This window comes from Suillus fuscotomentosus (assembly GCF_016647785.1).
Source record: "Suillus fuscotomentosus strain FC203 chromosome Unknown F5891scaffold_11, whole genome shotgun sequence".
In the NCBI taxonomy this organism is placed as follows: domain Eukaryota; kingdom Fungi; phylum Basidiomycota; class Agaricomycetes; order Boletales; family Suillaceae; genus Suillus; species Suillus fuscotomentosus.
Genome location: NW_024539523.1, coordinates 2,740 through 1,019,885, shown reverse-complemented (window position 1 = coordinate 1,019,885; position 1,017,146 = coordinate 2,740). Strand labels below are relative to the sequence as shown.

General features: G+C 47.0%; 340 protein-coding genes and 2 non-coding genes across 342 annotated transcripts in view; 171 read left to right on the top strand and 171 right to left on the bottom strand.

Annotated features, from left to right (window-relative positions):
* Position 1: 1 nt before the first annotated feature.
* On the top strand, positions 2–1,092 carry F5891DRAFT_946365 (uncharacterized protein; the record flags this gene model as incomplete). The annotated part of the gene is made up of 2 exons (XM_041374671.1): positions 2–779; positions 818–1,092. Coding segments are annotated over 2 exons (1,053 nt in total), but the record flags the coding sequence as incomplete, so codon positions are not given.
* Positions 1,093–3,116: 2,024 nt separating this feature from the next.
* F5891DRAFT_1185037 (uncharacterized protein) lies at positions 3,117–3,751 on the top strand (the record flags this gene model as incomplete). Its single annotated transcript, XM_041366513.1, has 3 exons — positions 3,117–3,152; positions 3,207–3,503; positions 3,551–3,751. The coding sequence occupies 3 exons, from the start codon at positions 3,117–3,119 to the stop codon at positions 3,749–3,751; spliced, it is 534 nt and encodes a 177-aa protein (XP_041229653.1).
* A 6,123-nt stretch (positions 3,752–9,874) lies between these two features.
* On the bottom strand, positions 9,875–10,087 carry F5891DRAFT_946423 (uncharacterized protein; the record flags this gene model as incomplete). Its single annotated transcript, XM_041374674.1, has 1 exon — positions 9,875–10,087. A coding segment is annotated over one exon (213 nt), but the record flags the coding sequence as incomplete, so codon positions are not given.
* Positions 10,088–10,440: 353 nt separating this feature from the next.
* On the bottom strand, positions 10,441–11,625 carry F5891DRAFT_1185034 (uncharacterized protein; the record flags this gene model as incomplete). Its single annotated transcript, XM_041366512.1, has 5 exons — positions 10,441–10,458; positions 10,509–10,723; positions 10,833–10,938; positions 10,993–11,238; positions 11,287–11,625. 5 exons carry the CDS (start codon positions 11,623–11,625, stop codon positions 10,441–10,443), a joined length of 924 nt encoding a protein of 307 aa, XP_041229651.1.
* Positions 11,626–20,329: 8,704 nt separating this feature from the next.
* Positions 20,330–20,770, top strand: F5891DRAFT_1185033 (uncharacterized protein; the record flags this gene model as incomplete). Its single annotated transcript, XM_041366511.1, has 1 exon — positions 20,330–20,770. One exon carries the CDS (start codon positions 20,330–20,332, stop codon positions 20,768–20,770), a length of 441 nt encoding a protein of 146 aa, XP_041229650.1.
* Positions 20,771–33,392: 12,622 nt separating this feature from the next.
* On the bottom strand, positions 33,393–33,902 carry F5891DRAFT_1185031 (uncharacterized protein; the record flags this gene model as incomplete). Its single annotated transcript, XM_041366510.1, has 1 exon — positions 33,393–33,902. One exon carries the CDS (start codon positions 33,900–33,902, stop codon positions 33,393–33,395), a length of 510 nt encoding a protein of 169 aa, XP_041229649.1.
* Positions 33,903–42,490: 8,588 nt separating this feature from the next.
* On the bottom strand, positions 42,491–43,805 carry F5891DRAFT_1185025 (uncharacterized protein; the record flags this gene model as incomplete). Its single annotated transcript, XM_041366509.1, has 5 exons — positions 42,491–42,571; positions 42,803–42,952; positions 43,004–43,126; positions 43,176–43,595; positions 43,644–43,805. 5 exons carry the CDS (start codon positions 43,803–43,805, stop codon positions 42,491–42,493), a joined length of 936 nt encoding a protein of 311 aa, XP_041229648.1.
* A 3,856-nt stretch (positions 43,806–47,661) lies between these two features.
* F5891DRAFT_946562 (uncharacterized protein) lies at positions 47,662–48,045 on the top strand (the record flags this gene model as incomplete). Its single annotated transcript, XM_041374684.1, has 1 exon — positions 47,662–48,045. A coding segment is annotated over one exon (384 nt), but the record flags the coding sequence as incomplete, so codon positions are not given.
* An 11,091-nt stretch (positions 48,046–59,136) lies between these two features.
* F5891DRAFT_1185022 (uncharacterized protein) lies at positions 59,137–59,851 on the bottom strand (the record flags this gene model as incomplete). The annotated part of the gene is made up of 2 exons (XM_041366508.1): positions 59,137–59,727; positions 59,777–59,851. The coding sequence occupies 2 exons, from the start codon at positions 59,849–59,851 to the stop codon at positions 59,137–59,139; spliced, it is 666 nt and encodes a 221-aa protein (XP_041229646.1).
* Positions 59,852–64,001: 4,150 nt separating this feature from the next.
* Positions 64,002–65,823, bottom strand: F5891DRAFT_946657 (ATPase V1 complex subunit H; the record flags this gene model as incomplete). Its single annotated transcript, XM_041374689.1, has 11 exons — positions 64,002–64,128; positions 64,182–64,280; positions 64,331–64,456; positions 64,506–64,669; positions 64,722–64,809; positions 64,858–64,965; positions 65,017–65,193; positions 65,246–65,311; positions 65,366–65,441; positions 65,496–65,697; positions 65,746–65,823. 11 exons carry the CDS (start codon positions 65,821–65,823, stop codon positions 64,002–64,004), a joined length of 1,311 nt encoding a protein of 436 aa, XP_041229645.1.
* A 150-nt stretch (positions 65,824–65,973) lies between these two features.
* F5891DRAFT_1126958 (39S mitochondrial ribosomal protein L46-domain-containing protein) lies at positions 65,974–66,990 on the top strand (the record flags this gene model as incomplete). Its single annotated transcript, XM_041364138.1, has 5 exons — positions 65,974–66,019; positions 66,111–66,363; positions 66,404–66,611; positions 66,664–66,783; positions 66,832–66,990. 5 exons carry the CDS (start codon positions 65,974–65,976, stop codon positions 66,988–66,990), a joined length of 786 nt encoding a protein of 261 aa, XP_041229644.1.
* A 28-nt stretch (positions 66,991–67,018) lies between these two features.
* On the bottom strand, positions 67,019–68,534 carry F5891DRAFT_65971 (uncharacterized protein). Its single transcript, XM_041372674.1, has 7 exons — positions 68,176–68,534; positions 68,041–68,114; positions 67,816–67,988; positions 67,666–67,766; positions 67,502–67,617; positions 67,264–67,447; positions 67,019–67,210 (listed from the first exon to the last, which is right to left on the bottom strand). Exons 1-7 carry the CDS (start codon positions 68,405–68,407, stop codon positions 67,047–67,049), a joined length of 1,044 nt encoding a protein of 347 aa, XP_041229643.1. The 5' UTR covers positions 68,408–68,534; the 3' UTR covers positions 67,019–67,046.
* Positions 68,535–68,913: 379 nt separating this feature from the next.
* On the bottom strand, positions 68,914–70,835 carry F5891DRAFT_65989 (uncharacterized protein). The gene is made up of 4 exons (XM_041372675.1): positions 70,461–70,835; positions 70,184–70,411; positions 69,439–70,131; positions 68,914–69,381 (listed from the first exon to the last, which is right to left on the bottom strand). The coding sequence occupies exons 1-4, from the start codon at positions 70,650–70,652 to the stop codon at positions 68,920–68,922; spliced, it is 1,575 nt and encodes a 524-aa protein (XP_041229642.1). The 5' UTR covers positions 70,653–70,835; the 3' UTR covers positions 68,914–68,919.
* Positions 70,836–71,190: 355 nt separating this feature from the next.
* Positions 71,191–71,769, bottom strand: F5891DRAFT_65906 (uncharacterized protein). Its single transcript, XM_041372673.1, has 4 exons — positions 71,743–71,769; positions 71,601–71,657; positions 71,439–71,539; positions 71,191–71,392 (listed from the first exon to the last, which is right to left on the bottom strand). Exons 2-4 carry the CDS (start codon positions 71,601–71,603, stop codon positions 71,278–71,280), a joined length of 219 nt encoding a protein of 72 aa, XP_041229641.1. The 5' UTR covers positions 71,604–71,657; positions 71,743–71,769; the 3' UTR covers positions 71,191–71,277.
* F5891DRAFT_65888 (uncharacterized protein) lies at positions 71,656–72,493 on the bottom strand. The gene is made up of 2 exons (XM_041372672.1): positions 72,317–72,493; positions 71,656–72,251 (listed from the first exon to the last, which is right to left on the bottom strand). The coding sequence occupies exon 2, from the start codon at positions 72,217–72,219 to the stop codon at positions 71,851–71,853; it is 369 nt and encodes a 122-aa protein (XP_041229640.1). The 5' UTR covers positions 72,220–72,251; positions 72,317–72,493; the 3' UTR covers positions 71,656–71,850.
* Positions 72,494–72,557: 64 nt separating this feature from the next.
* Positions 72,558–73,726, bottom strand: F5891DRAFT_1016512 (ubiquitin-conjugating enzyme/RWD-like protein). Its single transcript, XM_041360941.1, has 8 exons — positions 73,502–73,726; positions 73,420–73,447; positions 73,347–73,367; positions 73,228–73,296; positions 73,031–73,174; positions 72,917–72,980; positions 72,808–72,867; positions 72,558–72,755 (listed from the first exon to the last, which is right to left on the bottom strand). The coding sequence occupies exons 1-8, from the start codon at positions 73,597–73,599 to the stop codon at positions 72,703–72,705; spliced, it is 537 nt and encodes a 178-aa protein (XP_041229639.1). The 5' UTR covers positions 73,600–73,726; the 3' UTR covers positions 72,558–72,702.
* Positions 73,727–73,823: 97 nt separating this feature from the next.
* On the top strand, positions 73,824–75,704 carry F5891DRAFT_65773 (uncharacterized protein). Its single transcript, XM_041372671.1, has 4 exons — positions 73,824–74,181; positions 74,246–74,404; positions 74,458–75,043; positions 75,103–75,704. Exons 1-4 carry the CDS (start codon positions 73,905–73,907, stop codon positions 75,485–75,487), a joined length of 1,407 nt encoding a protein of 468 aa, XP_041229638.1. The 5' UTR covers positions 73,824–73,904; the 3' UTR covers positions 75,488–75,704.
* Positions 75,705–78,579: 2,875 nt separating this feature from the next.
* Positions 78,580–80,081, top strand: F5891DRAFT_1185014 (cyclic-AMP phosphodiesterase; the record flags this gene model as incomplete). The annotated part of the gene is made up of 6 exons (XM_041366507.1): positions 78,580–78,644; positions 78,697–78,755; positions 78,808–78,925; positions 78,985–79,185; positions 79,249–79,998; positions 80,042–80,081. 6 exons carry the CDS (start codon positions 78,580–78,582, stop codon positions 80,079–80,081), a joined length of 1,233 nt encoding a protein of 410 aa, XP_041229637.1.
* A 155-nt stretch (positions 80,082–80,236) lies between these two features.
* F5891DRAFT_1016506 (WD40-repeat-containing domain protein) lies at positions 80,237–83,786 on the bottom strand. The gene is made up of 9 exons (XM_041360940.1): positions 83,136–83,786; positions 82,873–82,976; positions 82,642–82,772; positions 82,390–82,570; positions 81,609–82,334; positions 81,434–81,553; positions 80,853–81,382; positions 80,686–80,793; positions 80,237–80,631 (listed from the first exon to the last, which is right to left on the bottom strand). Exons 1-9 carry the CDS (start codon positions 83,571–83,573, stop codon positions 80,366–80,368), a joined length of 2,604 nt encoding a protein of 867 aa, XP_041229636.1. The 5' UTR covers positions 83,574–83,786; the 3' UTR covers positions 80,237–80,365.
* Positions 83,787–83,851: 65 nt separating this feature from the next.
* On the bottom strand, positions 83,852–84,925 carry F5891DRAFT_1016503 (translation machinery associated TMA7). Its single transcript, XM_041360939.1, has 5 exons — positions 84,695–84,925; positions 84,541–84,640; positions 84,474–84,482; positions 84,397–84,424; positions 83,852–84,340 (listed from the first exon to the last, which is right to left on the bottom strand). Exons 1-5 carry the CDS (start codon positions 84,728–84,730, stop codon positions 84,325–84,327), a joined length of 189 nt encoding a protein of 62 aa, XP_041229635.1. The 5' UTR covers positions 84,731–84,925; the 3' UTR covers positions 83,852–84,324.
* A 64-nt stretch (positions 84,926–84,989) lies between these two features.
* F5891DRAFT_1016501 (uncharacterized protein) lies at positions 84,990–86,695 on the top strand. The gene is made up of 6 exons (XM_041360938.1): positions 84,990–85,008; positions 85,056–85,470; positions 85,524–85,618; positions 85,677–86,088; positions 86,147–86,241; positions 86,295–86,695. The coding sequence occupies exons 2-6, from the start codon at positions 85,323–85,325 to the stop codon at positions 86,508–86,510; spliced, it is 966 nt and encodes a 321-aa protein (XP_041229634.1). The 5' UTR covers positions 84,990–85,008; positions 85,056–85,322; the 3' UTR covers positions 86,511–86,695.
* A 1-nt stretch (position 86,696) lies between these two features.
* Positions 86,697–91,976, top strand: F5891DRAFT_1209103 (uncharacterized protein; the record flags this gene model as incomplete). The annotated part of the gene is made up of 14 exons (XM_041369126.1): positions 86,697–86,822; positions 86,898–86,964; positions 87,031–87,476; positions 87,532–88,180; positions 88,255–88,355; positions 88,405–88,594; positions 88,649–88,706; positions 88,764–88,880; positions 88,932–89,015; positions 89,068–89,271; positions 89,332–89,533; positions 89,588–89,940; positions 91,686–91,853; positions 91,925–91,976. Exons 1-14 carry the CDS (start codon positions 86,760–86,762, stop codon positions 91,974–91,976), a joined length of 2,754 nt encoding a protein of 917 aa, XP_041229633.1. The 5' UTR covers positions 86,697–86,759.
* On the bottom strand, positions 91,903–99,605 carry F5891DRAFT_1162852 (Not1-domain-containing protein). Its single transcript, XM_041365303.1, has 17 exons — positions 99,367–99,605; positions 98,862–99,290; positions 98,708–98,829; positions 98,425–98,650; positions 97,911–98,375; positions 97,340–97,863; positions 95,639–97,283; positions 95,358–95,588; positions 95,154–95,306; positions 94,970–95,099; positions 94,745–94,908; positions 94,397–94,693; positions 94,106–94,347; positions 93,472–94,056; positions 93,308–93,422; positions 92,644–93,256; positions 91,903–92,590 (listed from the first exon to the last, which is right to left on the bottom strand). Exons 1-17 carry the CDS (start codon positions 99,478–99,480, stop codon positions 92,163–92,165), a joined length of 6,483 nt encoding a protein of 2,160 aa, XP_041229632.1. The 5' UTR covers positions 99,481–99,605; the 3' UTR covers positions 91,903–92,162.
* A 2,437-nt stretch (positions 99,606–102,042) lies between these two features.
* F5891DRAFT_1016468 (uncharacterized protein) lies at positions 102,043–104,284 on the top strand. Its single transcript, XM_041360937.1, has 8 exons — positions 102,043–102,074; positions 102,189–102,269; positions 102,323–102,385; positions 102,432–102,509; positions 102,559–102,597; positions 102,662–102,889; positions 102,943–103,847; positions 103,901–104,284. The coding sequence occupies exons 2-7, from the start codon at positions 102,190–102,192 to the stop codon at positions 103,832–103,834; spliced, it is 1,380 nt and encodes a 459-aa protein (XP_041229631.1). The 5' UTR covers positions 102,043–102,074; position 102,189; the 3' UTR covers positions 103,835–103,847; positions 103,901–104,284.
* On the top strand, positions 104,183–105,218 carry F5891DRAFT_977557 (uncharacterized protein; the record flags this gene model as incomplete). The annotated part of the gene is made up of 7 exons (XM_041376717.1): positions 104,183–104,203; positions 104,292–104,330; positions 104,409–104,518; positions 104,552–104,640; positions 104,705–104,932; positions 104,984–105,081; positions 105,132–105,218. The coding sequence occupies 7 exons, from the start codon at positions 104,183–104,185 to the stop codon at positions 105,216–105,218; spliced, it is 672 nt and encodes a 223-aa protein (XP_041229630.1).
* Positions 105,219–108,561: 3,343 nt separating this feature from the next.
* F5891DRAFT_926693 (uncharacterized protein) lies at positions 108,562–108,846 on the top strand (the record flags this gene model as incomplete). The annotated part of the gene is made up of 1 exon (XM_041373886.1): positions 108,562–108,846. A coding segment is annotated over one exon (285 nt), but the record flags the coding sequence as incomplete, so codon positions are not given.
* Positions 108,847–109,131: 285 nt separating this feature from the next.
* F5891DRAFT_65087 (uncharacterized protein) lies at positions 109,132–113,632 on the bottom strand. The gene is made up of 9 exons (XM_041372648.1): positions 113,456–113,632; positions 113,254–113,400; positions 112,219–113,200; positions 112,022–112,171; positions 110,934–111,972; positions 110,391–110,885; positions 110,116–110,330; positions 109,449–110,060; positions 109,132–109,389 (listed from the first exon to the last, which is right to left on the bottom strand). Exons 1-9 carry the CDS (start codon positions 113,506–113,508, stop codon positions 109,336–109,338), a joined length of 3,747 nt encoding a protein of 1,248 aa, XP_041229628.1. The 5' UTR covers positions 113,509–113,632; the 3' UTR covers positions 109,132–109,335.
* A 180-nt stretch (positions 113,633–113,812) lies between these two features.
* On the top strand, positions 113,813–114,958 carry F5891DRAFT_1126947 (pyruvate dehydrogenase X component; the record flags this gene model as incomplete). The annotated part of the gene is made up of 6 exons (XM_041364137.1): positions 113,813–113,873; positions 113,924–114,066; positions 114,118–114,180; positions 114,232–114,642; positions 114,694–114,763; positions 114,816–114,958. The coding sequence occupies 6 exons, from the start codon at positions 113,813–113,815 to the stop codon at positions 114,956–114,958; spliced, it is 891 nt and encodes a 296-aa protein (XP_041229627.1).
* Positions 114,959–115,191: 233 nt separating this feature from the next.
* On the bottom strand, positions 115,192–116,717 carry F5891DRAFT_1126946 (Rad1/Rec1/Rad17; the record flags this gene model as incomplete). The annotated part of the gene is made up of 10 exons (XM_041364136.1): positions 115,192–115,224; positions 115,272–115,442; positions 115,497–115,550; positions 115,597–115,758; positions 115,808–115,829; positions 115,880–115,972; positions 116,021–116,384; positions 116,431–116,500; positions 116,552–116,620; positions 116,670–116,717. The coding sequence occupies 10 exons, from the start codon at positions 116,715–116,717 to the stop codon at positions 115,192–115,194; spliced, it is 1,086 nt and encodes a 361-aa protein (XP_041229626.1).
* Positions 116,718–117,398: 681 nt separating this feature from the next.
* Positions 117,399–118,786, top strand: F5891DRAFT_1185003 (cytochrome P450; the record flags this gene model as incomplete). Its single annotated transcript, XM_041366506.1, has 9 exons — positions 117,399–117,548; positions 117,599–117,719; positions 117,775–117,788; positions 117,844–118,033; positions 118,084–118,198; positions 118,269–118,397; positions 118,449–118,586; positions 118,643–118,722; positions 118,776–118,786. 9 exons carry the CDS (start codon positions 117,399–117,401, stop codon positions 118,784–118,786), a joined length of 948 nt encoding a protein of 315 aa, XP_041229625.1.
* A 394-nt stretch (positions 118,787–119,180) lies between these two features.
* Positions 119,181–120,582, bottom strand: F5891DRAFT_1016398 (ribosomal protein L10e/L16). The gene is made up of 6 exons (XM_041360935.1): positions 120,448–120,582; positions 120,184–120,285; positions 119,900–120,138; positions 119,602–119,847; positions 119,293–119,544; positions 119,181–119,240 (listed from the first exon to the last, which is right to left on the bottom strand). Exons 2-5 carry the CDS (start codon positions 120,271–120,273, stop codon positions 119,469–119,471), a joined length of 651 nt encoding a protein of 216 aa, XP_041229624.1. The 5' UTR covers positions 120,274–120,285; positions 120,448–120,582; the 3' UTR covers positions 119,181–119,240; positions 119,293–119,468.
* Positions 120,583–121,431: 849 nt separating this feature from the next.
* F5891DRAFT_1209036 (major facilitator superfamily domain-containing protein) lies at positions 121,432–123,435 on the top strand (the record flags this gene model as incomplete). The annotated part of the gene is made up of 12 exons (XM_041369125.1): positions 121,432–121,711; positions 121,765–121,791; positions 121,848–121,876; positions 121,929–121,977; positions 122,029–122,106; positions 122,160–122,244; positions 122,290–122,642; positions 122,695–122,791; positions 122,840–123,032; positions 123,092–123,149; positions 123,201–123,217; positions 123,314–123,435. Coding segments are annotated over exons 1-12 (1,275 nt in total), but the record flags the coding sequence as incomplete, so codon positions are not given.
* A 1,890-nt stretch (positions 123,436–125,325) lies between these two features.
* On the bottom strand, positions 125,326–127,599 carry F5891DRAFT_1276182 (uncharacterized protein; the record flags this gene model as incomplete). The annotated part of the gene is made up of 6 exons (XM_041370226.1): positions 125,326–125,448; positions 125,506–126,561; positions 126,613–126,716; positions 126,772–126,900; positions 126,960–127,357; positions 127,414–127,599. 6 exons carry the CDS (start codon positions 127,597–127,599, stop codon positions 125,432–125,434), a joined length of 1,890 nt encoding a protein of 629 aa, XP_041229622.1. The 3' UTR covers positions 125,326–125,431.
* A 1,609-nt stretch (positions 127,600–129,208) lies between these two features.
* Positions 129,209–129,753, top strand: F5891DRAFT_1184999 (uncharacterized protein; the record flags this gene model as incomplete). Its single annotated transcript, XM_041366505.1, has 3 exons — positions 129,209–129,288; positions 129,340–129,498; positions 129,549–129,753. The coding sequence occupies 3 exons, from the start codon at positions 129,209–129,211 to the stop codon at positions 129,751–129,753; spliced, it is 444 nt and encodes a 147-aa protein (XP_041229621.1).
* Positions 129,754–130,050: 297 nt separating this feature from the next.
* F5891DRAFT_977548 (uncharacterized protein) lies at positions 130,051–130,766 on the bottom strand (the record flags this gene model as incomplete). Its single annotated transcript, XM_041376716.1, has 4 exons — positions 130,051–130,177; positions 130,233–130,491; positions 130,543–130,650; positions 130,700–130,766. The coding sequence occupies 4 exons, from the start codon at positions 130,764–130,766 to the stop codon at positions 130,051–130,053; spliced, it is 561 nt and encodes a 186-aa protein (XP_041229620.1).
* A 1,695-nt stretch (positions 130,767–132,461) lies between these two features.
* On the top strand, positions 132,462–135,511 carry F5891DRAFT_1126943 (uncharacterized protein; the record flags this gene model as incomplete). Its single annotated transcript, XM_041364135.1, has 16 exons — positions 132,462–132,527; positions 132,576–132,950; positions 133,001–133,194; positions 133,240–133,405; positions 133,458–133,548; positions 133,584–133,608; positions 133,665–133,946; positions 134,002–134,107; positions 134,157–134,247; positions 134,300–134,438; positions 134,553–134,723; positions 134,746–134,802; positions 134,842–135,116; positions 135,177–135,203; positions 135,231–135,409; positions 135,464–135,511. The coding sequence occupies 16 exons, from the start codon at positions 132,462–132,464 to the stop codon at positions 135,509–135,511; spliced, it is 2,292 nt and encodes a 763-aa protein (XP_041229619.1).
* A 5,515-nt stretch (positions 135,512–141,026) lies between these two features.
* F5891DRAFT_946625 (uncharacterized protein) lies at positions 141,027–144,174 on the bottom strand (the record flags this gene model as incomplete). Its single annotated transcript, XM_041374687.1, has 6 exons — positions 141,027–141,370; positions 141,433–142,310; positions 142,366–143,201; positions 143,254–143,571; positions 143,627–143,705; positions 143,762–144,174. 6 exons carry the CDS (start codon positions 144,172–144,174, stop codon positions 141,027–141,029), a joined length of 2,868 nt encoding a protein of 955 aa, XP_041229618.1.
* A 400-nt stretch (positions 144,175–144,574) lies between these two features.
* Positions 144,575–145,077, bottom strand: F5891DRAFT_1184992 (uncharacterized protein; the record flags this gene model as incomplete). The annotated part of the gene is made up of 3 exons (XM_041366504.1): positions 144,575–144,890; positions 144,938–145,003; positions 145,055–145,077. 3 exons carry the CDS (start codon positions 145,075–145,077, stop codon positions 144,575–144,577), a joined length of 405 nt encoding a protein of 134 aa, XP_041229617.1.
* An 889-nt stretch (positions 145,078–145,966) lies between these two features.
* F5891DRAFT_1016368 (uncharacterized protein) lies at positions 145,967–146,958 on the top strand (the record flags this gene model as incomplete). Its single annotated transcript, XM_041360934.1, has 4 exons — positions 145,967–146,293; positions 146,353–146,514; positions 146,571–146,723; positions 146,776–146,958. Coding segments are annotated over exons 1-4 (744 nt in total), but the record flags the coding sequence as incomplete, so codon positions are not given.
* Positions 146,959–148,504: 1,546 nt separating this feature from the next.
* F5891DRAFT_1016358 (Aldo keto reductase) lies at positions 148,505–150,321 on the top strand. Its single transcript, XM_041360933.1, has 9 exons — positions 148,505–148,666; positions 148,725–148,810; positions 148,868–149,044; positions 149,102–149,126; positions 149,174–149,205; positions 149,261–149,480; positions 149,532–149,581; positions 149,635–149,791; positions 149,841–150,321. The coding sequence occupies exons 1-9, from the start codon at positions 148,550–148,552 to the stop codon at positions 150,003–150,005; spliced, it is 1,029 nt and encodes a 342-aa protein (XP_041229615.1). The 5' UTR covers positions 148,505–148,549; the 3' UTR covers positions 150,006–150,321.
* Positions 150,322–150,648: 327 nt separating this feature from the next.
* F5891DRAFT_1141426 (NUDIX hydrolase domain-like protein) lies at positions 150,649–151,674 on the top strand. The gene is made up of 5 exons (XM_041364910.1): positions 150,649–150,912; positions 150,969–151,009; positions 151,073–151,142; positions 151,197–151,321; positions 151,380–151,674. Exons 1-5 carry the CDS (start codon positions 150,784–150,786, stop codon positions 151,609–151,611), a joined length of 597 nt encoding a protein of 198 aa, XP_041229614.1. The 5' UTR covers positions 150,649–150,783; the 3' UTR covers positions 151,612–151,674.
* Positions 151,675–151,723: 49 nt separating this feature from the next.
* Positions 151,724–156,049, bottom strand: F5891DRAFT_1162844 (uncharacterized protein; the record flags this gene model as incomplete). Its single annotated transcript, XM_041365302.1, has 16 exons — positions 151,724–151,924; positions 151,977–152,020; positions 152,073–152,513; positions 152,569–152,871; positions 152,924–153,353; positions 153,387–153,390; positions 153,904–153,937; positions 154,008–154,111; positions 154,165–154,255; positions 154,306–154,796; positions 154,846–155,014; positions 155,064–155,358; positions 155,406–155,487; positions 155,539–155,576; positions 155,625–155,663; positions 155,686–156,049. 16 exons carry the CDS (start codon positions 156,047–156,049, stop codon positions 151,863–151,865), a joined length of 2,991 nt encoding a protein of 996 aa, XP_041229613.1. The 3' UTR covers positions 151,724–151,862.
* Positions 156,050–156,103: 54 nt separating this feature from the next.
* F5891DRAFT_1209005 (ATP synthase alpha/beta family, nucleotide-binding domain-containing protein) lies at positions 156,104–158,636 on the top strand (the record flags this gene model as incomplete). The annotated part of the gene is made up of 11 exons (XM_041369124.1): positions 156,104–156,146; positions 156,187–156,312; positions 156,365–156,408; positions 156,457–156,558; positions 156,610–156,750; positions 156,806–156,957; positions 157,004–157,136; positions 157,190–157,210; positions 157,258–157,613; positions 157,662–158,181; positions 158,238–158,636. 11 exons carry the CDS (start codon positions 156,104–156,106, stop codon positions 158,325–158,327), a joined length of 1,728 nt encoding a protein of 575 aa, XP_041229612.1. The 3' UTR covers positions 158,328–158,636.
* F5891DRAFT_1208983 (FAS1 domain-containing protein) lies at positions 158,359–160,311 on the top strand (the record flags this gene model as incomplete). Its single annotated transcript, XM_041369123.1, has 8 exons — positions 158,359–158,819; positions 158,869–158,940; positions 158,994–159,178; positions 159,202–159,362; positions 159,407–159,428; positions 159,477–159,565; positions 159,623–159,860; positions 159,914–160,311. The coding sequence occupies exons 1-8, from the start codon at positions 158,650–158,652 to the stop codon at positions 160,309–160,311; spliced, it is 1,335 nt and encodes a 444-aa protein (XP_041229611.1). The 5' UTR covers positions 158,359–158,649.
* A 514-nt stretch (positions 160,312–160,825) lies between these two features.
* F5891DRAFT_1016337 (uncharacterized protein) lies at positions 160,826–167,439 on the bottom strand. The gene is made up of 10 exons (XM_041360932.1): positions 167,054–167,439; positions 166,537–167,004; positions 165,392–166,487; positions 163,906–165,350; positions 162,744–163,845; positions 162,333–162,694; positions 162,052–162,279; positions 161,925–162,003; positions 161,641–161,874; positions 160,826–161,590 (listed from the first exon to the last, which is right to left on the bottom strand). The coding sequence occupies exons 1-10, from the start codon at positions 167,186–167,188 to the stop codon at positions 161,052–161,054; spliced, it is 5,688 nt and encodes a 1,895-aa protein (XP_041229610.1). The 5' UTR covers positions 167,189–167,439; the 3' UTR covers positions 160,826–161,051.
* A 2,563-nt stretch (positions 167,440–170,002) lies between these two features.
* On the top strand, positions 170,003–170,871 carry F5891DRAFT_946672 (uncharacterized protein; the record flags this gene model as incomplete). The annotated part of the gene is made up of 2 exons (XM_041374692.1): positions 170,003–170,276; positions 170,399–170,871. 2 exons carry the CDS (start codon positions 170,003–170,005, stop codon positions 170,869–170,871), a joined length of 747 nt encoding a protein of 248 aa, XP_041229609.1.
* Positions 170,872–174,864: 3,993 nt separating this feature from the next.
* Positions 174,865–176,920, top strand: F5891DRAFT_1162839 (Rft protein-domain-containing protein). Its single transcript, XM_041365301.1, has 5 exons — positions 174,865–175,394; positions 175,442–175,702; positions 175,753–175,928; positions 175,988–176,369; positions 176,420–176,920. Exons 1-5 carry the CDS (start codon positions 174,904–174,906, stop codon positions 176,838–176,840), a joined length of 1,731 nt encoding a protein of 576 aa, XP_041229608.1. The 5' UTR covers positions 174,865–174,903; the 3' UTR covers positions 176,841–176,920.
* A 240-nt stretch (positions 176,921–177,160) lies between these two features.
* Positions 177,161–184,098, top strand: F5891DRAFT_1126933 (armadillo-type protein; the record flags this gene model as incomplete). The annotated part of the gene is made up of 19 exons (XM_041364134.1): positions 177,161–177,193; positions 177,249–177,332; positions 177,383–177,606; positions 177,660–177,708; positions 177,757–177,816; positions 177,869–178,024; positions 178,074–178,778; positions 178,828–179,818; positions 179,995–180,302; positions 180,357–181,631; positions 181,684–181,915; positions 181,965–182,251; positions 182,301–182,714; positions 182,779–182,902; positions 182,955–183,080; positions 183,127–183,289; positions 183,339–183,495; positions 183,554–183,779; positions 183,833–184,098. The coding sequence occupies 19 exons, from the start codon at positions 177,161–177,163 to the stop codon at positions 184,096–184,098; spliced, it is 5,880 nt and encodes a 1,959-aa protein (XP_041229607.1).
* On the bottom strand, positions 183,984–186,834 carry F5891DRAFT_63941 (kinase-like domain-containing protein). Its single transcript, XM_041372611.1, has 14 exons — positions 186,368–186,834; positions 186,196–186,308; positions 186,073–186,137; positions 185,949–186,022; positions 185,715–185,900; positions 185,369–185,656; positions 185,258–185,317; positions 185,114–185,209; positions 185,020–185,054; positions 184,928–184,967; positions 184,812–184,872; positions 184,751–184,758; positions 184,675–184,698; positions 183,984–184,621 (listed from the first exon to the last, which is right to left on the bottom strand). The coding sequence occupies exons 1-14, from the start codon at positions 186,542–186,544 to the stop codon at positions 184,154–184,156; spliced, it is 1,695 nt and encodes a 564-aa protein (XP_041229606.1). The 5' UTR covers positions 186,545–186,834; the 3' UTR covers positions 183,984–184,153.
* A 106-nt stretch (positions 186,835–186,940) lies between these two features.
* On the top strand, positions 186,941–188,407 carry F5891DRAFT_946500 (uncharacterized protein; the record flags this gene model as incomplete). The annotated part of the gene is made up of 6 exons (XM_041374679.1): positions 186,941–187,100; positions 187,155–187,226; positions 187,283–187,677; positions 187,724–188,149; positions 188,208–188,246; positions 188,303–188,407. The coding sequence occupies 6 exons, from the start codon at positions 186,941–186,943 to the stop codon at positions 188,405–188,407; spliced, it is 1,197 nt and encodes a 398-aa protein (XP_041229605.1).
* Positions 188,379–190,256, bottom strand: F5891DRAFT_1016272 (Nuf2 family-domain-containing protein). The gene is made up of 8 exons (XM_041360931.1): positions 189,978–190,256; positions 189,878–189,924; positions 189,595–189,828; positions 189,185–189,545; positions 188,990–189,133; positions 188,744–188,938; positions 188,612–188,690; positions 188,379–188,565 (listed from the first exon to the last, which is right to left on the bottom strand). Exons 1-8 carry the CDS (start codon positions 190,197–190,199, stop codon positions 188,510–188,512), a joined length of 1,338 nt encoding a protein of 445 aa, XP_041229604.1. The 5' UTR covers positions 190,200–190,256; the 3' UTR covers positions 188,379–188,509.
* Positions 190,257–190,332: 76 nt separating this feature from the next.
* F5891DRAFT_63860 (uncharacterized protein) lies at positions 190,333–191,665 on the top strand. Its single transcript, XM_041372606.1, has 4 exons — positions 190,333–190,619; positions 190,681–190,744; positions 190,798–191,446; positions 191,492–191,665. The coding sequence occupies exons 1-3, from the start codon at positions 190,545–190,547 to the stop codon at positions 191,319–191,321; spliced, it is 663 nt and encodes a 220-aa protein (XP_041229603.1). The 5' UTR covers positions 190,333–190,544; the 3' UTR covers positions 191,322–191,446; positions 191,492–191,665.
* Positions 191,666–191,864: 199 nt separating this feature from the next.
* On the top strand, positions 191,865–193,702 carry F5891DRAFT_946450 (P-loop containing nucleoside triphosphate hydrolase protein; the record flags this gene model as incomplete). The annotated part of the gene is made up of 6 exons (XM_041374676.1): positions 191,865–192,338; positions 192,397–192,810; positions 192,858–192,891; positions 192,941–192,983; positions 193,037–193,095; positions 193,152–193,702. Coding segments are annotated over 6 exons (1,575 nt in total), but the record flags the coding sequence as incomplete, so codon positions are not given.
* Positions 193,587–194,549, top strand: F5891DRAFT_63863 (uncharacterized protein). Its single transcript, XM_041372607.1, has 4 exons — positions 193,587–194,044; positions 194,095–194,176; positions 194,224–194,350; positions 194,401–194,549. The coding sequence occupies exons 1-4, from the start codon at positions 193,712–193,714 to the stop codon at positions 194,462–194,464; spliced, it is 606 nt and encodes a 201-aa protein (XP_041229601.1). The 5' UTR covers positions 193,587–193,711; the 3' UTR covers positions 194,465–194,549.
* Positions 194,550–194,634: 85 nt separating this feature from the next.
* Positions 194,635–197,307, top strand: F5891DRAFT_946043 (SDA1-domain-containing protein; the record flags this gene model as incomplete). The annotated part of the gene is made up of 9 exons (XM_041374652.1): positions 194,635–194,826; positions 194,885–195,039; positions 195,087–195,389; positions 195,444–195,576; positions 195,623–195,721; positions 195,781–196,329; positions 196,381–196,473; positions 196,524–196,805; positions 196,858–197,307. 9 exons carry the CDS (start codon positions 194,635–194,637, stop codon positions 197,305–197,307), a joined length of 2,256 nt encoding a protein of 751 aa, XP_041229600.1.
* On the bottom strand, positions 196,978–198,445 carry F5891DRAFT_1208934 (NUDIX hydrolase domain-like protein; the record flags this gene model as incomplete). The annotated part of the gene is made up of 8 exons (XM_041369122.1): positions 196,978–197,523; positions 197,575–197,588; positions 197,639–197,782; positions 197,832–197,966; positions 198,059–198,133; positions 198,191–198,242; positions 198,296–198,344; positions 198,393–198,445. 8 exons carry the CDS (start codon positions 198,443–198,445, stop codon positions 197,440–197,442), a joined length of 606 nt encoding a protein of 201 aa, XP_041229599.1. The 3' UTR covers positions 196,978–197,439.
* A 307-nt stretch (positions 198,446–198,752) lies between these two features.
* On the top strand, positions 198,753–200,074 carry F5891DRAFT_1184975 (DNA repair protein endonuclease SAE2/CtIP C-terminus-domain-containing protein; the record flags this gene model as incomplete). Its single annotated transcript, XM_041366503.1, has 6 exons — positions 198,753–199,089; positions 199,141–199,299; positions 199,355–199,427; positions 199,486–199,624; positions 199,680–199,984; positions 200,038–200,074. 6 exons carry the CDS (start codon positions 198,753–198,755, stop codon positions 200,072–200,074), a joined length of 1,050 nt encoding a protein of 349 aa, XP_041229598.1.
* Positions 200,075–201,364: 1,290 nt separating this feature from the next.
* Positions 201,365–202,719, bottom strand: F5891DRAFT_946605 (galactose-1-phosphate uridylyltransferase; the record flags this gene model as incomplete). The annotated part of the gene is made up of 5 exons (XM_041374686.1): positions 201,365–201,467; positions 201,522–201,795; positions 201,848–202,139; positions 202,188–202,612; positions 202,680–202,719. The coding sequence occupies 5 exons, from the start codon at positions 202,717–202,719 to the stop codon at positions 201,365–201,367; spliced, it is 1,134 nt and encodes a 377-aa protein (XP_041229597.1).
* A 133-nt stretch (positions 202,720–202,852) lies between these two features.
* On the bottom strand, positions 202,853–203,637 carry F5891DRAFT_63649 (uncharacterized protein). The gene is made up of 4 exons (XM_041372593.1): positions 203,330–203,637; positions 203,195–203,278; positions 203,067–203,144; positions 202,853–203,012 (listed from the first exon to the last, which is right to left on the bottom strand). The coding sequence occupies exons 1-4, from the start codon at positions 203,510–203,512 to the stop codon at positions 202,986–202,988; spliced, it is 372 nt and encodes a 123-aa protein (XP_041229596.1). The 5' UTR covers positions 203,513–203,637; the 3' UTR covers positions 202,853–202,985.
* Positions 203,638–203,891: 254 nt separating this feature from the next.
* F5891DRAFT_946693 (ribosomal protein S5 domain 2-type protein) lies at positions 203,892–204,962 on the bottom strand (the record flags this gene model as incomplete). The annotated part of the gene is made up of 5 exons (XM_041374694.1): positions 203,892–204,218; positions 204,270–204,407; positions 204,471–204,573; positions 204,630–204,749; positions 204,802–204,962. The coding sequence occupies 5 exons, from the start codon at positions 204,960–204,962 to the stop codon at positions 203,892–203,894; spliced, it is 849 nt and encodes a 282-aa protein (XP_041229595.1).
* A 464-nt stretch (positions 204,963–205,426) lies between these two features.
* F5891DRAFT_1184972 (polynucleotide kinase 3 phosphatase-domain-containing protein) lies at positions 205,427–207,103 on the top strand (the record flags this gene model as incomplete). Its single annotated transcript, XM_041366502.1, has 9 exons — positions 205,427–205,451; positions 205,501–205,759; positions 205,806–205,893; positions 205,944–206,061; positions 206,120–206,229; positions 206,279–206,348; positions 206,399–206,620; positions 206,674–206,876; positions 206,933–207,103. The coding sequence occupies 9 exons, from the start codon at positions 205,427–205,429 to the stop codon at positions 207,101–207,103; spliced, it is 1,266 nt and encodes a 421-aa protein (XP_041229594.1).
* On the bottom strand, positions 206,797–208,034 carry F5891DRAFT_1016240 (DUF1000-domain-containing protein). The gene is made up of 7 exons (XM_041360930.1): positions 207,942–208,034; positions 207,739–207,888; positions 207,459–207,683; positions 207,341–207,408; positions 207,187–207,283; positions 206,933–207,127; positions 206,797–206,876 (listed from the first exon to the last, which is right to left on the bottom strand). Exons 1-5 carry the CDS (start codon positions 207,969–207,971, stop codon positions 207,241–207,243), a joined length of 516 nt encoding a protein of 171 aa, XP_041229593.1. The 5' UTR covers positions 207,972–208,034; the 3' UTR covers positions 206,797–206,876; positions 206,933–207,127; positions 207,187–207,240.
* Positions 208,035–210,794, bottom strand: F5891DRAFT_1016238 (uncharacterized protein). The gene is made up of 3 exons (XM_041360929.1): positions 210,406–210,794; positions 208,422–210,350; positions 208,035–208,365 (listed from the first exon to the last, which is right to left on the bottom strand). The coding sequence occupies exons 1-3, from the start codon at positions 210,599–210,601 to the stop codon at positions 208,247–208,249; spliced, it is 2,244 nt and encodes a 747-aa protein (XP_041229592.1). The 5' UTR covers positions 210,602–210,794; the 3' UTR covers positions 208,035–208,246.
* A 3-nt stretch (positions 210,795–210,797) lies between these two features.
* F5891DRAFT_1104894 (uncharacterized protein) lies at positions 210,798–213,456 on the bottom strand. Its single transcript, XM_041363641.1, has 8 exons — positions 213,094–213,456; positions 212,675–213,033; positions 212,359–212,627; positions 212,250–212,309; positions 212,024–212,194; positions 211,903–211,966; positions 211,770–211,839; positions 210,798–211,720 (listed from the first exon to the last, which is right to left on the bottom strand). The coding sequence occupies exons 1-8, from the start codon at positions 213,369–213,371 to the stop codon at positions 210,949–210,951; spliced, it is 2,043 nt and encodes a 680-aa protein (XP_041229591.1). The 5' UTR covers positions 213,372–213,456; the 3' UTR covers positions 210,798–210,948.
* Positions 213,457–213,542: 86 nt separating this feature from the next.
* F5891DRAFT_1141374 (phosphoglycerate kinase) lies at positions 213,543–215,342 on the bottom strand. Its single transcript, XM_041364909.1, has 8 exons — positions 215,199–215,342; positions 215,105–215,150; positions 214,519–215,045; positions 214,381–214,446; positions 214,192–214,326; positions 214,022–214,143; positions 213,770–213,974; positions 213,543–213,715 (listed from the first exon to the last, which is right to left on the bottom strand). The coding sequence occupies exons 1-8, from the start codon at positions 215,310–215,312 to the stop codon at positions 213,680–213,682; spliced, it is 1,251 nt and encodes a 416-aa protein (XP_041229590.1). The 5' UTR covers positions 215,313–215,342; the 3' UTR covers positions 213,543–213,679.
* Positions 215,343–215,508: 166 nt separating this feature from the next.
* F5891DRAFT_946416 (uncharacterized protein) lies at positions 215,509–216,318 on the top strand (the record flags this gene model as incomplete). The annotated part of the gene is made up of 3 exons (XM_041374673.1): positions 215,509–215,700; positions 215,749–215,829; positions 215,881–216,318. The coding sequence occupies 3 exons, from the start codon at positions 215,509–215,511 to the stop codon at positions 216,316–216,318; spliced, it is 711 nt and encodes a 236-aa protein (XP_041229589.1).
* A 912-nt stretch (positions 216,319–217,230) lies between these two features.
* On the bottom strand, positions 217,231–219,759 carry F5891DRAFT_1016231 (P-loop containing nucleoside triphosphate hydrolase protein). Its single transcript, XM_041360928.1, has 10 exons — positions 219,338–219,759; positions 219,152–219,287; positions 218,981–219,098; positions 218,839–218,930; positions 218,333–218,789; positions 218,040–218,280; positions 217,930–217,989; positions 217,604–217,877; positions 217,478–217,557; positions 217,231–217,427 (listed from the first exon to the last, which is right to left on the bottom strand). Exons 1-10 carry the CDS (start codon positions 219,636–219,638, stop codon positions 217,330–217,332), a joined length of 1,857 nt encoding a protein of 618 aa, XP_041229588.1. The 5' UTR covers positions 219,639–219,759; the 3' UTR covers positions 217,231–217,329.
* Positions 219,760–219,761: 2 nt separating this feature from the next.
* F5891DRAFT_1016219 (bifunctional 6-phosphofructo-2-kinase fructose-2,6-bisphosphate 2-phosphatase) lies at positions 219,762–222,277 on the bottom strand. The gene is made up of 13 exons (XM_041360927.1): positions 222,073–222,277; positions 221,903–221,994; positions 221,743–221,846; positions 221,678–221,698; positions 221,574–221,626; positions 221,385–221,527; positions 221,312–221,339; positions 220,902–221,253; positions 220,724–220,852; positions 220,546–220,674; positions 220,332–220,484; positions 220,099–220,223; positions 219,762–220,040 (listed from the first exon to the last, which is right to left on the bottom strand). The coding sequence occupies exons 1-13, from the start codon at positions 222,237–222,239 to the stop codon at positions 219,908–219,910; spliced, it is 1,629 nt and encodes a 542-aa protein (XP_041229587.1). The 5' UTR covers positions 222,240–222,277; the 3' UTR covers positions 219,762–219,907.
* Positions 222,278–222,345: 68 nt separating this feature from the next.
* On the top strand, positions 222,346–223,018 carry F5891DRAFT_1184965 (PIG-X; the record flags this gene model as incomplete). Its single annotated transcript, XM_041366501.1, has 2 exons — positions 222,346–222,709; positions 222,762–223,018. 2 exons carry the CDS (start codon positions 222,346–222,348, stop codon positions 223,016–223,018), a joined length of 621 nt encoding a protein of 206 aa, XP_041229586.1.
* A 98-nt stretch (positions 223,019–223,116) lies between these two features.
* On the bottom strand, positions 223,117–223,907 carry F5891DRAFT_945968 (signal transducer; the record flags this gene model as incomplete). Its single annotated transcript, XM_041374648.1, has 4 exons — positions 223,117–223,407; positions 223,459–223,656; positions 223,736–223,791; positions 223,856–223,907. The coding sequence occupies 4 exons, from the start codon at positions 223,905–223,907 to the stop codon at positions 223,117–223,119; spliced, it is 597 nt and encodes a 198-aa protein (XP_041229585.1).
* A 203-nt stretch (positions 223,908–224,110) lies between these two features.
* F5891DRAFT_1276155 (N-acetylglucosaminyl transferase component-domain-containing protein) lies at positions 224,111–226,454 on the top strand (the record flags this gene model as incomplete). Its single annotated transcript, XM_041370225.1, has 12 exons — positions 224,111–224,212; positions 224,265–224,431; positions 224,479–224,671; positions 224,717–225,078; positions 225,132–225,246; positions 225,297–225,426; positions 225,483–225,689; positions 225,741–225,880; positions 225,936–226,050; positions 226,100–226,161; positions 226,212–226,251; positions 226,309–226,454. 12 exons carry the CDS (start codon positions 224,111–224,113, stop codon positions 226,425–226,427), a joined length of 1,752 nt encoding a protein of 583 aa, XP_041229584.1. The 3' UTR covers positions 226,428–226,454.
* Positions 226,455–227,914: 1,460 nt separating this feature from the next.
* Positions 227,915–228,674, top strand: F5891DRAFT_1184962 (uncharacterized protein; the record flags this gene model as incomplete). Its single annotated transcript, XM_041366500.1, has 5 exons — positions 227,915–227,971; positions 228,025–228,054; positions 228,170–228,199; positions 228,259–228,406; positions 228,457–228,674. 5 exons carry the CDS (start codon positions 227,915–227,917, stop codon positions 228,672–228,674), a joined length of 483 nt encoding a protein of 160 aa, XP_041229583.1.
* A 5,358-nt stretch (positions 228,675–234,032) lies between these two features.
* F5891DRAFT_977518 (uncharacterized protein) lies at positions 234,033–235,348 on the top strand (the record flags this gene model as incomplete). The annotated part of the gene is made up of 4 exons (XM_041376715.1): positions 234,033–234,317; positions 234,408–234,414; positions 234,475–234,527; positions 234,584–235,348. 4 exons carry the CDS (start codon positions 234,033–234,035, stop codon positions 235,346–235,348), a joined length of 1,110 nt encoding a protein of 369 aa, XP_041229582.1.
* A 21,749-nt stretch (positions 235,349–257,097) lies between these two features.
* On the bottom strand, positions 257,098–257,391 carry F5891DRAFT_924439 (uncharacterized protein; the record flags this gene model as incomplete). Its single annotated transcript, XM_041373844.1, has 1 exon — positions 257,098–257,391. A coding segment is annotated over one exon (294 nt), but the record flags the coding sequence as incomplete, so codon positions are not given.
* A 6,962-nt stretch (positions 257,392–264,353) lies between these two features.
* Positions 264,354–266,733, top strand: F5891DRAFT_977516 (uncharacterized protein; the record flags this gene model as incomplete). The annotated part of the gene is made up of 10 exons (XM_041376714.1): positions 264,354–264,359; positions 264,631–264,892; positions 265,022–265,073; positions 265,128–265,166; positions 265,188–265,246; positions 265,301–265,444; positions 265,517–265,647; positions 265,699–265,983; positions 266,157–266,562; positions 266,714–266,733. 10 exons carry the CDS (start codon positions 264,354–264,356, stop codon positions 266,731–266,733), a joined length of 1,404 nt encoding a protein of 467 aa, XP_041229580.1.
* Positions 266,734–268,378: 1,645 nt separating this feature from the next.
* Positions 268,379–270,301, bottom strand: F5891DRAFT_977515 (uncharacterized protein; the record flags this gene model as incomplete). The annotated part of the gene is made up of 11 exons (XM_041376713.1): positions 268,379–268,507; positions 268,545–268,673; positions 268,780–268,893; positions 268,994–269,134; positions 269,184–269,216; positions 269,306–269,337; positions 269,420–269,444; positions 269,838–269,920; positions 269,980–270,004; positions 270,189–270,233; positions 270,257–270,301. 11 exons carry the CDS (start codon positions 270,299–270,301, stop codon positions 268,379–268,381), a joined length of 801 nt encoding a protein of 266 aa, XP_041229579.1.
* An 8,839-nt stretch (positions 270,302–279,140) lies between these two features.
* On the top strand, positions 279,141–280,661 carry F5891DRAFT_977514 (uncharacterized protein; the record flags this gene model as incomplete). Its single annotated transcript, XM_041376712.1, has 7 exons — positions 279,141–279,279; positions 279,456–279,518; positions 279,576–279,668; positions 279,738–279,943; positions 280,002–280,220; positions 280,361–280,450; positions 280,506–280,661. The coding sequence occupies 7 exons, from the start codon at positions 279,141–279,143 to the stop codon at positions 280,659–280,661; spliced, it is 966 nt and encodes a 321-aa protein (XP_041229578.1).
* A 1,834-nt stretch (positions 280,662–282,495) lies between these two features.
* On the top strand, positions 282,496–283,350 carry F5891DRAFT_1184947 (uncharacterized protein; the record flags this gene model as incomplete). Its single annotated transcript, XM_041366499.1, has 2 exons — positions 282,496–282,762; positions 282,823–283,350. 2 exons carry the CDS (start codon positions 282,496–282,498, stop codon positions 283,348–283,350), a joined length of 795 nt encoding a protein of 264 aa, XP_041229577.1.
* Positions 283,351–283,854: 504 nt separating this feature from the next.
* On the top strand, positions 283,855–284,130 carry F5891DRAFT_925630 (uncharacterized protein; the record flags this gene model as incomplete). The annotated part of the gene is made up of 1 exon (XM_041373864.1): positions 283,855–284,130. A coding segment is annotated over one exon (276 nt), but the record flags the coding sequence as incomplete, so codon positions are not given.
* A 982-nt stretch (positions 284,131–285,112) lies between these two features.
* Positions 285,113–285,286, top strand: F5891DRAFT_896432 (uncharacterized protein; the record flags this gene model as incomplete). Its single annotated transcript, XM_041373370.1, has 1 exon — positions 285,113–285,286. A coding segment is annotated over one exon (174 nt), but the record flags the coding sequence as incomplete, so codon positions are not given.
* A 4,691-nt stretch (positions 285,287–289,977) lies between these two features.
* Positions 289,978–291,413, bottom strand: F5891DRAFT_946598 (uncharacterized protein; the record flags this gene model as incomplete). The annotated part of the gene is given in 4 exon segments (XM_041374685.1): positions 289,978–290,213; positions 290,266–290,852; positions 290,864–291,214; positions 291,268–291,413. Coding segments are annotated over 4 exon segments (1,320 nt in total), but the record flags the coding sequence as incomplete, so codon positions are not given.
* A 700-nt stretch (positions 291,414–292,113) lies between these two features.
* On the top strand, positions 292,114–293,366 carry F5891DRAFT_977510 (uncharacterized protein; the record flags this gene model as incomplete). Its single annotated transcript, XM_041376711.1, has 4 exons — positions 292,114–292,341; positions 292,407–292,825; positions 292,879–292,982; positions 293,038–293,366. 4 exons carry the CDS (start codon positions 292,114–292,116, stop codon positions 293,364–293,366), a joined length of 1,080 nt encoding a protein of 359 aa, XP_041229573.1.
* Positions 293,367–297,441: 4,075 nt separating this feature from the next.
* On the bottom strand, positions 297,442–297,774 carry F5891DRAFT_946443 (uncharacterized protein; the record flags this gene model as incomplete). Its single annotated transcript, XM_041374675.1, has 1 exon — positions 297,442–297,774. The coding sequence occupies one exon, from the start codon at positions 297,772–297,774 to the stop codon at positions 297,442–297,444; it is 333 nt and encodes a 110-aa protein (XP_041229572.1).
* Positions 297,775–311,846: 14,072 nt separating this feature from the next.
* On the bottom strand, positions 311,847–312,892 carry F5891DRAFT_977508 (uncharacterized protein; the record flags this gene model as incomplete). The annotated part of the gene is made up of 6 exons (XM_041376710.1): positions 311,847–311,899; positions 312,049–312,145; positions 312,506–312,534; positions 312,590–312,635; positions 312,658–312,820; positions 312,873–312,892. 6 exons carry the CDS (start codon positions 312,890–312,892, stop codon positions 311,847–311,849), a joined length of 408 nt encoding a protein of 135 aa, XP_041229571.1.
* Positions 312,893–319,088: 6,196 nt separating this feature from the next.
* On the top strand, positions 319,089–319,796 carry F5891DRAFT_946020 (uncharacterized protein; the record flags this gene model as incomplete). Its single annotated transcript, XM_041374650.1, has 1 exon — positions 319,089–319,796. The coding sequence occupies one exon, from the start codon at positions 319,089–319,091 to the stop codon at positions 319,794–319,796; it is 708 nt and encodes a 235-aa protein (XP_041229570.1).
* Positions 319,797–320,903: 1,107 nt separating this feature from the next.
* On the bottom strand, positions 320,904–325,024 carry F5891DRAFT_1016193 (P-loop containing nucleoside triphosphate hydrolase protein). Its single transcript, XM_041360926.1, has 14 exons — positions 324,720–325,024; positions 324,133–324,667; positions 323,948–324,078; positions 323,824–323,900; positions 323,462–323,776; positions 323,208–323,410; positions 322,960–323,153; positions 322,749–322,905; positions 322,545–322,702; positions 322,313–322,482; positions 322,019–322,260; positions 321,586–321,976; positions 321,313–321,536; positions 320,904–321,262 (listed from the first exon to the last, which is right to left on the bottom strand). Exons 1-14 carry the CDS (start codon positions 324,951–324,953, stop codon positions 321,045–321,047), a joined length of 3,249 nt encoding a protein of 1,082 aa, XP_041229569.1. The 5' UTR covers positions 324,954–325,024; the 3' UTR covers positions 320,904–321,044.
* Positions 325,025–325,091: 67 nt separating this feature from the next.
* On the top strand, positions 325,092–325,780 carry F5891DRAFT_1104873 (Gar1/Naf1 RNA binding region-domain-containing protein; the record flags this gene model as incomplete). Its single annotated transcript, XM_041363640.1, has 2 exons — positions 325,092–325,147; positions 325,196–325,780. A coding segment is annotated over exon 2 (465 nt), but the record flags the coding sequence as incomplete, so codon positions are not given.
* Positions 325,781–325,980: 200 nt separating this feature from the next.
* F5891DRAFT_1184935 (uncharacterized protein) lies at positions 325,981–326,771 on the bottom strand (the record flags this gene model as incomplete). Its single annotated transcript, XM_041366498.1, has 5 exons — positions 325,981–326,055; positions 326,104–326,174; positions 326,221–326,424; positions 326,474–326,558; positions 326,607–326,771. The coding sequence occupies 5 exons, from the start codon at positions 326,769–326,771 to the stop codon at positions 325,981–325,983; spliced, it is 600 nt and encodes a 199-aa protein (XP_041229567.1).
* Positions 326,605–329,597, top strand: F5891DRAFT_1208890 (P-loop containing nucleoside triphosphate hydrolase protein; the record flags this gene model as incomplete). Its single annotated transcript, XM_041369121.1, has 15 exons — positions 326,605–327,080; positions 327,131–327,208; positions 327,265–327,401; positions 327,453–327,581; positions 327,629–327,687; positions 327,745–327,964; positions 328,017–328,102; positions 328,163–328,295; positions 328,343–328,396; positions 328,440–328,829; positions 328,883–328,951; positions 329,006–329,083; positions 329,137–329,158; positions 329,204–329,454; positions 329,499–329,597. Coding segments are annotated over exons 1-15 (1,962 nt in total), but the record flags the coding sequence as incomplete, so codon positions are not given.
* A 421-nt stretch (positions 329,598–330,018) lies between these two features.
* F5891DRAFT_63000 (uncharacterized protein) lies at positions 330,019–330,829 on the top strand. Its single transcript, XM_041372553.1, has 4 exons — positions 330,019–330,117; positions 330,176–330,537; positions 330,596–330,671; positions 330,731–330,829. The coding sequence occupies exons 1-4, from the start codon at positions 330,052–330,054 to the stop codon at positions 330,752–330,754; spliced, it is 528 nt and encodes a 175-aa protein (XP_041229565.1). The 5' UTR covers positions 330,019–330,051; the 3' UTR covers positions 330,755–330,829.
* On the bottom strand, positions 330,751–332,071 carry F5891DRAFT_63020 (uncharacterized protein). Its single transcript, XM_041372554.1, has 2 exons — positions 331,617–332,071; positions 330,751–331,558 (listed from the first exon to the last, which is right to left on the bottom strand). The coding sequence occupies exons 1-2, from the start codon at positions 331,845–331,847 to the stop codon at positions 330,905–330,907; spliced, it is 885 nt and encodes a 294-aa protein (XP_041229564.1). The 5' UTR covers positions 331,848–332,071; the 3' UTR covers positions 330,751–330,904.
* A 1,368-nt stretch (positions 332,072–333,439) lies between these two features.
* F5891DRAFT_946151 (fungal-specific transcription factor domain-containing protein) lies at positions 333,440–335,681 on the top strand (the record flags this gene model as incomplete). The annotated part of the gene is made up of 12 exons (XM_041374659.1): positions 333,440–333,520; positions 333,572–333,636; positions 333,692–333,736; positions 333,787–333,959; positions 334,014–334,552; positions 334,605–334,628; positions 334,680–334,853; positions 334,903–335,007; positions 335,056–335,197; positions 335,252–335,349; positions 335,401–335,505; positions 335,553–335,681. 12 exons carry the CDS (start codon positions 333,440–333,442, stop codon positions 335,679–335,681), a joined length of 1,680 nt encoding a protein of 559 aa, XP_041229563.1.
* A 704-nt stretch (positions 335,682–336,385) lies between these two features.
* Positions 336,386–338,077, bottom strand: F5891DRAFT_62915 (WD40-repeat-containing domain protein). Its single transcript, XM_041372545.1, has 6 exons — positions 337,783–338,077; positions 337,611–337,723; positions 337,378–337,553; positions 336,935–337,319; positions 336,768–336,878; positions 336,386–336,711 (listed from the first exon to the last, which is right to left on the bottom strand). Exons 1-6 carry the CDS (start codon positions 337,906–337,908, stop codon positions 336,480–336,482), a joined length of 1,143 nt encoding a protein of 380 aa, XP_041229562.1. The 5' UTR covers positions 337,909–338,077; the 3' UTR covers positions 336,386–336,479.
* Positions 338,078–338,090: 13 nt separating this feature from the next.
* On the bottom strand, positions 338,091–340,008 carry F5891DRAFT_1016147 (ATP-NAD kinase-like domain-containing protein). The gene is made up of 3 exons (XM_041360925.1): positions 339,898–340,008; positions 338,743–339,828; positions 338,091–338,695 (listed from the first exon to the last, which is right to left on the bottom strand). Exons 2-3 carry the CDS (start codon positions 339,820–339,822, stop codon positions 338,567–338,569), a joined length of 1,209 nt encoding a protein of 402 aa, XP_041229561.1. The 5' UTR covers positions 339,823–339,828; positions 339,898–340,008; the 3' UTR covers positions 338,091–338,566.
* A 56-nt stretch (positions 340,009–340,064) lies between these two features.
* F5891DRAFT_1016128 (carbon-nitrogen hydrolase) lies at positions 340,065–341,791 on the top strand. The gene is made up of 11 exons (XM_041360924.1): positions 340,065–340,299; positions 340,345–340,504; positions 340,563–340,631; positions 340,685–340,755; positions 340,814–340,862; positions 340,915–340,989; positions 341,042–341,120; positions 341,169–341,238; positions 341,294–341,322; positions 341,372–341,427; positions 341,484–341,791. Exons 1-11 carry the CDS (start codon positions 340,135–340,137, stop codon positions 341,567–341,569), a joined length of 909 nt encoding a protein of 302 aa, XP_041229560.1. The 5' UTR covers positions 340,065–340,134; the 3' UTR covers positions 341,570–341,791.
* Positions 341,792–341,823: 32 nt separating this feature from the next.
* On the top strand, positions 341,824–343,512 carry F5891DRAFT_1016126 (uncharacterized protein). The gene is made up of 6 exons (XM_041360923.1): positions 341,824–341,964; positions 342,014–342,085; positions 342,135–342,197; positions 342,245–342,344; positions 342,397–343,057; positions 343,112–343,512. The coding sequence occupies exons 1-6, from the start codon at positions 341,951–341,953 to the stop codon at positions 343,405–343,407; spliced, it is 1,206 nt and encodes a 401-aa protein (XP_041229559.1). The 5' UTR covers positions 341,824–341,950; the 3' UTR covers positions 343,408–343,512.
* F5891DRAFT_1104849 (uncharacterized protein) lies at positions 343,513–344,325 on the bottom strand. Its single transcript, XM_041363639.1, has 6 exons — positions 344,059–344,325; positions 343,961–344,008; positions 343,868–343,905; positions 343,734–343,815; positions 343,619–343,683; positions 343,513–343,562 (listed from the first exon to the last, which is right to left on the bottom strand). The coding sequence occupies exons 1-6, from the start codon at positions 344,231–344,233 to the stop codon at positions 343,539–343,541; spliced, it is 432 nt and encodes a 143-aa protein (XP_041229558.1). The 5' UTR covers positions 344,234–344,325; the 3' UTR covers positions 343,513–343,538.
* Positions 344,310–347,510, top strand: F5891DRAFT_62567 (COG4-domain-containing protein). The gene is made up of 12 exons (XM_041372522.1): positions 344,310–344,732; positions 344,789–344,914; positions 344,964–345,195; positions 345,247–345,452; positions 345,508–345,687; positions 345,734–345,958; positions 346,007–346,285; positions 346,337–346,507; positions 346,560–346,739; positions 346,788–346,889; positions 346,939–347,070; positions 347,123–347,510. The coding sequence occupies exons 1-12, from the start codon at positions 344,367–344,369 to the stop codon at positions 347,213–347,215; spliced, it is 2,292 nt and encodes a 763-aa protein (XP_041229557.1). The 5' UTR covers positions 344,310–344,366; the 3' UTR covers positions 347,216–347,510.
* On the bottom strand, positions 347,314–348,247 carry F5891DRAFT_1184925 (vacuolar sorting protein DID4; the record flags this gene model as incomplete). Its single annotated transcript, XM_041366497.1, has 5 exons — positions 347,314–347,493; positions 347,547–347,762; positions 347,818–347,973; positions 348,021–348,185; positions 348,236–348,247. 5 exons carry the CDS (start codon positions 348,245–348,247, stop codon positions 347,314–347,316), a joined length of 729 nt encoding a protein of 242 aa, XP_041229556.1.
* Positions 348,248–348,365: 118 nt separating this feature from the next.
* F5891DRAFT_1104844 (uncharacterized protein) lies at positions 348,366–349,585 on the top strand. The gene is made up of 4 exons (XM_041363638.1): positions 348,366–348,727; positions 348,773–349,103; positions 349,158–349,226; positions 349,280–349,585. Exons 1-4 carry the CDS (start codon positions 348,417–348,419, stop codon positions 349,409–349,411), a joined length of 843 nt encoding a protein of 280 aa, XP_041229555.1. The 5' UTR covers positions 348,366–348,416; the 3' UTR covers positions 349,412–349,585.
* Positions 349,586–349,588: 3 nt separating this feature from the next.
* Positions 349,589–355,469, bottom strand: F5891DRAFT_1171204 (myosin 5). Its single transcript, XM_041365536.1, has 15 exons — positions 355,236–355,469; positions 355,038–355,167; positions 354,750–354,987; positions 354,669–354,690; positions 354,426–354,620; positions 353,695–354,378; positions 353,594–353,647; positions 352,747–353,540; positions 352,267–352,694; positions 352,127–352,214; positions 350,921–352,076; positions 350,332–350,863; positions 350,157–350,278; positions 350,003–350,104; positions 349,589–349,957 (listed from the first exon to the last, which is right to left on the bottom strand). Exons 1-15 carry the CDS (start codon positions 355,374–355,376, stop codon positions 349,751–349,753), a joined length of 4,893 nt encoding a protein of 1,630 aa, XP_041229554.1. The 5' UTR covers positions 355,377–355,469; the 3' UTR covers positions 349,589–349,750.
* A 2,536-nt stretch (positions 355,470–358,005) lies between these two features.
* On the top strand, positions 358,006–362,108 carry F5891DRAFT_1016103 (uncharacterized protein). Its single transcript, XM_041360922.1, has 17 exons — positions 358,006–358,090; positions 358,147–358,321; positions 358,467–358,692; positions 358,746–358,846; positions 358,895–359,195; positions 359,248–359,663; positions 359,720–360,221; positions 360,276–360,382; positions 360,434–360,469; positions 360,521–360,571; positions 360,627–360,691; positions 360,740–360,807; positions 360,860–360,948; positions 360,997–361,064; positions 361,120–361,258; positions 361,306–361,443; positions 361,494–362,108. The coding sequence occupies exons 2-17, from the start codon at positions 358,148–358,150 to the stop codon at positions 361,860–361,862; spliced, it is 2,850 nt and encodes a 949-aa protein (XP_041229553.1). The 5' UTR covers positions 358,006–358,090; position 358,147; the 3' UTR covers positions 361,863–362,108.
* Positions 362,109–364,292: 2,184 nt separating this feature from the next.
* Positions 364,293–364,881, bottom strand: F5891DRAFT_1171201 (uncharacterized protein; the record flags this gene model as incomplete). Its single annotated transcript, XM_041365535.1, has 2 exons — positions 364,711–364,881; positions 364,293–364,666 (listed from the first exon to the last, which is right to left on the bottom strand). The coding sequence occupies exons 1-2, from the start codon at positions 364,736–364,738 to the stop codon at positions 364,293–364,295; spliced, it is 402 nt and encodes a 133-aa protein (XP_041229552.1). The 5' UTR covers positions 364,739–364,881.
* A 214-nt stretch (positions 364,882–365,095) lies between these two features.
* Positions 365,096–370,639, top strand: F5891DRAFT_946232 (uncharacterized protein; the record flags this gene model as incomplete). The annotated part of the gene is made up of 16 exons (XM_041374662.1): positions 365,096–366,027; positions 366,079–366,162; positions 366,212–366,278; positions 366,342–366,665; positions 366,715–367,683; positions 367,732–367,842; positions 367,894–368,205; positions 368,545–368,836; positions 368,895–368,954; positions 369,012–369,142; positions 369,192–369,359; positions 369,412–369,480; positions 369,530–369,613; positions 369,662–369,788; positions 369,841–370,130; positions 370,181–370,639. 16 exons carry the CDS (start codon positions 365,096–365,098, stop codon positions 370,637–370,639), a joined length of 4,479 nt encoding a protein of 1,492 aa, XP_041229551.1.
* An 82-nt stretch (positions 370,640–370,721) lies between these two features.
* On the top strand, positions 370,722–371,973 carry F5891DRAFT_62236 (phosphatidylethanolamine-binding protein). The gene is made up of 6 exons (XM_041372503.1): positions 370,722–371,068; positions 371,116–371,274; positions 371,332–371,413; positions 371,465–371,573; positions 371,626–371,652; positions 371,704–371,973. The coding sequence occupies exons 1-6, from the start codon at positions 370,837–370,839 to the stop codon at positions 371,911–371,913; spliced, it is 819 nt and encodes a 272-aa protein (XP_041229550.1). The 5' UTR covers positions 370,722–370,836; the 3' UTR covers positions 371,914–371,973.
* Positions 371,974–372,128: 155 nt separating this feature from the next.
* F5891DRAFT_1104834 (uncharacterized protein) lies at positions 372,129–374,924 on the bottom strand (the record flags this gene model as incomplete). The annotated part of the gene is made up of 11 exons (XM_041363637.1): positions 374,719–374,924; positions 374,458–374,667; positions 374,329–374,398; positions 373,811–374,262; positions 373,446–373,755; positions 373,186–373,395; positions 373,081–373,124; positions 372,954–373,025; positions 372,658–372,906; positions 372,289–372,629; positions 372,129–372,237 (listed from the first exon to the last, which is right to left on the bottom strand). Coding segments are annotated over exons 1-11 (2,199 nt in total), but the record flags the coding sequence as incomplete, so codon positions are not given.
* Positions 374,925–374,974: 50 nt separating this feature from the next.
* Positions 374,975–375,690, top strand: F5891DRAFT_62121 (uncharacterized protein). The gene is made up of 5 exons (XM_041372494.1): positions 374,975–375,014; positions 375,076–375,086; positions 375,137–375,169; positions 375,225–375,335; positions 375,389–375,690. Exons 1-5 carry the CDS (start codon positions 375,002–375,004, stop codon positions 375,440–375,442), a joined length of 222 nt encoding a protein of 73 aa, XP_041229548.1. The 5' UTR covers positions 374,975–375,001; the 3' UTR covers positions 375,443–375,690.
* On the bottom strand, positions 375,452–376,440 carry F5891DRAFT_62163 (COQ7-domain-containing protein). The gene is made up of 3 exons (XM_041372497.1): positions 376,056–376,440; positions 375,801–376,000; positions 375,452–375,744 (listed from the first exon to the last, which is right to left on the bottom strand). Exons 1-3 carry the CDS (start codon positions 376,320–376,322, stop codon positions 375,537–375,539), a joined length of 675 nt encoding a protein of 224 aa, XP_041229547.1. The 5' UTR covers positions 376,323–376,440; the 3' UTR covers positions 375,452–375,536.
* On the top strand, positions 376,425–377,705 carry F5891DRAFT_1016068 (uncharacterized protein). Its single transcript, XM_041360921.1, has 10 exons — positions 376,425–376,520; positions 376,573–376,631; positions 376,682–376,745; positions 376,801–376,853; positions 376,906–376,953; positions 377,009–377,115; positions 377,168–377,217; positions 377,267–377,356; positions 377,404–377,443; positions 377,495–377,705. Exons 1-10 carry the CDS (start codon positions 376,510–376,512, stop codon positions 377,501–377,503), a joined length of 531 nt encoding a protein of 176 aa, XP_041229546.1. The 5' UTR covers positions 376,425–376,509; the 3' UTR covers positions 377,504–377,705.
* On the bottom strand, positions 377,671–377,767 carry F5891DRAFT_t49. Its single transcript has one exon. It is a non-coding gene; the product is annotated as a tRNA-Leu (tRNA).
* Positions 377,768–378,084: 317 nt separating this feature from the next.
* F5891DRAFT_1016066 (Extradiol aromatic ring-opening dioxygenase) lies at positions 378,085–379,473 on the top strand. The gene is made up of 5 exons (XM_041360920.1): positions 378,085–378,439; positions 378,494–378,624; positions 378,680–378,903; positions 378,978–379,116; positions 379,174–379,473. The coding sequence occupies exons 1-5, from the start codon at positions 378,169–378,171 to the stop codon at positions 379,348–379,350; spliced, it is 942 nt and encodes a 313-aa protein (XP_041229545.1). The 5' UTR covers positions 378,085–378,168; the 3' UTR covers positions 379,351–379,473.
* A 200-nt stretch (positions 379,474–379,673) lies between these two features.
* F5891DRAFT_61999 (uncharacterized protein) lies at positions 379,674–380,808 on the top strand. Its single transcript, XM_041372489.1, has one exon. It carries the CDS (start codon positions 379,776–379,778, stop codon positions 380,487–380,489), a length of 714 nt encoding a protein of 237 aa, XP_041229544.1. The 5' UTR covers positions 379,674–379,775; the 3' UTR covers positions 380,490–380,808.
* Positions 380,449–382,808, bottom strand: F5891DRAFT_1016057 (WD40 repeat-like protein). The gene is made up of 3 exons (XM_041360919.1): positions 382,442–382,808; positions 380,836–382,386; positions 380,449–380,780 (listed from the first exon to the last, which is right to left on the bottom strand). Exons 1-3 carry the CDS (start codon positions 382,685–382,687, stop codon positions 380,628–380,630), a joined length of 1,950 nt encoding a protein of 649 aa, XP_041229543.1. The 5' UTR covers positions 382,688–382,808; the 3' UTR covers positions 380,449–380,627.
* Positions 382,809–385,016, bottom strand: F5891DRAFT_1016054 (kinase-like domain-containing protein). Its single transcript, XM_041360918.1, has 7 exons — positions 384,720–385,016; positions 384,353–384,552; positions 384,146–384,229; positions 383,743–384,091; positions 383,497–383,690; positions 383,259–383,445; positions 382,809–383,207 (listed from the first exon to the last, which is right to left on the bottom strand). Exons 1-7 carry the CDS (start codon positions 384,757–384,759, stop codon positions 383,074–383,076), a joined length of 1,188 nt encoding a protein of 395 aa, XP_041229542.1. The 5' UTR covers positions 384,760–385,016; the 3' UTR covers positions 382,809–383,073.
* A 2,490-nt stretch (positions 385,017–387,506) lies between these two features.
* Positions 387,507–388,908, top strand: F5891DRAFT_61829 (uncharacterized protein). Its single transcript, XM_041372474.1, has 4 exons — positions 387,507–387,636; positions 387,688–387,779; positions 387,829–388,145; positions 388,201–388,908. The coding sequence occupies exons 1-4, from the start codon at positions 387,625–387,627 to the stop codon at positions 388,686–388,688; spliced, it is 909 nt and encodes a 302-aa protein (XP_041229541.1). The 5' UTR covers positions 387,507–387,624; the 3' UTR covers positions 388,689–388,908.
* Positions 388,909–389,612: 704 nt separating this feature from the next.
* On the bottom strand, positions 389,613–391,285 carry F5891DRAFT_1016040 (beta-lactamase-like protein). The gene is made up of 6 exons (XM_041360917.1): positions 391,161–391,285; positions 391,066–391,098; positions 390,903–391,016; positions 390,754–390,848; positions 390,433–390,706; positions 389,613–390,382 (listed from the first exon to the last, which is right to left on the bottom strand). The coding sequence occupies exons 1-6, from the start codon at positions 391,240–391,242 to the stop codon at positions 390,069–390,071; spliced, it is 912 nt and encodes a 303-aa protein (XP_041229540.1). The 5' UTR covers positions 391,243–391,285; the 3' UTR covers positions 389,613–390,068.
* On the top strand, positions 391,266–393,160 carry F5891DRAFT_1016036 (uncharacterized protein). The gene has a single exon (XM_041360916.1). The coding sequence runs from the start codon at positions 391,438–391,440 to the stop codon at positions 392,848–392,850; it is 1,413 nt and encodes a 470-aa protein (XP_041229539.1). The 5' UTR covers positions 391,266–391,437; the 3' UTR covers positions 392,851–393,160.
* On the top strand, positions 393,148–395,362 carry F5891DRAFT_1016033 (uncharacterized protein). Its single transcript, XM_041360915.1, has 10 exons — positions 393,148–393,243; positions 393,292–393,400; positions 393,454–393,503; positions 393,551–393,686; positions 393,741–394,182; positions 394,233–394,365; positions 394,418–394,616; positions 394,666–394,926; positions 394,986–395,077; positions 395,134–395,362. The coding sequence occupies exons 1-10, from the start codon at positions 393,214–393,216 to the stop codon at positions 395,197–395,199; spliced, it is 1,518 nt and encodes a 505-aa protein (XP_041229538.1). The 5' UTR covers positions 393,148–393,213; the 3' UTR covers positions 395,200–395,362.
* A 1,010-nt stretch (positions 395,363–396,372) lies between these two features.
* Positions 396,373–398,535, top strand: F5891DRAFT_1208817 (cytochrome P450; the record flags this gene model as incomplete). The annotated part of the gene is made up of 13 exons (XM_041369120.1): positions 396,373–396,518; positions 396,579–396,675; positions 396,728–396,861; positions 396,921–397,046; positions 397,100–397,349; positions 397,402–397,527; positions 397,581–397,683; positions 397,740–397,826; positions 397,884–397,918; positions 397,975–398,021; positions 398,071–398,193; positions 398,247–398,276; positions 398,331–398,535. 13 exons carry the CDS (start codon positions 396,373–396,375, stop codon positions 398,524–398,526), a joined length of 1,500 nt encoding a protein of 499 aa, XP_041229537.1. The 3' UTR covers positions 398,527–398,535.
* Positions 398,536–399,063: 528 nt separating this feature from the next.
* Positions 399,064–402,303, bottom strand: F5891DRAFT_1015997 (glycoside hydrolase). The gene is made up of 14 exons (XM_041360914.1): positions 402,091–402,303; positions 401,842–402,039; positions 401,704–401,789; positions 401,579–401,651; positions 401,410–401,526; positions 401,145–401,354; positions 400,769–401,093; positions 400,671–400,721; positions 399,991–400,619; positions 399,881–399,937; positions 399,489–399,826; positions 399,366–399,430; positions 399,274–399,311; positions 399,064–399,212 (listed from the first exon to the last, which is right to left on the bottom strand). Exons 1-14 carry the CDS (start codon positions 402,281–402,283, stop codon positions 399,193–399,195), a joined length of 2,400 nt encoding a protein of 799 aa, XP_041229536.1. The 5' UTR covers positions 402,284–402,303; the 3' UTR covers positions 399,064–399,192.
* Positions 402,304–402,611: 308 nt separating this feature from the next.
* On the top strand, positions 402,612–405,179 carry F5891DRAFT_1104806 (uncharacterized protein). The gene is made up of 13 exons (XM_041363636.1): positions 402,612–402,948; positions 403,004–403,033; positions 403,091–403,244; positions 403,295–403,514; positions 403,569–403,637; positions 403,691–403,846; positions 403,899–403,946; positions 404,001–404,022; positions 404,076–404,157; positions 404,207–404,365; positions 404,419–404,507; positions 404,559–404,642; positions 404,694–405,179. The coding sequence occupies exons 1-13, from the start codon at positions 402,673–402,675 to the stop codon at positions 405,018–405,020; spliced, it is 1,716 nt and encodes a 571-aa protein (XP_041229535.1). The 5' UTR covers positions 402,612–402,672; the 3' UTR covers positions 405,021–405,179.
* A 58-nt stretch (positions 405,180–405,237) lies between these two features.
* Positions 405,238–406,252, top strand: F5891DRAFT_1015991 (autophagy-related protein 8 precursor). The gene is made up of 5 exons (XM_041360913.1): positions 405,238–405,419; positions 405,486–405,541; positions 405,607–405,675; positions 405,747–405,883; positions 405,932–406,252. Exons 1-5 carry the CDS (start codon positions 405,386–405,388, stop codon positions 406,005–406,007), a joined length of 372 nt encoding a protein of 123 aa, XP_041229534.1. The 5' UTR covers positions 405,238–405,385; the 3' UTR covers positions 406,008–406,252.
* A 525-nt stretch (positions 406,253–406,777) lies between these two features.
* F5891DRAFT_1015988 (uncharacterized protein) lies at positions 406,778–408,262 on the top strand. Its single transcript, XM_041360912.1, has 7 exons — positions 406,778–407,072; positions 407,123–407,392; positions 407,452–407,523; positions 407,575–407,632; positions 407,684–407,772; positions 407,827–407,958; positions 408,010–408,262. The coding sequence occupies exons 2-7, from the start codon at positions 407,173–407,175 to the stop codon at positions 408,228–408,230; spliced, it is 792 nt and encodes a 263-aa protein (XP_041229533.1). The 5' UTR covers positions 406,778–407,072; positions 407,123–407,172; the 3' UTR covers positions 408,231–408,262.
* On the bottom strand, positions 408,263–410,001 carry F5891DRAFT_1015985 (P-loop containing nucleoside triphosphate hydrolase protein). Its single transcript, XM_041360911.1, has 3 exons — positions 409,841–410,001; positions 409,531–409,780; positions 408,263–409,480 (listed from the first exon to the last, which is right to left on the bottom strand). Exons 1-3 carry the CDS (start codon positions 409,905–409,907, stop codon positions 408,376–408,378), a joined length of 1,422 nt encoding a protein of 473 aa, XP_041229532.1. The 5' UTR covers positions 409,908–410,001; the 3' UTR covers positions 408,263–408,375.
* An 80-nt stretch (positions 410,002–410,081) lies between these two features.
* On the top strand, positions 410,082–411,300 carry F5891DRAFT_1126882 (WD40-repeat-containing domain protein; the record flags this gene model as incomplete). Its single annotated transcript, XM_041364133.1, has 5 exons — positions 410,082–410,141; positions 410,198–410,319; positions 410,377–410,633; positions 410,686–410,993; positions 411,052–411,300. The coding sequence occupies 5 exons, from the start codon at positions 410,082–410,084 to the stop codon at positions 411,298–411,300; spliced, it is 996 nt and encodes a 331-aa protein (XP_041229531.1).
* Positions 411,301–411,975: 675 nt separating this feature from the next.
* F5891DRAFT_1015980 (regulator of chromosome condensation 1/beta-lactamase-inhibitor protein II) lies at positions 411,976–413,520 on the bottom strand. Its single transcript, XM_041360910.1, has one exon. The coding sequence runs from the start codon at positions 413,340–413,342 to the stop codon at positions 412,089–412,091; it is 1,254 nt and encodes a 417-aa protein (XP_041229530.1). The 5' UTR covers positions 413,343–413,520; the 3' UTR covers positions 411,976–412,088.
* Positions 413,521–414,556: 1,036 nt separating this feature from the next.
* Positions 414,557–418,251, top strand: F5891DRAFT_1015975 (high-temperature-induced dauer-formation protein-domain-containing protein). The gene is made up of 14 exons (XM_041360909.1): positions 414,557–414,760; positions 414,823–414,855; positions 414,909–414,966; positions 415,019–415,556; positions 415,605–416,070; positions 416,119–416,242; positions 416,289–416,323; positions 416,379–416,469; positions 416,524–416,684; positions 416,733–416,935; positions 416,984–417,518; positions 417,576–417,595; positions 417,644–417,818; positions 417,866–418,251. Exons 1-14 carry the CDS (start codon positions 414,647–414,649, stop codon positions 418,085–418,087), a joined length of 2,775 nt encoding a protein of 924 aa, XP_041229529.1. The 5' UTR covers positions 414,557–414,646; the 3' UTR covers positions 418,088–418,251.
* Positions 418,252–419,580: 1,329 nt separating this feature from the next.
* F5891DRAFT_1015969 (DNA polymerase alpha/epsilon subunit B-domain-containing protein) lies at positions 419,581–421,719 on the bottom strand. Its single transcript, XM_041360908.1, has 6 exons — positions 421,631–421,719; positions 421,381–421,574; positions 421,205–421,326; positions 420,895–421,154; positions 420,613–420,838; positions 419,581–420,562 (listed from the first exon to the last, which is right to left on the bottom strand). Exons 1-6 carry the CDS (start codon positions 421,648–421,650, stop codon positions 419,816–419,818), a joined length of 1,569 nt encoding a protein of 522 aa, XP_041229528.1. The 5' UTR covers positions 421,651–421,719; the 3' UTR covers positions 419,581–419,815.
* A 177-nt stretch (positions 421,720–421,896) lies between these two features.
* F5891DRAFT_61332 (uncharacterized protein) lies at positions 421,897–422,567 on the top strand. The gene is made up of 2 exons (XM_041372462.1): positions 421,897–422,023; positions 422,070–422,567. Exon 2 carries the CDS (start codon positions 422,076–422,078, stop codon positions 422,478–422,480), a length of 405 nt encoding a protein of 134 aa, XP_041229527.1. The 5' UTR covers positions 421,897–422,023; positions 422,070–422,075; the 3' UTR covers positions 422,481–422,567.
* A 723-nt stretch (positions 422,568–423,290) lies between these two features.
* F5891DRAFT_1126878 (pyridoxal phosphate-dependent transferase) lies at positions 423,291–425,326 on the top strand (the record flags this gene model as incomplete). Its single annotated transcript, XM_041364132.1, has 8 exons — positions 423,291–423,305; positions 423,358–423,393; positions 423,448–423,635; positions 423,686–423,789; positions 423,840–424,289; positions 424,341–424,798; positions 424,845–425,042; positions 425,183–425,326. 8 exons carry the CDS (start codon positions 423,291–423,293, stop codon positions 425,324–425,326), a joined length of 1,593 nt encoding a protein of 530 aa, XP_041229526.1.
* A 525-nt stretch (positions 425,327–425,851) lies between these two features.
* F5891DRAFT_60983 (OPT oligopeptide transporter protein-domain-containing protein) lies at positions 425,852–429,971 on the top strand. Its single transcript, XM_041372451.1, has 22 exons — positions 425,852–425,961; positions 426,018–426,397; positions 426,459–426,540; positions 426,604–426,698; positions 426,751–426,954; positions 427,007–427,160; positions 427,208–427,230; positions 427,289–427,529; positions 427,583–427,742; positions 427,795–427,944; positions 427,998–428,149; positions 428,202–428,287; positions 428,342–428,444; positions 428,499–428,567; positions 428,619–428,678; positions 428,736–428,848; positions 428,901–428,971; positions 429,022–429,095; positions 429,149–429,235; positions 429,290–429,358; positions 429,410–429,478; positions 429,537–429,971. The coding sequence occupies exons 2-22, from the start codon at positions 426,242–426,244 to the stop codon at positions 429,560–429,562; spliced, it is 2,244 nt and encodes a 747-aa protein (XP_041229525.1). The 5' UTR covers positions 425,852–425,961; positions 426,018–426,241; the 3' UTR covers positions 429,563–429,971.
* On the bottom strand, positions 429,795–430,394 carry F5891DRAFT_61056 (uncharacterized protein). Its single transcript, XM_041372454.1, has 3 exons — positions 430,184–430,394; positions 430,017–430,129; positions 429,795–429,961 (listed from the first exon to the last, which is right to left on the bottom strand). Exons 1-3 carry the CDS (start codon positions 430,212–430,214, stop codon positions 429,869–429,871), a joined length of 237 nt encoding a protein of 78 aa, XP_041229524.1. The 5' UTR covers positions 430,215–430,394; the 3' UTR covers positions 429,795–429,868.
* A 104-nt stretch (positions 430,395–430,498) lies between these two features.
* On the top strand, positions 430,499–433,523 carry F5891DRAFT_1015952 (Transketolase, thiamine diphosphate binding domain-containing protein). Its single transcript, XM_041360907.1, has 16 exons — positions 430,499–430,654; positions 430,715–430,760; positions 430,812–430,877; positions 430,929–430,934; positions 430,985–431,106; positions 431,161–431,289; positions 431,346–431,434; positions 431,488–431,503; positions 431,555–431,657; positions 431,707–431,837; positions 431,894–432,420; positions 432,470–432,539; positions 432,594–433,051; positions 433,106–433,135; positions 433,188–433,263; positions 433,313–433,523. Exons 1-16 carry the CDS (start codon positions 430,558–430,560, stop codon positions 433,396–433,398), a joined length of 2,052 nt encoding a protein of 683 aa, XP_041229523.1. The 5' UTR covers positions 430,499–430,557; the 3' UTR covers positions 433,399–433,523.
* Positions 433,524–434,286, bottom strand: F5891DRAFT_1015949 (cytochrome b-c1 complex subunit 7). The gene is made up of 4 exons (XM_041360906.1): positions 434,123–434,286; positions 434,039–434,067; positions 433,865–433,984; positions 433,524–433,809 (listed from the first exon to the last, which is right to left on the bottom strand). Exons 1-4 carry the CDS (start codon positions 434,256–434,258, stop codon positions 433,717–433,719), a joined length of 378 nt encoding a protein of 125 aa, XP_041229522.1. The 5' UTR covers positions 434,259–434,286; the 3' UTR covers positions 433,524–433,716.
* Positions 434,287–434,403: 117 nt separating this feature from the next.
* Positions 434,404–435,281, top strand: F5891DRAFT_1015945 (nucleoside diphosphate kinase). Its single transcript, XM_041360905.1, has 5 exons — positions 434,404–434,506; positions 434,563–434,677; positions 434,736–434,888; positions 434,941–435,031; positions 435,081–435,281. Exons 1-5 carry the CDS (start codon positions 434,465–434,467, stop codon positions 435,142–435,144), a joined length of 465 nt encoding a protein of 154 aa, XP_041229521.1. The 5' UTR covers positions 434,404–434,464; the 3' UTR covers positions 435,145–435,281.
* On the bottom strand, positions 435,282–439,590 carry F5891DRAFT_1141255 (uncharacterized protein). Its single transcript, XM_041364908.1, has 6 exons — positions 439,355–439,590; positions 438,463–439,287; positions 437,737–438,411; positions 436,394–437,681; positions 435,770–436,343; positions 435,282–435,719 (listed from the first exon to the last, which is right to left on the bottom strand). The coding sequence occupies exons 1-6, from the start codon at positions 439,462–439,464 to the stop codon at positions 435,640–435,642; spliced, it is 3,552 nt and encodes a 1,183-aa protein (XP_041229520.1). The 5' UTR covers positions 439,465–439,590; the 3' UTR covers positions 435,282–435,639.
* Positions 439,591–440,185: 595 nt separating this feature from the next.
* F5891DRAFT_1015935 (uncharacterized protein) lies at positions 440,186–441,546 on the bottom strand. The gene is made up of 6 exons (XM_041360904.1): positions 441,486–441,546; positions 440,952–441,408; positions 440,764–440,889; positions 440,582–440,709; positions 440,379–440,528; positions 440,186–440,324 (listed from the first exon to the last, which is right to left on the bottom strand). Exons 1-6 carry the CDS (start codon positions 441,491–441,493, stop codon positions 440,291–440,293), a joined length of 903 nt encoding a protein of 300 aa, XP_041229519.1. The 5' UTR covers positions 441,494–441,546; the 3' UTR covers positions 440,186–440,290.
* Positions 441,547–442,172: 626 nt separating this feature from the next.
* F5891DRAFT_1015933 (uncharacterized protein) lies at positions 442,173–443,222 on the bottom strand. The gene is made up of 5 exons (XM_041360903.1): positions 442,803–443,222; positions 442,710–442,754; positions 442,645–442,656; positions 442,472–442,594; positions 442,173–442,410 (listed from the first exon to the last, which is right to left on the bottom strand). The coding sequence occupies exons 1-5, from the start codon at positions 443,136–443,138 to the stop codon at positions 442,246–442,248; spliced, it is 681 nt and encodes a 226-aa protein (XP_041229518.1). The 5' UTR covers positions 443,139–443,222; the 3' UTR covers positions 442,173–442,245.
* F5891DRAFT_1015929 (uncharacterized protein) lies at positions 443,223–444,589 on the bottom strand. The gene is made up of 5 exons (XM_041360902.1): positions 443,985–444,589; positions 443,806–443,931; positions 443,624–443,751; positions 443,420–443,569; positions 443,223–443,363 (listed from the first exon to the last, which is right to left on the bottom strand). The coding sequence occupies exons 1-5, from the start codon at positions 444,462–444,464 to the stop codon at positions 443,330–443,332; spliced, it is 918 nt and encodes a 305-aa protein (XP_041229517.1). The 5' UTR covers positions 444,465–444,589; the 3' UTR covers positions 443,223–443,329.
* A 36-nt stretch (positions 444,590–444,625) lies between these two features.
* Positions 444,626–446,502, bottom strand: F5891DRAFT_1141243 (WD40-repeat-containing domain protein). The gene is made up of 5 exons (XM_041364907.1): positions 446,035–446,502; positions 445,706–445,972; positions 445,293–445,651; positions 445,223–445,228; positions 444,626–445,166 (listed from the first exon to the last, which is right to left on the bottom strand). Exons 1-5 carry the CDS (start codon positions 446,286–446,288, stop codon positions 445,093–445,095), a joined length of 960 nt encoding a protein of 319 aa, XP_041229516.1. The 5' UTR covers positions 446,289–446,502; the 3' UTR covers positions 444,626–445,092.
* Positions 446,503–447,245: 743 nt separating this feature from the next.
* On the top strand, positions 447,246–450,557 carry F5891DRAFT_1015915 (sulfate transporter family-domain-containing protein). Its single transcript, XM_041360901.1, has 11 exons — positions 447,246–447,357; positions 447,529–447,722; positions 447,781–447,835; positions 447,898–447,980; positions 448,031–448,093; positions 448,142–448,434; positions 448,487–448,638; positions 448,696–448,950; positions 449,002–449,803; positions 449,859–449,940; positions 449,995–450,557. Exons 2-11 carry the CDS (start codon positions 447,600–447,602, stop codon positions 450,334–450,336), a joined length of 2,250 nt encoding a protein of 749 aa, XP_041229515.1. The 5' UTR covers positions 447,246–447,357; positions 447,529–447,599; the 3' UTR covers positions 450,337–450,557.
* Positions 450,558–458,372: 7,815 nt separating this feature from the next.
* On the bottom strand, positions 458,373–461,578 carry F5891DRAFT_977467 (uncharacterized protein; the record flags this gene model as incomplete). Its single annotated transcript, XM_041376708.1, has 10 exons — positions 458,373–458,705; positions 459,618–459,887; positions 459,942–460,067; positions 460,116–460,376; positions 460,435–460,794; positions 460,851–461,134; positions 461,197–461,247; positions 461,301–461,323; positions 461,456–461,475; positions 461,528–461,578. The coding sequence occupies 10 exons, from the start codon at positions 461,576–461,578 to the stop codon at positions 458,373–458,375; spliced, it is 1,779 nt and encodes a 592-aa protein (XP_041229514.1).
* Positions 461,579–462,252: 674 nt separating this feature from the next.
* On the bottom strand, positions 462,253–462,946 carry F5891DRAFT_977466 (uncharacterized protein; the record flags this gene model as incomplete). Its single annotated transcript, XM_041376707.1, has 4 exons — positions 462,253–462,533; positions 462,747–462,797; positions 462,841–462,864; positions 462,907–462,946. 4 exons carry the CDS (start codon positions 462,944–462,946, stop codon positions 462,253–462,255), a joined length of 396 nt encoding a protein of 131 aa, XP_041229513.1.
* An 894-nt stretch (positions 462,947–463,840) lies between these two features.
* F5891DRAFT_1208780 (uncharacterized protein) lies at positions 463,841–464,185 on the bottom strand (the record flags this gene model as incomplete). The annotated part of the gene is made up of 2 exons (XM_041369119.1): positions 463,841–464,103; positions 464,161–464,185. The coding sequence occupies 2 exons, from the start codon at positions 464,183–464,185 to the stop codon at positions 463,841–463,843; spliced, it is 288 nt and encodes a 95-aa protein (XP_041229512.1).
* Positions 464,186–464,274: 89 nt separating this feature from the next.
* F5891DRAFT_946671 (uncharacterized protein) lies at positions 464,275–464,457 on the bottom strand (the record flags this gene model as incomplete). The annotated part of the gene is made up of 1 exon (XM_041374691.1): positions 464,275–464,457. A coding segment is annotated over one exon (183 nt), but the record flags the coding sequence as incomplete, so codon positions are not given.
* A 7,236-nt stretch (positions 464,458–471,693) lies between these two features.
* On the bottom strand, positions 471,694–472,581 carry F5891DRAFT_946142 (uncharacterized protein; the record flags this gene model as incomplete). The annotated part of the gene is made up of 3 exons (XM_041374656.1): positions 471,694–472,080; positions 472,141–472,353; positions 472,432–472,581. Coding segments are annotated over 3 exons (750 nt in total), but the record flags the coding sequence as incomplete, so codon positions are not given.
* Positions 472,582–479,193: 6,612 nt separating this feature from the next.
* F5891DRAFT_1184876 (uncharacterized protein) lies at positions 479,194–480,855 on the bottom strand (the record flags this gene model as incomplete). The annotated part of the gene is made up of 10 exons (XM_041366496.1): positions 479,194–479,247; positions 479,364–479,460; positions 479,510–479,532; positions 479,584–479,670; positions 479,724–479,925; positions 479,979–480,175; positions 480,239–480,351; positions 480,380–480,416; positions 480,478–480,696; positions 480,760–480,855. The coding sequence occupies 10 exons, from the start codon at positions 480,853–480,855 to the stop codon at positions 479,194–479,196; spliced, it is 1,125 nt and encodes a 374-aa protein (XP_041229509.1).
* Positions 480,856–481,690: 835 nt separating this feature from the next.
* On the bottom strand, positions 481,691–482,237 carry F5891DRAFT_1184875 (uncharacterized protein; the record flags this gene model as incomplete). The annotated part of the gene is made up of 4 exons (XM_041366495.1): positions 481,691–481,824; positions 481,880–481,960; positions 482,021–482,110; positions 482,177–482,237. The coding sequence occupies 4 exons, from the start codon at positions 482,235–482,237 to the stop codon at positions 481,691–481,693; spliced, it is 366 nt and encodes a 121-aa protein (XP_041229508.1).
* A 3,515-nt stretch (positions 482,238–485,752) lies between these two features.
* On the top strand, positions 485,753–488,479 carry F5891DRAFT_1184874 (sulfate transporter family-domain-containing protein; the record flags this gene model as incomplete). The annotated part of the gene is made up of 12 exons (XM_041366494.1): positions 485,753–485,869; positions 485,930–485,984; positions 486,040–486,122; positions 486,173–486,235; positions 486,284–486,576; positions 486,629–486,780; positions 486,839–487,093; positions 487,145–487,776; positions 487,832–487,947; positions 488,003–488,084; positions 488,139–488,245; positions 488,296–488,479. The coding sequence occupies 12 exons, from the start codon at positions 485,753–485,755 to the stop codon at positions 488,477–488,479; spliced, it is 2,139 nt and encodes a 712-aa protein (XP_041229507.1).
* Positions 488,480–488,622: 143 nt separating this feature from the next.
* F5891DRAFT_60573 (YebC-like protein) lies at positions 488,623–490,041 on the top strand. Its single transcript, XM_041372439.1, has 8 exons — positions 488,623–488,878; positions 488,939–489,010; positions 489,069–489,090; positions 489,143–489,249; positions 489,303–489,379; positions 489,441–489,497; positions 489,552–489,717; positions 489,766–490,041. The coding sequence occupies exons 1-8, from the start codon at positions 488,786–488,788 to the stop codon at positions 490,003–490,005; spliced, it is 834 nt and encodes a 277-aa protein (XP_041229506.1). The 5' UTR covers positions 488,623–488,785; the 3' UTR covers positions 490,006–490,041.
* Positions 490,042–491,937: 1,896 nt separating this feature from the next.
* On the bottom strand, positions 491,938–492,512 carry F5891DRAFT_906499 (limkain-b1-type NYN domain-containing protein; the record flags this gene model as incomplete). The annotated part of the gene is made up of 3 exons (XM_041373553.1): positions 491,938–492,125; positions 492,193–492,417; positions 492,473–492,512. Coding segments are annotated over 3 exons (453 nt in total), but the record flags the coding sequence as incomplete, so codon positions are not given.
* A 931-nt stretch (positions 492,513–493,443) lies between these two features.
* Positions 493,444–494,896, bottom strand: F5891DRAFT_60342 (S-adenosyl-L-methionine-dependent methyltransferase). The gene is made up of 6 exons (XM_041372434.1): positions 494,807–494,896; positions 494,528–494,754; positions 494,385–494,468; positions 494,121–494,334; positions 493,967–494,067; positions 493,444–493,916 (listed from the first exon to the last, which is right to left on the bottom strand). Exons 2-6 carry the CDS (start codon positions 494,593–494,595, stop codon positions 493,556–493,558), a joined length of 828 nt encoding a protein of 275 aa, XP_041229504.1. The 5' UTR covers positions 494,596–494,754; positions 494,807–494,896; the 3' UTR covers positions 493,444–493,555.
* A 2,661-nt stretch (positions 494,897–497,557) lies between these two features.
* Positions 497,558–498,318, bottom strand: F5891DRAFT_931743 (NYN domain-containing protein; the record flags this gene model as incomplete). The annotated part of the gene is made up of 3 exons (XM_041373971.1): positions 497,558–497,952; positions 498,004–498,231; positions 498,279–498,318. Coding segments are annotated over 3 exons (663 nt in total), but the record flags the coding sequence as incomplete, so codon positions are not given.
* A 1,384-nt stretch (positions 498,319–499,702) lies between these two features.
* On the top strand, positions 499,703–500,458 carry F5891DRAFT_946358 (uncharacterized protein; the record flags this gene model as incomplete). Its single annotated transcript, XM_041374670.1, has 1 exon — positions 499,703–500,458. A coding segment is annotated over one exon (756 nt), but the record flags the coding sequence as incomplete, so codon positions are not given.
* A 2,147-nt stretch (positions 500,459–502,605) lies between these two features.
* F5891DRAFT_945971 (uncharacterized protein) lies at positions 502,606–503,982 on the top strand (the record flags this gene model as incomplete). The annotated part of the gene is made up of 5 exons (XM_041374649.1): positions 502,606–502,684; positions 502,742–502,883; positions 502,932–503,484; positions 503,534–503,799; positions 503,850–503,982. Coding segments are annotated over 5 exons (1,173 nt in total), but the record flags the coding sequence as incomplete, so codon positions are not given.
* Positions 503,983–504,492: 510 nt separating this feature from the next.
* On the bottom strand, positions 504,493–505,321 carry F5891DRAFT_1104747 (uncharacterized protein). The gene is made up of 3 exons (XM_041363635.1): positions 505,129–505,321; positions 504,936–505,066; positions 504,493–504,880 (listed from the first exon to the last, which is right to left on the bottom strand). The coding sequence occupies exons 1-3, from the start codon at positions 505,169–505,171 to the stop codon at positions 504,809–504,811; spliced, it is 246 nt and encodes an 81-aa protein (XP_041229500.1). The 5' UTR covers positions 505,172–505,321; the 3' UTR covers positions 504,493–504,808.
* Positions 505,322–505,337: 16 nt separating this feature from the next.
* On the top strand, positions 505,338–506,886 carry F5891DRAFT_1015888 (UBC-like protein). The gene is made up of 8 exons (XM_041360900.1): positions 505,338–505,527; positions 505,584–505,660; positions 505,732–505,743; positions 505,795–505,944; positions 505,998–506,019; positions 506,076–506,117; positions 506,170–506,272; positions 506,331–506,886. Exons 1-8 carry the CDS (start codon positions 505,500–505,502, stop codon positions 506,656–506,658), a joined length of 762 nt encoding a protein of 253 aa, XP_041229499.1. The 5' UTR covers positions 505,338–505,499; the 3' UTR covers positions 506,659–506,886.
* A 182-nt stretch (positions 506,887–507,068) lies between these two features.
* Positions 507,069–507,494, top strand: F5891DRAFT_946208 (uncharacterized protein; the record flags this gene model as incomplete). The annotated part of the gene is made up of 1 exon (XM_041374661.1): positions 507,069–507,494. One exon carries the CDS (start codon positions 507,069–507,071, stop codon positions 507,492–507,494), a length of 426 nt encoding a protein of 141 aa, XP_041229498.1.
* Positions 507,495–507,624: 130 nt separating this feature from the next.
* Positions 507,625–510,484, bottom strand: F5891DRAFT_60094 (Pre-mRNA splicing factor PRP21 like protein-domain-containing protein). Its single transcript, XM_041372430.1, has 5 exons — positions 510,162–510,484; positions 509,800–510,106; positions 509,429–509,748; positions 508,954–509,379; positions 507,625–508,899 (listed from the first exon to the last, which is right to left on the bottom strand). The coding sequence occupies exons 1-5, from the start codon at positions 510,295–510,297 to the stop codon at positions 507,755–507,757; spliced, it is 2,334 nt and encodes a 777-aa protein (XP_041229497.1). The 5' UTR covers positions 510,298–510,484; the 3' UTR covers positions 507,625–507,754.
* On the top strand, positions 510,338–510,990 carry F5891DRAFT_1015880 (mitochondrial 54S ribosomal protein YmL31). The gene is made up of 4 exons (XM_041360899.1): positions 510,338–510,484; positions 510,537–510,651; positions 510,709–510,828; positions 510,882–510,990. The coding sequence occupies exons 1-4, from the start codon at positions 510,435–510,437 to the stop codon at positions 510,912–510,914; spliced, it is 318 nt and encodes a 105-aa protein (XP_041229496.1). The 5' UTR covers positions 510,338–510,434; the 3' UTR covers positions 510,915–510,990.
* Positions 510,837–512,173, bottom strand: F5891DRAFT_60050 (U3-containing 90S pre-ribosomal complex subunit-domain containing protein). The gene is made up of 5 exons (XM_041372425.1): positions 511,861–512,173; positions 511,656–511,806; positions 511,526–511,600; positions 511,207–511,476; positions 510,837–511,156 (listed from the first exon to the last, which is right to left on the bottom strand). Exons 1-5 carry the CDS (start codon positions 512,074–512,076, stop codon positions 510,978–510,980), a joined length of 891 nt encoding a protein of 296 aa, XP_041229495.1. The 5' UTR covers positions 512,077–512,173; the 3' UTR covers positions 510,837–510,977.
* Positions 512,174–512,221: 48 nt separating this feature from the next.
* Positions 512,222–514,115, top strand: F5891DRAFT_60186 (ribonuclease H-like domain-containing protein). The gene is made up of 7 exons (XM_041372433.1): positions 512,222–512,542; positions 512,608–512,760; positions 512,828–512,980; positions 513,034–513,210; positions 513,276–513,374; positions 513,431–513,529; positions 513,601–514,115. The coding sequence occupies exons 1-7, from the start codon at positions 512,540–512,542 to the stop codon at positions 513,745–513,747; spliced, it is 831 nt and encodes a 276-aa protein (XP_041229494.1). The 5' UTR covers positions 512,222–512,539; the 3' UTR covers positions 513,748–514,115.
* A 28-nt stretch (positions 514,116–514,143) lies between these two features.
* Positions 514,144–516,134, bottom strand: F5891DRAFT_1171168 (uncharacterized protein; the record flags this gene model as incomplete). The annotated part of the gene is made up of 9 exons (XM_041365534.1): positions 514,144–514,602; positions 514,655–514,763; positions 514,811–514,972; positions 515,025–515,139; positions 515,192–515,244; positions 515,296–515,483; positions 515,538–515,582; positions 515,637–515,823; positions 515,881–516,134. 9 exons carry the CDS (start codon positions 516,132–516,134, stop codon positions 514,144–514,146), a joined length of 1,572 nt encoding a protein of 523 aa, XP_041229493.1.
* A 1,328-nt stretch (positions 516,135–517,462) lies between these two features.
* Positions 517,463–519,988, bottom strand: F5891DRAFT_60080 (HEC/Ndc80p family-domain-containing protein). The gene is made up of 8 exons (XM_041372428.1): positions 519,592–519,988; positions 519,124–519,535; positions 518,884–519,073; positions 518,739–518,833; positions 518,536–518,680; positions 517,930–518,483; positions 517,740–517,870; positions 517,463–517,685 (listed from the first exon to the last, which is right to left on the bottom strand). Exons 1-8 carry the CDS (start codon positions 519,858–519,860, stop codon positions 517,538–517,540), a joined length of 1,944 nt encoding a protein of 647 aa, XP_041229492.1. The 5' UTR covers positions 519,861–519,988; the 3' UTR covers positions 517,463–517,537.
* F5891DRAFT_60092 (uncharacterized protein) lies at positions 519,986–520,878 on the top strand. Its single transcript, XM_041372429.1, has 3 exons — positions 519,986–520,111; positions 520,168–520,284; positions 520,349–520,878. Exons 1-3 carry the CDS (start codon positions 520,029–520,031, stop codon positions 520,689–520,691), a joined length of 543 nt encoding a protein of 180 aa, XP_041229491.1. The 5' UTR covers positions 519,986–520,028; the 3' UTR covers positions 520,692–520,878.
* Positions 520,879–521,201: 323 nt separating this feature from the next.
* On the bottom strand, positions 521,202–523,178 carry F5891DRAFT_1015870 (uncharacterized protein). Its single transcript, XM_041360898.1, has 8 exons — positions 522,984–523,178; positions 522,807–522,932; positions 522,449–522,739; positions 522,169–522,397; positions 522,062–522,112; positions 521,810–522,009; positions 521,534–521,746; positions 521,202–521,482 (listed from the first exon to the last, which is right to left on the bottom strand). Exons 1-8 carry the CDS (start codon positions 522,999–523,001, stop codon positions 521,309–521,311), a joined length of 1,302 nt encoding a protein of 433 aa, XP_041229490.1. The 5' UTR covers positions 523,002–523,178; the 3' UTR covers positions 521,202–521,308.
* Positions 523,179–525,761: 2,583 nt separating this feature from the next.
* On the top strand, positions 525,762–529,098 carry F5891DRAFT_1015854 (uncharacterized protein). The gene is made up of 9 exons (XM_041360897.1): positions 525,762–525,935; positions 525,992–526,014; positions 526,073–526,217; positions 526,278–526,411; positions 526,476–527,787; positions 527,839–528,132; positions 528,182–528,472; positions 528,524–528,838; positions 528,891–529,098. Exons 1-9 carry the CDS (start codon positions 525,913–525,915, stop codon positions 528,916–528,918), a joined length of 2,565 nt encoding a protein of 854 aa, XP_041229489.1. The 5' UTR covers positions 525,762–525,912; the 3' UTR covers positions 528,919–529,098.
* A 120-nt stretch (positions 529,099–529,218) lies between these two features.
* F5891DRAFT_977448 (guanine-N(7)-methyltransferase) lies at positions 529,219–530,619 on the bottom strand (the record flags this gene model as incomplete). The annotated part of the gene is made up of 6 exons (XM_041376706.1): positions 529,219–529,253; positions 529,316–529,479; positions 529,537–529,716; positions 529,780–530,065; positions 530,118–530,345; positions 530,394–530,619. The coding sequence occupies 6 exons, from the start codon at positions 530,617–530,619 to the stop codon at positions 529,219–529,221; spliced, it is 1,119 nt and encodes a 372-aa protein (XP_041229488.1).
* Positions 530,620–531,335: 716 nt separating this feature from the next.
* Positions 531,336–535,314, bottom strand: F5891DRAFT_946134 (peptidase family M1-domain-containing protein; the record flags this gene model as incomplete). Its single annotated transcript, XM_041374655.1, has 24 exons — positions 531,336–531,389; positions 531,442–531,519; positions 531,572–531,631; positions 531,685–531,732; positions 531,789–531,954; positions 532,006–532,097; positions 532,148–532,244; positions 532,294–532,412; positions 532,469–532,566; positions 532,631–532,816; positions 532,866–533,115; positions 533,154–533,335; positions 533,391–533,427; positions 533,486–533,615; positions 533,715–533,740; positions 533,796–533,809; positions 533,858–533,910; positions 533,962–534,071; positions 534,119–534,154; positions 534,209–534,327; positions 534,381–534,483; positions 534,534–534,782; positions 534,833–535,127; positions 535,178–535,314. 24 exons carry the CDS (start codon positions 535,312–535,314, stop codon positions 531,336–531,338), a joined length of 2,739 nt encoding a protein of 912 aa, XP_041229487.1.
* A 495-nt stretch (positions 535,315–535,809) lies between these two features.
* Positions 535,810–536,515, bottom strand: F5891DRAFT_59505 (uncharacterized protein). Its single transcript, XM_041372406.1, has 2 exons — positions 536,465–536,515; positions 535,810–536,414 (listed from the first exon to the last, which is right to left on the bottom strand). Exon 2 carries the CDS (start codon positions 536,100–536,102, stop codon positions 535,953–535,955), a length of 150 nt encoding a protein of 49 aa, XP_041229486.1. The 5' UTR covers positions 536,103–536,414; positions 536,465–536,515; the 3' UTR covers positions 535,810–535,952.
* Positions 535,829–541,367, bottom strand: F5891DRAFT_1015824 (uncharacterized protein). Its single transcript, XM_041360896.1, is given in 19 exon segments — positions 535,829–536,340; positions 536,394–536,414; positions 536,465–536,565; positions 536,620–537,400; positions 537,447–537,803; positions 537,852–538,450; positions 538,498–539,364; positions 539,416–539,440; positions 539,496–539,621; positions 539,673–539,906; positions 539,957–540,074; positions 540,128–540,233; positions 540,253–540,363; positions 540,414–540,448; positions 540,500–540,579; positions 540,664–540,767; positions 540,828–540,852; positions 540,907–541,131; positions 541,180–541,367. 19 exon segments carry the CDS (start codon positions 541,291–541,293, stop codon positions 536,224–536,226), a joined length of 4,146 nt encoding a protein of 1,381 aa, XP_041229485.1. The 5' UTR covers positions 541,294–541,367; the 3' UTR covers positions 535,829–536,223.
* A 149-nt stretch (positions 541,368–541,516) lies between these two features.
* F5891DRAFT_1015816 (uncharacterized protein) lies at positions 541,517–543,350 on the top strand. Its single transcript, XM_041360895.1, has 2 exons — positions 541,517–542,074; positions 542,125–543,350. The coding sequence occupies exons 1-2, from the start codon at positions 541,870–541,872 to the stop codon at positions 543,147–543,149; spliced, it is 1,230 nt and encodes a 409-aa protein (XP_041229484.1). The 5' UTR covers positions 541,517–541,869; the 3' UTR covers positions 543,150–543,350.
* A 186-nt stretch (positions 543,351–543,536) lies between these two features.
* Positions 543,537–545,985, top strand: F5891DRAFT_59363 (Bestrophin, RFP-TM, chloride channel-domain-containing protein). Its single transcript, XM_041372397.1, has 15 exons — positions 543,537–543,732; positions 543,783–543,815; positions 543,862–543,900; positions 543,953–544,078; positions 544,136–544,158; positions 544,208–544,213; positions 544,262–544,319; positions 544,368–544,861; positions 544,912–544,985; positions 545,043–545,064; positions 545,113–545,180; positions 545,231–545,389; positions 545,439–545,465; positions 545,517–545,550; positions 545,600–545,985. Exons 1-15 carry the CDS (start codon positions 543,688–543,690, stop codon positions 545,670–545,672), a joined length of 1,281 nt encoding a protein of 426 aa, XP_041229483.1. The 5' UTR covers positions 543,537–543,687; the 3' UTR covers positions 545,673–545,985.
* F5891DRAFT_59359 (NdufV2, NADH dehydrogenase 24 kd subunit) lies at positions 545,588–546,827 on the bottom strand. The gene is made up of 6 exons (XM_041372395.1): positions 546,663–546,827; positions 546,585–546,614; positions 546,306–546,529; positions 546,035–546,245; positions 545,854–545,985; positions 545,588–545,802 (listed from the first exon to the last, which is right to left on the bottom strand). Exons 1-6 carry the CDS (start codon positions 546,765–546,767, stop codon positions 545,761–545,763), a joined length of 744 nt encoding a protein of 247 aa, XP_041229482.1. The 5' UTR covers positions 546,768–546,827; the 3' UTR covers positions 545,588–545,760.
* A 379-nt stretch (positions 546,828–547,206) lies between these two features.
* On the bottom strand, positions 547,207–548,666 carry F5891DRAFT_1141200 (uncharacterized protein). Its single transcript, XM_041364906.1, has 2 exons — positions 547,720–548,666; positions 547,207–547,666 (listed from the first exon to the last, which is right to left on the bottom strand). The coding sequence occupies exons 1-2, from the start codon at positions 548,533–548,535 to the stop codon at positions 547,493–547,495; spliced, it is 990 nt and encodes a 329-aa protein (XP_041229481.1). The 5' UTR covers positions 548,536–548,666; the 3' UTR covers positions 547,207–547,492.
* Positions 548,667–549,129: 463 nt separating this feature from the next.
* On the top strand, positions 549,130–551,028 carry F5891DRAFT_59273 (Aldo/keto reductase). Its single transcript, XM_041372392.1, has 13 exons — positions 549,130–549,356; positions 549,406–549,510; positions 549,562–549,669; positions 549,720–549,770; positions 549,831–549,877; positions 549,927–550,052; positions 550,108–550,197; positions 550,250–550,317; positions 550,372–550,463; positions 550,520–550,533; positions 550,581–550,755; positions 550,810–550,840; positions 550,896–551,028. Exons 1-13 carry the CDS (start codon positions 549,312–549,314, stop codon positions 550,967–550,969), a joined length of 1,026 nt encoding a protein of 341 aa, XP_041229480.1. The 5' UTR covers positions 549,130–549,311; the 3' UTR covers positions 550,970–551,028.
* Positions 550,896–554,412, bottom strand: F5891DRAFT_59323 (telomere length regulation protein-domain-containing protein). The gene is made up of 6 exons (XM_041372393.1): positions 553,750–554,412; positions 553,244–553,702; positions 553,107–553,190; positions 552,360–553,049; positions 552,182–552,311; positions 550,896–552,126 (listed from the first exon to the last, which is right to left on the bottom strand). The coding sequence occupies exons 1-6, from the start codon at positions 554,393–554,395 to the stop codon at positions 551,088–551,090; spliced, it is 3,048 nt and encodes a 1,015-aa protein (XP_041229479.1). The 5' UTR covers positions 554,396–554,412; the 3' UTR covers positions 550,896–551,087.
* A 1,138-nt stretch (positions 554,413–555,550) lies between these two features.
* F5891DRAFT_1126850 (uncharacterized protein) lies at positions 555,551–556,964 on the bottom strand (the record flags this gene model as incomplete). The annotated part of the gene is made up of 6 exons (XM_041364131.1): positions 555,551–555,837; positions 555,898–555,977; positions 556,034–556,395; positions 556,418–556,490; positions 556,605–556,741; positions 556,794–556,964. 6 exons carry the CDS (start codon positions 556,962–556,964, stop codon positions 555,551–555,553), a joined length of 1,110 nt encoding a protein of 369 aa, XP_041229478.1.
* An 87-nt stretch (positions 556,965–557,051) lies between these two features.
* On the top strand, positions 557,052–558,508 carry F5891DRAFT_1015785 (CTLH/CRA C-terminal to lish motif domain-containing protein). Its single transcript, XM_041360894.1, has 6 exons — positions 557,052–557,335; positions 557,391–557,522; positions 557,570–557,670; positions 557,726–558,164; positions 558,216–558,370; positions 558,424–558,508. The coding sequence occupies exons 1-6, from the start codon at positions 557,075–557,077 to the stop codon at positions 558,488–558,490; spliced, it is 1,155 nt and encodes a 384-aa protein (XP_041229477.1). The 5' UTR covers positions 557,052–557,074; the 3' UTR covers positions 558,491–558,508.
* F5891DRAFT_1015782 (uncharacterized protein) lies at positions 558,509–559,391 on the bottom strand. Its single transcript, XM_041360893.1, has 4 exons — positions 559,219–559,391; positions 559,064–559,158; positions 558,715–558,996; positions 558,509–558,663 (listed from the first exon to the last, which is right to left on the bottom strand). Exons 1-4 carry the CDS (start codon positions 559,358–559,360, stop codon positions 558,631–558,633), a joined length of 552 nt encoding a protein of 183 aa, XP_041229476.1. The 5' UTR covers positions 559,361–559,391; the 3' UTR covers positions 558,509–558,630.
* Positions 559,392–560,149: 758 nt separating this feature from the next.
* Positions 560,150–560,759, bottom strand: F5891DRAFT_1015779 (uncharacterized protein). Its single transcript, XM_041360892.1, has 3 exons — positions 560,693–560,759; positions 560,543–560,635; positions 560,150–560,488 (listed from the first exon to the last, which is right to left on the bottom strand). The coding sequence occupies exons 1-3, from the start codon at positions 560,693–560,695 to the stop codon at positions 560,375–560,377; spliced, it is 210 nt and encodes a 69-aa protein (XP_041229475.1). The 5' UTR covers positions 560,696–560,759; the 3' UTR covers positions 560,150–560,374.
* Positions 560,760–561,362: 603 nt separating this feature from the next.
* F5891DRAFT_946236 (uncharacterized protein) lies at positions 561,363–563,310 on the bottom strand (the record flags this gene model as incomplete). The annotated part of the gene is made up of 7 exons (XM_041374663.1): positions 561,363–561,748; positions 561,798–562,088; positions 562,141–562,404; positions 562,453–562,734; positions 562,793–562,898; positions 562,964–563,053; positions 563,104–563,310. 7 exons carry the CDS (start codon positions 563,308–563,310, stop codon positions 561,363–561,365), a joined length of 1,626 nt encoding a protein of 541 aa, XP_041229474.1.
* A 236-nt stretch (positions 563,311–563,546) lies between these two features.
* On the top strand, positions 563,547–565,440 carry F5891DRAFT_1015752 (uncharacterized protein). The gene is made up of 8 exons (XM_041360891.1): positions 563,547–563,688; positions 563,741–564,124; positions 564,214–564,276; positions 564,333–564,438; positions 564,492–564,553; positions 564,622–564,882; positions 564,946–565,074; positions 565,134–565,440. Exons 2-7 carry the CDS (start codon positions 563,993–563,995, stop codon positions 565,057–565,059), a joined length of 738 nt encoding a protein of 245 aa, XP_041229473.1. The 5' UTR covers positions 563,547–563,688; positions 563,741–563,992; the 3' UTR covers positions 565,060–565,074; positions 565,134–565,440.
* A 515-nt stretch (positions 565,441–565,955) lies between these two features.
* F5891DRAFT_1171155 (uncharacterized protein) lies at positions 565,956–567,409 on the top strand. The gene is made up of 5 exons (XM_041365533.1): positions 565,956–566,211; positions 566,260–566,322; positions 566,377–566,535; positions 566,589–566,912; positions 566,962–567,409. The coding sequence occupies exons 1-5, from the start codon at positions 566,050–566,052 to the stop codon at positions 567,130–567,132; spliced, it is 879 nt and encodes a 292-aa protein (XP_041229472.1). The 5' UTR covers positions 565,956–566,049; the 3' UTR covers positions 567,133–567,409.
* A 1,857-nt stretch (positions 567,410–569,266) lies between these two features.
* Positions 569,267–571,964, top strand: F5891DRAFT_58895 (Sodium/calcium exchanger protein-domain-containing protein). The gene is made up of 17 exons (XM_041372382.1): positions 569,267–569,863; positions 569,919–570,039; positions 570,087–570,112; positions 570,164–570,221; positions 570,268–570,316; positions 570,374–570,383; positions 570,431–570,452; positions 570,499–570,649; positions 570,704–570,814; positions 570,868–570,911; positions 570,967–571,046; positions 571,096–571,185; positions 571,235–571,281; positions 571,334–571,373; positions 571,431–571,477; positions 571,532–571,599; positions 571,647–571,964. The coding sequence occupies exons 1-17, from the start codon at positions 569,600–569,602 to the stop codon at positions 571,658–571,660; spliced, it is 1,242 nt and encodes a 413-aa protein (XP_041229471.1). The 5' UTR covers positions 569,267–569,599; the 3' UTR covers positions 571,661–571,964.
* On the bottom strand, positions 571,750–573,088 carry F5891DRAFT_58976 (Gtr1/RagA G protein conserved region-domain-containing protein). The gene is made up of 4 exons (XM_041372386.1): positions 572,893–573,088; positions 572,415–572,844; positions 571,991–572,360; positions 571,750–571,938 (listed from the first exon to the last, which is right to left on the bottom strand). The coding sequence occupies exons 1-4, from the start codon at positions 572,937–572,939 to the stop codon at positions 571,853–571,855; spliced, it is 933 nt and encodes a 310-aa protein (XP_041229470.1). The 5' UTR covers positions 572,940–573,088; the 3' UTR covers positions 571,750–571,852.
* Positions 573,089–573,659: 571 nt separating this feature from the next.
* Positions 573,660–574,711, top strand: F5891DRAFT_946484 (GTP-binding protein; the record flags this gene model as incomplete). The annotated part of the gene is made up of 6 exons (XM_041374677.1): positions 573,660–573,803; positions 573,861–573,893; positions 573,942–574,114; positions 574,162–574,244; positions 574,306–574,512; positions 574,569–574,711. The coding sequence occupies 6 exons, from the start codon at positions 573,660–573,662 to the stop codon at positions 574,709–574,711; spliced, it is 783 nt and encodes a 260-aa protein (XP_041229469.1).
* Positions 574,712–575,852: 1,141 nt separating this feature from the next.
* Positions 575,853–576,336, top strand: F5891DRAFT_1104693 (uncharacterized protein; the record flags this gene model as incomplete). Its single annotated transcript, XM_041363634.1, has 3 exons — positions 575,853–575,877; positions 575,940–575,987; positions 576,044–576,336. Coding segments are annotated over exons 2-3 (315 nt in total), but the record flags the coding sequence as incomplete, so codon positions are not given.
* An 826-nt stretch (positions 576,337–577,162) lies between these two features.
* On the bottom strand, positions 577,163–577,843 carry F5891DRAFT_977434 (6,7-dimethyl-8-ribityllumazine synthase; the record flags this gene model as incomplete). The annotated part of the gene is made up of 2 exons (XM_041376705.1): positions 577,163–577,589; positions 577,638–577,843. 2 exons carry the CDS (start codon positions 577,841–577,843, stop codon positions 577,163–577,165), a joined length of 633 nt encoding a protein of 210 aa, XP_041229467.1.
* Positions 577,844–577,898: 55 nt separating this feature from the next.
* On the top strand, positions 577,899–578,759 carry F5891DRAFT_58527 (uncharacterized protein). The gene is made up of 6 exons (XM_041372369.1): positions 577,899–578,035; positions 578,089–578,263; positions 578,318–578,331; positions 578,384–578,404; positions 578,457–578,578; positions 578,622–578,759. The coding sequence occupies exons 1-5, from the start codon at positions 578,014–578,016 to the stop codon at positions 578,543–578,545; spliced, it is 321 nt and encodes a 106-aa protein (XP_041229466.1). The 5' UTR covers positions 577,899–578,013; the 3' UTR covers positions 578,546–578,578; positions 578,622–578,759.
* Positions 578,760–579,170: 411 nt separating this feature from the next.
* F5891DRAFT_946144 (SRP40, C-terminal domain-containing protein) lies at positions 579,171–579,739 on the top strand (the record flags this gene model as incomplete). The annotated part of the gene is made up of 2 exons (XM_041374657.1): positions 579,171–579,395; positions 579,449–579,739. 2 exons carry the CDS (start codon positions 579,171–579,173, stop codon positions 579,737–579,739), a joined length of 516 nt encoding a protein of 171 aa, XP_041229465.1.
* Positions 579,740–580,017: 278 nt separating this feature from the next.
* Positions 580,018–582,046, top strand: F5891DRAFT_58459 (PP-loop family-domain-containing protein). Its single transcript, XM_041372368.1, has 5 exons — positions 580,018–580,218; positions 580,273–580,817; positions 580,872–581,003; positions 581,053–581,218; positions 581,274–582,046. Exons 1-5 carry the CDS (start codon positions 580,119–580,121, stop codon positions 582,014–582,016), a joined length of 1,686 nt encoding a protein of 561 aa, XP_041229464.1. The 5' UTR covers positions 580,018–580,118; the 3' UTR covers positions 582,017–582,046.
* A 29-nt stretch (positions 582,047–582,075) lies between these two features.
* On the bottom strand, positions 582,076–583,266 carry F5891DRAFT_1184835 (Alpha/Beta hydrolase protein; the record flags this gene model as incomplete). Its single annotated transcript, XM_041366493.1, has 6 exons — positions 582,076–582,374; positions 582,425–582,441; positions 582,501–582,783; positions 582,839–582,966; positions 583,022–583,040; positions 583,098–583,266. The coding sequence occupies 6 exons, from the start codon at positions 583,264–583,266 to the stop codon at positions 582,076–582,078; spliced, it is 915 nt and encodes a 304-aa protein (XP_041229463.1).
* Positions 583,267–585,831: 2,565 nt separating this feature from the next.
* On the top strand, positions 585,832–588,635 carry F5891DRAFT_946309 (YT521-B-like domain-containing protein; the record flags this gene model as incomplete). The annotated part of the gene is made up of 8 exons (XM_041374667.1): positions 585,832–586,102; positions 586,159–586,298; positions 586,440–587,588; positions 587,639–587,814; positions 587,853–587,889; positions 587,944–588,062; positions 588,112–588,250; positions 588,300–588,635. The coding sequence occupies 8 exons, from the start codon at positions 585,832–585,834 to the stop codon at positions 588,633–588,635; spliced, it is 2,367 nt and encodes a 788-aa protein (XP_041229462.1).
* Positions 588,636–589,033: 398 nt separating this feature from the next.
* F5891DRAFT_1104675 (uncharacterized protein) lies at positions 589,034–590,279 on the bottom strand. Its single transcript, XM_041363633.1, has one exon. It carries the CDS (start codon positions 590,265–590,267, stop codon positions 589,044–589,046), a length of 1,224 nt encoding a protein of 407 aa, XP_041229461.1. The 5' UTR covers positions 590,268–590,279; the 3' UTR covers positions 589,034–589,043.
* F5891DRAFT_58193 (TIM-barrel-protein domain-containing protein) lies at positions 590,146–591,596 on the top strand. Its single transcript, XM_041372359.1, has 3 exons — positions 590,146–590,624; positions 590,672–591,325; positions 591,378–591,596. The coding sequence occupies exons 1-3, from the start codon at positions 590,430–590,432 to the stop codon at positions 591,378–591,380; spliced, it is 852 nt and encodes a 283-aa protein (XP_041229460.1). The 5' UTR covers positions 590,146–590,429; the 3' UTR covers positions 591,381–591,596.
* Positions 591,597–592,609: 1,013 nt separating this feature from the next.
* On the bottom strand, positions 592,610–594,537 carry F5891DRAFT_1126835 (ATP2, beta subunit of the F1 sector of mitochondrial F1F0 ATP synthase; the record flags this gene model as incomplete). Its single annotated transcript, XM_041364130.1, has 6 exons — positions 592,610–592,675; positions 592,727–592,894; positions 592,943–593,276; positions 593,327–593,645; positions 593,707–594,270; positions 594,369–594,537. 6 exons carry the CDS (start codon positions 594,535–594,537, stop codon positions 592,610–592,612), a joined length of 1,620 nt encoding a protein of 539 aa, XP_041229459.1.
* A 7,510-nt stretch (positions 594,538–602,047) lies between these two features.
* On the top strand, positions 602,048–604,036 carry F5891DRAFT_57978 (WD40-repeat-containing domain protein). The gene is made up of 9 exons (XM_041372344.1): positions 602,048–602,196; positions 602,258–602,417; positions 602,474–602,774; positions 602,839–603,016; positions 603,071–603,167; positions 603,220–603,351; positions 603,407–603,508; positions 603,555–603,930; positions 603,988–604,036. The coding sequence occupies exons 1-8, from the start codon at positions 602,162–602,164 to the stop codon at positions 603,840–603,842; spliced, it is 1,293 nt and encodes a 430-aa protein (XP_041229458.1). The 5' UTR covers positions 602,048–602,161; the 3' UTR covers positions 603,843–603,930; positions 603,988–604,036.
* Positions 604,037–605,999: 1,963 nt separating this feature from the next.
* Positions 606,000–612,898, top strand: F5891DRAFT_1015637 (kinesin-domain-containing protein). Its single transcript, XM_041360890.1, has 11 exons — positions 606,000–606,110; positions 606,165–606,801; positions 606,853–607,270; positions 607,328–608,164; positions 608,223–609,049; positions 609,100–609,594; positions 609,650–609,761; positions 609,814–609,895; positions 609,939–610,125; positions 610,158–612,130; positions 612,192–612,898. The coding sequence occupies exons 1-11, from the start codon at positions 606,062–606,064 to the stop codon at positions 612,446–612,448; spliced, it is 5,874 nt and encodes a 1,957-aa protein (XP_041229457.1). The 5' UTR covers positions 606,000–606,061; the 3' UTR covers positions 612,449–612,898.
* Positions 612,899–612,993: 95 nt separating this feature from the next.
* F5891DRAFT_1015628 (uncharacterized protein) lies at positions 612,994–614,799 on the top strand. Its single transcript, XM_041360889.1, has 12 exons — positions 612,994–613,285; positions 613,340–613,404; positions 613,466–613,548; positions 613,595–613,732; positions 613,795–613,822; positions 613,878–614,013; positions 614,075–614,092; positions 614,156–614,186; positions 614,248–614,317; positions 614,369–614,429; positions 614,480–614,512; positions 614,565–614,799. Exons 1-12 carry the CDS (start codon positions 613,130–613,132, stop codon positions 614,673–614,675), a joined length of 930 nt encoding a protein of 309 aa, XP_041229456.1. The 5' UTR covers positions 612,994–613,129; the 3' UTR covers positions 614,676–614,799.
* Positions 614,800–615,119: 320 nt separating this feature from the next.
* Positions 615,120–616,741, top strand: F5891DRAFT_1015617 (white collar 2 type of transcription factor). Its single transcript, XM_041360888.1, has 5 exons — positions 615,120–615,455; positions 615,522–615,741; positions 615,823–616,213; positions 616,262–616,336; positions 616,384–616,741. Exons 1-5 carry the CDS (start codon positions 615,158–615,160, stop codon positions 616,489–616,491), a joined length of 1,092 nt encoding a protein of 363 aa, XP_041229455.1. The 5' UTR covers positions 615,120–615,157; the 3' UTR covers positions 616,492–616,741.
* A 1,547-nt stretch (positions 616,742–618,288) lies between these two features.
* Positions 618,289–619,958, top strand: F5891DRAFT_1015611 (WD40-repeat-containing domain protein). Its single transcript, XM_041360887.1, has 6 exons — positions 618,289–618,478; positions 618,539–618,624; positions 618,687–618,907; positions 618,959–619,141; positions 619,192–619,319; positions 619,371–619,958. Exons 1-6 carry the CDS (start codon positions 618,406–618,408, stop codon positions 619,868–619,870), a joined length of 1,191 nt encoding a protein of 396 aa, XP_041229454.1. The 5' UTR covers positions 618,289–618,405; the 3' UTR covers positions 619,871–619,958.
* On the bottom strand, positions 619,946–620,452 carry F5891DRAFT_1141135 (DASH complex subunit Dad3-domain-containing protein; the record flags this gene model as incomplete). Its single annotated transcript, XM_041364905.1, has 3 exons — positions 620,242–620,452; positions 620,095–620,193; positions 619,946–620,041 (listed from the first exon to the last, which is right to left on the bottom strand). The coding sequence occupies exons 1-3, from the start codon at positions 620,356–620,358 to the stop codon at positions 619,946–619,948; spliced, it is 312 nt and encodes a 103-aa protein (XP_041229453.1). The 5' UTR covers positions 620,359–620,452.
* Positions 620,453–621,255: 803 nt separating this feature from the next.
* On the top strand, positions 621,256–622,532 carry F5891DRAFT_1015608 (uncharacterized protein). The gene is made up of 3 exons (XM_041360886.1): positions 621,256–621,530; positions 621,578–621,723; positions 621,771–622,532. The coding sequence occupies exons 1-3, from the start codon at positions 621,374–621,376 to the stop codon at positions 622,383–622,385; spliced, it is 918 nt and encodes a 305-aa protein (XP_041229452.1). The 5' UTR covers positions 621,256–621,373; the 3' UTR covers positions 622,386–622,532.
* A 2,586-nt stretch (positions 622,533–625,118) lies between these two features.
* On the top strand, positions 625,119–626,333 carry F5891DRAFT_1015604 (CCR4-Not complex component, Not1-domain-containing protein; the record flags this gene model as incomplete). The annotated part of the gene is made up of 3 exons (XM_041360885.1): positions 625,119–625,726; positions 625,776–625,890; positions 625,943–626,333. The coding sequence occupies exons 1-3, from the start codon at positions 625,431–625,433 to the stop codon at positions 626,330–626,332; spliced, it is 801 nt and encodes a 266-aa protein (XP_041229451.1). The 5' UTR covers positions 625,119–625,430.
* A 781-nt stretch (positions 626,334–627,114) lies between these two features.
* Positions 627,115–628,712, bottom strand: F5891DRAFT_57784 (uncharacterized protein). Its single transcript, XM_041372342.1, has 4 exons — positions 628,561–628,712; positions 627,948–628,483; positions 627,594–627,898; positions 627,115–627,533 (listed from the first exon to the last, which is right to left on the bottom strand). The coding sequence occupies exons 2-4, from the start codon at positions 628,457–628,459 to the stop codon at positions 627,178–627,180; spliced, it is 1,173 nt and encodes a 390-aa protein (XP_041229450.1). The 5' UTR covers positions 628,460–628,483; positions 628,561–628,712; the 3' UTR covers positions 627,115–627,177.
* A 41-nt stretch (positions 628,713–628,753) lies between these two features.
* Positions 628,754–629,498, bottom strand: F5891DRAFT_57709 (uncharacterized protein). Its single transcript, XM_041372340.1, has 4 exons — positions 629,490–629,498; positions 629,291–629,435; positions 629,134–629,198; positions 628,754–629,086 (listed from the first exon to the last, which is right to left on the bottom strand). The coding sequence occupies exons 2-4, from the start codon at positions 629,346–629,348 to the stop codon at positions 628,904–628,906; spliced, it is 306 nt and encodes a 101-aa protein (XP_041229449.1). The 5' UTR covers positions 629,349–629,435; positions 629,490–629,498; the 3' UTR covers positions 628,754–628,903.
* An 8-nt stretch (positions 629,499–629,506) lies between these two features.
* On the bottom strand, positions 629,507–629,909 carry F5891DRAFT_1015592 (uncharacterized protein; the record flags this gene model as incomplete). The annotated part of the gene is made up of 3 exons (XM_041360884.1): positions 629,507–629,603; positions 629,658–629,777; positions 629,832–629,909. The coding sequence occupies 3 exons, from the start codon at positions 629,904–629,906 to the stop codon at positions 629,595–629,597; spliced, it is 204 nt and encodes a 67-aa protein (XP_041229448.1). The 3' UTR covers positions 629,507–629,594.
* A 574-nt stretch (positions 629,910–630,483) lies between these two features.
* On the top strand, positions 630,484–631,228 carry F5891DRAFT_1015587 (uncharacterized protein). Its single transcript, XM_041360883.1, has one exon. The coding sequence runs from the start codon at positions 630,718–630,720 to the stop codon at positions 631,042–631,044; it is 327 nt and encodes a 108-aa protein (XP_041229447.1). The 5' UTR covers positions 630,484–630,717; the 3' UTR covers positions 631,045–631,228.
* A 1,472-nt stretch (positions 631,229–632,700) lies between these two features.
* Positions 632,701–633,658, bottom strand: F5891DRAFT_57387 (uncharacterized protein). Its single transcript, XM_041372327.1, has 3 exons — positions 633,238–633,658; positions 632,910–633,181; positions 632,701–632,858 (listed from the first exon to the last, which is right to left on the bottom strand). Exons 1-2 carry the CDS (start codon positions 633,563–633,565, stop codon positions 632,979–632,981), a joined length of 531 nt encoding a protein of 176 aa, XP_041229446.1. The 5' UTR covers positions 633,566–633,658; the 3' UTR covers positions 632,701–632,858; positions 632,910–632,978.
* A 6,627-nt stretch (positions 633,659–640,285) lies between these two features.
* Positions 640,286–641,012, bottom strand: F5891DRAFT_977416 (uncharacterized protein; the record flags this gene model as incomplete). The annotated part of the gene is made up of 3 exons (XM_041376704.1): positions 640,286–640,516; positions 640,578–640,667; positions 640,716–641,012. 3 exons carry the CDS (start codon positions 641,010–641,012, stop codon positions 640,286–640,288), a joined length of 618 nt encoding a protein of 205 aa, XP_041229445.1.
* A 973-nt stretch (positions 641,013–641,985) lies between these two features.
* Positions 641,986–642,975, bottom strand: F5891DRAFT_977415 (uncharacterized protein; the record flags this gene model as incomplete). Its single annotated transcript, XM_041376703.1, has 3 exons — positions 641,986–642,272; positions 642,390–642,453; positions 642,505–642,975. The coding sequence occupies 3 exons, from the start codon at positions 642,973–642,975 to the stop codon at positions 641,986–641,988; spliced, it is 822 nt and encodes a 273-aa protein (XP_041229444.1).
* A 528-nt stretch (positions 642,976–643,503) lies between these two features.
* Positions 643,504–645,312, top strand: F5891DRAFT_1184813 (uncharacterized protein; the record flags this gene model as incomplete). Its single annotated transcript, XM_041366492.1, has 3 exons — positions 643,504–644,204; positions 644,303–644,393; positions 644,704–645,312. The coding sequence occupies 3 exons, from the start codon at positions 643,504–643,506 to the stop codon at positions 645,310–645,312; spliced, it is 1,401 nt and encodes a 466-aa protein (XP_041229443.1).
* A 4,740-nt stretch (positions 645,313–650,052) lies between these two features.
* F5891DRAFT_977413 (uncharacterized protein) lies at positions 650,053–651,486 on the bottom strand (the record flags this gene model as incomplete). The annotated part of the gene is made up of 6 exons (XM_041376702.1): positions 650,053–650,267; positions 650,323–650,418; positions 650,530–650,628; positions 650,676–650,825; positions 650,977–651,072; positions 651,120–651,486. 6 exons carry the CDS (start codon positions 651,484–651,486, stop codon positions 650,053–650,055), a joined length of 1,023 nt encoding a protein of 340 aa, XP_041229442.1.
* A 1,492-nt stretch (positions 651,487–652,978) lies between these two features.
* On the top strand, positions 652,979–653,538 carry F5891DRAFT_1184809 (uncharacterized protein; the record flags this gene model as incomplete). Its single annotated transcript, XM_041366491.1, has 4 exons — positions 652,979–653,179; positions 653,234–653,281; positions 653,332–653,355; positions 653,404–653,538. The coding sequence occupies 4 exons, from the start codon at positions 652,979–652,981 to the stop codon at positions 653,536–653,538; spliced, it is 408 nt and encodes a 135-aa protein (XP_041229441.1).
* Positions 653,539–653,809: 271 nt separating this feature from the next.
* F5891DRAFT_1126823 (uncharacterized protein) lies at positions 653,810–657,264 on the bottom strand (the record flags this gene model as incomplete). Its single annotated transcript, XM_041364129.1, is given in 13 exon segments — positions 653,810–654,010; positions 654,082–654,383; positions 654,471–654,647; positions 654,697–654,986; positions 655,006–655,154; positions 655,212–655,261; positions 655,423–655,531; positions 655,591–655,745; positions 655,798–656,001; positions 656,062–656,263; positions 656,312–656,826; positions 656,886–657,133; positions 657,236–657,264. 13 exon segments carry the CDS (start codon positions 657,262–657,264, stop codon positions 653,810–653,812), a joined length of 2,631 nt encoding a protein of 876 aa, XP_041229440.1.
* A 290-nt stretch (positions 657,265–657,554) lies between these two features.
* On the top strand, positions 657,555–660,749 carry F5891DRAFT_1184807 (uncharacterized protein; the record flags this gene model as incomplete). Its single annotated transcript, XM_041366490.1, has 9 exons — positions 657,555–657,748; positions 657,805–658,005; positions 658,089–658,419; positions 658,471–658,725; positions 658,875–659,129; positions 659,176–659,355; positions 659,406–659,549; positions 659,724–659,860; positions 660,476–660,749. The coding sequence occupies 9 exons, from the start codon at positions 657,555–657,557 to the stop codon at positions 660,747–660,749; spliced, it is 1,971 nt and encodes a 656-aa protein (XP_041229439.1).
* Positions 660,750–661,563: 814 nt separating this feature from the next.
* F5891DRAFT_57260 (heterokaryon incompatibility protein-domain-containing protein) lies at positions 661,564–664,481 on the bottom strand. The gene is made up of 3 exons (XM_041372325.1): positions 664,199–664,481; positions 663,916–664,145; positions 661,564–663,862 (listed from the first exon to the last, which is right to left on the bottom strand). The coding sequence occupies exons 1-3, from the start codon at positions 664,296–664,298 to the stop codon at positions 661,718–661,720; spliced, it is 2,475 nt and encodes an 824-aa protein (XP_041229438.1). The 5' UTR covers positions 664,299–664,481; the 3' UTR covers positions 661,564–661,717.
* Positions 664,482–664,635: 154 nt separating this feature from the next.
* Positions 664,636–665,797, bottom strand: F5891DRAFT_1015576 (uncharacterized protein). Its single transcript, XM_041360882.1, has 5 exons — positions 665,532–665,797; positions 665,390–665,489; positions 665,328–665,364; positions 664,745–665,278; positions 664,636–664,681 (listed from the first exon to the last, which is right to left on the bottom strand). The coding sequence occupies exons 1-4, from the start codon at positions 665,689–665,691 to the stop codon at positions 665,108–665,110; spliced, it is 468 nt and encodes a 155-aa protein (XP_041229437.1). The 5' UTR covers positions 665,692–665,797; the 3' UTR covers positions 664,636–664,681; positions 664,745–665,107.
* On the top strand, positions 665,788–667,902 carry F5891DRAFT_1015570 (acyl-CoA dehydrogenase NM domain-like protein). The gene is made up of 10 exons (XM_041360881.1): positions 665,788–666,086; positions 666,138–666,221; positions 666,274–666,548; positions 666,600–666,674; positions 666,723–666,919; positions 666,975–667,065; positions 667,121–667,212; positions 667,265–667,359; positions 667,413–667,506; positions 667,557–667,902. Exons 1-10 carry the CDS (start codon positions 665,943–665,945, stop codon positions 667,673–667,675), a joined length of 1,266 nt encoding a protein of 421 aa, XP_041229436.1. The 5' UTR covers positions 665,788–665,942; the 3' UTR covers positions 667,676–667,902.
* A 232-nt stretch (positions 667,903–668,134) lies between these two features.
* Positions 668,135–670,165, bottom strand: F5891DRAFT_1015568 (uncharacterized protein). The gene is made up of 4 exons (XM_041360880.1): positions 669,577–670,165; positions 669,357–669,520; positions 668,868–669,297; positions 668,135–668,810 (listed from the first exon to the last, which is right to left on the bottom strand). The coding sequence occupies exons 1-4, from the start codon at positions 669,898–669,900 to the stop codon at positions 668,376–668,378; spliced, it is 1,353 nt and encodes a 450-aa protein (XP_041229435.1). The 5' UTR covers positions 669,901–670,165; the 3' UTR covers positions 668,135–668,375.
* A 554-nt stretch (positions 670,166–670,719) lies between these two features.
* On the bottom strand, positions 670,720–673,194 carry F5891DRAFT_56521 (Ureohydrolase). Its single transcript, XM_041372296.1, has 9 exons — positions 672,925–673,194; positions 672,851–672,870; positions 672,778–672,787; positions 672,385–672,722; positions 672,052–672,333; positions 671,869–671,995; positions 671,437–671,523; positions 671,292–671,373; positions 670,720–671,138 (listed from the first exon to the last, which is right to left on the bottom strand). The coding sequence occupies exons 1-9, from the start codon at positions 672,973–672,975 to the stop codon at positions 671,122–671,124; spliced, it is 1,014 nt and encodes a 337-aa protein (XP_041229434.1). The 5' UTR covers positions 672,976–673,194; the 3' UTR covers positions 670,720–671,121.
* Positions 673,195–673,729: 535 nt separating this feature from the next.
* On the top strand, positions 673,730–676,669 carry F5891DRAFT_1208591 (pyridoxal phosphate-dependent transferase; the record flags this gene model as incomplete). Its single annotated transcript, XM_041369118.1, has 16 exons — positions 673,730–673,801; positions 673,911–673,964; positions 674,018–674,083; positions 674,132–674,255; positions 674,302–674,358; positions 674,414–674,559; positions 674,614–674,694; positions 674,821–674,853; positions 674,907–674,980; positions 675,038–675,101; positions 675,159–675,278; positions 675,342–675,448; positions 675,503–675,557; positions 675,606–675,755; positions 675,863–676,016; positions 676,122–676,669. 16 exons carry the CDS (start codon positions 673,730–673,732, stop codon positions 676,229–676,231), a joined length of 1,467 nt encoding a protein of 488 aa, XP_041229433.1. The 3' UTR covers positions 676,232–676,669.
* An 8-nt stretch (positions 676,670–676,677) lies between these two features.
* On the bottom strand, positions 676,678–679,699 carry F5891DRAFT_1104639 (CwfJ C-terminus 1-domain-containing protein-like protein). Its single transcript, XM_041363632.1, has 12 exons — positions 679,541–679,699; positions 679,294–679,481; positions 679,137–679,244; positions 678,977–679,074; positions 678,501–678,923; positions 678,247–678,436; positions 678,134–678,204; positions 677,826–678,087; positions 677,739–677,778; positions 677,474–677,686; positions 677,100–677,411; positions 676,678–676,917 (listed from the first exon to the last, which is right to left on the bottom strand). The coding sequence occupies exons 1-12, from the start codon at positions 679,588–679,590 to the stop codon at positions 676,785–676,787; spliced, it is 2,088 nt and encodes a 695-aa protein (XP_041229432.1). The 5' UTR covers positions 679,591–679,699; the 3' UTR covers positions 676,678–676,784.
* A 1,089-nt stretch (positions 679,700–680,788) lies between these two features.
* F5891DRAFT_946642 (Carboxylesterase) lies at positions 680,789–682,763 on the top strand (the record flags this gene model as incomplete). Its single annotated transcript, XM_041374688.1, has 6 exons — positions 680,789–681,111; positions 681,173–681,319; positions 681,374–681,488; positions 681,547–681,765; positions 681,818–682,459; positions 682,512–682,763. 6 exons carry the CDS (start codon positions 680,789–680,791, stop codon positions 682,761–682,763), a joined length of 1,698 nt encoding a protein of 565 aa, XP_041229431.1.
* Positions 682,764–683,055: 292 nt separating this feature from the next.
* On the bottom strand, positions 683,056–684,116 carry F5891DRAFT_1184800 (NUDIX domain-containing protein; the record flags this gene model as incomplete). Its single annotated transcript, XM_041366489.1, has 4 exons — positions 683,056–683,136; positions 683,193–683,610; positions 683,663–683,928; positions 683,982–684,116. The coding sequence occupies 4 exons, from the start codon at positions 684,114–684,116 to the stop codon at positions 683,056–683,058; spliced, it is 900 nt and encodes a 299-aa protein (XP_041229430.1).
* A 241-nt stretch (positions 684,117–684,357) lies between these two features.
* F5891DRAFT_1015475 (HAD subfamily IIID h) lies at positions 684,358–686,360 on the top strand. The gene is made up of 11 exons (XM_041360879.1): positions 684,358–684,576; positions 684,635–684,720; positions 684,783–684,890; positions 684,944–685,020; positions 685,072–685,263; positions 685,317–685,431; positions 685,478–685,562; positions 685,668–685,774; positions 685,827–685,860; positions 685,909–686,067; positions 686,128–686,360. Exons 1-11 carry the CDS (start codon positions 684,559–684,561, stop codon positions 686,164–686,166), a joined length of 1,020 nt encoding a protein of 339 aa, XP_041229429.1. The 5' UTR covers positions 684,358–684,558; the 3' UTR covers positions 686,167–686,360.
* An 8-nt stretch (positions 686,361–686,368) lies between these two features.
* Positions 686,369–687,837, top strand: F5891DRAFT_56487 (uncharacterized protein). Its single transcript, XM_041372295.1, has 4 exons — positions 686,369–686,428; positions 686,493–687,101; positions 687,155–687,693; positions 687,745–687,837. The coding sequence occupies exons 2-3, from the start codon at positions 686,514–686,516 to the stop codon at positions 687,626–687,628; spliced, it is 1,062 nt and encodes a 353-aa protein (XP_041229428.1). The 5' UTR covers positions 686,369–686,428; positions 686,493–686,513; the 3' UTR covers positions 687,629–687,693; positions 687,745–687,837.
* A 48-nt stretch (positions 687,838–687,885) lies between these two features.
* F5891DRAFT_1184798 (uncharacterized protein) lies at positions 687,886–688,971 on the bottom strand (the record flags this gene model as incomplete). The annotated part of the gene is made up of 5 exons (XM_041366488.1): positions 687,886–687,953; positions 688,003–688,260; positions 688,309–688,523; positions 688,574–688,650; positions 688,714–688,971. 5 exons carry the CDS (start codon positions 688,969–688,971, stop codon positions 687,886–687,888), a joined length of 876 nt encoding a protein of 291 aa, XP_041229427.1.
* Positions 688,972–689,092: 121 nt separating this feature from the next.
* On the top strand, positions 689,093–690,311 carry F5891DRAFT_1015450 (uncharacterized protein). The gene is made up of 6 exons (XM_041360878.1): positions 689,093–689,212; positions 689,266–689,409; positions 689,464–689,469; positions 689,521–689,670; positions 689,720–689,744; positions 689,799–690,311. The coding sequence occupies exons 1-6, from the start codon at positions 689,155–689,157 to the stop codon at positions 690,043–690,045; spliced, it is 630 nt and encodes a 209-aa protein (XP_041229426.1). The 5' UTR covers positions 689,093–689,154; the 3' UTR covers positions 690,046–690,311.
* A 781-nt stretch (positions 690,312–691,092) lies between these two features.
* Positions 691,093–693,351, top strand: F5891DRAFT_1015447 (pyridoxal phosphate-dependent transferase). The gene is made up of 8 exons (XM_041360877.1): positions 691,093–691,527; positions 691,575–691,706; positions 691,757–691,894; positions 691,943–692,431; positions 692,628–692,789; positions 692,844–692,916; positions 692,965–693,088; positions 693,142–693,351. Exons 1-8 carry the CDS (start codon positions 691,318–691,320, stop codon positions 693,203–693,205), a joined length of 1,392 nt encoding a protein of 463 aa, XP_041229425.1. The 5' UTR covers positions 691,093–691,317; the 3' UTR covers positions 693,206–693,351.
* Positions 693,352–693,433: 82 nt separating this feature from the next.
* Positions 693,434–695,220, top strand: F5891DRAFT_1208533 (uncharacterized protein; the record flags this gene model as incomplete). Its single annotated transcript, XM_041369117.1, has 8 exons — positions 693,434–693,458; positions 693,524–693,693; positions 693,741–693,793; positions 693,853–693,921; positions 693,986–694,058; positions 694,241–694,314; positions 694,363–694,465; positions 694,515–695,220. The coding sequence occupies 8 exons, from the start codon at positions 693,434–693,436 to the stop codon at positions 694,911–694,913; spliced, it is 966 nt and encodes a 321-aa protein (XP_041229424.1). The 3' UTR covers positions 694,914–695,220.
* A 254-nt stretch (positions 695,221–695,474) lies between these two features.
* F5891DRAFT_946512 (uncharacterized protein) lies at positions 695,475–697,499 on the bottom strand (the record flags this gene model as incomplete). Its single annotated transcript, XM_041374681.1, has 9 exons — positions 695,475–695,782; positions 695,834–695,896; positions 695,960–696,080; positions 696,136–696,212; positions 696,266–696,462; positions 696,512–696,793; positions 696,840–696,939; positions 696,989–697,269; positions 697,318–697,499. 9 exons carry the CDS (start codon positions 697,497–697,499, stop codon positions 695,475–695,477), a joined length of 1,611 nt encoding a protein of 536 aa, XP_041229423.1.
* Positions 697,500–697,703: 204 nt separating this feature from the next.
* Positions 697,704–699,527, top strand: F5891DRAFT_946382 (ClpP/crotonase-like domain-containing protein; the record flags this gene model as incomplete). Its single annotated transcript, XM_041374672.1, has 8 exons — positions 697,704–697,820; positions 697,880–697,990; positions 698,047–698,128; positions 698,181–698,244; positions 698,294–698,361; positions 698,408–698,600; positions 698,655–699,063; positions 699,114–699,527. 8 exons carry the CDS (start codon positions 697,704–697,706, stop codon positions 699,525–699,527), a joined length of 1,458 nt encoding a protein of 485 aa, XP_041229422.1.
* Positions 699,528–700,833: 1,306 nt separating this feature from the next.
* Positions 700,834–702,300, top strand: F5891DRAFT_1126808 (Indoleamine 2,3-dioxygenase; the record flags this gene model as incomplete). The annotated part of the gene is made up of 2 exons (XM_041364128.1): positions 700,834–701,145; positions 701,197–702,300. 2 exons carry the CDS (start codon positions 700,834–700,836, stop codon positions 702,298–702,300), a joined length of 1,416 nt encoding a protein of 471 aa, XP_041229421.1.
* Positions 702,301–704,162: 1,862 nt separating this feature from the next.
* Positions 704,163–706,522, top strand: F5891DRAFT_1208515 (uncharacterized protein; the record flags this gene model as incomplete). The annotated part of the gene is made up of 9 exons (XM_041369116.1): positions 704,163–704,455; positions 704,505–705,036; positions 705,085–705,172; positions 705,228–705,295; positions 705,346–705,487; positions 705,534–705,912; positions 705,964–706,078; positions 706,130–706,222; positions 706,270–706,522. 9 exons carry the CDS (start codon positions 704,163–704,165, stop codon positions 706,372–706,374), a joined length of 1,815 nt encoding a protein of 604 aa, XP_041229420.1. The 3' UTR covers positions 706,375–706,522.
* Position 706,523: 1 nt separating this feature from the next.
* F5891DRAFT_55968 (uncharacterized protein) lies at positions 706,524–710,333 on the bottom strand. The gene is made up of 5 exons (XM_041372263.1): positions 710,014–710,333; positions 709,907–709,961; positions 709,390–709,853; positions 707,400–709,332; positions 706,524–707,347 (listed from the first exon to the last, which is right to left on the bottom strand). Exons 1-5 carry the CDS (start codon positions 710,197–710,199, stop codon positions 706,626–706,628), a joined length of 3,360 nt encoding a protein of 1,119 aa, XP_041229419.1. The 5' UTR covers positions 710,200–710,333; the 3' UTR covers positions 706,524–706,625.
* Positions 710,334–711,230: 897 nt separating this feature from the next.
* F5891DRAFT_1015397 (Chloroperoxidase) lies at positions 711,231–712,953 on the bottom strand. Its single transcript, XM_041360876.1, has 6 exons — positions 712,876–712,953; positions 712,593–712,823; positions 712,235–712,532; positions 711,974–712,177; positions 711,710–711,923; positions 711,231–711,658 (listed from the first exon to the last, which is right to left on the bottom strand). The coding sequence occupies exons 3-6, from the start codon at positions 712,455–712,457 to the stop codon at positions 711,430–711,432; spliced, it is 870 nt and encodes a 289-aa protein (XP_041229418.1). The 5' UTR covers positions 712,458–712,532; positions 712,593–712,823; positions 712,876–712,953; the 3' UTR covers positions 711,231–711,429.
* A 5,242-nt stretch (positions 712,954–718,195) lies between these two features.
* On the bottom strand, positions 718,196–720,259 carry F5891DRAFT_1184788 (uncharacterized protein; the record flags this gene model as incomplete). Its single annotated transcript, XM_041366487.1, has 10 exons — positions 718,196–718,285; positions 718,363–718,616; positions 718,668–718,791; positions 718,840–718,948; positions 718,996–719,157; positions 719,210–719,324; positions 719,376–719,428; positions 719,480–719,712; positions 719,770–719,956; positions 720,015–720,259. 10 exons carry the CDS (start codon positions 720,257–720,259, stop codon positions 718,196–718,198), a joined length of 1,572 nt encoding a protein of 523 aa, XP_041229417.1.
* Positions 720,260–723,527: 3,268 nt separating this feature from the next.
* On the top strand, positions 723,528–727,943 carry F5891DRAFT_1015373 (Metalloenzyme, LuxS/M16 peptidase-like protein). The gene is made up of 15 exons (XM_041360875.1): positions 723,528–723,828; positions 723,962–724,009; positions 724,066–724,104; positions 724,157–724,745; positions 724,796–724,911; positions 724,964–725,635; positions 725,691–725,786; positions 725,851–725,960; positions 726,016–726,057; positions 726,109–726,322; positions 726,379–726,499; positions 726,561–726,652; positions 726,703–726,799; positions 726,852–727,307; positions 727,360–727,943. The coding sequence occupies exons 1-15, from the start codon at positions 723,616–723,618 to the stop codon at positions 727,842–727,844; spliced, it is 3,390 nt and encodes a 1,129-aa protein (XP_041229416.1). The 5' UTR covers positions 723,528–723,615; the 3' UTR covers positions 727,845–727,943.
* A 477-nt stretch (positions 727,944–728,420) lies between these two features.
* F5891DRAFT_1141084 (uncharacterized protein) lies at positions 728,421–730,706 on the bottom strand (the record flags this gene model as incomplete). Its single annotated transcript, XM_041364904.1, has 11 exons — positions 728,421–728,722; positions 728,778–729,031; positions 729,083–729,206; positions 729,255–729,363; positions 729,411–729,572; positions 729,625–729,739; positions 729,791–729,843; positions 729,895–730,082; positions 730,134–730,178; positions 730,236–730,422; positions 730,480–730,706. 11 exons carry the CDS (start codon positions 730,704–730,706, stop codon positions 728,720–728,722), a joined length of 1,467 nt encoding a protein of 488 aa, XP_041229415.1. The 3' UTR covers positions 728,421–728,719.
* Positions 730,707–732,708: 2,002 nt separating this feature from the next.
* On the bottom strand, positions 732,709–733,593 carry F5891DRAFT_55660 (cyclin-dependent kinase regulatory subunit). The gene is made up of 3 exons (XM_041372247.1): positions 733,462–733,593; positions 733,210–733,403; positions 732,709–733,152 (listed from the first exon to the last, which is right to left on the bottom strand). The coding sequence occupies exons 1-3, from the start codon at positions 733,506–733,508 to the stop codon at positions 733,046–733,048; spliced, it is 348 nt and encodes a 115-aa protein (XP_041229414.1). The 5' UTR covers positions 733,509–733,593; the 3' UTR covers positions 732,709–733,045.
* A 171-nt stretch (positions 733,594–733,764) lies between these two features.
* On the top strand, positions 733,765–740,287 carry F5891DRAFT_1208495 (uncharacterized protein; the record flags this gene model as incomplete). Its single annotated transcript, XM_041369115.1, has 38 exons — positions 733,765–733,778; positions 733,836–733,885; positions 733,933–734,142; positions 734,201–734,359; positions 734,416–734,483; positions 734,535–734,558; positions 734,604–734,613; positions 734,664–734,776; positions 734,831–734,891; positions 734,940–735,012; positions 735,070–735,162; positions 735,211–735,262; positions 735,315–735,494; positions 735,549–735,720; positions 735,772–735,859; positions 735,907–735,941; positions 735,992–736,104; positions 736,161–736,185; positions 736,236–736,333; positions 736,385–736,400; positions 736,456–736,832; positions 736,884–736,904; positions 736,951–736,998; positions 737,050–737,075; positions 737,126–737,162; positions 737,212–737,301; positions 737,351–737,459; positions 737,511–737,571; positions 737,622–737,699; positions 737,752–737,758; positions 737,813–737,881; positions 737,931–738,196; positions 738,246–738,333; positions 738,386–738,481; positions 738,526–738,797; positions 738,850–738,894; positions 738,947–739,682; positions 739,730–740,287. 38 exons carry the CDS (start codon positions 733,765–733,767, stop codon positions 740,222–740,224), a joined length of 4,575 nt encoding a protein of 1,524 aa, XP_041229413.1. The 3' UTR covers positions 740,225–740,287.
* Positions 740,288–740,350: 63 nt separating this feature from the next.
* F5891DRAFT_946119 (inner membrane protein import complex subunit Tim54-domain-containing protein) lies at positions 740,351–741,832 on the bottom strand (the record flags this gene model as incomplete). The annotated part of the gene is made up of 2 exons (XM_041374654.1): positions 740,351–741,424; positions 741,476–741,832. The coding sequence occupies 2 exons, from the start codon at positions 741,830–741,832 to the stop codon at positions 740,351–740,353; spliced, it is 1,431 nt and encodes a 476-aa protein (XP_041229412.1).
* A 119-nt stretch (positions 741,833–741,951) lies between these two features.
* F5891DRAFT_55422 (SKIP/SNW domain-containing protein) lies at positions 741,952–744,114 on the top strand. The gene is made up of 6 exons (XM_041372235.1): positions 741,952–741,994; positions 742,044–742,195; positions 742,248–742,312; positions 742,364–742,963; positions 743,027–743,877; positions 743,944–744,114. Exons 1-6 carry the CDS (start codon positions 741,978–741,980, stop codon positions 743,990–743,992), a joined length of 1,734 nt encoding a protein of 577 aa, XP_041229411.1. The 5' UTR covers positions 741,952–741,977; the 3' UTR covers positions 743,993–744,114.
* A 1-nt stretch (position 744,115) lies between these two features.
* Positions 744,116–745,771, top strand: F5891DRAFT_55434 (uncharacterized protein). Its single transcript, XM_041372236.1, has one exon. It carries the CDS (start codon positions 744,348–744,350, stop codon positions 745,536–745,538), a length of 1,191 nt encoding a protein of 396 aa, XP_041229410.1. The 5' UTR covers positions 744,116–744,347; the 3' UTR covers positions 745,539–745,771.
* F5891DRAFT_1208489 (uncharacterized protein) lies at positions 745,772–747,876 on the bottom strand (the record flags this gene model as incomplete). The annotated part of the gene is made up of 3 exons (XM_041369114.1): positions 745,772–746,272; positions 746,326–746,601; positions 746,699–747,876. The coding sequence occupies 3 exons, from the start codon at positions 747,874–747,876 to the stop codon at positions 746,083–746,085; spliced, it is 1,644 nt and encodes a 547-aa protein (XP_041229409.1). The 3' UTR covers positions 745,772–746,082.
* Positions 747,877–748,014: 138 nt separating this feature from the next.
* On the top strand, positions 748,015–748,629 carry F5891DRAFT_1184779 (uncharacterized protein; the record flags this gene model as incomplete). Its single annotated transcript, XM_041366486.1, has 6 exons — positions 748,015–748,042; positions 748,094–748,131; positions 748,182–748,241; positions 748,300–748,310; positions 748,346–748,365; positions 748,418–748,629. 6 exons carry the CDS (start codon positions 748,015–748,017, stop codon positions 748,627–748,629), a joined length of 369 nt encoding a protein of 122 aa, XP_041229408.1.
* A 179-nt stretch (positions 748,630–748,808) lies between these two features.
* F5891DRAFT_55343 (putative transmembrane protein) lies at positions 748,809–752,330 on the bottom strand. The gene is made up of 10 exons (XM_041372228.1): positions 751,476–752,330; positions 751,304–751,423; positions 751,110–751,245; positions 750,660–751,054; positions 750,508–750,607; positions 750,282–750,460; positions 749,968–750,232; positions 749,700–749,918; positions 749,569–749,649; positions 748,809–749,511 (listed from the first exon to the last, which is right to left on the bottom strand). Exons 1-10 carry the CDS (start codon positions 752,216–752,218, stop codon positions 748,936–748,938), a joined length of 2,814 nt encoding a protein of 937 aa, XP_041229407.1. The 5' UTR covers positions 752,219–752,330; the 3' UTR covers positions 748,809–748,935.
* Position 752,331: 1 nt separating this feature from the next.
* On the bottom strand, positions 752,332–755,253 carry F5891DRAFT_55342 (2-isopropylmalate synthase). Its single transcript, XM_041372227.1, has 5 exons — positions 755,061–755,253; positions 754,713–755,007; positions 754,272–754,661; positions 754,149–754,221; positions 752,332–754,097 (listed from the first exon to the last, which is right to left on the bottom strand). The coding sequence occupies exons 1-5, from the start codon at positions 755,072–755,074 to the stop codon at positions 752,482–752,484; spliced, it is 2,388 nt and encodes a 795-aa protein (XP_041229406.1). The 5' UTR covers positions 755,075–755,253; the 3' UTR covers positions 752,332–752,481.
* Positions 755,254–755,536: 283 nt separating this feature from the next.
* F5891DRAFT_1015318 (tRNA synthetases class I, catalytic domain-containing protein) lies at positions 755,537–758,568 on the top strand. Its single transcript, XM_041360874.1, has 10 exons — positions 755,537–755,798; positions 755,851–756,013; positions 756,064–756,404; positions 756,459–756,617; positions 756,673–756,881; positions 756,932–757,099; positions 757,150–757,256; positions 757,307–757,472; positions 757,527–757,683; positions 757,740–758,568. Exons 1-10 carry the CDS (start codon positions 755,595–755,597, stop codon positions 758,340–758,342), a joined length of 2,277 nt encoding a protein of 758 aa, XP_041229405.1. The 5' UTR covers positions 755,537–755,594; the 3' UTR covers positions 758,343–758,568.
* Positions 758,569–759,295: 727 nt separating this feature from the next.
* Positions 759,296–760,679, bottom strand: F5891DRAFT_1015313 (uncharacterized protein). Its single transcript, XM_041360873.1, has 4 exons — positions 760,266–760,679; positions 760,142–760,214; positions 759,941–760,094; positions 759,296–759,886 (listed from the first exon to the last, which is right to left on the bottom strand). The coding sequence occupies exons 1-4, from the start codon at positions 760,553–760,555 to the stop codon at positions 759,753–759,755; spliced, it is 651 nt and encodes a 216-aa protein (XP_041229404.1). The 5' UTR covers positions 760,556–760,679; the 3' UTR covers positions 759,296–759,752.
* Positions 760,680–761,014: 335 nt separating this feature from the next.
* F5891DRAFT_55249 (uncharacterized protein) lies at positions 761,015–764,690 on the top strand. Its single transcript, XM_041372221.1, has 9 exons — positions 761,015–761,692; positions 761,748–762,180; positions 762,230–763,128; positions 763,179–763,688; positions 763,742–763,800; positions 763,854–763,973; positions 764,030–764,350; positions 764,398–764,447; positions 764,502–764,690. Exons 1-9 carry the CDS (start codon positions 761,182–761,184, stop codon positions 764,635–764,637), a joined length of 3,039 nt encoding a protein of 1,012 aa, XP_041229403.1. The 5' UTR covers positions 761,015–761,181; the 3' UTR covers positions 764,638–764,690.
* A 1,432-nt stretch (positions 764,691–766,122) lies between these two features.
* Positions 766,123–767,752, bottom strand: F5891DRAFT_1162713 (uncharacterized protein; the record flags this gene model as incomplete). Its single annotated transcript, XM_041365300.1, has 3 exons — positions 766,123–766,485; positions 766,544–767,671; positions 767,731–767,752. The coding sequence occupies 3 exons, from the start codon at positions 767,750–767,752 to the stop codon at positions 766,130–766,132; spliced, it is 1,506 nt and encodes a 501-aa protein (XP_041229402.1). The 3' UTR covers positions 766,123–766,129.
* Positions 767,753–768,730: 978 nt separating this feature from the next.
* F5891DRAFT_1171110 (uncharacterized protein) lies at positions 768,731–770,007 on the bottom strand (the record flags this gene model as incomplete). Its single annotated transcript, XM_041365532.1, has 6 exons — positions 769,995–770,007; positions 769,620–769,935; positions 769,486–769,557; positions 769,210–769,424; positions 768,910–769,158; positions 768,731–768,802 (listed from the first exon to the last, which is right to left on the bottom strand). Exons 2-6 carry the CDS (start codon positions 769,795–769,797, stop codon positions 768,731–768,733), a joined length of 786 nt encoding a protein of 261 aa, XP_041229401.1. The 5' UTR covers positions 769,798–769,935; positions 769,995–770,007.
* Position 770,008: 1 nt separating this feature from the next.
* On the top strand, positions 770,009–773,237 carry F5891DRAFT_55069 (nucleotide-binding domain-containing protein). The gene is made up of 14 exons (XM_041372214.1): positions 770,009–770,588; positions 770,643–770,736; positions 770,792–770,966; positions 771,025–771,146; positions 771,196–771,302; positions 771,365–771,403; positions 771,456–771,524; positions 771,578–771,607; positions 771,664–771,954; positions 772,010–772,106; positions 772,154–772,203; positions 772,259–772,369; positions 772,426–772,724; positions 772,776–773,237. The coding sequence occupies exons 1-14, from the start codon at positions 770,121–770,123 to the stop codon at positions 772,807–772,809; spliced, it is 1,986 nt and encodes a 661-aa protein (XP_041229400.1). The 5' UTR covers positions 770,009–770,120; the 3' UTR covers positions 772,810–773,237.
* A 318-nt stretch (positions 773,238–773,555) lies between these two features.
* On the bottom strand, positions 773,556–775,482 carry F5891DRAFT_946239 (Pre-mRNA cleavage complex II protein Clp1-domain-containing protein; the record flags this gene model as incomplete). The annotated part of the gene is made up of 9 exons (XM_041374664.1): positions 773,556–773,661; positions 773,751–773,952; positions 774,012–774,210; positions 774,263–774,363; positions 774,410–774,520; positions 774,579–774,825; positions 774,877–775,154; positions 775,220–775,369; positions 775,404–775,482. 9 exons carry the CDS (start codon positions 775,480–775,482, stop codon positions 773,556–773,558), a joined length of 1,473 nt encoding a protein of 490 aa, XP_041229399.1.
* A 589-nt stretch (positions 775,483–776,071) lies between these two features.
* F5891DRAFT_1184768 (major facilitator superfamily domain-containing protein) lies at positions 776,072–778,449 on the top strand (the record flags this gene model as incomplete). Its single annotated transcript, XM_041366485.1, has 16 exons — positions 776,072–776,217; positions 776,273–776,310; positions 776,363–776,372; positions 776,423–776,476; positions 776,533–776,658; positions 776,713–776,894; positions 776,941–777,028; positions 777,083–777,133; positions 777,193–777,315; positions 777,369–777,428; positions 777,487–777,502; positions 777,557–777,647; positions 777,702–777,866; positions 777,942–778,010; positions 778,067–778,154; positions 778,221–778,449. The coding sequence occupies 16 exons, from the start codon at positions 776,072–776,074 to the stop codon at positions 778,447–778,449; spliced, it is 1,536 nt and encodes a 511-aa protein (XP_041229398.1).
* Positions 778,450–778,707: 258 nt separating this feature from the next.
* On the bottom strand, positions 778,708–781,890 carry F5891DRAFT_1184767 (P-loop containing nucleoside triphosphate hydrolase protein; the record flags this gene model as incomplete). The annotated part of the gene is made up of 14 exons (XM_041366484.1): positions 778,708–778,869; positions 778,920–779,076; positions 779,126–779,205; positions 779,256–779,346; positions 779,401–779,531; positions 779,584–779,751; positions 779,799–780,022; positions 780,071–780,299; positions 780,350–780,609; positions 780,660–780,717; positions 780,767–780,899; positions 780,947–781,044; positions 781,104–781,356; positions 781,406–781,890. 14 exons carry the CDS (start codon positions 781,888–781,890, stop codon positions 778,708–778,710), a joined length of 2,529 nt encoding a protein of 842 aa, XP_041229397.1.
* A 1,799-nt stretch (positions 781,891–783,689) lies between these two features.
* F5891DRAFT_1015249 (uncharacterized protein) lies at positions 783,690–784,090 on the top strand (the record flags this gene model as incomplete). Its single annotated transcript, XM_041360872.1, has 3 exons — positions 783,690–783,767; positions 783,822–783,940; positions 783,997–784,090. Coding segments are annotated over 3 exons (197 nt in total), but the record flags the coding sequence as incomplete, so codon positions are not given.
* Positions 784,028–784,889, top strand: F5891DRAFT_1015244 (uncharacterized protein). Its single transcript, XM_041360871.1, has 2 exons — positions 784,028–784,107; positions 784,160–784,889. Exons 1-2 carry the CDS (start codon positions 784,090–784,092, stop codon positions 784,388–784,390), a joined length of 249 nt encoding a protein of 82 aa, XP_041229395.1. The 5' UTR covers positions 784,028–784,089; the 3' UTR covers positions 784,391–784,889.
* Positions 784,890–784,949: 60 nt separating this feature from the next.
* On the top strand, positions 784,950–786,500 carry F5891DRAFT_1015239 (uncharacterized protein). The gene is made up of 4 exons (XM_041360870.1): positions 784,950–785,127; positions 785,181–785,611; positions 785,674–785,954; positions 786,014–786,500. The coding sequence occupies exons 1-4, from the start codon at positions 785,050–785,052 to the stop codon at positions 786,217–786,219; spliced, it is 996 nt and encodes a 331-aa protein (XP_041229394.1). The 5' UTR covers positions 784,950–785,049; the 3' UTR covers positions 786,220–786,500.
* A 725-nt stretch (positions 786,501–787,225) lies between these two features.
* F5891DRAFT_893602 (uncharacterized protein) lies at positions 787,226–787,492 on the top strand (the record flags this gene model as incomplete). The annotated part of the gene is made up of 2 exons (XM_041373335.1): positions 787,226–787,280; positions 787,326–787,492. Coding segments are annotated over 2 exons (222 nt in total), but the record flags the coding sequence as incomplete, so codon positions are not given.
* Positions 787,493–787,511: 19 nt separating this feature from the next.
* F5891DRAFT_1171104 (amidase signature domain-containing protein) lies at positions 787,512–788,329 on the top strand (the record flags this gene model as incomplete). Its single annotated transcript, XM_041365531.1, has 5 exons — positions 787,512–787,665; positions 787,713–787,826; positions 787,881–787,991; positions 788,039–788,112; positions 788,162–788,329. Exons 1-5 carry the CDS (start codon positions 787,545–787,547, stop codon positions 788,327–788,329), a joined length of 588 nt encoding a protein of 195 aa, XP_041229392.1. The 5' UTR covers positions 787,512–787,544.
* A 1,831-nt stretch (positions 788,330–790,160) lies between these two features.
* Positions 790,161–790,242, top strand: F5891DRAFT_t51. Its single transcript has one exon. It is a non-coding gene; the product is annotated as a tRNA-Ser (tRNA).
* A 9,324-nt stretch (positions 790,243–799,566) lies between these two features.
* Positions 799,567–800,421, bottom strand: F5891DRAFT_977369 (uncharacterized protein; the record flags this gene model as incomplete). Its single annotated transcript, XM_041376701.1, has 4 exons — positions 799,567–799,635; positions 799,661–799,987; positions 800,051–800,067; positions 800,253–800,421. The coding sequence occupies 4 exons, from the start codon at positions 800,419–800,421 to the stop codon at positions 799,567–799,569; spliced, it is 582 nt and encodes a 193-aa protein (XP_041229391.1).
* Positions 800,422–801,358: 937 nt separating this feature from the next.
* Positions 801,359–801,747, top strand: F5891DRAFT_1015224 (uncharacterized protein; the record flags this gene model as incomplete). The annotated part of the gene is made up of 3 exons (XM_041360869.1): positions 801,359–801,424; positions 801,479–801,631; positions 801,654–801,747. Coding segments are annotated over 2 exons (219 nt in total), but the record flags the coding sequence as incomplete, so codon positions are not given.
* A 2,812-nt stretch (positions 801,748–804,559) lies between these two features.
* On the top strand, positions 804,560–806,042 carry F5891DRAFT_54437 (uncharacterized protein). The gene is made up of 5 exons (XM_041372188.1): positions 804,560–804,966; positions 805,029–805,056; positions 805,122–805,290; positions 805,343–805,735; positions 805,794–806,042. The coding sequence occupies exons 1-5, from the start codon at positions 804,784–804,786 to the stop codon at positions 805,921–805,923; spliced, it is 903 nt and encodes a 300-aa protein (XP_041229389.1). The 5' UTR covers positions 804,560–804,783; the 3' UTR covers positions 805,924–806,042.
* On the top strand, positions 805,951–808,283 carry F5891DRAFT_54575 (uncharacterized protein). The gene is made up of 4 exons (XM_041372192.1): positions 805,951–806,579; positions 806,635–806,795; positions 806,850–807,612; positions 807,674–808,283. Exons 1-4 carry the CDS (start codon positions 806,162–806,164, stop codon positions 808,084–808,086), a joined length of 1,755 nt encoding a protein of 584 aa, XP_041229388.1. The 5' UTR covers positions 805,951–806,161; the 3' UTR covers positions 808,087–808,283.
* A 197-nt stretch (positions 808,284–808,480) lies between these two features.
* F5891DRAFT_946485 (2',3'-cyclic-nucleotide 3'-phosphodiesterase) lies at positions 808,481–809,107 on the top strand (the record flags this gene model as incomplete). The annotated part of the gene is made up of 1 exon (XM_041374678.1): positions 808,481–809,107. A coding segment is annotated over one exon (627 nt), but the record flags the coding sequence as incomplete, so codon positions are not given.
* Positions 809,108–809,456: 349 nt separating this feature from the next.
* F5891DRAFT_946352 (uncharacterized protein) lies at positions 809,457–811,127 on the bottom strand (the record flags this gene model as incomplete). Its single annotated transcript, XM_041374669.1, has 3 exons — positions 809,457–810,180; positions 810,237–811,004; positions 811,060–811,127. The coding sequence occupies 3 exons, from the start codon at positions 811,125–811,127 to the stop codon at positions 809,457–809,459; spliced, it is 1,560 nt and encodes a 519-aa protein (XP_041229386.1).
* A 626-nt stretch (positions 811,128–811,753) lies between these two features.
* F5891DRAFT_1184757 (Brix domain-containing protein) lies at positions 811,754–812,884 on the bottom strand (the record flags this gene model as incomplete). The annotated part of the gene is made up of 6 exons (XM_041366483.1): positions 811,754–811,908; positions 811,963–812,098; positions 812,154–812,255; positions 812,318–812,390; positions 812,444–812,606; positions 812,662–812,884. The coding sequence occupies 6 exons, from the start codon at positions 812,882–812,884 to the stop codon at positions 811,754–811,756; spliced, it is 852 nt and encodes a 283-aa protein (XP_041229385.1).
* A 677-nt stretch (positions 812,885–813,561) lies between these two features.
* F5891DRAFT_1015209 (uncharacterized protein) lies at positions 813,562–815,647 on the bottom strand. The gene is made up of 4 exons (XM_041360868.1): positions 814,822–815,647; positions 814,557–814,766; positions 814,037–814,501; positions 813,562–813,979 (listed from the first exon to the last, which is right to left on the bottom strand). The coding sequence occupies exons 1-4, from the start codon at positions 815,347–815,349 to the stop codon at positions 813,926–813,928; spliced, it is 1,257 nt and encodes a 418-aa protein (XP_041229384.1). The 5' UTR covers positions 815,350–815,647; the 3' UTR covers positions 813,562–813,925.
* Positions 815,648–815,693: 46 nt separating this feature from the next.
* F5891DRAFT_1015207 (50S ribosomal protein L30e-like protein) lies at positions 815,694–816,495 on the top strand. Its single transcript, XM_041360867.1, has 4 exons — positions 815,694–815,840; positions 815,893–815,953; positions 816,009–816,112; positions 816,168–816,495. The coding sequence occupies exons 1-4, from the start codon at positions 815,784–815,786 to the stop codon at positions 816,324–816,326; spliced, it is 381 nt and encodes a 126-aa protein (XP_041229383.1). The 5' UTR covers positions 815,694–815,783; the 3' UTR covers positions 816,327–816,495.
* Positions 816,496–817,203: 708 nt separating this feature from the next.
* On the bottom strand, positions 817,204–817,813 carry F5891DRAFT_1126780 (monothiol glutaredoxin-5; the record flags this gene model as incomplete). The annotated part of the gene is made up of 4 exons (XM_041364127.1): positions 817,204–817,280; positions 817,332–817,402; positions 817,457–817,725; positions 817,787–817,813. 4 exons carry the CDS (start codon positions 817,811–817,813, stop codon positions 817,204–817,206), a joined length of 444 nt encoding a protein of 147 aa, XP_041229382.1.
* Positions 817,814–818,535: 722 nt separating this feature from the next.
* Positions 818,536–820,760, bottom strand: F5891DRAFT_946658 (Metallo-dependent hydrolase; the record flags this gene model as incomplete). The annotated part of the gene is made up of 13 exons (XM_041374690.1): positions 818,536–818,634; positions 818,688–818,753; positions 818,809–818,934; positions 818,987–818,999; positions 819,052–819,129; positions 819,179–819,342; positions 819,426–819,536; positions 819,590–819,722; positions 819,772–819,881; positions 819,937–819,975; positions 820,035–820,391; positions 820,454–820,503; positions 820,553–820,760. 13 exons carry the CDS (start codon positions 820,758–820,760, stop codon positions 818,536–818,538), a joined length of 1,554 nt encoding a protein of 517 aa, XP_041229381.1.
* A 1,186-nt stretch (positions 820,761–821,946) lies between these two features.
* F5891DRAFT_1171096 (uncharacterized protein) lies at positions 821,947–823,361 on the bottom strand. The gene is made up of 3 exons (XM_041365530.1): positions 822,591–823,361; positions 822,371–822,537; positions 821,947–822,318 (listed from the first exon to the last, which is right to left on the bottom strand). The coding sequence occupies exons 1-3, from the start codon at positions 823,298–823,300 to the stop codon at positions 822,257–822,259; spliced, it is 939 nt and encodes a 312-aa protein (XP_041229380.1). The 5' UTR covers positions 823,301–823,361; the 3' UTR covers positions 821,947–822,256.
* Positions 823,362–824,250: 889 nt separating this feature from the next.
* On the top strand, positions 824,251–824,716 carry F5891DRAFT_1171095 (uncharacterized protein; the record flags this gene model as incomplete). The annotated part of the gene is made up of 3 exons (XM_041365529.1): positions 824,251–824,385; positions 824,436–824,548; positions 824,600–824,716. Coding segments are annotated over exons 1-3 (243 nt in total), but the record flags the coding sequence as incomplete, so codon positions are not given.
* A 1,416-nt stretch (positions 824,717–826,132) lies between these two features.
* On the bottom strand, positions 826,133–827,694 carry F5891DRAFT_946316 (uncharacterized protein; the record flags this gene model as incomplete). Its single annotated transcript, XM_041374668.1, has 8 exons — positions 826,133–826,253; positions 826,302–826,456; positions 826,577–826,705; positions 826,751–826,889; positions 826,939–827,129; positions 827,180–827,288; positions 827,339–827,473; positions 827,522–827,694. 8 exons carry the CDS (start codon positions 827,692–827,694, stop codon positions 826,133–826,135), a joined length of 1,152 nt encoding a protein of 383 aa, XP_041229378.1.
* An 867-nt stretch (positions 827,695–828,561) lies between these two features.
* Positions 828,562–829,653, bottom strand: F5891DRAFT_977358 (uncharacterized protein; the record flags this gene model as incomplete). The annotated part of the gene is made up of 4 exons (XM_041376700.1): positions 828,562–829,116; positions 829,167–829,260; positions 829,314–829,409; positions 829,475–829,653. 4 exons carry the CDS (start codon positions 829,651–829,653, stop codon positions 828,562–828,564), a joined length of 924 nt encoding a protein of 307 aa, XP_041229377.1.
* A 6,128-nt stretch (positions 829,654–835,781) lies between these two features.
* Positions 835,782–836,724, top strand: F5891DRAFT_977357 (uncharacterized protein; the record flags this gene model as incomplete). Its single annotated transcript, XM_041376699.1, has 3 exons — positions 835,782–836,156; positions 836,209–836,560; positions 836,597–836,724. 3 exons carry the CDS (start codon positions 835,782–835,784, stop codon positions 836,722–836,724), a joined length of 855 nt encoding a protein of 284 aa, XP_041229376.1.
* Positions 836,725–838,418: 1,694 nt separating this feature from the next.
* Positions 838,419–839,988, top strand: F5891DRAFT_1184747 (uncharacterized protein; the record flags this gene model as incomplete). Its single annotated transcript, XM_041366482.1, has 4 exons — positions 838,419–838,467; positions 838,515–838,679; positions 838,735–839,573; positions 839,638–839,988. 4 exons carry the CDS (start codon positions 838,419–838,421, stop codon positions 839,986–839,988), a joined length of 1,404 nt encoding a protein of 467 aa, XP_041229375.1.
* Positions 839,989–840,875: 887 nt separating this feature from the next.
* On the top strand, positions 840,876–841,396 carry F5891DRAFT_946539 (uncharacterized protein; the record flags this gene model as incomplete). The annotated part of the gene is made up of 3 exons (XM_041374682.1): positions 840,876–840,997; positions 841,103–841,264; positions 841,318–841,396. 3 exons carry the CDS (start codon positions 840,876–840,878, stop codon positions 841,394–841,396), a joined length of 363 nt encoding a protein of 120 aa, XP_041229374.1.
* Positions 841,397–841,738: 342 nt separating this feature from the next.
* F5891DRAFT_54192 (uncharacterized protein) lies at positions 841,739–842,038 on the top strand (the record flags this gene model as incomplete). Its single annotated transcript, XM_041372186.1, has 1 exon — positions 841,739–842,038. A coding segment is annotated over one exon (300 nt), but the record flags the coding sequence as incomplete, so codon positions are not given.
* Positions 842,039–844,668: 2,630 nt separating this feature from the next.
* F5891DRAFT_1015178 (uncharacterized protein) lies at positions 844,669–846,729 on the bottom strand. The gene is made up of 6 exons (XM_041360866.1): positions 846,660–846,729; positions 846,109–846,602; positions 845,937–846,054; positions 845,578–845,859; positions 845,246–845,509; positions 844,669–845,180 (listed from the first exon to the last, which is right to left on the bottom strand). The coding sequence occupies exons 1-6, from the start codon at positions 846,679–846,681 to the stop codon at positions 844,888–844,890; spliced, it is 1,473 nt and encodes a 490-aa protein (XP_041229372.1). The 5' UTR covers positions 846,682–846,729; the 3' UTR covers positions 844,669–844,887.
* A 117-nt stretch (positions 846,730–846,846) lies between these two features.
* On the top strand, positions 846,847–849,248 carry F5891DRAFT_1015174 (uncharacterized protein). The gene is made up of 11 exons (XM_041360865.1): positions 846,847–847,082; positions 847,135–847,181; positions 847,259–847,612; positions 847,668–847,706; positions 847,760–847,869; positions 847,919–848,051; positions 848,098–848,197; positions 848,259–848,566; positions 848,632–848,757; positions 848,814–848,879; positions 848,939–849,248. Exons 1-11 carry the CDS (start codon positions 846,866–846,868, stop codon positions 849,047–849,049), a joined length of 1,611 nt encoding a protein of 536 aa, XP_041229371.1. The 5' UTR covers positions 846,847–846,865; the 3' UTR covers positions 849,050–849,248.
* Positions 849,249–849,527: 279 nt separating this feature from the next.
* On the top strand, positions 849,528–850,739 carry F5891DRAFT_1141024 (uncharacterized protein; the record flags this gene model as incomplete). The annotated part of the gene is made up of 4 exons (XM_041364902.1): positions 849,528–849,802; positions 849,853–850,055; positions 850,110–850,260; positions 850,316–850,739. Exons 1-4 carry the CDS (start codon positions 849,744–849,746, stop codon positions 850,737–850,739), a joined length of 837 nt encoding a protein of 278 aa, XP_041229370.1. The 5' UTR covers positions 849,528–849,743.
* On the bottom strand, positions 850,527–852,265 carry F5891DRAFT_1015170 (PHP domain-like protein). The gene is made up of 5 exons (XM_041360864.1): positions 852,078–852,265; positions 851,858–852,030; positions 851,390–851,805; positions 851,251–851,330; positions 850,527–851,182 (listed from the first exon to the last, which is right to left on the bottom strand). The coding sequence occupies exons 1-5, from the start codon at positions 852,229–852,231 to the stop codon at positions 850,869–850,871; spliced, it is 1,137 nt and encodes a 378-aa protein (XP_041229369.1). The 5' UTR covers positions 852,232–852,265; the 3' UTR covers positions 850,527–850,868.
* A 462-nt stretch (positions 852,266–852,727) lies between these two features.
* On the top strand, positions 852,728–855,651 carry F5891DRAFT_1015166 (tryptophan synthase beta subunit-like PLP-dependent enzyme). Its single transcript, XM_041360863.1, has 10 exons — positions 852,728–852,873; positions 852,923–853,087; positions 853,134–853,227; positions 853,283–853,421; positions 853,473–853,569; positions 853,620–854,191; positions 854,239–854,281; positions 854,329–854,511; positions 854,561–855,214; positions 855,268–855,651. The coding sequence occupies exons 1-10, from the start codon at positions 852,832–852,834 to the stop codon at positions 855,355–855,357; spliced, it is 2,079 nt and encodes a 692-aa protein (XP_041229368.1). The 5' UTR covers positions 852,728–852,831; the 3' UTR covers positions 855,358–855,651.
* F5891DRAFT_53958 (uncharacterized protein) lies at positions 855,269–857,101 on the top strand. The gene is made up of 6 exons (XM_041372176.1): positions 855,269–855,746; positions 855,794–855,939; positions 855,999–856,335; positions 856,387–856,491; positions 856,543–856,938; positions 856,994–857,101. Exons 1-6 carry the CDS (start codon positions 855,676–855,678, stop codon positions 857,064–857,066), a joined length of 1,128 nt encoding a protein of 375 aa, XP_041229367.1. The 5' UTR covers positions 855,269–855,675; the 3' UTR covers positions 857,067–857,101.
* F5891DRAFT_1015156 (P-loop containing nucleoside triphosphate hydrolase protein) lies at positions 856,901–860,152 on the bottom strand. The gene is made up of 20 exons (XM_041360862.1): positions 859,938–860,152; positions 859,849–859,874; positions 859,772–859,799; positions 859,701–859,710; positions 859,563–859,650; positions 859,488–859,506; positions 859,386–859,440; positions 859,171–859,329; positions 858,924–859,123; positions 858,809–858,870; positions 858,614–858,757; positions 858,487–858,563; positions 858,372–858,437; positions 858,153–858,324; positions 857,976–858,101; positions 857,730–857,922; positions 857,643–857,682; positions 857,495–857,594; positions 857,322–857,441; positions 856,901–857,264 (listed from the first exon to the last, which is right to left on the bottom strand). The coding sequence occupies exons 1-20, from the start codon at positions 860,090–860,092 to the stop codon at positions 857,137–857,139; spliced, it is 1,968 nt and encodes a 655-aa protein (XP_041229366.1). The 5' UTR covers positions 860,093–860,152; the 3' UTR covers positions 856,901–857,136.
* Positions 860,153–860,754: 602 nt separating this feature from the next.
* On the top strand, positions 860,755–861,434 carry F5891DRAFT_1184737 (uncharacterized protein; the record flags this gene model as incomplete). Its single annotated transcript, XM_041366481.1, has 2 exons — positions 860,755–861,132; positions 861,177–861,434. 2 exons carry the CDS (start codon positions 860,755–860,757, stop codon positions 861,432–861,434), a joined length of 636 nt encoding a protein of 211 aa, XP_041229365.1.
* Positions 861,435–863,403: 1,969 nt separating this feature from the next.
* F5891DRAFT_977349 (uncharacterized protein) lies at positions 863,404–867,950 on the bottom strand (the record flags this gene model as incomplete). Its single annotated transcript, XM_041376698.1, has 20 exons — positions 863,404–863,441; positions 863,580–863,874; positions 863,963–864,171; positions 864,218–864,377; positions 864,639–865,297; positions 865,371–865,572; positions 865,726–865,734; positions 865,870–865,873; positions 866,106–866,192; positions 866,310–866,405; positions 866,455–866,542; positions 866,591–866,613; positions 866,658–866,717; positions 866,850–866,869; positions 866,935–866,968; positions 867,007–867,089; positions 867,200–867,240; positions 867,323–867,438; positions 867,534–867,682; positions 867,729–867,950. The coding sequence occupies 20 exons, from the start codon at positions 867,948–867,950 to the stop codon at positions 863,404–863,406; spliced, it is 2,595 nt and encodes an 864-aa protein (XP_041229364.1).
* A 2,759-nt stretch (positions 867,951–870,709) lies between these two features.
* Positions 870,710–871,687, top strand: F5891DRAFT_1141011 (mRNA splicing factor). The gene is made up of 4 exons (XM_041364901.1): positions 870,710–870,808; positions 870,857–871,016; positions 871,078–871,189; positions 871,246–871,687. Exons 1-4 carry the CDS (start codon positions 870,720–870,722, stop codon positions 871,353–871,355), a joined length of 471 nt encoding a protein of 156 aa, XP_041229363.1. The 5' UTR covers positions 870,710–870,719; the 3' UTR covers positions 871,356–871,687.
* Positions 871,688–872,141: 454 nt separating this feature from the next.
* Positions 872,142–874,570, bottom strand: F5891DRAFT_1015149 (phosphoribosyltransferase-like protein). Its single transcript, XM_041360861.1, is given in 10 exon segments — positions 872,142–872,736; positions 872,787–872,886; positions 872,943–873,016; positions 873,071–873,195; positions 873,242–873,465; positions 873,520–873,895; positions 873,949–874,034; positions 874,093–874,317; positions 874,375–874,526; positions 874,538–874,570. Coding segments are annotated over 9 exon segments (1,623 nt in total). The 5' UTR covers positions 874,376–874,526; positions 874,538–874,570; the 3' UTR covers positions 872,142–872,324.
* Positions 874,571–875,342: 772 nt separating this feature from the next.
* Positions 875,343–876,824, bottom strand: F5891DRAFT_1184733 (S-adenosylmethionine synthetase; the record flags this gene model as incomplete). Its single annotated transcript, XM_041366480.1, has 8 exons — positions 875,343–875,389; positions 875,440–875,499; positions 875,547–875,723; positions 875,774–875,948; positions 876,001–876,603; positions 876,658–876,689; positions 876,739–876,753; positions 876,812–876,824. The coding sequence occupies 8 exons, from the start codon at positions 876,822–876,824 to the stop codon at positions 875,343–875,345; spliced, it is 1,122 nt and encodes a 373-aa protein (XP_041229361.1).
* A 335-nt stretch (positions 876,825–877,159) lies between these two features.
* On the bottom strand, positions 877,160–880,112 carry F5891DRAFT_1208265 (phosphatases II; the record flags this gene model as incomplete). The annotated part of the gene is made up of 7 exons (XM_041369113.1): positions 877,160–878,673; positions 878,694–879,261; positions 879,315–879,443; positions 879,494–879,654; positions 879,707–879,872; positions 879,927–880,037; positions 880,089–880,112. The coding sequence occupies 7 exons, from the start codon at positions 880,110–880,112 to the stop codon at positions 877,160–877,162; spliced, it is 2,673 nt and encodes an 890-aa protein (XP_041229360.1).
* Positions 880,113–880,181: 69 nt separating this feature from the next.
* On the bottom strand, positions 880,182–882,487 carry F5891DRAFT_1015139 (CBF/Mak21 family-domain-containing protein). The gene is made up of 8 exons (XM_041360860.1): positions 882,104–882,487; positions 881,792–882,054; positions 881,235–881,743; positions 881,121–881,181; positions 880,953–881,063; positions 880,737–880,903; positions 880,501–880,685; positions 880,182–880,446 (listed from the first exon to the last, which is right to left on the bottom strand). Exons 1-8 carry the CDS (start codon positions 882,449–882,451, stop codon positions 880,294–880,296), a joined length of 1,797 nt encoding a protein of 598 aa, XP_041229359.1. The 5' UTR covers positions 882,452–882,487; the 3' UTR covers positions 880,182–880,293.
* Positions 882,488–883,044: 557 nt separating this feature from the next.
* Positions 883,045–883,437, top strand: F5891DRAFT_946091 (thioredoxin-like protein; the record flags this gene model as incomplete). The annotated part of the gene is made up of 3 exons (XM_041374653.1): positions 883,045–883,073; positions 883,133–883,274; positions 883,330–883,437. Coding segments are annotated over 3 exons (279 nt in total), but the record flags the coding sequence as incomplete, so codon positions are not given.
* A 278-nt stretch (positions 883,438–883,715) lies between these two features.
* F5891DRAFT_1126766 (G-protein gamma subunit) lies at positions 883,716–884,074 on the bottom strand (the record flags this gene model as incomplete). Its single annotated transcript, XM_041364126.1, has 3 exons — positions 883,716–883,802; positions 883,862–883,898; positions 883,950–884,074. The coding sequence occupies 3 exons, from the start codon at positions 884,072–884,074 to the stop codon at positions 883,716–883,718; spliced, it is 249 nt and encodes an 82-aa protein (XP_041229357.1).
* Positions 884,075–884,565: 491 nt separating this feature from the next.
* Positions 884,566–885,951, bottom strand: F5891DRAFT_1015126 (uncharacterized protein). Its single transcript, XM_041360859.1, has 5 exons — positions 885,826–885,951; positions 885,495–885,768; positions 885,165–885,438; positions 885,015–885,108; positions 884,566–884,954 (listed from the first exon to the last, which is right to left on the bottom strand). Exons 1-5 carry the CDS (start codon positions 885,908–885,910, stop codon positions 884,806–884,808), a joined length of 876 nt encoding a protein of 291 aa, XP_041229356.1. The 5' UTR covers positions 885,911–885,951; the 3' UTR covers positions 884,566–884,805.
* Positions 885,952–886,193: 242 nt separating this feature from the next.
* Positions 886,194–886,603, top strand: F5891DRAFT_946154 (G-protein gamma-like domain-containing protein; the record flags this gene model as incomplete). Its single annotated transcript, XM_041374660.1, has 3 exons — positions 886,194–886,318; positions 886,387–886,423; positions 886,520–886,603. The coding sequence occupies 3 exons, from the start codon at positions 886,194–886,196 to the stop codon at positions 886,601–886,603; spliced, it is 246 nt and encodes an 81-aa protein (XP_041229355.1).
* A 784-nt stretch (positions 886,604–887,387) lies between these two features.
* Positions 887,388–888,625, top strand: F5891DRAFT_946502 (DUF887-domain-containing protein; the record flags this gene model as incomplete). The annotated part of the gene is made up of 9 exons (XM_041374680.1): positions 887,388–887,596; positions 887,649–887,789; positions 887,840–887,904; positions 887,955–887,989; positions 888,041–888,087; positions 888,140–888,166; positions 888,219–888,324; positions 888,376–888,485; positions 888,541–888,625. The coding sequence occupies 9 exons, from the start codon at positions 887,388–887,390 to the stop codon at positions 888,623–888,625; spliced, it is 825 nt and encodes a 274-aa protein (XP_041229354.1).
* Positions 888,626–888,721: 96 nt separating this feature from the next.
* On the bottom strand, positions 888,722–889,694 carry F5891DRAFT_1126763 (uncharacterized protein; the record flags this gene model as incomplete). Its single annotated transcript, XM_041364125.1, has 3 exons — positions 888,722–888,878; positions 888,934–889,169; positions 889,221–889,694. The coding sequence occupies 3 exons, from the start codon at positions 889,692–889,694 to the stop codon at positions 888,722–888,724; spliced, it is 867 nt and encodes a 288-aa protein (XP_041229353.1).
* Positions 889,695–889,858: 164 nt separating this feature from the next.
* On the top strand, positions 889,859–894,108 carry F5891DRAFT_53629 (Vps54-like protein-domain-containing protein). Its single transcript, XM_041372160.1, has 11 exons — positions 889,859–890,291; positions 890,339–891,555; positions 891,604–891,662; positions 891,720–891,860; positions 891,932–892,175; positions 892,229–892,715; positions 892,771–892,892; positions 892,953–893,039; positions 893,108–893,230; positions 893,294–893,385; positions 893,435–894,108. Exons 1-11 carry the CDS (start codon positions 890,027–890,029, stop codon positions 894,048–894,050), a joined length of 3,453 nt encoding a protein of 1,150 aa, XP_041229352.1. The 5' UTR covers positions 889,859–890,026; the 3' UTR covers positions 894,051–894,108.
* Positions 894,109–895,269: 1,161 nt separating this feature from the next.
* F5891DRAFT_53597 (uncharacterized protein) lies at positions 895,270–896,874 on the top strand. The gene is made up of 2 exons (XM_041372156.1): positions 895,270–895,491; positions 895,546–896,874. Exons 1-2 carry the CDS (start codon positions 895,442–895,444, stop codon positions 896,708–896,710), a joined length of 1,215 nt encoding a protein of 404 aa, XP_041229351.1. The 5' UTR covers positions 895,270–895,441; the 3' UTR covers positions 896,711–896,874.
* Positions 896,875–897,926: 1,052 nt separating this feature from the next.
* F5891DRAFT_53514 (WD40 repeat-like protein) lies at positions 897,927–900,967 on the top strand. The gene is made up of 12 exons (XM_041372150.1): positions 897,927–897,967; positions 898,033–898,471; positions 898,525–898,675; positions 898,730–898,872; positions 898,926–899,023; positions 899,102–899,388; positions 899,440–899,586; positions 899,636–899,752; positions 899,803–900,062; positions 900,116–900,197; positions 900,254–900,383; positions 900,435–900,967. Exons 2-12 carry the CDS (start codon positions 898,155–898,157, stop codon positions 900,710–900,712), a joined length of 2,010 nt encoding a protein of 669 aa, XP_041229350.1. The 5' UTR covers positions 897,927–897,967; positions 898,033–898,154; the 3' UTR covers positions 900,713–900,967.
* A 20-nt stretch (positions 900,968–900,987) lies between these two features.
* Positions 900,988–903,409, top strand: F5891DRAFT_1104499 (putative copper radical oxidase; the record flags this gene model as incomplete). The annotated part of the gene is made up of 3 exons (XM_041363631.1): positions 900,988–903,015; positions 903,070–903,313; positions 903,367–903,409. Coding segments are annotated over exons 1-3 (2,268 nt in total), but the record flags the coding sequence as incomplete, so codon positions are not given.
* Positions 903,410–903,659: 250 nt separating this feature from the next.
* F5891DRAFT_946147 (uncharacterized protein) lies at positions 903,660–904,683 on the bottom strand (the record flags this gene model as incomplete). Its single annotated transcript, XM_041374658.1, has 5 exons — positions 903,660–903,801; positions 903,858–903,936; positions 903,987–904,086; positions 904,139–904,222; positions 904,273–904,683. 5 exons carry the CDS (start codon positions 904,681–904,683, stop codon positions 903,660–903,662), a joined length of 816 nt encoding a protein of 271 aa, XP_041229348.1.
* A 154-nt stretch (positions 904,684–904,837) lies between these two features.
* Positions 904,838–906,537, top strand: F5891DRAFT_1015097 (uncharacterized protein). The gene is made up of 4 exons (XM_041360858.1): positions 904,838–904,927; positions 904,978–905,138; positions 905,196–906,053; positions 906,103–906,537. Exons 1-4 carry the CDS (start codon positions 904,885–904,887, stop codon positions 906,490–906,492), a joined length of 1,452 nt encoding a protein of 483 aa, XP_041229347.1. The 5' UTR covers positions 904,838–904,884; the 3' UTR covers positions 906,493–906,537.
* Positions 906,538–908,026: 1,489 nt separating this feature from the next.
* On the bottom strand, positions 908,027–908,322 carry F5891DRAFT_1015092 (uncharacterized protein; the record flags this gene model as incomplete). Its single annotated transcript, XM_041360857.1, is given in 3 exon segments — positions 908,027–908,209; positions 908,253–908,254; positions 908,268–908,322. Coding segments are annotated over 3 exon segments (184 nt in total), but the record flags the coding sequence as incomplete, so codon positions are not given.
* A 2,258-nt stretch (positions 908,323–910,580) lies between these two features.
* On the bottom strand, positions 910,581–912,756 carry F5891DRAFT_1184719 (uncharacterized protein; the record flags this gene model as incomplete). The annotated part of the gene is made up of 9 exons (XM_041366479.1): positions 910,581–911,071; positions 911,126–911,197; positions 911,249–911,458; positions 911,514–911,523; positions 911,685–911,704; positions 911,759–912,012; positions 912,064–912,123; positions 912,174–912,291; positions 912,342–912,756. 9 exons carry the CDS (start codon positions 912,754–912,756, stop codon positions 910,581–910,583), a joined length of 1,650 nt encoding a protein of 549 aa, XP_041229345.1.
* An 850-nt stretch (positions 912,757–913,606) lies between these two features.
* Positions 913,607–915,457, bottom strand: F5891DRAFT_1184718 (uncharacterized protein; the record flags this gene model as incomplete). Its single annotated transcript, XM_041366478.1, has 9 exons — positions 913,607–914,051; positions 914,101–914,216; positions 914,275–914,368; positions 914,424–914,527; positions 914,573–914,734; positions 914,785–914,949; positions 915,019–915,077; positions 915,127–915,329; positions 915,387–915,457. The coding sequence occupies 9 exons, from the start codon at positions 915,455–915,457 to the stop codon at positions 913,607–913,609; spliced, it is 1,419 nt and encodes a 472-aa protein (XP_041229344.1).
* Positions 915,458–915,919: 462 nt separating this feature from the next.
* F5891DRAFT_900924 (uncharacterized protein) lies at positions 915,920–916,495 on the bottom strand (the record flags this gene model as incomplete). The annotated part of the gene is made up of 2 exons (XM_041373462.1): positions 915,920–916,127; positions 916,170–916,495. Coding segments are annotated over 2 exons (534 nt in total), but the record flags the coding sequence as incomplete, so codon positions are not given.
* Positions 916,496–917,323: 828 nt separating this feature from the next.
* On the bottom strand, positions 917,324–919,302 carry F5891DRAFT_977335 (uncharacterized protein; the record flags this gene model as incomplete). The annotated part of the gene is made up of 11 exons (XM_041376697.1): positions 917,324–917,405; positions 917,453–917,506; positions 917,561–917,629; positions 917,772–917,933; positions 917,982–917,997; positions 918,040–918,331; positions 918,421–918,540; positions 918,592–918,696; positions 918,754–918,923; positions 918,976–919,124; positions 919,160–919,302. The coding sequence occupies 11 exons, from the start codon at positions 919,300–919,302 to the stop codon at positions 917,324–917,326; spliced, it is 1,362 nt and encodes a 453-aa protein (XP_041229342.1).
* A 373-nt stretch (positions 919,303–919,675) lies between these two features.
* F5891DRAFT_1208242 (uncharacterized protein) lies at positions 919,676–920,621 on the top strand (the record flags this gene model as incomplete). Its single annotated transcript, XM_041369112.1, has 4 exons — positions 919,676–919,688; positions 919,837–919,925; positions 919,985–920,309; positions 920,372–920,621. The coding sequence occupies 4 exons, from the start codon at positions 919,676–919,678 to the stop codon at positions 920,614–920,616; spliced, it is 672 nt and encodes a 223-aa protein (XP_041229341.1). The 3' UTR covers positions 920,617–920,621.
* A 2,457-nt stretch (positions 920,622–923,078) lies between these two features.
* F5891DRAFT_977333 (uncharacterized protein) lies at positions 923,079–924,193 on the top strand (the record flags this gene model as incomplete). The annotated part of the gene is made up of 7 exons (XM_041376696.1): positions 923,079–923,187; positions 923,224–923,248; positions 923,310–923,455; positions 923,519–923,550; positions 923,648–923,767; positions 923,820–923,897; positions 923,987–924,193. 7 exons carry the CDS (start codon positions 923,079–923,081, stop codon positions 924,191–924,193), a joined length of 717 nt encoding a protein of 238 aa, XP_041229340.1.
* Positions 924,194–926,702: 2,509 nt separating this feature from the next.
* On the bottom strand, positions 926,703–928,007 carry F5891DRAFT_1184714 (uncharacterized protein; the record flags this gene model as incomplete). The annotated part of the gene is made up of 7 exons (XM_041366477.1): positions 926,703–926,826; positions 926,875–926,982; positions 927,050–927,169; positions 927,219–927,269; positions 927,322–927,396; positions 927,453–927,617; positions 927,673–928,007. The coding sequence occupies 7 exons, from the start codon at positions 928,005–928,007 to the stop codon at positions 926,703–926,705; spliced, it is 978 nt and encodes a 325-aa protein (XP_041229339.1).
* Positions 928,008–928,647: 640 nt separating this feature from the next.
* On the top strand, positions 928,648–930,077 carry F5891DRAFT_1184713 (uncharacterized protein; the record flags this gene model as incomplete). Its single annotated transcript, XM_041366476.1, has 6 exons — positions 928,648–928,758; positions 928,811–928,850; positions 928,899–929,011; positions 929,266–929,655; positions 929,709–929,964; positions 930,034–930,077. 6 exons carry the CDS (start codon positions 928,648–928,650, stop codon positions 930,075–930,077), a joined length of 954 nt encoding a protein of 317 aa, XP_041229338.1.
* A 4,652-nt stretch (positions 930,078–934,729) lies between these two features.
* F5891DRAFT_1015091 (nuclear pore protein 84/107) lies at positions 934,730–937,971 on the bottom strand. Its single transcript, XM_041360856.1, has 12 exons — positions 937,684–937,971; positions 937,532–937,636; positions 937,159–937,483; positions 936,958–937,105; positions 936,796–936,908; positions 936,436–936,746; positions 936,264–936,386; positions 936,101–936,218; positions 935,842–936,051; positions 935,623–935,788; positions 935,178–935,571; positions 934,730–935,126 (listed from the first exon to the last, which is right to left on the bottom strand). The coding sequence occupies exons 1-12, from the start codon at positions 937,812–937,814 to the stop codon at positions 934,943–934,945; spliced, it is 2,328 nt and encodes a 775-aa protein (XP_041229337.1). The 5' UTR covers positions 937,815–937,971; the 3' UTR covers positions 934,730–934,942.
* Positions 937,972–943,865: 5,894 nt separating this feature from the next.
* Positions 943,866–944,435, top strand: F5891DRAFT_977329 (uncharacterized protein; the record flags this gene model as incomplete). The annotated part of the gene is made up of 1 exon (XM_041376695.1): positions 943,866–944,435. The coding sequence occupies one exon, from the start codon at positions 943,866–943,868 to the stop codon at positions 944,433–944,435; it is 570 nt and encodes a 189-aa protein (XP_041229336.1).
* Positions 944,436–949,879: 5,444 nt separating this feature from the next.
* Positions 949,880–950,615, top strand: F5891DRAFT_1015089 (uncharacterized protein). The gene has a single exon (XM_041360855.1). It carries the CDS (start codon positions 950,109–950,111, stop codon positions 950,406–950,408), a length of 300 nt encoding a protein of 99 aa, XP_041229335.1. The 5' UTR covers positions 949,880–950,108; the 3' UTR covers positions 950,409–950,615.
* Positions 950,616–950,637: 22 nt separating this feature from the next.
* Positions 950,638–952,341, top strand: F5891DRAFT_1275988 (alpha beta-hydrolase). The gene is made up of 4 exons (XM_041370224.1): positions 950,638–951,271; positions 951,322–951,621; positions 951,677–952,165; positions 952,223–952,341. Exons 1-4 carry the CDS (start codon positions 950,837–950,839, stop codon positions 952,271–952,273), a joined length of 1,275 nt encoding a protein of 424 aa, XP_041229334.1. The 5' UTR covers positions 950,638–950,836; the 3' UTR covers positions 952,274–952,341.
* Positions 952,342–952,445: 104 nt separating this feature from the next.
* On the bottom strand, positions 952,446–954,299 carry F5891DRAFT_1126755 (uncharacterized protein; the record flags this gene model as incomplete). The annotated part of the gene is made up of 7 exons (XM_041364124.1): positions 952,446–952,991; positions 953,051–953,536; positions 953,594–953,613; positions 953,668–953,743; positions 953,792–953,918; positions 953,971–953,999; positions 954,060–954,299. 7 exons carry the CDS (start codon positions 954,297–954,299, stop codon positions 952,446–952,448), a joined length of 1,524 nt encoding a protein of 507 aa, XP_041229333.1.
* A 937-nt stretch (positions 954,300–955,236) lies between these two features.
* On the top strand, positions 955,237–956,005 carry F5891DRAFT_1184708 (uncharacterized protein; the record flags this gene model as incomplete). The annotated part of the gene is made up of 2 exons (XM_041366475.1): positions 955,237–955,593; positions 955,655–956,005. 2 exons carry the CDS (start codon positions 955,237–955,239, stop codon positions 956,003–956,005), a joined length of 708 nt encoding a protein of 235 aa, XP_041229332.1.
* A 586-nt stretch (positions 956,006–956,591) lies between these two features.
* Positions 956,592–958,598, bottom strand: F5891DRAFT_1208234 (mRNA capping enzyme, catalytic domain-containing protein; the record flags this gene model as incomplete). The annotated part of the gene is made up of 10 exons (XM_041369111.1): positions 956,592–957,058; positions 957,109–957,280; positions 957,331–957,531; positions 957,581–957,721; positions 957,770–957,849; positions 957,903–957,986; positions 958,045–958,176; positions 958,222–958,309; positions 958,374–958,436; positions 958,492–958,598. The coding sequence occupies 10 exons, from the start codon at positions 958,596–958,598 to the stop codon at positions 956,837–956,839; spliced, it is 1,290 nt and encodes a 429-aa protein (XP_041229331.1). The 3' UTR covers positions 956,592–956,836.
* A 57-nt stretch (positions 958,599–958,655) lies between these two features.
* Positions 958,656–959,681, bottom strand: F5891DRAFT_1015079 (Skp1 family, dimerization domain-containing protein). The gene is made up of 6 exons (XM_041360854.1): positions 959,509–959,681; positions 959,394–959,455; positions 959,121–959,308; positions 958,969–959,071; positions 958,895–958,915; positions 958,656–958,845 (listed from the first exon to the last, which is right to left on the bottom strand). Exons 1-6 carry the CDS (start codon positions 959,597–959,599, stop codon positions 958,825–958,827), a joined length of 486 nt encoding a protein of 161 aa, XP_041229330.1. The 5' UTR covers positions 959,600–959,681; the 3' UTR covers positions 958,656–958,824.
* A 35-nt stretch (positions 959,682–959,716) lies between these two features.
* Positions 959,717–964,316, bottom strand: F5891DRAFT_1015078 (phosphoinositide polyphosphatase). Its single transcript, XM_041360853.1, has 20 exons — positions 963,774–964,316; positions 963,669–963,713; positions 962,994–963,620; positions 962,715–962,941; positions 962,431–962,658; positions 962,335–962,383; positions 962,151–962,284; positions 962,007–962,101; positions 961,915–961,956; positions 961,813–961,869; positions 961,662–961,758; positions 961,512–961,614; positions 961,425–961,461; positions 961,347–961,368; positions 961,275–961,288; positions 960,886–961,225; positions 960,814–960,837; positions 960,693–960,768; positions 960,161–960,644; positions 959,717–960,107 (listed from the first exon to the last, which is right to left on the bottom strand). The coding sequence occupies exons 1-20, from the start codon at positions 964,150–964,152 to the stop codon at positions 960,020–960,022; spliced, it is 3,168 nt and encodes a 1,055-aa protein (XP_041229329.1). The 5' UTR covers positions 964,153–964,316; the 3' UTR covers positions 959,717–960,019.
* Positions 964,317–964,474: 158 nt separating this feature from the next.
* Positions 964,475–965,713, bottom strand: F5891DRAFT_946243 (20S proteasome subunit; the record flags this gene model as incomplete). Its single annotated transcript, XM_041374665.1, has 7 exons — positions 964,475–964,611; positions 964,664–964,904; positions 964,956–964,985; positions 965,036–965,178; positions 965,228–965,296; positions 965,345–965,495; positions 965,552–965,713. 7 exons carry the CDS (start codon positions 965,711–965,713, stop codon positions 964,475–964,477), a joined length of 933 nt encoding a protein of 310 aa, XP_041229328.1.
* Positions 965,714–965,932: 219 nt separating this feature from the next.
* Positions 965,933–967,661, bottom strand: F5891DRAFT_1208218 (cystathionine gamma-synthase; the record flags this gene model as incomplete). Its single annotated transcript, XM_041369109.1, has 11 exons — positions 965,933–965,986; positions 966,045–966,155; positions 966,210–966,263; positions 966,312–966,602; positions 966,650–966,726; positions 966,787–966,886; positions 966,943–966,978; positions 967,020–967,208; positions 967,279–967,326; positions 967,384–967,511; positions 967,559–967,661. The coding sequence occupies 11 exons, from the start codon at positions 967,659–967,661 to the stop codon at positions 965,933–965,935; spliced, it is 1,191 nt and encodes a 396-aa protein (XP_041229327.1).
* Positions 967,662–967,776: 115 nt separating this feature from the next.
* F5891DRAFT_1015067 (FAD/NAD(P)-binding domain-containing protein) lies at positions 967,777–969,806 on the bottom strand. The gene is made up of 3 exons (XM_041360852.1): positions 969,506–969,806; positions 969,276–969,450; positions 967,777–969,220 (listed from the first exon to the last, which is right to left on the bottom strand). The coding sequence occupies exons 1-3, from the start codon at positions 969,519–969,521 to the stop codon at positions 967,933–967,935; spliced, it is 1,479 nt and encodes a 492-aa protein (XP_041229326.1). The 5' UTR covers positions 969,522–969,806; the 3' UTR covers positions 967,777–967,932.
* Positions 969,807–971,294: 1,488 nt separating this feature from the next.
* F5891DRAFT_1015046 (ubiquitin-conjugating enzyme/RWD-like protein) lies at positions 971,295–972,630 on the bottom strand. The gene is made up of 9 exons (XM_041360851.1): positions 972,517–972,630; positions 972,309–972,456; positions 972,123–972,206; positions 972,023–972,071; positions 971,943–971,966; positions 971,781–971,890; positions 971,650–971,729; positions 971,572–971,592; positions 971,295–971,523 (listed from the first exon to the last, which is right to left on the bottom strand). Exons 2-9 carry the CDS (start codon positions 972,372–972,374, stop codon positions 971,481–971,483), a joined length of 477 nt encoding a protein of 158 aa, XP_041229325.1. The 5' UTR covers positions 972,375–972,456; positions 972,517–972,630; the 3' UTR covers positions 971,295–971,480.
* Positions 972,631–974,083: 1,453 nt separating this feature from the next.
* On the top strand, positions 974,084–976,743 carry F5891DRAFT_52328 (uncharacterized protein). Its single transcript, XM_041372132.1, has 10 exons — positions 974,084–974,382; positions 974,439–974,633; positions 974,688–974,767; positions 974,818–974,912; positions 974,965–975,089; positions 975,144–975,232; positions 975,283–975,395; positions 975,449–976,164; positions 976,214–976,383; positions 976,440–976,743. The coding sequence occupies exons 1-10, from the start codon at positions 974,242–974,244 to the stop codon at positions 976,576–976,578; spliced, it is 1,863 nt and encodes a 620-aa protein (XP_041229324.1). The 5' UTR covers positions 974,084–974,241; the 3' UTR covers positions 976,579–976,743.
* F5891DRAFT_1126746 (uncharacterized protein) lies at positions 976,641–977,775 on the bottom strand (the record flags this gene model as incomplete). The annotated part of the gene is made up of 4 exons (XM_041364123.1): positions 976,641–977,077; positions 977,133–977,468; positions 977,523–977,654; positions 977,709–977,775. 4 exons carry the CDS (start codon positions 977,773–977,775, stop codon positions 976,641–976,643), a joined length of 972 nt encoding a protein of 323 aa, XP_041229323.1.
* Positions 977,776–978,107: 332 nt separating this feature from the next.
* F5891DRAFT_1015010 (uncharacterized protein) lies at positions 978,108–979,351 on the top strand. Its single transcript, XM_041360850.1, has 3 exons — positions 978,108–978,999; positions 979,059–979,077; positions 979,132–979,351. The coding sequence occupies exons 1-3, from the start codon at positions 978,230–978,232 to the stop codon at positions 979,162–979,164; spliced, it is 822 nt and encodes a 273-aa protein (XP_041229322.1). The 5' UTR covers positions 978,108–978,229; the 3' UTR covers positions 979,165–979,351.
* On the bottom strand, positions 979,344–981,333 carry F5891DRAFT_1104449 (glycosyltransferase family 22 protein; the record flags this gene model as incomplete). Its single annotated transcript, XM_041363630.1, has 6 exons — positions 981,058–981,333; positions 980,903–981,007; positions 980,714–980,850; positions 980,499–980,657; positions 979,762–980,442; positions 979,344–979,707 (listed from the first exon to the last, which is right to left on the bottom strand). Coding segments are annotated over exons 1-6 (1,686 nt in total), but the record flags the coding sequence as incomplete, so codon positions are not given.
* Positions 981,334–983,901: 2,568 nt separating this feature from the next.
* F5891DRAFT_977315 (uncharacterized protein) lies at positions 983,902–986,654 on the bottom strand (the record flags this gene model as incomplete). Its single annotated transcript, XM_041376694.1, has 10 exons — positions 983,902–983,966; positions 984,258–984,579; positions 984,726–984,742; positions 984,779–984,956; positions 985,006–985,077; positions 985,231–985,308; positions 985,357–985,593; positions 985,710–985,817; positions 985,873–986,110; positions 986,281–986,654. The coding sequence occupies 10 exons, from the start codon at positions 986,652–986,654 to the stop codon at positions 983,902–983,904; spliced, it is 1,689 nt and encodes a 562-aa protein (XP_041229320.1).
* Positions 986,655–987,608: 954 nt separating this feature from the next.
* On the top strand, positions 987,609–987,888 carry F5891DRAFT_933429 (uncharacterized protein; the record flags this gene model as incomplete). The annotated part of the gene is made up of 2 exons (XM_041374002.1): positions 987,609–987,699; positions 987,755–987,888. Coding segments are annotated over 2 exons (225 nt in total), but the record flags the coding sequence as incomplete, so codon positions are not given.
* A 45-nt stretch (positions 987,889–987,933) lies between these two features.
* F5891DRAFT_1126743 (uncharacterized protein) lies at positions 987,934–992,313 on the top strand (the record flags this gene model as incomplete). Its single annotated transcript, XM_041364122.1, has 14 exons — positions 987,934–988,088; positions 988,123–988,246; positions 988,323–988,524; positions 988,576–988,804; positions 988,855–988,987; positions 989,037–989,149; positions 989,260–989,285; positions 989,329–989,534; positions 989,643–989,811; positions 990,040–990,121; positions 990,200–990,243; positions 990,277–990,386; positions 990,453–990,567; positions 992,183–992,313. The coding sequence occupies 14 exons, from the start codon at positions 987,934–987,936 to the stop codon at positions 992,311–992,313; spliced, it is 1,839 nt and encodes a 612-aa protein (XP_041229318.1).
* Positions 992,314–996,030: 3,717 nt separating this feature from the next.
* Positions 996,031–998,204, bottom strand: F5891DRAFT_977312 (uncharacterized protein; the record flags this gene model as incomplete). Its single annotated transcript, XM_041376693.1, has 8 exons — positions 996,031–996,195; positions 996,359–996,573; positions 996,807–996,851; positions 997,110–997,142; positions 997,458–997,596; positions 997,755–997,782; positions 997,839–997,890; positions 998,174–998,204. The coding sequence occupies 8 exons, from the start codon at positions 998,202–998,204 to the stop codon at positions 996,031–996,033; spliced, it is 708 nt and encodes a 235-aa protein (XP_041229317.1).
* A 2,030-nt stretch (positions 998,205–1,000,234) lies between these two features.
* F5891DRAFT_977311 (uncharacterized protein) lies at positions 1,000,235–1,002,271 on the bottom strand (the record flags this gene model as incomplete). Its single annotated transcript, XM_041376692.1, has 4 exons — positions 1,000,235–1,000,715; positions 1,000,788–1,000,984; positions 1,001,264–1,001,797; positions 1,002,146–1,002,271. The coding sequence occupies 4 exons, from the start codon at positions 1,002,269–1,002,271 to the stop codon at positions 1,000,235–1,000,237; spliced, it is 1,338 nt and encodes a 445-aa protein (XP_041229316.1).
* A 12,149-nt stretch (positions 1,002,272–1,014,420) lies between these two features.
* F5891DRAFT_1171067 (nuclear pore protein 84/107) overlaps positions 1,014,421–1,017,146 on the top strand; it is a 3,242-nt gene continuing 516 nt past the window's right edge. The window contains exons 1-11 of the mRNA XM_041365528.1: positions 1,014,421–1,014,708; positions 1,014,756–1,014,860; positions 1,014,909–1,015,233; positions 1,015,287–1,015,434; positions 1,015,484–1,015,596; positions 1,015,646–1,015,956; positions 1,016,006–1,016,128; positions 1,016,174–1,016,291; positions 1,016,341–1,016,550; positions 1,016,604–1,016,769; positions 1,016,821–1,017,146. The exon at positions 1,016,821–1,017,146 is cut by the window's right edge and continues 68 nt beyond it. Of these exons, the coding sequence (XP_041229315.1) occupies positions 1,014,578–1,014,708; positions 1,014,756–1,014,860; positions 1,014,909–1,015,233; positions 1,015,287–1,015,434; positions 1,015,484–1,015,596; positions 1,015,646–1,015,956; positions 1,016,006–1,016,128; positions 1,016,174–1,016,291; positions 1,016,341–1,016,550; positions 1,016,604–1,016,769; positions 1,016,821–1,017,146 (2,076 nt within the window). The 5' untranslated portion in view covers positions 1,014,421–1,014,577. The remainder of the gene's footprint in view (positions 1,014,709–1,014,755; positions 1,014,861–1,014,908; positions 1,015,234–1,015,286; positions 1,015,435–1,015,483; positions 1,015,597–1,015,645; positions 1,015,957–1,016,005; positions 1,016,129–1,016,173; positions 1,016,292–1,016,340; positions 1,016,551–1,016,603; positions 1,016,770–1,016,820) is intronic.

Sequence of the window (1,017,146 nt, the reverse complement as noted above, 5' to 3'; positions counted from 1 at the left end):
TGTGGCGACATGGATATCAACAGGGTTAGCAATTGAAGAGGCTCAGATTGCATTGCTCATTGAGGTCCGAAGGATCGGAAGAAGATCCACCGAGACACAGAGATTAGACATCGCCCGTCAAAGAGATCGGCTCCAAGGCCAGATAGATGGATTTGCTCGGTCTGCTCTAACACATCTCGGGGAGGGATTTGATGCAGATGATGAACCTAAAGACTTGGACGTAGACATTCTAGATGATCTCAATGATGACCCGGCGGATTTCACAGAGACATCTCACACATGGACAAACTCTCCCGAGCTAACTGTAATCCCATTGCCATCAAACCTGGGGGTTGATAGATGCAGACGATGCATGGCAGAGGATCTGATTCCCCTGGAGATGTCGCTTTGTGAAGGGCAGGCCAATGATGCCCTTCACAATCTCCGCATTTACCTTTGCAACAAGGCCATCCTGTTCCAAACAACCGTTAGGCAGGCCAATTCCCAGGCCCTGAAAACTCGAGCTTGGTCCCAGGTGACGTTGGTGCAGCAGGCAGTCTCCCTCCATGCCAGCATATATACAAAGACAAGGAAGCAAATGATGAAACTTGAGCTGGGGCAAGACCAGCTTCAGAAATACAAACCCCTGCTTCGCGAGCAACTCAAAATCAGCACTGCAGTGGGCGACCCAAATGCCCGAGGTCAACGAAATGAATCTTTGGCTTGGTTTTGGTCTGTTGAAGTCGACCTCGGGGGTCCTGATCAATCGTGGAATGAAGAATGTGAGTTCCTGCTTGCATGTCATATCCCGCGGTTACCTGACTGGACCCATGCCAAGTTTACCGAGTCCATTGGCTGAGGGCAAAGGCACTACGGGATCGATGGAGGGAAGAAATGCTATTGGTCACATTGGAGATGGATTGGACATGTAAGTTCTTTTTGTGGAAAACAACCATATGGGGCGAGCACATGCAGGAATCATTGGAGAAACGACTTCCGGGTCACGGATGCTACGCCGGAAGGCAATCCCACATGTATTCATTGCTGGCACAGGATGCGCAGGCAGCTTTTCAAGACCTACAAAACATGTTGATAGAGGCTGGAGATGAATGAACATTGTTTTCTCATGAAGTCCCTTTTTCCACATACATAATTGACGCCCAGGAATTGTCCGGGTCAGCCCATGTCGGAGTTTGAATTTTGTATCCATCCATCAGTGATTCTTATCTTCACATCTTGACCATCTTTCACTTGTATTGCCAGCACCATAGTCCTGTATTAGCCATGTCTGCATCTCATGCATCCACTTCTGGCACTCTGAATCCCGGAAGCCATTACCGACCTCTGAAGCTGAGCCTTGCAACTATTTCCTGCACATTGGCAATGGCTGGATCGCGCGTCCGTGCAATCATCTCTCAATATCGGACGGAAGCTGCCAACAATGGTCTATCTGCTGACCGGATCAAGTATTTTAAAGCCGGTGAAGGTACAACAATTCAGATGGTGAGTCTGAACAATGTTGGGTCTTGCAGAACCTAGCTGCTATTCGACCCTAAAGGGTTTCTGGACTAGGCTTAAGGCTCAGAGGAGAGGAAATATCATAGAAACTTGGTCAGCCCTCAGATCCATACTGGTAACTGGTGAAAAGATTCATTGATTATGTAAGCTACAAAAGTGCCAACATAAGGTAAGGTAAAAACAGTCTCTACAAGCCCAGCCAGAAATGAATCCCTACATCTCATGGGAACTTTAAATCATGACTGTCCCCAGTCATCTACCTATGCAAACCAAAGCTAAGCTAAACTTAAGAGAACTAACCTGGGGGTCCTCAAACACCTTTTGTTTCCTTGACGCGTATGCCAGGTAAACTGCGCCAGTGAGTGAGGGTCAGGCAATGCAATAAAACGATAATCCCCAGACTTTGCTTTTAGTACTGGAGGAGCAGCGATGCTAAAATGAAAAATGCGCGATGATGGTTGCATGGATGACAATGGGAAGTAGACGGATAGAAAGAGGCGAACGAGGGCTTCGAAATGAGTATAGGGTTGACTAGGTTTGGTGAAGAACTGAGGGAGATATGAAGGAAATGGTGAAAACGCGCGAAAATAGCGAAAACAGCGAGTAGCGAGGGCGCGGGTGGGCGTATCGGAAATCTGATCGGATGGATGGAAAGCGCGGAAAAATGCGGTCAGAACGCGCCTAAGGCGATGGGCGCGCGCTCACGGGGCGACGAGATATAAAGAAAGCGCAAAAATGGAGCGAAAAAATAGGGGGGAACGCGCAAATGCGAATAGCGAGCGAACGGCTGAGCGCGCGAAGGCGCGGATATGCGCGAATGAAAGCCATGAACGAGGGCTTCAAAACGGATATAGGGTCGATGGGGTTCTGAGGCGAAATGGGCTGGTGAAAGTGCGAAAAGTGCGGAGGTGCAAGAGGGAGGAGGAGGAAGGGGTATGGTGCAGGGCAACAAGGGCTGGTCCTATCAAAAAGCGGATTGGGGCAATGGATAGAGCCACTGAGGGATGGTAAATGGCCAAAAGAGCTAGATGAGACAGGCCTTTGAGCACCCAGAAAACCCTTATCTCCCCTCAACTTCTCAAAAATACCAAAAACTCGATATCTCCACAACTATTGCTCCAATTTCGATGAACCAGGGCTCAAAATGACCGGATGGACGAGGGGAATACGACCCTGAGTTTGCGAGAGATACGCTCGAAAAACGCGTGAGAAAAACGCTTATCAATGCGCTGGGGAGGAGGACAAGATGCTGAAAAGTGGGAATTGTGGGAGAAGCTGGTAATGAATGACTGTGGTGGGATAATAGGCGAATTTGGGGGATGATTGGTGAGCTTAGAGAGCCTAGAAACACAAGAAACCCTCGCGGTGGGCTCCAGTTGAAGGTACAACAATTCAGATGGTGAGTCTGAACAATGTTGGGTCTTGCAGAACCTAGCTGCTATTCGACCCTAAAGGGTTTCTGGACTAGGCTTAAGGCTCAGAGGAGAGGAAATATCATAGAAACTTGGTCAGCCCTCAGACCCATACTGGTAACTGGTGAAAAGATTCATTGATTATGTAAGCTACAAAAGTGCCAACATAAGGTAAGGTAAAAACAGTCTCTACAAGCCCAGCCAGAAATGAATCCCTACACCGGGCTGCAATGGGAGATGAATGTATGTCACCACTGCCCTGATGACTTTGTTGGTCAATGCTAAGAATTTGAGCAGACATTTGTCACACCACTCCTGCAGTACTCCGCTTCACAGAATATCGTGTCGGTTCTTCTGGTCCCTGTCACTTATATCCTTAAGTTGTATCCCATGCTGACCTGGAACACTGTTCCGGACGACATCTTTTCATTCCACCTCCTTTCATTTCATGATGAGCCAATTGCAGGACATCCGTCCCGGATTGTGTTCGCATATACATGTCCATGGTGGATGGGAAACACCACAATCCCTGATCAACCATGGCAGTGGGATGAAATAATGGCTTCCTGCATCTCTCACTACCAGTATTGGGCGGTAAGATGTCAGCTGAATTACCTTGATTGATGACTTATCTGTTTCAGCTTAATGTTGAGGATGATGCTTTGGTACTTCCAGAGAAGTTGAAAAACACTTCGACTCCACCACTCATGGGACTGAGATTCATCAAAGAACGCATGGAAGCATTGCTGGAGGAGCAAGATCAGGGCATCGAAGCTAAGATGGGAGAGGTGAAGATGTACACTGACATGTTAGAGAAATTGAGGAAAGGCAAAGGAGTGTAGTCCCATTCACTCTTCATTGTATACAAGATGTAACATATTCTATGCATTCAAAAATCTCACATTCGAGTCCCGGTGTAGGGATTCATTTCTGGTTGGGCTTGTAGAGACTGTTTTACCTTACCTTATGTTGGCACTTTTGTAGCTTACATAATCAAGCAATCTTTTCACCAGTTACCAGTATGAGTCTGAGTGCTGAGCAAGTTTCTATGATATTTCCTCTCCTCTGAGCCTTAAGCCTAGTCCAGAAACCCTTTAGGGTCGAATAGCAGCTAGGTTCTGCAAGACCCAACATTGTTCAGACTCACCATCTGAATTGTTGTACCTTCAACTGGAGCCCACCGCGAGGGTTTCTTGTGTTTCTAGGCTCTTCCAGCTCTCCAATCATCCCCCAAATTCGCCTATTATCCAACCACAGTCATTCCTTACCAGCTTCTCCCATAATCCCCAGTTTTCAGCATTTTGTTCTCCTCCCCAGCGCACTGATAGGTGTTTTTCCCACGCGTTTTTCAAGCGGATCTCTCGCAAACTTAGAGTCGTATTCCCCACGTCCGTCCGGTCATTTTGAGCCCTGGTTCATCCAATTTGGAGCAGTAGTTGTGGAGATATTGAGTTTTTGGTGTTTTTGAGAAGTTGAGGGGAGATAAGGGTTTTCTGGGTGCTCAAAGGCCTGTCTCATCTAGCTCTTTTGGCCATTTACCATCCCTCAGTGGCTCTGTCCATTGCCCCAATCCGCTTTTTGATAGGACCAGCCCTTGTTGCCCTGCACCATACCCCTTCCTCCTCCTCCCTCTTGCACCTCTGCACTTTTTCGCACTTTCACCAGCCCATTTCGCATCAGAACCCCATCGACCCTATATCCGTTTTGAAGCCCTCGTTCATGGCTTTCATTCGCGCATATCCGCGCCTTCGCGCGCTCAGCCGTTCGCTCGCTATTTGCATTTGCGCGTTCCCCCCTATTTTTCGCCCCATTTTTGCGCCTTCCTTATATCTCGTCGCCCTGTGATCGCGCGCCCATCGCCTTAGGCGCGTTCTGACCGCATTTTTCCGCGCTTTCCATCCGTCCGCTCCGCTTCCCGATACGTCCGCGCATTCCTCCGCAATCCGCATTTCTCCCATTTTCCGCCCTTTTCCACCATTTCCCTCGTTTCTCACTCAGTTCTCCACCAAACCTAGTCAACCCTATACTCATTTCGAAGCCCTCGTTCGCCTCTTTCTATCCGTCTACTCCCCATCGTCATCCATGCAACCATCATCGCGTTTTTTTCACTTTAGCATCGCTGCTCCTCCAGTACTAAAAGCAAAGTCTGGGGATTATCATTTTATTGCATTGCCTGACCCTCACTCACTGGCGCAGTTTACCTGGCATACGCGTCAAGGAGACAAAAGGTGTTTGAGGACCCCCAGGTTAGTTTTCTTAAGTTTAGCTTAGCTTTGGTTTGCATAGGTAGATGACTGGGGACAGTCATGATTCAAAGTTCCCATGAGATGTAGGGATTCATTTCTGGTTGGGCTTGTAGAGACTGTTTTACCTTACCTTATGTTGGCACTTTTGTAGCTTACATAATCAAGCAATCTTTTCACCAGTTACCAGTATGAGTCTGAGTGCTGAGCAAGTTTCTATGATATTTCCTCTCCTCTGAGCCTTAAGCCTAGTCCAGAAACCCTTTAGGGTCGAATAGCAGCTAGGTTCTGCAAGACCCAACATTGTTCAGACTCACCATCTGAATTGTTGTACCTTCACCGGACACCCAGGTCCTGAGTCCCGAATTTCGGAGGTCAGGGCTCGGAGACCCAGAGCTCGGCAACTGTGTTGGGTGTCAGGGTATCCAGACCATTGGAGATAGCATGTGTCAGTATTTTGCGTTTCATGGTTTATGTTGGGTGAATATGGAATTGGGGATCAGGGACTCAGTATTCAGAACAGTGTCAAGTCCCAGGTCACGAGCTCCGAGTGCCGAGTGCCGAACCCCGAGTCCCGAGTCCCGAATTTCGGAGGTCGGGGTTCGGCGACCCGGAGCTCGGCAACTGCTGGGTGTGAGTTTCGGGACTCAGGACTCGGAGCTCATGACCTGGGACTCAACACTGTTCTGAATACCGAGTCCCTGACACCTGATTCCATAATCACGAAACATAAACCATGAAACTTAAAATACTGACAAATGCTATCTCCAATGCTCCGAGTACCCTGACACCCAACACAGTTGCCGAGCTCCGGGTCGCCGAACCCCGACCTCCGAAATTCGGGACTCGGGACTCCGGGTTCGGCACTCGGGACTCGGAGCTCGTGACCTGGGACTTGACACTGTTCTGAATACCGAGGCCCTGATCCCTGATTCCATATTCACCCAACATAAACCATGAAACGCAAAATACTGACACATGCTATCTCCAATGGTCTGGATACCCTGACACCCAACACAGTTGCCGAGCTCCGGGTCTCCGAGCCCCGACCTCCAAAATTTGGGACTCGGGACCTGGGCGTCCGGAACTCGGTATTCAGAACAGTGTCGAGTCCGGAGTCCACAATGTCGGGGTTCAGGGTTTTGTTAAATGTGTATGGCAATAACAAATGTTAATTCGAGCATATTTATACATCTTCCCCCAGTCTCAAATATCACGTGCTGAGGTCCGGGTGTCGGGACTAAGTACCCCGGCACTCAGGACTCCCATATGTCAAGTCCCGAGTTCCAATTATCGAATACTGAGGCTTGCATCCAAATTATTTAGTCCCACATATCACTTGGGAAATGCTCAAAATTGAGTATTGAGGTCCGGATCACAATTGGTACATGGTATTCATTTGTTGGAATGTATATAGGTCACAATGCTTGCTCTTTGTTTGATCTTTCACACGCTGTATGGACCATCCACACTAGCCCATCCACATGATGGAACACCAGCATAAATATGAACAGCATCCCTCATATACCATGCCCAAGCAATCCGATCCCCTTCCACATCATACACTCCATGTCTCACAATCTTTCCAGAAAACGCAATCATACAGCCGGAATTGTACTTGAACTCCAGCTGAAGGTTTGGCATTGTCATCCGAGCATTAGAATAGTCCCCCACGGTGGTGAGAATGTCGAAGCATTCAGCAATGGACATGTGGTCTCGATGATGGGGGGTTTCCCGATTGGAAATGATGGAGAGGGTGTTAAACACGGATGCCCAGTACTGCAGGGCCTCCGGCATCTGTGGCAGATCCTTGCTTACTGCTATATTTCCAAGGTTTGACAAGGTTCTCAACCCTGCCCAGTACTGCTCAGGATGCATGACTCTGAGTGCTGCGGACGCGATGGCTGCTGGCCTTGCAATGGCTTTGAGGATATTCTCGCAGGAAGGTCCCTTCAATGATGCAGATACCTCTGGATCGGACACATTCTTTGGGATTGGTAAGTATGACTGCCGGAATCACCATCTCATCAGATCCTACCTCGTGTCCCTGTTGAAACCATGCCGGAGATAGATTGATGCATCCGGGAGTTGGTCCAACATCTTCCGAGCCCCGGTTGAACAACCTTTGATTAGTTCGCCAATTGCCATCAGCCCTTACACTTTTTTCGAGGCTTGGAGAGAGCAAATAGGTGGCATCCCTGATTTCCTTCTGTAGGTTCCATTAATATTCGATATCCATCGAGTAACAATGTATATTACACACCTGGGTGGTGTCTGTCAGGGCGTCTGGGAGATACCATGCAATGATGGCACCGGATGCATCAAGAATTATTGCAGGTTCATCGACCAACCTTTTGCCTTCATGGCCAGGAGGACACCTCTCAAGCAACCTCGCCTCTTTATGTTCATTATGCCCGGTGTCCTTCGGGGAGATCAATTTGCTATATCTTGCAATATCCATCTGCATCTGAACTGTCATGCAGGAATTTGAATGATAAATAGAATTTTCCGAATCTGCAGGAAGACCCACTGGGATTTTTAGATGCCTTTATGAGTACATCAGCCAAGCGATCGCACGCCATCACCAGATCAGTGTCTAGGTTGGGGGAAGGTATGACTGGGCCTCCTCCAGTCTTCTCTGCCTTGAATTTCTGTTCAGTATATTCCCCTGCTTCATAAGTCACAGTCAGGGCCCAAGTGCGCCAGATGTTTATGCTATCAGGAGGGGAAGGGGAAGAACCGTTCATGCTGGATGTTAATCTTGGGAAATCAGACGCTGAATGCTGGATGTCCGGACTTTGGTGTTATAGGGGGTGGAGATAGAGAGGATCAGATAAGGGAGCCATGGATAATTTTGGCCGCTGTCAAAGATGTATTATTATTATCCATTGCTCAATGAAATACTACCTGATTGGAAGTATGCTGGCCATCAGATATTCATTTGTCGACTCCCGGGTCCCGGTACTCGGAAGTCGGTACGGTTGACCCATATTTGGGTGGTCGGAATTTGGCGTCTCGTAGGGCAACACAAGCTTTGTACTGCCATATCAGGAGATCACCTGCTGCTCCGGGAACTCGGTAACTGTGATTTATTACCTCCTCTGAGTAAGGTTGACTCGCTGGTCATCAGATATTCATTTGTCGACTCCCGGGTCCCAGAACTCGGAGGTCGGTACGGTTGACCCATATTTGGGTGGTCGGAATTTGGAGTCTCGTAGGGCAACACAAGCTTCGCACAGCCATGTCAGGAGATCACCTGCTGCTCCGGGAACTCGGTAACTTTGATTTATTACCTCCTCTGAGTACGGTTGACTCACATTTTGGTGGTCGGAACTTGGCTTCTCGTAGGGCAACACAAGCTTCGCACCCCGGATTCCACATTCTGCAAGACAACCTGTGCACCATCAAAAAGTATTAACCAACTTATGTGGTGAGTTCCGGGTCCCGGAACTCGGAACTCAGTACAGTTGACTCAAATTCTGGTGGCCGGAACTTGGCGTCTCGTTGGGCAACACAAGCTTCGCACTGCCATGTCAGGAGATCACCTGATGCTCCGGGAACTTAGTAACTTTGATTTATTACCTCCTCTGATTTGGTTGATGTACAACTACCTCAGCTCCATCATGTCTACAATTATGATACACATGGGCCCACCCATCTATATTGTATACCACCCTCAGCCCACCTGTCTAATACAACATCCCATACAACACCCTCGGCCCACCCGTATAATACAATATTTTATAATACCCTCGGCCCACCCGTCTAATTTAATATGTGTCTGGGCCCACCCGTGAATGTGATAACAAGTACCTACCCATCTATCTCATACACATCTACCTTAATACACCCATCTGCATAATATCCAGCTACCTCGGCCCACCCGTCTACCTAATATTCATTTACATCGGCCCACTCATCTACTCTATATATTCCCTGCATGGGCCCACCCGCCTCCATCGGGAATAATTTGCCTCCCGGCCCATCCGTCATAGTCGAGAATATTTTTATCATGGGCCCATGGTCCGCTGGCCCGTATCATACGGGATATTATGCATGTCCGTTCTCTCGTATTATACGGAGATAGGTCACTGTAGTATGTGTTTGATCGCCCTCCAATCCTCGGCTGACAACTCATACTGGCGAAGTTCCCGTGTTTTTGCAACAAAGTCGTCAATGACTTTGCAATAATCAAGCACGCGACCTTTTGGGGAGTAAGTTGGAGTATTAATACAAGACTAAAACTGCGCACGGAGCATTTGATGGGTTGAAGACCACCTGGTCTTAACATCGAGAATCAGCATGAGAGCTGTCTGTGGCAATGTGTTGACCTCTCGGAGCCAAGCTTGGTGACGCTGAGGGCTTGAACGAACAGCGCGAACTATCTTCCGCAACTGGAAGATAAGTGTGTTAGTGTGTTGACTCCACTGGCAGTGATAAACTAGAACTTACCTTTTCGACGGCCGAATGAACTGCACGAAGCTCGGACTCCTCTTCATCTTCTGGCTGATCTTCTTGTGCAGCAACATCATTGTCATGCTCTCGACTAAGCAGAGCTGTTACACAGTCCTGGTAAGCATCATGATTGGTGTTTGTCTTGTTGGCCTTGATAGCACCGATGCCTTCCAATAACTTGAGCCGAAAGTGAGATATGCATTCAAAAATCTAAGAACATCATACCGATAAAGCTGCTAGATGTGTTGTGTGAGGCAAGCACCGTAATCATCCCCATCGAGCATTAAATGTGATGCCTTCCCTCGCACACAATGCTTGCAGTGCCTCACACATCGTGTCGTTGTTTGATGCATTGTCAGCCATTATTGCAAGCACCCGACCCTTCAGCCCGAAGAGCTCCAGAGTTTCGAACACTGCTTGTGCCATATTTTCGCCGGAATGCTCACCAATGAGCTCACAAAAGTCAATGAGGAGTTCCTCTGCATGATGGTCAGTGCAACCCTACAATTTCTTTCAAGGCACTCACCGAGCTGCCAATTATTTGTGATGTAGTGCATCACAATAGCCAAAAATCCGTAAAGATTGCTAGACGTCCAACCATCAAGCGACAAGCTAACATTGCAGTTCAATTCCGCAATCATTTTTTTCACGTCTGCAACTGTGTCCTCGCCCATCTTCATTACACGCCACTTCATAGCTTGACGATGAGGGATGTGAAGCGATTGTCATAAGTGAGTATACTTGAGAAGGCGACGAAACTCAAGCCTGTCAACTTCTTCAAACGGCTGGTCACATGCGACCATCCATTCAGCGAGAAGCTGCTCAAACATATTCTAATCCCAGCTGGCTTCCTGAATTGAAAACATGAGACTACGTAGATAAAATGTATAGATAGACCTACAGCGACTCGCTGATTCTGGTGGTTAAAAGCCTCGACAATATTGCTCGAGGCTTTTTCAAGCTGAAGCAGGTATTCAGCTGCCTGGGTGGGGTCAAGAATCTTTTTTCCCAATGCCATCGCAACCTCGTCTTCCGTGGGTGGTTCCACACGATCCTTGAGATATAGATAGAGTCGATACAAGACTGGAAAGTGTGTTTTGATGTGACTGATTAAACCTGCCATTCATCAATCAATCAAGTCAGAAGCCACCACGAAGTTAAATGTGATGCTTACCATTGAGACTACTTCACATAGCCTTTGTAATAGTCAGAATTTTGCACTGACCATGGTAACACTTGTAGTGTTTGTCACCCTTTGTTCCCTCAACGCCCTGAGCATTCTTATCCACCTCTTCATAAAAGAGGTAGATCGGGTTTGTGGGTCCATGCGGCTGGAAATTACAGGCTTAGGATTGTTACAAATGATGATAATATTGAAAGGTTACCTTTGGACGCTTCAGCCGAACATCAACTTGAGGAACTTGACTTGATGATGGCAAGAGAATGTCGCCGTCATCTTTGGCATCCTCGACATGAGCTCGCTTCAATAGTTGAAGTCTGTTGGCAGCTGAAGCATTTGCTGCAGCCTTCCGCTTGGATTTTGCGTTGGCTTTCTTGCGAAGCTGACATGCATTGGGATCAGAGTTGCCACCATGAGGTGGAACAGTCTTCATGGGCAAAACATCTGCAAGCTGCAGAACGTAGTCAGTAACAATACTGAGCAATCAAAAATGACTTACCTCGGCATTCAAGATCTCGGTGGTATCGCTCTCTGACCCTGATGAGGGAGACTGAGAACTGGACTCAGAGCCAGTGAAATCATCATCATCGGCATCCGAGGCCTCCTCAACTGGAAGAGATGAGAAAAAATTGTTGGGGTCGACAGCAGCATTTTGCTTTTTGGGGGCACGATGAGAACGGCGAGGGCGGCAAGTGGGATTGTCAATATCTTCACCTTCGGCCTGGATAAGTGCATTCATCTGCTCGGTATTTTTGGGACGTTTGCCATGACCAAGAACCTCCTGAAAACCTGGGTCGACAGCAGCAGGTTCAGCATTCAGGGTGCTCGAGGAGGCCATCGATCAAAGTTGTATTTTCCAAAGGTTGGAGCAGGCAAGTGCATGTAGGGGAAGGGAGCAGAACCTTGTGCATATTTCGATCAGCATAGTGGTCATTCCCCCCAGATCGGGCACGAGAATCAACAGAGTATTCTGGACATAAAAAACATTAGAACTTGATATATTATAGATCAGTGTGAGAGAAACATACAGGTAGGTTGATAATCTGCATGCTGTCAAAGTCATGGCCACTAGTGAGGAAGCTGGATGTTGGAAGTTCAGGAATAAGCACTGCAAATAGTGTCAGTGTTGCCACTAGTAGTAGGTCGTTGTCGCTGTCAATATCAAAAGAAGGCACGTGGCTGCCACAAGTAACATGACTCAAACACATTGGGCATTACACTATACTAATATTCACAGAACCGTATGTACCGTATGACGGCTATATACGGCCGTACACATACGGTGATATACGGTACTCAAATGACCGTACCCCATAACCGTCAAATGTGACCTGGAACCACCAATGGTACGGGTACGGTAACCGTACTACGGTCCCATATAATCCCATTGTATGGCCTACGGTGACCAGCCCTACTCCATACATCAAATGAAGAAGTGATGAGTGAGAGTTTGGGTTTTGATACAAAGGTTGTATTCACTTGAATAGGTTCTTGCAGGCTCTGTCTAAATTTGTGTCATTTGATAGCAATGCCAATTCTGCCAAATTGATCAGAATTGTGCCATAAAAGTGTTGGACACAGCCATACATGATGAAGGTATGAGCACAACAGGAGAAGCTTAGTAATAGGTAGAAGGATGAGTAATGTAGGGAACAACTAATAACCGGTAATGTCCGAGACGGACAAGATTTGTCATCGACTTGCAGACCATAGACAAGTCCGTGCTTACATATACACGGACCGGGTACTTACATTTAGCATACCTTAGTATATATACTGTAGTATTATTTCGAATAGGAATTCAGTCAATTTAATTATCTCAAAGTCTTCATTCAAATCTACACTAAAGTTTACAAAAAGCTGGCTATTGTCCTATAGTAGTCCCTCATCCTTAGTGATATCAGTCAAGAACCCCCTCAGAAAATTCCACATCACTTTGCACAGAAAATGTGTTTCTCCCTCCTCACTGTTGTTGTCGCTTTGACAGCATCCATGTCTGTCAATGCAGCAACTCCATGTCTGCCTAACAATGATAAACCTGAAGTGACTTGCCAGACAGACAGCAATTGCTGCAAAGGCTATCTTGTTTTTATCATAGCATGAGTATGAGTGGGTCACTGTGCATCCATGGCTCACCTGTGCACCTTAGGGTCCAAGATCTGCAAGGATTCAACCTTGTAGCCCAAGAGAGATGTTGCGACAGTGAGTCATGTTTCTGTTTTCACTTTGGTATTATCAGGGTTGATGGTAAAATATCTAGTTCAAAGCCAATCAGTAAAGTTGCTTGTAGATGGATGTTCATACTGCTTGAGCAATATGAATGTATAAACACAACTTTGATCAGCTTGCAAGCAAACTAGGGTGCAGTGAAAAATTATCCAGCTAGTTATTAACTGGGTTATTAACCCAGGAGATGGCAGTTAATTATTAACTGACATTTTTTAACACATATTGACAGTCGGCACGTGATTTTTTTGTCCAAGCTATAATTAATATTAACTGTCGAAAACAGGTGTTATTCACTATTGGTATCACTGGCACTAAGCCAGACATGTGAGGCAAGCTGCAACAGCTTGGAAACAGGAGCCATGTCACAAAAGCCAAGCACATTGCCTTCCAAGGGGAGCTTTGCCAGTAAAAGGCGAAAATAAGCTGCTGCAGAACTCGGAATAAGGCCATCATGAACTGTTTTGGATGGAACTGAGGTGTTGAGAACTGAACCACTCATAGCTGTCAAATCTGTAAGGAGGTCTGCAATACAAGCAAAAAGTTAGATCAGTAGAATTTTGATTGACATATCTATTATCCCAATCACTCCGTCGTCCAACACTCCGAAAAATGTTCCTGACATATAAGTATGATTCAGGTGCAACCCAATGGCTGGAATGACATATTTGTGTCAGTATGAGATTCTATGAGCCTTTATCCACCCAACACAAGGCAAATCAGGACAAATTTGATATAATGGCATGCCTAGGATGCCATGGTAGGACATGGTACATTATTTACAGTTCTTGACTGGCGTCCCTCCAGTGTTGAATTATTTACAGTTAATAACCCGGTTAATAACTCGGTTAATTAACTGCTGTTAAAAATTATTGAATTTTTCACCGCACCCTAAAGCAAACCGACCATGAGCATATTCCAAGGTGTGTTTTTATAGAAAACAAATGTTGCAACTGGCAGGTTTCAAACCTGCATGATCCAAGAGAAACAGATTTTAACTCTTGTGATTACTTGACAATTTCATCTTTGGTGGGTTTTGAACCCACACAGACAGATTTAGATTCTGTTGTATCAACTGCTTGGCTAAGAACAGTTAGATGCACCTTCAATGGACCCATTCACAAGTGAATCCTCAAGGCATATTCATCTGCATTTTGTCAGTTCTTTCAATAATATGGTCACTGTGATTGATTCTCTTATTCTACTCTTATTACAAAAGACATCAGACTTCTTCTGGGCCTCTACTTCAAGACCTGTTTATCCAGCAATTGCTCAAAAAAAGTGCTGATGGCAGACCACCACAGTGGGCCAATGATGTTTGTGATGCCTTGGGATTAACAACCAGGTCATGAGTAACAACTGACAATGGAAGGATTCCCGCTATGGTAGTAGTGGGTTTTTCTGTGCTATGGCCATGAGGACCTCATTGGCCAAATTTTTGGGTAAAAATGCATTCCTGTTTTAAATGGCATTTTGTTCACATGGTCATGAGAGACTAATGTGTGTTGTGTCTGCATATGTTGATCTTCTTTACTGTTGTAACTGTCAACTACTATGTTTTCTATTTATTACAAAGTCCTTGGATCTTTTGCAGATGTTCCTGCTCTTATTTGTGTCAATGGTGCGAGTTCTGATTCCACCATCTCATCGTCTTTTCTGCACAATTTCAATGTGCCGCGCTCTGTCATCAATCATGATGGAGTTGCTGTGGAGTTGACTTCTGGTCTGGTGCGCATTCCTACTGTCAATGGTTGGTATAATTCTCAACAGACATTTCACCCCATTTATCTGGATGGATATGATATTGAGCTTGGCCGTGATTGGCTTGCATTCATGAATGCGAAGTTTGATGGCTCTTGAAGAATGATTTATCCCATCTTCTCAATGACCTCCATTGACATGTCAAAAGATGATTCAGTGTAGGACTGGAAGTCCTTGTAGCCTCGTAAAGGCTATTTTTGCAGTATCCCTCAGCATTCTATTGCTTTACTATATGAAGTGCAGCTTTCCTGTGAGCCACATGCATTGGCTGCTACTTTCCTGTGATGGCTGCAGTGTTCCCACCTGCCCACACAGCTACACTTAGCCACACTTTCTTGCACTTCATCGGCCAACATTTCGCATCATCTGTCCATGTCCAACCAACCCAATGGTACATTATTCCATGATTATGTTTACATATCAGACCATTTCCACATTGCATCACCTTTATTTCATCATAGACCCTTGTTTACATATAGTCTTACATACCTAACTCAGTAGTGCATTGGCTCAGTGTAGAAACAACAATACAGCAAGGCACGAACGAGGCTCCTGACTGTATCTATAAATGTTGTAAGGTCATGCGTTACCTAGTCTGCTATACTTGAGAAGACAAGTGTGTTCAACCCTAAAGGGGAAGCAAGTGCAGCAAGGATCTAGTGATATGCACTGAAGGTGCTACTGTTCAGCCAATGTGAAGTGTGAGAAAGCACAGGTGCATGCAAGGCACGAAGGTGCGGGAACACGCATGTGTGCTGTGCAAAGTGCAGGAAAGTGCGCACGTGTATGTGGAGATGAGTAAGAGTAAGAGTAAGAGTAAGTTTGCTTAAATGATGATATGATGTAAGACAAGAGAAGAGAGATGCAAAGTGTAGACAAATAGATTTCTACTATGTTCTGCTAGGTAGATAGTGGGTGTAAGTTAAGTAGGAAGTCAAGTTGGGTAAAGTCAGTTGTGTCTCATGGTATGTACTGCTGGCGCTTATATATGGTACCTAAGCGCTGTCATGCGGAGCTGAAGCACTACCGAGTAAGGTATGTAAAGATATATATAAGTAAGGGTCCATGATAAAAATAAGGTGGAACAATATGCAAATAAGGGAAACAGAAATATATGCACTAGAGAGCTTGGTGGACAGTGGATGGATGCATTCTGGATGGCTGGCGCTATAGGGCGCTCAAGCGTGGGAAAGTGCGCGCGCATTTACATCGTGAAGCGTGGGAAGAGTGCGCGCATGGCGCGGGAAAGTTGCGCCTCATATAGAGATAGCTGTGGGTAGCACACAGAGTGATGCTACAAGTTCGTGCTGTATACTCCTTGGTGAAAACTGCCACACCACACCATAAGAGGCATGAGTCTCTACATCGGTTCTGCATGACAGCGCTTAGTGCAATACTTAAACACTAGCAGTACATATCTTTCAGTAGCTTGTTTTCCGGACATTCCAGTAGCAACTCCCATTAGCCTACAGTTGGTAGCTATTGTCAATCAGTATCTGTTTACTGCCCGCACTGTGTCCATTACCAATCTGTTTTGCGTCTATTTCTGTTATCTATCATCACTATCATCATCCAAATCACCTGTGCTGCAGCTGCATTTTCCTGTACCTTCAGCTATCGGCCACTGCTTCGTTCCTGTGTGCACACCTGCCGCTTTTCCCACACTTTGCATCAGCCACTAAACAGCACCATCTGTTCTCATTTCTAGACCTTTGCTGCACTAGCTTCCCCTTTAGGGTCGAACACACTTGTTCTGCAAGTATAGTAGATTAGGTGTTGGACAACCTACAACATAAAGATATCAGTTTGGAGCCTATAGCACCACTCTGAGTTGTAAACCTACATCGGCCATTGCAGGATTCTGTAAGCTCATTGCTTACTACAAACAGCCACATCACATCATTGCTTACCATATATCATATCACATGACTCTTCCCCTTATATTCCGCCACTCTACGTCATGTAGAAGCAGACTTGGTATAGGACTGGAAGTCCTTGTAGCCTTGTAGAGGCTATTTGTGCAGTATCCCTCAGCATCCTATTGCTTTACTATGTGAAGCACAGCTTTCCCGTGACCCACGCGCATTGGCCGCTACTTTCCTGCTGAAGGTACAACAATTCAGATAGTGAGTCTGAACAATGTTGGGTCTTGCAGAACCTAGCTACTATTTGACCCTAAAGGGTTTCTGGACCAGGCTCAAGGCTCAGAGGAGAGGAAATATCATGAAAACTTGCTGAGTACTCTGACTCATACTAGTAACTGGTGACAAGATAACTTGCTTATGTAAGCTACAAAGTGCCAACATAAGGTAAGGTAAAAACAGTCTCTACCAGCCCAGCCAGAAATGAATCCCTACACTGCAATGGCCGCAGTGTTCCCATGCGTGCACACAGCCACAGTTAGCTGTGCTTTATTGGCCGACATTTTGCACCATCTGTCCATGTCCAACCAATCCAATGGTACATTATTCTATGATTATATTTACATATCAGACCATTTCCGCATCACACCACCTTTATTTCATCATAGATCCTTATTTACATATAGCTTTACATACCTTACTTGGTAGTACGTCAGCTTGGCCTCACATGACAGCACTTAGTGCAATACTTAAGTGGTAGCAGTACATATTATTCAGTAGCTTGTTTTCCAGATGTTCCAGTAGCAACTCCCTTTAGCCTACAGTTGGTAGCTATTGGCAATCTGTATCCATTTACCACCCACACCGTGTCCATTACCATTCCGCTTTACATCTATTTCTATTATCTATCATCTCTATCATCACCCAAACCACTTGTGCTGCAGCCACTTCACAGCCGCATTTTCCTGTGCCTTCAGCTATTGGCCGCCACCTCATTCCTGCGCACGCACCCGCCACTTCATTCCCATGCTGTCTTCTTACATAGATGATCTATAGATAAACACCTATAAAACCAAATATCTCCACAGTCAGTGATTCAGACAAATACCAATGACTGATAATGTGGTTGTTTGTGGGTGACTTGTCTTTGCTCCCAAGGTACAGTCAGCAATGTATAGCTCTGCACAAAAGTTAGCAGTCAATCAAGCAGTCAACAGTCAATCCAACAGAATGGCTATGAAACACAATGATAACAGAAACAGAACCCAATTGGTTAGTGGTTGATAACAACAACAACAACACAACAGCAAAATATCAAGAAACACAGTCACTCTAACAAACAACAACACAGTCAGACCTGCTACAACAGAAGTGCAAATACAATCACAATCATGGAGACTGTTAGCAACAATGATCACAACACACAGAGACAGCGATCACAGAGATGGTCAGCACACACAGTCACCAACACACCACACACACACTTTGAGAGACAGAGAGAATGAAACAGCGAAACAGAGATGTTAGTTCCACAGTCACGAATCTCAGACATGTTTCCAGAGAGACAGATAAAAAGAAAAACAATCTCAGAGACAATCTCAGAGAGAGACACAGGCACAGACACAGAGAGAAAAAAAACAGAGAAATAACAGAAAAAAAATCAAAAGAAACGAAAGACAAAAGAAAACTAGTCTTGCTAGTCATCAGACACAGTGAGCTCAAGGTATGTGCTAGATGTTCAACACAGTGAGCTCAAATATGTTGTGCTGGTTGTTGAGCACGGTGAGCTCCAACCTTAAACTACACTTGCTGAATGCTGATTCACACTTCATTCACAATTTTATTCTGAGAGGGTAAAAGTGGCACTTGGGCATGTATTTATTGGGCAAGAAACAGCTCCTTATATAGACAAATTGGTGGCTGTACTATTAGTTTCTCGTACTTAAAGTTGTAACTTGACTGTGATAGTACCAAGTCACACAATATCTTTGAGTCAAAAGGTAAATATTCATAACTCTTGTTGGTATAATGATGAGTCAGCAAGAGCTGTGTATAGCCCATGAGTCAGGTGACCTTTGATGACTCAGCTAGTCAAGAGTGAGCAATGATTACATAGTGTGTGCATATGTTTGTGCAGTCTGTGGCTGATAAATTGATTGGTAGCATAATGACATAAGACACATATTTAAGGATTTGTAAGCTTTCCCACAGGGTAACCTCATGCAAACATATTTTTCATAGTCACCTGATATGTGTGAGAATCTTTCTGAGTCATCCTCATGACTGACTAAGCAAAACTCATTGCAGAATTAAATGTACAAAAATATTCAGTCCACTCATGTACAAACTTGAAAAATGAAGAAAAAGACGAAAAATATTCCCTAGCCTCAGTATGACTTCAGTTCAAAGGGAAAAATGGTTTCATAGTAAATTCTGGGGTACAGGACTCATGGAAGAGTATCAGTCGTCCATGCACTGAACCAGTTTGGTGCAGGTCAGCGCACGCACCCACCACTTTCCTGCGCTTCACATTGGCCACTAAGCGACACCTTCTGCGCTCATTTCTAGACCTTTGCTGCACTAGCTTCCCCTTTAGGGTCGAACGCACCTGTTCTGCAAGTATAGCAGACTAGGTGTTGGATGACCTACAACATAAAGATCTCGGTGTAGAGACTCATGCCTCTCATGGTGTGATATGGCAGTTTTCACCAAGGAGTATATAGCACCAACTTGCAGCACCACTCTGTGTGCAGTCCGCAGCTATCCCTATATGAGGCGCAGCTTTCCTGCGCAATGCGCGCTTCGTGATGTATATGCGCATGCGCTTTCCCACGCTTGAGTGCCCTATAGTGCCAGCCATCCAGATGCATGCATCCACTGTCCTCCAAGTTCTCTAGTGCGTATATTTCTGTTTCTCTCATTGTATATTATTCCACCTTATTTTTATCATGGACCCTTACTTATATATATCTCTACATACCTACTCGGTAGCGCTTCGGCTCCGCATTACAGCGCTTAGGCGCGCTATATAAGCGCCAGCAGTACATACTACTCCAAAAACTTTTTTTACCACTGAACACCACCTCTCACTTTACCTACCACTTACTACCTAGAAAGTCGCAGTAGAAATCTATTCCTCTACACTTCGCATCTCTCTTCATTTATCTTGCATTATATTATCACTTAAGCTTAGTCTCTCTATCATTTCCACACGTGCACACGCGCGTGTTCCCGTGCCTTGCGCGCACCTGCACACTTTCTTGTGCTTCACTTCAGCGTGTACCTCTAGATCTTTGCTGCACTCGCTTCCCCCTTAGGGTCGAACGCACTTGTCTCCTCAAGTAATGCAGACTAGGCAACGCGCCACCTTACAAACATTTATAGATACAGTCAGGAGCTTCATTTGTTCCTCACAGTATTGTTGTTTCTACATCAGTTTGGAGCATACAGCACCACACTGAGTTGTAAACCTACATTGGGTCTCGAACCAACCATTATCTGCTCATCCATGTTATGTTCTACAAATACACCATTTTGTTCTGTTATCATGTTCGATTCATCCTGACTGTTCCCTGCCATTTCCCTGGTGAGGTTCCACTTTTTTTTTAACATCGACAAAACTGGTTGATTGTTTCATCCCTTTCAAAACCGCTGGGCCTCTCACCCGATAACTGACCTGTCAAACTGCCTTCCATGTGGAGGGAACCCACTGTCTCTGAACTGCTGACTATGCGACAGCATGCAAAGAACCAGAAACAACAGACCCCAACACAACAGTATCCTCCAGAACCACCTTCATCTCCTCTTTTGTCCATACCAGACGACACACCCACCACACATACCACACCTACAAACACATATCACAACTCCTCCTCTTCAGATTCTGACACCAATAACACACATATACTCTACTCCCACAATTACAAGATGACCAAATCTGCGAGAGTGGAACAGGCTGCTCCCAGCAAACTGCCAAAACTATTGGTGGGCAAGCTGATGCCTGAGGTAGCTCATGACTGGGACAATGCCTGCACAACATACTTCATGCACAAAACAATTGCAGCTACAGACCAAGTCAAAATGGTAGCATTTGGCATATTGGACGCACACCTACATATCTGGTACCTTGCATAACATGTCGTGTTAGATGCAGGAACATTCGAAGAATATATGACAGCACTCAAAGATACTTGGTTAGAGAGTCACTGGGACACCAAACTACATAGGAAAGTCCTAGGTTTGCAACAAGGCACACACTCGTTCTATGAGTGGGCTTTAGAATTGCAAAACCAGAACACTCTACTATATGGTAATATGGTGCACCTCACCAACACTCAACTATACAACCAACTCGAAGTGAACATGTGTGAAGAGTTAACAATCCTCGTACTCAGAGCTAATCTTGCTGACAACTTAACCCTCAAGACGTGGATCAAAGAGGTCAAGCACCTGGATGACAAACATCTAGAGGACCTCGCGTCACATAAAAGAATCACCGAAGATATATACAAAACTTCCAAATGTAACATGTTCTCAAACAACAAGTCTTCATCATTGAAGACTTATAACCCCTCCTCCTCCTCCACCTCACATTTAGGATCTCTCACAGAAACAGAACACATGCTACTAATGAAGCACAGAGGCTGCTTCAAATATTGCAAGTTTTATGTTTCGCACCAATCAAAAGACTGTACCGATGGCGCACCAGATGCCTCAGCCCACAAGACACTCACTGAATTGGACACTCTCACAGCCAGACCAAAATCAAGGAGTGTAGCCACTGTTGGGCCTGTAGGCGCCATCATGCCATTGACAGTAATTGAAGAGGGATCTGACTCTGAGGATGACATGTATGTCGCCCCATTTAAAACTAGCCACCTTATTTGGCCCTGTCTCTTGACAGGGCCCCTTTGCAATTCTTTCGAGCATGTCGATGCATTGATTGATTACGGGTCGCATCTACTTCTGATTAATGAAGACATTGTTAAACATCTTGGCCTGCATAGGCAAAAGCTTCACATCAATATAGAGGCAAACTCTGCCTTCACCAATACCTCTTCTACTTCTCTTTCACATTGTGATTCTGTTTTTTCTTGCTCTGACTACATTCTATTATCCCCTTCTACCATTAATTGTGAATGGACCTCATGCACCATACATGCTATTATCGCGCCAAAACTTGCTGTTCTGCTCCTCCTTGGAGGACCCTTCTTATCACATAATTGCCTTGTTATAGATCATGAGACTTGAACATGTATCACCAAGAACTTGGAATATGACCTTTTGAATCCACCAACAAGGAATACACATATGAAGGCACCAGCTCCATCACAACAACAAGTGCTTCAACTATGAAAGGACATTATGAAGGAGCTGAAGAGTGTACTGAACGGCCAATACAAGGAACATGAAAAACACACGTTGACCAAAACTAAAAACATCGCTACTGTACTTCATGAACACATCAACACCTTGGCCTTCATCAAGAACAATAAAGAACATCTTGAACAACTAGATAAAGAGATGTGTCACAAATGTGCAGATAGATTCCCTGAAGACATACCACACATCGACAACCTTCCAACCGATATCGTGCATCATATTGCCTTAAAGGACCCAAACAAGGTAATCCAATGCAGAAGGTATAACACGCCAAGGAAATACAGGGAGGCTTGGGATGCCCTACTGAATCAACATATCACATCAGGACATCTATGACCGTCCTCAAGCTCATTTGTATCGCCAGCATTCCTCATACCCAAGAAGGATCCAACTGCTCTACCACGCTGGGTTAACAATTACCAAGCTCTGAATGTGAACACCATACTTGACAATCACCCCCTACCACACATTGATGAAATTCTACGTGACTGTGCAAAGGAAAAAATATTCAGTAAAATTGACATGACAAACTCTTTTTTTCAGACACGTGTACACCCTGATGATATAAAATATACAGCAATCGATATGCCTAGAGGACTACATGAATGGACCATTATGCTGCAAGGTGGTAGGAATGCTCCGGCCATGCACCAGCAGAGAATGTTCATCACCCTTCGAGGACTGATAGGAAAAATTTGTCATGCTTACTTGGACGACATAATCATATGGTTGCAGACTGTAGCGGAGCACATACACAACATCAAGCTTGTTCTAGAGGTGCTATTGAAAGCCAGCTTATTCTGTTCACCAAAGAAGACTGCGCTCTTCTGCAATGAAGTCGACTTCTTGGGACATCACATTTCCGCTTTGGGTATCAAGGCAAAAGTGAAACACATTCTAGACTGGCCCACACTGAAATGCACAAGTGATGTATGCATGTTCCTTGGACTGGTAAGGTACCTAGACCAATTTCTACCGCATCTCGTGGACTTCACTTGACTGTTGACACCACTAACTATGAAAGCATGTGAGCTTAGTTGGCCCGGCTGGTCCAATGAACATCAAGAAGCTTTTGACTCAGTTAAACGCCTTGTGGTCAGATGCGACTGTCTGACCACTATTGATCATGATGATATTGGCGAGAACAAAATATTTGTCACCTGCAATGCCAGCGACTGGTGAACAGGCACAATGTTGAGCTTTGGCACTACACCTGAGACAGCAAGACCCATTGCATTTGACTCAATGCAACTACAGGAAGCTCAACTCAATTACCCTGTTCACAGGAAGGAACTGTGAGCCGTAGTGCACACACTGAAGAAATGGTGTGTGGAACTTCTCGGAACACCTTTTATGGTCTACACTGACCACAGGATGCTAGAGAACTTTATGACTCAGAGAGAGTTGTTGTGACAACAAGCCTGCTGGCAGGAGTTTTTTGGCCAATACGACTTCACCATCCAGTATATCTGAGGAGAGGACAACTCTGTGGCAGACACGCTATCACACCTTCCTCTGGAAGCGGACGACATGCCAACATATGTTTGGAAGACAGCAAATATGCCCACCAAAATTGACAAGAACATCAAGCCCATCGTGCTTGTACTGTCCATGACTCTGGACATATCGCTACTCAACAACATAAAAGCTGGCTACAAGGTAGATCCTTGGTGTATCAAACTGACAAACCTACTGGACTCCCTGCCGTGACTACTATGTTGTGATGGGCTGCTCTACCTCAACAACAGACTGGTAATACCTTGTGTGGTGTACCTTTGCAAAACAATATTTCAATTAGTGCATGACCAACTGGGACATTTCAGATTGGACAAATCCTATGCCTCAATATGTGAATCATACTACTGGCCTAATATGAGGCACAACTTAGAATAATCTTACATACCAGTGTGTTTGGAGTGTGCGCGAAACAAGAGTCGAACAATAAAGCCTGCTGGACCCTTACACCCTCTACCAGTACCAGACAAGAGGGGTGACTCAATCGCAATAGACTTCATAGGTCCCCTGCCAACAGAACAGGGATTTGACAGGATCATGATGATCACAGATCGTCCGTGAGCCGACATATGACTGCTCCCATGTTGTATGAACATGAATGCCAATGAGATCACTAACCTCTTCTTCAACAGCTGGTACTGCAAAAACAGCCTGCCTTTGAGCATCATCTCCGACTGCGACAAGATATTCACAAGCAAATTTTGGAAGGCATTACATCGCCTCATAGGGGTAAAGTTGAAGATGTCAACTGCCTACCATCCGCAGACTGACAGCACAAGTGAACGTACTAACAAGACCATAGACCAGGCTCTACAATATTTCGTGGATCGCTGACAGTCGGGCTGGGTGAATGCACTGCCATATGCCAGATTCAATCTGATGTCGACAATAAATACTTCAATGAACTACACTCCTTTCCACCTGCACCTTGGAAGAAACCCACATTGAGTACCTCCGCTTACAACTGAGGGTGTATGTCAGGTGTGAGAGGACTTCCCTACAGACGTTGCAAATGCTCTGGAAGCAATCATGTCACTAAAGACTGACATTACAGATGCGCACGATGCTCTATTGGCATCAAGGATCAGTCAAGCTAACTCAGCTAATGCACATAGAAACAAAGAACCTCATTTCAAAATCGGGGACATGGTATATCTGTTGACGGCCCACTGAAGACATGAATATCTGAATGGAAGCAACAAGTGAGTGGCTAAGTTTATGGCATGGTTCGATGGTTCCTATACAATAGTATCTGTGAACCCTGAGTCATCTACTTACACTCTTGATTTGCCTGACCATACTAATGTATACCCCACTTTTCATGTTTCAGAACTGAAACAGCATATACCAAACAACATAGAGCTCTACCCTTCAAAAGAATGCCAATCACCTAAGCCTTTCATGACACCAATGGGAAGCGAAGAGTGGGAGATCAAAATCATCCTTGACAAGAGAACACATGGATATGGACACCAGTACCTCGTTTGCTGGTGGGACTATGGTCCTGAAGCTGATGTCTGGGTTCCAGGAAGAGAACTCAAAGATATGCATGTCTTACAAGAGTACCCTTATATTCCACTGCTCTACATCACATAGAAGCAGACTCAGATCTCAAACCAACCATTATCTGCTCATCCATATTATGTTCTACAAATACACCATTTTTTTCTGTTATCTTGTTCGATTCGTCCTGAGTGTTCCCCACCATTTCCCTGGCGAGGTTCCAGATTCTCTACATTCAATATCACAGTCAGCCCCACAAAAAAACCAAGGCCACAAACAGACAGAGACACAAGGGAGGTAAAGGTAAAGAAAAGATGGACTGACCATGTCCTCTGTTTCATGTTCAAAAACTGGCAGAAAAAGAGAAAAAAAAGCACTTCAATTTCACTGTTCACTTGTATTTGTAGCGCTTGCCTCCATCTCATGACTCATCTTAATCTGTTCTCACATCTCTATGTGAATTTATCTGTATGATACTTATGTCTGTAAAACCAATCAAATGTGTCTCAAACACCAATCTATTCATGTGATGACTTTGAGAAGCGACTGTGACCATAGCAGGCTCTGCCACGAGCGGTGTGGTGACAACAGTCCTGCTGAGTGGCAAGGACAAAGTTGGGTTGAGCTAATGCCTAGCTGCTATGTCTAAACAGATGTGTTTGATCCTAAAGGGATTTGCTATTAGAAGGATGATGGATATGTGCGAACCAGAGATTGCGCTAAGCATGGGAAATAGCGGACAAGGTATGCATGAGGTATAGGAGGGTATCCGAGGTTATCTGAGGCATGGGAACACGTGGCCAAAGGTGCAGAAAGTGCAGGAAAGTGCGGACAAGGTATAGGGAGATTAAGGAATGAGGTTTCAAGGGAACAAGGGCAAAGGTATATTGCGAGGTAAGGGATCCTAGGTATAGAGAGGTATAAGGGACCTAATGGGGCTAAAAGTGTGCACTACTAGGGACTACTTCGAAGGTAAACCTATAGGGTGAGGTATACAGTACAAGGGAAGTGTACAGTCCAAGAGAAGTGTAGTAAGGTAGTCCAAAGTATAGGCAACTTATAGTGTCTAAAATTCCACTCGGAGTAGAAAGGGATAGTAAATATAGTAAATATGTAAGGACATGTAATAAGGCTGCAACACATTTTACAAGCCTCGAGGTAAGGAAATTCACATACCAATGGGGTTTGGACGGACTATGGATGGACAAGGAACCTTCCTAATGTGTTTCCGAGGTATCCGAAGCGCAGGAATGCACATTTGATGTGTCTGATGCACAGGAAAGTGCGGATAAGCGGATGCGTAAAGCGCAGGAAAGTGGGTTCAGTTTAGGACAAGGGTTACTTGCAAGACAAAGATGAACAATGATAATGAAACTGATAGTGTCCTATACTCCTTGACACATATATGAAAATACCCTGTTTCCTGCCCAGCGCGGGTCTGAGTGTCACAGCGGTCTTTCGCTTTATTGCATATGGTTGGGCTCAAGGGGGATGTTAGAAAGTAATGTTAGAACTAACAAAATGCCGGATAAGTGTACCTTGAGAATTCACTTCTGAATGGATTTGTTGGGAGTACATCTAACCAATCTTAGCCAAGCCATTAATACAACAGAATCCAAATCTGTCTGTGCAGGTTCAAAACCTGTCAAAGATGAAATTGCAAGTGATCATCAGAGTCAAAATCTGTTTCTCATGGACTGTGCAGGTTTGAGACCTGCCAATGATAACATTTTTATTTTATGAAATCACACCCTGTCCCATACCAAGCACTGCATTTTTGTGCACACCCTACATTACATGTCTATCTTTTGTCCAATCCAATACTGCTGGTATATTTTCATCATTTTATTTTTATGTCATGCTGAAGGATACTCCCAGCTACAGACCACACAATGTATAGATGCAAGAGAAGCATTCTCACCATGTTCTGCTGCAAAACTAGTACAAAGCAGTCACACCTGGGCTACATTGAAAAAGATAAAACAGACATGAATGATATCATTTTGATGAATACTCCAAAATGTCTAGCTGTCCCTATTTGCTTGCACTTGGGTCTCTGAGAATCTCTACACTACAAAAGATTTTGCAAGCAGGTTTTGATCCTGCATGATTTGAAAAAAAAAGATTGTGACTCTGTTGCAACATCTACTTGGCTAAGACCAGTGACATGAAGCTCTCAGGAAAGTACACATGAGTCAATGTCAAGGTGTGTTCTAATAGGAAAAAAAAACATAGATCAATCCCGAGGAGATGTCAAGGTGTGATTTCATAGAATGAAAATATTATCATTGGCAGGGTTTAAACCCACACATTCCAAGAGAAACAGATATTGACTCTGGTAATAACTTGGCAATTTGATCTTTGGTAGGTTTTGAACCCACATCAGGGAAACATAATTCATTACACATGATCACAGAGTGCTATGAAGCGCTCCGTAGCACTCTGTAGCACGATCTCACCTGCTGATGCATGCAGACAGATTTAGATTCTGTTGTATCAACTGCTTGACTAAGACCAGTGAGATGCACTTCTAATGAACTCATTCAGAAATGAATCCTCAAGGCACATTCATCTGCATTTTGTCAGTTCTTTCAATAGCATGGTCGCTGTTGATTCTTTTATCCTTGATGCAAAGTTCAACATATGACCAAAGTCTTGATGCAAACTCAGAATGATAAGCATGAGTAATTTAATTTTCTCCAAAGGTCTTAACTTGGTTGAAGAAGAAGAGCAGATTACACATCAAACTTTCAAGTTTGATCCTAATGACCTGGGGAATGATAAAGAATACACAAATATCAAAGTTGAGATTCAAGGCTAAGATTCAAAAGAGCCATCTGACCACTCTTTGCTCATATACAAGGTTGAGGTTCAATATATTTGAGACCCATTCATCATCATGTTGCTCCCCTCTCACTTTTGAAAGTGCTGTATTGCAGTCTATACTGAATGTTTTCTTTAAAAATGCTTCTAACTGTTCTTAGCCAAGCAGTTAATCCAACAGAATCCAAATCTGTCTGAATGAGTTCAAAATCTGCTAAAGAAGAAATTGTCCAGAATATTTCAATCCTGGAATATCTGGCCCATCTGAACATCTGACCCATGGTTGACTTAGCATCATGTGTAGTTCCCACATACCTGATACGACAGCGACGTGTAAATGATAACCAAAATAGGTAAGCACACTTGCATGCATGCATTTCCAAAACCTTTGTGCTCACTGTTGCACACAGTGAGCTCAATTATTTTACCATTTTCACACATTTTTATATATAATTCTTTTGCAATTCATTAAATATTATATATTTCACATACTCATAATTGAATGAGTACTACAATGGGTCCTGATATTCCAAGATCGAGATGTCCTCTCCACCTCATTCTTTGGGCCTCAACCTATTCTAAAAAGGCTCTTGAGAGTTGGTCATGGTGTCAGCTGTGACACACGTGGTGGCGCATGAGTCACGTGGTATGTTGTGACTGTGATATCTATTATACATGCAAGTGGGTCAGATGGGCCAGATATTCCAGGATCGAGATGTCCTCAAATTGTCAAGTGATCATCAGAGTCAAAATCTGTTTCTCTTGGACTGTGCAGGTTTGAAACCTGTCAATGATAAATTTGATTTTTTTTTATAAAACTACACCTTTACATATGCTCATGGTCAGTTTGCTTATAAGCTTCTCAGAGTTGTGTTCAGCTAAGTGGTTGTCCTAACAGAATCAAGATCTGTTTCTATTGAAGTGAAACAGGTTTGAAACCTGTTGAATGTTGCATTTTTTCCATAAGAACATGTCTTGAATATCTGATAATTTGGTCAACCCTCTTGAGAGACACAAAATCTTTTATAACCAATCTAATAATCCACAACTCCCTGTCTCAATTCAGCTTGCAATTTTCCTCAATGGCATCAGGTACTATAACAATGCTGCAACAATGGAGGACTTGGAAGATTTGGCAGGAGTATCTATTGGAACAGTCCACAATTGCATTAAACAAGTTGTGATCACTATCTTGAAGCATCATCATGACATAATTCACTTTGATCTTACTTGATCAGGAGGATCTTGAGGAATGAAAAAGATCACTCATTGATGGTGTACTTATACTTTTTAAGGTTGTTGTTTTACCTTACAATCTCTATATTGTCGGTTATGTGATTGGTGTACCCAGAAGCCTTCATGATTCAAACATTTTTGGTCATACAATGGTTGCACAGTATCCAGACAAGTGTTTTGGTGCAGGTTAGTGGTTATAGACAGACTCTGCATATGCAGCACAAACATGGTGTGTCCCACCATTTAAACAGCCACCAGGAGGGGAGGAGGTTGACCAGAGACCATATACACTGATAGTGTGATGTAGGAAGCTTATATTTAAAAACATGAACTGCAGGCGCTGTAGAAACAACAAAACAGTGAGGCACGAATGAGGCTCCAGACTGTATCTATAAATGTTGTAAGGTTGCGCATTGCCTAGTCTGCTATACTTGAGATGACAAGTGCATTTGACCCTAAAGGGAAAGCGAGTGCAGCAAGGATCTAGAGGTATGTGCTGAAAGTGCTACTGGTGGGCTAATGTGAAGTGCAAGAAAGCGCAGGTGCGCGCAAGGCGCAGGAACGCACGTGCGTATTGCGCGAAGTGCGGGAAAGTGTGTGCATGTATGCAGAAATGAGAGAGAGTAAGAGTGAGTTTGCTTAAGTGATGATAAGACACAAGGAATGAGAGATATGAGGTGTAAATGAATAGATTACAACTGTGCTCTGCTAGGTAGAAAGTAGGTAGCCAAAAACCAGTTGGAAAGTAAGTATCTAATAGTATGTACTGCTGGTGCTTATATATGACACCTAAGCACTGTCATGTGAAGCCAAAGCGCTACCAGGTAAGGTATGTGAGAAAGTGTGCGCACATATACATTGCGAAGCGTGGGAAGTGTGCATGCATGGCACGCTGTAGGTACAACAATTCAGATGGTGAGTCTGAACAATGTTGGGTCTTGCAGAACCTAGCTGCTATTCGACCCTAAAGGGTTTCTGGACCAGGCTCAAGGCTCAGAGGACAGGAAATATCATGAAAACTTGCTGAGTACTCTGACTCATACTGGTAAATGGTGAAAAGATAACTTTCTTATGTAAGCTACAAAAGTGCCAACATAAGGTAAGGTAAAAACAGTCTCTACAAGCCCAGCCAGAAATGAATCCCTACAGCGCATTGCATGGGAAAGCTGTGCCTCATATAGGAATAACTGTGGATAGCACACAGAGTGATGCTGCAAGTTCATGCAATGAACTCCCTAGTGAAAACTGCGATATCATGCAATGAGAGGCACAAGTCACTAGAGCCAAAGTGCTTGCAAAGAGAGTAGGTAAAATATGTAATAAGGGTTCATGACACACAAATGATCAAATCATTAAAGTCTGAAGCATAATATGGTCTGACATGAAAATAAAGTGACGGAAACATACCAGTGAGGTTGGATTGGACAATGGAATCATATGCGACATAGGGGACTTTGGGAGTAGGAAACTATACAGATGTCCAGTCTAACTTTTCTTCTTGGTTCTTCTGTCAACTTCTTGATTATTTTATTCCAATAGCTACTATCTATGGCTCATAATGACAAACCATATAGTTGTAGTGCACTGTAGAAAAATATGTGACGTTCAACAGGTTTTAAACCTGTTGCACTCCAACAGAAACAGATGTCTATTCTGTCAGGACGACTACATGGCTAAACACAACTCTGATGAGCTTGTAAGCAAACCGATGTAGGACTGGAAGTCCTTACAGCCTCATAGAGAGCCCCTTCAGTGACCTAACCCTGTAAACATGGTCAGCCCACCTTGACATTTCTTCTGAGTGATGTGGGCCAGCCCGCCATGGGCCCACCTTATCATGGTATGTCATTGTGTTCAAGTGGGCCTGTGTGTGCCATGTAACCCATGATTATGAGTAGGCCTACTGCACATATTCATTGAAATGTTGCAGTGGGCCCACATGAGTCTATATGGGCATACATTGCATTAGAGGTGGGCCCATAGTACACTGGAAAGGTATTTCCCCTAGAGTTTCGAGTGGGCCCATATATGTCTACAGGATCACCAGCGCAATATGGGGCGGCGAGCAACACAAGTTGTGCCGGCGAAGACAAATAAGATGTGCAACCGGCAGGATCATGCATGTCATCGCCGGCAGGCGAGAATGACATGTCAAATCTGGCGCAATTATTATCATCGCAACTGGCGATGAATTACACTGGCGCCCAATATTATAAATTCATTCAAAACGGCAGGTGGGAATTACTGCTAAAATTAGATTGAGCACAACCGCCGGCGATTGGGCATTTTGCAACCAGGCGAACAGTGGTGCGAATCACGACTAGATCACAATTAACAATCGGCAAGTTATTAAAAATGTCACCGTGCATCAGTGATGTTGTCTGGCGGGTGCTCCTGATGCGCAGTCCTTTCATATGAGTGGGCCCACATGAATTCTATCGATCGGTTGGGCCCACGATGTGTCGCATCGCAATGGCCGAGCCCGAAGGATGTATGTCCATGTAGTGTGGGCCTGCCATCAGCCGATGAGTGGGTTGGGCCCATTTCTCTTCCAAGCCATGGAAGGGTGGGCCCGTGCCAGTTCCCTGGTTTGTAGGGCTGGCCGAGCCAATTTCAATATGCCCACGGGTGGGCCTGCCTGTGATGTGACAGATGGGCTGAGCTCAACGGCAATCAACTGGACAGGCAAGCGGGCCCGGGAACTGCACAGATGATATGGGTGGGCCTGGCCAATACATCATGTTGCTAAGACATGGGCCTGCTGGTGATCTGATACATGAGCTGGGCCTGATCTCAGTCATGGGAAAGGTGGACGGGCCTGGTGGATCGCTCGGACACTAGTGGTTGGCCTGGCAGATGTGCACTCGCTAGCGAGTGGGCCCACTCCATCCCTTCATATGCATGGGCTCATACAGATGCAACCCTGCATACAGGTGGGCCCCGATGATGTATTCTGGTGTCAGGAGTGGGCTGATGGATGCCAGATCAATAGAGTTGGCCTATGCGAGGTACACAGCAGACGCGGGTGGGCCCATGTTACACCATATCCCGAAATTCAGGACATGCTGCTGTCGGCTAGTCTCGCCGGCAAGACATGTACGGCGACTCACAATGCCGATGAATCATGGCAGCCAAGCATAATGGAACAGGCGAGACATAAACACACTGCTGTCGGCTGGTCTTGCCGGCAGGACATGTATGGCGACTCAAAATGCCAATGAAACACGGCAGCCAAGCATAATGGAACAGGCGAGACATAAACATACTGCTGTCGGCTGATCTCGGCCGGTAGCACATGCACAGCTACTCACAATGCCGATGAAACATGGTGGCCAAGCATAATTGAACAGGCAAGAAATGAACATGCTGCTGTCAGCTAATCTCGCCGGCAGGACATGACCGGCCACTCACAATGCCAGTGAATCAAGCATGGCGATGTGGGCAGATATCCATATTCACAGTCAGATTTACAATTGTTGGGAAACAAAAATGTTATGTACACTAAACTACAGTGGATATATATTGTACATTGCATGACATGGGAAAATTATTTACGCCGGCACAACATGTATTGTGCAATTACATTGCCGGTGTAGATGAAGAATCTTGACTATACGTGAAAACACTTAAAACTAAAGGGTGCTCAACAGCAAGACCGGGATACGAGACAACAACTCGACCCAAAGGACAACCACTGAGAGAAGTTCCTCGAAATAAAAGTGGAGGGAAACTCTATGAGCTAGGCAGGCGCTAACAGGCGCGAGAAGATAACGCGCGCGAAGGCGCGCCTTGAGCGTTAAAGGAAAAGTCCTATTGAGGAGTGAATGCACAGATGGATGATTGACAGGAGGATAAGATCTGATATCAAGTGAGGAGGTGATCTATTCACTTTCCAGTACACAAAGATAAGGGGAAAGTAAGTACCAGAACCAAAGGAAACCCTTCTGTATTTAAGAATGGAGATTGCGCTAAGCGGCGCGCTCCCGAACCGAGTAACCATATCAACTCTAATTATAACTAAGTTTAAATAGACTTTCTATATGTAGCGCGGACGTCGGACCGAAGATTTTATTAGTTCAATGGACAAGATAGGAATAACGCACCAGCGAATCAGTAAGGACATGGGACGAATGGACAGACAATAGCGCGAAGACCTAGGAGAAGGCGCGCCTAAGTGCGCGCGAGTACGGATAAGGCGCGCGCGAGTGCGCGCAAGACTGGTCCTTAGGATTAGAGCTGTAGCATATAGGAATGTATGGGTAAAGGCCGGATATTCGGCATTGAGACGCACGAGTCTCTACACCGGCTCACCAGAAACATTAGAGTCCTCCACCTCAGGAGTCTTTATGGTGACTGGCAAGCAAGCCGAATCCTCCATCTCTTGGGCTGGACCAGCAGCCAAGTCAGGACACTCATCAGCAGCGATATCTGTGGGGGTCACCGAGGAAGGCGGATCGACAAGGCAGTGAATGTCGGTGATCTTGCCGGCGAGCAGATCGGTGCGGTTATCTTGCGCATCCAAGCACATGTATGCAGCTTGTAGCAGCTGGTCGCCTGCCACCACTTGACCCATCAGAGCCTCGACGGTTGCATGAAGCACAGTGACTTCCATCTTCAGCACTTGCAGTTCCTGGTCATGGGCGACACAGGATGGCGCCAAGATGGATGATGGGCCAGCAGCCACGGGATCGTCCAGCGTTTGGGACGACTCAGGATTGGCAACCGCCAGTGTTGCAGGAGGCGCCAGCTCTTCCTCAACTAATGGGCCGGCATCTGGAGCTGGATCTTCTAGACTGGAAGTTAGCATGTCTTCAGCGCTGTAGAAATGATCTCACCTTGAATCGGTGAAGGGCGGTGCTGGGACTGGGAATGTGCTCGGCAGCCAGCTGAGGACTTGCCTTTGGCTGGGGGAGGATTGGAGCCTTTCTGTTACGAACTAGGATAGTTCTAACAACACCAACTCGACAGAGTTTTAAGCTGTTGAGTTTTGTGAAGTCCTTCAGAAAAGAAGGGGTTCTGTAAAGACTTAGTCAAAGGAGTGCTTCGACTAAGAATGCTAGTTCAGACGACTTAAGATTGGAGGTCTTAAGCGAAGGAAGTTCTGGTAAAACCTAGTAAGATTCAAGTGAAGTTCTACAAAGCTAATACACGTGCTTAAATAAGTCAATATATGCGCACAGACCAAGGTAGTTGTGAGATATAAGTACATAGTCCAAGAAAGGTAAGTGATCATAAATGGAAAGCGTACTATTGAACAAAGAGAACAGAGAAGCGAAAGAAAAGCGTGATTGTAACATTACCCCCCTACTAGGCATAAAGTCACTGACTTTAATCATCTAAGTTAGCATAGTAAATGGGGTCATCGGAATAATCCAAGTCGTCAGAACCTCCCTTCAATCGCTCTGTACAATAGAAGGCCTCTTCTTCCTGACACTGCGCAATGTATTGCTCATCTCTGGTGTTCTCCCAGAGGGCTAATGCGGTATAAAATCCTTCGTCCTTCCAAGTTAGAGTGGTAGGCGTGCTGCCCATATATCTAGGACAATAGAACGAAAGATGTCCAGGACTTAACTCTCTGCATACTCTGCAGTAGTAGTCTGGGCAATGTACTTGACGATGCCCGAGAGTTTTGCAGTATCGGCAAACCCTATTTTCATCTGGGTTAGATGAAGTGGAGCGTAGCGGAGAGGGACCAGGTCATGGGCTTAATGCTTCGTCCGCACTAGTAGCCCGCTTCTTTCCTTTTCCTTTGTAGGACTGCCCATGTGTCCTCTTTCGAAGAGTGGTAGATGGTTTTCGTTCGACAGGGTGCCTACAGGCGACATCTTGTCGTTCCGCCTCCGCGATTAGCTCAGCAGGAGTAGAAGGAGTAGTTGCTCCTAGCGTCTTGACAGGGAAAATCCCATCCTTGAACATATGTGTGGATAACGATTTAGGAATGGTCATTGGAGGATGAATATGAAGTGCTTCGAGCGCGGTTGAAAGATCTTTGATTTCGTAGTAGGAGAGATATTGCTCGTTAGGGTTCACTTCTATTTCTTCCTGAGTAGCGGAGAATGCTTTATAAAGATTTTCTGGATGATTTTGTGTTTCGACGGAGGCGTTAGATGGGGGAGTATTTTCAATAGGGGCATCTACAGGTGGCGTGATTTGTCATTCTATGGGAGGGGATTTATTTTTGTTAAGACCATGCACAAAGGGTAGGACTGATTCTGAGGGGCTTGGCTTCAGCTCATGCGCTGCACCCCTTACCCGAGTATGTGCCCTTAATTTCAGATTGGTGTCCGAGGAAAGTCTGAAGACGTCCGAAGACATCCGAAGGCGCGGGAAACTTCGGAAGGACTTTCCGGATGGGTGCAAGTAACTTCCGGACGAGTGCGGGAAAGTTCCGTAAATTACGATGAGGTTTCGTCCTGATACAGATATGTATAATGGCTACTCGGGACTTGTCCTGAGTAGAAGTAAACAGAGGAAAGGCTGCAAGGACAAAGTCCGAAGCAGAATAGGTCCGGAGGACCGCGGGAAAGATCCGGATGAACTTCCGGAAACTACGGAGGATCAGATGAGCGGATGAGTGGAGTATTGGATAAGCAAAGCTCTGGCCTAGGGAGAAACTCCCTAGGCCTGAGATGGATAACAACTAAGTTGGAAGACTAGAACTGATATGAGGACTTAGAGTGAAGACTAGTGCGAGGACTAATATGATATTCAGACTGAGGTACTACAAGACATATACACGAGTTTATATACTAAGAGAAATAACGGAAGGATCAATAAGCAGAGTCTGAGGCTATGTATGAAGCATATGCAAAGGTTAACAAATGCGAGTCGGGAATGAACATAGGTTAATGGATCAGTAAGCATACCGGTAATAGATATAACCGAGGTACCGGGAACAAGGAATACCGGATAGGCTGTGTTAACGTTATATGCACAGGAAATGAATCAAGAAGCTTATCGTATATCAGATAGGAAATGTATCTATACGTCAGATAGGATCAGATCGGACCAGATCGGATGTGGTCCGGATGAGATGCGTGGATATGCAAGATATAATATTAGGGCAATGGGACAAGGGTGAACGATGCAGGCTAGCTGCGAAGGTAAAGGGATCTGGATGTGGATGTGCGGAGGTGCAGGGATCCGGATGGATAGAGGACTGCAGACATGGATAGGATATCCGAAGGTCCGGATGAGGTGTGGGAATATTATCGGATGTAGGTCCGGAATACGGGATATGACAATTTTCTACATTGAGAGCGGCGATCATGGCTTCTGTGGTTTGCGTGAGACTATTGACAGCAGCCAACAGCTCGTTAGGAATATGAGGAGGAGGTACAGGTACTGCATCGTGGTAAGATGGGGGTGGGTTGTCAGTTGTTCTATTGACAGGGGATGGAGAAGGCGGACGAGCAACGCCTGCTGATCGTTCTGCAATGATATGGATGACAGTTCTAATATCATCTTTAACCTCATCAGGAATAAGACGCAGAGTAAAGTTGCGTATACACCTTTGAAGGTGCATAATGCCATGTCGGACTGATTCGTCCTCGATGAGGCGAGTAAGTCTTTCGATAAGGTCTGTGGCTCTGATGATGTTGACGAGGAGATTAATGGAATATGCATTTCTCTCAAAGAGGATTCTGTTGAGTTCGATGGTGTGTTGGGGACAGAGCATAGCTGCCTTGATGAGGGTGAGATCTTCAGCATTGGTGATAAAGGCTTCATATCGGTCTTCATCATTTGCAAACATAGTGATTGAGAAGGTGGATTCGTAGGGGAGTGTGAAAGAGGTTGGGAAAGACATTCTTGCTGGAGGTTTTGGGTTTGGGTAAAGAGTATATCGTCGATGTAGTTTTTGATTTCAAAGCAAGTTTCTGGCTTTATAGGTGTCGAGGGTCTCCGTGGCATTTCCCAGATTCTCTTCAGGAATCCACTCGTTACTGGTGGAAGAATATCCTTTCCAAGATACCAGGTAACGGCGTCTTTTTCCATTTCCTTTATGCACAAGGATGGCTTCGATTTCGTATTCCTCTTCTTCTTCTAGAATATCAGGTGGTGGTTCTAAGAAGTTCGGACCGTGTTCGTTATTTTCACTATAGGACGATAACTGAGAAGTGTGGAACGTGGGGTGGATCTTCCATTGCGGTGGTAATTGGAGTGTGAAAGTGATCGGAGATAGTACTGTGGAGATGACGAATGGTCCGTATCGTTTCGGAGTGAGTTTCCGAGATGGAAGTTTTAACCTAAGGTTGGTAGAAGATAGCCATACCTTATCTCCAACTTTCCATGGTTGATACTTCTGCCCGAAGGATCTTTCTGTCATTCGTTGCATAGCAATGTTATGACAGGCCACTGCTTCTTCCCTTATCTTTTGGAGAAGTCTTACTCGTTCTTCTGCTGCAGGTATCTTTGATTCAGGGAGAATGTGCGGAAGAGCTTTTGGTTCATATCCCATCATGATGAAAAAGGGGGAAGCGTCTTTTGTAGCATGTTTCCGATGATTGTGGATGAATTCAGCGATAGGGAGATGTTCTACCCATTCGGACGGGTTGTTCTGGCAATATATTCGTAGATAGGTTTCCAGTTCCTGATTTAGCTGTTCTGTTTGTCCGTCGGTCTGTGGATGATACGCAGTGGAAGGGGCGATGGTGTAATCAAGGAGTCGTGCCAATTCTAGCAAGAATTTGGAGAGGAATTGGGGTCCTCTGTCTGATATTACTTTGTCATGGAGACCAAAGTGTTTGAAAACGTGTTTTAGGAAAAGTTTCGCTACTCCTTCGGAAGATATGGTTTTGTGACAAGGGGTAATGATAACCCCCTTACTAAGCCCATGGTCTACCACGACCATGATACTGTCAAATCCCGAGGATACAGGGAGGTCAGTGATGAGATCGACAGAGACCTGTGCAAACGGACGGGTGGCAGTGGCTGCGATAGGAGTTAGGGGAGGGGTGGTAGGGTGGGTATCGACCTTCATTTGCTGGCAAGTCGCGCATACATCAACATATTTCCTAATAAATGTTCCCATGCCGGGCCACCATGCCTCTCATTTGACCAATTCTTCCATTTTAAAATGGCCAGGATGCCCCACGGTAGGATGATCATGGTGCTTCTCTAGGATTCGATGCCGATGATCGGGCGCAATATACGCGCGATTTCTGTAGAAAAGGATATCATCAGAAATCGACCAATCCAAGAGAGAGGATTTCATTGGGGGCAAGCAGAGACCATTCAAGGCATCTTGTGCAGTAATAAAAATAGGATCACGAGTTTTTGAAGATAAAGCAGCTCGAAGATCATCATCGATGAGTCGGATAAACATGGAATCCAGTAGTAATACTGCTTCCTGGTTATCAGCAGATCTGTCATCATGGTCCGGTCATCGTGATAATGCGTCTGGAATGACTAACTTTGATCCAGGAACATGATGTAATTCCAGATCGAAAGTAGTCAAGAATAGCTGTCAATGTGCTTGCCTTCTAGAGAGTCGTTCTGATTTTCGGAAATATAAGAGATTCATGTGATCGGTGAATACAAGGATGGGGAATGGATGTCCTTCTAGATAGTGTCTCCAATGAGAAAGGGCTCGTATTATGGCCAGTAATTCCCTGTCATGGATCGGGTAGTTTCATTCAGCTGGTCCAAACGACTGAGAAAGGTAAGCACATGGATGATAGTTACCATTCTCGTCTGTTTGAAGCAGCACTCCTCCAGAGGCAACAAGAGAGGCATCCATTGCAATAGTGAAGTGTCGAGAAGGATCAGGATTACGGAGCACCGGGTGACTGGTGAAGCATGCCTTGAGTTTTTCAAACATCTGTTGACACAACTGGGTCCAGATGAATATAGTGTCCTTCTTGGTCAAATCGATGAGAGGTTGGGCTATATCTGAGTAATGAGAAATGAAGGTTCGATAGAAGTTACAAAATCCTAGAAAGGAGCGGACTTCTTTTACTGATTGAGGAACAGGCCAGTCTTGTATTCTGTTTGTTTTGTCTTTGTCCATTTCTATGTGCCCCGGTTTAATGATCATGCCCAAATATTCCACTTCTTGAGAGTCGAAGGCACATTTCTCTGGTTTCAAGAACAACTGTTCTTGACGGATCTTTCCTAAAATAATACGAGTTCGTGTTTGATGTTCTTCGATCATGGTGGAAAAGATTAGGATATCGTCCATATAGATAACCAGCCATCCTTCGTTAAGTTCCACTCAGAAGGTGCTATCCATATAGGCTTGGAATGTGGCAGGAGAATTGCATAATCCGAAGAACATAACCGTTGGTTCGAACAATCCTTCTTCAATGATAAATGCCGCTTTCCACCTGTCTTCGGCATGGATACAAATATTGTTATATCCAGATCTGATATCCATTTTAGTGAAGAATTTAGCACCATGTAATCGTTCGACCAAAGATGAAGGAAGTGGAAGGGGATACGCGTTCTTTATCGTCTGGTCGTTAAGGAAGCAATAGTCCTGACATGGGTGAAGTTCTCCGCTCTTTTTTCCTATGAAGAAGAATCCGCTTGCCTGCAGGGATTTTGATTTGACGATAAATCCTTTGGCTAGGTTATCAGCGATAAATTTTTTAACCGCGATTCGCTCATTGTGGGAAAGAGGATAAATTTTGGACATTTTTGGAATGAAACTAGGCTTTGTTTCTATCCAATGATCGATACCGGGTCTTTCCGGGGGAAGTTGATTTAGACCGTCTTTTGCAAATATATCTGAGAAGTCGTGGAGGTAGGAAGGGACTAGTTCTTCGAAGGTTTTCTTTTGTTTGATTTTTTCTTTGGATGCAAATTCTTGAGCTTTATTACTGTACTTTGGCATCTTGTTTGGAATTTCTTCTATTCTTTTGAGGTATTCTCCGTTATCTGTAAGAGCTTCGGAGGATACCGGCGAAGTCGTCCATACATCTTCTTTGGTATTGAATTCTTTAAAGAACGTTTTCTTCGGTCTAGAAGTTTCTTTTACGTACTTTTCTACTTCAGTAGATCTTTCCGTTGCAGGGAGGGAAAGAGTTTGACTGGCCCAGTCAATGGATGGGTTCATCGCTCTGAGCCAGGGGATTCCTAAGAGGATTTGATCTTTAGTTCCTAACTTTGTGATGTTGAACTTTCCGATCATCATTCGTTCATCGATTTTGATGATGAGCGTACAGTATCGCTCTACTGGTCCGCTACTAAAGTAGCTTCCATCTGCGGTCCTGATAAAGAACAGTTTTTCTAGTTTCTTGGTTCGGATCTTGTGCTTCTTTACAAAGTCTTTGGAGATATAGGTTCCGGCTGCTCCGGAATCAATTACTGCATTGGTTTCGACATTTTCTGGACGTGTTCGCGAGACAAGGGTGATTGGGACACGAAGTTCTTTTCTTTCACCTATTGCTTGTATTACATGAATTGGTTCTTCTGGAGATACTACCATTGATGTAGACCTCCTCTTCAAAAATCTTTGTTGACTCGTCTTGCTTCTTCCTCCTTTTCTTCCACTTGTCGAATGGGTGGGGAGGGTCTGTTCTTTTTCTGAGGACATTCCCTAGTGCGATGCCCAATTTGATGGCAGTTAAAAAATTTTCCAATTCGCATGTGCTCCTGCTTTTCGGCTTCGGTAAGCCTACCGATTCTGTCAATTACCATAGCGTTGTAGAAGAGGAATGGGAAGTGGGTGAATATAGGTAGTATGAGATAACTCAAGTAGTCCTCGGTGAGCGAGATATACGTCGGCCCAAGGGGATTGCTACTGAGAAGGTTCCTCTAGGTGTATAAAACGGAGGGAAACACTGAACCGGGCGCTTGGTCAAGCCTGGTTAGGCGTGCGACGATGAGCGATAGCGGCCAATGATAGACGCGTGACTTATAACGGAAGCGCGCGCTTTAAGCGGAAGCGGTGCGCGTGCGGGTGGTGGAGCACAGTGACTCTCAATGAGTCAGAATACTAATGGACAGAGTTTCTAGTAGTGTACGGCGGCAGCGCTCATATTGTACTTAGATACTTTTGAGTTTTTTAGAGGTTAACTTAGACTTATAGTCCAACGATGTGTGGGCAGAAAAAGATCCCTATTACACGATTTATATGCGTCTATATATACTAAGTAATGATAAGCGCTGTCAAGTGTTAAAGCGAACTGAGAAGCGAAGCGGATGCGAGATAATATGTAATAAAGGGTCCATAACGGAAAACATATGAAATATGGCCATAAGCGCCGGAGATATGTTAGAATCAATGAAAATAGAATCGGAATACGCACCGACGAACTGAACGGACATGGAATGGATGGACGGAGGACGTGCGACGGAACTGAGGATGCGCGACTAAGGAGCGACCGGAGCGCTGGCGCTTGCGAGCGGCCGACAATGCGCTTGGGCGCGCTGTGTGAGATATGAGTCGTGCTATGTTGGGAAGTGATAGTAACAATGGGATTTTAGATCCCTGCAAGGCCACAGAGATATTAGTCTCTACAGTGTCTCTGTCTCTAGCGGGGACAAATCGCTGATCTCCAAATCTTCTTTTCTTTTGGGGAAAAAGAACTTGCCCTAATAGATTGGAGCCGCATATAGCAGTTATCCATATCTACGACTGCAGTGATATAGTTGTCTAGGTTCTTCGGAACTCCTCCAGCATTGAATATCTTGGTGAGGAGTCCGGTGTTCAGCCCATTCTGGAAATGGAATATTTTCATGTGTTCTTCTTTGATTTTTGCTTGGGCGAGGAGTCTTTGGAAGTCTGTGATGTAGCTTTGCAGTTCTCCGTTGCCTTGTTTGAGGTGAATGATTCTTGCTAAGGCAGTTCCGGAAGGGTCAATAGCTCCAAAAGCTTTGTCGAATACTTCCATAAATTCTTTCATCGTTCCATATCCTTTCTTTTGTCCAGAGGAGTTGACGTGTTGGGCGTCCATCAGGAATTCTTCTTTCCATAGCAGAGCATTTCCTTTATTCATAAACGAGGTGATAAAGATGATGTTTTCTTGTCGGTTTTGTATAATTCCTCGTTAATGTCCATGTATGCATTGCAGGATAGGATAAAAGATTTAGACTTCTCTCGATCTCCATCAAAGATGGGTGGATGATTAATCTTGTATTCGAATAGTTTCGATGAAGACGACATGTTCAGTGATGGTACGGGAGTACTGAGATTAAGGGCTTGGAAGGTAGGAGTGAGTGAAGTCAGTTTGTTGTTTCTTCTTTGCCTGCGCTAGCTATCTTGCTCAGCCAGGGCTTGTCTGTTCTTCTGTTTCTTTTCTTCGGAACACGTGTGGATACAGGTGTCCTTTTGAAAGACTTGAATCTTTTGTTACGAACTAGGGTTGTTCTAACAACACCGACTCAACAGAGTTTCAAGCTGTTGAGTTTTGTGAAGTCCTTCAGAAAAGAAGGGGTTCTGTAAAGACTTAGTCAAAGGAGTGCTTCGACTAAGAATGCTAGTTCAGACAAATTAAGATTGGAGGTCTTAAGTGAACGAAGTTCTGGTAAAACCTAGTAAGATTCAAGTGAAGTTCTACAAAGCTAATACACGTGCTTAAATAAGTCAATATGTGCGCACGGACCAAGGTAGTTGTGAGATATAAGTACATAGTCCAAGAAAGGTAAGTGATCATAAATGGAAAGCGTACTATTGAACAAAGAGAACAGAGAAGCGAAAGATAAGTGTGATTGTAACACTTTCCCACCACAACGAATCTTGAGGCGGCTGCACAGCGCACAAACCTTCAAGGTCCGGCCGTTATTCTTGTTGATGCCCTGATGGCAGATGAGATCGTGGGCCACACATTGGCCACAGCAAGGAGCCCATGTGGGCGCCGAAGTATCGGCGAACTCATCTTCCATCAAGACGGCACCTGAAAAGTTGGTGGTAATCTGTGCCGATGGTGAGTGAGATAAGGCAACAATGAAAAAAATACGACTCACTTTCTTGACAATCACTGTCGGCTTGATCTGGATGGTGGGTTCTTCATTGGCATCCATCTCTTCCTTGCTGGTGACTTCTACATATTGGCCTGATTTTCGGGCCGGTGGGTCTACAACTGTTGGCTAAAGGTACCATCAATTGAGGCTCATGTCAGAAAAGGTAAAAACTTACTTTATTAGGCGGTGGCGCCAACTCATCCTCATCAAGCTCATCATCAATGGTGATGGTGGCCCTGGACTTGCCGTGCTGCTTCTTGGAGATCACCGGGTGGCTTTGGCTATGGGCACTTGAGGCCCGGGGACACTTGCCACGCTGAGTGCCTTGCCCCCATTCTTTGGCAGGCAAGGAAGGAGGTTGTGAAGGGCCGGCTTCGGGAGACGGCGACCAAGATTCTCCTCGGTAATGGATGGTGGCAGGGAAGAGGGGGTGGCCTTGAATGCAGCGATCATCCCCTCGGATCTGCGACCACACAGGTGGGGTGCTGATCCCGGTGTTGTCGCCGTCGAGGTGCTCCTGTAGTTTGGCAGCAGCCGACAAAATCAAAGATGACAATACTGTCACCCAAGAGCCGTGGGTCATAACTACTTCAGTCTAAAGAGCAATCAGACATGCCACAAATCACAAGAGAAACTGACTTACTATGGCCTGCCCCATCGTGGTGGCAAGTGAGAGATGCTTGGCATCAGCCGGCTGCAACTGGCAGGCTTGCCCAAGGATATGTTCGATCTTGTCAGAAAGATCGCGGTGTAGAGACTCATGCCTCTCATGGCATGATATGGCAGTTTCCACCAAAAAGTACATAGCACGAACTTGTAGTGTCACTCTGTGCGCTACCCGCAGCTATCCCTATATGAGGTGCAGCTTTCCCGCGCAATACGCGCCATGTGCGCACACTTCCTGCGCTTCGCGATGTATATGCGTGCGCGCGTTCCCGCACTTGAGCGCCCTATAGCGCTAGCCATCCAGATGCATCCATCCACTGTATCCATCCACTGTCCTCCAAGTTCTCTAGTGCATATATTTCTGTTTCTCTCATTTGTATATTGTTCCACCTTATTTTTATCATGGACCCTTACTTATATATATCTCTACATACCTACTCGGTAGCGCTTTGGCTCCGCATGACAGCGCTTAGGCGCTATATAAGCACCAGCAGTACATACCATTACTCACTTTTCACTTGACTTTGGACTTTCTAGCTTACCTTACTACCCAACTTTGCACCCACTATCAACCTAGTAGAACATAGTAGAAATCTATTTGTCTACACTTCGCATCTCTCTTTCCTTGTCATTACATCATATCATCACTTAAGCAAGCTTATACTTAGTCTTTATTGTTTCTGCATACATGTGTGCGCTTTCCCGCGCTAATATGTGTGCGTGTTCCCGCGCCTTGCGCGCACCTGCGCTTTCTCGCACTTCACTTCAGCACATACCTCTAGATCTTCGCTGTACTCGCTTCCCCTTTAGGGTTGAACACACTTGCTGTCTCAAGTATAGCAGACTAGGCAACGCGCGACCTACAACATTTACAGATACAACCAGGAGCCTTGTTCACACCTCGCAGTATTGTTGTTTCTACAGTGCGCAGGTGCATGTGAGGCATGAAGGCATGGGAAGGCGTGGGAAAGTGTGCATGTTGTAGAGACTCATGCCTCTCATGGTGTGATATGGCACTTTTCACTAGGGAGTACATAGCATGAACTTGCAGCACCACTCTGTGTGCTATCCACAGTTATTCCTATATGAGGCGCAGCTTTCTTGCGCACCATTCCCACGCTTCGCGATGTATACGCGCGCGTGCATTCCCACGCTTGAGCGCCCTATAGCGCCAGCCATCCAGAAGCATCCATCCACTGTCCACCAAGCCCTTCAGTGCATATATTTCTATTTCTCTCATTTGCATATTGTTCCGTCTTTATTTTTATCATGGACTCTCACTCATATATATCTTTACATACCTACTCGGTAGTGCTTCAGCTCCACATGACCGCGCTTAGGCGTGCTATATAAGCGCCAGCAGTACATACTATTACTTACTTACTTTTCCTACCTTTCACTTACCTTTTCACCCAACTTTACTTACATACTTAATACCTAGAAAGTCGCAGTAGAAATCTATTCATTAACACATTGCATCTCACATTTCTTATCTTGCTTTATATCATCACTTAAGCTTAGTCTCTCATTTCCACATACACACATGTACTTTGCCACGCTTCGCGCATTCGTGCACCTTGCGCGCACCTGCGCTTTCTCACGCTTCGCTTCAGCGCGTACCTCTAGATCTTCGCTCCACTCGCTTCCCCTTTAGGGTTGAACGCACTTGTCTCCTCAAGTAACGCAGACTGGGCAAGGCGCGACCTTACAACTATTTACAGATACAGTCAGGAGCATCATGTGTTCCTCTCAGTATTGTTGTTTCTACAACGTGTATGTGGAAATGAGAGAGTGTAAGAATAAGTTGCTTAAGTGATGATTAGATACTAGACAAGAGATGAGAGATGCGAGGTGTAAACAAATAGATTTCTACTATGTTCTGGTAGGTAGATAGTGGGTGGAAAGTTAAGTGAAGTAAGGTAAGGTGTCCCATAGTATGTACTGCTGGTGCTTAAGTATGGCGCCTAAGCGCTGTCATGCAGAGCCGAAGTGCTTCCGAGTAAGGTATATAAAGATATCTATAAGTAAGGGTCCATGATAAAAATAAAGGTGGAACAATATGCAAATGAGAGAGATGGAAATATATGCACTAGAGAACTTGGTGGACAGTGGATGGATGTGTTCTGGATGGCTGGTGCTATAGGGTGTTCAAACGCGGGAAAGCGCGTGTGCATATACATCACAAAGTGTGGGAAGTGTGCGCGCATTGCGCGGGAAAGCTGCGCCTCATATAGAGATAGCTGTGGGTAGTACACAGAGTGATGCTACAAGTTCGTGCTGTATATTCCTTGGTGAAAACTGCCATATCACACCATAAGAGGCATGAGTCTCTACAGTACCTCCCCCAAAATTGCCTATTGTCCATCCTCTCGCCATTCCTACTATTCGCCTGACTCTCGCAATTCTGATTCTTCTTCAACTCCTCCAGGCTTATCATCCCCCTGGCCTGATGCCGGACATCCACACTTTTCATGCTCTCCATCACAATCACACCTTGTCAAGGAGGAGGAAGAAGGAGAAAAGGAGGAGGAGAGCTTACCCATAGTGATACACTTTGTGAGTTGCAATCGCTAATGTGTTGCTTTCAAGTTGTCACTCATATCTGCTATCTGCAGGAACGAGACTCAGCTGGATCCTATTACTTGTTTGATCAACCAGAAGAAGAAGATAACTCCCACCTCGCGCTTGAGGCAGCCCAGGCCAAATGTAAAGTTTGTCAAGCTCAAAAACACCTGGCTGACTGCCTTTTGGAACAACATCAAATACTTTTCCATATCTGCCGCCATTGGGCAGAAGCTGCGAACAAGCGTCTATTATTGGCTGACCTTAATGTCGGATGCATGCACTCAGAGCGCCGGAGGAAAAGCGGCATCACAATGTTTACTACCATTCGAGCGTGACACTGAGTACTAGTAAGTGCATTTTGCTCTCATACTAGTGTTATTAATCAATTTATTAGATCTAAATAGTTTGTTCTCTCACTGCGCATATGTATATAAATTTGTTGCTAGTATAGTATACTAGTATTATATTTCACATGTGCTACAGTTTGTGTTTCTTGTACTGTTTGTGCGCTTGTGCGACTTGTTTGCTTTTATTCAAATTTATAGTCATTTGTTTGTGTTGTCTGTGAGACCTGTGACGTCCTGTGGGGAATTGTACAGAGTTGTCACAAGTGTGGGAATTGTCACGAAATCAATAGTTTGCTGATGTATTCTATGTGTACGCACCATATCCATTCCCTTGGTTCCAATCACACTTATTTGAGAGACAGGATGCCCCCTGATCAAGGTCTTGCCAATAAGAAGTCTTCAGGGGTCAAAGGTAGAAAGGTTAGACTGACCTATGTCCTCACATCAAATGCGAATGGATCTGAGAAACTGCCACCCCTTATTATTGGGAAAGCAAAGAAGCCTCGAGCCTTTCGAAACAAAATGGGTGCACAGCTTGGCTTCTATTACCAGAATAACACAAAGGCTTGGATGATGATGGCACTATATCAGGAATGGATTCAGCAATGGGATCATGATTTGGGAGTAAAAAACCACAAGATTCTCCTTCTACAAGACAACTTCTCTGATTATATTATCCCTCATGGTCTTCAGAACATCCAGGTTGAGAATTTTCAACCAAATCTCATAGTGCATGTCCAGCCAATGAATCAGGGTATAATTCGATGCTTCAAGGCTCATTATTGTGCAAGATACATTTGACACACAATTGACATTTATGACGGAGGTGTCACTGCCTCTGAAATCTATGACATCAACCAACTACAAGCTATGTGACTTGCTGACATTGCTTGGCGTGATGTGGACACCACAACTATCAGACACTGCTGGCGTAAAACAGGTATCCTGCCTACTACAAACTCTCTCAGTGTACTAGCTCAGCCCATAATTCCAATCTGATCACTCTGTAACATCGATGTTACTGATCCGAATCAAGATCCTGTTGCAAATACAGAGAATGAAGTCAGAAATGCTCTCAATGATCTGCAGGCAACTGGTGTGCTTCGGCCAAGGAACAGGATGGACATTGAGGCCTTACTCAACCTACCTGAGGAGTTGCAGATAATGGAGGAGCCAAGAGACGAAGAAATTGGTCAGGCTGTGTTAGCAGTGAGAAATACTCAGGAGGAAGGGCCCATCAATGGTGGGGATGATGATGTTGAGGATGATTCACCACTTGAACCCTATCCAACACATCACAAGGTGTTTCAGTCAGCATCCATCATCAACAGGTATATTGAGCATCTTGACAATCTCCTTGCATGCAAGTTTGAAGCAATTTTAGCCTCTTTCAGACATCAAATATATTCAGAGGAATCCAGGTCAATGTCTTCCACTCATCTCACTGATTATTTCACTCATATATGATGAAGGACGAGTACACAGATCTCTTCACACTCATCCACTAGCCAGGCCTCAAAAAGATTCAAGGCTGCCATTCATAGCCACTTTCAGTTCATTTTTCTCACACTCTTCCACCAGCCAGGCCTCGAAACAATTTGAGACTTTGAGGCTGCCAATCATAGCCACTTTCAGTCCTTTTTTTCTCACACTCGTCCACCAGCCAGGCCTCAAAGATTCGAGACTTCAAGGCTGTCAATTGTAGCTACTTTCAGCTGTTCAGTTAATTTTGTTCGCTCTTGGACTCCACTTGATTAGAATTGGTGTTTTCCTGATGTTCATACTATATCCCAAATGCACAGTACAAATTTTTTCAGACTTTTAATTGCATTTTTCAATCTATTTTTAATGACATTCTCAAAACCCATACTCTCTCATAACCCATAGCCTGGAGCCATGACCAAGGAGTATGGAATAAGAGGGCTTCAACTGTATTATTAAATATGAGATCCTATGCATGATTTAGTGGGGACAAGCATGGTTCACGTGTCCAATCATTCATTATGAGGTAGTATACTGTACTTATAATGTAGGCCATTTTACCAATGAGTGAAAAATGATTACTAAAAAAGCCAAAACAAAGTTGGAAAAAGTCAAAGTCAAAAGGAGGCACTTACTTTTTGGATGTATAACTGCCTTGTGGCAAGTTGACAGCAAGTTGCAAAAAGGAGGTTCAAGAAATGTGTGAATTTATTGGTGTTCTTTAGGCAAATTGTGTGGGTAGTTGGGATTTATACTAGGAGACAGCAAGAAGTCAAGTTATTGCCATACTGACAGTAATTTTCACTCTAGACCAAGAAGGGTACAATTGTGAGATGATGTCATTGATTTGCATGAGAAGGCAATTTAACATGATGAAGATCAACATTTGAAATGCTGTCTATGAGCAGATATCAAAGACATGTTCTAATACAAAAAATGTGTCACTTGACAGGTCTCCATTCATAAGTGAATTCTAAAGGCAGTTCTTTCAATAGCATGGAGGATCACATATGATTGGACTCAAGGGGGATGTTAGAAATTAATGTTAGAACTGATAAAATGCAGATAAATGTACATTGAGGATTCACTTATGAATGAATTCATTAGGAGTGCATCTGACTGGTCTTAATCAAGCAGTTGATGTGACAGAATTCAAATCTGTCTGCATGGGTTCAAAACCTGCTAAAGATGAAATTAGGAAGTGATTATCAGAGTCAAAATCTGTTTCTCTTGGACTGTGCAGGTTTGAAACCTGCCAGTGATAGCATTTTTATTTTATGAAATCACACCTTGACATTTCATCATGAATGATACATCTTTTTGTCCATGTTAGAACATACCTTGACATTGACTCATGTGTATTTTCATGTTGTTTATATACTTAGAGGAACCTTCTCAGTAGCAATCCCCTTGGGCCAACATTTGCTCGCACACAGAGGACCATCTGAGTTTATCTCACACCACCTATTTACCTACCCTTTACATTCCTCATCTACAGCATTATAGAGACTCGTGCCTCTCATTGTGTGATATGGCAGTTTTTACTAGGGAGTACATGGCATGAACTTGTAGCATCACTCTGTGTGCTATCTACAGCTATTCCTATATGAGGTGCAGCTTTCCCGCGCACACATTCCCATTGAAGGTACAACAATTCAGATGGTGAGTCTGAATAATGTTGGGTCTTGCAGAACCTAGCTGCTATTCAACCCTAAAGGGTTTCTGGACCAGGCTCAAGGCTCAGAGTAGAGGAAATATCATGAAAACTTGCTGATCTCTCAGACTCATACTGGTAACTGGTGAAAAGATAACTTGATTATGTAAGCTACAAAAGTGCCAACATAAGGTAAGGTAAAAACAGTCTCTACCAGCCCAGCCAGAAATGAATCCCTACACTGTGCTTCACAATGTATATGTCCACGCACTTTCCCACACTTGAGTGTCCTATAGCGCCAGCCATCCAGAAGCATCCATACACTGTCCACCAAGTTCTCTAGTGCGTATATTTCCATTTCTCTTATTTGCATATCATTCCACCTGGATTTTTATCATGGACCCTTACTTACATATATCTTTACATACCTTACTTGGTAGCGCTTTGGCTCCGCATGACAGCACTTAGACATCATATATAGGTGCCAGCAGTACATACTATTACTAACTGACTGAACCCCCAAGTACTCACTACCCAGTTCCCTAGAAAGTCACAGTAGCAATCTATTCTCTGACATCCATCTATCTCACCTCACACTCACATCTCTTGTCTTGCATCATATCATCATTTAAGCAAACTCACTCTTAGTCTCTCTCATTTCCGCATACATACATGCACTTTCCTACACTTCATGCAATATGTGCGAGTGTTCCTGCTATAGGGATTTATTTCTGGCTGGGCTGGTAGAGACTGTTTTTACCTTACCTTATGTTGGCACTTTTGTAGCTTACATAATCAAGTTATCTTTTCACCAGTTACCAGTATGAGTCTGAGAGATCAGCAAGTTTTCATGATATTTCCTCTACTCTGAGCCTTGAGCCTGGTCCAGAAACCCTTTAGGGTTGAATAGCAGCTAGGTTCTGCAAGACCCAACATTATTCAGACTCACCATCTGAATTGTTGTACCTTCACCGCACTTCTCACACTTCACATTGACTAACCAGTAGCACCTTAAGTGCATACTTCTAGATTCTTGCTGCACTTGCTTCCCCTTTAGGGTCGAACGCACTTGTTGTCTCAAGTATAGCAGACTAGGCAATGTGCAACCTTATAACATTTATAGATACAGTCAGGAGCCTTGTTTGTCCCTCGCTGTATTGTTGAACCTTCAGCATGTTGCATCACACTGAACAAAGAGATTGAACCAGTCAAGTTAGCACTTGTCAAGGTAAGTGCAGGCAAGAAAAGAAAACACACCATTGAATTCAACATATTCCCCAGGTGCATAAGCTTACATAAAAAAAAAGATCAATGTCTGAGATACTGTCTGTAAGCAAATATTGAAGCCATGTTCTTATAGAAAAAAGTGAGATGTTCAACAGATTTTGACTCTGTTATGACAGTCACATGACTAAACACAACTTTGATTACCCTGCAAGCAAACCAACCATGAGCAAATTTCAAGGTGTGTTTTTATAGAAAATGAATTTTATCATTGGCAGGTTTCAAACCTGTGCAGTCCAAGAGAAACAGATTTGGACTCTGGCGATCACTTGGCAATTTAATCTTTGGTAGGTTTTGAACCCACAAAGACAGATTTAGATTCTGTTGTATTGACTGCTTGGCCAAGATCAGTTAGATGAACTTCCAATGAACTCATTCAGACGTGAACCCTCAAGGTAGTTCTTTCAATAGTATGGTCACCATGATTGATTCTTTTATTCTACTCTTATTGCAAAAGACATCAGATTTCTTCTGGGACTCTTGACTTCAAGACCTGATTATCTAGCAATTGCTCTGAAAAAGTGCTGATGGGAGACCACCATGATGGGCCCATGATGTTTGTAATGTCTTGGGATTAACAACTGGGTCATGAGTGACAACTGACAATGGAAGGATCATGTATGGTTGGACCCAAGGAGGATGTTGAAAATTAATATTAGAACTGACAAAATGCAGATAAATGTACATTGAGGATTCACTTCTGAATGAGCTTGTTTGGAGTGCATCTAACTGGCCTTAGTCAAGCAGTTGATATGACAGAATCTAAATCTGTTTGTGTGGGTTCAAAACCTACCAAATATTAAATAGCCAAGTGTTTTCCAGAGTCAAAATCTGTTTCTCTTGGACTGTGCAGGTTTGAAACCCACCAATAATAATATTTTTTATTTTATGAAATCATACTACCAGTGAGATGGAGCTCTTAGGAAAGTACACATGAGTCCAAATTGAGGTGTGTTCTAACAGGAAAAAAAACATACATCATTCATGAGGAAATGTCAAGGTGTAATTTCATGCAATAAATGTGATAATTGGCAGGTTTCAAACCCACAAAGTCCAAGAGAAACAGATTTTGACTCTGATAACAACTTGACTAAGAGCAATGAAGATCAGTGTCTGAGATGCTGTCTATGAGCAAATATTCAAGGCATGTTCTAATAGAAAAAATGCAACATTCAACAGCTTTCAAACCTGTTGCATTCCAACGGAAACAGATTTTGATTCTGTTATGACAACTACTTGGCTAAACACAACTCTGTTGAGCTTTTAAGCAAACTGACTATGAGCATATATCAAGATGCCTTTTTATAGAAGATGAAAATTATCCTTGGCTGGTTTTAAACCTGTGTAGTTCAAGAGAAACAGATTTTAACTCTAGTCATCTCTTGACAATTTCATCTTTGGCAGGTTTTGAACCCATGCAGACAGATTTAGATTCTATTGCATTAACTGCTTGGCTAAGAGCAGTTGTATTTAATTCCAATGAACCCATTTAGAAGTAAGTCCTCAAGGCACATTTATCTGCATTTTGTCAGTTCTTTCAATAGCATGGTCACTGTTGATTCTTTTATCCTGCTTTTATTGCAGAAGACATCAGACTTCTTCTGAGACTCTTGACTTCAAGACCTGATTATCTAGCAATTGCTCTGAAAAAGTGCTGATGGAAGATCACTATGGTTAGTGATGTGGATGGCCTGGCCTGAGATTATGAAAAGCCAAAGCTGCCAGCTTAGGCCGTGGCTTATGTCATATACTGACTGTGCCTGCAGCACTCCAAACTACTTACTTGATGACCGTGGACTGTACCTTTAACATATGGCTTCTATCTCACTTTGGCCTTTGAATCACTTTCCTTGTGTATTTCCATGGGCCAATATATTAGTATGTCAATTAATTACAGTAAGTCACACATTCTTTCCAAGCTTGACATAATTCATTTTGGTGTTAGCAACTGCTCCTTTGCAAGTTTCTTGTGATTTACAAGCTCAGTGACCATCAGATTTGTTTTGAGACAAATATATGCCTCCATCATGATGGCACATCTTTTGTATCGACCTTCTACTACTTGCCTCTGATGGCTGGAACTGTCCACACAAATAGCAACGATGAATGTCATGTGTGCCCAGTCCGATGAACTAAGCCCACTGCTATCCTCCTCCAACATTCTGAGAAGGCAGCTTTCCTATGTCTCCTCTCCCTCATTCTCCTCCTCACCTTCTTCCCTCCTCCTGCTCTCATCTATCGTTCATATTCATCTGAGCCATGTCAACAGTTGCTGACATGGACTGGGTGTTTGCACATGGTGTTTGTAGTGTTGGGAATGGTGTGGTGGAGCTTGCCCATGTTGATATCCCACAACCTGACTCCACCATTATCACTCCCACTGACCGCCTTCTTCTCCTTCAGACACAATGCTATGGTTCACACTTTGATTTCTCCGTCCCACCAGTCGTTCATATACATGGACAAAGACTTACCAATCCTCCATTTTCTGCTTTTGATTGAAATATGTTATAGTTGCCTTGCTATATCATGGAAGCATCATGCAGCCACGCTGCATCATTTACATCACTAATCTTTATAACTTGCATGTCAGGCATATCTACATGTTCAACTCACAATCAAAGTCTTGGGTGGCACATGTCACAAAGAAGCCGCCGATATTCCACCACTGCTCTTAACAAATTTCCTACTCAAGTTGTGGCTCAGGCCAAAGCCAGCTGTCATTTGTGGCTTTGGCCTGGCTTGGATTTTTTGTAGGCCAGAGCTGTTTGAAGCCAGGCCAAAGCTATGGCTTTTGGGCCAAGCTGGGCCAGAACATCACTAACTATGGTGGGCCCATAATGTTTGTGATGTCTTGGTATTAATGTCTGAGCCACAAATGACAAATAACAATGGAAGGATCACATATGATTGGGCCCAAGAGGAATATTAGAAATTAACATCTGTATCCAGCATGATGAGGTGAAATATCATGGCTGGGATGAAGGTGATAATGTACGAATGCAAGGGTTGGACCTTCTCAGGCTTAGACATCAAATTCTATCTCATCCAACCAGGCCCAAAGATTTATTTGTGCAAAATATTCATCTTCTTTTATCTCATCTACCACTAATGATCTCAAGCTTGATTGATATTGCTGTTGGTTTCATGCACAGATTAGGAATATTTCTTGCTAAAAAATACCAGAGGCAAATGCAAGTATCCTTGATGCAAACTCAGAATGATAAGTACAAAAACAATTCAATTCTCTTCAAAGGTCTCGACTTGGTTGAAGAACAAGAGCAGATTACACATCAAGTTTGATTCTAATGACCTGAGGAATGAGGAAGAATACACATCTATCAAGGCTGAGATTCAAGGCAAAGATTCAAGCTGTATTTGAGATCTTTCATCATCTTATTGCTCTCCTCTTGCTTTTTGAAAGTGCTGTATTGCATTCTGTATTCAATTCATCTATTTAGCTAAGGGAAAACATTGCGAGTAACAGGGAACGGTAGACTTGCCTTGCAGATTCACTTCTTAATGGTCTCTTTAAAGATGTATCTAACTGGTGTTAGTCAAACAGTTCCTGCAACAGAATTCAAATATGTTTCAAATCTGTGTGTAGGTTCAAAACCTCCTAAAGATGAAATTCCAAGTGATTGTCAGAGTCAAAATCTGTTTCTCTTGGAATGTGTGAGTTTGAAACCTGCCAATGATAAAATTCATTTTTTTATTAAAACCACACCTTAACATATGCTCATGGTCGGTTTGCTTACAAGCTCATCAGAGTTGTGTTTAGCATGTAGTCGTCCTGACAGAATAGACATCTGTTTCTGTTGGAGTGCAACAGGTTTAAAACCTGTTGAACATCACATATTTTTCATAAGAACATGCCTTGAATATCTGCTCATAGACAGTATCTCAGACATTGATCTTTATCAGCCTTAGTCAAGTTGTCACCAGAGTCAAAATCTGTTTCTCTTGGACTTTGCAACTTAAATCTATACAACACAAAGCCTACTACAACTGCACCCACTGTCTCAGCTTTATATATTATTGTCCATTTCTATATCAGACCACATGGCAATACAATCAATACTTTACAACATGTTTGGTTGCATTGTAGAGACTCACATCTCTATATCCTTATAGAGGTCTATTTTCATATTATTCTAAGCACTTCCATAGTGCAGTGTGACTTGTATGTCATTCAGTGCACCTGGTACTTCAATGCACACTTACTAGCACGAGTACTTTTGTTGTGCATCAGTTTGTGCACCTTTAGCTCAATCACTTGTCCTCTTTCTGTCCATTCCATGCATGTTTTGGTTTGTCAGTGCATATTACCATTCCATTCCCATATATTCTGACAACATCTCTGACACTATGCACAAACATATTGTATCTTTATGTCATGGACACTTACTTACATATTTGCTTTGCTTCTGACTTGCTTCCATGCTCTGAGATCACACTTAGAATTACCTACATAGCACCATGTATTATTTACCTCTTAACAAGTTTCCACCATCATCCTGCAGATCGTCCAACTCAAGTCTAAATTCTGCCATGCTATAACCATTTCTCAACAAATTCTAAGTGTGTTCTCAGTGTGCAGAAGCAAGTCGGAAGTGCAGCAAATAGGCAAAAATATGTAGGTCACTTCTGAATACGTTCATTGGAAGCACATTTAACTGGTCTTAGCCAAGCAGTTGATACAACAGAATCTAAATCTGTTTGCATGGGTTCAAAACCTGCTAAAGATAAATTTGTCAAGTGATTACCAGAGTCAAAACCCATTTCTCTTGGACTGTGCAGGTTTGAAACCTGCCAGTGATCAAATTTATTTTCTATGAAAACATACCTTAAAATTTGCTTGTGGTCGGTTTGCTTGCAAGCTGATCATAGTTGTGTTAAGCCAAGTGGCTGTCATAACAGAATCAAAATCTATTTCCGTCAGAGTGCAACAAGTTTGAAACTTGTCAAATGTTGTATTTTTTTCTCCAAGAACATGTCTTGAATATTTGCTCATAGACAGCATCTCAGACATTGATCTTCATTGATCCAATAACAACATTTTTATTCTATGAAATCCAAAATGGTGGAATGTGATGAATCACAAGTTAATGCAAAGACACATCATTATACAGATTACAAACCTGCTAGTTCAAGAGAAATATATTTTGACTCTGGCAATCACTTGAATAAGCACAATAAAGAATCTCAGCCTCAATATATCTGTATTTTTCCTAATTCCTCAGGTTATTAGGATCAAACTTGAAAGTCTCAATGTATAATCTGCTCTTTTTCTTCTCAAGACCTTTAGAAAGAATTATATTGTTATTATACTCATCCTTCCGAGTTTGCATCAGGACTTTGGTCATACATTGAACTCTGTGTCAAAAATACACTGTGCAATCCTTTTATTGTCAGTTTTCACTCATGGACCCACCATGGTGGCCTTCCATCAGCACTTTTTCAGGGAAATTGTTAGATAAACAGGTCTTGAAGTTAAGAGCCCCAGCAAGAGTCTATGTCTTTTGCAAAAAGAGTAGGATAAAAAATCAACAGTGACCATGCTATTGAAAGAGCTGACAAAATGCAGATAAATGTACCTTGAGAACTTGCTTCTGAATGAATTCATTGGAAGTAAATCTAACTGGTCTTAGCCAAGCAATAGATGCAACAGAATCTAAATCTGTCTGTGTAGGTTCAAAACCCACTAAAGATGAAGTTTTCAAGTGATCACCAGAGTCGAAATCTGTTTCTTTTGAACAGCACAGGTTTGAAACCTGCTTATGATAATATTTTTGTTATATGAAATCACACCCTGACATTTCTTCATGAATCATTTTCTCAAAAACAGTTTTAGCAGTGTCATTGCCACAATAGATTCAAAATCTGATTGTCCTAGACTGAGCAGGTTTGAAACCTATATAATTATATCTTTTTTCATTGAAATATACCTTGAACATTTGCTCATGAATGATTGTTACAACAGAATTGAAGTCTGTTTATCTTGAACTGTGCATGCTTGAGATATGCTGAGTGATACATATTTTTGACCTGCTCAGTTTAGGATAATCAGATTTTGACTTTGATGAATCATGAACTAGAAACAAGGAAGATAAAAGTCTGAGAAACCATCCATGAGCAAATATTCAATTAAGCATGTTGCAACATGAAAAAGAAATGTATCATTCAATTGGGCTCAAGGAGGATGTCAGAAATTGATGGTAGAACTGAAAAAATACAGATAAATGTACCTTAAGGATTCACTTCCAAATAGATTCATTGGTAGTGCATCTGACTGGTCTTAGCCAAGCAGTTGATGGAACAGAATCCAAATCAGTCTGTGTGGGTTCAAAACCTGCTAAAGATGAAATTATCAAGTGATTATCAGAGTCAAAATCTGTTTTTCTTGAACTGTGCAGCCTTGAAACCTACAAATGATAACATTTTTATTTTATAAAAATGCACCTTGGCAGTCTGAAACTCATTGAATGCTGCATTTTTTCTAGCTCAATTGAAAATTTGCTCATGGACAGTTTCTCAGACTTTGATCTTTATGGGTCCTATTTCAGTGGTTATCAAAGTCATAATGCCACCAGAAAATTGAGGCCTTCCAATTCATTTTAAGATTCATGTGGAAATGTGAAGGTGTGATTGCATAGAATAACAATAAAAATGTTATCATTGGTAGATTTCAAACCTGCACAGGTCAAGAGAAACAGATTTTGACTCTAGTAACAACTTGACTAAGACCAATGAAGATCAACATTTGGAATGCTGTCTATGAGCAGATATTGAAGATATGTTCTAATACAAAAAATGTGTCACTTGACAGGTTTCCATTCATAAGTGAATTCTAAAGGCAGTTCTTTCAATAGCATGGAGGATCACATATGATTGGACTTAAGGGGGATGTTAGAAATTAATGTTAGAACTGACAAAATGCAGATAAATGTACATTGAGGATTCACCTGTGAATGGATTCATTAGGAGTACATCTGACTGGTCTTAATCAAGCAGTTGATGTGACAGAATTCAAATCTGTCTGCATGGGTTCAAAACCTGCTAAAGATGAAATTAGGAAGTGATCATCAGAGTCAAAATCTGTTTCTCTTGGACTGTGCAGGTTTGAAACCTGCCAGTGATAGCATTTTTATTTTATGAAATCACACCTTGACATTTTGTTATGAATGATATATGTTTTTCCCTGTTAGAACACACCTTGACATTGACTCATGTGTATTTTCATGTTGTAGCTTGCACAGAAGATTCAACAATACAGCGAGGCACAATGAGGCTCCAGACTGTATTTATAAAAGATGTTGTAAGGTCATGTGTTGCCTAGTCTGCAATATTTGAGACGACAAGTGTGTTTGATCCTAAAGGGGATGCAAGTGCAGCAAGGATCTAGAAGTATGCGCTGAAGGTGCTACTGGTCTGCCAATGTGAAGCGCGAGAAAGTGCAGGTGCGTGCAAGGCGCGCAAAGGTGCAGGAACATGCTGTAGGGATTCATTTCTGGCTGGGCTGGTAGAGACTGTTTTTACCTTACCTTATGTTGGCACTTTTGTAGCTTACATAATCAAGTTATCTTTTCACCAGTATCAGTATGAGTCTAAGTGCTCAGCAAGTTTTCATGATATTTCCTCTCCTCTGAGCCTTGAGCCTGGTCCAGAAACCCTTTAGGGTTGAATAGCAGCTAGGTTCTGCAAGACCCAACATTGTTCAGACTCACCATCTGAATTGTTGTACCTTCAATGCGCATGTATGTAGAATCAAGAGAGACTAAGAGTAAGTTTGCTTAAATGATGATATGATGCAAGACAAGAGATGTGAGTGCGAGGTGAGACAAGAGGAGTGCGAAAACGTAACTTGTGATATACACCTGGTAAAACTTGCACGCGAGTACTACTACTGTGACAGCATGACCGTAACGTTAATTAGACCAAATATGGTAGCTGTTTCGATCGCTTCTTGTAGAGTAAAACAGCGAGAATCTATGTGAATACAAAGCAATAGCGGAGGCGATAGCATCGAACACAATGACATGTAATGAAAGCAAGTGTGCATACGGCAAATGGGCGAATCAGAGCAAACATCAACGGATCAAAAAACACTAGTGAATGTGAAGCAAAGGATGGAACAGTCAATTCAACGAAGTGAGAGCAGTTTGAAGGCGGGAAACAGATGTGCGAGCATGTTTGGAAGGTAAAGACCCTGATGATTCAAGTGCGGGCCGTTTAGCGCCCCGAGAACCTGATGCTTGCATGTTCTCCTTGTCGAGCTCAGACGCAGCAGCAAAGGAAGATTGCCAGCGATCCTTCAGAATGCGCACGACACTCTGTTCGAGATCTGTGAGTTTCATCGCCTTCCAAACAGCCGGAGGTAACATGACACCACCCTCCCTTCGTCCAGGCACGATGTACTCCTTGTGCAGATGTACAACATGGTTGGGCATATTGTAGCGCCACACAGCCTCCACAGCAATCGCCTGCGGCTTTTGTGACGTCTTACCAGGTTCGGGAGGGAGAGCTGGATGGCAGAGATCACATTTTACAGGGATGTTTCTACATGGCTGATTCTTTGAACCTGAGTCCGCGAATCCGTACTTGAATTTGTGCTGGAACATGCACTTTGTGTCCCATGTTGGTGTGCCGTTCACTGGAACCTTGATGGTGATGGTGCACTCGGGTATTCCAGATCTGCCGCAGAAGCCACATGGCATCATGTCGCCAACCTTACATATAATATTAATACAACGAACTGTAACGAAAAAAAACACATACCTGCTCCTTTAGAACGACCTCCTCAGGTACATTGCTTGATGCGCAGAGAATATGTTTGCCAATGTGAGAACACATGTTGGTGACTTTGGCCAGACAGAGGGGGCATGTTTCAACTATCTAGATATGTTTTAAAGTAGTATAAACACCCCCCCTTCAGTCTTCAGCAAATGATTTGGTAAAGTTTTGATGCCGCTATCGAGGAACTCAGAACCTATGTTTTGAAAGTTCAGTGGCTGTATATTTAAGGTTTACAAGCTGACTAATATTGAGCCCTATGTTCGGCATTCTCCTTTTACACTCCTCTTGAGGTGAGATAGATGGATCTCAGAGAATAGATTGCTACTGCGACTTTCTAGGGAAGTGGGTAGTGAGTACTTGGGGGTTATCTCTAATATATTTCCTGTTCATGGTATGTACTGCTGGCACTTAAGTATGGTGCCTAAGCACTATCATGCAGAGCCGAAGTGCTACCGAGTGTTACGAATTCAGATAGAGTCTTCCATAACAGCTTCAATAAAGGAGATCAAGAGTACGGTATCGGGTAATGATGACTAGAGGTAGAACTCTAGCGAAATGATCGAGTAAAGGCTAGTCTCTTTGCAAAGAGCTAGATCAGGAGGCACCCTCAGGTCCTAGTCAAGTATCAGGGAGAACTGAGTAGATTCAAGTTAAGGAAATGTACAAGAGGTAGCTAGGGTTTATATACGTAGAGAGAAGTGCACAGACCAGTCTATGAGGCATTGTAGAAGTACAAGAAAAGGAAGTCAGAGATAAGGGAAGTCCTCATGGTCGACATGAGGCGGACTAGAAGTGAAACGGGAATCAAGAAGATGATACATGGATAGTCCTGCAGGTGTGATAGAAGAGAAAATGATGGGGTCACTGTAACACTGAGTAAGGTATGTAAAGATATATGTAAGTAAGGGTCCATGATAAGAATAAAGGTGATACAATATGCAAATAAGGGCAAATGGAAATATATGCACTAGAGAACTTGGTGGACAGTGGATGGATGTGTCTGGATGGCTGGCACTATAGGGCGCTCAAGTGCACGAAGTCATGCGTGCATTGCACAATGCACGGGAAAGCTGTGCCTCATAGGAATAGCTGCAGGTAGCATACAGAGTGATGCTACAAGTTCGTGCTGTGTACTCCTTGGTGAAAACTGCAATATTGCATAATGAGAGGCATGAGTCTCTACAGCGCTCCCAAACATCTACTTTATATGATGTTTGTGAATGCACTTTTCTGTGTCCAAGAACATCTCTGGGCTTCATATGATGTGGCTCCACATCCTGAGCACAAATGTCTCAAATCATGCTTTAGGGTTGTATAGCTTTCATCCTGCTGCCACGCAGTACAAATGTGCTTTCCATCTTTGATTCATAAGGCTTTGTTGATGCACTCTGAGAAAACTTTGTGCTGTCCAAAAGCACTCACTGCTCAAGAGGGTCAGGAAAGTGATGCCAGTGGTGAGATTGTAGTACTGACCAAAACTGAATGTACATCTGAACACAGACAGATTTCTTCAAAGGTCTTGACTTGGTCGAAGAAGAAGAGCAGATTACACATCAAACTTTCAAGTTTGATTCTAATGACCTGGAGAATGAGGAAGAATACACATCTGTAAAGGCTGGGCTTCAAGGCAAAGATTCAAAAGAGCCATGTGACAACTATTCACTTATAGTCTTGTTGGTGGACACTGAGTAATCAACTTCTCAACTTTAACCAACAGCATTGTCATATCCCACCTTGTAAGATACATAAATAACACGAAACAAACTAAAAACCACACTCAGTGAAGTACCTATACCCTCATAAAATTTGTAAACTGATATTCACATAAGTCAAAAATGTAACACTACCACATAGTAGACCAGCACATACAACCTCCCACTCAACTACTCATCATCAAGAATTCTCACCTCAAAGAAAAACACACATGAGAACACAGGACCTCCTGTCAACCAAGTGCCCCACTCATCCTTCTCCACAGAATTCCTGCACCTTCACATTAGTGGTCGAGCTTGTGTTAGCACATACACACACACAAAAAGTTACATACACACATGTACACAAAGTCATCTCATCTTCAAAGAAAGTCACATCTAAAATGGCCAGGGGGAACAGCAGACTGATGTGGGTATACTCCATACCAGGGCATTTGTGACTCCAGAGATGCAACAGGGACACAGGGGGTCCCATTAGACTAGCACATACTGTCCTACATAGAGTTTATCTCTCAATGGACATAAAAAAAACTTCTCAACTTTGTTGCTGGCACCTGCACTGGCAGGATCACTGCAGGTTCAAATGAAGAAGATGAGTGAGAGTTTGGGTTTTCATATAATGGTTGTAATCAATTGAATAAGTTCTTGTAGATTCTGTCTAAATTTGTGTCATCTGACAGGAACAACAATTCTGCCAAAACAATCAGAATCATACCCATGCAATATAAAAGCTGGCCATTGTCCTATAGTAGTCCCCCATCCTTAGTGATATCATTTGAGGACCCCCTCAGAAGATTCCATATCACCTCACACAGAAAATGTGTTTCTCCCTCCTCACTGTTGTCAGCACTTTGACAGCATCCATGTCTGTCAATGCAGCAACTCCATGTGTACCTGGTAATAATCCTGAAGCAACTTGCCATGTAAGTAGCAAACACTGTGATGGCTATAGTTGTGTCTATTGTGACATGAGTATGAGCAGGTTGTTGTGTGACCAGTATTCAACCACATGACTCACCTGTGCACCTTAGGGTTCAGAAACAGTCAAAATCTGCCAATATTAGCCAAATGAGAATTGAGCTGATAGATGGGCATGTTGCGACGGTGAGTTATGTCTCTGCTTTTGCTTTGGTATTATGGTTGATGGTGCAATACCTAGTTTGGAGCCAATCAGTACAGTTCCTCTTGGAGAAATTTTTGTACTGCTCAAGCATTGTGGATGTTTGAATTTATCTGAAAATGATTGACTGTGCCCAGTCTTACTCATAGCCCACTAAGCTCAAGTTTGAGAGGCTGTCGAAACAACCTCTCATTGCTGTTGGTGTTATCATGAAAGCAAAAAAGAGGTGACAAAAATAAAGATAAAGGAGATTAAACATATTACTACCTGTGCGGTACTTGACACCAAAAGGTAGTGTGGGAGCTTGAGAGTAGAATTAGTAGATCTCTTCATCAAGCAATTGTTGGATGGGGTACAAAGGACGGTTGACAGGAAAGAGGGACTTGGAAGAGTGTTTGTTGATAGTCACTGACTTCGTTGACATCTCTGAGGAAGTACAGGGTTGTCAGGATAATATGCCAGGGCCAGGTGAAATTGATGCGATACTGTGGCAAATTCTAGGGTGTTTTCTCAAAACACTCTAAGTCCTCGACATATGAGTGTCTGAATCTGTGTACAGGCCCTAGAGTGCACCACATTTCAAGTGCCTGTCCTCTGTCTCTGTCCTACTGGCGTGCATCTTGCATTCTTCTTGCATGCCTCTAATTCATTGAGTTTTCATCAGACCGTAGTCTCCTTCCACCATCTATTAATACCTCGTACCTTCTATAATACCTCCTGAATACCTTCCATATGTCTCGACCTGCGCCACCCTCCCACACCTCTCCTCATACACATCACCTTCCAGACTTGGCTTAGAAGATTCGCTTCAGGCTGATCCAATCAAGGCAAGGCCCCTGGACGAATTTCCCTTTCTACTTGAATTCATGCTGAAATACTTACTTCAGCCAGTCGGATATCATACCTCAATATTCAATATTGCTTCGGTGATGCAAGCGCTGGATGGCAGCATACCAATTAGATGATCTATGGATTAGTTTGTCCAAATAGTCGACTTGAAAGAAGACTTACCCTTGACTTACCCTGCTTTTCTTGTGTTGCAGTACGTGCATGCGCTATATATGAGGGCTTTGGTCGTCATTCGCGACGGGTTGAGTCGTGCAAGAGCACCAGTGTTTCACAGGATTTACGATAATAAGGCACGGCATGCTGCAACACTACCAATATTGATGTCTTTGTCGAGAACTGCAATGAACGCATCAAATCTTGCTGAACGAACACGCTGACATTGCAGACGAAAAGAGGAATGACGTTATCCGTACGAATGCGAGACGCAGAATGTAGAACGAGATACAACGGTTGTCGCAGCATACATCACGACGGTGGTAGTACGCGTGTTGATAATATCATGATGTAGACAGTATCGATCTCCAAACTACACCGCTGACCAAGGGTGGCTGACGAGCTCCTGCACTGATAACAAGGCGTGATAGCGCACATCTGGGTCTGGATGGGTCATGAGCTCCATTGCGCGGGCTTTGCCTCCCAAATCTGTAATTATTCTGCGGAAACAATTAGACCGATGCAACGTTCAGGGTCGTAAAACCTTGCTTACCTCTTTCCTCGTTCATAATGCTTAACATACTGTCCAAGATCGTGAACTGCAACCGCCAGGACTACGGGGTCGTCGGAGCCTAGTAGTCCGATGAGGGTCCTGGAGTAAGGATTAGTAATCGAGCAATTAATATGTCAGTCTGCCATTACTTCAATTGCTCATAGTCTCTATCGTTCAATCTCGATGCATTTTCCCGCCAGAAAGCATCCGACTCGTGTACTGGTGTCCACGACAGATGGCCAGATGCCAGCTCAGACATATATTCATCATACGTCCTGCATCCCATCAGTCAGTGAGAAGTTGAAGCAGTATCAGCATACTCACGTCAAGCTTTCAAAGTTGCGTTCTAGCTCATCTCTGACGTACTGTACGTCCTCCAAAATGTCCTCGTCAGACCATTTGCGGGTTGAAAGGTTCTTGGAGAATGGAAGAAGCTGCGCGACAAGCATAGCCGGAAGATTGTCGGAAGGCGCCTTCGTAATCAAATTCTTCGAGAACATCAGCATCGACCATGCCCGAAGAGAGAAAACATGCGCTTACACTGAAAGTGGCAATAATAACACGAATGACTTTCTCTTTCACGGCAGCCTGTGCCACTGTGATCAACAGGGGTATGATGTCGTATTTCCTTCAAAACTTTGAGATAGTTCCATGATGACGCAGCTCGAACCCTCACTTGTTAATCTGTTCGGCGACATCTTGCTCGAATGAAAGTAACCAGATGCAGAATATCACTTGGTAGCTCATCTGAGGGCCAGGCTTATGGCGAAGGATTTCGACGAACCTGTTCGATCAGGTAAGGCGTAAACTGATGAGCGATGCTATAAGTGCTCACCCTGCTAATATTCCAGGGATTTCCCATACTGCCCTACGGCATTCTGGACGAGCGAGAAGAGACTCTAAGCACTGAACCGCAACGTCACGTTTGTTTTGTGACTGGCTCTGCACGAGCGATGAAAGGACCTTGAGGAATGGCTGGAGGTGCTGGTGCTGAAGAGGAGTTGATTCCGAGCTGAGCAGACACAGCGTCAATAATGAACTGGAGGAAGGCAGACCACGCGCACCTCAGCAGCACGGTCAGTATTTGGGCAGATTTGAGTTGTACGAAGTCATCTTGAGCTTCCAGGGTCCTTACATAGGGCTGTTGGTTTTACAATCAAGTAAGAGCCACCGAAAACGCGTACCTGAGGAGAGGGGCATAAGGGAGGTCGGGATCAGATTGAGCGGCTCTCGCGAAGAGCGGTATACGCTCGTCATGATCTACAAACATAGGCGTCATGTATTTCTTCACAAAACATTGGTAATGAAACATACCTAGGAGTGCATCAGCAATTAAGACCAGGAGGCATTGCATGGTATCAACCCTTTGCAGCTTCTTGAGAAGCCGAAGGTATAATAGGGCATATGTTTGGCCATCTGACAGATGGATAGACTCAACCTTTGCCCTGGGCTGTCTGTCCACCTTCTTGATGAGAGCCAGCTCCTCTGAGGTCACCAGTTCGGCACGTTGATATCCCTGAGTCCGGGATAAGTGTCATGCGCTGATGAAATCTAGTTGACGGACCTCCCATGGAACAGGCTTTGACTTTATCTTTGCGGAAATATCGTCTAGATGTGCATTCGAAACCAGGGAGAGGGACATTGTTGTCCAACACAAGCTTGTCGAGATTCTAATAGTCCATCTCGTCTGCTTGACCACCTTTAGTCCATTTCACACGCCCACGGAGGGTCACAACCCCCCTTGACTCTCACTTCAATTAAATTCCGGGTCAGTCTCTCTTGTGTCTAGGTGATGTTCTCGAGAACAGTGTTATCGTCGTGCAAACGCGCACCCCAAGGTGCGTGACACCCTTATAATCCTTCTAAGATCTTTTGTAACATTTTTTGCAGCATGTCTCTTTCGCAGACTCGCGACCGAAGCCTCTGCAGCACATGAGGTCGCGCAAGTAGATGCTGCACTGTCAAAGAAGACTGCACGGCCCAAGGTACACACTGGAATTATTCTGAACCGGTCCCCCATAATAACCCGAACACCAACGGCCTTCGAGAAAGCTTACTACGCATACCAAACCCGCATCCACCGCGCGCTGCACAACCCATTTCCTTACGATTTTTATTTTAAACAGGGTTCACCTCTAGAGTCGCGATTCAACATAGAAGAGCGAAGACGCGAGCGCAAGGCGTTTGGTGCACCTTTTGGTAGTGCAGACTGGGGAGACGAGCGAGGCTGAAAAGCTTGCCGAGGCTACTATGCGTGACGAAGAAGAGGCCATGCCGCGTGTCCATGAAGCCGACATTAACTCGGACTTCAAAAACTTGAATAGACGCGGTCAGCGAAACCTATATCTATTGCTACAAAAGCAGGAGAATGGGACGGCCGTTTGGAAGTTCCCTCAGGGCATTGTGGACAGGGGAGAGCTTTTGCACCATGTCAGTAAATTGATCCCTCTCTGGTTTGCTTGTCCTTATATTCTCCAATCAGGCGGCGACCCGTGGACTTGAGGTCGAGTGTGGAAACAACATGGATACTTGGATAGTCAGTCGCAATCCAATAGGCGTCTTCCACCCTCCATCACCAGCCAGTACAGGTGGCGCTGAGGAGGTTTGCCCTACTTCCTACGTTCTGCATCTCGTACTGACAGGTCTGCAGGATGTGGTCTTCTTCTATAAAGCACATATCATGGCTGGTCAAGTCCGCCCAAACCGAACGCATACACAAGACTTCGCTTGGTTAACCAAGGGTGAGATCAAGACCCGGGTGGATGAGGACTACTGGTTAGGCATCAAAGATATATTGTCGGATTTTTAATGTATGGTCTCTATATTGTTCTACTCATCGATATATCATCCGTTGCTCTACTGCACCTACTTAGGGGCAGAGATAGCCCGACGCATATCTGGTCGCTTTTGTGCATCATCGAATCTGCGCACCACCACATCGCACTTTGTACTCTTGCATATGTGCTTGGAGTTTGCCTTTACGTCATCTGAGAATAGATTGAGGCCAGCAGCACGTTCTACAACATCAACTAAGTGCAGCGCATCAGTCATACGCCCAATATTGAAGGGCTTGCGCGCATACCTGGTATAACGAAACTCTCCAGAGGTGCATCGTCAGGAATAATGGCATTCGGGAGCACAAACGCGCCCGTCGAAATCTCTAGCGTGTCCGGTGCTGAAGGTGACAAAGGTCTCGAGGCCAGCACAACTTTGGCAAAATGAGTCGGGACCGCAACGTTTGGCGGAGATCCAATAACTTCATACGTCTGCAAAAACGTGAATCATGACGATAAATAGCGTCCTTGAGAGCCTAGACTGACCACGCGGAATTTACCGTCTGCGTCTTTTCGGGGGAGATACAGCGGGACAGTAAAGACGTAGACATCAGAGAAAGACCCTGTAAGGCGTCTACACCAGTCTTCCAAGTACGCCCAATCTACAAAGCAAAATTCAGCTGGAGACGTCTCCTATATCGCCTACTTACAATGCCGGTTGAAGCCAGCGCCGACCTGAGGCGCGATATTCGACAGTAAGAACGTCTCATTCATAGCCTCCTGAGAGAGCTTGGCGTCTGCAGCAGGAACCCTTCGGACTCGTCAAAATCTGCCTCCTCAAAAAAGCTCGACGTACGCACATATGACCACGATCATACCCGCTTCGAAAGTAATCCTGCAGCTTTGCGCGGAACATCGCTGGGAGAGACTCATCCTCCACGAACGTCGAGTTTGAGCGGTCGGGTGACCCATCCCCTGAGGGACGCTGCTGATTGGATTTGCCAAGAGATGCAAGAGTAAGATGCTCTGCAGTCTATGAACGCAGTGTTAGTCAATAACTGTTGAAGTGTAGAAAAATAACTCACCCATGCAGGATGCCTGAGTCTCCGGTCATACGCAGCAGTGTACGCTTTACGAACCAAGAGGTCCGGTACAGGACCTATTCAAACCCAAGTTCAAGCGAAAGAAACAAAACCATCATTGTACAACACACAAATCACCTGGGTGACCATATTTTAAGACTGGGGATGACAGTGCAGAGACTGTAACAGCATTCGAGAGTTTCGCGCCACCACTCTGGCCCATTTCGATTATTGGAGGAGCGACGGACGTGTTGACTGAGGTGGTTATAGGGATTTGCCTCTTCGTGGAGGCTACCGCGGTGACCACACCCCCTCCTACTATTGCACCGACCGCGAAGCACGCGGCGTGGATGACAGCTGCGCTCGGCATTTTGTGAATGGACCAAAACACTAGTTTTGTAGAAGTTGAAGTGGATGTGGAAAGGTTATGGACGTGTCTCAGTCCTAGGACCTAAGGCCTGACTCAGATCACTGCTGAGTTTGTTGGGCAAAACAAATAACTGACCCAATGAGAACTCAAGACTTATGATGCATCAAGCAGCATATATTTACAAAGTGAATCAGGCCTATGATATGTATAAAATGGTCGCAGCAAGAGAATCCAGAGAGGAAAGCAGAGGTGTAAAGAGAGCGATCCGGACAACGAAAGTACAAGGAAATTACGAGTAGGGAAAGTCGACTTTTGAGAGATGGAGGATAAGAGTGATTGCTTTGATGCTGCGGTATACAAAAAAATCTTCAGAACCAGGAAACCATAACAGCGAAAAGAACCAGCAAGCAATCAAGCTACGCGGAAAAGATAGTCTAACCCGGGTTGTGGGACACTCAAAAGCATTAATGAAGAGAAAAGCCTGCGGGTGTCTGTGGTGACTCTGGTGAGATCTATATCTCCAGCGGCTCGTGAGATCTGGCTTCTAGTCCGTTGCCACGTGCTTGGTCACTGTTCGTTCCGCGACGCAGACCAAATCCACCCACGCCAGGGCCTCGTGGTTGTCTGACAACACTACTACTATCATTAAAGCTACCGCCATTAATATTCATTCCAGCAACGCTAGATGGCAGGCTGGGAACGGGCGGGATGGCAGAACTACCAAAATTGCTGCCAAAGAGCGAACCGAAACCACCAGGAGAGCGACGAGAAGGGGAAGCAATCGTTGCATAACCTTCCCTGATATTACCATTTGACGCACGAGTGGCCAAGCGGGGTGCTTGTGTGTGCAAGGTTTTCATGTCGGGCATCGACTTCTTCATGCGTAAAGAGCTTGCAATCTGCGATTGTGAGGAAGTTGCAGAGAGATATGCAGATGGGGCACGCGACAGGGTCGCAGCCTGAGCCCGTTGAGTCTGATGATTCCATAGTCAGGAACCGACTAAAGCCTTGGCATGTAGGGAAGTACTCACCCTGTTAGGATCGATGCGAGTTACGACGGCGTACCTTTCATCGCCTTCTCCAACCGAATAGTGATACACACCCAACTTCTGGGCAATCAGGTGAACGACCCTTCTCTGCTTGGGTGAAAGCGTCCTCGAAAACGCGAGTTCATCCCTCATTCTGTCGTCCTTGAAAAGTAAGATGCGAGAATAAATTTCCAGAGTAGAAGGATCGTTTAGATCCAGTTCATTAGGGGACGAAGACTTCTCTGATGGATTTGGTGTCGCGGGGGCAATTGGAGGGGATGTGGCGGGGTTAAATGGCTGAGAGATTGGAAGATGAGGCATGGGCGGAGGTGAGTACTGTTGTTGTTGATAGGCACCAGAAGAGAAGGATCGCTGCGGGGTGAAAGCGGGGGCTGTGACGGGACCAAAATCATCGTATGCTTGGTGAACTGCCTGTTGTTGCTCCTTTTCGAGTTGCATGGAACGCATTCGCCTAATAGCCTTTTCTCTTTCAATACGCTCTTTTTCTCCGGCTTGAAGAACTTTCTTATACTCGACACGAAGTTTACGGCCTTGAACATCAAATCCATTCAAAGCAGCCACGACTGCGTCAGCGTCTGCTGCTTGTCGGAAATTAGCAAAAGCGAGACCACGAAAAGAGCCTTGTTGATCCAGGTGGTAGTTGAACGCGTAGGGAGTAGGAATAGACAAAGAAGCCTAAAATAGAGACATTAGTCGGACCTCATGGTGGAAATCATAACGAACTCACAATAATATCTAGGAGAGTCTCGCGCTTGACGTTGAAAGGAATGTTCTTGACGACGATGGCGGTTGGTATAACCTCATCTTCAGCATTTTGGTTAGGTGTCGAAGGAGCAAGAGCAGATGCTTGTAGATGACCTAAAGGGGGAGAACTACCGGAGGAAGAGAAATCCGAGTTGTTGTGAGGGGATAGAGGGCGATTATCAGGAATGACCATTGAGTTATCAAGCCATTGCTAAAGAATGATTTTAATATTAGGATGTTTTGAAAAGAAAATGACTTACGGTGGGAAGACCAGCACGGGTGGGCTTCATCTTCAGAGGAGATGGTGTCATACCGCCTAGAGGATTAAACTGGCCTGAAAGTTGCTGGTTTGCGCTGAACTGATACTGTTGCCTGTTGTCATAATCGTAATTGTCATGGAGGCGAGGATTGAGAGATAAAGAGCCGATGTCAGGCGTTGGAGAGCTTGTCATGATGGTCAAAAGAAAAGAACAAGATTGACCGTAGGTTCTGGGCTAGTCTTCAACTTGATAAACCAGTCGTAACGGCAGTTCGAGAGAGAAAAAAACAAGGCGAACAGACAAAAAGCGTATAAGAAACTCAAGGATGATGAACGCCGAAAATAAGGCTCGTGGCCAAACCAGAACACACCTGTGACACGCCACCCTGATTTCCATGTCACCACACGTTCTTAAGCTCTAGTCTATTCAAAATACTCAAAGCCACACAAGACGGTTAAGGCTATACTATGGACACGAAAATCACGGACTGGCAACGTTACAAGTCAATCCCAACAGCCCATCTGAATCAAACAAGAACCAGAAGCAAAAGAATGACGAACCGGCACGGTCGTAACATGTGCATACTTCTCTCGCTTATTAGTCGTCAACTTTCAACACCAAAAACATCAATGAATTTACATTGAAAGGTCGGAGCCGCACTCAAGGACATCAGATGAAACTGGTTGACTTGGCATATAAAAAGCGCTGTGCGTGACCATGCGCTCTGATCCTTCAGTGACACTGCACCTGATCCGACCGAACCAATCATGATTCAGAAGCCGAAATGATCATCAGCACGAACGCTGTCGGTATCAATCTAGGATATGACATTCGAGGGAATCATAGTCCAGTTGTTCTCAGCAACAGACATAGCCTTGAATGAGCTGCCTGCACTTTCCCAGGACGTCAACGAGTCCGGGAGGATCGTCAGCCTGGGGAATGTCAACAAAGAATCACCCACACATGGGCGAGACATACTTACCATTAATATTACAAGGTAGGACCACTTTAGACGCTTTGGCAACCGCAGTAAAGACAGCTGATGCTACCACATGACACCTCGAGGGCAAGGGCATGCCGGAACACGAATGCAGGCGGACGGTGGGAGAGCCCAGAGATAGTTCTGAGGACGCGAAGTACCATTTTACATAAGGGACTTGCAGATCTCCCACATTCACCCGACCGAATACCATGAAACTATGTAGATCAACTGAGGTTCGAAGGGATCTGCACCAAGATGTACACAAAATATGCATCGAGCATCTTTGCATTACACACATACCTCATATATAAAATACCTTGAGCACCAGTCTCGTAAAAACAAGAAAATGCCACTCAGCCCAGCTGAGAAACCCTAATGATACAACTCTTCCACTTGAACAGCCCCAAGCTATAGACAGAGTGCTGCGGGCTTTGGAAATGCGATCAGACTATCAATGTCCACTTGCACGCTAATGCCGCTTGAATGATTCCAAGCGCCACGAATGCGGTGCTCCGTCGGTGAGGATGATATTGGAGTGGACGAGGAGGATCTGTAGGTATTTGCGATCTCTATATCCAGTGGTGGCAGGTCTGACAGTGTGGGCCGCATTGAATCTGAGCGGTGTATGCGAGATTGGGGAATAGGTCCATGGGGAAGGGGTTGGAAAGCGGGGCAAGGAAGGGAAGGGAGTGTGTGTTTTGGAGCAGCGCGTGGTGGGAGAGGTCCCTGCACGAGACGGAGAGCAGAAGGAGGTGCGCGACGAGGGCCTCGGGGCATGGTTACAAGTGAAATGAACTTTTACAGTCGATCTATAGTCAATTTGGTGATTTCAGTCGTCAAGGATTAAGCAAGAAAAAGAGTAGTAAGCACTAACCAAGTGAACGTCTTTTATATACTGATAACAACGAGACAAACCACAAACACAAGGAGAGGACAAAAGAATGACACGTAATTTCGACAAGACCAGCAAAATCGAAATATCCACAGAAGGAATTGAACTTATGTGGTTCAAATCGGGTTCAGAGGGACAATGGCTGTGTCACACAGCAGAGAGCTGGCATTAATTAAGCTTCACACTGACTACTGAAATGTGAAAGCTTATCCCCATTGGATCATAATAGCAAAGGATGGGATATATTACTATCGACAAGGGCAACACATCACCGTATCTGCAAATGTGCGAGTCCGAAAACACTACGATCGACATATGTAATAACAAAAGAGCCAGCAACCCTGACACACCAAAGCGACACAATAGCGTCATGTACAGGTCTCAATTGGGCGGTAGTGCTTCAGCAGTTGAGCTTTGAAGGCTATAAGAGGAATAATGAGAAAATGTATGCTCGTACATAAAAATTTACTGACCGTCAGGCTGATTCCATAGCCCTGCAGCGTCACCATTAAGCGGAGAAGCATTGTTGGGTTCTGTAAACGGTAAGTGAAAAAAACATACACTGCCAGTCTCACGACTAACCCCCTAGCAATGATTGCAACGATAATAATACAGTTTGCACACTATACACGGCAGACCATTTGTCCTGGAAAGGTTCTAAATACTAAGCATCATTAGCAGGAAAATGTGGCAAACCTGCAAGATATCAAGACAGATCGCGCCTCCTGCAATGTCAACGTTGGGGTGATAACAGGGCGTGTCAAACTTGATCGTAGGTGGTGAGTATGGGTAATTGCTGGGAAATGAGATAGAGATTCGGAACGATAGTCCGGCATAAATCTAGCACGATATTCAGTATTGAATGTTAGTGGTTGCATGAGCACGCCACGTACAGTCCCCGCCGCGCCTTCTATCGTTCCCACCCATTCAAACAGATTTGCATCACTTTTGGGAAAGGCAGACTAAGCGATACATGAGACGGAAGCACGAAGAGCACTCGATGATCACTCACGATACCAGGAGATGATGACATCTAGCAAGTGTTGAGAATTCAATGAAAGGCATAACCAGACCAAATCACTCACCATCAAAGTCATGAGTTCGTTGGTCAACCTGCAGAGTGATAGTGGGTATTGATATTAACCCGACATGTGGCAACATACTCACCGTTTTGTCACACTACCAGGACCATCAGGTGCTGAGCCAGAGACGGCAGTTTTATGAGAGGTTCTGGAGGGAGCGAGTGCAGAAGTAATCTGGTCCATAAGGTCTAAGCTTGCAGATGTAATGGCGGTCAAGAGAGATGTGCTAATGCAAGATAAGAACCACAACTTGCCAGTTCAAGTAGGTTCGAGTACAGTGGACGCGCTCAGTCACGTGCTGTCATTATCGAAATTTACACAGGTCCAACGGAAACAATAACAAACAAATAAAGACCTATTCTGAGTTCAAATTAAAATGGGAAGATCCGTCGGCAAGAACGGCTGTGGCCCAAAAGCGTCTCCTGCTCACCGTAAGCAATTGCGTAGTTCTGTAACTTATACTTCCAACGTCGTCGACTGCCCACACGATGTCGAGCAATTTTGCGCCGACGCCCGCAGAGCTTGCACTCGTGAATCAGATATTTACTCAGGCAGATACCCAGAAAATCGGAATCCTCACTGGTGACGTCGCCGTAAAGGTCTTCCAGGGTGCAAAACTAGCACCGACCGTCTTGGGCGAGATTTGGAGTATTGCTGACGATGATAACAATGGATTTTTGACCAAGAAGGGTGTCTCAATTGCAGTTCGTCTCATGGGTCATGCTCAGAAAGGCCAGAAAATCGATAAGTCTCTCGTGAACAAACGTGAGTTTCACTACTCTTTCACCCTGACACATTACTGATATTGGGCCCTTAGCCGGACCATTAGCCAATATTGAGGGCGTGCAGATGCCTTTGATTCCGCAAGGCACCGGTGCATCAATATCCAAATCACCACCTCCCAGTTTGCCTCCATTGACTCCTCAAGACAGGGCCAAATTTACACGGATATTTCAGGGGTGTGGGCCCGTCAATGGCCTCCTTAATGGTATGTCAGCTCATTTGCACGTAGTAAGGGTTAATTGTCCTCCTCCTTTGAAGGCGACAAAGCACGTGATGTATTCTTCAAATCCAAACTCTCTGTGGATAAACTATCTCAAATATGGTGCGTAAAGTACTTCGGAATTCGGCCAGTCTCATACTGCCACAGGACGTTATGCGACACACAAGACCGAGGCGTACTCGACATAACTGACTTTACCATAGCCATGTACCTAATTCAAGCCTGCATGGCTGGTCAACTCTTGTCTATTCCGAGTTCCATTCCGTCAAGCTTATTCGAGCAGGCTGGGGCGGTTTCTGTTCACGCGACCGGTGGTAGTGCAAATTTCAGCAGCCCAGGTTTTCCACCAGTACCGAGGCATAATGCTGTGCAGCCGCAGCTTACGGGGCAGGCGTCTCCGGCTCCTCCTCTTCCAAACAGACGCCTAGCGTCCAACAGGCTTGCACCAACTATACCCCCCTTCCCTGGTGTTACCCAATGGGATGTTACCGCGGCTGAGAAGGCCAGTGCAGACCGCTTCTTTGATACGTTGGATTCGCAGCACAGAGGATACATTGAAGGTGATGTTGCAGTACCATTCATGCTCCAATCCAAGTTACCGGAAGACGTCTTGGCCCAAGTCTGGTCTGTAATCATCAAATGTCTATCTTCGGGCATTGTTGTTTCTCACTTTGGGTTTGCAGGGATCTTGCGGATATCAACAATGACGGCCGTCTGACTCGTGACGGATTCGCAGTCGCGATGCACCTCATTCAGGGCAGCCTCTCAGGCAAGGATGTCCCTAGTACGTTACCTCCGACCCTTGTACCTCCATCGATGCGAGGAGGACAAGTGCCGTTTGTTTCTGCACCGGCACCTTCCAATCCGGAACCCGTGCGGGATCTCCTTTGGGACGATTCACCTCCGCCGTCGGCGACCACCTCGCATCCTCCGACAAGCATCTTGCAACCTCAAACCACGGGTACCCCGCTCTCTCCGCGGTCTTTTCCTCGTCCCACACCGCTCTCACAGGATCCCTTTGGCTCCTCTCCAGCTACATCTCGTACGTCGCTCAGCGCCATCTTCTGAGAAGATACTGATACTCTGAACAACAGCGTCGAACAAAAATTTCCTTGATGACGACGATACACATACGCCGCCCATTTTGCACGACCAGTCTGTAGAAATTGGGAACGCGCAGAATCAACTCAATTCCACGCAGAGATCTCTGCAGACCGCAAAGGCTGAGCGAGAGGCTCTCGAGAGTACGCTTGCCAATCAGGCTGCGCAGCTTTCAGCTCTTCAGACTCAGCTTGCTGCTGCCAAAGCATCTTACGAAACAGAGACCTCCCTCCTGAATACACTCCGTGATCGCCACGCAGCTCAGAATACTGATATTCAGAGAACTAGGGAAGAACTCATTAGGGATGAGAGCGATCTCAGCGCTGTCCGAGTAGAGAAAGCAGAAATTGAAGGGTCTTTCTTGCGCGACAAGGAGGAGGTTCGAGAATTGAACAGGCGGATGGCAGAGGTTACGGCGCAAATTGCTGTTGTAAAGCAGGACGTCGAGAAGGCGAAGAAGGACGCAAAACATCAGAAGGGTCTTCTTGCTATTGCTAAAAAGCAATTGGTAGCAAAGGAGTCGGAGAAGATCAGGGTGGACAAGGAGTTAGAGGAGGCACAGCAAGATCTCACTGACACTATTACGGAGAGAGAGAAGGCCGAGGCCGAGGCTGAGAAGATTGTGCTTACGCCTTTGCAAGCAGGGTTGGAACGCTCTAAGTCACCGGATTCGGTTGCTTTCGCGGCTGCTCATCCTTTGCCAGTGACCCCTGATATCACGGGCGCCGCTATGAGCCCGATCAGTGTCAAGAGTAATAACCCATTCGAGAGGTTGGCATTGTCCTCAGGAGCATCGACTCCACGATCTCAGTCGCCGTTCCTGTCTTTCCCCAATGCTTCTTATCCTGCTCCCCCTGGCCTGTCATCACCACCCGGTCTCTATTTCCCGGCTACAATCCAATCAGACGTGTTTTCGCAGGCATCCGACACTGAACCTGTGCTACAGACCGATAATGCGCCTGATACAGATAGCTCTGAATTTGTCGTCGTGACCCCTCGCGTGAAGGACGGTCCCTATTTTTCTGATGGTGTCGTATCGTCACCAACGAGCGATGAACACTTCACCACCCCTCCAACCAGTATCACACCAGTCAATCCTAATTCCAGCGCAAACAATTCGTCTCTCGATAGTGCTGCCGCACACTTCCCCGCTATCGATGATTTCAATATACAGCACCCCGCATCGGAGGAGGGGGAGAAGGAAACAGACCTGTCTACGGACCTTCAAGAGTTGGAGGTCAATGACACTGAGAGTGAAAGCGAGGACAGCCACGAGTCGGAAGCTGTCGACCACTTGACAGACTCTGCCAAGGAGGTTTCTCCCTCAGAACCGGTATCCTCACAGGCGCCGACCTCTTTTGATGACATCTTTGGAGTCGACACTGATGTTCCCGAGCGGGTCCCTGCTTCCAGCAGTGAACCTCAGTCAGACACAGCCGCGCCCTCGCAGAATGGCACGTCTTTAGTAGATGCCTTGGGTGCTCCTTTCTCAGAGCTTGAAACCACTCCGTCACAGCTCTTTCAACCATCTGAGACAAGCGGTTTGAATAGTTTTGACGAGGCTCTCGGCAAGATCTCAAATGGCGGTTCCACGCAGCCCACCTCTGCCTTCTCCTTCGACTCCAACTTTGAGGATAACTTTGATTTTGGGACAGCGATGGCATCATCATCTTCTACATTCCCACTACCCCCCTCCGGATCTACCCCTGCAAATGGCATCTCCGCAACGAGCTCGAACGTGGCTACGCATGCGAATGAGGTACCTGATTCGTTCACCCAGCCTGCGAGCAATGGGATATCAGCCACTCCAAACGTGTCTATGACACAGCCGGCAGCCCCGGTCTCATTTGATGAAGTCTTCTCATCGGGTCCCTGGGATGCTTCAAGCACCGCACCTCAGCCTGAGAAGGCAGGATCAAAACAGGCAGACGCGGGAGTCATAAGCTTTCAAGATGCATTTGGAGGTGTTGATTCCTCTCAAGCCCTGGCACTAGATAATTTGTTCCCTTCGAAGACTTCAAAGGCATTCGCATCCTCTGCGTCACCACCTTCGTCCGAGGGTAGCAAGCCTTTCCCGAATATTTCCCCTCCTGTATCACCGCGAGGACCATCTTCTCCCCGCGTTACGTCGATACGGTCTACTTCCCCTCCGCGACGTGCCACATCGCCACCGCCTCGAGCTGTTTCTCCGAAGTTGCAGCGGCCGTCAAGCTCTTCAACCAAGGAACCCGGTCACGATAAGCCTCCGCCACCCCCGCGGCACTCTAAGCTCAGTGTATGTACTATATTTACTTTCCATGGTACATTACTAATACTAATCTCATAGATTCGCCTTCCGTTTGGTAAGAAAAAGAAGCAGGATTCAGTACCACCCATTCCTCCATCGAGTCTGTCACAGAATGTGACTGTTACGCAGGAGGCGAGGGTGACGCCTGGGGTTGAAGACGACGTGGAACCTGTGAAGCAGCTGTCTGCTATGGGGTTCAGTCGAACGCAAGCTGTTGAGGCGCTGGAAGCATACGATTATGACGTACAAAGAGCATTGAATAAACTACTGGGAGCGCAATAGGGACGGAGGGTCGATCTTATTGTTTGATCTTTCGTTTGTAATATTTCACTTGTCCTCTACATGCACATTCCTTACTACTCATTCCATCTCGTCATCCGAATCATAAGGAACAATGACATTCCTTTATACCGCTTTCTTAGGGTTTTACTCTGTTTGACGGGTCAGCCTTGTCATTGGCCTCGAGTGACCCTGTCTTGTATTCCCACTCGGATTCAGTGGATGTGTGCAATTGTTGTTTCATTGGGACAATGCATGATACTGCGGAGAACTGCCACTTGGTCATTAACAGGGGCAGTCCGAGTCTTAAAGTTGACAATGTTGAAACTTGGGTTGATTAGCCGAACCTTGGTGCCTTAAATACACGCACTAGTGCTGCCGTGACCGGGGAAACTGAAGGGAAACTATGCAAGCTTCAAACTTGACTGTCAAAAATTTTAGCGGGCCTATATAATCATCTTCTGCTCTAACCGCTATGCAGAAAGAACTTGCCATGGCCGCATTCGATATGCTTGTGGTGGGCTCCGGTGGCGGTCCCGATGAATCCAACCTATCAGCGTGGGTTCCTTCTTTCCGCTGCTTTCCATCTTCACTCAGATGTATGCTACAGGTATTTGCTCAAACCCCGTCAGGCTGCTTGGAATGATGGTATCATCGCATTAGAGGCGGGTGCGCAATCTCATCATCGTGTCTCGCGACCACAACTGACACTGTCACTCAGGGTCGGGTCTTGGCGCGCTTAGACATATCATGAAACGCGACCCAAACATCTTCGGAGAACATCCAACGGACGCGAATCCAACATCCTTCACTCCTCTCACGGTGTATGCAAATGTCAAGTCAGTAACGTCCTCCCGTACTACTGCCTCACAGCCTGTGACTTAACTTGGTTCTGCAGGTGCTTTCTCCTTACACACGCGCACCTCGACCATATAGGCAGTCTTGTAATGGCCGCGGGCTCACTTGGCGGTGCTAGAAAACGTATATATGGCTCAGCCCAAACTCTCAGCGATCTAGAAACTATCTTCTCCGGAAGAATATGGCCCAAATTAGCCACATATGATGAGAATAACCCGTTATTCCAATTGGTGTATCACGCGTGAGTCTCATCCCACGAGTCAATCTAGTCGTCGGCCTCAAATCTACCATCCCCGCTTGGTAGCCTCCGTGCAGATGACAAATACGAGGTCATCTTCCCAGATATCTCCGTTCGCCTCATGACCGTCAGCCACGGAATGAACGACTCTGGTCAGTATGACGGCGCTTGTTTTTTCATCCGGCATGACCCTACAAACCAAGAGTTCATCTTTTTCGGTGATGTGGAGCCTGATAGCATCTCTGTCGAGCCAAAGAACATCGCCGTCTGGCGTGCAGCAGCACCAAAGATACCGCATGTCATATCCACCATCTTCATCGAGTGCTCATACCAAGCAGGGCGGCCGGACGGGCAACTTTGGGGTCACCTCAGTCCCGTGCATTTGGTACAGGAGCTGGTCACGCTAGCAACAGAGGTTGTCATCGCCCGAAAAGAACGTAGATCTTGCTCAGGATCGAGGCCGCGAAAGAAGCAACGAATGTCACCTGAAGCCCTTCATGGCGCACTTGAAGGTGTCAAAGTTTACATCATGCACTGCAAAGAGCAATTTGCTACAGAACGGCCGATCAACCACGTTATCGGTGACCAATGTCGTGAACTGCTTGCACCCCACCAATTAGGGGTCGAACTGCTCACTGCGGACCAAGGCATGAAGATTGGTGGGTCCAATCGTCCTATCGGCTTTGCGATATACTTAGTACTAACTTACGCCTCTTCAAGTGATCTGAACCTTATCCTCAACGAACTTTTCTTATTCGTTCAATTATTCGTTGAGATATTTATATTTGGAGAAATTCACCGATACCAGTCCTCACCGTGTGTATACTCAACCACTGTAGCCCTAATTTCCTTTTCCCAGTTGTCCTTTTTACCACCAGTCTGTTTTATCACCACTATAACTTACTTCATATTCGTCGACGCATTATGTACGTTTGAGCCTCTTTCTCATATACCACTCTACGTACCGTCTTTAGACGCTCACGTACTTGCACGATCGCACGAATTATACCGACGAAAACACAGAAATCACCTGCAAATAGCAAAGAAGGAATATACAGGAAACAATGTCAAGAACAAAAAGAGCCAATGCGTATTGAACACGAAGACCGTCCGCATACGTATGGAGATATCTATAATGCGTAACATCATAAGGTCAATCATGTTCGGTCATTTCGTGAGCAGGCTATGACGATGCGTAGAGCTTGACAACGCCGTCTGCGCCTGCGCTTGCCATGAAGGGTAACGTGGGGTGGAATTCAACCTCGAGAACACCCTCTTTAGCCTTTTCACGATGTGTCGTGATCTCCTGCGTGCAGGTCCGCGAACCAAGAAGATCCCAGAAGCGGATGGAGCAGTCATGCGAGCCAGACACGAGCGAGAACCCGGCTGCATCGATCGACAACGATGTTACTCCGTCAAGATGAGCAGGCATGGTGTGCGTGCAATGTCCTTCATACGCAGTCAGTGAATGTAAAGGAACCTCGGCTGGTAAACAGAACGTACCTGACAATATGTCGAATATGCGGATGAACTTGTCCTCATGGGCAGTGACGAGGAACGATATCGTAGGATGGGAGACAATACGGTTCACCTGAGTCGCAGGCGTGCCATCTTAATAAAAAACATGATTAGCGATCGTCAATAGAAGCAACGAGAATCGAGATACGCACCATATGTGGCATCAGTCGCTAATCTCGACACCTCTCTTCCAGTCTCGATATCGAACACTTTTACCACCGCGTTCTGGAATGCTACTGCCACCTTTTTCAAGTCAGACTTGATCGCCTCGACCGCAGTTGCTCCTGGCTCTTTTTCCTTTTCTTCCTCCTCGCTTCCTTCGTGGTCCAAGCCGTAGTAACCCCACGACAATTTCAAAGTTACACGACCTTCTGCAGCTCCGCTTACATCCCACACCTTTATGGAGCCCTCAGCACCACAGCTCACCAACGCATTCTCATCCCGTACAAGGGCAAGGTCCCAGACAGCATCAGTGTGCCCTACCAGCTCTCCACGCGCAGAGCTGTCATCGTATGGCGCGTATGTCGTGTGCGACGGTGAGGGCAGCGCCCAGACACGGATGCTTGAGTCGATCGATGCGCTGTAGATAAGGTGCTTGGTAGGAGAATGCACGAGACGTGTTATTGCAGCGGAGTGGCCACGCAGGGTAAGTTGGGGCTCGAAATCAGTTGTGAGGCGAGCACTAGAGGAGAGTTAGTCTCATCATGCCTGCTAGAGAAACGAGAGCACCAACGCAGAAGATGCTAAATTCGCGACATCCATGCGCCAGATTTTTACTGTGCAGTCATCTCCACCGGTTGCAAGACATAGTTCCGTGGGGTGGAATGCGAGTGCACGCACTGCATCTAGATGACTGGGAGCCAGAATCAGCACCAAAAACTTGGACTCCGAGTGGAAAAGGCACTCACTTTCTTAATGTTCGCTTAGCCTTCCATATCTTTGCTCCATCGCCTTCGCCCTCCTCAACCCCAACACCTACGCTCTCTACTTCATCTTCGTCCTCTCCAACTTCTTCACCCTCGCCCTCGCCTTCCTCGTCATCGCGCCACCGCTGCATCTTCATATGCTGTTCGTACGACGACCGCAGCTTCTCTCGCCACTCGCCCTGATCATCAGGACGGAAGATCGCCGTTAAATGGCGCGATGGCTCTGCCTCGGTGGTCGGCGCTCCCTCTTTCTCTGGAAGCGGTTGTGGTGCTGTCTGCGGGGGTGCCTGCTGTGATGGAGGCTGTTGAGGCTGGGGTAGTTGAGGTGGTTGTGACCTTTCTTGGCTCTGCACCTGCTGCTGCTGCTGCTGCTGTTGTTGTTGCTGCTGTTGCTGCTGCTGCTGCTGGAACATGCCTGTACCAACATTATTCAGAGGGCTCCCTCGCTCCAATGATCCTGTCGATGCTGGGCCTGACATCAAATTCACACCACCACTTAACATGGGGAAGTCCTTATTCCCTGGTCCAGTAACCACTGTGACCCCTGGCCCGGATTCTGGCAATGCCTTACGGGGCCGGCCATTGTAGATTGCCTCGAAGGGTTGGCTAGGTGCGGTGGGGTTCACTAATCCTGATGAGATGAGCGGACGGTTCGGGAGTGGATTCATTGCTTGCGGAGAGGTGAGGTATGAGATTTCCTGGAGACATCTAAAAGAGATTATGAGCATGGAAAGTCATCTCAAAAGGCAGTAAGAAAACGTACTGCTTGAGGTAGTCTCTGCTCCGTGCGCGGCTCTTTGGGTCGCGTCCTGGTGGCAGCTTGCCCACGGAACCAACGGATGGCAGGCCTCCGCTCCAGTTCGCGCTTGCACCAGGCCATGAGGGTTGTCGTGCTGGGGGTGCAGAGGTCCCGTTCGGAATGCGTTCGGAGGGCAGAGGGGAATCTGTGGTGGGTGCATCAATGTCAAATACAGTACTAAAATAAAAAGCACCCTAAAGACTGGGCAACACGCACCGTCACTACGTGGCGAGCTGCCACTACTCCCATCCTTGTGGCTCTGAACATCATCTTTTGCGCCTTGCAGCTGGAGCATGGCTGATTTTGATGGTTGAGCGGTACCAGTAGGCGCAGTTAGCTGCTTTGAGCTATATGAAGAACGCATGGCATGAGAACATCCGCGAATTCAACAAAAGAGGGAGGCAGAACGCGTGAGTAGGCTGGTGTGTGCACAAGGAGAACACGAACCGTTCCATACGGAGAGCATACTCTAGCATTTTTATGCGACGCATCAGGTCGAGTTTGACGTTTTCAAACGAGCGTCGCTCGCCCTCGAGGAGAGCTATGCGAGCCTATGGTGAAACATAAATACGCGACGTCCCAAACGCAAGAAATTGAGCAACGAATGCAGATATGCAGACTAAATGCATTTTGATGATGCGAAAAGCCGAAAGTAAAAAAGTGACTCGCGGTGGGACGCATATGCACATAGGAATGAGGAGAACACTCACCCTCATTTCAGCTCTCTCAATCTCCCATTCGTTTCTATCACGCTCGTAACGACGCCATTCTGTCTGCAAAAAGTGCAAGACACTGGAAAGGTTGAAATCTTGACCATTCTGGGGGGGTGGGGGTGGAATACCCTGGGACTGCCCTGGCTGGCCCTGGGGTTGTTGCTGACCAAGTTGACCCTGCTGCTGCTGGCCTCCTTGATTTTGCTGGGGCTGAGACACCTGCAAGGTGCCGAGCATAGGGATTTGGATTGTCTGTGGATGGTGAATGTTGGGCGTTGAAGAGATTGACTGTGTACTCTGGTTGTTTTGATGGTATAATGCAGTTAGAGCGTCGCGCTGCTGTGAGCTATTGCTGCTATTATTTTGCGATAGAAGGCCGTTAGGAGGAGGAGATTTTGAAGTGGCAAGGTTGCTGATCCGTGAGCTTGTGAGCATATCGGCGGTGGGTTCCTACAATTCTGCTTTCCAGTGTTTGCAATCAACAAACAACCGCCTCAGTGTGAAGGCGGAAACGACAAGTTCAACGTCAACGACGACGACCACGACGGTAACAGCAACGGCCACGACAATGGAAGTACGGAGAAAGGCGAGCCCACGAATCTTTTCACTCATTCACAAAGCGCTTTAGCACTATTAATGCCGCTATAGTATATATTCATGCATAAACTTATTCAAACATCCGACCTTCGGGTTCTGGCTAATTCTATCTTTGTGAGCATTTCCAAGGAAATTTGATGGCCTGTGTACGTTGACGCTACTCTTCAACATCGAGCGCTTTACGCAGCCCCGTGTATGGCACATAAAAACTCGAATTTCTGATAGCCCTCCAACAAAACTCGATGACCTACGTCGGAGCGGAAGTCAACGGGATGAGGGAACTGAGCGCTTGGCGCCCGACAATGATACGTCACTTTTACTCATCCGATCTCATGCAGCCCGCAGGGAAGGCCGAGCGATAACATCTGATGCTGAACAGACTTCTGCTTCCCTTCTTGCCTGGTTCTTGTAGCGCGCAAGAACTATGTGTTAAGATACTCAGGGCAGTGTATAGTCGACCTTACAAGTCATGTACTGATTCAGCACTGCACCGCAGGCTACAACTGAATGGAAAGATCGTTGATGACCATGGATGATACAAGAGACGGATTGTAAATGGTCGGTCAGGTGCAGAGTAGATATCATCCTTCTATTTCTTTCCCGATCTAAAGAACAAGATCAATCACTGGATAAACCAAGATGAAGATTGTACTCTACTCACTTCTTGATCCCGCCACCAGGAGGACCACCTGTCAAAATCATGAGTTTATTCTGACTTGAGGTGCTTCGGATACTCACCCTTGATAGCTACACATCAATGGATCGCTTAGATGCATTTCTTGTAGTTTAGCGAGTAAAAACGTACCTTTGTCCCTTGCAGCCTTCACAGCAGCCTCTTCGGCCTTCTTTTTTTCCTTGAAGGCCTTGTCATCTTCATCCTCTTCTTTGGATTCCTTCTTTGGTGCCTAGCGATTTCAAAGGAGGCTTTAGTATGACTTTGAGGCAGTTGAAAAACCAACCTTGAGAGGCTTCAGCTTGCCACCTTGTCTCGACATCGTTGAACCAGACACAGACCGTATGTCAGATACCTATGATAAGGGCGATTGTGAACTCCACCCAAACTTGTCCGTGGCCGGTCTCGGCGGTCCCCCGCCGGTCGCAACTCCAAAGAGTACTAAGCACTTCTGAACTGTTTTGGATGAATGGATGGTTGCATTGTATCACTGATTACCACAAGGAGAACATTCAAATTGAACAAAAAGATATCTATACAATAAGGTCCATCTGGTGAATCGCCAATCCAGCTGGCATCAGGTTCTATGATAGGTCCCAGGTACCGTCCTAGGTCCAGCTCTTACATAAGACTAATCTTAGATGAAGAAACACCTTCCATTTGGGTATACAATGGTTTTGTGGTAGCCAGCAACGTCGAACAATAGCCTGAGGATATGGTATGGTGTGGACCGTGTGGTACAGCGTTTATATGACCTTGCAGCGTCAGCTCCACTTTTGCATCTTCAACTTGAACTCCCTCGACTGCGTCGAGCGACGTTCCAATCATTTCTGTTTTTCGTTAATCGAGCAGGGTACTCGACAGTGTTTAATATCATTCATTCATTTCACACAGCGCTTCGAGTTTATCTAAACATGTTATTTGTTCACGTCCTTACAGCCATAACACTGGCAGGCTCAGTTGCGGCCATCCCTTTACGTATCTTACCGCTTCAAAGTAAGCGGGACGTCAACCCTGCGCTAGTCCCATCCTTCGGTTGGCAATCCGGTGTTAATCCAGATGGTGAGTACAAAATAACAGTACCCTTCGACATCGTGCACTAACACGTTCTAAAGGCACCGGAAACTGTGACGGTGCCGTGGACGGCACTAATGGGAAACCTATCCTAATACCTTGCTCATGCCCGCCAAATTCAACGTTCTTCCTTGCCGTAAGCCTTCCAGTCAAACGTCGTGTTGTCTACTGCTGAACACAGGCTCCTATGGTAGAATCTCAATAAAAACGTGGCGGCGGGCTTTGTGACAACAAATCCCACTGTGAAGGTCTCTTTCCCAACAGATGACAGTACCGCATCTCAGCTTGCTCGTTTAAATGCAGCAGCGGTCACTCTGCAAAACCTTGAAGGTCCCGGTGTTGGTTGCCCGATTTCTTCCACCACTTTTTCTGCACAAGGAAAAGCGATCAGTGCAGGGACATCTACCAACGGAAATTCAAGTGCTGCAATGCCTACGGCTGCGTCAGCAATACCTGCGGGTTTCGGTGTCTCAACGAGCAGTTCTGCCACGAGCGCTGCCGTCCCGACGAGCATCACTTCAAACAACAGTTCTGCTTCACCCACTGATGAGCAGATTGCCACACTGGCACCGCCCCTTGGATGGCAAGCTGGAATCAACCCAGACGGTAAGCAGTAATTCTTGAAAGCCTGCTAATGATAAGAAGCTCACGTAAATATTATCAGGCACTGGTAACTGTGATGGTGCTGTCGATGGTACAAACGGGAAGCCAATACTCATCCCATGCCAATGTCCCCCTGATCAGACGAACTATATCGCGGTAAGCTATTCATTTCATGCTCAATTGCTCTTAGGGAACTAACATTCTTCTAGAACCTGACTGCTAATGTCCGCGCGGGCCATGTTATTCTCAATCCCTCGGTGCAACTCACATTCCCAACCGACAACAGCACAGCCTCGCAAAGCGCGCGTCTGAATGCTGCTGCTGTTACGTTACAGAACTTGAATGGTGCTGGGCAGGGCTGTCCGATCGTGTCGACCACGTTCAGTGCACAACAGAAGGCAATTAATGCCGAAAACACCTCTTGAATGATTATTGTAGAGAGATTAACCTCTTGGGCATCCATAATGTAGCAAGTAGCCAGTTTTCGTTATCGTTGTACAATCATATTGCTTGGGCGTTGGCCAGAAAAAGCAACTGTAGCCTCCGAACTCCGCTCCGAGTCCAATGATCCATCGACTCTCACTCTCCAGGCTGTTATAAAATCCACCCTTCAACGTTCAACAATAGTCGTTTACTTGAGCGGAATTGAGTCAAGTTGAAATTCCTGGACCATCATGGACGTCATGACTTGCACCATCGACACAGAATGGCGTGTCGTAATGTCTCGAGAATGGGATGTGCGTTCTTGCCTCGCCTCCACTCAGTGGGACACAGTACAACGTGCATGTTGTTGACGCGTTGCTGCGATTCAGGTTCTCGGACCTTTCCCCATCCACGCTAGGGAGCAGCACTTCCTTTCTCCTGCGTTTCCCCTTGACTGTGGGCAATTATATTGATTGTATACTATGAGCTTGAGCTAATTACGATCTGCTATGGATTTCGAAGTATCTAAGAATATAGATTTGACCCGTACCTATCCATCTGCTTATGCTGATGGCGGATATGTCTCTTGGTCAAAAGCCAACTCGGATGAACACGGAAATCTCAAAGTATCTCATCCCAATATTCGGTGGGAGCAGCTTCGTGCGACCGAAGGATGGGCAGCACTGCAGCATCACAACGTCCTCCGGACGTATCTCACCGTCTATCCTCCATATTCTAAGCAAGGAATCATCGAGGCCGATCCACGTCTGCGTGTCGAGTGCCTCCAGGGCGCATATTTTTCCATCTTACCAGGTGATGAGACAACTTGGGCAACACATGTCTCAGAATGGCACATGGGGAATGTTTACGCTCTCGAGCGTGCCCCTGTACAGTTCGTCTCGCTCCCAACGTCTCCATGTAGAGATAAAACCACCCGATATCAAGTAGTTCTTGGTGGATCTTACGAGGTGATCTGACTTCTTGAAACCTTGGAATATCATCTGAGTTATCCACTATCAATAGATAAGACTCTTTGGTGACCCTCGGTCATACAACTCAGAACATCCAATTCTAAGCATCAATTTTACTATCTCAATTGATGCCCTTCCATCACTGGAAACATCGCCTTATCTGGTGACACCCGTCTTACATGCACCTGCTCACGATGTCATACCGGACTTCATCTATGGCCGGCCGTTCTCCTCGACGCTAGGAATAGGGCTTCGAAACGTTGACTTTTGCCGCAACACCAAATCAATATCAGGATGGTGGACAGTAGTGTCGGCTGTGATTCCACCTTGCGTAGGGCTGGGGCTTTCATTATGCAATCTTTCAACGACAACACGGCTTGCCCCGACTCAAACACACATACTAACGCTGGAGTTCCAACCCGGTCCGGGAGTAATCCCTATCGATATCACAGAGCTTCCGGTCGACATCACGATCTCTCCCTTCCACGCTGAATCGGCATGCGGTGATGTTGATGAGCAAAGAATTTTCAGAGTCAATGTTCCTATCAGACACATTCCCATGTGGACTTCGGTCAGTTACACTGCCATAAGAGCGACGTACAATTTAGGCTTTAGCAATCCTACTATATTCTTGGTACTTCCCCCTCGATATCCCGATAAAGAAGGTGAAGGAGGGCTGAAAGAGCCAATTCTAGCGCTGCGTATGTTGTAATCTACACCTGATGGCTTTCAGTTTTCCTGGATGTTGACCCCCTTTTCCACTCAATATTTCTAGATGGTGCAGGTGTCGACATCATCAACCAAACATTCTGGGCAGACAGCCTTCCTCGGCAAGACAAGGCATGGGTGATCATTCCGTCTGGCCGAACTTCCTGGGTAATTCGCATTCCAGCGCCTACTTTAGTATTTGATTGACGGATGGCAGGGCCTCGACTGGCATGGTCCTTCTGCTGCTGATGCTTTTGCCGCGGTGACAGCCCTGCACGATATACTATGCATAGGATTCGTGGACTGGATTTATCCTCGAGATACAAAGCTTATTGTCGTGGGTCATTCGAATGGAGGGCAAGGAGCATGGTACATAGCAAGTAGATGGCCGGACAAGGTGAAAGCCGGTATGTTCAACAGACTAAATTTGAGGCTTCAATCAAAGTGACAGCGAAGCACAGTCGTAGCTGCTGCGGGATACATCAAGTCGCAGGCATATGTCCCATGGACGATGTCGAGGTATGATGAAATTTCGTCTCTGTGTCACAGCATCTGGGCTGACCAGCCTTTTGGCAGATTCGCTCACTTCATTGACCCAGCGCTCCGAGCTGTTCTAGAAACATCGCTCCTACCAGACGACAATGACCTATTCCTTTCCAATCTCGCTCACACGCCTGTGCTCGCAATCCATGGGTGCGTCTGGTAATGATTCCTTCACGATAAAACTGCTCAACCACCGACCAGTGGCATGGATGATAATGTCCCGTCGTGGCACACTCGTGAAGCAGTGAGCGTGCTCAGGGAATGGAATCCAGACGCAGACGTCACGTATGTATTTATGCTGGTTTTTGGTCCCCAATGACCTCTCATTGTCTTGAAGGTACCACGAGGAGCCTGGTCAGCCTCACTGGTGGTTCGAGGTGCTTAACAATGCTCGTGTTCAGGCGTTTCTTGATCGCGTTTACTGTTCTTCGTATGATGCACCAAAAACTAAATGTCGTAAGTTCACACTTACTGTTGCTGTCCCCGCGGAGAGCGGGCCGTTGGGAGGTTGGCGGGTGCACGCCCTCGAAGTGCCTGGGAGGTCTGTAAAATTATCCTATCATCCTATACACAAACTTGACGCAAACGACATCTACCTCAGACTCGGTCGTTTGGAAGTATGCGAAGATGATGAAGGAGGAGTGAATGTCAAGGCCTCAAACATCAGTGTTGTTTCCTTCGACCTGAGCAAGGCTTCTGTCCATAAACTTGTGATCAACAGTCAGAATATCCTGCACGCCAGTATGGAAGCTAGAACAATCTGGCTCGAGCAAGACACTAATCGCAACTCAACCGGTTGGAAGGTAATGTCTACTTGCCTTGATGATCCGAACATCCTTCATGATCTATTGGAATAGGTAGTAGATTCCTATGTGGAGAACTTCCAACAACCGTATGGACGTGCTCAGGCTATTCTCAGCGCAGACGGAATCATCGATATCGTGATTCCATCACTACATCACTCCTCCGAGCTGTCTGCAGCCTTGCGGATTACTCACAACCTACGAACTTACCATCTGCTTGATGCGCGAATAGTTTCTGCACATGAAGCAGAAAATGGTCTGGTATGCGGGGGTAATATGGTTGTCATTGGTTGCGCAGACTCTTTGCTTGTTAAAGATCTTCTAAGGCGCAGTCAGAGTGAATGGTCTTATGAAGGAGGAGCTTGGGTTTTGAACAATAAAAAGTTTAACACCCCTACTTCTGGTTGGTCGGCCTGAGTGGCAAGCCTGGGAGACACTGAAAGTTACCTTACAGGTTTACTTTCATCAGGGAAAACCTCCCACGGGAATTTTGAAAATGTGACAACAATTCTCGAGAATTATGGCAAACTTTCATCAAATTTTTGTAAAAGCTTGTAAATAGTTGATAAATAGTCACATCCATAACGCAGTCAGTGAATGCACTGAAAAAGATATCTACAGGGCTCTAGTTGAACCTGCCATGAGATATGTAACTAATTACTAGTATATCAAAAATGTAGAGTTCACGCAATGCAGAACGGGGATATATTTAAACAGGTGGGAGGGAGAATTCGGAGGTGTCTGCTGCTGGCTACATAGAGCTCGCTCGAAGGGCCTTAGCCTCAGCGACAACAAGTAAATTGAGAAATTGAAAATCGAACCACCAACAATTTAATTACTAATCACAGGGCTCCCACGGTTGATTTCAATGAACTCATTCAAATATTCATGTTTCACTCTGCAACTTACACGAGCCGCGGCAACCACTTGCACACCCTGTCACGTCGTTTTCTTTATGTTTTCATTCTCCCTTATGGTTACTGTTGGGGACTCTAGGTGAGAGGCATCACCACCACAGAGCTAAGTCTCGCTCCGAGCGGGCGTCTGAATTCTGTTGTCGCATTCATCTGTGCGTGGTCATTCAAACCAGGTGTCTATGTAGGATTCCTTTTTTTCTCTTCTTTTTGGCGGTCCAACCGGCCTTCCTGATCTCTCCCAGCTACAGGCTCAATTTGGAGCATACACATAGCTCAAAACTGCATTCTGAGGGTGAGTCATGTAGTTGAATCCTGGTTTCACAGCGACCCGCTCATGCTCACTGTCAGAATCGCAAATTCCCTACTCGAGCCGCAGCTCAGGCCAGAGCCGGGCCACTGCATTCTGAGGCGCGCAGGTGAGTCATGTGGTTGATTCCTGGTTCCTCCCTACCCGCCTCCCCGTGGTCCACGGCTCTAGTGTGACGACTGAGCAGGATGAACATCCCATGGTCTTGGGCCTCACTGCTAGCCCTATGTTCGGTGGCAATCCTACTGCAGCCTTCCGGTATGGTGCTCGGATTGGAGACTACGAATATTATTGACATGCTTCCAGGAAGTTGGAAGCCAACCTCGACTGCGTTATTCATAGTCCTCGAGCCAATCGGGATGAGCTCTTGACTCATGTCCACTGTCCGATCTTCCGACACGTGTGCTACGATACACCGCAATACTCTGATCATAACTATACTTCTAAAAATTTATCAGCAGTCGATGCCATTATTGCTACTATGAACATCGGATCCCGAATTCCATGGTCTCAGCTGTGGTTACTGTGGTGCATCTTTTTCTAACTGTTCAAGCACTATCTCACTGTGTTCTACCAGATTTTTTCTTCCCTACTTGATCTGAAGTTGGTTGACTTTGCATCCGCTGAGTTGAAAGCAGCATTTGCGCGAATCGATTTCGATGGGATGAGTAGGGCATTCCTGATAGCACAGGGACTTTGCGTTACACGTTTTGTCTCATTTCCTCATTTTCATATCTTGTGATTTGCGATATTCTAGTATTTAATCACATTATAATCATTTTGTTGTATTCGTGTGGATTTTCATAAATTTTCACCCATCCGTAGAGGGACTTGGAATATTTTAATGTATTTTCAGAAAGTCAGAAAATTTCAGAAAATTTTACAAAATCTTCGCGGGAGGTTTTCCCTGATGTTTCCTTGTCAAGAGGACATCGAGTACTGCAAACACTGTGTTGTTCCTGCAATCATCTGACCCAGGCGGACTCGAGCGTGCGCTACGATTATTTCCCATCCGCACAGGTGTTTTGGTACCTGACTGGTTGGTAATTGATGAGGGAGCAGATAGGATTGGGGCAGGTGGTGTAGAGGGAGCCGGGTATGTTCTGGGTTCATATATAAGATTTTTTGACTAAGACGTGTTTTCAGTGTTTGGGGATCAGCTGGCAGGTCAAATGATGGGAAGTGGGGATTCAACGCTCGCATGTCATGGCTTAATTAGCATAGAATGCCCATAGGTGTACATAGTATTGTAAACGTAAGGGAATTTTAAAGGGCTATATAAACATCAACAAGCCAGAGGTGTGTCGACAAGGTTGTGCAGGAGGTTTGCTATAATCAAAGTTCACGTTACACCTTGTTCAACACTTGAAAACGGTGAAAGGTTGTTACAATACAGTGAGTGCAGTTAGAGAACGAGGAAAAACCCAAAGAAACAGATATGCGCGACAGATAGTAGGAACAAAGGCAAAACGAATCTATGGTTGATAGATGGACCTCGCGACCTGCAATGTCTGTTGAGTAAAGGTTTCGACTGAAGAGTAGGAAGTCTTACGCTCTCAAGCAACATGGTAACTTCGGGTGCGACGCGAATGAACTCCTTGTTCCAGAACTCGTACTTCAAATTGCGGAGCAACTCAATGAAGGTGACCAAAGCACCCCAGGGATGAGGACGATGGACAATGAAGCGCTCCAGAAGGACGCGAGTCATTACTTCACGGAAGCGATCGTCCTTCACTTCCACAAAGAGGTGGAGAAGCAAAGAGCTGAACCAGTGGGTATGGGCGTTGGGATATCGCAGGTGGAGAACCATAGAGCTCAAGAGGTGGTGTTGTCCTAAATAACGCGTCAATCTATGTCATATGAACTAGTGGATTCGTTGGACTCGCCTTCAACATCTAAATTAGCAGCAAGATACTGTAAAGCAACAACGCCAGGGTCGCTCGCGACGAATACAGAAGAGCCACTCCTCGCCTTGGCCTGAGCAACTGACGATACTCCAATGTACATGACAAGGGAGTTTGTCAATGACAGGTTATACGATTCGGTTGAACTCTCTGGCACGCCAGGCAGCCTCAAGCGATCTTTGAGTGTTGTAAGGAATGAAGGGGTTCCACGATTAAGGAGGTACTGATCGAGGTTGTTGCGGAGGTCAGCGCTTTTGAGACCTGAAGCAAAGTCTGATAGAATGGGTGGTATCGGTCCCATTTCGGGAATCGAGTCAAATTTGATGTTGCGTAGATGGGGGTCAGGAAGGATGATAGACATAGGGAACGCGCTGAGGATGATATTGCGAAGCTGGATGCAACGCGGAGGGATGGCATCGCAGAGACTGAAGTAGTATTCGCTAAGGAATTCTGGGAAATCATGAAGAAGGACGAGGAGGAGTCGGAGGGAGCCGCGATACAGATCACGAGATGCGAGTTGGAGATCAGCCTCTTTCAAGAACGGAGCCAAAAACTTGAAGAGGGAAAGAAGAAGCTTGTGGAACGCAGACCAGCCCTAACGGAATCGAGTCAAAAAAGGTCCTCTAATATTGAATCATGATCTCACCTCCCGGTTTTCGGATAGCAGCAGTTTTGGCATGAAGAGTCGATGTGAAACAAGACAGAGCCAAGAGAATGCGAACCCAGGAAAGTAAGTGGGTTGCAGAGAACTGAAAGTGTCACTGCGATACTGTGAGCGATGATAAAAATAACAACTGGAGAATGGTTTACCTGATGGCGATCAGCAGAGAGAAATAAGCTGAGCCTAGATGTTCTGCGATGGAGTGCAGGTCGCTAATGAGACTGGAGAAGAATCTGAAGAACGGCTTCTGTTGAAAGAGAACGCCTTGTTCTTCGTGCATGTTCGCCAGAACAAGAACGAATATCGACAAAATCTTGGTAAGGTAGTGAACCTTCGCCTGGTCGTTGTCTATTCCAGAAGCGTCACCATGATACTTGATGATGTAGACAATCAATCGCGACATCGCGTCAAGAACTTGGAAAGCGTATTCGAACTCTCCGTTTGCCATGCATTTGATGTAGCTGTTCACACTTGCCTCCGCACACACACGGAAGAAGAATGAAGAAATATCTTCGACCTTCAAGATCCCCTGCTTCGTGAGCTGGGAGATGAAGGGGACGAAAGCCTTCTCAGGAGAGTGGGACCTCTGGAAGATGGAAACCCATTGTTGGAACCAGCTAAACAACTTTTCCCTGAGCTGCTCGGTTTCTGGCTTGACCGAAGGCTGGCGGACTACCATGCCCTCCGTCGTGGGTCTGCGAACGACTCGAAGGTCATCCAGAAGACGATTCACCCTAGTAGATTGGTTAATACACGAGCCCAGTAGATTCGGTCACAACGCACTCTTCATTAGCATCGCCAGCTTGTGCCAACTGTCCAAGAACTTCAATAGAGTATGTCAACTGACTCTGAGAAGCAATCGGGGGGTCACTTGATAGACATTCGCGAATGAGACCGGCTGCGAAGTTTTGCAAACTGGGGCGAGGATCAGTAAACAAATTCTTCGCTAGCTGTTGATCCTGAAGTGAAGTGCTGACAAGACCGCTGCGTAGCAGAGTCGCAGTAACAGGGATGTTAAGTTTGCGCTGAAGTGATGTAAGCGTTGCGTATGTAATAGAGAAACCTAGCACTAACCTCATCCTCCGCATAAAGCAGCCACGTTATAGCCTCTTTAGCGACGTCTTCAAACGTGCGGCACAACTGGTCCAACAAGGCAACATAAATCTCTCTGCCAAGCTGAGAGCTCGTCTTGTACAAGAGCTGAACAATCTTCTGAGACATGTGGAGGGGAGTGCGGTTATGATCGATGGAACTTGCAGCGACAAATAGGATCTGCCGAACAAGATGACGAAGATCATGATTAGGAGGAAGGGCGGCCAGTGATTGGATGGGCAACTGGATGATCAGGCCTTCTAGGTCCCTCAAGATCGTCTGCACGCAATGATCAGGTTTCCAACAGTGTAAAATGGAGAGCATGCTTACAGTAAAACGTTCCATTGCTTCCTGGTGGGACATCGTATGGGATGCGATGGCTGGGTCTGGGGCAGGAGAAGCGGCATAGAGGGCTGGATTCAGATGTTCATTGCGAGCATACGACACCGTTGAACTCGGCCTACTCATTGGTGCACCACGCTTCGAGTCCAGGGCTGGATTGAAATGAAACGTCAAGATAATTCACATCAAGATATTGATAATGTGTAAACATACCGAAATCCTCATAGACCGCCGCTTGATGTGGTTGCAGTCCTGTCGGCTTGATACGCAGAGGGTCCGGAAGACTAGCGGAGAAGTTTGAGGGCGGAGCTGCAGGATCCCAAAATGCCTGCCCACTTCGATGCTGTTGGGAAGTAGAAGTCAGCTGCAGTCTAGTAATAAAGGCCAAGTAACATACCTCGCGGTAACGACGACGAGCCTCGTATGAAGGTGCAAAACCATCATCCACATCTGTCACTGCTCGCTCCATGGCAGCCTTTTCAATTGCTGCACAGGCAACGTCTACATTATCTTGTACGAGGATAGTCAGGACTTGCTCGGATATCGTTTGCTGAAACGCTGTAAGTAATCGTCCAATACCTCACACGTGTCAACCACCTACATCATTGAATCCATGATCCACCAGAGAAGAACGCAAGTGACCTCCGAGATTGCTTTTCAAAGGTTCCTTACAGGTGACCAATGCGAGACTCCCGGCAAGCTTCTGCGCCATCAGGTGCCCAGCCTTGCGCAACTTCTCCTCATTAACCTCCGTTGCGAAGTCCTTGGCAACAAGCTCGCGAGTGGAGATGCCAGCGATCGTCACAGATCTCTCAACAACTGGGATAATGATCTGGTGGGCTCCTCAGATCATGAAACAGAAATGAAGATCGAGGCGCTTACCTCCCGGACAGCATGGTCGACAGCAACCTGCACTGCACGCTTGAAGGAGTGGTTACCATTGTAGGGTGCAAGTTGCGTGCTGACCACCACACTCGTGCCCAGGCTCGAGAGAATTGACTCAATATGAGCCCCTACGGCACGTTGAGGCTCAGCTGTAGGTGTAGGCCCAATTGGCATAACCTGCGTTTCACCCTGCATACGAGTAGAATCAAACCCATTCATCGGCATCGAGTCTATATCGGTGACATATTCGGGGATGGCAGGTCCTGTATCGCCAGCAGTGGCCCTGTGGCGGACAACGTTCATAATCTCGATGGTGGCGAGATCGATATCGAGGGCCTTGCACAGCATCTCGATCTCAAACTTCATGTTCAACTTGATTTCACCGTAGTGATAGAATTCGGCTAGTAGAGTTATGACCGCCATCAGCCAAGGGTTGGGTGGTTTGAAGACCTTGGATTTGGAGCAAGGCTCGAGGGTTTTGCAAACGAAGGGAATGGCGACAATCAGGCGTCCATGGTCAAAGCCCTCCAAGAGGAGGTCCTTGAAGGCAAGATTCTTGTGACGAATCGGCTTGTCACGAGCAAGCGTGATGGTCCCAAGCCATGACGCGATGTTCTTCAGGACCAAACGCTCGGAGGTGATCTGCATCGTCTTCTCGCTGTTCAACACCGTTGCTGCTTTAGCAAATGTCTCCTGCAAAATATACTTCGACAAAACCCGTTTGTCAAGCGCATCGAGGAAACGCAGATATAACTGGTGGTTGTTAGGCTCGCTGCTGATACGTTGGTCTACCAGATAATTAGCGAACCACCTCGAAAAGGCATCGTCAAACTGCTCTTTCATCTCCAATAGTTTGGCATCGAAGTTACTGGGCGCGAGATTGTTCACGATAAACAGAATCTTGTCGGAGAGCTCCTCCGGTGGCTCAACGATCTCCATATCAAACTTGTCAGGGCGGATAGAAGTGAATACAGGCGCAGGGTCAGCCGTAAGACCAGCAGAGATACCGCGCATATCAGCATTACTGCGGGATCCGTCGCCGCCAACAGCAATAGCACGGTGAATGACGGCCGTTAGATCGGGGCGAACCTCCATAAGATGGGGGATTCTGAGAAGAGCCTGACACAGAGGCTGCCACTCAGCAAGGCGAGTTTCAAAACGGGAGAGGGCTTGAAGACCAAACTTGAAAAGATTGGTATCGGGAGGACAATTGAGGGCGTCGACAACGTAACGGATGGCAATTCCGAGAGGAACTGAATCTACAAGATCGTGATGAATGATAGAGCCAAATAGATATCCGGTCATGGCAAGCTCGCGAGCGGGGTAGTAGGATTGGAAGAATTTGTATTCATCGAAGAGGAAGTGGAGCATGCAGGAAAAAATATCGTGGTCACGAGTATCGGACGAGACTTTGCTGCGTTGGAGAAGAGAGATGACTTCGTCGATAGAGGTCTGTTCGTCGTACATGTGCTTATAGATAGCGTCGACCTCACTCTCAATCTCCGATGAGTAATTGACGACAGTCAATCCAGGATCGATATCGCTACCGGGGATGAGGCTCATGAGACGAGGGTGAACCTGCAAACAGGAGTTGCGAACTTCAAGACAGTAATCAATGTCGTCCCGGGGCATTTTGGCAGAACTACAAACAAACAAGTAAGAGAAACGAAAAAAGGCAAAAAAGGGATGTATACTCACTTGTTACGAAGAATGCGTAGGAATATGGCGATAGTGTTGGGATTTAGGGACAGCGTACGACTGTCGACGGCGGGGTCCGACATTCTTGCCACCTTCTCGCTCTCCATTTTGACTTCCAAAAATGCAACCATAGCGCGTAGAAACTCTGCTCCATGTTGGTTAACGTTATCGGCCAACCACTTGTCGAGGTTTAAGTACTCTCGGCGCGATGCCAGCGAAGCGACATCCAGGGCAAATGTAAAGGGCCGAACATCGAGCAAGCTCTCCAGAATCTGATCCCATTTATAGTCATCATGAGCGCCTTGAGGCTCACTTTGGCTTACCTTGAGGTCCTGAGCTACGTCCAGGATCCTCGAGATATTGAGAGGATTTTCCTCATAGAAGTCGCGGAATGCATCAGTCAGATAGGTCGGTTCGATCTGCCACAGACGCATGAAGACCAGCTGGTGGTTAGGATGTCCGGCAAGGAACATGGCTAGAAGTTTCCGAGAGTATTCCACGCGGATTTCGTTCCAGTTCGCATCCTTGACGCTATTAAGAGAAAGGATGTGAAGACAGAAGAATAACTTACTGGCACTTGCAATAGACCCATTTGTACCAGTTCGGCGCTTATCTTTAGTGCCTTGTCGAGCATATCCCTAACACACGAGCGAATTTCGGCGCTGTCCGAGTCCGCGAGTCGTACGAGAACCTCGAAGACATCCAACGAATTCCAAGTGTGACTCTGTACATTAGCTGCAAGGGACTTGATTGTGGGGCTCGCAACTGCGACGTCATCCACTGTAACGATCCTCCTGCCTGGCAAAGATACAAAATTGAAAGTATCCGCAGGTAGTGAGAGCAACGCATCAAGAAGTTTTAGTTGATATAATGAGTTGGACCATGTCCCCCAGAAACCAATCACAGCATGAGGATCAGCGTCACGTGGGCAGTTGAGCAGAATGGCGATCAGAAGCTTTAAGGTAGCAGTATCCACCCCATGACGGTCAGGTAGATCAAATGCCTTAATGACATTCGCCCAATTCAAGGTAGTGTGCTAATCACGCACATCAGTAAATGCAAATCTCAATCAAAGTGACCCTTACAAAGCTGCTTAACGCCCTGACCAAAGCTCCGACATCACATAAAGTTGTACCCTCCGCGGCCAATCGAGCCAAATTGGACATAATCTCCACCAATTGAGCGTCTCGAGGAGGATTAGCTTCTGAAATCCCAAATCGTTGAAGCAGAGCGCAGACAGTATCTGGATCGCTGGTAATATCAGGACCCAACTGAATCAGTGTCTGAACCAGGGAAGTCCCAGGAGGCAAGCTGTGCAAAAGGGTTCGGGTTAATAGTTGACGAAAGTGGTAAACACATTGCCCTGACCTTAACGTTGGAAAAATGCGCTGCAGGATAGGAGCAACAATTTCAGGCCCATACTTTGCCTGCGCAGCAGCAATGAGCGCTTGACGCTGCGTGGGATCCAGGATTGGGGTCTCGGAGGCGGACTCAGAAAGTAATTTGACATGAGTTTCGCAACTTGCTGAGGTGAAAGATCGGCGTGGTCGAATGAGGGGTGCTGGCAGAGTGCAAGTACTGCTATTTCAAAGTCGTGTCGTATAAGGGACATTGCTTGGGCGGCAAGTTCCTTCCTCGTGGGCGAAGAGACGATAGCGGAGGTCAGGACAAGTCTCTCCAAAGGACGTAAAGCTACCCGATCAACGAATCGGAGGAGATCAAAGTGCCTGAATGCGTCCCCTTCGCCCTTGTCTATACCCTCACGAAAACGGTCAGCGAGAAAAGGGTCACGAGCGAGTCGTTGAGTTTCTTGAACGAGGAGTCGAAAAGTCAATGCAGTGGAAGTATCAAAAGCCGATGGAGGCGCTGAAGATGCTAGTCTGCCTTGGGAATGAACAATCAAACGACGAATAAAATGGAGGTATGTGTCAAGCCCGTGCTGCTCAGAAAGCTAAAAAGGAGTTTTCATGAAAATAAGAACAATTCAGTGATACAAGAACAGCCAATCTAATGATGATAATCCTCACCGAACGGATTTCAAGCTGATTGCGATCAAAATTGTCTTCTGTAAGGGTTGAAAGAAGGAAGACGATTTGAGCCTTTACAATTGTATGTATATTGGCGTTTGGAGGATTATCCATCGCCGAAGACCTGGCAGCAGTCTCCGGACGTCGCGAGACGATCCCACCAGCGGACGCCGTTTTGGTGAATAGAGGTAAGAAAGTATAGAAAGCGCGTAGGCCGAGTCCAACAGTGAACACACCAGCCCGGTGGCAACTCGTCCTCGCTGCCAACACACAAATCCGGATCCTATTTTAAAGCTCCGATTGAATATACTTGAATTTTACCCGGTGATCCCTCCTGACGATGTGGCTTAAACGTTTAAATGAGCGTTGACAGTACATTAACGTCTTAACTATTGGGCATCGACATCGTTTATCAATCGTTTGTTGCGACAAAGGCCACGTCGTTTCAACGGGTCATGCGATCTTGTGTTACTATTTCGAATAACGCTTTCGTGGGCTGTCGGACATTGGCATGAGCTATTGTGACGGGCCCATTGAAAATGCGCGAGCGCCAGTCGACGCCTTTCACTAGCTTTAATGTCACATACAGCTAACACGCCAGTGAATGACAAACAACAGGACTCGAGTTCATGCTTTACTCAACATTCACGTTTTCAACCTACCCGCTCGCCAGCGTGCACAGGCGGTTCACTTACCTTGAAATATGCTTGCAAAGCATCAAAAACTGTAACTCCAATCTCGCTAGAGCTAAGTCTGCTATCATCGATGTTCAGATGTTAGGCGCGAATAATTTTATGATATAGCACTTCCATGGGAGCACTTGAAGCAAACGTTTGCGACGACTATCCTCCGAGTCGATGTATACAGTTCTTTTCTGGCCAGAGTAGCAGCAACCGCCACTTGAACTTATTCAGCTTTCAGACAACAGGTTTTGACCGTGATAGCCATAAATATCAAGGGATTTTGCCGCGAGCTGTCATGCATGATACGCCACTGCCAGCCAGTTCAGCTCTTCAGGTGAGATGAGGGCGTGGCATGTGAGGGTTCCACAACCATTCAATGCGTATGAACTTCTCCATTAGTTTCTAATTACACTGTCCATCAGTTCATGGACTCACGGAGTCCCTGTGGGTGCCTCGTCCACCGTGATCAGCCTTACATCATGAAATACTGGATACTGATTTATATCGTAGTACTACCAGGTGGGAGGGCGTCCTTGAGAATATTACTCATAGTTGCAGTAAAATGGCCACTGAGGGAACTATTCTGTGAAGAAATGCTGATTTTAACAAGTAGGCTGTACCACAGGCTGTCACGCCATCAGACTTCACAGCAACCCTCTGGCAGACGTTATACAAACCTTGTCTGAGAAGGTTCAACTTGGTTGAATCCGTCGATATTATATAATCCCGGTTTTTATTCTTCTCCCGCAGTCTCCAGTCGGATATGTGTCAAAATACCGTCAACAGCTCCGCGGTCATGTAATGTGTCATTGTCTTTCCTGAATGAATGTATTTAAGTTCGCCCCGACGTTGCGACTTTCTCTAGTCAACTATCATGCTGCCATTTTGCTGTCCTGCTGCTCGTCAATTGCAATTTAGCTCCTACGTCACGGTGGCTCACTGACTGATCTTTTTAGTGAACTTCTCTTTGGTGCGCGGTCTCCAAGATAATGATGATATCGTATAGTTCACAAGTTGGTCAATACCCTTTCACATTGCTCTGACTTCACCTGTTGCCTTTGTTTCAAATCAATGGCAAGTAATACCATAGGATTGGGACGAAATGACCATTGCGTTGTGCTTTCATGCATCTCGCGAATCTTTCATCGCCGGGTGTTGATGCGTGCGTGCTCTCTGTTGAATCCGGTGTTTGATGCTGCGGTTTCTGGATGTAGGGGTGTCGGCGCTGCTTGCGTTATACGAGTTGGTCGATTCGTTTCGTATTGGTTCTGACTCCAGAAATATTACATCACTGGGTCTTGAGGTGTGCGTGCTCTTTTTGAATCGGGTGTTGATGCTGCGGTTCTGGATGTAGGGTTGTCGGCGCTGCTTGCGTTATACGAGTTGGTCGATTCGTTTCGTATTGGTTCTGACTCCAGAAATATTTACATCACTGGGTCTTGAGGGTGTGCGTGCTCTTTTTTGAATCGGGTGTTGATGCTGCGGTTTCTGGATGTAGGGTTGTCGGCGCTGCTTGCGTTATACGAGTTGGTCGATTCGTTTCGTATTGGTTCTGACCTCCAGAAATATTTACATCACTGGGTCTTGAGGTGTGCGTGCTCTTTTTGAATCGGGTGTTGATGCGGCGGTTTCTGGATGCAGGGTTGTCGGTGCTGCTTGCGTTATTGCCTGATGAAGTGCAGCCTGCAAAATTGGCACCAAGTCTTGATCGCCGCTAATGCTCGTGTTCTACACGCTGTCAAATTGGATCCCACAATACATTGCTCGCTTGGAAGTTTTACTAAGCAGAAATTTCATTATCTGTGGGCATTCAAATTGACTGGGTTTTTGACTGCACTTGCTCCATATTTATCGATCGACTTTGTGCTCCCTATGCTCCCAAAGGTGGCCCGTTAGGAGGTTTGGATGGCGTGGGTCGATGGCACGTTTTGTGATCCGATTTCTAATAAGTACCTTCTGAGATCTAAAGTTTGCTGGCCATTGGGATGCACAGGAAGAAGGCCAGCTTAGAAATATTTGGCACTGGTTAGTGGCGGTTTCTCTTTCGAAAAGCCCCCTTTCTCATGGCCTTGACCACATCTGATTTCTTATATAACGCTCATTCGTTCGCACCTTTCCAACAAACTTGGAATTTATCAGTATGGGTCGATCAGACGACAACATTTCCTTTGGAAAGCCACATCCTACAATGCACGTTCCAGCAGCCCAGCTTGGCAGTCTGTGAGTGAGGCATAGTTAGCTGGAGCACTAGCGACTTACGAGTCTCGTCATAGCACACTTCCAGCGGGGTATCCTCAGCATCAGAACATTTCGCCTTTGCTGTCTGACCAGTTGAGGTGAATCTTCACCACTAAATGATCATTCCCTTCTTATTGGTTTTAGAAGGGACACGACATCGCGTTCTCGCGAAAACGTCCCTTCCGGGTTTCCCCTGCATCATTATGCACAGTCACAGCCTAGGTGTGTGGTTCGGTAAATTGCGACCGCTCCATCTGATGGTGATCTTAAGAGATGTTTTTATGCATTCTGGTGCCATCGGTGGTTCAAGGTATTCGAGTCCGTCCACGGCACTTCACGCTGAGCTTATTCTTCCTCCCATCCCATTCATCTAGTGCATACCGCTCTGCAGAAGTCGGTTCAGCTGCTCATGTTCCATATGGTATTTCAAATAGAGATTCTCTTGAAGTATCTATGCATTCACTGCAGGACACATCAACGCAGTCTTCGGCAAGGGTTGTACCATCGCACACAATCAATTTCCCTGCTCAGAGCTACGAAGGCAATGCCATCCATTCCCCTCGGCTACATCACGCAATTCCGTCTTCCGACGTTGACGCAAAGTATTCAAGTTCACACACGGTATCTCACTCAGGCTCATTTTTTCCTTATCTAGCACAAGGAGCTTTGCAAATAACTGCTACATATCGGATGTCGGTCCGCCTGCTCATGTTCCAGGTGGAATTCCGGATAGAAATTATTTGTCTGCAAATCCTGTACCATGGCGGCCGGCCACAGTATTAGGACCGTTCAGCGGCACTGCATCATACGGCAGCAAAGTCATTGCTCCGAGATACGAAGGCGACGTTAGACACGTCTCAGAATTGCATACTGCAGAATCATACAAGTCCACGGCCCCCCATGATCAAGTTTACCGTCGTTCAGACCATTCCCGTTATGGTATAGCACCCTCTCACCCTCCGCCGCAGTCATCATCGTCAATTCCAGCATCCAGGACACAGACACTTCATCCTAGTGCACATCAGCCGACTCCCTTCGTGGAGCACACTGTCCGAGTCGTGCCATTTTGCAGGCATGATACTCAGCGGTCAGCTTCTCCTCAAGTTTACCACATCGATGGCTGCTTTATAGATAAGGATGACGTTCCAGACCAAGGAACGAACAACGACATCATAATCGTCGGCGAATGTCTTCGCAATGACTCACCGTGCGGCCTTTGGGTGAAAGCTGACAAGGGTTCAATCAAGCGCCATGCGCAGAAATGGCACGGGGTTGCTCGTGGGGGTGACACCAACATTGTCTTGTGTACATGGGCCGAGTGCAACACCGAGATGCAGAAGGGTGCTATGCCACGACATACTCTGTGCAAACACTTCCGCGAAACATTTCAGTGCAACGGGTGTTTGAAAAAGTTCACTCGAGACCACTGTTGGAGATCTCATGTTGCGAAGTGTACGTCAAGTGGCACTGGTCATGGATACAGTGTGTCGTATGACCCTAGCATTCGTACCATCGATGTGAAAGGCATGTCTCAGACAGGCCGGTAATGATTCTGAATGGGTGAGCATGATTTCTTCTTGATCTCGCTGATGGCGAGCTAATTCATGCATCAGAAGGGACCGATTGAGCCAAAAGGTCCATTCAAACCAAGTTGTCGTGATTCTCCTTCCACCCGTTCACGCAGTATTGCTCTCAGCGCTCACTGATTCAGATATTCGCACTCTGGGTTTTTCCAGGTACCGCTACTAATAGCTAGCCTACGTGGCCAGTACAAGCTCTTGCAGAGGCAGGCAGGCATCGCTATCGTCACAGAAGACCGATTTTTTAATCCGCACCGCTTTGATATAAGCCCGAGGATGACAGAGGGATAGCACGGACCGCAGGGTGGCCCTGCCATGAGCACCGTTGGAGCAATTGTATGTCTAGGTCTCGTACCGTAGCACATGTGTTACTATGTACGCATTGGCTGATTTTTCCGATTTATGCATGTATACTGGCTCTCAGGATCTTAGATGGCCTCTTAGAGTGCGCACTCTGGGAGTGGTAGGTTCAAACTTAAGAGTCTGCATTGTGAAATGCGGCAGGGTCGGAACCCGATACTTTCTTTAATCAATGCTATAGCTCATCGATATCAAATACGAATACAAATATGAGAATCACCAAGAAATCAATACGACCTTTTCCACTTCTCCAATCACGTTGCTCGCTGATTCCGAGTTGGACAAGAATAGGTACACTAGAGTGTGAAAAATGAAAAATACTAGGACAGCGGCCCAGGAGCCGTTTCGCGGGCTGAGGCCCAATGGGTGGCGACGTGTTTTGACGAATCCCTCTATACATAGCGTTGTCGAGGGTGAGGACACAAAGAGACACATTGCATGGTATCATAGGTACTATTCAATTTTAAATCCACACAGCCTGTGCATGTACATTGCAAGGAGGCACTATCACTACCTCGTCTATCTTGTTGCGCAAAGTACACAGCGTCGGACAAGGTTCAAACGTTCACGTTGCCGACAAGACTCGGAAGTGGGGCTATGTTTCAAAGGGTCACTCCAAATATGATGCTCGATGCTCGACTCTGCAGCTGCAGACTATTGCTATTGATTTTGACTTGCCCACGATCATCAATGACCGTATAATGGGTAGGGTCGCTCGTGTCAGAGCCCGCTATGGTCGCATTATGATGTAAATAGGCTACAAATATTGCAAGTGGATGGTTCGTACAGTGGAATCAATCGACAGCAGGAATGTTGATATCTATATGGGTAGATGGAAAAAATATATGGAAGATGTGAGTATGCTGCATAGCTATGAATTCCGAGTCACACAGCTTGAGTACAGGATGTACCTGTGGGTTACCGAATCCCAGGACAGCGATCATACTTCTGGGTAGTGCCAATATACAGCATCGCGGAGGATATTGTATAAAAGCTCACGATCGATGTGGTACAGCTCAATGATATGGTCAACTTGATGGCTCCCTCACTCGTTCAATGTTTAGCATCACTGCAAAAAAAGGCTTCGGCAATATCACTCATTGCATGTTATTTGGACCTTCTGTTTCCTACTTCACGTCCACGATGTGAGCCTACTATTTCCACTGAGATGGCTCGCTGAAACGAGGCAGGTGCGGAGTGCCGTCATAGTCGTCAGCCGCATTCCACGCGAAAAGAGCAATATAGAACAATGGCTACATCAACCACATACACTTTGATTTCAAACAGAATCCTGCAGACAACATGGGATGCCCGTGAGTCTCGTCATGTAACATGAAAAACGATCTAGCCCATATCAACACTACGTCATGTCGGAGAGATACATTCACCATCAAGAACGGTTGCAAGATACTGTCCGCAGCATGAATACGCTCATGGTCGCGACTTCCCAAATGATGTTGAAGAGTCGACAAGACAGGAACATAACAACGAGGAGTACTCGAAGTTGCCGATAAGGTACCCTCAGCGACTGTCATACTCCGCTTAGAAGTGTACATGAGCCTGCGGGACTTTTGGGACCGGCCATTTCAGAGACATTGATTCAGGATCCAGGAATGGCTTTGATTTGCCGTGAAGGGCACGCTGTTCTTCATTGCATTGCCTCCAGAGTACACAAGAAAAACTTTCGAAGACTTCCTCACCGTCCAAAACATCCAGCTTTAGTTCGTTGGTAATGCCAACCTTATCCAAAGGTTCCTCTGCATAACGCTAAATCTCTCATCGTCTAGAATACGGAACTCATCCGGTCCAGGTACATCGAATCCATCAGCCTGGCGTTTCCGGGCTCATATAGTCTTCAGATCGATGAAGACCTCACAGACGAGATGAACGTCCATGCATGCATTCGTAAAGAATCCTTCAGTCATCTGTGGTCAATAGTGGAAAGATGTTCGCATAGCAGGGTAGTAATAGGAAAACCAGCCCTTGGTCAGGTTGTGCCAGCCAGATGAATCATCGAGGGGCACACTGAGCGCTCACGTCGGTGCAATGTGGATTTGCAGGAGCACAGGATGCTCAAAGCTCTTACGCATCATGATAGCTTCAAGGCTCATTCCTGAATGTGTGGCAGTCTCAGGGCAACGCTGAGGCACGACACCAGCACTCATGTCATTGGTGCAACAGATCTAAACATTACGTTCGAGTGAGTCATTCGTTTGTTCACTCGTCGTTCCATTCAAAGTTGACATAGATACGCACCAGTGAAACCTCCTCGCAGTGCACATTAGCCGACTCCCTTTACTGACTACACTGTCCAAGCCGTGTCATCTCGTGAGCATGATGCTCAGCAGTCAGGCTCCCGTCAGGTTTTCGACGTCGACGGCTGTTTAATCAATGGGGATAATCCAGACGGTCAGGGGAGTGCCAATGACTGCATAATGATCGGCAAACGTCTGTGCACAAACTCACTGTCGGTCTTTGGGTGAAAGCTGACAAAGGTCTAGCCATGGGACCAACCGGAATCACTCCTCTCCACCACTGGATCAGCTTTGATGAGTTCAAGGCAAGATACTATTGGACACGATGCAATAAAACAGTTTGGGGTATAACTTGTCGTTTCAAGCGGGATCCAACGACACTGCAATGGGACCCAATGCCAGTCCAGTTTGGATATCTAGCTTTTCAAATGGCAATCGAAAAGTGTCTACGTATTACGTGGGTGCCACCGGGAAAATACGTCATTCGATTGGCAAGATGTCATATCAAGATTTGACTGCCTGCTTGGGCCACTCCTCCAGACCATCGCGTTCCGAGACTTACGAAACCGCTTTCTGGCTGTTGGCCTTCTGGTAATTATAACGCGGCCCATTTCCCTTTCTATATCATAGAACCGGCCAATGTTGCTGTACTATGGGCCAGCAGCCTTGCTGTGGTATGGAGCGGCCAACATGCTGTACCATGGACTTGCCATACACCGCCTCACTGGCTGCTCGTTTTCTAGAACTACAAGCCTTTCAATACTTAATATAATCGTTAGGACACTATCAAACACCGACTGCTATCTAACACCCCTGGTCACACATCCAATGCCGAACAGAAATGTCATCCCAGGTCCCATTCCGATTGCTCATTCTGCTATGCGGGAGGATCTATCGTCAGAGATCCAGTATGCCAGCATTTCTGATTGGATTCATCAGACCTGACATTTTGCAGAGAACTTTCGACTATCACAAGAGTACATTCCTCTTGATAATTATGAGCTGCTGGCGGCGGCACTTGGCGGACCACTCAATCTAATGCAAGTGTCCTTTGAGTGTCAAGCGAGACTGTGTCCTCACCTCCCAGTTTTTCACAGGAATGCGTTGTTGCCATCATTTGTAGAAGTCTATATTGACAACGGTGCTACGGGTGTGCATTACCGTGGTGGTATAAGGTGTGTGTCCCGACACATGCACGATTAGTCTGTGTGACGACAATGCTAGTGATATACTGCCTATTCAAAATCATTTCCCTGATGCTATCATTAACTCGAGGTAATTGTTTTGCATACTGTTTGCCCTATGGCTCATACTTTCTCTGATTGATTTTGCAGTCCGCGGGGCGCAATAAGAACATCACCATTTCACGAGCATATGTACCCACCTTATCATGGGCCGAGCGGTATGCCCTGGGAGCATACCACCACAATTCTCGGTACAGGCTCTTCTGGCTTCGAGTCGGTGCCCCGTGACCTGAGCAGTCATGCCGCCCTTCGAGTTCATCATCCTTTGTTGCCTCCAGGGCTGCCTTCCACTGTACAACCCGTTTTTTCTTCTTCAGTGTCATCTGGTAGCAATGTTGTTGCCCCTTTGAGACACCAGCCAGACTCATTTGGCGTTGGTGCTACCACACCTGAATTTCACCCCGCAGATCGCCGAATTTCTCATCCTGTGAGATACGTAACTCCATTGGCTCAAGGGCATCAAGTGGAGCATCCAGGTTCGTATGGCTTCGAGTCGGCACTGGATGACGTGAAGGGTCATGGTGTTCTTCAAGTTCATTATCCTTCGTTGTCTCCAGAGCGGCCCTGGAGCATGCAGCCTATTTCTATTCCTTCAGCGTCATCCAGTACTGCTGCCACCCCTCCTTTCAACGCCCAGCCACCTTTCCTCGGTGGCGGCGTGGCCTTACCTCAAATCCCCTCTGCAGATTACCAAGTCTTCGATAATTCGGGGTACGAAATTCAATCGACCCACAGACATCACATCCAGCAGCCTGGTGGCCCTCGGGCTTACATGGTCGATGGTCTTTTGATTGACGAAGAATACCTCATGGATGGAAACGGTGGCTACATAAACGTCCATGCATGCAGTCGTGAAGGGCCTCCCTGTGGTCTCTGGGTTAAAGCGGACAAACGCTCTATCATGCACCATGGACAACGGTGGCACGGGGACGCCCGAGGTGGCGGAGAAAATAAGAAAACCACTTGCCCGTGGTCAGGCTGTGACAGCCAGATGCTAGCGAATGGCATCCCACGGCATATTTTGAGCGCTCACTTTGGTGTAGTGTGGATTTGCACGGGCACAGGATGTTTAAAACCTTTTGGGCGTCACGATAGCTTCAAGGCCCATTCTCGGAAATGTGGTAGTCTTGGAGCAATCGTGCAGTACGACGCCAGCACCCGTGTCATCGATACAACAAATGTTTCGAGACATCACGATTGAGCGAGTTAATATCACTCTTCCCAGCTGTTGATTGAATGTACTTACTACTTTCGCAGAAAAAATGGAGAGAACATGGCGGTAGATCGTCTTCTCTCTCACGCTTTCCATCGTTATTACGTAACATTTCGTCTACCTTGGTTTCTTGCTGCACAAGGCACTGTCCCATGATCAAGAAAGTTGAGGTTTACAAGAAAATTCGATCCGAAAAGCCGAACAAAGAGTACAGGTTGGAGTATTTATTAGTTGTTCGGTTTGAAAAAATGTTGTTTCAACCGCCCAAAACTATTCTTAATCCACAGCCAGCGGTCAAAAGGCGGGGAAATGAATGCAGGTGGCATGCATGGTCCTGTATGTGCTCATGAACTACGGTACAGAGATAGATGGCCAATCCCAGACAGCTGAACGATATCAGGCCTGCGAGGGATATTGGCTATTCTGCTGTGCCTGAGCCATGGTCCTCTGCTGTGAAAAAACGCACCATCATCAAAGGCTCGTCCAATCATTGGACAAAGTTTGCTCACCTGCATTAACCGAACGGCCTGGTCTATTTGATCCTGTGTAAATTGACTATTGGCAAGAGTGGGTACCACTGGGTAATAATGAGCCTGCCGTGAAACGGTGTTTCCGGGCATCTGAGGAGGCTGCATGGGTAGTTGCGGTTGCGCGGAGGGTGGTCGGGGAGAAGCAGCGTTGGATGGCGTGCCTATGTTACGCGGAGGAGTTGCTTGCGGTGCTACGCCAGGCGATGATGTTGCAGCGCGCGACTGATATGGGGGTGACAGATGGGCACCAGTAGGAAGTCCGTTAATGGTAGGAGTAGGGCTAGCTTGTACGGGCGCTTGGGCTTGGGCTTGAGCTTGGGCCTGTGCGGCTGCAGCGATAGCACGAGCTTGAGCTTGGGCGGCTTGAACTTGCAACAAGTGTTGAGGGGACATACGAGCCCCTGCAGCGGCCGCTGATGCCATTGGTGTTGGCATTCTCTGCTGCTGAGAAATATTGACCTGCGCCACGGGTTGATTCCGTATTTGCGGGACAGCTTGTGCGGGCTGGGCTGCTGGTCTCGGTGTCCCATTTGGTTGCTGTTGCTGGGCTGCTGCTGCTACTGCCGATGCTGCCGCCGCCGCCTGGGGTTGCTAGCGACTCGCCGTCAGAATAGTGTTTGTAAATAAGTAAGATGACAACACATACACCAGCTGCGGCTGCGGCGGCTTGCAGCCTTGGGTCGCGTTGCATCATTGCCTGACGAGTAAGTTCCTCGTGGCGACGTCGCGCAAGAAGTAGTTCCTGTTGCTCCCTCGACTCTTTCTCATACTTCATGCGACTAAGTTCAGCTGGTGTCAGTTTAGGCATTTTCTGATACTGCCCATGTGTATCATGAACATTGGATGCCTTTCGCTGATTCACTTATGAATTGATACGAACCAGTAAGCGCTGGAGAACTGCAAGTAACAAATATAGCTCACTGGACGCTTTTTGTGCTGCTTCGCGCTTCTTCGCAGCTTTGCGCATCGTCTCATACATAAATGTATGTCTCCGCCGTTTTTTGGTGTCAGACGTCAAGCCGGCTCCGGGACTTTGGTTCTGTGTAACCGACATACTAGCTAATCGCTTGACACCTCTCGTGGTCATCTGTCCTTGAGCTGAGGATGATGCTGGCGGCGGAGTGCGCTCTGTGTTGACAGGGGAGTTAACGTCAGGATGGACCCTGTGTCCGCTACCGAAGCGACTGCTCCAACGCTCGAAGCATTCCCAAGGAGTTCGTTTATCGGTGGAGATAGTGACGCGCGAGGAGTTGAATGAATCCGCAACTAGCAGCCAGTTATTGGGATATCTCTCCACATGGGTTTTGAGAAGGGAATCTTCATCTGAGCTCCAAAGATGCTCCGAACGCTTCTTGCCGTCTTTCGATGGCAGTCCAAGGGAGCTGACTGCAGATGGTCTACTGCCCTCAAAAAGGTCTACAAATAATATTCAGCACCACTGTCATTTTCTCACGGCGACCTTACCTGAGACAGTATCATCTACTGTCTTCCCAATTGCGCTATCGAAATCCACAGCCACTGCTGCTTCTTCAGCAAACATCCATTCCCCGTTCACCCAATGCCTAGCAGGTTGCAAAGGTCCAAGAAGCGTCGGCTTGGAGTGCATGAAGCGACCCAACGGTGCCATCTTTGTAAACCCAGCATCCTCAACACGCCTATTGTCCTCTCCCGACTTCTTATCCTTCTTCTTGCCCTCGTTCGAGCCAGAGACAACATCTGGCATGCCGAGCGGTTGAAGGTCGGGGAAGATGTCCGACAGATCAGGGATGGGCAGCGATGGCTCAATCCCAGAGTCGTCTGTGGTCAGATCAGAGAGTGCTTTGGCAAGGACAAGGTCGTCCCCATCCAGGAAAAGCTTTCGCTCATCCGAGTATGCGATCTGCTCTCTGAGCGGTGCATACAGACTCGCCTTGGAGGCTTTGGATGATGATTCTGCGGGAGCAGCATCATGCTGCGTATTTTGCTGCGAGGCAAGATTGGGGTCTGTCGAATGCGCCTTGAGACCAGTCTGATCATCGCTTTCGATCTTGGCTTGATTTTCCTGCTGCATGTCCACATTCATCACACTTGAATCCTGCAGAGCTGACGGATCATCAACATCCTCAACTTTGGGCTGAACATGGTCGGGGCCTGGAGTCTGGTGCTGACTACTGTCCGTGGACTCGTTAGATCCCGTTCCATCCAGTGCTTCTTCTAAAGCGTTGCGCGACTCTAGAGCGTCTGCGATATCCCTTTGCTCCGCCTCTCCCTCCTCCTCATCACCATCGGACTCGTCTGCCATAGGGGTATACCCATTGTGCTCCGTAGGCCGTGTGTCCATGTCTACATCTTCCGTAGAGGCATTTTGAGAAGACCTGGGTCGCTTCCATAAAACACATATGCCAAGCCTAACCCTCTCCTCGCGACTCTCCGCATCATGCCACTCCAGTACAGCAGTCGACAGGTTAAACGCGAGAACATATTTCCAGCGTCGCTCCTCCCGAAAATCAACGCGCATCCATTTCTGACCAGAACGTGAGCCAGATGCACCACAAGAATAACAGAGATCATGCCATTTCATCCATAAGATAGTCCCAGTGGGTCTTGGTCACACCTCCGAGATTCTTTTGTCTTTTGGGCTGCCTATAACTCCACTTTGCGACATTTTCGAGGCTTTCGACGCGTTCAAGGGTGCGCGTGAGCCTTACCTCGGCAATGGCAACCTACATACTTATAAGTACTTCATCTGGGACAGATTAATGTCACCTACACCCCAGTCACGCGTGCTCAGGCACTTGGTGGCACGAGAAACCTTCTTCCAGATAGGGTTTGCACGTATGGTTGCACCCCACTTGGTCAGGCCCATGGGTGTCCATTCATCCTTGATTTTGCCGTCTGCTTTGTCGCGTTCCTTGTCTCGCTTTTTCTGTTTGTAAGACTTACCCTTGCGGAGATATTCAGGAGGCAATGATTTGATCGGAGGTAGACTGTAGGCGGGGTTAAAATGGTGATGATGATGTTGTTGATTTTGGAATCGCGGCGCATCTACAGGTGTTGAGATAGCAGAGGGCGTCTCCTCAGGCGGCTCGCTCTCGGCTTCATCAAAGCTGAATGCTGGATCAGTCACTGGTGATGTGGGGGTGGGAATGAGGAGGGAAGGCTGAATAGATGCGACGTCCACAGTAGTATAGACTATAGTGCGAGGAGTCATTTTCGGGACAGGCGAAGACGATGGAAGGACGAGATCAGGCGAGGGTTCTCTAGCTTCCTCCGTGGATACGTCCATTCTTTCCTCCAAGTCGACGAGTACTTCCTGTATTTCACTTACCTCGTCGAGGGCGGCATTTGTAGGTTGAGGGGAATGTGGCGAGAATGTACGAGACTTAGAGCGAGACGTACGGCGGGTCAGGGATTGACTGCGACGACTGACCGATCGCTGAGATGGCGACCGCGAAAAGGCTACGAGATTCAGTTCATCTGGCTCATCGTCTGGTATCGGGCGTTTGCATGACAAAGGAGTGGCGCGGGGAGGTGACCCATCTGGTATCGATGTAGCCAAGGGGTCATCGGATTCTGGAACTTGAAGTAATAGAGATGAATCAGAGCGAGGTGAAGCGGGAGGCTCTGACATGGGGGAATCTACATCGATGACATCTGGCAGGTCTATTGGTTTGAATTCATCGGCAGTTGGAGATGATGAAGCGGCACACAGTTCGCTCGGTAGAATATTTGACACCATGCCCGATTCGGGACTGATGGTGATGAGCACGTTAACGAAGGAAATTGGTGAATAAATGCCACGAACTTTTCGTCGAGATCGTATTTATCTAACCAATCCTGAAGTCCAACTTCGTCCTCATCGTCGAACATGGATATGGAGCCTGCGTTTTTTCGTCTCCTCATCATACGATACATTTCGCGAAGGAGTTCATTTCTGCGTTGAGATATTACTCTACACATATACTAGCGTGAATATCATGTGTTGGTATCGGGTATAGTGCACTCACTCGAGCTGTGCCACACGTTCCTCCACAAGAGCTTCAATTGCCAGCGATGGCATACCACAGAGAGAGGACTGTCTACCACTCTAACTTCCAAACACAGTTACGTAAATTGCGGGCAGAAATCGGTTCAAATATGAAAGTCCTAAGTGATGTCTGCTGGGATAAGTTCAGGATGTGTCTCAGAGTGTGATTTCTTCAGTGAATCCTCTGGCGTCAATATGATGATCTGGGGAAGCGAGAACGAAAGTCAACGAGAGGAGGGTCAAGAACTCCCACGAATTGAATACCGTGTCATCATTTGGGATTAATAAATCGGCTCACAGTTTGCTCACCGTCGTACGTTTGTCGACCATCCTCACGATGCGGCCTGCTCGTCAAGCATTGAGCCTTGCTCGTTCTTTGTCGCGAGCTCAGCGTAGAGGTTTGTCTGTTTCACTTCTGCCGAAACCCATAAGTAACTGTTCTTCTCAGCTCTGCACCAGACGAAGGTCCGGTATGCTATCACCAACCTGGAGATGCCAGCCATGTCACCGACTATGACAGAAGGCGGCATTTCCTCATGGAAGAAGAGGGAAGGCGAGTCTTTCTCCGCGGGAGACGTCCTACTGGAAATTGTATGAACTTCACGTGTTTCCGTTCGCACACGAACCTCATATACTCAACAGGAAACAGACAAGGCAACCATTGATGTTGAGGCACAGGAAGATGGTATCTTGGGTAAAATTATCGTTTGTCTCATCACTCCACAGCAATAACAACAAGTACTAACTGTCATACAGGCCCAAGACGGTAGCAAGAACGTCCAAGTTGGTAAAGTTATTGCACTCCTTGCTGAGGAAGGAGATGATATCTCGAACCTCGAGGCACCCAAGGAGGAGTCCAAGCCAGCACCTTCTCCCCAACCCGAGACTCAGGCAGCTGCACCCCCACCTCCGGCACCGGCACCTCAACCTACGGCTTCCAAAGTGTCGCACCACCCAAAGCACTCGAAGCACTTACTGCCATCAGTGATACGCCTCTTGATTGAGGGCAACGTTGCTGATGCAGAAGCTATCCCGGGCACAGGTGTTCGCGGCATGCTTACGAAGGGCGATGTACTTGCATACCTGGGGAAAGCGTCGAGTCCAACAGGAACATTCAAGGAAGCGAAGAAAGAGGTTTCAGAGCCGAAAAGGGTTGAAGAAGTTAAGGTATGCCGCATTGCGCAAGCTTGATCTCACAATTGTTTATATCTTGCTCAGCCATTGGACGGTGCTGCCATCCGCCAACTTATCGTCTCTGGCCTGGCCGCCAAAATGAAGCTTGCACCTAGTGAGCCATCCTTCTGTAAATCATGTTGTAACGCATTTGACACCCTGGCTAGCACCTACAACACCAGCAACCTTTGATGACATTATCGCCGACTACCTTCCTCCTTCACCCTCTTCACCGAAGGCTGCGCCAATACCCATCTCATCAATGAAGGTACAAGACAGCTCTGCCAAGTACTTCGATGGGTTACTCTAATTGTTATATTGTCGTACTTGTTGCGTAGACGTTACTTAGATTTCTGGGCTATTGATACTTCTTTCGAAACACCAATGAGTACACGCGAAATTTGCCACAGGTAACACGCTGTCTATGTAAGATTCTTGAAGCACTGGTCCAGCCGAGGTACAGATCATAACGCCCTACCTCCTTTTGCGTTGGGAAAATCCGATAGCTCGCTAACCTCGAGGGACACCAGCCGGGCACGCGTTTTACTGAGCGACGTCGTCGTCCAAAGCAAGACACTGGTCTGATCAGCCTCAGCCTTCGGAATAAATGAAAACCATCTCACTCGAAACTCGATGAAAGAATCTGACATCCCACCTCGTGGTCTTGGCACGGGCACTAAGAACTGCAAACTCAACAAACCCTCCTGCTCGAGGCGAAGAGAGGTCTTTGTTGAGTTCTGCAAAGCTCGCAGTGTGCGTGATATATGTGCAAATCGATAGCTAATATCGAGCATCTCAGTGTTTTCTAGGTTCATACAGCACAACGAATAACAGTACCTGAAACTGACACTACGCGAACATTCGAATGTTTCTAGGACCTCTCTGTCGTTTGGATAGTCCATCTGCAGTAGATTGGAACCTGGACCCTGTGCAAAGTTAGAAACTCACCTCGGTGCTGCCGAATGCTCCCGTTCCCTGTATTCGAAAGAGGGGTTTGGCGGGAATGCCTCTGTGCGCGCTCTGTACATATGCTACAGGATTGGCAATCAACGTTATTTTTTCACAAGATGGATCAAGTTCTGAAAGGGCATCGCGGAGCCAGAATGATGACTAGTCACCGTGTGAGCTGCGTCATAAGCTCGATGTCCGTTAAACAGACCTTGAAAATGATCTTGAGGGCACTAAAGAAGGTATAAGGCATAATGAAGGAGTATTCGAGGAAGTACTCAACGTCTGCTCAGCATCAAATGGGAGCTCCAAGTTCGGCTCAGAATCGAAAGTCGATATCTCGCATGTCGTCGTGGGCCCTGATGAGTCTTCCGCACTGCAACATATCTGTACAATCGATCATGACAAGAGGTCTGAAGCTTACAGAACAAGCGTCAAGGGGTGTCCGGGTCCGGCATATGTGAGACGCATGCTTGTCCGCTTCTCGTTACCGCCGAAGTGCTGATCGATACGATTGGCATTAGGACGCCGTGTATCGTCGCCCCTCTCGTCATCTGAGGCATCATCGGCTCGCCGCCACTGCTTGTGCTTCGAGCCTGTACTGCTTGAGGAAGACATGTTCGCGGTTCCAAAAATGTTCAGGCATTCAAGTAAGGTGTTCAAAGGGATTTCAAATGATGTGGCATGTCGATCAAAATCAGGTGCAGACAACTGAGAGGGAGCGGCCTGTAGATTATCGACGTCGAATGCCCACTCGTCAAAATGGTCCGCATAGACGTATGACGTCGCTGTGGACCATTATACAGATGTTTGTGGGACCAAACGAATACGTACCTAGCAGTGTTCGCGCTTCCTCGACAGTGACAGTTATCCCACTGCCGGCTGTAAACCTCATAGATGCTCGCTTGAACTATAGTTTGCCCTAATTAATGACAATTCAAAGCAGTGCGCTCACGTTCGAAAAACCAATTCCGCGTAGAAGGGAGGCGAAGTATCGAACATCGTGTACAGATGCTGTTAAAAGCTGAAGCTCTGCTCAGCTAGGAGCACGCTCCAGGGGATGGATGTCGTACAGGTTTGGCCTTATCTGGTTGACTTGGCTGGGACATCAATTGCGACATTTTTCTGCTCTCCTTTGGTAGGCTAGACAAAGGAACCAGGTGGTCAATCACAAGTCAGGTGATCTAATTGAGTCACGCTGCAGACTCCCGGCCGCTCTCGGCACCTATGCAATAGTTTGATTGACTTCCCGCAGCGTTTAGAGCGTTGTTCTAAATCTCAACTTATATGTTATAGTAGAGTCCTCGTGCCATCATCAAACCTCAGTGTTTTGCAAGTCTGCATGTCAAAAAAAACGAACTTCTAAAGAACTTCGAAGGGGCCCGGGGTAACTATCCCCCTCCTGGATTCCAATGGTGTTCAAATTATGTTCTAAACACCTCTCAGACTTCGTGAGTATATTGTAATCGTCGCTTACATACCTTCTGATACATCAACACTATACATTAGAATCTACAACTAGATATCTACAATTGGTCTGCGGCAGTTTCAAAAGCATTTCTAGATTGCGACGGGTGGACCAAAATCTAGGATTCTAAATGCTACCTCGGGAAGTCACCCATTATCGCATCTCTAGCACTCACACTGATGAACTATTTCAGAATGGCCCGTTCACATGTCAGGTTATCAGCCTCTATTGTGTATGACTATGAAGTGAAAGCCAAGGGACGACACCATTCTGCACGTCAGGCACTACTGTGGCAATTGAGACATTCCCTTTTCGTATGTTCACACATCCAATAATGGCTTGTGGTTACGTCTCAACGATCATTCTAGTTTTGAGGCTACCTAGCTGGTTTCCCGGTGCCACATTCAAGCGAGCGTCAGTGAAATGTCTGAACGCAGCCCATGATGTGAAGGAGTTACCCTTTCAATATGTCAAGGAGAAGATGGTACGTCACCTCATCCATGTTGGTGCGGTGAACTGACGAATGGCATGCAGTCCACTGGCAACATGGCACCATGCTTTGTGACTGAGACCTTGAACAGGGCGAGGCTTTCTGTTGAGGATGACAACGTCATTACAACTGCAGTCAAGGAAGCTGCTTCTATTGCGTTTGCAGGTACCTGGGCTACAGAACTCCCTCTCTTGATACTCATCTTATTTTTTATCTTTAGGGGGGGTTGAAACGGTACGCATTACATTTGTTTGTGCTTGGCGTGGTGATCATTTTGCCATCGGCTCAGACTACCTCCACGTTACTTGTGTTCCTTCTTGCTATGGTGCTCCATCCAGAAGCACAAGCCAAAGCGCACGCGGAAATTGACCGTGTCGTTGGCAAAGATAGACTCCCCAGTTTCGACGATAAGCCTGCGTTGCCTTACGTGGAGGGTATTTTGCGTGAAACACTCAGGTGGCACCCTGTATTTCCGTTGGGTCCGTCCACTATAATGCCAATTTTGTGCTTTTTCTGATGGAGTACCAAGGCGTTCCTAGCGCAACAACGACTAGTGACATCTATAAAGGTTATTTCATCCCCAAAGGTTGGTATCATACTGTTCTAGCGAAGGTCGCTAATGACCCAGATTATCAGGGGTTATTGTGTTTAAAAATACATGGAAAGCTTGCAATATTTTCATACTGAATTCGCTCGAAATGACCAATGGTTTAGGGCGATGACACATAATAAAACGAAGTACCCCAGTCCTGATGAATTCAAGCCCGAACGATTTCTCCATGATGATGGGTCCTTCACCAACGACAGGATGCCTTTAGGCTTTGGCTGGGGTCGCCGGGCGTGGTGAGCATATGTTTAGTGCTTCTTCACTCTCCACTGAAAGCTGCTTGTAAGTGTGGGACGACATGTCGCAGACGCGTCACTCTGGATCGCGACGGCAAGCTTCCTGGCTGCTTTTTCGGCCCACAAGGCTCTTGATGATCATGGCATGGACATCCCAGTCATTCCAAAGTTCACCACTGGGGCCGCTGTGTTTGTAAAATCTCATTTGTCCTTGAGACTAGTTCGCTGATCTTTTGTTGCTTCAGTCATCCCGAGGAATTTCCCTACTGCATTGTCCAGCGATTCCCGTGTACATCTGAGACACTAACGCACTTAACTGGCTTAGGTACGTTTGTCACCATTATCTCGGACTTCTGGCAGACTAACACGTGGTAACAGAGCAATCGTGATCATGGTATGTAGGGTATCTATATTATGTGCAGTAGCCCATGGAGATAGCTTTCTACTTTGAATATGCAACACTCGTCCATTCATTCAAACATATAGTACAATTACGAGGCAGGACTTCTGCATCACCACCCTCGAGTTCTATTGGACATTGATGTGAATTTCTGAAACCAAAACGATATGGCGATCAACAATCAGTGAAGCGTCGCTATCCGCACCATCAAATGTCTTACTCGGACCTGCAAGGCCAGGCACACGCAACACACTGCGTGAAATAGTGTCGTACTTCGGTAGGTCCTCACCTTTTGACGTGTTCTAGGCCTACATGGACTATCCTAACACACAGTTGAGACCCTCGAGGGGATTTCCTCGAGGTGGCTCATGTGTCATGTGCTACCTTTGCAAGCAAATGCGCCGACTCTTGCCACAGAGAACCAATACAAATCTGTATACGTGGTCAGTTACATCGAGTCTGCTAATGTACTACTGACGGGATATCCACACGCAGATCTAGTACCAGTAGCAGGAGCTTTTATTGGAGCCAAATTTGATGACACTGTATAGGTTTGATGATCTCGTCACTCACATAATCGCATAAATTGACGAATTCCTAGCATGCAGGCGCTTGCAGTCCATCTTACACACATTCCACTGAGAGTAATTATATGTATAACGAGTATAGACCTAAGCTTTGAGCTGAGCACGCAAGTTCTGCTCCAAGGGACCTCTAGCACGAATAAACTGTACATAAGCTCCATCCCTGTACAACAAAGTTGTCAATCTAAAAATTCCCCAGACAACCTGGGATAATACGTACTGTACCACTCTCTTCTCGTCCTTGAGCTTCATGTAGTCCTCGCGGGCCACATTCGTGAAGCCCCACTTCTTCGAGACAATGATTTTCTGACGGCCGGGGAACTTGTACCGTGCACGGCGGAGAGCCTCTTGGATGACAGCAGCATTGGATTCTTTGCAACGGATAGAGAGGATGATCTGGCCGATGTTGACACGGGCGACAGTGCCGTAGGGCTTACCCCAAGCACCACGCATACCGGTTTGCAGCCTGCACCAAAAATCTAAGACTCGCACCAAGAATTCAAAACCAAGTCACAAACCGATCAGCACCAGCACAACTCAACATCTTGTTAATACGGATAACGTGGAATGGGTGCACACGGACGCGCATGTGGAACGAATCCTTGCCAGATGTCTTGGTGACATACTTGTTGGCGCAAATACGAGCTGCTTCGAGAGCCTCAGAGCTCAGCTGCTCATACTCATCGGAGACAAGATGACAGCAGAAGGGGAACTCGTCGACGGAGGCACGTTTACGACCAAGGTCAAAAATCCTGATCTATGGAGAGTGAGATTTAGAACGACGGGTCGTGGGTGAACAAACTTTAGGATCAGGGACACCACGGTTGTACCGTGATTTGGGGTAGGGCTTGTTCTTGCAGTAACGGTAGCAGCGGGCGGGACGACGACCCATTGTTGTTGTAATCTGAAGAAGTTGAAATCAGTACCTAGTGCCTGTTATTACAGAATCACATCCAAAGCAATCCGACAGCATCCACCCTGACCACTCGAAGTCCACAGCTCCTTGCGATTCGAATCACATCCAGCCAGCCATGCTCAGACCAAGATGCGGAACAGCAAAACTTACATGCTACACGGGGGTCTTGACGGTGAGTGAGAAGGTGCGGTAGTGCTAGACGAGCTCGTCCGCTAAATCTTAGATAATCAAGCTGACTTTGAACTACCTAACTTAGTTACTAAGAAGATTTATAATATGAGGTTGGTAAACAGGTTTGTCACCCAAAGGCAATGTCTCTAATTTTATAGTGAGCTACACCATCCGTGTTTTACGTCTACATGATGAATGATCATCCTGTCAGTTTCGCAACGTCAGACCTGCGGCGTGCCGTACGGACATAGTTTAATCCAAAAGAAAACTTGGGGAGCCCGAGTCAGTTCGTGATGTAGACTGGCGGGCAAGGTGACATGATTCACATGAAGCCTCCCCTTCACTTGTTAAGCACCCTCCAGTGCAAATTGGCGAATGCTGTGGCAAAGAATGTCCCTACGGCTTGAGCGTGCTGAATCTTCTTGGCGAAACGCAAGGCATATTGGGTGGATACTTGCGATCGGTTGAACAATGTTAACACTCGAGCTTTTCGTCGCTGACATGAAGCCTACATGTACAGGTTGCGTCGGAGAGGCATCGAGTACAAAGTTAGTCGTTGGGACGGCATCTCACGAGTTTTTTTTTTCATCTCTAATATGTCGGAATTGAACTCGGGCCCCGAGACCAGGCCAAGGTGAGCCCTGCAAGCTCAAACCACGCGTGTTGGGGCTGTGAAAAGTGTCAGCGCTGTACGCCACAGCCGCTCCGGGTGTATGCAGAACCGCCATACCCACATCATGTCCTCAGGTAGAATGGTCAGGCCGATGCATTTTCCGTTTCGAGCTTGTCGATATGGATCAAGCCCTGACATGAACGTTTTTGTACAGATTATCTAATTCTTCTGCCGTTGACCAGGTGGATTGAGGAATTCTATAAAATGATTTGGGCCACGATTATAGGCCAGTGTTGGGTACAGTCTGTTTGAGGTGCTTCAAGTTTACCCGTTCTCATCAGTTTGTGCAACCGCTCTCACTCTCTCCCGACAAGCCGAGACTAGGTTTCTCCACTCGTCACTTGACGAACATGGGGTCCACGTATATATATACAACCGTCACTGTCAATTGCCCTAGCTCAGGATGTCGTCTGGATCTGAGCCTCGAATGCCTTATACGGCCCCTCATCAGGACAAGGAGGGCTCACAGACATTGGAAGGATCCCATTCCGCAAAGGACTCTGATCTCTTCTCACACCCGCACGAGTTTCCCGAAGGTGGTCTGGCTGCTTGGATGACAATTTTTGGAGCGTAAGCAGCTCCAATCCGGGTGGTAAAAGCTGGGCCTTACTTGATCTACTTAGATTTCTTGCACAGTTATGCGGGATTGGGTGAGTCTGGTGCCACCTGTGATTGACGAAGAATGGCTCTTGACTGAAGGCTGAAGTTATACCATGTCATTTGGTGTCTACCAAGGTATTTCTGTATATGAAAATGAGAATGGGACATGATACTTATTACTTTCCAGACTTCTATACCCAGCATTACCTCACAAACGAGACATCGTCTGCCATATCGTGAGTTTCCACTTGTGTCTTCATGATGTGTATGTTCAAGGTCCTTTAAAGATGGATCGGGAGCCTGAACACGTTTCTAGTCACTGCTGTGGGCCTTGCATCAGGTCCACTATATGACCGAGGATATTTGTGGGTGTAATTTTGTTGGAAGTTTTCCAGGATACTCAGCAAACTTACCTTAGCTACCACCTCATAATTGCTGGATCGCTTCTGCAAAGTTTCTCTCTCTTCATGTTGTCTTTGTCAAAACCCGATCAGTACTATCAGGTAACATCTCCTAAATTTACGACCTTTTTTTCTGATTAAGTGTAGATATTCCTTACTCAAGGTTTAGGCATGGGTATCGCGTCGGGGCTCGTGTATGTCCCGACCATCACTATTGTTTCGCATTACTTCCAACGGAAACGCACACTGGCTATGACATTCGTCGCTTCGGGCTCATCGCTGGGTGCTGTCATCCATCCGATTATGCTCAATAACCTCCTGAATGGTCGTCTTGGTTTTGGAAATGGCGTCCGCGCAAGCGCAGGGTTTGTCAGCGTGCTCCTTTTGATTGCATGTCTATGCATGCGAACTCGTCTTGATCCGCCGGTAACACCAGCGAACTATATTGTGGCAGCCAAAAAATGCATTGGTGATGCACCATTTATTTGCATGATAGTAGGGTGAGACCTCAACACAACTTCTCTCAAAATCCTTCAAATGACTGTCCTGCAGGGGCTTTTTTTTTCAGACTGGCTTCTACTACCCATTGTTCTTCATTCAACTCGATTCCATCAAACACGGTCTCAGTGTCACCTTCTCGTTTTACTCTGTGGGATCAGCGCTATGCCAGTTATTTGCCTACTGACAACATGACCAGTTAGTGATTTTAAATGTGTCCAATTGCGTGGCACGAGTCACGTCAGGTTTCATCGCGACGTTCACGGGAGTGCCAAACTTGGTCATAGTTGCGACGATTTCGGCCGGTGTGCTCAATTTTGGCATGATTGGATTGAGTAGCCTGGCCAGCGCCGTTGTACTTAGTATGATGTATGGCTATTTTGCAGGGCTATGTAAGTGGTCTTCTTTTCCACTAGGTGAAAATTTATTGATGTATTCATTGATGATGCAGACATTGCAATGATGGCTCCGCTTGTGGCTACTTTAACGCCCGACCTCTCTGAGCTTGGGTGAGTGATAGTCTAAATCCAGATGTAGGAACCATCTAATTCAGATTGTAGCGCGCGGATGGGCATCTGTTTCTTCATTAGCGGCACGTAGTATCAGCCACGCTTCTACATCATTTAAATCTCACATGTAATCACTCTGCAGGATTCGGAGGCTTGATCGGTAGGCGCATTTGTGCCATTTCTTGCCTCTAATTCTAATTCTGATTCTTCAACAGGAACACCCATATCTGGCGCTCTGCTGACATCGAATTATACCTGGTGGATACCCGCTGTGTTCTCCGGGGTGAGTTGACTATGGTTACTATTTTTTCCGGAATTCACGTCAACTCGACAACAGGTCGTTTCAGTGACTGGTGGTATAATGTATACGGTCATGCGGTTTATATTTGTCAGAAGGCAGATAAAAGAAAAGCATAATGCTCAACTCGAGATAATAGATATTGTAAGCTGATTCCTGAAGGAGTTGTGATTTAATTTGTGTACCTATATCTCGCTCGTTGCATTGTTCTTCCCCGAGCTGATCTATGGGTTTTACATGGATGCTGGTGAGCTCTGGTGAGCTCTGACGAATGATGTTTGTACAAGCTCTACGGCCGCATCTCGATCGCTACGTTTGAAGAAAAGCTTGCGCTCTGTGAATGGTGCCATTGGATCGCGTTGACGTGGGGTCACCACTATCGTTTTCTCCAGATACATCTGCGTCTTTCTCTTGTGCGATGCTGCCAATGGCCCGATGCCGTATTAGTGTTAGTAGAGTCGACCATGCTTCATCATCCACTTGTTCGAGGGGCGCAAAAATGTAAGCACTGTTACGGCTTTTACGTGTGATCGCATTGTTGTCAGAGTATGAGACGTGGGTCCCGGTCAAGTGTCTAACATAAAAGGGTTTGCTATTTTACATGCATATGAATTCCTTCTGCTGTACGTTGTAGAATGTAATAATCTAACATATATAAGCACGAATAGCCGCCGGCTCGGTGTCAATTGTGACTGCGCCTTTCTCTTGCCAATTCAATGAGAAAATTTTGGAATCTCTACCTGGTGATTACTGTGAGTAATGAATGATAATGCAAATATTGAATGAGAACTGAAAAATGCCAAGATTGCTATCTAAGTTCAGACATTTCAAAAGAAGCGGACCACCAAACTACTTAGCCACGCTTACTGTACCCGGAATGCCTTCCCATCGACTGAATCACAAAATAAACTGTATATTGTTAGTGCAATGCACGCCGACACGACAAGCGGAGTTCAATGGTTGGAATACGAACCAATACATATATATATTGCATCGTAATATTCTCTCCCCTCAGTCTGTTCCATCACGACTGAGGGTGAGCTCTCTTGTTGGTTCGAGTCCTACCTAGATACTGACAAGCGCTCTCGCTAGACTGACATTGTATCTAGGTATACTATAATCTTAGTCTGTTCCATCACGACTGAGGACTGACGTTGTATCTAGCTTTAATAGGTTATGAGCCCTGCTCGCTCGTAATAAACGAGGAGCGGAACCATCTAGATAACAGCGGGTCGACTACTGTTCTTGAACCATCAAACACGACGCCCGCATCATCAGGCTATACTGTCATAATGATGCAACAAAACAGGCTAACTAGCATATTTTGATGATGCATCAACTATGATAGCGAGCAGTGGTGCATCACAATGCATCAGCCTCCAACCCTATTGGGAATGTGATGCATCACTGATGCATCATCCTCCCGCACCAAATTGGGCTGCACCCAGCATCCGTTCGCTGGCATTATACCCTGGTACCTTGCTTCCCTTGTCTGTACCTTGCTTACCTATGCTGTACCTTGCTTACCTACACTAGATCCAGGCATCCGTCTGGCCATCCGGCTATCTAACTCATTTTTGGGAGGCCTCTTACCTTTCCAGTCTTCACTGAAGCTTGCGCTCAAGTCAAATACGTGCATGACGTCATTTTTCAAAATTTTATCACCAAGTCCAGCTCCATCTCTCCTGACACTTCAGCGCTTCAGCCGTGGCGAGCTGCGATATATTGATGTGTCTGGGCAAAACGGAACTTTCGACATATCTCGCCTTCATACCTGCAGTGGCCGGTTTGAGTCTCGTGGGCTGTAAACGTTTGGAGGGGGTATTGTCATCTTATTGGTCTTGAGGCCGACTTGCAAGTATCTATGGAAGCACGCATAGTGTTTGGATGCAGGAACATTGTACGACAAGAAACATTCAATTAAATCACTAATACTGACATGGATGCTCGCAACAAGATATGTAGATAAGACACTATTTACTGATTATGTATGCCGAGCGCGCCTAGGATGTAATCATATCAGTGCGATGCAACTTGAAGCACATAAAGGACCGACTTACTTCATTGGCCCGCCAATATCGTTGTCACGTTCTCTTGCATTGAAGGGTTTGCGCACTCGGCGATGCCCATCTGGGAGTGGTTGGATTTCATCTGCCGAGGAAGTGGGCACGGTCAGTTGTGAACGTTGTTGTGTGCGCCTTCCATGATGACGCTGAGATCCAGCTTGGACTGATGAAGTTGGTGCCGCGCTGGCACCATCAGATTCATTGGGTGTTACCATATTTTCAACATCGGCACAAGGAGCCGGAGGGATTACGACTTGAGAATATTGGGCAGATGATGCATCATCAGTGGGAGGAGCCGGAGGGATAACGACTTGCGAATATTGGGCAGATGATGCATCATCAGCGGGAGGAGCCGGAGGGATAACGACTTCGGGATATTGAGTAGATGATGTATCATGGGCGTGAGGAGCCGGAGGGATAGAGACTTGGGGATATTGGATGCAAGCCGGAGGGATAAAGACTTGGGGATATTGGATGCATGGTGTATCATCAGCGCGAGGAGCCAGAGGGATAAAGACTTCAGGATATTGTGTAGATGATGCGTCATCAGTGCGAGGAGCTGGAGGGATAAAGACTTCAGGATATGGGTTGGATTGAAGGGGGGGGGCGTCGGGGAGAGCATCCAAGATGCTGATATTGAAATCCGGGTCATTGATGAGAGCAGTAAACACCTCGTGGTCAAACACAGGTAGGTTGGGAGGGTTGTTGAACGAAGCCAAGTGGGAATCACTCGGGAGCTGAGAACCAGATGATGCGTCACCTAAGATTTGCGCACATGGAAGTGATGCATCAGTTGATGCTATGGCGGCGCCAAAATCGTCTTCGATGGATGACTCAGACTGAGGAGTCATCCGGTACATGCCCGCAGTGTTGATTCGATGGGCGCTGTTTGGCAGGAGATCATCCAAGTCCTCTTCTTCCACATCATGACCACCATGCTCACTGCCACTCGTTGTTGCCCACTCCTCGTCTGAACCATCATGCAAGTCTGATGATGAATCTTCTGCCTCCTCAGCGTCTGAGTCTTGAGGCAGTGTCGACTCAAATGCTAGTGAAAAGGTCAGTGTATGCTTTTGAACTGACACTTATATTGACGTACCGAGAGCGTCTTTGACGAAGGCTAGAAACGCAGCCTGCATCACATCAAAATTGGCGTAAGTCTGATCAAACTGTGCCCCACTCTCAAGTTCACCAATGTGATAGCTTCATAATATTAGGTAAGCGCACTTCCTCATCAACTTGATCACGCATCACTCACTTGAACACAGACACCTCTCCAGTGCTAGGATCCTTCCCTCCCATAAGGATCGTGAACTTCCACCCACCCGTGGCGTATGCAAGGTACTTAAGGATCCGATCAAGCATAGGACCAAGCTCACGGATAGCCCTGCAGTTTTTAAATGTGCTTGAGAATACAACCATGTGATCAACGACAGAAGTACGTACTTTATCTTGGTTGCGTCGTTAATTTTTGGCATCTTCCCCGACTTCTGGCGTAGACGTGCTTTCGCATGCTTTGCCTTTGCCTTCTGGTAACGCCTTTCAACCTTATTCTTGACGTCCTCGCATTCTTCAGAGTACAAACGGCGCGTGACCTCACGGCGCTTATTCAGCTTTGGCCCGCGGTCAGTAACATTCTGTACTCTGATTTCGGCGTCTGCAGTGTCCTTGACTTTTTCTCCATAGTATTCGTAGGAGTAAATGTCTATTTTTTGCGGTGCGCGGGTCCCCTTAAGTTCCACACCACCAGCTAACACAGTGTCGAACTTCAAAGCTCCTTTAACACCACTCGTGCGGCCCAGGCGAGCAGGGTTTTTCCGCCAACGGTACCATGTAGTTAGTTGCTAATCAAAATGAGTTGGTACGTGTGTTTCGCATACTCACAGATGGTAGTGCTTACCTGTTCACGACTTTCCACAGCGTCTGCCAGATCCTTCACTTGATCTGGCGTAAGGATGTGGTCAGCAGGCAAGTCACCAAAGAGGGCCCTTCGCTCTGGCCATTTCTCGAAAAACGATTTGTTGACTTTTTTCCAGAACTCCTCGTATTTCTTGTCTGCGGCGTGCATGCGAAATTCTCCCAACATGGAGGTGAGAAATTCCTCTTGCTCGTTGCTTGTCCATTTTTTTTTCCGAGGCATCTATTACTGAGATCAGTAGGAGCAGAGGGACAGCATCCTGGCACATACAGCGGTCAGACCTGAGGGATGGGGTGATAATTTCAGTACGTAGTGAGTTAGGGAGGGATGTTTTTCTTCGTCTTCGTCCTTTGAATATCATAGAGCCCATTTCGATGGACCGAATCGCTGGACCGAATCGCTGGACCGAATCGCTGGACCGAATCGCTGGACCGAATCGCTGGACCGAATCGCTGGACCGAATCGCTAGACCAAATCACCGCCCTCACTACCAGTCACTCTTTTTTGACGTTTTGAATCTAATTTAATTCAGAGAATCCTTGTTTCTCAGATGCGACATCTACATTACCATCTCCGGGAGACTCGCAAAATGATACTATGTATAGTACAATGATATTTTCAACCTTGATATCTACAATCTCTCTGTACATAGTGTTTGTAAAAATAAAGGCATTGATCTGTATCGTCGTGAAATATATAAAACTCGCGACCACCAGTGATCACTGGGTGAAAAAAATGCATGGTCCATACCTTCACATGTAATGTTCTGAAAAAGATCAGCCCGACCCATAGCACGCTGTAGGAAGACAAGGCGGACCTGAGGGACGCTGTAGGAAGCGCCACCGAAGCAGACTCGGAAGCACTTGATCATCGAAGCGGCAGGGCCTGGACCGAAAGGTAACAGTGCTTCAACCTAGTGAGTGTCGGTGCATACCAGTAGTTAGTTTGTATGATACTTACCTGTAAATACTCTGTGAGCGTCAGTGTTTGAACATTTGAACAGCATCATTCACCTACGGATGAGCCGGCTTGTGAGAGCGCTTGCTTATGTGAGAAGTTAGAGTTAGTGATTGGTACATTGAATTGTAGTCAATACGGTCCTACCATGCTACTACTATGCAGTGATATCTCCTCCAGACGTATCATCGCCCAAGGAATCGGTCGAGGTATGATGTATCCTAGTAGCTCAGTCATGTCTGCTGTATGTTCAGCATCAAAATGTGAGCATAGTTCATTCTGAACCGGACAAACGCAACTTCAAACTCATTGCGGTCCTACCATGATTATGATTAGTAGTACTACTTTACAGGTCAAAGCTATTAAGGTCCGACCTACATGTCCAACCTACTCCGGTGATGATTAATGACTACTCGTATCACAATAAGTCACTGAATAACGACTCGGAAGGGTCAGTTCACTCCAAAAACAACTTGAAACTTCAATATTGAATTGCAGATTAAGGTCCAACCAATAACGCTCCACTTGCACTGCAGCGATGCTTTAGCAGGTGCGTGCCCATTGTCTCACAATGAGTAGATGTGCTGATTATCATCCATGTCATGCACCGCACTTACAGTTTGTTTTATCTACAGCATTTGCGGCGGTGTAGTACTCGGCACCATGGGCCATCGACATTTGAATGGAGGCTCGTAATTAATACAGTCTGACGAACCAATGGAGGCTCATAACTAATACAGTCCGACGAATCGAAGCATCCGAAGCTCATCCTCTTTTTTCTCTCTCCACACCAAACGACACCGTTGCTTCACCATACACTATGGCCCCTCCAATCAAATATAAAACCGACGCGGCTAAGCTTCAGGCCGTAAGGGCCAAGCGTTTGCGTTACTATGCTAAGTAAGTATCGTCTATTTCGTTCAGCCTACGATGCCCTGATTACAGATGCAGGTGCCGTGAGGAGATCCTTGCAAAAAGAAGAGAGAAATACCACCTCAACAAAAATCGTCGAAAGGATGACGACGGCAGCGACAACAAGGGCGTGGGTGACAACTTGGATAAGGGCAATGATAGCAGTGACGAGTGTGCGAGCGATGACGATGAATCAATGTACGTGCTGAATATTATTATTGTCGCTGTGCTTTTAATATAAATATCAGAAGGACATTAGCTGATTGTATTGCCGTGGTGAAGTATGCTAAGGACGACTTCATGCAGCACATCAAATCTCCGCAACAATTCACCTTGGGTGTCTTCGCCGAATACGCGAAGTCTATCCCAGATGCTCCCGGAACTCACGGAGATAGAGAGATTCTCAAGCGCGCGATGTCAAGCATCGAGGACTTCCTTGACAGGGCTAGTTGAGGACAAGACGGTATCCTCCAACTTTGCGGTGTTTGTGACGAGTGGCGTGCCGCAGAACAAGTGTGCAGGAGCATGAGGGACACCATTGCTATGGTGGAAGACATCTATTGTCATGCGCTCAGCGATGGAGATGCTCAGTTAGCCATAGTCCATTTACTCAAGGGATTCTTGTACCAGAACTACAACGAATGTTGAATAGGCTCAAGAGGCTTGCACACTAATGTCACTTTGAATTGCATATTTTTCATTGAGATTCATGCGTGTTCACTACTATGTAAAAGCTCAGGTATACATTTGTTACGTCAACACCTCCGTTTCGCCGCGGTCAATGGCCTCTTCCATCAGCTGAATGCCTTCGGCTACTGAGCGGACCTTCGAAAAAGAGGCCCTGCTCACGCCAATGACATGGGACGAGGTCTGCTGCCTGTTGGCGGATCACAAATCAGTTGCCGTTAATCTAAATAATGCGGATCACTTACCAAGTAGAAAATATGCCAATACAGCGGCCACGAGTCACCCAGTAGAAGGGTCCTGTAGCATCAGCCGCTGGCACATTGTAGGTCACAACAGGAGTCAACGCTGGGATGAGTGGAGCTGATGCTGAAGTAGTCTTAACAGCACTGATAGCAGAAACGGCGGCGACCAGCGCATTCTGGACCGCATCATGGATCTTGGACGTCACATCAGACGCCTCCTGCCCAGTGATATTCATTTGGGCCAAGAGCTCAATGAGACTATCTGTTGAACACTAGTAAGAAGCAGAGTGTGCTTAGGAATATCGTTGCTTACCAGTGCCATTACCCCCAGTATCGTCAGCGATGGGGGCCGCAGGGAGGTCATCTATCCTGCTAGTAAGATCGCCAGTACCGTCAGTGATGGGGGCCGCAGGGAGGTCATCTATCCTGCTAGTAAGAACCAGACCGCGCAAAGAAATATTGTTGCTTACCAGTGCCATTACCATCAACAATGAGCGCCACAGGCACGGCATCTGTTATCGTGCTGGGGGAGATCATCATTGGGTGTAGTAAGTGGTAGGAGAATGATGTTGAAAAGTTGGAACTGACCTCGGGCTTTTTGTACTGAAAGCCATCCATATTGGGTGATGCAAAAACCTTCAGGTAGCCTTCGCCGCTGTAGTCGTAGTTCTTGCATCGCACTGGCAGTGAGTTCGATGAGTTCGAGTTCGATGAGTTGCAAGCTTCTGTCATGCTAACATGTCACCTTGTGTCACACCTTCTCATGTGCAAGCCCATTGCCGGAGCCCATTGTCCGAGCGATGTTACCTGCTGGAGATTCTTCAAATGCAGGCCCCACCCGAATTGATGGTGTCACCGAGGGTGTTGCCCCAACCAGTCATCAAACTGTCCAACGTGCCCCTTCACGTTTCACTTTTCGACAAGTCAGCAATCGAAAACGACCCAAGCTCAATCACTATGCACCACCTACCTCACAGTTGCGAGAGACGGTCCATACTGCCTTCAGGTTTTCAGGACGTCGAGATGGGAATATGCAGGTGTCTGCTGCCCATCTGATTTGTCGCCCGTCACCTTCGTCCACACACCAGTCTTCCCAATTTGCAGGCCCTGAGGACGGAAGCACTGAGTTTGATTTTGCAGTGTTTGATGAACCTTCAATGGATGCTGGCGAAGACGGAACAATGACTCAAAGTCAGAAAAGCAAGCGCACAGCTGGTGTGAGTTATCTTTATTTCTGTCGCATTATTCCTTACTCACTGTCTTCGTCAGGACAATCCTCTGCTTGTTTGGAAAAAGGAACGTGATACATATCTCCGGGAGATCATTTGGTTGGATGGACACTGTAGAGAATCATGCCTCTCATGGCGTGATATGGTAGTTTTCACCAAGGAGTATACAGCACGAACTCATAGCATTACTCTGTGCGCTACCCGCAGCTATCTCTATATGAGGCGCAGCTTTCCCACGCAACGCGCGCCATGCGCGCACCATTCCCGCGCTTCACGATGTATACGCGCGCGCGTTCCCGCGCTTGCGCGCCCTATAGCGCCAGCCATCCAGATGCATCCATCCACTGTCCACCAAGCTCCCTAGTATGTATATTTCCATTTCCTTTATTAGCATAGTTCCACCTTTATTTTTATCATAGTTTCTCACTCATATATATTTTTACATACCTACTCGGTAGCGCTTCGGCTCCACATGAGCGCGCTTAGGCGCGCTATATAAGCGCCAGCAGTACATACTACACTGGACCTACTTTTCCTACTTTTCACTTACTAGTTACTACCCACTTACTACTTAGCAGAATATAGTAGAAAGCTATTCCTTTACATTTTGCACTCTTATATCTCTTATCTTGCTTTATATCACTACTTAAGCTTAGTTTCTCATTTCCGCATACGCGCGCGCACTTTCCCGCGCTTCGCGCTAATACGCGCGCGCGTTCCCGCGCCTTTGTACCTTGCGCGCTCCTGCGCTTTCTCGCGCTTCGCTTAAGCGCACACTTCTAGATCCTTGCTGCACTCACTTCCCCTATAGGGTCGAACGCACTTGCTTCTCAAGTAACGCAGACTAGGCAGCGCGCGACCTTACAACTTTTACAGATACAGTCAGGAGCTTCTTTTGTTCCTCATTGTATTGTTGTTTCTACAACGTGGTGAAAATGCAAGGGACTTGTGTGCAGGCTGTTGCGCCAATCCTGCAGAATTCCGATGTCAGGATTGCGACGACATGCAACTGTACTGTGGTACATGCTCACTGGCAAATCATGCCCGGTCTCCCACCCATCGCATACAGGTATGTGATCTCTTACGAGCAAGATGAAATATATTGATTGATTTGCAGCAATGGAATGGTGTATTCTTCGAGAGCTCTTCCTTGAAGATGCTAGGCCTTCGAGTACAACTCGGGCATCCCATCGGTCATCCATGCATCCTCCCGCAGCCGGCATTTAACAACGACTTTGTGCTTATCGACACGAACGGAATACACGAACTAGGACTGGACTTCTGTGGTTGTGAGACATCCGAGACACATGTTAAACAACTCCTTCGTCACGGATGGTTCCCTTCCACGCCAACTAACCCTAGGACAGCGGCAACATTTCGACTTCTGCATTACTACCAAATCTTATCCTTCGAGTCGAAGGCATCAGCCTATGAATTCTACCATTCTCTTGTTCGACTCACGGATAATACAGGGATGATGAAATGCATGCCGGTACGCTTATATCTACCTTTGTTCCTTCAGTCTCTTACTGTCTACCTCAGGATCGCTATGATGGATTCATGCGGATGGTGCGTAAGTGGCGGCATCTCACAATGCTGAAACGTTTTGGACGTGGCCACGATCCCAGTGGCGTAGATGGTACATCGCAGGGCGAATGCGTGGTGCTATGTCCAGCATGTCCGCAGCCAGGGAAGAATTTACCTGAGGGTTGGCAAACTGCTTCGAAAGCAAAACGGTGTGTTGTACCACAGATATTGATCCACTAGGCTGATGTCTTTAGGTGGTTGTATGCAGTATTTCTAGCGATCGACGCGAATTTTCGATTGAAAAGACGGAACGTATCGAGCGATCACGCAGACCCAAGTCTTTCGAGTGGCTGGTCTTACTTTGTCGAGGAGAAAGAGTACAAGGCCTTCCTGGCCGAACATCTCACTGAGGCGCAGGAGGTATGTGACCATTTGGTTTAATCAATTGACGTGTACTCACACTATCTTACAGAAAAGTACATGTTCGAGCCACAGCGCTGTCAACATGGCAGATACAAAGCAGGCGCAAGGGCTTGCTGCTACTGGCGTCGGTACAGTAGACTGTGCCCTGTCATAATTTTAAACTGGCCAAATGGAGTCGGCGATCTGCAAAAGGGCGAGAAGTAAGTCACGGTCTCGTTGCGTTTGTATTTACCATGTCTTATCATGCGCTTGACAGGTACATCAATATGGATTATCTCTTTTTCTTGACTTTGCGTGGTATGCAGCTCGAAATGCTCAACGTGTCCTACGATATTGCGTGCCAATGGCACAAAAACCTCTGGGCCCGCATGAAGTCCTTTCCTCGATCCCATGGCTTGGATTATCTCACCAAGTATATACGCTTCTTCGTGCCAAAGTTCCACCTCCCCACACATGTTGCAAAATGTCAGACCATCTTCTCGTTTAATTTCACGCGTTATGTCGGCCGGACGGATGGTGAAGCCCCAGAGAGGGGCTGGTCGAATATCAACCCTGTAGCATCAAGTACGAAAGCGATGGGTCCTGGTTGTCAGTCGTGACACGCTGGACGACCATTTTGGTGATTGGAATTGGAAAAAGACCGTCGGGTTGGGCGCGTCTCTCCTGTACAAGATGAAGGATGCTCTAGCTGAGAAGGCTGTGCATGCACTCGCATTTGAGGAATTTGACTGCTGTCATCACTCCCGAGCATCGCTCTGCGTGGTTAGAAGAAATGCAAGCTTGGGAAGATAATCCGAACGACACATCGATCTCTAATCCGCTTGAGGCCAAAGCCATGGGTGAGTATTTTCTGCTATTATACAGTTACCTTGGACTAATGATTTTGTCTAGCTATAACGCAAGCAGGAGTAAGGCTAAAGCTCGCGGAGCTGGAGGCCGAGGAGCTTCAGCGAGGTATAGACTCCTCTTTGCACCCACAAATCTCGCCTAGTGTGCTTATTGCTTCAGGCATAGACCTGGAAGAGGAACAGTGAGCATTTGCCCTCTGACGGCCACAAACAAGCTGACATACTTTCGAAGGCATCGTCTAGCCAATATCGCCAGAGTCGATGGGTCAACATGCTACCGACATGCAGAAAGGCAGTCTCACACAGATGCGGAACTCGCTTCGTCGTAGGATCGATATGTGGCGACGTACACAAGTCCTTTACCTCCCGGCCGTTCAAGGCCTTATTGATCAGGCAGCCGCACGTGAAGGCCACGAGAACGCCGAATGTATACACCTCTGGTTACCTTCAGAACTGAAAACCAAGCCGTGCGATCCACGCCTACAAGAGGACGAATGGGAATTGCGCTACTGCACAGGCTCATGATGCACTAGAAGAACTGCGGCAGTGTCTACGCATTCACTGCTCCTTACTGACATTCAAAAGGGAATGGGTGCGTGGTCAAGGTGCAAATACTCGTGCTCAGAATGCCCTTGCCCGCATCCACCGAAGGCGTACGGCCTGCGTGAAGTGTTATCGGTCAGCATGGATGGCGCTCAAGAGCCTAGCTACAATCATGAAGAAGACCGGTTGGCAGGGCAGGTTGCAGGAATTGGCCGACACTCACATTAAGCCCCTCGTGGACCCATATGCTACTGGCGAAGGGAGACATCATGTATCGTGGATCTGGATGATGGATGGTGTTGATCATGGCAATGAAGGTGACGACTGATGGTAAGCACTCGTTGTGGTCTATATTTTGCAAACTAACATACTATAAGGTGTACGAATCGAGTGGTGCAAAACCCGTGCGAGGGCACTGCGGTAGTCGGAAGAGGTCGAATTACTCACGGAAGAGATGCGCAGGGTGCTGGAATTTTTTACCTGGCAGCAAGCACGGTGGGAAGAACAGGGAAAGGCATGCGTTGGGGAGTGTGCCGCTGACATTGAAGGGTTGCGAGCTTATGCTGCCCGACAGGCTAACATCCGTCGCGGGCTTGCAGACCATTTTCGGGTGCTGTGGGCACCCTTTCTTTTGCTGGAAGGTCCCATTGACCTGCCACCTCAGTTGGCCGAACATTCATTACCAGACCTCATGATTCCCGACATTCTCTAACCTACTTCTGTGCTGTACCTGATCGCTGTTCCTAGCTAGTAGTGTACCTGATATTCAATCCATCACCGGCTGTTATTTGACATTCAAAGTGATTTAAGTTGCCGAAGACTCGACTGGAAAATTGACCGAAATACAAATGACCGAGCCGCAAAGTAATTGACCAAGCTATATACTATAGGACTGCTAACTAGCATGTTGTAATGCATCACAAGAAGGCTAAGTAGCATACTTGATGCATCACCTGTGACTTGTAGTTAGCAGACTTGATGCATCATAGCTACAGGGACTGGTGGCGTCATAGTCCTTTCCTCTCTGAGTGTCGACGTCATTCGAACACATAGCTCTTTCCTCTTCAGGCGATAAGCCTCAGAAGCACGTATATATACCTCAAAGGACGCGGATCACCTCTTCTTCCCGTCCGTCATCATCATGCCTTCTGCAGCGCATACGCGCTCTCGGAGCTCTGGCACGAAAGGCACCACACTCAGCCCACCAGCCTCTACTTCCGCTATCCCAGCCTTTACCACCATGTCCTCATTACAGGCCACTGTGACGGCAATCTCTCTTAGCCAAACTGACCTAGACAAAATTGAGGTCCTTGATTGCAGCAAGAACAATTGGAGCCTTTGGTCTGACCGTATGCAGAACTACCTTCTCCTGAAACATGGAGGAGGATATATTCTAGGTCTCGTCACTCAGGCCTGATCCTTCTGTGGACCCTGTGAGTGCTGGTCATTGGGACCTTAATAACCTATGCATCATCGCCGCGCTACGCACATGCTCGACCTCCGAGGAAAATGAATTCCTTCACAACTACACCAATGCATACCTCACGTGGAACGCTCTCAAGTCTCGTCACGAACAGGTCGGGCCCATCGCTCAGATCTTGCTCATCCAACAGGTGCTGTCCATCCGTTATCGACGCTCTGAGCGTCTCTCCACCACGAGCACTCAACTTGGTGAACTCGTTCGGCGCATATATGCTATTGGCATACCTAAGGAAGATGATTTCCTCACTATCATGATGCTTAACGCCATGGCAGAGGATCTCCCCCACGTCCGCAATCACATTGCAGATGCTCTCGCCACCAGTACTTCCACCACCTCTTATGGTCCCTCGAACATTCGCTCACTGCCTCGACGTTGAGCAACAGCTCATCGACACGGAGAAATCCAAGAGTGGTGATGTCGTCATGGCTGCCACCGGCAAGGGGAGCAGCACTCATCACCGTGACCGTGTCTCCTGTAGTACCTGTGGCAACTCGAGCCACCCCTCCAAGGACTGTTTCGCTAAAGGAGGAGCCATGGAAGGAAAACGGGATGAGGTGCTGGCGCGCAAACGTGCCACGCAAGAAGCTAGGGGGTCATCAGCAGGTAATAAGACAGCAAACTGCACCTAAGCCAGCAGTGGCCACCGGGAAACCCGGTGGTCTTCGCTATGACACTAGTGGTCGAGCATACTTGCTCGACAGCGAGTCACACCAGGCTATATATGTGGCGTCTCCCCCAGAACCTGCTGACACTCATACACCTTCGACTGAGTTCGCAGGTCTCGCCAGCGACACTATCACTCCTGCATTTATACGCGAACTGTCTGCCAGTAGATGAAGATGAGTATACTGCACTCATCGCAGCTGTGGATTCTCTTACCACCAGCCTCGACTGGCGCTCATACTCCCTGCGCTGTCGACTTCGCTGGCATCACCTACAAGGCCCCCAACCAGCGTCTGCGCACCATTGTGGACCCATCCATAATTCCTTTCTTCCTTGACAGTGGCGCATCCATTCACATTAGCAACAATGAGGCTGACTTCTTTAGTCTTCGGCCCATTCCCCCCCGTCCTGTCAATGGTGTTGGAGGTTCCTCCATTCAAGCTGTGGGCATCGGCACTCTGCACCTCGTCGTCGCCAGAGGGATCCACATCACCCTCGAAAATGTTCTCTTCATCCCCGCTGCCACCGTCTGCCTCATATCTGTCTCTGCTCTCTGCGCAGCGCATCGGTGTGTCGCGTCTTTCGACACTGCCAACTGTTGGGTACAGTCACATAATGGAACCCGCATGCTCTCAGGCACGTTGACGTCTCGCCGACTCTACGCCCTTTCCGGTGGACAGTTATCAGCTGAGCATGCCTACATGGCGAACATCAAACCCACTCTTCACTCCTGGCATCGCCGCCTTGGACACGCAAACTTTCGCGCTGTCTACGATCTTGCTCGTTCCGGTAACGCTATCGGTATGGATATTGATCTCTCTGCTGTACCTCCCAAATGTGACGATTGCATCCTTGGGAAGCAGACGAGAAACATCGTCCCAAAGGTATGGACAGGGAATAGAGCAGAGAGGAAGTTAGGGATTGTCCATGTCGACCTTATGGAGCACCCTGATACTGCATCTGCCGCTGGTAATAGATACGTCATGGACATAATTGATGACTTTTCATCCTATGCGTGGGCCATCCCACTCGCCGCAAAATCTGATGCTTTCCCTGCCCTACAAGCCTGGGCACTCGCTCGTGAAGTGGAGTCTGGCTTGAAGGTGGGTATATATCGCTCCGACAACGGCGAACTAAAGAGCGATTCCATGCGGGATTGGCTTCTCTCGCGAGGCTCCCAGCAGCAGTTCACTGCACCTTACACTTCAGCACAAAATGGGTGTGTCGAACGCCTGCACCGCACGCTAATGGGTAAAGCTCGTGTGATGCGCTCAAGCTGCGATGTCCCCGTCAACAGATGGGATGAGTTCGTTCTCACTGCTTGCTACTTGTCCAACCGTACTCCTGTGATCTCCCAGCTGAATCACACTCCCTTCGAACACTGGCACGGCCACAAACTGGACCTGGCCCATTTGCGTGAGATTGGCTGCAGAGCCTTTGTGTTGATACAGAATCGACATAATCCTAAGGTATACAGTCGGTCTGTCGAATGTGTACTTATCGGCTACTCTCCAGACTCAAAGGCTTACCGTTGCTACCATCGGGCCTCACACAAAGTATTCGTCTCCTATCATGTCTCCTTTATAGAGTCACATCACCTTGGCACACCATTACCGGCCGTCGCCACAGCTCCACCCGCGCCCTCGCCAACGCCTCATGAGCCTTCTCATGCAGTAACTATCGAGGAAGTCGCAGACATTGACGCACCCATGCTACCCCTTCCTCTGCCACCTTCTTACTCTCCAGAAGCACCTCGGCGCTCTCCCCGTACACCTATCCCTTCCGCCCGTCATTGTGCCATGGAAGGTAAGCCCTATGTATCACCTACTCAACGCACTGTCCTGGAGGCTCTCGCAACGGCAGACCATGCTCAACCTCTCACCACGACATCGCAACTCCCTGAGGACACACTAGCATCGAGTATCTCTGAGGAGGAGCTCCAAACATTGGCAAATGTCTTCACGGCCATGCCTGACAACCTGGAGCATGAGTTTCCGGATGACCCCACTACTTACAGTGAAGCCATGGCTTCAGACCACGCTTCAGACTGGACCGCGGCTCTAACAGAGGAGTTCAACTCTTTACGGGACCTTGGCATATACAAACTAGTCCCACAGTCAGCAGTACCTCCCGGTCGAAAGATTATGAGGGGACGGCCTGTCTTTAAGCTTAAACGTGACCAACACGGTAAGCCTGCGCGTTTCAAGGCACGATATGTGTGTCGTGGGTACTCGGCCGTGTGGGGCCAGGACTACACAAAGACCTCTGCACCTACAGCGCACCTCGAATCCTTCCATGTTCTGACTCATCTCGGTGCTGCATTGGACTGGGAAATCGATCAGATTGACATCAAAACAGTGTTCCTCCATGGACTGCTCGAATCCGACAAAGTGTGCTACATGTACCAGCCTGACGGTTTCATCGAAGCTGGCAAAGAAGACTGGGTCTGGGAGCTCCAAAAGGGGTTGTACGGGATGAAGCAAGGGGGTCTTGTCTGGAATAGGACTATGAACGAGGCAATGATATCCTGGGGCTTCAAGTGCCTCAAATGCGAACATTGCATTTACTTTCGTCATACAGATACTGGTATCCTCCTCAGTCGCCGTTCACGTTGACGATTTTCTCACTGTTGGCAACACCAAGGCCGCTGTCTCACACTTCAAGGACCAGCTGCAGACAAAATGGTCTGTATCTGACCTAGGGGAAGCACGTTTCTGCTTGGGCATTGCATTAGAACGCAATCGCCTGAATCGGACGATAAGTCTCTCACAGACCGCGCTAATCGACCAGTGTCATCAGCCAATTCGGCTTGAAGGACGCATGCCCCATCTCGACGCCAATGGAGACCGGCCTCCATCTATCCCATCGCACCCATTCCCCTTCTACAGACTCCGAATGGGAACTTATGACGAGGACTCCTTACCGTTCGCTTGTCGGCTCTCTAATGTACATCGCTATCGGTACACGCCCAGACATAGCCCATTCTGTCCAGCAATTATGTAGGCACCTTGATTGCTATGGTCCCATTCACTGGGAGGCTGCGAAGCGCATCGTTCGGTATCTGAAAGGTTCTCGTGAACTTAGGCTGATCCTCGGGGGCGATCACCCACGCACAGCTGCTGGGTTTCACTGACAGCGACTATGCCAACTGCCCCGATATGCGGTGTTCAGTGAGTGGCTACTGCTTCACTCTCGGCAGTGGTATCATTACCTGGAGTGCGCGTCAGCAAAAGACAGTGTCTTTGTCGACATGCGAGGCTGAATATGTCGCTGCTTCTGAAGCCTCAAAAGAACTCGTCTGGCTGCGTACACTACTCGACGAACTGGAATTCACGCAGCCTTCAGCCACGCCCCTGCTGTGCGACAACACGGGGGGAATCATACTTTCCGAGGACGCATCCTATCATTCGAAGGTTAAGTATATCGACATCGCCATACACTCACTTCAAGAACGCGTGGCTCATAGCCAGATCAAGCTCAGTTATGTGAAATCACTCAACAACGCTGCGGACATCTTCACAAAAGCCCTGCCAAGGAAGGACTTTGAATGCTTGCGTTTATGCCTGGGCTTACAGTGAGAAATCAAGGAGGAGTATCGCCTGTCGCGTCGAGGAGGAGTGTTAGTGCAATGCACGCCGACACGACAAGCGGAGTTCAATGGTTGGAATACGAACCAATACATATATATATTGCATCGTAATATTCTCTCCCCTCAGTCTGTTCCATCACAACTGAGGGTGAGCTCTCTTGTTGGTTCGAGTCCTACCTAGATACTGACAAGCGCTCTCGCTAGACTGACAGTTGTATCTAGGTATACTATAATCTTAGTCTGTTCCATCACAACTGAGGACTGACGTTGTATCTAGCTTTAATAGGCTCATGCATCAGGAAAAACACCAAATCCTCATAGTCATAGTGGCAGCTATATAGCGCTACATAGGCGGTGTAGTACTATGTAGACATCCAGGCTACTATATAGTACTACATAACTGGTGTAGCCGAAACCAGGACTATGTAGAGCTTCAGGTGACGGTAGTAGCAATCTGTAGTCATTGTAGCACAGTAGCAGCAGTAGTTAGTTCTAGTCACTACGAGTGGAAATACAAAATGTTTCAAGGTCAATAAAAGTATTAAAATAAAAATCATGTGCTGTCTCATAGACGTTTGCGCTCGTCCACCCAGGGTCAACAGATGGTCCCATTTTTGGAATGAGGTGACACGGACAAACCATTTCGTCAAGATGGATCACGGCTGCATTCTGATGCAGCTGACGAGTTGAATGCGACACTTGACGCAGGCCAGAGGAGGGATCTGGCTCCCGAAGCGGCGTGAACCACTCGACGTAAGCTAGTGCTCGGGAGTTCGTTCCAACTAGAAACTGACGAGGGAGGGTAAAGATGATACGAACTTGTGCAACTCGCACACCTAGTACAGTATCCATTTCAGTCAGTGTGACATTGAAGTGTTGAATAGTAACCAATGCTTACCTTCGAGTGTCCGCAAATTCGTCGTCCGAGCACCATCACTTATCAGCGCCATATCGAATCTAGCGGGGGACCAAGGTTTTCGGCTGGCAGGACCAGGCTGCACTTCAGGTGTTGCTCTAATGCGCCACCGCTTTGGTGAGTCACTGGTGCGTGGATCAGGCGGGGTAACTATGATGACTTGTCGATAAATATCAAACCGGTCATGTGGACCGGGGATGATGTTATTATGTGGCATGTGTTCGCGCATGAAAGATTTGAGGGCGGGGAGAAACATGGTGGCGCCATGTGCAGTGATGAGGCGATCAACAGACTGCCGAGGGTGTGGAGGATGCTTGGCGAGAATACAGATCACATCAGTGGGGGATGACGCAGTGGGGGATGACGGAATGGTGTTTGTGGGGGCAGCAAACTCTTCAATCTCGGCGTCCGAGTCTGAATCCAAGTCATTTCTGCGGTTGGGATATGTGTGACTGGACACTGTGGCTGACTGGGATCGTTCCGACAACCAATCAAAGTAAGAACTATGTAGGAATACGGCTTCCTGCCATTGAAGCCATAAGGCCATTTGCTCCTCGTAGTCGCATTTGTTGCTGGCACGATAGGCGTCTTTTGCGAAATCAATGTGTAGTCGTTCTGGAAGCTCAGTGTTGAAACCGTCGGTGGAACCAAATAGAGTGATGGACTTAACAAAGTGTGAGATTTGATGTAATTTAGGAATGTTGAAGTGTTCGCGAACTTCAAGCTCTTGCAGGATGTCTTTGTTGGCGTGAAACACTGCAAGCGCGCTCTCCAGACCATCGAGGGATTCAGCAGTGTGCATTCGAAGCTGTGCGTAATATGAAAAGTCTAGAATGGCTCGTGCAACTACTAAGACTCGACTAGCATTAATTGTGTCAGTACAGCCTTTGTTGAGCACAGCTTACTAATGCTTACCTTGGGACAGCACCAGCGAGCAGACCAACGAAGACACACTGCATTTCTTTATGCTCTGTACCCGTCCACTGTCTCACAGTCGAGATACCCTTCTTGAAGTGCCGAAGTCCAGGGTAATCTGGAATTGCTTTGAAGTGTGAGTCCATTTCATCTTCACTGACAATCTCAAGACACCATTTAACTAAGTGGTCTTTAAAGACACCTTTATGGACCTGGTGGAGGAGGTCAGGCGTGAAGGCAAGAAAGATGTCGGCGTGAGGGAGATTTGCCCAGAATGGGTTGAAGACGGCGCGTAACCCATTGTCGTCGAATTGAATTGGATGCTGACCATTCTTCCGCTTCTCTAATATATCTTTTGTCACCTCAGGGTCCCGCATCTGCGAAGTCAATGGATCCCCTCGTTCATCGGCAGCGACCAAACACTTCGGACACCGATTTTCTTTACAGCACGCAACAAGACATTGTTCTGGGAAATCGGCTACATAAGCAGCAAGGATGGGGAAGACTTGACGGATTAACGAGTCTGCGCAGACCATCTCAACACCATTTTGACCGGCAGCAACGAGGGGTTCGAGGAGCAAGGACATGCAGTGGTGGAAAAGCCTGTAACCAGCAAGGGAGCATGCGTCAGAAGTAAAGCAATCAAGTTTTCCAGCAGGTAAGTATCCTATAAGGACCATTGCTCGCACTGATGTTTGCCGCCTCTTCTCTTTCGCAATGTTGCCAATGGTTAAGTACACGGGCCACGCCGATTTATCGCCTCGAAATTGCGACAGACAAGTTTTGTTGGACGCAAGAATTATGGGTGTGATTGTCGCACCTTTCGGCAACAGTTTCTAGACGCCATAGGTAAGTACTTATCATTTTCGCTTTTCCAGGTGTACTTACTTGCTTGTCGCACCACCAGTCAGCCGTCCACATGTCATCAATTACTCGGTGAAGTCCTGCTGGGTCTCTGTATGCTCGCGCAGGTGTGTACACCATGTGATCACGGAACAATGGATTTCCAATGAGGTCTTTGATGCACTCGACAGGATCTTGCATCCAGACTTTGACTTCTTCATGCAGCGTCTGGCCCTTCTCATCTGTTTTATTTCCCTGGACCTTAACCTTTTTGCAACTCCAGGCTGTCGCGTGTGGAAGCTCGTCGACTTTCTGGAGGAAAGATCTGTTATTGTGAAAAGAAGGTTTCGTTCGGTTTTGTGTCTATCGCCATGGTGAGTACGAAACCTTCAAAATTCAACACTAAACTTGAACTTACTATCGGTAATTTCAGAAACTCGTCTGTTCGAGTCTGGCCAAGGTTTTTAACAAGCCATTCGGCGAGTCCCCATTCCTCCCTTGCGACCTGAAGTTAATTGCCTTGCAGATGTGACAGGCAATGATTGGTACGTACCCACCATCAAAGGGAGCCCATTTGTCCTTGCCCATACACTCCTTATACTCCTGAAACCTCTCAAAGCCGGTTTTGCCTTCACGCAGTGTTTGGCCGGCGCCAACACATTGTTCAAAATATCGCGTGTGGTCCTCGTCTTCAACCTCCTCAATGGTCACCCTCCGATGTTTTGGCGCTGCTGGGTTGTCTGGATGATCGGGATTGGAAGACTCAGAGCGTGAGCGGCGATGGGGGGAATACGAGGAATACGAGTCAGCATGAGCTGAGTCACTGTTGGTGTCGGCTTGGTTTAATGTTCCTAAATGAGCCTGAGGTGCGCCGATGTCTTTTTGAGTTTCAACCAGCAGCTCCCACTGCCTTCTACAGTCAGGTTGATTATTGATATGTCTCCTGACACCTCCCTTTGAGCCCATCTCCTTGGCACAGAAATCGCAGTGAGGCATGGTGAGTGGGGTGCTTGCTAACTTCAAAACATTTTTTGATGTTCTTTTTTAAAGGCAGGCCCTGCCGGCACACTACACTACCCTTGGAGACGACTTTTGTTTGCGCGCTTCAGACCTGTCACGGTGGATCCAACTCGTTTGCACGCTTCAGGCCTGTCACGGGGGATCCAACGGATGACATCGAGGTCGTACGACTCGAGAACAGCGAAGATTGCTCTATGGTGAGTGTTTCCGAGGTTGCTTTCTAACTTCGTAATATTTTTAATGAGTTTTTTTTCAAGGCAGGCCCTGTAACTAACCCTTTCGTGGAGGCACCGATCTGGTGCGCACTTCAGGCCTGTGCAGGCCCTGCCCTGGTTACTGCACCACACTACACTAGTCTCGATATACCATGGGCAGCAAGCACTAATTTGAACAGTTGCGCCCGTTTGGCCTCCTCACAGCGCCTCACTTCTGCCTCCCAGCGCTCTACAATGAGTCTTTGCAAGTTTGCTTGCAGTAAGGTAAGAGCTGGACCCGGCACCATTTCCAAGAGCTGCAACTTTTTTGCATGCTCGCAATTCTTCAATTCCGCCTCCCAACGCTCCGTAATTAGTTTTTGCAAGTAGGACTGACTAACCATGACAGGGCTGGGCGTTTGGCGAAATGGCAGAGGAAGTGGATACATAGGCTCATCGAGCTTTGGCCTGCAAGCCGGTGAGCATTGGGGCTGTGATGAAGACATGCAACTAACCTTTTGACAATAATATTTCCATTTTTACTGGTAGCGGTTTTGTCGCCTATGGCTGGGGACACTGTACTATACAATTTGTCAGAGCATGCCGGTGAGTGTTTGATGCAGACTACATACCGCTTGTAGACTGAGATAACCATGGTAGGGAAATGTTGCACTGCAGTAACGGTACACTTGCTGCTTTTATCATTTTCCGTCTGTTGATCACAGCTTTAGCTCTGAACTTTACACGCCCTGAAATCAACAAAAAAATTCAAGGTTTAGATGTCTTTGTTTATGTCTTTCATAGCGCTATAAAATCAGCTTACCGTGAGCTAATGTTCCCTTGCAGACAACCATGGCTACCAGTCGCAAGGTCGCCTCAAAGCACGCAAAATCGAAGGATGCGCAACCAGCGCAACAAGTACCACCACCTACACGCACCGCAAGTGGTCGACAGCGACGCCCGACTGAAAAAGAAAACTACCGTGGTAAGCCCTGACAATATTGAGCGAGAATGTCTCACTCACTAGCGACTCTACAGTCTCTGAGTCTCAGCACGTCACCTATCGCCAAGAAACCAAGGAAAAGAAGATAGAAAAACAGAAGAAAAAAGCACTGAGGGCTGCTTACGATGCTGATCTCGACGGCTTCGAGGAAGAGCCATCTGAGCTGCGTAGCGACATGGATAGGGCAGAAGAAAATATGGTACGTTCACCCGTTTTCTTTGATGCAACTCAGAATAATCACTGATTAAATTTTTTATTTAGTTCTCAGATTGCGACATGGTGTCCAAGCTGTCCCGGTCCAAATCAAAGGTACTGACATTCAGTGCTGGTAAAATACCCCCAGTGTCGCGCAACGCCAGTGCCATGCGCAAGGCTACTACTACAGGTATGTGTCTAGTCTTTTGATTGTATACTAAGACTAATCCGCCTCTACTACTATCAAGCAGCTCCGACTTTGAGTCCATCTGATGACTCCGAGTCGGATGAGTCAACAGACCATGAGTCTCGCCGACCTGAAGACCACATTGATGACGAGGACAACGACTATGTCGCCGAAGAACTGTCGCCGATAGCTCGAGGGTCCAAGCGTCCACTTGACGACTCGGAGACTTTGGACGATGGCATGGTACTGCCGAAGATCAAGAAAAATTCAGATGGTTCACGCCATCGCATGAAAGTCAGCGACTTCGATGATGTGTCCAAAGAGATTTTGGGGACGGCAGCCTGTATTTTCCGGTGTCTGATAGTCTCCCAGGCGCCATTTCCCGAGAACATTGCTGTCGAGACGCAGTTGGCAAAAGAAGCCTGGCATGAGGCATGTCAAATCAAAGGCATCAATGTCAAATTGACACCTTCAGGTGTCAAAATGGTGAGTCATCTGATCTCCGTGTGTTCTTCAACTGATTTACTATATCATACTTTGCGAAGCTATTGACCCGCACATCACAAGTTCGTGGGGAACTCAAAACAAAAATGTGTTCACTGACAGCATCTTTTTTCAGTTTCCGGTCGAGCAATTCCAACGATGTGATACAACAGAATAGGGATCTAGCAGAGTCTTTGAAAGACGGTTCTGTATTTGCTTTCAAGGTACATATTTTGATGATCTACATGGTATTTCAAGTACTAACTCTTTGGACTAATAGGATTGGAAGTCGAAGAAGGGAATCTACAAGACGGAGTTACTGCAACTGGGCATCAACATCATGTGGTTCGCGAATCGACACGACGAAGGCGTCATCCACCATAAATATTTTAATCCTATGCCCGTCGAAGTTATCGCTCTTGTGCTTACAACTGTGAGTCTCTTATTCTATATTCAATTTGATGGCGCTGATGAATCACTGGTAGATCGAATGTTGTATCGACGAATGGTTACAAGGTCTGAAGGAAGATATCAAATTCACGTCGGCTACTTATGGAACTGTCTACCATGGACATTTCTGCTCCTTGCAGCGCTTCAACGAGCGGACGGCGCCTTACAAACTCCTCGACAAAATTCGTGTCAATCTGCACGACGTGGCTCGGTGCGTTGAACAGTGTTCTTTTTCAAAATGATATTCTTACTTTCGTGCTTTGAAGTGTCCATGCAGGTGTTGACACCCTCACTATCTCGTCGTCTGCATCCCGGATCAGTGACGCGGCATTCGAAGATGCCATCCGAGAGTACCGACTTGAGGAACAGGATGATGCGGAGGCTAGCAAGTCGTAAAATAGCTTGACTGGTTCATTATTAGGCATTCAAATTCAATTGTTTTCACGATTCCGCGTGCTACTACTACTACTACTAATATGTGATATGTGTGACTATATTGCTGCTTGAAGCCGGCAGTAGTAGCGCTACATGAACTATGTAGTGCTATGTAGCTGCCTGTAGTAGAACTTAAGGGAACTATGGTAGTACATAGTAGCGCTACCTGGTTCTACATAGCACTATATAGTACTACGTAGTACTACATAGTTGCCTCACATGCTATATAGAGGGGGGATAGCTATTTGGCTATATGGTCTACCCTGGCTATATAGTACTATATAGTCACCTTGTTTTTTCCTGATGTGACCTATTAAAGCTAGATACAATGTCAGTCTAGCGAGAGTGCTCGTCAGTATCTAGGTAGGACTCGAACCAACAAGAGAGCTCACCCTCAGTCGTGATGGAACCGACTGAGGGTGAGCTCTCTTGTTGGTTCGAGTCCTACCTAGATACTGACGAGCGCTCTCGCTAGACTGACGTTGTATCTAGGTATACTATAATCTTAGTCTGTTCCATCACGACTGAGGACTGACATTGTATCTAGCTTTAATATATATGCACCATACAACACAACCTCTCGGTGGAAAAAAGGATTGGTGAGGATTGCACGTGTATGAATAACTGCCCCACATCGTCAATTCGTTGAAGTCCGACTGTTCCACAACCTCGAGAACCACTGTATCCCACGTATCACATTTTCCTTCTGGCATCCCTATTGCTCAAGCTGGATAGTGAATCGCAAGCAGTTCCCTTCAAGACTGGCTTATGTGACAACTTTCAATGGATGTCAAGGCCTTACGCTCTCTCGCACAATTCGAGATCTCAGAACTGATCCTTTTGCGCGTGGTCAACTATATACCCCACTGTCCCGTGTCAAAAACCGTCAGAATACGTGTGCTTATGTTCAGGAGTGAATGAGGACAGAGACAGATATGGCAAATATAAAATAGAACACAACGACCGAAGGTCATCGCTTGTATTGTATATGTACCAAATATGTACATACAGATCCAGCCTGTTGTTCAGCGCTCAGCAAGAACCTTGGAAATAAACAAGCGGCCTGTCGTCAACATAGTTCCACCGTGGAGCCCATACTGGGTGCCGAATGTCTGAATAATGACGACGCAATTCGGCGCCAATTTATGCGCAGATTTTTTGTTATCGGTTGTGCCGCGTCCCGCTTCAATGCCACGTCACGGCCGCGGCACGAGCATGACATACATATCAATTGCGTCAGCTCTATCCAGCGTGTGTCCGAGTCTCTCTTAGTCACCCGTTGAATAACTAAGCCAAGAGACTGGGGGATATAAAGCCATTTCTTTCTTCTCGTGAGTTCCAGTATCCGCCACCTTAGTAGCTATATCTAACATTATGGCCAAGAATCCCACACGCAAAATTGGCACCGACGATGTCTCTACCATTGGCTTTGGTGCCATGGGCATAGGAGCATTTTACGGTCAGACTGATTCAGATGAGGAGCGCTTCAAGGTGAAGCGCGAGCACCCTGCTGTACGCCACATTAATTCATGACTGCCCCTTTCAACAGGTTCTGGATAAAGCGTATGAGCTCGGCTGCACTTTCTGGGACACTGCCAATATCTATGGAGACAGCGAAGAGCTCATTGGCAAATGGTACGTCGTACTGCACTGTAACAGTATTACATAGCCCCTCACAAACCAGGAGCGTAGGTTTAAGCTGAACCCCGAAAAGCGGAGCAAAATTTTTCTTTCTACAAAATTCGGTATCGTCATCAGTGGATCTGACAGTAGAGGGGTTGACGGATCTCCAAAAAATGTTCACGAGTCATTTGCAAAATCACAAAGGTTGCTTGGTGTTGACAAGGTCGAGCTTTACTACTTGCACAGGTGCGCCCAGCGTGTTAAACAGGTTACTCAACTTACTTTATCATCATCACCATGCAGACCTGATCAACAAACGCCAATCGAAGTACGTCTCAGTTTGTGGGCTGTTTGAAGTTTTCTAAAATCAGCTAGGAAACTGTCGGCGCCATGGCAGAACTTGTTAAGTAAGCGAACGTTCGACAGTTCCTGACACCCTAGCACATGCTCATCGCTGGGAAGACAGGGGAAAGTGAAGTATCTTGGGCTGTCAGAATGCAGTGCGGACACCTTGCGCCGTGCTCAGAAAGTGCACCCTATCTCTGCCGTCCAAGTGGAGTATTCCCCTTTCACCCTCGACATCGAGGACTCAAAGCTCAACATTCTGAACACGGCTCGCGAACTCGGAATCAAAATAATTGCCTACTCGCCTCTTGGGCGTGGTTTGATTACGGGACAGTATGTAAGTATAGCAAGTTAGTTAAACTCATTCGGACACTCACCACATAAAAAGAAATCTCCAGATGACTTCGATTCTGATGATTTCAGGAGGATGGTTCCTAGGTATGTGTCATGTCAGTGCCTAGTGGGGGCTCACTCGAACTGTACTTGGTTAGATACTCGAAGGAGAACTTCCCGAACATATTGAAACTGGCAGATAACCTGAAGAAAGTAGGCGAGCAATATAATGCAACTGCAGGACAAGTCGCGTTGGCATGGCTTCTTGCCCAAGGTGAGGATGTCATCCCCATTCCGGGTACAAAGAAGATCAAGGTCAGTAGCTAATATCACCCTCGGGCATTCATGGTTTTGACTCGCACAGTATCTCGAGGAGAACCTCGGTGCTATCGATGTGTCATTAAGTACTGAATCAGTCCAGGAAGTGCGTATCATTGCGGAGAAGGCTGATTGGGTGGTTGGGGATCGCTATCCTTTAGCGGATATGAAGGTGCTGTATGCAGAGACCCCACTTCCGAAGAGCACCTGAACTGTGTCATGAATTTGAGCCCCATGGATACATTCTCGACGATTGCAACTGTACTTGTACGTACATGCAGCAATGCCAGATGCATGTTTCGGTCGACCGATTATAAACTGCTGAACTTGCGTACACTCGAACGTCCTACTGTGACTTTCCTATCTACGAGGACACCCCTTCGGTTGGCTTTTCGATGACATATTGTGTTTATAGTGGCAAATTATGCATATTGGCATCGTCTCTGTAAATAGACAATGTATCTCCTCGTGTTCTCATTCTTGACAATGCTGTGTATAATTGACCGTGAACGAAGGGGTCAGCCCGGAGGTCGAGTACCAGCGTTAAACCTTGATATCATGTCTTCATTTCACTGTCCACGAAGAACTTTTTGGATAAAATGCGGGGGATGCAGTGGCTTCCGAATGTATTGAGAAGTTGGGGTCGACAATGAGGCGCGCACACGCATTTTTGGCCCATACAATTATGAATTAACATTGCAAGGTGGTCGGGGGTGCGCTATGATGTGTTCCGTCAGCTTCTTTCAGGCTGTCTGAACTAAAATAATATTCGTGCTTGAATGCCGCTGTATGTAGTACAGATCAAAAGCGTTTGTTTGGCAAGAGCCCTGGAAATAAACAACACCTTGATCAGACGTTACTTTAAGTACATCGAGTAGTTCCACCGATACTCGGTGCCGAAGGTCTGACTAATGCGGATTCGACGAACGCGCAGATTTTCTCCAGATATATACAATTTGTGAAATATCACAAGAGAACCATAGGCCAAAATGACATCTGGACTTCCTCCTGGGCTCGAAGGAAACCTCGCAGAATACGTTCAAGGGGGAGTGGCAGACTGGCTGCCATTCGACCACAAGCGGTTCTATACCAACGCGTTCATTATCCAGGGCGATAAGGTGTGTACTAGCATTACACAGTCCAGCCATCCGAGGAGAACGCTTCATATTCCCAGATTCTCCTCGGGTTGAAGAAACGTGGGTTTGGCATCAACAAGTAAGCAAGCTTCCGTATATTCGTCACAATTACGGAGAGTGATTTTGGAACCCACAATAACAGGTACAATGGGTTTGGTGGCAAGGTGGAACCAGGAGAGACGCTCGCTGAAGCTGCGATGCGCGAACTTAAAGTCTCTCAAATCCATTTCTATAACACAAGTGCCAGATATTGACTTGTGATTCAGGAAGAAGCCGGTATTGATGCGCCCCTCGAGCACGCAGGATCACTGTTGTTCGTGACAAACGCCGTTGGGTGGGCTTTCCAGATCGAGATATTTTCCGCCCGTTCATACTCAGGAACACCTACAGAGTAGGTCCTTCTTGGCTGCGCAACGGCAGTATTTGTTGAATTCAAGGACTGGCCCCAGGTCAGACGAAATGCAACCGAAGTGGTTCTCATTTGAGTCACCCGCTACGTCTGATGCAGACGCGATACTGCCACCGATCCCGTATGAAATGATGTGGGATGGTGATGCTCACTGGCTGCCCCTCCTAGTGCAAGGGCGGAAATTTGTTGGCCGAATTGATTCTGTAACACAAGACGATGGTGAATTCGCGATGACGAAGCACTGGTTTAGCACTGTTATTTCAGATGACTGAATGGATTCATATTCATACCACTATCTACAAAGAAATCACAGTCCAGTGACTTACCAATTCAAACTTGGGAGAGGGTGATTGATCGCAGACCTCCTTCTAAACAATCACATTTAAGCCATCATGATGTATTAATTATTGTCAGCAGGATATTGGGCAAACACAAGTAATATAACTGCTCAGATACAGCTGTGAGGGTAACAGCAAAATGTTGAGGGCGTGAAGTACAGCTAAACATTATTAAGTCCATGGATCTATATCTCGGCGTCACCTGCATCATCTAGTAGACATCTAAGTTTGATAAAGACATCACTGCCTGCAAAATCATCAGCAAATCCCAACGATGCAGGATACTTGGTCGAACTCACCCCACCCGTCAAGCGAAAATACATCCAATGAACCACCGAAATATCTAAGAAGTCGATATGAGACTACACACGGATGAAAAGAAAAGGCGAACACACTTTGCATACAACCGACTCAAAGGGAGCCCATACCCTAAACCTGCAATTGTTCCAAGGCCCACCTGGATACCCTTCTCTGTAATCTCGCCAAAAAGGTTCCCGCCTTCCCCTGCACCACCACTCCCGATGGCTGCGCTCCCGCCAATATGCTGTGCGGCGTAGGGCCCACCGTCTCCGTTATGGTCGTCGGCATGCCCTGCGGTAGTGAAAGCATATGAGAATATACGAGCCATGTTGGACGCTGAGACGCCACCACCCTGGTCGCGAATTCGAATTGATAGGAATGGATGGGATGAAGTAGGGGGTGAGATAGTGATTTGGACGGGTGGTAGGGGGTGGGATGAAGCAAGGCCATGAAGCTTGTGGTGGTGCTCTACGGTAGCGCGGAACGCATTCTTGAGCATTTCGGTAAGGATATATTCAAGGTGCACAGGGACATAGCTAGTAAGGAGGAGGATTATATTGATAGGTTCTGCTATAGATATGTTAAACTTACGTGAATGTGGCTTCTGGACACCCGTCAATCGTGATGTTGGGGCTTGCGCCAAGGGTAGCCTCGCATAATTCGCTGACGAATGCGCCACACATGCGGACCATGGCCGCGGGGGAGCACTTTGGATCAATGACACCATTGTGCAAGAGCACTCCAGTCTCTGCGGCCCCTGGATCCGTAGCAAGTGCGTGTGAGAGCGCGATATGTTGTTCAGCAATCAGGCGTACAGAGATGCGGGATCTGATAGCACCATCGAGGAAGTTGGATATTTGAGTCGGGGACATGTACCGCGAGCACTCTTGAAATCTAAGAGTTGTTGAAGTCAGGTTGATCATTCAAAGCACAAGTACCAGCGCACCCCTTGGCCATGGTTGGTATATCGTTTCTATGTCTCTGCACAAGTATATCTAGTTCATCGACAAAATGTTTATTGTCCTCAAGTGTGCGCACTTCAGGATAAGTGGCGAGTAAATTGAAGCTGTCTCTGTGACCGTTGAGAGTTCGTGTAACATATGGATTAGTGCCGACAATGAATGGCAACCCCTCCAGGGCGCGGACGCGCTGGGCCATACGTCTTGGTATCTCCGAGAGTACGTACGTTACTGAGCGCAGCACAGATGCAGGTGTTAAAGGGTTTCCGAAGGACACGAGGGTTGAAAGCGTTAGAGGAAGTGGCGGATGTGCTGCGAACGAGTCGAGAAGTCGAGCAGATTCAGCGGACGGTGGTAACGGTGCACGACGAACATGGTACCGCCGCCGTTGGATGGTGCGCACTGTGAGGGCGCGCACTGGAAGGTTGATCGTCATCATCATGATTGTACGGAACTAGGCCGCTACTAGTTCCGAGTCAAGCTCTCGAGTCTCCCCTGAGTAGTAGCAGTTCCTTGATATACAGTACAATATTCGGTGCAGTTCTAAGCTAACAAGCATGTCGACATCAGTACCTCCGAATTATGGCATCCATATATCATAATAAACCAGCACAAGATGCATGGTAGACGTTATATATGTACCAGACAATTCAAAATAGTGTCCTCCTCGTCATGCAGCATGATACTTGGTCATGAATATTTAATGCACACAAGGAGTTCATAAATCTGCGTAAAAGGGTCAAGGGCATCAAAGAACAGTCGAGCGCAGGCCCACATGAACATTGAGCTGTATGGAACCTCGCGCCCATTCGACACGGAGATCACGGTAAAAGCTTTGTTAGGAAATTGCCATAGTCTGAGTTAATACGAAAGTGGTCGAGACTCGAGTGTGCTCAGTGCTGCAGTCCTTGTCCACAAGATAATGCTCAAGCGGTCCATGAAAATGCGTGATTTGGGAGAATGATACATGCAAGTTTAAAGTCAAATAATCTAGTTGTACACTTGATATAGAGGTCTGCAGTAGCAAAATATGATGAGATTTCTTCAGGCAAAATATGAACAATAGCTTACGTTGACGAGAACTTCGTCCCTTGTCGCACGACCTTCTCTACAGCATCGAGGAAGTCGCGCTCCGTAGCGACCTTCCGCCGGGCACGAATTGCAAACATGCCAGCCTAGATAGGATACAATTATAATGTGTTTAGTGCTGAAGATGGTCAATTCTCACCTCAGTTGCAACTGAGCGAAGTTCAGCACCCGTCGTATTGGGACATAATCGAGCGATCAGGTCGAATCGGATATCGCGTTCGACGCTCATACTGAAGAAATTTATCAGCTAGCTGATAAGTGTGGACCTGTAGTCTCTGACCTTCGAGCATGAATCTTGAGAATATGAGCCCTCCCTTCATTATCAGGCAGTGAAAACTCCACCCGCCGATCAAGTCGACCGGGACGTAATAATGCGGGGTCAAGAGTATCTGGTCGATTTGTGGCCATGAGCACTTTGATATTCCCTCGGGGGTCAAATCCATCCAGCTGGTTAATCAGCTCCAGCATTGTGCGCTGCACCTCATTGTCACCACCAGCGCCATCATCAAATCGCGCCCCACCGATAGCATCGACTTCGTCAAAGAAAATAATACAAGCTTTCTTTGAACGGGCCATCTCAAACAACTCGCGAACCATTCGTGCACCCTCGCCGACATACTTTTGCACAAGTTCTGAGCCAATGACGCGGATGAAGGTGGCATCTGTGCGATTGGCGACTGCGCGTGCACAAAGAGTTTTGCCGGTTCCTGGTGGCCCAAAGAGAAGGACTCCCTTTGGTGGATCGATACCGAGCTTGACGAAGCGCTCGGGCTTGGACAGTGTCAGTGATTCAGCATGACTGAGCGTAAGAACAACTCACTGATAGTAGCGGCGTCTCAACGACTTCACGCAGCTTCTCAATTTGCTCTTTGCATCCACCAACGTCCGAGTACGTTACGTCGGGCTTCTCCTCAACCTGCATCATCGTCACCGAAGCATCAATCTTGGGTGGCAGTGGGATTTGGATTTGGTATTTATTCCGGTCCACACTGTTGAAATGTTAGTGCACCAGCGTTTTGTACAAATAATTCTGCACACCCCACACGCATACCCTCTTCGATATCTGTCGGGGCGACTCGATCCCCGAGACCAACAACAAATTTAGCTATTTGTTTGATGTTAATGACATATTTGTCCTGCTCGTCGGCCCCCTTCTGGCCTTGAGCGGCACCGACAGGGTTGACGGCGCGTGCGGCCTCGGCTTTCTTGGGATCAACAGGAATGATTTTAGTACACCGCGCAACCTGCAATGGATGAGCTCCCATGCGTTGTCGGTCAACTGGAAGATCCCAGAGATTTGGCGGAGCAAGCCCTGTGTCAGACTCCTTCACGCCTGCACTGAAATGAGTTCATGAACGACGCGAGCAGAGTTGTGCGCACCAAGCTTCTCATCTATCCGCTTCTGCACTTCCTTGATGTCGTGTTCTGTCTTCTTCAACTTTGCGGCGTATGCGCCTTGACCCTGCAGAGAATGCGTTGGTAGGTGGACAAAGCATACGGATATTGTACTTACATAGGTTTTGAGGATCTGGATATCGCTAGTTGTAAGAGCTAAGAGGTGTTAGAACAGAACATAAGCAGGGAATACAGTTGACACACCTTGAATCTTCTCCTCCTTGTCATCGGCCTTCTTCTCGTCTGCAGGAAATCAGTGACGCACAATGGACTTGTCGAGCTGTACATACATTTCTCCCAATCACTACATAAATATCGTTAGCATGAAACAGAAAAGGCGTGCTGAATAGGCTTACGCTTTTGGAGGCATCGTGTCGGATGGTGAAAGAAGTGTTCCTGACGGAGAGAACGGCGAGCAAGTACAGACTGCTTATGCTATGGGACGCGTCACTGCACTGGGTAACGCGCCGCGGCAACCACCGAGGATATTCATACCCCGCTTTGGGCATGCTGCCCCGGTAAGCTCGACCCACAGCTTGTAGTTGTGTACGATGGCAGGTGCTCTCCAGAACGCAAAGCGCGACCTCCCAAAAATCCAAGATGAAGACCATGAATCTCGTTTTGGTCATGTGTATGGCGTTTCAGGGCCTGTTGTCATTGCAGAGAACATGATTGGAGCTGCTATGTACGAGCTTGTTCGCGTCGGCCACGACGAGCTTGTCGGAGGTGCGCAGCCTTGGTACTGGAACGAAGCGAGACTCATTAGGCGTAGAGGTCATTCGAATAGAGGCAGATAAAGTAACGATTCAGGTGTACGAGGAGACGTCTGGCGTGACCGTCGGTGACCCTGTCCTAAGGACAGGTAAACCCCTCAGTGTTGAGTTGGGTCCAGGTGCGTTACTCAAATGATGTACCATGCATTGTGCTTTCTCAGCTCTCCACAGGTCTGATGGGTAATATTGTCGATGGTATTCAGAGACCACTCCGAGTAAGCGTTCATTTCAGCCGCGTAGATAACTTATTTAATGGGATACAGTCCATCCAAGAACTGTCCAAATCAATCTACATACCTCGTGGTATCAACACAGAGGCACTGGATCGCTCGATATCCTGGGACTTCACTCCTGCCGCATACAAGGTGACTCGACACTGATCGAACATTAGTAATGTACTGATTGATATGTATAAGGTCGGCGATCACATATCAGGAGGTGACATCTTTGGCGGTGTCTACGAAAACTCGCTCGTCGACAACCATAAGATCATGCTTCCTCCCCGTGCTCTCGGTACCATCACCCGCATCGCAGAAAAGGGCAGCTATACAGTCGATGTGCGTTCGCAGCACAATTACATCCATAATCTCTGTACCTGATTGTCTTCATTAGGACATCGTGTTGGAGACCGAGTTTGAGGGTCGGACAACAAAGCACTCCATGATGCAGCTGTGGCCAGTCCGTGCCCCTCGACCCGTTGCCGAGAAACAAACCGCCGATTTTCCCTTGTTGACTGGTCAGCGCATCCTGGATGCACTTTTTCCGTGTGTGTATTCCACTATCAATGGTTCACCGCTGACAGGTGTATAGATGCGTGCAAGGTGGCACCACTGCCATCCCCGGTGCTTTTGGTTGTGGAAAGACCGTCATCTCGCAAGCGCTCTCCAAGTTCTCGAATAGCGATATCATCATCTATGTCGGATGTGGTGAGCGAGGAAATGAGGTGCGTTATTCAAGATGTTTCAAATTGCTTCATTCCTCGAATACCATTTTTAGATGGCTGAAGTGTTGATGGAGGTAATATCACTGCCTATCCAATATAAGCACACACTGACATCCCTTAGTTCCCTGAGCTTACAATGGAGATTGCCTCTCGCCAAGAACCCATTATGAAGCGTACCACACTCGTTGCTAACACTTCCAATATGCCAGTTGCAGCTCGCGAGGCCTCGATTTATACCGGCATCACACTCTCAGAATACTTCCGGGATCAGGGTTCAAACGTCGCAATGATGGCAGATTCAACATCACGCTGGGCTGAGGCGCTACGTGAAATTTCGGGTCGTCTGGCAGAGATGCCGGCCGATTCAGGATATCCTGCCTATCTGTCGACCAAACTGGCGAGCTTTTATGAGCGTGCCGGGAAAGTGAAGTGTCTGGGTAGCCCAGCGAGGCAAGGAACAGTGTCGATTGTTGGGGCGTAAGTAGGAATTACTTCTGTGTGGACATTATCCTGATTACATTTTAGTGTGTCACCACCGGGTGGTGACTTCTCGGACCCCGTCACATCTTCTACACTTAGTATCGTGCAGGTCTTTTGGGGCCTCGACAAGAAGCTCGCGCAGCGCAAGCATTTCCCGTCTGTTAACTGGAACTTGTCGTACTCCAAGTACACAAAAGTGCTTGAGCCTTACTATGAGTCCAACTCACCAGGCTTCGTATCTTTACGCATGAAAACGAAGGAGATTCTGCAGAAGGAGGAGGATCTCGCTGAGATCGTGCAACTTGTTGGGAAAAGCGCACTAGGAGAATCGGACAAAATTACGCTGGAGGTCGCGCGGATGCTCAAGGATGACTTCCTGCAGCAGAATGGCATGAGCGAGTACGACCGCTACTGTCCATTCTACAAGACTGCGGGAATGTTGAAGAATTTTGTCGCGTTCCACGATTCAGCGCTGAGAGCGGTGGCGCAAGGCGATCTGACGTTCGCGAGAATTAAGGATACTGCGAGTGATCTCATGTTTAAACTCTCACAAATGAAATTTGAGGTACGTATCTGTGATTCTCTTGTGATCATTTTCGCCTGACCGAGTGTGTCTGTCAGTCTCCTTCGCAAGGACAGGAACCCATCATGCAGAAGCTGGACGCGCTGCACACGGAAATCCAGGACAAATTCCGCCAGATGGTAGAGTAGATCGAACATGCTCGCGGTCGGACGTTGTCATAACACTTTGTAGCCCATAACATAATACCAGTTATGATACACTCTGGACTCTGCAGTGCGTACATGCTGACCTCGACGTAGAAACTTCTGCGAGAGCACTGTCCCCCTGTATCAGGTCTGATGCTGTGCAATAACGTTTATTACAAATGACGCCCATGTCGTCACACGCAGTTGATGCCAGGGCCTGTGCTGCGGAGAGCATTAATATTAGGGGTTATATAAGAGCCTTACCCCTCTTATTGCATTTCGCCCTCCACCATTATCGATTCCACCGATACGTACGCGCACTAATATGAGAATTCATAACCTTGTGCCCATATTCTGTGTTGGAGGCGCGTATGCTCTTCCTACGCTTTCCTGGCTTCCGCAATTTCCCGTCGAGGGGCTAGTTCGCTGCTGGGGCATATTTGCTCCCCTTTCGGAGGATAGGACAATTTACCAGGTTTTGAAAGACGACGAAAGGTCACTCGTTCAATGGTATCAGGTCTGACGCATGCTCACAGCGCAGCAGGTACTCGCGTTTAGTCAAAGCCATCAACTTGAGCGACGAGGTCACCGACCTTTTGGACGACCCTGCAGCCAGGTAAGTACCCCTATGCCAGCGCTCCTCGCCTACTCGACGCTATTCCTCTCTAGCATCACTTTTTTTGCGGTTCCAAATACAGGTATTCCACACCGTCAGCCCTCGCACGGGGATGACGACAATCATCAGCTCGATTTCGCATCTCTCGCACCTAAGCGTGGGGATGAGCCTGATATCACCTATGACCTTGGCCACCTCGTCCTTCAGGTTGAAGAACTTGATAACATCCCCGAGTCTCGTGACAAGGACCACCGTAAGGAGGCACTTGCCGCATCATTCGCGCTATCCTCGCGTATCACATCTTGCCTAAGAAGTTGGATTCTACTGCACTCGTTCAAAACTCTACATATGCAACGAATTTGACATTGAATGATGGGAGCATGGACTACCAACCATTGCGCTTGAGTGTTCAGAGCACGATTGTTCCCCTCGACTCAGGATTAATACCGTGGTAGATGTCATAAAGCGTGATACTGAGGCTAGCAATGGTGAGCGATTTGATACTGAATAATGGGCACATGCTTACGATTGATCAGGTGTTATCCACAGTATCAACATCCCACTCTTGCCTCCCCCCTCCTTGTTCAATGAGATGTTTGCTTTTCCCGAAGTCTTCTCATACGTGGTAAGTTTGTAATCTTGTTCCTTTTTATTTGCTTCTCTTATACTTTACATTGTACAGACGTCTGCTATTCAGCACGTGGGCTTAATTGGCGCAGTCGATTATTGGCGGATTCCCGACAAAGATTGTCATATATCATTCGTCGGCGCAGAACTTGCCACTTTCTTTGCCCCCACATCAGGAGCATTCCAGCGTCTTCCAAAAAAATTAAGACTTTTCTTATTTTCGCCCTTTGGCGCTAGAGCGCTCAGGAAACTTCTGGAGTATCATGTTGTGCCTCAACTCGTGCTGCACACAGGCGAGCATTCTTAACAGTTATCTTGTCGTGAATCTAACTTCGTTTGTCCATAGACTACGTGCACAATGCTACATCTTATACTGCCTTGATTGATGACCGGGAAGCTGGCGTCTTCGTAGATTCTCCCGGCAACCCTTTATATGCCTACAATCTCACCCTTCCCACCCTGCTGGAGAACCATTCCTTGAATGTTCAGGTTGCCCGCTACAAAGCCAAGATTCCTCTTCCTGGTCCTGCCCGTTACTTCACCAGGTTTGTGGTCAACGGTCACGATGTTGGACCGTATGACATCCCCGCTCGGAATGGCGCTTTGCATGTCATCACGAACCTGCTCGACCCCCGTGGCCATCATAAAGAAGACCATAAACACCGTGGACATGAACATGAATCGGTGGACGTCGACTGGGAGGATTGGGAGGAGTGGCTGCCGCAATGGGCCATGCAAGATTAAGACCATGGCACATATGAATGATATTTCGCTGATCATTCAAGCCATTGTATAGGTATGACTATGTGAGTTGAACTCGAAGTATATATTTATGTCGTGTTCTACAAAGCTCTGTACGCAGCAACATTGTAAGTACTGGTGTTATCTATCTACAATTAGAAAGCATGTCAGACAACCAGGCTATATCACTGCACGTTTGTTCGCTGTACACATGTATATACCGGTCTCACTGCATCTCTCTTTCACATATGCATGAGCAGTATTGGGCAAGTTGTCATGGTCGAGGTCACGTCCATCCGGTAAACTAGGCCGAGGGGCACGCAGCCCAGAGATCGAGCAAGCAAGCTAGAATGAGGACAAGCTAGTGTCACGACAACATGCTGGAGACCAGTCTACGTGCTGACTATGCAGTAGTAGCTTACACCTGGAATCACTTTTATATGTAAAAGTCTGATCAAGCTAGACTGACCTATTTTCATCACTCCCTGAAGGACACGTCATTGGCGTGTAAACCACAGGACTGGTAGGAGACTATATTGAGTGATGCGAGCATTACGATGATATGCAGAAAACCTATGGGATAACATGCAAATGACAAGTAGGGGTAAAATACAGCAGACCGGGTATGAACAAGGAAGGCCAGCTTGTTGTAGGTAGGACTCTAGCAACTAGCAAAATTCCTCGAGGAGTAAGTACTAGAAAGCACAACGAAAAAAGTGTTTGCGTCAAGTGTGCATCGTCGCTCATTTCAAAGAAGCTGTTGTCTGCAGCCAGCTCATAAGCTCTTGTTCGAACGGCATTTCCGATGAGGATTGACGACTCACTGCGAACCCACTGAGTGTCCGACTGGAATATTGGGAGGAAAGGCCGTGGGACTGGCCGGACCGGTACGTTCGAGATGATGATCCTACAGTAGTCGTGTTTGGAGTAGAGGGTACTCCATTCGTGGTCGTTCGTGAAGTCCTGGCGGTCAACGGAGTGGGAGCACTAATCTGCGACTTTTTGGGTGTCTCAGTGACCTTGGTTCTAGATGAAGAAAGCAGAGTCTTGGCATTGGCTGGCGAAGGGGTAGTGATCTTGCTTCGACGTCCTGCACGGAGGAAGTTATGTTGCAGCGCTGCTTGAGGTTTCATCCTTCGCTCGGGATCCCATACAAGGCACCGCGCAATGAAGTCGACAAAGTCATCGTCTTGACATCGTAGAACTTGAGCAAGTGTTTTTGTGCCTGGTCGTCTACGACGACCTTTAGAGTTCACCACGGGTCGGGGTGCGCCATTGTTGTCTTAGAAAGGGTCAGGAAGGTGATAGAAGGTCGCCAATGTGTCATCTTACCGAAGAAGAGTCGCTTTCGCGAGCTACGATTGATGAAGTCCTTATCTGGGGGCCCCAAGACCTCCATGATACAAGACAATTGCTCCTGCTCGTTTTCGCCAGGGAAGATAGGGAATCCTGTATAGAGCTCGGCGAGGATGCAACCCAAACTCCACATGTCGATAGCCATGTGATAGTTCATGCCCAGGATAACTTCAGGCGACCGATAGAAACGACTCTGAATATAAGTATAGACTACGCGTGGCTCAGTAAAATCTCAGGGACCGTGGTGAAAATGGACTTACTCTTCTCGTGCTCTAAGCAGCTACTGCCGAAGTCTATGACCTTGATAGCGCTCTTCGCAGGGTGTCGCAATAAGACATTCTAAACAGAGTCATAAGACAAAGTGCATGCAATGCGAGAACAACGAACCTCTGGCTTCAGATCGCAATGCACTATGCGATGATGCCGCATCAAGCACAGAGACAATATCATCTGGCTTGTGAAGCGTCGTATCAATGCCGTTGTGAATCCAACAAAACCGTTTGCTTTGATCAGTTCGTACAAATTGATGCTAAGTAGTTCCATGGCAATGCAGAGGTGATTGCGGAAGTAGAAGTGCTCAGTCATCTTGATGACATGGTGCTTCTCTTCGTGATCCTGAAAGACGCGTTAATTCATCTTTCGAGAGTGATGTAAGTATGGATGCATACCCATTTACGAAGATTGTCTAGGATCTTGATCTCCACCAGTGCTTGATGATGGAAGCGCTTTTTATTGCGAATGATCTTAATCGCAACAGATTCGCCTGTCTGGTGATCTCTACAGCTCAGCACTTGACCGAACGAGCCCTTGCCCAAGGTATCCATGATTTCGTAGCGGAAAGCGAGATGATCGCCGTTGACTACCTGGTAATCTCCACGTTCATCATCGTAGCCGAAATTGTTGACAACAATCTCAGGATGAGCCTTCTTCTTCGGGCTTCCAGAACCTATACAGTAAACCTGGGGATAGTTGAGAATCTCTTCTTTCTCGTAATCAGACAGGAACTGAGCCTGAGAAGAATTCAACACCTCTGCGTGCAAAATCAATGATTGAGATTCTCGGAGTAGAGAGCAACTGACCCTGAGGCGTCAATCCAGCGCTTGGTGCTATTGGTTCTGGAAACTTAAGTAGATCGTCCAATTCAGCCTGCGATGCGCCATGTGCCATCTTCTTAGTCTGCTGCCGTCTGATGTATTGCATCATCTCTTCATCGCCAAGGAGTTCCTCTTCATCAACAGTGCTAGGGACTGGAGAAGGAGTCGATAGCGACTGACGACTCGAGGCAGGAGTCCCTGCTTGAGCCCGGTGTACGTTAGCCGTTGAACCATTGTTGTTCGAAGAACGTGTAGACAGAGAAATCTTAGGACTAAGCAGTTTCAAACCTTTTGACGGAGACAAAGCAGAAAATCTATGCGAGTGTGTTGTTTCGCTGGGAGGAGCCATTGAGGTAGTGGAGGCCACAGAGCCCGTGGACGCCTTACGTAGAGTGCTGAAGGAGACCGAATCACGATTGGACTTTCGAGGGATGCCGCCAGCGGATGGAGGCCCAGAGACCTGCCTTGGAACTCGGGAATTGATCGACGGAGAAGCTCGGATAGAGAGCCGCCTTGTCGTTGTCGTTTCGCCCGACGCTTTTGCAACTTGTGCGTCACCGTTCTCCAGAACACCAAACTCATTCATTGTAGGATCGGCAGGCGTGGGTGAAGGGTCCGTCGAAGGCGCAGTGACATTAAGGCTAATGCGACGACTGGCTACAGTTGTACCTCCAAGTCCTGGAGATCCTGCAGCTGAGGTGCGGCTCGAAATGCGAGGAATCTTGGTTGGTGTTTCCTTTGACATACCACCTATCGAGTTCAGTAGCACTGACGGCGGGTAATCCTTCGCCTCCTTTGTCACGCTGTACCCAGTGGTTCCAACTGATGGCGACCCAGCGATTGTAGGTAACGGTTGGTTTCGACTCCGCAGCGAGGCATCTGACTGCTTTTGCATTGAGCTTACAGTCTGCGAGGTCACACGCGATATAGATGGCGTCCGGGTAATGGTAGATGCAGGGGTAGACGTTGAGGAACTATTCTTTAAATTTGCAACACGCTGAGCAGTGGTGGCAGGTAATGCGGACATCTGCATGGGTGGTAAAGCAATAGCAGAAGCACTCTTTTTTGGATCTGTGGACGATAGGGTCTGGTAGGCCCACAGTATTGTCAGATTCATCCCGAATATAAATAGTGGGAAAGCACACACCTTGCCTCTCTTACGTCCCATCAACAAAGATATCCTGCTTTCACTACGATCCTTCTGGTCTTGCTTTGACTTTTCCTTCTCTGAATCCTTAGACCTCGCGCTTTCCTTGAATGTGCCAGTGTCACTCTTGTCCCCATGCAAACTTCTCCGTGAACTAGATTTCAACAATGAAGGCAGGCCAAGACTAAGCACGGATGATTTCTTCTGTGAAGAGGCGGGAGTAGTCGGAACGGTACGACTTGATTCTTTGTTCGGAGAGCGGCTTGCCTTAGCGTGATGGGCTGCAGAGGCACCAGTGCCTGATGATGATAGTGTCGGTGATACTGATGTGATAACTGGGTTTGAAGGGGGCATTTGCATGCTCTGAGAGGATGAGCGACGGAAGAATGGTATGGATGATGGCGTAAGACGTTTGGATTGATGACGCCGCATTGACGAGGGGCTGAGCGGGGCATTATGAGCAGCGGATAAGGCGGACGTCGTGTGATGGCTGGCACTCGAAGCCGTTCCAGCGCGGCTAGGAGCCTTGCCAGATAAGACAGCGGGAGACTTCGGAGTGCGGGTAGATCCAACAGACGACATAGATGCGAGGGATGCAGCAGATGCCATCGCATCTGGGTGACCAGGAGACCAAGAAGTACCAGGAGCGACGGGAGGAGAAAGCGCTTGCTCCCTAGATCCTGACTTCCGCAACTGTTGCCCGAACGTCTGCACCGATCGAGGACTGAGAGGGAAACTCGAAGATTTGGTCGACTCTTTCCCCTTCATCGACGACATTGATGGAGTGAGTTTGATATTGAGTGCATTGGAGAAACTCCATTTCTTCGAGGGCGTCTTGGTGATTGAAGGAGCAGACTCGGGAGCGGAGTGGCTTCCGTAATTCGCAGACGATTGCAAGTATTGGGCGTGCGAATGCGGCAATGGCTTCGAAGAACCAGGGGGAACCTCTAATGACATAGTGCGGTCAATGTCACTCTCATCGGCACCAGAAGGGGGAAATGCAATCCCATGCAAGGATTGAGGAGGGGAACGATAAGTAGATAAGTCCTTGGGTAACGGTGGGACGGGAGGCACCCGATCTTCTTCCAAAGCTTCGCCGCTGGCGGCGAAGGAAGGTTGACGGTCCTTAAACGCTGCCACATCACCACCTGAGTATGCGCTAGAAATATCACTACCCGCGCTGTTCCGCCTTCCCTTCCCTGCACCAGTCGAATGACGACCAGAAGCCGAGGGGCCGGATACTGAAGTCACACTGGTGGCTGTTGACATGGATGCGGAATCACGCGAACTCGTCGGAGTAGTTGTATATGTAGTGGATGACGCAGACCCACGCTTTGGAGTGAAACTCAACCGTGTACTCATAGAACCCGGCTTTTTGGGAGTTTTCTCAACGCCAGATGAGCTATACGCATGTTCGTCGCTGCTGATAATCCCACCACCTCGAACTTCGGAATGCTCCTGCGGAGTATCCCGGAAAGAGAAATACCAAGGCCAATAGGCTGACGTTGAGAAACTTCCTCCTTTCTCTCCCTGTCCTTAGTGCTGCCCCGGCGAGAAATTTTGCCCCCACCGTCGGAGCTGATGCCCTCCCAGTGCACCCCAGATTTGTTAGCAGTGCCGGCAGGTGTTCCAGGGCGACTCATACTCGAAGGCCTGCCAAAACTCCCAACGCTCGCACGTGCGCGTGCGGTCTTCATCGACAGTCCGTCGAGCTTACGCAAAGCATCAGCGTGAGCATCGTCATCTAAACCCGACCACCCTTCCTGTGTCCCACGGAGAAGCGAGTGTGCAACGCTAGGGGAGGGATGAACTAGTGGTTGGCCTTGAGGTTGTGCCATATCCTTATGGGATGATGATGGACGCAGAGGTGGATTGGTAGTACTAGTGGCACTGCCAGCATGCCGGAGAATATGCTGAATAGAGGTTGTCGAAGGAGAGGGGGGAAGGTGGGAAAAATCTGTGGTATGCACACGCCGAGAGTGTGCGTGAAGGGCAGCCTCATGACTCGACGACGAAGATCCACCGGAAAGTTGACGCGTATGTTTCTCCCTTTCCAAACGCACAGGAGTAGCATCCACCGGAGGGGGTATACCAGAAGGTTTGCCTGGCGTACTAACGGCGAGACTTTCCCGACGCCTGGCACGATCGCGAGAGGTACTTCCAGAAACACTGGACCCAATGCTACGATGCTTGCGCGTCGATGCGGACTTCTCATCCTTGTCTCTGGCTGTTGAACTAGTGCGGTCTTTTGGAATACCCGACACTTTAGAGACAAGAGAACCTGTATGGTCCATCTCAAATTCGTCCGACGTGCGCTTCTTAGCCTTACGCTGGGAAGTAAAAGCGCTAGGAGGAGATGCAACCACTGGTCCACCAAGGAAGGGTTGCTCAGTAGGGAGGGGTGGTAAAAGTGGTGAGGGTGGCTCTTCTGGAGATGCAGGGTGGTGTTTAGGTAAATGAGTGGGATATAACAACTCAGAGCCGAAAGGCTTGCGGGGATATAGAATTTCCTCTCCTCCACTTTCATCCGCCATAGATCTACGTGAGCGGAGAGTACGGGTAACAGATTTTACGTCCACTGGCTATAAACCACTTGTGAGTTTATATGATGCTGGTCTGACAAAATCATACCTCATCCTTGCCGTCTGACTCGCCATCGACTGCCTCGATGGTCCATGGACTATCGGGACCGTCCTTCTCGAGTTCGTCAATAACGAGTTCGGTGACATCCTCCTCAAGGACATCATCTCCGTGAATCTGCTCATCGTGGCCATCTGCATCTTCGTCGTGCATATGCCTCTGTATTTTACCCCATCTTGGGGTAGCTAGCTCGCCTACACCTACGAGGCCCATCCTATCGATGTTGGCCGGATCGCGCCCTGGCGTAACTGGTTCATTAGGGCTCCGCGTCTCAGGTGTCATGGGAGGGAATCCTGGTTCGGACAACTGCAGTGCAGGTGAGTCTGCAGGAGTCTGAATGCCAAAATAGTATGGGTCAAGGGAGGACGAGACTGATCCTGAACGCGATGGGATTTCAGCGTCTGTGTCCATCGGTGACAATTCGTCGTCGGGTGGCGCCGCTGAGATATGGAGCCTGGGCTGATTAAACCTTGAGCGTGATTTTGACATGGATTTGAGGTGATATTACCTGTGTATTATGGACTTGATGCATATCTAGGCCATCGTCTTCGTCCGCGATTTTCTTGTCGCCTCCTTGGGTAGTAAATGGAAGGTGAAGTTCGTGCTCACGTTGGCTCTCTAAAAGCGCAGACGTGGCCGACATTCCAGAGGAAGACCAAGAATGAGAAAGAGAAACACGTAAACGACACCGTGGAACTCAAAAAAAAAGCAACACGCAGTGGGTAAAGAAGAAAGAAAAGAAACGTGAACCAGATATTGATACCTATGGGCCGTTGTTGGGTAGTATGAAAGCGATGCTGGTCGCCGTTGTTGACGACGACTAGCAAGAGCGTGAGCAGAGAACTCTCAGAGTCTACTAGCTCTCTAGGTTCTGGTGGCACTGGCCAGCGCCGGCTATTTTGCTTTGTTTGCACTTGCAGTGGCTTTCCACCTCATTGTTCTTGGGGAAAGCTTACATTTGCCGAAAAAATATACTGATTGGCACTATCGATCGATCGTTGCCCACCTTTTAACAAAGATCCGGTAGTAGACAAGTTGAATCCAATATTCTGATGGCGGCTGTAGTCGAACATCAACGTGAGCAAGGTGATTGATGAGAAATAACCATGAGTTTGCGGAGATATGAAGATCCTGGGCCTTAAGACTCATGCCAGTCCTGCCGCATTGTGACTTTTGGCCAGTCATCGATCCCACGATTGGTCCATTCGAGCGCGACTAGAGTTCATATAAGAACATCGAGGTATGTAAACCGCTTAATTCTCGTTCCTGTAGAAGCAGAAGATAGTACTTAATCCTGGCGACATACCGTAAGGATTCCACGCCGCAGGTTGTCGTGAACTTGACTCTATGGCCACCCGTCGCTTCGCAAGATATGATTATCGGATATAAACATGACTCACAAGCCTCGTGCACCATGGTATGAAAACAATTGAATAGGATAGGCGAAAACAATTTCACAATGATCGTAAGCACAAACCTAAAGCTCCTGATTCAAAACCTTAGCCATGTAACCGGATATCATATCGAAAGAACATTTAGAAAATCCCCGCTAATGTATGTTCATAGCAGGAATGTCAGAAAACATCGACAAATGTCCGCAGCGTGCTGTGCAACTGGGCGCTGAGTGCGAATGACTCATCACATAGATTTGCTCCAGTCGAAAGGAAGCTGATCTCTGCGTTACGCAATTCGTACACCCAAGCGGAGGTCATTGAAAATAGCTATCCGTAACTTGGCCGCTGGCGATTAGTAAGGCGTATAATGTTACCGAACGCGGATGGTAAAGTGGAGATCTGAAAAGCGTCATGAATGTCATCTCCGTCGAAAACGGTAGAATCGCGGAACATGATGCCACTGACGTTGACGGTATCTTGGGTAAAGGTTCTGGGCAAAATAAGGATCCGGCCGCCTTATAGCATTTATAGAGCGCAAATGCGGAAGGAGAAACTTGACACCATTGACATACTGAACGGCAGACTGATCATAATTATCAATCTCGGTTCGCTACCTGCACGATGCAGCACAAGAGGGGAAATATCGTGGAACGCAATACGTCCTTATTTGAAGCTGAATTGTAACTCGTGTTTGCTATTTGAAAGGGGGCACTGCGGCTGGGCTAAGCCGACCTTGAGAATTTACACAAGGTCGGGTTATAAACTTGGTACAAGATTCGTGGAGTCCGTAAGATATGACGAGAATAAGTACATTTTACTCACTATTCTGAATCGGGAGGAAGCGGCTACGAGAATAGCACAGCACAAAGTAATTGTGAGCGGCGGAACATTGGAAACACGTATGAAAGGCGGTGAGCAGAGACACATCATGCAAGATAACATACGTAGTTGGCCGAACTAACCTGACGGAGAAGAGGAATCGCGGGCTCGAAAATGGTTTCCAGGTATAAGCGCGGAGCCAGGCTAATTCGGGTCTCCGGCCCAGCGTTGCATCACGCGGACCCACGAGAAACGGCAGATATTTCGCTGCAAGCACTTGGATACTGTGGTTTTCAACCATCGGTTGCGATTGAATTGGAGTGGGTCATACTATTGGTATCACGCGAGAGACTCCACTGTATCCAACTGCCAGTCAGACATACTGTGGTCCAAATTGTAAGGTCCGAATTCAGTGGGTATTTTCGAGAATAGCCGATGGAACGACGTACCGGACGGCATCTATTCGGTTTGAAAAGGGGTACAATCGTAAACTTTCCTGTATAATCAGTGGATTTAGTTTTTTACAGACAAAGCTAATGTGGACTTGGCCATGTCTTGTGTGAAATGAAAACAAATATGACACAGGGTCGTCCTCCGGGTATTTAAGTCTGTGGCTGCTACAGAGGATAAAAAGGGTTTCGTTAGAACTCAGCGCAACATCCGACCCCTCTTACTTTCCAACTCCATCACTGACAGTCCGCCTTAGTCCGCTAGCTCAGCGAAAGTCTCATTGTTCAGGTAGGTTCTCACAATCGAAACTGACATATTGCTGTCAATTGACAATCTGCCATCATGTGCTTATCATCTTCCAGCGTATCTGTGTGCTTGGCCAACAACATTTCATCTTTGAGCTCACAAACCATCTATCCGGTGTCAACTTCTCAACATTCACGAGTTGTGTACAACTTCGGTTCCCACCACGTGAACAAGAACAGGGACCAAGGGCCGGAAGTGCGTCGAACTCGTGTAGCAAAGAGCCCTGAGCTAATCTGGAATCCGAATCGTACTAATTCTTCCGCTCCTCCACCGTCTTTCCTACTTACCTCGTGCCTTTACCCACAGCAATATTCTTCCAATTTCCTATACATCCATAAAAGTCAACAATCTTGAACCATCAGCAGTCAGGGCCGCCACATACAGTCTCTTCTTCTCTCGCCCTCAGCAGCATGTCTTCTGTGGAGCGCAATCAAACGCCAGACGGCGACGACCTCGCTGAGGCGCAGTCTACAGACCTTCAGCCTCAAATGACGGTTCATCCCGTCAATGGTTATTCTAGCATGCCCATGCATATGTATCCTTTCCCACCTGGCCTAGTTGCCACACAACCTCTTCGCTCCAAGCGCAGGCAAGTCAAGAACGCTTGCACAAACTGCCAGAAGGCATGCAAGAAGTGTGACGACGCCCGTCCTTGTCTCCGTTGCGTCAAATATGGCATTGCTGAAGAGTGTGTCGATTCCCAACGCAAAGAGAGGAAAAAAGGCGTGAAAAGGGGACCCTACAAGAAGCGCGATGGCAAAGGTAAGATCATACACCCTCCATTTGTGCAGTACTCTGAGACGCCACTCGTCCATTCGTTCCACCTATGCTCTTATCTGATTGGTTCCTTCCTCTTCGTTCTGACTGTCGTTGAGATCGCGTAGGCACCAATGCCGATATTGGCGATGTGCCCGAGCAACCCAGCATTCCCGTCACGACGGAAGTGCCAACCCAGTCGGCCTCGCCGCCTTTACAGGCAGCGTATATGGCGCCCATTGGGTATTCCATGTTCCCGGGCCAGTTTCCGGGGTCACCGACTCCCAAGCCTGGTGAGGCCTCCCCGGCGTACTATCCCCAGTTCTATGCAATTACGCCGATGCCTCATCCTGGACAAAATGGGCATCCAGGTCAAGACCCAGAACAAGGATATCCGTCCATGGCCCAGTACATTCCGGCCGCATTCCTTCCGTATGCGCCACAGTCGTATGGGTACATGTATCCGCACCGCCCTGACGGTCAGATGCAGATGATGAACCCCCATTACGCTCCGTATCCTCAAATGTACGGCAAGCCGCCTTCGGCTGGAGGGTCAAGCGACTCTGGGCATCTCAATGGGCGGAATCACGGTGACGACTAAATGAGGTGTATAGCATCTCGAAGGATTCCTTTTACCCCTTTAACTTCTTGATTTCGTGCGACATGCCCCTGTGATGTTGTTTTGTACATTAAACGGAGGGCTTATGTTCAACCTACATGCATCCCATTTTGTCTTGTTTGCGTTGTCCTCTGTACCGTTATATAACACTGTCCATACTCGTAGTTCGTTGTGCTTAGGTCTATTTGCTTGATGCATTGTTGCCTTTGCTATCTTTGACTGATCTCCATTTGCTCCAACATGAGTCACTTGACATAGGGTATTCTTTTGAGTTCAATTAAATTCATGCCTTGGTCAAATTCTATGACTTATATTGAAACGTGGATACTAGAACATCCTCCGCACGAAGGCCATGAGGAGAACGAACGTAACAAGTAAATGAAACTGATAACGCGCCCACTCGCCTTGTGCAGCATTCATCTCAAGTCGAGCCTCTGAAGAGACCCCCACAAGTATTCTGCGGTTCGATCCCGTCAATCAATACCCCGCTATTCCCTAAATCATATGCCCTTACAGAATCTCGATCCACAGGCACCCATAACTGGCCCATAACTCGCGGGAATGCAGTGGAGCGTCGCTGTGTTCTGCGCTCCGCGGCGCTGGGTTTCCATGATCTTGCGTCGGAATGTTCTGCTTACGGATATCGATAGTGATGGAATTTATTTGGGTGTGCCAAGATGCTTGAGCCTGGGAGCGAGAAGGGATCTGCGCAGAGAGAATTTGGTATGAAAGTTAGCGCTCAGATGCGCCTGAGGTAATAAGGCCTGACTAGTGACTCACGGTGTGATGAACAGAACTTTCGGCTCCTCTGAGGGCAACTGCCGAGCCCGTTGGTGGGCCATCATTCGAACCAAGAACATGCGCAAGCGGTACCCGTTCATGTGCGACGACCAGTGCCAGCCAAATTGCAAGTTCGCGACTATACGGCCAAATGCAATCTCCCAGCTCCGAGTCGACGGCGCGAATTAACCCTTCTTTATCTCAGCGGCAATCTAACCATGGCGAGGTATTTACGTCGAGGAATGGAAGCAACGGTGGCGAAGAGTGACTCGAAGAATAACTTGAGGAACAATCACTTCATTGTGCACGTTCTACTGCCACGTTGGCACCCCAGAACTCTACTGGTACTCCACCGAAATGGAAGCGAGCGACAAGAGTGGTCGAAAGGGCTTCTCAGTGATGGGCACGGCGAATTCATTGAATATTTCGGCAAAAAATATTCATACTTGCGCAACGTGCATTATCGAGGGGCGGGGCGTCGCAGAGAGTTGATATCCGCAGTAAACGCGCGACAATCGAGCCAGAGCACGCGAGGAGATCGAATTACATTCATCTCCAATTGGGCGTTACGTTGCAGGAATTCCACAGGATTGAGGTACGTGTCATGCACCGTATGTGTTTCGATAGTCACTGAGAGTATTCATTGTGACTATGCTTGGAACATCACCAGAATGCCGGAGATCTGCCAGTTCCAGAACTCGTATGCTTTTGCTGTGATCGCCGTGCAACGTCTCGTTAGTCGTAGGCCCGATAACGTCCTCAGACAGTAACCGATTATTGAGGCCTGGGGGTCTGCCACGCGAAAATAGGGAGATGACGGCAGGCCAGTGGGTTCAAGCGTGGTGACAGCTAGTAAGTAGTGACTGTAAAGCTCAGACTTGCATGGGATAGATTCCTGAGCATATAATTCTGTATCAAAGCCGTCCAGACGCCCACAGACTGAATCCACTTACTGTGATCTTAGAAGCCGACCGGAGCCGTTTCTTGCCTGAAATGAGGGCCGCCAAGATGATAATCCGGGTCGGTATTCGCTTGGGTCTATCCTCTATTGCGGCGGGGGCAAACAGGGGTCGAGAGCTTGCCTTTGTGACGCGACTGTTGCTCTATTGATTCACCATCGTTGATCCATTTCCGCACGTCGCCTTCAAAGATGCAGGGGTGGCCTCATAAAAGCATACCTCGGATACCTCTATATATGGCTTGGAAGGATTCAAATTTTCTGGTCCGACAGGCTTCAGGGGGGAGATCTGAGATGATCGATGTGTTCTGAACTTCTGAAAGACGTGAGTTAAAGAACGCGATCATCAACTAGAACTGATAGTAGGCCCTCACCCGGATTTGAAAGGATCTCGTTTGTTTCAAGGCTATCTATCATTGATCATTCAAGTTTGTCCGTCATCGAAGGGCCTAAACATACTTCTGTCTTCTTGCAGAATTCGTGGGCTTGATGAGGCTTGGTGGCATATCGGTTCATCGATTCTTCATGACAAATTCGGATTCGAGATTCTGTGATTAAAGCGACGTAGGGTAGGGTTGGCAATCACCAGGCATTCCTGCAGCGCGTCCAGTGTTGACAGCGCAACAGCCAGCCATGATGCATGATAATTTGACTGATATGACAGTCACAGCGGGTCTTGTATGACATGCGTGATCCGCCGCTCCCATTGAACAAGTACTAGTTGGAGTCGACACCATGTTAGTGAATGCGTCTTATACTTACTCATTCCTCCTCACCCCTCCTGCAGATTTTTTTCTCGCCGCTTATGACCAAAGTGGAAGAATATTATACTGCGTGAAAAACCAAGAGCTTCGAGTCGCTTCCACGCCCGTCGCCCAGTAAGTACAAACAAGCCTGGCACAATTCATATCAGCTACCACGCCATTTACGCTTGGCGCCGAACCGCAATTTCTTCCTCTTGCTTCCTCACAGCTCCACGCCATGCTAAATATATTTTCTTCGCTGGCCAAGGTCACTCGCCAGTTCTTGATTTGGACGCGACAGCTTCAGCAGAGTGGTGGTTCCGCAAACCCAAGGTGGTCCCGCGGAAATACAAAGTCGTTTCCATAGGATCTGATTCTTTGACAGTGAAATAGCTGCCAATTTCCGGGCATATGATGAACGGAAAAGCTAGAACTTCGAATAGGAAAAAGAATGATCCTTGCCACAAGTGTCATGGGCCTGTCGGACTGAGGTCCACATTCAGACGCCACACCCTGAGCCACAGAAAATTGAATGATTGAATCGGTGTGTTCGGGGTCAGGTCTCGAAGACTATGTGAGGACGTTTATTCAGCCGCCTGAAATTCATCCCCCGTTGTGCCACTACAAGTAATCTCAGGTCACTGTAACATCTGTCTGCCCGACACAAAAGATGGAGTCGGCACCTCCTGCTACAATCGCTCGTACTGCCTCGTATACTAGTCCGTGCTTCCCCCTTGCATAGAAGACGAATTTCCTTTGTACCCAGATGTTTTGATTAAAAGTGGGGGGATGTGAATTGATAACAGACGGATCACGTATCCATCTGTATTTTACAAAGACCAGATTCTAGGGGGAGATGATGGGGGCAAGTCTCAAGATTAGATACCAACATCGCTTGAGCGGGAGACTGGTGACCTCAGAGGGTGGATTGTATATACCACGAACACCACGGGAGAGGGTCGAAGTTCACTGTCTGGGAAAGGGAAGTTTTATTTTATTTTTACTAAGCTAATAGGTCGCAAGTATCTAGCGTCGCAACGTGCTCCCCTTTCTGACTCACACTGAGCCACTGCGCGTGTCAGAGCCGTGGCCAATGCACTTTTCACGTGTCTCCGGGATTATGTCAATTTTCCTATGAGGTTTTCATTAGCTAATCGCAGATTTCCGCTACGGACTTAGCATCCGATTTAGTACATAGATGACTCAGCTGAGCCCCAAATTACATGTAAGAAGGAACGAACGCTATTTTTTTGTGCATGTAATTTATGACTCGTTTGGATTAAGAAGATAACTATACATTCGTTACAAATGGCGCCAGAATCATGCACAGAAGGCCTGACCGATAATCGATTCCAGATTGTAGCCTAAACCATGCTGTTAATGAATAATATGCACTTCAAAGTGCTTACATATTATGTAACAAGGCTGGTTCATAACATGACCAAACACACATCTCGAGTCGGATTTGTGTAAATCCGGCCGCTAGGTTAGCTACGCGTTATACTACTAAAATACCTTATCAAAATCTCACCCATGGACCAACAACCATCCTTAGGACGTTCAAAAGACCAAGATGGCGGGTTGTTGAAACGTTCACTTACTTCTTTATTCTCTCTTATGGGTCTCCAACTTGGCTCTCGTCTATTGACTTTTGTTCTGAATCAAGCACTGTTTCGATTAGCCTCCCCGCAAGCATACGGGACTGCTGCAATTCAATTTGAACTTATCTTAAGCACCATACTGTTTCTCAGCCGGGAAGGTGTCAGGAATGCGTTACTCAGAGCGTGGCCGCGAAATGCCACCGTTCATACTCAAGAGCCAACTTTTAACGACGACGTACCTGCTTCGACAAATCTATCTACATTGCCGATTATTCTAGGACTTCCGGTGTCTCTAGCTACGGCAGCTGCATATGTTACTCTTGCCAGCTCTGATGTTCGTCATCAGCCTCATTTTCACGTGGCGTTATCGACATATGTGTTCGCCGCGCTAAGCGAGCTCTTCAGCGAACCCATGCATAATCGGTATGTAGATAATCTCAGTGACATATATTTTTCTCTCAACTTGCCAGGGCCATGGGTGAAGTTCGCACTGGAGCTAGAGTGAGGGCTGAAGGTCTCGGGATAACGTGCAAGACTCTTGTCACTTATCTTGTCCTCCTTTACGACTCGACTAGACCAGATTCCGGAGAATTCGCGCTCGTTGCTTTTGCTCTGGGCCAACTTGCATACAGCAGTGTGGTGTTTGTCAGTTACGTGTATCAGATGGGGCATCCCACCTTCTGGCCGACTCGTCTTGCTACACGACCGTCATCCGAAGTAGCTGCTTCCAGGTGAGTCCATCCACCTGTTCAATGGTTAACTCTCTGATCACGGCAGTCAGATCAGCATTCTATCGTATTGCCTCACAATACTTTGACGTTAGCAGTCTACATCTGTCTTTGACTATGACTGGGCAATCTATCGTCAAACATATTTTGACAGAAGGAGATAAGATTGTATTATCTTGGTACAGCCCTTTGCAGGACCAAGGAGGGTACGCGGTCGCTGTAAACTATGGTGAGCATCGTTCCAGACTGGGTTGTTTCAGGTATAGTGACGATCCAACCTTTGTACAGGTTCTCTAGTTGCACGAATAGTTTTCCAACCTCTAGAAGAAATATGTAGGGTTTACTTTTCAAGAACCTTGTGCCCACCGGCTGAGGCGAAATCCACGTCGACTGGGGCACAATTTGACAGACGCTCACTAGGTCAAGCCTCAGAGATCTTGCTGTCACTAGTCTCCATTCAACTAGCTTGTTCCGTCCTTGTCATTGTATTTGCCACCATCTATCTTCCGGTCTTTCTACACCTATTGCTCCCATCACAGTACCTAACAACATGCGCTCCAATGGTTCTCGCAGCTTGGATATGGTACATCCCTGCCCTCGCCATCAATGGTGTACTTGAAGCTTTCTTCTCGAGCATCGCAACTTCTCAAGATCTTCGAAGACAAAGCAGGTGTGCACTTCATTCACCATCGTTTACATTGACTCAATTTAAATTATCAGATGGCTCATTGGCTTTTCCGTTCTATTCATTGTTTCTGTGATTGGATTTTACGCCTCGGGCTTTGGTGATGTCTCTCTGGTTTACGCAAACATAATCAACCTGGCAGCCCGGATAATCTACGCCGCACGATACACTTCAGCCTTCTTTGACAGAAATAAAACTGCTCACAGATGGCACACCTTGGTGCCAACATGGCAATTCCTTCTGGCTGCCGTGTTATCTTACCTGGCGATCTCCATGTCCGAAATGCATCATCAGGCTGCCATTCTACTTCAAACGAAAGGCCGCAGAGCAATACTTTCCGTAATCGTTATGTCTCATTTAGCGCAGGGGGCCGGAATGGGATTGTGTTGTGTCGCAATATGGTGGCTAACGTCTGGCAGATACCTGGTGATACGAGCATCCGTGAAAACTGACTGATTTACGTGTATAATCCATCGAATATTTACTGGTGTCCCCCCACTGTCGAAGCGTATGGCATTTTCATCTCGCAAACTGCACGTTGTATGTGAATGATTGAATCGATAACGCTATCCATGTTCTGTGTGCTCGATCAAGCATACATCATGCAGCAACTTGAATGCTTAGATGATTCGTTCTAAATTTGTCACATTGTACTGCCACTGGCATAAGCCGTCATTAGAATTCGCTACGAGCATCACTTACTGGCCGAGTAGTACATCGCCTCAAGCTACAGTGCTGCAGCTAAAAGTTATCGAATTCGATCGTCGTCACGGATTATGGAATCCAAGGGAATCGAAGAATTAGATGAGGTATGTCATACATTAATTCGCAGTAGACGTGAAAGGTTACTTACACAACAGGCAGAATCAATTGACAGCCGACAGTGGCGAGCTTTACTTATTTCAGTGGTTGTCGAATCTGGAAAGAAGTCTCAGACATGCGAGTACCGTATGTGAATTCATAATGACTGTATTTCCCTACGATTTCACATTTTACAGGAAACGCTCAAGGAGACGCAAGCTTCAGTAGAAGCTACGCTACTGAAGGTGCTTATACCTTCGGAGCCATACCCTTCTCCTGGTCGTCCGCTTCGCAGTCTAGCTGCAAGATGCCTTCTAGTCCTGTATCATCGTGGAGAATCCAGGTCATTATTCGACACGCTAAGGGTGTTGCTCAAGCCAGCCTCTGACATCAAAGCCACGGATAAGGATTCGACTCGGATGTCAGCACAAAATCCACGCTTATCAGTACTTTTGAATGACATTCCGCTTACAGCGCCGCATTCTGGACGATTGGAGAGTTGATGGAGGCCTTCGGCTCCCAGGTTCGATATGTCCCTCTTTTTTAATAGTGTTCTGATGGCCTGAGGCAGTTTATGTCCTTTATGGCTGAAACCGCCACCATCGCCATCAAAACATTGAGGTCATCTGCGGTGCGTAGAACATTTACTGGCTGTTCGCTTTTTTCTCTCATTATTGTCAAAGTCGCCGCATGTCCGATATCATGCGCTCACCATGCTCCGGAAAACCCTGGTTTCAGCCAAGAAGGCTTTGAGCGACTCCCTTGCAAAGGACATAATCAAGCAAACGAAGAACGGTTTAACGGATAAAGCTCTCCCCGTCCAGCGAGCTGCTGCTGCTGTGAGATTCTTGCCCGTGAACTGCATTTTGCGCACTGAAACGTGCGCAGGTTTTAATGATCGTCTATACTCCCGAAGACTCCGTCACACTTGCAGATGTGGAGTCAATCATGAACATCTGCGTCAAAAGTCTTGAACACAGTGACCAAGTAACAACGCAATCGCTGGCGCAGCTAGCGGGACATATGCTCGCAGCCACCCAAATGGAACGTGCTGTGGCAGTCACAGAGCAGTCACAAAAAGGCAAGAAGGAACAAGAAGACTCCGATATCTCTACTCCTGCACATATTGCAGCCGAAAACACCAAAATCCTTTTGACGCCAGGAGATATGCTATCACAAATCTCCACCCAGTTTAACAAATCTCACAGCCGCAAAACCCGTGCGGGAATCTTCATGTTTTACGTCACACTACTGGCAAAACTCGGACCAGTATTTGTAGAATCCAATTATTCCCTACTTGTCAGTCACCTCATGACCGAGATCGTCTCCTATCCCAAGAATGGAGCCACGAGATATGACAAACTCTTCATCCGGAAGCTAGTTGGCGCTCTTTTACGGGAGCTAATAGCCCTACGAATGTTGACTGAGCAGGGACAAATAGTTGCAATTCAAGATCTTTCCTCGTCATACTTGAAAAGATGGCCAGCATTAATGCCGGGGCAGGTGGCTCCATCTTCATCCATCCTAACAATAGCACTGGAGGAGGTTGCAGGTCTGTTGCAACAACTAGGCAATGCACCCCCGCCGGTTCAGGTAAGTCCTGTGAAGTTGTAACTTTGGTTCATTCCTAAATTCGGCGTAGGACGCTGTCTCTGTACCATTGATGACGCTGCTTACGCATCCAAGTCACTCGGTTCGTGTCAATGCGAGTTGGACTCTTCGTTGCTTCTGCTATTCTACCCCCCTCCGTCTACCGAAGGCAATGTTGGCGATTGCGGAGTCTTTACAACGCGACATTGAATCCCTTCAATCTCCTGCAGCTCCTTCGGACATTGATCGCCGGACACTTGGTCATTCCTATGGTTTGGCAGCTCTTGTCGCCATTGTGCCCCATCGCCCCCTATACGTGTCTTTTGATGTGTCAGCCAGCGTTCTTGACACCGCTACTCAGCTCCTTAAACGCGCTAGTGATCATGATATTCATATCGCAGCAGTAGAGGTCGAAGTTGCCTGGACGTTGATTGCATCGCTGATGCTGCTTGGACCAAATTTTGTCCGCTCACATCTACCTCAGCTACTGGTACTTTGGCGTAATGCATTACCGAAACCTACTGCGAAAGACAACGTTTCAGGCCGGTCAGCTGCCGAGTGGAAGTTTCTCCTGCATGTCCGTGAAAGTGCACTTGGAGCAATCCTTTGTTTTTTGCTTCACAATAGCCAACTCACCACTCTCGACGTCGCCCGGAGAATCTCATCTCTGCTTGGAAATGCCCTCTCATTTTCAAATGTGTTCTTGTCACAGAGTATTGAAGAAGTTTCTGGACCTTCGGTGATTGAAGATACTGGGCCATCTATTCGGACTCGCGAGGCTTCTCTTCGACGTAGAGCATACCAATGCTTCTCCGCTCTTGGAACTTCCACTTTGACGGATTCTGTTCAATCAAGCTTATTGCAGTCCGTCCTTACTGTTTTCGCGGGCCCCGATATCGATAACATATCTGCAATGCAAGCCTCAATTGCATCTACCTCCGGTAGTTTCACTTCAATCTGGCAGATGACAGATGGTTACGCATATGGACTCACTACACTTGAAATATCTGAAGACGGGGTTGACCAAAGCACAACGTCTGAAAGTCCTCGCCGAGGTCACAGCAACAGTGATATTATCGAACACTCAATAAGTGCCCTGGTAAGACACTTCATGTGTGAATTCTTCCTGCCGATGTTGATCTACGCATCTAGCTACGCAAGCCGATACTAGGAGCTTGCGAGCACGATACACTTTCGCTTTCTATGATAAACCCGTCAGAAGAGGAAAGCCGGTCTTTCAATGCTCCACCACCTGTGTCGTCAGTCTGTGACGCCGCTATCGAACTATTTTCTCAGTTGCTGCCAGCCCAGGACTTAAGTACCACTCTGCGGACAATCAGTCACTTGATAGAGTCCAATCGGTCTCCGAAGCTTGACAAGAACGCTGGGAGGAGGACCGCTGTAATGTTGAATAGCGTCGTGGCCATCGTACGAACATTGCGTGTTGCGATGATCTCGTATCATCGTCAATCTAAGGATACCCTTGGGCATTCTCAAGTCACTTCAGCTCTTGGAGCATTCTTGAAAGTAAGTTTACTCTTAACCTGTGGTTCGGCCATGTGTTCTTAATCTCACTTGCAGGATGCTCTTGTGGATGGTGACCCCGCCCTAAGATCTGCTAGTAGCGAGGCCATTGGGCGCCTTGCCAACATTTCTGGAAGCTCCTTTTTGACGAGTCAAACCAAGGTGTTGGTTGATCACATTGTAAGCAACCGCGATCCCCAAGGTCGAGCTGGTTGTGCGCTTGCGTTTGGGTCTCTATACAGCCATGTCGGTGGACTTGCGGCAGCCCCCATCTTAAAAACAACAGTGAACCTTCTCATGTCATTGAGCAATGATTCTCATCCGCTGGTCCACTTTTGGTCCCTCCGCGCACTGGGACATGTCATTAACGCTGCTAGTTTGGCCTTCGCTCCATTCGTGTCAAGTACCCTGGGAATGCTACTCAAAATATACCTGTCGGACACTCACGAGGCCGAGGGAGGGACACTGAACAACGCCAATATTGGTGGTGACTTGCAAGCTTACCCCCTTGTCTGCTACATCCTGGATGCAATCATCACCATTCTCGGCCCTGATGTTCACGACTCTTTAAGGACGAGAACAATCGTACTTGACCTTGTCCACGAATTTTCGGTGGAAGATGATGAGCCCATCCTAGTAGAAGCTATAAGGTGCATTCAGCATCTCCTCATGTTTGCTCCCGAGCATGTGGACGTCCCCGAGATCGTGAATCGTTTCAGAAGGCACCTTAGTTCACCTAGAAGATGCCTAAAACTCGCAGCAATCGATGCCCTTTATCAATTGGTTCAGAAAGACGCTCTAGCAATGTCCCGATTGGGTGGAGATAGCCTTGTGGAGGATTTGTTTGGAATGCTAGACGGTGACCCATCGATCGATGGAGTCAGAAACGTAATTTCAAGTTGGCTACTTCAGACGGCGATTCACAATCCATCCGCCTGGATTGACCTTTGCCAGAGGATTATGTTGCGCATAAATGCCTCCCAGAAAGTGGTCAATACAGCCAACAGTCTCATGGATGACGAAGGTCAATCGTTGAGTGCATCCATGTCAAATGATGACACGCGGCAAAGCAACATAGCCATGGTTGCTACATCACGCTGGAGGACGCAATTATTTGCACTGCGATGTTTACACGAAATTTGCACTCTAGTTGCACGCTTTGGACGCAGAGAGCACATTGACATACCTTTCGCTCGTAGCCACGGCATTCCAGTGAACGGCCTGCTTGTGTCTCGTGTCCCAGATTTGATCAAAATGGCCTTCACAGCATCTGCAGCATATGTCACAGAGATACGATTAGAGGGATTGGTTGTATTACGCGATGTCATTCAGGTAGTGCACTGTTGTGATTTCTGTCACTTTTCTTTTCATGTATTTTCAACAGGTGTTTTGCCAGGCCCCAGATCCTGACTATCCAGACGCTCTCCTACTTGAGCAACATCAAGCACCTATCACGGCTGCGCTTACTCCCGCCTTCTCTCCAGATTCCACTCCTGAAATTTTGTCTTCTGCCATCGATGCCTGTGCAGTATTTGTTGGCTGTGGCGTTGTCAAAGATGTAAGTCGGATGGGGAGAATTCTCAAACAACTTACAACAGCACTCGGAGAGGTTGACGGTAGGCATATCCAAATATCTCATCAATATAGACATTCATGCTTTTCAAGAATCTGGCAATTTAACTATGGGCAATTTTGTGGACTTGAGCCCAAATGCGTCAGGCATGTTGAGGGTTTCTATCCTCTCGGCGTGGGCTCGTCTAGAAATTGCTAGTTCTGAGCAGACGTACCTTCTGGATGTCATCAAACCATACAGATCGATCTTGGCACCGCAATGGATTGCGAGCCTTCGCGATTATGCTGTCATCCGGGCAGATTCCGAATTCATACACGATGCGTCAGCGGTAGCTTTAGACCCGTCGTATGCAAGCCTCGGTAAAGTAGTCCTACTCCCTGTAAGTTTCAATCTCGATCGATTATTATCAACGGATCTCACTTTTCCAGTACTACACTTCTTCCTGGGCAACGATCCTACAAGCTGTCGCGAACGCCATGAATCGCTCCGATCAATCCATTTCAGCTGCCATCCTTGGGAAGGAGGTGGGATCATCTGTCAATGGTATCGACTCCACGGCAGAAGGGCCAGCGCCCCTTTTCTTCCCCCTCTTCGGCCTTATATATGAAGCACTCGCGACGTCCTCGCCAGACACCAGTTCACGAATTGACACAGTGATTGCCTGCCTGGGGGCACTGAAATGCCTTCTCGAACCTCGCTATTCTGGGAAAGCCCTTTTGGAGCCTACTATCTTTCAAGAATTCATGAGTCTCAGTCACCGAATCGCTATGACAGAATCTGCAGAGGTACTCATTCACCTGATCGTTGTCCTGACCACTTTTGCCAAACACTTCGGCCAATATGTACCTGGAGGCAACCTCAGGCGAGTTTTCCACAAATTGTTCTTCACGAGAAATTCACACGCAGTCCAGCAGCAAGGAGAGTCAAAGCAACACAACCATTCCTCCCGATTCAGTGTCCACTCATTGTCTCAAGATTTTTGCCTACACCATTCGACACTCTCGTCACAATCCAGGAACGTCATCGATAAGTAAGTCTTTTAACCTTTACGCTGCTGCACCACATGATCCATGTTCTTGCAGAAGGCGATCTGTCTGATATTACAAAGATGATTTCTGGCTCCCTGAGTGCCTTCCATCTCATCGCCTCGACGACAGAACTTGTTGTTCGAGAAGATGTACGGGGAATAGGCTGCGTTCTCTATGGCGGTACGAAAATATCATCAGCGATTTCTTTTGCATAATCCGTTTTCAGAACTGCTGAAAGATGAAACATCGGAAGCGGATTTGATAACTCCCACTCTTCCGGCTTTCAAATCCTTGTTGGCCATTCCATGCCATCCTAGTGTCCGCGAACGTTACAGGAAGCTTATCCATGGCTTGTTGTCTTCATGTCTTTTGAACGCGGATGAGATGAGGTTTGCTTTCGAAATACTTGCATGTCTGTGGGAGGCTAAAGCAACACAGGGGACGCGAAGGTTTAATTTCGTCGAGAAAAGTCAAGACTAACCTTCTCGCGGCGGTGCTCATCTTGACCGTCATTCCTCCACAAGTGGCGGTTTCTCGTGATGTGGTGGAGCACTTGTTCTTCCTTATATCACAAAAGCTTGAAGAGGGCGACCAGGTATCCTTTTTCTTCAATACTTCTAATGCGTGTCGCTGAGCGATTTTGCGTTCAGCAGATGGCTATTGTGGCTGTTCACTGCGCCAAAACTCTTGCAATCGCTGCGTCTGGAAGTGAACTTCTTCGAGCCTGCGTTCGGCTGCTTCTTCCCGCACTAATCCAATACGTTGCCAAAATGGTACCTCGAGTGGATGACGGAACAGTGTCAGAACAGCAGGCCATCTCGATAGACGAGGTTTGGAAAACATTTGCGACACTCGTCTCGCTGGCTAAAGAGGAACAACGTCAGTACCAGTACCCACGTATTTGGTTTAAGTAGTGAACTTTAATCGTGCAGGTTCCCGTCTATTGAGTGTACTGCTGCCAACAATCACGTTACTTCTACGCCCATCTCAGATGCCTCCATCAACCATACATTCTAGTGGCATAGCACACTTGCTTTCCCTGGCAGCTAGCTCACCCGTGTCCTTCAAAGAGGCCACTACTCAGCTGGACCCCTCTGTGCGGGAAGTACTTGAGATGTCAATTCGGAAGGCTGTTGAAGGCGCCGCGGGCACAGTGCAGCAGAGTATGAAGCCGCAGATCTCCCTGAGATCATTTTGATAAAGTAGTTAACATATGTACATGCGTGGATCATGATATACGCGAGGACAACATCTCATTGAACAATGTCAACATCGACCTGTTCCGTCTGCCAATTTGGATGATTCCCAAGGTACTTGGTGAGATCCTCAAGACAGATTGTGATTTCTCCAAGATCCATCCGCTCCTGAGGCATAAAACACCAACATCTGTTCAAAACTTCCCATAGTTCACTATGCATCCACCGCGAGACATCTTCCGGCTCGGTCGGACGAAGAGGTAAATGTCTGTCGTTGATGTCCATGATAACAGTGAGATCACGTTTTCTATGCGAATAGGGTGCCTGCTTGGTTACAAGCTCCAGGATAGACATTCCGAACGCGAAGACGTCGCTGGCTTTGGTGGGCTTGACATCATCGCCACCCAGGAGTTCCGGAGCATTCCAACGCACGTTGGAGGACCCAGTATAAGCGGTGAATTCCTCCCTCCCGAGCACTTCATCTAGGACCTGCGTGTGCCCAAAGTCACCAATGCATACTACACCCTGCATCGAAAACTGAGTCAGACCTATTAACTAAAGTGGAGAAGGTCACGCACTTCGGAGGAGACCAGCATATTATTCTGACCCGAAACTGTGAACGAGCATATCTGCTTGTGAATCATAGCGACTTACACATTTCACTACTCGTAAAGTCAGAACAATTTGTCCCCACGAAGTACAGAAACGCACTCACGATTTCCATGAACAATGTTGCATCCATGAAGATACTCGATGCCTCTTGCGGCTTGTGCGAGCTGAGTGTTATCAAGATCAGTTTCGAGGTAATGGTCAAGCTACTAGCATACTTGCCAAAGTAAGGGGGTTGATGTCAGGGTTCTTGATGCGATATCTGAGCGCAATTAAGTAAGAATGGGGATGTGCTGCATTCCAGCATGACATACTCTAGTACATTGCCATTTTCTTGCCACGTCGACACCTGCGTGGAGCGTAGAGTTTTTATCAGGTGATAAACATAATTACAGGGGAAGATCTTACAATGTGAATAGGTCCCAAGTTGGTGATGACACCGTAAATTGTCAGAATGTTGTCGTGTTTAAGCTTTTCCCACACGTTCATTTCGTGCTCATAGCGCTATACGTTAATGATAGTTGAGTCATGTAAACGAAGACTACGACATACCTTGGTCATTCTTCTGGCTTTCGTAGGGTCAGTGATATTGCGCAAGGTTTTGAGTGCGACCTTGGAGGTATCAGTCATCCAGTTACGTAGCATCTTCAAAAACCAGCTTACCTTCTCTCCTAACATTTCTCCTTGCCAGATGTCGCTGTACGTTCCAGAGCATATCGGAATGGATCCGCTGACCTTTTTGACCTGATTGTTCAAGACTTTGAGTGTCGGAGGAATTTTTGTTAGGCGCCGTAAATCTGTCAAAGCACATTGTATCTGAGTTTGCACCGTCATTTCTAGCGAGCAAGAACGTGAGGGTGATGGGGATTCAACCATCGGGTCCCCAAGTAACGTTCGGTCCGGTGACTGGGAGTTCTCACGCGGCAATTGCAAGCATAGTTGTATCAAGCGCTGTAAAGGTGTAATGAGGATCGAAGAAAGAGAAACATCAAGCGCTACCAGAACTTGCCTCCTGACCGGTTCTCATGAGATCAAGGGCATCCCGACCGCCAGCATTGTGCCGTTGGACTGCGTCCAATATCTGTTGTGGGGATATCATCAGCTGTGCCAGCTTTTCCTCGATGCGATCTTGATTCATTTTCATGAGGTCCATAGATTGTTTCTGCATGATCAGGACAGATAGGGGATTTTTGACCTGTCAAAAGCTTCAACATATGAACACAAGTAGCAGGAGTGATCTTACGTGCAGACGCTCCATAGCTGCGTTCACATCGTTCTGGCACCTATCCAGGTCGTTTTCTATCTGAGAGCTCTTGACTAAGGCATTGCGTGAGCACATCGAAGCTCGTGATAGCCGCGACACGTACAGAAACTTTTCACTTTGCTATATCGTGACCACTTTTGTATGCGGTCTCGTACAGCATACAGAACACTGTCTCAATGGTATGAACATTTTTCCAACAGGAAGATTAGGGAGCCAAACGACACACAATTCAGCGTCTTCTAAGGATGATCGCATCTCATCGCTAGCGGGTCCAACTGCATGATCATTGATCAAGTTCAGCAACGAAGTGCATCTGTCAGCAAGTTGGGCAGACTTGCGCTGACAGAGATGATGTTGTGTCTTAAGTCGGAGTAAGTTTTAAAGCGAGAAAAGCGCACCTTGTGGATGGCCACTTGGTTGCAAGCGGTGTTGATGGCTTGGAGTGCCATCCCAGCCCCCTGGGCATACGGAACACCTGATGCAGCACCAGCTATCTCGAGAACTCCCAGTGTTGGGTTCACGATAGTGTTAAATACGCTCATGAGAGAAATTCCTACAAGACACGGGAGTATCATGAGACTGAATACAAAGCCTTTGTTATGGGGGAGTTCTCTGCGTGTTTTCCGGGCAGCCAGTCACATGCTGTGCATGCATGCAGCATGCGCATCTGCAGTTAACCTACTTCCTTGATCCAAACTTGTTCCAGACGCACTGCAGATTATGGCGTCTAGTATAATATGCATTTCGATAACTTCTGTAGCCATAGCTGGAAACCTTAAATTGCGAATGACGATGCCCTGATCCCCCACAGGAAACGGCAGTGGAATCAAGAATTTGTAGTTGAAACTAGCCGCGGTCACTGCTGGTGTTGGCCATGCATTCAACCACGAGGCTCGCCTAACCCTAATTCAGGTCACGTGCTCAGTTGTTGTCAAGGTCCGCAGCGGTCCGCGAATTTGTGAAACACTATTATGTCTCGCAAGCGTCGACGTTCTCAGGCTGTTCCTACTGAGGAGGAGCGCTACGAAGAGCGTGCGTCGGATGCTGATACTGCTGGAGAAGAACATAACTCCGAAGAACGGAGGAAGGAACTCGAGATTTGGGATGCATTCAAGGAGGAACATCATGAAAGTACGCCAATCAAGATTATTCTGATAGAACAATCCACTGAACTGGATGTCGCAGTACTCGAGCAACTTCCGTTGTCTCTTCACCGCCAGTACACACTCATACGTGAACTAGATGACCAAAGTAACAGTACGTGTAACTAAGTTCCCCCTCGTGTATGATCAAGTTGCAGCTGTGCTTTCCAGCCTACCATGCAGACTTATTGGATAATGTGCGAAAATATATTGCGCTGCGTATACAACTTACATCGCGGCGGGGTATGATCTTCGATGCAAAGCAGAGCAAGATGATCATACCAGCTATGTCTGATCCAGAGGCCATGCAGGCGGATTCGCCTCAGGCAGCAGGCTTGCCACCTCGAGACGGACAAGTCAACATTGACTCGCCCGTTGAAGTACTGAATGACACACATAATGCAAGACCTGTTGCTTCTATCGCACCAAGTCTGGAGTCATCTATCGAGCCACTCTCTCCAGGAAAAACAACTCGGATATTGCTGCAACATATCGCGCAGGTATCAGAAGAGGCCCTCCGTGCATCAGAGGAGAAGGTGAATATTGCACAAACTGCTTATGAAACGGTACTCCCGCTTTTCTTCCGATTTCATAATCTAATCTGTCACACAGGTTGACCGACATATCCGCCTTTTGGATCAAGCTATCAAGGAGCAAGAGGCATCCATCTCTCTTGGAATTCGTCCAGGGACGCATCTCGCACCGATACTTCTTCCTGACCTTGTCGTACCGCGCTGGGTACGCCCGACCCGTATGGAACGTAGCCCTACGCCCTCACTATCCCCAGAGCTTTCCACCATCCTTCTTCAAGAATCTACAGAAGAGCTATCTACAGAGTCTGCGAGACCCGGCAGGGGTAGAAAGGCGCGCAAGAAACCGGAGCCAAAATCTGAGACTCCGCCACCACTTCCCGAGGAAGTATTGAAAATACCAGCCACTCGCACGACGAGGAGTGTGAAGCTGAAGATTCCAGCTCAAGCTCAAGCAGATCCGAATGAGCCGAGGTATTGTTATTGTAACCAGGTGTCATACGAGACGGTCCGTAGCGTTGTGTTTGACTTTACTTTGGATGAAGTTCACATGGCTTGTATTATAGATGATTGCTTGTGACAGCGATACTTGCAAGTTGGAATGGGTAAGCGGATTGGTCGATCAGGCGTTCCCCTAACGATTTCTAACACTCATTCTCAGTTCCACTTGCCGTGTACTGGCCTTAGTGCAGTCCCCAGTTCAACAAAGAAATGGTATTGCCAGAATTGCCTACTAAAAATGACACAGAAAGGGAAAAAACGATGATTTCGTCCTGCCCTATTGCCACTGACCATGTAATTGATACAATACCATAAATCCAAGTTGACCTACATATTACGAGGCTTCAAGGCCCGGCAGGTACACTCCTCAATCTGAAGAAACATTCATGTTTAGTTTGTTCGCGAGTGTTTCCATGTATACCTCTGGATACCATTGAGTGATAAATGTAAACACAGTAAAAAAAATTACCTGTCTCGTGGCGGAGCTTCCAATAATCTGTGAGTAGCTCGTTGAGTTCTGCTTCACTCTTCTTCAGATGCTCTGCCATCTGCGAAGGACCATTAGGAAGCAAGGGTGAGAGGGTCAAGACCCAAGACCCACCTTTGTTTCTATGTCGCCCGCTTCCATCCTGAGTTCCTCCACCTGCTTGTCGTTTTCTCGCCGCTCGATGTCCATCTTCTCGTAATCTCGCTGGAGGCGCTCAACTGTCTGTTGACTGGCCTGTCGCTTCTCTTCTGCATGTCTCTGCGCCCTCTCAAGCTTCTCATGCGCGTTTCCAAGTTGCTTATGTACTCGCTGAGGAGCACGCATTAGCAGGTGCAATTGACAGAATATGTCATGACCTACCTCAGTTTTCTTCTGCAGCTCGCCGCGCTCGACTTTCTTATACTCAAGACTGTCTTTGAGTTCTGCGAGTTCCTTTTGTGATCCTTCGAGGAGCTGTACCTCCTTTTCTGTCGTCTGTAGCTGCTCAATACATGATCGGACATCCTGACTGGATAATTAAGACAAAATCACACTGAAAACAGCGAGGAATATGACCTTTTCGATATTCACGAGCGCCGAAATTTTGGCCTGTAGATCTCGTGCCTTTGCTTCGTGCAATGCAACCGTCTTTTTATCTTCGATAGCTGTGGTCCCCATAGTCATGATATTACGCCTAATACGCTCCGGAGACTGCACAATGCGCGATCGGGTACGGGAATTGTTGTCCATTAGGAGAGCAGACTCCGAATTGACAGTTTCGTTTCGAGCTTGGAGATGCGCCCTTTCAATCTTTAGACTCTCAATCTCCTTGGTGAGTCCTGTGTGAACCTCTTTGGCCGCAAGGAGTTGGGTGGTCATGGCTGCATTCTCTTCCTTGAGCTGTTCGCATTTTGGCTCGTCCTTTGCACGTTGTGCTCTGTGAATCGTGAGCTAAGGGGATGTTAGAGAGAAATGAAGAATCTCACTTGAGCACTGCGAGATTGTGCTGAACTTCTGAGAGTTCCTGGATGACTTGTTCGCGCTCTTCTATGACCTGTGCAGACTTTTCTCGGACGTTGCTGATAAATGTGGTGCATTGCTCTGCGAACTTGACAAAGTTGATAAATGCTGAGAGAATGAAGCGTGTACGCTCCGGTTCTGGTGCGGACAGGTCTCGTGAGCTGAAGTCCATAATGCGTGCAGAAGTGGCAAAGCGAGTCCTGCTCGCTTTTGTGTCAGCAAACATAACAAAGAGAGGGCAGATCTTACAGGTGGTAGAGCATGATATTGTGTGAGATAGCGTTGTTGTAGAGATCCTGAGTACGCACAATTAGATATAGATGGCCACGCATATAATCAACGCACGCACGGGGTTGGCATCATCGAGAGAGGCCAGCGCACGTTGGGTTGGTTTGTGAAGCACGTTTGGGGATATGGACGTGACTTGCTCCAAGCAGGCGTTGTACACGCCAGTGACAAAGTCAGAGGAGGGCCTGACGAGTTGCTCGTTGCTGACACTCAATCCCCATTCTGATAGAGCCGTCATAATCTCTGGTATTGGCATATTCGGGAACCAGTATTGCCCTGACATGATCGTTGACGTTGGTGTTGTCGTCGATGATGAACGCGACTCTAATATGCACGTCGCGGTCACGTGTGACTGACGCGCTTCGGGAATCGGGACGAGCCGAACATCAGACTTTACGTTAATGAATGGGACAAGAGCCGTTCTTGGTGCTGCTAGACTATTCGAATTCGTGACCCGCGCGCGTTACAACTTGACCTCGAGGCAATTTTTCGTATCGCTATCGATCATCTGAATCAATCCAGTCTCACTGACTTTTTCAGCCACTCGTCTCACGCCGACAACTTATAGGTCGGCCTGCCATCAAGTACTTCCTCCGGTCATTCTTATCTGCTCATCCCTGTTATCAAGATGGCGGGGACACAGAATAACCTAGACAGCGTTAGGAGGACCGCAAACATGATCTCGAGCAGCATATTGCCAAAGGTATGCCATTGCAAATTCGAGCGGGCCATTGTTTTGCCCATCATTCTGATCCTGTTGTCAGGCTTCATCATCATCAAAGTTCAAGCCAGCCTTGGGCGTTTCCCACTCTTCCTCAAATCCCAATGGTAAGTATATATCTATGACGAAGACTGCAGTTATTTATATAATTAACTCGCAGTTCGCCAAACGTCAGGCTCGAGTTCTCCACTTCCATCATTCGCAACACCAAATTTTGGCAGGAAGATGATGAACCCTCGTACAGCACCACTGTCCGCTCCGCTTCACCGGGATCTAATCGATTTATGTCGTGAACCCACCATCGAGATTATGGAAGGTCCAGTACCCTCCAGAAAGCGTCAGCCCCTTGATGTCCCCGACGGAGCTCAACAATCAGCCTCAAAGCGACTCAAGGAAAGTAATCGCGTCAACAAAGAAAATATCTTCCATACCCTTTCTTTGTCATCAAAGGGAATATCTCGCGCTGTTCCTCGACAACGGACGCCTGAAATCCCAAGCGATGTCGAAGCATCGAACCCAAACCCTGCTTCAAATTTGCCATCTCGCCTTGATCTGTTTGCTGCACTACCAGCCTCTTCAGAAACTGCACAATCTGATGCCGGTACTCACCTCGTCAAGAATATGGACCTAGACTCCGTTTGTTGTCTCTTATTTTACATCCCCGTAACTCTGATATATATTTAACAGCGATCGCGAGGATTTCTGGAACTAATACTTGCTCGAAACCGTCAAGTCCGCGATTATTTACTCGCAGCAATATCAGAACACGGGAACAAGCCGTTAGACATTTTCGAAATTTCGTTTTTATTGTGAGTGTACTGTACTGTGTGAACTTCCCCGCTTACTCTACGTAGGGTTCACATCGAAGGTCGCATCGAAGCTATCCAAGAACGCCTGGCTCGCTTCAACCCTGTCAGCGAGCCGGCTTTAGCTCCATCTACATCTATTCTTGCGCCATCTGCGCCTACTGATTTTGGGAGTGTCCTCGAACCAGAAGATATCGATGTCGACGACCCGCTTGAGCCAGAAGATACTGACGTATCGGCTGAGACCCTAATTGTACCTGACAGTGATGATCTTTGGGAGGGCCTTGACGAGCCCTCAACATTGCAACTGGATACCTTAACCACGACTACTCCGACGCTCGATTGTGCAGATGCACCATGCACTCCCTCAGTGCACACCGGTCGCCTCGATAATACATCAACCCCTTACTATGCCGAGGCAGTTTCGGTCTTGAAGAGCGTATTTGGGCTGACCTCCTTCAGGCAAAACCAACTTGAAGCTATCAACGCCACGCTGGACGGAAAGGATGTCTTCGTCCTAATGCCCACCGGTGGTGGGAAAAGTCTTTGTTATCAACTTCCCGCAGTCTGTAAGACTGGTAGGACCCAGGGAGTAACATTTGTCATATCACCACTCGTTGCACTCATCGCCGATCAAGTGGCATCCTTGCGAGAGAAGCATGTTAATGTTGACTGCATGTCTTCCCTAAGGACCGTAGACGACTCGCGGGATGTCATGCGTCGCCTTCGAAGCCAGCAGAAACCTGACATTTGCTATATCACTCCCGAAAAGCTACGCGAGAGCAATGCCATGCAAGATATTCTGGCCCAACTGTATGAAGACAAGCAAATCGCGCGCTTTGTCATTGATGAGGCACATGTCATTCAGAGCTGGGGGCGGGATTTTCGCGATGCTGTAAGTTTGCACAATTTGGTCCATGAGTGCATTAACAAGTTCTTATTTGTATCTTTAGTATGCAGAGCTCCATATGCTACGTGAGCGGTACCGTGATGTGCCCATCATGGCACTCACCGCAACCGCGAACAAGACCGCGATCCAGGATATTCGTACACGCTTAGGTTTACGTGACCCCTTATGCCTGATGCAGTCTTTCAACCGCCCCAACCTGTACTATGCAGTACAGCCTAAACCGTCCACGAAAAAGAAGGTGGTTCAAGCCATTGCTGGTTTCATCAAGTCACAGCATGCTACCCATACTGGCATTGTGTATGGCTTCTCGAAGTTGGAGTGTGAGGAACTTGCTGAGCAACTGCGAAACGACTATGGCTTATCTGCCAAACATTACCATGCCGGTATGGACTCACAAGAGCGCAGCACCACTCAAGAAGAATGGCAAAGTGGCAGCTGCAAGATAATTGTAGCAACGGTGTGGTACTCGTAGTGTGGCATCATTGAGTTCTGACGTTATCTTAGATCGCGTTTGGGATGGGAATCGACAAACCGGATGGTAAAGTTGTGTTTGTTCACTCCGGCCTTTGTCTGACCGCATCGAATAGTACGCTTCGTAATCCACTCAACGTTACCGAAGTCGATGGATGGGTACGTCACGAGTCTACAAGTACGCTTCATTGAGAAGTTGCTTACCGTCTCAGGTATTACCAGGAAACTGGACGCGCTGGACGCGACGGCGATCCGGCAGACTGCATTCTTTGTAAGCGACTTCGATGGTGATTACACTACGCTGCCTGATGTATTATACTCTTCCAGATTATGCACACAGGGACGCTGTGTCACGACATCAGTTGATCAATAGCGACCGCAACGATAAAGGACCGGCTCGAACTCCGGAGGAGAAAAAGCGACAACTGGAAGATCTCTCAGCGGTGGCTCAGTATTGCCGCAACGAGGCTGACTGTCGACGATCATTGATCCTTGCGCATTTCAACGAGCGTTTCGATTCCCACCTTTGCCCGAAAGGTTGTGACAACTGTTCGAGAGGTGGAACAGTTTTTCGCCAGCTGTACACCCTGGAGGCGCAGCAGGCAATCCGACTATTCGGAGAGATGGCAGCCTCCATGGATAGGATCGCCCTCGGACATTTCAAAGATGTATACGCGGGTCGGAACCGGGCGAAGGTTCGTGAGAGTGGGCATGACCAATTGTCATTGTTTGGGGTGGGCAAGGGAGTGGATGGCGACCGTATAATAAGTGCGATGCTAGGCGCTGATATTTTTGCGATCGCACGAGAGGCTTCGGCGTCTGGCTGGACCAATGATTACTTGAAGGTAATTAAGGCCCAGTCTTCGTTTGCTTGGTGACCTGATGTTATGGTCAAGCTTGGTCCGCAAGCGGATGCGTGCCTCAGCGGCAACCTCCCCGTTGAACTGACATTTAGGGATAATGGCCCCAGCGTTGGACCATCACGTTCAGCTGCGAAGAACGTAGTTTCTTCCAAGGCTCCCGCGAGAGCCAAGGGGAAGATGAAGGCTGGTCCCAGCACATCGGTTTATATGCCGTTGTACAAAGACGACGACGAAGCTGAACCCGTGTCCGACTTCGAACCGATAAAAGACGCTGCAGATACAGGGCCCACAACCACAACTGAGTCGCAGGACCACAATCAGGCGCGTCTCACGTCAATGCTGGCGGTAAGGGAAAAGGTGAGAGTGCTTTTGTCGAAACAAAGTTACTGGCAGATTTACATTCAAAGCTTGCGAAAGAACATGTCCTTCATGAAAATGATGTGCTCGCAACAGAAACAATCCACTTTCTCTCGCTTATAGACATAGAAGGTGAGCATCTGCAATCGAATGGTAGATAATCAGACTTACTCTACTAGATCGTGTGTCATTCGAAGAGCTCATAACAAACTCGGATGAACCAAAATCGCGCGAGAAAGCAGCAATTTTTGGCAAGTCTTTCTGGACCGCTTACATGAATGCTGCTACATCAACCACAGCTTCGAGGTGAGTAACAGTGCAATTTCTGTTGGCATCAAAGTGACGAATCAATACAGCTCCAAAACTCAAGCTCGGATTTCCGATTTGCGTGATGCTTTTAGTTTCAACGGGGCATTGTAGTCTACTCTTCCGCTTGGATTACTTACCACAATTACTACAATGGATTGATTACAAGAATTAGGTTCTCTACTCTACTACAGATGATGTAAGCTGCAAATATTCCTCGAGCTCTCCTTGGAGATTGTCTATTGTCGCTGCTGTTCACTCGCAGCATCTAACTGTCTGTTGTAATGGGTGGTCGTGGCGTCCTTCTCACCTCAAATCTCCCTCAGTTGCAAAACCTCATCAAACGTGACCCAGTGTCGTATAAGGAAGAGTTCCTACAGCAATGGAACCACTACGACAGTATCAGACAGATATTTCAGATAAATCCTGATGAACAGGCTCAGCATTTTCGTGAACTAGTCTCATTCATATCTCAAGTGCGTCTTAAAGATCTTTTACAATTTTCTTACTTCGCTGATGACATTGCAATTTCAGGTCGCACAATGTTATCCCAAGGAAACCAAAGATTTTCCATCTCATTTGTCTACCCTTCTCCTCGAAAACTATGGCACCCTCACGCCCGATACCAGAAAAACCCTCGTTCAAAACCTTGTCATGTTGCGCAACAAAGATGTCATTACATCCATCGAGTAAGTGCCTTGATGGATTATGTCCTCTAAATAAAATTTCGATATAGACTCCTCAAGTCCCTCTTTCCGCTCCTCCCTCGTACAACCTCCTCCACTTTGCGAGCCTTTATCCGCAAAACTATTCTCTCCGATATCCGTACTGCCAACCTCCGAACCAAAAATCACAAACTGAATCGTGCTGTGCAAGCCATGCTTTTCACCATGGTCGAACGGGGAATGGATGCTGAAGTCATTGGGGATAAGGGCAAGCTCAGATCCGCAGGTCCCACGAGTGATAAAACCGCCAATAATGGGGAGGACGCTATGTGGGCAGTGATATTGACAAAAGAGTTGTGGCGAAAGGGAATATGGTACGCCACTTGTCATTGATGCAGCTAGATAGAATTGACTTCCATCCTCAATAGGACTGACGCTAAACCTGTGTCTATCGTTGCGCTTGGATGCTTTCATCCCGTGATGAAGGTACAGAGTGCTTCGATTCATTTCTTTCTAGGAAGTGACGACGAAAAGGAAGACAGTGACGATGAGGATGAGGAGGTAGGTAACGTCTGCCTTGCCAGAATATCACTCACACTTGTTTCAGGGTCCTGATGTCAGAGCTCTTCACCATCGTCGCGAAGTCAACAAAAAGAGACGGGGCGATGATAAAAAGCTTCAGAAACAGCTCAATGCTGCCAAGAAGGTACCCCGTTTATTCAGAAATGCTTTTCTGGCTCCATCTCATTGCTAATCCGTATACAGAAAAAGTATAACAAAAATGCCCCCACGACACCGAATTTTCCGGCGCTCCAACTTCTCAATGACCCACAGACGTTTGCTGAGAAGTTATATGATAACCTAAGTCGCTATGACAAACGTTTCTCACTTGAACATAAAATTCTCATCATGCAGCTCCTCTCGCGGGTGATGGGCGCTCATAAACTTTGCGTCCTAAGCTTCTATACTTACATTGTCAAATACCTTACCTACCACCAACTTCGCGTCCCGTCGATTCTCGTTGCGCTGGCGCAGTCTGTCCACGATCTTACGCCACCAGATGCCTTGACTCCGGTCGTGCAGAAGCTTGCAGCCGAATTTGTGCATCCTGGAGTAGGAAGCGAGGTAATTGCTGCAGGAATCAACTCAATCAGGGAGGTTTGTAGAAGACAACCATGGGCAATGGAGGAGGATCTGTTGGGTGATCTTATAGAGTATAGGAGAAGTCGAGATAAGGCAGTTACAGCTGCTGCAAGAGGATTGTTGCAGTTGTACCGAGAGGTGAACCCTGGTATGCTCAAACGCCGGGAGAGAGTAAGCGGTTCCCTTTCAACTCTCCATTGCCAACGTTGAATATTCTTGTAGGGAAAAGATGCCAGTATAGGTATGAGCAAAGGTGGTCAACCACTGCCGTTTGGACACAGTGCGGATGCTGCAGTCGACATCGAAGGATTAATGGTAATGTGGATGTCTTTTACGACCAAAAATATGTCTGAACCACTCGACAGCTTCTGGAAGATCACCTGCAGAAACTTCGCGAAGAGGAGATGGGCAGTGCCAATAATGACGGGAAGGATGATGAAGCGGCCGCTTGGGAAGGCTGGGATGTCGAAACCGATTCCGATTCTGAATCTGAGTCTGAAGGATGGATAGATGTCGACTCAGAAGGTGATAACGTAGAAGTCAGTGATAGTGAAGACGAGCGGGAGTCAGCTCCTAAGCCGCCTGGGGAGGCTGATGCAGGGATCGATCCAAACCCCAATCGAATCTCAACCTTGGCAACTACTAAAGTGAACTGTTATTCCTTCTACCCCTCGTGCGACACTCTGACATGTATTACAGATCCTTACGCCGGCAGACTTTGCACTACTGAATGACCTGCGTATACAGGCTGCCACAAAAGCCATTGAATCAGGTGGTGGCTCCAAGGCGAAACGGAAGCTGGAAGCCCTTGAAGCTAACAGGAGGGCCATGCAAACTGGGCCATCTGATGGCACGTTCATTTCTGAGAACGATATCCTTGGTCCGCGCAAAAAGGCTAAAGCTGACTATGCGGAACGCATAGCGAGTATTGAAAAGGGTCGGGAAGGGCGAGAAAAGTACGGCTCGCTGAAGGGTAAGAAAAATAAAGAGTCTCCAAGCAGCTCCACAAATCGCGAGAAGGCAAGGAATAAGCCGATTATGATGATATTGAGCAGCGGTGCGGTACGGGGAAAGAAGAAGGCGTCCTTGAGGGAGAAGCAGCAGAAGTTGAGGGCACACATTGAACGCGCAAAAAAATCGTATCACTAGTACATCGTATGATGCTAGCCAGTGTTGTACATGTCGCTAGTCTGAATGCTGGACCAGCGATGATTCACTTTTCTCTATCATTCGGTCCATCATGCGAGACCAAGTACTATTAGGACCACCCGACTTAGCATCTCAGGGGAATGCGCCGATACTGATCCTCTTCGCCATTGCATAACCAGCTGCGAAGTGAGAGAGCCTAGCATCTACTACAAAGCCCTGGGTGTTGAGTGAGTGAAGGTCTGTACTTTTCCTGCTCAATAATGTCACCTTTTTGTCGTATACTTGAGAATTTCAAGGTCAGGAACACGTTCCATCGAAGAGCGAGACTCACCTTTGAGCACGGTATCGAGTTGGTCTAGCTCTACGACGCGAGTGATAATATGTTCCCCATCATCAAGACACGGGGTAGGAGTTTCGAGTTTATCTTCTAGGAGGACACTTACAACCACGAGTTTCATGTTGGAATTAGTCATTCCTACAACTATCTTAAATGTGCACCAATATATCTGACCGAATATACAGACCTGGATCACTGACAACGATCGGTGAGGACTCGGGTTCGGTAGTCATATCAGCCTCGTATCCTGTCTCCTCCTTCAATTCTCGAATGGCTGCTGCCTCTGCTGTTTCCCCTGCATCGACGAGACCAGCAGGGAGTTCTATGATCGAAACAGAACAAAATGAGTAGGGAATAGATTGATAACGGTAGGGAAGTGTAGCATGCCAATAACAATGTTGTCGAGAGGAGGACGGTATTGCTCTATAATGACTGTCGAGAGGGGGAAAGCCTTGGTCTTGGAGCGAAGGACAGCGAGGACAGCGACGCCTGTAAAGGACGAGCGTTTGTGCAGTTGTATAACGAGGAAGAACAGATGTTATTCACCGTCTATTCCAGAATCCTTGCGAGTTGTGCGCTCAGCAGATTCCCAAAGTCTCTTACCGATGAATGAGCGAGATCGTCACGCCCCCGAGAGCATGATAAATATACCTGTTTTCCGTCTTGATCAGTGTAATGAATCTTCTTGAGACGGATCCATCTATGCATGAATGAGATATTAGTTGACCTCCACAGATAACGTTCTCACTTTGCGTCCTTGTTGTCCAAAGGCTCTTCACTGATGACTTTGGCGGCAGGCATAGTAGTAAAAAGCTTCAGATTCCGTCTGATGATCGCAGGCCCGACGATAGATGACGGTGGATGTGACCGTACAAGTCTAACGGAGAACATACGGATATCCCCTTTATAATCATCAACTTTTCAAAATTCAACCGTAATTGAATAGCCCAGTTTGCTGCAGTCTATTTCCTAGCCATTTCTTTGCCCTGGATTGCAACTCAGTACGTCACCATTACATAATATTCTGCATACTTGATTAGACAATGGTCATTTACGATCGTGCTCACTACCGCTCACTGTTCCGTGTTACATGCGTCAATACGTTTAAATGTCTGGTTCGAACACTCATGACACGTCCACATTGTTGTTGAAGATATCATCTCTACAGGCCGAACTTTCACACCTCCAACACCGGTATGATGCTTTACTTGCCGCCAAAGAGCGCGCCGCCGAGAGGTACAAGACCGACTACAAAAAGTGGCGAACTGTCAAACAGTGGCTTTGCGAGAGTTCCGATTGTGGCAAGGAGGTGCATCCGTTACTGAAGGATAGTAACTATGATGTCTATCGGAGAGCCTCTAGCATCGACAAACGACGCAAATTTGAAGAAATAGGTCCGGACTTGAGTGCGTTTGACGAAGAGGAGAAGCAGACGTCCGAGACGCGTACGTACACAGGCTTTCACGCGTCTTTATACTCAACTGATGTTGCATTAGCTTCTGATGCTATGGGCAGGCAGCAGGAGGTACCATCAACTCTCCACGCTTCGCGTAGAGAAACGACTATTTCAACGGAAGTTGGGATGCGGTCTGCCACTCCATTCAAACCCCCGTTCCCGATACATGGACACTCTACTGGCGAAGAACTAGCAACCGGTGCGTGCCTATCAAACTACATACTTTGGCAACTTCATTAATCTTATTAATGCAGGCACGTCTGTCTTACACAGTATCACCTTGCGTCGAGATCCACCCAAGAGACGCGGGAGATATGCCCAGGCCACGTAAGTCCCCACAAGACCATGCTTGCTGCTCCCTGACTCCCTGATTTCAAACCAACAGTGATGCGACCACTATCAATTCACGCTTCACTATAAGTAAAGAACGCAATCACGGCGTGGACTTTCAGTATGATGAAGTGGTCAAGAGCCGCGAGGGGCGAAAACATATGCTTGCTGACGATTGTGAATGTTGTCGTGGTGTGCGTGTCTCATTTTTCGCAAAATCGTTACTCAATCTCTATTCGTCCTAAATAGTACTATGAAGGCGTTGGACCACTGCCCAAGCCCCTTCAGAAACCACTTTGGCGTTCACCCTCTTCAACGCCTACTAAGAAACGCCGGTTATCCTTTGACAGCCTCTCAGACTGTAAGGAAAACCGCGAAGACATCGAACACCACAAGAAAGAGATATCACGACATCGGCACCATTGGTATCGTGCCAAGACACCACCCGGCTACTGGGACATCGGTTTCCCTGACACACAAGAGACAAGCGACATCAACCGACGTGCCGCAGAGATGTATGCACAGAAATTGGTAGAGGTTGAAAACGAAGCACGGTATGCTAACATCCATATTCTCCAGACTTTTCTGAACTGATGGCATCGCGTAGGAGTGGTAAGGGAAGATACGTCGAACGGATAGCATGAGTCTATAATACCCCTGGCAGGGCCATCAGGTGATATCATAGATATTTGTCCTCGGGACGATACGAAGAACTTGACCCGACATCACATATCACGCAAGGCGGAATGGATCACAATGTCTTCTCCATAATTCAACTGCCTTCCATATTAGGATTGAATTCTGTCGACGACATCAGGGAGGCACACCAGCTAAGCATCGCGATCACAAGAAAGTATGACTGACCCCACAACCTCAAACGTCTACGCAACCGCCCTTGGTTCCGCTCATAAAAGGTTACCTAGGTTTTCCCGTCAGTCCGCACACCAACTAGTGTTATCGCATTTCCAGCTGTAGATCCTTGACCCTCGGTATTAATGCAAAGGGCGAAAAATCATTTGTGAATGCAAGCACCGCCTCCAGAATCGCATACACCGATTTTAGTCAAACACAAGTCAGCTACAATTATATACTGACCATGACACACGTTTATCCTGCATTTCTTGGACTTTATCTCCTCCACTGTCAACTCACTGATCTATTGCTGGTACCAGCGTCCATCTTCATCCTCATTCTCATTCAAATTTTGCAGTTACGTATAGTACCGTTCGACCTCGTGTATCATTGCTGAATTTCTTAAACACAATGCGTTTTTATGCATCACATACAGAATTTTTCACAACAATTATTGTAACACGCGTGAAGGGGTCGCGAACAACCTCGCGTTTCTAAATATCTACAGCCTTGAAACTGGAAACTTTGAAAGAAGTACTATTGATACACGATATGATGTTACAATCCTCATACACGACCCCTGTACCAGCCAAACAAAGGGTAATTACAGGAACAGTCCTGTTCATCCTCGCTGACTACAACCAATTGTATCGCTTGTTCGCCTTCTTTTTTGATGGACCTGAGCTTGACACCAACCTTGCCTGTTACATGTCCGGATGTTTTGCAGTTTTCTATCGTGATCGATTGGTTTTGCATGTTGGTGACCGGTGCGATACTGCTGGGCTAAGTACTTGCCAGTCTTGCTGGCCTTGTCGACTGTCTGCTTGACGTGCCGTGTTGCATGGTCATTCTCATCTTCGGTACCGGAATCACTATTCACTAGTGTGTCGAATGGAGTAAGGTCGGCATGTTCCCTTTAACAGCTGAGCCTCATGTACGCCTGCAAAGCTATTTTAGTCATATCTAATTTTTCAAGCATGGCAAAGAACCAGAAATCTGTTGATGACTACAGTAATAGCCAGAGAAGAACTTCTATAACAGAAGTGATGAAAACATTTGTCCAGGCGGGTGTTATCATGTCGCTACTCTGCAGCGAGGAGGTAGTGAACTTCAGAACAATTTCTTAGTGTCTTAGCAGCTTGCTCTGCGGTAAGGTCTCTCTGCGGTTCCGCCATAACTTCAAAACTATCAATCATATCAGCTTATGTCAACGAGCCAATAATTTGTGGTGAAACTCACCCCGCCAAAAATTTGCGCACACTAGCACTCCGTAAGAGTGGAGGCTCGAAGTGCACATGCAGATGTGCAATATCGTCTGCATCTTTCACATACATCCCATCATCATCTCGACGTGGGGGAAGTGGCCGTTGATGAACGCCCATCGCATATGCAAACGAGCAGGAGAATATGTTGTCGTAGCGCTTCGTCACGCGCGACATGATGTCTGCAAATGCGTGCTTCTCATCAACTGTGAAATGTACAAGGGACGAAATGTGCCGTTTGTGAGGGAGCACTGTGATGTCGTGTTCAGAGCTAGCATTTGCTACAAGTGACTTGTAACACACCCATGATTTCGAAGGGCCAATACGCCCACCACGGCACAAGAGCAACGAAATGCTCATTTGTAACGACTATGCGTCCTTCGTCTTCTGGAACAGACAGCTCGTGGTGCACATATTCGCACAATAGGCACGCATGGCCATCAGGCTCAGTTGGAACGCCAGAGTGTACGTGGGCGGTAGAGGCGTAGTTGTGCAGAGAAGCAAGTTCCTTCGCGGGGAGGGTAGGCACAGTGGAAAGCGACCATACTTGGCTGTGGGGATGCGGGTTGGAACACCCCATCATTGCTCCTTTGTTCTGTTATGAAATGAGGACTTGTGCGATGATCTGGTCAAAGTCGAATACTTCAAAGATCTGCACGTATTTAATCCCAAGCTCAGTCCCCCTCCTCATGTAAACACGAGTCCATTCATCCACGATATTCTCCACGTCCGACACAGATAAGGTCGGTAAACTGAGATCGTGCCGGGGATGGAAACATACAACATCGCACCCACCCTGAATTGGCTCGACAGTTAGGAGTGGATGTGCAGCCTGAGGTGTAACAGGTCCAGGGGGTGGAAGAACGGCAGCGTAATCATTCTCAAATACCACGGTGGAAGTGTACATTTCGTTCACCTTACCGCCCGCTCGAGTGTTCCCAGGGCACAAGTAACATGCGGGATCGTACTGGGGGAGGTTTGACGGCTCGGCAGGCTCAGTCTGACCTAGCCAAGGACGTTTGGTGCGATGAGGTGAGACGAGAATGTGTGTGTTAGTCAATGGATTATCTGTGACCGTATCATGGTCAATCATTGTTTCGTCGAGATCATCTTGACGGCGATCAAGAGGACTTACAGCGTCTGTGAGGATGCGTAGTTGGATCAAAGGGCTCCATGCTGATGTTAAGAAGCGTCGAATTTCGAAGACAGACTCAAACGACGAGCCGCGATGACTGGTAGCAAAGCTTGTTTATCCAAGAGACTCCATGATGCGTGTGATCTAAATGCATGTTATGTAACAGGCATTGAATCAACTCAGTTGAAAGTTTATTCACGAAATACTACTATACTTTGCAGACTACTCCATCATTGTGCTGTGATAAATCAATTCGACACGGCAGTGCACTAGCGAACGTTAACTCTCGAAGGGGCAATTCATGATTTAGCCGATTTCATGCTCGGCCAATAACTGCAGAGAATCTCAGTTATGCAATCAAGAGTCTCGAGACAAGCCGTAGCTCACCATGTTTGGGATCCCATTAGATATGGGGTATATGTGGTTACAATTTTGACAGACCATCGCACCATCAGTAACATTGATCTAGGGAAAAGTTAGCACAAACTTGAGGAAGTGATCAAGGTACATAGTACCTCCATTAAAACATGATGAAGCTTCTGAAGTAGCTCGTCGTCCATCATGTCTGGCTGTTCTGGAGGTAGTGATGTGTCTCCGACCTCAATAGACCATGAGCCACTCGCTCGGGCCAGTTATGCAATCGCACGCACCTGCTTCGCAGCATTTATCAAGGCAGTCCATTCCAATCGAGACAGCATATTCCGGATGAAGTCAGGGTTGAATTCTGTTTCTTGTAGTTCAACTTCGACATCTCGAAATATGAGTGGAAAATTATTTGTAGTGCATCCTTTGACATGGCATGCGAGTAAATTGTGGGTGATCAACCGAACCATAGTTGCTGTGAAGAACACACTGCGTGTTGTCCAAAAATTCCGACGGCTTAGAGATGGCTGAGAATCTGGGGGTACCTAAGGTTTCAGCCACGTCGAAGCCATCAGATATCAGCCAACTTCTACGATGTCGGAAATTTGACCCTTTAAATTACCACTGGTGTCAACAGTGGCTCGAACTTAGAGCCACTCTCACCTGCGTACTATCTACGTTTTAGCTACATCTACCTGGACTCAGTTGAACATAGCCTGCAGCTAACGCATATATATATAAGCACGAATAGTCGGCGGCTCGGTGAGTCAAATGCACAAGTCGCCTAGGACAACTTGTTAAGTCCCGTTATGGAAGTTAAACCTGTTTCTACCAAGCAACCTTGATAATCTATCTCACTTCAACTTTCCTACCCTCCCAGTCTTCCAGCAGCCTAGCCTCGACCCGCTTGTCAAGATCTTTGACCAGAATGGAAGTTACGTTAATTAATCGTAGGACTTCCTCTGGTGCCGTCGGAACCCCCCCTGCTTTGTGTAGGACACATATCTCGCGCTGAGCATTCATCGCTATGCTCATCAAACCTGAACTCAGCCTCTGCTCAAGCAAAGATGGGTCCACCACGGGTCGCGTCAATGCATCCGGGAAGAATGCGAACGTCACACAGAAAGGGGTGTGATGTATTGCAAGCGAGATGGGTGCGCGTTCAGATGGCGAGTGCTGTTGGAGAAAAGTCAACAGTATAAGCAGCAAAGTCGTCTCAATACGTACAACGATGACTTCGTCTCCAACGACTTCTACTTCCGGCTTTCTGAAGTGCTTAAAAGCTACGATGCCAGCGAGACATGAACAATCGAGTATGTTACCGGCATCAGCGAGGACATGAACCGTCAATCGCAATTGCCAGACCTGAATTTTTCGTCGTTGACCCATTTAGTGTCATATTACTCACCGGAGAAAGACTTCACCTACTCGTTGACCTGCCAATATGCACAAAGATTCCTTGTCAATAGTGTCACTTCTTCGGAGGACCTTGTCCAACATGCGGGTAAGGGTGACCTCTTCTTCTGAAGGCCTGGTGAAATTTTTGATTATGGCAAAATAAAATACATGTAGATGGCACGCACCTACCGACCAGGTTCATAGTCCGGAGACGCCATAGGAGAGATTTCAGAATGTATTGTAATGATGCCTTCAAAGGGTCGTTCTGGCAGCGGTTTGACCATTTTGGCGTCTAATTGTGCAATTACGCTGGTACCTGTCTTGTATCTGATAACACGCACGAATCCTCATGGATGCTTACCGTGTTTTGCCCATTGCACATTCTACCCAACCCAGTTCAGGGCCAAAAGTGAAGGTCGGCGTTCGAAAATCAAGCATATCACGACCGTCTAGTCGCAGAGACTGCTTCAGAGCATCATAAAGAAACTTTTTCTCTGGAATCGATGGCGAGGGTGGACGCATGGAAGGACGAAGATAATCGATGTGTATATGTACAAGCGATCTGGCTCGTGGCAGGGACTGAGATCAAAACTTTGTAAATAATTTTACATAAGTATATGTTACCTGCTGGTATCGTTTTGGCTGAAAATAGTCTTCTGTAGACAAACCAATAAAAGCAAGAAGTCGGACACCGAAGGCACTGCGTATTCGTGTAACACTGAAACCACAACGCGTCCGCGAGGTCCGCAAGCTTGGGAGCGCCCGTGTAGAATTGCACGACATGCCAACAACTCCCAAGGGTATGTCATATTCGGAGCAAATGCAGCAATCAGGTTCGTGTTAACCCGTTCCACTGTACTTTATTCGAGCCTCGGTCCTCGAAGTGAGAGCACCCTGTACCTTGTTGGCTCAGTCACCTTATCACAGAATCGAGGAAGCGAACTGTTTCAGATCTGGGTGGCGAGTCTGATAACGATGGCTCCACGATGACGTCTCGAAAGGTAGCCAAAGGTGAGCTATAGTCCCTGTGTGTAAAATTACATCTGATGCGCTACTCCAGTACACCCATTCTTCACCAAACCTAGCGCGGACTCTACAGCGTCCTCATTCCAATGGCTGAAACCTGCTCTAGGCCCGAAGCGCACGTGTCTGCACGGAATCAATCTGATACCACAAAGCACACCGAAAGTAGCTGCATTCGACCTCGATGGAACAGTGATCAAGTCAAACCACAAAAATCGAAGCAAAGAAGCCGCATTGCACTGGGAGTGGTGGAGAGCTAGTGTGCCTGTGAAGTTGGAGGAATTACATCAAGAAGGGTATGTCCAAAGTATGCCAAGCCAAGCTACGACTCAATTCTCGCAGATACTCGATCATATTGATATCCAATCAAGCATTAAAGCAACAACATCTGGATGGCTGGAAGAAGAAAATTCCTCTCATCTCTGCCGCTGTAAGCCCTGCTGTCTCCTTCCCTAATCCGTTCCTCATAGACGAGAACAGCTTCCTGGCGTACCTTTTCGAATATTAGCTGCGTCTGCCAAAGATGGCTTCCGTAAACCCATGCCAGGGATGTGGGATGAGCTCGAACGTATTTTCGCAGAAGATGGTGTTCGGATAGGTGAGTGGCATAGGAATAGTGGGATGCATTGCGAGTATCTTATGCGCGTCACTTTCAGATAATAACGCTTCATTCTTTGTTGGAGATGCTGCGGGTCGCACAAATGACTTTGCATCAACTGACAGGAAATGGGCGATTAACATTGATATTTCATTTTATACCCCAGAAGTGAGAATCAATCGCTCGAAAGTATTCATGTCATGTTGAAACTCTTTAGGAATATTTTCTCCAGCTGCCCTCAGCGCCGTATACCCTTCCTGGATTCCATGTTTCTAGTCTCCCGAAATGTTCGCTAGTTTTTTTGATATTTTGAAGATGAAGTTGACTCGTGAAGCAGTACCGTTACTTGACCCTCCTATGGCACAAATCATTCCTGATGCTGCAGGGACAGAGCTAGTCGTATTCTCGGGCTTTCCATGCCTCGGAAAATCGACTTTTTTCCGGAGGCATTTCGCGCCTGCTGGGTACACCCACATCAACCAAGATACATTGGGCAGTCGTTCCAAATGCATGAAAGCAGCTGAAGTGGCACTCAAAGCCGGTACAAGCTGTGTAGTTGGTAAGTACCTGTTGTTCTTGTATGAACTGGCCAAACACATGACGGTCCGGCAGACAATACCAATAGAGACATTTCAACTAGAAAACATTATTTGGATCTCGCGAAGAAACTTCAGATTCCTGTTCGGCGAGTATTTTTGCTTACTTACGTCTACAGGAACGTGACGCTTTGCATCAGATGTATCGAGTTCGTTGGTTCAATGGATCTGGCATGGCACAATAACCTCTACCGTGCATATGTTCATCCTTCAATAGAGGTAAATGTCAGATACATCACGAAGTTTTGCCTCAATCTAATCTCAGTGGTGGTTAGTCGAGACGCGACATAATACCATACGTTGCTTTCATAGGCTTCAAGAACCACTACGAGGAGCCCCAACTGACAGAGGGCTTTTCAGAAATAATAAAGGTTAATTGGGTGTTCGAAGGTTCTGAGGAAGAACGAAAGAGGTGGAGTATGTGGCTTCAGATTGACGGGAAATGAAAGTCCCGCACATTAGTAGTAATACTTGAGCACAAACTCTTGAGATTCATATTCTGGCTGCAGAAGGGTGCAGTGCCACGCACGGACTCCGTATTCAAGCTATTGCCTCAAAGTAACAAGTTGCAAAATGCAAAATGCTAGTCCGCTTGTTGTGCAAGCCCACTAAGATTCTTCGTTGCGCTTCATGGTGGTAACATTATTATACATGAAGTTAACACCTGGATGTAGACAACTTACTGGACAAGCGTACCCAAGATATCGAGTGCATCGATTCTGGTGTTATCGTGGTCAGATTCCACAAGGATCTGTTCGGTATGCCGTAAGGTTGAGGTCCTCGCATGGGGTCAGGACTCACATGAAGCGAGTTCACATGGTTGAACTTGGTGGGATGAAGTGTAATCAACTTTATTGTTCCATCTTTCGAAATTTGATCCGCCTTTAGCTCGATGACCTGGGTATCCTCCGAGTCCTCAAAATTGGTGAAGTCGATAGCGGAGCAGTTGATACGAAGCCTGAGTTTCGCCGGTCCTCGATCCTGCGCCTGAATGACCAATGATCGTACACGAACTGCCTGGTTGAACTGCCACGACCTGCGTCAACGCTGCCTAGAGCAACGTTATGCGAGTAGTACATACCTCGATGTTTAATAGTAACTCTGCATCTGCATCGCTGTCAAGGTATGCAGGTGATGTGTTTCGTGCTTTGGAAGAAAGTATGGACTGCAACGTGTGTTCGTCCTGCTCATTCAAGCATTGCGCTTTGGCAATGTGCTCCAGAAGGGAAACCTATAAATCTAGTGAATCAGTGACGGACTGGGGCACAATTGGTTATTCTCAACATCTTGCATGCCGCCTTTTGAAGATGCCATACCGATAGTGATGAAAATAAGTGACGAGAGCGTCGATAGTGACAGGTACTGTTTCTGAACGTTGGAACACCCGGGTGTGGCACATCATGGATTCCCTCATACTTAGTAACACAGCCGAGCTGCAAAACAACGACAGCAGGTACAAGATCAATATCCAGAATACTAGCGTTCAAGCAATAAGCTGATAAAAGCCGCCGATAATAATTAAGGAAGGGTAGCCATTAGGAAAAAGGAAAAGCTCGACAGCGAAATTGATAGCGATCATTCCAGGGTTACTAGCAAATAACACACTCGTCTTTGGCTTGCTGTCGCGTTGGACGTCCAACGTTGGAGCGTTTATTGCCCATACGCTTCATCTCCGTCAGTCGGTTCATGGCTCGTTTGTTCCCTTGCGCTATACAGAAATTTGAGCTAAAAATAATGTGCAGGTAATAGAACGTTTGTACACACCTGCTGCTCTCATATACCACCTCTTGGCGAACTCGATATCCTGCTTGATTCCGATCCCCACCTCGGCGTAGTAACCCACAGCATACTCTGCTTTGCTCAAGCCCTTGTTGGCAGCTTTACGCGCCCACAGATACGCTTCAGAATCACTCTGCTTTAACACGCCCTCACTTCCGGTCAGATACCATCCACTGAGAGCCAGCTCAGCCTCGGCATCCCCTTTCTCTGCTGCCTTAGTGTACCACGCTATTGATCGCCTAGGATCAACAGGGCATGTCAGCGTGCCGTACTCGAAGCATTGTCCGAGTTTGTACTGGGATTGCGTATAGCCTAGGCGTGCTGCTTGTTCATATAGTGACTTGGCACACGCGGGATCGTGAATAACCAATTGTGAGTTTTGCATTTCGTGAAGCATGGCGAGTTCGTGAAGTGCATGTGGATTTTCCTCGTCAGCCTGCTCTGCAGCCCGTCTCAACCAGTTGATAGCTTCTCTTGGGTTCTTCTGTTCTCCCAAAGACCCAAGTAGAAGAATCATGCCCAACTTGTACATTGCGGCAGTGTCACCCAGTGATGCTGCTTTCCGATAGAACGCAGAAGCCCGCTGCGGATCCCGTCGCGTGCCTGCTCCAATCTCATTACAGACAGCGACGCGGTATGAAGCTGCTGCGTGATTCTGTTTCGCGGCTTGTAGGTACAAGTGGTACGCGCGTTCATGGTCCACTTGGAGACCCAGAGAACCTGTCCCGAAACAGTTGGCTAGGAAGAACTGTGCCTCATCGTAAGCTTCTTTCTGCTCCGCTAATCGACGGATAGTCTTGAGAGATTCTTGGAGGAGCAAGTCACGATACTTCTTCACAGCCCGCTGGTCCTTGGCGTCCGCTCCTATCTTTTTGGCAGCATCTATGAGATATTTTGCATATAAGAAATGAGCTTCAGGGTCTGGATCGGCCTTAATACGGTGTCGGTACTGGTCGATATATTCTTTCGTGAACGGAGGGGCTGTAAGATCAACTGCCTTTGTTTTCTTGGTGCGTGGATCAACTGACGTGGAGACAGAACGTTGTAACGATGAGGGTCGAAGCTCAAACTCGGGATCATCCAGTCCTTGAGGCACTGACGGGTTAGATGGGCCACCGTAGGGCAACATCCCCGCACTACTACCATAGGGTCCCGAACCGAGGGGAGAAAGATAAGGTGTAGATTGGCTTACAGGAAGAGATACTTGGCTTCCGTACGCGGGGCCGGCAGGATAAACCGGCATATGGTGCTGTGGTGGCGGAGGGCCCATACCGAGGACGTCAGATGCAGCAGCATATAGGTAGTCATACTCGTCCTGACGAGAGGGGCTAGGGTGTGTAGGACCTGGGCCAGGAGGGTAGTATGCGGGAGGCAAAGCTGCCGGTGGACCCTGCCGCCCAACTTGAAACTGTCTCGGTGGATAGGGTGGGGGTTGAGAATAGGGTGCGACGGAACTTTCTGAAGAAGGGTATGGACTTTGCCCTTGGTTGTCATAATTACGCATGTCCACGAGATCTGTATCCACGGAGAGGCCACTATGGGGATCATTAGAGTAAAGCGAGGCTTCATCAGCTGTGTGGGAACGTTCGGCTGGATGTCGAAGTCGTAGAGGACGGGTAATATTCACATTAGGTGCTGATGGCAACGTGCTCGCATATCGCGGCGGGTATGGACCACGCTGATCGGGGGAGAGGGATTGCACCGACATGGAAGTTCCTGCATGAGGAACAGGGTCAGAGCTGTATGACATTGCACTTGTCCCCCGGGGTAGGGGGTCGCCTAAGTGCATTGCGTTCATGCTGTCTACGAGAGTTGAATGATTGAAATTGGGCAGTGGTGGCACGTCGTCGTATTCTGATCTTTGACTGTGGGAGGGCAGGGAAGGTACGGAGAGATTAGTATGGCGTGTAAAGGCTTGAGACGACAAAATGATAAGCAGCGATAAGACACAGAGCGGAACATCACTAACCAGGGTTTGGAAGATGGTTGTTTGCACCATGGTAATTAGCAGTAGGGCCTTGTAGTGCATGCTGTTCCAGCGCCCAGTTTTGTTGACCGTTCAGAGGTATTCCATTGTGATCCCAATGTGCACTCTCAACTGGTAGGTGATCTTGCGAGTCGAGTTCGGGCTGGTCATAGGCCAACGATGAATCGGGGTCGGACATGACAGAATAATAAGCCAAAAGACAACAGAAAAAAACCTGTCGAAATAAGTGTCTCAGTAACTAACAAGCACTGAGCTAGGTTGCGAGAAAACCTTGTAGGCTATGAACCACGCCAACCAGGGAAGGCAGGCTAATGTTAGACTTGTGCCAGACAGAGGATTGCCAGCAAGGCTATGAGTTACGGTTACCGAGCTTGTCCGAGACTCCGAGTTGATTTCCCAGGGCAAACATCAAACTAAGTACTTAAGTCTGTTTATCGTCCACACATTCTACTTTACTAAAAGAATGACACTTCTAATAGATCAGATAGAGCAATTGATCATGCAAGAAGGACAACGAGCTTCTACCTAAGCAGCCACCTCCATCGCTTGGGTTGTCTCCAGCGGCGAAATGACATCAACTTCAGTCCCCTGTTCTTCTTCCTTGGTCACTTGGCATCCTAGGGGTGCGTCTTCTATAGGCTTCATCTCGACATCTTGGAAATCCCCTTCTGGCTTCGAAGACTCAGCTTTCCAAACCCACTTTTCCATCACCCGCTCTATTCGCTGCCTCTCCACCCCATTTTCAGTCTTTCTGACTTTGATCATCACATCTCTCGTCTTCTCCACAGTCGCCCGTTCCTCCTGCACCTGATCTTCAGACTCTTTGTTCCACTCCATCCACTCTCGTTCCCATATATCTGATGTCTTTGGACGGTGAATATTCACAACCCGCTCGTCCGATTCCCGGGGAAGTTCATTAACTACATCCCATCCTTTGGGCTGGAAGTTCCTGAACTGTACGCCAACAGCTGCACTAGCGGGCGATCGCTTCCGTTTGTGGCCATTCACCATATTCGTCTGAACCGGGCGCCCGAGGTCTTCATCGTCGCTCGTCGCTCCTGCTGCAAGCCGCACACGCCACCTCAGCTCACGAGCCAACGCTGGTGCGTCCTTCACGCGATCACTTGGGACATTTTCCTTGGCTTCCCGCTTGGCCACCTCTGTCCCGCGTTCCATAGCTTGTGACTCTGACACAAGAAAATGGGCAAGAGCTTCAAGAGAATCCAGAACACGAGGAGGGAACTCTTCTTTCGATTTCAGGTCTCGCAAATATTTGTCACCTACATACCAGCAGAGCCTAATAATTGATACTCAGACAGTTTAACAGAAATGAAGAAAAATCTCACTTGACAAACAACGGAAACCTGAATTTTTTGGGCACATGTGTTGCTTTCTCAATGTCAATCACTTTCAGCTCTGTATCATGATGGCCAACGTCAGTCTATAGCATGAAAAAAGAATAGCAAAAAGCTAACTCACGTGTTGCAATGTTGTAAGAGTGTAGGAAATTCCCGCCGAAGACCAGAGAATCTACTGGAGTGTGCTAAAGGAACAACCGATGTTTCATAATCTGGAAGACAATAGCGGCGGAGGTGCTCACCACAGCGTGTATCCACCCTGTTGGTATTATCATCGTATTGCCTGCGTGAAGAGTGACCTTCACCACCTCGTCCACCATGTCACCTAACCAGACATTACTTTGCATCTCAGTCCCAGACCATCGTTCATACGCCTGTAAGTTGGCTGGTGTGGGTCGTATGAAGTAGAATACCTGGGATAAACGCCCAACCTGTTAGAAGGATGGAGCATATAATTGAGAGACCGACCTTGCACCCACGAAGTATATGATAATACACCGACGAACCAGCAAAATCTACGTGCCAATCCTATGGCCGATTTTTAGAGTACCATCGCTCAAAAATGTTGATCACTCACTGTCCACGCGGAAGCAACACCCATGAGACAATACAGCTGCACTTTGGGGTATGCATGCCCCTTCCCTTTACGTGTACTTGGCCAGAACTTTTCAACCCAGTCCAATTCTCTCACAAGTCTTGGGGGTAACACCTGGTCTGCAAGCTTCGTACCTGAAATCTCCAACGATATCACGTTACGGATCTTATCTCGTTTGGAAGGTTCGGTATTATAGTACTCAGCCCAACGCCCCAACGTCCATCCAGGAGAGTTTGACTGTGAGGCAACGTCTAAGCCACACATCAGCAACACATACACTCCATAACAACACACTCACCAATGACCTCCACAGGTGTTTCGTGGCCGACTTCATCCGCAACATCTTGAACCGAGAATTCGGGTGAAGGCATCTTCATTCTCAGTCCCTCCGGATTCTCCACTACAATTGGTTCACGCATCGCGGTTTCGTCGTTCTCCAACCATTCCAGGCCCACATCTGCGCCCTTCATTCTTCTAAAATTGTCGTCCTTGATTGGCTTGCTTTGGATGACTCGCAACCATCTACTCGGGTCGGATTCGACTCCTGCGTTGAGATTCGCGTAGTCCAATTGTGTACGCTTGCGTGAGGACTTGCGTGCAGGAACCTTGAATGTCATCACACGCGACGGCTTCTCTGTCATGCATGGCCCGCAGAACCTGTTTCGTGACATCCAGTATTAGATAAACCATCACAGTGAATTCACGTCTAGTATGTACCATTTGTTAATCGACTCGAGGTCACTACCGTCCCCTACGCATGCCCAGTGAAACCAAATCTTGCAGGCGTCACAACGTATCCAGCTGCTCTTTTCTCCCTGCACACCTTCTCTGCATGATGGGCACATATCTTCATCTGTCTTGGTTGGTGCGGATTCCGCCTGCGTGGGCTCTGGTTCATCCTCCATCGGTGTCAACGACGAACGTGACGAGCTTGGTGAGCGCTCTGGTGACTTTTGAGTTGCCGAACGTGTAATGCGACGTCGACTCCGAGCCATCTGTTGCTTAGAATGTCAAGAAGTATTTGCCAAAAAAATCTGACCAGATGTCGATCGCGAGCCCCAAACCTGATGCTAGGAGAAGTGATTATGTAATATTTCCTGCTTAGGCTTGCTACCAAAAATATCGTTCACAGCTTAATAATTAGCGTCAGGGTCACTCAGGCAAATGATTGCGTATTCTGCTTTCATATTCGTGCTACGCGTTTACTCGACTGATATAGTACAATTCCATAGTAATTCTATTGACGGGCGGCAGTAAGGTACAAACCACTCTATGAATATGCCATCTTTCTTCCCTTGTGAAGTCACTTCTCGCTAAGCTCAGCCACACCAGGCAGGACCTTAATGTTAATTAGTTAACTTAGTTCAGGGTGACCGGACTTGCTAGTTCTCACCTTGCCCTCCAACAGTTCCAAGCTAGCACCTCCGCCTGTACTGACATGACTTATCTTGTCCTCAGCGTTGTAGAGTGCTGCAACTGTTGCAGTATCACCACCACCGATGATGACGGTCACGCCCCTCTGCGCAGCCTCGACGTTCGCATCGAGAAGAGCTTTCGAGCCCTCTGCAAAAGCAGGGAACTCAAACACACCAGGAGGTCTGTGAACATTGAGATAAAATATTGCTCCGAGAAGTTTTACACGTACCCGTTCCATAAGATGGTCTTGGCCTCGAGTACTGTCTGGCGAAATAGTTCGCGACTCTTCGGGCCGGCATCAAGGCCCATCCACCCACTAGGAATGCCTTCAGCTATACTTGCAGTCCCAGTCTGCGAGAACAGTCAACGCAGACAACAGACATGAGGCGAAATACACACATTTGCATTTTTGTCGAACTTGTCAGCAGTAATGAAGTCGATGGGGAAGACCAGTTTTACATTATTCTTCTTTGCCTTTTCGACAAGGGCTCCAACCTTTTCAGAACCGGCCTGGTCGAAAAGGGAGTTTCCAATCTTGGAAATAGCGTGAGTGATCACGCATTATCAAAAATCACTCGTAGAACTCACAGACACATGGTCCAATGTCTTTGCGAACGTGAACGCCATGCCACCGCAGATAATAAGAGAGTTAACCTATTCAAGGAAGCGCAAAAACCCAAGCGATGAACAGCTGATTTGCGGCCGGGAAAAAATCACACCACCCACCTTATCCAACATATTCTCAATCAGCTGAATCTTGTCCGACACCTTGGCACCTCCAAGGATGGCGAGGAAAGGTCGGTCAGGATTCTCCAGAGCTTTTGCGAAGTACTCAAGCTCCTTCTTGACGAGGAAGCCTGCGGCTCGTTGGGGCAATTTAACGCCGACCATACTCGAGTGAGCACGGTGAGCTGTCCCAAAGGCATCGTTGACGTATAAATCACCGAGTCTTGTAAGGCCCTCCCTGAACTCCGCAACCTTGGCAGGGTCAGCCTTAGTTTTTGTACCATCTTTGTTTTTGACAGAACCCTCCTCCTCAATGTGGAAGCGGAGATTTTCGAGAAGGATGACAGAGCCAGGTTCGGCAGCATTCACAGCCTTCTCAACCTCAGGGCCCACGCAGTCGGGGAGAAAGATAACGGGCTTTCCGAGATGCTTCTCGAGCTCGCCAGCGACTGGTTTTATGGAATACTTCTCAACAATCTTGCCATCTGGACGGCCTAGATGCGACATGAGGACGACGGTCTTCGCGCCTAGATAGATAGAACAAATTTCTTCGTGACAGCACTCCACATGCATACATGACACTGACCGTTGTCGAGAGCATACTTGATGGTGGGCAACGCTGCCACGATACGCTACAGCCCTTTCAGCAAGGATATATGTGTGACAAGGGGAGTGCTCACAGCAGGGTTAGTAATTTTGCCATCCTGCATGGGAACATTGAAGTCAACGCGGATGAGGACACGCTTTCCCTTGAGGTCGAGATCTGTGATAGAGAGCTTGTTCGAGAGAGACATGGTCGTCGTTAACTTTAGGAACAGTGGGACGATGATCGAATAAATGACGGTACCGAACCCGTACCGTTTATCTTATCAGAACAGATAAGGCTCTGATTTCCCACCTCATCGCTGGACTGTCCATGGACTTCTCCAGTAGCTCAAATTCTCTCCGCGGCGGTATGATTTCCTTTGGTCGCGTCTTCTGTCGACCACAATGGCCGAGTCCTCCACGAACTCCCTTGGCCTTGATTTCAACAATCTTTCCATCAAAGAGACAACTGAACCTCCTCAGGCCGATGCAGACGAGTCACAGGTGCTAGAAAATCAGTCAACAGATAGGGACGTTAAGGAGAAGAAGAAGCCTTATGTGAACCTTGAGCGCGTCAAGACGGGCGGAGCGCAGAGGGTATGCAATGTCAGGACAGTATAATATGTCCTGCTAACTGCTTCATAGGAGAAACTTAGTGAAGAAGCGCTCGCTGAACGGATGCAGCGTATTAAGGAGCAGAATGAGAAGATTAAACAACGTAGAATTGTAAGTGACATGCATATCCACAACGTCAATCCACTGATATGGTATGATTAGGACGTACAAGCAGATGAAGACGCGTTCAAGAAGACTCAGGAAGCTGACCGTGTGCGTCAAGCCCATCAGCGCAAAGTGCAGGAGGGCGTTAACCGCACCCGCGAGCAGAACGCTCTGAGAAAGTTGGACAAGATTCAGAATCGTGAATGGGACTCTGGAAAGCCCCCGGGTGATTGGAAACAGGCGAGGAACCCTGCTCCAGCTGATAGATCTGCAGCAGTTCCAAGTTCCTCGCCGTCTGAACATAGGGGAGGGAGAGGTCGAGGAAGTAGCAGAGGAGGACCATCAAGAAGCCGCGGGCGCGGGCGCGGAGGTCCATCTGTAGCTGGATTTTCCAGCCCGTCCAATAGCACTCAAGTTGCCGATACCTCTTCGTCCATCAATGAGGCTACCCCCGTCGCGTCCGAGGAACCTGAGGCAGTTGGAATTGCTTCGTGATGCAGGGCTATCTTCTGGATACCATTTGACTTGGCTTATGTCTCAGATGACGGTGACCTGTACGACTCGTGCCTTTTGAAACCAGGGGCGTTGTTGACTTATTGTAACTCATGACCTATCCTCACCTGTATTTTTCTTAGCTGCTTTGTTAGCATTTACAATACGATGCTGTGTATAACGTTTCCCTGACAATATCTTTGGAGTTGATTTATATCATGTCGTCATGTGAGCGGTCGGTGGTGTAATGGTTATGGCTGAAGTTCCTCCTTCCTCGTCGACTTGGGACAATGATGCTATTGGTAAGCGCTTGCATGTAATACCGCAGGTTGCTCAACATGGCATAGTTTACAGGCCAATCCTTCAACTTGCAAGACATCTACGTCAGCCCCGACTTGGAAAATCATAACTGTTTTTGCGACCACCTCATTTAGCTGTCTTGTTCATTTCAGAAAGATGCTTGTCTCGATTACGCTACGGCCGACCAACTTGAATCCTCGACGAACACTAGAATTCCACAAGACAGCGTGCTCCAGCTTTAGCGTTGTGTGTTCGTGTTCGCATTTCGTGTGCTTGATCCATACATACCTTTCCCCCGTACGCAAAAACATTCAAAGAGCCCTGTTTAAATTCTCAAGTTACATAGTACAGGTCACCGTGGTTAGTTCACACTACACTTGTACAGAGATCTTACACGATCTGTCAAACGCTTGCAAAGACCTGAAAGTTCGACCAAGTCGAACAAGCCAGCGCGAGTGGAAATTATCAGACAACAACATCACAGCTTACAACCGGGCGAAGGAGTTTACCGCAAACATTGTACGGTTTTTCAGTGAGTAAGGTTTTAGACCAAGCTTCGTGGTATGCAGTAAACACGTACTCGAGGGATATCTTAGGTAGCTTGGAGGCAGCAACCGTGGATGCGAGCATGAGACATTTGAGAACGTGGTATGGAAGATACTGCACAACGATAACAGCGAAGTGTGACAATGTGATTCAGAACCCCGTACAGACTCAATAACCCCCTCCATCATCGGCAGCTCTGTGCGATGCCATCTGTCGTCTCTGAGCATCTTCCAACTTCGGGCAATTCGATATCCCGTGTCCAAGACCTGATGCTGAAATCAACAAGCAATTCTGGTTAATTAAATATCACGCGTACCTCCACATACAGGGCAGCCTTTGAGCGAGCCACCCTGTGCTGCTCGAGGATCTTCGATGGTACGCAAGAAGGGTGGAACCCTGTTACATGTCAGCAAGACACATTGGAGCGAGACAGACAACATACTTCTGTCCAGCCTCCATCAACAAATATTTCAAATCTAGAAGTGTCTGCTCTGGTGTCGTCATATTTACAAACGTTGTAGCTATGCCAGTCTTTCCGCTACGTCCTGTACGGCCAATTTGATGTACGTAGTCCTCGATCTCTTTGGGCATGCTGAAGATGATGACGTGTTGAATATCGTTAAAGTCGAGGCCCTTCGAGGCAACGCCCGAAGCCACCATAACATCTTTGGCGCCGGACTTAAACGATTTAATGGCGTATTGTCGCTCCTCCTGGGCTAAAGACAAAAGTAAGGACCTCTGTAATTAGCAATGATGAAGAACGATTACTCTTTGAACCGTGAATTGCCACAGCCTCGACACCTTTCAGCAAGAGGTATTCTTGTATATCTGGTATAAAATGAGGACTTCGACGTTTGAGAGAGAAGAGAATAGCCTACCATCAACTTCATTTTTGTTCTCACTAAAGATAATAACTGGAGGAGCCGTTTTCTGAAGGCACTCCAGCAAGTAAACCATCTTCGCCTCCTGCTTAACATACTCCACCACTTGAAGAACGTCCAAATTTGCAGCGCCAGCACGGCCAACATTCACAAGAACAGGTTTGATTAACGACTGCTGCGCAAAGTCTTGGATCTTTCGGGGCATTGTCGCAGAGAAAAGTAAGGTTTGCCGTTGTCGCTACCAAGTACTATGAATAAATCACAGCCAATTAACAATTATGAAGGCATACCTTGAAAAAGCTCATAATGTTGCGTACGTCATCCTCGAAACCCAAATCAATCATCCGATCAGCCTCATCCATACACAAAAACTTGCTATTGTTAAATGTGAATTTTCGCTTCTCTAGCATGTCAATCAGACGGCCAGGAGTCGCTACCACAATGTGTAGACCCTTGTTGAGCACGTGACTCTGTTCGCCCATTGATATGCCGCCAATACAGAGGAGAGTGTTGAGCTGTGGGTACTTTCCGTCCCTCGCAAGCGCGCCTGTCCAGGCAAGCACATTTTCATATGTCTGTGTGGCCAGCTCGCGTGAGGGACAGAGAACAACACCTACTGGTCCTTCTCCACGAACAAACGGGAGCTTCGTCTCTTCTTCCAGTGCGAGCATGATTAAGGGAAGGCAGAAGGCGAGGGTTTTGCCGGAACCAGTGAAAGCAATGCCAATCATATCTCGGCCAGCAAATCTATGAGATTGGTTAAAGGAAGTTAATGAAAGAGTACGGGAGGTCGTACGCAGTGGGTATCCCTTGTAATTGGATAGGTGTCGGAGTAGTGATTTTCTTGGACTTCAGAAATTGCAGCATCGATTCTGGTATCTTCATGTCCTACGAAACAGTCAATCCAGCGCTGATGGAGTCGTCCATTATATAAGTACCGAAAAATGCTCAATAGGAGGAGGTATGTCTTCTCCATCCACAATAATGTGGTATTTCTCTCGCAGTCGTCGATGTTGCTCATCTGTACGTTCTCGAATATATTTTGGCGGCTGCCACCTGTAGCATAAGTAAGAACACGGTCAACTTCCCATTCGTTGCACGAATCTCACGATGTTTTGAGGGAGTCTGTGTAAGATATGCCTTTCGCAAGCTCTAGATCAGATGCGAGTTTCCTGCGACTTGCTATGGCAGCAAGTATCTCTGCATCTGCCTCTTCTTCTTTTTCTACTTCAGTCTTCTTTGCATCTATGACAATATTAGCATATAAACAGCTCGCAACTCAGTAAGGCACGCACTCTCTGCAGCTTTGCGCTCGTGCACTTCCTGTGCTTCCATGAGCAAAGGCCTCTCCTTCCGTGTCTTCTCGCGCTGGCGTTCCTCTTCCCTCTCTGCATCTTCACGCTCTAATAGTTCCTCTAGTTGCTTCTTTGCCTTTGTCCTGTCAGAAACGGTGCTTAATGAAGAAAGTTTCGCCAGTTTAGCTTCTCGTCGTTGAGCGACAGGAACGTAGGGCACATAATCGTCGTCGTCGTCATCGAATTTGTACGTCGGTGACGGAGAGCGTGTGATGCGACGTCGTTTGGGTGATGATTCCATGTCAGGCGTAATAATCAGTTGTACAAGTTACGGATGACAGTACTTGAAGCTTTGGACGAAAACGTGACTTGCAGGCTTGCAGTGCCAACATTCAGGAGGCAGAAACTTCAAAGTAATCCCACATTTAGTGTGAAAAAAGCCAAGTATCTATTTGTTCTCATATAAAATACATCTTATTTTCAGACTCTTCCATTAATAGCTGTCTCTAGCTTCCCTGTGAACATTCGCGACACGCCGACAGGTGATCAACACCAGAAGTGACTGCCCGACTACTTACCAAACGCTACATTGGTCCCAAAATATTCCCTCTTCGATGTCGATAATGGTACTACGTCGGGTGGCGAAATAGTGGACCCTGGTTTAGGGCGGTGTGTGTCCACTGCACCGATGGGGAGAGTGTACCTATAGTTTGTGAGTTAAGAGAAATTAGAGTGATGGCAAGGTGAAAGGAAAAACTCACCGTTCCTCGTCACAACCATATGCCTTCGGAGTAAGCTTGATGACGGTATGTAACGGTACATTGATGTAAGGCAGATCAGCTTGTGGGAGATCGTGAAAGTACGCGTAGAGGCAACGAATGATTGCCTGCCATGATGGTCAGTATAAATTCTTACTATGAAGTGGACATAACAGAATCAGGGCGTGGATCTGAATAAAAGAAAGATTATTTTGAGCACAGGAATCCACACGTACTTGATGTCCAAAGATCAATATATTTTCCTGCCGCTCAAGTTCCATGATGACAGGCTCGAGGCGCACGACAACATCTCGGTAAGACTCGCCGCCTCGGTAACGATAGTTGAATTTGTCTTCGTCACGGTTGGCGAAATCTTCGGGGTATGCTTGCTGAAGCGCGAGAGAAATTAAGATTCTCAAGTAAGAAGCATTGTCATAAAACAGTAGGCACCTCAATCTCCTCATATGTCATACCGTCGCAGACGCCAGCGTCGAGTTCATCAAGAGATTTCCAAGTAAGTTTGGGGTAGGGAAGTTCCGCAGCGGTTTGGATTGTGCGTTGAAGTGTCGAAGTCCAGACCTGTACGTTTGAGATGAGGTTCTGTACATGGCTAGAAGTAGACAGGTACAATAAGTGGTGCATCCCCAATGTTGTTTCGTACAAGCTCAGGGAGCGCGTGAGCATATGCCAGGCCGCGTTCTGAAAGTAGTGAGTCCCCGCCAATCCGGCCTTCGACGTTATACTGGCTCTCGCCATGCTACAATAAGACTTGAGTCCGAGTTTCGACATTTTCAAAGAAGACGCACTCTGGAAAGAAATATATTGCGTGGCTTCACATGCAAATTCATTAAATAAAAGGCAATGCGGCTTTGCAAGTAACCATTTATTCTGCTGAGCGTGACTTCATTGCCAATATCCGTGATTCGCAGATAACTAAGGTGGGGTTCGGTGATGGTCTCGTAGACGGCCTCATACTCCTTGATGCGGCGAAGGAAGTCACGTTCGGCCACTTCACGGGGAAGGTCCTTATAGTCCGGATCTCCAGAGGAGACCTTAAGGGCAACATTAGCAGCGATGACAGCAGGATCGTTGCATATGGACTCGAGGAATATGACGGACATGCCCTTTTCTTTGGCAACGCGGGCGGAGATTTTGGCACTGAGTGAAGTGGAATTAACTATTACTGCTAAATAATCACATGGAATGGTGGGCGTACCGTCTCATACGGGTACTATTGGTTGCGTCTGGGGGGTATAAATGACATGACTGAGTAGAAAGTGAAAATGTACCGTGTATGGCGACGTTGCCGCCCCTTTTCAGCCATCGAATGAGCATCTCGAGACTGTCTTCTGCGAGTTGCTCGCGAAGCTTAGTGGCTTCTACGTTGTTGTGGCTGAAGTAGTTAGAAGTGTGATCTTCGAGAATTCCACTTCTGCAAGAGGTGCAGTATATATAATGCACGACGAAATACTACGTACTGCTGGGCTTTGTGGTGCGCGCGCGAGCGGCGAAGCTGACCAACATTGAAGACCTAACAACTGACGATGAGTACCAGATTGGCCTGAGGACTACGGCAGCAGACCTGTACGTCGTACTCTAGCCACTGGGGAGGGTAAGTGAAATCCAACAGCAGGGGTAAAGACAAACCTTGAGATAACGCATGAGCTTGTTGCTGAGGTAGGATTTGCCACGGGCGGGCAATCCCACCATCGCAAGGACGATCTTTGCTTCTGAGTAGTCTGGTTTGGCGACTTGCATGGTAGAATGATAAATGAGTGAAAAACGATAGGGATGAGGTGAGACGAACCTTTGTTCCCGATACCAACGACGGAGCGTGGGGGAGTCGGAGCCTGAGAGCCTTTGCGACTGGAGGCGGTGGACTCGTCGAATTGTTTGAGCCTGTGCGCAGTGTGCGGGGTGCCCAATCGTTAATTCATAATTTCAAGGTGACAGACAGACAGTGATCTGAGGACTAACATTGGTCCACCAGCACGGAATATGACAGGCGGACTGCCGCGAACAACACTATCTAGGACAGCATCCGTATCGTCTGCCATGTCTTCGATGGCACCGAGGGCTGCGGTGAGCTCTGAGGAGAGAATAGGAAAATGAACTCTGTTGTGATCTTCGCTTGGACGATTCATGATGCAGATGGGAACTTGAAAGTAAGCTTAAGTGAGACCTTGATTGAGTGATTCGATCTCGAGCACGTGCTCCACGCGTACGTCGAGTCGTCGACCATCTACGACTATGCAAGTAAAAGGTTTCCATTCAACGCTCTCAACTAGTATTCCTCTACATGCGCGACATGAATATGCAGCATGCAACTTATTTGTCCTCCATGAACTTCCAGCCGATATTATCATTGACTCGTTTGAGCTCAATGACCATGGACTCTCCTTCCAGTTTGTGGGGAATACGAATCTGGAGCTACCCATGTCCGGGGTAGCGAATGAATCAGGCTGGCTGTTGGTCGCCGTTAAGCCGGAGGCAGACTTGATCGTGGTGGATGTGCCTCTCCATGTTAGATACGGTGTGCCGCAGGAGGGTCATGACCCTCGTCACATCATCCAGCTACCTCCTCCAACTTGTTTTTGGGCTTGTCCTTCCTCATGTGCGCTTCAAGCTCTCTTTTGTTGCCCGTATCCTAATTATTTCTTTTCAAGACAAATCACTCCACAGTACACTCCCATCACAGTCTCCCACATTTCACTTGCTCAATTCATCTGCTCAGCTCGAAATCTTCCAGCACACAACTTCATCACTTCTCTCATTTGACATTCCTGTTGGTAACATCAATCACATCCTCTATATCGAGTTATGTACCGTGACTGTGACCCTCCTAGCCTTCGTCTACGTTGTCCAGCACTGTTGGACAATTTCCAAAACCCTCTATTACGATGTGCACCTCAAGATGCAATAGCTCCTCTCAGCACAGAGTATAGAGAAAGGCAAGCAAAATATCAGTCCCATACCCATACCATTCAATGAAACGCGTGAACATGACCGGCAACCGCCCCCTTACACAATCACACACCGTCGCTGCTTCACCATCTTCCCCCAGCGCCCCTTCATGCTTTCTCGCAATGCAAGGTTGAACACGTCTTGCACACCGCTTCCCGTCTTTGCTGAGCACTCAACGTACTTGGCACCGATTTCCCGCGCCACCATCCCACCTTGCTCGGGTGTCACTGGCACCTGACCCTGCGCGCCAAGCATCCGTCGTGTTTGTTCGTCCCGCCGCAGGTCAGTCTTGGTTCCAACGAGGATAAGAGGTGTTCCTTCGCAAAAGTGGGCAACTTCAGGGTACCACTGGGATGTTGGTCAACACAACTGCGCTTGACACGCTGCTCAACAACATACCTTATCTTGCACGTTTCCTAGGGAGACGGGAAAATCGATAGAGAATACGATAAGGATGACGTCGGATTCTGGATAGGATAGTGGTCGTAGTCGGTCGTATTCTTCCTGCCCTGCGGTGTCCCAAAGTGCTAACTCTACCAGTTTGCCGTCGAATTGGATTTGCGTGACGTAGTTTTCGAACACAGTGGGTATGTAAGACTGCAGTCATGCGTAAATTTGAGTTTGGAAATGTGAATGAGTACATATGAATGAATGATAAGGCGTAACTCATGCGTACCTCGGGGAATCTATTCTCTGCATATACGATGAGGAGACAAGTCTTCCCGCATCCGCCTTGAGTGTAGTGGATTGAGCGCGGGCACGGACACTGAAGAGACAAGGGCAAGGGTCCGCGCACCATCTCCAACCACTACTAGCTTCTTCTTCATGTCGGGTCTTCTTGAGTCCATTGGCACCAGTTAGGATTATGGTTTGGGTGAGAAATATATGAAGAGACGAGCGACGGGATAGACAGCGAGCTGGAACAGATAGAGTAAGTCTTCAGGAAGTCTGCAACTCGTTACTCGTTCACAGCGGACAATTCCAAACGCGTTGAATGTACTGGTCACGTGGTGATGATGTATATACGGCCAGTTGCATAACAAGGTAGGGCATGTCATCCATTTTCTGGCCATGCGATGTCGCAAAAAGCGGGTTCTGCTATGGGTGGGATCATCCTACATTGTGTGTCGCAGGTGTGCTAGAGGCCGAGGAGGTACGTCAGATGGTCACACAATATTTGCCATTGATTGATGGCCCACGCACAGGACTCACATGCAGAAGCTCTACTCCAGCGTGTCGCTCGTTCCGCAGAAACACAAGCCCTGATTGAAATTTGTGGGGCTCCACGAGTTCTCGGACGTTGTGTACTCAGTCCATTCGCGAGGTCATCATACCCTCAACCGGATGTCGACATGTTCTGCGGTTCCTCACGGTCGGATACTCCTCGCATATCCGATATGCAACTGACTTTGATGTTAGGGCACACTCTACTACATACATATACTACCATCGTCATGATGTACATTCTTTGCGGTTTTATGCCTTGGACTCGGATGGAACACGCCTTTTCGAGCTTCAGGATGAGGTCTTGCGTTGGAGCTTGAAGCACGATTTTTCGCATACCACATCATTGCGAAGCGCGTCGAATACATGGCAGATCCTCGTCAATCAAGTATGTGTTCTAATAATTACCTGTGCTCGAGTTTGACTGCTGCAGTGGAACTCTGCAAAATTTCTCGAGCAGTTCATAGAGCACGAGCAGCGTGGTCAGACTATTGACACCCAAGAGCACAGCGCTCGTTTTAAAGAGACCTCAAATTTTACAGCCAAATTTCATTGTACAATCGACGCAATCGAAAGTTCGACGAATCTTTTCTGGCGTGTCGCATCCTTTGTCTTCGTCTACTCAAGAGAATTTAGCATCGCAGGTATGCATTGTATTATGTACCAGGATCTAATATCCAGCTTGCACCAAGTCCAACAGATTGAATCTAGGGCGAGGAAGTTGCGTCGCTTGCTTCGAGGGGTGCAACCTGTTCCAAACGGGGACATGAGACTGAAGTCCTCTCAGTACATCGAGTCCGGGTCCCTTTTCGTTCCTTTTTGAGTAATATACTCAAAAATTTTCAAAGATTTTATAACACCCTCTGGATCATTTTGAATGATCTTATCATTGGGATTGCGCTTCGTCAATTTTTACGGCAGGACCGTCAGGCTTTCCTGCACCTTTTCAAGCTTGTCTTCGAGGTTTGAATTGTCGAGTATCGCACCACACTCTTTCTGACATAAATACGCAGGACAAGGCCGTGCATGAAATACGACAGATCCTTCTGTGGCTCGACAGTTGGCCTGCAGGCCTTAAGCTGAACACCGAACTCAGCCGATTCTATTCGCACAGCTTTATGGGACTGATTGCACTTTGGAACAGTGCGTACTGACGTCCGGCCTTGCACGATATTCTGTCAACTCTCATTGACACGCAGGAGGTTTCCGAACCGTCATACCACTCATTCCCATATTATTGGGTGCGCTGGAGCTGGGGAGTGCGTTTGGGGTGACGATGGCGCTTGCCATGGTGTGTGATATTATCTGCGTCTTTATGGCACATGTACAACTGTGCTATTTGGTCTCGGTGACTGTGTATGGTCATTTGTTACGCTTGGCGGCATCGCTTTGGAATCTTTTTCGAGGTGTGACCTTCCGCGGTCCTATAATGAGAACTAGTAATAACACGATTCAAGGACGACGACATAACGTGCTAAGGAATCGGACGGATCCTTGGGACTATGATGTCGACCAGCTACTTTTGGGGACTATTCTCTTCACACTGATTGCTTATCTCTTTCCCACCGTTCTGGTGTACTATATTTTGTTCGCTACCGTGAGTCTTAGCATTGGTGTTGGTGGAGTATGTTAGCTGACTTGTGTACAACAAGATGCGCGTGTCGATTATTCTAGTGTATGCGAGTTTGGAGACGGCGCTTGCGTTTATGAATTATTTTCCACTCTTTGCATTAATGCTTAGAGTTAAAGATCCACGGCGATCACCTGGTTAGTAACATGGGACCAGTCGGTGTATTCGCTGAAGAAAAAACATTAGGTGGAATTTATATGAGAGTGGAACTAACTAATGGCGGACATGGCGTAGATGTTTTTGTCGAGGTGGGCCATATTTTTTCGTGATTGCGATGCTTAGTAATTCTTTTTCACAGAGCCACCCATTGCCTTTTGCTGTCACTTTCAGCCAGTATGGTACGTCTCTCCAATATGATTGGTGAAAAGAAAATTGCATTATAACATGGAAGCCAGTTGAACTATGGAAGCGATTGGCAATGCATTATCATCCATTTCGTCTCGTGTGGTATGTTGTGTCAGGTCGAGTTCTCGATACCATCCCAAGAACATATGCCTGTAGCACTACCAGATAATATAAGCCAAATTTTTGAAATATGAAAGTTCTGTTGATCCTGGCATGGTACCAGCCACAAGCTGAGATTGAAATGTCTTTCCTTCTGATCATGGCTAGGAGATTCAAGTCCCAAGATGATCTCCAATGCCAGCATGTTGTACTTGCAGTCACTGCTGTCATCCTCTGCACTCAGTTGCAGGTTGCCAAGATGATAAAAGAAGAATGCTCAGCCAAAGGCCCAGTGGAACCCCAATGAAATTGATGCATTCCTTACATATCTCTTACCAGTCAAATCAGCAATGGCAGGAATGTCCTTCAAGGATGTGACCTTCAATGAAACTGCACAACAGATTGCAAGCAAGTGGGCCCCCAAAGACAGGGCCTCAGTGCAAAAACAAATGGATGTCGGTATTTATCTTACATTGATTGCCACCATCAGTATACTAATATCCATGTAGTTAAAGCTTACATACATATACACTATCTAGGCATATCACAACAAATCAGGTTGTCATTGGGACAATGAGTGTGGGGCCAACATTGATGGCCCTGCTGCTGAAGCTGTCTGGGTGGACCATATTGGCAAGAAGGTGCGTGATAGTATCACTCAATTTTATTGAACACAATCCTTATTATCTATTGACAGTCCAATGGAGTCATGAAACAGTTCAAGACTACTGGTTGGCCCCACCACTCCAAGATGGAACAAATCCTCCCTTCTCTAGTGCTGCTGCTGTTTAGTCCTGAACCTAGGTTTGAACCTGAACTTTTGTGAATAGAACCACTGTTTGGTCAGTGGTTCAACATACAATACAGGACCAAACCCTACCTAAGATAGGCCTCGCTCAAACACCACTAACATCACATGATGTGACAACTGTGTGACCATTGAGTGACCATTGCGCTGGGATAATAATTGTGACACAGCATAAAAGTTAGAATCTAAAGGACTATATCATAAATAAGTAATGCTATGTATATGTTGTGTATATGTGTGTATAATATAGAAGTATGGATGATTAATTGAGCTCATTGAGCTCATCAAAAACTGATAAAGGGAGACTCGGAGTGTGGTGACCACAATATTTCTTCATGGCATTAAATGCTGCTTGTTACTCATCTAAACCCTTGCAGTAGGCATCTATAAATTATAATGAATGTGTAGCAAACCTATGCATGGGAGGCCGAGTCTGCATGACTCCATTTACCCATGTCTGGCAATGTATTGATTCATGATAATGTACTTTGGCTCAGCTTAGTCAGCTAAAGACTCAGTACAACTCATCTTATTTCTCCATATATTGAACAGTAAATCAAATTCTGCTTCCGGGGAATGGTGGGGGAGTTATCTTAGTTGTCACACCCGGAAACTGATTTTTGTCTAAGGTTGTATAGCCTATGAAATTAGCCAATGTAACACTTTTCTCCCTCAAAATGCTTGCAGCATGATGATTTCTATCACGTGATGTTGGTGGTGTCTGAGGTTCTTTGTTCGGCCAGTCTTGAATGGATGTTGGACCTGTTTGGATGAGTCTGAATCAGTCTGAACCCATCATTCACATTGTAAGTTTGCTTCTGTTCTGCGACTCATAATGATCAACTGACATGATCCTCAGGTTCAAAAGATGCTCACTGTCAACACATTAGTAAGTTTGCTGGAGACATTATCACTGGCACAATTGTCACTGGCACAATCATCACCGACACAATCAATCATAATGAATATTCATGTCTTGTTTCTGGTCTTATGCAAAACATCAGCAAGGAATAAAAGGGTGGGGTGCATCCAAGGTTAGTTCATTCATCAAAATATATTGAACTCTGCAGTTAATGCTAATGGTGTTTTGAAGGACACATCTGAAATTCAATGGTATCATGATGCTGATGATGACATGCCCATCTCTCCCCATCCTGAATCCTCTTCTAAAGCTTTGTCCTCCGGCCCCTCTCATCATACCCTGGACTCCTTCATAGGCCAAATGGGCATACCTGCAACATGTGTTGCTGGTTGTCGTTGCTCTGGCTGACCCATCAAGCCTTCTGCAAAGGTGCCATTCCAGCTAAACATTCAGGTACTACCACCATGCCCCCTGCCACCAAGCACCCACTTGTCCCTGCAACCAGCTCTTCTACAATTGGTGACAATGATGGTGATGGCGATGATGACAATGATATACCTACCAACAAGGATGAGTCGGATGATGAAGAAGCCAAGGAAGCTGGGGCAGCTTACCAGCAAATTAAAGCATTTGGAGATGCTGATTGAGATGTAAGTATGTTTTCAAACTTTCTCCTACTATCCTAATATCAAACCTCTAGGTTTGCAAAAGTTTGAAGAAAGATGAGTGGATGGCAGATCTGCAGACAATATTTACTGAGGAAAAGGGTCACAAGAACATACATACTAGTGAAAGTGAAGATGGATAGTGGTGTAACATTTGCAAGTATGTTTTTCTCTTCCCTGTTTCTGAGTATCTTTTTACTAATTTGCCTTCTGTCTCATAGGGACACAAATGTGCCTCTTCAAAATTGTTTCTTCAAAGGTAGCATTTCTACCTGTCATACTCACATTGCTCGGTAAGTTTTTCTCAAGTATGTTTGAGTTATGCTAATCATCCAACCAGCCATCCAAACTGCCACTTTCCAATATACAAGAGTCACTGTGAGGAGAAAGGTATCATCATGCATGCGCTGTGGATGTGATTGGCAATAAAAATTACCAGTTCTCACTATCCTCCACAGTCAATGGTTCAGACAAATACCAATGGTTGATAATGTGGTCGTTCGTGGAAGGAGGTGTAAAAGTTGGGTTTGTCAAAACAAGCAAATTCCTAATGACTTTGAAAGGGGTAAGATTAGGGTAAATCTTAGGAACTGTAATTGTTAACTGGCTTGATGCAGTACTTAGGACACAGATGATAAGGATTGATAGATGATGGTGTAACCGAATTGATAACTGGCTTGATGCAGTGCTACAATGCTACAAGAAGATGGTTGCAAAGATATGCAAGGATAAGATGAGGATAATGGATTGCGATGATATGCAGTGAATCAGAGTATTATCTTGTAAACACTCCCTATTCTCAAAATCAGAGGAGATTAAACTAAGCCTCTAACACAATCGAATCAACTGAAATATGTGGCTTTGAAACTAACTTCTCTGCTGCTCAGGTACTGCACAATGAGTATGACACAGGTCAGAACAGAGTACACCTTCTTGATGTAGTCTTAAAGCAGCCAAGCTCTTAATATTGTTGAGTAAAGTGCTAGTCTTATTTGTCTTCCTTCCTAATTTTTAAGAAATATGTAGATTCTCCCCACAGAAAAGATATCCTGTGTTGTAAAGAGAATGACAAAACTACAACTAGACGACTGATAACCATGTACTAGCTAGTGTAATTTAAGGATTGGCTCAAGGTAGGCCTCAGAAGATCAGTATATTGTGGGAAATGATGATAAATGAATGGAGGGAATAAACTACTATTCACTCAGATATTCACTCAAATATAGGGTGAGAAACTTAGGAAGATACTCAAATCTTCCTTTCTTCTCAAAAGGGAATCTTTCAAGAAGAGGGCATCTATTATTCAGAGGAGAAACAGAATCTCTTATATACTATTCTAAATGTGGCTGTGTAACTATCTAAATAAGGAAATATGACTCAAAATGAGTCATAACAGATATGACTCATAGTGACTCCATTGTCAAGATGTTCCATGATGACTTATTCACTTCTCACATATTCTCATCTATAAACTTTCTCCACTCAAATATCTGACTAATACAGAAAGTTGTGAGAAATGTGTGGTAAAATGTAAGAAATCATGAGAAATGCTGAATAATCTGTTGTGGTATGTTTGTAACCAATCTTTGAACCAGATAAGTATTAATATGAACTATTAAGTTGTAATGTAAGGTCTTCAGGTCTGAAAATTTAATCAAATAAATCTTAAGGTAGTGTAGAAAATTGATGATAAACTCATAGAGCAAAATAAAGAACTTCAAGGATGAAAAGTAGCCATGACCATGTACAAACCAGGTTTGGTGCATGTCAGTGTGTGCTATTCCCATGAACATCAAAGTATCTGATGGAGGACAGTGAACTCTTGATTGTGCCCTTATCCCAAAGCCACCTCAATTTTCAAAGTTAGGCCTTGTTAACCATGTCATAGAGCTCATTGTTGCTGAGGATGAGGTTTGCAACTTTCATTATTTGTTTCATGTATGTGTCCTCACACAATTGCAGGCATTTCAGCTTGTTAACAAAGGACCATTTCAGCCACCTCCTTCAATACCTTTGGCCAAGTCTTTCAGATTAAGATATTCCACACCACACTAAGACATGAGATGAGATTCTTGAGAGAGCAAAACTTGCTGTCGTACAAGTCAAGGACAAACTAGCAGTAAGTATTAATTGTGATGATTGCCTACTTTTCACTTATTATGATTAGTCTTAGCACATTGACAGCAAGATTTCAATGACATTCAACTCATGGATGTCTGAACCAGGTGACCCATTCCTTTCTGTCACGGCACATTATATTGATTCACCTGCTGACAAGCCTCAGAAATGGCAGCTTAAGATGGAGCAACTTGCCTTTAGGCCCATTGAGGGTAACTACAGCAGTGCCAACATTAGTGGCATTTTGATTGAAGTCATTGATAACTATGATATACACAAAAAGGTGAGCATTGATATTGTTGTACTTAATGTTTATCTAATTGTTCAATCATAGGTTGGCTGGTTCACAGCTGACAACACTATAAATAATGATACTGCTATTCAAATTGTTGCAAAGGCTATCAACCCTTCTGGTATCGACTGGGACCCAGTTGAACATCATGTCCATTGTATGGAACATGCACTGCATCTTGCAGCAAAACATTTTGTTGAGAGGGTTGCTCCAATATCGACAAGTGCTTTACTCAAGAAGACAGCAGAAGACGATAATGATGATGACAAGACTGATTTTGACTATTGCTGATACTGTTGGTAAAGCTCTTTACTTGTCACACAAATACAAAAGTCCCTGCAAGCTTGTGTTTTCTTTAAGAAGTGCTGTGCTGAGGTTGACATTCCCACTCTTGAACTCCTCAAATGGATTCGAACATGTTGGGCATCACTCTTTAAAATGCTGGAGTGAGTGATCCACTTATCCAAGGTTTGTTGTATTTTTTGAAATATTCTGTTCTATTTAATTGATTTGAATTAACAGGGAGTAAATAGGTTCATGCAGCTCGCTAATGACAGCAAAGAAGTCCCCAATTTACAAGGGAAAACATATTCGGCATTCAAGCTCACACAACAGGAGTGGCTGAAGTTAGAATTGATTTGAGACATGCTGCAGGTCAGTTCCTTTAACTGTTTTTTTTTACCTTCTCTATTAAATTGCACAACACTGCATAGGAGCCTGCCAATGCTCAACAGACTTTCTCAGCCACTCAGAAGCCTACAGTCTGGCGCACCATTCCTATTCTCGAATACCTTCAAGAGACTTGGAAAAGCATGGCTTGCACATTAAAATTTGACAGTCTTTCAGCATCCATCATATCTGGTCTCGACAATCTTCGTAAGTGGTATTGAAAGACAAACAACACAGATGTCTATTTTATCTGCCTTAGTATATACCCCATTCATAATTCACATGTTCTCATTTTGATGGGACTCTTACTTTCATGTAGCCCTTGACCTCAACTATAAACTTGCCTATGCTAAGGCAAAATGGGCGTCTCAAGACTTTGCTGATGGTGTGAAATAGCTCGAAGATGTGGTAAGTCCATGGGTCTCTTAATAAATTGTCTTTGCACTAACTTAGTATCTAGTTTAATAAGTATTATTATGCCGCTCCTTCATCTACCATGGTGATACATTCTGTTACTATACCATCCCTCTCATACCAAAGTTTGTATGGCCATAGCTGGATGCACAATGTAATCAAAGCTTATGTCTCCTATGACACAGCTTTTCAATGGCCTTATCAGGAACTCGAGGATTATCTAGCTGCACCACTGGAGGATGTCAAAAATGTAGTAGCATGGTGGGGTGTAAGTTCACTTCACTTGTATCCTTGATATTCTGTGCAAGCTGACAATTATTTCTTCAAAACATCACTCTATTCAATATCCTATGATGGCTCACATCACAAAAGACTACCTCACCATTCAGGGGTCTGCAGTTCCATTTGAATGGGCATTTTAAAGTGGTGGCATCACCAGGACCACACATCGTAACTCCTTGCTGCCAAGGACATTCAAGGCACTTTAACTGTTGAAGAGCGCATACTGTCAAGGCCATATCTTAGCAATGGTTTAGGCTGAGCTCGTTGCTCCTAAAAATGTTGTTGAATAGTTGATCATATTAGCCTACAATTGTTTGTAGGTCGTTTGGTAAATTTTGCAAAATATTATATCACATTTGGCAGTTCGAACTGGTCTGAACCTGAACCTGATCATTGTGAACCCATTCAAAGTGGTTCAGCCCAGAGTCCACCCTACCTGTGTGAACTTGACTGAGGTTTGGTTCTCGGTTCTCAGTTATCTTGAAAAAACTAGACAGAATTTGACTTCGGCAGCACTACCCTTCTCACAGCTCTGTGCAAGGCACTGCTACCTATCATCCTGCTCTTTCAGCTCTACCTGAGAATGAACAACTGGTAGCCAGCACAAGTAGTGCACCTTGCGGCACCGATGTGAACATGTCAGATGTCACATGAATACTCCAGATATCCTTTCAGCTGACACTTGCATGGCCCAGCCAGACATTACATGGGGCACTCCTCCTCCAGTTCCTTCAGCAGGCAGTGGTACTGCCATTGTGCCTCCTATGAGCATGCTCCATCCCCCATCTTCAGGCTCTAGTGCTGGCAAGTGCTTGCATTTGGAAATGAATCACAGTACCTCAGCTCCTTCATCCACTATGTGGACTTTGGTCTCACAGACGAAGCCAGAATCAGATAAGAAGCCCAGGCTTGCAACCATCAGTGGCAAGACATGCCAAAGCACAAGCAGGAGCAAGAAGAATACTGAGGATGTTGCCAACACCATTGTATTGATGAACCTTCAGGGCACCATCAACTGCCTATCGGACTCATTAAATACAAACTTGCACACTACTGAGGACACTCATGTGGCTGAGCATAGGTTACACACATCAAAGTAAGTTTAGTCAGCTCCAGAGTTTTCGAAGAATGAGAAAGTGATTTTGACACATGTTCTCATAAAAATCCAGTGGCATGTGATTCAGTTCATGACATTGATGATTGCGACCTGCACATTGCATTTTTACAATCTTTAATTACCTATGCCAGACAAGAGAATTCCACTTTGTAGCTCTCATATCTAACCTTACATTTGTAGTTCTCACTGTTAGAAGTAGCCTTGTGGCACCACATTTTAATTGTAGTACTAGCTACAAAAAACTGAATCTATTCTGCTCTTGTCTCCACAAACTGGCACCTGTCATAAAGATTAATATCTAAAATGTGTGGAATATCTTCTAAGGTCCTATTTGGCCAACAAATATTCAATTGAAATTCACATTCACATTCGATCATGTGACCTTACATTTGAACCTCGGCAGAATCCCAGATTGTGCCACCACTCATCGTTGTTTACTCCCACTATCATGCCACAATCTAACTCATCTAGTATGGGATCAGGGCACTCCCTTCGGTCTAAAGGACCTGTTGAAGCCAGCAACTCTGCCACCACACGTTGCGAACAAGGTGCCAAGTGGACTACAGATGAAGACACAGCTCTGATTGAATACCTTTGCCTCCACATTCCCAGTGATGGGACAAACTTCAAGAAGCAAACTTGGCATGGTACTGCTGCTCATCTCAAGGAGAGGTTTCCTGAGCAACTGGGTGGCGAGAAAACACAATCAAGCTGTCAAACTAGGTGGATAAAAGTGAGTCACTGTGGCATATGCACTGCATGCTATCTGCCTGGCATTCGACACTGTTTCTTTTCTATATTGATCTGACAACAATTACCATAGCTCAAAAGTTCTTATCATGCTGTTGTGGACATCAAGAATGCATCTGGGTTTGCATGAAGTGATATAGATGGTGCAGGAATTACTTTGGAGTATGAATCTACTTGGATAAACTTTCTCAAGGTGTGCAATGGCAGTGGATTGTACTAGTAGTACTCGACTAGTATATTGTTTTAAAGAGTCATAAGAATACAAGCTCATTCAAAAACACAGGATTCCCTCATTTCGATGCCATCCACCAGATATTGCCAAGAAAGAGCAAGGGCACTTGGGTCCACCACAATGACTCTGGCCAGCCTGCTGGCACTGCATCTTCTGCTGTCTCTGCTGTAGCTCTTCCCGAGGCTAGTACTGTGCCACCACCACAACCACTTACCACATTAAACCTCAGCCAGCTGACTGCAGCTACCAATGAAATCATTTCTATTCCATCTCACATCCAGTCTGCTAGTGGCTTGCCACAAGACATTCCACCATCATTATCTGCTGTCCCATCCACATTTCTTGCAGCTCAGACTACTACTACTGGCTTGGGAGCTATGTCCTCAGTGCTCACAAGTGTCAGCCACCAAGATAAGTGCAAAGTTAGTGCGATAGACTCAGAGGCTGCTATGAGTGCATCAAAGTGGTCTCAACCTGTTTCAGCAAGTGTACAGGCCCAGCATGATGGTAGCAAGGCAATGAACAACCTCACAATCACCATGGAGGAGATATGGCAAATATTTGCCAGAACATCTGCAAGAGCTTCCATGGAAGACTTTGGCTGTGCCATCTCCATGGTCTCCCAGTGTGCAACACTATCTAGTGATGAAAGGATTGATGTTATAGACTTCCTTGGACAAGACGACAAGCACGTCGTGAAGTTTCTTAATATGGATGAGAGCCTTTGGTTGATGTGGGTGCAGAGGTGGCTTGCTGATCTTCACGCTGCAACTCAGTCATAAAGTCATAATCATTGTAGCAAGTAGTGATCACATGCATGTAATATCTTTCAATCAATGTTGTATGCCTACAATTTGAGTGCTGGTCTGCATCAATGCTGTGCGCATTCTACTACATAGTCGTCCCACATTGCATGGGCAATTGTGTTGCAACACATATCTGCTCGTCATCATTCTGCGGCATCTGCAGGTTCATCTGCTAACTCACCATATGCTATATCTTCAAGTTCTTCACCTTCTGCATGATCAAGTTCTTCGTCGTATATGCTAGGATCATGTCTGTGAATGAAATTGTGGAGAGTGCATAGTGCTGCTGGGATTCACACCTGAACATCCATACTATATTCAACCGGCTGTTGGAGAATTTGCCACTGGCGCTTAAACACACTGAAAATGTGTTCGATTATGTTGTGGAGACTTGCATGTCGAAGATTAAATAGTTCTTTTGCATTCTGAGGGCTGAGATCATCATCAGGGACTGCTGGAGCTTATGAATATAGTACTCGACATACTGGAGGTTGGCTTGCCGCCACTCTTTAAGATGATACCAGACACCACGGTATGGAACGAGTAGCGCATCAGATGCTCTGAAGCTGGCATCAGCCAAAAAGTATCTTCCAGGCAGAATTGGTAGATTGTGCATGCGTGCATCATTCCAGAGTGCCACATCAGCAACAGAACCATCCCACCCACAGAGTGTATAAATGAATAAAAATTCAAAGTCACACATGAAAAGGCAGTTTTGAGATGTGAACCCCTTGCGGTTCCACATGAACTGTTGATCCTTGATGCTTGTGAATGCCAGGATGTGGGAGCCATTGATGGCACCAAGACATTGGTCAAAATATCGCAAATGGATGTCATTTAATACTGTCGAGGAAGTGGGGGTATTGGCTGTGGGGAACTGAACTTCTGAGGAATAAAATGGTGGGCTAGATAAGACAAACAGAATATGTTTGAAGTATCTACAAGTTCAAGAGTGCAGCAGTCAACATTCTGTGAATGATTGAGATGCCAGCATGACTCACTGCAAAATCATATCAGATGAGCGCTGGAATCTCTCTCCAATGAGGCGAGTCGAGAGCCCAGTTACACAGGTACATATATAGAAATATTGCTAATTGTTCCTCCACCGAAACTCCATTGCGAGATGGTGCAAATCCATTTGCATGGAGAACTTGCAATAAACTGTTGAAGACGTCTAGACTGACACTGAGATTGTGTCAGATGCGATCTGGGTAGCCTGTGATGAGTTCTAACATCTATGCCTCACCCAACAAGGCTGATGTGTGGTAGGGCACACATTCATGAGGAGATAGAAACATTTGTTGATAGTAAATTAGTACCTGTGTGACAGCGAGACATAGTATGAGCATTAAATGTCACATGCGGTCTTCTTGGACATGCACATTGTCAGGCTGGTTTAACATTGCCATGGTGGTCATTGTAAAGTCGTTATTTATCATTGATTATCAGTTAAAGCACATATATATGTTTGTCACATTCAATAGTAGATCAAGCCAGATCCCAAGGTTCAAACATAAGGTCACATGATTGAATGTGAATTTCAATTGAATATTTGTTGGCCAAATAGGACCTAACTCATTGTCGTGTATGAAAGGTAGATAGTTGTCCCACATCTGTGTTGTGATGTGATCATGACATGCATTTGCAGCTTGAGTGTGTGGTCTATGCTCATCTGCTGTAGCATATCCTTGATGGCTCAGGTTGTCATTAATGACACTTGATGGTGGGAGCAGGTCTTCAGATGGATTGTGGATACAGATGAAGTTATGTAGAACACAGAGGGCAGCCGGAATGCAAGCTTGTATATCCATCTTGTACTCTGTAGATATGAGGAGGATTTGAAAGTGTCATTTTAAGACACCAAAGATTTGTTCGATGACATTTTGTGCTGTAGCATGTCAAAGGTTAAAGAGTTCCTCTTTGTTGACTGGTCTGAAAAAACATGTATTAGTTTGATTTGAATAAAAAAAATGAGTGAAAAATACCTGGTGCCAGCACATTCTCATTCAGCCAAGTGATATCGGACACCATGGTAAGGAACAAGAAGTTTATCACAGCAAGGCAACCCTGCATCCACTAATAGATATTTATCAGCAGGTATCTTTAAGCCACCTTTAAGTGCTTGATCCCAGAGCTGCACATCAGTTGCCAATCCTTCCCAGCCAGTCAGTGCATACATGAAAAGTAGGTTGAAGCTGCATGCAAAAAGGCAGTTTTGTGAAAGAAAGCCTTTGCAATTATGATATACATGGCACTTAGCTGTGGGAGGGAATGTATGGATATGGCTGCCGTCAATCACTCCAATAGCACCCTCAAAGTAAGGCCAATGTTTGGGATTATTGTGAATTTCAGCAGGGACAGAGTCATTAGCATTAGGAAAAGATATGTATTTCTGGTAGAATGAGTGTGATGCAGATATATTGAGCATTTTGCAAAAGTACCTACAGGGGTATTAGAACTGATAAGTTTCAATTAAAAATTAAACATACTGAGAAACAATATTATTTAAATGCTGGAAACATTCAATGACTGTCAGATGGTCAGTCCTATCATACAAGAGTAGAGAAAGATAGCAAGTTGTTTTTCAAGTAAGATGTATCACGAGTCTGTGTGACCAATATCCTGAAGCTCATTTATCAAACTCTCAAATACATGTATGTGCACCCCAAGCTCACAGTGGATGTGCTCGGGATGGCCAATGATAAGCTCCAGAACCTATTCATGTCCAGAAAGTGCTGAAGTATGGTATGGCTCAGGGTCTTTGGGAGTTCATGCTGCTGGTAGCACTATCTGTGCAGTTGCAGCGATGAGTATACTGATTAGAAGGACAACATAGCAAAGCATTCACTCATGGATTCTTTGTTGTGCCACATGCTAGGCTAGAATGTGTTTGGAGTGAGAAGGTGTTGTGGGATCAAGCAATTAGTCAACAAGGGACCCAGTATTCACCAATTATGAGGCTGAATATGCACAGACCCATCATCCATGATGAAAGTAGTGACAGGATTGCAGAATACTGTAGAGTATATTAATAAGGGTGATTATGTCGATTTTAGACTCTGCCCATGGCCGAAACTGTGCTGAAATCAACAGAAATTTTGTATTTTGAAATTTTGGCTTACTACATGAGCTCTAAGTCAATTCCTGCTACAGCAATAGTGTGTTTTGTTGTGACATTGCAGTTTATATAGAGTCATATAAAACATTAATGGTCCTTTAGGTAGCTGTTTGCAGTTTTGCCTTGAAATTTGAAAAAATATAGAGTGACCTTTGGCATTGCCAATCAAGTTTAGAATGTGAGGTGTATTATCTAGATTTGGTGATAGAATAGGGCCACTACAATTGCTGTTTTTTGTAAGGTAGACTTTGCACTGTTTCAGCAAATGTCATGTGATAAAGCATAACAAAAGTACTATACCTCTGTGTATAGAGGCAACTGTGGATTGCATGTGACACACTGTTACTGTTACGCACTCAAATAGGTCTGTTATGCGGAGCCCTAAGAGGGGCATCGTCCGCTAACGTTCGTGACATAACCGGAAGGGTCCGGTCTAGCGACTGAGACTGGCGACATCGAGTCGGCAGATATCAGAGACGCGTGTGTCACGTGACTTCTAAGATGGATGTCTTCAAAGTCACTGATGTTCCCAAAGTAAGGACAGTCTTGTCCGAACGATGAGTAGTCGATCGAGGTAGACTTAGGCGCGAAGAGCACCTAAGAAAAGATACTAGAGACTGAAGCTGAGGGGGCTTCAGAGGGAAGTATGTTCGAGGGAAGATTGAGTAGATTCAAGTTAGGGAATCTAGTACAGAGTGACCGACTACTTATACTAAGTGGAAAGGGTTAAGGGCAAGGCTACCATACTGTAGGTAAGGGCAAAGGGGAAATGGAAAGGGTATAGGTACGCTGGTAGCAGAGCCTGATTAGTGATGTGAGGTCGAATGCGGAATGAGACCGAGAAACGTTGGAACGAGACAATGGTAAATGATACAATGCGCAGCACGCATGAGTCAGAGGAAAGGTAAGACAAGATAAGGAAAGCCACATTGGTGGCACGAGTCAGAACGAGTCATAGCCCGAAGGCACGTGCGCACGTTGGTGCGATAGGAGGGGGATGAGGGACAGGAACGGTCCCGAGGATCCGGTCAACGGATAGTTGGTAGAGAAGTACGAGCCGAAGGCATACGAGGGCGAGGACGAAGGGGAAAAATGATAGGGGGGCCATGTAGCCGGTGTTACTTGTAACATTACCCCCGTTTCAAGGTAGAGTTCCACGAACTCTTAATCGTCGTCCAGGGGAACGTAGTCGTCCTGGTTGTTATACCACTCGGGGTCGAAGTCGAGGTCTTCGAGCCAGGAGGCGGCTTCGATTGCGTTCTCTTCACGTTCTTGCTCAAGGCGAGCAGCGTCCTGGTCATACGTGGCTTCAAGCTGGCACATGTCCCTGTAGAACCGGTCAGAAGAGGTTCCACGGCGAAGGATCTTTCTGCCATCGAGTCGAGGGCAGAAGGGAGTGAGATGTTTTGGGGCAAATTGCCCACAAATGCGGCAGAAGTATTGCGCGCAGTGTTTCTGTTTGTGTCCAAAGACACGGCACTGGCGGCAGACAACGTTGCTGCGGTAGACCTGGGTGGTCTCGGTGGCATCACGACGTGCGTCGTTGATGGCGTCTTCCTGGGCTTCCTCACAAGGATAGTGCCTAGTGAAGTTCTGGGTGCGCGGGCGATGTGCATGGGAGAGGGGTAGTCCCAGGGACAGGATGGATTGTGCACGAGCACGGCGATTTCGGCGTTGCGGAGTGGGAAGAGGTTCCGGAGAACTAAGAGAGAGGTGTGGGACCACCTCGGTGGGTACCCAATTGTCGGGGTTGAGAACAGGTGGATCAGGGGGGCACTCATCCAACTCTGGGATGGTGATAGAGATGGTGTCGACATCAAGGATGGGAGAAGGGTTATGTGGAGCATAGAGCTCGCGTTCGTATTCCTCGTAGAGACGGTCGATCTTGGGGTTGGTCAACTGGGTGACATTGGGGATGTGCTCTGGTGATTTGGAGCGGGGTAGTTGGGGAAGGAAGGGGGTCAGAGCTCTGTCATAGACAGCACGCTTGACGACTGCAAGCGGGTCGGGAGGGGGATTAAATGCCCGCTCCTCCTCGACGGCCATGACAGCGGCATGGAAGTTCCTGAGCTCAAACAGATTTAGCAAGGCTCGCTTGATCTTGCCTTGGTTATATCTGGTCGAGACGGTGGATAGGGAAGTTTCCCTAGCCAAGTCAATCCTGGCGATATCGCTGGTGAGGGCATCGGTGGCCCTGAAGGCCTGGACAAGGTTCATGGTAATGTCGTCGTTGGTGCGGTTGAGATAGTTGTCGAGTCGAAGTGCATACTGGGGATCACAGATGACTGCTTCCCAGTAGGCCCGTTGCCTATCTTGGACAACTGAGCGAAGGGATGGTCGTCAGAAGACGGTATATCCCGGGGGGGAGGGCCCATCATGGCCAAGCGTTGGCTGGCTCGTCAGGTCACGGTCGGAGGCAGACGCATGAGAGGTAGCGGATCGGTGCGAGGAAACAGACGATGCTGAAGCCGGCATAACGAAGCGTCTTTCCTTGGGTAGTGGCGTAGGTGGGGTATTGGGTAATGTGTCTCTGTTTGTCGATGGGTTTGGGTTTCGTGGGGCAGTGGCGATTGCGGATTTGTTGGCGATGGAAGGTTTCGGTGTTGGTGTGAATGGGTTCGTCAGTGGGGTCAGCCCTCGTGTAGTGAGGGCGGTAGGTGAAGTTGCAGTGGTGTTTGTTGATCAACATGAGATGGCGATTGAAGCGATCTTGAGTCGCTTCTTATACACCTTCAGGAGCTCCGCTGCGGACTTTAATTCTGTTTCGGGGAGCCACATTCGTTTGGAGGCAGGATAGCCAACCCAAGACATGAGGTACCGGCGACGCGATCCGGTACCCTTGTGTTGGAGGATAGCTTCTACTTTGTAGTGTTCCTCTCCATCGATAAGATCAGGAGGAGGTTCGGTGAAACTCGGTCCATGCACGTCTGTCTCCTGATAGGAGGAAAGTTCCGAGGCATGGAACGTGGGGTGGATACGCCAGCTGGCAGGCAGCTTTAGCTGGAACGTGATGGGGGAGAGGACCTTCTGGATTGGGAAGGGTCCATATCATTTCGGGGCGAGTTTCCTAGAAGGGAATCCGGTGATTAGGTTCGTGGCGGATAGCCATACCTTATCACCAACGTTCCATGGCTTGTAATGCTGGCCATAGGAACGATCAGCCATGCGTTGCTGCGCGAGGCTGTGGCATGCAAGGGCTTCTTCACGGATCTTGGCGAGTGACTTGACTCAGTCTTCGGCGGTGACCTGCACCAAACCGGTTCGGTGCATGGATGACCAATACTCTCTCATGAGTCATATACCCTGAAATACCACTATGAAACCCTTTTCCCTTTTATCTGAAGTTGGACTGAGGCTAAGGGAATATTTTTTGCTTTTCTTTCTATTTTTCAAGTCTATATGCCAGCAGCCTGAATATTTTAGTACATTTAATTCTGCGATGAGTTTTGCTTAGTCAGCCATGGTGATGACTCAGACAAAATCCCACACATGTCAGGTGACTGTGAAAAATATTTCCCACATATGTTGTCCTGGAAAAACATTAGTAAACCCCTAAATACTAGGCTCGCATCATTCTCACCCTTCAAACAAAGCAAAGCAAAGACAGCCACACACAGGATTCATATCATGTGACACTTCTTACTCTCTTTCTGGATTTGTCATCAGGGGTTGGACAGGTCACATGACTTAGCAAAATACCCAATGACTCACTATGACTCCCTCTGAATATATGACTCACTATGACTCACCTTGCACATATGACTCATTATGACTCTTAATGACTCTTGAATACACTAGTAGCACAGCCACATTTATTGTGTATATAATGACCCCAGTTTTTGAAATAATAACAAGCAGATACCAGCAGGTAGTAGGGTGTTTCTCAGCCCAACTAACACTAAGTTGTGAAGTAAGGTGTGATAAGTGTCAGTACCAGTGTCAAGAACTGTTTCAAGACTGAGAGGAACACTCTCAAGAGACAGTAATACTGCAAGCTCATCATACTGAACGACCCGCTGTGAGCTCACTGTGTGCAACAACCAGCAAGCAAGGTACAGCCACACTTTTATTCTGATTTCTATTATTCTTTTTCTTTTCTTTTACTTTCACCAACCTTTGGTGGTCTTTGTCCAGAAATACTGATCCAAAATATTCGTGTTGTCTCTACGTCCACCTAAGACTCAGAAGTAGCATAGTGGGGAGACTTTAGGAATTGATAGTGAAGCTTGACCTCACTCATCTGAGTAGCGATACTGAGCCAAGATATTCTGTGCCTGCTAGGCTTTAGCCGTTGAAGAGGGGACTTGGTAGTAAACCCAAGGACGTCCGTTCCTGAGTCTGTTTGAATACTCAAAGAAGAGTTCCTTGACAGCAGGTTCAATATTGAGCTAAGAGTTCTACAATAAAGCATTTGACTAGTCTTGACCTTTGATTCTACCTGTTTGGTGCTGAGGGGGTTTATCATTGTAATTCTGCACCATTTCTTTTGGAGTATAGTTGGCACGAGGCACTGTTGTTGAAAGGGAACTTGAGGAAGAAACCCGTATATTCTTTTGGTCATCGCCATACTGTCGGGCTGACCATTGTTTGTTTGTTTTCCTGTCAAGTCCAAAGATTGGATTGACCATTGTATTACTGATCTTGCAGAAGTATCCTTAGCTGAACATACCTTGGGTAGTATACAACTAGCCACCCACGAACGACCACGTTATCAGTCATTGGTATTTGTCTGAATCGCTGACCGTGGAGATATTTGTTTGATAGGTGTTTATCTATAGATCATCTATCTAAGAAGACAGCGGTTGGTAGGGTAGAGTCGGGGAAGAGATGGGGGATGCCTCGTGGTTTGTAGCCCATCATGAGGTAGAAGGGAGAGGCATTTCTGACGGAGTGTCGTCGGGAGTTATGAACGAATTCGGCCATAGGCAAGTGCTTTGCCCATTCGGAGGGAGTCGTCCGGCAGTAGATCCGGAGGTAGGTTTCGAGCTCTTGGTTGAGCCGTTCGGTCTGGCCATCTGTCTGAGGGTGGTAGGCAGTGGAAAGTGCGACTTGGTAGTCGAGGAGTCGTCCTAGCTCTTTTGCTAGCTTCGAGGCGAATTGGGGGCCTCGGTCTGAGATGATCTTGTCGTAGAGTCCAAAGCGCATGAACACTTTCTTGAAGAAAAGTTCGGCTACTCCTTCCGCTGTGATGGTTTTTCTGCAAGGGCAGAGAATTACCCCCTTCATAAGCCCATGGTCTACCACGACCATGACAGAGTCGTAGCCGGCACTCTCAGGGAGGTCGGTGATTAAATCAACCGAAACCTGGGCGAAGGGCCGAGGAGGGTATTGGGGTGAGGGGAGGTGTTGTGGGGTGGGTGTTAACCTTCATCTGCTGGCACATGGTGCAGCCATCGACATATTTCCTAATGAAGGAGCCCATTCCGGGCCACCAGTAGGATTTCTTGACGTTCCATTCGGTACCCGAACGCCCGGGGTGCCCGGCGGTTGGGTGATCATGATGCAGAGACAACACGCGATGCCAGAGGTCGGGGGGAACATAGGCACGATCTTTATAGAAGAGAACACCATCGGTGAACCTCCAATCGGAAAGTGCAGACTTCATGGGGGGTGCACACACCCCGGAGAGAGCGTCCAAGGCTGTTTTTACAGTCTGGTCGGAGGGGTCGTCAGAGAGTCGTTGGAACTCGTCTCCGAGTTCAATGTCAATTAGACAGGTGAACAGGGTGTCGGGGAGGAGGATACGATCTTCGTTATCCTGACCAGTTATAGTGTGGTCCGGACGTCGGGATAAGGCATCCGGTGCAGCGAGCTTTGTTCCGGGAACGTGGTGAAGTTCCAGATCAAAGTTGGTGAGCATGAGGTGCCACCGGGCCTGTCGTCGGGTGAGTCGTTGTGCAGAGCGGAAATAGATCAGGTTCTTGTGATCCGTAAAGACAATGACCGGGTGAGGGTTTCCTTCGAGGAAGTGCCTCCAAGCCTGAAGGGCTTGGATGATGGCAAGGAGTTCCCGGTCGTAGATCTCGTAGTTCCGTACGGCCGTGTTAAGGGATTGGGAGAGATAGCCGCAGGGGTGGTAATCCCCATTGCTATCTGTCTGGAGCAAGACTGCTCCTGTCGCAAAGAGTGAAGTGTCAGTTGCAAGTGCAAACTGTCACGAAGAGTCGGGGTTCCGCAGAACCGGTTCGGTGGTGAAAAGCTTCTTCAGATGCTGGAATGAAGCTTCGGTGGAATTGGACCAAGAGAAGGGGATCTCCTTCTTGGTTAGGTCTAGGAGAGGGCGTGCGATGTCAGAATAGTGGGGAATGAAATGACGGTAGAAGTTGCAAAATCCGAGGAAGGACCGCATGTCCTTGACCGAAGAGGGTTGTTGCCATTCGCTGATGCCTTTCAGCTTGGCAGTGTCCATAGCGACCTGTCTGGGTCGAATAATCATACCGAGGTACTCGACTTCTTGAGAGTCGAAGGTACATTTCTCGGGTTTGAGGAAGAGAGACTCTTTGCGGAGTTTCTCCAACACTCGGCGGGTCCTTTGCCGGTGTTCGTCCAGGTTATCTGAAAAGATCAGGATGTCGTCCATATAGACGATTAACCATCCTTCGTTCAGTTCTTCTGAAAATGTCTGGTTCATGTAAGCTTGGAAGGTAGTGGGCGAATTGCACAATCCAAAAAACATTACCTTGGGCTCAAAGAGCCCATATGAGGTGGAGAACGCGGCTTTCCACCTGTTGTCGGGATGAATGAGGATATTGTTGTATCCTGAGCGTACATCGACCTTTGTGAACCATTGTGCCTTGTTGAGTTTTGCAAGCAAGGGTGGTATCAAAGGGAGTGGGTACGCATTCTTGATTGTCCATTCGTTGATGTATCAATAGTCCTGGCAGGGGCGGAGAGATCCGTCCTTCTTGCCAACAAAGAAGAATCCAGCAGCTTGAGGAGACTTCGAGGGTTGGATGAAATCTTTGGCGAGGTGTTCGTCCAGAAATGCTTTGACAGCGTCGGTTTCCTTTGGTGAGAGCGGGTAGGCTCGAGAAGACTTCGGAATGAAGCCTTCCTTCGTTTCGATCTTGTGGTCTACCCCCGGCCGAGAGGGAGGGAGTTTGTTCAGACTGTCCTTTGCGAAGATGTCAGCAAAATCATGAAGATAGGAAGGTACCAGTTCTTCGAATGATTTCTTCTTCTTCTCCTGCGCGTCCTCCATAGCAAATTCTTGAGCTTTATTGGAGGTCTTCATGTAGTCCTGCTGAGAAGCGAGGATCCAGAGGTTCCGGAGAGGTTTTGCTCATCTGTGGAGAGCCTTCCAGATTTCTTTCTTCGAGGTCCCGTCCTTGGTGAGCGGGGTGTCGAAAGAGATGTTCTCGATGATCCGGACAGACATTCCGTCTGAAGCATATTCCACTAGAACTTCATCGTCAGTGAGGGGATAAGTGGAGATCTCCTCAACTTTATCCGCGAGATGGGTCTGTCCGACCCAGACATCGTCCATAGTGTTGAAGTCGGTGTCTTCGAAGGGCACGATGATTGGCGCCGTCTTCTTCTTGTTACGCTTCTTGCGTTTCTGGATTTCTTCGAGGCAATGTTGAGTGCCTTCGGGGAGTCGCTTGAGGGGCAAAAAATCCTCGTCGTCGAGTTCTTCTAGGACAGCCTTTTCTCCACGAAAGAGATATGGCTTAGCCTTGCTTTCTCGCCGGGAGGCGTTGAGTTCCCTCTCCACCTCCTTTGACCTATTGGTTGCAGGCAGGGAGATCGTGTTGGCCTTCCAGTCGATATTGGGCATCATGGCACTAAGCCAAGGTTTTCCAAAAAGTAGATCATCATGCTTGGAAAGTTTCGTTACGTTGAACTTCCCATACATAAGTCTCCAATCGAGACAAATGAATAGCATGCAGTATTGGGTTACCTGTCCTGCTGAGGACGGGCTCCTGTCTACTGTGGTGATCCGGAAGGGTTTCTTGAGTAGGTGGGTCCGGATCCCATTTCGCTTGATGAAGTCATAGCTAATGAAAGTCCCACCTGCCCCTGAGTCGATGATTGCGGTCGACTGAACGGTTTTGGCACTGCAAGAAGAGAAAAGTGTCACCGGGACACGAAACTCGTTGGATTTACCAACAGCTTTAGTATACAATGCGCAGATAGAGGGAATTGACCGTTCGACAAGCCCTCTCTTTAAAAATCCTTTCTTTTGACAAGGTTGACTTCCATGTCTTCCTCGTCAGAAGACTCGTCAAGCTGGCAGACGCCAGACTTGCTTGGCTTCTTGCCTTTGTCTTCTTCGTCGTTCTTGTCTCCTCGGCGCACCTTCGGGTGGAACCGGGAGTCGTTTGCTCGATGGCCCTTCTCCTTGCATTTGAAGCAAAGGCCTTTATCGAAGCACTTCTGTCGTTCCTCAGGCGTGAGGGAACGATCGACGTCCATAGCATCAGGATTGTGTTGGCGGACCTGAGGCTTGGGGACGTGCCGGTGGCCGGAAGGGCATACCGATCTGTTGTTGGACACAACTGCTCTTGATCGCTTGTAGTTGGATTCCAACTGTGTCGCAGCAGTGTACCATTTGTCGATGGTGGTGGGGACGACCTCCTTCCCGTAGATGGCGGTCTGAAGTCCTGGTTTCAACCCTCGTTCGAAGAAGTGGATGAGGGCGACGTCCTGCTTGAGACTAGCAGTAGACGACAGGGTTTTGAACGTCGCAATGTAGGGCATCACGTCGCCGGTTTGACTCAAACCGTGAAGCTTGGTTAGAGCCTCGGTCATCCGATCAACCGGGTGGAAGGATTCGGTGAAGACCTTCTTGAAGACCTTCCAGGAACCGAAGTCGATGGTAGGTTTGGCGAAGGCTTCTCGGTAGAAGGTGTCGGCCCAGACGCGGGCGTCCCCATCATTCATATACTGGAGTGCAACAGCGACCTTGGTTTGGTCGGAGTTATAGATCGTCGGGTTGATGAGGAAGTATGTCTCCACCGAGTACATCCAGCGCTCGGAATCATCGATGCTTCCATCATAGTTCTGTGGTACTCCAGCCTTTAGTTCAGGCCTGGATACGACCACTGTCGGTTGTTGAGTGGGGCCTCCGGACATTCTTGTTCCAGGGTTCAAGTTGAGATTGCCGTACGGTTGTTCGTCAGGAAACTCGTTGGAGGACGTATGGTCTTCTTCCGATTCTTCTTCTTCGGAGTCCGGAGTGTTGGGATCACGTTCCCAAGGGTACTTCGGGATCCAGGTAGTTGTGGTGTCTGTTGGTTAATGGGCCGTGCGGATGGCAGGACGCAAAAAGGTAACTTGAATCTTTTGTTACGCACTCAAATAGGTCTGTTATGCAGAGCCCTAAGAGGGGCATCGTCCGCTAACGTTCGTGACATAACCGGAAGGGTCCGGTCTAGCGACTGAGACTGGCGACATCGAGTCGGCAGATATCAGAGACGCGTGTGTCACGTGACTTCTAAGATGGATGTCTTCAAAGTCACTGATGTTCCCAAAGTAAGGACAGTCTTGTCCGAACGATGAGTAGTCGATCGAGGTAGACTTAGGCGCGAAGAGCACCTAAGAAAAGATACTAGAGACTGAAGCTGAGGGGGCTTCAGAGGGAAGTATGTTCGAGGGAAGATTGAGTAGATTCAAGTTAGGGAATCTAGTACAGAGTGACCGACTACTTATACTAAGTGGAAAGGGTTAAGGGCAAGGCTACCATACTGTAGGTAAGGGCAAAGGGGAAATGGAAAGGGTATAGGTACGCTGGTAGCAGAGCCTGATTAGTGATGTGAGGTCGAATGCGGAATGAGACCGAGAAACGTTGGAACGAGACAACGGTAAATGATACAATGCGCAGCACGCATGAGTCAGAGGAAAGGTAAGACAAGATAAGGAAAGCCACATTGGTGGCACGAGTCAGAACGAGTCATAGCCCGAAGGCACGTGCGTACGTTGGTGCGATAGGAGGGGGATGAGGGACAGGAACGGTCCCAAGGATCCGGTCAACGGATAGTCGGTAGAGAAGTACGAGCCGAAGGCATACGAGGGCGAGGACGAAGGGGAAAAATGATAGGGGGGCCATGTAGCCGATGTTACTTGTAACAGTTACAGTTGCAAAGTTAGCAACCTTGTCTGATTGTCTGTGACATCAGAACAAAATAGCAACTAATGTCTGTCAGAGTGGTATTGAGTTTCAAACTCTGATGGAGAGGAATTTTGACTTAGCATGAGTAGACTATCAATTAACTACAGTGTACATTGTCAATACATACCAAATAATGGTTCAACAGGGCCCATCCTTAGAGCTCATCTCTTACATCCATCATCTTGCTGAGCTATTAAAAAATCTACCTATAGTCCTTCTGCTTGACTCTATGAGTTTGCAATATGGGTTTTGCCTTGACACTGAACTTGTAGAGGAGAAGGGAGTTTGGTTTGCATTCAATAGGAACCTCAAAGTGTGCTTTGAGACTCACAAACTTATGCTGAATGGAACTATTGTTTTCTGCAATAAGGAAAGTGCTCATTCAGATGTTCAAACTTGCTGTCAAACAATTGGAGAAGGTGTTAAGAACATGCTCAAGGGTCAAATCTAAAGGGCTTGACTGCTGTGCCCCTAACTTCCAAAGGCTGTCAGACAATGTCCAAAGGTTGTCAGACAATGTCTGGAGTCCGATGTCCGATGCACAGGAATTCCAGCAGATGTTCAGGAATGAGTGATAAAACTAATCTGGATAATGTCCAAACTAGAAAGAAAACAGCAGAGGACTACCAGAGGTAGAGGCGGAGGTGGGAAGTCTATAGGAGTTGATTCTAAGACTAATGAAGGACAATGAGAGGAGAAACTCAAGTCAGATGGAGGAGAGAATGAGCAGAGTCTAAGATAATATTTGAACTGAAGAACTACATAGAATCTACAGAGTTTATATACTACTGAGGACTTAACAGAGAATCAGTCAGCATAGTGCAAGGCTATGTAAGGCTATGGACAGAGTCTAACACTAGTCTATTGGAAGTCAATTAAATGAAGATGAAAATGAAAGAGAGACAGAAATTAAGTACAGCCAGTTATAGATATAACCAGATGTCCAGAGACAGGGGCTAACTGAGAAGGAAACAGATACAGAAGATAGAAGTTGGCTGGATCCGGAAGTCTGGAAATGATTTGTGTGACAGGTCCAGGTCTGGAACATGGGATATGACAGAAAGACTCTGAATAAGAATTTTTGTGCAAAGTATGGCTTGAGAGACTCATAATGGCTGCAAAACTATAGGGTGCAAAAATTCCTGCGAAGTGAGCCATTTTTTCATCTAGAGTTTTTTCAAAACTTACCTCATTATAAGATGCCAATGAATATTGATACAGATGTTAGTGCTAGTGCTGAAAAACAAGTGAAAACACAATATATGTAGCTTGTACAAAGTGGTTTATTTTTGAGTGTCATGGAGATTAGTAAAGATTCATTAGATTATGGCAAGCAAATAACAACATGCATTGTTCCAATTCAATCTAGTCATAAATTAAGGGTTGAATTATTTGAAAAAATTAAGCCTGCACTCCCTAACTGGAGTACCACTGTGCTAACCCAGCAGCTCACCTTTGATAACTTGAGGTGGAAACCACTTAAAACTGAAAGGGAGAAGAAGTTGGAGTGAGAGACAAGTGGAGCAAAAATGGAGCCAATATGAAGAAACAGCTAAATAGTAACTAGTGTTGTTGGCAATACTGTGCTATTGTGCCACACCAGTTTCACCAACCTGGCAATTGCTAGTGAACTTAGAGGGGCCAGTGGCAAAACTTGGCACAACTACTACTAGTACTGTAGTAAAATTTGACAATCTGACAGGTTTTCTTCATAGATTTTCCATCAATGCACTTATTAGTTTAGTAATAAGTAATATCACCATGTTTTTTTACTATTTGTTAAACTATACTATCCCTGCACTTGGGACTCATCTTAAAATGTCTAACAAAAAGCATCTCAGGCAGCTACCCACCAGCCAAAATCGTCACTGATAACTACACAGAACTCAAATGAATCAATAGCAAGTCCTGCCAAAAGTTTTGAAAGAGTTTGAAATCTTGGTGGGACAGACCCTTCAGTTACTTTCCATGTAGAACCCTGGCTCCAGATGTGCCAAAAGGCTATAGAATCATGGCCAGCCAGTCACTGGCTGGAGTATGTGGAATCAGTATTGACTGGTGTAGATATATACATATTAGAATTACTGTAAACACAATAACTAGCCTTATGCCTACAAAATGTATAATCCAGCTGGCCAGAATATGTAGAATTAGTGTTTAGTGTTAATATATATATAAATCATTACCATCAGTGGTAGTGGCTAGCTTTATGCCTACAAGATATAGAATTCAGCTAGCTAGTTGGCTGGCCTGATTTCACTGCAGGTAGAATCAAGCTTGCCAGTATGCAATTCTGTAACCAATGACTGACCAGCCTTGACTCCACTGTTGTAGAATCAAACTGGCCAGGACAAAATGTTGGAACTGATAACTGGCCAGTCTTGGTTCTACATGTTGTAAAATCAAGTTAGCCAGTCACTTGTTATTAAGTTGCATACTGGCCAGATAGCCTGTACAACATGTATAATCAAGACTAGCTAGTTATCAATTCCAACATTGCATCCTGGCCAGTTTAATTCTACAGTTGTAGAATTAAAGCTGGCCAGTTGAATCCTATAGAAGAATCAAGCCTGGCTAACTATTGGTTTGGGATTTCTATACTAGTATCATTAGTTACAGAATTTCATACTGGCCAGTTATCAGTTTTAATATTACATCCTGGCTAGTTTGATTGTACAATAGTAGAATCAAGGCTGGCCAGTTATCAGTTCCAACATTGTATCCCAGCCGGTTTAATTTTATGCCAGTAGAATTAAGACTGGCCAGTTATCAGTTTTAATATTGCATCCTGGCCAGTTTAATTGTATGATGGTAGCATCAAGACTAGCTAATTATTGGTTTGTAATTTCTATACTAGTCATTAGTTACAGAATTTCATACTGGCCACATAGCTTCTACAGCATGTAGAATCAAGACTGGCCAGTTATCAGTTTTAATATTGCATCCTGGTCAGTTTAATTATACAATAGTAAAATCAAGGCTGGCCAGTCATTGGTGTCAGATTTCTATACTGACCAGCTTGATTCTACTATAGGTACAATTAAGGCTGGCCAGTCATTGCTTACAGAATCAGTTTGATTCTACAACATGTAGAATCAAGACTGGCCAGTTATTGGTTCCACATTGAATCCTGGCAAGTTTGACTCTACCACAATAGAATTAAGGCTGGCCAGTTATTAGGTTCTATATTTCATACTGACCAACTTGATTCTGTCTGTTGTAGAATCAAGGCTAGCCAGTCATTGGTTTGAGACTTCTATATTAGTCATCAGTTACAGAATTTCATACTAGCCAGATAGCTTGTACAACATGTAGAATTAAGACTGGCCAGTTTAATTGTACAATAGTAGAATTAGGGCTGGCCTGTTTTCAATTCCAACATTGCATTCCAGCCAGTTTGATTTTACAACAGTAGAATCAAGACTGGTCAGTTTTCAATTCCAACATTGCATCCCAGCCGGTTTAATTTTACAACATGTAGAATCAAGACTGGCCAGTGTCGGAAATTTCCAAAGGTGCCTTGCAAGGAACCCCTCTTGAGGCTAATTGAGGGGTTGCAAGGTCACCTGAAATTTTTTCAAGTCAATTGGAAGGGACTTGCAATTGCATCGCAAGCGGCTTACAAGGGGCTATAATGTAACTTTTGCAAAAATATGTCCCAATCTGTCCCTAAGAGCCAGTTTGGCAACGAGATGTTGACCGAGGTTTGGCAAATGTCAGGTGAGGCTTCTCGGCTTGAAGCGTCCCAGATGTCGGACTTCTAACCTTACATCTCCTACCTGTACATCTACCATGAATCCCTATCTTATTGATTGTCATCGACGACAAAGGCTTCATACTAGGGTCACACAACAGACTGACAGCTCAAAGGCACATTGGCAAGATGCGGAGGTGGACGTCCTGCTTCACCACCTCATCAGGTGGTGATGGTGGAAATTTCTCAATGCCTACCTATAACAGTGCAGCAGCTGCTATCAATGCCAATAGTGCGATTCAGACAATAGGCCCACCAAAGACAGGCAAGATGGTCAAGACGAAGTGGACCTCGGTATGTTATCTTATATTGATCGACCATGAATTGACAAGATCGGTTTAGCTCAAAAAAACATTCAATCAAATCAAGGTTTATCGCAACGTGTCTGGCTCTCATTGGGACAATGTGCAGGGAGCTGGAATTGAGGGCACTGCTGCTGTGAGCATTTGGAATACATATGTTGCGGCAAAGGTATGTCATTATTAAATATATTGTGCAACATTGACTAACATTGAACTAAGTCATGAATTGCACTGCGCCCCTTGCGCAACAAAGGGTGGCCCCCATATGATGACATGCAGGCCATCCTAGGCGAGAACAGCGGTGCTCGTGGAAGGCACACATTCCACCCCACTACTACAGCCCCCGCCTCCATCAGTATTGATGATGTGCTTGATGACGCTGATGGGGGCCTCAACCTTCTCAACATGGATGTGGACTCCAGTGTGCCAGACATGAGCGCTAACCTGATGATGCCACTCAGCATCAGAGCCTCCACTACTACCAGCTCCCAGTCCAGTAAACACCTGCGCACCAACACTCTACTCGACTCTCTGGAGACATCGTCTCTCCCTTCCAGTGGCGCCCCCATATCTACCCATCCCACTACTCGCCAGTCATCAACTCTCCTGCTTTCAACAACATTGGTGCCCTCCACTCAGGTCTTCAAGAAGGCTCGAGTGTCGGCACATGGCAGCACACATACGGGGGTGAGCAGTGCTGCCAGAGTCGCTGTGAAGATAACTCCAGCAGCTGCCATCATGAACATGCAAGGTAGTATTAATCGCCTCACTGACGCTATCGAAAAGAGCTTGGTCCAGCCAATTGAGGTGGTGCCACCAGTTCCTCCTCCTCCTGCTCCACCCACCATGATCTCCCGTGGTCTTGCAATCATGTGCAGTGCAGATGCAGATCTGGGAGTTGAACAGAGAGCCACCCTCCTGCGGATATTTACCTGTGCAGGAGGGGAGAACAATCTTGCCGCTTATGTTGAGCTGGAGGATGACTTTGAGATGCGCCACGTGTTTATCTCTGGGCTCCTCGTGTCTACATAGAACTACCATACTATTTGTATCACTTCTCATTACATTTTCGTATCAACATGTAGTACTTGTATTGTACATCCTATATGACATCATGATGAGTATGTGGGTGCGATTGAGTGTGAGTATGAGAGTGAGAAGGAACTTGTGGGACCAGGAACAATGTATAGGTGCAATTGAGCGTGAGTATAAGAGTGAGAAGGAACTTGCGGGACCGGGAACGATGATGTATGAGAGTGAGAAGGAACTTGCAGGACCGGGAACAGGTCAGGAGTAGATGGTTGTGGTTGCTGCTACTAATGAGAAGTAAGTATGAGAGTGAGAAGGAACTTGTGGGACCAGGAATGATGTATGAGAGTGAGAAGGAACTTGCAGGACCGGGAACGGATCAGGAGTAGATGGTTGTGGTTGCCACTGCTGATATATAATATTGTAAAGTACAAGTGAATACTAGTACTAGTCCAGTCCATCCTCATCCTCCTCTGCAATACCTTCTGATAGATCGTCGTTATCATCTCCTCTCTCCTGCAAAATGCGCTGATAATCCACCCACATTGCTTCAGCAATGCGATCACGCATCAAATGGACGTCATCGTGTCCAGCCGGATGATTCTCTGCTGGCTCCTGCTCCCAGTTTGGGGTGTGCACATCACCGATGGGGTGGTCCACGTCAGGCAGGTTGCCTTCTGCGGGATCATGTAAGTGGATAAAATTATGGACGCTGCACAATGCAGCTGGAATCTGAGCTTGCATGCCCATAGCATATGGTGGGGACAGCAGGAGGATCCGGAAGTGTCGTTTGAGGATGCCGAATATCTGCTCGATGACGTTTCGAGCGGATGTGTGACATAGATTGAACAGCTCTTGTTTCGTAGTTGGCCTTTCAAAAATTAGCACATAACATGAAGAAAAAGGCTGGTACAACTCACCTTACACTCGCACGACCCCATTCTGCAAGGTGGTAGCGCACATTACAGTAAGGAATGAGTAGTTCAGGCCGCAGAGGGAAACCTGCATCTGCAAGGAAATATTTCCCTACAGGAATGCGAAGGTCATGGCCCTCTGCAGCCTCATAGATACGCGTGTCTGTAGCCGACCCCTCCCAGCCAGTGAGGGCATATATGAAGTTGAGGTCGAAATCACATGCAAACAAGCAGTTTTGCGAAACAAATCCCTTTCGATTACGATAGGGACCTCATTCGAATGCGCGAGGCAATGCATGAATGTGGCTGCCGTCGATGGCGCCAATGGTATCTTTGAAAAATGGCCAGAACTTTGGGTTACGGCGGATTTTGTTGGGAACGGAAGCGTCTGGTAACTGGACATATTTCGTATAGAAGGGGGACGACGAGAAGATGTTGAGCATCTTGCAAAAGTAACTACATAGAACATGAGACAATATAAAAACTGTTAGCACACAGTACTTACCGGGAAATCATATCATTCGAGCGTTGAAATCTTTCACCGACATGTCTGAGGGACAAACCTGTAACAGATGTGTACAGGAAAATTGCAAGCTGCTCTTCTAGCGAGACGAACTTGGAGGCAGTGTGTCCGAAGGCACGAATCTCAGAGATGAGCTCTGCAAAGATGTGTGCATGCACACCAAGTTCGCACCGAATCCGTTCTGGATGACCAGACAACAGCTCCATAACCCAGGCTTCGCCAGAGAGGGCGGATGTGTGATAGGGCTCTAGATCCTTTGCATACACAGACTCTAATATATTGGCTGTAGCGCTGATCAGAATACTAACAAGAAGGATCGAATATTGGACGAGGCGACATCGAGTTTCTGGGCGTTGGGGCACGTAAGGTGGGAGTCGCGATTGAACACTCATTGCTGTAGGACATAGATTAAGGACAATGTGTATAGTGTATTGATAACAGCTGGTGTTAGGGTTGGACGAATACAGCTATAATTTGAGCTCCGACGTCTGGGACGCTTCAAGCCGAGAAGCCTCACCTGACATTTGCCAAACCTCGGTCAACATCTCGTTGCCGAACTGGCTCTAAATGAGGTTGCAATCAGCCTGCAAGTATCAATTGAGCCTCGCTTGCAAGATTTTCAGGTCCGCTTCCAAGCGCTTCAAATGGGCTTGGTCAATTGAGGGCTTGCAATGCCTTATAAGGTATGCCAAGCAAAAATAACTTTTTCCGACAAGTTTGTCATTAGTTACAGAATTTCATACTGGCCACATAGCTTTTACAGCATGTAGAATTAAGACTGGCCAGTTATTAGTTTTAATATTGCATCCTGGTCAGTTTAATTGCACAATAGTAGAATCAAGGCTGATCAGTCATTGGTTTCAGATTTGTATACTGGTCAGATAGTTCCTACAACATGTATGATCAAGACTGGCTGGTTATTGGTTTTAACATTTCATACCGGCCAACTTGATTCTGTCTATTGTAGAATCAAGGCTAACCAGTTATTGGTATCAGAATTACATGGACTGCATAGAGTAGATATAAGCTAGTTATATACTCTTATAAGGGCCAGCCATATACATACATGCTGTAGGAACCATCTGGCCAGTCCACATCTTAAATACAATTATCTTAGCCAGCTGTGGACTACATAGAGTGGAGCTAGTGCTAGCTATGCTACCTTGTCATTCATTAGCAGAGAGAATTATCCTGTCATATTTTTCCTAGCAAAGACAGTATACCAGATCAAAGTATAAATTGACATCTATTAAAATTTTTCTCCGCCTCCTCAACAAATCTTCCCCACATCAAGACCTGCTGATAAGCATAGGCTTGATGACCAGGTCTGGTGGCTTGGCCACCCCTTCTCTCTCATTCATTCTGGTGGTACTTAAACCAGTTTATGGTCCAACCCATTTCATATCTTACTAGTCTTAATTCCTCTTACCATCTATTCCATCTAGCCTTAGTCTTCAACCAATTCACCCTGTAGACTAGATTGGTTGGAGCTTTAGTAACATATCATAGAGATAAAGATTTTTTCTTACATTCATCTATCCAGGCATCATCTTGACCTTGGCTTGCATTATTTCCCCTCCAAAACCAAGCCAGCCAGTCTGACCTTTGTCCAAATCTATTTTCTTCCATCATCTATTTGTCTATACTGAGCTCTATAGGCGATATTGGCTGATAAAAACTCCCCAAGGTGGCTTTGTCCATGCCTAGACCTTCCATTGCTGACCTTGCCCTCTGATAGCTTCTTACACACTTGTCAATTTTGAGCTGACAGCATTGAGCTTCTTGCTTTGACCTAGTCTCAGTCTATGTAGAATTAGCACTTCAAAAATACTGACAATAGATGATGGCCTTATAACCAAGGGCCATTTGAAGCTTTTCGAGGCAGTCATTGGCTTGGCCCTTTTGAAGTTCTAATTCTTCAGCTTGAAAAGGACCCAGTCCAAGAGCCAATGCATCCTGGTAGGGCACTAATGATGGCATCCAGATACCCATCTCTTCAGCCAAGATTTCTTCGTCAATATACTCTGAGATCTCTTCATCTGAGACCTCTCCCCAACCATTTTCATCATGACCTACATAGCAGAATCTAGGATTGTTGGAATGCACTGTTGCAGTTCTAAGATCCATACTAGCAGTCATGGCATTAGCTGTTTCATGAAATTTAGCTATCCTAGCTGTCAATCTCTGTCGCTTCTCTTCTATAGAAGCTTTCTGTCCTGGGGTTGCATCAGTAGGAAGTTGTCGAATATCTGCCCTTAGTCCATTCCTAAAATAGTACTACATCAGACTATTTCTCTATTTGTATTGGTTACATACTATAAATCCTCCAGATTGATGTCAGTAATGAGCTAAGAGACTGTCCCAGGTTTGCTAGTGTCGGTATTCTCAGACTCAGTTAATTTGAGTCTAATCTCTGCCATAGTTGGAGCTAGATACAAATACTGATCAGACGTCTATATAAGAATAGCAGCCTCACAACTAGACATAGTTCACTTACCTTTGTTCATCTGCAACTAATAGACATCAAGATACTTTCCACATTGTTCCATGGCCTTTTTCTCATTGATCTTCCATATCGAAATCTTCTTAGGGTCCAGAGATAGAGTGAGCTCGTCAAAGGGAGACTTTGTGTCATCAACACCTTTGAGAGCCTGTTTGTACTTTTTCAAGAGAGTCTTCACTGGAAGCTCAATCGTCAAGCTTATTCAAATGCAAAATTTGGAGGGCTTACTTATTCCCACTATTTTTTCTAGTTTAAGTCTCGCATATGTTCATCAAGAACTTCTTGATGGTGAGCCTGACTCATTGACTGAGCAGTTGGGGAGATCTTATTGAATGGTGCCCACAGAGTCTCCAAAATCTCACTATCAACATGTCAGCCCCTTGAATAAAGTTGAGGCTGTACCTTGCAAAGCAAGCCAATCACAGACCTTTCACTCTTCTGAAAATCAACTATACTATGAGAAACAAAGCATCCATGTTGAGCACAAGCAGTTGCTCCTACACCTGTAGCTCGAAGATTGTTCCTGCTGATATTGGCTGCATTTACTGTACGATGATTGCTGCAAGAAGACCGCTACAAAGATAGTGAAGCATGAATGAAAAGTGGTTGTCATGAGCCAACTTACCTCTTTACTTTCTACAGCAGATAACAGATGAGTCTAGTATTCTTGATCTTTCACCATATACCCAAGCCCATCTGACAAACTAATGTCCAACTGTGGTTTTCTCATTACCATATGTTGAGCAGTGAAGTTCCCGTCTACCACATATCTTTGTGAAACAAGCCAACTGTACAAACAGGTAAGCATAAGATTAAAAATGTGCAAAAAAGAAAAGTAGAAGTCTCTCTCCGAACCAACTCTCTGGCTGGCATGTCTTTGGGTAACATCTATGCACCTTAGTTTAACCAGCCAGCATGATTATGCATGCTATCTGTGTCAAGCTAGCAAGTCAATTTAATGTGCCAGCCGGCCTGGTTTTACATCTAGTGTATGTCATGCTGGCCAGCTTGATTAGAACATAAGTCAGCCCGGCCGGAGCTCCTGTACACTATACAGTGTAGGGCTAGCCAGTAAGTATGATATTCTCAAGTGTGGTAGAGAAATTGAGTCACCTCTCCTTAGAAGGAGACCATGGATAAATGACTTGCCTTTCATATCTGGCTTGCTAGTCAGAAGGTAGGTTAATCCCAGGCTGTGGACAAGTAGGGCAAAACCAAGCCAGATCACTCTTGTCTGGTTTCTATTCATCATTATGGGCAAAGCCAAATCATTTTCGACTCATCAAGTCTCTCCACAGCTGAGACACTCTCATGAATTCTCAATATCAATTCTAGAAAAACAAATTGTACTGTTAGTTTAACTTTTACCAAGAAGACTTATAAGACTTACAGGAACAGTATCTGGGAAACAATTATTGGTCATTCAATGGATTTTTTCAAAGAAGCTGATGCTGAAGTCTTGCACTCCAGTGCGTCAATTAGAAAATGATTGAGAACATCAAAAGTAAAGGTAGTCTGTGGTCAAGTGGTACTGGCTGGAAATAATTTAGCTTTCAGCAATTGCAAATGCTGCAGACAATTGACCCCAGGACAGCTGCACCAGACAATGTTGTGCAAAAACACTCCAGTGGAATGTACAATGGTCAACTTGGTTGGTATAGTTGGACCATGAACTGTCTCTATTGGTGAAAAATCAGCCTCTGCATCTATCAGAATATTCTCTCATGCATGCACATCATCAGAAAATTAACATGGTTATCCCCCATGGCCCATATACCAGATAAAACTCAATTCTTCAAGTGGTGTGCCATTGAAGCATTTCCCAGTCCACTCTTGAACCTTGTGGAAGGACAAAAACTGGTGAGCATTGACAATGCAAGAATGACAGAATGTCTGATCTTCACTGTAAGTCAAACAGCAGAATTTCCCTTCACCAATCTGACAAGACTGGCACTGGGATACATCAGAGGGTTTCTCCAAGTCAAGGAGAATATCCAAGTACAAGTCTCGGAAAGGCAGATATTCTTGGATAAAATCATTTTGTGTCTGGTTATAATAATCTCTATTTAGTACATCATTAAAAGACACTAAATTACTATGCTTGCCTTGGTTTTTCTTTGTGAGTTCTCTACATAAGAAACAAAGTCACCAAGGGTTTGTTTATCAAAATCTTTATGACTGTTTTGCAATCCTTGAGTGTCTTCTCTAATATGTTTACAAGGGCTGGAGGATGGAGATGGTGTTAGGGCAGTGTCATAAAGGTTATCAGCACATGATTCCACCCAGGTTAGCTTCCTTCTCTTTCCAATGACTTGTTTATAAGATACATAGGCAACATCAAGGTCCTTGCCTTTAGACAAACAACCTCTTCCTTGGAAGGAAAATGTAGCTGCCTTGAGTCAAGTTTTTTTCTTAGGAGACATAGGGTTATGTGTGGGGGGAAAATTTGATATTATCAACATTCAATTTTTGATAGTTAAAACCATTCATAGGAATCACTAGATCACATCAACTGATATAGTAGGTATACTGTCAAACACTTGATTGGTCCCATTCCACCACTCCTCCTCCAAGAACCACTCCTTTCTTATCATCTACTTGTCACAACCAATAACTTTCCTGCTGCTCCATCATCTGCAAAAATAGGCCTATGTTGGAAAGGGGAGTCTGGATACCCCGACTCTAGAGTGGATTTTATCCCTCATAAAATGGGCAATAACGAGCCTTTCTCCCGGACCCCATGGACCAATAGAATGTTGTAAAACCTTCCCAGAAATGAAGACCATTGTCCCAGAGTAATAATCCAGTTCAGCCCCAACATCTGCTAATGTCAACTTAGCCTCATGGTCACTACCTAAACTGATCAGAAGATCAAAAAGAGAAGGTGTGCCACCAGAATCTCTGTGTGATAAAGTTGTACAATTTGCAATTATTTCCAATCCTGAGAAGATTGAGGGCCAATCACAGATGGGTAGTGATGTTCTATCAGAACCTTGAAGTTCCTCAATAATACGAGTGATTACCAAGGTGCCTGCTTTGAATAGATCTGGAGCTGATACAGCGGTAATGGCATTCCAGAAAGATTCAGTAGCTAATAAAACAGCTAGCCACTCTTGGACTTCCATAGACTTATAGGAAGCCGAAGTAACCATTGGGTCTTCCAGTCTTTGCAAATGAAATCAAACAAAGTCAAAAGTAGCTAAACAATCACTAAATTTGGCCTATACCTCGTGTCTTTGCATAAAATATGCTGGTGATACTGTGACTCTGCCTGCTCCAAATTCTCCACCCCCCTTTGGGACAAAAAGCCTTGAGATCGCTAAGACTGTTGGGTGGAGAATATAATTATTTCAAGAAGTAAAGTCTGTAAACTCTTAGTGGCTGAGTTCACATATTCCTAATTTAATTTATCAATTTATGAGGGGAATTCCCAAGGAAAAATAAACATACAACCTGAGAAGAAGACAGAATATTTGGCAAGTAAATTGTTATGATTTTACCTTGCTGGTCCATAATAGTAGCTGGTACTGAAATTTTGCCAATCATAGCTGCAGAAAAGTACTTTGGTAGCTGATCGGTATTAGCGAGGGGACCATCAGATTTAGGTGTAGAGACTTTGGTCATGTCAGCAAATCTGTCAACATCCCAATCCACATAATCTGCAAATGATGGGAATTTAAAACCAGGTGATATCTTGCAGAGTGAAATAACTCACAAGGATTTACCATTGCATGAGCAACTGTCAGTGCAGCTCAATTGATCTCATATTCTGAGATTGACCCAGAAGCATGGAAGTTGATATCACTTGTTGCTAAGAAACTGTCTAGCTCATGTCCAATTCTTAATCTTAAGTGAGACCATTCAATAGAGCGGATCAAATAAGGCCCTAAATATAACCTCACCTTGCTTTGTGTAAACGGTGAGGTTGCAATTTCTCCCCTTTGAAGATCCCTGTTGCTGATGATTTTCTCATAATTTCCTTGATCCTTGTGGTCAGAGCTGCCCTCAGCTTGGTTGATTGACTCATTTGTTGGTCCATGGTGAGCAAGGAAAATTTTCAACCAGCTCATTCGGATCAAGACTCAATTTAACTTAAATGACTATATGAAATGATTCCAAAAAAATTGTCCCGTGATCAAATTTGGATATATAAATGGAATCCACTGATGGAAGATGGATTAAGTGAAGTCTTGCCCAGATTGTGACATGATCCATGTGACATAATTAGTTCTGTAATAACTTGCTCAGATGTGGAAGAGTGAAGACTAATATTGGCAGACTACCACAGAAGAATGAATGATATTCTGAATCTACTTATTAAGAAAGCAATCACAAAAACAGTAGTGTATAATAGTAAATTGGCATGTGGCAGATGTTGGCAGGACACCAGCACAAGTAGCAATGACACCATATGATACAAACTGCCCTGCACCATTCTTCTTTGAAATTGCCTTCTGACTGACAGTCGATGATCAATGTTACAGCACACTAGCATATTTTGGACTGACGGACAACCAATGATACTAATATGCTAGTGTACTACAAGCATATTTTGGACTGACAGTCAATGATCAATGTTACTGTTCTTCAAATCCCCTCCATGGTCAGAAGGGAAAAGTCAGCCTTCTGATCAACCTTCTGATCAGGAAGGAAAGTTTGTATCATATGGCGTCATTGCTACTTGTCCTAGTGTTCTGCCACCATCTGCCTATGGCAATAGTATATTTTGACTGGCAGACAATACTCAATGATAGCATTGTAGAAACAACAATACAGTGAAGTGCAAACAAGGCTCCTGACTGTATCTATAAGTGTTGTAAGGTCGTGTGTTGCCTAGTCTGCTATACTTGAGATGACAAGTGTGTTCAACCCTAAAGAGGAAGCAAGTGCAGCAAGGATCTAGAAGTATGTGCTGAAGCGAAGCGCGAGAAAGTGCAGGTGCACGCAAGGCATGAAGGCGCAGGAATGCGCGAAGCACGGGAAAGTGCGTGCAGGTATGCGGAAATGAGAGAGACTAAGCTTAAGTGATGATATGATGCAGAATAAGAGATGAGAGTGCAAGATGTCAAGGAATAGATTTCTACTGCGACTTTCTAGGTAGCAAGTGGGTAGGTAAGGTTGGGTAAAGTGACAAGTTAGGTGAGTAGGTATGTACTACTGGCGCTTATATACAGCACCTAAGTGCTGTCATGCAGAGCCAAAGCACTACCAAGTAAGGTATGTAAAGATATATATAAGTAAGGGTCCATGATAAAAATAAAGGTGGAATGATATACAAATAAGGGAAATGGAAATACACGCACTAGAGAGCTTGGTGGACAGTAGATGGATGCTTCTGGATGGCTGGTGCTATAGGGCGCTCAAGCGCAGGAAAGCGCACATGCATATACATTGTGAAGCACAGGAAGTGTGTGCCCATGGTGTGTGTTGCACGGGAAAGCTGCACCTCATATAGGAATAGCTGCGGATAGCACACAGAGTGGTGCTACAAGTTCATACCATGTCCCTAGTGAAAGCTGCCATATCACACCATGAGAGGCATAAGTCTCTACAGCGTCCTTCAGCATATCAATGGTAAGCCACATCAAGGCAGAATTGAGATCTACATAACACATTATCTATCTAAGACATGTAGTAGATCATAGTTGCTTTGTTGCTTTGGTCTGTGCAGCATTTGATTATTATTATTATTATTATTATTATACACTACTGTGCTTTTGTGCTTGCTTTCTTAATATGGCTCTTTGCTAATATAACATGGTCACATGACTTTTTCAGCTGGCAGCAAATAAAGTGTGTCCATCAACATACATTTTCAACTACGAAGTATGAGTGACAATAAATTTTACTACAAGTATGCACAAGTAAAGTGAAATACAAAAGGGGAGGCGAGACTTCAATGAGGGGGCCCTCCTCACCAAAGCCTCAACACTCCAGGTGAAAATGTATGTAGTAAAAATATATATAATATAATACAAATTTGTCCTATAGAAATGTTAGACCGAAATTTAAGACAAGATTAACACTTAACTAGAGAGCGCTTGCCACACAAAAGTATCAGCAGGTTTAGCAATCTAGAGAACAAAACAGATCAGTTAAGGTCATCAGGAATTGAGCGCTTACCACAAACAAAAAGTCGGAACAGACAATATAAAAAAGTTGGAGCAGGCTATTAAAAAGTTAGAGCAGGAGCCACTGACAAGTGACATGCACTGTGCTAGTCCCAATAAGCGAAATACTAAATAAAATAGACATTAGCCCACAGATGCGAGAGGAGAAGGACTTACCGTTTGAGTAGAGGTTTAACTGGGCTAGCCCAAGTCAAAAACCATAAGTATAGTACTAAATATAACAAAAATTAGCAACCAGATGCAAGAGAAGGAGGACTTACTATTGAGCAACTAGAGGGCACTCAAAAGGAAGAGTGACTCTCATTGCGCCATCCCTAAGTATCAAAAATCCTATGTATGACAGACATTAGCAAGCGGGTGCGAGAAATTAAGAACTTACCTTGAGAGACCCCAAAAGAAAGAGAGTATATGTAAATGAAAACAGTTAGTAAGTAGGCGCGCCAAAAAAATTAAACTTACTATGTTTGAAGGGTGACTGCAGGGTGGTACCTTTGAATTCCTGCAGCTGCAGTCTGCAAGAACCCAAAGGAGTATACCAGAAGTTGCCCTTGAGTAACAGCACTGACAAAAATAAAGTAAAGGAATGAAGGGGAATGATGAAGGTAAGACGAAAGGAGAGATTGAACTGTGAGAACTGGTTGTTGTTGTTCATATGCACATGTCAGTTTGTTATTATTTGTAGAGTCACATGATGATCAACAATAACAATAAACTGTGCTATAACAATTCAATGTGTTGCATCAAAAAATCCACAAAATCAACATATGCCGGCAGGAACACATTGCCTTGCCTACTTCCTTGAAAAAGGTCACAAAAATTTTACACTGTACATGTATTTAGTTGTCTGATGATATACATAAATGTTACATACAGGCAATAAAAGAATACTATGCCAAAAGTCTCAAAGACAAGGAAGAGGCAGACGAATGTGAGGCAGCGAGTCACCCAAGAGAACTATCTTTCTATAAGAAACCCCTGTCTGAGTGGGATGTGGCACAGAAATTATTTAAGCAGGAGATCGACACATATGACAAGGCCCAACAACAGAGTAAAGGCTTGGAGTATTCAATCAAGCACCTCAAGTCTGCCATGAAGAAATGGAATGAGGAGGGGCACCAGAAGAAACTCAGGCAATGTAAGTTTTACTTCAAATCTATGGTTATTCTAGTCTAACACTTTGGCTTGAGATATCGTAAGAATAACCTCAAGAAAACTCTGGAAGACTTTGCAGAGCAAATTTGGCGCACCATGGGTTGTCACATAGTAATGCTTGTTAGTCATAAGAAAAAAGCTAGTCAGACATTGTCCGTCAGTTTGTAAGTCATCAAATCAACATGATGGAAATATCAAGACTAACTAAACTACTATAGATATGAAACTACGCCTCAGAATGCCAAGAAAATTTTTATGTGAGCTTGAGTGGTATCAAGGAGTGAGTGGGCTGCAAATGGATTTGAATCTTTTGGAGAATGGTCTAAGACTAAATTTTGTATGTGTTTCATTTAATTTTAAATATCATGCTCACTGACTACTAAATTGATAGACCCTTCAGAGGATTCAGACCATGTGGCTTCAGACTCTGAGGATGGACCTGTCTTATCTGAAATCATAGTAGATGATGAGGGGTATGCAAAACTTCCTCTCCATGATGGTATTGGCCTTAAGGGTCAACACAAATTAATTAGAAGTATCTTTCATACTTCATACAATAAGATCTAACATGTTCAATATGATATTTGATTGACTCAATGGTTTGTAGAAGTCTGCACAGGTGGCTCTAGACCTGTACCTTGGGGTGTGATAACTGCCAGCCCATCCAATTATTTGAAATCTGGTTCAGTTCTCACAGGATATGTGGTCAAAGACCCTTCTCATATGAAGACAGAGGAGGTAAATCGTCTATGGATGTATTGGGAATGACGTTCTGCTACAAATCAAAAGGTAGTCATCTTTATCAAGGCCAAGGATGCTGATATTCAGATCACTGGGAAGTCCAAGATGAAGGTAGTGAGCACCCTAGACTTAGATGAAGAAGATCAAGGCTGGCTAGCTCCATTTGCCTCTCATTTCACAGAACGTACAACACAGCTGGCCACCCATGCAACAATACCAGATGATGTTACTATCAATGACCAATACACATTCTTAGAAACCCTTAGCAAAACTGAAAACTATCTGGAGCTTGTGGATGCCACTAGTAACCTGGCAATATTAGCCAGACAGAAGGTTAGTGTCACTTGGTGCTGTTGCAATTTTATGGCTTATATATCCAACAGCCAATTTCTGAGCAACACTAAGATTTGCCTACCTGGGTGGACTGGTCTTGGAGCAAAAATTATCTTCCTAAGGACATTCACACCTTATATGCGACACTGATGGCCAGCTTAAACAAGCTACAGACCTGTCCAATCTCAGGGCCATCATCGGCAATGCCAGTAGTACTAGAAATTGGGCTCCTCTATAGGGAGTCTAAGCGTGTGATAGAGTATGAGGAAGATGAGGCTGATCCCAATACCCCTTTCTACCTACCTCATTCTGCTATTGATCTACAGTTCTTAGTCGCTCTGGATGAGGCTGTCCGGGAAGTCTTGTTCTCAGTTGTTGGTCAGATTGAGAGGCTGAACAAAGAGGGACTCAGTGACGAGGATGAGGAGATGAGGATGGTGGTAGAGAAGGAAAGGCATGAGGTTGGGGAGAAGGATGTTGAGTCAGAGGAGAATGTAGTTGGGGGAGAAGAACAGGAGCAGGAGGTTAAAGAGGTAGTGCAGAAAGGGAGGAAGAGAAAAATCAACCATGCTTCGTCAAGTAAGTCCAAGAAGCCTAGGACCAAGCCTGCGGTTTGTAGATCAGGTAGGGCAAGGCAACCCTCTAAGAGATCCCAGAAGATATAATCTTGTATCCTCCATTATCTTCATTGCTAGTCAATTTTGTACAGTAATTACATATGCTTGTCTAGACTTAGGCAGTGCCTTGTGATAAGTTATGACTTGAGTAAAAACTGGCTTTCCTTGCTCTATGTACATATATATTGGCCAGCCTGACTACTACATAGGTAAATGCAGGACGGCCAGTATGCTAGTTTAATACCTGCAAACTGGCCAGGCTGGCCCCTATGTAAGAAAATTTAGGACAGCCGGTATGCTAGTCTAATACCTGCAAACTGGCCAGACTGGCCCCTATGTAAGAAAATTTAGGACAGCCGGTATGCTAGTCTAATACCTGCAAACTGGCCAGGCTGGCCCCTACATAAGTAAATGCAGGTTGGCTAGTATGTTAGTTTAATATCTGCAAACTGGCCAGTCTGTTAGCATACATTGGTGAATGCAGGATGACCAGTATGCTAGTTTTATACCTACAAACTGGCCAGCTTCATGGCTACCCAAGTATATGTAGAGCAGCTGGTATGCTAGTTCAAGCTTACCTTCATTAGGTGACAAGAGGACGTATATCAAGTTTCTCCAGTAGATGTCTGAAAAACATATAGGGAGGTTCTTGATGTCCACATCAGGATGATTGCAACCTTCAACATTATAGTATGGGGGCTTTGTATATACAGGGTAATAGTGTGAGCACCCAGCTTTATGGTGCCCTCTAACACCATAGTACAACTGACAGCCATTCTTCCCATAGTGGCCGACAAGGCCATTAGGTATGCGAGCCCAGGGCCATCAGCAGTTTCCAGTGCAAGGAAAGAATGGGAAACAAATATGATATTGTGCATTGCATTCCACACAGTGAGACCTTCTTTTGAAGTACTGCAAGGTGGTGGAAACCAGGGAACAGGAAGGCATTGAGGTTTTTGGGTTTGTAAGGTCCAGGCATAATGACACCAGGTAGGACATACATCTTTTTGTATCTTGTCTCTGGGAAACGGTCTGTGCTCCTGGTGTCAGAAGCTTGCTCTGGGTTGGCAGGCTCATCTGGTGAATGATATCTGTGCAGTAGGTCCTGGTACATCTCTGTTGGCCTAGCTGGTTGACGAAATATAGTCTCTGGCATGACTTCAGCCATTTTATTGCGAAATTTGTAGTGGCTTCTGTAGACGCCCCAAGTGACTGCCTTGTGGATTCCTCTGCACTTCCTAGTACAGTTGCAATAGTCAGATTTCAGAGGCATCAATGAATGGGGCCAAAGACTGCAAGATATGGAAAGCACAAACAGCAAAGTTGCTTTGCATGCTTCTCATACTTTACAGCCTAGATACCGCAAATATGGTAAACGACAAGACAAGTAACCGTTGTTGCCAATAATGTTGCCTTTCTGAGTTCGTAGCTAATGTGTTTACATGACATGACCTGGAAAAATGAACCAAAATCTGTCTAAACATGGCTCAGCATGACTTCCCTCTGACTTCCCTCTGTATTCCCATGGCTCGGCATCTATCATACACCCGCATATCCACAAGGTATGTCCACTAAAAAGCTAGTCATACATCCAGCTCAGGCTCCTTTGGGTTGATTGAAGTGCTCTACGAGCTTGTTAAAGTTAGTTTGATGTATAGCATATGAATCTGCTTACCATGGAGTCAATTTGTGCTGCGCGCATGAATTCCCTCATCACTGAAATTTTGACCTGCCCACCTGTCCAGTTGTTTGTTGGAACTTTTCAGTACCTTGTTGAGTCACTCAGACAGAAACACCCAGAAGTTGTAAACAGGCCCATAGTCATTGATTTGCTGCACAAGGTGAACCGACCAGTGAAAGTTGCCAACGGCTTCATTGACTCTTTGCCATACATCTAAGGGTGCATGCTTGGCCATGATTGATATCGAAGAAGAAACAGCTTACCCATTTGAATTCAAGAAGATATTCTTGAAGTAGTGCTTCAGCTTGTGGTAGCAAATCAAGCTGCACAGAGCTTCCACAAAATATCTTCAGTGCAGTTGATAGATGTAGTAGGTTAGCTGGCTCATCATGCTGCATGCAGACATTAGGTTGCTTTGGAGGCTTAGACTCACTCAGCATCTGCTTCAATTACCTCTCTTCCACATGTTTGTGCTAGCCTGTGAAGTTCTTGACGCACCTTCCATGCCATAAAGTCCATGTTGAATTTTTCTTGAGCCTTGAGATAGCGCTTCCTTGCAGACTCAAAGTCTTTATTCGACTTGTCGATGAAGGTTTGCCAAACAATTGGAATCTAATAGAGTGAATTAATGGTACTAGATAATAAGGATAAATAATTAAATATCTTATGATGATGGGCCAAGCAGTATTGGGTCTATGGTTGTTTGTTGCACAAGATCAAAGTACGAGAGGTAAGCAAGTTCAGTCCACCAGGCACCATGTTCTTTGAAGAATGCTGCATGTGCACCATCATCCAACAGTGCGTGATCTTCATAATACCACTGGATGTGCTTCACCATCACAGGCAGGAAACTCTACAAGAAAATTACAAAGGTCATACAATTATACAATTGAAGCACATACCATTATGAAGAGATTCATCAGGAAACATATTATCTTGTGAGACATCACATTTAGAACATGGCACATTTTTGTGACTGATCAGCAAATCCATTAAGTTTGCACATAGCAGGGTGATCACAGACAATGCCAAGGAGAACAACTTGTGCCCTTTGACCTGCAAATTGTGTCAGTGTATGGTATATCCTCAGACCTTATCCTTTTTGTCGCTGACTTGTAGCACAGAACTACAAACTTACCTATGAGTTCAACCAAGACTAGCATCTATTAAGCTGCAGCGACTCAGTGATAACATGTGTGCGGCATTGTTCACGCAATACAACTCAACAAAACCACTCAGTATGCACTATGCTCTTGATCCACATCCATACCCTGAGTCACCGCAGCTACAAGAGTTTGCACTCTTTCACAACTTTGCACTCCTGGATAGACAAAGGATCATGCCACTCTCAAAAGCACTCATGAATCCTCTGGTTCATCAATTGTGAAGGTTTCGATCGGTGAAGACTTTGCATATAGTCCACAGAAGGATGTAATGGCCATGTTGTTTATAGGTTTAAAGAATAGTGGAAGGTGCAAAAGTGCAGAGTTTGGTGCTGGTCCAATGTTTGTGGCTGGAACATTTGAGGCTATATTATTTGATTTGAAAAGACTTACAAACTTGTTGTTAAATGTCAAGTTGAACACTGGAGCTGAAGATGATGTGGACTCAGATGCATTTATCAAAGTTAGCATCAAAACTAATGCATAGATATAACACACAATATTAACCATTGCAGAAGCCTAGCAATCCAATTACTGATGTCCAAGTGGAAAGTGTTTATCTGTTTCAGGAATCAGGTAGCAGTGTATGATGGGCAAGCAGAGTCTGTCTTATTACAGATTCAGTGATCTCATAAGAGTTAGATATTTTTGATTTTTTTCTTATTCCCAGGAAGGATCACAGCTGACTGTTTCTGCTCAGACAACTACAGTGAAAACAAATATCTGAAGCATTCAATTACTTACTTGTTTCTTTAACTTAGACTTCATGAGCTCAGACTCATCCTCATCCTGTTTTCATTTTTATCAACAACCTGTTGGATAAAATTGATGTTGACTGTTGGAGCCTTCACAGTCATTCCATGAACATGTTTTATCATGTCATTATAGTCAGCCTGAGTTAAGAGTAGTGCTGCTTGCCTTAGCCAAAAACCTTGATCTCTCATTCAAAAATAAAACAACATCTATCTCTAGCTTATTTTTTTGGGCACAGATGGCTCAACCAATCCCAGTTGTAACAGGAGGGGATGTAGGTTCCTTGGATTCATCATATTTAGCATCAGTCAGATCTGCACTGGGATCATCAAGAGCTTCAAGAATAGTACTGTGATAGTAAGTATGTTGCAAGTCATCACTATCATTGTCAAAACTGTTTTGTTTATTGAGCATGACAGGTATAATATTGTTAGAGGAGTTTGTGTATTGAGTACAAGTTGAAAACATATAAATCTCAAATTTGTAGTATTACAATCCTAATTTGTATAATTTATAAAAAATGATGCCCTGCCATCATTTATTAAAACAGCTGTAATATATATTAAAAAAGTTCTGTAGGTTATATAGAACTGTGAGCAACTGGATATCTTATGGTCTGAGTATGCTGGGACCTTGGTAGAACTATAGATTCTATCATTGGCTGCACAAAAACACAAATTCTGTGCTTCCTGTAGGAAAAGTTGTAGTATACTGATATACTCTTCCTATATACTATACCTCTGTGTATGGAGACAGATAACTGTAACACATCACTGTTATGCACTGTTATGTAGAATCCTAAGAGGGGCACCATCCACTAATGTTCATAATGTAACCCAAAGAATCTGATGTAGCAAGTAAGACTGGTAATGTTAAGTCAGTAGTGATCATAGGTGTGTGTGTGATGTGACAGACTTCTGAGATAACTGTTTTTAAAGTATGGTCACTAGGCTCGAAGTAAGAACAGTCTTGTCCCAATGATGAGTGTGGATTGAGGTAGACTTATGTAGATGCAAAGAGCATCTAAGAAAGTCATACTAGAGACAAGAGCTGAGAGGCTCTTGAAGGAAGTAGTTTGGAAGGAAGATTGAGTAGATTCAAGTTAGGGAATCTAGTACAGGATGACCAACTACTTATATATGTAAGCTCACTTCTCATTCTTTGTAACAATATCCACCTGCTGCAAACTATGTTCTGCAAAAGTAAGACCACTACTCAGAAGAATATCAACATCAATTGAAATAGCTCTACCACATCTAATACAGTCATAAATGCAGAGTTTCTTGCAAAGCCTTATTAAAGGTCAGTCATTATTTCATGTACATGTTTATTCACTTATCTGATTAATAGATCATTCATTTTGTCTTTTTTCAGCAGTGATAGTAGCTCTTTTGTGCTCATAGTAATGGTGTTTCTGTTAGTGTAGAGGGCAAAACTACTTTGGGCTGAGTTTTGACCAAGTGCCAGCACAACTTAATCTAGCAAACCAGCCACCCTGCATCTACCTATGTATGGGTAAGGCTGGCTAGTTTGTATGTTTTGAACTAGTGTACCAGCAAGTTTGAAGTACTGGGAAAGCTAAGAGATGATTTGGTCAATGGCAGCGAGGGGTTTGGATGTCAAGGTCATGTTGTCCACGAAGACAGGCAGAATGATGTAGTCTTCACCTTAAGAATAGATGTAGATTGCTGCGTCCAAGTACATCTGCCTGAATCCAAGAAACTTAAGCACAGCTCTCATCTTCTTGTTCCAGTGATTGCCCCCTTGCTTAATGCCATAGATGGACTTGTCCAGAAGACACCCAAGTTTACAGAAGGTCATATGAGAGGAGGATATATATCGGCACGGAAGCCACAGTTTCGAATTAAACACAGAACTGAGAGGAGATTGTTACGAAGATTAGATACATGCAAGACTTGAGTAAACTTGACTACTCTAAGACTCTTTACCTTGCTCACAGACATAGGATTAAAGACCACTGACCCTACCCCAGCTGAATAGATGATAGTAGAGTCTGCCAGCCGAATTGGCACACATTTTGGGATATAATTGTGAATATAGTGATGATGTGGGGTCATATGAGAAGTGGCCCAGTTCATTAGCCTTGTCAGAAAATTCAATTCTTGCTTACTTAATACAGCCCCCTCTATCTCCACTTTCTGATATTCAAATTAAATGCTAATACTTAGCATCTATCTACAATATCTGCACTTAATCCCAGAGTGTGAAGTCCACTAGGTGCCCCTGTATCTGGAAGTACCAATGACCACCATCATGCATCCATGGTGTATTAGTATCTTTCCTTACCTCAGTTCTCTTATATCTCGCCATGCAGGCAAATTGAGAGAACCAAGCAGAGCATCATCTAGGTAGATAAATTAGTGTATTACTAATATTTCTATCTAAGTGTATGAGATAGTTGCAATAGATTTTGATAGACTTTTCCATGAAGTCTGCTACCCTACACCCTCAAAGATCAACTCCTTCTTACACCAGACTGAGTCTCTAGGACTCTTATTCAAGTTTGAAATCATGACACACTCCAATGAATTTGCTGGTCCTGTTTTTGATGCTTGGGTTAACCAGCATTTGTAAGACAAGAAATTCACATTTTCCTGTGCTAATTTGCTTAGAAATCACTCAGAAATTTCCTCTCATCAGGCCTTAGTCTTTTCATATATTGCAGTAGAAAAAAATTGAATTGTGACCTTTTGCATCAACATACATCTCAGTGACTCACAAAGATAGCAAAACAGTAGGCAAGCATGAGAAAAAGAACCTACTAGTGTATTAGCTACTGAGATGCAAACATAAATGGGGTGAGTAGGGCAAAAGTTGAAAGCTAAGACTTTTTGTAGTTCAATGTTTAATGTTCAATGTTTGAGTCCAATGCCCAAGTCCAATGTTCAATGCCCAAGTTTAATGTTTGATGACAGATGTGTGTGAGAAATAATAGCTAAATGAGAAGGGGTGAAAGGAGAAGGAAGGGTGGAGTAGATTAAAACTCAAATAAACCTCTGGATATGAGTATAAATCTGGCTCAAGGAGATTATAGAGGTGGCATAATGATAGGCAAGAGAATATTTAGACAATATGTGGAAGTTAAAAATACAAGTGATAGTGCGGCTAGTAAAGATATGTGTATGGAAGTAGGCTAAACATTATTTCAAGTCAAGTCATTAATGTGTGCAAATGGATGATAAATTCCATAAAGGAGATGAATACAGAATATAAAAGAAACAGCTTTAGAAATATGATCAGTCTAGTATGAATCAAGTAAAATATGCACCAATAGACAAGTAGAGGACATGAATAAGATGGGGGAAAGATGTGCAACAGACCCAAAGCAAAACTAATGCATGTGTGCGAGCTGTGACCATTGACTAATAATGAAATGATCATGCATATGTGTTATAAAGGACCTGAGGGACACTGCAAAAATAGCTTCTATAAGGCCACAAGAACTCCAAGCCTTACATTGAATATTTGGCTCAGACATTGACCTAGGATATTGAACTTGGATATTGGACATTAGATTTGAACATCAGACATTGCACTTATACATTGACCTGGGACTTTGAACATTTGATTTGGACATTAGATAATGCACTCAAACATTGACCTGGGACATTGAACATTGAACTTGGTGTTCATATTCAATGTTCAAGTTCAATTTTTGCATTCAATATCTGAGTGCAATATCCAATGTCACATGACTTAGTTATGAGAGTCACCAGCAGACAAAATTCCCAGTGATTTCAATTCAGGCTTTCAAAGTTCTGTTTCACTTTTAAATGTGAGTAATTTATGTTTGGGTGCTAATTCTCACTTTATCAAGACTAATTTTCATGTTAAGTTTCAATTTGTGATGTTAATTTCACTTATTTGATTTCATATTTTGGTTTCAATTTCACTTTTTTTTTCAAAACTCCAATTGATGTTGTCATTCTAGCAAGTTCATTTAGGCTGTTCATTTCTTTTTATTTCTTTCATTTTCTGTCCCTTTGGGCTCTGCTTGGTAGCATGATGACTGTTATAGTAACCCCATCATTTTCCCATCATCACTTGCAGGACTACATATGTATAATATTTCTTGATTCCTGTCTTGCTTCTAGTGTACCTCATATTAACCATAAGGATAACCTTATAGACTGGTCTGTGCACTTCTCTCTACATATATAAACAACCCCAGCTACCTTTTCTTAACGTGAATCTATTCAGTTTATACCTGATACTACCTTGGACCTGAGGGTGCCTACTGATCTAGCTCTTTGTGAAGAGACTAGTTGATATATAATCATGTCACTAGAGTTCTACCTCTAGTCATTGTTACCTGATACTGTACTCTTGATCTCTTTTATTGGAGCTGTTATAGAAGACTCTATCTGAGTTCATAATAATGGCAAGCACTGATGTAGCTGATGAGGCTCCTAGCTATGGCCCTTTTTGGATGGATCTATGTGAGATCTGGGTGCACCTGTGTTTTTACTATGAATCTAAGTCTTTAGCAATTTTGATGATGTTTCCTCTTCTCTGAGCCTTAAGCCTGGTCCAGAAATCCTTTAGGGTCAATTAGTAGCTATGTTTTGTAAGACCTAACACATTGTTCTGAATTATTATTAGAATTGTTATATCCACATGAGACCTATCATGCAATTATCTCCAGATGTCCAAATCTAATCCACTTCTCTTTTCATTCTCCACCTCCACCTCTGGTAGTCTTCTGCTGTTTATTTTTACTTTAAACTTCATTCAGATTAGTTTTACCTCCTGTTTCTGAATGTCCACTGGAATTCCTATGCATCCAGAATCTAAACTTCCAGACTTTGTTCTTTAGCCCTTAGAAGTTAAGGGTACATACTTGGGTAGAGGGCACAGTACACGAACTGAAGCCAAGCCTTTTAAATTCAATCTTTGAGCATATTCTTAATAGTGCCCTGTTGCTACTAGGGGTGAAATTGGTGCAGGTGCATATCATATCATGTCTGCCATGCTAACCAATGTTCAATGCTTTCATTATGAATGCTGATATCATCAGTACCATCTTTCACTCTTTTTGGTCTGTTCTTTACCATGGACTTTCAAAATTTCACCATCTATGGTTCCAAGGCTTGAATCAACAAGTTAATTGAGTCTTGCTTGTACTATCTCCAGCCTAGTATTGCAAAACTTATGATCTATGCAGGTGAGAATTTTTGCAACTCTGTGCTCAAACACTATTTTATACCAGCTTCTCTCTGGTGATGTAGCCTCAACATATTTCTGTATTTTTTGCATAACCATATAGTATGTGCTGAATTTTAACTTTGCATGCACATTCTGAGCAGTGTTTTACTGCTGCAAGCACTTCTCATCCATTTTTCATGAGATAAAAAATACAAACAGTAAGCTATCAATCAATCATCCTCTAGAATTATTATGCAAAGGAAATGAGTAAAATATGAGTGTGCTATGTTACATTGTGATTTGTAACTCTGAGCCATTTTGCAATACTGGGTTAGAGATAGTAGTATTATAGAAGTAAGGGCATCTGAAGGGAGAGTCTACAGCACAATGGAAATAAATAAAATATGTGTGCTGATCTAGCTGTCATTGATAGCAACCTTAATAAGGTCTTAAATTCAGGTGTTGTAGGTGAGGAATATGTAGTAATGGAAAGTAGGTAGTGTGAGATATACAGATAATCTTCTGTATGTAAGCTAATGTTGGCCCAAGGGGATTGTTACTAAGGAGGTTCCTCTATATATATAAATAGAAAAAAAAAACACTAAACTGGGTGCTTAGTCAAGTCTGATAAGGTGTGCAATGATGTATAAAGCACAGAAAAGTGAAAGTGTTATGACATGCTACTATATGATCAGATGTAACAGTGTACATTGAGCGAATATAAAGTGTACATGCAGATAGTTAGTGCACAGCAATTCTACATAAGTTGAAAGATAATAAGAAGAAATCCTGTTAAGAATATAATGATTAGCACTGATGTATGTGCAGGTGCTTAGTGTTAGTTGATAGTTATGATGGAAACTTAGACTTAGAGTCTAATGATAATGTGAGATAATGGTGGTCCCTTCTTAAGAGAGAAAAAAATACATGAAACTATGTAAGTAAAGCTAAGTGTTGTCAAGCACTAAAGCAAACTAGAAATTGAAGTAAATATATGATAATATGTAATATGAGGGTCCATGACATATAGATACAGAATATGTGTGCATAGTGCCAGAGACATTATCAGGATTAACAGGAATAGAATAGGAATATATACTAATAAACCAAATGAACATGGAATGGATGGATAAAGGATGAGCAGGATGTGTGTGAGTGCCCAATGGAGCACTAGGTGCATGGAAATGAGATATGAGTTGCACTGTATTTAGAAAGTGATTAGAGCATCAGAGGATTAAACCTCTATAAAGCTATAGAAATGTAAGTCTCTAAAGTGTTCTACTATATCTTATGTCAGGAGTATCTACAATCAATGAGGATGACATAGAGAACCTGGGACCCTTCAAGTAAGAGGCACATGTTCCTACTGTTAATGGTTGGTATAATTTTCAACAGACCTTTTGCACTATATATCTGGATGGATGTGATATTGAGCTTGGCTGTGATTGGCTTCTGTTTGTGAATGTAAGATTTTAATGAGTCTCAATTTATTTGGCCTTCAGAGATGGATCTTACACAGCTTTCTGCTAGTCATACTTAAAATGTTCAGCCTAGAGGCACATATGTTCTTCCTGTCATATCCCATATTCTGGACCTACGTCCAACAATGTTCCCACACTTCATCCAGACCTCTGGACCCCTGTATCTCTATACATCAGATCTTCATACCTCTGCAGCTAGTCTGTATCATTCGCCCTTTGTCCCATTGCCCTAATATCATATCTCATATATCCACATATCTCGTCTGGACCATATCTAATCTGATGTATAGATCTGTTTCCTATCTGATATATGATAAGCTTCTTAATTCAATTCCTGTTCATATAATGTTAACACAGCCTATTCGGTATTCCTTATTCCTGGTATCTCAGTTATACTTACTACCGGTATGCTTACTGATCCATTAACCTATGCTTCGTACATAGCCTCTGACCTTTGATTATTGATCTTTCCGATAGTCACTTAGTATATAAACTCTTGTATATGTCTTGTAGTCCCTCAGTCTGAATATCATATTAGTCCTCGCACTAGATCTCACACTAAATCCTCATATCAGTTCTAGTCCTCTGACTTAATCAATATCCATCTCGGGCCTAGGGAGAAAATCCCTAGGCTAGAGCTCCGCTCCTCCACTCCTCCACTCCTTGCTCATCCAATCTGATCCTCCAAGTTTCTGGAAGTTCATCCAGATCTTTCCCATGGTCCTCCAGACCTATTCTGCTTCAGACTTTGTCCTTGCAGTCTTTCCTCTATTTGCTTCTACTCAGGACAAGTCCCGAGTAGCCATTATACATATCCATATCAGGATGAAACCTCATTATAATTTCCAGAAGTTCCTCCGGAACTTTCCCGCACTCATCCAGAAGTTACTTGCACCTATCCAAAAAGTCCTTCTGAAGTTTCCTGCATCTTTGGATGTCCTTGGACTTTCTTCGGGCATCAATCTGAAATTAAGGGCACATACTCAGGTAAGGGGCACAGTGCACAAGCTGAAGCCAAGCTCCTCAGAATCAGTCCTACCCTTTGTACACAGTCTTAACACTTCCAAATAATTTTAATACAGTTGAATGATCTTTTACTGGCAATCTACTCAGATAAAATCATGTTTAACTATCCAAGCAGGTTGTTCTATTGTTACCTAAGTGAATTTATCTTCATCAAATCACAATGATCATGTAGATAACTTTCTGATGGCTATGAAATACTATAAAAACTAGCTCTGAGTACATTAGCAACTACTCATGGACTTTCAGTATATGAAAATTTGTCCATTGAAGAACTTCAAGAGATTGTTTCTTATCATGTTAGCACTAGACTGTTCTTCTTCTTTGTCACAAGCATTTAAAGAGTGTGATTTATGGTATCAACAATTAAACACACATTGTGAAGATGAAGAAGAGGTGCTTTCTGACAGAATCACATTTTTGACAGCTGTGTAGACTAATACAAAATAATGTCCTTTGGAATGACTATTGAAAGTTTATAATAACTTTTATGACTTGACAAAGCAACCATAGCAGGCTCTGCTACAAGCAGCCTTTCATGTTATACTGGCATGCTATGACATATTGTGTATTGTCTTGCTGATCACAGCCTTCCAGATCATTCTTTGTCATAACTTGCAGATTTGCTGGCTAAGGACAGATATGGTTACAAATGTGCAAAACTTCCTTTCTACTAATAAGCTACTAATGAATGGTGAGTATTCTGTTTGCTCTCCTTACTGACAAGACATTTACTACACATGTGGAACTAGTCCTTTAGAGATGTTTGTGTCAAGTTTAACTTGAATGCCATCAACTCAAAAGGCAAGTATACCCTCACAACATCTCACTCACCAAAAAACAACTTATTCACTCAGCTCCAATTGACACTTGCTCCCTCAATTGATTGCACATATAGGTTGACTGTCTAAGCAGTGTATGATTATTTAGTTCACTTCAATAGTATATATTGTGCTATTCACCACTCTTTAGATACCCATACCCACATTTTCAACTGATTAGCTTAGGATTAAGAAATGTGATCCACAGGCTTTTCTGAGACCTTTCTTATACTTGTATATATGTCCTAAATATGAAACTGAGATCCATGCATCTCTTGTCGGAAATTTCCTACCGCCATTGCAATGGTGTGACATTGCAATTGCCATTGAGATGTTGTTTCCACAACATCACATGATATTCCAATCTGTTAGAATGTCTATATACCTGTTTATATCACTATCAAATTCTTGTATCTACATATTATTATTACTTTTGGACTGTACACACCTTCATGCCACCTGAATGGACCTCAATTTGCAACACTTGCAGCCAGAAATTCAAGAGCTATGGACTTGTTGCCTACCAGAAGGCCTGCAAGAGGGATGCCTTATGGATGCAGGAAGATCATGAGAGACAGAATGCTCAAGCAGGTGAGTACATTCAACTAGGTCTACTATATGGTCTGTGCATAACTCCTCTTGACAGCTCAAGCTAACCCTGAGCTGCTGAACCTTCAATACTGTCCAGTTTGATTATTACAACAGCCAGGTGCATCCCTAGGTTTGATTTGATTTAATGGATCCGTATTTTATTTAATGATTTCTAGGCTCTAATACAGCTCCTGCTATGCATGAATTTACTTATGACCCGTATGTAAATCCTGATGAAGGTATGTTTATATTTCTATCGTCAATACTAGACCTGGCCATTCATTCATTGCATGTAGGTCTACCATTCACAGTGCCGCAAGAGGCACCAGATGATCATGTCCTGCCACCTGCATTCCAGCAGGATGACATCAGGACAGAGCATCATCCATGTAGCGGCATCCCTATGAAAACTGATCGCTTTGCTGATTTTTGTTGCCATACTGCCACTCACTCACAAGTACCTGAAAATACTATTCCCTGGGAACCGTTTGCCTCACACATTGACTCCAATTTTGCTGAATTGATTCTGAAAGCCAAACTTACGAAACTGCAAATGAATGAGCTTATTGGTCTCATCCGTTGCACTGTACTTGAAAAATTCTCAGTTACTAACTATGACAGCATTTGTAAGATGTGGGATGTAGCATCTCCCTGTCATGCAAATGTAAGTCTGCTAAGTATTGGCTTGCTATACCTTGCTAACGATTAATTTTCAAGTGTAGTTCAAAAAGAAAGTGATTTCGGTCCCACATAGGGACCAGGAGCACAATTTTAATGTTTGGTATAGGCTGCTCTGGGACTGGGCCTGTGACCTGTTGAAAGATCCTTGCCTTGGTCTGCATTTCATGTTTGATGCTCAGTGGTTGTACAAGTACGATGGACAAGACTTTGTGCATTTTTTTGATGAGCCATGGGTGGCCAATGCCTTCTGGGATAGTCAAGTATGTATGTGCTACTAAATTTGAATGATCTAACAATGTAAATGTGTGTTTTGTAGTCATCCTTGCTGAAGGATGAAGGAAAACCCTTCACTTTTATCATATATGCCAACAAGGCATAACTTTCCTTGTTTGGTCATCAGAAAGCATATCCTGTCATTGCAAATTCACCTGTCAGAATATGCAATGGTGAGGGTTTTGGTGGTGGTCGCCTCATAGGCTGGCTTCCAATTGTAATGAATTATTCAATTTGTCATTAGCTTCTATGCTTATAACTGACTCTTGCAGGTTGAAGAAGAGAGACAATATTCTAGAACTCAGTCCTTCGTCAATTTCAAGAATGTCGTCTGGCATGAATCATTTAAGTGCCTTCTCAAATCACTCACACTACTCTCGAAAACTGGTTTTTGCATCAAGTGTTGGGATGGTATCAGTGCAGACTAAACAAAACTGATGCATCATGTTTCTCTTTGCCTGATCCAGCTGGTTCAGGGGGTTACTGATGTTCATGCATTCATGAAGCATGGGTGACCACTGAATGCATTTTCTCAATCAGTGTTTTTTGGATGTTGGGTGGAGGAAAATGTGAAAATGCCTGCAGTGTTGCTCAACAATGTGTGCACATTCCTAGTTCAATAGCATATCTATCACATAGAAGCATGTGTAGATATAAATTCCCTTCAAGTTGTCAACTTAGACATCAATAAGCTCACAAATAAATGAATGTACTACATTTCATCCCCAACTATGGCTCCTTTTGGTCTAGAAATTTAACTGATTCTAACATATTAGTGATTAAGTAGGCAGGAAAGCAGACATTATAAATATGATTTTTTTGATGAGGATAAGCAGGAAGAAAGTTATTGCTGGTGACATACCAGAGAAATAGTCAAGCTCATAATAGTGGATTATCATCTCTATATCCTCCTCAAACAAATTGGACCCATCATTAAGAGTCAGTATTCTACTACCTCAAATGTACTACTCCAGATGAAGTTTAAAATGAGCAATGATGTCATTGCTACTGCTAATTGGGGTGATATATATAGCAAGAAGACATATCACCTTTAGATATGAAAAAATTCTACCATCAAAGATGCCTCTGATAATTAAAGAAAGTATATCTTGAGTACTGATAGGCAATAATATCATCATCACATGGTGGTAGAGATGTCATATCAGGTACCCAGTACCTATCATAGGTACATTACCAATATCCAGAGTCTTTAGTGATGATTCCAGAAGGAACAAAGTACACCATAGTCAACTCCATCACCACTATATAAGAATAAGTCAGTTATATTAATCAAGGACCTACCAGGTTAACCTACATTGAGACATCAAATTACCCTATAATGATACTTGTTGGTGTCAGCCCAATAATTGTGAGACCCATCTACTACATATTAGACCTCAAAGCATCTTTAGGCTAGTAAGACCAGCTCTTAATATTGTTGATGAATGCTTGTGCCGCTAGTGATACAGTATAAGCATTGATAGTAATTATTACCTAGGAGGGATCTCATATGTAGATATCAGGCAACTGCCAGCCTTTCTCTTCAAGCACTTACAATAGCAATGGAAAATAAATGATGTGGCTGCAAATTCATTGAGAAATATAATATGGGAGCAAGTTCTATGTCAATTAAAGTAAAAGTTGGGGTATCAAGTGATATTATCTGGGGTGCATGTAGTGGAGATAAGAAAATACCCTGTTAATAGGAGAGGAGAGAGAGAGAGAGACTGAGATACGCCAGACACTGATGCAATCAAAGGAAACAGAGCAAATAATTCTATGTCAATGTAAATGAAGTCCATCTCAGAATCTGCTGATACTAATAGCTCCTTAAAGATGCAGAAGTAAATGAAGAGTCCAGTGGTAAGAAGAGATATAACACATTTGGTGGGCAATTTTTACACAGTGTACATTCTAATATATATAAGCACGGAACATCTGATCCCGTGGAACCAATTCACGTCTACCCCACGTGCGCGCTCCAGCTGTACCTTTGAATTTCATGTCTGTGCTCGTGCTGAGTTCTTCTTGTTGTGTAAATCGGTCTGGCACCATGTGCGCGCGCCACTTGCCAACACATGCTGAGTATCAACAACCACTTTTGAGCGTGCAATGTCGTTGACACTTTTGCACGCTGCATGCAACAGACTCTGAGGATGAAAAGACTCCACGGGCGCGCTCCAACTCGATCTCTTTTTGAATCTCAGACGGCAGTGATCTCTCTCCTAACTCTCCTCCTAATAGGCCTAATTACTTACCATCATGGCGTCTGTGTGCTCATTTCATGGCATCATTGGCATTCAAAATGCTGTTCCCTACGCATTGGAGGCCAGGAAACACTTTTGGAAAATGGATGGATTTGTGCCTCTCTCTCTTGACATAGAGGATGATCTTGCAGATCTCGCTGTGTCTGTCTTCATCTTCGGTGGAACCACTGCGCCACCTGAAGATGGAATTTACTTCATCAACGCTCGCGTAATTACCAGCACAATAGATGAACATGTCTCTCTCGAGCTTTACTGTGTGGATGTACGTCGTTCTCTATGTTTGTACCTTTCTTTCCTAATACAAATCCTTCCTTACATTCAGGAGATGCAACCAACTGACAGTGGAAGGACTCTTCCTACCATCATTGTCGTCGGCAAGGTTTCAAGAGGCTCTTCTGAACTTGTTGAGAGCAGTAGGAACTGGTGTCTTTGTGAGGCGAGGATGATCCTCAGGATAGAAGCAGCGGATGCGCGCGAGTTGTTGTGGCATGATACCGTACTGCATGATGTCCATGTCGAAAGCACGACTGAGAAACATATCATTGTTCAAGGCTGTATCTCTGAGCTCCTTCACAACCGCTGCGTCGTGCGTGTTCACGATATCACTCTTGGACCTTCCAGTGGTGTCATCGAGAAGCGCAGACACGCAGATGCAGTTCCTCCTGCCAAGTTAAAAAGCTTCAATTGGAGCGGAGGTGGAAAGGGTAAGGGGAAGCGAGCATCTCATACTGATTCAGATGTTGATTTAGATCTATCACCTCGGCACAATGACAAAGCTCACAAGCTTGATGCTTCGGAGGACATAGGCGAGGGACCAAGCAAGAAAAAGTTTTGTCTTCCAAATCAGTGAAAAAGGGGTTGCCGGGTGAAGAGATTGAACCAGCATCATCATCCAAAGTGGCTTAATCTGTTTGTTTGTTCTGTTGTCTGCTTACTCCTAACTGTCCATGTATTTTTGATTACTTCGAATTAACTGCGCCGTGTTTGGTTGATGTTTATTTCCTCCTGATGCCTGTGAATCGTCAGTGTCATCAACAGTTAAAATGTGCTGCCTGCACAGATCCTCAGTATCTTCAGAATGAAAACAAGATTCGTCGCATGCATTATCAACAGCACAGTGCTCTGCGATGTCAGCTAACCGGTGAGATAGTGATTGTTTGCTATTTCACTCATGTATTAATGCAATTTGCAACCAGCCAATCTATCACCTCTATCATCTTTGTCTCCATCCCCTGCATCAGAACAAGGATGTACTCCTGCTCACGTGGCTCCTCAACAGGAGCGTGTGCCGTGGTGGGTTTCGCTTCGACAACACCCTCCACCTCCAATTGATCCGCCAACGTGGAACCGCCGGTGTCCACATTGCCATGTGCTTCTGTTGTCCACTGAATCTGACTCGTTCTGCTATGGAAATGGCGCGCAGGCTCTACCTCCTTTACACCCACTGCCTGTTCACATGCGGATGCTGCTGAATGAGAACATACGCCTGAAACACATCATAGAATTCTGTCATGTAGTGAACAATTTCTTCTCTTTTGCAGGCATCGGCGTAAGCGGCGGTTTCCAGCACTTTAACTCTGGTCCGACTATCGGACCTCCAGCAGTAGCCATCACTGGACGAACTTATCATTTGGTCCGTGATACAGAATATGAAGATCACTCCATTCACTGGTTTCTCTACGACGAACACATGCGACAGCAAAAAGCTCTTGAATTCGGAGTCCATGCTACAGTCATTCAATCTATTACTGATGATCTCAACGACGTGAATCCCTATGTCCATCATCTGCGTCAATTTCGCCCTCGCTCAAGAAAGAAAAGGCAGCTGGAGTTAAAGGACTTCTCATCCAATGGGAAGTTTGCAGCTGTCATGCACGCATCTAATTCGACAGACATCAATCCATGGTCAGTTGTCATTCGTTGGAAGGGTCACAGACAGCCCGAGTTCCTCAACATCTTATCACGGGGATTCCCTCATGCGCACATCATCATCAAGGTATGTTGTAAGCTCGGTTTAAACCAACACTTTCTGACAGCAGACAGGTGCACCCAGAAATTCCTTTTGACCAGCTTGATACCATTGTAGCCTCCTGCTGCACAAACCAGCATCATCCTTTCAAGACCTACAAACTGTGAATGGTCAGGTCTTCAACACTTTCCACGAAGCTGCAAACCACCTAGGTTTATTCAAGAATAACAGAGAAGGCTTGCTCACGCTACAAGAAGCTGTGGACTGTCTACGAACGCCTGCACAACTTTGTTTTCTATTCGCACAAGTCTTACTCGAAGGTTATCCCGCAACGTCATTATGGGAGCAGTTCAAGCACAATCTGTCAATTGATCACATTCTGCATGTCGGAGATGACACAAACAGTTACAGACACACACTGCACCAAATCGAGGACATTCTCGCGCACAGCAGAAGACACCTTCAAGACTTCGGGATGTGCATTCCTGACAAGCGCACGGCTGAATTGATCAGTGAAGATAGATTTCTAGCATCCAACCATGCTGCATTTGAAGCACAACGGGACAACATGTGTGAGATGTTGAACGAGGAACAGCGTTACGTTTTTGATGCTATTTGCAATGGCATACAATCCCGATGACACCGCATGTTCTTTGTGGAGGGTCAACCAGGAAGAGGCAAAATGTACATGGTCAATGCGCTGGCATCGACACTCCGGGCTTCTGGACACATCATTCTGATTGTGGGAAGCAGCGCACTCTGCACAACAGCTTACAAGCGCGGTCGTACTGCTCATTATATGTTCAGAATTCCCGTGACCGACAACAACGTCGACCTTCATTCAACAATACATCCGGCTTGGGAGACTTTCGTCAAGTAGCTCCCGTCGTCAGTGGTGCAGGAGAGTTGGCTTCTCTGGCTGCGTCCGTGAAATCATCTCCTCTATGGAAGTTCATGCACATCTTCACTCTCAACACACCTGTACGTACATTTGGAGACCCACAGTACACCAAATTCGTGGACACGTTAGGAGAGGACTGGTCTGGGCAACGTCAAGGTCTCCATCTCATCAATCAAATCGGGAGCATCACTGATGCTGTAGACTTTCTCTTTCCCCCGCACGTTCTACTGGATCCAATGACGTGCATTCAACGAGCATTCCTTTCTCCTTGCAATATATTGGTAGACAAATTCAATGACATCATGCTTGAAGCGCTGCCTGGAGATTTCGGTGAGCACCTATCATGTCCAACGATGCCAGAGACTGATGAATGAACAATGCAGAATCTTATTTCAGCTCAGACTATCTCAAAGAAGCGGACCAGGTGCCTCCAGATGCACCAGAACAGACACCGGAATACTTAGCAATGTTGACTCACACAAACACGCCTCCGCACTGCCTCGATCTCAAGGTAGATGTGGTGTGCGTGATACAACGAAACATGTCGGTCGAGAATGGATTAGTGCGAAACGCGTGTGTGCACATCACCGCGCTTCATCGCAGATTCGTCGAAGTCGAAGTCCCTCAGACTGGTGAGACGCATTGCTTGCCTCGCATCACATTCTCTTTCAAGCCTCCACGTAGCACCTGGACGGTCAACCGAAAACAATTTCCTCTCAGACCGGCCTACGCGACCACGTTCAACAGATGTCAAGGTCTGACATTGCAGAAAGCAGTACTAGACCTGCGCACGGACTCCTTCGCACACGGACAACTGTACACGGCGTTGTCGAGAGTGAGATGTCGTCAAGACATTCACGCGCTATTTGGAGAGACTGAGGATGAAAAGACGACGGTGAACGTAGTGTATAAGCATCTGTTACTATGATTTAGGTTGAACTACGTCCAAAGGCGATCGGAGCGCTTGTATTATGATAAACTAGTTCTCTGACAACACTGAGTTCTGCCAAGTTCTGTCATCTGCCGGCACAACCAGTTTTGCTCACAATGCTAGATCACTCGGTGTAAGACTTAAAGTCTCTACAGCCTCATAGAGGCCATTTTTGTATCATCTCTTAGGTCTTTGCATAGTGCATGCTATCTCTAGTGTAGCACACAACTATTTTGTCATTGGTCAATGATTGTGACTCTCACATGTACTTTGGCTCATGTCAGCTTTTCTTTAGGTCCATTGTACATCCTCTGTCTGTCCTATCTATGTCCTTTACTGGTTCATTGGTGTATATATTACTTATATCATGCTAGGCTGACAATATCTTTGAAGTTATCTCATTTATGTTGATTGAGTTTGGTGATGCCAGTGTACAATCAAGCTCAGTGGTGCCGGTATAGGCTCGAGTTTGGCGGTATATAATCAAACTCATGGTACCATAGGATGTAACAGGATCAAGTTCAGCCATAGAATCAAGTTTTTGGCCATGGAATCGAAGTTGGTTGCAGGGATCGAATCCAAATATGAGATCAAGTTCAGCCATATCATCAAAGACCAGTCATCCTTAGACAGAAACATAGACCACAACATGACATCAACTGTTGCCACACCATGTAGGTGACAGTGCGACTTTCTGGATGGCATCCTGTCAAGAAACTTGCGTGAAGTAGTGTTAATGGGTGATTGGAGGCAGAGTAGGCTATAAGTGGGGATTGTAAATAAAGTCTGAGTCAGATCCTTACTTATCAATGACCAGAAGATATGCTTGGCCGGTGGTGACTGAGGTCTTGACCCTTCCCAAGGGAGTTGTACCTCATTCGTTCTGAGATCCGGTGGTCAAACTATATCAGAATAGGAAAAGAGAAGGAGCAGGGTCAGAGCAGGGTAAGGCTGTGAGCTTCGGTGTCAGTTGCAGACAGCTAAAACCAACAGAGATCCGACTCAGATATCAGCAGCAGTTTCAAGCATCAGTTGAGGACAAATGCCCCAGCACATGTCAGCAAATGCTGACGTGGCTCGAGCATATGCGAGCCACACCGGAAGGCGCCAGAATGAGAGGAGTGGAAGAGGGCGAGAAAGAGATGAGGGAGATGAGGGAGAGGTAAGTTTTTATATCTTGGGTGTCTATGGAAATGAGGTAGTTAGCAGCATAAAAATGCACAATACATATTACACGCACCTCTGCAGCTTAGAGAAAGGTACCCACAATTCCTCGGCTGCGTTCAACATCATCAACCTCCAGTAAAATGTCACAGCTCATTCCAAGCACCACATCCCTTTGAGCTTTTGACAGACCAGCAGTACCTGTTCGAGAAGTCAGCTTGATGTCGAGTAAGACATGTTAGGACCTCAGAAGGATGGCACTGACCGTGTCTTGAGATGATGCCTGCGATTGTTGAATCAGAAGATATTACAAGCAAATGTAGCAAAGCCATGGAGGACGAGTGCAACTCACAGTGGTGAGTATGAATTTTGTGTGTCTAGAATTTTGAATAGATCCAGCGCGGTAGATGTGGAGTGTGTGCCTACAGCATCGACGTCTTCCTATCATTCTGCATTGCTATATAGTATTGAGCAATTTTTACGCATGAATGCAAAAACTAGACCACCAGCTTAGAATTCAACATACTGTTAGATGAATGTGTCAAACACGACAAACAAGCTCACGGATCAGGAATATGATGCTTGATAAGTAGGCCAATATTCGGCTTGCGATCACATCGACATTTTGAGGCTCCTGGTACAACCATCGAGGACACCAGAGAGATACAAAAGCTTAGAAGCAAAGCTTGGTGTCCTGAGGGACTGCACAAGCCTTGGGCAGCAGCTGGTATTCCCAGTTCTTGTGGAGACAAGTATGTTCACTGAGTCGTTCATGATCATCCTTGCCTGACAATCAGTGATCTTTATCTTGAATGAGGTTGACATCTGAATCGAATCCATTATGTCTCTTGTCAGCTCTGTAGAAGTGCAAGTTACACTGCGAGTGACCCCAGCCTCTAGTCATGCTTATGAATGAGCCAGAAACAAGCCAACTCTGCATCAAACCTACATGCATAAATTTCAAAATAAGCAATAGTTTTAAAAGTGTCAAAAGCACCATGTCTGCTTCACTGCCTCTGCTATATCAGTGTCTTGCAACGACATGTGGCGCAAGAAACACTGTTCCAGCATATATTTGTACAAGTCCAGGTGCAGCAGGGAATTGGCAGTTGTCATAAACTGGAGCACAACAAAACACTTCGCCTATCATACATTCATCTGCAGACTGAGGCTGGTGACTGCGTGATTCAAACATGGGGGATTTAACTGACCAATGAACTTCATCCTCAGGCTGATATATAGCATGTGTTAATTGCATTATTGCAGCAATATATCATTCATGTATCTTTGTATTTTAAACATAAAGAACCTTTGAATACAGCATCCTTAAGGCGACCTTCTGAACCAAGCCAGCGGTGAAGATCGAACTTGTCAGGGGCTTACCTATGGGGAAGCCAGTTCTGTTATGTTAGGGGGTTTGGCACCAGGGACTTCCAAGGGTCTGTCTGAGGTGTCAGGGGTCCTGCCCGAGCCTCGAGGTCCATAGGTACATATAGCTAGAGCATGTCAGTAGTCACCTCTTGCCCATTCCAGTTGTCCTGTTCCTTCTGTCTGGTCTGAGTGCCACCTCTCCACCGTGTAGTTGAGAGAGCAAGCTTGAGTGTTTGAATGTTGGTGCGATCACGAGAAGTCAGTTGAGAAGGGTCATTTAAGCTGACAGGTTATCGCCCCTAGCTATATGAAAATATAAATGAAATACATTTATTAGAAGAGAAAGACCTCACCATTTCGCTTTTGATTTGCCTTGACTGATGAGTCTGTATAGTCCTATCGTGCTACTCAGTAGGTTGTTGTCCATAACCAGACAAGTGACACAAAAAGGCACATGACCGACCTCGAGAAAAGCTCCTCACACCACGAGCTCGATCGCCTGGAGATTCTGTCACTCAAGCAAGCCTAGGTGCCTCTAGTACATCAGTAGATTTACAAGGGAAAAAGCCTCTTCTAGACAAACCTGAAGGTGGAGGATCTGGAAAATGAGGATGCTGCGGAAGATGTGAATGAATGTACAACAGCGCTCACGAAGAAAGGAGAACCAATTCCAAGTTCGAGATTCTTATGAGCACTGTGTAGGCAAAGAGTTGAGGACACCAGGAACTGTTTTATGCTTTGTATATATGCTGGCATGGAGGGAGACTGCCTGCTGCACCGACGTCACCTGGGACCAAGCTTGAGTTTTCAGGGCCTGGGATTTGGCCTGCCTAACGGTTGTTCGGAACAGGATCGCCTTGTTGCAAAGGTAAATGTGGAGATTGTGAAGGGCATCATTGGCCTGCCCTTCACGAAGCGACATCTCCAGGGGAATCAGATCCTCTGCCATGCATCGTCTGCATCTATCAACCCCCAGGTTCGATGGCAATGGTATTACAGTAAGCTCAGGAGAGTTTGTCCATGTATGAGATGTCTCTGTGAAATTCACCGGGTCATCATTGAGATCATCTAGAATGTCTATGTCCAAGTCCTCAGGTTCATCATCTGCATCAAATCCCTCCGCAAGATGTGTTAGAGCAGATCAAGCAAATCCATCTATCTGGCCTTGGAGCCAATCCCGTTGACGGGCGATGTCTAATCTCTGTGTCTCGGTGGATCTTCTTCCGATCCTTTGGACCTCGATGAGCAATGCAATCTGAGCCTCTTCAATTGCTAACCCTGTTGATATCCATGTCGCCACAGATCTGTGAGAGGGTGCTGCATTGCGGGCGTTACCCTCCTCTAACAATCTAAGCTCCATCTCCTTTTTGCTAGGTGCTGAGTGCAATATTAATTCAGACCTTGATGGAGACAATGGAACTCAACGTACCCTTTTTGATATTAATCTCATATTCATCCATGGCTGAAGGATCATTCAATCTGCTTGACTGAGCTATCCTCTCCCTGGCTAACCATTCTGTCTTCAAATGTGAGGGTGCTGCTTCATCGAGTCTGTTGAATGCCTTTCCACTTTCTAAGATACCATTCCTAGCCAGTTTGTATTTCCGGCATAGAGTCCTTTTCATGCGAATCATCTTGCAGAAATTGGAGTCATTCATCTGATAATCAAGGCATTCCTTTTGGTGGGGAGATGACATTCCCCGAGCAGCAGGGGAGATCAGATTGAGCCGTGCCCATAGTGTCTCCGTGATCTCTCCATCAATCCGACCAATGCCTCCAATAACGTTAGAAGCATATCGGACATAGCAGCTGTCCTGATGGCCATGAATGTGCCATAACCCAATTCCGGGAATGATGGTTAGTTGTGGTGCCATTTCTAGAAATCGACTTCGATCCACCCGAACCCAAAAGTGTTTGTTGTATTGACAATTAATATCATAAAAGGTGACAGCCCTGGTGATGCCTTCCATGTTGTGCTGGGAAGCCTCACAAAGGGCGTAGTCCATGTTCATTTGTCTGCAAGTGACCCATGGTTAACTCGTGAATGGGGAATGGTGGATGTGGCTTGCCTTTCGCCTTTCTGAAAATCCACCATGGAGTGAGGGACAAAGCAACCGTGTCTGGCACAGGCAACTCCCCCGATACTGGTGGACTCCAGCTTGTGCCGAGCAGCATTAGCTTGATTGACTGCCCGGTGATTGTTGCAGCTTGATTTTTCCACTGTGTCAGCAGCCTCTGCCAGATGCATTTTATACCTGTCCTTTCCTACCATGAATCCAAGCCCATCGGACAGCCAAACTTCATTGAATGGCTTAATGGGATGCAGATGTTCGGCTTTGAAATTTCCGTCCATCACAAATGACCAGGTGTATTTCCAGCTTGGATCACTAGTATTATTATGGAGGCCACAGCGGTTCAGAATAGGACTCACTCATCAAGAGATTCATCCTCTGACAACAGCACATTAATCCCAGGCTGAGGACATGCCGGGCAAAATAATGCAAGTTCTCCTGTGCTTGGGTTATCAGAACGATGGCCGAAGCCATGCCATTTCATTGTCTTCAACTGCCTCCACTGTCAAGAATCACAGCATCAAACCTCCAGGTGATGAACTCCGGACTTGTCAACAATAACCATGGTGTTTTCCTTCAGCTGGAACTCAGGTCTGGACACAAATAGCAGATATGATTCCTGCCTTGGCAGCCATTGCCTGAGGTAGTCATTTTGACTCTGTATTTTTGAATGCTTAGCGATAGTTTTAATGACACTCCAACATTGTTCATGAACTTGCCATGGTTTTTGGGAGTTGCAAAGGCTCAAATGAGCCTTGGTCCTGCTCGTAAGTATTGTCAGGAAAGTCTTCCCAAGGAGGTGGTGCCTCAACAGGCTGAATTGTTGGTGATTCTGGGGGAGAGTTAGGCATGGACCTGTAGGCATGTCGCCTCGTGCTTGCAAGTGGGACCTTGACCCAAGTCTTCCTACCTTTGCTGCCCCTTGCTTCCACCCTGTGAGATTTTTGCACTGGGGTGCATCTACCTATCTTCATCTTGTTTATTAATGTTGCAAGCAAGGCATCAGCTCAGGTGTAATGAATTGTTATTGCAATATGATGTGGTGCAGTCCTGTTGGCTCATTACAAATTCATTTCCATTAATGGCTCAGGGTCCAATATGGGCCGATTAACCTATCATTAGGCTTTGCTCAAAGTTCAACTTCGCACAATTCATTAATACTTCCACCTTGCAAATCCTTAGCCATTTCTGCATTCTGATTCACTATGGCAAGAACAGGTCATTCCACCAACACGACTTCCGGAAGACACAGGATGCATCAACCACAGTCTCAGAAGCTCATGGACAAGGAGATTTTGGAGTTGAAGAACTACCTTCCTGGGTGGACTGCTGCCAAAAGGAGTGAGAAGCGAGCGTTTTTCACTGCCATAGCAAGGGTGGCCAGGTTGTTTGCTCCTAAGTTGGACCAAAAACAATGGAAAAAGAGGAAGCAGGTGAGGCTTCTTTGTTGTGTTGAAAAACTAAATTTTTAATGTCACATTCTTTCATCAACTCTTAGGTGTACAAGACTTGGTTGTTCAACAACAAGAAAAAGAAGGAAAGGAAGGACATGATCAAGTATGGGAGGAAATGGACTCCCAGGATGGTGGTCTACCAGCAGAAACGCGAAGAGGTGCTGAAGAGGATTGAGGACGAGTCTGGGGTAAAGCCAGGAGATCCTGGTATGTTCAAACATTATCAGGCGGCGGTGAAGAGAGTCATGGCTGAATTGGATGACGACGAGTTGGAGAAGGCTAAAGAAACAGCCGAAGAGTGGTCCAACAACTGTCCACCTCTGGAGATACAAGCACAAGTCGCTCATAAGAAGGGTCCGGCATATATGGAGCACTTTTCGAACGAGATGTGGAGGCAATGTGGGATGAGAGTGTTTGTGATGTCGGCTTGGAAGAATGAAAAGGGTGAGGTGCTGTTCAGGATGTGAGTACATTTATCCATTGATGGAGATTTTTCATCTCAAAATATTCATGCAGGCATGATGATAATGAGGCCTTAGGAGATGGGGGCAGCTTCATGAAGACAAAGGACTGGGAGGACATTGAGCCAGTGTGGCAGGAGTACGCGCAGGAACAGTTCGGTGAGTGTGTGAACCATGTATACCAGATTGAACATGTTGAGCATCACAATGATAGGCGCCGGGGCACGGGATGGAGGACGTCAAGTCAAGGGAGGTCGAAAACGAATTCGAAAACCAGCCTTCGAACTCGAAATGGATGGGGAGGGTATGCCACTCCTTCCAGACATCATCAACACCAAACTTGAGGAGAAGAAGGCCATGGTGAGGGCCTTTCTTACATTGCACTATTGTGAGTTTGTCGTCGCATTACCTGACAAATTGTTCAATGCATGGACAAAGGGATATGCTCCGGGAAGGACAAGGCGGTTGTGCCATGGAGTGCCATTGTACAAAGTCAGGATGACTTCGTGGCCCGGACATATCTTCCGGCGGATGTTGACTTGAAGGAACCTTTGAAGCTGCAAATTTGGGACACCACTACCTTGCTCCAGTTCTGGCTCGCTCGGCAGGAAACAGGCGAAGGGCCCACATTTCTGTTCAAAGCATGGAAGAACAAAGATGGGGACATGGTACCATCTGTCATATCTGGCAACTCGCCCTCTCCTCAGACTTGTATAGTGAGAAGGCAACAGACGGTTACCATCCGAAGGCCTCGGGAGTCATCGACAGAAGCCAAGAGTGATAAGGAGAGTGCCACTCATCATACGGAGCATAATGTGGATGATGACCTGGCTGACGGGAGACCTCCGCTGAAGAAGCCCAGGACGGGAGGTCCTACACCCAGAGGGCTGGCAGTCCCACGTCCAATTCCAAAGCCTCGCCCGGCCAAGCTGGCCACAAAAGGTGCATTACTGACATCACGAATGGGAGACCTCCTTGCTGGGTTAACTGACGACGCGACGGGCAAGGTTAGGGATGATGTTGAAATGGAAGAGAGTATCACGCCGCCAGCACAGAAAAGGAGGCGGGCACTTGAGTCACTGTTGAACCATCCATGAGGACGACCCGGAGTAAGTTGCAAATGCCAGTAGACAGTACACCTAGAGTAACCAGAGCACGGGGACGCACTTAATGTACATATATGTTCCTGCCGTCATGTGTAATGTCATATGTGCTATTATGTATATGTCAAAGTACTAACAACCTAATTGTAAATCCCAAATCCCAAATCTTGAGTACCAAGGCCTGAGTACCAAACCCCGAGTACCAAACCCCGAATGCCGGGCACTGAGTACCGAGTACCAAGGCCTGAGTACCGAGCCCCGAGCACCGAGTACTGAGAACAGAAAGCCGGGCAGCGAGTAATGGGTAGGTAGAGTATACAAGTACCAAGGACTACCTATGTCGGAAAAAGTTATTTTTGCTTGGCATACCTTATAAGGCATTGCAAGCCCTCCATTGATCGAGCCCATTTGAAGCGCTTGGAAGCGGACCCGAAAATCTTGCAAGCGAGGCTCAATTGACACTTGCAGGCTGATTGCAACCTCATTTAGGGACAGATTGGGACATATTTTTGCAAAAGTTACATTTACAGCCCCTTGTAAGCCGCTTGTGACACAATTGCAAGTCCCTTCCAATTGACTTGGAAAAATTTCGGGTGACCTTGCAACCCCTCAATTGGCCTCAAGAGGGGTCCCTTGCAAGGCACCTTTGGAAATTTCCGACATACTGAGAGCTAGTTCGGAAACCCATGTGAAGTCAGGTGGAATCAATTTGCAGTCGGCAAGCATGGTCGGCACGCCACCCCGAACAGCTGACTTTCAACCTTGCTTGCATCTTACTACTACTGTTATCGCATCGATAATCTTAAGGACCTTGACAAGTGTTGTATCTCTACCAGCTCTTGCTGCGCATTACTGTAACTACTGTTCTCACTACAATGACATGTCCAGAGATCCAACAACACCTCCTTCACTATGCTAAAATCCTCATCAGCATCCTGATATGTGCTACAGGATCCCTACTACAATCTACCTACTCCAAAGACCTGGAACCGTACCACACATCCATTCTCTCTGGTGAAGGCTGGCTTATGGAGCTTCTTACTGGACATCCGGAACGCATTTGATGCGAACTGGGTATGCATGCACATGCTTTTGAAGCGCTCATCTCTGAGCTCCGTAACTTCGGTTATGTTGACTCCAAGTTCGTCTCGTTGGAAGAACAAGTCGCTATATTCCTGTATACTAGCATTACGGGTCTGACTACCTGGCATGTTGGAGAGTGGTTTCAGAGATTGAATGATATGATTTCACGGTGAGCGCTATTATTTTTTGATCTATACAATACATTTAATATTTCCTAGTTATTTTAAAAGGATTCTACACATATTCTCGTCCCCCCCGTTCTACACTACCTACGTCCACTTACCAGACGGCACTTCGGTCTCAAAAAAATAAAAAACAACCCCAAATTTTGGCCATTTTTCTGTGATGCTGTTGGCGCACTCGACGGAAGTCATATTCATGCGTCGCCCCCTGCCTTCGAATGCACTGTATACCGTAATCACAAAGGTTTCGTTTCGCAGAACTGTTTATTTGCTTGTGACTTCAACCTCAATTTTGTCTACTCTTTGACCGGGTGGGAGGGTTCAGCTAACGATTCTCGGATTTATGAGGATGTGCATGCGCATAACTTCCACATTCCACGACAGAAGTACTACCTAGCGGATGCAGGATTCCCGCTTTGCCCTGAACTTCTTGTGCCATACCGTGTGTCCGTTACCACCTCGCGGAGTGGGGCCGTGCAAATATCAGGTATGTTTTTCTAACTTCTTCGTTTCTCTAACTTATATTTTGATGGCAGGCCCGTCAATAAAGAGGAGCTCTTCAACCTACGCCACGCGTCTGCACGAAACGTGATAGAGCACATCTTTGGTGTCCTAAAACACCGCTTTCGCATTCTCCTTTTGGCACCAGAGTACCCCCTCGACACTCAAGCACAAATTCCTGCTGCATTGTGCGCAATCCACAACTTCCTACGCCTACATGATCCCAGTGAGGATGAAGAGTCATGCGGCGAATCATATGCGTCTGAGAACCCTGATTTTCAGGGACAAGCTGATGACGACGACGACAATGAAGAAATGAACGACGATAGTGGTCATGTGGTGAGTGGTCGCGCAATGCGTGAATGCATTGCGCAAGCAATGTGGGATCAGTATCAGGATGTCATACATGAGAGGGCTTTGTTGGACTCAGGTTCAGACTCGGAGGTATCAGACGCGTTGGACGAGAGCGAATTGGAAAGCGTAGCATAGAAACACATGTAATTCGGTACGGAAACAACAAGTACTTGGTATGGAAACAGCTAGTGCAGCTAGTGATTGAGTATGAAAAAAACAAATGAGTGCATGCGAGATTGAACAAATGGCAGGTAAACTACATGGCACTGGCGGCACAGTTACAACTGCGGACGGACGTATGGCACTTGTGGTGCTTGAGGGACCTTCTGAAATCGATACTGGATCATGTGCTGGATGAATGCGTACCACATGTCTTTGTCATCATTTTGAAGGTATACGTCGGTGACAGCCGGGTCATCTGCAAACATGTGCATGACAATGACCCTCTCCTGCAACGGATAGTAGTCTGCGTCTTCCCCGTTCAAGATATGTAAGGCAGCGTGTCTCTGCTTCTCCAGCCTTTCCGCATCAGTAATCATACCCTTCTCGATCACATCGGTGAGACAATTGATGGACCCTTGCATGCCCACAACAGCTGCAGCTGGCATGATCTTGGCTGCTCTTGCAGCGCTGGTCATCATTGCAGATTGGCCACTGTCAGCGCGTGACTGGGTTGCACGCGACTTCTGTTTCTTTGACGCTCGAGCCTCAGATTGTTGTGGCAGTTCAGATGTCGATGAAGGTACTGTGGATGTGAATGTGGCCACATCATCATGGAACATGGATGTGGCATCGTGTGAGCGCTTTCCGGTACTGGAGGTTGTAGAGATAGTTGGTCGAGTGGCAGCACTAGACGGGGGAGGAGGAGAAGCGATGGTATTGGTCCCGGACATAATGACGTCACCACTTGTGCCAGCAGCGGCACTTGTGGAGCTAGTAGATCCGCCACTCATGCCAGTGATGGCACTCATGGAGCTAGCAGATCCAGGAGCCTGAGCTCCTGGGGCATCCACCCCAGGCTCATCGTCAATGGAGGGCGCGGGAACATCGGTGGCTCGGAAAGCCGCTGCCCCTCGTGCACCACCCACAGGTAAAATCTCCTGCATCCGCTCAAGATAGACCCATCCGGAGTTTCGGAAAGGGCGCATTGCAGAATTGGACTGAAAGAAATGTAGTATTAGTAAAACAACATGACATGAGAGTATAATGACATACCTTTTGCTGGACATATGCATCAAACACTGCTGCTGCTGGTTCCCCCTGGATGTTTGCACCGTACTCAGGGTGCCACTGATTGATTCCAGACTGCTTGCAATACTTATCGATAGTGTTGTAGATCTGTTTCAACTAAACACATGTTAGCTGAGATCGATAAACTGATAACATAGATTGAAATCAGCAACTCACTGATGTCCACTTTGTCTGGCACATTTTGCCAGTCTTTTGTGGGCCCTGTGTCTTCTTGGGTGCGATATCCCTCGCTGCTCCATTGAATGTTACCATCTTGAAGTTGCCTCCTTTGGCACACTCTGACCGATGTTCATGAAGGTAGTCGACCAGCGCAGTTACTTCTGATTCGGTCCAAAATGCCTTCTCTTTCTCTTGAGCCATGAGAACAGTAGTGTAATGTGCAGCAAGAGCTGTTAGAGATACAACACTTGTCAAGATATGTTTATGACGGGTGAGATGGACACCCTTGAGATTATCGATGCGATAACAAGATTCCATGGTGGTACACTGGTAGTAGTAGGATGCAAGCAAGGTTGAAAGTCAGCCGTTCGGGGTGTGCCGTGCCGACCATGCTTGCCGAATGCAAATTGATTCAACCTGACTTCACATGGGTTTCTGAACTAGCTCTGAGTAGGTACAGTATACAAGTACCAAGTATTAAGTACTTAGCAGGTAAAGTATACTGAAATGTGTCTACTATCAGACATTGATCAATATTTACATGTTACTTGAGTCCTCAAAGGCCTCAATGAGGGTTTCTAATACCTTCAGCATTTCGGAGGTTGACTCCCTTACCCTTTGCATCCTCCAGAGGTCAGCATCTGCTTTCCGCAGCTTGTCACATGTTTCAGCCCATGCCATCCTGAATGGTCTGTCAGCCTCAAGAATTTGTGCTACTGTAGGGGCAGGAAGATCTTCATGACGCTGTTGGTAATCACCCAGGCGATCTACAATTGATTGAACTTGCAGGATATTAGCAGAGATAAATAATCAAATGTTGCATACTTACTTTCAGCTTGATCATAAGATCCGATTGGCATGAACTCCTGAACCATAGCACGCAGTGCTTCATTGTTGAGTTCCAGCTCGGGCGATTGATGTTCGGCAGTTTCTGAAATAGCTTGGGAGATAACATGAGTAAAGAACATAAAATGATATGACTATACCTACAAGGTATGGGTGCCTCTGGTACAACCGAAGTGGCCGGATGAGGCTCCGGAGTTGATTCATTCACTGGGGAAATGCCATGAAAGGTGAACATGAAATAGAAAGAATGACCCCACCAGCCATAGGAAAATTGGGTACAACCAGAGCATCATCAGACGAAATCAAGGTATCCTCCAGACCAAGATACAAGTCCAGGTCATCATAAAGGGCCAGTCCATCTGCCAGAGCCGGAGATGATGGATCTGGAAGTATGTGATGAATTTGCACATGTGGAATATGTACATTTGAATTGGAAAACATACCGGGAATCACATTCAACACATCCAAACCACCGGACGACCCGGAATCAGAGTCTAACTCATCATCTGGCCCAAGGTATATATCATCTAATAGATCTAAACCATGTTAGATCAATTGACTGAAATCAGAAAGAACAAAACATACCAAGGGACATCTGGGACTGGGAGGACTCATCCACATCCATTGAAGTGAATTCAGTGACTGGAGGGTCATGAAATTTGACCCCAGGTTGAGAACTCATGATATCTGATGAGCTGATGAACTGATGAACTGATTGATAACTGATAACGTTGAAGTTCAACAGATGGCCAGCAATTGCCGAAAGTTGAACCATGACCAAACAAACACAAACAATGAATGATTTTCAACATTGTCCTTCAATTGTATTGTTTCTTTGAAACTTCATTCTAGTGATAACAGATTTCACCCTGCTTTTAACATTCTCACATCTGTCAACTCCATCCAAATGTCTACTCAAGTTCAATCTTCCTTGGCCAACCTCAAGGCATCCACTGCTCAACTTGTGGGTATCATTGCTGGCGCCCGGCACGTCCCAGCCAGCTCAGTGGACGTCCACCTTGCTCTGACAAAGCAGGTCACCACTCTTTTGGTATGTTGAACTCATTAAATTAGTGTAACATTAATGTTTCTAATGTCCGGGTAGGCTGACATCATCCAGGCCTATGAGAAAGGGAAATACATCACTGGAATTGTGGTGTCCTGCTCCAAGGAGCTGATGAGGGTGCGTTCCATAACTCCCCGGGCATTACCCAACTGGCACAGCATTGGCCATGATGACCCCTGGGTGGCTATACATGCCTGGCGCAAGCAAGTCCATGCCTGGGAGGCGTTGGGTGACAATTCCTGTGATCTCCCTGTTGTCCCTAACGTTTCCACTGGCCCACTGGCTGTCAACCTTCCATCTCCACCTGTCCCTTCACCTGCACCTGTCCCTTCCCCCACCCCCATCATTCCCTCACCTCCAGTCGTCGCCGGACCTTCTGGCAAGACGACCCCTGAGGTCCGGGACAAAGGAAAAGGTAAGGCCACCTCTGTTGACCTGGAGCTGGAAGTTGGGGGGAGCAACAAAAGGAAGTCTCCGATGATTTCTGGACATTCCTCCCAACCTCCAAAGTCGGTGATGAAGGCACGCAAGCATGTCAAGTCAACTCAACTCCCGAAGTCGAAGCTGTTTGTGGAGTCGGAAGATGATGAAGACCCAATTGTTCAGGTATGTGTTCTGGCGTATTTGGGACATGCTCTCAATTTGTTGCAGCCGATTTCGCATGGAGTGCCGGAGGTCGTCCTTCCCCAGCGCTCCACCATTGTTGTAAGGAAGCCCCAGTCGCCTTGGCCACCCGGTTCCCCCAAGAAGCAATCATTTGGGCCTGCTTCGGTAAGTCTGATTTATCCGTTTGGACCTTAAATATATGCTCATGTGTCCACAGCTGACTGCCGGCAGTCGTCCGGAGGTCACGGTGAGTCATTTGGACTTGTCCGGACCTCCCATGTATAATTGTCACTCATTCCTATTACATTAGAAATCTCCCATCAGTCGTCCGGAGGCTCGCATCAGTCGTCTGGAGGCTCGGGGCAGTCGTCTGGAGGCTCGGGTAAGTCTTAGAAGTTCTCCAGAAACTCATATGTGTATTAACAATCTGTCAGGCAACCTCCGGCAGTTGTCCGGAAGTTGAGGAGCCCTCTGAAGATACTTCCAGTGCTTCGGATGGTGACCCGCCGGCCAATACCACATTTGATATCACCATTCCTGGCCCAGTGAGTACTCCAATTAATTCCCCTTCGTCCATCTACTAATGGATACCACAGAACAACCCCTGCCATTATTGTGTCAAGGAGAATTGGCCCTGTGCGACTCATTTGGACAAGAGAACCAGTCTCCCCTGCTTGTCTTGCATCCGCTGCTCCACCAAGAAGATAAAATGCAACTCTGCATCTCTGGGATCCCCACCCAAACGGATCTGAGGGAAGTCTACCACCAGCCGGACGTGTTCCAAGACACCTGCCCCTGCTCCATCCAATGCTCTGCCTCCCTCCCGGTCAAGGGCCCGAACTCGTAGTCAATCTCGTGGCCCGTCCCGAAAACAATCAACCTCTGGCCATCCCTGCTGCAACTACACCCCAGGTGCAGTCACATGGTCGCAGCAAGACCATCACCATCAAGAAGACACCTGCACCTGCACCTGCACCTGCACCTGCACCTGCGCCAGCTGGTAAGTCACCCAAACCCTTGATGACTGGCTGACCTAATTTTTTACTTAGCAGTCAGGTCTTCCAGCATTGCAGTGCCTCGTGCAGCACTCGATGTTCCCATGCCATATCTCCATTCCATGGCAATCACAATTCGGGATGGTGCAGCTTACATCACGATTCTTGAGGCTCGGGTGCAGGAGCAGGACACTAAGATTGATACCCTGCAATGCCTCCATGAGAGCCTCCGGCGCACAGTGATCGACCAGCACCCTTCATTTTCACTTCCGGACACACCGGCCGATGCATCAATGTTGCTTGATCAAGGAGGTCCCTCCCGTCCATGTCACCCCTCCCCTCTGCACTTTCCAACCTCATTGATTTGGACATTTCAGTGATGGAACCCACACCCTTGATGCCTGAGCATGGATCTGCTATGGTAGGTCCCATGGTTGAGCCCACCCAAGTTCAGCCTGAGGGTCCACAATCCTCCGGTGAAATTGTGCTCCCAGATGAACCAGGCAACCTCTTGCCAGAATCCTCCGGCGATATTGTGGTCCCTAATGAACCAGGTAACCTCCTGCCAGAATATGCTTCTTCTGATGAGGAGATGGATGTTGAGGGAAAGGTTGATCTTCCTGATGAGGAGGTTGAAATGGCTACATAATTGCTCAGTGATAGATGTGCATAAATCTTTTTCAATGCATGTTACCTATGCCACAATTGAATAATTGAATGATCAGTCCCGATATCCAGAACTCGAAACTGTAGATTGAGGTAGATATCACCTGAAACCCGAACACCCGAATGTCAAATTCTCAGTGCCAAACCCCGAGTCCCAGGTGCTGGGTGCCGAGTCCCAAAATTCGGAACTCAGGATTTGACATTTGAGACGAACGACATCTCTCAGACAATGTTTAAATCAACCTACATATATCTGTAAACATTTTACTAACCCCCAATCCCCAAACCGAGATGTATCAACCCCCGAACTCAGAACTCGGGAAATTTGGAGAGATCAATAAAATTTGATTTACAATTGAGTTGATTGACAAACACATTGACTTACCCATGTTTGAAATATATTTTGTTTACACATACTGAGTTCCGAGTTCCGGACCCCGAAACCCGAGACCCGGCAGTCTTGGGTTTCGGGGGTCCGGAACTCGGAACTTGTGGAAATTTGGGGAGATCAATAAAATTTGATTTACAATAGAGTTGATTGACAAACACATTGACTTACCCATGTTTGAAATATATTTTGTTCTACATACCGAGTTCCGAGTTCCGGACCCCCAAACTCCAAGACCCGGCAGTCTTGGAGTTTGGGGGTCCGGAACTCGGAACTCGGTATGTAGAACAAAATATATTTCAAACATGGGTAAGTCAATGTGTTTGTCAATCAACTCTATTGTAAATCAAATTTTATTGATCTCCCCAAATTTCCACAAGTTCCGAGTTCCGGACCCCCGAAACCCAAGACTGCCGGGTCTCGGGTTTCGGGGTCCGGAACTCGGAACTCAGTATGTGTAAACAAAATATATTTCAAACATGGGTAAGTCAATGTGTTTGTCAATCAACTCAATTGTAAATCAAATTTTATTGATCTCCCCAAAGTTCCCCAAGTTCCAAGTTCCGGGACCCCCAAACCCCGAAACCCGAGACCCAGCAGTCTCGGGATTCAGGATTCGGGGGTTGGTACATCTCGGTTTGGGGTTTGGCACTGAAAATTTGACATATATATTTTTGTGAGTGTTGTGCTTCTGGTGTCCATGCTTATAAATAGGATATGTTGCACACCAGGGTTCAGGTGTGGGGTTTTTCCACTTCAGTCCTCAATTATTGGTCAATGCCACACATGGTCGATTCATGTTTTTGTGCTTAGGGGTTTAGATTTGGTGGTTGACGGTAGGTATATGCACTCATAGTATACATGTATCCTACGTGTTTGATTCGCTGGTGGCTACATCAGCTGTATGTCTTGATGGAACATATCTAGGCTCACCCATATATGTACCCATCTATGTACAATTCCCCCACATCAGTCCACCCATCTATGCATTATCCCCCACCTCGGCCCACCCATCTATGTAATACATCCTATGTTGGCCCACCTGTCTATATAATACATCCTACGTTGGCCCACCCATCGATATAATTATACCCCACCTTGGCCCACCTGTCTATGTAATAAATATTTTATCACACCCTCGGCCCACCCATCTATTTGATATCCCTTTCGTCGGCCCACCCGTATATGTAATACTTTTCACGTCAGCCCACTTGTATATGTAATACACCCCACGTCAGCCCACCCGTCTATGTAATATTCCCCTACCTCAGCCCACCCATATATGTAATACACCCCCGTCGGCCCGCCCGTCTATATAACAATATTTGCCTTACATCTCTCTTCAGCCCAGCTGTCTATAATATCCTACTCTACATATTACCCAGATGGGCCCACCCATCTCCATGAATGATCATATTCCCCCAGCCCATCCGTCAACATCAAGGATATATATATATCATTGGCATACATGGGCCCACCCATCTCCATTGGAAATAATATGTGTTCCGGCCCATCCGTCATCATCGAGAATATACACAATATGGGCCCATGATCCGCTGGCCCATCTCATATGGGATATTATGGAGGTCGGGTGGCCCGTATAATACAGAATTTGTCACTGAAGGGGCTCTTCGAGAGCGACATCTCACAGTCATTCAATATGACACCGTTTGAACAGTTCTGGACTACACCCAATCATCAGACGGTCAAAGTGTTTGGGGAGGCATACACGTCCCCTGCACTGATGGAAGCTTACACAGAGGTCAATGCCCTCCCTCGTGACCCTGAAGATCACCTTGAGCGCGTTGTTGCCTCGCTCATGGTGTGGTCAGATGCTACACACCTGGCGAACTTTGGGGATGCCTCCCTCTAGCCGTTTTACGTCTTTTTTGGGAATCAGTCCAAGTATACGCGAGGCAAGCCCATGGCTCGTGCTTCACATCATTTGGCATATATTCCGACAGTACGTACCACTCATTTTCATTAATATCAGTATCTCAGTATCTCCTTCAGCTTCCAAATAATTTACAAGAAATCTACGTGGATATCTTCGGCGAGGCTACAATGAGTGAGGTGCATATGCATCTGAAATGTGAACTGATGCAAGCAATATGGAGGTTGCTTCTAGATGGTAAGTTTATGGAAGCGTATAAACACGGAATAGTGATCCGGTGCTCTGATGGGATCACACGAAGAGTATTTCCACATTTCTTTTCATATTTGGCAGACTATCCTGAGAAGTAAGTACATGTTTCATTTGATGTGTGATTGGACATGAGGCATTATTGTGTTTTTTACTGCGCAGAGTTCTACTCGCTACTATAAAGTTTCTTGGATGGTGTCCCTGTCCATGCTGCCTGGTCAAGAAGGAGAATGTCCACAAGATGGGCATGAAACTCGACATGAAGGGTCGTGTAACTAACAGACGTGTTGATGATTTCTGACGACGGCGCAGTGTTGAAGAAGCCCGTACCTTGATTTTCTGGCTTGGAGTCCCTGTAGGTGGGAGTCGTGTCAAAGCGATACTCGATGAAGCTTCATATGTTCCAATCGTGGTAAGCAGCATTATATACTCTGCATCCTGTTTACTAATATATAGAGTCAGTCTGCATTTTCTGAGAAACTCGCGCAACATACATTCAACATGTTTGATATGTTCCTCGTTGATCTGCTTCACAAGTTCGAGCTTGGCACTTGGAAGGCCAAATTTACCCATTTGATGTGGATACTTCATGCAGCTGGAGGGAATGCGATTCCAGATCTCAACAAATGGTAGTTTTATTTTGCATATCAATTGTCTTACAAGCTCACAGCGTCTTACATTAGATACCGCAAAGTACCAACATTTGGCAGGGGAACTATACGTCGCTTTCACAGCAATGCCTCCGCTATGAAAAAACTTGCAGCTCGTGACTTCGAGGACCTGTTACAGGTCAGTCAATTTTAATGATTGTCTGTTATCTATTTTTAATATTTCCAGTGCGCTATATCTGTCTTCGAGAAGCTATTGCCAGATGATCACAACAGGATTGTGCTCGATCTTCTATTCAATCTCTCCATTTGGCATGCATATGCCAAACTTCGAATGCACATAGAAGACACGCTCGCATTATTTGATACTGCAACCACGGCCATGGGCCAATCTATCTGAAAATTCTTCAAGACTACGTGTAGCTACTACCACACAACAGAACTCCCTCATGAGTATGCTGCACGCGGACATCGAGAGGCTGCATTAGCAGCAAAGCAGCCTTCATCTTCAGGTAAAGGGAAGCAGAAGTCCAGTCCCAAGTTCAAGGGCCTCAATTTGTCAACTTATAAGTTCCATGCTCTCGGACATTATCCTAACACAATTTGATGTTTCAGTACTACAGACAGTTTTTCCACACAGCCGGTAAGTTTATCTCAAATTGAACTGTTGACTATCTGACATCCTATTTTTAGGGAGAACTCAAACACCGGCGAGCCAAGTGCTGGTACCCTAGGACAGCCAAGAATAAGAAGACCATGATCACTACAATGACCCACCTCAAAGCCCATGAACGGGTTATTGCACGGATTGTCCAACAGCATGAGGAATTACTTAAGGCACCCAGTGCACCACGTGAACGTACTTCACCTGCTGTGCACTATCATATATCCAAATATCCTAAAGCATCGTATGATATGACTGGATGGCTTGGCAACCTGGCAGAAGACCCAGCAGTCAAAGTAAGTATTTCATTCATGTATTTTTTGACCTATTCATATGGTGTCATCTTTTCAACACTCAAAACCCGTGACCTAGAAAATCTTGTGACCGTCAGCCGAATAAGGTAATATCAGTTTTCTGGACTTTTGGTGATGTAATGCATAAGGTATGCCACTGTACATATTAATTGAGTACCTGATGGGCCAACAACCTATAACATATTGAGTACTTAGAGAAATGAAGTGAAAATGCACCAGCAAAGTCAAACAGACATAGATAGGACATAGTATGGTGGATTGTAAGTAAGAATAGGCCTTGGAAGGGGATAGATGACCTTCAGATGACTTAAATGAACATGCAGAGCTTTCAGAAGGTAAACGGAGTGTCGAGAAGTACAATATGAGTTATCTGTAAGATTGGCAGGATATGTGCCCAGCACCAACCCAAGTGCTACAATAGTCAATAGATATTCAGTAGAGGAGAGCAAGCTGGATGCAGATAAGGGTGAGAATGAAGGGAAAATGATAGGGGGGCCATGTAACTGATGTTACTTGTAACAAGAGGTGAGAAATATACATGATGCTACATGAGTAATGCTAAGTACTGTCAAGTACTAAAGCAAACTAGGAAGTGAATCAAGTACATGATAATATGTAATATAAGGGTCCATAACATAGACATATGGAATGTGTGTGCATAGCACTGAAGGTATTATCAGAATACACAGAAATGTAATAGAAATATGCACTGATGAACTGAATAGACATGGAATGGATGGATGGAGGATGTACATACCAATGTGCAACCAAAGTCATAGTGCATGTGAGCAGCTGATGAAGTGCTAAGTGCACAGGTATGAGATATGAGTCACACTGTGCATAGGAAGTGATTAAAGCATTGGAAGATTGGGCCTCTATGAGACTATAGAGATGTAAGTCTCTTTACCAGTTCCAGATGTCTTAGTCATCCATGGCTGATTCCTCTCCTTTTTGTCTCTCATTGCCTCCATCTAGCATTCTTGACTTCATGGCATCCAGTTCATTGACATTATCATCTTCATCATGGCTTCCTCTGGCTTCTCTTGTCATTTCAAATCAAGTGGTCCACAACAACAGAATAGCAATATCATGTGGGTCATTTATTGCTCAATCTATGGCAACTTCTCTCTTTTTACTAAAGAGAAATATGCTATGATCATGCAGTTTATGCTTCAGGAAAACCCCAACTTACTTAAGCTTACCTTAAACAGACTTGAGTCATACTTTGTGTTACAAGTAACATCAGTCATATGACCCCCCTATCATTTTCCCTTCATTCTCACCCTCACCTGCTACCAGCTTGCCCTCCTCTACCAACTATCTGTTGACCAGATCCTCAGGACCATTTCCATTCCTTGTTTCTCTCCTCTCACACCAATGTATGCATGTGCCTTCAGACTATGACTCGTCCTTATTCATGCCACTAATATAGCTTTCCTTTTCTATCTCTTTGACTCATGCCTGCTGCGCATTGTATTCTTACCATTGGTTCATTCTAACATTTCTTAGTCTCATTCCACATTTGATCATCCATCACTAATCTAGGCTATGTTGCAAGTGTACCTATACCCCTTCTATTTCCTCTTTACCTTTGCCTATAGTACAGTAACCCAGCCCTTAATTTTTTCCACTTAGTATAAGTAGTCAGTCACCTTATACTAGATTCTCTAACTTGAATCTACTCAATCTTCCCTCAAACATACTTCTCTCTGAAGCCTCTCAAGCTTCAGTCTCTAGTATCTTTTCTTAAGTGCTCTTCGCACTTAAGTCTATACAATCAACACTCATTGTTATTGTTTGGACAAGACTGTCCTTACTTGAGCCTGGTGACTTTGGAGACATATGTCTTAGTAGTCACATGACACGTGCTGTAGAGACTGACATCTCTGTGGCCTTGTAGAGGCTATATATGTGACCATCTCAAAGTACAGTTTCATGCACAACTTGTGCCAATACCTCTCCAATCATTCACTATACAAAGCAAAACTCTCCCACACCAAGCATGTGCTACCTTCCCATGCATCGGCCGCCCCAAGTGCTGCATTCTCATGTGCTTTCCCATGCTCAAAGCACCCTACGTCGCATGTCCATCCATTGTCCAAACTAACCTCACTGGTACATTGTAGAGACTCATGCCTCTCATGGTCTGATATAGCACTTTTCCCTAGGGAGTACATGGCATGAACTTGCAGTGTCACTCTGTGTGCTATCCGCAGCTATCCCTATATGAGGCGCAGCTTTTCCATGCACTCTTCCCACACTTGCGATGTATATGCGCATGCGCTTTCCTGTGCTTGAGCACCCTATAGCACCAGCCATTCAGAAGCATCCATCTACTGTCCACCAAGCTCTCTAGTGCGTGTATTTCCATTTTCCTTATTTGCATATTATTCCACCTTTATTTTTATCATGGACCCTTACTTATATATATCTTTACATACCTTACTTGGTAGCGCTTCGGCTCCGCATGACAGTGCTTAGGCACTGTATATAAGCACCAGCAGTACTCACCTTACCTTTCACCTAACTTCTCACTTTACCCAACTTTACCAACCCACTTACTACCTAGAAAGTTGCAGTAGAAATCTATTCCTTTACATCTTGCACTCTTATCTCTTATCTTACATCATATCATTGCTTAAGCTTAGTCTCTCTCATTTCCGCATACCTGTGCGTTGCGCAGCATGCGCACACATTCCCACGCCTTTGTGCCTTGTGCGCACCTGTACTTTCTTGTGCTTCACTTCAGCGCATACTTCTAGATCCTTGCTGTACTCGCTTCCCCTTTAGGGTCAAACACACTTGTCGCCTCAAGTATAGCAGACTAGGCAATGCACAACCTTACAACATTTATAGATACAGTCTGGAGCCTCGTTCATACTTCACTGTTTTGTTGTTTCTACAACGTGTTCATATCATTTTCTTCATATCAGACTATTATATTTAATGATTGCTCAATTCTCATGTCATGGACCCTTAATTGCATACTTACCTACTCACTTCAGCTCTGCTTCAGGGGCACATTTTTAGACATATATATAGGAACCTGTAGTTTATGTTTTAGATCATCGAATCATATAGAAGCTCCCTGCACATCACTATCAGTGTACAGCTCATCTGTCACATGCCATAGTCAGTAGCTATTGGCACTAAGAATATCCTTAATGTCTATTACGAACCTCCCTTATAAACCTACCTCGTGCTTCTCCCATGCTCATGCCATTCAAGCACTCCATACTCATGCTTGCACCTCACATGCTTCACATCGGCCAATGAACAGCACCCTCTGCACCAATTCCTAGATCCTTATTGCACTTGCTTCCCCTTTAGGGTCGAATGCACTTGTCACTACAAGCATAGCAGCTTAGGCAAGCAGACCCAACACATAGTTCAGTATACACCATCTGAATTTTTTTTTTTTTTGGTAGAATGTGTGGCTCAAGGCCACTGGCTTCTGGCAACTGACAAGGTCAATCCAGGTTGGCCCGTTAGGGTGCCGGGAATTACACCCAGCGATACAGGAATTTCAACCTGTCAGGAGGGAACGCATTTATGCAGACCTAGATTTCTAGGTACTGTGGGACTCGACTGACACGCAATACCCACTAAAACCTCCTGGTGGTTTATTGCAGGATTCAAACCTGCGACCCTCTGAACAAGGCTGGCAATGGTACCACTATGCCATGCAGCCCCTACATCTGAATTGTTGTACCTACAGCGTATCTGTGATTGCTGCCAACTAGATGTTGCCAGTCTCACTCACTGTGCCGGTGTAGAGACTCATGCCTCTCATGGCGTGATATGGCAGTTTCCACCAAGGAGTACATAGCATAAACTTGTAGTGTCACTCCGTGCGCTACCCGCAGCTATCCCTATATGAGGCGCAGCTTTCCCGCGCACCCTTCCCATGCTTCGCAATGTATATGTGTGCGCGCGTTCCCGCGCTTGAGCGCCCTATAGCGCCAGCCATCCAGATGCATCCATCCACTGTCCTCCAAGTTCTCTAGTGCATATATTTCCGTTTCTCTCATTTGTATATTGTTCCACCTTATTTTTATCATGGACCCTTACTTATATATATCTTTACATACCTTACTTGGTAGCGCTTCGGCTCCGCATTACAGTGCTTAGGCGCACTATATAAGCGCCAGCAGTACATACTACTCCGGACTTACCTTTTTACCACTGAACTTCACCTCTCACTTTACCTAGCACTTACTACTTAGTAGAACATAGTAGAAATCTATTCCTCTACACTTCGCATCACTCTTCACTTATCTTGCATTATATTATCACTTAAGCTTAGTCTCTCTATCATTTCTGCACGCGCACGCACGCTTTCCCGCGCTTCGCGCTAATACACGCGTGTTCCCGCGCCTCGCTTCAACGTGTACCTCTAGATCTTTGCTGCACTCGCTTCCCCTTTAGGGTCGAACGCACTTGTCTCCTCAGGTAACGCAGACTAGGCAACACGGGACCTTACAATATTTTTTAGATACAGTCAGGAGCATCATTTGTTCCTCACAGTATTGTTGTTTCTACACCGGATCCTTCCAGTTACATCACAAATGTTAGTGGACAACACCCACCTTAGGGCTCCACATAACAGACCTATTTGAGTGTATAACACTTTGTGACTTAGCCTACTTTGCCAGAATTCAACTTTGACATATTCAAAAAAAGTTGTTCAGTCATATAATAATATTAATATACATGTTTTGTTACAGGCTGCACTAAAAAATACAAGATTTACTAGGTGGGTGATGCATGAGAGAGGAAACAAATGTGGGTAAGTTAATTAAGTAAGATTAAGCAAGTTGGGGTTTTCCTGATGTGGATTCCCTGTGCATTGTCAGGATTATATTTGTGATATGTTACATGTACATGTTTGTGATGCTGGTTGTACAAATCTACTAGTTTTTAAACTTTATACCAGTCGCTTACACTGCAGCAGGAGCAGCCTTTTTGAGCATATGAAAGGCATCAGAAAGGCATGAAAAATGGACAAATTTATAATGCCTTTCAGGACAATGGATGTGAACCTTAATTTTATAAAATTTAAGAGCTATTGCATGGCTGAAAATTTTAACTTCTGTGGTGTTACAAGTCCCTACAAGTGTTTTATATTCCTAGACATTTACTACAACCAGTAAGATATAATCAAGAACCAGCTGAATGATGCATGGATGATGGGCTTTTTTGTGCAGTTGCATTATGGTAGCAGGGTAGGATATGTGAGACTAGTAAGGTTTGATTTCACTCAACATGAAATTTTGACATTCGTAACAATCCTTACAACAAAAAATATGTTTTCAAAGACAAACACTGCTGGAGGTCAGAAGGATTCAAAATCTGCAACATATTCTATCTTTTGAATGGATGGATAATGGTTTCAGATTTACAAGGAATTTATCTTATGCAAGATTGCTTTCCAACTGGCAGTCTAATGGAACACAAAATCCTTGAAACTTTTTATTCATATAGGTTAAAATACACATGCAGAAAAGGACTGGCAGAAGGCTTTGAAATATTTGATACTGACAGGTAACTGAAAGGCTGCCTTTAAATGATGTGAATTAAAAAAAATTCCAACTAGTGTCTCGAATAAACAAGCTCTGTAATAAACCTTAACAATTCACGAGATGACCCAGTAGAAATTATTCAGGGACATAATGACCTACATATGTTGTGAGTGAAGCCTCAGACTTTTTATTAGAAAGATACATTAGAAGTATTAAGATTCAAAATGATATCAATTTGTTGGTCTTTTGTATGCAAGCGGATGATCAATCACCACCTTGCAATATCCAAGAATGTCTGCATTGAGTAAAGGCTAGGCTTATTTGAATTCTTATCAGCAGAGTGAAAGGCTAACATATACACTATGTACAAAGCATGCTATTATCTATCCCTAGGATGAGCAATTAAAGGATACAGTATCTATCATTGCAACCTGCTCAAGAAAACAAGAGCCTTTTATTTGCCCTTGCCATTGTCAAAAACTGTTGCTGGTGAAAGGGTAAGAAAAGGCTGAGGACCCCAGATACTTCCTACCAGAAAAACTAACTCAGATCAATGACACTGACTATGTCCTTCATCGTGACCACATCTTCGCATTTTCTTGCTCACTAGCAATAGGATTTAATACTATTGTTCTGCATAAGTAATGGTATTCAACAGAATAAGGCAGTATCCACCCAATTTTTGTTCACTCTAATGGATTTTCATATCTTTGGTTGTGAACTGTTCGATTTGGCTGTGCATCGCACATTCAAGAAAGAAGTCGCTTTTCACACCTCTGTTTATATTGCAAACAAGTCTCAGGTTGGACACCTTGTTGAATGTGCTTGGCGGCAGTGGCCTAATGGTGTGGATGTCCAATGCTGCAACAAACTTGCAAAATATGTAGCAAATCAGCCATGCAAGGGAAAGGATGTGGCAATTTTCCAGTGCCAGGAAAAGACACATCCAAAGGGTGTGACACATGTTCAGTGTATTGAGCCATTGCTCAATGCTGATGGGGTGAGGAAAATTTATGGGAAATGTGGGGACTTCCAGTACATGTTTGAGTTTGTATGACAAGCTCTGTTAAATGTTTGCTGTATTTCAAAGCACAATATCCTGGAGGTGTAATCCCCGACTCCCACATTAGTGTATTCCTATATATGCTGGTACATTGAGCACTGCATGCGGTTTATGAAACTGTACCCAGAGTTTTAGGAATGATGAAAGCAGAAATAACATATTATTTACCAATAAGATCATCTGAATTCCCAGAGTTCCTGCATAATCATATTAGAGATCATGAATTTATGTCAATCCAGTTTAAAGCCTCACCATTGAGTAAGAAGCTCTGATGAATCCAAGTGTTGCACATCGAAGACTGCATGATAAAGGTAACATACACCTTGTTGTATCAATTGAAGGAGGATTCTTTTTGCATCAAGTATAGGTCCTTGGATGAAATATTGGTGATATAATTCTATAACTTGGCAAACAGCCATGCATCGTTCACAATCAGTGGGGAAAAACCACATGACATAGATGGTGAGAGCAATGGCTAGGGTTCTAAGAATGATGTATAGTAAGAGCAACATAGCAGGACTATGAGATGACTTACCTCCTCCTACTATGGGCCATGGCATTATATAGTTCATTCAATATCAAACTTACATAAGATGTTCAAATGTGAGTTATTGGTTAGAATTGTTGGCTGAGGGTGCAGATACGAATAATGTGTCTTCATTTAGACTCCAGCCTGGTTTTAATGCATGATGGATCAAAATTTCTGAAAGGCGGTCAAGAGCATGAGGAGCGTTGATCCGGACATCAAGCATCTCAGACTCAGGGCAAATGATGGTGTGCACCATGAGACCAATAGCATCCTTGGTCAGCAAACATGCAGAAATAGATTTTGATTCTCAAAATTGAGATATCTACCCCACAGCTCATTTGCCATCATGGAACAACAGAATACCTGATTATGGTGTCACTCGTAGGATTGGGATCATTAATGGAGAGGATGGCGGTGTAGAAACAACAATACTGAGAGGAACAAATGATGCTCCTGACTGTATCTGTAAATAGTTGTAAGGTCACGCGTTGCCTAGTCTGCGTTACTTGAGGAGACAAGTGCGTTCGACCCTAAAGGGGAAGCGAGTGCAGCAAAGATCTAGAGGTACGCGCTCAAGCGAAGTGCAAGAAAGTGCAGGTGTGCGTGAGGCGCGGGAACACGCGCGCATATTGGCGCGAAGCGTGGGAAAGTGCGCTGAAGGTACAACAATTCAGATGGTGAGTCTGAACAATGTTGGGTCTTGCAGAACCTAGCTGCTATTCGACCCTAAAGGGTTTCTGGATCAGGCTCAAGACTCAGAGTAGAGGAAATATCATAAAAACTTGCTGAGCACTCAGACTCATACTGATACTGGTGAAAAGATTGCTTGCTTATGTAAGCTACAAAAGTGCCAACATAAGGTAAGGTAAAAACAGTCTCTACAAGCCCAGCCAGAAATAAATCCCTACAGTGCACATGTATGCAGAAATGATAGAGAGACTAGACTTAAGTGATAATATGATGCAAGAGATGTCAGAGTGCGAGATGTAAAGGAATAGAGTTCTACTATGTTCTGCTAAGTAGTAAGTAAGTAGTAACAGGTAATTGGGAGGTAAAGTAAGTGGTAAAAATGGAAAGTAAGTTTTACTATGTACTGCTGGCGCTTATATAGCGTGCCTAAGTGCTGTAATGCGGAGCCGAAGCGCTACCGAGTAGGTATGTAAAGATATATATGAGTGAGAATCCATGATAAAAATAAAGACGGAACAATATGCAAATGAGAGAAATAGAAATATATGCACTAGGGGGCTTGGTGGACAGTGGATGGGTGCTTCTGGATGGCTGGTGCTATAGGGCGCTCAAGCGCGGGAACGCGCGTGCGCATATACATCATGAAGCACGGGAATGGTGCGCGTTGCATGGGAAAGCTGCGCCTCATAGTGGAATACCTGCGGATAGCACACAGAGTGATGCTGCAAGTTTGTGCTATGTACTCCTAGTGTAAAGCACCATATCACACCATGAGAGGCATGATTCTCTACAGCGGTGAACTCATTGAGGGCAATGGGAACAATGGGAACAATGCCAGGTTTTGCCTAGAGGGTGGTGACAATGAGTTCAATGTCTGAGTCAGTGCATTTTCATTGTCGCTTCAGTGGGGTTTCAGCTCATGAGGGAGGCCATTCTAAGAGCTCTATCAAGATGCTCAAACAACACAAAATTCTCAAAGGCTCAACTCTTTCCAATTGAGTCTGTTGACCCAACACAACCACAATGGAGAGATAAGTTATAAAGTAAGCTTTCCGCCACCTCTCTCTGTGGGATGCCCATGCTACTCAGTACTCTCAAACTTCTTTCCACTACAATGTTGTTGCTAGTCAATGCGCTTGGCCTTGGTTGGTGGATGGTTGGCTGGCAAGCAAGTGGGACTACTGCAGTCCACAGCTGGTCAAGCTCTCCTGAGGGTGTTCTGGCCAGTGAAATTTGGGGTATTGACAAAACAGTAGAGAGCTTGTGCCAATCAGTTCAGTCACTCAAGTTTCAAATCAAACAGCATCAACTTCATTGCAATTCCCTTCTGCTGCTCTTCTCTTTACCACTGGAAATCCTCGAGTACATCTTCTTGCTTGTAGTTCCATTTCCTGGACAACGTGAATTATTATTCATCCTGGGACTTGTTTGCAGCTGGTAGCAGGACATTATATATCGCAGTGGAAGACTATGGAGTAACATGCTAGATGTTAATGATGACCGATTTTGGGTAAAAACAATCTTGGAGCAATCTGCCCAAGTTCCTTTTGGTGTCCATGCCCGAATTATGGCACCCTATGATGAAGATGCCACTCATAATTTCATCATGGTTTTATAGGAGCTGCCACATATTGATACCATCGATATTCGAGCTCATTGCCACTTCATTCAATCTTTGGTCCCACATCTCAATCTGCATTTGCCCATCCTCCACACCTTCTCTCTAAGTGCAGTATGTGGATCTTCAATAAATCATCTCATCCTTCCCTTATCGCTGTTTGCTTCATCTTCTCCCAACATCAGGCATTTTGAAGTTTGAAACTGTGATTTCAATGTTGGGATGCTCAAGGGGTGGCATCTGACGCACCTTGTGATCTATGACTTATTGATCATGGCAAGGCTGCTCTGCAATGAGCTTCTCGACACTCTCGAGTGCCTACCTTTTCTCCAGGAGCTCATACTCTCTGGAGTCATTTCCAGTCATTTGACATTGCTCTTGAGGTATGTGCAGGTTCACTTGGTCCACCTGCAGCACTTGCATTTGCAAGGAGACTTTGCTGCCTGCCTCAACTTCCTACCTTGGGTGGTTTTTCCTGCAACAGCGTCACTCAACCTCTTATGGAGTGCTTCAACCAAAATTGCACTCTCATTGATCAACAGCAGTCTTATGAAACAAGCACTCGAGCACCAGCTAAAGGTGTCTGAGTGCCATGTTCTAGAATTCTCTGCACTTGCACATGAGGTTGAATTTCTTTTTAGCTATGACATGTGCACTCAAGTTTTGCGCTTCAAATATGACATCCCCAACTCCACCACCACTCAAACGATACCAGACATTCATGACATTATTGTTGCCCTGTTCAAATTGCCCTTCCCACTTGACAACATTGCTACATGGTTCATAGACATGTCCTCACTCAGCCCTTTGTCGCAGCCAGCCTGGTTCCACATTATGTCTAAGTTCCAAGTCCTTCAGGTGCTGACATGTTATCTGGTACCTCCAGGATTACTTGGTTGCCTTGCTGATAATGCTGCAAGAGCAGTTATGAGAAATGCACCATTACTTTTGCCTCATCTCACAAAAACCACCTTCCAAGGGTGTCTAGTGAGCACTGTTATCACTGGGCCTTAAAATGTCTGCGCAGGAAGATCAAGTGGAAGAGTCTGTAAGATGATGAGAAAACTTGCAAATTTCCAAAGTTCTTCTAACTTTTCCACTTCCTACTTTGATGCAATCTATCTAATCAATTACCTTACATTGCTTCCTCTTTTCTGGCCTCTGAAGTTTTATCAGTATTCATAGCACTACTGTCTCTTAGCAACTTGAACAATGCAATAGCTGATGTAAACACATCTCACAGACCAGTGACACGTGCAAATGAAGCTTTTGTCATGCCTTCATCATGGTGCTATATGTCTGGACGACCTTGATGCGATATGCCACATCAAGCATGATGCATGATGCATGATTGGCAAGCTGCTTGCATTGGAGATATCATCAGCCTACTTTCAAATTCTCCTGTTTCCCTACTCCCACTATCAACTATGTCGCCACTGACAAACACTGTGCTCATTGGCCAAGGTCGGTGGCCTAGCCAACAATCTAGTGTAATCTTAGTAAACTCAACATTGCTGCTCCTTCACCTAAGGACAATGATGCTGCTGTTCTTGAGTGTGCAAATACTATGGCAGTATTAACAAAAGCCAGCGCATGATTGGATGCAAATCCCAGTCAGTGTTTGCTCTGGTATCTTTGCAATGCCTAACAAATCTATTTGCAGAAAAACGGATGACCTCTCTAAATGTGTTCATGATACAGTGAAGGTTCTCCCTGGTTTGGGGGTCTTTTATGCCTTTCGACTGAACCGAATGATGAGCTACACATGCTGTGTGCAGGGCAAGCTGTAACCTACTAATAGGCAAGCTTCAATTTAACCCATGCATGGAGGAAATTACAGTGGTCGCCCCAGAACCCAGGTAAGGATATCTTGACTGCATCCCTTCATCCTCTGTTTACCCTCACACACATACAACTTAAATCCAGTGATCCCAACACTTGCATGCCCACTCTCAGCCTCCTCAACCTACCATAGTCCTTCTAGACTCCACCCCTCCACCATGTGAACACTATCCCAGCATCCGCACGTACCAAAGCTGCATCTCTAGGGCATACCATGATCTGGCTGGCATGCTTTATCAAAGCTCCAAGTATGGGGTCACAGTGTGTTTTCTGAAGGAAGAATGTCCACTTTGTGCACGTGCACTTCACATATGAGCAGGTGCAATGGAGAATGGGCCAGAAGATTGTGAATAGGAAGAAGGGTGGAGACAACTTGGAATTTTTACTGGACTGCAAGCACTTATGTGAAGAAGTCTTATACCTGTTTGCTGTTGAGGTATTTCTCTATCCCATTTCTGCTTCTTTGTATTATAATTTCTTTATTGCAGGATGTTGTGCACAACTCCGCTTTTGCATCATCCCACTTACAGTACATAGTTCTTCATCTGTGGTTGAACCTCTTTGTGTATCACAGGACAGGGTCACCAATGGCTTCAACCATATCACACCATGTAGAGGAGGCGTGCAATATCCTGGGTGGACTCATTCCTAACCCTCCAAATGAAATGAATCCATGTCTGTGAAGAAGCTGATGAGAACTGTGAGACTACATATGATGAACAAGGCCAGAGTGCAAAATCCCACTACACCACATCTGAGTAAATGTTTTCTTTCCAAAAATTGCGAGCTGTATTGGCTGACAAGGTCCCACAAGTAGCTCTCGAGAATGTGTTGAATGTAATTCAAAACATGCCACCAAAGCAGGTTGGTGCTCTAATCAGTGTTCAGATTGCTCCACCTTGAAACAATCATCAGTCAACTTCGTACACTTTATCAGGATCGTTTTCAGAGCTCTGTTGACTAATCAAGCAGAAATGAACAACTGTCTGCTTGAACTTCTAGGTCTGATATTACTGAAGATCAAGCTTCTGGAGTCTCTGCACATGTCGAAGGCACTCTCCTCTCCTAAGTGCGTGTCACGAACATTGGATGAGAAATCAAAATTTTGGTGCCTGGGAAGATGAGATTATGACCCAGAATTGGTTTGTCATCATATTGGTATCCCGTACTTCAATATTAAGTCTCACTCCACACGTCTGCAACTGCAGCATTGCTAAAACAATGCAGAGGTTAGCATTGCTCCCAAGTCACACAGACAATCGAAGTCTGAAACAAAAGCCTCCGCAACAATCTATTGTTGGCCAACATGTCTGTCCGAAATTCTGCAAGTGCTCCCTGCCTGCCTTGTCAACTCCCCTATATTCATCCTTACACTCTCTATCTGCTTACAGCTACTCCATATATCCCGCTCAACCATGGCCAACAAAGTATGCTCGATCATTTAAGCATTCTCTGTTGAGACTGATCTGGGTGCATCTTCAATAATCTCTTCAATAATCCTTTGTGTTAATGTTGCTATTCAGGAAGGTAATGTAGGCTACTCTAGCCTGATACTGATTGTTTAAATGGAGGTTTTGCCAAGGGTCATTCAATGCCATGATGCACACACTCAACTTCAGTGTTGTAGCATCACAAAATTTGAGAGGAGACCACTTTCCCTTTCTACTATCGATTGGAGTCTATATTTTTTATTTGTTTTTAAATTCTAAAGCTCAAATAAGAGGTAATGATCAACTCATAACTTTTGAGCAGTCAAAATGTGGACGCTCCTGATTGAATGTCTTTGTGAGCTGGTACTATGCACCTCGGCACCAGTTTATCTCATCTACAGCATTTTCAAGCAAATACATTGGTTCTTGGTCCTAATTGCATGCACCTCACTCTTAATCCTTGCTATGCCTTATATTACCACTTCGACTTCAATGAAACTCCTTTGGCAAGAGAATCATGATATCTTACTGGTGGCTTATGGGTCTGCTCGTGATAGGGTGGCATCTATGGATCAAGGCTTCACTGTGAGTGGGTGTGACAGGATACCTCGAACATCTAATTTACTATCTTCACAGATGTTCATGACCTCTAGTCCTCTCGAATTTGAGGGACACTTGAAATTGCTCGAGAATCATATAATAAAGTCGCCCTTTTACGACCTCATCACAATGCCAGACTTTGCCCTTTGGAGTGCTGGCGTGCGCATCATTCCTGTGTTTACATCTCCCACATACCATACCTCACCACCCATATCCTGGCTCCAAGGCTTGTTTACATCATGCACACAACCAGAGTGGCGGTTTCCTGAAGTGGCTATCAGCCCTGGTCTTGATGTTGGTAATTATTGGCCAATGAATGGCTCATCTGGAGCTATTGGCATATCACTGGCAAGAGACATCAGCCCTCAGTCAATCACGGTTGAACATGTCCTAAGACATCTGTCCCTGGACAGCCACAGCACACCAAAGCATTTGGAAGTATGGTCGCCGGTTATGGATAGAATGAGCGATGAAACCAAGGGCATGGCTACTGTTAACTTCCCAGATTTTCTGGCACAGTTAGGACATTCTTCCACCGATGCACAACAATGTTTTGTTTTTTTATCAGAAATGATCTATGATGTGTTATCTGTTGATCACATTCAGAATTTTCAACTACAGCAGAAATTATTGTGCATACCTATTATTATCATCGTAGTGAAGAGTAACTGGGGAAACAAGAACTTTACCTGCTTATACTGCATTCACATCCATGGAATTCTGTATCCCAATGGTGTAGCCTTGACTTAGTGATGTCTCTGTACTTGTCTGTAGTTTCTGTACACCTCCATGTGATAGATGGTGGGCCTAATCCTAATGCTTTTAAAATTCTAGCCACAGTTCTCGTGTCTTGCCTGCTCAGCGATCACCGCATCATTGTCAAATCCATGCTTACACCCCTCTTGCACTCTTACCATCATGACTTCGTTCATCAGCTGCTTGCCTGTTTCTATCATCTTCGACATTGATTCAAGTCGTTCTTTTGTATCTACTTCAATTGCTCATGATCTTGGATTATTCAGCACCTGATTCTCAGTTTTCTGAGATTCTTGCGGCTTCCTATGATGGCCGTGCCCCCATGACCGATGTTGATTTTGAGGTTTTGCTCAGTCTTCAATGTGATGCTTCAATTGGGATGAATTGGATTGCTGCATGGTGCACTGTTGGTTGGGTAGACGAGCATCCCATGCATAATCCTCATTCTTGCCGCCCATCTGGATCTCAAGGTGATAGCACTTCACCGCTCAATCTTCTGGTATCTTTCTGACATTTAGCATTTCTAGCAACTTCATGTATATTTGGTGGCAATGCACGCCATTTGCCAGAATCTGCTGTCAGTGGCCCCGTTGATTTTATCTCAGTCTTCATCCCTCACAGGGGCAGTTTTGTCGTCTCATAGATGTTCAGAGTCCATTGTGCATGATAATTTTTTTGCATCGTGCCATTCAGGGGTCCAATTGGGTCCTTTGTCATCCGAAATTGTGTTGCTCAAGCGGGCAATGGATAGAAAATACAGTATTATCCTTGAAGGAACATGATTAATTTTTGCATCATGTCCTACACACAGAACATCACTGAAACATGAATTACTTTATTTCAATGTTTTGACAGGAAAAATGAGGGGAAAATTCTATCTTCTCAGTCAATGTTTTTTGGATGTTTGGTGGAGGAACATGGGAAAATGCCTGCAGTGAGTGGAACCAAGCCCCACACTGGGGCATTCATGAATCTAGAGGTGTGGGGGCCCAGGGCCCAGGGCACAGGGGCCCCCATGACTAAGTAGTACTGTCTTACATAGAGTTACACTCTCAATGACAAAAATTTGGATTTTTTTGTTTTAAAAAAAAGTAAGATAAGGCTGAATAAGGATTTAGTGAAATTACTGATGCAAAATCTGTCCCCAATCTGTCCCTAAATGAGGTTGCAATCACCATGCAAGTGTCAATTGATAGGTCATCATGCAAGAAGGTATTTATGGCATCCAGACAGCATTATCAGTTACATATCTTCCACTATCTCCTGCATGAATCTCTTCTGAATAGTAGCATAGTGCTGCATCTCTACTGCACTAACACTAGGGGCTAGTTCATTCAGAGCACGGATGAAGTCCACCTGAGTAACCGAAATGTGTAAGTCGCCTGATCCGGCTATTTCAGTGAGATAGTACTGAGGTGTCAGTTGATGCTGCCGAAATTCTGACTGTTTGTTGAGTTGTGCTGTTCAGTGTATCGTTAGAATGTCATACATATCATGGGTCCCGACAGACCTATTTTGCTATCCAGCTCAACAACCTTCCTGTTTAGTGCATTTAACATTGCATCAGAGCATAAAGCATAGAAGTCGGCTCCCGTGTAGTGGAACGGGCACTCTTTGGCAATGTCTGCGAGACTAAGATCACGATCGAGCTTGAATTTTCTTGTGAGCGCACGAAGGATATCAAGTTGAGCTTCGTGCGTCTCGCTAACCCCGAGATATAACATTCGGTCAAACCTAAGGAAAGAACATAAGGCTACTTTCATAAGAAAATGTCACGTCAAACCTTCCAGGGCGTAAAAGAGCTGGGTCTAATAGGTCGGGGCGATTGGTAGCTCCGATGACGAAGACGTCGCCTCCACTTCCAGCAGACATACCATCCAGTTCCGCAAGAAGTTGACTTACAATACGGTCCATAACACCACCCGAGTCCCCTTGATTGCCTCGCTTTGGCGCCACAGAGTCGAGTTCATCGAAGAAAATGACGCATGGTTTTGCATCACGCGCACGTTGAAATATTCGTCGAACATTTGCCTCAGACTCTCCAATATACATGTTCAAAAGTTCGGGTCCTTTCACTGAAAAGAAATTCAACGAGCATGAAGTTGCCACTGCTTTTGCGAGCAGCGTTTTTTCCCGTGCCCGGAGGTCCATACAACAAGATTCCTGTGTGGCGCCTAATTCAGCGGCTGGGTAACTAGACTAGCAAATGAGTGCACCTGAACGCTTCTTTAATCCCTCGATGAACAATTCGGGGTGCTCCAATGGAAGTTGGATAGTGTCCAATATTTCGTTCTTTACTCTCGACAGTCCACCAATGTCCTCCCACATGACGGCAGGGATCTTCGGAGCCCCGATGTTTTGAGAGAAAGTTGTCCTCGCCTTCAAAAGTGACAATTCCACCTGATTTGCTCGAATAGCTATCGTACTTAGGGACCGTGTTCGGCAAGTAATTTTGTCACTGCAAACATCGTGATCAGCCAGATTATTAACTCGAGAAGCTCTGACCGCACAGTGACTCTCTGACAGCAATAACCTCCGCTTGTGTCAAAAAATCGGCTATATCAATGGCAACTAGTGCAGCAGTCTGCGTGGCAAAAGAAGCCACTGAAACATCAGAAGCCAGTTTGACATCAATTATGCGATGATATATTATGCTCAATCGTTCTGCCTCAGTCGGAGCCTGTAAGAGGTGCAACGAAGGTTATACAGAGCATCTGTGTGAGCAATCAATAGCGGTCGCACCTTTAGCACGAATTCGTTTGTAAAGCGCGAGAGGAGGATGGCAGGGGCCTTGGATGTGTCACTCGCTGTTGCGATAACGAAAATCTGGCTGCCCATAGATTGCATATGGGCTTCCACATCCACTAGACAATCGTTCAGCGCATGTGACATTGTTGTACCTATGGTATTGGTTAAGAAGATGATGTCATACTAATATCTGCACACCTTTTCCCGGTTCGGAAGCTGTAGTAGACTGGGACAGCGCGTCTAGGTGCCGAATCACGATCGCGCATGGCGCGCATGAAATTGCCATTTCAATTCGAGCTCTTAAGCTGCCTTCTGTATTGGTCTCGTTTTCCGAAACTATCGCAAAACAGTTGATCTATCGATGTGATGAATGAATCCAGTAAAGTATGAGTTCAGTGATTGACCGTACTTCCACAATATGTATTCCAAGGCGTCGGGCTATGGAAGAGGCCATTGTAAACTTCCCAGATCCTCGAGCTCCTGAAATAAGCAGAAGTGGCCAGACACCAAATTCCGCAGCTCCTTTGAATCGAGGCGCGTCCGACAAACGAATCATTGCATCCATTGTGAAAGGTGATTCCCCTGATCTAGCACTAGCGTTCTCTACTCGCTTGTCAATGACACGTCACTCAACCCTCCAAAAGCTAAAGTCCTCACGAAAGGCATTGCAGTTGTGTATGTCTGGTATACCTTTATGTTGTATTCCGAGTTGCACAATCTGAGTGTGCTGGGATTCGATGAAACAACCGTAGTCGCCTCGAGAAAACTGCGGATGGCTGCAATACTCATCAACAGCACTGGTGGGGTCGTAGTCGACTTTGTCCACGACGAAGGACACCACTGCATTACCGCTCGACAGCCTGTGTCAGAATGAGGTAGGCTTCGGATATTTTGTGTAGACCTTAGCTCACCGATGGATCGGGAGCTTGCTATTGTCAAGCTTGTCAGTAAGTTCTGCGTCGTCGGCATCAATAGACACATTAATGAAATCTCCTGGTTTGACCAAGCGTTTACAGGAACCGAAGTAGGATTGTATTTCTTGAAGAAAAAGAGTCTCGAACTTGCGTCCGGTGGAAAACGGAGATGCGATGCGAGAGAGAGTAAGTGCACGAGCCACTGGTATTGCTGGTTGACGGTTACCAAAAGGGCTCGGACGAATCCATACCAGACTAGAAGAGTCTGCATGGATGTTGGAAATCAGCGACGGCGAGGCCTTCACAACACCACTAGAAATCCCTTCAGATTGGAATAAGATCACATATCAAAAACATACGAAGGGACTGATTTGTAATCATGCGCAAACACCTGCACCAATCTTGCCTGGGATGACTTGAGATCGCTCACGATAGCCTGAGACAGCAAGTTTAGCTTCGCGCAAAATAAGACAAACGATGTACCCAGTCTCCATCGAGGATGCCAACCCGACGAAAATCCGATGTTCGCAGGTACAGAGCGACATCATGGTTAAAGGTATCTCCAGTCGCTCGCGAAATTGGCTGAAGACGGAAATAGGCATTCGTTGTGACGGCTGCAACATTCAGTTACGTTAGCAGGACATTCAAACTGACACACACACACTCGCCCTCATAGGGGCCCTTATGTTGAGCCACGGTTGCTGGAAGTGCAGCAGTGATGAGAAAAGACTCGCTGATCTCCAGTGGCTCCGAAGCTATCTCAACATCAGATGGGTATTCACCAACAGCCGATGTGCATCCAGTTTCTGCTCCTTCGTCGCAACAAGCTACCACAAACTGTGTGACATTGCGCTCCACAATCCCTTGAGAGTATGGATAAGTGACATCAATTTTGTAGCGACACGAGCGGGGCGCTGAGGACAACGCTTCAGAAACGTCGCCATTTGAGAGAAATGACGTTCCGGGAAGGTGTAGTTCTTCACCAGTTCGAATGATCGGCGACGACTGGAAAAGCCATTCCTCGAAGGCAAAACTGTGGGACAATGCAAAACTGTATGCATCGGCAGTTTGGGCTGTCAAAACCACTTCGGAGAGAGCGACATCTTCTGCACGAGACACTCGCAGTTTCCGCCGGCCATTGAATGATCCAAAAATATGAGGATATAGGTCTGGCCAGTGAGGTGGAACTGTGATGCACTCGATCTTGTCACAATGAATAGGTGGAACAAAACATGACCAGGTTTAATGGACGCACATCAGGATCCTCGTTCGCCCAACAAGTCAAGCAGTCCAAGTCTTGAGATATTAATAAGGGTGCGATCGAGTCGCCCGAGGATATTAGGACGAGAATGCGTGAATCCTGCGGTGTAGATAAATATGCCCACAATCGGGAGCTCAGGAGCACAGTATTGCTATCAGCCTTGTTTGGAGGATCCTCGAGAGTGAACTCGCCTTCTACGCTGGGCAAGTGACGAAAGAATAAGCTCATTGAATTCAAAGCTTGTCGAAGGAAGTTGCCTTTGCTGGCCAGTGTTCTACAAGTTGGATGTGACAAACACGATGTGCACATGCCAAGCACATATGATACAATGTGCAGCTGTAACTATCCGCTTACATAATCACATTGTTTTTATTCTTCGCACACCATGAGTCGAGGAGCAAGAGGTTTTAGCAGAGGAGGAGGTACGCGTACAATTCTTATTGAGCGACCAATTCAGCTCATTCTTCTAGGACGCGGTGGGGGACGTGGAGGTTTCCAGCAGCGTGATTTTGGTCCTCCAGCTACAGTCGTCGGTAAGATATTCATTATCTTTGCAATTTCGCGTCACCGTTTTCACGGTTTGCAGAAATGGGGACATTCATGCATGCTGTAGAGGATGAGATGTTCTGCTCCTCTCTCATATCAGACAGGGTTCCCTACTTTAACGCTCCCATTTACCTCCAAAACAAATCTGTGATCGGCAAGGTCGACGAGATCCTTGGCCCTATCAATGAAGTTTATTTCTCAGTCAAAATGGGAGAAGGTATGATTGCAAGTAGCTTCAAGCAAGGAGATAAAGTATATATCGGAGGCGATAAATTGCTACCCATCGAGCGATTCCTCCCAAAACCAAAAGTTGCAGGTATGCTCTATTTTATGGGTCTTTCCACTTCTGCGCCTGAGCCTTATTCTCTAGGTGTAACAAGTACGTTTTCTCCTCTCTTATATATGCTTCCGATTCACTGTAGATCATCTTCAGAACGCGGGCGCGGTACCGCAAGGGGCAGTGGGCCGCGGGGACGGGGTGCCCCTGGGGGACGAGGACGGGGAGGACGAGGGACAAGCAGGGGTGGGGTAAGAGGTGGCTTCGGTGGCGACCGGGGCGGTTTTAGAGGAGGTTTCAGAGGAGGAAGTAGTCGTGGTAGCAGTGGAGGTTTTGCACCTCGAGGCGGAAGAGGCGGATTCAGGGGATCATGATAATAGTGCTTTGTATTGTGTTAGTACCAGTGTGCGTCACGTCGTATGTGTGTAGATATCAAGGTTTCAGTGCCTTGACCTCGGTCGAAACAGCAGAAAATCTGTTTGCTCGTTCATACTGCATGGAAATAGACTACAGAGATCATGAAGTACGTTGAATGATGCATTGGAGAAACCCTACCTGAGAAAGCTGAGCTGACATAGTAATAGCATTCACGAAAGTCTCTTCTATCGCAGGATCAAGTTGGCTGCCTATTGGTCGGTTAGATGTGTTCCCCCATCCAACATCTGCACATACCATCTAGATCTGAGAGATATGATTCCTGATTCGCATCGATACTCATGTCAATGTCACCATGCTGAGTGTAAACCCCCTGAATCGTGGCTTCGACTTCGGTGGGACGCGTCCGACGGCGACCTCCAATTTCCCTATCCCACTTCAGTCGCTGATCGGAAAGCGACCAAATATGTCGATCAAGAGCTTCATCAAAAGGCTCCATCCCTACTGGTCATAAGTAAAATTAATTCCTTGTCGAACATGTAGCCCTCACCTTCGTCGTCATCGTATGGTTCTTCGGTGGTGCGTCCGTTGATACGAAGATTTGGTCTAGTTATCGCAAAAAGTGTGTCAAGGAACTAACAAATTTCAGAATATCGTGTTTGAATGTAATATGCTTTACTCACTTGATTTATGTGAGGCAGAAATGATTCCCTGTCTTGGCTGACACCCTGAGATTCAAGTTCCAAGTCCAATCTATCCAGGAAAGCAGTTGATATATTTCGCTGAAGACGTCGCCAGTCCTGTTCAGTCTCCACTGATATTTTAGGTAGATCTTCTCGGGCATCCATTTGCAAGGGAGGAAAGGTGACGATTAATTGTAATAACAAGAAATGCAACGCGTTATTGGTGGTTGTTTGAACAACTGCGTGCCGCAAAGCCATCGGATTCAAACAACCATCTACTGATCGTTATACTTGGATCACACTTCCCATTTACTGTCATGTCCACTTTAACATTTTGGAAGCCAGGAACTGCTGGACCTGGTAGCACACATGACAGGGAAACAGAGGAGGAAGGAAATGTCGTTCAATCTGCACCTTCGCATGGCTTCCTTTCTATACAAGCGCAGCGTGAACGATTGCCCATTTGGCAACACCGTATGTTCACTGTCGTTGTGTTCTAAGCACTACCCAACTCTATTTTTCAGGACAAAAACTTTTGCATTGCATAGAAAAATATGGCGTCACAATCGTTGTCGGACAAACGGGTTCAGGAAAAACAACTCGTGAGCAATCATCAAATTTCATCGATGATCCCAGTTCCATCTCACTACAGGCTGAGAACTACCACAGTATCTCCTAGAATCTGGATGGGCATCAGAAGGTAATATTATTGCCTGCACCCAACCACGACGCGTCGCAGCAACGTCTGTCGCTATCAGAGTCGCAACAGAAGTTGGTACCCTCCTTGGAGATGAGGTATGCCGCCAAGCTGGTGTGCCTCTGCATCGCTCACGAATATTCTCATAGGTTGGATATACTATTCGCTTCGAAGATGTCAGCGACAAAGAGCGAACCCGGATATGTTACATGACTGACGGCATGCTCTTTCGAGAGACACTGATAGATCCTCTCCTTTCGCGCTACAGCGTCATTATGGTTAGTCCTGCATCACTCTTGTCGGCATATGCTCAGTGGGTTTCCAGATTGACGAGGCGCATGAGCGAAGTCTTTACACAGATCTACTGCTTGGTATCTTGAAGAAGTTGGTCAAACTTGCTTTAATCTTTCCCCTTGACTACTCAGATGGCGCAATTTTCAGAATTAGGCGCAAGCGCCCATCGCTTCGGCTGATAGTGTCATCAGCTACTTTGGATGCTAAAGCATTCTTAGAATACTTCACCTCGGGGACACATCCAGACGACGCCACTATTGTCAGTCTGGAAGGGCGTATGTTTCCTGTTGAAGTTGCTTACCTTCAAGAGTCCGCTCCGGACTATGTGAGGAAAGCAGTGGAAGTTGCATGGACCATTAACCTGCAGGTGCGTCCCCTGTCCATTCTTGCCCTTTACCACAACACCTCATATTACGCAGCACGGCGCTGGTGACATTTTGATATTCCTGACGGGACGCGAAGAAATAGAAAGATGCTTAGAGGAACTTACAGAACTTCTTCCTACGTGCGCGTTCTGTCTCCTTATGTATTTCCCCGTGCTCATGAAAACTTTGATGCTCTCTAGACTTCCGCGAGGAGCTATACAGATAATCCCTCTTGCACTGCACGCTGGCTTAAGCACGGAAGAACAGCTTAGGGTATTCAATGTTGCAGAACGAGGGACGCGAAAGGTTATCGCCGCCACAAACATCGCGGAAGTGAGTCGCGCCATTTTTAGTAACTTGGCGTCTTATGATGCAATCAGGCCAGCGTCACCATCGATGGGGTGAAGTTTGTTGTCGACAGTGGGTTCGTAAAGGTAAGTTTCATTACCGTCTTGATCGCGTTCTCATGGGCCCCAGATACGGACATACAATCCAACTACTTTCCTTGCCTCACTGTCTACAGTTCCTGTTTCCAAAGCATCTGCTATACAGAGGACTGGCCGCGCTGGACGGACATCGCCAGGAATTTGCTATCGATTATATCCTGAATCCGCTTTCGCCTCCCTTCCTACGAGCACGCCGCCTGAGATCACCCGCACTGATATGACCACTCCGATTCTGCAATTGAAGTCTCTAGGTATAGATGACCTTATGAAGTTTGAATGGGTCTCTGCACCTCCAGCAGAGAGTATTCTCCGTGCGCTTGAGGGGCTCTTTGCTGCAGGAATGATTGGCGACAATGGCCTCCTTACTCCGATCGGCGAGCGAGTTGCAGAATGCCCCATCGAAGTCAATATAGCTAGAATGGTGCGCTCTCCTACTAGTATCGACTTTTGTTGCACGGCTTGATGTACAGGCAGCTTTTCACTTCGAAGGACTTTAACTGCGGTGAAGAAATTCTTACAATTGCTTCTATGATCTCAATACAAGTGAGTGCCTCATGGGACTGGCGTAACTATCATATTCACCTGTTTACATCATAGGATGCATTTATCATACCTGATGGTGCTCCCGGAGCAATTGCAGAACTGGAGAGACGAAAATTCACAACCGAGGAAGGGGTATGATCCATCCTGATTCGCCTCAATTCAGCAGACTGACAATCTTGGACCAGGACCATCTGACCCTTTTAAATGGTATTTGCTCGTTACACCCAAAAGTTGATTGCTTATGTTCGGTAGCATACAATGCTTTCACTAAATACGGTCGATCTTCATCGTGGTGTAAAGCTCATGCTCTCAACTTCCGCGCCATGTCCAGAGCGGTATCGATTCGGTCCCAGTTGAAGAAATACATGATTCGCTTCAACTTGCCACTCCAGAGCTGCGAAGGCGATGCTAAGCGACTTCGGCAATGTTTGGTCAGTGGGTATTGGCGCAACGGTGCCCGATGGGTTGCAGATGGAACGTACCGGTCGGTGAAGGGAAACAAAGTAAGCAATGCTAAATGTACGATATTCACCTTTGTTCACTCAAGCAGACTCTATATGTTCACCCAACATCTGTGCTCTTCACTCGGAAGCCGCGGACCGGATGGGTGGTCTTCCACGAAGTGGAAGAAACCAAGAGGACACAGTATGTCTACCTACTTGTATGATGGGCCGTAAACTTCATCTTTTGTTAGGATAAGAATACTTTCAGAAATCGAACCAGACTGGTGAGTCGAGTTTCTTCTCTGTGACTCTGTACTCGCTCAACTGGTGAAGGCTACTCGATTACGGTCATAAATACCAACATAGGCATGCTGCAGGTTAATTTGATGTGGACAGTACTTAGTTGTAGTGGCCAGGTCAATGTTATCGTTCTGCTGTTAACGTTGGCATTCGGCAATTTTCGCCTGGAATACCGTGATGTTGTACCTGTATCGTGAGGTAGCATTGAGGGTGCCAAGAGACCTGGAGCTGTAAATACTTATCGATAGAAATATATACATCCGTAAAGCTTGCCGAGCTTCCCCGAGTTGAAAGTCCGAAACGCCATGTGCATGGAAAGTTAAACGCTAATATTTATTACTGAAATCCTTGTCAATCATGGGCGCTGGCCAGTCCAAAGCGGACACAGAAGAAAAGGTCTTTTACAACGAGACGCCCATACAGGTTTGGTCTTCTTCCTATCCTAAAGGCTAGTCTTCTGAAGTTGTGTGCAAATATCAAGTTCTCGCAGGATGTTGTGAACCACCTTTCAGATCGCTCAATATCACCCGACACCTCGCCAGAACGGCAATCCACACTTGATGCCCACGTACGTGCTCGCATACAGGCGGAGCTGCAGCATCTACGAGCGGAAGAGGAAAGTGTGCAGAGGGAAATTGAACTCGCTCTTGAAAGGGAGAACATTGACCGGGAGAAGTCCTCAGCAGGCGGAGAGGTCGCCGAGGGCGATGTCAAGAATAGTATGACATTGATGGGGGATCTTGAAGAGATTCGTACCAAGGTGGACAGATTCCAGACCAGGAGACAGCTCAGCGATTATCCAGCGGTCAAGGAAAGCGGCGAAGCAGTGGTGTTATGCTATAGGTGAGCCTATGTCACTTGTTTATCCTGTCTGGAGATAACTTATTTGTCGCTCCCATAGACAAAATCCTACCGCGCCATTGGACTGCTGGCGAGAAGTGAGGGAGTTTAACGCTAGTGTAGCTCAAGCAGAATCGGTAGGCAAACTAATTCTGACATTCGGTTCTCAACTCACTGTCCTGTATGCACCTGCCAGCAACATCTCGCTTCTCTTAGATAGGTACCGTCAAGAGCCAAGATTCACCACACTTCTATCATGGTCCATGACGTGTTTGTTTCATAGACTAGTAGTGTGTAAATCCTATTTTATGGCTAGTAGTATTGATTCCATAGTCCAAAGGCTTCCCAGCACCAAGCTTTTCATAGTCTATCACGACTCTTCACCCCCATATGCTACTCCAATTGAATCAGCTGTTTGTATCTCCTGCTGCAGGCACAATGACCCAGCACTGATATTTGAGACTCGATGTAATTGGGCAATGTTTGGATCGACATGCGCAGAAGGCCGCAGGCTCGAGCTAGGAACTACTGGCAACTCTGTCTGCTCTTCACCGATGGTGTAGGGGTCGGAGCTATGACCAAGTCTTGAAAGGTGTCTAGTGCCACCTAAAGCTGCTGTTATGACAGCTGCGGGCACGCGCACTTGTTGCTCCTCGTAAGTCTGGGTAGAATACATTGAAGCAGTGCTGATGCTTGATTTATGAGACAACCTGTTGGAAGCCCAGGCAAATGATGACCTGCTTCCACGCGCGAGGCTCTCTTTGAATTGGGCTGAAGGACGTCTCAGAGCGCGAGCTGGATTCCGTGGGGGTTTTATTGGGGGTAGTGGCAACGGTGCAGCCATGCGCAAGGAATGCTGAATGGGAGTTGGAGGAGGTGATATAGCACCCATTGTGTTTGGTGATGAATCTGCAAGACTCTTCTTCGCGTCTGAGCACCCAGTACTGTCGGAACTGCTCGAGGGGCCACCTGCCTCGTTTGATTTGTTTGGAGTGGTTCGGTCATGTCTCCTGAGAACATTTTGCTATTGAGCACGATGAATGACAAAGATATCATAAAGTCAAGAATTACATAGACCATACCCTTCGCGAGCGGCACTTTTTGTCGGAATGTCTGACGATCAATGACCACCATTTCCATCCAACTACCACTGCCACCGCAAGCGCAATCCCCGCGGCAGTACCGCCGACGATTGCTGGGATGGAGATTCTTGTAGCATTTGAGCTAGGCGTTGCTGTGCTAGAATTCGTTGAACTTGTTACCTCGCCAATAAGGCGAATAGCCACGTTAACATTGCCAGTGAGTGGGGGCATGACGAAGGGAACCGAGGATTGCTATCGACTGAGCATACCGTCCTTGTATACGCCGTAGGCAAGGTACCACAAAGGGCTCATCCACGTAAGGTGACGTTCGCGAAGAATAGATGCAAGAACGTGTTAGGCACGAGGTGTATCCATAAGCAGTCGTAACTCCACATATTCGTGATTGTCATTCGAGATCATCCGCGTCAACTTTGACCTACGCAGTAAGAATGCTGATAACACTCTTTGCGCTGTGCCATGTAATGTAGCGTGATCCTGAGTCGAAGACTCTGGTGAAATGGCAGGGCATGGAAAAACGCTCACGACACTTTCAACCAAACAGTATACCGGAGTCGGCAGCCAGTCTAATCTAGTATTTGCAAGGCCTTTGAAGTCGTGTTTTGCGCGCACATCAAACGCTCAGTACTCACTCAGCTGGAGTAGTTGTACCTGGGGAGATAGCACTTGGGAATGACATACTATATTTTTAGTGCGTGGCCGGAACCCGTCAGAACACATACCCATGCCTGTACGGTTCGGTCGCGGCTGCGCTGAAGGCTCACGAAAAACAAGTTATTTATGTAATCTAGAGTCGAAATCAATCAAGTTATTTCGGAAAAGCGGTGAGACGCAAGCCTCCCCAACCCCGCAATAAGTATCGGACTCAACGGGAAGTATGAAAATAACTTCGCGAGTCGGAGTTTGAATTCAGCCGCTGTACAGTCGTGTTGGAGTTGCGTTGGTCACCTTGCTCGTTTGGTGCTAGTGTCTATTCAATTAAATAGACATGCACGTTGTCTCGGCCTGATATCCCTAAGACCTAAATGTTATTCAAAATCACGACACAGTACTACCGCAAGGTGACTACATGGTGTAACGTTTAATTTCGGTCAACCAAAAATAACCAATAGTCCGGAGGGAGCGTACCTGTACCTAAGCTCGGCAACCTGCGTTCATTGAACTATTTGTTCCCTCCCTTCTCGGATGTTGGGATAAGGCGATACACGAGGATAACGCCTAGATACCCGTGAGTACAGCAGATTCAACCGTCAAATATCACAGTGTAATTCATCTATAAGGACAGCTCATTACATGCTCGAACATAGTAGATCACTCTACTAAACTAATTATCGTAGTCCAAGTCTTCAATTAATTATGAGGTTTGTTCTGTATTTTGTTGTTTGGTATAATAATCGGATATTTTTATGATTGCCGCGTTCGGCAATTCGACTTCTTTCTGCCGCCCGGCTTTATTTGCAACAGATCCCACTGCGACTGTGCCCTTCCCCATCTCTCTCCGCCTCATCGATATCGCAGCGTATTACTACTTCCAATTGTTCATCCTCCTACCTCTATTCGTCGTCCTCCCCTCTATTGTCTGTGGAAGTCTCTCCTCGTCCTCCTTACTATTATTTTAACACCTCTACACTTTAATTTCAGTCTAAATTAACCGGCCTTCCCCGGTCGATAAAGAGACGCCGAGTCACCGTTGACGTTGATAACCGTATCGACTTCAAGTGGGAATGCAAGGCACTTCAGAGTTTGTGGACGAGCAATCAAGGGCAGCGTAAGACATTCTATGACGGCAATCTGGTCAATCAAGAATGTTTACCAAGCCTCACTCCAGCTCAAAAGCGCCTATCGTGCGCAATCCAAGAGCATGCACTGTTTGTCGGGCAGCGAAGGTGAGTGGTCGACAGATCAAGAGAAAGAAATCACATCTGAATCCCTGATAGATGAAATGCGTTGGGGCAGAGGATGGTCTCAAGTCTTGTCAAAGGTGCACAAGAACAGGTGTGGAGTAAGTAGTGAATTGTTGCGATAGCCTGCCAAGACGTTAACCCTTTTTCTATAAGATGTGTCTTTGAGAAGCATCGCAGAGGGCGAAAACCTGGATCAAAGTCAGATCGTTTCTCTTGCTTTGCCTATCGCCTCTCACAATGTCCCCAAGGCTATCCGAAGCGTCTAAAATGCTCCGACGCTTAGAGAAAGGATTGAACACAGCGAAACTCAAGCAAAGCGATTCATCATTGTCGACAGTATTCCCTGCCGACCCTCGTACTCCTCAAGCAGATAATACTCAATTTGGCGGACTCCAGTCCTCTGATGCTTATGGTTCCACTGGTAAATTTATTTCGTGCCAAGAGTACAAACTGTAACTCAAACATATCATTATAGACGGATATGCGGCTTCAAGCGTCAGTTCACGTACTGTTGATCCAGAGGAGGAAGAGGACGGGGAAAGGAGTGATGAGAAATTTCCTGCCAAATTAATCAGAAGGGAAAACTCCTTTTTCAGGACTATCCTCAACCCAGAACACAAGTCGCCAATGCTTCATGTGCCTCGAAATCCTTACCTCCCCCAGTCATTGCGCCCGGCGCCTCTCCCGATCGGCTATAACGATCCAATCTCAGCCGGCTTAATCAACGAAAACAAAGCAAAGATCCTCTTTGATGCAATCTTCCTTCGACTGAATCCATTTATAAATCTTTTCGATCCAGCTCTGCATTCTGTTGCCTATGTGCGGTCTAAATGCCCTTTGTTATTTACTACCTTGATAATGGCTGGCTGCAAATTCTTCGAACCAAGCTTATACAAGGAATGCCTGAGGCTTGCTAACGAACTTGCGGTCCGGGCATTCGCAGAAGGTTGGAAACGAGTAGAAGTGATCCAAGCATTTTCATGTCTCACTTATTGGAGAGAACAAGAGGACAACGTGAGTGTGTTTTGGGCTCGTCTCAACTTACTTAAGCTTAATTTCATCGAAGCGGACATGGATGTATATTGGATATGTGAGTGCTTCAGGGTTCATCAATCTCGAATTATTGTCTGATTTTGTTCAGGCGTGTCGGATGGCTGTGGAACTTGGCCTCAACCGATATCATGCAAAACCTCCTGCTCACGAAACAGAGTTCCAGCTTCGTGAAAGGCGAAACCGAGAGAGGACATACCTCGTCCTCTTTGTACATGACCGGAGTCTTAGCATGCAGACAGGTCGGCATTGGATGCTCCCTGAAGTAAATATTTTCTATTTTCCCAAGATATGACGGTTCACACACACTACAGGATGACTTCATAAGGCACTCTGACACCTGGCATGAGCAGGGTGGGACCCCCATTCGATGCGAAGATGTCATCGTTTCTGCTTTCGCACAACTCCGTCGTATAGCGGTGAGACTTTTCTCTCAACACCTGTGTGACAGAATCCAATGGTATTAGACCGAGGCTACAGACATGTTCCACACCAATCGGAGTCTTTCGGACGGTGGAAACAGTCAAGTCAATATCGATATGGTGCTGAAAAACTGCAACGCGAAGCTTGCACTGTGGACCAGTACCTGGGACCATGAGATGAGAAAAGGTGACGAACACGACATCTCATATTCTGATGCATGACCTCATATCTTGCTGATAGCTAACGGAGAGTCTTTCCACTTTTCCTTTACCAATCTCTTTTGCCTCTATTCGAGCCTTTTCTTGAATAGTTTTGGTGTTCAATCCAGTGTCCCACCTGTAAGTCCGCAATTTTGTTTTGACCCATCGTTCCTATACTGTCTCTCTCAGGCAAACCGCACGAATAGTCATGTTCGCGCCTTATCTGCGTGTTTTGAAAATGCATTAAATGTGCTGGGAATCGCATCTAAAGACTTCAGGGAATTTGGTGTTTTGGTAAGTCTTGCTTTAGTGCAATTCCTACTATTTGACACTTTATCTAGCGCTACGGACAAGAGACAACCTCCGTTATGACTGCATACTCTGCCATATTTCTGCTGAAGGTAATAAATGCCCTGCCTCCAAATCTAAGTAAAGTTGATGTGTTGGCCTTAGCTACTCCGGAGCTCTAATACTCACACAGACCTGCAATCAGAATTGCCGGAGGGTGCAGCTCATCAGATTCATACTGCGATCACGAAAACGGCCGATGCATATCAAGAAGCTTCTCACCTTTCGCCCACCTCAACATCAGCTGCCTACCACGCTCGGTTTCTGTGGAGTCTTGTTCGCAATGATATAGAGCGGGCTCGACAAAACGCTCAAAAAGACATCCCCATTGACCCAAACATCCAAAGTAAATCGTCTTCACGCTATGCAATGTATATGTTGACAGTTCATTATTCATTCGTAGGTCCATATACACCGACTGCTCCATGCCCACCTGAGCAATTTGCATGTCCATCATCCTCTTCTTTACTGTCATATTCTGCGTATCCGACGCAGAATTCTGATATGAATGGCCAAAACGCACCTTGTGGAGGACCGAACTATACTGATGCGTTAAGTCGTGGTTCTGGCTCGTATGGCCCTTCAGGTCAATTCTCAGGTTACAACCTCGGGCATGTCTCAGAAACCGACTTTCATTACTACCGCAGTATGTTAGTCGAGCTTGGTTTTGGAGAGAACGGTAACACCGTACCCGCCAACGACGGTTTCCGCAACATTGCCTACGGAGACACATCTACTTCTTATTCCCACCATCCATACGTACACATAGCACCTATCGGCCCAAATGGTTTTGGAACCAGTTGATAGGAGCGTTGCTTGTCTTGCACTTATCTTCATACACGGAATTTTCTGGCAGCGCCTCAGTACAACAGTAGTATTGGTTTATGAATGACTTCATCATGGTTAGTTCTCTAGACATCTCACTCAACACCAATGGGAAAAACAACGACTTCTACACCGTATGCAACCGCAAGCACTGGATTACCCCTCCTAGCCATAAAATCGAAATCCCGGACGCGATGGGGGCGCGGAGCAATGTTAATAACATGAGGCTGTGCATGAACATAATTCATATCGTGAATATGAATAACCGCTCCTTTGGTTGCGCACTGGGACGCAACAGCGAAATAATCCGGACTCGTCGGGCACCACCTTGTAGGCCAATGTGAGGGTCTCGATAGTTAAAAACAATAGAGCCAAAGGCGTACCGGAATTGGTGACCACCTTCAGGAAAACTTATACCTGTTTGTAAAGGTTTTCCACCATGGGACTTGGACAAGTCCCATATGGAGAAGCGGGAGCCGTAAGTTGCCCCTACGCTAAATGACACGTAAAGTCAGCTGGAAGTCGAACTCAGAATCAATTGTGCACCGACATGTCAATGTTATCTTGACGCCAAGCTGCAAATCCCGTCCACTGTGATGAAATACCCATCAATGACTTGGACAGCCCGTGTGGTTCAACGAGCTCGATAACACTGGAATGCCTCCAGCTCCCCTGCTCACTTTGCTCTGGATCAGACCTCCAGTCCGTCAAGAAGATGGAACCTCGGGAGTCTGATACGAGAAATTCTTTGCTGCTGGATTGGTGGCAATTTACAGTAACAAGGGGGTGGGGAAACGAAATCACATATGAAGTTGGTTGAGGACGGGGATGGGGCGACGGCGACGCGTCGGTACCCAGTGACCTCTCTGGAGAAGGGATTCCAGAAGAAATATCCAGTGCTGGATGTAGATCCCAAACCATCAGCATTTTGTCATCTGGGCGCAAGATTTCAGTGTTAGTATCCTCATTACGCAATTTGAACGAGTGATGCACCTGCCACCGTCGCGACATATCTTGCATTGTCTTGATCACGTCCTCCACAAAAGCACATATCATTGACTTTGCCGTGGTGTCCGCTGAGGCCACCACCAAACGCGAACGTGTTCTCGGAAGATGTTGAAGACTTTGTGAGTAGGTGAAGACTGAAGTCTGAAGCAGCAGCAGTAATTCTGAGACAGCGTCAATTTCATACTTTGCAGACAGTGAGGAGTCTAGGATCGCCTTACTCAATAACCCAGTCATCACTTGAACTAGGTGAAACGGATCGAGGTGACCACGCTAGAGCTGTTATGCGTCTCCCAACATGAAAAGACGCTACCCTTTCACTAATGGGTGGGCTCTTAACGAGAAAAAGATATGATCAACTGCCTAGCTCGTACGGCTTGGGAACACACACACCACACGGAAAACTTCCACTGAATGCTCGCCTGCTATAGCCAACAAGTCCGCCCCATCGTCATTAGAGCATGCGCGAACAACAAAGACGTCTGATCCATGATTGATTCTCACTACTCCGCTATCCATGCTCACTGAATGGATTCAAGAGGATCCGCTTTCTGCCAAAGGTTTACAGTACAGCTGGAAATGAAATGTAGTATGAAACAGAAGTTTTATACTGCCAGACCGTCGTGCACGGTGCTGGTCTTGCCGTAATCACTTGCTTATGGGCCTGCGAAGAGGACCCCGGGTGTCCTTCAAAGTACCGGTTCCCGCTAGCAATTCATTCTCATTCAAAGTTCCGCATCCGAAGGGAAGGGGAAGGGCAAAGGCACGTAGCAAGCTTGTTGACGCATTTGCTGCCTTGAACCGCAAGCTCAAGCGCTTAAGGCTGACGGGAGCAGACCCAGTGTTCTACGCGAAGAGCATGGTCCTGTACTACGTATATCAAGGGCTTCCATCAGACTGGAGTTCAGAACGTTCAAGTCACACGGTGCGCTCCGCCTAGATCTAGTTTAATAGGGTCGAGGGCGATGCACCTGTTGGAGCGCAGTACTAAAACCGGCGGACGTGTAGATGAGAATTCGTACGCAACGATCGTCAACCTCATTTCCGTACAATACAAAACTGAGGCCTGAGGAAGCTTGTCTATCGTGCGAGACGCGCTCCGGTGTGACTCGGACAGTAAGTTGTTCCTTCACTTAATAACCAAATACTCCTGAAATTGTAACAACTTTGCTTCACATTAGACGTATACCGAAAATTCTGCACCATCGGCTGGTACTGCTGCACTGCATGCTGCCTTTCCGCCTTTCACAATTGAGAATATGGCTCCATCTGAGCATACAAGGTGGGCCCTTTCATCGACCTCATCCTACTCACTATCAGATGGCGTATGAAGATCAGGCGGGGAAAACTCACAGGTATCCATTCCCATCCTTTGCACCGGATATATTCTATCACAGTGGGACCTGTCCCTTCGTTGGTGATCTTTCCATCGTCACTGTATCTCAAGTTGATGTGGTTCCCATCTTGGTATGCTGCAGTCAGCACAGCGACTGATTTCTCTGCAAAGGCATTTCGAGCTTCTATGGTATCCATGACAAAGGTGGGATCACGGTGAGGTCGAACCATGACAAGGTCTAGTGAGACCTCAGACGAAACAAAGTCGGACGCAAGAGGGGTGATTCTAAAAGCAGGTTCCAAACGATCGACATTGACAGTAGAAAGAAAGTATGCGAATGGACCATGCACATCCACAATTCCATGAGCATCTGAATCCTTGTGAATTACGAAAGCCTTTTGGTCTGGATCGTATATCTCCACAGCCTGAACAGATGGCGTAGGCAACAGCTTGACATGGCTGCTGTACCATTGTGTAATGTTGTTCCTCGCAGCAACTTTGAATCTTTCAATGCCTGGCAGTTCTTTCCTCAGACTCTCGGAGTCATGGAGGATAGAGGCGTGCAAAGCAGTAGAGGTCACTACCGCTGAAACAGCGACCTTGGAACAACTCTGCTTTGAGCTCGGTGGAGCAGATAGGGTCGTGACAGTCAGTGTGAGGGGAACGACATCCGAACCCATGATGAATGCTTCCAGAGACTTCAGCTTGTATGCCGGGCCCTCATTCGCGGAGATTGGCTTGAACAATGAGCAGTAGAGAGCGTTTGCCGTCCCACATGGGACAAGAACTACACGAACTGAGGATGATACAACATTCTTGCGTACGCCCTTTTGTGCCACGAGTGAGAGGGCGTTGATGATTTCGTGCAATGTTCCATCGCCGGAGCCCAATATGACTGTCACGTTGCCCTCATATCGTTCGAGAAAGTCGAACGCTATGGTACCCGCATGTCCAGCGGCTCCTGTTGCCATCTTTTGGGTAACTTGTATATGCGCTTCCTCGAGACGAGGAAAGACATGCTCATTGAAAAAGGTCTCGGCAGTGCCATCTCCACAGACGGGATTATACATCACTAGCACTGGTGGACAAGTCGCCATGATAGTCTGATAAATATGTAGTCAATAACGAATTCCTTTCAATGCCAGTCACAAGCTGGAATTTAGCTCACAAACCTGAAGATGTTATTGATATTGGAGTAGTCTGGCTTTCAGAATCTAACAGGTTAGTAACGACCTGTGTAGAGTCTGATGAGACCGTCTTACGGTACACCGGGCCGAGGCCCGGTAGTGATTGATATAAGATACTAGGAAGCCAGCGACAGACTTAATTAGCTGTGTATGTTTCCGAACCTGCGTTTATCCGGAGCACTGCTGTTATCCCACAATCTCAAGCATTCTGCCTGCCGCACAATGACTTCAGTCGCTCCTCCTGTCTTCAAGCCATTCACCCTCACGCTTATCCAGCTTGGTTCTATCGGCTCTGACAAGGCAGCCAACCTTCACCATGCTCGCGAGATGATCATGAAGGCAGCAAAGAGCAATTCAGACAAGAGGCCTCAAGTTGTTGTATTGCCGGTATGGAATTAATCTTGTTTCACCCAACTCTAACTCATTTTTCAGGAATGTTTCAACTCGCCGTACGGCTTTGTTCACTTCCCTGCGTATGCCGAGAGCATTAGCTACACTGCTGGCAAGGAGTATGATATTCAAGCGAGTGTAAGCGAAAGTGTCAAGATGCTGTCTTCTGCTGCGAAGGAGGCGGGAATCTGGCTCATCGGAGGTCATACCTCGCTCAAATGTGTGGCAAAGGGATAGAAAGTTTATATTTTGTCTAACAGGTTCGATACCCGAGAGAGATGTGGAGACGAACAACATCTACAACACCTGCACTGTGTATTCTCCGACAGGTGTCAAGTTCCCTGAAACTCTTTCCAATCAACACTGATGTACGTGGATGGAGGTGCACTTGTTGCATCACATCGCAAGGTTCACCTATTTGACATCGATATCCCTGGGAAGATAAAATTCAAGGTATACCCTTTACTAGTTCTCGCTTTAGCGTCTTTTCTGGATCTCATCGTACCTACAGGAGAGCGAAACGTTGACAGGAGGAACAACGGCGAACTATTTCGACACTGGTACGAATCTCATTCAACGTGCTTGCACCACATTCGATGAAACTCTCCTAAGAATTTGCACGTATTGGGCTCGGTTTGTGCTACGACGTCAGGTTCCCGGAACTGGCGATGATTGCGGCACGGCGAGGTTCGTGGTTACCTGATTTATACGAAAAACGAAAAACACACAAACTCTTAAGGTTGTCATGCTATGGTTTATCCTGGGGCATTTAACCTCACCACTGGACCTTTGCATTGGGAACTGCTTCAACGAGCTCGGTAGCGCGTTGTCCAACTGTGCTCAATAGTTCCTGACGTAGCCTTCAGGGCCAATGATAACCAGGTTTTCTTTTCCATGTGCAGTCCAGCACGGGATATGACCGCTGGGTACCATTCAGTAAGTGAACCGCTACAGTAATTGTGCGACCAAGAGATTTGAACTATCATGATAGTGGGGGCACTCGATGGTCGTTGACCCATAGTAAGGCATATCCTTCAACGTACACTGATCGCACTAACACAACTATCAGTGGCCGTGTACTTGCGGAGGCTGATGAGAACGAGACGATTCTGCATGTCGATATCGGTGAATTTGACATCATGCTCGTTATTTACAAGTTGCTGATTTAACACGGGATTTAGATCCTGAACCATTCCACGAGGTAAGAGCTGGAATACCAGTTACAAAACAGCGTCGCTTTGATGTCTATCCCGACGTGAGCGCTTGATAAGGTATGAAGAGCATAGGGCAACAATGCTGGCGACGTAGCTATGTAGTCTTTCAATAATCGACAATATCTTTCAAACAAGGGGGATTGTTGAAACATGACTGGTGATTCTTTAACCTTAGTAGAAGAACTTTAGAGGGTCCAGATGTACTACTCATCGAGCTGTGTTTACGAAGCTGTGTGAGCTGATGATAATCTTGGCAAGGTGGCAGTGAAATATGATCGAAAAAGGACCGCTTCCATTTTGAGAGAGGCCGGCACAGCTAGAGAAAATTCTGGTAGGTTCCACAGGATTCTTGAGCGCGGGTGGAATCCTTAGAAAAGTGAACAGCGTCAACTTCTGTGTCAACCACATCGCTGTCTTATTATCCTTCCTCCGCCATGGTCAAAGAAACGTGCGGCTAGTGATATTCAAACCAATTTGTATGCTAACACTCAGTGCAGGAAGTTTTATGATCTCCTGGAAGTCCCAGTAGATGCTTCAGAGCCTGAATTGAAGAAGGCATACAGGAAAAAGTGAGATAAGAATCGTGGCGAGTCTGAACGTTATTGACTCGTTTCGCAGAGCCTTGAGACTACACCCCGACAAAGGTGGTGACCCAGAACTCTTCAAGGAAGTTACACATGCGTATGTCTTACATTACATGTACAGATTTTTGTTGTCTCATTTTGTAGATACGAGATTCTTTCTGACTCCCAAAAGCGTAGTATATATGATGCTCGAGGTGAAGCTGGTCTTTCCGAGCAGGGCGGAATGGGTGGGATGGATCCCCAGGTAAGGCTTTGCTCGACATCGATGGTGGCATCAGACTGATTTGAATCCCTAGGACCTTTTCAGTCAATTGTTCGGCGGCGGCGGATTCTTTGGTGCTGGCGGCGGCGGCAATCGCCAGCAGGCTGCCCGCAAGACTAAGGACCTCGTCCATCGCGTAAACGTGACGCTCGAGGATCTCTATAAGGGCAAGACAACCAAACTTGCTCTTACTCGCAACGCACTTTGCTCTAAGTGCCACGGTCGCGGTGGGAAAGAGGGCGCTGTGCGACCATGTTCTTCATGCAATGGACGTGGCATCAAGGTCACGTTACGCCAGATGGGCCCCATGATCCAGCAGATACAGTCCGCCTGCGAGGAATGTTCGGGTACGGGAGAGATGATCAATATAAAGGATCGCTGCCAGCAATGCAAAGGCAAGAAAGTCATGCCCGAGAAGAAGATTTTGGAAGTGCATATAGACAAGGGTATGAAGGGCGGCCAGACGATTGTGTTCAGCGGAGAAAGTGATCAGTCGCCAAATGCCGACTCAGGAGATGTCGTTATCGTCATAGAAGAGAAACCGCACGACCGCTTCAAACGCCAAGATACCAATCTCATAACAGAACTGGAGATCGATCTACTGACAGCCCTTGGCGGTGGACGAGTTGGGATTCGTCACCTCGACGATCGTGTCCTCATTGTGAACTTTGTTCCTGGTGAGGTTGTCAAGAATGGTAAGCGTTTATGAAGATCGCGGTGGTAAAACATGACGCTAATACTTGTGGCAGATGCTGTCAAGGTCATACGCGGCCAGGGAATGCCCTCTCAGCGACATCATGAGCCAGGAGATTTGTTTGTGAAGTTCACTGTGAATTTCCCCGAACATATCGATCCAGCCGTCATCTCTTTGCTTGAGAGGGCACTACCACCACGAACAGAGATCGAGAAGTTCCCTAAGAATATTCATCTCGAGGAGGTGGATCTGGATGAGCCTGACGCGCGGTCAAAGGCAAATGCTATGTCAGATGAGTCGATGGACGAGGATCATGAAGGAGAGCCGCGTGTTCAATGTGCAAATCAGTGATTAGCGCATGTCCATTAGCATGATTAGCATGATATCTGTTGCGCTAGAGACTCGCATTTGTTACACTCGTTACATTTAATACGCATTTTCATTTCATTAACACTTCTTCACTTCTTGGTTGGCTCTCCGCATTACGGAGGAATGTCCCATCGAATCTGAGTTTGACGGCAGTGAGAAGGAAGGACTTCATGAAGATGAGAGGAGATTGTACTTCGGGATTTTCCTTGAAGGCATTGTAAGCTACACGATTAAAGAAGCTGATCTCTGTCTCGTTTTCTAGCGCGAGACTGTCAACAGATGACCTGTATCCTTACACAAGGACTCACCAATACCAAGTTCAGCTAGGGTGCGGGCGTCATCATCGAAAATCCAGTCGTCGTGGTCCATATTGATGATCAGATTGGTTGTCTGACAGGGGTTTTAGGCCAATACTCAGAATTGTACGACTCGGGGACCATACCTTAGCACCGTGAGCTTTGGTGTACAACTTGAGTGTATCTGTGCCAGAAAATTTGAACATTCTCTTATGAAGGGCAGAGGCCGTGATGCTAACCTAGATGCACGTTCCGATACGGCTTCCATCCTGAACTAGTCTGAACAGCTGCAGGAAGGGATGGAACAAGTTGGGATATGCTAAACAGAGTGGCATACCTCGCCGAGCCATATCCTTGAGCTCGCCAACTGTTGTGATCTCCAGGTTCAACATGTGTAAGACGAGACTGCGTTCCGTGCGGTATTCGAAGGATTTGATTACTCGAAGAGTTATGGTCGCTTGAGTTTTTGGGAGAGCAACGTTTGTGAGCACATCAGAAATTTCATGAGACATCTTGCGAGTATTGGAGGAAGCAGTTCACGGCGTCAGTCAGTCAGTGAAATATGATGTTATGATACGTAGTGACTGCATCAGGCCCAGTCCAACATAATCCAATTATATTAGATCATAATAGCAGTCACCTCCAATGTCCGAGAGTATCCTCAATACAGCACCAGACGACTTTCAATCCCCAAAAGATCCACGAACTCTTACTTCTCTAAATGAAATACTATCATGCTTGTCGTGGTACCAATCTGCTGAAACGGAACTCTCAAACTCCCTGACACAACTTCTCTCAAATCGTCAATCTATTGACAAGTCACTCCAGCAGTTAGAGGTTCTCGTTCCGCGTCTTGATGACCTTCAGATTGAAGCAGCGAACTTCTCAATCAAGGTCTCAGCTACTGCGCAGACAGCAGAACGCGTGGGTGGACGTGTACGTTCGCTTGATGAGGAAATGAGACGCGTTGGAGAGGCTGCTGAGCGGGTCGGACAAGTCATGGAACTGAAAGTATGTCTTCAAATGTCGTCCGTCCACATTTAGATTCAGCCGATGCTGTCACGCAGTCCTCTCTTGCTCAATTACAATCCTGCATCGAAAACCAAGACTGGGAGTCGGCCGCCAGATGTTGTGCGCGCGCCATGTCCTTGCCCTTTACAATCATTTCAGGACCCTTTGCAGAGTCTGTTGTTGTGAGTAACCATCCGAAACATTCCAGACTCCTCTCACCAACCTGAGTAGCCTACAGCTGAGAGTCATTTGCCTCCAGCACAGACCCTGCAGGCTGCACGAGAACAACTTTTATCCATTTTCAAGAGTCACTTCGAAGAGGCATCTCGTGAGCGAGATGCTGCAGCTACGACTCGTTATTTCAAACTCTTTCCTACAATTGGTTGGGAGGCAGAAGGCCTCGAGGCCTATGGATCGTTCGTGGTCGATCTTGTGCGAGTGAGGGCTCCAACGTCAGCCAAAAGTACGCTATAATCAGGCTCGAACAACTTTCACATTCTTACATCTCACTTAGCCTCCTCACCTTTATACTTTGTGACTGCACTTACAGCGCTACTCGAAAGTGTTGCCATGATAGTTGACCACCACCAACCGGTCGTTGACAAATATTATGGGGCAGGTAAGATGACGACCGTCATCAAACGCTTACTCGATGAATGCGACCGTGTTGTGCGGCTTACATTGGACAGCTGGAGAGAAGATAGGTCAATAAAAAGAAAGGTGAAGTATCTAATTTATGTGATCGGATGATGATTTCGAGACTAGTGCCCAGTAGCTTCTAGATGTGGCCAACTCTTCCTTCTCCATCGCACCTACCCGCAAGCAATCATCCCAGGTTTCATCACAAGATGACGATGAATTAGACCCTCGCGAGATCGACAAACTCTTATCTGAAATTGCAGGTATGAGTGGTCGATGGTTCCTGTTCCGCAAGTTTCTTGTGGAGCAACTGCAGGTGAGTACCCTCATCCATGCAAAACACATGCGCTTACAACGCCAAGGATGAAGATGTCGAGGAAGATGCTCAGAGCGGCCGGGTCACTCCCTCCGATCATGAAGGGTATCAGTCACAGATCGACAATAATCTGAACGCTTGGGGCTCTGGCATTCAACCAGATCTACTACAACTTGTGGAATCTACTCGCTCTCATCAAGAGTTCGACGAACTTCTCGCGACTTATTATGTTCCGATGGAGACATGGTATATGCGTATTATCATCGACAAGGTATTTTTTCTCGCACACATCAGAACCTTGAACTGAACTATTTTGGAGGCTCACCGATTATCGTCTCCTGACTTTTCGCAATCGCCCGTCACTACTACAACGCCAGACGATGTATTCTACATTCTCAAGACAGTCTACTCGCGAGTTCTGTCTGCGGGCTCGCTCAAGCATATTGAGCGAATGACTGATCTCTTGAAGGACTTCATGGATCATGATTATGCTGGCGGCATCAAGCGGAAGCTTGATGATGTTTATCGAACGGCGGCGAACACCGGCGGTGGCGGACGTGGGGAGAAATCTGAGCGAGAGTGTCGTACATCGTTCATCGTAAGTACCTTCCCGTCAACTACGATTTTACGCTGACATATTGTGTACAAGATTCTCCTCAATGACCTTGATCTATCTTCTTCGCACATGGAGCGATTGACGAAGGACCTTCTTGGTCACCAAAATATCACTCAACTTTTTCTGGATGCAGAACAATCACACGTGAAAAGGGTAATTTCCAGTTTAACAGGATCTGTAGCTAAATTCCGTTCGACGCTGAAAGTATGTACTTGCTTATTCTCACTGAGGATCACTTTGCTGAACTAGATTTCAGGCAGGCGTGGAGCAGCTTTTTAACCAGCTAATGAGACCCAAGTTGCGCACATTAATTCCAGACGTGTTTAAAGACGTATCATATGTACTCGACGAAGACTCTTATAACGCTGCAGAACAATATGACGTGGTTCGGAAGCGGTTTGTTAAAACGTGGGAGGGATTGGTCGATGGCTACAAGGTCAGCTTTCCGCCACAACATCTGGTGCATATATTGATATTTGTACAGGATGCCTTCACGGATAATAACTATCGCATGTTGTTTGGGCTTGCACTCGATGTCATCGCCCGACCCTGGGAGAAGTATATCTTAACGCTGCATTTCTCTGAGGTAGGCGTTACACTTCTCCGTGATCATCTTGAAGGTAACGTTAGTACAGCTGGGTGCCGTGCGTTTCGACCGTGACCTTCGATCAATAATGGCATATCTCTCGTCTCAAACGATTTTTGGAGACATCCGGGAAAAGTTTGTGCGCTTGCAGCAGATCAGTTCGTTACTGAACCTGGACAATGTGAGTAAATTTCCGAATCGAATGTCATTTCGGTCATCAACCTGCTCTTTAGGAAGAAGACGTGGATGGGTTCTACAGTGGATCAGGCATATCCTGGTCTTTCAGTTTACAGGATGCAAAAAATGTCGTGGCATTGAAGGTATAAATTCACGCGAGGAAAAACAGATATATATTCCGTGATGAGATAGCTAGGCAGTCGATGAGAATGTGTGAAAGCGAAGGGCGGGATGTATGAGTTGAAATTCACCCTCGTCTTAAAGCGTCTAATCTTGCTTGGAGGCTATCTTCATCTGACGGGCCACCCCCTGCCGTGTCATCGCCTTTGGGAGAGCCACTTCCCCCAATCGATTCCCCCAATGCCACCGGTCTGCGTTCTGTCAGTGGTGATGATATTGAACCGAGACCAGTGGGTGCATCCGTGAGCTGCAAACGAAAGTGGATGAATATATATGAGATAGGGATGGCATCATAGTCACCTGCTGAGAAAGATTGACACCTATTTCGTCAAGAACCTCTCGTAATATCTTATCACCTTCTTCCTCTTCATCTTCAGCATCATCCTCCATAACATCATCCACAGCGTCCGACATCATTTCTTCCTTCATATCCATCATCGAGCTTTCCTTTTCAAACTCATTCATGATCTTCTGGATGGCTGGGAGGTTCAATCCCCTGTTCATAGAAGCCATGGCCTGGAAAAGGCGTCAATGAGGATGCGGGTTGAACAAGTGAAGAATCGCAACGTACCCTCGTGGCTCCGCGCATGGCATCTGCCATTTGTTGATTGCTTCTTAGAGTCTGTATCCTCAGTCCAACAGCTTGTAGTTGTGTCCTCATTTGGTAAAACTTCTGGACATAGCGCCGGGTGCGAACGAGGTCCTTCGCCATCACTTTACACGCATTCTACTGAGAACATTGAAATTGATGCACGACGAGGGAAGGAAAGGTACCATTTGGCCAGCTTTGGCACTTTTCTTGATGTCTGCCACAAGCTTCTTTTCGCTCTGCTCAAGCTTTGACCGTTCGCGGTCAAGCTCTCGTTGTGCTTTGTTCAATGCACGCTGATGCTGTCGCAATCGCTCAGCAGGCGTAACTGTCTTTCCAAACAAAGTCTCCTTTGTGAATATTAGCAAATACTAAGCGACAATTGGGACGGAGACCGCACTATGATGTTCATGACAATTTGCGTCCGGGTGGTGGTGAAGAAGTTACAGGATTGCTGCAGCTGGGCGCTTGCTACTCTTGCCTGACGTTAGATGTATCAATTTAATTACGTAATAGTTTTGTTGAATGACGTTACATACACTGCACAGTGATTCCAAGTCATTCGATATAATTGATATCCTATGGAGCCTGATGCAGTCGGACTGCGTTGCGACCTAACGTCCTGCAATGAGGTCGATTTCCTACCAATCAAATGTCACTGTAACAAGGTGTTTTGTAGGTACCACATCTCCCTTGATAAGCACACTTGCGCGTCACTAGATGCCAGTGGGCCTTCCGAGGAACGCGCTCCCATCATGAAACGCCGGAGATGTGCTCTTGGAGATTGCAAGAAACCGAGCCTTGAAAGTGTTATCAGTCAAGAGGTCAATCTCGAAACGAAACCAACTTCATCTGCGGCGTGCACGAAATGCCTTCTGTCATTTTGTATCGAGTATGTTTTCTGGAATCGTTCATACAAGGAGCTCAAACTGGTTAGTCATCGTCATCCAGATTTGCATTCATGTACAGGTCTGCAGAAGCAGGAGTCCGATGAAAAGGAAGATGCTCAAGATATCCTCGCCCGCCATTTTTCCAACCCACCTTCACATACTCCCCTGGCTGTCCGACGCACAGTCAAGCCTCCCACCGACCCCAAGCAATTAGCTCAGATACAGAAAGTTACACTCATGAAGATGCGTCATAGTGCTTCTGCGGGGGACCCTAGGGATAAATCATCCACCGTACCTGTCAATGAACGCTTGCACATCAAAACTCGATTGGAGGTGACTGGAATGCCCGTGCAAGAACGCGTACTTTGGTTCAGAAAGGTAGCATCTATCTTGTTGACAGGCTATGTGGATTATCTCACTTTTGGCTTGTAGTCTGTGGTCACGGGCAGGGCATTGGACCTGATTTCGGCGAATCTTGGGGTTCCTCCCTCGTATCAAACAGTTAGTGAAATTTGCCTCAGAACCAGATCTCGAAAACCTCATCATCCTATTAGCCACTGTGCCTCATAAAGAAATCAGGCTCAGATCCTTTAAGTTGCTCACCCCTCCAGAATGACCTGTTGTTGTCTGAGCAAGTGGAGGACACATGCACAGTCATGTTGTCGGCTCTTCCTCATAGTGATTGATCAATGTATGTCATAATACTTTCACCCCAATTTGAAGGTCATGCCAGATTTTTTCATGGACTACAAGCCTATTGAATCGTAATGGCGTTGGCGCCCGACTTACTTATTCCTGGCATATTTTGTGTCCATCGATGTAACTTAGTCGAAGACTGTCGTCCGCTTAACTATTATTCCAAAAGGCAGTGATACTGAAAACCCTCCTCCATTATAATGTCAGGAGCCGGGGATGCCATATACATAAACTGACTGAACAGATGTCCTGAAGTAGCTAAAGCACGAAAGTTGGCAGCGTAAGGTATAGTATTATAGGAACATCGGGGGTCAAACGCAGACGAAACATCAAGCTACTAATGCAGCTAATCTGCGTAGATGAGACACATTGAGGTATGCTGGAACGTATGTCTCCAAGCCAGACACCTCGCGAGGCCAGGGAGGCTCAAATGGACCGACTTCTTCCGACTCGGGAGACAATAGTAAATGGTCGTTCCGATCATTTGCCTGAACGCGCGAGGCTACTACACGTAGAATCTCAGGAGAAATAGGGTTCTAGAGAAGTCAGCGAAGAAAATGAATGCAGAATGCGTGTCATACCTCATATTCTGCCACGTAGTAGTTCGTACACATTCGCTGTATTTGCATCGGACTAAGCATCCAGCAGACATCATATATGATCTCTATATCTGCGGGCGTTGCCTATTCCACAGGCGTCAATTAACGGTTGTTCGAATGTAAAAGTAGCACGCACCTTCTTCAGTTGCAGGAGCTTAATGGCCTGCATCAAATGTTCCAACTGGAGCGTCCCCTCGGGCATGTCATGAGACTTGCACCACTCTTCTATGCGTGTGATATTATACTGGATTTGCATGGCTTGGATGTTTTTATGTCAATGAAACGACGCCGTGCAATGGATAGGGACACACCTCGTTTCCAAGAGGAGAAGTTCCTTCTCATTAAAAGGTCATTGAAGCTCGTGACGCCGACCAGCTTGAGAAGTTCAGCCATAACCTGTTGCACCACTGAATCTTCCATGTAATAGCTCTTCAGACTCTTCCAGACCATGTTCAGAAGGTTTAGGATGTCGTCCATGCTGTATGCTGGCTGGCTGTTTGTATTGAGGAGACGATTAAACAACCGACCACCGCCATCGCTCGTCGTGAATCCTGGCAGAGACTGACTCTCTATTAAAGCAGGTACGACCATCTTCGCAAGGCGCTTCTTCGTCTCTAGCATCCACGTGTGGTATATGTTATATTCCAAGCTGCCAAGGTCATGCTTGACGACCGTGACAAGCCGTTCGTAATCATTCCAGTCAAACTCTCGGACAGCATTCTCTTCTCCAGGGCCAATGCCCTGTAGCATATCGCTCTCAGCCACATAGATGAACGACAGCATCTCGTGGACATTCGAAAGCCAGTAAATTCCGGGTATAATGGAATCTTCACCGCTGAACGACTTTAAGGTCCAACATATTAGTGAATGAAATCACCCGATGATAGACAACGATCTTACCATCACATGGGCTTGAATAGACTCCATAATGTTTGCCAAAAAACGCTCGCTCTCCGATATCAACCCATATTTCCACATCTCATTGGTAACAAGGCTGATGAGATTCGCCGGGAAAAGGATCTCCTTCACAGCAGACGGATTAGTGAGACTTGGTGCTGGAATCTTCAGGCCTCTGATGAGACCGACAAGAACATCCTCGTCCAGTCGCTTGGTGTCCTGCATGAGTTTGATCTTCTCCTCAGCAAGATCGTCATACGAGCGAATATCTGCCAGGCCGTTGCTGCGCATGCGAAGGACATTATCTTCGCCATTGTATGCAACAGATACTGCGCGATGGTTGAGAGCTTGATTCTTCTTGACGTCGAGCATGAGTTCATCAACGGATGTGCGGGTCTCGGCTGGGTTGAGTTGAACAACGCCTGCTGAACTGTGCCTTCGTTGGTGACGACTGCTCGAGGGCGGGACAAGAGTTGTGCCGTTGGAGAGACCGCCAGAATCAGGGATACGCAACGCTGGAGTAAAGGTGGGTGATACAGGAGCTTCGGCTCGAGCATTCCTCGTGAGGGAGTTGTAGGCATTGGCCCGGTTTAGTTGCTCCCGCAGGCTACTAACTTCATTCTTGAGAGTCAGTATGACGGACCCATCCTCGACAGAACGTGACGGGGTATGGGCAAAGGCCTTCTCCTGGAATTGCAGCTTCTCTGCCTGTGCAACGAGCTCGTCTGATAGCTTTTGTATCATTGCTTCCTTCTCCGCGGCCTTGGCAACAGCCTCATCCAATCGCTTCTCTACATCAGCCTTTGCTAAAAGAAGCTCATCACGGCGTGATAGTTCGGCCTCGGCTGTTGACAGTGCAGTCTGAAAGGACTTCGCTTTTGTGTCGGCCTCTTCGTATTTCGATGTCCATTGCTGAATCTGTTTCTCCAACTCGCAAAGCTGCGCCTGCAATACCTTCTTCTCCTCCGTGCGTGTCTGAAGCGTTTGAGTGAGCTCTACTACCTTGTTTTCTAACCGATACGATATCTCCTTGAACTTTGAGACTGAACGGGCCTCAGCTCTGAGAGCCTTCAGTTGTTTCCGAGCAAGCCGCCGACGGACACAAGATTGCAAATAAACAACATGCCTGACGTCTGTCTTGTGACTGCGACGATAGAGCCTAGGGGGAAAAATAGGTAAGATATTATCAGTTGACTATTACGGACGTACACTCCACGGAAAAGAGATTGCAAGAGAATAGCGGCATGTGAAGTCTTTCTCTCTCTGTACAGCCGTCGGGCTTGGGCGCCGCGGATACCTGTGGCGAGAGTTTCAATATACCGCTGTACGACGTCATAAAAAAAACCTACGGCTCTGGAATGATACGATAGATCGCCTTGTTTGCAGGAAATTGGACCTCTGAATGAAACGGCGAATACCGGTTTGAAGGCGTCTTGCGGCAAAATCCCTACGAATGTTCTCCACGAGCCTGCGGGCCAATATACCACGCCACCAAGTTTGGATTTTGATTGTAGCTCGGCGCAAGTCCTGGTACTTCTTCACAGCCATGCGCCTGCGCATGTTCTTTTGCACAATCGTGACAAGAGCATTGAGCTTTTCCGAGCGGAGGGACTCCAACGCTGCGAGCATACCAGCCCTGAAAAAAATCTTGGTGAGACCACTCTGATATTTGTCAGGGTCGTTGATAGTTCTCTCAAGAATAAGTGAGCAGAGAGGCCTGAGTTCCATGTGCTGTATCATTGGCTGCCAATCTGCTGAGGGTACTAGCATGTAATACCTGTGTAATGATCAACAATCAATAACGCGGAGAGCTACAGTGGTGGCCGTACCGCTCAGCAAACTCTTCATAAGTCCAACGTGAAGGGTATCCAGCACAAGAGATACGTATGGTTTCGAGAACACCACAAGCACGCAACTGGCCTAAAACTTGAGATGGTGTGAACTCCCAAGGTCTTTTGGCTTCATTGGGTTTGATGCACCGTATATAGTGGACGTTTGTGATGCTGAGGGTATCCATCAAGGTGATCAAGGAGGCTTTGAAGATAGAGCCTTGCGTGGGCTTCCGGATGGCAGCTCCTGGTCTCTTGGGGCCAGCGTTCGCTGCCACCAATGATGAACGACCAGGATCAGGAATGATGGATGAACGACGGGAACCTCCACTACCGGAATCAGACAGAGAGGGTGACCCAGGGTGTGGAGGTTCGGCTGCTTTCACAGATCCAAGGGCAGCGTCGAGAACTTCCTTCAAGAAGGGGTTCTTCGTGGATGCAAGCAAAAGCATATGTTCATCAGGAACTGTATCACGGTTCTTCTCGAGGAATCCTTCAACTTCGTACGTGACATCATGGGCGTAGTGGGCAATGGTGAACGCAGAATTTCCGAACCGAGGTTTCTTGAAGACGTCTTTGTTGGAGGGTTTCAGAAGTTGGCTGCTCAGCTTTTGAAGAAAGGATGCGTCACTGCCTGACGGTAGACGCGACTCTTCATCAAGGAGCGCGAGGACGCCCAGTTTCCCTTCGATCACATCAATGCAAGGTTGATTGTCCGAAAAGTCGATGAAAGTCCAGTTAATCTCCTCCTTAACGTATTCCTCTTGCTCGAGTTTGAAGACGTGAGAATTGAACTACGACAGTGATATCTTAAGCCATAGACACGTTGCAGATACTTTACACTCACCTCTTGCTGTAATTTTTCATTAGCGTAGTTGATGCTAAACTGCTCGAAGGAGTTCTGTAAACAAGTGAGTGTCATGAATTAACTGAAGGACGAGATGTAACCTTCTGAAAGTGTTCAAAGCCGTAAATGTCCAGCACACCGATGAACATCTCAGCTCGCTCGGCGGCATCTCCGTTTTCACCAGCCAAACTTTCATTGACGATGGCTACCAACCACTCAAATAAGCATGCATACACAAACTTTGCCACGCTGTCCCTAACCACTGTCGCCTGTGCAGCGTTGAGTGCAGTGACAATTTTTTCCGAGCGTGTAACGATCTGCTTCTTGACAGTCCACTTCTTGAAATCGGCGAAGTTCACTCCCAAGAAGCGAGTAGCAAGAAGAAGGGCAGGATCTGCATCATCTATGGCCGAATCGTTTCGTGTTTGGGTAACCTTCACGTTGCCCAGATGGAGCAGGGCCGAGAGAAGCCGGAAGACCGCCCACTGTTTCTCTACACTGATTCCAACTGTCGATAATGCTTGCTGCGTCGCCCGGAACTCTTCCGCATCATCAACTCCACTTATCGGTGTCGACGTCGGTCCTCCTTGTTTCAGATAGTGAAATTTAGTCACGTCAGGGTCAAGGCCGAGATCCTTTCGTTCTTTCGATGGTGCGCCAGCACACAGTTGATAAAAGATATGGTAATTTCGTTCGGTCGTTGGTTGAAACACAATGCGTGATCGTTCCAGCAGGTAAGTCCGGATTCGGGCGCCGACGATTTCTTGTTTGCCATCAAAAAGAATCTACAGCGCGTGTTAGATATTCAGCGGCCTGAATCCGAATTACTCGCCTGAATGTATTTACCAAATCGCGAAGAATTGTCGTTACGAGTTGTTTTGGCATTTCCAAACGATTCTAGAATCGGGTTTGTGGCGAGTATCTGGCGCTCAATTTCACTAGATTCGTCGAGAGAAAATTTTGTCTTCGCTTTCGTTTGGGATTCGGGAGGATTTACTGATGCCAGGTATCGCATGATGAATTTAGCCTGAAAACAATTTAGAGTTCCAATAACATGGAGAAGCACTGCACACACTGATTCAGTTTTACCAGCTCCACTGAACGACGACAGGGTTAGATCAGTATTACAATAAAGCTACAGATGCATGGAGATTACCTTTCACCCGACACAATGATAGTCTGGCCCATGCCCTCCTTCGCCATCGCGGTATATGCATCCTCAGCAATAGCAAACAAATGAGGCTCAAGATCTCCTCTTTTCCGTCCACTGTAAGCCTGAATGATCTCGGGGCCATATAGAGTAACTCGTTGAAAAGGATTGACGGCAATAAGCACTATTCCGCTATAGGTGTAGATGCTATGTTGGGCATAGCGATTGCGGATGGTATGCAGGACTTGAATAGCACTTAGCACTGATTCCGACGTTCACCATAGAATAATATACCTGAAGGCTCATTTAGATGCGATAGGGTAGCCAAATCATCTGCTGTTTCTAGTAAAGGAGGATTTCGAAGAGGAGGCAAGCCTTCCTTTCCAGCCTTGATGTCCTTGCCAGTGGTATTAATGACAAATTCCTGTCATTCACATTGCAACTCATGTCGGCGAATTCTGTAGATTGAACAGTGAAAAATATGACGCGTACCTTGCCTCGTTCATCGACAAACGCCAGTTTCATCGAATCGTCAGCGCCTTTGGTAACAGCCGTGACCTCTGCAGAAATCCATGCCTGATCCTTGTCCTCAAACCAGACTCTCGTTCCCTTGCTGTAGATGTTTTCAGCCATTGCCAAGGCGTCGTGGGTAACGATCGTGAGCTACGTTAACCGTGCGCCAGAGCTGGAGTGCAACGCAGTCGAATTGTGGTCACTGAGAGTATTGAGGGACCTTCATTTGAATAATTTGTCCCACGGTCCGTGATGCCATTTCACATCATGCATGAACGAAAGGTCAACTGATAATTTTCGAACTAGTATCGACTGTCATAGGTGTACTAAGAGATAACCGCAGCATCACGTCGATGCATTTTAGTACTCAGAGCTCAAGCATTCACCCCTTTGCAACGAAGGTGCAAATTGACAATGAAATTTCAGTGTGACAAAAATGTTTGACAAATGAAGGAACAACAAGCGAGACACAAGCGCTAGCGTTGAATGGATGGGATCCACGGGGAAAACTCATCTTATAAGAGCTAGTGGTAAGAAAAACAGACCGCCAGGAAACAGATCGTAGTAATGTATATCACCATTTGTATTATCCCCAGATACTACTAGATGTACCTGAGTGTTCGTGCTCACCTAGTGTTCGTGCTTTTGCTCCAGCACATACAAATCATCACAAATCATTTTGGTATATAGAAATGGAATGATCCTGCATTGTCAATGAGTATTTCTATATCTTTAATTTTTCGAATAAATGCGTTGTGCAAGTGTTATGATGCAATATACACCGTTTGGAGACAATTTGGCACACTGATCAGTGTCGGGAAGGCAAACTCACAGCAATCTTAACCTCGGAGGTGCTTAGAACATTGATCCTGACAGATATCTAGCTAAAATGACAACTTCTGAGGTTGATTGGGCAGACTATTGATGTGCAAGTGAAGGATATGTTATCTAGCGTGACAATCTACTACAAGACGTTACATCATTTTGAAATCCCGCCATGCCGCAAAAGCAAAGCATGAACTCGAACTTGCGTGTGTGTAGCGGACTTCTAATCGGCAATGTCGGCAACCTGTGACACAGTGTGACGAATGCACGAACACTAGGTGCGATAGACTAGTGGTGCTCGGTCATGCTGTAGTAACACAACAGATCAACTTTTTTGTATATAAAAATTTGGGCCATGTTATTGAGATGGTATTCTATCTACTAATAACTATCCGATATTTGTTTTGTGTTGTGGATCGAGAGCAATGTGTGAGACCGTCAAAAAGCACGAACACTCGGGTACATCTAGTATCCGTAGTCTATGGATATATACGTATCATAATACCTTCGAGGACAGCTTTATGTAAGTAGCAACATGTAACAGGGAACGTGGGGACACTGCGACACTCATATTTTCTGGTTTGATTACCTATGGGGAACCCGGATAAGACAGTCGCATAGAAGTTCAGGTCATGATATCTTCTCATGGTCAGACAACCATGAATCTACAGCCCAGCCAAAGTCATTTATGACAGAATTAGTTTCCCCTGCTTGAACAACGTAAAATTGTGTTGCCTGGGCACTTAAGGCTGCGAGACGGATCTCCGCGAAGGCCAGGTAGTGGCCGAAGATGTAATATGCACTTTCTGTTGCACCAGTGTTTGGCGTATCGCAAAACCGGCGGTGACTGTGACCGTTATAGCTGTGAAGATAGAGCACACTGACACAGCGGGGAAACTGTCACTTGACCACCTTTTGCCGCCAGTGAAATTACATTCGAAAGGTAATCTAGGGTGCTCCGAGTCTGGAACGCTCTAGCCAGGTCCAGACCTGCTTTTGATTGAAATATTGTAAGAAGTGAAATGTTGAAACCCCCAATGTGTAAGTATCCTTTGCTAGTTGCCTGCAAAGGTTTTACCTCCATATGTAAGTATTAAGCAATTCAGGTCCCATCGCACACGTTACCAGGATAACATGTAACCTATACTTGCATAGTACCTGAACCTTACCTAGCCTGCTGCTTAGCGAACGTTAATTTTCGTAATTACTTGCATAAAAACGTCCACCCACTCAGCTTAATTTGGACGCAACTGGTTGTGTGCCTCTGAATGTTTGCCTTGTGACCTGTTACAATCTATCCTCACGGAACAATTACGAGAGAGGATTATGACTCATCTGGTCTTTTCAGCAACAGTCGCTGAAACAATTCAACTTGTTGGGTGCAGTCGGCGAAGTACCTACAAAATTTTGTAACATCACCGAAATTTCGGACAGACAAGGACTCGTTGCTATAAGCCTCGGCATATTCTCAACCAACAATGCAGACAGCAATACAATAAGATCTGTTCAAGCCTATACTATTGGTAAAATTTGGTAAGATTGGCCTTGTCAACTGGTCGAACATAATCATAATATATTCACCTGAATGCAGCGAAAAATCTGCAGGGAAGGTTCATGCAGTGAAGTCTGTGCAATATTGACCCTACCAATGAGGCCGTGAGCTACTTATACTCCAATTGGGAGCCTTGTGCTCAATATTGGGATGTCACAACACCAAAGAATTAAAACCATCAGCTCAAAGGGGGATATCGACAAGCACTGGAATGCATACGATACTCCGATGTCGACAATGACATGAGGTCGATCCGAAGTTGTGACAGCTGTGGCTGTTAACCTGGTTAGGGTTATGACGTAGATCTGAGTGCGGCGTTCAAACTTCACACCCACCAAATATATACAAACACATTGCATTGAAGGAGTGAACGTTGCACTGACTCAGACAATCCGAGTTCAATTGACTCGAAACCGGGTTTTTTGGCCCAACTTGTAGTCCGTAGGACTATAGTGAGGTGAAGCCCGACGCAATTCAAATTCCGTGGCTCAATTGACGCGGACTCGGATCCAGTATGCAGGTCAAATATATTTATGTAAAAGGTCAGTTCAAGTCTGGACAGCTGGGGGACTCAGGGTACTACTCTTGGCTGACTCCTCCCAGCTTGCGGTTACTCTTCGTTTACGCAAGAAACAAATTTAGCTGTGATTTGAAGGCATGTGGAGCCCTTTATAAGATCTCATTTCAGGTATAGTCTTTTCACTTGTCTTCATACACATTCGACTCGGATGCTGTATAAGTTTGTAAAACAGCGTATCTCCCGTCGTGCATTGGCCCGGGTCGTTTCTACTTTTCTCTGCGTACTTTTCGTGACCATTCATCCATTTTCTCAGTTGGGGGGATCGTCGGCTTTCCTTGTGTTGAGCTTGAAAGAGCTCGTATTCTCTGTCCAAGAGGATCTGGCGCAGCAGCTTGAAATCACTATTATAAACATCACGGGTGCCCTGGCAGGTATTGGCGTATCGACCTTCGCCAAATACCTTGCAACTATTCCGCAGGAGGGATCGGTAACATCCCGTTTCATACCAGCTGTATTCCTTGTGATAATCAGCTTTCTCGGTTTGTCTTCCGCCGCATGCCATATAGACACAACTAACAAGATATCCTGAAAGCTGGTTGGGCGAAAAGCCGTCTTCCTCGTCTTCATTTATCTGCGCGCATTTCGTGTTTTGTGTCCATATGGCTGTTGACTAATAATATTGGAATAACCTCTGTATGTTGCTGTGCCCTTCCCTTTACACATAGATTGACAATCATTCAGGCCGTCCTCTCAGACTCGGGCGGTTTTTTATGGATCACCGTGACAGCCGCATCTGTTTGCTTGTTTTCTAGCATGTTGATTTTACATTGGTCCTCGACTCATCTTATTGAAGAAGTCGCGTCAACATTGAGAATTATCCATCGCTGCTTATCCGTGGGCATGGATAATCCCTTCACTTATCCTTCCTCCCAGAAAATTGCTGAATTGAAGGATTTACACGGAGAGTTGGTCCACCAGTCTGTAATACTGAATGAGATGTACTGTCAAGCAGCTTTTGAACTCCGTGTTGGGCGCGTTAGCGGTGAGCATCCTGTTCACGTGCCCATTTTACACATCTTGACATTCCATACTAGTGAAGTCCCTCAAGCCTCTCCTGGGCATGGTTGAACACTTGCGGCGTGAATTATCCTGGGGAACGGTTTCTCAGCCAGGTCAAAACGACTGGTCCAACGAATCGCACTGTGCTTCATCTTCTTCCTTCGAGGCTTCAGCAATAGAGCTTAGTAAAACCATTATGACCTCAATCAAAGCAGTCGAAGATCTGGTGCTCGGCGTGTATACACATACCTCCCTATGGCACAAGTCATTGCGCACAGAGAGAGATGCAGTTACTGCGGCTGCCATCAATCTCAATTTCGCATGGTACACTGCAAAAAACGAGTTGCGTAACACTAATCAAACATGGAGCGAAGAACCGATTTCCCCATCTGGCTCCATTGTTCCTTCGCATCTCCATCATCAGTGCCTGTTCGTGACGTCATTGTTACAGGCAAGTGATTCAATCTAGGGATTATTATGAGCTAAACACGTCAATAATGGAGCCAGATGGCCTACGACACGAGCCACATACTGCAAGTAGCTCAGAGCATTGCTGCACACCACGAAGTTTCTCGATTTCGCTTCTGGCTCCCGCGATTGACATGGCAGTGGCTTGGTGTTGCGCCCCGAACTTTCATAATGGAGGAATATGGGGCACCTATAACCCATGATACTCTCGAAGCAGAGACAACACTATCAGCTGAGGAAGTCCGTCAAGGCGTTGCTTTTGTCGATCGACAGGATGACACAACGAGTCAAGAGGTTTTCTATTGCCATGCCACCAGAAACATACCTACTGTTCCACAGTTATCGCTAAAATCCCTCCCACGATGCTTGTCGTTGACACTGCAACACCTTTGGAATCATCGCGTCATACTTCAGCTTCGACTAGGAGCATCAAGAGTAATCCGCGACACGCAGCGTTCCAGTCATTTGCAGCATGCGACAAAAAATGCCATTGGGGTGGCCATGTTAAGTTTTCCGGCTTTTCTTCCTTCTCACTCAGCAGGTTTGTCTATTCGCATCCCTAGTCAAGCATGAATTGTCATGGCATCAATGTTAGGTTTTCAGTGGTTCAGGTGGATCCACGGCCAATGGATGATTATCAGCTACGTATGGGTCCTTGAAACCAATACTGGAGCGACCTGGCGCGTTGGTTACTTGCGTCTCGTAAATCCTGTTTGATTAAAAACTGCGACGACATGTTCATGTATTTGATAGTCAGGGACCATTCTAGGAGCTATCTATGCTTATATTGTGCGTCCTGCAATACACTATCATTTTCACACGCTGACCGTATTTGCATAGACATGGGCTATTTGCGGGAGGAATCCCATTGGCATAGTGGCAATGGTTACAGTAAATAGTCCCGATGAATTGACACCACCCTGCATTTACTGACTAATGTCACCAGTTGTTTGATATACCTATTACGTGGTTTGTCACGAAAAGCAGGATTCCGTCCTTGGGTGTTGTCGCGTAATGTTTCCATTTGACTTGCTTTGCATGATGTTGATCGTTATCTAGGTCTGTTACGCTCCCTCCTGTCGTGCTATACCAATACCTAACTCCGGATTCAGGAGTGTCTACACGAGGTATTGATTTTCACTCGTGGGCCTGATATGAATATACCTTACGATTGCGCAGACTTAGCTTGGATGAGGGCCTCAATGATTGCTCTGGGCATCATCGCCGCGTTGGCAATGAACAGTCTTGTTTTTCCTCGATACAGCCGGGTATGGCAATATTGTCTATTATCGACCTCATTTGCTAACATCCAGAAGGTGTTGTTTCTGAATCAGACCAGCACGACACTGAGATTACTCAGCCAGTTATACCTTCTCCTTGTACAGTACGTTATCGATTTATCCTCCATTCATAATGTGTTCCTCCTAAATTAATTCTAGGGGAATGTTCCGGAGTATACACCCATTTACGCTGCACGACAAACAAGAGACGTTAAAGTTAGAACTTCAAATTCGCAATGCGCTTCATCGATCGTCGTCGCTGCTGACTACCATGAATGACGAACTTAGTCTAGTGCCGGTAGGCTTGAATACGCGGTTCAATTTTCATAATTGAGTCGTCCGCAGAAACCAATGCGCCACTACCGCGAAGTTGTCCTCAAAATACAGAAGATTCTTGACTTGATGACCGGTCTTAGAAAGACACGGGAAAATATACCCCGAAAGGAGACTATCGCGTCAGTCATGAAAGAACGGAAGGAATTTGTATGTACCAATGAACTCGGCTGCTGAACTGCATCAGACGCCCTTGTCAGATATCCTGTATCTGCATCTCGCTGTTTGCGTGTCAGCACGTCTTTCAAGCTCGACAACCTTTGCCGCAGTTCCTCCCATCTGCAAGACAAGCACTTGAAACACTCGAATCAAGGATAGAAGCCTCTCTGCGACGGGGTATTGACGCGGATGTATCGGTTAAGGGTATCTCCCTGGCATACTCAGTTGCAGAAGGTGAGGTCATGAAGAATATGGTTGATACTATAGAGGGTTTATTGGAGCTGTGCCGCCAGCTATTCGGTACATCGGCGTGGTTGACCAATACCTGGCCAGAGACAAGTGTTCCTAACGCTGATGAAGGACCTGGAACACCCAGTGAAGGATGGTTTAGTACAGTGGGACGCATGTAGAAAGGATACTATCTCAATTAGAGGCTTGTCATGTAGCATAGATGTGATTTTAAGGGTAGTGGTAGCTAGAGTTATTGCATGTGCGAATCCATGCGTCGCGAATTTATTTATGTAAATGTCACGGTAACGAGGACGGAAGGAGAAGTGGCGTCACCACAGTTTACGCGTTGTTATTCGACCAAACAACACGATGTCAATAAATCCAAGTGACACGTCTCTTTCTCTTCTCTATACCAAACTCTACTATGTCCAGCGTCTGCTGTCCACTTTCCAATCACCCTGGCCACTTCGGGAGACCATTCGCACCATTATGCTATCCAGACCACCATCGAGCTCATCGCTGCTTCCAGCCACAACATCCATCCTGACCGGATGAATAACTAACCCTAATGATTTTCGACTACGGGGAGAATACACTTCTACTTGCATGGACCACAAATAATGCGGCATTGTTCTGGGGTTGGGCCGCGTTACGAGAGTGGTCTTCCATGTACGCTTCAGGCGTTTGCCCGCTTGCTGCTGATTTCTCCTGCGATGAACTCTTTTGAAACCACCTTCATCGCCTCTTCGGAACGCGTTCGTAACCGACCATGGAATCACCTCCACCACGCATACGCACAGACCTACGCATGTGCCGCCTCGGGAACCCTTTGCGGACGTGTCTAGATATTACGCACAGAAAGCAATAACTTTCGTACATCTGACATGGCTGCGGTCAAAGGGAAGGTGGTGCCGGGAATGCTCTGGTTCATGTCGTGGGCAGAGGTTGAACCACGGAACGAGTGCCAGAGAGGTGTCGCGGGATTTTATTTGGTGACCTTCAAGAGAAGGAGCGGATTACGTACTGGTTCGCATTCTGTGGTTAACTGCAGTGGCGTGCATCCTGGGTCACGCACAGATTTCTGTAGAGATCAATTTGCCCAGGGCCGCTTTTGGAAGACCGGTTGTCTTGACTTGCGCCTTTGCCCTCACCCCTCGTGGTTCATATTCTTTAGCAGGTCAACGCACATGATTCCCGTAGCCTGAGTCTTTGACTCTTTCCTCGAGTTGTGTGTGGTCTCACTGGGATTACCCGCTCCTCCTCCTCGGCGTCTTAGAATTTGCTCGCCGTGAGCAATGTTTGTTTTCTCTGTCGTCCTTTGGAACGGGAAAATGTGCATAGCTTCAAAGCGCCGGCGCGCGCAGCAAACATCCTGGCTTCGCGGTGATCTGCGAGGTGGAGCCTGGTCTGGAATGCACTTGGTCGCGAATGTGGTACCAACAGGAAAGGGATACTAAAGACTGTTTCGGCTAGAGCGTTATGGGTACAACTTTGCTGTCGTCCCCGCAGCTTCGGCTCCCCTACCCTACATGTCAGAGGCATGCTACGGAGTTGCCGCGTATGATTGACTTATTCCACATTTTAACACGTTCTGTGACTGTATTTGCGATGCTGCTGACCGTTGTCATTCTGAAGGTTCAGGTTATGTTCAAGGTCATTCGCTCGAAACTGACTTATGTCGGTGGGATCATCGCCAAGACCTGATCTGTCGAATGCGCATCTGCTTTTTCAACCATCCTTCGATTCGCCGGTCTGTCCCTCGTATCCATGTTCAGCCCGCCCTGTGGGTTACTTGGGATCTCTATTCGCAGGTTCAACTAGTTCGATCCTGTCTTCTTTCGTCTTAAACCATGGGTTTGGCTCTCACACCTCAAGTCTACTGTCATTCCGCTGCATCACTCTTCCTTCGGGATCGGTGACAGAGACTTATTCTCAAGTTCAGCGGTGATGGGACGTCTTTTTGGCGTGCATGCTCCTTTCCCAGATGACGAGATTACACACAAGACAGGTAGATCTAGAGGGATCATGTTGATGATGGGTGAAGGGCTCATGAAAGCTGTGGCTGTCTTGGTTTACTGCGACTGGTGTACGGACAAGAAGGTGATTGGGAAGTTGTCAGGAGTGTGTTCCAGACCTCGAGCGATAGCTGAGTGATCAACGACGTATTCTGGACCGGATGCGACTTCCGCGACGCACGTTGTGGAGACCGTGATGGGCGATGTGCGAGTGTGGATGGGCGGTCCGAGTTGTGCAAACGACAAGGATAGTTCGGGAAGTGGCTAAGTGAAAGTACGTGTTGCCACCCTTCTGGCGCGGTGCGCGGCGGTTGGGATTGATCCGAGCGGGGAAAGCTTTTTGCTTCGAAAGTGGATGAATCCGGCTCTTTACGGGCGCTGTGGGTTAGCGGCAGTGATGGCAAGTGGTGAAGGTTGATAACCTTGTGACCCACGGAGTCCAACAATTTTTTGCATATCCCCCCGTCTTTGTGACGGTTTTCTTTTTGAATGTTTTCATTTGCGGTTCACCGCTATTCTGGGTAATCAGATTACACTGCAATGTGTCCATTAATACAGATGTCCACAAATGAGATTGTCTGATAAGTGTGATTATCATATAGCATACCCATACACTACTATGTCATCGCTATGGCTGTTGAAAGGCAACTCGTGCACCTCATCCTTGTTGCAAGAATCAAGCTTGTCTGACCGTGTGAGAACCTGCGCTGGGGTAGGTGGGGTGACGATCATATGTATGATAGGAAAGCCCTTGGTGGAGGTGAGACCAACAATCGTCGGAGAGGAAGGGGAGATAGAAACAGTTGAGTCGTCGTCCGTACTCTCCTTGCTCCGGGGAAATCTCGAGAACGAGTGGCAGGCGTAGCAATCGTTGTGGCGACGGATACGCACGATGACAAGCAAGAGTATGCCGAGGATGGTGATCATGACCATGAGGAAAAAGATGATCATGACAATGGTACCTTGAACTGTATAAACATGCGTTCCATATGTTTGATACGCGGGTGCTTACCGAAGCTGAATGAGACAGACGCAGACATGGATGAACAACAGATCGTTCTCAGCAAGAGTAGAATAATGAGACGGGTGTCAACGATTGTGCGTAAAGAAAAGAATGCAAGACGAGTAACAGATTTTGTAACGCTGCAAAAGTGATTTGTTCATTGTCAGTACTAAAGGCGACTAAATATGTATGAATGCATATAGGGGCTTTGGTCTGATTCAGAATCTCACGTTGTTGACCTTTATTTGGAAGTGGCTGGCAATGTGCTAGTGCTTGTGCATTAGTGACAACAGCACGGACGCGCTCATCTACTTAATTATTTTTTATTTCTGGATACCCTTTCCCTCGTCTCTGCAGAGTCGACGGGCTCAGCCCAGTAGAAACGTCCTTTACAATGGACATAGTATTTGGTAGGAAGAAAGGACGGCCCCGCCAGTCCTCGGTTACAGGTCGTGATCTCTCCGAGCATTCTATTCCCTATGACAAGCTTGCTCCTGCCTCTCTGGTCCCAATGCCTGTCGGAACCGTGTCTCAAGGCTTGCGGGGTACATCTTCAAACCCAGTTATTTCAGCTCCCCTCACAAACCCCACTCTTACTCACAATGGGACCGAGATGAATTACAGTCACTTCACTGCTTACCAGCGCAGCAGACTCGAACGGGATCGAACCAACATCTCTCGTCCGGATTCTAGTGTTAGCGCAGCAGAATCCTTCACTCTTTACAATGATTCCGTGGCTTCGTTCACCACCGGAAAGCGACCCAAGACTCCCACCCATAAACTTCGCAGAAGTGAAGCATCTGGTTCATCAGGCAGACGTAGTCCGAATGGCGCTGATTTTGGCTCAATTCCTCTCCCATCTTCACCGGCCGTATCTCACTCTTCTCTTCGACCTGGCTCCTCTATGCCTTTTTCGTCGGAAGCCGAGCGTGCCTCTCGCTTCTCAAGTTCCGATACTCATTCCAGCCACCTATCGCATTTCTTCCATAAACCTCATTCAAACCAGGAAGAATTTGTCCTGCCCCGGCCAGACAGAGATGAGGACATCGAAGCTCTCTTTGAACACGTATCAGCGACTCGCGACCTCCCTCCGGTGAACAAGCTCACCATTGAACAGAAATGGCAGTTGGTATATGGTGCAGAACAATTACGATGGCAGGAGGAAAAAACTCGAGAGGAGCAGGCTCGGAAGCAGGGTGATTCAAGTGCAGCAGGCTCTCTTGGCGAGGGAACACCAGACTGGTATATTAGGAAGTTCCTCGACAACACCATCACTGCGAAACAGGCCTCCAGTGTTTGGGTATCTTTAAAGAGTCATGAAACGAGGTGGGATGTTAGTCTTTGCAGTGTAATTTCTGATGACCTTGGTCTGTTTAGTTGGCTTGAACGCTTCATTGAGCTGCAGGGCGCATCTGTATTGGCGCAGGCGCTAATGCACATAAGCCGTAAAGGTACCAAGAGGTAGCACCGTTATTTTAAATTCAGGTCCATATACTAAAGCCTCTTATAGGCTCCCATCTGACACCCACCTCGAGGGTGAGATCGCCAAGTGTTTGAAGATTATCTTTAACAGCGCCGTATGTTTCTTTTTCATTTACTCGTCATGGTTCATTGGGCTCAGATCCTCGCGGGTGCTTTAGTCCAGAGTGCGCGACGCTATAAAGTTGAATGGTGTCGTCACTCAAATTGCGTCTTCTCTCAATTCACCTCATCTCCCAAATCGCAAAGTGATCTGCGAAGTCCTCCTCTCTATCATTTACAACGGTACAGACCCTCTTTCATTAGTATTTCCAGCTTTAGAAGCCCTTAGTGGCGCCAATGGCGAGACACACGGATATTATGATTATTGGTTCAGGTCTCTTGAGAGCGCGCTCCTGGGCAGGGGCAAGATGGGGAGTCTGGTCGGAGCTAGCGAAGAAGTTCGCAAAGGCGCTGGACATGACAACTCCCTCGCAGATTATGCGGTAAGTATGTTTTACTTGTGCTCTAGCTAGAATATTAATTTGTTCCTAGTCAACCAACCTTTTCGTGATTGTTCATATTTTAGACGCCATAGAAGACTTGGACGTACGGCTGCACCATCGCTCGTTAATGGACTCTGCTGGTCTTCAGCGTATCATTGCTCTATGTCACGAGATTGGTACTGAGCCCATGGAAGCACAGCTCGCAGAACTGCAGGAAATACTGAAAGAAGATGAGCAAAAATTACGGGAGCGGTACGACCAGCAAATACTTCGCGACCTCAATAGTGCTGAAGACATTTGGAATGCCCTTCGTCACAAAACGGAGAGCACAGGCGCGAAGGAGTACTTCCTCTCTATGATGCGGCATCTACTACTTATCCGGGAGGAAGGTCCTGATATGATGCGCCTCTATCAGTTGTTGGACTCGCTGGTTACGGACGTGGTCATGGATGGGAAACTTGCTTCCGCGGAGAAGAGACTTGGGCACACCGTTCAACGGATTATTGGCCAGCTAAACGATGCTCAGCGATATCAGGATGCCATTCAAGAAGCTGCTGAAGCTCGTTCTCAGGCTCTGGGTCTGAAGCTTGAGAAGGAGGCCCTTGAAGAGGAGATGTCACAAGGTTCAGACGGTCTCGTCGGCCATCTTAAGGCACAGGTCGCTCTCCTCGAACAGAAGCTTGGCTCTCACCGGGAAACTACGAAGCGTCTTCAAGGACAACTTGAGACGCAGAAAGCCGGGTATGAGGAACAAATAGCTCAACTGGAAGCTCAGATCATGGAGCTGTTCAGAATGCTGAGGGAGGTTGGCAAGGGTTACGAGAAAATCCTCGACTCTAGTTCTGGGACCATGGACCGGAAGACCTTAATAGAGACCCTGAACAAGCATCTCGAACGAACCAAAACCATCAGCATCCTCGAGGGACGTGGTAAGAAAATGAAAGATACCAAACAGGAGGACGGTGAAAGTGATGAAAATGACCAATTGGATGATGACGCCACTCCTCGGAAGTCTGATGTCCAACGGGGCGCTAATGGCTCAAGAGGCCGATCGCAATATTCCAAGGCTCCCCGGATATCTGGAGTCCTTAACGGTCACGAGTCGCAATTCATGGATGCTGACGAAGCGGATGAACGGGCACAAATCAACCATCAGCTTGCAGCGAATGCCAAATTTGTATGATCTTTTCATTAACAACGCTTGTAAATGCTCATCGGTGTTGTACAGTTATCGCCTGAAGATGGTATTGTCGCTAGCCCTCGGAGTATTAATCGGTCACCTAGGCGTACAAACCGTCTGATACCAGGCGATGACACACCATCACTACCCTGTTCACATCGCGCTAATAATCTTCTCGCGCCTCGGTACGACAACACACTTGATTACAGTGATAACGAGTCATCACTCCGTGAAGAGCTTGATGCAGAGAGCGAATTTGGTCAATCCACACGCAGCGGATTCACTGCTTTCACCGATGATACCCAACCCACCTCTGTTAACTCGGACGGCTCTTCAGAAGCTTCTCGTGGACCCACTACTGTGTCCTTCACTGAACAGCTTGCTAGAAAACTGCAATCCCGGGGTCGAATACCACCTGTCTCGGAGGGTAGTCCAACGGCATCTCTGCTTGCCTCCCTCGCTGAGGAATCTGACGTCACAGCAGCAGCACCTCCTCCCCCTCCACCCCCTCCCCCTCCACCCCCTCCTCCACCAGTACCACCGAAAGATGATGACGAATTAACCCCGTCATCTGCCGCTCCGCCACCACCTCCACCTCCGCCGCCGCCGCCGCCGCCACCCCCTGGATATCTTCCTCCTCTTCCAACTTTTCCCAGTGCCCCACCCCCGCCGCCACCGCCGCCACCCTCTTTCCTGAAGGGTGCTACTTCTGCCCCAAGTTCTGCATCCAGTTCAGCTCGGGCATCCATGTTCCTCAGTGCAAATCTCAATGTCCTACTTTCTGCTCGCAAAGATATGCCATTTACACCTAGTGCCAAGATGAAGCAGTTACAGTGGGACAAGCTTCCGCAGCAGCAAGTCGGCAAGACCCTTTGGAAAGACGAAGAACCTGAGAAAGAGAAAGAAATGCTCGCCAAATTACAATCTGACGGAGTGTGGATGGAAATGGAGGAGGACTTCAAAGCCAAGCAGTTGATGATCAATCTTATGGGTGTGTTATCTTCATTATTTCGTTATTCTAGTTGACAACTCTCTCCCTCCTGGAAAAGCTCGACAGAGGCAAGCCGAGTTGAAGAGTGTCCTTGACCCACAGACGAAGAAACGAGTTGGTGAGTCCTTGGAGTGCCAGAAAATCCTGGAAATACTACTTAAATATCCCTTTCCAGAGATACTTATACAGCGGGTGAAGAAGATGGAACCTGAGGAAATTGCACGCCGCATACAGCAATTCGATCAGGAGATGTGCTCCGAAAACTTCTTGAGCGAACTCAAAGGCGTCCTTCCCACCCCGGAACAGGTGCGATTCCCATTAAATACTCGGGCTTTGGCGGTTAAGTCATGTTTAGATTGGCAAACTCAATGTATACCGTAACGCTGAGCCTGAGGAACTGGCTGGGTTACACCCTTCCGACCGGCTCATGGTCAAACTCATACAGATTGATCGTCTTGGTCCCCGCATAGAGGGGATGCTTTACAAGTGCAAGTTCGAGGAACAGTGGCTACTCCTGGATGATGTATGTAGTTATTCATTGGGCATTTTAAGTCATATTCACCACCATCACATAGGGCGCAAGGAAGGTGAGCGAAGCAGGAGATGCTTTACTGCATGCCAAGCACTTCAAAGAAGTTCTGAATGTAGGTCCTGAGCGCAAAGTGTTGTTTTTGCCTAACATATATATATTAGCTCATACTCATGATCGGCAATTACATGAATGGCACAGGGATTAAGGGAGGCGCCTTTGGGTTCAGAGTGAGCAGTATTAACAAGGTATATCCCTCTCTTTTGTTCTCTCGACTTGACTTAATCTCACTACAGCTTGTTGACACTAAATCCGTCAACAATACCACACTACTGCACTTCCTCGAGCGGACGATTCACAAGCATTTTCTGAGCATGGAAGAGTTTTTAGACGAGCTCGCCAAACCCGCAGAAGCTTACCGAGGTTTGGACCTGCTGTACAACAAACGTAGATTGACTGACATAACTCACCTCAGTGAATACTCAGGATATCCGAAAGGATCTTGCCGAACTTCGCGATGGTTTGAAACGTATTCGCCAAGAATTGAATGACTATCATACCGACCTAGCACAAAATGATGGGTTCAGCAACCAGATGTGGACCTTTGTCGGAAAGGCAACGTCGAGGCTAGAATATCTCGTCGACGATGTAAATCACGCAGAAACTACTTTCACGGAAGTGGTCAAGTATTATGGCGAGGATGAAAAGAGCATTACATCACCAGAGTTCTTTGCGGTTTTCAAAACCTTTGTCACTTCTTACAAGGTCAGTGACCCAGACACGTTGGTGCAGTGGGATTACCTAACGTTTTACAGAAATGTAAGATGGAGAATCAAACTGCTGCTGAGGAGAAGGCTGCGGTTGAGAAGCGGAAGCAAGCTATGGCAGAGACAAGGCAATTGCGCCAAAATGCCAAGGATGCTAGCATACGAGAGGAAGATGAGTTGGTTCTGGACAATCTACTGGAGAAGCTGCGCAGTGGAGACACAGTTACACGTCGCGCAAGAAGGGCTCGTCTAAAACCGGACGCTAGACCTCTCGCACTTCCACTTGACACTACCGTTGACGTCGCGCGAGATATGCTGGCCGCTCTCAAAGCCGATGGCTTCGGGACAGTGTCACCTACTGTCCCTTCTGTGCCACGACGGCGGACGCGGAGAAGGACTGACCTTGGTGGTGTTGACTCACAATCTGCCCTATCTCCTACAGTAAGCTTACCAGATCTGCCCAGCCCAGACATAACAGTGGACTCGAATTTTTCGGATGTGCCATAATTCCTCCGTCTGCCTTCATTAGATGTTTCTTTATCTGTATCGTATCTCTTTGCTTTAGTCTCGCTCACCACGCAACTCACTGAAGGACTGTTTGTTTGTCAATGTTGGATCCGATCAAGTTCGACTTTCAGAATTCCAAGTTCTGAACCATTCTCTTTATAACTCTACATACTCCATATATAACATACCCTTCGAAAATGATACCTTCCGCTGGACGCATGGTTTTATCTCTGCTGCTTCTCGCTTCGCCCCTCGTGCATGCAGCTCAGTCCGACAACACGACTCTAGGAATCGAAATTATCCGCGCTCATTTTGAAGGGGCTGGTCTGGTGCCATACTTAATGGCGAACTTTACTCCTACTGCGCTTCTGACCGCAACGTACACCGGCGGCGGTATCGTGACCCCAGGTCAACTTCTTCCAAAGTCTCGTAAGTGAATTGTGTTTCGCCGTAGGATTTGTTCATCCCCGTGTCAGGGACGCAAACTGCCCCGAACCTTACTATCACGCCGGTCAATATGACAACCTTGTTGAATGAGAAATACACTCTTGTGATGGTGGATGCCTGGGCTCCAGGACATACTGACCCGCGGGGTCAGATTTGTCACTGGGTTGTCAATGGTGTAACTGTACAAGGTACGGATATGCTTCCAATTGCATCTGGTTTTTGTGGTTTACATATTGTCTGTACAGACTACTCTGTATTAACACATGCAGGCGTGGACGTAGAACAGTACAGGGGTCCAACTCCACCGTCCGGGAGCGGACCACACCGGTTACTACTGTTTTCCTCCTTAAAAGGAAATTAACCCTGATATCCCTGCAGTTATGTTATCTTACTTTACGCTCAGCAGTTTCCAACAGTCTCTCCGCCGCATGGATTCCATATCCTAAACAACCATCCAGGATTTTGCCACCTCGCGGATTATGTTAAGGTGTGGTCGCTTTCCTCATATGTAGATCTATCATTAAAACAACGTTCATAAGGCCTCGAACATCGGACCTCTAATTGCCGTGCGTATTCGGCTAATACATCTTCTGTTACCAACTAATGATTTGATTAAGGGAACCTACTTCACGGTCGAGGAAGGGGTGGCTACTTTCACGCCTTCTCCTACATCTCCTGTTGTGACATCTACTCTGCTGGCTTCAGGGTCTAGTGGTCCGTCCGCGTCAACTACCGGTTCAGTAGCTCAGCACAATGGCGCATGCTCGTCATCAAGCAATTACTTGACTATCCTACTTGCGCCCTTTTTGTGGCTTCTAGCGTTATAGTTACTTTTCACTTTCTCTGTCACTTGGTCATTCGATGGGTACAAATCATATGAATCATAAATTATCATGAGTAGGGACAGGATATCCAAGCTGAGAGGCGTCTTAGAGCAACGCGGCCACTAGCTTCCAAATCTTTCTCTCGCCTGTAGGGTATTCAGATGAGTACCAAGGCACCATGTTGTATATTTATTTTGGCCGAAAATGACTACACTCACCGCATCCTGTGCCATGTGCACATAACCAGCATAACCATCGGTATACTTCCCTAACTCCCTGCCTTTGCTGGCGCCCAAGCCTACTCCTTGTGCATAAATATTTGTTTGACTGGGGTTACACGTTTCAGTAGGGCCTGGCCATGAAATAAGTAATACATACATTGGATCCACCCTGCCTTCGCCATCGGTGCCCAGCCCAGAACCTTCCTTCCAACCCATTATTTTCAGGAGTTTGTTGCCGACATTTGCTTCATCCTGTCCAGGATTGACCACTGGTGGGGGTGAAGGGGGCGGGGGCGGGCCTTCAACTTGTCGTCTCTTCTTACCGATTGTACTGACAATGTTGTCGGGTAAAGGTACGTCAGGCTGGTTATGCATAATACGTCGTTCTGATGCTCGATCACGATATTTGGGTTGCTCGGGAGCCTTGTCAGCAGTCTGACGTGCAGTTACAGCTTTTTCCCGTGCGACGTCTCTCAGATTAGCGTCCTTGAAATTCTTCTATACGACAGAAAAGATGGATTGCAACGAAAGAAATCGTTAGCTCACTCTGACAATATTGCATTAACAAGAGGCGCGCCTTGTGGAGACTGGACTCCTTATTGTGACGCTTCAATTGATCAAGGCTCTTGAACTGCCGGGCGCAAAGTAAGCATGTCATAGCAGTGGTATCAGAGAACTCGAATTCGGTTTCAACAGGTTCCGGAGAAGGTGCTCTGGATGGTGCTGTTGAGACTACAGTCGACGTCACAACAGCCGGGGGATTGGCCTGTGGAACCTAAATGATCAGCTGCTTGTTCTTCCTATCACAGCATATCTGCAAACCGGTGCATGGGCATTCGGGCCATCCTTGAGTTCTTCTTGAACCTGATTCCATTTCTGGATATTGCTGACGGTCTGATACGAAGACCGAAAATCAATTTTCTGGAAAATCATGCGGGAGCGAACGAACCTTCTTGCTTGTGATGAGCGGAGCGACCATCTTCGACGCTGTCACTGCCACAAGACAAATGTCAATTCTCATACTCAGATAATTGCAGACAACATGTGAAAGAACCTTTGTTATCTTCTGTTGAGATTGCCGCTTCGGCGTCATCTTCGTCATCAGCGAAATCATCAGCAGAAAACCCCAGTGACAGCTGTCCCGGAGCCTTTGCAGTCGATACATTGAGCTTATTTCCAAGGGCGCCTCTGTTGAAATTGAGTGTGACAGGTTTATCAGAGATAGGCAATACTGAAGGCGCAGGAGGTTTGTGCAAAGCATCATCTAGTTCCCACTTAATTAGTGAGAGAAAGAGGAGTATTTCGTTGGCGCACCTTTCTTCTTCTTTTCCTTCTTCTCTTTGACAGGTCCAGTTGAGGGTTGGACCTGGGGTTGCGCAGGCTCTTCCACTTTGAATTCTAAGACAGCAACCATGGCAGAGTCATCCCAATACTTTACAAATGCGCCTTCAACTCCACCCAGGTTGATGGACGACGAAATTGCAGTTTCGTCGCGCAGCATATGATCAACTGGTTGAAATGAGTATTGATGAGCAAACGAAGCGGCAACAGGCTTGTCGGAGATTCGAAAGCCCGAAGGATGAATCTGAGGAGACATGCTAGTAGCCAACACTGAAGCTGCGGACTGTAGAAGAAACCAGGATCAGATACTAATGTTGTATCACGCTTCGTCACGTTACCTGATTGTCGACAAACTCAACAAATGCAAATCCGAAGCTGGCCAATGTGACCCTATCTTTGATGAGGATAATGCGTTTCATGCCTTTAGCTCCATTTTTCCCGGGGCCTGCTGAATTCATCATGGCCTGAGCAATCGCTTGCGGTCCCGACAGCGGATCTAGACCACGGAAAAGTAGCACTGGCCCTTGGGTATTGCCAATGTCACGCGTGCCGTCGTTCATGTTCTGGCGACCACGAGCTTTGTCAGGCAAAGCACTTTGCGAGTAGTCGATCTTGACCCGTCGACCATTGTGGGGAATGCCGGTCTCAAGGGCCTTATAGAATGTAGCTGTCGCTGAAGCGCCGTGCGAAGCGGGTGGAGGGACCTGAATAAACGGGAAAATAGGATCCACAAATGCACGGGCATGTTCAACACTCGCGAACTGGGCAAAGCCGAAGCCCTTTGAGATACCTTCAAAAATTCAACGGTCACAAACGTCAATGCACGGTATGAATATGAATACGAATGGGCAAGTGCCTGTTGATCTGTCTCTTATAATGGTGACCGTTTCAATGTTGCACCCATTGTTGGACAGGTATGCCTGCAGCTAAAGTATAGCATAGATTCAGCTCGGTACTCGAAGATATGTAAAGCGCGTCGACAAACATCCGCCTCAGAAAAGTCGGGATCCAGTCCTAGGAAGATGACGTGGGGACTGGGTTCGCTAGGAACTAGACGCTTTTTCCCTTGAAAGCCTTTCTGGTGCTTGTCGTCGTGAGACTGATCATGTGCAAAGTCCTGTGGTCTGCTCTGAGACTGTTGGTTGTAGGAGGCCTCATAGCTGTATTCTTGGTAGGCATTGCTCGTGTCGTATCCCTAATGAGCACAAATGAGAAAAGGCATAAGTTTAACAGAAGGACCACGCACGCCATTGTTGAATTTCCTACGCTTCCCATCCCCATAGTCATCGTCCCTTCCTCTACCTCCTCTGTCAGTAGCCCATGCCCCACTGTCGCCCCAGTTATCCTTTCCTTTATCCCAGTCACGGTTATAAGCCATGGAATAAAAAGAATTGACACAAATTCCCTTGAAAAACGATGAAAGTCAAGAAGCAAAAGATATTCACGAGGAACCACGCAGCACACAGAAACGCTGCCAATAAGCGCGGCCAAACAAGCCACAACAACACCACTCCCTCGATAGTACGACCATGGCAGTACCCAGTGAGCAGTTCATAATTTAACAATGCTTGAAGATATATTGACAACTTCTAAACGAATCAAGGTTTTTTGAAGGTTTGGACGTACTCCTGAACTCAAGACTCATTCTCTAATACGCCCTCTAGGTCGATCCCGCAATTGAAAGATGGAATCGTATGGTCAGTCGGGTTCAACCGCGTGCCTCTGTCTTTCTGAGGTTTCCTCTGTTTTTAGCGTGAAGATGCGTATAAGCATTTCAGATTTACTCCACGGACAACATGGGTCACGATGTGTGGGTTCGTACTCGTGCCTGGAGCGATCTATTACCTGGCAAGCAAAACCCACGTACACTGCTTCCTTTGCATTCATTGCATGATTCACTGATGTCGTTATTATAGTTGGAATGGAATTGGGCAGGCAAGAGAAAAGGGGAGGCATTGGCACAGGCGTGATTTTAACCATATCGTCTGTGTAGCGCATACTATGAGGTAGATATATCATATTTACCGTCAATTATGTCTCTATTTCTATCGAAGCCAGCATGGTTCAGAATCTCTTGCATAATTCTATGGCCACCTTGCAACCACCAGCGATAACTGCGCTAAGTAGTGCATGCGCAGGGGCTCGCTGAGAGTGATGCTCAACAGCAGTGTCTAAGTGCTCTAACTCGTCATCTCTAAATTCTTTGATAACGTCCCTCAGAAGTGGGATGCTTGGGTGGGATGATGGCAACAACTCAAAGTCTTTCAGTTGGCTGAATTTTATGGAGCGTAAGACTTGCGGATATGATAGCTAAAAACAGGGACAAACTCATCGTAGTGTTCTCCTATGACAGTCTCTACTGCCTCTGTGCAAGCCATGGCTGCTTCTTTGCCCATGAGGGCCGTCGCCGCTCCGAGTGCGTAGCCAGCAACTTTGGCGACGTCGGACAACAATGTTGGTCGTACCTCATGTTGTAGCTGTAATTTGTCCATCACTTCCAAATGTAATTTTTCTTGGTCCCACATTTCCTTCCGCCAGAATAAGTTGATTGGGCATGGTTGAATTGCTGTTTGAGATGCTCACTTGAATCAAGGGCCCAACTCGCGGGTCGCGGCCAAGGACAGCGAATTGTCCCCGATAAATCCAATTAGCCGCAATTTCACCAGCCTGATCCACGCGCAGTGCTCTATTCAGAATTTTCCGTTGCTTTGGGGAAATGTCGGGGGATGTAGAAACCCCAGGCTCCTGGTTCTTTGAGGGGTCCGTGTAAAAATCGGATGCTCTGCATGTGATGGTTCTTGTCGAGGGCCGCAGAGCATTCACAGCCAGGAAACGGCACCTCGCCAACATCTGTAGTTTCCACACAGCAGGCCAGCTGGTGACTTTGACGGCAGCACTTAAAGAAGTTGTTACTTTCCACGGTCCATGGATTGGCCAGAAAAGGGAACAACCGTATCACAATCGAACGCGTCTTTCAAGCTGACCATCGTTCACAAACTTATAAAGATTTTGATATTGTTATATCTGCGCGATCGAAATGGCATCGAAGTAAGTGTTTGTGTAACGGCTATATCTCAACATGCTGCATGACTTCATACAGGTTTACCCCTTCGCAAGCTGTTGATATGTCTAAAGAGAAGGACTGGTCGATGAACCTCGGTATTCTTATTCATGGCTCGTCGTGAAACGCGCCCAACTTGTTATCATAGGGATGCTTGATTGGGATAACACGAGCATCGTCTTCACCAAGCGCAGCCTGGTCGAGTTCCTCAAGTAAGTGGCCTGTCAAACATCTTCCTGATACCCGCGAGGCTCAGGATCCATCCAGATACACAGGGACTACTGTTGATACTGGCTTTAGCAATATTCAGAAGCTGCCTCGTGAATAATCGAGATTATCTCCCTTAATGAGAAGTGCTCATTTGATTCACAGGATATGCCAAATTTGGCAAGCTAACGAGCACCGAAGCGGAGTTGCCTGGTGATTTTGGCATTTGTGACCTGGTTTTGGTCTTTGACAGAGTTGGAATAAACAGAGACAGCTACGAGTCCCACAATTTCTTCGTCAGAAATCAACAGACTTCTTGCGGAAGAATTCACAGATGATGCATTGTCCACTGCCCCGCCGCCAGCCGCGACACAGGTGCAGTGATATTCAGATGCTCCCTTTGCCAAATTTAACGTAAAACATTCAGCCTGTTCAAAGTAGTTCTCCGGGCAGCCCGGATGACTTCAAGCCTACGAGGTATCATAGACCCAACAGTCTTGTGGTGCGAACTAATGCAGTCAACTAGACGCGTAAGAACGCAGCCGGGTGGTCATGACTCTATTGGCAATTTGTTCGGAAGCGAGCCACCCCAGGCTCAATTTATTCCCACTCGCAAGTACGTGTCGTTTGCTTCGCTGTCTTCTCCGCTTATCCCAGCTACAGGGTGCGACAGCGTCCAGGAGGAGAAGACAACATCGAAGGGGTGAGCATGCGGCACAATTCGGTTCGACTTGTGTCATTGATTTCCTAGTAGCTTTTCTGAGAGTGATTTTTTTGTGTGATGTCAAAACGAAATCGAGATGTACCAAAGCTGTTTTGTTGTCCAGCAACCTGTAGCCATCGTTATCATAGTGTTGGTTTTTTATCTTTATTGTGAAAGCACGCGCACTATCGCGTTATTCTGGGCAAGGATCAAAAAATATAAAATCATGGTAGCGGCGAGGTTCGAACTCGCGCGGACTTTCGCCCATTGGGATTCAGATCAGTTCTTAAATCCAACGCCTTAGACCAACTCGGCCACGCTACCAATCACCTGATGGCAATGTTTGACATTCTTGATCAGCGTAAGTTTTACCGGTCTGTGGCGGCTGGCCGAACAAGCTGACACTGTCGCAAAGAATACAAACTAGATTATATATGTAATTGTCTCGCTATTGATGCGGCCCAAACTACACCTGCAAATTCAATATGGACTAATCTTCCATATGCTTTCAAATTTCTGAAAAGCCGTTCAAGACGACTCCTCATGTCACACTTTTGCCAACCTGTCACATGCGCTACATAATGCGGCACGTGACATGTCTTTGACTGGCCGGACAGATAAGTATGATAATGGAGGAGCCCAGAAGGATAGCCACATCAAGGTCAATGCTGTTCAAGCTATAACGTTGGAGACGACACTATTACTTCTCTTTAACTAGCATTATAATGTCTTTTCCGAAAACACAAAGCGAATGGCGAACCGCGTTGGATGCACTTCCTTCTACCCCAGAGAAAATCCCAGCTTTCTTCTTTGGGCACGGGTCCCCGATGCTCATTTCCAGGCAGGTCACGAACTCACCCATGACAAGTACCATGGGCCCGGGGGGCGATCTTGCAAATTTTTTGCGTGATCTCGGACCAGCTTTGAGGGCCAAGTACAAACCGAAGGGCATTGTCGTATTCAGCGCTCACTGGGAAACGATAGGGGTACGTCATGGTAAGGATTACAGTGTACCCCCAAGAAACCCTTAGCTGACATTAGGTCTGACAGTGACGGATTACGGAGACAGGAATCCTTTACTCATGGACTACTTCGGGTTTGAGCCTTATTATTACCAACAAACATTCGATTCCAAAGGAAACCGCGCTTTGGCTGAGCGTATCATCCTGTTATATAAAGAGGTCTCTTAACAGAAAGTCATTCACTTTCTTCATACCGATTTTGATATGTCTGTAGGTAGGCAGAGAAGCCAAGCTCTCCGGCATTAACGAGAACCGCGGATGGGATGGCCGGACTTCTCCGCCACGTCAAGGCCCTGGATTCGACCATGGGGTTTTTGTTCCTTTCAAGCTTATGTTTGGGGACAAGGTAGATGACGTGCCTATCGTTCAAGTATCCATCGAAAGGTCCGGTGATCCAGAACAGAACTGGGCGGTCGGAAAGGCCTTATCAAAACTCAGGTTTGTATCTGGGTTTTCTTTATATTCAAATCTTCTAGTAAGAACCGACATTTCTGACGTTCTCTCATTCATAGGGAAGAGGGAATCCTCATCTTGGCAGGTGGTCTGACCGTCCACAATCTTCATGATCGAAAGCAATTTTCAGAGAAGTCAGCGTCACCCGACGTGACGATGTTTGATCAGGCAATAACAGTGGCTGCATCCAAGTCCCAGGTTCAATATACTACATACTCATCTCTTTTCAGAATTGCTCATTTTCATTCTTGACAGCTTGACGAACGGAAGCAGTCGCTGTTCGACCTCGTGAAGCACGATGGTTTCGCGCAGGCGCATCCCTCTGTTGAGCACTTTGTTCCGCTGTACGTTGCGGCAGGCGCAGGTGAGGAGGGGGGCGTTCAGGTCATTAGCGCCATTTACTCTGCTCCGACTATTGCATTCGGCATTTGATCATATGCAGAAGAATGTACTTTGTATAGAAGCTACATTACATCGCGAACAAGATGAGCATTAATATTCCAACTGGCATATGTAATGAAACACGACAATAAGAAATAAAACACAGAAGCCCAGGGAGCAATATGGCGACAAGAAAGGATAAAGTTCAAGTGCATCTTGCAAATCCGAGAGGTATCCTGGTACGTACGGCGAAAACCTTGATTATTTAACATTTCTCGTCAACGAGTCTCCTGCAATATTATTATGACGCACAGGCAACTCTTTGTGCTCCAGCCATTAGACTCTGGGTTGCACATCGTAGGATCGCTCAGGCACGTCATGATATTAATATCGAAGTTATATTTGCTCTTGTAATCGGCTATCAGATTACTCATTGATATCTGTTGTTTCTGGCATCGAGTTCGTGATCTCAAGCAATGGGCAGCACGTTCTGGCTTTCCGCTTTTGACTTCTGTCAACTTCACAAGTGCAAGCTGCCACGATCGAACTCCAACGCTGCTGGGTGGCACCCAAGGTCTATTTGCAAGAAGCCGATGACAGCACCGCAGATCACACGCTCATTCCGCTTGCCCATGGTACAGACGGTGACCTGTGTGCCGTCTGTAGGTCGTGGTTCAGCATCACAATGCATTGATTTATTGAATTGGCTTACTAACGGAACGGACCATCGTTTTTCAAAGATTTTGAATCGATTTCAAACATTAGCCTATTCCGCGGATCCACGATATCTTGCCGCGGAGCCATCAGTCAACAGCAGGGATGCGGAAGGTGGTTTGGTACCGGTCGGTGATTACTATGAAAGGCACTGCAGTGTTTCCACCTTGTCGCCCATTCTCCTTTTGATTCCAGAATGTCATTTCCGAAGATACAGAAATGACGGAGCTGTGTTAGGCTCGCTCGCTCCTGCTCCAGAGCATTCTTCTTTGAGCATGGCTACCCTATGCTCGTGGCTGAATAGGCCAAGAATACAGCTATGGGGTCGGACGGACACCTTGCGAAATTTTTGGACCTGCTCCAAGGTCGAAGTCCAAGCTGAAGGCCATTGTCACATTCAGCGCTTAGTACCCCTTGCGCTACTCGCACTATTGTGTTCGGTATTTGATCCTACATATAAGCTTGTTTTGTATTAGAAGCTAGACTATATTGCGAGATGGACATTCTAGTCCTACATAATGAACTCGGGAATAATGCGTCATACACAAGCAACTCGAAAGCAATGAGATCCAGGAGAATTACGACAACGAAATAGAAGAAAAGCATATATTTTGTCAAAGCCGGTTATCTCCAGCAAAAGACCATATTCTGATGTCTCCGTCATCGCTGCCAGAGATAATCTTGTCCTCACCAAGGCCCAAACATGTTACAGCGCCACGATGACCAACCAATGTAGCTGTACATCGGCCTTCCTCGCGGTTCCACACCTAAAAGCGGATATTTAAGTTTCAAGGCATATGATTATTCAAGAACAGGGCGGACCTTGATAGTACGGTCATGACTGCCGCTGATTAACCGCAGCTTATCGCTCGCTACCGCCCAGACACCTTCAATATGGCCGAATAGAGTCTGGGTGGCTTTCGCCGTATCAATGTCCCAAACCTTGATAGTGTTATCAAGGCTTCCAGAAATGAGCACCGGCCTCTTGGCACGTTTCCGACTGCTACCTGCCAGCACTTCCCTAGTGACACGATCAAGGCTCTGTATGTCCTCCATGCTCTCGCTATTGGCATCGTGTGTAATAACCGTGCAAACTTCGAAGGGGTTCGTTGGGTTTCCAACTTGGGCGATATGGGCCATATTACTGTCTGCAATGCGATGCTCTTGGCGACCGTTGCCTTCATCACAGCGCTCGTCCACTTCCAGTAGTTTCAGGCTTTGCACTTGTCCGACATGTCCCGTGAACTGGCGCACGCATGTCCGCCGTGCAAGGTCCCATAAGCGAATAGTCCCGTCATCTGAGGCTGAAAACAATAGCGTGCCTTGACATATCCTTGGCTCACTACCCGATCCGCAGCCCATCTCAACATCCGCTGGGTCTTCGGACTCCCATAGCCGTACGGAATTGACCCAGTCACGGTGCCCGCGGAGCGTGAACGCTTCGCCCGTGCGGAAGTTCCACACCTTTACAGTGGTATCCACACTCCCGCTAGCAAGCACGTTGGAATCGAAGTTCAGACAAACGACACCCTCTGTATGCCCCTCGAGCGTACGTATGCACTCCCCACTTCGCCAATTCCACACTCGAATGGTGTGGTCCATGCTTCCTGTGATCAATTTCGCTTCATCGAACTGTAAAGCCCGCACAGCACGCGTATGTCCACGGAGGCAGCGTACCTCGAGGCCGGTCTCGATGTTCCACACACGCACAGTACGGTCGTACGAGCCTGTGATGAGGATTGGGAAAGAAGGATGCTGCAAGGTCTCATCGAACTGGAGACACATGATACCATCTGTGTGCCCACGTAGCGTCCGAACGGAACATCGCCCTCGACGCCAATTACGCTCGACTGATAAGCGCTCTGAATATACATCTTTCCAAGGCCGTGTGAATGGTAAGGCGTCAGGTATTTCGGAAACGAACAAGTCAGGGGTATGATAAGGTGGGAATGAAGGGGGAGACGACGATGGAGACGCGGAGTTCGTACGGACAGCACGCTTTCGTTCGAGAATAGGTAGCCCCCATCCACACTTGAGGCATTTTTGCCCAATGTGCTGTTCACATATTCCGCGCCATAGGACGTCGTCATCGGCTAGGCTTTTCCACTGCTTGCTCACCTGAGCAGCGCGACAAAGAGAGGTAGCGTCGAGATACGCAAGGACCCTGAGTGATACCTCTCGGGGAAGGACGGTGAATGGGTCAATGCGGATTAGCTGACCAAGCTGCTCCGTTAGCAAGGAGAGCTGAGAAAAACAGCACATAGTAAGAATGCCCTGGAGAATGAGTTCTCGCCTGGGATGTGATGACGAAGAGAAACCGGACCAGATAGCATTTACAGCTTCTCGCTCTTGTACGGGGAGAGCATCAAGAGCCTGTAGAGCTTAAATCAGCAGCTGAACTAACTCACGATCAGCTAATCAGACACACCTGCTGTAGCTTTAAATTGGTACCCTCGTCTGCCATTCTCTGATGGCGAACACATAGTTTTCTCTGAGCGGTTGGAGTAGTATACATCTCAATGTCTGAGATTGTTGGGAGCGGAGATGAGCCGGAAGAAGAAGGCTCAAAAATTGGGAAAGGTGAGGGAGATCGATTGTGGTCTAGATCAGGAGTTAGGCCCGAAGCGAGACGTGGAGCAGGCAAGGTATCGCATTCAGTTGTTGAGGTCTCCATAGGTGAAAAAATGAAAGACTGAGGGATTAAATAATAATCTCATGCTACTGTTAATCGTGTCGAATGGAGTCAAGACTTGCCCCACTCGCGAACATCTCACGCAACATCACGCAACTCTAGCGTTGTCACACCATAATGGTTCGTGTCACGCAATTTCAGCCAACATAAGCTCGGAGCAGCAACAAAACATCTGCTCAACGACAGGCATAATAGTACTAGACATCATGTGTACAGTGGTACAGTGGTACTGAACAGACCGTGGAAAATCAATTCAACAAAAATATGACGTGAACACGATACAGAATCAATACAACACAGACAGGATACACGCACTCATCGATCAATATTATAGGATACCCACAAATCAGATACTACCCTCCTTCCTCTCAATCAAGCGTGATCTTAAGCTGATCCAGAGGTATTGGTACAAAAGTATCCAAGTCGATCGACCGTGAGCGTAGCTCAGCCTCGCAGTGTGGCGGAACCAGAAGTCGGTTCAAGTCTGGTCGCACCGACAACTCTGTCATCAACTGGTCAGCAGCCGTTGACATTCCAAAACTACTGACAATACCTTCCCGTGTGAAGTCGAATAAACGTGGAAATTCTTTCCCGTTCGGCATCCTTGCCCCCTCCACTCGTAGTTCGTCAAAGAATGAGTGCACCATAGCCTCTACTGCGCTTAGACGTGCCCCTGGCGTATATTCCAGTAGCTTCGCAACCAAATCAATCGCCTCGGGCGCAGTGCGTGGTCGGAATACCTGTCGTACGTAAGTACACGAGGTAACAACGCCACAAAACGGCGGTGATACCTTGGAGAACGGATGGGGCTTGATCTGAGGGAACTTGTGCTCCATGTAATTTGGATTCATCGTCTTAATTTGTTCTCGCGATGGCGTCCCGAGAACCTTGATGATCTCCACCAACTGGTCGATACCACTCTCCCCAGGGAACAGAGGTTGGCCTAGCATTAGCTCTGCCATCACACAACCCGTCGACCATATGTCTAGAACAGCGTTACTCTCCCCCACACAGTACGGAATAATATTGTTACCCACCAATGTTTGTTGTGTAGTTGGTAGCACCGAAAATAAGTTCAGGTGCTCTGTAGTACCTCGAGCAAATGTAACTAACATTTGGCTCTCCAGCGACGAGGATTTTTGCTGAGCCGAAATCGCACAAATTCAGAACGCCCGTGGCAGGGTTCAACAGGAGATTCTGAGGTTTAATATCGCGATGACAGATGCCCACTGAGTGTATGTAGGCAAGTGACCGGAGAAGCTGATACATGTACAGCTTGATTTGAAGCATCGGCATAGGCTGCTTCAACTTTGTGTAATGACGGCTGGCGCGGTAAACAGTGTCTGGAACGTATTCAAGAACAAGATTGAGGTAAACTTCATCCTTCTAAAAGTAAAGCTGAAATCAGCGCCAAGATGAGGAAAGGGAGATCTTTCAAACCTTTTCTCCATTGGAATAGAAAAAAGCTTTGAGGTCGACGACGTTTGGATGTGACACAAGTCTCATGATTTGTAGTTCACGATTCTATTCGCGCGATATCGATGATATCACGCCGACAAAAACCGTTCCATCAGCATCATCTTGGAGAGCAATCCACATCACGACCAGCGCAGAAGCGCAATGTGACAAACAAAAAGAATTACGTACCTTGAATCGCTTGTCCTGAAGGACTTTCTTGATGGCTATATCCTCTCTATCCTTCGACTCTCCTACAAGTTTTGCCTGGTATACAACTCCAAAAGAGCCATTTCCAATGACTTTGCAATTTGTGTAGGCAATCTCCCTCTGTTCTGATGTTTTACCGTCTGTTGCGATGACCTTGACAACCTTATGGGGATCATCGATGGCTATTTGAGTAGAAATGTCGTTAGATGAAGATGACATGGACATGAAGGAGATAGAAGGAGGAAGTGAATGAGACGGGAAATGACGGGGGAGGAATGACAATTACAAAAGAGACATAGCGACCAAATTTGGATGTAGAAAAGTGTGGAGGTTGATTGAGAGCACGTACGAGATATCTTAACACCGTTTATTGGAACGTTGGAAGCCATCTGTGAAAAAGAATTGCTCCTTGCAGGAAATCGCACGTGTTCTTTGAAATCGGAAGGAACAAGTGGCACGACTGGTAGCGAGCGCCTACTTGATGTTGATGATGCGGCAGTACTGAAGCAATTAGAGCAAACTCGCGGCTAAAAAAACAGCAAAAGAGTAAGGGGGCTAGAAGTTAGTGCTGGAGATGTTAACGAAGGCTTGTTGGGAGTTGAAACGATATATCGTTGATGGGAAGAAGAGAAGGTGAACGACCAGGAGAAAGGGTGACTTGAGATCCTGTGACCCCAATCATCCTCAGCGACTGCCAAGCAGACGCAAACATCCACTTAGTCTTCAACGGCAAAATTCCTGGATTCAAGTTGTACAATAATGTCGCTCGACATTGTCAACAAGTCATCAGTATTATATGCAATATCCTCTCTATAACTCAATTACAGCCTCATGTTCGTATTCCAGACTGAGTGGTTACAACGGCTCCCAGGACCCTGCCCGACAGCCCGAATCTCAACCTTAGCCTCATCACAAGGCGCTACTGAGAACTGCATTCACTTCGGAAGCAGTGTTTGATGCCATCAATGTCACCAGCGAATCCATGAATTCCACAGCATGATAACATTCGTGGCACCCTTTTCAGGGTACGTCAACCTGAGATTTTCATGTCAACATCCTCCGTTATGTTTGGACTCATCATCGGACTCGCATTCCGAGGCATACCAATCGGGCAGTTTAGGGGTCACTACATTCGTGCTGTCCATGCGTAATGGGTCTGTGCGTCGACCAATGTTTCAGACCCCGTTATCGCAGCAGTGGCTCCTGACACATGACCGGAGACTGTATGTCACAAGCCCCGCTCACGGGTTCCACTTATTACATAGTCAAATCAAGGGTTTGTTTCCCGATAAGTAAGTTGGTTTGGACTTGTTCTTGATGAACCTGGCCGTACGTAACATCCACACAGCCCGTCTCATTCAAATACCGCGAATTTCCGCAGATATTTGATCATCAACACAAAATGTGAAACACAAAGAAACGCCTAAAGTTCGCGGATCAGTGTTAACTGCCACTATCATTTTCTTGTCCTGTCATTAATCGAGGTATCGTTTTGTTGGTTCAATAATGTTAAGTTCCATGGCTTCGATTTGTCAGGGCTCCGTGTCTCTCGGATGACCCTTGGTTGACCTGCCTCAGGATTATGGTATGTACAAGCCATTTTAGTGGACGCTAAAGTGGCTCATTGCACCTGTCGATCATACAGCGATTCCTTGCAAAGATCGCGTTGCTCAAAGGTAATAAGTCTCAGATTCAGAAAATGAAGTCCTTTATTCAAGGATGGAAGCTCAAAGGCTCCACCTTTGATGCGATTTCAGACACATCAGTTTGCCCATTTTCGTGATGAATATCCTCCTTGAGAAGGGAGATCAGTTGTCCACAAATGGTGTTTGTTTGGTCAATCCCCTGAGCACTGCTTGATAGAAATTTATTCCGATCTGTCACCCAGATAAGTTTTCACTGTTTCGTTGCAGCACGAAGCCCACTCTGAGACTTGCCTCTCACTAGGGCTCCCCCTTAAGTCCTTAAGAGATACAACAGCACCCTGGCAAGCCACTCCACTGACTCATCCACAGACCGGCCATTTCAGATATGTCCTCGATAAAAGATGAGTAGATTCACAAGCTGTGCATTGTGATTAATGGCTGGGAGTGGCAGGGGGTAGATCCCACCCATTCACGTGGACAAGTTGAGGCCTGCTGAACTTTTGAACGACGGAACTTCAAGTCAAGTGTGCCTCCGTGGCAAGGTTGCCCTCCGTTCTACGTTCCATGCATCACCATGATGCAAAGTCAGGGTATGTTTCTCCGTGGCAATTCAACATTCAGATTCATCGAACAACCCTGATACGCAGCCACTACTACAGTTGGCATTCAAAAACGCCTGGTTTTTCTCGGTCACTTCAACCTCCGAGAGGGTCGCGGATCGTTGAAGCACTTATCATAAATAGCCTAATTCCTATCGTTATGGTGGGAAAGCCACATCGCTATGAACCGAGGGGCACTGTTTGCGATCAATTTTCAACATTTGTCCCTGCACAATCAGCTATGATACATCATGTAAGTAAGCATGTTGGAAGATTGTCACAATAAAATAAACTACACACTCCCACTCCCCATACTTACCAACTTTTTATTGGGTTTCAATACAGGTAGGTCCACGATCGAAGTTGTCGGTAAAAGTGAGGACTAGCGGTGGGCTACGTTTGGCGTACTGAAGACGTTCAAACACATCTGTCGAACTCCAGTAAGTGGGAAAGTACGGCCAATCTTTGACTTCATTCGTTTAAGATAAACACAGCAGGGTAACGTCCTTGAACAATTTTCCCCTGTGAATGTACAGCAAGGTGGGTAAATGAATGAAACGCGGCTCAAAGTAGTCAGATAATAGCTGCGGGACCACGAGAGCGATACCTCCTTTTAAACCGATCGTTTTATCAACCCATATCTTGGCCGGTGCAACCAGTGTATGCGTGCATCCCTCGTGCGCGGTGCGGGGAGGTGAATTGTGATCCCACATCCATGTGGGCGTTTATTGACTGCTTTAGGGCAAGACGATCGTTGTGCCGAGATGAGCATTGTCCGCTGCTCCAGTCGCACCGTCTTCCTACCGACCTTTATGAACCTGGGCCGTTAGACACGGGGAGTTTTACCTACGTGAAAAGTCAAGATGTTCCAAATCATGGGTGCTTAATATTCCAGTTGGCAAACACGCCCTCCACCGCGTTTTTAGATTTTAGGAAATTGTAGGCGCCTTTCTGTCTTTAAAAACGCGAGTGATTGGAGACAGCGAAGACTCATATCACCTCTATAGCCATGAAAGTCCCTGTAAGCTCTTTCCGCGAGGTTGCTGCGTCTTAGACTTACTGCCCTCTTCAGAACGTTCACGCGCCTCGTAACGAGGATGATGTTGAATTACAATCCATGGCCCCCGTCGCTCTAGATGACAACAGCCAACTTGCTTTTGAAAGGTTTGTCCCCGAATCGATGGTCATCTCATTCAACTCATACTGTTTCTAGCAGTTTTGACGATTTGTCCTGGCGTTTGCCTGACTATGAACAGAATGACCCCTTGATTAACGGGCCGCAGACATATATGTCGCAGCCTGCATGCGCACTGCCTGGCGAGTACGCTGATGCGGGCTTTCCTATGATCAGCGACTTTTATCAGAACTTCATGCGTGACGGGGAGCATCATAGACCCTCCTCGCTGTTGTCATTCGGTAGCGAATGGTTCCAGCACAAACACTCCATTCCAGAGCTTAATTTTCCCTTCCAAGACGCAGAAGGCAATCAACACGTCCATGGCTCACTTTCGCTGGCGAATCATGGGCAAGGTCAGGTGCTCTAATTCAGAGCAGTGTATTGAATCTAATGATAGCTATGATGCAGATGTCGTGACCATTTTTGAAGATCCTCAAGTCTCGAGTGCAGATGACTCCCACCATTCAGCCATTGTCGGTGGTGATGTGAGCGATAGCGGACCGACGCCACCCACCACATCATCCGGTGACCCGATTATCCTTCGGTGTCAACACCATGTGCAAGGTCAACCTTGTGGAGTGTTCATCAAAGGAGGATTCTCCAGCGTCTTGAAGCACTTCGCCTACATGCACGTTCGCCCTCGCATTTCCGCGAACGCAAGATCTGCCAACCGTCCCGAGGAGTTTTGGATCTGTCGCTGGGGCGGCAAGTGTGACAGCCGCATTCGCAAGGAGGGCTTTAAGAGGCATGTCCTTGGTCACCTCGTCCGGTGGAAATGTTCCGCTTGCTCGTCGACATATTCTCGAGATGATAGCGCCCGAAAACACGCCAAGGATTGTGGAGATGGTAGGATCGTCATGCTGCCGCGGTTGGATGGTCGTCCGCGACGGCTGTAAGAAGGGGGAAGAAAACTGACACACAGCTCCCTTAGTGCACTTATATGAAGGGGAATTCTGGGAATTCCCTCGGTTGAAGGTTCCCATATATTTATAGCTCGAACCCATCAAGTCTTTGTGTATATACGCAGATGGCTTGCAGTACTTACTATACTTACTCGACGAACGCAGTTGTTCGCTTCCTAATTCCTATTTCCATCTGTATCGAGTCCTTTAGAAGCCCACAAATCCTTTCAAAAGCAGCTGGCTACGGTGACATGCGACCTCAAAGTACTTGGCAGCAAAGTGCAGTGATGGACCTACCGCAATTAATTCTAATCGGTTATCGATTTGCATCTATAGACTAGATGCCGCACTAGTGTGTCATACGAGTGCTGCGATTGGAAGGAAGTAATAAGCGCCCTATAGGAATAAGCCTAGCAGGCTATATTACATTCAGGAGTCGAGGGTAAAATTATGTGCATAGAAGGAAATCACCTACGATTACGGCTCAAATCCATGCGCACACCATGATGCTCTATGCACGCCTTGTGACTGTCAGATCTCAGCCTGAGAGCCGAACGCACATGTTATGATGATTGCTTCTGGCAAGATGCCATTAATCCGACTTTCTAATGGCCGGAAGTCATAAATCAGAAGGAGAAGCTGTCAGACGTACCGTAGAAAAATTAGTAACAGTGACACAGGATACTTCCACGTCTGATAATGAAGCCCGTAACACTTCCCCTTGAAAAACGTAACAACCAACTCATAATTAAGATTATGGCTACTTTATGACGTGGCCCTTCAAAATACTAACTCGCGTGTGTAAGGCGTGAAGTGCGAAGCCTATTCCCCAAACCTGCGTTTTTTGCCTCTGCCGAGACCACTATTACTGTCACCTCTTCCGAAGCCACCTCTATCCCCACCACCTCCACCTCTGATCCGTCCCCTCCACTGCGGACCTCTCCATCTTCCACGGCTCATTCCTCTGGGCATCCCTCCTCCTCCTCTTCCTCTTCCTCTCCCACGCCCGCTTCCTCTCGCCATCTCACCCACCTCACCCACTCCTTCTAGTGATACTACCCCATCCTCCAAATCCATTGCTACATCCGAAAATTCTTCCTCATTCAGATCAGCAGCAATAGATACACGCATGAAGTCATATGCGACAACGGCTTCACCACCTCCCCACGCTTCGCTCGCTTGTCGTTCAATTTCGGCGATGACGGCGAAACGGGAGTCGTGAGGATTTTTGAGTTGTTTGGGAGCTGGAAATCTGATATAAGTGAGAAAATGAGCAGCAAGGCAGACAGTGGGCGTGAAGATGACGTTTGAAAAGAATGATGCCACAGTGTAGAAGCAAGTTAAAGGAGATCAATCTCAGAGTATGTAATGTACTCACCGGCTACCAATGTGATTCAGAACGACTTGCTGAGCTCCAATTTTTTTCGCAAATGTGCCCGCCATTACCGGAGTGGAGTGACCCCTTGCCGCAACCTTGCTATCCACTTCGTCTTTGGTTCGTCGTGCTGATGGGTCAATTTGGCGAGAGATGTACGCATCCGTCGCTTCATGAATGAGGAGTGATACGGGCATAGTTGCAGAAGGCTGTATAAGCGGGATAATCGGTGATGCGTCATATGTATCACCCAGAATGACAAGTTTGCGATGCGGAGGATTAGGCTCATGCAAGACATAACCTATGCAAGGGTCTGTGGGAATTCATTCAGCACTAGCGCATAAGAAAAGTTTAAATTCCCACCTCGATGTAATATCGGCCCTGCATCAACTACAACTTCACCGTAATAACCCGTACCACTTGTGACACCTTTCCAGAACCCATTGTCATCACAAAGGAAATTCTGACCAGGGCATTCGCTCGGATGAAGCATGGCAGGATCGCATGAGGTGGGCGTGTCGGATGATGTTAGCAGTTCATGGACTACGTAGCGCTCTCCTGTGTGGGTGAGGGTCATGGTAAAGATTGAGCGAACAAATGTACGGAGGCCGGCAGGACCGTAAAGTTCGATTTGTGGCTTTTAAGGAGTTAGTCATGGATATCATACACAGCTTTATAACACACAGGACCGTCTGAGGGTGGGAGGTCGCCAGAGGAAGCTATCAGTGGCGGGTGGAGGACATGTCTAAGGAAAGTGATTATTCCCATTACATGGTCGGCTAAAAGGGCACCGGAGTAAAGATAAGAATTCCATAAAATCTGGTGGAACAAACCATGCATATGAGTGACAAATAACTTGGCCACTTTGAACGCTTTAAGGACTGGGTCTCCTTGACCGCGATGCTGCATCTGAAATTGTCGTACTGTTCCTTCTGCACAGTCGATCACTTATGACGGCTAGTCAATTTAATCAAGCGCTAAAGAAATAAAGCGCACTCCATAGCGAACCGTCGCCGATGACGTCTGCGACTAAGTATTGGTGGTCTCTGTAATAAGATCGACATGAAGTGGCTCAAAATGAAATGTCATACCAAGACTAGAGCAGTTGCGAGAAATTGAAGGGCCACCACCGCTGGAGGTGCCCAGGAAAGATATATTCATGTTCCGTGCCATGACTAGTATATTCACGTAAAAGGCAAGTGAAGTTGAATGTTGAACAGAGAAAGTTGTTGTGGCTGACTTTGGGCTGACTCTTGTTTGCAATCGAACCGCCAGTGCTATCGCAAAGCTATTGCGCTTATTGCGCTCAAATATTTACTATCGTTTTGCTATAACTCACAACTGTCGTTCATTCAAGCCACTGTCATTATGTTCACGGACCCTTCTGCTCGCGTGCCCCACGTCTTCGTTATACCCCCCGAGGAAGAGCACTCGCAAAATCCTCCTTGGTGCTGTTTTGACGCAGACCTGCCTCCAGAAAATAGCAGATCCGTAGAGTTGTCCTCTGCTAACCAGCCTGACATCTTATCCGATGTACCCTTCTTGCTGCACGAGTCAGAATCTACTTCTTCCTTCCACCACGAGCAGCCTAGTGCAAGCCCAGTGATTGTCACACAGTCCAGGAGCTCTACATCTAGCAGTAGGAGCGAGAAGCATCAGAACCCACAGCATATCGTTATCTCTGCCATGCACAATAATGACCTCATCCGCATCGTCCAGCATGATGTGCGAGAGGATTCGGATGTGATTGAGGTCGTCAAGGTCAAACGTCCAAAGGACAATAAACCCAATCACACGGATCACGTCCCACCGTCCCCGTCTAATCAAGAGCCACAATTAAAGCGCTCAAAGACTTTCCGTGCTCGTGCGTCCCGTGCCTTCCAATCCATGAAGAATGTCTCTCTCCCCCGTGGCAAGCAAAACAACTCCAAACCGCATGTCAAGGACCTTTGGACATCCACTGAGAGCATGCCAGGCATCTTCAGAGGCGTTTTGCATTCCAAAGAAGACGTACCACCAACGGCGAGTCGCAAGCTTTCGAGCTTCTTCCAAAGACAGCCGTTTTCCTCGGAGGGAATCCTCTCGAGCTCGACGACTACGTCATTGCCTTATCTCAAGGGCTCTGACACCACACCTTCCATTGCTGAGATCCGGCCCTCGTATGAGTTCATCGAGCGGCCCCTCACTCCCTGTGCACCTACATACGACCATAGTCTTCGTCGTCCAGTATCTTCAGCAGACTTTCAGCGAGCTCCTTCACCCGAGTCCAAGTTCAGCAAGGATTTGAAGCGACATGTCTCATCACAGGATCTTCAACGTCCAGAGAAAGACTTGCGTCCTATATCTTCGGATGATTTCCAGCACGACGAGCGCCCGACGTCACCCAACCCCCCCTCTACCCAAGCATCGCGCAAACGTTTTTCCGTCAATGAGCTGCACCGCCTTTTCTCCTTCTCTCCAGAACCTCCTTCCTCTTTCATGGTTCCTTCCACATCCACATCCGCGTCAACCTCGAGTACACACTCTTATCCCGATGTCCCATATGCCGCGGTGCATTTTGTTGATGATGATTACGGAAGGGAGATCGAGGGCAAGTATGGTCGCAATCTCGACCTGCTTGATGGTGACGATGACGAATTGCCTTTGCCCTCACGGCCAAGGGATATTAGTTTCGAGTTGCGGCTTGACAGTTTGCACTTTGACTCGCTTTCGTTCAATGCTGAGGACTTTGATGTGAGCATGAACTTGGAAGCCTCAGGGCTAGGTATTTCACGGCGGTGATCTCCGCTTTTCATATGTTATGAATGTGACAATTGCTGCGGTTTTTTGCAGAGCACATACATATGATTATGCTGGGCCTGGCGGGGTTCAAGTCGTTGCTTCATTTCAAGACCTGTACGATACCGATTCATATTTACAACTTAACCAACTTTTTATGCCGACCTCGAACATTCTCGTATATTGCACGCTTCCAAGTTCTTGGACTGGCGACTTCATATCAAAATCACTCATTACTACATAATCAGTCTCTTGCTTATACATAGGATGTGACAGTGATGTGACACCGTGACAATAATACGATTACACGATATTCCGACCGAGAGAATTTGTTTGCAAAGGACTTGTCCGGCTTCCACCACATCAATGCTCCAGCTTCAGAGAGCAACGCAAAAGGTATGAAACTTTGCCTTACAACTCTCTGCACTACTTACTGTCATGTAGAACGTTGCACGGAGGTTGCGTAAGGCAACCGTCCAGCTTGGCGCGTGGAACTCTCACCGGGGGCTTGCTACGCCTTCAGGTCCTTATGACGCCGTCATTATCGGTGGAGGTAAGCTGCAGCAAGTCAGAATCAACTGAAATTGATGAGTACAAAATTTGCAGGTCCTGGTGGATATGTTGCAGCAATTAAGGCTGCTCAGCTCGGGTTGAAGGTATAGTTCGGCTGACGGAACGTGGATAAGCACTGACGATTTCCCAGACAGCATGTATAGAGAAGCGTGGCAGCCTTGGAGGCACTTGTCTCAACGTCGGTTGCATACCTTCAAAAGCCATGTTGAACAACTCTCATATCTATCATCAAACGAAACATGACCTCCAAAAGCGTGGCATTGATGGTGTGCACAGTCTCGCGCGCGCGTTTCTTGACTGATTGCTCACGGTGAAATTAGTTGCTGGCGTTTCCCTCAACTTGCCCCAGATGCTGCAGGCCAAGGAGCAATCCGTCGTTGGCCTCACCAAGGGTATTGAGATGCTCTTTAAGCAGAACAAAGTCGACTACATCAAGGGTAGTGCATCGTTTGTATCTGCAACGCGTATCGCGGTTCAACTCAATGATGGCGGCTCAACCGAGGTCGAGGCGAAGAACGTAATCATTGCTACTGGCTCCGAGGTCGCGCCCTTCCCAGGCGGTGCTATTGAGATTGACGAGAAGCAAATCGTCAGCTCAACTGGTGCCCTTGAATTGCAAAAGGTACCTGAGAAGATGGTCGTCATCGGTGGTGGTATCATTGGCCTCGAAATGGGTAGCGTATGGAGTCGCTTGGGCGCAGAGGTGACCGTCGTCGAGTTCTTGGGCGCAATTGGAGGTGCCGGTATTGATGAGGAGGTTGCGTGAGTTCTCCTGAAATCAGAATGCGATTTTCAAACTGACAATTCCAAAGCAAGCAATTCCAGAAAATTCTCACCAAACAGGGTATCAAGTTCAAACTCAACACTAAGGTCCTTTCTGCAGACAAGCAGGGTGGGAATGTCATCATTCAGACTGAGTCTGCCAAAGGCGACAAGCAGGAGACGGTGGGTGGTGGTTTATGGGCTAGTCTAATTGTTACCAAATGGTTTATTACAGCTCGAAGCAGATGTTGTCCTTGTGGCTGTTGGCCGTCGTCCGTATACTGAGGGCCTTAACATCGAAGCTGTCGGTATCGAGAAAGACAACAAGGGCCGCATTGTCATCGACGACCAGTTCAACACATCAGTGGAGAACATCAAGTGCATTGGTGATGTGACTTTCGGACCTATGCTTGCTCACAAAGCTGAGGAAGAAGGTGAGCCCCATCGGTGCTGTATCATGGCTCAGAACTGATGACAAGGCAGGCATTGCTGCTGTCGAGTACATCAACGCAGGGCACGGTCATGTCAACTACAACGGCATCCCTTCTGTTGTCTACACTCACCCTGAAGTAGCATGGGTAGGAAAGACGGAGCAGGAGCTTAAAGCCGCTGGTGTGAAATACAATATCGGCAAATTCCCCTTTGCTGCAAACTCACGTGCGAAGACCAACCAAGACAGCGAGGGCTTTGTGAAGTTCATTAGCGAGAAGGAGACGGACCGCATTCTAGGTGTCCACATCATCGGTAAGGCTGGTAGATGGAGGCTTTATCGTACTATACTGATCACGATGTTTCTTTTCCAGGTCCTAATGCCGGTGAGATGGTCTCAGAAGCTGTTCTGGCAATGGAATACGGTGCAAGCTCCGAGGATATTGCACGGACAACGCATGCTCACGTACGCACTTTGCCATGTCTTTTAAATAAGTGATACTAATGTACATTCTTCGACAGCCTACCCTGAGCGAAGCATTCAAGGAAGCAGCAATGGCTGCCTACGGGAAAGCGATTCACTTCTAGATTACGATATGTTTACCCTTGTCGTGGTTTGATGATATGTGTTGCACACCACCTACTAGTAATGGCATTAGAACGGATTCCATATTTACATAATACATTCCAGATATGTCAACTAGGTTTTGCAAATTCAACGGCGGCATTGCGGCCCAACCTTTAAGCTTGATTACATAAACTGATTCCGCAATACTTGACTCTACACAAGCTCAGTTCAACAAATTCGTGCACTATCGATGACATAAGCACTCTTCTGTAAGATTGGCGGTCAACTTTAAGTAATTTCAATTTATATGTAAGTGTAGTCTGAGCAGTGCGGCATGCCGCATCACGCTCGCCTCATCTTATCCTTTCCTCCCGCGTTAATTTATCACAAACTAACATTGCGATGGCATGTGCAGATATGAACAGGAAGTGCTTTGAAGCCTGATTGTAAGACGGGGAACCATACTGCAGTGGCGGTCAATATTTGTGTGAGCAACGATTCATTCAACAGGTACCACTACAACTACTAAATGCTCATCACATTGACAGTTGTATGAACGAACAAATTTCGAGGAGGGACTCGGAAGTCTGTATGCGCCTCGCGGATACGGAGTTTACACAGGTGCTGTCAGGAGGAACGACTGTATCCCATCGTCTATAAAGGCCTGCCTAGGGAAGACTACATGATCGGGCGTAATAATGGTGCAAACTGAGGGTTCGTGCAACGACTGCGCACAACTCTCTGGCCCCTGTCAAATAGACCCAACATTTAATCCATTGTGCGGTAAATAATCATACCTGCATCTACTTGCAAGGATACCGCTTTTACCAATCTTTGCTTCGATTATACACCAACTTTGTGGAAGTCCGGAGCTCACACATTTCAATTGCAGTACTCTCGCGTAAAGCCCCAAAAGAGTCAAGGTTCCGTGTCGTTCTATTGCTGGCTGTTACTGCTAAACGAACTTCCAGCCTGTTACCAGTGAACCAATAATCACACGCCAGCACCCACACAACTGCAGCACCTCCTAGCACCGACGCGTCCGACTAAAGGTATAACTTACCTCCGGCATCGTGCGGTAGCCACGATTGGTGAAGGGTATTAAATGCGCTTTCGATAAGGTCTGTCCTATTCATCTTCCACTCTTCTAATCAACCATGCTACTACTGTCTGACCTGCCCATTCCTGACAACATGCAGCTCGTCCTCGGTGTTGCAGCTTGTGTTTTGGGAGTAGCAGTGATTGCTCGGGCTTATCGTCCTAGATCAAAGAGTGGCCTTCCTCTCCCACCTTCTCCTCCCAATTGGAGACTTATGGGACACTTCCTTCCCCCTCGCAAGTAAGGAATCTCATCCATGATTGTTTTTTTGAATTCTAATCATGTTCTATCGGTGGTCAGTTCATTTCTTACTGTAGCGGAATGGATTAATGAGTACGGTCCTGTAATTACCATTCGCGCAGGAACTGAGAAAGTTGTCATTATCGGCCGCCACAAAGTTAGTCCTTTCACACCCAGCTGTCATATCCAGGTTCAAAGTCCTGCTGTAGGCAGCTGTGGAAATTATGGAGAAGCAGGGCAGAGTGCTTGCTGATCGTCCTCCCATGAATGCTGGACAAATGATTACCGGCGGATTGGCCATTGGTTTTACAGGCGTTGGGGACAAGTTCCGTCGGATGCGTAGGTTCGTACTCTGCGTACTGTGACAAAAAAGCCGCTATCTGACATTGCAAGGTGATCCAGAGCGATTCATACGCATCTCCAGCCTAAAGCAGCTGAGGCATATCAGCCTATGCAGATGTCATTTGCGAAGAACACGGTCCTTAATGTTCTTGATGATCCATCCGACTTCCAGAACCACGTGATAAGGTAAGCACTTTCCTAGGTCTAGGATATATTATTGACTTACGAGTATTTTAAAGTTATGCTATGACGACGATTCTGACAGTGGCATATGGGAAGGATACACCTACATCTGCAACTGACCCCGAAGTCAGGGCGATTCGTCAGTACATGTCAGTATTTCGGACAGTCCTAAGCCCTGGCGCTTACTGGGTGGACACGATCCCCTGGCTCAAATACCTTCCTTGGTACGGCAGAAATCTAAAAAGGGAGTTTGAGAGCAGCCGGAAAATCTTTGTTAGTCAGATGAACCGCTTAAAACAACAATCAGTACGCGTCTCTGATCTATCAGTCTTCACATGTTATCTCAGTTGTCTCACAGCAGAGTAATGTGGACGCAGGTCCTTCGTTCGGGAGATATGTGCTAGAAAATGAACGTCTCATTGGCTTGTCCGAGTCGGAGGCGCATTTTCTTCCTGGCACCTTTTTTGCAGCTGGAGGTGATTCGGTGGGGCCTGGTTTATCCGAATCTGACGTTATGTGGCTGATATCGAGTGTCAGTCTACTGCAGCAATATGCACTGTGCTGATGGCAGCTGCATGTTTTCCCGAGGAGCAAGCTAAAGTCCAGGCTGAGCTTGATGAGGTTGTGGGAAGGCACCGAGGTAGGTCCGTAGTATTTTCTTGCAGTCCTGTTGATTCAATGATTTCCCCACAAAAGCACCGACCTTCGCTGATCAACAATCCCTTCCTCTCCTGGATGCCTTCATCTCTGAGGCATTAAGATGGAGAACGCTGAGTCCCAATGGTGAGTATCTTCATTGTCGGTCCCGCAGCTGAAGTTCATACATCATTCACACTGCAGGGTTTCCTCACCGAACAACTCAAGATGTGATTTGGGTAAATACTCTTCGATAATTTGTCGTGGGAAGGATAATCTGATATTCAGTGGGCAGGAAAATTATTGCATTCCCGCCGGAACTACGGTACTCGGTAGCAATTGGTAAATATCGTCCTTCAAATTGCGAAGGTCTTGACAATTACCTTGTCAGGGCTATCTCGCGAGATCCGGAAGTTTACCCTGATCCTGACGTGTTCAAGCCTCAGCGTTGGATGAATGACCAAGGCGGCTTAAGAGACGATCTCACATTTTTTGTTTATGGGTATGGCCGGCGGTAAGTAGTGCCGTCTTTCGGGTTATATTCTCTTTGATTGTCATTCATTCCAGCATATGCCCCGCTTTACACCTTGCAAACAGGTAAATATATTCTTTCATGCACATAATTCTCGCTGCTCATACCGACCGGTGCAGATCAGTGTGGATCAACTCAGCCCTTCTGTTTTGGGCTTTCCAGCTCACTCTAGATCCTACGAAGCCGCTGGATGACGTGGGCTTCATTCATGTGGCGATGCCACATGTCTCTTGCCCTATTGTGTTCACACCAAGGGTTCCAGACGCGGAGCTCAGGCGCATCATGCGTATTTATCCTGAGGTTGACACGGAATGAGACGCATTTGCGCCTGTGTCATCGCCACTGAGGAAATGAAGAAGAATCGGAATGAATCACCAATATCCCCGTCTCGCAGTATGTATGATATTTCAATTTTTCAGTACGGTCCAAAGTTTATGTTGTGTAATGTATGTTGTTAGATATCGTCCATTGTGGAGTTTTTCTTCTTTTCGGAGATCGCGTGCAGGTCTATTACATTCCTACACATGTGTAGAGAAGGAATCATAATTTTTAAAGGCCCAGATTACCTCGAGGTGGACCACTAATGTTTTATTCAGTGAATTTCAAAACATACCCCGACAACTCTGCACCCACCCTGATCAAAATATTTATGATTGTGCTCGGTACCAACAGTTTTGTGTCGGGTTGATTTGAGAGACTCGGGTAGGACTGAGTCCCTGTGCAAAGCTCACGAACTGTTGGATTCATGTGCGTCACTTATCACGCGTCTTACATTTACATTGTCGTGGAAGTCCGGAAATAGTTCATGACTGGACGTAAACTGGACGACTTGTGCCGTCTGGCGAGTGAGTCTAAAGTGAAAAGTTCCCACATGTATTCCACGGTACTGCAAAGTTATTTATCATGCCATATGTTCAGCTGATTCTATCGATGGTATATACCGCTATGTAACGATTTTTCCCCAGCCAATGTCGGGCTAGGTCAGTATATCTCTGCGAGGACTGTTATATAAGAGGTAGACATTAGATGATTTCATGGCCAAGGTAGAGCGAAAATGCTTACTGAGCGTGACGAGCGATGTCCAACCAGTGAAAGGGTGGCTGCAATATGAACGATTAGCACCAGGGGTAAATGATTCCAGATAGAATACGAACCTCCTCTGTCCCTCTCCGGTAAGGGGATCATATTGTTCCCATACATATCCTGTTCTTTGATATTCCTAAGTCAAAATGAGCATTACAGAACAACGCCTGAGACAGTTTTCGAGGGAGACCTACCTTAAACACATTATTCACCAAATTTCTCCTCAGCTCTTCATATATCTCCCTGGCCTTCTCCTGGAACGGTCCCTCCTCACGTGCATACGTGTTATGCAGCGCGCCAAGCACCATATAATTTATCTGTACCCATATTGGACCTTTCCAGTAGTTCTCCCCCTTCCCAAACTCAGGATGACTCTTGCTCAAACTGCGAATACCATACTCTGACCAGAGTTGTTCGAGATCATGCAGCATGTCAAGGATGGGCCCAAGGTGTGAGGAGTCCGGCGGGAGCAGCGAGAGCATGAAGGGAAAGAGTGAAACATAACCCGCATGGCAGATATGGGTCGATTCATCTAGTAGAGAGCATATAGGCATTTAAATGACACACATGAGGGGAAGAGGCTCACCGTCCGAGTCAATCCCAACATCACAGTACATCTCGCTTTCCTCGTCCCAATGCAGATCTGTGTCAGTCAACAACAAATCAGCGCCTCTTGAGAAACTGGAAATCTGTCACCGTCAATATTGTTTATTATAGCTGACTCAATCTCAGCAAAACTTGCAGCATCCTCTTCTTCGTCAATGAACTGTGCGAAGTCCTTCATTGTTCGGGTGAAGAAGCCCATCCAGCTGATTAGATCCAAATGAAGCTCCCCTGCATGTGGCGGACCTCTCGGATAATCGTCCATTCCGCTCGTCAAAACATGTGCTTCAGAGCGTCCTCGCCAACGGTACCCTTCCGTGCGTGACCGCGCCCGACGGCCGTACTGCTTGATCTGTCCACGCTGCGTCCGGCGGAACCACTCATAGTGCCGTTTCAAGGGCTTGTACATGTCGCGCAGAACAGACTGCACAGCGGCACGGTCGAGAACCGCGCTGGACTCCGGCTCGCTGGCAATAGGCATTTGTACATTAATGCCGTAGTCTATCCCAAGATCTGCAGCGGAAGGTCCATCATGTGCAGCATTGAATTTTTTGATGATGGCTGTTACTGCCATCGTTAGAGTTGGAGGGTTTGCGAAAGTAGGCACTTGAGTCTGGAATTGTGCAGGGACTCGGCTGCGCGCTTCCTCGCCAAGGATCTGTTCGCGTGCGACCCAGCCATCGCTATCAATGAGCTTGATCCAGCCCTTGAGAATTTCGAGACTACAAATAGTCAGATATCGAGATATAGGACAAAGGGCTATCGTCGAATACCTAAGTTCTGTGTCCCATGCGCCTATGTGTAGAAGGTGGAAGCCCTCATCCCTGTAAAAGTAAATCAGTGAACTTAACTTGAACGACTATTTGATTACCAGTAAAACCCTCTCGGAAAGAAGCTGCGGCTAGGCGTAGCAGTTAACAGAGCACGGGGTTCAGTCAACCGAGCGCCGTTCTGTCCATCATCCGCGGCATCGATCTCATCATCTTGGTCCCATTCATACGCGAATCCTTTGTCGATGATGGATGTACCGTAGAAGTAGCCGATACCACCGAAGAGGTTGGAGGTGATAGCCTTACTAAAAGACTTCAAAGGTGTAACATCATTAGCTGGGTATGAAGGTGGGATTGGGAATGTCTCCTCAAAGCGACTATTGAAGGACGCTACGACAGCCGCAATGCCTTGATCAATGGTGCTCGCTGTGGTAGGAATTTAGTGTCCATTTGAATAGAAAGTACTTTAGACCAAACCATCAAACGTCTGATTGGCACTGGCACTCTCGAAAAAGACATCAAACTGGAACTCTCCCTCGAAAAACTTTTGAACAGCAAAAAGATTGCTTGCAGTGAGAATATCATCAGGAAGCTGTAGGGTAAATGAAGGATCAGGCGCCTGTTCAGCAGTGCGGTATTTCTCAACAATCGGGCTTGCACGGTTAACGATGCTCTGCATGATGTGATCTGATGTCCTGTGTTGTCACGGAATGATACAATCTCCGAGAGAGAAATGACTCACCTTTCGCGGTCCATAGTTGCCCCGGTGGCAGGCGCAAGCCGGCCAGGTGAGTTTTTCCCAGCCGTTCCTCAAAAGCTTCAGAGTGAGGGCCAGTAGTCACAGCCTCGTTGTCGGGGGCTGCACAGGATGAGGCGACGCTCTATATCAAGTAATAACAAAGTGAACATACCATCGACTATGCGGATAGTAAAATCACCGAGGTCAGGCGTAGTGCCAGAGAACTCTACGGGACCATCGATTCCCTTAGGATTCAATTAACTCGATTGGCCATGGGTGCACTTTGTTAGGACTCACATTCTCGCTCTCATCAGTGACCATATCTACTCCGCCTAGTCCTTCTAGGCCAAGATAAAATATGGTGGAAATTCTGGATGGAAACTCTGTTCGGAAGTATTAGTAGACTGTGCATGGCAGGTCATAATAGAAACACACTAGGGTTGAGAGGTGCTCCTTTGATACGCGCAACCCAACTACCACCATGGGAGCCACCAGGCACCTTCAAAAACTCGGTTGTAATTTCCACATTATTTTGGCTGTCGCGCAGTATTTGTACACCGCCCTGTCGTGGATTGAAGTGCGTCCATGTGTAGCTGTCCAGACCATCGCCCTGGTCACATGCGTGACGAGCCTCTGATGAAGTGTTTAGCTTATTTGCTGTAGTTGTATGCTTGGGTCACATACTGGCTATAGACTGATAGTTCTGAGTGCCGAACCACACCAGACCAGTCATAAGGGATTGGGGTAATCTTGGTCGGAGGCCGAAGTACAAGTTGGGTCTATAGGCCCCCCATAGCAGGTTCTCTGTGTTGTTGACAAAATTCGAGCATACCAATGGCAGTGGGAGCAGCGTCAAGAATAGCCATAGAATCCGCATTGCGGCTAAAACTATGGTCGTTGAATTCAATGTGTTACAAGTCATATTAAATCCGCTACGTGAATGTCACGTGCCAAAAATTACGTGGAGTTTCCGCTACACATACCTGGCCACTGCATCGCTAGTACTACACCGAATGGATATCACTGTCTTGCTGTTTCAAGTTACAGGTCTAGTACGCATTCTGTGTCCATCGGCGGCGCTGACTAGCGACGCATTCTCTTAATTACGCCCCCACAGCCTGCCAGCTGTAAGATCCGTGCTGTGACTACTGCCAGTGTAATGAGTATGAATATAGATTTCACACGTAAATTCCCCTATATTAATAGTCTAAAGGAGACCATACTATCATATCCTAACACACAACCAACCTCAGACCGACCGACCAAATGAGTAGCAGAATTAATGACGAAGAAGATGCCGACACCGTCGTCGGTGGTTCTTCCTACCCTGTGAAACACAAAGGCCTCAAGAAATCCGACCGCATCGACGAAAGCTATGACAGTTATTCCACTGGCACCCATCCCAGAAAACTTGAAAGGGTGTCTTTGCACGACTTCTCCAAAACAGCAGACTATGCATTGGAAGAACGTCCGTTTGTCGTACCCATCGCTAAGGATGGCATCATTGCCGCACTGGAGAGAATTGACAGGCAACTCCGAGACGTGAGTACCCTTATTGCTACATCATTCTGGTATTCACCGCCTTAACCTACAACAGTCCGGGCGAACGGGTCTCTTGTCAAACAAGGTGAACTTGGATTTCTCGCCGTAACATTTGCGGCTTACATCGAAATATCACTACTAGGTCCCTGTCTCGTGGACCGGTAGGGAAGTTTCTCCAGGTTTCCTTGGTTTGATCAATCACGGTGGTCTCCCAAAGATATTGACCAAGCCTGGTCGATACCCTGGATTCCCCCTCCGTAATTGGTGGGCCCGTCAATGGTGCGGTACCAAAGGACGTGCGTGCCCCGATGTTCTACACGATGCCATACTGAAAGGCAGTCATCAGTCTCGGACACCGCGATTCAGTTTCAGGGGTTGACAGTCGTTCAGGTGTCCCAGAACCAAGCGGCAGTCATCTCTGATCCTCAAAATCGCATTTTTGTGGTTAAAAACTCAGGTTTTGTTGCGTACGCAATCGATGGAACATATGACGTTCTGGCTATTGTCGACCAGACCCATTTATCTACTTCGATCAAGGACGCAGTAACAGGCGCTATCCTTGGCTCGTACGTACCTCTGTATCCCATCTTGTTCACGATGCTCAGTTGAATCTCGATCAGGATTGCCGAAATCAAGATGCGGAGTCACATTGCTTCAGGCAAAGAACAGGAATACGTTGTGGCATTATTGTTCATCCGCTCCCTATTCCAATATTCGTGTTCTAATTTTTTATGGTGCACAGCTTGAACATCCCGGCAAATAACTGTGCCATTCTCCAGCGTGGAGACGATCTTGAGTTGCTCCCTGCTGGACAACATTATATAACAAATCCAAACGTCACACTGCGTGGTTTGTTTACGCTCGGCGAGAATCAGCTCGAGATGCCTACAAAGGATATGTAAGTAGTTCGCTCGGTCACTGATACCCTATCTTACGTTGCTGGCTTCCAGTTTCACGAGAGACCAAGTGCCTGTCGGCTTGAGGATCTATTTGAAATGGTGAGCAGTGAGAATCATGCATCTGATGACTTGAGTTATTCATAAAACTGCTAGGCAATTAATGGAACCCCTGAAGGTACGCCTTTCGACAAATTGGTTTTCGTCAGCGATTGCTCACTTCGTCTGCAGCTCACCACACATGGCTACAACACCCCATATGATGCGCTCCGTGACAAAACCCAGTCTATCCTCACACAAATTGTCGCTCATCGTATGTCCATCGATTATTCTTGTGTGATAGTTTGACTCACGCACTATAGTTGACTACAGCACCATGGTGAAGCAGCGCTCTCTTGGACCTGACAACCTCGAAGACGGCACGGACCCTTCATCTGCGTTCCTTGACGCTCTTCGTACCAGGGCCATGGACGAGATGCACGAGGCCGCACTCGAGTATGGAATCATTTTGAAGGATCTTGGTAAGTGTGGGGTGTTTCAATACCAGTAACATTTGGAGCTGACCGTACTCTAGCCGTGATCGACCGCCAATTCAAGGGAGAAATTGCGTCAACCATGGACAAGCTTACAACGAGGGCGTTACAGGCGCAGGTCGAGGCTGCCGTAAGTTTCATCCCCTTTGATATAGTCATTCCTTTCATTTATATGCTGCAGAATGTCGATCGAGAAAACTCGAATAAAGTCAAACAGGAAGAAGGAGCTCTCGCTGTTGCTCGCATTAAGGCTCAAAGCCGTAATGTCGGTATCAATTTATTTTCTAAGCTGTTCATAAGTTAACATTTTTAATAGGCGCAAGCCGATTCCGAGGCATATAGTGTCATTGCCGCTGCCAAAGCCCAAGCTGAGCGTACAAAGATCGAGGCTCTTGCAGAAGCGGAAGCTATTCGTCTTACCGCTGAGGCCGACGCGCAAGCTGTCAGTATCAGGGCGGCGGCTGATGCCAAGGTCACCGACCAATTCGCACGCGGGATGGAGATGCGTAGAGTGGAAGTCACGCGTGTCCAAGCGTTTGGCAACAAGACTGTTTTCGTGCCTACAGACGGGACTGGGGTGCAGATGGGCAACGCAATGGCAGTGGGCATGGCTGCCGGGATGGCCAATGACCATGAGGCTTAATTGTAACGTTACTTCCAGAGCTTCGATTTTTTTTCTCTCACACAGAATATGTCAGCTATTATCTCTCAATACTAAGTATACGTATCGTAGATTCGGCACGTCGGGGGCTTACTGAGGTGTACTGCCGCGTTGTAATTATAATACATTATATTTGTCGAATTTGTCAGCGTGCTGCCTCGTCACCACAGCTGAGTCACGCGGCTGTCACTCGTCACAGCCGCGAGGAGGCTTTGAATATTGCGGCACAGCGAGCTGTCCTCATTTCATCCTGAACGCTGACCACCACCCACGATAAAGTCCTTCTTTCCATTCAGAAGTCAGCTCTTCCCACTTACTGTCCTCGATCATCGCTTGTAACGTTCGTCATGAGGTCTAAATTCAAGGATGAGCACCCGTTTGGTACGTACTATCATTGCCCGGCAGTCGTCATGTGGTCATGAGTTACTAACGTATTCTCCTTCTCAGAGAAGCGCAAGCAGGAGGCTGAACGCATCAGACAGAAGTACCCTGACCGTATTCCTGTTAGCATTTCCTTCTTATACCCTACCACGTTTAGTGTCCCTGACAGGAGTGGCATCGACTCTAGGTAATTTGTGAGAAGGCCGACCGAACAGACATCCCTACCATCGACAAGAAGAAGTATCTTGTACCTTCAGTGCGCATCGTGCTGCTTATCACGAGTGCCGATGGATAGCTGATCATCGATTTTATACATTTGCTCCACAGGATTTAACAGTCGGGCAATTCGTCTACGTCATCCGGAAGCGCATCAAGCTTGCACCAGAGAAGGCAATCTTTATCTTCGTTGACGAGGTTCTCCCACCGACGGCAGCTCTTATGAGCGCTATTTATGAGGAGCACAAGTGAGCGCACCCCAGAATGCTACCAAGTCAGATCTCATTGTTTTCTAGGGATGAGGATAATTTCCTTTATGTCAGTTATTCGGGCGAGAATACGTTTGGGCAGGAGGGGTTGATTGAACTATAAGCACGCATTCGACGGCACATGTTCAGTCGCAGTTGGTGCCCCCGGAGAGCCATAGATCGTCCTGGGCAGGAGGCGTCTGGTCTTGTCTTGAAAGTTTTATCAACGTCTTCATCTCCATACCCTTTTCTTATGCCCGCTTTGCTCGTAGTCTGTACTCTAGTTGTTACTTTTGGCTCGGTTGCCTTTGGTGTCTCAAATTGAATTGATGGCACCTGTATATGGATAATTATATTTCATTCATTCTAGCATCTTCCATAAGCTGTAAGGTGCCCTTCAGGCTGCTGGCCTTGGTGAGGTTATTAAGATTGATGTCGTGAGTAACCTTCGAAGCCGGCGAAGATGACTTGCGCTTTCAGTGCAAGTTCTAGCTATATATATTATTTGTACTCAGATGTTTATAGAACTTGACCTAGATGGTCAACGCTAGCGTTAACTTGACCCATCACTGAAAAACCACAGACAACCAGCAGGTCATATTCACAGAATGCGCACGTAGTTGTGCACTGCTGCCACATGCAAAATGCATTTCGCTCATGGCCCGGAACCCTGCAGAGCCAGAAATTCATAAGTGACCCGTGCTCGGCTGGCATGGGCCCGCGAAAGCCTCCAACTTGTCGCAGACTTGGATTCGGCGTCGACCCTGCCAAATAGTTACCCGTGGTCTAAGTGCTAGTGCCAGTGTGCAGCACGACAAACGTACATTCAGGTATTGAACAGACAGTGTCCTTCCGTTCGGGGAACAGTAAATACTGATGTTATTCGGCGTTTCAAGTTTCATGGTAAGTAGCAATGCCGGAATGATATTATAATCTGGGCAAATGGCAGCACTTGTGCTATTAACTTTACTAGACTCCGACTTCCCTCCTAACTGTGTGCGCGAGGAGTACCGGATTCTGATATGTCGATGTCCGGGTGTATTGGCCTCTTTGTGACGTTTCTGAGTGGTATAGCAAAGCACCCTTGATCATTTTAACACGGGTATGTGTTTCACCGTATGTAATTAAACTCATGTGATCTTCTCCGAGCATTATCAACCGGGCCTGCAAGGTGGTCCATGCACCGCAGGTTGGTCCACAGAAAAGCAACTTTCGTGTCCTATTGACCACACTTCTGAGGACAATGGTGATACTATATCCTTGCATTGGCTTTCGCTTCTTTCCTCCACATGCCGCTTTTATCTTTTGCCACTCGACGAGACCACAGTTCAGTTGTGGCAAGCTGGCCCGATATAAAACCTCAGCACATGGCAAATGCACATCACACAACGTTCCTCCGCAGGCTCGATCTTCTTGTGCATCATCACTTTCATTGCATCGCCCCATCTACATCGGTTGTCTGTGACACCATGCCTTTCCCATTCACTCTTGCCTGTAGACTCTTACTCCGTACGCCATCATGCTCTGTTCTTCTCGTACGATGCATTTACTCATCTGCTTCTTTCAAGTCGTTATTGGTATCTGCAATGTCATATCGATTGTGATTCTAAGTCCGGATATTGTTGCGCACACCGCAGGACGTGAGTGCTTCACACCTAGCTTCAGCCTTCATTCACACCAGTTTGTTTCAGCTTTTGAGGCCGTTGCACTTGCGTCAAACATCGTAGCTCTGTTGGTATTCCTCATTACGTGAGTTCACCATGGCACACTGTAAATGTGAAAAGCTGATGGCTCGAGCAGTTTCTCATTCTTGTGTTGCAGGCGACATGCAGAATCTAGCAACACTAGAAATATTGCTACCTTTGGCACTTTGTGGCTTTCAGATGTCAGTACGTGACATGACTTCGCTGCTCGTACCTGCCATCATTCTGACATGCTACCAGCATCTTGCGTCCTTTTAACAATCCATGCACGTCAGAATCACGCGACCGCCCTTTGTCATGACCTTTCTCAGTCTGGTGACTGCACAATGGCTAATGTTCTCCTGGCTGTTTTCTATATGGCTTCTATCTTCGGTATGTTCAGCGAATCATGTTATTCCAACCCAGTCGCTTACTATTGTTCAGCTTTGGTTGGTCTCGTACTAGCATCCTGGGATAAACACCCCGGTATCACTAAGGTCTCGCCTCGGTATCCGATCACTAAAGCAGCAAGTTCACATTTCACTGCCTTCCAACACCCGCTGGACGTGGAGTTGGAGAATGCGTACCCTCAGTCCTCCAGCAAGAAGGCAGAACACATAAAGGAGGGGCGCACCCACGAAAGGTGGACCGAGATTCCTCTGTAGACAGACATGTTGGTTTTGTACTTGTATTGCCAATGTTGGGAACAGCTTTGTATGAATATGGAATTTTACATATATGTATATATCGCACTGGCTAATAAAAACAGCGTATGCACAAACGGTTGGTTGTTGCAGACAACGTTAGGTATCACGAGGATTCAGTCAAATTCACTGCTTCCTCAAACACACACTCCGGTAACGCATTTCGCTCCCAAAAAGCGTCCCATTCGTCATCCCCTGGCTCGTTGTCTGGTGTGGAATATCTACTGTCAATGACTGTGCTATCCACAATATGGCCGATATCCAACGGCGCTAATTGAGCCTCTTGCATTTGAGTGAAGTCCCCGTGAGGTGACATCGAATCATGGGTGGTCCTTGGAGGTGTAGCTGTGCTTACTGCAGGTCGAGCAGTAAGCAGAACAGTAGAGCCAGGAACAACTGAGATGCCTTGCGCAGTAACTACATAGTCACAAGAGGCAGGGTCGCACACCGAGCTGAACACCACGGTTAGGCGCCTAATAAGCACGGGTTGTTGATCGCCGACTGAAATATTCGACGACGTCGCTGAGGCCGACTTCTGAATTTTCCTTGAGTGCTCGCTCTCTTCAAGGTATCGACGGCGACCTGTTCGCGAGAGAAAGATTCTGACATTCAACTGATTCGACCAGACCAGACCGAGCGTTGCTTCTTTCCTATCCTCCCCTAGGACACTGTCTGCACGACCGAACCACCGGAACTGATCCTTGTAGCCGATCTGCCCACTGTCCAAAGGAGCAGTATCCCTGTGGATAGTATCGCTGACCTCATTCAGGACTAGGACCGCTATTTGATGCTTGCTGGCGAGCGAATGCAGGAGCATCCCTATTTCAGAAAGTCTGCGAGACCGCTCGACTAGGAACTGTGTGGTGGTCCTCTTGGAAGTGTGAAAAAGTTCAGCGATAGCGTCGATGACAATCAGTTTGAGAGGTCTTGATGATGAGTTTTGGTTATTTGCAGATATATATTGCGGCAAAGATTTAGACAGGACAAAAATGAGTTTGTCGATAGTTGGAACGGATGCGTGCTGTATATTTGCGAAAGAACACAGTGAAGGCGACAAGAGTGGATGGGTATTGAGTATTTGTTCCATTCGTGTAGTTTGCAGTTGCGACGCAATCGTCAGATAAAAAGCGGAACCTAGGACGCCTCCTAATCTAGAAGGGAGCTGAACAAACAGTGAGAGTTGAAGGGCTAACTGTGTCTTGCCCGCAGCGCTAAAAAGTATATCAATTTTCTGTGCTGATAAGCAATCCAATGCATTCACCTTTCACCTACAACCTCCCAGAGCATTCCCGTTCTAATTCCACCATCCAACATACTATCTAATTCAGCATCTCCAGTGGTGAACTTCTCTTCGCCTTCCATCGGCAGGTCTTTGATTTTGTTGATGGGCACTGCGTGTTCTCGACATGCAGCCTCGAGAATTCTGGTGACCTCTAATGGAGCAATGCGCGTCGTGCGCGAGATATCACTTGACGTATTGAGTAAGAGGTTTGATAAATTTATGTATCCTCCTATGAGGGTTGCATTCATTTGTATATCCAACGGACATGCAATGATCATTGAAGACGCACCTTTTTCAAGAGAAGACTTTTGGTGTGTGGTGAGACTGGATAACGATGATAATGAGATGGAATCCATCTCTTTATGTTGTCAGTCTGAGAGTGTGCAGGTCATATCATTTGTCGATTGCGTATAAGAGTTGACCTCGAGGTCATAAGTCACATAGTGGTTTGGTTTCAAACTCAGATTAGCTGCTGTCACGACACGTCCCCATTGTCCAGATTCCAAAATCATCTGCAGTATCGAGCAAACATGCCGTCTGCGACCACGACCGAAGCAGTTCCAATTGAAACCGCTCATGAAGACATGATTGTATGCAACAACATCATCATCGCATCCTGAACCTGTACTCAAAAATTCAACCCTAGCATGATGCGCAACTTGACTACTATGGCAAGCGTTTAGCGACGTGTTCTTCAGATAGAACGGTCAAGGTCTTCGACGTTATTGGTGGGGAACCACTGAAATCTAGTGGCCATACTCTAAAGGGGTTCGTGGTTTGATGTACATGTTGAATACACTCATAATTCTGCATCCTTCCTGACAGGCACACGGGTCCAGTGTGGCAGGTTGCCTGGGCACACCCGAAATTTGGACACATACTTGCTTCCTGCTCATACGATGGCAAAGTATTGATATGGGGGGAGCGGTCTCAAGGCACGACCGATGGTGGGTGGACAAGGGTAAAGGAGCACACGTTACACGCCGCTTCAGTGAACTCCGTGTCGTGGGCTCCTCATGAGCTTGGTGCAATGTTGGCTTGCGCGTCGTCAGATGGAAAGCTTTCTGTACTCACCTTCAAAGGTGTGCACTCTTTTATTCACAGCTGACATCTCTGACGAACATTTGGTAACAGATGACGGTCAGTGGGGTGCTGACATCTTCAATGGTCATGCCATCGGCTGCAACTCTGTTTCTTGGGCGCCCGCGACACAGCCCGGATCGCTCATTCACCCACAACAACCTGGCGCACAGCCTTCTGCACCCTTCAAACGTTTTGCTAGCGCTGGTTGTGACAATCTTGTCAAGATCTGGGGCTACCGTGAAGACACACAGTCGTGGGTGGAGGAAGAGACACTTGATGGACACACAGATTGGGTGCGTGATGTTGCATGGGCACCCAATATCGGTCTGCCAAGGAGTTATATTGCAACAGCATCTCAGGTTCGTTACAAAGTACTTTTTTCCTGTATTTTTTGTCTGAAGATATCTTGATTTCAAGGATAAGACAGTGTTGATCTGGACAAAAGACTCATTAACTTCTACATGGGTGAAGACTGCTCTTGATCCTTCGACTGCCTCAGGAGCACCTAGTGCGGCAGCTGCAGGCAAATTCCCTGATGTCGTATGGCGCGTATCATGGAGTCTTGCTGGAAACATTCTTGCTGTTAGTTGTGGCGACGGGAAAGTCACATTGTGGAAGGAGAATCTGCGGGGCATATGGGAGTGTGTTAGTGACATGTCGTCCTAGAGATGTGTGATTGGATCCGATGCTACTTTAGCAATGCACAGGTTGGCTCACTCATCTGAAGATGTATAAAGCGTGCGCTGCGCGTATCCTCACTATTCGTCCAGTTAAACGTTAAACGTGTCGAGTTTCACTCACCGATACGATGTGCCATCGACATCCGTATTGATCATCTCAAGCAGTGAGTAAGTGTCAGCCATTCTCTTTTCTAATGTACCGATTCTGGACGAGACTCTCGGATCATGACTGAAGGCATAAGGCGCAATGACTTCTGCCTCAATAATGCAGATATCAACAGACAACTGCATGACAATTACATTTCAGGCGAATTCCAGGTCTCAAAACGTATATATATTTTGGTTCCAAGCACAGGCTTTCTCCGAGGTCTCCTCCAGATGCGCACTGGGAACAGCATTAGCAGCAGCTCTTGCCTTGTACTTGACACGAATCTGAGTCCCATCTCCTCCTCACTGCCTAAAAGCGCGTGTTAATCCCGTAGGCTGGGCCCCCGGAGAGGATTGATAGTGTTCTGAAAGTTCAGCTTCGCAGTGGAGAACTTGCTTCGTTCAGCATATGTTGCCGCCGCATTGTCTGGAGGACACGGTCGAGATGATATTCGTCTTCAGGATTTTGATGAAAAGTTATTGACGAGTCATCCCAATGGTTATCTTTACGTGAGGATCGGCGATTGGTGGAACTTGACGAGGCAACAGAGAAGTGGTGGGGAATACACTTAGAGTCAGTACTGTAGGAACACACATTCATAAAATCGCACTTCAGAAGCTTCATCGTTATATTTGTAACAATATCCAACTAGTCCCATTTCCAGCCCATACTCGAGCAATTCTTCCCTCCAGCACGTGTCCTCTTGCTGGCCAGATCTTGATGGGCTTCAGCACATCATCCGTATGGTCCAGCCCCAAGTTACCGTGCTCGTTCCACCCCCAACCCCAAACTTCCATGTCTAATGAGTCAGATGGAGAGATCACTGCCATTACATGTTCGCTGCCACAAGCAAGGGATCTCAGTGAAGGCAATTTGCCATCGTGAGATAAGGTAAATTCGACAGGCCCGACGGTAATCCCATTCTCCTCGACTTGCGACTCCCGACCTAGTTGACCATGGGTATTACTTCCCGTTGATATAAGAGTATTTTCATCATCGTCTGTGAGAAGATATGTCCCATTCCACGTGCACCCAACTTGTCGAACACGCCCCCAAGAATCCATCCTATGGAGCTGTCCTTTCTTGTTAGATCCAAAGGCTGTTGTTCGCCCCGATTGGTGGCAGACGATGGTATGTTGGAGACCAAGAGAACATATTTGCACCGGATCTGAAGATACATCAAGGGAAATGATGTGAGGGCGGTCATAGTTTACGATCTTCGTGTCCCCTAGTTGGCCATGTCTGGCCAAACCCCAGCCAATGAGCGAATCTCCATTATTGAGACCGGCTCGTACATGAAGTATGACATGACGAGGTCCTGCAACAATGGACTCGACAACGAGCTCATTGGGATTGATAGAATGTCCCTTGATAGTGAGGTGATCAAACGAAACAACCGCCGGAGTTGCCGTAGCTTGTTTTGTGCCCACACCGAGTGCCCCAAAGTCATTCGAACCCATCGAGATGACTACGTCTGATCGGGAAGGAGATTTCAAAACAAGATATGAAGTCTCCCAAGCGGCAGCGATGAGACAACAGGTATATCCTCGGGAAGCATAAGTTTGGTACAAGGGTATGCTGATCGGCGTGAATTCTGTCAACTGTCCCATGTATTGAGGACCCAGCTGCCCTTTACGTCCATCTCCACACCCCCAAAGCTCCCTTCGGCCGTCACCAAACTCCAACAATGCGAGAGTGTGGTTTGCTCCAGTCGCAAGCTGCAAGATGCCGAGCGTATTGTGAGGAAGCGTATCCTGCGTGCAGTTTATGAAGCAGCACTCTTTGAAAGTATGTGAATCGTAATCAGAACCGTTGGCTAGCTGACCGCGAGCGTTGGAGCCAGCAGCTAGGAGACGTAGATATGAAGTCTGGGTCTCCATGAATGCGCACGATGTAAAACTTGATCGGGATCACTGGAAGAAACTGATCATCTGAATCAATCAATCCAAACCCTGCACGTATATGGATATTTTTTTGGTTAATCAGTCCTGTAAATTAGACGTTGTGGATGTTGGATACAAATGTCATGAAGCAGAATCCAGATGCTCATCCGTGCGTGTGACTCAAGACGGCTACGGCAGTGGTTCCCGGATGTCCGGATCCCGGGTGTTACAAGCTAACACGAAGCTGAAGCTGCATGTTATCAGCAGGTGACTGTAGACTGTCCACCGTCCATTCATGCATGGTAGACGACAATTGCGTCCTTCGTATGTGACGCTGGTGAGTGTGGCGTGTGGCATAGTAAATAATACTCTTTGATCAGGATATAAAACTGTGGAGAATGCATTTTGAACGTCACGCCGACATCAAACTCTTGAACGCGCAGTATGGAGAATGATGTTCGTGTCATTGATCTATTTATTTAAATCTCCATCGTCCTTGTTCTTCGTCAGGTCTTTGAATGACTTTCCAACAATTAAGTCATTCGCATCCAGGGCACTGGGGTTTAAGACCAAAACTTACTGGTACTGCCCACCATAGAATATATATACTCTCGATAGAACAAAATTGTTTAAAAATGTGACACGCAACTGAATAACGAGAACCACGATTAGGAGGGCAAGGCTTCGCCATCGCCAAGATTTTGGTTCCCTGAACACACCTATCAGTGACAAAGCTGCTTGGGTGTTTGGTGTATCTCTTGTATTGTAGTGATTGGGTCCACCTCATGTGCAGTCTAGGAAATCATTTCGTATGGGCATTGGGCGAGGCCTGAGTCGTCTCGATATCTCTGGATGGGAATCGAGTACAAAAAAAAGTGCCACGTTTCCAGACGGCAACAGCGAAGGAATGCCCTTGGAATAGTAAGAACTGCCACTGCAGTCTGCAGTAGCTATCTCTATGTTGTCGTATACAGAGAAAAATTCTGGGTCGCTACAAAGACTGGGCTGCAGGAAGGTCTGTGGTTGCTAGTTGACATGGCAATTTGGAGAAGACCTGCTAGCACATAGCAAAGAAGGACCGAACATCTTCGTTTCAATGTACGGTAGGTGTGACTACGGAGCAGAAACTGCGGAAGCAATGCGGAAGTTCGGAAGCATCCGACATCACTGCGGTGCACAAATATTGTACAAGGCACCGACTTGGAAAGTGACCCTGGCACTGCAGGCACACTCAAGGCTGGTCTACACAGGGCTTTGACATCGCACATCCTGCATATCATTCTGACGATTGCCATACGACAATGTTCGCCAAACTTCCACAGACACTAACGGCACCTTTCGGACTATTGACCGACGAAGCGAAGCTGGCGTTTCGCAGTCGCCCCCAGGGAATATCTAAACTGTATACAACGAGGGTGAGTTTGTGGTACCCGCTTCCATCTCGGCGTTGACTATAATGACAAGTTGTCAACTACAGCACATAGCCGAAACTGACAGCTACTGGGACCAGGTCGGTGATACTTAGTTTGTTGTCCAAATGTTCGATTGAATAGTATATCTCAGTATTTCACCCTCTTTGACACACCGTCTGATGTATTCTCCCTCATATCAACCCATGACAGTATGTCCCAGCATTTGGTTCTTAGTGCGGGCGGCTAATGAGACCTCCCAAGTTCGTAGAGCTCTACTTGACTCACCAGAAAACGTAGCGACTCTCATCAGAGTTGTGACGTCTCGTCTGTTCAATCTTGTGTCTGACCATACCTTCCCATCCATACCACCGACATCTGTAGCGTCGTATGCCACTTCCTTCATGAAGACTTCGAGCACAGAGCGTAACGCAACGAAGGAGGTCCTGAACAGTTTGCGAGTCCTGCAAAGGGTGCTACCTGTTGTGTTTGAGGTTGAGGGAGAGTCCAACTCATTTGAGCTCGAGGTGCTGTGGAAGAAGGTTCAAGTCGACGAAGACGAAATTGTACCCACAGCTCCGGAACAGGCACCACAGTTTGTCATCGAAGATGATGATGATGGGAGTGAGAGTGGTCATGGCTTTAACACGCAATCACAGATCCCTCAACCGAAACGGACGAAAACCTTACCTTCGTTAGGAGAGAAGTTATTCACTTGCGTCAACGATCTCCTGTTTTGTTGCGGTTTTAGTCTCCCAACGAAGATACAAGTGGACCATTACAAGATCAATTATGTTATATGGTATGCATTGTTGGTCCAAAAACAAATGCCTGACTTACAATTCCCTAGGGAGAAGGGTGTAGGCTCGACAACTGACTCTGGACCAAATCATGCATACGACTCCAATAAAACTGAGGTTTTACGGCTCCTCCTTATCCTTCTGTCACGTCAGATATACATTCCGCCTGCCGCTCTCTTCACACATCCGTCATTTTACACTCTGCATGTAGTTCGAAAGACGCCCCGACGTGACGTCTTGACATTACTTTGCTCCTTGCTAAACACCGTGATGAACTCCGCTACAACTAACAATATGACCATCGCCAGTGTAGCCGGCAAGGTCCCTTACAATCATCTAGTCTTCAAAGGCGAAGATTCCAGGACAGCGCTTGTGGGCATGTGCCTACAAGTTTTATGTGTTTTATTGGATTTCCAGAGTGGTCCAGCCAGAGACATCGTTTCAGATTCTGGCGATGCTACCTCATCATCCCCGACTGCACAAACAAATGCTTTTCGCTATTTTTTGGCGAAATTGGTAAATTTGTCTTCCTCGTCTGAGAATACTATTGTTCATGGCGTATAGCATCGCACGCAGGATTTCGCTTTTATCTTGAGTGGCATCATTGCCATTCTAGAGCAGCAGCTAGCTATATCAAACAATCTACTCCCTGGATCCAGGAGGTCGGTTCCTTATGTGCCTGAGACTAGTACGCATGTCTTTTATGTTCACCCCACTCTCCTGATACCGTACAGTTGTTTTGTTCTGGAAGATCATTGAGCTCAACAAGGTAAGTAGGTCGTCTACCCAGTCGTGCCGATCTGACGTCTGACCCTTTCTTTAAGAAATTCCGTGCTTACCTACTGGACTCAGACAAAACAGTTGATGTCCTTGCATATCTTCTATGCTATTCACTCGAGATCAAAGACAAGCCACGTACGTCTTCTGTAGTTATCTATCGAGCGGGTATATATTTTAATGGATTTCTAGAGCAACACGGACTTTGCAGAGCGCTCTCATACATTATTCAGACGCTATCGGCTGAGTCCGCATTCGGCAACAAGCTCTCATCACCAATAAATATTCAGGTACCGACAAAATGGGTATCTCAGGGGGCATCTCATGGGACTGCTGGAGATTTCATGATTACTGTGAGCGAACAAGTGACTTTTACACTTGTGGACATTAACCCTTCGTAGTCAGTTTACTCCATCATTGCAACTACTTCAGGCTCCCTCAATTCCATATATCCGGCACTTATCATCGCGCTCGCGAATGCGGCTCCATATTTTAAAAACCTGTCTGTTGTTGCATCTAATCGTTTGCTTCAGCTCTTCACTTCCTTCTCGAACCCTCTATTCCTCTTATCCGACGAGAGCCACCCAAGACTTCTGTTTCTTATGTGAGTAATTGTCATATGGGAGTAGCATGACGCTTACTTGTTCCCAAGGCTCGAGGTCTTCAACTCAGTAGTATTTCACCACCTTTCAGATAACCCCAATCTTATGTATGCAATCATCACCGCACAAAAAACTTTCGAAGAGCTAGGGACATTCACTCTCACCCGCGGACTTCGAGAGATCCAGCGTGTACAACGGATCAAGGAAGAGCAAGCGAGCCAGGCGGAACGCGACAGAAAGGATGGCCCACAGCAGGAGCGCGTGTCCGTGGAGAGTGCACACCAGGAAAAATCGCGCCTTCTCAAGAATGAAAGCGACCCTGCCTTCACCATAGAGTCTACTTCGTTTTCTGGTGAGGACCTTGAAGCTGGCCTGGGTGGCCATGAGCAAACCGAGACCCGCCCGCTCACGTCTCTACCTTCGGAGAATAGCCCCACAACAAGTACCAGTACTATAACAGCTACGTCAGAAAAGGCAAGAGGCAAGATGAAGGCTCGGCGGTCATTGTCGTCGGACACAATTAATGGAGATCGCATGGCTGCGGCTGGCATTGGTAGGAATGGGTTTTTACCCACCCAAGAATGGGTGAGCCCCATTTCGCACCAACAAAACATTATCTGTCTCTAACTTCCATGAAACTAGGTCACGTCTTGGCAACAAGGGTAAGCACTTGCTCGCTGGTGTTCGAGTGTCTTCTAAATGTTTGACAGGTTACCCTTGGATACTGTGATGCTGGTCATATCGGAGCTCTTGCCAAAGATCCAGAATCTGCAGGCTGGCAGGCAGAAGGCTAACTCAGCTGGCGCTATCACTGATTTCTTGCAAAGTGTGACATTGACTGATGTTCTACCTCCTGCACCGGTGTTATATCCGAGACGATTTATGGTATGTTTTTTCTCATGAATTGCGGAAGATACTCAGCCAGCTACTAGTGGTCGGATGCATCAATTGTCTGGTTGACGTCGCTCATATGGGGAGGGGTTTATGTGCATGGGATGTCACCTCTCGGGATATGGAATTCCACCAACGTGCAACTCTTTTTCGTCAAGCACACGCAACCGCAACAGCGGCAAATCACGGACACGATGTCAAGCGTCGTTGGAGGGTTGTTCTCGCCCACCAGACAAAGACTCGAGCGTTCGTCCAATCAGTGATATTTCATTGTTTCGTGTGTTTCTTGGCGTACTGTACTGTGAATACATGATGATGCTACAGGAGGTTTACCTTAAGGACATGATACCAGACGTGCTTCTCAGTGTAAATACCAAAAACATTCCTTATCATATTTTTAGTTGGCATTTTATGACTTCAAGTCCCTATACCGACTCAACTCGACCTTTAAGCATTGTGACAGATGAATTCAGGATCCTAGACAGTTTTCGTTGCAACGTTGCTTACACTGGCCCAGTACTGAGTACCGAATGCTCAACAACTTGCATGTACTTACATTACATTATAGAGCCAGAGCAGAAAAATCAGCGATGCATTGCTCAGAGCCAATTAGACTTTCACTCGTAGTCATAACAGAAAATGATGGCACAAAGATTTTTTGATTATTTTTTCCCGAGTTGACACAAAGAGTGCATCATCGGAACGGGTGCATTAAAAACCCCAGTGGGGAAAAGCTACCGCCCTCAGCACTCTTGTGTATGAAGATTACATAGCAGAGAATACAGGAAGGAAAGAAAAGACATTAGGGCCGGAGACTATCGTGACAATCGCTGACTGCATGTCACACAGTGTAAGCTCAATCAAGCGGGGTCCAGAGTCTCGTCCAGGGTGTTCGACACGATCCAGAGGGGAGTGGCGCTGTTTACCGGGCTCCTCGAACCTCCACCGTATTGCAGCGATGCACGGCTTCAGCACCCGTGCGTACAGTAGCGCCAAGATTGCTGCTCTTGCAGCGCTACCGGGCTCATGCGCGCTCGACGTTCACGAGGAAAACTCGGTGTCGGCATGCATGAGCGTTACGAGGATGGGCATATCGGCCCAGAGCCTCGACGAGTATCTTGATGGACGTCCGGATTATAACGCGCGTACGCAAGTGAGTAGAAGTAAGTCTAAGACAGGAGAGAAGGTGAGAGTGGAATGAGGTCGATCTGAGTTGGAGCAACGCACCTTATGTATGTGTGATGAAGCCAAAGCACGGTCAAAGTGAGAAGCTGTGGCATGAACGCCACCCTAAAGATTCAAGCGGAAATGCCACACGCCCACAAGGAATGTTTTTCGGAAGGCTGGAGTCACAATCCTGACAATCGGAAATCAAATGATCAATAGGAAGACCGTCCCAGATAAGCATCAGTGGTTTGCTTGATTATGTCGAGCGTGTGGCAATTCACTCCTTGGCAACCTGCGCCCACTACAACAAACAAATGCAGTCCAGCATAATGGCATTTGTCCACAAGCGTCATGAAAGGGAAGTGCCCCATCCGATAAGAATTTTTAAACGTTCCTTCGGGGCCGTTGGATTAATGATTAAAGAATTCTTGAATGCACTTTGAGAAGGGAACGGTAGGCGAGGCTAAGGAGAGCTGAAGTGAGCCCCGGAATTAAAAATAGCCTTTTTGTTTTTTGTTTTGTTCTGTCATACTTGACAACGGCTTCTTCAGCAATAAATGGGGATGAAAAAAAGGACAACCTCTGACAGCCTTTCACAACAACTGATGATGGACTATTATCCACGTGACCCTGAACACTACACCTGCCAAATCAATCTAAATTCCATGAATCGGAAGATGCTGATAGGCTTCAACCAGATGTGGCGCAAAATTAAACCGACAACTGCTCGTGAAGACTTCAGGGAAAAGAGGGGCCCGAGGAATCTGCAGCCTAAATTGCGATTTGATGTTGACCGAAAGAAGAAAAAAATGAATAAAAGATTGTTAGCTTTCTGCCATGGCATCTCCATCATCTCCTGAAGGCCGTTGCTCTCCGCCACCCGCACTCAATCCCTCGACCCCAAAATCCACGCACTGCACTTCCAAAGTCCGCAGATTGACAAGCACTAGAATGCCCGTCTGCGAGAAGCTAGGCACTAGAACAATTCTGCAACATCTCCCTGCCCTGCCCGATCCATCTTCTGAACCTACCAGCCTTGTACCAAATTCGGGCATTCCGCCAACAAGGTATATATCCGGAGTTTGCCGCAAAACAAAAGGGTCTCGGTCTCGATAAGGGTGACACCATAGAGTGTCTGGAGCAGTTGGAGCAACGTGGCGCCATCTTAGGGTTGAAGCAGCAATCGATACGAGGCTCGAGGGCGGGGTTGGAAGATATTTGTACATGTCGAGAACAGGCTGCCCTGATGTCACCAATAGGCTGCGAGTGACAGGCGGATGATTTGATTTAGAAGACGAGGTTCGCCCTTCGTTCGGTATCGATGACTCGGTTTCATCACATCTTACGCGAAGCCAGGCCGGATTTGATTCGCAATAGAATGACTCGAAGGTTGCAGCCTTTCCGAACATCGCACGGGGGAAAGGCTGCTGTGGAAGAATGATTCCAGAAGGATCATCCTCTCCAGGCAATATGTGGACGGGAAGTGCGGAAATTAAATCATGAAGATGAGCGGAAAGAGCAAGATTCGGATGAGGAGAAAAGTTCGCCTGTGTTGATGCGCCGAATTTTCTCTGATATTTACTGAGTCATTTGTCATTACAAAGAAGGGATCCTAGCTTACTGGTCTCTTCTCGTCTTCACCCTCCTCGTTGTATTCCTCAAGTGATAGCGAATTTCCGGCGATGATGAGCCGTGTTATCTGTGATGCCAGTTGTTGGTCCTCGGGACCGCCTGCTTCTCCCGCGAGGTACTCTACAAGCATTTGGATTTGCGCATCCGCAGGCGAGGGTGACCCAATGGATAGTCCCGAAATGACGGCCACATATTCATCTCGTGTGGATGAAAAGCTGGGTCATAAAGCGTCTTGGGCTTCAGTTGTATGTCTGGAAAGCAATAAACTTACTCTACATCCACATCCATGGCGTCTGAGCCGAGAATTTCTTCCTCCGCAAATATTGCAAGTCCCGCAGTGCACATATCTACAACTTCGAAATCTCCTGTGGGCGTTTCCATGCCCAGAGCGGCGACGATGACGCCTGTGACTAAGCGTTCCTCACTGACACGGTTACCGACTAATTTAATACGACCCGACTCATCCTCCAACATGACGCTGTCTTCATCGCAATAGAATTTCTCACGTGGAGGTGGAGCCGGAATGGAATGCTTTTCACACATCAACTGAGAATGGTCGATTTTGTGTGCAAGTTACTCACATCTCGGCCAATGTCTTCCAGAACATTCGGCTTGAGTGGCATATCCATGTAGACTGTACCTATTACCCAGCATAGTTGAGATTTGACAATATCAAGGACACGCGCTACATGGAGCGGTTCACCTAATTGTACCTGCTGTGAGCATTCAAAAAGAATGGAAGGTTCTTGTCACGTACTTTGTAGTCCATCCCACCTAGCTCTTGCCCGCTCCTCCACTGCACTTCTTAGCATTGTCAGACGTGTAAAGTATATGTTTGCATATTGGTGCTTGTAAGACTTGTTCTTTGGGTCTATCAAGAAAGACGGTGTCGTCTCAGTTGGAGGAACAACGGTGCTTGTCGATCGGACAAGTGGACATGATGGAGTTGGTCTGTGCAGATAAATGAGACCTCTGATGGTCCATGTATATGTAAAAATGTAACCCACATTGAATCGAAGGTTGCCATGTTGAATGTTCAAATTCCAGGCGCGGTTAGAGTCCGTCAGACTCGCCGTCCCGGACGTGAGTCGCGACGCGTTTATGGGATTTGGTCGTGTTTGTAAGCAATTAATTCGCATCCCAGCAGCCGACAACGATAGGGCCAGCGACAAATCCAACTCTCAGCGCTCCCCCGTCAGTGCCGCAAGCTCTGCTTATGGCTCCCTACTCACAGGCCATTCTCATACTTTCAGCTCCTGAGAGAATCCCGACGATGAAGAGAAGAGCGAGATCTTGTTTGCTGATGATGGGCGTAAAGATGAGCCAGACTCAAGCGATGATAAAGATGACCATCTCGAGGATAAGCTTATCACTTCTCTCAACAAGTTTGGTGCACAGCAGTGCGTCTCCCTCCGCTTGTTTCAACATTTCTATAGCTAACAAAAGGTACATATGCTACTTTTATCAACTAGTGTAAATGGCAGAAACACCAGGACCAGGTCCAAAATCCCTACAGGTCCATTTGTCATTCTTTTGAAGCCGAATTTTGACTGGCTGGAGGCAACACGGAAATGTCGTGCATGGACCGCACGGTTCATCCCTGACTCTGCAAAAGTGAGCACAGGTGCAGACGGGAGTGTCGGAGGACTTGGAACGCGCGACACCATCAACTCTGACTCCCAGCTGTCAGGTATCCAGTTCGGCAATAAAGAAGTCAAATTCTATGCGAGCACTGTGGCAACGCGACGAAGAGAGAAATATGACGGTAGAAGAGCATGCTCTTGTGAAAGAGACAGAAGACAAATAAGCCCTTCGTGCGCTGCTGGCTGGGGATATGGACTCGGTGCCCCAGATTGATTCCATTCCCGTTCCTCCCAGAGAAATTGACGCCCTCAAGTAAGACGTTGCTAATTTTCTGGATGTTTCTACTATCGATGAGTATGCGCGCATGCCCACACCGCATTGGAGCTGCTATGTTCCGCAGCTGGGTGGACGGCGGGGCTGTTACAAGCTCGGAAAGAGCGAAAATCAATGCGCTGGCTGATGAACTTTCGGAGCCTTACCTACCGAAATCGCGCCCTGCACTCTTGGCAATTGGGGCAAAGGAACAAGATGTGCTATATGACGGTACTAAGAAACAGAAACGGCGAGGGGATGAGAAGCGGTATATCCCGCTTGTGGAACAGGAGAGAAGTAGGGAGGAAAGCAGCAATTGGAACACGACTGTTTCGAGGAGTACTTTACGGTCACCTGAGAGAAGGAGGAGCAGTAGGAGGGATGATGATTGTGGAAGGAGAGGAGACAGAGATGACAGGAGGAGAAGAGACTAGCAGAAAGGACAGGGACAGGGACATGGACCGATATCGCGATGTCGACACACGTGTCAGAATCCAGGACTACGATGATCACGCAGAGATGGGGATAGCAAACGGGGAGGACTGGACTGGCCAGATCAAATATGGTACCGATCTTGCGGCCACTAGGAATAGCAAATCTAGGGAATGTTTAGTGAGTCCGGGCCGCTCCAAAGAACATTCTCTGCACCATGTGGTCGGAATTGGAGTCCATCGCTACAACTTAAATGGGACCGACGTACGTCATATAAGATCGTCGCCATTCATAATACTGACCGCCCGTCTCTAGCTTTCTCCACATCTATCATTTACTATGTCTCTCTCAAAGGTGAGTCTTCATTTTCCATGCTCGTGGAACACTTCGCTTTAGCTTCACATAGCACATCAATCCTAGCAAACTCATCCGCGAGTCTAAGGTTAGGGGTTCGCCACCGAATTCTATCATATTCTGGCTGATAGAATTTTCTCAGGATAAGAACTTCAACCATCATCATCTGATTAGTTCTAGGGAGTCTGATTCTACATCTCACCCATATGGAGCGCGGTACGGAATCACATCTGTCCCCAAGTTTCACATCCCTTCCAAGGGGACCAGCGCGCAGACCGCGTACCAGCTGATCCATGATGAACTGGCCCTTGATGGATCTCCCAGTCTCAAGTCAGTCTCTTGAAATTTGTATTATTTGTCGTCTTCTCACTTTCCCAAAGTCTTGCGTCCTTTGTAAACACCTGGATGCCAGAGCCTGCGGACAAGCTGATGTTGGAAAATATGTCCAAAAACTTGATCGATCAGGATGAGTATCCTATGACGCGTATGTCACAAATAGCCATTCTAGCAATTTCCACTCATGATCACGTGCAGAGGAAATTCATACCCGTTGTGTCTCGATCCTTGCTGATCTTTGGCATGCACCTTCGACGCATCAGGCAATTGGGACCGCTACTACTGGTTCATCGGAAGCTATACAGCTGGGTGGTCTTGCCATGAAGCGGCTCTGGCAAGAGCGTCGCAAGGCTGAGGGCAAGTCTATCCATGAGCCTGGCCCCAACATCGTCATGGGTTCCAATGCCCAGGTCGCTCTTGAAAAGTTTGCACGTTACTTCGAGGTTGAATGCCGCCTCGTACCAGTCAGTGTTGAGAGCAAGTATAGACTCGACCCCCAGAAAGCCATGCAATATGTTGATGAAAATACCATTGGCGTTTATGTCATCCTCGGCAGTACTTACACCGGTCACTACGAACCAGTAAAGGAGATGTCTGACCTTCTCGACGAATACGAGCGGAAGACAGGAATCAGCATCCCCATCCACGGTGAGGCATCTTTGTATTCTGTTCCCCTCATATTCACTGACTCCCGTTTAGTCGACGGAGCTTCGGGTGCCTTCGTCGCGCCCTTTGCGCACCCAAAGCTGCTTTGGGACTTCAAGCTTCCGCGGGTTGTCTCCATCAACACCTCAGGCCACAAGTATGGTCTGGCTTACGTAGGTGTCGGTTGGGTGGTATGGCGCTCCAAGGCATACCTTCCGAAGGACCTCATCTTTGAGTTGCATTACCTTGGTTCAGTCGAGTACTCGTTCTCGCTTAACTTCTCCCGTCCTGCCGCACCCATCATCGCTCAATACTTCAACTTTGTGCACCTTGGGTTTGAGGGATACCGTGCGGTAGCTAAGGATGACCTCAAAAATGCAAGGCTCTTGAGTCGTGCTCTCGAGAAGTCTGGCTGGTACACAGTTCTCAGCGATATACACCGGCCAAAAGCCAAAGATATTCTTCAGGAGAATAACCATGGGACTACCAACTTCGACGAAGAAAACCCGGAGGTTAGCATTCTACCACTGGGTGGCAACGCTTTCTGACGTTCCGCAGAACTATGAAGATGGTCTTCCGGTTGTGACGTTCCGGTTCTCCGACAGCTTCCAAGAGTCGTACCCTGAAATCCAACAGAAATGGATTCAGATTCTTCTGCGAACTAAAGGGTGGATTGTCCCGAACTATGAACTTGCCCCTGACTTGGAAAAAGTTGAAATTCTTCGGGTCGTCATCAGGGAGAACGCGACTGAAGCGGTGAGCATTCTTGTCGTAATTTTCTTGTGGAGCTTTATTCAGGCTATCGTCTAGCTGGTGGAGCGCCTGTTGGGAGATATCGTAAGAAATGTTGAATATTTTGGCTAGTGCAAGAGCTGACATGAATAATGATTGTTCAGATCGAGATTACCGAAGACCTCATTAAACAAGAGTCCCCGACAAATGCCCTCACCTTACTTGGAAAACACAGCCGTGACAATGTTGGTAAGATGGACGAAGGCTCTGGGTCGAAGTACTCTGGTACGTACTCGAAGCAGTGTTAGAGATGGCTGATGTGAGAGAGCGGTAAAAACATGGCGATATCTGTGAAAAGAAGCTTTGGGCCAAAGCTCGGTTTAGATGTACAATTGTAGGAGGAATAAGGACATTTGTCAATTTCAAAAGGCTCTGGTCACTTATGTCCGACGAAAGAGCAATCGCCGCCGTCAACACTCGAACGAGAGATTACGCCAGTTGGTCTACAGCCAATAAACGATAGAAGTACTAGTGACTGTAAGTAACTCAGGCACGTGTACGTTCTACCAAGCTTACATAAACAATCAGACAAACGCCGAATACGCATGAATACCTCGACTTTTCCAGCGATGGTCGGCCAAATTTTCAAAGGCTGTCCGCACCATGTGTAGATACTACATCTAAGATTAAATTGAGATAAGTTGGTATATAATTATACAGCGGCGCAGCCCTGACCATCGCGAACGCATGGAAATCGTGAGACTGCGTGAGAGTAAGATACTAAAGTTGTAGGAGTTACTAACTTAGTACTACGTACGGTACACTCGAGTATCGACCAATTGAAACTTAAACTCAAAGTATTGAAATTCATCAATCATTAGCCAGAACTTGGCCCGAACGTTCACCATGGCACCACTGGTTCAGAGTCACTGCTTGGCAAGCTGTAGGTGTTGTCGGCTGTATCCTTGAAGCTTTGTGACAACCTAACCCTACTGCCAGGTCATACATAGGATCCACGTATTCAATAGTGACACTCTGTTTGGGCTCCCGGGTATTAGTAGAATGCGTCACCTGCCAGCGGCAATCGGTCTGACCCTGCTTATCAACGGGAGTCTGCGTTTCTCAAGCAGAGTTACCCCATCTGAGTATCTTCTTTCGCCCGAAGTGCACGTATTTAAGGGAACATCGGAAGCTTACCTGCCTATACAATCTCTGCGCGAGTCATGCCCCATTCTCATCTTACGGAGCCATCCAAGGTGCTTGAGCATCGAGAGGAAGACTTAAAGGGCTTCAGTGTTTACAGCACAAAGAGTCTAGAAGAGGCACCCTCTCAAGAGTCTGAGCAGGTCGTCCGCGGGGCAGGAGATATCACCAACTTGGTAGGTCTAACAACAGGAGTGTCCGACGACCGGTCGGCTTGATATGTCGAATTTTATCTAGATCATATCAGATGAGGATAATCCTGAGCTCCCCGCACTGACCTTCCGATTTTGGGTCCTTGGTACCGGGCTAGCGACTTTTGGTGAGTTTGGACGAAGCCTGCTACTCTTGATATCGACCTAAATTGATGTTCAATCTGTCTCAGGATCTGTTCTATCTGAGATTTATTTTTGGAAACCCCAGAATGCTACAGTGTCGGCCTTATTTCAACTCATTATATCTTACATTCTGGGTAATGCAGTGAGTTTCTGCAGTTTCCTTCACCATGTTTCAATTTATCGAGAGTATGAAGATGCATTATGCTATGCCTTCGACAGGGATTTGGCGCCATCTCAATCCTGGGCCGTTCAACATCAAGGAGCATACATGCATCACCATTATGGCATCTACTGCGTCAACTACAGCTACTGCTATTGGTATCATAGCAACACTTGATTTGTTTTACGGCGTGACCTTGAATCCTGGAGCAGCAATCTTCCAAACATTCGCATCGCAGGTGCTACCAACCGCTTGCTAAGTCTGATATCGGAATTAACCTCATGATTCAGTCGATTGGATATGGTTTTGCAGGGCTTTTAAGAACCCTCCTCGTATGGCCAACTTACGCACTGTATCCGAACCAACTCCCGTCAATTTCTCTTCTGCAATCCATGCACTTTGGTGGTTTACTCAACAGCAAGAAAATGAAGTACTTCTGGATTGGTAAATCTTTTTCAATCGAACTTCATGAACGCTGAAGAGTTCCTCAGTCTTTTGGGCCATCTTTTGTTGGGTCGGTGAAGCAACATAACACGAACTCACCCTCGCTGATCTCATGTTACCACCCACAGGAAATCATTCCGACTTGGATGTTCCCTCTTCTAACGGCGTTCTCTATTATTTGCCTGGCTGATAATGGTCGCTCGGCTGTTATTCGCAACATCTTTGGTGGGGGAGGGTCCAATGAAGGTTTAGGTCTGCTGTCATTCAGTTTCGACTGGAGCTTGATCACACAAGCGTATCCTTTGTATTGGCCTCTGCAGACTCAAGTCTCTTCCTGGATTGGGCTAGCTTTTGGTTATGCTCTGATGAGTGAGTCGCGTCATATCATTCCCTTGTCACATCATTCATCGATTCGCTATCAGCCGGATGCTATTATACAGACGTGTTCCAGGGGTATTCGAGGGGGTTACCGTTCATGTCAACTGCGCTGTTCACTGGTAATGGCTCATCGTACAACCAATCCGCGATCCTTACCCCCGACAATACACTCGACCCGGCAAAGTATGCTGAAGTTGGACCCCCGTACGTACATAAACAGGCATATTAATCTTTTTGTGATTAAAATACTTTTCAGGTTCATGACAACAACCTACGCAGTTTCTACCCTTATGAGCTATGCTTCCATGGGAGCAGCATTTTCCCACATACTTTTGTGGCACTGGAGAGAGCTATGGGGAGCTTTCAAAGGCTTCAACTTCCTGAAATCAGAGCAGGAATTTGACGAGTGAGCTATACCTTTTTCTTTACTTTCGGACTTTCTTCAACGTTGCATTCCAGTGTTCACTTTCAGCGAATGAAAGTCTATAAAGAGGTTCCACAATGGTGGTACGGTTCTGTTTTCATCCTATCATTAGGCCTAGCGATTGGTATGGCGTACGTTGGCATCAACACCCTTCCATGGTGGTCTCTCATCGTTTTTACCATCCTCTGTGAGTTACCGACTTTAAGGGATTCGATTTCACCTCACGTTCTCTTGCATAGCATTCATTATCGCCGTCATCCTTGGTTTCATATATGCTGTGACAGGATTCCAGATCCCCACCGGAGGTTTTGTACAAGTCATTGCTGTCGGTGGTTTTTCTGCATTAATGGTGGCGGTCAACATTGACAGGTCATGTTAGGCATACGTTCACCCTCAACAACCAGTTCAGAACATGTATGCAAAGTTGTACGGTTACAACACTGCTTATCAGACATTTGCCATGCTCTCCGATTTGAAGCTAGGTGCTATCTTCCACTTTGATGGGTTGGCTCAAGATCTAATGTTTGTCTTCGAAGGACAATATGCAAAGGTACCGCCCAGAGCTACTTTTGTTGCGCAAATCAGCGGCACGATTCTTGGGGCCAGTAAGTAACTGACGTTTTACGAGGCTTATCTCGCTGAATGCTTTGATTGAGTTTTCAATTATGTCCTCTATAAGTCCATCGTAGACGCGCACAGAGCTGTTTTGATAAACCGTACGCTATATCATACATATACAGTCTCTACTCGAACTCAAACAAGATTGATTGCAGCGATTGGAACGCGTATATGGTCAGGGTGGGGGTCACAGGAGATCAACTCAGCAGCAATTACATGGGGCGCTCTGAGTGCAGAGCTATACGGCCCAGGTAAAACCTACTTTCAGGTAAGTTCTTAAGTAGATTGTTGTGAATACAAATTCACAAATCCCTTTCCAGCTTCCTCTCGGACTTCTATACGGGTTCCTCGCTCCCTTCTTGCTCTATGCTATGCACCGCTTATTCCCAAGGTAATTTCCTCTGCAAATTATTTATAGAAATCTGATACTCGGGACGACAGACAACGGATCTGGTCCTACCTTAACATGCCGATTATATTTACGTATCTTGGTTGGCTTCCATACTCAGTTAATGGTACGTTGACGAATCGTACGATGTTCCGTAGCTTGTACTGATGATTAATACAGGGATGTGGTGGCCAGGGTTCATCATCGGGTTGTATACGCAATGGTGGGTCAGGACTAGGAAGCCAAGATGGTACATTAAATACAACTGTGCGTAATCTGGCTGGAGATATCACGATGAACCAACTAGGGATGACTTTGTAGATCTGACCTCCGCCGCTCTGGACGGAGGTACGTCCATCATTTACTTCATCCTTAATTTTGCGGTGTTCGGTGAGTTCTATGTTTGCAAAGTTCGCCTCGATTGTACTTACTCCATTTAAGGGGCAAGCGGAAATGCCATAAGCTTCCCTACGTGGTGGGGAAATCCGGATCCGAGCGTTATTAGTGTCGGTGAGACCATGACTACATCATTCTTTGTCAAGATGATTGACTCATCTGCCAAAATCAGACCATTGTATGGCCACTAGTTCATGACGTGGTCACCTGTGATCGGCTTCCTCTCCCCTGACGAAGTGTATTTGATAGCGGCTTGGTTGAAATGCAAGAGGTTCATGTATTTGAGATCTCTTAACTACTATCCCAATTCAATGCTGGGGAGGAGACATGTCGCACTTATTATGAGGTTGTTATGAGATTTGCAACCATCCGTTTCCCGCTGCAGGTGGGAGATGTTTAAACTAATCCGGCCAAGTTTCTTGTGAGACAATTTTGACGACATCAGAAAATATCATGCGTATGTCGACTACGTGAGAGGTGCGGTTGGGTAGGAACGACTAGAGATTAATCATCCTCGTGAAGTTCCTTCCAAACCTGTTCAGTTTTCAAACGTTGCTCTTTGGCCTGGGTGCGGTTACGAGTCGAGCGCTCGACGCGCTAAGCCAAGGAGATATCAGCGCTAGGAGGGGCGTACTAAAGGCAGGCAACTAACCTCTTTTCGAAGGCACTTATTAAGGCTGTCCTTTTCTTGATTGCAACCACCAGTGAGACGCGCCCAGATACTGACATGACATGCATCCAGTGCCTGGATGAATTCCCTGCAGACTTTGATGGCTAGGTCAGAACAGGAAAGAATATCACAAAGGCCGTGCGCCGCACCTATTCGTTTATCAGACAACTGCGGATGCATCTGAGAAATGCTGCATGAAAAGTGTTACAGGGCTACACGGCACCGACTGACAGTGGGATCCCAGACAGTTGTCGAAAACCAGTGTCGACGAGTTAACGATACACGCACAGACCAAGATGAGAAGAGGGCTCCGGTCAAGTCCCGGTTGTATGTTTTCCGTAGGCAACCGTCCTGTCCGAGAGAGTTAACGCGAGAATCGACGTGTGAAACGGTTCCATGGTCGTAAGCCTTCGTAAGCCGGTCGCTAACTTAAATCGCATCAGTACAGCTTGAAAGAGTTATCTCTGAGGGGTATATATTAACCCGAACAATTCTAACTCCTTCTCCTTCAAATCCATCAATCATGTCTTTCACTCCGGAGTCAACAGACAACACCTCCATTGCCACCATCCGCACTCTTGCTGCCGATGTCGTTGGCAAGGCAAACTCTGGCCATCCAGGTGAGCACGACTAGATCAACTTCATCATGTGCAACGATAACGACGATGACTATCTTTAAGGTGCACCCATGGGGATGGCGCCTGTCTCCCATGTTCTCTTCACAAGGCAAGTCATATCAATGAGTCCACATCGTACGATTATTTAATGATATCGTAGATTCTTCAACGCGAACCCCAAAAACTCCAAGTGGTTTAACCGCGACCGATTCGTTCTATCTAATGGGTGAGTTTGTGTTCAGATTCACATTCGACTGCTCGCTGATGAACACTGCAGACATGCGTATGCACTTGACCCCTGACTGGTGTATCACTAACTGATGGGAAATCTAGTTGCGCACTGCAATACATCTTGTTGCACCTCTTGGGATACAAGCTTTCCATGGATGACCTTAAGGCATTCAGGCAGCTTGATTCGTTGACCCCTGGTCACCCTGAGGCACACCATACTGATGGTAAGTGCTATTTATGATACAGTCCATGTTGACGGACCGCTGACACTACGCCAGGTATCGAGGTCACCACCGGTCCCCTTGGTCAGGGATTCGCTAACGGTGTTGGTCTCGCTATGGCCCAGGCACACTACGGCGCAGTTTACAACCGTCCCGGGTTTGATCTTATCAACAACTACACGTATGGTTAGTACTTTCCCAGTTCCGGAGATTCGGAATATGTCATTCCCCTGTACCTGCAGTTTTCACTGGAGATGGTTGTTTGATGGAGGGTGTTGCAAGCGAAGCCGCTTCCCTCGCTGGTCACTTGCAGTTGGGCAACTTGATCGTCGTACGTACCTTTCACGTGTGACTTTTTCCCCTCGATTAACCGGTCTGTCCCAGATCTATGATGATAACCGTACGTCGGTTCCTTATGTGCGGCTCCGTTCCGTGACTGATCCCCATTAAGACATTTCTATTGACGGTGACACCGCTGTCGCCTTCACTGAGAATGTCGAGCAGCGCTTCTTGTCATACGGCTGGCAAGTTCTCCACGTCAATGACGGTGACCAGTACGAGATGGTTTCTCATTCAGATTTTCAATGTTTGACTTTCGCCCAGCGATCTTGCTGCCATTAACGGTGCCATTGTCGCTGCCCGTGCCGAGAAGACCAAGCCTACCATCGTTTGTCTCAAGACCACGATCGGTTACGGATCAAAGCAACAGGGCACCCACGGTGTTCATGGCGCTCGTGCGTGTGATTTTTTGACATATCGAGTGCCTGTGTGCGAACCATCTTTCCCCCAGCTCTCAAGGCCGATGACATTCAATCCCTGAAGAGCAAATTTGGATTCCCTCCTGACCAAAAGTTCTACGTGCCTAAGGAGACTTATGACACTTACCGAGCAGCTGCCCTTCGTGGCGCCAAGCTCGAGTCCCAGTGGAACAGCCTTCTCGCCGAGTATGCCAAAGCATACCCCAAAGAGCACGCCGAGCTCACTCGCCGGATTTCTGGGAGACTCCCGGAAGGATGGGAGCAAAAACTCCCTGTGTACACCCCTGCCGATCCTGCTCAAGCATCTCGCAAGCTATCTGAGCTTGTGCTTACGGCGATCACTCCCGCACTCCCCGATCTATTGGGTGGCTCTGCCGATCTGACAGGCAGTAACTTGACCAAGGTCAAGGGAACTGTCGACTTCCAACCCCCTAGCACCGGACTCGGAAACTACGCTGGCACGTATGTTCGATATGGTGTTCGTGAGCACGCTATGGGCGCCATTGCCAATGGTCTGCATGCTTATGGTGGTATTGTGCCATTCGTCGCTACTTTCTTGGTGAATAGCGTGCTCCCTTAGCCGATGTTTCTCGCTGACCCCATCTTAGAACTTTGTTTCATATGCGGCTGGTGCCGTCAGGTTGTCCGCGCTCAGCAAGCATCAGGTTATTTGGGTCGGTGAGTAAACAGAATCCTTTAGAAACCAGGAAACGATGTTTATGATTTGTCAAGCCACGCACGATTCCATCGGTCTTGGAGAAGACGGTCCCACTCATCAGCCAATCGAAACTGCCATCCACCTGCGTGCAATCCCTAATCTTGACTTCTGGCGCCCTGCGGATGGTAACGAAACATCCGCAGCCTATTTCGTTGCTCTCAAGAGCACGCAGACACCATCCGTCCTCTCACTTTCCCGGCAGAACCTGCCCAACCTTGAGGGCTCTACCATTGAGCGTGCAGCGCGAGGTGGATACGTGCTCTACGAGGTCGCTAACGAGGACATGACGATTGTCAGCAGCGGCAGCGAGGTTCCGATCGCCCTTGAAGCAGCGAGCTTGCTTAAGAAAGAGGGTGTCAACGTCCGGCTGGTCAGCTTGCCTTGCTGGTCGGTGTTTGACAAGCAGGATGAGCAATACAGGCTCAGTGTCCTCAGGAGCGGTGCTCCTATTCTGTCATTAGAGGCACTCACGGTAAATTTGAATAGCTAAAGAAGTGGCACATTTGGCTGACTCGTCTCGAAATAGACCACTGGTTGGCAAAAATACAGCCACGAGGTAAGCTTTTGTGATCACATCGATTTTGCTAAATAGCTCATATATTTGGCAGCAATATGGTCTACCTGCATGGGGTGCTTCAGGACCGTACCTCAAGGTGTATGAAAAGTTTGGCATCACTGGCCCTAGTAAGTTAGCACATACACAAGACTGTTGATGTTACTAACTGTGATCCAGACATTGCCGCCGTTAGCAAGAAGGTCATCGCGTTCTACAAGCAGAAGGGCGGCCAAGTTGTGTCTCCTCTCGTCAAGGCTTTGTAGGTTTATTGTGTCGAGTAGTACTAAAAAAGTTTGCTGGTCCTGGAATTAGGTTAGATTACTTGTAGAAAGCGATGTAAAGATCCCGTAATCATGATTGATGCAAGTTGTGGTGCTTTGTCCTACATAGTGTCGCTCTGAAAAGGACAGAAATATATATCAAAGTTGTGTGGTACTGCAGAGGGTAATCAAACAAAATTGAAGCACCCTTCTTGCAATTGATTATAGTTCAAGTGAACAGTATAGAACTTCAGGTGAAGTTATCGCCAATATGTGTGGATATGGATAGTCACAACTGTGAGTCTACATGGATGCGAATGTCTATTTGCGTTGGACGGTCATTGTGTCCCAGGTGAATCTCTCCTCCTCTTCCTTAATGACGTTCAGAATATGAGACTGGAGGTATCGCTTGTCCTGAAACAGCGGTCAGCGTCAATCCACTTTTGAGTACTGCGAGACATCAACGTACATCCTCAGGCTTAGACCACTGTTCTTTTGGCAAAGGTTTGTGGTGAAGATCACAGTTGCTTGCAATTTTGAAGCGGTAGGAGCGCTCATAGGTTTCTCGCGGACTTAAACGACCGAGTGCCTGTAATTCCAGTCAACGTTAAATATGTTCACAAAAAGTGGATAGGCGACTCACCCTTTGGACTTGTGGGTTCTCTTCGACCTCTATATGAATCCAATTTAGATACGTTCATCCCCGAACTAAACATATGATACGCACGGAGGTCATCATACTTGAGGCCCATCTTACGGTAGCCCATGAGGTCAGCATACCAGTGAGCGACTGGTGTCACATATTTCTTGAGCGTCCGCGAGGAGCGAATGTAGGGTGCGAGGGAAGGGCCGAGCACGTTCATCGCGTTGGCTACTGAGTATGGTGTCTTCACGAAACTACAATTCAAGAAGCGGAATCACCCGGGGATGTTATTTGGCGTTATTTGCATCCGCTTTATTTAGACTTATTTTTCAAAAAGATAAGATCTGGTAAGATAAAACTCGCAACAAATCTTGACTGCGATCATTTAGAATCACTTCCTCATCTCTCCGCTCAGATACAACAAAAATGGCCCCCAACATCCGTGAACGCACCTACATCATGGTCAAGGTAGCCATCTATCATCTCGAGATCATCAGCCGCTGAACGACCGCACCATCTTCTAGCCCGATGGTGTTGACCGTGGTCTTATTGGCGAGATCACCGCCCGCTTCGAGAAGCGCGGCTTCAAGCTCATCGCCGCCAAGCTCATCTCTCCCTCCAGACAGCATCTCGAGAAGCGTGAGTTTGGGATTCAATCATATTCTCAACGAGATGATTGATCACATTCGGTTTGTAGACTATGAGGACCTCCGCGAGAAGCCCTTCTTCCCTGGTTTGATCACATATATGCTCTCTGGCCCTGTCTTTGCCATGGTCTGGGAGGGCTTGGATGCTGTGAAAACTGGCCGTGTCATGTTGGGCGCTACCAACCCCCTTCAGTCAGGCCCTGGTCAGTCTATCATAAGTCATCAAGTTACATTTAGGTGCTCAATTTATCGTAGGCACCATCCGCGGTGACTATGCCCTTGCCGTTGGCCGTAACATCTGCCATGGCTCTGATTCCGTTGAGAACGCCGAAAAAGAGATCGCTCTGTAAGCTCACAAGAACACCTCGATTTATTCCGTCTGACCATCTTTGCAGCTGGTTCCCTAACGACCTCGTCCAATATTCGCGCTCCCATGAGGCAATGGTCTACGAGATCTAGACGTGGACAAAAGGATCTCAACAATAATTGCCAAATGTTGCAAACTAGATACCACTACGACTGTAATGTGGAAATGGCCGCTGCAGTAACGTCAGAGAATCAGAATTAGTGTTCGCGCGACAACTAAGATGCAGACCATCAAAGGACATTGATCACAGTTAGATTACTAGTAAAACACTAATAAAACAGAGTAGATAATAGATGAAGATAATGAGCAACAAGGTATTGTATGCAATGAGAATGAGGGTATGTATGCAAGAAATGATGATATGAGAGAACAGTTGCCAATGTGTGCGAACACCTACTAAGTACACACTCCTCGGCGTGCCATAGTATGCAGGATCCGGCTACCCTAGGCATTTGATCCGGAACATGCAACCTACTACGTAAGAGGAACTCCGGCCCAACCACCGCTGATAGACATCCTGCAGCGCTTGCAAGGCGCAAAAGGTTAGAAAACCCATGGCATCGATGTCATGAAGCCACAAGCATGCATTACGTTCCAGATGCTAGTATAGCAGCAAGATCTTTCTCGCCAGCTGCTGCAAGTTGGCGTGAACGTGCTTTCAAACGCACTACATGAAAATGAGCCGTTGTGAGCGACATCAAAAATTCAAGGACTCACAGAGACGATCCAGAGAAAGTAGCACCACCTTGACAGCATTAGCATCTCGCACAGGTGAAGTATTCTTCAACAATGCAGAGCGGTCCACCCAATGCTCATCTTGCCAGATCGCAGCTTTTAGAATCAGATCATCCATGCAACGATCCCATGAGTCTTCAATGGTAAGATCAACCTGCTCGGTCCGTACATTGAGTGACGTTAGGTAGTTGCCTTTTGAAGTCTGGACTTTTAGTGAGGTTGAGTGCGAGCGAACGTGTGAGGTGATGTAAGCAACAGCTTCTTGAGCAATTTCGCCAAGCTTAGACGGATTCGAGGAAAGGCCGTCAAGCTCCATGATGACCGGAACTGGCAGGACGACGGTCCATCGGAGACTTTCGATGATGGATGCGATGGCCGATAAGGAAGATAGGATAATGTTGGTATCCAGTACAAGGATAGTATAGCCTGCCACGATGTTGAGAGCCGGCATTGACACGTTTTTCCGGGAACGTGCTGGGCGAGACCGCTGTTTGGGTACATGGGCAGGTGCACGCTGACCTGAAACGTGAAGTGACCGCAAGTACCTCCGGCGTGCCTGTCAACGTCATCAAATACCATCCGAAAATCAAAAACGAGGCAACCGACCTTGAGCTCCTTGACTTCCTCAGAATCATTTTCGTCGTCTTCGCTCTGTTCTGATGATTCATCAGCATCTTCATCCTCAGCATCGACATCCATAGAATCGTCGGTCCAACGGCGACCACTTCGCCTCCGTTCCTCTTCCTCGCGCTCCTGACGATCTTCCTCAAGCCATCGCGTCACTTTCGCTTCCAATACACCCTCAACCCTCCATTCACGTGTGCCCTCCACCCAGGTGAACCCATCAACAACACTTGACAAGGAAACCGCACAGCGGACAAGTCGGCTCCATCTCTTGCTTGTCTCTCCACGCAAACTCTCCCCACGGGAGTGACCATCCTCTTCGTCATCTTCATCTTCGATGATTCCATCGGTGAGCTGACCGCCTTCTTCCACATCTAGAATCTCCACCTCCACCCGCCTCTCCTCTCCGCTCTTCCAGTATCCACGCTCGAAGACTTTTCGACCAATCCACTCCATCCCACGAAGGCACCAGTCCTCAGAGAGAGGCGGGGCACAACCACTTGTCAGCATCGCCCACCGCTCACCGCTAGTAGTTGGGATATCCAATCCTTGTGTGGCGAAGATATCGCGGGGAATTGTGGCAAAAAACTGGGCAAGATCATGCCAAGGTATCGAACGTTCCATCACGGAAAGTGTCTCTGTATGTTTTGTGACGGTAGCCAAGAAGGTGAGCATGACTGAGAGATAAGGATTGAGAGTCGAACGAGCAAAATGTGAGGCCTTCCGCGTCGGATTGCGGAGAACAAATGAGAGCATTGAAAATGCAAGTTCCAACGCTAGTTTGAATGACACCGGCAGCTCCATAGGGATATTTGCATCTGATAGAGCTGGAGATGTTTGTTGAGTGCCTTCGTCATCCACGTCCATCCGTTTCTCTGCACCATCTTCGTCGCGGAATGCGGGCGTAACTTGATACTTCTTGGCAACCTTTACAGCTGGAACACCTGCGCCAGTGTCACGAGCACCTACGCCACCAATCTTACGCAGCACGCCGCTCGGACGACCATATTCAAGCACGGCACCGATGTTCACGACAGCCATCATGATCCACTCGCGTTCCTCGGCTCCTTCGATTTCGATGCGCTCAAGGAAGCGAGCGAGGGTCGGCGAGAAGTCGTCAAGTTGGATGTTAGTGAATAGCATGCCATGTAAAAGAACGAAGAGCTCGGGTGCACGGGCGTCAGGTTGTGATCGCCGCGATTGCGCAGTTGACGACCAGATGGGAAGAATGGACTCTCGAGAGGTTGAGAATGTGTGGAGGGTGGTCATACTATGGAGAACAATTGATCAGCGATGATGCAGAGAGAATTGACGCGAAAACAAACCTCTTGACAAAATGATACACGGCGCGTAGCTCCTCGTTGTCGACCTCACGGCTTAACAAACCGAGATGGTGGTGCAACTTACCTGCACCAGGGGTATCCGCAATGCCTTGAGCATACCACTCCTTTGCGATACTTCGCCAGCGCTCCTTCTCTGGCTCGACATCCATCATCCGCGCGGCGACAACGCCAATGCTCGGGCTCGGTGAATTGTCTACCCGCGCAGCGGGATGATCAGAAGATGATTTGACGCTCATCTGTGATTTGCTCTTGGCTGTCACAGGTTCGCCATCTGCGGATGCCGCGGCCGCTTTAGACACAGCGTCTGTAGTTAGTGCCGAGCCTTTCAATTGGTTATTAGTGACCATTGCAGCCACAGCCATGCGATAGCGCGCAAGATCGCCGAGAGCCTCGAGCCAGCCCGATCGGAACGAACGCAGAGTCGGCTCTTCGAGAAGGCCGGTGTAGAAGGTGTAGGCGTAATATATAAAGTCTTGAAGGTGTTCAAGAGCGAGAGGTGAGGAAAACGAGGCACGCCTCAAGGCCTCCAGGAGTTTGTGGAATGCGTGTGTCCAGAGGCGAATGATGATATTGTACTTGCTTGGGATTACCCGGAGGGACGCCGGAACGCTCGGTGCGAGGGAGATCTCCATCAGATTATGCATCATCTCAGCGAGTCTGTACGCATTCCATCAATGATATCATGATGAAAACCAGAAAACTACTTACCGTTTATGGTCTGAGATCAGCTTCGTCCATTTTTGCTGCTGGAGGTCTTCGTCGCTAACTTCGCGTCCTCGTCCTTGGAGAACGACGCGACTTTCATCTACGAGATCATCGGGGTCCTCGTTTAAGATCCTTGTTTCTAGAGCGGATATGTTGCGGTACAGCTTTTTAAGCTGAACGGCGAACGCATTATTGCCTGCATCCTCACGAGGCTTGCTATCGAATAATGCGGACGATGCAGATGAATTATCCGTCGTGCCAGATGAAAGGGTGAAGCTTGATGTCAAGGAATGAGCATACGAGGAAGTCGAGGACGCGGAGACATAGTCTCCTGATGATTTAGGTGTAGGTGGAGGCCTACCACCATTTGAGGATGGACGGGCCATAACCGATACAGCAAACCTTACAGGATCATCCTTCCTGTGGTCGAATAATTGACGGTTTGCTGGCGGCTCCCTCTGATGGGAAGTGAGGGTGTTGCGCGGCGGGGAAGAACTACTTGTTATATCAGAAATTGATTCGGGTTCAGTTGTCCGTCTCATGGGAATGGGATCTGTGTTAGGATTAAATAATTTGCCCTGTTGGGTCTGTTTTGCATGATGATGGGGGCGAGGGGATGTAGATATCTTGAGGCGCCGTGAGAAGTCATCTGGGTCTGCCTCTGGACGGGACACGATAACATGAGGTGCGAGGTGAGTCTTGCGTGGAGATGTGACTGCGGGAGAGCTGCGGGAAGGAACGGGTGGCGAATTGGGATTTGGAGGTTGCAGACGAGAAGTAGATGGAGATGACGGCGTTCGCTCAGGGCGTTCGCGAGGACGAGTTGCACTAGATGAGTTGAATGAACAATATAAAATTTAGTAGATGAGTTACATAGGAAAGAAATGAAACATACACGGCATTTCTTCTCTGGAAGGCAACCATACGCTCTGCAAAATCGGTTGGCTGAGCGGGATCACGGTCCCTTAGCCTCCTTGAAGGCTTTGGCTCATGGGTTGATTCCATGACCTGTAGCAGCTCGAAAAGCTAGAAGTGCTGCTGCGAGAGGTTGTAAAAGCGAAGATATACTTCTAGTACGACTGCGAGATGAGTGGACGGAATGCAAGAGTAAACGCTGTGGGCATACCGTTCCTTGTCCACTGCGCATTTCGAGAATCCGCAGTCGTTGACTGCGCCGATCAAGATCTATCCAAATTTAGCATTTTGTCAACCACAAAAACATTTTCTTGAATTCAACTTGATAATTGCAAGCACTTTATTGTAGGCTATCACAAAGAAATACTTTGCTGCTAAGTACCAATTCCTTGACACTGACGGGAACCTCTAGGCGAAGTAGCAGCCGTGTAGTGCCGCAGGCTCGCAGCTTGGCAGTCACGGGGTGTCCTTGTATTCTTTTGGCAGGCTCACAGTCGCGGATACACCACTCCAACGTTGCAAATCGCCAATCACGATGATAACAGCAGTCACTGTCCGCAGCCTCGCACACCCGCTGTCAAGGGCCTCCAAAGAGTCCAAACCGATCACAGGCACAGTCAATTGCCTCTATTTACACTTTGTTATGAGTGGTGATTACCAAGTACTATTTTGCGGTTAGCTGCGGAGATAACGTGCTCACTGCCGTATAGAATGGACCCGCGACAACGCCGCTGCTCGGAAAGAGGTTTCCAACCTCACCCTGGAGATTGCCTAGCAATCCCCTTGATTACACGTATAGAAGGGTACTTTACTGCTATATGAAGTTCCTGTGACCGTCTATGCGAGGTTCAAGTCTCATTTCTTTACAGATACAACAAGCCTCCCACAAACAACCCCTTCTTCCTCGAGTGCTCCATTACCAGGAGTGATGGCCACCGCTGACGATAATACTGCGAATAGTTAGCTTCACTGCTAAGCAAAGAAATTCAACAGAGTCAACGCACTCGCTACCCGTACAGAATGTCGATGCATCAGATGCCAGCCACGTCACTACACCGCGCAACTCGTCAGGGCGTCCGAGTCGACCCAGAGGGTTCATACTAGACCACACATCGAAAAGGTGCGGTTGTTTGTCCAGATATGCTGCAGTCATACTATCACAGCCATCATGATTTAGCATTGCAATGCAATTAATCGTGAGACGAACCTGGTGTAGATATGTCCTGGAGACAACGAGTTGACGCGAATCTTCTTTTCGCCAAGCTCGCAAGCCATGCTACGAGCCATCTGCAGGACAGCTGATTTGGAGCTGTTGTATGATACCCAGGCGTGGCCCTACACAGGGTCAGCATGCAAACATGCCCATAGCGATTTTTGGGAGATGCGCACCCTGTTAGTGATACTGCCCGACATTGATGCGATAAGAATGATGCTGCCACCGCGTCCGAAGCGCGACATCTGTCTGCCAGCAGCCTGCGCAGTGAAGAGGACACCACTGGCGTTGACATCCAGGACCTTTACATTGGCGTTGATTTCAAAAACTGCCGGTGGAGAGCAACTTGTCGACAATCACCCACCTCCCTGTACTCCTGCGCCGGGTATTCCAGACAGTCTATGTGCGACTTGAGAATACCAGCCGCAGCGATGCAAAAGTCCATTCTTCCTTCTTTATCACCAATCTCCTCCGTCTTTTTCCAAAGCGCCTGCTGATCAGTGACGTTCGCGCTGAAATACTCCAGCCGCGAGTTATTCCCTAGCTTCGCGACGTAATCTCTGCTTGCGATCCATTCATCTGATGGCTTTTCTGGAAGATCAAAGCAGTATACGACACGTGCACCAGCCTCGCAACATGCAAGAGCCATCTCCAGGCCAAGACCCCTATTTCCGCCGGAGATAAGCCCAACGCGGTCGGTTAGCGCGAACTCGTCGAAGATCTTTGGCTTTGGTGTGATGGATGGGTCTGCAGCGGCCTCGAGGGCAGCCTCGATACCGAGTTTACCGAGAGGAGATGCGGATTGAGCTGGGAATTGGGAACTATAGGAAAATTCAGCTTCCGTTCCATGCAACATACCTGGATAGATAGATCGAAATAAACACTTGGCACATCTTACCTGGACATGATAGATGATTGCGACGGGTTCGTCCCAGTAACGTTAGGGGAAACGATCACGCATGAGGGGTCTTTATACTGCATAGATCTCCATCCCAATAAGGTTCGACCTTCTGTGAGCTCACCTGACCATAATCAAGGCAAGATGCGGCGTATGAATAATGAAATCGGTACTAGATTCCGAATTACTTCGTGACCACATGAGCATGAAGCATCAATTTACGGAACGAAGTGGTCTTCCTACAGCAGATAGTGAAATCTAAGAATTGAGGTATCCGCGTTATCCGTGTTTGATCTGATAGTACAATTCTAGGGGATTATGGGCTTCCATTGATGCATTGCTTCCTGCATCTGATATCATACGATATTGAATCCATAGTGTAGTACTTTACAAGCTAGCGGACGACATGAAAGACAAATCTCTGCGTGTAGTATTGTAAACTAGAAAGAACGGAGCTCGTTACGTGTGTGGAGCTTAGTCTATAAGAATGGTCAGTGCGACTTCTAGATAATGAATGATACGCACCTCAGATATAGTACAGACAATAAAGGGGCTGGGAAAGTATCGACGAATTAACTTGGGCGACGAAGGCAAAAGAGAGAGGCACCTATACAACAACAGTCAACTACAAGGGCTGCAAAAGTAACAATGAATTAACTTGAGAGACGAAGACGAAGTAGGGAGACACCGAGAAACAAGCACTTAGCGAATTACGATATAGCATCAGAGTTGACGTCCGGACGACCTCTGTACCTTAGCATCAAGCTTTGGGGGTACCAACGAACCATGGCGTGACAAGGGCATTTGCGCGTCTGAGGAGATTGACACCAAACCAAGACGACAACGACTCCCCGTTCCACTGGTCTGCCATATGTATTATCTTGTCGTCATCATCCAAATCCACCACGATGATAGACTCAATTCGCTAGAAAGAAGTGAGCGAAGAACATGAGTACTTTTCTCAGAAGTTAGCCGACACTGTATACCTTTTTGAATCCTATGTACCGTAAAGTATATTCTTGCGTTTGCGAGTAGATGAGACGTTTCGGCAAGCGAGTAAATGACATGACTCGACTCGAGATTGTCTCTGACTTTGAAAAAATCTTAGGCTGAAAACCTATGAGGCTTTGACATTTTACTCGAAAGCACGATTACTCGCCATGGCAAACCACTACGTGAACGACTCAGATCTTGGCAAGTATATCATGAGCTGGAGAGTCGTACCTGAGGAGCATATTGCGCATAACCCTCGCATCTGACCAAAGGATCCTACCAGAATGAGAGAATCGTGGAGTTGAAGAATGGCATGAAGCTGACCTCAAAAACTGCATCGGGCCTCCAAGTTCTCTCAAGAATCTCCTTTGACGGCCGACAACAGTAGAGTTCATTCAGGTCAACCATGATGCGATCTCGAATCATGTCGTCCATGGGTGGGCTGGGCTTTCCATTGGCAGGAGACACGATAACTTGATCGTCATCCTCAGACACAGGCGCTCCAGAGTAATGGGCACCCCCAGCAGCGGAGTAGAAGATGTCTGGAATCGGAAGAGGTAGCTGCAATGTCTGACGGTGGTGTATCATTGTGGGTGATGCTGAATCACTGCTTTTGCGTGAAGTAGCGTGTACAGAGGATGTTTCCTGTGAGGTAGTCATTTCCGGAGCTTCAGACGAGTCTGCAACTGCAAGCTCAAGCTGTTGTAGACCGACTCCACACCTACCCCAATTAATGTGGGGTGACCTAGGAGATAAGATAAGATAACAGTGGCAATGCTTTCATAATATAGACGACTCCAAAGTTCTCCCAAGTACATATACATAGAATCAATTCAGAACTCAATTCGGCTCTACCATGCGGTATATCCACCGTCGACAACAATGCTAGGAAATATTCACGTCAATGTTCACATCTCCGAAAACCAAAACATTCTACGCACTTGCTTCCCGTGCAAAAACTCGATGCGTCAGATGCCAGCCACGTTATAATTCCACGTAGTTCGTGAGGCTTTCCAAGTCGATTCATAGCGCTTTGCTCTGACCATATAGCTTGAAATTCCGGTCGCGCAGAAATTATTGCTGTCGTCATGCTGTAAACTTATGCGTCAGAGGGTTTTGGAACACAACTTGAACACAGAACGTACGGTGTCTCAATATAACCTGGTGATAACGAGTTCACCCTGATGTTGTTTGGTGCAAGTTCACATGCCATGACACGAGCCATTTGTATCACTGCAGCCTTGCTAGTATTGTACGGAAGTACTGGCGTGTGCTGCAAGTGTAGCAGTCAAGGGTATGTAAGCGAGAAGAGCTGAGCTATGGTTACCTTCAGAGCAACACTGCCAGCGATGGAGCCCAGGAGAATAATGCTTCCCGGTGTTTGGAACCGATGCATTTGCCTTGCAGCAGCTTGAGCACTAAAGAACACTCCTTTGAGGTTTACAGCATAAACCTCTCACGAAGTTGAGCTATGTTCTTACGATCAAATACAGAACATCGACACACCTCTTCGAGCTCTTCTTCTGTATACTCCAAGCAAGGCCGCGCGGCTCCAGTGACCCCTGCTGATGCGACACAAATATCCATCCTCCCCTCCTTTGTTGCAATTTCTTCTACCGTTTGGAGCAGCTTTTTCTGATCGCGGACATCATTAGTCACATATTCGAGTCTTCCTGCACCCTCAAGTTTTGCCAGGCTCTGGCGAGCGGCGTTCCAATCTTCACCTGGCTTCTCCGGGAGATCCAAACAATATACTACACGCGAACCAGCCGTAGAGAGCGCGAATGCAGCCTCGAGTCCGAGACCACGGTTGCCTCCAGTGACAATCGCAACCCGGTCTGTTAATGAAAAATCTCCCAGGCCCTCTCTTTGGATTGCGGGCGTAGAGTGCAAGGAGGCTAACCTGACTCCACTCTTGTAAATAGATGATACATGTGAGCGCCGCAAGATTGCTAGGCTGGAGTAGCTGGTGATTGACTTCAGCATGTTAGATGTCGCTTTATCGTGGATACAGGATCAGGTGAACCATGCCTCGCGCATATTAGTATAGACGAGCCTCAACAAGCGCCAGTCTATCCCCTACAGGAGTAATTGGCATTCCGAGTCCGAAATAGATTGGCTCCTTATCTTTCTAAGTACCGTCCAACGTAACGGCCGCCGCAATTGTTGTTCAACATATGTACTAGTACATCGTTCTACGACCCCCGTTAAGTATAGTCTCGGACGAGCATGTGACTAATAATAAGACTGCAACACGCAAGGAAGAGATTGTTACCACGTGAAAACGGGTATCATCCTTCCAATCAAGTCACTCCGGCACACAACTTGACAGCAGGCAAGAAGTTAACTGCCCAGCGTCTCTCAACCATGACCCACGAGTACTCTCGGTATGCGCCCCAGTGGAAGTATGATTGAGTAATTCCATGCAAGTCCGCTAGCTGTTGAATAAAGATAGTCATGCAGATCGGAAACAGTATGATATGATTGAATTGTAAGCTTCGTGACATTACATGATGTATCCCCTTGCTCGATCAACGAACATTTCCACAAACTAATCGACAATGTATGACCTAAAGATGTTAGACGGTGTGCGGTGTCTCCTTCCCACTCTCTCCTAACCACCGTTAGTATTACCTTGCCACAAGCCGTATGCCTTCCCGGGTGTTGTTTGCCAGAGTCGAATTGTACCTGTGATATTATACCCATCAATATCGTCCAAACCATTCTGTTCGAACAAGTCTCACCATCCTCTGAAAAGTAACGTAATTGACGCCTAATCAGATAAGAATGTTTACGGTTAGGAGGAAAACATACCGCTGCCGCTTGCATATACTTCGCCGTCAGGGCTAAACTCGACGCAGTGGACAGGTCCGTGATGTCCCTTCAAGATTTCCCGCTCCTCGCCATCCATTCCATGGACTCTGACCCACTCGTCACCGAGATTGCCTGTGACAAAGCGGTCTTGAAGGATAGGATGAACGGATGCGGATGATGGCGAGTACGCTAGGTTGAGACTATGTGTTGGAGTACCACTAGGTAAAGCAGGTATGAATGCAACAGTTTTTCCCGATGTCACAACCAGACGCTTGGTTTGCGGCGATAGTTCCATCGAAGTTATGGGATTAGGGAATGTCATAGTTGTTGTAAGTTTTCGTGTTCGCAGGTCCCACCATCTGTACAACATTATCGTCAGTGGCGTTCTGTCGTGGTTAGTTATTATAACAAACTTGATGATACCATCATCTCCAGCCGATACACCAGTATGTTCTCCAACCCAAACTACGCTCTTCACAGTTCCATCATGGGACGGTAGGCCAACATCGCCAAGGAAGTCTGCCTCCGCGTCTGGCCGTGCAAGGTCAAATATTCTGACCTTCTTTTCTTGACCTCCAGTAAGAAGGTGAGAACACGTCGGAGAGATTGCCACAGTTCGAACGATATGGTTGTGAGGGAATGAGTGTAAGACATCTCCTGAATACGTGTCCCAGATTTTCCTTGGTTTTAATTATAATTAGCAAGGAAGGAAGTAAGGTGGAAATTGGAGCGGCAGACTCACGCAGTAAAGTCAGCGCTTCCTGATGCCGCTCGCGAAGCATCCGGAGAGAGTTTTGTGCACCATACTGCACCCTTATGACCCAGAAATGTGCCTATCCAGTCTCCGGTCCATTCTCTGAGCATCGGATTGCCATCTTTGCAGCTGGACACAAGAAGATAGGTGCCATCGTCTTGGAGTGGTGAAAAAGAGAGGTGAGTTACTGGGCGTGTATGACCAGGTGCCACGAGAGGCACAGGCTTTGGGTGAATAGACATAAATCGATATTGTTACTGATGGGTTCGTGATATCTGTTCGTGATACAGGCGCACTGCGCTCTGGTCTTTACAGCGACGAGAGTATGTACAACATTACACAGCGGACAGTGCAAAACAGTTGCTACACGTGACCCATTTACGGCAGCCTAGGACCTTGTAGTTTTTGAAGCTTTCTAGTTGAACTCATACTCGCTGGGGCCAGGCTTTCGCAAATTACAAAGAATCGATCGTTCAGGTCAGTGTACATATCTCTCGAATTGATCGTTAATGATACAGCCAGGGCGTGGCGTAATACTATCAAATTAGTCTGTATGTCGCCATCGAATGTGCTGATGGTGAAGCCTCTGACAACCTGTCACCCTGAGAGGAACATCGTCCTAGTTGATAGCACAGGATGACATGGCACTCGCATTGTGTCGCGTTCACACAAGAACTTGCTTGCCTGGCAGGTACTTAGTACCTGTAGTACTAGGTCCACTCGGACTAACATTACGATTTACATAACTAATTTCTACTTACTAGGAAAGGCTTTCTCCACGAGTATGCTGTCGCCATGTGTGAGTGACTCTCTACACGAGTCTCACGCTGTTCCGGGAGGCGGGAACGACTCTGACGGAGTTGTACCTTGCAACGTAGTGCAGCCGCTGTTACTGCTGCCTCAGGCCTTGGCAATCGTCGTCGCTGGTGTCAGATTGAAAGATACGCTTTGCGCCGACTCCGTGCTGTGGCTGCGGAGTCAGTGCCTATGTCATGAACATGATCCGCTTCGCGTTTTATTTGCCCCTGGACCATTGTGTTCGATGGCACCATCACATTCATCGCGGTGAACATCGTATCTCAGTAATAAATACTACTCAGAATAGATAATGATCGATGAATTTCAACTCAGCGGATATAAGTCATATGGTAGACAAATGCCTGAGGCCTGAATCCTCTGCAAATCTGCTTGTTGTCGCTAATTCGACCATCAATGGCGTGCTTAGTTGACATCAAGGCGTGGTATGCTTCACAGAAAGAACGTATCTTGACAGATCAATTTGGACTATCGCATCTATAAAATGGACACCCGCCTTCGTTTGGCTGGCCATTCTTCGCGACATCACAGAAAACTGTATAGGCGACCGTCCTACGTTGCGAACCTAGTGATCACTTGTCGTTTGGAGCCAGTCTTGATTGCCTTGAACAACTTGAAAGCCGCCGAATCTGCTGCATTTGTCCACGCTGAGCGCCCATCTACCCATAAATATCTACCCGAGCCTCTCATTCCCGGTGTGCCCATTTGAATCGGAGCCACTGACTCGGAGTTCGACCATGCTTTCGACAGCAAAGCGTGTTGGCAATAGAATTATCGGAAACCCCGAGCAGACTGTAACCACAATCTCCACTGAAACCTATTTGAAGGGCATTCAAGTTGTGAAAGATCCAAGGCATGAGGTACGAAATCCTTACTTTTCTTCACCCTGAATACTCGATTTGGATTGTCTTATTCTAGGCGGTGAAATACTTGACCAGTCTTTTCCCAATCTTTGGATGGATCACCCGATACAGTAAGACACTGCATTTTTCCGTCAACTTGTGACAAGCTCAGGCTAATCATACACGTTTTCAGATTTGGGATGGCTCACTGGCGACCTTATTGCTGGACTTACCGTAGGGATGGTGCTAGTCCCGCAAGGAATGTCATATGCAATAGTAATATTCTGTCTTAAATCTTGTTCTCGTTGATTGACAAGCCTTCGTAGCTTGCCTCACTTCCTGCGCAGTACGGTCTGTATTCATCCTTCGTTGGCGTTCTTATATATTGCGTACGTGCACGCTACTTTGGATAATCGCGGCGCTAAATTTACTCCTAGTTCTTTGCGACTTCGAAAGATGTTTCTATCGGACCAGTGGCAGTTATGTCGCAAACCGTGGCTCAAATCATTATTGCTGTAGATGCAAAGTACCCTCATAAATGGGCTGGCCCACTGATAGCCACCACGTTGGCCTTTGTTTGTGGATTTATCGTACTCGGGATTGGCCTCTTGCGCATCGGCTGGATCGTCGAGTTCATACCCGTGCCAGTAATCAGTGGGTTCATGACTGGATCTGCGATAAATATAGTTGCAGGTCAGGTTCCTGCCCTCATGGGCATTACCGGGTTCAGGTAAGGGCGTCAGTCATTTCGAACGAAACGCAATTTGCGACCTATTTCATAGTACTCGAGCTGCCACGTACGAAGTTATCATCAATACTCTCAAGGGGCTTCCCCGTGCAAAACTAGATGCCGCCTGGGGTCTCACAGGCCTTTTTTCGCTCTACGCAATTCGCATCATTTGTAACCAATTATCCAAACGGTACCCCAGACGAGGTAAGCTGTAATCTGTGTAGTCTTCCTATGACGAAACTCTTATGGTATCTTTTCCAGCCCGACTTTTCTTTTTCATCTCAATTACAAGAAATGCTTTTGTGGTGATAGTGTTGACCTTAGCTTCTTGGCTGTACTGCCGACACCGTAAAACCGCCTCCGGTAATTATCCGATTGCCATCTTGAAAACTGTTCCCTCAGGATTCCAAAACGTGGGTGCGCCTGTCATCGATGGCGAGCTCGTCAAAGCTCTCGGGCCACATATCCCTGTCGCCACCATAATTCTCCTTCTTGAGCACATCGCCATTGCCAGATGTAAGTCACCGATCATCTGACCGTTATGCCCTTTTGACACGCTACTTGCAGCATTTGGACGGGTCAATGGATACAAGATCAATCCCAACCAGGAGCTCATCGCCATAGGCATCACGAACACGCTCGGCACTATATTCCATGCGTATCCCGCTACAGGATCGTTCTCCCGCTCTGCCTTGAAGTCAAGTTCGGGTGTGCGGACTCCTCTGGCTGGTATTTTCACTGCGATAGTTGTCCTTGTTGCCCTCTATGGCCTTACCCCAGCCTTTTACTGGATCCCTAACGCTGGCCTTTCAGCAGTCATCATCCACGCGGTCGCTGATCTTGTCGCGTCACCTTCCCAAGCATTCTCTTACTGGCGCGTTTCCCCCCTCGAGTTTCTTATTTGGTTGGCTGCAGTCCTGGTCACCGTCTTTTCGTCTATTGAGAACGGCATCTACACCTCCATCTCGGCATCGGTTGCCTTACTTCTGGTTCGCATCGCACGCCCTAGAGGATATTTCCTCGGGAAGGTTACACTGACACGTAACTCAACTGAATCACGAGAAGTCTTCGTTCCGTTGCGCAAGGATGACGTAACAAACCAATATGTCAAGGTCGACCCTCCTACTCCGGGTGTGATCGTTTACCGCTTCGAAGAAAGTTACCTATACCCCAACTGCGCCATCATTAATTCCGTCATTGTCGATCATGTGAGGGAGAACATGAGACGTGGGATTGACTTCAGCACGATAAAGATGGCCGATCGTCCCTGGAACGATCCCGGACCAACTCGTGGCAACTCCCTGAGTGCAGAGGCAGCCAACAATGAAAAACCTGCTCTTCATGCGATTGTGCTAGACTTCTCTGGAGTGTAAGACATCTCACCTTGGTCTCCTTCTACCAATCAACTCATTTCTTATTCCCAGATCTCAAATTGACACCACATCTGTCCAAGCTCTCGTAGACACGCGGAACGAAGTCCAGAAATGGGCAGACCGTCCTGTAGAGGTCAGTCGGAGTCATCCCACCACGCTGCCTAGCTAATGTAATGCAATACTACAGTTCCATTTTGCTACTATTTTATCACCCTGGATCCGGCGTGCTCTGGTAGCCGCAGGTTTCGGCATCGGTACCCCAGCAGTCGAGCTCTCTAACGAGATTGCACCTGTTGTATCCCACCGTGGCGGTCGCCGTGATAAATTATTGGATGATGCCTCCAGCGTAGGCGTCGAAGACATCGAGGCCCACAGCGAGTCTCTTCCTCCTACTTCGGGAACAGTGCCCATTGTCCCCGTTGAAACCCCCTTCTTCCATTTCGATCTCATTAGCGCTGTCCGCGCCGCGGAGGCTGGTGTAGAGAAACCTCGCGAGAGAGCTAAAACTCCATCAGCGAAATCTATCTGATTGGTTCAAGTTGAACATCAGGAAACTCCTTCGCTACAAATCTAGGCTAAGTGTATTCTACATCAGGTAACCGACGCGAAAATGATAAACTTATAAAATGCTTTATCATGCTTACCTGAGTTCTCACAATCAGTACATATACCGTCGCTGATGCTGAAAGCTAAGCTTTCAGTATTTCACCTTTTGGTGTAACGGTTATGCACGGGCGGCGGGTTGACCATGTTACATATGTATCATAATTGTACTCCACATTACAAAGCTTTAAATACCCGGACCACATGGGATGGAAACGGTTCAATGTACATTCTTGGTCACCTTGTACCAACAAGGTCACTATCACCCCATAATTGTGGCTGAAGCGTACCCAAACATTGAACCCGTGGGAAACAACCAAACAAATCACAGCCACATTATAGTACTACAGTCGAAGCCTTATCCCATACTTGTCGGTCATGGCTCCAAGCTATGGGTTATGAGAGAGTATGGCCTTCGAGGATGTCATTAAAAATAGCTCAATTATGTAAAATTCTCGCACTGACTGAGGCATTTGGGATACATTGGTTTTTCCTCCTACCAAAGCATTTCCTTTGCTCATTCAAGCATGTTTCATTGAGTCTCGTGTCCATTACACTTTATGCTGTCATGTCCTGTACTTTGTCTCTCTGTTTGCAATAAAATCTCAACAAGTCCCTGGCCCGCCGCCCAGCATGGAGTTGGGGGACTCTGCTTATCTAATCACTGTGAGACTTTAGCATATTATAGATTAGTATTACTCACGATAGGTTTTGAACACTTCAGAAAACTCGCTAAAGCTTGAAAACAAGCACAGCCGCATGCGGCAAATTTGGAAGTCAGGCTCGGCACCATGGCTGAGTTCGAAATATGCCTGCTGTTCGCCAACAACGCCTCCGTCGTTCTGCACGACTTGGAGGCAACCCTCCAGTGTGCTCTAGAGCGATGGATCCTGAGCCGTCAACATCTCAAATACAACCACCTCCCCCCGATCCAAAACCCAAGCTGACGATTCAGTGGCAGAGTGATGACACTCTCACTGACGTCTTGGTCACCTGGCTCACCGAACACCCTCCCGACTGTCGTATCTTATTCTACTCTGATGGCAAGAAACCACCTCCCTCTCTGGATTCAAGTTCTTCTGCTCGTCCCTCGGGAAAGGACAAGTCTCAGATCTACTCTGTTATTGCTCAGGTCATCTTCGAACATCACGCAAAATATGGGCTGGAATATGCAAACAGTCAGAAGAAATTTCGTGACTCTGTCAACAACCGTATCACAAGGTATGTCATGTTTATATTTTTTGTACTATGCGCTGATAAGATCCTTAGTCTCAAAAACAAATATAAGCCCCTTAAGGCTAAATTCAGCGCAACCGGTGCTGGTGTAGTCCCTCTTGATGACGCCTCCGCTAAAAATCTACAAGGTGAGCATTCTTATTTATTTGTTTAGCGGTTTGACCGATTCAAATTTGTAGAAGAAGTCTGTCGCGAATTTCCATGGTACAAGGAACTCGACGCCATCTGGCACTCAAATCCCTCCTTTGCAGCAAAAACTACATTGTCCAAGCCTGGCGTTGACCATGCTGGTGACATGTACGCGCTAGTACGTCCGCGTGGCAGGGCTGGCCCCTCCGCACATACCAGGGGTGCTACCAGGGCTCAGCCCCCCTCTCATGTTCTGCCTCCTCATAGCTGCCCATTTACTGATTCACAAATTGATCCTCGTCTGCTAGCACCTGCTGCTCCCGCTGCTCTCGTTCCTTCGCCTGCTCCCACTGCTCCCATTCCTTCGCCTGCTCCCGCTGCTCCCATTCCTTCACCTGCTCCCTTTCCTTCTGCTCCTCCCACTGCTCCCACTCCTGCTTTTCCTCATTTCCCTGCTCTTCCTATTCCTCCTGCTCCTCCTGCTCCTCCGGCACCTCCAAATGCCGACTTCGATACCACTATGGGCAATGTTCCTGATCTTGACGACGACGACGACTTATATTCCGCTGCTTTCCGTGCCCCTCTGGGCAATGCACTAGACCACTTGGATGACGACGATATGGACACTGATGCCCCGCACCCTACTTATGACCTTAACAGCCCTCCAAAGGTTGCCGGGAAAAAACGACAACTCCCATCATCGCCATCTCCTCCTCCTAACCACCCCATCCCTTTTTCAATCACACAGAAGTCACCCACTCCTTTCTACGACAGCCGTGCAGCATTCGGCGCTCAGGGGCCCTCTGGCTACGACGCACGACACAGACCTTCGTCTATTGCATCGTCGTCGCCAGGGATGACTCGTAGCTCGTCGACACCTTCGTCGACGACTCACAACACTTCATCGTCAGATTTTCCTGCGTCTCCGACCCTCCAGACCTCAATATCAGCGCAACCGAAGACCACAGGGTCGAAGAAGAAGAAAGCAAAGTCCGACATTCAGGAGCAGGTTGAGAGGGTCAATGGTGAGATTGGGAGTATTCAATCGGACGTCACATCACGCCATAACCTCAAGCACGAGCGCTTCCTCGCGAAGCTTGATGTGAAGAAGGACTACCATCACGAGATGAAGAAGTACGAGTATCTTCGCGAGGCGCGCGCACATGAGGCCATGCAAGCTGCCGCCAGCCATCAACGAGAGCAGGAGACCAAGGACGTGGAAATCCGCCTTCGCGAGACAGATGTCCGAGTGCACGAGGCCCAGGCCCTTGCGCTTGACAAGGAGGCAGAGATGTGGCGCCTGAAGATTCAATTTCACCAGATGACGCAGAGCGGTGTAGAAACAACAATACAATGAGGAACAAAAGAAGCTCCTGACTGTATCTGTAAAAGTTGTAAGGTCGCGCGCTGCCTAGTCTGCGTTACTTGAGAAGCAAGTGCGTTCGACCCTATAGGGGAAGTGAGTGCAGCAAGGATCTAGAAGTGTGCGCTTAAGCGAAGCGTGAGAAAGCGCAGGAGCGCGCAAGGTACAAAGGCGCGGGAACGCGCGCGTATTAGCGCGAAGCGTGGGAAAGTGCGCGCGCGTATGCGGAAATGAGAAACTAAGCTTAAGTAGTGATATAAAGCAAGATAAGAGATATAAGAGTGCAAAATGTAAAGGAATAGCTTTCTACTATATTCTGCTAAGTAGTAAGTGGGTAGTAACTAGTAAGTGAAAAGTAGGAAAAGTAGGTCCAGTGTAGTATGTACTGCTGGCGCTTATATAGCGCGCCTAAGCGCGCTCATGCGGAGCCGAAGCGCTACCGAGTAGGTATGTAAAAATATATATGAGTGAGAAACTATGATAAAAATAAAGGTGGAACTATGCTAATAAAGGAAATGGAAATATACGCACTAGGGAGCTTGGTGGACAGTGGATGGATGCATCTGGATGGCTGGCGCTATAGGGCGCGCAAGCGCGGGAACGCGCGCGCGCGTATACATCGTGAAGCGCGGGAAAGCTGCGCGTCATATAGGAATCACTGTGGATGGTACACAGAGTGATGCTGCGAGTTGGTGCTGTATACTCCCTAGTGTAAAGCGCCATATCACACTATGAGATGCACGAGTCTCTACAGCGGTAGTACCGCTTCTGCGTCTGATAGCTGACATGTTTGCTGCTGTTGTTCCCCTTCCTATCATACTGTCCGCTAGCGGCTTATTTTTGTATCATCATTGCTGCTTTCTGCTGTCGCGTTTTTTTGCTGCTGTTGCTATCTGACTTATGAATTTCTTTTGTAGTCTGTTGTTACTTGTTAGATTGATGTTGTACAAGCTGTAATACTAGTAGTACATGTACTATTGGTGAATGTGAACATGGTGCTTTTTTTTTCTGCTGGTACTTGTAAGATTGATGTTACATGTGTTGTACAAGATGTACTACTAGTAGTACATGTATCATTGGTGAATGTGAACATGATGCTTATCCTTCCCTATGCTGTGCTTTTGATCTAGGGCTATCAAAGAGCTGATCCATGAGCCTTGCACGAGTAGCCTGGCCAGGGGTTCCTTCATATGACCTGTCACCCACTGTTTCATTACCCTCTGGATCCTCAATCTCTTGAGGGACAAAAGCTTCACCCTCGGTACGAGCCCACTCCAGAGACTGATCATAGTCTTTATCCTGCTTGCGACAATGAGTTTCAAAGCAGATGATCATGTTGTGCAGGATAAGACAACACTTAATCCAATGCACAGCAACCTGCAAGTCCTTCTCTGTCTGAATATTGATGCGGAGCTCTCTGAGAGACTGGAACCGCCCTTTCAAGACTGCAAATGTATGCTCAACACGCACACGGATCTTTAAATTCATTAATAATAATAAAAAAGCAGAAAATAAAAATACCTTAGAAAGGTGGTAATTAAATGTCCTCTGGTCCTTTGTCAGTCGTCCATTGCAAGGCTTCTTGAAAGGGGGGATACACCATGGCTCCAATGGGTATGCACTGTCTGCCCAAACCCAGTGATCATCTGGGAGAAGATTGGCATGCTCTTCATAGAGGCGAGTGATTCGAAAAGCATATGCATCATGGACACTCCCAGGTTGACCAAGAGAATAATCTACAATCATGAGGTTATGGGGCATGATAACCGCCTAAAATTAAATTAAATTGTTGCCCATGAAAAATAAATAAAAATACATTACTTGACAGCCAAGGGAATACTTAGATTTCCTATCATAAAATGTCTCACCAAAATAAGCAGGTTTGGTGAAAAGATCTATAGTTGAGCCATCAATGGCTAGATAGCCACCCCTCCACTCTGGACAGGTTCGTGTCTCAGCAAAGCGCCGAGCCAGCTCAGTATCCTCAGAGTTATCTTCTGGGAAGAAGATAAACTGATCGTGCTCCTCAAGCAATGCAACCATCACACGATTAGTGCAGTTGACAACCGACCCAACACTCACACCCGCCCATTGTGCGACATCCTCGAGTGAAATGGCATTGCCATAGTGGCCTGCATGATTTAGAAAAATAGCAAGCTGAATGGAGACAGGGAGCTGAGGATTGTTGGACTGGTTACGGAAGATAGGATGACCGGAGATCTGGTCGAGGATATCGTCAAATATTTCTGGATTGACGCGCAGTTTCTGGCGAAACAAATGAGGCCGGTGTTCCTCATGGTGAACCAGCATATGCAGCTGAGGTGCCCGAGGAGGAGGCTCATCAGGCTTGTGGAATACACGTGCCCTCTCTACCTCATCACGAAGAGCAGCAATTGTGTGCTGGAGCCGGTCGTAACGCACAGCAGCGTCATCTGAGTCGTCAGATTGGTCACTGTGGCTGGAAATATCTGAACTGAGGCCCAAAAGGTGGGACATAGGGGACATAGGGGACATGGGGGATATAGGGGATGGGGAGGCAAAAGCCAGATCTTCCTCATCTGAGGTATAAAGCGAGTTTAAGTCCGAGTCGGTATTAGAGTCTGAGTCTGAGTTGGAGCCCTGGTCATCCAGGAGTATATTCAAATACTGTGAGTTGGCTAATGCCAATGAAGCCTGATCAATGGCACGAAGGAGGTCTTCACGTGTAGACTGAGGAGGCATGGTTGTGACTTGGAACGAGGTGTTTTCTTATCAGTACACTTGAGATCCATCATCCAACTGATTAGGCGGTGTTTAAATCGGAGTTTAAATTTTTACCACGATTAGCGCCAGATGTCATCGCTAGCATCTGCATCCTCCGTGCATTCCGTAGCTCGAATCTCACCATCCCCTTGCCCCTTCCAGCATGATCTTACAGGTGGATAATGGGGAGGTATGCAATGGCGCTGGATGGGAGGTTGAGGATGTAAATGTGAGTAATTTTTCTTCATTTGTGCTCCTGCCCTCTGATCTCATGCTACTGCTGTTGTGTCTCCCAGCCCACATGCCTGCACCTGCGCACTCATACGGCTGTTGTTGTATCTCCCGGCCGGGCCAGCCCCACACACCTGTGTCCATGTTCCCGCCCTTCACACTGCTGTTGTGTCCCTCGCTGTCACGCATCCAGCGTTCGAATGCCGGATCAAACAGAATCCCCCAACATGTTCGTTATCTCCTAGCACATGCTCCCGCCCTCTTACACTGCTTGTGTCTCCCTCGCTGTCACACATTCAGCGTTCGAACGCCGGATCAAATGGAATCCCCTAACTCTACCTCCCAGCTCATGCGCCCGCACTCTCACTCTCTCATACTTCCATTCTGAATCTCGTGTTTCCCTCACTATCACACATTTCTTTTTTGTTATATCTCGTTCATTAGATACCTAGCTACATCTATATATTTTTGTGTAGTATACATGCCTTAAAATTTGACTAAGTGTTTCCAAGTCCGCTCTGATGCTGCGTGTGCCGTGTGTCTTGATGGCTTTCTGGCCGAGTTTGTTGAAGACTTTAGCGAGTTTGTTAAAGACTTTAGCGAGTTTGTTAAAGACTTTAGCGAGTTTTTTGAAGCTTTAGCGAGTTTTTTGAAGTGTTCAAAACTTATCGTGAGTAATACTATTGATTCAGTCATCTTAAATACTACTTGATCTCAAAATCACAAAAATTCAGAAAAAAAAACAAGTTATTTTATAAGTGCATTATAACCAAGTAGAGTTTAAGAGCAAACAAAATTAACTAAAAAGTTGCAACCAAACCTCGAATCTTTTTGTCAAAAGCCTGGCTGGTGGACAATAGCAAGAAAAAAGGACCAAAAGTTTGAGAACTTTCAGGGCTTTTTGAGGACTTCAAGTGGCTTTAATGGCATGGTTTGTTTTGACTTGGTGAGCAAGAAAATTTATACAGTGCTTGTGGCGCATTAGCGCTCTAAAAAATTAGGGTTTGGCAACAAATGTACCAAAAATACACTAGTAATTGTATGGGTTTTATGTCACGAAGGGTATGGATTATGGAGTATTAGAGGGTTATGGGTTGAAATCCCCCGCATTCCAACTTGGTAACTTGAAAAACCTATGGAGTATATGTGAGTATGGGTTACCAGGGCTATGGGATAAGAGGGCTTCGACTGTACACCGCGCAGTGAAGAAAAACTTTGTCCCCAACTCCATGAATGTGGAAGACTCTGGGTTCTGTCAGACACAGATAATCAATCCTCTGCAAATGCACCCATGGGAAAAGTTGTGAGCACTAGCCAGTGGCTACCACTGTGGACATTCTTTCGTTCCATTAACCTGTGGTAGTCATTGACTGAGCACGAACAGGCATGTGTAAGTTTATTTCCATCTCGACTCACTGTTTCATATAGCTCATGCATGTTTAGGGTTTTTCTTACAAATCACCCTGCCATTTGACTCGCGTTCTCGATGAAGGACACTGTCCTTCTTTCAATGAGCCCCATGATGTGAAGCACTATCCTCATTATTATATGGATCTGCTGTGGTGGACCGGCTTGGTTAACAAATCCTTTCTCAGCTCAACCAACATGACTTGATGTGATGCGAACATAAAATTGAGTTGGCGATTGAAGCTCAGAACCTTAATGCTATGCGCCGGCGTTTTCGAAAGAGGTTATGTTTTGCTGCTCTATTGAAGGATGACCATGCTCCCCGTTTTGCGCTTGCGAACAACTTGTGGCAAATTTTCGACATATTTCGACGACCTTACTTGGGTTGAAGAGAAAATCTGTGCAATTGTGATATACAGTACCACTGCTCATGTCACGCGCTTATTCCAGTCGTCGGATCCGTTGCAGCCAAAAGTCTTTCACAGTAATATTTGCACTCATGATATGAATGTCGTGTTGACTGTGTCGGAAATTTCTAGGCACCATTTTAGGGCCTTACAATACATTTTAAGGCATAATTTTCACACACCCCCTTTTAAGGCATCGCAATGACAGAGATAATCTTTCAAGGCGTCTTAAAAGGGAACCGTTCCCACATTATGATGCCTTGCAAAGGCGGGGGTCACAGGCCAATCATGTAAGCATTGCAAGGATTTAGAAGGGTCGACATGAGATTGCAAGACAAAAATAGATTTCCAAGGACTCGAGCGTGTTTTCTAATTCTATTCTAATGTCAACTGTGCTATTTATAATATAGCTGTAAGACAACAGAAAATACTGAAAATCTGACCATATCAGCACTTCCCCTTCCCCTTTCTGGCCTTGGTAGGAGCAACTACTCTGGTGCCGCCATGGTGAGTGACATGTGTAGCCTTGTCAGGCTCTGACATGAAAGGTGGCTTGGGAACTGGGAGTTGAGCCTGAAAGGAAGATGCGCTGTGGGTCATTGACACTGATACAGAAGGCTCGGGAACCGGGAGTCGAGATTGAGGAAAAGATGCGCTGTGAGTCACTGGTACGGGGGGCTCAGCAACTGGGAGTAGAAATTGACGAGAAGACGTGCTGTGAGTCCCTGATACAGGCGGCTCATGGTTACCCAGTGACAACCGACTAACACCAAGTTGCAGCTGCGACATTGTGGACACAGATTGTCCTTGGTTGATGGACATGGACGCGTGGTAGCTGGACATGACATTGACTATTGCCGAGCTAGCGGCTGTTACAAGTAACATCGGCTACATGGCCCCCCTATCATTTTTCCCCCTCATCCTCGCCCTTGTATGCCTCCGGCTCGCACTTCTCTACCGACTATCCGTTGACCGGATCCTCGGGACCGTTCCCGTCCCTCATCCCCCTCCTATCGCACCAACGTGCACACGTGCCTTCGGGCTATGACTCGTTCTGACTCGTGCCACCAATGTGGCTTTCCTTATCTTGTCTTATCTTTCCTCTGACTCATGCGTGCTGCGCATTGTATCATTTACCGTTGGCTCGTTCCAACGTTTCTCGGTCTCATTCCGCATTCGACCTCACATCACTAATCAGGCTCTGCTACCAGCATACCTATACCCTTTCCGTTTCCCCTTTGCCCTTACCTACAGTACGGTAACCTTGCCCTTAACCCTTTCCACTTAGTATAAGTAGTCGGTCACTCTGTACTAGATTCCCTAACTTGAATCTACTCAATCTTCCCTCGAACATACTTCCCTCTGAAGCCCCCTCAGCTTCAGTCTCTAGTATCTTTTCTTAGGTGCTCATCGCGCCTAAGTCTACCTCGATCGACTACTCATCGTTCGGACAAGACTGTCCTTACTTTGAGAATGTCAGTGACTTTGAAGACATCCGTCTTAGAAGTCACATGACACGCGCGTCTCTGATATCTGCCGACTAGTCGTCGCCAGTCTCAGTCGCTACACCGGACCCTTCCGGTTACGTCACGAATGTTAGCAGACAACGCCCCTCTTAGGGCTCCGCATAACAGATCTATTTGAGTGCGTAACAGCGGCAGGTGAAGGAGTGCGAGTCGTCGGAGTCGAAACCTGAGTGATTATAGGAGCATCGAGTTCATCGAGAAGGTCGTCCTCCCATGTGCGAGGTTGAGGGATGGTATAAGAGTCATCAGAGGCTGGTGCATGAGACGGGCTGGTGATGTTGAAGACTTCCTTATTGAAGAAGTTCATGACGCTACAGGCCCATGGTGTGCGCTTGAATAAGCGCTCTAGGTAGAAATCATAGTCGGCTTGGTAATTGATCTTGGTCTCGGCACCCGTCGCTGTGAATTCAGGATCGTGCGTCAACAAAAAATGTGCCTGGAATCGTCAATGAACATTTATTAAATGAATAAAAGAGAAAATATTGCTTACCATAACAGTGGCACCTGCAATCAACCCTTCGGTTACACACTGCGCATTGCAACGCTGGCCCCTGGCCTTCTGACCTTTGATCTTCCCAGACAGGACCTTCTTCCCGAATATCTCGACGTGAATGATCTAGTGAGCTGTTAGTATGCTGCGTTATATGAAAGCCGCAGTACTTACTTTGACAAGGACCGGACCCTTGAGGAACTCATCAGCAGACATTACATCAGGTCTCGTGAATAGGACAGGTGCCAGCCGAATGTATTCTCCGTTGCCGTTTTGTTTCAGTAATGCAAGGAGGTCTTCGTTGTCCTGCTTTCTAACATCTGTCTGAGATGCAAAGAGCGATGGATCGAGCTTGAGATCTGAAAAGATAATGCCTGCGCAACTCTTGATAGCATGTACAATGTTTGAACGCTCTGCGCTAACTGCAGCACGAAACTAATAGTAATAATAAGCATATTAATAAACTGTATTGATAAGAGAGGAAAGGATGTACCAAGGAATCAAAGGCCATGTACTTCTCCATGGACTTGTGGAGATCCTGGGGCACACACTGGTACAATTCGGCCATAGAACCATCGAGCTTGGCCTCAGGAGATGCCCAACGCGAAGAACTGCATGGGTCAACATCAGGCTGGGGAGTCGTCGGAAATACTCCAGGGATGACCCAAAAGTGATAGAATAACGCATAGATCTTCCCTTGGGAAGTGATCTTCGTATCGAGTGCAGACGTCTTCTTGAGAGTGCGGTTGCGGCTGTGGGCGGGAACAGTGGCCGAAAGAGTGAAGTAGTCCTTTTTAAGAGCTTGAAACTCTATTCGTAGCGTATTGTAAGCTTGTTGAGCAGTTTCAAGAGCCTGTGTGTGTAGAATTATGTTAGTACAGTAGAGAATATAATAAAACACAGATCTACCTTGCGAACTTTGTGCATTGGTGCATCAGGCTGAGGAACAGTTAGGACTGCCCTCAACGTTCCCAGATCATCATCACTCAAGCCTTCAGAGTCTGAATCTTCAGCATCGCTGACTGCATTGAGCTCAGCTTCGAAGTCTTCGCCGTCAGAGTCTCTGTGAGGCATCATTTTGAAACCATTAGTGACGAGATAGTGAGAATGGGTGACGGGACACAAGCAGCAACAGACCTGAACATGCTGCTTATAATGAGACAGTTCCGTCTCCGCTATCGATGCGGTGCTGTCTAGAGTGATGATAAGTCATTATTAATATGACACGATACTGAAGCGTAGCGAACGAACTCACCTATGCATCGAGGCCTAACTGGATCAGATTTCTCCTTCATTGGTACATAGTCTGTGGTTGTAAGGCAGATTCAGAAGGGTCCAGTTCAAAGGCAGAGCACTAACGAGCATTGTGGAAGATAAAATAGCTGCACAAGTATTAATATTAGTAATGAAATGGTCGGAGTAAGAGGGAGAGAGAGTAATAATGCACGCACCATCCTCATGGCAAGCTAATCATTTGTCAAAATCAATCAGCACGGTGTTCCAATTCCACTTACATCACCATATTATCAGAATCCTGAGAGACAAGTACTTAGCCGAGGAACACGAGAAACATTCTCAGTACTTACCAAGGAGCCGACCAATTTTGTATTCCGTTCATGCCAGGGTGATGACAGCATGAAGAACGTCGAGGAACGGTTGGTTAAGTGCCTCAGACAACATCTTCTACTCAATACATTAGATCATTGGCAGCAGAACCCACTGTAACACTCACGAACACGATGAACCTTGACGTTCTCACAGAAAATATCTGCAACATTGTGTGGACCACACGCGACGATGTCCGGTAGCGCACTGTGTCTCAGGGTGACGATTCAGACTGCAGACACTTGATTTTTGAAGGCAGCTAATGGGTGATATTAGTAAGTATAAATTAATACTTGATGGAGAATTGAGCAAGCAGTACCAGTTATTATCACAAGAAGTCACAAGATGTGAGCGTTTCTTGTGACCTTGGGACTCTTGGGGGGCTCGATAATGAGATGAAAACCGTTGCGATGCTGCTGTCATAATTGTAACGCTATGAACAGTCTTGCAAGAGGTCAGTAGCTGACTAATAAGCCAATGGAGATTGCCGAAGGACTTAGCATAATTCAGAAGATCAATTCACGCCTTATCATAGCCCATTGCTTTACTTGATGCCACAACACTCTTCAATAGAACAATTTTTTAATGCACGACACGACGAAATCTAAGTTGCAGTAGGACTAACATGTTTAGTTCAAGTGCAGCGAGTCCAGTAAGCAGGAACAGCCCTTCTCAGCACTTCATCCATCAACAACCCTGTGCGCTCTTAACTCATGCACAACATGATGTCACTCTCTGCCTTTTCCCATACTGCGACTTCAAACTGTGAGTGCAGGTCTTTTTCTTGGGTTTGGAGATCTTGAAGGGCACAAGTTTGGGAGGAGAAAGTATGGGAATGCTCGACTTTGAGAATGTCAAGTTCTTCGTGGGTGGATAGAGCATCTAAAGAGGCATGGTTAGTGCCAGAGGAACCGTCACCTCTCCTGCATCTGCAGCCCTCTCTGAACTCGGCACTAGGCCTGAGGTCAGGTTTGGTGGGGGTGGAGCCTTCACCAGAGAAGGTGTAAGATCAAGAGGAGGTTGTGGGGAAGGAGCGTGCTGGGCCGGGTGTTTTGGGAGGCCTCCTGGGAACGTTTGTGTTTGACGGCTCATTGACGAATGAGGTCAGTGAAAGCATTTCATTTAAAGTCAGGTGCTTTGATAGACTCGCTAAGTAAAGTAGTCAATGAAGATGCTGTAGAGGAGTGAAAGGAAACATACCAGTGTAGAAACAACAATACAGAGAGGAACAAATGAAGCTCCTAACTGTATCTAAAGAATGTTGTAAGGTCGCGCGTTGCCTAGTCTGCGTTACCTGAGGAGACAAGTGTGTTCAACCCTAAAGGGGAAGCGAGTGCAGCGAAGATCTAGAGGTACGCACTGAAGCAAAGCGCGAGAAAGCGCAGGTGCGCGCAAGGCATGAAGGCGCGGGAACACACGCGCGTATTGCGCGAAGCGCGGGAAAGTGTGTGCGTGTATGCAGAAATAATAGAGAAGTTAGACTCAAGTGTATGTTCTGCTAAGTAAATAGTGGGTGGTAACTAGTAAGTTAAAGGGAAAGTAAGTGAAAAGTAAGTACTGCTGGCGCTTATATAGCACGCCTAAGCGTGGTCATGCGGAGCCGAAGCGCTACCGAGTAGGTATGTAAGGATATATATGGGTGAGAGTCCATGATAAAATAAAGGTGGAACACTATGCTAATAAAGGAAATGGAAATATACGCACTAGGGAGCTTGGTGGACAGTGGATGGATGCATCTGGATGGCTGGCGCTATAGGGCGCGCAAGCGCGGGAACGTGCGCGCGCGTATACATCGCGAAGCGCGGGAATGGTGCGTGCATGGCGCGCGTTGCGCGGGAAAGCTGCACCTCATATAGGAATTGCTGTGGACAGTACACAGAGTGGTGCTGCGAGTTGGTGCTGTATACTCCCTTAGTGGAAACTGCCATATCACACCATGAGAGGCATGAGTCTCTACACTGGCCCTTCTCCTTGTCGAGTTTGTCGCCCATGTTCTTTGAGAGTGCTGAGCACATCGGGTAATGCCCGCCCAATCTTGTATGTCAAGGGCAGCTCCTTCTTCGCGAGCTCCACAATATCAAGGGCATTGCGGATGCCGCGTTCATGTGAGACTTTTGGGAGAACGCGGTTCCGCAGGACAAAGTTCAAAAAGAAGCTGAGGAGGTGTGGTGCGTTAACGAGGTTCCTCTATGGCAAGGGCAGCTCCTTCTTCGTGAGCTCCACAATATCGAGGGCATTGCAGATGCCGTGTTCATGTGAAGCTTTTGGGAGAACGTGGTTCCACAGGACAAAGTTCAAAAGAAGCTGAGGAGGTGTGGTGCGTTAACGAGGTTTCTCCATGGCAAGACTAAGGGCAGCTCCTTCTTTGCGAGCTCCACAATATCGAGGGCATTGCGGATGTCGTGTTCATGTGAGACTTCTGGAAGAATGCTGTTCCGCAGGACAAAGTTCAAAAAGAAGCTGAGGAGGTGTGGTGCGTTAATGAGGTTCCTCTCCGACCTATTACTTGTGGGAGTGTGTAGGTTGGGTAGGGGTAGTAAAACTTTGGCTAGATGGTCTGTGAATGAGAACATTGTCAGAATTTGAGCCAAAACACACAGCGAGCATAACTCACATGAAGGAATCATTGGCATGCCCATGCCTTCATGTGCAGGAACATGTCACTATCAATATGCTCAACAACCAAAAACTCGTCTCGGTGCTCTGGATCACGGGCCAAAACCACTCCTCAGATAAAGGACTTCAAAGGTACGAATATCGAATCTCCTCGAGGAACAGCTTTGACTCGATTGAGCCTTAAATCTTTGTTGATTCTGCGAGCGCCACCGACGGGAATGCCAGCAGTGTATGGTTGAACGAGTGCAAGTTGGAAGGTGCCAGCAACATCTGGAACATTACATTGAAACATTAGTATGATCTTAACAAAGACATTTTTTTCCGCAGTAAGTGTTACAATCACTTTACTCCTTACTCAACGATTCACTATTATGCATCACCTTTTCTTCGCTCTTGAATTCCCCTTTTTGATCTGACTTCCATATTCGATCTGTGTACTATTATCCCACCTTAGCCTTGGTCCGTGCATATATAGTGTCCTATTTAAGCACGTGTACTTTACCTAGAAACGTCACTTCAATCTTACTAGGTTTTATCCAGAACTTCCTTCACTTAAGACCACCAATCTTAAGTCGTCAGAACCGATCTCTTAGTTAAAGCACTCCTTTAACTAAGTCTACGAACCTCTTCTTATTTGAAGGGCTTTACAAATCTCAGCAACACGAACGCTCTGTCGAGCCCTTGCTGTTAGAACTATCCTAGTTCGTAACAAAAGATTGAAGTCCATGAAAGACACCTATACCCATACGTGTCACAGAAACCCGAAAACCAGAACGAAAAGATCCTGACTGAGCAAGATAGCTAGTGCAGGCAAATAAAAGGCGACAATCTGACTTCACTCACCCCTACCTTCCAAGCCTTGAACCTAGGTACCCCTGTACCACCGTTGAACATGTCGGCCTCATCTAAAGCAACAGAATTCAAGATCAACCATCCTCCCACATTCGATGGCGACAGAGACAAATCCAAGTCATTCATGCTCTCATGCAATGCTTATATCGATATCAACTCGGAAATCTACAAAACCGACACTCAGAAAGTGATCTTCATCTCCTCGTTCATGAATGAAGGAAATGCTAGGTCATGGAAAGAGGAATTTCTCGCCGACGCCCAATTCATTGACTCAACTGGGCAGAAGAAGGGCTATGGAACCCTGAAAGAATTTAACGAAAGCTTTGAAAAAGCCTTCGGACCAATTGATCCAGCTGGGACTGCGCTCGCACGACTCCTGGAGCTGAGACAAGGCCCAGAAGGCCTGCAAACATATATTGCAGACTTCCAAAGATTGCTTGCCCAAGCAAAAATCAAAGAAGAGCATATGAAAATCTATCACTTCGAAAACGGTCTCAATGGAGGACTCGTAACCAAGATGTTCAACGCAGGAGGGGTACCCAAGAACCTAGATGACTACATCACTGCGGTAGTCGATCTGGACAACTGCTATGCGAGACTGCAAGCTCGCAGAAACAGATTCTCACCACGACAAATCCAGAAAAAGAACAGTCACGGAGACCAAAGATTCATCCCTACTAGGGACAGGGACGCTATGGTTATTGATCAGCTTACCGATGAAACTAAACAAGAATACATGAGGACAGGAAAGTGCTTTAACTGTCACCAGACCGGACATCGGGCACGGGAATGCCCACAGAAGAAGAAAGCTCCCTACCCAGCAGTGAGGAAGGTAGAGGAAGAAGAAGCTAGAAGGATTGATGAGGATTTTTAAACAGGAGACCTATATCGACAATAGCGCCTCCAGAAGAACCTGTACGCCTAATACGAGCAGTTGGTGAAAAAAAAGAACTTCGTGTCCCCATAACTCTCATATCTCGAACGCGTCAGAAAAACGTCGAAACAACCGCAGTAATTGACTCTGGAGCCTCCGGAACCTATATCTCCGAGGACTTCATAAAGAAGCATAATATCGGAACCAAGAAACTCGAAAACCCCTTTTACATCAAAACAGCCGATGGAAGCTACTTCAGTAGCGGACCGGTAGAACGATATTGCACACTGATTGTCCAAATCGACCAAAGGATGATGATAGGAAAATTCAACATTACCAAATTAAGAAAAAAGGACCAAATCCTTTTAGGGATCCCCTGGCTTCGAGCCATGAACCCCGCCGTAGACTGGACCAAACAAACAATATCCCTCCCTGCAACCGAAAAATCTACCGAGATAGAGAGATACGTCAAGCAAACCTCCAGACCGCAGAAAACTTTCTTCACAAAGAAGTTCGACACAAAAGAAGATGTTTGGAGTATGTCACCATCGTCTTTAACCGAACTTACTGACGGTGGGGAATACCTCCGACAAATCGAGGAGACTTCTAAGTTTAGTAACAAGGCACAGGAGTTCGCCTCAGAAGAAAAGGAAAAGAAGAAGAAAACCTTTGAAGAACTGGTACCGGAATACCTCCACAACTTCTCAGACGTATTTGCAAAAGACGGCTTAAAGGAACTACCCCCCGAAAGACCTGGTATCGACCATCGAATCGAAACTAAAACCGGATTTATCCCCAAGACGTCTAAAATCTATCCCCTATCCTTCAATGAACGACTCACAGTAAAAAGATTTATTGAAGAAAACCTTACCAAAGGGTTCATCACAAAATCTAAATCCCCTCAAGCAAGCGGATTCTTTTTCGTAGGAAAGAAAAGCGGAGAACTCAGACCATGCCAAGACTACCGCTTCCTAAACGACCAGACTGTCAAAAACGCATACCCCCTGCCACTTCCATCATCGTTAGTTGAGCGATTGCACGGTGCAAAAATATTCACCAAAATCAATATCCGATCCGGATATAACAACATTCGGATTCACCCAGATGACAGGTGGAAAGCCGTGTTCATTACGGAAGAAGGACTCTTTGAACCCACAGTCATGTTCTTTGGCTTATGCAATTCTCCCACTACTTTCCAAGCATATATGAACGACACGTTCAGAATGGAACTCAACGAAGGATGGCTTGTCATTTATATGGACGACATGCTCATCTTCTCAGAAACAGTTGCTGAACACCAACGACGAACTCGCATTGTTCTAGACAAGCTCCGGAAAGAAAAGCTATTTGTCAAACCGGAAAAATGCACGTTCGATGCGGATGAAGTGGAATACCTTGGAATGATCATCAAACCAGGAAGTGTGGAGATGGATAAAGGAAAAACGGCTGGCATCAAAGACTGGCCTATCCCTAAAACGGTTAAAGATGTTCGGTCCTTTTTAGGTTTCTGCAACTTCTATCGAACCTTTGTCTCCCATTACTCGGATATAGCTCGACCCCTTATCGACTTGACAAAAAAGGATGTCCTGTTCTCTTGGACGCCCCTGTGTCAGCAAACGTTCGAAAAACTGAAAGAATGTTTCAGTTCGCATCCTGTTCTTCAGAACCCTGACCCCTGCCATCAATTCGCCATAGCTACTGATGCTTCTCTTGTAGCATCAGGAGGGGTACTACTGCAAACGGACACCAACGGCGTTTATCACCCGTGTGCTTACCTGTCGCAATCATTCAGCCCTGCCGAGAGAAACTACCCTATTCATGATCGCGAGCTGCTAGCTATCATCCGCGCCCTCACCCACTGGCGACACTACCTTGAAGGTCATCCACAACCGGTCATTGTATTCACGGACCATATGAACCTCCTCTATTTTACGAAAGCAGAACACCTATCACGGAGGCAGGCCTGATGGCAACTGCTTCTCACTTCCTTCGACTTAAAATTATACCACGTTCCTGGTTCGAAATTAGCGGTCCCGGATGCCCTCTCCCGCCGACCGGATCATGGCGATGGCTCTGAAGATAATACCGATGCCGTCCTCCTCCCTGATTCCATGTTTATCCGCCTAATCGACAATGAATTACATGCAGCTATTGCCTCCACTGCACCTCTTGACGATCCCCTTTTCTCTACCGCTCAAGACGCTCTCAATGGCCTATGCCTACCACCTATGAAATTGTCTCTTAGCGACTGGCATATCACCGATAATGTTCTGTTTTACAAAAACAGAGCTTATATCCCTCCCGCCCAACGGCTGCATTTGCTGAAAAAGCATCACGACCACCCTTCGGCCGGGCACCCCGGGCGTTTCAAAACCGAAGAACTTGTCAAACGGGAAGCTTGGTGGCCAAGCATGGGCACCTATATCCGGAATTACATTGACGGTTGCGCCACTTGCCAGCAGATGAAGGTGGACACCCACCCTGTAACTCCTCCCCTGCACCCTATCAGCACCGCAGCTACTCGCCCCTTTTCGCAGATATCCGTCGATCTCATTACTGATCTCCCTGTTTCCTCCGGCTTCGACAGTATCATGGTCATGGTAGACCATGGGCTTACTAAGGGGGTGATCATTACTCCTTGTCATAAAACAATTACCTCAGAAGGAATAGCGAAACTCTTTCTAAAACACATTTTCAAGAGATTTGGTCTCCATGATAAAGTAATCTCCGATCGCGGACCCCAGTTCTTATCAAAATTCTCAATTGAACTCGCGCGACTCCTCAATTACTCACTAGCCCCCCCTACCGCCTATCATCCACAGACTGACGGACAAACCGAACGACTGAACCAAGAACTTGAAACATACCTTCAGATGTATTGTCAGAACAATCCCTCTGAATGGGTAGAGCATCTCCCCATGGCAGAATTTGTCCATAACCACAGAAGACACTCTGCAAAAAACACGTCTCCCTTCTTCATCATGATGGGATATGAGCCAAAAGCTCTCCCACACTTACTTCCTGAATCAGACGTCCCCGCTGCTGAAGAACGAGTCAGAATTCTTCAAAAAATAAGAGAAGAAGCCACCTCCTGTCATAATATCGCTATGCAACGCATGGCGGAAAGATCCTTTGGACAGAAATATCAACCATGGAAAGTTGGAGATAAGGTATGGCTATCAGCCGCCAATCTCAGACTAAAACTCCCATCCCGAAAACTGGCACCCAAGAGGTACGGCCCGTTTGCTATCAAGGCCGTGTTATCTCCCATCACCTTCACACTCCAACTACCACCGCAATGGAAAATCCACCCCACGTTCCATGCTTCGCAATTATCCTCCTATCGCGAAAATAATGTGCACGGTGTAGGGATTCATTTCTGGTTGGGCTTGTAGAGACTGTTTTTACCTTACCTTATGTTGGCACTTTTGTAGCTTACATAATCAAGCAATCTTTTCACCAGTTACCAGTATGAGTCAGAGTCCTCAGTAGTTTTTATGATATTTCCTCTACTCTGAGCCTTGAGCCTGGTTCAGAAACCCTTTAGGGTCGAATAGCAGCTAGGTTCTGCAAGACCCAACACATTGTTCAGACTCACCATCTGAATTGTTGTACCTTCAACGGCCCGAACTTCCTAGAACCACCACCTGATGTTCTAGAAGAAGAAGAAGAATATGAAATAGAAGCCATTCTTGCGCATAAAGGAGCCTGGAATCGTCGGCGATATCTAGTATCTTGGAAAGGATATTCTTCTGCCAGTAACGAGTGGATTCCCGAAAAGAATCTGGAGAATGCCGAGGAAACGCTCAAATCCTATAAAACCAGAAACGCGCTTTGAGATTACTCAGTACCTCAACGACATCATTCTTACCCAGATACAAAACCTACAAACAGAATGCCCTTCCCCACATCCACCTACACGCTCCCATACCAATCCACCTTCGATGCCACCCCCCTTGATTCCAATGACGAACGATACGAAACCTTCATCACCCAAGCCGAAGACCTCACCCTCATTGAGGCTGCACTCCTCTGCCCCCAGCATGCCATCAAGCTCACCAGAGTTCTCTTTGAAAGAAACGCCCATTCCATCAACCTCCTTATTAACATCATCCGAGCCACTGAGATCATCGAGTGAGTCTGTCGCCTCGTCGAAGACAACACGGTTCGCCACAGTCTCATGCATATGCAGAGGTGCATACGCAACTTTGCTTTGCGCCTTATTCCTGAGGAAGTTAAAGATGATATTAGAACAGTCATCCACATCGTCGCAGAACAAACCGCAGGGGTTGCTCGCCCACCTTCTCCTACGAACCCCACAACCACAGATGGAGTCGCTCCTCCCTCTTATCAAGACGCCGTACCTACTTTGTCCTCTGGTATTCCTAATGAGTTACTGGCTGCGGTCAATAATCTCGCACAGACGACTGAAGCAATAATGACTTCCCTCAGAGAAGAGAACCCCCAACCAATCCCCGTTCCCGCTCCCGCCATAGAAACTATCGAACATCCTCCTCATCTTTACTCAGCGTTTTCCGCCACCCGCGACGAAATTGCTGAAAACCCTAACAACCAGTACCTCTCCCACTATGAAGTACAAGATCTAGCCCATGCACTATCCGCGCTCCATATCCATCCCCCGCTTGTCATTCCTGACTCGTTATCATCGCACACATTCACAGATGGGATTGTACCCATACTAGCGTTAGGACAAACCCAACCTGCCACTCCTGCTGAGCTAATCGCGGAGGCGGAACAACAAGATGTCCCTCGTGGACACCCAATACGCCGAACCACCCCCTCTAGGAGAAGAATACGGAGCCAGCATGCCCGTAACGATAAAGGAAAGAAACGTGCTACTAGTGCTGATGAAGCGCTCAGCCCTAAGCCGGGCCCATCTCCTCTACGGGCAACCACCTCGAACCCAGATGAGAATCGTGTCTGCAGATACTGCAAAACGCTCGGACATAGGCAAGTTCATTGTCCCGAATATTATTGCCGTGTTTGTCGAGAACTATCCCCCGGTCATCTCTCGTTTTATTGCCCACATTACATCGGAGAAGCTCCTACCTCATTAACCTGGAAGGATGAAGGATTCTATCATACCCTCACACTCTGGGAGAACGACAGAGACGAAGCATATGCCACCCAATGCAGGGAGGAAGAAGCGCTCTATCTGGAAGAACGCATGAAAGGCGGGTCGGACGATTTTGAGTATTCTGACGACCCTATCTACTACACTAACCAGGATGATTGAATCTGGTAGCTTCAACCTTAGTAAGGGGGTAATGTTACAATCACTTTACTCCTTACTCAACGATTCACTATTATGCATCACCTTTTCTTCGCTCTTGAATTCCCCTTTTTGATCTGACTTCCATATTCGATCTGTGTACTATTATCCCACCTTAGCCTTGGTCCGTGCGTATATAGTGTCCTATTTAAGCACGTGTACTTTACCTAGAAACGTCACTTCAATCTTACTAGGTTTTATCCAGAACTTCCTTCACTTAAGACCACCAATCTTAAGTCGTCAGAACCGATCTCTTAGTTAAAGCACTCCTTTAACTAAGTCTACGAACCTCTTCTTATTTGAAGGGCTTTACAAATCTCAGCAACACGAACGCTCTGTCGAGCCCTTGCTGTTAGAACTATCCTAGTTCATAACAGTAAGCTTTATGAGTGCACAATCAAAGCGCGGAGACCCATGAAAAGAGGGATTGGACTGGAGGTGGTCTGTTGACTGTTTCCAGTTGACGGTACTCTCATAATTGAGCCTGAGGTAGCGGTATTCATGAATCTAAGTCATATGGCAGTTAGCAGCGTGAAACAATGAAAGATAATCAAAGAGTAGTATACCTGGAAATCAACCGGAATAGTAATCCATCTCGTCAAGTGGAATCCATACGTAGGCAATGATATGTTGACAAAATTAGAAAACTTCCTGCAAAAGCCTTGAAACGCTGTGTCCTGAGCACCGCGCCTGTTCTCGATGTCCTGAATGGTAATGGCACAACTTTGAGGGGAGCCGAGCTTGAAATGTCCATTATGATTGGTGTGATCAACATGGTCCTCATCGCTGAGTGCATCGTCGTCACCGCCTAAGGCTTGCAGGCGGTGCTGTTCGTCGAGGGTATCAACACGTCCTCGCAAAAGCAGGGCTGCACATTTGTGATGATCAACGCGAAGGATCTACAAGTATATACAAGCTGCTGTTAGCAAAAAAATAACATGAAAAATCAATGCACATACCTGCTTAGCAACGTCCTTTCCATTGGATTGATTAAGATAGGCCGCTTTCAGCGGGCCATGGAGCTTCTCATTTGGGCGTGTGCTATAGTTACGTGCCACACCTTTTGATTCAATGTCCCGTTGTGCGTGTTTCCAAAGGTGTGTCTTGGGAAAGTTCCAGTCCGTCTTGATGTCCTCAATGGAGGATTTCATTGTGGCATATTCAACATAGTCCTAGTAGATAGTGTCAGTAGTACCAATGACAATTCAATGAAAAGAAAGACAAAATACCTTGAGTGCAGCATCATAGACGAGGAATTCAGAGTCTATCATTTCAAGTGTCCATTCTGTATGGACATCGAGCCTGATCAAACTATCCAATTGCAGGTAACTGCGAATGACATGAAGAAGGCGGTAGCCTTCTGAACTGACTTGGCACTTTAAAACACTGAGTGCCGCATAAAATGCTTGCTTTGCGATAATCAGCCACGAAATCACCTCTTAGTCCCACACTAAGTGGCACCCCGAATCAGGACCCCGGACACCACACCAGGTCACTGCGCTCAACGGCGCCAACGTCGCCCAACGGCGATACCCAAGTACCCGACTTTAATCAAAAACCAATTAAAAACCTCAAAAAACATAACCTAGATACTAACTTTCACAGATCATGGCGTCAGGAAAGGCGCCTGAAAAGAAGGGTCTAAACGGCCCAGGCCCACCAGCCACTCGTAGTTCCAACACCGCAAAAACCCCCCTACCTCAGGAAGACATTGAAGCTATCACGAGTGCCGTGAAAGATTATGATTCGGCTGAGCAATACCTAGCCAGCGCTTTGCTACGCCAAGCCGACGAACCTCTCACTTTACCACACCTGGTTGGTATCCTCTTCCAAATCACGCAAATGGTCAAGACCACACCACGCCCTGTCATCAACGCTATCCGTGCGGTAGCCTTCATCCTGAAGCAACAGGCGGCCTCTGAACTTGCCAAAACTGTCGCACAACAAATCACAGAATCATTAACCCCCAAAATAGTGAACAGCATCATTGCAGCCATCGCCCCGCAAGTCGCCTCCATCCTCACCACCTCCGAAACCCTACGGGACATGCTAGTCCAATCGACGACACTTCAAAACTCAATTAGCTGGGAAAGAGATGAGCAGGAGGGTGAGCTTAAAGTCGCAGCAGAAAGATTTGAAGAAGCAGTGGATACGCTATATGAATCTATCGAAGATTGCAATAACTCGTACAAACTCCTCATGCCCTCCCTCGAATTCACTCAAGATCGACTTAACACCCTATCGACCCAGCTCTCACAGCAGCCTCAAGTACAGTCAACATTGCCGAACGCGTCTGTCCCATCTCGCCCTACCTACAGCTCAATTGCTGCCTCATCCATCCCCCCAGCAATGGAGAAAGCTGTCGTGAGAGCCTCCATTCGTGCAAAACAAATTCTCCTGGATCCTACACCAGGCAACTCGCTCTTCGCTCCAGATGCTACCAATGCCTCCATCGCCAAGAAAATCTCGGATATCCTTGCCAAGACCGAGACCGAAGATACCCCCCCTGGGGAGGTCAGAGCCATCCAGCGTCTCCACAACGGGGGCTTGATCGTTGAGTTGGACAGCGAGAACCTAGCAAATTGGCTGAGGAGCCCAGTTGGACGACTGGCTTTGGAATCTCACCTTAACTCCACAGCCTACATCCGCGACCGAACCTACGCAATTGTTGCGCAATACCTTCCCATCGCCCTTGACGTCACCCGTGAGGACTTCCCGCGCCTCATCGAAAGGGACAATCACCTTCCTCCCAACTCCATTGCGTCCATCCGTTGGATTAAACCCCCTCAACGTCGTTTGCCAGAACAACGCTTCGTGTTTGCTATAATGCAGGTAAAGGATGCTGCTATGGCTAATGACCTTCTCAAAGAGGGCATCTGCATCAATGCCCACCGGTACATGGTCCACAAGGACAAGAAGGAGCCTCTTCGCTGCGCCAAATGTCAAAAGTTTGGACACATGGCACGTAACTGCTCCGCCCCACATGATGTATGCGGTACCTGTGGTGGCCGACACTGGACCTCTCGATGCAATGCCTTCCGAACTGAATGCTGCGCTAACTGCAGAAGCCAAACCCACTCTAGCTGGAGCCGTAAATGCCCAGAGTTCGTTCGTCGTTGCCAAACCTTGGATGACATGCATCCAGAGAATAAACTACCCTTCTTCCCTACTACATCTACCTGGACTCATGTAACACGCCCCGCCAAACCCAAGACTCCAGCCCCAGCTCCACTCACACCATCCCGCTCACTCCCACCTCCCTCCCTCCTGGCCAACCCAACTACACGCTCGCACATTGTTCCCCCCAAACAGACCACCTTGCACTTTCAACCGATAGCCCAACTTTCTCCTGCCCCGGTGACATCTCCTTCGATGATTGTAACACCACTGACTCCATCGGCACCCAATACACCGGCTGCATCTGCCTCTGCATCTTCTCCCCCTTCTGACTCGACCCCAACCACCCCAATCCTGGCACAGACTCCAAACTCAACCCTCTCAACCCCCACACCTACCTCTCCTGCCTCCATTGCCTCAAACTACTCGACTCCTAGCACGACCCCCCCACTAACCCCCCTTAATGTCTGAACGACCGGAACCTACTAATGTTAGCCTTCAGATCTGGCAACAGAACCTTAACGCCTCGTTAGCTGCCCAAGAATCCATGATGAATAGCCCGGAAATCACCAAGCAAGATGTCCTGGCTATCCAGGAGCCACATATAAATTTCCTTCGTAATACTCGTGCCAGTTGTGACTGGCACGTCATATATCCCACTTATCATTACTCACACCCTCAGAAACGCTCACGCGCCATCACCTTTGTTAATACCTCACTCGACACAAACACCTGGAAGCAAGTTCCCTTCCCCTCCTCCGACGTGGTCATCATTCAAATCTGCAGCAACTTCGGCATCTGCACCATCATCAACATCTACAACGACTGCACTCACCAGGACACTCTAACGGCTTTAGACACCTTCCTCGCTCAGAACATTGTTACGCTCCATCCCACCGCAAATGATCACATGCTCTGGCTAGGGGATTTCAACCGCCATCACCCTATGTGGGAAGAGATACGCAATCGGCATCTTTTCAATTACCCCCTCGTACGTCCACTCATTGACTTGATCGCTGACTATGGTATGTTGCAGCTCCTTCCCGGCAACATCCCCACCTTGCAATCTACAGCCACTGGAAACTGGACCCGCCCTGATAATGTATTCGGTACGGAGGGGCTACTCGACGCCGTTGTATCATGCACCACTGAACCCTATCTACACGGACCGAAAACTGACCACTTACCCATCCTTCTAGCACTCAACTTGGAAGTCCCACGCACGACCAGTACTCCACGCCTGAACTGGCGCGATGTCGATTGGACCAAATTCAACAAAACCCTTAGCACTGCCCTAGATCCCCTCCCTCCACTACCTCTCGCATCCGCTGATGAATTCCAGCAGATGGCCCGACACATTACGCAGGCCATCACATCAACTGCAAAGCTACTCGTACCTCAATCCAAACCATGTCCCCACTCCAAATGATGGTGGACTCGCACATTGACCGACATGCGCAAGCGCGTCAGCCGGCTCAGCCGGCAGTCCCACCACATGCGCGGTCTCCCACTTCACCCCTGTCATGAAGAGTACAAGTCAATTAAGAACCAATATGCCGACGAGATCGCGTCGACAAAAAAGCAGCACTGGCTCGACTGGCTGGAAGATATCGAGGGTAATGATCTCTGGACGGCCAACCATTATATCTCCTCCGACCCTAGCGATGGTGGCAAGGCTCGCATCCCGACCCTGGCACTGAAGAAACCTGACGGCAGCATAATCGAGGCAACCACTAACACCGAGAAGAGCACACTGATAGCTGAAGCCTTTTTTCCCCCCCCTCCCAATATAAACTCAGTTCCCGCTGACCAGATTTATCCAGATCCTATCGCTCCCCATATGCCCATCACCTCGGATCAAATCAAACGCGCCATAACTAAACTTAGCGGATATAAGGCCCCAGGCCCCGACGGTATATGGAATATCGTCTTTAAGGAGTGCGCTGCTGTCCTAACCCCCTACCTGGTATCGCTCTTCAATGCCGTCTTCACGCACCGCACCTACTACGACCCCTGGAAGAAGTTCACCACGGTGGTACTACGGAAGCCCGGCAAGCCTAACTACACTGTCCCGAAGGCCTACCGACCCATCGCCCTCCTCAACACCACCTGCAAATTACTCACAGCCGTTGTCGCGGATCAACTGACCTACTTATTAGAACACCACCAGCTCCTACCTAATACACACTTCGGCGGACGACCAGGCCGCTCCACCACTGACTCGCTACATCTGCTCAAAGATACCATCAAGAATGCGTGGCGATCTCACAAGGTCGCCTCCATTCTCTTCCTGGATATCGAGGGAGCCTTCCCGAACGCAGTCACCAAGCATCTCCTGCACAATATGCGAATGCGACGTCTTCCCCTGGAGCTCATCAAATTCACGGAGCAAGTCCTCACCGGCTGCAAGACGCAGCTGCACTTCGACGGCTTTACGTCGGATTGGATCACCATCGACAATGGTATCGGGCAAGGTGATCCTCTTTCTATGATATTATATATTATTTATAGCGCGGACCTGGTCGACATCGCTAAACCCCGCAGGGGACGTGAGTCTATCGCAGAACTAACCTTAGCCTTCGTGGATGACACAGCCCTTGTGGCCATTGGTAAGGACTTTGTCGATACGCATCGCATCCTCAACGACATGTTGGAACGGCCTGGGGGGGCTTTTCATTGGTCCCGTGACCACAACTCACGTTTCGAAACTAACAAATTTGCTTTAATTGACTTCTCTATGAACAGGAAACGTGCCAGACCAGCTATGAATATACAAGGTGCTATCATTCGCCCGGTGCCAACACATCGCTTCCTCGGAGTCATCCTTGACCAGGAGCTCCGATGGAAGGCACAGGTTGACCATGCTCTCGCAAAAGGCTTGGCCTACGTCCTGCAACTCCGCCGTTTGTCCACCATGTCGAAGGGCATACCCCTCCGCCTGATGAGACAATTATACCAGGCCACAGCGATCCCAAAAATGCTTTATGCGGCGGACTTATGGTTTGCACCGGCCTTTCGTGAAGGCTCGCACACCCTCCAACAAGGGTCTATAGGAGTTGCCCGGAAACTCACATCCATTCAACGTATCGCTGCAATTGCAATGACGGGCGCTATGCGAAGCACGGCCACTGATGTACTAGAAGTCCATGCTAATCTTCTCCCCATGACCCTGCTCCTACAGAATGCTTGCCAGCGTGCAACAATCCGCCTAGCCGCTCATCCAGACACTCACCCGTTATATGTCCCAATCAGACGCGCAGCAAAGCACTTTGTATCATCCCTCCACCGGCTGACCCACTTTCTCCAGATCCAACCTGACGACATCGAAGCGCTTACTCCTGCCAGACGTGCCCCCACCACCAAATGTCCCTACAAGACGCACATCAGAATCAGCCGTGAAGAAGCAGCGCAAGAGCATCACACACTCACAGACAAGATTCAAGTATTCAGCGATGGCTCGGGTCATGACGGCCGGATAGGCGCAGCGGCGGTGCTATTCCGCGCCGGAGCACGCCCAAGGACTCTTCAATACTATCTAGGCACAGATGAGGAGCACACGGTCTACGAGGCCGAGATGGTGGGACTCACATTGGCAGCCAGACTCCTTGCAACGGAAAGAGACCTCATCTTCCCACTCTCCATCTCAGTCGATAACCAAGCAGCGCTTCTATCTGGTGAGAGATTTCACTCAAGTCCAGGATCTTATATTGCATCCAAGTTTCAGCGAATGATGCGGACAATCAAGCACAACAACCCTGACTTTGATGTCACGATACGTTGGGTGCTGGGCCATGAGGGGGTTCACAGCAATGAGGAGGTAGACAAAGCGGCGAAGAAGGCAGCGGAAGGCAGACATTGTAGCAGTCCCAACTTGACTCTCCCACGTTATCTTCGTCACAAGACTCTACCCCTCAGCATCTCCGCGCTCAAACAAGCACATCAGGCACAAACGCACGCAAGATGGTCCAGACTATGGCCCGCATCCCCTAGACATCAGCATCTCCACGGCATTGACCCTCGTATCCTACAGCGTTCATTCCTCAAGCTCACCTCCACCTATTCCAAACGCCTGACGGGGCTTATCCTAGGCCTTCGTATCAATCACATTCCACTCAACAAACACCTGTTTCGTCTTGCCAGGGCAGATTCTTCGCATTGCCCTCACTGTCCAGAGACTGAAGAGTCCGTCCACCACTTCCTGTTCGAATGTCGGCAGTATCAGAGAGAACGCCATACTCTGGCGTGCGCATTAGGTCGTAAAGCCACCTCCCTCCCCTACCTGTTGGCTGATGAGAATGCCATCCCCCATCTCGCCCGTTATGTAAATGCAACCCGCCGTCTGAAACCCACGCTAGGTGAAATCTTGATGCCCAAACCGAATCCAGCCTGATATCCCCCTCGCAGATACAACAAACACAGATGAACACATGCCAGTGAAACCCCAACGCTTGACGCGTTGACACCATCCCCACCTCCTCCTACACCTACGCCGCTACTCTCCCTAATTCAGTATAAATCTACTCCACCCTAATATATGCTACAGCTCCTAGAACCAACTAAAACCCTTCTCGCTCGTCAACACGAGATCAATGGCACAACCCTGAGGCCTCAGTCAATCGGAGAATATGACTTCCCAGATAAACCCACACACATCAACCACCCTGTGGGAGACTCGAGACACGGTCCCTGTCTCACTCGTCCTTCTGGACGCTCACAATTAACCTTCTGCACACCTTACTTGATCACTGTTAGGTCCGCGAAAGCGGCCGAGCATGCGTTATTTTACACCACTGCCAGTACTACCTACATGCCAGCTTACTTACAGTCACCCCTTCTTCGACGAATTGCCCACCTAAAAACGGCCAGCGGGAACGGCGGAGTGATGGGGGCACGCCCTACATCACTGCATCTGGGGATTCGAGATGGGGACGGGACATGGGGTCCCGAGGCTAGATAGTAATGTCCTACATAGAGTCTCACTCTCAATGGACAAAAATTGGAAACCAAAAAAAAAAAAAAAAATCAGCCACGAAAATTCAGCATCCATGAATGTATATGTGCGTACCTTGACCAAGTCCCGCCTCTTGTTGCCATCACTAAAGGTGATATGGATGACGGTAGTGAAATGGGTGAGAGCACACCATCGAGAGAACTCAGAGACCCTGGGAGCAAGGGCTTTAGTGGTGTCAATGACAGTAAAAAATGACTTACTGTGTTTCCAAATCGTCCTGTGCCTGACGTCCAAGATCAGCGAGGATTGTCTTCAACTCTCCAAGTAAATGTACCCCTCCTGTACCACCGTGCAGAGTGTGCAAGTCGTCCAGGCTCAATGCCTCGTGAGGATTGGAATTCTCGACAAGCCACAAAACATTCTGAACAAATGTTAGTTGATAGTAAAATTGAAATGAAAGAAAAGTCCACTTACTGCAACAGGGCGCAATCCCAGCCCTTTCAAAACTTCCTCACCTTGAGTTCGGTTCTGTTTGTAAACGTTGAGTGCAGCCTGCACATCTTTTGCAGACCTAATTGGAAACGTTTTCGACAGGTCGTGAAGCTCGTCAAGAGGGACGAGACAGACTGGACATGGGCATTTGCATTGTAAACCATGTATAAGCGACATCATGCATCTATTTATCATGATTTAGAACAAAAGTGAGACTCTGTAGTATATATAACTTACTGTTCCTCATAATCTCCAGAAAGAATCAGTATGATGGGAAACAACCAGCGTAAGATCTTGTCGTAGCACGAATATGAATACCCAGTCTTCGAGAATTGGTCAAGGTTGATGAGAAGCTTGACAAATGACTCGTGCCATACAACACGCTTCATGGTAATGTATCCGAGTTTCCCTTCTTCAGACGCATCTTCAGGAACCTGTAGTTATAGTAATTATATCAGAAACAATTTCAGAGTATGTACAAAGTGAATGGGACTCACGATTGGTAACCACCCGACCGCCACCAATCCCCTCGCCGTTTCAAATGTGGACAGGTAGATTTGCGCAACGCGCCACAACCGGGTACCCTTTGACAGTGCCATGCGAAGAGAGCCTAGTCTTGTCAGCATACAGTATGAAACAGAAGGGGGCGGCATCAAGGTTTTGTGGGAGGCGAGACTGATAACATAAACATGGTTACTGTACATATACATGAGTAATATCAAACATAGTGACATACTTGGATGTCCCACCACCGGTCACCTGTCCACAGCTCATCAAAGAAGTGTACAAAGTCCGTACCATCATGCTTGTAGACGCGCTGCGCGTCCCAAACAAAATGCGGTGCTAACAGTGGGTTATCCAACAAATCAAGAGCCCAGTCCCATAAGGGACGCGCATGTACCTCGAAGACTCGTTCCTCCTTCTTGTAGGGAACCTTGACTTCGTGTTTTGAAAACTAGTATACAAAAATCTGAATAGTTAGAAATGAATATCTTGAAGAAAAAGGGAAGGTACACACCGGTGTCAGCTCAGCCGCAGCATTGTCCAATGCCTTGTGCAAATCAGACTCGTTTTTCAGCATGATTTTAGCTTGGCCCTGTGATATTTGGGCCATGAGGTTGAGCAGCCGGTCAATTGGTTCTTGTTGAGAGCAGTGTCGAGAGCGATTTCAGAGAACTCGAAATCTGTGCGTGATTGGAATGGACGCTGTAGAGACTCGTGCATCTCATAGTGTGATATGGCGCTTTACACTAGGGAGTATACAGCACCAACTCGCAGCATCACTCTGTGTACCATCCACAGTGATTCCTATATGACGCGCAGCTTTCCCGCGCAACGCGCGCCATGCGCGCACCATTCCCGCGCTTCACGATGTATACGCGCGCGCGCATTCCCGCGCTTGCACGCCCTATAGCGCCAGCCATCCAGATGCATCCATCCACTGTCCACCAAGCTCCCTAGTGCGTATATTTCCATTTCCTTTATTAGCATAGTTCCACCTTTATTTTTATCATAGTTTCTCACTCATATATATTTTTACATACCTACTCGGTAGCGCTTCGGCTCCGCATGAGCGCGCTTAGGCGCGCTATATAAGCGCCAGCAGTACATACTATTATTTACCTTACTTTTCACCCAACTTTACCTAGTACTTACTACTTAGAAAGTCGCAGTAGAAATCTATTCATTAGGACAACACATCTCACATCCTTTATCTTGCTTATATCTTCACATAAGTTTAGTCTCTCTTATTTCCGCTTACACGCGCGCGCTTTCCCGCGCTTCGCGCTAATACGCGCGCGCGTTCCCGCGCCTTCGTACCTTGCGCGCACCTGCGCTTTCTCACGCTTCGCTGAAGCGCGTACCTCTAGATCTCCGCTGCACCTGCTTCCCCTTTAGGGTCGAATGCACTTGCCATCTCAAGTATCGCAGACTAGGCAACGCACGACCTACAACTTTTTAGATACAGTCAGGAGCATTTCTTTGTTCCTCTCAGTATTGTTGTTTCTACAACGCCATGGTTCTTGCTCTGCAGGAAGCGCTTGCATCTCAGGAGTGATGGCCATACTGGCATCGGATAAGACTGTAGCATAAACAATTTTTAATCAATCGATGAACGAGAAGATGTAAGTACATACCTGGGCTGGGAACACCCTCATTTCCAGGATCGAACTCCATAACATTGTGACCATCCGATGAAGGACTACCTATAGGTGCAGCTGAAAGATCATTTTGGAAGTGTCAGAGCAGTGCGATCAAACATGAGCAGATTGACATACCTTGTCCTGAGGCTGGTGGTCCAGGGTCAACCTCGATTGAATGTGATGGGCCCGCAACTGCCATCAAGGCTCGTCGAGCTTGATGGCGAGCTAGTTCCATTATGATCAATGTCAATAATGATTGATATTAATAGAATGAAATTGGAAACGACTCACCTGTTCGTTTGTTTCGATCGTATTCTCGATTAAAGTTCTCTTGATCCTGCGCATCGTGCATCTTGCACTTCGATTCATGCCGCTTGAAGCCCTGGGATTTGAACATTTCACCGCAGTGGGGGCATTTGGACCCACTAGTCAGTGTTTTTTGGGTATAATTGTACTTACTTCTGCTTGAACAGTTTGGTGCCATTGATTTAACAGTATGGTCAATGCAGTTTGTACAGGATGTGCAGAGAAGAGAAGAGAATGGCGCGACCTTGTGGCAACAAAGAGGGATGTTCTGATAAGGTCACATGTTCGATCTTGTAAGGCGGCAGCATTTTAATACATATTAAATACATAACGCGCCTTGCCAGGCACTTCGATTCCTTAAATGGCACTTACAAGGTCCCTTATAATGCACGTGAGCAGCCTTCTAAGCCGGCGGTATTATAAAGCTCGTTTATCTTTTTCTGACATGCTTCTGTGTTGCCTCGGACTTCTGCAGATGTCAATGGATTTTCCAGCATTGTCTTCATTGGTCCTGGTAAATTCAAGCCTGAACAAATGGGACCCATGTTTTGAGTGCAGAAGAATAAAATTTATTCATTTCTTCTGGTTGAAGCATCACAATCGTCTGTATTCTGATATCCTACTTGAACCAAACAATCTAATGCTTTCTCTCAGTGATGATGTGTTGCCTGGATAATCTGATCATGTAGTTGAAAATAACGAGCTTGATGTCTAGAGAGTTTTTGAGGAGGAAACAGCTGGATTTCAGGAGCACCCAGTGGAGCTTCTGTTAGATGTCGAGTCCCAATATTCTGGTGTGACAATGCTTGAGAAAGTGAGTGTCTCCAATCCAGGGTGTGATAACATCAATGGACACACATTCATGGCTGCTGCGCTCAGGAACCTGGTTTCTGCACATTCGACGCTGCCAAATCATATCTTGCCTTGATGTCTTTATGCAGAGTCAGGGTTCTGGCACGACCTAGCGCCGCTATGAGATTTCATTTTGCAAAATGTGTTTGAGCTCTACCCACCTTACTAGTAACTCTCTTTGATGTGCTGGAGGGCGAAAAGTATAATTAGATGGAGCCAGCACTACAGGAGATGCTTTCTCTCAAGGGCCTATTTCTCTATGCCATTACATTCTGTCACTATCGCCAATTGCCCCACTCGTGTTCAGTAAAAGCATTTCTTACAAAATCAGCTTCCTCCTTTGTTCTCACCACCTCTCTGTCACTTCGTCCAGTTCCAATAAACACCTATCTTCAAGCCTGAGGTACTCATTAGGATGAGTGGTGACAAGCTTTTCATTGAAGTCTCAAAGAAGGCAGATGTTTTCTCGTCCATGACCTTGTGACAGTGCAACATACACATTGAATGGTGTAAGTTCTCCACTTGGTGGTTGTGCGATATCAACAATTGTGTTGCTGATTAATTGTTTGACCTTGTGATTGGTAGTCCATAAACGCATATGCTGGTGCTAATGGCAGTTGCATCTGCGTCACAACTTCTTCATGGCGACCAATCATAGTACGAAATGTCCATTGCATGAGGACCAATGGCAGAATACCAGAATCCAGATTCTCCAGGCTTTGGCTTTGGTATGGTTCAACTTGATGAGAACATATGCTGAGGATAGCGCAACTCTACAACAGCATTTTCTCGATGAAAAGTTCGACTTGTGCTCGTCCAACACAATTTCCACTACTTCTCCTCTTGCCCATTTGCAACATCCAGATCAGTTTCGATGTTAAAGGTGACCATCACCTTCATGCCCACTGCCAGCTCAACCATGTTTGGTAGTGATGCACATTCATCCTGTTTTGTTTGTTTCCCTGTCTGCTTCATAGCCACTGCAAATCTTTCAGCCAGTGTAAGTTGCTGTCCTTGCACTGTGTCCATTGCTCAGCATATAATAAGTTGATAGAAACAAGCTCGCACATCTGGTAAGTCCAACTTTCAAATTTGCACGTCTCTCACATCCATCTCAACCTTTACTCAGAAACCATCTAAAGACCACACTTGTTCTATATATTAATATGTTATACTACGATAACACAATTTGCGTCACCTTTTTGAACATCACTCCACTGGCTCATCCCTCTCCAAAGTACTAGTATGGTTTCATGTAGTGTACCACCAATGATGTACAACTAGTATACCACATGTTCAATGAATGTCGATAACTATCATGATAGTACACAACGTTCACATTCAAATTCGAGCCAGTGGGACAAGGTTCCTGCTGGCGAAGCTCGGCCCTTTCTAGTATTGTAAATACCTGGCATAATTTGTAAACTTTCTCATCTGCCAACTGCTGCAAAGTTCAAATCAGTACACTACAATGCCCATGATGTACACCTTACAGAGTGCTACAGTGCCACAGCCTGGTCCCTTCTGTACAGCAAAAACCTTCCAGTGACACCTTAAATAGATCAGAACAAAGTCGCATTTTTGGCATACTAAAATGCTAGACGCAGGAGTTGAACTTGGGACTGCACAAAGAGAATTATGGTGTCAGACCATGCTTTTGGTTTAGCACCACGTGGCACCCCGACTAGGACCCCAAAAAAACTAGTCAAGTTACCGAGCTTTACCGAAAATTCCATTTTTACTCTGAGTCCCACTTATAATAATAATATAGATAGCAGAATTATGCTAGTCCTTGTGATTATGTACTATATATCGTGGTGTGTAGTCTTCTACTTTCCTCACTGGTTCACTGATGTATGTTGGGGTTAGAATCAGTACTTAACGGGGAGGCATGATGCATGATGGACGAGCGTGGGATATTTCCCTTTTCGAGAATTTCGATGCATCATTCCAAGCATCATAGCATCAGTCACAATATTTGCCTATCATATGCGTGGCTCCCCACTGCAGTGTTGACTGCAGCGCTGCAACTGCAGCAAATTATTGCCTCAAAATGACAAGGACGGCTGGACCAGTCCTCTAGTGCAGCAGCTATGTTGTGCACTTACCGCGACCTCAGTCCTCGTCGTTGGTGCCAATTTGAAACCAGTTACCAGACTGAAAGATGGCTTCCGTGGCTGCGCAGTGACCGCAGTCGTCACGAACTTGACCCGCTCCAAGGCACCTGCATTCTATTGACCCCTGGATCATTATATTTGATGGCACCATCTATTGGTACAATCGTGGACCAGAACGTGGAAGCGGAAAAACATTAATACTTCGTGGTCAGTAAATATCCAAAGTCCAACTGCTTGACTGAGAATAGATGATGAATTATAACCCAGCGCATATAACATGTACATGTGGACCGATGTGAACCCCCTGCAAATCAGCTTGAAAGTCATAGCTATCGTCAATTTGACCATCAATGGCGTGCTCAGTCGACATCGGCGTGGTATGATTCACAGAAAGAACGTAACTTGACGGATCAATCTGGAATGCCGCATCTATAAAATGGATACCCGTCATCAAGTCATTCCGGTTTGCTCGCGCGGTGGCCATTCTTCACAACATCTGTTGCATCTGTCCACACAGCGCCCAGCTACCCACAGTAAATATCTACCCGACCCTCTCATTCCCGGGCCCATCTGAGCCACTAGTAGTTCGACCATGCTTTCAACAGCAAAGCGTGTTGTCAATAGAATCATTGGAAATCCCGAACAGACAGTGACTACAATCACCACTGAAACCTATTTGAAGGGAATCGTGAAAGATCCAAGGCATGGGGTACGAAATCCTTATACTTTTCTTCACCCTGAGTGTTTGATTTGGAGAATCTTATTCTAGGCGGTGAAATACTTGATCAGTCTGTTTCCAATCTTTGGATGGATCACCCGATACAGTGAGACAATTCATTCTCCCTTTGACAAGCTCAGGCTAATCGTATACGTTTTCAGATTTGGGATGGCTTACTGGTGACCTTATTGCTGGTCTTACCGTAGGAATGGTGCTAGTCCCACAGGGCATGTCATATGCAATAGTAATATTATGTCTTAAATCTTGTTCTCGTTGATTGACAAGCCTTCGTAGCTTGCCTCGCTTCCTGCGCAGTACGGTCTGTATTCATCCTTCGTTGGCGTCCTTGTATATTGCGTACGTGCACGCTACCTTGGATAATCGCGGCGCTAAATTTACTCCTAGTTCTTTGCGACTTCGAAAGATGTTTCTATCGGACCAGTGGCAGTTATGTCGCAAACCGTGGCTCAAATCATCATTGCTGTAGATGCACAGTACCCTGGTAAATGGGCTGGCCCACTGATAGCCACCACGTTGGCCTTTGTTTGTGGATTTATCGTACTCGGGATTGGCCTCTTGCGCATCGGCTGGATCGTCGAGTTCATACCCGTACCAGCAGTCAGCGGGTATATGACTGGATCTGCGATAAATATAGTTGCAGGTCAGGTTCCTGCCCTCATGGGCATTACCGGGTTCAGGTAAGCGTGTCAGTCATTTCAAACGAAACGCAATTTGTGACATATCTCATAGTACTCGAGCTGCCACGTACGAAGTTATCATCAATACTCTCAAGGGACTTCCCGGTACGAAACTAGATGCCGCCTGGGGTCTCACAGGCCTTTTTTCGCTCTACGCAATTCGCATCATGTGTGATCACTTATCCAAACGGTACCCCAGACGAGGTAAGCTGTGATTTATGTAGTCCTCCCTATGACGAAACTCTTATGGCATCTTTTCCAGCCCGACTTTTCTTTTTCATCTCAGTTGCAAGAAATGCTTTTGTGGTGATAGTGTTGACCTTAGCTTCTTGGCTGTACTGCCGACACCGTAAAACCGCCTCCGGTAAATATCCGATTGCCATCTTGGAAACTGTTCCCGCAGGATTTCAAAACGTGGGAGCCCCTGTCATCGATAGCGAGCTCGTCAAAGCCCTCGGGCCACAGATCCCTGTCGCCACCATAATTCTCCTTCTTGAGCACATCGCCATTGCCAGATGTAAGTCACCGATCATCTGACCGTTATGCCCTTTTGACACGCTACTTGCAGCATTTGGACGGGTCAATGGATACAAGATCAATCCCAACCAGGAGCTCATCGCCATAGGCGTCACGAACACGCTCGGCACTATATTCCATGCGTATCCCGCTACAGGATCGTTCTCCCGCTCTGCCTTGAAGTCGAAGTCGGGTGTGCGGACTCCTCTGGCTGGTATTTTCACTGCGATGGTTGTCATCGTTGCTCTCTATGGCCTTACCCCAGCCTTTTACTGGATCCCTAGCGCTGGTCTTTCGGCCGTTATCATCCACGCGGTCGCTGATCTTGTCGCGTCACCTTCCCAAGCATTCTCTTACTGGCGCGTTTCCCCCCTTGAGTTTCTTATTTGGTTGGCTGCAGTCCTGGTCACCATCTTTTCGTCTATTGAGAACGGCATCTACACCTCCATCTCGGCATCGTTTGCCTTACTTCTGGTTCGCGTCGCACACCCCAGGGGATATTTCCTTGGGAAGGTTACCCTGACACGCAACTCAACTGAATCACGAGAAGTCTTCGTTCCGTTGCGCAAGGATGACGTAACAAACCAATATGTCAAGGTTGACCCTCCTACTCCGGGTGTGATCGTTTACCGCTTCGAAGAAAGTTACCTATACCCCAACTGCGCCATCATTAATTCCGTCATTGTTCGATCATGTGAGGGAGAACATGAGACGTGGGATTGACTTCAGCACGATAAAGATGGCCGATCGTCCCTGGAACGATCCCGGACCAACTCGTGGCAACTCCCTGAGTGCAGAGGCAGCCAACAATGAAAAACCTGCTCTTCATGCGATTGTGCTAGACTTCTCTGGAGTGTAAGACATCTCACCTTGGTCTCCTTCTACCAATCAACTCATTTCTTATTCCCAGATCTCAAATTGACACCACATCTGTCCAAGCTCTCGTAGACACGCGGAACGAAGTCCAGAAATGGGCAGACCGTCCTGTAGAGGTCAGTCGGAGTCATCCCACCACGCTGCCTAGCTAATGTAATGCAATACTACAGTTCCATTTTGCTACTATTTTATCACCCTGGATCCGGCGTGCTCTGGTAGCCGCAGGTTTCGGCATCGGTACCCCAGCAGTCGAGCTTCTAACGAAACTGCATCTATTGTATCCCACCGTGGCGGTCGCCGTGATAAATTATTGGATGATGCCTCCAGCGTAGGCGTCGAAGACATCGAGGCCCACAGCGAGTCTGTCCCTCCTACTTCGGGAACAGTGCCCATTGTCCCCGTTGAAACCCCCTTCTTCCATTTCGATCTCACTAGTGCTGTCCGCGCCGCGGAGGCTGGTGTGGAGAAACTTCACGAGAGAGCTGAAACTCCACCGGCGAAATATATCTGATTGGTTTAAGTTGAACGATTCAAGATTGGACGACTGCACGAAGGGACACTACTTATTTACAATAAGAATATGTACATTCACACGCCGGTATACCTATGTATATTGTAATCTGTATATTTTGTAATGGTTCATGATCTTCATTGCAGAGGAAGGTTGCCATTGCGACCTGCACTCCGACAAGTTGGATTCCAACATCTGAAGTGTTGTTGTACTCAGGGACTGTTAACGTATTAGGCAAGCGAAAACTAGCACAGTAACTAGAACGTTACATAACTGGACTGCCAGTACACTACTTGAGTTTGCTGGATGCTCCGCTTGAGGCTACCGTCTGCCTGGCCCCGCGCATCACATGCACGACCATTTTCCAGGAGCTCAACACCGTACTCAGGTCATAATAAAGTAAGATCTACTTCCAACTCTTGGCCTTCAGAAGCTCATAGCACCTAACGCGCCTACTAGTGGTCCAAAATAAAGCAACGAAAAGGTGCAGAAGACGCCAAGAAATCTATATTGTACGGCAAAGCCGCCAGCGTAAGCCTCCTCCTTTGCATGTCTTCCTAATGGACGCGCCACACGCGTTTGCTAACAGGACATTCTTGCCGCTGCCAGGAGTACGTATGTTTCCACGCGCACCCAGTTCAGTACCTTATGTCCCGCATTTAGATGGCGGGTCGCCGATTATTGAAGAGAATTCTATGTTAGCTACTGCCGTCCGACGCGCAAAAGACGCCGGTGTCCCGAAAGAGAACATTGAGAATGCTTTGCTCAAGGCACGTACTCCACGCACTCACCGTCCGCTGTCGTGGCTCACTGGGTCCTACAGGCTTTCAAAAGGAAGAACAACAATGGTCAAGCTGTCACTTATGAAGCCATGATGCACGGCTCTGTGGGCATCATCATGTAAGTGCCTACCAAAATTCTTCGATGACATTGTACCCAAACCAGCGGGAAGAGAATGTAGGACTGATAACGTCAACCGCACTCTCAGTAATGTGAGGGAAGTGCTCAACCGTCATGGGTCCGTCCAGCCCTTTCTTTTTTTCATCAACATGTTGCTTCAATACCATTACAGTGCTCGACAGGCTCCCGTCAAGTTCATGTTCCGTCAGCGAGGATACCTCAAAATTGCTCTCGACCCAAACGATATAGAAGACTTGTTTAACACAGCAGAGTCGACTCAGTGTGCATTTGATTTCGATGAATGGGAAGATGACTCCAGTGGTAGTCGCGGAATAGAGGTACGCCCTCAAATTTTGTTTTCAAGAATTGAATTCATCGAGTCCTAGCTGGCATGTTCTCCCGACGAGTTGTTCAAGTTAGAAGATGGACTTCGTCAGTACATCCAGCAGAACGACAATGCTGAAATACTCGTCAGGGAGGTTAGATGGGCCCCACTGGAAGAGCAAGGAAGCACCGACGATGAGAAAGACAGTGTCTCAAATCTCGTCGAAGCTTTAGAGGAGGACGAGGATGTCACCTGTGTGTCGACTTCCTTGGAATATAGCTCCCTTCTCGGAAACGCTTGATTTATAATACATACTTATACAACAGATAATGAAGATGAAGCTCCGTAACGCCCGGAGACAGTATAGATCAAACTAGCAAGAGCGCTTGCCACTCAGCACATCAGGATGGAGGCTCACCCACGCATGTCCACTATCTCCTCCGCATTGCACAACACCAGCATCCATTGCTTGACTAAAATATTCTGTCAGACTGGACGCCCCAGCTTTGGAATATATCTCGGGTCCAATCACTAAGCCCACTGTTGAAGGAAAGGGCTTCGCCAACCCATTCTTGTGAATTTTAGATAGGCTGGTGATAAGTGGCTGGAAGCAAGGCGGGATCGGTACAACTGGTGGAGGGCTAGGGTTCAGTGAAGCTGACTTGGTGGTCCCCTGTGATGCAGTGGATGATAGCGGCGTCGGAGCCGTGGATGAAAAAGTATTATTCTGTGGTGTAGGGGGGTTATTACTAGTTGAAGGGGTTGATGACTTTGGTGCATCAAGTTCCCGCCTGAACCTTGGGTGCAACGTTATCCATGAGTTGCTTCGAGTCGTCCCCCCACCAAACTCAATTAAAGAAGCTTCTTTCGCTTGCACAGCATAGTCCGCAAATTTCGTTGCGCCTGCGCGCTTGTATACATCCTTGTCAACCCGAACTAAGTCATTAGCAACGTCGGACCTTGATGGATTCAGGATTCCTTTCGACCTTACCAGCAGAAGCTGGTTGATCAACGGAAGGAATTTTGTGGGTGTAAGGCTTCGAATCTTATCTTCGATGGAATCGCGGTCGATAGGAGGCACTGCACACCCTGAGGATTCGTCTTTATTATCAGTGATAACAGATGTTGCTTGTTGTGATCCAGTCTTAACGTTAGCCATTGTAACGTTGGAATCGGAGGCAATCGAGGACGAAGATGGTGTCAATGAAGATGGTGTCGATGGTGTCGATGGCGACGGTGTCGATGATGACGTCGGGGATATGGGAATTACAGAAGGTTCATGGGTGAGCGGAGAATCATTGACAAGAGCAGAGTTCGCAACCTGTGCGCATGAAGGATCATCGACCTCGGTTGAAAGCGGACTAGTGATCGAGACATTTGCAAGCTCGTCGGTACTGCTGTTGTCTCCGTTTCTGTTATTATATCCAAGCGCATCCTTGATTGCCGCTTTGTCCGACATAACGATGCGATTATCCAACATGGCTGAGGTAGGGTCGATATCTATTGATTGTGACAAGGGCGCCGCAGCATGCACAGAGTCCTGGGGTGTATTGCCGTACGAGACGGGGGTACCTCCTGAGATGATACGAGTTTGAAACGGAGAGCCAAGAGGAGCGCCCTGTGGATTCAAATTATACGGGATGGAAGGGAATGGGGATAGTGGAGCGTTCCTCAAGTTCATGGTAGGGGTTAGGTCAGGCTCTGCAACGTTATGGTTGCGTTCTAATCCCGAGCTTGAGCTGGGGGTTGTGACAAAGGGATCGTAACTCGCATCCTGAATTTCATCAGCTATGCTGACGAAATCGTCTGAGAGACTATTATCTGAAAGTTCTGAAAGTGTATCGTTCGGTTTGAGAGAGTGACCTAAGCCTCGGTCGACGTACGAGACAGTCTGCGTCGACTTTGTGGCGAATCTGGCCCGCGACGCTGCAGATCCGAATCTAGGAAGTACAGGTGTCACGGGGACTGTGCTACCGGCCTTCTTCGGCGTGCACGACGATGCAGGCTGAGCAGCATGACCTGAGTCCGTATTCCTTTCTATCGATGATGGCTGCTGCTGTGTATGGGCAGGCGGTGTGGGGAGGGAAGAGGAAATGAGGGTGATAACAGGATCTTCATTCAAATCTCGTACTTCCCGCGACAACCGCTCGATGATATCCTCATCAAGATTACGATAAGGTTGCCGTACCGGTGATGTGTCGGCTTCTGTATGTTTTCCAAGAATAGCGAAATTCCAATCCACCACAACAGAAGCCTGAGACTCCAGGCTCTGTGGAATATTTGGCGCCGAAGGTACGATGAGAACGACATTATACCGTCGAAGGCGGAGGGTTGATACGGCATAGGCATAATCTCGGTCACCGGCTATCAGGATAATGGTGGCAGGCGGAGGATGGTCGTTGGAAAATGCAAGCATATCCACTATTAACAAACGAAAGTTCATAGTGCATATAGTGCATGGTACAGACGCTAGTCGCAAAACACACACCAAGAATCATCTTGTCCACGACGTCTTTCCTGCCGTTGTGGGGACAGTCGGTCATGGACACCCCAGAGGACTGGAGGTCGGAGCGAAATCCGACAGACTTGGGGGACTGTGAGGATACATCAAGGTATGCTTTGAACGATGTGACGTATCCGAAGACATGAGCAATTCGTCGAATGCCATTTACAATGGCATGTCCTTGCGAATTCAAGGGAGGGCTACAATTTTCTGACGGAAGATATACTCCATGAACTATCAGAGGCGACTGTGCGTAGAAACTCACCATAGTCCCAGAAAATAGCGACCTTACTATAGTTTGACATGAAACTCGCATTGGCGAAGGGGGGTATAAGTCGTGTACTCAGGCTGGCACGGGTACGTAGTAGTCACTCAATTCCAGACTCGAGGAATCCAGGTGCCGTAAGTTTATAAACCGCTTCTATTTCGGAGGCGGTAATTTTGCGCCGCTCCTGGGCAGTGCGGCTCGCTCGAGGCTCGCTTGGCAGCGCTCGCAGATATTCGAAGGAGCAAATGCAAATTGAACATGCTTGAATTGTTGTTCTGCAAACAACGTCTCTACGGAGTATTCGAGTGTATTCTACCACGTCGCTGACTTGAAAGCAAAGTCCGACCAGCGCGGAGGTACCCACTATATAGTCTACAGGCGTCAAGTCAATACTACAGTGATCCACAGGACATAGAACGAAGATGTATACACAGGTGCGGCGTTCGCTGGTGGTGCCAGTGATCTTGCAAAGGAAATGCGGCGTGTGAGCAACCTGGCACAGCTGTGCGTGCAGTTCTCACACGTTGGTGAAAGATTGAATGCATCCAACGTGCTAGTTGGTGGCAGCGTCTGATTCTAGTCTTCAGTGTTCTGGCCGAAATCCTTGTTGTGATGGTGTTCATACGAAAGTTTGAAACGCTGGATGAAGTGTTATATTGCGTGGCCTATAATAGAGGACCAACTTGTGACTTGGTCATTAGTTCTAATGAAAGCCTCAAAGATGGAAGCGCCTGGCAGGAAGAAGGAATTGTCGGTCAGCGATCCAATGGAATTACAATAGAAAATGAGTATACCTTGAAGCTTCCGATAACTTGGCCCGAAACTTGGTTTGCTCCTTGGGGAAAAATGTACTGACATTAGCACAGTGCATATTGCCACAGTAGTCTAATACCTGATTTAAGCTGTACGAAATGTCATCATAAGCAGGCGAAGAGCTTTGACTTCGGGATGCACGCAAACGTAGGTAGTCTTCCCAAAATAATGGTCGTCATAGCAAATTTCGAAATACCTGTAAGTGACATAGTCCCGGCCGGTGATCCTCTAAAGATCCGCAAGCCCATGGACGGCTATTCAACGGTTCTACTTCTTTCTTGATATCATCGTGCGAGCCGTATGTGGGTCCTGATACGTGCCCTGCTCCTTGCTGATCCAGACTTTACCATCTCCTCGCTCAAGAATACCTTTGATGCCCTCCGCTACCTTAGCTTTCTCATCTGGAGGGAGCATCGTAATGTAACTCCAACTGAGGGCGCGATCCGTGACAATTTGGTCGGTGGCAAGACCATGATGAGCCCATTGTGCCTCTTCTTGGGGATGAAATAACGAGGTATACTCAGGGGTAGAGAACGCCTGCCTCAAGACATCGAGGCGAAATCGGGGACTGCCATTCCCACGGGCCTCGACACAGTGCTGAACTTGCGCAACCCAACCTGCAGCCTCCCTGCAACGCTGTTAGAAGATTTGATGCAGGAGAGAATTGCAGTAGAGAACCTATCTGCAAGGTACCATACAAATACAGCCGCCCCGCCCTTGTTCAAGATACGAGCGAACTCAGTGAAAGCTTTCCCATAGTCAAGACACCAATGGAATGCCTATATAACCGAGGGATGAGCGTCTGCATCTAATTGAGTCTAGAACTACTCGCCTGTGCGATTATAATGAGGTCTGCCCACCCATCTTCCACGCCGGTGTCGTCAAATGTCCCATTGACAATAGTACAGCGATTATCTTGGACAGACTTCGTCCAAAAATCACGCATGCCACCGCTTGGTTCGATAGCCCGTAGAGTGCCTATGCTCGACGACCATTCGGAGTGAGCCAACAAGGCACGGGTGAACATGCCCGTCCCTGCCCCAATCCTGAAAGTTAATTGAGGGGAGAAAGTATAGAAGTAATGCATTTAACTCACTCAACAATTTTCAATGGTACGGTGCTCTTGGGTACCTGGCTGCGAACATAAGAAAGGTAATCGGCTGGGTACAAGGGGCGAACCCTGGATGCACCCAAATCAACAGAATTAACGCATGCTGGACCGCGCAAATAGTTACCCACCGATCATATAATTCATTCGTCCCAGTCGCGAAGCCTGCCTGTGCGTTAGGATGCACACTTGTCGTCATGGTGCAGGTGAGTCTTAACCCAGACGTAAAAGACGCAAAAACGAATGACTGGGCTTGACTCGTATACGTCGGATCCTAAAAGATAGTTCCACTAGTACTGGCCTTACGTGCAACCCATTCGTCCGAACAACTCAAAGCTGTTGTAGTAGTCACAGTTATCTACATTTTTACGTAAATATTAGCCAGTCGCATGAATTATGATAATCGGTACCCTGTCAACTCCATCTTGACAATTCGCTTGCGAAGCTTGACGGAGTGTTCGTCGATAGAGAGGGACGAGCTCGAAATCAGCCGATTTCTCAATGGGGTCTTCAAGTTAATGCCCGCAATTTATGAGTGTTTAGCCATTTGCATATATTTTGCTTGAAGGCTTGACCAGGTCCAGATCTAGGAGTCTCTAGCCTGCTCTTCATTGATTTATTTCACTGCCAGTTGCTATGGATTACGATGGCATCAAATAAACAAGGCCAGTGGTAGAATAGAACGAATGATGTCATGAATGTTGACTCGAAGCACACAAAGGAGCTGCTCGGAATTTTAGTCAGGTCGTAATGAAAGTTTTCCCGACGACTTTTCTGGGGATAGTACTCGGATACTGTGACACATGCTGTTTGGTAATCTGCGGTTCTGCACGTCGTGTTATATGGGCATTTTCAATCCATTCCACGACATACCCGCTTCGAAGACAACACGGGCCCTTCCATCCTCTCTCAAAGATCTTGCGTTTGCTGCGCGTCTTGAGCGAATTGCACAACATCTACGGAACTTTACGGTTTCCGCGTAGCATCACTGTGGTTGAACAGTGAACTTGCGTGGACTGGGAATATCATAGATCCCAGTCAAGTTTCGAATCACGTATTGTCAGCGAGGATATCTCACAATCGCTCTCGACATAGATGACCTGTTGCCTGTTCAATACAACGGAGTCGACTCAGTGTTCCTTTTGTTTCGATAAATGGGTCGATGACTAGAATGGCTGTCACAGAACAGAGGTGAGCATTGATTTTCTCTTCCGGATAACTGAGCCCATCAAGCCGTACTAAGTTGACACACTCTCCTGACAGAATCCCAAATGCTGAAATACTGGTCAATATGTGCGCCTGAAAGAGCAAGGAACCACAAGGATGGGTGTCTCAGATCTTGTTGAGGGACGAGGGCGTCACTTATGTGTCGACTTCCTGTCCATGAAATACAGCCCTCTGCTAGGGAACGCTTGATTCCCGATATCCAATATACACTCGTACAACAAGTAACAAACTCGAACCTTAACACACATAAACCACAAACCAAACTAATAAGAACGTTTTCCATTCAACACATCACGGTGAAGCCTCGCCCACGCGGTATCACCATGTCCTCCACATTCCACAACACCGGCGTGCACAGCTTGAGCCAGATATTCTTTCAGGCTGGACGTGCCAGCTTGAGAATATGTCGCGGGTCCAAGCCCTTGACCAACTATTGAACGAACAGGCTTGGGTACCCCATCCGTGTGAAACTTAGCCAGACAGATGATGAGCGGCCGGAAGCAAAGCGGAATCGGCACAATTGCCCTGAAAGGTTCAGCGTTTGGGTTCAGCGGGGGTGGTTTGGTGGGACCTGGCGTCGGTGGTGGCATAGCTGATGGAGATGGAGTCGGACTTGGCGTCTTGGTATGAGGAATGTTGTCCTGTGGCGTAGGAGAGTTGTTGCTGTGGACAGTCGATGGGGTGGATGATGACTGAGGTGTATCCAAGTCGATGTCCTGCCTTAACAAATTCGGATGTAGTGTTATCCATGCGTCGCCCTCCCGCCCACCAAGCTGGATAAGAGAAGCATGTTCTGCTAGTGCAGTGTATTGCGCGAACCTGGTCACTCCAGCGCTCAGGTACACATTCTTGTCATGCTGCACCAATTCACCAGCAATTATGGACCTTGATGGTTTCATTTCCCCTTTTGACCTCGCCAGCAAAAGCCGATTCATCAGGGGGAGGAACTTCAAAGGTGTATTACGTCGAATCTTATCTTCCACGGACTCGATAGGAGGCGTTTGACACGCAGAAGGATTGTCTTCGTTATCACTGATAACAGATGATGCTTGTTGTGAGTCCACGTCAACGTTAGACGTGCTCACATCAGAATCGGAGACAGTCAGAGCCGGCGAAGACGGCGTCGACGAGGACATGGTGATTACAGAATGTGGAGGGGTAAAGGAACTCGGAGGATCAAACAGAGGGTTCGTAACGTCGACCGTAGTCCAAATTGGACTGTCACCCGAGGTATCAAACTCGCTAGTGCTGCTGTCGTCTCCGTCTTCGTCATCAATTCCAAAGGCGTCCTGGAGTGCCGCTTTGTCCGACGCAACGGCATGATTATCCAACATGGCTGAGGTAAGGTCGATGTTCGCTGAACTCGGTGCAGTAATGTCATCACTCCGTCCCCGTGAGGATACTATAGGTGACAAGGGCACTGCAGCAGGTACAGCGTTCTGTGGTTTGCCGTCGTATGAGATGGAGGTGCCCCCTGAGATGGTACGGGTGTGTGATAAAGGGGGGAGGGGAGTGTTCTTCGAATCAACGTTGTACGTGACAGCGGGCGGTGGAGAAAGTGGGAAGTTACTTGAGCCTGTGGCCGGTAGTGGGCCAGACTCTGCGCTGTTCTGATTGCGTTCCAGACCGGTAAAGGTTCTGGAAAAAGGATCTCGAGTCGCATCCTGAATCTCGTTAGCGTAGCTAACGAAACTGTCCGCGAGACTTTCATTTGAAAGTGCTTTGTGCTCTTTGAGAGGGGAGCCCGAGCCTTGTTCGAGGTCTGAGACACTATGTGTCGACTGTGTCGCGGATCTAGTCCGCGACGCCACAGACTCGAATCTAGAACGTACAGGCGTCTCATGGATTTTGCTAGAAACCTTCTTCGGCGTCAACGTCGAGGCAGGTTGAGTAGCATCACCTGGAGCTGTGTCTGAACTCTGTTCAAATACTGACGGCTGTAGCAGCTCTGCTGCACTGACGCGCCGCGTATGGGTCGGTGCTGTGGGGAGATTCGAAGAAAGAAGAGTGACAGCAGGATCTTCGTTTGAATCGCAAATTTCGCGTGATAACCGCTCTACGATATCTTCGTCAAGGTTGCGATAAGGTTGCCGCACCGGTGCTGTATCGGCTTCTGTGCGCTTTCCAAGAATAGCAAAATTCCAATCCACCACGACAGAGGCCTGAGACTCCAAGCTCTGGGGAATATTTGGGGCTGGAGGTACGACGAGAACGACATTATACTGTCGAAGGCGGAGGGTTGATATGGCATAAGCGTAATCTCGGTCACCGGCTATCAGAATGACTGTGGCAGGTGAAGGATTATCGACAGCAAATGTAATCATATCCACTAAAAATGAAGTTCATAGTGCACACTACGGGCGCCTTGCGGAATACACACCAAGAATCATCTTGTCCACGACTTCCTTCTTGCCGTTGTGGGGGCAGTCAATTATGGACACCCCAGAGGACTGAAGGTCAGAGCGAAACCCGACAGACTTCTGGGAGGACTGCGAGGACATGTCAAAGTATGCTTTGAACGATATTACGTATCCAAAGACATGAGCAATTCGTCTAATGCCATTTACAATGGCATGTCCTTGAGAATTCAAGGGAGGACTACAATTTTCTGACAGAGGACATGAGCTATAGTAGGCAGTTGGATAGAAAGCTTACCATAGTCCCAGAAAATAGCGACCTTTCTATTGTTTGACATGAGACTCTCATTTGGGAGGGGGAATAAGTGAGGTGTCTCGTGAACTCAGGAGCCCTTAATTTGTACTGGACCAAGCATGCCGTTAAGTGGACTGCCTTCCATTTTGGGGTTACTTAACGCTACACAGCCTAGTGGGCGTGTTGCACCGCACTGCACAGTCACAAGGATGCTTACCCCGATGCCTACAGATGCGACTTGAAAATCTGTTCTACACCTACCTCGGGCGCACTTGCTGTTGTGCCGCTGGATTAAAGACGGAGAAAAACAAAGTCCGACGAGTGCGCGCTGCTGTGCGTGGTTACGAGAAACTAACCCCCGAATTGTATTATCTGTTAACTTGTCCGGCGTCAAGAATAAAAAATAGAATATGCCCAGTGACCTACAGCCGTGTGAGTGTGGCCTCCACCCAACCTTCTCGGCTCTCGCTATAGCCCCCCTAAATAACGCAGCAAGCGAATGTTATGTAAAAGCGGGGAAAAGGTGTGGAAAACACGTGTGAGTCGTGCTGTAGAAAAGTCGTGCATGGCTGGAATTCGCGTGGTACATGCATGGACTTGTTAGGCACGGGGAACTACAGATAGAAGGAGCATGAGCATTTGGAGTGTCTAGCGAGATGGTAATTTATCGACGATCTAGCTAGTTTACCGTTGCGGACTCAGGCTGGGTTCACATCGAATACGTCCAACGAGCACTTACTGCGGTTTGCATGCAGCTTGTGACACCACACCTATGTAGAAGCTCCACAGCACGCACTGAGAGAAGATATGATATCAGTGACAACAAAAGTTGCTTGTTAGGGAACCCCAACATTCTACAATTCACCCACGTTGGATTCGGAAGGCTGAAGACGTGATTATCCGAGACGTGGGTTGCTCGGTTGTGGAGGGAAAATTTCGATGATTGACAAGACATATATAATATGATATCCCCATGGATTGCTAGGTTGCAACTTCAACTCTATCTTATACCTTCGGGGATTCTTCGATTCTTCGCCTCCATCATCAAGTCCGACTTGAAGGACACCACCGAGCCAATCATCCAATCAAGATATGCCAGGCTAGCCCTGGCTGGTCCATGAGAGGGGCAGGAATCATGCAATGATAAATAATGCGGCCGAGATGTGCGGAATTAAGCCTGCTGCAAGAAGTTCAGAACACTCCAAAGAAGAGGTTTTTACTCCAGTCCAGATCAGTAGAAGTTCTACTTCGCGATCACATGCATCGACGCGTACGCGTAGATTCCCACGGTGTTTGTTGACTATTATCTTTGTTCATTACCACAACCGAGATACACCCGCCAACGACCCTAACGACCAGCTCACTATCGAGCTCAACGTTCACGACAGCGACGACATCGGGCGGTTAACCATATAATAGCGCTCACAATGAGCGCACATATAAATTCCATAGCGTCACCACAATCGCTCCTTTCCAACTCGTCTGATCCTGTTCAATCATCCATACGTCGCAATTCTGCCATGGGCTGGAACAAGTCTTCTTCACCGATTGCTAGCACGGGCACCACACCTCTTCGAATTTCAAAGCGTGATAGCTCTAAACCAGCCTTTCCCCTTGTCGCTCGTCGATCCTCATCCAGTTACAGACATCTCAGAAACAACAATCTTGTTTCCAAATCTCCTTTCAAGTCTTCAATTCCAACGCCATCCAGACCTTCTACTTCTCCAATTAGCAATATCTCTCTCCCTAAACTCCCGCAGCGTAGGGTCAGTGGCGAGAAGCGTCCCCGCCCCGACTCCATGCATGACCAAGCTGAAAACGAGCGTCCATTTGCCCTCAAGCGGGAGCGCCGCCAGTCGAAAGTCTACCAGGGACTCGCGGAGAAGGAGCCTGTCACAAAGAGCCCATTCAAACGTCCTACTGGCGCCCGGGAAGAAACTCCACCCCCAGTACCTTCCAAGTCCATCCCTATCCCACCAATTCCAGAGCCTTCTGATATTAGGAGTGCAAATCCACCAAAGGCAGCTACCCCCACCCGCCCATCGCTCGTTACCAAACGCCTCCATGGTCCTCGAACTGCTGACCAGCCCTCCCTTGAACGTAGGCGCCGGAGACGAAAAACCGTAACATGGGATGAGCGTTGTGATGTCCTTGAGTTTGACCGCGAGGAAGGGGAAAATGATCCTTTTCATTCTGATGAAGATGACTATGGTACTCCTGATCCTGATCACCGCGACCAGGCGGCCGCAATATTTGGCTCCCTTCCTTCTGAGCTCTTAGAGTTAGTAGACCCTCCTCCGAGCCTCCCGTCACATATCAGTCCGCCAACCGTCCGTCCGGATGTTGATGTCCTGGAATTGGACTGTAAGGAAGCCCGGCATGATACCTTCTATTCTGAGGAAGATGACCATCGCAGCCCTGGTCAAAGCGAGCAGCCAGCCACAGTATTCGATCCAATTCCCTCTGCGCTTTTGGAGTTCGTAGGCTCCCCTCAGAACCCCCCTTCACCCATCGTTCCTCCAGCCGTCCGTCGGGATTCACCTGCCCTACGCCAAGGCTCCCCACTCTGCGAGTCCGCGAGCTCGCCTAACCTTTCCATTGATAGCAGCGCAGGACGCTCCCCAAGGACTCGCATCAGCAGAGAGGATATCCAAACACGTCTCATGCGAAAACGCAGCTCGGATAGTCCCATGACGTCGGGCAGTATATCTCAGCAAGACGCAGATGCACAACTCCCAAAACAAACCGAGTCTCATGGCAACGACGTTGCCGATATAGAAGTTGAAGACGAAGAGCAGGAGGAACACGTCCAGTCGGTGTCGGTGATGATGGATATCAGTACCGAGCTCGCAACTGTTCAAGCTGCAGAGCGAGGGTCCCCGAGTCTTAACGCTATGCCGCTGAGGGGCCCAACTCAACTTATTTTTCAACCGCCTACGAACGTTCTTTCATCTCCTGACACGACGTATGACATTTCAAACAGCTTTGATCTTAGTGCAGGTCTTGGTGACTCCATGAGCTCAGTGCAGCTTGGCGAGGTGCGCTCTGCCCTCGACAAGGTCATGCAGATGCGCCCCACGCGCAAGCGCAGTACGGACAGTCCTTTGGTGCTGGATGGTGTGGCTGAGCAAGCTGCTGATGCAAAGCCTCCCCAACAAATTGCATCCTGTGACTTTCTCCAGGAGGACAGCATCATCAGTGATGCGGAGACCGAAGAAGACAAAGAACAGGAGAAACGCGTGGAGTCAATGTCGGTGATGACGGATATTAGCGCCGAGCTTGCAACTATCCAAACTGCGGAGAAATGCACGCTTAACTCTGCGGCTGTTGCACTAAGTCAGCAGGAGTCTCCGAATCCTGCCGTTACAAGGAGCTCCCTCGACCTTCTTGCTCCACCTACGAACATCGGGCTGTCTGTTGATGCGAGTTTTGAGCTTAACAGCAGCCTCGGCCTTAGTCCAGGTCTCGGAGATTCTGTGAACTCCGTCCAGTTCAGCGAGATGCGCTCAGCACTCGACAGACTTATGGATGATGTCAAAGGCACAGCGAGTGGGAGCCAAAGCCCGAGAAGGCCCACGCACATGCGCGTCGAGTCTGTCACTGAGGGCATTAGAGCAGGCCAATTCGACAACAGCTTTGGTACGGGCGATGATTCTATGCGCACGGAGACGGACTTCGATGCGTCGATGTCCATGGACAGCCTTGTGGTACAACCACGGGCGGCACCATTGCAGCGCGCGGCGACAGACTCGATAGTTTACACCGCCCCAGCGTTCAGCAGCCCCGTGGTGGCAGAAGAGCAACCGTTGCAGACGAAGCATGCGATACGTGAGAGAGAGGAGCTTATTCTCGAGAAGCGTCGGGCGGCACGAAGACGAGATGACGATGAATCACTGGGATATTATACCCCGCCCCGTGCAGCGCCCGCTGGCAGACCTTCACGTCGGCGGAGTCAGAGTACTGGTGACGCTGGTGCCCCGGCGAAAAGTGATATGCTTCTTGACCTCGGCATCTCTGACAGTGAAGGCGACCTTCTAGCTGACAGCATCTCGAAAGAGTTGAAGAAACTTGACCCTGAACATAGGAAAGGGGTGAGCTAATTGGTTTTTTGTTGCATGTTAAGGTGCTCACGTTAATCTGTACGCAGAAATATCGTATCCGAGAGCATGAGGCGATTTTTGCGTCCGCCGATACAGAGCAGGTCTCTCATATGTCACTTGCTGGTGACGTGAATGGTGGAAAGGCATGGAAGGCCGTCCGACGACCATCGGATATGGTAATTGATTGTTTGCCTCTTCCGCAATTGATTCCAATATTTTTAATGTTCTAGAATGAATATTCCAAGCAAATCAAGGAATATAGGTCAATGGAAAAGCCTGGGAAGGCGCATGGCAAGGTGTTTGTCAGAGGTCAGTAACATTATATTACCCTTGAAATCTATAGCTCATAAGATCATTGATATGCAGTCGTTGGTGTTCGCGGGTTGCAAGTGCCTATACCCCAGCAAGCCACAGCTCTTACATGTACTTTGAACAACGGAATCCATTTTGTTACTACTCCAGAAACCCGTCTATCCAGAGATTCGCGCATCGATCAAGAGTTTGAGCTGTAAGTTTGTCGCTATCAATTTTGTAGATTGTGCTAATCCCGCAACAGTATCGAGCACAACAAGCTAGAGTTCACTCTAACCCTCAAGGTGCGCCGTGATGCACATATCACCGCCCAATCACAGGCTCTTGTGCCACCGCCTGCGCCACGTGTGCAGCCCCCAGCAGTCGCACCCAAGTCTAGGGGTGGCATGCTTAGCTTCTTCTCGTCAACACCTAAAAAGCAACCTCGTGCGACTCCACCCCCTCCACCTGCCCCTCCTTATAAACTCCCAGATAATCTCGCACGGTATCTCAAACAGGATGGAACCCTCGCACGTGCATTGATTTCATTCAAAGATGTGGCTGCGAGATGCGATACTCGGCTATTCGAGACTAGTTATCCACTAATCGGACAGCGCATCGAAGCTTCAGGGGGTCCAACTACCATGGAGTTGGGAGAGATCGTATTGCAGATGTTTAGACTTCCACCTCTACCTGGCGTTTTGAGCAATCAGCTTCCACAGAGTCTTGAAGACTGTCATCGAGGTTTAAGACACGTCGCCTGGCATAAAGTCACGTACTTCGAGGGTACACTTACGCAGCATGGAGGGGATTGCATGGTACGCGATTTTTACCACCTCGTGGAACGGTCACTTAGTTTCACTGCAGACATGGCGGCGACGTCGTCTTCGGGTTATTGGCGCGAATCTTGTTGCATTTAACGATGTCACCAAGAAGGCAACGGCGACCATCAACCTCAAGAAAGCCATCGCAGTTGAGGACAACCAAGATACGCGTACGGACGCTCTCAGTCCTGCTCGGTCAGTAAATGATTACGACGGGATGATCACAGTCGAGCGTTCCTTCCGTCTCGTATTTCCTGGAAACCAAGAAATATTTTTCTTCGCAGACACGGATGATGAGAAGGCGAAGTGGTATGTCCAACCTCGTTCATACACGCCATCCGGCTTACATATCTTTCCAGGCTTGATGTGTTCCGTGCACTTGTCGGGCACATCCCACCGAATCCATTATGGGCAGAGTTAATATGGCAACGGCAGCAAGACATGGCGAAACAGCCCTCTACACAAACTTCTTCGAAGACAGGTCCCCGATAGTATTTCCCTTTTATTTTGGCATTTTTCGTCTAGCGTAGTTCTCGTTCGTCATCTTGTTCGTCATCTTGTTCGTCATCTCGTTTTTCTTCCTGTTTTTTTTTTTCCTTTTCTTGCGATTTTGTTTTCTGTATTATGCTACATTAACGTCGTAGTTAGTCGCATTTGCATGCATATGCTTTCTATGTAACAGTAACTTATGCACATAAAGTACAGACATTATAGTCTTGCTTCTTGGACTTGACTGGCTTGTGCGCGTGAATGCTTTCATGTTACTAAGTGACATTGGTGCACTGCGGACTAACCCTCAGACGTACACAAAATCCTGGCCGCCGGCTGTCAGGGGATGATCGAAAGTGAACGCAAACGCACACAGTAGCACACAGTTCATGATATTGCGGAATGCTAAATATGTCGTGCATGACGGTTTTCCTGCTGTTGCGTGGGTCGTGTATGGATTTCAGAACGGAACCTGACAGATCTATGCTTTGGCCTTGAACGTTTGAACACTCACGTGAACTCCAAAGGACTGGATTTGAGGGCGAAACACGATAGATGTATGCATTGGACGCTCATACTGTCCAAAGATACGGACAATTTGTCGAGTGCCATTTCAAAACAAGACCCTGCAAACTCAAGAGGCAGCTAGGGTTTTCTAGTTGGAGAAATCCGACACGTTCCTGAAATCAGCACAACGGGAACGCAGAGCGGAAAATGCGTGTCATGATCTGACGTATGACGGCTTCAGAATGACACTGAATGAAAGCCAGGCATTGCTGAAACTCATGAAGCTGTGTGCGATGCAAGGGGAGCTGCATATCATATAAGACTATTTGGAGTTTCTGCCCAGTCTAGCGAGGTGGTAATTTATCGAAGATCTAGGTTGTTTGCCGCGGACAGGCTGCAAGGCGACGCAGTGAACACATTATACACTGAATGCGGCTGTCCAGACTTACTGCTGTGCGCATGCATTGAAACAAAGTCTCGGCTGCCGCTTGACATTGATTGCTGGATAACATGTCGCCTGTTGCTGCCCAGCACCCTAGCATATTTGAGAGCTCCACTGCACAGACATTCGGGGGTAAGTCTACGCGTGGGCCGTGGCATTAGTTAAATGACCTGCGCAGAGAGGATAATTTTGGGACTCACTTTTCCGAGGTCTGACCTTGACCTTGGCAATGTGTACCGTCATTTTTCTGTAGAATATCAACCCAGTACTCAACCCACGCTACGGTAGAACCAAGGTATAAGTTTGCGCGAAAGCAGAATAAGGGCTCGTCGTGACCAGGACTTAAACTTAACACCTGAAAATTCAACCCACGTGACCTCAGTAGTGTGATGCCGTTACGGCGTTAATAGCCCACCCATCTGAATCCCTCCACGTTTACAATCATCTCGAAGGATTTCCACTACTTCTAACTTCAAAGTAGCATCCCGTTTGATCCTCGGTATATAGTCTGTAAACTTCAAGTCTGTACCATATTCTTGCTACAGCTGAAGCCTGAAGCACCGAGGCGCCGATGCCTGCACTCAACAAGAATAATTCCGGTGCGCCAACACTAGTCTGCTTACTCTAGCTGTAGATTGACCTGTCACCCACATAGCTGTGAAGCGGATAATGCAAGAGGCCAGGGAACTCGCCAACGATCCCTGCACCGATTACCATGCAGTTCCTCTCGAGGTGCGTGCTCCTAACACGCACGAGTCTCTTATCACCGCCGACACACGCTTGTTCGGACTCCGCAACCATAGGATGATATCTTTGTATGTAACGTTTACCGATAGTGCGTCGACGTATCGAATGACAGATTATAGGAATGGCATTGTACACTTCGTGGCCCCGCTGGTACAGAATTTGAAGGTGGTCTGTATCATTTCCGGATAGTTCTTCCAGCAGAATACCCCTTCCGACCGCCTTCCCTAATGATGCTTACGCCCAATGGACGGTTCGATCTAAATACCAAGGTACGCCCCTTGCCAATCAGATGCCAGAATTACGTCGAGCTTCTGTGGATCAGATATGCATCAGCTTTACAAACTGTTGGTTACTCCTGCAGTATTGTGGAGTCAATTAACTAATGTCTGTTGTACCTTAGACCATGAAGAGGAATGGCAGCCAGCATGGGGTGTTCGCACAGGTAATTCTCTGCGCTTTCGTTCGGCATTAGTGTGCCTGAACTTTTTCATAAGCCATAATTGGACTCCAAGGATTTTTCCCTCTGAAGGGTCAGGCAGCTACCGGTGTTGGTTCTGTCGAATATCCCCTATCGGAACGCAAGCGTCTGGCACAATTGTAAGCCTCGGCCTAGTTTGTACTAAATAAATCTAACGTAACCCATTAACCCATTAAGGTCACGGGAGTGGGTTTGCCCACAATGTAATCAGTGTAATCTAGAGCATCTCCCTGATCCCAAGGAGGGGCCGTCTAAGAATGCAAACGTACTGTCTCTGCCGTTAAGTCTACCTGCCGACACCGCGGACGTCGAAGTTGTTCAAGACGGCTCGACGGCCACTCCCGTCCGTCAGTCCGATAGGATTGAAGAAGAGCGACAAGTCCACATGCATGGAACTGCGCAACTCGCACATCGTAGTTCACACCGGCCTCCGCTAATTCTTGATACCGCGATTTGTGTACTACTTGTTTTGGTTCTAGCGTTACTCTGTCGTCGAGTTTTGTGATCTGAGGTATGACGCGCTAGTAATATATTTCGTATTCGGAACTTTGTTAGTATAATCCTGTACGTTCTAGATGGATTTCCTGACACAGGTTTCATTTCTAAGTATTTTCCGAGGATTCGATCATTATGTTAACACAGATTTGTCATCGACCCTAGCTGTGCGGGGATTCCCTGGGGAAGTGCTGCGTGCCGGCGACTTGTTGGCAGTTGCGCCCTTGGTGGAACCAACTTAAATTATTTATAATAATCGAATATTAATCCTATATCTGGCTTGTACGTGATGATATTTATGAAGACCAGGCTTAGGCCCCCCTGGCTTTAAAATCAGAGGAGACCAGACGATCCGTCTGCTACTGCGACTTGTTTCTTGACTCGTTCTCATCAAAAATGTCAGGCAGTTCCTCACCAAAAATGCGCAAGGGCAGGTCCGTATCGCTTCATCTCCCAAAGCAGTGCGATCCCACGCCAGTACCCCCATCCCTAACAAACTCACCGCACCTCTCGTCGCCGTACAGCGTATTTCGTCGGCAACCAGCTTTTCTCAAGACCCCCTCCCAGGAGGATGACGAGTGGTTGCGAGACATGGTGCCCATGAACAGCGAGCAAGGCGCATTTGAAGAACACCTTCTGAGCGCATCGCAACCAGTCACGCCAGTCGTAGCAGTCCAGAAGCAATGGGAGACATCACAGGAGGAGTCGTTCCGGGGTCGTGCTACGCTATCTCCGAGACCTAACATGCATCGTTCATGGTCGTCTCCTTCAACATCATCAACATCATCTGTCGTCGCTGTGTTACCCTATGACTTGGACAGGTCGGACCAGCAGCGGGTAGTATAGGTCCAGCGTCATCGTGGGCTTTACGTCATATCATTCATGATGATGTTCTCTTTATCTCCTTGGGTCTTAGGTTACATCGGGTTTCAGGTTTCTTTGGGTCTTGAGTTTCATCGGGTTTATATTATCTTGTTATTGCGCTGTAGTGCCTATTATTATTTCACCCTTGGTTGACTTTTACTTTATTTTATACACTCTTACTATATGTCATGCCTTCATAGAATTACGCACCCTATGTTACAAAAAAATAAATGTACAAGCGATCACTTCTTCTTACCAGCAGTGATGCTAAGTACAACAAGATCATCCTCCTCCAAATTATGACTAGCAATAGTACTGTTGTTCGTCAGCATCTTACCCGCATACGATATTCGAACTTTGGAAAGAGGGAGATTGCTGCCAATGACTTGATTTATCCGATCGCGCAGCGTTGAAACCAGCAAAGTTAGAGGAAGGTCTGTAACAGTGACCGTCTGGCCGTTAAGTTTCCATTCCGGCTTGGACGGATCATTGGGAAGTTGCACGAAGAGTGATATGGTGTAGGGATGCATTGCAACCCAGTCTGCTTCAGGATACAAAGCACCACCAGGCAGTTTCGCAATTTTTTGCCGTTTGATAGCAGGCTGTTCTTCTAGTCCTTCCATCTCGTCTGCGCTGCGCACCATACCCGCGTGTGGCTGTGTTCCCACACCACCGGCCATCATTCCTGCCATACGAGAAGGATGCATCCCAGCGGCAGGAGGCTGGTAACCGAACGGCTGCGCAGAGTCGAGACCTTGATAGTGAAGAGGTGGGAGCATGACAGGCGGTGCTTGAGGTGGATATGCTGACGCCGGCTGCGGGCCAGATGAAATAGTAGCGGAAGAGTAAGAAGCTGACCCGGATGATTGCACAGGAGGGGCAGGTAATGATGCGTGAGGTGGAGGTAGACCCGTCATTGCAGGCGGAGGTGCTGACACAGGGCCGATTCCAGGGCCGATCGCATTGGAATCCTGAGGTCCAAGACCCTTTGCACGATGAATGGCAGCAATTTGCTCGTCGAAGTTGACATTGGTTGAATATTTGTCCATCGTAGAAACTTTTGTTGCAGTGTGACCATCCCACACAACCTTCTCCCTCTCTTTCCGGCGTTCCTTCTCTTCTTCTTCCTCTTTCTTCCGCCTCTCCTCGTCAGCCTCAGCGCCGAAAATGTCCACACGTGTACGGGCCAAGTTTTTGAGTGACGATACTACGTTTGCACCGCGCAGAAGCTCGGACGCCTGAGCTTTACGAGCTTCAATGTTGTCACGGTGAGACTTCCATTTGGGATCCAGCAGCTCAATACGCATGTGCTCATCAAGTTCGTCAACGGGAATCTGCTGTCCACAAATCGTGCACGTCGTGAGGGTAGTTCCCTTCTTAGCACCAACTGCAATATTCAAAGGTAAGTTGAGTATCAGAAAGAACAATGCTGACAACAAACGTTTTGGAATATAGTCTGTCCTAATCTTCATAGGTCCAGAAATGCTGGCACTTGCTTGCATCGCGCGGGCGCGCTCAAGTTCCCTCACTCTCTCCTCATCTTCACTCTTCTTCCTTAGTTGCGCTTCATCGTCCTCATCATCGCTCTGTTCCATTGCAGCGTCCTCGTCTTCAACAGCCCCAATCCCAACACCGCTGACAGCTGCCGCCGCTTCGGCCTCTGCTGCCGCCTGTCTGGCCTTGTGAGCTTCTATCTCATCCGCAGTGTTTTCCATAATCATAGCAGCCATTCTCTTTTGAGCAAGCGTCATACTCTCCACTTCCTGCACACTCATTGGAGGAGGAAGCTCTGAATTTGCATCAGCAACCGTGAAATCGATCGTTTGAACGATTGCATAGTCATGCCAGTCGATCTCAGCAAATGCACCTAAAGCAAACGGTCGTAATTGGTTGTCGAGGAGGGAAAAGTAACGCACGTTTCTCTGCCTCCTGGTCATCTCTTCTCTTCTTATCCTTCTCCCTTTTCAAGCGTTCCCAACGGGCATATTTTTTGGACTGCTCTAACGTTGCCCCCTTTGCGCCTTCCTGCGCTCTGTTGCTCAACTCCGCCAACATCTCCTTACTTGGATACAAAATTTTAAGATACTGTTCCACAAGACGGTTGAAGCAACCGAAGAGAGAATGAGTGGGTCGCAGGAAGTCGAACTGATAGTTCCTTCCCTCATTTTGCGAAAGTGTCGCCAAGAATGTCCGTCCGCGACGGGCGGTGAAAAGTGCAGTCAATTTCATGATATCTCTAGCATAAATCATTAGCCACATTCTTGCGGGACATAACCAGGCGACGCACAAGTCAATAGGGCTGACATTGGGCATGTCCATGGCGAACTGCGGCTGAGGTGGTTCGACGCCGAGATCCTCTAGAATCATTGGCATTTCTTCTACCCCGTCCACCTTTTCCTTTTCTTGTGAAGTGTCATCCAGCTCCTCTCCAGCCTCTATCTTCTCCATGCGATGCCTATAGTAAGCATGATAAGGATCCGCGGGGTTGAGGAACGAAAACTTGGGATCCTGACGCTGGTTCTCGCGAATTTTATCCTCAAACTGAGGCGGGTTCGCAGAGCGAGCGACGAACAATGCTGTTCTGTCAATAACAGCTGCCAAAAAAAACAAATTTCAGAACAACGCACACAACATAATGAAAGACCCTACATTTGATTTCCGGAGGTGGCAGGATGAGTCCACTGGTAAACCTGAGTGAAGAATCCCGAATGCCATTCTCCATTTCGACATCACCATTAAAGGCGTGTCCGTTCATGGCAGGCATGGTTTGTGTTTCTACCGCCATGGTTGTTGTCGACGTTAATGGATCCTTAGCTTGAAGTCGTCCATTCACTAAGTCTGATCGGAGTTCTAAATGATGCTGCTCGGCATCTGTCGGCAAATACCTCTTAAGCTACGGCGACCAACTGACTTGCATACAAAATGTTTGGTGCTTTCCGACCTACGTCGGTAAATCTAGGCGGTCTACTATGGTAAGCCGTGCAGCCCATTCAGCAACATTTTCTCATCATATCTGCTGTTCAGGAAAACGCCATGGAAGTTGTCGATCACGCGAAAAGCCAATGCGCGTGCTCGTCTGAAGAAAGTCGACACAGTCATTGAAACGGTCAGAGCAAGTGGCATACAATGCGGTGCATTGGTGAGCTAGTCGACTTGCTTTTCCTGTGTCTCATATGGTTTAAATTTGTATTTTCAGGAGAAGGCACTACAGCTGCCTAAAGAGCACGAGATGGATCCCAAGGATAAATACACGGTGTTCAGTGCGACTTCACGAGGCTATCGAAAGGGCATTCACAAAGTGCCCAAATGGACTAGAGTGAGCTGGTTATCATTAATTTCGCATGGTATATTGAAATGTTCACTTATTAGCTCACACTAAGAGTCAACCCGAAGGGATTTTAAGTGATGTCTCTTTATATAGAATGCAGTATTATACTTTTACATAACTTAATCCCATGGGATCGACTAGAAAAACACCAGTTGGATTTTCCCCTCTTGAATACCCTTGAGTACATTCGGCGCCCCTAGAACAGTTCGGAATACTTCGTCCCGAGTCTCTGGGATGTCCAACAAACTTCTTTTCTTTGTATCTCGATATGAGATATCCAGGATAATGTGTGTGAGCTGAGACACCAAAAGGGCGTCTGAGAAATATTGAGAGTGTGTTTATGTGCCAGGATAGTATCTAGCTCACCGGTTTCACATAATAGTTTCCCGATTCTTCCAGGAGTTCCAACAGCAGAACCAATTTTTGACCTCTTGAGATAAGAAACGTGCTCTTCGAGTTTAAAGTGTCTCGCAAACAACTTTGCTACATCTGCACCCTTCTCACGGCGCAGCCTCTTATCTTTGAGAACTCTGGTCGCATCAGCAACTCGGAGTGCAGCTCCGGCTATGAACAGCAAGGTGGGAGCTCCAGCCACTTTGGATCTTTGCGACAGACGGGTGTGTAGTGTCGGAAGAACTACCATACATTAATGTACATTTGCAACATGTAAGATGAAAAGACATACCTTCGATAATGAACTCAACCAAATTGTCTAATGTTCTCGATCCCGTCCATATCGCTGTATCCACGATCGATGCTTCTGTCTAGTTGTTAAATTGATATCATTCTTTGAGGACTAGTGTAGTTGAGCTTACCGGGTATCAAGACGTCGCTGAGTTCTATCTCAGACATGGCAGGGAAAGCTTTGACTTGCATAGATGAGACATAGTCTGCGAGTTTGTGAGCAGGTTGCGCTGCCACTGAAAGAGGCTCGGTAACCTCGACTGTTTCTGCTAACTTCCTCTTCTGCGAAAGATAATGATTGAGTGAAAGACCAATGATCTGATAGGTGACACAAACCTTGATCTTGCGCTCCTTCTCCTTCTCCCTCCGTTTGCGTTTCTTTTCTGTCATTGATTTCTCCTTGATATAAACCTCCGCTTCCTCAGCATCTTCATCTGCACTAAGAAGACCACTTATATCATCGCCTGGACCATTATCCTCCTCACCAGAGGTAGCAACGAGTTCGTCTGGCACGAAGTCATCGTCCAAGTCGTCACCTCGTTGACCATTCATGCTGCTGTGAGACAAGATGTAGCGGTGAGAACAATGACGGTAACAAGCTTTAGAAATGGTCCGAGAGCCAAGAAAACTTTTTGCTTCCGCCGCCCGCGATCCGTGATGATTGCCGGATGGTGCCGAAATACTAGTAGGGGCCTTGTCTACATATACTTGTCAGACCATGAAATGTACGTTGAGCTGAACTCAATAATCACTTACAAGTTACCAGCGAGTCGATTGCCCAGGACTCACCGTCAATCTAACATCATGCAGCTTGCAAGCCCTGACCTGGACGGGTTATTTCCCTTTGTGACCTTCTTCCTATCCCTAATTCAACTGCTGGGCTCTAATTGGAAAGCCCTTCTACTCTCTTCGTTTCTTATCTGGTCTGTGACAGTCTTTACACGCCGCGCAAAACAGTCGAAAGATTCTTCTTCGCTGCTGGTCGAGGGTTCTCCCTCTCCTCGAGTGCCCTTAAATGGTTCAGACATCCCTTCAATACATCATCATCCATATTCGCAAATATCTGACAGACCAACTTCAAAGTCATCTTCGCAAACTCAAAAGAAAGATCTGATGGTGAAAGGTGCTCAAAAGCAGGATCATCGTGTGAAGCCACCCTACGATGCCTTCCTTGTTTTGGACGTTGAGGCTACTTGTGAAAAGGGCACCGGCTTTGAGTGGCCTAATGAAATCATAGTTCGTCTTATCTACCATTACATGATTCTTTATACACCCAGTTCCTGACCACGTCTCACTTACATAGGAGTGGCCTGTTTGTCTCATGCGCTGGAAGGATAAATCGGACCAAGGAAGAGCTTGCCAGCTGGAAATTGTTGATGAGTTTAGGAGCTTCGTCAAGCCCACATGGAGACCTCAGCTATCGCAATTTTGCACAGAACTTACAGGAATCACGCAAGTTCGTCTGATGCTTCTACTTCAATGCAATGCAATGCCACGATTGAACATTAGGTCCAAGTCAACACAGCGCCAACCTTCCAGAATGTTCTGAAGATGTTTGCACGTTTTCTGGCCAATCACGGATTAATCGATCCAAAGAGCGGGAGACCTGTACAACGCTTCTGTTGGTGCAGTGACGGACCTTTTGATATAAGGGATTTCGTCGTGAAGCAATGTTTTATATCGAAGGTCAGTTGTCTACGCAGGTTTACGTGAATCGATTAAAAGTTCGATCGATCTCATTGTCTTGTTAGATGCCTATGCCATTGTGGCTCAAAGGGGATATTCTCGACGTCAGGAAAGTTGTCTCGGTTTGGGCAGTTGCGTCTAGCAACCCGGACACCACAATCAAGGTGCTTATTAACTTTCGTCGATGCGGACTCACTCTCACTCACGATTCTTTTATCAGCCTTCCGCACGTTCTCACATTCGATCATTGAACATACCACAGCAGTTGCAAGTCCTCGGGTTGCCAGCGTTTCAAGGCCGTTTGCACAGCGGTATTGACGTCAGTACTCGATTTCACATGTAACTCTGCCTTGCTAATATTCTTTTTCACATTGTCATTTTCTCCCACAGGACACACGGAACATCGCACGTGTGATGACTGAGCTTGCTAGTCGTGGAGTCCGTTTGGAACCCAAGACATCCATCAATCCGAATCGTCGCTGGAATTGGATGGGAAAGTCGGGGGTGGTTCTCGAGCACACTCTAATGTCCCAATGATAAAATGTGATTGCTGCAGGAATGTTTGTCGCCAATTATTGATTTCTAGCACAAGGAGAGTAGTGGTGTAAAGTCTGAAACACATCTATTTCTAAATAAATATTAAAAGCGTTCATTCACCTGCGAGCGAACTAATAGTGCTATTTCTGTTTGACCAAGCCGTCTGCGCCAGTAAGTACCACTCGCGGTCACAGCTAGAAAAAAAAGAACCCTGATACGCTGGCTAACTTGGTTCCCGAAAATACGTGATTGTGAGATTTCCCGGAGGCACAGAATGAGCAGTGTGTTAGATACACAAGGATGAGAAACAGGGTGTGGGTGGTCTGGCGCCCGACACATCCCACGCCCAATGTGAGTTGGAAAATTTACTGACAAAGCGCATTCTCCTCAGCTCCATCAGCGACTAAATTCTGGAGGGTCACTCACAAAGTCCCAAAGAGTTCCGAAGCAAGGAATCCCAGCTTCCTTGCAGCCATGCTGGATTTCAAAGTTACCCACGTAGTTGGAGGTGATGAAGACAACCTCTGCCTGCCAGTATTCGTATACCTCCTTCAAGATCTTCATGGTGGGTGGACGACCACCACGGAGCTTGGAAGTCCCAAAGGAGGAGACGCTCTTGACCAACGTGTCTGTGAATGAGACCACTAATGGTTGGGCCGAAAGTCTTTTCTTGATCAGAGCCTGCAGAAACGTCAGTGATATGCATATGCCAGAGGTCCAAATTGTCGCACCGATCCAAATCAGGTACCAGTAAGGAGACTGAATGCAAGTAGAAAGGGCAGCACCAAGACCAGTACCAGTGCAGATACGGATTCCACGCTTGTAAAGCCTCGATGTGTTAGAGACACCTGCGACCTAGAAAAGAAATTGGCAATCTGATCGGAAAAAACTGCTGAGGTCGGTTTACCTTCAGCTCACGAGTCCAGATCCTTCTCGGCGGGTCGTTGACCAGGCTCTTGGTGAAATCGCCCTGCACACCGCAAATCAGGTAGTGATACTTTGCATGAGTACCCTCGCTGCAAAGAGTTAGGAGTATCGCATAATGACGACACTGAAGACTCACGAGATGATACCGAAAGCGTGATATTCCTTGACAGCTGAGCGACTAATACGAGCAAGCAGACCCTGTTGCATGCCACGCTCGAAGCGGAGAACAGCGACTTTGGGAGAGGGTAGTTCGATGTCGACCTTGGCGTGTCTCGTGCAAATCCAAGGTAGAACAATGCTAAAACCGCTGTGAGCAACGTAATCGAAAATACAGGTAAAGCAGTACTTACAAGGTGGACATTCCAATTGTGTACCAGAAGGCTTGCTGTTGAACGACGTATCTCCCGACGTGGTCGAACTTTCCATCCGCAGTGTCATAAGCATTGGTCACGATAGTGTAAATCCCTTCAAAAAATTAGTACGGTCGTAAGCTTTTCTACGTCAAAGTTGAGCCTACAGGTCATGCACAAGGAAGTCCATCCGAAGAAACGGTGGTTACGCTCGAACACACTAGATGGCGATGTAAAAACGCTGTGATGAATGACCGAAAAGAATACTTACTTATGATGAGTATTCCGGACCCACGGAAGACCAGCACAAATTGTGATGAACAACACAATTGTGGTGATTATACCGAAAGCAAGAATGGAATCGTTGAACAGATACTTCTCTTTGAATTGATGCACGACCATGAGGATTATCCAAGCTACTCCGGAGATTGCACATCCGCTGTGGATTCCACCAAGATGCTGTGGTAACGAAACATCAGCTTCCTGAAATCGTCATTCGAAGTTCAAACTGACCTGTAAAGTTGAGGTACACCCAAGGCGGAAGTATAGAGGAGTCCACTATAATAGAAATCATCAACATCAATTGAAATCTCAAAAATGCATGGTACGAACCTTGGCGAAGAAGGTGTTGACGAACAAATACAAGCATCGCCCAAATATCTCGTTACGCACAAGAACTGAGACGTTCAAATTGCCAACGACCAAAGCACCAGGATATTTTGCTGCGTATGGCCATTTTCCAGCAATGGCAAAACCAAGTCCAATGAAATTGACTGTGAACACCACAGTGAAAAACCGCCTTGATAAATCAGAAGGGTGAGCATTCGACCACATATGGTGTCGGATAATAACATACCTATAACTGTTGTACCAGATTATCCAGAGGACCCACAGGGGTGTTTTATGCTTTGCTGGTTTGACAGGGGCTGGCGGCGGCTTCGCGACGTTTGAGGGAGTGACCGGTGCATCTTTCTTGAGAGACTGTACGGCGAACACCTCGATGTCTGCTGCCTTCTTCTCGTCCTTTGCGAGATTGGCAAGCTGAGGAGAATGGAGATCTAGTGTCCCTTTCTCTGCATCATTATAAGCCAAGGCAGGTATGGTAGACATCGTGTGCTCCGAAGTCGCGAAGAGAAACTACCCGCTGGGTGAAGAAGAAGTAAGAAGCGCGAAGTTTTGGACATTCAATTTGAGTCCTTTTATCCTCTCGAAACTGCGGATTCTTTCCAACAATTTCCAAGAAGGTAACTTGTGAGAAAGACAATCGAACCTGTAGATCTCGGAATTAGTCTGTCACTACATTATTTGAAAAATAGGACCTAACACGACACAGGATGTTCACAGCCAAGACTCCGGCTCCTGAGTCGCTTACCGGCATTCAGGGAGATTCGGGTGAAGGGCGTGAAACACAATCACAGTGTCAAAGCCCGATGAAAACTGGCGATGGCGACCGGTCAACTAAATATCTTCGTCTTCTTAGGAGAGCATTGTTTGCAGTACTGGATGTCAGATGGCGTCGCGCGTCGGGTCATTCATTCAATGACTATGTGCGTGATTCCGACAGCAGTCTGAAGGTTCCTCTAGTGTAAGAGCAGTTCACGGGATAGTAACCAAAATAGTTGTCCCAACCAGCAGAAAATCATTGAGACTTACACATATGTCATTTCTGAAGCGCCGATAGGCCTACATGCAAGATCACGGAACGTGTGTTCATGTAGCAAGGTACTCCTGGGAGTCGAAACGGAAGCTTAATTTAGCAGGAGTCTCGGGGCTGAGAACGCGCTCCTGTCCTGCTTGAGAACCGCCTGTCAGTGGGAGGCACCAGATCTACCAAATAAAACATACACGGGTTTGTGAACTGCGTGGTGATCTAGGGTGATCTTCAATGATCTTGGTACAAGTTTAGCTCTAAGCTGTGCACGTGCGAACACCAGACTCATCAAATTGCGTGACCAAAAAGGAAATCCTGAACAGACTGAACAAAAGTGACAATTGCCCTATCTTGCTAGCCTGTATCACAATGTAAATTAGCAACAAAAAAAGGTTCCATATCATCCTGCGAGTGCATCAACAACAATTACCCGTGGGTGGGTGTTATCAGATAATAAATGGCTCCGATCCAAAGCCGGTACCTTGCATTTGCCAATACAATGATCAGACCCATCATGCATGATGATCAACCACTTCATGTGCGTTCGCAACGTGGCACAATCTGGCTCAATATGAGAATTAAGTCCAAATCTAATCTTCGGAACACTCCTTAATTTTAGGAAGCTTCGAATAGCCGGAAGAACCCAAAGTGATGTGCCTCACCGATGGCTCACCGAACCTCCAAAATTGCCCGGGCAGTCGGACCAGGTCGTACAGTTTAGCGAAGTGCGGATAACATCATTTCTTGCATGCACTTGGACCCGATCCGCATTATTCGCCTGCGGAAAGGTACAGCGCTACTAACATATAATTAGATTATAACAAATACGTCAAATACTGCGACTACCTAACGCGGGTACTGATCAGTTCCCCTCCTCAACAAAATCTCGCAGGCGCCGCAATTGCGCAGAAACTTCTTCTTTAAAGAGACCAATCTCATTGCTGTTCTTGGCAATAGCTCTGATCGTCTCGTCTTTTAATCGTGAGACCTTCGCTATTTGCTCTCGATAGCTGGCAGGCGGTAATGAAAAAATTGATTGGATTGAAATGGGAAAAGGAACTTACTCGAATTGTAATGCCTGAAGTCTTGATTTTACTCCCATTCCACTCGATAAGGCGGCCGTGCGCGCATGGGCAAGTTCTCTCTCTAACCGGGCAGCCTCGGCATTGCTGACCATAGACTCTTGCTGAGCAGCCTATAGCGGCAAGGTGTATAAATGAGAACTATAACACAGGAGTGGGAAGATACACGTACATCCCGAAGGTCATCCGCCTGCTCGTTCAGGCTCATCACCTTCTTCTCAATTTCTCGCACCTCCTCGTCAACATTCTCGCATTCTAAAGTCAGTTGATCAAGCTCGTTATCCACTTTAATGCGCTCGCTTTCAGTATCTGCTCGTTCTGTTCTCTTGATCTCAGCCACACTGTTAAGTGTAGGTTTTATGACCTTGCGAATGTCGGAACCCAACAGTAGCTGCTGAGGATTCGCAGCGGCCGTGTTTAGCTCCAACCTGAGATCGATGTTGTCGAATGGTGGCGGTAGTGGTGGAAATAAGCCCACAGCAGATAGGAGATTGCCATAGAGATCTAGTGCCTCTTCTGCCGCAGCTCCACGGTTGGTTGTTATGACTTCCAGAGACATCACTGTCTTGCGCGCTTCAGAAATCTTGTATTTGAGGTCCTCCAAATTGCGTGCGAGCGTTTCATGGTCAGTATTCATGCGAATGACTTCTTCTGGTGTCAGGTTCTGGACTTTGACCACCTCCGTAAGCTTCTCATGTTCGGCTTTGAGTTGATCAAAGTTCTGAGCTGAAGACAAGAGTTCACGATGATTCACCCGCTATGAATTTGCATGACGCACATCGAGCAGCGAGTTCCGCTTTCTCGCGAACTACAGATTCAGTGAGCTGTCTTTTTCGCGACTCCAAGCGGTGCAAAACGTCGTCGAATTTGGCTCGATCATCCAAGATACAAGCCCGAATTTTCTGGAGTTTTTCTACAGGTGCCTAACGGGTCAATACTTAGCAGACGACATTCGCCGAAAGGATCATACACGCGGCCTACCTTTGATGACCGAAGTTCGTCCAACTCCTTTGTTCCTTGTGCTAGTAGTGCTTTCTTATTCTCTAAGTCGCCGACCACCCTCTCGTTCTTCTTCGCTTCAATTCTATCGTCAAAAAAGCTGCTTTTAAAAATATAGAAGACGTACCGTAACTAGCTTCCAGTTCTTTGTCCTGTTCGTGGAATACGTCTGCGCCATGAAAAAAAGCGACATAGGCTTCTGAAAAGTAATTGAATGCAAGCGCCTGATGATGGATAGGGTCGCTGAACTCTTCGGGAATTCTATCGGCAATTTGTAATGTGGGATCATCCTCACTCTCCAAGTAGTTCAGCCGAGCCTGAAGTAATTTATTAATGCAAGGCTGTTTATGATTCAAGTGTAGATAACCTTTCCCATCTCGACCAGCCAATGCAAAACTGCCAGCAGAGCAGGCCACGAATGCATACTTCCCGGAGCAGCCAGCCATTTGTTGTCGATTTGGGCAGAAAACGGGTATCGCAGGGATTTCAGAGCGGGTTGAAATTCGTCCTCAAAGCGAAGGCGAGAATCAAACGGGTATCCAGGATCCATGATAGTCACAAGATGTTGGAACATGGCTCGGTAATCTTTTCCGGTGATGTTCGATAGCGTTTGAACAGAGATGTCGAATTCCGTCGCTTGCAGCCAAGAGTATATGTCTTGTTTCATTTTCGATTGATATGAGCGCTCGCGAATTGGTCGTGGGTCCTTGAATGTTTGACTGCCGGAAGGAGGGGCGAGAGATGGACCACCTGTCCACACCGAACCCCTCCTAGAAGAGCTGAGAGTAGGATATCATTCGAAAGGAACGTTGGCGAGATCAGAGAAGACACTTACTTGGTTAAAGGGGTACGCCCATAATTTGGTTTACTTGTACTTTGTAGCAGTGGATTCACATTCTGCGACCGATAACCAGAATGTCCTGTATTTGAGCCGGAACCTGCTCCTGGGGGAAAATAGGGTGTGCGGGCTGCTGGGCCAGCGAGCGACATGCGCATAGCGGACGATGATGCTTTCTTTGCTGTTGATGGCATTGGTAGGCCTGACCGAGTGTTGCCATATATATCAGGTGCAGGTTGCATGGTCGAGCGACGGAGTTCCGACATGTCGCCGACGAGCAATTGCAGGAAGTCGATGCGCTAGACGCGTCGTGCGTCGCGGTCAACAAGTGTTTGTCACATGCACGTGACCGTGCCACTAGACCCCTTTTTAAATATTGTTGTTACTTTAGATCTTATCTATATCGATATCTACTACATTCTCGATTCAAGAGCATGTCCAACCGCCATGTTCCAGTGAATCTTTTTGGAGACAATGGGATGAGGGCCGATCTACCTATAAATCTGATCAATGTCGCGTATGGCTCACTCTCACTAAATGCTCTATCCCACTGACTGACCAAATTTATCTCAGAGACACGCAGGAGATCCCAAACTCCCAGGAAATATTCGTGTACCGTGACTCTGGTGCAAGCATTATTATCGACATCCTCCAAAAAGTCGATATCGAAGATCCGGAAGCGGCAGCAAAGTTAGTGTCCTCCTGTTATTGTAATGGCATATGCTTCAAGAAGCTCTGATGCAGGATATCACAGATTCCACCTCGATGCAATAGCAGAGGATAATGATTCGATGGAACATAATTCCATCATCATTCAAAGACCCATCACCAATGAACTTTCTCCAACTTTGCTCGACGGAGGTCAGGTTCTACTGAAGGCTGGGTCAATCCACCACCTTCGCACCCTATTTTCTCTTTTCCGAGTCAAAGGAAAGAACCACGATGTCGTTGTCTCGTTCAACATTCCGATTGAAACGGGACAAGGCCGTGGAAGAAATGGAGCCGTTACGGTGGAACAGGAACAGCTCATCGTATCGGATTTCTTCAAGGCAGTAGATTCTCTGAGAGTTGTCGATTACAACCTTTTCGCAGTCTAGGCTTCCTACATAACGGACTCTACAGTTCAATATGACTTTCTCGGACCCGATTGCTAGATCTCAACATCAAATCATATCTGGGGTTTGATCTTCTGAGTGTTATGAACTTTGTTTTCAGAAACTTGATCTCCATCTCATACCAGGATATATCGGCGGTTTATAATTGCATCCTTTTATCGTCAGCTTATCGCCAACTTATCACATTCCTAATGGAGCACCTCGTGGAAAGATATACACAGTATCAGGTATACTTGTGTCCGCTCCATACCGTGAAATGGGGGCCGCCTTCCACATCATGGGATGTAGCCGGCAAACATCAATCTCACTTTCAAAGTTTCTAGGGAATTAGCCATCTGATGAAAGCTGATGAGAACAGACTTCTTTCCATTTTTGACAACATGACTCCAGTGGGAGCGAAACCATGTGTTTGAGCGTATCATTGAGGATGTATTGTGCTTCCACCACGACAATACGTCATATCATAGGATTCTCGCTTAGTTGCACTATCAGTGAGACTCATGAGACATATCATTACCAATAGGAAACGGAGATTATATGGTATATCAGACCAACGATAGCATTAGCGATCACATACGCGAGACACGTGTGAACGCCAACTACGTCGGCGGGCGTGCTGAAGCCTCATCCAACAGTTGCTCGGCCTCAGGCTCCTCCACGATAGGTTCACCCATACCCGTCTTCGTTGCTTCAGCAGCCTTAGCATCTTTTTTGCGCCTTGACGACTCCTTAAGCTTTTCCCATCGCTCACGAAAACGTGCGATCGTCATTTTCTGCGACGGAAGTCAGTGGCCGACAAAAGGCGTCACATGTTTGCAATGCACCTGTTTCTCATTCTCCATGCGAACAACTCGAACATCTTCTTCCAACTCCCTTATGCGGCTAAGTAGCTGTGCTTCCCGATCACGACCGACATTCAAAGCCGTCACCGGTGCTGGAACAGCTGGCAAATTGATATTCAGAGCACTAAGGTCTACTACCGGTTGTTGCCCGGATTGCCTTGTTATTACCGTCGAGGTACCCATTGCTCGCTGTGCCTGATAGAGAGTATTGGCAATGAGCTAGTCTGATGGAGGATCGGCAAAGGAGTGTAAGATCACCTGGTGTCGTGCCATCACAATGCTTTCGCGTAATTGCTGGTCTTGTTCCTTGCGCAGCTGCATGATCCGTTCAGCAGCCGTCAAACGTTTTGACGTCGCTTCAAGCTCTTGCTTCAGTGATACATTTTCTTTCTTCAGATCCGACCGGGACCGTTCCGAATCCGAGGGAATCATGCAAAAGGATTCTGATAGATCGTTACCTTGGAGGACTTGTTTCGTAAAGTCAAGTCCATTGACAATGTGCCAACATACCTTCGTCTGCAAATACTTCCTCATCCGTCTCCTCGAGCAAGGTGTCCACTTCTGAATGGACAAGTCAAAAAACACTTATTGGTGATGCGGTTTCGGCGATCACTTACTTGACTTAAATTTACCATCTAATCCCAGCCGTGTAAAAAACGTGGAAGTGTGGGGCTGTTCGATATCGGTGTCACTACTTGAGTTTCCGTCCCGCCGTGAGTTCTTCTTTCCCGCCGGGGTTGGTTCGGTACCCAAAGGGGCTGTGGCGAAGGCAACTGGCTGAGACAAATTGTCGAGCATCCCCTCCATGATTCTCCAAAAGTTATTGAAGGCATCACCCGGATCAGACTATGGTGCGAAGTTGTAAAAAGTCATTGGATGGAATAAATATAATCATACCTGTTGCCCAAGCACCATGAATGATTCGTCAACGTTATTATGGGAGTCTAATAATCGACTCGAACTACTAGCACTAGCATGCAGTGGGGCGGAGGATGCAGGAGCGGGAGCGTGAGGAGAAGCACTTGAACCGCCTCCGTTCTTATGTGTATGAACCTGCGTATGCCTCGGCGTGGTCTTCTGCGGCAGGGTGGGGTCCTGGTTCTCTTCACGAAGTTTTGCGATTCTCCTCTGCAGTTCCTTTCCGGCTTTTACGTGTTCGTTGTATAGCATGCGGAGCGTCGTTTTTGTCTGAGACGCATTGCACAATGCAGATAACTAAGGTTACTAGATATGACGCATGAACTCGTATACGCACGTTTGCGTCCTGTGACTTGTCTTCGCAAGCGTGAAACGCTTCTGCAGCTTTCATGTGTTCCTCTGAAGCTGGGATGAGCAGCCCTTGGTTGCGGTAATCCTCTGCATTCGCCGCATGTTGGTGCGCCTGTGCTGGGTATCAGTACCAGAGGGGCATTATATCCTTACAATCATCTACCGTTTGTAATGACTCCATCTTTTTGTTCACTTGTTTACTCGTTGGATTAGGAGAGAAGTGAAGAGGACTGTTAAACTACAAAGACCGCCTCGTAGTATGCAGAATTTTCCGTTTATTGACGCGGAACTAGATTGGCTGAAGTGACCTAATGAAGGGTCTGTTTAGGCGGTGGCCTGGGCACTCATCAGCGCGTGCCACCTTATGCTTGTTTCGTCCAACAAACACTAGTAACTGTAAGTAATATGAAGACAACGTCGTAAACTGATACTTCTTTTTCCGAAGTTCGTGCATGTGCACAACGAAGTATATCACGCGATCTTTTGGAGACGGAGCTTCCACTTCGAATATCATGTTCGATTGCAACTTGAATGGCTGCCACTGCCGTGATGATTGGAGCGGGTCACCACTCTCACAGGCTATCGGGCAATAGCTCATTGCGTGGGATCCGGAACGACCTGGGAGCGGCCAGGGATGAAACTCCTTGTGGTGCTATACCGTAGGCGTCCGTGAACAGCCCACGCTGTAACGGGAGCACACCAAAGCTGGTTCTTCGCATCCACTTCCTCGCTTCGTCAACGTACTTTGGATCACGCACCTTACCTGAACCTGCCAAGGAGTCCCTCTTTTGCTATGAAATGAAGGGACACAACATCACATTGCCTTCAATTGTAAATTCATTCACTCCATGGGCGCCCTATACGTTCACAGGCCGCTTTAATTTTGTGCCGACAGCGTGCTCAGATAGCCCGAACGAATCTAGAATCTACCACCCGAATTTTCTTCACGCGTCCTGGTTGGCATTGCAGAACACTCACGCAGATTGTATCCACAAAGACTGGGACGCATTGTACAATTCTGGCAGTTTGTTCCTTCCGACGGGTTGATCCGAAATCATTTTTCCTCAATTAATCTTAGATTGTGCTTTTATAATCTATGGGGTGAGAGTATGTTGTTCGCTAAGCATATGATGCGTTCGACCGCTGAAGTTTAGAACTAAGAGGCAATGTCCTTGCGATGTGCGTAGTGCCTATTGAATATGATCAACTGAGCAAGCACGATCATCGGTGAGCGAGTTCGAATTGCAATTTGGACTACATGGTCATGTTTGGAATGCGCGACGGCGACCTGCGTATGGTATAGCCATGGGGGCTAGTCTGTGATTCCCCTTATCCATCACCTCTATCATCCACCATGGCTTTACGTAGCTCCCCTTGTCAGAAGAACAGATCAGCGCTCGTTCCTGGGGCTGCGGTGCGCCGTCCTCGATACACCGGCGTCCATGATTCTGACGTGTACCAATTGACTAGTCTCGCTTAAGTGGAGTTACAAAGCAAGACTTAAGCGACCAACCCGTGTACGAATATGATGAACATAAAGTAAGTACTCGACTTGATCATGCCATGGATTTCAGATAACATTTTGACCTGAATAGGCTGAAAGACGCCGAAGCAGTAAGTTGTTCCTATCCACAAGTCAGGAGTTGTCATTCCATTTCACTGCTCAGAGCCAAATACATCTCCGGAGTTGTCTGTTAGTGGTGGGGCACTCTCCAAAACTGTAGGTAACGAAGAGGTATTTCCGGACATACTACGAGTGCGGCCATCTGATACATTTTCATAGGATGAATATTCATCCCTGCCATCACGGAGGGTCAAGGGCTCTTTAGCTGACACATTCATGTGCATGCCCGAGAACCCGTTCGCCGACGCTGCGCCTTCGGGAGACACCCCTAGTTCTGCTACGCGAGAAGATCCGATGCACGATATCACGACATACTCGCATGTTGTCACTGCAGAACATAAGCCCAGAGTCGCCCGCGTGTCGGGTATCAACGGAGCATGGCCAGAAAGAGCTGAGATAGTGAATCCAAGTCGAGGTTTTCCCGGGCCTACCATTCGTCGCGGTACATTTTCACAGGCAAAGGCTTTCTTTCTGAAGTCAAGTGCCAGCGGGGGTTATTTACAGGTAAGCATCTGATGTGGTTCCAGGCTCAGCTGACCTGAAAGTAGGGTGCTATCTCGCAGCGAACGCGAAGCCAAGACAACCCCATCAAAGACAAGGACTCAATAGACTGCCTTAAAGTTGACATACCTCGTGCTCGAAGTCTGAACGGAGGGATTATGTGCGACCCAAACAGTCGGTAACTCTTGTACGTGGTTTGAACTTCAAAGAGTCAGCAGACTACTGTTAATTGAGAATTTCTGCTGGAAGTAGTGAACAGATGCTGACTATTTGCAAAAGATAAGCCATACAGCGTAACCCATGTAATAGAATTTTGCTTGCTCGACTCGATCATCGTACCGAGACCCTGGACGATATAGAAAGATTGGGTGGGCACTGCATAAACTGGTACCCTGGCCAGTAATAGACTGAACGATATGAATCTGGAAATGTTGAAAGAAAATTTTTACCAGGTAGCTCAGAGATTGGGCCGCAGTCGTTCCTGTACAAATTGGAATGAAGAAGGATTCCACGTTCCCCATATGTGGTCTGACTACGGGGAACTATTCCACATACTGGGAGAAGTTGGGGCCACGACAAAGTACCCGGAGTTGTAGATTAGTCAGCGGAGTCTGGGACCCCCCCTTCATGTAGAGGGTCAAGACAACAAAATCCAACAAATGAAGAGCGGCATCGCGGCTTTATTCTTTAACTGACCTTTTTATATCCTATTTTATTGTATTCGAGCCTACGGGATTAATCTCCATGAATATCGATGGCATGGTGACTAGGCTAGCAGCTGTGCAAAGGTCACGTTTACTGCCGAGGGGGCTTGCCGTGTGAGCAGTGCGGTCGGTATCTGAAAATCGTTGTCCTACCCATATCTTTCTGACGTCGTCAACGTCCGACACAGCGAGCTTACCGCAGACCGTAGAAGAATAAAACCGCCTCAGGCTTTGATCCCTTATTGGGCCCGCCATTTAGCCCGATGTCGACGCCTGCGCATGCCCTGTGAGTCAGATATTCGAAACCTCACGATCACTTGTTCATTCTCATTCTCATTGTAGCAAGAAGAAAATAAGGGTTACAGGTATGATTCTAAAGTTATATCATTCTTGAAGGACGCTCATTTTATATATCTTGGGCAGTTGTCGCCGCAGATGGGCTCTCTAAGCGTGATGTATTCCGCCTACCGGACCCCTTTGCAGTCATCACCGTTGATGCAGAGCAGACTCACACGACCAGCGTTATAAAGAAGACACTGAATCCTTACTGGAATGAGAGCTTTGACATGTAAGTTTGGTGTCGGTCGAGCGTAGTTACCAGTGCATGACTGATGTCCCATGTACACAGCACCGTCAAAGACTCATCAGTGGTAGCTGTACAGATATTTGACCAGAGGAAATTCAAGAGGCGTGACCAAGGATTTTTGGGCGTGGTCAACGTGAAAGTTAGCGATGTGCTCGATCTTGAACTAGGTGGTCATGGTAAGCGCCCATCGTCAAATCACCCTTACACGCACTTTGATTCGAATCTTATCCAATTTGATAGAGATGCTGACGTTGGATCTAAAAAAGTCCAATGATAACCTCGTGGTCCATGGCAAGCTCATCATATACCTGTCAACAAATGTAAACCAGCCCATGAGCAACCCTGGACCCTCTCAAGTACAAGGCGTTACCTCTGCATTGGCCGACATGGGAATGAATGAATCAAGTCTCTCTTTATCACCCAACGCCGCCCCAGCAACAGGTAATACTTTGTCTCGCCCACCCAGTTCACACGCCACTGCTACTGAGCCCGCCGCAGCACCGTTGATGCAGATGCCCACGCCCCACATACCACCTTCGGTGACTAGCGCTGAGGCGGAACAGTCGTCTTCACAGTCTCCATCGGGTCGTCCTATCAGCTCAGGTGGTGGGCACGCTGCTCCCCCATCTGTAGCACCTTCCTCGACCACGTCTCCGGGACAAGCGGTTACTAATGCACAGCAGAGGAATTTCAACCCCAATGTTGACCAATATGGACCATTACCTCCCGGATGGGAGCGTCGCATCGATCCACTTGGTCGGACATATTATGTTGATCACAATACCAGGACAACAACTTGGAACCGACCATCATCCAACCAAACTGTGAACCACAATAACCAGGATAGTGAAACAAATGCTGCGAGAGATCAGCACTCCCGCCGCATACTCGCCGACGACATGGTCGATGCTGCCAGCACGGGTGCTGCGGGTGCCAACACGTACCGCAACTCGTCACTGTCAGCACCATCCCCATCGCCCAACGTTCCACCGGCAGTCGTGGGTTCGGGCGGAGGTGCTACCACAGCTGGGACTGGGAGTCTCCCAGCCGGCTGGGAGGAGCGCTACACTCCAGAAGGACGACCCTATTATGTGGATCATAACACGCGTACTACCACCTGGGTCGATCCCCGGCGCCAGACTGTCATCCGTGTCATGGGCCCTAATGGACAGAACACATCTCCACAGTCTCAGACCATATCCCAGCTTGGTCCATTACCCTCTGGTTGGGAGATGCGCCTCACATCTACCGCGCGTGTTTATTTCGTAGATCACAACACGAAGACGACCACGTGGGACGATCCCCGCATGCCATCCACGCTTGATGCCAACGTTCCACAGTACAAGCGTGACTTTAGGAGGAAGCTTATTTACTTCCGAAGCCAACCTGCTATGCGTGCACAGCCGGGTAACTGCCAGATCAAAGTGCGGCGGAACCATATATTCGAGGATAGTTATGCAGAGATCATGAGGCAGACTCCCAATGATTTGAAGAAACGACTCATGATCAAGTTTGATGGAGAGGACGGCCTCGATTACGGTGGTTTATCGCGGTAAGTTGGACTGAGTTATCAGAGTTATACGTTTACTGAGTTCCTTTGCAGAGAGTTCTTCTTCCTTCTGTCGCACGAAATGTTCAACCCATTTTACTGTCTATTCGAATACTCAGCCCACGACAACTATACGCTTCAAATTAATCCCGCTTCAGGCGTCAACCCGGAGCACTTGAACTACTTCAAGTTCATCGGTCGCTGTCTCGGTCTTGGAATATTCCACCGTCGTTTCCTCGATGCATACTTCATTGTCAGCTTCTACAAGATGATTTTGAAGAAGAAGGTGACGTTGGCGGACCTTGAATCTGTCGATGCTGAGTTGCACCGTGGATTGACTTGGATGTTGTAAGTGCTTTGCCACTTTTTGCCATGATTTCTCCCAACCCTTGTTCAGGGAGAATGACATCACGGATGTGATCGATGAGACCTTCACAACGACAGAGGAACGCTTCGGTGAACTGGTCAACATTGAACTTCGTCCAGGGGGGGCAGATGTCAACGTGACTCAGGATAACAAGAAGGAATACGTGGACGCTGTTGTCGAGTATCGGATCTCCAAACGTGTCAAGGAACAATTTGATTCGTTCATGTCGGGCTTCAGCGAGTTGATTCCACAGGACCTCATCACTGTTTTCGACGAACGCGAACTGGAGCTCCTGATCGGTGGTATGTCGGAAATTGACGTGTACGTTTCTTAATTGAAGTCGTGAGGCTGTTTGGCTGAATGACATTGCAGAGATGACTGGACTAAGCACACCGACTACCGCGGGTATGAGATGAATGATGAGGTCATACAGTGGTTCTGGAAGTGCATTCGCAGCTGGCCACCTGAGCGCAAGTCCCGCTTGCTTCAGTTCGCTACGGGGACATCTAGGATTCCCGTCAATGGTTTCAAGGACCTTCAGGGCTCGGATGGACCCCGCCGCTTTACCATAGAAAAGTCTGGTGACCCTTCACAACTACCGAAGAGTCACACCTGCTTCAATCGTATTGATCTTCCACCATACAAAGATTATGCTAGCTTGGAGCAGAAACTCACGCTTGCTGTAGAGTGAGTCCTTTTCCTAACTCGCATGTCAGCTCACGCTAAATTCTTTAACCAGGGAAACTGTTGGATTTGGTCAAGAATAATTTTATGTACGACGACGACTTTCGCTTTTATTCATACAATCGACGTCACGCTATCTTTTTGTAATCTTAGTGGGACACATTATTCCTTGCTGTTCGTTAGTCCGTCTCGACGATGTCTATATGCCGCCTGTACAGAGCACCCATTTTATGTAATGTCTGTACATTGCAATTGGGCGTTGTGTGTGGAAATTATCAATATATCATCAGTGATCGTATTACATAAGCTGTGGGTATGGGCTAGCAGACAGCCAAAGGGATGTATAAAATATCACAAAAGACAAGACATAGATCATGAAACCATCACCTCTTCTCAAAGGCAAATGCGATATAAATGTCTAAAGGATAAAATGTATTCTATTAGCAATGTCACAGATTACACTGAAAAGGCGGAACTTACTGACTGCCTCCCACTCTTCATCCTCCATCGAGCTGGCGCCGGTCGCGTCGCATACATTCATGCGGACCATCAACTGCTTGAAATCCTCATGCTCCCTGTTTTCTTCAAACACTTCATGGAACTCCTTCTTGAATACGGGGTGAAGTCCATACTGCGCGGCCATCCTACACAAACTCATGTCAGTACCACGTGGGGCATGTCAAAATGACACAAAGACCCACTGAACAAAATTGTCCCATTCAACAATGTACTCTGGCACGTTATCAACAGCGTCACGGAGATAGAAGTAGTATCGGTGGCCAAACAGCGGGCGAGAGGTGCGTTCTTCAAACCGGATCTTGTACACCGAATTTCCAAATGAAAGATCTTCAGAGTCAGCTGGTAGTTGGTCCAGTCGCGCGCTATCGACGCGATAAAGTCAGCAACACGGACGTGAGAAGGAATCTGGGTTTAAATGGACATACAGGAGCTGGTCGGCGTTTGGAACCGTCCCGAGAAATATCCCTCCTGGTCTTAACCATTCGCTGACGTTCTGGAGCATGCATCGAGCTTTTTGCGCCGTTTCAAACGCATAATGCATGCAGAACTGCATGGATACAACGTCGAATGGCTGTGCGAGCTGCTCGGGCGTAAAGACCTTTGTAAGTGGTTCTGTATAGCAATCCAACGCAGCGAACGAGGCGTCAAAACGCCGCGGACGCATAGTGGCCCACCGGTGTCGAGCCTGTTCAACAGACACGTGTGCGATGTCTATCGAAGATGGATCAGATCGGGCTGCGCGAACTAAAGCAGAAGATCTCACCAACAGCCAACATCTCTCGAATTCGAGCCTTCCCCCATTTGATGAGGTCACCACCTTTGCCGCAGCCCATATCAAGGACTTTTCCGCGTTTTTTGGATGAATTAGAGGCGAGAGCTGGATGCCCGAATTGCGTAATCAGGACCGATTTCACCCAGTTGTTGAAATTCTTGAGGCCGATGATAGGAGACTCTTTGCGCTGTTTTACGCCTACTTCTGGACGCAAATTGTCTGGGAAGACGGCGTTAATAGTAGGTTAAGCGGCGGGAAGACGCTTACAGTGATCAACGACCATTTCGACGTCGCCAGCGTGTCTCTTGGCTGGACGTTCTTGATAGTCGTCGGGTTCTCTACTTTGGACTCTCTTGCGTTTGTTTATGAGACGTTGGGTACCGATACCGCGGTAATTTTTGTAGAGCTGTATTTCATCCTGTGTCATGGGAGCGAGGACAGAGCCTGCGGGAGTCAAGCGCTGTCGTGGGCTGTAGGGCAGCGTCTGGCGCATCGTTGTTGGTGTCGCCGTCGTGGGGGGCGTTATTTCGAATGGTGTTGGTGCCATTGGGGAGCGAGTCAAGGGGGATGTTGGAAGAGTACGAGAGGACGATGAAGGTACATCAGAAAGAAAGGGGGAAGATGAGTTGAGTGAGAGTGAAGAACGTGAAGGGTGCTGCCGTGAGAACGAGAAATCTTGTTCACGGGGGATGTCGATGGCCGTGGGCAATCTCCGTCCCAATGACGGTGCAGAGTTCAGCTTTTCTGATTCAAAGTCATCAGAAAGTAATAGATGGGAGAGACTTGAAGGTCGTGCAGAGCTTGGAGTTCTTGGTTCGTGCGGTTCAGAGTTTAATAATGAAGCCAGATCTGTTGCCCTACGTGTCAAGGAAGGGCTAGACGTCGCGTGCGATGATGAAGGACGTGAGGATGATGGGGACGGTATTTCGAGTGGACCATAATCACTGTGATTTGGAAGTGATTGTGGCTGAGTGACTGGTGAATTCATGACAGCATCTCGTACTGGATCAAACGCTGGCATGGCTAATTATGACCGGGTAGGCTATAGCAAAAAGCCGTTCGTCAACGTTGATGGTGGCGAGCTCGGCGTCTTTGCAGTACACAACTTTTTACGAACACAAAGTCATGGCATTGAGTTACGTAACTAACTATCCTCCTTGCTCGCTGCAGTCTCACGCATAGGCAGTGAACTTCTCGGCGGTGAACTGTTCAGCGATCCCCTTTCCATTTGCCAAGCCATTCCGCAATATCAGTCGTGGACCGCTATATCACATAGCATCAGTCAGCTTTCTCACATTTCATCAAGTTCTCTCACCTCGATCCACGCCCTTGAGGCACGCAACGACTCTAGAGTCTGCGACAAGGCAAGGTTATACCGGGATATGTCCTTGTCCTAATCACCGCATGCCATTAGCTCGTTCCTTTATGTTTAAATTCACCACTACCTTGAAAAAGTCTACGGTCCTCTGGTAGTCTTCCTCCTTGGTCAAATTCTCAAAAGTTGCCTGATGTACGCTAAGCCCTGCCTGTCACAACAGAACAACAAATCGAAACATACCGAAACAATATACTTGAACGAAAAGTTCCCCTCGAACCGCTTAGCCAACTGTCAAATGGTCATGTTCGGCGTGGGACTCCTCGGCGTCTCAACTGACAGCTCACCTCCACGTAATTGTCTTGGAAGAACTGCGCACAGCTGCGCCTGGTGCGGAAGTTCGTCTGGAAGCCGTTGATGAAATATATAATATCTTGAGTCCGCGCTTTTGACATGATGTACGTGTACGTGTCCTCGATACAAGCCTCGTCTTGGCTGGCGCACATCGCCACTCTGACAGATGTATCAAAAATAGACAAACTTTACAAAGCAGGTTTCACTTACATGGCAGAGATACTTCTCGACGGAGGCGTAGTTGGGTTCTCATACAATGCCTTAGCAAACTCATACTCTTCGCGACCTCCATGTTTCACAGCCTGCAGATAACGCTCAGCATAGGCGCAACGTCGCTCAACGTCTGACGCACAGTGAGAATAGTCGTCCTGAACAAATCGCCAGGTATCGCCGAATCATCCTGCGTTCTCATATATTCCGCAAACCAGGTCTTGAGCTCTTCCACGACACTGCGACTTCGTTAAATTTCACCTAGATCAATATTCAACAGATACGTACGCAGGATCCCCAGCGACAGCCGCCTGTCCGATAGCGCGGGTGCGCAGTTGTGAGATATCCACAGACTCGGAAGGAGAGTATTCATAGCCAAGGCGTTTGACGATGGGCGCAAACAATTCCTATAAGTACAACCTGAGTCAGCACCCAAAACAGATATTTGAAATGATCAACCCACCCGGCGGAAAACATTTAGATCGTTGACGATAACCTCGTGCTCCCACCAAGTTGACACCAAAGTGGTGATATTCCGAGCAATACTGTCCCATACAAGGACTGGAAGATGTTATATCCAATAAGTTCATCAAACTCGTGCCCAATTGAAATGTAGGACACTTACACTCCGTTTCGTCATGTAAAATGTCGACGATGGTCAACGCACTGCTAACTTTACAAAACCCAGCCTTGGACAATGTCATGATATCGTGCACAAGGCCAATGCGATCATTCAGCGAGAACACAGTATCGCCCTTGGCAGCCTCCTTAGCAATCGCTGCGAACCTCTCATCAGAGTACAACACGCGGTCTATAATCATCCATGAATACAAACGCTATCAACCAGAAAACAGACTTACAAACACCATAAGTCCCCGCGTTGAGCTTGAAAGGCTTCGAGGTATCAATGGCGAGTGTTTTCTCCCTAGTGTCAAGAACGACGGACTTATCAATGTTGACTTTATCGTTAGTAGCTGTCAGCAGGGCCAAAGGCACGTTCCATATCGTCTCATTGTCCTTTTCTTCTGCAGGTCCAGACTCCAGGAAACGATCCTGGCGGACATGGATACCATTTTTACCCTCAGTGACAGTGATGACAGGGAAGCCGATCTGAGACAACACGTGTTAGAGTGGAGTGTGGATCAAACTGTCATGCTTGCCTTTGAAATCCAGTTATCCATGATCCTCGGCACATCTACCCCAGTGGACTCTGAGATGCCCTGCCACAGGTCTTTGGTGACAGTGTTTCCATATAGATGCTTCTTGAGGTAGATTGAAACACCCTTCAAGAAGCGCTCCTCGCCAACAAAGTTGGATAGCATGCGCAAAACTTGAAAGTGTCGCTTGTGAGATGGGGTGGTGACAAGACAAATTGAATGCCCTACCAGAGCCTGCTTTGGCATAGGAAAGGGAGTCGAAAATCTGACGGTCACTTGTATGAGATGGCCGCACTCCATGTGGTATGCCAATCTAGTCATACCTGGTTAATCTGATTGGCATCAGGACAATGCACTTCGATCGGATGAGAAGATAATTTGGCATCAAGATCCAGCGCATCATTCAAATGCTCGGATATGAATGAGCTGTCGACCTTCCATTCCGGGTACACACTGGTAAAAGGTGTTATGGTTATATTGAGAATGGAGTGCATCGGCTTACCGATCTAAAGATTGGTGTCAATGAGTTCAGTGAGTGCATGGACATGAGACATACCAACAATGATAACTTCACCCATCTTGGAGCGGGTAATCTCAACAGATGATTTACACGCTTATGTCCGCTAAGCTTACCAGGGTTGCAAAACCTTAAATACATTTCAATACCAATATCAAAATTATGGCAAGAGACTGACCTTCGTTTAAGTACAGATAGTCCCACCATTCCATGGTTGTGATATCACCAAACCTGAGTAGAAGTTTCCGCGACATATCCTTCGAACAATGGAGATGAACTTACCACATGTGGGCGATTTCGTGCGACTGAAAGACGGTGACACGTTTCTTTGCAGCCACGTCTGCGGTCTTAGGGTCAAGCAGGAAGGCGCTAGTACGTCCAGTGATGAGGCCCTTGCTAGAAGTGAGTACTCAAGCACGTAGAAATCGATAGTTCATACCCAGTTCTCCATAGCACCTGCGTCAAAATCATGAGCCTTCAGGCCACCGATCATCAACGGACTGAAGGGGATTCTACACAGGACACTTACCACTAGAGTATCCAGCTTAGGGAGAGGGTATTCGATATCAAAAATCTCCTCATAGATTGGGAGAACTTTTGCTTTGATATCGAGGGCATACTGAGCCTGATGTATCACATCAGGAGTAGCTATCCAAATCACATCAGCCTGCACCCAGAATACTGTGGGGACGGGTCCCTACAGTAGATGCGCAAGGGACGGGTTTTCCCACTAAGAGGACTCTTATAAGAGCTTTCCAGGTGTGCAAAACGTCCATTGGCATATGCAACCAGATAAGTAGACATCTGTAGACTAATTTTTAGTTTAAAAACCCGGTTAGACGACGTCGACATACTGGTGGTGTAGTCTGGAACTTGGAAATCTTCCACTGCGCTTCGGGGCTATCTTGAGTCGTCAACGCCGAAAAGAGCGCCTCTAATGAGGGATCCTCTACTTTGGTCGTTTGGGGTTGGTAAATTTCCTCCGATGTAATAGGCATGTTGCTGAGATTGACCGTGTCAGGATGTGATATCATAGTGACCGCAAAGGTGGCCTTGAGAAGCGGTTCATCCCAACACGGGAAGGCACGTCTCGCGGCGGTGGGCTAGCGACAATCCGTAAGTGCAGGTGCAGTTAGTGAGATCGAATACACACTTCGAACTGGGTCAGTGTATAGTACTTCTTTGTTCCATCTTGCTCGAACGAGCTCTTGTAATACCCCATCATGGCTCCGGTCAGTTCTCCGGAGAAGCCAATGGACAGTGTTGCCTTTGATCCGGCGGGCACAGGGGTCGAAAAGGAAAGTATACAACGTTCCGCCTTGTCATCGAAAGACGGAGAAGGATCGACCTGCTTTATCTTGAGTTGATCGGAATATAATGCCGCATCGTTCAACTTCAGATCGGCTGAGTTGAAGACGATGGTAGATGTTTCGTTCTTGACATCAAGGCTGATGAAATTGGTCAATGATGTTTTGAAGGACAGTGTGCACGGACGTACTCAATCTTTACCACGCCTTCGAATATTGAGTTCTCCAGGTCAGTCTTTATAGTCACATCATAATGCGTTGGCTTGACATCCAGGGGAAGACGGAAGTCAGCCGAGTCGGTTGGTGTGCTCGCGAGGCCAGTGGTCATAGTGATCACGGAAGTTGTTGAACAATATCTTGTTGGTAGAATTTGAGATGATTGTAGAAGCTGATTACGAGCAGTGAATAGGATCCGGGACACATATGGTATGTTGCGGCGAGACTGAATGCGGGGTAAGGCTGCACGCAGGCTTCCAAAAATTGACGCCATAAATCGATTGTCGAATCAGATGACGTGTCAAATGACCTTCATGCGTGACTTTGACTTTCCGTGCCGATTTGTCCGATGAACTTGAATGATTTGTCCAGTGTCTACTCACGAGCTTTATAGAGCACAAATTTCTTACGTTTACGAAATAAACGAAGCAAAATAGCGCCGGTTGCTTCCGATTTATGGATCACGGCACTATTCCATTTACTCGTTTGTGGTGAAGGGAGGTTGTCGTTTCAAATCTCGCCGTTTTGGAGTCTTGGACATACTACATGCAAGTATAGCACCATTCGTTTCAAGCGAGTCGTCCTTCTTGTTCGTATGTAGTCTGCGTCACGCTGTCGCTTGACCCGCACAAGCAAGACAAACACATCATGAACTTCGATTTGCAAACAGTAGTTGAACAACAGAAAATCCTTTGCTGGCAAGGTGCGGGTAGTTACAGTACATGTCGATGACCATCAAGATACACGAAATTAATGCTTCAAGAATCTGGAGTTCGGTGGAAAGAGTGATTTTGGAAACGTCTTGGAAGAAACATTGCGGTCGTGTGTCTCGAGAGCCTTCTTCAAATTATCTTGAAGTTGCTCGCTGGACTTTATCACGCCCTCCCAGTGACGTGTCATAGCCGCGCGGTGCTTAGAATAACTTTCCTCCAGGACTATGAACGAGGTGTATTGTGTTGCACTGGTTGATCATAGCAGAATGAACTCTGGTCAGCAACTTGTGTCTGGAATGAATCACTGACTATGCATCTGCCAACGCGTGTAAGTCTTCAGCTGCGTCACGCAGGAGCTCCTCCCTCCCGGCGCGGACTTCGTTGTTGACGCTTTTGAACTTGTTCGCGATGCCCTTCACTATAACCTAAGCAGAAGTCAGGCGATGAGTATGTCAAGTCACAAGATCAGGAGCTTTACAGTCTGGATGTCACTCAGTACCTGCAAAATAAATAAATGATGTGGCAAAAACTCGAGCAGGTTTTCCTCACATCCACTATGTCCTGGATATCATTATTCTCGTCGGACTTGATGTTACGGCGACTGATCTCCCTTGGCGACTTCTTTGCACGTTGTTCTTGGAAAATTTTAACTAGTAAAAAAAGCGCATCAGACGTTCCAAGATGCCACGCATCCCTGTACTAACCAGGCATTTGTTTGACTGGGTGGGCACTCGTTTTCAGAGCGAGAGGGGACAGCGAATATTGTAACCCATCATTTTCAAATCGTACCCGATTGGAGGACGGCTTCCGCACAGGAGATGACGATTCAAACTCGTCATCAGAAACAAGTGAGACGACACGGTCCAAAATTGGTCCCTTGGGCGGGCGGGTGTTGGTTCCGGAAATACCGTTTCTAAACGCACCATGGTTGTTAGATCGAATACTAGACTTCAAATATGTCATGGTGGGGATCTGGACAGCATCATCGGAATTGGGCCGGGTCACCAGCGGTGACGCAAACGAAACGACCGATTGCCTCCGACGAACCGGAACGGAAGGTGAGGGCCTCATATCACGAGGTTCAGCCGAAGAACTTTCGGCATCGTTTGTTCTGATGGGGGTGGGGGAAATATTCAACGCTGCGAGTTGCTCTCGTCGTTCTTCGTTATGAGAGGGAATAGGCAGGACGGAAGGATCTTGGGATATGACGACATCCATGGCAACATCGGCAGAAGGCTTTGGGACCCCGATAGATGTCCCATGTCCATCTTGACGCCCGGTGACGTGTAAGGCAACTGGAACTGCAATAAAGCTCTCTACGGGATGCGGAACTTTGCTCGGGAGCATTCCGGCATCCTTGGACACGCCACGGTCCTTTGCTGAGTTGTGGCAATCTTTTACTGGAGTTGGGTCCAGTGTGAGGTCGATACAAACAGGTGGTTTACGTGGGGTCAACTGTAACGGAGGGGGATCTGAGGAGGCAGGCTGCGAAACACTCAGCTAACATAATATCACAAAAAGCGTGACATACAAGAATAGGATCCTCGCTCCCTTTCAATGATACTGAATAGTCAATAAAATCGCCGAAGAACGCTTCAGCCATATCTCCCGATGCGACATCCTGGATTGGCTCTAGTGGATCCTCATCTAGGGGGCTGACCCCCAAAGGCTCCACTTCCTCGGCCGGGGCGTGTTGTGCAACGAATATCGGGTCCTCCCAAGGTGCCCTCTTTGGTTTGGGAGTATGAGCACGCTCTGGAGTTGATGGTTTCTTCTCAATTATCTGAAATGATAGTTTTTGGGGCGTTAGTGACACCTTGGTTAGTACCACTGCATTAGTGTCTCCAGTCTTGGTCTTGGTGCTCGCACCCGCCCGGTCCATGTCCATCTTGTATGCAATAAGGGGAGTGGATGATCAAAGGAAGAAGCGACAAACCTTATTGGCTTGCTCTCTTGATGCCGACTCTGGCTTAAGGGACACGGAGGGAGTGTTGGTTGCATCGTTATGAAGGGGTTCCACTTTCATAATTTGATCAACTGGTTCTGGTGCAGCGACTATCCCGGTGTCAGCTTCTGAGGGCTGGAGTTTCGGTTTGATCTCTTTGGGCGACTCGAATTTAGGCTTCTCGTTCCTGCGTCGCATAACGCCCGCGCGGGTTTGTCTGCCAGAAATCGGAGTTGGAACCTTCTTCGGGGCCGGTTTGGAAGCCCTGACTGGCTTAGCTCGCGCGTTCGTCTTCCCTCTCAAAGTTGCTCCAGGAACTTCGTCAGAGTCTACGTTCTCTGGTGGAATAGGTGACAGTGCCTTCCCTTTCTTTCCGTACTTCCTGGGAGCCTTCGCGATAGTTATCGATATCGTTGACGGTTCGAAAGGGTCAGGAAGTATACTTGCTGCACGCTTGATAGTGATATCGCCAGTGTTACGGGCCTTCTTCTTGGGCGGATGATCGTCCTCTGAAACCTTGGGTGCTCTCGTGGGGGAATTTGCATCATCCCGTTTGCGTCGAGTGCCTGCCAGCTTCGCTGGTATATTGGCTAAATTTGCGAGTTTTGAAGGGGGCACATGCCTATAGTTCCTTTACCTGTTGCCAGATTCTTCATAGGTGAAGTGAGTATGATTCCGTGTGCAGTCAGTTCCGCGTCGGGTATAGTCTTGCATGGTGGCACTTGATCATGAACAGAAGCATCCTGCAAGAAGGCATCGTCGTCGAGATGTGTTCTGGCGACATTATTGGTGGATCCTGGGTGACTGGTCTCTTTGTTGGATAGTGTACACGGCCTTTTGACTTCCAGGGGAACGTCTTTTGGATCTGTATCGATAGTGCTAGACGACCGCAGGGTGGAAGAACATTTGCCATCGATGCGGTGTGTCTTGCTAAGTTCTGTTGTTACCGTCTTTACGTTAATGTCTGGCTTAGCTGGTGAAACTGTCGCCCTCTGAGCGGCCTTGGGCGTAGCTCGTATCTCTTCTTCGTCGGATTCCACAATTAACCTTCGCTTGGCGATGCGTTTGGTCGGAGGCGCTGGTTGGAAACTGATGCTTTTTGCGCTAAGACTGGTAGCTGGTTTGGCTTTGATAATTTGTGCTGGATGGACTATGAGGCGAACGTCGGCGACAGGTTTGAGAAGTTCGTCGTCAGATATTTCGGAGAGCTCTTCATCGCTTTCGCCAAACACGGAGACGTGTACTGCACTAATGGGATCGTCTTTTGCAGAACTTTTGCGAGGCGGAGTAACCGGAAGAGGCGCAACTTTTTTCGCGGACTTGAATACAGGCCGAGGTCTGGGGACAGTCTTTTTGGCACGCTCAGCGCTGGCGTTGTTTTTGAACTCCTGAACCGCAGGCTTGTCAGCCGGAATTCGAGGTAGCGCATGCTGCGCCGACATGGATTCTTGCTCAGAGTGGGCAGTGATAGATCGTGCATCATCCGGGAAGTTGGTTTCGTACACTGTCGGCTCTGAAGTCAATATTGATATAGAACTGGACCTAGGGACTTCACCATTTTGAACACGTTTAACTTTATCCTGCAACGTGCAGAATTATTAGTACGAGGATTGAGAATTAGATTAACGTAACAACCTCATACTGTGACCCTTGTGGTGGTGGTGAAGAGTCGCCCGAAAGTCTGATGCTATGTGCAAGACCAACACTTCTCCGTTTTTTAGCTTGTTGTTGGGGATTTTCACCTATGAAACTGAGCTTGACCTATTTGAAGCTGTTAGTGAAATTGTTCATCCATGGCCTCCTTGCACTAACTATACCACGCCTCCGTAAAGCCTCCATGAGCCTGCTTAAATCCTCCCGTCGAATTTCGAATTTCAAGTAAAGCTCCTGACCTGCCGGGATGTCAAACGACGCGTCTCCAATACTTGGTGGAGTTGTTAAATCGACATGAACAATGACTTTGCCATGCGGTGGCGCCTTCGACACGTCGATCGTGACAGAGCGTATATGACCATAGGAGATTTTCAAGCTGTCGCAGACATCATCCTGGCAATAATAGTCAGCGAGGCCCACGACAGCATGATAAATATAATCACCTGCTCAACAACGTTGGCAAGGAAAAATTCTCTATCCAAGTGCAAACGGTCAAATGCAGTCGGTTGAGGATAACATTTGCCGCATACATCGACTTCCTCCAAGGCAAATGATTGAGGGCTGATCCAATGAGCGGATTAGTCTGGTCTGCATTACCGAACCGAAAAACTCACAAGGTGATATCGCTCCTGGCCAAAGTATCCATGATCTTCATTACCGTATCCTCCCAGTGCGAACTGCTAATATATTGGAGGGTGTTGACTAGATTCTGAACTACAGCTGAAGTGCTTGTCGGAACCAAAAAGGTCGTTGATGAACTCTGTCCGCTTCACCATCCCTTTCTCTGTTTGGTTCGTTATTGGGATCAACCATCCCACTATATCCAGAAGGGCTTCGATTACAAGGTAGTCTAAGTCGAGTCAGACAAACCTCCTACAAGAAATCTTCATGCAGACTTACCCTTGGACTGTGAGATGGCGATGCCAATAAGCGACCTAAGAACTAATCTGAGATCATGATCAAATAAAAATTTGGGACAAATTTACCCTCCAAGAACAGCATTATCCCGTAGTCTCCGTTGATTTCCTGGATGTCCGCTAAGCGTTCCATGTAACAGAGAATATGCCTATCAATAGAGTCGTCATAAATCACATGACAAATGAGCGCATATATGCTGCTATCAAACTGCTATCAAGTGGTAAGCACTCACCGTCCTTTGTGTTCGTGGTAAAAGTGTTAAGGAGGAGTCCTGATAGAAGAAGAGCGTGCATATAGTCGGATAAAACGCTAATGCAATAGTTTCCTTGGTCATATCTGCCAAGTTCGGGGCTTAGACAGATACTTAAAAGAAAGAAATTCCGAATCTAATCGTACCATCACCGTGTTTATCAAGAAAATCCTATATTTAATCCCGATAAGTCTGGTCATAATACTGCAAGAAGTGAGATCATACCAGGACACCTGATAAAAGCGCAACTGCAACGTCATTCCACCAGGCGCTTAGTTGAAGATTTCGAGCATTCAGGGCATTTCTCAGTTTTTCATCGACTACTTTGCGAAGTACAGCAGAGGAAAGCTGGAGCGCAGGTCCGGGAACGGCAGCATACAAGGGAACTAGAGGTCGACGAAGGATAGAACAAAGTTTTGATATTGATTGTGAGGAAGGAGACGACGATTTCTGAAATAATTGTAAGCGCTCGTTTTCGATACGAGGTTTATCACTCACCAAGAGAATAAGGTACGAAGTAAACTGGCTGACAACATCGCCGACGCGCTTGTCGATTCCGCTTTGCTTGACGGCAGCTTTGAGCGCCTCTATAGCCTTGTCAAGTTCCGTCATTCACACAAGAGTAGTTTGGAGTAATATGAGAACAGGTGTTATCCTTGGTCTGTCGCCCTTGCGTGGGTTCACAGTGGGAGATGTAGAGCCGCCGCATTAAGCACTTCACGCGTCAAGATATTGATTATCACGTGATAATAATCTTTCCATCATGTGATTGACGCGGAGTTTAAATTTGATTGTCGCGCAGACGTATTTCAAGCCAACTGCCAACGAAATTCCAGGTTGACCCCCTTCTTGTGCGCCTTCTTGTAATACTTATTGTGTACACGCCGCCCTCCTGCGCTACCCAAAACCTGGAATTCAACTGGAGCAATCAATGGAATCTATCAAGGGGGAAGTCGCACCACTGTTACTCCTGCCCGAGTCATGGGAGGTACCTGTTGTCCCCGCCGCTCTCGGTATCAAGACGAAATTGTCGAACGTCAAACTAAAGCAATCTCGGTATGATGATATATGGAGTGAGGACGTGCACGCTGCATTCATGGAAGGTAGGGAGCGCATCCGTCACCGAAATTGACGTTCTTGTACAATCGTAGCTGAGAGTATGTTCAAGCTATTGCCATCTACCCGCCAATGGGTAAGCGGCGACTCAGATACGTACGTATCCTAAAGGAGGATCGAGACGAAACCGCGGAGTCGTCCCACCTCGTCAAGTCGTTCGGTCGGTGTCAACTCATTCAGTCGTACATTCTGGAGAAGACCGGCAAGAACCGTACTCGAAAGCAAGTATCAAGTCATCTTCAACGACTGAAGAAAAAGTACAAGAGCGATCCAATCAGTCTGTTATCTCAGTGTCGGTATGCTTTCCTACTGAATTGCACCTCGCAGAGCGCGTATTGTTCTTGGAGATCTCGCAGCTAACTCAGGAGCATCCTGACCGAGAAGAGCCGGCGCTATCTTCTGCGGGAATCCAAACAGATACTACCCCGCCTCTGTCTTTGTTCTCCGATCAGGCTTCACCTTTCAGTGGTATCGTCCGGGATGGGCTCGAAGAACAAAAGCGAGGTGCCACGTCTGCTAATTCTGCCAACGAATCCTACTTCACATACTATCACGCCGACAACAGACGCCATTTGTTTGGTGAACAAGAGAAGGTATCCAACGCCTCGATGGTTCCTCAGGTCGGACCGACTTTGCCGATGGGGATTCCAACAGAAAATTCAGTCAGCTCTGATTCTGAATTCTCGCTGTCTTTGAGACGACTCGGCAACAAGCTGGCCCCACTCAGCCGGCAATTGGAAGAGCCCACCACCGTCTACTCTTCCGAAGTTCATTGCTCCCCTGCATGTGTTGTCACTCACGATGGTTCCAATCTTACCATGATGGACTTTTCCTGCAACTATCCACTAACTCCAGTAGACCAACTCCTCCACACTCCTTTGCAGCCTCCGCAGATCACGCGTCTCGAAAAACGACGGGTTGTTCCGGAGAACGTCGACGGATGCTGGGGCTGGCCGGTCAATGCCCATACAACTGGCTCACCTCCGGACTCAGATTCGTATACACCCCATGCGCACACTGCAGAACTTTTGCTCTCACTCTCAGATAATAGTAGCGAGCCTTCCTTCAACGTGAACTTTTTGAGCGATTTTCACCCGGAGCGCGAGGACCGGCACCACGCTCGGCGGCTGTCCTACTCTCATGCCTACAATGCTTCCTCGTACGCTCAGGACTTGTTTTCACAAGGATTTCTGCACGTTCTACCGACACACCCTCAATTTCTTCCTGACCTGTGCCCACATGCGGAGGAAACACTTGCGACACCTCTCATCAAGCCTATTCCCCTATATCCCGCTGCATATACGCATTCAGAAGATGACACACCGGATCTGTCACCCGTCCCCGCTTTGTAACGCACCTGCAGTTTTTATTTGTTTTCTTCGCCACTATTTTTACGATCACCCAGACGTGTCATAGCATAACTTGCAAACATCTCATCGACACATTAATACTTGGTAGATTAATATCGCACTCCTGTCCAGTATTGTTTTATCACCCTTCGGACAGCCTGTGGGCAATAGTAAATAGTATAGACATATCAGCCTCAACTGGACGATTTATTGGATTATTATTATCGACGCAGCGTGAAATATTTGACACTTCAACTAAACGTTGTAAGCTGTCGAGGAGAGTTATAACTTTTGATCGTCAATTCAGTGCCCTTAGTGACCATATGCAGACCTTCTGCCTTTATATGTAGACTGAGGGATTTGAGGGGATTTGCTGGCTTGATAATGATGCAACGATGTATTAATACGGTAACTACCCGCGGGCCTTTTTAGTATATGCCATATAACTAGCAAACCCACAACACGTGCACAAGACCGTCGGGCTCCGACACAACTCTTGTGGTGTCTCCCACAGTGTTTGGGCCATCTGCCAGTAGACAGCATGGAGTCCCGCCAGAGTTCGAAGTTCACCTTGGCAGCCTTCAAGGTAAGATTTCAACATGATCATCCGTCTTTGTCCAACCAATTAGATGATAGTCCCCAAGGATCAAAAGGAAGTACCTACGCAAGGTTATTTGAAATTTTACTCTGCTTCTCTTTGGCTGACGCCGTGCAGTACTCGTGGCTTCCCGATGTATTGCGATTAAAAGGCAGCGTACGTGTTGTTGGCATGAGAAAACGCAGTGACTAACATGCCCATGATATAGATCATCGGTCGTATAATTGGTCCAGTTTTGACTGTCACCATATTTGCTGCGTTGGTTGCCTATGCGTGGTCCAAAGGGAAGAGAGTGGTCTTGACAAATTCGGTCGTGCCACTGTTGTCTGTGGTGGTAAGTACTAGCGAATGTTGCTAACCCATGAATATGCTGACATGTCACAATCCCCAGGTTGGTTTGATTCTCGTATTCAGGTGAGTCGTATGCATAGCCAACGACGTTGACCAGCTCAGCTCTCTACAGAAATAGGTGAGTAAAGCATGAAGTTACCGAGGACAGTATTTGATCTCTGCCTAGCACTTCATACGACCGTTTCTGGGAAGGTCGAAAGTGCTTCTCGTCCGTCACGTCTAACGTAGGGTTCAATAATTGCCTGTATTCATCTTCATTGAGTCTTCTCTAGGTCCGCAACTTGTCTCGTATGATATGGATTCATGTCTCGCTACCTCCTGCCGAAGATCACCCCTCTCACGTTCTCGGAAAAACACCGACGTCTGCACTTACCACCGCTCAACTCAAGCGTCAGAAGATAGAAGTCCTGCAATTTTGCGTCGCTTTTGCATTTGCTGTCAAGCACTACCTCCGCAATGAAGATGGGCCTGATTACGATGATTATACTGGCATTCTTTCCGCATCTTTCACGCGAATCCACGACCTTGGTTATACCACAGCTCAAGACAGACCCTCTCCTAAGTCCTATGATGCTACTTCATCAGCTTCGGATAGTGCACACAACAGCCCTGATGCCACTAAGAGAGTTCGTCGGAAGCGCAGCAAGAAAATGCTCGTTGGCCATGCCACCGCGTCAGCTTCAACTACCCCGCTGCTTTCAAATTCTCATCAAACTGTCGAGTTCCACCCCTACGCTGATCGAATGTCTATCCCATTTCCCCTCCTGTTCGTAAGAAAATTTCATACGTCACACTACAACTGACCAATAACAACAGTATCGCTCATGAGCTGTCTAGCGCCATCTTCAGGTTTAAGCGGGAAGGTTTGCTTGAAACTGTTGGTCCGGCAGGTAGGATACCCTGACATAATTCTCAATCTTGACGCTTAATATTGTACTGATACTCAGGCATGAATGCCATGAGTGGGTTGTAAGTCAGATGTGTTTGTCCACTGAAAACTATCTCATCTTTCTCCAGGGTGCAGTCAATGGTTGACCAAATGACTTCGATGGAGAGGGTGGCGAATACCCCTATACCCGCGCCTTGCGAGTTCAATCTTTATTGGCATCCCCAACAATTACTGATAGCGCTCTAGATGGAATCCATTTAAAGCAATGTGTAACTTTATACCTGTTTGCCCTGCCATTCACCCTCGTGAATGACCTCGGCTGGAGCACAATTCCCATCGTTACTGTAGTTGCCTTTACATTAATGGGCATCGAGGGTATCGCAGATGAGATCGAGATGCCTTTTGGTAAGTGTTCTGCACGGACAAACAATTATGTTGCTGAAAACAGCATTAGGATGTGACGCGCATGACTTACCTCTTGGTGCGTCTCGGTGCAATTCAGCGCCTTTTATTATTATTAACTTGCATACAGACACTTACTGTGACGACTTGAGAGAGGAGATTGAGTAAGTTCCATGTCTTGATCTTGTGTTCCGACTACCACTTCTTGGGCAGGTTTATGATTGAAAGGCTTCCGGAGGGTGGACACGGCGCACACGGTTATGACGACGGAGAGGGCGACGACTAAACATCTCGGGTAATTTTGAACAGTGATAGGACTTCACACTTTGTTTCTTTTTTCAAATCATTACCATCAAAGATAGTTCTAGGAATATCTAGCTAAACTCCGGTGTGCAGAACTCTCCTGGTCCATAGGGCTAGTAACAGATATTCAATGACATGATATTGCCTGTATGAAGCGAACTTACTTTCGATGTAAGCGAGGTAAGTCCAGCAGAGTTTTCGCTTGTCTTTCGCCCACTTTGCGGTCCCGGTTTCGGTTTTTGGCCCTTTGCGAAAGCCTCTAGGACTTTCTTTGTGGTTGCCGGTGTCAGATCCTCCTGGACTCAGTTCAGCTCACGTTTTGCGAGCAATGGAAAGGCGACGAACGTAGAAATCATCATTCACGACCATCATAGGTGCATTACTGCAAGCACCTTGGCATTCAACTTCAACAACTGTGAATTTACCATCGGCTGTCGTGGCTCCTGGTGTTATTCCACCCAGTTGACTGCAAACCGTGTTCAAAATCTCCGTGGAACCACTCAGCATGCATGGTGTGGTGGTACAGACTTGCACGAAATTCTCCCCAATTGGTTCACTGCGCCAATACAGTAGTCAGTAGAGCAGACCTCTGACTAGTGCCGCGTGGTTGACGCACCGGTTGAACATGGTATAGAAGGTCGCGACCTCGTACACCCGCATTGGGGGCATCCCGAGCAACTTTGCGACATAGTTCATAACGCTGATGCTCGTCCATCCCTTGTTCTGCCGTTGCCCGAGGTCAAGGAGAGGAATGACTGCAGCCTTCTTATATTGCGGAGGATATCTAGAGATGATCTCTTCGGCCCTCTTCACGTTGTCTGCTGTGAATGCGAAGGGTATCTGCTCAGAGAAATATTGTGAGTAAGTATAAAGGTCGCTAACGTGGAACACATACCTTTGGGTTGTTGTACTCCGTGTCGCGGTGCTGTCCGCATTTAATAACTTTTCAGTTCAAAATAGAAGATTCACCTACCATGAATAATGCATCTGAGCGGCGCGCGCACGAGTTCGAGAAGGCCCTCCCAAAAACTGAAGGAGTTGAAGTTGCTGAACGCCTCAATAAAGTGGTTGCAAGCATTGTCCACCAGCGAGCGGAAGTGTGATGAGGGTTTGTCGGAACAGTAGGATGAGAGTCCTGAAATTCACACGATCTGGACTGGATACGGCATATTGCCTCCTATGTATACTTTAGACCAATCATGATCCTGCGAATACAAGTCACACACGATTTCCCGGAGGTGCAGAATGAGCAGCTGCAGTTCAGTCTCGTCTATCACACATACATTGAGGTCAGACAAACAGTGGTTGGGGCGTATGGCATTCTTTGAGGCGATGCATGAAAGGATCGGCCGCGATGTGTTGAATTGCACTATCCGAGAGATGATGCATCGATGCTCCTGCTCAACGTTCAAGCGTGGTTTTGTTTACTGCTAGGATATTACTGGTGGCGCCGCGGCCAGTACGACCGACGGGCCCTGTACTACAGGCCAATACGATACAAATCATGGCATTGGTTTCCTTCCGAGTCAGATCTGTGAAGTCTAGCCGCGTGCTCCACAATCGGCAGCTCGTTCACGAATGCAACTGCAATGCATCCTTGATGTATCCTTTAACTTGAAAGCGGACGAATCTGCGTTACCGGTAGTAAACACTTTCGTCCAGAGTCAAAGTTACATGCCGATCGAGAGTCTGAGACAGGAAGGTCATATCTAATATGTTCTAATAGTAATGTACATTGCAACTGGATCTATTAGTGAGGAGGATGTCGATGACGAGGAAATGAGAGCAATCGTTACACCAGTATCACACTGCACGGCGCTCGAGCTCGGCCATTCTTGCTCGCATTCGGTTCAGTTCAGCCTCGTACTTCCTCTCCGCTTCCTCCCTTTGCCTCCTCTCTTCGTCTGCTCTCCTCTCCGCTTCGTCAACCTCTAGTTGACGTTGAGCCCGTCCCTCCACCAAACCTTCCATCCTCAACTGTAAAAACAAATAAGTAAACAGCCCAACCAATCCCAAAAAAGAACACTCACCCGGCGCACCTCCTCCTCCTTCGCCCTCCTCCTCTCCTCCGCCGCATTCTCAAAACGCGCCCACTCGGCGCGATACAGCTCACACACCGCCTCAACACTCTCCGCCTTCCTAATCTCCTGTCCGCAAAAGCGAGAGCGCCCCTCGCTCAGCGTTGTCTCCCGGCACCCAGGAAAAAGCCTCTTGAGGGCCTCCCAAACAGTGTAGGCATACCAGTAACACTGGTATTGCCACAGATGATAAGTTGGGGAATGCTTGCGGAGCACGCACAACAGCACGGATACTTGCATCGCCGAAGGACGAGCGGAAGCGGAAAAGTCGAGGTTACCAAGGTGCTTGTGCTCGCCATATCGTTTAGTGAGGTATGATTCGATTGCAGAGCCGTGATTGGGGGTGGTGAAGATGGAATCGTGGGCGGGGGTTGCAGATACCGAGGGGGAGAGTATGGTTGATTGGCCAGTGCCAACCGATCTCGACGAGCCATTGCCGTTATTATTCTCTGTAGAATCCGGACGAAATGTCCTGTCCAACACTAGGATAGCGACAGCGTGGTGTTGCGTCGGATGGCGGAAGTGTAGGAGCAAGAATTCATGTTCGACGCTGGTGGTGCATTTGCAGCAGACCATGCGTTCGAGCTCGCACTGTGAAGAAAGCTCGTTGTTCAAGAGCAGCGTGTGCCAATCTCCTACGTTGTTGTAGCTATCGCCCGAGGTGAACACCCCAGGGGCGTCGGTTGGGGATGTCATGAATGGGTGCAGGATCGCTGCGAGGAAACCGCGAACGCTGAAACGCTTGACGGTTTTGCTTTTGAAGGCCATTTCACTGCCTTGGGTGTCGACAAGGGTTGGGACACGAGGCAGAGAGGGTGAAAGGTGAGTGGCTCATGTGTTTGGGAGAAGCAGAAGCAGCCTGAGCGTGGTCACCCTAGTACTGTTAAGGCAAGTTCTGCGCCACGAGGTTCAGAACACACAGCCCTGCTGCTCCCACTCAAATTCAAAATCCAGATTCATGATCAAATTGGTCAAGATACCGTACGGTACGTAGGTGATAGTAAATGCAAAGAAAACAAGTCCAACAAATAAACAAATGAAAATGCTTAAGAAGCTCATTAACGAGCAAGATGATAGACCCTCATAAGAGGCCGTGAGGATTTCAGTGAACCGAGAACCTAAACTTGAATGGCTGAGCGAGTGGGCAGTTGAAGAACTGCGATGCTATATCAAACGCGACAGAAACAGGAAGACGAACGATGAACGAAATCCGAGTCATAGTAATAGATGAAGACACATGTGCATGAGCGACAACGCTCTGGGGCGGCATAAAGTTCTCCTGAGAGGCCTGCACAGCCACGGTAAGAAGTAGCGCGGGAATAATAATAACACGGTGTTGGTTTGTCAGACGGTCATCAATCTGGCTTGGCACCGGTCAAACAGTCTGACCACCCCATTCAATTCAAGCTATCTTTTGCCGAAGGCTTATGCACGCTATGTATCACCTTTCGGCATGGCACTACTTATAAGTTCAAACTTAACACGCCCACTGAGAACGACAATCCACACATAATACTACTAGTTCAGCTCACATTCTAACAACCATGTCTGCAACTATCAGCCCAAAGAGCGCCTTGAAGATCGTAATGGTCGATATTTAGTCACTCGTTCATGATGACAGTGCTAAGTTATCTTCAGGGTGCTATGACGTTTGGCGTAGAAGGATCTGAAGGCGCTCGAGTTCACGAACTCAAAGACGTGGAAACTATCCTCGACATCTTTCAGAGCCATGGGCACAATGAGGTTGATCTTACGTCAGTCAGCCATGCATTGCAATACACTGATTTTCTTCAGGTCGACACTGCACGCATTTATGCATTCGGCACCAGTGAAGAATATCTCGGAAAAATCAACTGGCAGAACCGGAGTTTGATCATGGACACCAAGCACTATCCACATTCTGTAACGTCCAGCTTTTCTGTTCTTTCAAGTCGGCTCAACAGGTCTCTTAGCGGATGGGCCTCCCTACTGAGGAGGGCCAGCTGTACGATCACTCCCCAGAGGTGAACCCATTCCGCTTCCTGCACTCCGTTGCTACAATTGTTTATGCTTGAACATTCAAGGGTTTGCGCCTGAATCTCATGGCATCCTTGAAGGCCCTGAACACCGAGTAAGTGATCCTCGCTATTGCAAGCCCACGACCTGATAATGTCATTCAGCAAAGTTGACATGTGGTATCTTCACGGTCCTGACCGCACTATACCATACGAGGTCACTCTAAAAGCTGTTAACGAACTATACAAAGAAGGGTATTTTAAAACTTTTGGCATCAGCAATTATATGTCGTCAGTATCTTTCAATGTGATTGCCAATCCTAGGTCCTAATCCCCTCTTGCATAGTTGGGAAGTAGCGCAAATAATGGAAATATGCAGGTCAAATGGGTATATCCAACCTACTGTGTACCAAGGCGCTTACAATGCGATACAAAGGTTTGCTATTGAGTATCTCGCCTTCTATTGTGCTTATACAGCTGGCCCGTAGAACCGTAGAACCGGAACTGTTCAGCTGCTTACGCAAATATGGTATAAGCTTCTACGCCTTCAGTCCTCGTACGCATTTTCCCTGTAGTATTGCTACGCATGAGCCTGAGCCATTTGATTTAGTTGCAGGAGGCTTCTTTACTGGTCGATACATCAGCCAAGACGATCAGGCTGAGGCAGGTAGCCGATTTGATCCTGGCAGAATGCAGGGCGAGGTCTCTTCTACTTCTCTGCGTTATCTTGTCTTCAGAGCTGATTTTGTACTTCGTAGTTCCATCGTAACAGGTAAACTTCATTCGAGGATAGGAAGTTTCGCATTTGACACAGTGCAGGTATTGGAATAACACCTACTTTGCTGCTGTCAAGTTGGTCCGCGAGGTTGCTGAAGCGTACAATTTGACGGTGCCTGAAGTGGCTTTGCGGTGGATCTCTCACCACAGCTGTCTGTCTCGTGAAACTGGCGACGCAGTGATTATCGGAGCATCTAGTGCGAAGCACACGGAGCAGGTATGGTCATGCACATAATTTCTGGCTCAACACATACGAATCGATCATTTTCAGAACCTTTTGGATCTCGAAAAGGGCCCTTTACGTGAGCTCAACACAGCTCTTACTATTTTGTCATACGACTAAACTGCTCTTCACAGCCGATGAGGTTGTGAAAGCCTTGGATGATGCTTGGCTTTCTGTCAAGGCCATCTCTGCCAATTACTGGCATTAGATACAAAGTAACATAAATTAGCAACATTTGTACCCCGCATGTACTATACTTGAGTCAACCCGTAGGCGGTAACGCACTAACAAGAGATTTCTGGAGACAAATGTCTCGCATGCATCGACTATCGGACATCCACCATTGACCTTCGCCATTTTGAGGTCAATTCATCGACCTTCAGCAATACCCCTGCAGCAGCTCTACGCAATCGAACCTCATGCCCTCCCCCGCCACCTTCTACCAGAGTGCCCTTCTCAAGTAGCTCAAAAATCCTCCCAGCCCACTCTCCAGCACCCAACAGTAGTGCAGTGTGCTCAAGCCCGAGCGAGCGTCCCCCATCGAGCTCGAGACAACCATCCAGGACAATCAAAGAAAGTTCAAGAGCAGCCGTGAGGACCGAAGCTTCCTTTCCCCGAGCTTCCCCAGTTAGTCCAGTCGAGTCCGTGTCATCGTTAGCAGCCCTTGAGATCGGTCGAGTCCCCAAGGTGACCGCGAGCTCCAGTGCACCTGGTGCAATAATAGACAACCATTGCGGAGCATTCTGTGCTGCATGTACCAGCAACGCCAGAGAGCTCATGAATTGTGACAGAACAACGGCGTTGAGGACAAGACCTGTGCCAGCACCGTGATACCGATACAGAGCATCACGGTGTGCTGTTCTCTCCTCGCGTGTCTGTTCGTTGCGGAGGAATGCCCAGAAACGGTTGATAAATGGCATGATGAAGTATTCAGCTGCGACGTCTATGAATGCAGTTCGGTGAGGTTGCGAAATGTGGCCTGGCAAAAGAGTTCGACTTCGCCTTTCTGCAGGCGACACTTCAGCAACTTTAGATTTCCTTATGCGCAACTGCCGTTCTCGTACGAACTCTGGCACTTTGTCGGCGGTAGCTTCCTTTCCTCTGTCAATTGCTGCCCGTGTGACACCCTCAAGCAAGCCTTGAACAGTTCCATTGGCTTGACCATCAACAGTGAGATATTTCTGATGAAGGGCAGGAGGCAAAGTTTTGCTAGGAAATGCGGTGCGCTGATTATTAAGAGGCTGCAAGTTTGCAGAATGGACGGGGAGCGACGCCAGTTCTCGTGCTCCAAGCACAAGGCCGTTGAGTATGACAAAGCGTTGCTCAGTAGAATACTGATTACTGAAAAATTCTTCGATGATGCACCTGTGGGGAATTTCATCATACGTGTTTGTCCATCATAGCTTGCAAAGAAACTTACCCAGCAGAGACTCGAGGGCAGCACGCTACCAGAGCATTGATGGCACGCTGACGCTTGTTCTCGAAGCCGACAATTTCGAAGTTGTCGTTCAGCGAAGTGAAACCATAAACCAAATTAGCAGCGTTTTCCTCTGCGTAGCGGTCAGTTCTTGAAGTATGTAATGCCATGCCGAACCCACCAAGTTCACTCCCATAATCTCTCTTTTTCCTGATCAGCTCTTCTGCAACGTTAAGGGCCATTTCAATTTTGTCGGCTTCCTGACTCTCTTCGCCGGGCTTCACTCTAGCGTTCCGCACCATCTCGCCTAGTTGCGCAAGGTACACAGGTCGTAGAATTTTCTTGACTCCAACACGTAAAGTAGGATCTTTCTCCATCTCGTCGAGCTCAGAGGGAGTGGGTGACGCGGACCGGGAGGAGGTTGGCGATGCGTAGCCTGTAAGTGAGTCGTCCGAGTCGTAGCCGGTCGCGACACTAGCCTTTGTGAGTTTCAATGCTGATATTTTTGTATCTTCCAGGACACCAGCAGTAATAATCTCTTCTGTTAGGGCGTTCTCCTCCGTGGCTGCCTCCAATTCATCCACTGCGCAGGGGTCAAAATCAATGTCTCGAGCCGAACAAAGTGCTCTTAGGTCTCTGGCCCAGGGCTTCCCGTCGGCGTCTCCATCCCAGTCTCCGAAATCCAAGTTCTTGCCTGCACGCGTTGCAACCACTTCAGCTGCCAGCATCCCACATCGACGAATGCTCTGATCTAGATGACTGATATATTGACCGACTGCTGTGACGAAGCTAGGCGAAAGCGCAGTTGACACCACATATTCTGATTGATGAGGGAAATACGATACAATGAGAAGTAGCAGTGATGTAACATCTGATCCATGTGAAGTGATCAATTACTGAAATCGACTTTACAACAAGATATACTCACAATGATGCCGCAACAGCAGTGAGTGCTTGATGTGCTCTGGAGTGCACCACATTTCCAAAGTACGTGACAATAAGGCCTGGAGTGCTGGAGCATCACGGTCAACACTGTGTCCACGAGAATCTGATCAAAACACTGACCTTTAGAGTTTATTGGACCTGTTTTTGCACCGGCCGCCCAGCTGACGAAAATCCTGGCATGGCTCTCTTTCCAATCGCGGGATAATACAACACCCAATACCGCATTCCATACATCTGATTCTGGCTGGAGAGTTCCGAACATGGCGCGAAGCAATAAGGATTCTTGCACGACAATGCCTCTGTCTTGCGCAGTAACACTTAAGTTACTAGGTAACTGCGCCAGAGAATAACACAACGAGGCGAATATGGTCTGCTGGGCAACCGTGGATGGGAGATCAATGAGTACATTTGTCCAGAACTTGGAGTAGCTGTGGTCATTATCCAGTTTAAACTTCGTGCGGATTGTGACTAGCGTGGAACGAAAGAAGGATGGTTGGGACAGTGGTAAGAATGATGAAGATGGAAACACGCCGACATTTACGAGTTTTATCAGAAGTTGTGTGACAGACATCGTCCTATCTGAACATACGTCATACGTATATCAGATATAACATGAAAAAACACACCCTGCGATGGGGAACGGGAAAGAGTGGATATTAAACGTTCCGTACCGCTGCTGAAGCCATTGAAGTAGGTCGCGAGCTCAAGTTCTGGGGGCAAATCTCGCGTGCCAACTGCATTGGCAGCTTTTAATGGGACTGCAAAAACGTTTTTGAGACAGTCATCCCATCTGACCGAATTCCTGGCTGATAGATCGTTGCCAGCGAAAGCAGCGGTATGAAGTCTGTCAATAGGATACTGAGTCGACAACTTGGCTAGTAATCTAATAGATTCCTCTGTGATCACTGAAGAGAGCAATGTGGAATAAGCGCAAAGCACCACATCCCCTGCAGCAGATAGTGCAAAAGAAAATGTATCGGGGCAGAAATATTGATCGGCGAGAAGCAGATGACCTTCATTAGCAAGGACTGTCGACCACGTAGGTAAAACTTGCTCAATTAACACTCTTTGAAGCGGAGGAAAGGCTTTTGCGATATCAGGGACTCGCGATCCTTGGAGCGGCTCGAGATTGAACTGGCGGCATTGTGGCGGAAGAAGGCCTATGTAGTCCAAAGGTCGACAAAGTAACGACAAAAGAATTTGGAGGTCAGATATGGGAGACTGCAGGCTATCGACTACAGATTTTATCTGTGCGAGGGTGTCGTCCTCCATATAACATAAAGTCAGTGACTAACAACCACTGACAGCCAGTTTCACAATTAGGTAAATACTTAACATCAAGTCACGTGCAGCCCGACCTCATTGGGACGAGATTCTTGCTATGAGGCGTGTAAGAGGCTGACATTTTTGATGGAACATCATTTTCAGTGCTCTTACCACAGGCCGGCATGACGTTGAATTCCTACTACAGACATACGCTCATTTCGGGCTCAATGCGCGCAAGTATCTCGTGATCCCAGCCATGCCGAGCACTACGCGGACGAGCTACATAGAGGACCCCACCATAGCCTGCCTCCTTTACTGTACGAAATAGAAGCCTAATACAATCACAGCCTATTTGTGGTGATACCCGCGCAGAACTGCTTCCCCATCTGGTATCGCAGGTCACCAGCAATTTCTTTGCAGAAGGGCTCGTCTCCATCGACCCAACCGCTGCCAAAAAGGTCGTCGGCAACCTCCTCCACTCACCCGACACCAAAGCGGAGGGCGAGATCTTCTATCGTCAGGTTGTGGTGGCCTTCATGTCCAGATTGAGAAGGATTTTCAAGCTCGGGTGTCGGGGTACGCAGCGGATTGTCAACCAACCGATGAAGGCCTTTGCTGCGAGCCAAATTTGAGGTGCCACACGAGGTCCAGCAGAGTACTTCACTTCCATGTTCTGGGACACGTGCATGAAGTCATGTTCATGCAGTTGTACGACACGCATGATGACGTGCACTCTTCGAACAGCGCATATAAGTAGTAGTGTTTCACCCTGTGGAAGAACTCATTGATCAACTTCCCATTATGCATTGCCAACTTGGCGCACCCCGCACAAAGACCTTGGCGCGTAATTTGTTCCGACTGTGTGAACTAGGCGACAATGGGGCTGTGGAGTACATGTATACGAACGCCGAGAGCTCGTTTTCTTGGAGATATGGTGAGTTAGCAACCCATTGGACCGAGTGGACCATTTCCTAGGAGTGATAATGCAGGGATGTATTATCAGATTCAATCCTTTGGATCGCCTGATATACAAGGTGTGATGAAAAATGTCGCTTCATCTTTCAAGGGACCTTGCTTATCGACGAAAGTAAAGTATTGATAATGCAAAATTATATGAACTTCCTGAATGAGACGTGGGACTGCGAAAAACGAGCAGACCACTCAAGCCTTTTCATCGCCCTCTTCAGCATTTTTCATACCTTCCCATACATCCTCTCCTCCCTGTTCATCCTCATTTACGGGGGCGATATCTTGTTCTTGGTCCCAAACAACAGCCGTCGGTATTGTTGTCATGAAGACGCGCTCTAAAACCGTGCCCTTCTTGTCAAGGTGCTGCCCAACTTTATCAGGAAGTTGGACAACGCTGTGTATGCGTATATATCGATCTATCGACGCCGAAGCTAAGTAGGTTGGGGATGCAGCCAGTGAGATGGCAGTGCCCGATAGGCCTAGGATATCAAAAAATCAGTCAACGAGAATTAGCAGGAAACGTAATCAGGAGAACAGACCTTTGTACCCATATGAGATACTCCCATTCCGTAAGTCAACCGCATACACATTTGAGCCGTTGTCTGAGATGAAGGCCTCACTGATCATGTAGTGGTCAGTAAAGTCAATCAGAGGGTCGATCAAAGAAACACCGACTGTTCTGAGAATCCCTTCTCTACTGTTTTTACGCCACCAACCTTCCCTACTCCCTTAAACACAGCGACAGGTCGCCGCCCAGCACGAGTGTCGTAACGACGCATATCACCGAGACGTGTGCCTGCAAGAAGATGCTGTTGGCTCGTAGATGTTGATGGCGAGAGGTAAGTTAAACATGTATTGTGAACGGGCTGCCGCAGTCCGAGAAAATCATTTGGGACATTTTTGGCGCGCCAAACTTCCCCAGGAAAAAGTGTATCGCTTTGTTTCCGTTTTTTGCTACCATTAACTGGTGCACCTTTTGCGGAACTTTCAGACGGACGGGAAAATGCACGCTCTGTATCCCAGAGAGATACTTCTACCTCGTCGCCTCCGTATGCAAACAGTCTGTTTGTCATGTGAGAGACGCCAGTCGCATAGTCGAGACGGCAAGGCAGCAAGATTATGGCTAACACCACTATTATCATCCTTCAAAGTCGACATTAGCAGGGCGCCATTGGTAGTACAGGAGAATACAGAGCTTTGCCGCTTCAGAACCATCAAGCAAGTGACTTGAATACAAGAAACTCACCTGCCTGAAGCAGCAAGACCGATGAAAGACTGATCGCTTTTGATTCGAGTTTCCTTCCACTCTTGGAGTAACTCGAGTTGATCATCTTCATTCGAGGAGAAAATTGAAACCGCTCCATTAGCATGAGCAGCTGATAGCTATCCCTCAGCATTAGATGCTTTACTAATGCAAAGAGCTGTCTGGACGCACCAATGTCTTCTCCCCCGCGTTCAGCGCGAGTTTTTGAATGCCTTTAGTTCTGCCAGTGACAGTACCATCATGAAGAATTTTAAAGGTTGTTTTTGATTCCTCTTGCGAAGCTGGGTTGTACCCCACCGATTTTATGTTGCCCAGTTCATCACCGACGAGAAATCGAGGCATCATTGGCGTGACAGAACCAGCGCGTGACGATGTATATGCTGTGACAAATTACCATTTTTGTAAATCAGCATTTCGATGACCTCCTTACGCAGCTTAGCGCCAGCACGTTCATGGACGGACCACTTAAAGAACTGTTCAAGCTCGAAAGGCTCACAGAGAGAGCTAAAGGGAAAACACCATCTATCGAGAACTCTTTGGACTCTCTTCTTCAATCTCTCCGAGAAGTAAAGGATCGCATCAATGCAGGGAGCGTTACAGAGGATACCTATGTCCTTCTAGCACAAACTGTCGAAGCAAAGAAGAAGGAAATAGACGAGAAGCAGAGGGAGATTTACAACGGAATTGCAAGACTTGGGAAGGCCCTGGATAAGGTCTGCATGTTCTGTTAATCCTCCATATCGGCGAACATGAGCTCACACGACACAGAAATTCACTCAACCCCTTCCGACGTATGATCCTCTATTCACATCGAAGGATGCGCAAGCGGCTCTTGAGAGAACTATTGCCCTGCATTTTTTGCGCACCGGGCAGTTTTCAACAGCGGAGACATTCATTCAAGTAAGTAAATGTCGAGGTGTCTGAGATTTAGCTGAAATCGTTCCCAGGAGTGCAAGTTGGTCATCGAACCTGAGCAACGAACCAAGTTTCAGGACTTGCACCGCATAGTATTGGCATTAAAGAGACAGGATATAGGGCCTGCATTAGAGTGCGCCACGTTTCATGGCTCTGACATTACCCTTTCTCATGTGTACTGCTTCTAGGTGGTCGCTGAAGAACCGCGATTTTCTCCGGAAACGATCGTCGCCGCTGGAGTTCTATCTGCACCGTTCTCAATTCATACGTCTCCTCTTGGCAGAACCACTAGATGCTGGCCCTGCCATATCGTACGCAAATGCTACATTGCGCAGCTTCTATCCAGAGCACGCAACAGAGTTTCAGAGACTCATGACTTCCGTTTTGTATCTCCCGAAGGAACGCCTTCAGCGGTCACCGTACGCAGACTTGGCTTCAGACTCGGTGCATACAGACCTCGAGCCACTTTTCGCCAAGGAATACTGCACGAATCTTGGCATGAGTCGACAAGTACCATTGAGAGTCATAGGTGATATTGGTGGTGGAGGCGCCCTGGCCAGAATTGAGAAAGCTCGGACGGTAATGAAAGAGCGCAAGAGTGAATGGAGTCAGAGCGACGAGTTGCCTGTTTGTACTTTTTTCTTTGCTGAGGCCAATTTTGTCTCACTGCATCTCCAGATTGAAATTCAGCTCGCACCAGAGAGCCGCTATCATTCCATTTTTGCTTGCCCAGTATCCAAGGAACAATCTACTGAGCAGAACCCCCCGATGATGATGACATGTGGGCACGTCATAACGAAGGAAAGTTTGCAAAAATTATGCAAGTCCAACGGGTACGTCTTTGTGCCCCTCGGGTGCTGGTTTTCTTGACTCATGATGGTTTCAGACGTGTCAAATGTCCATACTGCCCCACCGAGTCGACGCAGGCGAACGCTCAGCACGTTTTTTTCTAGTATGTAAGACTGTTCACCATTTGTATTGTAATTTTTTCTGTCATTTTAACATCTCTATTTTGTAAGTAAATACTACGGGACTTGTATTATCAGAGAAAGTGTGGCACGACTAAGAATAATCAAAAGATTATCAACCTCCATCACGTTTCAAGTTTTGGGTCGACCCAGCGAGCCTGAATACAATAATTTCATTCGTACTCTTAGTAGGACACTGACGGACTCACCATCATTGTCAGAGTTTCCTCCCCTTCCTGGTTCGTGCTCTTTACTATGGTGCTTTCGTCAATGGAGGGCGTGTTGACAAACTTCGCGAGCTCGTCCAGCTTGGTAACGTCGATATGATACTGCTCTGCTAAGGCCTGAAGTTCTGCTTGAGATTTGACTGTTTTCCGGGACTCCAATAATTCGCTCAACGATGAGGCCAGTAAGCGATTTCGAGTGGAATGTGACGGAGAAGCCTCCATTTCAGACTGAAGGCGAGAACGATGCATTTGCTGAGCATAGTCCTGCCTGTGAGGAAACCAATATAATACCCTAGTAAGCGCGGCACTCGGTACCGGACAGGTCACGCACTGGTCGGACGGACCGCATGTGATGGTCGACGCGCACAGGGCCTAGCTGATTTAGCTTGAACATGAACTGCGGGTCTTTTGCATCGGCCTCGACCGCTAGTACAACGTTTGAACAGGTCATAAGCATAAGTGACAGAACAGCTCCGGCATACGCACCATCAGTCTTATTTTCAAACGCCAGTGGTTTTGGACGTCGTATTTCTTGAGCCCCGTCTGGTTTCAAGGGTGTACGAGAACCTGCCCATGATGGTTTTTCCTTGGGTAGCTTACGGGCCGCTTTAGATGAAGAACTGCCCATGGTAGACCTTAAAGCATGACATGACTGTCTGAATTATAATTGTATGTGATTGACAGTTGTTTACTGCCTCTCTCTCACTCGAACCGGCATGCCAGCCAGGTTCGGAGCCCTGTAAAACACTCCCTGCTACTGTGCCTTACAAGCCCAGAAGCTTTTGCATTCGACCCGGATCATATTGGTCTCGCGGTATGTATCGGCTTTTCTGTGCGCGTCGTACGTCATTTTCGGTTTCAGCCAGCGTTTTGCACAGTGAGGACTGAGCACTCTGAAATATACTGGATTCTCCATTTTGCATCAGTGTGTTACGCCTCAGCGACATACGGTTGAGAGTAGTGAAGCTCGCAGGACGTTCTTGCAACTTGCAAATGCGTTCCAGAACAAATCACAGATCGTTGACTGCAAAGGAAAAGGTTTCTCACAGAGGGTCTCGCACGGCGATCGGGGCCGTGGTCGCGGCCCAGACCGTCCAGCTCGATGAAGAGACTGCCATTGCGTATAGTACAGAATCAGGGGCAAGACGGGCTGCTGATCACCACTGTGACTGAGGAGATCCTAATTCATTTCTCGCAGGCAAAGCCTGTTCGACAAACGTCCTTGCCCAGACTGTATTCATCAACTTACCCATACCTTGATCTTCCTCACACAACCTACCTATACTTGATGCGGACGTGCTCATAATTATCCGCTAAACGTCCTGACGGACGACCAAGCATTTCTCTTGCCATCCTTTTCCAAGCGTGTGCGATGATGGAAAGGATCAGTGACACTTCCGGAATCGCTCTTTGTCCTCATCATTTGAATGTCCACCTGAATACCTCAAATTTCAAAGACAGTGCCAACAGACTGAGTATGTGATATAGTCAACTGCTTGGAAATATAGGCTAACTACAAAACTCGTCAACATAGCATGGGAATTAGGACAGATGGATAGATTAATAACAGGAACACAGTCAAGCGTGTATGCAAGTAGCTTTTGCAGACCCAGGGTAAAATGCAACCACATCTAGCGTTCTCCTAATACACACTGTTGCGCCCGCGTCGACGACCTGTGCGTCTGCCTGCGCGACGTGAGCCGCAGCATCTACAACACAGGATATCGAGGATGACATCAAATATTGTGACAATAACCTGCAGAATGGCGATAATCAGCGACGCTTGTTACCAAGTAAGCGATAGACATACAGTCGTGATAGCCCCAACGATGACCATTAAAACATCTGCAATGGCAAATATGACGGCGCTGATTCCACCGCCAATAGCTGAGATTATTGAGCCCTGCGTAACAAACGATATTAGACCTTGTCTGGACAAAAGCAGTCAGAAATAAAATACCATGATGAATAATTTGAGGTCTAAGTAAGTTGGATTGAAAGATATTGGTTTCTACCTGTCCTTGGCTTCGTGCTTTATATAAACTCTGGCCGAATGACGTATAGAACCATGATCACCACATGACATCACTGCTCCTGCGGACCTTGTCCCGCATAAAGACACCTGATGATCAGGTGTTTCCACACTAGGTTCACGTAGTAAGCGAGGGCTTGTAGCACTTCAACACGTTGGAGCCGGGTATGCATGTGCATCATGACATCAATCGCAATACTGAATTCGATTGCAGCCGCCGTATTGGGGCAGTCGGCTCCAGTCAGTTCATAACTGATATCGATAAAGACGTCAGTGGAGTGTCAAGAGGCTTGAATCATTCCTTGGTGCGCGACTGAGGAGGCAAACGACACTTTGCCAAGTAAAAACTCTTTTCTTAGCAACGGGACTCGGGAGACTTTGGAAGCGCAGACATAATCGTGGTGAAGGCAGTGGTCAAGTTGTCATTATGATGCTGCGCAGCTCGCGCCTGATCACTTTATGTTATGGTCTTGGCGGTGAAGGATCGGAATCAGCACTTTAGTAGGAGAGTATGTAAGTATGGGTACATTGGTGGGATTGCACAACAGCACTGCATAGATATCAAAACGAGCAACAAACTAATTCTACAACAATGATTTCACACAGAGCCAAGGACTTTGAACGCACCATTCGTCATCACGCGTGCTGTCTTTCCCGTATGCACCCAAGCATTTTTCTCGCCAGCCTCTCCATCAGCCGACAGCATGTTACCAACTGACGGTCCTCGAACCAAGATTTCGCCAATGGGGTCCGCACCCTGTTCGACTACGTTGTCTTTGACATTGATCAGTTTTATCTCAACATTGACACTTGGTGCCCCAACATGTGCAGCTTCGGTAGCTGGAGATGAGGAAGGGAGCATCTGCAGATCAAATGCATGCGTAGCGAAGAGAGGACCAGTGGCAGATCCATGCGCATATGTGTTGATCAATGGGATGGAGAGCGCCAAGCGAGCAGGCACCAGCGCGTCAGACGGTAAAAGTCCTATAATTGGATGAATATCTACTGTCGTCGGGAATGGAACAAAACACACCGCCACTGATCACGACCGCCTTCACTGTGTCAGCCATTTTCCCAAGTACATCTTCCCGCGCGCTACCGAAGACAGTACGGTCCCATAGACTGTCCTTGGTAACGAATCCTTCTGTAAGGCTAGCAAATTTGTGCCGCCATGCCAGGGGGAACAAGAAAGACTTCTTCGCACGGTCTATCACCGAAGATGTAAGCGATTGAACATGTTCGGGCTTGAGGAAGAGGACTGTAGGAGAAGGTATCGGAAACTTAGTTGCAGAGAGGATGTCAGCCACATCTAGAGCCGGTGTATCTGTGCATATACCATCAGATTTTGAGATGTATAGACTCCAGTTCAAACGTACCGCCATCATGGAAGATACCTGTCGAAGGTAGAGTCGCAAAACTAGCGCCCTCGAAAAGAGCTGCGTAAGCAATGGCACGTCCGTATGGAGTGCTCAGGGAATGACTAGAGACTATGGTGTCTAGAGTAGAAATATTAATGGCCGAGGGGAAGAGTGCCTTGATCGCGGTCACTCCGGAAGTGAAGTTCTCGTGCGAGAGCTGCACACACTGCACCCCACCTGATGGAGTCTCGAAGAATGAGACAGTATATGCGCTACCGGGCTCTGAACAGTAATCAAGACAATGTGTGCGTAAAAAATGCATAGACATACGAGGAGCATTTTTGGGCGCTTGAGGTACCTTGCCCTGAGATTCAATAGCATCCCAAGAGTGTATCGGGATCTCCGAAGGTTGAGACCAGTCAACCACAATAAGCGTGTGGTTGCGCTCGTGTGCATCACCAGTGGCCGCAAGAACGTGCGGCAGAAAAGTCTTGTCTGTGATGATGGCGTTGGGTGGGTGCATCTCAAGGACTCGAGCGAGTAACTTGGGGGAGCTCAGAGTAATGGAAGCAATAGACTGCTCCGAGAGTGCGAGGTCAGTGATAATGAACTCTAGAATGCACACCGATTTGAATTATTCTCAAAATGCGCCAAACGAGATGAAGCGCACCGATGCAATCATTAAGCAATATCAAGACAATTGAATCCTCTGGGACAAGCTTGGCGATCCCCGAGCCAAAAGCTGAGACTCGCGCTTTCAGCTGGGTATTTGTGATCTGAGTGTGAATACAACGCAATGAGCTGTCCGTTCATTATCTACGAAAAGGTAAGTCGAACGTACTTTCGTAGACCAGAGAGTACGCGGTGCATCAAATTCGGGTTTCACGAAATCAGTCGCAACATTTACGTCTTTGTCAGGTCGGACAGGAAACTGTGACAGGTTCAACGAATGCCTAACGCAAAGTACCCAAGTCTACAAACCCTGCCCATAAGCCCCGTCCCATAGTTGCGGTAAATCGCACTCTCGCCTGGATTCCTCACACGCCCGGCATCACTTTGCCGACCTAGGAGAATTGGATGGACAAGAGGCTGTGGTTTGTAGAGGTTCTGGAGGAGAAATACAGACACCCCGATGAAGCCAAGAAGAACGGTGAGGTCGTCTGTGACCAGGTAGTCTGAAATGGTCATAGTGACCGGAATAACTTGAGATGGAAGAGAGCTGCAAGAGAGGTGTTTGCAAGTTGACGTGTCAGCGACGTACGTAGTATACTACTTACGCTATCCTGCTGTCATCATCAATCACTTGTTCAACTGGTCCTTCCTCCTTACAAATCTCAAATTCTCACGTTTACAAGCTAGCTATAACTTGAACGCATACCGAGTGGATGATCAATCGATCATGTATGCATGACCAGTTAGTTAAGCAGTTGATGCTACGACTAGTAGGGTCCGAGTCATGCACATGCTTGGGCCATTGCTTAGCCGCATTCATGATGAGAATCGCCGCCCAAGCTGCAGATTCAGCGATTCACTGCGTATATCGCCCCAAATGATTCTATTCACCAAGTAAAACTTTCTCCCGACTACGCGTTATCTATCTATCGATCTCTCATTGTAGGTGACCCGGACCGCTTTACCAAGTCCACATTTATTGGGTCTTGTGCAAGAATGTTCTTGCGACAGGACGAATATCATATTGTCGATATTCCGCATGGTCAGTGCACCTCGTCCGTGCACATTGATAATCACGTGGCGTATATCATATCCTTCGGATCTCCCCCTCTTCAACCATCCCTTCCCCCCCATCTGCGTGTCTTTTTTAAGCACTATATTCAGTCACAGTCTAATTTTGTGTTCGCCCCTTGTTGCAATGTGCGCTACTACGAAGAAGTTCTCGACCAAGGCCGCCGAGCCTAGGCCTAGTGCTAAATCTACCCGGGAAGCGACAGTTTCAAAGTCGCGCCATTCTACGACCCATCCCCCTTGGATTGACATGATTACCGTGGGTCACTGTCATTCTAAATACTGCACAAATCTATCTTGGATGATGTGCGCTTATCTGCGTTGTGTGAAAATAACCCCTGTCCACAGGAATGTATCACCACGACACCCGATGGCACCCGCCACGGCGTATCGCGTCCAGCGATTAAGAAAGTAAGCACACGATCACTGTTATAGCCTTCTGCATAGTTACGTCTGATGTTCTGTAGTTCGTCGACTCAAAGTACCATCTCGAAATAAATCCATTAGCGTCCAGCCAGCTTAACCGAGCAATCCATCATGGCGCCGATAAAGGGACCTTTGTCCTGCCAAAAGGTGAGCCTCCCTTTATCACGGAGCCTTTATTATTTTTACGCGATTCCATATAGGTCCTTCCGGGAAAGTTAAACTTGCACCTCCCAGCCGGAGGCACACTGAGGCGGCCAAAGAGGTGTGTTACGCTGGTCTCTTTCTTGCCACCAGTTGCCACTTTACTTCAACTGGCTACTCATTTGGCAGAACGCAAAGCCAGGTTCAAAACGTTCCACCGCTGCCAAAGAAAATCACGTCATCCCAATCAAGGCAGCTACTAAAACCGCGGCGAAGAAGACGTCTCGTGCCGCGAAGCCGGCGGCTACCACCGTACCCGCCACACCGCCAAAGTCAAGAACTGCTGAAAATAAATATCACTCCGCTGCAAAGAAAGCTAGGACGATTGGTTCCTCCACTCGCAGGACGGTCGAAAGAAAGACCGCTACTGCACAAGGGACAGCTAAGAAGGTATACGCACAATTACTAATATCAATACGAGTGTTAATCTTTGACACGTGGTGGGTTGCTCAGACTGCCACAGGAAGGTCAACTCCATCAAAGATCAGGCGGGGAGCAATCTCCGCGAAGAGGACTACGAGGGCCACAGCTTCGAAGCAGAGGGCCCGGAAGACTTCTCGCAAGTGACGCATGTTATTCATGGTAGGGTCGGATTCTATACTTATGTCACTATTGCTCACCTGGTATGGTCATATTGTTAGATTTCAGGCTCTTTCTGGCGAATCATGGCTAACGTCTTGATGTCTCCTCAGAAACACGGTTTTTCTTCGCTGCTTTTTGTCTCATGTTCCAGTTTGTTTTTCGTTCATCTTGCTGTTTTTACCTCTTGGATGTACCTCCGGGACGTGCCACTCGTGCTTGCCTACGAGTTTTACTTCTAACGAAACATTACGTCTATCTCATTCTATGCCCTATCTTATCGTACGCTATCTACTGTCAGTTGCCCTGGTCTGAGTCCAGTTGTACGTATCATCTGAAACAACAAATGTCAGCCTGGTTGCTCAGGAACATGGAGTTGTGTGAAAGTCGGCCTGACGTCAGAACTTTATACTTGGAATGTGGAGAATTTTCCAAAGCCGGCGATAGTGGCAAGTTGGCGTCTGTGTCTGTGACATACTGACAAGCATATCCCGATTTCATGTCAAAATTCATTCATGTGTGTTACTGGGTTCGTTGAGCTACCGGAGATCTCTTGTTTATTCATGCTGACAACCTTCGAAGTCTGCAATGATCATGATATATTTACCTGAAGCTGTCTCGTGATCGAGAGTGTTATATTATGTTGGCTGGATGTTGCAAGGCAACCTCATGTTTTTACTGCATGACGCGATCGGCCTGGGAGGCGAGTACAATGGCTGTTCCTGATTTTGATTCCGCTACTTGTGGCAGCCTGTGGCAGTGCTGAATTTCCCATCTTAATAAGGTTTCGGAACGCGTTTTGTTTATCAACAAACAGGCAGACGCGCCCACACGTGACTGAACGCGTTTTGGGTATAAATGTGGATAACTTGACTTGATTGCCCACTCCATCTTCTGTCCCCTCCACGCCCAAATTCTGCGGATTTTGCATTTCATCGTCACACATCTGTTTTACTTAGATCGCATTCAACAGTAGCAATGTCCTCCAACACTTCAGCTTCTCCACCCCCTATTGAGACTCTTCCTGCCTCTTCTTCCAAAACCAAGAAGACAGCAGCAAAGAAAACTGCATCCAAGAAGGCTCCCACAAAAGCTGCTCCAAAGGTCGCCTCCCACCCTTCTTGGAAAGATATCATCAAGGTTTGTCGATGCAATCGGACCAATACAGTTTTATAACTTTATCATCAGGCGTGCATCACTGCTCACAAGGAGGACGCTCGCAGTGGCGTATCAAGAGCAACTATTAAGAAGGTGCGCATGCATTCTATGTCTGTCTGGTAATAACTAATGTTGCATGACATGCAGTTTGCCGAGGAAACCTACCGCCTCGAGGTATCTGGTACAAATTTGTACCAGCTCAACCGCGCTATCGGATCTGGAGTCACAGCGGGCATCTTTGCCTTACCAAAGGGTCCTTCTGGCAAAGTCAAACTCGCACCTAAAAAGAAGGCATCTGATGATGAGGTATGTGGTAGTAATGACGATCTTGTTTTATAGCGCTCACTTACATGTCTTAGAATTCAAAGCCTGTACCTGTAAAGAAGGCAGTTGTGAAGCCTGCGGCAAAGCCTGCTTCAAAGAAGGCCCCTGTTCCAGTCAAGAAGTCTGATGCTCCAGCCAAGAAGATTGTCACAAAGAAGCCCACCGCCGCATCCAAGGCGAAGAAGCCTGCCTCACAGAAGACTACCCCAGCTGCCACCAAGAAAGCTGCCACCGCAGCAGCACCCAAGAAGGCTGCTCCAAAGAAGGCTACCGCCGGTGCTCCCGCCAAGAAACCCGCCGCGAAATCAGCCGCACCTGCTAAAAAGGCATCCAGCGCGAAGACGTCAGAGAAGAAGAAGGTAGGCTAACGAGTTGAGTTTATGTTTGATCAAGCTCACTCTACCCTAGGTTGCAGCCAAGGCTGCAGCTACCAAGGCCGCCAAGAAGCCTACCTCGAAAGCAAAGGCGACTTCATCACGAACCAGAAAGGTGAGCTCTTGTGCTGGTCTTACTTATCAGAATTCATATCGTCGCTTCCCCAGGTTTCTGCTTAATGATTTCCTGTACCACATTGTCTAGACTCGGTTTCTTTTACATCTGGTGTGACATTAGCGTGCTCCTGTATTTTTGATACCTACTTTATTCGTGTACAACTACTAGTATTGCATATCATTTCATTGAGACTAGCGACAACTCACTTGAGTTACAATTTCCTTGCTGAAGCCAGACCGAAGGGGTAGTGTTCACTAGTGATAGTTAGATAGTAGTCGGGCTCATAGTTGGTATATGCCCTCTAGTCTCCAGATGCGATCTGTGACCTTAGCGTGAAGATCAATCAAAACTGTTCATTCGTCAAGTGTTGAAAGTTGCATTAGTAGTGGGCTACCTAGGTCACGAACAGGTAGCCGTTCTTTCCCCCTTCTAATCTTCTCAGCCTAGGTGAATGTCATGATGATGGTGACTCTCCATCATATGAGCCATCTCAGGTGATACCTCCAGCGTGGCTTTGCATTTCCTTCCCATAAGAACGCTCTATGATAACGAGTTACTTCATTTTGAAATCCTTCGTTCCGCGAGAGCTAAAATCGAATTGTGAGAATCAGAGTATCTGGAAGAAGTGGAAGTGCACTAACAATTACAACTTTGCGCTGAAGATCTCGGCGATATAAACGACCATCTGGACCTGTAAAAACGTATTTCTTGCCAAAGTTTCGAAATTCACAAAGATGGTCCTAAACTCGTGGTAGGTTGCCTTGACGAGCAGCCCCTAGCTGGAATGAAATTCTTTGGAGTCTTTGCTTCAGTTCCACGCAAACGAATTTACGAATACCACGACCCCGTCGTCGCAGTGCAGTCAAATTGTAGATCATTTGTATTTGCTGGTTGGGGGTGATGACGGTCTTGCGAACGTCTTCAGTCGAGAGAGTGAACGTAATCATGGGGGTGTCTGTGGTTCAGCTGACTGCGCACATGCCTTGACCTTTTACAGGATGAGATCTAGCCTCTGTCACCGCCGAGACTGTGGGTATCGCACCGCATCCAGATTGGTCGAGTGGTAGTACTTCGCACGTCTAAGCAGGCGATATCCGTCTTCAGAAAAAACAATATGCGTACATACACACCTTTCTCCAGGAGTCCGAACTTTTAAAGGCGAATGGCTTGTGATGCGTATCTCAAGGCGATGCTAGAAAGAGACTAGCCAAGAAGGTGATGACAATTAGGCAAGGCACGGGTTACCCAAACCTACATCTGGTCGCTGCGGTCATCCATAATTACAAATCATTAGCGCGGCTGCGGTCGGTGGAGTTTGGCTGTGCGACATGAGAGTTAGGACTTACCTTTTCGCGAATGGAACACCGTTGGTAGATACCAGGTCCAAACATGGTCATGTGTCAAATGAGTGAGTAATGGGCTGGCCGGTGCGCACATCGTCGCGCGGAACCGGCCGTTCTGGCATGGAAAGAAGCTGACAAGATTTCTAGAATCTGAAAACGAACTTTCCTTTTTCAAATCTCAGGGGTCAGAAACTAATCTGCTTCTGCATACATATAGCCTAGTGATACTTGGGATCAAAGTTACGGTTCGAGGGAACTGCTCAAACTCATCGTCGTTGTTAAAGAAACGATCGTTCCGGATCAAAACAGACTTGCCGCCCAGGATTTTGTCATCTTCCCGCAGACTGTAAGTATTAGTACTTGTAGGAAAAGCTTCTTACCACGATCATAACACAGCACTGAGCTCCTCGACTCCGTTTCATGGATCATCGGCACCCCCCGAGACCGCGGCTCTTGAAGCACTTCCAGACCTTCTTAACGTAGATGAACGTCATGGTGACGGTATCTGTCATATGAGCCGCTTAAGGTGATACTTTCCAGCATGGCATTACGGTTCCTTCCTATAATTCCGAGAGTCGCTCTATGAAAATAAGGGTGAAATTCGAGTCGTCATGCGAGAAACGGAGCAAGTGGAAGTGTACTCGCAACTAGTACCACTCTGGACTCGAGGTCCCAGCGGCGATAGGGACAGCCGCCATGGATAGGCCTCTCTTCGGAATGAACTCCGAGTCCTTGGTCTGTCACAAAAACGTGCCACTCGATCTCTCCCAAGACATCGAACTGATCATGCATATCATACGTCGTCATTTTCTGAATGGTTGTAGTGCGGATGCCAATTCATAGTCCACTCGATCTGAACGGAGTGAAACATTTGTCTTGTGAACGATTTGCTCGTTGGTGACGTGACGGCATTGTGCGAGCGCGTTCGGTAAAGTGAGCGACATTATCGTGGGTATCTGCAATTGTCGCTGTCGTCCCTGTGCTGCATATACCAGCTGATAACGAGTTAGGCGCTAGGCGCAATGCCAGCGCTCCGCCACTGAGCCAAGTAAAGGCAAAAGGATCGACCGAAGGCTTCGAAAAGAACGATGATGCCAAGTCTGCTTATGGCATGAATAGGTGCAACACAGGCCAGTTGCACACTTATATAAGTAATTTTCTTGCAGAACATTCCAAATTCACAGCGTGAAACACGTTCCACCCAATCATCCATGACCACTTCAGAATCCTCACCGCTACTCGAAAATGGCGGTTCTTCAGGTCATAGAGATCTTTCTTTGACTCGTCGCGTTGTCAATTTCATGAAAGGCGAAGACGAGCCGTCATGGGCAGAATCTTTCAATTTCTTTTTTCTTGGGACGTGGTTCAATGTCCTACTCGTATTCATCCCCTTGAGCTTCATATCTCACAACTTGGACTGGGATGCTGGCCTAATATTCCTGTTCAGCTTTATGGCTATCGTTCCCTTGGCTAAGGTGATAACCCACCCCTAATCATAAATTATCGGAAGGCTGACATTGTCGTTTTTAGTTGCTGGGCGAGGCTACAGACCAACTGTCTATCAAATTAGGAGAAACTATGTCAGGTCTCCTTAATGCATCCTTTGGGAATGCCGTAGAAATTATTGTCGGCGTTGCTGCTTTACTCAATGGTTTGTCCAACATCTCTATAGTTGTTTGTAACTCACGATGATATCAGGCCAACTGCGAATCGTCCAGACGTCTGTGAGTATCTTCATACGGGCTCTGATTGCGATATATTGATGTTTGGCTTAGATGCTTGGATCGATCTTATCAAACATACTACTCGTCCTCGGTTGTTCGTTTCTTGCTGGTAAGGAGCCTCTGTTTTTGAAGGAGAGTGTGCTCACTTGACATAGGTGGATTATATCATGAAGAAGGAATTTTCAATGGTACTGGGGCTCAGGCGTGCGTTCTATGTTTTTCTTCCCCTTAAACCCTTTATTGAATTACAATGATATTTAGATCTGCCTCCGTAAGTTACCTGCCCTATCCATCGCCATGATAACTAACCAAGCCCAGCTTATGACTCTATCGTGCATCAGTACGATATTTTTCTCCAACTTGAAAGTTTTGCTAATATTTCATAGCGCTTGTTATTCCTGCAGCCTATGCAAGTACCACGGAAGCTGGAATGCAGAATTATTGCGATGATGCTTCTGAATGTCCTACTGCGGGTCTACTCTTGATTTCCAGGGGAACTGCCATGTTGCTCCTGGGAGTTTACTGTGCCTACATTTGGTTTCAGGCATGTTCTAATATCTTGCTTTTTCTTCCCCAGTGTACTCATCCGAGCGTTCAGTTAAAAACTCACCCCAAACTCTTCATTGCGCCTACAGATGAATCAAACAATGAGGAACCAGAGGAAACAGTACCTCGTATGGGAACAGCCGCTGCCGGTGTTGCGTAAGTTTGGTTTTATCATTTGCTACATTCAGCACTTATCCTTATTTCTCAAGACTTTTATCGGTAACTGTGGTCATCGCATTTTGTGCTGAGTATCGTAAGTCTACCACTTTGTTCCCTTGGTCTGATGTCCGATTGTTCAATCGTGTTAGTGGTTTCCTCCATTGAAGAAACTGCAGTGCGCTATTCCATCCCGAAGGTTTTCATCGGTGTTGTCTTGTTGCCGATTGTGGTATGTTTCAAGCTGTATCTGGTCAACTGTCTCCCAACATCGTCTGTAGGGCAATGCTGCAGAACACGTCACTTCAGTCTGGATGGCAATGAAGAATAAATACGAGCTCACCATCACCATCTGCATTGGGAGTTCAATTGTAAGTGTAGATTTATAGTAAGCTTGTGATTGTGCTGACTATGGAACAGCAAATTGCCTGTTTCGTAGTGCCACTTCTTGTGATCGTCGGTTGGATGTATGATCATGTATTGCATCTAGGGAGGCTTGCTCACTTTTTTTTTGTTTAGAGTCGGTCAACCTTTGACGTTGCACTTCCACAACTTCGAGGTCTGTTTGTTCAGAACATATTCCGCACGATCATATAAGTATCTGACGAATTTTCAGACGATCGTTCTTTTTGTATCTGTCTTCCTTGTCAACCTATTAATCATGTTGGTTTCCCTCATACACGTCAGTCCCATCGAAAATAAACTCACTTGTTTCAGGGACGGAAGATCGAATTATATGGAAGGTCTCATGCTCCTTACCCTCTATTTGGTCATCGCCATTGCATGTGAGTCGCGCCTCGAACCCTTGAATCGCATTCTGATCGTGTTATAGTTTGGGTAACCTGATATATATCACTTATGATCGTGATTATCGGCGGCTGACGCCTCTCCCTACTGTTCTCTCCCAAGTCCCTTTGACGGCGGGGGGCCAAAGCAGCTACCAACAAACTGATTTCTGTGCCACCTATTTAGGCATCACTTAAACATATGTAGTAAATTATCGAAGGGAAACCAATAATAACTTGCAAATGTGAACGTTCACTTTTCTGAGATAAGGCTGTCTCCCTGGAGCTCTTCGAATTTCTTGCGCGCCATGCAGATGTTCATCTTAATGGCTGCTGTCTCTGTATGTGTGAATGTGAGCTGAAGCTGACCATTTAGTAACAGCCGACTGACCGATAACTGGATCATGGACTACAACCAACACGTAAGTATTTTTGGTCATTTCATCAAGCACAGCAGTGAACTCTGCCAGTTCCATTTCAAGAGAGCGAAATTCCTCCCTGAGCCGTGAGCATGACTGTTTGAAGGCTTTGATGAGTTCTGAAGTCCTTTCATATCGCTTTGGATCCAGTGCGTGAAGGACAACAGGGCCGGAGGGGAAAGCATCGGAGGAGTCCGTTCGCGAAGACGTTGCGATGACGAGGAAGGTGGTGCGTTCAAATAGTATCACCTCAGTCGCACTGCAAGCTTCAGCGAAGATACGGAGGTGTTTCGAGAGGTTACGAGCGTTGGGAATTAACGTGTTCACAATATTTGACCATGCCTTGTGCAAAACTTAGTGGTAAATCGGTCGCAGGAAAAGAGGAGTTCACGATACCTTGTAAAGACTTTCATCATAGATACTCGTCCCAAACACCTTGACTGGTGTCTCGCCGCTGGCTTTCTCAAGTTCTGCCACCTTGCGTTGCACGACGGCATTCCGTTCGGTATCCCTCACCAGGTCTATTTTGTGCACCAAGAGAAACACGTTGGCGTCCTTGCTGAACTGCGACAATCCATCCAGGCAATCTCGATAGTACTCTAGATCCTTCTCCATTTCACGGGACTCGACATCGAAGACATAAATCATGACCCCGACGTGCGAGAAGATGACTGAGCGTTGCGTACTCAAGTATGAATCCATGAATGCATCTTGTCCACCACAGTCCCAAAGATTGAGGATGAGATCGCCCAGGAAGCGGACATGATTCTGCTCGACGTCAATTGTTGCGCCAAGACGGGAGGTGAGGGACGCTGGGTTATTGGAGCTGAGGAGCGTTGAGCTTGTCCAAGTGAGGCTAATGATGGTATCTTACAATATCATGGACCGCATGGAAGTCTTTCCACTGCCAGACGCTCCCATTAATAGCACCTAAAGTTGCACAATGACTATCCTGCGCGGCAGACGTAAGAACTTTGCCCACTTTCTTCTTCATCTCGAAACGATATTGCTTGGCGAGTTGATGGTATGATATCCCTTCCGCTATGATTGGCACCCCACAAAAGTCGGCAGTCACGTCACATAGTTTCGAAATCAGCTCGGCAAGTCAAGCAGGTCCTTGGAGCCAGGAGTCAATGGTCACTTTCACTTCAATTTTGATGGCGACCAGTCATTAACAGTTCTGGAATCTGAATCATATAGTGGTGCGTTTTTGTTGTATTTACTCTTGCGAAAAAATCTCGTCACGAATCTTCTCCGAGTTCTTCTCAAGTATGAAGGTGAGGGTTGTGTGTACGGAGTATTGACGAAGCTGAACACTGTTAGGATTGTATCTCTGTCTGAGGGTTACGATTGATTGGGATTTTTTTTCGCTGTATGTGCGGAGCTTATTGTCTTTGTCTCTGCGGCGACGTGACGTTTTTCTGTCATATGCACTCCGGAACACAGATATTCCGTCACTTCCGAATGATCAAAATTACTTCGATCCTCGTGTATGCCTCATGTGGCATGCAACTGCGTATACCCATTGCCCACTGAATCTAGATCATTTTCAACTCGGGCAGAATCTACCGAGTTCGCACACTGCAATGATTATAAGGCTACTCCAACGTTTCTGAGTTTCTATCATATCTACCTTCCCCCATGGATCCTCTAGAGATAAGAGAGAGAATCGATCGCTTTCGAATCCTCGTGATAGGAAGAGCCAATGCAGGAAAAACTACCATTCTACAGAGAGTTTGTAACACACGGGAGAATCCAGAAATATATAACAGCACCGGGAAAAAGGTAGGCATCGCGATGCTAATAGGAGGATGGTAGGGATGACTGAGTGATGAACTTCAGATCGATGCCACAGTTTTGATGGCTTCCACGGAGGTGTCGTGTACTTTCAGTAAATGTTAATCTGAACTGACGCATTCTCAGCGCGGATTGCACAACATCGAAAACGAAATGGTGTTTAAAAGCAACCCGGGTTTTATCTTTCACGATTCTCGCGGGTTTGAAGCAGGCGGCGAATCTGAATTCAACAAGGTCAAGGTTTTCATCGCAGACCGTTCTAAGGAAATCAAATTAAAAGATCAACTCCACGCTATCTGGTAATTGCAGGTGATCAATCGCGACGCGGCCTCACAGTTTAACATAGGTATTGCATCCCAATGGACGAGGCATGTAGATCGTTCACCTCAGGCGAAGTCAAATTTTTCTCTCAATGCGATACTGGAAGCAGTAAGCTTTTGCATCCGACCATCGTTGACGTCCGACTGAAGCGCAGAATCACAATCCTCAGTTCCAGTGATAGTACTGTTCACAAAATTTGATGCCCTCTACGATGACGCATATGCCCAGCTGAAATCGAAGGGAGCATCGATGAATGATGCTGCCGAACTAGCGCCGAAGCACGCCGAAGAGTCATTTGCGATTGGGTCACAATTGAAGTTTCTATACCACTCCAAGGAGATTCGACACCCTCCAAAATGTCACATATGCCTCCCTAGTAAGCTGTTGATCGTCGACTTATGAGTCTGATGCATTTTGACGCTGATCTATTAGACATGGACAGGGACGACGCAGATTGCGGGCCACTCATCGAACGAACGGCGGGAACTCTGGATAATGAAGTACTTAAGCAAATATTTGTCTCGACTCAGCAGAGCAACTTGGAACTCTGCATAAAATATGCAGTTGAGAAGTAACTACCCATGATCTTATTGCCTGCTTCGGGCGTTAGCGACTGATATTGCCCAGATCACTCATGAAACGTCTGAACTTTGCTGAGGCAACGACATCCGAGGATTGTGAGAAGACGGTAGCGGTATCAGGTGCCTGGTTTCCACATATTTTGGTAAGATTGTCGGAAAGTTCGAAAGTTGCTCTCATTACGTTACGCGTTTACTTACAGACAGTACGTGTGTCGATCCTCGTTCGAGCTCGAGCCATGCTCATCCAAATCGTTGGCCACTGTTCGCAGCGTGTGAGTGTGTCGATCCGAGTTCGAGCTTGAGCCATGCTGATCGAAGTCGTTGCCCACTGTTCGTAGCGTGTGAGTGTGTCGATCCGAGTTCGAGCTCGAGCCATGCTGATCGATGTTGTTGCCCACTGTTCGCAGCATGTGAGTGTGTCGATCCGAGTTCGAGTTCGAGCCATGCTAATCGAAGTCGTTGCCCACTGTTCGCAGCGTGTGAGTGTGTCAATCCTTCTTCGAGCTCGAACCTTCCTGAGTGAAGCCATTGCGCATACATTGATAGCACGTAAGTGCATTGATCCTTTGTCAAATTCAAGCATTCCTGATCAAAGCTATATCAGCAGGAGGTCAGTACATTGACCTTCTACCGACCTTGAGTCACTGACCGAAGAAATCGTCGATCCATTGACAGCTTGTGAGTGTGATCATCATCTACCTACCTCCTATCTTCTTCATTGATGCAATCGGTGAACTGTTGTCAGGGTGTGAGTCTACCGATTCTCCGTCGCCCTCGCGCCATACTGACCAAACACATTGCTGCTCCATTAATAGATTGTGAGTCGGTCTATCCACTGTTGAGCTTGAGCCATACTGACTGAAGACATCGCCTATCCATTTCTAGCATGTAAGCGAATCGACCCGCAGTCGAATTGGAGCATCACTGACCTTCCTCACCGATGACATTGCTCATCTACTGACAGAATGTCAGTGTGCTCATTCTTTGTCGAGCTCGAGCTTTCTTACAACCGGAACCATACATCCTTTAACAGTATGTGAGTGTTTTTATTCGAGCCTTATTCGCGAACAACATCGCTGATTCATCAATAGGAAGTCGGTCTCTTTATTCTTCTTTGACTTTGGGCCATACTGACCGAAGATGTTACGCATTGGCAGGATGTGAGTGTATCGATCCCTAGCAGAGATAGACGATATTCAAATTTCCATCATGATTTAACCAGCTTGATTGGAGTCATCGTGCAGAGATGCGGTCTAGGTTACTCTCTACGGTATGTCCAATTTGTCACAGATTGTACATGCAATTCTGATGTTGCGAACGTGCTAGGCCTCTGACTCATCACCCTTGGAGAACACTGTTCAGCTCGGTTCTGGTAAATTTGGAGGCTGCGTTGCGATGAACCTGCTTATCATTGATCATTTAGCTTATATCATTGTTTTGGAACACTCTTTCTACATTTTCAACAAGCAACGCTATCTTCAGGACCAACGACCTGCTCCCTCTTTTTATGTCGCTCTCGAGCGGTACATGGCATCCCAGCATGCAGCTGTTGTCAGGGAAGGTGTGAGCGCTGCCGTTCAGGCATATGAAGAAGCTGTGGCTACTGCCGCCCACGCATATGAAGAAGCTGCGAAGGATTTTGTCTACACGTATCAAGGAAACTCGCTTGCTTGGATGGCAAAATTACTGTTTGAACGCCTCCAGAGGAAGGCAAGAGCAACTTTTGAATGCTCTCAGCAGAGGAAGAAAGAATCTTTGTGCTCTCAGGCGAAGGCGGAGTTAACCAAGACTATTCTCGAAATCACTTTAAATAATCGCCTGCGTATGTTTCACCGTCATACTGTGGCAACAATCCTGCTGATCTACTCGTCTTCAGCGAGACCTTAATGTTGGGCGATGCAACAGTGTTCCGGTTCGGAGTGGAGCTGAGGTGTCCTGGCAATGAATGTGGATTCTTTCTGGTCTGTTTCAGGACGTGGAAGTGTACGAAATGGTTGCTTGAGCATGCAATATCAGGGCTTTGTATTGTATGGTACATACATTCATATATCGGCATATTCTATTTTATTCTACATATTACAAGGACACGCGCGCGCGCATTTCTGACCAGTCCCTTTTCCACCGAGATGGTTCGTTGAACGACGCAAATGCAATTTGGTTTCAGATCTAGGCAATGAGGAGGTACTCCAGGGTGAGCCAACATCGCGAGATAATCAGGCGTGTTCTCTGGTCCATTCAATGCAGCGTGCTCTGCTTCTTTTAAGCTGTCTGAACTAAAATGAGACTGCGGATTCTTGTCAGTCGTATCATTCGCGCATATGTCTAAGTAGTCTTATATCATCATTTTAATGTTATACATGGCTTGATGACTTTATATTCCAATATAACGAAAACATTTTCTATATATGACAATATCTGCGGCTCACCAGTCCTCTGATGCCCATATCAGAGAAATTTCCCTTCAGCCCATCGTTTACTCTGTGTTCCCATCTCCACTGCTGCAAGTCCCCAATCCTCGCCGTGATTGTGACCCTTCTCTGCCCCTCTGCCGAGACCAGCTCGTTCTAATGCTTGGTCCTCTGTAAGTGCTGTTAGGACGCCGAAAATCACAGGGACACCTGTGTCAATCTGGATTCTCATGAGAGCGTGAGAAACGCTGTCGCAGATATACTCAAAGTGCATCGTAGAGCCCTTTATCAAGACACCGATGGCCACTACTGCATCAAATGGAGCGTTTGGCATGTCGACAAGTGTTGGAGTGGGTGCAGAAGGTTCCTTGTTGGATGGAAGTGATGTCGAAGAACCACCAAAGTTTAACCCAAGCAGATCACGAGAAGATGTGGCCGCCTGAACATATGATCCTGCAATCATTCTATAGAATAGTTGAGCCGCTGTATAAGATGGAAAAGCTGATACGTACTTCGAGCATGCGAAAGGAAGTTCAAAACTACCTGGGACAGACTGGACAATGATGTTGGAGTCCTTAACCCCGCATGCTTTCAGCTTGTTGATTGCGCCCGCCACGAGTGAGTCAATGACAGTCTTGTTCCATCGCGCATGCACGATGGCGATGCGTAAACTAGAGCCATCGAATTGAGCGCTGGATGGACCCTTGATTGAACTCATGGTTGACGACATTATTGTCATGGAAGGGGATACAAATGAGGTAACTTGATATCGTATTTGACATTGTTTATGCACCTCTCTAAATTTTGTATGTAGTACACTTTCGTGACAGCGGGAGTCTCACTCTTGTCTCCTCAACTCATCACAAGTTGCTGGCCGTCCTCGTAGTGATGTCGGACGCGAACCTTGCAGGTAGGCACACTGCCACAATAGTACATACGAGGAACTGAAAAAGTCGCTCGCAGTGACATATTCTCTAATCTATGCGTTTCTGAAACAGCAGTCCCAGACAAAAGCAGCTGATGCTGTAAAGAAAGCTGCAAGGAACATAATTGTCTTAAAGGATGATTTGAAGCTCGAGGGTTCATCCTTGGACGAGATAGTTAAGCAATGGAAGGAGTCGCATGCTAATGACAGTTCGTGAGTATTTACTTTCCTTGTGTGCTATTCTTTTACTCAAGCACAAGAATACAGTTCTGACTCTGACTGTGTGTATTGATGTCGCTAGTCGTACGAGGTCTATTGCTAAGTGTGATATAGCTTCAGATGATTCCTCTGATGGTGCGTTATCCCAATCATGCACAAACGGGCCCCGATATGTAATTCTGGACAGATTCCTCGACAAGTTCCAGCTCTGATTCCAGTTCCAGTTCATCCGATTCAACGTATGTTCCTGAGATGTATAATTTATTTTGCTCATAAGTCAGCCTAAAGTTCAGGGGATGATTCAGGCATGTATGTCTTGTTATTACCATGTATTGCCGCCTCACGACCACAGATTCATCATCAAGTGAAAGCGAGGGCGACAGTAAAAAAGGAACTCAGGCCTGTAAAAAGGTACCTGAAACTCTCTCATGTGGAGATCGTGAAACGAGTGCTACCCTGTCCTCTGGTATGCCCCCATCATCAGCGTCAGCTTTATCAGTACTGACTTGTCAAAGATGCCAAGGTTCCTGAAGTGAAGTCTAAAGTCACCAAACAGAAACCTTCAGTCAAGGGAAGCTCAAGCTCAGGGTCTGATTCTGATTCTGATGACTCCACGACTGATTCTGCGTCCGACAAAAAGCTAGCCCGCAAAGGCACCCAAAAAAAGGATGTTAATTCATCAGATTCCAGCTCCAGTTCCGACTCCAGTTCCTCTAGCTCCGACTCTAGTTCCTCTGACTCCGAGTCTACATCGTCCGACTCCGAGTCCACTACCTCGAGTTCTGAGTCTGAGTCTGAAGCCGAGATCACTCCCATCTCTGGCAAGATTCCTGTCGGACGTGGTGTCGCGTCCTCTAAATCCAGGGCCAATACGGGCGTCACATCAATCCCCAAAGAGGAAATGCAGGTAACAAAAAAGCGAAAGACATCTGAGTCTGGAGCTGCTGTAGTCACTGCTGTGGTGTCAACACATCCTACCGATGATGTGCAAGTTTCAGCGAAGGTCAAAAATATACAGAAAAATGGCAATGGCAAAACCCCACGAAACGCGAATGAGCGATTTTCGAGGATAAAACCCCAAAATATACCTGCGGAACAACTTCTAGACAACGGGTACGAAGCAAAGGTGAGGTGTATCTTTAGTCCACCTGCGAGACCTAACCCTCTTTCTTCGTACAGGGTGGGGTCACTAATGACTACGGCAATCGTGCACACCAGGACTTGATTGTCACGCGGGGTGCAGGATTCAGGAAGGAGAAGAACAAGAAGAAGAGAGGTTCATACCGCGGTGGAGAAATCACTGTGAGCATGTTCTTTCTTCGGTATCGATATGGTCATCGCCTGATTGGTGTGGCAGTTGCAAAGTCACAGTATCAAGTTCACAGATTAGACATATGTATGGTCGGATATACATTGCATAAGCTACATTCGCCACTCCCCCCATTCGCATTCTCCTCACTAATACAATAAGCCAATCACCTCACATTCGTGCATTATAGTAGTAAATCGTACGTAGCAAATTACATTAGGTGGAGTCGATATGGAACACAACTCGGATTTAATCCGATGTCGTTCTATGTACTGGCTTTGATTGTGCACATTTTGCTCAAAAAGCTCGTCGCAACTGTGGTGTAAAATGGCTTGTTGGACTGGCTAAATGATGTATCGAGAATTGATCGAAAATGTTACCGACTTTCAGTAGTTGTTGCACAGCCACAGACCAATTGCATGAATTCCGGCCTCATTGATAGAACAAGGAAGGCAATCATCCCTCCTTATAAAGAGGTATTCCTAGCTCGCAGAAGTTCGCGACTACTCCGCTCAAGGCTACATCTGACCGCTGTCCACCATGGCGGGCATTGGTCCTGCACCAATTCTCTTCAATGAATTTTTCCAGATGTTCATGAGGTGCATGCCTCCGAATGGGTGGCCAGTGAATTCCAAGATCGGTATGTTACTCTTCATTGCATCTCGTGTTTGAAATTTAGCGCATTTTACCTTAGCCGTTGGCAACTCGGGAGGACCAGATTCCACCTGCTTATTGTTCCTCCTCAAAAAGTTGCTGACTGACCTGCGCTCAAAAACCATGGCGAGACAATCGATCCCGACCTCGGTTGTTTCTCTCTCTGTGAACCATAACCTCCAAGAAGCTTCACAGTCAATGGCAGCTCGCTCTGCAGCGAATGCAGCAGCCATGTGGGTTGAACATCTGACGCTTGACATACCTTGGGGAACACCACCGTTTGCTGCAAAACCTGTCGCTGGTCAGTCGATGGAGCAAGTCGCGCGAGAGGCACGGTATCATGTTATATTTGATGGGATGGCACGCACTGGTGCACACTCAGTCGCATTTGGGCATCATGCCGACGACCAAGTAGAGACTTCATTGATGCGTCTTGCAAGGGGAACGACCGAACTCGGCGCAGGAGGCATGCGACGATGCCGTAGATGGGGTATGGGTACTGGTGATGTGGAAGGTGGACTTGGGTGGGTTGGTCACCATGGATTGAACCGTTGGATTATGAGACCTCTTCTTGAGGTCAGGAAGGTCAGAGCTGCTTAACATGGATTTGAGTCTGATTTGTTGATGACTGACTTGTAGGACAGGATCCTTGCAACATGTGAAGAACACCGGCTCGATTACGTGAATGACCCGACAAACTTCCAGCCCGAGATCACTTTAAGAAATGCGATTAGGCAAATGCTGACTCTGCAAGAGGAGGGCAAAGATATGGTGATGTCTTGTTTTTAATCTATGTCCAGCATCACTCATTATCATGCAGTCCGCACTTTCTGGACTACCACCACATATTTCCAGTTCCCTTGAAAAAATAAAGATAGCTGCCGCTGACCTCCAGGAAACCACAATGGACCTCGAAGGTGGATTGCATCAGCTTCATGGTGCAGTGAAGGTTCTTTCGTCGCGACTCGAGGACGTTGATAATGAGGGTGAGTGATCACTGCACCAAATACTCTTCAGACCTGGATTCACTGACTTTGTTAGTCACGTTCCACCTTAAAAACTTGACTCTTCCTTCTCCTCCAAGTACTCTCATACTCTCCTCGCATGCGCTACCTGCTATCGTGGATCCGACTGTCCGTCTTGCTTTGGTCCTTCGGGTCATGCGTTATGTATCGTTCCATCCATGGGGATCTCTGCGTGCGGACGGCAACCGACGCAGAACCAGCATACAGCGCATCATCGATACTTTGTGGCAGTCTGACGGTGCCCCACCATTCACTGCTGGTGGTGGAGTACTTTGGCAGCCTGCGATATTCAACGCTAAGAAACGACTTCGAGTGGGCACCCAGTGTCTTGGTCGCCAATTACAACCAGGCGAGAGATTTGCCTGGATGGCATCTAGACTGCCTGCTGTTCCCTACTACATGTTGGACACTGCAACATTATCTTCAAAATTGGATGTCGATATCACGGAACGCCTCGCAATCGCCATGAGTCGCGGCGACAACTCTTTGGAAGTCCTATTTGACTGCCGTTTCCTTGTGCGTTTTGATCTCTCACAAATTCCAGAAGAACTGGTCGCAGCTCTACGAAAGTACCAGGAGACAGGGGTGAATGTGCGAATCAAGCCTTACACAAAGTATTATTGGCCCAAGGTGGTGTTGCGAAAGCCTTCGTATCCAGACACCACATATGCTACACTGACAGACAACGGACAGATGGACACATTCGGACACGCGCCTTGGGTAAACATGGAATACATAAGGCTACTGGACGCGACCTAGCACATAATTTATACCTTTACAAGTACATTACAGTACACTACAACGGTGCCGAATCGTTATTACAGCACAGCCTTCTCTTTACGTCTAGTCTGCAAAAACGCTTCGAAAACGCCACACCAAACCTGGGGATCGAAATACTCGATCCAATCATGACCGAAACGAAGATTTGGTAGTGAACCTGGTCCATCTCCTACCGGTACCACACGCGCCCATGGAATACGTGTCAAAAAGCCCTGAAGATTGGTGAACGGCGCGACCTGATCAAGTTCACCGTGGATAATCATGAATTGAGTGTCCGGCGACAGGTGAGAATGAAACCCAGTAAAATCATATTGAGAGGCTGCTCGTTTTTGTTGTACTGTGACAGGATAAACGTTACGCTAAGAGGACTCGGAGAAGGACACCTACACAACGTCTTGACTGGTCTGAGTATTGCATCATTTTGGTCAGCACTGACTACCTCAAATGAAAACAAGAGCACGACCTGCCAATGAACGCGCGATCTATGAGCTCTTCAATTCTCTTCTGATTGCCTTCACTAGCAAACCACTCGGGGTCAAGGGCGGGGAGCAAAGAGAGGCGCACAGTCTCCCTGATTATTTCAGGTGTCAAGGGCCCTTTCGGTCTCTTCGGTAACTTGAGTCCGTATGGCTCTGGGTTGGGTCTGAATGATGTACAAACGAGTGCAACGTGTGTCACACGAAAAGGTAAGGGAGTCGGGTTCGTGCGATGAAAGGGTAGGAATAAAAGACTCTGAACAACAGTGCCTTATAATACACGTTAGATGCGAGCTGTGGTGTGAATCGCCTTTCTTGAACCTACCCCCCATCGAATGTCCGCAAAGAGCAACCTCGCTCCACTGGAGATGCTGAATTAGAGAGAGAAGGTCCCTTGCCAGTGTTTCGATAGTGAAAGGGTCATCTTCTCGAGCACGGGAATCCCCCATGCCCCTGCGACCACCTCATGGTTGAACAACAAGTTAATAAAACAATCCTTGGCATTTACCTGTGGTCATAGATCAACACTGTATCGAGTCAATTTATACACATCCCTCGTTCAGTGAGTAGTATTGTCCACGTACCTTGTCGATGTTTAGCTACTAGCGACGATACTTTCTCCGAGTCTCCCCGACAGGTCGTCATCCCACCGACATACACGAGCGGCACTGATGCCCCTTTGTAGTCGGAGCCGAGTACCTCATATGCTAACTTAGTTCCATCTGGAAGTTGCAAAATGGAGTAAGCTCTCATGCTGGCCATGTGACAGACTCGTGACAAGTTGCCTCAAACGAATGCGACAGTGAGACGCAGTGTGACGTTAGTCAAAGTCACAGCCTTCGGAAACAGTAGAGTTGGGAAATGACTGAGGGAACTTACGAGAGGGTTAAATACTCGTAAGTGAAGTGCCCGTGATTATGATAGGATTTGAACGTGATAAAAGAAAATCGTAGTGGCTGCCGTGCCAGTGCCCGACTCCACACGAAGACACTAGTAAGACAAGATATAATCCGCAGTAATTGCAGTACATCCGAGGCAATACAGGAGAAGCAGTCGATACAATTCATATCATGAGCGCAGATATTACTGCGAAAGACTGTGAAGTGGCCGCAACGGCTGGAATAAGGGTGTAACATGAGCAGTGGTACTGTATATCGTTCAGCCCGAGTGAGGTCTCCCAAATATCAGTCGTTCGTAAGTGCAAGACGGGGAACACGATTAATATTCTCCCTCAATAAAACAACCAGCAGACATAGTCAAGTCAGGAGAATCTCCAACAATCCCTGCCCTATCTTGCAAGCATCACGTCATCTAGAAAGCTATTTTTGAAAGTGAAAGCTGCGGAAACGCACTGCACAATACATTTTCGGATGATGAAAGCTCCTGTAATGCGAAGAAAAATTATTGGCGGGCAACGTGCTCAGGCATCGATGAAATCACAACTTCCGTGGACTCACACCACCTTTGAGAACAGACCGCACAGAAGAATGAGTCCACTCCGAGCCTTCAAAAGATGTAAACAGTCCAAGGTAATCTCTTTCGAAGCAGATGCTGGCCATTCATGCCAGCGCATGGTATCAAGATTTTGTGCTTCGATCGCCAGCTCGATTTTTCATTAGCGTCGCATTATTTTGTGTCGGTCGAGTTGAGGACCAAGCCGAGCTCATCCAAGGATGGACATGCGGAGCCGCGAGCTCGAGCCAAAACGGCAGGGCAAGTTTGTAAGGAAAACCCTGAAAACGTATGAGCTCTGCAGGCACGTGCTCTGGCGGCACCTTCATTGAAGTTCAAAGTCCGATTTGTTTACGCCAAATGTTGGTGCCCGACATTACATAAATGATTATCAGTAACCAGCGTGGCATAACATCAATTGCGCACTCCGGTGAATCGTCCCGATACTACTCCCAAAATTCTCAGTGTCACATCAAAGGCCTAGGGTTCAACTCGAGTCGAACTACATGATCATAGCACCAATGACTGGCGCTTCCCAGCTACGCGGATTATCCTTACCACTCGCTCCGGAAGGGTTTCGTTGGTGGGTGGTAAGTTGTGTTATTAACTAGATATCATCATCTAATTTCGTGCCACCACATGGTCACTGCCGGAGCACCAACAACAAACCTTGAGCAGCGGGTACGTTCAGCCGTAGTACGGCCCGCAGTAGCCCGATGATACTGAATCTCGATAATCAATTAGGCACACGCAACGTAGTATTCTGTCGAAGAACACGTGAATTTGCTGTACAGTTCAGCTCCGCAGAGATCAACAGAGCTTTACTCAAGCTGCTAATTCGGTTCAGCGATCACCGTCGGAAAATCTCGAGTAATTATCTCAACGCACAAGAAGTCCTTGAGGTTCGTGCCACCTTCGTGATGATATCGCAGTAGAACTGCAACACAGAGCCAGGTACGCGTCAGGAGCTTTCATACTATTCATTCATTCCCCCACTCAAGAGCGGTGCACCACAAGAAGCACATATGAAATTCATTCGCCTGGAACAACAACTATCACATTCAACTACATACCAACCTTCTTTTTTTGTGAGAGTCATTTGTCTTCTGTAACCGTGAGTATTTGTTTGAGGTATCATAAGTGACTAAAATCATCCTTTTGATAGGATTCGCTCTTCCCGCGTTACTCTCTGGCGACGCGGCAAATGGGAAAAATCGGAATATGTTGACTGCACCCGCAGAGCTGTACAACACGGGCATCTTCAGTCGGCTAACATCTTGGCAGGAAATCGGTGCGGTGTTTTGTTATCGCTGAGATCTGAGTGGCGGCTCTGATGAACTTGGTTAGTGTTTGCGAGACCCTTTCAGAGATCCTATTATTTTCCTGCTGCTTTCGTTATCGTGTTCCTTTTCGACTGATTCTTATTGGAGCCTACCTCCTTCAAGACCTCGACAGAACGAAGGCAGTCGTCCTCTCCTCATAATGGCGGCTGTCAAATTACTGACGCTGCATGGGTACCACATGCAGTGCCGTTAACTCCGTTAGATGCGACAATCCTAAACACTTATTGCCCTACCTTGATAACCCTACGTACCTTATATCACCGTACAGCTGTGTGCTGTACTATGCAATGCAATACAACGAACGATTTTTGCGATGAGTCGAATATATCAGGAACATGATATGTGGACGTGCGGTGTCACAGCTTTCATTGAGCGTATGAGAAGTTCGGACTCTAGTCGGTAACTCACCCACGTTTTCTATTCTTCTTCTTTCTCTTGTGATTCCTGCTCGATCGCTTTGATCAGTACCTACTCTGGTCAGTCTGTCCAGTTAAGACATCAGGAGACGTAAAAATCATCGCCGATGTCATCGCAGGGGACACATCAGATTTCCCCTCCTCTCGTACCAGCCTCTCCTCCTTTAACTGGTGGCGTCCGGCGTCATCACACGATCTCAGCGTCATCTCGTGCAGCGAGGGCTGGTGCCCGTGCTGTCATTTCTGAAGAAACACAGGACCAGCAACTGTGGAATGATGATGAGCCCGTCGACGAGGATTGGGTTGGTGGAGTTGGCGCGGTGGGAGAGAAAACAGTCTCATTGCACCGACAAAGCTCTCTCCCCACCAAGTATAAGGGTATGTGAAAGTTACATTAGATTCCTGCTCACAGCTTACCGTTACATTCCCTCTAGCCTTCCATGGGCAGAAAGGCTCACGACAGGCGGGGAATCTCACTCCAAGGACTATGAATAGTTTGTCCGCTATCGCTGGTCACGAAGGCGACGAAGAAGACTGGGAGAGTGAAATGAGAGGGTTCCAGAATGACGACGAAGTGAGTCACTGCTTGATTTACATCTACATCCTCCACGCCACTGGTGATCATTCAAATTCCACCTCATGGATAGTCCAATATTGGACTTGCTACACGTCTCATCTCCGTTGTCAACTTTTATGCTCACCTGTCTTTTCCCAGCACGATATGTCCAACTCTGAGTCTGCCCAGCATCAACACGTCGTTGACGCCCAATCCCAGCCGTCTACGGGCAATCCATCTCCTCTGTCACCTCAATATTCAACTTCGCACGTCCCTTCCCCACCTCCCGCCGGGTCAGGCGTGCGGCGCCATCAGAGCCTGACTTATGGGGCTCAGAGTGGTGTCAGGCAAATGACCTCTTCGGGGCTCAAGCGTGCTGGGACTGTTCAAGGAAGTGGACGTCATCCCTCAGTCGGACATAGCCCCAGCCCCCCACATGGAGAGGAGGAGTACATCGAGGAACAGGAGCTTGTCAATCCCTACGAAGACGAGTCCTACTTTGGCTCCCGTTCCCCTGTGCCTGGCCAACAGCAGCAGCAATATGCTGTACAAGGACAATATCCAGCAAGCCCTATGGGGCGGTCCTCTCCATGGAACGCACCCAACACTGGGGAGTGGCGGACCCCTGGCGGATCATTTTCCGCAGCAGGAAATCCTGATGACCTCGCGCGTGCTCTGTCCGGCCTCGAAATCAACAGCAATATCTATGTCAGTAATATGGGATATCAAGCAGGACAATCTGCCCATCCTCCTCGGTTCCAACCCACTCATCCACCCCCCGTCCTTTCCCCTGGTATGCGCTCGGGCAACATTCAGGGCGCCGGTAACGGCTCTCGCAAATTGCAGTTGAACACTGATCTTGATGGGCGTAAGACCCCAACTGCGCAGCCCGGACCAGCGCCTGTCAGCGTCCCCGTGTACGCCCAGTCCGTTGGGGCTCAACAACAAATGCATCAATCGCGCGCTGGTCCCATGAACGACGCTGAACGTGCAATGACTGCCACCGGTACTACGTCTTGGGAGCAAAAGGAGAAACTTGGCCAACGCACTTCTAACCCCAACCTGAACTACCGATACAATCAGGGTCAAAAAAACAACATCCCTAATGTACCATCCATTCCTCCGCAGTATCTTAACCAACAAAGCGGTCAAGCTCCGCGAATGGGGAATTCCTTTGGCCAAGGACAGACACAAAGTGAGAATAACGCCCAACCCGTTCCCGGGTTCGTCAACACTCCGGTGGACGTTCCGACCCTGATTGCTGGAAAGGGTTACAATCCGCCCAATTTCGATGTTCGTCCTGGCTTTGTACGTTTTCATTGCTTTCGAAATCACTACCTCAACTAAAGACTGCCTAGGCCCGCTACTTTGTCATTAAGTCATACACGGAAGATGACGTTCACAAATCTTTGAAATACGAGATATGGAGTTCTACTGATCCCGGCAACAAGAGACTTGACAAGGCCTTCAAAGAATGTGGTGGGAGGGGTCCCATCTACCTTTTCTTTAGCGTGAATGCCAGGCAAGTGAGTTGGTGATTCATTGCTAACATATGCTCACTTTCACCCCCAGCGGACATTTTTGCGGAATGGCGGAAATGTTAACTCCAGTGTGTATGCTTTACTCCCGGACTTCCAAAGTTCATATTTCTTCTTCCCTGTAGGTGGACTACACAAGAAGCAGTACGGTATGGGCGTCCGATAAATGGAAAGGTGTGTTCAAAGTGCGATGGATCTTCGTTCGTGATATTCCGAACGCCAATTTGAGGCACATCCGCTTGAAGTGAGCTGCTACACTAACAGCAATGCTTGTATGCTTACCGTTTGGTTAGTAACACTCAAGAACGCAAGCCAGTGACAAACTCCCGAGACACCCAGGAGCTGTTACCTGAAGCTGGTCAAGAAATGCTCCGTATCTTCCACACCCACCCTGCGAGAACTTCTCTGCTGCAGGACTTTGCCTTTTACGAGGTGCGTAATGGAGATTTGGCATTTGGGTTGGTGCTCATATCGCTAGCAGCTTCAAGCGATGCAGAAGATGCAGGTAAATCAGCAGCAACAAGGGGGAACATCCGATGGTCCCACACCACCATCACAATCTCCTCCCCCACAACAGGCTATGTTCTCGATGAACATGGCGAACATGGCGAACACCCCTGCTATGTACGGCGCAATGTCGCCGGCCATGGGTGGTGCTTTGTCTCCGCATTTGCTCTCTATGCAAATGGGGATGGGCATGATGAGCCCACCCTTCGGTATGCAGCAGACTCAGGCCATGCACCAGAGTGTCATGCGTCACCCCAGCCCTGGTCCCCCTGGACAGAACTTCATGGGTATGGGCAGTGTGCCCTACTAAAGCTAGCGTCTTCATGATTTCATGACCTTTCCCTCTCCTTCTGCAGAGGAATGCCAAAAGTTCCTCCATCACTAACATTGGATATAGATTTCTATGTTTTGCACCAAATGTCTTCCTAGTTTGTATATCCGTCAGTATGTTGAGTATCTCCATCCCTCCATCTCTCCATCTTTCTCTTTCTCGTTCAATAATGTAACCATAGCCTCTCTTGCCTCCCTTGTCGCACATTCACCAGGACCGGATATGCTACACTACAGCTGTACAACGGCCATGGACATGGGACTTTGAATGGACGTGGATATCTGCTTGTTCGCTACATTGTAACTGTTTTGCCTGCTATTCCCTATCTATATTACACTGGTATTGCAGAAGTCGAGAATATCATTGCTATTTCCACCACATTACAATCTACTGTCCGTCCGCCTGCAATAGCTCGTGCAATGCTAGGGCAACCCTCAATGCGAAAGAAGGGTTATTTATATCCACATCAAGCTCTTCCACTGGACACGACAAACCACTCTTTAGTGCATCCAGCAGAGCACCATCCGCTTCAGCATCGCGAAATGGACCTTTATCTTTGTCGATACCCGAGAAACCTTGCAAGGGCAGGATAACGCGTGTCTTGTTGGTGGGGGCTCCCTTCAGCTTTTCTGCCATGATCTGACCGAGCTTTGAGCATTCCTCGCGAGAGGTGCGCATCAGAGTGACTGAAGAGTTGTGATGACAGAACAGTCGCCCCTGGAACTGTTTCGGAATGGTGTCCACTGGTCCGAAGTTTACCATATCCAAGGCTCCCACCGACACCACCTGTGGAATACCACACCTTGCTGCTGCCTCAAGGCGGTGAGGACCAGCAGTGAGTACGCCACCCACTAGTTCATCCGCAAGCTCAGTAGTGGTGATGTCAAGGACCCCAACAAAGCGGCCCTCGCGGACGAGTCTCTCCATTGCTAATCCTCCAGCCCCTGTGGCATGGAATGCCACTACAGAGTACCCCAGCTCCTCCAGCTTCTGGGTAGCTACCTGCACACAGGGAGTGGTCAAGCCAAACATGCTGACTGCAATAGTCGGGCGTGATGACTTCAAATCCACACGAATAAGAGAACGTTTCGCCATCCCTGAGATAGCATGTGCTGCATTTCCTAGGATGACTTCTAATATTGGGTTCATGCCGGCGACGTCGACGACAGAATGCATCATTGTGATATCCGTTTCACCCACATAGTGGGCAACGTTCCCCGACGCCATAGTGGATACCATCAGCTTAGGAAAGCCAATGGGTAGGGCATCTCGGAACGCTTTCGTGCAGACGCTCGTATTACCCGAGCCTCCCGCCCCGATGACTCCTGCAATACTCTGAGTTGAGTGTAAACGTGCTAGAAGCTGCGTTAAGGCGATGGTCATGGTCTCCAGGGTTTCTCCGCGGGAAGGTGCATCATGAACAATGGTTGTACGTTCTTTCAATACATCTGAGCGGAGAATGTCGATGTCCCGCAAATCAGACGGATGATATGACCCGATGTCGATCAGGATAGCATCGCAGACGGCAGTTGACTGAATAGTGCGTTTAAGGAAGAGAAGAGCCTCTAACTTGGTGTCGCAGGTACCTATAACTGCGACAGTGGGTAGCATCGTTGACGTAGATCAGGGTCTGGGAGATCTTTGAAAGCTGGCATAACACGCTTTAGTACGAGCCTGGGTGCCGTCCCGGATTATGTCATACATGTGGATGCGAGATGGAGCTCGTTTTACTCGTGGAAAAATGCGGGGCACTATTCTCGTCAGAGGTCCATAATGACGGAGAAAGTGACGTCGAAACGACAGCAGGTGCTAAAGCGGTTGAGGGATAACATCAACCGAGGGGTGGCGATTGTGGGCGGAGGTGCAGGGGTTGGGCTAAGTGCAAAGATACAGGAGGCGGGAGGAATTGACCTCATTATCCTATACAACTCGGGTCGTTATCGGATGGCTGGCAGAGGGTCCTTGGCAGTGCGTAGTCTCTATCTCCGCAGAAAGCCAGCTGATTGATTGTTTAGGGTCTGATGCCTTACGGCGACGCGAATGCCATCATGCTAGAAATGGCCCGTGAGACTCTGACCATCGTGAAAGATACGGCAGTCTTAGCAGGGATATGCGGAACGGACCCATTTCGGGATATGCCACAGCTGCTGAAGGAAGTCAAAGACCTGGGCTTTACCGGAGTCCAGAACTTCCCTACAGTTGGCCTCATTGATGGTGTATTTCGACAGAACCTGGAGGAAACAGGAATGAGTTATGAGAAGGAGGTTGAAATGATCCAAATGGCACACGAACTCGATTTGCTGACGACACCATACGTCTTCAACGTGGACGAGGCCGAACGAATGGCGAGGGCGGGAGCTGATGTCATCGTAGCTCATATGGGCCTCACGACGAGCGGTACCATTGGTGCCAAAACTGCGTTGGCCCTCGATGATTGCGTGGTCCAGATCAAGAGGATTCTGGACGCAGCTGCGAAGATCAAACCAGAAATCATAGTTCTTTGCCACGGCGGTCCCATTGCCACCCCACCAGACGCAAAATATGTCATTGAAAGGGTTCCGGGCATTCATGGCTTCTTTGGTGCTAGTTCGCTCGAGCGGCTGCCAGTCGAGTCCGCCATGAAGGAAGTTGCTCGGGAATTTAAAGCAATCGGTTTACCTTCCCGTCTGGTAAGAATAACGAAATCATATTCGAGTATCAGGACTGACCATGATCCGACAGTAAAACATACGATGACCGTGTTATAGATACGCTAGACCGTTGTCGAACTATCGAGGTGGCTGCTTACAGGGGATGCCTGCAGTAGCACTGGCACTAATAGATATTGAATTTCTTGGAGCAGCTGAGAAATGGTCCAGCACTCATGACTTGTGAAATCAACAAGGTAAAACAAGCCTAAGCCACTGGTGACCGGTGACTTGTCAAGTGTACTACTAGTACTACTAGTGACAAGCATCTGTTGACATGTCACCTTGTATCCCATAGCTTTTAGCTCGGGTGCGTTCAAGTGGCCCACAAATTTTCGAAGTCAGAATGGCACTCCTTTCAGACCGTCAAAAAGAAGAAATGTGCGTGAACCTGGCTCCAGAACATTTGTCTACTACTGATCATAACCGTGTGTTATCGATGTGAACATAAATCTGCTAGTATGCTGTTGAATCTGCACAAATACGTTGTAAGTTGCTCGAGTTTCGTATGATACTAATAGATCTAAGAGACTGTCATCTCAGTAGATCACGCGTCCAAAGGATCTTACTGACCTGTCATAGTTTCTCCTGGTACGCAGCACGTGGCGTTTTCATATCTCCTTGGCAAGGCCTTCTCACCTTTCAGATCGCTGAGCGATCCAGCAACTTTAGTATGGGTGCCCAGCGCTCTCGAATACCGAGCACAACCAGACTCTACTCCTTCGCATCTTCCTATCTAATCATCCACTTGTTTCCTCCGAGTCCGCACTTCTATCCGAGACTCAACAGCCTTGGTCAGGGTATGCTGTAATGTATGCAGTCCATCTCCAAGGTGGTTTGTGGTAGGCTGAGTTGAACATGGAGTGTTATCAGAAGTTGGGTTTGGGCATTGAGGTGTTTAATGTTGATGATAGCGCGTTGGCGACCATTTCGAGCCCGAGTCACGCGTCCACACTACCGTGACGCACCGCAAGCATATGGTTGATGGATCCAATGAAATGCACGAGCCTTCAGGGCAAAAATACCTGGTCCTACATGCTTAGTGTTAATCCACCACCGAGCTGGGCGTACCGTCCTATCCTAGTACACTGACATGCACAAACTCATTACAAACCCTAAAGCCTAAGCTATAGAAACAAAGTAAAGCACTGCACACATCCTGCTGGAAGCGCAATATGGAGATGATATCTTTAATCCATGGACTAGCTCTATTCTACGTGGATAGCAGCAATAGACGAATAAGTAGAGCGAGTACATATGTCTTATCTAGTTACCACTTATCTCCTTGGCGAGCTGCTCAGCCTTGGATTTGACATCCTCGATTGTGCCGGCCTGTTCAACGCGTCAACAAATTCCACGTCAAATGTATGTATGTGTGCGTACCATGTAGAATGCAGACTCAGGCAGGTTATCGTGTGTACCAGCGAGAATCTCCTTGAAAGAGCGGATGGTGTCCTTCAAAGGTACGAGCTTGCCTTCGTAACCCGTAAAGACCTGTGCAACCTGGAAGGGTTGCGACATGAAACGCTGAATCTTACGAGCACGCTCGACCTAGTCTGCATTAGCATTCAGCATTACTTTTGTCTTTGTATCACCGACCGTTAACTTGTCTTCTTCTGACAACTCATCCATACCCAGAATGGCAATAATATCCTGTAGAGACTTGTAGTCCTGAAGAATCTTCTGAACGGCGGTTGCAACCTCGTAATGTTCTTGACCAACAATACGAGGGTCAAGCATACGTGATTTGGAGTCGAGGGGGTCGACAGCGGGATAGATACCAAGCTCGGCAATACCACGCGACAGCACAGTGGTAGCGTCCAAGTGAGCGAAAGTGGTGGCAGGAGCAGGATCAGTCAAATCATCAGCGGGCACGTAGACGGCTTGCACTGAAGTGATTGAACCCTTCTTAGTGGTAGTAATACGCTCTTGCCTACATTGAAGGTCAAATCAATACTACAATGAACACACTAGTGCACATACATGCCACCCATGTCAGTCGAGAGTGTAGGTTGGTAACCGACGGCGGAGGGGATACGACCGAGCAGAGCAGACACTTCGGAACCAGCCTGAGTGAAGCGGAAGATGTTGTCGATGAAGAGTAGCACATCCTGGCCTTCTTCGTCACGGAAGTACTCAGCGATAGTGAGGCCAGTAAGCGCCACACGAGCACGTGCACCAGGGGGCTCGTTCATTTGACCAAAGACGAGAGCCACCTTGGAGTCACCCTCGAGGTTGATAACACCAGTCTCAATCATTTCATGGTACAAATCGTTACCCTCGCGAGTACGTTCGCCAACACCTATTGAATAAAGGAAATAAGGTCCTGATCCGACCGGAAAAAAAAATCAAGTTTAACCAACCGCAGAAAATGGAGAAACCACCATGGGCTTTGGCAACATTGTTGATAAGCTCTTGAATCAACACAGTCTTACCGACACCAGCACCACCGAAAAGACCAATTTTACCACCACGGGCGTAAGGAGCAAGAAGGTCGACGACCTTGATACCAGTCTCCAGAACCTCAGCAGTGGTTGATTGGTCAACAAATGGAGGAGGGTCGGCGTGAATTGGCGAGAGTTTGACACCCTTTATAGGTCCACGCTCATCGATGGGCTCACCGATGACGTTCATGATGCGGCCGAGAGTTGCGGTGCCGACAGGAATTTGAATAGGAGCACCGGTGTCGACTACCCTTTGGCCACGGACGAGACCCTCGGTACCGTCCATAGCGATGGTACGGACGGAGTTCTCGCCGAGATGCGATGCGACCTCGAGGACAAGACGACCACCGTGGAAGTCCTGAACCTCCAGTGCGTTGAGAATAGGTGGAAGAGCATCGGTCTCAAACTGAACGTCGACGACGGCACCAATGACGGTTTTCACAGTCCCAGCAGCTCCCTTCGCTTCCGTTGCATATGTCCGTGCTATAACCCGAGTTCATCCGGTTCAAGTAGAATGACGCGAAAAAAGCGAGAAAAACTCAGTAAGTAGTAGAGATAACAATCCCAGACTTGAAACTGACCATACTGCGCTGATGCACGCGGACGAACAGCTGTGTTTTGTTTTTGGGAGGAAGAAGGAACGGCAACACGCGACAAAGAATAAGCAGCGGTGTTAATGAACCGGCTTGTGTTTTTTGCACTGTTGGCCGCTCTCCGTGAGAGGCGGGTGACGCCGCGGGTGGTAAGCATTCTGGTGAACGACGACGACGACGACGGCGACAGATGTAAGGTTGCGAGAAATACTTACCCGACACACTTATTCCCAAACGTGCGAAATTCAACTTCCGTCCAAAGCTCCGCCCTCGGCACCAGCAAACGTTCCTCATAATGGATGAATCGATGACTTTCTGTAGGATTTAGAAGCGTCTCAACCTTCTTGTGCCGATAAGCCGATGTCATCTTAGGCAATCGAACGATATTTTCACATTCCGCCTGTCAAAGATAGACGGGACGGGCTGGTCCCCAGTCTATGTCAAAGAATACATGTACAGCAACTCGGTGGACTCGTGGTATGCTTCATCCTCCAGAATATCATGCAGTACATCCATATAGTGCTCGTTTCAAATGAGTCACGGGTTTGAAGATAATTTCTCTTCCAAAGTTCAGACAGCCGAAACACCGCCGATAAGTTCAGACAGAAATATAGGACTACAACCAATATATAGCTTCAAGTCGAGTTCTATTTGTCGAACTCACGACCGTACGGCTCTGGGTCGATGGCGTTTACATATTTGCACATATATTGCAAGCTTCAAGTTACGGTCGGGCGTCGTCAGGGGAATCTGGGGGCGGCTGTTGGGAGATCGATGTATGTCTTTTTGACGACCTCCAAATTGCAATGAATCCATCTGGTTTGTGATAGAATAGTCGCCCCTGGAACTGTTTCGCAATGGTGTCCGCCGATCTGAAGGGCTCCCACCGACACCGTCTGTGGAATACCACATCTTGCTGCTGCCTCAAGGCGATGAGGACCAGAAGTGAGTGCGCCGCCCGTTAATTCATCCGCTAGTTCAGTGGTGGTGATGTCAAAGCCCCCAACAAAGTGGCCCTCGCGGACGAGTCTCTCCATTGCTAAACCCCCAGCACCTGTGGCATGGAATGTCACTACAGGGCATCACAGCTCCTCCAGCTAGCTACCTGCACAGAGAGTGGTCAAGCCAAACATGCTGACTGCAATAGTCAGGCGTATCAAGGACTTGAGTTTCACCGAAGTCTAGAACTTCCCTACAGTTGGCCTCATTGACGGTGTATTTCGACAGAACCTGGAGGAAACAGGAATAAGCTATGAGAAGGAGGTTGAAATGATCCGAATGGCACACGAATTCGATCTGCCGACGACTCCATACGTCTTCAACGCGGATGAGGCAGGGCGGAGGCTGATGTTGTCGTAGCTCATATGGGCCTCACGACGAGCGGTACTATTGGTGTCAAAACTGCGTTGGCCCTCGATGATTGCGTGGTATCAAGAGGATTCTGGATGCAGCTGTGAAGATCAAACCAGAACTCATAGTTCTTTGCCACGGCGGTCCCATTGCCACTCCATCAGACGCAAAATATGACCTCGAAAGGGTCCCTGGCATTCATGGCTTCTTTGGTGCTACATAGTTCGCTTGGGCGGCTACCAGTCGAGTCCGCCATGATGGAAGTTGCTCAGGAATTTAAATCAGTCCGTTTAGCTGTCCGCTTGGTAAGAACAACAAAACCATATTCCATATCAGGACTGACCATGACCCGACAGTAGTTAACACACGATGGCTATTGGCCGTATTACAAATGTGCTTGACCGTGTCAAACTATTGAGGTGACTGCTGACTGCAGTGACACTGCATTCATAGATATTGAATTTATTCAGACAGCTGAGAACTGATCCAGCGCTAGCATATATCAGATATACCACAGTCGTAATGCAGGTTGGAGATGTATGATAAACAACCTCAGTACTAGTGGTGAGAGACGCGACTTGAGATCTCCCAGTGAACAGGCCGATACGCATGTAAATAGATGTCTGATCACAAATTGAGGCAGATACAAATCTAAGAAATTCCAGACAGCAAAACCCTAATTTTGTGCAGAACGCAAAGAATCTTTGCAAAGGAAAAAAATGCAAACATTGTCAGACTTTGATCGCGTAGTCTGCAACTGCGCAACGAACTTTCGGTAAGCTTTGCACAAACTTTGCATATGCACACGTACAATGCAGCATGTGTGTATTCAAACATGTATGGTACGAATCGCGTGTAGTGCGTGACACGACATACAAGGGAATCATAATGAAGACAAAGTAGCCTCCTGTTCCCGACACATACGCCAAGACGTGCCATGCGCAAGATGACTCAAATCAAACTGCAAGGCATGATTGGGTATCACCAGCGTGTTTCCTGGGGCATACACCACCGGGTGCAAAATGGGTGAGATCCAGAGAAGAAGGCGTCCGTCAGGACCTACAACCCATCCATCCTCGTTCGCAACAATAGAGATTAGGGTTGAGGGATCCTGGAGAAAGGAGGAAGCGGAATGAAGAGCGTGGGATGGGTCAGGTGAAAAGCATACTGCAGGCGGGTGGGGCTGGTTAAGGAATTCTATATCCCACACACGGATGATCTTGTCTTCTGAACCAGATACAATGCGTTTACCGTCGGGGGAGATTGCGACGGACAGAACGCTTCCGGTGTGCCCTTGGAAAGTGGGATCCACTCCCTGGCCAGTCTTCATATCCCACACCCCGGATCGTCTTGTCATTGGAACCGGACGCAATATGGTGCCCATTTCGTGAAATCGCGACAGCGCGAACATAGTCGGTGTGCCCTCGGAGAGGGGTGCCCAATGTCTTGCCAGTCCCAATATCCCACACACAGATAGTTCTGTCATCTGAACCAGACACAACATATTTTGCATCCGGTGACACTGCGACAGACTGAACCCAGTCAGAATGTCCTTCAAGAGGATCGCCCACTGCCTCACTACTCTCCATATCCCACACCCTCATTGTTTTGTCAGCTGAACCAGATACTACGCGATTTCCATCCGGCGAGATTGCGACGGACTGAACCCAGTTAGTGTGATCTTTGATAGGAGTACCAGATGCATTGCCGGTTGCTACATCCCACACCCGGACTGTATTGTCCCGTGAACCTGAAACGATGTGATGTCCATCCGGTGAGATCGCAGTGGAGTTGACCACGTCAGTATGGCCTTGAAGAGGCACCCCCAAAATCTTGCCAGTCCCAATATCCCACACCCGAATGCTTCTATCAGCTGAACCAGACACAAGGCACTTCCCGTCCGACGAGATTGCAACTGACTGGACAGATTCAGTGTGCCCTTGGAGAGGGGCAACTAATGCCTCGCCAGTCTCTATATCCCACACTCGAACCGTTCTGTCAGCTGAACCGGACACAATGGGATGTCCATCTGGCGAGATTGCAACAGAGTTAATGGAACCAGTGTGGCTTTGAAAGGTAGTGATTGATGCCTTGCCTGTAATAGTGTCGGCATCCCACACCCGAATCGTCTTGTCGTTTGAACCAGAGACTATACGACTTCCATCCGACGAGACTGTGATAGATCGAATCCAGTCGCTGTGGCCTTGAAGAGGGGATCCTAATGCCAAGCCAGTCTTCGCATCCCACACTCGGATCGTCCGGTCGCCTGAACCAGACACAATACAATTTTCATTCGGCAAGAATACAACAGACCGAACAGGGCCTGTGTGCGCTAAGAGGGGGGCACTCAATGCCTCACCAGTCTCCATATCCCACACCCGAATCGTGCCGTCTTGTGAACCAGACGTGATGCATTTCCCATCCGGCGAGATTGCAACAGACCAAACAAGGTCGGTGTGACCTTGGAGAGGGGTACCCACTCCCTGGCCAGTCTTCATATCCCACACCCGGATCGTCTTGTCATCTGAACCGGAGACGATGCGACGCCCATTTGGGGAGACCGCAACAGTGTTAACGCACGAAGTGTGGCCTAGGAGAGGTTTCCCCACTGCCTTGCTAGTCTTCATATCCCACACTCTGATTGTCTTGTCATCTGAGCCCGATACTATGTGATTTCCATCCAGCGAGATTGCGACGGAACGAACCAAGTCAGTGTGCCCTGGAAGGGTACCCAATGGCTTGCTGGTTACTACATCCCACACCCGGACTGTGTTGTCTGCTGAACCTGAAACGATGCGATGTCCATCCGGTGAGAACACGACAGATGCAACATAGCCAGTGTGGCCTTGAAGAGGGCACACAATGCCTCGCCAGTCTCTGCATCCCATACCTGGATCGTTCCATCGTATAAACCACATGCAATACGTTTTCTGTCTGGTGACATTGCAACCGAGTAAACTCCGACATTCGTATGGATTGTCTTTTCCATCGGAGGCCAATTTTCGACATGGCCAGCAACAATGCGAGGGGTGTGAGGAAACTTTGCGGCGAACTTGCGAAATATCCTCGACTGCATTGGAGCGAATGGTAGAGCGGACAGGTATAAATGGGGAGTGCTGCATAAAATGGTGGTCGCAAAAGTGCGGACGAAACGCAGGGTATCCCTGATAGCGTCACTAACATGCGTAAACTCGGCATGACTCTACAACCACCACCCCACTACTCGTAAGAATTTGTTGGGAAAATAATGAGCTACGCACCGAAAACCAATCTGTAATACATGAGAGGGTCACTGCCGAGCCACTCAGGCTTCTCATCAGAGCCAGTGCTTCCAACCACCAAAGAAGGCGCTCTCCATCGAAGAAAGCCTCAACTTCCTTAGCGAGCGGTGATTCAAAGGACGTAGATCCGACATGAGTATGATAGTTCAACCGGAATGGATTCTTTGACTCGTTTCTCCAAATCAGGGACGGAAGAGTTGGGCAAGTACGAATTCTCTAAGGAGCAGATGTTGAAGCGAAGCCCGCGCTCCGAGTCCATGACCCGAAGCGAGGCGAAGGTAAGATCTCTATGCGCCGCTGATACATCAACAAAGAAGTCATGGCTCCGCAATTCATCTGTGAGGAAGTCGTAGAATGATGCGTGAAGGGGACGTATGGGAATATCGGAATCTGAGGTGCCGGAGACAAGCGAGCCAAGGTGCCCCATGAGCAACTTTACGTCGTAGCGGTCATCATCACATGAGAAACACTGCCGCATCGTATTCAACGCATTGATGGGAAGTGATTCCGACGATGCAAGAATTTGACCCATCACGGACCGAAAGATAGGAATCGCCTCCTCATGCATGTGTTTTGGCATGATATCTGCCAGGATGCGTTGGTACATCTCACCCAGAAGATGTACGCCTTTGGCAGATGTTTCAGAAATGTCGTGGAAACGGCGCATCGGGCCTCGGCTCACGATGTTCGTGCTCTTGATATATTCTGATGTGAGACGAGCCCATTCAAACAGGCCATCAGATTTGAGAGCTAGCGCCTTGAAGTGGGCATCGTTGAAAATGCGACGCAGATCTTCTAGCCTGTGGGAGATATAGAGTTCGATGTCGAGTGCTGTGGACACAAACGAGATGTCATCCAGGGAAATATGGCGAACATATGGTGCAGCGTGCAGAGTATTGTGAATGTCTTCGAGGGGACGGGAAGTGACAAGGATGCGGAAGTTGACTGGGAGTTCGGATAGTTGTGAAGTGGAAGTGTTTAGTTTGCCAGCGAGTAAACGAAGAATCTGTTCCCGGGAATTAGCTTCACCACTCTCATCCAATGCCTCGATGACAATTAGGACGGGTGCAGCGATGGCTTTTGAGGCTATGCTCGTGGGACCGATGATTAGTTCCTGCCATTGTTTTGTGATATCTGGAGTGCGCTTGAGTCCGTTGTGATCACGAACTGCCTGTGCCAAGGCTCGCCGCACGATAGGGTTGCAGTCCGCCAAAATCGCTTGCGATGGTCGTGAATATTTTATTCTGAAGGCGATCCGCCTGCCGAGTACGATCGAAGCAGAAGCATGAGCCAAGACCACCGTGTTCGATGTACCAGTTGGTTATTGTATGGGCGACAGCTGATTTACCCTTGCCTGCTGTGCCAGACAACCACAAGATGCGGGGAGCACCCTCCTCGGTGCTGCTGATCCAGATATGAATATCCTTCAGAAGGTCTTGCCGAGTATTTGGCAAACAACATTTAGACGTATTTGATCCTGCTCCCGTTGCGTACTCCATGCCTACGAGGTCCAAACTCTCAGCTATGCCAATGATCGTGGAATGTCAGATGAGGCTCAAAGAAACCTGAAAACTGACTCATACCCATACGGTGGACGATCACAACGGTATCACGAGCCGCCCGGTCTCGGAATTGCTGCATGAGACCGTCGAGGACATTGTTGTAGTTCTGGATCGTGGCGTCCGTTTCATCGAAAACATGCTTGCCAAGTATTATCCCTATCGAACAGGTAACATTGAGTCTGGGGGGACGAAGCAGTGGGATCGACTCACAGGCGCTCTTCGTCTCAGAGTAATGGCTGATGAAATCAGCACATTCCAGCGTCTGCTGTGCTATCTTCCCATATATCGCTAGCATAGACTGAATCTTAGCTAATTCCTCCTCCTCCGTGATAAAAGTATAGACTTCAGATATCTTTGAGAGGAGAAGAGAAACAGCAACGTCACGATCTGCCTGATCGAGAATCATCTGTTACCAAAACTTTGTCAACCTGCAACGGCGATGATTGAGTAAGAGGCCTACCTTGGATGCGGAAGTGAAGATGCTCAGTGCCACCTTCGCGTAGGGATGCACCTGCGCATGAATGTTAGTCACGTACAGAAGAGAGAGAGATAGTTTGTACATCTGCAATCGTGTTGGCGATGGAGTTGAATGCCTTCAACGGTTTGAGCAACACGGAGAACGTATCGATTGTATCAGAAACAGATGGTAGGTTGTTGGTCGCGAAATAAGTATCTTGGAGTATTGCTGCGATGTGGCTGGCGCCTGCGAGACCTTTGTTAGCATTGGCGATTCTTTCGTTCACAAATTTCGGGTCGAGATGTCCGGCCTAAGTATAGACGTCAGCACATTGTCAAAAGAGACGGATGAGGATGTTCCGAACTTCGTTAGTCGAGCTTACTTCTACAATCCCTGAATTGGAAGACCGCTCGCAATCTGGTTCGAGAGTGAGAGGGGTGAGATCCTGCAGAATCAATTAGTACCAATCATAGCATACGGGGCACATTCAGAGTTTAGATTACGCTAACCTTGGTTGACTGAACAGGTTGGGTGTCCTGCAGACTGAAACTTGCAGCCGTGGGTTCAGGGTTTGGGGATTGTCGAGCACTTCGAGCGAAGCGCTTGGTCACCTTGCCAAAGAGCTTGCAAACTGGGCCTGGGCGTCGTACATGAGATCCATTCCTCGAAGGCGAGAGAGAAGACGGCTGTAAAAATTAGAGATGATGTAGTTGCTAAGATGAGAGTTCATACATCGTGACTGGCTGTCCCCCTGCCTCTCTCTACCAAATGAGGGTCTGAATGACTTGACTTCAGCTGCCTCCAGCGGTTCTTGCGAGGAGGATTGTTTTCATCCATCCAGTAAGTGAGAAAGATAGGTGGATGTGCGTGATTTAGTGTAATGTTAGTGAGAGGCGTGGTGGTAGCAAATAGGATCGACTGGCGTCTACATGTCTGCAATGAGGATAATTATTGATGATGAATATCTGAATGTTGGAAGCGCCCGTTATTGAAGCTTGAGAAATCAACAAGTCAAAACAAGACCTGGCCAGTGACTTGTCGAGTTGGACCACAGTACTAGTGACAACATTCGTTGACGCGTTGTATCCCATAGTTTTCAGCCCAAGCGGTTCACAAGTTTTTGAAGTCGGAATGGCGCTCCTTTCAGACCGTCAAAAAGAAGAACTGTGCGTGAACCGGGCTCCAGAATAATTGTCTACTACTGAACATGGCCGTGTATCGATACAGACATAAATCCATGCTGGAGTACCTGCATACGAGCAATTTCACAGCAGCTTACAACGCGCTAAAGGAGGACACTGGGGTGGAGTATACACCAGATCCCAAGGCCAAGTATGCGGGTCTATTGGAGAAGAAATGGACCAGCGTTATACGGCTACAGAAGAAGGTGCGTTCTGAGATATCTATCACCGTGTTGATGATCGAACACATGTTTCATTGCAGATCATGGATCTCGAGACCCGAAATGCATCTCTTCAAGAAGAACTATCCATTGCTCCATCAAAACGTGCTGCAATGCAAGCAGATTGGGTACCTCGCGCCCCCGCAGCACACGTGTTGACCGGCCACAGAGGTCACATCACACGCGTCGCTTTCCATCCACAATACTCGATATTGGCCTCTGCAAGCGAGGATGCAACAGTGAAGATATGGGACTGGGAAACAGGCGAGTTCGAACGGACATTAAAGGGACACCACCGTGCCGTCCATGATGTCGATTTTGATCACAAGGGACACTTGCTCGGTGAGTGACATGCACGTGTGTGCAAGCACCGCTGATGAGTCTATATCGGTGATGATGTTCACAGTGACATGTTCGTCTGACCTATTTATCAAGATATGGGACTCCGAAAATGAGTGGAAGAACACAAAGACACTATCAGGGCACGATCACTCGGTATCTTCAGTCCGATTTATGCCAGGAGATCAATATATCGTCAGTGCAAGTCGAGATAGCACAATTCGCGTTTTCGATGTTGCATCAACGTAGGAGTGCACTCCCGCATTTATTCAAGGGAGCTGATTTCACATATGGTAAAGACATCTAGTACGAACGATCTCCGGTCATTCAGAATGGGTGCGTTGCGCGGTGCCCTCAGATGACGGCCGATTACTTGCAAGCGCGTCAAAAGACAAGGTAAGCCTTCATGTTTCGTTCAACAAACATCCTCTCATATTCGAGATTTCAGACTGCAAAACTATGGGATCCCCTGACGGGAGAATGCAAAGGAGAGCTAAGAGGGCATGATAATGAGCTGGAAACGGTTTGCTTTGCACCCGTGGCTGCATACGCCGCCATTCGTGAGCTTGCGGGCCTGCCAGTAAGACCAGATGATTATCAGCAGTGATCACGTATCCTGAATCATTCCCATTTAGAACGTGGGTTCCAAGGGTCCCGGGGCTTATGTCGCTACTGGATCCCGAGACAAGACCATCAAGCTTTGGGACGTCCAGAGCGGACAGATGATTAAGAACCTTGTAATGTATAATCCCCTTTGCGCAGATACCTACTGATTTCTTTTAGCCCGGACATGACAACTGGGTGCGCGCACTTGTCTTCCACCCCTCCGGCAAGCTTCTTTTGTCGGCAGCGGACGACAAGACAATACGTGTGTGGGAGCTGTCCACAGGGCGATGCATGAAGACTGTGGAGGCACATTCTCACTTTGTAGCAACGCTTGCATGGGGTCGGCAGAGGGTTTCCACTGCCAAATCAAACGGCGCGGATGCAAAGGCTGGCGAAGCAGAAAAGCTTGTGAATGTTGTCGCGTCAGCTGGCGTTGACCAGATAATCAAGATATGGCTTCCATGATACATTCACTCAGAGAGCTTAAGCTATACTTTGAATTTTGGCAGTATATGCGCTTTCGTACTTCGTTCCCATTCTCTGCGAGACCTTGGTGAGTCCTTGTGCCTTCCTCATGGGTCTAGTGTCGGGAGCTGATATGCACTACTAGCTTGACTACTTGGCACGGTGCATCGTACGACTCTCCTTACGACAAATCCATCACGATCATTCATTCACGAACTTTCTTCTTTCGCTCTCAAGATTCGGTTCCTTCAACATACCCATATTACTCCTATATATTCAGGTTGTAACCGCTGTACAAGATAAATTCGGGATCTTCGCAAACGGAACAGAATGACACGGCAATTAAACTATGTGCCATCAAAACCACAATACTCGACATGGTATGACTGTCTTCGGGGCTCGCCAATGAGTTTGAACGTGGATCCGAACATCGTGTCGTTTTGGTTTTGTCAGAGCACACTATCGTCGACGAGTTTGATGCCGCTGGAAGCACTTACCCTGGAAGAGTTCGGTGTCTGCCAAAACTGTCTTCAATGGCTAGGCCAGACATTTGAATGTCTTTCTTACCTCTACCGGCGATACGGCGGCCGTCTGGTCAAATGACATTTCAAATATACGCGCCTTTCTACCTCCAGGAGTTGTTTCTTGCTTTTTGTATCCTGAACGATGGTATACTCTCACAGACACCCTTCCTGCTAACAATTCAGAGCGTATGACACTGAGCACAGTACTTGCTGCGCGCTGGAAGTGGCCAATTGCTCTATTCGTCTTCTTTAGCCACACCTGCACTATTCCGTTCCACGATACACATCGAAATGTCTCACTGTCTATGTGCAAATATAACGATATTCGGCTATCTTGAACAATACTAGAACGCTCTTCTTTATTGTTACCTCACAGGCCGGGATAGTTCCTTCCATTTCCCGCTGGCGATCCTGAGGCCTGATCAACTAAGGTTCCTTCGCACCTTGCTGTGTAATGGTCAAAAGCTATAGCCAAAGGCTTTTGTCCTTAGAGTCCCTGTACTTTTTGCAAACAGCCGTAAGTGACGCTCAATTACCTACTCCTTCTGACCGATTCTGAGGCTGATTCTTTGTTATCGTTATTCGCCTTGTCGTCAGGGATGTGCATAACCAAGGCGCCTGCCCTTTCATTGCCTTTCATACACAAAAGGAATACACAAATGAATTTTAATGCACCTTCAGGGACATAGACGGACAGGAATATCCGTTTTACCAGGTGTCCTATGGGGAAACCGTACATTGCGGCAGGTAGACAGGAACAAGAAACCTGGGCAATTTAAAAAATTTCAACACCTTAACGTCGCCAACCACGTACGCGTATACTTATCTGTATTGCCTGGAACTTATCTTCGTGCGGCTTCCGCTTTCACGCATGTGGGCTGAGTGCGCAGATATAGACCGGATTTGTATCAATGCGCCTTTCCTGTTCACTGATCAGAACGGAGAAATGAAGTTCGATAACTTCCCAGATCGATCACGAATCCTTGCCAAGGGCCTTACATAATCCTATATAAGTCCCTTTTTCTTTTTTTTTTCGTGTTCGTGCTGAAAAAATATACAAGTAATTGCACCATCATTCAAATTGAATCATTGAGTGGGTTCGATTGAAGAGGGGATTTCGTGACGTGTTGGTGCAGTGGCAATCATCTAACATCTATGGTGGGAAAGGTATTATCAAAAAAGCAAGTCTGTAAGGGTTCGAATTCGTTTGATAGTCCAAACGAACTTCAAGCTAACAGACATAGAGTTCTCCTGTAAGTGTCTCGCTTATGGTACGAGAGGTCACCAGTTCAAACGTTGACCGAAGTTCTAGCTCTGTTGCAACGCCACACCAACTTCACCGCTATAGGACTTGACGTAAGTATGGAGAGTCCTGCACAGTGGAACGCACCCTGAGTCCCTGACACGGGTAGACACGTCAACGAGATCAAATGAACCCAAAAGAAATGGTGTGGCACCGGTGTGAACGCGAACTTAGCACAGTTGTTATTGATCTCAGGAGATGTCGCAGATATTGACGACGAAACAGCAAAATATCATTCTTCGGTTGTAGCCCATCACGTAAACGTATTACAACCTTAATCAGCCTGCCCAAAATTAGACTTCGGGTGCAATTCGGCAATGTCCGTTATACCTGGGTGTTGTACATATTGTGAGATTTGTGTAGAGTAACTACTAGTCTCGTCAACAATCGCGATGGCGCCCTTGTCGTCGTCGTCGGGCGCGTCGACGTCTGTGCAAGTCGGTGAGCTTTGTACTAGACTTTTTATTTTACCTGTTGCTAATTTTCTGAATGAAGCTTTGCGCATACGGCCAACGACTACACAGGATACTGTATCCATTCCCGCTCGTTTTCAACGGTCTGTCATTCATGGAACGTCTTCTACTAGCGTGACCGTAGATGCTTCCTCCGCCGCTCCTACTGCATCTGGTTCTGCTACTGCCGTCGCAACTCCATCAACTGCCGCCGGTAAAAAGCAGGTGTTCACCTTCGATCAAGTCCACCCTCCAACCGTTACCCAGCATTCGCTCTTCACAAGCACTGCCCAACCACTCATCTCGCGTTTCATGGAAGGATTTAATTGTACAATTCTTGCCTATGGACAAACGAGCAGCGGAAAGACATTTACCATGACTGGTGTGGACCTTGATGCGGACCCCTCTGATCCTAATAATGGCATGGGCATCATACCGAGAGCCGTCTCTACTATCTTCTCGCAGGCGAGAAAACTTAAAGAACAACGTGGCGGGACCTGGAATTACAGCATAAAAGGGTCATTCATAGAAGTGTATAACGAGGATTTGATTGACTTGCTCAGTTCCGACGAGGCAACTGGGTTGCGGCGCGAGGTACAGATCAGAGAAGGGAAAGACGGGTCTATAATCTGGGGTGGCCTACGTGAAGTGACGGTGCGAAATAGCAATGAAGTCATGCAGTAAGTCTTCTTCCTTAAGCAGTGACTTAGCTGAGAAGATGAATTGTATAGTCTTATCCGCCAGGGAACCGCGATAAGAAGAACGAACGAAACGGATATGAATGCCCAGTCATCTCGTTCGCATGCAATCTTTTCTCTCACACTGACCCAGAAGAAATACACTGGCTCAGGCGTACCACCTCGTTCATCTTCACCATTACCACCTGGCGGCCGTTCCCCATCGCGTCTTGCTCGTCCTGGATCAATATACACAAGTGGTAACTCTCCCAATGCAAGAGTGTCGTCGCCTACTATGGGTAGGCCATCGACTCCAAGTTTCCAAGTAGCCATGGGACGAGGCGGAGGACTACGCCCTGCAAGCTCCCTCGGTCTTCGTCCCCCTGATAGCCGGCAAGATGATGATGAGAGCAGCGAGTGGACCACTATAGTGTCCAAGTTTCACTTTGTCGACCTGGCCGGCTCGGAGCGCGTATGTTATGCGTGCAATTTTAGTCTTGAAATTTTGATAGGCTAACTTTCGTCACAGTTAAAACGTACTGCCGCTGCGGGAGAGCGAATCAGAGAGGGAATCTCCATCAACAGTGGTCTCCTCGCTCTCGGCAACGTCATATCGGCGCTAGGTGACCCCTCACGTGCGAAGTCGCATACTAACTCTCATGTCCCCTATCGCGACTCCAAGCTTACCCGCCTCCTTCAAGACTCGCTTGGGGGCAATGCACACACACTTATGATCGCTTGTGTCAGTCCCACGGAGTGGAACGTCGGTGAAACTGTCAACACTTTAAAGTATGCCAACCGCGCCCGAAATATCAAGAATCGTGCAGTTGTCAACGAAAGGGAAGATGGTTGGGATGATATCGAATGGCTCCAAGGAACGGTCACTCGTCTTCGCAAGGAGGTCAAACAACTCAAAGAAGGTGGCACCATCATTTCTACGAATTCCTCTCCAGCCGTTGGTGAGGTGACGGAGGGAAACTCCAAAAAGATCCTTGCACAGATGACAGACCTTCAAAATAATTATGAGAGTCTACGCGAGAAATACGTGGAGCGGACGGAAGACCTTACTCGCTTACGTCGCGAGATTGGCGAGCGTCACCGCACGTCATCTGGCGGAACTGTTGGCGGTACGGCTAAATACGAAGAGATCGTTGGACCTGTCATCGAGGAATACGAGAAGACCATCAGCGCCATGGAGGCTGAGTTAGGCCTCAATCGCGCTGCGCTCAGGCTTACCAATGACATGATGGAGGAAAAAGAAGAAGAGCTCGCCCAGATCACCGAGAGACATTCTGCAACTGAATTATACGTTGAAGAGCTCCGTACGCGGCTGGCGAAGCTTACAGAACGGGAAGCATCAACTGAGGTTCGCAATGACTTTGTTGAAATTAAAGCACATTTCTAATTGAATTCATTCAACGCAGGCTTACGTCCGTGATTTAGAAGAGAAGATGAAGTCTTTTGACGAAACATCTATGTCATCGAGCGAGTCACTGACTGACCTGAAGCGCGAGGTCTCCCGTTATAAAGAAGCCGAATCGCACTCAGCCTCATACATAGCTGACCTCGAAGCTCGCCTCGCCCGCTCTGACGAATCGGTGCTAACCTTGCAGCAGACGATCGAGCGACTCGAGAATGACTGTGAACGTCGAAGAGAGGAAGTAGATGCTCTGACGACACGCTTGGAGAACCTTAACCGAGACGGTGCTGGTTGGCGGACTGATCTCGAAGAAAGGGAGAGGAAGGTCAAGGAACTGGAGCAGAAGATGGAAGCCTGGGAGCGAAAGAGGAAGGAAGCCAACGAAGACCGCATCCGACTTGGTGACGTGGTTGGTGAGGTTGAGCTGGCAAAACGTAGTCTCGAGTCCTTGAACGGCGGGAGCACCAAAGTCAATTTTCCTACTACTTCCGGTGCCAGCACGCCAGCTTCTGTGGACCTTTCCGTCGAGAATCAATTGGTCGCCCTGCGGCAAACTCACGCTGCAACACTCACAGATCTCTCGTCTGTTTCCAAGAAGTACCAGGATGCACTTCAGGAGATTGCTGATCTTGCTGCTCAAATTCAGGAAGCTAGACTCAGCAATCCGACGATCCCGGAGACTTCGGCCGTTGATAAAGCGGACACCCCGTTATTCCGTCGGCGAATGACATCTTCCAAGAGTCGAGATGGTCTTACTGAGCCTCTATATGATACAGCTGGTCGACGTCTTTTTTTCAGGCAAGCAGCCTCTGTAGATTCTCTTCACGGAAGGTGTGTTTCGAATGACATCTGTCTTTCATCGAGTTTGAATTTTTTTGTAGAGCATTACATCAGTCGTTGCCACAATCACTTTCGCTTTCACAGGAGCTCTCATCAGTCAGGTCTCGAGAGACTTCGATATCGAGTCACGGAAGCAGTGGTTCTGTCTCGTATTCTCCATCACATCGTCCGAACCTCTCCATATCTCTTTCCAGTGTCAGTGGCGCTACCACTCCCGCTGAACAGCGCTCTGCGGTGAGCATGGAGAAGGAGATTATGCGCTTGCAAGAGGTTCTTAAAGAGCGTGAAGCTGAAATTGGCGTTCTTGAGTCTTCGCTGAAGGAAAAGGAACAGACAACGCCAATTCTGGTTGCATCGCAAGCTCTCCAATCCACAGAGGCCGACGATTTGACACACCTTTCCCCCAAGACGATTCAGAAGTTCGATGCCGTCCGAAAGAGTATGAAGCTACATCACGATCTCATCCCTGATGTTGACGTTGATGTACCTGATAACGATGTCGATGAATCGCTTGACAGGTTAAACGAACTGATGTTGTATGTTGATAGCACATGTCTTATTCTGTTTTCTGATTACTCGTCTATTGTCCAGGTCCATGGCACAGAAGGAGTCTCAGCACAAAGAACTCGTTGACTCTCTTCATGGTCAACTTGCTCTGGTGCAACGTGCGCACGATGAATTGACCAATCTTTCTAGGGATCAGGTAGGCAGACAACTCCTGACTACCATGCCTATCAGACACTGATTACATGCAGGCGCTGAACATGTCGACCGAACTTGAAGGTCTCCGTGCCAAACACCACGAGGATCTTTTGGATTTGGAGACAGTCAGGCAGCGTGAGGCGGAGCTTCTCGCATCCATCAAGATAGCTCAGGAGAGTCCACGCCGACGAGCTTGCGGAGCTAAGGTCTCAGCACGAAGACGCTCTTCGTGCGAAGGGAATTGAGATTGAGGAATTAATCTCTCGCCTGAAAAACGAGCATCAGACATCTCTTGGTACCTTACGAGATCAGCTGTCAGAGGCATCTGCAGCTCTGGAGAAGGCCCTCGAGGAGCATGAGAGTGCGTTCGGCAAGCTCCAGGCCGAACACGGACGAGGATCCTCCAGCGACATTCTCAAGAGGCTAAGGAGATTCTCGAACGTACTATCGAGGAGCATCAGAACGCTATGGCCAAATCCAAGACCGACCATGCAGAAGTCTTGAAGTCCAAAGACGAGCAAGTGGCTACCGACCTCCACCGCACCGAAGAGGAGTACTACAATGCGCTCACTAAACTTCGCAAGGACCACGCAGATGCTTTGCAAAGGCAAGCTACTGAAGCTGCTGCGATGCTTGAGCGCTTGCGTGAAGATCACGCTAGCGAGCTTCGCATGTCTGAGAAAGCTCGTGAATGCTCCTTGTCAGAGTCGGAGTCATCTCGTGATTCAGTGCTTCGCGAACTTCAGGATGAGCATGCTGCTGCCATTGCCAGGAAGGAGGCTGCGTATGCGGAGGATGTAGAGAAACTCAAATCGGAGCATGTGCGCCTCCTTTCGAACAAAGAGGAGGACTACAGAGCAAGGCGTGAGCATCTGAAATCTGAGCATGCCACCGCCATGGCTGTCCTCAGGGAGGAGTCGGAAGCCCAAGTGGAGCAGCTCACGAAGGCCCTGGCGCGTCTGGAAGAAGAAACAGCTGCCACAGTTGTGAAGTTGCGCGAGGAGCATGTATCCGCTACTCAGGTTCTGACGGAACAACATACAGCGTCACTGCTACAGATCACTCGTGACCACGAAGAAGAGGCTGCTCGACTCAAGTTGTTGCATGCCTCTGAACTCGACGACGCAATTACAAAGGCTCAGAAAGAACATGCATCCCTCCTCACCTCCCACTCAGCGGCAATCACGAATCTCAAATCTGAACACCAAATGTTACTTGCCGAAGTTCAAGTATCCCTCGTCGCTGCTCAAGAAAGGCATGCTTCCGACCTCCGAGAGTCTGGAACAGCAAGTGAGCATATGCTTGCTGAAGAACGTAAACGCCTTGCTGTTACCGTTGCCGACCTTGAGCAGGAACACTCTGACGAGCGTGATGCTCTCCGCAAGGAACGAGATCTTCTCCGTCAAGAGCTAGAGTCCCATAAAGTCGCGATCCTGGATGTTCAGGAACAAAGTGAACGAGGAGTACTTGCAGAGAGACAGCGTTCACAATCAGCCGTAACTGAGCTCGAGGAGAAGTACTCTGCTGAACGCACCACGATGCGTGAGGACTACAAAGCGCTTGTTCAGGAACTTGAGGCTCACAAAGCTGCCGCAAGCGACTTAGTGGCTGTACGTGCAGAGTACGAATTGGCCGTATCCGAACAGACGACCACCGTGGCATCCTTGGAGAAGAGTTTTGCCGGTGCACAATCGGAGAAAGTAGACCTTCAGGCGCAGGTTACCAAACTGACGGCTGAACTGGAGAAGACATGGTCAGAACGGGCCACGTTTATCCAGGAAGCATCTAAGCGCGAATCATTGGTTGACGAGCTTGATAGACATCGCTCCCTTATCGCTGAGCTACAAGAGAATCTTCAGCGCGCTAAGGACGAGAAAGATAACTTGCAAGTGGAGAGGACTAAGCAGGAGACTGCTATGCGCGATATGCAGATGCAGATTGCACGCACATCGGTTCAAGAGACCTCGACACCACGAGCAACACCTGATCGCAATATCCCTTTTACTCGTCTCAACGGTATGGGCTCCAAGCTTCCTCCCCCCACACCCCCGCCGTCCATGCCACCGCCACCAGCACCGAAAGCTCAGGAATCCCAGTTCAGCTTATCTACTCAATCTTCTACTATGTCTTCGAAAGACTCTACCGACTCTTCTGCTACGTCGGTTGCCTCTGTACTTGCACCAAGCGGCCCTCAAGTAGACTCCAAGGCCATCGCTGCCAAGCTCGAGGATCAAGCGAAGCATATCGATGAACAGGAGGTGATGATCAAGACACTCAACAAACAGCTATCTCACTGTGAGAGTGATTTGGCTACTCACATGGATCTCGTGAGCACACTAGAGACATCATTGAGCGACTCTGAGAAGAATCGTATGTTTCTGTCCATGCTTACCATATTGTTTGAGCTAACCATTTATATTTTGTCTTGCAGTTCGCAAAGCGCGCATGCAAGCAACGGAGCTTGCGAGGGAACGAGACTCGCTCAATTCCCAAATTGAGGGCCTTCGCAACGAGTTACAGGAAGCGCGCCGTGAGGTTGTTACTGTTCGGAAATCGATCGTGGAAGAAAAACAGTCCCTCGAATCGCGTCTTGACGAAGAACGACGTGCGAAGGAACGTGCTCGTGCGCAGCTCGACTCCCGGATGGAGGAGCTACAAAAACGGAAATCGAAGTTTGCCTGTCTATAGCGTGCCTGTCAAGTTTGCATTCACATCTTTTCGGCCTGTGAGTTGTTACGACTCATGTCGGACCTCTATGCCTATTCTTTTTGCACCTTGCTTATTATACCAATTTTCGCGAGCTGCGAGATCGGTTAGCGATTATGTCTCTTGTGTCCTGATACCCCTTGGTTGTGGAGCTAGTTTATCGCGTCTACTATGGGTATCCCTGGTATGTTTGTCCGTACTGGCTACTTCCCTGTTATAATATGATATAGTTCGGATCTTTGCTAACTCGTGTTTCGGCTATGATCCGCTTGAACGGTGTCAACGTCACCGTGGCGATTATGTCGGCCGCTGTTCGCGAGTCATATGCGCAACATCCCTCGGACATTCCAGCATGGGAACCTAGTAGAAAATCCTCCACGCTGTCTAGTATACGATGCCAGCCTTCGAATTCTGAAGTCTGATGAATGTCCGAGAATCAATGTGTTTAAAGTCGATTTGAAGTTATGATCTTTGTTGTGAACGTTGACAATTGTTTGAGAAATAATCTTCCCCGCGGTTGTATTCCCCGCAAATTTGAGGTGGAGAAATGTCGTAAGTGACGTTACTGTCGGACCGGCTTATTATGTAGTAGCATAAGGCTAAGGCGGCGACTTTAAATTCCATTTCACAAACTTTGCCTCCTCCCACCCTCCGTCTCCCACTATGTCCCTCAGCTTTTTTGCTCGTGCTGCCCCCACTGTCCGGCGGTCAACAGTCCTCATCCGCACTGTTCAGTCCTCTGTGAGATTCCAGAGTAGCGCGCCAACAAAACAGAAACATGTTCCCCGTGTTCTTCCTGCGTTCTCTCTTGAGGGAAAGGTGGGCCTTTCAGTTCGTCTTTACGCTTGATTGAGTCGTCTAACTATTTTATAGGTCTGTCTAATCACTGGTGCTGCCAGAGGTCTAGGTAATGAATTCTGTCGTGCATTCATACAATCGTTCGTCTTTTTGGACTTCTTAATTTACCGTGATGAAGGACTAATCTATTTTGGATTGTAGTGGATGCACGGAATTGGCTATTGTTGATCTAAAGGAGAGCGAGGCGCAAGCTGCTGCTGCTGAACTAGTCTCAAATGCATGCCGTTCGTAGTCTGCTGTATTCTGACGACAGTACTGAAGAGCATCAAGTTAACAGCGACATGACCCCGGAAGACTATAACGTGATTGGCGTCGGATGCGACGTGTCATCAGAGTTATCTGTTCAGCGCGCATTTGAGCATGTGATGGACACGTACGGGCGATTGGATTCGGTGGTTGCATCTGCAGGTAAATCCCTCCGTTTGCCGCAGCATTCATCAGAAACGTGAATGATATGATGTGATGCCCAGGAATTGTGGAGAATTACTCTGCATTCGAGTAAGTCGCTCGCCATGTGTTGGAGCGTTCGTTGGAGCTGACGACCGGATCATAGTTACCCATTCGACCGGATAAAGCGCTTGTATGACATCAACGTGCATGGGGCCTTCTTTACTGCGCGAGAAGCCGCTCGGAACATGATTCCTCAGGGAGGAGGCTCCATCGTCCTTGTTGCTAGTATGAGTGCATCGGTATGTTAATCTGTGGAGACGCTCTTCTTTGTGAAATGGCTCTGACGATGTGTCTGTGCAGATCATCAATATTCCGCAGGTGAGTGATTGATTCCGGGATAAACTCATCGAGAGGATCTAACCTTAATCGCTTCGGGGATAGCCGCAAACACCTTACAATGCTTCAAAAGCGGGTGCGTCCGCATTCTACCTGCTGTCAATTGCAAGGTCACTGACACGATATTATTCTGATAGCGGTCCGTCACATGGCGTCGAGTTTGGGAGTGGAGTGGGCGAAGAAGGGTGTGCGAGTTAATACATTGAGGTTCGTGTTACGTTTCGCGTGGCTAAGTGCGGGCTGATATGGGTCATGAAGTCCTGGATACATGTTGACAAAGCTTACGAAAACGATCCTCGCCCATGACCAAGATCTGAAGGTTGGTGCTTGTTGGTAGACTTGTTCGCTTGAAAGCTAATGGTAGTACAGAAAACCTGGGAGAGCCTGACGCCTATGGGCAAGGTGAGGTTAGCCGAGTTGATTTAGACGCCCTACTGACTGGGTGAACGATTAGATGGGTGAACCAGAGGACTTGGCTGGTGCCATTGTTTTCTTGGCAAGTGATGCATCTAAATTCATGACTGGAGCCGAAGTTCGCGTTGATGGGGGCTACTGCGTTATCTAAGCGAGTCGTTCTTATTCTTGGATCGTGTTTTGTTATGCAAAATGTTGGGAGTAGAATCACATAGAGTTTTTTACTAGATTAATTTCAGCTGTTTATAATACATGGTTTTATGGTGTCCCGCTTCCGAACAAAGTATAGTACTAGGTTTCCCATGGTAAGACTTGCCTTGAAGCGAGAAGGGTACGATAAGAACTTTTACATATTGTGGATGTCTCCACTTGGTGGATACCCAATATTCAATTATGTAAATTGTTTTAATGAGGCAAATATTGTTATTGAATTAAACGCAACGCCGGGCCAAAGATAGCAGGAGATTAAAGTATATTATTATGCTTAAGACCAGGATAAATAACCCAAAGAGGGCTAGCCAGTCCGATGCCGCAAACCTGAATGACATCATATATGTAGCTATTATAAATTACACTTCAATTCAAATCGCATATTATTGGGTTTTTCACCTACCTCGAACACGAGTCAAAATCATGTCCCTAAGTTCGCAACATGCGAATCTCACCCATAGGCCTTCCTCCCTGTCCAGATCCCAAGACACCCCACCCTCATCTGCTAACATACCTAGTTCCACTTCCACTATACCATCTACCTTTGAATTCACCAAGCGCAAACGCTGGGCAGATCTTCTGATACACGAATTGTCAGAGGCAATCATCTTTGTGCTCTCCAGCGAGTCAAAGATCTTATTTTGCTCAAGGGCCGTCTCAGAATTACTGGGTTGGCGAGATACAGAGCTTATTGACAAGGATATCCTCGACTTTGTCAACGGTAAGCATGCTTACCGTCTTCCAGTCGTGTTACCCGCGTGTGTTCATTTGTCATTCATTTCTTCAGGCGAAGATAAGCATGCTTTCCGTGTGTCATTTGAACAATCACTACGCTTGCGCATGGAAATGTTATCCTATGTTCGGTTCAAGTGTCAAAGCGAGTATACTTCTCCTGCCAAAGAGGTTCTCTTTGAAGTGAAGGGTTACCCTCACTACATCGATGATGAACAATACCCGCGGTGCTTTTTCGCGGTGGCAAAACCATATCCGAGTCGGAACACAGCAATGTAAGTGCATAAGCATGAATACATAAGTTAATTTTAGCGTAATTTCCTGGCTGTCTGATGGAACTTTCTCGTACTCACTAGGTTAAACACATTCCTCGAGCTCAAGATTGAAAATGAACGGTTACAACAGCGCCTCGCCGATCTCAGAGTTCGGATACCGCCATCTTCTATTGCTCAAACTGGTCAATCGATGGCTTCCATGTATTCTACACCTTCCAGTTCTCGTGGGCCTGTCTCAATGGTGACCCACCGCCCTGTGGGCGATTTACCCACCACGTGTTATGCGACCCATCAGACGAGCACGTCTTATGATGATTTGGTGACACAAACAAATCATCATCAACCACGGGGATTTACTGATTCTCCGAACGTGTACACATACGGTAGCTATACTCATCATGATGATGCCGGTCAACAAGCGCAACAGCCGATAGAAGACAATTATGGCGACGATGCTGCCAGAAGGAAAAGAGTGTGTATCGCCATCGAACGTGAGCATTTATACTTATCGGTGATCCAGATCCGCAAGATGCACGCCGCAGAGCAGTACGTATGCGTTACTTGTGGGCGTACAGATTCCCCAGAATGGCGCAAGGTCTGTCGCCTGCATCTTTCATATTCCATTCGTTGATATCTTCTCAGGGCCCACAAGGGCCAAAAACCCTTTGCAATGCCTGTGGTTTGCGATGGGCAAAACAAGTACGCACCAGACAGGATGAAGAACAGCCTAGCGCTGGACCTAGCACCTGAATTCTATTCGGCACGCCGCACCTGTCAGCGTACCGCCTTTCACGGACATATTTTCCCTTCAGTTGATGTGAAGGGCCAGGCTGTTTTATGGCATGCGGTCATCTTGTGAATGAATGATAATCGCTGAGCTGTTGGACCACTTTATGGTACCAGTTTTCTTGCATAGAACACTTATATACACGATACGTAATATGTATATTAGATGTTGCACTCTTCAACCGACCCTTGGGGATATGGCTGTGTCTGAACCTACTTGTCGCGCCGCGATCCGATAATATTGGAAGTCCGTGACGCGTGAAGTCGTGAACTGGAGCAGGGTCCTACTGACTCCTACAGTCGTTTGCATAATGGTCTAGACAACCAAAGTAATTTCATACCCTGTTTAGCAGGACCGTGGCTGCCGATGTCGGACATTGAATTTAACAGGTGGCGAGCGCTGAGCTGGTGGCGTCTACTGACCCCAAGTATAATCAGGCCGCACTCATGGATGTCACCTCGCAAGAATTCTTTAGCAGCTGCAAGAGTACACAAGGTATGATCATGTATTCTGCAATGCTAATTTCATTGTACAGGTCGCGTAGTACACCGGAGCAAGGTTCTGCATGTGTCTCGCAAGGACTTTGCCAAGTCACTATAGACAAAGCTGCCCAGGAAAAAGCCGACAACGATTATTCTTGCGCATTGACTAAGACATTCAACGGCTCACTAGCATCACACAAGCGCGACGAGCTCGAGACTATGGCCGGCGCTCTTTTGCTGCAGACAATGGTTGAGCAGACTGCGCGAATCAAAGAACACTTTGCAGCAAATTCAGTTAGCCCAAGGTTCACGGGACTTCTTGAGAAGAAACGAACAGAAGACATGTAGGAAATGACCAGTCTGTATGGAGTTTGCGCAGACTTCGCGCCAAAGTATGGGGACATGTCTAGTAGGCATGTCCGTGATCGGAAAGTTCCGGGCGGTCTAAGCTGGCTGCCATCACCGCAACCACCCTGCCCTGCCGTCCAAATCAGCCACCATCACGTATCCCGCTATCTATGTCAAGTGTTATACCAATCAATCTCGACATCCTTGTCCGCTTGCTGTCATGGTTCTAGTCACCTGGAGGGAGGACATGGCAACTGTAGACTGGGAGCTGTGGACAACGACATGGCGTTGGCAGGCGGCTAGGAAACGGGCAAACACAGTAGACGGACAGGCGAGCGTGAGAGACTTGCAGGGATCAGAATAGATGGAGGTGATGATCCTGATGGCAGGCAGGCGGGATGATAGTGACATCGTGCGGTGGCCTTGACGACTCGGGCAATTTCTGAATCTGAGCAACCCACTAACAGGATACAATTCTGCATCCAGTTTGCATAGATCTCACACAGACCGGCTTAATACTGCCTTTTCTGAACGAACCAGTGCTGCCACAGCGTCGATGGCTTCAACTGCCACCAGAACTTCCTGCAACCTCCAGTTCATCCCAGCCTGGTCAAGCGCTACCACCGCATTTCATACATCCGTCATCTCACTGGTTTCAGCATTCCCGCACCACATGCACCATTTATTTTGGCTCAACCCCCACATCTGGTGAGTCATGGGCTTCACAATCCATTTATGTATCAATACCCACTGGTACATCCACAATTCCAGCAATTTTTATACAGCATTAATGATTTGCGATTAGTTCTATATAATAGTATACGCTGTAGCTCACAGATTACTAGTAACATCTCAATCAATCACTGTTGCGGTATACCATTCGTGAATCTACTGCCGAGCAGACTGCTGGTGTGACTGTTCGTGACATAAGTGTAACCCACGAGGTAGCCCATCACCAATAGTGTATAGTATATACGGACTCCAACTCCACCTGCAGAGTAGACTGTTCGTCCTCTGCGCTAAACGGTGATAGATCATTACGACACCATGTCTACGCCAGAAGTATATTCAATCGCCAAAACTCCAGTGACGTGCCACGCATTCAACGCGGACCGCAGCCGTACGTCCTACCTCGATGTATTCTTTGAATACTAAGTAGCAAACGTTTCCTTCGTCACAGAGGTTGCTGTGAGCTTGAATGACAACAACGTCCAGATCTATGCCAAGCAGGGAAAGGAGTGGATTCTATCTGAGACACTCTCCGAGGTGTGTTATGATCGATGCATACTACTGGCCCATCAACATGTACTGACTCGCGAATTTTCCAGCACGATAAACTGATCACGTCGATCGATTGGGCCCCAAACTCCAACCGCATTGTCACCGCCTCACAAGATCGCAATGCATACGTCTGGTCCCTCTCTCCCGATCTGCTTACTGGAAATTTGGTGTGGAAGCCTACTTTGGTGCTTCTTCGTATCAACAGAGCCGCTACCTTTGTCCGTTGGAGCCCCAACGAAGACAAATTTGCAGTTGCAAGTGGTGCAAGGTACGTATCCCCTTCTTTGCGAGACGATGTCATTTCATCAGGTATATACAGGGCGATTGCTATTTGTTCGTTTGATCCTGAGAACAATTGGTGGGTGGCAAGGCAGCTCAAGAAACCAATCAGATCGACCGTCTTGTCTGTCGACTGGCATCCGAACAATGTCTTACTGGCTGCAGGGAGCGCTGATATGAAGGCACGCGTGTTCTCTGCTTACATCAAAGACGTGGACAAGAGGTAACGACAAGCTCTGGATTGCAGTCATATCGTTTACCTTTAATTTGTAGGCCCTCGCCTACCATCTGGGGCGAGAAGCTTCCCTTCAACACTATCTGTGGAGAATACAGTAGCCCCGCAGGCGGATGGGTTCACGCAGTCGGATTTTCTCCTTCTGGAGATGTTTTAGCTTTTGCCAGTGAGTTGCAGCATATTTGCGTTTTCGCAGGAAGACCTACGATTTTCACAGGTCATGATAGCTCTATCAGCATCGTTTACCCTGGCGGTCCCATGGTTTACAATATTCGCATTAGTTCTCTGCCATACGTGACTTTAACTTGGACTTCCGAGGACGCGTTGGTTGCAGCTGGCCACGATTGTCAACCTGTCGTTTTCTCCGGCTCGGAGCAAGGTTGGGGGCTTATTGGCACTTTAGATGATATCACCGCTTCCAGTGCATCGAAGACTCAGGGTGCAAGGACTGGGACTGTCGGGAGGTTGAACAGTGCAGCGTTCAACACGTTCAGGAATGCGGATACGCGTGGACATACTGGAGGAGGAGATACCGCTTCTGACACGGAATTGCTTACTGTGCACCAGAACACGATCACCAGCGTCAGGCCGTACGCGTATGGGGGTGAGGGGATTGTTAGCAGGGTGAGCACTACCGGAGTGGATGGAAAGCTTGTCATTTGGGATGTTAATGCTGTGTCGGCCCTTACTGGAAAGATGGGCGGCTTGAGGGTCTGAAGCTATGATAATTTGTTTGTACAATTAATCGTACATTGAATAATGTATTATGCACGAAACTCTTTTGGATCAGTATCATCTTTGGGTAGTGTCAGCCATCGCGTACGCGTATCCACTCTCGATCTCTTGAACTGGCTGCTCGTTGATGACGCCCCAGACTGATGCTTTGAACTGTACCATCTAGATCAGCCTGAAATTGCAGAAGTGAAGGGGTATCAGAATACCAAGGTCAAGACCAAGCCCATTTTTCTCTCCAACACTCTTAAACGCGCGATTAGATTCTCATCTGGTCCCTCGGATAGTTGTCTCGTGGTGACGGTCAACTGCCACACAGATCAGGATCTCATTAACACTCGAAGATGCGAACCCACATCTTTGACGTGTTGCGATAGTTTAGCGTACTCCCACAAAACATTGGCCTCCAGCGCGGTCAGACTCGGGTGCGATTCGTACGGGTTCGCATCAAACACGTCGGCGGTTCCAGACATGATTGTGAAACCCACAAAAGATTAGTCCGAACTTCGTATTACCAGACGTTGCGAGACCGGCGTACGACCAAATCTCGAAGCTCAAGGTCTTGTCTCAAGTACGTGCGGTGGGGCGGCAAAGTTCCTTTCCGGACTTTTTCTGCCGGCGGAGAGTAAGGACATTGGCACCGAACTGACACCGCGCGATACCATAAACGGTATGTTTTCCAAAGGACTCCTGTTTTTTTTACTTGGTAATACAATTATCCTGACGTATGTTGAGACCACAGGCTGATCTAGACTGACTCATCCTCCGGCGGTGGAATTCATGCCTATTGACACCGAGGAGACGCGACTTGCCGCCCATACCACGCGCTTGGGGCACAAGAGGCAACCCCAGGATGGTACTATCAATGTTAATGTACGATCGACTGCGCGACACGAGACTTGCCAGTTCAACGAGAGGATCGACACGGACGGTACTACTGTTAAAGTACATGTCTGGTGACCCTAGTCCAACAGAGACTAACAGGGAGGAATCGCGTACGGTCATCATAAATCTGGCGCAGTTGGGTGGCTCGCCCTTGTTCGACATAAAAAAAGTAACAAGATCAAGACTCGAGCCTGAGCCTCGAGCTCAGCAGCCGAGTAGGCAGCCGGCTCATTAGATCTTGCGGACCGTACCCTGCTCAGCGCGCGACGGCCGATTTGTTTACCCGCGAAAAGTTGAGTTGAGTGGGTTTGCTAAGAGTAAAACTTTTGCTCTTGTTCAAATCCGGGTGTACGCGATCATGGCATACTAGTACGATCGCGTTTGCTCGCGAAAAACATTTTTATCCGATACTTCCGAATGTTTAAGTGTTTCTCACGATCGAAAACTGGCTCAAAGTTGCCTTATTTGGATATCCCTCCTTGGACGCAACAATATCAGCATGCTCTCCTAGTAAACAATAGTCCTGGGATAGCCCGATCCCTTATAATAAAATAGGGCATCGTATCTTGCAATTCACTCCGTTCTTTTCTAACATCATCACACATGCATTCACCCCCTGTAACTTCATCACGTCTATCTGCACCAAGACCCTTCCCTCCTCCATCTCTCACTGATGTCCCTCATGAATATATCGTCGACCAGCTCAGGACTCTCGCGTCTCACTACTGGGATAGACCGCAGACCGCAGACTGTACAATCAGTAAGTCTTGATGTCTTGATTACGGAACGTTCTAATCTGTTCGGCAGTCGTACCTGTCCCGCATCATCGACCATGTCCAGCATATGATTCCCCGCTCACTTCGTCAAACTCTTCCCCAGAGCCTTTACCGAGGGTTCAGGTAGACACTGGAAGAGAACCTACTATTCACGCCGTGCCTCGAATGAAACTAAGAGTGAGTCGTGCTATTCGTCGAAGACGCATAATCCTCATTGTTTGTAGTTGCATATGGACTACCTCTCTTCGCACTCGACGTTACTACGAGGTCTCTTCAGCGGTGCATCACCCAATGATCTCATTCACGCTGGCACCACGCAACCCCGACATCCTCCGCTGCATGTCCCGGAAAGCCGTCTTCCTTCTCTTCTTCCTTCTCCGCCGTCCCATCCTGTTCTATTTCTTCCCGTTCCTGATCCATCCTCGATACATCTTATCTTTCACTGGATGTACTTTGGGCAGACAGCACTTATGGAAGACTGTCTAAATCGGGGTGTCGTGCACTGGGAGGGGATCGCGCGTAACGTGGAGTACTTGGGGCTTCCCACAGACATCAAAGTGTTCCTGGGGCGGTGGTACAGGAATTGGCTTCTTCCGGCACATAGCCGAGGCGGCTGTCCAACTTATTCGCCCACAGATGATGACGATTCTGACATTGAGCTGGAACTCGATGATGATGATGATGACGACGACGAGGACGAGACAGATGACGAAGACTACTCAATGGTGATGTCATACAGGGAGGATGTAGATGCTATGGCAGAGTTTGAACGAGGGCGGACACGAACGATTCGGCCCTTGACGCGGCTATGCGGGAAGTTACAGATGTGTGGAGTATGACAAGAATATTTACGAATAGTTCATTGTATTTCATAATGGTTTGTCATTCATCATGGGCGATGTTTGTTTGGTCTATCTTTATTCATTCTTGTGATACCCCCATTTTCCGGACTAAGTTCAATTGTGGCGCCCCGCACAACGCGTGTTTAATTACCTGAATATTATGACATATATGATACATAGTACTTTAATTGTACAGAACTGAGTCCCTTCTCGTAATTCACAGCTTCCATACAATTGTCCTCATGACCTACACTCCTGTGTCAGATACAAGACAAAACTTAAGACAGAGCTTCGAGCCTTCTATACAATTGTTCTCAAAACCTTCGTGAGCGTCAATCTCATGCGATAGGATAAACAGAAGCGAATATCCTTCACAAGGATGTCCATGATCTGGCGGCTGAGGATGCCCGTGCATACAAAGACGAGCGACAGTCCCGATAAGAACGTGGCCAACTCCGTATCGGGAAACAGAGAAGAGCGGAACCAAACAAAGGCGAGCCTTTCCAGATGGGTTTCACTGCGGCTACCGAGGTACTACTAGTACTGCGCACTCTCAGATCTGTGTTTTTCACTCGAGCTAGCGGCAATCAGAGAAGCAGGTGAAGCGAATATGTCATGACAAAAGAAATGCACAAGGCATTTGAGACATTCCGATGCTGGCGCTAGTACTATAGACGGTCCGGCTCCCACTCGTAGTCCAATCCTTTCTTCTAAGAACCCCGTCTAACTTAGAGGGGCCGCCGACCAGACAGTCACGGTGCGTTCCGAATTTCCATTATTATATTGTCGAGAAGACATACCAAGTCGAGGTCGGCCTGCGCTTTACCTCAATCGATGTCTTCGAGCTGTGAATGTTCGAGAGCGGAAGTATCAACACCCGGACGGTGCTCGGCTGAAGGCCCCTGTCAAAGAACGGCTGAAAGAAATGTATTCAATTGTAGTGGCTGATCCCTTGGTGATCATCTCACGCGATGCGATGTCTCCCGTTCACCCTGTCGTATAGACAAGACCTCAGGCCTCAGGGTTTATACGAGGCGGGGTTCCAATAATCAGCCATCACTGTCAGCTGGACGTCCAGTCCAAAATTGACAGTTCCCCGTCAAGCTTAATGAGTTTTAGCTAGCCTAAGGTTGGCCTAAGGTTCCTCCAGAAGAACGGAAAGTGTGGTTAGCGGAAATGAAAACGGTTAGTCTTGGCATCCAAGGGCTTGCGCGTTGGATGACGTCCTAGAAACAACATACTGGAAATCACATGTAAACTCGAGCATAAGGCCAAGGGCCAACCAGTCTAGAAGGCACCATCACGGACCATCCATTTTCTCGGCATCGCAGGTCCTTTCTGACTGGAAGACTTATGTTAGACATATGATCAGGCTCAGTGAAATGTACATAACCAATTGATTAGTCTACCGTAGTCAGACCCTAAGAAAGCGTTCAATCGGACGTTGGGAGTAAACGATAACCCTGTGGCGCTCCGAGTCGGAATCAATATGCGAATATATTCAAGACCCTCTAGGGTTAGAGCTGGCCCTGGGCGAGGGTCCAATGTATCAGATGGTAGAACGTCACCAGTCTAGCTATATAGCCTGGTAATGCGTCATTTCGATACACACTATGGATACAACGTCAGTAAATTTATCTGAAACCCTGAAAAGCACGTACTGCCAGTGGTAGACGTGACAACACATGAGTAAATGCTTCGAGGACTTGCTTACGAACATGCATGCCTCTGGGAGTCCCAGCAGGATATTTGGTAGCCCATGAGATTTGTCCGTCGAAGTGCCGTACGCGATAACTTATAAACTTGGATTACACGATTCTGAAGTTTTCTAACCACATGATAGCGGAGGGAGAAGTATTTGGCCGCAAATCCCGAGCCAGCCATAAATACTGAATCGTCAGGCCGATATAAATCCACACATCTCAATTCATGTGACGCGGCTTCACCTGAGCTTCCAGTACTTACACATACATGCCTCTACGTGACATGAGGTGCTTGAACACGTGAACAAGAAGATGAAGCCAAGAAGAATTGAGCGTTCGAGAAGGAGAGAAACGTACACGTTTGCTCTTGGCATGAGGGGTGAAGGACACTCGTGCAGGTTGATATATACACCGCTTGGTCACAGTTTCGAGGCCAGTGGAAAGGATGGGGTCGGGACCACATATCGTGGACATGATTGGGTAGGAGGCCGTGTAGCAGCAGCCTAGAATGCATAAGCTTACATGAGAAGTCGTTTATAAAAGTGTCGCGTACAGCGAATAGTGACATTTAGGGCTGGTCCAAAAGAAGGTCGTCGAGGCAAGTTTGTTTTAACTTCACGATAACATCCAAGATGTATGTCAGTGCATTGTCATTGCAGGCAACGGCTGATGATTTCCTATCTGGTGAAAAGGACACCAGGACACTACGAGTGAGGGGCAGATCAATGGGCTGGTTGTTGTCGAAGTTGCATGATATTCGTGGTATGGTGTCGTAGGATGCGTTTGCGAGGATGTGGCCGTAGATAAATGATACCATGTCCTAATTGAGTGATCGGCTGACCCGGAGAGTTGAGGTTTTATAGTTTCAGCTTTCATTCAACAAGGTCCAAAATCATTACTTACCATGATATATTTCTCAGCAGGCCTTGACGTCTTGACACCAAGACATGATCAGCGTCGTCGAAGGTTAATTCAGCTGCGGGCACTTTTTTTGCATCTGAGGAAATTTATTCCCACAGTCCAGCAACCTCACGATCCTCTTACTTATATTGATATTTATCTTGTCCTCCAGGTAACTGACTGGACGATCATCCTACAGTTCCCTACTACATCCCAACCCTCCTCCCTTGCCACAGGCCGCAACTCAGATGCGTTCAGATGATCGCAGGAATGTGAAGCCTGTACAACAATGAGGTGTACCAGCCGGCATATGGGATGTCTGTGTGAGTCGCTTTGACCAGGATATTTCCTTCTTTTCTTGGAAGGACTTCGATATTTGTTTTTTTTTTGCTAGCTATATTCATGAGCTTTCATCTTCCGATTCTATTCCTAATCCTGCATGGCAAACGGAGAGTTCGAATACGCTTTCCAAGTTCTTGACGCGATGTTGCGATTGATTGTTTATGTCATCAAGTATCATGGTGACGCTTCTGGAATAGACAACGACAAGGCGAAGGTTGAACGTTCATTACCTCACCAAATATTCGTTTTTGTTCTGGCGAACATGTACGAAGAACAAGGCGTTCTCTTTCAACAGAAGCAGTTCTTCAGATTCTTCTCCAGTCTCATTAGCGACCTGCACTCCATCGCAGAACATCTAGGCTCAGCTTATCTCTCTCTGCTGATCGCTATCAGGTAAACCATTCTCCAGTTGTTATTTTTATCATCGCTCACAGCTTCGCAGTGACACTTTCAGTTCTCTGCAGTCCACTTACTTTCCTGGGTTCGCGTTCTCTTGGCTCTGTCTTGTTTTACATCGACTCTTCATGCCAAAACTGCTTTTATCCGAAAACCGGGAGGTGAGATTCAATATTCAATATTAGAGGTCCTGTTTTGACTCGATTCCGTCAGGGCTGGTCTGCGTTCCAAAAGCTCCTTTCCCTTTTCAAGTTTTTGGCTCCGTTCTTGAAAGGAGCTGATCTCCAACTCGCATCTCGTGATTTGTATCGCAGCTCCCTCCGACTCCTCTTTGTCCTTCTTCATGATTTCCCAGAATTCCTGAGCGAATACTACTTCAGTCTCTGCGATGCCATCCCTCCGCATTGCATCCAGCTTCGCAATACCATCCTCAGCGCGTTCCTCATGTCTATCATCCTCCCTCCCCCCCAACTTGTCATTGATAAACACCCTTGTCATGTACATTGGAGTATTGTCAGTTGCTCAGGCCAAGGCGAGGAGTGGCTGTTCTGTATTTGTCACGAGCGACCCTGGCGTCGTTGCTCTACAGTATCTTGCTGCTAATCTAGATGTTGAAGGCGAGTTCAACGAATCCACTAGCTCATATGACATAGATTGATGCGTTATGTAGGGCAACGCCACCTCTTGAGCTCTATGGTCCTTCATCTGTGATATCCCAACGCCCATACCCACTGGTTCAGCTCTTTGCTTCTCCACCTCTTTGTGGAAGTGAAGGACGATCGCTTCCGTGAAGTGATGACTCGCGTCCTTCTGGAGCGCTTCATTGTTCACCTCATCTTTGGGGTGCTTTTGTCACCTTCATTGAGTTGCTCCACGATTTGAAGTATGAGTTCTGGAACAAGGAGTTCATTCGCATCACACCCGAAGTTACCATGTTGCTTGAGAGCGTAAGACGTCCTGCTGTTTAGTTGAAACCTTTCCTCAACAGACATTGCAGGTCGCGAGGTCCATCTATCAACCATAGATTCATTTTGCCTTTGTTCCTACTATCTGTTGCGCATATCTGTTTCTGGTTTTTTTTCCTCGTTTTCTAAATGCACTCGCTGTATTGTAACAACCTTTCACCGTTTTCAAATGTTGAACAAGGTGTAACGTGAACTTTGATGATAGCAAGCCTCCTGCACAACCTTGTCGACACACGAGCTCTGGCTTGTTGATGTTTATACAGCCCTTTAAAATTCCCTTACGTTTACAATCGATTTATAATACTACAAGAGTACCGATTACCTTCGGACGTCGCGTGTCTTTTTACAGTGAATTACAATAACAGATGTTTGTATACCGCGTTCGCCGTAGTCTTTTTCTCAGCTTCTCTAGGAAAATGTCTCGCCGACATCGCACTCTCGATAGCGCAGTGTAAAGCCGACCGTGTGCGAACTTATAGCTTACTAACGCTTTGCTGAGGTGGAACCAGGTGACTGAGAGACCCAGGCAACAAGGTCTCGCCTTCCTGTTGCCCCCCGTGCAGCAACCACCATCCTTGCCATTCTTCTATGGTATTCAGTGTGACCCTCACCAGAAGGTGGAAAGGTATCTGGATCGATGAGCAGCATCCCAGGACGGTTCGCAGGTGTTGTGGCAGGTGTAGAAAGACTTGGAGATGATGGGGTGCGGTTCCTGCGTATCTGACTGCCGCTGATCTTCTGGCGTGAAACTGACATATGATCTGGAATGGATTGCGTGGGCAGTTGCGAGATCAAGTCCCACTGCCCAGAGGCTATGTCGGACAAGGATGGAGAATTTGCTAGTAGAAATGTCAGCTCTTTTAGTGTACTAGTGAATTGCAGTAATACAATCAACATACCTAGTGTCTGAAAGGAAGTAGAACCCACAATACCAACATCCACCGAGTTGGGATCACAGTTAGCCATGTGCTGACCATGTGGCATCAATAAGACCACTTCTCCTCCAGTGATTACCTGCTCCATGCTTGCAACTGACTCTCCACGCTCAACTTGCTGGCCCCTGGCGTTAAGCCCAAGGCCATTGAGTGAGTCCAAAGGCCTACTCCCATAGAACTTTGTAGGTGTGGGTTCAGATGAGAACACGAGCATGACAACATGAGTCAACTCGTGTATGATCACCAGATGAAGAAAAAAGGCTAGAATCCTGAGCATTTAGGTCAGCTAGCTAGTAGTAGTATAATCATGACGCTCACTGTTTAGCCCGAGGAGTACTTGCCTTAGTATACAAGTCATAAACATGGCTGTGAAGGGAAAACTGCAGTCGCCATGTCTGCCTTTCAGCTGAAGAGAGACTCAGGAAAGGACCCTGGTTATATCCAGGGAAGGTTTCAGGCATAGGAGTTTCACCATAAGAGTCTTCTAGTGTCACTACTTGTATAGCGGGGAAGTGTGAGTGAAGGTAACTCTTGATCTCTTCGATGCGTTCATTGATGTCCTCCATGCTTGGATCCATAACCAAGGCATATAAAGTCATCTTGGCCAAATGATTCATTGCTGGGTGGTAGGCTAGGAAGTGTTGGTAGGCGTCTGAGACCAAGACACCAAATGCGCTGGTGTGTGGTAGAATCTCGCCATGCAGGAATAGTGTGTCCGGTTGGGGGTGAGCCATAGGTTGGTGGGGAGCGACAGGTTGGTCAGGAGCGACAGGTTCATCAGGAGCTGCACTGTTCAGCTGACTGGGTGGTCTCCGTAGGGCTCCATTCATCAGAGCTATAAGCCAGAGTGCTAGCTTTGGCAGAAATACAAAAATAGTCAAACACGTCTGTAGTGAGAAATACAGAAGGAATTGAATGACTTGGAGCATACTAGCTTTCCAAAATATCTGGATTGGTGGATGGGGTGTGAGGATTATGGACAGAACGACTCAATAGTGCGCTGTGCGGACCTTTCTGCTGTTAGGGGTAATGAAGGAGGAGAGAGGGGTATCTTCAGGGGTCTGGCCATCTTGACTTTACATAATCTTACATAATCGTGTACTTCAGTCCAGCCAAATTGTATAGCAACAACAATTGAAACAATAGCTATGTGGAAGATTAGTATAGCTATGCCCTAAGATGCTTGAGTGCAACAACGTGTATTTCTCGTCTCCGGTAGAGATCTGCGTGCGAGATCGTGTTTCTAAGGTCGAGCTCCAGCTAATCCCAATCGGTCAGGGTAGTAGTTTATCGGATTGCCACATCCTGGTAGGCAAGTTCTCTAGAGATACATAAACAGCGGAGTTGGATTCACATTCTATCAGCTCCTGTTCGTTACTGCGAAGGATGCCTAAGGCGACGCGGAAGAGAACATCGAGTCCATCAACAAGAAAGACATCCCACACTCTGAAAAGCGTCTATTGAAGAGTCAGATAACATAGCGCAACGCATATATGCTATTTACCTCTATTGGAACGTAATCCGTGAAGAGCGACGAAAACCAAGAGAGGCCCAGTCCCCGAAAGGATCCTGGAATATCATCGTGTTATCATAGTTACTAGTGATAGAGGTGCTACGTCAGACACGCGAGGCATCATGCAACATGATCGAGTCATGCATACCCAATACCCTGTTGCATGGGGCAAGCGACATCCCAATATTGGGGAAGCAGAAGACCATTGTCTGATGTGATATGCGGGAGCAGACGCTCCCGCAGGGCCAGGCGGCCTTGAATCACAATGTGTGATCGCCATAAAGCTCATCATCCTCTTCAACTACAATTCATCAGGATGTTCATCTCGACCGCGTAAAAACACACACCGATGATAGCAGTTTCATTTTGGTACACCGATTCTGGAATTGTGCCAGTGGGTTGCGTGTTGATATTCACAGTTTGAGTGCGCGAGGAGGTTTGGCCGTACTGATCTATGTTTTCTGAATATTCTGTCTCCTCGGTATTGCTCTCGAGAAACAGCAGACTCGGCGTACGACTGTTGGCTGCGAGGTGGCATGGGGCGCATTCAATGACTGAGGGATGAGGGTTTCAAGACGCTGTTGCACTTTTATCATTCCGTTCATAAGCTCTTTGGCCCATTCAGGTGACTCTTGCTGTTGCAGAGTTGATGTCAGATTCAAACGTTACAAACAATTGGAGTAACTTACTGTGTCTGGCTGGAAGTCCGCATCCAGATGGACGCTAGGATCATGATCATGGAATGACTTCCTGTACTGTCGCATGGACTGCGAGGATGTAAGATACATTCAACATGAAGAATAAGCAGTTGAGCGCACATCTTGGTTATATTTCATGCCCAGATTCTTGACGCGCTGCCTCAATGCTTCTCGCAGCGCCTTCTGGATGGTGCCAGTACTTAGCGTATGGTACGAGAACAAGAGTAGAAAGCTGACTAATGTGACAAGCGATGAATAATGTAGGGAACAGCGTTTAGGATTAGTAATATCCGAAACTCGTAACGCCACGTACGAATCTTTGTGTGTCATCAAACCTCATAGATACAAGTTATATTACTAGGGGTTCGCGGTGCGAACTTGTGACCTTGCTCCGTCTTAAATTTTATCAAGCCCATGATATTGATCTTTTTTTTTCCTAAATCACCTTGCTTGCAAGGTCATACGCCTACCCTTTAATTCTGTGAATCGTACACAATCGTAAAAACGGCATTTCCCGCGTACAATTTCCTGTCATCATGCTTACGTTCCATGCCGTCATTTTTCGTCCTGGGGCGAAAAATGCCATTTACCGCATTAATTCTACCTTCTTTTCTAAAACTACTGCCGCGCTGAGCGGATCGAACGGTTGGCAAAAATATATAAGATGTCAGTGTGTTGAGTCCTTTTCTCACTCTGCGATCCCGTCCTAGCTTCTCAGGCTGAAAATGTGCGCTGACCGTGCGCGGTTTGCTTTCTATAGACCTGACCGTGGTCTTGCAAGCCCCGTAGTTGCGATGGAGAGATTCAGTACATTTCTCATTTATGTTTTTTTTAGTGCTATGTTATTCAACGGGTTGTTTGGTCACGCGGCTCATCCATGAGCGCTCTGTTCTTTTGGGACTGGCGCGTTCTCCTCACTGTCCTCCATCCAGCCTTCAGCGCACGCTCTACCAAGCCCGGTTGCGGATATGATTTACTGCCCTCGACGTCAAGTTCCCCATCCAGAAAGACCATCCCAGAATTCTGCTGGGTCTCATCCCGTTGCTTGAGACTCTTCCAGAAAATAGAAAAGACCACGGGTGGTTTTATACACATGCGCTCCTCCCCACCATTAAATCATCACTTATCGTGCACGGACCGTATCTACGTGGGTTTGTCAGACTTCATAACGCGTGGTATGTTTACTACTTATCTGGCTCATTAGACGCTGATACTCATTTCCAGGACAGGTTCTCGTACACTATATGATCTTCCTCTGCCGCGTGGGTTCATGTTTCTGTTCCACCATCGCTCGTAATCGATTTTGGTCGCCAAGCCCAGCCATACGCTGCAACAGCTCTCATATGGTTGAAGGATACGATCTTCTTACTCATAGTCACAGCCTCTAGAATCTTATATCAAACTCCGGTCCCATATCCCGTTGACTTTACCTTAACTTAACGCATGTTCAATTTCCGGTGCAAGTTCATCCTCACTTAGTGTTGTTCATCTCGCTCGCGCTATGGTTTTTCGCGTATGTTTACTAGTCGAGTCGTGTTTTCATTCTGGTGGTTTGGTGTCCTTCTTTCATCGGACTTTGTAGACTCGCTAGCAGCTGCAGTCGATTTTTGCGATGTCTACTAAGACTACGATTTTTTTTACATGGCTGTGGTCATTGAATGGTCGTATTGTATGCACTGACACTGCATCTCCGCTGCGCGCAAAGGCATGTGGAAACACAGTACATCACAAAAAACCACAAAGCATGATATGGCCATATTTACCTTATAAGGTCAAGCAAATATGTTTTGCCAATATATGGCTATGCGGTGGCTTGTGAAACACGTATTAGATGCCTGATCTGTGATCTCTTTTGTCTTTTGCTTGCCCTTTGGTGAACCCCATATAAGCCATTATCAACCCTCTAGCTAGTGTTCGTAATTCTACACTCCACCGTACCAACCACAAGTCATATTACTGATCCATAGTCTCTTCTTTATTTCCGCTTTCTTTCAATATACCAATAGGAACCCATATTGGGTTTCAAGCTAATGTTCTGACGTCTACAGTTTTTCATCAGAATTGCGCGATAAAGTAACATTTTATATAGCAATCCAGCATGACCGTCGTCAGACAGTGACTTTGGGTACACTGAGATCACGCACTATGAATGTTATAGCTTACCTGCCTTTGACTAGATCGATAAAAATCAAACAATAAGCATATCTAAGTACCATAAGCCCATTGGGACTTTCAAGCTTCAAGTCACGCGTGCGATGCCATTCAAGTGCGTCCCGTATGGATCTGCCAGTACAAAAGGAACGATTCATCTAGGAGTCACAATGGAATACAACGTCTACACTAGCTTTAGCGAACTGACAAGGAAAGCGAAGCCCATGTCAAAAACGTCCAGCAGAGCGCCATCGAGTCTGACTACCTCCTTAGCGCCTGCTGCAGGCACCCGTCTCCGAGCCTATGTACCTATTGGGCGTACAGATCCTGTCGTACGACTCCAACCACGAAACGAATTGGCCAACTGCGTTCAGTAACGATGACCCACTGCCGGTAGGGTAGTCAGTAAATTCTGGCGTTACTTGCAACTTATTTACCTTGATTTGTTTGGCGTGTTGTAGTCGAAAAGAAGCGCGCTACGAAAAACCACAGAACCTTGCAATCGAAGTAAGTTCATATTCTCCAAGGAAAAAAAGTATAGTAAGTGCTACAGTTACTCATTGTGTGCATAATTGATTAACAGGACGTCGTTTAAGATCCATGGCCTCGAAAACGGTTTATTGCGGACAAGTGAGGAGGCGCCACTGGACGGATGTAATGATTAGGGCAGATGCAGCGATTCGGGCAGAGCGAGATGCAGAGGCGAATGCGGAAGGGACGGACGCTTCGCTGGGGTTCTGGAAAAGAGTGAAGGGGTAGTTCTGGCCAGGATTGAGACGGAATTAAGGTGAGTAGATGCCTCATACTCGATGAGAACTACCGGCGATCATTTTATAGTGCCGTCTCAGTGATTCTGACCCCCAAATACTAGCCGTCAGCGTTGTAGCAATGTATACTATGAAGAATTGGCGCACTTACGTGCACTGCACGCGGGGCAGGTTGGCCCTGATGACAACAGAATCGACGCCTGTTCGATGTCAGACAGCCCTAAGTACAAATTGGGATGCGATCACATACATCTCTATCGTAGATCGGAGGAAACGCCATCTGTCCTGCGCACCCGCGGCAGCGTACAAGGAATGGGGCCACGTCGCGGAATCGCTCTGCATCAGAGACGAGGGAATCTAATGTTGTGAGCGTTGATCCGGCCGGCGTGCTTCCACTAATACGATAACGCCCCGGGTCCAGTCCTTTTAGAAACGTTGAGTTGAGTTTAGTTTGCAGGCATCGGTGTTTCAACGCTCACCAAGGCACTCAGCAAGCCGTGCCCTATCTGTCCCTTCAATAGGCTCACACAGTCGCTCAATAGGTGGTAGGACCTGGTTAGCAAGGTAGTGCTCGTAATCCACGGTAAGTTCCCCTGCAGCCCTCTTGATTTCGTCTGGATGCTTGGCGCGATCTGCTTGTGCAGTCTTCACGGTCTCTTCACCAGGAGCGACGCAGAACACATAGGGTATAACGTCGCCGTTACGGGCGCTTCCACCCTTTGCTTTTAATCTCAAAGCGACTTGCACATGAGGCTGAAATTTAGCATCGGGGTAGTCTTCTGGGTTTTTGCCTAGGCGCTGAGCCATGCGTGAGATTGACCAACAAACATTGGAAGGATTGCAAAGAACTTGGGAAGGATATGCGACTCGAGTTTGCCAGCCGACCCAACCAATGCATCATTGCTCAAACCCTTCGCACGCTAGAAAACAAAAAAAATCAGCACCATGTCCTCCCCGCTCCACCAAAAGCAAAAACAATGTACCCCTTCACATCCTTCTCATTGGCGATCATTTGTGCTTCTTCATCTGCCTATACAGCTGACTCTGTGCGCACTCATGCCGACTTTCATCACCTTCTCCATCTCATGCAACCGCCGTATGACGAGCAGAGCCTCCTCTTCGTTCAACTCGATCTTGTCCCATGTACCCGAGTTCGCGAATGGCGTGTTGTACGACTCGTCAAATGACTTCATGGAGTTGAATATCTTGGGTAGGACAAAGTCGAGGAGGGCCCAGAGTTCGGCAAGGTTGTTCTGAAGGGAGGTTCAGTGAGGATTAGGTGGTACCAGTAGTAATAGTATTGTGTAAGTATCTGCGCAAGTATCGACTGGGTGTTCTTCATGCGATGTCCTGGAATGCAATGGAGAGTAACAGGGTGCGGTGGTTTCTGCTGCAGCTTCGGCTGCTTCACGGGCCAAAGAATTATCTGCGGCTAGATCCTTTGCTTGTTAGCTGTGCCAATGACAGATACCTTCTTGTGCTGGGGTAGTCAGCTGAGCTCGCAGAGCCCTCGGTTCCTGGGCATGCTTTCTCAGCATTTACAGAAGCACCGTCAGCAGTAATTTCACTCTTGGCCTCCTTGCAGCAGTGGCAGCCTGAAAAACAAGCGATCAGAGAACAGCGCCACACACTCAAATCAAGCGACAAACATTGAGACATGCTAATGTCCCATCTCGAGCTCACAACCCCATCTTGCTCGCATCGAGGCAGGTAGTGAATCTGCACCACATAACATAGGCGAATACCAAAGCAATAGACTGAATGTATGCCAATCGAATGGTAGCAGCACTTGCAAAGCCACGCTCACACATGGTGAGGTCATGAAACTTTGAATATAATCCGATTTTTGTCTCTGCGGGTCCAAAAAGAAGGGTTTTAACCTCTTTTGCGGAGAGCTTGGATACTCATCAGCCAAAATCTACAACATGTTCAACTTCTCACTCAAAGTCGAAGCTCAATCCTGCAGGTGCCACATACAGCGGAATGATTTAAAAATTTTCGACAAGGCGTTTAGAGCAGACCTGTATGACATATCTTTGAAAGCAATTACTAAATTATGTGAGACGCAAACTCACCATAATGAACGGGTCGGGTGATGTTTGAAAAATGAATGGGTGCCTATGGCAGCCTACCTCCTCCACCCAAGTAGCTTGTCAATGTGTGCCTCACAGAGATTATGATGACATAGAGGTGATTGGCCAATTTTGGGTGGCTGACGGTGGTGACCTCATTCATGTTCATCCAAGGGCAGTCTTGCGCTGAGATTCCTCCACTGACACCTTAGGACAGTTTATTGCAACTAACTGAAGTACTCACCAAAACAGACCTGGCCATAATGGCGATCCCTGAGGTTCCTCTGTCAGAATTGGTGATGACTTCTGATGAACGAAAATGGATTTGCGATGCAGCGCACTATGATAACAATCACTTGAAAATTGTTCTGTGGTCATGTCAATGGGTGAGGCAATAAAGTCGAACTACTAGGCTCACCAGTTAGTGGTGGCACCCAACAATACAAGTGAAAATCTTGATATACCAAGCCTGAGATAAGTCGAAGTCGCAGTAATAGACAGAAGTCACAATGTAGTAACGCACGGTCACACGGCGCTGATTTCTCACTGGCAGGACTCGGACTCGGAGGGCCGAGGGATCCCCAGGGCTGCAGTACCGGTTAGTAACAACATTAACCTGATCGAACAAGAGGAGTGATCTCAAAGTTCAAATGTAAGGCTAGGATTAGAGCTGTTTGGCCATGCTCCACCAAGGAACGGATGTCATGGTAATACAATCAACTTAAGTTGCGCCACATACAGACACAGTAGTAAGTCGACCCTAAAATTTAAAGTCTGGTCCCTCATCTTCAGATTCCCCGTAATCCTCTGAGCTACAGCCTTCATCATCCAGAGCATCGGATTCAATATCTTCTTCATCATCAGATTCGACGTCTTCTTCATCATCAGATTCAACGTCCTCTTCATTATCATTATCAGTTTCATCGCCTAGAACTTGATTCAGGCAATTGCCAACATTAGAGTCGAGTATCTGCCCACCAGCATTGCTTGTAGTTGGTTCCAGATCGCCCTCAGCTAGACGTTCATCGTCATCGTCTCCTACGAAATTTTCATCCTCAGTCACATTTGGCAAACTATACTGAATTTGATGACCGACGCCAATGTGTGCAAAGCGTGCAAACATATCCCGATCAGCAAAACTGTTGCGCAATCAATCATCAGGAGTCTTCAACCATATCCACTGACTCACATGTTAACATAGAATGCGGTCCAGTCATCTACTTCTCCAAATGGCCGTGCAACTGTGGGGCCATGCCTCAGGAGATCATCCGTACGACCATTAGCAAAGGCCGGTATAAGATGGCAAGCTCGGAGGACAAGAGAGGGGTCGAGGAAACCAAATGCAGCAGGGGAATCTGGTATAAATCCGACTTTTGGGAGCCGGCCTTCCTTGAAGCCCCAGTGGTAGCGTGGAACTACACCGAGCCACTGGACCCACAAGAATTCCATTGATTGAGGAGAGCGATTACAAGCATCCGCACCAACATGGAGTATCTGAATGATGAAAGCACCCAAAACTTGTGCATACCAAAACGGATGAGCGCCAACGCCTTGTTCCCTTGACAGTGTCATTACGGACTGGCCATGCCCTGGTTTCAGAGTGTCTTGGTCGTGGTGAATGTCGTATGTTGTGTAATTGATTTGCAATCGCTTAGCTTGGCGGACTCGATTAAGGTTGCAAATGAACAGTACGCTGTTGCATTCGGTGTCACTGAAATTTCGCTCATCGCCATCATAGTCCAAGTTGAGTAGTCATGAGAGAAGATGATTTTTCAGTTTTGGAATAAACTTCTTTGGGTATTGTCAGCAATAAAAAACGTCAGTCAGCTGTTCTGCCTTACTTCAATCGCTGGATCGTCCCTGTGTTCACTGAGGTATGAGGCCAAATTCATGACGTTGTGGATATTGTGAGACAAAAAATGATGGGCTTCAGGTGGTAGGTCACTGGTGCATATGTTGTGAGTGAGGATTGTTGACTCGGATGACTGTTGCCGTCGGACGCGAGTGCACCTTCATTCCTGCTTGGCCAGCTGCTTTGAAGCATCTTGTTTGTTTGTAGTTTGATACAGAAATTTGATAAAACGATGGGCCTGTTTGCCCTGCGAAACGCAGAGTGTCAATATGGTCAATATAGCTGAGCATGAAACACGTACAATCTGGTGGTATATGAATCTGTTGTACCAAACAACCTGATTGAAGCAGCATAATCACCAAGCGTGTGCAATTTGTAGGTTAGAAGATTGAAGGCTTTGAAACGAGCGCCAGACCCCCTTGCCTCTTGATTGGTAGACTGACAATTAGCATTCTGCCTCCTCTGACGTGCAGCTACTTCATGCGGAAGTTCCATGGTTTGAAAAGCTGAACATGTGAACTGCTGAAACTTCCGGAGTTGCTTGCCCAAGGCATTCAGCGCTTCGTCGAGTTTGCTTAATGAGTCATCAGTGTGAAGTCGGAGTTTAGCTAGGGCGTGCCATTCTGCGAGTCGAAAAAGAAGGAGCCGAATAACATTGTCATGCTCTCTAGGGAACAACCCTTCAAAGGCAGGGATTGCGCACTGTTTTGAAAGAGGAAGCAGGTCAGTGTTGGAATCGGTGAAGACTGCCCGGCTAACTTGTAAAACGTCTTCAAAGTGCCTTGCAACATTTTGCCGGACTTCAGATATGTTGGTTGGAAAGTGCCGAATAGCGCCCTTGCCAAAGGAAGGGATCAAGCGAAAGCTATGGGATGCAGTATCCACATTAGAAACAGAACCTGCAGCCCTCACGACAGTCAAATGTCTTACCATTCATTCAGGACACCTATCCATTCAGGATTTATAGCATAAAGTAGCCTGATAATATGTTTGAATACAGATTTGAATACACCCAGCTCGAACTCATGTAAAAGGTTGACAACAAGCATTGAAAAGCAGTCAAAGCTCAAAGGGCCCAATTGCTCAGCAAAGGTGTTCTGTAGGTGAGGTGAAACGAAGACCGAGTGAGATAAAGACAAGATATGCTTACAATGGTGGGCACAAGCGACTCTTTTAGAAGACGTTCGACAGCAGCACCCTTGATTGGGGTACCTAAATTGTAGATGGCATTGCGTGCAGCGACAACAGCACCTTTAATAAATCTATGCACTCTTGCAACTCTTCCCAACATATCAGAGCGAAGTCCAATGCGACCAAATAATGATTTTGGAAGCAGACACCAAGGACAGGGACACACCCTTGTCGCGAATTGCTGCGATGAGAACTCTTCAAGGTCTTATTAGCAGAAACAGGGTGAGAAGCACACATTCTACGCACTTTTCAGGGTAATCTGCAGAGTAAGTAAATATCCTAGGAAATACTCGGTGGTATACCCCATCATGACATTTGATTATTATGCCATTTCTGTACGCATCAAGAAAGTCGTCATCTATTAAAATACGCCAGATAGCATGAAACATCTCGCGCTTGCAGTGGGCAAGAATGTTGTGGTAGCTCTTCCTTTTAACTGAGGTAATCTTCGCAATAAATTGTTTGATGGATTCTGGAAGCTGCCAAGGACAAGTTGATGACCATTAGCACAATGATACTAGTATGTATAGGTACACTTACCATGGGAATGAAGGCCACACGGTGGCATGCACCAGAAGTGGGGCAGGAACGGGTGTATTTGGACTGGTTTCCGAAGTATAAGTAAAGTGGCCATGCTGATGCATTCCCAAACTGCGCCAAATGCGTAGAATCTGACCAAAACATGAGTCCAGCAATGACTTTCTCAAGCTTGCAGCCATCGTCTCGTCTTTGCTTCTGCAGGTCGTCGTGAGCCTTAATCCACGCGTCTGATGTATAGAGCTCATCATGAAGACGTTGCTCTTGACCAGTCACGGGAGACTTCCAAAAGCGCTTGAAGGGAGTGAAATGAAACCATTTGGATGTTGCCTCTGAGAAAGCGGCATGAATGACAGCTGTGAGGGGCCGGTACTGGAATCCAGGGATCGTAAAGGGCTGCCCATTTCCATCTGGATTCTTCTCCCGGGTCAGTACTAGAATCTCTGCAGCCATTTCTTTCCACCCATCCCTTCGGTATATATCATTGTCGTCCAGTTGCGCTTCTGAAGAATCCCAACACTTCATTTCAGTATGGGCATTGAAGCCCTTTACGTCCTCAATTCGGAAATCCTCAGCTAATAGGACTTCATTGACCAGCCGCGTGGCTTGAGCATGGGATGTTTGGTTGCTTTCGGTCAACATCCAAGTCATGAGGTGCCAGATACTCATGTTCTTCCAAGGCCAAGAGGGAGGCTTCGAGGAAGATGCCACCTCTGGATTACTAGATAGCTCAGCATTTGGACGTGAGCTGGGATAGAAATTGGAAAGCTGATCCACAGAGACAAATGCATCAGGATCGTGCGTTGGTCGATGACGATACTCTTGTCCAATGCCAAATTGGTTTATGGATGTCCGGAAAGAATCAAATATGTGGAGAATAACTCGGACAAGAGTAGATGGAGCGGGCTGTGGGATTGCAGGTGGCGGCACTGGAGGCTCGTCTCTAAATCGCATAGGTAACCGGTGAGAGCGAGTAGGACGGATATCATGTGAACCAGGAGTAGAAATTGGTATAGATGGTTCAGACTGCTCATGCGAAACGCTAGGCTCCTGAAGCTCTGTTGATGGCTGAAGAACCGGAGCTGTACCAGACGATGGGAGTGCATGATCACAATTGCTACTGGAAGCAGATGTGGCCTTGAAAAAGCCATTAGAACTTGAAGATGCATCTGCTGCGGCCTGAGTTGGAGCGGGCACCACCTGCATGCCTGAGGTTGAGATATCCTAGTCTAATTGAATAAAGAATAGGTAGGGTAAGTAGAAAGACTTACTGTCGCTGTCGTAGTGATACTGAGCTTTACTTTCTTCACCGCAGATCCTTGTATGCCATCTAAGCCACATTTGAAATGTATTGATTGTCGATCTAATTGCTGCTGCCAGTGAGAACAACTTTTGCGGTGGAGGGTCAGACCTCCTGCTGCTGAAAAAGTCCGTCCGCACTTCTCATGGCACTTGAAATGCTCAGCCATCAGAATGATGAGAAATAACAGTATATTGGCCAGTAGTAAATGAATTCTCATGCGTCGTAGTGGTAGAGAAAGCTGGGCGTGATGACTGCCAGCCTGCTAGTGACTATGGATGATCCGGTTGAAGTCGGGTTCGGACCTGACATCATGATAGCTGCCCCAGCTTCACTAAGAAATCTCAGTGCATGAGAAATTGTATAGATATGACATACTAACATCACGGCGACCTCCTCAAAAAGGTAGGTTACGACTATTCATTCTGAACATCAGTAAATGACATGACTCTCAGACTCCGAATTGTTCCAAGTCGGCATGTCCACGTCGACTCGAGTCACACTTCAGACGTTCACGACTTTTCAATTTGAATACAAGAATACAACTGAAGGTATTGTATACATGAATAAGCAAGTTACTTAGCATGGCTCTCCAGAACACCGTCATAAATCTTTGACAGTACCTCCGTCTGCCTATCAATGGCAGCTTCGAGACGTTTCACGACATTCAGGATCAAAGTTTCGTGAGTTGCACTTCTATTTAATTTGAAGACCTTCCCCAGCTTCCTGCGCTTCAGTCCTTCAAGTGCCGGCACTGATTTAGCACGTTGGATATTGGTCAGGTTTCGTCCAAAGTGGTGTGGCATCTGAATTATAGAGCCATTAACTAATGATACATACGGTGATGAAATGACAAGTCTAGCTCACCATAACCAAATCTCCTAGAGAGTCTGACTCGAAGCTTAACTCGGACCTCTTACGCTTTAAAGGCCGGATTTCACCACTACTATCAACCTCCTGGAACATCATAAGAACTGAGTGTAAAGGATAAGGCAGCAATTGTACCTGTTCAGGCCCGAGTTCCTGGAGTTGTTCGGGTGCATCTGTATGTTCAACTTTTGTACTACGTCGGTAGCACCCGCAAGAGTACACAGGGGCAGCTTGACCGTGCGCATTGCCCCTGAGGCATGGGTAATAATCATGGCTATGTTGACTGTCAGGTGTATAGCCTCTGCTTGGATATGCAGATATCACGATGTCGTCTTCACCTGCCTCGACGAGTCCAGCGGCTATGAGGAGAGTTTCTGCCCTATCATCAAGATCATATGGATTTGAGACTGAATCAACACTAGTGGGAGGCATGGTGAAACATAGTTCTCTAGACTCTCTTCTGAAATACTGACTCTTCAATATTCTATGAAAAAAAGTTCTTAAGGTCCGTCCGATCTTTGCTACATGGGGCTGAGCTCCACTGGTGACTTTCCCGATGCACAGGCATCATGGAGGGGATATTCGCTGCAGGGTTTGCGCCATATGAACAAGCTACTAACGATTCTGAGTTGATTAGAATTACGTAGGTTTCTCAGCAACTGGTCTCAATCAATACTAATCATGTATCGGGTAAGGGTTCCATATTGAAAACTCGACGACAGCCAAAAGCAAATGCTTGTGTCTACTAAAAGCTGCATCTGTCTATTTGGTTTTGTTGAAGTTTCGTGCCGTTATATGACATTTTGTTCGGCCTATCGAACGTGCTCCTTGAAGAGCTATTAGGACCATGCTGAAGACAACATTGAATGAGCTAAGGACCAACCTATTCAATTGCTTCAAGAAATTCCTTATCGCAGTGAAAACAGATTTAGAACTGCCATCTGGATGTCCGAAAGCGGTGAGATCCATGCAATGAGACTCAGCTACTGACAAAAGTATGATGGTGAGTATTTGCCGAAAACTGTAGAGCAGATGAGAATAAAGTTAAGATTCTGTCCAAGTGCACAGCTTTGCACATCGACTGACACAGGGAAATTCGGTTGTATTCGACAAAGCCCTCCTCCACTAACGTGGGAGTCGGGGATGATCTACATACTCGGAGCTTATCCAGCGAAGACATGTGCGGAGCTAGCGACAAGTGCTCTATTGTTACAGTGGTAATTCGTACAACGAGGGACAGACTTGGTAGAAGTACAGTACAATTGTACAAAATTAGACAAACACTATGCATTTACACGATCCCGTATCATGTTTTCGGGTAGCCTGCACAAAAAAAACTGATCAATGTATGAATGGTCAATGATCAGAGTGAATACATACTACAATTTAAGGTAAAATGACTCAATTAGTTCCCTTTGTTGTATTGTTCAGTATAGGGCCTGTCATTGAGGTGCCGACATTTGAAGGGGCTGCTTGACATGGGCGCAGGTGGCAATAGGACAATGAGTTCTTGTAGAACAGCGTCAAAGATGTCACACTTTGATTTCTTTGTGTGGCAAAAAGCCATATGGACTTCGACAAGCGCACCCCTGAGCTTCGCTTCATACTGGAGCGGTGGGATGAGAATGTGGTTTTCATCATATGCTGGTAACAGGCGAATATTATGCGAGGATATGATGTCCTGCAGATGGCCTTTACATCAATTAGCAACCGGCCAAGTTGCGATGTCATATTCAGATCCTAGGCCATCGGTGGGGGCTAAAGCAAATACTTAAATCCATTCAAAAATGAAGATCGTTCCGAACTTACTGGCATTTGTTGAGCTGTTACTGCTGTCGTTGCTAGTATTATCATCTTGATCTCTGTCAATAGCCTATTGCATTACAATATTCAGTATCATTAGAGAATGTTACAACTAACTTACTTCAAAGAGACGGTGAGTGAGCTTGATTGATCGGCGGCCAATAGTGTCCCGAATAACACTGAAGGTCTCATGCGATCTTTCCCTTGGAGCCGATTTCTCGAAGGCACTGAGATTGCTAACAACAGCAGAGAAATCATCTGACGAGAATTCAAAGGCCTTGCTACAACCTGCAATGAGCTGACAGCTTAGCTTCAGGTCTGCTAAGCGGCCATGGAAGACATTTGCGGGATTGAAGTTGCCATCCGGTGTGAAACAGAAATCATCACGGCTGATTTGGAATACACCGCGGATGATGAATTCTTCATCATGGTCCAGACCCTTGGTGATGAGGATGTTACCATCCCTTCCACCTGAAAAATATTCAGTGTGATAAGCAAGCCTAGGCGTTGCAGCATAGAACCCTCCAGGAGACATCTTCAGCTTGTTGAGTACAGACGCGGGAGTTTTGCGAGGACTCAAAGTATTCATCATTGCTGTGCGGAGAGGGCTTGAAACTTGGAAATTATATTAGCGTGAAATCGGCAAACACAACATTAATAACAACATGTGCACACCACATAGGACTTGAATCATGTGAAAATTGAGTCGCGGTCCGATTTGGTAAAGAGTGAAGTATATATAAAAGTATTAAAGTGGAGCTTGAATATGAATAGCGAATAGGAAAAAGAGAAAGAGAATCATATGATAGAATGCAATAGAATACTATGGAATGATGAGTAAGCATATGTGAAGAGGTGAAGAGGTGAAAAGAATAGAACTGTAACACACTCGCCAGGTTCCCAAACCTTACTATGAGTTTGACCTGGACCACATGGGTTTGCCGATGTTGCCCAATATTGAGGGTGCCTCACTCAAAACAAAGAAGGGAATAATTTGGTCATTCCTCACAATTCATTACAGTAAGGCTAATGATCAAAGAACCTACACCATAATCTAATTCCTGCCTCCACAGGAATATGCTGCAGAAAACTGAAGGTCCCAGTGCCTTGGAGCGACATAATGAAGGGACAGTCAAGATTCATCTCCAGCTTATACCTGCCAGACGATACAAAGCTCACAGTCCCATCGAAGTTGCAATGGGATGAAGCAAACACCTTGTCAGAATGTTGGTTGACCCGACAGCACACCCAGGTTGGACCCACATTGAAGTTCAAGGCCTGGATTGATGACAAGGGCAAGATGCACCCTCCTGTCGGCGAGGAGTCTCAGGAGTCTGATGGTGATGCTGACAATGAGGGCATGTGGCCCAGGCCAACCAAAACATCATCAGCAACCATGGCACTGCCACCATTTGACATTACCAAACGGCAGCCGAGGTTCATCAAACGAGTTCATGTCAGCTCCGCCAATGAAGCATCTGACAATACTGATGCAGATTTGTCTTGTCCAAATGTCAACGTGCGCGCTCCCGACCATGCAAGGAAAGGGGCAAATGCACAATACAGTGAGCACATGGGACACCAGTCAGATTCAGATGACTGGCCTCCACCTAAAATCTTCAGGAAGAGAGTCAGAATTGAACCTGCCATCGTCGCACCGAACACAGATTCGGCAAATGAAGACCTACTAATGTTGGGTTCGGCCAGACAAGTCGGCCGTGATAAGAAAGCAATTGTCATGGGGAAAGCCCGGATGCCCACAGCACAGGAGACCGAGGGATCAGACGATGCCAGTGTCGGCCACACTGCAGCAAAGGCCAGGTATAAGTCAACTTGCGCTCATGCTGGCCATCAAGCACATGGCTTCGGCCCACATTCAACTCGTCAGGGTCTCGAACATATTCAAACATCCACAGCAGGTTGAGACCAGCCACCAAGCAAGACTGGGGCTACCGAAGATGCTTCACCAGTGGTGGATCACCAGCCACCGAAGAAGACCAAGGCTACAAGGTATGTATCACCGGCGGTGAACAACCGGTCACCGAACAAGACACAGGCTGCCAGATTGGTGGCTTGCTTGCTCTCTGATGCACCGGCAAAGAGCACTATTGATAGTCTATTACATAACAAGGAACGAGCGGAGAACTAGAGTTAGGTCTTTGCGCAAGCGTCGGAAGCAGTACGAACCTTTTGCCTTTGTACTGCGACAACACCTTTTCTCATATTAGTCGTCCTCAATGACATTGTCTTCCCTCCTTCTTTTCCTTTCACATCCCTACCGACAATCAGGTATCATTACTCTTTCTTCTATTGTCTTCAGGAACAAATTCCGAAGAAGAACTGTATATCCGAATTCTTCCGATACATCATGGAACGAATTTCAACTGATCCAGCGTTAGAGGCACAGCCCAACTTCGAATCAGCCGTGTACCGAGGTTGGCTAAATGCCCTCGTCGCACAAGGCATAACCAGAGATGACGCCCTTGCCAATATGGCAGAGGGATGGAGGTTTGAACGCCAAGAGCGAATCGTCCTTTGGCAGGAACAGGCAGAAGAAGACGCTCGCATCCTGCAGGAACGCCTGGAGCGTGAGAACACTGAGAAGGAAGCCGAGCAGCTGGAAGAACAACGCAAAGCGGAGAAGAAGAAGCCCAAAATCAACGACTTCGACGCAGGAGCAATTGTGGCGGACGTGATCATTCCTCGACCATCACAATACGCCATCCAGAAGATAAAAAGCATGGAGTACGTAGAACTTTGGTACTTCAGTCCTGACGGCTGCCGTGAAGCCTCCATCACCTCTAGATCCACCTCAGACTCAGACGACGCTTTCGGCTTCGCAAAAGTCGACGGCATGGTCGCCCTCAAGACACTTGCATCATTCAAAGCTTCCAGCAAGGCCTTGCAGGACCACGATTTATCATGGTGACAGTTCGATTTGGCCAAGACCAGCTTCCTCGTCCACATAGAAAAAAGTGGATGGCCAGAAAAGCATCAACAAGCGCTCGCTCTATTCTTCATGCTCATCACCAACCACGAACATCGCATGCGTCCCCGGGGTGAGAAGACCCTGCTGCGTTACGCAGGAACAGTTCGTCGCGAATGGCACGACCGGCTCGTTCAGAACCAGGGATTCAATATCGGCATATTCAACAATATGCTATACAATTCCCTATCGGACGACATATGGGAGGCAGAGCGTGACGAGAGTCTAAAACTGGTATGCATCATCTCAATCATCAAAACTTATTTGAATATTAACACAATATTCTTTTTCCTTTTCTTTCATCGTTCGCCTCGCCTTATGGCGTGCTTCCCCACTTGCTTCCTTTCGAACTTGCTACCAATGCCAATTACTACCCGGGCTTAATCTCACCCTTGCTTCATTTCAACCCTTTTCTTCGCTATCTCACAATGCTGCTACCCACACCTTGACGCTAACTTGAACACTACGCTTACGTTCACTCGCACATACGCTCACTCATACATGTAAATCTTCGCTTCCCTGACAATGCTATTGTCCATCCAATTGGATTGGCTCCTTCACTCCTAAACATACAGCTACAGAACGCGCTGCCAGCTGCCAACTTCTCATCTCGCCCTAGAGATCGAGAAGTCAGTGTGAACCGGGGGAAGCAATCAGACTCGCTTTCTCCCGCTGACGACAACCGCTACCATCCTTACTGCTCAAGCAACCAAGTCGCCAAGAAACCTCACAAAGGCCAACAGTCGTTTCAAGAGGGCGCAGGCCAATCAGGCTCTTCGGCCTGCGCCCTCTGCCTTGGCCGCTTCCGTCACCCCATTCACAAATGTACCTCCGAATTCCTCTGGGACAAGCGAACCAAAACGCGATGCCGGTGGAACGCAGAGGGCCACTTGGTCAATCCCGAGGGCCTCGAACTCTGCTACGACTGGCAAAGACCAAAAGGGTGTTCCAACACAGCCCGTTCGCACGTCCACAAATGCTCTGGATGCGGAGCGAAAGATCATGGAGCTCAAGGGTGTCCTCAAGGCGAGAGCATGTAGGGCACTCACTCCATATCAACCCGAAGCATGGTTACACCTTCTTCGCTCTTTGCACCTCATCGACAAATATGCACATATTCCCAACGGCCTGCGCATTGGCTTCATGGGAAGCGTCCCCAAAATATCCTGCACATACACACCACCTAATAGTCCTTCGTTATACATACACTTTGACGCTTTCGCTACCATACTGGATCGTGAATATTCTACGGGGCGCTACATTGGCCCCTTATCCAAATCAAACACAGAAAAACTCATCGGTCCTTTCCAGACAGCCCCACTTTCCATGGTCCCTAAACCGGGAAAGCCAGGCAAGTTTCGGCTCATACAAAACCTCTCATTTCCTCTATACTCATCCGATACTATATCCTCTATTAACTCTTCTATTGATTCTGACCTCTACCCTTGCACCTGGGGAACAGCATCAACCATATGCCTTCTCATCTGGTCCCTCCCCCCAGGATCGCAAGCAGCAGTTCGCGATGTGGCGGAAGCTTATCGCACAGTTCCCCTACATCCATCACAATGGCCAGGCCTGGTCGTCAGAACGGGAGAAGACGAGTTCGCTATTGACTCGAGCTTCTGCTTCGGATTCTCTGCTTCCGCAGGGAGTTATGGCGAGATTGCGGACGCAGGTGCCGACATCTTCAGATCACAAGGTATCGGTCCGCTATCCAAATGGGTGGACGACCACTTATTTATTCGCATCCTTCAAGAACATCTTAAAGTTTATAACGACCTTCGTAGAACTCGCTCCGCTATCATCGCGGGAAACAGGGGACTGCTCATTGATGGGGGGCGCAAATGGTACCAAGGCTCAACCATGCCAGACAGCAGAGTCGAGGAGTTCGACGAAGATCTATCATTCCCCATCCTTGATCTATCAACAGCATCCGCTCGTTCACCAGAAGACGCACTCTTCACCTATTGCTTCGACGACATCAACCGCCTATCCAAGATTTTGGGAATTCCTTGGGAGCCAGCGAAGGACATCTTCTTTTCGTCATGCGCCCCCTTCATTGGCTTCCTCTGGGACATTGCGACGTGTTCCGTCTCTATCCCAGAGAAGAAGAAGGAAAAATACCTGGCCGCCATTCGAAATTGGGAAGCTCGTTCCTTGCACACCCTTCAAGAAGTACAAGAACTATATGGAAAACTTTTGCACGCATCCCTGGTTCTACCTGCCGGGCGAGCCTATCTTGTCTCCCTCGAGTCCATGCTATCCGTCTTTCACAACCGTCCGCACATGCCACATTACCCCCCCAAACATACAGGAGAAGACCTCTGCTGGTGGAAAGCCAGTCTTCAGCAGCCCATCGTCACTCGTTCCATTCCAGGGCCCATCGAAGTCATTGACCCCTCGGCTTACTCAGATGCTAGCTCAGGTACTGGCATTGCGATTTGGATCAACAGTCGATGGAGAGCGTGGCGGCTCCTCTCAGGATGGAAAGACGAGAATCGAGACATCGGTTGAGCAGAGGCAGTCAGGATGGAGTTCCTCATTATCGCACTCCTCGGTCAAAGCCCAGAAGGCAGCTGCATCAAAGTTTTCGGCGACAACCGGGGAGTCATCGAGGGCTGGTGGAAAGGCCGGAGTCGAAACAAAGCCACTAACACCATCTTCAAACGTATCCATGAGCTCGCCACATCTTCACAGTGCACTTTCCTCACTCGCTTCGTACCCAGTGCCCACAATCCAGCGGACGGCCCGTCCAGAGGAATATACCCCCCCTCGAGCTTACTGCTTCCCCCAATATGCATTCCCAAAGCTCTCAAACCCTTCATCGCGGACTTTGACGATCCCACAATCCCTCCTGGACGCCATACACCCCGCGAGAGCATCAAAGCGCAGTCATTCAGCAATCTTCACTCCCGCTCCCAAATCTCCCGCTATAATCTCAACGACGAGATGCGCCATCAAGGAGAAAAAATCTTCGAAGCGACGCAGGCTTAGTAAGTTGCGGAGTGTGACCTTACAGCTTTCGCGTCATTGAAATATAATTTAGTAGCAGACTATCCTGACAATCTTACCCTACAAATATCCTCCTTGCGCCCCCACTGTGCTGCCAAAGACAGACTTCGTCTTTGGCTCCCAATAGGAGACAAAACAACAGCAGCCCGTTTGCCTCATGCTGACGCCCAACGCATCCAGGACGTCATGATTCACGCATGGGCTGGTAGCACCAGGGAAGCATACGGTAGTGGCATCCTTGCCTTTCATGTCTATTGCGACTCAAAAGCCATAGAAGATAACCTGCGCGCTCCGGCATCCTCTGAACTTATTTCGGCCTTCATATCAGACTTGGCCGGCGCATATTCCGGAAAAACGATATCAGGTTATGTCCAAGGCATTCGTGCTTGGCACATCTTGCATGGGAAGTCATGGTGCCTAATTGATGAGCAGATAGACGCCATGTTAAAAGCCGCAAAGAACCTCACCCCATCATCGTCGAAACGGAAGAAACGGCCACCGTACACAGTGGCCTTCATCACCAGTATCTTGCAAAAGCTGGACCCCAACATTCCTCTCGACGCTGCAGTAGGAAGTTGCCTTACAACTGCATTCTATTCCATCGCGCGCGCTGGAGAATTCACAGTCCGGAGCCTCACAACATTCGATCCTTCCATCCACATCAAATGTTCCAACATTCATAAGGAAACAGATCGCAGCGGCCTCACCACCACAGTATTTCATCTACCTCGCACCAAAACATCTCAAACCGGGGAAGATGTATTCTGGGCACGACAGGATGGCCCTACCGATCCAGAGGCTGCTTTAGCCAATCATTTCCACGTTAATGATCCCTCACCTGACAGCGCATTATTCTCATACAAATTCAGCGGTACCCACCGACCCTTAACGAAGTCGAAATTCATCGCGCAGCTGGCACTCGCGGCCAAAAGCGCTGGTTTGGACCCCCTGCAGGGTCATGCCATAAGAATCGGCGCTATGTTGGAATACCTACTTCGAAACATGCCTTTCGACGTCGTAAAGACCATGGGACGATGGGCTAGTGATGCCTTTCAATGTTATCTTAGAGAGCACGCTCAAATTCTGGCACTGTACCTGCAAGCAACTCCCGTGATTCAAGACGAGTTTTTGCGCTACACAATGCCCCGCATTCGATAAACAAACATTCCTAGTGAGTACATGTCCTCCTCCTAGTGCTATGGGTGTTCTCGGTTCGCTCGATGCGTCGTAGGACTCCTACAGCTATGGGAATTGCAGCTCACCTTTTTTCCTGCAGGATACGCAGCTCGGGACCGGGAGGCGCTGCACGCCTTCGCCCAAACTGCTCAGTACTATATCTGCCTCAGTCATAAACACAACACTTTCGTAGAACATTAGTGGCGGCAATATCATTTCTTATTTTGGATTTTGGAGTGTCAGACTGCGTCCTAGCGACTCACAAAGAGAAGCAAGGTTGACAATGCCCTTGGCGCCTGCATTCGGCAAAAGCCGAAAAGATATGCAGACTATGTGTAGTTGTCGGCGGTCTCATTAGTTGTATAGCTTGTTCAATTCTACTCGGTCATCGGTGATTTTGCTATATACCTTATATTTGTGCAACATTGTAGGTCTTGGTACTCGGTCTTGAATACATTTGGTATATACATTAACATTCACACTCGGTCATCTGCATCACTGGATTGGGGAATGTCCCTGGCCCATTTTCCTCATTGCTAGTAGCAATATATGTAGTGGATCATCGATCTTGCGGTGCATGTTCATGAGATGCTGAATCTTGGCAACATCCTTGCTGGCTGTGAGAAATTGGTCACATGCATGCTGATAATCTGATATCAACAGCCAGTTGGCATCTGACATATTTACCGAGTTTTGTCCTCGGTCATCTCCTGTCGAGCGGTGTTCACTGTCATGATGCCCATCATAAAATAAAGTTTAACCTACTTATCACAGCGTCAATGCTATCAAGCCTCATAGTAGCTTGGCACAGCAATTCCTTGCCGGTGTCGACAATTTGATTTGGCAAGCCATTGGTTGGTGCTGGCAATGCAACCGGCAAGCAATGATCAAAACACATATCATATGATATCTGTGTGTCATCCGCTGGACCTGATTTTACGGGCCTGTCACCAATACACAATTCTGACAAACCGGATTCAACCAAGTCGATCGGCGGTGCAATAGGAGAAGCACTGTCTAAGTGAATATCTCTGCCTGGCAACACATCTCCCCAGCACATGTCAAAATTGGCTACATACTAGTCGGTAGCAGTCGGTGGTGTTGATGGGGATACTTACCAGCAAATCCAACCACCAATGCACATGGACTGTCAGTCCAACCCATATTATATTGACCGACTGAGAAGGGTATGCTGCCATCCACCATTAAAGTTTCCATAGTCGCCAGTTCGAGATCTGGAGCAAGATGAACCCTTGGAGGAGTTTGTTCTGCATCCCAACAAAGGTTTTATTCACAGGAGGCCAGTGGTGCGGCTGCACACATGGCAACAATCGCTGAATCGGCATTGGTGTCCCAACACATGTCAAATGTAACTAAGTCAGTCAGAAATTAGGAAGGCCATGAAGGGACTAGAGTTACCTAGGCCTGCAACTTGTAGGTCAGCCGATTGTGGTGCAGTCGGTAATTTTACTGTCGGCGCTCCATCACCCTCAGTATTCCAGTACATATCAAATACTGACTGTTGTTAAATCTCAATACAGGTTTATCAAAAGCAAACATACCTGTGTGGCCACCATTGTTCTTGGGATGATGTGTGTTTTGCGTCTTGTCGGATGGCATGGTGGCGACTGTGGATTTCGCAACTTGAACAGGGCCGGATATAGTTGGTAGATTAGGTCCCACGTGAAGCTTGTTGTTGCGCATAGTGATTCGGTCTTTTGGAGAGGATGGAGTTGGACACAAATTCGGTGGCACCCACTGGTCCCAAGTGAGGAAAAAATTTAAGTTGGCTTTGATGTGCTCATCCTGGAGTCTTCGAGCTTTATCAACAGGCTTCTTGTGGGAATACATTGACGAGTGTGGCGGATTTGAACACTGTATTTGAAGAACAATGAAGAAGTCCCACAGCTTCTGCCAAATCTTGGCCATTCCTGGATTTTGGCCATTTCCGGTGGTGTCACAATATGGTGCTGCATCCGCCACTGACCTCTGTCAAGTTCTACTAACATCTACACAAAGTCATCGTCTTCATAACTAGGTGAATACTTGTCTTACCTCTTCCGCTGTTGTTGATTTAACATTCCCCACTGTCACCCTTACAGTTTTTCAATCATCCAGTATTCACCATGCCATCACAACAGGAATCCGATGCGGTTTTGATGCTTGCCAACAAGACTGTGCGCAATTCAGTCAGCCGAATTCAAGATGGAGAAGTAGATGGCCGGGCAGTTCTTGATCAGGTGCATGGTATTGCACGGCAGGTGGTGAATGTTTCATTTACTGTGATTGTTATTTAGTGGCTCACCATCAACACTCTCAAGCCTTGCAACAGCACAGCAGGACTTGCTCGGTCATATCGCTGTTCCTTCTTTCTGTGGCCGCCGAGGTCCGGGCCACCATGAACAAAGGTGTTGCTCCGCAATGGAACCGTGTCCAGGATGATTATCCACGCATGGAATCACATCCCTTCTTCACAAAGACTGTCAGATATCGTGAGTGGGCGCTCATTGGATCCACTGTGGTGGCTTGACACTCTTACAGAACGACTGGCGCCAGAGCCAGCGCAAGCACGCGCAGTCTCCCCAGTCCCACCACAACCTCCCAAACAAATGTCGATTCCACCGATCGATTCACTCCCTCGCGTCAGTCATGTCCACAATCTCGTTGTTCCTGGCACGATGCCTGATAAGGGCAAATGGTGTAGAAACAACAATACAACGAGGAACGAACGATGCTCCTGACTGTATCTGTAAATGTTGTAAGGTTGCACTTTGCCTAGTCTGTGTTACTTGAGAAGACAAGTGTGTTTGACCCTAAAGGGGAAGCGAGTGCAGCAAGGATCTAGAGATATGCGCTGAAAGTGCTACTGGTTGGTCAATACAAAGCACGAGAAAGCGCAGGTGCGTGCAATGCATGGGAACACGCGCGCATATGCGGAAATGATAGAGAGACTAGACTCAAGTGATAATATGATGCAAGAGATGTGAGAGTGCGAGATGTAAAGGAATTTATTTCTACTATGTTCTGCTAAGTAGTAAGTAAGTAGTAACAGGTAATTGGGAGGTAAAGTCAGTAAAGTAATAGTATGTACTGCTGGCGCTTATATAGGCACCTAAGCACTGTCATGCGGAGCCGAAGCGCTACCAAGTAGGTATGTAAAGATATACATGAAGTCCATGATAAAAATAAAGATGGAACAATATGCAAATGAGAGAAATAGAAATATATACACTAGAGAACTTGGTGGACAGTGGATGGATGCATCTGGATGGCTGGCACTATAGGGCGCTTAAGTGCGGGAAAGCGCGCGCGCGTATACATCGCGAAGCGCAGGAAGTCACGTGCGCATGGCGTGGGAAAGCTGCGCCTCATATAGGGATAGCTGTGGATAGCACACAGAGTGGTGCTGCGAGTTCATGCAATGTACTCCCTAGTGAAAACTCCCATATCACACCATGAGAGGCATGATTCTCTACAACGGCCTGACTGTGGCACTCGTCAATCCAGAGAGGACAGCCCAGGTGCTGAATCAGGCAGGAAGAAAAAACTGTTGAAGTGTGTGTCGAAAGCTGTCATCACCGACACCAAGGATGAGGACCGGCAGCTGACAGGGACCATTATAGTTAAGGCAAGATTTCCTCCCATCATTTTCGACCGACTGCTGACATCACCTTAGTGGTCCAAGCTCACCGAATCTTCGGGTGGAGCACCACCGAAGTCAAAGGTAAGCACAGCAGCAAGCTCAATACCGATCTCATTACTGACTTTTTGCAGGGCAATACCAAAAACATGAAGCAGGTGAGATTTACCTCATCCTGTCGGTCCTCATCCCTCAACCATCTTCAGCCGGATACCGACCCAAAGATCGGCCAATCCCAGCTGCAGGGCAAAGGAAAGGAGAAGGCGGTGGAAATCGCTGAGCTCATCAGAGGGCATCAGCTACTGAAGTCCACTGCTGAGGAGGTGCGTTTGCCATGTTGACCTTGTGACCGGGTACTGCATCAGTAAAATATCACGGTTCTTAATTTAACTTAATCAGAACTTGTTCCACTTGGCTTGATGTCCAAGTTTGTCAAGATGTTCAAGATCTCGATTTGACTTAGAGCACAACTTGAATGTCTTACCTTCAAGCCAACAAAGACACTAAGACAACTTGAGCGTTTTAAAGACCTAATGAATTCCAAGGTAAAATTGTATTTCAAGATGCTAGCTCGAAAGAATGGTGATCAATGAACCAATTTATGTAAAATCCTCAGAAAACGTCAAGAGAATGGTGGAATCGAAGGCCCCGTGGAACAAATTGAGTACCAAATATCGGAAGCAAGTGAGCACCGCGAACAATACTGTCAATATGGATTATTGACAAGTTGGGAGAGCTGTCCTCATCAAAAGATGGTGCAACCATGTACATTCCTGTAGCTTCGTCTCGTTCCTCAGTGATCTGATAGAACCACTGAACAAGTGCGCATGAATAGGTGCAACTATTAGTAAAAGTGAAAGAAAAAAGCAAAATATTCAAACAACATCCATGCTTAGTATTTCATCCTGCCTGTCGTCTGTGTTGACAAAGGCACAGTCAAAGCAGCCTGGTCCGTTGCGCCATGAAGGTACAGCACAGAGATGCTCATGGTGCATGCCAGTGATTCCACTTGGATCACTGGGTGCAATGAAAGTCACAGCAGCTGAATTAAAAACCTTGATAGCTCCCATATAGGACGGACAGTCACAAAGCGGAACATCCACAGAAGAATGGTGATCATCTGTGTGTATTTGATCATATAGGAAGAGACGGATGAGGGTCGGTAGTGATGGCACCTTGAGTTCGTCTGCAAGGCCACTGACAGTACACACGCGCGTTTATGTTCTGAATATTGCATTAATGAAAAAACACCACTGAAAGGTTTGATACACACGAAAAGTCCGTGCTGACTGCACATCAGCAATCACATCCACATCATCCACAATACCCTGGTCCTCAACATCATCGAAGTCGTCACTCTCAATGGCGAATGGGTTATTTTCTTCATCCATGTTGTTCTGTTGGACCTCAGAGTCCCCGTTGTCGCTGCCAATAGCAAACCGATTTTCAACTGGAAAATTCAATGAGTGAACCAAATTAAAGTCAAACAGAACACGTACAAAATGAATTGAAGTAACTAAAGGCGCAAGAGCCTTTAAGCATACCACGTGCAGCAAAATCAACTCTTGATGCTGCAATTTTATCCAGGCGCTGATTGGTTAAGAGCATTTGAAGGAGCGCATTGTACCTATTTGAACGCCACCATGGTTCCTTTACTGCTTTGATGTGTTTGGATTCTGTAATTGACGAGCAGAGACCATTTAGAGTGCCGAACATTTGGATGAGGAGCTTGTAGCGGGTGAGAGAGTGTTGGCAAGGGTAGGGAAATGTCAAAGCGGACACCACTAGTCTCAAAAATGGTGCGATACATATGAAAATGCCTAAGAGCATCCCTCAGCTGCGCAAGAGTCTCATCTGTAACCACATTTGCACGTGCGATGTAGCAGAACTCCAACAAGGATCGAAAGGCTCGAACCATATCATCGGGTACATGGCCTTCTATTGCTGGTATGTAAACCTATATAAGTTGTGTGTAAGCATAACAAAATCATTGTATGTAAGTGCGAAAATTTACCTTCATCAATGCCTTGGAGTCATCTCCAGTCCAATGAAAGAATCCACGCCCTTGCGGAAAGCGTCATAGACCAGGGAAGGAAGGAGCAGCAGCAATTCTGATATGTTGTTAATCATTGCAATGGATAACAGAAGATTGAAATTACCTTTGCTCGATGTCATCTAAAATCGCCTTGGCCCCAGTTTCCCATGTTCAAGTTCCAGGTACTGACACACCCATTCAACGAGGTGATCCTTGAATGTTCCTTTGATGAGCTGATGCAGAATATTGGGAGCAAGGAGCTCATGGTTGTCGGCACAAGGAAAGTCGTTTGTAAAGGGCTATGGAGTGCAATAGTCAATGTGATCACAATACATCTGAACAATGTGAGGGGACATACCACTAGCTCACCAATAATACCGTACTCATCCCAAAGGACACCAAAATCAACCAAGTCCACAAGCACATCAGTGTGTTCGCGTGACCGAGAAACACCTCCATCATCAAGAGTTGAGGGAAATGCAAGGCATCTGTGAATGAAAATAGTGTGGAGGACTCTGCATGATAGTGATACTTACTTACCTTCCACATCAATCTTTGACTATACATGCCAGTACCACCTGCTCTTCATAGTCGGCAATGTAGGGACCAAGTCCATATAAAATGCGCCGGTGGTGTCCATCACCACAACATGTGACTTCAGGTGTTGTCATTCCAGGTTTGAGGGTAGCAAAGATCTTTGACAGTGAGGAGTGGAATAATTGCTTCTTGAATTTATGGTATCTTGCATCATCTGCATTCTTTTTTTCAGCTACATACAATGATGACAATGTAAGCTTCAAACTAGACTGGGAGAGAAACAGCAACATACTCTTTGGAATTGCCAAAAACCCGATCAGGGCTAATGCGTTGCGATGAGAACACCAAATGTTGTTGTGGACATTTCCGATTGAGAGATACAGTGGGTAGTAGTCATTTTGACCGGTAGCAACGGAAACAGCTGTCTTGTCACTGCTAACAATGATGGGAACAAAAGCTGCACCATGCGTTTCCAGATCCTGCACAATTTGGTCCTGTAATGATATCAGTACGAGATTGTAATAGCCATAAAAAATATGTACCACTTGCTGCCAGGCCCAGTCTCCTGACATAAAATCCTTATAATGATGTTGCTCGCCCTTCTCCTCAGACTCACGGTACAGCATATAATCAATCGAGTGTTTGAAATCTGGGTTTGCGAGCATGTTCTTGACGACAGTGTGGGGGTCCCGAAACCAGACTTCGTGTGACTGTTCCATCCATAGCGGACACTGTCCAGCTGGTTTATTGCCATTATACTGGAGAGAAAAGCTTTGCCAGGCGACATCACCTAGTGGTGTGGCGTCAATAGTCTTGTACAAGTCCCTGTGGTCGGCAAATGGTGAGTTATTGTTATGAACAGCGAGAGTGACCCCCCACAAGTGGAGGATTTTGTCAATGTCACCAGCAGACATCTGGTTTTTAGTGTACATAAATTCGGCACACTCAAACTCTAGTCGGTTGTGATACGGAGTCCAGTCATTAGAACTTTGTGCTGTGTAGGGTGGTGGAGGAGTGCTGGGATCAAGAAAATTGCCGTTCTCGTCACAAATACGACCTGTTGGTGCAAATTTTCATCAAATACAAGCTGGCATGGCAGCGGAATCATGTACTTACCAGTCAGAAGGTCATGATAATCATGTATGAGCCCAGACTTTGACTCCTGCAGCGCCGCATCAGTGTTCGTACGTCTCGGAGTGTCTCCTTCATCTTGAATTTCTTCAACCGAAGCACGTTGAGTGCATGACAACTGAGCAGAACGAGTAAATGAGTGGCCATGTGCCGAGTTTTGATGAACTTTCAGCCCAGACACAGATTTTAGCCAGTGTTTACAGCCCGGGTAGGGACACTGAATGCGGCGAGCGCTGAATGCTCGTCATTTGAGTTGTGCATGAGGGATTATATCTGGCATGTTGGGACAGCCAGAGTCGGACAAACTGCAAAGTTCAAACCATTAGCAAACACACTAACTCTGAGTAGATGTCATGTAATACATATTAAACAGGGTGTGAAAATTGACTTAGGGTTTCAACATCCATTATGACCGCTCTCCCATTCACGCTAAATTTTCTTGTCTCCAAACCAGACCTTTCGACCGATGGTGCGCCCAAATACTCGCCCTAAGAACGCAACCCAGCATCCTGGTGAGATCCTTCTCCAAAACAAGCAAAAAAGATGCACTGCTCGCGAAGTAAAGGAAGAAAAGGATCGAATGGAGCAGGAACGGCAGGAGAACAAACCGCTGCAAAGTGCAACACTGAGAGAATTGCTTCTATTGAAGATAAGATGGCATTAAAGGAGCTGAAAACACTTATGGACGCACCTAAACCTTGGCCCCGTGCACGTCCTGTACAACAGAAGACCAAACTCACCATCGAGGATGATGGCGAGATTGCAGAAGGCACCATTGAGAGCAAGGACAATGAAATGATGGATGTTGCTACAGATGATAACAATGGCAATGAGGACTTCATTGAGAGGTAAAGGATCTCCAGAAGACTCACCACAGACTTTGGCTGACCATTGTGTTGTCCAGTGATGATGAAAGCATAGAAGTGCGGCCAAGGAAGAAGTGTGTCCAGAAGATGGCTCATCGTAAGGCTATCCAGGATGTGAGAAGCATTAATAATAAAGGTGGTGTTAATCACAACGAGTCATCACAAGATTCTGAACTTCGAATCACATCAGATCGTGATCACACAATTGTGGCACGTGGTGACCCAAAAGGCAAGAAGGTGTAAGTCCTGATCGTTTCCCATCCACTATGTTATTGCTCACCGAAACCACACTTTCTCACCTTGATCTCCTCAATTGTTTCAGTGCAGATATCAGTGCAATCAAGGACGACTTTGCAGGGATGGGAAAAACCAAGGACTGGGCTGAGAAACTTGTGGCAAGCAAGTTGCTCAGGCCTCAAAACCTTCAAGCAGTTTCTCGAGTGTCCTCAGTAACTACCTCGACAGCTGTTTTGGCAATCTCCAAGGTGACCAGTACCAGTGCTCATCCTGGACCTCCCCCTACTCCAACAACTAATGGGCAAGGCAATCTTCAAGAGCCTACCACAGTCTTTTTGGATAGTGATGATTCCCTCGAGCGTGAGGCGGCCTTCACCGCTACCAAAAAACCTGGTGGCAGAAGCACAACTTCTGCAGTATGTATATTATAATTTTCTTACATTCACATTGCACTCACTTCCCTTCAGGATATAACGGAAGTCCGGGATAGTTTGTTATCTCCACCTCCTCCAGTCAGACACCTAGCAACAAAGAAAAGGACAAAGTCCTTGTCTTTGCCACCTCCTTCTACGCAGCCATCAAGAGCTACTGCCAGACTTGACACCACCCTCATTTCCAGTTTGTTGACGGACATCGATTCTGGCGACAGCAGCCCCAGTGAGGACATAATATTGCCTTCTTCCCCTGCGGCAGTTAAAAACAACAAATGTCTGACAACTTCGGTAAGAATCAATGCTTAACACCATTCTGAGCCGGCCGCTTCTTTTGCTATTTAATGTGGTGCTCATCTCTCTGCTTAACATGGACCAATGTTACCATCAGTAATCAAGCCCCCCCTTCAAAACGAGCAAAGACAGACTCTCACTCCAAGGGTGTTTCGTCACACCGCGATGGAAGTGGCACCAATCACTGGTACCAGAATGACGATCTTCCCGATGGATGCCAAGACGGTAATGCCTGGCATCACGTGTTCATACTGAGTGTGGCACACTGGGCCGGTGGAGATGTTGAGCCATGGGGTCCTGACAATAGTGATTTGAGGGAGACTATGCAAGAGATATGGGACCATATATACTGGAGTAGGATTCAGCATGAGATCTCCCGATCCGGCACTGTCATGAAAGTCGTAAGTCTGTTATTTGTGTCGCTTAGAAGTTCGCTAACATTTGTAGGCAAAACAACGCCTCATGGAATGGCGTGGAGGGTTCGGTGTTGCAGCTTGCTCCATCCTCACTGCATTTTTTGCACAGGATGCTGATTTTTTAGATTCTGTCGCTCGCATGGACTTCTCAAAAGCTATGCTCAAACAAAACCGGTTTATTTTCAGGGATAATTCAGGTCTCATTCCCAAGGTAAGTGATATCATTATTGTTATGAGACCATCCTACTCATTTGTTCAGAGAATTGGATGGGTATGTGGAGATCTCCTTTCATACTTCAAACATCCGTGTCGCATCTCAATTTCACCTTTGGCTGTGTTGAAATCCCCACCCTGGACACCAAGAACTCTAGTGCACGGGCTGCCTTTGCCCTCGCTGTCACAGCCGTAAGTCTCGATTTAGATTTCAACTGTATTTTAAAAATATTCTTCATAGGTTTACCGCTGTAGAGACTCGTGCATCTCATAGTGTGATATGGCGCTTTACACTAGGGAGTATACAGCACCAACTCGCAGCATCACTCTGTGTACCATCCACAGTGATTCCTATATGACGCGCAGCTTTCCCGCGCAACGCGCGCCATGCGCGCACCATTCCCGCGCTTCGCAATGTATACGCGCGCGCGCGTTCCCGCGCTTGCGCGCCCTATGGCGCCAGCCATCCAGAAGCATCCATCCACTGTCCACCAAGCTCCCTAGTGCGTATATTTCCATTTCCTTTATTAGCATAGTTCCACCTTTATTTTTATCATGCATTCTCACTCATATATATATTTACATACCTACTCGGTAGCGCTTCGGCTCCGCTTGACCGTGCTTAGGCGCGCTATATAAGCGCCAGCAGTATATACTATTACTTACCTTACTTTTCACCCAACTTTACCTAGTACTTACTACTTAGAAAGTCGCAGTAGAAATCTATTCATTAGCACAACACATCTCACATCCTTTATCTTGCTTATATCTTCACATAAGTTTAGTCTCTCTTATTTCCGCTTACACGCGCGCGCTTTCCCGCGCTTCGCGCTAATACGCGCGCGCGTTCCCGCGCCTTCGTACCTTGCGCGCACCTGCGCTTTCTCGCGCTTCGCTGAAGTGCGTACCTCTAGATCTCCGCTGCACCTGCTTCCCCTTTAGGGTCGAATGCACTTGCCATCTCAAGTATCGCAGACTAGGCAACGCACGACCTACAACTTTTTAGATACAGTCAGGAGCATTTCTTTGTTCCTCTCAGTATTGTTGTTTCTACACCGCACTCTTCAACTAGTCGTCAATGGGAACATGACTTTCGAAATCATTCAAGAATCATGCAGCAAACGCAAAGGTGCGAAGACAGATGACGGTGATGTTTGGATGCCCGTCATTGCAAAGGGCAAGCAGTATTCTTTTAGTAAACCAATCTGGGGGGGCATGACCCTCAAGTTCATGGGTCCCATTTCGGCGCTTTCTGACAATGACTTTGCAAGCATTGTGGAGGAAGCTCAACAGTATGCCAAGAACTCGAAAAATGTTGGGAACTCGAGGACTACTACCAGTGTCACACCTGACAAGGACGACATATTTGCTGACCTTTTTGCTTTCCGCTAAAGGTGAGTGATTTCCGCTGCCACATGTAACTCATTGTTGATATGCACACAGATGATGCTTGGAGGGCAACTGCAACCTCACTCGCCTTCCTCCTATTCAAGGACCCAGGTTAGGTCTCCTGGATTGTTCAATTCCTCAGTGCTACTCGAGCTCATTCAACAGTCGTTTTTTTTCGCCGTTTAGACATACAGTATCTTGATGCCATTGCTTTCGTTCCACGTTCCACTAGCCCTGCTTTCTGTCGCACTTACACCCATGCTCTCTCCATCGTTATTCATGCGCACATTGCTCATCCATATTAACCTTACTTTAATCATCCTTATTTGTACATTGATTGCTTACTGGCTTTACTCTTATTCCATCTTGGCTGTCTTATGAACTTGGTTATCCTTGCTCCACAAAGGTGTCGTTTATAAGACGAGAGACTTGAACCAAGTTGAGCGTCTTTGAAAAGACTAACTTATTTTGTCTTGGTCACCGATTTAAGCTTGTTAAGTTGATTTAAGAACCGTGATATTTTACTGATGTGATATGGTAGTCATGAGACCTATAGACCGATATAATTACGCTTTTGCCAAATATATCTATGTATTCTACAAGAAATTTGTGTTGTTCATAAATGACCATTGATCCGTGCAAAACTAGACTTAGAAGATGCATCAATGACAAGGTTGAAGTATAGCGACATCATAGCAAGTAAAATACAATAGTCCAGCACCCTCACCCTGCAAGTCCATTCTCAGTTTGACTCGTATCTGTATATATTGGAGGCCTCAATAAACCGTAGAACCTGCTTGGAGGTTGCACACGAGCATCCTACATAAGTAAGTAGAAATCGAAATATAAAACAGAACGATGGCATCTGCGGCAGATCAGAGAATGAGGTATATGCGGGGCCGTATACAACCCGAATAATAATGAATTTGGAGATCCTTTCAACAATCGAAATACACTATCACAGCTTGCCATCATCGAAGAAACACTACCTTTTCCTTCGGCTGTGAAGCATTCCAGGAGACTTCATGGATGACGCCCAACCCAACACGTTGCATCAAGCCCTCACTCTGACTGACCGCCATGACATATAACACACATTCATGGTAATACCTGAGACTCTGTTCGTCGTACACGCGGCGCGTACCGGTACGGGAAAGAACGATGAACTCGAGGGACAGAGGAGGCATAGGGTCCAATGGCAAGACCGCAGTGCCAACCCAAATAGGAGGGGGTGTGGTGGAGAGAATATTGAAGAGACCATGGTGGAGAGATGCACCTGAATCATCGTTTTCTTCGCTACCTCGCCATGCAATGCTAAAGTGGCTGGAAGTTGTGCGGAAAATGAGGGTGCCTGGTGCTAGCGGTCGATGGATGTCTAACGTCAGCTCCGTTGAGTCTAAAATCCCTGATGGAGGAGAATATGCCAACTTCTCCTCCTCTTTCATGGGATTCGATACGATCCGGGAAACCCGGCGAACATCAAGCTCCACTGTTTTACCACTATGGTCCACGATATACCAAGAATTAATAAACGTTTCTACCACCGACGGTTCGCCACTACCGTTGACGATACCATAATACCGATGCTCCGACGTGTAGTCAACAGCGCCACACCACGTAGCCCATGTCCAAGAAGGTAAAGGTAAACCAACTCCATCAGGGAGCGAACGACGAGCGCGAGGTGTGTGTGGGTCATGTTGCCAGAGAAGCGCCTGATGCAGATCCGTCAACATCATTCCGCAGTGAAAGACTCTAGCGGGGTCACCGAGGCTAAAGCCTATCGCCAAAGCATTTGTCACTCCAGTGAGAGCATCGATAATGTCTGATTCCACGGTGAGATTGCGTCGTGTACACTCCTTGACGGCCCACATGTAACTCCCAAAGGGGTCCGCCTGTGGGAAGTATTCTCCACGCGATTGCTGAAGAAAGTTATTGGAGAATTCTTGACCTTTGCTTTCGGCGACGATGTCTTCGCAGAAGACATCACGCCGACACTCGAAGTAGACTTGCTGCTGAGTGAAGTATATCCGTCGGCGCGAAAGTGCGCTCTCTTGATAAGTCCAACAACGCGTATTCCATACGGACAGAGCAAGAGCATCCTGAAGTCTTGGAGGTCCCACACAGAGATGAAGTCCTTGAACAACCTCGATATGCTGTTTTGGTGTTCTAGTTCGTGGACGGCACCCTGGGAGAGGGTCTCGAGCCGACGCGCCGCCAGCTGCCATTACCGTGAGGTAAGAAAGGCCGTAAACTAAATCCATAGATTTTATCTGAGCGATTTTGTCCTGCGAACAATCTTGAATGATGCATAGAGCGTCAATCCATAAGTAGCGGAGACCGAGTTGTCGAGTGAATAGAATGGAATCAGTTATGGTCTCTGGAAAGATTGCCGTGTTCAACCCGCCAGGTGCGGAGCGCTCCGCTATATTATTCGTCGTCGTCCGATACTCTGTGCTGACGGTTCCCCACACGTAACTGAGGGCAACATAACAACAGCCAGAAGGTGCGGGAACCAGGGTCATCGAGACCACGTCCACCAATCTCACATGTTTCGGCAAATTCTTATCCTCTTCATCATCCATTCTCCACACATTATGACATTCATCCCCGTGGTTCTCCTGGCACAGCTTGATCCACTTCTTTACCAGGTCGATGTCTACAGTGTCCTTCACCCTGCGACTATGAAGATCGGTTGGTCTTCCGAACTTGGAAGCATCTTCTTGCATGAGGTAGATGCTAAGCGAACGTGCTGTCGCCCTTGAAGTAGGGTATCTCTCCCAAAATTCCCTTAGACCCTCCATACTGACGTGGAGACGGTAGCAACGAAATTTGGGTCGAGGATAAAAGGGCCCCCGGAGACAACCACATGACATCGAGAACAGCCGACATTGAATCCCTGAGAGATCAACATCAGGGATCTGGTCCAACATCCATGTTCGACGGACGTGAAAGGATATGAGGCGGCAGAAGCTGCATTGGTACGACTTTTGTAAGATGGATGAGAGGGAATCGAGTGGGATTTCCTCTGTCTCTGGGATGCCATCAAGGAAGATCTGGTAAAAATTCAAATGTTCACAGACGGAACAGAGTAATGCGTTGCTGCCAAAATGATCTCTCTGTTCAGTCAATCAGCCAAGTTCACTGCGGTGGGGACCCAAATGTTCCTCACCAGAAGTTCAGCTCGTATTTGGTCTGGGTTTAGAAGAGGGGCGGATTCGGAAGTCCCATCCGATGGGACATTTGCTTTCAGTTTGCACCTGCGAACGACCAATAGCCAGATAACCAAAACTCCCAGAGCAATCCCTCCGATAATTTCAACCAGGGCCGAGGCATGTGTGGAGGCCGGGTTAAGAGTGTCAAGAACATCAAAGGGTGGTACTGTAAGCCTTTCATGATTACCTGAGAAGTGCCTGAACGATAAATATGAAAAATCATGAAAGCAGGATACCTACCTGACTGGGTTGCACTATAGAAGGTCATGCGAGTTGCAATGAATTCAGTTTGATTCCTCGGGTTTGCAACAGGGCGAGGAAACGCAGCTATATAGTACATAAGGCTGTAAAAACCATGGACACTGGTACCTGCAAACGTGTGGCAGCCAACGTTGCAACGCCAAGCCCAATTGCAACAGCCTCACTTGCAGTGTTCAAGGACATATTATGTTTTACTTCCTTCACGTGACACGATTAGACATTCTTTTCTCTTTTTACAGCAGTTTGCATAATGGTAGAGGCCGGCGGTATTTCCAAAAAAAATGTGCATTTATTTACAAAAAAGTAGCGCTACAAAGATCGATTTTTATCTCAACAACGAAGCAAGCTATTGACATGGTCCAAGCGACAAAACTGATCAGAAAAATCGAACGCAGACGGCCAGCGAAAAAAACTAAGCGATTCGGTGAAGTTCGTAGTCACCTGCTCTCAGAGCCAGTAGAACTACAAAGATTGATTTTTATTTCAGTAACGAAGCAAGATGATGACAAGCGGTAAGATACAAACTTGATCAGAAAAATGAGGCGCAGAAGACTGTAGAAAGGATGGAATGATTTGGCGAAATGGACACTTGCCTCATGTCCGCTAGCATAAAAACTAAATTCACACACATCTCACTTTTCCCGGTCTGCTACATTGTCTCGCAGGATGGCAAAGGCTTCTACCCGAGTGCGCAAGGTCAAGGAGCCTCGGAAATGCAGTTGTCCTCTGAAAAAGCAATTACAGCCCCCAGTGGTACACAGGCAGAACATCCTCCAAGCCAGGAAGTCGTCTCAAAGACTAAACCACGGCCACAGCCCATTCCACCAAAAAAGTCCAGCACTTTGTCAGCGGCCACAGTGCCAGGTGGATCCAGGTCTGTCCCAGACGTCAGAGCAGCTGTAGCGTCAAGACACTAACTTTCTTCCTTGAATAGCCCGTGCGATGAAGTGTTCGCCAGATTGTGGACAATGACAGGTGTTTCCCGCGAGCCTGGCTAATCTCATCACGGAGTTCGTCTAGATACATATCACAGCTGCGGGACAAATGGCCATGCATGTACTTTTGTTATGTCAGAATTTGTGCAGAAAGAGATTAAATATGGACGCACCTCAATATCTTCCAAGTCCATCATTCGAGTTCTGCCACTATTACCACTCTGGCTTTCTTTACGGCTTCCCAGTGAACTTATAGCATCGCGCAACCCTTTCAATCGTCGATTTTCTTGCACCAGTGTATGCCATGATTTCGGATGTGTCAAGGAGCGGTAGCACTCAGATGATAATTTCGCATAGTTCTTGCGACGATTTGTGACCTTTCATAGTGGGGTAAGGGAGACGTTTGACTGGAGAAAAAAGTATTGTTGTAGACTGTTGGCTCTGAGAGCAGGTGACTACGAACTTCACCAAATCGCTTAGTTTTTTCGCTGGCCGTCTGCGTTCGATTTTTCTGATCAGTTTTGTCGCTTGGACCATGTCAATAGCTTGCTTCGTTGTTGAGATAAAAATCGATCTTTGTAGCGCTACTTTTTTGTAAATAAATGCACATTTTTTTTGGAAATACCGCCGGCCTCTACCATTATGCAAACTGCTGTAAGAATACGCGAAAGTATAATTATGTTCGACCTCACGGCTATGTTCCGCTCCGGACGACCAGCGTTGATATACTCACAAAACCCCTTCGCTTCTACAACTTGTTCGTCTTGGAATCTGAAGCTCTATTTAGTATGTTGGCCTTAAAATCCGGTAGGCTTATTACAGCACGCAACCTACACCGCAACCTCCGACCCATAATCACTACTAGTCAAAGGTCGCGCCAAATCTCAACGTACAACATTGATATAGCAGGGCTCACAGAAGAGCAAGCTGAGGTATGCCAATGAAATCATGGCCTTCAGCTACAGCTCAGCAGTATAACTTAGTTCCGCAATGCAGTAGCCGAGTTTGCCGAACGGGAGCTTGCCCCGCGTGCTGCACAAATCGACAAGAGCAACAACTTCCCTTCAGTGAGTATTAATAAAAGGATGTCGATCTTCTCGTACTCAAGCGCATTGTCAGGACGTTTGGGAGAAACTTGGTGACATGGGTCTACTCGGTATCACCGTTTCGTCAAAGTATGGTGGTTTGGACCTTGGATACTTCCACCACACTTTGGCAATGGAAGAGCTTTCCCGTGCTTCTGGCTCTGTTGCACTGTCGTACGGCGCGCATTCGAACCTATGTGTGAATCAAATCCATCGTCATGGAACAGAAGCTCAAAAGCAGAAATACCTCCCTGACTTGATTGCTGGGAAGAAAGTGGGTAGTTTGGCTATGAGCGAGCCTGGCAGCGGGCAAGTTGATTGACTTATGATGCACGAAGAGGACGACTCACAGTGAACTAGGAGTGATGTAGTCAGCATGAGTTTGAGGGCAGATAAAATAGACGGTGGTTGGAAGCTGAATGGGAACAAGTTCTGGTGATAATTTAACAGTATCGTTCGTGAATTGTTCTAACAGTCCCGCAGGATTACCAATGGACCAACAGCATCAACACTAGTCGTTTACGCCAAGACCGCTCCTGAGAGAGGTTCCAAGGGCATCACCGCGTTCATTATCGAGAATACGTTCGAAGGCTTTTCCACGCATCAGAAGCTCGATAAATTTGGCATGAGAGGCAGTGATACTTGCGAACTTGTCTTCGATAACTGCAAAGTCCCAGAAGGTTTGTTCTCATGTACTCAATGGTGGAAAACTTATCAACTTTTGCTACTCCTAAGAGAACGTCCTTGGCCAGGTTAACAAAGGCGCAGGGGTCTTAATGTCTGGGCTTGACCTTGAACGTCTTGTCCTGAGTGGCGGTCCCTTAGGGTAGGGTTATTTTATCAAACGTTCGAAACTGTTCACTCAATATTACTTCCTGAAGTTTGGCGCAAGCTACATTTGATTATGCAGTAGAATATGTTCACGATCGCAAGCAGTTTGGACAACCTGTGGGAACATTCCAATTAATGCAGGGTATGTTGACCAGGCTCCACGATCGACACAACGACTGATGAAGGTTTTCCAGGCAAGATTGCTGATATGTATACAAGTATTAATGCAAGTCGCGCGTATGTCTATGCTGTTGCAAGAGCCTGTGACCGCGGTCAGATCAGTCGTCGAGTAAGTAAGACCGGGAATCCGAACGCTGGTGGTTCCTTATTTTATACCGCTAGGACTGCGCTGGTGCTATCCTCTACTCTACCGAGAAAGCCATAGAGGTCGCGCTGGAAGGCATGCAATGCCTCGGCGGTAACGGATACATCAATGGTTTGAATTATCTGTGATTTCGTGATGGCTGCTACTCACATTTGAACTAGATTATCCCATGGGTCGCATTTTACGCGATTCTAGGTTGTATGCGGTGGGCGCCGGGACGCAAGAGATAAGGAGGATGCTGATAGGACGGGAGTTCAATGAGCAGTTCAAATCCTCATGATACCTCAGTGGTACTCCAGGCTGCTTTCGGACAGTAGTAGACAGTCGTTCAATCGTCCCTAGTCCGGACAATACCGTGTTTGAGCAATCATGACAGGCGTGCATAAGATTTTTAGATGAGCGATATCTCTCGGAATCTGATAGCATTGTATCACATTGAATTTGTATATATCTTAGTTTGTAATGTGCAAGGCAGGGCCTCACTGAGGCATAACTTACTTGATCAAAGTCGCCGCGGTGGGTTATGTCGAATTCATGTAATTCGAATAAGAAAAAAAATTAGCTTGTGGTAATTGCTTCGGGGATGTCTCCGGCAAACGCATGTATGTTTCGTACAATCAGGTCTAGCATAAACTGGGTTGAACATCCCCTGGCAAAATTCTTTGCGGTCGGGATTGGGTTTCCTTCGAGTCATATGTTCAGACTGTTGCGTGTCATCAAGACTATGATATTGTTACATGGGGTATACTTCCAATTGGTATAGGTACTTGTGTCTATTCCAAAATAAATGAGGAACAAACGATGCACGATGTCATGTGAAGATATGTGAAGTCTACGACAATGAAACCGAACACAAGGCAGTCCAAGAGCGCTGGCTCGACATCGAATAAATAATCAATATTGAGAACAGACCCGTCGAATGGGGTCAAAGAGAGGCGCCATTGCATTTACATTAAGGCACAGGAGCATCCATCGCTTTCTCAGCCAGGAGAGGGAGACGGTGGTGCGGAGAACAGGTACATGGAAGGGTCGAATGCATCGTTTGATGGTGTGGGAGAGGATGGTTCTGAGAATAAACCGGATGAATCATTATCATCGTCATCGTTTACATCCTCAGACGGGGGAAGAGACGAGGGCGGCAAAGGAGGTTGGAGGGGAGCAGCGGTCTGCTTGAAAATTGACAATGAGAAATCACTCGCGACGATTGGTATAGCATGGCCAGATGACGGCTGCGCGGGTTGTGGTTTAGGTGCAGATGGGAGGGGAGTAGAAGAAGTCTGGTTCGGGGTACTCTGGAAGGCCTGCAACGGGGGTGCGACAGCCGGCTGCTGCACAGTTGTCGGTTTGAATGAAGTTTGAGTGTTCTCGGGGAGAGATGGAAATTTCTGCGAGAACGCAGGCCAGGTTGGGACATGCTGGATCATCGACCTTGCGTCAGTTCGTGTAGCCTGCAGACTGAATTGTTGACTCACCGAGCTTGATGCAGGCTCTTGTGCTTTCAAGGTGAATTGCTGATGAGACATGGCGAAGGGGGCTGTAGCGCCAAACGTGCTACTCGCAGCGGCTTGAATAGCATGCGGTGGGGCAACGTGCGAGGGTAGGAATTGTTGATTCGTAGAGCCTGATGCAGGTCCTTGGACTTTGAAGGCGAATTGTTGCTGAGACATCGCGACGGAGGACGCAGCGCCAGATGTGCTATTCCCAGCGACCCGAACAACATGCGGTGGGGTCACAGACGGGGGCAAGGATTGTTGGGTCGCCGAGCTCGATGCAGGGCCTGAGGAAGATGCGAACGTGATGGGACCAAGCGCTTGAGAGTTTGCTTGAGCCAGAGCCTTCTCCCTATTTCTGGTGCACTGTTGAGAGCGTTGGTGCCTTTTCAACGCATCTTGGCGGTTGAAACTATAAGAATCAACAGCTCAGCCCACGGTGACATTTGAAATAAGAGGAGTACTACTCACACGGCACCACACGCTTCGCATACATACTCAGTTAATCCACCATGTGAGACCGTATTCGTTATATGGTTATGAACGCTGGCCGCCAGCATCGGACGACTTTTTTTGCATGCGTCCTTAAGACATCTCCACCTCTCTTTCCCATCTGTACCCGGCGGCACGCGTTCCTGATGAAACAGCCGTCAGTCGGATGGCGAAGACCAAATAAATAAAATAGACTCACAAAATCTGGATCGTCCTGAGGACGATGACGTTGTTCTTTCGTGCCTTCGGTCATGTCATCCGCCTTCCTCTTCAAACTCCCCGTAGAACTTCCCTCCACTGGGCCTACAGATGGTACTTGCGGCATTGGTGCAGCATCCGCCATCACTTGCACCTGCTGGTGAAGCGGGACCTGCGCTGCAGGAGCAGGAGCAGGGGGGGCTTGCATTGGGGCACCAGGATAAGGTGCTGCACCAGGCGCTGCACCATGAGCTTGAGGTCCGGGGTAGCCACCATAATAATTTGGTGCGGGTGCGTGATAGCCGTACCCTGGCCACTGATGCATGGGACCTTGAGGGTTGTAGGGGATGGGAGGCGGAGGAGCATATCCGGCGTTCCACGTTGGGGGCAGACTTGGAAGTCCTCTCCCGGCGAGCCCCGCAGTCTCTTTGGCGATTTCGTTCAGTGCATAAAGAGACGGCCCAGGGACATTCTGGTTTTGCAGGGCAGGCGCATTAGAAGGGTACGTCGGTGGATAGGAGGGCTGGGGCTGGGGCTGGGGCTGAGGTGGATTGAATACGAGTTGAGGCTGCTGCAATGGGAAAGGCGGTTGGCCTCCTTGAGGCTGGACCTGCGGCTCTTGAGTCGACGCGTTGAAAGTGCCATTGTGGCCGGAAGGTGCATGTCCCGTAGAAGATGAAGAGTTGTTCATGTTGACGAAGGGAGAGTGTTTCGGTGGCGGTAGGTCCTAGCGCGTAGTAGCAGAGAAGCAAAGTGGATGAGAGTAAGTATACAAGTTAGATAGTGAAGTGCGGTATGCAGAAGAGAGTAGTGATGAAGAGAGAAGAAACACAAGTACTCGGCTTTTAGACTGTTGAATTTCCGCTTTAAACATTTAAAGCAACTTAGACGTACCTTCCCCTTTCATTTTGTGGATCACAACGTGTCGCCCAAGCAAAGCGACGTATACAAAGGGAGTCCTTACACAGACCGTATATTTTTCCAACGGACAATAGCACAACGCGCAGTGTACCCGGATATTTCGCTGCACGACTTCGGAAAACTTAATTGATTGGATTGTCGTCCTCCGAAGTTCCAAATAGTTTAGGAGATATATGCAGCAACTCATTTTTCTTCTCAAGGTCATTGAACGCGACGCGGTGCACCAGAATTTCAGATTCGATTTCGTCTTTAGCTGCGCCTGTTCATGGAATTTTTTCGTGCACAAGGACTCGTCGTTTTCCTCAGATGCTGCCGACAGCTATTGACATGGGACATTGCATGCTCGATAATTTGATTGAAAAAATCTATCAACACGAACAGATCAGACAGGAGTCGCATGGTTAACGATACGAATAGGAGATGTCACGTCCAACGATGTGGCACGTGAACGAGCACGTGTCTCTGATTGCCAATCCACAAACAGTCTGCGCGGAGATCGAATCATACATCAACACCTTACTTCGGTATTACCGCACTGTGCAAAATGTTTAAGAAGTGGATGTGACTCACTGCCACTAGATCATATCACATCGTCACATCGAAATTAGTTTACGAGTCTTGCAGTTCACAGAAGGGTTTCGCCTGTGTGACGAATAGATAATGAGCGTCATTGATAATCCACATCGTAGGTAGTCCCTGTGGATGCTCGAAAGTGCATGTGCGGTCGTGCATCCCCATTCAAGAATATTGGACAACCGCGCAAACAACAAACGTGGCAACAGATGGACGACTTACCCAAAGCAGAACGGACCAATGAGCACCCCACCGTCACGGTCTGGCGTACACTCTCAGCATCTGCAAGCGTGGGGTTGACCTCCTGCGTGCGATAGATCAGATCAGATCAAGTCAATGGAGCAAAGATGTAGGTCAGGACACGTACCATCAAGTCGAACGCGACGAGCAACCCAGTCTGGTGAATCGCCTCGCAGATGTAGTGTCCTTCACGGAAGGTGAGCCCACCGCGCACCTGCAGGATTTCGGTTAGTTCTGCTCATTAAGACATTTAATTTGACTTGAAATTAATTTGTTTAGGAATACAATATCTACCCGCCGTGGGCTTGGACATTCCTGACACGGATCAAAACACCCGGGGCATGCGCACTACAAAGCGTCTGCACAAGCCAATTTCATAGGTGGCGTATTTTCTAAGCGCCCCTTCAGGGCCAAGATGCAGGGGCCATTTTCGTGCGCATTCTCACATCTTCAATAAGCAAAAGTTGTTCATTTCATTCTCAGCACGCACTAAGTCACCAAAGCGCTCAGAAGGCACGGCTGACTCAAAAAGTACGTGCCAGGATACTAAGATACTCACCGGTGTCCCCGTGCTAGGCGCAACGCTTGGGTCGAGCGCGTCAACGTCAAAGCTCAGGTGAATAGGACGGTCTCTTTGTGGGTTCACATGGTCGAGAGCCATTTCGACCACCTTGCCAATGCCATAGCTAGGTGAAGTACAATCAGCGTAAGCGCCGTACTCTCCACCGGATCCCAAACTTACCGATCAACCTCATGCATGCTAAACGCCTTGATGCTGTGTTTCTTCAAGATCTCTTTTTCGCCCCTGTCCACGTCCCGTAATCCGATGTAGACGAGACGCTCAGCAGGGAGGTGAGAGACCCAGTCGAACTTTGCAAGGACTGAATCTGGAGACGGGGCAGGGGGGTTGAGCTTGAGGAGAAAGGAGAGGGGCATGCCGTGGATGTTTCCGCTGTCGGTAGAATGGATGGTATTGATATCCGCGTGAGCATCTATCCATATGACACAAGCTTGGTCATATGCTCTGTGGGTAGAATGTTACAACAATGGCAGCAACTCATGTAAACGGGCTCACCTTAGGGTTCCGGAGATAGTGCCCATAGCTAGGGAATGGTCTCCGCCGAGGGTGACGGGGAGGTGTCCCATCTCTGCATGAGCCTGCACGGCAGATGCGACACTCTCGCATACCTGTGCAACGAGCAGAGGGCTTCTCAATCTCGCGATGGATGCGTCTAATGCCGTATTAACAGCGGGGTCACTTGTGACATTAACTTGTATGCCATCGGGTGGGGTAGAAATATCCTCAAATTGGTGGTGCCCGTCAAAAACGACGCGCCATCCGAGTTCTTCGACCTCGTTGATGAGCCCTGCCTGGACGAGGTGGATAGGAGCTTTGTCTACGCCAAGTTTCGACTGAGAGAAAAGAAAGTGAGTAGGTGATTCAGAAAAGAGAATTGAGAGAACAGACCTGACCACCGCTATAGCCGGCGGTGCCGTAAGATTACCGACACCCGAGTAGCAGCCGATATTGGAATGCTCACCTAAACGGACATCCTACAATCTGAAAAGATGAGAAGTCAGTATTTCAGGGTATATTGCGATAGAAAAGACGTACGGCAACGGTCTTTGGGCTCGGTAAAAATTTATTAGAAGGCGTTGACGACATACTGAAGGCTAGCGGTGAGTCACTGAGTGGAAAGTCAAAGCGTAGTTAAGGTGGGTGTCTGAGGAGGGAATCTTTTTTTCTAGGCTGATATCTGGGTTCAAGAAGTATATCGATCACAAGGCTAGGCTCGATAGTAAGATCCGACGCTGCATATGCATGGCGGTATTTTCCGGGTCGGCCGGTCAACTGATGGAGCACGGTACTCTATATACACCTCACAAATTAATGCTCTTGTTATATGGTCAACGGTGGGTTCTGGTCTAGAGTCGGAGCTTGAATATATGAACCATTGTTGCGTCAGATTGCCTCGTGAACTTGGGTTATCAGATGGGATACTCCTGCAGCTGGGCCTCGACACGATCGTAGGAGCATGACGCTGCAAAGTCGCGTTGAACATGGAATTCTCATATCCACTGCCACAATCACTTGTCCTGGCCGTCAATCGGCAATGGATGCTAGCCGACAAGGGGACTCTCTGCGACTCTGCAAGCGGTAGATAGGACCACGATGCGCTGGGGCCTCTCTGGCTATGTTTGGATAGGCACGCACCAGTTATTATTGGAGTTGGCACAGGATATCAAATATTTCTTTGATTCCGCTGATATTGGCATGCCAGCAGAGCCCCAAAAGCAGTGAATAATATTATATATATTAAGAATCTGCCAGACGTCTTGAACCATCCATAATTATTCTGCTATTGGTTCCCTTATAAACTTGCCCTCTGCCCATTCTCTGTTTCTATTACGCTAGAAGCATGTCCAAACCCCCAACTAGACCCAACAGTGCCTACCCTTCACGTAGCGGCACTCCATCCTTAAGAGACGTCGTAAGTTCACTTGCTTTCATTCTTCCTTCCCTTATCTCTAACCGTCTCATCCATGCACGTTCACCTCCACCTCCCCCGTCTCCCTTCTTCCAAAACTATCTCTAATCAGGTCCATGGAGTCATGAAAATCTTCCATCATGAGAAAGAATCCGAAGCTCATCAAGTACTTATACCTCCCAAGACCTCATATATCGTTGTCGCCTAATTCTTTCCCAGATATTCCGTCAACAAGTTGGTCATCAGCCCAAACCCGCCCTAGGCCTTCCTCAGACTATCAACCCTGTAGGTTTTTGCCTTCCTTTACATCACGTGACTTGACCCGTCATTTAGGATGAAGAAACCGTTCCTGGTATCGAGCACCCTGGCAGCACCGGTGTTATCTACTGTTCAGATCGCGCTATAGCGAACGGTTTCAACTATGCTAATTCTCACGAATGGGCAAACTTGGGTCAGGGTGCCCCAGAAGTAGGCCCCTATCCCGAATGCTCCCCCCCGCCCAGAGAATATTCCCTTACCTGTGGATTCTTTGGAGTATGCACCCACAACGGGTGTCAAAGGTCAATCTTTCTTGGTCCGTGAACGCGATCAGCGCTAAACCAATCGTACAACCAGAACTTCGTGAAGCAGTAGCTCACCTCTACAACGATACTTACCGTAAGGGCAAAGCAAGTCAGTACACATACGAAAATGTCTGTATCGTGCCCGGTGGACGTGCGGGGCTTTCCCGTGTCGCAGCTGTCATTGGTGACGTTTATTGTGTATGGGTCGCTTCTCTGGCTTCCTTGTCTTTTCACCAAAATTCGCGCATATAGTCATACCAGGTTCCAGATTATACTGCCTACGACCAAGTCCTAAGTGCATTTAAGCGACTCGTACCTGTTCCCACTGCGTGCGTGTTTTCATCCTCCTTGACCTATATTAGACCGACCGAATTCTTGGATTAATTCAGATTGGATCCCAAGGTACCCATACTCCATAAGATGTATACCACAAGTTACTGAATTGATTCCGTTACACAGCATAAATACCGCCTTGATATCGAACAGACCAAGGTTTGTTTCTAACGAAACTCGCATCAACACACCCTGATTAATCGTGCTAACAGAAAGACATCCTTACTCAAGGCCTTGCTGTCGTCATTGCCTCGAACCCAAGGAACCCGACGGGGCAAGTGATTGCGTGCGTGTTTCCCTTATCTTTCTCCACTTTTTCATATCTGATACTTGATGATCAAAGTGGCAAAGACCTCAAAGAGCTCGTTTCGCTCAGCCGGGAGAACACGACGATCATTCTTGATGAGGTATGTCCCTTCCCTTCAGCCACCTCTCGCCCAACGCTGACGGTTAAAATCTCGCAGTTCTACTCCTGGTACATTTACCCCGACAATGAGAAAGATATCGGAAAGAGTATCTCCTCTGCCGAATATGTCGAGGATGTAAATAGTGATTCTGTAGTTATCATAGACGGGTTGACCAAGGTGCGTTTTTGACACACCTTCACTGTGCATTCTCCCTTAAGCTTAATTCATACAATGCGGTAGAACTGGCGTCTACCAGGTTGGCGTGTCTGCTGGGTCATTGGGCCCAAGAACCTCATCACCGCACTTTCACAATCGGGTTCATTCCTTGATGGGGGTGCGAATCATCCGTGAGTGCCATCCCGTTCCCTCATCTCTCTAACATTCACTGAACCCTTGTGCAGCATGCAACTTGCAGCCCTCCCACTCCTTGAGCCGTCACGTGTCAAGATAGAGAAGGTGGGCCGATTATTAGATGTAGCAAAGGAACAAGCTGACATGAAATAGGTTGCCCTTCAAAGACACTTCAAAGCCAAGCGGGACCACGTGCTGAAGCGCTTGCATGCCCTTCATTTGGACGTGGAAGTTCCTCCCCAAGCGACGTTTTACGTCTGGTTGAACTTGGAGAAATTACCTCCTCCGCTTAACAATGGTTTGGTGAGTAATTGTTATGTATGATCCTCGCCTCCCCTGTCTTTGAACCACGGGAGACCAAGCAAGGACGGAAGGGAAAGAACAAACGCTGATTCTTCTCAATGTGTCAGACCTTCTTTGAAGAGCTCCTGAAAGAGCAAACGATCGTTATTCCGGGTATCTTTTTCGATATCAACCCGGCACACCGTAGGAACTTGTTCAACAGCCCGTGTCATCACTACGTGCGGTTGTCGTTTGGGCCGCCTATGAAGGATTTGGACAAGGGTGAGTTTGCTGTCACTTTTAATATCGCACTTGGTTCCTCTGTTCTCCCGTCTGCTTTTATCCTTCTATATTATCCATGGATGCTGACGTCAGCCTGGCACACAGGTCTCGACGCCATCGGTCGGGTGGTTGCTGCTGCAAGACTGGGGGGCACCAAGAAGATGGGACACAGCTATAAGAAGAGCTTGGAGAGCAGTTCTGAAATCAACGTCTAAATCGTGATAGACTTTCCCCCCCTCCCCATGGTGGTCGTACGCTGGCTGGTATTGGAATCGTTATAGATGACTGAGAATAGAAATGGCAAATGGTTTGGACAGTATATTAATTTCGAAAGATACCGGTTTGTTTGTATCATCCCCAGTAGGCTAGCTCTGTATGTAGCGTCGACCAATCATTTACTGTTTAGACTTGTACAGATGTATAGGGAGGCAGGTCAGAAAACGATATGTACTATGGGCTTTATAGAGACGTGGGGGAAGGTGCCATCATGGGCAACACGTAGATCCCTCAGTCATATTTGTGAGAACAAAACTGTCGATCTGCCATAGGCCGTCACTGTTGAGGATAGGATCCGCAACCAACAGACGGCCTTGGAAAGCACTTGTGCAGTGTGCACGCTGAGCAGGTCGTAGCTCAGCCGACTTGCTGGTCAGATCAGGAATCAATAAAACAATATCTTGATGTATGACTTCGATTGATGACCAGGGCAGCATGAAGCACAATATGTCATAACCAGTACCCTACAAGCGTAGTCGCAATGAACGGTGATCACATCGACGGGTCAAAAGACGCGAACGCAGCCTTGAATGCCTTTACATCTGCTTTATCCTCCTCCTCGGGAAGCATACATGCCTTCCAGTCCACCCTATCAGGGATACCTAGTATGTCGGTTAAAACTTGCCTGTAAATGATACCAGAGTTCCATCAGCGATTGCAAAAACAAGAGCATGATCCACGACGACGGAGATAGGCAACAGAAACGGGAACAAGAACAAGTAACGCATGAGTCTAACCCCCTTCCCGCGGCAAAACGATATACCAAAGACAAGAAAGAGGACAAGGAAATCACCACGGCCCGCTCACCTGCCAAACTGCACCCCAAACGGCGCATGATCCTCGATCAGATGGACCAATGACCTCCCATCAGGCAAGTCCACTCTGAAATAGCTCCTACCCCCCCCGCCTGGTAGTCCTGAACTTTGACAATCTTCCAATGTGCCATCGAAATTGATTCCCTGAGACTTGAACGCCTGTTCCACCTTCCCCGCGAGCGAGATAGGCACAGGGACGGCTTGTACATGTGCATGCCCTCCTTTTGTGCTCAGACGTCCGACTTCGAAGAATACGGCACTTGCGTTGTGGGCGGCGTAGAGAGCACGGAGCGAAGACTTGTATCTATGGAGTAGTTGTCAGATGACAGAGTCGGTAGATGAGGAAAGAGGACACTGATCACGTACTTATCAGTCTCCTCTAGAATTGGAGGTGCGATGTCAGCGGGGATGGTGTTATACGTTGGGTGGTGCGCAATAGGTACGATGAGGACGTGACCTCCACCTGGGACAGTACTAATGCTGCTATTATTTCCGTCGGCGTTGGATTGTGTAGGAATAATTTGACCCTTTGGAAGCGTCACATAGCACTCATTTCCGATAGAGACTATGAGATGTTTTCTGTGCGAGCATGGATTAACGTGCAACAGGGAGGTAACGAAAAAGTGCGTACGCGAGGTTGGGATTAGATAGACAGAACCAGCATTCATCGGCTGTAGGCCATAAGCATCACGAATTACATTCAAACGATTATGCTCACGTCCGATCTCCTTGATCTGATCTCTCTTCCCTCTTCGCTCCCCACCACGCTGCCCTGCATTAGCAACCGGGCAGTCTTCAATGTAATGCTCCTCGCTGGCACACGCACGGCACACATACCCCGGGCGTGGTTTTCGCCCACCTGTATCACCCACAGCGTGGCGCGTAGGGCAGTCACGTACGAGATGCCCGGGCGTATTACAGATACGGCACACATATCCTTCGGGAGGTTTCTGGCGTTCGGGGCAAGAGGTGATGAAGTGCTTACAGGAGGTTAGCGCAAATTGTGGTGAGGTAGGAGAGAGGAACCTCAGTAGATTCACACCTCCGACATTTGTACCCTGGTGGCGGCTTGCCTTCCTCACCTTGTGGCGCATCTACTTTGATTAGATGAAGTGTGCTGAATAAAGTTGAGTACTCACTTGTTCGTGGACGCTTGCCGTGCTGGGGGACGTTTCCCCATATGAAATTCTCTGTTGTCTCGAATGTTTCGAGCGTTCGTTTTTGGGGTCTGGGAGCTAATTCAGTAAAGGGGTTTTTGGTGGCGTTTGTGGGGCGGGCTGCAACGAGGTTTGACGGTAAAGGTGGGGTGATTGAAAATGCGTAAAACCACTGTTTGCGAACATGGTTAAATTTATTTCAATGATTTGATATCATGACGGAAGTTCCAACGTACCCTTGGCTTCTTACCGCCCGTAACTTCAGTACCAAATGCACCAAGACTTACGAACCTGGAAACCCTTCCTGCCTCATCATCCCACACGAAAGGTTCCCGCTCCCAAAACTGTGGCGGCCGGCCACCCAAGGCAGCAAAATGATATCTGGGTTTGACCTTCCTAATTACCTCATCCAGTGGTGTGGCGCCCTCAGATGAGAGCTCTGGAGAAGGTAAAGGCGCCGAGGAGTGCTGTGTGATGCATGCAGACCAGTCATTTGTGATGAGGATGTCGACAAGCTGCGAGGAAGAAGAGGCGTTAAGGATGGAGGTAAGGGAGGTATACGTTTGGTTCTTGGATTGGGATTTTGAGGATGATTTGACTAGAGTGTTGGAGAGGAGGCGTTCGACGGTGTGGGTGGAGAAGAAAGGAGATGCGAACCCCTAGAATATGATTATTAGCGCTTACCTTGAGAAAAATTGGAACAAGCACGCACAGGAGGGGCTTCAGCAGTGGTGTAGATGCCTGGGTTGTAGATGCCACCTAGACAAGCTATCCGAAGACCATGAGCGGTCGTCATAACCCCTGATTTATCTGGCAACTCGGTCAAACTCAAACTCATACCACAAAAAAGTGTGATGTAAGACAAAACTCACTCAGTAAAAATACATCCTTGCATAGCTCTCCACTGGTCTTGGCGTATTTTTCTATCACAGAATCAGGTAGGGGGTTCTCTCCTTGCATAATGTAACATTTCAGAGGGACTGAGAGCGGGTTGAGTCAAAGTATAGCACTTATGAAACGTGTACCTGCCTTCAATATCACCATTCAGAAGTTGCTCGGTTTCATCTGTTCCATCCTCCAAAACCCCTGGCTCTTTCAAGGGACCAAAGAAGTCGCCGATGCAGAGCACACAGTCAAATTTACCATGCTTCGCGTCGATGGCTTTAATTTTCAGAAAAAGGTCGCGTATGGACCCTACTGCAGAGCCTACCGTGAGTCTGTAGAAGCGAGTTCTGTTATTGATTTTATAGGTCGTTCATGGTGGCTAAAAGCCTACATTTTCACGGGCAAAGCGCTTGACGCTGTTGGTAGAATGGAGGACGCCATGAAACTCTCCGTAGCACGTGATCGCCCTTGCACTGGAAACAAAAAGGGAATTATACCACGTGGACCAAACTTCCATCAGAGTGCCCTAGTATGTCGTGCCAGTCTTTGACCACGACAGAGCTCTGCCCAGTTTATGCTGAAACAAAAACAGCGGTGCTAATTCCAATTCCAATTCGCCACCTCACTTGCTCATTGAACTGTGTTTGTATTCTAAACATTGCCGCACGCACGCGCTAAACCGGTGCACTCCTTGTATTTTTTCCCTGCCCCTCCTGGGCCCTGGCTCCGAGTCAGTTGAGGCAGCGATGATCCTCCTCCAAAATGAACTACTGTGCCTGTTTCGGAGATTGATGGTTTCTTCTATCATCTACACAGCGCAAACAAAATTTAGGAACAAAGTCGTTGCGGATCACTGCTGATAGGTCCTCTGACGCTCAGTTACCTGGCAGCTGCGCGTGGTTTGGCATAGCGCAAGGTCCGTGATTAACGTTAACTCTTATATTTGCCTCACCGCCGCCCCTCAAAATAGTTCGTTGGATTCTAAGAATATGTCTGATTTTTCTAGGACAACCTTGTACCACAAAGGCCCATCTGTCAAAGGATTCTAGGGCTCGATGAGCTTGCGGTTGCGAGGCACTCTGCGATACAGGTTTTGCCACTTAGGTCCTTCACTACATTCACTTTTACGGACTACTTCGCGAGATGAAAGGGATTAAGTGATGTGGCTTATGTAGATTTGTGCTTCGTGAGTCTCAAGGTTTAAATGCAGGACTTCATACTAGTCACAGAACCGAAGAAGGTCCAAGCAATTCGGTTTACATATACCATTTACGTCTTTGGGAACAAGGACTCCATGGCAAAATAATACCAACGTCGAACGAGCGCTTGCCTGGAGTCATGTTGCCTATTCTGTTCGGGGCATTGTTCCATACGGATGTAAATCTCGTCTTCCGAAGTAACTTACATCATGGATGGGCCGCAGGCGTCTATATATTTTCTTGTCGCCAACCAGTCGTTCCTTACCACCTTGCGTACTTGGGATACTTAGCTTGTCACGGCAAGCTGGATTCTGTATTTAACGCGGTTCGTTGAAGTTGACTTCCCTATCCAGCAACAGTGTCGGGAATCTCTACGTGTGGGTCAATTTCCTCCGTTCTCTGAATCATGAATTCATTCATTTTGTCCCTAGACTAAAAGCATGGTATTGTTTACAATCACCTGCATCCTTTTGTCACCGCTGCTCACGTCACTATCACATGCATCCCCTGTTTCGCGAGAGTTCTCAAGTTGGGGACTACCACTTCCGTCGCTAGACTCCAAAAGTTGGTTTTGCCATCTCGTCCACGCGAGAATGGCTCAAAAACTTTGCCTACGAACCGGGTCAACTGCAACATCCGTCAATACCCCCCTGGGCGCAGCACAGGGTACAGTCGATGTCTCGGGTGTTAACAAGTTTGCTGCGAAGTATGCTTCCGCAGAACGCTGGTCCCCATCCGCTATGGTGACTACATGGGCACTCCCGTACGTTAATTACATCACGTCTCATTTGCTGCTGATCACATGAGATACACTACATCGATAGCAATGGTTCTACGAATGTCTCAGCGCTGCCGCTTACGTGCCCGCAGCCATATGCGAATACCTCCACATTCACCGAGGATTGCATGTCGATGATTCTCTATGTTCCTACTACCTTACACGCAGACAGCTGTGTACCCACTTTGATGTGGTACGTATAACGATCATTTTTTTCGGCGATGGTGACCGTCATATATTCTGGCAGGGTTCATGGAGGTTCTTTTATGGTCGGTTCCGCCACCGATCCCGGTTTAAATGGATCTGCACTGGCACTTGCCACTGACTCGATCGTTGCGGTCATTCAGTACCGCCTGGGAGCTGTAAGTGTTTTCACTGTAGGCAATCCATGTCACTGTCAACTCACACGATTCCTTTAAGCTTGGCTTCGTTGCTCCCAACAATCAGACCAACCTTGGTCTGGGAGATGCTGTAAATGCTCTCAAATTTTTGGCGACTGTGCTTTCTAGCTTCGGCGGCGACCCGAGCAAGATCACTTTAGCCGGTCAAAGCAGTGGTGCAAATTTGATTCGTGCTCTTCTTGCTGTGCCTTCTGCACAGTCACTATTTCAATCTGCGATTTTGCAGTCTGACCCTATGGTAAGTGGTATGCACGTCACTGGTAGGAACGTGAGACTCATTACTGTGTCAGGACTATGGCTTCCTGTCATCATCTGATCAAGTCCAACTTCAGCAGTATTTCGTGTCAAACCTTAATTGTACTGCAACCGACTTAGCATGCCTGAATGCTTTAACCGCGGATGATATCGTCAATGGTGCTGGTCTTTGGCAATACAACAGCTCTGTTTACATCGTCCCAGCCGCAACTCAATCGGAGCCAATGCGTGTTGTGAATGACGGCACCTTTATCACCTCGACCTTGGACTCAACTTCACCATTCCCCCGGGTTTCCAAGCCCATCTTGCTTTCTAATGTTCTTGACGAAGGAGGCTATACAATTTACGGTTCATTTCCTAGCCCCATGCCCGAAGCTGAGTACGTTGCTATTGTCAACGCCTCGTTCGGCGAGACACGCTATGAGGCTCTCATGGGCTCGCAAAGCTATGCCTTTGGGACTACTCAAAACGATGACTACCGTCCTCAGCTCCAAGTGCTCGCCACAGATTCGATCTGGCGATGTGCGACATGGACTTTTGCGCGAAATTGGGTTTCTAATGGTGGCACCGCATATGTGGGGTTGTACTCCGTTGGTGCTAGCTATCCCAGCAACTCCGCTGTCGCTTTCTGCACCGAACCGGGCGTTATTTGTCATCAAGATGATATTGAGATAGTTGTAAGTAAACACTTGCTGTGTTCCATTTTTCATAACTCATATTTTGTACTAGTTTGGCACTGCTCTTAACCCTGACTCGGCCCAGTCAGCGCTGATTGCTGAAATGCAAGCCCGTTATAAGTCATTCTTGTATAGCGGGAACCCAAACCCTGATGATTCATCATATGCCGATTGGCAGGCCGCTGACGCATCTGACGTCAATGCCATTATGCTCGGCAGCACTGGCGATGCGCCTATTGGCGCTTGCACCCCATCTTTTTGGGGTCAAGGTGTCGCATACGATTATCAGATATTCAATATTTAGAATCCCCGTATCAAAGATGATGTCGTCTCCCAGATACTAGATTCGTGTTATTATTTTCATCTCCGCGCTTATAGGTCTCCAGGTGCATAATGAATTTCGGGTTCTGTTGTGTTTATTCTTCTCTTTCATCTAGATTGCTTTACATGTCATACATTGTAGCCTTTACTCTGTTGTTCTCCCCCTGTAGCCCAAATTACTTTCTTTAAATACACCAATCGCGTAGTTCTCGGTATCAGAAAATAATGATTGAACTGACTGATGACAGTCGTGAGGGTATGCCAACATGAAGTCCTTAAAGTTTGGGTATATCAACTTCGACCGGGCATTGAGTGAACAAGTCAAAGTTGCGCTGCAAATTCATCTGAGAGAATGGCTGTATGAGCAATTAGACCAACGCAAGCCCAAAAATACGAGAATGTGATGCCGTACCGTGCCTACCCGTCCCACTACCATGCGGTGTAGCCGACCCTTTGGACCACCTCTCAATTCATCGCCCTCGTAGACGAAAGCTTGATTCACTCCGTTATTGACACGGAGAAACTTTGGGTTGATCACCATCCGTCCGAATGCAGCTCTAGACAACATCTGAACTGTATTTCTCTGGCTCTCGGTATTGGACGATCCAGTAAGGATGAGGCGAAGCGTTTCCAGAATGTAGTACTGGGGTGGGAGAAGGCCGATTTTCCCATTCCTGTACTCCTCTATGGCCGATTCTGGACGTAAAAATCGCGCTTGAATGACTTCTTGTCCACCATCAGGAGTCGGAAGGTGTTCTTGTCTACCTGAATGCAGCCCACCCGATGTAGAATCCTTAAGGAATGCGATAAAGAACTCCGTGCGGAATCGTCTGCTTAGATGTTAGATACACTTGAAGGACAAGGGACAAGGATCCTGTTTACCTGGCTGCTGCCGGTGGTGTCACCCATGTAGTAAACGGCAGCAGAGCGCCTAAGTCGGCTCTTAGGTTGTTGTTTGTAAGAAACGTCGAGAACGTCGTTTGTCCTCCATGGACATCTTTTCTAGCCTGAGTGAAGTCGATGTCGAGTGACGTGCTCGGAGTATCCGACAAAGCCAGCAGTAACCCCGCTTCTTCGAAGGTTTCTCTGATAGCAGTCCATTCTAAGGACGTATCCTGCTTGGCGTCAAAATTTCCGCCAGGAAAAACCTCCAATTCCAGATGCTTTTGAACAGGGACTACAGAAGAGTGATTCTGCTTACGTGTTGGCCAGCGAATGAATTAGCCTGTGGGTTGCGCTGAACAAGAAGTACTTCGTTGTGACTGTTGATCAGAACGAGACTTGCTGAAAGACGGGGCTCTGTAAGCTTTGGAGTTTCACTAGCACTGTTCGTCATCTTAGTTGAGGAGTTAGAGAAGAGACTCGGAGTCGTGACTGAGAAACTCCTCTGCAAAAGCGATATCTTGCTGCCAGTATAATATGTTCTGCTATGTATCCACACGTCGATAATGAATGTGAATCACAAAAGCTGCGGTGATAAACTCACTCTAGTAGTTGATGACTGGGTGGTCTGTGCTTGGACAGAAGTAAAGTGCAAGTCCTGAACATGACGAGTCGTGTACTCATCTGGTCTAATTTGGCTCCGGTACCCGGTGTAGTTGTTCATTAGATCCGGTACCTTGACTGGGGACAAATACTTCCGTACTTTTAGACTTCGCCACAACCTAAGACTTTGTCCTTTGGCTGGCCTACCACCTGAGAGTACGTACGCGCTTCAGCAGGCCACGCGACATTTAACTCAAAATCGCGTCTATATCAACTTAGGCAGTGCAAATAGTATGGCCACCGTGCTAGAGGTACGCTTGGTCTAAGCTAATATGATTGGTGGCACTTACTCGAATGCACAACTTGAAGGATGAACTAATTCCTGAAATGAAGATTCCACTCACCTTCAAATGGTCCGGACGCGAGTACAAGGTAGATCTCCTTGGATCAGATAGGTAAGCTGCGGAACCGAATTGCTGCGAACCATGGATCCTCAGTATTAACTCCGGTTGTCTAGAGTATATGATCTCAAGACTTCGCTGATGAGTTTGACGAAGGTTCCACCAGAGAGGCAGAAAATTTTAGGTTTAGTAAAAGGAAAACTACCCCCAGATCAAGAGAGAATGTTAGTGTTTGCAATTTCTTGCACGGTTTTTTCTCTGAACCACATGATCGTAGCGCAGATCTACGAATTGCAGGAAAATCATTTACACTTATAGGGACCCCTGAAGGTGACGAGATCAAAGACCCTTCAAGTGAGCCCGCGATCTTTCAAATATTTGGTGCCTGTACTAACATACAGTCAGAGTTGGAATTCCTTCCTGACGTTGTCAATGATCTGGATGTAGACTTCACTGACAACCCTGCTGCTGCTGCGACATACAAAAATGACCAGCGAAACATTCGCAAAGTCAAAGAGGCAACCGAGAAACTTCAGATTAATATCATTCATCCTTTGCGAGATGGAAAGCGTTTACTTGTGCTGGACATTGATTACAGTAAGTCAATATTTCTCGAGTGTTTTTACTTCCCGAGAGTAAATCTCATGCAGCTATTTTGGACACCAAACCACTGACGTCTGGCTCATTGCCTCCTGCGGAATGTGCGAGGCCTGGCCTCCATGAATTTCTAGAGGCTATATACCCTTACTACGACATCTGCATCTGGTACGATTCATTCACCTCATGAACGCCACCTCTCACACCCAACTAGGTCTCAAACTAGCTGGATATGGCTTGAGGCGAAGCTCGTGGAACTTGGCATGGTTGGATCTACCAGGAATTATCAGGTTTTATTTGTGCTTTCATAGTGGCAAGTTACGGCTGACATCAACTCCAGATTTCATTTGGTACGACCGTGACTATCCAACTTTAACACCCGCATAGCTGATTGAAGATGCGCAGTCCTCGACAAAACTTGCATGTTTACTGTCTTTACAGAACGAAACGGCCAACCATATGCACACCATGTCAAGGCACTGCAAATTATTTGGAATCACTTTCCCCAATTGTCAGCACATTCTGATTTGGACAATCGAGCATGCTTTGACTTCCCTCTTTAGTTCAGCGAAGAACACTATTCACGTGGATGACCTGGTAAGAGAAAGATGTAGCCCATCTTTATCATCTTTAATGCTGTCGTAGAGTCGGAATTTTGCCTTGAATCCAAACGAAGGGCTAAAAATCCATGCCTTCAAGAATGCTCATTCAGAGCAGGCTCAAGCTGACCGGGAGCTTCATAAATTATCCCGGTACATGGTACATATCGTCGCTATAGAAGATTTCCGGACGTTGCGCCATAAGGCATGTGTCTCGTGTTTGTTGCTCGACTGTAAATTTGCTCACTGCACAGCATTTTCAAAGGCCTGGAAGTATGAGCTGAGGCGACTCACGCAATCGTAATGAAGACGCAGTCCGTCTTACGGTCCTCATTCATACCAAGGTACTTTGATGGGTTAGGCCTACATAGTAGGGACAATTGTTGTGTTAGTGTACATGATCTTTGTAACATAGCTATTTTGTAACAAAACCGTGCTATATATGTACAACTTTTCGTAGTATCATATACACGTTCCGTAATAACAAATTCTTCACCAGCCTGAGGTCTCATTCCAGTGAACTACCCTTCTGCACTGCAGTTCAGGGAATCATTTGCGGTGGCTTGGTACGTTATCCCCGTGCTACGCGCGTCGTGTCATTCACGTGTACGTTCTCTTTCGAATTGCTAGGCTCAGCTTTACTCTCAGTACATGCTTGGAGTTGATCTACGATGGGATCGACTTCGTTGGGCATATGAGTTTGATGTCGCGATGCGAACTAAGAGCGCATCTGACTTGAGCGGCCTCAGCCGAGAGGAAAAGAAGAGGGCCCAGTGCTCCTTTGAACCAGGCGAAATCGCTCACGTCGATGGTGGCGGTGGAATCACGGCTGCCTTCTACGAATTCTTGGACCGTGACAACTTTCCACTGACGCCAATAGAACGGCGATACATGCGCGTTCTTAACGACAGCGCTCCCGATATCAGCAAATATTGCCTTGTCCTCCAACGTCTCAGCGCAGACACATTCATTGTGTGCTACATCGCGTCTTTCGGTAGTGTTGTATACGGCACTGGCCTCTCTCCAGTAACTCGCTTTTTTTCCATGGCTATGGGCGACACACCTCCGTGGCCTCCCAATTCAAGGCCTCTGCACGTTATCCCGAGATGGATTGGATCTGGCTTCATATTTGGTGTTCCCGTGGTCAGGAAAAATCTGTCAAAGACAACTCATTCCCGTGCTTCTCTTGCCCACGGAGAACTGCATAGGGTAAGATCTTTTATTGCAGAAAGGCTCAAGGCATGTCCAGTTACCTATTCAGTTTGACGGTGTGGAATGAAGTATTTTCGCAGCTCTTCCAGCAGGCCCATAAAGAATTGCGTGCAAAAGAGCGCGATTGGCATAAAGTCCGCAAGAAAACTGGTCTCAAAATTGATAGCTATGTGGATCCCGTGATGTTGGACGTGGATCAACCAGGCAGGGTAGGCTCCAGCCCTGCGATACCCAGTGAAGTGCCCGCCCCTAGCGACTTTACGGAATGTTCAAACTTCAAAAACGTGCTTCGGATCAAGCGTGACATCAAAGGCAAGGTGAAAATAACCTTGGTCGGCCTGAAGGATTGTGACACGAGTTTATTTCTAGTGCCTTTTCTCCACAGGCGCCATTTCTTGGAAGTTCCTCCGAGCAATCACTTAGCCTGGTTACTGCGATGGCAACGACAAGATATTACATCTTCACGACTCTACCTCAAGCGCCTCACGCCTCGACACTCATCTTATCCTGTGCTTCGATACCTTCCACTCCCCTTTCGGTATGTGAGACCTTGAGGACTGCATATTACTATGCACTGCAATGAACAGACCCCCCGGGAGAGTTCACTCAGTCCGACTTAGTTAGTCAGGTTCACTTAATGTTAAGACTTTTCCTGATTCTACATACCTAGCCGATATTAGGAATATGGTAGTCCTAGAAGCCTCGTTCAGTCCCGCATTTGACTACACTGGGACGGTATCACTCAGGATGTACGGGAGCATACCACGTCGTATGATTACATTGTGGAGGTTGACAAAAACATATATTGACATCAACGTACTTCTGAGGTTGTAACACTGTTCACAACGAGATCGAACGTCATCACCGAGGACGGTAGTACTAGAGACATCCCTAAGCATGAATCTGTATAAACGGCTTTGTCACATACCAGGCTTCGTAGCAACGAGAGGAGGAAGAGAAGCATTAGAGGGTCGCAATATACCACTGGTGGCGTCGAATTGCCAGTGGTTGTTGTTTGCAACTTCAGAAAAGGACGGCAGTTCAGCAAGAATAGTATGCAGTTGCCCATTGAGCTTACTGGCAAGTACCTCCTTTTGTCCTAGTCCAAGTAATTTCTGAGCTTCCGTAACATGGAGACACGCGAATGCTCGCGAAACAAGCGTGAAGGTGTTCTTGCGGAAGGCATCTAAGGACAAATTCGATACAATGAAACCCTGGTTAAATGTGCACATACCAAGGAAGTCATTAACCAGCAGACCAACAGTTTTTCCCAGCCTTGGATCTGGGAAGTCACTTTGCTGCGACATCTTGAACAGCTCTTGAGCCCGGGCGTAAGTATTTTCATACTTTCGTTCCAAAGCGGATGCTAAGAGTGCTGCGAGTGCATGTGACAGGGGATGCGAGGACACATTTTCAGGTAACCGTGCAAGGGCATGTTGAGCAGGTGTTCTAGAACAAGTGTCACAAAGGAGTACAGTCAGGGGAGGGGTCTTACATACAAGTCATCCAGCACCATATAAGCCAGGACCAAGGGGGCAATCAAAAGCAGTCTGGAGTGACTTTTGTCATTTGAACCCTGATACAGGGCATTATCGAGATGTCGATATTAATAATGAGGGGTATCTCAAGAGGTGCTCACATTCAAGTCATGATGTTCAGCGATATTAGTGATGCCAATGAAGTTCCTTTGCTCGGCCAGATCAGATAACTGGGGAAAAACTTGCTGGTATATATCTTGGACAGCGGAGAGTTGTGGGGAAGGTTCCAGGCTGCCTGAGCTATTAGGTGATGTGGTGGGATCAGAGGATCCCGTCGAGGAAGCAATTATGGAATCTCGAGCTTCGTCACGAAGCTCTGTTGCGCTCATCGGAGGAGGTGTGGGTGGTGCTTGAGCCATATATTGAGAACTTAGCTTTAGCTTCAAGATTGTTGATATTTTAATGCTAATACATATTCCGAACAACTTGGACTTGCTTACTAAGCAATCTGTAGTACTTGGTGGCTGTGAAACGTACATAGTCTCCCGTACCGCCATTAGGCAGACCTAAAAGAAAGCTGTTCCTTCTGTAGTGTTACAAACATGGATGTGCTCGACGAGGAGGTCGAATCGATCTTATATATTGCAAGAGAAGTATCAGGTAGGTCCAAGTTGCGCGAACCTCACAAGCAAGTCTTTCATCAGCACACGTAGTCTACAAGATCCCCCATTTGAAGGTCAACGAGGGACATCGTGCTAACGACTGGGGAGACCTTGCACAACCGCTATGGAAAGGCAGACTGCGCATCGTCGAGAAGTCGAGTGGTGCGGCGCTGATGTTTGAAGATGCTCAGACGGGTAAGCATTGTCAGCTTCTCACCGTGTATAGGTAGATGGTTGACGCAACTACAGGGGAATGTACGTTTCAATATGAATAATCAATACTGTAGCCTCCTGATGCAGAGTTAGTATTTGCCCGCGCACCTTATGATGCTCTTAAACCATGCGTGGAATCTGTCCTTGATTCATCCCGGTATTTTGTAATCAGGGTAGAGGATACTGGCAAGAAGGCTTATATTGGGATGGGATTCGCTGAACGAACAGATAGCTTTGATTTCAGTGAGCGCTCTTTCTGCGGTCTGCTTGCTATCTTAACATATTCCCTTAGACGTTGCATTGCAAGATTACACTAAGTGCGTCTAACAAACGCTGAAATTTCTCCTCACTTACAGCACGCCCATTTCTAGGCGTTTCAAAGTTGCTTTGAATCCTCCTAGCCCCGATGATGAAACTCCTTCTCATGTTCCTGTAGGTCCAAAGAAGGACTACTCCTTGAAGGAAGGCCAAACGTTTTCCATATCTATTCCGGGAAAAGCTAGTAAATTATCAACATCCGGGGCCAGTCTGCTAGGTTCTTCCACCCAAAGTACTGGTAACTCAGGGGGAGGGGTACCGCTATTACCTCCCCCACCTTCGTCGGGAAGGAAGAAATGATCATGTTATTTAAATACCGAAGTATTTTGGCATTTTTTTTGTATCTTCTGTTTTCCATGAAGACAAGATACCAAAATCATACACGCTCAAAATAAGTGTTCAGATCTGCAGATTTGGGGGGATGGCCTTTGAATTTTGTTAGTCTTGTACTCATCTACAACATGCGCGCTTGTCACAACAGCTGTAGTGACACGTGGGACGTGGTTGACCTGTATCCTTTCCTAACCTGCTGCTCACTTTCGGGTCTCGTCGTTAATGGAACCATGCCACGCAATCAAAAGGTTCTGGCTATGAACTCCATTAATACTTGAGTGATTTTTGAATAGTAACACTCGTAGAAGGATATAGACAGAGACAACCATCTTGCAGCTGGGCGACCAATCATGTAGTTTCTTAAGAATAGTCTATCCAAGCTAGTTTTTCTGGAGAAGGTTCTCCCGCATCTCATCCAAGTGAAAGTGTCGCCTCCAGTAGGTTTAATGTCATTCCCATCGGGAGCATCGTGAATGTCACTGGCAGTGCCAGCAGTGGTAGAGAAGATCCATGTTAGCCAGTTGATGGGGAATGCGAACGGTCGCCCGGTGACAGTGTGAAATGGCCATATGCACATTTCAAAGATAAGAATTGAGCCATGGGATGGCAGACGCAGATCGCTTGCAAAGACGTGGGATTGTGGCATGAATCCAACATTGGAACTTGAAAAGATGCTCAGTACGAATTACATAGGCTGCGAGAACTGGTGGCCTAGTGGAGTATGAGCGACGGCCATTATGCGGTCACCGGCCGAGAAGTGCACGTCTAACTGTGTCAAGCCGTGTCACCACGATGTTTGTGTCGTTTAGGGCGCCGGTCAATCCCACTGGTGAACGCATGTCTCGGATATTGTATAGATAGAACATGAGACATAGCCTAATTGTTAGATTGCCTCGTAATAGGCCGAATCTGTAGACAAACGTCGGTCCGTAATGATGGTTCCATTTGATGGCGTCGTCTTGAAAGTTTCGATATAAGCGACTTGATAGCTTGTTGCCAATTGGTCACCGTGTGGTGGTGTTAAAACTTTAAAAACAGTTTATGTAGCTCACAGGCTCCGTATTACGTAAGGAACCCTTGCACGTGACCTCATTAGGCTTGCTGACAATTCGATTCATGTGCTCGCTTGGTCTTCGCCTTTCACAACAGCAAACATTACGACTAGCTTCTTGTTGGCTTCTTGTTCTCCTTCCTATTCAGGTTCTCCTATCTGATTGACGAGAGAAGTTTGCAGTCAGGATGTTGTCCAGAGTCACCCCCAATGTAATAGGAAAAGCTACATTCAGAAACTCCATAGGACGGGCTGCTCTCTGCGCTCGCAGAGGTTTCGTGCAACCCTCTGGTGCAGACCGTGCACGCATCGTCGAAGACATACATTTCAAGCCCGAGGTTCCCAATCGTGATAATAGCGTGACACAAAAGACTCGCCCCATATACCTCGATATGCAGGTATGGCCATGCAATTAGATACTATTCGGTGTATTGACAAAGTCCAGGCCACCACTCCCGTAGACCCGCGTGTCCTCGATGCTATGCTACCGTACCTAACAGACCAGTACGGTAATCCACATAGTCGAACTCATGCATATGGATGGGAAGCAGAGCAGGCCATTGAGGTTGCACGCAAGGTGAGTCTGCTGGTTTACGTGCGTAAAAACGTCCCTGTAACATCTTCCAGCATGTAGCGGACCTTATTGGAGCCGAGGCCAAGGACATCGTCTTCACTTCTGGTGCTACCGAGACCAACAACATGGCCATTAAGGGTGTCGCACGGTTCAATAAAGACAAGAAAAGACACGTTATCACGACACAAACGGTGGGCTGAGCCACTTATTTCTATGATCAACGCTGATCGTCACTGCAGGAGCACAAGTGTGTCCTGGATTCTTGCAGGAAAATCAGCGAAGAAGGCTTCGAAATAACCTATCTTCCTGTCGAATCTAATGGCGTAGTCAACCTCGAGACTCTTGAGGCCGCCATCCGCCCCGACACTTCCCTCGTTTCTATCATGACAGTAAACAACGAGACCGGTGTCATCCAGCCAATGAAGGAAATTGGTGCTATTGTGCGAAAGCATCGTGGCGTACACCTTCACACCGACGCGGCGCAAGCCGTGGGAAAAATACCTATCGATGTTAATGAAGCCAACATTGACCTGATGAGCATCTCAGGGCATAAAATCTATGGTCCAAAGGGAGTAGGAGCTGCTTATGTTCGCCGGCGACCGCGCGTGCGATTGGAACCGATCTTGAGTGGAGGAGGACAAGAGCGTGGGCTGCGTAGCGGTACCCTGCCCACGGCGCTGGCGGTTGGCATGGGCGAAGCAGCACGCATAGCCAAGCTAGAGATGGCAGTGAGTTTCTTGTTCTTCGCATAACTCATGATGAAATCCGCACATGCGTTTGAAATGGCACTTGAATCAAGTGGCGTGATGCTCTAGGCTTACGGCTGTATGAGCCGCTAGCTTGGTGATGATTCCTGTGCAGGGGTACTGATTGATTTCCTGTCTATCATTCCACCTCTCGTTCCGAATCTGATACATATTCCAGAGGGATCACGCACGGATCAAGCAGTTGTCGGATAGGTTAATTCAGGGCATCAATTCCCAAGTTGAGCATGTGGTTCGAAATGGTGATGTCAATGGATACCCGGGATGTGTAAACCTTTCGTTTTCGTATGTTGAAGGCGAAAGTCTTCTCATGGCCTTGAAGGTAAGCGTAATGGCACATATCTGATGAGAGAAATTATCATGGTGTTCGTTGCAGGATATCGCTTTGTCTTCTGGTAGTGCTTGTACATCTGCGTCTCTAGAACCTTCATACGTTCTTCGTGCTCTTGGTATGTTTTTTTTCATGCGTGGACTTGTAGTACCTGACAGTCACCTAGGAGCGGCAGAAGATATGGCACATTCGTCCTTACGCTTTGGCATCGGTCGTTTCACCACGGAAGCGGAAATTGATTTCGTGGTAAATCACATCGTTCGCGTCGTTACCAGACTTCGTGATATGAGGTACGATCTCACCCACATTTCAGTGCTTTTGCTGTACTGACCGCCTCCTTCAGCCCGTTGTGGGAGATGGTGCAGGAGGGCATCGACATCAACTCAATTAACTGGTCTCAACATTAATTTATACTTCTGGATCTGTTGTCACGGCGCAACGTTTTTCTTTACCTGTCGTTGACGTATTTGAGGATTATTTGCCTATAACTTTATGTACAACGATATGAAGAACTTTCTAAGGATATTATTGGCGGTATCCGAGGTCTTGTCAACGGTGCTAATTCTTGGCAAACAACCGAATATAATGGCGAGTTGAATCTCCGCCATAACTGCACTCTTTCACTTTCAACCACCATGGCAAGACGCTTGTACCTTGGCAGTATGAAATTTTCTTCTTGTCAGATCTTGGCATAAACAATTCTGATCATCGTTTGCATCGCACAGGACTTCCCCCTGATGCCCGTTCTGATGACGTGGCTAAGTTTTTCGATGGCTATGGCCGTATCATTGACTGTCGTGTCATGACCGGTTCGTCGGACAAGAGGCGCGCGGCAAATGCGGAACTCACTGGACCTCCATCAGGATTCGGTTTTGTCGAATTTGAAAGCTCAAAGGTGGATTCATTATGTATCACGGTGATCAGTATACCAAACTTTTATAGGATGCGGAGGACGCTGTACATCATTTCAACGGCAAGCCATTCATGGGAGCCAAGTACGTATCTTAATCAACCCCAACATCGCTTGAATCGATCCTTATTTTTCTTGTTTTAGCATTGTCGTCGAATTCGCCAAAGAAAGTCGCCCCCGTCGGGATGTCTATGAGAGCGACCGTGGCTACGGGTATATTTTTTGACTCACCAAGTTAATACTGTGCCTTTTCCTAACAAGTTACATTTTTGTTTAGGGCTGCTCGCTCCCGCAGGCCTCCAGGTATCCGCCTGATCGTTTCCGGTATTTCTCGTGACACAAGCTGGCAGGTATGATGTTCTTTCGGTTCGCAACATTGGCAGTGTTTGCGGAGTATATGGCGCTTCTGTATTCTGGAGATCGATCCGTCTGGTCATTTTGGAACCTGGAAGGACCACCAGTATTTCGTTGATGTTCACTTTCGCCGGCTTTGTCCAAACCCAACGTCGAACCTGACCATACACTCACCCAGGACTTGAAAGATTTCGGACGCGAGGCGGGAAGCGTGTCGTTCGCTGACATTGATCGCGACAACCCTGGCCAGGGGTGGGTGACTCAAATCTAATGTGTTGTCCTGAGCTGACAGTCTCTTAGTATCCTTGAGTATCTATCGCGAGATGACGCAGACCGTGCCGTCAAGGATTTAGACGGTAAAGACCTGCGCGGTAGACCTGTCCGCGTTGCCTACGATGATGCCGTGAGTTTGATGGCTTGATTGTTTTGCGCCGTGTCTTACCTGTTCTCAGCGCGGTGGACCTGATAACTACAGGCGCGAGGATCGTCGTGAGGAACGTCCTCGAGGTGACGACCGATACAAAGAAGAACGTTACTACAGGGATGATCGTGCATCTTATCGCCGCGAGCGATCTCGCTCGCCTCCTCGTCGCAATGATCATGACGATCGTCGCCCCAGGTCTCCACCTCCGCCGCGGAGGGATCTTGATGAGAGAAAACCTGCAGGGTACGATGATTACCGACGGGGAGGTTATGATGATGACCGCAGAGCCCCTGATTATTATTATGACCGCCGCAGGGACGATGACCGGCGACGTGAAGACCGCGGTGGCAGACGCGACGAAAAAGACGATCGGTACGACGACAGGGCGCTGAGGCACGCAAATGGCGATGGTGGATGGGCGCGTTAAAGGATATAGGCAGCCGCTGGATATTTTACACTTGGCCGAGGGGCACCGCATCCGTTATTGGTTTTCCACTCTCTTATGATGGTCATGGTCTCCTCGAGCTTGGCGTTGGCGTATGTTGGGTCGAACCGGAGAACTGTTTTTTTTGTCTTACAGAGGTCATTTCCCTCTTGGTCCGTATGTCGAACGATTAGGTGAAGGCGTCCCGATTTTGGCGTGGAACCTGTACTTTCAAGCATCAGCTGAAGGATTGGCTAAAGGATGTCCAAGGCAGCGCGTGAGAATTTAACGTGGGCGTCATCTTTCGTATTGGTGGCGTTGAACCACGGAAACTTGGAAACTTGGAAACGGTGACGGAATTAAAAAAAGACTCGGTGTGCCTACTACCCTCGGTACCTAGGACCCGTCTATCCTGAATTTGCCCACCAATGTGATTGTGTCCTTCATTTGTGACACTTCAGCGCACGATGATTGACGTTTTGCATATGGCAGACTTTCGTCTTCAGGTGTGTCACTTTACTCACATCTATTCCTAGGGACATCTATGTATAAATATAAGTGTAATCATGATTCGGTTTGCCGCGATATGTGTACAACAATATGTGAATTATTCTCTATTCCCCACCATCCTAATTCTTGATCATCGTTCTGAAGAAGAGCTAGTGTGTCATCGCCCATTCTCAACCATACACAAATATTATAGCGGTTCCTTGGATTTTTCCCTGCTCCCAGAGCTTTCACCAGTCTGAGCCGGAAAAGCCCTAATTTCATCGTGGAAAGCACGCGCAGTGAAGTCGATACAATGAAACCCCCTTGCATTCCCGGGGTGAAGAGGCCTTCAGGAGGCTCAGAGCATTGGTGAACTTTCACCTCTGTGGGTATAGTTCAAAAGGCGGTGACGCGATCATCCAACAAGGGCCTACCGATCAAATACCGACCGAGTCTACCGTCGCGATCAGCTGTTGACTCGGCAGGTCTTCCGTGCTCTGTGGTGCATAGCAAAAGGCTTGATGAATATAATAATGATTCAGCAGAGCCAATACACTGACTCATGCACAGCGTCTTCCATTGAGGGTGTTCCTTCAGTTTGTCTTCATCATGCCCAAGCACGGTCTTCGCAACGAAAGAAAGATAAAACAATTCACTATCTGATCGCTCCTTCGTCGAGATCTTGACGACAGAGGAAATTAAAGTCTAGGCACCGCAGCTTCGGTCTTGTACTCACCGCAGTTGCGTCAAGGACCCGTAAGGACGGGATCTTTGCTATGACTTGCTGCCTGGCAGAACGAGAGACGTCACTAGCTGCAAACTATGAGTATGTGTTTCCTCAAGGAAGACAATAATCTTGCGCTAACCCTCAGACAGTGGATTTTTGGCAAGGCTCAACGTTTCGAGATTGGGACACCACTCATATAATTGGTCAATATCACGCGAATTATGGATTTTGTTACTGGAAAGAGAGAGGACTTTGAGTTCTTGTAAATGTGACGAATAAGATTCCCGAGGAGGAATCCTTTCAATGCCATTGGATGAAAGTATGAGTCGTTGTAATCTGCGGTACCGCATTAGCTTATTGGAAACCCCGCAAACACTAAACATACGAGGTACACGGTTTCATTGCCTCGCTGATATGTTGCCAATCTTCTAACTTGTTACTATCGAAATTGAGGATCTCGATATGGCCAAGCACTGTAGAGATCTTCGCATGTGATAGGGAAGTAAGCCCATTGTATCCAAGTTCCACCATGCGAAGTTGAGGCATGAGTATCGCTATGCTTGTAAATTCTTCCCATGAAATCCAGGTGCCGTTCAGCTGGAGCTCTGAGAGTCGCAGCCAAGCCGATGCAGGCAAGTGAGATGATGGCGGCGTCAGCCGGTTGCGACTATTTGTAGCGTTAGTATATCAAAAGAGGAAAACACAAGGCCTACTTGAGCGCTAGCCGCTCGAGTTGATGCAGTTCGGTGGTTATCATCGCCACAATGTCCCAACTGGACACAAGTGTTGCAGAAAGATCCAGGCCGCGGACGTCTTGATTGTATCAATCGCATGATATTTGGAGAAATACGCACTAGCTTACTGGGGCATGTTGACAGGATTTCCCCTGGATTATTCCCGGTAGAAACCATCTCATTGTCGAGGCTGACTTCGCGCAGTCGCTCCAGATTAGAAAATTTGCCTCGGATCTTGTCCAAGTCTACAGCCTCGACCTCTATAGCACCATTTGACGAGCCCAAAACAATCTTCTCCTGGAACGCAGTGCCATGCACAGCTTCTACATACTTATTTTTCAATGCTTGCAAAAATGGATACCCATAGCAAGCGGAAGAAGGGCGAATGAAGGATCCGCTGTGTGGCACTCTTGTGGTCGCTGAGCGATAAGCATCGTTGCGATTTCCTTGATCTTACCGGCAGTTAAAATATCGTTTCCCATCTTTTATGCCATCATGTTTGCCGCGAGTTGAGTCGTCCCACTCGACACCAAGCCAAAGACCAGCGGTGCCATCGATTGGTCCAAAGTACTTGACAGTGCCGAAATAACCTGATGGGAGGTATATTCTTGACCCTATCGCAGCAAGCACATGATACATCGGTCAACGTGGTCCGAGTGGAAAGTGCTTCCGAGTCACATCATCATACAGCAGCTTGAACGATTGTGTCAATCTCACGTAAGCATCGCCTTGGGTTCAATCTGCCAGTCTTCGGCTACACGGTACTCCGAAAATCCCAGAAAAGTCGTGGGTCGCAGGCTCTCCAAGAGTTTCCTTCAGTTGAACACTTGGTTAGTTCTGAGTATGCTGGCTACTGCTCTCACAAGAATGTCGCGTAACGGTGTATCAGCAGCTCTTGCCAGGACAAGTGCAGTGGTTGCTCACATGTCCACCAGCACTCAGGCAACACCACTAGAGCAGGTAAGTTCTTTGCATATGTTATTCTTACCAATCCCTTGTGAATCGGGCCTCGCATGCAGCCGGTGCTCTTTGAGTCGAATGGAGCGACACGCACTTATGTTTTGAACCGAGCAAGCAAACTGAACGCTCTCAATGGTGACATGCTCAAGTCGATGAGACCTCAATTGGAGGTGAGAATGCCATTACGTGGAAGTGCAGGATCTTACAAACATCATTTGTATTCCAGCAATGGTCAAAATCCGACCTGTGCAAGATTGTCGTTGGGACGGGTATTGGCCGTGCATTTTGTGCGGGCGGTGATATTGCAAGTGTGTTTCAGTGCTCCAATCCATGTGGACACTTGCTGACAACTTCGCACAGCTGTACTACAGCATTCACTGCATGACACTACTCGTTCAAAGGCTATAGAATTCTTCAAAGACGAGTGAGTCATAGAATCATGCTCCGAAGCGCTTGAATAACTTATCCTACAGATTTGAAATGAACTATATCCTGTCTGCGTTACCAAAGCCATACGTAACCATCTTGGACGGTATCACAAGTTGGTGTTTTCTTCTGTACAGCATGCATAGCACTGACATCACCAGTGGGCGGGGGGGTCGGACTTGCCATCAGCGCTCCCTTTCGTGTTGCAACGGAGAAAACAAAATTCGCTATGCCAGAAACCAAGATAGGTTACTGCCCTGATGTTGGAGCAAGCTTCTTCTTGTCCAGGATCGACGGTGAAATTGGCACATATCTCGCCCTTACCTCAGAAACTCTTGTTGGCAGGGAAGTCTTGTGAGTGGTGACATATCTTTTCTCGGTAGGGCCCTGGGCTTACGATTTCGGTAGTGAATTAGGATTTGCTACCCACTTTGTGTCATCAAGGACAGTGCCCAACTTATTGACTCATCTATCTGATTTGGAGGACCCCACTTCCGCTATGATCGATAGGACTATCGAAGGTCATCATACAAAACGGCTTCAAGACGAACCGGTTGGAAGATTGACGGGTCGCACGCGCCAAGCTCTTGATACGGCATTCCGACATGATACAGTTGAGGAGATTATGGAGGATCTCACTAAGTTAGCCTCGACTTCGGATGACTCAGTCGCTAAGTGGGCTTCGGAAACACTGGAGACATTACATACCCGGAGTCCTACTAGTCTCAAAGTGGCACTAGAGGCGGTCCGACGCGGGAAGGAAATGACGCTCCTCCAGGCCCTTCAAATGGAAATGGGTATTGCCACTGCTTACTGTGTAAGTTAATTGGTGATTATGCTGTGATCTGTTTAACTTTGAAAATGCAGAGCGGCGCGAGTCCAGATTTCACTGCGGGAGTGACCGCGGTCCTGGTTGACAAAACGAAAGCTCGCCCTGCTTGGTCTCCTGATAAGCTCCACGACGTCTCGGATGCGATAGTGGAGCGATTTTTTGAGGAAGATTCTGATTATCTCCGCGCCGTGCCTACTTTGACGCCGCCGGACTTTCTTACGAATGACAAGCAAAATCCGATGAAATTCGCTCTGCCAAGTGAAGGTGCCATCTTACAAATCGTGTCGAAAGTCGGAAAAGATCCTATCTCCCTTTCCGACCTACTGGCACATTTTGATAATATTCACTCGGGTAAGCAAGGTGTCGCAGAGAAAGTGGTTGAAGTAGTGAAACGGCGTTGTGATGTCATTGGTAATGAAGGTTCGGAGGTGGTTAATTGGAAAGAGTAATTGTAATGGTTGCGGCACAGTATACCATCCCTCAATATCACAATTTGCTTATCATGCTGTATGTTTTCGCACGCGCGCAGTATCACCACGTCGCGCGCAACCCGGCGGACCGGAATTGCAGCTAAGACTCGAAGGGCGATGATTGTTTGAACCTTGTACTTCATCCCTAAGGAGAAAAGTGTGCGGTCAGCATTGATGTTTGACGTTGCGCGACGCGCAGCTTTTCATTATGCCGCACGGCCACTACACTAACTCGAACTCAAGTTGCCCAAAATTGTGATGAAACGATCCGAGATTGAACATACGTGTTCAATATCGCACGATATGATAGCTGCGAGACTCCACAGGACAGCTAAGTGAAAAAATATCTCAAGATTATTTTCAGGTCCTTCGAAATTTCCTGTGCACTGTTGTGACTCGAAATACGCTTCCGAGGATTGCTTGGGACTGTCCCCCAACGAACAAGTAATAATGCCAGCGTTCACACAGCAAGTTCTCTCTCACTTGAGCTGATTCCGATATGGTCAAGTTCTACCGGTAATTGTTCACACTCTCCACAGCAACAAAGAGTACTCGGACAAAATTATGCGGAGAATACAGGTACTTTGGAAGATAGGACGCGGAGTTCTTACTATACACTCAAATTTGGCGGAACCAATACATTGGTTACTGGATCGTTCATTGCATGACTCGAGTTGCAAAACGAGCATTGCTAGATCTCTCCATCACAGTGCCTTGGAAGTTGGTGGATCGAAGATTCGGGCTGTGAAGATCAGCATTGGAAACAAGACATCTGGTCAGCGCTCGATGCGTGCCAACAGGCAATAGCCTTACGTGTAAGGCATGTGTTCCTCTTTCAGGAGCTATGCACCCAAAGGGGAATGTATAGGATCGTAGCAAGATGGTGACACTCATGGGATCAATGTCAAAGGTTCCTGAGTAAGATCTTACCAATTGGCCAGACTCGACAACGAATTACAAGGAGTTCACAGGACTGAGAGTGGCACCGAGAATGATCGGGGTTTCGTGCCAACACCCCGCAAGTTTCGGTCAACTCCTGCCTCGCATGTAGCTCCGTTAGTTCTCACAGAGGCATACGCGCCCAGTGATGCCGTTTGGGCAATATCGGCGCTGCCGATGCACACACATCAGTGCAAGCACTGTGACTAGGTAACCTTGAATCTCGATGATGTGATCTAATCGAGGACACGCATTGGTAGTTCATGTATAAAAGGTGCCCGGGTCCTCTGCTCAAATCACAATAAATTACAAGCCTGCGAGTCATTCTCTGTCCATTCCACTCGCAATGTATCCAATCGATCTACTATCTCCATCTCATCTCTTCACCAATGTCATATCCGTCCTTAACTCTGTCCAGCTGCTTAGCAGGAAAGAGGCACCAGGTGCACAACCAACTCCTGCAGATTTTGAAGTCAATCTTCAAACGAATACAGGGTTTCTCCCTGAGAAACCCATCCCACGGCTTCCCGAAGCTTACAGCGCATGGGAGGATGCGCTTACACGAGCTCAGGAAGTGCTGATACTCGGGGAAAACATAACAGAGGACAACATCAAGAGCCGAGTTGATGGTGAACTCTGGAGATCGCAAATGCGAGAGGTCAGTAAATCTGTCATGCGAGGGTGGAATAATGACTTACGTGTTACACAGCTCCCCGTGATCAGCACCAATGATCTAAAAACAGACAAGCAATTGTTGCGTCGCGCACATAAAGTGCTCGCCTTTCTTGTACATTTCTATGTTCATTCAATACCGGACCAGACGGCCGGTTCGGTGCTTATCCCCCGATCTCTGGCGACTCCGTTGCTTGAAGTATCAAGCGTATTGCGAATGGCGCCGGTACTTACATTCGCCGACACCGTCCTATGGAACTGGGATCTCGTAAACCCAGAACTTCCTGTCACGATAGAAAACATGCGTTTCGGCGTTGAGCTCTTTTCGGGGACAGAAGACGAGCGGAATTTCTGGTTCGGTAACGCAAAAGTCGAGATGTTGGGTGTGGAGATGCTCCACCTTATCAACGAGTACCACAGTCTTCCCAATGTTTCCGACTTCGCGTCCGTCTGCAAAATCAATCGGCTCCTGACCCGCCTCGTGGCAATTATCAATCGGGTTGAAGAAACCTTGTTATCCATGCGGGATCTTGTAGATCCCTCCATATTCTACTGGCAAGTACGGCCTTGGTTCAATGGAAGTGCTAGCGGGTCATCTAGCCCGACATGGATTTTTGAAGACGGTCCTGACGCTTCCACGCTCGACCTCAGCGGGCCATCAGCTGGCCAAAGTAGCGTCATGCATGCACTTGACATCTTCCTAGATGTCGACTTCAAACTGCAGCAGCGTCGGTATCCAGCCCCCTCAGAATCAAATAAACGGTCTGATCTTGGTTTCATGGAGAGAATGCGCCGGTATATGCCCGGAGCACACCAAGACTATCTTTCCCATCTCGCGAACTCCTCTCGTCCCCTCCGGGAACTCGCAAAAAGTACACCTGCTGTGAAGGAGTCATATAACGCAGCTGTGTCGGCGATCAGAAAGTTCCGGGACTCGCACATACGCATCGCATGCTTATATGTCGTCTCCATGGCACGATCAACGGCGATACCGGTCGGATGTCCCGTATTTGCGATGATGCAGAGGATGGAGCGACAACAGAAGCGAACAGGACACTCGACTGGCACAGGTGGTAACGAGTTGTCGCTGTTGCTGAAGTCCAACCGTGATGCTACCGCACGGGCTGCTCTAAAGATCTGAATGAGGAATGAGCCGACATGACATGGACGGGAAGCACTTACTTTATCATAATAACCCCGCTAAATTCGATGCCTATATTTATTGACCGAGATACGTTATTTTGTGTAGCCCTAGACGCGTTTTGAACATGATACACCCACACTGTAATACTTTACCCAGATTCACATATTTATCATACCGATACAAATAACAGCAAAGCAGTCATTGGCTTGCTGTAGTAGTTTTCTTGACAAAGCAATCTTTTCGACCAAGGAAAAGGGATTAGAAAGCATGGTTAACGTTTCGGCAAGACCATCTGATTTCAAAGTTCATTGGAAAGCCGGAGCATGTGTTCGGAATAGGTCGAATCGCGCCGGCCTAGACCAGGGGAAGTACTGTGTCTGAAGTCATATTATTATCACGAAATAGACGAAGAAATCGTCATAATCTGAGCCTTGAGTTGGCCCTGAGAGCACCGCGACTTTGTTCTAGAAAGAAGCTTGACGTCGAGGACACCGGGACCCGGATGGCAAGAGTGGGGAACCGAACATGTCAGAGTCGCTGAAACGACGGCGATATCGATACGCTGTGCACGGAAGGTACAGATTGATTCTTGATGGTAGATGAAACCCGGAAGGAAGTTTGGGTGACCGGCGGGTATCATGATAGCACTGGGGGAAAAGATATTACACGAAATGAGAATGTCCCGCGAAGCTGAAGTTCAAGTGCTAAGCGCTAAGCGCTCGAGGTTCGCACCGAATGTTTGTGACGGACGTTCTGATCAGAAAATGCAAAGAGACACATGATCACATGTTCTCATGGGCCAACCAACTCTGGAGGGTCTGGACTCTCTACAGTAACCATAGCCAGATTGATAAATCAATACTAGTATGAGCTTTTTACTGGATGAACGCTCCCCGTCCACTTGAAGCTCACCGATATTCCTCCGACTCCCGTATCAATCGTACTCCATATAGGACCTTCGAGACCATCAGAAGGTCAATGCAATCTCAAGGTCGTGGCTACTATCATGCGGCAACTTGAACTACTAGCTGGATACATAATCGACGACGTTGATGTGAAGACACAATGATAACTTTAAAAATTGCGTTCAAGTCGACGTGAGCTCGTACGACGCCAAGCTTTTATCTGATAATCGACGTTCCCATCTAATTTACTAGTCCATGTAGATGGGATGATTTGTGCAAATCCGACTCACCCGTCACAGTGAGTTCTTGCTGGCTGACTGCGGTGGTTTTTGCTCCAATGTAACGAAATCCTTTCCTAGGTATATGACACTATCTCAACTTGAAGATCTCCTTCTCACCGGTTCTCTGCATGGCGCCGTGACAAGCAAGCGACGATTTTTAACTTAGTCTGTGAAATCATCATATTGTCGTCTCGACTCTCGCCTGTGTCCTGAATCCGACCGATATTCGCCTATTCGCAAGCACACTTCTTTTCGACAAGCGAGCGATGGTGCAAACAACTGACGTAGTCTGGCTTTATACAAACGCTTAAAGCGATATCTAAATACCGGTCCGAAGGAAAAATGCAAGCCCATTTCTGCCTAGTACGGGAGCAAGACGCAGTCGGCCTAATTAGCTATGCAATTTTCCCTCGAAGAAAGCTGGGAGCGTGTAGCAGAGTTTTGAAAGAACGCTTAGTTGGAGAGTCTTCGATTCATCATTCAATGATTGCTTGAATGATGGCAAAAACACAGTGCAAGGCCCAATAATGAATGAACTAACATGTCATTGTTTGTTGACTGGCAGTTCCTGATTACGTAATGAACGCGCTAGCAAACTAATGTCAACAAACACTTTGAGGGGCGCGTCTGTCTTTCATTGCGATTGTTTTCACGTTCTTTCTACTCTGTTACAATGTCTCAACTTTCAGCAGGAATCTGTCGCCGTCTCAACGAGGCTCCTCAGGAAGAGATAGACCAGCTTGCTTCTGGGCATACCGTGCAGTTGCTTTCTATCAAGAAAGTCGCCCCGACAACCACCTCGACGACCGCCACCGACAGGTTTCGCATCATCATCTCCGATGGCGTCCATTTTGTCCAGGCGATGTTAGCTACTCAGCTGAATGATCTCGTAGCAAACGGAGACATAAACAAAAATACTGTGGTGATCATCGACAAGCTGGCCTGTAATTTTGTGCAGGACAAAAGGTGAGTAGCTTTTGATATCATTTTTACCCCTTTTTACTATTTCATCTAGATTGATCATTATTCTTGACCTCCACGTTGTATCACGAAATGAAGAGAAAATCGGGACTCCTACTGCCCCTCCTTCCACCCAAGACGCTCCTGCGCCAGCTGTTCTAGAGGCTACATCCTCATCCGTTACTTCACCAGCTACCTCTTCGTCTACTGGTCAGGCGAAGCCGATTCAGCCCCAGCCTCGCACTGGCCCATCCGGCAGAGGGGGCCGCTCAGTGTACCCCATCGAAGGACTTAGCCCTTACCAGAACAATTGGACCATTAAAGCTCGAGTTACCCAAAAGTCTGATATAAGGACCTGGTCGAATCAGCGTGGAGAAGGGAAACTTTTCAACGTCACACTAATGGACGAATCAGGCGAGATCCGAGGCACCGGCTTCAATGCAGTCGTCGACGAACTATACGAGAAGTTCGAGGAAGGCAAAGTATATTACATCTCCAAAGCCCGAGTGAATCTCGCAAAGAAGAAATTCTCGAATCTTCAGAACGATTATGAGCTGAGTCTGGAGAAGAACACCGAAGTTGAAGAGGTATGTATCATCACACTACCCCCGAAATGCTGGACTCATGATTTTCAGTGCCTTGAGACCACCAGTGTGCCTATGATGAAGTATAACTTCGTGGAATTGTCTTCGTTGGAAAAATTAGAAAGGGATAATACTTGTGGTAGGTGCTTTGCAATCTATGTCGGTATTTCTCACATGCAATCCATTGCTACCAGATGTCATTGGGGTCATCAAAGAAGTCGGCCCCCTCGGCGAAATCACATCAAAGGCGACAAACAGGACGGTAAGTCATGATCCACTCGTCAGTTATCTGGGGTTTCAATTCGGTTGAAGATTCCGAAACGCGATTTGACCATTGTCGATATGTCGCAATACTCTGTTCGCTTGACCTTGTGGGGAAAACAAGCAGAACAGTTTGCAGCTGACGACCTTCCTGTCGTTGCGTTTAAAGGCGTTAAAGTCGGTGACTTTGGAGGTATGAACTATTTTTGTTCACCCGAATTGGAACTCACCCCCCGAAGGTCGCACTCTCTCCATGGTTAGCTCAAGTATAATGACGATATCGCCTGATATTGAAGAAGCTCATTTGCTGCGGGGATGGTACGATGGTATCGGAACTGAAAAGAATTTCCAGTCGCACACGAGTGGTTCATCTGGTGCATCTTTTGGTGGTTTCAACCGCAATGAGATGCGGCATCTTAGCGACGTCAAAGAGTCGCAACTTGGCATGTCCGACAAGGCAGAGTTCTTTTCAACTCGTGCCACTATTATGCACATCAAGAGCGAGAACATCTCTTATCCTGCGTGTCCCACTCAAGGTTGCAACAAAAAGGTGGTTGATTTAGGTAGTGGCTGGAAGTGTGAAAAATGTGACAAAACTTTTGAGCGACCGGAATACCGGTATGATCATTTGCTCAGTCCTATAGACCCAAACCTTACTTTGATCATCAGATACATCATGTCAATGGCAGTAGCCGATTGGTCCGGCCAGGCGTGGTTGCAGGGCTTCAATGAGGCTGGTCTGGCCGTCTTCGGGAAAACCGCAGATGAAGTTCATGAAATCAAGGTCAATACAAATCTCCCGGAACTTTTCTTGATGTTTACGACCACATGATAGGAGCGCAACGAAGCAGAGTATAACGCTCTCATGGCCCAGGCCAGTGGCGTCACATTCAACTTTAGTTGCCGTGCAAAGCAGGACACGTACAATGTGAGTGTCTTCTATTTGTTACAGGTTTGAAATAATGAATAGTGTAGGATCAAACGCGTGTCCGTTATGGAATATCGAGAATTACTTCTCTTGATTATCACGAGGAAGCCAAACATTTCGTCAACCTTCTCAAGTCTCCATGGGCTCAGTGATTCTTATGTCTAGTTGGTGTATATTAAGCATTGTCTACTTTTGCAAGCCATTGTGATAAAAAAATACTGTAACATTTGCCCAATAGTTGAAATGAAAATACTCTGTTATCTGTTACAGCGCCCGAATAGTAGCTGAAATGAAAATGTCATTATTATCTTTCATGGGGCCCGAGTAGCCAACTAAAAACGCTTTGTTATCTTTCACGAGACCTGAGTAAATACTTTACATAAATAGTCAACTAATCAAGCTTTCAAGGGGGATCTAGAGGATAATGATATACTCTCCTAAACACATGCCAGATCACACCGAACCCTTCGAGAACGGTGTCTACCGTCTGTTGTGCGATCGGGGGTAAATCCAATTTCAGTGGCCAAGGAAAAGGTAATACGTCGATAAGAGAAAGCGAGTCGTCATCTGGAGATAAACTCGGTGTGGGTGCGGATGTCACTTTTTCCGTAGCTATTCCAGATGAAATATGCGATGGAGGCGGGGAAACCGGGGATTGGAAGGCGGTGTGTGCACTAGAGCTATCCATCACCGACGTTAGCGTCGAGCATGATGGAGATGGCGTTGTCGAGGCTGTATTGTAGCCAACCGAAGGCTTTGCATGCGGAGGCGCATAGATAGTCGTAGTAACGAACACCGTCTCGATCGACGCCTGAGGATGATGATCGCGCCAAACTAGATCGTCATGTGGCGTACGCCGATCGAGGGAGTGCCTCATATGCCTGAATTCGGCTCCGAGGTTAAGTAGCACCATGAGAACAAGAATAGCGGGCGCTGTCCATATCAAGAATTGAAGGAGTTTCCCCAGAAACCGGATGCTGGTGTGAAAACGGTGAACATGCGGCTGGGCCCTCAAGAAAAGTGTGGGGGTGAACATTTCTTCCAATATGTAATGGACCAATCTGCTGCCCTGTTGAGATGTGCGTTGGTAAGCAAGGTTGGAACGCAAAAAATGTGCGTCTAGGCCTGTAATACTAGAGTGAGTCAACATCAAGATAGGCATATTCATCACTATTACCTGTTGAGGCTTCCACGTTAACTTCGAGTTTGCCAATAGGCATTGTAAATGTGGGGAGCAGTATGCCCACGTACCCATCATCCTTGGCTTTGCCTTTTCCTCTGCGAATACCGTCGGTGGGGGTCTTGACCAAATAGTCAATCTGAACGTCCCCAATGAGATCGCCCACGTACACCCTGACCCAGGCAGCCCAATTCTTGCTCCCTAATTTATCCAGAGAGGATGACAAGTCGACAATTGACCCCTCCGCGTGCTTGGTGGCTGAGCTTATTTCAAAACGGACAGGCATGCCATCGATGCTCACGCGCGCGATTTCCACAGAACAGTCAACAGGAGACGCGTCGTCTGCGTGTGCGAGTCCAAATTCCATCCAATCTGTCTCCATTTCATATGGAGCCGGATGAGTTATCCGAACAGCATATACATTGGTATATGTCGCATGATCAAAACGCAAAGGCGTCACAACGACTATGACGGAGGGAATCATGAGGGGACCATCCCTTTTTCTTCTCGAGAAGGTACCAAACATCGGAGGGAGAGACACCCCAGTTGCTACACGGTTCATCCCAGTCGGCGTGCGTGGCCGACTGGGAGAGCGCTTTATATTTTCAAGGGTATCATCTGTTGTGGAATATCTTGTTGGGATAAGCGATCTCGCTATGGAGCGTAGAGCAATACGCCCTCCGTCAGATCCACAACGCGACAATCCTCCACGCTGCAGAACAGTCCTGCGTGTCTGTGCATCACGGACGTCGCCTGATATATTATAAACCTCCACTGTTGCAGCTTCACACTCATTGCGGATGATTGTCGCAATTGTTTCTGCATCTGCAGCGAGCACAGAAAACCGGGGCAGGACTATGGGGATAGGATCTGGTTCTCCGTCTGGCCTTGAATTTGAACCCCCGTTGAAAGCACGCGGACGGGATATGACGAGAATTGTGCCTGTGATATTGAATGTGAATACATTTTTTGATGGGGGGAGTATATCGTTCATGTTAATGTGAATGGTTAATGATGTTGGGGGATGAGGAATGTCCTGTACGTCTGAGTTCGCGCGGCTACGTCCCTCAGACGTCAGAGGCATCGAACTGATAGATGACAGGGTACCTGAGGGTGTCAGAGAAGTGGGGGAACCCTCGAAAGAGTAGTCTGCCACCTGTTCTCCTGGCAGCGGCGCACGCAATAAAGATGAGGTCGAGGAAGTAGAGTCGTGTCGTGTTGCTAGAACAGGTGCTTGAAGCCGAGAATTCGGATACGATTCCAATGGCGGCGACTGATCAAAATCCAGCGAGGCTTGCCTGGAGACCGGCGTCGACGGGGGGTTGACATCGAAGCCTGTATAACCTGCACCTCCTGTGACAGTCCAAGTCGGCTCTTCTGCAGGTGCCCAAATGACGTCGGATCCTCGCGCCTCCAGCCCTACATCCATACCAAGCATTGTTGCCACGCCGGGAAACCAAACACCCTTTGCTGTTCCCTTGTATTCCAATTTCATCAAGATGCCCTCCCTTCCACTCGCGGGATCGCTGTCCTTTCCAAGAACATGACATGTCATTTCACCCTTCACCTCTTTTACTCCTACGCGTCTCCGGCCATCTTTGCAGTCCATGGTCTTCATGGGTGCTGCCCAACGAACACGAAGACGGTCTGCAGACGGGAATGTTCCGAGGATAGCAATACCGCCAGAGCCTCTGTCCGCGTAAGTGGAAGAGTCAGACGACTCATCATCTGCCATGTCTGCGTAGGACCCTGATCGCGAAGGACGAGTCGTGGTTCGTGTGACGTGAGGCTCAGACGTGAGCTCCCATGCGCCGGGATCCTCCTCTGCAGAAGACAGAGAGGCAAATGAGGAGGATGTCGTTGTAGAGCTTGGAGGGAAAATACGAAGCTTGACATTGTTAGACAAACAACGCGGAAGGGGAATGGATATCTGTATTTATAGAGCACTTGTAAGATGAAAATCCACGTCATAGTAAAAACGACGTACGAGGAAAGGAGCTTTCGGGGGACGACAGACATAAGGAACCCAGAGATCTAAGCCAGCCATGAAATGCATGTTATTACGCTCTCCTACAGAGCTTCGTCGCATTTTTGCAGCAGAGAATGCAGAAACCCTGATCGCACTGTCTTCACCAAACCTTGGTGGGAATTCCTTGGGCAGGACGTAAGAAATGTTGTACCCGCTGACGAGGATGTGACCAGTGTACTTGTCGTCCAGAGGCGGGATAGTAGTGTGAGATGTCGATGTAGAAGAGGATGCACGAGAGGCCGGACTCATGCTAGACGTTGGTAGACCAAAAACAGAGAGATAAGATTTTTGAGAACGCGCCGGTAGATTTAGAGCGCGCGCAGTGTTATTCAGTAGTGGAGAGGTTGTGGACGAAAAATTGTAAGGAGCAGAATTACTGTCGGTTGGGTGAACTTCCGAACTCAGCATCTTCAAGTTTCCCTCTTCGATGGTGATAGTGAACAGGAGGAAGGAGAAACTGAGAATGAACGCTTACCGGGAAATAATGGTAATGTAGAACCAGGAGAAACAGCATCCATAGGTATTGAAAGCTATTGATGGTCTTGAGCCCATTCGTTCAATTGCGTGAGGAACAACACATACCTTGAGATACATTTTAATGGCAATGCCATCTTGACCCTGCTTCGCTTTGCCCTCGATAGTAAGACGTGTTACAACGTTTAACTTTGGTTGCTGCTGGGCAGTCGCCGTGAATGTGTAAGACGATGCATTCGCTGAGAGTGGTGGGCTGATTGTGCGCGCATGTCGCGATTGCGCAGGTGCATACATGGAATTCGCGTGTCTATCTGGTCAAATGACGCGCTGTGATGGTTTATTGGCGTGTTTTGATATCACTATCGTAAAGCCTTGGAGGTGGAAAAGTGAACCAAAAAGAGGTTCTGCTACCTTATATAGCGCGCAAAGTGGCCCGAACAGGTCGCCAAGAGGCCAGCAAGCCGTTGTTGCTGCTGTGCAAGAAATGGAGAACAAAAAGCGGGTCGGTCAGCGGGAAAGGCGCGTTTAAGTTTGTTTGCCACAAACGCGTTGCCGGATATACATGAAAAAGGCATCAAACGTCATTTTGATCAGTGACCGTAACCCAACAACCACTTTTTTGGACGGCCACTCAACGGAAGCCCAGGCAAGCTTGGCCTCGGAGGAGACTCAACTCATGATCAAGGTTCCGTCATTCTTATGCCGACGTGATGACCGTTATATAGACTACCCCATCCGTGACTCTCCCCTCTGCAGCTAGCGCTGGCTTGTCACTTCCGCTCGGAACCCGGGCCACTGAAAATCCGACGAACGAGCACATTTTGGCAAGGAACCGGGACCATGTGTCTGCAGACTATGTAGCCACCCACGCATTGATGATATGCACAAGTTGAAACTATCTCACAGTCAGACGCAATAAAATAAATAGGAATATCAATCGATACATCGCAGAGCTCTACAACGACTTACAATCGGTAACCTTAGCCAGTCTATCTTTTGACCCGTGAGATTGCTCAGATGCATGCCCTACTACTATAGCAAGGCTCGTCGTACTACACTCTGGTCAGCACTACTTGGAAATGGTACTTGTTGTTTACGGTGGCTACTGCAAGGTGCCGTCGGCAGCTAGCTTCATAGACAGGCTTCCCTGTCCAAGGCTTTGAGCTAGTGTAAATGCACACAGCTACAAGGCAAGTTGGATTCCTTCTTGAATACTTTTACAATTTGGTTGTATGTAGCCCGGACGTGCACTCGAGTTTTTGTGGTACTCTCGAGAACGTGATGGCATGCAGTAGGGCTGGCCTTTCATCGATGTCATCAGTTTTATTGAAACGCATAATTTGTGTTACAATCAAGAATGAGTGAAACGAGTAAGTATAACAAAATATATTCAATGGACAATAGGTAATGAAAAGTCGTGATCCATCGTCATCAGTAATACGTAGGTTGCATAAGTCATAAAGTGAGAGCACATCGTGACATTCAGGCGAGCATCAGTATCCGAGTAGTCGTTTTGGAGTCAGTTTAGACAGGAACAGTGTCATGGTGTTCTGCGGCCTCCTGTGCCACTTGCGCCCAATCCTTCTCGCGCACACCGAACTCGATCTTCAATGCAAGCTTGTTGAAGTTTACCAGAGTCAGTCCGTGAGATTGGCGAACGCGCGACTCCCAGCCTTCTGGAAGCTGTTCATGAAGAAGAAAGCTGTGCAGGTCCTCTACGCGACCTCCCATGGTTGAAAGTAACAGCGAGGCACTGACGAGACGGTCAGGATTGTGCTTGGAAACGGATGATGAAATTAAATACTTTGCGCAACCAAATAACCTGTGGAAAGTTTTAAGCGTGAATTCTTTGTTCACTGCACGCGACACTGCACGACGTTTGCCGAGCAACTTGGAGAGATCCTTGACTATAACGACATCGTTGCCGTGCTTGTCCTTGCTGGAAGCTGCCGCAAGTAGCTCCTCGATGTAAGGTACGTGCTTTGTCGATTGGTTTGGTTCGAAAGCAGCATCAAGGCCTGAAGACAAATTACTCGACCGAGAAGAACAACGTCATTAAATCACTCACGTAAGAGAGATGCGTCGTGTTCAATACCATTGTGAACGTCGAGTTCTCCTAAATCAAGGGTATCATTTCTGAAGCTTCTCTTAAGCATGCGAGCAGCATAATGTGCGACAAATGAGGACAAGGTAGAACTGATGTTGTAGGTTCCTGCGACATGACGATCAAGGTCGACAAATGATATGCCACGGCCAGTGCGCGAGATGATGCCTACATTTTCATGACGTCATACCAAGACTGATTACCCAGATGAGTAGAATTACTGACCATGGTTGGCTAGCGCATTGAGTCCGGGGCAGGAGCAGCGGGAGTCGGTCTCCTGGGGAGGCCTAAACTCGGGCCAATGCCCTCCATAGCCTGGGTAGCCCTCAGGAGTGACATTGCCGATGCGACGCTTCCTCTCTACGAGGTTGAGGAGCGTGAGGATGACATCCCAAGACACAGTTCCAGCATCGTAGAAAAAGTTGGACAGGTCGGAAAAGAAGCCCATATTTTACGTCCTGAAGGTCAAGCGTGTGTTAAGATGCGGGCGTGGTTGGGAGCAAAGAAGCAAAACGTGCTTGGCCTAGAAATTTTCGATTATAAGAGAACCGAATAGAGAACTCGGCACCAGGGACTCGCTTACGACGACTTCTTTGCGATAGGCGACCCGAAATACACATGGCCAGAAGGCGTAAGGAGTGTGCGCCTGCAAAAGGGATATGTTAATGAACTACTATATCATTGTAAGATCTGTCAAGCTAGCTTTGATGTATTTTATTCGGATGCATAATATGAGACTTACCGGTATACTTGAATTCGAACGTTCCATCGGATCTTGTTTGAACTTTTAGACTGGAGGCTCGTTGACTCCACACTGAACCTTAATTTAATCGTGTCGTCAAAGTCGCAAACGCCTCATAGCTCACATTTTAAGTCCTTGGATATAGGGCCTTCCAACATAAATTCATAGCATCGTAGGATGAGGAACATGTACGGCTTCAAACCTGTCACTCGAAGTTGTTGTTTCTTCATTTGAAGCTTTACACCTATCCGAGCATTTTTCCAGCAAAAATACAACAGATTTGTAGCAGTTATCAACAATATTAATGCAATCGATGATTCAAAAGAGCGTATTTGCAACGCCCAAAATCAAGATGTCCGCCAGTATACGTAAAAGTTTCAGATTCCGACGCAGAACGGAGTATTAATTCTGAGTGCGGCAATGTGCGGTTGTAAAACAACCGGGTATGTACTAGATATTGCCATTGCCGGTCGGCCAGATTTGGTTGGGGTCAGTCCTTCAATTTTGTAATTGGGCTAGAGAACCTTGATTTTTTACTTCTAAGCCGTTAAAGACATAGTATATATGTTAGCTCACCCAACCCTTCCAGCTCCCAAACTTTGTACTGACAAGAACAATGTGCGCGCGTTACCTAACATATCACTTACAGCAGAGGTCAAGACCTCCAGCACCACTCGGTAGGGTACTTTCTGCTTCAGTCTTGCCATTCCGCGTTTACTGCTGCCCACCACATGTAGCCCCCAACTTGAAGTTGCGCCCTCCTGCATCACCAAAATTACCAAATCCAGAGATGGTCATATATTACCATGTCGGAGCCACCATAACTGCCATATGTATCTGGCGCAAGTCTCAATATAAGGCAATGTTAGGAAACTCAATTCCGACATTGCGACTGCCGTATGACTATAGTCTGGCATTAGGCTAGTGTACTGATATATCAAACATTGCTATGTACATAATGCATTTGAATTTCGCTCAGATTCATCAGACATTGCAATTGCGTTCAGATATAACAATGTGATGCATTGAATTAATGGTAATGCAAAGCAGTGAGGTACAACTGAGTGAACAGTTCCGAACAGAACGTGTTCCAACTCTCGAACCATGGTGATTGCAATAAAAATCTTACAGTACAAATAGCTACTAGAACTCTCACGACCATGGGCACCAGCTCGAGGCACCGGTGCTGCTCGTTTTGTTTTGTGTCCAGCGGGTGGAGGAGACGTCGGAGTTTCACTCAAAGGAGAAGGTTTGCGTTGAACAGGCGCTGGGGAGCTGCAAGGAGGTGCCTGCCAGGGGAACTGCGAGGAGGTGCGTGACAAAGAGGAAGATGAAGACAGCGGCAAGGGTGCTGAATTGAAGTCGATCATGATCTCGACTTTGGAGATGAGGTGAAGGTTATTGGTGATGGAGAGGCTAGTAGCGAGGGCGAAAACGATGGTGACGAGGATGGTGTACCACCAACAAGTGGAGGGATGGCACCTTGCAAGATTTTGTGGCTAAGTATGGAACGAATGAGATCAAACGGAAGTGACTCACGAAGATGAATGATAAGACAGTATAAAAGCCATAGCCTGGCAGGGCAGGGAATCACTGCAGCAAACATGGTAGGAATCTTGATGCGAGGGAAGTGGAAAGTGCTGATGATTGATTTGATGCACAGCACCGACAAGCTTTAAGTTTTGTTCAAGAAAGACTCGACGGGCGATCTGCAGGGTTTTCGCATCTAAAAAGATATTAGCCTAAGAATAAAATAGTGGCTCTAACGTACCAGTGACACAAATTCCATCAATATAATCTGGAATGACGCCTTCAGACTCGATGATGCCGTTTCAAAAGGGAATTCGTGATGTCGCTGAGGTCAGGACTGAAATTAGACTCCATCGCGACGATGAAAGCCACGCTGATAGCCGAGAAAAGACCAGACTAATCAAACATCAGTCTTAAAATGCGCCGAAGATAAGAACGCTAAGCTTACGAAGATCAAGACAATGTCCATGTCAGTAGTGTATCGCTCAAGGAACTCGTCGTCATGTTCCGCTGCGACTCGTTTGTACACCCCCCGGATCGTTTGTACACCCCCCGGAAACTAGACTGTTTGTCCTTTCCAATCTTCGACGCAATCGTGGAGTCCTGGAGAATGTCCAATACTTGCTTCATGACATTTGCAGGGCTTCAGGTTTACCTGCCGAAGGGAATGCCTGGCACTGTTTCTGGTGTGTAGTGAGGGAGATCAACTGAGTCTGGAGAATACTTCGGAGTAACCGATGTCAATGGCGCGTTAGAACTTAGGCAGCAGGATTCGGCACCTCAAACTTAGTGGTTCTGGTCGCCTTGGTCTTTGTCGGCGCGTTGATTTTAAAGGTGGAGGCGGTGGTTTCGTGAGAGTGGGACGATGGGCTTGCGGGATCATCAAAGGAGTGTCAAGGTACGCTTCGACAATGTGGCAAGCTCCCGAAAAACTCACCTGTCGGCGTCCGCTGAAAATCTCTCGAGTTCTCTGATCGGACAGAAAAAGCATGCTAGAAGGATATTTCGGATCCATGTGAGTAGACGATGCTGGATCCATCTGATAGATGAAATAAGTACATAATATATGCATATATGCGCATACACTCACCTAAGTCGGCCATCCAGAGTCCAGACAGATCTCCAGCACGACAATATTGTCATGTGCCAACAGCATGCCGTCGGCCAAGTCGAGGCGGTCTTCAGTGTGAGTGATGGTGACCATTGCAGAGACGTGTCAATTGATTGGATTGGAATTACATAATGGTGTTGATATTGGTATAGAATAGGGAGATAAGCAAAAATCAAGTGTAGCGCGTCGATTTGATAGGAATTTGCCGGCGGGCTTTGAATAGTCATGTCACAGAGGCTGACGACGGTGTGCCCACTTTCAGAAAATTCATCGTCCTAATCCAATTTACCAGCATTCGCGCCATCGGCACCAGTTAGGTTTACTCCTTGGCTTTGAGAACAGTTCTACGAAAACGATATCTGTGGCTGCACCATCTTGTGACGGCACCTTTGTTACACCTCCAGAAACACCTCCGATAGCTATCCCAAAGTCCAGCCAATGCCAAGCATCGGCTGGTTCCATCCACTCTACAAAGGCTCTGTACCTTGATTCTTCCCAACCATCCTCGTCTGCTCTCAGTAGTCCGAACATGATGCCCCCGCCTCTACTACCCTCGAGCGTCACATGATCTCTTCAATCGGAAAGTCGCCTATCAGAAGTTTGTAATTCAATTCGAGCCCAGCTTGTTGCATCACTGCATGACACTCCGGCCCTTCACATGCACAAGTTATCCCATGCAGAACTAGAATCCATCGTAACACAAGTCATCAGAGAGGAAGGTTTTGCTCAACTGGTAAGCGTTCTCGGAGTCGTCGAATCAATAAATCATAACCGCAGATGACGCTGCTAATCGGATTCCCGTTTGCTTCCTTGGACACTATGTGGAGAGTGAAGGGTTTTTTTGGTCAATAATACCTGACAGTCTTGAACGCTACCCATTTATTGTTATCCTTTGGAATGTTAGCTTGTATGTGTATAAAGTCTTTTCGATCACGGTCGTTACTATCAAGCACCTATCTCATACCTAGCTTTTATTGATGTACCAAGAACTTGCAATTCATGAACACTTTCCACACCGACACTAGTGCTCTGGCGGCGGGCGCCCTTTAGGTACTTTACTTCAGTTTCACCCATTTTTCGTTGTATTACTCTATATGATACATTGGATGTATCTGGATATGTCTGATATCTGGCTGACAGCTACTCTACTGGATGACTTGTGTCTGACAGATGGTATGTTTGGTATCATTGTATCGCTACAATATTTCAAATGTCGGATATCACAGGTATATACAATTGGCGGCGTCAGAAAATTCAATATATCATGTGATCTCTGGATTCGGTAATTTTGGTGATGTGTGTCACCAGCCAATTGTAACCTCATAAAGCCTAACGCTGCCTCTATACCTTCCACACCTCGAAACCTCACGTTGATTCGCCAGAACGTGACCGGTTGACCACCCAAGGCCTTCCGCCACTTCCTGCTTTCGTCCAGTCATTAGACAGATATCAGAGTGATTCTACTTGATAAACTGTGAGATGGATGATGATTTAAATAATACAAATGAACCTTATCACTCACTCAGGAAGATATCTCAACATATAAGGTAAGGAGACATGAGAAAAAAAAATATCCAGGGGTGACGACGTGTCCGGCGTTGTAGGGACAATGTAGCATGAGGGAAAGAGGGCTTTGGCAGAGAAAGACGACGATGTCATATAAAGGCGTGCATGGCAGTATGACAGATCTAGTACGTGAGCTAACTTAAAGATTCGACCAATCTCATCTGGACATCGATCATCAGGCACCTATGCCATTGCGATTCAATTCCCTCGACGTCAGGAGAGTTGTCTCCGTGTAGGCAGTTGTCAAATCCAGACACCAGAACCAAGGTGCCTATCAATTTTTGTCAATGCTGCGGACTCACTCACGATGCTCTCTTATCAGCCTTTCATATTCGATGATTGAACATACTGTAGCAGTTGCAAGCCCTCGGGTTGCCAGCATTTCACGGTCGTTTGCACAGCAATATTGACTCATTTGCATCAGTACCCGACTGCCTCAGGCAACGTCTACCTTACTGATATTCTTGTTCGTCTTCACACTGCCATTTCTTCCCACAGGCCAGAGGCACATGGAACATCACACACACGATGGCTGAGCTTGCTCCTCATGGAGTTCATTTGGAACCCAAGACATCCACTGGCATCAATCTAAAGTGTCGCTGGAATTGCATGGGAAATCCTGGAGAGGTTCTCGAGCGCACTCTAATGCTCTGATGATGAAATGCGATTGCTGTATGAATGTTTGTAACCACATCCATTTTTAAATAAATATCTGCGCAACACATTCATTCCCCCGCGAGCGGATGGAAATAATGCTGCTTCTGTTTCACCAAGCCATCTGTGCCAACAAGTACCACTTGGGAGTCAGTTGAAAAAAAGGATTGTGATACACGGAGGTGCAGAATGAGCAGTTCAACGTCGTATATCGTACGTGCATTGAGGTCGGACAGATAGTGGTTAGGCTGGGACTAGGGATTGGCTCGGTTCAAACGCTGGCGAGATTCCCGCCGAAGGGGCGGGAGATCTCGACATGCCAGTCGATTGAATGTCTATGAATGTTGAGATACGACGCTACTAGTGGTAGGAGCGGGTATTCGTGTACAAAATACATTAAAGAACGAGATGAATGTTGTGACGAATTATATTAATCCTGAGAATGGAGTGTGGGCGACAATGTATGAGCGAGTGAGTGTGGTGAGAACGAGTGGACCGTATGCTGCAGTGATGAAGGAAACAAAGAGCAAGAACAAAGGCTTGTCGCTCAGCTGGACGTGTGGTGCCGGTTCCTTCCAAGCGTTCAGGAACCGGGACCTTTGGCATTGTGTTGGATACACAAGGATGAGAAACAAGGTGTGGGTGGTCTGGCATCCGACACGGAGTCCCACGCCTAATGCGAGATGGAAATTTACTGAAAAAGCGCATTCTCCTCAGCTCCATCAGCAACAAAAATCTTGGGTCACTCACAAAGTCCCACAGTGTTCCGAATGCAGGAATCCCAGCCTCTTTGCAACCATGTTGGATCTCAAAGTTACCCACGTAGTTGGAAGTGATGAAGACAACCTCCGCCTGCCACTGGTCGTATACCTCCTTCAAGATCTTCATCGTGGGTGGACGACCACCACGAACTTTGGAGTCCCAAAGAAGGAGACGCTCTGGACCTATGTGCCTGTGAATGAGACCACTGATAGTTGGGCCGAATGTCTTCTCTTGATCGGAGCCTAGCAGACGCGTCAATGATATGCATATACCTGAGGTGCAGATTGTCGCACCGATCCAAATTAGATACCAGTAGGGAGATTGAATGCAAGTAGAAAGGGCAGCACCAAGACCAGTTCCAGTGCAGATTCGGATTCCACGCTTGTAAAGGGTCGATGTGTTGGAGACACCAGCGAACTGAAAAAAATTGGCAATCTAATCGGAAAATTACTTTGGTCGGTTTACCTTTAGCTCACGAGTCCAGATTTTTTTAGGCGGGTCGTTGACCAGTCCCTTCGTGAAATCGCCTTGCACACCACAGATAAGGTAGTGATGCTTTGCATGGGTACCCTCGCTGCAAAGAGTTAGTAGTATCGCACGACGATGACACTAAATACTTACGAGATGATACCGAAAGCGTGATATTCCTTGACAGCCGAGCGACTGATGCGAGCAAGCAGACCCTGTTGCATACCACGCTCGAAGCGCAGAACAGCGACTTTCGGAGAGGGAAGTTCGACGTCTACGTCGACGTGTCGCGTACACATCCAAGGCAGAACAATGCTGAAACCGCTGTCACCAACCCAATTGAGAAGTCAGGCAAAGTAGTACTTACAAGATGGACATTCCGACCGTGTACCAGAAAGCTTGCTGTTGGACGACGTATCTTCCGACGTGGTCGAACTTTCCGTCCGCAGTGTCATAGGCATTGGTCACGATAGTGTATACCCCTTCAAAAATTAGTACGGTCGTGAGCTTCTCTACGTTATGGTTGGACGTACAGGTCATGCACAAGGAAGTCCATCCGAAGAAACGGTGATTCAGCTCGAATGCGCTGGGTGCCGACGTCAAAAGGCGGCGATGAACGACCGAAGAGAATGCTCACTTGTGGTGCGTGTTACGGACCCACGGAAGACCAGCACAGAGGGTGACAAACAGCATGACCGAGGTGATCACCCCGAAGGCAAGTATGGAGTCGTTAAACATATACTTCATCTTGAATTGATGCACGACCATGAGGACTATCCAAGCTACGCCGGAGATTGCACATCCGCTGTGGATACCACCAAGATGCTGTAAAGTGGAGGTACACGCAAGGCGGAACCATAGATGAGTCCACTATAATAGAAAACACATCAACGCCGATTGAAAATGTTAAAAATGCATGGCACAGACCTTAGCGAAGAAGGTGTTGACGAACAAATACAAGCAACGGCCGAATATCTCGTTGCGCACAAGAATTGCAACGTTCAAATTACCAAGGACCAGAGCACCAGGATATCTTGCGGCGTATGGCCATTTTCCAGCAATCGCAAAGCCAATTCCAATGAAATTGACTACGAACACGACGGTGAAAAAACGCCTTAATGAATCAGAAGGGTGAGCCATTGGACCACATGTGTTGTCATATAATACCATACCTATACGCATTGTACCAGATGACCCAGAGGACCCACAAGGGCGTACTCTTCTTTGCTGATTTGGCAGGGGCTGGCGGTGGCTTCGCGACGTCTGGGAGAGTAACCGGCACATCTTTCTCAAGAGACTGCACTGCAAATACCTCGATGTCTACTGCCTTCTTCTCGTCCTTGGTGGGATCGGTAAGCTGGGGAGAGTGGACTTCTAGTGTCCCTTTCTCTGCATCATTGTAAGCCAAAGCAGACATCGCGTCACGAAGAGAGACTACCCGCTATGCGTAGAGAGAATAAGCCTGAAGTTTTAGGTATTCGGGTTGAGTCCTTTTATGGTCTCGAGACCGACGCAGGTGTGCTTTCCATAAATTTCCCAAGGTAACTTGTGAAAAAGATAATCGAGCCTGTGGATCTATGCTCTTCCGTTATATAATCGTATCAGGTAATGTAAAACTCCGAACCGAGCATAAATTGGTGTGATTAAATTGATTGCTTTAGATTGTTAGGGCCGCTTGCCTCAGTCAGTTGGTGTTGCTGCCGAGAGTTCACGACACAGTGCCAGTGAGACTGGGAGTCTAGCTAGAGATATTGAACACGTACTGGATGCTAGAGTCATTTGAGGTACAATTATTCTGATCTGGGCCAGTGGCGCATGTCCGTATTACTATCGCTGATAACTGAAGCCTAGTGTTGCCGCGGATGGACCAGGCAAATTAAGGTAAAAGATCGACACAGCCTGAATTCGGCACTAACGAGTTGAAACGAAGTGTACTTACCTCCGAGTCTTCGCCTCACGATATGGATGCGTATCTGAGAGTGATACCGACAGCTCGTCCAGCCAATGAGAAACTAGTAGTTCTGTATGCCGCTGCCGACAAGTGACTAGCAGATATACTAGTAGTTATCAAATCATGAGCACATCCTCACAGCATTCACAATGAACAGATCGCATCCTACTCGGCGATGTGTTGCAATATGAAGCCGAAGCGAACATTTGAGTAGAGTCTGGGATCTTTTCATTGTAAAAGCTGCAACCGGTGGTGTCCGGGCTGTGTTCGTTCAGGGTTTGAAGTCGTCCGCCAAGGAATCGGCCCAAGTAAGGTCTGAATGATAACAGTGCGAGAGCGCAGGCCGTATACATTTTGAGAAAATTGCCGAACGGTTTAACTGTTGTTGGCTTGCGTTATAATAATTTATTGTGCATAGTAGACAACCGACAGGGAAAAGGCTGCATTAGTGATAGTAGCGGGTTGTGCTCAGCGTGAGAGCGGGCGGAAATATGTACGCACAGAAGTCGCCGTGATGTGTAGTGCCAGTGGCGTTCTCGTTTTCAGTCTAGTCTTCGGGTTCTGGGCAATGTGGCATCGTGGTGGCCTCGCCGAACTTTCCCTCTAGTCTTATATCTGGATAGCAGGATAGTGAAAGAGGTGGTGGATGGTGTCGATTAAGATATGCCAATAGGCCCTTCGGCGTTATTAGTGATAGGTCCGCGCGATCGGCGCTAATGGTACTGTGATCCCACGTGACTCTTCATAAGTGACAGACTACTGTACTAAGTACTATCAGGGAAACGTAATTCACTACAGAGTGCTACAGAGCACTCATGTAGCATTCTGTAGCGCAATCTAACCCGCTGATGGCAAGTTCTTCTAGGCTGCAAGCAAGAGCCCATCTGGAGTCTTGTTGAGAGGGCGACGTATTATAGTCCAGAGTCCGTTCTCGGCTGAATAAGAAGGCTGGGTCCGTGGCCTCGCGGGAGTTCCGAGAGTTCGAAACTTCATTCCGTTGGTCACTGAACCATCCATGACAGTGATGATCCTGGGCTTTTTTTCGGACCTCCGCGCCGCTCTAGCATTGAACTTTGGCCACCTTCATTTTGCATGCTAGATTATCCTCGGCCTGACTCTTGTCCTTGATAGCTTACGGCGTAGCAACAAGTTCTCCTTCTGCATAATACGAACCCAGCACTTCTGCGATGTGCATACTAACATAATCCTTTGATTGGTTTTGTCTACGGGGACTTAAAGTCTTAAGACTTCCTGCTTTAGCAAAGGTGAAACGACCAAGCGGTGATGTTTCATGTTCGAGTGTTCCGAGGCACTCCCAGAGAAAGGCTTCGTGGCTTCAAGAACTGAACGACTCCCGTGCTTTTGGTACGACCTCTCCTCTGGCTACAACTTCCTCACAACGATTCCGAATTTCCAAGCGTTGGTCTTCGATTTCGTTTGTAGACACCACCAGACCTTCCCCAGGGTAAGGGATTCCAGCTCCCGTGGCCCACCTGACATACAACACTCATATATTGCGATATTAGAGCACGCAATCCGCCTTCCTTCTCCCGCGGGTCGCGCGAAATTTCGGTACTACAAGCCAGCAGGATTCGTCTCCACATGGCAATTTTGTGTTGGTTTGGAGTTACAGAGAGTGCCGCCGAACTCAGGCTATCGCATATCACTAGGGATATACTTACTTTTCATTTCAGTTGCCTGAGCTCTGGTGCTCGGCAAAATATATTTTGACTTCTGAATACCCCACATGCACGCATGCGGCATTATGATATTATGATGCTATCTATGGCTTCACTTGAAGAAAGATGGTGTCGTTGAACGTTTCTGAAAGAAAGGGTGAGCAAGATCTAGATAAGCCCAAGATAACTGTTTCGAAATTTCCATCAACTTAGATCTATTCAGGTCCTAGACTTGTCCTAGACCTATGATTTCCAAGCTTGTGGGAGTGTCGAACCCGACATGGTTTTATACCCCCCGCAGTGCCACGAAAAAGCTTCGAGATAACTGTTTTTAAGTTTTTAATCGACCTGTTAGATCTGTTCAGTTATTAATCCAGCTTTAGGTGTATCGAATGGCCTACGTGGCTTTGTGCTCCCCATCATTTGAAGCTGGCAAGCGTATATTCAATGACTGTGACGTACTGGCCATGGAAGTCGCACGACATACAATTTCGTGTTTCCCTGCGCCACTGGCAGATGTGGCAGGACTTACTATGACTGGTTACTCATAGTAGATGAGTTTATTTTGCATCCCTCCCAATGGCTTTCACTCTAGAGCAATTAATCGCTAGCCAGTAGTATCATGATAATGATATATACGAATCACTTAATTAGCAGTCAGGGTACGCCGAGTGCCAGTAATCACGTACCACGTGAACTGACCGCTGGCAGCATACATAGGTTTCTTTAATTAGCAGTAGTACCCTCAAGGTTATGAAACCGAGAGGGTATTAGCCAAAAAGACTCACTGCCCCTATCCCTTCTCCTCGGACAATTCCAAGTCGCAGAGTTCTTCTCTTTGTACCTGAGGACCAATTTGAAACTAGAACACATCTTATGTCGGGAGCTGCATACCAGAGGAAACGAGTTATCTGCGACCAAGCGCAAAAAGCTGAAAGCCTGGCTGACGTGGCCGGCAAAGCTTCCGGGACCCGGACTGAGATGGTTCTCTTGTTTTCCGTATTAGTAATGTTTACTGCTACCACGTAATATAGTATGCCATAGATACTCTCGATGGCGCATCTTGGTATTTATTCAGCTCACCTTCGTTCCATATTACAAACAACCCATCGTCTCCGATTCAAAAATCATCGCGCTCTCACTATGGCTGCTCATGATTGGCAGAGAGTTGAGAACCACGCGAACGTCCCTGCTTACACATTTTTCACCAAACCGATAGAGAAGTCCCAACTTGATGAACGGGAGTACAGGTTGATCAAGCTCGACAATGGTCTCTTAGCCTTGTTGATTCAAGATGCAAAAGCCGATATCGCTGCCGCAAGCTTAGATGTGGCAGTTGGTCACCTGTCAGACCCAGTGAGTGCGTTTCTCCGAGGATTGAAGACATCGTATGGTGTATCTACATTGTCACGAAGGGATGCTAGTTCTAGTATCTTTCATTGTTCTGAGTGATGAGGATTGGAACCCTTACTAACGGAAAGCTTCATAGGATGATATCCCTGGCCTTGCCCACTTTTGCGAGCACTTGTTATTCATGGTATGAGTCTTTCTTGTCACAGGTCCTGGCTGATGGCTGAACAACATTTATTATAGGGTACTGAACAATTTCCGAAAGAAAACGAGTACTCCGAGGTGTGTGTCATGGTCCACCCAGCGACATTTAACTGACTTGCTCTGAATTCAGTACCTTTCCAAGAACAACGGCCATTCTAATGCCTATACAGCACCGGCAAACACCAACTACTTTTTCCGTGTCGCTACCTCGGCGCTCCCTGGAGCATTAGCGCGTTTCTCCGCGTTTTTCCACTGCCCTCTCTTTGCGCCCTCATGTACCACGCGGGAAATGAATGCAGTCGACTCGGAGCATTCTAAGAACCATCAGGCAGATCCATGGCGCATTTTCCAGCTGAACAAACATCTTACCAAGGAAGGTCATCCGTGGAGCAAGTTTGGCAGTGGCAATCGCGAGACGTTAAGTGCCGCCGGGAGAACATTCAAGGCGGAAAGTAAGCTAAACGGGAATGGGATAAAGAATGGGACACATACCGCCACGGGTAGCAGTGCGCCAGTATCGCCAGTATCATCTAATGGGAGTTTAGCGTCCTCACCGCTCCCTTCGCGTATTCCATCACCAGCCCCGTCCAATATATCTACGAGCAGCGAGAACGAACCAGACGGCGGTGTCGTCGGGCGTGAGACCCGCAGACGGTTAGTTGAGTGGTGGAATAGAGAATATTGTGCAGGCAGAATGCGACTTTGTATTGTTGGGAAAGGTACGTTGCTGTTTCTGTTACGAGCAAATACTTTGTCACCTCGACTGTAGAGCCGCTCGACACGTTGGCTGACATGGTCTCGACCTTGTTTACACCTATCAAGAACCGAGAGCAGGATCCACTGCCCGTAATTCCCGATCATCCATTTGGCCCGAACGAAATGGGAGTAAGTTCGTGTCTTATTGCTGGTAATATGGTTTATTAATATAGCTTATTAGACCTTAGTTTCCGTCCAGACTGTCAAGGCCTTCCACGCTATTGAGATCTCATTTCCTCTAGTATGGCAGTCCCCGCTTTGGCGGTACAAGCCTGCACATTTTATTTCACACTTTACTGGTCACGAAGGTCCTGGTTCGCTTTTTTCGTACATCAAAAGCAAGGGGTGGGCGACGTCACTCAACTCGGGTCCTCAATCCCTCGCACGAGGCTTCGAAATGTTCAAATTCACCATTCATTTGACCAAGCTTGGTTTCGAGAACTACCAATCGGTGGCCCTTGCGACATACAAATACCTTTCCCTCTTGCGGTCCTCTGCATTCCCGAAGTGGTATCAATCGGAGCTTGTCAAAATTGCGCGCACGAGATTCCAATTTGCCACGAAGGAGAATGCGGAGGGCTATGCAGTTTCGCTTTCCGAGAGATTGGGCAAGCCCGTTCCCCCTGAATTATTACTGCGCGGGGCGGTCATCCCATGTGAATGGAATCCTGAGGACGGAGAGCGAGAAGTTCGTGAAATATTGGAAGAGATGCGTATCACAAAGGGTAGGGCAGTGCTCATGGCGAAGAAAGAGGAACTCGAGCGCATTTCAAAGAATGAACACTGGGAGCACGAGAAATGGTATGGTACGGGGTACAGAGTAGAGCGGTGGGACCCATCATTCGTTGAACAGGCAAGTCAGGTTCCATTGCGGTATTCATCCGACTCGTTGACAAACCGGTAACTAGGCTGAAGGACCCAATGATATCGTGGAGCTGTACCTACCAGGCCCGAACGAATTCATACCCACCAATTTAGAAGTGGAGAAACGTGACGTCCTTGAGGTATGCTATATATAACTAACGCATACCGATGTCTCCAACTCTGACCGTGATTGGTCGCTTACAGCCGGCTAAACGACCTCAACTTATCAAACAGACGCCAATGGGGTCCGTGTGGCACAAGAAAGATGACCAATTCTGGCTTCCAAAGGCGTCGCTCGTACTGGAACTTCGTAGGTATGCACTTTAGATCACCAGAATTCTGGGGGCTGTGGACTAATTATCAATGTAGTCCGGTTGCAGGCTCATCTCCACGCGCCGACACTATGACACGGTGAGCTGCTTTGCAACCCACCTGTTTGATCTGACGATAATTTTAATCCAGGCTTTTTGCTGATCTTGTAAATGATTCGCTACAGGAATTTGCATATGACGCAGAACTTGCCGGACTTGTCTTCCACAGTGGTTCACACCACCTTGGGCTGATGATCACTCTAGATGGTTACAATGAAAAGTTGCCTGTCCTTGCTCGCCGCGTTTTGGAGACTGTAAGAAATCTACAAGTCCGCGAGGACAGATTAGCAGTCACCAAAGAAAAGGTTATTGCTTCGTGTCATGTTTCCCCGATGCAAGTGGGCTTACTATGGTCAACTAGGTTAAGCGCGATTGGGAAAATTTCTTCATGGATCAGGGTTACCGATTATCGGACTATTATACACAATACATGCTCACTCATAACACTTGGACTATTGCAGACAAGCTGCAGGAGATCTCTAGTGAGTAGCTATAGCATCAATATTTTTGAAGTGGACTAATTCAACACCACAACTATGACAGGCGTCACGGAGGACGAGTTGCAGAGACACATCGACGACTTTTTAGCGCGCCTGAGCATTGAGATGTTAGTAACTGGCAATATGCACAAAGACGTACGCATTTTCTCGCTGGCAACCGTGATCGTAATCAAACATGAGTTTAGGAAGCCATTGGTTTATCAGAGATGGCGGAAAACATCCTAAACACTTCCCCAATATCAGTGGACGAGACCGCTCAACGCGCGCTCATCCTGCCAGAAGGCATGTTTAGCTCGTCATGCAGCAAGGGTGCGATTAATCTTTACTTTGACAGGCTCCGATTTTATCTGGAAGTCGCATATACCCAACCCCAACGATCCCAATTCATCTCTGACTTATTATCTTCAACTTGGAAGTTCTACTGATGCCCGCTTGCGTACGACTGCCTTGCTCCTCATACATATGATGTCAGAGCCAGCTTTCGACACTCTCCGAACAAAGGAACAGCTTGGTTATATTGTCTTTTGTTCAGAACTGAAACTGTCTGGAGCATCGCTTCTGGGGCTGCGATTGGTGGTGCAAAGCGAACGAAATCCTGCCTACCTGGAGCAGAGAGTGGAAGCATTCCTGGACACTATGAAGAGTAAGATCGAAGATATGGAACCTGTTGATTTCGAGCAGTTCAAAACTGGCCTACAGCAAAAGTGGACTGAAGTCATCAAGGACTTGAAGAAGGAGCGCGCAATTTTTTGGGAGCACATCGATTCAGGGTATCTGGACTTCCTAAGACGTGTGTTTCATTTATTTTCGTTTCCTATTATTTCCACCTAATAAGGATCTAGGCTACAGTGATTCGGACCTGCTGACAGACATTACCAAGCACGACGTCCTAGAACTGTTTCTCGCTCGCGTTCATCCCTTGGGTGTTAGAAGGTCTAAACTATCCGTCCAATTACAGTCCCAAAAGCCACGGCCACCGCGAATCAGCGCTACAGCCACCAAGGCCTTCGAAGCTTTGGTCAGAGCTGAAACCACACTCGCCGACCCTTCAGGGTGGAAAGAGGAAATGGCTGACGAGAATCCCTTTGCGACGCAGTTTGCAAAATACTGGCAAGACGCACTCAGCGGGTTCGACAATTATCAGGAGTTGATGAAGAAAATCCCCGGGTTGATGATGCAGTACCCAGATGATGATGAAGTACAACACATTCGGACCGAAGGGGTGACTTTCGTTGAAAATGTTAAAGACTTTAAATCAGCCCTTGAAGTTACAGAGCTTCCGGAGCCCTTGGTGGAATGGGGAGACCTGCCCCTCGCCAAGCTTTAGATGTCGTCGATGTTACTCTTTTACTTTGTTGTCATGTACTAATGTGTATTTCCTGCTTCACGGTGCTTCATATGACGATTCTAACATTACGGGAGGTTCCTCAGGTGTGAATGTCGTACTTTGAGGCATTGAAGTATGTTTGGTACGAATTCTACCCATTCTGCAACCTTACCAGGGCGTACAGGCCACTCTGACCGAACTATCTAGATATTCTGAATCAAGGGGAACATCTCCTCGATGACGGTTATGTATAGTTCTGCACGCACACTCGAAGATGAATGCGTTTAGCGAATGTAGAGTCGACGGTGTTGGAATACGCCTTTGCAAATGACCTATTAGAACAAAACAAATTTCACACGCTGCAAACATTGTACATGTAAGATTGGAACGCATGACTCGGTTGAAATGAAATGTTGACAAGAGTATTAGGGACGCTCACGGTTACACCTGGGTGCACCCGCACACCCTTGGCAGCGCTTTCCTCCTTACTTACACTGGCGGAGGATTCTGCATTGAGCTGATGTTACTCCTCTTCAAGTGGGGCCGAATACCGTCGAATCCACTCATCAGCCAATGTCAAATATACGAACATCAACATTAGAATGGCCTATATACATGAACATATGTATCAACAGCGCAAAGATACTGGTGCTTGGATCAGACATGACTATGATATCAATACGACTTGTGAGCTCGATGATAGATTGCAACTCCTTCAGTCCATCAATACTGTGTGAAACAAGAAGGTGCGCAAAAATAGCAAGACAAGATATCCGATTGAGAATAGTGTATCGACTTAGAAAAAAAAGACAGTGTACCTATTTGGACGAAAGATTCGAGTAAGGTCTGGCGTCCGATACATCCAGACGCAAAAATTACTGAAAAAGCACATTCTCCTCAGCTCCATCAGCAAGAAATGTCTGGGTCACTCACAAAGTCCCACAGTGTTCCGAATGCAGGAATCCCAGCCTCTTTGCAACCATGTTGGATCTCAAAGTTACCCACATAGTTGGACGTGATGAAGACAACCTCCGCCTGCCACTGGTCGTATACCTCCTTCAAGATCTTCATCGTGGGTGGACGACCACCACGGACTTTGGAGTCCCAAAGAAGGAGACGCTCTGGACCGATGTACCTGTGAATGAGACCACTAATGGTTGGGCCGAATGTCTTCTCTTGATCGGAGCCTAGCAGACGCGTCAATGATGTGCATATGCCTGAGGTTCAGATTGTCGCACCGATCCAAATGAGGTACCAGTAGGGAGATTGAATGCAAGTAGAAAGGGCAGCACCAAGACCAGTTCCAGTGCAGATACGAATTCCACGCTTGTAAAGGGTCGATGTGTTGGAGACACCAGCGAACTGAAAAAAATTGGCAATCTAATCGGAAAATTACTTTGGTCGGTTTACCTTCAGCTCACGAGTCCAGATTTTTCTCGGCGGGTCGCTGACCAGTCTCTTAGTGAAATCGCCTTGCACACCGCAGATCAGGTAGTGATGCTTTGCATGGGTACCCTCGCTGCAAAGAGTTAGCAGTATCGCACGACGACGGCACTAAAAACTTACGAGATGATACCGAAAGCGTGATATTCCTTGACAGCCGAGCGACTGATGCGAGCAAGCAGACCCTGTTGCATACCACGCTCGAAGCGCAGAACAGCGACTTTCGGAGAGGGAAGTTCGACGTCGACGTCGACGTGTCGCGTGCACATCCAAGGCAGAACAATGCTGAAACCGCTGTCACCAACCCAATGGAGAAGTCAGGCAAAGTAGTACTTACAAGATGGACATTCCGACCGTGTACCAGAAAGCTTGCTGTTGGACGACGTATCTTCCGACGTGGTCGAACTTTCCGTCTGCAGTGTCATAGGCATTGGTCACGATGGTGTATACCCCTTCAAAAATTAGTATGGTCGTGAGCTTCTCTACGTTATGGTTGGACGTACAGGTCATGCACAAGGAAGTCCATCCGAAGAGACGGTGATTCAGCTCGAATACGCTGGGTACCGACGTCAAAAGGCGGCGATGAACGACCGAAGAGAATGCTCACTTGTGGTGCGTGTTACGGACCCACGGAAGACCAGCACAGAGGGTGACAAACAGCATGACCGAGGTGATCACCCCGAAGGCAAGTATGGAGTCGTTAAACATATACTTCATCTTGAATTGATGCACGACCATGAGGACTATCCAAGCTACGCCGGAGATTGCACATCCGCTGTGGATACCACCGAGATGCTGCAAAGAAACGTCAGTTCCCTGAAATCACCACGTGGAGTTCAAAGCGACCTGCAAAGTGGAGGTACACGCAAGGCGGAACCATAGAGGGGTCCACTATAATAGAAAACACATCAACGCCGATTAAAAATGTTAAAAATGCATGGCACAGACCTTAGCGAAGAAGGTGTTGACGAACAAATACAAGCAACGGCCGAATATCTCGTTGCGCACAAGAATTGCAACGTTCAAATTACCAAGGACCAGAGCACCAGGATATCTTGCGGCGTATGGCCATTTTCCAGCAATCGCAAAGCCAATTCCAATGAAATTGACTACGAACACGACGGCGAAAAAGCGCCTGAATGAATCAGAAGGGTGAGCATTGGACCACATGTGTTGTCGTATAATACCATACCTGTAAGTATTGTACCAGATGACCCAGAGGACCCACACGGGCGTACTCTTCTTTGTTGATTTGGCAGGGGCTGGCGACGGCTTGGCGACAACATGGAGAGTAACTGGCACATCTTTCTCAAGAGACTGCACTGCGAATACCTCTCTGTCTGCGGCCTTCTTCTTGTGCTTGACGAGATCGGTGAGCTGAGGAGAATGAATATCTAATGTCCCTTTCGAGGCAGACATCACGTGACCCCAAATCGCCAACGTTGTGCGTGGAAGCCTGAGGCCTAAGGCCTAGACATTAAGTTCCTTTTATCATCTCGAGATTGCGGGTCTGCTTTCCATCACTTTTAAAATGAGGTAACTTGTAAGAAAGACTAACTACTATGCTCTTTCCGTGATAATTCGTCACAGCCCTCCGGGCCATCCAGGACCCGTTATCTATTTTACTATTTCTTCCCCTCCGAGTCTTATCTCTTGTCCACCTGCTTGGTTTCGGCGCTACTATATAATTGTCCCACTCACTAGTACTGCAACTGGCATTTGAGTTAAATATTAATTTGGACTCGGATGGATCAACGTGTACTGCAGTCCAACTTACGAACACAATATTTAATTATTTAATAGGCCTGGTCAAATCTAAATTTCGGCCGTCCTCTCTTACGGCGGTCCAACTTTCCTGGTTTGACCGCTAACGCGTTGGTGTATACACCAATTCCTAGTAGACCTTTCCATGCAGGCTCCCTCATTCCTAAATTTTCCCCTAAATTAAAGTCTTTTGAATATGCCAATATAACATATCTCATTAGTACCAAAAGTCCTGCATGCAAAATCGCTTGAATAAATTACTCAAAGTTTGCCCGAGTAAAACAGGCGCCTGGTGGACTATGAATAAAAGGTTTAGGTAGCTAAACTAGTGTACTAACTATATACAGCGAGGATGAGGATAAAGATACTTGGCAATAAAATTCAGATTGGCGTACTAGAACGTCTCGCGGGTAGTGGCCAAGTCAGGAAAGGTTTAGTGAGACCTCAGGGTCCGCGTAAGTAATTTACGAGTCGAATTGACATTGTCATTTCAGAATGGACCAGGCCTTTTAGGATGGTCTTCCCATTGTGCCACGAATGCCGGTGTCCAAACTGTGTTTACTCAGGGTTGTTCTTCGGAACCGAGCAAGGTTCGAATGATAACAGGGTGCGAGAGTGCAGGCCGTATACATTTTGAGAAAATTGCTGAACGGTTTATAGTTGGCTTGCATTCAAGTTTTATTCTGTATATGAAGTAACTTGATGAAAGCTGGTAGACATCTGACCGGGAAGAGATTGCATTAGTGATAGTACGCCGGGACGGGTTGGGGTATACGAGAGCTCAGCGCTCAGCCTGAAAGCGTGCGGCAATCCATACAGAAGTTTCTATGCACCGCAGTGACACGCTGTGGGATTTTCTCGGTTTCAGTCTAGTTTTCCCGAAATAGATGACCCCAGACTCGTAGTACTCAACATGTTCGCTTCAGCTGTAATGTTACAGCCGCATCGCCGAGTGGTAAACCTCAGCAGTCCTGTTATGTAGAGATGCTAGCAATGTATAATCAATTTTGTACTTCCATTGAGAAACAAAGGGAAATATCTCCTGGGCCACTGTGCCGGGGGGCTATTTGCGGCGGGGTACTATGTCATATATTGCAAATTTACACACCTCTTGACAACATCCATTTTTTTGGTTACGGCTTGCTGTGTATATCTCCAGAGCATTCGAGTCGATGCGTATGCATTGTAATAGACAACTTCATTTAAACTGCGTCGAGAGTCGCATGTTACGGTCACAAAGCGACTTATGAATTTGTACATTCAGAATTCGAGCGCAGTGCGCCTACGCCGTATCTGCGAAAGTGTTTTGTTTCATTGAACATAGGAGCATAAAATTCCCTGACTTATCTACAGACTCGCTATCAACAGCATAAAAAGCAACGCAGCGATAGCTAAACCTCCTACCAAAATCTGCGGATCCGGAAACGAAGCTTCAAGCGAAAGATGCCTGAATATTAATGTTCACTGACTGAACTAGCAGATACTGGAGCGCACCTATCAAGCCGATCATTCAACGAAAAAAAGAGCTCAAAGCTGCACGCACGTCAACCATGAGGTACGATAACGCCAGTCTAGTGACATGGATCAAAAGGTTCTTGAAAATCTTTGTAGTGTTTAAACACGAGGAGGATGTGGAATCCCATCATTAACGAGACTGCCGAGTTCACCGAGTCATCAAAGGGCGTTCAATGTCACTTCGGTTTCCCGCTAGTAAGTTGATCGATGATGAATTGCACAAGGTAATAGAGAGCTCTGAAGTGCCGCATACCACAGTATAAGCACGTTCATAGCCTCACTGATAAACCTGAATATCGTGCTAAGTGAGACTACTTGATGGTTTAAGAGGAAGCACCATAACGGACATAAGCCCGGAAATGCCACCGCAAACAATGGATACAATGTATCGGAAACGCACTGGATAATACTGAAGAAACTGCAAAGAAAGCGATGCAAGACAAGCGAAAGAACGAAATGCCGGAGCCAAGAACAGCATGCTACTTTTTCCTCGCATTGGCTTGTCTCGCAGCTGGAGCAGGTTGCGGCTGCGTGGGGAGTCCATAGTTCTTCGCACGACGGAAAAGGAGGACATGTGGCTCTGGGGCTAATTACTTCTTGTCAGGGAATGGCATCCTTGACTTCATTTGAAATGACTACTTGCCATGTACTTCATAGTGCTCCCAGCCGAGGCTCTGAGTAATGCCGATCCCTCTCCACTCCGCTTCCGATAGTAGACGAAGAGTGCCTACTTTGTCGTCAAAGAACTCTTTCGGAACAAGTTTGAGTAGCGGTTTCGGTAGGATGACGTGACGGTATTCATAAAAGTCATCAGAGTAGCGATCAGAATAGTGGATCCTGTATGTCAAAATTAGCCACATGAGCGTATCGTAACAGAAGAAACATTACGGCTAACTTTTCGATATACTCCTCAATCTTGCTGGCAAGTTGGCGATCAGCCATTGAGAAAAAAGGGTATTGAACAGAGAATGAGTTCTAGAAACACGTCTATGAGATAAGTACAACGTTGATCGAGATTCGAGAAAGAGTGTTGTGTGACAGACGTGACAAGATTTGATTTCTGTCCACACGTGCAGTCGCGTTCGTGACATGTCACGCGTAGCTCTCTTGCATCGTATCCATCAACATTGATATCACTAGTACTATCGGCTTAATGCAACAATCTCGCAGGTGGCCTCTGATACACCAGGCATCGGGGATGCTTCCGCCACAGTACGCCATAAATTCCCTTGTATCGACGATACTTACGCTGACGTCGTACTACACTAGACAACACCAACACTATTACGATGATTTTGCTAGGTCTGGGGACGAATTTGGTGAGTATATGCGCCCAAATATTCTTCGAGGATATTATATTTTTTAGACTCTTCTCCGTCTCCACCGGAACGCATCCACAACCGTGCTCGCGCCTTTGCAAGTCATCCGCCAACCAGCCATGCATATTACTCAGGTGCTGCACAACCTTATTGGGAAGACTATAGAAGCGTTACTCCCGAATACGCACCAAGCCCTGCCAATTATACTGTTGTGCAGACCCAGAATCAGGCCCACCATGATGTTCCACAGAGAATTCGTCAGTCTTTTCATGTGCATCGTCGTCCTTTGTTATAATCAACATGGATCCATCTTAGACCACCCATACCAGTACTCTGGAGAAACTCACTATGGAAACTCGAATAAAATTACAAACAACTTCGAGTCTAGTTACGGCATCTTGTGTAATGATAGGCCTGGTGGTCATACGCAACAGAAACCCCAACCAGCGCGGTTGCGCCCTGTTTCCGAACTTCGTAGGAATATTCACCGTTGCCTACTGCTAGTCTCTAACCTTAACTTGGTGGGACAGCGGATATATTTCGCAGCATCTTCAAGTTTGGTGTTTTCAACGCTATTCAGTCGACCTGCTTTGATGCAGTAAGATTTATGAAGCTTCATTCAAATTTCTTCACACTTGATTTTTTTTAGGTACTTCACTCGAATGAGAATATGGTGCGTTATTCTTATCACTTGAGATGTCTCTAAACAGGCGTGTAGGTTATTAGCGGTAGGTGTGGTCATTCTTCTCGACGTACTTCGGGCTTAGCTAGTGTGTAGCGCCCACTGGAAGTGGCAAGACTGTTATTTTTGAATTGAGCATTATCCGCATGGTCACCGATCCTTCGAGCACAAACGAAGCCACTAAATGCGTCTATGTCGCCCCAACCAAGGTAAAGTTGTGTTACTCTTGCACCCACTTGAAGCCGGTTTACAAGTTGATACAGGCCCTCTGTACGGAAAAATACAAGGAATGGAACGCCAAATTTGGCAGTCTGGGGATACCCAGTATGTAATGTATTGTAGTTCAGATATGACGCTCGTTCTAAGAGTTAGGTTGTGAGCTTACGGGCGACACTGTAGTCTTTGGCAAGGGCGTGTGGGGTGATGCCAAGAACGCTAGAATCATGTAAGTCTAACCATCGTATTGTTTGACGATTCTGATGTGTAACCTCGTCTACAAAAGTGTTACTACAGCAAGTTTCCAGTCTGCTCATGGTTTGAAAACACTGCTTACAATATCTCAGGCCGAGAAGTGGGATAGTCTCACAAGGAATTGGTAAAACATTTTTGTTGTGACAGTAGCATACGCTCATCCTCATTTCAGGGATGACCATAGTCGTATATTATCTCAGATCAAACTTTTTCTTGTGGACGAGGTGAGTCTGTTATCGAGATTGCCCCGCTAGAAAATATTTAAGGGTCGGTCAGGTCCACATCCTCAACGAATCTCGCGGCAGCACCCTAGAAGTCGTTGTCTCTCGCATGAAGGCAAGAGGATCTGATGTTAGATTCCTTCTTGTATCGGCAACAGTCCCGAACATCGAAGATGTTGCAAGCTGGATTGGGAGCAATCATGCGTCTAGTGATCATCCCGGTCAAATATTTCAGGTAATCAAATCAAGGCTCGTTTGGTCTTATAGTTCACGCTAATGAACAATACAGTTTGGTGACGAATATCGGCCCTGTAAACTCACTCGGTTTGTTTATGGCGTGGTCAAGCCGAAAGGTCAGAATGACTTCGCATATGCGCATACTCTTGATACCCGCCTATTCGCCATTTTACAACAACACGCCGTTGACAAACCAATCCTCGTATTCTGTCCGACGAGAAAAGGTACGACATCGCGATTACTAGTCACATCTACTACTATCAGGCATTCTGTAGGGACCATCACAACTGCCAGGCAATTGGCTAAAGAATATGAAGAAACCATGAAGGCGAAACAGCTGCTCCCGTGGAGCATGCCCTTGCAGTGAGCGATAAGACATTAAACAAGACAAGATATTCATGAATGGTTAGGATTGATCAGACTTTTCAGGACAAAGATCTCGCTCGTGAGCACTGCACGGTAGGAAATATTGTTACTGGTACTCATCACTTGTAGCTCTGGCTGCTTTGGGAATCGGCGTGCATCATGCTGGACTCACTATCGACGACAGGAAGACCATCGAAGACCTGTATCTGCGTAAAGTATTACGAGTTCTTCTGGCTACGTCGGTGAATACTAGGATCTGTTCTCTCCTCTATTTGAGTGTTACTAATGTTACGCAAAGACTTTAGCGGTCGGAGTCAACTTGCGTAAGGTATTATCCGTCGGTAGTCTTCGGCCACACTGATCCTATTTTCAGCTGCCCATCTGGTCGTCATAAAGGGCGTTAAACTATATCAGAATGGCGAATCCAAAGAGTACTCGGATCTCGACGTTATGCAGATGATGGGACGAGCGGTGCGCACTCAATCTACGACCTGTTTATCAGTTCTGATGTTGTGATGATAGGGTCGCCCACAATTTGGTACCTATTTTTTCATCCTGCACTTTTTTGTTGACGTTTCTCGTCCTGCACTCAGATACTGAAGGAGTTGCTATCATTTTATGTGAAACTGAACTCGAGAGGAAATATCGCGATCTCGTTCAGGGTACCACACCTCTGGAGAGTAGTCTGCACACAAATTTGACCGAGCACCTAAACTCTGAAATTGGTCTGGGAACTATTTCCGACGTCAAGACAGCACAGGAATGGCTTCTCCGCTCATTCCTCTATCGCCGAATACAAAAGAATCCACAGCACTATAATATCGGAAAAGACGACCGCCAGTCTTGGCAGGACAAGGTGGACAGCATTGTGATGGACAGTATCGAGCAGCTACGGGAAACCGAGTTGGTCACCTATTCACCGCGCAATGGAGAGCTGAGTTCTACTGAATTTGGCGATATTATGAGCAGGGTGAAGTGTTTTCTCTGCTGTGTGTGGCACACAATCTGACAGCCTATGAAGTTCTACATTCGTCGTGGGACGGTGAGATTTTCGCGCCATTTAACAGCACGTTCCTGATCATGAATAGATGAAGGCAATCTTGGACCTCTCTCCAACTGCATCTTTGCGCGATATTGTAAGCTAATGGGCATTCTTCAGCGATGATCTAATGGAATCATGGTGACAGCTTGAGATGATATCCACCTCGGAGGAGTAAGTTTTAACAGCTAGTTTGACCTCACCGCACGAACTGTTTTATAAAGATTATCCGACCTCAAATTACGAAGTGGTGAAAAGCAGGTAAGGAATGTGAAGCATGAATGTTATTGCTGAGGTCCACCATTTTTAGGTATATGAGAAAATCAGGCGCCATAATGATATTCGGTTCGCAGTCAAAAAAATTCAAGGCACGAGTGACAAAGTGTTCTTGCTTATGCAGGTAGCTGTTGTATTCACACCTGCCTGTGCTTCAAATGACGTCCTTGAAGGCGGTTTTAGGCGGTCTACCCTTGAATAGTGCCGAATACAGAAACGGAGAGAGTCAACCATGCCTTGAGGCATTATCGGTTTTTCGTCACGTTAGCCGGATTGCCATAAGTAAAGTTTCCTCTCTAAAGTTGCATTAATTCCTCGACCTGAACATCCCAGCGGTTGCGGAAGTTGCCATCATAAAGAAGAACGGAGCGCAAGTGAAGCACGGACTGGAATTGTACGTTTGCTGTGGCTGGGAGCTTTAGATGGCTGAAAAGAATCGTCTAGAGTGCGTTGTCTCCATGCCAAGGCATGGGAAGATAGACCGATTGTCCTGAAACAATTAGAATATATCGGCGAAAAATCGTCAGTGAATTACTTTGCCTTTCCATGTGCTCTACTCACATCGGTCCTGCAGAATCAAGGTAGAGATCTGAAACAACTCATCTTAATCGGACTACAAGCACCAGCATAAGTAGATATTGGCCGAGAATCACATAACCTCAATTCCCAAGTTACGAAGCACCAGCCCATTGAGACTCGAAGAGGTGAACCCTCGTAACTGGGCGATACTATAACAAGCTAACTTCCAGCTAGCTCCTGAATCGCAGATCCCCCTTTGGTTCTGAAGTTTTGTTGGCTGCTAACGAGCTACCGAGTTACTTCCTCACCTTGACGGAAGTAAAGGTTTCACCTAGCGATGGGAAATGTCCAGTAGATATCGAACTCTCCGTTGAATGTGGCCTCCTCTTGGACAAGAGAGCTTCTAAGGGGTCCAAGAAACACAAGAGGGGTGGATTCGATATGACAACTCTTCTCACCATTACCTCCGACTTCGTTTTCATTGACTTTCGCCGTATCTCGTGAGTTTTATACTATCAATGTGGAGTGTCACTAAAATCAATGCCTCAGGACGAAGGTATTGAGGGAAAGGAAATCCTTCGTAATCAACGCGCAGCTTACCAGACCGAGTCAGACCATCAACGTCTCGATCTCTTCAGTCAGCAGGGAGTACTAATATCGCGAGCATATTGGCTAATTCATACAATTAGGATAAGATCGCTGGGGTTACCGTAACTGAGAGCTTCAAGCCTTCCTTACCCACAAACAGATATCCAACGCTTAATACTCGCCCAATGACTTCTTTGGTAAGCAAAATGCAGATCGCATTACATGGACTCACTTCTCGAAGGAAATGGATTTGGAAGGGCTGGAAGATGTTGCCGACTTTTGGGACATGGGGCCTGATGACGATGACGAATTGAATCTCCCCATTAAAGATCTCACTCGACCCCGTAGCCCGCTGCAAAGCAACACATCAGCACAAAAGAGTATCAACCCTCACAAAGAGAAGACATTGAAATCTGTCTCGCGTCCTACAGTGAAGGGGGATGATCTGAGTACAGCCAATACGCCCGTGCAGGACGGCGCACAGCCTAAAAAACGCTCAGACGGGAAATATGAGTGAGTCGTTTCTATTGTTATCTGGTTGCTTAACGCCGACATAAAATCACAGCTGTAATCACACCTGCAAGGATAAATCTGCTTGCCGTCACTTTTGGTGAGTTTTTTCTTGCCTAGGCAGTTTCCTGCTGACGAGAAGTGCGCGATAGTTGCCGTGACGGGCTCACAGAACCTTCTCGCATCCCAAGAAAGAACACAAAGCCCGGCCATCTGCTGAGTTCAAAGAAAGCTCACAACTCCTCCATCGACCTGTCATCTACTGGGCCCAACAGTCGCGTTACCGCTCCGCTTGGCGACGTCTCAATCCCCAAGCGACAAAAGACAACCAAACGTGATCTAGTTCTTGAGCAACGCAACTCGCTTCATACAGGTGCTGATGTCAATGGAAAGTTGGGGCTCTCTGAAGGTCAACGGCTGAAACAAGATGCCTCAGCACTTTCGTCAAGGAAACGAAAACCAGCCCCAAACTTTGATATCGAGCTCGTCACCTTGAAGTGCTCACAGTCACCGCCCTCCTCTAAGGACATACTTAGTGACTCACAATCAGATGACGACCTCGCGAATATTTATGAGCTTCTGTGCGAAGGAAAGGATGTTCGCTCGAAGGATCACTCGAGCTCAGAGAATGGTGCGCTAGTTCGAGATGACGATTTTAACGACACCGCGATGGATGCTCTCTCCCTGACTCCCCCTCCGACTCGCAAACGGGTATGCGACCCTCTGCCTCCCGATAGCTCACCCCCTCGGAAGCGTCTGAAGAGCAATAACGCGTCATACAGGCCTTACTCCCCGAGACAGGAATCAGCGAACGACGACCGTCATACGAAACGCTTCAAATCTGACCTCAAGCTCTTCGGTTCCCCCTCTGCCCTACTGGCTGCAGAGGTAAAACGTTAAAAATGCTCTTCGTCAACTGACCCCAATTATTCTAGGAGGGCGATATTCCTGTCCAATCCACAATTTCCCATTCGCTCTTTCTTGCAGGATCCTCCAGTGTTGAGGTTGACATCCAATCACTATCCAAGGTCTCCCGGCAACAGCCTTCTGATGACTTCTTCTTTGATGAATCTTACTTTGACATCCTGCCGGAGCCTCAACAAGCAGTGGAACCTTCTCTCCGTGAGGATGAAAAGAAGACTGGGGCGTATATTCGAGCCACAGGAATCGCACGTTCTGGCGCGGAGCTTCAGGCTACATCGCAATGTCTCCAACCTAGCAAACCCCAGCCACAATTTGATATACAAAACAATACGACCAACCAGCCTTACCCTCCTCCAGTCTCCTTCAGGCGAACCTCAAACCCTGTCGACCCTGCCATCGGGAATCAGCGAAGGAACCAAGAGATAAAAACTAAACACGCGGCCGATGTTGATGTCCTTGCTGAATTCGAAAGCTGGTTGGAGAGTGGTGCAGTTGTCATTGTATAATAATGAATTGTTATGTGTGATGGGTAGAACCTTTGTAACGTATGGGTACTTGCTGTAAGATTATTTGTATGGGGTCAATTGAGTGGATGTCAGTCAGCGGCTTGGCGCTAGCTCCTGGGTCACGTATCAACCAACGTCGTCTGCTCGAGGCTCGTCAAAAACCTGCAGGGCGTCGGCAAATCGTTCGTCCCATTGCACAAGCTGACCGGGTTTCACGGTTTCCCAACCAGCCTCGTCGCCACGCCATCTCATCTCCTTCTTCAATCGTTCTGCACGGAGCTCTACTTCCGTTGGCGGGGGATGACTATCCTCCTCCTTCGTAGGGGCTCGAGTGCCTCGTGCTAATGCACGTGCAGTTGCTAGCTTTGCGGGCAGTGCGTCGTAGTAAGTTTTGCGCGCTTTCTCTGTTTCAGACGGTGTATAAGCACCATCATAGTAGGATTCGGCAGGAAGTTCGAAATCAAGGTCTCCTCCTTGACGTCCGTCCAATTGTGACTCCTGAATTTCTGAAGCAGTGTTTGCTGCTGCGAATGGTCGCACGTGACTCATTATCAGAGAGTAAGCTGCTTCAGAACCAGCGCGGACTTTATGCCGCTCATTGAAGAATCCCCATAACATATTAGGAACCTGTCTGAAGCCAATGTAATTTGTGAAGGGGACGAGAAGAAGCGTTGGCAGGGTTGGTATAGTCGATGGTGGCGTGTCTAAATGTGCAGGAATGTTTGAAGTATATTGCGTGGATTTTGTTGGGCTTGAAGAAGGCATCTGCAAAGGGAATAATACCGCGTTCTGCGAAGGTAGAAGGCGCGAACGGGTTGGTAAGGGCTCCCCATCTACTACCTCGGGATCTATAACAGGTTCCTCTGGCTCATCAAATCGGCCATCCGACGCCAGCTCCTGTGCGAGCATGTCTTCCCTGTCAACGCGATCCATGCTCTCCGTCCAACCGCGTTTGAGCCCCGACATGAACTCTTTCAATGTGTGCCGGCCGACGAGGACGATGCCGCCCTCGAGTTCTCGCTTGCGTTTTTGTTCGAGAGTTGGCTGGTTAGGCAAAGGCACTGGACTATGTGATGGAGGTTCGACACCAGCGTCAATGCGTCGACGAGTCTTAATCTCGTCCGCAATGCGGTTGGCGAGGTCACCACTTCGGCGCCCCGAAATCATCTCATAGTCAACGGCAGCTGCTACAAAAATCGGCTACAGATAGACATAGTGAGCGTGTTTCAAATTCAAATACATAGTACGCACCTTGACGTACTTCCTGAAAAATTTCAAGCTCTTATCATGGTCCTCGTCTCCGGGCCATTTCGCGCCGTATACGATGACCTTGCGCGGCAGGTCTGTAGTACCCAATGGTTCTTTGGCAAGATGCTCGACGCGTGAGGAATAATCTGCACGTATACGTCTACACTCTCTGCGGTCATAAACATAGTATGCGACGATAGAGGTGGTCACCGAGAGGAATATGAGCCAGTTCCGAGACGGAAGTTTGGGACGCTTGTCGAACCATGATGGTGGAATTCCAGTGTATTCGAAAGCTGCTCTTACGCCGGACTTTTGCACTTGGCTAGGTTTTGGCGCAGAATCAACATTTTGTGAGCTCATGCCCGTGCTACTGCTATGTAGCTATGTATCGAGCCGTGCTATATCTGTTACAACCAAAAAAATACTGCTACACCTGCCGCCACAAACAAAGATAAACAAAACTCGTAGTGTCCGTAAGCAATTGAATTGAACGATCATCTCTGCTATGGCTGCCCTCGCTGCGTAAGTTACTTCGTGAATAATAATTGATAATGCTGACATTTTAGTGCAGTCTACTTCCACTACCCGCGTATGCCCCAGTTGTTTCAGATGATGAAGAAGAAGTTCCTCAGCCTGCTCCGTCTCAATCTGTGATCACTCGTACACCAATACCGCCATACGGCCAACGAGTGGGATGGAAGCCGCTAAAATCAGAGGACTTCGGTACGTATACATCTTCATCTCATGATTATGAGCTTCCTGAGCTTTTATGCAGGAGATGGTGGTTCATATCCCGAATGTCATGTTGCACAATATCCATTAGACCTCGGGCGGAAGAAGGCGAGTGCTTTTTCATGCTTCTGCACTGGTTTACTAAGTCTACACCTTAAGACGGCCGCAGGCAATACTCTTGCTCTTCAAGTCGATAGCGAAGGCAATGTTCGTTATGACGTTATTGCTCACCAAGGCCAACGTTCTGGCAAATATATTCAGTCCCAATTCAAAGACCTTGTCCCTATCGCTCATCGAAAAGACCTCACGGATGAACAGCGGACGATGGAGCGCCCTTCTGAGGAGGAAGTTCAAGCCACTGCGGATAAAACCCGGGCCGCTCTTGAGCAACTTGTTTCCGGAAAGATCAAGGCTGCACAACCGAAGCATGTCCCGGATGCGCAGGGGAAGACGACATATATACGATACACACCCGGCCAGCAGAACGGGGGTGACAATGGCGCGCTTAAGCAGAGGATTATCAAAATGTCAGAGGTTGTGGAAGATCCGATGGAGCCGCCGAGGTTTAAGCATAAGAAGATCCCCAGGGGACCACCCAGTCCGCCCCCTCCTGTACTGCGGAGTCCACCAAGGAAGGCGACGGCGGCAGAGCAGAAGGAGTGGATGATCCCACCGTGTATATCCAATTGGAAGAACAACAAAGGTTTTACTATCCCACTCGATAAACGGTTGGCTGCAGACGGTCGGGGTCTTCAAGATGTCAGTAGTACTATCTCTCTTGATTTCAGGCTAATATTTTTGATTTTTTGTTTAATTTTACAGGTTCACATCAACGATAATTTTGCCAAGTTCTCAGAAGCATTGTTTGTCGCAGACAGGCATGCTCGTGAAGAAGTTCGGCAACGTGCACTCATGCAGCAAAAGCTTGCACAAAAAGAGAAAGAATCCAAAGAGGAAAACCTCCGCATGCTTGCACAGCGCGCCCGCCAAGAGCGCAGTGGTGTTGCACCTTCCCGACCAACGGCAGAATCTCGGGCTGCAGTCACGTCAACTCTTGCTGGCTATGGCAGCGGCAGTGAATCTTCTGCATCGGACGCTGAACCGGAAGATTCAGAAGAACAGGAAGCTCGCAAACTCCGCGACGAAATGCGTGCCGAGAAACGTCGTGAACGCGAACGCGAAATGCGGATGTCGAACATGGGCGCCGAGCAGCGTGCCAAGATGCTTGCACGGCAACAAAATCGTGATATCTCAGAGAAAATTGCGCTCGGTCTTGCCAAGCCGACCATGTCGAAAGAGAGCATGCTGGATTCAAGGCTGTTCAACCAGGAGTCGCTCAGTGGTTCGTTTGCAGATGAAGACAACTACAACTTGTACGATCGGCCGTTGTTCCACGGCTCGACAGCGGCAGCGGCGATATACAAGGCTAGGGGTAATATTGCAGAAGGCAACGACGACTCATTCGGTGGTGGGACCGAGGAAGGTATCGGTAAGGCTCTCGACAACGATCGATTTGGTCTTGGGAAGGCACGTGTTGGGTTTGAGGGAGCTGAGGATCAAGAAGTCCGTGAAGGACCTGTACAATTTGAGAAGGATACAGGGGACGTCTTCGGTCTGGATAAATTCTTGGATGAGGCAAAGTCTGGGAAAAAACGAGGTCTTGACACCGATGTGTGAGTAGGGCGCTGCACTGCTGTTGATGGTGTACTGACTTGTGTTTATTTTTGGTCTCGCTGCAGTGGTGGGTCGCGGAAACGACAACAACTGGAAAAGGCGTCCGACTTTTAGGCACTTGTATTCTATCGTTGTTATTCTATGTATCCTAGTATTCGCGGTTTGCTTCGCAGTTTGCATGGATCGTGCATTTATATATTCATTTCTCTTCCATTATAACTTAAAATCTATTATCGACACTTATTGATGTCGTTGAAACGTTGACTCTTGACAACGTGTTTTGGCCCGTAGTAAATGGTCCGTCCCGTGATCGTAACGGGTAACCATCTACGTAGCCCCATCCTCTCTCTTTGCCATCTTCATCGTGGCAGGTCTCCCTTGAGGGTTCCACCCACATTCCTTACAAAATTCCAGCTGTAATCGTTCAGCACTCTTACCTTTCGAGTCTACTTAAACCGCTTGTACCAATATGCACTCCGAATTTCGACGCATGCCTGCTGAGCGGGTGCGGCACGCAAAACGGCTAGGTCATGTCCAGCCTGTAAACGACCTATATGCGTCTCCTCTCGTGTTTGCTGAAGATGCTACCACAAACTCTACTACTACCACAAGTCAAAGTACTACCGCCAAAACCACTTCAACGACATCCACCACACCTGTTGCAGTGACCTCGACAGCGAAGACTAGTTCTTCACAGTCGTCTGCATCTCCTTCTACCTCGCAGACGTTGACGTCTTCATCTTCTTCGCAACCCACTCCCACTTCTACTCTCGCTTCACCCTCAACCACCTTGTCCACGAGCAGCCCCGTTGCCACGGGACTGACTATCAGTCCCTCGCATACCACATCTCAGTCTGTGGTTTTCATTACTACCACTCCAAGCGCAACCGCTACAGCTATTAACAATGTCAGTAGCGCATCAAGCCAGACTCTCTCTGGCGGCGCACTTGGTGGTATTATCGCTGCCTCCGTAGTTGTCGCCCTGGCCTTGATCATATTCATCGTTCGGAAAACGTATCTCCGCCGCAGGCAGAACCGTCGCCTCTCTTGGCCCGTTGGCAATATTTTTAACGAGATCAAGCCGCTTCCTGCAGCTCCCAGTGATGATTTCTCTGAGAAGCCTGCTTCGCTGAGGAATTCACCAAAATCACCTTTTGAAGCTCATGGACAGTCGCAATATCCGGGCCCCCTACAACCTCCAATCCAGAGGATGCAGAGTCCATTCACAGGGTATGCAGGCCCAGCCCCGCCTCCCGCTTCGTATAACAATCCGATGCCCATGTATTCCCAACCACCACCACTTCCCTCTCTAAGCCCCGGAGACTCTGCTGTTGCCATGGCACGTGCAGCAGCAGGAGCCAACTTGTACTCCCCACCTGCCCCTACTACAACGCCTATACCCATGTTTCCAACTGCCCCAGAGGCAGTTGTCAACCGCGCGTTTATCCCCACGCTTCCTGACGAGCTCTCAGTCACAGCGGGCGAGCGCATTCGTGTGCTTGCTCAGTATGACGACGCATGGGCGCTCTGCGTGAATGGGCGTGGTGAACAAGGCATGGTTCCCCAGGAATGCCTAGATCGACCTGTCGCATCCAACCAGCCAGACTGGCGGAACGCTGGGCGTACCAGCAGTTTGGTTTCTGATGGCAGACGCTATTGACTTTGATATCGTTCGTGAGCTGGACCGCGGGCTCGGGCCAGTGTATGTCTTTCAACGATCATTGCGATGTCGTCTTTAATGATTTGACGCAGGTATCACTACATGTTTAAGTTTCATTTATTTATTTAGATACCTCGCGACGTTCCAGCGACTACACTTTCCTACCACGTTTTGTTTCTCGTTCTTATGATATGACATATTTGGAATTATTCGGTACGGTGTTGGGGTGGTATGTAGAAACTGTTAAGTTGGGCGAGAGAGATTGCTCGTTGTATGAAATTGAATAAATTGACACCAACTGGTAGCGTTCGTGTTTATTTAATCTTGGAAAAACGAAGGTCGTCGATAAGAGCATTCAAGGCTCCACTGCTTTGGTGCTTGTGGGTATCCACAAACAAGTTAAAAGTTTGCAAAGCGTATGTACGCACCCAAGTCCCGCAAGAGCAATTAGATCGTGAGTATATTGCATGGTCGCGAGAGATGACTTATTACATAGTCCACGGGTATGGAAGAGAGTGCGGGGGTATAAGGGAAGCACGTCCTACTATTGCAATAACAATCTTGGATTGCTCGCATTCTTCGGACGGTGGGGAATGCGTTGCGACGAAGCGGCGCTGAGTGCAGACGTCCGTCTCGTCAGCTGGGCTCTCCGGAGCTCTTCGTCAATTCGCCACATTCCCTTGACGAATGCTTCGCGGTCAAGAAAGCCGGTCGAGGACGGATCACAGTCATTCCTGCAGTGAAGAATGAATGAGTATGGGTGCGTCAAAAAGACTGCAGTGCGCACCATATGTCCCGGAGTTTGCCGCGGTCAAGTTTTGAAGCATTCCAGACGAGCTTCACTATTCGGCCGCCTAGTCTCTCTTCAGGTCCAACTGGGACTAGATGTGTATCGTCATTCTCGCTTTCTGCATCCTTCAAGGGTAGTGAAGGATGATCCTCCGGGTTGGTGATCAGGTCGACTGAAAGCCCTCTCCAGCCAGCAGCTTGTCTGCTCTTCTTTACTGACAATGTAGATGATGGTGGGGACTTCAACTTGGCTTTCTTGGCAGCTTTCCGTCGACTGATCACAGTCGCAACAAATAAGGTTTCATAGCGTAGTCCGTGCGGCAGGCGGGACTGGCGTGGGTCGCAGGAGTAATGAAGCTTTATGTGTCAACTGCCCGCTATTTCGGGTACTTATGCTTGTGGTACTTATGCTTGTGAGAGAGGCGGTGGTTGCGTTGCTTAGGATGGATGAGCGATCGGATGTGGATGCAGAGGTGGATGCAGGTGATGTGCGGGAAGGAAGTTTAGTGCGTGATTGAGGCGGTGGAGGTGGAGGTCGGGGTCGGTGAGTGGTGGGCGTTATAGATGATGATGTTGACACTGATCTCGAAACGGGGGGCGACAAGGGAAGTTTTGTACCTGGTCGCTGAGGTAATTTGGGAGGCTCGGGCCTAGGTATGCCGTTGCCGTTGCTAGCGGCCTTCCCCCAATCAAAAGGGACGTTGGTGGTAGGACTTATCGCGGAAGTCACAGACACATTCTCAAACGAGTCAGCGATGCTCGCGATGTCCCCGTCCACGCTGCCATCGTTATCACCATTTGTCACAAGCGATGACTGTACGGACAGTCTTGAGCTCATGAGTTTCAGGTCGCTTCCATCAGAAAGAGATACGGAATGAAATGATGAAATGGAAGAAGCGGGCGCGTGGCTTGCGCGGGCTGAGCCAAAAGCATGTGGACGGGGAGGGGGGTAAGTGTGCTCTACAGTGAGTGAATCTGAGTGCCCTGGGGGTCGCAGAGTAGCACTGCTGTCAGAGATAGCAGAATTTGAAATTGAAGGTGAAGAGTCTGTCGATGCATATGAAGGTTTACGTGGTGGGAGGGGCGGACGTGACTTGGGAGGGGATTCCAAGTTAATGAGTGGTGCTGAAGACATTGGTGCTAAACGAGCAGCAGCAGGTTTATGGGGAACCTGTGGGGGCGTTCTTCTGATATCTGGAAAGCCTTTCAGATGCCTGCCATTGTAGTGTGAGACGCCGGACGGTGCCCCGTTTGGTCCATCATCTACAATCCAGTCTTTTAAGTCAATTAATGAGGTTCTACGACCTAGATTTGGAGGCGACGGTGACGGTGACCTGCTCAAAGACTTTGACGGCGTAAATGGAGCAATTGGTGGGATTGAGTCTGAGGTAGGTGAGATAGGTGATTCCAGGAGGTTATTAGTATTAGATGAAGGAGGATATTTTGCCTTTAAAACGACAAACGAAGGTTTTGTCGTCGTCTGAGAAGGACGCTGGTCGGCGAGAGCCTCGAAAGCTTTAATCCTTGATTGCAGCGCGGCTGAAGGCATCTTATGGCTCTACTCTGAGCGCTGCGCAACCCATAAACGTTCTTTTAATATTTATTTCTAAATCAAGCCTTCGGCACTCTCCGGAGCTCATGCTTATAAAAAAAAGGGGGTATTTCGACTTTGACAATAACGCCCAACATGCCCAGTGATCTTTATGCCGTAGCAGGTTTGTAGTTTCAGTAATATACATTACCTCATGACCTCACAATTTGTTCAGATTTCTGTCTCATCCCAATGGGAACAGGAGAATCTTCCGTACGTCCACGGGAAATAGGGGATTATCGTCCAAAGTAAATGCGTTTTAGGTTGCAGAATATATCGCAGAGTGTCAGAGAGTCTTGGAAAAATCAGGGCTGACGTTCAAGGTGAGCATGGGCGAGTTGTCATACTCAATTTAACTAATCTTGCTTCAGATGCAGTAAGATTTTTCATTTGTATGTCAAACTTCTGATAACGACACATGTTTCAGCGGGTACGGCACTAATCTTGGTACGTTGTAAGAGGTAACCAACCTTGGCCTTTCACTGAATTTTCTTGTTAGAGGGGCCTTGGAGCGAAGTGTCTCAAGCCATACATGATTGCCATACTGCAGTTCACCGCAAAGGTGCCCCTCGAGTTGCCACAGACATCCGTATTGGTACACGCGTAGATCGAGATACCCCCGTGGGTGATGGCAATGATCACAAGGTGAAACGCGTAGAAGAGATCCTAGCGAGAGAGAGAGCAGCTGCATCTGGAATTTTCGTTGCTTGAATAGTGTATGGTTTTTCAGTGTTTTAACTTGTCGACGACGTACTACGTAATTTCATATTTGACCCCACATCTCACATGACCCACAGGTGTCACAGGAATGTCACGCCCTCTTGTCGTATTCACGGAGAAAGATATCTGCGCAGCTTTCTATGGTAGATCTCTGTTCGAAGGAAGTTTTGCAGTCTACCTGGACTCACGCGACGTCGACATTACAAAAACGCAGGATAGAAATCATATGTGCGAGCATTTACAAATGTGCAAGATATAAGCATTAATGTGGTTTGATAGAAATCATGTACGCAGCCCTCAGATGACAGGGACATGTTTAGGGCCCTTCGCAGCATATATCTGCGCCAGTAGCCCAAGCACCCCACCGTCCTCTAATCCCTCTTCGTCGTTGATACCTTCCTCCTGTGACTCGTACGGCTTCTTGCCCTGAGTGTCCCCATCAACGTATGAATCGCCCAGTCCACTGCCAACACCACCATCTAAATCTCTGTCCTCATCCAGTATCGGCGGCGGCAGAGGCGCAATACTTCCCTGAGAGTCGCCCAGTATCGCGGTCTGTGCCATGCCCATAGCTGAATTCGAGCCAATGGCCGACTGCCATATAGTCGAAGAAGTGGTACCGCCTCCACCTGCGATGATGTTGCCCCCACCTAGCTGGAGTCTTCGCCGGAGGGCTGCATGCTGACTCTGCCGAAGAGCGCGGTCGTATTCGTGAGCACGCTCCGTGGGGTCCTTGTTGCCGTCGTTCAGTAGGATGGTATTGTCTAATGCTGTCTTCGAAGTGGAAAGTCTGCGCCGTGCACTGAGGTCGGCGATGCGGCTGAGATACAAGGAGCCGGAGGGATCAGATGGATTCCAGTCGGGGTTCGCTGCCTGAATGACAGGAACAGTCATCAGAAATACGGACTATTATATATTAAAGTCACAAACCTTGAAGTTCAAAAAACTCTTTTCCATCTTGCCCTCTCGAGACATCATACGCTCATCTTGGTTCTGTGCGGGAGCTCCGAACTACTCAACGGTCAGTAGACGTAGACAAAGACTTGAAACGATTGTCTCACCTTGACATTGCCGTGCCTCTTGAAATCGAACTCGGCAAAGCTGCAAATATACCCTCTCCCAGGTATCCAGACAGTGAAGTCATGGAAAAAGTCCACGATAGCGGGTGCGCATGAGGGTAGTGAAAACCAGAGTATGAATGGTGTCGTCAAGACTGAGACAATCTCTTGTATGAAAATGGGTATCTTCATCGCAAAAAGCTCTCCAAATTCTTGGTGAACCTGTTCCAATGTCAACAAGTTCGACGATGGAAAGCTAGGACCAACCAACCTTCTTGGAATGTAGCTCCCCCTTCCATTCATCTGGCATGTAATGCGTATATTGAATGACCTCTGTCATGAGCAGCTCAGGATCAAACACCCTGTTATCCTCTGGTATCATCCCTCTCGCAACGGCAAGCACGGCCCCAAAGATACCAAGATAGAATAAGACAGTCCTATGTGGCGTAATCTCAAAGTGCAAGACCAAATCGGGATCGATGACAGACGCGAGCACGAGCACCGCTGCAAAGGACCCGGCAATAAAAGCCACGAAACTAAAAAGGTGATCAGTACAATTGATGAGGAGAGAAGTCATGAACGAACCGCATGATGATGGTCATCTTCTCGTTGGGAAATTGGCCGATATACATGCTCGCTAGGGGATGTGACTCATCTAACCGCCGCGTGAAGAGATGGGAGAGTTCGTTGAACTCGCGAAACTTCCACTGAGCGAAGGGTGTGTAGCGCCGGCCACCAATCGATGACGGATTTTTGTGGTATTCCTGTAGGATGTTAGGCAACACCACAAGTTATAGCAGGAGTGACGCACCTCGAAATAGCGGAAGAATGAAAACATGATCATGTAGAGGAAGATAAATGGTGCAAAAATAGCGTTCAAAATACCCATAAAAATGAGGCGTCGACGAAGCCTAAATTACATGAGCATAAAATTTCTCGCGTTTAGCTGAGGAAAAGGCGTACCCTTCAATTAAAACGGCTCTGTTCTTGGTTTTCAAGAATACCTTCCTGACGCGTCCTTGTGGGTCAAACAGATACTCCATCAAACAAAACCGCAAATTCCACTCCAACACCCTTGTTAACGTCCGCCCCTTGCCATCATCACTTTGCCTCAATATTTGTTTAAGCTTGGGAGGAAGTGGCATGCGAAGATCAAGCAAGTCCTTATTAAACAGTGCGATGAGGTAGTTCTCTTGCCGCATGATGCGATTTGCGATATCGTGAGCGTCGAGAGAAGCAGTTGCTGGCGTTGCAGCATTAGTGCCGTGCGCTGAAGATATGGCTGTTATAGGGTTTTCTTCGCGTATTGCGCCTATCCTGCGCACGATTTCGGGCCAGGCGATGGTTGATATGTCGGCCTATACGCGTGGCGTATGAGCATCAGGGCAAGGGTGAAGACTGAACTGTACGTACATCTGGGACACGTAGGAGGTAGGTATAGAATTTATACATGTCTACCAAGCGCCTGACCTCGAAGACAAAAGATATAATTTGCCAGATATAGAACGCAGCAAAAAGCAGAAAGAAAAGTAGCGTAAATCCAGAGAACCTATGTCATGCGCGTCAGTATGTCGTAACTGTTAACTTTCTTGGAACCAATTGCGCACTTTGATACGCAGCGGTCAACTACCACGTCCGACAACCGAGTAGTTTCATCCTCACGAATACGACTGTAGTCGACACACCCAAGTAGGAATGTCGAGAACCCAATTACGAATCCTACTGTGCTACGCATCAGCAGTCAGCAAATTAGTTCTGAATGCACAAAGAATCACTGACAGGAGATTGAGCCCTCTTGCCAACGCTATGGAGTAAATCCCTTTGCCTTCATAGTACAGATACACCTCCTGCAGAAACGCGTCCAGGTTATATACGTTGACCCAGTTCCATAAGGCACGTTCGTAATCATCTAACCCACGCATAGGCTTGGATGATTCTTGTGGCCGCTGATATGGTGGCGTCTGCGGAAATTCGTCGACGTCTAATTCTGACGGTCTAGGGGGTATTGAAAGCATAGGTAGAGTATCTATAGGAGGCGCTGTTGCATGTGGAAGAGATCGTGCAGATGTGGAATAAAGTGGTTGTGAGCGGCCCTTGCCTTTAGAGGGGCGGCTAGACGCCGAAGAGTCCTCTATCATAAAGCGCTGAGGGGCATCATCATCTGATTCCTGTTCGTACGTCTTGTCCTCCTTTCGTATGTTAGGCCGTAGCACGTTTATCTCGGAGCTCTGGCCGTCCCATGATACTCTGTGATTTCCGTGTGACTTGGTGCTCTTCGACAGGATCCCTCTGGTCGCGTGGCCTGCTTCTAGATCTTCCTCGGCACTTTCATTCTCGTTTTCCTCGACAACGAACTGGTTGGCTTGAAAATAGCCTTGGTGTGTACGGCTCATTGGATTTATCATGTTGAGGAAGGGACGTGAACTGGACATCATGAGGCCTCCTGGAGGATATATGGACTGTGAGCCATGCAGATTTGCTCTGGAAGACGTTGAGGGGCGAGTTGAGGGTGGAGACGACATTCGAAGGACCAATCACCTATAAACTACAACTTGAGTTTTTCAGGCTAAGTTCATGGACAGAATATGGCAGGATTGATGTCGTCAGTGTTCGTACTGCCAGATATATAGGACGCGTCCTTTGTCACAGAGACGCTCGGAAACTACTGGCGTCACAGTGTGACTGCGTGACCGTGTCTCCTTCATGAAATTGCATGTCAGATATTATACATCCAGGTAATACATCGTTATTCATATAAAATATCTTCTTCGCGCTCAACACCAGCTTATGCTTTTTTTGCAACTACACTCAACCTGCTCGCCGCTCTCAAAACAGCCCTGATACCAGATGCAGTGATGTCGGTATCGCTGCCCAATCCCCAAGCAGCTTCTTTTTTGACCCTTCCTGGCAGCTCATATACGAGATCCACGAAGGAGACGGCCTTCACTTCTGAACCCTCTCCTACAGAGTGCTCTGAATACTCCCGGCAGACAAGAGTACCCTCAATTTGTGTGTGCAACGCAGCGATGGCTGCGGACAAAGGTCCGTTACCCTCACCAACGACTTTGCACACTACGCCGTCGATCTCCATATCACCCTTGAACTGGGGGCCGCCGCCTTCGACGCGCTCAAAGTGGAAGTCACCCAGAGAAAACCTGCCCTTGTTTTCAACCTCGTAGTCGTATGTCTCCCGGAAGAGGCGGGTGAGGTCTTCATACGAAATTTTGCCATCTGACTCGCGCACGGCGCGCTGCACGACCTCGAAGAAGGAAGTTTGCAATCTGCGAGGGAGTGTCAAACCTAGAGTATTGACGATAGCATCCGAAACATCCGATTGGCCAGAGGTGGTATTGAAACCGACACTGAGCTTCAGCTCAGGCAATACACGGTCACCGATGGCACCATTAACTGCGCTCAATACGGCGTGCAAACTGGAAGCGGAAATGTCAGAGTCGAGTCCAACACCCCACCACGACTCTGATGATTGGCGAGTTTCCTTGACGTCGTCAGTGGTATTGACGAGTTCGATGTATGATGCTGCCTTGGAGTTTTCTCCCTCGCCAACTGCGTGCTCCGTGTACTCGCGGAGGGTCATGTTGATGTCCAAATGAGTGCGCAGAGCGTCAAGAAGAGCAGAGATGGGACCATTGCCATCCCCGCGAATGACACGCAATACGCCATCCACCAACATAGTACCATCGAAGCGACGACGCTCGTCGAAAGGTTCACCGTCGTCAGTAGAATCAGGTGACGGCTCAGTCGTCATACGGAATGACTTGAGCGCTAGTCTACCTTCATACTTCGATCCACCAAAGCGGTAAGTCTGGCGGAACGCTGTCGTGATGTCTTCCACGGTGACTTCGCGCGCCTCGCGGTCGGATATTTGCTGAATGACCTTGTAGAATGCGATCTGCATATTACGAGGAAGGTCGAGTTGCAGGTGTTGCTTGACGAGGTACGCGATGCCTCCCTTTCCGGACTGCGCGTTGACACGAATGACAGCTTCGTAACTGCATCCGAGGTCGGCAGGGTCCAGGGGCATATATGGTATTTGCCACATCTTGAGCTCGCCGTTTTCATCATTCTTTTTGTGACGAATACGCTGTTCTTCGAAACCTTTCTTGATGGCGTCCTGGTGCGAACCAGAGAAGGCCGTAAAGACGAGCTCGCCAGCGTAAGGGTGTCTTGGGTGTACAGGGAGGTCATTGCAGGAGGTCACGACGTCAATGACTTCTTGGATGTTGCTGAAGTCGAGATTGGGAGTGATTCCTTGTGTGTATAAGTTCAATGCTAGAGTCACAATGTCGACATTTCCTGTACGTTCCCCATTACCAAACAAACAGCCCTCCACTCTGTCAGCGCCGCCAAGGACTGCGAGCTCAGCAGCAGCGATAGCAGTGCCTTTATGAAGTATTAGAAATACGTCTGTGATTAAATATGTTCATGACGCACCTCTGTCATTATGTGGGTGCAGACTAATGATAACGTTTTCTCGTTCAGATATATGAGCGGCAAAATATTCGATCTTTGAATATGGTGAACAAACATGATGGAGACTTTCATAAAAGAGCCTACCTGATCAGCATAATGGTTAGGAGGAGCAATTTCAACAGTGGCAGGAAGGTTGAAGATGATGCGGTCAATGCCTGGCCCAGCCTTGCCCCATGCGGTCTTGACAGCCTCACAAACTTGAAGAGAAAACTCCAATTCTGTCTGGGTGAATGTCTCCGGGCTGTATTCATAACGGAATTTCATCCCGTGTGATGCAGAGTATTGATCAGCAAGCTCGCTGACGAGTTTGGAGTGTCTAGTAGCCAGTTCGATTGTTTGTTCCTTCGAGTTACGGAAAACGATGTTTCGGAACATGGGACAAAGCGCGTTATACATGTGCAAGATAACATGCTTTGCACCAGCGACAGCTTCGAATGACTTTCGGATGAGATCCTCACGAGCTGGAGTCAGAACCTAGACCAAACATCAGAAGACGTAACCAAGTAATTTCGCAAGAGTGTTTACCTGGATCCATACGTCATCCGGGATCTCATTGTTTTCGATCAAATATCGAACAAATGAGAAATCGGTGTCGCTAGCAGAAGGGTAGGCGATTTCGATTTCCTTGAATCCGCATTTGACCAGCAAACGGAAGAAGGTGAGCTTTTGATCTGCCGTCATTGGGCATGCCAAGGCCTGGTTTCCGTCACGAAGATCTGTGGAAAGCCATATGGGAGCTTTGGTGAATGTCTTGGTTGGCCATTGACGATTGTCGAGGACCAGTGGTACGTATGGTCTGTACTTTTGAGTTGGATCGATGCTACGGGTCGTAATCAATAAGAAGCGATGAAAATCAAACTAGAAAGGACGGACAGCATGCAAGGCATGATGAGCGGACTTGGTGAAAGAGAAACCAAATATTTGGGGGAAGAAAAACTATTTGAAGCAGGCAGTCGAGTACTTGAGTCACACTGTTGTCTGCAGAAGCCGATGGAGTTTTATTCTTTAAAGCCCCCTTGGCAATTAATAATAATCATGCTCCAGGTACGAATGGAGTCAGATGGAGTCATTGTCAAACCCTGGTACTGTCATACGGCTAATGCGGCCTCTCTTGCCAAACCCAGTTGACAACCTCGTCAGATCTAAAGTTTGAAAAACCCGCTCGGGACGGAGGAAACATTCGAGGGTAGTTTGATCAGACTGCTTAGGGTAGCCCTTCAAAGCTTCAACATTCGATGTTCAACGTTGCAACATCGATTGCGATCAGTGGATCAATTTATTTGTAGAGAAAAGATCCAAGGATAGATTGTGTACATGTAGAATTATACATAGATAAGATTAGGGTTCATCTTGCTGGCAGCGAGTGAGTCATTGCATGATCATCGCTACTCTCTGAACTGAACAATCATGTCTATAACACTTTCAACGAAAACTTCCCCGTTTCCTTACGCTTCGATCGCCATCGCGACCTACACGCAGAAAGTAGACATAAACTACGACGAATCAGTAGATGGTGTCACTCTAGACTTTGAGGGTTCACAGATCTCTGCGAACGATGAGATCGTAGCTGTGTTGGCCAACGCAGGAGGACTCGCTGGAGACAGCGTAAAGGCATTGCGAATCTTTGATACAACTCATACAAGTTTAACCGAATCAATCACAGACTGCCGCGTATTTTGAGCTCGCAAAAACTGTGCCGACATTGACAGCGATCCCAGATATCCTTGCTCTTCTCGATTCTTTAGATAACCATCTCGCATACCGCACCTTCCTCGTCGGCCACGACATCACTGCAGCCGATTTCATCATCTGGGGTTCAATCAAAGGTAGCGCGATCAGCCAAGTCGTTGATATCGTCGTGTCTGACATTCATCAGTTGCACCAAAATTTATTGGGTTTCTCAAAAATGGGCAGCAGCATGTTCATCTTCTTCGGTGGATGTCTCACATCGAGAGTCTCGAGTCCATTCAAGCTGCGCTCGCGAGCCTTACAGCAGCTAAAGCCAATAAAGCCAGATCGAATAAAACAGCCGCAGGATTTGCTCTTGGCCTTCAAAATGCAAAGGAAGGTCAGGTCGTCACGCGTTTCCCGCCTGAACCTTCTGGTTACCTCCACATCGGACATGCAAAGGCTGCGATGCTGAACCAGTATTTCGCAAAAATGTACAATGGGAAGATGATCATTCGTTTTGATGATACCAACCCCACAAAAGAACGGGTAAGGCCCTTGTTTTATTCACAAACACACGGAGTCTTACAGTAAATTGCCTAGGCTGAGTTCGAGGAGACTATCTTGCAGGATTTGGAGCTCCTAAACATCCGCGGGGATAAAATAACCCACACATCAGATTACTTTGACCAGATTTATGAATTGGCCATTCAAATAATCAAGAGTGGTAAAGCTTACGCCGATGATACCGAGCAATTACAGGTGCGGAGCTTTAGTTTAGGAATCATGCATAAATGTCGACAGGGCCAAAAATTAGATGCGCGAGGAACGAGGCAAAGGTGTTGCATCTGCTCATCGGGATGACTCGATCGAGGACAATCTGAGGCACTTTGAGGAGATGAAGACAGGATCTCCAGAAGGTGTCAGATGGTGCATCCGCGCGAAAATCAGCGTGGACAATCAGAACAAAGCTATGCGTGACCCCGTTATTTACCGATGTAACTTAATCCCTCATCACCGAACTGGGTATGGAACCATCCACTTAAATTTTCACCGAATATTGATCCATCTTACAGAGATAAATGGAAAATATACCCCACCTATGACTTTGCGTGCCCAATCGTGGACTCCCTTGAGGGAGTTAGCCATGCCCTCAGAACGAACGAGTACCGCGAGCGAAATGCGCAATATCAGTGGATGATCAAAGCTCTTGGCATGCGCGGTGTTGATATCTGGGACTTCAGGTCAATCTCTCTCTTGGATCTGTATTTAAAAACTACTGACACCTCTGCAGTCGTCTAAGTTTCATCTATACACTTTTGTCCAAGCGAAAGTTGCATTGGTTTGTGGACAACGGAATAGTCGGGGGTTGGGATGACCCACGTTTCCCAACCATTCGGGGTTAGTTCTTCTTGTGGAGCACAAGGCTGTTTCTGATGCGACTGCGGCAGGGATCCGTAGACGCGGGCTGACTGTGGACGCGCTGTCACAGTTCATGTTAGCTCAGGGGCCTTCACAGGCGATTGTATCGCTCGAGTGGGATATGATCTGGGCCATTAATAAGAAAGTAATCGATCCTGTTGCCCCGCGGTTTTGGGCCATTGTGAAGCAGAACAGGTGCCGTCATCAGCAATACCAAACATTTATCTGCAAGCTGACACAGTCGTCCAGTGTCTTTGTAACTATTAACGGTGGCCCCTCTGCACCCGAGGTGAAGACCCTACCACGGCATAAGAAGAATCCAGATGTCGGCGAGAAAAGGACCGTATTTACATCTACCATTCTTGTCGAGCAGGAAGACGCCATTTCCTTCGATGATCAAGAAGAGGTATGTCATGCCAACGATAGCCGAGAGACAGGTCTCATCCGCACTGATCGCGTTAGATAACGTTGATGGACTGGGGAAACGCCATTGTACGGTCTAAGACCATGGGCCCCTCGGGCGATGTCACTTCCCTCACGATGGACCTCCATCTTGAGGGTGATTTCCGCAAGACAAAGAAAAAGATTACTTGGCTTGCCCAACCCTCTAATGATCATCCCTTGGTCGACGTAACGCTCCTTGACTACGACTACCTGATCACGAAGAAGAAGCTTGAGGAGACGGACGACATCAAAGATTTCGTCACGCCCGTGAGCGAGTTCCGGGAGGAGGCGTTCGCAGATGCGAACGTAAGTACGCTCACTAAAGGGGACATTATTCAGTTTGAGAGGAAGGGTTATTTCATCTTTGACGGCACTGCGGAGGATGGGAAGCTCGAGTTCATCCGGATTCCCGATGGGCGTGCAGCCAATCTGGCTAGTAAGGCGGGGAAGCCTGGTGTTGTTACCGTCGAGGCTCCAGTGCCGCCGCCCTCGGGGACTACCGCCGACGCTGGTCCCGTCCCCTCCTCGGCGATGTACAAGGTGGAGAAGATTTACGGCGAGGAACCAGTGAAGCCCGTGTCCACTACAAAGATGTACACGGTTGCGAATGTGTACGAGTGATGGTCAGGATAAGAATTGATAGAAATCGTTATATTCTTAGAGGCGACAACTTACCGTATTATGTTCATCGAGAGCTTTGGCGTTGAGATGAGTAGTGCGCGACACCAATTCCTGACTCCGTAGAGTGGTATGTAGTAAGCTTCATGTACAGGGATCTCAGAAAGTTCCGAACTGCGCCTGGGCCAATGAGTCGAATAAAAACGATGTAATAAGCAGGTTTCAAACATGCGCACACCATCGAAGCGGAACAAATTTCCAATGTGTTACACTGCTCAGTTAGGACCGGACAATATGGTCCTCAGAGAAATTTAAATTATCATAATTACATAAATGCTTCAGGTGCAAAGGATCGGGATGTCCTCGGAACTTGCACCATCCAGGAGGGACATCCAATGTGTCGACCACTCGCCCATAAGTCTTATAGTTGAAATGACGTTCGAAGACCTCCATGAGCTCATACCCAAGGTGCGATGATAGACAAAAACTATTGTCAGCGGGTTTCGAATCTGTTAACCATTTGTCTACTATGAGCCTAGGCCGTGTGAAACTGAACATACCAAGCGGGTAAGATCTGGTCGGTCCGACTGGTTGTGCAGGTAGCTGGGATATGGTCATAAGGTGACGAGCGAGCGAGAACCTGAGGCCAGGCAACAATCTTGAGCCTCACTCAAAAAGTCTCCGAGCCGCTGGGAGTATCCATGACGATCGACGTGTTTGTGTGGAATACTTCAGTACTCTCATGATAAGGGGAACTTTTGATAGATGTAACTGAGAAAAGTACTTCGTGGGAGTCTGGGATTGGTTAACTGTCGAACGTAATCGCGACTTTCTATGGAATATCGCATTTGTTGATTGGGCCTAGCGTCATGACTAGATGCACACGTCAGAATTAGTCTAGACGAGCATCCTCTGTAAGCACATTCGGAACAGAAGCTTACCATTTATATCAGTGTCTTTGTTCCCTCATTGGTGATTACAAAGAATTAACCAAAAGCAGCTATGCATTGCGGGAGATGAATTCGGTTTGACGTCTGGCTTCGGAAGTTGAAATGTTAACACGTAACCTCTATAGCACAGTACATGTACAGACACACGGTTGATACTGTAACAATAATGAGCGACAAGCCTATCAGGTATAAATACAGTACCTAAATCTTATGCTGATGGAATGTATCCTCCTCAGCACCACAGTATGTACCGTATTACATTGAAAGGGCGATTAAACGCCAGAGAAGTAATAATGCACGAGATGGAATGAAACGCGATAGGACTGATAGAGCTACACAGGAATGAGCGACATTAGCGAAAGCATCGACAAACAGAATATGAATATACAGTGGTAGCAAGAGATGCAGGGAAGAAAGCACATAGGAAAAGCGATGAAAAATCTGAATCATCGAGCCGGACCAATCAAATAGATTTCCGTCGTAATCGTCGGCCCCAATTGGCGAGTGGTGTGCTCCGCCAGAGCTTCGAACGATCCGATGAGTCTGTATGGAGATTGAACCGACTTCGGCGGAGTACTTCCATCAGGATGAATGAAACTTCGAAGCGATGTCAGATAATGACGCTAGCTAAAAGGAGTAGGAAAGATGTACCGAGGAGTTCCTCTGTTGATGCGAGGGGATGCGTTTCAAACTCTAGATAGTCATGTCCCAAGCCGGGTATCGGAGCGGCAATGAAGCGTTCGCCCACGTGCATACTATTGCTGTGGAAAGAACCTTTTGTCTGATTTGAATCATAGTCAAGAAGCTGCATGACATTCAGTAGTGATACCAGGCTCAAAGGAAAGCACAAACTGTTAGTGCATCTGGTGCTGCCATCCAAAAGTATTCCGTGTCGAAGCGTGTAGGTATGCCGAGGACATTGTGACTTGGTGGTGTTGAGAACGTGCGGATATGAAGGTGGATAAAAAGAACATACGATAGTATGGCACTCGAGCACCCAAACATCCCTTTCGCGCCGATGATTTTTTCCTTGCCGATGACAATCTCTATTGGCTGCTTGCCCTTCCATCCGATCTCAGCGATGACCTCCCCAAGTTTATTATATATAGTCGTCCTGCGACTCTCATCTTCGCTCTCTGTGTTTAAATCCTTATTGTTGTCACGAATAAAATAGGACCTGGTAAGGATGGTATATCCAAGAGCACCGGTTTCGGGATAAACGAGAGCCGAGTTCAGGATATCCGACTTTGAAAATTTGAGGAGCATCCTGCTGTTGACTTGACAGAGAGAAAAGCGACGAGCAAGGGGAAGTGGAAATCTGTCCTCAAGAACAGCGGGATTTTTTATACGTACATATGTGTGCGGTGGTAAGGAGGGGTCGCTGGCAGTGAAGTACACCAAGCTCGATTCAGCTATCCCTTTGATAGCTGTCAAATAATTGATCTAGAACTTCCATCAAGAACTCCCATCCGCGGAAGCAAGCTTGCTAATCATTTAACCACCTAGGTACTGTCTGCCCGCTATGCCGTCTAATCACATTAATCTCCCGTATTCTGAGCCATCAGAGTGCTAGTAGGACATGCCTATGCGGTGCCCATTGGCACGGATCTGTCCTGAGTCGAATACTGTATTTGGTTGGATAAGCCCACGCCACCAGTTGTTTGGTTTTATTGACGTTGTGGCAGGGGTTGAAACTGTGTCAGAACCAGTGATTTCAACACCGACGACGACGACGACAGCTGAAACGACCCAGAGGCCCTTTGACCGATTCTCATTCGCACTTGCACCTTAATTACTTCAACAAACTGGATATTCGCACTTCTCAACGACCTTGTCTAAAGGGTTGGTGACAATCGATCCAATAAACTGGACCAGTTATTGTTGCCGTGGACATGGTTCAACGCCGTTCACCACATAGAGTCTCGTTTCCTCCGAATAGCAATAATCTGGCGCGTAGACAGTACTCGCTCCGCCATACCTCCGCTGCCAAACGCGCTCTTGCTTTCGTGAATAGATTCCAGCGTTCCTCGGCTAATTCCCACACGGTGGGCGCGTCCCCACCGTCATCTTCAGACACTACTGTTGATTCGCGTCCCATACTGGCTACATTACAGCCCAATTTGCGACGGCTGCCATCCCGTCAGTATCTTTTGATGAAAAATACCATTCGAGATGTGAGTCAAAATCTTGACGTTCCTATTGGTTCAAAAAGGAAACGCGTCGCGTCGGTTAATGAAAACATGTCTGGATGTCGGCCCCCGCGTGGGGCTCCAAAACTGAAGAAGCTCAAAGCTTCATCGATCCGGGACTCATCCAGCGAAGAACCTAGTGACATGGAAATTGATGTTCCTGGTCGCTGGAATGTGTCTGACGCTTCTGAGATTGACTGCGATGAAGAAGCATGTAAGTACTCGTGCATTGTGATCTTTGATGCACTAATCTCTTTATCTACTATCAGCGGATGAGTTTCTGATCAATGAAGCATCCTTGGGCCAGCTCAAACGTCGTCGAAAAGACGAACTTCTTCAGTTGTACACTGCAGCGGGTCTATCAGACGATGCGCACAACCTCACAAAGCTGGAGCTCGCAGAAGCAATTATTGCAGCGCGAGATGATATCGTATCATTACCTCCCTCATCTCCTGGGCGGGATGCGAGCGACTGCTCCTCAGACGAGGGAAACGCAGCAGGCGGCGAGGAAACGGACGCTGGAACCAGATATCGAGTTCCCCCGGGTCTGCGGCGTCGTGCTACAGTTCACTTGGCTACAAATCAGGCGAATTTGCGCTTCTTGAAAACACGTAGCTTATCCGTTGGCCATATCAACGCAAGTCACTCATGTCCTGACGAGCTACCAGTTGCATGTAAGACTAATGGTGCTGTCGCCCTGACGTGAGTTGAATTTTCCGAATTGAATTCGGTGTGCTAATATCTCACTCAGACGACGGACAACTAGGTCTACATCCAGCCGATCTTCGCCTACACCAAGTTCTTCCAATCAACTCCCATCCCCTCCTGCTACGAGGTTGCGTGCTCGTAAAGTATCCGCTGAGGTTGTCGTTCCCCGTGCCTCTACTAGGAGCAAGGGCAAGGGCAAACAAGTCGAATTCAGCGAAGATGTCAAGATCGCTGAATCTGCTGCATTGGGCGAGGAGAGCGAGCTCACCGATCTCACTGAGCTGGATGAGAAGATTGCATCGGGCTCACCCAGTCCTCGTCGGCTGCGAAGTCAGGAGAAACGTGGTGGAATTAGCGATGATCAGGAATCTGATACGCCAAAGCAACGGGGAAGATCTAGACGGCAGACTTCGAGAGGGGAGGAGGTAGAAGATAGTTTAGAGGACGAGGAAGAGGTCGATGAACTTATCTCATCTCCATCTCCTACTCCGCCACCCATGCGATGTCGAGCAACCCCCGCGAAAAGACGTCTTCGCTCACGCAGACTACAAACACATACTCCCCCAAGCGACGGAGGGGAAGGTGATGATGAAGAGGAAGCTGATGAGGAACAAGTCGAAGAGGGCGTGGAGGAGGATGGCTCGAGCATGGATGATGACGAGCAGTCAGAGCAGTCAGAGGATAGTCGAGATGCGGACGGAGATGATGATGTATATGTGGAGGAATGTACGTCACCTCCGCCAACAACTACTCCACGGAAGCTCCGCAACGGGAAGGTGGTTGGGGAGGAATGCCAAGAGGATACGCCTGGTGAAGACGAGGAGCAAGATGGTAACGAGTCAGTTGACCTAGAGGCTGAGGATATTGACATCGACGCTGAGGGGGATGAGGAGGAGACAGAGGAGATCGAGGAGATTGATGAAGCTATAGACGGAGATGACTGTTAGTTTGTTTTTTCTTGCTTTTTCATATTACTCACACAAGTCTTACAGTCGATCTCGCTGTGGCCACCAAGAAGACCCTTCTCCGTATGCGTCGTGATAACCTTGTCCGGATGTGCGAGACTCGGGATCTGGATGTTGCTGGTACGAAGCCTCAACTCGCACGGTCGCTCCTTCAGTGGCGAGATCAACGAACAAGCGAGTTCTCTTCGCCATCCTCCACAGGCACCATTCGTCCACCGTCAACCGCTCACCATCGTGCTAATGGCCGGAGAAAGGCCAAGAGCCGCAGCCAAAGCAATACACCTCCGGTCCTCTTACGCTCCCATCGAATTCATCAAGACGCACCACGCACTCCTTTCTCAGGCGAGAACACGAGTCAGCCAGAGCCAGAGCTAGAATTGGATCTTGAAAGCCTAGGTTTAGAAGATCGAGAAATTCCGCCTGACAAACTCACAAAACTGGAGAAGATTGGAAGTGGGGGCTTCAAGGACGTATTCATCGGCAAGTTCAAGGGTAGACGGGTCGCCATCGCGGAATTTCGAGATCAGCTCAATTCAAGTACGTCGCAACTGTTACCCATGAGGCTTCCACGTTGTGAACATGCGCTGTAGTGGATATCAAAGAACTCAAACTTCTCGGTGGTTTTGATCATCCGAATATAGTCCGCTTCGTAAGCATCCCCGTCGAGACTGTTGAAGTCGCGATTTACACTGTGCTCTACAGCTTGGCGTCAGCATACCGGAGAACACACGCGAGACACCCGTCATGATAGTAAGCGAACTTTGCTCAAATGGCGATCTCTTCGACTACATTCGCAATGTTCCTGCTCCGTCCCTGAAAAAAGTTGTACGTACGCTTGTTATTCCTTTTCTCTTCTTGCCTATGCATCCTCCTCACAGTTGAGCATCATGCTGGATGTTGCGCGTGGCATGGAATACCTTCATATGCGCAAGCCTTCGGTCATCCACAGAGACTGCAAATCGTCCAACATCCTCATTACTTCTCGCGGTACGGCTAAGATTGCAGACTTTGGTCTGGCCAAAGTGAAGCAGTCCACGCGGTCCATGGTTCGCAGTCTAGTCGGCACTGTTAACTGGCAAGCTCCCGAGCTTTGGCATGCACATCCCAAATACAACCACAAAGTCGATGTCTTTTCGTGCGCCATGGTGTACTGGGAAATGTTTCAATGGCATGTACCCAACAAGAAGTTCCCCTGGGAGGTGAATATATTACCACTCTCTTCCTATCTCGTCTAAGTTTTTTTAAGGGAATGAATGAGCATGCCATTTACGATATCGTTGGAACGAAACGGCAGAGGTGAGTTATCTCCTTGTAGTCCAATGATCTCGCACGCTGACGAGAGGCATTTAGACCGTCTATTACAGGCCTGCGGAAACAATGGTGTCCAGAAATTATTGACCTCCTCGAGCGGATGTGGGCTCATGATCCTAATGATCGCCCAACTATGTCTGAAGTCGTCAAAGAGTTGGAACGCATTGCCGTTTGAGATCTCTGGGGCTCTCAAGCGGAGTCAAATCTTTTATTCAATTATTGTCGGTCTCGAAGCCGATGCTGCTAACGAAGATCCCTCGGGTTGCATCAGGGATGATTGTTTATTCTCTGTCATTGGCTCTCCATACACTATCATCTTCGTCATTATCATTTGCCCTCAACTTATATCCCGCATTGTAACCTACCGTAGCAATCCAAATTCGTGCTTGATGTGTAACCGGGAGGCGTTCCGATGCCTTGATATGCAATATGCTTGTCACATGTCAGAATTCAAGACTGTCCAAGATGTAAAACTTTATCTGGGTTTGATACGATTTCAAGTTTGCCACAAAGATATCTATCGAGTAGAATATCTCCTGCCTGATTCCGTGATGCCTGCGGTTGTAAGTTCCAGCAATCTAAACATCATGATCCTGCACTCAGACAAGCGCTTAATACTCAAGGCAGCGAAAGCTTCCCATTCCGCAGATGCTTCAAAAGTATGTTTGTACAGAACTCCTTCAAATCTCTGTAATCTCCGCAGCGCATGTGCACGCCTCTCTCAAGAGTCGGAACAAACAGACTCATTCGTATTCTCCATGCCCTCCTACAAAAGATTTCCAACGCGCCCGCATGGCCCTCCAAGCGCTTCAAACTATCCTTGGCCCAAGCTGCTCTCTGTCTGGCTTGCATGCCCACCGAATAACGCAGATAGTACCCTGCTAACAGCACAAAAGGAGAATTTAGACTTCAATATAGCGGGCGTGCTACACGGTAAAACTGTATGTCGACATCAAGACTGCAGACCATCATCGTCACTGGCAGCCCCTACTTAGAGAGACGATTGGAATTCGACATTCAGCACGGACGAAGTGATCTTGTCAAACGATTGAATTAGACTTCTAAGTACTCCCGAAATCAGCATGGAGCCGTGCTCACGTTTAAAATGCGAAAAATCGCATGTCGGTCCCTATTGATAGGCTCATCAGTTGATGCTACTGGATTGACGGGTAAGGCAGCTTCGAGAATGTTATCAGGTTCCGTCTCGTCCGTGACATCATGATGGCACCAAAAGTCCTCGGTGCCGAGCGCATACGATACTTTCGCGGTTCCACGCGAACTTGAAGTAAGTGTCTGGACCCGTCAACACAGGAATGTGATCTGTCAAAGGAAGGTCCATATTATTACAATAAAAATTAAGGCGAGTTGTAGTGAATGGGCTATGGGCGCAGTGTTCAACGCGGCCACCGTAGCTCGAGTTTGTGATTTGGCTTAAACGCAATACATGCTAGGAAGGTCAATGTAAGTGACGGCGGGACGAAAGTAGTACGAGAGAATACAGACACATGTGACAAGAAAAAATTCTACTATGCGACGACCAACAATGACAACATCAGGGAAAACCTCCTTCACAAAATCAAGGTAATTTCACAAACTCGCATGAAAATACTGAGAATTCGGTAAATTATTTGTATTCAAAGGTATTTCAACAAATTTCATTGTAATGCTCAGACAAGTGTTAAATAAGCATGTCGGTCACTGAAGGGGTTTACAAAGAAGGTGGAACAGCACTCCAGAACAGTGCTACTCGTCCACTCACGAGGTGCCGCTACGCCGAAATTAGGTATAAGATGAATGCTCCTACAGATATCTGATATCTCAATGATGCTTGCCAGACGTTCTCCATGACGAATCAAGCGGGCAACTTTGTACAACCCATGGTGTGATTCCGGTTGCTGGAATGGAGTGAACCATTCCACATAGGCAAGGTGGGTGGGTGGTTGTGCAGGTCCAGCGCGGAATAACACATTCGAAGCTTGATTTGTTAGCGTAAAGACGACACGGACTTGCGCAACACGGTAACCTTCAGTGATCGAGTGAGATTAGTGACTAACATGTTCAATGCACCATACAAAACGCACCATCCACGCCTGTTGTCCCGCCGTCCCCTTCGTTGACCAAAACTGTGTCAAAACGCGCGGGGATCATATGCCCTCGCTTGTCCTCTTGTGATGGTTGACAATGGACAGAATCCACGGTGACACTCGAGTCCTGGATCCCCCGAGCATTGATTGAGTTGAATTTGATCCTGTGGAACGTAGCCACAGTATCAAAGGGAATAATGATGTGAGCGGCCTCGCGTTCGAGTTGTGCTGCAGACAAACCAGGTTGATTTCTCCCGACGACGTAACGAGCCAAAGCTTCAGTGAAAAATGTGGCGCCATACTCCCGCACAATGCGGTCCAACTGGACACGCTTGATGGTCGGGTGTTTAGTCATCTTGATTGCGCGACGATAATCCATGTCTGGAGGTATGATTTCTTGCGGGGCAATATCACCAACGAGACGCCATTGGACAAAGTTGTCGTGCCATAGAATCTTCTCCCGTCTTTCGAGCCAGAGTGTCATTTGAGTGTACTCGTCTTTATGGTTGGTAGCCCTATAGGCATCCTTCGTGAGGTCGATGTGTAAACGTTCTGTGTACTCGGTGTTGTAGTTGTCAGTTGTACCATACGTTTTTATCATATGTACATAGTGACGGAAGCCGTGAAGCTTCGGAAGGTTGAAATTCGAGCGGATTCCAAGATCAAGGAAGATGTCCTTATTGTCGTGAAAGCGTGTTAAGGCATCATCGAGAAGTGCCAGTGTTTCGTCCGTATGACAAGGGTATTGCGCAAGGTACAGGAAATCAAGGATGGCACGAACAGCACGAGTAAGGCGAGCATTGTTGAGATTTCCAGGCAACCGTATGCCAATGACAATGCCGAGCAGGAAGCGACAGATTTGATTGTGCTCCGTTCCACTAACACGCGAGAGATTACTGATACCCTTGAGAAACAATCGGATATTATGGTTTGGGGGAAGTCTACGACAACGAGCATCAATTTCGGCTTCGCTATATGCCTCCTTGATCCACTCGATGAGGTGCTTTACAATACCCTGGTAGAGTTGATGTAACACGTCCGGCGTGATGGATTGGAATATATTAGCATGCGGGAGATCCAGCCAGAATGGTTTGTAGATGGGCTTAATGCCGCGCTCCTGGCATGCTTGTCTCCACAAGTCATAGTCCTCACAAGCCGGAGGGACGGCTTAGTTCCTTCCGTACTAATCTCAAGAAACTCGCGCATCAAATTGTGGTCTCTCGTTTTGGACTCAAGAAAGGCTGCGGTGACGAGGTAGACGACCTCATCAAGGGTCACAAGTATATTTTCCCAACCGACGCCAAGGTCTGTTCATTTTTTCGTTATCTATCTCTTCATTTATCTTATTCTTATCCACCACCCAGGGTAAGGTCCTTGGGGACCAACCGTTTTGTGACGAGTCTATGGTTGACTCCATCCGTTTATCTTTTTTCGATGGTGAGAACTCAATTGGTGTCCAGTCCTGTGACGATTTTGTCTCGGTCTTGGATGGAAACAACGAGCCCGAGCTACCTGTTGCTATGGTGTGTTTGATTGCAACGCTTGTAGGTGCCGCTCTTGATAATGTTTACTCTGTTTGCTCACTACATAATGTTCTCTGCAGATTTACTCGATATTGAAGGATTGGAGCAGCGGGAACCCACCCTCAGGCGCACAAGTCAAATCATTCAATTCCTCCTTCCACATCAGTGTTTACAACGCTCACCAAGCGACTCTCACACGCATCTTTAACGGTAGTCGAAAGAAGTACCATGTACTGATGGCGCGTCTCTACAAGGCAGTCAGGTATGTCTTGCTCACGCGCTATTTGTTATCGTCGTGTACTCTAACTAATTCAACATTAGTGCAGTAGAAAGCTCAGAGCCCGCTGGTTCATTGGACGCCGCTTGTGATTACCTTGATCTTGATGCAATGGGTGAAGATTAATCAACCTTCCGAGTCATTTGTACATACTGGTGCTTTTTCGAGTCTGCTGATCTTTTTGCCGTCTTTCGGTTGTGATATTCTCGTTTAATTCTAATATATTTGATGTTCGTGTGTCTTCACATTGTTTGAATTCAAGATAATTCAAGATAATCAATCAGCAAATTCAAAGGATTTCAAAGGAATTCAAAGGAATTTCGACTGGAGTTGAATAATCTCGTTTACTTTTATTTCAGCGGAATTCAGAGGAATTCTCTGAAATTACCTTGATTTCGTGAAGGAGGTTTTCCCTGATGAACGATAACGATCCAACGCAAGATATGAGGCAGCGAGCTACAATGAAAGTCACATGCAAAATGAAACAGGACCACTTACTAATGGCATCATGTAAGTCGAAGAAAATCACGAGTTGGGCACTGCATGTAAACAACAAGACTTACAGAACACAACCAGTGACGAAATTTATACTTCCTGACCTCCACATTATCTACCGGTTGAATGTCGAAATCATCGTTATAGAAGATGATCAACTGGAAGATGTTTCTCATTGTATACCCATCGATGACAGGATTCCAGAAGGGGGGGCAAGTTCCTACTTCAGCGACCTGGATGGTGGCACTGGGGGGGATCTGGTTAAGATGCTCTTGCCGGGACGCTTGTACTGCAAGATTACGACCATGTCCACTTGTCTGTAACGAAACTTTAAGATCAAGAAAAGAAATTGAAATTGAGTGACTCACGGTTTTCTGAAGTGGAGTGTAGTTATCTCGATCACGAGGTACCACGTGGTTTTGTCTTGCCAGTCGAATATTGGCGATCATGGCCTGGTTCCGCTGCATGATTGCTTGGATCTGTTCCAAGGTTTCAGTGAAATTCCTTTGCATGTCATCCAAGTTTCCTCGAATGTCATTCAAGGTAGCTAGAATGTCGCCCGGCCCAACTGCTCTACTTGCATCTCAGATTGGGATTAATAAACAATGTGTTGCCACTGAAGCAAGGGGAGAGAATCCACTCACGAATTGCACGCAGCACATGTGCGCGGTTTTTTGCACCTTCTATATGAGCATCGGTGAGCTCCGGAACGGTACCTGAATTGACAGAGATGCAAATGTTCATCACATAAGCTTGGACTAAAAAGTGTTGAGCTTACGCCTGAGGGCTTGCAGTACATGCACCGTCTGCTCTGCGCTGTGTGCAGCATCCTCGTCAATGGGATCTCCAGCAGCTTTGCTTTCATCGATTCTACAGTTTGTTACAACGGGGATCTGTGGGAGTTCAGGGAACATGTCTGCCAGAGAGGGAACAGCGATGGGATATGTTGCGGCCATTTCGAATGAACAACTTCAAGTTGCGATTATGTAAATCTAAAGAGCTGGTGTACTGTCGACTGAGTTCAAAACCTGCAGCTCTAACTTGAATGCATCGTTGAGGCTTGAAAATTTGAGGACAATATTGTGTTTTACTCGGTCAGTTGTGCGATAGGAGGCTTGCTATGAATAACTTGGATGACTCAGTATGTCCACAGTGTTGTATGTAATTAAATTACCTCTCATTGTCACCTCAGGTTCGAACCACTGCTTTTTCTCGTGCCCCTGCCTACACAGGCTGAGTCCTGACCTAGTGGGTATTTCGAGAGCGACCCCGCTCTAAAATGTACCAACTCACTCGGGTCTGTAAGCCAAGCAGGGCTAGGCTCGTTCACTTAGGTATTGGAATACGACCACCTCTTCCCAGACCTCTTCCGAGTCGGCTACTTTCAACAAATGCATTGGAACCACCAAAACCTTCAAGTTCAAGGCCACAGATACCAACTGAGCCTCTTCCGAGGTCGCATTTGCTTAGTCGTATTCTACTGGTAGCAAAATATACCGGACTTGCGGCCCTCTCTTCGACATTTGGGATTCTGTTACTAGGCGCAGGGATATTCATTCACGACGCTTTTACTTATACGAACAAGGATGTCCACCGCGTACCGGTCTTGCCTCTCGCACTTCATCCCGAGCAGGGGGGGCCAAAGAACCTCCCAATTGTAAGAGCACTCGTGGATGACGTAGAGGATGATGAAGCAAAGAAACTTTTGGATAAACCGAAGTTGGTGATTGTAGGAGGAGGCTGGGGGGTAATGAGTGAATTTTCATGCACCGGTGCTATCGCTGACATAGACATTCTACAGGCTATTTCAGTTCTGCAAACACTATCTCCTGGTGACTGGCACGTGACCGTCGTGTCGCCAGAAACCTTCACTACATTCACCCCGCTTTTACCTTGTAAGTGTCAAATTGACATTTTACAAGTTTAGCTGAACCTGCTCATGATATATAGCGGCTGCGGTCGGTACAGTTCAAGTTCGTACTTTGGTTGAACCCCTACGCAAGATCGTAGCGCGTCTTCGCGGCCACTTCGTAGACGCCAAGGCTGTTGACCTTGTGATGTCTGAGCGGTTATTGGAACTTGAAACGCTGACCTCGACTGGTAATCCCCAAAATGTTTATCTTCCGTGAGTCGCCACTGTCGAAACCCTCATGTTACTTTACGTCATTAATGGCCATTTATAGCTATGATAAACTAATCATTGCATGCGGGTCAACTTCCAGTACACACGGCATCCAGGGTCTAAAACACTGTTTCCAACTCAAGACCATATCAGATGCGCAAGCCATCCGACGACGAATCCTCGGTAAGACCTTCGCGATTGACGCCTCTATCATTCATTTGTGACTTTTCAGACAATTTCGAAACGGCCAGTCTTCCTATCACAACCCCTGAAGAACGCAAGCGTTTGTTGTCATTCGTTGTTTGCGGAGGTGGCCCCACGGGCGTTGAGACAGCAGCTGTACGTCTATCTCTAACAAAATATGTCCATATATACGATAAAAATGGATTTTATTCATACAGGAAATATATGATTTCTGTCAAGAAGATATCGTAAACTACGTATATTTTTCAGTCATTCTATCTTTATCTGTGCCTGACTCGTGCTGTATAGTACCCCAAGATATGTCGCGAAGAAGTCTCGATTCATGTAATCCAGTCGCGCGAGCATATTCTCAATACGGTGCGTGAAATTGCTCAAGAACAATTAAAGTGTGAACCTCACTTTGAGCGCAGTATTCGGAAGCCATCTCAAAGTATGCCGAGGTAAGGATGACTTATCGAGAGTGCTTCAAGGTACTCTAACCGAGCAACTACATCAGGAAAAGTTCCGTCGTGATAGCGTCGACCTAGTAACTTCTGCTAGGGTCAGTGCCGTCCACCCTGATCACGTCGTGTACACTGTGCGGGCTCCGGATGGGACAATTACCACTCATGAGATCCCGACAAATTTTGTCCTGTGGTCCACTGGCATTGCGATGAATCCCTTTACTCGTCGTGTCTCTGCCTTATTACCCAATCAAGTACACAAGAAAGCGATCGAAGTCGATGCCCATCTTCGTGTAAAAGGTGCACCGTTGGGTGATGTGTACGCAATTGGAGATTGTGCAACTGTGCGTCTATTTTATACTGTTTCCTGGTGCTTGGCGTGGACTTGATTGCATATAGATTGAGACGTCCGTCGTGAGCCACTTGCTGGAGTTGGTTGATGAGGCCGACAAGAACAAAGATGGCAAGATCGACTTTGATGAATTTGATTTTATGGGTATGTCGGCGGGCTTCTTCGGAAAACGTTGTTTTGACGGCTAGTAGTTGCAAGGATCAAACACCGGATTCCGATGGCTGAGTCGCAGTTGCAGAAGGCCAGTTTACGTGCATGTTCTAAGAAGGCCTTATTGAATCCATCCTTTCACTCAGGTCCGAACTTTGTTCGATTTGTATGACTCAGACGCAGACAATAGTCTTTCTTTAAACGAACTGTGTAAACTGTTGGAAGAAATCGGAAATAAGATAACATCGCTTCCTGCCGTAGGTGCTCAGCGTCATATCACGATTGCCCTGACTTTGGTACTGTCTTGATCTAGACTGCTCAAGTGGCTTCTCAGCAAGGAAAATATCTTGGCAAGAAGCTAAACCAGTTAGCGAAGAAACGAGAAGTCCTCGAGGCGAACGACATACATGACCTGGACGAGGCTGTATCCAAGACATTTCGCTATACTCATCTCGGCAGTCTCGCGTATATTGGCAATGCCGCAGTCTTCGATTTGGGCAATCTGTCATTCATGGGTGGCCTCGCTGCCATGTACGCGTGGCGAAGCATTTACTGGAGCGAGCAGGTTTCGGCCAGGACACGATTTCTCTTAATGATGGATTGGATCATTCGGTACGGGCTTTGCATTCTTTTTCATGCCGATGTTGATGGTTGTATTCGCAGTGGCGTATGGGGTCGGGACTTGTCCAGGCTTTGATCACACAGGATACTCTATTGCATTATCATCCTTCATCTCATTCATTCATTCATTCTCATTACTCAATTCTTCTCTCCACAATGTGTACTGTGTACGCGTCATTTCGTTGGACTCTTATGTAAAACGAACCATCAGAGTATGGTAGTCTTGTTCATTTTTGCCAATCACCATGACCTTAGAATGTTTATCTTGCCGACAAGCTATCCTTGGCTAGGTGGTGTCGTCATCTTTCTGTTCAGAGCTCAACATTTGGTAGTAGCGAATAAACACGGGAAGAGTACGGTACAGCGAGGGCAAAATAGAACTGAACCATGCAGCAAAGTTGTTCGGGTCTTCAAATTCAGGCCTCAGGTTCAATTACGTGTTGCTAGTGTCACAATCTGCGAATTTGAAGTGAAGTCACCTTTTGTCATGAGAAAAGCGGGTGAAGCTCAGTTACTACTAGCAAAGCATCTAGTAACTGATGTTTGAATAAGTCGTCAAACCTTGTACTCGCAATCCTCTAGTCTGAAATTAGAACTATAGAGATCGTGAGAAACCATATTCATCGTTCAACTCTTTATCGCGGAAGGAACCATGTCAAGTACAATTGCACTGAAGTGATGGAGTAAAAGCTGTGCCTTGCCAACTCCCTCACAGATCTAGGGCATCTTAGACGTGCCGAAGCCTTGAGTTCAGTCGGTCATTTGTCTGGTCAAAGACTCCAGGTACAAGAATCCTCGAAGAATGATCCCATGAAATTGTCTCTATTCCTGCCAATCAAAGGAGCCCACAAGGGCTGTCTTACCGACAAGTGATCCTTGGTTAGGCGCGAGTATCGTCATTTTCCGGTTGGGAGCATCGATGCTGGTACTAAATGAACAAGGCAAGAGTGAGCGAAGGACGCTATAGCAATTACAAAAGAAAGAAAGAACTACGCAATGAAGTGCAAGAAGACGTACACAACGAGGAAACCAACCACAGTCAGGTCCAAAATTTCTTCGTCATAGCGCTCGGACTCATCCGGGTTGAAGGGTGCAAGCAAGGCGAGGATGGAATTAAGTAGGCCCGAGCTGCTGGATGCAGGATCAACAAGCACGGGCTGCATCTCCGACAACATGCGTGCAGCACCTATAGGCAATGCGGAAGAAGGAGCCATGTTCTCTACGGCGAGCAGTCTCGAAGATCAGCCACGTGTTGATGCGTTCAGAAACTTTGCCTACCAGCACCGATGCGATAGATTGTCAAATCTCCAAACTTGATGACACATGAGGATGGCGAAAGGACGAGGTCTGCCACCGCTTCGCCTCCAACAATTGCGGAGGTTATGCCAGGGGGTGGGTCTATTTTTTGGCCATACATGTAAGTGTGCAACTGATACTTGTGCACGCGTTCCCGATAACCATGGTCCAATTCGACGACCTGGTCGGGTGTTGTGAGGCACAAATCGAATAGGATCGATAAGAGCACATACTCCTCCTGACTTCGGTATCTTGACCACTGTAAACCGATTGCCAAACAGCCGTTGCATTTCAACGGTCAATTTTTCGTGTCCGACCACGAGAATTACATTGACTATCATGGAGTCAGATAAAGAACCAATGCATTCAACAAATCGCACTTCTGAAAGCATCGACACATGCTTTTATGAGCGTATGCCTGTTGTCTGGCGCGCTGCTAGAACTCGATGCAAAAGACGATGGAGTATCGACAATTAAACCCGACACGCGAGCTAAGGATCCACGAATCATTGATTGTCGTGCGCTGAAACAGAAGCTAATTCTCCGCACCCTCCGGGTCATCATCATCCCTTTGTCTGATATTTTCTCCCAGATTTCGGATAAGTCGGTCTAGTAGAACTGGGTTCCGTTTAGTTTCTGAATGCCCATACCAATAGCTTAGCGGTATCAACGCATTCGAAGAGAGGGCAGTAGGAGCTGATGTAGCAGCAGAGCCAAGAGGATTGGCGGGTGATGCTGTAGCTATAGGGCTGCGAATTGGAGCGGCCGAGATTGCTCCAGGAACTGCCCAACCACCCTGACTGGTGATTCAGCACAATAAAGATAGATCCGCCTCTCGCAAGCTCACCTCACTCGGATCGACGTTTACCAACACAGGGGACCAGTTCTGCCCTGCTCGAACAGTATAATTTGTCAGAATTTTGCATACTGTTGTCTTTCCCGAGTTCTCAGGACCGAGAACAAGGACTCTTGGTGGCTCTGCATTAGCATTGGCATCATCATCTGAAGCGGGTGATCCATGCACGACACGGAGTGCTCTGACACGCATCTGCTCGAACGCAATGTGCACATTCGCATATGCCGCCATAGGGGTTTCCTCAGATACATATTCGGTGGAAGGGCGGCCTGTAATGTACTGAATGAAATAGATCAGCAACACAAGTTGTGAGTAACGACAGAAGGTGTAGCACTTATCTCCAAGGTACAACCCTGCCAGGTGAAAACTGCGGCCCTGCATTCGGTCCCGAAAAGATATGTTTTGCCTTCCGCAAGTTCAGCACCGAAGACCTCGGCCTGTCCATGAGCCAGCTGAGGAGTAGGTTCAGAAGGTGTGGAGCTGCCTGGGATGAATTTGCCTCGTGGTTGTGTACCAACGTACCTTGATTGCGAGGGAGGTATTGGGGTCGAGCTCGAACCTATACTCTGTCTCCGGCTCAAGAACCCACTGTTTCATGTCAGGCTGCGTTCCATCAGAATGTGAATCAGACATCATAGACCGCTAAGTGATGTCTCAACACAGAAAGTAATAAATATTCAAGATTCTGACGGAATGAGATCGAATGCGGACTCCTTCGCAGCTTCGTGAGCTCAGATCAATCTGCGTTGTTCTCCAACACACGCGGCGACGACGTATTTGCGGAAGGTTCTGATTGCGACGGGTGGAAGTGAAAGGCAAAGAAGCAAGGCAGCCTGCGGTGAGCTTGCTAATTAATTTCGTTAGTTTTTGAACCAAACTCAAAGTTTCAATGGGATTGTTTGGTCAAGCGAAGCAACTTCCTGTCTTCGAGTTCTTTTCATAATTCTATTCTCAATCCGAGCTTGACTTTGATTCCTGAAACCCGACGCGTCCAAGCCGATGTCAACGGATGATACCCTCCGCCGGCATTCACTAATCAAGTTAGTCACTCTAATCGCCTTACTCCTCAACTGGATCAGCGCCCACGCTTCAATGATCAAAAATGCCGTAAAGGCGCGGCAGAGCCTACAACTTATAAAGTGTAGGCTCACCCCCTTCTTTCGCTGTTCCCAATCAGCCAGTAAGCATGGACTCAGCCAGCGACAATTCCGAGAAAAAGGACGCCCATATACATGCTTCTAGCACCGTACACAGCTACGACGTCGACGTCGGTGCTCAGCTGATTGCTGAGACAGACAGTTCCCTAACTCCACAGGAGGCCTCTCGGCTGAGGTATGTTGTTTTATCGCCAGTATCACGTAGACCTTCCATTCATAGGTTCTCATAGGGCCAAGATTGATTGGCATGTTTTACCATTCATGTGCAGTAAGTCTTTGAGATTCTCGAAGCTGTTCGCTTGACCAAGATGCATTGACAGTCATGTACTTGTGAGCATCCTATCACCAATCGCTATGTTTCTTCTCAACGGTCTCTGTAGAATCACGTTCATGGATAAAACAACTCTGGGAGAGGCAGCGGTGCTGGGCATAATGTGCGTGTTGGCCACATGTTGTCGTGTTTGCATGCACTGACCTCTCGCCATGTCAGGGATGGTGCACATCTAACTGCAAACCAGTACAACTGGCTTGGCACAATATTTTATCTGAGCTACCTCGTTTTTCAATACCCTCAGAACTTGGCGTTGCAGCGCTTCCCTGTTGGAAAATGGATGAGGTGCGCTAAGAGTCATTCGCATCCAACACGTTCTTTACTCTGATGGGCATTCAGCATCAATATATTTTTGTGGGCCGTGGTCCTGCTATGTCATGCTGCTTGCAAATCTTTCGGATCATTGTTTGCGGTGCGCTTCTTGCTGGGGATGTTCGAAGGCGCTGTTACGCCCGGCTTCATGATTGTCACATCCATGTTCTATACTCATGCCGAGCAAACGAGGCGTGTCGGTTATTGGTGTAAGCTCTGATTCATTTCTTCATTCTCTCTCTCATTCTCTCTCAGTTTTGATGAACGGTTTTGCTGTGATTATTTTGGGCTTTATTAGTTTTGGTCTCCTTCACACGCATACAGCCTTCATGCCCTGGCAATGGTGAGTCACACGATCTTACATGATGCGGTGGCATTACCTTACTGATCGCACAAGGCTCATGATTATCACTGGAACCATTACATTGATCACCTCTGTGCTCTTCTGGTGTGTACAAATCATGATGATCATGCAGATTTCTCATTCATCCCTTTCGATTCGATAAGGTTCTTCTTCCCTGATTCGCCCACAACTGCATGGTTCTTAACTCCAGAAGAGAGAGTTGCGGCGATTCGCAGAATTCAAGTGAATCAAAGTGGCGTAGAGAACAAACGTTTCAAGAAAGAACAGTGAGTTTTAATATCCTTGTTCGCGACGCATCACGTCATTCTCTTTTCGGCAGGTTCCTCGAAACTGTGAAGGACCCAAAGACGTGGTTGATGGCATTCTTTGCAGGGTCTGCGTACGTCTTTGAACCATCACATATACACGCGTATCTAAGCATTCACGCGTTTTGTCAGAAACATCGTGAACTCTGTAAGAAGTTGTTCCATAATTCGAGTTCACATACTAAATACGGATGCATATCAGCTCACCAATCAACGTCAATTGATTGTCTCACAATTCGGGTTCAATGGTATCCAGACAACTCTTCTTGGCTGTGTTGATGGTGCGGTCGAAAGTACGTCTCTCCTTGTGTTGTACGATACCTTTTTCACCTCTCCCTATGATGTAGTTCTCGCCATTTGGCTGGGAGTCACGGTTCTTGTTCCACAGCCATCCATCGGCAGGTCATATGCTGGTGTACTAATGTACATTCCTGGGATACTTGGCTCGATACTCGTTAGCACACTTCCGTTCTCTAACAAAATAGGTTTACTATTCTCATACTGGATTTCAAGTACGTTCCATAATTTCATTCGAGAAGCGCCTCGAGGCGTAAAGCACTGACGGACCTTTTCATCTCATTGTCCAGTCTTTGCGATTGCACCATTTCCTATCTTCCTTGGTTGGGTTAGTTCGATAACATCCGGACACACGAAACGTATGGATCATTTATTTTTACCCCGTTTAGTCACAGGCTCAATAATGTCTGCACAGGGATTACCACCAATGGCATCGTCCTGTGCTCGTATGCGGTTGGCAATGCCGTCAGTCAGTTTATGTGGCAGGCACAGTATCAACCCAGGTGCGTAACGAACTCGTTATTATCAGGCACCACCGATCATGACGGGTCACGTTAAATTTGATGTAGGAACCACATTCCATGGGCTGTGATCACATCATGCAATTTTGCTGCCGGTATCGCGTTGGTGGTTCTTCGTTTCATGTTCGCCAGTGAGAACAGGAAACGAGAACGAGAAACCCCCGACAAGCATGATGCCGTGTACATACGAGACGAATCGGGTACGGAGAGGAAGGTCGACAAAGCCTTCCTTGATCTCACGGACAAACAAAATCGCGACTTCCGCTATGTTCTGTAGGTGTTGCCTTGACAGTTATGCTTGATTCTTCGCAGATACTTCTCCTCGGATTTCCGGTCCTTCGTCAGTGTGTTTTGATGCAGTTTATATAATAATTTTCATATTCTCTATAACTTGTCCATCCCTGTATTGTTTGATACTCCAGTGCTTGCTGTAATTTTTGGGTTTTGGGGTATGTTCTGATATATTACTTGTACAAAATAAAGGTCTTCTGTGTGCGATGGATGATCCTATCTGGTATCACAACTGCGGATTTGATCAAAGAAACGATGAAACCTTCGTCGGCCGACGGACAGCCGCCGAGTTTCCTTCCAGATGCTTATATGCAATGCGAAAATCAGGGACTACCTTTTTCGACGTCAGTGACCTCCTTGAATCTTTCTTCATAGCGATCGGCCTTCCGAAGAAGTCCACAGGCGGCTAGTTGACGAATTCAGCAGATGATCTACACAATACAGATCTATCCTAACCTTGTCTGCAATGTCCACTTTCTCGGAAGTGCGTGCTCGTTTGTTTTCAGGGCCTGGCTCAGATGAGGCATCCATGCGGCGCAGTTCATCATTGCCTTCTATGACTTCCATGGGCTCAGGAGCTTCGTTGACATATGCCGTGACATCCTTCCTTGATCTAATGGTCAAGTGAGCGATGCAGACCCCAAATGAACGGATAGACAGACGTTTTGAAAAAGTTGGTTTTTGCTTGTTCCTTTCCTTTCTCCACTGCGTCTGCTTGCTTTGCGACGAGTGCAGCGTCAATCTTGGGTCGAGTTAGAAAGGTAATTTCATGTTCATGCGAAAGTCACAAACCTCAATGGCGACCAACTGTCGTACAGCATACCGAGAGACCGCGATATCTTCGGCGCGCTTGCCGTCGTAGGTAATAAAAACGTCAATTGGACTGCGCGGAACAAATTATATCAGTTGGCAGGGGGATGTATCGTGCAGAACTCACGGGTCAAGCCTATACACATTTTGGCCATCTTCAGCCTTCTCTTGCACAAAGCGAAGTTCAAAAGACACCATAATCTCCACCAAACGCGAGAGCAAAGCTTTTTCCTGTGGCTTTATCACTTGACTGTTGACCTGAGAAATATACATTTTGAGATGACAGGCAAGTGTGGCAAGATCCACTCACCGGTCGCAAAGGAGGGGAGATTATACGATTGATAAATGGTGCAAATTCGAGTTGCAAGACTTGACCTGTGACGAGGTGTCTGTTTGCCCCTGCAGTCCGACCAGTTGAGCGGATACCGTTTGCTAACGATTTATAAATTTCTTCGTTTGCGCGCGTCAGCTGCAAGTTCTGCTAGGAGTAAATATCTTGCAACCACACAAAAAGCAAACGCTTACATCCCAGTCCGAACTATCTCGTTCTACCCGCTTTTCCCCTCGCTCTCGGAATAGCGGATGAAAAGGAACCAGGAAATATGACAGGTATGTATGCAGCGCGAAGTCCCCGTCTGTATACATGACCGATGAAAAGGAGTCGAAGGTCGTCAACCACTCGCCAGCCTTCTCGTAGTGGTTCAAGTTTGCGTCGTATTGACGACAATTGATATAATGCGCAAAACAGCCTACACTCGGGTAAAAAAATGAATGGATGTCGTAGATGTTGCACTGACCATTCGCTATACTTGCAGGATTGTTCAATCCTTCAATTGTATGACTTAGGCGGTTCACATAACGTGCCTCTTCTTCTTCGCCCATGCCAAGCTCCTTGACACGTTTCCGGGATAAGGGCGCAAATATCTCGTTGATTACTGAAGTCGCGGTAGTGTCCCCCTCCTTCATGCCTACTGTAGCACGGCGAATGAGAGGTTCAGTCACCTCATCATTGCGAGACTTGATGAACTATGAAGATTGAGAATGTTATAAGTGTAGTGTGCACACCAAGTACACACCTGCAGAGTATTGAGACAGCCTCTGAGATCGCCTTTGGCTACGCCGACCAAGGTACTCAGAGCCCTGGTATCAGCGCGTAATCCCTCCAACTCGCAAATCTCGCGGAGACGCTTAACAATATGACTATCAGCAAGTCTCGTATACCGAATTTGCTGGGCGTGAGGACGGAGTTTGGAAAGGGCATTCGCATTTTGGTCATTACAGATGCATATTATTGGGCGAAGGAGTGGACGCTTGTCTTTCTGGTCGCTCTTCTTCCCTACCAAGACAAGTTTGAGAGAGTGTCATCATTACCAGTGGAAAAATCACGTTTGTTCTTTGGCTTGTCAAAGGTGAGCGAAACCAGCTTGTTCACAAATCCACTTGCCTAAATTGCATCAGTGACCACGGGCAGGATCATTATTCATAACACATACATTATCCCCACCTCCAGTGGCCCCATCTATCTCATCGATGATGAGCAACACAGGTTTTACACTCCCGACTGCAGACCCTGATTCCAGCGCCGGTCGTATTCGCTCATCGATGACCTGTGCAGAACGCGCATCACTGTGCGGAATGAGCATTGGACCAAAAATTCTGTTGGAGAAGCAGACCTCGCGTTTATCTCCATTACTTCATACCCGGCCTGCTTCGCGACAACATGAGCTAATGTCGTCTTACCAAGCCCAGGGGGACCGGATATTAGCAGTAGCTGTTAGAGGTCATGAATAAACAAATGTGCCCATTCTGTTGCATTATATGAACTATTACCTTTTCTCGTGGACGGTGGTATTCATCGTCAGGGTTATAGTTCTCGTCATCTTCCCGCAGCCTCTTCTTGCTCTTCTTCTTACCGAATACACACCAGTCCCATTGCTTTACCCAAGCCATTGTTTCACGAGCAACACGCTCATTACCTAATAGTTCTGTGAATTTTCGAGGGCGATATCGATCAACCCAGAGTGTATCCTCTGGCACCGGAATCGAGGGCTTGTGTGACTGAGATGCTCTAGTGGTGGTTTTCCTGCCAAACATATGAGGTCATGTTCCGAATGGAATCAAAAGAGACACACGAAAAGGACAACTTCGAAGCGGTAGCAGCCGATAGCTCATCCCTGAGTCTGTGTATAGGGACGTCTAATAGGTTGCTTAATCGAGTTGGAGCAGAAGAAGTCTGAACACGATAAGCATAGAACAGGAAAGGAATGCATCGGTATCTTGCCTTCTGTGTTGTGCCTACGTACGGCTTTCGCCTTATATGTATTGCATTCCCGTCATATGTCGTAGCACGAAGCGGAGCACGTATGTGCGTAGGGATAAATGATCTGGAGAATAAAGACGCGGTGTTGCGGGAACTCTGTGGCTCATCTATGCCTTTAAGCTCCTGCGCTCGTTCTTCTGGCTGTGCATGACTCGGAGTTGGGGCGATACACAATCCGCCCAAAAGGCCATTCGATAAGAAGACGGAGGAGAGCCCATCTGTGGTGGATGAGGAGCCTAGCAGCGAGGCCGATGGCCCGGGCCCAAGTAGTCCAGTAGCTACAAATGTATCTGCCATGACAGTCAGTGATGTGACTTTGAGCCGTACAGTCGCGTCAAAACACGCGTCAGTCACCGTGGGAATAATGGCGCGCGCGACGCGTCTGTGACTCTGTGGCAACATGACAAACCAGCTGGACGGTGAGTTTCTCACAAAAGTCCTGCAAGCGGACCATCCAGGCCTTAGATTTAGTTTAACTGGCAAACCAACTCAGGTTATATGTCGAGGTTCTGTCTAAGTATAGTATGTGAACCGTTTTCACAAAGTACATCAAGTACTGTTATTTGAACATTCACTGACAGCACGGGCCCAGCTCGTACTAGGTACTGCCAGAATGTATTGTCTGTGTCGTTATTTGCAACATACGATACACTGTGTTCTACAGCCTGGGGCTATATGTAACCTGAGGCTATCGAGTGACTCGTGACAGCAGCAAGGCTCGCGAGACGCTCTGAGACTTGCATATCCGGACCCACGACCTTGGTGCGTCACTTTCGCTGTCGATCGAGTCGGATCGACCATGCCCACTTCTGCAGTACAAGCTCTCTGTTCAGCACTAGTTGATCCTTAGCGCTTAATAGTGCAATCATGTTAGCATCTATCGTGTCGACACTTCCGATCACTCATCAAATAAAAAGTACAGGTCCTTGATGGTCAAAAGAACGATCGTCAGTCTTTATTAAAGACTTCATTGGAATATTTGAAAACGATCGGATCTGATGCTTGAACTTCGCTCATAGTCCCCATGTCCTTACCCCCATCTTCTCCTACCACTCGTTCTGTCCGCCACCCAACCCATGCTCCATTAATATTCTTGTTATTCCTTCATCGCACCATCATGGCCAAAGGCCAATCTATCATCTTGAAGGTTGGTCACTCCATATAACCTAGTATCTCGCTCTACCTACACTCCTCTACAGTCATCAACGCCAAGAAATATCGAATTTAGTCCCTTCTGAGCGCATGCCCGCTGTCATTTACATATCCTTTAATGTTGACCCCAGGACGCTTCGAGATTAACCGTCAAAGTCCTATCATCAGACGGATCTGTAGCGTGTGGCGAGACCATGTCCCTGTAAAACCCCACGTAGACTTTCAAACGCAATTTGACGATTCATTCTCTGTTTGTAGAACACTCGATGCATGACATAAATTATCATTGGTCATGTGAGCATCCAAGTTCGAGCCCGGTGGAATGCTAGGCAAATGAGAAGTCATCGGATAACTACTAGTTGGGATGAGCCCTTCCTGTTTGCCATTCATGCACAACTCCATGCCGCTAATCGTGTAGAATAGAGCAAGTACATGCACCCAAAACGATCGATATCTTTTTGGTAACGCGAGTACTACCGCCTGGGAATCATTCTCAATCGATCATTATATGGCGTGCGTGGATTTGTGCATGCCGGTGGTGAGTGATTTCATCCGGCCTGCGTTTACCAGCAATTGAGCTGGAGTATGTGTAACAAGATCATGAATGTTTGCAATGTGCCTGATGCCACGATAGCAAGAGTCAGATATTAAGCACTAAGATTGATTTCAAAATTTGCCAGATGTGCTCAATGATTGGCGCGTACGTGGCGTTACGAGTTTCGGATATTACTAATCCTAAACGCTGTTCCCTACATTATTCATCGCTTGTCACATTAGTCAGCTTTCTACTCTTGTTCTCGTACCATGCGCTAAGTACTGGCACCATCCAGAAGGCGCTGCGAGAAGCATTGAGGCAGCGCGTCAAGAATCTGGGCATGAAATATAACCAAGATGTGCGCTCAACTGCTTATTCTTCATGTTGAATGTATCTTACATCCTCGCAGTCCATGCGACAGTACAGGAAGTCATTCCATGATCATGATCCTAGCGTCCATCTGGATGCGGACTTCCAGCCAGACACAGTAAGTTACTCCAATTGTTTGTAACGTTTGAATCTGAGATCAACTCTGCAACAGCAAGAGCCACCTGAATGGGCCAAAGAGCTTATGAACGGAATGATAAAAGTGCAACAGCGTCTTGAAACCCTCAGCCCTCAGTCATTGAATGCGCCCATGCCACCTCGCAGCCAACAGTCGTACGCCGAGTCTGCTGTTTCTCGAGAGCAATAGCGAGGAGAGACAGAATATTCAGAAAACATGGATCAGTATGGCCAAACCCCGCGCACTCAAACTGTGAATATCAACATGCAGCCCACTGGCACGATTCCAGAATCGGTGTACCAAAATGAAACTGCTATCATCGGTGTGTGTTTTTACGCGGTCGAGATGAACATCCTGATGAATTATAGTTGAAGAGGATGATGAGCTTTATGGCGATCACACATTGTGATTCAAGGCCGCCTGGTCCTGCGGGAGCGTCTGCTCCCGCATATCACATCGGACAATGGTCTTCTGCTTCCCCAATATTGGGATGTCGCTTGCCCCATGCAACAGGGTATTGGGTATGCATGAGTCGATCATGTTGCATGATGCCTCGCGTGTCTGACGTAGCACCTCTATCACTAATAACTATGATAACACGATGATATTCCAGGATCCTTTCGGGGACTGGGCCTCTCTTGGTTTTCGTCGCTCTTCACGGATTACGTTCCAATAGAGGTAAGTAGCATATATGCGTTCGCGCTATGTTATCTGACTCTTCAAGAGACGCTTTTCAGAGTGTGGGATGTCTTTCTTGTTGATGGACTCGCTGTTCTCTTCCGCGTCGCCTTAGGCATCCTTCGCAGTAACGAACAGGAGCTGATAGAATGTGAATCCAACTCCGCTGTTTATGTATCTCTAGAGAACTTGCCTACCAGGATGTGGCAATCCGATAAACTACTACCCTGACCGATTGGGATTAGCTGGAGCTCGACCTTAGAAACACGATCTCGCACGCAGATCTCCACCGGAGACGAGAAATACACGTTGTTGCACTCAAGCATCTTAGGGCATAGCTATACTAATCTTCCACATAGCTATTGTTTCAATTGTTGTTGCTCAGTATATCATGTATCGCTTGAAATACAATTTGGCTGGACTGAAGTACACGATTATGTAAGATTATGTAAAGTCAAGACGGCCAGACCCCTGAAGATACCCCTCTCTCCTCCTTCATTACCCCTAACAGCAGAAAGGTCCGCATAGCGCACTCAGCAAAAGAAGTTTCACAACCTCTACCTGTACTTCAGTTCAACCGATTATCATGTTACAACGTGCAGCGCAGTGGAAGCCCCTCTTGCATCTCATTCAGAAGGGAAAGGGAAGCAGAGACTCAAAGAATGTGAGTAGTTTTTTGTCGAGCTAGCAAGTAATGCTGACTCCAATGAATTCAAGGATAGTCTCGCTAGAGATTTCAGCATGTATCTTGGTCGAAAGGATTACTCTACCATAATTCTGAATGACCAGATGCAACACCTCTTAAGCTCTGCACGGGATGTCCTTCTCAACAGCAAGAATGGCCTGAGACATTTAGCGACAATGACCTTTGGAGAACATAGCCCGGCTGCAGAAGATCTTTTAGATAGGATGAACCAAATCACGACGTATTTGCGATCCTATCCTCCTGACGTCAGGGTACATACCATGGACTCCTATGCAGAAACCCAAGACCCCACCACTATCCCTCGCCACCAGCACCTTTCTAGTATACCTCCTTGGCAAGCATTGTCTGTCGAGACGAGGCGAACCTTACCCCTTGAGTTTTCGTTAAGTATCACCCTCTACGAGCTGTTCCAGAGGTCGTCTACTACCAATAGAAATCAGAGGTAAGTTCATCCTTCTGTAATATATAGCAAAACATCTGATCTAGTACTTGGGTTGTCTGCAGTCTCATTTGCCTGTTCTTGACGATCACTATCATTCATGAGCTTGCTCATATAGTGATGTACACCTTCGCCTCACAGGATACCCCAGTAAAGTTTTATGGGAACGTGCCATTAAAGGCTGATGCTGAGAAAGGGGAGGCAGCAGCCAGTCTAGAGAGGGTGATGTTTGGGGGGGAAGTATTTCTGGCAACCCCATCTAGTTTCACCATCGAGACAGTTGACCCCTCCCATGTTATCATACTTGTGGCAACAGAAAGTAAAGATAATTGGAAAGTTCTCGATAGTGAGATTCAAGTTTCTACCCTCAGTTTAACAGTATTGACCGCTTGAATCAATCTCTAGAAAGTATCGCCAATCTGACAGACATTGTGTCTGGTGACTGGAGTCACATCAGCAATGTACCAACACAGCCTTTTCCATCTGGTTTCTCTCTCGTGAAACCGAAGTCTTCAGATGTAAAATCCTCTTCACCCCCAGCGCCATCATCTTCCTATGGTGATTATGTTGTCTGGGTACCTCCGTCAAATATTCGTGGGGTAAAATATTGATAGGCTCAGGGAAGGGTGATTTCATTATTTGGAAGTCGTCGGGTTTGAGTCCAAGTCGGAGTGTGCTGGGATGGCATGGTGGAGAGCTTCTACATGCATTCTGAAGTGTCCTTGAGATTCTTCTGAGCCTGGAGATCCCATCTTTTTTGGAGGACCTTCGAAATGAGACACAGAATTTCCCCTCATCGTTTTGCACTGCGTTCATAGTCATTCTTCAACCCAATTCATTCATACGAGCCCTGTCAATAATAGTGGAATCAAACTGTTATCTTATACTTTGCATCATCACGATCCGCTTGCGGTATCATATCAAGACGTTCCAAGGACTTTCCCAGGTGTCCCTCTTTTTTCCTTCAGGAAACGTCTACCTTCGCTCCTGCTCCGAGTTCTCCCTCTTAAATACTAAACATATACAAGCGGACCGGTCGCCTTTGGACGTCGCATCTGTTTTACAATCAATTACAATAACAGTTGTCTGTATACTACGTTTGCCGTTGTCTTCTCCTCACCCTCTGAAGGAAATAGCGCGCGAATGTCACGCCAACATCGCACTCTGGATAGCGCAGTGTAAAGCTGTCCGTGCGCGAACGAATCTGTATGGAGGTCCAGTACCGCTTTCTCGAGCGTGAGTTATGATGTGCGAGGAAGATGGGCTAAATTTACATTCAGGCAATCTTTTACGCGGTAAAGCTCTTGGCAACACGGCTCTGTTGAAGGCTTGACTTTGGACAGTATTCAGCAAACCTGGTTACTACTTGATGCTCAAGGAGCTAGTCCTCGATGACGCCCACCTGGAACGCGATTTCGACCTCGTCCACACCCAACAACTTCCTAACCTGGAAAGACTCCATCTCGAGGGGACTGATATCGGAAACGAAACGGTGGCTATCAAATTTTTGGTGTTTTCATGACAACTGACGGTCTCTCAGAGACTCAGAGTATTCTTACTGGTCACCCTGAAAGAGAAGTTGTATTATCTGAACCTTGCACAGCGGTAATCCACGCCGAGGATCGTGTCATTGACATTGAAATTCCATTCGGATGTGAGAAATACATCGATAGTTAAGTGTTTCTTGTTCATTTAGCGTAACTTACCTGATTTTCAGACTTGCACAAGCAATACCTCGTCGATCCTGTGTTGCTTCTCATCACTGATCCCTCTGCATGTCCATTGTTATCAGACGTCGCGCTCATCTGCAACCTTAAAGATCACGCCGACATCAACCCCTCGATTGTACTGACAGGAACGCATTTAGAGATGATCGAGAGATTGAAGAAGCCATTGGAACGAATCTATCACCCCCTGCTCTCAAATCTTTACCACCATGAGAAGCGCTGAACAAAGAAACAGCATCATCACTTCAAAGCGGAATGCAAGAGACAAGGCGCTGGGTTTTGCTAGTCCTTATTTGGTGAACGACCATGACGTCTATACCAAAGCAATGGGTTAGTCTGCGTTCCATTCGGGGACGCATGTGTCGTGACTTCTGTAGCCAGCGAAATTGTGCAAAGGATAGCCAAAGAAGAATGGACCTCTTCTCGAGTCCTTGAGGCATACATTGCACAATCTGCCATGGCCCAGGCCGAGGCGAACTGTCTTACAGAAGGGGAGTAGATTCTCCATTTTTCTTCCGGTATTTCCATTCTGATACCTCTCACAGTCTTATATGAGGACGCCCGAAAACGAGCAAAAGAGCTTGACGCAGAATTTGCGACTACAAAGACATTGCGGGGACCTTTCCATGGTGTTCCATTCAGCGTCAAGGATAATTGTACGTCGCCCCATGTTTGACTGATCCCTTTCTGAACCCTGCTGTAGATCAGATTGAAGGATACAACACGACGACTGGTCTCACCGCGTGGGCCAACAACCCAGGCAAAAAAGACGCTTGCGTATGTCCTTATTGCAACATTCCCACATTCTCTATATCATTATTTGTAGCTCGTTGCTCAACTCAGAGCTGCTGGTGCCATCATCTTCGTGAAGACCAATGTACCGCAGACAATGTTCGCGTTCGAGTGCTCTGTAAAAATGTATTCAATTGTAGTGGCTGATCTCTTGGTGATCATCTCACGCGATGCAATGTCTCCCGTTCACCCTGTCGTATAGACAAGACCTAGGGCCTCAGCGGTTATGTGAGGCGGGGTTCCAATAATCAGCCATCACTGTCAGCTGGACGTCCAGTCCAAAATTGACAGTTCTCCGTCAAGCTAATGAGTTTTAGCTAGCCCAAGGTTGGCCTAAGGTTCCTCCAGAAGAACGGAAATATGGTTAGCGGAAATGAAAACGGTTAGTCTTGGCATCCAAGGGGCTTGCGCGTTTGGATGACGTCTTGGAAACAACATACTGGAAATCACATGTAAACTCGAGCATAAAGCCAAGGGCCAATCAGTCTAGAAGGCACCATCAAGGACCATCCATTTTCTCGGCATCGTAAGGTCCTTTCTGACTGCTTATGTTAGACATGTGATCAGGTTCAGTGAAATGCACACAACCAATTGATTAGTCTACCGTAGTCAGACCCTAAGACGGTGTTCAATCGGTTGAGAAGGACGTTGAGAGTAAACGATGACCCTGTGGCGCTCTGAGTCAGAATCAATGTGTGAATATATTCAAGACCCTCTAGGGTTAGTACTGGCCCTGGGCGAGGGTCCAATGTATCAGATGGTAGAACGTCACCAGTCTAGCTATATAGCCCAGTAATGCGTCATTTCAATACACACTATGGATACAATGTCAGTAAACTTATCTGAAACCCCGAAAAGCACGTACTGCCAGTGGTAGATGTGACAATGCATGAGTAAATGCTTCGAGGACTTGCTTACAAACATGCATGCCTCTGGGAGTCCCAGCAGGATATTTGGTAGCCCATGAGATTTGTCCGTGGAAGTGCCGTACACGATAACTTATAAACTTGGATTATACGACGATTCTAGCCACATGATAGCGGAGGGAGAAGTATCTGGCTGCAAATCCCGAGCCAGCCATAAATACTGAATCGCCAGGCCGATATAAATTGGCACATCTCAATTCATGTGACACGGCTTCACCTGAGCTTCCAGTACTTACACATGCATGCCTCTACGTGACATGAGGTGCTTGAACACGTGAACAAGAAGATGAAGCCAAGAAGAATCGAGCGTCCGAGAAGGAGAGAAACGTACATGTTTGCTCTTGGCATGAGGGGTGAAGGACACTCATGCAGGTTGATATATACACCGCTTGGTCACGGTTTCAAGGCCAGTGGAAAGGGTGGGATCGGGATCACATATCGTGGATATGATCAGGTAGGACACCGTGTATCATCAGCCTAGAATGCATAAGCTTACATGAGAAATCATTTATAAAAAGTGTCGCATACAGCAAATAGTGACATGTCGGGCTGGTCCAAAAGAAGGTCGTCGAGGCAAGCTTATTTTAACTTCGCAATAACATTCAAGGTGTGTGCCAGTGCATTGTCATTGCATGCAACGGCTAATAATTACCTATCTGGTGAAAAGGACACCAGGACACTACGAGTGAGGGGCAGATCAATGGGCTGGTCATTGTCGAAGTTGCATGATATTCGTACTATGTTGTCGTAGGATGTGTTTGCGAGGATGCGGCCATAGATGACGCCAGTGTGTTCTAGCACCAGTACGACCTGCTTCCATGACTTTGTAGTATACCATGTCAGACCATGTCCTAATTGAGTGATCAGCTGACCCGGAGAGTTGAGGTTTTATAGTTTCAGCTTTCATTCAACAAGGTCCAAAATCATTACTTACCACGACATATTTCTCAGCAGGCCTTGACGTCTTGACACCAAGACGTGATCAGCATCATCGAACGTTAATTCAGAGTCGAGTACATTGCCAGGTTGCATTTGCAAGTCACATGATATTATGTACATCCCATTTACGAGTGTGCTCGTGTGTGCAAGCAAACTGATATATGTTAAGGCGCTATGGCCGAGTGGTTATGGCGACAGATTAGAAATCTGTTTCGGTTTCCGAGCGCAGGTTCAAATCCTGCTGGCGTCGTACATTTTTTTCCTCATCCCACGTACCTTGCTTGATCTGAGGAAACATGGGAGAACCATCAGTTGTACGCGAATATTACCTGTGTATAGCAAGAAAGGTTGAAGATGTTAAGTTTTGAATTCATTCCGTGTTTGGGAAGGTCTGGACATCTAATATACAAGCAGTGACCTTCGGTCGTTGCTTTATTACAAAGGCAGACTTTTGTACACTATATTTCCACCAATTTCTCTTCGTTTCCTTTTGAAACTCGACGGCTTTTGACACGGGACACATGGTTGACCAATGAGCAAAAGGATCTGTTCTGAAATCGAGAACTGTGCGAGAGAGCGAAACCTTGGCAGCCCTTGAGAGTAGTCGCAAAGGAATCTGTTTGCGTTTCACTGTCCAACAGGAGTAGTAAGGATGAGAATAAAACGTGATTTGTGGAATACAGTGGTTCTTGAGCAGTTGGACTTCGATGAATCGACGATGTAGAGCTGCTGTTCGTACTCGCAGTAGTTGCCAGCTAGTATTTATAATTTTATCGTTGAATTCGTCGCAAGATAGGTTTTGTGGAGAGAAGACACGTTCAAGGCAAGCGCGAGCCCATTAGCTAGTATGTGTGCCGGGAAAAGAAAAGTGAGAGCTCTGTCAATGTCTCTTTCACAGCCACGATGAGAATAGGCAATGCACGATTGCCGTCACCGAGAGGTTCTATTGGTTCCTGTGAAAATAGCATGGGCAAGGTGAGACAACAGTGGGTAACAGGAGGACAGTGAATATCGTTTGCATATACAGTGGCTCAAAAAAGTGTCCCAATGTTTGTAGCTTTTCATGTAATTGCTATATCATGTGTCAAGACGTGGGAATATGACTAAGCTATAGGGAAATGTCGGAAAGGTCTGCATCTCAGCTTCATTTCGGTTCCCTATGCCGTGGGAAAATAATGACATTATGTGAAGATATGAGTATTTTAATTTGATGACTCATTGGGACACTTTTTTGACTTTAAGTTTTACTAATGTAATCTCTATAATTCTAGTACTGTGTGTGACCTCCTTCTGCTCCAATCACTTCTGCCACTCTTCTAAACATATTCTCTATCAATTTTGGATATTCCTCTTTGGTGATTCCATCATACTCTGCTGTAACACTGTCTCATAGTTGGAATAGCCCCTATAGTGAATCTTGATATGCTACAAGTAATTTCTTGAGTGATTCTCAGGGGTATTCAATAGGGTTGATGTCTTGGGTCTATGCTGAACATGATAGAATAGTAATATTATGGTCTTAAAGTTATTTGGTAGCCAATCTAGAAGGTTGCTCTATAAGACTTAAGATCTCTTAATCACTATATTCTAATTGGAAAGACTGCTGATGCTAATAAAGTGACTAAATTGATTATTTCCATCATTCCTATGACTATCTCTACTCAAATAGTCAGACAGACTCTCAAGACAGCCCATCTTAAAGCTATAATCAAGAAAAACAGATTCCTCTGTCTCCAACCTATAAAAAGAAAAGACAAGATGCTACTTTCAAGTACAAATATTGGACTGCTAATAGCTGAAAGAGGTTTATCTAGTTAGATAAGGTTAAAATCAATAGAATGAGATCATATGGCAAGGAATTTATATTAAAATAGATAGGACAATCATTAAGATAAAGAAAAGTTAAATAAACACCTTAAGTTTCAAGACAAAACTTGATGGTATAGGACTATATGAGATAAAATGGAGTGGGAATCTTCTATGAAGCAAAGGGGAGGATGAATACAGAGTAGTAAATACTCATTTGACAGGAGTGTCTGCTAAGAAGCATGCAGAAGTTATGAGTTAATGAAGAAGATACTGTTTTGTGATAAGACAATGACCCTAAGTATACCTCTAAATCAGCCACCAATAGCTTGCAAATCATGATATTACTATTCTATCATGTTCAACATAGACCCAAGACATCAACCCTATTGAATACCCCTGAGAATCACTCAAGAAATTACTTGTAGCATATCAAGATTCACTATAGGGGCTATTCCAACTATGAGACAGTGTTACAGCAGAGTATGATGGAATCACCAAAGAGGAATATCCAAAATTGATAGAGAATATGTTTAGAAGAGTGGCAGAAGTGATTGGAGCAGAAGGAGGTCACACACAGTACTAGAATTATAGAGATTACATTAGTAAAACTTAAAGTCAAAAAAGTGTCCCAATGAGTCATCAAATTAAAATACTCATATCTTCACATAATGTCATTATTTTCCCACGGCATAGGGAACCGAAATGAAGCTGAGATGCAGACCCTTCCGACATTTCCCTATAGCTTAGTCATATTCCCACGTCTTGACACATGATATAGCAATTACATGAAAAGCTACAAACATTGGGACACTTTTTTGAGCCACTGTAGAGGTGTACCGTGAAGTCACCATCAGGTAGAACGATATAACCATTTTATTTCCAGTAGTTTTTATTGTCGTATTGTCATGATACCTAGATCCATTTTGGATAGGGACCAATTCATGAAAGTACAGGTGGTTGCCATATAATAGCACTGAAACGAAAGAACGAAAAGGAGAGCAATGAGAAGTGGTAACGGGATGTGCATGTGAGCTTACGTCAGTGTTCTGCGGCGTGCTGGAAGGCGTAGATGGTATTCATGTACGGCTGATAATGTCGTGAAACAAAATGGAAGAGCAACTTGGAGGTCAAAAGGATTGCAAACGCACTGTATTCATGCGTTGATCAGTGGGCGCCGATCGAGCTATCACGACACCCCGATGTCCAAACTAGGCTCAGAGAAGAATTGCTTGCCTTTGGCCCTGATCCGACATATGACCAATTAAAAGCCAGCCTCCCGTACCTGGATGCGGTTGTGCACGAAACTCTATGACTTCATCCTTCAGTGGAGGAACCCACTCGTCTTGTGAGTGTGCATGTCTGCATGTGAATAGACACGACAACTTTAAGTTTACAGGCAGCGGCAGATGACGTTATTCCCTTGAGCGAACCTGTGCGCACAGCGTCCGGCAAGAGGAGCATGGATGAATTCATGATTGCTTGTGTAGTGTTGACGTGTGTAGGGGTTCTTGGCAAGTAATGTGCGCCGGGGATGGAGGTGTAGTTCTGGTTTGGTTTTGCAGGCACTGCGGTCGCCTTGAGTCAGGAACCAGCAGCAGGATGCATTCACTCACGGGATCAACCTGAAGAAGGCCCCACGTATTGACCTCCATGCGTAAGATGTCGAGTTCCTCGAGAGAGACGCGCTATTCCCTGCCTGTTATTCTGGTGACTGGTGAAATGCGCTCTACTGACAAAGCATTTGATACGCACTGGTCGCGACACAATTGTCATAGCCTAGAAGCAAATCCCACATTGGGATCGAGGAGTCAGTGTTCTGCCGGTTAGTGACTGCAGTGTTCGTTTAGTGAACCCAAAGGGTGCGAAAGTCGGTGTGGCACGTCCCTCACGTGACCAGTCCGTCAATGAGGTAAACTGTCAATAGATGCCTATCACTCGGAACCTTTGGCCTTTCCATCTCTCGGACTTGCATTCCAACAGGTCTGTCAAGCGCAGCCGCTGGTGAACCACTTGCATGTCAAACAATCATGTGGTGAGCTCATGAAACAACACGTAATATACACTGAGGAGATATGAATACAACAGGACATACAATGAGAGCCTCGAAACGCTGCTCTTTCACTTGCTTGTTTCGCCCTGCAGTGGCATGTGCCATCTACATTATTCTGCCTTTATTTGATTTCCGACTCTATCAGCTTTCGAGGGTTGCATGGGAGAGAGGAGCAACTCACCCCACCTCATCTTGGTGGATGGATATATCACTTTGGACTATAGCCCTAAAACTGTGATACATCATTCAGTCTAATTATCCATGATCCAAATAGATGTATCCCTTGGTGGATCCCAAATGCTAGCATACACAGCCGCATTTTTCGCACTTTTGAAACTCAGCTCCAGGATATATTCCATGTGTGGTAATTCATAAAACATACCCATTTTGGTGGCCTGCAGCCTCCTACATTATTCCCACACTCCGCATTTTTTGTATTTTTAGCTATACTGTGCCTACATCAGTTAAAAATAGATTGCTTCTCATATTAGGGCCTCCCCACATTATCCCCGCACTGCATTTTTAGCCACCTACTGTGGGAATTTCCCCACTACTCCAAAAACATCACTCATTTTGGGAATCTCCACAATATTAATTATTCCCACACCCTCCCCACCTCACTGCAGCTTCACCACCACACCACAATAGGTCCCTGTGCATATATAAGTAGTAGTTTAGTATATATATGTATAATATAATATAATAGACTGCTTTTTTGTTTGTTTATGTGACTGCTCCTCCTCTAGGGGCAATTCAACATAGGGTAGGGTATAGAACACTTTCGCATTTTTGCCCCTTTGGTGGGAAAGTGTTATATGACATTCAGAATATGTTTATGAGCATATATGAGTAGATTCCCATCTTTATTTCACCCCCTGAAGTGTCCTACATCAATAGATATAGCACATATGCAAGAAAACACAGAATATGTTCCCATTCAATTATTTCTAGGTGAACAGACTTGTAAAAATGATTCCCAGCATCTTTTCAACAATAGGAACAATGTATCAGGAGCACAGGACCATAGGACAATATCCTGCTGCATGGTGTAGCCTCCCTCTCCTGGTGGTTTACCCCCTGTGAAAATTTTTCCTGTAGGACCAGACCTCAATTGAGGTAGGGGGTCTATTCCTATGTATATTTGGAGTAGATTTATCATATAGCTGGCCCAGGACACACATAGGATCTTGCTATAGAAACAAAAACATGAAAAATCACACTTTTGACATTTTTGACATTTTTCAGTATCTTACTCTTGCATAGATGATCTAGCCTGTTCATGTATCATTAGAATAGCATATATACTTGCTTTTTATGACAAGGATCAGCCCTACATAGGGCGCAATTTGAGATCTAATGTGAAGAGGGTATTTTTACTGATAAGGAGCCCATATTGTCAAAACATCGAAATTTAATAATCAGATATCTGGAGTAGATTCAGAATACATTCACTATCATATACCTAAATTTACAAAACAATCCAACAATAATGGAGTGTTGAGGAAGTGAAATAGATAAGAAATTGAGTGTGGGAAAGTTCAAAGACCCAAAACATCGAAAATGGTCAGTTGGGCAGTAGGACTTTAATGCTGGGTCAACTCAGATATACACCATATCCCTTCCACCACCCTCCAACCCCAGGGCAGTATGTAGTATAGGTTCCTTTATTAGTCTACCATGTATTCCACATATTTTCAATGAAATATTTGACCTGTATCATATATAAATGGGACTTTGTGTACAAAGATATCAATTGTCACTTTTTACACATATGTCATTTTACTTATCATTCAGTCAGTCCTTCATGGATCTTTCTAAACTTCAGATTCATCATTAGGGACATATATGAGAGGTATTCCAGATATCTGATTACTTATCACAGGCTTGATTGCTATGTAGGTTTCTTATCAGTAGAAATACCCTCTTCACATTAGATCTCAAATTGCGCCCTATGTAGGGCTGATCCTTGTCATAAAAAGCAAGTATATATGCTATTCTAATGATACATGAACAGGCTAGATCATCTATGCAAGAGTAAGATACTGAAAAATGTCAAAAATGTCAAAAGTGTGATTTTTCATGTTTTTGTTTCTATAGCAAGATCCTATGTGTGTCCTGGGCCAGCTATATGATAAATCTACTCCAAATATACATAGGAATAGACCCCCTACCTCAATTGAGGTCTGGTCCTACAGGAAAAATTTTCACAGGGGGTAAACCACCAGGAGAGGGAGGCTACACCATGCAGCAGGATATTGTCCTATGGTCCTGTGCTCCTGATACATTGTTCCTATTGTTGAAAAGATGCTGGGAATCATTTTTACAAGTCTGTTCACCTAGAAATAATTGAATGGGAACATATTCTGTGTTTTCTTGCATATGTGCTATATCTATTGATGTAGGACACTTCAGGGGGTGAAATAAAGATGGGAATCTACTCATATATGCTCATAAACATATTCTGAATGTCATATAACACTTTCCCACCAAAGGGGCAAAAATGCGAAAGTGTTCTATACCCTACCCTATGTTGAATTGCCCCTAGAGGAGGAGCAGTCACATAAACAAACAAAAAAGCAGTCTATTATATTATATTATACATATATATACTAAACTACTACTTATATATGCACAGGGACCTATTGTGGTGTGGTGGTGAAGCTGCAGTGAGGTGGGGAGGGTGTGGGAATAATTAATATTGTGGAGATTCCCAAAATGAGTGATGTTTTTGGAGTAGTGGGGAAATTCCCACAGTAGGTGGCTAAAAATGCAGTGCGGGGATAATGTGGGGAGGCCCTAATATGAGAAGCAATCTATTTTTAACTGATGTAGGCACAGTATAGCTAAAAATACAAAAAATGCGGAGTGTGGGAATAATGTAGGAGGCTGCAGGCCACCAAAATGGGTATGTTTTATGAATTACCACACATGGAATATATCCTGGAGCTGAGTTTCAAAAGTGCGAAAAATGCGGCTGTGTATGCTAGCATTTGGGATCCACCAAGGGATACATCTATTTGGATCATGGATAATTAGACTGAATGATGTATCACAGTTTTAGGGCTATAGTCCAGTTTGGATGTATCATTCTAGCTATATGGCCTTCTCACCCTCAGGCTGTTGTGTCCACCCTGTCATGCTGTGCAGCACTGACGCACACTCTTACTCAGTGTTAATTATGTCAGCTCCAGCAGTGAGCAATAGCGTGTCAAGACGTCAATGGCTCACTCTCACCTGTGTAGCATCGTAAGTACTTCGTAGAGTTGTGGAATGCTTACTGCATCCAGAATCCCTATAGCTACTCATTGAGTGGATCTTAAAATAAATTGCATAGGCTATGCGCTAGTGATGTCTCAGCTCCAAGCTGCATTTTTCAGAAAATGAGCATCACATGCTGAATAAAATTCCTAAATTCATGAAAATATTTATAGACATAGATTGAGCCAAAAGCCGGGAGGCATCTAAGGGGAATTTGTATTATAATGCATCATTGTCTTGCTATGAAGCAGCTCAGCAAATGGCTTGAATTTTGAGTCATTTTCTGAGCTGCTTCATAGCAAGACAATGATGCATTATAGTACAAATTCCCCTTAGATGCCTCCCAGCTTTTGGCTCAATCTATTTCCATGAATATTTTCATGAATTTAGGAATTTTATTCAGCATGTTATGCTCATTTTATGAAAAATGCAGCTTGGAGCTGAGATAGTGCTGCCATGGTCCGGTTCTGCAAAATCGTCGAACCCAGAACCGGACCTTCAAGAACCGTTCTTTGCGGTCCAGTTCGGTTTTTTTCCGGTTTGAACTCGAACCGAACCATAAGTTTTGGGTGCACGAAAAAAAACATTGGTATTACATCTACAAGACATCAACTACCTAGCCTAACTACATAATACTAGCTGCATGCCCCTCTGCCTCAACTGCTGCTGACAAGTGTCCATTATGATAGGCTGCCTTCAACACTTGCAGTGCAGAGAAGGTGGATGACGCGAGTGTATTGCAGCGCAAAGTCAATGTGATCCCCCCGCTGGAGAAAGCGCGTTCAGATGGGACAGCACTGCCTTGAATGGGAAGGTAATCACGCGCAACACGAGCTAAGGTTGGGTATTGCAGTGAGTGTAACTAATCAAAAATGTTAGCCAGGAACCAAAGAAAGTAATGATGGACTTACCCCCCACCACGCTACAATGTTGTCTGTTTCCTCCAATGGTGAAGTGAGGTATGCAGAGAGCTCTTGATGAGGGTTGTATGCGTGATGGTCAGTGGCTTGACGCGCCATGATCACATCACGCATCCAGGACTCACTGTACCGATTCGAAGGTTTTTTTGTTGACATGGCCATTGTGACATGCAGTCCTGGGCTTTGCAATGCTTCATAATACCTGTCAAACTAAGCACCTGTCTTAAGTCAGAGACTAGCAGGATAATTGAGTAGTACTTACCACTGTTTGAAGACGAGCCCTCCCGCTTGCAACCCTCGTCTCACTCCATCGGCTTTTGACATATGCTAATTTGTAGTTGGGGTCAAGAACTATAGCAAAATCAGAAATGAACTCGAGCGAAAAACGTTGATACTCACTGAGACAAATAAAGTAGACATCCGAGTCACCAGCTTTCTGATAGTACTTCTCAACATTTTTGAGGCCCTTCCTAATGGTGTCCGCAATGAGTCCATATTCCGGATTTCCCACCATCGTCTGCCATGTGTTAGTGAGACATTCTAGCATAGGTATAGTCTGCCATGCTGTTGGGCACACGACTGACGAGAAAGACTGTTGCACAGTCGCTGGCTCCTAGAACAATTAGTAAATAAAAAAACAGACATACATACAGATAAATACCTTGAGAACGTCATGCACAAGTCGTATCTTCCTCCAGTCGGCTTGATCAAGCCTGAAGTCACTATATGATTTGTTGCGTAATGTTGGGACTTTGTGACTCTCGTCAGCAAGCAGAGTGAAGCAGTTGACAGCCTGAAAAAAAAAGACATTAGATACTAAATAGGTGATTGTGTGTCACTTACCAGGCGAAGAGACAAAAAGCGCTCAAGGCACTTGAACAAGGATGCCCAGCGCATTCTCACCCAAGTCAAAATCTCACAAATGGCAATACCTTCTTCCTCGCACGATTTTCTGAAGAATGCTTGAGCTTGGGGTGATTTGCGTATCTAATTTGTTGTGTCAGTAAGGACTCAAAGATAAAGAAAAATGAAACTTTACCTGTTCAATGAGAGCCAGTGCTTTTCCAACAGTGTTGCCGACATCAAAACCATCTTCGACAATAGCTTCAGGATCATGTTCCAATGCAGCAAGTTGTTTGGTTAAGTTGTCAACATCAGCGTCCTCACCATGATCAATAGCGTGTCAAATCTTTCTGAGTATTGTTGCCTGAGGGGTGGGTGCAACCGCATCGATGAAGTGTCGTGCCGCAAGGTTCAGAATATGCTCTTGACAGCGGATGCGACGGGGACCCGGAAGCCAGTGGCTACCATCCTCATCTATGGTTCTTGCAACTTCTTTCATTGCAGTATCGTTGTTTGATGCATTGTCAGACATCATCCATCCAACCTATATAAGCAAAGTCAATACACAAAGTAAGACAGATTCTGACTAAATACACACCTTATTTTGAATATTATACTTGTCTATCGTTTCGATGAGTATATGGCCGATGTTTTGGCCACTGTGGTTGCCTAGTGGCATCTTTATTCCCAGATTTTATTTCATCGTCGTGATCCTCGTCGTCCAGTTGAGGGATGAGCTCGTCACAGGATGATTCTTCTGGGGCTGGGTTAGGGGGAGAAGAAGGTACATCTTCATCAGAGTCCAGAGGAGACAGAAACCGCATGACAGCTTTTTTGGGCGCCGGAGGATTGGTTGCACTGGATAATACACGCTTTCTTGACGCAGTGCTTGAAGATGAAGGCTGGGCACATGCATTGTCAGCATCCCGAATGTGAGCAGAGGGCTTTGAGGTGTGGGTGGAATGCCGTGAACCAGCCGTTACTAGCGCTGGTGTGTGTCCAGCCTGGAGCAACACAGAGAAGGCGTCTTTTGCAGTAGGTTGAGTTGAGGATGGAACCTGTGGCAGTGGTACACTATCGTCCGAATCGTTGTAGAATATAATATCGGAGGCATCCTTGAGGGAGCCATCAGTATTGAGAGCACATGAATCCTCAGACATTTCAAGGAGATGACTCACAATTTCGTTGTCAGGACCTCATTTTAAATCTGTGCACGGAGCAAGGAGACAACATGTGCAAATCCCAGAACGAACATATCCGAAAGTGAAAAGCCACTGGAAGATCATAGCTATCTAGGAATATGGATGACATGGTTAAGTATACGTCAGTCATGGTTAAGTATACATCAGTCATGGTGAGAGTCTGAGAGTGGGTACTTACTTTCAACAGGGCTGAAGGTAGCCTGATTAACTAAAAGCGCAAATCCCGAAGACAATAATTTGACGTTGAGACCGACGTTGTCGAAGTCGAAGTCGATAAGGGTTTGGAATGGTTCGGGAAGACCGAACCAAATTGGGATGGTCCGGGAAGACCTAGAACCCAGAACCATTTTCCAGTCCGGTTCAGGCTTCTGTAAGAACCATGGACCGGACCATGGAGAACCGGACCAAAAGTCCGGTTCAAACCATGGTTCTGGACCGGACTGCAGCAGCACTAAGCTGAGACATCACTACTATGCGCCATTCAACATAACCTCTTGGTCAAAAAGGGATTAGCGAGAAATATACAAGTATGAATAACAGGTCTGCACCGTGAATTTATCATAGTGCAACTGCTCAACAACCTCGAGAACTTTTGACGGACCAGTGCAGACAAAACCTTGTTACCTTTTGAAACAAGGCATTGAACTTGTTGACAATGTCCTGTCAATGTTTAGCGTGTCGTAACTGTGAGCTAATGCATATAATTACTCACCAGCACCATCCATGCCATTGTTTGTTTCCCTTCCTCACTTCCCTCTCGAGTGGCCCGGGATCGGATGTCTCAAGCTGCCAGGCGATAGCTCTGGGCTGGTCACCACTCAAGAGTCCCTTGCTTAGGGAACTTTCATTTACACCATGCTAACCTTCAATCCGAACACTGGTGTTATCAGCACCATCTTTCACTCTTTCGGTCCGTTTTTTCCACCTATCTACTTTCATTCAATCTGGTATGTGTCTTTCACTTTGGCCGTCCTTTCGGCTTTGATCATTCTTCAGAGCTTCGCTCCTTTGGTTCTGTCCTAGGGTGGTACTGGTAATCGCACTTCGTATGCCCCTAGTACTCTTGAACCAGAAATTATCGACTCTCACTTCCACGATATGGACCTTTGCATCTTGCTTCATCAAATGGACGATAGCACCACTCATAAAGTGGTGAAGAAGGCGCAGCGAAAAGCATTGAGGCAGCGCATCAAGAAACTGGGCATGAAATATAACCAAGATGTGCGCTCCACTGCTTATTCTTCATGTTGAATGCATCTTACATCCTCGCAGTCCATGTGACAGTACAGGAAGTCATCCCATGATCATGATCCTAGTGTCCATCTGGATGCGGACTTCCAGCCAGACACAGTAAGTTACTCCAATTGTTTGTAATGTTTGAATCTGACATCAACTCTGCAACAGCAAGAGCCACCTGAATGGGCCAAAGAGCTTATGAACGGAATGATAAAAGTGCAACAGCGTCTTGAAACCCTCAGCCCTCAGTCATTGCATGCGCCCATGCCACCTCACAGCCAACAGTCATATGCCGAGTCTGCTGTTTCTCGAGAGCAATAGCAAGGAGAGACAGAATATTCAGAAAACATGGATCAGTACGGCCAAACCCCGCGCACTCAAACTGTGAATATCAACACGCAGCCCACTGGCACGATTCCAGAATCGGTGTACCAAAATGAAACTGCTATCATTGGTGTGTGTTTTTACGCGGACGAGATGAATATCCTGATGAATTGTAGTTGAAGAGGATGATGAACTTTATGGCGATCACACTGAACTTGAGCAATGATTTGTACTTGCGAAACATCGATCAGATGCAGGTCATTGGGTCGTCCACAGGTTGGTTGATTGATTTTACTTTGCGCTATTTAATAATTGTTTCTTAGATTCTCGCTCCCTGATGGCTCACTTATGACATACAACTCGTATCCTGAACGGACGCTTCCCGATGGACGGGTGAGGAACCTGATATTTCATATGCTCAGCAAATACTGAGTTCTCTCACAGCCTCTTGGTTGGAAGCAAGGGTAGCATTCAATGTCACATCCATGTTCATGAACCGAAATTCAGAAACCAACGAATTTCTTTTCTTGATCAAGGTACATTTAATTCATATCCCATGCTATCTGCTTCATTCGATATTCCAGGCCATCACACTCTTCAATGCAGATCAACACGAGGAAGCAATGCTGCTCATCAAAGACCTAGCTGCCGCTTGTCCGAATATTGATCCTCCCGTGTGTTGTGTCATTTTCCAAAGCAAGTACATTCGGATACATCCCAGACACGCTCGAGGTGCTGATGTTTAGTGTACTTACGGTACAGTCCCATGCTTGTGATCACGTCTCGCTGAAACACAGACCAGTCACCTGCAGCAAGCCTTCGCAAGACAGATGTGTTAACTGCTACATAGAGAGCAGAATTAACAAATGAATGACTTAACCAAAACAATGTCCTTACCCGGAACCTCAAGATATCCTCCTTCATCGTTGAGAAACAGAATGGACCTCAGTTTTTGATCCTTCGCACTTTTGAAAATTATGAAAAGGTGACCACACCCTGATATGAAGAAGTCTGTGGGCTGTGTGAATGGTGTACTACATCTTCCATTCCCGTGAATGGAGTCAGATTTCCTGATGCCATATGTCAACCAGGAAGTGATGGTAAACTCGCACAGGAGGATGACTTTCAAGAGAAACATAAGAAGGCTGTAAGGCAGTAGTACCATTTAAGCCAAATGCAAACAGATTCAATAGGCACGTAGACTCACAGCCAGCGACCATCTGGACTCTTTTTGCTTAGCCACTGATTGATCAAATCCTGATCGAGATATATGTGCTCCCTGCCCGCCACCTTCTCAGCAACATTGGGACCATCATGGAGGAGCCCGCCACCAATGGCTGCTGATTTACTGCCAACAATCACTGGACAGTTGTTTCGAAAAAGGTCTCGAATTTCATCCATCCTTGTCAGCTGCGATTCTGGCATAGGATTGTCTGCGAAAGTGGAATTTGCCATGTACTCCAGAATGTCATTGTCATGAAGAAAACCTCGACAAGCTGATAAAATTGATGGTTTGGGAGAAGGCGACCTCCACTATTTTCAAGAAAGATGTAGAGAGATGTGTTGGCACTGTAAGGAGGAGGGTTGCATACAGATGAGTTTGCAGTCATGATGGTCGAATTTTGGTATTCACCTGAGGGGCTACTGGCCTCCAACTTCAACTCACATGTTTAGGGGTCTCGTCACTTGAACATGACCTATCATGACTATCTCATATCTGCTATGTGTCTTCCTCGAGAGTTGCGAAGAAAGACTATCTCCTGATCATTATTTCTATTGTGTCGTCGAGGAGACTATTCCAAATGTCATACATTGCCCGACCGTCTTGCATTATATGGTGAGGAGCACTCTCCAAAATCTCGACGAAGTTGCGGAGAAGCAAAGGGCTCAGGAGATCACCCAATATCTACAAACTACTCGCCCCACAGTTTCTGGCAGTGACTCCCCCGCAATGAATTCAACCTTCGTTGATGTACGTGCATACACAGCCTGTCAAGGTGGCAAAGATCCAAGGAGCAGGAGGCTTGCCCGAAAACACATATATATCCAGAAGTGCTTGGTTGACAACTGGATGAATTTAGCTTCAACCAATGGCACGATGGATTCCTATCTTTTCAGCCAAGAATTCTGGTAAGTAGCTTGACCTTTAGATTTTTGCTTGTTGCTAAATATGCCATCTCTGTAGGCTTTTCACTATCTTCATGAAGCTTTGCTTGATACGTGGGCTCATTGCTGTGGTCAGACTTGCGTTCACTTCACAGGACATTGATGTGAAGTATGGGGCTCATGGTTCTCCATGCTTGCTGACCAATTTCCTCTTACAATGGAATGGTTGGTTGGCTTGAGTTTGACGCCGGTAAATCTGTTCATCGCGCGAAATTGCCATACCGCAAATTGCATTCTATAGTGTTTTCAGGCAATTCTGAATTGTCTCCGAATCGTGGTTACGTGCGGATAAAAGGTATGTATGGAATTTTAACGAAAGGTATTGACACGCATCAGTGACCTTTGGACTATTTCAGGTGATTGGTCCTACCCGAATATTCGATTGATGGCTGGAGATTGGGCAGCCATTCCACCAGTGTGTCCTATGCTCTACAATGAGCTCCAGCCGCACTGTCTACGGATGTGGAATTCTCCACCAGATCCCAACCCTGCAAAAATAGAGACGATGCCATGGACCGGTGATTACAGATCCTAGATGGGCCGAAACAAGTGGAAGAGTATTAGTCAAGTTATTGTGTCCATGGGGGATGATTACGTAGCTGAATCTTATTCAAGTTGACAGCCTGACACCAGAGACATTGCCGGATTCCGTCCTGCCTCAGGTGTGAGTATCTCCAGTGGTCGATGGTACCACATCTTCTCTGAACCAACGTTCGACCGCAACCCGAGCGCTGAATACGCGAAGCCTAAAGGCTAAGATACTTGAGCTTAGCAACAGGTCACATCACGATGCAGTGCCTTGCAATCTTTTGCGGTCATATAGGCCTTGACGTGGCACAGGATCCGTGCCTTGCAGTCTGACTTGTTTTTGTCATTCTAGAAAGTGATGATTGACTCGCATAAAATCAATGTGCGATCCTGCTTGGATGATACTACCACCAAATCACCCTCCTCTCACGACTCCACATTGACATTGCAGCGCAATGATCTACAAACTCTTCTTTGCGACATTGTTGTTTCCACTCAAGGGAGCACTAATAAGATGGCGGGCAAACTTCACTCCCAAAGTTCAACTTGTTCCAGAATTGCCCTTGGTCGACGATTTACAACACGTCTCTCAGCCTCGGTCGTTGGTAGGTGTGTTGCGACGAGTTAACGCAGAAGAAGTATGTGCAAATTTACACGAGGGTGCTTGGACGCTAACTATCCGTGCTTCCTTGTTTCCTAGGGAATTGACGGGTTGTACAAAGGAATTCGTGAGTCCTTCGAGCATTCCGAATCATTCTCTCAAGATTTATAACTATCTTCCTCCGTGACACAGTCCCTACCCTCGGTTTCATGTTATTCTGGGAGCAAATGTCTATCCCGTCCATTGTGGTAATTGGATATCTTCACTTCGGGGTGTACGACCAGAGTATTGTTCTCATAATTGCTATCGCTTCTCTCGTCAAAATCATCGCAACCGTGATCGAGGCTGTCTTTGTCAATCGGTGCGTTCTATTGGGCAATCGTTCATTTCCATGGGCTGAAAAGGCATAAAAGGGCTGTAACAACTCGGGAAGACATCTCTTCATTCTCCTTACGACGAGCGCTTGATGCATTACTCTCTCCGACTGAAAGAAAGCACCCTTATCGCATATTTAGCATCCCGGGCTTGCTTGCGACCTGCACTTTATGGGTTTTGTATATCGTAGGCACAATTGGAGCACGCCACTTTCTATTCGTCAAAAAATTTCCGGAGAACTTTGGGAACTGGGAGGACATGAGGCCCCACATTCCTCTCTTGGTTGGGGCCGTGATTTTTTCGTTCGCGCTTAATGCTCTGGTGCTCACTCCACTGGAAGTTATGATGGTTCGATTGTCTATCCAAGCCAAGGCGGCCCAAGTTGTACTTCTTCTGGATACACCACCGGTTGAAACTAGCGGGCCTGTCAGGTAAACCCTCTCATTCACGTTTTCCGGGGCCATCTTAACATCCGTCATTGCCCCTCAGACTAAGGACTGATAAAGATGGATATACCGGACTTATCAGTTGCGCGAGGCTGATCATTGAGGAGGAAGGTTGGGGTGCGCTTTATCGGGGGTGGTGGTGGACAGCTTTCCGTGGTATACTCTTTATTTGAGTTCTTGCAGAGTATAGAAATATTCCTGCACTTAATAATTTGGCTTGACGTTTGTTGACAATATGATACCCACGGCACACGAAGTCCGGCAGTAGACCCTATACTTAGCCACGAGGCAGAATCCGAGATATCGATACGAATCAGCAACAAGTAGCTCCGCAAGCTCTCAAAGGACTTGCATTTCGTGCGTGGGCTTTGGTTGTGATCTCTACGTTCTTTTCCTACCAAATCTTATGCAATGGTTCCCTCAATTGATGAAGTCGAGGAATACTTTCAGTCTCTCGAACGCTTTCTGACAGATTCTCTGGTGGTCGCCTCGCCTGCTCTTCCAAACATTCGAGAGGCCGTTCACCGTCTTTGGGTTGATATCTCTCGCTTTGGGCCACCTGGTCTTTCTTCATTCCCTGACATCCATGTCCCCGGTCTTGGGGCATTTGAAGTTCCTCCACCCCCGCCTCCGCCTCCACCCCCGAGGACTCTCGTAGAGAAGGCTGGTGATTGGATCATAGAAAATCCATGGAAGAGCTCTAGCATAGCAGTAACAGCTCTTGTTGGAGCCGGCCTACTTGCTGGCTACACTACCTTCCATATGACGCACGCCCATAAGAGAAGAGTTCGGTCTACTACTGTCACTCCCGAGAAACGGCAGGTTGTCGGTAAGCACTTCTACCACTCGCTTGGATTGTCTTTCCATTGCTGATATCTTCCTAGTTGTGTTGGGTGGTGATCACCCACTTGGCCTCCCTCTTATCATTGAACTTGAGCAGAAGGGATACATTGTTATCACTAGCGTCTCCACACCGGAAGCTGTTAGTAGCATTGAAAGCAAAGGACATGGTTATGTCCGAGCTCTTGTCCTTGACCCTAATGAGGTGTGCAACTATTGAACCCTGCTTTCCAAGTTCATATAACCGAAGATCATTTAGCCTGGCACCATCCCAATCTTCCTTCGGTCGCTCGCATCTACTTTATCCAGACGGTTCCCGATTACAGCCGCTGGTGACCCATATGCAACCACCCCTTATCATCCCCTTCTGCATTCCATAATATCTCTACTCACACTGCCGGTTCCATCCATTCATACAGTACCGACCCCCATTGAACAGCTATCTTTACGAAGTACATATCTTCCGCATCTTCTCTCCACGCACTTTGCTCCTCTCCAGGCACTTCAAGCACTCCTACCATTACTCCGCTCGGATGCCCAGCGCGCATACGGACGCAAGTCCATCATTGTGTGTCTCCCTGCTGCTGATGCACGCGTTGGACTTCCTTTCGGTGGAGTCAGTGCCATGAGCGCAGCGGCCACTCTTCGTGCGTTGGACGTGTTACGCCGTGAGGTTGCTGTTGGACAAGGCATGAGCTCCATCCGTATCGTTGCTGTTGATGTAGGTGTCGTTAGCGAAACCCCCGTTTCCAGCCTTGAAAATTCACACGCAATGGACGACTGGACTCCCTCAGAGAAAGCAACATACGGTCAAGCATTCGCTGCGCTCGGAGAAACTAGCATGGGACAGTCTCGCAGACCGGAGGACATATCTGTCCTGGTAAATAACATAGTTGGTGTCGTCAGTGCCGGAACAAAGACCAAGATTGCGAGTAAAACGATCTGCGGTATCCGCGTTGGTTTTGTGTATGAGAAGATCAGAGATTGGATTCGTGGCGACCGATTTGCTGTTGGTGCCGGTGGTTCGTTGTTTTTCCGTCTTTTTTACGCATATATGAGAGCTAACAATTGTTGTCCATACAGCAGGGACATATACCTTTGCGTCATTCCTCCCTGGCATGTTGCTAGATGGATTGCTGAGTCTACCTCACATATTGGTTGGTGTTCGTAATCGGCTCTTGCCTGTGCCTCTTGCACAGCCACGCACAGTCCCAAAGGCGGCTCGTAACATTCCCTCTTCTACCGCGGCTTCTGTAGTTCTTCCATCATCTTCCTTGACAGTGAGCAGAACACACTCTGCTCCACGTCCGTCACCTCCGGAGACAGCTGCAGCTGCGCTCGAGCAGACTGAGCATCTTTCCGAGCCTGAAGATATAAGTGAACTTGGAACAAGCTCGGAGGTTGATTTCGAGAGTAATTCTGGGTATGGCGATGCATCTACAGTGGAAAGTAGCTGGGTGAGCTTGGGATCTCGTGGGCCCACTGATGAGGTTTAGGTCTCGCAAAAGGCTGAGTGCTTTGCGTGTTGCTATTTTATTGATTGACAAGGATTCTGATCACTGATACTTTGCTTGTGCGCTTTGAAATATATATTCTGTGTCGAACAAATATTACTCGTGCTCAGCACGTTGCAATGTGTAACCCATTTTCCTGTGGGCACTCCTTTGCTCTGAAATTTAAGGACGTGATACTGAGCTTGAACATCGTCTACTGGGAGTCTAATCTAAATATGGATAGCAGCTGCTCGGCGGGAAGATGGCACTGATTCAGGAGTTACTTTCTGCTCTTCTACTAGTTCTTCATTGATCTGCCAGGTACACTTTATCGATACCATTTTGGATCCAGATGGGTACGTCAATATCGGTCATTGTTACGGTTTGACAAAACCAAGCTACGTCAGGTCTCTCGCTTTGGCTGGTGCCCAATCCCGCCCAATTGCAACTTATCCAAAAGGTGTTGCCAAAGCAGCCTAAGACACGTCCAGTGTCCGCTGCTTCCTACCCAGATATAACTCCTCATATCACACTGGCAAGCTCGGGAAAGGCAACGCAGGATGCAATCCTACGAGCCATACCATCTACTCTGCATTCAATTCCAGTCGAGTTCCAGAAGCTCGAAGTCGGCTATCATTATTTTAGATCTGTTTTCATATCTGTAAAGAAGACGACTGAACTCGTCGCGCTGCATGAACATATTATGGCTGCGCTCGACAGGGATGGAGCATCGCCTTCAGCCCCAGCATTTCCGCACATGTCCATCAGTTATATTGCAGATGAAGATGGGGCTGCTGAGCGCAAGAAGGCCGTTGATGAGCTGCGGGCTATCGCAGTTGTTGAGTGTTCAGAGACGGACCTAGATGAGGCAGAAACAGTTGTTCTTCGCTGTGGAGACTCCGAGGAAGGACATGTGTGCCTTGCGGGATTTGAAGGCACAGAAATTTGGATCGTCCGATGTGAAGGACCAGTACAACACTGGCAAGTGTTACATAAAATAATAGTGACACCAGACGTTACCTAGGATTGAGGACTAGGTTCATGGTGAGATGAGACTCCATCACTGCAGTCACGGTGTAGGTTTGTTACATGATATACAGAACAAGGAGTTATAGTGATACAATCAAATTTCAAGATTAGTTGCAAGGTGCGAGGAATGATTGGTATGCGGACTAGATCAATGCGAATGAAAGCAAGAGACAAGCAAAGCTGCCAGATCAGCAGAACGAAAGAAGACGAAAGAGCAGGACGATAATGGAACGAAAGGACGGAAAGTGCGGTGGACTGCCGGAACGTCTAAAATATTACATGACGATATTAATGTCTTCGGTTTCGGTGTGCGAATGTCGGTGTATATGCAATTCCGAAAATTATCAGATTGATTTTCGATTGTCGTCACTGTGATCAAGAGTGAACGAAGATGATGACGAAGCTGTTGGTGGAGGTTCGTAAAGTGGGAGAGGAGTTGAGTAATCGATCTTGCGCTCTCCATTCGAGTAGAAGAGCTGAGAGTATGCGGGAAGACTCTGGCTGTATGGAGCGCTTTTATGGAGCTCTATTTCACCCACGATGGTGCGATCGTCAGCGGGTGGAATAATTGATGGGGCAGCCACCCGCACATGCTGCATGGGCAGTGAAAAGTGGAGGCGTTCACTCACAACCTCGCCGTCGGGTTGTTCGTAGACACACCGGAGCGCAATGTGCATCACGTGGGACACACTAAAAAGAGGGCTATTTTCAGATATGCGACGGCCGCGGAGCCCAGCCCAATCCAATTGGTGGGGCTCTGGTGCCAAAGGTACATTTGCCTCGAGCACATACCAGTTCTCTGATGAAGAACGAGTGGTCGCATCGCCTTCTGGAGAGTCATTCATGAAGATGCGACCGTCGCCAGATATAGTGTACTTCCCGGAATTCGAGGGATCAAAGAGGGAAAACGAACGAGTTGAAGTAGATTTGGAGGGATATGGATTCATGAGAAGGCCAATCTCATAGAGTGTATGCACAGAATGTGCGTTCCGAAGGGGGAGAGAAGGAGGTTGTTGTGTCCTAGGCGGGACCATAAATCGAGCTACGCGATCAAGAGAAGTAGTGCTCCTGAATAGACATGTCGTTAGCACCATGAATAGTAGATAGACAATAATGCAACACACCTGTACGTTTCAGTCTGTTCAACGTCAACAGTGAAATCAGTTATTCGAAGGCGCTCTCGCTGAGAGGTGTCCAGTTCGTTGCCTTGTAAGCGCAGGATAAGAGGAACGGATGTCTCATCCAAAGTCACTGCGGTAGGAATGGACGCGACGACCTGAATCTTCTTCAGGACTTCAGGCGGAATAGCCGTTTCTGTGTCATCTTTCCCTAATTGCGCATCGACGATGAACAATGCCATTGGGAAGACAGAGATGGAGGACGAAGAAGAGGGGGCAGAAGGAACCTCGGCAAAACGAACGAGAGTGACTGGACATCTTGGCGCGTTAATTGTGTGAGTGCGACAGCCAAAAGGTGAACAAAAGCTGCTAAATATAGAGGAGCTACCATCCTCAAGATAGATGAAAGTTGCAGTGGCATACAAAGCGTAGCGGGTCCCAGCTTCAACTACACTGCGATCCCCGTACGCAGATGTAGTCGGCAACCAACCAGGAACAGGGATGTCAAAAATGACATTCCAAGAGCAGGGCTTATTGGAATCTTCGTGCCCTTCGTTGGAAAGGTCAACGGGTTCACCATTTACAAGCTCACGAGTGATGGAGCAGAGCCGCAAAGGAGCATACCCAATGTCTGGGGTGATCATTTCGGATTGTCCCTCAAATGTGACGGTGAGCGATTGCATCAAAGCACGGGTTGTGCTCCGCCGGCGCTGGAACATAAACGAAGGTGAACTGAGCGAGATAGACACATGGCCTGCCAGAGAGAAGGCAGATCTAGGAAGGTCTATCAGCACAAGCGAGACGTTTGACTTTAGCAATTCTAGCTCACGAAAAGTCTGGTTCACCATACAATTCCAAAGAACCTGAAAATGGGATGATGTCTATCGACACAGGCATATTGACTGTCTACAAGGCAGTAGGCAAGGGATATCTATAAGAGACTGGAGATATCAGCGACTGAGCCAGGAGAATGACTTTCCTTTGAGCGATGGACATGAGTCGTTATATAGGATAGTTTTCGGTTACACGCACCCACGCATAGCAACCTGCAGGGTCTGAGACAGAACAAAAGGCGCGTGGCCCGCCATCTGGAACGGCTGAACTTCGGCATCAGCTAAAATTTGTCAAGGCACACTGTCCTGGTTAGACGAGAACGTTTGCTCAGCCAAAATTCCTTTTGTTTCATTAATCCGGTTATTGCCTTTGTGAGCGCACAAAAGCAAACATAGGCTTGGTGGCTGTGCACCTCTTGAGATAATTTTATGGAGAAGCGCTACTTCCAGAGCGCTAGAGAGCACAAAGCAAGCCGTATAAAGACAATGCTCCAAAAGCAGCAGGAGCAGAAAGATCTTGATGCGTCTGTCGCATCAATGAGCAGATGGCATACATGCATCGCTAAGGCGATAAAACGTGTGTAACGCTACAAAAGCACGTAGATAATCGCCCACAGATACCATATAAGCACGCCAAGTTGGTGTGCTTACCGCTCGGTACGATTGCGCGTTGATGACACGTGTAGGCATCTACGCAAACACCTTGGATACTGCCAGTGCATCTTCATCCCTCTTACGAAGCACTTTTCTCTTTGATGTCTCCTCCTGGGCTTCTTTCCGTTGACGGTATTTGTCACCCCTGGCATGCCTGACTGCTGAGCGCACGGAAGCAGGTGTAACAAATTCTGTTTGTGAAGTGAGTGCGTGAGTAAGAAACATATTTGCTCAAGTGTACGAACCAGGATTGGAATAAACGGTGGCGCCACCAAATGCTCCTTCAAAAATACGGATGGGCGTCAGCACAAATCGGGGGCCAATCTCCACGAGAGATGTCTGAGGTGGGCCGTTAGGCTGCAACGGATCCTTTTCCATTATCTACGGAGATGAAATGGAGTTAACGCTCGGTAACAAACCGAAGAAGCCAGCATACCTGGAAATTCCGGAACCAGATTTTGTTATCGAGGATAGAAAAGGTTAAAACGTGGTCGATAAACGGTTTGGCTTTCCGAGCCAGTGGGGGAACACCAAAGATCTACGTGGAGGAACGGAACATAATCAGGCGTCAGCGACCTTCCGTATGGCCCATGAACGTACATGCGTGAAAACCTCTTTGGTAAGCTTTCCCCACTCTGTTTCATCAAACGCTTTATCAAAGCTGAGAATTCCTCTGCTTCCTTTTAGACAATTTCCTGTCATCTTCAGCTCATCCATTGTATGCACGTTTTGAACGTGTAATTTATGCTGGGCCCATTTGGTGTTTTCGTAGCCCACATGTATAGGTCTTCATGTCTCCTTGCCTCGAAGTAAAGCGTGTTATTGCAGTTGTTCAGGTCTGCTATCTCAGGCAGGAGATGCAACTGTGACTTGGAATCAAGTTTGGAATCTGAGATAGATCCCATTGAGAACTGATGAATCTGTCAACAAAAGTGTCACTTTACCTTTCTTTACATGAGGTAGCAAAGTCTCAAGATCGTTCATGAGATGTCTCATGCGATGGGTGATACCCCGAGAGGAGAGTAGTAAGACGCGTTGCTTGTTTCTCTTCTGTTTAGGTTGCTGAACATCGTCATCGTCGACATCGATATCGTCCGCTTTTCTTTTGCCTTTGCCTTTGCCCTTGGCATTGATATATGCTTTTTGAGCTGTAAGGAGTGGGGCCATTTAGTTGTCTACAGCTGGTGTAGATTCAAAACAAGACTTTCAATTACATAACGATTAACAATTTTCAATTGGCTGACTACGCTACAGCTGATGTAACTCAAGCACTACATATAGTAAGTACCTCAACTCGGGCGCTCTTCACAGTGGTGCAAGTAGTGAGAACGAGAAAAAAGTCTGCTTGGTCGCAAGCAGATAGATGATTCCTCCCCTTATCAGCTTCTCTGGCGAAAAACTCCACCAGAGTTCACAACGGTGAACTTCCTATACGAGTCAGCTTGAGAGAGCAGTGTCATAGCACCTTCGAGTGCTCTCTACTCATGACCGGCTTCCCTGCCGGACTTGGCTTCATTGCATGCGGATGCACATAAAGATCAGAGCCATCAGAGCTTACCAGAGTTTGTAACAGAAAATAAAATCCGAAAGGCGACAGGCTGCGGACAGGGCGCCAGAGCTCAACCGGAGCTTGCTGGAGTATAGCCTGGGCGCTAGTTGGCGGAGAAGAGAAGCACAGCTGCTGCACGTCACAAGTACCCTATACTAGTACACTCCTACCTCGCTTCGGGGTAGAATTCCAATAAAAGGGATACCAATAATCACGCGCACGACCCTGGATGAAAATGTCACAAATGGGTAGGTAAATCAAGTACACACCGACCAGTACTGGCTTCGCGGTACGCCTGTAAGTCCCCAGACTTGCCCTGCCAGACGAATACTTGCATTTTGCGGAAACGCGCAACAAGTCGTCGCAGGAAGTTTTTGATTCGCACCATAAATACCAGAAAGCGTCGGGACAACAGGGCAAAAAAATTAAATAAATACTCGTTAGGTCATATCAACACCAGCGGGCAAGCAGAAAAAATTGCTTGACCAAAGACCAAAGACAGGAAGGGCGACTAATGTACATATCTGCGTTATGAAGGCATTGACCTTTTCACAGCCACAACATCAAAAAGAAAAAGAAAGCACAGCAACCATGCTTGAAGATTTGTCGACAAATGAAAACAAGTAGCAGTGCATGAGTCCAAGGGCCACAGTGCGCGCTCAAGAAGATGAGGTAGATGTTCGTAGCTGCTTCTGTTTCTCTTGTTCCAACCGCTGAAACAGCTCACGCGTGAGGAAATTCTCGGCGTTATTTAAACAGGAGCAACGTACGTGATACAGCAGTTGTACTGCCATCTGAATGTTTGCAGGCTGTCCAGTTATAACAACCAACCGCTCGTTTTCGTTACCTGGAGGCGCTGGAGCGCCGTTGATCCCGGCACCCGGTTCCATGATTTTGATCTGACTAGCGCTCATATGGCGAATTTCATTGATTTTACTACCCCCCTTCCCAATAATACAGCCCACCAAATCATTGGGGATGTATATTTGCTGTGTTTGCAGTTGCTGTGGTGGGTTAGGGGGTGGTGGGGCACCGTAAGGCTGCGATGCGTTCGCGTACCCTGGCACATATGACGAGCCAGTATACGGAGGTCGTCGAGAGTAGCTGGAAGGGCGGTAACTAGAATGGCTGGAGGACGAAGAAGGCATGCGTTCTTGTGCTTCGATAAGGATATTGCCGATGTAGTAGGTTGCTATATGGATAGCATCCGCAACACCTGCAACGCTTAGAACTCGCTATATTCACGCAAAACAATTAGTTGCTGCCTTGCAATAAATTCTTATACTGTACCTCAGTCGAACCGGGGAGCATGCCCTCGCTTGCATTCAGTCGTGCTCCGCTGGCATCTTGAATTTCCTTGATTTTTGAACCTTGTTTCCCTATCACAGACCCCATGCGCGAGTTTGGAATCATGAACTTGATGGTTACCGCACGACTTCCAGGAACTGAAGGTACATCGAAGGGTTCGTCATTGATCCGTCGTACAATAAGACCAAAAGCCTGTAGGTTTATTGTGATGAAAAAAAGAAATGGTAATAAGGTATCTGGAGCTTACCTTGGATACAGCATCAAGCGGCCCGCTAACATTGAGAATTCTCTCAGGGTTACCAGGAATGCTCTCAGAGACCATAACACGAGCTCCACTCTTGTCTCTGATCTCATTGACATGTGAACCACCCTTTCCAATGATGATTGACGCGTCCTGTGTAACGATCAAGCAACGCATATGAATCATAGCTGAAGGAGGGGCGGGAGCTGAGGACGAGGAAGGTGGAGCAGACATTGAAGTTGATTTTCCGGCCTCTTCAGAGCGAGTGCGGGACTCGTCGTGTCGATTGTCGGATGAAGTTTCCTTAGGAGAAGGAGTAGACGCAGTAGTATCTACTACGGATGCGGGAGTTTCCGTCATGTTCACATCGCGAGTCATAGACGTAGCGGTTGTTGAACCAGAACCCTGGTGTTTGTCAACTCGTGAGTCATCCGCGTGAGCCGTAGCGCCTGTGTTAGCACGCTTATGATGCTTCTTCTCGTCAGAGTCAGAAGGAGAGCGCGACCTCTTGCGATTGTAGTCTGCTTCTGCCATTTTCGAAATTCAGCTCAAAAATCTTTTCTGGTTAGGAGGACGGGATTCTGGAGTGATGGGCTTGATAGTGTGGTATCGTATGGTAGTGTGGTTTGAAATGTCTGATGGGGGACGAGTGGATGTGGTGAGGAAGACGGATTGCGAGTTGGATACGGATTGAATAGTACTGAAATTGACTTACCTCCTTTACAAAATTTATACAACGAAATAACCGTTGTTTAGTTGAAACCAGTAGCCGGGCCTCCTGTAGCGCAAATAGTTTCTACAACACAAGAGACGACAGTCTAGTATACGTTGGCTTGGGTTTCTTCAGAGACAAACACACCAATACATCACAGCCACAACAACACCCAACTTTTCTGCTACTAATGCTGACCATCCTCGACAACTTTTTTTGACCAAGGATCAATCCAACGTGAGGTCACTTATTCATAATGGCTGAAGCACGCGGAAAAGCATGGCCTCTTGCAGATGAGGGTCTAACTAACTCTGTAAGTTTTTTTCGAGAGCTCATCACTAACGACTGACACCATGGTATTGTAGATCTTGGACTTGGTCCAACAAGCTGGTCAGTACAAACAACTAAAAAAAGGTGCCAATGAAGGTGAGCAACGTTCAACCCCTTTTTCGTTCCCTGTATTTGATGTTCATCTCCACAGCAACTAAGACGCTTAACCGTGGTGTGGCAGAGTTCATCGTCCTTACCGCGGATACCGAGCCTCTCGAAATTCTCTTGCACCTTCCCCTTCTTTGCGAGGAAAAGGTACTCACTTTCTCGAGCTATTTACGCCGTTGACCGCTAACTGTTGACTATACAGAATGTTCCATACGTGTTCATTCCTTCCAAGGCAGCCCTTGGACGTGCATGCAATGTGTCCAGGCCTGTCATCGCTGCCAGCGTTACAACTAGCGAAGCTAGGGAGCTGCAAAGTCAGATCCGCAATGTCAAGATTGCGATCGAAAAGTTGATGTTCTGATGTTCTCACTGCGGAGCAAAACAGATAACCGCTGATACTACGGTTGTTATATTATTCTTAGTATATCTCCTGTATGATATGTAGCAACTAGATGTCGAACGGGTATCTTTTAAAGGCCACATTTCCTGATTTTCCAGTAAATGATGCGCGCTTACGCATTACTTCATCTTTTCCAGGAATACCAACATAAGATTCATGAGCCAGATTTGAACGACGGTTCGACGGACACTAGGATCACAGCTTCGTACAATTGCTATAGGTATCGATTCGGTATTTCCCGTACAAAGTCATCGGTTTGCCAAAATCTGTTCTCTCCCTCAATTGTTCAACACGACGAGCATTTAATCCTACATGGACACTGACACCTATACAGGAGGGAGATAAATTCGGCGACTACTCACTCGTTCCATGTCTCGTACCATTAGTAGCGAGCTGGACGAGTTCCTTCGACCACCAATTGTGCATGAAGACTAAAGACCCATTTGCATGCTGGTAAAACAACTGCCGTACTTATCCAACGTTGCATCGAATGGCACTAGGCTATCTCTCTGTCCAAGGTTTGCCAACCTCGAAGCCTCTTCCAATTAATCAGTACTCATTATCTCAACTGCGGTTGAACGTGTCTTCTCGCAGGACCGGCAGTCTCTTCACTTTACTCGCAACTGACTTGCACCATAAACAATTCTCGACCTCAGAGCCTGGGGAAGAAGAGTTCTTCTAGCATCTGCAAGGAATCAAAAGCGAGAGCGAGACGAAGTTAAAGATGAGGAGGGAAGGAAGAGTAGTAATATTTATTTGATTATACGGTGTTGGCGGGTGCAGGTTTGTGCGGGTACGGTGTCAACTTTCCGATCCTGGGTGTTACCCGTGCGGTACACTAAGAGGAAGATTCTGATGCCTTCGGAATAACCCCATGCTGCTCGAGGAGCGTTTCCAGCTCTCCAGATTGAAACACTTTGAATGGTTTGAGTTAGAAATATATTTGGCAATGCGACCCTAACTTACTGCTTAAAGCAATGTCGCTCCCACCTACAAATTCCCCGTTCACATACAGTTGTGGGATGGTTGGCCATTCCCTGCAAGAGAAGTACCTGAGGCTTGGTAATAGTGTCAAATGAAGCATGACTCACGAGAATTCTTTGATTCCGGTCCTGAGCTCTAGATCCTCGAGGACATTATATGTCTTGAACTTTCCAGGTGGAATGTCGAAAGCACTGAGGATCTTCACGACCCCTCGTGAAAAACCGCACATGGGCTGCTCTGGGTTGCCCTTCATAAATAGCACCACAGGGTATTCGGTCACTGCGGCCTGTATTTTCGTGCGAGACTCCTGAGATAGAAATCGACGGAACGTTTGCGACCTTAGACAGCTGGAAACATTGCTCCTGTAGAGTGAAAGCTGACGAAATGGTTAATATACACCAAATATGAGCACGCCTGATGGAAAGACATACAGATACAGATGTCCGAAGTGCGTTTTGGAACATTGCGAGCGATATTACTTTCCTACAAGACTACGCTTGGCTTGACGTGCAAAACAAGTTGGAAGCTCCGCCATGTGTGACTAAGCCCCGAAAATGGTCGTTCATAGAGTAAATCGTGCAAGTCGACATCTCAACATCCTTCCAGAGAAAAATTCGCACCGAGTTACTTCAGGTTACTTCATTATATGCATTGCACTTGCTACTTTCTGCATCTGAAATACAGCGCTCATGCAAAGTACGCCATGAATCATATCAATGAGCAACAGTGCCGTTGTAAATAATACACCCATCATCATCACTCTCAGCTTCGCAACCTCGACCGGGGAAAGTTGTGTCACTCAAAGCATGTGCATGCAGCTCTTGGACCACCGGCGATTTCATGCGACCAAAGAAACGGTAGCGCCGTGAGTAGTCCCCATACAAATCGCTAGGTTGAGGTCGGAAGTGGCTTCCAAGGCGTTATCATTGGACAACAATTGCACAAGTTTGATGATTTCTACAACATCCAGAGCTCTATATCTCGGTATTTCTGTGAGTGAAAGTCAATGGTTCACGGACTCAATGCCGCAACCTCTTCTATGTACTTGTCCCACTATCTTTTCCCTGCATCCATGACTGAGCATCTGCTCTGTTCACCGAGCACGAAAAACTACACAGGTAACATTATACAATGCAAGGGATAAGTACAAGGACATGACTTACAGTGAAATCCGAGAGCCAAAGTTTCATGGACTCATCGCCGCAACCTCGTCTATGAATTTGGTCCACCGTCTTTCCCATGCATCCATGGCCTTGCGCTTGCTCCGTTCATCGAGCATAGAATACTACCCAGGGAACATTACACAATGCAAGAGACAAGGATAAGGATATGACTCACAGTAATGCTGTCACGAGCCATCTGGCCGAGAGTAAGGAGTCCCGTAACTTCACTTGCCACTAGCACCTTGAAGCAAGTGATGAGTCTTGTTCTACTAAGGGACAACCAAGAAAGAGGTCACCTGGAAGAAATCAAAGGACAACCCCATACTATTGAACATTGCAGGATCGTCTGAAGACAGTACCACTGGAATGCCTTGGTTCATAATTATCGGGAGGGGGTGCATAGGCATCGATGAGGTAAGACGCTATCATTTGTTGAGTCAACATAGGTTCGGAGGCAGTATATAAAAATCCTACCAGCACTTCATTTCTATTGGAACATTGAGATAAGCTGGAGGCATCTACTTACACGGCTCACTCACGATATAGGGCAGACTTCAATCGCTATCTTCTTCTCTCGACAAATTTGCATCAATTTGGGATGCTTGGCTAGTGAAAATCTATACAACACGAGTTAGCGAGCGCTTTATGCCATACAATGCACCTAACCCGTGTCCGATACGCTTCGTTCCAAGCAGAATAGCATCATACAGGTTCATATCCGCTGCAGACCCATCGCCCAGAGTTTCACCAGCATGAAAAATGAATGGGATGTCCGGATGCTGCTCCGCGAAACGCAGAAGCGGCTCTGCATAATAAATCAGTGGTTTACACTCCTCCCCATCTTCGTGGCCCACGAGATCAAATCCTGTAAAATAGAACACTCAGATCTGGGTCTGTTGACATCAAACATAACCGCGGACTTGCCAGCAATAAGGTCCGGGAATTCCTGCTTAAATCTGCTGCACCGATCTAGCTCTGCTTCCAGTTCCTCGACAGAGATAATTCTCAGGGTATTATATATAATCTAAGAAAAATATCGGTCTGAGCTCGAGTAGCTTCGATCAAAACTAAACTAACCTTCAACCCGGCGAAATCGTCTTCCCGGCCTTTCGCCTTCATTTCTGCTTTCACTTCGTTTATGACCTCTCGAAATATCAAGAGTAGTTCACGTAGTTCAAGTTTGGTCTTTGCATCCTCTGCAAGTATATATCTGACGAAATGTCAGGCATGTCAGGCATAGCCGCGTCTTTCCGACTCACTTTTTGAAGAAACTAGTCCGTATCTCAATATACGAGATGCCATCATCTATCGACGAGCGAATGCACGTCCGCAAGTATTCCTTTTGAATCGGCACAAATCGGATGATGGGCTAAGGTTCATGAGTACAGGCTCACATCTTGACTTCCAGCACGCTACATGCTTACATCGGTCACGGCAAACGTACTCCCAAACTTCAGCCAGATCTGTGAGTCCATCGAATTAAAGACGTGTTCAGCAGGTCACATGTTGATATGGAACTCACTTTCATCGGCGTATTGTACGTCTTAAACGCATCACTGGGGTTGATCACAAAGGTGCTAAGCACCCACTTATCAAATCCGGCAGGGCCGCCTAGTGCAGGATCGAAGAGCTCTCGCGCCTTGTTGATAGGAACCCAGCCGCCGGTATATAAAAGATCCGTGATACCAATTGCGTCGGCGGCAGGATACTGTTCCACGGGAATCGGCTGGATCTTGGGCAATACAGTTTCGAGAGAAGCCGCGTCTAATGGACCCGGGACACGAATATGTATCGCGGGATGACCTAGTGCCAGATCAAGCACCATTCTGGCCTCCACCGAGGTGTTCTGGTGCAAATGCAACAGCCCACCCTTTGGCATCTACGGGAAAACCGCGGTCGAGATGGTAGGTGACGGGAAGTACAGTGATTTGGTATGCTTACTTTGGAGACTATTTTGCTAAAAAGATCCGTCTTTACAATAATTTCTTTGGCTGTACGCGAATGTGAGAGGAAGTGCTAAGCGCGAGTCAAGCCTCTTACCATTCAGGAATTCCATCCCGGGGTATGGGTGAGGGATGTTCTCGTGATCAACTCCCCAAACAGATACAGCTTCTTTAGCACGGATGGAGCGCACGACTTTGTCTGCCTTGATCTCGGCCGCTGAATAATTGGCACGAACATGGTCTATTCGCAGCGCGCGATCCTCTGCGATAAGTTTCTCACGTCTTTGTAGATAGTCGGCGAGCATCGGCGGGGACACTAGTGAAGAGGGGGAAGATGGTGGATTCCGTGAATTCGATAGTGTTATAAACGATTCCCATTGCGGCTCCAATGGCAAACGTTCGCTTGCACACATTCGCATAGCCCTAGATTGCTGTTTGAACCGTCGTGGAGATGGGCAAGCCTGTTGCAAATAAACGACATTTGATAACAAAAGAATGGGTGCTAACCGATTATCAAGGAGTTTACGCGAAAAACCTGAGCAATCCAGTAGACCGGGACACATGGAAGAACAACAGAAACCAACCAAAATTGTATCCAGTACCGGACTAATTGGTGCTCCGTGCGCTTGAAACCTGTAGTGCCAGAACGAAGCAGACCGTCAGTCCTCCGTTACTGCACATATGCATGAGCGCTTAAGCGATAAGCAGGCAGTGCCGTGTCACTGCCATGCCACGAGTCAGTTAGGTAAGGCCTTGAAGCCCAAATTTCCTCAATAACTTTGCATTCAAATGACTCATGCGGCGACATACAGTGAGAAATTGGGCCAGTGGCGATCAAAGGCTCAGCTCATCTACGCAAGCATCCGATAACAGGCCATTGAGGCCAGTAATGTGATATACCCAAACTTGCAGGCCGCCTCCGGACTCCGAAATAGAAGCCTAGCGACGTCCGGGCTTTCTGTGTGGAAGCTCCCAAGCTCCAGTACTTACATATGACAATGATAGCAATGCGATCGCGTGCAATCCGAATTGCAGTGATGGGATCCAAATAAGAGTGCAATTGTTAAAGCCACTGTACAGCAAACTTGGACTAAGTTGAAGTAGTGGCGGCGGCGACCAGCCAAGTCTCCGACTTTGGCTGTCCGTCTGTTACCATATAAGTACATTCCTCTCGGCTCAAGTCTAGTAGCCAAGCCTCAATGCAGAAGTGTTCGCGTTCTGCCCTACGTTGATGCTGATCTTACGCCGTGTTTTCTTCGTGGAGAAGTACCTGTAATGATCCAGCTGTGCAGTGTGAACCGAGAGCACGCTACTTATAAGTTATCATCGCCCCTCACTTCGAGAACAAACAAGTCAGAAAATCTGTGAGAAATTCAATGCTAGTCGTGGGAGTTGGGGACAATAGAATTCAGCGCTTTCAGTGTGCCGGAATACGCTTAGGCTTAGAGCTAATACATCATCCACGCTATAATTTACATTGAATCATCAGTTGAGGGTGGACGGCCGTCATCAGTTTTCCATTTCCACGAATTTATCGAAACAATTGTAACTTACTAGCTACGCTTCTACTTGGAATCATTGTAAGTCCAAGCCTCCAGTAAGGTCTGCACGAAGAAGCTACTGAGTAAATCTCTCGGATACAACGGTCACTGCGAATGACTAGTCAACGTCTTCCATCTCAGATGAACAGTCGTGAGATATCCCTCTCCATGAGATTCCTGAATGTAACAGGTGCCCTAATCGATCGCCATTCGGAGCTTCGTCTTTGGGTTTAATTGTCGCAACTAGTAGGCGCGTTGCATTATTGCTTATCGCGAACAAAACCAGAAGGTGCTCCAGTCCATTTCATTACACCGACATTCGCTAAATTTTGATTCACATGGGTGAAAGCAATGAATATCAGACCACGACTCACCTGGCCGTCTCTCCCATCCTCGTGCTTTTGCTTTAGCAGACGCCAACCGACCTTTAATAGCAAGACTTTGATCGATAAATTTGCGTATTTTTTGTGATGGGATGGTGTGAGCTGTCGAACGAACTTTGGACCCAAGTGAATCGGGCAGGGTACGGATGGTACGAGTTCTGTAATTATGGACTGGTCAGAAAGCTCGCAGCACAACGTCCAAGATGCGCACCCGACAAGAATGTCTTTGGCACGCGCAAGTGGCCGTCGTTGCCGTTTTCTTGATGGTAGCACTTTTTGTAGTGCCTTGGTTGCAGTAGAATCTGCCATTGCATGCGCACTTTGCGAAGCAAATGCAGACGCGAAAAGTGTATCTTCCAGATATTGTCCTTTGGCCGATGACTTCGTTAACGGAGGCCGATCTTCGTCTTCTGATTCGTCCTCACTGCCACTCGCCATCTCCTCATCCTCATCTGATCCGCTTTCGGCATTGAACTCTGCCATCTCTTCATCTATTCCACTTTCGCTTGATCCTCTGTCCATCAAATTTTCTAGCTCACCGTCGCCATTCCCGTCATCTCCGTCGTCAATTTCAGTAGCAGCGTCCTCCATTGCGCGGCGCATTCGCATTTCCAACCTGTTATCCTTAGGAACATCATCCTCCTGACCGGAGGACCCATCACTTTCGATATTAGATTCCCTTGGAACTTTCCGCTTTCCCTTCTGCATTGTATTATCTGAGAGCTTCCCCAGACGCGTGACAACCGCCCGCTCCTTCAATTTCCGATCTCTTTCCCGGTTTTGTGCCTTCTTCCGCGCGTTTTCTTCTGCCTCAAAGTCACGAAGGGTTTTCTTCTCTCGCTTGGCATTCCGTTTGGAAATAGAGTGAGAAACTGCTTCCGGAGCATCATCGTCGCTTGAAGCGGGATCAAGACGGGCCATATTGCAGCTATGGGGTCAATTTTTCTACTGACAGTGAGACTGGAAATACTTTGGAATGTGCACAAAACTTTTGAAACTCCGCGATATTGTTTGTGTGCACCTAATAATTTACTAAGTTACAGCTGCGCGCAACCTGGGCGAAATTCAGGAAATAATATTGCGTACATCTTCCATCATTATTCCTATCGTTGAAGATCGATGCTGTTGGAAGACAATTATAAAAGAATGAACATCGAAAACTGCGTACCACCTCAACCGCTATCAAATTTATCGATCAGTTTCAAGTTGAAGGAAATCAAACCGGATGATGCCCTTACAAAAGATGTAACGCCCAGTATATAACTGAGGTTACGAGGTTTTTGGCGCTTTGTCGAAGTGCTGTCCACAAGGAAAGCCGTTTGGCTGTTTCTTGCCTTTGAACAAGTTTTGACTGCACAGATAGATACCTCTGTCGAGCCATCCGCCTTTGTCCTCTTACCCGGGGCTCGAAAATGATCTTGGACAGTGGGACCTCGATGAAGGCCCTGCAGTAAACGCGACAGGACATCTAGTGTTCGAAACGGTCAATTCTCTGCTTCGATACTGGCCAAATACACGTCATCGTATTGGTATGTCTGAAAATACTGAATACCATGCAGATGAGTCACGACTCATCATTTACGTCCTGCAGGTCATACAATAGTTCCAAGGACAATTCCCGTGGGCACTCTTCTCTACCATGGAGCCGCCAGTCCCCCATTTACCAACTGCTTTGAATTGGGTGGCTGTAGAGCCAGAACACTCCATACTTTTCTGCCAAGGGTCAATCGAAAAAGGATGCTGGCACCTCACCCTTGCAGTCACTCGACCGATGAAATTTTGACGGAAGCAGCGCTGTGAGACTCCGTGAGGGCACCATGGACACCCAAGATCTCGTGGCATGGACGGAAATGAAACCTGAGCGGGTGAAAAATGAAGAACAGTGCATAAAGGATCTGTGTAAATGGGGTCAGAAATACGGCGTGAATGGTTTTGTGAGGTTCTCTGGATGTTAAGATGCGTCAATGCCGATGCTGATTTGTGGATCATGGGATGCAAATGAATTTGTGCGAACTCATGTAGTTCCTTGGTAATTTTTGGTTAACAACAGTCATAGTGAGAGTATGATCTGCAACTTCGACTCTCACATCGAGGTCGCTTCGTTCTTAAATCTCGAACGCACTCGCCTCAGCGGCGGAAATCCGGAGCTGCCTGAGGACCCTAATACTAGTGAGCGACCATGTCCATGTTTTGACGTAGGTCTGATTTATTCTCGGACAGAAGTGCATCGCGCTGTGGAAATCACGCGTTCTGCTTCATGGCACGATCATTATCCAGGAGAAACCCGAATTATGCTTGACTTTTCTGGGCTCGTCTCTTTCTGCGATACCGCTCTTGTTCCCTCATCACGAGACTGGCAGAAAGATGAGAAGAAGATATATAGTAATATATAGTACATAATCACAAACATCGGCGTAATTCTGCCATCGATCAATACATTGTGATGTTTGACCTTGTAGAGGAAAGAACATTGTCTAAATCTCATACACCGGTGTATAATCGGGAAAACACACACACGTCACTCAAACTCCAACGTGAAGGAAATGTAGAGCAAAAGCTAACAGTCAAGCTAGATGCAACACAATTGGCACGTCAGAAGTAAGTTTCACAATGTTTAAAGTCCCTCGATCCTGGGACAATGTTCTGAGCAAGACTTAAAGCTGATATTCTCCAGAGAACGACAAACCTTTTCTGAGCGCGCAAGAATAAAATTATATCATACTGTGAGTTTTGCTGCCAACCTTTCGTAAGTTGTTGATGTTTGTCCGCTATATATCAGTTGCGAATCTGTGTGAAAAAGCTGTATCATTGTATAGCAGCCGATATATGTTCACCAAGCAAGCAAGCACCCAATTATACCTTGCTTCGACTCTCCGTGCGACCTTCTACGAGTATCCCATACCTCGGCACCTGTATTCACTTGCGAGAAATCCCAAAGAGGTTGTGGCGTCGTTCAAACACTTGTGCCTTTAGGATGTAGTACCTTGGCTTGAGAGTTTATGCTAGTGAGTCGTGCTTCACCTTAGTACCTTACTTACCATTCATCCAGTATCTTACATGTTTCGTCATGCATAGATACCATTGCATTTATAGCACCTCATGCGACGAATTCTGTGTGCGTGCAGTCGCGACCGCGTCGGCTTAGTTCATCCGTGAAAGGACAAAGTTGTTGTTGGGGAATGTTAGGTATTTACCGGCTTCGTTTTGCTATGCTCGAGCAATCGCTGACCTAGTACATAGACTGAATGGATATCCTGACCTGTCCATGTCTTACGAATCGGGTATCACCTTTCAGCTTTCTTGTAATTCTCAACATGTAGATGGACGGAGAGAATTGATTCCGACTTTTCCCTACGTCATGGGGGTGGGCCTGTCATTTCGATAGTTTTTACAATTGTTGTTGCCTCACATTCTCTGTAAAATCATATGTTTTGGCACTTATCACGCTAGATTTTCTCGATGCAGCCTACAGAGCACAAGTAAGGGAATTCACCAGCTGTAGCTCAACCTGTACTCTGTAGATTGTTCACAACATGTGATGCAGAAGACCCAATCTGTTGCCTGGATTCACCAGGCATAGCTTAACCTGTAGCAGCCCCCTTTTGTTGCTTTCTTATGGCACGAGCGCAAATAGTCAGCCTGCTATCACTCCACGTCAAACAATTAAAACTTGGTGCAAATCATGACATTAATTAAAAGGGTAGACAACCAACTATTGTGATGTAATAATAAATGGCTGGAATGATGCGCGAACTACTCAGAATCGAAAAGTGCATCATCCAATCGTGCCCGCTGCATTGCAAGAGCATTTACGGACATGTGAGCCTTGGCCGCATCACTGAGTTCCTCCCGACGACTTGTACCAAAAACTTTCCTAATAAATAGAGGTCAGTTAACAGCTGTTGACTTGTAATCAATTTACCTCGTCCACCACGTCAGAAGTCGGTCAACGTTGCGCTGCGCTGTTCGACCAGGGGGGCGTTCAAAGAAGTCCACGATATTGCACCAGAATTGTATGTAATCAAAGTCGCCGTCTACTGACCGCCATGACGTTACAGAGGAAAGGGGGAATCGCAACTACATGTGTCAGGATTTGTTAGTGCTCGGTAAGGACATGGAAAACTGACCACTTACTTGACACGACACATAAGCGATCGAGCGAGGTGAGACTTTGTGCATTTTAATGATTTGAGCCACGTGTGTTTTGACTTTCTTGCCCAAAACATCCTTCTTCGCGCGTCTGTTGTTTTCGATGATGTTGGCACCATCACCATCACCAGCAACTTCCTTTGCCGAAGAGGGAGATGTAAATATGGCTTTGAATGCCTGCCAAAAATGAGAGCTTTGAGGATCTGTTTTAGTATGACGAACCTGAACTAAAAGCTTGCTTTTGAAGAGACCCTCCTCGAGATTATTCGGATCGGCTGTGTATCCTGCATAAAGAAATGCGGGCCATGACATTTCCGTCACGATATGGCCGTCTATGCAGTCCCTAATTCCTGCTCTGACACTGGCGGAAAATTAGTGTCTAGTAGAGAGATCACAAGTGCAATACTAACACTGGGTTATTCCAGTCTAGCTCTGTTGGACAGAGCAGTCTGCCACAGGCGTCGTTGGTGAATCCACGGCAGTGTTTATCTTCGGGGTCGACTGGGGGATCAGGTTTCCACTCGCGATTGACCCAATCAGGGACAAGAGGCTTGAGCTTCGAAGTGTCATCACCTCGAGCACCGTCCGCACCCTGTCTAAGCTGAAAAACGATTTAATATAAGGTTGATTATTGACACAAGCGAAGAACACCTTTTTTAACATGTGCGTATAATCTTCGTACTCCATGTCGGAAGCCTTTCGGTGAAACCACGGAAGTACATTATTGAGGACTATATATCCGGTTTGCAACCGATTTTGACTGGTATCAACCGGTCAGTAGCGATCAGTAGGTGGAGGTGAAATGCGGACTCGAAAGTTACATCGTCGTCGTCGCCCTCTATGTCACACCGCCTATCGTTTTCATTTATCAAGTCCTCGACGCTATCATATAGTGTAACCATCCGTCTGATGGCCCGTCCTTGTGACATGAAGTAGTTTGTTTCCCTGACAATGATGAGTATACTGAACTACATGTCACGATGGTGTTCATACCTTTGTTTCACCGCATGCCCCGACTCGAGCACTTGCAGCTTCTCCTCCAGATCAGCTATTCTGCGCCTCTGTCGAGCAATATCAGACGTTGGCACCGCTATGGACGATGCAGCAGCAGGCTGCTCGATCTGGGACGATGCTTCAGGCTGTGGGTTATCGTCCACCTGGGACATGAGCGAGGCGAGAGAAAGGAGATTGGGGAGTGGAGAGTGGAGAGTGGAGAGAAGGTAAGAGAGGTAGGAATAGAGTTGAATTTGCGTACCCTCTGCTTTATTTAACGGCCACCCAGTATGCGTCAGCAAAGGCAGCTGCCCTAAATATAATCATACGCCTACAATGGAAAGTGTCAGACAAGGAACGATTAATAACGTTACTTACCTTTTTGAGTGACAATACTTATGCAGGATATCATGTTAGCGTCAACGTAAACTCAGGAAATTGTCACATACCACACCATAGTACATCGGCTCCGAGTCAGGCTAGTACGAAGTGCTGCAGAGCGCTCTGTAGCACTCTGTAGTGAATTACGTTTGCCTGATGCGCCTGATGCTCATTAAAACTCGTCAATCACAAGTAGCAACCTTGACTGGCTGACTTAGTAACTCACTGATTTGAACGGCAGAAAGAAAATCCAGCTTCGTCTGGCTCAGGAAGAGTCGGAGGCACAACCTAAGGTCCGAGCGTTACTACATAAACAGGTGGTGCCACCTACTTACGCCGAATTCGGTCGTGTGCTGACTCTGCAAATCGCTGAGATAAGCTTTATATATTCTACTAATTGTGATAAGACTGGAATACGACGCATTAACAGTTAGAAAAGCTAATTAAGATGGAGTGGCGGGTGTGAGCAAGGAAGGAACAAGAAGGATAATGAGCGAGGGTTTGAAGGATGCCGAGCTCGATGTCAGCGGGTTGGATTGTGCCGCAGAATGCTACAGAGCGCTCTGTAGCACTCTGTGGTGAATTTGTGGGTAGGGCGAGAAACGGAAAGGAAGATTATTCAAGGGTGATGAAAAGTATGTGATGGAGGTAATTCTCCTTCAGATCTCTGGAGTGCCATTTGCACGGTGGTACATAGTGCTGACAGACTCTTCTGAGTCATCAGCGTTGGCACGGGCGTCCTTGACTTTTTGAAAATGACGCAAAGCCCAACGGCGAGATAAAGACATGCGTCGTCTGGCTGCCAATCCGCATGACGACGGCCCACCAACAACCTTTGCAACACGTGAGCCTTCTTCCGTAGACAGTTCATCATACGGTTCGAACTCCTCGTCTGTAAGCCACCTAATCGATTGTCCACCATCTGGGTAATATTCGTGAACCATTGACTTCCTTTTGGGAGGTGAGGAAGGCAGCTTCTTATGGTTTCGACCACTAGATTCCCTCATCTGCAACATCTCGCGCTGTATTTCTGCCAGGTCGCGGGCATGTTCGACTTGAGCGTCATACAACCTGCCTCGCAAATCAAAAAGTTCCGTGTGAAGGGTGTCGATTCGTCTCTGGGAGTCTCGCAATTGGGCTTGCGTCATGAGAGTGTTAGCGATAGTCTGATCGCCATTGACATCTCCTCGAAGATCGTAGACCCTCTGTTTAAGCTGTACAACGATTCAACACAACACTAATTATTGTCACTGACAAAGCTCACCCTTTTTGACATACACAAGTGATTGTCGTGCTCCATACTATCACTATCTGAAGACGTTTTGAGGGCCACATATCCGATTCGCAAACGATCCTGGCTTTAATAACAAATCCATGAGTAGCTCTCATAAGACAGAGATGAAACACTAACCTGAAGACGAGAGTTACATGAACGTCGTCGTCATCCTTATCGCAACCATTCTTGCCTACTAAGTCCTCAATGTTATCGAGTAAGGTAATCATTTGTCTGATGACAGCCCGTCCTTGTGAGATTGTTTTCCACCAGACTAGATGTAAAAGCGAGGCTCATACCTTTTCAATGTATGCCCCGACGTGAGGTTCTCTTCTAAGTCAGCAATTTTCCGTTTCTGACCAGCATTCTCACTGGCAGACGTCGGTGCTACCACTATGGGCGATGCTGCGGGAGGTCGTGGGGTGTTATCCACCTGGGACAATTCTTTGGGATGCTGATCATCCTCCATCTGGGACATGAGCAGAAGGGGGGCGGGGGAAAGGGGGAAGAGTGAGAGAGTAGGAGACTGATGGCTAGCGTTCACTAGCGGCTCTCACTATATTTAGTGTTAATCGTCAAACTTTTAGTATTAGCCAAAAAAAACTTCCCTGAAGACATTGACGTTCAGGTTTTCCATTGTAGGCGTGCGCTGGAAATGGTCTTGTGAATAAACTAGTAATGATGATCATAAGTGCTACCAACGTAATTGAATAAATTTATTGTTACATTGGCAGTTGACACTGAAAATTAGCTGAAAACGTACATGGATAAAAGAGTCAACCATACTCAAACTGGTGTGGGTGCCTACTAGGGTCCAAGGAACGGGCGCATCGCTCGAAGCCTAACTTGCTAGGCTGTAGCATATCGTCATCATAGGAATGTCAGCACTAGTACTACGTAGACACGCAGACCGACACCTGGGCTGAGGCCTTATATCCGGGTCCATCAGCGACAAACCATGATAATGTAGATAGAAATTAAAATAATTGTCCTGACTGAGTCGAGATGCAGATGAGAATGACGAAATCATGATGGATCAGGTCACAGAAGGGACTCAGAACGTCGGCCCTCACGGTACGGGTACGGCCGCATCAGGCAAACGTAATTCACTACAGAGTGCTACAGAGCGCTCTGCAGCACTCCGTAGCACAATCCAACCTGCTGATCGGCGGTGCTAATACAAGGCCGTTGAAGAGGTTGAAAAGGTTTCGAGGGCACATGAAGCATACATGATGGAAAGAAACTCGTTGAACCAAAGAGGGTCACGGTGACCAGCCTAGTAATCATGTTGTAGTAGCTACACACCGTACGTCTGCGGACAAAGACAGCTTGTAAAGCGTGTACATCGTACTGCTTGCCAAACCTAGTAATTGAAGGCTTAACTCGATAGAGGAAAAATTAAAAAGAAAGATGGTCATCGAACAAATCCTCATCTCCATCTCCGTCTCCATCTCCATCATCTCCATCCAGCTCCTCATCGCTAAGCTCATCCTCATCCGAGTCCTCATCCGAGTCCTGTTCATCGTCACGTTCTGCTTCTTCAAGGTCTACATCGTCAACGATATCCATAGCGTCCGAGTCACAGTCAGCTGGGGCCGCTACTAGTGAGCCAAGACAGTCTCTGGTTATCTTGCGCAACACTACTGGGTGTCCAATGCCAAAGTGAGTATAGCGTATAAACATATCTCGATCGACAAAGCTAACCAAAGACTCGAGGGTTAATGTATCATAAAAGGTATTATGCTAGCACACTCACATCCCAACATAATATGATTCCCAATCATCTAGTTCCCCATCAGGACGTCCCAATGATTTCCCAAGGGAAAGGGAGCTTATGCCTCGTCCCGCGGAAAAAGCAGGAATCAGGTGAGCTCCTCGAATCACCTGGTCTGGATCGAGAAACCCGAACGAGTCAGGGTCAGATTCATCAACAAATGCGACTTTCGGAAGACGAGTATGTTTCATGCTGCATTTATGGTTCCGTAATGGTGCTAGCCATCGGACCCAGAGGACTTCAAGACGGTGCTTTACAGGTTGATCTCCATCGTTGAGCCAGGTTTCCATATGGTAGATACCCAGCACGCGAGCGTACCAATATGGGTGGCTGGGTGTCATCTCCCCCGAAAGCACCATGACGTCGGCGTGGGTCCTAGGGTTGATCGTATCATATTCGCGTCTGAGGTCGTATGTAGTGTAATACACCTGCATGGTTTGGACTGAGTAGATAGTGTTATTAGGGATAACTACCGAGTTGTGTTCTTCATCTGTGAAGACGTGGTCGCAATGACTGGTGTCGAGCTTGCGCAGCCTATAAAGGATGTAGTCCTTCAGCCTTGGAATAAAATTCTGACGACTATTGTGAGAAAAGCGTTCCAACCGCAATATCATGCCTACCTTAACTGCTGGGTCGCCATCGTGTTCTCGAAGGAAGGGGAATAGGTTGACTGGATTGCTTTTAGTATTCGCGATGTGGTGATGGTTTCGAGAGAGCACCAAAGGCGTGGCTTCGGTAGGCGATTGGCTATCAGAGGAGAATGACGTGCCTCCAAATTCTGCAACACGTCGAAGTACACGGCGCCTCCGCTCGTGTTTAGCTAACTGCGCTGGAGTATCTAATTTACTGGTTAGCGGGTAAAATGCCTTTAGGGCTCGGTGTGCAAGCTCTCCCTGGCCAAACTGAACATCAGGTGGATAGTGTAAATAAAACAGGCACATACTATTTGAGTGGTGAAAGAATCCGTTGTTCCGAAGAGCTTGATGGTTCTAACATAATCTCCCATTGCATGGAACTTGTAAGTGCCAAGATTGAACTTCTTTACCCTCGATCCATTCACTTCTGGAGAGGTGGTATGGGGTTCTGAGTGCTGAGCGAGTCTTCGTTGGCGAGCCGCTTTTTCTTTCGGTAATTCGATGGTATTGAAGGCAGCACACGTGTCGCGTTGAAACTTCCGCAAGTTCTGACAGAGCTTCTTGAATATCTCGTCAAAAAAAGTAACCGTAGACTCTGTATGAATTCTAAGTTTAGCGAGCGCATGCCACTGTGCGAATCGATACAACAGAGACTGCACGATTGCATCGTGGTCTGGTGGAAACAACCCTTCAAAAACTGGAATAGAACACTTGGGGAACATGTCAGTTAGTCTAAGAAAAAACGAAAGATGAAATAACCTGTAAGATATCTTCAAAGTCACGCGCCGCTAATCGTTTCATCTCAGATGTGTTGTTGGCAAATTTTCGAATCACGCCATGACCAAACGTGGGGACCTGGCGAAATCTACGGTATTATTGAGAGTCGACGATGCATTAGTAAATAGTGACAGCACTCTATGAATTCACGAACCTGCTGTCAAGAGTAGCCACCAGCTGGCTACCCCCAGGAAGAGCATAAAGAAGCCGTACAAGGTGCGTAAACAGCGCCTTCCAAGTACCCAATTCGCACTTGTGCATAAGGTCAACAACGAGCATGCAAAATGGGTCGAGGCCGAGCGGCCCAAGCTTCTTGGCAAATTGATTCTAGGGGAACTGATCTCAGCTAATCACAAGTCGTGAAGAACTGTTTGCGCTTACGATGGTGGGTACCCAGGAACCCTCTCCAAGAGCATTTTCAACCTTTGAACCGAGTACAGTGTTTCCCCACCGGTAGATAAACTCGCGTGCTTTGTCGACTTTCGTTGTAGCATACACTCGAAGTGTAGCTATACGATTTTTCATGTCCTTAAGTAAACCGAGGGAACCAAACAATTTCTTTGGTGTGAGACAGCGAGGACATGCGCATGTGCCCATATCCTTGATGGTTGCGATCAAAACCCTGAAAAGTGACGAATGATCTAACGGTTCAAATTAGGGAAAAGGATGTGTTACAGTCACTACGTGAGCCCCCAGCTACACGACCTGCCCTCTGCCACCCTGCACGGCAACGATACGATACGATACCCGGGCCCCTTGGGCCTCGACGAATAGATGACGAACAGTTGACGAATAGAAGAGAAGTCCGGAAGATGCCGGATTAGGTAAGCGATCTGGATCGCTTACATGATATGACGACATAGGTCTAGAAGACCTATATATGTTATCAAGATAGAAGGCAAGCCTCGTGTTGCCTCGTGTACTGATAGAAGCCTGCCTCATGCATGGTATCTCTGACTCGATAGATAAGCACTTAGAACCCAGCTTCAGGCTGAGCTTAGATACGATAGAGTAGCCTTATATAAGGTCGATGATTAAAGTAGATGTTCCTTACTTTAATCCTACTGGGTTTACCATCGAAACCTTTGTCTTGCTAAAGCTACCTGCTCGACATCAGACCCGCACCTTCAGGAGGACTTGAGACCCCTTCTGCCTGTAACTCGCTATCATCGTTCACCTCCGTGAACGTACGCAACTCCTGCTCTTCTGTAGGAGCCGACCTTGGACTCTCAGCACGAGGTATCACTGTCGTGATCGTCGCTGTTAGATCATCCCAGTCCGCACGCGACACACGTCGTAACAGGATGGCTGTACTTCTCTGGATAATCAGCAGAATAGGTAAATATTCTTGGAAATACTCTCCGCAGGACTCCATCCAGACAAGTCAGAATGATACCGTGGCGGTATGCTCGAAGGAATTCTTCATCAAGTAAGATTTCCCAGCATGCATGAAATAACTCCCTACGGCAGTGTGTATGAAGCGAGGCCATGCCAGTCTTTGATATACCGGACAGGTTGCTTAATACATCTTTAATGCTGTCGGGGAGCTAACAAAAACCGTTCATGTTAATAGTCGAGAATCAAACCAGGAGGACTCACCGAAGGTAAAAATCCTACTAGATGGCACGCTCCCGATTGAGGTAATGATCGTGCGTACTTCGTCAGATTGCCGAAATACAAGTAGAGGGGCCATGCCTTAGCAGTGCCAAAATTTGCTAGGTGAGTGGCATCAGAAAAGAACATAAGACCCGCTATGACGCGTTCTAATGTACAGCCAGGCTCTTTGGGCAGCTTCTGGAGATCGTCCTGAGCTTCTAGCCAGGTATCAGAAGCGTAGAGCTCATCGAATATTCGCTCCTGGTGATCGTCCATTGGATCCTTCCATAGCCGTTTGAAAGGCAGTAGATGGAATGTGCCTGCTTGGATGTCTGCAAATGCCGCGCGGATCACTTCAACAAGAGGGCGATAATGGAATCTGGAAATACTATACGCCTTTGGGCTCTCCTCCCTTGATCTCGTAGGGATGTCGATGGTGACATCGGTCTCGATCCAGTCATCTGGGAAGGTGACTTTCTCCTCGCCCTTATCTTTATCCAATTCTTTCAAGTTCTTCCTAACCGAAAATCCCTCAAGATGCTTCGTGTCAAAATCGTCAGCCTGGAGAACATCACTGACGAGTCACTGGACCTCAGTCTCTGATTTCTGGTGACTGCCCGAGTTCATCCACGTCATGAGGCGATAAATAGTCATATTTGGAAATGGGTAGGGTGGCGGAAAGATCTTTGCTGGGGAGTCAGTTCCTTGGACGATTATCGGACACGAATTGGCAAGTAATGAAGACGGTACGAATCTATCGGGCTCAAATGAAGGACGGCGAGGGTATAGACGACAGATCCCAACCGAGTCAAAGGCGGTCTGAAGAGTATCTCTCAGCATAAGAAGGACACGCCGGATTCTGGACCGGGCTGGGAGTGGTTGAACAGGAACATTATTGCAGTCATTGAGATCCTCAGCTGGATGCTCGATATCATTGAAAGACCTTGGAATACGTCTCCTAGGAAGTACGGGAACTTCTAAAACCCAGTAGAGTGATCAGCAGACATCAAATATTCGGACATAAGATCTCACGATGACATCCATTTCCAAGACTAAGCCCATCGTCCATGTCAAAGTCAACATTTTGTCGCCTTTCCAAGTCGGAGTTATTAAAGGGGTGCTGCAACTCGGCAATTTTGAGACTCGGGCTGGGGACATCGGATGACATACAAGCTGCTGGACTAGACCTAGGCCCGGCCATGGGCTTACAAGGGGCACTGAAAGGCTTCAATGGTAAGATTCTCTATTGACAAGTTTAGTGATTCAACTCTGACTCGTCAGAAACCAATCGACTCACTTGTGAAGCGTTCGTGGACATATTTGCAGCTAAATGTGCTGAAGTCGCATTCCTCGCACGCTCTAGTCTTTTCTGTGTTGCAAGAACACTAGACCTCCTGAAAAAGCTGCAGCTCGCGCGATGTCTGTTAAGTCCTCGATTGTCTGTTGCTCTCTCCCAAGAGCAACCTCGAGCTCCGCAAGACACCATTGAAAAAAACAACAGGATCCAAAGTACTTTTTGTGAAAACCACATGAAGTATTACTGACGCCGGCTATACTGCCTCGTCTGAGCTTCCAAGTTCCGAAGCTTCGACCTTCAACATTCGAACGTTCCACTTCGGTATATACGTACATCCAGTGAGAGTTCGAGTCGGAGTTTCATGCTATCCGTATTTCAAATTGCTTATCTTTTTGCCTTATACGACGTAGGTTCAATATAGGAATTACAGTTATATTAATATTATACGTACACGTACTCATAAGCGACTGTTCAGCCTTTGGAACCTACATACTTGCCTCCCTCTTGATCCCCTGCCCACGCTAAGCATGTCCTTTCACAGTCCTTCTCATTCTTCCAGAGGGTCTAGTCATGAGTGTGAGGGCAGTGATGGGCCTAGTCGTCACATGACTGTGGATACACATGAACCTGCTCCAGTTCTTGATATGACGACTGGTAGAACTTTCAGTCGGCATGTCCCGCGAACCAAACGTGCAAGGTCACCATCATCAGACGAAACCGACAGCGACATAAACGAACCTGTAACTCCTCCTCCCATAATCCACCATCTATCTCGTTTTGTCAAGCATGCAAAATCAAACCCAAAGCCTTATGAGAGGAATGGCTCTACCAGATTGGAGCGCCGCTTTTTTAACAATCAGTTGCGTCACAAAGACTCAATGAGTCAGGAAGATGCTGAAAAGGTATGTTGTGATATATAAATGTAGAACTTGCTTATTGACAAAAAAATACCAGAGCAAAGATGTGCTTGAGCGTTGCCTGGGAAGGTTGTCTCCTGGGGCTGCAGCTCAAGCTGTCGTTACGATGCACGCTGACGTTGAATGGAGGCGTGTGTCTGCTCTGGCAACGGCGTGGGAAATCTATGCTAGTGAGGAGCACTTAAAGTTCCTTCACATGGTTTTGGAGGATGAGGGGGAAAAATACACAAATGCTTCTCAAGAGCCCCTTGGAATATCAGTCCAGGAGCTCGTAAGATCCGATGAGAAGGATATCAAGGAACAGATAGACTGCAGTGTCACAGCATATAGCGACGATATTGCATTGTTCTCTGTTGGAGATACTCAGCTGGATTATCTCGAAAATGCTCGTATGTTTTTTTTATATTGTGTGAGTAATGTTGCAGCTGACGATCAGCTCAAAGTCACAGATGTGACTAGCGACTCTGACGACTCTGGCATTGCGCTTACGAACTCGGAAGAAGACCGATTCCGAACAACCTCCAAGTTGGGAGGTTCTGCCGATGCCAGCTGAAGTAATCAGTATTCCTTTGGAGTCACCTAACTTTGCACTGACCTTGTTGGCGACAGGCCAATCATCGAGCCGTAGCAACAGGAAAGCAGCAGTAGAATCGCACTTTTGTTTTTGTGATGGATCATGCATCAGCGGGTTGGATTGTGCCACGGAATGCTACAGAGCGCTCTGTAACACTCTGTAGTGAATTACGTTTCCCTGATGCTGGGACAAAGTTTCCCCTGTAGTTACATCGATGATGTGGGGCGCCAGGCCCCACTTTTTTATTTGTTCTTCATTCATTCGAGTTGTGTCAGTATTAGTTATCTCTTCCGAGTCACCCAGCCATCCATTTGTTACGATAGCTTACAACATGACATGTACCAATTATTACAGCTGCTGCGGACGACTTGTTGTGAAGCCGAACGAGAACGGCACTTCAGAAGTTCAGTTGGATTATCGGATTATCCGTCGATTTTAATTCCGAAGCGGACTCAGTAAATACAATATTACCGGTCAACTATTGGGGCTCAGGAAATCAAGATCCAGCTTCATCTAGCTCTAGGGTCACTGACACGTTCTAACAGGTTGGGCTGGGCCGAGCGTTAGCTCGGGGTGGTACGCGAGCAGGTGGAGCCGCTGGGAGGGCGGGATACCTGCTCACGAAATTTGAACATGTCAAGGACTGATAAGCATTTATTCAATGAAATATGTAACGAAAGGAACCATTAATGTAATGATAATTCAGTAAAGAAAAACGGAGAACTACGGTGTGTGTGACACTAAAATTATAGATGCTTGAGATAACAAAAAAAAGGGAGTGGCGGGCGGGATTTGAAGACTTTGAAGGAACGAGTGAGGAGGTGTAGAGTACGACGAGCTCGACAGTGAGTACAGAATGAAAATGGATGAAGGGAAGAGTCGGCGCAGCTGCTCAGCTGGACCCGTGGTGCCGGGACATTCCGGCAGGCTGCATGACCCGGCACCAGTATAATGTTGGACATAAATGGAGGCCTCTCTAGACACGTATTTTGCAAATTCCGTGGATATATCGAGTGCCCTTTTCTCACGCCTCGTTTTTTCGTAGCGCTCATTCTCTTCGCGCGATCGGATGTTTTGTTACTTGTCTTCGTATTTTTTGACTGCTGATGAGTCCTCGCTCGCGCTTCAGAGGGTGTGTTTCGGGTGCTCGTGACTTTGGATGGCATTGAGAAGCGTTCTGAGCCCGAGTCAGTTGACAGCAGCCGACGCTGAATTCAAAATTGGCTGACCCGACTAATTTGGAATCAGTGGAAGGTTCCGAATTTCCTAGGCGCGAGGCTCGGAAGCTACTAGCCGTAGGGCTGCGCAATGCAATCGAACTCCATTTGGCGACGACACGAGTTGCACCTTGTTTCACCCCAAACCTTATGATAGCGGGAATTAATGTAGGATGCGTCGACTTGTCAAATCTGTATGCATCCCAAACAGGAAATAAGCACGTCCCTCCAATCGGACGCTGTGTCGAGCTACAGGGGCCTAATTCAACGAGATCGAAATAATAATATTGTAAGTTTTAATAACGTTGTCCAATAGATTCGGTATCGCGTCCGGCATGCCGAGCTTGAACATCTGACTACCGGTGGGGATACGAAGCATCACGGTCAATTTTTCCCCTCTACTTTCACCCACTGCCGCTTACAAGTCGTTATCGATCAGACTCTCGCATAATGGACATGTCAGATTTTGAATGGCAGTCTCATGCCGCCTTTGATCATGGTGATGGTAAGTTTTTCGTGTTGCATCAGCCTTCTGCACTCACAATCTTCAAGTTCACGCAGGACCCAGTGCAGGTCATCACACTTACGACAGCTACCCGAACACCCAAGGCAACATCGACTTTGAGCAGCCAGTCCAGCACTATGATGGGCCCGGTTCCCAATTCTCTGCCGGCGGCCATCTCGAGCTGCCATCACACGATATCAGCCACCTGAACGGTATTTATTTTGTGTATAATTGATTTCTGCCGTTCTAACTTCGACGATCTTTAAGTTCAACACGGTAACTACTTGGTGCCCTCAGGTAGCAGCCAGCAGGGCGTGCAAATGACGCTGCCACATTCTTTCCAAGCGCATGATGGGGGCGGCCATTACTACGGCGGTCACAACTACAACTTCACTCTATCACACGGCACGGACGATCCTCCTCCCCTTCCTGACACCTACCATTCCGTGGTATCCCACAGCTCAAACAACTCTCAGCCCGCCATGTCTAACGATGGCTACTACTTCATGAGATCCGACGACTCAAACGTTCAGGCCCCCCTTGACCCCATACCTGAAGTGACGACTCAAAAGTTGATCCGGGGTAGGCATACCTCCCGCAAAACCAAACGTGCCACCTCTACCCGGACGAAGTTCCTCAATTCCAAATACGTCACCCAGGAATCATCCCTGTCCATGGAACAGGCGTCCTCGTCGTTCGTCTTTTTAACACCGACGTTACTCCAGGATTTCAAAGGGGACGCTCGGACCGACATGTTCAAGAACTTATTCGAAGACAATCTCTTTCCGTCCGCATCTGAACTCTCCACCATTGCCAACAACACGCTAGACGCGACGATTGCTCGCTATACCAGCAATAACGTCAACCACGGGCATGAACTCATCCGTTGGAAATCGGGGCCGGACGCTAAGAACCTTCTCGCGAGGCTCAAAGCAATCCTGAAGGAGATACATGGCGACTTCGAGGAGATCGCCAGTATCTCTTGGATATCAGCTTATGACTTGAGCCTTGATCTATCTCTCTCAAGAGACGAAATGCAAGCAGCACGGGTCGCAAATATTGCAGCCCTGCTATCAGACTTTCTATTTGTGGATAAAATTGTTGAGGTAGGTCCGAGTTTTGTGATCAAACCTTACGTTTTCGGTGTTCACTATACTCTATACATTTTAGGTGACCATGGACGACGGGCAAATCAGGTTGTGTCGAACTCCATGTGGCCACAAGGCCATCTTTGACCTGTTAGAACACATCATATCCTGCAAGCAATACTCTCGTTATATTCCCCTCGATACAGAGTCTTGGCAACCCCTCCTTACCAACGTCATCGCCCTTGCAGTAACCTCGCGTGCTTGGTCGTTGCAAAAAGCCTTAGCGGGTCCTTGGTCTGCAGCTTTGGACTTTCGCGGCGAGGAGAACAAGGTCTACTACACGTTCATGAAGTCTCGTCTACGCATGTTGCCTGAGGATGAACGCTTGAGATTCGAGGCATTGATGATTAGCATGCATCGTGCACTACGGTAACTGGGTGTTTGATAGTGTATCTCCCGCCTTACTAGATATCTACTCTGACTCGAGCTCGCATATGTTTTCATCTCATCGGACTGACAGTCATACTAGTTCCTCGTTGCGCATTGTGATTGTGTTCAAGTTGTTTCGATGTCATACTTACAAATCTGTCTTGCCAATCTGTATAAGTACTTGTCTCCGAGCATTCAAAACATCTCCACTATGATCTTCGCGGCACGAGTTGTTAACGCGCGCAGACACCAAAGCGCTTGAGGTCTTACTAACTCCGATTTTGGTCGTTAAGCTTACGTACGCAAGTAGCGTTTCTGCGCTAATCGGTGTTTTTTCTTCATCAATATACCAACCGCGCCTCAGTCATAGTTTGTCTAGCACATTTCTGGTGACAAAGGATAGCTTGTAAGTACTTGACTGCACACTCCAGGATTAATTGCGTGATCATATCACTTCCAGCCGTCTCTTGCAAGTACTACTCGCTGGAGTGTTCACCTCCGTCTTGTGATACGTATCACAGCTCAGCTTGTTACATTTCGATCTCAATCGTTGGTCCATGGCTGCAAGCACGAGCTTGTCGTCCGCGTTACCAACAAACCAGACCGCCTATTTTGTTTTATTTGAAACAACAGTGTCCCCGGGTTATGTGCTCAAGCATCCTTTCGCACCTTTGTATCATGAAGGAACTACGCAGACTTGAAGTACTAGACCCGCCGCTTATACTGTATTGCACCATAGGTTCGGTGCACCATTTTCCGCGTATACCTCTTTTGGACGACATCCACGATGGGTATTACATTCCAAAAGGTTCTTTGATGCTCCCTAATATATGGTTTGTACCTTCCTCATCGCATATCCACTGTATTAACGCTTTGAATTGTGACAGTTTCATGCTCAATGATCCGCAGACATATAGCAACCCCTCAGAATTCAATCCTGAGCGCTTTTTGGCCAAGGATGGAAAAGAGCCTGAGGCAGATCCTCGCAGGGCATGCTTCGGTTTTGGTAGACGGTAAGGATCAAGTCGCTGTTATATTTCTAAGTGAAATGTTAAGGTTCTGTTCCCCAGGCTCTGCCCAGGTATGCGCAACTGACAGGGTGCTGACTGACAAGACAGTTTTCTGACCTTGGTTGCTTTCGACTGGACAGGTCTGCATCTCGCTGATGCATCCATCTGGATATGCGCCGCGATGTCACTTGTGGTGTTTGACGTTTCCAAGGTTGTCGAAAATGGCGTTGAAATCACCCCTGAAATTGACCCCTCATCCGGGTCGATCAGGTATGTTGTGTATCTTAATATGACCACGGTGCTCTGAACATACATACTCGCAGCCACCCCAAGCCCTTTGAGTGCTTGATCAAGGCTCGCTCTGAAAAAGCCTTGGCGCTCATTCAAGAAGATACTTACTAAGTATTGCTAATCACCGGTCAAACCAAATAGTGAATGTGTAATCTAGTAGTCAAGTAAACCGCTATGTACCACTTTGGCCCCAGCCGAGGTAGTGCGAAAGTTATGTAAAACACAGCAACACAGTGCCGATTGCAGCCTAATACACGAGCAGATTTGCAAAAGAGAGCGGGAGCAATTTTTTCAATACGCGTGACGCGACGCATTTTATCTTTCACTTCTTCCTTCTATTATCAAGTCAAGATTTAACGGTAGCATGGCTCTCATGTATGGGAAGGGAAAGATGCAGAGCATGAACCGAGTGAGTCTTCGATTGCTCGACAACAGAAATTTTAACTCTGACCTTTCGTTGCATTCTTTTCCAAACTCCCAAAGAAATCTCCTGAAACTGGAACGATCCGTCTATTTGATCGCACAGACTACTACTCTGTCCACGGGCAGGATGCTCACTATGTCGCAACACACGTCTTTTGTATCAACTCCGTCCTCGAGTATCTAGGTGCTGGAGGCAAGGCTTGTGGTCTTCCGAGCGTCACGCTCAGCCACACCCTGGCACACTCGTTTTTGCGAGATGCCATCATATCTAAACAGCTGCGCGTAGAAATCTGGCCAATGCCTGGGCAGGGAAGGAAAGCTTCCAAGTAAGTCAACATTTATGCGGTTTCTGAAGTCCATCTAATTCCAAACGTCTGCAGGTTCTGGCATATAAGACGATAAAGTTGCCATTCTGAAGGATTCTTTAGCCGCTATTGGACGACGCATCGAGATTGTTCTTCAGAATAAACAAGCCGCTGGAGAGGACCAAGAACGATGGCGTCGACATCTTTGGGTGTGAGTACTAACACCTAGACTAGTTGTATCGATGTTCATCTTTGACCGCAGTTTCGTAACACTTTTCTGGCCCAAGAAAGTCAAGGCGTCGAAATTGGGGGACATTCATACCAAAATGGTGATGAAGGAAGCTGCACCACAAGCGTCTGCGGAAGCCTCGACGTCTGCTAAGAAGCCTCGGCCCATTACAGGTGGCAAGAGCAATGGCACACCATCTACCACGACGAAGGCCAATGGCAAAGCCCATCGATAGTACTTCATTGATATTTTACTCATACTCACTCTTGTGCTTTGGATCTTACCCCCGTTTTTGCCGCTTTCACGCTCTCTGGCTATCACGATTAACTTTTTCAAGTCAGGTTGCAATATTTCACGATTCCTTTATCCTTTATGATGCATGTATCAAATTATCAATTAGTACATTCTCGACTGCGATGAAATTTTGATTTCTGCAGCTCCCCATTACAGCAAAATGAAGGGCTGCACTTACTGCCAATCAGCGGGTTGGATTGTGCTACGGAGTGCTACAGAGCACTCTGTAGCACTCTGTAGTGAATTACGTTTACCTGATGTGTTACAAAAATACATGTCCAGCACCAAAGGTATTAGAAGGGCTTGAATAGCATTGTAATAGGACAAATAAATAGGGCCAAATGGCAATACACGAAATAGTTAGGATAAGTCTACTACCACCCCTCATCGTCTGAAAAGGAGGAATGTCATAGCTTTGTGGCTAAATCTAATGGCATTCTAGATTAATTGACAAATGCCAGAGGCTCTTTCCTTGAAAAGGCCTTGAATAACATTGTAATTAAAAAACGAGACTAGGTGAGATGTCGAAGCTCAAAATGATTGGCTCGGGTATACTACCACTACTCATTGGCTGCAAAGGCGGAGTGTCCCAGCATTGTCATAAATCATTCATGTTAAGCTGGATTTACGAGCATACATGGGTATATATGTGCAACTCAAATTGCTCGCAGTATAAAAGCTAATATTTGGCGGCAGCAGAATTACATTGTGCTATACTTCCCACGGCTACAATATCGAGGACTCATCAATTCACTGATGCTCCTTGGTGCCGCGCCATGTAGGCTTAGAGCGGTGGGATCATCGAGTAGGAGGAATATCATCGGAGGATATAGAACGCGTCCAAGACAGGCTATCTCAAGCGTTAGCATGACCACCTGTGACAACCCGCGGCATTGACGGGAAAACGGTCTTGCAGGTGGTGGTTGATCGATATGCCAGCCGCCTAGAGTTTATGCACCACCTTTTGAACCTGACATTAAACGATGGGTCAATCTTTAACCACGCACAACAAATTCAGAGACAACTGCGCACTGTGCTTCTGCCCTACACTGTGTTTGCAGCTTTACCTCCCAATAACTCCGTCACTGCCAACGCGACAAATTCGTGGGCTGTGCCAGTTTTTCGGGAATGTTGCTACATCGCACACGCCTTTCATAGTGTCATGGAACGATACTGATGCTCTCCGAACGCTTGCTCCTGCAGGCGGTCCGGGAAACTACGCATGAAATATGCCGCGTCGCCACGAAGATGTGGGCATCTGGAGTGATTCTTAGAGTCGACCCCCTTTAGCCTCCGGAACTACGCCCTGAAACTGATCACATACGCACTCTCGTGGGCAAATGGAAGGAGGATGTGACACAGTTGCTCTCCTGGTTAGATTGGAGCGTGTGGGTGAATTGCCGACCGGCCTGTGGTTTCGAGGTAACAAATTCAAGTTACTTGTTTGCGAAATGACTGACCTTGTCGTGTAGGAGATGTGCTACTTGCCTACTTGGCCCATAGGGTTTTTCCCGACTCTCGGCGCACCACCTCAAGCTCAACGGGACAATGCTTCCTTATGGCCAGACCCAAATAATGGGGAATGGAGGTGACCACAGCCGAAGTGCATCAGACGGCTGGAGCCATATGGTTTTTAGGATACACGACTCACATGCACTATTGCTAACATATAGATGTCCTTGGTACGTAGTCTGACTTGTAAAATTATTGCACTGGTGTTTAAGCGCGCCGCGCGCGTGACGTATGTACTTTGAAGAAGTTTATGGTTTGAAATGTTTTGACGTGTTGGCTCTTAGTAGTCCTGGTCAGCCAAACCTGAAGGACTCGAGATTGATATCCATATACAAGGCCTTGCGCAGTCGAAAGTTTTCATTTACCGTCTGTGAACTAGTCCGGGGAAACAACATAGCTGATCTTTGTGGGCAATCGCGACCTTTATTTGATTAGAGAAACTTGAGGAATGAGCTTTGTGGGCAACCGCGACCTTTATTTGGTTAGAGAAACTTGGGGAATGAGAAGACAAGGTGACTGGGAAGAAGGATTGACTTTCTTGCGTGTTCCCCTCCTCGCATTAGAAATGAGATAGATATCTATTGACTGCATTGAACGATCTTATGGCAACACACGTAAAATGACTTGCGCCCTCAGTACTCAGTGGTCATAGCTAGGAATTTTATGATAGAGAAACCGATATTGTAATGACAGCACAACGCCGGTGTATCATATATGTACTGTATACTGTATACACATGACGGGTATCACCGTGGGGTAATGTGGGGTGTACATAAACCAAACGCCTCGGAAACATTGATGCATCTGTGAACCCAGGCTTGTGGCTCACTCCCCAAATACTAAAGATCGTCCACATCGACGACTTCTTCTCTCCTCTCCTCATGTTCGTCAGCTGCACTTTCCGTCCTCTCACTCGAGTCAAAGGCAGTCTCCATCTGGCGCGTCAAACTCCCCAAAAATAGAGCAGCTTGTTTATGCGGGAACGTGAACCCGCTCGCTAGGAAGCCAAGACGTTCCTTGAAATCATCGCTCAATTTTTCAAGCTCGAGAGGGGTATACTTGACGCGCCGGTCCATTTCCGGGTCTTCAGAATCTGACACCTCGGTGTAGGCACGAAGGGAGAAGGATATTGCTGATTTTCGGGGTTCAATTAAGTAGGCACGCATGGCAGGAGGGGGAAAAGGGGAACAAACTTACACTTCTCCACATTCTCCAATGCGTCGGTCTCATCCTTCACTGTCGCAACATACGTATACACACACGTGTGCACAATGTCGTCTTCCGCGCCCTTGCGCGGCTCCCATTTGACGTTTAAGACCAAGAGGTTTGAAAAATCCTCATAGAATCGGATGGTTGCAGTGTGTTCAGTGGAGGAGGTCTTGGTGTGGGGGTGTGGTTGTCGCGCAAGAAGCTGCTTTGAGCGGGCAATCTCGGCATCAAGTTCGACGCGGATATCTTTCACTGTACATAGGCAAACGATTCAGCATCACTACGGGAAGAATCTACCAGATCCAGCAATAAAGACGTACCACTTTGCTCAAGCTCGGCAATTTGCCGTTCGCGCCCCCCGATAACTGCATCTTTAGCTGCGAGTTCGTCCTGCATGTGTGCGAGCTTATCGTGCAACATGCGCTGTTCAGCATCAGCTGTAGCACGAGTGAGGAAGTGAGGAATGGCTAAAGTGCTCGAATTGAGGGGTGGGTGTGTCGACCTGGACGGAGGGTTGGGCTCAGGTTCAGACTCGGATATCCGGAAGAAGGGCGACTGGGAGGCAAGTTGTGTTTGAAGGGTTGATATGATTGATTGTTGTGCTGAAGAGATAATGATAGTGCAGGGAGAGGTTCAGGACTTAGTTTAGCTAGAATGCCGTCAAGTTGGTGGCGCTCACTTTTTGAACGACTATCATATAGAGCCGTAAGGTCATCAAGAGCCTGTTCAGCATCTGTTTTTCGGACCTGGAAAAGTTCCTCGAGTTGCTGCGAAAGTTTGTCACGCTGATGTTCCAACTAGTGGTATCAATGAGCGTCACTCATCCAAATGATGAAGGGCACGAAATATACATCTTTTGTCTTTGCCTTCCACCTTTCAAGCTCCTTGTGGATACGTGGGCTCAGGGGTATTGTATCAGGCTCATGCTCTGGTTCACTATGATTTGAGAGGTCTTCGGCGATGGGAGCTGGAAAGGGAAGTTTCTTGGCAGCAGGCTTGACGGGTTTTGGTTTGACGTGAGTGTCTTTTGACTTTGCTTGACTCTCTGGTGCTTTGCCCTTTGCCTGACTTTCTTGCTTAGACTTTGAGTGGCTATCTGGGGCCATCCCATTAGGGCGACTTTCGGATGCCTTGCCCAGCCCCTTCTTTCTCTGTGGACGGACCGCATTCGCGAGTGGATTAGGTGGCGGATCGATGAGCTCGATATCGTCTGAAGAGGAAGGGAGGGAGTGGGAAGATTCTGCTATTAGTTGGCGATTACTTGATTGCTTAGACGTTGACGGCTGAGGGGACACGGTGCGCTGCTTCTTACGAGGTTTTGGACGCGTCGTAGTCTTCCATGCATCTGTGTTCACGTGCGCTCATCAGTTGAGTTGAACTGGTATACGAAGGTCAAATATACCCATTTCATCGCCTGAAGACATTATGATGGCGAGCAGATAGAATGTGGTTGAGTGGCTACAGAGTCGTCGAGGATTTGATTGCAGAATGACTTTGTGCAAGTCTCGATTCTTGAGCATTGTCAACTCACGTGATCCATTATCGCTCACATGACTTAAATGCCGCGGCTCCTTTGCAACCACAGTACATGTTGATCGATCGGTTGTGATGACTCTCCTCGACGAGTACTACCACAAACGAACCCAGCTTATTGCAAGTGATCGAGCCCTTCGTATTGATGCGGTCAATGGAGATCGTTTCTCTGAAAAATCGCGACAAGCAGATGTGATCTTACGCCGCATCCGCGAGGAGGAGGCAAAGTCGATTTGGGCAATAGAACACGAGGAGGTCCCTCATCCGTTCCCCGGAATGGAGTTCCTCACGGGTATATTCAAGCCCCCAAAGCATAGAGTGTTAGTTGATATCTTATTGCGTAGGAAAGGATATCATCCTCAAGACCCAGCTCTTCAACATCATCACCAAGGTTTGTCCATCTCTGAGTACTTAGAAGTCTCAGTCACAGCCATTTGCATGATTTTTGTGACGCGTCAAATTATAAAGATGCCAAAGGGCGCACTGTTGCACGTACATCTTGATCTCACCGTCAATGGCAATACCTTGTTGGCGCTCGCCTTACAGCACACCTCAATCCATATCCGCGCATCAGCTCGAGTTACACCTGGCTCCATCAAATCAGTCGAAATTGAATTTCGTCCTCTCCCCCCTAGCTTCGTTCCACAGTGCATCTCGCTGTGTTTGCCCACCTACAGACCAGGACAGTGGGTACCCCTTCGCCGTGCGCGTGAGCAGTTCGATGCTGCCCTGGGTGGCACACAAGGCTTTGACCTCTGGGTCGCACGCTGCCTCACAATCAACCCAAGCGATGCATATGTCACGCATAATAATAACATTAGGGTGTGCCGCTTTGTATCTTACCAGGCAAAAGAATGCATTCATAATCTTCGCAAAGATATGGGACAGATTCCGTGCAGCTGCTATCCTCACAAGTGTGAGTACCCATATTTAGGTGTTGATAGATACCATACTCATCGAGGTGCACAGAACTTGGTGTACTTTGCCCCAATTTGGCGCACATATATCCGGCAGTTCCTCGAAGAAACCATTGCAGATGGTGTATCTTATGTAGAGGCGCGTATCAACTTCAGTCCAAAGTAAGGCTTGCTCTGTTAAGCTTTTCGTTTCTGATTGGCATACTGGTAGGTACATGATTGGTCCTGACGGGGAGGAAAATATCCCACACAAAGAGTGGCTGAGCATGTTCCAGGACGTCTTGGTTGAATTCAATGAGAGCCTACGAGCACAAGGAAGAGATGAGGAATTTATCGGTGCTAAGGTATTTGTTATCCTTCGACTCGAGTCTCAAGCCTATAAAACAATAGATTATATACTCTGTGATCCGGGACTGCGAGCCTGAGGAGTTGGAGTGGTATCTCCACGACTGTATAGAGATGAAAAAGCTTTTCCCTGATATCATCGCCGGTATGTTTTTGATGTTTTTGATTTTCTTTCGCTTCATAACACCAACAATGAACTGCTCCAGGTTTTGACCTTGTTGGGGACGAAAATATTCTACGCCCACTCAAAGACTACCTCCCGCAGCTTCTCTCTTTCAGCACCCTGCAAACCTCTCAAGGACTCCCAGAATACCATCATATCCCGTTCATATTGCATGCGGGTGAAACCACTGGTGACGGGTCCATAGCAGATGACAATCTATACGACGCACTGTTGTTAGGGACGAAGCGGATCGGACACGGGTTCTCGCTTGTGAAACACCCAAAGTTGATGTCGATGTGCAGGGAACGCGGTATAGCATTAGAGATCTGCCCAATTTCAAATGAGATCTTGGTGCGTTAGCCTCCCTCCCTTCCACCTCATCCTATCCGGGCACTGATTACGTGAGGAACGAGTAGAGATTGACGGCATCGATGCCGATGCATCCTCTCCCAATCTTGATCAACCATGGTGTACCAGTGGCACTGAGCTCAGATGACCCATCGCTGTTCCAGAACATGGGTTTGAGCTTTGACTTTTTCCAGGTTTGCTCCATTCTCATGCCCCCCTCTCATCGTTACTCAAACATACGCAACTACAGGTACTTGCAGCAAGCGAAGTTACTGGCCTGCTCACGCTGGGGCACATCGCACGGGACAGCATCCAGGTACACATTTCTCTATCACTGTCCCGCTTCAAGCAAAGACTAAATGTGTTCGGGCGCAGTACTCGATGCTCACTGCCGATGAAAAGGCGCGTGCGACGCTGAAATGGGAGGAACGCTGGGAGCGTTTCGTGGATGAGATCGTCGAATTTGACGGGGTGCGACAGAACTAATTTATAACCACATCTTGGATACCTTACACCTTGGAATGGATGATACTACGCAACTAAGGCTGCAGTTCATGCCTTCACTGATGTTCTGACCATGGAATGCAAGCCCTTCAGCGTCAAAGTGATGTTGTAGCATCAGGTCAAGTTCGGTCAAACATCACTGCTAACCAGGCAGCCACCTTGGAATTATCCTCCACGTCCGTCGACGAGCCTCACATTTATGGGATGTATAACCGCATACGTGGCATTCAAGCCAAAGGGAACATGCTAGCGACGAATTTGCACACCGTGTGGTTGCAGAAGTACTGAATCCAGACCCTCCAAGTTATATATTGCTTGGAGTCAAGTCAGATCTTTTCGAATTCCTCTGCTGGTTCCCTCGTTAGCTTGTCCCCTGGATTTTGGGATCGCGGATGGTGTGGAAGAAGACTGGGCCATCTGTGTAGCCACCGCGTACTATCTTGTTCGCCATGGAAAAGTGACATGATGGGTCAGACCGTGATTATGAGGGCACGTTCTAGTGTAAGATAACACCCGAGAACCATTGACGTGGCGATCATTGGTTGCATCCCCTTTCGACTTGCCCTCGGTATCAGATGTCCGTGTCGGGGTCACGGAGTTCTGATTATTATATATGCAGGTCGGGTGGTGACTGGAGCCCTCAGATACGAAGAATCGACTACCTCGTCTGGGAATCATGTCTGGAAAAGTCATTTTAGTAACCGGCTGTTCAAAAGGCGGTATCGGTTTTTATCTGTATGTCCTTCGTTTCCAAGGAGTTCGGGCACTCCAACTCATAATAACAGATGCGAGCGCTTTTCTGAACAGGGATGCACCGTGTATGCCACATCTCGCACGCTGGAGACGATGGACGGCTTCAAGCATCCGGTGGAAGAACGCGTCATGGATATAACCAGCGATGACGATGTCAAACTCGTCGTACAATCCATTCTGGAAGAGCAGGAGAAGATCGATATCGTCGTGAACAATGCCGGTGCTATTTCAATCGGTCTGTCAAGTTGACTTGAGCCATGAACCGATTGTCATATTCAATTTCTCGCAGGACCGTTGCTTGATGTGTCCTTGGATCAGGCTAGAAAAGCCTTTGAGACCAACACATACTCGGTCTTGCGGGTTGCACAGGCAGTTGCACCTTCTATGGTGGAACGCAGACAAGGACTTATCGTCAACATTGGATCACTTGCGGGAAACATGTGAGCACGGTGCAATGGTGCAATCTTTTAGCTGACCTTGTCTGACTCTGAATAGCGCTACCCCATGGAATGGATTATACTCTGCAGCCAAGGCGGCAGTTCACGCACTCAGTGACGTTTTGGCTATGGAATGCAAACCCTTCGGTGTTAAAGTCATGTTGGTAGCACCAGGTCAAGTCAGGACGAACATCACTGCTAACCAGGCAGCCACCTTGGAATTATTCCCCACATCCATCTACAAACCTTACTTTGATCGGGTGTACGAACGCCTGGATGGTAGTCAAGCCAAGGGGAGCATGGATCCCGATGAATTTGCACGCCGCGTAGTTGCAAAAGTACTGAGTTCCAGCCCTCCAAGTTACATGACACTGGGGGGTAAGTCCCGTCTTTTCGGATTCTTCCAGTGGCTACCTCATTGGCTTGTCCTCCGGATCGTGGGATCGATGATGGTGTGGAGGAAGCCTGAACTATCCACGTGACCGTCTCATTTGCCACGGAAAGAAAGACCTAATGAGTGGTCGCAGACCACTCAGATGTCTATGAAGGGCCAAGGCATGTTCTGTAGGATAATACAAATCATGTGGCAACTACTAGACTGTACCAGCTCTCTATCTATTGCCCCCTTTCTTCTTTTTTCTTCGGGACTGGCCCTCGGCATTAGCAGCTTCTCTGATTTTTTTGTTCACATGTCTGTTTGCCGTAGATTCGAGACTAACTTCGTCACAAGTCCGCTTCTTGCTTCCCGCTGGTTGAGGTAGCGTTAGGGCAGGGTTCGGAGAAGATCGACTCGATTTTTCTGAGATATTTACGTTGTCGCGCTTCTCGCTATCTCCGGTCTGCTGGATGGGAGCCACCACCTGAGTAGTTTCTGGAATCACCAACCTGGGTTCTGATAGGACCGCTCGATAGGTTTTGCGTGCCTCTATCGGGTTTCCACGAGGAAGAGGGGGATCAGACTGCTGAAGAATGGTTTTTAACGGAGTGGCTTACGTGCCCGCAAGATGAGCGATTTTGGCGCAGCAACTGATGCATCGTGAGCCAAATTTTGTGCCAGGTCCAGTAACGTGAGCCTAGAAGGGAGGTGGACCAAAACATGAAAAAGTCTAACAACTGATATCGATAGACTCACAAATTTGCGATATCCTTGGGTCCTCTGTAGTCTGCCTCAGAGGCAACTCCACCACTCACAATAATGCCTTTGCCTTTCGTCACCCGTACGACTTCTCGTGCAGCGGCCCACCAATTCCGTTTGCCACTTGCACCAGTATCACTTACACCAAAAGTTGATAAACTAGCGTCACTTTCACCACCGATGGCTCCTGCGTAATTGATTTCGAACACCGCGCCGTTTTTTATCGCAGTTCTGACCAACGTGTGCTTCAACTGAAAGGGCAGTCGGGGGAGCGTTAAAGGAAGAGCAACAATGTGTGCAGTGAGTGGCGAAGGAAGACTGTGTGTGAGGCAAGCAAGTGAAAATGTCGCGGGGGTCGTTGGCAGCAGAGCAATTACATCGTAGGGCTCAACAAGGGAGGCGTTTGCGTTCGTCTTGCATTCAAAAAGATTACGTTACTCATGACCACAGGAGGTAGGTACTTACCAGACCAAAGCCTTTCTCACTGTCATTATCGAGAACGATTGTAAGTCGCTTCAAGAATACCGTCCCTGGCCTCGCCCTCAGCTGTTGAAGGAGTCCATCCAGAATGTTGACATGAGTTTTCGGGTCAATTTTCTTGTTCACAGATTGATTAAACGCAATCACAGTGTATCCTACTGTGATGCGATGAGTCTTTGGTTTACATATGGTGAAATGAACAGACAATGTTCAAGAAGGTCCAGACGAGCTTCGATTCCCTTTATCTGAGCAGGAGTGAAAGCTGCCTGCGAGGATTGCTGGGGTTGTTTGTTTTTATTCTTCTTTGGTTGAGAAGTGGATCCAGATGCAGTGACCGGGAAATTAAGGTCAAAGTGCATCGTGGTGCGACTGGGAGTTAGTAAGTGTGCGTCTGACGTCAGGAAATAAAGTTCATGTCCTAATTTAGGGTTACATTTTACTTGTAGCGAGGGACACGGGTGAATTCACAGTATATACGCGTACGGTACGGGACACTCAGGTATTTCAAGATTTGTTGGCGTTTCATAAACATCCGAACACCGCAAGTAGGCCGACTCATCAAAGCGGAGATTTTAAAACTGCCCGAGAATAAGGGAGAGCCAGAAGCCTGAAGACCGCGGTCGTTGTACTCCCCGTGACTGGCCTGCCGTTACATACAATACCAAGTCTATAAACCACATTGCCCAGAGATAGTGTTTCCCGGCTGCAATGAGGCTGAGATTTCTACTTGGGGGTAAGGCGGAACGCGTTTGTTTTACGATGTACGCACGGACTTGGGAGAGAGCGGTCGGTGCAACACGACCTCAGGTATGATCGGAAGATACCTCGATGTGGCAAGAAAGACTACAAGTAAATCTGTCCAGTCACGTGATCGGTTACTTTATGAGCTCGATCACGGCGGCATAGATCATGATAAAAAGGGTAGCAGTGACTCGTTTCAGCTTCCTTTACCACAGATCATGGACGCTCTCAAAGCCGTATTCGAAGCTAAAAAAGCAGAGGTGAGCTGACTTTCTCTGAAATTTGTACTTGAATTCAAGATTTGAATAGGGAATTCCAGCATTGGTGACCTTCGTCACTGCCGGATACCCAAGAACACAAGACACTGTACCAATCTTGCTGGCCATGCAAGCTGGAGGTGCAGACATAATCGAACTTGGTGTGCCCTTCTCCGACCCCATCGCAGATGGCCCAGCTATCCAAGAGACCAATACTGTATGTTTGGCTTCGATGTGATTGCTTAAATACCGACGTATGATAGGTTGCGCTTAAAAATGATATCGAATATGTCACTGTACTTGGAATGTTGCGAGAAGCGAGAAGCCAAGGACTGAAGGCGCCGGTCCTTCTTATGGGTATGCTGTGTCAATCTCTGTACATACCTTTTTGACTTACTGTCGTCTCCACCAGGGTATTATAATCCAATGCTTGCGTATGGGGAGGACAAAGCAATCCAAGACGCTCGTGAAGCTGGAGCAAACGGATTTATCATGGTCGATCTTCCACCTGAAGAGGCCATCAACTTCCGTGACAAGTGCGCAAAAGCAGAGTAAGTTAACCGAGATCGCATCAGTTGATACTGACCTGTTTCATTTCTCAGCTTGTCATATGTTCCTCTCATTGCACCATCGACATCTTTGCATCGCATCCAATTTCTCTCGTCCATTGCGGATTCTTTCATCTATGTAGTGTCAAAGGTATACAAACCCGTTTAACGATAACTTGTGTGTATCTGACCATCATGAAGATGGGAACAACTGGCTCTTCTATCCTAGGCAAAATGAATGCCGCTCTTCCGGACATCATTGCCCGCATCCGAGAATATACGGCCGTCCCACTGGCGGTCGGCTTCGGTGTTGCGACGCGCGCTCATTTTGACGTTGTCGCCGATGCTGGGGCGGATGGTGTTGTTGTTGGCAGCCGTCTTGTGACCATCATCAAGGAGGCACCTCTCGACTCGATACCTCAAACCGTTGAAAACTACTGCCTGGAGATTAGCCTGAAGGATAAACCTACTCGCACGCGATCGCTGCCGACTTCAAAAACTTCGACGCCTTCCAATGGTGCTTTGGAGCCACCCTCAGTTGCCCTACTTCCTGCGCGTTTTGGTCAGTTCGGTGGACAGTACGTCCCAGAGGCGCTCTTCGATTGCTTAGTGGAACTCGAGGAAGCTCACAACTCGGCTGTGAATGACCCTAAGTTTTGGGAGGAGTTTCAAAGCTATTATGGATACATGAATCGCCCATCAAAGTTTTACTTTGCAGAAAGCCTGACGAAGCATGCTGGCGGTGCCCAGATTTGGTTGAAGCGCGAGGACCTGTGAGTCACCTGCCGAAAAGTATCTATGATGTACTAACAGACTGTAGGAATCATACGGGTTCGCACAAAATTAACAACGCCATTGGGCAGGTAGGATTGCATATCCGTACCTTACTTGTGTAGTGACATCTTGTCAGATATTACTTGCTCGTCGTATAGGCAAGACGCGCATCATCGCCGAGACCGGTGCAGGTCAACATGGTGTTGCAACTGCTACCGTGTGTGCACGATTCAACATGGAGTGTGTCATCTACATGGGTGCAGAGGATGTTCGTCGCCAAGCCTTGAATGTCTTCCGAATGAACATGCTTGGTGCCAAAGTTTGTTGTTTTGTCCTGCGCTGTCCTGCATATATTGACCTCCATCTAGGTTATACCCGTCGAGTCAGGTTCCCGTACTTTGAAGGATGCTGTCAATGAAGCTATGCGCGACTGGGTGACAAACCTTTCCACAACACACTATCTTGTCGGCTCCTGCATCGGTCCACACCCATTCCCGACGATCGTGCGCGACTTCCAAAAGGTGATTGGGCAAGAGATCAAAGCACAGCTGAAAGAGGCAAAGGGGAAACTCCCAGACGTCATCGTTGCATGCGTCGGTGGTGGGAGCAATGCCATTGGAACGTTTTATGACTTTATTCCCGACAAGAACGTGAGGCTGGTGGGTGTGGAGGCTGGTGGTGAAGGTTTGGATGGCGATCGGCACAGTGCAACCCTGACGAAAGGCAAGCCCGGTGTATTGCATGGTGTGAGAACATACATCCTGCAGTCGAAGGCTGGCCAGATTATCGAGACACACTCAGTCAGCGCGGGTCTTGATTACCCTGGTGTTGGCCCAGAGCATTCCTGGCTCAAAGACTCTGGCAGAGCGGAGTATGCTGTTGCGACAGACGAGCAGGCCCTCAGAGGATTCCGACTTTGCACCCAGTTAGAGGGAATCATTCCCGCTCTTGAGTCATCGCATGCTATTTGGGAAGGTGTCCGCCTTGCCAAAACACTGTCAAAAGATACCGACCTTGTCATTGTACGTATTGGAAATGTTCTCCATTTATCCGGCGCTCACGGAGTATTATACAGTGTCTCTCGGGGAGAGGCGACAAGGATGTAGAACAGATATCGGAATTGCTCCCTGGAAAATGGGCTGAGAAGCTTGACTGGCATATTTGAGAAATCGGGCTTGCTGAGGCTCTCACAAAGGATTAACAATGCGTGTGGTTGATAGCCATATGAATGAAGAACAATGAGGTGGTTATGTGGCTTCTTCCAAGTCGCGGTAGAATTATAGACGATGTACAAACGATGTAGTATTGGTTTACTCCGTGTAAGTAACAGCCTTTACGAATTGCTACTTACGGCAAGTATGACTCGACTCATGTAACTTGAATATCAGTGTGACTGCATTGTGCAAGCTCAAGCCTTTTCTACTAGTGCATCCCAGTCCCAAATACCCGCACCGTTCGACCACAAAGAACGGGACTAGAAACCATGGCTACTGATTCATTGAGCGTCGCAAACCAGCGAGTTGTTGACACTCTTGCAGCTAGATTACGGAGACGGTGAGTTGAAACCCCCGATCATACCCCTACATCATATATCATGACAGGCAAGTTGTAGGTTCCCGCGAAACTGCTCTTGAGACCGTCCTTGTCCTGAGACAGGTCATCTCAAAAGCACGGTTCTCTAATATTGACCAACTAGTTGAAATCATCCGATCCGTTGGACGAAAGCTCGTGGAGGCACAACCTAAAGGTTCCCCTCCACTTATGTTCTACACCGTTTGGTATCTCATCACTCTGAATCGTCGTCAGAACATACGGTCGGGAACACCGTGCGGAAAGTGCTACATCATATCCGGGAGGAATACCACACTGCTTCGAAAGGGACTGCGGTTGTCTCGACATCGAAGGATACCTTGTCGATCGCAAAGTTCGTGTTGCAGGGACAACCTCGGAAACAGAATGTTCCACAAAAGACGACTCTGAACGAGTCGCACGACATGTTGAAGGAGAACGATGCGGATGATCCTGATGCATTTGCTCGAACACTCAAACCCGTTCTTATGGAAGCCATCCAGGACGTCTTGGATGAGCTGGAAACAGTACATGACAATATCTCAAAAAATGCAAAGGATCATATACATTCCGAGTGAGTCTATTGTGTTTCAAGGCCGTTTGATTTGTTCCTGAGTTCAGATAGCGAGATAATCTTGACCATCGGAAAGTCGAGTACTGTTGAAGCATTCCTGAAAGCTGCAGCGCCCTATCGGAAATATACTGTTATCGTCGCGGATACTGCACCATCGTTCGTACCTGGTATTTCTTGCTATGATCTCTGGCCCTCATCGTACAACAGATATGGCGGACATGACATGGCTCAATCTCTGTCATCCGCTGGCATTTCAACAGTTCTTGTTCCCGATTCATCCATCTACGCGCTCATGTCTAGGATCAACAAAGTCATGATTGGCGCCCATGCAATACTAGCCAACGGTGGCATGTTTGCGATAACAGGATCTCTGCTTGTTGCCACGGCAGCTAGAGCGCATAGCACCCCGGTTGTCGTTTGTGCTGGACAATTTAAACTCACCCCGCAATGGAATTTGTATCACGAATATGGCGCGCTCGACTTCGCAGATCCAAGTAGTGTGCTAGGATTTGAAGAAGGCAACCTCGTCGATAAGGTTGACGTGGTCAACCCCTTTTATGACTATGTCCGACCAGAGTTGATTGACGCATTCATTACAAACGAGTGAGTAATTATTATATTCGAGTTTTTTCTCTCCTCAACGCACTACGCACTACAGTGGAGATCACCCTCCATCATCGGTTTATCGCCTTATCAAGGAGGCATATGACGATGAGGATTACGAACTGTAGCAGAGTCATGTAGACCAAACACGCTACAGACAGTGTATTTGCATCACCACTTGAGCATACCACTCGCCGTTCAGTTGCTCTTGGTGCTCAATATGTCGAAAAAAGCGTCTTGGGGGAGGTCAACGGATCCAATGCGCTTCATCTTTCGCTTGCTCTCCTTTTGATTTTCTAGATGTTTCATTTTGCGCTCGTAGTGGCCTATACGAGGAATTTCATGAGCGGAAGGGAATATCGGAAATATGTTTATGCACGTACCTCCATAGAGCCCAGCAGTGACGTCTGCACGCATTGCTGATAAAGTCTCACGAGCGATAATTTTCTTGCCGACCGCAGCCTGTATCGGAACTTCGAATAGCTGACGGGGGATCACTTTATCTGCGATAATTTTCAGCACCAAGCACGCCGCAAGGGAAACCGTCATCACGCACGAAGCTTCTTGACCCACTTTTTGCCAACTTCGTGTTGAGCCGACCGATGAACTATAAGAGCGAGTGCGTCCACTGGTTTCCCATTCAGAAGGAAGACCATCTACTCAATGTTAAGGACATGTATGATACAGATGCTCTCACCACACACCTTCGCGAGGTCGCTAGCTTTATACCCGCCATCTTCATAGCTATAAATGTTTCAGCAGTCGCCCTTGTATATATTACAAGTGCTCACTCAAAACTGGCATAGCCTGAGCTCCGGCTCTTCAGTTGATCAAAGAAATCTGTGACAATTTCACTGAGGGGCAATGTGCACGTCAAGATGGCTCGCGGAGACGCTTCTGAGGTGCTTCCTGAATCCAGGTATCGGTGGTCAAGGTTCTCGGCACGGTGCGCAAAGCAAAGGTTCATCATCTCGCCCATATATTCTGATATTTAAAACATCAGCAAGATCACTTTGTCAACTTTAAGGAGTGCTGACCTTCGGGTACAATGATAGAAGCGTTTACGACAGGTTCTTGCACTTGTTTCACTTTGCAGGATGTATCCGATGTGTCCGGGAACTCCGTAGGATTACTGATCATAACTGTTTTGTCCTTGTATATAACTTTCTGTTCTTCAGCGGTTGCTCGAATACAAAGCTAGCGCTGTCACATACTTTTATATGGGACGGTTGGAGCAGTTATTATTATGTTTGCATCATACTCATCTTCTAGACGCTGTCGGAAAACATCCATATGCAGTGTCCCAAGGAAGCCAAGGCGACACCCTTGCCCCAACGCGGTAGAGGACTCGCGTTGTATAGTCACGCTCCTGTCCGTCAGGGTAAGCTACGAAGGTGTAAGAGTAGGACAGAAAATCGAATATGAAAACGTGCCCTCTTGATGGATTCCTCGAGCTTAATGAAGTCATTGCTATCCACTGGGAACACACCGGCATAGACCTAGGTCAAATGAGGAATTGATCGTGAAGAATCGATATTGGAAACAAACCATAGCCTTAGACGGCTGGAATCCAGGCATAGGATCAACAAGTGCACCGACGCGATGGAGTGTGTCTCCAATATGAGCTAAGGGCAATAATGAGGATGACTAACAGCAAATGATGGGAGTACCCTACCCTCAGAAGACTCTTTCATGTTACACGCTATGTAGCCAACTTGTCCAGGCTGTAGACTCGACGTTGGGACCTCTTCAGGGTGCATCACGCCAACTTCAGTGATCTCATATTTCTTTCGGGTATGACAAGACGCAATCTTGTCCCCTACATGCCACTAAGTGATGAAGGTGACGCGCAAAGAGCGTATAAACCGACCTTTCTGAATGATGCCATCTTGTATGCTGACGAGGGAAATGACACCCCTGTAACGGTCATATCTAAGGCACTACTTGAACCACAGAAGAGGAAGTACAAATAGACATATACGGACAGTGAGTCAAACATAAAGGCCTTGAGAGGGGAGTTTATATTTCCAGAAGGAGGTGGTATGCGGTCCACGATAGCCCTTAGAACTGCTTCTACTCCTTGGCCAGTTTTCGCGGATATATGAAGAATTTCACTCGGGTCAATGCCAAAAGTTGACTGGAGTTGAGCGGCCATTCGTTCCGGCTGTGATGCGGGCAAGTCAATCTGCGAAGTCGGTTAGCATCATATTCAGTAGTCAAGCGAGATCTAACCTTGGTCAAGACTGGGATAATCTTTAGCCCTCGTTCCTTCGCGATGTGAAAGACAGAGATTGACTGCGCCTGAACACCCTGCGAGGCGTCTACCAGTAGTAAAGCGCCTTGACATGCAGCCAAGGATCGTGAAACCTCCCAAGCAAAGTCAACATGGCCCTGTAAAACAAACGGTGCTAAGTTCCCCATCAAGACCAAGTATTAAATGTCATTACAGGGGTGTCGATGAGATTGAGCAAGTGCTGTTTCCCATTAGCCATGTGTATCATACTGAGCTCTGTCAGTAAATTATGTTGAAAACAGATTGTGTCGCGAACCTTGCTGTCTGTGCCTTGACTTCACGAAGTTAATCATCTTCAACTGAAGCAGATCCACAACTATAGATGGCCCACCGGTAATACCCCGCTCGCGTTCCACCTTTAGCTTGTCTAGGACCTGCTGGTTGAGTCCCGTCGACTTCGTTTCAATAGTGCCCGTGAGCTGAGTGATGTTAACCAAGAGAACAGAGGTTTATGCACGAAGCAACAGACCTCTAACAATCTACATGTAAGTGTTATATCTTGTTAGCACAGAAACTTGACTACTTTGCGTAGAAGCCCACCTATCTGCCAGGGTTGATTTACCATGGTCTGTAAGCAAAATTCAGAAGAGGCGTTGCAGACCAAATATTAAAACTACCAATGTGCGCGATAATAGAAAAGTTTCTGGCGCGGTTTAACACGTATAAGCTTTAACTCTGAACGCATACTACCGCATCATCTTCGTACCTAATGACTTCGCAAGGAAACTCTTCCATCCTCAGGGACTTGGGCGTAGCAGCCAGACATACTGCAGTAGAACTCAAGAGCCTTGAAATTGACCAACGGACAGGTTGACGGCGCAGTAACACCTTGAGACATGCATGCCGCCAGCCAGGGAGCATTTCCCGAGTTGCGAGAAGCACGAATTTCGAAAGCGTCAAAACTGCTGTACAATTAATACTACGACATACGAGCATCACACCATGTGACATTTGTGACATTGTATTCTTACCGCTAGCTTCCGGCGGGGTTTTAATTATTATTTGTCATCCCTATATGAAGTTCGTTGATGTCATGTGCTGCACCTTTCCCACTTCCATTAACCACTTCGCCATTAAGGTATTTTTAGTGTTAGATTTTTGTACGATGTAGTAGTTGAATGTAGTAATTGAATTTAAAACATGTCGGGCAATGCACGTCAATAGAGTTTGCGTATGTCCACAACATGCTGCGCGCATTGCATTGCTCATTCTAAAAGTGTGCGCTCTCCACATGTTGCGTCGCCCGCCCATGGTTCCAATTTCCAGATATGGATAGTTCTGTGTCTTGGCCACAATGTTCATCAAGTCCACTACGCCCTTGTCCACGTTATTTGGTAAGCAGCCTAAATCAATGTTCCCTATAAATTGCTGACCTTTGCGATTGCTGGTCTCTTTTCTTCCTCCATCAGCTCACAATCTACAAATGCTAGTATTTCATCATTAAGATTAGACCTTGCGTTTTTCAAGTATGCAGCTCATTCAATTGAAGTTTGAGTAATATTAACTAAAGTATACTAGTAAACATGCCGTCAGTACATCTGATGAAGAATCTTGTGCAAAATGTGCCAGAAGTCAAAGTAAGCACCGTCAAACAATGCATTCGTGTTGTTACTTACGTTGAGGCAGGCGATTCGGAATTGGGCTCACCATTAGCGGATCCCCATGCATGGGATATATTAGAGAGTTTCCTCACCTCCAAAACCGCCAGTTACAGCAAGACTCTCAATGCGATGGACAATTACCTCGGCGGGCGATTTATCACCGCTGAGTGGGCAGAGGTGACCACTGCTTTGTTTTCAGGCGATAACAACAATAGCCTCTCCCTACAAAACTTTAGATCAGTTAGGCAGAAATATGTGCTGAATCCTCCAACCAGGTCAAAAGACCATCCTCTGCATCAGGTAAGCTCTCACATTTATCGTCAACCACGACTCACTTTTTTCAGTATCAGAGCATCTTTCTTGATCTCGAAGCAAGCGATGATGATGATGAGGAGGATGAGGAGGTGTTGGTGTTTGAAGAGGGGGAGGATGCGTATGGCACTATATCTGCACATTTATTATTTGAGCGTTCCACAGCTTGCGCGCTGCACATTTTCGTCAATCCAGAGTGGGCGTGTTTTAATCAAGAGGTTCTGCATTCCTGCACTGCGCATTTTTGCCAATCCAGAGCTGGTGTGTTTGCTTGTTCAAGTCTCTACTAACTGAGTCATTCAAGTTGTGTGGAGCTCTCACACAGTATTATAGTTTTTTTTCTTCAAATACATACTGTTTTGATGGACCCACAAAATGAATGAGACAACACGTCCTTTGTACTTAGTCATCAATAATGTTTGCATTCAAAGAGTGTGAAGTAAATCATGTACGTGATTGTTACAGTTCTATCTTTTCACCTCTTCACATTGTCACATATGCTTACTCATCATTCCATAGTATTCTATCACATTCTATTGTACGATTCTTGTTCTCTTTTTCCTATTCGCTATTCATATTCAAGCTCCGCTTCAATACTCTTATATATACCTTACTCTTTACACTTTGTATCTTTAACTTGACCTACGCAGACCAGGGCCTGCAATCTAGCTTCATCTTCATCAGAACATTGACTTTGACTTTGATCCTTGAAACGTTAAGACGTCTAAACAACGCCGAGCATAACAGTGATTCCTGCAAGACATCATTAGGTGAGGCATCGCAAGGATGCAAGGTATAAGTACGGAATGAGATGAGGATGAGGATGAGATAGTGGTACAGTGTACTACTGCAATGCACGAGAAATGACAAAAACTAGTACCAAATTAGCATGCCTGTCATCAACAAATACTAGACCCGGTCACTTGTCAAACATTGTTTGGGAAATGGTAACCGACCCTCCTCACATGAGCTGGAGGTTAGCAGGCTTCATGGAATAGCAAGAATCCCAGGGATTGATCTGCTCCGGTGCAAAAGGGTCATCAACGTGTGATCGACTGCGCCACAACATCAGTGAACTGATGGAAACCTCAGAAGGACATATACAGTGGCTCAAAAGTGTCCAAATGTTTATAGCTTTTCATGTAATTGCTTTATCATGTGTCAGGACATGGGAATATGACTACTCTATAGGGAGGTGTCTGAAGGGTCGGCATCTCAGCTTTACTTTTGTTCCCTATAGCGTGGAAATATAATGATATTGTGCGAAGATATAACTATTTTAAAATGATGACTCATTCGGACACTTTTTTGACTTTGAGTTTGACTACTACAATCTCTACAATTCTAGTACTATATGTGGCCTCCTCTTGCCCTAATCACTTCTTCCACTCTTCTAGACATATTCTCTATTAATTTTGGTCATTCCTCCTTAGTATTCTTATCACATTCTGCTGTAACACTGTCCTATAGCACAAATAGCCCCTATGGTGGATCTTAATATGCTACAAGCAATTTCTCAGGTGACTCCCAGGGATATTCAATAGGGTTGATGTCTTGTATCTGTTCTGGATATGATAGAATAGTAATATCATGGTCTTTAAGCTATTGGTGATCAATTTAGAGGTATACTCAGGGTCATTATCTTGTAACCAAACAGTATCTTCTTCATTCACCCATGACTTCTGCATACTTCTGAGCAGACACTCTCATGAAATGAAGATTTACTGCTCTGCATTCATCCTCCTCTTAGCTTCATAGAAAATTCCCACTTCACTTCATCCCATACAGCCCCATACCATCTGATTTTCTCCTTAAAACTTAGGTGCTTGACTGACTTCTCTTTATCTTGATGATTTACATTGAGAGTTGGTGCCAGTGAGATGGACATTGTCTCCATCCTTGGATGAGTCAGGGTCAGACTCCGGAGTCAAAGACTTGAAATTAATGAGGCAGAGGATGGATCAGCTTGTGCAGCAGTGTAGGGTAATTAGTTGCAAATCGAACTCCCATTGTAAGCTAATGCATTTGCAGAGAATCAGTTGTCTGGAAAATAAACTGGGATGCAGCGTCGACTGGCCCGGGAATTAATATTATCTGAATGCAATCCAAACACATTTAACAGTTAGTAGACTCAGACTCGCTGGGTGCATATTTTTTCGTAAATACTCTTTGACCAGAATCTGACTGCGAAATCTCTCGTGCATTTGATGTGGACCTAGAAGCACTGTATGATATACATTGTAATGTCGACTATTCTAACTAGAGGATCTCCAACCACCGCGACTGAGACAAACTAACTTAATTCAAATCACAATGCAATCATGATGAAGATCTAAATAGAACTCAGTATCGCAATGACAACGTCTGTTTTGTTAGGAGTGTCAACAGTAAGAGATGAAAGGTGCCTAATAGCCTGCGAAATTCTGTCAGCTCACTTCCGTTCAATGATGCCATCTGAGCCTTCATTCTCGCATAGATACTACATCCCTTGGCATGGAGATCTATGGGTTGGAACCAGCCGATCTTCAAGCATTGCACCATTTCCAATTCACAGATCATTGCGGAAAGGGCCATGGTGTTTTGAAGCCCAAATTCCCAGTCCCCAGTGGCTGTGTCGAGAGGTATATAATGATGATACCCCTGATCAACCAGTATGTGTTCTGTCATAGTGATGATGGTAGAGCTCCCAAATGGGACGCAAAGTGATTGGAGTTGCCCATCATTCATGACCTGTTGAAGTGAAGATTACATATGAGCTGAGGACCATTGAGATACATGCTTACTGAATGATGGCATCAAGATAATCATCATTCGATACCAATGTCAAGGCGTGCACTTTGCGTGATGGTATAACATTGTTTGGGTGCTTGAACAAAATTTGAGCGGATAGGTTATAGGCTCCAATCACCAACCCCCAAGCATAACCCTTGCCCTGGCAGTCCGTATGGATGTGTTTGGCGACCCCTTTAAGCCTTATCAGAGTGTTTTGACCTTCTGGCCGCAACTTCCATTCCCCAAGTTCCCTAGCTGTGTCCTCCATGAGTCATGGAATGAAAGTAAGGAAAATGAATACCATTGTCGTTGTTCATATGAATAGCGATCACATCATTAAGCGCTGCATCGGCCAACTCATCGTTCTTCTCTTTGATCAGAAACAGGGTGTTCCGAAATAGAGACACTCTCATCAGTCTTGAAGCATCCATCTTCAAATGATTGAGTATTAAAGATTCAATCTGCAAAGATGATTGAGAAAGCTCCATTTGTGCCGAGGAAAGGTATGGTTGAGAGTTGACAGAAATTTCCCGTTTTGCGCATTTGAGCTTTCGGCGGACCTGTCTGCTCTCACTTACTCTTGTCATGTAACCTCAAGGTCCGAAGGAAAGGGGTTGCTCTTGGTCTTGTGAGCTGTGATGACTCAAAGCTGACAAGCTTGATTGAGTTTGAGCTGCTTGACTCGTACTTGGATCAAGGGCAGTTGTAGGAAGAGCTGATACCTGGGGGGCGTGTTGGGCTATATTGAAGGAGTCGTCATGAAGAACCTCGCCCACAGATTGCCGAGATGCATTGATGGTGGAAGACGGTAGTTCAGACTGTACTGGATTGTTGTAGTTGCCACCCACAGGACCCTGCAAGTAAGGATGTTGATAGTTACAGTGGGCAGCCGCATGGTGCACTGGCTCGGTATTTGAAGCCTCAGGCTGGTGCTGGCTATCAGCTGCGGGCTGTGAATCATAATGGCCATATGAAGAAGCCGCCTGACTCATGTTTGGGTCAAAAGATGTCAGATAAAGGGAGGTTGAGGGGAAAGCTGGTCCCTGCGGGGCACTCTGGGCTACATTCAAGTTGGAAGAGCCGTCCTGCGGATACTGGCTGCAAGCTTGCTGAAATGTGCTAACTGCAGAAGAGGGTGGCTGCGACAGGGCTAGACTATTGTGACTGCCACCCACAAGATTCTGCGAGTAAGGAGGCAGGTAGTTAGAGTACGCAGATGTGTCATGCGCTAGTCCAATATCAGAACCCTCAGGCTGATGCTGGCCACCAGCTGCAGAAAGTGTATTATGATAGCCGTATGAAGAAGCCGCTTGACTTGTGCTAAGGTCAAAAGAAGCCAGATAAAGAACAGTTGTGCCAGTGGGAGCTGGTCCATGGGACACTATGGACAAAGTTGGAAGAACCGTGATGCTCTGACTGGTTGGTTGCCAGAGGCTGTTGGTTGAACACGCTACCTGTATAGAACTGCAGCTGAGATTGTGGGTTTGCATAGCTGCCTGCGGGACCTTGGAAGTGAGAATTATTGGGCGCTAGGATGCTGGACTGGAGCTGGCCCTCACATGTGGGCTCATGCGAGATAGGATTATGATGATGGTGCGAGTGGGGGGTATAATAGTCATGGGCATTCATGTGGGGCATTTCGGGAGCATCAGAGGCCTGAGACACAAAATTCACATGGCTCTCATTGCCCACGGAGTGACTGAAGCTGCGGCTCATTTGCCAATGAGCCATCTAGTTACAATTTTCGACTGTGTAGTATGATCAGTCCATGATAATCATCATAGCACAACTCAAAGTTGCTGTGCTTACCTTTTTGGACTGAAACAGTGTGGAATAAAAGTCAGAGACAGCGGCGGGTTTGGATGGGAGTCAATTACAGAGTGCCCTCTGATAAACAAAAAGATGAGAACAAGGTTGCTGCAGAAAACTTGCGGGCACTGATATCTGACTCACACCACTAGTGGCCGATATCCATCATGATCTTATCGTGGATAGCTGAGTTACATGATACTTAGTTGTCCAAAGCTGCTTGCACTTGCCTCGAGGCCTCCCCCTGAACAATTTAATTGGTGAAACCGATCCAACACAATGTTTGACAGAGTTGGCATTAATTCCTGCTACTACATAGTGATTAGCAAAGATGGTCAGGGTTTATTGAATTGAGCCATTAGCGAGGCATTAGTACTTACTATTGGTTCAGATCCTGGTTCAGATTGAAATACAAGGCTCGGAGTGATTCACCACTTAACTTGAAGCATATAACATGTTGCTTATGACTTTCAAAAACAATTGCTGTGGTCAGCGATCACAATTTACAAAAGGGGCACTCTTACCAGAACAAACTTTGTGTGACAAGAGGCTCTTTACCTGTGGCTGGTCCGAGATATACGTACCTTACCTCAAGGCTCTGCTTACAGCACCATCGACACCAACAGGACATTTTCAGGATATTTGTGGCAAAGGATGATAGACTGGATGCGCAACGTTGCCTGAGTCATCATTGCCGTTGTCACAATCATCATAGTAGTTTTTTTTTACCTGGGAAGCAAGCTCCTCAGCAAGTCGTCCGAGTTGTTACCATTGGTGAGTGCTAGAAATTGATCCGTATAGGTACTAGCAGTAGTTCCTGTCAACTTTTCGGTCAAAACTCAAGAGATTCAAGTTATTGACAGACCGCTGCTCCTCGGGCTAAGGGTACTGTCAGCGAGCAGAAGTTGTTGGTATTGTGTTATGTGACACACCATTCTGAACACTTGGCAAAATCCGGGGTTTCCCTTATGAAGCTGCCTGCGAGTGACATACTACACAGTATTGTCACGAATAAACTCAAAGTTTGATTTGAACATTGAACATTTGATCAACCAACCGATGCTTGCACAGTGCACAAATACAGCTGTCAAATTTGATGTTCGTAAATAGTAACTTGGACTAACTTTGAACTCAAAAATTCAATCTATTGAACGTAACTTATTATTCAAGAAATCAATAGAAGATCTAACGGTCTTCAAAGCTTCACACCCAGTACTCGATACTGAGATCGCCTTGTTGGGGACTAACATGGCCGAGATCATGTCAATCAGTACGAATTACAATGTAGATTGCAAGCCTAGTAATAAGTCGAGATGGTGCACAATTTGTACTACAAATGAAAGCGCAGTGTCCCGCGCCACGATCTAAATTACATCACTAGTGAATTCATTGGCGAAAAAATATTCCCTAAATCCCTCAGTGCCTGCTACACGAGATTAGTAAAATGGTTGCAATATAGCAGAAAATTAATTACTTCAGTTGTCATTGAAAGTTTCTTCGTCTGAACTGGTGGTGCTACCATCCAAGTCCAGGAGAGTCACTGCTTGCAATGGTCATTTAGCAATGGTGTCATTTTGAGGCAAATGAAAGTGCGCACAAGCAATATTTTCGACATGATCAAACTCTATGTCAGCAGCAGCAAATGAAGTCTCATCAAGGTTGTACACAGCAATACTACAATTTTTGCGATTCTCAAGCTCCTCAGTAGTACAACTAGAGAGAGCCTCAAAGGCAGGTCTCGAATGGTTCCGAAACAGCATCGACATATGTATGTGTCTGCTTCACTCTTAGCAGTTATGTCAAGAAACATGGAATGTTTCTGAACCGCATTGACGTGCAAAGCAGCTGCGATAGCGCGCATGTGCCTCCATTCAATATCGACTTGGATCGGAATCATGGCATGGGCGCGAGCCTCAGGAGTCAGGCTCTTCAATCTAAGTTGCAATTGAGTTCTTTCCTGGAATGATATTAATAAGTAATACAAAATACATAGACTAACATACCCTTTGATCTCTTGACAGATCCTTGGAGCTAGTGCACCCCGAACACTCCTCACCACAGAGGTGTTCTAACACGTTGGGGACAATTCTTTGGTAAGGCTTGGGTCTTTTCTTTGCGCTTTTTGTATACTTAGACAGATGGTGAAGTATCGCAGGAGGTGTAATAGGTCCAATGATATCATCGTCCAATGAATCATAGGGAGTATCAGATGAAGGTGGTGACATTGGGATTTTCACAGATTTAGTCCGTGAGATAGTTGGACGACTCGGTATCCTAGAGAGGCTCAGATTCAGAATCAGGAAACTGTCTGAATCCTGTTTCAGAACATGACTGGTTATACATGGACTATGTCCTTTCCTGCCTTGATAGACAGGACTAGACTCCCTGATAGGACAAGTGATACAGGCCATGCGCGTTCTAGCCATAGTAATGCCTGCAATAATACAGCAGGAGGGAGGTGACTGAGTTTCAAAACAGCTAGAACTTCTTATATTGACATTCTCACCACGTACTCAGTGAATGTTTGAATGTTTGAACATTGACACCAAAAAGGGAGGCCTTTTATGTGGCTATGTCACTATCGAAATTGCTAAGGACTCCAAGTCCGAATGACTTGACCGGTCCATGGCATAATATTGATTCGAGTCAGGAGGCCCACATCCTAGGTTGGAAAGTGAATTATCATAGTATGTTTAATCACTTTTCTGGGAGTTCCGAGTCTGAATAAACTCGGGTCATCATCATGGTTGTTTCAGGCAAGCTTTGGGCAGCACTAACTGACCTATCCAGAGGTAATGCGAGTTGTGGCCGGCCTGCAAGAAAACTCCGAGTCGTCCCACGATTGGTCTCCCCTGGGCCCTGCATATGATATATGATAACCCAATTGGGATGTCAACATGTGGTGACATAACACTTGCACAGTTTGAAAGAAGGTATCGTGACTTGCTCCGATCATCACTGTGACTGCATGCAGCACACACTGTAACTTACCAAGGACATACCCATTCAATATCCAGGACTCATCGACCACAGTTCATGCTTGTACAGGACCTTACTTGTCGATTCGCACTGACCCTTGGCCGTTTGGCTCCTGAGCTGCAGTTTCACAAACCGCGCAGATGATATTGTTATAGCTTCCCCTACTAGTCCACACCAGCGAAATGCCTTGTTATCAATTTGTGATATCCAGACTGTTCCTTGACAGTTTGGTGGAAACAATCACAGACTCAGAGACTGCCCATCTCAATGTGAGGCAAGACAAAATCGAATCCTTCACAAGACTCACAGCTTGAGGGGTTGGTTCCCCACAGCTGGCCTCATCATCACTATCACATTTTCCTTACTTCTATGTATGATTCTCCTGGCTACCACGCTCTAAACCCGAGATGCTAATCCATTCCACTTCAGTTCAGAATGCCTGGTTCATCTTGCCTCAAGGAGCCCCATGCACCGTATCACTCGAAGACGTGCGCGATTGCATCCTGAAAATAAACGGCAGCCTATCAGTACATGAGCTTCACATCTAGCAACTCTCAGAATCCAAGTTCGTCGCATCTGTACATGTCATAGCCTTAAGGAATCATGGTTTCATGCATGTCGCTGCAGACATACACAGGGCTCTGCATCTGAGTAGCATTTATTCCAGAACTATTCAGGCAGAATACCATTGTTGTCCTTGTATAACCAGCGAGGATGCCATGTCTATGCTGTCGATCAGTTAGAGTTGTGAATGGGAGTCCATGTTGAAATTTTGCAGCAGAGTGATGATGTTCAGGCAGACGGTGCTGCCATAGAGTCCTTCAAGTTGTCCTGGTGCCATTCTGGCACAATTGTTTTGCCATATTGAAAGCTACTAGTAAGGTCATGTCAAAACAAGTGCAAATCGGTGTAGAGACTAATATCTCTGTGGGCTTGCAGGGATCTAAAATCCCAATGTCTCTATCACTTCCCAACATAGCACGACTCATATCTCACCCAGTGCACCTCAAGCGCCTCATCGGCCGCTCACAAGCGCCAGCGCTCCAGTCGCTCATCCATTGCGCATCGGCGCGCGCATCCTCAGTTCCATCCATCCATTCCATGTCTGTTCGGTTCATCAGTGTGTATTCCGATTCTATTTTCATTGATTCTGACATATCTCCGGCGCTCATGGCCATATTCCATATGTTTTCCGTTATGGACCCTTTTATTACATATTATCTCACGTCCGCTTCGCTTCTCGGTTCGCTTTAGCACTTGACAGTGCTTAACATTACTTAGTATATATAGACGCGCATAAACTGTATAATGAGTATCTTTCTGCCCGCACATTGTTGGACTCTAAGTCTAAGTTCTCCCTCTAAATCTAAGGATCTAAGTACAATATGAGCACTGCCGCCGTACATTACTAGAAACTCTGCCAATTAGTTTTCTGACTCATTAAGAGTCGCTGCGCTCCACCAACCGCACGCGCACCGCTTTCACTTAGCACGTGCTCCCGCTATAAGTCACGTGCTGATATTTATCGTCAGCTGCTATTGCTCATCAGCGCTTCACGTTGCTTTTGCTCGCTCGCGCTTCACTCATCATCGTGCACCTTACCAGGCTTGACCAAGCGCCCAGTCCAGTGTTTCCCTCCAATTTATACACTTAGAGGAACCTTCTCAGTAGCAATCCCCTTGGGCTGACGTATATCTTGCTCACCAAGGACTACTTGAGTTATCTCATACCACTCATATTCCCCCACTTCCCATTCCTCTTCTACACCAGATACCCATGACATTGCCTAGTTGCAGTGGATACAGCAGTGTTTTGCATGGCCAAATACACATCTTCGTTGAAGCTGATGACAGATTCAGGTTTGCTAAGGGTCGCACTCAAGTCACTCAAGTCGCTTAAGTCGCTGATGTCACTCGTGTTTCGTGCATGGTAGAGAAATAGTATTGGTAGTGAGATGTCGGGGTAGGTGGTTGTGGGTCATGCTGACTAAGCATATATCAGACCTCTTCCCCACTATGTCGCTGCAGGTGGCCTCAGATGCTCGAAAAGCGCGTTTGATCGCCCTAAGAAACCGCAAGGAGGGTATATCAACTGTACCAAATGGGTGCGTGATAATAAAATTCCAATAATGCAAAATATTAACCGACCACAGAGATTCTGTGCTTCTCAGCAGGAATTATGATCCTGAAACAAGGACGTTGAAGAAGCACTCAAAAAACGACGTTCTGACTACAGATACTGTCGAGAAAGATATTGAAGGAGTAGCTGAAAAGATACTTGCTGAAGATGAACGGCAGCGTGCCCAAGAACTTGTATGCCAATTCATATTATAGCGAACTGCTGCGTTTACAGCTGCTCATTCATGTTCTCCAGGACGTATTTAACATCGCCCCGAAACGGCCAAACTGGGATTTGAAGCGCGAAATGGAAAAGAAAGTAGCAAAGCTGGAGCGAAAGACTCAAGAAGCTGTCCATACTCTTATCCGTCAGCTTGATATTTCACCTTGCCTTTATTTTCGATTGCTCACACTGTATCAATAGGGCAGAGACTTGCTTCTCAAAAAGGGCAGTCGGACGACATTCTAGGGGCAATGAATGCACAAGAGAAAGCATTAGACGTCGAAGACCAGCCTTCAGACGAGGATGAATGAACAGGTTCTTTCTCTATCCTGGTAAACATCGTGCTACCTCATGGTCATGGATCTCAGTTCTTCCTCTGTATGCGAGCTGAATATCACCCTAGTACCGCGACCTCCATGCGATCGCAGTTTCGTGCCATAATTGGCACGAACACGTCCAAGCGTGGCTACCATCCTTTCGTTGATCAGGCTCTAATAACCAGGAGTTCCGCCATTTGATTGAAATAACCGAAAATGGCGGGCATGTTTCTTGTATCATATACATTTTTGCAAATCGAAGGGCGGCTATTGAATATCGGTGTCTTCACCAAACACGTGAGGCCGCAGAGCAGTTTGCACTTGGGACATGAAGACAACTGTGAACTTGAAGAAAATCCTCGATCGTCTGTCTGGAAGACTGCTTTTCTCTCTACTTTAACTGTCTCTGAGGTCAATCCAGGTTGAGGGCCAGTTCCGTCGTTCACCCACGTCGGTCACATGTTACCAGCCGGCAATACTACACCATCTCGGTGATGTCGTACCGACAAGATCGTGGTGTTCGGTCCTCTCTACAGATTGTACATCTCAAAGATGTAGAGTTGATCATCATCTGAGACTTGAGTCGTTGCTTCAGCCATAAGCAGTCTGGAGGACAATGCTCACGGTATGATATGATTTATTTGGTGCTGGGCTCTGGGTAGCATTCTGCGTCTGGATCATCGTCTCGCCTCATCTCCTTCCATCATATCTTGATTTCTGATCCGCCGCCTGAACGTTCTGCATCTGTCTAGTTAGAGAGCTTGTAGCGCTCCAATATCGTGTATGTGCAGTGTTTCCATTGCCATATATATTCGATTAGCATGAACTAGATACATATCCCTCTAACACTCTACGTAGTCATACTTTAGCGATACTTAGTGAGTGACTCTTCTCAGTGGCGAAATTATAGGACAGGGGATAATGATAGAGGCTCTACTACACGCGCAAGAAAGCAACTGGATATCAGCTGACATTCCACGTGTTGTGCAATCCAACTGTGTCATCCGCACGGTTGATTGGACCGCTAGACGCCACCATGGTCTCTTGATCGTGGAATCCGTTGACCACACTGCCCTCACCTTTGCCTTCCCATGAGCTTGCGCCCGACTTCTTTTTGACATTGTCTGCACGTAGCAATTCCAGTTGATGCAAATACTCCTCAGTGACACCACCAGTAACATATTCCCCTGTGAATACGGAGCAATCGAAAGTTGGAATGGACGGGTTGAATTGTCGCACAGACGCGACGAGATTAGGAAGAGTCTGGAACACGACAAGGTCTGCACCGATGGCCTCAGCTATCTCCTGAGTGGTGCGCCCGTATGCAACAAGTTCCGTCCTTGAAGGCATATCAATACCATAGACATTAGAGTACCTAGCAAGGATTCGTCAGTAATGTGATGGTGGTTGGTAGAAAGGAACAACCTTATTGGTGGAGCACAGCTCGCGACGATGACCTTTTTTGCGCCAACATCTTTCGCCATCTGAATAATTTCTTTTGAGGTGGTGCCACGAACAATGGAATCTGAAGCCGTGTGTCAAGGCAAGACGACAAGATCATTCAGTCGTTGCAGAACTTACCGTCAACGAGGAGAACATTCTTCCCAGAAAACTCCAAGGCCATGGCGTTCAGTTTCCGCCTAACATTTTTTCGTCTTAGAAAAACGCCATCAATGTTGTGAATTCATGGAAAAAAACATATATCTGACCTCATTTGTTGACCTGGCATAATGAATGTCCTACCAACATAGCGATTCTTGATAAAGCCTTCTCGGTAGGGCAAATTGAGCTTCTGAGCAAGATTCAAAGCTGCAACACGAGATGTGTCAGGAACCTGAAAACGCGTCAGAAAAAAATGTGGAACGAGGGGAACCACTGACGGGAATGACGACATCCACTGTGATGCCGCGTTCCTTCAAAACCTTGTCGACTTCAACCGCAAGCGCGTCGCCCATGGCCATTCGACTGCGATAGACACTGATGCCGTCAAGCACTGAATCGGGACGAGCGAAGTAGACAAATTCGAATATATCGGGTGCAAAGATCGCATGCTCTGCTACACGCTTCCTTGAAACCCCTGACCGAGTGATGATTACTGCTTCGCCTAATCAGAAACTGACGTCAGTGACTGCGGCTAACGGTAGGAATAGACACTGACCAGGCTTCACATCCTCCCATTCGCTAAAGCCCAGAGCATCAGCAACAATGCTCTCGCTTGCAAAAAGGTAGTCTTTCCCAGAGTTGCTCCGTCTGGAAGCCACCCCGAGGGGTCGTATGCCATTCGGATCTCTGAACGCAATGATCCCAAAGCCAGCGAGCATTGCAACACATGCATATGCTCCTGTGCACTGCTTCATAAGGCCTCCAATGGCATTGAAGATGTCGTCTTCGTTTATGCGAAATTTGCCAGTCTGCTGGAGGTTGTTGGCAAAAAGGTTGAGTAGGAGTTCGGAATCGGATGAAGTATTTATATGTCTATGTGCGGTGGCGTCCATATATTGCAGGAGTGAAGGGCCATCTATGAGGTTCCCATTCTAATCACCTTCAGTCTTGACTCTTGAGTGACCAGTCTCGAGAACAAACTTACATGCGCAAATACAATACCATAGGGTGAGTTAACGTAGAACGGTTGAGCTTCAGCGTGGTTCGAGCTTCCAGCAGTTGGATAACGAACTACAATGTGCTAGATCAGATAATCGTTGACAAGACCAGTTTGCTCCCGAGGGCTTACCATGACCAACACCCATCCCTCCGATGAGTTTGGAAATGGCCTTCTCGTCAAAGACATCGCGAACCATACCGTTGGCTTTGCATTGAAAGAATCGGCCTTTTGGACCACAAGTCACGATGCCACACGCATCCTGTCCCCTGTGCTGGAGCAAAGAGAGACCTTCACATATGTCTGGTGCTGCGTCCACCGATGGATCATGAAGCAGCAGACCTAAAATGCCGCACACTAAATTGGAGATCTGTCAGAGGATCTGGCACTTGGACGATCAAGAAGCCAACTCACTCGTGATGCAGGGGTGAAATGAGAGAAGATGTGAAATTAAGCTGGGACGACGCCCGTTCGCGTGATAAACGTGCAGGTCACTACTATCAGTGGTTACAGACCTGAAGAAAAACTGGCATGGTGTTTAAATCACTTTGCCGCAACTTTGCCGCAACTTTGCCGCGTGATAATCTTTTCCTTGATAATTTGACCTCGGTCCGTATATGGACGAACCACGCACGTGGGCTGATGTTGCGGCAGGAGTGACTCCGCCATTTCCAGCCGGTTCTGACCGGTTCTCTCCGGCAGAATTCGATGGCCGGAGTCCGGCAGAAGTGTAATTATGTAACAACCTTATAGTTATAGTAACACTAGTAAAGATTGTAATCATCAGAAAGCCGTAGGACAGCCAAGTCGTCGACGTGGACACACTGATGCTCTTCCTACCACACACCTTGTAGCGCTTTGAGAATTTAACCAAGCGACAGAAGCCAATTGCTCGCAAATAACTCTGAGCGTGGGACTTGAGCTTGAGCTTGAAACAGCTTGTAACTTTATCAACGCTGGAAGCTTACCATTCTTCTGATACCGGCTTTCAAGTTTCCGTATTAGGCTAGTCGCTGTCCTTTGACCCTTATTGTCGTCTTACTTGAGTTAGACGATAGATGTGAAAATACACTGCCAACTTTTAATCACTCCTAAAATCACAGAAAAATACGCGGTTGAACGCGATTGTATTCTTCGGTACTACGAGGTGATATAGTGGATATAGGTAGGGCATCAACAACATGCAACGTCGTTGGGGTCTTCGCAAAGTCGCGGGTAATGGTCGTGATAATAGGCAGCGTATCGGCTGCGGAGTAGAAAGCGATGGTGTGCAATAGTCTACAGAAAGGTGCGTGCGATGATGAATGACAAATTAGGGAAGGATGAACTTCCTATGCTAGATAGAGCAAGATTCCACAGGAACCAGTCAGACAAAAGAGTGATTACAGCTTAAGCTGTTTGGGTTTCTCCCAGGTGTATGCGGGGTTACCTGTACACACATCAAGTTCTGCGCTACACCTGATAACGTCAAAAACATACCGAAGTGGCCGTAAGACGCGGTCCTCAGGTAATGGGGTTTCTGGAGGTCAAGCTCGCGCACTAGAAAGTATCGATAATTTATCCTTCTCCAGATAGAAGAGACTTACCCATGACACCAGGACGGAGATCCCAGTTGTTGCGAATGACGTCAACGAGCTCCTCGTTTGTCCTCTTGCCAGTGCCGTAAGTGTCAACGTAGATAGACAAAGGCTCGGCAACACCGATAGCGTATGAGAGCTGAACAAGGCAGCGGCGAGCAAGGCCAGCAGCAACGAGTGACTTGGCTGTACAACATTTCAAATACCGTGGATTGATCAGAGACAGATGAACATACCGATCCAACGAGCAGTGTATGCCGCAGAGCGATCAACCTTGGAGAAGTCCTTGCCTGAGAAGGCTCCTCCACCGTGTGCACCCCAACCACCGTAGGTATCTACAATAATCTTGCGGCCAGTCAGACCGGCATCACCCTGAGGGCCACCAATAACGAAGCGACCAGACGGTTGAATCTAATCCAACTCGTGAGCTACATGCGTCACTAGAAAGTAGAAATTCACGTACGTGGTAAACGATGCGGTCATCAAGAAGGTTGGCGGGGATGACCTGCGCGACGATCTTGCTTAGAATTTCCTTGCGGAGCTCCTCGGTGGAGATCTCCTCTGCGTGCTGGGTCGAAATAACGACCGTGTCCACACGCAGGGGGATCATCACACCACCATCGTTCTTGTACTCAACAGTGACTTGAGTCTTTGAGTCAGGGCGCAACCAGGGAAGAAGACCTGATCGGCGAGCATCAGCCATGGCACGGTTGAGCTTGTGCGCAAGCATGATGGTCAAAGGCATAAATTCCGGGGTCTCGTCGGTAGCATAACCGAACATGATACCCTGGTCACCAGCACCGTGGTCTTCCAGAGAGCCGTGGTCCAGGCCCTGAGCGATATCGGGAGACTGCTGCTCGATGGCAACCAGAATGTTGCAAGTCTTGTAGTCAAAACCCTTGGAAGAATCATCGTAACCAATTTGTTTGATTGTGTTGCGGATGATTTTTTGGTAGTCGAGCTGAGCTTTGGTGGTGATCTCTCCAAAGACCATGATCATGCCGGTCTTCGAAGCGGTCTCACAAGCGACCTTTGAAAAAGGGTCTTGCTCAAGGCAAGCATCAAGCTGTGAAGTTGATCAGATTTTTTCCGCAATGATGGATATTAAGTGGGTACTCACAATAGCATCCGAAACCTGGTCACAAATCTTATCTGCTATGGATTAGTTTCATTGCAAAGCTTTGACCACGACGAAACTAACCGGGATGACCTTCACCTACAGACTCAGGAGGTGAACAATAAATGCCCAGGTGCAAGAGCAGGACGCGCGTGACCGTTAGCAGCCATAGGTAAGACAAAAGTCGTTGAAAAAAGAACGAGGAAAGGATTGGGAGAAGGAGGGAGAGAAGATGTGAGACCAGTCGTTTGCGCAAAACAATTAAAGGTTCAATATAGCTTATATAAGCAGGGCATCACGCCATCCTTCTGCCACCTTCTGCCATCCCCTTGCCAAAAAATACCAGGTTACGTCCTCAAAAACAGGATAGATAGCAGACTCAGACGTGGCATAACCTAATTCACATGAGTCCTAAATCTGATGGAGGGAAAAAGTTCAATTAAGCCTCACAACATGTATAGCGTGGGTCCTGATAGTAGATGATAGCCAAGCGAATTGATTACTATTACAAAAATCCTACACCAAGAGGATCTGTATTTGTCGAGGAAGGTTGATCTTCCTGTTCTAAAACAAGGCTGTCATCAGACACAACCGTGAGATGTGGTACGCCATCGTGGCTCTGCCCAGATATTCGGAATCCTGACGAGTCTCCGTACTCTAGGCGACGAGGCGGATGTGCGACTGTTGGGTCAAGCGGCAATGATTTCCCATCAAAGAGATCTTGTGACAAGGAAGCCTGTCTAGGTGATCTTGACCTAGTGGTACTCCAGGGATTATCCGAGGGGAGTACATGTATAGTCTTCTGGGGTTTCACATTATCCCAAGGGTTGTGTGATGAGCCGACTGAATGTGATTGGCTGGTTATACGATAAGCAGGGCGTCCTTCATCTCCAAGGCGCTCACGAGGCTGAAATTCGGAGATTTTTCCTTGGGCATTTTCGTTATCTCCTGATGGCTTCGGTAATGTTTTGAAGTCCTTTGCGACTCCGTCATAAGCGTCCTGCATCGCTGAGAATGCTGCGGTAGCATTCGAGGATAATTTTCCCCACACTGATCTTACTCCGGTGTTGTAAAATGTATCCGCGGAATGCGCAGTCCGAGAGCGAGCCGGATGTAAAGGATTGCTCCCTGGAGATGATGGTCGAAGGGGAGGGCTAGAAGGCCGCAGTGATGCGGGAGACGGAGCCGCGATGTTATCTGCAGTCATTCTCTGCGGAACGTCTGGTAACGAAGACCATAGTCCACGAAGGCCCGAAGTCAGCGTTTCAGACGCATTCCCAGGGTTGGATGGCACAATAGAAGGATTCGAAAGGTTTGGCGTTCTGGCAGGTGACGGTGGGAGCGGTATTCCTGCGGGAATACTGATTGAATTAACAGGATCATCCTCCAGGGATTCTATTGGAGATGTAAATTCTGGCCCCTCCTTCGTCTGATAAACGATTATCCTCCCATTCATCTCCTCCTCGGTCCTGCCATAAAGCTCGTGCCAAAAACGAATATCCTTGGCGTTCGGATAAATAACACCCATGTCAGCTGAAGGATCTCTACTGGAGGGATCATCCAAAGAGGGGTCGTATGCGTCATTCTTGTTTTGCTCTAGCTCCGATGTCGAGTTGAAAAAGTCCCAAATGCAAGCTGCCCGCTCTGAGGGAGCAACGCCGTCTTCACCAGCTCGTCGTTCTCGTTCACAATTGTATAAGAAGTTGCCGAATTGGCACGAATAGAGGTGATATAGCAGTTGGCGAAGGAAGCGTTCATTAAACTCAAAGCGAGATGGATACTGCCGCTGCAGCTGACGAACGCATTCCAGGAATTGGTGGAAACATGGGCTCGTCTCTTTCAGGTGACTCTGGGACGTAAATCGATTCTGGACAGAAACCAAGAAGGCCTGCGCCGCATCGGCGCCACTACTCGTCCCCCCAGTGTCCGGTAACGAGGTAAAGAATTTGTCGGAGGAGAGGTGCCCGCAACGGTCAAGAATTTGTGCCCAAAGGACACCCAATCTTTCTCGATGAGTATCTGGAAGCCTCGAATGGTACGGTAGTGGGGATCCAAGCATAGCTGGGCCAAGGCAGATAACTGAGACGTTCGATCCCAGCCATCTGAGCAATGAACGAGAACATGTGACGAATTAATGTGAATGTTTCGGACAATGAGAGCTGCACCCTCCATTATATTCGATATGTGTTTGAGCCATCCAGAACGACGTAGCGCCTGTCGGTCGACTACCACAAGTTGTTGTGCTTCTCCAGGCAGGCTGCCTGTAACACTCGCAGAAACGTTGTCTGCCTCGCGTAATACATCCACCACCTTGGCAAGGGCCTCGCGCATAGTATGTATGTGGTCTATGCCCAAATACACCTTCTTGGCGTCCTTGTAGTTGTCCATGTTTTCTGTGCCTGCACCTTTGGCTGTGTTAGCCACGGCATTGGCAGTGGGCCGTGCATCAACTATCAAATTTGTGCTAGTGGCACCGTAAACCGGTCCAGATGGGCGCGATTCCGAGAAATGATGAGACTGGAACACAGCTTCAACGAGCTTCTCATCTTGAAGTGAGCGGTTCTGCTTGATGCCCACCATCGGCTGGCTTGATCTTGTGATGCTGCCCTGAATGGGATAAATTAAACAGTGTACTATATCTCGGGTGCCCTGATACTAACAAAGTTTGCCCAGTGCAAGTAGGTCAGCGCAGGTACCCGACATTTGCTGCGGTATTTGGAAGCGTATCGCAACGTCGAGTCACTGATGCGAGACGGGACTACCAGCCGTGACGGGTAGGTAGGCGAGAACTTTGAATTGATCTTCAGACATTGGATGATTCGACAAGCCCGATACTCACAACGTAATCCTTGTTAATATCAGTGAAACGCCAAGCTTTTGTACGAGTTCCAACCCCCATACGGCCGAATTCTTCTCTTGGAGAGTAAAGGGACCATCCCCCCGTAGCATCAAAGGGCGGGTTAGGGGCGTAGAAGAAAGCATACAGCTGGTTGACAGAGGCTAATAAATGTCAACAATCGATGCAACTTGAGTCGAGGGATTGGATGCTCACTGCACACGGTTAGCTCTTTGACACTTTCGAATACATCTAGAGCGTCCCGTTCCTTCTCGAAGGACAGCGAAAATGTTTCAAACATACGAGTGTGAAACGTTAACGGGCTCTGTCCATACAGGGTTTGCGGGAGCTTCAATACAAGAGATATCAGCGGGTAAGGTACCTGCAGTGCGAGTTATCAAGTGCAGCACGCCGTAAACCGGGATGTAGAACTCGCCCACATCTCCTCCTTCTCAGAATCCTCATACCGAAAAATAAGGTGATGAGCAGTAAGGTGGAGTGACCCATAATGAGCCCTGCCTGATTTGCCACATAGTACCTTTTCCACCTGCACACGCGCTGTTGAGCATGTCAATCGCAAGTCTCGTGCGCAGCGCACCTTTGAAACTCTGATTGAGTCCATCTATCTGCAGCTGCTGGGAGTGGATGCCGCTCGACCTTAGCCCAGCTCTGAGCTCAACGTCAGACGGAATCAATTGAAGTATGTTTGGTCCTATTTACACATCATCGCCTTGTGATGACTCGATGCCGCTACTCAGTCTCATTTCCAAGCTAGAGTATTGCCTATACCACAGTATATTTATTCATTCAAACACCCACAATTCACTAACCGCATCCCTACCAGCCAAACAGTCGCCCAGGTTCGCTGCATCTGCCATTGGAAATATATCTCTCCTCAGCTCCATAGCTAACGCGGGTTCCCTTTTTACTTTACGTCTAACCTCAGTTTCAATGAGCTGCAATATTGTTACAGTAAGCGTGTGCACAAGAGTTTTGAAGAATTCTTTTACCGTTCCATACGTGTGATCAAGGAAATCCTCCATTGAATAACCAGGCTTTGTAAAAGCCTCTGAAAAAATGCGCACTACGGTTGACACTGCAGGATCATAGTGATGAATATGGGAGTGAAGCTCCCATAACGAAGAATCAAGGGCGTTGGTAGAGTTGGGATTTGGCTCGTCGGCAATGAACGGGTCTGATATCGCGATTAGTTAGATCGTGAACAAGGAGCTGAATGAATGCGTACCGGTGTTGGTGCTAGGATTATTGTGTATCATTACCATCAGGGCCGGATGTTGCTTGAGAATATTGTACGTGAAAGGAACGATCATGATGATAGCCGCTGGAGGAGCATTCAATGAAAGCCTGGATAATCTCTTGACGAACGATGCCAATAAAGTTGCAGGCAAATGGCTGGACTGTCTCAGTAACAACAAGTGGAAATTGTAGAGATGGATCTTACGAGGAACTCAAAAATAGCTCGGTTAAACGGAAAAACCGAGCACGATGCTTCAAGTGTAGAACATCCCGATGGAGGAATGCGTATAATCGGGTGAAAAAAGAAGGGTAATCTCTACAGTATGAACGGTTAGTGAGACGTGAAGCGTGGCATATGAAGATTTGCACTTACAGATTATAGTCTCTCATTAGGGTGAACAAAGCGTTAAGTGCCAGCAATCCAACGGTTTCTCCTATAGTAGAATGGCTTAACAAATTATGGTTAATACCAGGAATGTTCCCTCACCAAGATCCACGCATGCGCTTATCCAATCCATGACAAGCACAGGCCTAGTGAGATGTGGCAGGACACCACGATGCATTATATTCAATGCTCTTGTTGTCAGCGCTCGATTAGAGGATGACGAGATAGATGAGAGATGAGGCAGGAAGTTTAGCCACGTTCGCGTGAATACAGCGCGATGAGCTTGAAGGGAGAAAAGAGACTGGTGGAATGTCAGAGTGTAAGCCCGGCCCTTCACACTGTTTTTTTTCTCATCTTTCGCATTGGAATCCTCATCGAAAAATTTGCGCCAGTCATCCTCGTCGTTTCCATCCACCGACTCTGCGGCGTCATCCTCTTCAGCATCTCCCTTGGCACTTTTGTGTTTTGGGGGTTTTACGCCGAGCTCTTCCACCCACCACGAGTTAAGCTCTGACGAGTCCGTTGGAAATGTCGACAGCTTTTCCATAATAGAAAGCAGATTGTTGAGCAAGTGAGGATTCTCCACAGGTGAATATTTCGAGAGCACGGTTCTGAGGACAGAGTTAAGCACTGCATATAAATTTTGCATTGGGCCTTACGTTGCTTCTCGCAAAAAACACCATCGAATATCATCGTAGACGCTGAACCATGACTCCACGAAGTGCTCTCTCACATCCGGCATCATCTTTAAATTATTTTTATTGCTTCCATTCGACCGAGGGGACGGAGGGCACAGTAGGAGCCCATGTACTATGTGCTTGAAGTGCGCAAAGTGGAATTGCGGCTGTGCAGTCGAGGAAGACTTAGTGAGAGAGGTTGAGAGATGTTTCAAAAGTGAAAAGAGTATCTCCAGCGAGGATTTCTGGCATCGATGTAAGAATACAAAGCACAGCCAACGATATGACACGTACCCTCAGCGCAGGCTCTTCGTCTTGCAGTAAGCCAACGAGGAGTTCGACGTACGAATCCAACTTCTCCCATATCCACTTGCGGACAAGCTTGGCAGTAGCGTCACCTCCGTGTACTAGCATCCCACGAGTTATTATCAAGACAAATACGCGATAAACGCTATAGACAGCTTTGGACATTTCCCTCGCGTCTGATGAGCCATATGCCAGTATGAGCAGGTCCGCCAGTGGGTTAAGAGAGCCATTTTCTGTGACGGCAGATGTTAGCTGAGTCTCCAGAGACTTAACTGAAGTGGATTCAACAGCTGTCTTGCGTCTTTTGGTTGGGGGAGGGAGTGAGCGGACCGGCATGGTAGGGATATGCAAAGTTGAGCAGATCAATACCGATCATTTTTAGATTAATTTTATTTGCTTATTGAATCAATATTTATGTAATTATTATATGTACTCTGATATAAATATCTGTAAATACAATGAGGCTCTTTGTGCCGATCAATTACACTATCATCACGGGCCTGTTGATTCCGTTGTTCGCAGATGCATACTGGGCAATATATGATTGGCGTATCGACAGCGCTGTGGACCTATCGGACCAACACAGCCAGCTAAGAAACAACGACCGTGAGAAATTATGAATATATATCCACTTGATAACGTCCTCACTAACCGTGACGTTCCGTTGCCCCGATGTTATCTGTCACTTTCAAAGCTTCCACACGGTTGCGCTTTGCGTCGACCGCAGGTCACAGTTTGCGGTCTGCAGTGGGCCTGCGTCAATTCCATGGATCCCTGAAGTCCCAAGAGCACTACTTGAATGCTGATGAAAAGGCAAGCACCTTTTCCTGCCCGTAACATAGCACCAGCTTGGTCAAACATAACCACAAGCGCTACATGCATATATTTTCTAGACTTTTGAAAAAGTCGCTTTGAACCCTGCGAATGAAAAGGCCGTCCTGGTCGACTTTTATGCAGAGTGCGTAACTTCGGGTGTAACAGGCGTTTAGACATATGCTGACAAGCCGTATATTATAGTTGGTGCAACCCTTGCAAGATGATTTCGCCCCTACTCGAAAAATTGACTAGTGACGAGACAGTGAAAACTGGTAGCGGCCGTTCGCTTGACTTGGTCACGGTGGACACAGACTCAGAGTTCGACTTGGCAACAAAATACAAGGTGTGCAAACTTCGACTTGACCTAGGGCAGTTCTCATTCCTGCCATTAACATCAGGTGCGGGCGCTGCCCACAGTCATAGCATTCAAGGATGGCCAGAAGGTTGACCAGTTTGTTGGAGCCCTGAATGAAGATGGCATTCGCCAATTCATAGCCAAGTTGTAGGAGACATGTAGCGTCCTTACATGATGAATATGATTGTATATATTCGAAACCCCTCTGGTTCCAAAAAATGTATCAAAACATCGAAAGCGGTGTAGTGTTTGTTACAACGAGTTAATGAAAGGTTCAATATAGGTACACGTAGGAGGTGAAAACGAACTACCGGGGTCAATAAAGCAGTGGGGTCCACATCGTAATGCAGCGGTATAAACGAGAACTGTGTTGGGCGCTAACATATAGACGGGCAAGTGGGCGAACGAACATTCGCAGAACCGTCCAGGCTATTGTATCGAACAACAACCACCTCCAGTCTTTTGTTGGCCGTATACATCGTCTGCCTTAGTGACTGGACCCCACACGGACGGAACCTAGGTAAATGTTATTCGTCATGTTTCGACACAAAACTCGCACAGTGAAGAGAACGTACGAGGTGGTCTTTCGTCGTCTTGCAGTAGCGGATTAAACTATGAACAAGTCAGCCTGGTTTTTAAATAAGACCAACGAATAGAACTCACCTAGCGGCTGCTTCACTGACCCGGATTCTTGGCCTTGCCAAGTCTTCTCGAAGGCGCTGGTTGTGCTCCAGTAGCCGACGATACCGTAGCTCCGACATTGATTGCCTTCCGCCTCGAGAGCTCATGCTTATGGTATTCGTGTGTGGTGAAAGTCCCTGATTAGCAAAAACTGCGAGATATGAGTGTGGTCAATTATTGAGTACGAAAGTACCCACTAGCTTTGTATCAACTGCCGTATGATGTACTTGTCGCGTGTCGTATCACAAAGTCAAGAGAGTAGGATACCACAGAATTAAACGGTAGTACTTTGTGGTGATCGCGGTGGGGAGACAAGTCTGCAACGGTACAATTACCCGGTTTGACTGCTTTGAAATGATAATATCCAAATTTGGACAATTATATTTTGTTCATAAAATTCTTTTCTACGCTTCCCTCCTAACGTGCCTTCAAGCTTCAGTATCTTCAGTGCTAGTCCTCAGGCTTCTGGTAAGGCTGCATGGGGATAACAAAGTTGAAGAGCGAAGTCGGCGACCGGGCAGAATTATGAACAAGCATAGCCCGGGAAAGTACATTCAATTTACTATTAAGCTCCTCGACTGAAAGTTTCAAGTAATGCGCCAGAGCTTCTTAGTGTAATTCAGTCACAATCTGAACCCATGAGTTAATTATGACCAGGAACGGTAGGAGAACAGCCTAAAGGATTGGCATTTAAATAACAACGCAAGTCATACAAACAATACGAGAACTCCGTGATGAATCCCTGGCAAGAACACGCTGTATGAAGGGTAGAATCAGTAAAGTGACATGACGGAAGTCCGGGCAAGGTACATGACGTGCAATAGAAGGCAAATTGTGCTCAGTATCTGTCCAGAATGCCTCGTAGAAGTTTCTCCCTGGCTTTTGCATGATCTCCGGCTGCGACAGACTTAGTTGTCTGGTCAAGTCTACATATGAAATCCTCGACGTCCCCGGGCGCCGATTTCGAGTGACCTTGAAGTCGTTGGACTGAGCGGAATGACCATTCTGTGATCAGGCTCATAATCCAAGAAGTCTGAGATAAAATACCATATTCATTGACGGCCTTTTCATAACTATGGAGGAGCTTGTCACTCTCAGCGCATACATCTTGCAGCTGAAGAGATAAATTTTGAAGCGTGTCCTAGAAAGTCATTGCTGCGTCGAACGAAGAGATGAAGGCAGTTTTCACAAACTAACTTTCACCCTGGTGAACGCCCGAACCACTTGATCGTGTTCATGCCTTGCAGTTGCAGCGTCTTCGAGTCTCGAGCTCTTGTCAAATAGGGCAACTCCACGGAGTAAAGTCGGAATGTTGTCATGCGAAAGGAATTTGTGAGCCTCTCCTACTCGAGTGACCACCGGAACGAGAGTCTCCCTGTACTGTTCTGTTGCTTCTCTGCGACGAGCCAGGAATGCTGGCGAGAGTCGATCGATGATAGCTGCGCCATCAGCAGATTCAGACGCCCCCTCTCTGAGATGATGATGAGCGACGAAGTAATCCCTGAAGGTTGTGAAGGTATTGAATACCCGTCGTCTAAGAGAGCAATCAGAGTCGCATGCTCGTCCCAGTCAGAGTCCGCGGAACCATTTTCGTCTTCATTATCCCGGTGCCCCTGAATGGCGTCCTCCACATCGGTAAATTCGTCTTCTTCGCGATATTCAGTGTAGCCAGGGGGTTCTTCTGATCTAGTAGGAGACTGGTAATAAGGTTCACAGATGCATTTATGCCGATTCTGAGTCCTCCGGGAGGGTGAAACGAGTCTGTTACGGGCCATTACGCGTGATTTGTCTGTCTTAATCACTGCAGTACTGCTGTCAGTAACGTCCCTGAAGGCTGAACGCGTAGATGGCATCTGACATGACTTGAGCGCTTTCGACACTGTGGACCGCGTTCGAGTGTTCGACATCGACTTCCTATCGCTTGGTGATAAAAGGCGCACCATGATGAGTGTTACACTTCGAAACTGTATTAAGAGAGTTTGCAAGACCAATGCAAGGTCTCCTGTGAATTAGAACTCCGACACGGTATGTCCCACTGTTGATCGTTGTTCGTCTCTCTCCCGTACATCTTGGCGCGGTGGGCAGGTCCGTTGTTTTTTTTTCACTTCAAGTCTGCCAATTTCTTTGCTTATAAGCTATCTGTCATCGCAGGCGCATACTAGGTTCCCTTCTCAGATCTCCTGAGCTTCGCCAACCTCTTTGTTCTCGTTTCCGCACTATTTCACCATGAACGCTCGTCCACATAAGCAGTCTATGTCGGAGCTAAAGCTTCGCAGGCTCACAGAACACAACCAACGACTGCGAGAGGATCTCGCGCGACCGCGAATGAGAGTGAGCGAAGCTAGTGCAAGGTACTGTGCTATTTTCTTCCCACCATGGTCAGGCACATAAGATCTTACCCTCTGTCTCCATCTTACAGTTTAATTCGTTACTGCAAGACCACAAAAGACCATTTGGTGCGTTTGTACTACCGGTGCTCTCAGCGCTTTCACTTGCTCCATAATTTCATTTTATGTGCCTATGCACTTTACGCTCATACGTCATATTTTCAGGTACCTTCTGTGTGGGGACCCGTTGGAAGGGGTGAGGACCCGTACGCACCGCCGCAAACAGGCTGCACCTGTATCGTGATGTGATATGTTATTCCTTATACCCCATACCGTGACATACCCCCTTTCAATTTCTGTCTACGGAGAGAACGGAGGAAACTCCAAACACTCTTTCCTGCGCGACACCTCCACGCATCCTACGCACATCAAACCGCCCACGCTCGTTACACGTATCCTACATATCCTCGTCATCGTGACTTTCCAAAACCTGATGGACGATTCATGGCTTGCACATCCTTACACTCCAGTCGTATACATATTGCTTAGAACTGCAAATCCTTTGCCGCTTCGAGTCGTTCCAGGGTCTCTTTTATCCATTTCGAGCATGACATTCTTTACATGGTCCATTCTCTCACTTTTTGCATAGCTCGGTGTTTTATTTGTTTTTATCAGTCTTTGTCTCGGCTGGAGGTGCATCTATGTGATATATATTTGTTGGGAAGAGACCCTTGACAATGAAGCCATTTACTATCATATTATTCTGAGCCAAGATCTAGTCACTAGTGAACAATTTGAAACAGCTTTCGATCAACCTGAGCTCTTTGCGCTTATTTCCTGGAGTCTTGTTCTGTCAAGTTATTGTTCTTGTATTGCGGTCTCTGTGTTTCGTTATAAACAGATGATTATTATCTCTTCATGAACTTTTGCTACGTCTACTTGCGCCAGCACCCATCTCTGAAAACGTGTTCCGTTGTTCCATCATAGTAATTTTGGGAAATATACTGCTAAATCCACGGTCAGCTCACAGGCCACGAGTTCGATCGCCTCTACAGTTGGTTCAAACCTTCAGTTACGTACACTCCTCTGTCCCATGATCCAAGACGTGCGCCTGCAAATTCGCGAGTTTGCTGCGCCAGTTGCGCAAAAACTGGGCATCGGCAAGATATCCGACTTTGCCGACGTTATCTTGCTCTCCTTCGTGTTCTTTACTACTGTGCACAATAGTCTCTCACCCGCCGTAAGCAGTGCGCTTTTTCCTGTTTCATATGGGAAAGCAGGAAAGAGAGCGAGGAACAACTGGTGAGGCTGACTACACTACACTTCTTGGGCGGGTAAGAATTCACAACGACAGGGATATACGTGTAGCATCGCTCGTCCATGCTATCTTAATTGTATTTCTTGCCGGGCGCTGTCTCAATCTTCCGAGCCTTGACCAAAATCGCGCCTTTGGTTGGCATGAAGATGCAGGGTTTCTAATAGCTATTGCAACAGGGTGAGTTGACACTTATCAAACGCCAACACAGTTTTCTGACTTCACTCTAGTTACTTTATATGGGACACATTGGAATCGATCATCCATTTCAGTGACATTGGATTCGTTTTCCATGGTATGTGTCTAATGTGTTTCTTCGCAAATTTGCTCCCAACCCAGCCTCAGGCATTTCGTGCCTTCTGATATACAGCCTTTCATTTGTGAGCGATACGATTATACCAGAGCTTCAAGAATCTAACGTGCCCATTTAGACGCCATTTGTTCCTTACTATGCAGTACGTTTCTTGTTTTGGGAGCTGTAAGTGATATATCATAACAGACGTCCAGTTCTTTGTTCATACTGTTCACAGGAGCACTGTATTCTTGAACATTCATTGGTAGGTCGTGATTATATATGTTCATGATGATGTAAATGAGCTTCGCTGGTAGGTTCTTGGACAAGACAGGAAAAACAGGCAGTGCCCTTCAGCTTGTCAATGGTATTGTCCTCATTACGACCTTCTTTTGTGTACGCTGCATCTGGGGCGCAATGATGGTCGGTGCCTGTCTGAACCTGGCTTCCTTTACACTAATGCTTTGAATGCAGTCGTATGACTTTTTCGTAACTTTGGATAGCGTATACGACCAAATTTTGACACCATACCTCATCATTTATGGAGGCGGTAATGTCTTGCTCCAAGGGCTCAATTGGTTCTGGTGAGACTTGCGCTGTCATTGTCTTGAATGATTGATTTATGTTCATAAACATCAGGTTCACCAAGATGATAGCTGCACTTGTGAAAAGGTTTCAAGGAAAACCCAATGGTCACAAGGTCATCGAAAAAACTAAGACATAACCATCTTTTATAGATCGTGTCGTTCTGCAGGTTGAATGCCAGTAGTACCAGATACTATATGCTTAAATACATGATCATGCACAAGATATCATACCACTAGGCCACGGTGAATGCTGCCTCTACTTGTGTCCGTACTCTCCGCTCCCAGGCAACAAGGTTTACGCGTCGAGTGACCTCAATTCTTGTACTGTCCATGCTATACAGAAGACAGTGTAGGTACGCGAATGCAAGTGCATCCAATGCAGTGGGATGTCTGTGTTGTGTCAGTGAATACATCGGGTGGCTTCGCGAGTACAATAATGACTTACTCTGAGCCAAGGAACCAGTGGTCAGTTCCAAGCCGTTCCGAGAGTGAAGTGATGGCCTCTGCGTACTGTCCTTTGATGGATGAAAGTGTAATATTTGCTCCATACGGTGGCAGTACTGAACTCAAACCAGTCAGAGGGGCAGGTGGTGGGCTGAGAGTGGTTGCCAAGGCCCTTCCTCCAGCGATAGCTGTCAGGAAAAGTTGAGACAATGCGGGTCGTGGAGGTTCTGATAGAGTCTGGCAAGAACAGTCAGGATGTGGTCTGCACACGAGACAGAGGGCACGCACTAAGGCAGCATGTACTACTCCCTCGAGCAAGGAGACCCATGCGTGACTCTCGTCTTTGAGTATTTCATCACTGTAACCATTGAGAGGATCGTTCCCGCCGCCAACTTGTCCATTCACCCAACCAGGGATAGAACGTGGTGCTAACAGCTCACTGCTGACATCCCCAAACACAGGAGTGTGTAGACAGGGCAACCGACCATCGATCCCACCTTCTGGAGAGATGTCCCACCGTACAGTGATGTTAGTGAGCCCACGCAAAGCGATATATGCCTGCCATTTCAGACACTCGACGTCTGTGCTCAGAATATCGGAGTTAAAGGCTTGGTCGACTGCCGTTGTCCGAGGAGGTGCAATCCATAGCGTAGGCTTTTGCGAAGGACATCTTGAGATGACTTGAATCGGTGAGTAAGTGTGTAAGGGGAACTTGCTGAGGAACCTCTGGAGCGGTTCAGGAAGACTGAGAACTGATGCCATGCTAGGAAAACACTAGTGCTACGATTTATTCGTTACAGAGCGTTGAAGCATGTTTGTAATATACCATACCTAATATAGGGACATCTACCACTGAAAAATTCTTTTATGGTATATATATCTCACAAATTTCAAGGCACCGGGCAGGTAAGTTAGTAGCTTATGAGATTTCTTGAACTTGCTTACCGACGTTCGCGTCGACGATATTTGCTGGCAAACAACTGGCAACCTTATTGGACGTAACGAACTGGCTTCACTCTTCTATCTTTTTTTTTGAGCCTCGTCCTCAGTCGGCGCTTCCAAATACCGAACTTGCACACAAGCAAGTGTAGAACATGTCTGATTATGTGTCAAGTCCCTCTAGGCCAGCCACGCCAGTACCCGCTTTACCAGAAATACCAATTGCACGTCCATTCCGCTTAAACTGGGATACGTCTTCTCGTGTTCGAGGTCCAGCGAGCGTTTCAGAGACCACTGAGGGTCGTGGAGGTGACTATTACGCAGCACCTTTCCGCCTTGAATTGCCCAATCTATCAACCGTCAATATTGCCCCTGGTGCTTTACCCCAGGAATGGAGTAGCTCAACACAGGGATTCAACGGTAGGCCACGCTACCGTCGTGTGATGCGTGGTGCTCATTGTTTCCAGCGATTTCAACGGTTCTCAATAACCCTCATAGACACCAAGCACCTCCAAAAGCCCATTCCTCTCTCCCAGCTGTGCCCCCAGCCGACTTACCGCGCGTGAAACGCAAGGATTTCGATCCGTATCTTCGAGCCATTGGGCCCGAATGGGAGAGGTTCGAGCGAAACATGCAGCTTAGTCGGGATGGTCAAGAGAAGCCGGACGCATCATTTAGTCATCGTGGTTCAACAGACACTCCGCCTATGCCATTCACGCCTCGTGCAGGAAAGCTATTAACACCACTTAGCTCCGTCCCTCAGGTGTTCTTCGATGCTCAATTTAACCTTGGTGACCCACATATATTCAATGCCGTCATAGAACACCAGGAAGAAGATAATGATTCCTCCGACCCTTCGTCGCTCTCATATTCGCTCCCTCTTCTTGAGAAGCTCTCTCATCATGCAGATACTATTGAACAGCATCTTGTTCGAGAAATTTCTCTTCGGTCCACATCATTCTTTGCGGCATTAACCAACTTGCAAGACCTGCAGACCGAATCGGAAGAATGCCTTGATCGCATATCGAAGCTCCGCGGACTGCTTAAGGAGGTTGATGAAAAAGGTGCCAAACGAGGACTAGAAATTGTGAGGACAGAATGCAAACTGCTCAATCTCGAATCTATCTGTAGTGGTGTCAAAGAGATCGGGGGCGTGGTGGAGATGACTGGTGTTGCAAAAGGATTAGTTGCAGCAGGACAGTGGGGCGAGGCCTTGACAGTTATTGAAGGCGTAGACGCACTCTGGGATCCAGTAGCTGCTGAAGCACCACCTGCAATTTCTGCGAGGGAAGCTCGCGCAGAACTTGTCCGCGTCCCTACTAACGGACGATTGTCCCCTCTTCCACCTATGCCGGAATCGCCTCCCCCGGAAAATGAGGGGACTAGGAAGACTCCATCAATACCACTGTCCTCCTTAACCGCATTCTCTTCTCTTCCTGCACACGTTCGTGCATTGACGATGGAGATAGCGTCCTCGCTTACCACGGAACTCGTCAGTGTGCTAAAGCTTGACTTATCAGAACGAGTGAATGGAGTACCTGAGCGGAACGGTAACGTGAATCTCTCCTTTAAGGATAGGTTGCGGCCCGTCCTTCAAGGCCTTTTGCGTACCAAAGGAATTCGCGAAGCCACAGTTTCATGGAGAGAAGTTGTGACAAGTGAAATGCAAGGTATCGTGAAGCATGTATGTGCTGGGCACTTCAATGGTGCATGGTCGTTGATGGTTCTCTAGCACCTGCCGTCTTTCAATATGGGTGATGAGGAGTCCAAAGGTCCTAAGGCTGCTTCAAGGTAAGCGGGGCGTTGACTCTCTTGGTACTACTATTAACCATGGTATGCTCATTACAGTGGACTTGCAAATCTTCTTCGCTCCAAAGAGCACGCGGAGTTCCTATTACTTCTCTCACAGCTGTATACGAGTCTTCTGAATGGTATCAAGGGTATTCAGGCCCAAAATGGCATACTAATAGAAGTGTTAGAAAGTTTGCTGTATGACCTTTTGTTTCTCCTTCTCCGTCTTATCGCTCACTGTGCTTCCATACCTTTTGGTTCATATCCAGAGCGCCGAAACCATCAGTAGATATCATCTCACTTCAAGAAGAACTCTTGGATATTCTATCTTCTACTGCGGACCTCTCGAACAAGCTAGCGGCAATAGTTATTGGATATCGTTCCGAACAGCATGCGCAACTTGATCTACCTGGCTTCCTTACCTTTTTCAATGCTTCGTGGGGCTTCGTGGTGCAATGCGAAGTGATATGCCGGCGGATGATCATGGGGCTGAGGGGTGTGGTCCTTGGTCAGGTACGTTCCTTTATCTAAGTCAATCAGAAGCGATCATAATACGCTACTCCTAGGCGAAGCACTTCCTACAAGCGTTCCATCAGGCCCGAATTAGCCAATCTGCGAAACTTGTCGAAGACGAGCTTTGGAATCCGATGTCGGACGTGCCTGCAGCACTGCAGCACATGGCAGATGTCTTGGTAGATTCCGCAGTCCGGGACTCCCCTGAGCTTATCGTAGGAGAGACAGATAGCTCGACTTCGGCCCCAAATCCGTTACCACCCCAATCTGCTTCAAGCAATCCGAATGGATCCGCGCCGTCGTCCAAGTACCTTCGGATCGAAGAACGACCATATTTTTGTGTTTCTGCCACAGGTGCCGTCCTCGGCCTGTTATTCGATTACCTTAAGCTTGTCGTCAATCTACCTATGCTTAACATCGATACGATGGGCCGAGTGATAGAATTTTTGAAGGCATTTAACTCTAGGACCTGTCAAGTTGTTCTTGGCGCTGGAGCCATGCGGTCAGCTGGCCTGAAAAACATCACAGCAAAACATCTTGGTAGGTACTGTTCGTCCCCCTTGACACTTAGGAACCACTGACGTCACCCTTTCAGCGCTGGCGTCACAGTCCTTGTCCATAATGGTCGCACTCATTCCGTACGTACGAGAAACCTTCCGTCGTCACCTGAGTCCAACCCAGGCAGTAATGCTAATCGAATTTGATAAACTCAAGAGGGTGCGTCCGGAACCGCCGGTACCAATTCATCACCGAATCTCACTCGTGTCCTAAATGTAGGACTTCCAAGAGCATCAGAGTGAAATTCATTCCAAATTGATTTCTATTATGGGCGATCGCACTAGTGCACATGTCAAATCTTTACAGGCAAGTTTTACGCCCTCTGCCGTAATATCTCTCGAGTCTGCTTTGAAAGCTAAACCGAGTGCAAATAGAACGTTGATTGGGATCGGCCCAAGCAGGGAGAAAGTGTCAATGATTACATGGAACTTCTCGTCAAGGAAACTGTCACGCTTCACAAAGTGCTCTCGAGGTACCTGACTGCACCAGTGGTGGAGGTTTGTGATACTTATGTCATACGTACCAACCAAAATCGCTTACATTCGTGACTTGCTGCACAGTATGTGATGTCTCAGGTGTTCGCTGCGATTAATCACCGCCTATCCGAAGAATACAGCAAGATAGACTTGCAAAATCAAGAAGCGAAAGACAGGTGACTAGAATAGTTGCTCTATCTTTACGCCCCGTGACGATTTTGACAGGATGCTCGCTGATGCGCACTACCTTCACGAGAAGTTTTCCGTTCTAAAAAGCGTTGGTGCACCTACAAACGTGCTCAAGAATGTGGTCGCCGAAAAACCTTTACCTCGGAAGTCGGCGTTCAGCAATATCCGAGCCACAGCAAGTCCCAACGAGCGTATCAAGGGGCTGCTTTCGCGGAAAAATAGTGTCAAGCCGGACAAACCACTACCCGCAGTTAATTCTTCTCCGACACCTAGCCCGCCGCCACCACCTCCTCAAGAGGCACCCACCCATGCTGCGACCGTGGAAGAAGATAGAAGTGGCAGCTCAACCCCTGATATTGTGGTGCCACCTTCACGGGGCAGTTCTCGCGCCCGCGGGATAATAGACTTTAAACAAATGGAATCTTCTTCCAGAGATGTAGATGCGGCAGAGAAGGATGAACTCCCGCCCATTCCCGATGACGCCAATCACTCACTGCTTTCAGAAGCCGACATCTCTAACGGTGTTGCTTCTGAGATGGAAAACAATTCCGCATCGGCAGCATCCTATAGGAAGGAGGAGCGTGAGATCAGTGATAACCACGACGAAGTTCCACCTGCTGTTCCTATATTACCTTGTAATGGCGATAGTTGATAATTTTGGTTGACGATTGCAATTTGGATAGCAATTATGGATTCTTGCAAGATTCCTATTTGAAAACTCAGAATGCCGGAATATTCTAGTGTTCCTCTTGGTGGCGTATTCACCACAAATATGTATCAGTGACAAGTCCTCCATTCCCCGATCCCATTGTTTTGGTCGGATCAACCAGGATGAACCCCCGGGCTTGTCCAGCTGTTCAGATAGAAAGTATTTCTGTATTTATATATCACAACAAACAAAGGAAACTGTGACCCCCAGGCCCCCCACTGAAACCTTGTTTCTCTTTGTTCCCTTACGTTGACACGGCACCCGTTAAATGCACTTCGGATCTAAATGTGGGGAAACGAAAATCGAGGAAGAGATTTAGAAGAGTATTAGCGAGTATTAATATACGCAGACTGAGTTTGATCACACGATGTGCTGCAAGTCGTTAAACTAACTCTGTTACAGCCTCTGACAGGTATGGTGATGCTGTGGGTGAAGCACATCAAGTATCACGTTCGTGTGAGGTTATGATGCGAGCGTATCCAATATTATATTGACCGGCGGTGACCAAACGGTTCCAGACTGATGTGGAAACGAGGGTGAATCTTCTAGCCTTTCCGGCAGTAAGCGTTGACTGATCTGGTCCTCACCTTAAAGGTCGTGAGTGTGCAACCAGCGGCTAGTGCATCTCATCATGCACGGTGTTACTAAGGATGCACGCTGCAAGAGCTGTGCGATCCTTTTGTTATTATCCTCGGGTGACGAGTGCCGTCCACAAGTTTATTACGTGCGAACGAGGAGTCACCCGTGGTATTGTCACTCACAGACGTTCTGTCTATGTGACAGAACTGAGTGAGATGGATACATCAATGAATCGGACTTCTGAGGGCGCATAAACGGACCTCTTGGCGCCTGTGATATGATGCCAGGCCTACTATCACATCACTTTCACATCATTTCACATCTCAGTTGACAAACATGCTGTCCTCAAATGCCGGTCAATTTTGACTCAAAGCACGAGTGATGGTGTCACCTCAGAGTCGCGCAATCAAACGTGCGACGAGGTGCCAAGGTAAAGAACAATGGGGTAGACAACGTTGCTTACAAATAATGCGAATGTGACGCTATGTGACGTGGTTCCTTGGGTCCCCTGTGAGATCACACGCTTTGACTCAACCCGGTCTTGTCTGAATTGAGTCATCTAATTCATATTTATTATTTCTCAAATATTCTATTCCTCGTACCGCCTCCCCCGTATTTAAGCCCGTGCTGTTCCTTTCCATTTTTCTCATACGTCCCATCATTGCACTCCGACGACGCCTACGACAGCGTGCTCGTCTTCATAAATAAGCTTAGTTCTTTACCGCCTGGTACCCTTTGTCGCTCAACTAAGCCTCATGTTCGAGGAGATATGCCTCGCATGTTCCAAACACCTCCGCGATGATGGGTATGTACTTCCCTACGCCCAGCTACCTACCTCTGACCCCCTTCATCAATATAGTCGTGCTTACTGCAGTGATGAATGCGAAAATTCAGACATGTATAATTCTCCTTCCATTTCTTCTGCCAGCAGTGCCCTTTCGTCTCCATACATCGATTTTACTCCCGGTGGCGAAGTTCCACCGCTCATGCCGTCTGCATTAGGAACCGCGCTTAGCAGTAATTTCCAGAAACGAGGCCGGTATTCTGTGTCGTCTTCATCCACATCTTCGGCTTCCTGGTCCCTCTTCACTGATGCAGAAGAGGAAGGCTATGCTTCTGTTGGCATTGATGACGAAGCCGCATATGAAGGAGATGGCTTAGAATCAGGTGTATCCGGTGACGGCTTCGCACGGTCCGCAGGCTTCTTACATCCGTGCAAGTCCTCAGGACTTAACTACACTCGCCAACCGTCAGCTACCAACAACCGCTCAACCATTCCCCTTCTTCACCGCCGAACGTCTTCTACATCTAGCTCAGGTTTCGGTCAACTGCATTCATCTGCTGAAGATGATGCTGATTCTATGAACGACGTTCCTTTCCACGAGAAACCTTCAGAACGAGAGCGGGAGCATAACAATCTCACTGTTACTTCCAAGTACAAAAAGAGCCGTAATCGTGCGAGCCTCCCTGCATATTTCTCTCTTCTGCAGGTCAGCTCCCCCCAACGCAGCTCGCCGCCACTTTCCACCAGTTCAGGAAACACAACCAATCGTGCTTCTCCTCCTACACCAAAATTAGCTTCATTGCTAGCAATCTCTGGCATTCGGTCTGTCGTAGAAGCGACGCCCCGTGGGCGGCGACGCGAACCTGACATGAATAGTCGCTCCAACTCCCGTTCTCGTGCACGCCAGCAGACTCTGGTTCCTGGACCTCGCGAACGCCAGGACAGCCGTAGCAGTGTCGAGAAAGTTTTCGATTGGACTTGCGCTCCGTTGCATCGAGGTCGTCCAAGTGTACGGCGCAACTCATCACCACTTCCAAAGATGATGTCCTCGATGCAGCGATTCGAGGAAACACCTTTCGTTAATTCCATCGATGAGGCACACGAACGCAGGGGCCGCTTCAAGCGCAACGAGCTTGACGGACCAGGCTCGCGTGATGCGCCGGGTTATGGGAATGGCAGGAGCGGCCTGCGAGAGCGGGTGCGAGAACGCCAGCGCGATGTTGACGCCGGTTTTCTGTAACCGCACCCCCCAGAACTCGTTTCTCGTTATGCATGCCACGCCGATATATTTTTGCATCTCAGGCGTGATAAAACCAATGGCTTCTCAATCGTTTTCTCGTCACATCGCACTCAAAAAAATAACCGCACAGACCTTTCACTCGCCCTTTTATATCGACCATACGTAACATATCTACCTCATCAAAGTATACGGCAGAACTTCTAGTAGTCGCAGAAAATTTACGGAAATCACAGCACGCATTCTTCGTCTTCACATATCACCATTCATTACTTATTCGTGGCCGTCACATTCAAAACTAGCATTCATCGTACCATTTAGCATCGACTTTCACCATTTTGTGGTCGTCACATCGGATCGAGGGGAATCATTATCAAGTACCATACATTGCTTGACATTCAACTGAAATTGTGCTATAACATCATCTGCCCAACTGAGCATGACACAATTATAGGAATCAGGCAGCATGCACCTCGTTGCAAACGTGCAGGCCATTCTCGAGTGACAAGAGGTGGTGACTACGGTAGATGTTCAGTGACTAGTGGCGCCGCAAGGGTCCCGACGTATCGTATTAAAGTATTAGTACCTCCGATCCTTTCCATTTGATACACGGCAAAGTAACGTGTTTCATGGTAATTCGTGAGCTAAAGATAAGCCAAAAAAAAACAACCGGTAACGCATTCCCCAGCAAGCAAACATGATGGCGAGGCTGGACAACCGGCAGGCAATGACCAATAGCAATATCGTAATAACGTAGAGCATGGGGCCTTGTACCCAGGATATTGTTCGCGGCGTGGTGTGAAAGGGTGCGAACCTTCGACACGCGACGGCGGACTTCCATTTCGGGAACTTACTGTACTGACTCCTCCCAATTCCCCTTCAACCCATCAAGCTGAAGCTCTGTCTTCGTTAGGGATTCATCCTTTACCAGCTACTCCCAAATCATCCAGAAATCCTCGTAAATATTATAGTTCCGCGATTGCACTTCTGGTGCTGCATGACATAGCTAGCCACAGAACCATCAACTTGCCATCATTGATTCACTTACTCAGCTGAATACTGCAGAGGACAATTGTCCTACACGCCTAGGGCCATATCCAAGCCTGGAATCTGCAACGGTTGAGAGTAACAGTCGGTCTACTACCACGCAATCAAGGGCAGTCGCTGTACAAGCCCATACAACTACTTCGATACCGGCTACCAGACACCGGTCCCAGCTTGAGGAACCTGTAGGTGACATACAATCTACTGCATCAACAGGTGCGGCTCGTCTGGTTTTCAGAATGTCCAGATCATGTCTACTAACCATTCATTCCTTTATCCAGATACTGAGGTCTCGAGGCCTCGCAAACGACAAAGAATCGATAGCATAAACACTCTGGAATCCGCATCTACCTCCCTGACCGTCAATAACAGTCTTCGCGTCACTAATTCGCCTCTAAACGACATGCGAAATCCTGAACCTGATAGCCATTCCAACTTGTCTTCTTCATATGATTTTGTACCAGAGGCAGGCCCGTCTTGCGTCACCTTGGACAAGGCTGGTCATTCCAATGGAATAAATAAGGAGAATGGGTACTCTACTCCGGCGTCAAATGGCACTATTTCGAACGGATCTTCAACAATGGGAAATGGCCTCGCTAAGCACAGTTCATCCATCACGCGAGTGTCACTGCCAGGCACCACCCTCTACGACGACCCACATCTTGATCGAGAAGAGTTTGTGAGATTAGTTATCCAAAGTCTTAGAGACGTCGGGTATATGTAAGCGATTTTTTTTTGACTCGCATGCTCTTCCCTTATCACATTCCCTTCAGAGAATCTGCTGCCACTCTCGAAGCTGAGTCAGGGTACTCGTTAGAAGCACCGGAAGTGTCGGAATTTCGGCAACATATCCTGCGCGGTGCCTGGGCCGATGCAGAGCCTTTGCTCATTGAACTTGGGGTGACTGATGCTGATGCTCTTCTGGTATGCATATCTTCCTGTATGGCGGACATACCCTTCTGATGGTTCTATTTTTAGGATGCACGCTTTCTCATTGGAAAGCAGAAGTATCTTGAATTACTTGAGGCGCGTAAAACGACCGCTGCGCTGCAGGTACTGCGGAATGATCTGGCTCCGTACAGTACCGCGTTAGAACAGGATGAACTCCACGCATTATCTAGGTGAGCTCTTTGACATATCTTCATATCTTACATTCATGATGACTCTCGTCCAGCTTAATGATGTGTTCAGATCCACAAGATCTGCGTCGACGTGCATCTTGGGATGGAGCGTCGGGAAATTCACGGCGACAACTTCTTGATGATCTACAACGTCAGTATGAGATCCCAATAGAAATATCTCTTTGTGCTCCTACGTGTTTTGTCCAGTCACTGACGTCTTGCCTCACAGATTATATACCTTCTTCGACCATGATTCCCCAGCGCCGATTTTCTACCCTTCTCGCACAATCGCGAGAATATCAACGACAACGTTGCCTCTACCACAACTCCCCCGTGAATCCATCTTCATCCTCACTATTTAGTGACCACACATGTGACAAGGAATCCTTCCCTCGAATAACAACTACCATCCTCGAAGTCCATTCAGACGAGGTGTGGAATGTGGCCTGGAGTCATGATGGTACACATCTGGCAAGCGCAAGTAAAGATAAGACTGCTATTATTTGGCGCATTGGGGTTAGTTGGACTGACTTGCAGCATTTAACATACTAATTTCTGACCCCACAGCTCGAGGCAGAACCATCATCCCGTGATTGTATAGCAGAATTCATCTTGCGCGATCACCCATATCCTCTTGGTTGTTTGGCCTGGTCACTAGACGACTCTATCTTATCTACGTCTGCGGATCACCTCATTTTGCTTTGGAACACAAAGGTTAGCATCAAATTCTCGTGTCTTGACTTGCGATACTCATGAGCCATAGACTGGAGCTCTGATGAAGACACTCGAGAATCATGCTGAGACAGTGTCTGCCTTGGTATGGCTCCCTGACGGCTCAGGGTTCATGTCGGGTAGCCTCGATCGCAAGATCATATTATGGGTACGCTTATCGTAGGTTTATGTTATCGCACCTCACCTTGTGTTTAACAGGACATGGAGGGCGAACCACGGGAATCATGGAATGATATAGCCATACGTGTCACTGATGCTGCAGTGACTCCTGACATGAGACGCCTGGTCGCTGTTGGGATGGGATATAATCCTCCTCCAACATTGGGGACACTGGCTCGTGCTAACGTCCGAGACGCATCTCCACCCATTGTATCCAACGGCAACGGCAATGCAGTGGGGCCGCGTCCGCAAGAGAATCGGATGATCATCTACGATCTCAAGACAGGACAGGTTGAGCTGTATGTCCAAGCATGTTTGTTTCAGCATGTTTGCTCATCGATCTTGCACGCAGATCTGTTCACATGGAGGGTGAACTTACTAGCGTGAAGATTTCCGAGGATTCTCGGTATGCTTTAATCAATCACGCTCCAGATGTGACTACCCCTTTTTTTGTATCAAACCCAACTATCTCACTGACCGTGCATCAAAGGAAATACACCTGTGGGACTTGGAAGAGTTCAGGCTTGCACGCAAGTTCACTGGGCAACGACAGGGTCATCATGTCATTCGCAGTTGCTTTGGTGGCATCGATGGCAACTTCGTCATTAGTGGGAGTGAAGGTATAACGACGTTCATAGCCGTCCTAATTCACACTCACAAAACATTTCCAGATCGCAATGTCTATGTTTGGCATCGCGACACAGGTACGCTTCTAGAGGTACTGGAAGGTCATGGCTTGGGAAGCGTGAATTCCGTAGCCTGGAACCCCCGCAATAAGCGCATGTTTGCATCGTGTTCGGACGATAACACGATACGTGTGTGGGAGGCACCTGTTTACGCGGGTGAACTACTTCGAGGGTTCAGCATCTCTGCGTCCGAGCCAGAGATGATTGGGAAGGGGAAGGGCAAAGTAAAGCAACCTTGGGCCTATAACTATGGAGGGTTATAATGTCTTGGGGACTCAGCGAACATCGATGATCTTTCGCGAATGCTTTGCATCCTCACTGCTTTGGCCATCATTGCACAACATACAGTTATCTGAACGCTGATCAATTATCTTCATCGTGACATATCATGCATAGTATAGACTGTTCAAGTAGCAAGGACGTAGGATAGTGTTCATTGCATAAGTTATTCGGATTATTTTTGGATGTCACGTGAGCGCGTCGCGTCGCGTCGCACTGCACTTGTCTGTCCATCAATTCAATCTCTGACCGGCGACCGCTTCACGTTCTTGACTTTTGCTAAATCACACCCCTTTGTCTTCTTGTATGATTATTCTTGCACTAGTTTTTTTTCCGGTGCTTTTGGCATTTGCCTGGGCCAAGGAGTCCGCATGGAACGGTCAGACTCCTTCAGGGACAGACACACCAGGTCCATTCCGACCCTATTACGTCCCGCCAGGAGCAAAAAGTTATGATTCATCGTCTCCGCTCATTCACTTTACTGGCTCTTGGGTTGACTCATTCAATAACATGTACGTCGCGACGACCCTGCGTTGGACCGACGAGAAAGGAGCTGCTGCCCGGATGACGTTCGTGGGCACTGGTATCGAGTGGTTTGGTGGTCTGGACAGGAGTCATGGAATCGCCGCGGTGTTCATTGACGGGAAAAAAGTGCAGGAGATCGATACCTGGAGCAACGTGTCGCGTAAACAGCAACGGATCTTCTGGACTTTTAATCTGCCGTATGGGAAACACACCATCAAGGTCAGAAACCTTGGGCAGGGACGAGTTGACAGCCCTGTCATCGATATAGATGCCTTTGTTGTCACAGAAGGTCATACAATCCTTCCTCAAACCCTTGACCTGTCAAACGCAGCGCCTCAGCCAGGGGAGTTCCAGTCCTTCACTTCGCAAACTCAATGGACACTGCAACAAAAGGGCGTAACCGGCGTATCTGCCATGCAGCTTACCGTGATCTCCGATACTCACGTTCTTATCATCGATAAAGTTGAACATAATCCCTTGTCAATTGGGGGTCACCCAGCATGGGCTGCCTTGTTCAACCTCCGGACGCATGCCGTTAGGCCCCTCAAGGTTGAATCCAACTCCTTTTGTGCCGGCGGGACTTTTCTGAGCAACGGAACTCTAATAAATGTTGGAGGTAACCCTGTGGTCGGCGGGTACACGTCTGCAGCAGACTTCGGAGACCTCGATGGCTTGCAGGCAGTCCGCATCTTCGAGCCTTGCCCATCTGCCTCCGCCGCTCATTGCAACATCTACGAGAATCACTCTCGTATCCGCATGGCTAGCCCCCGCTGGTATAACACAGTCATCCGAATCTCAGACGGAAGCGCTATGATCGTTGGCGGATCAAAGAAGGGTGGGTGGATGAACAACGAGACAGTGAATAACCCTACTATCGAATACTGGCCCCCAAAGTCCATCCACAACTCGATGGGCTTGCCTATACATCTACCGTTCCTCGTCCGCACCCTCAACGCCAACCTTTTCCCTATCGTATTCACACTTCCGGACGATAGGATCTTCATGGCCGCTAACCAAGACGCTATAATATATGACTGGCGGACGAATCAGGAACGACCCCTTCCGCGAATCCCTAACGAATGCCGAGTTACGTATCCTATGGCAGCCGCTGGCCTCCTCCTTCCTTTATCTCCCGAAGACGGTTACACTGCAGAGATCTTGTTATGCGGAGGTTCCACGATCGACGACAAGAAACCAGGTTACGAGATATCTTCTCAAGATTCAGCATCTTCCCAGTGCTCTCGCCTGGTGCTTACCGACCAAGGAATTGCTGCAGGGTGGGCGGTCGAACAGATGCCCGAGGCGCGTCACATGCCAGATGCAGTCTTGCTCCCAACTGGCGAGGTTTTGATCGTCAATGGCGCGGGAACTGGAATCTCAGGCTACGGCAACGTTATCAATCAGGTTGGGCAGTCGAACGCAGACCATCCGGTCCTTACGCCGGTTTTATATGACCCCACCGCCTCAGCTGGGCAACGCTTTTCCTCAGAGGGAATGAGAAGTAGTGAGATTCCGAGGATGTACCATTCGGTTGCGACACTGACACCAAATGGCGACATCATGGTGGCCGGGAGCAACCCGAACTTGGATCGGAGTGAGGTGAAGTATGGGACGGAGTATAGAGTTGAGTGGGTCGGTCCTCCATACATGAACAAGAACAGACCGCTCGTACACAAGCCCCCTAAGGCTCTCCTGTATGGACAGAACCTCACTCTAAGTGTCAAATTCCCATCTTCCACAGCAAAGGCCCGCAATATTAAAGGTAGGTTTGCCACCACTCAGTTCAGGCCACTCACCTTACAATTATACACCTTAGTTGCACTTATGGATCTTGGCTTTGTAACCCATGCTGTTCACGCAAATAGCCGCCTGGTGTATCTGAGCTCTTCACTCGTCAGTGATGGACATTCACTACAGATTACTGGTCCGCCTCGACCTGCAGTGTATCCACCAGGACCAGGTTGGATATACGTTATCGTGGACAACGTCCCCAGCGTCGGGTTTCAGGTGATGGTAGGGAATGGTGATGGGCCCCCTGTGGACCACACTGCCTGGGATAAGTGCGTCTACTTTTCCCCCTTCTTATCCACATTACTGAAATATCCATTGACAGTTTGCTGAAAATGACCGCGGTGGGCCAGTACGAAGCATCAAAGAGGACGAAGGGAAAGAAAATGGGGAAGTATGTCGACAACATAGAGTGATGATCTATATGCTATCCTAGCTTTCACGGTTGCTGGACCGTTGGCCTCTCATCCTGTTATCTATTTTGCTCACGAACTGACGTCTGAGCTTAGTATGTATTGCCAGCAATAGATTTGTACACAACGTTTTTGTATCGCACTTCCTATGATGATATTGGAGAAATATGGAAAACAAAGATGATAAATTCGTCTAAACACAAAGTTACAGGGCCCGCTGCTTCATACGGCTGCTGACGGTCCTAAGTCCGGCATAAACTTTTCCGGGTGGTGAGCCCAAGATTAAAGAGACAATTGCATCGCGCGCAATTTTGATGTTTTGGAAGGAGCCCATAATGTGAATTTTCCTGTGTTCAAGGCATCAATTACGTTGTCGAGATGAAATAAGAGAACATAGATTTACGTGTCGGCAAGCACGATACGAGTCCGGCTAGTGTTCTCGATCGTGAACTTGGTCTTGCCATCCTGTCCCGCTATCCGTCCTGAAACATTTTTAAGCGAAGAAATATGTGATACGTGCTCGTATACCGACCGATTGCTCTGCTGAGATGATCGCCATGAAGTGTTTTTACGTCTTTAATCTCGAACGAGTCGAGGTAAAGATCGTCCATTCGTAGAAGTGCTATCGCGTCCTGTAAATCAATAACTTAAAGATGCATAAAGATATCAGCAATCAGCACTCACGTTAACGTCAAATCCAAGAGCATATGCCTTCACAAAATCAGCTCCTTTCTGCAGAGCACCGATTTCTGTGGTAGCTTTTGATGTCTACAGCGATGCGATAAGCATATAATCTCCAGGGACAGGCGAACGCGCACTCTAATTTCTAAACACCGCCTCTGAACATTCATTCGCACCTGTAGCCCAAGGATCTCGGTGAGAGGACTGAAAATGTTTATCCAGTCCTTTTTTATAGGCGTCATGCGATGCGGGGGTATTGGAATTCGCCTTGTCTCTGATTTTAGAGTAGATTGTGTCGCAGATGCAGGCAAAGCCGGAAAAGAGGGCGCTGAGCTTGCCTCTAGGGCGGGAGTAGGGTTAATTTCGATCATCAAATCATCATCTTCGGGAGTGTGATTCGACTTCAAAGGGGGAATAACCTCTGAAGACATCTCTTCGTCACCGTCAACTTGTGTGGTATTGGCAGCCGTGCGTGCTTTCTTCTTACGAGTCATGCTTCGGCGGTTTTTGGTGGCAGATGTGTTCTGCTCTACGTGTGCGACTACCATGTCTGCTAATGATGGATGGGGAAATGAAATTAGTCCAGTATGAGGTCTCGAGGATTCAGGCCCAGGAATATTTCGAGGATGTCGGCAAGAAGTGCGAATCACGTGACCTCGATGTCACTGATCAAACACTAGGAAAAAGTTATCTTTGCGTAACGGCGTTGCTAGCCCTTGACCGGACTTCAAAGCTTCACCACTGACCAAATGTCGGGTTACACCAAGGACATGAACGACAGCTATACTGAGGGTAATTACATCTTCAATACCTCTGTTGTGCTCAGAAGGAGAGCTTTTCAGCGCTGCAGGCCCTGTTCAACTCGCTGGCACCCAAAGGACCTGACACGAGCCCCTCTTCAAAGCTAGCACCTTCGCAATTCAAACATCTCGCTGATAAAATAGATGAGATCCTCGATGGCGCAAGTGAGGGTGAAGCCTTGCAACGGAATGAGAAGGGCGAAGTGCGTCTTCGAACCTGTGTCTACTATGTGTATTGAATTCTTGATCTGTATTCAAAGCTTCTCAACGACGAGGGTCTCCCGATCATAGACATCACTGAACCTGCTGCAGATATCAGTGACATTGACTCTCCAGCGGCTTCGTTTCATGAGCCAGATCTCATACCAGAATCATCTCTATCTCCTTCGGAGAGGGAACAGCGCCGTCGCACACGAGATCACATTCTGGCCATGCTTGAAGAAGAGGAACAATCACAGTTGGAAAGAGACGAAGCAGAAGAAAGGGAGAAGCGGATGGAGGATATACGTAAGCGTAAGGAGGCCGCGAAAGCAGAAATGGAGCAGTTAAGGGCAGCCAAAGAAATGCAGAAGAAAATGGGGAAGGCCCTGCTGAAAAACCTTGCAGAAGCCAGGGAAAAGGAGGAGCGGAAGCTAAAAGATCTTATCGAAAAGGAGCCTCCCAAATCGGAATCCTCCAAACCGAAGAAGACTGTTACTTTTGCTAATCCCAGTTCGCCGGATGAATCATCTGCTACAAGGGAGAGTCAAACTACTGGATCATCCATTGATTGGGGACGTCATCCCATGAAGATGCACGTGGTGGAGCGACATCCAGCTTCGTACCAGTCATCGTCAGAACTTCAGCCTGAAGGTGATTCGGATGATGAACCCTTTTCCACGACGTCCTCGACACCTGATGAAGTAGAAAATATGCCATACGAGTCTTACACTTCGGGCAGTGACGACGACGACGACAAATCGGATGAGGGTTTGCTGGAAGAGGAATTTGATTGGGATTCCGCACAGCACCAGCGAGAAGTGGCCCTGGAGTATTATAAGAAGCGTCATGCTATTGGTGCAGAGGCTGCCCGAGCGATGACTTCACACACACACGATGATGAAGAATGGAACCAAGGGGTCAGTATTTCCCTTGTTCAGCCCCGCAATTTAAACAAATCAACTACAGGATATTGCCCCAGATCGGCACTCGAAACCTAGTGTATCGCGCTTCAGGGCTGATCGTATGGCTACGGCATATGACAAATCTACCTCTACTTCGCTTGGTCCATCAGTTATTCCAGCCTCTCGACAAAGATCCTTGCAAGAAGCTATCCGGTTGGGAAAAATTGACAACAACTATCTTGTTGGCGGCGAGGAGGGGGAAAGCGGGAGTGAGGATGAGGCTGTCCGAGAGGTCTTGGAGCTTCTGAGAAATGGCCGCATCCATAATGCTGGTGCTGGCCTCACGAGCTCGACTGTGGCAGAATTAAGCGCAGGTTCTGCGAGGAGCGCGGCAGGCACAGTTGCCAGCGTTCTGGGTGGAAAGATTTCTAGGTTCAAAGCAGAGAGGATGTAGAATGCACCTCAGCGTGCCAGTATGATGGACGATGATCGATGAACAGTTATAATTGGCTTACTACTCTACAGACGTATCGAATGGCGCAATGTGAGGACAAGTGAGGGACGCAAGGACATACAGGACGGGACGACTCCTACCCACGAGACAAGTACTAGTGAGGTATATCATTAAGCCATTCATCCTCTCGAGCGTGTCCGATTTGTTCAGTGTTAACGACGTTGACATCCAGCGAGGCTACATTGGGTAGCTCTTCGAGAAGGGTTTTCACGTGGGAACGCAGGGCGTGATGCTCGAGTAAGCTGACAAATATAACCTGGCTCCGAAGTAGGATGACACCGCAGCGGAAGCAGCCTTTTTGGACACGTGAAAGGCACCAGAAAGGCATGACAAATGGACAAATTTTCGATGCCTTTCAGGACAAAGGATGTGAACCTTAATTTTATAAAATCTGAAAACTATTGCATGGCTGAAAAGTTTAACTTTTGTGGTGTCACAAGCCCCTACAAGTGTTTTATATTCTCGGACATTTACTACGACAAGTAAGATATGGTTAAGAAACAACTGAATGGTGCAATGGACGGTGTTCTTTTGTGTGCAGCTACATTATGGCGGCAGGGTAGGATATGTGAGACTGGTAGAATTTAATCTCACTTGGCGCAAAATGTTGACATTGATAACAATCCTCGCGATGAAAAATCTGTTTTTGAAGACTAATACTGCCAGTGGTCAGAAGCATTTAGTCTTTCATCTTCCAAATGGGTAGGTACTGTCTCAGATATACTCTATGTGAGATCGCCTTCCGACTGGCTAGTCTAATGGAAAATAAAATCAAAAACTTTCATTTGTACGTAGGTTAAAATACACCTGCAGAAATAGGCTGGTAGAAGGCTTCAAAATATTCAATACTGAAAGGTAACTAAAAGGCTACCTTTAAAGAACATGCTAAATTCAACCGATTTGTCTATTACAAGTTGCTGTAATAATCTTAGCAATTCGCGAGACAGTAGAAAAGCCAGGATTCTGCCGATAGAAATTATATGGGGACATAAGGACCTGCAGATATTATGGGTGAAGCCTCGCACTTTTTCTTAGATAGATATGTCGAGTATTAAAATTCAAAATGATATCAACACTTTGCTCTTTTGTATCCAAGCGGATGATCAATCTTCGTGTCGTAATATCCAAGAATGTCTGGGTTGTAGTGCTGCCGAAGTCCGGTTCGGTTCGGTTCTTGGGGCAAATTTTCCGAACGCTGAACCGAACCTATGGTTTGGTTCAGCCATTTGGTCGAACCCTGGACCGAACGTCACCGAACGCGTTCGGGAGGGTCCAGTTCGCGTTCGAACCAGGTTCGACTAAGCTTGGACCATCTGTGGTTGTATAGGCTCGAGACCATGAGTTGTCATGTAATTCGAGTCGGACAGACAACGAAAAGACTCTAATGCAAGGAGAACTTCTTTGTACAAAGATTGAATTCAAGTTTCTAAAATAAACACATTTTATTTGCCCGGTGCACATAGTTCCCTGATCACATTCTCATCGATCCTCTTCTCTAAACATATCTCAAACGCAGCAGCATGTACGGTTGCAGTATTCGAGATTGCAAGCGTGTCAATCTTCGCTGCAGGATTCTCTGAAAGGCGGAAAGCCCAGAGAATAATAGCCGTATTGATGAAGATGGACCGATTCGCGACATGTTGACCAGGACACACTCTAGTATTTTCAAGTAAGGCATGAGAAAAGGTGGAAAGATGAACGATACCACTCACCGGCGGCCAAAACCAAAAGTGAAAAACTTGAGATCAGTGATCACCGCGCACACGACCTGCATCGTCGCGCGATGCGCAAAGCCTGTAGTGAAAGGTGGTCGTCCATTATCGCATCATCACAACTGAAATAAGACGTACCTCCAATAGTGACAGGTCTCCACCTGAGACCCTCGAGGATGAACACGGTAACTTGCGGCATAGCTTGAGCTCGAACGAAGACCGACAGACTCACGAACTGCGAACGGTGGGCAACGACTTGTATCAGCATTTAAAAAAGTGTAAAGCCTACAAAAATTGAGAGGTTCGAACCCGTTCGAACCTATTCACTACCAGCCCGAACCCCGAACCTCTGGAAAGGTTCGGTTCTGAGTCTTGGCCGAACCTTGGACCGGACCATGCGTCCGGTTCGGAAAGGTTCAGGTTTGAACCGAGGTTCGGAACCGGACTGCGGCAGCACTACTGGGTTGAACAAAGGCTAGACTTTTTTGAATCGTTTTCAGCCGAGCGAAAGGCTAACATATACACTACATACAAAGTATATTATTATCTATCCCTGGATGAGCATTTAAAGGATACAGTATCTATCGTCGCAACCTGCTCGAGAGAATGAAAGCCTTTTATTTGCCTTTGCCGATAGGATTCTGTGTAAAACTTGTTGCTGGTGAAAGGATAAGAAAAGGCTGAGGACCCCGGATACTTACCAATGGTTCTGCCCTTTGGACTGAGATTTGAACGACGCTGGCCATGTTCTTCACCGTGATCGCATTTTCTTGCTCATTAGCGATAGGATACATGAGTTTAATATTATCGTCCTGCATAAGTAGTGCTATTCGTCCTGCACAACAGGATAAAACGGTCCCATCTCCCTCTGTGATTGACTCCATCGAAGTGAGCATACTGTAGGGTGACGATTGAGAAGAAGAAAAAAAACAAAAGAAAAAAAAGTTCGCCATCGTCAGAGATACTGAGTAATGGGTCGTGCTCCTCCAAGGCACTATCCCTAATCCACGACATTAGATCGATGAAGGTTAACTTTGGCAACTGGGCCAGTGGTGGATGGTTCTGGGAATACAGACGATTAGGGGTTCTGTCAATCTGTCAATCATAATTCAGTAGGTACCGGGCGGAGCGCAAGGTCCCGTGGGCCGTACGCAAGATGTAGTGGCAATAAATGCAAGAGTTAGAGTGCATTTCGCGAGAGACGGAGTTGTTACCCTGACAGGCAAAGTGAAATTACCATTGAAACGAAGAAACATACGCTGTAACGGGGTCACCGTCTCTGAGTGAAATGGAACAGTATATTCACCAGGTATCGTTGCCTGACAATGACCATGCGGCGATGTACGTGCTCATGGGAGCAACTATCTGCTTCAAGTATGAAATTAGGTGTGGCAGGATCAAGAAAGGGAGTAAAGGAAGAGATGTGCAGCACGTACGTCATACGACTTTCATGGCGGACTCAAATGCTACGCAACATTTAGTTTGATCGAGATGCTGGGTGCCAGTATATATTTACCCGAAGGTGAGCACGCGTATGAGGTCAAAAGCACTGGCATCCAATTATTACTACGGAGTCTGCAGAGGTGCACAGCTAGTTGAAGAGGGTATTAAGAACGAGACAAAACAAACCTTATTGACGTCCTCGAATGGTGGCTTAGACGGACGTCCTAGACCTCCGAACATGATTCCGATTGCGCATGCTGAAAACCTGAGAGACAAGTTATGAGGCGTAGCGCTATGAAGGCGATAAGTTATGTCAAGGCGAAAGGTGAACTCGAAAGTCACGGTATGATCTGAGAGCTGAAAATTTTCTCACACTGATTCAGATTATTGATCATCTGAGTCAGCGATCAGCTTTCATTCAACAATCGTCACTTACTACGATATGTTTTGACGCCAAGATACAATGAGCGTTTAAGTCGAGTCAGAGTCAAGTGCACTGGAAGTCCGAGCTGGTACCATAGTTACATGTGACATTCTCGTGATTACTTCACAGCTTGTATTATGCTGTACAGCTGAAGCGCCCAAGTCTCGTTTATTGTATTCGAGTCAGTCACAATCTTAGTTCCCATTTTTATCCCCCAATCGATGACATCGCACCTCAGAACGCATATCTGTCTCTACTCAGCCAGCTGCTCCTCAAACACACCCGTCGCCTGGTCCATGTCTGTCAAAATTAATTGATCAAGCGGTGAATCATCGACCTGATGTCAGTTTAACCGCCACTGATGCATGGTCTCCATCATCAGACCACCTGAATGCGCCACATTGATTTGACACCGGGATTTTCACCCAAACCAAGTGCTATTACTAAGTCTAGGTAGGATTAAAGTTGTCAGACAAAACACTCGCATAACACTTGTAGTCAGTAGCCCTAAGAACCTCCATGTAATCCTCCGCCGGTGTCGGACACAGGAAAATAGTCAAGGCGCTCAAACATGTGAGATAAGTTAGTACTTTGGCCATCGCCCTGAAAATCATAGGCATGCATCGATGTCTCTTCTCATGGAGGACCATCCAGTACGCAAACCTGCCGGATCCTAGAAACGATTCCCCTGTGTGAATAGCTAGCACTGGCTTGGCACCCAAGATCGATGTGAATTCAGGCGTGGAATCTTCATCGTTTGGGATTATCTTAGTTGTAGGAATAGAGATGTGTTGTGCAGTGACGTGGAGGCTAGACAGTGGAAGCGCTGAATTTGCATCCTTGCTCTGAGAATTCGAATCAAGGTCTTCTATCTTGCATGCATGCAGCGTATGTGTCAGCCCGGGATGATTAGGTATAAGACCATCCTGAATGCATGGATCTGGACAGAAATGAGTTACAGGCGAAAAGAAAATATGAAACGTAACCGACGCACTCATGGGAATGCTACATAAAGGGGACACGCCAGTGTGAGTCAACCAAGGTTCAATAGCATCTGTTTGCACGCCTTGCATCCCACTTCAATTCCAGGGAAGTACGAACAGTGCGTCATGCTTACCTTGATCTTGATAGCTGCTTTTGTTATCGCTTGAACAGCGGGTCTGGTGTGACAAAGTGTCGTAGAGCGATGGCTGCAAGCCCTCTCCATAGTGGTTATCTTGAGATTGCAATCCTGATTCTTCTTGGACAGGTGAGTGGGTTAATTTTCTCCTCGGAGCAGTAATGTTGTTCATGATACGTGAACGCTCGGGTTCTAATAGTCCGGGCTCTGACAAAGATCTGTGAGTCACTACATAAGTTGAAAGCTTAGGTGCATATCTTACGGGTGAGTTGCTAGGCGAATATGATGTGACAACGATCTTCGGTTGTGTTCGTTATAAGTTCTCCAGCAAACGCCAGAGAACAAAACTGAGTTTCTGTGGCCGGCGCCTTACAGGACCGCACAGAGATCATCATTACAAGGTGTACATAATATTATTGAAGTTTTGACTCACCGCCAGCGCCCGTACATTTACTGTGCACGAAACCATCAGCAAATACTAGCGTGCGGGAGAGTTTTAGCACGTACAACATCCCGATTCAGTTGACCACAATAGATTGGCAGAGGCCGATTCCCAAAAGAATATTTTCCCATAGCCATCGTGCGCTACCAGATGTTTACCTCTGTTGATGAACGCTGCTGACAGAGGCCGGCAATCAACAGCATTGACATGGAATCGAAGGGAACAAGAGGTATATGTGGTGACGTCCACCATATGAAATCCGGTTTTGACATTATGCAACAGAAGCCTGTCCCTGGTGGGCGACAGGACGGCAGATGAGCTATCAAAATATCAGCGGCCAAGTTATTTAAAATAGCACTGCGGGACTAACATGGAGTGTGCTACTGATAAGCGTCTCTTTTCACTGCCGTTGAACGCATCAATTTCCAATCTGTTTCAGCTCATAAATCAGGAAACTATATAGTATGACGTACAGCTCACATGATCTTCTCGTGCATATAACAGATGTGTAAGCTTGTTTCGGACAAGGAGAATGAGACATGGCTGATTTGCGCCATTTCTGCTCCAGAAGTCATAGACCATTGTCGTTGAATGAAGCCTTGAAAATATTAGATTCATGCATTCATGACAGAATTACTTTTACGACACCTGATAAACCCACTTTGGAAACGCTGAGAGTCCCATCGGCTGACGTTACAAACAATTGATACATGTTACTGTAGGCAATACACTTGATATTCGCATTGTGACCATGAGGATAAAACGGGGTATCGAAACCAGCGATGGGTTGATATTCTTGAGTTAAAGAGTGCACAACGATAGCCCCATCTTGTAGTACGCACGCAACGCGCATGTCATAGGAACTAGTCGGAGATATCGGTTGCATCCACACAGCCACCTTTGGGGGAGACAGTAATGAGATAGAAGCCATGCGGCGAGAGTTGGAAAGCTCCCAAAAATCAAGGGTATCTTCTTCTATGCACATCCGATGAGGATTGTTCATTGACTGCTTTGAAAGATAACTAATGTAAGCACCCACCACATGAGAGTAGAACCTTGCCATCGTGGCTAAAGAGAAGGAATTTGGCCACTCTAGAACCCTTTGTCAGGATCTCGCGTATGATAGGTGGATTCATTCTTACTAGACTCGAAAACACTTTCAACGGATCCTTATATATATATTTACCCCCTTATGGGAGCCTATGAACACGCCTTGATCAATTCTCGGCGCCGCAAGCCGGACACAAGCCTTGAGCAGAAACGAAACGCTCGTGGCACAATGTGACAATATATGGAGTCTGCGCCTGCGATAGCAACCGATATGCCATCGAAATGTGTAAAGGTCTGAACACCTTCTCAAGACGAATCATATTTGCAAGTGCCGTAAGTTGGGTGCCAGTGAGAACGAGGAATGAGTTCTTCTTTGTGGAGCGGGACGCGGCCAGAGCATCATCAGCATTGGGCAGGCGAGCCGAAAGACAAGAACAGTGCACTTACTACAGGACCTAGTTTCGTCGTTCCGATTAGCCCAAGACCCTGCAATCGAAGGACTCTTCCACCTCTTTGACATCAATCTATCATGATGTTGTGGCCCCCGAAGACTCGTCATCAAGCGTGAAGAACAGCATATGAAGTCCTTTTTTTCTCAAGAGGACGGGCAGCAGAGCAGGAGACAAAGAAGTGGTGCACGGCAAAGAAGGAAAATCTTGAAGAGGCCGAGGCTGTGTCACAACGCTCGTCAAAAGCCAGCATGATTCATCAACATAAGACGAGCGTTACAGGCTTCGGCGGCTATTGAGGAGGCTGTTATGCCCCGCGCATTCATAGTTGGCATGCAGGAAGGAAAACAAAATAGAGTAATATATTACACCCTCAGGATGTCTTGCTTTGAAATATACATTCAACAGAGCTCATCATACAAACTCGAACATATACCGGAAGTCCCCACGTTTCCCATAAATTTTCCTCACCCCGTCAGCATCGAGCAATGGTTCGATGTATTGGACACGTGTCACTCCCTCTGGATGCGTTTTTTCCCGACACCGGAAGATTGCCACATCCTTTCCCTTGTGTGGCCGAGTTGCTACATATTTTGCAGGTGTATTGCAGCATCGGACATCCACACCGTTGGGCCGCCGCCGCCAAGCACATTCAATAAGGCGTCCAACCTGAGACTGGTTTGCAATATAAACAGAGGTGTGAGAAGCAACTTCCTTCTTGTATGCGCGATGCACAGCCAAATCAAACGGTTCACAACCAAAGATATGAAAATCCATTAGAGTGAACAAAAATTGAGTGGACACTAGGAGCGGATCCACACTGTCGGCACCAAATGCAATAGCTGAAGAAAACCACTGGCTATAAAATGCATGAGTGCGAAATCTCCCAGTGGTTGTGTATTCCCTACCAACTAGATTTGAGTTCCTCAAGCGCATACTTGACAAAGCCTCCGCATGTGACCAGAAACAAAAATGATTTTCTGTAATTTTTGATCACGGAAAGATCAAGGATGTGACTAAGGATCTGTGGTGTGGACATCTTAATACTGCAAAAGGGTTATAGTCCCCAATAATTCACCCACTGCATCAAGACTCGCGAATTTGCCTGATCCGTAGAGCAATCTGCCATCCTCAGGATTTGCGTGAGTATTGATAATGATGATCAAACGAGAGGATCTTAGGACCAAGGGCATATCAATGAGGAGTTAGATCAACAAGAAAACCGACTTACTGCTGATGCTCGAGAATTACGCTTCTATTCCAAGCTATTTGCTTTTTGCTTTTTCCATCTGCAAGATCTGTGAATTTCAACTGCAGTGCATCTAAACTCCGTGGCTGTAACGGTATGAGGAAATGATGTCGGGAGAGATCGCAACTCACATTTCCAATGTAGCGTCCGTAGCACATCGATTCTAACAGACGGGCAGAAGCTTCAGCTGGGTTTCCAGAATGGGCATTGTCGAAATATATATTGTAAATAACCAGTGGTTCGGAGGACATTCCGAAGCGGCTGCCACCGACAGAAAGGGTTGGAATTGCGTACTGTATATGTTAAATTAAGTAATGGATGCGCTCATATTAGAATTGCATACTGGGATCGGCTTGCCGGCATCCTGGAGGCACTTTGGACACTTCCATTGGTCCATGAGTTGTCCTGGGATACAACCTTGAAATCCGTTTGCCGTAAAACACGCTGCGAACGATGTACATGAAGAGCATGTTGCTACTTCGCCACCTTGTCGGCAAAAGAAACATTGCTGTTGGAAGATGAAGAAACATATATCAGGTTATAGAAATATATGACCAGACAACTGAATAAGTCCCACCATTCTAGGTAGTTGCCCAGACAAAAGCTTCAACGGAACATTAATGTGGTTACTACCACCTGCTGGATAATTCATTATCAAGATCAACATATCAAGATCGATGCATACCAAATAGCAGTCGCTTGTAGCAGTATGAACCACCCCGGTTGGAGTTTGGCAAGCAGAGGCCGCTTACAGCCTTTCTGGGACTCGCGCGACGAGTGGGAGCACTTGACGTTGTAGAAGGCACAGTCTTCTGTCCTAATGAGGAAATGTTCTTCTGTGCCATTGTGCTTTCGGTGGGTAGCCTATTAGCAAGCTCGATCTCAAGACTAAAATCATACAAATGAGCTTACGGAAATGAACGGGATGTAGAGTCAGTTCCAAACAATCGTGGGACAGATATCAAAGTATCCAACGGCGGAGTGCTAGGCGGTGTGTCAGGCACTGGTGTAGACATGATGAATTCGACGAACCTGACTTGATCATTTTGAATACTTGATCATTTTGAATCATTTAGAAGTTGGGCCGCGGGATTGGTACATTTCAGACCGCGCTACCAGTGATCTCTGACTCCGCTTGCCCTAGCTTTGGGGTCCAGTCAAGTCAAAGCGTGTCAGGAACGGCAAGCCACCTCACCAAACACCATTCCTATAGCGGTACTCTCAACATCAAAGTTCTCTGAGACTTTGGCCTGGGTTGTAGCTTCTTGAGAACACTGTGTCGATCACGCGAGTAAAGATGTCAAGATGTACCGACAGTACTAAACGGGAGCTGCGGTTGCTTCGGGATGAAGGAGGGCGGGCGGCTGTCCAACTTTTATGTACGAGTGCCTTCTCTTTGTCATGCTAGAGCAAGAATTAATCTGTTTCACAGAGCGAGATGAGGGTACAATACTCCACTTGGTGAGGAATACATCTCTCATAGACCTGCGCTGGGCCGCTTGGCATTTGGCATAGCCTCGGATGCCTTCCAATGAAGCATCATCTAGGCCTACCCTTCGTGTGGCCTGCTCGTCCCACCACACAGCATGCCATGCAAGAAAAGCACTGACACGCTGCATCTCTTCAAGCAGGAGTTCCACTTCTTCGACCCACTGGTTGGCACGGGCCCTCGATCTACATGCAAAGCTAACAAAACATTCAGCCAAAGTATTGACACAAGGTGGTCACTCACCTTCTGAGAGAACTGCCTCACCCTCCATCCATGCAGTAGCTACACCTCGTGCTTTCCATATCCACGACAATATGCAGTTCCCGCTCGACTCTCCAAATGCGCTGTCTCCCATCCCTCGGATGTCCCCTTCCTCTAACTTTGGCAGCTCTGTCGTCCATGCGTCCCTGGCTAGGGAAGGTGCAAGAGCACTTAATGTGTTCCAGGCTCTGTGATAGCGCTCAGCAGCCACGGATACGTTGATTTCGACGTTCTTGATGATAATGCCTGCACGTGTATTTGCCCGCTGACCGCGAATTTGAGCATCCTTGAACTTGTATAGATGTGTTCAAAGGCGGAGGTGCCGGCGGAGATCATCAAGGGCATCAAAGGCCTGAGCACGCCGTAAATCCCACTCGTATTTGGAGAAACTGCCATTGCATGGAACTTCTCACGGCCTTGCTAAACTACCCCAGAGCGTTAGACGAAATATATTGATTGCGTGTTGTAGACCTATCAATACTGCAGAATCATATAGGGACCTTGAAAATACCTTCTATTTTTCTGCATAGCTCTTCTCAGGCAAAGGCCGTGTAGGAGTCATCATTTGTCGCGCAGAGTTCAAATTTTGGAACAGCAGGAAGACGAATACAAGCTCGTAAAGTGCATTCATTGCACACCAAAACGCAGTGTGAGGACGAATGAATGGTCCATCTCAAATTGGATCATCGGGAACATGAGGAATGAGACCTATAAAAATGTCGGCGGTCCATCAGTGATTCAGAGAGCGCGACATGGTAGCCGTGGCGACTATAGGATGACATAATTCCATGCACGCCGCTTGTCTTGGCCTTCTTCCAGGACGTCCGACTTAAGTTACTTAACCATTGGTCAAGGCCAGGTACTGATACACGATGACCCGAACTCCGAGTCAGTGGACAAATACTTTGCGAGAGCTCTAGGGTTGATATATGCCAAGGCTTTTAGTGTGACAAATGATTGCTGATCTTCCAGTACACGACGCCATCAGTCTGCTAAAATGGTCGACCTCTGTCTTTTATCTTTGTTAATGATCGGTGCCCGTTCATCGCAAGGTGGTACTATGTTCCTCATGCCACCTGTTTTCGGCTGCCCGACTCCTGACTCATGTTGCGATCTACGTCCAGATTTGAATTTACTCGCCCTGGGAATTTTCGTCTTCAACCTTCATCCTCTTCGGGTCTTGTGGGGGAGGGGGCGCAATAGAGCGTTTGCGCCTGTTTGGATCTGTGAGCAATGAATTATCAAAAAAAAACAGACTTACGATACATCTGGTGTGTAGCCCTGAAGGCTAGGTAGTAATTCCTGGGCGAGTTCGCTGTTGTGATGCGAATAGGTGACTATTTTGATTTGATAATGGTCATCACCGCACCTATTTTCCGTAGTATGGATGGACAAACTAGATCCCGGAAGCTTGGGGTCTTCTTTCGAAATTGCTTGGCTGTCAGGGATAAAATTAACATGGAGGCGATCATTTTTGTTGTCACTGAAAGAAAAAAGGATACCTAGATGTCGAAGACGAAAGCTCGCACCCCACCCTAACAAATTTTCAGAAACGACACAACTAATGAAGAAAAACTTACAAATGATTTGCATCCAACGTCGTTAAGCTGGGGTCCATGTAAATTTGGATGTCACTGGCGGATGGGCGAACGATTTGGGTAGTCACAAGAGGGTTCTTCTGAGCTTCCAACCGACTGTAAAGCCTTGCAATCATACGGCGAAATTTCTCTTTATCCTGAAGTCTACGAGGCGATCAGTATGCACCGAGTGTACATCAAGGGCTGGCCCACATATCAACTATGCAATCTAGGGCGCATGTAACATCTTTCACCCACAACGTCCACTCACTTGCCGTCATGACAATTTCTTCCCGCGTAGCTCTGAAGTGGCAGTGGCGCAATCCAAGAAGAATCTCAAATACAAGAGAGGGACCACCTGCAGCGAATTTGTCCCATTCGCGGTCTTGTGTAGTGGAGAAAAATTCAGGAGGAGGATGAAAATGATTGATTGAGATGCCAGTAACAGCGTCAGTCCGTGGGCGAATTGTAAGCCAAGCGGAGATCCACGTTGTTGCATTTCCAGGAACATTATCGTGATCAACGGCCGAAAAGAAGGGACCGAGAGATGTATCCTGTCTCCTCTACTACTGGTGAGCCAATGCCACTCAAAGCGAATGGTGCTACATACCATGAAGTCGAGTTGTCCTGCAATATATGTGCCAAGACGTACCAATGGCTGCCACAGCGCATCCTGTAAATAGAGTGTTTCGATAGTGCGAGCAAACCCTTCTAACTTCAGGAAAGGGTCGATGTCTGCAGGCATAATTCTTAGGAAGCCATTACCTCCAACCTGTTGCTGAACGTGAGTAAATAACTGATGTGACGTGACAAAACAATTTACATGACTACCCGTGCCGTTAATTGATCTGCCCGAGGTCCGCTGCTCAACAATGTCTTTGTGCTTTCCTTTATAGGTTGGCATTGAACGACAGTGTAAAGCCTGATCCTATACGATGAACTTGAACTCCATTCCGTCTACTATGTGCGAAAAACTGCAACTCACAGAAAAAGGCCCTTCGGGTCCTCCACGTGGCGTCTGCAGGGGACTATCATCTCTGACAACGCCTTTATGTTCTCTATGGGCCAGGGACATCTCTATTGTCGAGTTGACAGGATACAGTTGCGAGGATGCATGCGAGCAATGAGCAGGTACGCTGTGGCTAGGATTCGCACCTAACGATGAATATCAACACGCATATCACGATAATAAAAACGACTGCCTCACAATCAATACAAACCGCCGGTGGCTCAACAGGACCCAACCACTGTTGATGCGCGTGGTTGAAGCCCGAATAAGCTATGAGACCTTTGTTAGAAGTGATAGAAGGAAGCGATGGTGGGTGAACAGATCTCTGAAATAATACAACTAGTGAGCTAGGGGTAGACTTCGAAGCGCTATTATGACATACCTGAGACTGAAGAGACTTCGTATCATTGTGGCCCAAGCCAAACCCTGTGTGCGTCGACCGAATCCGACCACGTTCTCCAGATGGTATGGTGGATAAAGGTATGGAACTGAGGTCGACAGCTGGATGAGCTCTTCGTTGATCATGATCACGTCCGTGTTTCTGTTTCTGTTTCTGTTATCGGCGCATGATACAAAATTAGTGAAGAGTTCGGTATTAAGAAGTCCTGGAACGTCCTTACTGAAGACCGATCCTTGCTGGGTTTCATCATGTTGAAAGCTAAGGTGCCTGAGGTGAAATGTAAATGGTTCTGCCATGGTCGAGGTGATATATATAGTGTAAGCTTGAAGTTTGAGAGTGGCTAGGCCTGTGGGCAATTGTTAGACCTTGAGACCAAAATTGAAGCGCCGCGAACAGCAAAAAAAGGGCAGGAGTCTGAGGTGGATGAGTACAACGAAGGAGCTGTCATAGACTGTTGGGGTAGAGCACGGGTTTGGGTAAACTCATAGTGTATCGACGATGGGTGTGGCGGGTATGTGTGCACTGAGAACGTCCGGGAAATGGACAGTTTGGGGGCAAGTCTGTCACAGACTCCGCCTGTACCAAAGTCTAAACCGCACCCACGTCCTGTGCCGTAAAGTCTCGAATTACGAGTGCAATATATGACAACTTCATCAAAGACGATGAATCTCGTTCCTCCGGCTCACTCATCGGTTCTGCATCTGCAATCCCAGGCAGTACCTTGGCTGCAGATGACATCCACCCTCCGGTCACACCATTTAGTCTCAGAATTCCTCGAGGAGGTCAATCCTGCATATAGCATTGCAGGCGCACAAACTCCTCACAGATGTGCCAACTGCAGGTTTTACTGCTCTCGAAAACGATGCTTTCATTGAGGAAGAGGGACTGAAAGCTACATCGAAGAAGAAGGCACCACCGAAACCCACCCCCGTTGTGAAATTGAAACATGCAAAGGCAAAGCGATTCTCTCACATAGTGAAAATGAGGATGACTCATTCGAGGCCACCTTACCAAAGCAGCCATTTGCCCGAGGACGAAGACTCTCGATGCGACGGTGAATTTGAAATCATTGCAATGCCTGAAATAACCAAGGTGCTTACTCTTACTCGTATTCTACCAGAAGATTCCTATCGTAGTTGGCCCATCCCGTCTCTAGTCACGTGCCTTCACCATCTTAACTCCAATATCACTGAGAGCTCGCGCTCATCCAGCGTGTCAACTCACAACCAAATTCACCATTCTCAAATGGCCCTTCTTATTTGCCATTGGTGGGGTCTTCGCGAACAATGCTTTCGCGGATTGCACCACTCCACCCCAACCGAGGACCTCTCCACTACCATTACCGAGACCTCCCTCCGCTGAAGAAGAGCAAGAAGCAAATAGAGATGGAGGAGCGTATTGAGGAGGAGCTGAGACTTTTGAGGGGCGGTCGTGTATGACTGACGAGGAGGGACTTGTGGAGAGTGCGAATTGATGCTGAGTTGGGTTATGAATGATTTTGAATCGTGTATTCTTAGCACAGATTCTAACTATCGATACCCTGTACATTGATCAGATATTTTACAGGACGCTTTGAGGAATTCTTTTGCGTATTCCGGCGCTGTGGCGCAGTGTGGCGGCGTGGTGTAGGCAGTTTGCATCATATCTTGAATCACGAGTGCGCCCAGACCGGCCGTATCTTGCACATTCACCTTGCAGTTGAATCCGGCCGGATTCATGCGGTTCCACTACGGGCCAGCGAGGTGAAGACACTGCCAATTCTATACGTGTCCCAGGAACACTGCGACTTGTACTATGTTTCGAAGATCAAAAAGTAAGGTTACCTCCTCTGCATCACTTTCAAATAACTCGGATGTCAGTGTGTTTCAACGGAGTCTAAATGCAAAACCGTGTGGGGAGAAAGTGGGGATAAGTTCGGATGATCATTGATCGATATGATCGGCGAGAGAATAGCCTTGGTTAGTTGGCTATTTCTCCCTGTTATCGCCGTTATAAGCGTTGCTACTAGTACGTGCCTATTACTCACGAGAGTCTGTCGTTTAACTAGTCACAATGAATTCCAAATAATAATGTACATTCTAAGCGAGTTGTTGTACCAACAGTGAACGTACAGCTTTACAGTTGAATAGTAATCTGCAATCATACAAATGATGCCAGGCGCTGAACGTCTGCAAGAAGCTGTTTCACCCCAAACGATTTGCCGGCACTAATTAGCTCACGCTCAAGTATTGAGCAATTGGCCAAGTAAACATCGCTGTAACAGTCGCGTGGTAATCCAGGAGGGACCTTACGTTGTTGATGGACTTGAAGAGTGCGAACCCTGGTGCAGATGGGATTGCCATTTGGGTTCCTACTGACAGCATGGACCAAATCGAGATGTCAATAGAGGGTACATAGAGCATCTGACCTCCATGGCTTCTCAAAGATTGCATACTGGCGAGGTTGCCCTGCTGGTGTCATAATTTGCTCATCAGAGCTAATTCCAGCTGTCCCAACAAGTTCTACAAGATGAACAAGACGACGAGCGATATTCGCAGGAAGGGTGGAAGCAGCATCTCGCCGATTTCTAAATGTCTAGAGGCATTTTCACATACATTTCACAGAATTTGCAACGGGAAAACTTATTGTCCCAATTCGACTATTGCGTGAGCTACTTTTTCCCCTCTTTTGTATTTCTCCATCCGAGAGCAGCTTCTGCTGGTCAGTCCAACATTTTTTCAGGTGCAACATGTGTCGACTATACACCACATTGAACTCGTCCATCTTTCGGTATTTCTCTGGAATGAGTTTTGCAGAATAAACGCCGGCCTCCACGTGGGCCCAGAAATACGCGAAAAAATTCTTCCGAACGTGAAGGTTCCAATCAGTCTGTAATGGAGCTCCCCAGTCAAACAAAAAGGGTTGCTTGGATCGACGCCCAGAATTGATCCGCGCTAGATCCTTTGCGATGACGTTGGTAGGTGGCCTATCTGGGAGCTGTGAAGACGACGTGAATTCGAAAACTTTTTTGGCATGACGTCGAAGACATCGCTGAGAAGATCATTAGTCCCCTTATGCCCTACCCGCTAGAATGATGAAAGTATGTACACGAAGGTAATTGGCTGAGGAGTCTTTGCAGCGCTTCACCGTACCTGCTGTTGAGGGTCTACGGTTGGTGGGCGCCTTGTCCCCCAAAATGTAAGATTCTAGTAATTGTTTGATGGTACAAATATCGTGGCTGTATTGTTCTATCTGGGTCTCTAGAGAATCAAGGCGCCGGTTGTCGAGACCAGATTCTGATGGCAACCTGCCGGTGGCAAATGTCCCGTGAACACTTGCAGTCTGCTTTACATATTGATTTTAATTCAGTGATGTGGAAAGCCGTCATGGTCCATAACCCACTTCGAAACACTCGTCATCAACCATCATACCCTTCGAAAGACATCAGTGATTCAGATCCTCTCCCATCAACAACAGACCTACAAGAGAAGAGCAACGGCTGGTCGGCCTACCGTGACTACCGTGATTATGATTATGTCAATCATATGATTGTTCTGAACTAGGGCTACTGCGGTCCTCTCGCGCGCGATCAAATTCGGTTTCTTCATTTGTTTCTCCTGCGTCTTCGCCTTCACTATTGGCACCTTCGTCTGCATCGTATTCACTATCACTACTATGAAAGCCTGTGCGCTGCTGGCTTTTGTGGGCCATCCTGTCGTTATACACTTCGCCTTTCCAAGCATCACGAGACGTCAGCGAGGCCTGGCTCATTCCTGAATCTGACAATCCGCTGACAAAAATATCAGCAATCCGTGAGATGCACGTGAGTATGTGACCAACTCATAACTTTCATCATCCATCTCCATTGTCATGTCGGGAGAATGTTCCCATTCTTGCGGGGAGGTAATATCGTGGGAGTTCCATGTATCCTGGCAGACGTCCTCAGCGCTTTGATATCTACCTAGAAGTAATTAACGTACCACAAGGGATTCGTGCCCGTGAAGCGAAGACTAGTGCAGTCGGTAATTTATGTGAGTTCAGACCTGCATAAGAATGAGCTGAACCAGGCATCAATACCGACATACCTCAGAAGTGAGTGGCTGGAACAACCAACTACTTGAGTTTTCCATGACGAAATCTGATTATTGTTCAGGTTGACGGACCTTATATATATGTACACAAACGCGAGGTTGGCTCCGCGGAAGCAATATTTCTACATGCGCTTTGATGATGATCAAGATAGATCCAAATTTGACCGACTCGGCCCGTCGGACATACCATTCGCTTATTTAAGCATAGGTGGGCATCAGTGATCACCCTTTCGAATACCATAATGTGCCACTCACCTCAGTGCCTCTGCAGGAAACCTGCGCCCTGCAACAACTCTAGTCAGGGTTATTATTTTCCTTTGAGATCTCAACAACAGGCAAGTACTGTCTATTGATGCTGATGAACAGCAACTTGTGACTTGATTCTAATCCTTCATTATAGATTCACGAGCAGCCGGAGCAATCGCATGCGACTGCTTCATCGCTGCGTCTTGACTTCATCAATGCATGTTTAGCATGCCAGACCGCTGCGCTGGAACTTGTGAAGTTTGATGATGCGCAGGTGGGCTTGACCGCGCAGTTGGCAGTAACTCAATTCATGAAGTTTGTCTTAGCACGAGGTGATTGATGGACGATTTGTGAACAATTACCGACAATATCTGCGCTTCACACACCTAGACGCAACGGGTCAGGTACTTACGACAGGCTACACTTTGTGGTCGCTTCTCCCCGTCAGTTGTTGATTCACGCTGATCCCTGGTATCTATCTAATCATCCTTAGGCTACGTCCACTCCTTCCAACCCATTCTACACATCTCCAAATGGTGATCGAGAGACTCAATCAGAAGCTGTCACCCAATTGAAGGCCCTCCGCTTGACCCGTTCCTGGCTAAATGCTCACGTAGACGTTTTCAATTTTATCTTGCAGTCTTTCGACTTGGAGATTGGGCGCCTCAGAAGCATGATTGTGGATGGCCCTACATGTTAATCTTGCTGCCATAATTGCGGTATGCAATTGCAATTTTCTTATATAAAGACGAACGAAATATTTATGTGCTTGATTTACTCTCAAAGGAATACAAAGCAGAACACAGTGGCACGCGCGTAGTGAAAGTCGGAGTCTTAGTTGTCTCGCTGTTTTAATTGAGTTTTAAATGCATCAGATAAATCTCATTGATCATCGAACGTGATCAAAGGTGACTTTCCAAACTCTCAGTTAAACTTCTCCATAGGCCCTTGCCAAGGGAAGTGTACTGATAGAAGATTGCATTTTTTATCTCACATAGGCCCTTGCCAGTGAGTTAAAATGTGCTACGCATGTTCACAGGTGCTGGCGAATTTATTGATATCACGCGTCTCAGAACGCGTCTCAGATCTGGCCATAAATAATTTATCTTTGTTGTTGTGCCATTCATGGCAAAATGATCTTTAAGTGGACCTGTCAACACGCAGTAGAACAGGTCGTGAAAAGAATTCGAACATCAGTATACCTGTACTGTCTATGTAGTCATTCAATGGCACTGTCAGTTGAAGTGAAGGGACATTGACGGTCCAGGGAGTTTACTTATGCTACCAGTGCTACCAGTGTGGTTGGAACAACCCAAAGGGCAGCAGATGTGGCGGCAGGGAGCGTCTGGAAGACGGAAGAAGTAGCGCGAAATCGAGTGGGGATCGTCGTAAATATGCCAGGAGCATCAGAGAACTCACGAGTCTCCCCGGGGTGCTTTACGTTGATTGCGGTGGCTTTCCGACATTATATATTATACATGGCTAGACAGGAGAGTCACGCGAATTGGTTCCGCGGGATCAACCGTTTCGTACATGTACATCAGGGAAAACCTCATTCTCAAGTCGGATCCAATGTGATCCAATTTGCGTCAATCTGCGAGCATTCAACAAATTATTTTAGTCCCTTGAAGATTTTCGCCAATTGGATCTCAATTCGCGACAATGAGAACAGTATTTTCGGGCCGTTGTCCAATTGATCCAATGCCATCAAGTAAATATCATTGAATCTCAAATCTAGAAAATACAAACTAATGACCAGTCCTATTCATCATTCTTAGGATAGGGACATAATACTGAATCCGATGAACTGTGTGGAATGAGAGTGAGATCAGAAAGAAATCAGCGTGTGGCGGGTGACTCGGAAACATGTGGTCTCACCAGTCTCCGCATCCTTGAAATACCTTGGATATTTGATGCCTGTCAAAGACTTTTTGTCATAATCAGCAGGATGTCCGCCTCGTAGGCACCTTTGCACCCCTGACGTTGGTGAATCAGAATTATCATATTAAGACGAAGCAGAAACAGTGGGTATCAATGGCGGTACGATATGTTGCGTAGAAATGGAGGTGAAGGAAGGGAGTGTGACATCCCGCTACTCAGCTTTGGAGCAGGGCAGCCATACCAAGCGTCGTAGGGAGGGGAAGAACTTGGTCTGGGAACAAGCGGACATCAGTAGCGTATACATAGAACAAAATGAATCAAACCATCAGGCTTGAAGCTTGAATGCTCGGAGTCACCTCCGAGAGGCGTGTTGTGCCAAGGATGTAATGGCTCGCCGCACGGACGGACAAGAAAAACATCCAACACTTTTTCCCCTCCTGCCATCCCTCCTTCTCCTTTGGCGTCACATGTTCATCTTTCCATCATGCTGGTACTTCTCCATGTTCAGCGTCATTCAGGTCGGGTTTGGCATTGGGTGAATGCGGGGAACATGGTGGTGTTGTAGTAGTTATGGAGTGTGCCGGCGATGTGGAGGATGGATCTACCGGCACTTGCCGAGGGTCAAGCTCAAAGTCAGGAAAGTTAAGCTCAACATCAAGCCCAGTCAGATCCTACTGCAGGCATATACAGACGCATACAGAGCCTGTATGGGCCTGTATTTTTCAACCAATCTCTGGGTGGACCTATTGCAATGGTTGTAGTGATACAGGGCGATTGGTTACATGGCAAAACATGAGCACGAGGCACCAGCGGGCGAGTGTAAACGGATATGTGCGTGAGGTGTGCATGAGAACAAACAATGCAATGCAGAGACAAGTACGGGTAAACGAGAAACACTAACGAGCATGAGGTGAGCGAGCATAATGGAAGATGTCCGTGAGGCGTGCAAGAGAACGTGAAATGCGATGCGGACGAGTGCAGGTAAACGAGAAATATGCTGCTGACCCTAGATTGTAAGACTGAGATTGATTAATTGTGTCCTTATGGTGATTCTCATTGCTTTCATATTGATACAATGATACTTGACCAACTGTCTCGCGGGAACAAAAAATGGGTAGGTTTAGCCTGAACGAAGGAACCAAGGCAATGGCAGCTTTCAAATCAATGTCACGATCAAGAGGACTCCGTTTCAGAGCGAAGTGCAAATGTGACTATTTCCAATCAAAACACGGTATAGAAAGATGATTGATGAATAACAGACTAAATTAGGAATATGTGTGCAAAAATTTACTTCATCTGACGTCGGTGGGATCGAGTTTTTCTGGGGATCACAGTGGCCTTCCTGACGAGCCCATTGGAAGCGTAAGTTTGAGATCAGCACCAAGAATCTTAGGAATCACTGACGCCTTTCTAGATACATAAATTGCGTCCTTGGCATTTTCCACTCGTTTACTATGACGTCATTTAGTTCAGAACACTTGACAATATTCCCCAGCGTACCTGCGACGCTGTGCGGGACTAATGTTAGCGCTGGAGAAAGTAGGTTGTGTAATTTTGAGGATCGGGGGGTGTAAGTGACCGCTTGATTCAACGATGGAACTACCTTGGCTGATGTAGTGTAATAAAGTAAGCATGTGAGATGAGATGTGAACATTAGACCGTCTTAAAGACTTACGTGTTGGACAACTCGAAGTCTGTAGTTCTATCTTGGGCACTAGGAGCGGATACGGGCCTATCCTGGGCGTGGGGAGCATTCTCGCCTGTGTCGGAGGGTGAGCACATTTGATTGTCAGCTCTGGATGTAGAACATTAGTTCCGCGAAGGATCTGTGACTACATTCCTACCCGTTGTGTAAGCCTGATGATCCAAAGTCGTGGATCAGAAGGTCAGCAGTGCTGTTCGGTCGGTCGATTTTTTTGTGTGAAGGCGGAGCATACAAATACATACAATTTTTGAACTTTACTCGTTAGCTTTCCGAAAGAATCGTCGTGGTGTTTTATGGTTTCCTGAAGTGATTGATGACTAGATATTTCCAGCCAAATAATGCAGTAAGTCGCATCAATAGCGAAAGAACTTACTCAGCTTTCAGTTGGTTGAATTGCGAGAGGAAGTCAGCCATAGTGTTTACCCACGGGAGGGAAGTCCCTGTACTACCAGGGATGTGTCGTGCTGTATTGGGCAAGGGTATGGCATCCTGATGGACGAGTATTTCTGGTGGAACGTTGGCTTCGACATCACGATGACTGAGTAATCATGATGTCCGTCAGTCAAGGTCCGCAGATGTAAGAGAAACATTACCCAGAAAATTGGTCGGTGGCGGGCTTGTTGGTAACCAACATATGATCGTCGGCGCCTGGAATGACGGAGGGAATAGGTTCTAGGCCATTGATTTCCGACGGTGGATAGAGGGGCATAAGCATTGAGTCAGGTTGAGATTTGTCCTCCCCTCCTGAGTCATGATGAGAAAAGGAGTCCAGATCGCCTTCCATGCAAGATGAAGTATCATCCATATCTAGCACCGAGGCTACCAGTAGGACGTCTTCGATGCAATTCCAATGTGGAAGGGACATCGCCGGAGGAGTTGGCGAACGACGAGACCGATAAGTTGGTGCTCTCACTCGAGGAAGCGCCATAGTTGAGAATCTTCAACATGGTGGCCATTTAGACTTGCTATATTCTTCTTATATGAAACCTAAACATAAATCCAAGGAGCTTGAGGGTTTCTAGCGACCGAATTGGACTCCACGAAAGATCTATGGCCAACACGGAACCAGAGGGACTGAGCGATGTTGAAAGACAAATCAGATCACCTAACCATCTATTTTCCAGAAGCACCCAAGGTCATGGTACGCGTTGATGGTCAACTCTACGTGTATCCAACCACGGTGCGAAACAAACAGTGCAGACCTGAGTATTATGTAAACTAAATACACACTAGGCGAGCCGCCCGCCACTTCTAATTAGCTTTGTCAACCTCGAGCGTTAGCATCGCTGTGATCAAATATCCTTTGAAATTTGAATTCGAACGCTCAAAGTATGTGTATTCTCGACTCAATGCAAACTATTGCGTCAATGGAAGTACACGTGGTTAAGACGCAGCCCCAGGTTCCTGGCTACCGAAGGTTCTTTGATGGGATGATTGGATGGGCTGCTGCAAGGCGCGCTTAGTAGTACTAGGCGTCATATCAGGTATTCCATCTCATTGATCACGATAACCCTTTGTTCAATATCAACCTTTAAGTCTTCGTTGAATTTCGACAAAGCCTGTCCGCCATGAATCAGGCTTACTCGTCGGCCCCGTCAGAATGTTATAACATCCCCCTATATCGAGAGAGTACTACTCCCTTGCAGTCCGAGGATAGGGCTATGTTATATGATACTTTGGTATGTTTTCCTGTTTCAGTGTAAAATTTATGGTCAATATAATACATCATAGCTTTTCTTATCAGTTTCGGCCCCTGATATCAACAACCTCTGTCAGTCGCCTCTTCAAGTGTGGGATATTGTTTTGACATATGTTACAGCACTTATATGTCCCTCGTGGCGGAGTCTAACTGCACCAAGGCCCAACCTAACGTCCGACCAACATGATGAAACTTTAGGACCTACCGATCCGTGTGATCTTTCGGTTTTGAATGTGAGTTATATGAGACTGGTGCCTTTCGTACTTCATCCCAGCCTCATCTAGTGCCAGGATCCACACCTATCTCCATATTCAAGTTGGCACTTTCATCAGCACCAGACAATCAGCCTGACGTCACCGCACTTGCATACTCCCTGCCTTCAAGATTCTAGTATAGATTACTCGACTGTTTCAGCATCGCTACCAAATCAGGCAAGTTGGTCACGTAGTTCATTATAGTTTCGGTGCTAATGCTCTTCTCCTGTCAGGATGATACATCCGAGCCACCTGCTATGCTACCCGGATCAATTCCTTCGAATTTAGCTTTTTCGTCTGAGCTCGACTTCGTTCCCACACCTAGGCCGGTCACTCCAGAATTCTTCTCGAGCCTGAGTGAGCTGCCCTCACCATCGCTTCCTCCAGTTCATCCAGAATTTTATTCAAACGAGCTGGCCTCACCATCACCTTCGCCTGTTCCGCAAGTGCCGTCCTTTACTAATATTGAGGCTGAGTATAGTCCGCAACCTGCTTGCATTGACCCCAGCCTGCTGAACATTACACCATCGGTGCCCGCAACAAACATCAACATCACGAGTTCCCCAGATGCTACGAACCTACCAGGTATACAACATCCCGGAGCAACTGACGAGGGATCAAATGTTGGTAATTTGCACGACTTTGTTTAAAAAAAAATCTGACTCTTCTGCGGTAGTCAAGGTCATGCCACGAAGTACCCCAGCCTCAGCCTGAGGGCCTTTTTCTCATGGTTCCTTATTATCCTTATCCTTATCCTTATCCTGGACCAGCGCATACTCCTTTTGCGGGACAAGTTCCCATAACTCTAGCTGGTCCAGGGCCAGCACATGTGGGACTGTCCACAGGATTTGGTCACAGTGTGAACGCATGTGACTGGGGAACTCATGCTCCACTGACTGCGACGAACGGTGTTGAACATCACCACGTTCATGGTAATAAGTCTTTGCCGGAACACCTCACTAGCTAGTATATGCAGCTCATACATTCATTGTCTCGCCAAGGTAGTCTCAAAGTTGTTTATAGCAAAGACCCTCATAATTTTTAATGTGCCTCGAGAAGGCGCGATAGTTTTAGACGCACTGTATAGCATTCTTAGCAATCACACAAGTACGGACTTCACCGTGACTACACATCAATCGGACTCGTCGTTGATTGCACCTACTGATATGCAACACGGGGGTGACTGAAGTGCTGACGGAGGTGGTTGATGTAGATGGCAGGGGTGACTAGTTACTGAACGGGGGTAGCTGATGGGATCAGTGTCACCGTAGATCATGGCGGGGCCCCTTTTAGGGATGTTCTCCCATGGGCCATGGCTGATGAGACAACCCAGAACTTGCCGGAAAAAATACAGACATGTCTGGGCCCCAGATTCTACGTGTTTCCTAGACTTTGGGGCGGAGTCTGCGCAGACTTAACACAGACTAGTCATTTCCTACATGCCCTCAACGAACTTTGAATAAGTAATACCAAGTTTCGTTACGACCGCACGATGCATCGCATTCATCAAACAAGGAAGCGCTCATAGCATGGCAGTGCAAAAGCTATATGTTTGTAGGTAATTCATAACACAACACTGTCTAACAACAACCATTTACTAGTAGCAACAAGATAGCGAGCGGACGAGTTCAGCTAATGATACTAGAAATTGATTCCAGTTGCGAGGGGTTGAGACACCCACATTTGGGTCACAGAGCATACCAGCGGTGGGCAGGTGAGCACTCGTGCAATTGCTCATAGTAAGCACCCCCATTACTTTTCACTACCTCCTGCAGCTCTTTCCCAATGGGTTGTGCACCTGCACTGCCCCAGTCTCCCAGCTGGTTCCCTTTCATGAGTCTCACCTTGGTAGTGCTCCCAGCGGGTGTTACCATCCTTGTGATCACGACCATGACCTCCTGCAGCCTTGTCATTTTTTAGACACGTGTCCTGAGGCTGGTGTGTTTTTTGACCGAGTTTTAGTCCGCGGCTCCTCCATCGGAGTTCAATAATCAAGTGTAGCTTTATATTACTCGCTCGAAACACCTTGGCCACTCACTCACCCATCCTTCCTGACGATGCCATCATCACGGTTATGTGTATTACCAAACCGAAGCTCGGTGTGTAATCTTGACGTGCTTCATTTTACTTGTTATTTAACAGCATAAAGAGATCAACCCGGAGAACTGGGTGCTTGTATGGCTTCGGGCATCCCCTGCCTAGGTCGGTGAATATACAGTGGCTCAAAAAAGTGTCCCAATGTTTGTAGCTTTTCATGTAATTGCTATATCATGTGTCGAGACGTGGGAATATGACTAAGCTATAGGGAGATGTCGGAAAGGTCTGCATCTCAGCTTCATTTCGGTTCCCTATACCGTGGGAAACTAATGACATTATGTGAAGATATGAGTATTTTAATTTGATGACTCATTGGGACACTTTTTTGACTTTGAGTTTTACTAATGTAATCTCTATAATTCTAGTACTGTGTGTGACCTCCTTCTGCTCCAATCACTTCTGCCACTCTTCTAAACATATTCTCTATCAATTTTGGGTATTCCTCTTTGGTGATTCCATCATACTCTGCTGTAACACTGTCTCATAGTTGGAATAGCCCCTACAGTGAATCTTGATATGCTACAAGTAATTTCTTGAGTGATTCTCAGGGGTATTCAATATGGTTGATGTCTTGGGTCTATGTTGAACATGATAGAATAGTAATATTATGGTCTTTAAGTTATTTGGTAGCCAATCTAGAAGGTTGCTCTATAAGACTTAAGATCTCTTAATCACTATATTCTAATTGGAAAGACTGCTGATGCTAATAAAGTGATTAAATTGATTATTTCCATCATTCCTATGACTATCTCTACTCAAATAGTCAGACAGACTCTCAAGACAGCCCATCTTAAAGCTATAATCAAGAAAAACAGATTCCTCTGTCTCCAACCTATAAAAATAAAAGACAAGATGCTACTTTCAAGTACAAATATCGGACTGCTAATAGCTGAAAGAGGTTTATCTAGTTAGATAAGGTTAAAATCAATAGGATGAAATCATATGGCAAGGAATTTATATTAAAATAGATAAGACAATCATTAAGATAAAGAAAAGTTAAATAAACACCTTAAGTTTCAAGACAAAACTTGATGGTATAGGACTATATGAGATAAAATGGAGTGGGAATCTTCTATGAAGCAAAGGGGAGGATGAATACAGAGTAGTAAATACTCATTTGACAGGAGTGTCTGCTAAGAAGCATGCAGAAGTTATGAGTTAATGAAGAAGATACTGTTTTGTGATAAGACAATGACCCTAAGTATACCTCTAAATAAGCCACCAATAGCTTGCAAACCATGATATTACTATTCTATCATGTTCAACATAGACCCAAGACATCAACCATATTGAATACCCCTGAGAATCACTCAAGAAATTACTTGTAGCATATCAAGATTCACTGTAGGGGCTATTCCAACTATGAGACAGTGTTACAGCAGAGTATGATGGAATCACCAAAGAGGAATACCCAAAATTGATAGAGAATATGTTTAGAAGAGTGGCAGAAGTGATTGGAGCAGAAGGAGGTCACACACAGTACTAGAATTATAGAGATTACATTAGTAAAACTCAAAGTCAAAAAAGTGTCCCAATGAGTCATCAAATTAAAATACTCATATCTTCACATAATGTCATTAGTTTCCCACGGTATAGGGAACCGAAATGAAGCTGAGATGCAGACCTTTCCGACATCTCCCTATAGCTTAGTCATATTCCCACGTCTCGACACATGATATAGCAATTACATGAAAAGCTACAAACATTGGGACACTTTTTTGAGCCACTGTATTTGGGAAATCCAACTCTGGTTGTATCTCACAATCACCTCCTATTGGTGCATTGGTAGTAGTTCTGGCAGCTTCACTCATTTTGGGGACATCACACACCTTCGCCAGTCCTGATTCCTGGAGTTTTGACAGCTTCATCACACCAGGTAGTCAAGAATGTCTGGGGACTGGAGACCACATCCTGGTATACCGTCAGATGTTCAACTCCTTTGTGCATCCCCTGCCACTACCAGTTTTCTCTGCAACAGTGGAGAACATAGCAGGCTGGGGGAGTGGCCATGTCGAGTTTAGAATCAAAGACCTGAACTCTGGGAATTACCACCCCAAGACTCTCAGATTGCCCATTGAGATAGTTCGTTTGTCTATGGGGCAGAAGTTACAGAGGCTACTCTATCCTTTCCCTCGGATAACCACTTTCCCCTCCTTGCCTGGAGGTCAGAGGTTGAAACACCACAGATGCAGTGGGATCATAGGAGATCGTGTTCCACGGGATAGTGACGGTCTTCCCATATGGGATTGAGTTCAGCTGGTGAAGTCAACTCCTGTAGATTCAGGAAGTTTCAGCTCTAATTTGCTTGGGTGTATCAGGTGGCCTCCTTCTCCCTCTACACATTTGCACAGAGCTATCAGCGATGGATACTTTAATAGTTGACCTAATTGTTGGACCAGACGCAAGTCATTTGCAACCTTCTTGAGCTGCTTGGCCCGCCCGCCCATCTCAGCTCGCTCTCTCCCATAGCCATCAAGAAGGCTCAAGGCTTGTTTCGGTCGAAAAACCCCTGCGGGTTTTTACCCAATCACTCGTTTAATTTCTCTCATTCAGTTCAAATGTTTCACTCGTTTGTTGATACTTGTCACTCATTAGCCTTATTACAACTTTAATGTTCGCTCGAGGTCAGAGCATAGAGCCTATCTTACATAAAATAATGAATTAGATGCTAAGTGCTGTTAAATTATTTATAAAAAAAATACCTCTAAGAGTTTAGTTTTCAAATTGGGGTATCGGAGACGCAGCTCAGGGGAATGTCGATGACGAGTGAGAAGACGCCTAGTCAGATGCTACAATGTGATTAATATTAATCATGTGATTTTGAGATGAATTACATACGATTAGGTCATAGAGAACAATAATGCCACAATGACAGATAAACAAAAATAGGGCGAATCCTCCAAATCCTATGTAGACGAGGACACTGTCGAACACCAACATATCGATAGCAGAGGCCGAAAGATCCGAGTCGATTGCGTCAGGGGGAGAATAAGAGAGGTACGAGCGCAGCCAAAAGAGGACGAGCGAGCGACGCATGACGTCGGCTCGTACTCGTCCATATTACCAAGTTTATTTTCACAATATCGTGTTTCTATGCTAAACACTATATATCTTCGAGTAGATTAATCCTCGCATCTCAGTTCTTACTAGAAACTGAGATGTAAGCCGTTTATATTCATCGCACACGTTATACAGTACTAACGAGACTTAGATACATTTGTTCTCCTAGGTACTTAAGCTCGTATAACAAGTTCTTACTAGAAACTGAGATATACATTTGTTCTCCTAGTGCACGCGTCTCCTCGCTCGAAATAAGTCTCTATAGACACTGATACCGGCCACTGGGAAAGTCTCTATAACACATAAGATGAAGGATCTGCGAGGTAAGAAGTAGGGCTCTGCCGCCTTGAATGGGGATATCAAGATGACTATGCCTGCTACGACAAGGAATATAGTAAACATCATGACTTCTATGGTCGAACATTGAATATTGAATATTGAATCTCTGTGTGGATGACCCAATCAGCACGTTGGTGACATCATCGCGTCATATGCATGATGTTTGATCCCGCGGAACCAATTGGCGTCCACCTGTCCTGCAGCATGCCATCTGCGATGGTATTCAGTCACGAGAAGACGAGACATTCGGACACTATTTCCTACAGAAGCTAAGGAAAAGACAACGGCGAACGTAATATACAGACACCTGTTATTGTAATTCACTGTAAAATGACACGCGACGTCTGAAGGTGATCGGTACGCTTGTACATAGTAAGTGTAGGCATTTGGATGACTTTGTCCTCCGAGATAGATTCACAAAGTTATAATAATCTTGAAAGGGTCCGATCCGCCCCCTTCCAAGCCAGCTATCGTTGCCCGGCGTACAGCGTCAAGGTATTCCCCAAGCCTTCGGCCATCGAGATGCAAGAAATCATCATACAGCTTGTACCTCGAATCCGCAACAATGTTAGCGAGCTCCAATGCGCGCTTCAGATTTCTGACCATGATGTGTTAGAACTGCAAGCACTGTATACGAAAACATGCTTACTCTGGGACATGCTCTCGAGAGGCGTAGAGCATGACATGCAGCCGCAGTACAAGCTCGGGGACGTATATCTGCCGAACGCGAGTTAGCTCACGGGAACGGCGATCTCCTGTCTCGTCCGGCATCATCCAATCCGAGGTGAGTAGTTTCACGACGGCATCGTAAGCCTGGTCCATAAGTCCCTTGTAGTCGCTTAACCAAGCGGCCCTGGTGTCCCGGTTCATTATCGAAACCTCTAGACTCTGACACTCCACGACACGGTCAAGGCTGTCCCAGATCGTGAAGAACTGCCTGTAGTGAAGGTATTCTGTTGCTCGTTCCTCGGGCTGGTCAATGGAGGCGAGTTCACGCGGAAGCACCTCCATCAGGTTCTTTGCAAGCGAAACTCTCCCTGCCCCTGGGAGACATGAATTAAATCGTGATAGTTAAACATCGACAACAAGCTTACCTAAGAAGTACCGCAAAATGACGGTCGCCTGTTCCAGTGCGGTATCATGCGTTCCATCCTCAAATGTCGTCCACTCTATGGAACGAAGGAGAAGGAGCTCGATATCGGAGGGAGTGGCTTGCAACGTAATAACAGAAGGGAGTGGTCCCTTCATTTGAGGTAGAAGCTGCAAGTAGTGTTCAGTACGCACATGAGCTTTGAAATGCAAGTCCCACCAACCTCGAAAGCTCTATCGATTGTTCGCTCGGCAGTGACGACTGCCACCCTGTGAACATCTAGGCCATGTTCTCGTGCGCGAGTCAATGCTAATCGACGTTCGTTTATGTCCGCGGTCAGCTCGAGCGAAGTCAAGAACATCGCATATCGTTCGACTGCGTTGTCTCCTAGCGCGCCGGCATACATGGCGATCAACTCTCGTTGGCCTGCAGCCTGACAAGGAGATTAGCGCGGAAAGAAACAACTAGGGTCAAATTCTCACTTCCAATACTTGTAGATACGCCTCGAGTATGACTTGGGTCGCGAGCGGCGGAATTGTAATATCAATCATCCGCAAATAAAGGCACAGGTGGGCGAAGAAACGCGTCATCGTAGGGTACCTGATGCTTCGTTAGAGGGTGTCAAATACACGTTGTTCAGCTCACTCTGATGATTCGGGATCAAAGTTTCCATTTTTTAGTCCAGCTGCAAAGGTTTCTAGCAATGAACTTGTCCGATCGAGGATGATGGCCAGTTGAGAAACGTGGAATGCGTGGTCTGCGGTAGGACTACTGACGGTCAGCACATGGAAACTAGACACGTGTATGTGGGCCGTACCCGTCCTCCACATGAACGCTACCTAGGGTTTCCAACGTAGATGTCGCTTCCTTTTCCCACTCTTCTTCCTCAGCCACATCTTCCTCTTGGGACGGAGGCGAGGGCATGTTTTCTAATACTGCCAGTCCTCCATCCCAGAAGCCGCCACCCAGTTTAATCATTTCTGCGGTCTGTTTTTCCTCACATAGGATACTGATCTGCGCCCATAGATTGTCTTCCCATGTTCGACATGCAGACTTGAGGATACTAAATGTTTGCGGGCAGGGCGCGAGAGCTGCGTATAGAATGCGCTCTGGATCGGGGAGGTTGGGCTTGGAGGATACGTTAAAAAGATGGTGCGCAAATGGTTAGATAACACACATTCAGGGCTGCTCTTGCGCATGTTGATTTCCATAATTTTCGACGTGGGTTTCCCTGCCATCCTTCCGCATCATCAGCATCATCGATGCCGTCATCATTCCGTTGCTCATTTGCTGTCAGCAGATCAGATATGCGCGGATGCATACCTAAAGCTTGACTTACCAATAGCTCGCCATTGAAATAATAGCGAACCGCGGATACTGGCAGCCCTCCATGGTTGATGTGCTTTTCTGCATAATTCAACTGCCTCATCCAATCTGCCAGCACGAACAAATGAATAGAGCGCTTGTGCTAGGCTTTTCTCAGATCCCTGCGAATGATTGCATGTTGGTCAGTGCTTCAACAAGTTATTATTTGGCTCACGGCGTCATCAGCTGCCAATGATCGGCCATCACCTCTGTTCATGGCATCAGGATCTAGCTCTTTTACCAGACCCTTTCTTATTCCTGAGCCTGTGCGTAAACCCTGCATGACATTATGTTTCGTAAATTTCCAGTATCCTGTGGTGGCTTCTGGATGTTGCGGTTGTGGGGCAGTTTCATGGAGCCATTCTCGTACTACGACGAGTTCCGTGAGGAGTACTGATGAATCCATGATTGCTTGTGCTAATGTTGACGTGGGTGTGTAGGGATTTGTGGCAAGTAATGTGCGGGGATGGACGCGTGGTTCTGGTTCGGTTTTGCGGGCACTACAGTTGCCTTGAGTTAGGAACCAGTAGCAAGACGCGTTCACTCACGGAATTATAGCCTGAAGAAGGCCCCACGTATTGGCCTCCATGCGTAAGATGTCGAGTTCCTCTTGAGAGACGTCAGAAGACGCGCTATTCTCCGCTTCTGTTATTCTGGTAGCGGGTGAGGTACGTCTATAGACAAGGAATTTGATACGCACCGGTCGCGACACAATTGTCGTAGCCTAGGCGCAAACCCCATGTTGGGATCGAGGATAGCGGCAAGGTCATCTTTTGCAGCCTGGCACACAGAGAGTACATCCGCACAAGACGAGTATAAGGACTCGGACATCTCTCCAGATTTTGGAAATGAAAACGACTTTGAACTGGTCGAATGTTGATAATGACTTTGACTTATCTACTGCAACCAGGCAGCTACGCAGTTCACAGAAAGTCTAGTTAATGGTCAATCTGGGGGCAAATCTGTCAGACTCTGGGGGTATTGTCTGGGGGCGTGTCAGCCGCTCGGCTCAATTCGGTCGGAGTTTTCATTTATAGCTGACACATCGCGCAAGGGCTGAAGGCCACAACCACGTTATGCAGTACGGACACCGGGGGGGCGAGAGGGGTAAGAGGAACACTGAGAAGAAGGTCTGTGCACAACATCAGCCATGGCTGGCGTAATTCCGACAAAGCTGAGCCCCAGACAATACTGCACGGCACTAAACTATTTGTCTCATGGGTAGGAGTCGTCCAGTCTGATAGAAATGCGGATGCTGACAAATAACTAGCCTGTATGTCCTTGCGTCCCTCACTTGTCCTCACATTGCGCCATTCGATACGTCTGTAGAGTAGTAAGCCAATTATAACTGTTCATCGATCATCGTCCATCATACTTGCACGCTGAGGTGCATTCTACATCCTCTCTGCTTTGAACCTAGAAATCTTTCCACCCAGAACGCTGGCAACTGTGCCTGTCGCTCTGGCAGCCACCTTGGAATTATCCTCCACGTCCGTCGACGAGCCTCATTTTTATGGGATGTATAACCGCATATGTGGCATTCAAGTCAAAGGGAACATGCTAGCAACAAATTTGCACACCGTGTGGTTGCAGAAGTACTGAATCCAGACCCTCCAAGTTATATATTGCTTGAAGTCAAGTCAGATCTTTTCGAATTCCTCTGCTGGTTCCCTCGTCAGTTTGTCCCCTGGATTTTGGGATCGCGGATGGTGTGGAAGAAGACTGGGCTATCTGTGTAGCCACTGCGTACTATCTTGTTCGCCATGGAAAAGTGACATGATGGGTCAGACCGTGATTATGAGGGCACATTTTGTAAGATAACACCGAGACTTTGTGCAGCATCCGAGCCTAAGGGGTTCCCTCACACCATGACATTGGCAGTGCAAGCATAGAGATAGTATTGCGTTTTCTACATCTGAGTATCTTTTGTGTCAAGCGCTGGGAGGACGCCCAGCAGACATCGAGTTTCCAGCTGGAGAAGATGGTGAACTAGTATCCAATCCATTTGACCATGGTAAGCCAGGGTCCTTGCCTAACCGAGATTCCTGCTACATTGCGCTGTATAGAACCGCATATTGGACGACTCAGGCATTTGCAAATATGAAATCCTTTTGATGAATACGCCCGAGACCAATTCAACATACTATCTCTGGCAGGATGTGCGCCCCTACTCAAGTGTTTACAATTCAGAAACGCAAGACCCTCCAACGGCAGAGGCCGAATCCCTAGCGTGCAAGAGGCGTTTTTCCAATTTATTGTCCCACCGGAACCCTCAAGATTTTTCGTTGACCAAGATGGCATGTACCCTGCAGGTTGTTGGAGGTAGTGATGATTGAACTTTTCATGAAAAATCAGGTACAACGCCTTTGCACAACAACAGTCAACAATGATTTCCACCGAAGATGTTCACACTTGTATCATGGACTCCAATATGTAATCTGGGACCTATCTCATGATATCATCGCATGCATTTCACTGCGGTCACCTACCTCTCACTCATCGTCATAGTACATTATAACAGTCCTGGTTTGCTGAAGGACAGATACATTCACTCCAGTGGTCAATACCAGCATTGAGCAGGAGGATTGATAACCAATGCAGCAATGAGCGCCTGGCCCAGTGTCAGATAGAGTCTGAGTGAAGGTTGTATTCCATTCTATGGGATCTCATGCACCCATTGCCACTAGCCACAAGGCTGCCGCAACATGCAAGAACATGCTTTTTTCATGTATGTGTGAAAGGTTTGCTTGCAGTAAAAATGTGGGTAGTCGCGCTGAAACTGTCTACTTCCCCATTCATGCCATCCTTCTCCCATCTATGTCCACCACAGCACAAATAACGCACAACACGTCCCCACGATCTCGTCCTGTACCTGCAGATACTGACCTCCTGAACAACAAGTAAGTGGCAAGTTAGACTCAGCTGACCATAGATTTATGGACACACATGAACACAGTGACTGAGGAACCTGCCGTGTCTATCAAGGTAGACCTTAATAAAAATATATAAGTGTTGAATAATTAGCATGGTATACTCGACATCTGACTCTGTTGTCTCAAAGGTCAAGCACCCTGGAGTAGATCAGGGATCAAATAATGCCCAGCGAGGAGCGTGTGGTGTCCAGGAATATGTAGATGTCAACCAACCAGCAAGGCGAACTTGACGTCTAACTATATTGTCTCAAAGGTCAAACACCCCACAGCAGACCCCGGACAATGGGATCAAGTCGGATAATGCGAGGGAAAGTTCCAGCTGATAGTGTCAATATGATATATCATATTACTGTAATTAAAGCAAATCCATGTTATATCCCTGCTGGTAAGTTAAAGTATAGGACAATGATATATCACTTACCATGTGGTGATATTCCAGGACCCTGTTAAGGGTACTGGTTTCGCTAGAGGGACATGAGTACCCCTGATCATACCGGATATTTTATATTATTTGTTGATGTTTGGTTGTGGCCATGTTTTCATTTGGCTGCTCTCATCTTTTCCCTTCTTACGACCGACAGATAAATATCATGGCCTGCACATCCTCATCATCTCATTCTGGTCTAGATCTCCTTGCTCATCCTGTCGCGTTTGTAGTGTCTGATCAAGAACTTCCCAATGATGGACATTCTGTCGTATCGTCGTGCATTTTACGCAAGTATTTTGGGTATCATGGGGTATCTTGAGATTGTCTGTCTGTAGTCTGCCAATCCCAGTGAAAACAAGCAAGATAGAGGTCAATACACATTGAAAAGGGTAGATAGAATTTGACAATTCAATATGAATCAATGTGTATCGCCAAAAATGAGACTTTTATCGATTTTATTGATAGAGATCGAACTAGTAATATTTACAGATTGATACGTGTTCGATCTCGTTCCAGGTAGTTTTTACACTTGCAATCTAGCTACATCGATAGACAATGAAACATATGAATTAGATGATAGGTATCGCTAAACAGGGATATACATCGATGCAGAATAAGACATGATGATGCAGGGCAAAAAATGATGGAAAAAAACAGTGCCCCCACTAGTGCGGTCTGCCCAGTAACCCAGCTACACCCTTGCCTTGCCTTGCCTTGCTGCAGCACTACCCATCTTTGTTGGATCCAGCAAACTCCTGCTCAGCATGACCTGCGGCCCTGGTGAACTGAGAACCATGTGTAGTGGGTCCAGTCCTTGAAGGCTCTTTTGAGGAAGAAGAGGGACATGATGCCGGAGATATAGGTTGGGAAGAGGTAAGCCTGCTTTGATCGGATGATAAGCCCTGATGGAAAACTATTAATACACCTAAATGTTAAAAACGGCTCGCGAGGAGTGGGAAACATGTCTGCCCTGACCTCCAGCTCCTCGTGAGGTTCAGCATGTCCATGTCAATAGATATGGCTTGCAAACACACCTGGATGATTTCAAAAATGGACCAAGTCATTGAGAAGCATGTCTGCCCCGAGGAGTCCAGCTGCTCGCAAGGTTGAGAAAACCATTAATGCACCTGAATGATGTTGAAAAAATGGCTCGCAATACTGACAGAAAAACTACTACCAATGCACCTGAAATGATTTTGAACAAAGGGCTCGCAAGGAGTGTTGTGAATGAGCGAGGGCAGTGCGAACTTCGGCTCTCATACTAGAATGGTGTGGTGGTGGGCGCCGACCGAGAAAGGTAGCACACAATGCAAAAGTGCACGTATGATATCTGTGGCCTGTGAGAAGGTGGTGGATATGACTAGATACACAGCGGGCAACAAGGAGATCAGGAGATGATGTAACATGGCACTGGGCAGGGCCAGCAGGAGCAGACAGACCTTTGATACTAAGATGTACAGCGAAGTCTGCACTGACCCCACCAAAAGACTGACTACATACCAGATTGTCGGCTTGTGGTCTTGTTCAAGTAGACAGTGTTAATCATGGCGAGAAGAAGTGAGATGAGCTGTAGAAACAACAATACTGTGAGGAGCAAATGAGGCTCCAGACTGTATCTATAAATGTTTGTAAGGTCGTGCTTTGCCTAGTCTGTGTTACTTGACAAGACAAGTGCGTTCGACCCTAAAGGGGAAGCGAGTGCAGTGAAGATCTAGAGGTATGCGCTGAAGTGAGGCGCGAGAAAGCGCAGGTGCGCGCAAGGCGTGGGAACATGCGCGCGCGTGCGGAAACAATAGAGAGGTTAGACTTAAGTGATAATATGATGCAAGATAAGAGAAAAGAGATGTGAAGTGTAGACAAAATGGATTTCTACTATGTTCTTCTAGGTAGATAGTGGGTGGAAAGTAAAGTAAGGTAAGGTAAGTGGTAAAAATGGAAAGTTCGTTGACAAGTATGTACTGCTGGCGCTTATATAGTGCGCCTAAGCGCTGTAATGTGGAGCCGAAGCGCTACCGAGTAGGTATGTAGAGATATATATAAGTAAGGGTCCATGATAAAAATAAGGTGGAATAATATACAAATGAGAGAAACAGAAATATACACACTAGAGAACTTGGAGGACAGTGGATGGATGCATCTGGATGGCTGGCGCTACAGGGCGCTCAAGCGCGGGAACACGTGCGCGCGTATACATCGTGAAGCGCGGGAATGGCGCGCGCATGGCGTGCATTGCGCGGGAAAGCTGCGCCTCATATAGGAATAGCTGTGGACAGTACACAGAGTGGTGCTGCAAGTTTGTGCTGTATACTCCCTAGTGGAAACTGCCATATCACGCCATGAGAGGCATGATTCTCTACAGTGCTAGTGTCATCACATGGTACCCGAAGTTTTGAAGTATTTCGAACTCCGAAGTAATCTCGAGGTGCAGCAGACTTTGAGTAGAGTGAGTGTGCAGACAATACAGGAAGGACAGGAAATATGTACAGGGCTGTGAAAAACACTTGACAGCTGCATGCAGGAAATGCAGAAATGGTGATGCATTGCAGCAGTGCACACTGCAGAATGGTAAATTTGATCTTATCTTCAAAATGTAGGATTGTTTGTATTGACATACATCAATGTTCTTCGTTTTATATTTATTGTATCTATCTCATTTGATTTATATCCACCTCTATTTTGCTTGTTTTCACTGGGCGCCAATTTCCGTCTGGTGATTTGCTCCCAGTTACTGCACCGAGTTTGGGCCACATCCTTGAGCATTTTTTTGTTTTCACTCGCAAGCAGTATGCTGAAATTGCTCGTGCACACTCAGTCAGGTTTATCTCAGTTTATCGTAAGGACCATATTCGTGATCTCCTTCGGGTGCATGAATGCACCAGACAATGTGCACTGAATCTCATCGTGTTTTGGCATCTGCGTTCTCCCAGGTGTGATATTTCTCATGTGGTGCTGCCACCTCCTTCTAAATCTGATCACTTGGCACATCGGAATGCAGTTCGCTGTGCTGCATGCTCCCGACATGCGGAGGTTCAACGTGACCATAGCGTTGATGCCATACACTCTGCAGATGAATCGACAGATGAGGACGTTGATGATGATCCTGAGTTTCTGACCATGCGTACATTTCCTGAGAAGGTTGATATCATTAAGGAATGGCAACACGAGATGAGCTACATAATGCAACAGCGTGGCGTATGCGCTGTTTGTGCTCATAATGTTTGCATTAAACAGCTGAAAAGTGTCAGTTCATCTCAAGTTCCCTTACATTTATTGTGCAATGATTGTCTGCCAGTGCACATTTTGCCCCAAACATATGATTTGGAGTTGTATGACAGAGCCATCTTGCATCCAAAAGGCTTGTATGATTGCTGGGCAGTTGGGGCTCTGCAGATGTGTCGTCAGTGTCATGCAGCTTTGATCAATAAACATCCACATCAACCTGTGAACTCTCTCACTAATTTCCAATATTATGGACATGAAAGGTTGCCCCCTTCTGTTGCTGATGTGTTTGCGTGAGCATCTATGTATAATTTAATGTTCGTTTCTCGTGCGCATGCATCACAAATCATACATTTTTATGCTCACAAGCCATCTGGGCATTGGGTGCCTGAGGAAAGCTCTCAGTGGTATAATCAAGGAAATGTTGCTATCAGACCCCAGGACTCTGTTGAGCTGCGGAATATGCTTCCACCTAGTGAGGATGAATTGCACGATGCAACGTGCATGATCTCTGCTGGTCATCAGGAGAAACCTTTGCGCGCAACTGTCAAACAGATGTGTCTGGTTTTAGTGACCAAATCTGTAGTTAAGACACTGATTGAATTTCTAGTTGAATACAATACTTGGTATCAGCAATGTGGTGTTTTGTATAGCCAAGAGAATATGGATGCTCTTTTTGAAGATATTGATGGCAATGTGGACACAGGCATTCCCAAAGCTTTGCAAATATGTCATTTATCAAAAGATGACTCCATTGATCAATTCCTTCCTTTGGAATCACACGATCTGAGTATTTCAGACAGCATAGATCCTGGCAATATTACCATGGAAGCAATAGGTTTTACCAAGGGTGACCATTCAGCAACGAGTTGAGAGAAAATGAAACTTCATGCGTTGGCGCATGTATTAGATCATAACAAGTTCATATTGTCAAAGGCGGGCTCATCCTTTGTCTCTGACAGCGATCCAGGCTTGATGTCTTTTTTATTTCCGCACTTGGATCCTTGGGATATCAGTGGATTTAATCATAGTGGTTGTACAGTGGCTCAAAAAAGTGTCTCGATGTTTGTTGGTTTTCATGTAATTGCTTTCTTATGAGTCAGGGTGTGGGAATCTGACTATGCTATAGGGCCTTTTGTCAGAGATCCCAATTTCATGTTCATCTACTGGAACATAATCCAGAACAAAGAGGTCAGCACAAACACCAATTTTAGAATCAGGGCATCTTTGCAGCACACTCTGGCTGAGGAATTAAGAGATGTGGGACCTTCCCTTATGAGTTTGGCAGAGAAGTGGATGTGTTCTGTCAATGCAAAGCCATCTATGACTCAGGAAAAGAAAGCTGCAAAACTTTTACATCATTTACATGCATCGGCAAGGTCGTTGAAAGGTAGTGCAGGATATAAATTGTGTCATCGCAATGAGATACAGTGGCTCAAAAAAGTGTCCCAATGTTTGTAGCTTTTCATGTAATTGCTATATCATGTGTCAAGACATGGGAATATGACTAAGCTATAGGGAGATATCGGAAAGGTCTGCATCTCAGCTTCATTTCGGTTCCCTATGCCGTGGGAAACTAATGACATTATGTGAAGATATGAGTATTTTAATTTGATGACTCATTGGGACACTTTTTTGACTTTGAGTTTTACTAATGTAATCTCTATAATTCTAGTACTGTGTGTGACCTCCTTCTGCTCCAATCACTTCTGCCACTCTTCTAAACATATTCTCTATCAATTTTGGGTATTCCTCTTTGGTGATTCCATCATACTCTGCTGTAACACTGTCTCATAGTTGGAATAGCCCCTATAGTGAATCTTGATATGCTACAAGTAATTTCTTGAGTGATTCTCAGGGGTATTCAATAGGGTTGATGTCTTGGGTCTATGCTGAACATGATAGAATAGTAATATTATGGTCTTAAAGTTATTTGGTAGCCAATCTAGAAGGTTGCTCTATAAGACTTAAGATCTCTTAATCACTATATTCTAATTGGAAAGACTGCTGATGCTAATAAAATGACTAAATTGATTATTTCCATCATTCCTATGACTATCTCTACTCAAATAGTCAGACAGACTCTCAAGACAGCCCATCTTAAAGCTATAATCAAGAAAAACAGATTCCTCTGTCTCCAACCTATAAAAAGAAAAGACAAGATGCTACTTTCAAGTACAAATATCGGACTGCTAATAGCTGAAAGAGGTTTATCTAGTTAGATAAGGTTAAAATCAATAGGATGAGATCATATGGCAAGGAATTTATATTAAAATAGATAGGACAATCATTAAGATAAAGAAAAGTTAAATAAACACCTTAAGTTTCAAGACAAAACTTGATGGTATAGGACTATATGAGATAAAATGGAGTGGGAATCTTCTATGAAGCAAAGGGGAGGATGAATACAGAGTAGTAAATACTCATTTGACAGGAGTGTCTGCTAAGAAGCATGCAGAAGTTATGAGTTAATGAAGAAGATACTGTTTTGTGATAAGACAATGACCCTAAGTATACCTCTAAATAAGCCACCAATAGCTTGCAAACCATGATATTACTATTCTATCATGTTCAACATAGACCCAAGACATCAACCCTATTGAATACCCCTGAGAATCACTCAAGAAATTACTTGTAGCATATCAAGATTCACTATAGGGGCTATTCCAACTATGAGACAGTGTTACAGCAGAGTATGATGGAATCACCAAAGAGGAATACCCAAAATTGATAGAGAATATGTTTAGAAGAGTGGCAGAAGTGATTGGAGCAGAAGGAGGTCACACACAGTACTAGAATTATAGAGATTACATTAGTAAAACTCAAAGTCAAAAAAGTGTCCCAATGAGTCATCAAATTAAAATACTCATATCTTCACATAATGTCATTAGTTTCCCACGGCATAGGGAACCGAAATGAAGCTGAGATGCAGACCTTTCCGACATCTCCCTATAGCTTAGTCATATTCCCACGTCTTGACACATGATATAGCAATTACATGAAAAGCTACAAACATTGGGACACTTTTTTGAGCCACTGTATGCTCTCTGATGAAAAAATTTAGTACTCCAGCATTGTTTGTCACTGTCAACCCACATGATCTTACAAGCGGCATGATTCCCATCCTTTTGGAAATGGGGCTTGAGGAATGGTATTTGATGACATCAATTGAGAGGGCGAAGATAGTTGCGGGTCGTCCCAATGCTGTGGCAATTGCTTTCGATCTCCAAATTCAAGTGTTTATTGACATCATATTGCAATATAAACATGGCCCAGGCATTTTCAGACATTGCCAAACATATTATGGCATGGTAGAGGCTCAGGGAAGAGACACTCTTCATTTTCTTATTTGGATCAAAGGTAATCCGAGTCCCCAGGCCTTGTGTGATCGTATGGCAGCTGAAGAAGGATTCTCAGTGAAAATGTTTGATTGGTTGGAGAGCATCATAAGTTGTGAGCTACCACGTGACACTGGACCGATACCAGAGGTATCTCCGGACCAGGCTCGCAAGCCTGAATGGGATAATGGAGAGATGGATCCCTGATTAGAAATGCCTCCACAAAGCACATATCTCACGTAATACCGAGAATGATGAAGCAGAGTTCAGCTGGCAGCACCAAAACCATTGTCAAAATGAAGACAGGTAAAAAGTACATTAAGATGCTATGAAGACTTGACCGTGAGATATGACTACGGCATTTCTCGTGCCAGGACGAAAACTGCTGTGATTGATCGTAAACATTATCACCTAAGAGAGCATGTAAGAATCATGCAGAGGATTGATAGGATAGCGGGTTTGGCTATGACTGATTGGTAATCGGAGAAAAGGAAATATAACAGAAAAAGTGCAAAGAAGGGTCCTGGGATGCCCAGCGGGCCGTTGTATATCACTTGTGTACCATTACTACTGCATATTTGGCTGCACTATTTTTAGCCTGTGCCTGGTCACAATCTGATTTGGGCATTGCATTTTCGCATTTTTAGCCACCTACTGTTGGAATTACCCCACAACACCCAAAACATAATTCATTTTGGGAATCTCCACAATTTTAATTATTCCCACACCCTTCCCACCCACATTATTGCAGCTTCACCACCACACCACAATAGCTCCCCCTTTATATATATGTATAATATAAATATAATATAATATAATATAATAGACTGCTTTTTTTGTTTGTTTGTGTGACTCCTCCTCCTCCAGGGGCAATTCAACATAGGGTAGGGTACAAAACACTTTCGCATTTTTGCCCCTTTGGTGGGAAAGTGTTCTATTATATTTAGAACATGTTTATAAGCATATATGAGTAGATTCTCATCTTTATTTGACCCCCTGAAGCGTCCTACATCAATAGATATAGCATATATGCAAGAAAACACAGAATATATTCTCATTTAATTATTTCTAGGTGGACAGACTTGGAAAAATGTATCAGGAGCCCAGGACCATAGGATGATACCCTGTTGCATGATATGCCCCCCCTCTTCTGGTGGTTCACCCCCTGTGAAAATTTTTCCTGTAGGACTGGACCTTAATTGAGGTGAGGGGTCTATTTCTATGTATATTTGGAGTAGATCTATCATATAGCTGGCCCAGGACACACATAGAATCCTGCTGCAAGAACAAAAACATAGAAAATCCCACTTGTGACATTTTTTATGTTTCTCAGTATCTTACTCTTGCATAAATGGCCAGCCCTGCTCATATATAATAGGTAGTACATTCACATATATATTCTGTACCAAGGATCAGCCCTACATAGGGCGCAAATTTGATATCTGATGTATAGGGAGTATTTCTACTGATAAGAAGCCTATATAGTAATCAAGCCTGTGATAAGTGATCAGATACCTGGAATACCTCCCATATATATCCCTGATAATGTATTTGAAGTTTTAGAAAGATCCATGAAAGACTGACTGAATGACAAGTGAAATGACATATGTGTGAGGATTATTTATGCAAGAGTAAGATACTGAGAAACATAAAAAATGTCAAAAGTGGGATTTTCTATGTTTTTGTTCTTGCAGCAGGATTCTATGTGTGTCCTGGGCCAGCTATATGATAGATCTACTCCAAATATACATAGAAATAGACCCCTCACCTCAATTAAGGTCCAGTCCTACAGGAAAAATTTTCACAGGGGGTGAACCACCAGAAGAGGGGGGGCATATCATGCAACAGGGTATCATCCTATGGTCCTGGGCTCCTGATACATTTTTCCAAGTCTGTCCACCTAGAAATAATTAAATGAGAATATATTCTGTGTTTTCTTGCATATATGCTATATCTATTGATGTAGGACGCTTCAGGGGGTCAAATAAAGATGAGAATCTACTCATATATGCTTATAAACATGTTCTAAATATAATAGAACACTTTCCCACCAAAGGGACAAAAATGCGAAAGTGTTTTGTACCCTACCCTATGTTGAATTGCCCCTGGAGGAGGAGGAGTCACACAAACAAACAAAAAAAGCAGTCTATTATATTATATTATATTATATTATATTATACATATATATAAAGGGGGAGCTATTGTGGTGTGGTGGTGAAGCTGCAATAATGTGGGTGGGAAGGGTGTGGGAATAATTAAAATTGTGGAGATTCCCAAAATGAATTATGTTTTGGGTGTTGTGGGGTAATTCCAACAGTAGGTAGCTAAAATGCGAAAATGCGGAGTGTGGGAACAATGTGGGGAGGCCTAATATGAGAAGGTGACAAAAATGGAATATGTTTTTGTGAATTTCCGCATTCGGAAGCCAAAATTGCGGTCATAATATGACAAATAGCTGAGTTTCAAAAGTGCAAAAATTGCGGCAGTGTATAGTGAGGTGTGTGGTGATATAACATTTGTGGTGATATACATAGTTCTGTACCGTCCATGTCTATTTCATCAAAAAACAAGTTTATTTGTGTTTCTATAGTGTTGCAGTGCAGTAGCAATATCACGCTTGATTATAATAGCAATCCCTACCATGTCAAGGACTCCTCAATCTACTGATGATCTTGTCGACCAGCTGCTCTAGAGTAGGTTCATTTGAGCCTTCTATCTCCTCAAACCCCTCGAAGTCAAAGGAATTCTTCAGCTTAAGAAAATAGTTGTAAACAAGTTGCACATCCAACCCGGCAATCTCAGCAGACATGATAACAATGATGGTGGGGATCAAGGTGAGTCTTGACAAGAATGGCTCGCTCAGTCTCCTAGATGCGACACGTCACGTGGCTTGCCGCTAAAATCCAAAAAGGGAAAATGACGTCACTCCTTTTCAAAGCGGTTCCAATACCGCGGCTGCCAATGCCATGCGTTCATCATGATCACCATCGCGCTGCCCGCTATCACGAACGCCATCCCACCTACCTCCCACCCACACCACCTGCTGTTGGAATGCCGAATTTGTTCTCTGCTCAAAATGGACATTATCAATACCCCTTGTATCCAGTATTTTAATGCTGTCCATGTCAAACCCAGCAACCTGAGCAGTACAAATTCAGTCCTTCGCTGATGGACATTGGAACACAGGGGCATAACCGGCGTATCTGTCATGCAGCTTACCATGATCTCCGATACTCTCGCTCTTATCATCCATAAGGTTGAGCGTAATCAGTGTCGATTGGGGCACCCAGCATGGGCTGCCTTGTTCAACCTTCGGATACATGCCGTTAGGCCCCTCAAGGTCGAATACAACTCATCTTGTGCCAGCGGGACTTTTCTGAGCAACAGAACTCTAATAAACATTGGGGGTAACCCTATGGTTGGCAGGTACACGTTCACAGCAGGCTTTGGAGACCTCGATGGCTTGCAAGCAGTTTGCTTCTTCGAGTCTTATCCAACATCATCGTAGTATGAGAATTACCCCCGTATTCGCATGGTTGGCCTCCGCTGGTATAACACAGTTATTCGATCTCGGACGGAAGCGCTATGATCGTGGTCGTGGGCGGATCAAAGAAGGGCGGGTGGATAAATAACCTTACTATCCCAAAAGTATCAACGAAATGTAGTGACATCGTCTTTGACTTGGACTGATTGACTAAACACGATGTTAATACCACTGGCGACGCCCAGCGGCTACTTTGTAGCAAGATGATCAGATAAAGCCATTAGCGATCCACGTGGTTGCTTGAACAGCCTCTGGGCCATTTATGTCGTGTACCTTAAGGTCTGACTACATTGACACAGTACTTCGGCAGAGCAAAGCAAGAGAGTAAGAGTCACTGTCTTAAGTACCCACCGACACCCTCTCGATGATTTATCACAATATTTGGTGGTAACATGTATTCTGATCTGTTGCATATCACAACTCTCCTTCACATCCTTCAAGTTGTTATCGCCTCCGACGCAACTGTCGTCCCAAACCGGATCAACTTCGATCTCCACAATCAATTCGTTCTTCCTGTTGCAGAAGATCAACTCCTTCTCACTGTTGCATATCCTACACCGCTGTCTGAGCCACCCGCAATCTCTCTAAAGACCCGACCAATAACTGTCTACCGCCCGAAATCTCTCGATGCTCACGAGCACGCTCGGTTACGGTCACTTCTTCATGCCGAGACTGAGCCCATCGAATGGGAACAGAAGGTAGTCTCAGGACCAGACATAGAAGACAGGCATACCCTCTCACAATTGGCACGCATGACTGCCAATGCGTATCAACTTCCAGGCCACAAGAACTGGTACGACCTCGATCCATCCTGGGACGTCAATACTGTGAGTGCGTCTCCCCACTACTTATGCTCACTTTTTAACAACCCTTCCAGAGCTTTCCATTCGGGTGGGATAACGATGAAGACGGATTCCGTGGCCATGTTTTCACTTCTAGAGACAGGTCTACAGTCGTACTCTCAATCAAAGGAACCACGCTTCAGGGACCTACATCAAAGAAAGATAAACTCAACGATAATCTACTCTTCTCGTGCTGTTGCGCCCGCGTTGATTTTTCATGGACGTTCTCTACAGTCTGCAACTGCTATTCCTGGTCAGCTTTACATCAACGATGCGACGACACATGTTTGTCCAAAGCTCTCATACAGGACAGCCTCTTTTATTCCACGGGCGTCGTAAGTCGATCACCCGCGTTAACCACCACAAAGATTAACATCCTCGCATCCCCAGAAACTCGTGAAAGATGTGATATTTCTATACCCTTTCGCTGACATATGGCTTGTGGGCCATAGTCTCGGAGGAAGTCTTGCTTCTCTCCTTGGTTCCACTTTTGGATTACCAGCTGTCGCATTCGAGGCTCCTGGTGAAAGGATGGCAGCGAATCGTCTTCACCTCCCACTTCCGCCCCCTATCGGAGGTTCTTCTCGACCTCCGGTGCCTATCACACATGTATACCATAATGCCGATCCGATACCTCAGGGAGCGTGTACTGGTATTGCTTCCCCATGCGCTCAGGGTGGCTATGCTCTTGAAACGAGATGTCATTTGGGAAAGAGTATCGTGTACGATACTGTCCAGAAACTGGGGTGGCATGTTGACTTGCGTAAGCATGTCATTAAGGAAGTCATTCTAGAAGTTTTGGACCTGCAGGACGGTTGGCCGGATGAAGACGGGAATGAATGGGATGTCCCTGTCGCCCGCGAAGAAGAGGATTGTGTGGTTAGTGTTCTGGGAGTACTTTCGTTATGTTTCATTCGACTGACACCTTGTTCATAGGACTGTTTTAAATGGGAATTTGGAGATTACAAGAAGGATAAGGATGGATAATATATATCACCAGCCGCTGTATCTATCATGCTTTGTATTCTTACGTATCAAGGATCATCGATCACCACTGGCGAGAGCACAAGAGAGTCTCCAAGGGACTGTTGTATATTACTGTTATAGCCATGTAGGTATACATCCAAATTATGCATCCGAGCTCGCTTCTAATGAGTATTTACCGTAACGGATGGTAATCCCGTCCACCAATCGTCCTTCCTTGTACGATCACCTTCTTAATGTTCCTGTCATCCCCACAGAACAAGAAGCGTTCTAACCATTCTATCAAGTTGTTGTCCGCGCTCTGTGCGGTGACACCATGGGTCAAGTCGCGGTCAGGATTGTAACCCCATACCGCAGGGTTCCCCGTATCGCCTTCTCGGACGCTCACAAGGAGAGCATCGAACGCCTTTCCCTGCTCAAACGAGCCAATGCGGTCCTGTAGACAACAGACTTCCGCCCCACCGAGAGTAGCGAGGTACAAGAGAGTAGCAATAGATAGGTTTTGATTGGTGAACCGTCCAGGCTGCTTGTGACCATGACGACCGCGCGAATGGCCGTCTTCTTCACCTGATGACGATGACTCCGAGTGGCCTCCGTTGCACTTGCATTTCTTGTTATCGACGGCTTGTATAGCGAGCATCTTGGATGCGATGCTGGCGTGCTGGATCTCAGCGAGTATGGACGGTGAGTAGCCGCCAGCGAGATCTGTGCCCAATCCAACCTGATCGAAGAGAAACGTCAGTTATATGGCAATAAGTTATGGGGAAACGGAAAACCTACCTTCACACCATGATCCAGGAGCATGCCGACTCTAGCCATGCCACTGCTCAAATAGAAGTTGCTTGTCGGGCAATGTGCTACCCCCGAGCCACGTTTAGCGATAAGCACCATTTCATCCTCGGTGAGTTGGACGCCGTGTGCCAAAACGGTGTTATTGCGAAGTAAATGGAACTTGTCATACGTCTCTGCGTAACTGTTAGTCTTGAACAGGCTTTTAACCAGTTCAACCTCGGATTTGTTCTCAGAGATGTGAGTCTGAATGGCAAGCTCTGGGTTGCTCTGCGCGACTTCGCCGAGACGCGTCAAGAGTTCCTCGGTACATGAGATAGCGAAACGCGGGGTAAGGATGGGATGTAGCAATGTCTCGCCGTCAGCAGCTTTTGGTAGCTCTTCGATGTAGTTGATTAAAGCCAAGGTGGTGTCGACAGATTCTTTGACAGACGGTTCGATGTAATTAGATGGACAATTCCGATTCATATTGCATTTCTGATGTGCAAATCAAGCAATTAGAATTCGGTTGTAGCTTTCCAGAAGGATACGTACTCCGACAAACGCTCTTTGACCTGTTCCATCGTCTCAGCTAGTCGTTCGGATGCGACAACTTGGGATAAACTCACCCGCGGTGTGGACGAGACTGGCTAGAACCTTGGTTGCTTCTAGATGCAAACTACCGTAATAACAGCATGTCGTTGTCTAATTCAGCGTCAACAGGATGATTAAGCGTATGAACCGATCGCTTACACCCGAGTTGACTATGCGCCGTACGACATGAGGATAAGTGCGTTTGGCATATTCGACGTCCTTGAACCTAGCTTCCGTCGGAAACGTGTAATTGTCGAGCCATTGCAGGAGTTCTAACTCCCCACCACTGAAAGACGCGCATAAGGAGAGGACGGACATGATAGAATCAGAATGCTTACACGCCAAGGTTAGGGACTTGACAAGCATGCTACAGGTACAAACGAAACAAGGTCAAGATATGAACGCTCTGGTAAGGCGCTGGACGGACTGTATGGGTATCAACCAAGCCAGGCATGAGGAATTCCCCATCATCCAAACGGATGAGAGTGATATCAGAAGGGGCATAATCATGCTGCGAGAGGACATCGTTGAGCTTTGTGCTTTCTACATCCTCAACGAGCCATTCGATGTTACCCTGTGGAGATACGCATATTAAACATTGAGGAAGAGCAAGGTAGTCAGTGAGTGATTGCGGGCTAATGACTGGACCATAGTAGACGGTGCACATCGTTAGCGGTATGGGTGGGTAGACGACTGTGGGGATGTGCAGCATGAGCCGCTAGGGTATAAGTACCGAAGACACGCTTGAGATCCGACTATAATTTTGCGATTACGAATTAGCCGGTTCACTGATACAATGCCTCTTGCCTATGCGATTCCGACGTACGGAAACAGCAAGCATGGCACGGGAATTAAGTGCATGAAGTCGGTCCTGTGACGAATACAAGTGCGAAGATGGGACCGAAAAAGACGTGCACGAGCTCTGCACGAGTCTTCGATTGCCGGGAATGAGTGAGGAACACTGTATCTCTCGGCCGGCTGATCTGACCAAATTTATCATGTACAAGGAGCCGATTACTATAATCAAGCTTGAGGCCGTTTAGCAGGCTAAAGTCCATGAAACAGGCCCGGTACTAGACGAGGTTTGGCAGGTCTCCCGACATCGTTATCAAAGGGTACGTGAGCAGGCTGTGTGGGACTGACAGTTGCGCGCCTAAATGATCCTTGTAGTTCGTATCAACAACATTGGTCGTGAAGATGATCATCTGGCTATGCCCTTCTCGGGCCCGTTCACTAAGTACGTGCGCACTGCGCAGTCCAGGTAGGTAACTATAGTCACTAGCTAGCTCGAGTCAGTATAGTACCGTTAGTAGTATGTAAATAGTTGTCATAAGTGCCTTGATGTGACGGCTGCCAGCGAGCGTCTTCTTGTGAACCACTTCAGACATTCACAAAAGTTCATGACGCTCACTCTTCACATCGTCCCTTGGTCACATTTAAATGATTTATCCGAAATTATAAAACCCTGAATATTTAGTTTCCCACAATCTTTGTCTTCCTCATCCTCGCTATCGTCCAGTGGGCTCTGCGGCAGGCAGCTCCTGGTCCTAAAATCTCTGGTCGGAAGGTCCTTCAACTCGTAGTCATATCACTGCACCCATTCAATGCCTTCCCTTCGTCGTTCTTTTTCATCTCTGTCGGTTCGCTCGAACCCATACCCAACTTCACTATCAAATGGTAGTGTAAATAACGCTCGTACGCGTGTTGCAGGTCATGGTTCTCGTCGTTCCTCTGACTCGGAAGTGACTGAACGCAGGGTCCTCGCGGACATTGAGTGGTGGCGGGTTTCTGATGGACAGCGTGACCTTGATGCGACCCAGGACCAGGTTGAACCAGATCAGGAAGTACAAGACAGCATGTATGTCTCCGCGGGCGGCGCCATTACCCTGTCGGGCTCTTCAAACAGCCCACAGACGCCCCCGCTCATGTTGCACGACCTTCCCCCTATAGACTTCGCCCAGGTAAGACCTTGATACTATTTATCGATAATGATGGTGTCTGACCGTCCATATCACTATCTAGTCTATTCCTATGAGTCAATTTGCTGCACTCTCCATAGCCCCTCACTCTCCTACCGGCAGGAGACACGGCCGTGACTCCTCGGTTTCGTCCCTCGAGTCCACTCCCGAGATCCCCGAAGCTCCTTTGGAGAGCATTCGCTTCACTATGATTGATGCAGACGCTACTTCCCATAATCTTGAACTTCCTTCCGAATTTGCGCTACCTGCTATAGGCGTCATCTCGCGGCCTTCATTCGCGCTCTTCGGACTGCACTCCTACACTTTCGCAGAGTGTCGTGACTTCGGAGATGATGTTCATCACTTTTCCGACGGAGCCTCTTCCTTCTCCCTCGACCAGAACATCTTTCAATGAGTTCTCGTCAATTTCTCGCTCTTAAATCCCATCCGCTCTGGATCTACATCCTCGCCGCCGCCGCCGGCAGACGCCACCCCATAACTCTCCGTTTCAGATTTCATCCATTTCAATCTCATTTTTATCGCATCTTTTGCATACCATCCACAGTTTGTAATTTCACGCGTACATCTCCGAGGCTTTTCAGACTGGGCACATGAGGCTTGTTTTTGCCTCTCCAGTGGAAAACTGTTTTTTGCCTGCTGTTCCAGAGCTTTACGATTTACGCCTAAGCAACGCCTTTTACGCTCCCACATATTCTCCGTTCTCGCGCTCATAATGGCGTCAAACTCAAAAGCGCTACGTACTTGTTGCTTCCCTATCTCCATCACCATCTGTAACGACTAGACATGCATCCGTGCCTGCTTTCCACCGATCTTGTTCCCAAAATGCTTTCCATCCGAATCCATATTGGCTGTGCTTTAACGACCCGTCACGACGTTTCAACTTACGACTTAGTGTACTTGCAGTCACCCCAGACTTTGTACACTTCATGCTTTTGATATCGAAACAAGACCCTGTACGAATGTATCAAGTGAAACATATTGATAGTGCCAAATCGAAAGGCGTTCCATTCTTTGGGTATCAAGCGAGGTCAGTTATTGTGCAGAGCCTCCACATGTCCATATTCGGCGAGATGCATCCCCGGAACAACAACCGAGATGTCACTCAGTTATTTCACGGGCGATCTGATGGAGGGTGCGACAGGCGATAACAACCCGATGAACGTACAAACGGTTTGTAATTCCGGTTGCTTATCATGATAGAGTGCGATCCGATGCGTGAGTTGGATCAACGTTGCATGCCAGCAAATATTGGGGGCCCGGACACCCTGCTCCAACGCGAAGTGGCGAGAGGGCCATATTTTAATGGAACATTTGGTGGTGGGGCATGCCCTAGTGAGGGCCCGTTTGATGGCATTCGTGTGGCATTGTCTGGCCCTCTCTGAGAGGGCTGCTGCGGCCGAGCGCGTGCTTTCCAGGCATGTCTTATTACCGCAGAGCGCTCGAGGAGCTGAATTGAAATTAAGCACATGATTCCCGAGCAGCGTATAAATGGCATACCACATCCTTCTCGACTCCATCAGCAATGCTTTGGATGATACTCTCAACTACCGTCCGATAGTTGCCATTGGGTTTATCGTCCCTGAAGCGCATCTTGCGCCAATGAGAAGTAACAGGATCCCAGTGAACTTCGACAATCCTGTCGTCAATTTGTTCGCCTGATGACTTCATCCTGGCAAATTTATCCGTCAGCTGCAAAAAATATTGGGTGAAAGTCCTTACATCTCCCACTCATCATCGTCAACAAAGAGTTCATCGTAAGGTTCGTATTTCGGTCGTCCTTGTTCATCGCCACAGTACACATGAAGTGCGAAGAATGGTTTCGCGTGATAGTTTGGCTTCGATAGATTACTTTTTAATGCAGGGAACCGTAACACGAGCTTGAAATCAATGGAGTTCTCGGAAGGAGGTTTCCACTTCAGTCTTGGAATTGAAATTAGTATCGTCCCATAGCCATGGCTAATAGACTCACATGTTTGGATCAGTACCTGAGGCGTATGGCGTCTCCACGCAGGTATAAATGAGGCCGTCATTGCCATGGTGTAGTGCTGGAATGACTACCTGGAACACTTCTTCAACGCCATAGGAGAAGCTGATATTCTTGACCTTGATGCTAATAAGCGTGTTAGAGACAAGCGTACTTCCGAGTCAGATCACGCACTCAAAAGCCTGGCTAGCTGCCATGTGAGGGAATTCTTGCATCATCATTGAGAAGGGTTTGAAAAACCATTCTTTGAGACGCTACAAACTCAATTAGCACCTAGATCTATGGGCCGAGGATATGGAGCACATACACCATATCGTTTGTCCAATGTTCGCGACATGACATTCTGCGCATCAACCACAAGGCAGTCAAACGCGAGAAACCGCAATGTTTCCTGAGAAAAATGTGACATTTTAACAGAAGCGTCGAACGGTGTTGCAATTCTTGCTTACTTTTTTGGTGCGAGGGTCTACATCAATGACGAGCTCTCCATCGACAATGGTATCTCTCAAAGGCTCCTTCCGTCGTTCGTGATGAGGAAACCAGAATCCTGGAACTTCGTAATAATCATTATGTCTGTCGATCTAGGTAACGTCAAGGGGTGTATAGAGGCCAAGGAGGACGCGCACAAGATAAACTGCTTGAGTGCCTGATGTAAGGTCTGTTTGGAGGAAGAAAAGGACGCGAACACCATCAGACTTCTCGCACACCCAGTAACTAGCCAAAACGAATGAGAGGTGTCGGCAGACTGATTTCCATACTGACAAAGTCTGCTACTCACTCGCGATGCTCCAGCTGTTGCAAATGCTCCAATGCAAAACTAACTGGTTGACTACCGGGAAATCTGAGGACAAACAAGGTTATGAACTTCTCGACTGCATGTCAGTTAGGCACTGTACCGCTCATGATCCAGCTGGCAAAGTCTCGCTACATGACCCTTCAACCACCGGTCTTGTTCAGAGCGTGGCGAAATGACAGCTCCTGGTATGGTTGGGATCCGTGGCATAAACGGGACAGAAAGGAGGACAAAATTCACTGAAGTACGTTTGACTTGTGAAAGTAGCTGTGACTTTATGTAAGCACATGCCAGCCTTTGTGGCACACTGCGTAAGATTATTGTTCCATAGGAACTTGAAAACTACGAGGACAAATCAAACTGTAATACGATGGAAACTGGTAATGACACGACGATAGAAAGATAGCTAGAACAGTAAACTCTATAAACTGATCCCTCATCGGTCTTCTGCCCATTCCTGAAGAAGACTTGAGATGATTTATAAGAGTTAGATAGTTGGGACTTACGTTCTCCTTTTTGATTTGCGCCTTTGATCAAAATTTAGCTGGTGGTAGTAGTGGGAGAGACAAACAAAACATACCTCCTCCTCCGGAGTGAAGTCATTGACGATGTTAAAGAGACGACGAATTTCGTCAGGGGTCTTTCCCTTGATCATGTTAGCAACCGTTTTGCATCCGACATCGCTTGAAGGTGGTTAGAGCGAGTATTGTAACTATCATCTTTGTGACTCACAGAAGCGACTTGATATCGAGATAATTTGCAGCGAGGATGATCTCGAACAACATCTCTTGGTCAACAGTTATGAACTTCTGATCCCATTCGCTGATATCGGTTGTCCGCTTGCGGGTCTCATCCTGATTCTGGTCGGCGTCTGCGCTAGGCAAGGGTTCACCCCTGTGGTGTTCGCAGTACTCTATGACCTGTGCAATAGTGGAGTGTGAGCACGTGGTTGTCTAGCTATAGAGCAAAGAAAATGTTTGATCAGTAAATATCTTAGATGCTCACCTTCCTCAGTACGGCAGAGGAAACGTTAGCCAAGGGTATAGATTGATCGGTCTCTCCAACATCTGAGAAAGATCAAAATTACTCCTATGGACGGCAAAGATAAAAAGAAGAGTACCTTCAAGCATGTTCTTAATGAGAACACTGCGCTCGACAACCTCCTTGTCGACTACGAACTCCACATTATCGGAAGTGACGAGATGAACCATGTTGATATAGAAGTAGTGAAGTGGTGACTGGGGTAGCAAAGAAGCTTGTAGGACTTGTGACAATATTGGGGGGACTTGCAAGTCCTCCGTAACGCTTATATAAGTTGCCCGTCATTATTTTATGGAGAGAAATTATATAAATTATTAAATAACTACATCTATTATGAGTTTGTCCTGACTGCAGAGTGGATCGGTCTCAGTCAGTTTATTGTCATTGTGTTGCTATTGGATTGAAGGTCTTCTTATTGTAGGTAGTGTCCACCATATGGCTTGGACCCATTGGACAAGAACCAAGCGGTTTGCTGTGTGTTAGTGACGGCAGACCGGTCTCAGGGCTGTTGCCATTGTGTTGCCTCAGGCTATTCTATGTAATAGCGAAGAGCCCACGAAGTAAATCATTACATAGAACTAAACCTCGCCTTACACCAAACCTCCCAACCAAATTAACCGCTTGACGCCATATTCCATTTTAGCATAGATACTGGTCATCTTTTGAGCTTCAGTGAGACTGCTCTCGAAATGAGTATTATGTCATAGAAGCATTCTTGGCGCGTTACCCACCTGACTACATCGCGATCCGTGATAACAGGAGAATTTCCTGCATCCTCACAAGCTCGTTTAATGCTGTCTACCATCATGTCAACGACTTGCTTGCAAGTAGTCGCTCCCGCGAGATCATCCGCAGGCTCAGCATATCCAGTGCTGGATCCACTTCTAACTCGAGCAGGGTCTACTGGGAGGGCTTTGAAAGCTGCAAAACAGACGTCGGTCGCACCAGCCGCGTTCTCCGAAACTTTAGACATGATCCCTGATAGGTTGGCGGTCTTCGTTGGCTCGCGACGTGGTAGCGTCGGCTTGTACTGAGTGGAACTACTGACCGATACCGCTGGCGGTGATCTCGTCAGGGGGTCTTCCGGACAGTTTCTGATTGAATAACTCGTCATGCGCATGCTGATTTTATTGCTGGCATGCCAGTAAATCGAAAAGCCAGCGTTCTGCACTGGATCCCTGCTCGCCTCTTCCAGAGGAGAGATGATATAAGCGCCTATCTGACAATTGAGCTACCTGACCTGTCAACAAAAACCAACGTGACCTTTCTCGAGTCGTGCGATCGCACCCAAAGGGACGCAGATATACATCTTGGTCTTCTCCAGGCTGTAGTCATAGCTCTTTGGGACAGTCAGATATTTCCAACGTGTTATTGGACGACGTACGACAATGTACAGAGCGCGGGCACTCTAGCTCATGGTCAGAATAATGCTGAACAAATCATGGCTGATGCTCACTAAGAGTAACACTTTCTCCTCGAATCGATCGTCGAATTTGACATTCAATTGCTCCGGGCTGAAGATCGTCCATCCAGATATCAAAGTTTCGCCTTCAGATAATACACGAGCGACAGAAGTTGCTATAGCTTCTGCTCTGATCCTTGACAAACGAATGAGTTCTCTAGGATCAGTCGACTGTAACTTGATGAGAAATTCTTCGAAAACAGAGAGAGTCCTGTAGCCAAGCATAAAGTCGATGATAGCTTGACAAAACCAGTCGCTGAAAGTCGCGCTGTACATTCTAGCAAGGGAGTTTACACCATCGTTGAGCATCCCCCCCAAGTCTCGCTTCCCAGTCCTGACTTATCCAGTTAATAGTAAAAAGATACAGGGAAGGATTAGCTGACCTGGTAAAATCACCCTACCGATAGACAGTCAGCTCATTCGAGTTAGGTTTTAGAAGTGAATCAAACACTTACCTTTAAGGCAGATGTACCAGCACTTCAAGAGAGGACTAAGGTAAGAGCAAGCTTTCCGACAAATCGTTTTGAACCTACTATGCGCGACTGATCGCATCACCATTATTGGCCCAGACTATGCAACTCTCTATTATTCCGTTATTAAAAAGAACGACAACCACTAACCATCATTAAAAATAACCTCCATTCCCGACTTTCCGCTTTGGGGAGGACTCAGAAGTCCTACAGCCTCAAGCTGCATGCTCATCACATGCCTTGCAAAGGCAGACTGTGGCTGATGTTAGAAAGGGGAACAGGGCGGGACCTACGGCTCACTTGGACAACGTTAGTGCGGTCTAAACAATCAATACAATTAACCCTGAATACACCCTTCTGTTTTGATAGGAGCATGCTGTTCGAAACCCAGAAGAACCTATTTTATTGAGCTCGTAATGTGGAAGAAAGTCGGATGACAGAATATTCGTACCCTTGGTTTTCAAACACACGTTCGAGTTGATTGATGAGCTTGGAAATGTTTTCGTACCTGCTAATATCAGGAACGCGTTATCCGTAAGTAAATGATACTAACTTCAGTCCCCTCGTTTCGCGGTGGAAATCGAATTCGCAGTATCTGTGACAACATTCGAGTTCTGTTATCAGAATTTGCCATTGTGAGCTTACCGAACATCCTTAGCATCCAATTTAGTTGCATATTCACGATACGCATTTGTAATCATTCCCTCCTTCCCATGTTGTTCTGCAAGATTAACAATAGTCTAAGGAAAGGTGAATGACGTGATATTAGATATCGATTGCGAGCCCTACGTGTGGACCGTACACAGGGACAGCACGACGGAAATGGCGTTTGATGGCGTCCAAATTCTGCGCAGGGTTTCTTTCGGGTGCAAGGACAGGAGGTGGCTTCATACTGTAACCTGACTGCGTCCAAAATAGCGGAACTTGAAACGGGTCATGCAATGCATCGCGTATTCAGCAAACAACTGCTTACTTGAGCCTCGAATTTGCACATGGCTAAAAACGTTGCTTATTCCGTTCCTCTGAGGAGTCTCAAACTCAGCGAAATAGTAGAAACTGAACTGCTCACCTGAACTCTCATGATTACTTCCGTTTCCACAAAATTAGCTACATTAGCCTCGTCGTCCACACCCCTGCGTTGATATCGCAAACCGGCCCTATCCCTGGAGCGTCGCGAGATAACTATGTAATCAACGGGCTCCGCTGAATCATCTTTCATGGCGGAGGTATCTTTGGGTTGATCAAACGAGGAGATCTGAATATATCCCTGCATTATCGGTGTCACATAAGAGTGAAGCTAAGGATTAGATCGATCAGTCAATGCTAAACGAATGTTTAATTCAAGGCATTTACACCAGCGTCCATAAACGGCTTGGATAACCATTCATTCCACCAAAAATGACGGTCGACCCGTCTCCACAATGGTAATATAACAGATGGCTCGAAGAGAGGGTCCACTTTGTCGTCTAGCGGGTTAACATTCGTGTCTTTCGGAAGAGCATCCAGTTCCGAAAGTAGCTTGTTTCGAGTATGCATCTTGGTGAATTGCTCATGTTTGTGTTGCAAAGATCTTGTGATGTCTGAAGAAAACAATGACTTGCATGTCTGGCGGGCGATGATGCGTGCACTCACCGAAATGTAGAGCAAAGTACATGTCGCCTTTCGTGAATTCTCTGAGACATCCACGTAAAATGCGTGCCTCGAGCTCAGAGTTACGCTCCTCTGAGCTATCCGGTGGTGGTGCAGTTGCAGCTATGATGGAACTGATCACCTTGTCAGGTACTCCCGCTGCATCGTGTATTATGGAATCAAACAACTCTCGTTCATCAAGGAGAGACTCCTCTATGTCTGCTCCTTCGGATGTGCTCGATGTGCGCTTCGATAGACGGCCCCAGAACGACATGCGATTTGCAATCGTCGATACAGGAGAATGGGTCATCGACACATCGGAAGCAGGAGTTGAAGCACCGGATGATACAGGTGAGGCAGGTCGACCGGTGTTATTAACGGAGAATTCCACTTGATCGCGTGGAGTCAGGATCTTCACTTCCTCCTCATCTGCAAATTTCACGCGAGGCTCCCCCGAGGTCCCTTCATTAGGGACCTGGAGATCGTCTATATTGCTCACAAGAAGGGAGGGTCTGTTTACAGACGTGTTACGAGATGCCATGCGTGAAAGGATTGATTTGGCACGGTCCTTCACGAGGGGTATGGATACAACACTTTTCACCCCATAAATCAGGTGTGAGGCATCAAACACTGAGTTTTATGTGAGTCTTACTATGTTCGAAGATAGAAGTCGCTCACTTTGCCCGACATCAGATCGAGACGTTATGACCAAGAGGTATGAGGCTAGCCGAAGAGTATTCAGTTCTGATTTAATCGAGTGAACAGATGACGAAGTCTTGTTACCATTGAACAAGGCCATTAAGCCCACAATCCCATAGATGACCACACCCTCTTTCCAATCAACAGAAGGCCTTCCACGATCGCTGGGCAGTTCTGCTATGTGTGTTGTCTTGCCCCATGATACGCGGACATATGACACGGGGTAAGGCAGTCCTGCGCAGTGCGGACGCATGAGCAGACCATCCTCCGATGCGAGCAACGTAATGTGCTCGTGAGGATTTGGGTGTGGAACTGGAGGAACGACATAATTCGGTTGCAGACCAGCAGTGGTAGCCGTGGGGAGTGCTGTCGCCGTACGACCAGCCATTGGCGGCTCAGGAGCGGAATATTTGGCAGAACTAGGAGTTGCATTCTTGGATGACTTGGAGAACAGACGTTTCATGATTGTACAAGTCTTCTGTCGTGCACGCCGTAGTTATACTTAAGGACTCCGTCGGGTCCACCCAACTCCACCGTGGCTACTAGTAACTATATCGACCACCCTTCTAAATTTGAGTCGTGGCCTCGTAAAGGTGAGAGCTGTAGCCTAGCGTTGAGCCAATTTGGAAGTCACAACAAAAAGTTGAACAGGTACAGTATGTAACATATTGTCAGATTTGATTTCAAGCCCCGAGACAAGTAACTCAGAGGTGTGCTATGAAGCTTGGAAGGTGGAAACACTGCGTTCAACTTTTACTACGGATACATATCTATACAGTAAAGTATCACGCCTGTGCTTGTGCTTCGGGAGGATTGGCTGAACTGTGTCCTTCCACACGTAAGTCATAGCCGTACCCATGACCAGGTGAGCCGGCAACATTTCCTGGTCCTTCATAGTGCAGCTTTGTGATATCATAGTTTCCTGAACATGAAAGTAAGTCACAGTGAACATAATAAATGACTTGCTAACGTACCGATGAACTTCCAGCCATCCTCCTTCACATGGTAGAGGTTGCAAGTGTTACCTGAGAACGCATCTCGGTGTCCAGCGGCATAGATACTTCGCCGTCCTAATTCTTGTGCTTCCTCGTCCGTAAGATCCCACCGATACCCCTGATCCAAGACACCATAGGCAAATGTGCTTCCCGATCCTACTGAGAACAGATCGCCTTTCAACCGCGTACCATCAGAGTCAACGTAGAATACTGCTGGACCCTTCAACATGAATCAGTTGTGGGTTATCCATATATTTACACTGGCACTAACGGTCTTGTCCCAGCCACAGATCATCGTACCCTAAAAACTGTTAACGGACTTAGTGGGAAACCTAGCATGTGAAGACTGACCATGCTTAAACCCATTCCCTTATAACTATACACAAGGTTGCTCAAGTACTTGCTAGCAGCTGATACTGATATCCGTTCGCGGTTTCTGAGTTCGTGCAATCGACAATGCATGCCAAGGTATGTTTCCCAGAACTGACAATCAGCTGGAGATGATACGTCAAAGCCAATAAATACAATGGGTCGATTTCATACCAGCACCGCCAGCCATCGTACCCAACAAGTATGGGTTGATCTCAATGACCTTCTTGACTGTTCCAGATGCTAAAGAACGTGTTAGAAAAGCAACAATGCTACCTGATATATACATACCGACGTAGCTTCCAGCGGTAGCACGCGAGTCGACAGCCACAATTACGCCGCCTTGGAATCTAAATGCAAGCGTGGTTGTTCCATGTTGGATCTTGATTCTGCAAGACGGGTCTGCATGATCATCGGTGTGTAGCCTCAAGAATGCGGCAGGCTGCGAGAGTTGCACGTAGTTTTTAATTGCACTGAGGACGATAATAGTAGACCCACGTCTGGAACAGATGGAACAACGAAGCCTGGCACTCCCTTTGCCAGGGTACCGAAGCCAGCCTCAGAACCCCACATTGCATCTGAGAAATCATTGTCCTCATCTATCGTTGATTTAGAAAGTCCTGCATTTGACCCTGAATAACGCTGTAAGATGGAGTTCATGGTAGTCGAATACAAGATGCTAATAACGTAGCTGACGCGGCTTGCGATCACTGTGACGCGTCCATGAATTGTGTACTGCTGTTTGGCAAAGCCTTCTGAAAATAATAAAGCCAAACTCATTTCCGACTCAAAGTTTGTACAGCCAATTTTCAGCTTCCAGACTTGTCACCCGGGATAGCTATGTTTCACAAATTGTATGACATCCATGCACTTTTCGCTCTAAATTCCTTTTGATATCTCCACAAGTGCTCTTCGCAAGTCGTCCTTCAGGTCCTAACATAAATGCGAATGCTCAACGAAAAGAAAACCAGTAAGGCACGCTGAGACTCACTGTCACTTCTTCTACACCAATGCTCAGGCGTATAAGAAGGGGATCTTCCTTCGGATCTGACTGGATGCGCTGCTCTACCAAAGACTCAACACCGCCAAGACTGGTTGCCGACTGAGGTATATCAGTCATCAATGCGCTCGCTGCTTCCTGATGGAAGTGTCTTACCACAAAATACTCCAGTGAGTGAGGCAGTTTCTCCGCGTACTCTTTCTTTGCAAGCTTTTATTCGAATGAGGACAGAATCGTGCATTGTGCACGTTTACGCACCAAGATCGAGAAACAGGCATTGAATCCACCTTCCATCTGTACTGAAGGGTTAAACCCATTGACATCAGTCTCCTGAAGGCTAGAGTGCCAAACTTTGGTGACCACTCCACCAGGAATACCATCGTATTCCTGACCCTCTGGAACAACGGCTCTGCTGAGCCATTGCGCGATTTCTGTGCCACTTGCCGATTGCCTTGGGATGCGCAGATGCATCGTTCGAAGGGATCGTAATAAAAGCCAAGATTCCAGGGACCCCATCATATTTCCCATGTACACACGGTCGTGCCAGAGCTGACAAAAATGGGCTTCAGTTGGTTTGGTAATTTTATAACAAATACCTGTGTGCGTTCAGCCTCAGTCTTGACGATAATAATGCCGCAGAGCAAATCTGAGTGGCCTCCAAAGTACTTGGTTCCTGTGACAGATCAAGATGATATCAATGGTCATGTCGTGCTTGGGATGGAAATTACTATACCGGAGTGAAATACGCAGTCTGCCCCCCATTTGAATGGGTATTGAAGAGGCGGAGGACCAAAGGTCGAATCTATCAATAACTTCCCTCCGACAGCATGGATCTTAGTGACGGAAAATGAGTGCCCCTGCTGATAATCTGTGTTCTTTCGAAATATACCTTGTCCGCATAATATTGAATGTTTCTGACAGGGATCTAGATCATCAATTTTTTTGAAACCAAAACAGCTCGGAGACTTGCCTCGATTCGCCCGTAGGGTTCAAGGGGCTCTCAAGCCAGCAGAGATCTCCCTCTCGGAATTCATCGTCTAGGCCAATAATCGGGGTATCGGTAAACCTTCCTTTGATGTAAGTGGATATGGAGCCGTGACAGCCCATATATCCTCCGGAAATTGCAATGCGTTTGGGTTTAAAGTGGACAAGCGCCTATCAAAACATAGAGTCACTTTGGTCAACTACCTGCATGCTGCATCGACATGATGTTATGGCAACTCACAGAAAATGCAGCAGCTAATCCTGACGCATAGGTGATTGCATGTCCTTGCTAAGGAGATAAGGCATGGATAAGGCATGTTCCAAATTTTCCTGCAATGAGACCTACATTCACTTTACTCAAGATCTGTTCCACTCTCGATGTGACATTTTGCGAATAGCGGGAATAGACATGTCTCTCGGGATCCATCGCTCCAAGCCTCTCAGGGCCTTCATAAGGCACAGCTCTTCGGAACGCTACATAGATGATGAACTGCTGCCCTAGCAAGTAGCGGAGAACTTACTCGTGGTGACAGAGATGGAAGGAGCCACTTCACTTCCTGGTCCATGATCACCATGAACGAGTTGTGTACCGCTGAGTTGGCATGTTAGGTTTTGGGGACTCATGCTAGTTAGTAGTAATGAGATGTCCGTGAGGTACCCAGAAATGACATCTAATTATACTATATGAAAGTGACTCACTCAGAGGTCAAGTGCTATTCCGACGTGCTGCCCGGCGGGCCGGAGGTTGATAGTGATCATGCGATCTCTTATAGAAGTAAGGGATACATTCCTTTACGATAGTAGTAGTATGCTGAGGTATAACAGTTGAGCTAACACTACCCAGTAATAATATTTGTTGGTTTGTACACGAGAGGCGTGTCGCATTGCGCTATAATCACAATTTTCCCAATGAGTTCTTTGGAGTCCTGGCGTAATCAACCACACGATACATCAACTCTACCCAGTCCTGCACCCCATTCTTCCCGACGTCTCTCAACCACTCAATTGAATCTCCCGACTTCTCCAAATCTTCCCATGTAGACCTCATTTCCTGAGTCAGATTGTATAATTCTTTCTCCCACTTTGTGACTTTGATGAGCGGAGTCCCCGACCCCATGCCCTGCGCAAATTGATACATTGCGTCTCGATAATCCCACTGGTCTTGCTTGTTAAATAGAAACCAGGCCTTGGCGACGGCTAGAGGTGTTGAAGCACCAGCGCGTTTAATTTTATCACCGCGAGTGATGATATCGACCGTTTCTGCGATAGGATCTAGAGATGAAGGATCGGAAAATGCTCGCACAATCGCATGCGCTTGAGCCTCCATGAGTGGAAACGGCACGACCCTTATGAGCAGGCCCATGAAGGCGATCGACGAGATAGGATACAGTGATTGAAGCGGAAATAAATGCTTTGCAAGGGGGAACACGTGGTGAGTTGAGTTGAAAAGCTTGCCGGGAAGTAATGGAGGGAAGTCCGGTGGTATATCGTTGATGATCATGGATGCTCCCTCCAAGAAGGGGAAATGCATACGGAATCCGGTTGCCAGAATACAGTAGTCGATATTATCTTCCGTCGTGCCGTCGTCAAAAACTACTTGTCCGTCAGCCTTGAGTTCGATAAGCCGACCTCTCCGGATGAGATTTTCAGGGTCGTTCTTCTCTGTGCCAGGGATCGTGACAGAATGAATAACCACCGAGGAAACTGTGCACATCTCAGCAGCGATGTCGTCACCGCTGGGTCCGCCTCCAACAACAAGTATTTTGTCCCCAAGAAAATCAGGTTTTCTATACCATGCAGAGTGAGAGGCTCTACCACGCTTCATCCAATCTGCCAACCCTGGCAGTTCTGGTATGCGGGGTAAGTGATAGTGTCCATTTGTGACGATCAAGTGGTCATATGCAAAGTGTCCGCCATCCGAAAGGGTTACTATCCACTGAGTTGATTCCCATCGTGCATCTAATACTGCGGTATCGAATTTGATGAGGGGCATAAGATTGGAGTATGCAGCATACGATTCAAGATACGTTCGCACTACATGCGCTGGCGGAAACAAAGGAGTCTCTGGCGGAAAGGAGTAGCTGGTATATGCCATGATAGGATGAGGTATATTCGTGGTTAATGAATCATAAAGAGGCGTCACAGGAGCATTGTAGTCGTCAACAACCGGCGGTGAAGGCAGCCTGAACGGGATAGTGCTCAGCAACTGTTGATGTTTTTGGAGCAGTGTGAACTCACCATATTCCCCCAACCTTTTCCCGGGTCTCGTACGCGATGACCGACCATTTCCCTGACTTGAAGTAAGCGGACTCTGATACGACTTTCAGAGCAGCAAGACCTCCCGCTCCCGCTCCAATGATACATATCCGCTTCTCACACTGCAAATTATATCGCAGCAAGTCTGGAAGAACACCTTAAAGAAAAGCAATTAAACGTCAAACAAATTTGAGAGCGATAGAGCAAAGTACTTGGCAGTATCTCCATTGACAGCGGATATGGCAGTTGTAGATATCAAGACGTCCGGCGATTATAGTGAGCACAACCGAGTATCAAAATGTGGGAGTGAAATATATAAAAAGAATGCGTAAATTTACCGCACGGCGCCTAACGCTGGGTTTGCGGCTTGGTCTAGCTAAGGTGTTGGAGGCCGCGCTGTAGCGCGACATGTAACACTGTAACTGGCATTGTGAAAGCTGCGGGAGCCGTTCGGGTCGCTTGGACACTATGGATTAGTAGATTGACTGTTAGGAAATCCGTGGGAGACTTGGAGGAGGGCGACTATATGGCGGCGCCAGTGCCAGAATTGGTACATTAATATTCACCGCACTTACGCCAAGTTCACTACCAGACTCCAGTACGTAACATATTACCGGGGAGTGGTTATAACAACAGATAACAATCCACCCCGCAGATAATTTTTACAGTGCTAAAAACCACATTGTTTGCCGAATTCACCATTTAGCAAATGGGCACGTTCTGCGGCTACTCCACCGGCAGTTTGTACCGGTTTCTCCATCAGTGGCCGCGTGGATCCCACTTGAAGTTCCGTCAGTTGATCGATATAATTGGACAGATCTAACGTGGTTCGTAAACCTAGCGAAAATGTTACTCACCACCGCCAACATACAGCGTGCGCCGCCACCGTTGCGACTTGTCCGCTTGTCCATAATGCACGCATCCACACAAAACCCACTTAGGCGCCAAACTCTCGTTGTTGTCGTCTGCTATCTCACGCTAACCAAAACCACTTCCTTGAGCTCCCACTTCATCTCCGTCTGAATCTTTCGGGTTATAGATCGACTTCGTTTATTGTTCCAAGCGTCCGCAGTTGCTACGGAAGAACATGTCACTGACACGCACTAATTTAGACAGTTTTGTGAGACTGCTTGTGGTTTGAGCATTGCAACACCTTGAAATTCAGATCAAAACGCGAGCACACCCCGTGAACTTACGGATGTGTCCGTTGGTTTAGCACGGACAGGAAGGCACGCAAGGTATTTGGGTGCTGTGGAGATCGTGGTCAGGACATAGTAATACATGGGGCGTGAGATAAAGGGGTATAGAACATTCAAAAGAGTTATTCGGATCTTGAAAAGTCTTCAAGTGCCGGATCAAAAGGTTTGCGGAGTTGTGAAAGGTGCACGTTACTGTGATGGCTGGCAGAGAAATATCACGACGACTCATGAACCCGGTGACTGCTCAATCCGACGTCCAGTCTGCATTGGGTAGGGATGAATCAGAGCATGCGCTTGGAATTAATCGATCGAGAATCAGAGATCCTGCGGGATGAGAGAAAAATGACCTTGGTTTAGTACCGTCTGACGGTGGAGGCTGGTTGTGGGAATATACATACCTACTAGTAGATCCGGCAGTGGCGTTGACGGTTGACGCTGCACTCGGAGGTTGCTTGGAGGTTAGCGAATTCTCTGAAGGGGTACAACAGTGAGACTCACAGCTGCAAGTTTAAGCGTGAAAGTACACGGTGATAAACCGTGAAAGATTGCCGCATCTGTCGACAGATTTGGCAATTATTTTCGACTGGCGACTCGAATAGAGCTGACAGAAGTGACCGATGAACTACATGTCAATCGGTGAATACAATGTCTTGCGAGTCGTTGAAAATCACCTGCTTCCCACCGGTCACTAAGTGGCTAATTACCGATTCACCAGCTTGCATAGGACATTTGGCGGCCTCGGAGAGGCACGCGATGGCAAGACTCACGAGGAACACCTGCAAGAAATATTATGTAATCAGGGGCACCCTTTTGTGGTTGTACCGTACGGCAAGAATTTTCCAAAGCATTCCTCGGACGCACATGTAAGTCCGCCATCTTTGCACCCATCAAGGTCAGTAAGGCCAGGAGCAGGAGATAATGTAAACATCGCTAGTTGAGATTCTGATGTTCTCATTGCAGAGATAACTACAGACACATAACTATTGCTTTATTTCGGTATATTCTCCCGGGCTTGCTGCCGAATTCTTCGCCTACGGATGACGATCAGCCGGTATTTCAAATGTTTCGCGATAACTTACTCGTAGGCAACCTTGTCGTTTCTTCGGGAGAGATAAACCGTATTCCCATGCAATATAGACCAGTGAAAAAATACGTACTTGAACATGGTGTAGGCGTCGCTTTGCGCCGGATCGTTTACATTCGGATCATCCAAAAGATCTTGAATGCCCAGGAGAATCTAATGACATGAAAATCAGATGGATATCATGGACACTAACACTCCACGAACTTGTTTTATGGTGATTGCTGGTTTCCATGACTTTTCTTCGTCAAGGATGGAAAGACAGACAGTTCCTGACGGGTAGACATTTGGATGAAAGAGAGGGGGCGTGAATTTACCTGTGCGCCATACACTCATATTTAAGCGAATGTCAGGTTTGGTTGTACGTACACTTCGGTGGTTTAGACGGATAATCTACACGATTATGATTAGTCAGTGGCGATAATCCAGAAATACAAAGGGTGAATCACCTTCGGGGAAGGTCATGGTAAGCTTGAAAAGACCACCTTCCCAAGGCGTCTGTTGGCGTAGTAATGAGTAAATGAGGCGCATGTTGTGTTTCAGACTTACACCAGCCTTTCCAGGAATACCCACTTCCCACTCCATGAGGTTCATGGAGCCATCTGCAGTTTTCACCGGCTTCGCATAGAATCCCTAAAATATCGAAGTAAATATTTCAATTGAGCAAGTGGCGCAAGATAACGAGTCGAAATGAAAGGGCTTCATTCAAATGCATAGAAAAAGTGGGGAACTTACGAAGGGATGGTCCTTTCTCCATTGCTTGCGCTCCTCGGCAAGACGTGGTCTACAGATTCCAGACATGGTAGGCGAGAATTAGGGTACGGACAACCGTCAAGGGGACAATAAACAGTTTCCCAGAGGAACGCCATGGAAAGAGCCAAGCCTGAAAGGATCGGGTGCGATCTGCTTAGTCATCTGCACAAAATTGTAATCGTGAACCTACTACTTCGTTTACGAACGGTGTTCAACGTTAACGTTCAATATCACGTTCGGTTGAATCGGTTCCAGGACGAACTCTTCCACGACGTAATGTTAACCCTTGATCTAGACGACCCTACTACGCACGCCGTTATCGCTTCTGATGGTCACCAAACCATCAAAGGTTGATGGCGATTCTACTAAGACACAGATTTTGTGATTCGGATTCATGGTGGATAAGATGCTGAAACTTGAAGTTCAATCGACACGTGGATCAATCAGCGCTGTGTACTGAGCGCGATCCCTCGACACGGCGCAGGCCGCAAAGAGGCATGCGTAAATTTTCAAGGCACGTTGCTGGTGAGTTTTCAATATGCTAACTAGTCTAAGACTTTAAGTTAAACCATCGTAAGTTCGTAACCCTATTGAATGTGGCATGTGACGAGTCAGACCGAAGTACTTCTCAATGATAATTTTCATGTTCCCAAAGTGTACGCCACCAGCTGATGGATATAATGCGCTTCCCGCATGGAAGATGCCACACTAGGCTAGGTGGAAAGTTCCTGAGCGGGCTTGGAGCAAGTCTCTGGAGAAGCGAAGGTGAAACGCCCCCCATGATGACGGTATTTAATCATTTTGCTGTCATCCGAACACTGACAGCATCCACGGGGTACAGCAGTAGAGTTTGACGGCCATTTCCCAAGAGTTCTTACTCCTTTCGAGCTCTTTAGACGATGATCGTGTGATCATTTCCAGGGATCATCCGAGAGATTACACTCGCATCTGACGCGGGGCACACAGCAATCATCGTGTCATAACACAATTACTGTTATGTCTAGTTGCGATGGTACATTGCAGATTGGCAATTACTGGATATTTTCGTCACTCGATTAGTACTTTCAACAGCTGCTCACTGATTGAGCTCCGGGTCTTCGATGCAGCTCGGCAGTTAGCCGTGGACCTCGAGGTTCTGATGTTCTCACACATGTCAAGCTCCTCAAGTTTCAGCACTACAGGTATACTCAGCCGCGAATGGCATTAATAATTGCAATGGAATTGGTACCTTAAACAGTGATGCGGCATAGGGCACAGACTACTTGTCACAGAAATGCCACTTACGCTGTATGAAATGTGGCCATTCCGATAGCACTCGCCATGAAGGAAGACGTTAACTTGCTGTAGAGACTCGAGCTTGCAAATATGTCTCATCCCAAATTAGGAAGGCTAGGTCCGCGGAACAACTGCCCTCCTGGGCTTAGCCACGCACACATGTATGATAATCGTTTCTCATTCGAGCCGAGTCTACATCCTTCTTTGGTAATAATCTCTGCCACTATCACGACGACGATTCAAATAGGTGGCAAGCGGCAGATCAAGTTTGCTTAATAAGCGAGGTGCTGTTCAAGCTAAAGTTAACAAAGGACATGCGTTAATGATAATCAGCACCATATAATCATGCAGCGCGAATTCCATGCTTTCTCTCCAATACTTAAACACTCCCCACCGTGTTCACACTCTACTGAACTCCCTCCTATAGTTTTCTTCAAAAGACCGTCCTTATCCTTGTTCGGTAGTGTATAGCTACCCTGCGGAGTGCCCTGAGTAACTATTCCGAGGACGCCCTGTCCCCCGGCGGTCCACGGCCCTGTGACACCCTTTTCAATGACGTCTCCAAAGCGACTTCACTTGTGTGAGTTGGCGCTGCTGACTACGTTTGTACTTTGCTGATGTTCTTGATGTCGTAGACCTAATGAAGAGACCCAAATATGAAGATGCCCAAGGCTCCGAATCCCTACTAGTAGAAACTCAGGACACTAAACCAAGTAGGTCGAGAGCCAGGAAAGGAGGGCTCTCCCTCTTACCCACCATTAGCTTGGATGTTCTTTTCGAAGTAAGTTTCACTCCCTGCGCATATACATCCAGCTCAGACATTATCTATCGCAACAGATTTTCGGGTTCCTGAAACCGCTTGACCTCCTCAATCTAGCTCGTACCTCTAAAGCTTTTCGGAATTTACTTATGCGAAAATCGAACGCTTTCATTTGGAGAGCCTCGCGGTCACTTATCCCGAACCTCCCCGAATGTCCACCAGATCTGAGTGAGCCACAGTACGCTTGCCTTGCATTTGATCCACACTGTTACGTGGGTCATCTTCCATAATTTTCATAAAGACATCCTTCAACACGAAACGTACAGAATTGTCGTGGAATCGGTTTCAACATCATCTGGCAGTTTCGAGCAAAATATTGCGGGCCGTGTCTGAGAATCCATATAAAGTGCGAAGTTCCCTTGCACGTTCTTACTCTAAATAAACATTATATTTCAGTATGGAGCCAGCATATTCAAAACCCGTCGTCACTCAGCTCTGTCCAAACTTAAATGAGCTTCTCCCAACATATATATTCCGTGACTTGCGCTTACGTATGAGTACCATATGTCATGCACCGGTCCGGTTGATATTGATAACGGATAGGGTTCACGGAGATGATCCAAACATCACAGTACGAGGCTCTCAGCCTTCGGCTCAACGGCTTGGATTGTGCCGAACAAACGCTAGTCATCGAAGAAACAAAGAAGGTCGTGCGTGCTATTCGCGAGGTACGCCACATTTCACTCGCGGGTTTCAAAATCGTAAATGATATGGCCTTGAAGCATGCTGATGCTTGCAAAGCATGGCTCTCTGGAGTCAACAGGGCCCGATCTGATGAGTTACACCAGATACGAGAGGGCCGAAAACGAATGTAAGATCAACCGTAAGCTAATACACATGTTGGCTAACATCCGATTCTAGCATCAAGGAATGGTTAGAAACAGAAGGGTGGAAACCTGAGATCGATTATCATACTTGGTGGAAAATATCCAAACATCGTGCCATCAAAGATTCGCGGCCTCTTACTGTTCGAAGTTGGTGTAATCATTCTTTTTTCAAGTTCTGTGTGAATGATTTGATCTCACAGTTTGGAGCCGCATCCGCCCAATTCTAACGGAATTTATGTCAGAAATGCGGACCATCCGCATGGAAGAAACGCTTTATAATTCTCGTCGGAGGATTCTCCTCCAGGCATGGAACGACTTCTTGGCTGAACCTGCATCATTTCCAAACACTGATGTCGACGTATTACCTCATGTCGCTGACGTTGCGCGGTTCAAACCTTTCGACGACATCATCAAATTACCTGCCCATGTCGTAGTAGAGCGTGATACCTTTTTACCGGCTTTTGTTGCTCTCCCTAACCTAGTGAGGAACTGGCGGAGACAGGTCGATCAACAGCTCGCTGCAATCATCACGAATGGGTATCCAAAGGAATATGGGCCAGTTGGAGACATTCGCCAACTTGCAACCAGTGTTTTTGTCTGCAACGCATGCGAACAGCTCTTCTTCTGGATTGATGCTGTTGCACACAACTGCAGCCTTGATTTTCCAAGGGTCCCAAGCAAAGAAAGGAATGATTCTTTTAAGGAACAAGTGGCTCGCATCGCGTATTATTCGCTCGGTTCTTCTCCATGGTCTCCGAAATTCAGGTCTTCTACAGTACTCGCCATTCACGTCATTCACAGTTGCTGTCAGGATCCTCGGACTGCTACACTTGCACATATGGACAGCACAAGCACCCCGTTTTACTGTTTCGCATGTCATCCTGATGGAAAGACTGTCATGCATTGGAGGAAGGGTGTATGTTCTGTGTTCTTGATTTCACTTTCGGTACCTGAAACCTTTGCAGCTCGAACACAATCACTTACACAACAGTCAAGCTTCCGAAGGTTGCAAGTCGCGACTGCAATCGCAACTCCTATCTGGGAAGCCGCCAAGAACATATCGGTGCCTTCTATGTCGACGAAGTGTAGGTGCTGGTAGGCTTCTGCGAAGCATAGCTTGCCACATTGAGGAACAGTAAGTGACACACATTGTCTCATGATCGGGTTGGTATCAAACTTTCATATCCATAGGCATGGCATAAGCATTTTGAATATTCATGAAGGAATCCATTATGTGAAAGAGATAGATTCTATCCCAGACCCTGTTACACTGTCATGGAACAATGGACCTGTCGTGGCGACCTGGTCAGAGCAAAATTCATACTTGTGATGTATTCTATGCATTATTCTGTGTACAGCAGTTGTTAATATCATGTCCAATTCACCGGAATGTTATGTAACAGTGACAATCTGACCCCTACCATCTTTGAGTATGACCAATTCACACTCGATTTTGTCCCCCGTATCAAGACAAATGACCTCAGTAGGATCTATGGATGAGGTTTTTATTTGGCGTTTCTCAAAGAACGAGCGGCCAAGCACGACGTCAAAGTGTGGCTCCTCGGATAAGAAAACAGGGACAGAAACGGTCTTTGACTTGCTGGGTTGCAGGTTATTCAAACTTTGTGCTGCGTTTGAGACGTCGTTAGTTTGTGTGCCATCAGTGAAATCTGCAGCTGTCTTCAAGGTGATCGGCCATTTGCCAAGGTTGATGAGGCCACTGTAGCCATAGTGCCCTGGTGCTGCGTCTCCTGGAATAAACCCATGCCTCAACGCAAACTTGCGTGAGATGTAGACGTGACGGTAACCGTTCTTTAGGAGCATGCGAACTATAAAGATATTGAATTTCAATGTGCGTGCAAGACCCAACAAGCGCTTTCCTACCGTTGTCGACTGGGCCAATAGTGCCCAAAACAGTACGTACACCGTTTTCGCTATGAAATCTCTCAAAATCTCTTCTGTGCTTCGCAACCCCTGAGATCCCTTCGGCATCTGGTGGTGCCCTAGACTTGTGGGACTTGGCGCTCCGCGCTGACCGAGGACGGGGAGAATTTACACGTGTAGAGCTGAATAAGTAAAATGATGGGTTGCAATACGCAGGTGGCTCTGGGAGTTGGGCTGCGGGATCGTGAACGTGCAGTGTTGGTGTTATGTCGGATGTAGGCTGTTGGGACGTAGAAGGTGCTTTATGCCTCCACACAAAAATGGTGTAGTCACTTTCTGTATAAGGTATTTTAGTAAGGAAGGGGCGGGTGGATGCAGAGGGATTAAAACCATCATCCAAATTCCACATGGTGTCATTCCAATTGTACTTGATCCAACCAGGACCAACGCGATTTCCGTGAAAACCCGTGTTCGACTTCCTTGAAAGCTTATTATACAATTGCTGTATAGTATCATCCTTGACTGATATATAGATATATGATCAGCTTCGTCATGTCATATCGCTGAAATGCTTACGAGAGTGGATGAGCGCGAAAGAAGATGTGGGCGTATGGATATTGAATACAGGGGGAGAGACGGACATATCGAGATTGATGAACACAATTAATAGGACTGGTACTGGTGTATATGGAAGGCGGGCGCCCCGCGCCAAGGATCCAGGTATGCGGTTACTGTGGTGGTGGTGGTGGTGGTGGTGGTACAGCAGTGTACTTCCACATTTTCTCACGACAGTGTACGTCTTCCGATTTCCGACAGTATTCCGCTCAACCAGCTAACTGTCCGCTGATCAGAGATATATATATATAATGGACGAGTCGGAATAATTAAACATCCAGTGTAAATCCAGTGTTCAACGTGTAGAGAGCATGCGAGTGAGAGGCACCCGGAAAGTTGCAAGCCCAAGCTTCGGCCGATTCAGCATTGCCGCGCCATTGACACAACAATCCCGTTTTGGTTGAGCACTTTCTCTTGCACACAACATCAAGCCCTCCCTCTCAAATTACTGGCCAGGCTAGACGCTCGAAGGAAAGACACTTATGTCTTTCCTACCACGTCTTTTCAAACCGCCAGCGGTGAACTGTAGAGCATATTCTTCTTTTTTCTCGTCTAAACCAGGCGGAGGTCGATACTTCAATTCCGCTAAACCTCCCAAGCCTGTCGTTTCTTCTAGCAGAGCGAAGGTTGATAATGGAAACACCAGCGTCGCACCCAGTGATGGAACGACCAGCTCTGGGAATGGGAACGGCAAGATGAAGGTCGGAGGTGCAGATGAAACTCCTTCGATTCCAGCTTCGAACACAGTCGACGCAGCACGAAGTAACCCTTCCCTACCATTCACATCGCAGACTTCGGCATTTTCAAGCCAATTCCACCACCAAGTTCATCCCACAATATCGTCACAGGATTTCAATCTCCACCAATTTTTCTCGTTGCACCGACCGCTTCTGCTCTTATCTCAACCGCCATCTACCATCTTTGAGTCTGCGCCCCAGGACGCACCTCTCTTTCAGTCACTAGAAGAGATTCCAACGACTCAATTGCAGTCAGGGCAATTTCCTACCCTCGACGAGCCGCCAGAATCCTCGTTTGAGACTGATGCTGATGCCGCCAGGCAGCTTGGTCATGCATTGGTCATGAATCGCGTGGGTGGAATAGTATCCTGGCAAAACACCCTGGCAAAACTTGGTTTGGGTGAGGAGACCGCAGAGGGTAGCGCGGTTAACGCGAAAGAGTCTGCACAGGAGTGGGTCACTATCTACGCTGATAGCACAAAGCGTAAGAAGCGAAAGAAGATGAAGAAGCACAAGTATGTTTCATATTCCAATGTGAAGGGATGGTAGACTGACTGATCACTCTCCTATTTAGGTTGAAGAAGCGTCGCAGAGTCAGTCATCTCCCTTCAGATCAACTTCCTTGCTAACATATGTTGTCATCACAGCTCACTCGCATGCAACGCCAGAATGCAAAGTAGATGATCTCCAGCGGACATTTGGCCACCTAGCACACCGTGATGTAGCCGTATTAATTTCTCAGATACATCTTTTACATCCTGAATTGCACTCCTCAATCAATCATTATTGTCATGTTCAATCATATGCGTTAGACGATTTATGATCTTTTTTCTGTGGCTGACTCAGGATGAATTCAACCGATATGTTTCCAAATCCGAACTGCGCCCCTTCTCTGACCCTCTCCTTCCCACTCAAACCCACCCTTCCACACCTCTTCGTAACCCTGATTTTGGAACAGGTCCAACACGCCCGGCTCCCGTAGAAGCGCGCCAAACAGTACTATATATTGTGGCCACTCATGTCGCCAGCCTAAATCCCAAGATCGTGAACTTTGTTCAACAACCTGAAGTGTTTCCACGAATGTGACGTTTGGTACTGATGAAGCGAAGGCTGAAGGAGGGTACGAAGTGTCCACATGCGATGGAAAATGTGTTCGCATATATTCCAAAGGTGCTTCAAAGAAGATATCTGTCTGGTCCTTGTAGTCGCTAGGATGTTGAAGTCTGAGTGCAAACTATCAAGCCCAAGCGAAAATTATGACAAGGATGATCATTTACCCCAGTGGTGGCTCACACCCAAGAGCCCACATTCTCCCGGGTGCTGCGAGGTCGGGCCGGTGAAGGTAGGCCTGCCACGGGGTCGAATGACAAGGTGTCAAGAACCCCACGGACGTCAGGTTCTCGGGAGGCAAGCTCCGCAAATACGACATGACTTTTATTTGTCCTACGCAATGGAAGAACACCACGTATATCGAGGCTGGGACGGCCAATAAAAGAAGGCACAGATCTCGAGTGCGGATTGGGAGCGAGAAGGTTTTGGCTATTGCGTTCTTTCTCTTTTCCCGGGGAGCTTTGACCTCGGTTTTCGCGCTGCGATGATACAGTTCCACTAGGGATCTTGATGCAAAGATGTGTAACATCGGCAGGAGTGGGTGGAGAAAACGCCATTCTTTATGTCCAACAAATGAGAATACCGTCAATGTCCAAAAGATACAACCGAGCATTGTCTTTGGTTTTTTCTCGTCATTCTTCACTGCGAGGAGCATACCATGCAGCACGAACGGCAAGGATGTTGAACAGAGAATCGGAAGTGCCTGAGACAGGTAATAATGCCAAGGGCTGGAGCCGTAGAACAAAGATACAGGCGATGCATTGACTCGCAGAAAATTCAATAAACTCAGCGCAGGTCTGCCATAAAAGGCTGAATCGAGCGCAAAGACTGCCAGGATAGTCCCAGTTCTGTGGAAAATCCTGAGTTGGTAATTGCTTCGCGCAGATGGACGAAGACAGCTAACCCAATGACGCAACAATCGCGAATGAGGCTGGACCCCCGACTCAGGCGGTGCCCGAGACGCAGGAAGAGAAGGCCAAACATGTAGACCCAGATTATAGCATTGGTCGGTCTGATCGCGCACGCCAGCGCAGCAAACACAATGCACATGCGCGTTCTAGTCCTGTTCCTTACGTATGAGATGTTTTGTCATAATAACAGCCAGTTCGAGTGACTGACGACTGCACCTGCATGGACTGCGCATTGTTCCAAGGATAGTAGCTTAGTGCAGCTGTCGTCAATGATGTTTCGAGGGAATTCGACATGGAACGTGAAAGTGACAACGAGTGGAATAGAGATGTCAAGGAGACAAAGTACTGTAGAAGACCACTTCAGTCGTCAATTACGCTCAAATTCGAGGAATCGCACAGCGGTTGGCACAAACGCATCGTTGAGAATTTGTCTTGTAATTTCACAAATCCATATATCTGTGATGGCAGCCAACAAACCATGGACGATGCGTGGGCCTGTTATCTGACCTGTCGAATGAAGATGAAGAATGGCAGAATAAACAAGATGCTCACGAGTAGCTCAGGGTATCTTGCATCAAGTCCCAGCGTCTTGATAATCCAAAAGGGAGGCATATTCAACGCAGGGTAGATGATGCTCCGAAGTGGTACTGGGCTAACCCACTCCCACGTGAGGTGTCCATATCCAAAGACGTAGTGGTGGGCGGGTTCTAACGCCTGGAAGTACTCATCTGGCTGGAAGAATCCTTGAGTGCTAAGAGCGATTGCGACGCGAAGAACCAAGGCCGATGCCATAGGTTTGGGCGTAGGCACGTGGATGATACGAGTTTGGCGTAAACATTGACGTGGGAAACCACCATATAGTTTCCAAACTGGTGACTTCGTTAGGGGTGAGTTGCTCTTCCCCTTCCATGACTATCTCATATCCGTTATGTGTCTTCCTTGAGAGTCGCAATCAAGGGAAATTACCTCCTGGTCACCCCTTCTGTCACATTGTGAGGGAGACTATTCACAGTATCATTATTTACCTTCCTATCTTGCATCACATGGCGAGGAACACACTTGAAATCCCCAACGAAGTTACAGTGAAGCAAAGGGCTCAGGAGATCATCCAATATCTGCAAAACACATGCCCCACATTTTCCAGCAGTGACTCTCCTGTGATGCATTCAACATTTGTTGATGTGCATGCATACTCTGGTTGTCATGGTGGCAAAGGTCCAAAGGACACTCGGAAACACATTTATGTTCAGAAACACTTGGTCGATAATTGGATGAAAGGGTCTGCAGGCACGCGACCATTTTACATCTAAGCACCTTCATCTCTAGCCTAATTGCTATTGTCACCAACCACATCATCAGCCATAGTCTCACCATCTTCATTCGGCTTTGCTTGATACGTGGTCTCATCACTGTGGTCAAACTTGCATTCAATCCAGAGAAGATTAATGTGAAGCCTGAAGCTCATGGTTCTCCATGTTCATTGGAAAATTTCCTCTCGCAATGGAATGGTTGGCTTGTGTTCAACTCACTTGGTACTACTTGGGTTCACCACAAGGCACTGCCATACCACGAATTGTGCAATATAGTATTTTCAGATAGAGTCACCACTTTTTCTCATTCTGGCTTAGGGCACAGTAGGCATCCATATTCATTCAATTTCATTGAAAGCTAATCGTCATATTCTTTCTGGATTTGTCTAGTTCGAAATCTTGAACGATTGGCTGCTGGAGATTGGACAGCATGGAATGAATACCCATATCCTAGTGGCCTCTTTGATGTGTTCCGACTGCATTCCTTATGAATGTGGGATTCCGAAATAGACTCCAAACCTCGGAAGATGATAGAGACGGACATTAGATAAAGGCAGAATGTGGATGGTACATGCTCCTGGCCCTGGGTGAGTTGACAGGGCAAAACAAGCAGACTTGGAGTGGTGTCTCGATGTTCTCATCATATGTTCAATTGTATTCATTTCTCCTCACAGCAGTGTATATTTTGTATAGTTTCATCTATTTTATGTACTCAGTGCCACAGTGTCACTGTCCAAATTGTTCAAGTACATCACCACCATGAAATGCCTAGAATGAGAATCCGGGAAGAAAAGACTGAAAAGGAACTGAGCCCTCTTGTTCCATGCACATACCTAGACTCAATCCCTCCGAGCAAACCTGCAAAGAAGCGTACCTGCCCCTCTCTGGGCTAGTGATGTTCCAGCCCGGCTTTGGCTTGGCCTGAGGGGGCCAGATTTCAAGCCTAGGCCATGAGCCAAAGCTGGCCAAAAGCTGTGGCTCGAGCCAAACAAAGCTGCAGCTCAGGTTTGCTATCAGTGCAACATTATGTATTGCAGAGTATAGGCAAAATTATGGAACAAACAACACGAAGCAGACCTAACCCATCTGAAACATACCCATCCCAAGGTAAGTGACTTGGAGAGCTCCAAACCTTACTCTTCCACTTTTTTTGCCCTGTAAATCCATCCATGATCTGATCTGCGAGTATCTTATTTCCATGGCATTGTCTCTATTGTTGCAGGGTGACCTTCCATTGGCAGGGAATCCCACATGCATAGGCAATGTGGCTGGAACTCGTTGTAGGGTGTAGGGCACACTAGGCGGAATGGTCGTCCAATTTCCAGCAGCCATTAGTTCAATATTGAAAAAATTATCTAGAATAGTCCAAAGGTCACTGATGATGTCAATGCCTTTCATTGAAATTTCCATGCATACCTGTTATCCGGATGTGACCATGATTTGGAGACAATTCAGACATGTCTGAAAATACTATAGAGTGCAATTTGCGGTATGGCAATCTCTCGCGATGAACAGGTTTACCAGCATCAAACTCAAGCCAACCATTCCATTGCAGGAGGAAATTGGCTAGTGAGCATGGGGGACCGTGGGCCTAATACTTCACATCAATGTCCTGTGAAGTGGATGCAAGTTTGACCATAGTGATGAGCCCATGTATCAAGGAAAGCTTCATGAAGACAGTGAGGAGCCTACGGAGATGGCATACTTATTTGGTAACGAGCAACAATATAAAGGTGAAGTTTCCTACCAAAATTCTTGTTTGGAAGGACTGTACTCTATCTTGTTGGTCAAGGCTTTCACCCAGTCGTCGACCAAGCACTTCTGGATGTATATGTGTTTTCAGGCAAGCTTCCTGCTCTTCGGATCTTTGCCACCTTGACACATCAGTAAATTCACGAATTGCTTAATTTCCTTTTAAGTTCTTATTTTTCCCACCCAAGAGTGGACAAGAACCAGAACGCCTCCTTGTCACAAGGAGCAACAAGCTGCCAAGAAGATCCCTTCCTCTTGATTTGAGCATTTTTGCACTTTTTTTTAGAATGAGCTACATTACAATCCCCTTACGTCACACTTATTTTTAGCTTGTTCACACTATATACACTTTTTCACACTTTTTCACACTTGTTACAAGGAAAAAGAATTGCATTTCAACTGGACAAGAGGATTAAGTAGATAAAAGGTTAAACAAGGAGAAAAATAAGGACTAGCAAGTAGATTAATAATGAGCGTGACAAAGCCAATGAAGGCGGCAATGAGACATAATGAGCACAACAAATGGAGGCGGCAATGAGACATAACGAGCGCGACAAAGGAAATGGAGGCAGGCAACAAGACAGCATGTAAAAAAGACGAGGGAACATAGCATGAATAACCTTGAAGGTACTAGTAGTGTCGAAGCTCATAGTCAGTTGCAAAATAAAATACAAGAGTGAGGGACATTACCTCTAGAAAATGAGCGCTCGCTCATCCCCAGATTCTTCGTCCACATCCATCCGCGCGCCGCCACTGCCTCTTCATGGCAAGGCTCTGCGCAAGCTCGGAGTTTCGGATAAGGACCTGAGTCTGACAAGCATGTGATAGACGCCATGTAAGCCCTCGTGTGCGCACCCCAATTGGCTTCTGAAAATGCCAAGGGGACGCTGCTCTGGTTGCCTGTGGACGGATTGACGTCGAGCGGGGTCTTGTTGCCTCGACCATTGCCAGAGGTGTTGATGTCTCCTAGGAGCATGTGTCCATTGATGAAAAGCCTAATGGCGCGTTCCATCTGAAATACAGGGTAAGTTAAGTCAGCTGTATGAGAGGGTAGAAAACACTGTGCTGCTGCTGTGGCAAGACTAAGAGCGCCCCTCGAGTGCCCCAGCACTGTATCAGTTCGTTCCCAGCAGGTTGACAGCGCCGGATGTGGCACACTTGTGCTGCACGAGAACCTGTACAATGAGGTCAGACTGGAATGGGTTAGACACCTCTCCATCCTCTGCAATGTCCCCAAATAAAAAGCTGAACTTTTCGAGTAAGGCCGATGCAAAATCTTTGCAGGTCCTCATCAGTCTTGAGATCATCTTGTGAGGTCATGAAGTTTGCGAGCATGGCGAGAGCCACATTGCTAAAGGTATTGCACCACTCTGACAACCGCTGGAGGGTCTAGAAAAATAAATGACAGATTTAAATCACGTTTGAAAACAAAATGTACAATGGCAAGGACAGGCCCATCAGCTTCAACCATGTGTGGAATCTTGCCTTTGTAGACTGCATTCCAGACTGACTGCAAGATAGGGCAGACAACATCATCTGCAAGGGTCCATACTTCATCTAGATCGCTGATGCAGCGAATGACAGTAGGGATGAACTGTCATGCCCACTTGTTTCCCACCTGACAACCCTTAGGAAGATGCTTCTTCCTGTATGCAGAGCGTACAATTGGCTTGGAGGGAGTGGAGGACTCAGACTTCAGCCGCTTTGCTGGAGGGGCTTTGAGCGTGACAGCAATGTTAGTCTAATATCTTGTAATCAGTAAAATGTAGTATGAGACACCAAAACTTACTGTAGAGGTCACCCGGCGCGTGAACACTGGGTCAACAGGTTCGGTCTTCACATCTTCATTGGCACCCTGCACACTTTCAGCCTCGGATGACAGCTCCATTATGTTGTCATAGTCCAGAGGAGGTGACAGCTTCCACTTCTGACTTGCCAGGGAGTCAAAATCCATTGGGGGGGTGGAGTGGGACCTAGGTTTTTGGGCGAGGGGAGGAGGTTCAAGGTCAGAATCATGGTCCAAGGACTGTAGCTCGTGATTGGCATCATCATCAGGCCTTATACTCCCTTAGGAAATCAGGTTGTGTAGCAGGGCCAGCGCCTGTCAAAATCTATAAAGTGGCTGCAGATGTCTGCGAAGACATCGATGTCGTCTGCATCTTCAATCGGATCAGGCTGTTCGGTTGCACCGCGACAGGTAACATCTGAAGGTACTACACCGTCAAGAGCTTTGGGAACAATCACAATACCCTACAGCTGTGGTTGAAACTACGTAGAATTTAAATATAGATAGAATCAGACTCACTGTGTAAGCCTTGTTGCTTGTAATATGAGAAAGAGGTTTTGCGAGCTCCTCGTCATCCTCGTCCTCATCAGACACATACATATTGAACTCTGTAAAGCCTCCAGCATTTGAGGTACTGATGGGTGTGAGTGGGGGCGGAACATTGCTGCTGATGGTGCTCCCCTTTGTGAGCTTAGAGTAACTGGTCCGTGGTTGAACGGAAGATGTAGAAGGATTCACCCTCAACTGATGCGGCTGGCTTTGAGGCAGTCATGGGAAGATTCAACAGCCACCCTGGGACACATCCAGCAAGTGCAAATTTTTGGGAACTTGTAGCATCAGAATCGTATGTCGTGATATCGAGAAAAAAAAGAGTAGTTTCAGTCAAAAGAAGCATCATCATAGTTACTGATAGATAAACACACTCACACATCAGACGTCTTCTGAACTTCTCCATCACATGCCTTTGTTGAGTCGATAACAATGCCAGCATTTAATACCGCTTGAATTGCTTCTCTCACCGCCAGTTTCTTCTTCTTTTTGGTTTGGACCAGCTCCCCATCCTCATCCTCACTTGCAGGATTTTCGATGCTAGCATCAGCTGCTAACTTTTTAGCTCCACCCATGCGACCCCTGCCTTTGGTGACAAGAGGCTTATCAGCGACAATTTTTGCTCCTGCCTGCCTATCATCCATAGTCGAGTCAGAGGTCTTCAAGTCCTTTGCAGTCTTCCCCACTGGGCGTGCATGGGGATGCTTAGGCTTAGGTGCGTCAACACACATAGCATCTTGGTCAGCCTGCATCTGTGCCTGCAAAGTAGCAATACACTGATAACTTTCTTGTACAGCTTTTTCACTTGCCTCCTTTGCCTCCCTTTCACAGTTGGTTGTCAGCGGCCTTTTCAGCAGTGGTATGCTTCTTTCCACGACTATTGATTAAAATGCGCCTGGGATGCTGAGTTGCATTCTTAGGTCGAGTCCCCATGCGCGTTGTAACTGTGTCAGGTTGAGACATTCTATCGATAGACAGTTTTGTAGGCTGACGAAAATTGAAGGCAGTGGGTTATCGAGTTGAAGGTGAGTTTTATCACTCTAAAATTTGTAGCCAAAGCTGACTCTGAATAATATTTCTTAACATATTGAATTGAGGGTCGATTGCAACATCTGGAGCATCAATATTTGCCAGCGCTTTTCGGCACAATGTGCTCAACAAAATGACATGTCCCAGATTGAAATACCTTAAGTATGGTGAGTATCAATGTTTACCAGAACCTTCAGTGATATAATGACGTCTAATAGCCTAGGGAATGTTCACCAGAACCTTTCCTGTGGTGGGGTGACCATCATCAATGTTCACCAGAACTTTTCCGGTGGTGCGATGACATAACTGTCCATTTTAACAAACCCTTTCTGGGGTAGTGCACATTTTCGTTCCAATGGCACCTTTGAAAGGGTAATTTTTTCTTCAATATTAGCAGCCGGTTTTAAACCTTCACTAGGTCCATACGTTGCATCAACACTACTCATATGATGTGCAGAAACTGGCCTACTCACCGTGCCCTTTAGTTTCCATGCCTATCTCCAGGTTGTATGCGCTGGTTTCGAAACATCCCTGGCCGCACTCAACACATGCACATGTCCCATCCCATTGCACCTGCTCTGGATCTTCCCCAACCACAACAGCTTCCATCTCCACCTCAGTCGCCTCCTCCTGATTTCCTGCCACCCCCTCCTGATTTCTCGCCTCCCTGATCACCACCTGGTCCAATGGCTGACGATGAGGATCCAGACTCAGAATTCACTGATGCGAGCGAGCATTACTATCGTATGTATCACTCGCTCCTCAATGGTAAGTACCTTTCAATCTGCGCTTTTCATATGTTCTGATTCTGACACGCTCTTAGGACAACCATGCACAGCTGACGGCGTGTTTCTGCCCCCTGGCACACCACCAACTCCTGTCCCACCAAAGTCTCCTCACGACTGGAGCCCGTATTGTAACAATATTGAATTTGCAATGGCAGAGTTTGTTTTCAAACAAAGCCATATGTCTAACGAAGCTACAGAATTATTACTCGACTTAATGGCTGTGCAGCTGTTAAAACACAATGACCACCCTCCATTTGCGGATCACAAGGATTTGCACAAGGTCATCGACACCACACAACTTGGCAATGTCACTTGGCAATGTCTCTCGGTTCAATACACAGGGGAACACCCTGAACATGATGCTCCTCCGTGGATGGACAGAGAATACTGAGGTCTGGTACAGAGACCCCCACATGATGGCACATAACATGTTAGCGAACCCTACCTACAAGGGTGAGATTGACTATGCGCCATTTCGGGAGTATGATACATTGGACGATACATGCCAATGGAGAGACTTTATGTCTGTGGACTGGGCATGGCAACAAAGCTGTACATATTTCATGTATTCCTTGTGACTTGGGGTATCCTGACATCCACTAGGACGAGATATCGAAGGATCCAAACACACATGGATCGATGTTCGTTCCGATAATTCTTGGTAGCGACAAGATCAATGTTTCTGTGGGCACAGGTAATAATGAATATTACTCCCTGTATGCCTTGATCGGCAATGTGCACAACAATGTGCAATGCGCTCATCACGATGCTCTCATCATCATCAGTTTCCTGGCTATACCTAAAAGTATGTGTATTAAAATTTAAAATTATATTCTTTATCTGAGCTATGTCGCAGCTGATAGGCAACATGCTCATGATGATTCGTTTCGTGTATTTTGCTGGCAGCTTTTTCACTGTTCACTATCCGCAATTCTATCTACCCTGAAGCCTGTGATGACCGAGTACGAAGTCCTGCATTGTGCAGACGGTCACTTTCAATGTGTTATATTTGGCCTGGGACCCTACATAGCCAACTATGAGGAGCAACTGGTGCTGTCCTGTACCGTTAAAAATTGGTGCCCAAAGTGTGTTTTAAGTCACACTCAGCATCAACATTTACTGACAATGTTTGTAGATACCTTGCAAGTCGGGGAGATCTTGATGGTGGTGGTCTCTTATGCTGCCGAGAGCATACAGATGTCCTCATACATGAAAATATCCACCCAGATACATTGTGGCATGAATATGGTATCATAAGTGTTCTCATTGTGAGTGATCCACCCGCTCTCAAACTATACACTAATCTATTTTGTACAGCCATTCACAAATGACTTCCTCCGAGCTGACATCCATCAATTAATATCATTCGATCTCCTCCACCAGCTAGTCAAAGGCGCCTTCAAGGATCATTTGGTGGATTGGGTAGTAAAGTACCTTAGACTTGAGCATGGGACCAAACGAGGAGACGAGATCATGAGCAACATAGATTGAAGGTATACTACCTCACTTGTTAATCCAGCGTTTTCTAACCTTGAGTCAGAATTGCTGTTGTGGCGCCATTCACTGGTCTACGGCAATTTCCTGATGGCCGCGGCTTTAAACAATGGAGGTAATGATTCCAAAGCCCTTATGAAGGTCTTCATTCTGGCTATCGAAGGCCATGTACCTCAAGACATGGTGTGTGCGTTTCGTGCACTTTTAGAATTTTGTTATATTGCACGACACAACGTAATTACTGAAACCTCTCTGGATCAACTCAAAGATGCACTTGCTCGGTTTCACCACTACCACCAGATCTTCGAAACCACAGGCACAGTCCCTCACTTCTCGTTACCCCGCCAGCACTCAATGACCCACTATGCAGACATGATCTGACTGTTTGGTGTGCCAAATGGATTGTGCTCGTTGATCACGGAATCCAAGCACATTAAGGCTGTGAAACAACCTTGGAGGTTGTCTAGCAAGCATAATGCCATTGGCCAAATGCTTTTGGCTAACCAATGCCTCAACAAACTCGCAGCATCTCGCGTAGACTTCACTGCTTGTGGGATGCTCGTTGGCTCTGTATTATCAAGAGCTGTGGCCGCTCTGCGTAAGTTTTTGTATCTAGTCTTATCATTTTGTGTACTCAACATGCAGCTGTCATCCTTGAAGATAATCCAGATGCCCCTGTTATTGTGCCACAGGCAGAAGATGATGTTGACGACGGTGAAGTTGTTGACAGCCCAACTGTACTGCTCTCGTTTGTAAAGCTTGCAAGGTCTCCTCATAAGTGATGCTCTAATGTGTCGGTTTTAATACTCACCAAGGTTTTTCTTAGACCAAACACGGGCACAGACTGTACCAGAACTAGCAGGTGAGGTCAATGTACCATACCTGCGACGCCTTATCCGTCATTTTCTGTTTTCGCAACTCTTTCGCAATGATCCTCGCAACCCCGAAGATGTCCCTGCTGCTAGCTGCCCTTGATATAATGGTAGACTTCATGTCTTTAATTCTGCTGCTGCAACTTTTTATGCGCCAAGTGATCCCAGCGGCATTGGTGGCATGTGACGAGAACAGATCTGCGCATGTCCATCCTGGCGGAATGTCTATCCCCGTAATGATTGCATGTTCGTCAACACAAATTCAGACCTTGAGGGGATGAAAGGGCTTGAAGTTGCCAGAGTCAGATGTTTTTTTTCCTTTAGATATAATTGGGCCACCACATATCCATGCGCTCTTGTTCATTAGTTCGATAAGGTTGGTGACTCTGCCGACAAGGATACTGGCATGTGGATAGTCCATCCAAGTGTTCATGATGATGGCACCCCAAACCTCGCTGTTATTCATATCGACACCATTTACCGTGCAGCACACTTACAGTGGCTCAAAAAGTGTCTCAATGTTTCAGACTTTTTATGTAATTGCTTTATTATGAGCCAGGGTGTGGGAATATGACTATGCTGTAGGGAAGTGTCATAATGCTATACTTCTCAGCCTCATTTATGCTCCCTGTAGCGTGGGAATCTGATGTCATCATGTGCAGATATGGCTATTTGAATTTGGTGACTCATTGAGACACTTTTTTGACTTTTAGTTTGATCAACACAATCTCTAATTATGATACTTTTTGTGACCTCCTGTTGCTCTAATCACTTCTGCCACTCCTCTAGACATGCTATCTATCAATTTTGAATATTTCTTCTTAGTACTCCTTTCTCACTCTGCTGCAACTCTGTCCTACAGCTGAAATAGCCCCTATGATGAATTTTGATAGGCTGCAAGCAATTTCTTAGATATTTTTCAGTAATATTCAATAGGGCTAATGTATGGGGACTGTGCTAGACATGATAGAACATTGATATTATGGTCTTTGAGCTGCCAGTGACTAACTTGGACATATACTTAGGATCATTATTTTATTGCAACATAGTATCTTCCTCATTAATATATGATTTCTGTATGCTTCTTAGCAGACTCTCATCTAAAATAGAGATGTACCACTCTGTATTAGTTCTTCACTTCACTTCACACAGAGAATATACACTCTATTACATCTCATATAGCTCTATACCTCTATGTTTGTTACTCCACACTTGAGAGTTTATACAATTTCTTTTCTTTTAGTGGTTCACCTGTCATTTTATGGATGTATTCCCAGCCATCTGACTTCATTATATTTATCTTGGTCTTATCTCATAATATAATTCTCTTCCAGTCCTCTTTCAGTCCAGTACTGGTCTTTAAAGCTGAAGTTTACTTCCTATTTCTATAGGCTAGGGATAGGAGAATCCTCTTCTGATTGATTGTAACTTTAATATTTGTTGCCTTGCAAGTATTGTTGATGGTTTGAGTGGAAACAGTGCTGGAGATGATGAATTGATGAATTAGGTGGCCTGAGTAGCATTAGCAGCCTGCCCAGTCAGAATATGGTAAATGTGAGATCTTCATTCATGTGAGGTAAGCTTTCAATTTAGTTACTAGTAGCTCAAAGACCATGATATCAATGTTCTATCATGTCTAGCATAGTCCCTATACATCAGCCCTATTGAATATCTCTAAAAAATATTCAAGAAATTGCTTGCAGCCTATCAAAATTCATCATAGGGGCTATTTCAGCTGTAGGACAGAGTTGCAGCAGAGTGAGAAAGGAGTGCTAAGAAGAAATACTCAAAATTGATAGATAGCATGTCTAGAGGAGTGGCAGAAGTGATTAGAGCAACAGGAGGTCACATAAAGTATCATAATTATAGAGATTGTGTTGATCAAACTGAAAGTCAAAAAAGTGTCTCAATGAGTCATCAAATTAAAATAGCCATATATGCACATGATGACATCAGCTTCCCACGCTACAGGGAGCATAAATGAGGCTGAGAAATATAGCATTATGACACCTCCCTACAGCATAGTCATATTCCCACACCCTGGCTCATAATAAAGCAATTACATGAAAAGTCAGAAACATTGAGACACTTTTTGAGCCACTGCAATCCCTATCTACGGTCCCAATTTCATTCCTAAGGACATTGAGTATTTTCATTCTTATGATGCTTTCCGCTTATTCTATGTCAATAAATACACCGATCACCATGCATTCAAGATAGCATCTTGATCCCCCTTTCTTTGGCAGAACAGTAAGTCTTAATCTCCTCCAAATACCACCAACTCAAAGTCCTGGAGCTAGGATTGACCTCCATGTCCAATTACCACTAACTCAAGCGCACATAATTCTGTGGTCCACCTTCACCTTACAAAGATCACAACTTTGTAAGTCCCTCCTTGGCGGGTCTGCAACAACAGCTTCTGCTGAACAGGACATACTGACCAGTTATTCTCATCAGCAGCAACAACCACAGCCATCTCCCCCTGGTCCGTTCCCAGTCCCAACCAAACTCGAGGGTAAGTCCCTCCTTGGCGGGTCTGCAACAGCAGCTTCTGCTAAACAAGACACACTGACAAGTTATTCTCGTTAGCAGCAACAACCACAATCATCTCCCCCTGGTCTGTTCCCAGTCCCAACCAAACCCGAGGGTAAGTCCCTCCTTGGCGGGTCTGCAACAGCAGCTTCTGTTGAACAAGACATACTGACCAGTTATTCTCGTCAGCAGCAACAACCACAACCATCTCCCCCTGGTCTGTTCCCAGTCCCAACCAAACCCGAGGGTAAGTCCCTCCTTGGCGGGTCTGCAACAGCAGCTTCTGCTGAACAAGACGTACCGATGAGTTATTCTCATTACCAGCAACAACCACAGCCATCTCCCCCTGGTCCATTCCCAGTCCCTCCTTGGCGGTGTAGGGATTCATTTCTGGCTGGGCTTGTAGAGACTGTTTTTACCTTACCTTATGTTGGCACTTTTGTAGCTTACATAATCAAGCAATCTTTTCACCAGTTACCAGTATGGGTCTGAGGGCTGACCAAGTTTCTATGATATTTCCTCTCCTCTGAGCCTTAAGCCTAGTCCAGAAACCCTTTAGGGTCAAATAGCAACTAGGTTCTGCAAGACCCAACACATTGTTCAGACTCACCATCTGAATTGTTGTACCTTCAGCGGGTCTGCAACAGCAACATTAAGAGTTCTGCCTCAGAGGTAAAGTACCTGTGCCCATACTGCTAATGAATAGTGCCACTTACCCTTTTGTGTGATAGCGTGGTGGGAGCTTGCCACTCGCTCCCGGTTGTCCACCTCCACCTTATGAAGATCATGACTTTGTACAACCTCATGCGGTAGGTGACGATCTCACTGTCGAGAACTTTCTCAAGACTGTTAACCTTTTGCTGAACAAGACATATCTCGTCAGCAGCAGCAACCATAGCCATCTCCCCCTGGTCCATTCCCAGTCCCTCCTTGGCGGGTCTGCAACAGCAACCGCAGCCATCTCCTCCTGGTCCATTCACAGTCCCTCCTTGGTGGGTCTGCAACAGCAACTGCAGCCATCTCCTCCTGATCTGTTCCCAGTCCCTCCTTTGCAGGTCTGCAACAGCAACCATAGCCATCTCCTCCTGGTCCATTCCCAGTCTCTCCTTCACGGGCTGCAACAGCCATATCCTCCTGATCTGTTCCCAGTCACATCAATTCTCATTTGTTCTTGTATTCAAGTACATTCTAACACTAATATAGGTGAGTGAGTTGTTTGGCCTTCACAGATGTACTAACTCACCTTTACTCTACCACTCTGCAGGTGCTCAATGTCATGCCAGGTCATGAATGGCCTCGAGCATCTCTTGATCCAGGCAACTGAAGACTGCCTTCACCCCCCTCCAAAAACCAATCTGAGTCCTCCCTTGCCCTTCAATATCCGAGTGTCTCGCTTCGTTACACCTCCCCCGCATGTAATAAAGGTTTGTCGTCACTATTGGCCTCCGATGCTCTTCGAACCGGACTCGATGCTATCAATTGCATCAGTGTTTGCATTGATCCACGTATGAACATACAGTGGCTCAAAAAAGTGTCTCAATGTTTGTAACTTTTCATGTAATTGCTTTATTATGAGCCAGGGTGTGGGAATATGACTAAACTGTAGGGAGGTGTCATAATGCTATACTTCTTAGCCTCATTGGAGTTCCCTATAGCGTGGGAAGCTGATGTCATCATGTGCATATATGGCTATTTTAATTTGATGACTCATTGAGACACTTTTTTGACTTTCAGTTTGATCAACACAATCTCTATAATTATGATACTTCATGTGACCTCCTGTTGCTCTAATCACTTCTGCCACTCTTCTAGACATGCTATCTATCAATTTTGAGTATTTCTTCTTAGCACTTCTTTCTCACTCTGCTGCAACTCTGTCCTACAGCTGAAATAGCCCCTATGATGAATTTTGATAGGCTGCAAGCAATTTCTTGAATATTTTTCAGAGATATTCAATAGGGCTGATGTATAGGGACTATGCTAGACATGATAGAACATTGATATCATGGTCTTTGAGCTGCTAGTGACTAACTTAGACATATACTTAGGATCCTTATTTTATTACAACATAGTATCTTCCCCATTAATCTATGATTTCTGTATGCTTTTTAGCAGACTCTCATCTAAAATAGAGATGTACCCTTTTGTATTAGTCCTTTACTTTACTTCACACAGAGAATATACACTCTATTACATCTCATACAGTCCTATACCTCTATGTTTGTTACTCTACACTTGAGAGTTTATACGATTTTTTGTCTTTTAGTGGTTCACCTGTCTTTTTACAGATGTATTCCCAGCCATCTGATCTCATCATATTTATCTTAGTCTGATCTTATAATATAGTCCTCTTCCAGTCCTCTTTCAGTCCAGTACTGGTGCTTTAAAGCTAAAGTTTACTTCCTCTTTCTATAGGCTAGAGATAGGAGAGTCCTCTTCTTCTTGATTGTAGCTTTAATATTTGTTGCCTTGCAAGTATTATTGATGGTTTGAGTAAAGACAGAGCTGGATATGATGGAATTGATGAATTAGGTGGCCTGAGTAGCATTAGCAGCCTGCCCAGTCACAATATGGTAAATGTGAGATCTTCATTCATGTGAGGTAAGCTTTCAATTTAGTTACTAGTAGCTCAAAGACCATGATATCAATGTTCTATCATGTCTAGCATAGTCCCTATACATCAGCCCTATTGAATATCTCTGAAAAATATTCAAGAAATTGCTTGCAGCCTATCAAAATTCATCATAGGGGCTATTTCAGCTGTAGGACAGAGTTGCAGCAGAGTGAGAAAGGAGTACTAAGAAGAAATATTCAAAATTGATAGATAGCATGTCTAGAGGAGTGGCAGAAGTGATTAGAGCAACAGGAGGTCACATGAAGTATCATAATTATAGAGATTGTGTTGATCAAACTAAAAGTCAAAAAAGTGTCTCAATGAGTCACCAAATTCAAATAGCCATATATGCACATGATGACATCAGCTTCCCACGCTATAGGGAACTCCAATGAGGCTAAGAAGTATAGCATTATGACACCTCCCTACAGTTTAGTCATATTCCCACACCCTGGCTCATAATAAAGCAATTACATGAAAAGTTACAAACATTGAGACACTTTTTGAGCCACTGTAATCTATGACACAATTTCGTCTTCCTTGCTTTCGGCGCTTGTTGCACTTGTGGGCACTTGTGAATCACACATTTACTTGTGAGTGCTTGTGAAAGAAAAATGACAAGTGCATAAGAATAATAAGTGGCAACATGTTGAAGATTTTTGTGACAAGTGGCGAAAAAGGACGTTAAGGAGTTTGTGAATTTACTGATGCAGGCTGAGTATGCACGCATGTCAACAAATATTGAATTCATTGCAGGAGAGTCACTGCTGGAAACCGTGGGGCAGGTAGTTTGTAGATATTAGGTGATCTCCTGAATCCTTTGCTCCTCCACAACTTTGTTGAAATTTTCGAGTGTGCTCCTCACCATATAATGCAAGACGGTCAGGCAATGTATGACATTTTGAATAGTCTCTTCGACGATGCGATAGAAATAATGATCAGGAGATAGTCTTTCTTCACGGCTCTTGAGGAAGACACATAGCAGATATGAGATAGTCATGATACTATGGTCACGTTCAAGTGACAAGACCCCTAAACATGTAATTTGGAGGCCAGCCCCTGAGTGTGAGTACCAAAATTCAACTATCATGACTGCAAACTCAGCTCTATGCAACCCTCCTCCTTACAGTGCCGACACATCTCTCTACGTCTTTCTTGAAAATAGTGGAGGTCGCCTTCTCCCAAACCATCGATTTTATCAGCTTGTCAACGAAACTCATCGAGGTTTTCTTCATGACAATGACATCCTGGAGTACATGGCAAATTCCACTTTCATAGACAATCGTACACCAGAATCGCAGCTGACAAGGATGGACGAAATTCGAGACCTTCTTCGGAACAACTGTCCAGTGATTATCAGCAGTAAATCAGCAGCCATTGGTGGCGGTCTCCTTCATGATGGTCCCAATGTTGCTGAGAAGGTGGCGGGTAGGGAGCACATATATCTTGATCAGGATTTGATCAATCAGTGGCTAAGCAAAAAGAGTCCAGATGGTCGCTGGCTGTGAGTCTACATGCCTATTGAATCTGTTTGCATTTAGCTTAAATGGTATTATTGCCTTATAGCCTTCTTACGTTTCTCTAGAAAGTAATCCTCCTGCGCGAGTTTACCATTGCTTCCTGGTTGACATATGGCATCAGGAAAGCTGACTCCATTCACAGGAATGGGAGATGTAGTACACCATTCACACAGCCCACAGACTTCTTCATATCAGGGTGTGGTCACCTTTTCATAATTTTCAAAAGTGCGAAGGATTGAAAACTGTGGTCCATTCTGTTTCTCAACGATGGAGGATATCTTGAGGTTCCGGGTAAGGACACTGTTTTGGTTAAGTCATTCATTTGTTAATTCTGCTCTCTATGTAGCAGTCAACTCACCTGTCTTGCAAAGGCTTGCTGCAAGTGACTGGTCTGTGTTTCAACGAGATGTGATCACAAGCATGGGACCATACCATAAGTACACTAAACACCAGCACCTTGAGCGTGTCTGGGATGTATCCAAATGTACTTGCTTTGGAAAATGAGTTTTGGATGTAAAAACCAGGATACTCTTGAAGGCATTTTAGGCCTATCTCGATCAAATTCATAAAAAAAGCTTTGTGGCAAATAGTTTGTACAACTGCCAGGCAACTGGTTGTGGACAAGTGTAATCGGGGCACACATGTCACTGGGTAGCGTTCTAAAATACTTTCTACGAGGAAAGAGTGCTGAAATCATGTACAGCACTTGACCCGTTAACAGTGATTGCTATGAGCTGCACCAAGAGGGCACTGGTAGTGTCTGCCAGGTCGGACTGCATTCCGATGACGAAAGTAACGATGACAGTTGAGAGCAGACCAGCCTTATTTTCCCGTGAAATTTGCGTCTATTGATATAGAAATGAATGCACAAAAGTCAGGATCACAAATATATTGCCTTGCACTCGGTTGAGGAAGTCATCATCATATGCATTCGAAATTTTGCCCAGAACTTTGACCTATCATCTTTGCCATGATCTCCTGTGATAGTAGATTTTCGAAGGACTTTGAGAATGTGCCTCAGCATATCTGACCTTTGAGAAAATATAGTCAGACGTCAAGTGCATGGCGCTGATGAGTTGGCACTCACATATTCTTAGCAAGATTTCCTTCCATGTACACCACAGAACTTTCACCATATCCTGTCAGTATGATATATCATTTACTCTCATTAGCACGCAGCCATGTTATATCCCTGGTGTTAACTTACAGTAGCATCACCCAGGTGATATATCACCACACACCTCACTATACACTGCCGCAATTTTTGCACTTTTGAAACTCAGCTATTTGTCATATTACGACCGCAATTTTGGCTTCCGAATGCGGAAATTCACAAAAACATATTCCATTTTTGTCACCTTCTCATATTAGGCCTCCCCACATTGTTCCCACACTCCGCATTTTCGCATTTTAGCTACCTACTGTTGGAATTACCCCACAACACCCAAAACATAATTCATTTTGGGAATCTCCACAATTTTAATTATTCCCACACCCTTCCCACCCACATTATTGCAGCTTCACCACCACACCACAATAGCTCCCCCTTTATATATATGTATAATATAATAGACTGCTTTTTTTGTTTGTTTGTGTGACTCCTCCTCCAGGGGCAATTCAACATAGGGTAGGGTACAAAACACTTTCGCATTTTTGCCCCTTTGGTGGGAAAGTGTTCTATTATATTTAGAACATGTTTATAAGCATATATGAGTAGATTCTCATCTTTATTTGACCCCCTGAAGCGTCCTACATCAATAGATATAGCATATATGCAAGAAAACACAGAATATATTCTCATTTAATTATTTCTAGGTGGACAGACTTGGAAAAATGTATCAGGAGCCCAGGACCATAGGATGATACCCTGTTGCATAATATGCCCCACCTTTTCTGGTGGTTCACCCCCTGTGAAAATTTTTCCTGTAGGACTGGACCTTAATTGAGGTGAGGGGTCTATTTCTATGTATAATTGGAGTAGATCTATCATATAGCTGGCCCAGGACACACATAGAATCCTGCTGCAAGAACAAAAACATAGAAAATCCCACTTTTGACATTTTTTATGTTTCTCAGTATCTTACTCTTGCATAAATAATCCTCACACATATGTCATTTCACTTGTCATTCAGTCAGTCTTTCATGGATCTTTCTAAAACTTCAAATACATTATCAGGGATATATATGGGAGGTATTCCAGGTATCTGATCACTTATCACAGGCTTGATTACTATATAGGCTTCTTATCAGTAGAAATACTCCCTATACATCAGATATCAAATTTGCGCCCTATGTAGGGCTGATCCTTGGTACAGAATATATATGTGAATGTACTACCTATTATATATGAGCAGGGCTGGCCATTTATGCAAGAGTAAGATACTGAGAAACATAAAAAATGTCAAAAGTGGGATTTTCTATGTTTTTGTTCTTGCAGCAGGATTCTATGTGTGTCCTGGGCCAGCTATATGATAGATCTACTCCAATTATACATAGAAATAGACCCCTCACCTCAATTAAGGTCCAGTCCTACAGGAAAAATTTTCACAGGGGGTGAACCACCAGAAAAGGTGGGGCATATTATGCAACAGGGTATCATCCTATGGTCCTGGGCTCCTGATACATTTTTCCAAGTCTGTCCACCTAGAAATAATTAATGAGAATATATTCTGTGTTTTCTTGCATATATGCTATATCTATTGATGTAGGACGCTTCAGGGGGTCAAATAAAGATGAGAATCTACTCATATATGCTTATAAACATGTTCTAAATATAATAGAACACTTTCCCACCAAAGGGGCAAAAATGCGAAAGTGTTTTGTACCCTACCCTATGTTGAATTGCCCCTGGAGGAGGAGTCACACAAACAAACAAAAAAAGCAGTCTATTATATTATACATATATATAAAGGGGGAGCTATTGTGGTGTGGTGGTGAAGCTGCAATAATGTGGGTGGGAAGGGTGTGGGAATAATTAAAATTGTGGAGATTCCCAAAATGAATTATGTTTTGGGTGTTGTGGGGTAATTCCAACAGTAGGTGGCTAAAAATGCGAAAATGCAATGCCCAAATCAGATTGTGACCAGGCACAGGCTAAAAATAGTGCAGCCAAATATGCAGTAGTAATGGTACACAAGTGATATACAACGGCCCGCTGGGCATCCCAGGACCCTTCTTTGCACTTTTTCTGTTATATTTCCTTTTCTCCGATTACCAATCAGTCATAGCCAAACCCGCTATCCTATCAATCCTCTGCATGATTCTTACATGCTCTCTTAGGTGATAATGTTTACGATCAATCACGGCAGTTTTCGTCCTGGCATGAGAAATGCCATAGTCATATCTCACGGTCAAGTCTTCATAGCATCTTAATGTACTTTTTACCTGTCTTCATTTTGACAATGGTTTTGGTGCTGCCAGCTGAACTCTGCTTCATCATTCTCGGTATTACGTGAGATATGTGCTTTGTGGAGGCATTTCTAATCAGGGATCCATCTCTCCATTATCCCATTCAGGCTTGCGAGCCTGGTCCGGAGATACCTCTGGTATCGGTCCAGTGTCATGTGGTAGCTCACAACTTATGATGCTCTCCAACCAATCAAACATTTTCACTGAGAATCCTTCTTCAGCTGCCATACGATCACACAAGGCCTGGGGACTCGGATTACCTTTGATCCAAATAAGAAAATGAAAAGTGTCTCTTCCCTGAGCCTCTACCATGCCATAATATGTTTGGCAATGTCTGAAAATGCCTGGGCCATGTTTATATTGCAATATGATGTCAATAAACACTTGAATTTGGAGATCGAAAGCAATTGCCACAGCATTGGGACGACCTGCAACTATCTTCGCCCTCTCAATTGATGTCATCAAATACCATTCCTCAAGCCCCATTTCCAAAAGGATGGGAATCATGCCGCTTGTAAGATCATGTGGGTTGACAGTGACAAACAATGCCGGAGTACTAAATTTTTTCATCAGAGAGCATATCTCATTGCGATGACACAATTTATATCCTGCACTACCTTTCAACGACCTTGCTGATGCATGTAAACGATGTAAAAGTTTTGCAGCTTTCTTTTCCTGAGTCATAGACGGCTTTGCATTGACAGAACACATCCACTTCTCTGCCAAACTCATAAGGGAAGGTCCCACATCTCTTAATTCCTCAGCCAGAGTGTGCTGCAAAGATGCCCTGATTCTAAAATTGGTGTTTGTGCTGACCTCTTTTTTCTGGATTATGTTCCAGTAGATGAACATGAAATTGGGATCTCTGACAAAAGGCCCTATAGCATAGTCAGATTCCCACACCCTGACTCATAAGAAAGCAATTACATGAAAACCAACAAACATCGAGACACTTTTTTGAGCCACTGTACAACCACTATGATTAAATCCACTGATATCCCAAGGATCCAAGTGCGGAAATAAAAAAGACATCAAGCCTGGATCGCTGTCAGAGACAAAGGATGAGCCCGCCTTTGACAATATGAACTTGTTATGATCTAATACATGCGCCAACGCATGAAGTTTCATTTTCTCTCGACTTGTTGCTGAATGGTCACCCTTGGTAAAACCTATTGCTTCCATGGTAATATTGCCAGGATCTATGCTGTCTGAAATACTCAGATCATGTGATTCCAAAGGAAGGAATTGATCAATGGAGTCATCTTTTGATAAATGACATATTTGCAAAGCTTTGGGAATGCCTGTGTCCACATTGCCATCAATATCTTCAAAAAGAGCATCCATATTCTCTTGGCTATACAAAACACCACATTGCTGATACCAAGGATTGTATTCGACTAGAAATTCAATCAGTGTCTTAACTACAGATTTGGTCACTAAAACCAGACGCATCTGTTTGACAGTTGCGCGCAAAGGTTTCTCCTGATGACCAGCAGAGATCATGCATGTTGCATCGTGCAATTCATCCTCACTAGGTGGAAGCATATTCCGCAGCTCAACAGAGTCCTGGGGTCTGATAGCAACATTTCCTTGATTATACCACTGAGAGCTTTCCTCAGGCACCCAATGCCCAGATGGCTTGTGAGCATAAAAATGTATGATTTGTGATGCATGCACACGAGAAACGAACATTAAATCATACATAGATGCTCACGCAAACACATCAGCAACAGAAGGGGGCAACCTTTCATGTCCATAATATTGGAAATTAGTGAGAGAGTTCACAGGTTGATGTGGATGTTTATTGATCAAAGCTGCATGACACTGATGACACATCTGCAGAGCCCCAACTGCCCAGCAATCATACAAGCCTTTTGGATGCAAGATGGCTCTGTCATACAACTCCAAATCATATGTTTGGGGCAAAATGTGCACTAGCAGACAATCATTGCACAATAAATGTAAGGGAACTTGAGATGAACTGACACTTTTCAGCTGTTTAATGCAAACATTATGAGCACAAACAGCGCATACGCCACGCTGTTGCATCATGTAGCTCATCTCGTGTTGCCATTCCTTAATGATATCAACCTTCTCAGGAAATGTATGCATGGTCAGAAACTCAGGATCATCATCAACGTCCTCATCTGTTGATTCATCTGCAGAGTGTATGGCATCAACACTATGGTCACGTTGAACCTCTGCATGTTGGGAGCATGCAGCACAGCGAACTGCATTCCGATGTGCCAAGTGATCAGATTTAGAAGGAGGTGGCAGCACCACATGAGAAATATCATGCCTGGGAGAACGCAGATGCCAAAACACAATGAGATTCAGTGCACATTGTCTGGTGCATTCATGCACCCGAAGGAGATCACGAATATGGTCCTCACGATAAACTGAGATAAACCTGACTGAGTGTGCACGAGCAATTTCAGCATACTGCTTGCGAGTGAAAACAAAAAAATGCTCAAGGATGTGGCCCAAACTCGGTGCAGTAACTGGGAGCAAATCACCAGACGGAAATTGGCGCCCAGTGAAAACAAGCAAAATAGAGGTGGATATAAATCAAATGAGATAGATACAATAAATATAAAACGAAGAACATTGATGTATGTCGATACAAACAATCCTACATTTTGAAGATAAGATCAAATTTACCATTCTGCAGTGTGCACTGCTGCAATGCATCACCATTTCTGCATTTCCTGCATGCAGCTGTCAAGTGTTTTTCACAGCCCTGTACATATTTCCTGTCCTTCCTGTATTGTCTGCACACTCACTCTACTCAAAGTCTGCTGCACCTCGAGATTACTTTGGAGTTCGAAATACTTCAAAACTTCGGGTACCATGTGATGACACTAGCGCTGTAGAGAATCATGCCTCTCATGGCGTGATATGGCAGTTTCCACTAGGGAGTATACAGCACAAACTTGCAGCACCACTCTGTGTACTGTCCACAGCTATTCCTATATGAGGCGCAGCTTTCCCGCGCAATGCGCGCCATTCCCGCGCTTCACAATGTATACGCGTGCATGTGTTCCCGCGCTTGAGCGCCCTGTAGCGCCAGCCATCCAGATGCATCCATCCACTGTCCTCCAAGTTCTCTAGTGCATATATTTCTGTTTCTCTCATTTGTATATTATTCCACCTTATTTTTATCATGGACCCTTACTTATATATATCTCTACATACCTACTCGGTAGCGCTTCAGCTCCGCATTACAGCACTTAGGCGCACTATATAAGCGCCAGCAGTACATACTTGTCAATGAACTTTCCATTTTTACCACTTACCTTACCTTACTTTACTTTCCACCCACTATCTACCTAGAAGAACATAGTAGAAATCCATTTTGTCTACACTTCACATCTCTTTTCTCTTATCTTGCATCATATTATCACTTAAGTCTAACCTCTCTATTGTTTCCACACGCGCACGCATGTTCCCACGCCTTGCGCGCACCTGCGCTTTCTCGTGCCTCACTTCAGCGCATACCTCTAGATCTTCGCTGCACTCGCTTCCCCTTGAGGGTCGAATGCACTTGTCTTGTCAAGTAACACAGACTAGGCAAAGCGCGACCTTACAAACATTTATAGATACAGTCTGGAGCCTCATTTGCTCCTCACAGTATTGTTGTTTCTACAGCGCATCTCACTTCTTCTCGCCATGATTAACACTGTCTACTTGAACAAGACCATGAGCCGAAAATCTGGTATGTAGTCAGTCTTTTGGTGGGGTCAGTGCAGACTTCGCTGTACATCTTAGTATCAAAGGTCTGTCTGCTCCTGCTGGCCCTGCCCAGTGCCATGTTACATCATCTCCTGATCTCCTTGTTGCCCACTGTGTATCTAGTCATACCCACCACCTTCTCACAGGCCACAGATATCATATGTGCACTTTTGCATTGTGTGCTACCTTTCTTGGTCGGCGCCCACCACCACACCATTCTAGTATGAGAGCCGAAGTTCGCACTGCCCTCACTCATTCACAACACTCCTTGCGAGCCCTTTGTTCAAAATCATTTCAGGTGCATTGGTAGTAGTTTTTCTGTCAGTATTGCGAGCCATTTTTTCAACATCATTCAGGTGCATTAATGGTTTTCTCAACCTCGCGAGCAGCTGGACTCCTCGGGGCAGACATGCTTCTCAATGACTCGGTCCGTTTTTGAAATCATCCAGGTGTGTTTGCAAGCCATATCTATTGACATGGACATGCTGAACCTCACGAGGAGCTGGAGGTCAGGGCAGACATGTTTCCCACTCCTCGCGAGCCATTTTTAACATTTAGGTGTATTAATAGTTTTCTATCAGGGCTTATCATCCAATCAAAGCAGGCTTACCTCTTCCCAACCTATATCTCCGGCATCATGTCCCTCTTCTTCCTCAAAAGAGCCTTCAAGGACTGGACCCACTACACATGGTTCTCGGTTCACCAGGGCCGCAGGTCATGCTGAGCAGGAGTTTGCTGGATCCAACAAAGATGGGTAGTGCTGCAGCAAGGCAAGGCAAGGCAAGGGTGTAGCTGGGTTACTGGGCAGACCGCACTAGTGGGGTGTCACAACCCCTTAAACGAATTAACGCAGGGCAGAGACTAGGACTCAAACAACAAGATAATCACAAAGAGGATAAGGCAGCAGGTACGTCTTGGATTGCTCACTTGGAGATACAAGAGGTTTGAACTAAAGAACTACTGACTACGACGAGCTACCTATATACACATATTGAAACTGAGATCGAAACTGAGTATGAACTAACTAACCAATCAGAATAATTAAAGGTATCGTATGATTCTATATATAACTATGATGTCATAACATGTGCCGCAGCCGCAGTAAGACTCTGGAACATTCCAAGAGTGTCGCGAGGCATGACATCAACATCTTCGGCATTGTCCGATATATCACGTGACTCTGGTAATTCTACAATGGACGCAATAATAGGAACTTCTTCAACAGTAAATACATTCTTAGGAACAGGCGCTGTGACTGGGCGCTTAAAGGACTTAGAATTAAGGAACGAATAATGATTTGTATTTGGAACTCGTGACATTACCCCCTCTCTAGGATGAGCGTCATCGCGAATGAAACTAGGGCGGATAAACTTTTTGCGCCATTCCAAAAACTCTTGGGTTTCGAACACCGATTTGTTAATTTTGCGGGGATTTAATGCCTTCGGATTTTGCCGGTGAAATTCTTGAACTTTCAACCGTGCATTTTCAAGGTTTTCCTCAGGTTCCCATGTCGCTTCTTCTATCGGATATCCTTCCCACTCTACTAGGTATTGGAGTTTTGATCTGTGCAGTCTCGAGTCTAGGACTTTTCGTACTATCCATTCGGAATCGCCTTCTGATAAGATCTCTGGCGGCGGACGATGATGTGGAAGTCTTTGGACTAAGGTCGAGGGGGAATGCGGAGTGAGTAATTCTACGTGGAATACTGGATGAATCTGATATTTTGCTGGAAGGTTCAGGCGGTAATTTACATCACCCGTCTTCTCTAGCACTTCAAACGGACCAAGTCGTCGATCGGAGAGTTTCTTATTTGGTCTTTTCTGACGGATATTTTTGGCATTGAGCCAGACCAGATCTCCTTTCTTGAATTGTGGTGCGTCTTTTACTCCTTTATCGTAGAATCTCTTCATCCGCTCATTCGCCATTCGCAGCATACTTTCTGTGTCTTCCTTCGCCTCTTTCATTACATCCACTCGTTCATCAGCTGCAGGTACTTTAGAATTGGAAATTGGTGAAAAAGTAAACTCTGGATCGTATCCGTAGAGTACTTTGAATGGACTATGACCCGTTACAGTGACAGAGTTATTGTGAGCGAATTCTGCTATCGGAAGCCAGTCTACCCAATCATTTTGGCGGTAAGACGTGAACATTCTCAGATATTGCTCTACTTCTTGGTTTATTCTCTCTGTTTGTCCGTCTGTCTGAGGATGATAAGCCGTTGACATGTTCCATTTTATGCCTAGGTGTTTCGACACTTGTCCCATAAACTTGGAGACGAATTGTGTTCCTCTGTCCGATATCACCTGTTTCGGAGTTCCATGGTGTTTCCATACGTTATCTAAGAAAAGTTTCGCGATTCCTCGAGCGTCAACTTCCTTTTTCGTAGGCATGATGTGCGTTTGTTTCGTGTATCGATCAACGACAACAAAAATAGAATCGAACCCTTCGCTTTTAGGCAAATCTACTATCAAATCACAAGTGATTGATTGCCAAGGTCCCGCTGGTATTTCATTTGGTTTAAGCGGACCATGTGGTTGCGTTGGGTGAATCTTCGTTGCTCTGCATCTATCACAGCCATCTACGTAATCGTGGACATACTTCGTCATTGAAGGCCACCAATAATTTCTGGAAATCAGTTCTAAGGTTTTGGCACGTCCAGGGTGTCCAGCCGGTGGAGAGTCGTGAAACAACTCCAATATCTCTCGGCGGATCTCTTTATCATTTGGAACGTAAACCAGTCCTCGGAACAACACCAATCCATCCTCCACATTCCATTCTTCGACTCCTCTACGCAATTGTACCGGTGCTGCTTTTAGCGTTTGTAGCGCCTTAGCGACTTCGGGCTCTCGTTCTGTGCATTGCCTTATCTTTCTCAGCAATTGTTTTTCTCCTTGCACTAGAACTTGACCTCTTTTAGCAGCTTTCACAGTAAAAAACTCCGGTTTTAACAAAATACGATCAGAATTGTCGTTTTCTACCCCCCCTCTGTGGTCTTCTCTCCGAGAAAGCTTATCGGCCTTATCGTTGACTACACCAGGCTTATGTTGGAGCGTAAATTCATACTCCGCCAGGAACAAACTCCATCTGGCTTGCCTTCTTGTCAACTTTTGGCTCGTCATAAAGTACTCGAGATTTTTATGATCCGTCCAGATCTCCACATGGTGAGGTTTTCCCTGCACATAGTGCCTCCACTCCTCCAACGCTCGAATGATTGCGAGTAACTCTTTGTCATGGATGTCATAATTTCTTTCTGCATCGTTCATTGACTTAGAGTAATACGCCACGGGGTGCCATAGGTCATCTTCCATCAATTGAGATAGAACCGCTCCAGTTGCGTAATCAGAAGCATCGGTTTCTATTTTCATTTTTTTCTCAACATCAGGCATTACTAGGATCGGAGCTGATGTAAACCTTGACTTCAGTTCATCAAAAGCATCTTGCTGTTTCTCCGTCCAGTCCCATTTGACATCCTTCCGTAATAAATCATTCATTGGTCTGGCAATGTCCGAAAACCCAAAGATAAATCTTCTGTAGAAGTTGGCAAAGCCCATAAATGCTTGAATATCTTTAACGCATTTGGGTACAGGCCATTTCATTACTCCTTCTACTTTCACAGGGTCCATTCGAACACCACCCTTCTCCACTATCAACCCGAGGAACTCGACTTCTGTCTGTTCGAAGCTACACTTTTCAGGCTTCAGATACAGATCATTCTCTTTTAGTCGTTTCAGTACCTCTCGTACAACTTTTCGGTGTTGCTCCCTATTGCCATTCGTGAACACGAGGATATCATCGATATAGACAACTACGGTCTTTCCATCAATTAAATCTCTGAATATCTCGTTCATCATGGTTTGAAACGTGGCAGGGGAGTTTGTTAAACCGAAGTACATTACGGTTGGTTCGTGGTGACCAAACGGCGTTTTGAAGGCCGCCTTCCACTCATCTCCTTCTTTCATGCGAATATTATTGTACCCCCATCTTACATCCATCTTGGAGTACATCGTGGCACCGGTTAAAGCATCAATTAAGTCTTGAGATCTCGGTAGCGGGTATGCATTTTTAACCGTTTTCTCATTGAGCTTTCTATAGTCCATTACCGGTCTTAACTTGCCATCTTTCTTGGCCACAAAGAAGAAAGGTGCTGCCACTGGAGATTGTGAATTTCTTATACGTCCCAGTGCAGTTTCGGCTTTTAACCAATCTTTCAAAGTGTCCATCTCCTTGGGTGATAAGGGATAGGGTTTCGCATTCGGCGGAAGATCGCCATCATCTTTAAGATCTATCGCATGATCCCATTTCTTTCTTTCAGGGAAGCGCTTAGATTCTTCTTCTGAGAAAACTCCCAGGTACTCGTGAAGCCAATCGGGAACCATCTCCTCGACCAATTTCTTCACCTTCGTTGCTTCTTCTGCAACCTTCTGCTCCGTGGCAACCGAGGCTTTATACTTGATCCATTCTCCAGGATACTCTTCATCTTCTATTTCCTCAACTGTCGCCCTTTTCATCGCCATGTCTTCTTCGTCATCCTCTTCTGTGGGAATCAGGTCTGGCACTTCTTCTATCTTTTTTTGTTCTTTTCTTTTTTCTTTATTTTTTTGTCTTTGTTCTTTTTTAGTAATACATTTAATCGGGCAACGAGAAAGTGCAAAACGTCCAGCGTTCCAATCTATTTCCGGGTTGTGATATCTTAGCCAATCTATGCCAATGATAACATCATCGCTTCCTAAGTCCGTAACCATGAAGGCTGCTTGATCCTCAACATGGTCACCGATCTTTAGACCTAGATCTGCGTAATGAGTCATCGATCCAGCGGCATTTAACGAGCCATCGATATTTTTAACCGGAATGGGCCTTAATAATTTATGGCACCAGACTTCGTTCTTTTTCACAAACTTCTCGCTAATAAATAATGTTGATGCACCGCAATCTACCAGTGCTTTCACATCTGCTTGTCGGTTCTTTCCCTTCAACGTGATCGGAATGTAAAAATGTTCAGATTTGGATCTAATATATACTTCTGATACATCCGAGAACGTAGATAGGATGGAGAAACGATTGTTCGGGTCTAAGTTCGCAGACTTTGACTTCGACCCTTCTAAAAACCCTTGCCTTCCTTGGAGCTGACCCAAGCTTTGAACCAACTCGGAATAGGATCTTCTTCTTTTGGCACTGTAGTAGCCTTCACCTGCACTTTTGGTGCGACTGCGTCTTTGCAGTTTCTAGCCATATGGCCTTCGCCTCCACAGCGGTAGCATTTGAAGGATCCAGTCCTTCCTTGAGGTTTTGGAGCACCTCGCTGTTTGTTGGCGTCGACGTCCATAGCGTCGCTTTCCCTGCTCGGACCAGGTTTGTATTCAGGGGTCCTGGGGCCTTGTTTAGGGGTCCACCAGGTCGTCTTCTTCTTGTCCGCGTCCAGCTCTTCGAAGTTGCGTCCAATTTGGATCGCATGTTCCACCAGTTTCTTCATGGTGTTTTTGTCCTCGTAACGGACATGAGCGAGCTGTATTTTGACACGGTCTTGAAGTCCCAGCCTGAACTTCTGCCTCTGGTCGTAGTCGGAAAAGGAAGTATGTGCAGCCTTTTGTCTGAAAGCGGCTGCGTACTCTGGAACTGAGGAAGATCCTTGTCTAAGGGATTCCAGTTCTCTGATCGCTTTTCCTTCACGATCTTCTTGCCCCCACATGGCTTCTAAGTCTTCCAGGAATTTCTCCACGGTCAACTTCTCATCTCCGGTCTTTCCAAGTTTGGTGATGTAAGGTTGCGCCCATTTGGCTGCAGTACCTTTCATGAAGGAGAGCATTACTCCTATTCTTTGGCCTTCCTGAATGTTGGGCCATTGCGCCGTGTATAGCGCTACTTGGGATATCCAGACCATGAGTTCTATGGAGTCCTTTTCTCCAGTGAAGTCTTGGGGTTTGGAGTATTTGATGGAGGGGGAAGAGTTCGATGAAAGTAGGCTAGCTCCTGCAGAGCCGAATGATGGTTGTTGAGATTGTATCTTCACAGTCTCGTCTTCTTGCATTTCTAGGCGTACGCCCAGGAGTCTGTTTGCTTCTTCTAGAGCTAAGTTTTTGGCTTCTAGTTCCGCTATTCTGACCCTGAAGCTGTCCGCTTGATTCGCAAGTGACATGTGGATGTAGTCGACAATCTCCTGTGGACTAGATGGTAATATCACCGTCTGTGCAGGTTGCGTGGGAGAGTTTGGTAATTCAGACATAGTGCCAGTTGTGTTCTGGAACCCGATTCACTGATGTCTGTTGAAGAGCTGCTCGTAAGGGCTCTTCCGAAAGGGAATGATGATGAAAAGAAGAAAGTTATGTAATGGAAAACTGAAGCGGTCCCCGATATCTGATCGGATCTACCACGTACTTCAGGATCGAAGGGTTCTTTAATCAACCCAACCGATGCTTCCCTAATACTTAACTAAAAAGAATACGTAACTATACTCGATCGAGTGGGAAAAACTAGGGACAATGCAATCTCCGTTCTGAGGGTACAAGCCTAGGACAAGTTATCACTCTTCCAGCCGAAGCTTACAAGTGCGAGTCTCACTAGGGTATGTCGCTAAATCCTCGTAGGTCGAAAGCACGGTTTGTCGTCTAGACAGTTCCGCTATTGACTCGAAACGAATGCCTACGTGCGTATGAAGAAAAGGATAGGTAAAATGAAACTATAGTAACGTTGAGCAGGCAGGGTTTTGGGCCAGCACTCAAAGTTGCAGTGACACGCCTAATGTCGTGAACACCTCCGTATACTGGCGGCTGCGGTAAGACAGGGCCTGGTATAGGACTACTAACTACGAAAGATGATAGGTATGAAAATGCGCTCAAATGAGCAAAGGGATGAAACAAAGGATCACAGCGGTTAAGCTGGGCAAAAGTATAACGGTTCTGTTTCGGCTAATGGTGTGGTGACTACCAACACGACCAGGCGAAAGAGAAAGAGATGCGAGAGTGTAACGCGAGAGTCGGAGTCTCCTATAGTTCAAACCTAATGTCACAACCCCTTAAACGAATTAACGCAGGGCAGAGACTAGGACTCAAACAACAAGATAATCACAAAGAGGATAAGGCAGCAGGTACGTCTTGGATTGCTCACTTGGAGATACAAGAGGTTTGAACTAAAGAACTACTGACTACGACGAGCTACCTATATACACATATTGAAACTGAGATCGAAACTGAGTATGAACTAACTAACCAATCAGAATAATTAAAGGTATCGTATGATTCTATATATAACTATGATGTCATAACATGTGCCGCAGCCGCAGTAAGACTCTGGAACATTCCAAGAGTGTCGCGAGGCATGACATCAACATCTTCGGCATTGTCCGATATATCACGTGACTCTGGTAATTCTACAATGGACGCAATAATAGGAACTTCTTCAACAGTAAATACATTCTTAGGAACAGGCGCTGTGACTGGGCGCTTAAAGGACTTAGAATTAAGGAACGAATAATGATTTGTATTTGGAACTCGTGACATGGGGGCACTGTTTTTTTCCATCATTTTTTGCCCTGCATCATCATGTCTTATTCTGCATCGATGTATATCCCTGTTTAGTGATACCTATCATCTAATTCATATGTTTCATTGTCTATCGATGTAGCTAGATTGCAAGTGTAAAAACTACCTGGAACGAGATCGAACACGTATCAATCTGTAAATATTACTAGTTCAATCTCTATCAATAAAATTGATAAAAGTCTCATTTTTGGCAATACACATTGATTCATATTGAATTGTCAAATTCTATCTACCCTTTTCAATGTGTATTGACCTCTATCTTGCTTGTTTTCACTGGGATTGGCGGACTACAGACAGACAATCTCAAGATACCCCATGATACCCAAAATACTTGCATAAAACGCACGACGATACGACAGAATGTCCATCATTGGGAAGTTCTTGATCAGACACTACAAACGCGACAGGATGAGCAAGGAGATCTAGACCAGAATGAGATGATGAGGATGTGCAGGCCATGATATTTATCTGTCGGTCATAAGAAGGGAAAAGATGAGAGCAGCCAAATGAAAACATGGCCACAACCAAACATCAACAAATAATATAAAATATCCGGTATGATCAGGGGTACTCATGTCCCTCTAGCGAAACCAGTACCCTTAACAGGGTCCTGGAATATCACCACATGGTAAGTGATATATCATTGTCCTATACTTTAACTTACCAGCAGGGATATAACATGGATTTGCTTTAATTACAGTAATATGATATATCATATTGACACTATCAGCTGGAACTTTCCCTCGCGTTATCCGACTTGATCCCATTGTCCGGGGTCTGCTGTGGGGTGTTTGACCTTTGAGACAATATAGTTAGACGTCAAGTTCGCCTTGCTGGTTGGTTGACATCTACATATTCCTGGACACCACACGCTCCTCACTGGGCATTATTTGATCCCTGATCTACTCCAGGGTGCTTGACCTTTGAGACAACAGAGTCAGATGTCGAGTATACCATGCTAATTATTCGACACTTACATATTTTTATTAAGGTCTACCTTGATAGACACGGCAGGTTCCTCAGTCACTGTGTTCATGTGTGTCCATAAATCTATGGTCAGCTGAGTCTAACTTGCCACTTACTTGTTGTTCGGGAGGTCAGTATCTGCAGGTACAGGACGAGATCGTGGGGACGTGTTGTGCATTATTTGTGCTGTGGTGGACATAGATGGGAGAAGGATGGCATGAATGGGGAAGTAGACAGTTTCAGCGCGACTACCCACGTTTTTACTGCAAGCAAACCTTTCACACATACATGAAAGAAGCATGTTCTTGCATGTTGCGGCAGCCTTGTGGCTAGTGGCAATGGGTGCATGAGATCCCATAGAATGGAATACAACCTTCACTCAGACTCTATCTGACACTGGGCCAGGCACTCATTGCTGCATTGGTTATCAATCCTCCTGCTCAATGCTGGTATTGACCACTGGAGTGAATGTATCTGTCCTTCAGCAAACCAGGACTGTTATAATGTACTATGACGATGAGTGAGAGGTAGGTGACCGCAGTGAAATGCATGCGATGATATCATGAGATAGGTCCCAGATTACATATTGGAGTCCATGATACAAGTGTGAACATCTTCGGTGGAAATCATTGTTGACTGTTGTTGTGCAAAGGCGTTGTACCTGATTTTTCATGAAAAGTTCAATCATCACTACCTCCAACAACCTGCAGGCTACATGCCATCTTGGTCAACGAAAAATCTTGAGGGTTCCGGTGGGACAATAAATTGGAAAAACGCCTCTTGCACGCTAGGGATTCGGCCTCTGCCGTTGGAGGGTCTTGCGTTTCTGAATTGTAAACACTTGAGTAGGGGCGCACATCCTGCCAGAGATAGTATGTTGAATTGGTCTCGGGCGTATTCATCAAAAGGATTTCATATTTGCAAATGCCTGAGTCGTCCAATATGCGGTTCTATACAGCGCAATGTAGCAGGAATCTCGGTTAGGCAAGGACCCTGGCTTACCATGGTCAAATGGATTGGATACTAGTTCACCATCTTCTCCAGCTGGAAACTCGATGTCTGCTGGGCGTCCTCCCAGCGCTTGACACAAAAGATACTCAGATGTAGAAAACGCAATACTATCTCTATGCTTGCACTGCCAATGTCATGGTGTGAGGGAACCCCTTAGGCTCGGATGCTGCACAAAGTCTCGGTGTTATCTTACAAAATGTGCCCTCATAATCACGGTCTGACCCATCATGTCACTTTTCCATGGCGAACAAGATAGTACGCAGTGGCTACACAGATAGCCCAGTCTTCTTCCACACCATCCGCGATCCCAAAATCCAGGGGACAAACTGACGAGGGAACCAGCAGAGGAATTCGAAAAGATCTGACTTGACTTCAAGCAATATATAACTTGGAGGGTCTGGATTCAGTACTTCTGCAACCACACGGTGTGCAAATTTGTTGCTAGCATGTTCCCTTTGGCTTGAATGCCACATATGCGGTTATACATCCCATAAAAATGAGGCTCGTCGACGGACGTGGAGGATAATTCCAAGGTGGCTGCCAGAGCGACAGGCACAGTTGCCAGCGTTCTGGGTGGAAAGATTTCTAGGTTCAAAGCAGAGAGGATGTAGAATGCACCTCAGCGTGCAAGTATGATGGACGATGATCGATGAACAGTTATAATTGGCTTACTACTCTACAGACGTATCGAATGGCGCAATGTGAGGACAAGTGAGGGACGCAAGGACATACAGGCTAGTTATTTGTCAGCATCCGCATTTCTATCAGACTGGACGACTCCTACCCATGAGACAAATAGTTTAGTGCCGTGCAGTATTGTCTGGGGCTCAGCTTTGTCGGAATTACGCCAGCCATGGCTGATGTTGTGCACAGACCTTCTTCTCAGTGTTCCTCTTACCCCTCTCGCCCCCCCGGTGTCCGTACTGCATAACGTGGTTGTGGCCTTCAGCCCTTGCGCGATGTGTCAGCTATAAATGAAAACTCCGACCGAATTGAGCCGAGCGGCTGACACGCCCCCAGACAATACACCCAGAGTCTGACAGATTTGCCCCCAGATTGACCATTAACTAGACTTTCTGTGAACTGCGTAGCTGCCTGGTTGCAGTAGATAAGTCAAAGTCATTATCAACATTCGACCAGTTCAAAGTCGTTTTCATTTCCAAAATCTGGAGAGATGTCCGAGTCCTTATACTCGTCTTGTGCGGATGTACTCTCTGTGTGCCAGGCTGCAAAAGATGACCTTGCCGCTATCCTCGATCCCAACATGGGGTTTGCGCCTAGGCTACGACAATTGTGTCGCGACCGGTGCGTATCAAATTCCTTGTCTATAGACGTACCTCACCCGCTACCAGAATAACAGAAGCGGAGAATAGCGCGTCTTCTGACGTCTCTCAAGAGGAACTCGACATCTTACGCATGGAGGCCAATACGTGGGGCCTTCTTCAGGCTATAATTCCGTGAGTGAACGCGTCTTGCTACTGGTTCCTAACTCAAGGCAACTGTAGTGCCCGCAAAACCGAACCAGAACCACGCGTCCATCCCCGCACATTACTTGCCACAAATCCCTACACACCCACGTCAACATTAGCACAAGCAATCATGGATTCATCAGTACTCCTCACGGAACTCGTCGTAGTACGAGAATGGCTCCATGAAACTGCCCCACAACCGCAACATCCAGAAGCCACCACAGGATACTGGAAATTTACGAAACATAATGTCATGCAGGGTTTACGCACAGGCTCAGGAATAAGAGAGGGTCTGGTAAAAGAGCTAGATCCTGATGCCATGAACAGAGGTGATGGCCGATCATTGGCAGCTGATGACGCCGTGAGCCAAATAATAACTTGTTGAAGCACTGACCAACATGCAATCATTCGCAGGGATCTGAGAAAAGCCTAGCACAAGCGCTCTATTCATTTGTTCGTGCTGGCAGATTGGATGAGGCAGTTGAATTATGCAGAAAAGCACATCAACCATGGAGGGCTGCCAGTATCCGCGGTTCGCTATTATTTCAATGGCGAGCTATTGGTAAGCCAAGCTTTAGGTATGCATCCGCGCATATCTGATCTGCTGACAGCAAATGAGCAACGGAATGATGACGGCATCGATGATGCTGATGATGCGGAAGGATGGCAGGGAAACCCACGTCGAAAATTATGGAAATCAACATGCGCAAGAGCAGCCCTGAATGTGTGTTATCTAACCATTTGCGCACCATCTTTTTAACGTATCCTCCAAGCCCAACCTCCCCGATCCAGAGCGCATTCTATACGCAGCTCTCGCGCCCTGCCCGCAAACATTTAGTATCCTCAAGTCTGCATGTCGAACATGGGAAGACAATCTATGGGCGCAGATCAGTATCCTATGTGAGGAAAAACAGACCGCAGAAATGATTAAACTGGGTGGCGGCTTCTGGGATGGAGGACTGGCAGTATTAGAAAACATGCCCTCGCCTCCGTCCCAAGAGGAAGATGTGGCTGAGGAAGAAGAGTGGGAAAAGGAAGCGACATCTACGTTGGAAACCCTAGGTAGCGTTCATGTGGAGGACGGGTACGGCCCACATACACGTGTCTATTTTCCATGTGCTGACCGTCAGTAGTCCTACCGCAGACCACGCATTCCACGTTTCTCAACTGGCCATCATCCTCGATCGGACAAGTTCATTGCTAGAAACCTTTGCAGCTGGACTAAAAAATGGAAACTTTGATCCCGAATCATCAGAGTGAGCTGAACAACGTGTATTTGACACCCTCTAACGAAGCATCAGGTACCCTACGATGACGCGTTTCTTCGCCCACCTGTGCCTTTATTTGCGGATGATTGATATTACAATTCCGCCGCTCGCGACCCAAGTCATACTCGAGGCGTATCTACAAGTATTGGAAGTGAGAAATTGACCCTAGTTGTTTCTTTCCGCGCTAATCTCCTTGTCAGGCTGCAGGCCAACGAGAGTTGATCGCCATGTATGCCGGCGCGCTAGGAGACAACGCAGTCGAACGATATGCGATGTTCTTGACTTCGCTCGAGCTGACCGCGGACATAAACGAACGTCGATTAGCATTGACTCGCGCACGAGAACATGGCCTAGATGTTCACAGGGTGGCAGTCGTCACTGCCGAGCGAACAATCGATAGAGCTTTCGAGGTTGGTGGGACTTGCATTTCAAAGCTCATGTGCGTACTGAACACTACTTGCAGCTTCTACCTCAAATGAAGGGACCACTCCCTTCTGTTATTACGTTGCAAGCCACTCCCTCCGATATCGAGCTCCTTCTCCTTCGTTCCATAGAGTGGACGACATTTGAGGATGGAACGCATGATACCGCACTGGAACAGGCGACCGTCATTTTGCGGTACTTCTTAGGTAAGCTTGTTGTCGATGTTTAACTATCACGATTTAATTCATGTCTCCCAGGGGCAGGGAGAGTTTCGCTTGCAAAGAACCTGATGGAGGTGCTTCCGCGTGAACTCGCCTCCATTGACCAGCCCGAGGAACGAGCAACAGAATACCTTCACTACAGGCAGTTCTTCACGATCTGGGACAGCCTTGACCGTGTCGTGGAGTGTCAGAGTCTAGAGGTTTCGATAATGAACCGGGACACCAGGGCCGCTTGGTTAAGCGACTACAAGGGACTTATGGACCAGGCTTACGATGCCGTCGTGAAACTACTCACCTCGGATTGGATGATGCCGGACGAGACAGGAGATCGCCGTTCCCGTGAGCTAACTCGCGTTCGGCAG

What these genes read in the sequence shown, in the direction of transcription:
- F5891DRAFT_59323 (XM_041372393.1), bottom strand. Translation starts at nt 554,395, where the DNA reads ATGGAGGACGACACCCTCGCACAGATAAAATCTGTAGTCGATAGCCTG. An exon ending in ACTGCTGTTGCGGCATCATT is followed by an intron (nt 553,050 to 553,106) that starts GTGAGTATATCT and finishes CACATGGATCAG; the next exon opens with ATGTTACATCACTGCTACTT. An exon ending in TGCCCTCGAGTCTCTGCTGG is followed by an intron (nt 552,127 to 552,181) that starts GTAAGTTTCTTT and finishes AATTCCCCACAG; the next exon opens with GTGCATCATCGAAGAATTTT.
- F5891DRAFT_1015952 (XM_041360907.1), top strand. Translation starts at nt 430,558, where the DNA reads ATGTCTTTCACTCCGGAGTCAACAGACAACACCTCCATTGCCACCATC. An exon ending in TGAGGCACACCATACTGATG is followed by an intron (nt 431,107 to 431,160) that starts GTAAGTGCTATT and finishes ACACTACGCCAG; the next exon opens with GTATCGAGGTCACCACCGGT. An exon ending in CCACGGTGTTCATGGCGCTC is followed by an intron (nt 431,838 to 431,893) that starts GTGCGTGTGATT and finishes TCTTTCCCCCAG; the next exon opens with CTCTCAAGGCCGATGACATT.
- F5891DRAFT_1015174 (XM_041360865.1), top strand. Translation starts at nt 846,866, where the DNA reads ATGACTCTCCTCGACGAGTACTACCACAAACGAACCCAGCTTATTGCA. An exon ending in TCTTCAACATCATCACCAAG is followed by an intron (nt 847,182 to 847,258) that starts GTTTGTCCATCT and finishes CAAATTATAAAG; the next exon opens with ATGCCAAAGGGCGCACTGTT. An exon ending in AGGAATTTATCGGTGCTAAG is followed by an intron (nt 848,052 to 848,097) that starts GTATTTGTTATC and finishes ATAAAACAATAG; the next exon opens with ATTATATACTCTGTGATCCG.
- F5891DRAFT_63000 (XM_041372553.1), top strand. Translation starts at nt 330,052, where the DNA reads ATGGGCGCTGGCCAGTCCAAAGCGGACACAGAAGAAAAGGTCTTTTAC. An exon ending in GCAGTGGTGTTATGCTATAG is followed by an intron (nt 330,538 to 330,595) that starts GTGAGCCTATGT and finishes TCGCTCCCATAG; the next exon opens with ACAAAATCCTACCGCGCCAT. An exon ending in GTGTAGCTCAAGCAGAATCG is followed by an intron (nt 330,672 to 330,730) that starts GTAGGCAAACTA and finishes TGCACCTGCCAG; the next exon opens with CAACATCTCGCTTCTCTTAG.
- F5891DRAFT_1171204 (XM_041365536.1), bottom strand. Translation starts at nt 355,376, where the DNA reads ATGGCTGAAAACATCTACAGCAAGGGAACGAGAGTCTGGTTTGAGGAC. An exon ending in GCATCTAAATGAGCCTTCAG is followed by an intron (nt 354,988 to 355,037) that starts GTATATTATTCT and finishes GTGCTATTCAAG; the next exon opens with TCCTGCATACCATCCGCAAT. An exon ending in GCTTTGAACACTTTCAGAAG is followed by an intron (nt 353,648 to 353,694) that starts GTTACATCTCGT and finishes ACTTGTTTACAG; the next exon opens with AACTCCTTCGAGCAGTTTAG.
- F5891DRAFT_1015170 (XM_041360864.1), bottom strand. Translation starts at nt 852,231, where the DNA reads ATGCACTTTGACCTTAATTTCCCGGTCACTGCATCTGGATCCACTTCT. An exon ending in GTGAGAAAGGCTTTGGTCTG is followed by an intron (nt 851,806 to 851,857) that starts GTAAGTACCTAC and finishes TTTGAATGCAAG; the next exon opens with ACGAACGCAAACGCCTCCCT. An exon ending in CCCAAGGATATCGCAAATTT is followed by an intron (nt 851,331 to 851,389) that starts GTGAGTCTATCG and finishes CCTCCCTTCTAG; the next exon opens with GCTCACGTTACTGGACCTGG.
- F5891DRAFT_60080 (XM_041372428.1), bottom strand. Translation starts at nt 519,860, where the DNA reads ATGTCGGAACTCCGTCGCTCGACCATGCAACCTGCACCTGATATATAT. An exon ending in GGGCGTACCCCTTTAACCAA is followed by an intron (nt 519,536 to 519,591) that starts GTAAGTGTCTTC and finishes TCCTACTCTCAG; the next exon opens with CTCTTCTAGGAGGGGTTCGG. An exon ending in CTTCAGGCATTACAATTCGA is followed by an intron (nt 517,686 to 517,739) that starts GTAAGTTCCTTT and finishes ACCGCCTGCCAG; the next exon opens with CTATCGAGAGCAAATAGCGA.
- F5891DRAFT_59505 (XM_041372406.1), bottom strand. Translation starts at nt 536,102, where the DNA reads ATGACACGTCACTGGGAGGGCGTGATAAAGTCCAGCGAGCAACTTCAA.
- F5891DRAFT_1104747 (XM_041363635.1), bottom strand. Translation starts at nt 505,171, where the DNA reads ATGACGGTACACATTGCCAAGGTCAAGGTCAGACCTCGGAAAA. An exon ending in CAAGGTCAGACCTCGGAAAA is followed by an intron (nt 505,067 to 505,128) that starts GTGAGTCCCAAA and finishes GCCCACGCGTAG; the next exon opens with ACTTACCCCCGAATGTCTGT. An exon ending in TTCAATGCATGCGCACAGCA is followed by an intron (nt 504,881 to 504,935) that starts GTAAGTCTGGAC and finishes GTCGCCTTGCAG; the next exon opens with CCTGTCCGCGGCAAACAACC.
- F5891DRAFT_1016033 (XM_041360915.1), top strand. Translation starts at nt 393,214, where the DNA reads ATGCTCCAGCTTCAGAGAGCAACGCAAAAG. An exon ending in CGCCGTCATTATCGGTGGAG is followed by an intron (nt 393,401 to 393,453) that starts GTAAGCTGCAGC and finishes CAAAATTTGCAG; the next exon opens with GTCCTGGTGGATATGTTGCA. An exon ending in CACGGACAACGCATGCTCAC is followed by an intron (nt 395,078 to 395,133) that starts GTACGCACTTTG and finishes ATTCTTCGACAG; the next exon opens with CCTACCCTGAGCGAAGCATT.
- F5891DRAFT_63863 (XM_041372607.1), top strand. Translation starts at nt 193,712, where the DNA reads ATGGTCAAGCTTGGTCCGCAAGCGGATGCGTGCCTCAGCGGCAACCTC. An exon ending in CTCGCTTATAGACATAGAAG is followed by an intron (nt 194,177 to 194,223) that starts GTGAGCATCTGC and finishes TTACTCTACTAG; the next exon opens with ATCGTGTGTCATTCGAAGAG. An exon ending in ACATCAACCACAGCTTCGAG is followed by an intron (nt 194,351 to 194,400) that starts GTGAGTAACAGT and finishes GAATCAATACAG; the next exon opens with CTCCAAAACTCAAGCTCGGA.
- F5891DRAFT_1015880 (XM_041360899.1), top strand. Translation starts at nt 510,435, where the DNA reads ATGTTTGGTGCTTTCCGACCTACGTCGGTAAATCTAGGCGGTCTACTA. An exon ending in GCATACAATGCGGTGCATTG is followed by an intron (nt 510,652 to 510,708) that starts GTGAGCTAGTCG and finishes TTGTATTTTCAG; the next exon opens with GAGAAGGCACTACAGCTGCC. An exon ending in AAGTGCCCAAATGGACTAGA is followed by an intron (nt 510,829 to 510,881) that starts GTGAGCTGGTTA and finishes TTCACTTATTAG; the next exon opens with CTCACACTAAGAGTCAACCC.
- F5891DRAFT_1016147 (XM_041360925.1), bottom strand. Translation starts at nt 339,822, where the DNA reads ATGGCGACTTGTCCACCAGTGCTAGTGATGTATAATCCCGTCTGTGGA. An exon ending in AAGGATGGGAATGGATACCT is followed by an intron (nt 338,696 to 338,742) that starts GTGAGTTTTCCC and finishes GATAGTGAGTAG; the next exon opens with GATGAGGTCGATGAAAGGGC.
- F5891DRAFT_1015450 (XM_041360878.1), top strand. Translation starts at nt 689,155, where the DNA reads ATGGATGTGCTCGACGAGGAGGTCGAATCGATCTTATATATTGCAAGA. An exon ending in AACAGATAGCTTTGATTTCA is followed by an intron (nt 689,671 to 689,719) that starts GTGAGCGCTCTT and finishes ATATTCCCTTAG; the next exon opens with ACGTTGCATTGCAAGATTAC. An exon ending in GCATTGCAAGATTACACTAA is followed by an intron (nt 689,745 to 689,798) that starts GTGCGTCTAACA and finishes GCCCATTTCTAG; the next exon opens with GCGTTTCAAAGTTGCTTTGA.
- F5891DRAFT_62236 (XM_041372503.1), top strand. Translation starts at nt 370,837, where the DNA reads ATGATACCTTCCGCTGGACGCATGGTTTTATCTCTGCTGCTTCTCGCT. An exon ending in CAATGGTGTAACTGTACAAG is followed by an intron (nt 371,275 to 371,331) that starts GTACGGATATGC and finishes TTGTCTGTACAG; the next exon opens with ACTACTCTGTATTAACACAT. An exon ending in ACCTCGCGGATTATGTTAAG is followed by an intron (nt 371,574 to 371,625) that starts GTGTGGTCGCTT and finishes AACGTTCATAAG; the next exon opens with GCCTCGAACATCGGACCTCT.
- F5891DRAFT_1016512 (XM_041360941.1), bottom strand. Translation starts at nt 73,599, where the DNA reads ATGGACCAGATTACTTCTGCACTCGCTCCCTCCAGAACCTCTCATAAA. An exon ending in CCTGGTAGTGTGACAAAACG is followed by an intron (nt 73,448 to 73,501) that starts GTGAGTATGTTG and finishes ATCACTCTGCAG; the next exon opens with GTTGACCAACGAACTCATGA. An exon ending in GCTATGGAATCAGCCTGACG is followed by an intron (nt 72,756 to 72,807) that starts GTCAGTAAATTT and finishes TTCCTCTTATAG; the next exon opens with CCTTCAAAGCTCAACTGCTG.
- F5891DRAFT_53629 (XM_041372160.1), top strand. Translation starts at nt 890,027, where the DNA reads ATGTCTGATTATGTGTCAAGTCCCTCTAGGCCAGCCACGCCAGTACCC. An exon ending in CTCAACACAGGGATTCAACG is followed by an intron (nt 890,292 to 890,338) that starts GTAGGCCACGCT and finishes CATTGTTTCCAG; the next exon opens with CGATTTCAACGGTTCTCAAT. An exon ending in AATCAAGAAGCGAAAGACAG is followed by an intron (nt 893,386 to 893,434) that starts GTGACTAGAATA and finishes CGATTTTGACAG; the next exon opens with GATGCTCGCTGATGCGCACT.
- F5891DRAFT_1016503 (XM_041360939.1), bottom strand. Translation starts at nt 84,730, where the DNA reads ATGTCGAGACAAGGTGGCAAGCTGAAGCCTCTCAAG. An exon ending in GCAAGCTGAAGCCTCTCAAG is followed by an intron (nt 84,641 to 84,694) that starts GTTGGTTTTTCA and finishes TGAAATCGCTAG; the next exon opens with GCACCAAAGAAGGAATCCAA.
- F5891DRAFT_1015888 (XM_041360900.1), top strand. Translation starts at nt 505,500, where the DNA reads ATGCCTGCACTCAACAAGAATAATTCCG. An exon ending in GGTTCGATCTAAATACCAAG is followed by an intron (nt 505,945 to 505,997) that starts GTACGCCCCTTG and finishes TCTGTGGATCAG; the next exon opens with ATATGCATCAGCTTTACAAA. An exon ending in ATGCATCAGCTTTACAAACT is followed by an intron (nt 506,020 to 506,075) that starts GTTGGTTACTCC and finishes GTTGTACCTTAG; the next exon opens with ACCATGAAGAGGAATGGCAG.
- F5891DRAFT_1015139 (XM_041360860.1), bottom strand. Translation starts at nt 882,451, where the DNA reads ATGCCGGTCCGCTCACTCCCTCCCCCAACCAAAAGACGCAAGACAGCT. An exon ending in ACGAAGAGCCTGCGCTGAGG is followed by an intron (nt 882,055 to 882,103) that starts GTACGTGTCATA and finishes CATCGATGCCAG; the next exon opens with AAATCCTCGCTGGAGATACT. An exon ending in CTAATGAGAGACTATAATCT is followed by an intron (nt 881,064 to 881,120) that starts GTAAGTGCAAAT and finishes TTCATACTGTAG; the next exon opens with AGATTACCCTTCTTTTTTCA.
- F5891DRAFT_52328 (XM_041372132.1), top strand. Translation starts at nt 974,242, where the DNA reads ATGAAGAGACCCAAATATGAAGATGCCCAAGGCTCCGAATCCCTACTA. An exon ending in CATTTGATCCACACTGTTAC is followed by an intron (nt 974,634 to 974,687) that starts GTGGGTCATCTT and finishes CGAAACGTACAG; the next exon opens with AATTGTCGTGGAATCGGTTT. An exon ending in CGAGAGGGCCGAAAACGAAT is followed by an intron (nt 975,233 to 975,282) that starts GTAAGATCAACC and finishes ATCCGATTCTAG; the next exon opens with CATCAAGGAATGGTTAGAAA.
- F5891DRAFT_58976 (XM_041372386.1), bottom strand. Translation starts at nt 572,939, where the DNA reads ATGGGAGCGTCTGGCAGTGGAAAGACTTCCATGCGGTCCATGATATT. An exon ending in TCCATGCGGTCCATGATATT is followed by an intron (nt 572,845 to 572,892) that starts GTAAGATACCAT and finishes AACGCTCCTCAG; the next exon opens with CTCCAATAACCCAGCGTCCC. An exon ending in AGTCCATGATCCAGTTATCG is followed by an intron (nt 571,939 to 571,990) that starts GTCAGTCGGCTG and finishes TCACACATACAG; the next exon opens with AGACAGCAGCCATTAAGATG.
- F5891DRAFT_62163 (XM_041372497.1), bottom strand. Translation starts at nt 376,322, where the DNA reads ATGTTGGCGAGGTGCCGTTTCCTGGCTGTGAATGCTCTGCGGCCCTCG. An exon ending in GAGTTGGGCCCTTGATTCAA is followed by an intron (nt 376,001 to 376,055) that starts GTGAGCATCTCA and finishes TTCTGGCGGAAG; the next exon opens with GAAATGTGGGACCAAGAAAA. An exon ending in ATAGGAGAACACTACGATGA is followed by an intron (nt 375,745 to 375,800) that starts GTTTGTCCCTGT and finishes CATAAAATTCAG; the next exon opens with CCAACTGAAAGACTTTGAGT.
- F5891DRAFT_1016240 (XM_041360930.1), bottom strand. Translation starts at nt 207,971, where the DNA reads ATGGCATCTTCAAAAGGCGGCATGCAAGAT. An exon ending in CAAAAGGCGGCATGCAAGAT is followed by an intron (nt 207,889 to 207,941) that starts GTTGAGAATAAC and finishes CTAGATTTATAG; the next exon opens with GTTTCCCTTCTGGAGCACAT. An exon ending in AGTTACTATTAAACATCGAG is followed by an intron (nt 207,684 to 207,738) that starts GTATGTACTACT and finishes AGGTCGTGGCAG; the next exon opens with TTCAACCAGGCAGTTCGTGT.
- F5891DRAFT_1015933 (XM_041360903.1), bottom strand. Translation starts at nt 443,138, where the DNA reads ATGACTACCTCACAGGAAACATCCTCTGTACACGCTACTTCACGCAAA. An exon ending in GGCCCGATGCAGTTTTTGAG is followed by an intron (nt 442,755 to 442,802) that starts GTCAGCTTCATG and finishes TCATTCTGGTAG; the next exon opens with GATCCTTTGGTCAGATGCGA. An exon ending in GGTACATAGGATTCAAAAAG is followed by an intron (nt 442,411 to 442,471) that starts GTATACAGTGTC and finishes ACTTCTTTCTAG; the next exon opens with CGAATTGAGTCTATCATCGT.
- F5891DRAFT_1015067 (XM_041360852.1), bottom strand. An exon ending in GAAAAGGTTGGGGGAATATG is followed by an intron (nt 969,221 to 969,275) that starts GTGAGTTCACAC and finishes TATCCCGTTCAG; the next exon opens with GCTGCCTTCACCGCCGGTTG.
- F5891DRAFT_1016054 (XM_041360918.1), bottom strand. Translation starts at nt 384,759, where the DNA reads ATGGCTTCCAACGTTCCAATAAACGGTGTTAAGATATCTC. An exon ending in TCTATTCCAATGGAGAAAAG is followed by an intron (nt 384,092 to 384,145) that starts GTTTGAAAGATC and finishes CTTTACTTTTAG; the next exon opens with AAGGATGAAGTTTACCTCAA. An exon ending in AGCCCCATCCGTTCTCCAAG is followed by an intron (nt 383,446 to 383,496) that starts GTATCACCGCCG and finishes TACGTACGACAG; the next exon opens with GTATTCCGACCACGCACTGC.
- F5891DRAFT_60094 (XM_041372430.1), bottom strand. Translation starts at nt 510,297, where the DNA reads ATGGCGGTAGAAACACAAACCATGCCTGCCATGAACGGACACGCCTTT. An exon ending in TGACCAGGAGGCAGAGAAAC is followed by an intron (nt 509,380 to 509,428) that starts GTGCGTTACTTT and finishes CGTTTGCTTTAG; the next exon opens with GTGCATTTGCTGAGATCGAC. An exon ending in GACAGACTATATTCCAAAAC is followed by an intron (nt 508,900 to 508,953) that starts GTTTGTTGTCAG and finishes TGAATATTGCAG; the next exon opens with TTGGTGCTAAGAAGGGAACT.
- F5891DRAFT_55422 (XM_041372235.1), top strand. An exon ending in GCTAAAATCAGAGGACTTCG is followed by an intron (nt 742,196 to 742,247) that starts GTACGTATACAT and finishes GCTTTTATGCAG; the next exon opens with GAGATGGTGGTTCATATCCC. An exon ending in CGAGGTCTTGACACCGATGT is followed by an intron (nt 743,878 to 743,943) that starts GTGAGTAGGGCG and finishes GTCTCGCTGCAG; the next exon opens with TGGTGGGTCGCGGAAACGAC.
- F5891DRAFT_58459 (XM_041372368.1), top strand. Translation starts at nt 580,119, where the DNA reads ATGGCGGGCATTGGTCCTGCACCAATTCTCTTCAATGAATTTTTCCAG. An exon ending in GCCAGTGAATTCCAAGATCG is followed by an intron (nt 580,219 to 580,272) that starts GTATGTTACTCT and finishes ATTTTACCTTAG; the next exon opens with CCGTTGGCAACTCGGGAGGA. An exon ending in AAGAGGAGGGCAAAGATATG is followed by an intron (nt 581,004 to 581,052) that starts GTGATGTCTTGT and finishes ATTATCATGCAG; the next exon opens with TCCGCACTTTCTGGACTACC.
- F5891DRAFT_1016066 (XM_041360920.1), top strand. Translation starts at nt 378,169, where the DNA reads ATGTCTTTTCCGAAAACACAAAGCGAATGGCGAACCGCGTTGGATGCA. An exon ending in AACGATAGGGGTACGTCATG is followed by an intron (nt 378,440 to 378,493) that starts GTAAGGATTACA and finishes TAGGTCTGACAG; the next exon opens with TGACGGATTACGGAGACAGG. An exon ending in TCATCCTGTTATATAAAGAG is followed by an intron (nt 378,625 to 378,679) that starts GTCTCTTAACAG and finishes ATATGTCTGTAG; the next exon opens with GTAGGCAGAGAAGCCAAGCT.
- F5891DRAFT_1015935 (XM_041360904.1), bottom strand. An exon ending in CGGCGCAGGAGTACAGGGAG is followed by an intron (nt 440,890 to 440,951) that starts GTGGGTGATTGT and finishes GCCAATGTAAAG; the next exon opens with GTCCTGGATGTCAACGCCAG. An exon ending in CGGGCAGTATCACTAACAGG is followed by an intron (nt 440,710 to 440,763) that starts GTGCGCATCTCC and finishes GACCCTGTGTAG; the next exon opens with GGCCACGCCTGGGTATCATA.
- F5891DRAFT_1141011 (XM_041364901.1), top strand. Translation starts at nt 870,720, where the DNA reads ATGTCGCTGCAGGTGGCCTCAGATGCTCGAAAAGCGCGTTTGATCGCC. An exon ending in GGCAGCGTGCCCAAGAACTT is followed by an intron (nt 871,017 to 871,077) that starts GTATGCCAATTC and finishes CATGTTCTCCAG; the next exon opens with GACGTATTTAACATCGCCCC. An exon ending in AGCTGTCCATACTCTTATCC is followed by an intron (nt 871,190 to 871,245) that starts GTCAGCTTGATA and finishes CTGTATCAATAG; the next exon opens with GGCAGAGACTTGCTTCTCAA.
- F5891DRAFT_1015576 (XM_041360882.1), bottom strand. Translation starts at nt 665,691, where the DNA reads ATGGTCCAAGCGACAAAACTGATCAGAAAAATCGAACGCAGACGGCCA. An exon ending in CCCTTACCCCACTATGAAAG is followed by an intron (nt 665,490 to 665,531) that starts GTCACAAATCGT and finishes TTATCATCTGAG; the next exon opens with TGCTACCGCTCCTTGACACA. An exon ending in TATAAGTTCACTGGGAAGCC is followed by an intron (nt 665,365 to 665,389) that starts GTAAAGAAAGCC and finishes GAGTGGTAATAG; the next exon opens with TGGCAGAACTCGAATGATGG.
- F5891DRAFT_1015318 (XM_041360874.1), top strand. Translation starts at nt 755,595, where the DNA reads ATGTCTATAACACTTTCAACGAAAACTTCCCCGTTTCCTTACGCTTCG. An exon ending in TCGCTGGAGACAGCGTAAAG is followed by an intron (nt 755,799 to 755,850) that starts GCATTGCGAATC and finishes AATCAATCACAG; the next exon opens with ACTGCCGCGTATTTTGAGCT. An exon ending in CATCTGGGGTTCAATCAAAG is followed by an intron (nt 756,014 to 756,063) that starts GTAGCGCGATCA and finishes GACATTCATCAG; the next exon opens with TTGCACCAAAATTTATTGGG.
- F5891DRAFT_1016219 (XM_041360927.1), bottom strand. Translation starts at nt 222,239, where the DNA reads ATGAATCGTCCAAGCGAAGATCACAACAGAGTTCATTTTCCTATTCTC. An exon ending in CGTTGGTATCGGGAACAAAG is followed by an intron (nt 221,847 to 221,902) that starts GTTCGTCTCACC and finishes CTACCATGCAAG; the next exon opens with TCGCCAAACCAGACTACTCA. An exon ending in GGCTAGAGTACGACGTACAG is followed by an intron (nt 221,627 to 221,677) that starts GTCTGCTGCCGT and finishes GTCAGTTGTTAG; the next exon opens with GTCTTCAATGTTGGTCAGCT.
- F5891DRAFT_1015617 (XM_041360888.1), top strand. Translation starts at nt 615,158, where the DNA reads ATGTCCCTAAGTTCGCAACATGCGAATCTCACCCATAGGCCTTCCTCC. An exon ending in ATGCTGCCAGAAGGAAAAGA is followed by an intron (nt 616,214 to 616,261) that starts GTGTGTATCGCC and finishes TCGGTGATCCAG; the next exon opens with ATCCGCAAGATGCACGCCGC. An exon ending in ATTCCCCAGAATGGCGCAAG is followed by an intron (nt 616,337 to 616,383) that starts GTCTGTCGCCTG and finishes ATATCTTCTCAG; the next exon opens with GGCCCACAAGGGCCAAAAAC.
- F5891DRAFT_65087 (XM_041372648.1), bottom strand. Translation starts at nt 113,508, where the DNA reads ATGCCATCGCTGGCAATTGAAGCTCTTGTGGAGGAACGTGTGGCACAG. An exon ending in AGTAGATGATACTGTCTCAG is followed by an intron (nt 110,886 to 110,933) that starts GTAAGGTCGCCG and finishes TATTATTTGTAG; the next exon opens with ACCTTTTTGAGGGCAGTAGA. An exon ending in AGCAGCACAAAAAGCGTCCA is followed by an intron (nt 110,331 to 110,390) that starts GTGAGCTATATT and finishes TCAATTCATAAG; the next exon opens with TGAATCAGCGAAAGGCATCC.
- F5891DRAFT_1015078 (XM_041360853.1), bottom strand. Translation starts at nt 964,152, where the DNA reads ATGAAACGTCTGTTCTCCAAGTCATCCAAGAATGCAACTCCTAGTTCT. An exon ending in AGCCGTTTATGGACGCTGGT is followed by an intron (nt 962,659 to 962,714) that starts GTAAATGCCTTG and finishes TCTAATCCTTAG; the next exon opens with CTTCACTCTTATGTGACACC. An exon ending in ACCGCACTAACGTTGTCCAA is followed by an intron (nt 961,615 to 961,661) that starts GTGAGCCGTAGG and finishes CATCAGCCACAG; the next exon opens with TCTGCCTTTGCAAGGCATGT.
- F5891DRAFT_1016398 (XM_041360935.1), bottom strand. Translation starts at nt 120,273, where the DNA reads ATGGGTCGTCGTCCCGCCCGCTGCTACCGTTACTGCAAGAACAAGCCC. An exon ending in GTGGTGTCCCTGATCCTAAA is followed by an intron (nt 120,139 to 120,183) that starts GTTTGTTCACCC and finishes CACTCTCCATAG; the next exon opens with ATCAGGATTTTTGACCTTGG. An exon ending in AGTTGTGCTGGTGCTGATCG is followed by an intron (nt 119,848 to 119,899) that starts GTTTGTGACTTG and finishes TTTTTGGTGCAG; the next exon opens with GCTGCAAACCGGTATGCGTG.
- F5891DRAFT_55342 (XM_041372227.1), bottom strand. An exon ending in CGGATGACGTATGGATCCAG is followed by an intron (nt 754,662 to 754,712) that starts GTAAACACTCTT and finishes TGTTTGGTCTAG; the next exon opens with GTTCTGACTCCAGCTCGTGA. An exon ending in CTAACCATTATGCTGATCAG is followed by an intron (nt 754,222 to 754,271) that starts GTAGGCTCTTTT and finishes CCATATTCAAAG; the next exon opens with ATCGAATATTTTGCCGCTCA.
- F5891DRAFT_1015568 (XM_041360880.1), bottom strand. Translation starts at nt 669,900, where the DNA reads ATGCATCAGTGGCCAGGGTACGGCTATCACGCACCCGCACCAAATTAT. An exon ending in TGCGAAGCGTGTGGTGCCGT is followed by an intron (nt 669,298 to 669,356) that starts GTGAGTAGTACT and finishes TGATTCTTATAG; the next exon opens with TTTCAACCGCCAAGATGCGT. An exon ending in AAGAGCCTGCATCAAGCTCG is followed by an intron (nt 668,811 to 668,867) that starts GTGAGTCAACAA and finishes TCGATGATCCAG; the next exon opens with CATGTCCCAACCTGGCCTGC.
- F5891DRAFT_59359 (XM_041372395.1), bottom strand. Translation starts at nt 546,767, where the DNA reads ATGCTTGCAACCACTTTATTGAGGCGTTCAGCAACTTCAACTCCTTCA. An exon ending in TTCTATACCATGTTCAACCG is followed by an intron (nt 546,246 to 546,305) that starts GTGCGTCAACCA and finishes GTATTGGCGCAG; the next exon opens with TGAACCAATTGGGGAGAATT. An exon ending in TTACCTCGCTTACATCGAAA is followed by an intron (nt 545,803 to 545,853) that starts GTAAGTTCGCTT and finishes ATCTGTTACTAG; the next exon opens with CCCTATGGACCAGGAGAGTT.
- F5891DRAFT_1015949 (XM_041360906.1), bottom strand. Translation starts at nt 434,258, where the DNA reads ATGAACGTGCTCGGCCCTTCCCTCGCACCCTACATTCGCTCCTCGCGG. An exon ending in AGAACCCACAAGTCCAAAGG is followed by an intron (nt 433,985 to 434,038) that starts GTGAGTCGCCTA and finishes CTGGAATTACAG; the next exon opens with GCACTCGGTCGTTTAAGTCC. An exon ending in AGTGGTCTAAGCCTGAGGAT is followed by an intron (nt 433,810 to 433,864) that starts GTACGTTGATGT and finishes CCGCTGTTTCAG; the next exon opens with GACAAGCGATACCTCCAGTC.
- F5891DRAFT_53597 (XM_041372156.1), top strand. Translation starts at nt 895,442, where the DNA reads ATGTTCGAGGAGATATGCCTCGCATGTTCCAAACACCTCCGCGATGAT. An exon ending in AAACACCTCCGCGATGATGG is followed by an intron (nt 895,492 to 895,545) that starts GTATGTACTTCC and finishes TCATCAATATAG; the next exon opens with TCGTGCTTACTGCAGTGATG.
- F5891DRAFT_60983 (XM_041372451.1), top strand. Translation starts at nt 426,242, where the DNA reads ATGCCCCATTCTCATCTTACGGAGCCATCCAAGGTGCTTGAGCATCGA. An exon ending in AATGAAGTACTTCTGGATTG is followed by an intron (nt 427,161 to 427,207) that starts GTAAATCTTTTT and finishes AGAGTTCCTCAG; the next exon opens with TCTTTTGGGCCATCTTTTGT. An exon ending in GTTTTGTACAAGTCATTGCT is followed by an intron (nt 428,288 to 428,341) that starts GTCGGTGGTTTT and finishes AGGTCATGTTAG; the next exon opens with GCATACGTTCACCCTCAACA.
- F5891DRAFT_1015156 (XM_041360862.1), bottom strand. Translation starts at nt 860,092, where the DNA reads ATGCTCCCTGGCTGGCGGCATGCATGTCTCAAGGTGTTACTGCGCCGT. An exon ending in TCAATCTCATCGACACCCCT is followed by an intron (nt 859,330 to 859,385) that starts GTAATGACATTT and finishes TTTGTTTTACAG; the next exon opens with GGCCATGTTGACTTTGCTTG. An exon ending in AAGCTAGCGACCTCGCGAAG is followed by an intron (nt 857,595 to 857,642) that starts GTGTGTGGTGAG and finishes AACATTGAGTAG; the next exon opens with ATGGTCTTCCTTCTGAATGG.
- F5891DRAFT_1015929 (XM_041360902.1), bottom strand. Translation starts at nt 444,464, where the DNA reads ATGCTGAAGTCAATCACCAGCTACTCCAGCCTAGCAATCTTGCGGCGC. An exon ending in CAGAAGAAGAGCTCGAAGAG is followed by an intron (nt 443,932 to 443,984) that starts GTGTGTCGATGT and finishes ACTTCGTGAGAG; the next exon opens with GTTTATGCTGTAAACCTCAA. An exon ending in AGTTTTTGCACGGGAAGCAA is followed by an intron (nt 443,364 to 443,419) that starts GTGCGTAGAATG and finishes AATATTTCCTAG; the next exon opens with CATTGTTGTCGACGGTGGAT.
- F5891DRAFT_1015816 (XM_041360895.1), top strand. Translation starts at nt 541,870, where the DNA reads ATGGGTAAGCGGCGACTCAGATACGTACGTATCCTAAAGGAGGATCGA. An exon ending in GTACAAGAGCGATCCAATCA is followed by an intron (nt 542,075 to 542,124) that starts GTCTGTTATCTC and finishes TGCACCTCGCAG; the next exon opens with AGCGCGTATTGTTCTTGGAG.
- F5891DRAFT_1015097 (XM_041360858.1), top strand. Translation starts at nt 904,885, where the DNA reads ATGTCGGGTTACACCAAGGACATGAACGACAGCTATACTGAGG. An exon ending in AACGGAATGAGAAGGGCGAA is followed by an intron (nt 905,139 to 905,195) that starts GTGCGTCTTCGA and finishes CTGTATTCAAAG; the next exon opens with CTTCTCAACGACGAGGGTCT. An exon ending in ATGAAGAATGGAACCAAGGG is followed by an intron (nt 906,054 to 906,102) that starts GTCAGTATTTCC and finishes AATCAACTACAG; the next exon opens with GATATTGCCCCAGATCGGCA.
- F5891DRAFT_1104806 (XM_041363636.1), top strand. Translation starts at nt 402,673, where the DNA reads ATGAGTAGCAGAATTAATGACGAAGAAGATGCCGACACCGTCGTCGGT. An exon ending in GAGATGCCTACAAAGGATAT is followed by an intron (nt 403,847 to 403,898) that starts GTAAGTAGTTCG and finishes GCTGGCTTCCAG; the next exon opens with TTTCACGAGAGACCAAGTGC. An exon ending in AGGCGCAGGTCGAGGCTGCC is followed by an intron (nt 404,508 to 404,558) that starts GTAAGTTTCATC and finishes TATATGCTGCAG; the next exon opens with AATGTCGATCGAGAAAACTC.
- F5891DRAFT_1015945 (XM_041360905.1), top strand. Translation starts at nt 434,465, where the DNA reads ATGGCCCCCAACATCCGTGAACGCACCTACATCATGGTCAAG. An exon ending in CCCCCTTCAGTCAGGCCCTG is followed by an intron (nt 434,889 to 434,940) that starts GTCAGTCTATCA and finishes AATTTATCGTAG; the next exon opens with GCACCATCCGCGGTGACTAT. An exon ending in GCCGAAAAAGAGATCGCTCT is followed by an intron (nt 435,032 to 435,080) that starts GTAAGCTCACAA and finishes CCATCTTTGCAG; the next exon opens with CTGGTTCCCTAACGACCTCG.
- F5891DRAFT_1016468 (XM_041360937.1), top strand. Translation starts at nt 102,190, where the DNA reads ATGGGTCGATCAGACGACAACATTTCCTTTGGAAAGCCACATCCTACA. An exon ending in GCAGCCCAGCTTGGCAGTCT is followed by an intron (nt 102,270 to 102,322) that starts GTGAGTGAGGCA and finishes GTCTCGTCATAG; the next exon opens with CACACTTCCAGCGGGGTATC. An exon ending in GGTGCCATCGGTGGTTCAAG is followed by an intron (nt 102,598 to 102,661) that starts GTATTCGAGTCC and finishes CCATTCATCTAG; the next exon opens with TGCATACCGCTCTGCAGAAG.
- F5891DRAFT_1015126 (XM_041360859.1), bottom strand. Translation starts at nt 885,910, where the DNA reads ATGGTGCGCCTTTTATCACCAAGCGATAGGAAGTCGATGTCGAACACT. An exon ending in GTCGAAAGCGCTCAAGTCAT is followed by an intron (nt 885,769 to 885,825) that starts GTCAGATGCCAT and finishes GCAGTACTGCAG; the next exon opens with TGATTAAGACAGACAAATCA. An exon ending in ATTGCTCTCTTAGACGACGG is followed by an intron (nt 885,439 to 885,494) that starts GTATTCAATACC and finishes TCATCATCTCAG; the next exon opens with AGAGGGGGCGTCTGAATCTG.
- F5891DRAFT_1015178 (XM_041360866.1), bottom strand. Translation starts at nt 846,681, where the DNA reads ATGTCTTCAGGCGATGAAATGG. An exon ending in GGAAGGCAAAGACAAAAGAT is followed by an intron (nt 846,055 to 846,108) that starts GTATATTTCGTG and finishes TGATACCACTAG; the next exon opens with TTGGAACATCAGCGTGACAA. An exon ending in ATTGGAGAATGTGGAGAAGT is followed by an intron (nt 845,181 to 845,245) that starts GTAAGTTTGTTC and finishes CCCGAAAATCAG; the next exon opens with CAATATCCTTCTCCCTTCGT.
- F5891DRAFT_1015608 (XM_041360886.1), top strand. Translation starts at nt 621,374, where the DNA reads ATGCATTCACCCCCTGTAACTTCATCACGTCTATCTGCACCAAGACCC. An exon ending in GACCGCAGACTGTACAATCA is followed by an intron (nt 621,531 to 621,577) that starts GTAAGTCTTGAT and finishes TCTGTTCGGCAG; the next exon opens with TCGTACCTGTCCCGCATCAT. An exon ending in TGCCTCGAATGAAACTAAGA is followed by an intron (nt 621,724 to 621,770) that starts GTGAGTCGTGCT and finishes CATTGTTTGTAG; the next exon opens with TTGCATATGGACTACCTCTC.
- F5891DRAFT_55343 (XM_041372228.1), bottom strand. Translation starts at nt 752,218, where the DNA reads ATGTCGTCTCCACCCTCAACTCGCCCCTCAACGTCTTCCAGAGCAAAT. An exon ending in ACCTCCTACGTGTCCCAGAT is followed by an intron (nt 751,055 to 751,109) that starts GTACGTACAGTT and finishes CCACGCGTATAG; the next exon opens with GCCGACATATCAACCATCGC. An exon ending in CATTCTTCCGCTATTTCGAG is followed by an intron (nt 750,461 to 750,507) that starts GTGCGTCACTCC and finishes AACATCCTACAG; the next exon opens with GAATACCACAAAAATCCGTC.
- F5891DRAFT_58527 (XM_041372369.1), top strand. Translation starts at nt 578,014, where the DNA reads ATGTCGGACGCGAACCTTGCAG. An exon ending in GTCGGACGCGAACCTTGCAG is followed by an intron (nt 578,036 to 578,088) that starts GTAGGCACACTG and finishes AGTCGCTCGCAG; the next exon opens with TGACATATTCTCTAATCTAT. An exon ending in TTCAGATGATTCCTCTGATG is followed by an intron (nt 578,405 to 578,456) that starts GTGCGTTATCCC and finishes AATTCTGGACAG; the next exon opens with ATTCCTCGACAAGTTCCAGC.
- F5891DRAFT_1141426 (XM_041364910.1), top strand. Translation starts at nt 150,784, where the DNA reads ATGACATCTGGACTTCCTCCTGGGCTCGAAGGAAACCTCGCAGAATAC. An exon ending in TCATTATCCAGGGCGATAAG is followed by an intron (nt 150,913 to 150,968) that starts GTGTGTACTAGC and finishes TCATATTCCCAG; the next exon opens with ATTCTCCTCGGGTTGAAGAA. An exon ending in TACTCAGGAACACCTACAGA is followed by an intron (nt 151,322 to 151,379) that starts GTAGGTCCTTCT and finishes GACTGGCCCCAG; the next exon opens with GTCAGACGAAATGCAACCGA.
- F5891DRAFT_1104894 (XM_041363641.1), bottom strand. Translation starts at nt 213,371, where the DNA reads ATGGCTCGGAGTCGACGTCGCATTACACGTTCGGCAACTCAAAAGTCA. An exon ending in GTGTTGCTTCCGCGTGGACA is followed by an intron (nt 212,310 to 212,358) that starts GTGAGTGATCAA and finishes AATCGGCCATAG; the next exon opens with GATTGGCACGTAGATTTTGC. An exon ending in CAGGGTGGATACACGCTGTG is followed by an intron (nt 211,967 to 212,023) that starts GTGAGCACCTCC and finishes TTGTTCCTTTAG; the next exon opens with CACACTCCAGTAGATTCTCT.
- F5891DRAFT_1162852 (XM_041365303.1), bottom strand. Translation starts at nt 99,480, where the DNA reads ATGGATAATCCTCCAAACGCCAATATACATACAATTGTAAAGGCTCAA. An exon ending in TCGACCATGCTGTCCGGGAG is followed by an intron (nt 95,589 to 95,638) that starts GTAAGCGCCTCG and finishes GGAGCCCACCAG; the next exon opens with ATCATTATCCCAGTTGTTGA. An exon ending in TGCTATCCGAAAACCGGGAG is followed by an intron (nt 93,257 to 93,307) that starts GTGAGATCATGA and finishes CGATTCCGTTAG; the next exon opens with GGCTGGTCTGCGTTCCACAA.
- F5891DRAFT_61829 (XM_041372474.1), top strand. An exon ending in AGCCAACTTGCTTTTGAAAG is followed by an intron (nt 387,780 to 387,828) that starts GTTTGTCCCCGA and finishes TACTGTTTCTAG; the next exon opens with CAGTTTTGACGATTTGTCCT. An exon ending in GCTGGCGAATCATGGGCAAG is followed by an intron (nt 388,146 to 388,200) that starts GTCAGGTGCTCT and finishes GCTATGATGCAG; the next exon opens with ATGTCGTGACCATTTTTGAA.
- F5891DRAFT_1015975 (XM_041360909.1), top strand. Translation starts at nt 414,647, where the DNA reads ATGTTCGCCAAACTTCCACAGACACTAACGGCACCTTTCGGACTATTG. An exon ending in CCTCATATCAACCCATGACA is followed by an intron (nt 414,967 to 415,018) that starts GTATGTCCCAGC and finishes AGACCTCCCAAG; the next exon opens with TTCGTAGAGCTCTACTTGAC. An exon ending in TATATCCGAGACGATTTATG is followed by an intron (nt 417,819 to 417,865) that starts GTATGTTTTTTC and finishes GCCAGCTACTAG; the next exon opens with TGGTCGGATGCATCAATTGT.
- F5891DRAFT_1016358 (XM_041360933.1), top strand. Translation starts at nt 148,550, where the DNA reads ATGGCCAAGAATCCCACACGCAAAATTGGCACCGACGATGTCTCTACC. An exon ending in GAAGAGCTCATTGGCAAATG is followed by an intron (nt 148,811 to 148,867) that starts GTACGTCGTACT and finishes CCAGGAGCGTAG; the next exon opens with GTTTAAGCTGAACCCCGAAA. An exon ending in TTCAGGAGGATGGTTCCTAG is followed by an intron (nt 149,582 to 149,634) that starts GTATGTGTCATG and finishes GTACTTGGTTAG; the next exon opens with ATACTCGAAGGAGAACTTCC.
- F5891DRAFT_1015149 (XM_041360861.1), bottom strand. An exon ending in ATGGTATTGTATTTGCGCAT is followed by an intron (nt 873,896 to 873,948) that starts GTAAGTTTGTTC and finishes GAAGGTGATTAG; the next exon opens with AATGGGAACCTCATAGATGG. An exon ending in CAGTGGATGTCGTCATTCCC is followed by an intron (nt 873,196 to 873,241) that starts GTCAGTGGTTCC and finishes ACGCGTTTTCAG; the next exon opens with GTTCCTGACACATCTCGTGT.
- F5891DRAFT_57978 (XM_041372344.1), top strand. Translation starts at nt 602,162, where the DNA reads ATGGCGCTCCTTTCAGACCGTCAAAAAGAAGAACT. An exon ending in GTTTTCGATGTTGCATCAAC is followed by an intron (nt 603,017 to 603,070) that starts GTAGGAGTGCAC and finishes CATATGGTAAAG; the next exon opens with ACATCTAGTACGAACGATCT. An exon ending in CAAGCGCGTCAAAAGACAAG is followed by an intron (nt 603,168 to 603,219) that starts GTAAGCCTTCAT and finishes TCGAGATTTCAG; the next exon opens with ACTGCAAAACTATGGGATCC.
- F5891DRAFT_1015209 (XM_041360868.1), bottom strand. Translation starts at nt 815,349, where the DNA reads ATGGCAGAAGCAGACTACAATCGCAAGAGGTCGCGCTCTCCTTCTGAC. An exon ending in TGCTCCCCGGTTCGACTGAG is followed by an intron (nt 814,502 to 814,556) that starts GTACAGTATAAG and finishes GCGTGAATATAG; the next exon opens with CGAGTTCTAAGCGTTGCAGG. An exon ending in CAGTACAACTGCTGTATCAC is followed by an intron (nt 813,980 to 814,036) that starts GTACGTTGCTCC and finishes GAGCTGTTTCAG; the next exon opens with CGGTTGGAACAAGAGAAACA.
- F5891DRAFT_1016337 (XM_041360932.1), bottom strand. Translation starts at nt 167,188, where the DNA reads ATGTCGGCCACGTCTGCGCTTTTAGAGAGCCAACGTGAGCACGAACTT. An exon ending in ACGTCAGCCTATTGGCCTTG is followed by an intron (nt 165,351 to 165,391) that starts GTATTTCTCTTT and finishes AGCATTCCGAAG; the next exon opens with TTCGAGGTGGTGGGATTATC. An exon ending in TGGGACGTAAGAGAGGCAAG is followed by an intron (nt 163,846 to 163,905) that starts GTGTGTGCTTTC and finishes TGGGCCTACCAG; the next exon opens with ACCCTATCGTCCACAGATCC.
- F5891DRAFT_1141243 (XM_041364907.1), bottom strand. Translation starts at nt 446,288, where the DNA reads ATGTCTATTCACCCAAAGCCTGTGCCTCTCGTGGCACCTGGTCATACA. An exon ending in GGAAGCGCTGACTTTACTGC is followed by an intron (nt 445,973 to 446,034) that starts GTGAGTCTGCCG and finishes ATTAAAACCAAG; the next exon opens with GAAAATCTGGGACACGTATT. An exon ending in GGAGATGATGGTATCATCAA is followed by an intron (nt 445,652 to 445,705) that starts GTTTGTTATAAT and finishes AATGTTGTACAG; the next exon opens with ATGGTGGGACCTGCGAACAC.
- F5891DRAFT_1016057 (XM_041360919.1), bottom strand. Translation starts at nt 382,687, where the DNA reads ATGGAGACCTCAACAACTGAATGCGATACCTTGCCTGCTCCACGTCTC. An exon ending in CCAATTTAAAGCTACAGCAG is followed by an intron (nt 382,387 to 382,441) that starts GTGTGTCTGATT and finishes TAAGCTCTACAG; the next exon opens with GCTCTTGATGCTCTCCCCGT. An exon ending in GTCATGACCGTACTATCAAG is followed by an intron (nt 380,781 to 380,835) that starts GTCCGCCCTGTT and finishes ATCCGCTTTTAG; the next exon opens with GTGTGGAACCGCGAGGAAGG.
- F5891DRAFT_59363 (XM_041372397.1), top strand. Translation starts at nt 543,688, where the DNA reads ATGGAGTCCCGCCAGAGTTCGAAGTTCACCTTGGCAGCCTTCAAG. An exon ending in TGCCACTGTTGTCTGTGGTG is followed by an intron (nt 544,079 to 544,135) that starts GTAAGTACTAGC and finishes CACAATCCCCAG; the next exon opens with GTTGGTTTGATTCTCGTATT. An exon ending in CGCGCATGACTTACCTCTTG is followed by an intron (nt 545,466 to 545,516) that starts GTGCGTCTCGGT and finishes ACTTGCATACAG; the next exon opens with ACACTTACTGTGACGACTTG.
- F5891DRAFT_1015447 (XM_041360877.1), top strand. Translation starts at nt 691,318, where the DNA reads ATGTTGTCCAGAGTCACCCCCAATGTAATAGGAAAAGCTACATTCAGA. An exon ending in ATACGTTCTTCGTGCTCTTG is followed by an intron (nt 692,917 to 692,964) that starts GTATGTTTTTTT and finishes ACAGTCACCTAG; the next exon opens with GAGCGGCAGAAGATATGGCA. An exon ending in ACCAGACTTCGTGATATGAG is followed by an intron (nt 693,089 to 693,141) that starts GTACGATCTCAC and finishes CGCCTCCTTCAG; the next exon opens with CCCGTTGTGGGAGATGGTGC.
- F5891DRAFT_63020 (XM_041372554.1), bottom strand. Translation starts at nt 331,847, where the DNA reads ATGCCCCCACTCACTGGCAATGTTAACGTGGCTATTCGCCTTATTGGC. An exon ending in AAAAGTGCCGCTCGCGAAGG is followed by an intron (nt 331,559 to 331,616) that starts GTATGGTCTATG and finishes CGTGCTCAATAG; the next exon opens with CAAAATGTTCTCAGGAGACA.
- F5891DRAFT_1015570 (XM_041360881.1), top strand. Translation starts at nt 665,943, where the DNA reads ATGTTGGCCTTAAAATCCGGTAGGCTTATTACAGCACGCAACCTACAC. An exon ending in AGAGCAACAACTTCCCTTCA is followed by an intron (nt 666,222 to 666,273) that starts GTGAGTATTAAT and finishes GCGCATTGTCAG; the next exon opens with GACGTTTGGGAGAAACTTGG. An exon ending in ATGAGCGAGCCTGGCAGCGG is followed by an intron (nt 666,549 to 666,599) that starts GCAAGTTGATTG and finishes ACAGTGAACTAG; the next exon opens with GAGTGATGTAGTCAGCATGA.
- F5891DRAFT_1015046 (XM_041360851.1), bottom strand. Translation starts at nt 972,374, where the DNA reads ATGTCTGGAATCTGTAGACCACGTCTTGCCGAGGAGCGCAAGCAATGG. An exon ending in TACCATGACCTTCCCCGAAG is followed by an intron (nt 971,967 to 972,022) that starts GTGATTCACCCT and finishes ATAATCGTGTAG; the next exon opens with ATTATCCGTCTAAACCACCG. An exon ending in TCCGTCTAAACCACCGAAGT is followed by an intron (nt 971,891 to 971,942) that starts GTACGTACAACC and finishes TATGGCGCACAG; the next exon opens with GTAAATTCACGCCCCCTCTC.
- F5891DRAFT_55249 (XM_041372221.1), top strand. Translation starts at nt 761,182, where the DNA reads ATGGTTCAACGCCGTTCACCACATAGAGTCTCGTTTCCTCCGAATAGC. An exon ending in AATGGTGCTGTCGCCCTGAC is followed by an intron (nt 762,181 to 762,229) that starts GTGAGTTGAATT and finishes TATCTCACTCAG; the next exon opens with ACGACGGACAACTAGGTCTA. An exon ending in ACAAGAAGTTCCCCTGGGAG is followed by an intron (nt 764,351 to 764,397) that starts GTGAATATATTA and finishes AGTTTTTTTAAG; the next exon opens with GGAATGAATGAGCATGCCAT.
- F5891DRAFT_1015207 (XM_041360867.1), top strand. Translation starts at nt 815,784, where the DNA reads ATGGCTGAAGCACGCGGAAAAGCATGGCCTCTTGCAGATGAGGGTCTA. An exon ending in ATGAGGGTCTAACTAACTCT is followed by an intron (nt 815,841 to 815,892) that starts GTAAGTTTTTTT and finishes ATGGTATTGTAG; the next exon opens with ATCTTGGACTTGGTCCAACA. An exon ending in AAAAAAAGGTGCCAATGAAG is followed by an intron (nt 815,954 to 816,008) that starts GTGAGCAACGTT and finishes TCATCTCCACAG; the next exon opens with CAACTAAGACGCTTAACCGT.
- F5891DRAFT_1015997 (XM_041360914.1), bottom strand. Translation starts at nt 402,283, where the DNA reads ATGCGGATTCTATGGCTATTCTTGACGCTGCTCCCACTGCCATTGGTA. An exon ending in ACCGGAGAGGGACAGAGGAG is followed by an intron (nt 399,312 to 399,365) that starts GTTCGTATTCTA and finishes TTCATATTGCAG; the next exon opens with CCACCCTTTCACTGGTTGGA. An exon ending in GACATCGCTCGTCACGCTCA is followed by an intron (nt 399,213 to 399,273) that starts GTAAGCATTTTC and finishes CTTATATAACAG; the next exon opens with TCCTCGCAGAGATATACTGA.
- F5891DRAFT_1016506 (XM_041360940.1), bottom strand. Translation starts at nt 83,573, where the DNA reads ATGCTCACAAGCTCACGGATCAGCAACCTTGCCACTTCAAAATCTCCT. An exon ending in GCGAATTTAGCATCTTCTGC is followed by an intron (nt 81,383 to 81,433) that starts GTTGGTGCTCTC and finishes ACTCTCCTCTAG; the next exon opens with TGCTCGCCTCACAACTGATT. An exon ending in AGCGACTGATGCCACATATG is followed by an intron (nt 80,794 to 80,852) that starts GTGCGTATCTCG and finishes TTTTTTATTAAG; the next exon opens with ATGGCACGCCTGCGACTCAG.
- F5891DRAFT_1016126 (XM_041360923.1), top strand. An exon ending in TTCAAGGAAGTTACACATGC is followed by an intron (nt 342,198 to 342,244) that starts GTATGTCTTACA and finishes CTCATTTTGTAG; the next exon opens with ATACGAGATTCTTTCTGACT. An exon ending in TGGGTGGGATGGATCCCCAG is followed by an intron (nt 342,345 to 342,396) that starts GTAAGGCTTTGC and finishes TTGAATCCCTAG; the next exon opens with GACCTTTTCAGTCAATTGTT.
- F5891DRAFT_65773 (XM_041372671.1), top strand. Translation starts at nt 73,905, where the DNA reads ATGTCGAGCAATTTTGCGCCGACGCCCGCAGAGCTTGCACTCGTGAAT. An exon ending in TAAGTCTCTCGTGAACAAAC is followed by an intron (nt 74,182 to 74,245) that starts GTGAGTTTCACT and finishes CCGGACCATTAG; the next exon opens with CCAATATTGAGGGCGTGCAG. An exon ending in GACGTCTTGGCCCAAGTCTG is followed by an intron (nt 75,044 to 75,102) that starts GTCTGTAATCAT and finishes TTGGGTTTGCAG; the next exon opens with GGATCTTGCGGATATCAACA.
- F5891DRAFT_1015091 (XM_041360856.1), bottom strand. Translation starts at nt 937,814, where the DNA reads ATGTCCGAGTCCTTATACTCGTCTTGTGCGGATGTACTCTCTGTGTGC. An exon ending in CATTGGCAGCTGATGACGCC is followed by an intron (nt 937,106 to 937,158) that starts GTGAGCCAAATA and finishes AATCATTCGCAG; the next exon opens with GGATCTGAGAAAAGCCTAGC. An exon ending in AGCGTTCATGTGGAGGACGG is followed by an intron (nt 936,387 to 936,435) that starts GTACGGCCCACA and finishes GACCGTCAGTAG; the next exon opens with TCCTACCGCAGACCACGCAT.
- F5891DRAFT_65888 (XM_041372672.1), bottom strand. Translation starts at nt 72,219, where the DNA reads ATGCCCCGAGGCCCTCGTCGCGCACCTCCTTCTGCTCTCCGTCTCGTG.
- F5891DRAFT_61056 (XM_041372454.1), bottom strand. Translation starts at nt 430,214, where the DNA reads ATGCATCCGCAGTTGTCTGATAAACGAATAG. An exon ending in GTTGTCTGATAAACGAATAG is followed by an intron (nt 430,130 to 430,183) that starts GTGCGGCGCACG and finishes TAGCCATCAAAG; the next exon opens with TCTGCAGGGAATTCATCCAG. An exon ending in ATAAGTGCCTTCGAAAAGAG is followed by an intron (nt 429,962 to 430,016) that starts GTTAGTTGCCTG and finishes TCCTTGGCTTAG; the next exon opens with CGCGTCGAGCGCTCGACTCG.
- F5891DRAFT_65971 (XM_041372674.1), bottom strand. Translation starts at nt 68,407, where the DNA reads ATGCCGAGCGCAGCTGTCATCCACGCCGCGTGCTTCGCGGTCGGTGCA. An exon ending in CTTAAAATATGGTCACCCAG is followed by an intron (nt 68,115 to 68,175) that starts GTGATTTGTGTG and finishes GGGTTTGAATAG; the next exon opens with GTCCTGTACCGGACCTCTTG. An exon ending in GGAGAGTTTCGTTATACCAG is followed by an intron (nt 67,211 to 67,263) that starts GTATGCGCGCAA and finishes CGCTGCACTTAG; the next exon opens with TTGATGTTGTAGAACGTGCT.
- F5891DRAFT_1141255 (XM_041364908.1), bottom strand. Translation starts at nt 439,464, where the DNA reads ATGGAATCAACCCATGAGCCAAAGCCTTCAAGGAGGCTAAGGGACCGT. An exon ending in CTGATCTCAGACCATAAACG is followed by an intron (nt 438,412 to 438,462) that starts GTAAGTAGTTTT and finishes GAATGCGTACAG; the next exon opens with ACTCGCTGAGATGATGCATA. An exon ending in GTGTATCATTTTGTCAAGAG is followed by an intron (nt 437,682 to 437,736) that starts GTTTGTTTTCGC and finishes TGTTCTCCATAG; the next exon opens with TATGACCACCCTCCACACAT.
- F5891DRAFT_1015824 (XM_041360896.1), bottom strand. Translation starts at nt 541,293, where the DNA reads ATGACGGAACTTGACAAGGCTATAGAGGCGCTCAAAGCTGCCGTCAAG. An exon ending in CACAAGGGTCACAGTATGAG is followed by an intron (nt 539,441 to 539,495) that starts GTTGTTACGTTA and finishes TGCACGTTGCAG; the next exon opens with GATAAAGTTAAACGTGTTCA. An exon ending in CCCAGTCAAACAAATGCCTG is followed by an intron (nt 536,566 to 536,619) that starts GTTAGTACAGGG and finishes TTTTTTTACTAG; the next exon opens with TTAAAATTTTCCAAGAACAA.
- F5891DRAFT_1015785 (XM_041360894.1), top strand. Translation starts at nt 557,075, where the DNA reads ATGGACGGACCACTTAAAGAACTGTTCAAGCTCGAAAGGCTCACAGAG. An exon ending in GATATAGGGCCTGCATTAGA is followed by an intron (nt 557,671 to 557,725) that starts GTGCGCCACGTT and finishes TACTGCTTCTAG; the next exon opens with GTGGTCGCTGAAGAACCGCG. An exon ending in AAATTATGCAAGTCCAACGG is followed by an intron (nt 558,371 to 558,423) that starts GTACGTCTTTGT and finishes TGATGGTTTCAG; the next exon opens with ACGTGTCAAATGTCCATACT.
- F5891DRAFT_60573 (XM_041372439.1), top strand. Translation starts at nt 488,786, where the DNA reads ATGCTCCGCTTGAGGCTACCGTCTGCCTGGCCCCGCGCATCACATGCA. An exon ending in TTGAGAATGCTTTGCTCAAG is followed by an intron (nt 489,250 to 489,302) that starts GCACGTACTCCA and finishes TGGGTCCTACAG; the next exon opens with GCTTTCAAAAGGAAGAACAA. An exon ending in GTGGTAGTCGCGGAATAGAG is followed by an intron (nt 489,718 to 489,765) that starts GTACGCCCTCAA and finishes ATCGAGTCCTAG; the next exon opens with CTGGCATGTTCTCCCGACGA.
- F5891DRAFT_57784 (XM_041372342.1), bottom strand. Translation starts at nt 628,459, where the DNA reads ATGAATGGAGCCCTACGGAGACCACCCAGTCAGCTGAACAGTGCAGCT. An exon ending in AGTACTCCTCGGGCTAAACA is followed by an intron (nt 627,899 to 627,947) that starts GTGAGCGTCATG and finishes CTAAATGCTCAG; the next exon opens with GATTCTAGCCTTTTTTCTTC. An exon ending in TACTTCCTTTCAGACACTAG is followed by an intron (nt 627,534 to 627,593) that starts GTATGTTGATTG and finishes CATTTCTACTAG; the next exon opens with CAAATTCTCCATCCTTGTCC.
- F5891DRAFT_1015985 (XM_041360911.1), bottom strand. Translation starts at nt 409,907, where the DNA reads ATGGATTCCATCTCATTATCATCGTTATCCAGTCTCACCACACACCAA. An exon ending in AAAGTCTTCTCTTGAAAAAG is followed by an intron (nt 409,781 to 409,840) that starts GTGCGTCTTCAA and finishes CAACCCTCATAG; the next exon opens with GAGGATACATAAATTTATCA. An exon ending in TGGGAGGTTGTAGGTGAAAG is followed by an intron (nt 409,481 to 409,530) that starts GTGAATGCATTG and finishes TATACTTTTTAG; the next exon opens with CGCTGCGGGCAAGACACAGT.
- F5891DRAFT_60050 (XM_041372425.1), bottom strand. Translation starts at nt 512,076, where the DNA reads ATGAATGGTCAACGAGGTGACGACTTGGACGATGACTTCGTGCCAGAC. An exon ending in AGAAGGAGCGCAAGATCAAG is followed by an intron (nt 511,807 to 511,860) that starts GTTTGTGTCACC and finishes TATCTTTCGCAG; the next exon opens with AAGAGGAAGTTAGCAGAAAC. An exon ending in CAGCGACGTCTTGATACCCG is followed by an intron (nt 511,601 to 511,655) that starts GTAAGCTCAACT and finishes ACAACTAGACAG; the next exon opens with AAGCATCGATCGTGGATACA.
- F5891DRAFT_1015870 (XM_041360898.1), bottom strand. An exon ending in TCATGGTGCTTGGGCAACAG is followed by an intron (nt 522,398 to 522,448) that starts GTATGATTATAT and finishes TTCGCACCATAG; the next exon opens with TCTGATCCGGGTGATGCCTT. An exon ending in AGATGGTAAATTTAAGTCAA is followed by an intron (nt 522,113 to 522,168) that starts GTAAGTGATCGC and finishes TTGTCCATTCAG; the next exon opens with AAGTGGACACCTTGCTCGAG.
- F5891DRAFT_1171096 (XM_041365530.1), bottom strand. Translation starts at nt 823,300, where the DNA reads ATGGCCCGTCTTGATCCCGCTTCAAGCGACGATGATGCTCCGGAAGCA. An exon ending in GCCAAAGACATTCTTGTCGG is followed by an intron (nt 822,538 to 822,590) that starts GTGCGCATCTTG and finishes CCATAATTACAG; the next exon opens with AACTCGTACCATCCGTACCC. An exon ending in AGGATGGGAGAGACGGCCAG is followed by an intron (nt 822,319 to 822,370) that starts GTGAGTCGTGGT and finishes ATCAAAATTTAG; the next exon opens with CGAATGTCGGTGTAATGAAA.
- F5891DRAFT_1141200 (XM_041364906.1), bottom strand. Translation starts at nt 548,535, where the DNA reads ATGGCCTTCAAAAGCAAAACCGTCAAGCGTTTCAGCGTTCGCGGTTTC. An exon ending in AGGAGGAGGAGGTGCGCCGG is followed by an intron (nt 547,667 to 547,719) that starts GTGAGTGTTCTT and finishes TTGTTTTTACAG; the next exon opens with TTGAGGATGGAAGGTTTGGT.
- F5891DRAFT_1015988 (XM_041360912.1), top strand. Translation starts at nt 407,173, where the DNA reads ATGCCGCTTTTATCTTTTGCCACTCGACGAGACCACAGTTCAGTTGTG. An exon ending in TGTTGCGCACACCGCAGGAC is followed by an intron (nt 407,524 to 407,574) that starts GTGAGTGCTTCA and finishes AGTTTGTTTCAG; the next exon opens with CTTTTGAGGCCGTTGCACTT. An exon ending in CTATATGGCTTCTATCTTCG is followed by an intron (nt 407,959 to 408,009) that starts GTATGTTCAGCG and finishes ACTATTGTTCAG; the next exon opens with CTTTGGTTGGTCTCGTACTA.
- F5891DRAFT_1141374 (XM_041364909.1), bottom strand. Translation starts at nt 215,312, where the DNA reads ATGTCTCTCTCGAACAAGCTCTCTATCACAGATCTCGACCTCAAGGGA. An exon ending in GCAAAATTACTAACCCTGCT is followed by an intron (nt 215,151 to 215,198) that starts GTGAGCACTCCC and finishes AAAGGGCTGTAG; the next exon opens with CGTATCGTGGCAGCGTTGCC. An exon ending in AGTTCGACAAAAATGCAAAT is followed by an intron (nt 214,144 to 214,191) that starts GTGTGTATTTCG and finishes CTGTTCTCGCAG; the next exon opens with ACTGGGACTGCAAGTATAGC.
- F5891DRAFT_1162839 (XM_041365301.1), top strand. Translation starts at nt 174,904, where the DNA reads ATGGACCAACAACCATCCTTAGGACGTTCAAAAGACCAAGATGGCGGG. An exon ending in TCCGAAGTAGCTGCTTCCAG is followed by an intron (nt 175,703 to 175,752) that starts GTGAGTCCATCC and finishes CACGGCAGTCAG; the next exon opens with ATCAGCATTCTATCGTATTG. An exon ending in CGCGGTCGCTGTAAACTATG is followed by an intron (nt 175,929 to 175,987) that starts GTGAGCATCGTT and finishes ACCTTTGTACAG; the next exon opens with GTTCTCTAGTTGCACGAATA.
- F5891DRAFT_1015637 (XM_041360890.1), top strand. Translation starts at nt 606,062, where the DNA reads ATGGCGCCCTTGTCGTCGTCGTCGGGCGCGTCGACGTCTGTGCAAGTC. An exon ending in CCAATCTTTCTAGGGATCAG is followed by an intron (nt 609,762 to 609,813) that starts GTAGGCAGACAA and finishes GATTACATGCAG; the next exon opens with GCGCTGAACATGTCGACCGA. An exon ending in CTCGAGGAGCATGAGAGTGC is followed by an intron (nt 610,126 to 610,157) that starts GTTCGGCAAGCT and finishes AACACGGACGAG; the next exon opens with GATCCTCCAGCGACATTCTC.
- F5891DRAFT_1016036 (XM_041360916.1), top strand. Translation starts at nt 391,438, where the DNA reads ATGTTCACGGACCCTTCTGCTCGCGTGCCCCACGTCTTCGTTATACCC.
- F5891DRAFT_1016272 (XM_041360931.1), bottom strand. Translation starts at nt 190,199, where the DNA reads ATGTCAGGGCAATACTGGTTCCCGAATATGCCAATACCAGAGATTATG. An exon ending in CACAATCTCGCAGTGCTCAA is followed by an intron (nt 189,546 to 189,594) that starts GTGAGATTCTTC and finishes CACGATTCACAG; the next exon opens with AGCACAACGTGCAAAGGACG. An exon ending in AGCTGCAGAAGAAAACTGAG is followed by an intron (nt 188,939 to 188,989) that starts GTAGGTCATGAC and finishes CGTGCTCCTCAG; the next exon opens with CGAGTACATAAGCAACTTGG.
- F5891DRAFT_56487 (XM_041372295.1), top strand. Translation starts at nt 686,514, where the DNA reads ATGCTTGGAGTTGATCTACGATGGGATCGACTTCGTTGGGCATATGAG. An exon ending in TTATTGCAGAAAGGCTCAAG is followed by an intron (nt 687,102 to 687,154) that starts GCATGTCCAGTT and finishes GTATTTTCGCAG; the next exon opens with CTCTTCCAGCAGGCCCATAA.
- F5891DRAFT_1104849 (XM_041363639.1), bottom strand. Translation starts at nt 344,233, where the DNA reads ATGTCTCATGAAATTTCTGATGTGCTCACAAACGTTGCTCTCCCAAAA. An exon ending in GTATCGGAACGTGCATCTAG is followed by an intron (nt 343,906 to 343,960) that starts GTTAGCATCACG and finishes TTTCTGGCACAG; the next exon opens with ATACACTCAAGTTGTACACC. An exon ending in CCAAAGCTCACGGTGCTAAG is followed by an intron (nt 343,816 to 343,867) that starts GTATGGTCCCCG and finishes AACCCCTGTCAG; the next exon opens with ACAACCAATCTGATCATCAA.
- F5891DRAFT_1016103 (XM_041360922.1), top strand. Translation starts at nt 358,148, where the DNA reads ATGCAGGTCAAATATATTTATGTAAAAGGTCAGTTCAAGTCTGGACAG. An exon ending in GCATAGTGGCAATGGTTACA is followed by an intron (nt 360,572 to 360,626) that starts GTAAATAGTCCC and finishes TAATGTCACCAG; the next exon opens with TTGTTTGATATACCTATTAC. An exon ending in ACGAACTTAGTCTAGTGCCG is followed by an intron (nt 361,259 to 361,305) that starts GTAGGCTTGAAT and finishes AGTCGTCCGCAG; the next exon opens with AAACCAATGCGCCACTACCG.
- F5891DRAFT_1016040 (XM_041360917.1), bottom strand. Translation starts at nt 391,242, where the DNA reads ATGGCACGGAACATGAATATATCTTTCCTGGGCACCTCCAGCGGTGGT. An exon ending in ATTTGTCACTCATATGCATG is followed by an intron (nt 390,849 to 390,902) that starts GTTTGTTCCACC and finishes GTGCCCTTTTAG; the next exon opens with CCGACCATGTAATGGGAATA. An exon ending in AGGGCCGATATTACATCGAG is followed by an intron (nt 390,383 to 390,432) that starts GTGGGAATTTAA and finishes GAATTCCCACAG; the next exon opens with ACCCTTGCATAGGTTATGTC.
- F5891DRAFT_60186 (XM_041372433.1), top strand. An exon ending in AACTTACAGGAATCACGCAA is followed by an intron (nt 512,981 to 513,033) that starts GTTCGTCTGATG and finishes ATTGAACATTAG; the next exon opens with GTCCAAGTCAACACAGCGCC. An exon ending in GTTTGCACAGCGGTATTGAC is followed by an intron (nt 513,530 to 513,600) that starts GTCAGTACTCGA and finishes TTTCTCCCACAG; the next exon opens with GACACACGGAACATCGCACG.
- F5891DRAFT_1104639 (XM_041363632.1), bottom strand. Translation starts at nt 679,590, where the DNA reads ATGGCGTCCTCCATTCTACCAACAGCGTCAAGCGCTTTGCCCGTGAAA. An exon ending in CAAGGATGTATTTTTACTGA is followed by an intron (nt 679,075 to 679,136) that starts GTGAGTTTTGTC and finishes CCGAGTTGCCAG; the next exon opens with ATAAATCAGGGGTTATGACG. An exon ending in TTTGGGGTGCAGTTTGGCAG is followed by an intron (nt 676,918 to 677,099) that starts GTGAGCGGGCCG and finishes TATCATTTACAG; the next exon opens with GCAAGTTTTAACCGACATAC.
- F5891DRAFT_1015779 (XM_041360892.1), bottom strand. An exon ending in TCGTTGGGGCTATCACGACT is followed by an intron (nt 560,489 to 560,542) that starts GTATGTCTATCG and finishes GCCATTCTGCAG; the next exon opens with GTTATTGTCACAATATTTGA.
- F5891DRAFT_1104675 (XM_041363633.1), bottom strand. Translation starts at nt 590,267, where the DNA reads ATGCTACCCACTGTCGCAGTTATAGGTACCTGCGACACCAAGTTAGAG.
- F5891DRAFT_57387 (XM_041372327.1), bottom strand. Translation starts at nt 633,565, where the DNA reads ATGGCTCAGCGCCTAGGCAAAAACCCAGAAGACTACCCCGATGCTAAA. An exon ending in ACGGCTTGCTGAGTGCCTTG is followed by an intron (nt 633,182 to 633,237) that starts GTGAGCGTTGAA and finishes CGTTTCTAAAAG; the next exon opens with GACTGGACCCGGGGCGTTAT.
- F5891DRAFT_1016231 (XM_041360928.1), bottom strand. Translation starts at nt 219,638, where the DNA reads ATGGAATCATCACCCAAACGACGTCGCATCACACGCTCTCCGTCACCG. An exon ending in GGCAATTCACGGTTCAAAGA is followed by an intron (nt 217,878 to 217,929) that starts GTAATCGTTCTT and finishes TTTTGTCTTTAG; the next exon opens with CCCAGGAGGAGCGACAATAC. An exon ending in AGGCTGCCCTGTATGTGGAG is followed by an intron (nt 217,428 to 217,477) that starts GTACGCGTGATA and finishes TTTCAGCATCAG; the next exon opens with GTCTTGGACACGGGATATCG.
- F5891DRAFT_63860 (XM_041372606.1), top strand. Translation starts at nt 190,545, where the DNA reads ATGGCGGGGACACAGAATAACCTAGACAGCGTTAGGAGGACCGCAAAC. An exon ending in CGAGCAGCATATTGCCAAAG is followed by an intron (nt 190,620 to 190,680) that starts GTATGCCATTGC and finishes TCCTGTTGTCAG; the next exon opens with GCTTCATCATCATCAAAGTT. An exon ending in CTCTTCCTCAAATCCCAATG is followed by an intron (nt 190,745 to 190,797) that starts GTAAGTATATAT and finishes ATTAACTCGCAG; the next exon opens with TTCGCCAAACGTCAGGCTCG.
- F5891DRAFT_1015969 (XM_041360908.1), bottom strand. Translation starts at nt 421,650, where the DNA reads ATGGCAACCTTCGATTCAAT. An exon ending in GCCATGGATGTGGATGTAGA is followed by an intron (nt 420,839 to 420,894) that starts GTAAGTTTATTG and finishes TTTATGACCCAG; the next exon opens with CTTTTCATCCACACGAGATG. An exon ending in GTGAAGACGAGAAGAGACCA is followed by an intron (nt 420,563 to 420,612) that starts GTAAGCTAGGAT and finishes AGTAAATATCAG; the next exon opens with AGAAAATTCGGCGCATCAAC.
- F5891DRAFT_53514 (XM_041372150.1), top strand. Translation starts at nt 898,155, where the DNA reads ATGCGAAATCCTGAACCTGATAGCCATTCCAACTTGTCTTCTTCATAT. An exon ending in AAGACAGGACAGGTTGAGCT is followed by an intron (nt 900,063 to 900,115) that starts GTATGTCCAAGC and finishes TCTTGCACGCAG; the next exon opens with ATCTGTTCACATGGAGGGTG. An exon ending in TAATCAATCACGCTCCAGAT is followed by an intron (nt 900,198 to 900,253) that starts GTGACTACCCCT and finishes CGTGCATCAAAG; the next exon opens with GAAATACACCTGTGGGACTT.
- F5891DRAFT_54575 (XM_041372192.1), top strand. Translation starts at nt 806,162, where the DNA reads ATGGTTCCCTCAATTGATGAAGTCGAGGAATACTTTCAGTCTCTCGAA. An exon ending in CGAGAAACGGCAGGTTGTCG is followed by an intron (nt 806,580 to 806,634) that starts GTAAGCACTTCT and finishes ATATCTTCCTAG; the next exon opens with TTGTGTTGGGTGGTGATCAC. An exon ending in ATTTGCTGTTGGTGCCGGTG is followed by an intron (nt 807,613 to 807,673) that starts GTTCGTTGTTTT and finishes TTGTCCATACAG; the next exon opens with CAGGGACATATACCTTTGCG.
- F5891DRAFT_55968 (XM_041372263.1), bottom strand. Translation starts at nt 710,199, where the DNA reads ATGTATGCACCTGCGCAATCGCGACATGCGCGCACAATCAGCCCACCA. An exon ending in TACATTACCATTATTTCCCG is followed by an intron (nt 709,854 to 709,906) that starts GTAAGCGTTCAT and finishes TCACCATCGAAG; the next exon opens with AGGGAAACTTGAAGATGCTG. An exon ending in CCCCGAAAGCTCCTTTCCTC is followed by an intron (nt 709,333 to 709,389) that starts GTACGTCGTTTT and finishes CTATAAATACAG; the next exon opens with ATATCCATTCCCCTTCCGCG.
- F5891DRAFT_58193 (XM_041372359.1), top strand. Translation starts at nt 590,430, where the DNA reads ATGACGGAGAAAGTGACGTCGAAACGACAGCAGGTGCTAAAGCGGTTG. An exon ending in CTGGCAGAGGGTCCTTGGCA is followed by an intron (nt 590,625 to 590,671) that starts GTGCGTAGTCTC and finishes TTGATTGTTTAG; the next exon opens with GGTCTGATGCCTTACGGCGA.
- F5891DRAFT_63941 (XM_041372611.1), bottom strand. Translation starts at nt 186,544, where the DNA reads ATGATACTCCCGTGTCTTGTAGGAATTTCTCTCATGAGCGTATTTAAC. An exon ending in TAGCAAAGTGAAAAGTTTCT is followed by an intron (nt 186,023 to 186,072) that starts GTACGTGTCGCG and finishes GCAATGCCTTAG; the next exon opens with TCAAGAGCTCTCAGATAGAA. An exon ending in GAGAAATGTTAGGAGAGAAG is followed by an intron (nt 185,318 to 185,368) that starts GTAAGCTGGTTT and finishes GATACCTCCAAG; the next exon opens with GTCGCACTCAAAACCTTGCG.
- F5891DRAFT_55660 (XM_041372247.1), bottom strand. Translation starts at nt 733,508, where the DNA reads ATGGCTGATCGCCAACTTGCCAGCAAGATTGAGGAGTATATCGAAAA. An exon ending in ATTGAGGAGTATATCGAAAA is followed by an intron (nt 733,404 to 733,461) that starts GTTAGCCGTAAT and finishes TTTGACATACAG; the next exon opens with GATCCACTATTCTGATCGCT. An exon ending in GGAGCACTATGAAGTACATG is followed by an intron (nt 733,153 to 733,209) that starts GCAAGTAGTCAT and finishes AGAAGTAATTAG; the next exon opens with CCCCAGAGCCACATGTCCTC.
- F5891DRAFT_1015991 (XM_041360913.1), top strand. Translation starts at nt 405,386, where the DNA reads ATGAGGTCTAAATTCAAGGATGAGCACCCGTTTG. An exon ending in AGTACCCTGACCGTATTCCT is followed by an intron (nt 405,542 to 405,606) that starts GTTAGCATTTCC and finishes CATCGACTCTAG; the next exon opens with GTAATTTGTGAGAAGGCCGA. An exon ending in GCTATTTATGAGGAGCACAA is followed by an intron (nt 405,884 to 405,931) that starts GTGAGCGCACCC and finishes ATTGTTTTCTAG; the next exon opens with GGATGAGGATAATTTCCTTT.
- F5891DRAFT_57260 (XM_041372325.1), bottom strand. Translation starts at nt 664,298, where the DNA reads ATGTACTATATAGCTGCGTTTCCTCGCCCTGTTGCAAACCCGAGGAAT. An exon ending in CTATAGTGCAACCCAGTCAG is followed by an intron (nt 664,146 to 664,198) that starts GTAGGTATCCTG and finishes GGCACTTCTCAG; the next exon opens with GTAATCATGAAAGGCTTACA. An exon ending in AAATACGAGCTGAACTTCTG is followed by an intron (nt 663,863 to 663,915) that starts GTGAGGAACATT and finishes TTGACTGAACAG; the next exon opens with AGAGATCATTTTGGCAGCAA.
- F5891DRAFT_63649 (XM_041372593.1), bottom strand. Translation starts at nt 203,512, where the DNA reads ATGGTTCGGTTGATCACCCACAATTTACTCGCATGCCATGTCAAAGGA. An exon ending in TGATAAATGCTGCGAAGCAG is followed by an intron (nt 203,279 to 203,329) that starts GTGCGTGCGATT and finishes TGGTCTATTGAG; the next exon opens with GTCGGAGACACATCACTACC. An exon ending in CTAATGGGATCCCAAACATG is followed by an intron (nt 203,013 to 203,066) that starts GTGAGCTACGGC and finishes GATTCTCTGCAG; the next exon opens with TTATTGGCCGAGCATGAAAT.
- F5891DRAFT_62121 (XM_041372494.1), top strand. An exon ending in TTGAAAGATGGAATCGTATG is followed by an intron (nt 375,170 to 375,224) that starts GTCAGTCGGGTT and finishes CTCTGTTTTTAG; the next exon opens with CGTGAAGATGCGTATAAGCA. An exon ending in ACCTGGCAAGCAAAACCCAC is followed by an intron (nt 375,336 to 375,388) that starts GTACACTGCTTC and finishes TCGTTATTATAG; the next exon opens with TTGGAATGGAATTGGGCAGG.
- F5891DRAFT_65989 (XM_041372675.1), bottom strand. Translation starts at nt 70,652, where the DNA reads ATGACAAGCTCTCCAACGCCTGACATCGGCTCTTTATCTCTCAATCCT. An exon ending in AGACTCTCCTAGATATTATT is followed by an intron (nt 70,132 to 70,183) that starts GTGAGTTCGTTA and finishes TCTCTATTTTAG; the next exon opens with GCTTCTTTGTCTATTCCTAC. An exon ending in CTCGCATCGATCCTAACAGG is followed by an intron (nt 69,382 to 69,438) that starts GTGAGTACTTCC and finishes TGGAATCATCAG; the next exon opens with ACTCAACGGGCTCAGGCTGC.
- F5891DRAFT_1016128 (XM_041360924.1), top strand. Translation starts at nt 340,135, where the DNA reads ATGACTTCAGTCGCTCCTCCTGTCTTCAAGCCATTCACCCTCACGCTT. An exon ending in CACTGTGTATTCTCCGACAG is followed by an intron (nt 340,632 to 340,684) that starts GTGTCAAGTTCC and finishes ACGTGGATGGAG; the next exon opens with GTGCACTTGTTGCATCACAT. An exon ending in GATGATTGCGGCACGGCGAG is followed by an intron (nt 340,990 to 341,041) that starts GTTCGTGGTTAC and finishes CAAACTCTTAAG; the next exon opens with GTTGTCATGCTATGGTTTAT.
- F5891DRAFT_1016193 (XM_041360926.1), bottom strand. Translation starts at nt 324,953, where the DNA reads ATGAGCTTATTCTTTCGTCACTTGCCCAGCGTAGAAGGCGAGTTCACT. An exon ending in AGCAAGCTCCCGATCCATCG is followed by an intron (nt 323,411 to 323,461) that starts GTGAGCTAAGGT and finishes ATTCTGACACAG; the next exon opens with GCTGTCGAGCGGTAATGCAG. An exon ending in AGCTTCCGAACCGGGAAAAG is followed by an intron (nt 322,703 to 322,748) that starts GTGTGCAGATAT and finishes CCAATACCATAG; the next exon opens with GTACAACAATGTCACATGCG.
- F5891DRAFT_1015611 (XM_041360887.1), top strand. Translation starts at nt 618,406, where the DNA reads ATGTCTACGCCAGAAGTATATTCAATCGCCAAAACTCCAGTGACGTGC. An exon ending in ATTCAACGCGGACCGCAGCC is followed by an intron (nt 618,479 to 618,538) that starts GTACGTCCTACC and finishes CCTTCGTCACAG; the next exon opens with AGGTTGCTGTGAGCTTGAAT. An exon ending in AGATGTTTTAGCTTTTGCCA is followed by an intron (nt 619,320 to 619,370) that starts GTGAGTTGCAGC and finishes CGATTTTCACAG; the next exon opens with GTCATGATAGCTCTATCAGC.
- F5891DRAFT_1171155 (XM_041365533.1), top strand. Translation starts at nt 566,050, where the DNA reads ATGTCCTCCAACACTTCAGCTTCTCCACCCCCTATTGAGACTCTTCCT. An exon ending in CTTGGAAAGATATCATCAAG is followed by an intron (nt 566,212 to 566,259) that starts GTTTGTCGATGC and finishes CTTTATCATCAG; the next exon opens with GCGTGCATCACTGCTCACAA. An exon ending in CAAGAGCAACTATTAAGAAG is followed by an intron (nt 566,323 to 566,376) that starts GTGCGCATGCAT and finishes CATGACATGCAG; the next exon opens with TTTGCCGAGGAAACCTACCG.
- F5891DRAFT_1015628 (XM_041360889.1), top strand. Translation starts at nt 613,130, where the DNA reads ATGTCCCTCAGCTTTTTTGCTCGTGCTGCCCCCACTGTCCGGCGGTCA. An exon ending in CCCATGACCAAGATCTGAAG is followed by an intron (nt 614,430 to 614,479) that starts GTTGGTGCTTGT and finishes ATGGTAGTACAG; the next exon opens with AAAACCTGGGAGAGCCTGAC. An exon ending in GCCTGACGCCTATGGGCAAG is followed by an intron (nt 614,513 to 614,564) that starts GTGAGGTTAGCC and finishes GTGAACGATTAG; the next exon opens with ATGGGTGAACCAGAGGACTT.
- F5891DRAFT_1104844 (XM_041363638.1), top strand. Translation starts at nt 348,417, where the DNA reads ATGGAGCCTGATGCAGTCGGACTGCGTTGCGACCTAACGTCCTGCAAT. An exon ending in CTTCTGTCATTTTGTATCGA is followed by an intron (nt 348,728 to 348,772) that starts GTATGTTTTCTG and finishes CAAACTGGTTAG; the next exon opens with TCATCGTCATCCAGATTTGC. An exon ending in TTCCTCCCTCGTATCAAACA is followed by an intron (nt 349,227 to 349,279) that starts GTTAGTGAAATT and finishes TCATCCTATTAG; the next exon opens with CCACTGTGCCTCATAAAGAA.
- F5891DRAFT_60092 (XM_041372429.1), top strand. Translation starts at nt 520,029, where the DNA reads ATGTCCAACCGCCATGTTCCAGTGAATCTTTTTGGAGACAATGGGATG. An exon ending in ATAAATCTGATCAATGTCGC is followed by an intron (nt 520,112 to 520,167) that starts GTATGGCTCACT and finishes AATTTATCTCAG; the next exon opens with AGACACGCAGGAGATCCCAA. An exon ending in GATCCGGAAGCGGCAGCAAA is followed by an intron (nt 520,285 to 520,348) that starts GTTAGTGTCCTC and finishes AGGATATCACAG; the next exon opens with ATTCCACCTCGATGCAATAG.
- F5891DRAFT_1015079 (XM_041360854.1), bottom strand. Translation starts at nt 959,599, where the DNA reads ATGGTTCATCTCGTCACTTCCGATAATGTGGAGTTCGTAGTCGACAAG. An exon ending in CATTAAGAACATGCTTGAAG is followed by an intron (nt 959,456 to 959,508) that starts GTACTCTTCTTT and finishes GATCTTTCTCAG; the next exon opens with ATGTTGGAGAGACCGATCAA. An exon ending in CTCGATATCAAGTCGCTTCT is followed by an intron (nt 959,072 to 959,120) that starts GTGAGTCACAAA and finishes ACCACCTTCAAG; the next exon opens with CGATGTCGGATGCAAAACGG.
- F5891DRAFT_1016238 (XM_041360929.1), bottom strand. Translation starts at nt 210,601, where the DNA reads ATGTCCGACCCCGATTCATCGTTGGCCTATGACCAGCCCGAACTCGAC. An exon ending in CAACCATCTTCCAAACCCTG is followed by an intron (nt 210,351 to 210,405) that starts GTTAGTGATGTT and finishes TGTCGTCTCAAG; the next exon opens with CCTTTACACGCCATACTAAT. An exon ending in GTGGTATATGAGAGCAGCAG is followed by an intron (nt 208,366 to 208,421) that starts GTGTGTACAAAC and finishes ATTTCTGTATAG; the next exon opens with CGCAAGGGAACAAACGAGCC.
- F5891DRAFT_1015475 (XM_041360879.1), top strand. An exon ending in TGGAATCACTTTCCCCAATT is followed by an intron (nt 685,775 to 685,826) that starts GTCAGCACATTC and finishes TTCCCTCTTTAG; the next exon opens with TTCAGCGAAGAACACTATTC. An exon ending in TCCGGACGTTGCGCCATAAG is followed by an intron (nt 686,068 to 686,127) that starts GCATGTGTCTCG and finishes GCATTTTCAAAG; the next exon opens with GCCTGGAAGTATGAGCTGAG.
- F5891DRAFT_58895 (XM_041372382.1), top strand. Translation starts at nt 569,600, where the DNA reads ATGACCACTTCAGAATCCTCACCGCTACTCGAAAATGGCGGTTCTTCA. An exon ending in CTATCGTTCCCTTGGCTAAG is followed by an intron (nt 569,864 to 569,918) that starts GTGATAACCCAC and finishes TGTCGTTTTTAG; the next exon opens with TTGCTGGGCGAGGCTACAGA. An exon ending in CGCATTTTGTGCTGAGTATC is followed by an intron (nt 570,912 to 570,966) that starts GTAAGTCTACCA and finishes CAATCGTGTTAG; the next exon opens with TGGTTTCCTCCATTGAAGAA.
- F5891DRAFT_1015373 (XM_041360875.1), top strand. Translation starts at nt 723,616, where the DNA reads ATGGCTGCTCATGATTGGCAGAGAGTTGAGAACCACGCGAACGTCCCT. An exon ending in CAAGCTGCAGGAGATCTCTA is followed by an intron (nt 726,500 to 726,560) that starts GTGAGTAGCTAT and finishes CAACTATGACAG; the next exon opens with GCGTCACGGAGGACGAGTTG. An exon ending in CGCGCTCATCCTGCCAGAAG is followed by an intron (nt 726,800 to 726,851) that starts GCATGTTTAGCT and finishes TTACTTTGACAG; the next exon opens with GCTCCGATTTTATCTGGAAG.
- F5891DRAFT_1015166 (XM_041360863.1), top strand. Translation starts at nt 852,832, where the DNA reads ATGGACGCTCTCAAAGCCGTATTCGAAGCTAAAAAAGCAGAG. An exon ending in TCGAAGCTAAAAAAGCAGAG is followed by an intron (nt 852,874 to 852,922) that starts GTGAGCTGACTT and finishes AGATTTGAATAG; the next exon opens with GGAATTCCAGCATTGGTGAC. An exon ending in TGAACATGCTTGGTGCCAAA is followed by an intron (nt 854,512 to 854,560) that starts GTTTGTTGTTTT and finishes ACCTCCATCTAG; the next exon opens with GTTATACCCGTCGAGTCAGG.
- F5891DRAFT_57709 (XM_041372340.1), bottom strand. Translation starts at nt 629,348, where the DNA reads ATGGTCTTCTGCTTCCCCAATATTGGGATGTCGCTTGCCCCATGCAAC. An exon ending in CCCATGCAACAGGGTATTGG is followed by an intron (nt 629,199 to 629,290) that starts GTATGCATGACT and finishes ATGATATTCCAG; the next exon opens with GATCCTTTCGGGGACTGGGC. An exon ending in CGGATTACGTTCCAATAGAG is followed by an intron (nt 629,087 to 629,133) that starts GTAAATAGCATA and finishes ACTCTTCAATAG; the next exon opens with ACGCTTTTCAGAGTGTGGGA.
- F5891DRAFT_61999 (XM_041372489.1), top strand. Translation starts at nt 379,776, where the DNA reads ATGGGCAGCACGTTCTGGCTTTCCGCTTTTGACTTCTGTCAACTTCAC.
- F5891DRAFT_55434 (XM_041372236.1), top strand. Translation starts at nt 744,348, where the DNA reads ATGCACTCCGAATTTCGACGCATGCCTGCTGAGCGGGTGCGGCACGCA.
- F5891DRAFT_55069 (XM_041372214.1), top strand. Translation starts at nt 770,121, where the DNA reads ATGTACCAACTCACTCGGGTCTGTAAGCCAAGCAGGGCTAGGCTCGTT. An exon ending in CAATTGGAGATTGTGCAACT is followed by an intron (nt 771,955 to 772,009) that starts GTGCGTCTATTT and finishes GATTGCATATAG; the next exon opens with ATTGAGACGTCCGTCGTGAG. An exon ending in ATGATGGATTGGATCATTCG is followed by an intron (nt 772,725 to 772,775) that starts GTACGGGCTTTG and finishes TTGTATTCGCAG; the next exon opens with TGGCGTATGGGGTCGGGACT.
- F5891DRAFT_62567 (XM_041372522.1), top strand. Translation starts at nt 344,367, where the DNA reads ATGTCCGAGAGTATCCTCAATACAGCACCAGACGACTTTCAATCCCCA. An exon ending in AATTCCGTTCGACGCTGAAA is followed by an intron (nt 346,508 to 346,559) that starts GTATGTACTTGC and finishes ACTAGATTTCAG; the next exon opens with GCAGGCGTGGAGCAGCTTTT. An exon ending in GATTGGTCGATGGCTACAAG is followed by an intron (nt 346,740 to 346,787) that starts GTCAGCTTTCCG and finishes ATATTTGTACAG; the next exon opens with GATGCCTTCACGGATAATAA.
- F5891DRAFT_65906 (XM_041372673.1), bottom strand. An exon ending in CCTTGTAATATTAATGGTAA is followed by an intron (nt 71,393 to 71,438) that starts GTATGTCTCGCC and finishes GACATTCCCCAG; the next exon opens with GCTGACGATCCTCCCGGACT.
- F5891DRAFT_1015752 (XM_041360891.1), top strand. Translation starts at nt 563,993, where the DNA reads ATGTGCGCTACTACGAAGAAGTTCTCGACCAAGGCCGCCGAGCCTAGG. An exon ending in CTTGGATTGACATGATTACC is followed by an intron (nt 564,125 to 564,213) that starts GTGGGTCACTGT and finishes CCCTGTCCACAG; the next exon opens with GAATGTATCACCACGACACC. An exon ending in CGCGTCCAGCGATTAAGAAA is followed by an intron (nt 564,277 to 564,332) that starts GTAAGCACACGA and finishes GATGTTCTGTAG; the next exon opens with TTCGTCGACTCAAAGTACCA.
- F5891DRAFT_62915 (XM_041372545.1), bottom strand. Translation starts at nt 337,908, where the DNA reads ATGGATAGCGGAGTAGTGAGAATCAATCATGGATCAGACGTCTTTGTT. An exon ending in CGTCAAGATAACATTGACAT is followed by an intron (nt 336,879 to 336,934) that starts GTCGGTGCACAA and finishes CGTGTCATTTAG; the next exon opens with CGTAGGGGCAACTTACGGCT. An exon ending in GAAGGTGGTCACCAATTCCG is followed by an intron (nt 336,712 to 336,767) that starts GTACGCCTTTGG and finishes TTGGCCTACAAG; the next exon opens with GTGGTGCCCGACGAGTCCGG.
- F5891DRAFT_1015239 (XM_041360870.1), top strand. Translation starts at nt 785,050, where the DNA reads ATGTTACAACGTGCAGCGCAGTGGAAGCCCCTCTTGCATCTCATTCAG. An exon ending in GAAGCAGAGACTCAAAGAAT is followed by an intron (nt 785,128 to 785,180) that starts GTGAGTAGTTTT and finishes AATGAATTCAAG; the next exon opens with GATAGTCTCGCTAGAGATTT. An exon ending in TAATTGGAAAGTTCTCGATA is followed by an intron (nt 785,955 to 786,013) that starts GTGAGATTCAAG and finishes ATCAATCTCTAG; the next exon opens with AAAGTATCGCCAATCTGACA.
- F5891DRAFT_1015854 (XM_041360897.1), top strand. Translation starts at nt 525,913, where the DNA reads ATGTCGACGCCTGCGCATGCCCT. An exon ending in TCGACGCCTGCGCATGCCCT is followed by an intron (nt 525,936 to 525,991) that starts GTGAGTCAGATA and finishes TTCTCATTGTAG; the next exon opens with CAAGAAGAAAATAAGGGTTA. An exon ending in GATTACGGTGGTTTATCGCG is followed by an intron (nt 527,788 to 527,838) that starts GTAAGTTGGACT and finishes GTTCCTTTGCAG; the next exon opens with AGAGTTCTTCTTCCTTCTGT.
- F5891DRAFT_1015587 (XM_041360883.1), top strand. Translation starts at nt 630,718, where the DNA reads ATGAGCGCTCTGTTCTTTTGGGACTGGCGCGTTCTCCTCACTGTCCTC.
- F5891DRAFT_1016501 (XM_041360938.1), top strand. Translation starts at nt 85,323, where the DNA reads ATGTTATTTGTTCACGTCCTTACAGCCATAACACTGGCAGGCTCAGTT. An exon ending in ATCCGGTGTTAATCCAGATG is followed by an intron (nt 85,471 to 85,523) that starts GTGAGTACAAAA and finishes CACGTTCTAAAG; the next exon opens with GCACCGGAAACTGTGACGGT. An exon ending in ATTCAACGTTCTTCCTTGCC is followed by an intron (nt 85,619 to 85,676) that starts GTAAGCCTTCCA and finishes CTCCTATGGTAG; the next exon opens with AATCTCAATAAAAACGTGGC.
- F5891DRAFT_1015313 (XM_041360873.1), bottom strand. Translation starts at nt 760,555, where the DNA reads ATGCTCCTCAAATTTTCAAAGTCGGATATCCTGAACTCGGCTCTCGTT. An exon ending in TGCTCGAGTGCCATACTATC is followed by an intron (nt 760,215 to 760,265) that starts GTATGTTCTTTT and finishes AACACCACCAAG; the next exon opens with TCACAATGTCCTCGGCATAC. An exon ending in CAGCACCAGATGCACTAACA is followed by an intron (nt 760,095 to 760,141) that starts GTTTGTGCTTTC and finishes AATGTCATGCAG; the next exon opens with CTTCTTGACTATGATTCAAA.
- F5891DRAFT_1016068 (XM_041360921.1), top strand. An exon ending in GGACTGGTCGATGAACCTCG is followed by an intron (nt 376,632 to 376,681) that starts GTATTCTTATTC and finishes TTGTTATCATAG; the next exon opens with GGATGCTTGATTGGGATAAC. An exon ending in CAATATTCAGAAGCTGCCTC is followed by an intron (nt 376,854 to 376,905) that starts GTGAATAATCGA and finishes TTTGATTCACAG; the next exon opens with GATATGCCAAATTTGGCAAG.
- F5891DRAFT_59273 (XM_041372392.1), top strand. Translation starts at nt 549,312, where the DNA reads ATGTCTGCAACTATCAGCCCAAAGAGCGCCTTGAAGATCGTAATG. An exon ending in TTGAAGGCCCTGAACACCGA is followed by an intron (nt 549,878 to 549,926) that starts GTAAGTGATCCT and finishes AATGTCATTCAG; the next exon opens with CAAAGTTGACATGTGGTATC. An exon ending in GCTTACAATGCGATACAAAG is followed by an intron (nt 550,198 to 550,249) that starts GTTTGCTATTGA and finishes GCTGGCCCGTAG; the next exon opens with AACCGTAGAACCGGAACTGT.
- F5891DRAFT_1015010 (XM_041360850.1), top strand. Translation starts at nt 978,230, where the DNA reads ATGTCTTTCCTACCACGTCTTTTCAAACCGCCAGCGGTGAACTGTAGA.
- F5891DRAFT_1015397 (XM_041360876.1), bottom strand. Translation starts at nt 712,457, where the DNA reads ATGGGCTTCTTTTCCGACCTGTCCAACTTTTTCTACGATGCTGGAACT. An exon ending in CAATGCGCTAGCCAACCATG is followed by an intron (nt 712,178 to 712,234) that starts GTCAGTAATTCT and finishes ATGAAAATGTAG; the next exon opens with GCATCATCTCGCGCACTGGC. An exon ending in ACACGACGCATCTCTCTTAC is followed by an intron (nt 711,924 to 711,973) that starts GTGAGTGATTTA and finishes ATTTGTCTTCAG; the next exon opens with GCCTTGATGCTGCTTTCGAA.
- F5891DRAFT_1015915 (XM_041360901.1), top strand. Translation starts at nt 447,600, where the DNA reads ATGCTTTCGACAGCAAAGCGTGTTGGCAATAGAATTATCGGAAACCCC. An exon ending in TTGGCGTTCTTATATATTGC is followed by an intron (nt 448,094 to 448,141) that starts GTACGTGCACGC and finishes ATTTACTCCTAG; the next exon opens with TTCTTTGCGACTTCGAAAGA. An exon ending in GGGCAGACCGTCCTGTAGAG is followed by an intron (nt 449,941 to 449,994) that starts GTCAGTCGGAGT and finishes GCAATACTACAG; the next exon opens with TTCCATTTTGCTACTATTTT.
- F5891DRAFT_1275988 (XM_041370224.1), top strand. Translation starts at nt 950,837, where the DNA reads ATGTATTCTGATCTGTTGCATATCACAACTCTCCTTCACATCCTTCAA. An exon ending in CATCCTGGGACGTCAATACT is followed by an intron (nt 951,272 to 951,321) that starts GTGAGTGCGTCT and finishes CAACCCTTCCAG; the next exon opens with AGCTTTCCATTCGGGTGGGA. An exon ending in GCGAAGAAGAGGATTGTGTG is followed by an intron (nt 952,166 to 952,222) that starts GTTAGTGTTCTG and finishes CCTTGTTCATAG; the next exon opens with GACTGTTTTAAATGGGAATT.
- F5891DRAFT_61332 (XM_041372462.1), top strand. Translation starts at nt 422,076, where the DNA reads ATGCTACTTTTATCAACTAGTGTAAATGGCAGAAACACCAGGACCAGG.
- F5891DRAFT_1015089 (XM_041360855.1), top strand. Translation starts at nt 950,109, where the DNA reads ATGCAGCTTACCATGATCTCCGATACTCTCGCTCTTATCATCCATAAG.
- F5891DRAFT_56521 (XM_041372296.1), bottom strand. Translation starts at nt 672,975, where the DNA reads ATGTCGTCAACGCCTTCTAATAAATTTTTACCGAGCCCAAAGACCGTT. An exon ending in CGAGCCCAAAGACCGTTGCC is followed by an intron (nt 672,871 to 672,924) that starts GTACGTCTTTTC and finishes TCATCTTTTCAG; the next exon opens with ATTGTAGGATGTCCGTTTAG. An exon ending in CGCCTAGCACGGGGACACCG is followed by an intron (nt 671,524 to 671,868) that starts GTGAGTATCTTA and finishes GAAATCCTGCAG; the next exon opens with GTGCGCGGTGGGCTCACCTT.
- F5891DRAFT_1015980 (XM_041360910.1), bottom strand. Translation starts at nt 413,342, where the DNA reads ATGGAGACCCAGACTTCATATCTACGTCTCCTAGCTGCTGGCTCCAAC.
- F5891DRAFT_1015782 (XM_041360893.1), bottom strand. Translation starts at nt 559,360, where the DNA reads ATGGGCAGTTCTTCATCTAAAGCGGCCCGTAAGCTACCCAAGGAAAAA. An exon ending in ACATGCGGTCCGTCCGACCA is followed by an intron (nt 558,997 to 559,063) that starts GTGCGTGACCTG and finishes CCTCACAGGCAG; the next exon opens with GACTATGCTCAGCAAATGCA. An exon ending in AGGAAACTCTGACAATGATG is followed by an intron (nt 558,664 to 558,714) that starts GTGAGTCCGTCA and finishes TATTGTATTCAG; the next exon opens with GCTCGCTGGGTCGACCCAAA.
- F5891DRAFT_60342 (XM_041372434.1), bottom strand. Translation starts at nt 494,595, where the DNA reads ATGACGACAAGTGTGCATCCTAACGCACAGGCAGGCTTCGCGACTGGG. An exon ending in ACCTCATTATAATCGCACAG is followed by an intron (nt 494,068 to 494,120) that starts GCGAGTAGTTCT and finishes TCGGTTATATAG; the next exon opens with GCATTCCATTGGTGTCTTGA. An exon ending in GTATGGTACCTTGCAGATAG is followed by an intron (nt 493,917 to 493,966) that starts GTTCTCTACTGC and finishes ACAGCGTTGCAG; the next exon opens with GGAGGCTGCAGGTTGGGTTG.
- F5891DRAFT_53958 (XM_041372176.1), top strand. Translation starts at nt 855,676, where the DNA reads ATGGCTACTGATTCATTGAGCGTCGCAAACCAGCGAGTTGTTGACACT. An exon ending in CGTGGAGGCACAACCTAAAG is followed by an intron (nt 855,940 to 855,998) that starts GTTCCCCTCCAC and finishes AATCGTCGTCAG; the next exon opens with AACATACGGTCGGGAACACC. An exon ending in AAGGATCATATACATTCCGA is followed by an intron (nt 856,336 to 856,386) that starts GTGAGTCTATTG and finishes GAGTTCAGATAG; the next exon opens with CGAGATAATCTTGACCATCG.
- F5891DRAFT_54437 (XM_041372188.1), top strand. Translation starts at nt 804,784, where the DNA reads ATGATCTACAAACTCTTCTTTGCGACATTGTTGTTTCCACTCAAGGGA. An exon ending in GAGGCTGTCTTTGTCAATCG is followed by an intron (nt 805,291 to 805,342) that starts GTGCGTTCTATT and finishes AAGGCATAAAAG; the next exon opens with GGCTGTAACAACTCGGGAAG. An exon ending in GAAACTAGCGGGCCTGTCAG is followed by an intron (nt 805,736 to 805,793) that starts GTAAACCCTCTC and finishes ATTGCCCCTCAG; the next exon opens with ACTAAGGACTGATAAAGATG.